Here is a 1,031,102-nt window from a genome sequence, read left to right as displayed (position 1 = left end):
CTCAAAAAAAAAAAAAAAAAAAAAAAAAGGAATTGGCACTAGCATGAGAAGCCTTAGGAATCTGAGTTCTGGAACTATCAATGTTGTCACAGGCTAATGGTGTAACTAAGTCAAATTACTTCTCATACATAGACTAAAATGTATCATTTTATTAATTTTTGGATAGTGTATCCTTTTGAGAATCTGATTAAAATGCTTAGCATGACATACAGCACATCCCTACAATTTTGGGGAACCTACAAACACACTCCAGAAAGAAGCACATCTGTTTAAGAACCTCTAAACAAAATGGCTATTGCTATAGGTCTTTCTACTCATACACTTCTTTTCTTTTTCTTTTTTTTTTTTTTTTTTTTTTTTTTTCTGAGACGGGGTCTTCCAGCCACACTGGCATGCAGTGACATGATCTCAGTTCACTGCAACCTCCACCTCCTGAACTGAGGTGATCCTTCCATCTCAGCCTACCAAGTAACTGGGACTACAGGCACACGCCACCATACCTAGCCAATTTTTGTATTTTTAGTAGAGACAGGGGTTTCACAATGTTGACCAGGCTGGTCTCAAACTCCTGGGCTTAAGTGATTCTCCCACCTTGGCCTCTCAAAGTGCTGGGATTACAGGTGTGAGCCACCACGCCTGCCCCAAACTACCAATTTCTATAGGATTATACCAAGACATTTATTTTGTGGACAAGGGCATTCTCTTTATATGTTCCCAAACAGAGAATTCAATAGGACTTTCCATCGGTTTTTAATCTTGCTGTATCACCTGATTTATGCAAGGGAAGGCTATAATTTTTAAATATAAATAATTCTAAAAAACTATGATTCATACACACACACTCATACATATATACTACATAAATCCATACATATACATACATACAATTGGGACTTCATTTGCTTTTTTAAAAATTTCAAGTTAAAAGTGAAATGCTTGATAGTTCTTCATTCAGTGATGTTAAAATGCCAGTTGGGTGACTGTGGTAGTATAGGCATTTAAAACAACAGCATAAAAGCAATGTAGACAAGGAACAGGGTGAATCAATTTAATCTACACAGCCAAGTGATTGATAAACCCACAAATCAGTGTTTACTTGGAGCATTCACAGCGGGTGATGGATTTAAATTATGAGCCATTGTTAAAGAGATTCACTGGAGGCAAATGGACTGTTGTCATTAACAGATAATGCTAGTGATGAAGAATACTCATTATATAAAAGAGAAGAAATTTTAAGAAAAAATGTTTTGATTCTTAAGGATGGTTATACTAGCCAAAAAGTGAGTTTTCTAAACAAACCAAGGGGAACATTTTTAAGTTGCTATTCACTTTAAGAAGTTTCCTTTTCTTATGCTAGCTAGGACTTTTTCCATATACAGTTATATTGTTGAATATAAAATACTGAAGGTAAGAGTAGTCTTATTTTACGATTGGGAAAACTGAAGCCCAAAATTGCTACAAGTCATCTATTGAGTTTGTAGCAGAGCTGAGACTGGAATTCAGTTATTTTTATTTATTTATTTATTTATTTATTTATTTATTTATTTATTTTTATTTATCTTTTTTTTTTTTGAGGAAGAGTCTCGCAGTGTCGCCCAGGCTGGAGTGCAGTGGCGCGATGATCTCGGCTCACTGCAAGCTCCGCCTCCCAGGTCCACGCCATTCTCCTGCCTCAGCCTCCGGAGTAGCTGGGACTACAGGCTCCCACCAGCACGCCCGGCTAATTTTTTGTACTTATTTTTTAGTAGAGATGGGGTTTCACCGTGTTAGCCAGGATAGTCTCCATCTCCTGACCTTGTGATCCGCCCTTCTTGGCCTTCCAAAGTTCTGGAATTACTGGCGTGAGCCACTGCGCCCAGCCTGGAGTTCAGTTTTTTTAATCTCTTCTACCGAAAGGCTCTTCACCTCCCCATGAAATCTTCATCTAATAAAAATATCTTGCGCTGTGAGTTTGAATCTCCCTGTTAAACCCTATTTAGTGCCATGTGGAAAACATGATACTGAGTGTTAATTCCAGATTCAGATTCAGAAAATTATACTCTTCTTACGAATCTATCTTCTTATTCTAAATTTGTTAGTCTTGTATGTTTTGCCTATTAAAAACCATTTTCATATACCTGTTTTTAAGTATGATAATTGTGGTAAAGGGATTGTGATCTCCAGAGTTTTGCATTGGAGAAATCTGTAATAGTGTAGTTTCTAGGAAATGCTAATAATATAATTTTAAATTCAAGTTCATAGATGAAAATTATAACTTCGCCAGCTTTCTAACCACCCAGGAAAAACTGGTGTCAAAACAAATGTCTATTGTTCACTACTCACATGACCATAACTCACTTTTTGTCCAGGAGAAAAGAGTCAGCATTTTGTAAACTAGTGAGACAGGAAATAAATGAAATCAAATGTAATGAGATTGGCATTTACTTCAGCCACCTCAGGACAATGAGAACTCACTGTTATTTCTCTTCTAAATTTCCTCTCTATTGCGCTAACTTTATTATTCTATTCTGTAAGACTCTTTATTCTATTCTATACTATTATATTCTTTATTCTCAAAGGACAGAATTGCAAAGACTAGCTAAACTAAGTTTTCTAAAGAGAAAAAGCAGAAAACATCTAATTAGGAAAGAGGGGTTTATTATAAGAGAAAAAAAGGCCATGTGGATCTTTTATAAAAATTAGCAGAAAGTTTAATGTTGCTTTAGAACGGAGACCAACAACCTGATGCAAAGTGTTAAAATTCACATTTTGGAACTAGGAAGGGCAAGAAATGTCTCATAGGAGGAATAAAAATTGTCAGAGAAAGCAAAATCATTTAACACTTCAGGACGTAATAATGTTTTTCCTTTTATAACTCAAAAGATGCTTAAATACATGGTAAACTGGCTATTTCTCTGGTTTGGAAGAATGTGAAAGAATGTGATGTTTGGCTAGATTTTAGGGAACTTTTCACATTTTCACTGACATTAGAATTTTAGCAAGAAACTTTATCTTAGATTAAAATTACATCTAGGTTCTTTAAGAAATAAAGCATTGACGAGCTGCTATTTGACCTAGAGAAGACCTCGACACTTAGATGAGAGCCAGCACTGCAAAATACTCGAATATACATAGCAATAAAGAAGGCCAGGATGCCATGCATTGCTTTAGTCACATACACAATGCATTAAAATTCTGTCATTGCTAGGTCATATTTCACAACCGTTATCCTTTCACCCAGGGAATGAAAACCTTCTTAACAATTGTAGACATTGAGATACACACATTGTCTCTGTTGTAACATAAAAGTATATATATTTACTTATAACAGCATATTCACTTGAACCTAGTATCAATTTAGTATGACTATGTAATTCATTTTAGTGGTGAGAAATATCCACAGTGCATAAAATGGGAGCTTTGCTTACTGGCTTAAAAATTTACTGCAGCCAACACATTGGCTAAAGACAAAGCTGTTAAATTTTCTAGGTTTTTATCTGCAGCTGAACCTCAAAGGAATGTAAAATACCTTACTGCATGTATGTTGGAACATGACCTGGGACTTACCCTACACTCTGTGATTAGATGTGCTGCACAGTTTATTCTTTAGATTCCCAGGGACTAACAGGTTTAGGAAAATACAATCTCTTCAGTCAGTGTGGCATGTTTAATGGCAGAACTGGGTGCCCACCAGGTGCAATTACACCTTTATTTAAATATGACAATTATCTGCTTACCAAAAGGCATTAGCAGGAGATTATCTTTTTTTTTCTCTCTCTTTTCATTAAAATTTATTTTAAGGCCAGGCACTGTGGCTCACGCCTGCAGTCCTAGCACTTTGGGAGGCTGAGGCGGGCAGATCATCTGAGGTCAGGAGTTCGAGATCAGCCTGGCCAACATGGTGAAACCCTGTCTCTACCAAAAATACAAAAATTAGCTTGGCATGGTGGCAGACAGCCGTAATCCCAGCTACTTGGGAGGCTGAGGCAAGAGAATTACTTGAACCTGGGAGGCCGAGGTTGTGGTGAGCCAAGCTTGGCCATTGCACTCCAGCCTGGGGGACAGGAGCGAGACTGGGTCTCATAAATAAATAAATAAATAAATAATAACAAAAAAAATTAAATTAGAGGTGGGAAAAGTAGAAATCACTTTAAAAATTAAGCATACAATTGGATGACATGCTGTTCTACCCTGAGAGCGTGCCAGTGTTACCATTCTATTCAGCCACATTCAATGGTTATGGAGTAAATAGGCTTCTGAGAGAGAAATCAGAAAATTTGGAGCCTTCATCCCTGAAATATATTAGACCACTTACATAAAAATGGGAATAATATCTACCAGGGATGTAGTATGGCAAAAATGTGGAAGAGGGAGGAGAAGTGTGGTGAAGAGAGAGATTTCCTAGGCAAATCTCCCTTAGTAGACTTTTGATGACAGAGTAAAAATCAAACACTGTTGTAAGAAAGTAAAACTCAAGCTTTTATGAGTTGCAGTCCATTGTACCTGAAAGATTGATTATTTAATTTTATTTTCTGGGCGAGTAGAGAAACACACACAGCAAACCAGCACCACTGTCTGTCTTCGTTCTGCTCCCCACAAAGAAAGTCTTTTGTTAAATCTAGTATATGCTTTCTGAATTCCTCTTAGCTAGTTTTGGTCGGGCCCAATATGGATAGAGATAGTTGTACTGACTTATGAAAATTAACTTAGGAGAGGAGCCAAGATGGCCGAATAGGAACAGCTCCGGTCTACAGCTCCCAGCGTGAGCGATGCAGAAGACGGGTGATTTCTGCATTTCCATCTGAGGTACCGGGTTCATCTCACTAGGGAGTGCCAGACAGTGGGCGCAGGCCAGTGGCCCTGCGCCAGCCGAAGCAGGGCGAGGCATTGCCTCACCTGGGAAGCGCAAGGGGTCAGGGAGTTCCCTTTCCGAGTCAAAGAAAGGGGTGATGGACGCACCTGGAAAATCGCGTCACTCCCACCCGAATATTGCGCTTTTCAGACCGGCTTAAAAAACGGTGCACCACGAGACTATATCCCACACCTGGCTCGGAGGGTCCTACGCCCACGGAATCTCGCTGATTGCTAGCACAGCAGTCTGAGATCAAACTGCAAGGCGGCAGCAAGGCTGGGGGAGGGGCGCCCGCCATTGCCCAGGCTTGCTTAGGTAAACAAAGCAGCCGGGAAGCTTGAAATGGGTGGAGCCCACCACAGCTCAAGGAGGCCTGCCTGCCTCTGTAGGCTCCACCTCTGGGGGCAGGGCACAGACAAACAAAAAGACAGCAGTAACCTCTGCAGACTTAAATGTACCTGTCTGACAGCTTTGAAGAGAGCAGTGGTTCTCCCAGCACACAGCTGGAGATCTGAGAATGGGCAGACTGCCTCCTCAAGTGGGTCCCTGACCCCTGACCCCCGAGCAGCCTAACTGGGAGGCACCCCCCAGCAGGGGCACACTGACACCACACACGGCAGGGTATTCCAACAGACCTGCAGCTGAGGGTCCTGTCTGTTAGAAGGAAAACTAACAGACAGAAAACCCATCTGTACATCACCATCATCAAAGACCAAAAGTAGATAAAACCACAAAGATGGGGAAAAAACAGAACAGAAAAACTGCAAACTCTAAAACGCAGAGCGCCTCTCCTCCTCCAAAGGAACGCAGTTCCTCACCAGCAACGGAACAAAGCTGGATGGAGAATGATTTTGATGAGCTGAGAGAGGAAGGCTTCAGACGATCAAATTACTCTGAGCTACGGGAGGACCTTCAAACCAAAGGCAAAGAAGTTGAAAACTTTGAAAAAAATTTAGAAGAATGTATAACTAGAATAACCAATACAGAGAAGTGCTTAAAGGAGCTGATGGAGCTGAAAACCAAGGCTCGAGAACTACGTGAAGAATGCAGAAGCCTCAGGAGCCGATGCTATCAACTGGAAGAAAGGGTATCAGCAATGGAAGATGAAATGAATGAAATGAAGCGAGAAGGGAAGTTTAGAGAAAAAAGAATAAAAAGAAATGAGCAAAGCCTCCAAGAAATATGGGACTATGTGAAAAGACCAAATCTACGTCTGATTGGTGTACCTGAAAGTGATGCGGAGAATGGAACCAAGTTGGAAAACCCTCTGCAGGATATTATCCAGGAGAACTTCCCCAATCTAGCAAGGCAGGCCAATGTTCAGATTTAGGAAATACAGAGAACGCCACAAAGATACTCCTCGAGAAGAGCAACTCCAAGACACATAATTGTCAGATTCACCAAAGTTGAAATGAAGGAAAAAATGTTAAGGGCAGCCAGAGAGAAAGGTCGGGTTACCCTCAAAGGGAAGCCCATCAGACTAACAGCGGATCTCTCGGCAGAAACCCTACAAGCCAGAAGAGAGTGGGGGCCAATATTCAACATTCTTAAAGAAAAGAATTTTCAACCCAGAATTTCATATCCAGCCAAACTAAGCTTCATAAGTGAAGGAGAAATAAAATCCTTTACAGACAAGCAAATGCTGAGAGATTTTGTCACCACCAGGCCTGCCCTAAAAGAGCTCCTGAAGGAAGTGCTAAACATGGAAAGGAACAACCGGTACCAGCTGCTGCAAAATCATGCCAAAATGTAAAGACCATCGAGACTAGGAAGAAACTGCATCAACTAACGAGCAAAATCACCAGCTAACATCATAATGACAGGATCAAATTCACACATAACAATATTAACTTTAACTGTAAATGGACTAAATTTTCCAATTAAAAGACACAGACTGGCAAGTTGGATAAAGAGTCAAGACCCATCAGTGTGCTGTATTCAGGAAACCCATCTCACGTGCAGAGACACACATAGGCTCAAAATAAAAGGATGGAGGAAGATCTACCAAGCAAATGGAAAACAAAAAAAGGCAGGGGTTGCAATCCTAGTCTCTGATAAAACAGACTTTAAACCAACAAAGATCAAAAGAGACAAAGAAGGCCATTACATAATGGTAAAGGGATCAATTCAACAAGAGGAGCTAACTATCCTAAATATATATGCACCCAATACAGGAGCACCCAGATTCATAAAGCAGGTCCTGAGTGACCTACAAAGAGACTTAGACTCCCACACATTAATAATGGGAGACTTTAACACCCCACTGTCAACATTAGACAGATCAACGAGACAGAAAGTCAACAAGGATACCCAGGAATTGAACTCAGCTCTGCACCAAGCAGACCTAATAGACATCTACAGAACTCTCCACCCCAAATCAACAGAATATACATTTATTTCAGCACCACACCACACCTATTCCAAAATTGACCACATAGTTGGAAGTAAAGCTCTCCTCAGCAAATGTAAAAGAACAGAAATTATAACAAACTATCTCTCAGACCACAGTGCAATCAAACTAGAACTCAGGATTAAGAATCTCACTCAAAGCCGCTCAACTACATGGAAACTGAACAACCTGCTCCTGAATGACTGCTGGGTACATAACGAAATGAAGGCAGAAATAAAGATGTTCTTTGAAACCAACGAGAACAAAGACACAACATACCAGAATCTCTGGGATGCATTCAAAGCAGTGTGTAGAGGGAAATTTATAGCACTAAATGCCCACAAGGGAAAGCAGGAAAGATCCAAAATTGACACCCTAACATCACAATTAAAAGAACTAGAAAAGCAAGAGCAAACACATTCAAAAGCTAGCAGAAGGCAAGAAATAACTAAAATCAGAGCAGAAGTGAAGGAAATAGAGACACAAAAAACCCTTCAAAAAATCAATGAATCCAGGAGCTGGTTTTTTGAAAGGATCAACAAAATTGATAGACCACTAGCAAGACTAATAAAGAAAAAAAGAGAGAAGAATCAAACAGACACAATAAAAAATGATAAAGGGGATATCACCACCGATCCCACAGAAACACAAACTACCATCAGAGAATACTACAAACACCTCTACGCAAATAAACTAGAAAATGTAGAAGAAATGGATAAATTCCTGGACACATACACTCTCCCAAGACTAAACCAGGAAGAAGTTGAATCTCTGAATAGACCAATAACAGGAGTTGAAATTGTGGCAATAATCAATAGTTTACCAACCAAAAAGAGTCCAGGACCAGATGGATTCACAGCCGAATTCTACCAGAGGTACAAGGAGGAACTGGTACCATTCCTTCTGAAACTATTCCAATCAATAGAAAAAGAGGGAATCCTCCCTAACTCATTTTATGAGGCCAGCATCATTCTGATACCAAAGCCGGGCAGAGACACAACCAAAAAAGAGAATTTTAGACCAATATCCTTGATGAACATTGATGCAAAAATCCTCAATAAAATACTGGCAAACCGAATCCAGCAGCACATCAAAAAGCTTATCCACCATGATCAAGTGGGCTTCATCCCTGGGATGCAAGGCTGGTTCAATATACGCAAATCAATAAATGTAATCCAGCATATAAACAGAGCCAAAGACAAAAACCACATGATTATCTCAATAGATGCAGAAAAAGCCTTTGACAAAATTCAACAACCCTTCATGCTAAAAACTCTCAATAAATTAGGTATTGATGGGACGTATTTCAAAATAATAAGAGCTATCTATGACAAACCCACAGCCAATATCATACTGAATGGGCAAAAACTGGAAGCATTCCCTTTGAAAACTGGCACAAGACAGTGATGCCCTCTCTCACCACTCCTATTCAACATAGTGTTGGAAGTTCTGGCCAGGGCAATCAGGCAGGAGAAGGAAATAAAGGGTATTCAATTAGGAAAAGAGGAAGTCAAATTGTCCCTGTTTGCAGACGACATGATTGTTTATCTAGAAAACCCCATTGTCTCAGCCCAAAATCTCCTTAAGCTGATAAGCAACTTCAGCAAAGTCTCAGGATACAAAATCAATGTACAAAAACCACAAGCATTCCTATACACCAACAACAGACAAACAGAGAGCCAAATCATGAGTGAACTCCCATTCACAATTGCTTCCAAGAGAATAAAATACCTAGGAATCCAACTTACAAGGGATGTGAAGGACCTCTTCAAGGAGAACTACAAACCACTGCTCAAGGAAATAAAAGAGGATACAAACAAATGGAAGAACATTCCATGCTCATGGGTAGGAAGAATCAATATAGTGAAAATGGCCATACTGCCCAAGGTAATTTACAGATTCAATGCCATCCCCATCAAGCTACCAATGACTTTCTTCACAGAATTGGAAAAAACTACTTTAAAGTTCATATGGAACCAAAAAAGAGCCCGCATCGCCAAGTCAATCCTAAGCCAAAAGAACAAAGCTGGAGGCATCACACTACCTGACTTCAAACTATACTACAAGGCTACAGTAACCAAAACAGCATGGTACTGGTACCAAAACAGAGATATAGATCAATGGAACAGAACAGAGCCCTCAGAAATAATGCCGCATACCTACAACTATCTGATCTTTGACAAACCTGAGAAAAACAAGCAATGGGGAAAGGATTCCCTATTTAATAAATGGTGCTGGGAAAACTGGCTAGCCATATGTAGAAAGCTGAAACTGGATCCCTTCCTTACACCTTATACAAAAATCAATTCAAGATGGATTAATGATTTAAACGTTAGACCTAAAACCATAAAAACCCTAGAAGAAAACCTAGGCATTACCATTCAGGACATAGGCATGGGCAAGGGCTTCATGTCCAAAACACCAAAAGCAATGGCAACCAAAGACAAAATTGACAAATGGGATCTCATTAAACTAAAGAGCTTCTGCACAGCAAAAGAAACTACCATCAGAGTGAACAGGCAACCTACAACATGGGAGAAAATTTTCACAACCTACTCATCTGACAAAGGGCTAATATCCAGAATCTACAATGAACTCAAACAAATTTACAAGAAAAAAACAAACAACCCCATCAAAAAGTGGGCAAGGGACATGAACAGACACTTCTCAAAAGAAGACATTTATGCAGCCAAAAAACACATGAAAAAATGCTCATCATCGCTGGCCATCAGAGAAATGCAAATCAAAACCACTATGAGATATCATCTCACACCACTTAGAATGGCAATCATTAAAAAGTCAGGAAACAACAGGTGCTGGAGAGGATGTGGAGAAATAGGAACACTTTTACACTGTTGGTGGGACTGTAAAGTAGTTCAACCATTGTGGAAGTCAGTGTGGCGATTTCTCAGGGATCTAGAACTAGAAATACCATTTGACCCAGCCATCCCATTACTGGGTATATACCCAAATGACTATAAATCATGCTGCTATAAAGACACATGCACACGTATGTTTATTGCGGCATTATTCACAATAGCAAAGACTTGGAACCAACCCAAATGTCCAACAATGATAGACTGGATTAAGAAAATTTGGCACATATACACCATGGAATACTATGCAGCCATAAAAAAGGATGAGTTCATGTCCTTTGTAGGGACATGGATGAAATTGAAAATCATCATTCTCAGTAAACTATCGCAAGGACAAAAAACTAAATACCGCATATTCTCACTCATAGGTGGGAATTGAACAATGAGATCACATGGACACAGGAAGGGGAATATCACACTCTGGGGACTGTGGTGGGGAGGGGGGAGGGGGGAGGGATAGCATTGGGAGATATACCTAATGCTAGATGACGAGTTAGTGGGTGCAGCGCACCAGCATGGCACATGTATACATATGTAACTAACCTGCACAATGTGCACATGTACCCTAAAACTTAAAGTATAATTAAAATAATGATAATAATAATAATAATAGTAATAATAATAAAAGAAAAAGAAAATTAAGTTAGGAATTGCAGAGGGTAGCATAAGTTATCCCACTTATTTAAGATTTAATGGAGGAAAATTTAGATGTTTATGAGATGTTCTGCTGAATTAAATTCAAGACCTATGTCTTATCACTAGAAATCCTTCTATTTACAAAAATGCAAGACGTTTTATCTGCTTTTTTTTTTTTTTTAGATGGGAATAAAGTAAATGTATAGCTTTCTTACTCTTACTGGAGATATTTTTCATTATGGGTTTTCATCAAATCTCATGTTATGTTGTAGATTTTTATATTTAAATAATGTGTGTGTGCATGTGTGTATTTTTATGGTGGATTATAAAAAAAACTCGAGTGAAAATGAAATTCTAGAATAATGCTTAGTAACACCCTCCAGCTTTCATAGCATTCAACAATTTCGGGTTTGCAGTTAGAGAAAGTGTAGTCCTCTCATCCAAGTGTGAGATGCTCAGCAGTCCAGGTTTGGCATTTGATCCTTGTTATCTAGTTAAATGGAAGTGTGGCATTATACAATGCTGAAGAGAAAGCACTAAATCAAATTCAATATTCATAAATAATTGAAAATATGCATATATTTATATATAATCTTATTCCTATAAAGTCATAGTATGTATAAAGTCATAGTATGTAGGAAAACCTTTATTGCTTTAGAACATGACACGGTGCTTACAACTGAAACAAATAAAATTTGTTCAAACATACTTAAAATCTCTTTTCATTGGGAATTACGCACTTTTGGCAATAATAATCAAGAATTTTCTCTAGGATTTTGAGAACAGCATAGTGTTGTTTTCATCCTAAAGAAGGATCAGTCTTCCATGTGAAGATAATAAAAAAGTAGTATTTAAGAACTGCTCCTTTGAAACACTTTGAAAGTGTTCTAATTTCTAAGTCACTCAACGCTTCTGTAATTTTCCTTACAGCAGGATATGTAATTGGGAATGATAGGATTCTGATATTTAAATTTAACATGCTGGGTTTGGGATTTTGGTTTTATTTTGGTTTGTTTTTTGTTATTATTTTTAAATCTCATAATTGTGCTCAGTAAGATAGGAACATTAAATATTTATATAATTTTAAAATATTAAATATATATATATTTGCACAGAAAATTAATAAAACATACTATGTTCATTATGAAGTTTAAATGTTGAGTGTTTATGTTTGACCATTGAGGAGTCAATTTTGCCTAAACATTGAGTGTACCGTACATATTTACACACATGTAAAAACTCCTGCTTACAGATTTTTGTTTATTTTATCCAGCACATCATAATCTCCCTTTTTTGAAATATTCAAATTACGTAAAATAAAGAATAATAGTAGAGTTACTGTCAAGTAACATTTACCTGACATTTACCAAGGTGGGATATGAACCATTTGCCATAAGCCCTGTCCTAGAGACCAGTGTTCTGATATCATCTGAAAACTACTTTTCCTGTCAGTAAAATGCATATCAGATTTTTTTCTAAAAATGCTCTCTGAGAATCATTATAGCTTGTGTTTCTATGTTGACTTTGACTCTCAGTAGAATTGATAATTTTATAGTGGATAGGATGAGTAAAAATGCTTCAGTATATAGGACTGTGGGCACCTTTAGGTCCTAAGATATGCCTAGGCTATACCAAGTTGAAATGCATTCCTGCATCAGCAGCATGAACATATATTTGCTGGTTGGGCATGGTGGCTCACACCTGTAATCTCAGCACTTTGGGAGGCCGAAGTGGGTGGATCACCTAAGGTCAGGCATTCAAGACCAGCCTGGCCAACATGGTGAAACCCCATCTCTACTAAAAATACAAAATTAGCTGGGCGTGGTGGTTCACGCTTGTAATGCTAGCTACTCATGAGGCTGAGACAGGAGAATCACTTGAACCAGGCAGGTAGAGGTTGCAGTGAGCTGAGATTGTGCCATTGCACTCCAGCCTGGGCGACAAGAGTGAAACTCCATATGAAAAAAAAAAAAAAAAAAAAGAAAAAGAAAAAAGAAAATATATTTGCTTCAGAATACAAGACATTATATTATTGATGTTTCTAAATATATGCTCTTTACATTAAATTATTAGCCATTATTTTCTTTTAGAGTCATTTATGGATTAAATTAGATGCCACTGAGCTCTAACTTACAGAGCTTTTAGAAGTAGTGACTTGTTTTGTAGGGTTTAAGCAGGTTACTTCACTATGTGGTACTGCATTTTTCTCAATCAATTCCTACCATATTGCAGTCTTTCAAGTGATTTATTTTCAAAGAGTCTGCTTTCCTGAGATGGTGTCTTGCCCCATGTATTTCACCAAGCTGTCATACATTCTGTAATGGGTATTTCAATAGGTCAAGTTCAAATGCATTTAAAAGGCAAGATTAGTAGTTATGTGCTTGCATTCGCTATGTGCACTATTTGCTTTGTGTCACAATGGGGTCATGAGTGTATGCTTTAATAGCACAAGTGTTGTAAAATTACTCGTCAGCAGCAGCCAGCGAGAGAATAACACAAAAGATAATTGGGGAAAAAATATTTGAAGGATGCACAAATCAGAGAGGCATTGATGCAAATCTCAATTCTGAAGACTAACAGTTTCTCTGTAATGTCTTCCCTTATTCATATTGATTCACCTGTCAGGAATGTGTCTGCTAGGGCTAAAAAATATGAAAATGTGTGACAGTAAAAGTTTCTCATCAGACTTTTTATTAGGCAAGAAAATCTCTGAGAAATCTTTACAAGTGGCTTGTGTTGCAGAGGCCAAGTTTGCAGCTTGCTGATAAATGTGTAATCAACTGGGAGATGTAAGCATACATGCCATAATTGGCTTTGCATTTTAGATATAGACCCAAATATAGTGTGAAAAAATACACTTAGAGTAACTGCTAATTATGACAGATTCCAAATGCACATGCATTTTCACAAGGTGATTTCTGAAATTAAATTTGTGTTTTATTTTGATAAAATACTTTAATGGAGGTTTTGACTGGTAAATAAACTCAGATTTCAAGATTTTTAAATAGCAGCCTCTGTGCCTTGGTTTTCTCTTACAGTGATCGTAGGAAGTGGTTTGTTTAGTTATTTATTTTAAATATCTAATGGGACACTTGGGAAATATTGAGGTCATAGTTACCTTATACCTGTTTTCCAAAGCAGATTGAAACAAAATATCTAGTAATATATATTATGACCTTGTGGGCATTGTTAAGCCTTGTCTTTTGGGGCAGTTGCCCCTTCCCTTTAACCCTTATCTACCAGTAACAAGAAGAGTGCTTCAAATTAGAGCTAACAGACAGACAGAGCCCTGAGAGCCACAGCTATACCTTGAAGTTGTACTATGACTACATCTTTTGTTTTGTTTTCTAATATAAACTCTTTTCCTCACCTATTTCCTGGAACCTAACTTTAACCTTGAACCTTGTTTTTCCCTGTTGGTTAATAACCCAGCTACAGACTTTAAGACCCAAAGTTCACTGCCACAATTGGCAAAAACCTATTTGTTTGGGTTTTTTAATTAATCCAAGCTCTGAGTTTGTCTGTTCCCAATTCAGCGCTTGAATTAGCCTATTATCCTTGATTCTGAGTTTTTCTCTGCCCCAGGGCTCAGAGGAGTCATTGAGGCACTGGCCCTGCCCAGTCACAGCCCCTTCTGTGCCCATGGTTGCTATAGCTCACTGACATGCACAATGTGCTGCAGAACCCGGTGACTTTATGGTAGATAGTGGTTCTTTGTGTATGAAGTGATGTTTGAAGTGGAGTCAATTCTCATTATTTATGGTAGTTTTGTTCTATAAAGTTGCCACACAGACTGAATTAGTGAATAACAAACCATTACTCTCAGATAGGCTCCCGTGAACCTATGATCAAATTTCCATCAACCTTTTAATATATAACCTTGTATATGTGTGATTCTTTTTAAAGACACCTTATTTAATATATATTGTTGATTAACTAACATTGAACTCATCCCTGGACAAAGTTTATCTACCATATATATATATATATATATATATATAAAATCCACAAGACAAGGAGATAGACTTTTTGTTTTATTCTGACAAAAGACTTTAATGGGAGGTCCTTAGGAACACTAAACAAAACTTCACTACACTTGGGGCTCAGCTGGGAATGTCAGCCTGGAGAGACAAATGTTTGGCTGCTCTGCTCATGGCTGCAAATAACCATGAAAGTGCAGCAGGTATTAATTTGGGGGGTCACAAAAATTTTTAGCAAGCAGGTGATTTGCAAATATGGAATCTGCATATAATGAGGCTTGACAGTATCTATTTTTTCTAGATGTGGTAAATGGGAAGGAAGATTCTGCGACTTTTTATATCTTTAGTTTTTATTCTTCACTTACTGGTTTTGAACCAACTTCGGCATTTCTGTAGGAGACAGAGATGCTTTTCTATTTTGATTGGTCGGCCTTTCCTCTCGTCCCTTTCTTTCTTCTGCCTTCAAGAATAGAGAATAATAATTTGGACAGGGTGTGAAATTTTTATTGGTCCACATTTATTAATAGCTATGATTCTTGTGTGTAAAGGATTACACATATATCTGTGTGCAGAAAAAAATTAATACACCAGGCCTGAGACTGATATCCTTCTTAGAAAAGTGTGCTTGCAAGCTTGTCTCTTGGCTGGCATTTGGGAACTTGAAATTTCAGGACAATTCTGATTACCCTAAATGATAACAATGACTGAATGTTACAAAACTTTTGTGCAAACAATAAGGTTTATACTGAACACCTTTTTTTCTGGGACTCTGGAACTTTGATAAGTGCTGGGCAAGATGCCTATGTGATGAACCTCCAATAAAAACCTTGGGCACTGAGTGTCTAAAAGAACTTCCTTTATAGACAACACTTCATGCATGTCACAACTTGTTGCTGGAGGAATTAAGTGTCTCCTGTGCGACTCTACTGAAGAGGACTCTTGGAAGCTTGTGCCTGATTTCCCCTGGACTTCACCCCACACACTTTATCCCTTTGCTGATTTCGCTTTGTATTCTTTCATTGTAGTAAATCATAGCTGTGAGTAAAACTATACTGAGATCTTGAGTATCCTTAGAGAATTAGTAAACCTAGGTGATACTGGGCACCCCGACACAGTTTGCGTGCCTCTTAGTACCTTCATCTCTCATTGTCTTTTGTCCCTGGGAGAAAAGTGGATGCAGGACCTTATCCCATATTCTCATTCTCTCTTCCATTTCTTCTATGCCATACATATGCTAGACTGTCAATGAGGTTGCTTTCATCTTTGTTGTACTTCTTTTCTCTCTTTGCCTTCCTTTCACAATTTGATAGACTAAGGGTGGTAAGTGCCCCAGATTTGGAGTCATTTTTTTCTAACCATTGAAAGTTTCACTTGAGACTATTGCTTAAGTCTTGTGCACCAACCTAGCTTTAGCAGAGAACCCCAAACTAAAGTTAGTCACTGACATCGCTGTTAATAGAACCTTCTCTCCCCTTTGCATATTGTTTACTGTATATTCCTCTGTCAGTTCCCTAACACAAAACAGAGGTGATTGGCAGGGCAGAGTTAAAACATTATAATATCACCAAAGCCCTAATATTCCTTGCTTTTTTCTCTGCTCATTTTTCTACTCAACCCATCTCCTCCCATCTTTTTCCAAAGTGGATTGTGGTAGATGTCATCTGTGTTGGTAGAATTAGCTTTTCCAAAGTCTTCTTTCTTGTCTTAGTAATCTTTCCTGCATTCTCCAATCTATCTCATTTCATTGAATCTCATGATTCCAACCTTAACCTAGACAACAGGTTATATTCCTAGGAAAAATAGAATATACCTCATCACCTGTTCTTTATGATGTTTTTATATACTACCAGTGATGAGTTTTTCTTCCAGTCTTTATTTTTTTAAATTCAGAATAAACGGTTTACCGGAGACAGCAATTTTAAGGTCAATACATGACACAGTGATGCTGCTTCAATTGCTTGTCCAGGAGCTTTTAGGTTTCTGTCAAGATGATGGCTGATGATTTCTTTTAATTGACTTTATAGATTGATATCTTTCTGGACCTATTGAATTCCAGAACTGACCATATAATGTGGTGGTTACAGTTTCTTCTGAGACAAACTCTCTAAAATGTAAAGTCATACTGCTAGAGTTAAAATCCTGCCTGCATCAGTGTGAGCTCTGTTACCTTGGACGATGTTTTAAAAATGATTATCAGCTTTAGTTTTTTTATCTGTAGAATGAGGGTTACATGAGTCAATAAGATGTAAGGCGTCTAGGGTCACAAAGTAAATTCTAAATGCTATTAATAATGATAATTTTACTAATTAGACAAAGATGAATTTGAAAGTCAAGGAAATAGTATGGATAGCACGAAGGATGAGGATGTAAAATCAGGAATGTATGATTAAAAGTCCTGGTCTCTCCATTTTACTAGTTGTGTGACTTTGAGAAGTTCTCTGTTCTTCAAGTGTCCTCCTTATTAAAATTGAAATAATATACTCATGTCCAGTGTGTATATGACAACTATATGTCAATTATATAGTAATAGTGATTGAATTATGTCTAACATAGAAAAGATAGAAAGGCATCTATTATAATAATTATGAAAGAAATTGGGCCAACCTGAGGAAATAATGTAGTGAACTATGGATAATTTATTTTTTCTATATTATGAACTTATTTACGAAAGTGTGTTTTTAAAATATTTTTCAGAAGTGATTACATTTTCATTATAATTTCATAGGTATTTATCAGCTTGCCTGTCACCTCCAGTAAGTGTGCGTTTCTTCAAAGTAGTACATGGTTTTAGAGTCTTAATCATCTTTTCACCCCTGAGTTCTAGCAAAATTTCTGATTTTCAATAAGTTCTCAGTAACTGGTAAATTAAATGTAATTCTCATTGTGTTGTTATACCTAAAAGCCATGCCTAATAGGAAATATTGAGTATTGTTAGGGGTACTTAGAACCATAAAAAGAATCTTAATAGTTTTCCTTAAAAATATTATAAAGAAAAACTAAATAGAAACAGTTAATTATGTATATGATCAACACGTTACTTTTTAGTACTTAAAAATTAGGTAATAGTCTATTTAGAGAAAAGACTAGTTATTGGTCTAGTTAAAAAAAAAAGAAAACTTAGGGAAAAAACAGACTTTCAAGTTGAATGTGAATTTTGATTTTTCCTCTCTATTATTTATGTCACTAAGTCCTCTTAATTTTCTCATTTTGAGGTTTCTCACATCTGTCCTTTTCTCCTTCCATGGCCACCATCCTAGTTTTAGAGATAATTTAACACCAGCTAGTTAATTCATTTCCTAATATAGAGCAGCATTAAATTCAAGACTACTAACATTAGACTACTAGCAATAAAAAAGGTTTTTTCCATGGGTACTTGTAAATGCTTTTCATAAAAATTTTAATATCTATAGCTCCTGGTCTTCTTTTTTACTTAATGTCTGTGCCTACACTCAAAATATTTTTAGGCATCAGCTAAGTATGTACCTTAATGAAGTTTTACAAGATGCACACCCCGGTGACCTGTAGTTGTTTGACGGGCAGGAGAGCAGGGTTTCTTTTCTAGAAAAGCTACATTATTATCAAAGGACACAAACTTAAAATTCTCAACACACTCTTTTGGTGTTGGCCTTCAAACCTTGATTTAAGATATACCAGTCATTTGAATAACTAGAAAGATCAGTTTAAATGTAATTATTTCCTTGATTTTTCCTTGATGCTACTACCAGATACATATACACACATTAAACAATCACACACACCTGGCGGTAATCTATACCAACACGGTATATTGGAAAATCTATGAACTTAAAGCCGTAGGTTTGGATCTCAATTTCATAGTGGCAGTATGACTTTGGGCATGCTACTAAGCCTCTTAGCATATCAGTTTCTTTATCTTGCAAGTGACGATAATAATAAATTCACAAAATTTTAGTGACAATGCAATGAGATCAAATATGTAAAATACCCAGATCTTGATACATATTATAAAATCCTCCCTAAGTATTAAGTCCATAAAATCTTTCATCTTTCATAACTCTTCTTCTATAGCCCTAAGCCAAATCTATCATATTTTTATAGGTTGGGAGTATAAATATTTCTTATATTTCTTCCTAGGCTGAAACCATCTTAAGGGCCAGAACTTCTTTCTAGTTACTTCTGTAGCCCCACATATCTTAGCCTGGTATTCTAATTTCAACTCATGTTTCGTCCATTGATATCTGAAAATAATTTTTTTGAACCAAACTATTTTTATGAATTATTCCAGTATTGCCTATTATTAATAACTTTTCTTTATGATCTATCATGCTATGGAAGCTCTGATGGAAATGTTCACCATCTCCATCTAAGAACATTGTCTTTTAGAGTCACTGAAAGATTTATCACATCAGCATGCCTTCAACTCGTACTGAGGATTTTTCTATAAGTAGTTCCCACTTCTCAGTGTCACCATGTTTACCAGTTTGAGTTCTGTATTTCCTTTTAGTTGAAGTATTACCTAGTTTAATGCAACCTGGACTTCTTTCAGAGCTATCAGCAATCTTCACTTTTTGGAAGTCCTTGACTTACTGAAGTGAGGGCTAGATCTTATTGTTTGTTAAGCATAAAATATGTTTATTCTGTTTTTACTTTTCTCTATTTGCTTAGATTTAATTTTTGATGAGTTTCACTGTCATTCTTCCGTTTAATATTTATCCTATTCTTACTATGGACCAGACATTGGGAATATAATTTCTCAAAATTAATGCAGAATTTATCTTCATGAAATTTATTATCTAGTGGAAACGGATTCATTGAATTTACTTGCCAAAGTACTGGAAGTAAGTTGCAGAATAGCATGAAATAAAACTGGAAAGGCAGGCAGGGGCTAAAACAGGAGGTCTTTGTTGAGGATTTGGAATTTAACTGGAGAGAAATATTAAGCTTCTGAAGTGTTATAAGCATCTTTTTAAATGGTCACTTTAATTGCTCTGTGGATTAGAAGAAGGCAAGTGGGGGAGTTAGAATTAAGTTAAGTGGCTATTGCAGTAGTTTCAACAACAGAAGATTATGACTTAGTCTAGAACTGAAATAGAGAGATTGCTGTGATGTGACAGTGAGGGCACGTTAGAATGAAGTAGAGACATGCCAAAGTGATTGCATATTGCAGGCAGAAATAGGACTACTGCAAATAGATTAGATGTGTGGGAAACTATATCTGAGAAGACTTCCAAGATTATTGCATGAGAAATAACCTGGGTACAGGTGCCATTTATTAAGTTGTGGAAGTTTGGATGAGAAAGTAATTTTTTTCAATAATTTTTAGGGGTACAAGTAGTTTTTGATTACATGGATAAATTGTATAATGGTGAAGTCTGGGTTTTAAGTGTACCCCTCACCCAAATAGTATACGTTATACCCAACAGGTAACTTTTTTATCCCTCACCCTGTTCCCATCCTTCCACCTTCTGAGTTTCAAATGTCCATTACACCACTCTGTATGCCTTTGCATAGCATATGGCTTAGCTGTCATTTATTAGTGAGAGCATATGGTATTTGGTTTGTTCCTGAGTTATTTCACTTAGAATAATAACCTCCATCCATGTTGCTACAAAAGACATTACTTCACTGAGAATTGATATTTAGGATGATAGTAAGAGTTCACTTTTAGATGTGTTCAGTTTTAATTCCTGTAAAATATTTAAGTAAATTTTTAAATAAGCAATTGGATATATCAATCAGAAGCTCTAAGATGAAGCTTGGACTAGAGATATAAACTTGGGAGTCATCAACAATTCTGGAATTTTAGAAAAGAATACTTTAGCAGGAAGTAGAATAGAAAGATGAGAGTGATAAGATCATCCACGTGTAGTGGATGCTCTGCTGTACTGAACAGATTGTTCCTTAAGGACCAAAGCATTCATTTCCCCCAGCTACTGTTACTGTTGGCTGCTGATTGCTCATAGCTGAGTCCCTCTTCAAGAACTGTGCTCACAGAAGGGAGTCTCTGGCCTGAGTCTCTTGCCTGGGGCAGCTCAAATGCAATGACTAGACAATGTGGGAAAACAAATACTGAAGCTCCTGGCTTTGATGTGGGACAGTTCTAAAAGACCATCCCAACTGCAGATAGCTGTTGGATCACCTGAGACTTCTGGGGAACCTGAAGACTACTGGTGCCCAAAGTAGTCTTAGGAAGCATTCTCTGAAATAGGATTTTGCTGCTGGATTATCCACCAGTTAATTGGCAATGAAAACTCCATCACTAGTAGTAGTTGAAATACGGATAGCTCCTAGCATGACATAGTGGGCAATTGTTAAAAACTTTATCAGTATTAACTAGAATGGGCTTATAGAAGAATTGAATGCACCTGTAACTAAAGCATAATTTAGGGATTTGGGAAGTTCAAAGGAAGTGGCTTTTGTTGAGTGCTATTGATACATTGATGCTGAAAAATGACAATGAAAGTTTAGGGGTGACTAAAATGAATTGTGAACCCAAGGGATCTACAATTTAAGCTGAAATGTGGAGCTTAATCCATTGGAAAGTCTTTTAAAAAGGGTTTTGACCTTTCTTTGTCAAAGAAACTCTCACCTGTGCATTAGCTCATGTCCTTGAGGTTCTAGTTTCAGTCAGCTTATCTTCCCTTCCTGTTTGTTCTACAAAATTCAGACTGGTTTAGTCAACCCCTATAATTATGTGAGACAAATTTCTTATAAAAAGTTTATACATATGCTTATATGTATGTTTATATGTTTGTATATATATTCATATTTCTCCTAGCTGCAGAGCTCCCCATAGGGTAGGCTGAAGCCTCTACTACATTGCTTTTTCTCTTCCTTTCACTCCATACTTCTCTTACGCCATTAGAGATATTAGTTCTGCAAGCATTTTTCCTTTTCTTCTTTTATTATTTCCTTTATTTGAATTTTTATTTATTTATAATCATGGAATAGAAGTGCAATTTTTGCTACATTGACATAGTTCATTGTGGTGAAGTCAGAGCCTTCAGTGCATTCATTACTGGAGCAATGTGCATTGTACCCACCAAGAAACCTGCCATTGTCCATCCTCCTCCCACTCCTCCACCCCGTGGATTCCTCATTGTCCATCATTCCAAACTCTGCGTCCATATGTACACATTATTTAGCTCCTACTTATGAGTGAGAACAAATTTTACAAACACTTTCTAAAAACTACCTGCATGCAAACATCTGCCTTAGAGAACCCAAACTGAAAAACCTTCAACATCTAGAGATAGAAGAGTTGAACCTTTTGGAAATGCCAAGAAAGAAAAAGCAGACAGGAAGAAAATGCCTACAGGTGAGTTACTGCTTAGAAACCATAAGGAAAGAGTGTTTATGTAGAAGAGAGAATCAAGTTAAATGAGTACCAAAAATGTCATCTAATTTGTCAGTATAGACACCTTTGGTGACCATGGTAAGGAAAGTTTCCATAGAGAGGCAGAACAGAAAACAAATTGAAGTGTGTTAAGTAGTCAGTAAAAGACATAGCAGTAAAGACCACAAATATAATCAGCCTTATTAAGAAGCTTGGCTATAGAAAGAAATAGGGCAAAAGCTGAGTGGAAACTCAGCTTTTTTTTATTTTGGCCTTTCTTGGTCAAAGAAACTCTCACCTGTGCATAACTTATTTTAGCTCATGTGCTATTAATGGAGAGTGATTTTTCTTTTTTAAGTTAAGCATATCTGAATGCTGAAGCATTAAGGACCCTACAGTATGGGAAGGGTTGAAGACACAGGGAAGAATGAGGAAAATTAGTGAAATAAAAACTCAGGAATTTCAGAAGGGTTGGGTTCCTGAGCTTACAAAGAGATGGGTGTTCCATAGGAAGGACACTTAATGGCAACAGTGAGTGATATGGTTTGGCTGTGTCCCCACCCAAATCTCATCTTGAATTCCCGCGTGTTGTGGGAGGGACCAGTGGGAGGTAATTGAATCACGGGAGAAGGTCTTTCCCATCCTATTCTCGTGATACTGAATAAGTCTCATGAGATCTGATGGCTTCATAAGGTGGAGTTTCCCTCCACGAATTCTCTCTCTTCCTGCCACCATCCATGTAAGATGTGATTTGTTCTCCTTGCCTTCCTCCAAGATTGTGAGGCCTCCCCAGCCACGTGCAGCTGTGAGTCCAGTTAAACCTCTTTCTTTTGTAAGTTGCCACCTCTCAGGTATGTCTATATCAGCAGCGTGAAAATTGACTGATACAGTAGGGAATAAAAAGATCAATAAAACAAAAATCTAGGAAATTTGTAGATTTTCTGGCAGAAAAAATATTTAAAATCCCACATACCTTATTCATATAATTCAGTGTGTGTCTGTGTGTGTATGTATGTCTGTTACTATATCTATATCTACATATCTGCACCAAAGCACTTTATATCTTTAAAATAAACTGGCAAAACAGTAGAATAACAAAAACCCTAATCAACTATTGTTTTCTCAGTTGTTAAGGTGAAGCTCTTTTTCATGATTTTTTATCTACATTGATCTATCTTCACCTAATCTGAATTTTTCTGATTTGGTTTATGCCAGGGGTCAGCAGACTTTTTCAATCAAAGGCAAGATAGTAAATACTGTAGGCTTTGGGCCATATGGTTGCCGTTGCAACTACTTAGCTCTACCATTGTAGCATTAAAACATCAATAGACGATATGTAATGTAAATGAATGAGTTTGGCTGTGTTTCAATAAAGCTTCATTTACAAAAACAACTGCCAGGCAGGATTTAGCCCATTAGCCATAGCTTGTCGGCACTTACCTTTGCTCATGTTATCATTTTGCTCAGATTATCGATCACCTCATCTACCTTGTGAACTTCCAGGAATACCATTCAATTATTAGCTTTTCTTTGAAATCTTCTATAGCTCCCCTGATGATACTGTACCCCTGCAGTATTAATTATATTACTTCTATAAGACATGGAATATTCCTTTATGATGGTATTTATAATTTTGCAATGATTTGCTCATAGGCTTTTTTCTCAGAGTACTGTGATTTCACTGTGAATAGAAACTAAATCTTATTAACATTTGTATCTCTAGCAAAGTGCCAAGACAGAGTAGGTGTTCTATAAAGACTTGTTCCTTGAATGAATGAGTGAATGATTAAAAATGAACCAACACTCTCTAGCTCAGAGGAGTTTATCCTGATAGGGACTCTTGGCCAAGGATATGCACTGGGTTCAAGCCCAGTACCACATCATAGGTGCTTTAATAGCCAACTTTTGTTTATGAGATAGAAGTCTATGTACTTGCATGATTAATACTTCTAGTCCCCAAATGTTTCTCTGTCTTAAAAGTACATTTATCATAATATCATTTTATTAAATAGGTACATTACTATTCATGGTTTGCAAAATTATTATTGAAAAACAAAATGTGTGGTTATATTTTTATCTTTCTTTCTTAAAACAGGTAACATGTTGAGTTAACATACTCTATGAGAACTTGTGAAATAATAATATTTATGCACTACTGTAAAGGCTTTAGATTTACTCTTCAGGACATGCTGAGGAAAGTACTATTATTACATGCATTTTAACAATGATAAAACTGGGGCACACAGAGGTAGGATAACTCACAGAAGGTTATACAGCTAGTGAGAGATTGAACCAGGAATCAAATTCATAGAGTCTGACTTGAGATCCCACATATGTTAAAAATTTTCTCAAATCCTTCATGCACTTAATATCACAGCCTATGCCATGTTAAATTCACATGAAGTTAAGGCTCTAACTTAAATAAGGCTCTTCAGTTCCCCTCAAAGATAATTGCAGCATGTCTTCTTTCTTCTAAGTTATTTATCTTTTAATTTTCTCATTTATTCTTTCTGATGTCCTGTTTTTTAGACTCTTTTCTTTGCATTTTTAAGTCCACACAACCCTTTTCAAAAGCTCTGTGGCAGTCCATTAGAAAAGTTATAAAAGTATTCATGTGCTTTTACCCAGAGAACCTACTCCTGGAAAATAACTTCAGATAAATAAAATGGTATATGAACCAAGGTATGCATTACAATATTAAACAAAATGATGACAACAGCTAAATCAAAACTATTGAGTAGCAAGGAGTTGGTTATTACACTTCAACATAATTGAGTAAAATATAACAAATTTATAATAAGAAGCACCTAGGAATAACTAAACTCAAATCCAAGATAAATTGCCTAAACTACTGAGCAGACATGTAAACTTGGGAAGGTGTTTACCCTATTTCAGCCAGTTTCCTCCCTTGACAATATGAATAGTACTTATTCACATGTTGGTAACATGTCGATTGTTAAATGAGTTAAAATACATGAAAGTGCCTAGCACAGTTCTTTGAATATCACAACTACTGACTAAATTGTAACATCTTTGTTACTTATTTCTAATTGAAAAACTAGAAATCATAAGAATATGCCTTATAATCATGATTATGAAACATAAAAATTGGAAGATGAACATGAAGTCATAAGAGTAATTTCTTACATTGCTATTAAGAAAACTCATAAAACAATAAGATAAACATGAACAATATAGAATTTTGGCAAGCCTTTCTTTAAAAAAATACTTAAATTCTTCCCATATTGTTTTAAGTAGGTGAACAATTTGAAAGCTCTTGAGGTCTAAGTGGCTTCCATAGCCAATTTTAATTTTCATTACATTGTACAAAATGGCAAATGATTTTGAAAATAAGCAATAAAAAGTTTATTAGAAAATCAAAACTCTTTTCACATTTGCATTTCAGCAGCTTTCAGAAGGCATCTAATCAGAGGGGGAGTGGAACTTTGTTTTACTGACATGTCCTCCAAAACAAGCTCACAATAGGTGGCCCCAGTTAGGCCGTTTTTATGATGACAAAGAAATCCCACAAAATCAAAGCCTACACAAACAAGGAAAAAGCTAAAAACATCTGCCACTAATGCCAGTTGTTAGCCTGCTGGAGACACTGGCTGAAATGACTTGTGCCAATTGCAAATGTGATTTCTACAGATGGAGAATTACATATTTGACTTGTTGGAAAGGTTGGATACTAAAAATACTTTTTTTTTTTTTTTACAAAACACAGAAAGATTAAAAAAAGAGTAGCAGCTGCTTATTTCTCTTTTTTTTCCAACAGAATGTGGCTTATAATGTAGCAATGGAAAATAATCAGAGCAGAAGCATAAAATGAAGCAATTTGTAAAGGTCTCAGTAAAAAACAAAACCATAGAATATAATGTTGATTATAATTTAATGGAACTGTCAGTTTGAAATATCAGTCATGTAATTTCTGTGCCATATTGAGAAAACCATGGAGTTAAAGTGATGATGGTTTCATCATAGATGTTGCTTTTATACAAATAGACACCTCAAGCCTCTAGAGAAACAAAATGATGTTCTATATTGAGGTGCGGTGATGGAGGGAATTGCCTGTGACAAAGGAAAAAAATGACTTTATATGGCTCCCTCTCAGTAACAATGACAATTTCTTAGGTGGACTTTTATTCAAAATGTGTTGCAAAAATGATTGAAACATACCACCCTGGACTAAAATCTTGCCTTCAAATCATTCCTAGATAAGTGACCCACACATAGTTGTTTTGCAGTGTCCACAACACCTTGGCCCCTGTTAGGTAAGCCAGACCCACCCACATGTGTGATCTGTGACTAAAGGTGCCCCCAATCACCGTTATTCCTTCTTCAGAGTCTTCTACAGACTATTGTGCAAATTTCTTTTCCCATTCCTTCTTGCTCTTCATTTAACTAGCTTCAATTCCCATCTATAATTGACTCTAATCCTCAGACACCATTGTTAATGATCTTCTTGAAATCTTTTTTGCTGGTTATGTACTGAGTTGAGGATATACTCCCTGGTATTTATCGTTTCCTCCCACAGACTTCCACTGTGTCCATGGGTGCTACTCCCCACTTCTTGCTAGATTTTCCTGCAGTCAGTATCAGAAATTAGACATGCTAGCTTAAGTCTGACAACTAATGAGAGTCAGAAGATGACTGCTGCTCTATTACCAAGTTTAGTAACTGTTCGGAATTTCTGATAATTAATAAGATAACTTCAGAAATAATCATAAATTTTTCCTTATTGTAGATTTTAAAATTAACCAAAATGTGTGGTTAGGACATGTGTGTGGTTAGGACATGTGTAAAGTAGGATGATATTTGCCTCTCTTTGAAATCTAAAATGGGACTAAATAAAAAGTAATCATTTGAAAATTATGTGGTCTTGATTTTTAGGTCAGTCTTATACAGATAAAGGTGTTTCCAAGAGCTCAAATTTTTCAGACAATTTATTTTTAAATGCATTTATAAACTATCAGAATGCTATGCTGCAGAACTTTTAGTAGTTATAGAATCTTGTGACTGAAAGGTACCTCAGAAAAACCTGTGTGTCTCGTCTTAACTACCTTCCCAGAGATGTAGGGCTCAGATGCCAGACCCAGAGAGGTTTCTAGGAGCCTGGATTGAGTAGGTCTGCCTTTAATATACCACCAAGGAACAGAGAAAGTATGGTATTCAAAGATGACACTGGAAACAAAAGTAGTCAAACTGAGATACTATTTGAAAATCCTAAGCAGACAAGCACAACTAGGTATAAGGAAACTGAAGAGACTGGGAACACCTGGACAAAGTAAATTAATTTGGTTGGAGGCTGAAAGAAAGAATGGTGAAAACCCCTAAAATAATGTGGAAGAGTAATAGGGACTTTTTATAGAGCATGGTTAACTTTGCTTTACAGTGGGGAGAGTTGGTAAGAACCCTGAGCCAATTTAAATAAAGATAATATAGACTCACTGCTTAAATTTTCTCTATAGATTCCAAATCAAATTAGCCACCCAATCCAGTATGTGAAGACTTCCAGTGGTAACCACTTATTATTGTCCAAAGGTGTCCATTTTGATTTTGTAACTCTGAGTATTGAACAATGTTTCCCCTTATTGAACTAAAATGGGCCCACTATAACTTCTTCCCACTGATCCTAGTCTTTTATGCTATGCATAGCCATAATACAAATGCAATATCAATTTTACTTTTTTTGGAAATCAATAGGGCCCCAAAATTTAAGTAGTAGGATTATCTGAACATTCTAATTTGAAATCTTAATAGGCGAGGAAAATGGAAATGAGTTATTTTACTAGAACTACAGAAAGGCTAATATTCAGATAATTGTTCAAACTTCAAATGTTTGATTGCATTTTAAACTTTCTCTAATAAGATACTTTTTAGGAGGTGAAAAGATGTTAATATAGTTATCATCATTAAAATATTTAATGGACACATCTTGAGACAGGCACTTAGCTGGATGTGTTATAGACGCTGGGCCCTTGTTCTCAGTGACCTTAAAAAATATCGTCAGAGCTATGACAGGAAAGAGCTAAAGGTTCTTTTCTATTTGAAGTCCATAATGTATTTTGGAGCAGAAATGTAAAATAAAGGGGAATATCATCCTTTCTGAAGAGAATAAAAATGTGTTTCTGAAGCCTAAAGGAGTCAGTTAATGTAGATTTCTCACTGTTTTATTAAAATAAAGAAGGGGCCAATAAAACATATATAGATCTTTAAATAATCAGAAGGCAAAAATCAAAATTATTTCAATTTTTTAAAATAAGAGCACTTTAATTCACATACAAATAACAGTTCCTCATTACCAAATAGCATCCTTTCCTTAGACATATGGGCTTAGGGGAAAATGTTAAAAGGGCTGAGTGAAAACAGCAAGACAAAGACAGGTGTGTTCTACCTGAGTTGGAAGAAGGCTACACTTTGTATTAGGTTACAATTTTGCAAATGGTCTTTACAGAAAAATACCAGCAGATATTCTCTGGGAACCTGGACATTACTTTGAGTTAGAGTGAGGTCAGGCTTTTTGGCCCTACTCTATTGCCTAAGCCTTTTATAAATGGCTCTGATACAAGCTGTGGTAATCCTCTTTCTCCATGAGGAGTGGCTGCTTTTCTTCAGGAAGCTGCTTTCTCTTGTGACGACACAGCAAGCTCACAAGCCCTGCCAGCAGGGCAGTGAGGACGGCCCCTACCATCGCCGCCCCAAGGAGCCATGACCAGATCCGACTCGCTTGTTCCAAATAGGACTTAATGTAGTCTTGAAAAGAGTCTGGGTCTGAAATAAAAAGACATCCCATTGTTTTTATTGTTACCACCATTGTTACGATCACCATCATCTTCATCCTTTCACAGTCCTTTGGAGTAGACACCTGGGTTTGAAGGCCAGCTCTACTACTTATTAACTGTAAGAGCTTGGGAAAGTTACACCTAATACTCCAAAGCCTCAGTTTCTTCATCAGAAAAATGGGAAAATAATACCCCTCTTGTTGGAACGTTTGAATTTTATAGATAACATCCGTAAGTGATTCAGGGCCTGGTATATAGTGTGTACTCAATTAAATGTTAGCTGTGATTTTTCCATCTTTTTCTGTGAAAGGATGTTGTAACTATTCCGATTATCAATAGAACACCGTTATATCATTAACCATTCACTAATCCAGTCTTTTAATTATTTGACAGACATTAATAGTAATGTTGGCAAATGCTCAGCAATCTTAGTAGCCTCCCAAGAACCCTAGGGCATTTGAACAATCTCTGTATTCACAGAGGTCACAGTCTTAAATCTTGAAACAGATTTTGGCGCATGGGCACCGTCCCTCTGTCCTAAGGCTTCGGGGGTTGGGGGCGCTCTTGGTTACCGGGCCGCAGTGGCATAGGAGTGGGCCCTGTGCCGCGGTACCCTGGAGCGTCCGCACTCTGGGCCTTTGTTTCTCCTCAGAGACGCACTCCCTGCTGGAGGGCAGGGGCCTGGCCTTTATAGGCCTCAGGACTCTGAAAGTAAAGCCTGGAGGGGCGGGGCTTAGGGGAGCCGATATATGTAAGAATAATAGCCCTTCGGGTCTGCCAAAATCAAACAACAACAACCAAAACAAACAAACAAAAAAACCCCAAAAGCCTGAAATGAAACTACAGTGCAAAAAATAATAAATAATTTTAAAAAGGGAGGAAAAAAGAAAACAGAATGAAAAGGGTAAAAAAGTCGAAGAGGCAGAGCCTGAAGCATTTGTGGAAAAACTACTGGATCGAATTACAGCAAAAGGGAAGGTGGAGCATTTCCTGAAGTTTAAGGGACGTCAGATGTTGACAGTACTTGGGAACCCGCAGAAAATTTAGATTGTCCAGAGTTAATTGAAACATTCCTTAATTCTAAAAAACCTGGTAAAAAAAAATTACAAAAAGAAAGAAAGTCTTTATCTGACAATGAATCTAATGACAGCAAATCAAAGAAAAGAGATGCTGCCGACAAACCAAGAGGCTTCACCAGAGATCTTGATCCTGAAAGAATAATTGGTGCCACAGGCAGCAGTGGAGAATGGATGTTTCTCCTGAAATGGGAATATTCACATCAGGCCGACTTGCTGCTGGCAAAAGCGGCAAATATGAAGTGTCTTGAAATTGTAATTGTTTTTTACAAAGAGAGACTAAGTTGGCATTCTTGTCCAGATGATGAAGCTTAATTGTTTGCATTGTGATATATATATCTGGGTCTTGGCTTTTAATTAACTAGTGTGGAAAAATAACTACATTCTAATGAAAATCAGTTTTGATATGTTCATTTTAAAAGTAGTATTGGGAGAGTTGGGTTTTTTTGGTGTGTGTGTTTTTTTTTCATCAATACCACTTGTTACTTTGAACAAATAAAAGCTTTCTGTAGTTGCTTCCTTTATCATAAAAGAACATTTGATATCTTATTCTTCTATGAACGTATTCATAAAATGATGTATTATTTCCTCTGCATTAGAGAACAGCATTTCTAAATGTCGGGGAAAATTTCCATAGTCATTACTCAATCAGAACTTGCGTTTATCCTAAGGACCATTCTGGGTTGTGTGTGTGTGTGTGTGTGTGTGTGTGTGTGTGTATGCATAAAATGTGTACATAAATGGCTTTTTGTGTTGTTTTTAAACATTCACCAAACAAAAATCATGGGTAAGCCCATGTTTTTGAGATGCCATCATACTGAGCAACCTAAGAAATAAATCACATCAAATTAAATTCAAAATTTTCCTGAAGCCATACATTTCAAATAAAACAGATGATTCTATAATTAGTTGGACAATTTAAATGTATCATTTAATAGTAGCCATATAAGAATCCCTATCTACACCTTTAGTCATATAAATGAACAGTTTGTAAAATTCCTAAAAGGAATAATTTTATTACTACCAACAACCTCCCCAACCAGATGAGGGAACTAGACAGATCCTGCTGTGTTTTAATTATCTAAACAAGACTTAATTTAATGGACATTTAACGATTCCTCTAGCAGGCCATTCCTTTACAAAAAGTTGAAATCCCTGTGCTATACTGACTAAAAGGTAATGATTCATGGGATGTCTAAGACTTGGCTTTAGGAACCCAATCAGATGGTTGGAGATTTGGCAGTTTAGAATCTGCTGCCATAAATGGATGAACAACTTTTGTAATGTATTGACTTGCATATTTTTTCTTTACCTTAACTCATTCCTTACAGGTAGACTCAGTCTTTTCAATATTCGATTTTCTGGTTCAGCAGAAACCAGGGAAAACAATAACTTGGTAGTAATCAGAATGTTATCCAATTGTATATTGATTCCTTTATTGTAAATAAAGGTGAATAGTGGTCAATCGTTTTACATTACTTTAAAAAGCAACAACAGATTTTGACCACATATATTTAAACAATAATTCTGAACAAGGAAAAGTCTTTAGCCTCCTGATTATTTATATTCCTTCAAACCACATAAGAACATGGCACTGAGGAGAGACAGCATCCAATATGTTACTGGCTTAGCATTTCCTCTATTATCATACCCGTCACATTATATTCCAGTTATCTATTATATGAATATTTTTTCTATTAAAATGACTCATTGAAGGCCAATAGTATATTGTCATCATTGATATAATTCTAGAATCTGGTATAGTGTCTGAAACACATATGAGAGAATAAACATGTTTACTGAATGACTGAATGTGTTATTGGACCCAGAAGATATGGTGAAGGAATGTCCCTGAATGGCAGCTGTGGAATGAGAAGGGCAGACATATACAAAAGGATGTCACCCAGGGAAAAAATTTATAAATTACTCATATTTCACTATGTTATGAGGTAGTATTTACAGTTCCTTTTAAAATTTGGTATAAACAGTGATGGGTGCTTTAAAATGAAAAAAAAAGTCTTAATTCCAATAGAAAAGTAATGCAGGAAAACAAACGTAATCATAGCATACTATTTGGTTGAACTGTAAATAATATTGTAGTAGTAAAAACAGTAAAATTCCTAGATGTGGATTTGCCCCCAAATATGATAATACTATACTGAGAAGATGAATGAAAGAACAGGGAAGCTGTAAGAGAGTTAAAATCATTATTTAAATATGAGGAACTCCAAAGATAAACTTGATGAATTAACAGATAGTAATATTTCCCTATTATTTAGAAATACAGGGCAATATAGCAGAATAAATAGGTAAAAGGGTTACAGTAGCTGATATAGGGGCATAAACATTTTGTTATAAGACTTGCAGCACTCTTTGGCTTGTAAAATAACATGCTTATAATATTTGATAAAACAAAATTAATTAAAAGATATGCTTAACAACTTATGTGTATGTGGAAAAAAGTATAAGAAAAAGTACACAGGAGACTAAAACAGCACAAGTGATCAATCTAACAATAAGATTACAGTTGATTTTTATTTTTGGTTTATTCTATTAATTTTCCAAAATAAAAAAAAAGTCTTTTTACTGATACAATTAGAAAGCATGCTACTAAAAGTACCTGATGCAATTAATAGATGATATAACTATATATTTAGGAAATCCATAATCAGATAATGCATAGTAAAAAAATAAAATACGGCTAGATAAGTATTACATAAATTAAACTTCCCTATACATCAACAATTAACCTATTGTTTCTATTAAAATGGCTCCTTGAAGGCCAATAGTGTGCTTTCATCATTGATATAATTCTAGAATCTGGTACAGTGTCTGAAACACATATGAGAGAATGAACATGTTTACTGAATGACTGAATGTGTTATTGGACCCAGAAGATATGTTGAAGGAATGTCCCTGAATGGCAGCTGTGGAAATGGGAAGGAAAGATTTGTTTTAATGAAAAACAAATCTCATTCTCACAATCAACTACATATTTAAGGCACGTAGCAGTTAAGGAGAGATGTTTAAATTTTATGTAAATATAACTATAGAATCTATTTAGGAGACTATTAAGATTTGAGTAAATGAGGAAGTCCGTACTGAATATCTGTTCAGTAAGAGCAAATGGATTCTTTCTAACAAAACAATTCCTTTATAGAAGATGCTCTCTATAATGCATATAGAAGATATATATGTAGAACATACACAGAAGATACTATAAATTTACTTTTTGACATAGCAGAAAGAAGAGAGTGCATCCTGGGCTTACCTTGCAGCAAGTCATGGCTATGTGACTCAAGTCTAGAGCAAAAATATATGTATAACTTTGGGGGAAGTTCCCTTAAAAAGAAAAGAATATATCTTTAACCATTTACCTTTTCCTTTCTGACTAGCTAGAATACAGACAGGTTGTTGGTGAGCCATCATGGACTATATAACCCAGGGTAAACCCTAGACCTTGAAAGTTACTGTTTTTAATATATATTAAAATTATTTTGAAAATGGGACTACAATACTTAGCTTAAATTGCTGTTAGTGGCTTCAATACATAGTACATTTAAAATGTCCAAAAAAAGGCAGGATACATAGAGGCTACATAATAAATATTTTCTTTTTTGTTAAAGGCTTGGCTGAAGTGCTTTCACAGCTTTTAAATACTATTTCTATGTCAGTCCTGTTCTCCAGCTTCTCTTACTATTGCTCCACTTTAATTCATTCCAAGTGGTCTCAATTTTTACTGTCACCAAGGGACTGTCTTTGAGATACTTTTATTTCTCAACATCCTTCAAATTCAGACTTTCTTTGTAAGCCATCTGCGTTTGAGCCCCAATAGTGCACCTTTTTGTTCTGTCCCAATATCGTAATTTTTTGATCATCCTTCCCTCTGTGAAGTCCTATTTTTCTTGTCATCCATTCTTTTCAGAATAATTATGTAGATTTTTGTTTTATGCTCTATCATTTCCAAAGTGCATTAACATGCCCATTTATTCACAAAACAAACACATGAAGTAGTTAGGGGCCATTACTCAAATGAATTAGGAGTCTGCCTGGAGCGATTAAACTAGACAATGTATGTATAGCCCTTGGTACAATGTCTACCATATAGAAAACAATTTACAACTGCTGTTGATTCTTATCATGATAGAATGATAATTTCATCAATATTTCACCTAAATCAGCTTACAATTTGAGTTTTTCTTTCCAAACTTGCTTCAGCTGCTGACTCAGCTCCATTCTCTTCTGGATTCTCAAACTAGTTTCTTTGCTGCCTTGTGACATTTGGCACAAACGTCCATTTATTATAATTATATCTATTTATATATGTCTTATTTTTCAAGCTTGTCACAAACTCTCAAGAGCAAGTATTATGTCTTACTTGTTTTATCTTTCTTCAACTCATTTATTAAAATATCACTTATTCATTGAGATACACTACCTGTAGGCGGGGAGTTGGGGGGCACTCTGTCTCATTTACCTTTTCACCCTCAGCACCTGGCAGGTAAACAAATCATTTCGAGAGTAATGTTGTTCTGATGAAGATAGAAAGGCATCATGGAGAAAAGACTTCCTACATCTCTGTGAAGTCAGGGAATGCACCCCAGAAGACTGTCCCACTGAGTAAAAGAATGAATTAGACTCTGAGCATATAATGTTGATGGCAATCCATCCTAGGCAGAAAAGAACAGCATGCACACAGGTATACACAGCCAAACAGAGCTATTGAACAAATTCATGAATGATAGAAGTGTCATCAAATTCCATTGGCAGAATGGGGCACTGCAGTTACTGTGAACAGTGTTTCCCCTTCTCATTTTTGAAACCAAATTTCCAGGTCTTTTGTAATGTATGGGGAGAAGGAAGCTCTCAACAGAGTTTTTCTGCTACGTAGAAAGTAAGATTACATTTATCAACAACATTGAAGACATAACCCTTCTTTGCCAAAGATTTTTGGCCTCCCCTTGTAAATTAGTTATACATATGAGAAAATCACCTGCTACTCAATTTTCTAAAGAATCACTAAATTCAATTATAAGAGAAAAAGTTTGATAAATGGCAGACATCAGCTGCCTTTTTACAGAAACCACTTAAGTAATTATAAACATGAGTACCTGGTTGATGAATAATAATCCCCTTGAACAAAATTATATCAAGAAATCTTAAATAATTTTTTAGTAAGCTTAAAATTTAGCTATGAATAGAGATAAATTTTAAACTCCTTGAAAGTACAACAGAGGCAACAATATGGAAAAATTCATAAAATAGAAAATAGGCAATTGGTGTTACTTAGTTTAGCTGTTTTGTTTTGCTTTGTTCTTAGAGATGAGTCTTGCTGTGTTGCCCAAACTGGCCTCACACTCCTGGGCTTAAGAGAACCTCCTGCCTCAGCCTCCCAAGTATCTGCTGTTGCTTATTTTAAAGTCAAACTTCTCTAAAATTAACTTTGTAAATTCAAAGCCGTGTGAAAATTACTCTAAAGCATTTCAAGTAAATTGTTTCTTTAAATTTAATTGGAAATAAATACCTTCAAGCTTCTAATATGACTCATTGAGCCTCTTCTCCCCTGGCTCATCCAGGAAATTTTGTTGCCTTTGTAGTAAAAAGTATCCATTGGGACACTAGGGAAGGAACAAAGAGGTGGAGCATATGCGTAGAAGACAATGTAGGGGTTAAAGGGAACCCTCTTCTCTGTGCAGTGATGGAGTGATGAAGTTTTGGATTCAGTATTTGACACTTACTAGCTTTGTAGTTTAAAATTAATCACTTTATCTTTCTGAGTCTCAATTTACTTACCTGTAAAACAGAATAAAAATCACCCTTCCATGGGGTTTTAAAAATTAGCTGAGTCAATAATTTATATGCTGATGTCTCTCGCATTAGGATCTGAGGGCCAGACACCGCTTTTGAGTTTCAGGCTGTGTATCCAACTTCTCAAGAGACATTCACCTTGCCGTCCCATATAACTTCATTTCACTGTATAACAAAACCATAAGCTTTCCTCCATGTCTTTCTTTGCTCCTCTTGTTATTATATGAGTGAATTATACTACCATTCATCATTTTCACAGGCCAGAAAGCGTAAAGCCATTCCTAATCTCCTTCATCTGATATATAAATAATTTTCCAAGTTCTGTAAATTTTGCCTTCAAAATAATATCAAATTAATCATGCTTTCTGTCTCCCTTCCTGCCACCACCACTGCAACTTAAACTACCTTTACCTCTTCCTCAGACTCTTATAATAGCATTTTCACTGGCTTTCTGCATGTGCTTTCCAACTACTAAAATTTTTCTGCATACTGAAGCTGCAATAATCTTTTGAAAATTCAAATTTGATTATAACCTGCTTAAAATTTATCAGTGGCTTGCATTATTCTAACAATATGGCCCAAATTCATAACCATGTCCTCCTTTTCAACTAGTTAATTCTACCTGTCATATTGATGTCATCTGAAGTATCACTTCATTGACCCCTGGAGTTAGGCATATCTCTATATAAATGAGTTTTTCAGCAAGCAGTTAAGATCTTTCTCTTCCATGGTAAACTTTGTGAAGATAGAGACTATGTTGTTTACCATTGTATCCATAGTATCTAAGGCAATGTGTTATTCAAAGTACGTATTCAATAAATGTGTATGTAAAGAATAAACAACTCAGTACAGACACATAAAAAAAAACCTGGTGTGATAGAATACTTATAGTGTTTTAAAATATATATCCAAAAGTGACCAGAGTATTAAGAGGTGTGGCATTTTTCTAGAAAACTTCACTTATATTAGTTAAGAGAAATGACACTTCATGATAAATATCACTTGTACTCAAACTGATTTATTGATTTCAGTCCATACCAGATACAATGTGATGCTTAGAATGGAGAAGCTTGCAAGATAAATTCTGATCTTGGGGGTTTGGGGAAGAATAAAACCCAGGACAGATTCATACACAGAAAGAAATGCTATGTAACTATGAGAAAGGCGTGAGTAAACATCACTATAAGTATAAAATGATTTTTATATCTGAGAGTTTGACAAATGGAGAAAGAGAGTCAGAATTCAGGCAGAAACAATAGCATATTTAAAAGCATGAACCCATGAAAGTCTAGCGTGTTTTGGAAATGGAAACAGACACTAAATCATAAAATCCTAAATGGAAAATCTTTGAAAAATAGTTACCAATAAGCTCCCTTTTTTATGTACTGTGGTTTTCATAGAAGAAAGAGAAGACATGTCACTTGAGACTTACAGGAAACCCCTCCTCTTACCACACCTCCACCCTTTGCAAATTTCTCTGTTCTTAGTGATCTTAAGATTTTCCAAAAACTGATCTCCTTTGTCAGCTGTGTTAGCATTTTGTGCATTGGCTACAGTCTTCAGATAAAGCAGAAAAGTTCAATTAAACCCATATCTTTTCAATTAATCATCCCTCAAAGGGCAGAACAAGGTTGATGACCTATAGCCTCTCCTGTTAGCCCCAAATTGTGTATATATTGTACCATATACTAGGTAAGTGGCCTGGGAAAATCAATTTATACTCTTTATGACTCTGTTTCCTCATCTATGAAAAAGCAAAAGAAATAATGATACCTACTTCATAGAGTAATTATGAAGATTTAAGGAAGTAATGCATAGGGCACATTGAGAAGAGTTCCTGGCTAATAAAAAATACTTAGTATGTGTGAACTATTATAAACTGGGTCAACTTATTTTCTTCGTGTCCTTTTCCACTGTTCATACTACTCAAATAGAATAATTCAGCATTTCATAAATATGCTGTACATTTTCCACCTCTACTGTTCTTGCTATTCTCTTTGCCTAGCATATCCCCTGCCCTTTTCTATCTGCCACCTGCTTATTCATTCTCAAGGCCTTGTTTTCTCTTTTTAGGTTGAACCCTTCAAAAGTCATGGCTTTCTCTTCAGCACTGCTGTGGGATTTTCTTTATGACTCTTTTACTGCACATAACACAGCCTGATGTTTTTTACTTCCTTGCACAATTGTCTTACTTCCACACTGGAGCTTCTTCAGGTATGAAACTATGCTAGTCATGTATCACTGGATTTGAGCACAAGAGTGAGAGGGTTGAGTTTCATTCGTTTATTTTATATATTTATTTATTTATGTATTTATGTGTCATTATCAATGAATGCAATGAAACATCAATGCTTGTTAAATACCTCCTACCCATAAGCCACACTGTTTTTGATAATTAACCCTCATGCGTTAGGTGAATTACAGTGCGGTGAGATGAGGAGGACCTCCTAGAATTGAAATCTTGCTTCTCCACATTATTGGTGTTTGATTTTGAGAAAGTCACTTAAATTCTCTGGGTATCAGTGTCCTCACCTTTATCTTAGGAGAATAAAACTTACCTCCTATATGGTTTATTAATAATACATGTAAAGAATATGCATGTAGTGGACTTTCAGGTAGAAGGAAACACTACTATCTGTTCCTCATTTTGTCAAGAAGATACTGACATGGTTCTATGCAGGAAGATTATTTAGAGCTCAAATCTAATTCTAATCCTGGGGTTTTATATTACTATCGTCATCATAGAGCAATAAACATTATAATAGCTATTATTATTAACTACACTTAAGTTCAAGATTTCTACAAATTTTCTTGGTAACCCTAGCAAGAAACTTCCAAAAATGATTCCAAAACTGCTGGATGTTTACCCTGTGTTACACTGTACTAGGCTCATTAATGTATCATTCTAAATAATTCTTTAATGTGTTCTGGTCCCAGTATTTCAGGTGAATAAACTGAGATTCAGGGATGTAGAGTGAATTTCCCAGGTCACCTTACAGTCAGTTGATAGAGTCATGTCTCAAAACCTTTTTTTTTCTTCTTCTGATTCTACTGCTCTTCACATGGTTGCCATGTACAAAATGGCCTATGTTAAGCAAAATGACCATGACTTTAAAGATCCTCAGAATTTGATTCCTGTGATAATAAACTGGTAATAAATTAAGGATTATAATGCACTTTCAGGATTTAAAGTGTTCAGGAATAACATTGTCGAAGCATAAAGTTTTGTGTTATCTCAAAATAAATTGGTAACACTAGATTCAGCAATTCCTCTGAAAGAAAGTAAACTTTACCTGAATCTTGTAGATAGCTATAGTCATAGCCCAGATCTTTGGATGAAATAAAGAAATCACCATTTCTGTACAGTGGTATAAAAGGAACCATGTAGGATTCCCGGTTATGTCCAATGGGTGCATTGGCTTCTGGATAAACTTCTTGAAGAGGACGGTGCCTTCGGAGCCACTGCTCAAAAATACTGCAGAGGAAAAGGTTATTCAGACTAAGAAACATATTGTGTATAAAAGAAACATTTGAAAATTTTTAAAGTAAAATAAGGCATATATTAAAATCTGGAGACATGGAAAGATGTTGAATATATTCTTTATACTTCAAAAATATTTCGTAAAGTATTAGTTTATTCTTTCAGGCCTTGAAGTTCACTCATTTAAAATAAATATTGAGGCTAGCTTTGAAAAAATAATTTCTTAGCAGGTGAATAAAACTTACACATTGAGTTTTGAACCTCCAGAATGCTGCAAAATAAAGGTAACTATTGGTTGAGTGACAATTGAGTCATAGTTGTAAATTAAATATATTCCCAAAGAAAGACCAGAGAAAGAACGTATAAAACTAAATTGGAAACAGTGCTAGAATTTGGTCATTTTTTTGGTTCTGGTGGGAGGCTTTCAATGATTTAAACATTCATGTTGTGATAGGTGAAGTGTGGGCTTAATGAGTCTTGATGGGAGACAGAGCTTACCTCCAATGACAATGGTTTAGATACCTAAACTTTGTTTCTCGGCTTTTTCTAAAGTTAGAGTATGACCATATGATAAATATTCTGCCAATCTGACATACTCATTCATGACTTCGAAACAGGAGATAGTGACACAAATAAGCAGGGACAATCAGAAACCATCCTAGAAATGGGCAGTGGCAGTTGATATAACAATATTTAGTTTTCAGGGGCAGCAAAGCCAGATGTACCAGCAAAGAAATCCATTGCCCAGCAAGTGCCCTGTGTTCTATAGCATGGTTTTGGCAGCCGTCTTAGCTGATGCCCTTCTTGCTTATTCTCACCTATTTCTGAACCTGCTGCTCCATGATTTTGTGAGCTACTCAGTAGCCTCTCAGCAAATTCTTTTCCTACTTAAATCAGGCAGAGTTAGTTTCTATTTCATGCAACTAAAAACTTTGACTGGAAAAAAACTAAAAAATTAAAGGATTGAAAAAAGTCCAGTAAGAATGGAGTAGAAACTCAAGTTGTAGAGTAATTTATAGAGAGCCATTAACAATATGACAAAGAGAATGGCTTTGCATTATCGAGTCATATGACATAGAAGAAAGAACACAAGAGCTGGAGTTGGGGAACTCTTCTTGAGGCCTAGCTCTGTGTTTTCATCTGGCTGTATAACTCTAAGAAAATCACTGAACTTGGAGAATTAGCCTCCTCATCCTTAAATAAGAGTAATAATATCTGTCCTACCTGTTTCCAATATGATAGTTTTTGTGAAAGTACTAAATAATAAGCTATCGTTACTTAGCTGTACATTTTAAGCTAGCAGGTCAAAGGTTGGTACATGGTAGAAAAGGTGGTATTGAAAAAGAAGTGATAATGCTTCAAACAAAATGAATACAATTTTAGAAAACCATTTTCAACATTTTGAAGCACAATAATGAAGAGAACAAGGAAGCCAAATGGAAGAAATGGTGATCATTTTTTCCATGACAGAAAACAATTCTGTTTATTAGAGGATCTGAACTTGAACACACTACTTGTGGTCAAAGTTGGTTTTCAGTTGTGAATTTAGTGAGGAATTGGCAGTCCACTGATAAACACTAAAAATCTGGTCCATGCATACCAAATGCTTTCTAAATTAGTTCAATTATTAAACGAATATTTACTGAGTATCTACTGTAGGTCAAGTTACACAAAGAACTGTGTAAAAATCTGAGTTCTATAGGTTGAGACAGGGAAGATTTGTAAAATTGTATCTGTTTGATCTTCTTTATTCTACAAAATGGGAATTATATTTATGTCATGAAGGTAATGTAAGGATTAATTAAAATAACACAAAATACACAGTTAAGTGGTACATAAAAGCTATTATCTTTCTCACAGCTCCTCTCTTCTCTTCTTCCCCCTCCTAAGTATTATGACTATACTGGAAAAACTTTAAAATTGATGAGACATAACATATGCTGTTTTAGAAATGCCAAAGCCTTGCATATGTGAGCAGTGCCTTTAGTGATGGTTAGTATTCTGATAGGCAAAAATGAGAAATTAGAAGATTTAAGAAGATGAGTTTTTCTGTGCTTCAGTTTCCTCAACAGAAGAAATTAGAAACTGGCTTGACAATAAACCCCAAATTTTATTAAAGTCCTATGATTTTATAAACTAGTCCTTTTGTTTTAACTTTTATGGTTTTCTTCTCTACAAAAGCAGTACTTGTTTGTTATGTAAAATAGAGAAAATACAAAGAAAAAGGAGAAAAGAAAAAATCACCTGTAATTGCTCTATGCTTTTGTTATATCTAGTTTTTAAAATATGCATCCACAACACTCTACCTGTATTTTACCAAAAAAGGAAATCACATTATAGATAATTTTTAGTAGACATTTTATTCGTACTAACCATGTGTTTTCAATTGGTAAATTAAATTTTTAAAATGAGAAGGAGGCTGTCTGATAATCCCTCCACCACCCCTGTCAAATTTTGACTGATTTGGGAACAGCCTGATATACAGTGAGCCACTAAATAAGGGCTGGAGGCAAAAATTGTACCTTTTGTCAATCGAGAAAAATTACTTCTATAGTTCAATTTATAAATAATCTTGTTTCTGCCATGAAATAAAAATTCTTTACCTAAGTAGGACAAGGACATCAATTCTCAGCACCAAAAGATTTAATGGATGAAACCATTAATGTGCTCACCCACCTCATCAACCTTTTCAAATGAAGGTATTAATCTTGATTAAGTTCTTCACCAGTGATTCTCAACTTCAGTTAATTTCACCAAACCATGACTAGAATAGCTCACATGGGAATATTAATGTTTAACTCAGATAATTACATTGACATTTGGGGAGGAGGGGGTAGTCATCTTTTTAGCAAAACTTAATTTGAACTGAATCTAGATAGTTTTTCTGAAAATCTGAGTGACAGTGAAATTCACAACAGAAAAATTAGAAAAATGTAAAGATGAACACAGATGGAAATATGGAAAGATGTGTTTTATAAATAAAAGCTGGCATGGGACCTCTGATTTCAGGTCAGACATGTAAAGACTCTGGTCACCCTTATCCTTAAAATAAGAACAAAATAGACAAATTAATAATCAACAAATTTTCTTGGACCCATGAGAGAATTGAAGTTGCGGGGCAAACTGCCATCCTCAAAAGTGGAGAGATGGGTTCATCCAGAGGTACATAGCTGAGATCTGCTTACCAGGGGCAGGAGCAGCTGGATTCCTAAAGTGGTAGGAACACTGAAACACTTCGATGAATGGCTGGAGACTGAGTCTAGACTAGTGAAGATAGTGGGAAATTCCTGGGTGCTGCTGTCTTAGGGGAACTTCCACATGTTTGGGGCTTTACCTCCAGGAACTCCACCAGGTTTTTATGGTGAAGACCTCAGAAAGATACTCTCCTTACTCTGTTACAGGGAGGAGGAGAGTGACCGTTGTGAAATATGCCCAGGACATTCTCCATATCAAAGCCCTATGATCCAGGGGAAATTGTTAGAGCCTTATCCCAGTTTCAGGAAGAGAATTCCTTTCAGTCCAGCCTCTTTCAGTCTTCCTGTCTCACCTAAGGGGAAGTAAATATAAGCCACAGGGGTCAGAGTTTCAAGGAAATAAATAGAAATACTGCAACCAGGGAAGCAAATAGAGGGGCAGAGGCAAAAGAAGAAAAAGCTGTATTGTGAAGCCCCAATGCACTGGCCTACTAAAGGACTAAGATTTAATTAGAATATTTTGAACACTCCCCTCTCTCATACTTTACCAGCATCCAACAAATCTCCAGTATAACAACAGTGGATTACAGCTAAAAGAGCTGAAATACATGAACTATCTCTGAGGAAGAGTATGTAGGGAAACCCAAAACCAAGAATAGAGACAAAAACAAATACACTAGAGAAACTTGAGGCCTCTCATCTCAAAACTGTAACAACTAGGACAAACATTTAAACATTGTGCAACTCCTTGCCAAAGTAACATAAATTTGTACACTAAAAGCCCATTTACCTCAGTTTATCTTACCTAATAAAACATATGGCTTTTAATAAAAAATTACAAGTCATGGCAACAGAGAAGAAAAAAAATCTGAAGAGATAAAGCAATCATTAGAATCATTTATATCATATTAGATATGATATAAATTTTGGAACTATGAGACATAGAATCTGAAATAATTGTGAATAATATCAATTTTAAAAAACTATACATAATATAAAATTAATAGAATAACATTTCTAATAGAAAAAGTAAATAATATGCAGAAAATCATGAATAATGTAAGCAGAAAGACGGAAACCCTAAGAAAAAATTGAAAGAAAGCCTAGAAATCAAAAACACTCCAACAGTGTTGTATATATCACTAACATTGATATGGCCAAGAAAAGAATCAGTGAGCTTGAGGCTAGGTTAGGAGAAACTTCCCAAACTGAAATGTAAAGAGAAAGAATAAAAAATAATTAAGAATTATGGGATAATTTCCAAAAAATGTAACATATGCATAATTGGAATGCCAGAAGAAGAAAAAGTAGGCAGAACAGAAGAAATATTCTCCAGTAAAGGGAACTGGGGTTCCTCGAAGAAACGGCAGGTTCTAGGGCTGGGGTAAGAAATATACAAGATGAATGTTGAGCATCTTTTAGTGCCATAAACTAAGGATATGTTCAAAGAAACGACAACCACCCACAATGTTAGAGATATTTCAAAGGAACAGAGTAGTCAACTGAAATCACTCCTAAAGGCTAAAGCTGGAAGAGTTTGAGCCACAAAATAAAGTTGTATAAAATAAATATAGAGGAGTCTGTACAGATATAATCTATAAATATACAAATTAATAAATGGAGAGAAATATATGAATCTATCATGTAAAAGAATTCAAATAATTATGTAGATACTCTGTCTTGAAGGTACTATATATAACTCCCCACTCACTAAGTATGAGATGCACACAGTGACTTCTTTTCAAAGAGTGCAGTATAAAAACATGGTGAAATCATTTAACAGTTTGAGAAACTTGACCAACACTACCTCTGCCAGGTGATCAAGGTTAACATTCACAATGGTAAGTTATGTTAATAGCATAGCCCTTTTTGGGTGATAGAGGTGTGATAATTGCTCTCTACCCATCATAAGGGTCATGGCCAACACTCCTATAACAAAAGACAGATTAACAAAGAAAAGCATAATAATTTAATCAAAGTTTTATATGACATGGGAGACTTCAGAAAAGAAGAGCCAAAGACCCAGGGAAAATTGTTTATTTTATGCTTAGATTTTATGCTTATGGCCAGTGTTGCAGAAATTTGGACAAAAGAGTATGATCTAATGTAATAGACTGAGAGAAACAACCCAGTAAGCCCTGTCTGTTTGTATTCTTCTTGACCTCTCTGTGCAGCAGTCCCTCCTCCTACGTATAGGGCAGGGCCTTAGCAATGAAGGTTTTATGACCTACTATCAAATAATGTAGGTCAGAGTATTTCTTTATGGCCAGCTGCTACAAAGAAAGGTGGGAGAAGATGATAGTAATATTTTTAGGGTTTATGGCTTGTTTTGGAAAAGAAAGGTTCTAGTTTTTATGATCTTGGGGAAGAGGGAGTCTAGTTTCTATGGTTTATTTCACAGGAGAAAGAGGGGCCAGAGACTTTGCTTCTGAGGCCTTCCAATCTCCTTTACTTCAAAATACTCAGCATCACAAGGCACCATACTTTGGGGTACATTTTTGAGTCCCTCTACACCTTTGATATGATGTGAAGAGAATGGTGCTTTACCTCTAGGGTTGTCCATCCCAAAACACATATCCCAGTTTAATCATGAGAAAAAAATCAGACAAATATCAACTGTGGGACATTTTACAAAATACCTGAGCAGTACTCCTCGAAGTTGTGAAGGTCATCAAAAAAACAAAGAAAGTCTGAAAAACTATCACAGGCAAGAGGAACCTAAGGAGACAGAATGATTAAATGTAATATAGTATCCTGGGTGGGATCCTGGAGCAGAAGAAGATATTAGGTACTAAGTAATCTAAAGTATTGACTGTGGTTGATAATAATTATATCAACATGGTTCTTTAATGTCCACTAATGTCCCATACCAAGGGAAGATGTTAATAATAGAGGAATTGGGTATGGAAAATGTAGGAACTCTCCGTTCTATCTTCACAACATTTTTACAAATAAAATAATTATAAAATATTTACTTAAAAAAAGAACAAACAAGGAAGCCTTAAGATAGTTGGATATTTGGGAACTGATTCGTTGTAACACATCTACCACCACCATGAGCACACACAAAAAAAACTTACATACACATATGTAATAGAAGACCTTTTTATTTATTTATTCATTCATATATTTAAAAAATGAATGAATATATTCTAAATATCTATAATAAACTGGCTCTGGGCCCAGCATTGGTGAAGTTTTCTGCCCTATAGTATTTGGAGTCTAGTGGTGGAGATAGACAGTAACTAGCAATTTCAGAAATCAACCTATAGTTATGGACTGGCAAATATGGAAGAATGTAACATGGTAACAGGATTTAATGGGGAAGCCTCATCTGGTCTGTGGCCTGAGGAAAAGTCTTTGATGGTGCATTCTTCAAGAGTTGAAGAATGACTGTTTAGAGAAATGGTAGAAGAATATTTCTGAAGGACAGAATGGAATTTGGAAAGAATCTTTGATTGGAAGTATGCGACAAATTCAAGGAATTAAAAATTGACCAATATGTCTATAGGGATCAAGGAGCAAATAGCTCCAGATGAGGCTAGGAAGGTGAACTGAGGCCAAATCATGAAGGGTAGCAGAGGCCATGTTAGGGAGATTTGTGTTTTTTTCCTAACAGAAAGTCACTGTTTGTATCTGGGAAGGTGAATGATAACACGAACAGATTATCATTTGTAAAAGACCACACAGATTTCGTTGCAGAGAAGGGACTGAGGAAGAGTAGGAGTTGGTGGATATGCACGCATCAGGGGGATAAAGAAATCAGTGAGAAAATGATGTCCAGGAAAATAGATGATGTCTGGAAATCCAAGCAGTACAACTGAGGGGCCAGGTACCACAGAAAATGCCTACTTTTCTGGCTTATGCTACTGAGCAAAGTGTTTGTATTACCAGATGCAGAAACCCCTGAAGAAGTGGAATATTAGGGGAGGATGCTGATGTCATGATTCTAGATGAGATGTGCTGTAAGATGTTTTTGAGACATTTCAGTGGGGATGTCAGGTCATTCGCTAGATATCTGGGTCTGGATTTCAGAGTAAGATTAACTTTGGAAACACAAATTGAGAAGTCAGCTCACCAACCTCTAGCTGATAACTGAAGCCATGGGAATAATGAGATAATGAAAATACAAGAGAATCTGGAGTTATTTTTCTTGGATATCATCTTTCTGAAAGGCCAGGACAGATGACGTGACAATCACACTCTCTTTGAGAACTGCAGCTTGCGATGCCTCCAGCCACACGAATTTCTAGTCACTCAAAATTTATTGAATTGCAGTTGTATAATAGCAAGGCCAGTGCATTCCTAAATTTTTTTTCTTTTATTATTATTTATTTTTTTCATGTAGTACTTGTTTTGAAGCAGTTACTTGTTAAAACAAACTTGTAATTTTTAAATGATAATAAACATTTCCATTTAAACTTAATCCAATAAAACTCTCTAAGCCTCAGTGTGCTCATTTATAGAAAAGGGATGGTACTATCTATTTTAATGTATTTATGAGAACAAAAATAAAATAAGGAAGTGAAATGTCAAGTAACAATAGTTAAGGATAAAATGAGACAATATAAATGATTGGCTTAGTTCTGAAAAAGCAGTAATTTGTTTTCTTCCCTTCCAAACCCCTCATTTTACAGAGGCAAAATAAAATTTGAATCCAAAGGTCACAGTTAACGGTACAACCAACATTGGAATCAAGGGGTCTTGGCTACCACTCTGTTACTAATAATAGTAAGTACCCTGTTCTCTGTGTGTTTACACAGGATGACAGGGGTGTTTCTGCAGTTGCAAGTATGCATATGCTTCTACCAAAGTCTGATGTGTAGATTTTCTCTCTTGGAAGACGCTCTGCTTGACCTTCATCTTGAAATGTAAGCTGTTTATCCAACAGACACCTGCATTAATTAGCATTAAACACCTTAAGTGTTCCTTTTCTCAGAGGACTCAGGACTCACACACTTTATACTCAAGAAGCAGCAATGAATACATTACAAGATCAGGAAAGGATATGTATTAGCATAAGAAATACAACGAAGGAGATAATGTGAAATCATACTTTAAAAAAAAAGGCAGAGAGAGAGAAAGTAGTGAACAAAGTTGGTAAGGGACTGAGTTAAGATGAGAACCCAGTTCTTCTGCTTCTTTCTCTGACACTTTAGTGTTCCCTATCTAGGTTTCTGTTCTTTCCTTCCTTTCTCTCCATGAGGAGGTTTCTGTTACTTTCTGACTAAGTTTTAAGCGATGCAGATGGAGGAGAATTTGTCAACTGGGTGGGAAAGGTACAGAAAACAGATGCTAGATTGTCAGTTAAACATGCTCCTTATTTCAGAAATTCAGGATCACAATCACTCTTTTTTCTTTCACTGTGAGGGAACAAATCCAAATAGAGGCAGAGGCATTGTTGTTTTCAAAGCAGGCACAAGTACATTGGAGGAATATCAATGCTGCCAACCAGCTGAAGAACAACAGCTTTTTATCTTTTGTTTCTCAGTGCCTTGCACACAGATTAGGTGCCAACTATCTACCCAATAATCTTGAGTTTATAATCTAACCCAGATGACAAAGTTAGCAATAAAGCAATGTCTATAAAATAAACTCTTAATATATTGTTAAATCAACTTTAGCTGAAAGTTGTCTCCTACATATTTTAAGTTCAGCCTGAAGGTTTCTCTGTACATTGTGAACTATAACCTAAATGGAGTTGTAAACAGACTATAGTCTATTCTTGTGCCAATCACCGAGTTTTGTCTAATCAAAGGTGGCCAGCTGTTCAAACCATGTTCAAATAAGTCAAACACCAAGCTATAACCAATCTGACTGTTTCTGTACCTCACTTCCATTTTTTTAACGTTATTTTTCTTTTTCTGTACATTAATCTTCTTCCACCATGTGGCTGTGCTAGAGAATCTGAGCCTACTCTAGCTGAGGAAGCTACCTGGTTCATAAATTGTTCTTTGCTCAATTAAACTCTTTTAAATTTAATTTGGCTAAAGTTTTCCTTTGAACAATATCTTGCTTAATATTTTATTGATTCCATTTTACAGAAGAAAAAATTGAGTCAAAGAATTTAAGAATTTGCCAATAGTAACTCAACTAGAAAGCAGTAGAAGATCTGGGGTTCCATTTTAGATTCCTGTGACTTTTATTATAACACCCAGGTGGCAGAGCTAGGACCAGAATCAAGGTGCTCTGTTCCAAGTTTAATGCTTTTCCACTAACATGCAAGAAATTAGTAATTAGGAATTAAAACAGAAAGGTGGACAAGGCTTTCATGTTTTGTTCCAAGCATTAGCAGGCCTTTCAAAGCTATACACAGAAGTGAGAACTAGGCATCTTCTGATTTCACCTTACGTGACAGAATTTGATTACAAAATCTCTCAGAGTATGTAAGAAAGGGTGACGGCACAGTTGTGAAACACTAATAACAGTAGTCTAAAGACATATGATTTATCCCTGTAGAATTTAAACCCTTTTTTATTCACAGGCTATGAGGAGCCAAAGACCATCACTGGCTTAGTAGGGTATGAGGCGGCAACAGCTAAGTAGGTCAAAGAGGATGCCATGAACATGAGATTCTGGATCTGGACTTAGATGTATCTATGATGACTAACTTAGAATACCCTCCTGAGGAGGGCCACAGAGTACTTGGGAGGTGACTTTAAGAGTGCTGAAAGGGACCTAAACAGCTCACATTGACAACAGGCAGTGAAAGTGAGGGGAATTGGGGAAAGCCGTACAATATATCTTGTTATGAACGTAGGAAGAACCTGCCAGATGAACACAAAAGAGGGGAAAGTCCAATTTCCACAAGCACAAAGGCTTATACAAGGCATCCTAACTTTGGCCTTGGGATGTGGCAGCAAGAAGAGAAGTCAGAAATACAAAACCTCCTCATAAGAAAACTTGTTTCAAATTCCTGTTATTGATTTTTGTGAGGAGAGAGAAGATAATCTCTGGAAGTCTCAGTTTATTCATCTGTAAAATGTGGATAATAACAAACTTTAAAGAGCTGTAAGACATAAATGAGATCAGGTACTCTAAGGGCAGTACTTAACATGCAGTGAGGTTAGTTGTGGCCATTATACTTGCACAGAGCAGAAGCCATTAGTTCTACAGCTTAATATAGGAGCCAATTTAATTTCCTTAGAAAAGACATTTTAAGTATTTGCTATTTGGTCTCTCATCCAAGTACTAACCAGACTAGACCCTGCTTTTCTTTCAAGAAATTGGTATGCCTATGGTATAGACATAGGCAAATTTTTGCTATTTGTGAATTATGGTGTACCACAAATAAAAGAGTTGTCCTAAAATTAATTCAATAGGTCTATGAATTTTATTTCTTATTTTAAAATATAAAAAGAGAATCATACAATCTAAAGGTTAGCCTCACAGATTCTGGAGCTAGATGATTGTGATACTTAACAATTCTGCAAACTGGGGCAAGCTACTTAACTTCATGTGCTCCACTCTTCTTTTCAGTGAAGTGGGGATTATAACATATTATGAGCTAAACTGTGTCTCTGTAAAATTCAAATTTTTAAGTCCTAACTCTTAATACTTCAGAATGTTACTTTATTTGGAGATAAGATCTTTAAAGAGATAATTAAGTTGAAATGAAGACATTAGTAGGCCAGAATCCAATATGAAGGAAGTCCTTAGAAGAAGAGGAAATTTGAGCATGGGCAGGGATGGAGAGGAGACTATGTGAAGACATAGGAAAAAGATGGCCATTTACAAGTCAAGGGAAGAAGCCTTAAAAGAAACCAACCCTGGTGACACTTTGATCTCAGACTTTAATTTTCCAGAATTGTGAGAAAAAAAAATTATGTTGTTTAAGCTACCCAGTCTGTGGAACAGGTATACCACATTTTATTGCAATTCAATTTATTGCTTTATGTGGATATTACATTGTTTACGAATTGAAGGTTTGTGGCAGCCCCAATTGCAGAAGTCTGTCAGTGACATTTTTCCAACAGCATGTGTTCGTGTCATGTCTCTCTCACAGTCTGATAATTCTCACAATATTTCAAACTTTTTCAATATTACTAAATCTCTTATTATGATCTGTGATCAGTGATTTTTGATGTCACTCTTGTAATTGTTTTGGGTTGCCACAAACCACATCCATATAAGATGGTGAAGTTTTGTGTATGTTCTGACTGCTCCACCTGCCAGCCATCCTCCTTCCCTCACGCCCCCATCACCAACAGTCCTCCTCCCTCTCTTCAGGCCTCCCTATTCTCTGACACATAGCAATATTGAAATTAGGTCAATTAATAACCCTACAATGGCCTATAAATGTTCAATTGAAAGGAAGAGTCACTTTAAATCAAGAGGTAGGAATAATTACCTAGAGGTAGGAATAATATTAGATAAATATTAGAGGTAAGAATAATAATGAGGAAAGCATGTCCAAAGCCAACATAGCTAGGCCTTTTATGTGAAATACAGTCAAGGTGTAAATGCAACAGAAAAATTCTTGAAGGAAATTAAAAGTGCTACTCCAGTGAACACATAAATGATAAGAAAGTGAAACAGCCTTATTGCCGATATGAAGAAAGTTTTAGTGGTTTGGATAGAAGATCAAACCAGCTACAAACTTCCCTTAAGCTAAAGCCTAATCCAGAGCAAGGCCCCAGCTCTCTTCAATTTTATGAGTCCTGAGAGCAGTGAGGAAGTTGAAGAAGGAAAGTTTGAATCTGGCAGTTGTTCAAGAGTTTTAAGAAAAGAGCCCATCTTCATAAAATAAAAGTGCCAGGTGAAGCAATAAGTTCTGATGGAAAAGCTGCAGAAAATTAACCAGAAGATCTTGTTAAGATAAGAGATGAAAGCCATTACACTAAACAAACAAATTTCAAGGTAGACAAATTGCCTTCTATTGGAAGATGCCATCTAGGACTTTCTTAGCTAGAAAGAACTCAATGCCTGGCTTTAAAGCTTCAAAGGATGGGCTAACTCTCTTGTTAGGAGCTAATGCAGCTGGTTAGTTTAAGTTGAAGCCAGTGCTTATTCAGTTGAAGCCATTCCAAAAGTCCAAAGGCCATCAAAAACACTAAATCTACCCTGCCTGTGCTCTGTAAATAGAACAATGTTTAGGTGACAGCACATCTGTTTATACCATGATTTACTGAATATTTCAAGTCCACTGTTGAGACCCACTCCTTCAAAAAAAAAAAAAGATTTCATTCAAAATATTACTGCACATTGACAAGGTCACCCAAGAGCTCTGATGGAGATACACAAGGAGATGAATATTGCTTTCATTCCTGCCTACACAACATCCATTCAGCAGCCCATGGATTAAGGAGTAATTTTGACTTTCAATTGTTATTATTTAAGAAATACATGCTATAAGGGTATAGCCGACATACAGTGATTCCTCTGATGAATTTGAGCAAAATGAATAGAAAACCTTTTGGAAGGGATTAACTATTTAGATACAATTAAGAACATTAATTTTCATGGGAGGTGGCCAAAATATCAACATTCATAGAGTGTGGAAGAAGGTGAATCCAAACCACATGGATGACTTTGAGGGGGTTCAAGACTTCAGTGGAGAAAGTTACTGCAGATGTGGGGGAAATTGCACCAGAACTGGAGTACAAGTAGACCCTGAAGATGGAAACAAATTATTCAATCCCATAATAAAATTTGAACGAATGAGGGGTTGCATCTTATGGATGAGCAAAGAAAATAGTTTCTTGAGATGAAACTTATTTCTGGTGAAGATGCTGTCAACACTGTTGAACTGACAACAAAGTACTTAGAATATTCTATAAACTTATCTAATAAAGTACCAGTAGGGTTTGAGAGGATTGACTCCATATTTGCAAGAAGTTCTACTGTAGGCAAAATGCTATCAAACAGCATCACATGCTACATGAATATATTTTTTGAAAGGAAGAGTCAATCAATGTAGCAAACTCTATTTTTTTCTTGTTTTAAGAAATTGTTGCATCCACTCCAAACTTCAGCAGCCATCACCCTGATCAGTCAGCAACCATCAACCTGCTAGACCTACCAGAGGTCTGACCTACCAGAAAAAAGATCACAACTTGCTGAAGGTTCAGAATATTCTTAGCATTTTTCAGCATAAAGTATTTTTAACATAAGGTATGTACATTTTATTCTTAGGCATAATGTTACTGCACCATAAATATACTACAATATAGTGTAAATATAACTTTTTATATGCACTGTGAAATCAAAATATTAATGTGACTAACTTTATTAGAATGTTTGTTTTATTGTGGTGGTCCGAAGCCAAACCTTCCATATCTTAGAGTTATGCTTGCACTGTATTATGGAAGCCCTAAGAAACCAATAGGTAATAGTACTTACTACAAGGGATTGTTTTTAGCATTAACTGAATTAATGTATGTAAAATCAATTAGAGTAACGTGTAGCATAGAGTAAGTATAGATGTTATTATTATTGTTATTAAAATTATAAATACTTTGTTTTGGGATTTTTCTTCCATAGGGGTTCTTTAAACTTTTATATTCTCCTACATCTTTTGCCCCTTTAAGATTAGCTCAATGGCTACATCTGTGAAAACTTTTAAGAGTTGACATATTCCTCCTTTGATTATCACATTTGTCATATTGCATTGCAGTTATTTGATCATGTGTAATTTTTTGCCTATATGGGAAATTCGCCGAAAGCAATGATATTGCCTTATTGGTCATTATATGTCCTGTGTCCATTACAGTGCCTGCCAGTTAAAAACAATATGAATTCAACCAGGAGACTGAATTCATATTAGTATATTTATAAAGTCTCATAAATCATATATAAAATACATAGGAATTGTATATTTTTCCCTAGAGAGTCCAAAATTTTTTCAAATTGTTCAAGATTAAATTATTTAAGATTAAATTTTTTAAATTATTCAAATTATTTAAACATTTTATGAATCACTAATTTAGTGTTTAGATATCAGAACTTGGAGAAGAAAGGATCTAAGAAATGTTGATGACTTTGGGTTGAATCTTGGTAGATTGTACCATTCATTAACCCCCATCAGTTAGGACAGTGCCTGGCATGTAATAAGCATTGCACCGAGTGCTGGAAGTAGAAAGCCAAATGAGGAAAGGTGCTTGTCTTACAAAGAGCTAAAATCTGGTCAATAATTCAGCACAGTACAGTGTGAATGCCAGCAGAGAAGGGCCCTTCATGCCTTGGGAAAAAAGAGAAAGAGGAGTTAGTATCCACTTGGATGAGGGTTGAGTGGTGTCGGTCAAGGTGCCCCTTTGGTGACACTTGAACTTAAGTTTTAAAAAATGAATAGCAGAGATCTAGGCAAAGTAATAAGAGGGAAAAAAAGCATTCTAGTAGGAGTAAAGCACAAGCATGAAGGAAAAGAATTACGCTTCTGGGACCCTGCAAGTAGATCAGATGGATTGAAAGGAAGGATATTATGTGGATATCTGTAGGTATATGTGGTTTAACACAGACACTGTAGGGTTTGCATGAAAGGTAATTAGTCAATATTAGTTTAAAAGCTGTGAGGAGCCATTGGAGGATTTTAAGCCATGCAGTGACATAATCGTGCCTAGTTACGGTATAATTCAATGGACCAACAGCTGAGTTTGGGAGCTCAAAGGGAGCAACACGGTAGTAGATAGACAGCCTACTTTTACTGAGACCACTGGGAAAAACTTGGAGCATCTACCTGGGTTTGAAATAATAGCATCCCAGGAGCTCTATTTCCTCCTGATTCCTGGCTAATGTTGAAACACATTTGAGGAGTATCTGGAAATTTTCACTGAAAAACAGCCCCTTTAAGAGAACTCCACACTTTAAGAGTAGAGATTGTCAGGAATAAATAGCTTCAAATGAAAATCCTGTTACATAGCTAAGAAATTCAACTGTGGCCGATCTCAATTAACTACAATTTTAAGTATATAGTCTAGAAGTTCTTAACTTAGTTGAAAAAAGGGGAAACAAACCCTTGGGGAATCAGTAAGGCAGTTAAAATCAGATTAAAATACTTAAACTAATGATGAAACTTGGAGAAACTTAGTATAAGAACCAAAAAGGCCTAAATAATTAAAAGTTTAAGAAAGAAAGGCAGTTTCGGTGTTTTTTTCTCTCCTTTTCCAAAAAACATTTAATATCATTAAGTATCAGGCACCCTGCTATGAATAATTCAATGTGCATCCAGGATTGAGATACACTGCATTAGGCAGAAATTGCACTCAAATAAAATGAGCCAGGCCACACTGGCCACAGTAGTCAAGATGAATCTAGAAAATGTCTCCTAACAGACCTCCAGACAATGCTGGGTGTAAATGGGAGGTCTGCTATTAACTTGGCTTTCAGTAGGAATTACTGATGGGCCTTCAAAGCCTCACCCCTCTTACCTGTGAAGTGGTGATAACAAAACTTACCTTACTCCCTTCACTGAGTTGTCCATTTATTTATTCAATAAATATTCTATCATGTTAAGAATCATGACATGTCAAGCTCCAGTGATGTAGAAGCATAGTCCCTATCCTCATTGATCTCTCTCCATGTTGTGATAAACACATACAAAAAGTGTTAAGGTAATATAAATGATGCTCTTAAAGATGTGTATAAAGCCTATGGGATTACAGCAGAAGCAGCTAACCAGATGGGAAACGAGAAAGTGGTATTTAAATTGGATGAGTAAATTATGGGAAAGGTATCACATAGAATGCGTAGACTGACAGGGACCCTGGGCACTGATGTAATTGAAAAAATAAAAGTGATCTGGTGTGGGATGCAATGTAGAGCAGTGCGGGATCAACAACAAGTGAGCCCAGAGAGGTGGAGGTGGGTCACACTGTGAAAGGCCTTATGCATATCAGGGTGGGGAGTCTGGGCTTGATCCCAAGGGTTAAATTGAATCTAAGTGGTTTAGATAAGAAGTAACTGTTCCTGGATTTTAATTTTAGAACTATGATTATAATGGATGTGTGTATTATATTAAATTATAATAAATCAAAATGTAATACTTCTGTTTAGTGGAGATCATAGTATGCCAGGGGAGCAATAGTGACTAAGACAACTTCTACATATGACAAATAGCTATTACTTTTCTTAAGATGGCTATGCTGCCTCTCTTTCTTCCAAAATTTCTCTTCATTTAACATACATTATTGTTCTACTATTCTTCACTAGAGTGATGCTTCTGAGGCTCTTAGAATAATAAAAAATGACTGATTGCTTCAGTAATAATTTCAATTTATTGGATGACAGTCATGCATCCAGTGCTATGCTGAGAATTTTGATATATATATATATCATATTTATTTCTCCAACAAAACTGCAAGAAATGTAGTATGGTAGCAGTAGTGAGAGTTAGCTCATATACCACTGTATGCCAGGTATTATTCAAAGTACTTCACATACAGGAACTCGTTTGAACCTCAGAACAACCCTATGAGCTATGTTATACTTGTATTTTACAGATGAGAAAACTGGAGGACAAAAGGGATATAAAACTTGCCTAAGGTTACACAGCCAGTAAGTGTGAAGTGGCAGAATCAACATTTGAAACCTGCAGTCTAAATATGATAAGTGTTCTTAGCCTTAATGAGGTATTTGTACAAAAGTACTCCCATTAAAATACATATAAAAATAGGCAAACAAACAAAAAGTGAGGGTTTAGGCAACTTTCCTCTATTTAGTTAGTAAATGGAGCAGTAGGAATCAAACCTGAGTCTTTTGTACTTGGCACTTTCCAGGACACCAAGTGCTTCCAATTGTGTATTCTGCACACACACACACACACATACACTCAGTAAGCCTATATGACTTGCCCATTTTCTAAGTTAATCAGGAAAAAGAAAAACATTGAAAAAGATCTTTGAGTGGAAAACTACGTGACATTTTACATTACAAATAAAAACTTCATCTGTTCACTGCTATGTCCATAGAAAAGAGAATCGTGCCTGTACACAGTTGATAATAAATATTTGATAAGTAACTATCCCAGAGGGTTTTCAGAAGTATCCCCTGGGAATGAGGAGAATATATTATGTTTCTTCAAAACATATATTCAGAAAATAGATACTAACAAGCTATTACCTACAGGCAAGTACAGGAAATGTATGTAGTAAAATGGGAGATGAAAAGCTTCAGAAAGCAGAGTCCTTCCCTTAAGGAATTTTCAGGGAAGAAAGCCACTTAAACCATTTATATCTATTTATCTCTTTTTATATCTTTAATCATTTATATGATTTTTATATCTTCAGTCAAAGACCAAGAACGTGTATCTGATGGAGAAAGGTGTATTCAAGTGCTATAAAGTAAGAGTCATTATTCAAGGTAATAACAGTTAAATAAGTTCAAACTGAGCATATGTAGTACAGGCACACTTTCACATACCCAACACTCTTGTCATAGCAGACAATACTTTCTGGTTTCCAACATCCTCACTGAAATATTCCCAGTACTATATCCCTAAGCCCTAAGCATCAACTTTCATGTGACATTAATAGCCTTACTGCTCTCCCCAACTGTGGTAGATTTCACTTGATTCTGAGAATTACAGTGGAAAAGTTTATCATATATCTACTATCTGTACAGATATAGAACTCCTTTATTTTGAATGACAAGTCTTTCCCCCAGACAAAAGGATATCATTCCTATTGTGCATAAGGCCCTTCAGACACAAACTCTAACACTTGTAGCCTCCCCAGTAATTGACATGGTTTGGTAGGAATCCAGAGGAATTATTCTTTATGTAATAATCTACATGATAATCTTCATGTAATTACCTACATGATAATCTGCATATGAACAGGCAAGGTTTGTTTCCACCTCTGCTTCAGAAAATGAGAAAAATTAGTGCTTAGTTTGGTGCTTATAGACTAAAACAATAGTAGAAAAGTGGGCAGCAAGAACAAAATAGCAAAAATCTATGGGTATCAGCCCAAAGTATTTGAATTTATTCTGTATGTAACATATATGCAGTGGAAGACTATTGCCCTTTGAAGAGTGGAATTGTGTGAAAAAATGGTGCATAGAAAGAATTATATGGAGGTGTTACGCAGATTGGATTTTGTTGTTGTTGTTGTTGTTGGAGGGATTAGAGGCAGGGGACCAATACATATGATGGGGCTAAGTACCTATGGCCCATACTAAATGTAAGAAAAATCAGAGGTAATATCTGTAGATAAGACAAGAAAGCAAAGAAAGTAAAAAATATGTGAACACAGAGATGCCATCTAAAAGAAGCAAAATTCTCTATGAATTATCTATGAACTCAAATGCTTCTTTCCAAAGAACAGCAAATATTCTATGCATGACTAAGAGTATTTATGGTTTACAATTATAGAAATATACAGAACACCAATACACAAATAATTTATGCAAGAATAACACTAATATCATTGGCAATTTAGATAAGAAAAAGCATGATGTGTTAAAGTCTAGCCTAATGAACAAAGAAGATAATGTAAAACATTCTTCAGAGAGCAAATTCAACTGAAGCTGACAACCTGACATCTTAATCACAACAAATGATCTGGACTGCTGGAAAAAGGAGCCCAAGAAAAGATCGATCAAATGCTAAAAAACAGACTATTTTCTTTGCGTTTTGCCCCAAAATAGTAGTTAGATATCCTCCCATGTACTTACCATTTATTTCCTTCTCCAGCCAAAATTTTTATTTACATAATATTTCTTAGTTTTTTTCCTTTTCTACTCTTCTAATCCTCTATTCCAATTGGAAAAATTGACAAACTAAAGTATGTCTTAAAAAAGCTAGTGATCTGAGCATCATTCGATCTGGAGTTAAAAATATTAATTGCCACTTTCAAGAAAGGAAAATGGATTATTTTATTTTTATTAAATCTCCACTATGGAAAGGGAGATAACATGGAGAAAAGGATTCCTATTTCTTCTGCTAACAAACAATTTGTGGAAGAGTGAGAGACTAGTGAAACCCCCTCTGAGAACAAACAAATAACAGAGGGTAGAACATCAAAGGAGAAAACTCAGAAACATCTCAAGAAGACTCCAGAATATAAACCAAATGGACTTGTGATAGTGAACATTTTGAAATTTCTATTAAAATCCCAAGTTGATTACTTATTATCTATTTTCTCCAAGTGATTAGTAGTAAAATTCATGAAATGAGAAAGGCCCAGTTAAGAAAAATCAAGGGTAATAGGAGCTATGAAGACATATTTCACTCCACAGCCAAGTGGCGAAGGCAGAGGAATTCTGAGAGGTGGAGTGGTTGTGACAACTCTTATCAGCAAGCTCCTCTTTGGGCCCGTCTGACAAAGCTTATCCTTTTATCAAAGGTCAAAGGAGTAAACTCCTTGTTTGAAGGCTTTCCCCTACCCACTTATATATCCTTGGACAGTGAGAATCATTGTTTTTATCTCCCATATCCCTGATTTCTTATGATTTGCTTATTTACTTTTAAAAGCATCAGTGAGGGTCCAATTTATCATTTTTTGTTGTTGTGCCCAAAACATTTGAGAATCTGTAGTTGTTTAGAAGTTGTTATTAGGTATACTCATTGAAAAAATATGAGCTTCTCAGAGGCCTGATTACCTAATGGGCTTAGACTCAAAACTGACGTAACTGTCAATAAAGCTTAAAAGAATTAAGTATGCACTAAATACTTAGATATCATTTACTGAGAAGATAAGGAAAAGTGAACAGATTTCCTTGAAGGAGTGAAAGAGAAATGGCACTTAAGAAAAGCAGTTTTCCTTACAAAGGAGAGAGGAGAGTTCTTAGATATATAAATAACATATTAGACACTTCACAAATATTAGGGCTTGAAAGAACACTGCTCATCCATGTCCCTGCAAAGGACATGATCTCGTTTGTTTGTTTGTTTTTTTTTTTTGGCTGCATAGTATTCCACGGTGTATGTGTACCACATTTTCTTTATTCAGTCTATCACTGATGAACATTTAGGTTGATTCCATGTCTTTGCTATTGTGAATAGTGCTACAATGAACATATGCATGCATGTTTCTTTATAATAGAATGATTTATATTTCTTTGGGTATATACTCAGTAATAGAATTGCTGGGTCGAATGGTATTTCCATCTTTAGGTCTTCAAGAGATTGCCACACTCTCTTCCACAAGGGTTGAACTAATTTATACTTCAACCAACAGTGTACAACAAACTCCCATGACATTAGTTTACCTATGTAATCAACCTGCACATGTACCCCTGAACTTAAAAGGTAAAAAAAAAAGAATACTGTCATCTAATCCAAGGTTTGATAAATAAGTCATCTGGAGTCCGTGAAATATTTGAGAACTTGCCACCCAAATGGACTTTGGAGACTTTACCCCAATCACAATTAGAGCAGTTCTATTTGTATCTGTTTTACATATTGAAATTACATTCAGTGTAGGAATTTTTTTTTAAAAAGGGTTTCTGCATTTCCACCTCTGGATTGGCAGTGGGAGAAGCTTCACGGATCTTCTCCTTTGCAAAACAAGTGTAACTAGTAACAATTATGAAAAAATAATACTCCCCCACTTAAAGTCTCTAGAAGTTATTCTAAGGGTACACAGCAAATGCTGAAACATTTATTCAAGAAAATCTACTACAACATTAAGAGCAGTGAGGCTCTGTGGCATTTGAATCATGATCTTTTAACTTCCTCTCACTTGACAGAGATTGTGTTGAATTTATAGACTAACTTAGAAAGTATTGTCATGTTAATGATAGTTAAGTCTTCCAATCTGTGAACAAGGGGGGGTCTTCCTGTTATTTTATTCAGATCTTTATTAATTTCTTTCAATAGTGTTTTATAGTTTTCAGTATATAAGTCTTGCCCTGATTTGGTTAAAATTATTCCTAAGTATTCTATTCTTTCTGATATTACTGAAATTGTTTTCTTAATTTCCTTTTCAGTTTGTTTATTGCTAATGTTTAGAAATACAACTGATTTTTATATATTGATTTTGTATCTTGCAATTTTTCTAAACTCATTCAAACTGTTTATTTGTAGCTTCTTTATGATTTAAGACACTATTATCTGCAGAAATAGTTTTAATTTTTCCTTTCCAGTGTGGACAATTTTTATTCTTTTTCATGCCTAATGGCCCTGGCTTAAACCTTCGATACAATGTGAAACAGAAGTAGTCTAAGCAAACATCTTTGCCTTGTTCTTTACATTAGGAAAATTATTTGAGTTTTTTTTTTCAGTTTTTAATAAGTGAGTATGATGTGTTAGCTGTGGCTTTTTCATAGGTGTTATTTATCAAAATGAGAAAGCTCTTTTTTTATTCCTAGCTTGATGCATGTTTGTTTTTTAAATCATGAAAGGTACTATCTTTTTCTGCACCTATTGAGATGACCATGGGATTTTATTTTCTCTTTATTATATTAATGTGGTATAATAAATTTATTGATTTTAATATGTTGAGCCACCTTTGTATTCCTCAAATAAATCCAATTTGGCTTTGACATAAACATTTTTATATGCTGCTGGGCAGTTTTTCAGTATTTTGCTTAGAATTTTTTTTCCATTTGTATTTGCAAGTGTTATTGTTCTGTAGTTTTCTCTTGTGATAGTTTTGTCTGACTTTGCTCACAGGATAATACTGGCCCCATAGAGTAAGTCAGGAAATGTTCCCTCCTACTCTACTTTTTTTGAAAGACTTTAATTGATGTTCTTTAAACATGTGAGAAAATCAATTAATTAAGCTATCTTGTCCTGAGATTTTCTTTGTTGTTGTTGTTGTTGTTTTTTTTTTTTTTTTTTTTTTTTTGGATGAGTAGCTTGTATCTTTACTTACTACAGGTCTGTTTAGATTTCTATTTCTTCTTGAGTCTGTTTTGGTAATTTGTGTGCTTCTAGGAATTTATTTTATCTACTTTATCTAGTATCAGTTGCTGCCATACAATTGTTTATAGTATTCCTTTGTAATTTTTTCTCCTGTAAAGACAATAGTAATGTCCCCTCTTTCATTCCTGATTTTAGTAATTTGAATCTTCTTTTTTTTTTTTTCTTGGCCAGTCTAGCTAAATGTTTGTCATTTTTGTTGATCTTTTCAAAGAATCAACTTTTTGTTTCATTGATTTTCTCTACTGTGTTCGTATTCTCTATTTTGCTTATTTCTACTCGAGTCTTTACTATTTCTTTCTTCTTATTTGAGTTTAGTTTGATTTTTTATTTTCTTGTTTCTAAGGCTGGTGGTTATGTTATTAATTTGTGATATTTCCTTTTTTAATGTAGTCATTAATAACCATAAATTTCAGGCCAGGCACAGTGGCTCATGCCTGTAATCCCAGCACTTTGGGAGGCCAAGGCTGGCAGATCACCTGAGGTCAGGAGTTCAAGACCAGCCTGACCAACATGGTGAAACCCTGTCTCTACTAAAAATACAAAAATTAGCTGGGCCTAGTGGCAGGTGCCTGTAATCCTAGCTACTCAGGAGGCCGAGGCAGGAGAATCACTTGAACCCAGGAGGCAGAGGTTGCAATAAGCTGAGATGGTGCCGTTGCACTCCAGCCTGGACAACAAGAGTGAGACTCCATCTCAAAAAAAAATAAAAAATCTCTGTCATTGCCACTTTTGCTATTCTCCATGGCTTTGGTATATTTTGTTTTTAATTTATCTCAAAGCATTTTCTAAATCTCTTGTGATTCTTTCTTTAATTCAACTATTATTTAGCAGTATGTTGCTTAATTTCCCCATATATTCATAAATGTTTCAAATTCCTTTTTATTATTAGTTTCTATTTTTTTTCCATTGTGGTTGGAGAATATACCTTGTATGATTTCAATCTTTTCAAAGTTTTGAGACTTGTTTTATGGTCTCACATGTAATTAATCCTGGAAAATACTCCATGTGCACTTGAAAAAAATGTGCATTCTGTTGTTGGGTAGAGTGTTCTATAAATATCTGTTAGGTCTCATTGGCATATAGTATTGCGCAAGTTTTTTCTTGCTGATTTTTGGTCTAGTCCTATCCCTTACTGAAAGTGGGGTATTAAAAAGTCTCTATTATAGTTGACTTGCAAATGTTTCCCTTCAGTTTGTCAGTTTTTGCTTCATGTATTGTGTGGCTTTGTTGATAAGTGCATACATATTTATAATTCTTGTATCTTCTTCAGCAATTGACCTTTTTATTGTTATATTATGTCTTCTTTTGTCACTTGTTAAAATTTTTGTCTTAAAGTCTGTTTTGTCTGGTATTAGTATACCTATTCAAGCTCTCTTTTGAATATTTTTTACATAAAATATCTTTTTCTTTTCAACCTATCTGTGCATCTAATGTGAGTCTCTTGTAGACAACATATATTGAGGTCATTTTAAAAAATCCAGTTAGCCAATTTGTGTCCTTTTATTGCAGAACTTAATCTACTTATATGTCATGTAATGGCTGATAAAATGTCATTATTCTTGACATTTTTCTATTTGTTTTCTATACATGTTATGTCTTTCTTTATTGTTCCTCAGTTCTTCCATTACTGCCTTCTTTTGTGTTGAATACATAATTCCTAGCTGTTCCCAACCTTTTTGGTGCCAGGGGCTGGTTTCATAGAAGATAATATTTTCATGGATGGAGGTTGAAGGGATGGTTTTGGGATGAAACTGTTCCATCTCAGATCATCAGGCGTTAGATTCTCATAAGGAATGTGCAACCTAGATCCCTCACATGCCCAGTTCACCTGCCGCTTAGCTGACAGGAGGCAGAGCTCAGGTTATACTCACTTCACCACTCACCTCCTGCTGTGTGGCCTGGTTCTTAACAGGCCACAGACAAGTAGCAGCCCATGGCCCAGGGGTTGGGGACCCCTGTTATATGGAGCATGCTCTCATTTTTATGCTGTTATTGTCCCACATTTTATCTGTATACATTATATGCCCACCAACCTGGATTTATAGCCTTATATATTTTCTTTTAAATAGGATAGAAAAAATAAGTTACAAACTCAAAGAGCATTTTTGTAGTCTTTTAAATTTATCTATGCAGTTATCTTTCACAGTGCTCTTTACTTTTTCTGGTGGATGAGTCACTGTTTAGTGTCCTTTCTTTTCAGCTTGAACTGCTTCCTTTAGCATGGTTGGAGGAAGTCTACCAGCAATGCAATCTCTCAGTTTTTCATTTATTGGGAAATTTCTTTATTTCTCTTTCATATTTGAAGAATAACATTGCCAGATATAGAAATCTGGGGTCACAATATTTTCTTTCAGCACTTTGAATATGCCAATCCTTTGTTTTCTGGCCTTCATAGTTTCTGGTAAGAAGTCAGTTCTCTCTTCTCTCCTTCTAGCACTTCTGTTACACATATGTTGATATACTTAATGATGTTGCTCAGATCTCTTAGGTTTTGTTCATTTTTAATTTTTTTTTTTTTTTGCATTTTATTCTTCAAAGTGGCTACTCTCAATGGAAGTAGAAGTTCAGGGACTTGTCTAAGGTAATAAAACTGTCTGATAGTAGATGAGAAACTACTGCACACGTCCTTGCCTTAACCCAGTTATTTGCTCATTCCATTGAATTAAAAGAAGATAAACTAAAAATATACAATCTCTTTTTAACCACCAAAGAATATCTACAAGTGAATAACTTTTGTTATCAGAGAAAACATAGCCCCTGGGAAATAACATGTCCAAAGTTACATGAATAGTAAATGGCAGGGCCAGGAATTAAAACAATGTTCTTAAGAACCAATCTGGTTCTTAAGCCCATCAACTCCTAACTAAAAAGAATAATATAATTAAATAAGAGGGAATCATTATTAATCAAAATTAAGATAGATTCAGTATAACAACAGTGGTATGTATTTTTAAGAAGTTACATATGGTTCTGTCATTATGCATTGATGATTGTCCAGCAGATATGCTGGGAAGTTGGTAGAATGCCAGCTTGGAAGGAAAGATGTGGGGTCACAAGTAAGCTGTGCCTAGAATATTATTCTGGTTTTAGGTAGGGTAAGCCTCTGAAAGGGGATCCAGGGGTCTAAACATGAACATTCGAGGAATTTTATGAACTCTGGTTTGACTTTGGCTTACTATTTTATTTCTTGGTCCTATTTTTTCCAACTTCTGATATATTTTTTTAACCTAACTACATTCGCTACTTCAGAGTAGTAATATTTGATGTTATTTCCAAAGGGACCTAATTTAGCGTAAGATCTATTGTTCAGAAACAGGTGGTTGAGGTTATAGCTTTGGGTAGTCTGCCTGCTTGGCATTACTTTCTCAGTGATAGAAGTTTAAATAGTGTCAACCTTCTTGAGAAAAAGACTAAAAAGAATAAGGCCAAATACTAATGTTCTAGCCAAGTATTCTACACAACAGGGTAGAATTTGATTCTCAGTATGAGAAGGAAAGTGCTAAGCTTGCAAGGAAGATGTCTAGGCTGTGTAAAAAAAGAGATTAGGAGAGTGCTATAGTCATCGTGTTCTTAGAATTCATTTTTAGCGCATCTGTGGTTACGTAAATGTTACGAATTCTAGACTCATTCATTTTGGGCATGAATGCAATGGTTCTCAACCCATTATAATACTGATGCCCAGACTTCCATATCTGTTAATTCAGAATTTCTGTGTTTGGGGCTTGCACATGGGTATTAAAAAAAGACACCCACTGATTCGTGCAGCAAGGATTGAGAAATACTTTTGCAATAGATTACCTATTCCGGTAGGTATGACTTAGAAAATAGATGAAACAGACATAATAACAATGTATTGAGTAACTCCAGCTGAGTGAGGGTGGCAAAGGCACTGGCTGCTCCCCACTCTGCTCTGAAGGAATGGTGTTTTATCAGAGCCTCATAGTTGGTCTCTGGTATTAGATTTGACCCTGTATAGTGGGAATAGATAGGTCAGCCTTTGGAAGGAAGAAAGCCGTATTGTTGAACCTATGCAAAGGCTTAGAAAACAGGCCAGTGCCTATTTACATTGTTTACAATTAAATGTACAATAAAAATACTTTGTTTTTCTTAAATTCACCCAATATCTGTCCACTTATCATATCTGTTTCTTCATAATTTCATGGGAATTTTTTCTCATATATTCTATGATGCACATTATAAAAAGTGTCAAAGAAGATGATCATAAATCCTCATTTTTTCCAATCTAACACCTAACTTTAAAATCTTTTCATACTTCACACTGAGCCAGAAACAGCCCCAACTTATTTCACTTTTTTTTTTTTTGCACATTTTCATTTGGCCAGATGTTGCCATATAGGTAATAAGAGATTTCCTTTATTTTTCCTTTGAGGAAAAGTTGTTACATCCATCAGGCTTCTAGCAAAAAAAAAATCAATTTTCTTTTTTGTTCTTGCCTGATTTGATATAGATAGCTAATATGGAAACACAATTTTTCTCCTTCACTACTTTCAAGGTATCAGGTGTCATAATTCCTCAAATTATAAATAGTTAAAAGAAACATAAAAAAAGTTTCTCATCTGTGTTCAGATAGAATCCATTTGAGAAGAAAATTTTCCGCCTTTCACCATAGCAATCAATCACTCCATTGTCATAATGCCACACCTTCAACATGAATTTAAAGGCATAAAAATAAGTGTTGTGGAATCAATTAGCACAATCTTTTGGGACTTTGCACCAAAACACAATTTCACATTGTTAAGTTTTATGAAGAACATGATTTTTTTAAAAAAATCCATATTCTCAAGATACTTTTGGGGTGTTGCTACATAGTAGTGCAGGAAAGACTATATGCATGAAATTCAAGGCCTTCTTTGAGGAATTTTTAGCATTTCTGTGTTCAATAATTTAATGGAAGACTACAGTAACCAAAGAAAGGTGAAAATCACTCAGAATTCAAATTCTCTGGGAAAGAAAGTTTGAGTCATTTGATAGGTAGAGAGCGTTGGCCAGCTGAAATGCTGGCTGAGTGCAAATATAACATTTAATGGGTAGTAAAAAAAATACATAAATAAAATGAGGTCTGCAGCAGCTACGCATCTTTTCTTTCCTGGTCCTTCTGTGTTTTCACATATAACCTAATTTGTGTCTGTCTGTGTGTATACATATACAGTATTTTTATATATTAACATTTCATGTCTCATTATTTCATATGTGTGATCAACGATATTTAATCTTATAATTCCCTCTTTAGAGTACAGAATGTTTATATAAACCATGACAAAATTTGAAGTTTATATAACATCTCCCAGAGACGGATAATATGGCTATTAATCAGAAAGGAATAATTAATCAGAAATGGCTTTTGGGACATTAGTTACCTCTTCATGAAGATAGAATGAAATAATCTTCGTTTGAAAAAAATACCTTAAGTTTGTTATTGTTATTGTGTGAAATTTACCTATGTATGGGAGGGTAAATGTGTATCAATGCCTGATAGACAAGAGGTGGACTGTGCCAGTTTTTAAGCTATTGTTTCCAGCCCCAACGATGTCCTACTACATTCCACTTTGGGATACTGGGGCTGAGAATGTGTAAGCTGCATTTCTCTTTTGCTAGTTGAACCCCTGATAGACACTACATATAGGCTAGAACAGCAAAGGACTTGTTCCTTCTTGTTTATTTCAGTGACTGTTCTTGACCCTAGGAAGAGCAGTAGAGTCTAGCTTCTAGCTTTCTTATCAGCACACCAAGAATCAGCATTATCATTCCTCTTAAGAAGTTTCAACATGCTTTAGGCCGTATTCCCCATTCCCTCACACCCCTACATCCCTCTCTGCTCAAAAATCTGAGATCTAGTTCTGTAGAGCACTAGTATACTCATGAGCTATCAGTACCAGTTGACTAAAGCCTCCTACTCAGGAGTTTGAATTACTGCCCTGTGAGGCTCCTCCTTCAATGTCAGGTGATATGAGATATCACTACTAAATAAACAGTGTCCCCTCTTCAGAAATCTGAGTTCAGGTTTTTGAAGCCCTTCCCAAAACTATTAGATTCTAATATCTCTTACTACTTTGTTATTTTTACCCAGTCCTAGGAGTGGTACTGCTTCCTCCAATGCCTATCTCTAGGCATTTTCAGTTTTTTTTCCACTTTTGAATTTTCAAATATCTATTTAAGCTATTATTTATTATTATATAAACAACTGACATTATTAAAACAACTAGCATTGTTTCTGTTTTTTCTCATTGAATCTTGACTAATATGAAACATGAACACACACATATACACACACACACACACACATATACACAAGTACACACACATACCTCTATCATTTTGTATAAAACTATAGAAAACAAAGTTCTTTATAGCTAGTCGAATGTGGGTTAATGTGATTTTTTTTAATACAAAGTTAAGAAAAACCTAGTAATTATAGAGTATATATTGAAGGCATATGACATAGGACAGTATCAGAAATACTTCGTGTGTATTTAGAATTCATACATTTTACAGGCAATAACTTACGTTCACACATCCAAGTTGCTCTAAAAATATTTGTAAGTTTTTCAATAACAAACAAATACCCGATTTTAAATTAAAGTTTAAAATTATATTCTTCAGTTTTATTAACAATATTTTACGTGCTCATTAGCCACATGTGCAGATATAGGTCATTGTCTTTATTACTCATATTTCACCCTGATTCTATAACAAACCATATGTAAAATTTTTGAACAATATATGGCAGTTTAATGATGTCAAAGATGAGAACAGAAGTAAAATGCCACTGTTTAATTAAAATATGTGACTTATTTTGTCAGAAGATACTAGACCAGCAAGTAATAATAATAATAAATATCAAAAATTTCTGAAATGTATAATGGAAAAACAATAGAGACAATCAAGTAAACTAAAGCTGCCTCTTAAAAAAAGACAAATAAAATGAACAAAGGTCTAATTAGGCTGGTTATAAAAAATTAGAAGAGATAGAAATTACCACCAACAAGAATAAATTAGCAGCATCACTACAGAACCTACAGATATCAAAAGGATAAGAAGTAGACATTATGAATTATTGTATACCACTAATTTGACAATTTAAACAAAATGAACTACTTCTTTGAAAACCACAAACTACTAATGTTCATTCAAGAAGAAATAGATTGGTTGGGTAACATTAAATTTATTAAACCAATTGAGTTTTAATTTTAAATCTTTTCTACAAGGAAAATTTCTAATCTAGCTGACTTTATTGGTGAATTCTGCCAAACATTTAAGAAAGGAATATTGCCAATTAAATACAAACCCTTCCTAAAACTAAAAGAGGAAGGAACATTCATTTTATTTTATTTTATTTATTTAATTTATTTTTCATTAGACAGGTCATCAAGACAGAAAGTCAATGAAAAAACAATGGATTTAAACTATACCCTAGAACAAATGGGCTTAAGAGATACTTACAGAACTTTCAACCCAACAACCACAGAATATACATTCTATTCATCAGCACATGGACCTTTCTCCAAGATAGATCATATGATGGGCCACAAAACAAATCTTAATAAATTTAAGAAAATTGAAATTATATCAAGTACTCTCTCAGACCACAGTGGAATAAAATTGGAAATCAACTCCAAAAGGAACCTTCAAAACCAGGCAAATACATACAAATTAAATAACTTGATCCTGAATGATCATTGTATCAACAATGAAATGAAGACGGAAATTTAAAATATTTTTTGAACTGAACAATAATAGTGACACGACCTATCAAAACCTCTGGAATTCAGCAAAGGTGATGCTAAGAGGAAGGTTTACAACCTTTAACATCAAAAAGTCTGAAAAAGCACAAATAGACAATCTAAGGTCACACCTCAAGAAACTAGAGAAACAAGAACAAAACAAACCCAAACCCAGCAAAAGAAATAACCAATATCACAGCAGGACTAAATGAAATTGAAACAAAAGAAATACAAAAGATAAATGAAACAAAAAGCTTGTTCTTTGAAAAGATAAATAAAATTGATAGAGCATTAGCAAGGTTAACCAAGAAAAGAAGATAGAAAATCCAAATAAGCTCAATTGGAAATGAAATGGGAGATATTACAACTGATGCTACAGAAATACAAAAGATCATTCAAGGCTACTATGAGCATCTTTATGCACATAAATTAGAAAACCTAGAGTAGATGGATAAATTCCTGGAAATACACAACCCTCCTAGACTAAATCAGGAAGAATTAGAAAGCCTGAACAGACCAATAAAAAGCAGCGACATTGAAATGGTAAGGAAATTACCAACAACAACAAAAAAGGTCCTGGACCAGACACAGTCACAGCTGAATTCTATCCGATGTTCAAAGAATTGTTATGAATCCTACTGACACTATTCCACAAGATAAAGAGTGAATTCTCCCTAAATCATTCTATGAAGACAGTATCACCCGAACACCAAAACCGGAAAAGAACATAACAATAACAACAAAAAACTACAGACCAATATCCCTGGTGAACATAGATACAAAAATGCTTAACAAAATACTAGCTAACTGAATCAAACAGCATATCAAAAAGATAATCCACCGTGATCAAGTGGGTTTCATACCAGGGATGCAGGGATAGTTTAATGTAAACAAGTCAGTAAATGTGATATACCACATAAACACAAGTAAAAGCAAAAATCACATGATCATCTCAATAGATGCAGAAAATGTACTTGACAAAATCCAGCATCCCTTTATGATTAAAACCTTCATCAAAATTGGCATACAAGAGACATACCTCAATGTAATAAAAGCCTATCTATGACAAGCCCACAGTCAATATAATACTGAAAGAGAAAAGAAAAAAGCATTCCCTCTGAGAACTGGAACAAGACAAAGATGCCCACTCTCGCCCTTCCATTCAACATAATACTGGAAGTCCTAGCCAGAGCAATCAGACAAGAGAAATAAATAAAGGGCATACAAATTGGTAAAGAGGAAGTCAAACTGTTGCTGTTTGCTGATAATATGATCATATACCTAGAAAAACCTGAAGACTCTTCCAAAAAGCTCCTAGAATTGATAAATGAATTCAGCAAAGTTTCGTTATACAAAATTAATGTACACAAATCAGTAGCTCTGCTATACACCAACAGCAACCAAGCTGAGAATCAAATCAAGAATTCAGCCCCTTTTAAAATAGCTGCAAAAATAAAATAAAATAAATTACTTAGAAATATACCTAACCAACGAGGTGAAAGACCTCTAGAAGGAAAACTGCAAAACACTGATGAAAGAAATCATAGACAACACAAACAAATGGAAACACATTCCATGCTCGTGGATGGGTAGACTCAATATTGAAACGTTCATTTAAAATGGTCAGCATTACCTAGATACCAATACTTGGCAGGGCTGTGTGTTACCTGGAAACGAAGTATTATGTAAGAGCAGAACTCAACAATACTAAATAAATACCTCAATAAAAACAGATATTTGAAAAACAACTCTTCAAGCAGTTAACATTTGTAGTTGGCAAATTCTTGTCACCTGTATGCAATGCTTATAGGCTAAGAAGTCTACTTTTGCAATAGGTACTGACTTAACTATAAAGGAAGAAAGTGAAAGGATCTTTCATTGACAAGTACAGAAAGAGAGCATAAGAATTAAGAGAAATTCTAATCCAGCTGAAATAAGTTAGAATTCTGAAGTTTAAATTTGGAGGTATGACTAATTTGCTTGCTATGTGAAAGAAGAAATAAAGTCATGTAATATAGAGAAATTAACCTGGATTTGGGATCAGATTGTGATTCAATTTACCACTTAACCACTTTGTACTTCAGAAGCACTTTTTCAAAATACTCTATTTATTTATTTTAAAAACAAATGACTGTATGAGACTGTTTCTATAATTAAATGACATAACAAAGGAGTATTTCCTGAATGTTGCTTTCCTTTTCATGTTGAAGCATGAAACTCCTTAAAATGATCCTCAAGGAGCCTCATTACGTCCCCGATCTTATTCTCCTGTACAGTCTCCCTAGTTTACAATGGTCCAGTTATTCTAATCAATCTGTTCCTTGAAATTCTTAGTTTGTTTTAATTTCAGAGGTTTTGCACTTGCTTTTTCTGAATCAGTACTTTGTTTAATTTCAAAACACAAAACTTATGTGGAGTGCAAGCACCAGGTTTCTAATTTTTCAGGGAATTATTTTACTATCCAGGTCTTGAAGGCTAAAATCTTCCTTTGACTTGTAGTGGATTTTGTTTTTCTACTATACTCATTCATGAATGATACAGATTTCTAGGGTCTTTGATTTATGTGGACATTTTGATCCTAGCCTTGGGTGGGCTCAAGTCTTTCATTTCTGCCCCATTATGGACTTTAAAATCTTATGCCCTAGGTTATTGAGACCAAAACCCCAACAGCCAAGGTAAGGTACAGGCCAGCTTCCTAGATCAGTACTCCTGTTTTAATTTATTTTTTCTTTCTGAATCTTATTAGCCTTACTGTTCTGAGAGATAGATATGCATGTAAAATAAATTTTCCTATTATATTTTTCTGGCTTGGTACTGATCGTCTCAAGGGAATTTTCAGATTCTCATAGTCTAATATCTCACTAGAACAGAAAGCCATATATCAACTTTAAGAATTGCACATAAAATATCTTAAAAATAAATCAAATATCTTCCTTACTCATAGAACATGAAAAAATAGAAGGACATTGGAAATCAGAAAAGCCAATGTCCTCATTTTGTAGTGAGGATAAAAGGAAATATATGGGGATGGCATAACTGAAGGCGACGCAACTTAAGAGTGACACTACTACAGTAAGGGCTTTTCTCAAGGCCTGCTTCCCTCACCTCCATACCTCAACACTGAGTACTAGAGGTAATTACATTTCAATGATTTAACTGATATGAGCAACTGTCTGATTAGCATCAAGGCACCTCACAGAACAGGGATCATTGGTGTTAAGGGATTTCAAAAATGTTATTTCCGTTCTCCAAAGCAATTGATTCCTGGTTTGGTAAAAGAATACCCCATCATGTGAATCTTGAAGCTTTTTCTCCTGACTTTTTTTACCTGACGTACAGGAGCTGTGCTGCTTCTTTTTCTCTTGGGAAAGCACTTTTTCTAAAAAAACAGAAACAAAACTTTTTTCCTTTCAATAAATATGCTTTGTATAAGGACACAGCTACAGAAAACTTTCAGCTGCCATTTCCTCTTTGACTTTTTGAATTTAGTAATATTTCTTTCCTGAGTATTCAACAGATTCTTATCCTTATTGTTATTCTAGATTGTTGTGACATTTTGTACTTAACAAGATGTATCTTGGGCATGCTTTACTTTAGGATAAAAATAACATTTGTATTGTCCATGCATGTTATTATTTGTTTTCTGCTGTGGCAATCCGACAAGCAGAAATTTGTTTTGATACTTCAGGAAACCCTTATGTCATCAAAATTACATTAATAAACAGTCATATGATAAACAGATATGTTATGAATAATCTGGTAAAGGAGCTTTTCAAAATAGCATTTCTTATAGATATTTTATACATTAGTTATTGTTCTTTAATTCATTTTTCCTTTGAGGAAAATCTGAGATAATTTCCCTACAGAATATCTTTTGGAATTAAACCCATATGTTTTATAGTACCTGTTTAAACATTTCAACATGCTTTAATGTTTTTTCTCTCATTTCTTCAGCAAATTTCACTTAAACTATAGATTCAGTCACCTGTATCTTAAAATAAAAAAAATTCTAAAATACTATTTTCTTAATTCTTGCTCCCTTCAAATGATTTGTTTTCTTATTTCTCTATTTTATCATCACAATTTTAAAAGCTAGGTCTGATTTAACATTTTCAACGTCAAGTCTGTCATTATTCCACTACTGTTTGACTTTCATTCTCACTACTTGTAACAGGCTGAATTGCTTCCCTGCAACATTTGTATGTTGAAGTCCTAATCCCAAGTACCTCAGAATGTGAGTGTATTTTAAGATAAAGTTTTTAAAGACCTTATTAGGGTGAACCCTAATGCAATATGACTGGTATCTTTATATGAAGAGAAGTTTAGGACACAGACACACAGACAGGGAAGACCCTATGAAGACATAGCAAGAAGATGGCCATCTACAAGTCAAAGAGAGAGGCCTTAGAAGAAATTAACCCTGCAGACACCTTGATCTTGGATTTCTAGTCCCCAGAATTGTGAGAAAATAAATTTATGTTTTTTAAGCCACCTAGTCTGTGGTATTTTGTTATGGTAGCCCTAGAAAACTAATATACCACCCTATAAATAATGTTTTTGATATGATTATCAGTTACTTCCTAATTGATATAATGACAGAATCAAAACACAGGGAATTTAAAGTAAGACAGAAGTGAGTCAAAGTCCTAATTTTAGTCAATTAATAGTGCTAAAACTTTGGGCGAATTATTTAATCTTTCTTTGCCTCCGCCTTCAGACTTTAAAAAAGGAAATAATTAATATTCATTTTTAAGGATTAAAGAGGATGGTTACATGGAAATGCCTTGTGTAATATCAAGCAGATAATAATGAAACTCATGACACTATAGTTCTTTCCTGTTGTCCAGACCAACATGCTTCCTAAATTCAGACCACTGATATATTTAATGACATAAATAATGGATGATTTGTCTAATATTGTTTTCTCTAACTTACACAAACTCTTCCTTTCTAATTCTTATTCTCCTAGTCAGCCCCCAGCCCCTTAAGAACTGATGACCTCCCTTCACACTTGAATCAGAAAATAGAAATAACTAGATCAGTACACCCTAATTTGTCCAAGAACAATACATGCATCTATACTCTATCTTGTGTCTCCATTCAGGCATGAAGGAAGCTTCCTTCCAACTCATGGCAAAGGCTCCTCTCTCCATTGGGCTTTAGATTTCACATCTCCAGTACCTTGCTGTGGCAATTTTTTCCTTTTTCTCCTATGTCTCTTTCTCTGAATGTTTTCATTTTCAACAACATATAATCATTCTCTAATACATATCCTCTCTCTTAAAAAGGAAATCTCAAATCCTCCTTTCTTGTTCATATCCTCTTTCCTGCTTCCCACTTAAAAATGCTCCTTATTTTGTGAAAACTTTTCAAAAGTTTTGTTTAGAATCTGCTCCAGTCTGGCTCCCGAAGCTTCCATTCTACTGAAACTTTTCTGTTGCCAAGGGCATGATCATCCTTGTGTTTTCAGACCCAACAAGTACTTTTCTCTCCTCATTTTATGGATCTCTTAAGAGTACCTGATTTATTTTTCCACTGTTTTTTTTTTTTTTTTTTTGGCTACATGGCTTTTGTGGCTTAATGTCCTTTTTTTCCTGCTTCCTCACTGGTCAATGACCCTCTGTCTTCTTTGCTTTTGCTGACTCATCTGTATCGGCTCATCCTTTTAATGATGGGGTATGCCAGACTGCTTCCTTTTCTTCTGTGTTTATACTCAATTTCTGTGACCTCATTCACTCCATTGATTTTAAATAATGCTAAATAATTAAGTTTTAAAACTTAAATGATTAAATAACACGAAGTGATTAATGCTAAATAGATAAGGCTAAAACTACCAAATACATGTATCTAACCTGGTTCTCTCTTTTGAGCTTGATACTCCAAGATTCAACTGACTACTTGGCAGCCTCTTTCGGGTATCTATTTGCCCTATCCTAAAAAGACCCAAAGATGTTCAAAGAGAACTTTAGTTCATTTTCTTTGCTAAATTTATTACTTACCCATCCTTTCTACTTCAGTAAACATCTCCACTCTTCTCTCTAATGCTTCTAATTATTGGAGTAATCTTTGATTACTCTTTTTTCTTTATTTTTAAAATTACTAACTACATCTATATTATCACATAGTCCATTAACAAGCCCTGTTGGTTTTACCTCTGAAATACATAAGGTTCGGTTTTCTGTTTCCCAATAGCTCCATTGTCACCTCTGTGGTTGAAATCACCATCATTTCTCATTTAGACCAATGCAATAGAGTAATCCATGTCACTTTTGAAGTTTTCACTCTAACAGTCTATTTGTCACAATAGCCAAGACAACTTTTAAAAATGTCAATCTAAAAATTATTTCAGCACCTGGATTAAAATAATTTAAACTCTTTCCTCTATACTGTACTTAGGGCTCTATTGATCTCTGCTGATCTCTTCAATCTCATATTGCACCAAGTTCCTCTTGTTTACCGTATTTAGCTTTTCTAGTCTCCTTTCCAAACCTGAAGCAAGACAAGCTCTTTTATGCCATGGGACCTTTAAATGTGTGCCTTCTGCTTCCTAAAAATCTTGTCCCAGAGGGATTTCTATGGCTACCTCTTCTCCGTGGTCTCAGTGTCAAATTACAGGTCATTTCCTCAGAGAAGCCAGCTATAGGTAGCCTATCTCAACTGGAACCTTCTCCCAAGTAATTCTTTATAAAATATATAGATATTATATCACATCATAGTGCTTAACTGAATTTTGTGCTTATTTATTTCTTTTCTGGTTTGCTTATGTTTCTCCTCACTAGAATGCAAATATTTTAATAGCAAGTTCCTTGTCTATCTAGTAATTGTGTGCTAAGAACATTGTTACATATATATTTTCACAATATCATACTAAAAATCAAAGCTGTAACTTTAGATGGCTACAAATATTAGCACCATTTTATGGCTGAGAAAAAGAAGGCTTAGGGAAGAATAAGCAGCTTGCCAGAGATTATGTAGCTAGATGTAGCAGGTTTGGGATTCAAAATGAGGCATGTCTGATGCTAAAATCTATGATCTTAATCACATGATTTACTGCCTCTTAGTCTCCTGATTTCTGGGCTTTTGATTTACTTTAGAGCTCTGTTCATCCCTTGGCTCTGATATTTGGTGCTATTTCAGTGGGTCTGACATTTGGCTCTCGAAATAATTATGGTAAAGATCTATCCTACAGTCATGCTGCTTCTGTCTGCCTAAATATCCTCCTGCTATGTTGAGTATATTCCACATTGCCCCCAGGATCTCCTAATCTGCAGGGCAAGAGGTTGACACTCTTCCCTCCGCTTTGCAGAAAACTGTGTGCCTTTGGGCACATCATCTTCTCTGGGCCCCAATTTCCTTTTTTGTAAAATAAACAATTTGAATTATGATCTTGAAATTCTCTTTAAGATTTCAGCAATAATGACAAGTCATGTTTCTTTTTCCCCCTGCCTTTAAGCTTTTTAAGTTATCAATATTTTAATTTAAGCAATTTAACTTTCCTAGTACTAGAATATATTAATCCTACAAAGAGCAGCTACATTGTTGTAGGAACATTCTTTAGGTTGTTAGTTATAGTACATGATGTCTTCATCACTTGATAGAAAGCAATTCAACTCTCTTAGATTAATATTTCACTCCACAACAAAATGCTACTGATAACCCAGTCGATGCCTGCCTGCCTCAGAGTTATCAATTATACAACAACTTAGTCTAATAAGTATGTAATGAATGTCTCCTATGTGCTAGGTTCTGTGCTAGGTGCTAAAAATGATCGATACATAGATGCTGTCTGCCACGAACCCATGATTTAGTGGGAGAGATGGACAAACCATGAATCAGTCTAACAAGCACAGAGTGGTATAAGAGCTAAATCTAACAATAACATCAAAAAGAAAAACAGCTGTCAGAATATAGACAAATATGACTATAATGGTATAACCGCTCTTTGTTCTAGGGCATTAATTCTGCTTTAGAGAACAAATCAGGGAGCAGTTTTTAAAGCTGGTCACAATCCAACAGTGTGAAAAGAAACCCAGAAACAGATAGGTCCTCCTCTGCCATCCCATCTGATTGCTAGAATAGACTTTAAGACATTTTTCTGGTTTCCAAGCTTACCTACCCCCATAACCCTGAGATTTCTGCCTTTCTGAGCAAGCTTCAGCCTTGCAGTCACCAGCAGGGAAGCAATCTGCTGTTCATTCCTGAAGCCCCAGGGACCTTTCTTACTGCCGCCCTTCTGGTTGGACTGTTTCTGGGCTGCCAAGTTGGCAAGGCGTCTGGTTTGAAGGCATGTGGGTTAGGACAGTCTTCTTAGCAGGATGGCCAAGGGGAGGCTTGGGGAGTAGAGTAGAAGAGAAGCCTCACTGGAAAATACAGCCAAAATGTCACTCCAGAAGATGTAATTAATCTGTAGCTAAGGAGGGAGGCAGGCTGGCCATTCCTGGAATGTATTGTTTCAGGTTTGCACCTAAACTAGATTCCTACACATTTAAGAGACACGCTAAGGGAGAATCAGTGAGGTGATGCCAATACTGGAGAGCATTTAGAGTACAGTGAGTAAAGAACAAAAGCATTGAATATTTTTTTAAGCCCCTTATACTTTAGCTCTTTACAGGAGCTAGTCTTTGTTAATGTGTTATAGTTTATAAAGTATGAACTCAGGTTCTTATGAGGAAAGTAGTATTATTACTGCCTTTTTGTAAGTGAGGAAAATTAGGCTTGGAGATCTGCAACTTTCCTAAGATCACACAAAAGAAGCATGAAGCAGACCCAGGACATAATCACGGAACTTCTGACTCCAGGTTTCATGATCCTTCCACTACAGGATTCCTCTTCACAGTTAGAATTTAGTATCTAGACTGTGAGTTTTAGTGGTGGATGTCATGTCCTGCCTTTTATACCTCGGTCTCAGTTCCTAAGCTAGTGCCTGTCCAGTCAGGTTGACTCCTATGAGCCCCAGCCACATCGGAGTATTTAAGAATCAGTTAAAACTGCTGGCCCAAGCTTCTGAGCATGCTAAATGGCACATCTCCCCACCCTTAAATTTTGGCCCACTGTTTGTTCCTCTTCAGATTCTGTTTTGTTTTTTTTGTTTGTTTGTTTTTTTTTTTTGAGATGGAGTCTTGCTCTGTCGCCCGGGCTGGAGTGCAGTAGCGTGATCTTGGCTCATTGCAAGCTCCGCCTCCAGGTTCACTCCATTCTCCTGCCTCAGCCTCCCAAGTAGCTGGGACTACAGGTGCCCACCACCAAGCCCAGCTAATTTTTTGTATTTTTAGTAGAGACCGAGTTTCACCATGTTAGCCAGGATGGTCTTGATCTCCTGACCTCATAATCCGCCCGCCTTGGCCTCCCAAAGTGCTGGGATTACAGGCGTGAGCCACCACGCCCAGCCTGTTCCTCCAGATTCTTCTTAATCCTCATTTCCCTGTCTGCCTGCCCCAACTGAGCATGCTAAATTTTTTATCAACTTGCTTTGCTTGGAATGCCTCCTGCAGCAGTAACTGCACTGCTTGACTAGTGTTCAAAATAATCCCTTATCCTGATAGTTCCTGCTCCCTTGTTGGAGGAAGAGTATACTTTCTTTGTCTATATCCAATATACACTTTCCTTCTATTAAGCCTCCATCTAAACCCTTTATGAAACAGTATTTAGTACTGGTTACTTAACCTCTCGGAATTTCAGTCTATTCTTCTGTAACTATTGATTGAATGAGTCAATTCATGTGATGCGCTTAGAATTTGGTGTGTAGTAAGCACACAATAAACCTTAGTTTTGTTTTTAGTATTTTTGTAATGTTGTAACTATTGACTTTTCTGAAGTTTCTTTCAACCACATATTTCTACACCTTTTTGTTTTGTTCTCTATATATTGACTGTTTTTACACACAAATGTCACAAGTAAAAAATCTACTCATTCTTCACAGAACCACCAGTCATAAAATTGTATTCCAAACAATAGTATCAAACGGCTATTCATTGACTATCTTATGCTAGGCATAGTGATAGGTGCTGCAGATTCAGGGGTTAAAGAGGACTACTCCTGTGGTCCCCGTTCTTTGGTGCTCTTTTTCTCACTTCCAAATATCCTGTCCTATTGAGCCACTATTACTGCAGAGTTACGTTTTGCTTTACATTACTTAGTTGTTGACATATCTGCCCTCGAGGAAACTAGTTGGAGAATAATAGTATTTAGTAATCACTTCATCCCCATGGTCTAATATAACACATGACACATAAAGGGTACTTAATGTTAGTTGAATTAACAGATGAAGGAATGCATATGTGCAGAGGTGTGCTTGTTTTTTTTCTGTATAAGCCATTCTTGAATGGGAATGTGCAAAGAAGGAAATATTTCTAAAGCCCTTTTTTTGCTGTTCTGACATTTATCGAAGGTGCACCATCTAGCACCAACCTTTTACTTTCCTCTTGGGAAGGCTATGCACATAAAAGCTTCCAATCTACTGCTAAAACATGGACAATGTGTAGCATAAGACAAAATAGGTCACACAAAAGTGAGACATGGATTTGCAAGAGTTAATTCCATGCAGAGAATTACCAAAAGGAGAATTTGAAGACTTGCAGAAATAAGGAGGAGCCATTGAATACATGGTTCTCGCCATAAGCAGGCCGTGCTAAGCTGAGAGGGCATTTCAGAAGCTGGAGCTGGACAGAGAGAAATACAGAGTATGTCAGGAAAAATGCAGGACCTGGAGCTCAACTGCCTAGTAGATCTCTTTATTGAATCAATCTATGAGAGAGATAATTCTGTAAAATATGAGTCACCAGTAATTACTTTAATAAAAATAGATAAAAGGAAACAAACACAAGTTTAAGCAACTTTAAGAGTATAGGCAAATGATAAAATATCCCTCTCTACCCTTTTGTATGTTTGTTTGCTTATTTATCTGTGCAGTTTTGGAAATAGCCTCTATTTTTGATATTATTGCAAAAATGTACATATCTGTTGCAAAAAAGTTTTAAAATTTGTAAAACACAAAGGAAATAAAATTTATGCATAATTCTACCAACCAGGGGTCCATTACCAACATTTTTATACCCTTCTCACCTCTATTAATAGATATATTTGCGTTTGAATATACATGCATATGCTTTTGAAATGGAATATTTTTAAATATCCTATTCTATAACCTTCCTTATTTAATAATAAATAATAAATATTTTAAAACCCAACAATTATAAATACACATAATTTTAATGGTTACTGAATTTTCCATTGTATGCAAGAGTTCACTAAATGTATTTATAGAATGCTTTGAGAAATGACAGCAGAGAGTATATTTCAACTACATTTCTTAGCCAGTTTGCTAGTTAACACACTGCAGTTGGACATTGTTACACTTTATTAATTCGATTAAACATTGTGTGCTGGGAATTACCCTGAGCACAGAAAACTACAGATACAAAGATGTGATAGATAAAATGAGAATTGAAATTATAATTCAAGATCTTGCTAGGTAAACTGGACAATTATAATATAATTCATAATAATACAATTCTAATACAATGTCTTAAGCTTGACATAAAAGGTTAGCCCCCAAATTCTTGGAGACTCAAAAGACTGGAGTAAGGACCTTGGGGAAGTGGAGAAAGCTGCACTGACAAGGTGATGCTTGAACTACCTCTTGACTTATAAGTATAGGTGGAATCCCCATTTGCATGTACATTAACATGCCTGTTTAGGAAGAATGCAGAAGCTGAAGTGTCCAGTGAGTGGCCCACACATGCTAAATAAGTATTTATTGAATGAATGTAGAATGAATAGATAAAACAATAAAACGGAATCTTCTAAAACATTAATACTACCCTGTAACATTTATATCAACTGATTGGGACCTCTAAACCCCAATAAAGCACTGTATTCCTTTGCCATGCCCGCTCTGGAATAATGCAAAACCTACAAACTTTTGAGAATAACAAATTTTTGAAGAATAGTTATTCAAATTGTTGGAGAATGATAATTATTGTAGCATCTTATTATTCAGTATCACCTGAGTGTTATTTAAAATACTTCCAACACGCTGACAAAGGTGGAATTATGTGATATCCATTATATAGAGCAGAGGCTCCATGATTGAGTGGTTAACTGACTCATATCTCAGTCGAGGTCTCTCTGACTCTTTAATTCATTACCACACTATGCTCCCTACTCTTTATAGAGAGCATTTTAGATGCATACCTTCTTTGATTTCTATAACTTCTGAGTTGGTCAGGACCTCTTTAGGGATTCCCATTTTAGTGATGAAGAAAATAAGTCTCAAAAAAGCTACATTATTTATCTGAACTCCCAGGGATACTAATTAACAGATTCTAAATGTAAAAAAAGTTTTCTTCCATTGGCCCACACTGCCATTAACCACTCCTGACACAATGTTCTACATGGAAAAATTTCTGAAATGCTAGTTGTCAGAATAGAGCTCTCTAGTTTATCTCCAAGATCCAAATGACCACCTTCACCAAAGTCCTTCCACACTAGCAGGTCTATGTGCTATAAAGTCAATAAAGAGGCCGGGCACAGTGGCTCATGCCTGTAATCCCAGCACTTTGGAAGGCCGAGATGGGTGATCACCTGAGGTCAGGAGTTTGAGACCAGCCTAGCCAAATGGTGAAACCCTGCCTCTACTAAAAAAAAATGCCCAAATTAGCTGGGCGTGGTGGTGGGTGCCTGTAATCCCAGCTGCTCAGGAGGCTGGGGAAGAAGAATCACTTGAACCCGGGAGGTGGAGTTTGCAGTGAGCTGAGATTGCACCACTGCACTCCAGCCTGGACAACAGAGAAAGACCCCATCTCAAAAAACATAACAAACAAACAAAGATAACCCAAAAAACAAAGTTAATAAAGAGCCAAAGAAGCCCCTTCTGAAATTTTATCCTGGACACTCATCTTTCTCTGAAATAATAACATATCTTTATCTTCTTCAGAAGTGTATCCAACCTGACTCTTTCCATGCTCTTCACTATGCCAAAATATTTATGATATAATCTATGGTTGGAAACAGTATAATGTGATTTAAATTGCTCAAAAAATCTGGGTTCAAAACGTGGTATCATCTTTTAGTATCCATTTAAAGAAAAGTGAATTATTTTTTCTTTATCTTCAGTCTTCTCATCTATAAAAATGGACTGCAATACGTTACATAATTGTAGTGAGACAATTTCACTATTATATTAATATGAAATATATATATGTATAGTATATACTATATTATATAGTATATAAAATGTACTATATAATATCTATTATAGTAATATATAATATAAAATATATTAATATATTAAATTATATTAACATCTATACAAATGGACTGCAATACTTTATATAATTGTAGTGATACAATTTTAGTTAATTGTAAGAATTAACTGAAATAATATTGATAATAACTTAAGCTTTTGAGGTTTTTGTTAACTGCTATAACCTATTGCCTAGTATAGTGTCAGGAGCTCAATAAGTATTTTCTAAATGAATTAATGAGTGAATAGATTCATTGAATTAATAAATATGAATGAATGATTGAATATAATATTTAAAGGGCTTAAATATTTATCAGACACATATCGTATTTCTTGACATTTTGTTAGGTCCTAGCAATAAAACTATGAACAAACTAGATATGATCAATGCAGAACTAATGGTGAACACTGTTAAGAAAACAGGCAAGTAAGCAGAGTACAGCATGAGGAGGATCCACAGGGTAGACAAGAGTACATACGAGGGTAAATTTAAGTGTATGAGGCAGACATTTCTTCCTGAGGCAGGTCACATCTGTAGAAGTAACATATGAAAAATTTCTGTCACAAGACCTGGAACTTAGTATGTTCTTAAATAGTTCTTCATGCTTTCTACACCCTCTCCCACCATCCAAGTTGAAGAGCATTTACAGACACCATCAGCTTTGCTTGATGGCTGTTGTAGTGTTAGGCTGATTTAATGACCCAGATACCCTTGTCTTTAGTTTTTCCCAAATCTGATGTTTGTGTAGAAACAGAATAAACAACTCTTCAACCAATTCTTTCTTTTGGAGTCTTCAACCTTCTCAAACTTTTCAACCCCATATCCACGCCAGAAAGTTTTTTGTTTGTTTGTTTTTACAAACCTGAGAACAGCTTAGAGTCCCTTGTCAAACCTTAAACTGAATAGAGGAGAAAAATAATTTTAACTATAAATTGAACTTCTCTATTTGTAACTTACCTATTAATCATAACTAAAAGCATGATTAAGCTGTAACTAAAAATCCCAATAAAGACCTGCAACTGTACTAATGTATTACTGTCATTTCTTCAAAAAGAGATTATCCAGTTGCAAAGTCCAGAAAGAAAATTAGAGATTTAGAGCAATTCACTCTTTTTACAGATAGTACTACTGTATAAGAAACAAATGTTCATGACCTTAAAGCCATGAACAAATGACTGAATTAAAAAGAAACCATATGAAAAGGAATAACTTCTGAATAGCAAAAAAGTACCATTAAAACATTAAAAGATAATAACCAAAAAATATTTATAATGTTTATGACAAAAAGAACTAATTTTTAAAAATTGTGAACAACCTATACAATGCAATAATAAAACCAAAATGTAATATAAAATAGCAAAGGAAGTAAATAGAAATTTCACAAAAAGGAAATATCATTAATTTTGTTATTTTGTTTCTTTCTCCACTTTTTGTATTTTCTGAATATTTTTTAGGTGATAGGATAGGTTTTAGATAGTTTTTACCAATTGGATCCTTTATGTTTTATTTTTATTTTTATTTTTTGATTTCCAGCTTTCATTTTAAGTTCAGGGTACATGTGCAGGATGTACATGTTTGTTATGTAGGTAAACGTTTGCCAGGGTGGTTTGCTTCACAGATCAACCCATCAACCAGGTATTAAGCCCAGCACCCATTAGCTATTCATCCTGATGCTCTCCCTCCACCCCACCCTACTCAATAGAGAAACATAGGGCTTACACCACATTTTAGATCAAATGGACCCGACAGATGTATACAGAACATTCTAACAGCAACAGAAAATGTGCATTATTGTCACACACATGGTTTATCATAAGGATAGATCATATGGTTAGACACAAAACAAGTCTTAACAAATTTAAGAAGACTGAAATAATCAAGTATCTTTTCTGACCAAAATGGTATGCAACTAGAAATCAACAATAGAAAGAATTTCAAAAAATTCACAAATACATAGAAACTTAAAAATATGTTTCTGAACAACAAATGGGTCAATTAAAACATTAAAAAGGAAATTTAAAACCTTTAGAGAAGAGAAAATGGAAACACAAACTACTAAAACTTATGGGATGCAGCAAAAGCATTTTTAAGAAGGATATTTATAACAATAAATGCCTACATTAACAAAAAATATTTCAAATACATAATCCAATGCTGTACTTCAAAAAACTGAAAATAAAGGTCAAACTATGCCTAAAGTTAACAGAAGGAAGGAAATAATAAACATCAGAGAAGAAGTAAATGAAAATAGCACAAAAGATAAATGAAGCTAAGAGTTGGTTTTTAACAAGGTAAACAAAATTGACATACCTTTATCCAGAATAAGAAAAAAAAGAAGATGCAAATAAATAAAATTAGAAATGAAAGAGGAGACATTACAACAGATACCACAGAAATATAAAAATCATAAGAGACTACTAAGAACAACGAATTGGGTAAACTAGAAGAAAATAGATAAATTCCAAGAAACACACAATGTCCAAAACTGAATCATGAAAAAATAGAAAATCTTAATAGACCAATAATGAGTACAGAGAGTGAATTAGTAATAAAAATTATTCCATCAGAGAAAAGCTTAGGACTTGATGGCTTCAGAGATAAGTTCTGCCAACATTTAAAGAACTAATACAAATCCATCAAAAACTCTTCCAAAATATTTAAGTGGCGAGAATACTTTCAAACTCATTTCAGAAGGCCAGCTTTACCTTGATACCAAAGCCAGACTAGGAGAGTATGACAAAACAAAATTACAGGCCAATATTCCTAATGAACATAGATGCAAAACTCTTCAAAGAATACTAAAACACTGAATTTGACAGTGAATTCAACAGAAGGCTGGTTCACTATCATCAAGAGGGATTATCCCAAAGATGCAAGGATAGTTAATATACAAATTTCACAGTTATATTTGTGAAAAATCACATGATCATATGATCATTTTAATAGCTGTATTAATAGAAAAAAGTATTCAACAAGTTTAACATCCTTTTGTGATAATACTCTCAAAAAATTAGGTATAGATGGAACGTACCTCAATACAATAAAGTTTGCATATATGACAAACCCAATGCTAACATCATACTTCATGGCAAAAAGTAGAACTTCTTTTGTCTCATATCAGGAAGAAGACAAGGATACCCACTCTCACCATGACTAATCAACAAATACTGTAAGTCCTAGCTAGAGCAATTAGCTAAGAAAAAGAAATGAAATGTATCCAAATTAGAAAGGAAGAAATTAAATGGTCCCGGTTTGCAGACATGATTGTGTATACTGAAAACCCTAAGAAATCTGCTAAAATTCTATTAAAAATTAAAAAATGACTTCAGTAAGGTTACAGGATACAAAAACAAGATACAGAAATCAGTAGCATTTCCATACACTAACAATGAACTATCCAAAAAAAGTGAAGGAAACAATCAATTTACAATAGCATCACAAAAATGTATAGATCAAAACATCACATTGTACTTACTAAATATATACCATTAGTTGTTAATTAAAAATAAAAATTTTAAAAATTCTTAGGAATAAATTTAAACAAGGAAGTAAAATAGCTATACACTGAAAACTATAAAATATTGATGAAAGGAATTTAAGGAGATACAAATAAACTGAAATATATCTCTTCTTCAAAAATTGGAAGAATTGGCTGGGAGCAGTGGCTCAAGACTGTAATCCCAGCAATCTGAAGTCTGAGACGAGTGGATCACTTGAGGTCAGGAGTTCGAGACCAGCCTGGCCAACATGGTGAAACCCCATTTCTACTAAAAATACAAAAATTAGCCAGATATGGTGGTGTGTGCCTGTAATCCCAGCAACTCAGGAGGCTGAGGCACAAGACTCGCTTGAACCTGGGAGGTGGAGGTGGGAGTGAGCCAAGATCACGTCACTGCACTCCAGTCTGGGTGACAGAGTGAGACTCTGTCTCAAAAATAAATAAATAAATAAATAAAAATAATAAAATACAAAATTTGGAAGAAAGAATATTATTAAAATGTTGATACTACCTAAAGCAATCTGCAGTTTCAATGCAATCCCTACCAAAATTCTAATGATGTTTTTCACAGAAATGAAACAATTCTAAAATATTTATGCAACCACAAATGATCCTGAATAGCCAAAGCAATCTTGAGTAATAAAAACAAAGCAGGAGAATCACAGTATCTGACTGCAAAATATACTACAAAGCTGTAGTAATTATCACAGAATAGTACTGGCATAGAAACAGACATATTGACCAATGGAAAAGAATAGACATCCCAGAAATAAAGTCAAGCATTTATGATTGATTTTCAACAAAGATGCCACAAATACACAATGGATAGGCTCATCAATATATTGTGATGAGACCACTGGATAGTCACATTCAGAATAATGAAATTAGACACTTATCTCACACCATATATAAAAATCAAATCAAAATGGGTTAAAGACTTAAGTGTAAGACCTGAAACTGTGAAACTGCTAGAAGAAAATGGGGGGAACGCTCCATGACATGGGTCTGGGCAATATTTTTGGAAATGATCCTCAAAGCACAGGCAACGAAAATAAAAAATATACAAACAGGATTACATTAAACAAAAAAGCTTCCTGCAGCCAAGAAAACAGTTAACAGATGAGGAGATAAAAATAAAAAGATAATTGATGTGTCCAAAATAAGGGACATAGAAAGAATGTGCTGTGAGTTAATAGATTAGAGCAGTGGTGTGTTGGCCATTATTTTAACAACTAGGTCTTTTGGAATAAAAGCCCTGACGTGTACCATTTGCCAATTTCATGGTGTAAATACTCTCACCATGGCTGATTTCAGGATACCGACCTGAGGTCACTGAATGCCAAGTTGGGAAATGGTATTCATAATTAGATTTTGGAGTGATAGTTATAGACAGACATGACCTGGGCATAGTTTATGGAGGAGGTCAAAACTGAAACTAGTCTTGAAGTTTGTGTACAAACTAGATAGGTCAAGAAAAGTAGGCTACAGATTTGAGGAATGGTCTAATCAGAGCCCAGAAATAGGAATAAATGTGGAATGTTTAAGAAAATACACTCAGTACATAGTTTGCCAATAAATATATTTGTGCATAATTGAATGGCAGTCAATAGACCTGTCTGATCGGAAAAATGAGTCTTCATAGGTAGCAACTTGAGAGGATGGCTCAGATGCCACACAATATTCTGTGGTAACCCACAGTTCTCTAGCTTTCTGTATAATGATAATTGAATCATCAGAATCTTCATCAGCTTTGTTACAAAGGCTCAGAAATTACCTTGATCTTTGCTTAATATTTTTGAGTTATTTTAATAATTATGCAAATGTCTAATAGTAAAATAGAATTAATAGAGAATTCTAAGGGAGCAGAAAATTCTAATTTTCAAAGGTTGCAGAGTGGCTTTTCACAGCTATATATCTACAGAATGACATTCTCTCTACTAAACAAACATGCCTACAGACATTGAATTTAATGATAGTACTTTCTTTAAATATAGGTGGGCTACAGAAAAAACCTCTTTCTCTTGTCTGGTGTGTGTGTGTGTGTGTGTGTATGTGTGTGTGAGTGTGTATGGAATTTTGTGGTTTGGCAGGGATCCCCAAACTTTTTCTGCAAACGGCTAGCTATTAAATATTTTCCGCATTGCAAACAACGTGGTCTTGGTCACAGCTACTCGACTCTGACATTGTAGCCCGAAAGCATCCATTGACAATATGTAAATGAATATCATGGCTGTGTTCCAATAAAACCTTATTTATAAAAACAAGTGGGAAACATCAAGGCATCTAGACAAATTGACACTTTTAAAAATTTTATTTTTAATTGACAAATAATAATTACAGGTATGTATGGGGCATAATGTGATGCTGATATATGTATATATTGTGGAGTGATTAAATCAAGCTAAAATGGCAATCACCTCACATATTTATCATTTTATTGTGGTAAGAGCATTTAAAATCTACTCTCAGCAATCTTAAAAGATACAATATATCATTATTTACTATAATCATCATGCTGTGCAGAAGACCAGTAGAACTTACTTCTCATGTCTAACTAAAACTTTGTACCCTTCAACTAACATTTTCATTGACCCTATTCATCCCCTTCCACTCCTGCACATCACCTTGTGATACTACGATTCTATTTCCTACTCCTACGAGTTCAAAGTTTTTTAGATTCTGCATCTAAAGAGATTATGTGGTTACTTGTCTTTCTGTGCATGGCTTATTTCACTTAATGTAATGTCCTCCAGGTTTGTCTATATTATGATAGATGACAGAATTTCTTTTTAAATGGTAAATAGTATTTCATTGTGTACATATACTGTATTTTCTTTACCCATTTGCCCAATTATGGACACTTAGTTTGATTGTATATCTTGCCTATTGTGAATTATGTTACAACAAACATGGAAGTACAAATAACTCTTTGACATACTGATTTCACTTCCTTTTGATATATAGTCAGAAGTGGAATGAGTGGATCATATGATGATTCTATCTTTAGTTTACTGAGGAAGCTCCATGCTATTTTCCATGGACTAATTTACATTCCCACCCAAAAATGTGCATGTGTTCCGTGTTCTCCACACCCTCTCCAACATTTGTCTTTTATCTTTTTGATAAGAGGTATTTGAACAAGTCAGAGGTGATATCCCATTGTGGTTTCAGTTAATATTTCACAGGTTATTAGTGATATTGAGCATTTTTTCATCTGCTTATAAGCTATTTATGTTTGGAAATATAAGTGTTATCATTTTATTGTGGTTTGCTTTATTGTGCTTCACAGATACTGCATTTTTTTTTTTTTTACAAATTGAAGGTTTCTGGCAACCTTGAGATGGAATCTACTCCTGGTGTTTGGCAAGTGTGTTACTCCCATTTTTCCAACATGTGTTCACTTTATGTCTGTCACATTTTGGTAATTCTTGCAATATTACAAAGTTTTAAATTATTATTGTATATGTTATGCTGATCTGTGACCAGAAATCTTTGACGTGACCATGGTAATTGTTTTGGGACACCACAAACAGTGCCAATGTTAAAAAGGTGACTTTAATTAATAAATGCATGTGTTCTAACTGCCCCACTGACCAGCCACTCCCCTGAATCTCTCCCTCTCCTTGGGCCTCCCTATTCCCCAAGACACAAAAATATTGAGATTGGGCCAATTAATAACCCTAAAATGGCCTCTAAGTGTTCAAATGAAAGAAAGAGTTGCATGTCTCTCACTTTAAATAAAAAACTAGGGATGATTGAGCTTAGTGAGGAAGGCATGTTGAAAGCTCACGTAGGCTGAAAGCTAGGCCTCTTGTGCAAAAGTTAGTCAAGTTGCAATTGCAAAAGAAAAGTTCTTGAAGGAAATGCAAAGTGCTACTCCAGTAAACACACACAATAAGAAAGAAAAACAGTCTTACTGCTGATATGAAGAAAATTTTAGTGGTCTGGATAGAAAATCAAACCAGCAACAACATTTCCTTAAACTAAAGCCTAATTGAGAGCAAGGCTCTGACTCTCTTAATCCTATGGAGGGTCAAAGAGGTGAGGAAGCTGCAGAAACAATGTTTGAGGTGGCAAAGCTTGGTTTACAAGATTTAAGGAAAGAGAAGTCTTCATAACATAAAACTGCAAAGTGAAGCAACAAGTGCAATGGAAAGCTGCAGCAAGTTATCCAGAAGATTTAGATATTAGATGAAGTTGGCTATACTAAACAATAGATTTTCAGTGTAGATAAAACAGCCTTCTATTAGAAGAATATGCCATCTAGAACTTTCACAGCTACTAAGGAGAAATTAATGCTCAAAGGATAATAAAGGATTAAGCTTCAAAGGATAGTCTGATACTCTTGCTAGGGGCTAATGCAGCTGGTAACTTTAAGTAGAAGCCAGTGCTCATTTACTGGTCTGAAACTCCCATTATGAAATACTCTAAATCTACTCTGCCTTTGTTGTTTAAATGAAACAACAAAGCCTGCATGATAGCATATCCGTTTACAGCATGGTTTACTGAATACTTTAAGCCCATTGCTGAGACCAACTCCCTGGAAAAACAATTCCATTCAAAATATTACTGCTCATTTATAATATACCTGGTCACCCAAAATCTCTGAGGAAGATATACTAGGAGATGAATACTGTTTTCATGCCTGCTAACACGTATCTATGTTGCAGCCCATGGATCAGAGAGTAATCTGGACTTTCAAATCTTATTTAAGAAGTATATTTTGTAAGGCTATATATTCCATAGATAGTGATTCCTCTGATGGATCTGGGCATAATAAATTGAAAACCTTTTGGAAAGGAGTCGCCATTCTAGATGCCATTAAGAACATTTCTGATTCATGGAAGGAGAACAAAATATTAACGTTAATAGGAGTATGGAAGAAGTTGATTCCAATCCTAATAGATGACTTTGAGGGGATCAGGGTATCAGTGGTGGAGATAACTGCAGATATCATGGAAATAGCAAGAGAACTAGAATTACAAGTGCAGCCTAAAGGTATGAGTGAATTGTGGCAATCTCATGATAAAACTTGAACACATGAGGATTTGATTTTTATGGTTAAAAAAAGAAAGTAGTTTCTTGAGATGGAATCTACTCCTGGTGAAGATACTGTGAATGTTTTGATATTGTAACAAAGTATTTAGTATATCAGATAAACCTAGTTGATAAAGCAGCAGCAGGCTTTCAGAAGATTGAGTCCAATTTTGTAAGAAGTTTTACTATAGGTAAAATGCTATCATACAGCATAGTATGCTACAGAGAAATCTTTTGTGAAAGAAAGTATCAACTGATGCAACAAATTTCCTTTTTGTCTTATTTTAAAAAATTGCTCCAGCCACCCCAGCTTTCAGCAGCCATCACCCTCATCATTCAGCAGCCATCAAAATCAAGGCAAGACCCTCCCCCAGCAAAACTTTGACTTGATGAAGGCTCAGACGATTGTTAGCATTTTCTAGCAGTAAAGTATTTTTAAATTAAGGTATATAAATTGCTTTTTAGGCATAATGAGATTGTACACTTAATAATCTACATTAAAGTATAAACATAATTTTAATTTTAATTTTTTTTTTCAACTTTTATTTTAGAATCGGGGGACATGTGTAGGTTAGCTACAAAGGTATATTGCATGATGCTGAAGTTTGGGTATGATTGAACCCATCATCGAGGTTATGAACATAGTATACCTTATACATTAGGTAGTTTTTCAGCTGTTATGCCCCTCCTTCTCTCTTCACTCTAGTAGTTCCCAATATCTATGGCTCCCATCTTTATGTTCATATGTAGCCAATGTTTACCTCCCACTTATAAGAGAAAACATGCAGTGCTTGGTTTTCTGTTCCTGTGTTAATTTACTTCAGATTATGGCCTACAGCTACATCCACGATGCTGCGAAGGACATCATTTTGTTCTTTCTTATAGTATTCCATGGTGTAAATGTACCACATTTTCTTTGTCCAATACACCATTGATGAGCACCTGGGTTGATTCCATAAACGTAACTTTTAGATGCACTGGGAAACCCAAAACTTTGTGTCTCTATTGAGATATTCACTTTATTGTAGTGGCCTGGAACTAAGCCCACAGTATTTTGATGTGTGCCTGTATACATACATTGTGAATGACTAATTCAAACTAATTAACATTGCATTACTTCACATACTTACTTTTTACTTTTCGTGTGCTAAGAACAGTTAAAATCTACTTTCTTAGCAATTTTCAAGAATACAATATATTGTCATTAACTTTAGTCATCACGCTGTACAACAGATCTCTTAATTTACTTTTTTTTTTTTTTTTTGAGATGGAATCTCACTCTGTTGCCCAGGCTGGAGTGCAGGGGCACAATCTCAGCTCACTGCAACCTTGGTCTCCCAGGTTCAAGAGATTCTGTTACCTCAGCCTCCTGAGCAGCTGTGATCACAAGCGCACACCACCATGCCTGGCGAAATTTTTGTATTTTTAGTAGAAATGGGGTTTTACTGTGTTGCCTAGCATGGCCTCGAACTCCTGAGCTCAGGCAATCCACCCATCCCAGCCTCCCAAAGTGCTATGAGTACAGGCATGATCCACTGCGCTCAGCCTACTTCTTATACTTAACTGAAATTTTGTATCATTTGTCCAACTTCCCTCCAACCCACCCCAGCTCCAGCCCCCAGTAACCATCCTCTACTCTCTAATTCTAGGAGTTTAAATTTTCTTTTGACTCCACAAATAAGTGAGACCATGCAGTTTCTGTCTTTGTGTGTCTGACTCATTTTATTTCACATACTAAACTCCAGGTTCATCCGTGTTGTTGCAAATGAGAGGGTTTTCCTTTTTTATGGCAGAATAGTGTTCCATTGTGTATATATACCACATTTTCTTAATCTATCCATCGTTATCAATATTTGGGTTGGTTTTGTATCTTGCCTTATATGAATAATGTTGCAATGAACTTGGAAGTTCAGATATATTTCCCTTTCGATACATGCCCAGGAGTGGAACTGCTGAATCATATGATAGTTTTATTTTTAATTTTTTAAGAAACTGCTATGTTTTCCCAAATGACTATATTAATTTACATTCCCATGAACAGTACAACAATTCCTTCCTTTTTTTTTTTTTTTTTTTTTGAGACGAAGTCTCACCCTGTCACTCAGGCTGGAGTGCAATGGCATGATCTTGGCTCACTGCAAACTCTACCTCCCAAGTTAAAACAATTCTCGTGCCTCAGCCTCCCGAGTAGCTGGGATTACATGCGTCTGCCACCACCCATGGCTAATTTTTCTATTTTTAGTAGAGAAGGGGTATCCCCATGTTGGCCAGGCTGGTGTCAAACTCCTGACCTCATGATCTGCCCGCCTTGGCTTCCTAAAGTCCCTCTTTTTTTTTTTTTTAACATAGTCTCTAATACTTCTTGTCCTTGTCTTTTTATTAATAGCTGTTCTAAAAGGTGTGAAGTAACATTAATATTATCTCATTGTGGTTTTGATTTGTGTTTCCTGATGATTAGTGATGTTGAGCATCTTTTCATGTACCTGTTGGACGTTTGCATATCTTCTTTTGAGAAATGTCTATTTACATCCTTTGCCCAATTTTTAAAATTAGTTTTTCTATTTTCTAACTATTGAATCGACTTTTTAATATAGTTTGAATATTAACCCCTTATCAGAGGTATAGTTTGCAAATATATTCTCCTATTGTGTAAGTTGTCTGTCTATCATGTTAATTGTTTTCTTGGTCGCTTGGAGATTTTTAGTTTGAAGTAATCCTATTTGTCTATTTTTGTGTTTGTTACCTTTGCTTTGGGGCTCCTCTCCAAAAAAATCATTGCCCAGACCAAAGTCTTGGAACTTTTACCATATGCTTTCTTCTAGCAGTTTCACAATTTCTAATCCCTATATTTAAGTCTTCAATTCATTTTGAATTGGTTTTGGATATGGTGTTAGATATGGGTCCAATTTCATTCTGCTGAATGTGGATATCCAATTGTCCCCAAACGACTAATTGCAGACACTGTCCTTTCCCCATTGTTTTTGGCATCTTTGTCAAAAGTTAATTGAATGTAAATTATTGGATTGACTTATGGGCTCTCAATTCTGTTTCAATGAACAATAAATCTTCTTTTATGCCATTACCATGCCATTATAATTACTATAGTTTTGTAGTATATTTTGAAATCAGGAAATATGATGCTTTGTTCTTTTTGCTCAAAATTGTTTTGGCTATTCAGGTTCTTTTGTAGTTCCGTATGAATTTGAAGACTGTTTTTCTATTTTTGTGAAGAATGTCTTGGTATTTTGATAGGATTACATTGAATATGTAGATTTCTTTGGGTAGTATAGTAATTTTAACGACATTAATTTTTCTAATCTATGAATACAGGATATCTTTTTATTTATTTTTGTGTTCTACAGTTACTTTTATCAATATTGTATAGTTTCAGTGTACACATCTTTCATTTTCTTGGATAAACTTACTCCTAAGTATTTTATTTTTTGATGCTGTCGTACATGGGGTTGTTTTCTTAGTTTCTTTTTGAGATAGTTCATTGTTAGTGTACAGAAACACTACTAATTTTTTGTATGTTGCATTTGTATCTTGCAAGTTTACTTAATTTATCAGTTTTAACAGTTTTCCAGTGAATTCTCAGGCTTTTCTGTGTATAAGGGCAGATCATCAGTAAACAGAAACAATATCCTCTTCCTTTCATATTTTGATAGTTTTTCTTTTTCTTTTTTTTTGCCTAATTGCTAATTGTGTAGACCTTTTAATACTATATTGAATGGAGGTGGCAAGAGTGGTCATACTTAAATCTTTAGAGTTCACTGGGTAGTTCTAGATATTAAAAATGGCAAAAAATTTACACCAAAAAGTGATATAAAAATGATTCTTTAAAAAGCGTTCAATTTATCTTTTCTGATAACATTTTATTCCAGCACTATGCTTTTCTCTCTTATGTATGGGTATAGGTGGTTGTGATGTTGGTATTGACACCAACACTTTGGTGTTCATACATGTTCTTATACACTGATTTCTGAATAAAACTTAACACAGACTGTTACTTAATTCTCATTATATGAGAGTTGCCATGAAGCCAATAAAAATCTGCCTAATGATTTTCCTGGATAATGGTCACTTTCTTATTTGATTTTATGTCCATGTTCCTGTGGACATGAATGAAGAGAAGATTTTGGTAAATTAAGTAAAATCTTTAATTCTCAGTTTCAGTTTCCTTATCTTTAAAACACGAAAAATAACTCCTCTTATTTTTACCCAAGAGGATGATAGTATTATCTTAATGGCAGGTATAAATCTGTGCCCTTTATTCATTAACTGTGGTGAGAAAATTACTGTAGAGGGGACAAAGAACACTCCATAGCATTTGTCAGTCATGATTTGATGCTTTATTTTCTCCTTTCTTCTTGAAAATTTCAAGAGTAGACAGCTGACCTTCCTCTGAATACTTTCTTTTCTGCTATCATCACCTACAATTAAGTCTAAAACCTAATATATCTAAGACATTACAAATGTAATGGAAGAAGGCTAATAAGGGAAATAAAAGCTCCAAGAGAATTAAATCACATTAAATAGGACAGTTGGGCCATAGTGCACTCTGTCTGGAGAATTAATCATATACTATTCAGGCCAGTGGAAGAGATCAGTTTGTACTTCCTTATATGAAAGTGTGTTAGGTTCAAAAAGAGAAGAAATAACAATACAATTTCCAGAAGGAAAGATGTATTGATGACAGATGTAGTAGGTTAGTGCCAGGCCCACATGGCCTTAAATTCCTATAGCAGTTCTGTGTGTCCATCCTCCTGCTTTTTCATTCTTTGCTCTTAACAACTTTCTCCTGAAGCCTTTAGAAGGCTGCCCTTGGGTACTGGGGCCACAAAGCCTATCTGGACTCAAGCTCCTGGGAGTTTTACATCCCCTACCTCAGGGCATCCTGTAGCCAATGGCTATTTAGCATGGAAGTACAAAGACTCATCTGTCTTTTTCTTAAGGTAGGACAAACTAGGGTATACTTTACCTTCTACCAGGATCTAGTGGAGTCTTGGATTTCAACTGACATTGTACACTTATTTTACTTTTCTTTCTTTTGTATCCTGCCTAATCCACCTTCTTTTAATTTATCTTTATAAACACTTTCTTTATTATACATTTGCATGCAAATTCTTAGCCTAAGGTCTGTTTTGGTGACAACCTGATCACAGACAATAGACTACCATAACTTCTTAGCTTTTATTTAATAACTTAAATCACATTTGATAGGCACCCTCTATTTAAATCCAATGAGCACGTTATTTATAAAGAAATATTAACCAACCTGTCAACAAATGCATGGTGAAGAAGGAAGATAGGATCGTTGGCAGATCCCTGTACCTGGGACATTGTTCCATTCATATAGATGTGCAAGGCATTGTGCATGCTGCTTTGAGAGGCATCCGCTATCCCAGTAAGTGGACTAGCAAATCCTGTTCATTAAAAAAAAATGAAAAAAATATGTTTACTTTAATGACTGAAAACCTATGTGATTATCCCATTTGATTTATAACTATAACTTGAAGACTGTTTCAAAATATAAAATCAAAAATAAAATTCATTCCGTATTGAGACTCTTTACATTCTGGATACCCAGTGTGTATTCAATAAATATTTGTGGAATTAAATGGCCCAAATTTGGGTACAATGGAGAGCTTAACCAGGTAAAAGAGGTTGAGCCAATTTGTGTTCCCTCCTGTTCATTCTGCCTATAATTTCTGTTTCAATATGGACAAGTCATAGGAACATTTTATAATAACCAGCAGTCACTTTCACTTCAGTCTGTAACAACACTCATAGCAGATCTTTTCAGCCTGTTATGTGTCCCCTTGCTTTCCAGTTCTGGAGAACACTTTAAGTTTGGTTTCTGGTTCCAGAGAAAGCGTAAAATTTGTGACTCTTCACATTTCAATTCCTCTTTCACAGGAACATCTTTCATATCAGTTCATAATGTGTCTGATTTTACAAAACATTCATTTCAAAAATATTCAGAACTCCAATAAATATTTCCATTTATTGCATCAGCAACAGTAATAATGGGAAAAATTTTAATAAGAGCAATTATTTTCTAAATGTTGAGTATGCTAAATGTTTATTGTGACATATGTTCTTCTATCTTTACAGTAACTCTGTTGGTTAGAAATTATTATCCCTATTCAAAGAAAACTGAGGTTCAGAGAAGTTCTGAGTTTACCAAGCTACCCAGGTAGAGTTGGGATTTTAATCCGTATCAATTAGACGCTAAGATATGAGCTCTTAGAATTTTGTGTTCTCTCCCATGTGCCCATTAAGAAGAGGAAGAGGAAGATAACTTTTTAGTGCCCACTCAGGCAAAACTGAGAGTTAGGACCAGAAAAAGAAGTTTGGATAACAAAATTGAATTGTAAGCAGGAACCAAGTTGGGGGAACACGACGAAGGGCATATTATTAAATTTCAGAATTAAGAAATATCAAGCAAGCAGAAATTGTGAATAAGATCATAATGTAAACCAGAGTTACAACAGAAACAGTGAAAAAAGACAGGATTTAGGCAGGGAAGTTCTAGCTTTATTTCATACAAGTAGAACTATTTTATTGGCAATATCTTCCTTATTAAAGGTGCAGTTCTTAATTTTTGCATCACATGCCTTGTGCTCTCCCACTATTGTGACTGACAGTGTTTCTGCCCCTTCGGGTAGTGATGTTTTTTCCTCCTTTTACCTCCTTTTGAACTTATTTTATTCATTCTGGGAGACCATACCAATCCCTGATCCCTCTGGGAGATTAGCCTAAGAACATGCACATCCCTCTCCTTTACACAGTTTTGTCTATGACAACTTCTGTGAATATACATACATGACACTTAATCTGTGTAGAAATTTTTCTAGATCTTGACATAATTTTATGTGACATTTAGAAGGATCTGACCAATTAAGTACCTACATTATTATAGAAATGGAAAGAAAGGGCTTAGAGGGGACAAAGAACTTGTCTAAGGTAAAATAACAAATTAGACATTAAGGTTAGAGCAGATGCCTGTTTTAGTGTAGAACTTATGCTCCTAAATACAATGGTTTACTTCCTTTGCTATGTAGCAATAAATCATGTCACTGAGGACAATGTTCTTCATAGAAGTTGTTTTCAAGATTTTATCTCTGAGTAGCACCAAATGAAAAATTTAAAACTCTCACACTTTTTAAAGTGTATACTCTCACACTTTTTAAAGTAGGTCCCAAACTGATTTTTTTAATTTAAAAGAATTTTTAAAGTTTTATATTTTTCATTGGTATGTAACAATTGTACATATCTTTGGGGTACATGTGATATTTTGATGCCTATAATGTACAAGGTGTAATGATCAAATCAGAGTAATTGGAATATCAATCACCTCGATCATTTATCTTTTCTTTGTGTTGGGAATCTTACAAATCTTCTATTCTAGCTATTTAAAAATATACAATAGAATAAATTGTTGTTAACTATAATTTTCCTACTGTACTATCAAATTGTTTTAATCATAATCATAAATAGTTTCAGAGGATATAATAAAAGGATATTGCAAATAGTGTCAATTTAAAAATGAACATATAATATTACTTTCAAAAAATGTATCCACCATAATTATTTGATTCCATCATCCATATCAAAAACAACTTAAACTCTTCTTTGATAGTCTGTAACTTTCTGGAGTTACCTTTTTATACTTGAACTTGTATTTGTATACTATTTTTCTACACAATTATATCTAAATGTTATATATGTTATGCTTAAAATATTTGAAAAATATTAGTGAGGATTAAGGAGATGTTAGTCTAAGGATACAAATTTTTTGTTAGATAGGAGGAATAAGTTCAGGAGATCTATGTCTAAGGATACAAATTTTTTGTTAGATAGGAGGAATAAGTTCAGGAGATCTATGATACAACATGGTGATTATAGTTAATAATAATGTATGGTATACTTGAAAATTGCTAAGAGAGTAGATTTTAAATGTTCTTACTACTCAAATAAGTATGTGAGGTAACAGATATTTTAAGTAGCTTGATTTAGCCATTTCCCAATGTATACATACATCAAAGCATCATGTGATGCACCATAAATATATACAATTTTTATTTATAAATTTTAAAAAGGGAAAAGAATAAGTAGCCTACCAAAATTCTCTGTAACAAAAATAGGTATATCAATTATATTCTAAATTTTAAAAAAATAAATAACTGCCAAGAAGCTTTGTTCCCATAAATAACTAGATAAGGGTAAAGAAATTTTTATTTAAATTTTACTTATCTTTTTGAACTCATTTGAGCTAAATATGCTAATAATGATACAATCCAGCAAAAAAAAAAATAGTTTTTACAATTTGATCCATCAACTGACAACTCAAGCAAGAATTATTTGATAAAAGCAATTTCACAAATGATGAATTTATTTATAAACTACCCAACTTGTAAGAAGTTTGTTGCCTAGTAATTAAAGTTATACATGTTGGCAACACTAGCACCAATGTTTCGGATTCCCCACTTGTTAAACACTCTGGAAGTTTTTCCCATTCTGGGAGCAGACTGTATTGAGAATGAATTCAGGATAGGTGGAAGATAGGCTCTTCTGAAACATCAGAGAAGGGAGATTTTGAAAGGAGAGTTGGTGAAGGAGAATCTTCAGGAGTCTTCTCAATCAGATTCATTTGGAAAAGTATGCTTGGAAGGATGAGCTAAAAATAAATTTTCTTAAAACTCTCTGCACCATGTACCCCTTAGAAAGTTTTTGTGAACCTGCAGTAGTGTATCTATGCCACTTTGAAGATACTGCTGTAAAAAAGATTTTTGAACTGAGTAGAACTTGGCTTAAATTCTGTGTTACATACTGGAAGTATAATCCTTGTCAAGTTATTTATATTTTTTGGGCTTCAATGATAAGAGAGGAAGTAAATAATGTCCACTTATCAGTTGGTGGCAAGGATTAATTTTGATAGCAGGTATAAAAGCACCTAGTACAGATCTGGTGCAAAGTGAATACTTCCTGAGTAGTAACTAGTATTTCTATAATCATGTTGCATGTGGTAAATAGTTGCTGCTAACCAAGAATATGGTGCACTCTCAATGCAAAAGTATCTCTTTTGCTGCAACCATTAGGTACCACCCTAGCATCACGCATCTCCCTCCTTCCTAAACTTCATTGTTCTGTAGAAACCTGCCTGCTGCCTGCTCTCATCCTATATCAGGTGTTCTTAGGTGTCTTAGGAAGTAGAATGGACCGACATTTTAAGAGCGTTTTCAGCCAGGCTGGTATTTCATTACTCACTACTATACTGACCTGACAGATGTTGCATCTAGAAAAGCCCCTAATATTATTAAGAAAAAAAAAAAAACAGCTAAAGAAAAAGCACAAGGAATTTGTCGGAATACATTGTGATATGTGCTTAGAAATAATGTAAAGGCCCAGGTTGAACCAAGATTCTTTGTAATACATACCAGATTAATATAAACAGTTGTAAACAGTTTTATTATAGTAACAATTTTAAATAATGTATATATTGTCTCTTCAAATAGACTAGAGACACCTCAGAATTAGAGATCAAATTGTTTGTTTTGATTTCCGATAATCAAAATCAGAGACTTGAACACCTTCATATTTAAAAGATAAACAAATATAAAATACTCTCAATCTTTCACTTATATATCCTACAGAGATTGGGAATAAGAGAGACAATTTCCAAAAAACCTACGAGGGAATTTTAGAGAGCTCTACTCTGGCACCTGTCAAGTGACAAAACAGAGAAAATGTTATGAATGACAAATAATATAAAAATGTGAACAAACTATTTTCTATTTTATCTTTTCATAGAGTTTATTTTCTTGGTTGGTGAAGTCAACTTGAAAAAAAATAGAAATAATTACTCCAACATCGGTAGCTTCTCTGGCTGAGATTTGACTCTGTTTTGGAAGAATAAGTCAAAGAGGAAATTCTAAGTACCCCAAAATAGTGCCCATATATATCCAGCTTTTCAAATATCTTTCATGTAAATAATCTCATTTGAATCTCAGGGCTACTTGTGATATGAATATTATCATTACCTCAGTTTTACAAATGTGAAAACTACAGCTTATAGAAGTTAAATAACACATACATTAAAGCTAGTAGTTGGGGAATCAATGAACTGAATAATTGATTCCAATTCCTGTGCTCCTTTTTGCATATACAGTTGGGTAGTGTCTGTACTGACTTACCCTTGGAAATTTCTTTGCACTATACCCCTGCAATGAATTTGTGGACTTGTCATTTTTAGCTACCAAATTACAGCAAGGTGCAGAATGTGTTATTATCTCAACCTTGTCCACGAATTCCTCATGGAAAGAAATTTTACTGAGCCAGTAGAGACATGTTAGTCACAGATGCCAAAATAGCTCAATGTTCTTTGTGAAAGGCAGTAAGAGTTCCCCCAAATTATGTTATGCCTTAACATTTGCAAGCTACATTCCTATAGGAAATTAATAAACCCAGTTTCAGGTCAATGGCAACAATAGAATTTTTTTTTTTTAAGATGGAGTCTCACTCTGTTGCCCAGGCTGGAGTGCAGTGGTGTGATCTCAGCTTTCTGCAACCTCCACCTCCTGGGTTCAAGTGATTCTCCTGCCTCAGACTCCAGAGTAGCTGGGATTACAGGCACAAGCCAGCATGCCTGGCTAATTTTTGTATTTTTCGTAGAGGTGGGGATTCCCCATGTTGGCCACACTAATCTCAAACTACTGACCTCAGGTGATCCACCTGCCCTGGCCTCCCAAAGTGCTGGGATTACAGGCGTGAGACACCGTGCCCGGCACCCAACAATAGAAAATTGCAACTAGTTGATCTCTTTTGCTCTTTTCTTCCCTAATACTACTCTGAAAAGTTTATGTTTGTTTCTTTTTAATATTGATGCTTAGCTCTCATACCTAGAGATTCAGATATAACTGGTTTAGAATGGGACTCAGGCACTTGGAGTTTGAAAACCACTCCGGGTCGTTCTAACATGTGACCAGGGTTGCACTGCACTGAATTAAGCTGGACTGATCTCCATTCTCTAAACCTGAGCTCATGCTTCAAAAACTACCTGTGAATATATGATTTCCTTGATATGAAATTTTCACCTTCTATATTCTGACAGTCCAAAAATCCTTCTGCCTTTAAAATCTTACACTATAAACTTATGCCTTGACATATTTTCTTCCTGGTAACTGTTCCATGTTCCTTTGAAAATTATGATTTAAGAAATTGAGCAACTACTATGTAACAGTCACTGGCTAGGCATTGGCACATAAATCATCTCATATAATTCCGTATCTTTCCTTTGAGGAAGATGAGTTACAGATGTTGCACTTTAATCATACCTGCTAAGAGTCTGAAATATGAAAAGGTGTGTAGTTAAATCTTCAGAAGAATAGAGCACATTTAATTTATTGCATTTCATTTAAGTGCATTTTTAACCTATTTTAACATTTCATAGTGTTTCAGAGATGGAATTGGAGAAGAGGAAATAAAAAGAAGATAGAAAATGTACATTAGTGCATCTGAAGATTTTTTAAAAAGTGACTTAAGACCCACTGACTTATATTCCTCCAATTTACTCTCCTAATGTGCAACTTGATTGAGGAATTAAGTACACAGCTTCAAAAGGTTATGCACAATGGTTTTAGGAGGCTGTATTTGATGGCTGAATACTTTGAAAAGGCTTGTAATTTAAACTACTTACAGAAGAAATACAGAATTGCAGATCAAAAAACATTTTTGGATCTAAGCAAGTCCCTAGATACACGAGAAGCATTAACTTTCAACCAACTTCCAGTTTGCTCAAAGTGCTAGCTCTACAGCCATAAATGTAATTAATTAGCATTTATGTTTATTAGAAAATACTTTTAATTTGACTCAGGAGATTTCTTTGATTATGAGGAATAGAGTAACGAAGCAAATGAAGTGGTGCATGAGTGTTTCATACTATGTAATTATTACAGCAGAGCCCAGGGCACAAACACTCCACATATTTTGTGTTTTTCAAAAATGTGGTCCCAGAGTTAGCAGCATCACCTGTAAACTTGTTACAAACACAAATCCTCTAACCCTAACAGTGAGTCACTGAACAGAAAGTCAGGTGGGGACCCATCGTGTGTGTTAACCAGTTCTACAGGTGATTCTAATGCAAATAAGGTTTGAAAACAGCTGCTCTCATTCTTTTCATTGTTTGCACAAAGACAATGACAAATCACAATGAATTATAAGTCATTTCCATAAATTCAAGAAAGGTTTTTGTGTTATTAAAGTGTTTATTATTTTAAGTGGGCTTCTCTACTTGTTAACCTCGGTGTTTGTGTTTTCTCTTCTCTACTACTTAATTGCCTCTCTACAACAAAGATTACTGCTATTACTACACCTTCTATTCCTATGTGGTAGGTGCTAGGCTGCATTTCCTTAAGTTTTTATAGAACTTCATCTTCATAGCAACTCTGTTTTTGTTTTGTTTTGTTTTGTTTTGAGTTTTGTTTTTTTGAGACGGAGTTTCGCTCTTGTTGCCCAGGCGCTGGAGTGCAGTGGTGTGATCTCCGCTCACTGCAACCTCCGCCTCCCAGGTTCAAGCGATTTTTCTGCCTCAGCGTTCTGAGTAGCTGGGATTACAGGCACCCGCCACGCCCGGCTATCTTCGTAGTAACTCTGTAAAGAAGATATTATTTAACCAACTTTCAGGTGTTGAAACTAAGTCTCAAAGAGGATAGGTGGTTTATCTAAGGTCATTCAGTAATGATATAGTTTGGATATGTGTCCTAGCCCAAATGTCATGTTGAAATGTAATCCCCACTTTTGGAGGTGGGACCTGGTGGAAGGTGATTTGATCATGGGGCAAATTTCTCATGAATAGTTTAGTACCATCCGTTTGGTGCTGTTCTCACAATAGTGAGTGAGTTCTCGCAAGATCTGATGATTTAAAAGTGTGTGGCACCTGCTACCCTTCACGCTGGCTCCTGCTCTGGCGATATAATGTGCGTGCTCTCTGCCTTCTACCATAATTGTAAGTTTCAGCCTCCCCAGAAGCCAGGCAGATGTCAGCACTGTGCTTCCTGTACGGCCTACAGAACTGTGAGTAAATAAAACCATTTTTTTTTTAATTACCTAGTCTGAGATTTCTTTAAAGCAATGTGAGAACGGCCTACCACAAGCAGATAAGTGGCAGGGTCAGAATTTTGGCCAATTATCTGCCAAACTTCCAAGCTTTGCTCTTAATTATTCTGTTACATTCTTTCAGTTGATATAAAGCCATTAGTTGCAATAAAATTTAAAATAGACAATAGATGTTCTGTTGCAGTTATGATAGTTCCTTTATTTCCTTTAATTCTTGTCATATCCATTGGAATAAAAAGCTGCAACCCAGCTTTTTCACAGAGTACTCTCTTGGGGTAGAAAAGGCCCTATCATGCTGGTTCTTACTCTCTGGATGAAAACTTCATCAGCTTCCTATCACAGGACTCCAGGGCACATAGTCAACTGGATCAGAGAAGGCAAGAATTTTTGGTAGTGTCACCAAGATATTGTATAAGACCCAATACCCACATACTTATGGCCAATTTTTGTTCTTATCAAATTTAATTTTTTTACTAGATTGTAAGAATTTGTGGAAGGACATAATTTCATCCTAAAGGTTGCTTTTAAAAGCATTCTATCAGGCCGGGCACAGTGGGTCACGCCTGTACTCCTAGCACTTTGGGAGGCCGAGACAGGTGGATCACTTGACATTAGGGGTTCAAAACCAGCCTGGCCAACATGGTGTCTCTACTAAAAATACAAAAATTAGCCAGGGGTGATGGTGCATGTCTGTAGTCCCAGCTACTCGAGAGGCTGAGGCAGGAGAATCGTTTGAACCTGGGAGACACAGGTTGCAGAGAGCCAAGATCGCTCCACTGCACTCCAGCCTGGGCAATAGAGTGGGACTCTGTCTCCAAAAAAAAAAAAAAAAAGTCACTCTGTCATTCTGCTGCTCTTTACACTTTGGATATAAGTTTAATTTAGGACTAATATTTTCCTGAAACAATTTTTGTCCAGTTTGAGTCTCAAGTCCTAGTCTATTGTTTGGAATTTGGCTTCTATATAGGGCTAGAAAATTACAGTGTGTGCATCAGCATGCAAGACAGTAACTTTAAGGAACTTTCATTATTGCAATAAAAGGATGGTTCTAAGTAATTTACAAATACTGACTTATGTAATCTTCACAATAGCATATGAGGTAGGTATTGTGATTATTATCACTTTGTAAGTGAGGGACCTCAGGCAAGGGCAGGTTAAATTTACAAAAGTCATTTAACTAGTAAGTGATAGTACTAGAATTTAAACCCAGGTAGTCCAACTCTTAACTGCTTTTCTCTAGCTGCATCTAAAACTTGGCTTTTCTATTTGGAACACTTGAGGACATGATCTCCCTTGCTAATGATCCATGTTTTCTACCTGTTAGCTCTGTAACATTGTCAATTGGATAAATTATCAGAATCTCAGTTTCCTCATTTATAAAGTGTGCATAATAATAAATATGGTATAAGGCATTTAAGAAGAATAATTAAGATAATGGACGTGAAAAGTTTTTAGAAAAGTAGGATTGTAGTGATGTTAACTGTTGTTATTAATTACAGAGGCTATCTGGTAATTTGTAAGGTTATTTTGTAAAGATGTAGGAAAGAATTTGTCAATTTTCCTCCTTTTCTTCTTTGTACTTTACTGAAACTATTCCAGCTCATTCTTGGTGATATCAGATCATCCATAAAAATTTCTTTGACAAGAAATATTTGGTTAGCTTCCTTCATTTAATGACACTTAAATTTGCCTCTTTTAATCATTTATTTTCTTTGGATTATAATTAGTTTTTCACAATCTAGTTCTTAATTATATTAAGTTTCAAGAGGGCAGAATATGTCATTTATTCCTAGTATATTGCAAAGTATCTATAAATGTTTTTTAATCAATAAACATGAGGCATATATTTCTCTTTCTAAAACATGTAGCTTTAGTTGCTGGCATAATTTTAAAATCAATTAAGCTAACTTTTTTGAAGATTCCTATAATGTTCTAAGGTTTATGTCTTTGAGTAAGATTGACGATGGCTTTGAATTTAACCCTTATGTTTTTATGTTATAGGCCTCTCTCAATAGTCTCCTGATGGAATAATTAAGTGAATAGAGAGAAAGCCCTGAACAACCTACATGAAAAATAGTTTTGGTGTTGTTCAGCATGGAGGGGATAACAGTAGATGTTAGGATAGAAGAGGTCGATGATTCTTCACTCTAAAAAAGTAGTTAATAGAAATAACTATTCACCCATAAAACATGGAATAATAAATTTTTGGGAAATACCATGGGGAAAAAAGAATATATAATGATTATGGAAAACAGAATAGCATGATCTTTTTCCATGTAGTAGAAAATGGGATAACATGGGAAACTATTTCAGAAAGAGTAGGGCAGCAAGCAATGGTAAGAAAGAGAAAATTATCTATTCTTTCACAGTTAAGAATCGAGGCTTCAGTGAAAATGAGGCAGGCCAGCCCAGGCCAGAACTAAAGTTCAGGAATTACTGGATCCTAGAGGGAAAAATAAAACAACGAAGAGACTCAAACAGAAACACCCAAGACACATCCATTCACTGTGTTCAAAAAACCACTTTCCCTTAACTCCTGGATGCACAATGAACCTCACATTTATATGTGGCCCTGTGAATAAGTAGTGGTCAATGACATGTAGGCAGAAGGTATGTGGGCCACTTCAAGGCTTGGCCCATATATTTCTCATGTACAATTCTCCATGCATCCTCATACTCAGTCTCCCAGGAAGATGGAGAAGATACATCAGATAAGTGGGGGACAGTAGACTCACTAACATAGCCATAGGGAAGGTCATTCCCCAACCAGAAACATCCAAATTGGATTTTGGATGAGCAAGAAATTCATTTTTATTGGATTACATCACTAAGATTTTGGCATACGTTTGTTAACACTGCATAGTATTACTTACTCCAATATTCTCTACTTCCTAAGTTAGATAATAAATGTTCGCATTTTTAATAACTTGAAAGGTCTGGAGTTAAAGAGAGACTTTAACACTTCATTTACCACTACAGAACTAATGTTGTTTTACATGAAATTTAAAACAACACTGTGACAGAACATTATGGTAAGAGTGCTTGATTTTTGTTTTAAATACTTTACAAAACATGGGTAAAAGATTGTGACAGAGACTACTACTTTTTTCACAAATGCTAATTTTTTCTCTTTTTCCTAATAATAATCTAAATGTTGTTGGACACATGGCCACTAGCTGGAGATAACATCTTCCAGTTTAAGCTAAATGTTACCATGTCTGTTTGATCATGATAAGAAACACTTCTAAATAATTCCTTTAAAGAAAAATAGTCATACGCTATTCTTCCCACTTTCACCCTTTCGATTAGGGTGAAAACAGGATGAAGATCAAGAGATGGAAGCTGTGAGTTAAGGATGACAGAATTGCACTACCAGATCTTGAAGATCTAACTTCATATTGTTTCATAAGAGCAAAATCAACTTCTTTTTCTTAAAAGGCATATTATTTGGGTTTACCTATTTTTTTTTTTTTTTTTTTTTTGAGATGGAAAAACTCCATCCAGGCTGGAGTGCAGTGGTGCGATCTCGGCTCACTGCGACCTCTGCCTCCTGGGTTCAAGCGATTCTCCAGCCTCAGCCTACTGAGTAGCTGAGACTACAGGGGTGCATCACCATGCCTGGCTAATTTTTTGTATTTTTAGTAGAGATGGGGTTTCACCATGTTGCCTGGGCTCGTGTCAAACTCCAGAGCTGAGGCAATCAGTGCACCTCAGCCTTGAGTTTTCTTATGATACCATAAAGTGGGCCTCATTTAATAGAAGGTGAAATAGGCTAATTCCACAATATTCCATGAAATGAATGGCAGATAGAACCTCAGAAGGAATAATCTGAGCCACAGTTGCTTTTAGTATACATACAAGTCATATTTCTTACTCTGTTTAAGTGCCATCCTTTAAGTATTTCACCTATAAATCTGATGCTTTTTCTTACTGCATTTTCTTCTGTTTATTTATACACTAAAGTCACAATTCCAGGTTCATAAGCTTTCACCAGGTTCATAAGCTTTCACACCTTCTATTGGTAAGTGAAGTCACTCACTGCACAAAATCTGAATTTACTGCAGGATGAAAAAGAAAAATAAATATGGTTTCAATTAAAATTATTGATTAAAGATACCAAAATCCTAGTATGTTGTATAAATCCTAAAAATTATTTTCTTCATTATAATAATATAGTAACAGAGGTTTTCTATGTTTAACAAACATTATCTTAGTTGATAATTACATAAACAGATAGAACAGAAATATTATCTTCACCTTATAAATAAAAAACATGAGCTGTATGAAGTTAAATGACTTATGGAGGGTCTTGCGTCTTTAGTATTAATGATCTCTCTCCAAAAATGGTGGGATTCTTATGACATTTCTAAACATTTCTTAGTAACACTATGAACACTATTTGATTGACAGGTGCACTCAAAGCCCAGACTTCACCACTGTGCAATATATCTGTGCAACACAATCATGATTGTACCCCTAAATCTATAAAAAATTTTAAGTTAAAATAGATTATTTTAATGGATTGCTTAGACTCAAATTTTTAAAGCCAATGGGATATAGCCATTTATTCTTTGCCAAAGCAATAATTTTTATTTTATTTTATTACTATTATTATACTTTAAGTTCTAGGGTAGATGTACACAATGAGCAGGTTTGTTACATAGGTGTACATGTGCCGTGTTGGTGTGCTGCACCCATCAGCTCGTTATTTAAATTAGATATTTCTCCTAACACTATCCCTCCCCCAGCCCCCCACCCCCAAACAGGGATGTTCCCCATCCTGTGTCCATGTGTTCTCATTGTTTAACTCCCACTTATGAGTGAGAACATACGGTGATTGGTTTTGTGTCCTTGTGATATTTTGCTGAGAATGATGGTTTTCAGCTTCATCAGAGAAGTCAGCTATAAGTAGCCTATCTCAACTGCAAGCTTCTCCCAAGTAATTCTTTATAAAATATATAGATATTATATCACATCATAGTGCTTAACTGAATTTTGTGCTTATTTCTTTTCTGGTTTGCTTATGCTTCTCCTCACTAGAATGCAAATATTTTAATAGCAAGTTCCTTGTCTATCTAGTAATTGTGTGCTAAGAACGTTGTTACATATATATTTTTACAATATCGTACTAAAAATCAAAGCTGTAACTTTAGATGGCTACAAATATTAGCACCATTTTATGGTGAGAAAAAGAAGGCTTAGGGAAGAATAAGCAGCTTGCCAAAGATTATGTAGCTAGATGTAGCAGCTTTGGGATTCAAAATGAGGCATGTTTGATGCTAAAATCTATGTTCTTAATCACATGATTTACTGCCTCTTAGTCTCCTGATTTCTGGGCTTTTGATTTACTTTAGAGCTCTGTTCATCCCTTGGCTCTGATATTTGGTGCTATTTCAGTGGGTCTGACCTGTGAGTTCATCCATTTTTTATGGCTGCATAGTATTCCATGGTGTATATGTGCCATATTTGCTTTATCCTGTCCATTATTGATGGACATTTGGGTTGGTTCCAAGTCTTTGCTATTGTAAATAGTTCCGCAATAAACATACACGTGCATGTGTCTTTACAATAGCATGATATATAATCCTTTGGGTATACCCAGTAATGGGATCGCTGGGTGAAATGGTATTTCTAGTTCTAGATCCTTGAGGAATCGTCACACTCTCTTCCACAATGGTTGAACTAATTTACACTCCCACCAGCAGTGTAAAAGGGTTCCTATTTCTCTACATCCTCTCTAGCATCTGTTGTTTCCTGACCTTTTAATGATCGCCATTCTAACAGGCATGAGATGGTATGGCATTGTGGTTTTGATTTGCATTTCTCTGATGACCAGGGATGATGAGGATTTTTTCATATGTCTATTTGCTGCATAAATGTCTTATTTTGAGAAGTGTCTGTTCATATCCTTTGTCCACTTTTTGATGGACATTAGCCCTTTGTCAGTTTGATGGATGGCAAAAATTTTCTCCAGTTCTGTAGGTTGCCTGTTCACTCTGATATTTCTTTTGCTGGCAGAACCATCTATAGTTTAATTGGATCTCATTTGTCAATTTTGGCTTTTGTTGCCATTGCTTTTGGTGTTTTAGTCATGAAGTCTTTGCCTGTGTTCTCAACGGTATTGCCTAGGTTTTCTTCCAGGGTTTTTATGGTTTTAGGTCTAACATTTAAGTCTTTAATCCATATTGAGTTAATTTTTGTGTAAGGTGTAAGGAAGGGATCCAGTTTCAGATTTCTACATATGGCTAGCCAGTTTTCCCAACACCATTTATTAAATAGGGAATCCTTTCTCCATTACTTGTTTTTGTCAGGTTTGTGAAAGATCTGTTGTTTGTAGATGTGTGGTGTTATTTCTGAGGCCTCTGTTCTGTTCCATTAGTCTATATATCTGTTTTGGTACCAGTGTCATGCTGTTTTGGTTAGTGTAGCCTTGTAGTATAGCTTGAAGTCAGGTAGCATGATGCCTCCAGCTTTGATCTTTTTTGCTTAGAATTAATTGTCTTGGATATGCAGGCTCTTTTTGGTTCCATATGATCTTTAAAGTAGTTTTTTCCAATTCTGTGAAGAAAGTCAGTAGTAGCCTGATGGGGATAGCATTGGATCTGTAAATTATTTTGGGCAGTATGACCATTTTCACAATATTGATTCTTCCTATCCATGAGCATTGAATCTTCTTCCATTTGTTTGTGTCCTCTTTTATTTCCTTGAACCATGGTTTGTAGTCCTCTTTGAAGAGGTCCTTAACATCCCTTGTAAGTTGGATTCCTAGGTATTTTATTCTCTTTATAGTAATTATGAATGGGAGTTCACTCATGATTTGGCTCTCTTTTTGTCTATTATTGGTATATAGGAATGCTTGTGATTTTTGCACATTGATTTTGTATCCTGAGACTTTTCTGAAGTTGCTTATCAGCTTAAGGAGATTTTGGGCTGAGACAATGGGGTTTTCTAAATATACAATCATATCATCTGCAAATAGACAATTGGACTTCCTCCCTTCCTATTTCAATATCCTTTTTTTCTTTCTCTTGCCTGATTGTCCTGGCCAGAACTTCCAATACTATGTGAATAGGAGTGGTGAGAGAGGGCATCCTTGTCTTGTGCTGGATTTCAAAGGGAATGCTTCCAGTTTTTGCCCATTCAGTATAATATTGGCTGCGGGTTTGTCATAAATACCTCTTATTATTTTGAGATACGTTCCATCAATACCTAGTTTACTGAGAGTTTTTAGCATGAAAAGCTGTTGAATTTTGTTGAAGGCCTTTTCTGCATCTATGGAGATAATCAAGTGGTTTTTGTGGTTGGTTCTGTTTATGTGATGGATTTACATTTATTGATTTGTGTATGTTGAACCAGCCTTGCATCCCGGGGATGAAGCCAACTTGATTGTGGTGGATAAGCTTTTTGATGTGCTGTTGGACTCAGTTTGCCAGTATTTTATTGAGGATTTTCGCATCGATGTTCATCAGGGATATTGGCCTAAAATTCTCCTTTTTCGGTTGTATCTCTGCCAGGCTTTGGTATGAGGATGATGCTGGCCTCATAAAATGAATTAAGAAGGATTCCCTGTTTTTCTATTGATTGGAATATTTTCAGAAGGAATGGTACCAGCTCCTCTTTGTACCTCTGGTGGAATTCGGCTGTGAATCCATCTGATCCTGGACTTTTTTTAGTTGGTAGGCTATTAATTATTGCCTCAATTTCAGCACCTGTTATTGGTCTATTCAGAGATTCAACTTCTTCCTGGTTTAGTCTTGGGAGGGTGTATGTGTTGAGGAATTTATCCATTTCTTCTAGATTTTCTAGATTATTTGCATAGAGGTGTTTATAGTATTCTCTGATGGTAGTTTGTATTTCTGGGGGATCAGTGGCAATATCCTCTTTATCATTTCTTATTGCATATATTTGATTCTTCTCTCTTTTATTAGTCTTGCTAATGTTCTATCTATTTTGTTGATCTTTTCAAAAAAACAGCTCGTGGATTCATTGATTTTTTTGAAGGGATTTTCTTGTCTCTGTCTCCTTCATTTCTGCTCTGATCTTAGTTATTTCTTCTGCTAGCTTTTAAATGTGTTTGCTCTTGCTTCTCTACTTCTTTTACTTGTGATGTCAGGGTGTCAATTTTAGATATTTCCTGCTTTCTCTTGTGGGCATTTAGTGCTATAAATTTCTCCCGACACGCTGCTTTAAATGTGTCCCAGAGATTCTGGTACGTCGTGTCTTTGTTATAATTGGTTTTAAAGAACAACTTTATTTCTGCCTTCATTTTGTTATTTACCCAGCAGTCATTTAGGAGCAGGTTGTTCAGTTTCCATGTAGTTGTGTGGTTTTGAGTGAATTTCTTAATCCTGAGTTCTAACTTGATTGCACTGTGGTCTGAGAGACAGTTTGTTGTGATTCTGTTCTTTTACATTTGCTGTGGAGTGTTTTACTTCCAATTATGTGGTCAATTTTACAGTGTGATGTGGTGCCGAGAAGAACGTATATTCTGTTGATTTGGGGTGGAGAGTTCTGTAGATGTCTATTAGGTCCATTTGGTCCAGAGCCGAGTTCAATTCCCGGATAACCTTGCTAATTTTCTGTCTCATTGATCTGTCTAATATTGACAGTGGGGTGTTAAAGTCTCCCACTATTATTGTATGGGAGTCTAACTCTCTTTGTAGGTCTCTAAGAACTTGCTTTATGAATCTAGGTGCTCCTATATTGGGTGCACGTATATTTAGGACAGTTAGCTCTTCTTGTTGAATTGATCCCATTACCATTATGTAATGGCCTTCTTTTTTTCTTTTGATTTTTGTTAGTTTAAAGACCAGGATTGCAACCCCTGCTTTTTTCTTTTGTTTTGTTTTCCATTTGCTTGGTAGATCTTCTTCAGTCCCTTTATTTTGAGCCTATGTGTGTCTTTGCACGTGAGATGGGTCTCCTGAATATAGCACATCGATGGGTCTTGACTATCCAATTTGCCAGTCTGTGTCTTTTAATTGGGGCATTTACTCCATTTACATTTAAGGTTAATATTGTTATATGTGAATTTGATCCTGCCATTATGATGCTAACTGGTTATTTTGCCCATTAATTGATGCAGTTTCTTCATAGCATTGATGGTCTTTACAATTTGGTGTGTTTTTGCAGTGTCTGGTACCCGTTGTTCCTTTTCATGTTTAGTGCTTCCTTCAGGAGTTCTTGTAAGGCAGGCCTGATGGTGACAAAATCTCTCAGCATTTGCTTGTCTGTAAAGGATTTTATTTCTCCTTCACTTAGGAATCTTAGTGTAGCTGAATATGAAATTCTGGGTTGAAAATTATTTAAGAATGTTGAATATTGACCCCCACTCTCCTATGGCTTATAGGGTTTCTGCTGAGAGATCTGCTGTTAGTCTGATGGGCTTCCCTTTGTGGGTAACCCAACCTTTCTCTCTGGCTGCCTTTAACACTTTTTCCTTCATTTCAACCTTGGTGAATCTGACAATTATGTGTCTTGGGGTTGCTCTTCTCGAGGAGTATCTTTATGGTGTTCTCTGTATTTCCTGAATTTGAATGTTGGCCTGCCTTGCTAGGTTGGGGAAGTTCTCCTGGATAATATCCTGAAGAGTGTTTTGTAACTTGGTCATTCTCGTCATCACTTTCAGGTACACGAATCAAATGTAGGTTTGGTCTTTTCAAATAGTCCCATATTTATTGGAGGCTTTGTTTCTTTTCATTCTTTTTTCTCTAATCTTGTCTTCTTACTTTATTTCTTACTTTATTTCATTAATTTGATCTTCAATCCTTTCTTCCTCTTGATTGAATCTGCTATTGAAGCTTGCATATGTTTCATGAAGTTCTCGTACTGTGGTTTTCAGCTCCAGCAGGTCATTTAAGCTCTTCTCTACACTGGTTATTCTAGTTAGCCATTCATCTAACCTTTTTTCAAAGTTTTTAGCTTTCTTGCGATGGGTTTAAACATCCCCTTTTAGCTCGGAGATGTTTGTTATTACCCACCTTCTGAAGCCTACTTCAGTCAACTTGTCAAACTCATTCTCCATCCAGTTTTGTTGCCTTGCTGATGAGGAGCTGTGTTCCTTTGGAGGAGAAGAGGCATTCTGGTTTTTGGAATTTTCAGTCTTTCTACTCTGGTTTCTCCCCATCTTTGTGGTTTTATCTACCTTTGGTCTTTGATGTATGTGACCTAAAAATGGGGTTTTGCTTTGGATGTCCTGTTTGTTTGATGTTGATGGTATTCCTTTCTGTTAGTTAGTTTTCCTTGTAACAGACAGGCCCCTGAGCTGCAGGTCTGTTGGAGTTTGCTTGAGGTCCGCTCCAGACCCTGTTTGCCTGGGTATCACCAATGGAGCCTGCAGAACAGCAAATATTGCTGCCCGATCCTTCCTCTGGAAGCTTCGTCCCAGAGGGGCACCTGCCTGTATGAGGCAGCTGTCGGCCTCTACTGGGTAGTGTCTCCCAGTCAGGCTACACGGGGTCAGGGACCCACTTGAGGAGGCCGTCTGTCCATTATCGGAGCTCGAACGCTGTGCTCCAAGAGCCACTGCTCTCTTCAGAGCTGTCAGACAAGGACGTTTAATTCTGCATAAGCTGTCTGATGCCTTTTGTTCAGATATGCCCTGCCCCCAGAGGTGGAATCTAAAGAGGCAGTAGGCCTTGCTGAGCTGCAGTGGGCTCCACCCAGTTCTAGTTTCCCTGCTGCTTTGTTTACACTGTGAGCATAGAATCGCCTACTCAAGCCTCAGCAATGGTGGATGCCCCTCTCCCTGCCAAGCTCCAGCATGCCAGGTCTATCTCAGACTGCTGCACTAGCAGTGAACAAGGCTCTGTGGGCACAGGACCTGCTGAGCCAGGCATGGGAGGGAATCTCCTGGTCTGCTGGTTGCAAAGAGCATGGGAAAAACATAGTATTTGGGCAAGAGTGTACTGTTCCTCCAGGTACAGTCACTCACAGCTTCCTTGGGCTAGGAAAGGGAAATCCCCCAACCCCTTGTGCTTCCCAGATGAGGTGACCCCCCATCCTGCTTTGGTTCACCTTCTGTGGGCTGCACCCACTGTCCGACCAGTCCCAATGAGATGAATCAGATACCTCAGTTGGAAATGCAGAAATCACCCATCTTCTGCATTGATCTCCCTGGGAGATGTAGACCAGAGCTCTTCCTGTTCAGTCATCTTGGAAGCTCTCCCAAAGCAAGGATTTAAACTCAACTGAAAGTTGAGCAAAAGGTCTTACCTTTGTTCTTACTTTACAATAACATAAATAGTGGCCATAAAAATTGATTGATATGGAAAATCTTTCTTTATAAAGTAAGCAACAAAAATAAGCAATTGCTAATGCTGGTGGATAAATAAAAACAAAGTAAATACGTCTAAGAAGAATGATTACAAAGATCATTAGATATGTTTTAGAAGTACTTACAAAATTAGGGATTTGGGTATATGTTAGTGATTAAAATTATGATGCATATTTTAAGGAGATTCTCTGTAAATGATCCATAGATTCAGATGAATTGCATACTCACTGAGCAATTATTTTATTCTCTGGCACAATAATTATTCATCTCAAATTGGCAGAAAACAAAGTGATAATAGCTGTTTGTATAATGTAAAATTTAGAATAAAATATATATTGGAAGTCCTCCCTAAGTCTTTTCTCACATATATTGATAACTGTTGATATTATCTTGGATGATGTTACACATTGGTTCTCTTGATGTTTATGCATCAAGAAAGGTCAATAAATAAAAGTAAGTATTGCTCCTTGCTTGACTGAAATAGGGTTCCTAATACGTCTTTTATCTCATCTATCTATTTAAATGTAAATTTCAAATATTTGCCTTAAAGAACTTTGTCTTTTTAAAAACTTTTTTTCTTTTCTTGAGACGGAGTCTTGCTCTGTTGCCCAGGCTGGAGTGCCATGGCGCGATCTCCACTCACTGCAGGCTCCGCCTCCTGGATTCACACCATTCTCCTGCCTCAGCCTCCCGAGTAGCTAGTACTACAGGTGCCCGCCACCACATCTGGCTAATTTTTTTTGTATTTTTAGTAGAGACGGGATTTCACTGTGTTAGCCAGGATGGTCTTGATCTCCTGACTTCGTGATCCCCCCGCCTTGGCCTCCCAAAGTGCTGGGATTACAGGCGTGAGCCACCGCCCCTGGCCTTAAAAACTTTTTATTTTGAGTTAATTATAGAATTATATGCAGCTGTAAGAAATAATAGAGAGAAATCTGATGTGCTCCTTATTCAATTTCCCTCAATGGTAACCTTGAAAAAATATTATGTAATATAGTAGAATATCACAGCTAGGATATTGGTATTGAAAGGGTCAAGATACAGAATATTTACATATTGAAGCAGTTTGGTATTTTTGGAATAAATTTCATTTGTTTCAATGCATAAAATTCTTTTTATATGCAGCTGAATTATATTCGTCAATATTTTAAGAATTTTTACATATATGTACATGAGGGATATTGATCTGTCTCATTTTCTTGGCATCCTTTTATCTGGTTTCAATATTAAGGTAATACTGGATTTATAAAATGACTCAGAAATGTTCCCTTCTACATTCTGGAACAGATTGTATAGAATTTATGTTAATTTGTTAAATTCCTGGTTGATTCTCAAGGAAAACATTCTATTCCTTAGGATTTCTATTTTGGTAGTTTTAAAATTACCAATTCAATTTCCTTTACATTTATAGGGCTATTCAAGTTGTCTATTTCTTATTGGGTGAGTGGTATAGTTTGCGCTTTTTTAGGAATTAGTTCATTTCATCTAAGTTGTCAAATGTTATGTACATAGAGTGCTCATAGTACGCTTTTATTACCCTTTTGATGTCTGCAAGATCTGTATTGATATCCCTTTTTTGATTCTTGATATTGGTAATTTGTGTCTTTTCTCTTTTTCCCTTTTCAATCTTGCTAATTCGTCAATTTTATTAATATTTCCCAAAAACCAGCTGCTTGTTATATTCATATCCTGTATTGATTCCTGTTTTTAATTTCACTGCTTTCTGCTCCTATCTTTATTATTTCCTTCATTCTCTGTGCTTTGGTTTTATTTTGCTCTTCTATTTCTAGGTTCTGGAGTTTGAGTTTGTATTACTGACTTGAGACTTTACCTCTTTCCACATGTGTGCATTTAGTACTATACTTCCCCCTCTCAGCACAATTTTATAGTATGTCTGACAAATTTTGGTAAGTTTGGTTTTTAATTTTATTTATTTAAATGTATTTTATTTTCCTTAAGTCTTTCTCTTTACTCCTTGGGTTATTTAGAAGTGCTTTGTTTAGTTTCTAAGTGTTTGAAGATCTTTCCCTCATGTTATTGATTTCTAGTTTGATTCCATTGGGGTAGGAGAACACAGTCTGTATAATTCCAATCTTTTTAAATTTGTTGATATTTGCTTTATGGCTCAAGGGGCAGTCATATGTTTAGCATATGTTTTATCAGCACTTCAAATAAATATTTTTTGTTGTTGTTATTGAATGGAATGTTCTATCAATGTTGATTAGATTCTTCTGGCTGATGGTGTTAAGTTCTTTATCACTGCAGATGTTTTGCCTAGTCCTGTTGGTTAAACAGCAGTATTGAATTCTCCAACTGTAATTGTGAATTTGTCTATTTCTTCCTTTTAGCTCTACCAGCTTTTGCTTCACAAATTTTAAGCTTGTTTGGTGCATACACATTTAGGATTGTGATGTCTTCTTACTGGATTGACTCATTAATCTTGATAAAATGTGCCTCTCTTACTCCAATAATTGTTTTTGCTCTGAAGTCTATTTTATTAGATATTAATATAGCCACTTTAACTTTGTTTTGATTAATGTTTTATGATTTTTTCCATCCTTTAACTTTCACAAATATTGTTATATCTAAAGTGAATTTCCTCTAGGCTCAATATAGGTCATTTTTAAATAAAATCTAGTCTCCCAATCTCTTAATTGGTATTTTTAGACTATTCACATTTAATATAAGTATTATATAATGTTATGGCTTAAACCTATTTTTTTCCTGTTTGTTACTTTTCTGAATTTTTTGGTTCATTTTTCCTGTCTTCATTTGAGTTGCTTGAAAATGTTTACAAATTCCATTTTTATTTATCAAGTTTTTTGAATGTATTTCTTTGTATCACTTTATTGGTGATTTATCTAAGTATTACATTATTTTTACATAATTTATCTCTGCTGGCATCATCCTTCAACTAGTTCAAATTAAGTGTAAAACCTTATTTGTCTTAAATATTTATCTTATGTTCATTTAGATGAATGACATAAAATTTTATTTTTGTTTCAACCATTAAATCACAATTTAGAAAACTCAACAGAAGTCTGTTGAATTCCCTATATTTTTGCTTAAGAAAGTTTATTTTATCATTTCCCTTCTTCTTAAGAAACTTCTATTAACCATTTTTTTTTCAGGGCAGGTCTGCTTGGTGGTGACAAAATCTTTTCATTTTACTTCATCTGAGGAGACCTTGAGTTCTCCTTCATTCCTGAGTATTTTCCCTGGGCATAGAACACTGGGTTAACAGTTCATTTTTTTCAGCATTTGAAAAATGCAGTGCCACCTTCTGGCCTCCATAGTGTCAAAGGAAAGATCTGTCATTCATTTTTTTCCACAATAGATAAGATATAATTAATTTCTCACTACTTTGAATATTTGTTTTAGTTTTTAGAAGTTTAATAGTGATATATTTTGATGTGGATTGCTATGGGATTTATTAAATTGGGTTTAACTCTGATTCTTTAATTTGTAGTTTCTTTTGCTAAATTTGGGAAGTTTTCAGTCACTATTTCATTGAGTTCTTAGAACTGATTTTTCTCCCCTCTTTCTAGGACACTAATAACACAAAAGTTCAATCATTTTCATGTAGTTATTCAACTCTTTGAGCCTTTTTAATTTTTTTTCCAGTGTGTTTTCTGTTTTTCAGATTTGGTAATTTCTATTTTTCTATCTTCCAGTTCACTTATTCTTTCTTCTTTCCTCTCCATTCTGCTGTTGAACCTAGTATTGAGACTTTTACTTTGGTAACTGTATTTTTTAGTTCTAATTTTGTTTTGTTCTTTGTGATATCTTCCATTTTCTTGCGAAGTCATTCTATTTTTTTCATTTGTTTCAACTATGTTTATAATTATTCATTGAGGAATTCAAAAATGAGTGTTTTAAATCTATTAACTTGGTACAAACGTAATTGCGGTTTTCACCATTCTGTTCAATGGCAAAAACCACAATTACTTTTGCTTCAACCTATTATTTGAGATAATTTTAACATATCTGTTACTTCAGTGTTAACGTCTGCTGTCTTTTTTTTTTTTTTAATTCAAGGATGTAACTTTTCTTAGTATGATAAGGGATTATTTTCTGTTTTCAACCTGGACATTTTGGGTATTTTATGAGACTACAGATCTTATTAAATCTTCTGTTTTATAAAAGTTTATAATCTCAGCTGGGCGCAGTGGCTCACACCTGTAATCCCAGTACTTTGGGAGGCCAAAGTGGGTGGATCACTTGAAGCTAGGAGTTGGGAGCTAGCCAGACCAACATAGTGAAATCCTGTCTCTACTAAAAATATAAAAAAAATTAGCCGGGCTTGTTGGTGGGCACCTGCAATCTGAGCTACTCGGGAAACTGAGGCAGGGGAATCCCAGCTACTCTGGGAGGTGGAGGTTGCAGTGGGCTGAGATCACGCTACTTTACACCAGCCTGGACAACACAGCAAAGACTCCATCTCAAAAAAAAAAAAATGTATAATCTCCTGGCTTTCTCTGACTCAGCTCCAGCAGAAGGGAAACACTGCATTATTACTTTTAAGTAGCAATAGAAGTCCAAGTTCCCCACCGACCTGGCTCCCCACTAGGCCTCTACTGATGTCTTCCTTGCTAGGAGAGGTAAGAATACCCCTCATTACTGCTCCTCAACTACTTTCCCCTAATGCCATGGATTGGGTGGCCTAATTACCACTAGACAGTGCTAGAAGACCTAACTATCCAGTAGGCCTCCTCTGACAACAATCCAGAAGGGAAGAAAGGATTCCTCTTTTTACTGCCTGGTGGGGATAGAATTGCAGGTCCTCCACATTGCCTCCATGTAAAGTAGGAAGAGTGGTTAATTCCTCCCTGGTTGGAATGCAAACTGAGCCTTCTCTTACATCACCCTGGAAGGGAATTGAGGAGGCACCTTGTTATAGCCTAGTAAGGGTAGAAGTCTAGTCTCCCCAGTCAACTTTTGCTGACTTGGGTGGGGATTGTGCCTCAGTTTTTCTGTTTTTGAATTTGAATGAAATAGAGTAGTTACTGTTTAAAACTTTTCTGCACCTTTCTTTGTCATTTGACTAGAGAGAGAAGGCTTTTGTTGGTGTTTTTTTCTTTCTGTTTTGTTTTGTTTTACTTTTGTTTGTACCTCTGGGTGTTTCTAGGTTACAAGCTTCTTCAGCTCCAAATCTTGAATATATGAGGAAAATAAAACCCAGGGGACTCACCATCATACCGTGAGATCCCAATATTCCTAGCTGACCTGGCTTCTTCTCTTCACTATTTACATTCTTTCTGTTTCTTTTATATGCCATGTCCAGAGATTGTGGTTGTATTTAGAGGGACTAATAGAGAAAAGTGTACCTACTTTACCTTCCCAGAAGTAGAAGTCTGTGTTGTATACTTTTGTTATTGACAATCATGTTTCTGTTTTCCCACCAAAATTTCATTGTTTCACACAAGAATTTCTTTTAGATACCTACTCTGAGCAGAGTGGTTAGTGTTGGGTCATATACCAGAGGCAGGGTTGGGAGTTTATCAGAGTCCCCAGCTTTACTTTAGCAGGCTGAAGAAGGCTTTGTAGTGAAGTGGAATTTGTATCAGCCTTGGAGTCAGATGAATTTGGAATAGTAGACTTAACTATGGTTGTTATCAACCATGTGACTATCAGGTTCCCTATCCGTAAAATCAAGGGAAAACCTGTCTCATGGTGTAATTGCAAATTTCAAGTGATTTATTTGAAAATGTACAAGGTATCAGGTGCTCAACAAGTACTAATTTTGTTTTCTCTGTTGCTCACTTGTAATGTGGAAATGCAAGTATCTATTACTTTCTTACTTTAATATAGCCAAGCTTTTTAGATATCAAAGAAGTCTATTTATGTTATATGAATCAAAGGCTAATGATCAGACTTGCAAATTGAAAACAGGCCACTCCTTTTACACTAGAGATTTTACTAAACAGAAAAATCTTTTCATAGAAACAGCATCATTTTTTTCTGTCCTTGAGGTAAGAGGAGCTTGCAATGAAGAGAAGTATAAGCCATGAAATAACGAGTTTTTATAACCATATTTCTACAGTTGATTATAAAATCTGCTCCCCCTCCATTAATTATTACATCTTAAGAAAAGAAATGTGAATATAGTAACCAGCTATAGAGCAGAGCTGCCCTGTATGCCTGATCATAAAAATCATCTGAGGCATTTACTAAAATTAAAGTTTCCTAGGATCCAGCTATACAGTGTGTGTGTGTGTGTGTGTGTGTGTGTATTATGAAAATATATTCTAGTTTTGGCCATGAAACATTATCAACATCAACACGTTAGGACTGCCAAATTGGCGTATATGTAAAACCCTAAAACCAAGTGAACACTAATCACATCTGGAATCAATATATGTGCCAGATAATTTGTAATAGCCAATTAGATCACGTTTGGGAAACACAATGACCTACTATTTACTATAAAAAAAAAACTGCTTCATTTTCATAGCTCAACAGTGTGTGCTTTTACTGTGCAATTTTCATGCTGTCCCTCAACTTTCCAAATACTAGAAGGTTGTGTGTGGACCTCATTCTGTTGAGGGCCCTCAGGATGCACCCAATCCACTGTAGACAACCTCAACAGCCACCAGAGAGAGAAGCAAGGTGACTAATGTACCATTGCAGGAAAACACCTTTTACCCTGCCCCCACAAAAATAAGTGTGTGGGTGTGTGCTCTTTGTATTGATAATAAGGTTTAATATATAAATACAAATAATTATGTGATATATCTATATCTCCACACACACACATATATATATAACATTATTATATAAGTCACTGTGGCTCACTGGAGGTCATAAACACCCCCACTTCCACTGCCAGACCTACTGAACCAAAATCTCTAGAGGAAAGGCCTGATAATGTACGTTGTTAGCCACCATGTCTTTTTGGATTTCGCAAATGTGCCTTTAGATATCAACATTCTTTGACATTTCATCCTGAAAATGCAGAATTGTATTTGAAATTAATAAGGTCTTCCCAGATGCCCTTATTTTTAAAAAAGAAATTATTCTACAATCCCAATATTTTATTGCTTAACAAAATGGGGCCAACAGACCCCTTGAAGTCCCTGAAACTCTTTCAGAGGATTTGCAATGTCAAAACTATTTTCCTAATGATACTATGATGTGATTTTGCCTTTTTCTGTGTTCACATTTGCACTGATGGTGCAAAAGCAATGGTGGGCAAATCTTCTGGTGTCTTAGCACAAATCAAGGTAGTGGCAACCAAGTGTACTGTAATTATTATATTCTTCACCAGCCACAGACTTGCAGTAAAAATGAATAAATGCAAGTTTCACTTAATGTCCATAATGAAGCAAAACAATTTTTTAAACTATCTTTTTTTACATGCCTTTTTAATTTTCTGTTTCACAAAATGGAACCTACATATGCACTATTTATGCTGCATTCTGAAATATGTTCGTCTAGGGAAAAAACATTTGTGCCATTATTTGTGTTGAGAGCTGAAATAATCATGTTTCCCACAGGAAATCATTTTCACTTGAATGTAGGATTCAGAGATAAACTGGCTATTTAGACAGGCATTTGGCAGACTTCTTATGTGAACAAAGCAAGTCTGTCACTTAAACAGAAAAAAAAAGCTAATGGTATTTTTTTTCTTTTTTGCCAATGCTACAATTTGAGTTTTCAAGCAAAAATTTAAATTAAGAAAAATTGATAACATCATTATGAGCTTGTCAATGTCTTCATACTTAAAGATATTTCTGATGAGATTGGTGGTGATATTAATAATGTGATTTTGAATATTGTATAATGAGATATTTTAACATTTGGAAGATCACTTAACTGAGTATTTTACAAATGACCAATGCATGCTATTATAAAATCACTAATGGGTAAAATACTCATTCATGATGCTAGACAGATCAATGGACTTTAATGTAGCAAGGACAAAAAGTTCATTGATATGATTTCAGATTTGACAGTGTAATTAAACTCTGAGGAAATTACCATTTGTGAAGTTTTAGTATCAAAAAGAAAGGATCTACAATTATCTGAAAATGTTTTTAAAAATACTTCTCTCTATTCTGATTACATAGTTGTGTGAGGCTAGATTTTCATCAAGTTCTTCAACCAAACAATAAATTATAATATATTGAATGTAGAAGTAGTCAGATGTAGTGTGTTTTTAAAAAATATAAAGTAATCTCATTCCACTTAGTATTTTTGAAATATTAAAATTATATTATTTATACTATCACATAACAAATTAATTTTTTAAATAAATTAATACAAATATGCAAGATCTTTTTATTTCAGTTTTACAAATGAGAAGTAGTCATAAATATAACCCACATAAATAAAAGCTGGCAGAAATTTTTCATATATTGTAAGAGTTATAAATGGATTCTGAAACCAAAATAGTACAAATCATTAGTGTAGAAGATTACAAAGCAGTCCTATGTATGCATCAGACATTGTTAATTTGTCTTTGATACCTTGAAGTTAGGCCAGGTGTGGTGGCTCAAGCCTGTAATCCCAGCATTTTGGGAGGCTAAGGTGGTGGATCTCTTGAGGTCAGGAGTTTGAGACCAGCCCAGCCAATATGGAGAAATCCCATCTCTACTAAAAATACAAAAAAATTAGCGAGGCATGGTGGCACACACCTATAGTCCCAGATACTCGGGAGACTGTGGCTTGAGAATCCTTTGAACCCGGGAGGCAGAGGTTTCAGTGAGCCAAGATTGCACCGTTGCATTCCAGCCTGGGCTACAGACCAAAACTCCTGAAGTCTTTTAACTCGTATTTGTTTAATAAATGCATAAAATAGAGTTATAAATTTTATTTGCAATATGTATTGCTAATGTGTAGTGATATTTTTCCCAAGACTTATCCCAAGGAAGTGAAATGTCTATATGTCTTAATGCCTGACTCTATACTTAGAAAAGGTGTATTATTATTTTGCTCCATAAAGATCTTCTAGGACCCTCAATTGAATTCTTGGAAAATGACATTATCCCTTTTAAATAGCCATTTTCCACAGCAGTGAGTTCAAATCATGAAAAATTAAACAAAAGCTCTTTAGCTTGGATAAATACACATCATGAAGACTGACAGCCTATGCTAAATTATAAGAGAAGTTGAGAAGACTATTGAAGATTACAGAGAAGGTGGCAGGAGAAAAAGGGAAACATTTTTTGTGTATGTAATAGGAGCTAGATGTACATAAATTCTCATGATAACCTGAGCATGTAATTATTGAAGAAATTTTATAAATGAGGAAGTAGATGCCCAGAATTTTAGAACTGATACTGAAATCCAGTTCTATATGTCTTCAATATCAGTGTTTTCATTGACCCTAAAGGACTCTGCACTAATCTGGGAAGTTTCTCTCTTTCTCTCTTTCCAGTGAATCTTCCTAAGACAGTACTTGCCATAAGATAATACCTGCACCTTTTAATTCAGAGTGAAGATGACACAAGGCTTACATAAATTCACTTTACTTTGTCAATATTCATATTTGGCATGAACAATAAATTGCATATGCCAGTACAACTAGATTCCTCAGGGATCTAGAACTAGAAATACCATTTGACTCAGCCATCCCATTACTGGGTATATACCCAAAGGATTATAAATCGTGCTGCTATAAAGACGCACACATATGTTTATTGCGGCACTATTCACAATAGCAAAGACTTGGAACCAACCCAAATGTACAACAATGATAGACTGGATTAAGAAAATGTGGCACATATACACCATGGAATACCATGCAGCCATAAAAAAGGATGAGTTCATGTCCTTTTTAGGGACATGGATGAAGCTGGAAACCATCATTCTCAGCAAACTATCACAAGGACAAAAAACCAAACACCGCATGTTCTCACTCATAGGTGGGAACTGAACAATGAGAACGCTTGGACACAGGGTGGGGAACATTACACACCGGGGCCTGTCATGGGGTAGGGGTAAGGGGAAGGGATAGCATTAGGAGATATACCTAAGGTAAATGATGAGTTAATGGGTGCAGCACACACCAACATGGCACATGTATACATATGTAACAAACCTGCATGTTGTGCACATGTACCCTAGAACTTAAAGTATAAAAATATATATATATATATGAGAAAAAAGTTACCTTTTGAGTAAAATGAGTGGAATGAGCTTATAATGTAAGGACAGAGACTGTCTCCTAAATTTATTAGAATAATTACTTTGCTGAGAATGGTGCTTTAGTTTAATCAATGAAATGTCCTAGGACTGTTGTGAGGACTAAATAAGATAACATGTGAGGAGTATTAATGTCTGGCACATAGGAATTCTTATTGTTATTATCAGGATTATTGCCTGATCAGAATACCAATGTGGTTATCAAGGTGGTAAATCTGGGGGATTAATTAAAACAGGCCCGGAAAGGTTTTCCTGGTCTGGCAATCATCTTTCAAAACCTTCTGCCTCTCTCGGAGTCAGGGTACACCAAACTACTGAGTTTCTGATTCCCTCAGAATTAGTGAGGAAGATACTAGGGAAATAGTTTAGCCTTCCAATTACTAGAATGCGTCACTCCATGTTAACTATCTCCTTGGCTATCTAGTTTATACAATTAGTGTCAAATGAATTTATTTTTTGAATCTGTGTGACCTTTTTTTTTGTTGTTGTTGTTGCATGAACTAAGGAAGTCCATTTCTCAGGCAGGAAGACTGAAAACTAGATTACCTATGGAGGCTTCATTGTAGTTTTCCAGCTGGCTTTTCTCTGCAAATACACACACTATTCTTGTTTAAATGTCATTAAAAATTTCAAAACTTCCCTTGTTTCTCATTAAAGCCCACAGCTCATTTACCACTCTGTAGATTGCTCCTTAAAAAGTCCTTGCATGTGAAGTGGTGAAATAGTTCCTAGTGAAGTGTTTGATAGTGACATTGAAACAAAAAGAGCTGAAGGGCTGCAGAAAAAAAGTTAAGGTTCTAGAGAAGGAAGCATAATATCAGCTTTATAAGTGCTGTTATATGAAGAGAAATTACATTTTTAAAATGACGTATAGCTTACTAGGACAAAAACAAGGACCAATTGTTAGAAATCAATCACAGATGTGTCAGAATCATCCTGAACTTGTTGCTTTCCTTGCTGCCTTACAGTCAGTCACCGAGAGCTTCTGATTCTGTATACTAACCAACTCATCTTCATCCTCATTCTCACTACTTTAGATCAAGCTCTCATCCATGACTCCCCCCAATAGCTCACTGATTATCTTTCTGCATTCTACTAATGCCACTAACATCATATCTTTTGAAGTATAGGTAGGATAATATCAATTCCTTGTTTAATAACCTATCACAACTACCCTTGTCAATGGCATGTTTTCAAGGCAAATTTTTCAGACATACTTTTGAAGATAAGAATGTTATGGTTTTTAAACATTGGGTTTTTATGGTGATGACAGCTAACATTTAATGTATTACGAATGAATTTATAACTCTTTAAAAGTGAAGATTTGAAAGAATCTTAGAATAAACTTCAGTTTCTTAATTCTGTAGGGATTTGTGAACATATTCCTAGAGGCCTATAATGTGTTTTTTTCCTTCAAGAAGATTGAGAGACACTGGTATACACGGATTTTTCTAAACTCCTTACATCTCTTGTTATTTCCCACTACAAACTCAATATTCTAGCCACGTAGAACTTCTCATTTTTTGGTAACTCATCTCACACTTTCACACCTCTGTGTCATTGCATATGTTGTTCCCTCTGCTGGAAATGCCTCTCCTCCTCTTCTCTGCTCAGTGAGCAGTTACTGATATTTCAAGATCCAATTCTATTTTCACCTCCTTAGGAAATATTTCTGGTGTATCTGGGTTCCTACCTCATTTTATATCAATTACCATTTTATGTATTTACGTGGAGTTTCTTCACTTGATGGTGAGCTTTTCAGTAAGATAAGCTGTGTAAGTCATCTTTGTATTTTTTTGTACTTCCATAGTATACCATAATACCAGGTTCATGGATGGCTCTATTTAAGTCGAATGGAATTAGATTTTGGTTTAGCCTAAAGAACTTCATGTTTTCCCTTGTGGGGTAGGTTTTCCCTTGATGGGTCACATGGTGGTGTTATCCCAATGGGCATCTTAGCATAGTGTGGGATGTCGGACTGAATATACTGAGAAGTCTCCTCCAATAGTAAGTTTCCATAGTCATAAACTGCATTTGTTAGAAGGGGGTGGTTTGAAACAATATATGATCAACCAAGATTGACTTGGTCCTACCTATGATTAATTTGATTTTACACTATTCTTGGTATATGTAAGTTTTACAATGAAGGTAGTTTTCTTTTATTTATTGATTTATCAGTCTGTCAGCCAATACTTAATGAGCACCTACTATAGGCAGCCACTGTGCTCAGAATTGGAAACACACCATTAAACGCCAAGAAGTTGTTCCTTGTTCCTGTCTCCTTTTTCCCTTTTGGGTAACAGAAGATACCTTTGTTCCTGCTGTCACCTCATTTTTGAAACTTGTCCTGAAATCCTATCTGTCTCCAGAAACATTATTTATTTTTGGTTCTATCTTCATGAATTTTCCATCCTCCCCTTTCCCTTATTTTTCCACTAAATGTAGGCCATTATAATATATTTTCTCAGGACTCACTGTAAACTTACTTTGTTAAGCTAATTGCCAGAGAAGTTAATGATTGCTAAGTTGTCAGTAACTAACCACAGCTTAACACAATACTGTTGTGCCCTTTGTTGAAAAAATGTTCTAACTACCTTACATGTATTGCATCATTTAATTCTTTGAATCTTATACATTATTATTGTTATCCACATTTTACATATGAGAAGTTAAATAACATACCCAAGGTCACACATCTAGGAAGTGGTTGAGCTAGGATGTAATCCTAGTCAGTTTGATTACTTTTAACCAATTCATTGAAATTTCAGTCCCCATGTCCCATTCTCCAACAGTGCTATTAAAAAAATAAATAAAAGAAAAAGTAAACAAAAAATCTCTTGTAAACTCTGAAATACAGGACATAATGGATAGAGAGTTTCATGAGAGAAAATTTCTGTTTTAATGTGACAACTGACACTGCACAGGGTCCCCTATTTAACCTAATCAGAAAACTTCTTATAATACAGACTTATTTTTCTTTGCTTTATCTAGAAACATGAGGTTTTTATTTTATTTTTATTTATTTATTTATTTATTTATGGGAAGAGTCTCACTCAGGCTGGAGTGCAGTGGCATGATCTAGGCTCACTGCAGCCTCTGCCTCCTGGGTTCAAGCGATTCTCCTGCCTCAGCCTCCCAAGTAGCTGGGATTACAGACATGTGCCACCATGCCTGGCTAATTTTTGTATTTTTAGTAGAAACGGGGTTTCTCTATGTTGGCCAGGCTGGTCTCAAGCTCCTGACCTCAGGTGATCCACCTGCCTTGGACTTCCAAATTGCTGGGTTTACAGGCGTGAGCCACCACACCCGGCCATGTGGTCTCTCTTACACAATTCACAAATTACACATCTTCACTATTTCAGCAATGAAATCTAAGAGGAAAGCTGAGTTTACTTAAATAACTTCAGTAGACAAAAATAAAACAGTTCCTTTGTCCTAGCAATGACTATGAATATTTTGTTCCATGGGAAGTGCATTATACACTTCTCACGAGACCAAGAAAGAAAAGGAAGCAATAACTTTGAGGTATAATCAAAAGTAACAATTCCATTTCATATGCATTTATTGAGAGAGCAGAGTATAATTTTGACATTTGCTCTCCTCTCAAGTCCTACTGTCCTCACTGCTATATTCACTTGTGTACTCCTTATAGACCAAGACACCCCACATCCCTGTCCTATTCATGATGTGAGATAAAATGTGTCTCTCTGGTGAGGAAAACTTGCTTCCGAATCTTGATCTTGAGTTTCCTTCCCAATGAAAGAAAACATTACTCCTTGGAGTCATGGCTAATTTCAGGCCTGGAGCATTGTAGGTACAAGATGCTCTAGAATAATTTGCTTACCAGAGAGAATGTGTGTTTTAAAAAATGTGTATATGAAATGGAGACATAAGAACCAGCTTGAAGGTGTACCATGGGCAAATTCTGGAACCATTGGAACACAAAGATAATTAAGCACATCAATGAGTTATACACTATCAAACAATGGAAAGCCTTTACTCCATACCATTAATATAGATAGATGATAGATAGATAGATAGATAGATAGATAGATAGAAAAAATGGAGGATTTTTGCTAATAGTAGAATCCTGAATATTGGCTAATAAATTTAAAAGCAGTGCTGAAGTTGAAAAATCATAAATTTGTAACCATCGACGATGCCAACTGTAGAAGAAATTGTGATAAGAGGTGAGGTATTTGCATAGTCTTAAAATGTCTCCATGTAGACAGTTTATTAAACAAGGGGAAGAAATAATTATACAGTGGGAAAATTGGACCACATCTGGAGTAGGTGATTAACATCACCAACGTGAGACAGATGGTCATGATGTGCCTCCAGATGTGACACCATCTCAGAAAGATGCATAATCACCTATGTGGAATTTTGGCTAATAGTGCATTACCTGGATCTAGTCATGAAGAAATATTAGATACACTCAAAATGAAGAATGTTCTATTAAAAAAATGAGGAGGAAGAGGAGGAACTATATCCTCCAGAGCTGTCAAGCACATAAAGACACATATGTACAAGGTTATGGAAATATTTCAGACTAAAGAACCATGAAAACTAAATGCTATTTGATCCTAGACTAGATTCTATTTTGGAGAGGAAAAATACTGAGGATATTATTATATCTAATTTTAAAAACTGATATACAGTAGATTTGATAAAAGCATTATATCAATATAGAGTTTACTGAAGTTGAAAACTGTTCTGTGGCTATATGAGTCTATTCCTATTCTTAGGAAATACACACTAAAATATTCAGGGGTAAAGAGTTACAGTCTATGCAATTTACCCTTAAAATGGCTCAGACTGGGAGAGAGAGAGAGAGAAACAGGATACAATGTAAGTAAGTTTGGGTAAAATATATATTCATGTTTTTTGTATTGCTTTTATTTTCACAACATCTCTGTAAGCTTAAAATTATTGCTGAATACAAATTTAAGAAAAAATAATTTTAAAATGTGTACCTGGTAAAGAAAAGTTCTTCTTAGCAGCTGAGCTTAATGGTTTCTCACATTTTCTCTCATGACATGGACTTCATACAACAGGCATGGATAAGGTAAGTGGTGGTTTAGATGCAATTTGAAAGATTCTAGCTATTATTTACATACTCGGTTATCAGATACTTACCGAACGACTGTGTGCCAGACAATATGCTATGTTGCATCTGTTTGCTTCTCACACACTTTGCCTACTAAAGTGTGTAAGAATGAGAATAAATTATGGGAAAAAATAATTTACAAACATAAATTATTTGTAGTAGCAAATTATTTGTAGTAAATCTGCTGTTCCCTCCTCACCTGTGTGTATTAGACTCTCACTTGAAAACCACTGGCTGAGTTGACACATCTTGAGCCACTTTTTTTCTTTGACTTGAGACCCTAGACGAGTGATGTTCCCCTGCCTTATTTCTGCAACTAACCCATGCTTCTTAATAATAAAATATATGCTTTGTCACTTATGGCTGAAAAAACAGCAAAATGCTCCAGTTTCCTTAAAGATGTAGCTTCGCTTTGCAATGTCATTAATATCAGCATTCTGAGTACTGTTGTTAATCCCTGAAGAGTCCAGTGGGTCACCCAATCCTCCCAGATGGTGACTTTGAAATTGTGTACCTTAGATTTGTTATATAGGCTCTGAGATTACCTGGCATTATGTCTTGCCTTCTTATGTCAAAAGACCAAACTGGTATTGTCCACTTTAAAGAAACTCTCAACCCACTGTTGATTATCAGAGTGCAATGGAAAGAACTTGGACTTTGGTACTTGATAAAGCTGGGGGCAGATTATCTCCACCACTTTTCAATGGGAATCAATAACCAAAAGATGAATATCTCTGATAATGTTTCCTCCCTTAAAAGTGGGAATAATAAATACAATCTTCCTCAGGGGATAGTTATTAGAATTGAGTGAATTAATGCCATACAAAGTGTTTGACATGGTGTTTTGGATACGGTGATTACTTTAAAAAGTTAATCATGAATATTACCATAGAAGAATAAACCTAATTTCTATTTTCATAGCTGGAAAACAGAATTCATCTTTAGGATGAGACTTGCCTTGCTTCAATTGATTCTGGATGTAAGACCCTGAGATTATGGTTTTGAATAAAACAGGGAAATGAATGAAACAGTAAAACCACTCTGCACAGTACAATAATAAAAGTTGGGGTGTAAAACAATGACAAAAAGGAAAAAAAAAGAACAAGTCAAGGAGAAAGGATTACAAAAGAGAGGAAAGTTTTTCTACATGTTAAGGTGTCACAGGCCTTTTAGGAGCTGCGATGTCTAGTGTTAAATTTTGAGTTGTCTGCCTTGCCACAAGTCAGTGCCTATGTCTTCCCCAAACTCCTGGTAAATTTGTGACTTGATTGAGTTTTTTTTTGTTTGTTTTTGTTTTGTTGTGTTTGTTTGTGATTTTGTTTTCCTAATGCAAATTTATGTGAGTGAAATGGGTTTCATGACTGAGTCAGCTATAAGCAGAAAAGAATGAATCGATGTTTGAATGCAAAATGCAAGCAAGATGAAAACATTTGTAGGATAAATATTTAGGAGTTAGAGAAGATCATGAGATGTAATCTCTGATGAAGAACAGAAAACTTAAGGGATAATGAGAGGGAGGCTTTACCTATGTGCTGTGTCCTTATTACAGTTAAATGAATGAACTTACCTCAAAGAACCCACTGCCTAGAATATTTTAAACAGGAGAAAACTAAAACACTAAAACGTAGGAAAATAGTATCAGTCCACAGACTTATATCTGAAATTCCACAATACAAAATGTTCTGGAAATGAAATTAATTTTTCTCTTTTAATGGAAAAAACTGACTTTACTCACCATTAGGTTGCCTATTGCCTGTATTTATTACCATGATGAATATATTCATATATTTCACTAAAGCTGCTACTGCTGCTTCTTCTGCTTCTGCTGCTGCTTCTTTCCTCAGAGTCTCTCACTTTGTTACCGAGGCTGGAATGCAGTGACACAATCATAGCTCACTGCAGCCTGAAACTTCTGAGTTCAAGTGATCCACCTGTCACAGCCTCCCAAGTAAACTGGGATTACAGGCATGAGCCACCATGCCTGGCTCCTGAAGCTAACACGTTGAATTATAACGTGCTGACCAGTGTCAGCTAGGGTCATTGTCGATATAAGTATATACAACACATATTCTTGGTCAACTCAGAAAATTCTGAATTCTCAAATACCTCCTAGGACTTTGGATAAGAGACTGTAAATATGAATTCAGAAAAAAAATTAAAAGTGAAAAGAAAGAGATTACCTTCCAGTGTATTTCTAAAGCTGAAATTGGCAGCTTTATCCATGGAACCAGATTCATATTGGGTCAAACTCAGGCAAAATTCTACATCAGCTGAAGAGGGGAGCCTTGGGGTTCTGGATTTGTCATGGTTTCCAGGATTACGCCGTAAAGGTCCCTCGGGCGTTCCATTGCATAAAGACTGATGGCTGTTGTACTCCTCCAATCGGCTACAGACAATCTGTACAAAACACCCTCATGTTAAACAAATTGTCACCACCACTGAGTCAGTAGGAGAAGGCAGAAATGTTGGAACTCCTAATTATCGTTGTTAGACTTCTCCTGAGGAGATTACTACAATCATGTGTCTTTAATGACAGGGATATGTTCTGAGAAATCCATCATTAGGTGATTTTGTCATTGCGTGAACATCATAGTCAGTGTACTTGCACAAACCTAGAATGGTATAGCCTACTAAACATCTTGGCTGTTTGGTAAAACCTACTGCTCCTAGGCTACAAATCTGTCCAGCACATTACTGTACTGAATACTATAGGCAATTGTAAGATAATGGCAAGTATCTATACATCTAAACCTATCTAAACATGTAAAAGGTACAGTAAAAATACAGTATAAAATTTTTTTTTAAATGGCATACTTGTATATACAGGACACTTACCATAAATGGACCTTGCAGGACTAGAAGTTGCATTGGGTAAGTAAGTGAGGGAATAAGGAGTGAATATAAAGGCCTAAGATACTACTCTACACTACAGTAGATTTTATAAACACTATATATATATCGGCTACATTAAATTTATAAAAATATTTTTCTTTTTTAATGATAAATTCACCTTAGCTTCCTGTAACTTTTTTACTTAATTTTTTAAAACTTTTTGAGTCTTTTGATAATAGCACTTAGCTTAAAACACATATTGTACAACTGTAGGAAATATTTATTATATCCTTAGCCTATAAGCTTTATGCTATTTAATTTTTTACTTATTATAAACATAATTGAAATTTCGTTAAAAACTGAGACACAAGCATACACACTAGCATAGGCCTACACAGAGTCAAAGTTGTCAATATCATTGTCTTCCACCTCCACATCTTGTCCCACTGGAAAATCTTCAGGGGCAATAGTACACATGGAGCTATCATCTCTATAACAATCTCTATAAAACATCCAGGCGTTTTGTGGAACACCTCCTGGAGAGCCTGCCTGAGGCTGTTTTACAGTTAACTTACTTTTTTATAAGTGGAAGAAGTACATTCGAAAATAATGATAAAATATAGATAGTAAATACATAAACCAGTAACATAGTTGTTTATTATCATTATCAAGTATTATGTAGTGTACATAATGCTATGTGCTAGACTTTTATACAAGTGGGATTTCAGTAGGTTTACACCAGCATCACCACGAAGACATGAGTAATGCATTGTGTATAATATTATGACTGCTATGATGTCACTGGGTGACAGGAATTTTTCAGCTCCATTATAGTAGTGTGGGACCTCTGTCATATATGTGGTCCATCCTTGACAGAAATGCCATTGTGTGGCATACTACTGTATTTTAGAATTAGCTTTTTGAAGGTTACAGAATGAGCCATAAAAGTTAAAACCTGGAACAGGATTCTAGTGTTGCATCTACCACTTAAGAAAATGATTTAACTGTCTAGGCCTCATCTATCAAATGAAGATAATAACAACTACCTCACATAGTTATAGAAAATAAAATATTTATTAAACACCTATTATATATTAAGCACTGTGCCAAGTGCTGAGGCTGGGGTTGGTAACAATAGAGATAGGCATCTTACTGTATATAAAGCCCATAGCACATGGCATGACCAACAGAAAACACTCAATAAACAGTAGCTTTAAAAACATTAATCTATATTATATTCAGAATGTCAAGGACTAGAAATAGTTTCATTTTGTGCTTTTTGTTCATAAAATATCCTATTATTGTCCCTTTTTTTTTTGATGTGCAGTACAATACTCGTGGTTGATTGTTTTTTAAGAAAAGAAATTTCTCTGATCCTTTAGCTAGAACCAAGGTGATTTTCATTGTAGAAATACCGTCTTAAAAATAAGAATTTCTCACCTTTCTATAAGCAAAACTTTTTAAGAAAACACGGCACATGCATTGTTTCATTTACATCACAAAACAATACATTTCGCTTCACAAATAAGGAAAATGAGACTCAGAGAGGGTAAGTGGCATTTCTCAGGTTATATGGCAAATAAATGGCAGTGTTGTGATGGCAACCCAAGTTTTCCAACTTCATCTTTAGTGTATTTTGTGCTTTTATAACTAGTCTAGCAGAACTCAACATTAAAAAATTTTTAAAAGTAGGTTCTAGGTTAAAATAAAATAGAGAGTTCTAGTCCTGTATCTCAGTTGTGGCTGACAACAGGATGTTGTTCTTTGTTGGTTTCCCTAAACCTTGATCAAATTTTTCTAAATAAACTGTCTTAATATAACTTGGTTTGGGTATCTATTTCCTACTGAGATCCTGACTGATGCAAACATTATTTCCTACTGATCTTTCCCTTTCCCTCTCTTCTATAACTTCACTGGCCTCTTTGCCCTTCCCAAAACTCACCAATCACTCTTATGCAACATGTTCCTGTACTGGTTATTTTTTCTGGGTAGACTGTTTTCCCTTGATACCTGCTTGGGTTATTCATATCTTCATTATCTTAATGAAATCTACACTAAACATCTATTTAACATCATATTCAGCCTTACCCACTTTAGCAGTGTTGTAGAGCTGGTTAGCACTAGCTAGCAAAAGTTCAAAGTGTGTAACCCTTCTCAATATTAGAATGTTCAGCAGTATCCCATCATTAGATGGAAATCTACCATTGTCAGTATTTACACCACAACAATTGGCAAATCAGAATCATCTCTCCCTACTTTCCCACTCCTCCATTGAGAACAAGTTATTAAACATTTACTGTACACCACTAATTTCTGCTTTATCTGTGCACTTAGCACCTTCTAACAAACTATGTAATCAAAAGAACTCTCATAGAATGATTGATTTATTGTTGCTGCTTTTCAAACCGAAGTTTTAAAATGTCTATGTGTCAGGCATTATACCAGAATACAAGAATACATACTGAACACGATAAACATAGTTTTTATTTTTATAGAGTTTACAGTCTAATAAGTATGGTCATGAAGATTTAATGTCTATACCATATTGCCTTATTCATTGACTTAAACATTTTTAATAAGTATTAGCATTTTAAGTATTGAGTACTTTATGTAACTTACCTTCTAGTGGAGTAGGTCTAGGAAGTGTGAGTGGGTGAGACAGTAAAACAATATATATAACTTATTATATTTTTTAACTCCTTTAACTTTTTTAAATAAAATATTATATATAATGTTTTACTGTCTCACCACACACACTTACTAGACCTACTCCACTAGAAGATAAGTTACATAAAATACTCAATACTTAAAGTGCTAATATTTTTGTAAATGAATTTTTAAATCAATGAATAAGGCAATATGGTGTATATATTTAATCTTTATAAACATACCTGTTAGGTGATAAACTCTATCAAAATATAAACTGTATCCTATTCACTATGTATTATTGTGTAATGGTATGGTGCCTGACACAAAGACATTTGAAAACTTTGGTTTGAAATTCAATAACAGTAAATCAATTATTCTATGAGAGGAGTTCTTTTGATATTTCCATCTCATCAATGAGAAAACAGGCTTATAGAGGTTAAGTGGCTTCATCAAACATTTATAGTTTATAAAACGGGGGGAGTTAATATTTGAATATAGACTACATGATTTAAAGCTTAAATCTTAGCAAGTATCTTAAATGAAAATTCCATTTCCTGGCTACCCATTCCCACATAAAGGCACTCTAGTCATCTTCCCCTGTCATCTCTTGGCCAATGAGTTTGTTATGAACCTTCAAAGACTCCATATTATAAAATCCAATTATCCCTGCAAGTCCCCATGTTAAGATAGCATTAGGCACAGTTGACCACTTTCATTTTCACAAAACACATTCCTCTATGTACTGATTTCTATAATCACATCCCCTTTGATTTTTGCCTTTCTCTCTTGCTGTTACTACTTGGTGTGTCCTACTAGCTCTTCCTCGTCTGTCTTACCTGTAAATATTGTGGTGCTCTAGGCAGGACTGGCTATGCAATTTGCAGCACCAGATAAATGTTGAGGCCTTGGCTGGGGGTAGGGAAATCAATATTCACTTTCTCAATCTACAGGGAATAGGTATCCCACAGTCTCAGTCTATAGTGAATAGGTGACTCCCTAGGGATTGAAACCTCCATGCTAAGACTTGTTTGAGTAGGTGGGTAGATTAGTTCAGGCTGCCATAAGAAAATACTACAGACTGGGTGGCTTAAACAGCAGACATTTATTTTCTCAAAGTTCATGAGTTTGGAAGTCCAAGATCAAGGTATCTGCTGAGGCCTCTCTTATGTCTTGCAGAGGAAACCTTTTCTCTGTCTTCACATTGCCGTTTCTCTACGCATACACAAAGAAAGAGATGGCTCTGTCTTTTTTGTCTTCTTATGAGGACATCAGTACTGTTGGATTAGGACCCCACTGTTAATGACCTCACTTAACCTCAATTACTTCCTTAAAGACCTACCTCCAAATAGTCACACTGGAAATTAGGGATTCAACACACACATTTTTGGGAGACACAATTCAGTCCATAATACTGGCTGAGAGGTCTATATGTAATCACCTGTGCACCGTGCTAAGGTGCAGCCAGCCTCGGTAGAGAAGGCCTCTGTTTTACTCTGAACCAACAAATCATGGGATCAACACCCAACCTCACACCTCTTTTTGCTTGCACCAAGGACCCCACCAGGGATGGAGAGTGACAGTGAAATGTTGACCTCTTTCCTCCCACCAGTGGCCTTGGGCAGAGGGTGAGGAGGTGGAAACTAGGTAGGGCTGGTGGATGGGTAGTGGTAGCCAAGACCCATCCCAGGAAAACAAAGAACAAAAGGTCTGCAGGATGCATATGAACCAAGCATATGCTCCATTGTCCCTATAACTTCACTTATAAAGCACAAACCCAAAGATAAGATTAATAAGAATTTCAACACCAAGACCACAGATCATTAAACCTCAAATGTAGGGTCTGCTTCTGAGCATGGAGCATTGTGCGATGGCACTGCTTTTATATTGGCAATTCTACCTCCAAAAAATATCTCGAGTCAGGCAACCATTCTCCATGTGCTCACATCCTGTGTGATCCTGCTGCTAAAGTCAGATGGCCTACTTTCTCTGGACACTGCTTGTGCTTCTCCATTCCATGACTCTGATTGTGGCTAAGCATGCCCACTCTTTGCCATGCATCTAATATCCTACCCATTCTTTAAGGCCAAAGCAAATAATTAGTAAAAACAGGCATTGTTGACTCTGACTTTAAAAGTAACTCAAAAGGGGCTGACTCTGAATGTAAAAACATTTCAGGAATCCTTCACCAAATTATTTTTCTTGTAGTTTCATTTATATGGAGGCAGAAGAATAAACTATGATAAAAATATGTGACTACGTAAGCCAAAAAGGGCTTTTAAGATAAATATATTTTTTTATTTTTCTTAGTGGTACATAAATGAATGCATCACTTAAATTCATTGATACCTTAGATTTAATAAAATAGAGTAATTAGGTAGTGAGAGATACATTCGAAGCAAAAGATGAAATTCAGGAGAGTCCACCCTGCCGTCATTGACTGTTCACAACAGGTGCATGCTTCCGTGGGAGGCTTGGGGCCACTAGGGAGATAACATTGTTCTTTACCCAACTTACACTTACTCATTTTCGTCTCTAATAAACAATGATTGTTACGTCCCTTATAAAAACGCATCCTTCATGAAGACACATTTATTTTCACATTGTTGTTTATTTCTTTTCTCTCAGAATCTAGTACAGTTTCTAGCACCCTGTTGATGTGCAGTAAGAATTTGTTGGATGAATGAACAGAGTCAGTGGATGAGCCAAAGAATCTCCTACAAAAAGTATGTGTTGAGTGCTCATTTTTCTTGGTCATGTTGTTGGTACCACCTTTACCATAGAATATATTTCTAGAACTTATTTTTTTAAACCTATATTGAGTCACTACTCTGTCCTAGGCCATAAGGGAGATATCTCCATATACATTAAAATTAGAAATTCTCACAACTACCCTGTGGATTTTTATGATTTTATCTCTATTTTCATGATGAGGATACTAAGCCAGACTGTGGAAGACTACAAAAGGCTAACGGGATATAAAGACCCATGTTATGATTTATAATTTTGTGAACAGTAGGCGAGACGTATAGAATAATAATTTGAAGGTAAAATGTCTTCCCGGTCAACTGTTTGCATCACATTTGAAAATAATCAAGACTATTTTATTGGTCCTCCTATCCCACTGAATTTGCTATCTATAAGCATGTATAAACAAATGTAGTCATCTCAAATAGAATTGAATGGGCAGTCCCCCCACCATAGATGGCTGCTACTGTGTTAGATAAGAAATGCTTAGAGAACCTACTCTTAATTTTTGGTCACTAAGACATAACTTAAGAATTTATGCATTGTGTGGTAGAGAAAAAATTGGGCTCCGTAATACAGGTAGATGCAACTTCAATTCTGGCTAATTTTCTTACTGGCAATGAACATGTTTTTTAGACTTGCTAAATCTCAATTTTTTTAAACTGTACTATGACATAATATACGAAAAGAAACTATTCAACAAATAATTTCTGTTTCAACAAATGCCAGTTTCTAGTTTGCCTTATACCTCATAACGTTCCTAAATCCTTTTATCCATATATAATTGAGAACTAGAACTGTTGAGTGACTTGTCTTAGGGCCATATGATATTTAGAGTCAAAACCAAAGCACTGAAACACAAGTTTCCTTATTCTGAAGCAATACCCACTACATTAATTATGACGTGTTAATGGCTTAGGAATGGTTGAATAAAACTAACCTAACTTTTACATTGAATGTAATATGTTGGATGCTTTTATAATTTGGGTTAACTGGACGCTACAAGTATGTAGACTAAATCATTTTTATTCCTCTTTGAGTAATCTCAGGATATTTTCAAAAGATCCTGCTGCCTTAAAGACTCCTACAGCCAACTCAGTTAAATTAGAGAGGCTTGAATGAAACTATTTTTGCTGAAATGCCAACTGCCAAGTGACTAAGTGTTCGGATGACTGGAGGTATTACTAACGAGGAGAAAATCTACCCTGGTTCCAGAAATAATTTGAAAAACTCCAAACCTTAGTCTTTACACTGCATACAGGAGAGGAGGCAGGCTAGGAGAAATTATATTAGCATTGTGCTTATGATCATGAAGATTCTAGTCAGAAAGACCTGGTTTCCAATACTGACCCTATTAGTTACATGGCCTTGGGCAAGTTACTTAAGCTCTCTGGGTATTAAGTTTTTTCATCTGTAAATGGGAATTATACGTTTCTATCAATGATCAAATAATCTAACATGTATAAAGCACTTAGCATAGTGCCAAGTGTAAAGTGTTTAATAATGACAACTATCATAATTATTTTTGAAAACAAGACCATTGGGCAGGTCACCAAATTGTTTTTAACTTTGGGTGTATAACACTGTTTGAATATTCATTATTATATCTAACTTTGATGTATCATTTAAAAATATATTATTTCCACACATGAAACTCAAACAATAGGTCAGATCCTAAACAAGCCATATAAACACATCTTATTGAATCCCTTCACAGTAATGCTTTAACCTATATTATTCTAATTTTAGGGACAAAAATCGTCTCAGAATAATTAAGTAACTTAGGGTCTTGTAGCTAAGTAAGTATGAAAGTTCACTCAAATTCATGCTGATGTGACTGAAAAGACTATACTCTTTCCACTACATTATTCTGTTTCCCATTCCATTTAATCCTCCTATTAGCACACACACAAAACATGTATAGATGGTAATTCTACCTCATTTTTTTTCTCTTTGGAAAAAACAAAGGTCAAAGATTTTAAATAACTGGTCCAATGTCGTCTACTAAATGGCAGGGGTAGAATTTGAGCCTGGATGTTCTGATGATGACTCTGTTTTTTTTCTATTTCAACGCAAGTGATTTATAACATATGCTGGGGGGACGATCAAGTGTTCCAAGTCAAAGAAAAAAGGGGAGATAGAAGAAATAGATATATTAATGAGGAAGGTGAACCTAAATACTGTTCTCTTAAATTTAAAGAAATAGCAATAAACTGCCAGATATTAAAAGCTTTTGGGAGCAAAGATTTTGTTATAGCATTAGAGGTTTATCTGGGGGAAAAAATGTAAACCGTATGACATTCCACAAAATCTTTTTCATAAAGAAAAAAGAGAAGCTGTTATTTCACTGAGCTGTCGTCATGGTTACCTAAAACCCATGACTCTCTGCTGAAATGTGACTTTTTTTCTTCTCTTTGCTTCCATGTGATGTGCTTTTCACCTGATGAGTGAATTCCCTGGTCACAATTCACTCATGTGTATCAGCTAGGAAATGTTTTTTCCTCTTTGTTTCTGTTCATGATGACACCTATTCCTGATACCCCTTTTATTTTTGTAGCTAGCTGATCTGTTGGTTGCATAACATTAGATCTAATTATATTGAGCATGGGTAGTTTGTACTTAAATGTTATTAAGCAACCCTCCACCTCCAAATATAATGAACTATTTTAATTGATGATAAACATGGCCCCTAATTTAAAGCTTTGGGAGTTAAATAAATGAGCAAACAACAGACATGAATTAGGAACACAATATTTCCAAATAAATTAATTACCTGATTTTAACATATTTAACAGAAAACTCTGACCAATAAATATTAACTTCATTTAAATCACACTCAGCTATGTTGCACCTTGCTTCATCTTCTCTCTTGTATTGTCTTTCTTTGCATGCACACACGCAGACATACATATGGAACTACCAGAGAGAACGACACAAGATATATTATACCCAAATTTGAGTAAGTGGCTATTGTTGACATTGTTGTATCCTTGGCATTGGGAATCCAGTGCTATAAAAAAACTGCAGTGAATGGTCCTAGAAATCTACCCATGCAGAGTTTAATATTTTATGTATGTTAGCATTGGAGCTAACGTTTCTTTGATGTTAAATTCAGCATGTATTTATAAAGCCTGTTCCATGTGTATATTATAGTCCTGTGCTCTGTGGATACAAAAATATTTAGAAATGATCACCACCTTGGAGCGACTGACAGGCTGGCAGATACAGACAGGCTGGAAAACCACTACATGTAATGAAAAGTTACAAGTGCTATGATACAAATCTGTATAAAGTACAATGATAGCACAAAGACGGGGAGAGGGTCAACTCTACCTGAGTAACAGAGGTGGATCAGTAAAAGTCTCAGAATATTTTCATTATGATATAAATTAAAAGGACTACATCACTGTGTCTGCCTATGTTGTCTGGGGCAGGACAATTTTAAGGGAGTCAACGTGATCAAATGTCAAATTATACACCCAGAAATTAGCGGGTTACTTGACCCCTTCTGAACCTAAATGGATCCTTATAAACAAGAAATAACATTGTTGACTTAAAAAGCACTGCAGTCAGAGCCGCTTGGTTTTAGTCCTCAGATGTGTGACTTTGGACAATCATCCTACCATTTTAGGCTTTTCTATAGTTTTTTAATAAAATGCACAGGTTACCCTAAATAAAATTGAAGATCTCTCAGCTCAGAGTTAATAAATGCTATCAAATCTCTCAAATCTCAATTTTGGGGTCAAGTAAAATGATATCTGAAACCAATAAAAAAAGAAGGCTTTATGTGAAAGGTGCATCAGCCTAGCTAATTTGGAAGGTCTTAACTCAATCTAGAAACTATTTGATCTCATCTCACACAAATAGTCTAGTTCTTAATTTAAGCATTCAATTTGGACAAAGGCATTCAAATTAATGGTGTGTTTATTACAGAACATGCGTTTTTGTAAAGTGAAAGTAAAAAGATACCAAAACAATCTCCATTAACTCAATGATTCTCAGTGCTGGCTGCACATTAGAATCACAAAATGAGGGTTTAAAAATGCAAACACTTGAAGGCCCAGCTTGATGGCTCAGGCCTGCAATCCCAGCACTTTGGGAGTCTGAGGCGGACAGATCACTTGAGGTCAAGAGTTCAAGAGCAGCCTGGCCAACAGGGTGAAACCCCATCTCTACTAAAAGTACAAAAAATTAGCTGGGAGTGGTGGCAGGCCCCTGTAGTCCCAGCTACTAGGGAGACTGAGGCAGAAGAATCACTTGAACCTGGGAGGCGGAAGTTGCAGCGTATGGAGATTGCACCACTGCCAAAAAAAAAGACTCTTGAACTTTACAACCTCACAGGAGACCACCTGAATCTGAATTTCTGGCAAGAAATTAGGTGCATAAAAACCTTGCAACAGTTTTTTATTTTTACTTTTTAAATGGTTTTTTGGAAGCTTCCTAGGTGATTTTGACATTGAGAACTCTGAATTAAAGCAATGTAAGCAATCGATCTTAACTATTTTAAGGACTTTGTAACCAGAGAGGCTGTGTGAAGGAATGGAAACAGCCAATGTGAGTGGGGTTTGACTGTCACCTTTGCCACTAATAAGCCCTTGACACTACTAAAACATAGTAGGTGAGCAGCAAATGCTCATTTCACCTTTCTTAAACTGTGGTTTGCTTGTTTCTCTTCAGTCATCTTCCTTCCACTCTGTTTTCTAATTTTATTTTTGAAACCTGTTTCTACACAGCAATTTAATCATAGAACAAGGTTGAAGTTGATAATTGTATCAATTTCAGTTCAGGGCTTACTGACTTGACACACTTTTTTTTTTTTCTAGAGAGTATTAAAATTGAACACATTCATGAAGAGAGAAAAAGGAAAAAGTTCTGCTTGACAATTAATAAGTAATTAGGAAAATAATACTCATACAGTTGTGGATAGCATCTGGTATTACACATCTCATGTAATTAAAAATTAATGTGTATCTATCTATTAAGATTTCCTGTGGATGTTGCAGCTTATTTTGGTAATTTAGACAGTCCTCCAACCTTTCTGGGTCAAGTTAAGCCACATAGTTAAATAAAGCATCATAACTGACTGAAAATCCCATGTCCAATCCTGGCAGTTTTTTAAACAGGAACAGAGGATATAAGAGCTAGATGAGAGTTTGCACATTATAGATTAAGGTAGGAGGTCTGAAAGCTTATTGAAATAGATTTTTTTCCAAGCACATTTTTTCTAGCCTTTCCTGCACAAAACCCATTACATTTGGTAAATAGCTGACTAATAACACCAGAAATTATACAGTGGCTATTTTTTAAATGAACTTCAGTAGACTCCATTGGGATGGGGTACAAACTTGGTTGGGCGGAGAAGGCCATCTACATTTCAAAACTGCAGATTGTGGGAAATTGAGTGCAAGATTCTTCCCATCCCATTCACATATTGGGCTTAATTTCATAGAGCATTGCTAGTCAAAAGTGCTGTATTAGAAATTTTTGGAAGACAGGCAGAAAAGCATTCCTTTAACATATGGTTTTAAAATGATAAATAATTAAGCACATATTTCTTTGGTTACCATTTGCCCCTAATTCAGAATGAAAAATTCAGAATAGATGAAATAGGAATTCAATTCCAAATAGTAATGCTTCATATTTTATCTAAAGTTTTCAAGGACTGAGAAAGAAAGCTAACTTCTAATGCAGCCTAAAGAAAAAGTGAGACAGAATGAACCAGATCCTTTAGCTAAAGATATCACAGCAGTCACATCCTTGGAAATAGGATACAGTGGTCATACAGCTGGACTATTAGAGAATAAATGTGATTTTTTTTTTGCTGCTTATTAGCTGTATGATCTTATACAAGTTACCTGATACCTTTATAACCTCTAAAATAGGGAAAGACTGATAAGAGCATGAAATGAACGAATGCACAAAAACACTTGCCACGGGGTTTGCACATGCTAGATGTTCAATGAATATTAGCCATCTTCATTATTTACCTGTTTAAGCCTCAGGATCTTCATACTTTCAAAAATGAAGATCTAATCCAATAATTATTTCCCAAACATTCCTGATTAAAAGAATCACCATAGACATTTAGTAAATTGTGCCTTCTCGGGACTCTCTCCTGAAGATTCTGACCAATTAGTCTGGGATAAGGCCAGGAATTTGCATTTTTAATTTGTACACCATATGAATCCTGTTGTGAATAATAATTTTATTTTTCAGAGACATTAGTGTATATCATTTGTTTTTTTAATCATCCAGATATTCATTCATTCACTCATTTATTCAATTCACAAAATACATAATGCACTATTGCCATTTTTAAAGGCACCATACTATGTTCTGGGAAATGCAATAATGAATCAAGTACTCTGTTCATTGCAGTTTAGAAACCTAGTAGAAGTCATTAAACAAATAATTACACAAATATCTAAAGTGTGCTATAAAGGAAAAATACAAGATACATTGAGAGTTCTTAACAGGGCACCATTTCTGTCCTTGATGGGGGCTGCAATGAGTGTTCAGGTGAGAAGTTTATACCCTGCCTGAAGAAGTGATTGTTAAGGTTCCTCCCTACTCTGACATCGTATATCTAGCATATCTTACCTGCCAAGAGGAGAAGAATGATGCTGGGCTGAGTAAGTTAGGATTTGTGGGGTGCTGACCTCCCATGTACTCATCTGTGCAAATGTCACACTTTTCTGCATCCCGCCAGTCCCAATATGGAATAGTGAAGTTTTCATCTCCTGTCAGCTTCTGGATTTCTTGTTCCCACCGCAACAAGAAGAGTCTATGCCAAGGCAGAAAAGCTGGTGCTTCATGGGCAAAATCAATGTCTCTCCAGATTTCAGATCCCCCAAGCAGTGCATCCATTGACACATAATAATGCATCCAGACAAAGAGGTCATAAATATTGATGTCGTTAAACATGGGTGTTGATCCATTTTTCATTTGGCCATAGGTCCCTATGGGGATGACATAGTCTGAGCTGATGGTATGCTTTGCTAAAGTGAGGTAGGCAAAAAATTTGTCCTTCTCTGGGGCACTCAAATCGAAGATGTTTCTTCTCACCAAGAGTCGTCTCTCTGTGCAGTTTGGTCCCCAAAAGCCAAACTTGCAGTTTCCACAGTTGAATCCCATGAAGTTGCCAGAGCACTGGCAGGTCCTATTATAAAAGACGGAAGGCCACGACTCCCGGTCATCCACCCCTGTGAAGGGAAATTGAGGCCCAAGTGGTGCATTGGACAGAAGGATATTCTGACAGGAACCTCTGCCTGAAAGCTGGCCACAGGGACTCCTGTCCCCGCTCCACGGTGGACAGCATTCCTTCTCCATCAGGTTCTTAGAGGAGACACAGGCTCTAGGGAAATGGCCAGCGGAGGTCTGGAAACTCCACAGCAGGCAGTACAAAACAGCCAGGAGCATTCTTCCTCTAGTCCTCACAAGGTCTGCAGGAACTGGCTAATTGGAGTCACAGATTTCTCTTTCCAGCTACTACTACAGTGATTATCACATGTCTTGGCTGAGACCTATATAATACCACTCCCACCTCCAGCATCAAACACTTTTAGTCTTTATCTTAAGCTTTCATCCTCTGAAAAGCACATGACTGACTTTTCTTTCGAATTGGCTCGTATCCCACCAGTGGGATAGGCCTATGTTAAAGTGAAAAACTCTATTCACCATTAATAGTTTAATTCTTATGGTTAGAATATTAACAATAAGGTTAGTAATAATAATGCCTGACCTAAGCAAACCCAGTTAATAGACTACAAAACTAATGATGATTTGACCTTGCAAATGAGAGGTAGTGTCAGGAATAGAGCTTCTCTTATTAAGAAAGTTTAGGAAGTATTAAAGATTATGGGTTTAAGGTAGTTATTTCTCAGAGACCATAAAGAGGCTACAATGTTTGAAGAACTCAATATGCAGAGAGAGATTGTCTTCAGAGCCCAGACAGAATTCCTTATATGTTATTGAATTTCAGTTTGTTTATTTTATACAACGTATCAGAAAAAAAAATCTTTCTGATACTTTTCTCTGATAATCCTGATGCATTTTCTGACAACTCCTAAGGATAGCTCACTTTGATAACTGGGCGATTTGCTTCATTGTGGGGATATCTCACGTTAAAGAGCTCTCTCTCTCTCTCTCCCTCTCTCTCTCTTTCTCTCTCTCTCTCCCTCTCTCTCTCTCTCTCTCCCTCTCTCTCCCTCTCTCTCCCTCTCCCTCTCTCTCCCCTCTATCCTCTCTCTCTCTCCTCTGTCTCTCTCCTCTCTCTCTCTCCCCTCTATCCTCTCTCTCTCTCCTCTGTCTCTCTCCTCTCTCCTTTCTCTCTCTCTCCTTTCTCCTCTCTCCTTTCTCTCTCTCTCCAATGCTGTAGCCATATTGTTTTTCCTATCAATTCTAGAAATTAGGAATTTTTTTGAAAATGTTTTTGCAATGTGTTTTGTGCAAAGACATTCTCAATTAGTGAGTGAATGAAAAAGGAGAAATATATTTCTTCAGCAAATATTTTTGATCATCTCAATTATTTCAAAAGTTCCTTCTCTGTGTATAGTGAGCTAGGGAAACTGAAATTCATGGCTAAAAATACAACTTAACTATGTTAGTTTTCAAATGAGTAGTATAGATAATTAAGTCAAACTTTTAATGGAAGAGATGTATTTGTGGGCTGATATTAGAAAGAATTGCATAATTTTGATAATAATATGCAAGTGTTATCAAGGGAGTGCCTTGATTAATATCTCAAAGAGTGGGCATAAGTTGGACAGACAACTGAGAATATATACAACTCCTGAGACAGGGGAAATGTGTAGAGGTGGGAACTGTGTTTCATCTATCAAGTTGGAGCATTAAACTGAGGCCTCCACACATCATAGAAAATTAAACCTGGGACCAATCTATGGAGGGGCTTAAAGACTTTGTGTTTTGAACTAAAGTGAGCTCTTTTGTGAGCTGAAGAGTGACAAAAAGAGTAGTCAAATCAAAGTTGCCCCTCTGAAGCTTCCTTCTTTGTCCTCTTCCATACTTAAAGTTTGGGGGTCCACTGAAATTAATGAAAAAGTAAAAGAAAGTGAAAGCTTTGAGGAGATCATTAGTATTTGGGTCCTTAGCTGAAGCATTCTAGGAAAAGCCATCACTATTTCGATGATGCCGGAATGTCAGACTGCTCTGCTTTTTTCTCTTTTTCTGGAGTTTGTCTCATTATTTAAGAAAAAAAAAAGTCACGGCTCATCCAAACAACTTTTTTGAGACAGAACAGGCTTTGCAGGTACATGGAGCAGTGTGTGGGTGAAGAGGAAGAGAAGTTTCCATGGAAATGCTGCCTCTGGCTGGAATCAGGAAGTCATCACATGATCTCCACAAGGAGGCTTAATCTTTTCTCTCTCTCTTTCTTTCAGAGCCACAAAGAGATTAACACAAGACTTCTTGTCCCTGGGGAGCCTTGGGTCTGCATTACTTGTAACCACATGTGGCATTTCATAATTCTTTTCTATGTTCTCGAAGACAGAATTCAACTTATCATGTTCAATTTAATTAAGAATTTTGCCTTACACTTGCCCCACTATCAGGCTTCCAGTGAAATAACTTAGAAAGTCTTCATCATGCTCTTTAAGGGCTTTTGTGTCTGCTGTCCCGTCTATTTTTCATAATCTTTAGAGCCTGCTTAGAGGAATTACTAAAATGTACTTAGTCCTATTAATTTCCTTTACAGGGTTGATTTTCTTAAATAGGACAGACCTCTTTATTTGTCCCCAGTATAGGCCACTGTCTCCTCTGGCCTACACGTGTTGTAGTCTTCAGTCTTATTGCCAGTCTTGGGTTCCTAAATATTAAATCCCATTTAGAGTGCTTTCTTCCTGACTCTAGATGTACATTCTTTAGGTATCTTCAGTTGTGGGATTTGAAAGGGTCCTATCCTATTTTGGGAGATTATTGTATGACCTGACATGAAATTACTGCAATGCTCTATAAAGTAGAATTAGGGGTTCAGTAAATACTCTGCAAGTATTTACTTGCAGACATGGGGAGAGATGGGAATGTGATGGTAAGCACAACAAAAATCTCTATCATCAGGAAGGATATTGCCTCTTAAAATACTATTTTAATTTTAGTGATTTTAAATAATAATTTTAACTACATTACTTTAAATAACTTTTTTTCTGGATTAAATTACTTTTTAGGTTGCTATAAGAGAAAATTAAAGAGAGAAATTAGGGAACATGACAGAAGGGCCTTTCTAGTCTCACAAGAGAAGGGATAGTCAGGGATAATTTTATGGGAGAAGTGACATTTCAAGTGACACTTGAGGGATCACTAGAAGTCTGTTTGATGACAGAGAGAACAGTAGGAGTGTGAGCTTTCCAGGCAGAGAGAATAGCATGTGCAAAGTCTCCAAAGTGGAAGTAGGTTGGTATATTCAAGGGATTTAAGGACAGTTAAGGTGGCTGCAACCCCCAATATGGTAGAGGCGTGATATAAGAATGAAGGTGTGTGTATGGACCAGCTCATAGTCCATAAAGGCTTTGTAGCAAAATTTTGGGTAACGATACATGAATTTAAAACTTTTCACTCAAGCTACTGAGGTGAGAACAGATGTGGGGTGGGAGCTAGATTAAATGTGGAGATTACTGTTAGGATATTATTGATGTAAACCAGGCAAACATGACATTGCTTAGACTAGAGTAATGATCTCTGAGATGGGCATAAGTTAATGAATTTGAGAGATACATAGGTGATAAATTCAAGAGCAGTAAGAAGTGAAGGGAAAGAAGATTTAGGGCTATGTGCTAGGTTTTTGGCTTGTGCCATTAACTAAAATAAGAAACAATAGAGGATAAATGTTTATGGGAATTGAATATAGGCTCAATTTTAGATAAGTTGAGTTTGAGTATCAACTAGCCACAATCACTGGTCCTCTACTTCTGGTATTTGTATAGATTATTCAGCCACTCACTTGTGTTAACCTGGTCAATTTTCCTCATTTTCCTCACTCAGATCACTGGTATTTGCTCTTTTATTTGGTAGTAGTTTGAATCCATTTTCTGTCTTTGTTTCTCAGCCCTCCTTTCAATTATAATGGTAGCTACCATTTATTAAATACAACTAATATAATTATCTCAGTATCAGTAGCTACCATTTAAAGAAAAAAATTTACTGTGGAAAGAAATATGCTCAAATCAGTAAAAAATAATATAATAAACTAGCATTTACTTACCTCCAAGTTTCAACATCCAGCATTTTTCTGTTTTGTTTCTACTAGTTTAAAAATTCTGGAATGTTTTAAAACAAAACTCAGATAGCATATTCTACCTCTAATTTCGGTATATATTGCTAACAATTAAGAACATAAAAACAAAACCACGTATCTTACACAAACACATCTCAAACAAAAAGAACAATAATTCTTTAATATCAGGTATCAAATTTATGGTTAATTTACTTTAATTATCTCAAAAGTATTTTTGTCAAGATTCAAACAGGTATATACACTGCATTTTGGTTGATCTATTTTATCAATTTCTATTAAGTTATAAGTTTCCTTTTTTAAAAAAAAATGCGGCCGGGCGCGGTGGCTCACGCCTGTAATCCCAGCACTTTGGGAGGCCGAGGCGGGCGGATCACGAGGTCAGGAGATCGAGACCATCCCGGCTAAAACGGTGAAACCCCGTCTCTACTAAAAATACAAAAAATTAGCCGGGCGTAGTGGCGGGCGCCTGTAGTCCCAGCTACTTGGGAGGCTGAGGCAGGAGAATGGCGTGAACCCGGGAGGCGGAGCTTGCAGTGAGCCGAGATCCCGCCACTGCACTCCAGCCTGGACGACAGAGCGAGACTCCGTCTCAAAAAAAAAAAAAAAAAAAAAAAAAATGCAATTTATTTTTAGAGGAAACTGAGTTTTTGCCCTAAGGATTTCTCACATTTCGGGGTTAACAACTTTTATCTCTATGAATTTAACATGCTCATTATCCTGTATTTTCTATCATTTTATACATTTTCAATAATAATATCTTGCATTTTCTACAATCAGGGAGTTAGATCTAGAGATTTTATTATATACAAGTTGAATTTTGTTATTGCTTTTCTTAACAATTACTTCACAGGCATTGTTAAGTAATACTTATTTTGATATACTAGAGGACCATATTATCTGGTTTTCTCAGTATTTGTTTTTAAAATTTATCAGCAGCTTGAAGTGATGTCAGACTGTCCTTTCAATTACATAATTCTCTAGCAAACTTTTATATGGTTTTATTTTCACTGATAAGTATATCCTACATTTGGTATTTTATTAAAGGTTGCAAGAATGGTTATCCCCTTTTTTTTGTAAAGAATAACTTTCTTCATGAACTATTTAGTTACCCTGTACAAGAAAAGCGGGGTAAATGTTTGATTCTTGTCCTTCATTTTTCAATTTTCAGAATAATAATGTGGCTACCTAACAACCTCTAAACATGATATATTTTTAACTGTAGTGAAGACTTCTAAAGTTTTGTGTATTTAGTGCATTTCTTTTGGGAGACAAATTGATGCATTTGTGTTCAATATTTTGCTAATTAGTGGATATTAGTCAACCTACATTATGATTTGTGAGTCAATGATCATTATGATTATATTTGTGTGTGCACGTTTGAAGTTCAAGAAAAAAATATGTAGCCATCATCTCTTTATATTTGAAGTTTACACTCACTCATTTGTTCAATAAATATTGAACATCTATTATTCCTAACACCTTATGGTAAATACCTGGGGCATAAACAAATTGTATAAGTCACTGACCCTTAATTTGATGTTATGAAGTCAGAATCTCTGATGTAATATCCAAGGACTGCCAGTTATTAGTCTCAGGCCCCATGGCAAGAGAAAAGGAGGAAGAGAATCAGCATATACTTAAGATTTGTTCAGTAATTTCACTTATCACAACCTGAGTGTTCTCAACTCTACTAGACAGGACTATTTGGAGTTTCAAATAATTTAATAGATATTAAACATTCAATATAAGGTCTGACACATATTAAGTACTTAATAAATGTTCACCATTTTCATTAAAGACCATAAATTGGTGCTGTTAGTGTTTATCACTATAATGCTTTCAATACTTTTAGGCTATTTTTGGTCTAGAGAGCTAGGGAATAAGTATTTTATTGGATATAATTAAATATCATTGTTTTAAATTGGTCTCTCCTTCTCATGTTAGCAACCTCAATTGCCTTTTTTTCTCCAATTAAAACCTTGTTCCTTAGGATACTGAAGTTCTGCAATAACACTGAGATGTCATACTTCTGTAGAATTTAGAAATTAGCACATGTTCTTTCTCTTAACAAACAATGTTTTTCTCTTTTATTCACTTGCATAATTTCTACACATACTGTAAGATACATCTCAGGTGTCATAGCTTCAAGAAAGCATTTTCTGATCTACAGACCTTCTCTGAGGATAAGCTGGAGGACTATCTTGCATTTTCTCATTCTACCCTCAATTAACCTTTGTCATTGCACTCACCACAATGCATAAAATCTACTGATATTTCTCATGCCCTTTCTATATCATGAATCCTTTAAGAGTAAAAATGTGATTCACACCAAATGCCTAGAACATTGCATGTTAAAAAATATCTTAGGAGATGGAGAATGGATGGATGAGTGAATTAACAGTTCAATTTCTTCTTTTGTTTTCCTTATTTTGTAAAATACATGTTCTAAAATATTTCAAACATGCAGAAAAACATAAACAATAAGCACTCATGAATTCATTACTTATTTAATAAATTTTAAAATTTTAGACTAATGGATGCACTTTTAAGATCACATAGTATCATTTCGGACACACGAAAAATAAAGCTAGAGGAGGAAAGGTAAAAGTATGAATGAGACTAGCTCTTACATTGAATGAAGTGTCATGCAGGGCAGAACCCATCCATACATTCAGCATAGAGCAGAGAAGATGAGAAGGCCTAATATGAGAAGAGACTCACAGAACAGAATTAGGGATGAATTATACCAGAATCTTGGTAGAAGTCTAGCTAGAAGGAGGAGACAAGTGTTTACCTAGGATTTATTCAACTGTCATTTTCATTCCACATTATTTATTGGATGTCTACTTTGAGATGGGCATTTTGCATGCATTTTTTTCTGATTCAGTCTTCAAAACAAGACTGTGAGGTACATATTGTATCCCTTTATAGTTAAATAACCTGATGTTTATGCTTAAGATTAAGCAACTACTAAACTGCAGAGCCATGTCTTTCTGCGTACTTCCATGTCTCACAGATATTTTCATTGTGTTATCTTCCATGCTAATGTTAGTTTTACTTGCTGATTGCATTTGGACTATACTAATCCTGCTTCTAGTTTTAGACTTCATACTTTTCATGTTCTATATTCTCATATCTGTTCTGAATGTCAGCTTTAGTTACTTGGCTACATTTTTGATAGGCTTCTAGAATACAGATGTGTCTTTAGCCACCCTCTGCTCCAGTTTCAAAGTGTTCTTTGTAAGTGACACAACCTCAATCATGCACTAAAGCTCCTCCTAAAACTGATCCTCATAGGTTGTTGAAGTGTTAAGAAAATTGTGGTCGCCACAATGTTGAATGACTTATATTTTTTTTTTGCTTCAGTTGAACTGTCTATAATTATTTTAATGGCAGAGGGTATTGATCTCTGGGAAGCCAATTTCCTGATTACATATATTCTACTACATGCAGAACTAGTTTTACTATCACTTAATGCCTATACCACTTGTAATTAAAATCTATTAAAATTATTTAAATAGCATTACCAAAGAGCAAAATATGCTTTATAAGAACAGCAAGAATAATCTAAGACACGTTATGGAGAAAATGGGCTAGCAGGAAAATATAACTGTAGAGTTGAAGAATGGCTGCTGAGAGACAGCACAACCTCGGATGAATTCAGAACAGAACTAGCTGATGAACCAAAATGTAGAACTAAAATGTACAACCTTCACAAGTTTAAAAAACCAACTCATTTTAATGTCAATAAACTGTACAGATCCTCTAGGAGAAAGCACATGGCTTTCAATATTTATTGAATATAAATAATGACACAAACTGTCAGTAAAGTAATTCTCTTATCTCAGAGCTCAGAACATGATACCCCCAAAGGATGACTTCCTGGTGTGCTGAGTATTTTCAGCTGAAGGAGATTGGGAGTGCCACAGAAACAAGAAGGTCTCTCTGCCCTTCCCCTGGCCTCTTTTTCTCCCTCGAAGTGGGTCATAGAATCCAGAACTCCCCAAAGCAAGCCATAAGACCTGGGAAGGTCATTCTCTGACCTCCTTCCTTTTCCCCAGAGGACCTTCATGTGACAGGTGGGTCGTCAGGGGGAGAAGGCCTTGCTTGTTTAGATTCTTCTTTACCCCAGGGGCCTAATTCTGAGCATTACAATCTCTGTATCATAGAGATAATTAGACATTCAGGCACAGTAGGAGTTGCTTAGGCATAGACAAAGGACAACAGGTTTTGAGTAGACAATCAGAAATTGTGAATTGTGATAGGGACTCAGATTTCGGAAGAAGTAGTTTCAACTCTCAAAAGTTTAAAATTTCTAACAAATTAGCAAAATTAACATACCTCCTATGATGAAAAGAAAATAATCTCAGTGATTAAGCTTCAAGTGATATCTTTTCAAATAGATGCACCAAATATTGTTACGCAAGTCAGTGGTTGAAAAGCATATTTACCTAAATTATCAATATCATGCTTATTTCTCACTCACCTTTCTCCAAATACTTACATAAATTGCCAAACTAAGTTTGGGTTTACAGAGATATTTACCTGTTAAATTAAGTTTAGCTTAATGCTGCCTCCTTACATATTTTAAGTTCAGCCTAAAGGTATCTCCCTACAGGTAAACTGAAACCTAACTGGATGTGTAAACAGACTGTAATCTACTCTTATGCTAAACACCATGTTTTGGCCAATCAAAGGTGGCCAACTGTTCAAACCGTGTTCAAATAAGGCAAATGCCAAGCTATAACCAATTGAGCTGTTTCTGTATCTCACTTCCATTTCCCATACTTCACTTTCCATTTTCTGTGGCTGTACTGGAGTCTCTCTGAGCCTTCTCTGGCTCAGGAGGCTACCTGATTTACAAATTCATTCTTTGCTCAATAAAACTTTTAAGTATAATTTGCCTAAATTTGTCTTTTAACATACCTGATGTCAACTTGTGTGCCTCCCTTAGAGTTCAGCCTGCCCTGCCTATCCTCCTAAGCTTATTTAATGTGGCGCTTAACCTGATGGCCTGTTGATTGCTCACAAGATTAATTTGCCCTGAAACATTCCTTTTCATCATCTCACACTCTTATTTCTGAACAAATTTACAACCATTATAGAAAACATTTATTTAGACACCCAGTATGAAGTACCACATCCAGAGTTCAGATAAAATATGAGGCAGTGACTATTTTTAAGGTGTCAGAACAATATGCATTACTTCCCTTCCTTCATTTAATCAAACAATTGTTTATTTAATGTTAATTTTTGTGCCAAGCCATGTGCACGACAACAGACGATAACAGTGACAGATGAGCATGGTCCTTGTCCTGGAGTAGTTCACAGCCTGGTAAGGAAGTCAGAGAAATCAAGAGACAATTTCAGGACAGTTTATTAAGTGCATATTGTTCAAAATATGGAATGTGGTATCAGTCAGGGCCCTGGCAGGAAACAGCTGACGCACTGAAGCTGTTTTTTTGAGAAGGGCTTAACAAAGAGACTATTTACAATTTTGGGAGTAGGGTTTAAGGAATCAAACAAGTAATCACGCAGTACACTGGGAATGAAGGGCAAGGGCAATGAACAATTGAACTGGAACACAGAGAAGATCACTGTATCGACTGAGCCTGCTGGCAGGATCTGTGGCCTTACAGAAGGATGCAGGCAACCACTGTCTACATGGCAAAGAGAGATTTGAGAACTAAATATCCTGACCACAGAAGTCACTTTCTTCTGCCCTCTGATCTTCTAGTCATGCACCTCTGGGGATGAAGCCAAGCTCAAGCCAGAGGAGCAAGAAGCCTACTGATGCAATTCTTACAAGTCAGCCTCATGGGGCCCAGAACAAGGTGGAGAAGGGAAAAGAATAGGTCCAGGGGGCTAGAGGAATAATATCTAACACAAATGCCTACTCTATGCTTTTTATATAATGTTATTCATCTTTACAACTACCCTGTAGGAAATGGTTATTTTAATTTTGCAAATGAAGAAAATGAGGTTCACAAAGTTTAAGCAACTTACTCGAGGGCATGCAACTAGTAACTGGTGGATTCAGGGTTTGAACTCACCAGTGTGGCTACATCTCCAGGTCTGTGTATTGAGATTTACGTGTAGGAAATGATGGGACCACAAGAGAAACATGTAGCCCATACTATCTGCAAATGGGCCAAGGGAGGCAAGATTGCTATGAAAGACTTCCTAGAGAGAGATGATGCCTGAACTGAGCTTGAAAGAAGATTGGTGTAAGAAAATAGAGAGGAAAAAAGGGACAGAAACTGTTGCCCAGGTAAAGGGGGCAGCCAAATATAGAGATGACATATTCTTTTAGGACTTCAAGTAGCTGATTATGTTTGAAACAGAGAGGGCAGAAGTAATGAGAAAATATGATCTCTATAGTAGCATTGTGAAAAATTAACATAATTTAGGGACATTTAGATGAGTTAAAGATTGTATGGTTTATGTCTCACTGTGTGTACATATTAAGGTTCATAGGAACAAATGAATAGGATTATTTTAGGTGAAAATAAGGGAGATAGAAAGATTTTTATAACAAAGACATAATGTGCTTGCTTATTACTGAAACCCATCTTTTTCACCATTGGCCCTCAATTTATCACTTTTGAGGTCTATGCCAACAATTTACAGAAGTTTTATAAAATGTATAACTGTTACTGCTGCATACAATATAATTTGTGCCATTGATGTGGCTCACAGCTTCATCATAAATCCTGCATATGTAAAAATGTCAATCAATAATGCAAGGCTACAAAGATATTATGAAGACTTCTAGAAATTCTATAATAGTACATTTGTTATAGTGTGGTCCCCATATCACTTACATATAAACTCTACTTTTTTTGTCAAACATGCCTCTTTTATCCTATGGCCAAAAATACAGCCTTTTATCTAGGGACAATCATGATACATAGAAATATCAAGGAAACAAACACACACAAAAATGGCCCTTGAAACAAAATAGATCATCATACAAAACTAAAGTTTTGTCTTATATAAACCATCAATTTCATTTGTTCCTCAGTTTCTCTTTAAGTAAAATAGGGACAGTAAAATCACCTCATAGCATTACTGTTAGAATTAGATAATGTCTTCATAAAAGAAAGCTTCTACTTCCCAGATCCCCAAATAGTCTATATACTTCACTTCATATTTTATACATCTCCTTTCTGGAGGACATGCCATTACTTGACTTAGGAAGGACAGGGAAAACAAACAGATGTGGAATCCTATTTCTTTGAAGAATGCCATTGGTATTTTTATGGGATTGGTAGTATTGACATTTTAACGATATTAATTGGAATATTATTCTAATCCATGACATGGGATATCTTTCCAGCTTTTTGTGTTCTCTTCAATTTCTTTCGTTGGTGTTTTACAGTTTTTTTTGCAGAGCTCTTTTAACTTCATAGATTAAATTTGTTTCTAAATATTTTTTATTTTTGAAGTTATTGTTAATGAAGTTGATATCTTGATTCTTTTTCAGATGTTCACCGTTGACATATATAAATTATACTGATTTTTGTATGTTGATTTGGTATATAGTCACTTTTGTGAATTAGTTCATAAGGTCTAACAGTTTTTTAGTGGAGTCCTTAGGTTTTTCTAAATCTAAGATCCTGTCATCTTCAAACAAGAGAGGTTGATTAATGGATTAAAAAAACAGGTAGAAGAAATAAAATCTAGTGTTCCATAGTTCAGTGTGGTGAATAGAGTTAACAATAACTATTATATATGTTAAAATAGCTGGAAGAGAAAAATTTGAATGTTCCCAGCATAAAGATAAATGTTTGGGGTGACATATATCCCAATTTACCTGATATGATCATTACACATTATATGAACCTATAAAAAGGTCACGTGTACCCTGAAAACATGTACATCTATTATATATTAAAACAATTGAATTTTAAAGATATAGAATCAAACTGTATCCAGTTTTCTTCTTATAGTAGCATTTCTAAAAAAAGTTAGGTAATGAATATAAAAGAATATACAGAATTTTGAATTATGAACTCTTTTTCCATCACCCGTTGTATCAATTAATTAGTAATCTATATTTGTGCTACTAAGATTCTATATTATTTTTATTTTATATGCTAGGAAAACAGGCTGAGGGATTAAGAAACTTTTTCTTGATCCTTTGAGAGTTTCATAGTTGTAACTAAATTCCCAGGCCTAGAATTCTCAATTCATTTCGATCCCTTAATCCCCTAAGGATCTCACATTTGTAAAGTCTTTTATATCATCAGATGAAAATTGCTACTGTACAGGAAGACATATTTATATCATATGATCAATGGCACTGAGAAATAGAGAAAACATGTTTCATACCATAAGAAAGCAACTCTGATGTAGTATGAACTTTTTGCCTTGTGTCAGTGTAGAAGAAGCTGGAGAGCAGGCAAATGCCCTCACATCTCATTTATTTTATGATGGAGGTCTGGGTAAAGAGAAACTGGGGAAAAATCCAGGTTTCAACATCTACATTCACTGTCCATCTGTCCAGAGAAGCAAGAACTCCTACCCACATCATGTTACATACAACTTCAGTTCCTCCCAATAACTATAAAACCAACCTGCTTCCCATCTTTTCCTCTGTCAAGAGATGATAGTTTATTATAAAATAGGAATATATGAAGCACTGATATACTTCTATGCGTTCAGATATACTTTTATGCTAACTGTATGACTCAGTTTCACTTTGTTGAGGTATAATGATTAAATACAAAGCTTTAAAAAAGGCTAAAGTGTACATAGGGTGAACTAAGGAAATCAGGGCTATTTCAGAATGACACAAAGGGAGGCTTTTCTTTGATTTCACAGCCTAGGCCCTACCTCAAAGTTAGGCTACCTTGTCAAAGCTGTTATTTAATGCTTTTGAATTTTTCCATCCAAGAGCTGGCTAGCAGACTTATTTTCTTCATAAAAGTTATACAATCTTCTTTTAGCAGCTACATTACGAATGCGTAAGAGAAGCTATCAGATATAAGCTTATGGTTATTAAACTCCTTGGAATTCATGTGATTCTTTCTTGTTCTAGATTATAAATATAATATATATTTACAGAAACATGATCCAGAGAGAAAACTGGTCCAGACTCTCACCATTTAAAATAAATTTAGCTTCTGGAAAAATATTTAAATAAACATTAATTATTGAAAATCAAATAAGAAAAAAATTATTGGTTCTGGAAATGAATTAAATTAAAGCCAGTGCATTAATCTTTCAATCTGATGCACTTAGTTTCTAGGAGGTTAATAATCCAGATATAGACTCTTCATGTTGGGATATGAGACTTTAACGCTTATCAGGAGATTTGGTCCTAGGCATGTAAGAAAAGGAGAGCTGAAATAGAAAACCTTGCATAAACTTGGCAATGTAAAAAGGCTGCTCTTACAGGAAGAGTTAGATGGGAAAAACATCCACCAGAAGAGGAAAGTTACAGCCGCAAATGATATAAACTTTTATAGAGTCATAGAACCTGAGCTCACAATTTAAGACATGGTGAAGCCCCATCTCTACTAAAAATACAAAAAGTAGCTGGGCATGGTGGCTCATGCCTGTAGTCCCAGCTACTCGGGAGATGGAGGTTGACACATATATATATATATATATATATATATATATATATATATATATATGTATACACACACACACACACACATATATGTGTATATATATATACACACATATATATGTGTGTATATGTATATATATATATACACACATATATATGTGTGTATATGTATATATATATATACACACATATATATGTGTGTATATATATATATGGTTTTACTATAATATTTTAGCAGTATATACATACTGCTAAATGATATATATACTGCTAAAATGTAGTAATATATTACTATATTACATTATAATTAAATATTATAGTAATATTATAGTAAAACCAAAATAAAACACAAATATTAGAAACCTCACAGAAAAAACAGATTATTCCTCCCCACCCCCAAATTAGACAATTAAAAATATAATAAAGGAATATATCCAATGTATTAAGAAAAAATAGCATCAAAACATAGAATTTCAGTTTAATGTATTATGATTTAAGAATGGAGTTAAATAAAGGTATTTTGAGGGGAAAGGCTGCGAATATTTACCATTCACAGCTTTTCAATGAGAGAATGACTAAACCATGTACGTGATTGTGGAGGAAAGAATTCAGAAACAATAGTGAGCAAAAATAACTAGTTAAAAACAACCTGTTTCCCCTTCCCTCATCTCCTAGCAACGAATCACTCTAATTTCTGTTTCTGTGAGGGTTTGAATATTTTAGGTACCTTATAAGTGGAATCATGCAACATTTTTCTTTCAGAGGCTATTGGCTGGTTTGTTTCATTTAGCATAATGTTTTTCAAGTTCATCCATGTTGTTGCAATTGGCAGGATTTGTTTCATTTTTAAGACTCAGTGGTATGCCACTGTGTATATATACCACATTTTCTTTATCCATGCATGTCAATGGACACATCAGTTGATTTTATATCTTAGCTATTATGGATAGTGCTGCAATAAACATGGGAGTACATGTGTGTCTTTAAGATACAAATTTCATTTCCTTCGTATATATAGGATTGTTAGTAGCAGGATTGCTAGATTGTATGGTAGTTCTATTTTAACTTTTTGAGGAACCTCCATACTGTTTTTTCATAATGGCAGTATCTTTCTACATTCTCAATGTTTCAGTTATGCAATATGAAACAGTTTTAAGGATCTGCTATACAACATAGTGCCTACAGTTAATAATACAGTATTATACAGTTAAACATATATTAAGAGAGCATATCTTAGATTAAGAATTTCTACCACAATAACAAAACAAACACACACATACACACAAAGGGACATCAAGAAACTTCTGAAAGTGATGGATTTTTTTTTTTACCCCCATTGTGGTGATGGTATCCTGAGTGTATATGAATATCTATCATCTTAAAATTGTATACATTAAACATGTGCAAGTTTTTATTTTATATAAATAATATCTCAAAAAACTGTTTAAAAAGCAATTTATAGTTTCACTGTCAGGAAAATGGTGTGTCCACCAGGCCTTCTTCAATTCTATGGTTTATCTATTTAAAATTCCTTGAAAGAACTAGAATGGTTCTCTTTGTAGTTTCCAGCATTCATCTGTTTTTTCCTATTTTTAATTTGATGTTCATGTCCATGGAAACCTAATAGAAAACTTCACATTTATATTAAATTTTCTTGTATAAATTTTAAAAATAACTAGATAAAAATGTGAGAAATACACTGACCATAAAAACAAGAGTGATGACAAATAATTTCAGTGGTTTAAAAATTTTGTGAAACTAGAATATTATACATAACACAAAATGACTTTAAGCTAAAATTGTTATTAAGGATTAAAAAAAGCTGTTATTACAGATGGAAGAACCAATTCATTTACCAGATAGCTAAACATTTTCTAAATTTGCTTATACCTATTTATTGCCCCAATCTAGAATACAAACGTGAATATACCAAAAGGTTAAAAGGATAGGGATAGAAAAAGAAAACCAGGAAATTATTAGCCGAGCTAAAGCTGTTATAACTTTGATTATCACATAAAATAGTCTTTAAGCCAAAAATATTTTTTAAAGATAAAATCATTTCTTGACAAGAAAAGCAATAATTCTCTACCATACAAATTAAAGGCTCTTAAGATTCAGTAGCATTTTATTTTTATACAAAATTTTAATTATAGTTTCTGTTGTTTGATTCTAAGTATCTTACAATTTTGTACCAGAAATATACAATTCCCTAAATATTTTTGCTCCTATCAATAAAGCTACAAAATTGGACATTGATATAGAAGTATCCTTAACTGTAACACAAAATTTTAATGAATCTCTCAGAAAGTGATACATCAAACTTTGTTTAGTAAAATATGAAATGTTTTAATAAACAGCCATCAACCTAGCCAAAAACTAAATATTAAAAAATACTGAATAAGCAAAATTATCCAGATGTGTTTTCTGGCCGTATCGTAATAAAAATATAAATTAATTGCAAAAAGCCAAAAACCACAAATGACATATTTGTAAATGTATAAATTATAGAAGAAGTAAAAATATATCTCACCTTATATTTATTTATTTATTTTATTATACTTTAAGTTCTAGAGTACATGTTCACAACGTGCAGTTTTGTTACATATGTAAGACTTGGAACCAACCCAAATGTCCATCAATGATAGACTGGATTAAGAAAACGTGGTACATACACACCATGGAATACTATGCAGCCATAAAAAGGATGATTTCATGTCCTTTGTAGGGACATGGATGAAGCTGGAAACCATCATTCTCAGCAAACTATTGCAAGGACAATAAACCAAACACTGCATGTTTTCACTCATAGGTGGGAATTGAACAATGAGAACACTTGGACACAGGGTGGGGAACATCACACATCAGGGCCTGTTATGGGGTGTGGGAGAGCGGGGAGGGATAGCATTAGGAGATATACCTAATGTAAATGACCATATATTTATAATTGAAAAATATAAGCTTTATATATCAGAACTTGGAAGATGAAGAAAAAAATGGCTTTTTGATAGGAACTCATACCTCAAATAACATATATTACAATAGAGGTAAAACTGTAAAATTTATTTTTTTAAATGTTAAATACAAAATGTTAGAGAAAAAAGAAAAATAGAACAAAATAAAAAATAAATGTAAGATTAGTAATTTTTAAAATATTTTAAAGAGAATATATTTTTGAGAACTAATAAAATAGGTTTCTGAGAAATTTAATCAAGAAAACCAAGAGAAAGCACAAATTAACTCTTAACTTGTAAAAGCATTATAACTATAGATGCAGTGGTCATTAAATAAAATCATAATTCGACCAAAAATTTTATGAATAAAATTATAAATCTGGGATAAAATGTATATATTTAAGGGAAAATACAATTCACAATGTTGACTTATAAGAAATAGAAAATCTAAGTAAACCAAAATTACTAAGGAAATTTAGTCAGTATTAAAATGTCTATTTGAAAAAGTAACATTTCCTGATGGTTTTACAATTGTGTTTTGTCAAAATACCTAGGAACATATATCCTCTATATTAATCTTTTATGGACAATAAAAATGGAAGACATCTCTGTAACTAATTATATGAATCCAGTTTACTTTATTGCAAAACCAAATCAAGACAACAAGATAAAAGAAAACCATAGGGGACTGTCACTAATGGACATGATGCAGAAATCTCAATAAAATTTTAGCAAACAAAACTGGCAAAGAAATTAAAAACCTACATGACCAACTAAGATTCATCTGTCACTCTTCTAGTTATGATATAAAATTGGAAAATTCATTAATAGATTTTGGTTAAACCACTTAATGTTACTTTCTGCTAAAGTTAAACAAAAACACATGATAAAGGTGATTCTTAAATGAATAAACTCACAAGGACATGCCTAAAAGGAGGAGGAGATCATACCCGTCTGGGAAGGTGGGATGAAAAGAGTGAATAATAATGGTAGCCGTACTGATCAAGCTGAACCCTACACTGGAAGAGTGGACAGCAACAAAGCTATGCAACGTGCACTGCAGAAATTCTGAAAGGCTCAGGAATTGAACAATGTACCTCTGGAATGGGTGTGGAGGGAAAACCAAAAACAATGTTCTTATTTTAAAGTCTTTTTAAGATGCAGTTTGCTTCCGGATCAAACATCCCAGTTTCTGCAAAGGTAGAGGTTGTCTCCATTGCAATAAATTGCCGTCAGAAGCACAGACATATTCTCTAAGGAGGACCTCTGCAGTTTCTGCATTGAAAGACACAAGACACAGTGTAAGGCTTTGAAAACAGAGGAACTGGAAAACCCTCCATTGACAGTTGAGCTGCCAAACCTCAATCTTCATCCTCAACTTAGTTCCTAGATTTCCGGAAGCTGTTATTTATTTATTTATTTATTTATTTATTTATTTATTTTCCTGTTAGGGAAGAGATTGGAAGTTTTTTTTCTGAGAAGTCTGACCAGCCCTAGAAAACAAGTAACTATACAAATTACGAGTGGGGGTTCCCAGTGAAATCACTTCTTCAGACCTCTCCTTGATTAAGCTTGTAGATTACGGTCTACAAGACTCTTCCAGGTGTCCACATTTACCAATAAACTTTATAGTGATTCAAGTTTAAGTATGAGCAAACATCACCCAATTCCTGAAGAAATTTCCAACACTAAAAAAAAAAAAAAAAGATGTGCCAGAAACTGTAAACCCTAGCTGATACAAACAATAATATATTTGGACAGAAACTCTTAAGTCAGAAGCTTTCTCCATCAAAATCTAAAGAGCAATATCCACTGACTTCAGACATTTGGTTCTACAGGGAAATATGAGGCCAACCTCATTTTTATTTATTTATAGATAACTTATTTTATCTGTTTGGATTCTTATAATTCTTCTTCTCTTTATAGGAAGGATACAAATTTCATAAAGATGTTGCAGGGGAGAGGAGGGGCCAAGATGTCCAATTAGAAGCAGCTGCGGTCTGCCGCACTCTTGGAGAGGAACGAAAGGGGCGAGTGAATAACAAAACATATTTTTTAAAAGTATTATTTATCTTTTCTAAAAAATATTTTTGATACATAAAAAATTATAATGAAGCTATATAATAATTTTGAGATTGTTAGGTTGAAATGTGATTTTGTCTTTTAGTGAATTAACTATTTGTATTTCCTTTATTCTTTTTTATGGAATTATATATTTATATCCTCTGATCCCATTGCTTTAGAGAAATTAATATTTTTAACAGTAATTAATTATATATATCAATTTACTTACTTTGCTTTTATTAATACAGGGTTATTTTCTAAACTAGGGCCAATAAAATTCACATATACTTGCTTTTGACTTTTTGTTATTTGTTAATGTTTTGTTATTTGTTATTTGACTTTTTGTTATTTATTATTTGTTGTTTGTTATACTTGCTTTTGACTTTCTGTTATTTGTTATTTGTTATTTGTATATTGTTAACTTGCTTTTGACTTTTTGTTATTTGTAATTTGTTATTTGTTAATTCAAATAACAAAAAGTCAAAAGCAAGTATATGTGAATTTTGTTGGCCCTAGTTTAGAAAATAACCCTGTATTAATAAAAGCAAAGTAAGTAAATTGATATATACAATTAATTACTATTAAAAATATTAATTTCTCTAAAGCAATGGGGTCAGAGGATATAAATATATAATTCCATAAAAAAGAAAAGAAGAAATAAAGGAAATATAATGTCACTAAAAGACAAAATCACATTTTCAACCAAACTAATAATGTCAAAATTATTATGTAGCTTCATTATAATTTTTTATGTATCAAAAATATTTTTTAGAAAAGATAAATAATACTTTTAAAAAAGATGTTTATGAGACGGTTGTGAAACAAGCTGTCTTAAATACTGCCTGGGGAAAGATATAATTTGTCTGAACTTACTGAAAACAATCTGTCAATTAGTATGACAATTAGTATGTCAAACAAATACTGTTAAAGTCTCTGTAAAGGTATTAGTCATTTTTAGAAATATGTTCTAGGAAAATAAGAGATGAAACTTATTTTAAATTTTTGGTGATTTCCTGAGACATGATGATGAGGCTATTCTGGTGACCACACTTTTAGGAATCACTGCTTTAGAGAAACTTTGTATTTCTACCTAAAGACAGGTACAAGCTTCTTTACTACAATATTGTTTGTTGCAGATGTAAAAATTGTAATTAGAAATAAAATACCAACCATAAAAAGATGGGTACTAGGTTGGAGTATAATTATAAAATATAACTCAGCTGTTAAGAAGAATGGACTAGGTCCTGAAACAACGTTGTGGGATCTTGAAAGTGCACTGTGAAATAAGCAAGTTTCAGAGGGATACATATAGTATGCTATTTATTTAGCTTTAAAAAGCTTAAGATACTGTATATGATTTACAGGTACACAGCAGCAAATGTAAAATAAAATGACTGAAAGATAAGAATAAAATTCATGGCAATTTTGCCTCAGAGAAGGATTTCACATCAAGACTGGAAATGGAGGCAAAGGTACTTAAACTTTATCCGTAAATACTTCCTATTATAAAATAGGATTTGAAGCAAATATATAAAATGAGCATTTTCAAGACTTGGTGTTGGGAATAGGACATTAATTTATCATTACAAGTAATATTTAGCATCCATCTACTATTTAGCATCCAGGGGCTTTTTTAATTTTTTTGGCGTGGAGCATCTCTGATGGAGCATAGCCTTAAGTGCCCATCCCCCAGGACTCTTCATGTCTTTCTGAGACACTCTAGCCCCAACTGACTGCCAGTTTGGAGATTTCTCAAAGAACTTTAAACAGAGCTACCATTCAACCTAGCAATCCCATTACTAGGTATGTACCCCAAAGAAAATAAATTGTTCTACCAAAAAGACACTTATATGTTTATTGCAGCACTATTCACAGCAGCAAAAACATGGAACCAACCACCTAGGTGCCTATCAGTGGTGGACTGGATAAAGAAATGTGGTATATACTACATAGCCATAAAAAGGAATAAAATCATGTCCTTTGCAGCAACATGGATGTAGCTGGAGGCCATAATCCGAAACAAACTAATGTAAAAACAGAAAACCAAGCACTGTATGTTATCACTTTTACATGGGAGCTAAACACTGAGTACACATGGACATAAAGATGAGAACAATAGACACTACAGGCCTACTGGGGGGAAGTAGAAGAGTGGAGCATAGATTGAAAAACTACCTATTGGGTACTGTACTCACTACCTGGGTGACAAGATCTGTACCACAAACCTCAGCATTATACCGTATTCCCATGTAACAAACCTGCATATATATGTGTACATATATGTATATATGTGTATATATTGTATATATATGTGTATATATATCTGTGTGTGTGTATATATATGTATATATGTGTATATATGTATATATATGTGTATATATATCTGTGTGTGTGTATATATATGTATATATGTATATATACGTATATACGTATATACGTATATATATACGTATATATATACGTATATACGTATATACGTATATATGTGTATATATACGTATATACGTATATATATGTGTATATACACGTGTATATGTATATATACATATACACGTGTATATGTATATATGTGTGTATATATATATATTTTATATACATATAATATATATATTTTATATACATATATATATTTTATATACATATAATATATATATTATATATATAATATATATAAAATATATATATTTTATATATATTATATATATATTATATATATATTTCATATATATATTTCATATAAAATATATATATATATTTACCCTGTCTCTAAACTAAAAGTTGAAATTTTTTTTTTAATGAAAACTCATCAGTGTACCACTGGTAAAAGAGGGAGGGGAAAGAGGAGAGGGGGATGGTGTGGTGGTTAATACCAAGTGTCAACTTGATTGGATTGAAGGATGCAATATGGATCCTGGGTGTGTCTGTGAGGGTGCTGCCAAAGGAGATTAACATTTGAGTCAGTGGACAGGGAAAGGCAGACCCACCCTTTACAGGTGGGCACCATCTAATCAGCTGCCAGTGACTATAAAGCAGGCATAAAAACTTGAAGCTAGGAGACAATGGGCCTAGCCTCCCAGCCTACCTCTTTCTCCTGTGCTGGATGCTTCCTACGCTCTAACATTGCACTCCAAGTTCTTCCGTTTTGGGACTCTGACTGCCTCTCCTTATTCATCAGCTTGCAGACAGCCTATGGTAGGACCTTGTGATTGCATAAGTTAGTACTTAATAAATTCTTTCTTTTTTTCTTTTCTTTTTCTTTCCTTTCTTTTTCTCTTTCTTTCCTTCCTTCTTTCTTTTTCCTTCTTTCCTTCTTTCCTTTCTTCCTTCCACCCTCCCTCCCTTCCTTCCTTCCTTCCACCCTCCCTCCCTCCCTCCCATTCATCCATCCATCCATCCATTTATCCATTCTATTAGTTCTGTCCTTCTAAGAGAACCCTGACTAATACAGATGGGGAGGGAGAAAGGGAAAAAAAGAGAAAGCGAGATTGAGAACAGTGCAACACCCAAAATCTCCTTCTATGCCTCTTACCAGTCATTTATTACTAACCTTAGAACAGGTAACCACTATCCAAACACCATCAATTCATTTCGGCAGTTTCTGATGTGGTAGCTCTAGTTCATTCATTTTCATGATGCATAGTAATCAAAGACACACACATACACACACACACATACACACACACACACACAGTTTTTTCATTCTGCTCTTGCGGCTTTTATGTTCATTGTTCATCTGAGGAGAAGAACCTTTTCTAGTTTTTTACCACCGTGAATAGTGCTGTGATAAACATGATTTTTGTGAACAAAAGGGGCACATTTCTGTTGGGACTATACCTGGGATTTACATTGCTGCAGCATACTGTTTACATGTTTCAGTCCCACTTACTACTACTTTTTTTTTTTTAATTTAAGTTTTAGGGTACATGTGCACAATGTGCAGGTTAGTTACATATGTATACATGTGCCATGTTGGTGTGCTGCACCCATTAACTCGTCATTTAACATTAGGTATATCTCCTAATGCTATCCCTCCCCCCTGCCCCCACCCCACAACAGGCCCCAGTGTGTGATGTTCCCTTTCCTGTGTCCATGTGTTCTCATTGTTCAATTCCCACCTGTGAATGAGAACATGCGGTGTTTGGTATTTTGTCCTTGAGATAGTTTGCTGAGAATGATGGTTTCCAGCTTCATCCATGTCCCCACAAAGGACATGAACTCATCATTTTTTATGGCTGCATAGTATTCCATGGTGTATATGTGCCATATTTTCTTAATCCAGTCTATCGTTGTTGGACATTTGGGTTGGTTCCAAGTCTTTGCTATTGTGAATAGTGCTGCAATAAACATACGTGCGCATGTGTCTTTCTAGAAGCATGATTTATAATCCTTTGGGTATATAACCAGTAATGGGATGGCTGGGTCAAATGGTATTTCTGGTTCTAGATCCCTGAGGAATCGCCACACTGACTTCCACAATGGTTGAACTAGTTTACAGTCCCACCAACAGTGTAAAAGTGTTCCTGTTTCTCCACATCCTCTCCAGCACCTGTTGTTTCCTGACTTTTTAATGATCACCATTCTAACTGGTGTGAGATGGTATCTCATTGTGGTTTTGATTTGCATTGCTCTGATGGCCAGTGATGATGAGCATGTTTTCATGTGTCTGTTGCTGCATAAATGTCTTCTTTTGAGAAGTGTCTGTTCATATCCTTTGCCCACTTGTTGATGGGGTTGTTTGTTTTTTTCTTGTGAACCTGAGTTCATTGTAGATTCTGGATATTAGCCCTTTGTCAGATGAGTCAATTGCAACAATTTTCTCCCATTCTGTAGGTTGCCTGTTCACTCTGATCGTAGTTTCTTTTGCCGTGCAGAAGCTCTTTAGTTTAATTAGATCCATTTGTCAATTTTGACTTTTGTTGCCATTGCTTTTGGTGTTTTAGACATGAAGTCCTTGCCCATGCCTATGTCCTGAATAATGCCGCATATCTACAACCATCTGATCTTTGACAAACGTGACAAAAACAAGAAATGGGGAAAGGATTCCCTATTTAATAAATGGTGCTGGGAAAACTGGCTAGCCATATGTAGAAAGTTGAAACTGGATCCCTTCCTTACACCTTATACAAAAATTAATTCAAGATGGATTAAAGACTTAAATGTTAGACCTAAAACCATAAAAACCCTAGAGGAAAACCTAGGCAATATCACCCAGTTACTACTTCTACCAGCAGAATATGAGACTCCCAATAGCTTTACATTTTGACTTACACTGGAATTATTAATATTATTAATTTAAGCCATGCTGGTGGGTATATAGTGGTATCTCATTGTGATTTTAATTTGCTTCCTTCTGATGGATGAAATTGAGCACTATTTTACATTTATTGATAATTATGACATCTTCTCTTAAAAAGTAGATAGGCAAATCATTTCCTTTTTTTTTTCCTTATTTGGTTTGTAGCTATTCTTTGTATATCTTAAATGTGTTATTTGTCAGATACATGTGTAAGAAATATAGTCTCCTATCCTTCTACTTGTCCTTTTTACTCTCATAGGAATAATTTGTTGACCAGATAACTTTAATGTATTACAATATATTGCTCATTTTCTTTATTAGTAGTACAGTTTGTGACCCTTTAATAGATTGTTGCTTAACTCAAGACAATACTAATATTCTCCTGTATCATCATCTAGAAGCTTTGCTGTTTTACATTTCACTTTGAAATTTAAAATCCACTTGGAATTGTAGTAAAGTAGGAATCAAAGTCTATTTTCTCTCATATAGTTATATAGTTGGACCCATATAATTCATTTAAAATGTCCTCTTTTCTTTTAATCATTTGCAGTTTATCTTTATCAAATATCAAGTGACCGTCCCAGTGAATCTTTTTCTGGACTTTTTAGTAAGTGCTAGGGATCTATTTAGCTTTTCTTGCACCAATGTCACACTGTCATAATTAAAGTGTCTTTTTAGTAAGTTTAGCAAGTAAAGTGTCTTTTTAGTAAGTTTAGATATCAACAAGAATTAAAATTTTTTTTCTTCACATATGTCCTGGCTGTTCTTTGGGCTTTATATTCTCATATAAATTTTGGAATAATTTTGACATTTTCTATAAGAAAAGCAGCTGGGATGCTTTCCTGGGGATTATTTCAAATCTAGAGAACATTTGTAAATTGATAAATTTACAATTCTAAGTGTTTCTATCTATACACAGGACACATTCATTGAAATACTCAATCTTAGTTATCTCAATCATATGTTGTAGTTTTGTGTGTATGGAGCTTTGATTTATTCTGTAAGTATATGTGGCCTTTTTACACTAATGTAAGTGTATTATTAAAAATAGTTTGCTCTATAGTCTTAAGTTGTGTGTCCCCCTAAAATTAGTATGTTGAAACATAATCACCAATGCAATAGTATTAAGAGTAGGGTCCTTTGGGGAGTGATTAAATCATTAGGTCTCTGTCTTCATGAACGAGATTAGTGCCTTTATATTTTTATTTTTTTATTTTTTTTTGAGACGGAGTCTTGCTCTGTCTCCCAGGCTGGAGTGCAGTGGCGTGATCTTGGCTCACTGCAAGCTCTGCCTCTTGGGTTCACACCATTCTCCTGCCTCAGCCTCCCTAGTGCCTTTATTTTTTTAAAAAAATATATATCCTTGTAAATGAGAGCAATCTTGCCCCTTCACCATGTGAGGACTCAGGAACAGGCCCTCACCAGACACCAAGTTTGGTAGTGCCTTCTCCTTAGACTTCCCAGTCTCCAGAATTGTGAGAAATAAATTTCTAATTTTTTAAATAAATTACCTAGTCTCAGGTATTTAGTTATAGCAGCCTGAATAGACGATGACAACATATTATTTTAATATTGATCTTATATCCACTGATATTGGTAAATTCAGTTATTGTAATTGTTTATATGTGTACTTTTTTGTAGTTTTCTAAATAATGGTTTTTCTATGAATAATGACGTTTACACTACTTCTCATACAATTTTTATATTTCTTTTTATTTAATGTGCTGGCAAAGACTTTATGCAGAATGCAACCTATAAGCATTCAAAATGGGTCTCCTTCACAGGGGAAAAGTTTTTACTGTATCACCGTTAATTATGTTCTTCAATTTGATTAGACAGTCTTCATCAGATTGGAGACATTTCCTTCTCATTCTAGTTTGTTAAGAGGTTTTGGGTTTCTTTTCTTAAAATGAATGCAGTTGTTACCCATTTTATCAAAATACCTTTCTGCTTCTATTGACTTGAATGTTTTTCTCTTTTTTCTATTATTGTGATAAATGACATAGTTTACTTTTTAAAGTACAGATTATTGGGAGGCCAAGGTGGACAAATCACCTGAGGTCAGGAGTTCAAGACCAGCCTGACCAACATGGAGATACCCCATCTCTACTAAAAATACAAAAATTAGCCAGGAATGGTGGCACATGCCTGTAATCCCAGCTACTCAGGAGGCTGAGGCAGGAGAATCACTTGAACCCAGGAGGCAAAGGTTGCGGTGAGCCAAGATTGCGCCATTGCACTCCAGCCTGGGCAACAAGAGTGAAACTCCTTCTCAAAAATAAATAAATAAATAAATAAATAAATAAATAAATAAAGATTACTTACATACAAAAAAATTTACGTTTTAAAGGTATGTAATTTGCTGAATTTTTAAAAACATTCACAGCCATGTAATCATCACTATAAACAAGATTATTTTTATTACTGCTGGAAGTTCCCTCATCCCTTTGTAGTTGAGTACGCTCCGTCACCCCACTAACCTTTAGGAATGGCTGCTTCTTTCATTATAGTTTGTCTTTTCCAGAATGCCATATAATTGAATCGTATAATAATTATACATTAATCCATTCAAACCTGGCTTTTCCACATAATATATTTTCAAGATCCATTTATGTTATGTCATGTATCAGCAACTCCTTATGATGTAGAAAAATTCTTTTTTACTGGTTGATGAATATGGGGTTGTTATTTTCTGATTATTGTGAATAAAATTGCTATAAACATTGAGGTACAGGTCTTTGTGTGGACACAAATTTTTATTACTCTTGGATAAAACAAGATTGGGGTTGCTGGGCCATATGTTAAGTATTTGATTAAACTGGTTAAACTACTAACCTGTTTTCAAAACTGGCTGCGTGACTTTCCATTCCAACCAGAAGTATATGAGATCTTTACAACTAGACAATCTATTCTGTTCCATGGAAATCTATATCTATGCTATGCCCATGCCACACTGCTTTAATTGCTCTTTTCAAATGATGCCATGAAGTCATATAAGTTCTCCATATTTATTCGTATTTTGAAATTATTTTGACTATTTGAGGTCCTTTGTTTTCCCACATAGTTTTTAAACTGCCATTTTCTAAAAAGTCTAATGTAGTTTTGATTAAAATTATGTTGTATCTATAGATAGATTTTGTGGGAATTGATATATCACCTATATTGGGACTTACAATTTGTGAACATGGCGCATTGTTCATCATCACTATAAACAAACAAACAAAACAAAAATTTTTGTTTTTGATTTCTCCCTTCAATGTCTTATAGTTTTCAGCACAAAAATTTTGTACGTGTTTCTGTACATATTTTGTTAGATTTATCCATAAGGATTTTATGCATTTTAATACTATTTTGCAAATGATATTTTTATTATCCAGGTAATTTTTGTATGTTTACTTTGTATTCTTTTTTTTTTTTTTTTTTTAAGATGGAGTCTCACTCTGTTGCCCAGGTGGAACTGCAGTAGCATAATCTTGGCTCACTGAAATCTCTGCCTCTTGGGTTCAAGCAATTCTCTTGCCTCAGCCTCCCAAGTAGCTGGGATTACAGGCACCTACCACCATGGCTGGCTAATTTTTGTGTTTTTAGTAGAGACAGGATTTCAGCATGTTGGCCAGGCTGGTCTTGAGCTCCTGACCCCAAGTGATCCGCCCACCTTGGCCTCCCAATGTGTTGGGACTAGAGGTGTGAGCCACTGCTTCCAGACAAATTTTTAATTAATATTTATAATTTTTGTGGTTCTTTGGAATTTCTGGTATGTTGTATCACGTCATCTGGTAAAAAAAGAGAAATTTTATGACTTCCTTTCCAACCGTATGTCTTTACTCTCTCTGCTGTACTGGCTATAATACCTGGCACAATCTTGAATATGAGTGGTGAGAGAAGAAATCATTGTCTTGTCCTTGATATTAGGGGCAAAACATTCCACCTTTGAAAATTAATTATGATGATAGTTATAGGATTTTTGTAGATACAATTGATCATTTTTTGGAAGTTTTCTTCTATTCATTGTTTTTTAACAGTTTTTCTTTCCTTATTGTGGTTATCATAAATGGATGTTAATTTTTGTGAAATATTTAATTCTGCACTGAGATAATCATATGATTTGTCCTTTTCAGTCAATGAGTGTGGTGAATTATAATGTTTAATTTTTAAATTGTTTTCAGACCATATATTCCTGGGATAAATTCCACTTTATGATGAGGTATTATACTTTTTGTATGTTGCTGTATCTGATATGTTTATGTTTGTTAGAAATTTTTGCATCCCTGTGATCTAAATATGATCATATGCTTTATAGTCTCAATATTTTAAAATAAGATAAAGAGAGAATCCCCGGCTAAATTTTGGCTCAGAATCTGGTATATGATTCTGAGCCATTCTGGTATATGATTGTGGTATAAGCCGTAACTTTACTTTAACAATATTAATAAAATACATGTATTATCAATTTAGAGTTTAAAATTTTTTCATAAGCATTATTTTATAATATCATTACAAGAATCCTGCAGAAAAAAATAATTTTCTTCATTTTTTAGATAAAGCAACTGAAATGGGGGAAGATAAAATGCCTTGCCCAATTTCTCACAATTTATTAAGTTCATTATTAGCACTTAGAGGTCTGCACTTTAATATAGCTATTATCCTGAAATATAAAATTTCTACCTCCAGATCAATTTTCTGATACCTCCTTGCAAACAGCTTGACTTTTAAGCTCCACTAGATATTGTGATGTAGATGGTTATTTTTGTGCTCCTACTCACCCTGTTCTGTACCCTCCTTTTTGTCACTTCTTATCTCTGGTCCTGCAACTCTAGCTGTTTACGGTCTGCATAATCTGCATACCAAGTCCTCCACACATACCCCAACACATCTCAATCAGCACAACTGTTAGGCTTTCATTCACAGCATCATGAAGAATTATATTTTATTGAATCTGAGATACCATTAATTATTAGATGTACTGATTATAAATCGAACCATTAATTTATGTACTGTTAAGAGAGAAAGATGTTATTGCAAATGACACTGAAATATCTTCTTACCACATTCATTGTAATTCCACTAGTAGAAAATTCAAAATATGAAAAGGCTGTTTCAATTATCTATTACTGTATAACAACCCACCCGCAACTGAGTGTCTTAATACAAAAAAATATATATATCTTTCATGGTTCTATAGGTTGACTTGGCTAAACCAAGCCATTCTTTCTTGAGTTTTCTTAAGCATGTTTTTTCATTGATAGAAGTGATAGCAGGAATTGGAGGACACCAGGATAGGCATCCCATAGATGGCAATTGATGCTACCAGTGAAGGGGAGCTTAGCTGGAGCTGTTGAAGAGATTGCTACACAAGACATTGCTATATGTATAGGCTTCATACAACATGAAAACTTGAGTTCAGAGAGGGAGCTTCCAAAGCATGTTCTAAGAAAGAGGAAGTAGAAGTTCTCAGTATAATGAAGGGCTGGACCTGTAACCAGCATAGCATTTTTTCATGTAACATCTTTTAATCAAAGAAGTTACAGGGTCTCCTGATTCAAGTGAATAGAGAAACAGACTGCATTTTGATGGAAGTCTGACAAGTGCAAATATGTTAAGAATAGAAATATGCCTCTGTGAGTTCACAAAAAATTGAAGTATACATATTAACGTTGTTACTTGTGATTGCCTCTGGTTCTAGAGTATTGAAAGAGCTAAAATTCTTTGTAGGATTAAAATTTAAAGGTTGGAATTGAAACAGATTTTTACTTTTTACAGTTTTCTCCATATTTTTGAGTACATTTTAAAGGGTATTAAAGAAGTATATTTTGAATCAAAATTGACTAACTGCCCTCTCCCAATTTTACCAAGGCTCCTCAAAGGATAACAAAAGGGAATAACTACTATTGGCATAATTTATCTGGACATTCCTCAATTCTTTCTGTTTTTCTAAAAAAAATTCCTTTAGAACACCACTGCTGTATTTTCTTCTTCACTCCTACACAGGAAAAAACTCTTGTAATAAGAGGTTGCTTCTCTAAATTATAGTCCTCAAATTTTTGGTAAAGGAATAATTCTTGCAAAGATAAAGGAAGGCAATGGGACAAGTTAGGTTTAAACATTTTTTAATCTTTTGTATTATGTGGGATGATGAGAAGAGGCACGAACTGTGGGATACTGGTTGTAGTATTTTGCTATTTCAACGTTAACTCTTAAACAGTGAAATCTCTCCTTACAAAGCAAGGTCATGCATCAGTAAAAGTTCCTAAGATCTGCCAGACAAATGGCTTCCACTTCTTTCTGTATTTTATTTTCACATAAGAATACCTTGATCCCTCAAAAGGCCACATCCATTAAAAAGGGAAGGGATGGTGTGGGTAACTATAACAGGAACACTATTGATTCCTAATTAGTGGAAAACATAGTGATGATTATTTCTGTGTGGACACTATAGGCATCAATAACTACTATTAAATTTACTTGAACTCCTCATCACATTTTTAGTAAAACCCCATGGGGTGAAGAACAGTAAATTGCAATTGAGACTTTTGCAGACTTCAAAATGAAGTCTCTGAGAGTTTGAATATTGACATGCTCCAAATCTGTCATTGAGGACTTTGTAATTACTCCATCTATGGGAGTAATTTCATCTAAATGCTCTCTCCTTGGGCCACACTACCTTTTGAACTTCTATTCAAACATGCTATAACAGTAGACACTGGACAAATAAGAAATGGATTTTGCAATGTTTACATTTAACTTCTTTCTTGATTTCCTCTGTGTCCATAAAACTTCAGGAGTGCCACTTATCTTTTTATAGATCAGATTGACACTGAGTAAGGTATACCTAGGGTTTGAGTCTGAATCTGTTATGACAGGCAATAAATCACCTAAAACATCTCTTTGTATTTGTTGAGCAGTCAAAATCACTTATAGGAAGCTGATGACAGAGATTATTTATTTCCCTCGGTTGGCCCAAGTTTTCACACTCACATCAATTTTAGAGTTGTTACTAGACTAATGACCCAATTCAGTCAGAAGCTTATGATATTTTTTTGTCATCCGTTTTGTGATCATGAAGAGGATGAAATGTTAATAGTTCTGACATTTGTTTTTTCATATCTTTTAATACACTGCTAAAGAAAAAATTCTCACTAATATTATAGAGACTTCTTTTACACTGTTTTCTATTCAAAATAAGTGAGAAATTCAGTAACATTTTTTAATAACATTTTTCTCCTAAATTCCCAGAATGTCACCACTAGGAAAAAGACATCTTAGGTAAATATAAGACAAATTTGTTAAACTTCAACTGGACCTTCGGTACTTCTATTGAGTTTTTTCCACAGTAGATGCTAGACACCTATCTCACATGCTTTCTTCTTCTTGGCAGATAATCTGGTGTATTAGTTAAGGTTCTTCAGAGAAAGAGAACCAATATGATGTATATGTATGTGTTTTTATACACAGATCTGTATATATGTGTACCTGTATGTACATATGCATGTGTGTGTGTGTGTGTGTGTGTGTGTGTGTGTGTCTGTGTTTATACAGAGAGAGAGAAAGAGATTTTTTTTTTCACTTTAAGAAATTGGCTCACATGACTGCGGAGGCTTGGCTCATCCAAAATCTCTTAAGAGTAGGCCAGAAGGCTGAAGACTCAGAAATTAGTCACAGTTAAAGTCCAAAGGCAGTCTACTGGTTGAATTCCTTCTTGCTCTGGTAGAATTCTAGATCAGTCTTTGTTCTACTAAGGCCTTCAACTGATTGTATGAGATTATGTAGGGTAAACTGCATATTTAAAATTTACCAATTTAAATGTTAATCTCATCTCAAAAGCAGCTTAACAGAAACATTCAGGATAATGTTTGACAAAATATATGGACACCATGGGCCAGGCAAATTAACATATTAAATTAGCCATCATACTTGGTGTCTTACTTTTCTAAAACCTTTCTGCTGCTTCAGAAGGAGACTTTCTACCCTTCAGAAGCTAATACTCTCTCTACCCTTACCCTTATTTTTTGATTTCTCTTATAACTTGTTCTTTCATCTGTACTCCCAAACCCCACCTCCATCCCCTTATGACACCCTACTTCAGTCCTTTCAGTCTTCCCAGAAACTCGTCAGGTCTCTCCATTGATAAACTTTCTCTTGACCTTTTCAGGGTTGCTGTTCCTTGCCCTCATTTCACAGCCCAACTCCCCATGTCCCATACTTCCATTCAGCATAGGAGACACAACTCTCACAGGTCAGCAGTAGGTTCCTAGTAGCTAGAACAATGAGTTTTTCTTTGTTCTCGTTCTTTGACATTTCTCTGTACCCCGGTCCTGTTATCTTCCTCTTCCCCATTGAATATCTCCCCATTTTGGTTTTCTGTGGTTTTGTCATCCTCTAATCATTTTATCTATTTCTCCTTCACTTGCTTTTCTTCTGCCTGTCATCCCTTATGTAGATGTTTCTCAAGTTCTATTCTCTGTCTTTTCCTTTAATTTCTTTATTTTTTCTGCCTGGATAAATATCTAAATTTTAATAGTTTTAAATATGTACTTTAAAAAAAAAACACGATTCTAAATGTATGCCTTCTAAATTATTTCATTCTCCTGTATTTTAGCTTCCTGAACTAAAAATCTGGGAGCTATATGTAAAAATTTTCATTTTGTCATTTTTCTCACTTATACCAATAAGCATTCTAAGCATTCCAGCAAGATCCTAACAAAGAAATACTTCTTCTACTTGAGTCATTTCCTTCATCCTTAGTGCCCAGCCATAATTTGAAGCTTCATAATCACTTCTCTGGTTATTTGGTAAGTCCTGCTGACCATTCCCACCTCTAGTCTCTCTTTTTTGCATCTATTTCTGTAATTTGCTGGAGCCTTCTTTCTAAATATGTGCCTAAACATGTCTCTCCTTGGTCTGTAGTGATTTTTGTTATGTCTCTTCAAAATGTGCTCCATCCAACATAATATCTATTTCTCTTTCAATTTATTATTGCCACGTGATAAACCAATGCATACTTAGTCATTTCTTAAATTAGAAAAATGAAACTTGAAAGACATGAGTCTGTAGTTGCTCTAATATCTGAAGATAGCCCTGCAAATATGATTATAGTCCTGATTTTAATTTTTTGCTTATCATGCTGTTATACTAATTCAAACTAAGACAGCTTCTAAATAAATAAATAAACAAATAAACAAATGCCATTGGCATCTGTCGTGAGAAATGAGTGCCTATTGAGTAAAGGCAGTGATAATTCAAAGCAGTAGTTGTCAACCTGGCTAGATTATTAAAATCCCCAAGGGAGTTTAAAAAACGCTGTTGCATAGGCAACACCAGAATCTCTGGAGGTGGGAATCTTACACTAGAGTTTTTTTGTTTTTTAAAAGATCCCTAGTTGAGTCTAATCAAAAGCAAATTTGAGAACCAGCAGTTTCCCTTGCTATTTGAAGTGTACATATTTGAAAGTGGTCCATAGGATGTTATAAACACATATGTTTTTTTAAAATCAAATTACTTAAAGCATAACAGAGGTGTTTAATTCTTTACCTATGCGAATGTATGAATTTCTCTTAGGAGGAAGTATAGTATTCAGAATTGGCAAACTAACTTATTGCAGAACAGTATCTTTGTTTCCCTCCCAGCTTTTTTGTAGTATGATTGACAAATAAAAATTACATGCATTCACGGTGTACAAACTGATGTTTTGAGATGCATATACATTGTGAAATAATTACCACAATACAGATAATTAACATATTCATTATCTCACATAGTTACCGTTTGTGTGTATGTGGTGAGAATACCTAGATCTACTCTCAGCAAATTACAAACATACAACACATTATTATTAGCTCTAGTAATCATGATGTACATTAGGTCCATGAAATTTATTTATCTTTAAATGAAACTTTGTGTCCTTTAACTAATATGCCCCCTTTTTCCTCACCGCCCCCCACTCAGCCACTAATAATTACCAATCTACTCTCCGTTACTATGAGTTTGACTTCTTTATAAATTCCACATATAAGTGAGAGTATGCAATGTTCTTCTTTCTGTCTGGCTTATTTTACTTAAAATGGTGTCCTCCAGGTTCCTCCATGTTGTCACAAAAATAGAATTTCCTTTTTTCAAGCTGAATAATATTCAATTGAATAATATATACCATACTTTATCCGTTCAGTTGTAGATGGGCTTTTGTCAATAATGCTGCTATGAACATTATAGTGCAAATATCTCTTTGATACAGTTATTTTAGTCCCATGGCTATGAACTCAGAATTGGGATTGCTAAACCATATGGTAGTTCTAATTTTAGTTTTTTGAGGAAACCCCATACTGTTTTCCATTATGGCTCTAAACAATTTACATTCTCACCAACAGTGTTAAAGAATTCCCCTTTCTCCACATTCACCAACACTTGTCTTTCATTTTAAAAAATAATAGCCATCATAATAGGTGTGAAGTAATAGCTCATTGCTGTTTTGATATGCATTTTCTTGATGATTAGTGATGTTGAACATTTTTATATATACCTGTTGGTCATTTATATGTCTTCTTTGAAAAATCTTATCAGGTTCTTTGCCTATTTTAAAATTGTGTTTATTATTATTCTTGATATTGAGTTGCATGTGTTCTTAATATTTTGAATATTGGCTTTTTATCAGATATATGACTTGCACTTTTTTCTCCCATTCTTTTGATTGCCTTTTTGTTTTGTTGATTGTTTCCTTGGCTGTGCAAAGACTTTTAGTTTGCTGTAATTCCACTTATTCATTTTGGTGTTTGTCCCCTGTACATTTGGTGTAAAATTGAAAAAAGCATTGCCAAGACTCATGTTAAGGAGCTTTTCCTTATGTTTTCTTTTAGAAACTTTATTGTTTCAGTTCTTACTTTTAAGTCTTTAATTTATTATGAGTTGATTTTGTGTGAGATGTATTATAAGGGTCCAGTTTCATTCTTTTTCATTTCAAGGTATAATTTATTGAAGAGGCTATTCTTTCCTTATTGTGTATTCTTAGCACCTTTGTCAAAAATTAGTTGACTATATATATGTGGGTTTATTTCTGGGTACTGGTTTGTTTTTCAAAGAATTCCTTGGGACTAAAATGCTCCCCAGAACACTTTGGTAAATATTGATGTAACAATTTTTCTCATAGGAGCACTGTTGGCATTTTGAATGGGATTGTTATGATGCTAGTTATTGCTAAGGACCTTCCCTACATGTTTCAGGAAGGTTAGCATTTCTGAACCCCGTTTAGTAAAATGCAGCAGCACTCCCCAGTGATTTCAGTAATCAAACACACTCCCATAAATTACCTAGCACTTTCAAGTCAGTGATGCCATCCAAGGTTGAGAACTATTTTGTAGCTGGTCACTAGGCACAAAGAACAGGATGATTAAGTTTGTCAATTGGGAATGTTATTCACTGCAACTCTCTGAGTCTAGATCTTCCCCATTGTCTTTGGCCTATTACATAAAGCCTTGAACTCTGCTGGTATCATAGCTAGATTTGTCAAAGACTCATTCAGAGCATTACCAAAAGCTACAGAGGCCCAAAGTTGTCAGAGAGGTTCTGTCTCGTGAAAATATAAAACCTCATACCTCATGGGGACCATTGTACCAGTGATGTAGATGAGATTGCCTGGGCCAGAAAGACTTTGTGATCACCTCAACTTTAGTTTTTCTTTCTCACATTTGAAATGGCCACCAAAGATATTTTTTCTTAAATCACTCATCATATTCTGTCATTCCTCTACTGAACATTCCTTTATTGGTTTTCCATTGCTGAAGATTAAGATATAAATTCTTAGTATGACATTTAAAATAACCACATCATAATAACAAGTAGCCTTCTTTACATACCTCGGCACACTCACAGGCATACACCACCTCTCCATTTCTCCTTCTCTATCAATTCCAGTCACACGACCATTTTCTGACTGAATCTCGTTATTTGCTAAACAAGACATATAGTTTATATCCCTAGGTTTTTGCTCTTATTACCTAGAATGGTCTTTTTCATTTGACAACCTGATGAAAATCCTACTTAATTTTTATAGCTTCTTACAATTGTTACCTCCTCTGCATAAAGTTCTCCAACATTTCTATTTTTCAGTCACTTTTCTGTTCATGGCTGCAGACACTGTTATACAACCTGTCATAGAAATCCACGTTAAAATCTGCAAAGTGCTGTGTATGGTGGACGAAATCTTTTTCCTTTTCCTACATTCCTATCTGGGCTCTCAGAGGAGAGCATTTCTCTAGACCGTGTGTCCTCTGGCATCATGCTAAGAAGGCAGTTTCCATCTTCTAGGAATCTTTATTGTCCCTGCTCATAAGATAAAGAGTAGTTAATATAATTTGTGAAACACGGATGTAGAGTGAGCAACATTGGAAATATACTTTACCATTCTCCTTGCTCTGACCACCTCATAGATGAGTAGGAAGATCAATGTAAGGACTCTTCTCTGTTTTCTGCTTCCATGTGGTATGAACACTTGGGTCAAAGTCCTACAGTTGCTTTCTAAAGGCAGGCCGAATATCCTCAATTACCCACCCCTCATCTCCCTCTCTGTCTCTCTTTTTACCTGTCTCTATCCCTTCATCTGTTCTGTGTTTCTCTTTGTCTCCTTTCTCTTTTCCTATCTTTGGATGGGTTTTCTGTCAGTTTCTCTCATTGTCTTCCTCTCTCCTTTTCCTGTAAGTAACTGGTAAATGTGGAAGATCTGAATTATTTGTACCTGGCAAATTCAGCTCCTTCCTTAGGTTGAGTGTTCCAGACTATAAACATGGGTGAATATATAAGGATCCTGTTTGATGTCTATCTAAACCACATTCTTAAATCCACTTTTACCATGAACACTGTGTGCTTTGGGGTTAGTAGGCATATGCTTTGCTGATTAAAAGGTTTTCACTTTGTTTTTATTTTCTTGTTTCTAGTTTTCCCATCAAATAGAACCAGTAGGACACCCTCCCTCCTACCTGATCTCCAGCATATTTGGTGTATTGGAGGGAGGTGGTTGCAGAGTATTGGGAAAAAGGTGGTAGCAGCCATTTTGTGGTTATATTGATTCAGATTCTTCTAAAAATGCAGAATAAATGAGAAAGTTTGAGTCTTCCAGAGGGCAACTATTACAAAGGAAACCAGATTCCATTTAAATAAGACTCTTTTTGGATTGGACCAAAAAAATTAAATATTGATGGGAGAAATACACCGTGGGGAGGAAGGAGGCCTCAGTAAGACTTGGTGTCTAGATGTGACATATTTGCGAATGTTTAAGTTTTGAAAGAATATAAGTGCATTTCAGATTCTTTACATGCCTTTGTTTTTTTCTAATTCCCATTTTTCCAAAATACCATCCAGATGTCTTTGCTATGGTTTTTTTTTTAAAATGACGATCTAAACTCTTTTAAGTCCTAGTTTCTGAAAACAAAATCCTGCTTAGCATAATTTTTTAAAGTACTATAATTATTTTTGCATTTTTTACAGAGAAGAAGCATGTGTAGTTGAAGAGATAATTTGTGATATCCATCTAAAGATGCTGAAGGAGTCAGAGTTGTGCAGAGAAACTCGGATATTATTTGAGAGAAATTCTTTGGGTGGAGACTGAGCATACTAAGATATTAAATAGTTAAAAACGTCTGATTTGAATGTCTTTTGACTATAGTCAGTCATTTAATTTTTTCAGACTTAAATTTTCTTATTGAGAGGTTTGATTTTTTTCCCTATGTACTTTTTATATTGCAAAAGTTATATTATTTTAAATACTATTTTTTTTTTTTATGGATTTGGGTTGGGGGGTGGTCTCACTTTTTTGCCCAGGCTAGTCTCTAACTCCTGGCTTCAAGCAATCCTCCCGCTTCAGCCTCCCAGTGTGCTAGAATTATAGGCATGAGCCACTGCACCTGGCCCTGGAATACTTTCATTCCACTTCATAGTGTTGGTTGTCCTATATCCTCTGACCAGACACACTGGACTACATGACAAGGAAAATTTAAGACAAAAAATAAAATAATATATAACTAAAATCCCTTTATTGTCCATTTTAGACTCATCTTATTATAAACACTGAACCACTCATGCCTCATCCTAGGATAACACAAAGGCTTACTGGTAGTAGAGATTAGGGGACAACATGATAAAGGGAACTTCAGAACAACCATGATTTGTTGTTGGTCTTTTCGTCAATGTATGTGTACACACACACACACACACACACACACACACTCCTGGTTGACCATAGGTGTTGTCATTGTCTGTTGGGATAAAAGAACAATATTTGAGGAATGTTGAAGGTAAACTTTTGTCTAATAGTTTCACTTTAGCTTGTCTGAAGAAATACTTAAGGAAATTTCTGTAATATCTTCCTATCCCACCTTTCCCCTTACTTTTCCTTTTAGCAATAAGAACAAATAATTGGACTGGTGAGAACTTGTCAATAGGCCATGTTTCTCCTACTGGTGGGTGTGCTGTATTCAGAAAGTCACTGCTCATGTAAGACATAGTCTCTTGTTTGAATTATGTTATATTCACTCTCCAGTGGGTACACATATTATCTTATCTTCTCCAATATACATTGCATCCATGCAGTTAACACACCATCAGAAAAAGATAGATCAATTCCCTGACCTGCCATAATGTAACCTGTCATTCCCTCTCAGAATTTCACTTGGCATTCTTGAGCTGTCCACTTTGCAGGCAATTTGGTGCATGAGCAGGTGCCTGGCAAAGTAGATGAAACTTGTGATATCAAACTGTGGTCCCCATCAGTATGCTTCAAGGTTTAGATTCAAGGAGAGAGTAAGATGGTCCATTGTAATACCAATTTAAATCCATACTCTCTAATTCATCATTCCAGAAATCCTAAATTTAGGGATAATTGAACATTTTCTTAGCTGTTAGTAAATGTATTCTTTGATCTCTCTTTAGACTGCATTTGTGTTTATTGTCTCCATTATTTGGAAACTAGATGAGAAGATGATTGAGGACAGTCTCTTGCTGTTCTGTCTGTCTGTAATGATTATGTCCCAGATATTACTCATTCTGTCCTTTATTCAGATGTCCATTATTCAGAATATCTGTATCTGACAATCCCCTCTCAATTTATATGATTATTTCTCTCTGGCTCCTTCTTTTGTTCTAATTTTTCTCATAGCACCAATCATACTACCTAAAATTGTATTTTATATTTATTTGATTATTATGTCTTCCTTTTTAAAATATGAATTTCAGGAATTCAGAATCTTGTATTTATAGCTGTATCCACAAAGCCTAGACAAAAGCATGACACATAGAAAACACCATATACATATTAACCGAATGATCAAAAAAAAACCTTTTGATTATGTATCTGTGTGATACATCATCAATACTTAATATTTTGAATTTAAGTGCAAAATGCTAATGCTCTCATTCATTTCAGGGAAATTTATTTAACAAAATTTGTGGTTTAAAAATAATTCTAATTATTGAGTTTTTTTTTTTTTTTCCACGCATCTGATATAAGGAGAGCTACTGACTCATTTAACATGTTTTAACCTATACTTTGTAATGGTGTGCTAAATCAGAAAACCAGATGTGGTCCCTACTCTCATAAATTTTACAGTCTAGCAAAATAGATAGCTCAAATAACTGTACTATAAAATCAACTTATGTTTTCTTAGTGTGATTCTATGTAGGTGTGATTCTATGTAGATTAAAAAAATTTTGATCACTCACCAAATTATACAATTGATAATATTTTTTTAAATTCAAGGACAAAAATAAATAGCAAATATTATATTCTGCATACTTGAGAGAGATGATCCTTGTCATTTTCCTTTAAATATAGAATGATTTTCAGTCTAACTTATTTAAATGTTATCAGAATGTTTTCTGAGGCAGAGAAGAATCATATTACTAAAATATGTTAAATCTATACACCCTTTTGTTCAAGAAACAAACATTTTCAGAGAATTACATTACCCTCATTGTTAATTATATTGAGTATGTTAACAATAATGGGACTAGAGAATTTAGTATGATTACATGTCTATCTTTCCACCTGTTCAGTCTCACATGTGGTGGCTAGTGACAAACCTTAGACATAGTCAAAATAAACTTTGAAAGTCCCTAAGAAAGGTATATTCAAGGAGATGATTATCTTGTATCTCAACCCCAACAAAACTAGTACTTTCCAAATATTAGATGTCTCTTTTGTGAGCAATGAATGATGTAGTTAGTTTATGTTCAGGGTTGTGCAGCAGATTTAAATTTCATTATATTACGCTTGCATTATCAACGTCATTATCTGGTCTTTGAAAAATGGTCATCCTTCAAGTCTCTTTAAGTTCTACCCAGAATCGAACTATCACCACTAGATTGTCCTATCACTTTGTATGTTTTATCTTTTTGTTCCCCTCAGACTGTCCAATTTCTACACTCAAATTTTGTTTCTGGCTTAGGCTTTTTCTTGGATAGCTTATTTAGAGTCCCTCTCTGCTTTAGGAACCTTGCGTGATACCTCACCCAGTTGACTCTCATCCCTCTCTACCCCCTTGGTTTTGATATCACTCATACCTACAGTCAACAACACTTATCTTCTGATCTTTCTCTCTCCCATTGCTTCTCCTGCCCTGTTTTCCAAGAAAGGGATTGGACACACATTGTCACATTGTAATTATTTTCATAAACATTCTGAATTTGAGTCCCTATCTCCCCACTGTTGCCTCAAAGGAAGGTCATGATCAACACAGAAAAGACAACTTCTTATTCCTGAGATTAATCTTTAAAAGTTAAGATGGGCAATGATTTGAACTGGGATTTAACAAGCTGGGAGCCCAATTTGAACCGTCATGTTGCTTACCGTTAGGGAATTCAGAGTAACTGACCTCTCCAGACAGCTGGTATAGCCGAACTGCCAAGGATCTATTTGTAAAATGCACTCAGGAAATTTATGGAAAATAACTCATTCCAAGAGCAAAGAGGTAATCTGATAAGCTAAATTCATGGACAATGAGGAAGATAGTTATAAGTATGAGAATATGAGCTGCTCAGATTCCTCAAAGGCAGTATAAATAACAAGATATGTGTAGGTCTAATGATACCTTAAATATGCTTGTCCTAAAAAGTCTTTGGCCATTGCATCATTGTCCTTGGCTTTCTCTCCTCTCCTTCTATTAAATTTTCCTCTAATCCTATCTTTCCGTTCATTTCTAATGTATGCAGTTTAACTGTCTTTTTTGACGTCTTGTCACTGTCTACCGATGCCTTCAATGTCTCACCATACATGCCAAGTGATTTTGAAAATGATTTCTTAACACAAGTATAATTAATTCCTTAAGAGGAAATATGTTGTGAGCTGTTAAGATCATAACTCTTTTTCAGCCTGATGAATAAACCTCTCAAGTTTTTACCCTGTGTATTCTCTACAATACCAGACATGCTGAACAGTCAATGCAGAGACCTCATCATTATCACTCCAGGTTGACATGTTCTGTTGAAATGCAAGTACATATTTTATGGTGACTATGCTGTCTGTTTGCCTGAGTGAAAAGATGTCCATGGTAATAGCTATTTAAGATTATTGCTGGATGTCTATAATTTATTTATTATAATTATTATAATTCCTCAGGGAAACATTACTTATAATTCAGCAATTCACTTTATCATCTGAATGTTTCTAGGCTTGATTAATGGGCCAATTTTGTATAGTTATAGTATGGCATTTTCTTTATTTTGTTCACATAACTATATAAAACATATAGCCTTATATACACATATATATGTGTATATATGTGTGTATATATAAATATATGCTCAAATATGTGTGTGTGTGTGTGTGTGTGTGTGTGTGTAATAATCTCTTTAAAGTTAGTGATACTGCCATGAGATCATCAGATCATCAGATAATCATTTTGGAAATTATAACAATTCATGCCCAAAGCAGGATCTACATAACGTCTTTGGGCATAGTTCTCAACTATAGTCTAATTGTCATATTTATATTTGCATTTGTATTGATATTTGTAGGTAGATTGCAACATTTTTGGGTATTATATAATGTACTATATTACGTTTCTTATATGTTTACTTTATCAGATATATAATAATGTATCTGATATAAATTAATCTTCATCATAGGTCACTTTTTTAGATGTAATGCTAAATATTTTAAAGGTGTATGTTATTCTCATCAATTTTTACTTTTTATTTGTCATCTCCCCTGTGTCTTAGCTAGTTCTTTTGGTTTTATAAGAAATTATAGAATTTTAGAGCTGGAAACCCTTACTGAACATCAAAAGACTAGAGCCACTTATCTTTGAAGCAGTCACATGTTTTCTGACTTGACCACAGGCTCTGTTCACTCAGCCTGAGTTGTCTGACTGAATCATGGGGAAGGATTTAATTCACTTTTCTGCCCTACTACCCTCCAAAGACTGTTACCTCCTCTATATTCTGGAGATGGAAAACAGAAAGAAAATAAAATAAATGGAATACAAATTCTTATTTGTGTAAATTGTGATGCCAAGCACTCATATTTTCTCAACCAAGTTGTCTTTGCTTTGCCGACTTTTAGCAGCTATTTCCTAGTGACAGCTCAAAATTTCTGTATAGCTTGATTTTGGGAGCAGCAGTCTGGTGGAAGGGTCAGTCAAGGCAGTTTTAAATCTGGATGTGCCTAGAAGGCACTCTCTTTTTATTTAGGTTATATAATACGAATAAAAAGAGCAAGTACACCTTCTAAAATGCTTCTTTTTGGTTTTATGTAAAATTTTAAAAATGTCAATGTGTTTATGAAATAGTACTACTTTATGAAACAATATTTGATCTCACCTTTGGATTTTATGTAGATTATTTACGGGCAGGTGCTAAAGCTCCCCACAGACTATTTCTAGGCCTTATCAATAACCAAGCAAGTTAGTTTATTTGAAAATAGTTTGTTTTATGTACAACAAATATTATATATATATATGTGTGTGTGTGTTTTTAACAAATACATGTTTTAACATGTATATGCTGTTTTTAAGTGGTATTTTTAAATAAATATGTACATATATACTGTTTTTAATGACTTTTTTTTTTTTTGCAGTACCAACTATCAAGGCTTGAAAGCTAAGGGTATTCAAGATTAACATTATTTTTAAGTAACATTTTGTTAATGGGAAAGTCATTCATCCATTATACCAATGATTCTTTTATTTTCCTCCCTCCCTCCCTTCCTTCCTTCTTTTGTTCTTTTCTTTCTTTTTGATTGAAAAATAATAGTTGTGTACATTTATGAAGTACAATGTGATGTTTTGATCTATGTATATGTCGTAGATAAGATTCAATAAAGCTAATTAACTTACCTATCAGCTCACTAACAGCACCATTTATTTGGGGTGAGAATGTTAGAAATCTATTTCTTTAACAATTTAAAATTTACAATACATAATTACTAACTGCAGTCACTGTGCAGTACAATAGATCACTAAAAGTTATTCCTCTAGTCTAACTACAACTTTGTATCCTTTTATCAGCATCTCCACTTTCCCTATCCCTTGGCCTCCCCTAACCGCTCTGTTTTTATGATACCAACTTTTTTAGATTCTACGTACATGGGAGACTATAAGCAGTTATCTTTCTCTGCCTGCCTTATTTCTCTTAACATAATGTCCTCCAGTTCTATACGTGTTGTTACAAATGACAGCATTTCATTCTCTTTTAAGGTTTATTATATTCCATTGTGTCTATACCAAATTTTCTTTATCCTTTCAATTGTTGATGGACACTTACATTACTCTCAAATCTTGGCTATTTTTAATAATGCTGAAATGAAAATGGAAGTGCAAATATCTTTTTACCATACTGATTTCAATCTCCTTGGAAACATATTCAGACATGGGATTGCTGGATCATATGGTAATTATATTTTTAGTTTTTTGAGGAACCTACATGTATTCTCCAAAATGATTGTACTGATTTACATTTCCACCAATAGTGTACAAGAGTTCCTTTTCTCCACATCCTCATCAACACTTATACATCTTTTTTATAGTAGCCATTCTAGCAGGTATGAGGTGATATCTCATTTTGTTTTTAATTTGCATTTCCAAAATAGAGATGTTGAGCATTTTTTCATGAATCTGTTGGCCATTTGTATGTCCTCTATTGATAAATGTATATTCAGATCATTTGCCCATTATTAATAGTTTTTTTTCAATTGAGTTATTTGAGTTCTTTATACATTTTGGATATTAGCTCCTTAACAGATATGTGGTCTGCAAATATTTTCTTCCAATCCATTTGTTGTCACTCCACTCTGTTGTTTACTCTGCTATGCAGAAACATTTTAATTTGATACCATCACATTTGTCTATTTTTGCTTTAGTTGCCTGTATTTTTCATGTTGTATCTATGAAGTCAGTGCCAAAACCAATGTCATGGAGATTTTCTCTATGTTGACTTCTAGTAGCTGTGAAATTTCAGATCTTATGTTTAAGCATTTAAAATTTTTTTTTCCATAAGTTATTGGGGTAGAGGTGGCATTTGATTACATCAGTAAGTTTTTTTTTTGTTAACATTAAATTTTTAATGTTTCTTTAAACATAACTCTGATAAAGGTCAAACATTAAGAAAGAACTGTAAAAAGGTAAAATGAGCCTTGGTACTGTGTTCAGAAATGCCTCCTGTTAACACAGATAATGGATTTATAGGTTGGAAGTAAAATTTTTTCCAAATGCATTAGCACAAATTGTTAAAATGGTGAGGACTTGGGTATACCCCAACAATTTATTAAATTGAGTGTAACTAAAACAAGGGTGGGAGGCAGCCAATAAATGACGGACATGGTGCTTCCGCCAACAATACAAGAATAATTATGATGTAAATGTTGCTATCAAGTCAAAAGATAAAATTAACAGTAAATAACTACATTTCCAGAAAGAAACCACTTGGGGAAGTACTGCTTTTGTACCTTTAAGGCAATAATATTACTATTATTAATAAAAATGACTGAGCACTATGTGCTGTGTTTTTCTGAAAATAAAATTATAAACAATGAGATATGTTTATAAGGATCAGCATTTTATTTTATGAGTCATTTTAAATGTTAAATTTAGATACATTCTTCAGTGACCCATAAATGTAACATTATTTTTATATTTTCAGGAGTTTTTGTAACCACATACCAAAGCTGCTTCATTAGCATATGAATAATTACCTTTGTATAGAGGAAATTAAATAGATAGTGAGATCCTTTCTTTACATTAGTAAGTTCTTTAGCAGTGATTTGTGAGATTTTGGTGCACCCATCACCTGAGCGGTATACACTGCACCCTATTTGTAGTTTTTTATCCCTCCCCGCCTCTCACCATTCCCCCCAAGTCCACAAATCCATTGTATCACTTTATGCCTTTGTATCCTCATAGCTTAGCTCCCACATATTAGTGAGAACATATGGTGTTTGGTTTTCCATTCCTGGGTTACTTCACTTAGAATAATAGTCTCCGGTCTCATCCAGGTTGCTGCAAATGCCGTTAAGTCATTCCTTTTTATGGCTGAGTAGTATTCCATGGTATAAATATACTACAGTTTCTTTATTCACTCGTTGATTGATGGGCATTTGGATTGGTTTCATGATTTTGCAATCGTGAATTGTGCTGCTATAAACGTGTGTGCAAGTATCCTTTTCATATAATGACTTCTTTTCCTCTGGGTAGATACCCAGAAGTGAGACTGCTGGATCAAATTTAAAATCCATTTTAAGTTTATTTTTGCATGTAGTGTAATAGAAGGGCCCAATTTCATTTTTCTGTGTGTTGATATCCAGTTGTCCCAACATAATTTATTGAAAAGACTGTCCTTTCTCCACTGTGTGTTCTTGACATCTTTGTCAAAAATCACTTGGCTATAAATACTTGAGTTTATTTCCAGGCTGTCTATCCTGCTTCATTGGTTGATGTCTCTACTTTTATGGCAGTACCATGTGTTTTGATTATAATATATTATAATGTCTTAAAATAGCTTTATAATGTATTTTGAAAAAAGAGATTGTGATGCCTACAGCTTTGCTCCTTTTGTTCAAAATTTCTTTGGCTATTCGTGGTTTTTCTGGTTCCATACAAATTGTAGGATTTTTTTCTTTATTTCTGTGAAAAATGACATTGGAATTTTAATAGGAATTTCATTGACTTTGTAGATAGCTTAGTTTGCATGGACATTTTAAGACTTTCTCCACTTTTATTCAACATAATACTAAAAGCTCTAGCCAGAATATTAGGGAAGAAAAAAAATAAAAATAATTCATTCAGGAAGGGAAGAAGTAAAATTGTCTCTGTTTGCTGATGACATGACCTGATACATAGAAAATTTTCAAGACTCCACCAAAAAACTGTTAGAACTAATAAATTTAAGTAAAGTTGCAGGTTACAAAATCAATATACAGAAATCAGTAGCACTTCTATAACAACAAGTTGTCTGAAAAGGAAATTTTTAAAAATTTGATTTACGATAGCATCAAAAAATAAAATAGAAAATTTAACCAAGGAGGTGAAGATTTATACACTAAAAACTATAAAATATTGATAAAAGAAAGTGAAGAAGATACAAGTAAATGCAAAATATCCTGTTCATGAATTAAAATAATTAATATTGTTAAAATGTCCATAGTACCCAAGGCAATTTACAGATTCATTAAATCAATGATTTCTAACCTCAGATTCAAATGCAAATGAATGGACTTCAGCAAGGAGAAGAATACCCAAAAATTTAAACAAAATTCACATGGATACACACTTTATTATAGAAAAGGCCTATAATTCATAGAGGCATACTGGATTATACTAGTACATATGAACTACATATGCTTAACCGAAACCCCCAATTCTGAAATCTTACTGTGATAGCAATTTATTTCTTCCTCAAATAAAATTTCAGGGTAATATGTAGCCTTACTTTCTGAAATGGTCTCAGGTTCAGTTTTCTAAAATTTTTTTCCCACTATCTTATGATATTTATTGCTAGGTGGCACATAAAAAGATCAGCATTTCAGCCAACATAGAGATGCCACTCCTTTAAAGGCAAGTCTGAAAATTGTACCACGTTTTCAATGAACTCCCGATTAATTAGAACTTAGAAATGAAATCCTCATTCTGGGTGGCCATGTGTTGAAGATAAAGGATTCTATTACAGTAGAGGAAGTAATTAATAGATATTAGGGACAACCAGCACTTTCTGGCACAAACATACATTGTAAAGTGCTTACAGGAATACCTGGTAGATAATAAGTACATATTAAATTTTAGCTATTTTAACTGTGGGTCTTTGGTATAAAAACTGGAAAAATCTGGTAGTAGCAGAGAAGTCAGGGTAATATGATTTATAAATTAATTGCCTCATGTAATATTGTCTTAGTTGTTTTATATGTAATTTGTTTATATTTTGAGTGGATTAAAATAAGCAAATCTAATAGATATAAATTCATGAGTACTTTTCCCTCAGTGCTTGGTATACAATAATAGAATTGTTAGTTTACATAATTCCTGTGAGATAACTTTGATTTGTGATCATCGAAACAGCATTTTATCTGGTATGAGACTTTAGCCTTAGGTATTATTTCCCTACATAGGAATACATATTCTAGATTTGAACTAAAAGAACAATTGTTCTATAGTGATTATCTTGTGCCACTCACACCCCACATTGTTCTATTCAATGCAAGAAAAAGGGTTTGAATATTAAAAAGAAATCTTATGCCAAGTGAAATGTATTTTTGTATACCTGAAAGCACAAGTCTGGGATATAATATGTCAATATTTCTAAGCTGTCATAAGAGTGAATATTATTACATAGATATTATTATTGATGTTAACTATTTCTGCATGACAAATTTGGTAGCCAGCCATCCAATCAAGACTATGGAGCATCTTTGTTTTTGAACTTTGTAAAATCTATTTATAAACTCCATAGGAAAGTAGATCCATTACTTTATACAACTGCCGCATGCCTAGAACAAAACAGCATTACTATTTTCCTCATTTGGAATATTTAGAATTAAATATCATTTATTTTTTCCATCAAGATGGAAGGCAAGGTGTTATAGTAAATATGACATATTAATTTAATATTTTTTATCAAGAGGATTCAAATATTAGACTGGGAATTAGAATATGTGAGTTTTATTTCTACCTTTTACTCCAAGAGGTAATTTATATGTTTTTTTAAACTAATTTATAAGGGTTGGTTTCTAATTCTAATTCTATTTATAACTGTGTGGTCATGGAAGGGTGATCCAGATTTCCAATTCTATAATGTTAAATACTCCAGTTCTAAAAATATCTAAGATTTATAACCACACTTAATCTTTGTGGATATTACTATGAAGGAAAGATTTTTTTTTAAGAAAAGGTATTGACCAAGACTTTTACATTTCAGTTGTAAGTTATAGGAAAACAATTTGAAATAAATAATTATTAATTGATTTGAAATAAATTTATTATTTATTTGAAATAAATAGATTATTAAAATTGGGAGAAGTTTCTTGGAAGGCAAAAAAAGCATCTATTTTGAAGACATTTCATGACCAGATGAATCATAGTGCTAGGTGCAGGAGATAACATGATCAGTCAGTCTTGGGCATATGTCCACTCATGTGCTTGCAGTTCAAGGGGAAGCAGAAAATAAGAGTTATTAGACAGATGCCGACAGTAAAACTAAAATTAGTTTCTAAAATGGTTTTGATCAACAACTGCATCATTGGTGTGAGTTATCTCCTCTTACAAGGGTAAACTGAGTGAACATTTGCAAATAGAAATATTTATGATATAATACAAATACATTAAGATTTTATATAGTATTTGTGAATTTATGTGTTTTTGTAAGTCTAGATAATTGTCCAAATAAAAAGTCACACATTCATCTGCTAGGGCTGCCATAACAAAATTCTAAAAATTGAGTGGCTTAAAACAACAGAAATTTATCTTGTGGTCCTGGTGGTAGAAGAAGTCTGAAACCAAGATGTTGATGTGGTTGGCTCTTTCTGAGGCCTGTGAGGAAAGGCTCTGTTCAAGGTCTTTCTCCTTAGCTTGTTATGGCTGCCTTCATACTCACATGTCATTCTCCCTATACACATTTATGTGTCAACATTTCCCTTTTATTATAAGGACATCAATTATTTTGGATTAGGGTTCACTCAAATAATCTCATTTTAACATAATTACCTCTATAAAGACCTTATCTCCAAATAAAGTCATATTTTGAGGCACTGCAATTTAGTTCAACATATTAATTTGAGGGGGGGAACAATTCTACTCATAACAACTGGAATGAGACCATAGAACCACAGGCTTAATGGATTTGATCTATTCTAGTAGTAGCCTTTTTATTCCTGGTGCCATTTCTTCCATCACTGACATATAATGTCATTGTTGTAAGAAGAACGCCCCTGCCCACCGCCCCCCCACACACACACATATAGTGAGGATGTTCACATTGTCCACTACTCCAGTAGCTCCTCTACTCGTCAGGCAGGACTTACTCAGGTTATGGAAGGTAGGGCCAAAAAAAAAAAAGTCTTCCCCAAAGTGTTATGCTTGGTGGCCATATGGACAGTTAGTATTAGTGGCCATATGGACAGTTTGGTCTATCAAACTGATTGTCCCTGAGCAACTCATGCTGATGCACATCCCTCCACAGTCTGTGGCAACTCTTATTTGGAAAATGTCCAGAGGTGCCCTCCCTGTGGTTTCCAAAATCACTGTTGTTTTTTTTTTGGCATTATATGCTAAATGACTATTTCCATATCAGCCCCTCAAGACCAAAGTAACGAGAAACAGAGATTTTCAGCCTTTTCCACACATTTTTTTGGATACTTCTTTCTCCATGACCACACAGCTCTGGAAGTAAGCCTGATTCACCTGCCCAGACTATTCCAAGTGAGTATCCCTTGGATGACCTTGATTTACTTTCTGCCAGCATTCCTCAGCCTAGTTGACTTCAAGCCATGAGATCAGAGAGATTTTACTGAAACTGAGTCTCAAAAAGAGAAAGGTTGACCATAAATATATATACCTACAATATACCTGCAAAAACCAAGTATAAAACAAATTAAAGAAAGGTTGGAATCTAGGACCTGTATTTTTCTCTGAGGCTACTTGGTGTCTATGTAGATATTTTGACCCACTCATCAATGATATTAAGTAAATACACATTATCAATTAACCACCACCACTTACCAAATATAATCTATTCCACACTTTTTTGCTAGAGTACCAAGGACCATCTTTCCTTATATGACCTTAGCTAGATAGAAACAATCAAGAGATTTTTCCTAGAACAATAAGATGAAAAGGCCCACTCCATCAAAATATAATTTAAAAAATATTTATAGAGATGGCTTTCATACAAGTATATATTGAACACATTTCAAAATGTATTTAATTCTCTGAGGGAGCCAGCAAGATGGTAAAGTAGGTTCAAAAAACATTTGTACAGATTTTTGCAATCAGCCAGAAAAGAAATGTATAAATACATTTATCAAGTTAAAATACAAAACTGGCTAATATCCTACATGCCAATTATACTATAACCTTTGGGGTTATCTTTTCTACTATACAAAAATAATCTCCATTTTTTCTAAAAAAATTTGCAAGTTCAGAATTTTTTTTTTAGTTTAATGAATTCACAATATTTATAGAATCTATGAGTAGGGTCCTAATCAATAGCAAGAGAAATTTACTTATGAGTACATTCACCTTAAAAACAAGATAACCTTTAATTGTGTGTTTTATTTAGCAAACCATTTTCACATTACTTTTTTTAGTGGTTACATAACTTTGCATTTTTTAAATACTCTTGGAAAATTTGGATAGGTCTATTAGTGCTTGAGTGTGGCACAGAAAAACATAAAATCATCTTTTTGTGTTGTTTCCATATTTTAGATATTTTTTTCTTAACTACTCTAAAGTTGTATAATGCCTGTCATAGCTTCATGAGAAAAATCAATGTTTAAAATTGTTTTCTTATAAAAAATTAAATTTTTTTCATCACATGGCATTCAGCTATATGTTAATTATTACAAGCAACTAAGGTCTTACAATTTATTATCCACTTGTATGACCACTTTACTTTTAGCAATGTAGTGGACTACAAAAATATAACAAATAAAAAGAGGAAAAGTGACATCGAGATGACACAGTAGAAGGCAACGTGCTCAAATTCCCCAACAACAAGAATTCTGTAGCCATTCACAGGTAAAAGTCTCTCTGCAGTGGCCTTGGTATTTAGGTAGGAGTTCTGTGAAACCCTGGTAAAGCACAGGAACCAGGAAGACTGTTTTGAGAATGCAGAACAGCAACCAGGTTGCAGATCCACTGATGATGTTCTCAGGTTCAAACCCAGAATCAGTTCCATTCCCCAAAGGCTTTGGCTACAGCACCATTTGGCCTTGAGCCTACAACTAAAACCATTTGCCAAGGGAGCCAGAAGGAATCATGAACACCAGTGTCTCAGCAAGAAAAGATCATTTTCCTGCTGACATTGATCTCTGCAATGGAACTGAAACTTGTCCTGTGGCTCAATTCCAGTCCAGCCCAGTTGAAGTTCCAGCTTAGAACTGCTCACACAAGGACCACAGAGAGACTTTCCCATATGTTGCACACAGAATCTGAGCCAAAATAAGGGGCTTACCAGCCTTCATCCCATAGCAGATCTTGAGCAAGCCCAGTCTCACCTCTGGGACCTCTTGTTGCAATCAGAAAACTATCCCACCTGTGCAGGGACCCACAAGGGTATGTGCATCCAGCTGAGCTAATGAAACAGGCTCACCAGCCTCTGTCTCACATCATATTCTGAGGGTGCCCTATTTTGGCTCCAGCTCCTCGCACTATAGTCCATGAACTATTCTGCCTGTGCAGGATCCTGCTGGGAAACACATGCCTGCCTTATTACTCAGTGAGATGGGCTTGACAGCCACCATCCTACAGGAGGGCCAAAAAGCCCCTTTATCAGCTCCATTTTCTCCTGCTGCAGTCAGAGACCTATCTTACCTGTGCCAAGACCTCCTGAGAGACACACACCCATCTGAACCAAGGAGATGGACTCCCAACCTCCATTTCACAACAGATCACCAGGAGGCCCAGCTCACCTCCAGCCACACATGCTGTAGTCAGGAACCTCTCCTGCCTGTTTGAGGTGCTGCTGAGATACATGCACCCATCTGAGCCAAAGAGAAAGGCTCACAGTTAGCCATCCCACAGCAGATCCCAAAGGGGCCCTGTCTCAGCTCTGACCCTTTGTGCTGCAGTTGGAGCCCACTCTCACTGGTGAAGAGACATGCTAGGAGATACATACCTATCTGAGCCAAGGAGATGGGTGCTCCAACCTCTACCCGACAGCAGATTCTGAGTGGGCCCTCATTCAGTTCCAAGCCCTTTCACTGCAGGTGGTGAACTATCCCACTTCTGCAGGGAGCTTCAGTGAGATGTATGCCTGGCAGAGCCAATGAAACAAGTCACCAGCCTCTGTCTCATAACAGATCCTGAGGGGGCCCAATCCCTTCTCCAAACCGTTTCACTGCCGCTGAGGGACCATTCTGCCTCTAAAAGAGTAGTGCTTGGGTGGTGTACCTGTATGGGCCACTGGGAAAATCTCTGGCTCAAGTTTCTGGCCAGCTTTCCCACAAAGCCAAGGTACCCCCACCTTGAGTTTTCCCCAGGTCCATTTGGGCCAGAAAAATCATGCTGACCACAGAGCCCTTGCAAGACTTGTGGCAAACCTGTGCTTAGAGCACCAGAGCACCCTCTAGGGTTTAGATGGCTGCAGTGGTGACAGGCTCTGGCAACACAACAGTCTGGTTAAAACCGCTAGAAGGCCCAATGAGAAGAATGAGCACAGGCAAAACCTGATTCAAGAAAACACAAAGCAATAGTCCAGAAACTCATCAGAGAAATTCAGTAGAGATAATAATATAAAACAGGATATTGAAGCTGAGAAAAACAATGAGCTAAATGAAAAATACAATAGAAACAATCAACAGTAGAGTCAAAAAAAAACAATAAAGAATCACTTAACTTGAACATAAGCTATTTGAAAATACATACATATTATAATCAGACTCTCAAAGGTCAAAGACAGGATTCTGAAAGATGTGAAAGAAAAGAGGCAAACATATAAGAGTATTCAAATACCCTTGGCAACAGACTTCTCAGCAGAAACCTTGCAGGCCAGGAGGGAGTGGGGACATATAGTTAGGGTGCTGAAACAAAGAAACAGAAAACACTGTCAACCACTAGTATAGCACCTGGGAAAGCTGTCTTCAGAAATAAAGTAGCAATAAATACCTTCCCACTCAAACAAACTAAAGGGATTTATTACTATCAGACCTGTCCTACAAGTAATGCAAAAAAAAAAAAAAAAAAAAAAAGTGTTGGGGGAGTTCTCTAAACTGAAAAAAACGATGCTATCATGTAATAAGAAAACCTGAAGGTATAAAAGTATACCTGAAGACATAAAAGCCATTGGTAAAATAAGGTATATAGACAAAATATATTTACTTTAATCATTGTTTGTAAAGAATATCTTTAGTATAAAGACTAAATACAAAACTACTATTTACATTAATTTGTTATGAAATAAATAAGAAAATATAAAATGTAATATCAAAAATTTTAAAGGACAAAATGAAGTTCAATATACATTTTTTTTTGTTATTTTCTTTTCTTTGCACTCAAAGTTGTTACCAGTTTAAAATAACTTGCTATGACAATAGAATACTTTTTGTAAGCGTGATGATAACCATAAAACAAACACCTATAAAAGACACTAAAAATAAAAAGGAAGGAAATGAAACATACCATATGAGAAAAAAACACTTATGCACAAGGAAAGACAGTAAGAGAGAAAGGAAGAAAGGGTGTACAAAAGTACTAGAAGACAAGTAGCAAAATGGCTGTAGTGAGAGTTCTTACCCATCAGTAGTTACCTTGAATAGAAATAGATTAAATTCTCCAATTAGAGGACATAGAATAGCTAAGTGGATTTTTTAAAAATTACATGCTGTCTACAAAAAACTTACTTCATCTGTTAAAAACATTGAGACTAAAGGTGAAGAAATGGAATAAGATATTCCATGCAAACAGAAACCAAAAGAAGGCAGAAGTAGCTGTACTTATATCAGGTAAAATAGACTTTAAGTCAAAAACTGTAAAAAGAGACAAAGAAGGCCATTATGTAATGATGAAGGGGACATTACAGGGAAAGGATTTAGCAATTAAAATATGTATGCAGTCCATATGAGAATATTTAAATATATACAGAAAATATTAATAGATCTAATGACAGAGTCAGACCACAATAAATAGGGGATTTTAACACCCCATTTTTAGCAATAGATCATTCAGAGAAAATGTCAACAAAGAAAGATTAGTGCTAAACTACATTCTAAACACAATAGAACTAATAGACATTTAAAGAACATTCCATCCAACAGCCTCAGAATGCACATTACTCTCAACAACACATGGAACAATCTGCAGAATAGACCATGTTAGACCACAAAACAAGTCATAAGGAAGTTTAAAAAATCAAGTTGTATTAAGTATCCTCTCTGACCCCAGTGGACTAAAGTTAGAAATTAATAACAGGAGGAACTTTAGAATCTATACAATGCGTGGAAATAAACAACATGCTCTGCAATAACCAATAGCTCAATGAATAAATTAAGAAAATTGACAAAAATTTTTTGAGACAAAAAGGGAAACACAACGTAACAAAACCTATGGGATATAGCAAAAGCTCTAAATGTATAAATGACTAAAAATGTACAATGATACGGTTTGTGTCCCCACCCAAATCTCATCTTCAATTCCCACATGTTGTGGGAGGGACCCAGTGGGAAGTAACTGAATCATGGGGGCAGGTCTTTCCTGTGCTGTTCTTGTGAAAGTGAGTAAGTCTCACAAGATCTGATGGTTGCTGTAACAGGGAGTTTTCCAGCACAAGCTCTCTTCGCCTTATCCATGTAAGATGTGACTTGCTCCTCCTTGCGTTCTGCCCTGATTCTGAGGTTTCCCCAGCCATGTGGAACTGTGAGTTCTCCACTAAACCTCTTTCCTTTGCAACCTGCCCAGTCTTGGGTGTGTCTTTATCAGCAGCATGAAAATGGACTAATACGATCAATGAAGCAACAATTTTGTTGTTTGAAAAGATAAACAAAATTTACCAGCCTTCTGCTAAACTAAGGAAAAAAGAGAGAAGGCCCAAATAAATAAAATCAGGAATGACAAAGGAGTCATTATAAATTATACCATGGAAATATAAAGAATCATGAGGGACTACTATGAATATATATCAACAAATTGGAAAACCTGAATGAAGAAGGCAAATTCCTGGACACCAACAACTTACTAAGATTGTTATGAGGAATTGAATATCTGAACAAACCAATAAAGAGTGCCAAGATTGAATCAGTAATAGAAAAGTCTCCAATCAAAGGAAAGCTCAAGACCTAATTAAAGGCTTCCCTGCTGCATTCCAACACACACCTAAAGAAGAACTAATACCCATTCTTCTCAAACTATTCATTTGAAATTAATTCTAAGAGCCTAGCATTGTCCTGATACCCAAACCAGAAAAGAACACAACACAAAAAGAAAAATATAGGCCAATATCACAATCCTCAACAAAATACCAGCAAACCAAATCTAACAGCATATCAAAAAGATTACTCCCCTCGTAAAGTGGGATTCATCCCAGGGATGCAAAGATGGTTCAACAAATGCAAGTTAATAACTGTAATACATCACATTTACAGAATGAAGGACAAAAATCATATGACTAATAGACAGAAAAGGCATTTGATAACATTAAACATCCATTTCCTGATAAACACTCTCAACAAATTATGTATAGAAGGAATATACCTCAGCATAATAAAGCACATATATGACAAATCCACAGCTAATATTATATAAGAACAGGGAAAAGTTGAAAACTTTTCCTGTCAAATCTGAAACAAGAAAATGTTGCCTACTTTCACCACATTTATTTAACAGAATAATGGAAAGCCCAGCCAGACTGTTAAGCAAGAGAAATAAATAAAGGACATCCAAATTGGAAAGGAGGAAATCAAATTGTCCCTGTTTGCAGATGACATAATTTTATATAGAGAAAAACCTAAAGACTACACCAAAAAACTGTTAGAATGAGTAAACAAATTTAGTAATGTAGAAGGATATAAAACCAACATATAAATTTCAGTAGCTTTTCTGTATGCGAATAGTGAACAATCTGATAAAAAAATAAAGCAATCCCATTACAATAGATATCAACAAAAATAAAACATATATAAAAATTTAATCAAGGAAGTAAAAGATCTCTGTGATGGAAAGCTACAAAATATTGATGAAAGAAGTTGAGGACACAAATACATGAAAAAGATACCATGTTCATGAATTAGAAGAATTAATGTAGCTAAACTGTCCATAATTTCCAAAGCAATCTACAGTCACAAAACACCCAAGACATTCTTCACAGACACACAAAAATTCCTAAAATTTGTATGAAACAAAAATAACCTTGAATAGCATAAGCAATTTTGAGAAAAAGGAACAAATCTGTAAGCATCACATGATCTGACTTCAAAATATAGTACAAAGCTGTAGTAACCAAAACAGCATGATACCGGCATAAACACAGCAGCATAGAGAACCCAGAAAATCCATGGATTTACAGCCAATTGATTTTTGACAAGAACAAGGATGGGAAAAGGACAGTCTCTTCAATAAACGGTGCTGAGAAAACTATATATCCACACACACAAGGATGAAACTAGATACCTATTACTCGGTACTTAAAAAATCAACTCAGAAAGGAATAGACTTAAATGTAAGATCCTAAAGTATGAAACTCTTAGAAGAAAAAATATACATAAAACATTTATTTTGTGATATTGGTCTAGGCAAGTTGTTTTGATAAAACCTCAAAAGCACAGGCAACAAAATAAAAACAGACAAATGGAATAATATCAAATTAAAAACCTCTGCACAGAAAAGGAAAAAATAAACAGAGTGAAGAAATAATCTACATTATCTACATAATGTGATAAAATATGCTCAAACTATAAATCTGGAAAGGGTTAATGTGTAGAATATATAAGGAACTCAAACATTTCAATAGCAAAAAAATCAAATAATGACTTAAAAAAGGCCAAAACATATGGATAGACATTTCACAAAAGAAGACATACAAATGGCCTACAAGTATATTAAAAAATGCTCAACATTAATAATAATTAGGGAAATATAAATCAAAGCCACTATGAGATATAATCTCAGTCCAGTTAGAATGATTGTTATTAAAATGACAAAAAAAAAAAAATGACATGAATGTGGAGAAAGGGGAACTCTTGTATACTATTCGTGGGAATGTAAATTCATACAGCCATTATGAAAAATAGTATGGAGGTTTGCCCCCAAATTAAAAATGGAACTAACATTTGATCTTGCAATCCCACTACTGGGCGTATAGCCAAAAGAAATGAAATTGGTTTGTCAAAGAGATATCTGCTCATCTATATTCATTGCAACAGTATTAACAAGAGCCAAAATATGAAATCAACCCGAGTGTCCATAAATGAATGAAAGGATAAATAAAATATGGTATATTCACACAATGAAATAGTATTTAGCCATAAAAATAATGAAATGCTGCCATTTGCAGCAACGTGGATGAGCCTGGAAGACATTATGTTAAATGAAATAAACTAGGCACAGAAAAACAAATACCTCATTATCTCACTCATATGTGAAATCAAAAAAAGTAGAGAGTAGAATAATGGTGACCGGAGGCTGAAAAAGTAAAGGATATGGAAGGATAAGGAGAGGTTGGTTAATGGGTATAAAGTTACAGTTACGAAGGAGGAATAAGTTCTAGTGTTGCATTACACATTAGGGTGACTATAGTTAACAATAAAACATATATTTCAAAATAGCTACAAAAGAATTTTGAATGTTCTCACCAAAAAGAAATGATAAATGTCTGAGTTGATGTGTAATTAGAATATTTTTATGGGGTACAGTGTGATGTTTTATTACATGTGTACATTGCACAGCATCAGCAATATGCAATGTATGCATGTATTAAAACATACTGTACCCCACAAAATGTAAAAGTATTATGTGTAAATTTAAAATAAATAAAATTTTTTTCAAGAGAAAAAACTTAATTTCTCCTAAAGTATGTGCTGAACACAAAAATATGCCTATTTCTCGTGGTAGGAGTTTTATACAACAAGTTGGCAAGGTTGTTATTTAACGCCACCACTAATGCACTGAAGTATTAAGTGATTGGTCCTAATCACTAGACCTGTGGGTGATGGAACAGGACCATTAGCCCTGCTATCTAGGCTCCTAAGTCCACAATCTTTTCCCAATACCATCTCAAAAATACCTTCTTGACAATTCTCAGGGGAATTTATTAGAAGAGTTAAATTTAATGAGGTAATTATCAGGAGTTTGGTCAAAAAGCTCTAATAGGATGAAAGTAAGTCTGTTTGAAATGACTAAATGAGCATGAAAGAATGCCAACTATTCTAATTCCATGTAATGGAAAAGGATTGTCAGCTTCTTTTGTGTTTTAAACTGCACAATAGATATGACAGATTTGAAAAACAAAGGAAAGAAGGAGATGACCTTAGGGTCAGAGTTAGAGTCATTGCAACTGGTTTGAACAGATGATTGAAATTAAGAAAAAAAAGCTGGGAAGAGAGTGTTAATGAAAGAAGTACAGCATAAAGATGCGGGATAAATCTGGAGTCCTTGATTATAATCATACTCTACCACCAAATCTGTATGGCCTTAGCAGATTAATGTGCTTCTATAAGCTCCAATTCCTTATTGTGTAGGTTTAAGTTGTTGAGCTAGATGGTCTCTAAGGCCCATTATAGCTTTAATATTCCTTGAACTCGTTTAGGAGTCAATAATAGAGGACTAACAATATATACACAGTAACATCATTTTCTTGCTTAAAAATTTTCAGTCAGTCTCTATTGTAGTATAGCACTGTCATTAAGAATTTGCTTAATTTCCCTGAGTTGTAATTTTCTTCAATTTTGTGAATATTTAAGATATTTATAAAAGTATATCACAATATTCAGGAAATGGTAAGCATTCAATAAACATTGTCTGTCACCATTTTTTGCCCTATATATCATACTGAAGAAACACAAACTGCTTATAGTTATATTCTGTCCTTTATATATATATATATATATATATATTTTTTTTTTATTATACTTTAAGTTCTAGGGTACATGTGCATAATGTGCAGGTTTGTTACATATGTATACATGTGCCATGTTGGTGTGCTGCATCCATTAACTCGTCATTTACTTTAGGTGTATCTCCTAATGCTATCCCTTCCCCCTCCCCCCACCCCACAACAGGCCCCAGTGTGTGATGTTCCCCTTCCTGTGTCCAAGTGTTCTCAATGTTCAGTTTCCACCGACGAGTGAAAACACGTGGTGTTTGGTTTTTTGTCCTTGAGATAGTTTGCTGAGAATGATGGTTTCCAACTTCTTCCATGTCCCTACAAAGGACATGAACTCACCCTTTTATGTGGCTGCATAGTATTCCATGGTGTATATGTGCAACATTTTCTTAATCCAGTCTATCATTGTTGGACATTTGGGTTGGTTCCAAGTCTTTGCTATTGTGAGTAGTGCTGCAATAAACATATGTGTGCATGTGTCTTTATAGCAGCATGATTTATATTCCTTTGGGTATTTATTAAGTAATGGGATGGCTGGGTCAAATGGTATTTCTAGTTCTAGATCCCTGAATAATCGCCACACTGTCTTCCACAATGGTTGAACTAGTTTACAGTCCCACCAACAGTGTGAAAGTGTTCCTATTTCCCACATCTTCTCCAGCACTTGTTGTTTCCTGACTTTTTAATGATCGCCATTCTAACTGGTGTGAGATGGTATCTCATTGTGGTTTTGATTTGCATTTCTCTGATGGCCAGTGATGATGAGCATTTTTTCATGTGTCTTTTGGCTGCATAAATGTCTTCTTTTGAGAAGTGTCTGTTCATATCCTTTGCCCAGTTTTTGATGGAGTTGTTTGTTTTTTTCTTGTAAATTTGTTTGAGTTCTTTGTAGATTCTGGTTATTAGCCCTTTGTCAGATGAGTAGATTGCAAAAATTTTCTCCCATTCTGTAGGTTGCCTGTTCACTCTGATGGTGGTTTCTTTTGCTGTGCAGAAGCTCTTTAGTTTAATTACATCCCATTTGTCAATTTTGGCTTTTGTTGCCATTGCTTTTAGTGTTTTAGACATGAAGTCCTTGTCCATGCCTATGTCCTGAATGGTATTGCCTAGGTTTTCTTCTAGAATTTTTATGGTTTTAGGTCTAACATTTAAGTCTTTAATCCATCTTGAATTAATTTTTGTATAAGGTATAAGGAAGGGATCCAGTTTCAGCTTTCTACATATGGCTAGCCAGTTTTCCCAGCACCATTTGTTAAATAGGGAATCCTTTCCCCATTTCTTGTTTTTGTCAGGTTTGTCAAAGATCAGATAGTTGTAGATGTGTGGTATTATTTCTGAGGGCTCTGTTCTGTTCCATTGGTCTATATCTCTGTTTTGGTAGCAGTACCATGCTGTTTTGGTTACTGTAGCCTTGTAGTATAGTTTGAAGTCAGGTAGCATGATGCCTCCAGCTTTGTTCTATTGGGTTAGGATTGACTTGGCAATGCAGGTTCTTTTTTGTTTCCATATGAACTTTAAAGTAGTTTTTCCCAATTCTGTGAAGAAAGAACATTCCATGCTCATGGATTGGAAGAATCAATATTGTGAAAATGGCCATACTGCCCACGGTAATTTATAGATTCAATGCCATCCCCATCAAGCTACCAGTGACTTTCTTCTGTTCCTTCTTATGCTTTCATGAAATAAAGGGCATAGAAAATATATAAAATACATATATAAAAGCAAGAATAAAGCTTTCGTGAAATAAAGGGCATAGAAAATATATAAAAATGACCATTCAAAGGCCCAAAGTGATCCTGGGTCTTTGTTTCTCATTCTTGACAAGTTAACATAAAATTTCTTACACTGGTTTTCCTCTTTAGTCTAAAAATTTGGCCCATGAAGTTGTGTTGAGATGCGTTATTGTAAATATTTATGTGGCATTAAATAAAATCTTCGTAGCAAATACACATTATTTAATGACACCATTTGCATGGAAAAATCAACAAATCTTACAGTAATAATCTCTTCACACAAATTTTACAAATATTCTTGACTTCACTGACACTTTAATTATCAAGTGGCATGTCTAGTCCCAAAGTAAAGAGTATGCATAATCAGTCAATTCACTTCATGTGTTGTCACTAATCTTAATACTGTACTCCACAACTTCAAAATCTGTCCTCTACCATTGTGGAGAGCAAGATAAAAGGTTTAATATACTTATCATTTAACATTTTGACTAATTTATTTTCTGGTGAATTTAAAACTTAAGGTAAATTTTTTGAAGAAGGATTTTTCATTTGTTTTAACAGAGGTATCGATATCAGCATTTAGATATCTTTGACTTTTTCCTGTCAGAATAATCAATTAACTTGATTTTACCTTTCATGGTCCATTTAATTTCGTATTGAAAGATTTCTTTTCTTTCCCCCCCTACTATGCTGCTCCTTGCGGTGATTATGTCAAACAAGCATCTATTTTTCTATTTCTGGACACCATAAGACTACAAAGTTATTTATTTGGTTGATTGTTTGATGCTCCATCCCCCTTCAAGCCCCACCAAAATGATATGATGTAGCTTATGAGATTATTTAGGTGTAGTGGATCTAGCCTTGGAAACAGCATTTTTTTCCCCATAGAACTAAATTTCAAGAGGAATTTAATACATGGTCCATTTGAAATGAACAACAAAATAGAAAATACAGACGTACCTTGGAGATACTGCAGGTTTGGTTCCAGACAACCACAATAAAGAAAAAAGTCATATGAGAGTAAGTCACACGCATTTTCTGGTTTTTCATTGCATATACATATATCTTTATATGATACTGTAGTCTATTAAGTGTTCAAGTCTTTAAAAAGTACATACGTTCATTAAAAATACTTCATAGCTAAAAATGCTAGTGATTATCTGGGCCTTTAGTGAGTCATAATTTTTTGCTGGTGAGAAGTTTTGCCTCAATATTGATGGCTGCTGACTAATCATGGCAGTAGTTGCTGAAGGCTGGGGTAGCTGTGGCAAGTTCTTAAAATAAGACAAGGAACTTTGCCACATTGATTGACTCTTCCTTTAACAAAAGAGTTCTCTGTAGCATGTGGTGCTGATTGATAGCATTTTACCCACAATAGAACATCCTTCAAAATTGGACTCAATCCTCTGAAATCCTGTCCCTGCTTTACTAAGTTTATGTAATTCTCTAAATCCTTAGTTCTCATTTCAACAGTTTTCACAGTATCTTCACTGGGACTGAATTCCATCTCAAGAAACCACTTTGTTTGCTCATTCACAAGAAGCAACTCCTTATCCATTCAAGTTTTATCATGACATTGTAGCAATTTAGTCACATCTTTAGACCCCACTTTTAATTCTAGTTTTCTTCCTATTTCCATAACACATGCAGTCATTTCCTTCATTGAAGTCTTGAATCCCTCAAAGTCATCTATAAGGGTTGGAGTTAACTTCTTCTGAACTCCTGTTAATAACGATATTTTAACATTTGCCCGTGAATCACAGATGTTCTTAATGGTATCTAGAATGATGAATCCTTTTAGAAGGTTTCCAATTTACATTGCTTGGATCCATCAGCCCAATAACTGCTATCTATGGCAGCTATAGCCTTACAATATTTATTTCTTAAATAATGACTTGTAGGTTGAAATTACTTCTTGATCCATGGGCTAAAAAATGGATGTTGTTTAGCAGGCATGAAAACATTAATCTCCCTGTACATCTCCATCAGAGCTCTTGCTTGGCTAGGTGCATTATTGATGAGTAGTAATATTTTAAAATAAAATTATTTTTTTCTGAGAAGTAGGTTCCAATGGTGGGTTAAAAATATTCAGTAAACTATGCTGTAAACAGATATGTTGTGATCTAGGCTTTGTTGTTCCACTTATAGGCACAGGCAGAGTAGATTTAGCATAATTCTTAAGGGTTTATAAGGGCCCTAGAATTTTTGGAATGTTAGCAGGGCATTGGCTTCAACTTAAAGTCATCAGCTGTGTTAGCCCCTAACAAGAGAATCAGCCTATCCTTTTAGCCTTTTAAATCAGGCATTGAATTTCATCTATTCTCTTAGTTAGACCTTCTGAATGTCTGAATAACTTGCTGCAGCTTCTACATCAGCACTTTCTTCTTCACCTTACAATTCTATGTTATGGAGACAGCTTCTTTCCTTAAACCTCATGAACCAACTTCTAATAACTTCACACTTTTCTTCTGCAGCTTCTTCACCTCTCTCAGCCTTTGTAGAACTGAAGAAAGTTAGGACCTTTCTCTTGATTAGTCTTTAGCTTGAGAGAATGTGGCTGGTTTGGTCTTCTATTCAGATTACTAAAACTTTCTCCATATCAGCAATAAGGCTGTTTTACTTTCTTATAATTCATATGTTCACTGGAGTAACACTTTTAATTTCTTTCAAGAACTTTTCCTTTGTTAACAGTTTGGAATAAGAGGCCGTTCTTTCATTATTTATTGGCTTTCTTCATGCTTTCCTCACTAAGCTTAATCATTTGTAGCTTTTGATTTAAAGTGAGAGACGTGCAACTCTTTCTTTCATCTGAACACTTAGAGGCCCTTGTAGGGTTATTAATTGGCTTAGTTTCAATACTATTTTGTCTCAGGGAATAAGAAGTCCAAAGGGGAGGGAGAGTCAGGGGAAGGGCTGGCTGGTGGAGCAGGCAGAACATACATACACAGCATTTATCAATTGAGTTCATGGTTTATATTTGGGCATGATTTGTGATTCTCTAAAACAATAATAGTAGCATCAATATCACTGATCACAGATCACTGTAACAGATTCAATATTAATGAAAACGTGTGAAATATTGTAAGGATTACCAAAACGTGACATGAGATGGGAAATAAGTATCTGCTGCTGGAAAAATGCTGCCAATAGACTTGCTCTTTGCAGGGTTGTCACAAATCTTCAACTTGTTAAAAAATATATACACACACAGTATATATATCTATATAGATATAGATATATGGTGCAATAAAGCAAAGAAAATGAGGCATGCCTGTACCAAACACCTTAATCTAAACAACCTATGTTTCTGCCATGACACGTGTGAAACAAACCAATATTGCAGGAAAGAATATCTCAAATTTCTTCTTTGCCTATCATTTGACTGACTTATCCACTCCATTTTTGGTTGTTGTCAACTGAACAAGCAATTGTATCTACCATCAATGAAGAAGTAAGTAAAAGTTATTTTGAGAGACAAATGTTTAGATGTTCATACACCTTCCATTTACACACCCCAAGAAATGATAGGTTCCATGCTCCAAATTTTGTCTCAGCATTAAAGCACAGCCTTGAATTTCATGTGCTGGATGCTCTTGCTGGATAAAGCTGAACCCCTGACAGCCATGCAATGATGTACAGAATAAAATAGTATTCAGGAAGTACTTCAGTACTGACAGGACCATCAAACTTAAGATAAGTATTTATTTTGTGTCAAATTATTTTATTGTAAAGTAATGAAATCACTTGATTGCTATTTTTCAGTATTTCTAAGAGGATATCAGAGGACTCACATGGAGTGGAGTGAAGTGAAGGGAACAGGTAAGATGTTAAATTTTGGGCAAACTTTATAGCAGTGTTCCAGGAGCAAATATAAACTTGCAGAAGACATTTCTCTAGGTTGGTGATAAGAAGGGAAATCTTAGACACATGAGATGTATAAAAGTATGTGTTAATCTAAGTTGACAGAAAGTTCACAAGAATAGAAAAACAGGCAGAATAGAGTAGAATGCATAAAAATAGACCCAAATTAATATGGAAGTCTATCGAGTACAAAAAAGCGGCACCTCAAATCACTGAGTCACAATTGACTTTTTAATAGATGGTACTGGGACAATTAGTCATTTGGAATATAATTTTGATCCATCCTTTGGCCCGTCCTTAAGAATGCACTCTGAAAAGATCGGCAATGTAATAGTAAGACATCACACCATGAAGGTAATGGAAGACAGCAACATTTGTAAATGTTTTATTCACCTTTAAATAAAACAGGTTAAATTGCAGTGCATTCTTCTTTACATAGGTGTAGAGAATGACATTCTAACTGTAAATCAAAATCCAGATACAATTAAAAAATTGATAAATTTGAATACATATAATTTCTAAAAACAGTTTTCATGAACAAAAACAAAACCCACTACAAATGAAGTTAATTAAAAGACTGACAAACTGGGAGAATACATTTGCAACATAGATATATATATATATATATATATATATGTATGTATGTATATATATACACACATATATATGTATATATACACACGTATATACATATACATATATACATATACATATATACATACACACATATATACACACACAAATATACATATACATATATATGTATATACACATATATGTATATATACACACATATATGTGTATATATGTATGTGTATATATGTGTGTGTATATGTATGTATATATGTATATATGTGTGTATATATATGTATGTATGTATGTGTATATATATATATACACACATATATATATATACACATACATACAGGTGACAATTGAATAACACAGGTTTGAGCTGTGCAGGTCCACTTATATGTGTATTTTCTTCTGCCTCTGCCACCACCTAGACAACAAAACCAACCTCTCCTCTTCCTCTCCTCAGCCTACTTTATGTTGATAACATTTGTATAAGAAAAAGAGACATTAGAACACAAACACACATCTGTTCATTTGCATGGAAACAAATACAGGAAAAGTAAACAGAGTTTGATAATTTGGTTGTTTCTAGGTTTTGGCTAATAAGAATAAAACTGCTGTGAAATTTTATATACAAATCTTTGGGTGTTTGCTTTTATTTATTTATTTTTAGGTGAATCCTACTAATCCAATGGCTAGAATGCATAGGATGCTTATGTTTAACTTTTGGAAAAATAGAAAAACTTTTCCTAAGGGCTTATATCATTTTATATTCCAATTTGCAGTGTATTAAAGTTCTAGCCTGTCACCAACTCTTGTCACCATTCAACTGTAGGTACGTTAGCAGTTTGTGAAGCATTAACTTGTTGCGGTTTTAATTTGCATTTTCCTAATGACTGATGTTGAGTAAATTTTTAAATACTTATTTGTCATCTTAATATCTCCTTTTATAAGGTGTCTGTTGAAATATTTTTCCAGTTTTAATATTGGCCTTTTTTTACTTATTATTGAGTTGAAGTGTTCTATTTAATATACTACAAATGTAAGTTCTTTGTGAAATGCATGTTTTGCAAATATGTTTTTTCCAGTCAATGGGTTTCTTCTTTCTCTTATCTAATGGAGTCTCCTAAAGGGCAAAACTTTTACATTTTTTTAAAGACCTATTTATTCTTTTATGTCCTATTAAAACACCTTTGCCAAATCCAAAATCTTCTGTTGTTTAAATCTAGATGTTTGATGGTTTTAGCTTTAGGTCTGTAATCTATTTTCAGTTAATTTTCATACATTCTACGAGGAAAGGTTCGAGATTTACTTTTTTATATATAGTTACTCAATAGTTTTGGGGCAACTTATTGAAAAGGTTATCTTTTCCCACATTGAATCACTTTAGTACTTTTGAACAAAAATCACTTGACCACCAGGCCTGCTTTGCAAGAGCTCCTGAAAGAAGCACTAAATATGGAAAGGAAAAACCATTATCAGCCACTACAAAAGCTCACTGAAGTACACAGACCAACGACACTATGAAGCAACAACATAAACAACTCTGCATCATAACAAACTAGCATCATGATGATAGGATGAAATTCACATGTAACAATAATAACCTTAAATGTAATTGGGCTAAATGCCCCAATTAAAAAATTCAGAATGGCAAACTGGATAAAGTGTAAAGTCCCATCAGTGTGCTGTCTTCAAGAGACCCATCTCACATGCAAAGACACTCATAGGCTCAAAATAAAGGGATAGAGGAAAATTTATGAGCAAATGAAAAAGAGAAAAAAGGAGGGGTTGCAATCCTGGTCTCTGACAAAACAGACTACTCGCTTTCCAAGACTTGGTCAAATCTTGAAGCATGGATTTTTATGCTACAGGAATAAACAAACATATCTTGCTGGCAAAAATGTGTTGATTGGCCGGGCGCGGTGGCTCACGCCTGTAATCCCAGCACTTTGGGAGGCCGAGGTGGGTGGATCATGAGGTCAGGAGATCGAGACCATCCTGGCTAACAAGGTGAAACCCCGTCTCTACTAAAAATACAAAAAATTAGCCGGGCGCGGTGGCAGGCGCCTGTAGTCCCAGCTACTCGGGAGGCTGAGGCAGGAGAATGGCGTGAACCCGGGAAGCGGAGCTTGCAGTGAGCAGAGATTGCGCCACTGCAGTCCGCAGTCCGGCCTGGGTGACAGAGCGAGACTCCATCTCAAAAAAAAAAAAAAAAAAAAAAAGTGTTGATTATAATCCTTCCTATTTTGATTAATAAAGATGTGTTTGAGCCTAGTTATAATGATTTGAAATTCATGGTTTGAAACCTCAATTATGTTTGCACCAACCTAATATAATCAGTATTTTCCCCTTAAATGTTAAATAGAATTCACTAATGAAGCCCCCTGTTTTCTTTGTGGGAAATTTACACACACACACTTAAGTTATTCCTTTACTAAAATTTGAATTTGATTTTTTTCAAAGTGGTTGAAATTAATAAATGACATGAAATTTTTACCTTTCAAAATACTTTCCTATTATTCCTTTAATGTTGATTTTTTTTTTTTTCTCTCTCTCTCTCTCTGCAGTCTGGCTAGGGATTTATTAATTTTATTTATTTTCTCAAAAAACTAGCTTTTGGTTTCTTTGATTTTCTATATTGTATAACTGTTCTTTATTTTAATGATTTCTGCTTTTCATTGTTTCCTTTTCTCTACTTTTTATAGGTTTAATTTGCTCAACTTTCCAAGTGTCCTGAGGCAAAAATTAAAAAGTCATTATCTGAGACTTTCCTTCTTATTTAATATAGACTTTTAGTGCTCTAATTTTTCTCTGATTACTGCTTTGGCTGCATCTACAATTTTTGTAATGCCATGTTTTTATTTTTGTTCACTTAAAAATACTTTCTAATCTCTATTTTTTTATTTTTCTTCAAACCATGTGTAAGTGTGCAATTTAGTTTCCAAGTATTTGGTAATTTTCCAGCTGTCTTTCTATTATTGATTATGGTTTAATTTCATTGTAGTCAGAATATACACATTTAATAAGGTTTGTTTAATGAACCAGAAGATGGTCTAATTTTGTAATGTTTCTTATGTACTTGTATAATACACATATTATGATGTTGGATGAAGAGTTGCATAAATGTCAAATAAATCAGGTAAGTTGATAGGTTAAAGTTATATATATCTTTGCTAATTGTCTGTCTACTTGTTCTGTGAAATGTTGAGAGATATGCTCAAATACATTTTGAATTCATTCCTCCTTTTATTAGTATAAGATTATGCTTTCTGTCCTGTGAAGTTCTGCTATTAGATGCATTATTATCTTCTTGATGAATTAATTCTTTTTAATTATAAAATTATTCAGTTATTCTTTGTAATAATTTTTACTCTGAATTATACTGTGATATTAAGTTTGCCATTCTACCTTTCTTTTGATAGTGTTAGCATGATGTAGTATTTCCTATCATTTGATTTGTCTTTATAATTAAGATGAATTTATTTTAGGCAGCACAGAGCCTTGATAACATTCAATCTATTTTTCTGCTTTTTGATTGGTGTTTACATCATTTACATTTGATATGATTACAAATATAGTTTGGATTACATCTTCCATCTTGCTATTTATTCCCATTTGTCTCATTTTTACTTTATCAATATTTTTCTCATTTTCTGACTTATTTTAGATTAATTCAACATTTTTAACTATTTTGCTTTATCTTCTTTCTTAGTTTATTAGTTTTACCTATGTATTAATAAAATATGAATATTCTTTAGGATTTATAGTTCTTTTAGGATTTATAGCATACATTTTTAAATTATTTAGTGATATACTCTCTGTACACTGGTAACACCAGAGCACTTTATTCTGAAATTCTTTGTAATGTTGTTAATATAAATTTTATTTGTACATATTTCATAAACTCTATATAATACATTGTTATTGTTTTTGTATTGTCAATTATCTTCAAACATATTTTTAAAAGAGAAAATATATTCATTCACATATTTGCCATCTATTTTTTTTCTGTCTGAAGGACTTTCTTTAAAATTTGTTTTAGTGAAAACCTGTTGTTGAATTATTTCAACATTTTATATTTGAAAAACACTTTATTTTATCTTCATTTTTGTTAGACCTATTCATTGGTCACAGAATTCTTAGTTGACTGTTTTGTTTGTTTCCAGAAGTTTCAGGATACTGCTTCATTGTCTTCTGACAAGCCTTGTTTCTAACAATAAATAATTTCCTTGTCATTTTTACCTCTGATTCTCTGCACAAAATATCTCTGTTTTATCTCTGGATACCCTTAATATTTCTCTTTACCAATTTTTAATCAATTTCATTATGATGTGTATTGGTGATTATTTTTTCATGTATTTTAATGCCTTTCTATGGCCCCAATTATGCATAATATGAGGCAGAGTTTTTTTCCTTAACTCTCTGATGCTATGATTTTTTAACTACTTTTACCTATGTGTTTCATTTTAGACAGTTTCTTTTATTATGCATCAATTTCACCAATATTTTTCCCAGTGTGTCTATTCTGCTCCTTACCCTCTTCAGGATAGTTTTCATCTCGTGCAATTAGTTTTTCTCTCTAGAAATTCAATTTTGCATTTTTCTGTCTTCTATGCTTCTCTTTAAAGTGGTCATGGTTTTGCCTACTTTCTTTACCATATGGAATGTATTTTAACTCTTTTATGTTCTTGTTTACTAATTGTCACCTGTGTCTTTTTGTTTTTTATTGATTTATTTTTCTCCTTATTAGTGGTCATATATTTTCCACTTCCTTCACATCTGTCAATATTTTATTAGATGTCAGGCATTGTGAACTTTAGCTTGATGAGTACTAGGTATTAGTTTCCTTAAATATTCTTAAGCTTTATTCTGTGGTTCTGTGGTGCAGTTCAGTTTCTTAGGATCAGTTTTTTCCTTTGAAGCCTGCTTTCTTAGCTTTCTTAAGTTGGTCTGGAACAGTGCCGCTTTTTTCCACCCTATTCAGGTGATAGCCTCCTGAGTCCTCTACCTGATGCTTCATGAATTATGATGACGTTTTTCACCCTGTTTAGTGGGAACACAAACTGTTTCTGGCCATTTGTGAGCTTCACAGCTTCTTCCTCTCGCCTCTTTGTGGTGTTTCTTTCCTTGGTCTTGATTAATTCATCACACTCATGCACAGCCATTACTCAGTGGAAGATTCAGGTGGAACTCTATGTAGATCTCACCTGCTTTTTATGTAGGCTGTAGTGAATTCTTGTAATTTTATGTCACCTTGGTATCCATTTTGAATATATGTTTAACTTTCTCATACCAGAAGCAAGGCTTAGCTACTCTTAACAAAACTCACACTTTTCTGCTTCCTCCCAGTTTTTCATTATAAAAGACAGATATGTGCCTTATACAGCTACAGCTGGTGAACACCTCCCTGTGGGATTTAGAGATACAATCTACTTGACTTGCCCCACTGACTCCCACACTCCACATGGACTGCATAGATATCTCTTAATGATCACCTCTTAGTCACAGTATGGCCCCACTGAATGCTTGTTTTAAACCCATGAATTAGAACTCTCCACAGGAAAGTTCCTTGGATAACACCCCGGATCCCTGTAAAGGCCTTGGCCCATAGGTCCATCTGTCTCTCCGGCTCCTCACTTTCAGGTTGAACACATGGCCCCTGCGATCTTTCCATTGGCCCTTGTTGGTACTTCTCTTTTGATGACCTATAAATAATAAATGGCTTCTGTTATTTTATGTGTTTTTGTTCTGTTGACTCCTCTGTGTCTCACCTGACTTACCCACATGGACCTAACTTTTCTCCTGGTCAAGGCTCTCCTTAAGAGTAGATATGATGGTAGAAATAAAGTGGACAAGGGTAAGAAAAGATATACAAGGGTATATGTGAGTATAAACAACACGTTTTGAGAGGAACACCTGGTCATGGGTCAGATACTTAGGCATTAGGTTATTCGCCAGGATAAAAAAAGTATCCCCCAAAAGGCAAACTGCAAACATTCAAAACCACATCCCTTGGATTCCCATGAGAGTAAAGCTACTGATTATAGTCACTATCCAGAAAAACACCTCGAGGCCAAATTAGAGCAAACAACGTAGTTCCCTCCACTGTATGCCACTCTCTGCTCTGGTACCTGCCCCCAAAATTGTAGCCACCACAACCTCTTCATATTTCAATCCTGTCACTTTGATAGAGAGAAAGAGTGCCAGGCTTTCTCAGGACTCCAATTCCCATGCTAAAACCTGGACATTATCCAGAAAGCAACCTGGCATAATAGTAGGGCTCACCTTGAAATTTCCCATATCTTGGTAATTACTTGTCCTAAATAGTGGTTGTGAAATAACTGAAAACTATTTTTGCATATATTATGCCCATTTTTTAAGTTCAACAACTTAAGATGAAAAGGAAAACCAGTCCCTATTATTCTATAATGGTTGTAAATGAAAAGTTAGCTGTATGGTTTAAACTAAGTTTCTCAACTTTTCATAGCTCTATTTTCTGGAAGTGTAAAATGAAGGATATTATCATTACCTTACAGTGTTATGGTAAGGATTAAATAATATTGACCTTGATACAGACATGGTATAATGTCTCTACTTTTTAAGAGTTTTATCAAATGTTAGTTTCTCTCTTCCACTCATTCTCCTTAATCAAAAATAAATTAGCATAATTTGAATATGCACTTTAGCCCATAAGGTAACATAATTTCTTATTTTATGAGGAAGAAATAGAGGATAATCTATCCCCTTAAAAGAATTGTCTGAAATGTGTTACAGAAGAAAATACTTTTTACTATGTTTTATCAGATTAGACTCGGAGCTCCCGCCCTTCCCCCTCCAAATTTTATAGAAATCAAACAGAATTAACCTGCTGAATTAATTACCTGTGTTTTCCACAACAGATATAAAACTGCTTCTTTCACATATGAAAGCACTGAAGGTAGAGACTGTGACTATACCCACGCATAGTTGCCAGCGTCTAAGATGGACCTCATAGATCTTCCTTCTGATGCTCATTCCTTTGCTTAGTTGCCTCCAAAAATATATCAGGGCTGGTCTGCGTGTCCAATAGAATAAAGTAGAAACAAAGAAATGCCAGCTTGTGATTCTGGAGACCTTTCTAAAATAACTTACTCTGGGAAAAGCCAACTGCCATTGTATGAGCAGTCATATGGAGAGGTCCATGTCACAGGGAGCTGAGGCCTCCCACCAACTGCCATGCAAGTGACTTGGATTGGCTCCTCCAGCCCCAGTCAAGCTTCCGGATGACTACAGCTTCAGCATATATTTGGCTGCAACCTTCTGAGTGATCTTGAGCCAGAATCACTAGCTACACTACTCAGTTTCCTAATATTTAGAAATTATGTTAGATATTAAATGTTTAATCACTGAATTTTGGAGTAATACTTTATGCAGGCTAGATAAGTAATACTGATTCTGCTACTGCAATGTGGGTATGCTATCATAACAAATATCTAAAAACTTGAAAACTAGGAAGTGGTTACAAGCTGAAATGATATTAAGAAGAGTGTTCATTGAAATGTTGAGCATGTGTTCTTTTTTCCTGCTACTTATAGTAAATGAGAAATGAGAGAAGTAAATAAAAGGAAAGGCTAATATATGTGTAAAAAGTTGAGATTTCATAGTTTTAAATTTTTAAGCTTCCACAGGTAGCAAAAGATTTTAAAATTAAGACATGGCCTCTGAACAAAGAGCAAGGAAAACAAGGTCCAAAGATGCAGTAAATACCATGTTTAAAAATTATGTTTATCTTAGGTAATTTGAAGACGGTACTTCCACATACACCGTTCTGTCAGGTAAAAGTCCTTCCAGACAGACTGGGCTTCTAGGAGTGTTATCTGTAGAGATCCAAGGTAAAGAAGGGCTTATTTTGGAGAAATTTGTGGGTGTGGATTTTACATAATGGAATGAACTGCAAGAAGATTCACAAGAGATTTAAAAAGTTTTTAAGATAATATATCAATAGAAACAATGCCAGCTTGGATGAAAAGGGACAGAAGGAGTACAAAATGAAAGGCTTTTGGGCCTGCCAAATTTCTCCTAGCAGGAAATAGGCTGAAAGGACTACTTACCTGCAAATACATACTACATCTCCTGTAAAAGGAAGAGTGGTTCAGTGGAAACAAGAATCCAGAAGGGAAAGCCAAGGGCTATGACTTCTGGGCAGAAGCAAACTGAGACTTAATCAAAGAACTTGCTACATTTTCCCAGTTGGATCTCAGAATTGCTAGAAACCAAGACTAGTATGTGCCGCTCATTTCTCTCTTTTATTGAAAAGGAATTGTAAATGTATATAGAAGTGTGTGTTTCACATGTGGGAGGTATGCATATCATTACAGCCACAGGGCACATTGTGGTAATAATCCTGTAAGATACCCCCAACTAATCCCCACCTCCTAGTACTCATGTCCTTGTGTATTCCCTTCCCACATTCTATTATGGAAGGTCTGTGTGTCTGATAGAATAAAACAGAAGAGACAGGGTGAGACTTTGGAATCTATAGGACATAAAAGACATTGAAAATTCTCTCTCTCTCTCTCTCTCTCTCTCTCTCTCTCTCATTATAAACAAACCTATACAATTGATATTTGAATCACATTCTGTAGCCCATGTCAACCCTCCAGATGATTGCAGCCCCAGCTGACAGCTTGACTGCCACCTTGTGTGAGACCTTGAGTTCAAACCCTTCACAAATCTGCTCCAGGATCCCTGATTCTCATAAACCATTAATATGAATAAAATGTTGATTTAAGCTGATAAGTGTTGGGGGTATTCTACTCACCAAAAATAGATAACTAGTACACCACACGTCCAGAATAATGGTATGTGGTGAAACTGATCTGAGCATCACCCTGTCTTATTGTCTCACCTGATAAAAATTGAAGTGGAAGGCCGGGAGTATGGCTCACACCTGTAATCCCATCACTTTGGGAGGTAGAGGTGGGTGGATCACTTGAGGTTAGCAGTTCAAGACCAGCCTGACCAACATGGTGAAACCCCGTCTCTACTACAAATACAAAAATTAGCCGAGTGTGGTGGTGTGTGCTTGTGGTCCCAGCTACTTTCTGGGCAGGAGAATTGCCTGAACCTGGGAGGTGGGAGGTTGCAGTGAGTCAAGATCGCGCCACTGCACTCCAGCCTGGGTGAGAGCCAGACTCTATCTCAAAAAAAAAAAAAAAAAAAAAAAAAAAAAAGGTAGAATCCATATGATCACTAAACAACAGTAGTATCTAGACATGGTTTCTGCTACTTAATTTTCCCTGAGCTGTTGTCTGCAGAAGGACTGAAAGCACCTTGAACTGGTATGTTGTACAATGACTTATTGAAAACTTACTGTGTTAACTTGGCTTTTACACTCCTTTGTTGCCATTCATACTTAGCACACATATAATTATTTACATTTCCCCAAAGGGTCATATTTTTTAACATCTTTATATCTAATTTTTCCTTCATCCTATTACCTCCTTGTCTATCTGATAACATTCTTATCCTCCTTCAAGATGTTGTTCACATAATTTCTATAATGCCTTCCATACCACCCTAATGAACATCAACTCCTTCCTTTGCCTGTTAATGTGCCTTGAATATGATTCTTCTTAATAGTTATACTAAAATATTTTTATATTCCCAGTGTCTTATACAGTGACATACACAGAATATGTTATTAAATATTTTATGGGTAAAGGAAATAATTAACAGATGAGACAGCACTGTGAAGACACCTGATGAATATTAAATATTTAAGAACAGCTCTAGAGTAAGGAGATGTCGTGTGCAACGAGATAGGGACAATTATTATTACATTGATTCTAAAAGGATCAGTACCTTATAAATTACAAATACTTCGTATACCACAAAGACAGACTACTTAATTGTTTTATAGAATTCTCAGATTCAATTCTAAGAAGCTAGTAGGCAGGATCCATGTCCATTATTAAGCACCAGCATGCCACAGGTGTTTAGTAAATGTGTGTTGAGAAGTCATGAAGGGGGAGAAAAGGCTGTGTTTTTTACTTTATAGATTATTAGTGAGAATAGCTGAGTATAACAGTCATTGACTTACTGTATTCCTATTTATATTTCCAAAAATCATAAATTATGTTTAATGACTAGCATATCTAGTCAAAAAAGAAGCCAAGCAATAGGACTTAGCCAAAGGAAATCCCAGCTTCAGCATACTTTTTAAAATGGCACTGAGAGAGTTTAGGTAGCAAGTAGCGGGACCAGAGGAGAGGGGTTTCAGCTGACTTCTCAACACACATTTACTAAACACTTGCAGCATGCTGGCGCTTAATAATGGACATGGATCCTGCCTACTAGGTTCTTAGAACTGAATCTGAGAAATAAGAAAATGTGGTAAATGACTAATAGAATAAAGAATACAGTGCTGTAAAAGATGTGACAAATACATAGCAAATGAAAAGAGGGGAAAGGGAATTTGAAAGTGTGGTGGGTTATGAAGGGATTGATGTAGAAGGAGACACCTCAAATAGGCTCTAAAGGTTAGATGCATAACCATATATTCAAGCCCTTATCTACTGATTGTAAGAATCAGCGTAGCACAGGATTAAAAACACCACATTTAGAGCCAGAAAGAACAGAGCTGCAATCTTGCTTTTCATTATTACTAATTGTAGGACCTTGACTATATGACATTACTTTTCTGTGTCTCAATTTTATAATATGTAAAATGAGGATAATAATAATAGTGCCATCTCATTTTATTATAAGAGTTATGTGAAAAACTATAGAAAAATATTACACAACCTGGCAAACAGGCAGCAACAAATGCATGTAAGTTATTATTATGGTTATTATTGTTGTGATTTTAGCTATCTGGAGACCCACAGAGATGAACTGATCCCTTTACTCATTCTTACTGCCATGAAAATATGATACTTGAAGTTGGGGCAGCATTCATGTCACCATGGGAAACAGCAAAGAGAACAATATAATGTTGGCTCAGCTTTCACTGAACCTTTTAACCATACTGGCAGCATCTTACTGCCAGACTGCTTGTTATGTGAGAGCTGTAATCCATGTATCTTAAGTAATCGTTTAACAGGTTTTCTTTACCTGCATCGCCAAACACTCCTAACTGATACATTGATCATCCAACAAGGCAATTTTAGAGTGAATAAGACATAGCAGGCACTGTAAGACATTATATGATTTTGATAGGTGGAAGTAATTTCATATTTGTTCTAGATGATAATATTTCAAAGACCCACTGGATCCCAGATTGAAAGGAAGCCAAGAACTTCATACACTCAAACTGAAAGCCCATACCTTTCATTCCCAAAATATCCATGACCATGACAGAATCCGGGTTTCCTCATTCATAAGATGAAAGTAAAGAATAAATACTTTATAGAACTGTTGTGAGGATTAAATACAATAGTCTATGAAAATTTTCTTTCATAGTGCCTGGCAGTAGAAATCACTCAGGAATTGGTATCCATTTACATTATGAAAGCAGCATATTATCATTCCCTAGTGAATTTTCTTGAAAAAATTCTCAGTTATTTAATATGTAATAAATTAGTCTCTTCATTCGAAGCATACATTCTTCCTGGATAGGGTTCAAATGTTACCTTTATTTTTAGTCCTTTCCCCTCATCCCCAGTGCCACAACCAATCACAGCCCAACTCAGAGAACATACTTATTTTTTGTTTTGTTTTATAGAAACAGGATCTCACTATGCTGCCTGGGTTAGTCTGGAACTCCCGGCCTCAAATGATCCTCCCGCCTCAGCTCCCAAAGTTCTGGGATTACAGGTGTGAGACACCACACCCAGTCACAGAGGACATGCTTATTGAAATGAACATTTTCAAACTAGCTGTAGGTCCAGAACCATCATTATCTCTTTGCATATGGAGGCTGCTTCACACTTCCATTATATAGATGCAAATAACCTGAGAGTTGTTAAACAATTCTATAATACCAAGTTGTCCTTGGAAGTCAACATTTCTAAAAGCTAAATAGGAAAGCCTCACCTAAGCTTTTCCTTGACATATGCATTTGGTTCCTGGGTATAATGAAGAGAAACTTGCAAACTGTGAGATAATTTCATTTAAATAGCTCATTTTGATTATAATTTAAGTGGTGATAATAAGGAAGCATCCTAAGCAATGGCTTTATTAGCATAATTTTTGGAAGTCTTGTTAACTCTATGTGACAGAGTTGAATATAAATTAATGAATAATTTAGAGATAAAAAGTTTCTGCTATAAATTATATTTCCAGGTTCTGAAGTTATGAAGAATAATAATTAAGGTCACAGGCACTTGGATCAGATAGACCTAAATATTCCCAGCCTGTCTCTATTTCCTGTGGGATTTTGAGAAAAAATTAATATCTCTAAGCCTCATTGTTCATTTGTACAGTGTTGATGATCATTGTATTTACTTAATAGAATTGTGATAATTAAATTAAAAATGTATGGAAAATGCATTAAATAAGGCTGGCATACAATAATTGCTCAAGAAAAATTGACTAGTCATCTTGCGATTTTCAAGTATAATCTATATCTCAGTTAGGCTCTCCCTACTTCTTAATTTCTGCATTGCATTAGCTTGAACCCCACGTTCCATACTTGAGTTTCTCTCTAATATTGCTGACATTATGAGGAAGGTCAGTTCTCATAGCCATGTTTCAATTTGGATTTCAGATCTGCCAAAGGATCATTCTTTGCTATTGTGGGAATTTCCCTTTATTACCTCCTGGTATTAATTCAGGTAAAACCAAATGTATTCCCCTAATTTTCTTATGTAACTAATTTAATCCTTATAAGACCCTATTGCCAAAGTAAGCACTAACATTTACTTTTTTTTTTTTTTTTTAAACAACCCAAAACTCATTAATTCACTCTGCCAAACGACTGGGCCAATTCCACCTGGTCTCTATTCTTCCTCTACTTATCTGATAATAATGATACTAATGCTATCCACAACCTCCCTCCCCAACACAAATATATGAGAGAGCAGTGGGGACTGTGATTAAATGATAATGTTGATTTTTGCTTTCTTTTCTGCATTTTGAATAAAGAAAATGCAATTTTTGTATAAGTTTTTACTGCCTTATATATGCACAAGTTTGAGTTGCAGTTAAGCACCCATGTAAGACTAAAAGCACAGATTTCCCCTTGCAAAGACCTGCTTTTGGCCTATTCTTGGTTATAATTTAAGCAGACTGAATCGTTTTGCAAGGGGAGCCCATTTGTTCAAGGAAGACCATATTTACAGTCAAAATTCATGTGTTCTTGTTATGACTTCAGTATCCTTATCGGTCCAAAGATAGAACTAGTATTTTATCTGTACAATAGGGTACTTATGATGGATAAGTTAGAAAATCAATGTTAGCACACTTTGTAAATTATAAAACACAATACATGAGTTACACTAAATTGAATTGAGGCAACATGGCAGAAGAGAAGCAAACAAACAAACAAACCTGGGCTCTAAAATGAAAAGACCTCAGTGGCTGACCCAAACAAGCCTTTTTACGTCCCTTTATTTCACTACCTCTCAGAAATGAGGCAAATGATAATAATTAAAATAATACATTTTTACAGGTATCTTATAAAGGTTAAGAAAGATAAATGCTTTTTTTTTTTGTCTTATTTTGTTCGTTTTTACAACATTGTCGGAAAGGAAAAAAAAAAAACGTCAATCCTTATTCCTTTCTCTGTTTTTTTTTCGGCTTTAGATGGTAAGAATATTGTGTGACTTTTAAACCAGAATTCCTGTTAGTTTTGTTTTGAGAGAGATGCCGGCAAATCTGCTGCAGTTGACAGGTGGCAGTGTCCTGGTCCTGAGGAACACAAGGGACAAGGATGACCTCTGGGCTGTTTTGAACCAAGGGTCATGGGTGATGACCGTTTTAAGAAACTACTGCTTCCCTCTAATACATTTTCAACTTTATCTGCTTGATATCACTGTCAGGGGACTGCTCAAAGCATTCAATATGTGGAAGGCTTCCTGCTAGGTATGCCTCACAGAGGAGGTATTATATCTGGTTTCTGCAGAGCACAATGTAGAAATAAAATTTGTCATCCTGCTGCCCTTTTAAGAAAGAAGAACTGTAATAATTCCCATTTGTGTTAATTACCTCATATAATCAACTGATTAATTTTTGCAAGAAAAATTATTGAGTGTTTATAAGGTACCAGGTACTGTGCTAGTCCCTGGAATTGCAGCGATAAACCCCAGAGGTGGTCTTGGGTCCCACCTTCATGTTATTCCCAAATAAGGGAATGATCTGAGGCTTCAGTTTTATATACCCAGTTTAAGCAAGGGACTTGAGATTAATAAATGTTTACTATGGAAAGAAAGAAAAGTAAGGTCTGAATCTTGAGATCTCATGGTATGCTTAGAAGCCATTGTGTTCTTCATTGGGTGGAACTTAACAGGGGTTGAATGGGTAGGAATGACAGGAGAGGAACCTGAAGAATAGACAGAGGCCATAGTAGAGTAGACATTCATGTTATGGGATATACTTTAAGGATCTATATTATCTAAGGGCACTAGAATCGTCTCTGATACACTATACTCCCTATTTCTTCCAAGGCATGTGAAATTCAAGACCAGTCCCAGCTCTTATAAATAACATTCTTCTCAGGCCATTGCTTTAGCCAGTGAACTCACCTCTTGACTGACTATATTAGCCATTTGTTTGAAGACAACTTCATTCTTCAGTAGGGGAAGACCTAGGCCAGCAGCAGCTCTTACTCTGCAACCCTCTGCTACCCTCTTCTGGTGGTAGCCTGTCACTGCAATTAACCCTTCAAATCCAGGTGAATCTATTCTAAGTGTGGTTGGTAATGGCCAATTTAGGAAAAGTGACATGGGGCAGAAAACATAGCCAGACCCAGCTCCTGGCTCTAGAAAACCAAGTCCATTCACGGAATCTGACATCTTAAGGCTATGGCAAGAGACTTCATGTGGTGGGCCAGGCAAGCAGGCTGTATGAGGCCAGGAACATGCTAAATTACTCTCATGCTTCCAATAAGAGGGTAGGCATGTCAATAACAATGAAAATATTACTTTTCATTCAGCAATATTAGAAAGCACAAGCAGCAGCAGGTAAACCAGCACCTCCTCGTGTGGCCTTTCCTTGTCATCTTGCTTAAAATATCTTCAAATTTCTATGTCCATCCTTGTTTCTCTTTTCTCTTTAATGCATTTTTTACCATCTAACATGCTATGTTTATTCAATTTTCTTAGTTGGCTGTCTATATTATTAAAAACTAAGCTTCAGGAAAACATGTTTTGTTTGTTTTTTCTTTTGTCACTGCTATATCCTCACTTATATTAGGACCTGACACCCACTAGTTGCCCAATCAATACTTTTAGAATAAAGAGATATCAGTAGGAAACAACCCTCATTCATGGGACTGCAGGTTTGAGAAAAAATCTGCATAGTAAAAATACAATGAGGTCTCCCAGTCCTGCTGCTTAGATAGTGAGGACCAGGAATAGGACAGTAGATATGAATTGGGTTGCCAGAACTAAGCCCAAATATCATCAGAGTTTTGGAAAGTGTGATTGTTGGGTTTGGCTAAAGTTCTCAAATGTTAACAGAGCATAAGAATAACCTGGGAGGCTTATTTAGATGAAGATTCCTGAATTCCTACCTCCCCAAATTATAGTTCAGTGGGTCTGGATGGACGTTCAAAATCTGAATTCTTAAGCACCCTCAAAATAATACAGAAGGCCCTCTGATGACACTTTTAGGAAAATAAAACCCATCATAGTTCGAGGTTAAAATTGTTTTTGGAGGTTAAGGGAGATTGTGCAGGTGGGAATTTTGCTTGTGGAAAAAAAAAAGAATGGAGGCAGAAGGTGAAAACAAGTGAAGCCTAGGGGCGTCAGATGATCATTGCATGCCCAATTTCAATGCTTAATAAATTGTACTTTCTGCAATTATATTCTCAAAGATTAGATTTTAATATATAGCAAGTGATTCTGACACCAAAAGCACAGAAGTCATACCGTAGAAATGCTGGCATAAAGGGAAGGGAAGGGAAAATATTTTACTTTCTATTATGTATATGTGCCAGACACTGTGCCAAGAGAACTTTACAAAGAGGTGAATATTATTAACCTTATTTTACAGATGAAAAAACATGAGAATCACACATGATATACCACAGAATCACTGTGCCAAGACAGCTTTACATGGAGGTAAATATTAACATTATTTTACAGATGAAAAAACATGAGCATCACACATAATATAACTCCCTGAGGTCACACTGATAAAATAGAGGTGAACTGTGACTCAGATAAAAGGACCCCTGAATCTATTCCCTTAGGTTATTCTATTACGTACAATGATTGTCCTGCAGCACACACATTAAGATTTGTTGAACAGATAAATGTGAGGATGATTTAGTGAACAAATGAATAAGTGATAGCATAGTCAGTGTTAAAATAGGTGAATGTGAGAAAGCTGATAGTGACCACATGGTATCATTCTGAACCAAGACATTCATTTGAATCACTAATATAGTAATCTGATGTGATTAATCAATACTAGGTTTTAGGCAATTCATATTTCTTCATTGACATATTTTGCAGATGAGGTCAAGTTTATTGATGTTCAATGTGCACAGAGTATATACTCTTTTAAATAATTTAGTTACATAAATTTGGCCAACTGTATGAGGTTTTGTAACCCCTACCATAGTCAAGACATAGAATCTTCCCTGGTTTAATTTTGGAATTACTCTTCCCCGACCACTAGCTCTTACCAAAACAACAAAAAAAAATCTGATTCTACCCTTATAATTTCAACTTTATATCTTATCTTACAGATTCATCACTAATTATTTTAGGGTTTTGATGGTACTGCAAACATTTTTAAAATTTTAATTTAAAATTGTTTCTTGCTAGTACTACAGCCTTGAAAGTGATTGCCATCCTAAATTTTGTGTGCTAAGCACCTCTTTTGACTTCTCTTAATAACACTGTGGATAGTGTAAAAAAATACAACTACATTTTGTATGTTAACTTTCTGTTCTGTGATTTTGTTAAACTGATTAGTTCTAGTAGCTTTTGAGGGGTGTATTTTGTGGGAATTTTTACATAGACTATCATGACATCTATAAATACTCATTTATTCCTTTCAAATTCATATACATTGTCTTTATCTTGTCATATTGTTTTAGTAATGATCTATCTCCAGTACAATATTAAAGAGATTTTAGAAAGAAAAAATATTTTTGACTTGTTTCTGATTTTCAAGAGAGAAAACATTTAATTCTTCACTCTTATGTGAGTTTTTTCAAAGATACACTTTAATAGTTTGAGAAAATTCTCTTCAATTCTTACTGTCGTGCAAGTTTTTATTACGAATACATTTTGAATTTTTGTCAAATATTTGTGTAGGTCAGTTGAGATAATTATTACTTTTTTGTATTTTGTTTATATACTTAATTAAATTACTCTCCAGTAATTTAATCTCCACTGACATAATGCTGGATTTATAAAATTAAACTTATTTAATAATGATATCTTACACTTTTGAAAATATATGGCTGGATTCAATTTGTAATGATATACCAGGCAAATATCAGCCAAATTATAATCAAATTGATTTCGGAATAAGAGACAAAGGTGGTTATGTGGTTATGATGGGTTAAATTCAATAAGAATATGTAATAATCCAAAATGGGTATGCAAAGAATAACAGGGTTCAAAATACAAAAAGAAATAGCTAATAGAATAAATAGAAAATACACAATTATATTTGTAGAGTTCTATGCTTCTCTCAAAATAATTGATAAAATAATTAGAAAAACATTTGTAAGGATATAGGCGATCTGCACTAAGCTATCAGCCAACTTGACCTAATTGTTATTTATAGAACATTATAGCCAACAAAACATATAAAGCATTATTTCACATGTGCATAGAACACATCAAGATATATATCCTGGACCTATAAAATATTAATAAAATGATTATAATCATGTATGCACATCAAGCACAATGGAACTAAATTGAAATAAAGGAAGAAATGAGAAAATCTTCAAATATTTGGAAATGTAAGTAACACATGGATAAGAAAGAAATCTCAAGGGAAATTTTAAAATATAAATGAAATAAATGGAAAGAAAAGTACAATATATTAAAATGCTAGATACAACTTAAAGATAAATTTATAGCACTAAATATTAATATTAGAGGGGAATAAAGCAATGAATCAATGGTCTAAGCCTTCAATTTAAGGAACTAGAATAAGAAGAGTAAGCTCTAAATAAAGAGAGAAAAAATATAAGGGAATAAATTAATGAAATAGAAATCAGTACAATAAGAATAGGAAACTAAAAACAATCGAGAAAAGGTGACACTGAAAGCTGTTTCTTCAAAAAGAGCAATAAAATTAATCTCTGTTCAAAAGGATCAATAAAAAGTACAAATTACCAATATTAGGAAAAAAAGACACTGCATATATTAAAGGGACAATATATTATATGAAAAGACAAAAAATCTAAATAGCCAAACAATTTTAATAATTTTTATTATAGTAAAACACATAACTGAATTCAACATTGCAACCATTTTTAAGTGTATAGTACAGCAGTGTTAACTATATGCACACTGTTGTGCGACATATTTCTAGAATTTATTTTTATTTTGCAAAACTGAAAATATATACCCATTGAACAACTCTTCCTTTCCCCTCCCCCAGCTTCTGGCAAACACCATTATACTTTCTGTTTTTAAGAGTTTTACTACGTTAGATATGTCTTGTAAATTGAAACATGAAATATTTGTCTTTTGTGACTGGTTTATTTTGCTTGGCATAATGTCCTCAAGCTTTATTCATGTTGTAGTATGTGACAGGATTTCCTTATTTTAATGCTGAATATTCCATTGTTGATGAGCATTGAGACAGCTTTCACCTCTTGGCTAATGTGAACACTGCAGAGTAAACATTGGTGTGAAAATATTTCTTCCAGACCCAGTTATTAATTATTTTGGGTACATACCCCGAAGTGAGATTGCTGGATTGTATGGTAGTTCTATTTTTAATTTTTTGAGGAACTTTTATACTGTTTTCCGAAGTGCTGTACCATTTTACATGACCACCAGTACTATAAAAGAATCCAATTTGTCTGCATCCTTTTTGATCCTTGTTATTTTCTGGTCTCTGTTTCTGTTTTTTATAGTTACCATGCTAATTGATATAAGGTGGTAACTCATTGTGGTTTTGATTTGCATTTCCCTGATGATTCGTGATGTTGAGCATCCTTTCCTATAGTGATTGGCCATTTCTACATCTTTGGATAAATTTATATTTAAGTCCTTTGCCTATTTTTCCATCAAGTTATTTGTTTTGTTGCTGTCATTGTTACTGAATTGTAGGTGTTGTTTTTATATTCTGAATATTAACGCCTTATCAGATATATGCTTTGTAAATATTTTTACAGATTCCATAGGCTTTTTTAGTTAGCTGATTGTTTTCTTTTTGGTAGAGAAGTTTTAAAATTTGATGTAGTTCAGTTTGTTAATTTGTTCATTGTTGCAGTGCTTTTAATGTAATTTCCAAGAAATCATGCCAAGTCCAACGTAATAAAGTTTTTTCCTAAATTTTATTCTAGGAGTTTTATAGTTTCAAGTCTTATGTTTAGGTTTTTAATCCATTTTGAGTTAACTTTGGTACATTATATAAGGTAAGGGTTCAACTTCATTCTTTCATATGTAGACACCCAGTTTTCTGATACCATTTGAAAAAGAGACTCTCCTTTTCACATTGTGTAACCCTGGCATCCTTTTCAAAGATCAATTGACCATATATGTGTGGGTTTATTTTGGGGCTCTCTATTCTGTTCCATTGGTCTATATTTGAGTCTTTATAGCAGTACCATGTTTTTGTTACTGTAGATTTATGATATGTTTTGAAACCAGAAAGTATGAGATCTCTAGCTTTGTTTTTCTTTCTCAAGATTGTATTGGGTATTTGGGGTCCTTGGAATTCTATGTGAATTTTAGGATTTCTATTCTAAGAAAAAGGTGCCATAGAGATTTTAATAGGAATTGTATTGAACCTGTAGATCACTTTGGGTAGTATGAATATTTTAACAATAATGATTATTCTAATTCATGAACATTTCATTGTATTTATTTACATCTTTAATTTTTTCATCAATATTTTGTAGTCTGTAGTGTGCAAGTCTTTCACCTTCTTGGTTAGTTTATTCCTAAGTAATTTACTCTTTTTGATACTATTGTGAACAAAATTGCTTTCTCAATATCCTTTTGTGAATTGTTCCTCATGAGTATATGAAATTGATTTTGTATCTTTCAACTTTGCTGAATTTATTAATTTTACTACGTTTTTTTGTGGAATCTTTAGTATTTTCTACAAGTAAGATTATTTCAACTATAAAGAGATATAATTTTGCTTTTTCCTTTCCAATTTGGATGGCTTTAATTTCATTTTCTTGCCTGATTGTTTCAGCTAGGACTTCCAGTACCATGTTGAACAGAAATCACAAAAGTAGGTATTCTTGCCTTCTTTCTCATCTTGGAGCAATAGCTTTTTGTTTTAACTGTTGAAAATGATGTTAATTGTGGGTTTTTCCTATATGGCCTTTACTGAGAAAATTTCCTTCTATTTTTAGTTTTTTGAGTGTTTTTATTATGAAAGTATGCTGCATTTTGTAAAATGCTATTTTTTAACATCAATAAGATGATCATGTGGTTCTTCCCCCCATTATTATGTCTCTTTTTACAGTTTTTGTAACAGCCTGTTTTATCTAATTTAAGCATTGTTGGTCCTGCTCACTTTTGGTCTCCATTTATTTGGAATATCTTTTTCCATCCCTTTACTTTCAGTCTACATGTATCTTCAAGGATAAAGTGAGTCTCCTATAAGCAGCATATAGTTGTGTCTTATTATATCCATTTAATCTAAATCTTTTAATTGAAGAACTTAATCAATTTACTTCAATGTTATTATTGATCAGTAAAAACATATTCCTGCCATTTTGTTAATTATTTTCTGGTTCTGTCATAGATTATTTATTCCATTCTTCCTCTCTTATTGTTTTTGTCTGTGGTTTGGTGGTTATTTGTTGTGCTAAACTTTATTTTCCTTCTTATATGTATATCTGTTGTAATTTTTTTCTTTATACTTATCATGAAGCTAAAGTCTTGTAGTTACAATAGACTATTTTTAACTAATAAAAATTTTACTTTGGCCACATAAAAATACCATTTAAATTTTCTTCCTCACACTCCACAATTTGTATTTTTGTTGCCTTCATTTACATCTTTATCTACTATGGGTTCCTTAGCCACTAATTGTAGCTATTGTTTTTGATCATTTTGACTATAAACCATGATACTAGAGGAATACAAGATTTACATGGCTCATTACAGCACTAGGGTGTTCTGAGTTTGATTTTGAACTTATCTCTACTTGTGAGCTTTATACTTTCACATGTTTTCATGATAGTAATTACCATCCTTTCATTTTTGGTTGTAGCACTCCCTTAAGCATTTTGTGTAAGACCAGTATAGTGGTAATGAATTTCCTAAGATTTTGCTTGTCTAGGAAGGTGTTTATTTCCCTTTCATTTTTGAAGACTAGCTTTGCTGAATATAGGTTCTTGAGTACCATGCATTTTCTTTTGCCAATTTGAATATATCTCCCTATTCTTTACTAGCCTGCAATTTTATGCTTGCAGAAATCTGCTGACAGAGTAATAAGAATTTGCTGATATGTAACTAGATGCTTTTCTCTTGCAGCTTCTAGAATTCTTTGTTTACAACTTTTTTAAAAAGTTGTTTTTAATTGAAACATAATAGTTATATGTGTTTATGGGGTAGAGAGTAATATTTTGATACATGAATACAATAGGTGGTGATCAAGTCAGGGTAATTAGTATATCCATCATCTCAAACATTGTGTGTGTGTGTGTCTGTGTTGAGAACATTGAACAACCTCTCTTTCAGCTATTTGACAAATATAATAAATCATTATTAACTATAGTTACCTTATGGTGCTATAGAACCTGAGAATGTATTTCTCCTATCTACGTGTAACTTTATATGTATTAATCACCTCTCCCTATCCTCCCCTTTCTTTTACTTTTCTCAGCCTCTAATAACCATAAATCTATTTTCTACTTCTATGAGCACAACTTGACTGCAGCACTATTCACAATATCCATGACATAAAATCAACCTAAGTGTCCATCAACAAACGAATATACAAAGAAAATGTTACACACACACACACACACACACACACAATGGAACACTATATATAGAGATATATACACACACACACAAACACACACACACACAATGGAACACTATATCTGGAGATATATACACACACACACACACAAAGGAACACTATCCACCATAAGATGAATTAAATGCTATAATTTGCAGCAGCATAAATGAGCCTGGATGATATTATGCTAAGTGAAATAAGACACAGAAAGAAAAATACTGCATGTTTCACTCATATGTGGGAGCTAAAATTTGTCTTTGACAAATGACATTTTGATTATAACGTGGCTTAGAGAGAATCTTTTTACACTGAGTCTAATTGGGGAATTTTTAGCTTCCTGGATTTGGATGTCCATATCTCGCTCAAGTATTGGGAAGCTTTCAGTCATTATTGTGTAAAATAGGTTTTCTGTGCCTCCTTCAATAATATGATGCTCCAAATATTTGTTCATGTAACGATGTTTCGTAAGTCCTGTAGTATCTCTTTATTCTCTTTTATTTCTATATTTTTCTGACTTTGTTATTTCAAAGGACTTGTTTCCATGTTCAGAAATTCCTTCTTTTGTTTGAGCTAGTCTTTTGTTGAAACTCTCAGTTGTGTTTTTTATTTCATTCATTGAATTATTCAGCTCTAAGATTTCTGCTTGGTTCTTTTATATGATACTTATCTTATTGTTGAACTTCTCATTCATATCACGAATTATTTTCTTGAATTAATTGAATTGTTTGTCTGTATTTTGTTGTATCCTGAGTTCTTGTAAGATCATTATTTTTATTTCCTGTTAAGGCATTTCATACTTTTTTTTTTTTGGAATCTGTTTCTGAAGACTTATGTTCCTTTGGGGTGTCAAATTTCTTTGTCTTTTTAAGTGTCTGGTGCCCGTGTGTTGATATCTGCAAATCTAGTAGAACATTCATTTTTCCCCTATTTTATGAGTACTTTTGTAAGAAAAGACTTTTCCCTGAAGATGGATCCTAGGACGTCAGTTGGGTATGGTGCATTGCCTTTAGCTGTGGATGGATTCTGTAGTATGATCTCCATGCAGTTACTTCAGTTGAAATCCTTGTCCATGATATCTGTTATTGCCTCTGTGGTCTAGGCTATAGGAGTCTGTGATGGTGGTGGTGTGGTATTGCTTGAGGTTGTGTCTCTGGGCTGGTCATGTTGGGTGCATATGAGCACAGTGTGCCAACAGGCTGTGTGGTGGGCTCTCTGGAGGACTGGGCTGTCACCACATTGGCTGTTGGATTAGGCACAGGCATAGACACAAGCATTTTTCTTGAAATGGAGAGAAAAGTGAGGTGTTGCCTGTAATCCCAGCACTTTGGGAGGCCGAGGCAGGCAGATCACAAGGTCAAGAGATCGAGACCATCCTGGCCAACACGGTGAAACGCCATCTCTACTAAAAATACAAAAATTAACTAGGCATGGTGGCATGTGTCTGTAGTCCCAGCTACTCAGGAGGCTGAGGCAGGAGAATCGCTTGAACCCAGGCGGTGGAGGTTGCAGTGAGCCGAGATCACACCATTCTACGTCAGCCTGGTGACACAGCAAGACTCCATCTCAAAAAAAAAAAAAAAAAAAAAAAGAAAAAGAAAAGTGAGATGTTATCTTCCTTAAGATCTAGTAAAGAGTGTCCCAGGAGAATCTCTAATTAAGAATGGGTTGGTTTATGAAAAGAGGATATTGGTATCTTATTAACTACCTGAGTAGTGGTGATTGAAAAACAAATTATCTGGCCTGTCAGTCTGGGGCATGGTGAGATAATTTTTGAGGGAGCTTGACTTAAAGTTTAGGTATACATATGAAGATAGATATATTTGGTATCTATTTTTAGTATAGGCATATCTTAAATCTAGAGCCTTCTAGAGCAACCTAGGCCAGCAGAACTCTAAGATAAAATATGGTGTCTGAAGAAAATATGGTGGTGACCCTACAACATTTTAATTCTCTGATGATCTTGGAAGTGCAGAAGCAGGCTCCAGTGTTCCAATAGCTCCACATAAAGTTAATGAAAGTTAGCTGGGAGGCATAATTTAGGAAGCATCCTAGCCAGCTGAATGGTCAAGCAATAAATTGCCCAACCTAGAGAAGTGGTTGACAGCATATATCTTTGGTGACATTGTTGAGGAGCTTGGCTGTATTGTATGAGTGGGTTCTTGAAGAGAGATAACTAAATGAATCTGGATACCATCAGAAAACTAGGCTCATCAATAATACAGAATCCAACATACCCCTGGAGCATCTGAGCATCAAATTGAGTAAGGTCAGGGGTACCTTCTCTATACTACCATATCAGCAGCCACAAAAGAGGATTATTTTTCTCTCAATTCTTCTTCTTTGCCTCAGTGGTAAAGTAACGAGAAACTAGGATAGTGAGAAAACATGAAGGACGTTTAAAGGCAAAGTCATCTACTTCTGTTCCAGGTGCTAAATCAGGGAAAAATGTTCAAAGAATAAATCAACCATCTTTGTCCTCTACTATTCTTCAAATTTCAAGTTTTTTCTGAATAGAATGGAGAGAATGAGGATTCTGATAAGAAACTATGTTTTATACTGAAAAGAAATGTCTTAAGAAACCAGTGTAAACAAAGTAATTATGTATTTAACATAAGCTTCCTTGAAGGGTTCTGCCACCTTATTGGGAAGCAATAATTTTAATAAATAACATAACACATTGGGAAACATAACACATTAAGAAGCAATAATTTTAATAAATATGTGTTTATATTAATACTTCAAATATTGGAAGTTCTCCAAGAAACCAGTGGTACTATTTTTATGTTATTGTTTACCTTGAAGCTAAACTTTTGGATGTGTATACTGAGAACTTTGAGGAGAAATAATTTATATGCAACTTAGCTAAGCAGTTTAAACATGAAAAATGTATTAACCGTAGTTCACTTAAATGGTTAAACCATAAAGGAGGACACAGGATACCTTGATTATACTTCCAAGGTGTTGGTATTAGATTGTTTCAGATAATTGCACCTGCATCTTATTTATCCTGACAGGGCACAGATTATTCTTTTGCCTAGGTTGATAAACTGAACTGCACCTTTATTCACAGTATGACCTATTCCTTCAGCAGAGTCTAGACATTTTGTGGCAATATTTCAGTGCTGCTTACTTATACATATTTGGTAGTTTCTTTGAGTGGACTAAATCTCCCTTTTTAGTCCTTGCACTCGTACTCCTTATCTGAAAAAGGAACAAAATACTTGTTGAAATCTACTTGGTCACCTTATTCTGAGGGTCTAGTCGTATGACCTGTCTTTCCATCTTCTCTCAGTAATTTATAGGAAAGTCCCTATCCATATAATCTGTCAGATAATTCTTAGACAAAATTTAGACATTTCATCTCTGATGACCACTAGGTAGAAGCTCCCCTACTGTCATGTTGGTTTCATAAATATCAGTGTTCATGCTGTGTGTGGGCCGATTCAGAGCTTCCATACACCTACAGTTCTATGCTAAAAATAAGAGGAAATCATTTGTTTCCTAGGCAACAATTTCATGGAACATGTATAGTTCTCCTTTGAAGGTGTCCTAAATGGTGAAGTTTAGTATTTGCAATATTAACATGTTCAGTTTTTTAAAAAACTATTAATAATTTGCTTTAACAATCATAGATTGCTAAATTAGGCAACTATTAATAAATGTTGACTAAGTTCAAACTTGTGCACAAGGAGGGCTAGGTGTTCTCTCTGTATAAACTCTACATAGAATATATAAAAGGGGATAGGGAATAAGAACAGAAGGAAGGAAGAAAGGAAGGAAGAGAGAGAAAACAAGAGAAAAAGAATCTACAAATAAACACCAAACCCACAGGAAGATTTTCAGATTAAAACAAAATGCTTAGCATGATGATTGGTAGGTATTATATGTTCAGTCCATGGTAGCTTTTAAATTTTGTTAAAATAAAAACAATCATTTCTGTGTAAAATACTTAGGAAAGCACTGGAGTGTTAAATGTATCATGAAATATAAGTTCAGTGTTTATTATAATCAGGCCGAAGATAACAATGAAGGCAAGACATTGATCAGGAAAGGCAAATTCTTCTTTTGTTGGCTTAAATTTATATTAATATGTACAGATATACAGCCTATGTAAATTATACCCACATTTGCAAACTATTTAGCACCTCCTATGTAGAAGGTTTTATATAGAGTATTCATATGCATTAGCTCTTTAAATTCTGAGAACTCTAAAAGAAAGCTATCATTGTTGATATTTTAAAGATATGAAACAGATGCTCAGAGATTTTAAGTGATCATCTCAAGTTTGCACAACTAGTAAATCTAGGATCTGGAATTCAAATTAGGTCAGATCCTTGATGTTCAACCACACACTAATCCAGAGGTCTTTGTTCTTTCCCTAGGAAAGTAGATCTAATGTTTCCATAAAAGCAAAAAGTAGCTAACAGAACTTGACAAAAAGATGTTTAGATAAATCAAGCTATAATTTATCTAATAGAGAAAGGAATCAAAAACATCTGATGCCCCAGGCTATGAGTAGGACATAAGTCAAAATTATAAATTATTTTGTTACTGCTTTTTCTCCAGAGAATTTTAGAGCTAGGTTAAAAACACAGTTTGATAAATACATCTAATAGTGATTCATAGTATTATTATTTCAAACCTGAAACTTTCCTGGACTCATACAGATGCCTAAGAAACACAGCTGCTACAGAATAAGTTCATTGAGTACTCCTGGGGAAAGCCATATCCTGTCCCTTTTATTTCTTCCTTCATCTCAAGTCTCTTTAAAAATAAGCCCCAGAAAATGATCCATTAAAACAAGACATGAAAAATAGCTCTTAAGTGAATTAAAACTTAACATTCAGTTAGTTGTATAAAACTGTAAAATTATTTCATTACATTTACAATAGGCTTTCTTATTTTGATATACTTGCAAATTTTACAGGAAAAAGCTTATAATAAATTTTAGCTGTTGTCTTGATTTATTTTTAAGGTGTCCAAACCTAATTGTTCTTGTCAATTAAAAGTATATTTTCTTTTATTTTTCTAGAGTTGGGTGTCCTCCTCCTACAGGTTGGTGACATTGTGAATGTTTTCAGTTAACAACTGGCTTGGACACAGGCATTCAACTGGTTCAACTTCTCCAGCTTACTCTCTTAGATAACAGAAGTAAATGTCTCAGTTTCCTTTGTCAGTTTATACACAGACGATTAGGGTCATGCTGACAAATAAGATGCTCTGGGAGTTTCAGTTGATTTGATTCTGAGACTGAAAATACTTTTGCTGAAATTGATTGAATATTTATGCCCTGTTAACAGTGGTTTGGCCACATTACTTTGTGTGAGGTATTGTGAGGGCAAACACAGATCAAGAGAGATAAACTTGAAAGAGTTATAGAGTTTTGTTACTCATAGTTCCCTAGGGAGAACACAGCATGCCATGCAGCGTCACTCAAGAGGAGATACCGGGACTGGTGTAAAATACACACACACACACACACACACACACACACAAATATACACACATACATACTAAAATATATATACACATATGTGTACATACATATACATGTAAACGTGTGTATGTATATACACATACACATGTATGTATACATATACACATGCATGCATATATACATATACACATATATGTATATATGTATGTAAATAAAATATGTAAAATTATATAAAGTTTTCTTTGTTTCTATTTAAATTCTTTAGACCTCCTTCTTCATTATTGTGAGAAATAATTCATTTTGTTAAGGGAACAAAGACAACCAGTTCCATTCTTCATTTTTCCTGCTACTGAGACTCAGCCAGCCAAACCAATATCCTTGCCATCTCTCACAAAGAGCTTATGCTTTCTCCGTGCACATACAAATATCTCTCTGCTCTTTCCAAGTCACATTTTGCTGCTCCTTCAGAAAGTAAAGAATAATTTTATGAAAAATTTTATGCCACTCTGATCTAGTAATTAGATCTGTAATTTATTACTCTGTACCATTTGGATGCTTGTGTAGGCTTCACAATCCTCAGATTGGAGCTTACTCAGAGTAGATATGTAATAAGTGTTTGTTGAATGGTTTCAACTCTACTTCACGCAAGTGCCCTGTGGATACCCAATCATGAATATTTTGAGGGTAAAACCCTAACTGTGTGGTTTGTCTCACATGACTTAGTCCAAAACTGTATAGTTGATGGCTACCTCATTTATTTAACTCTATATTGGATTGTGACAGATATAATAATATATTGATACTATGATATATTAACCAGGGTCATGTCTAGCAAGAGAAACATATATAAAGAAATGACAATACACATTCTTATTTCATTTCAATTGAAAGAGTTGCAGAAGTAACAAATAGAATGTAATTAGTGTATATTAACATGGAGATCTAACTTGGCCTGAAGAGCTATGGTTTCCCTGATAAAGTAATCATTTAAGCTGAGATCTGAAGGATAAGTGGGAAGGAGTCAGTAAATATTTTCACTTTACTTCAGTTTTGTTCACCAAATTTCTAAATATGATTTCAATTTATGGACATTCACATGATTATCTATTAGGTAAATCGACCTGGGGCATCAGATGGTTTTTAAATTAAAAATGTGACTCTAGAATGAAAACTAGAATGCTATGCAGGAACACAATGTTTGTATTCTAAATTTCTTATTATTTCCAAAAAACTTTCATCCAAAGACTACATGTAATTATTTATTTGCCTTGTTTTGTAGGCAATAGAAAAGAATTTTGGAAAAGTTAGCAACATCCATAGTAGTGTTACATTGATGACTATGATATGCTAGTCCTGAAGTTGTTAAGCTTATAAATTTACAGTTGGTTTTCAAAGAAGTAGTTAAGTAATAAATATTTATTTTATTGCACATTGTCTAAATATGAACATCTGCATTGTAATCAGTTACATCATATGTACTAATAGGGACTGCTGTTTATGATAGTCATTGTGTATGTCCTATGGGTACTCTCTTGAGATTCACATAAGATAATGAACGTGAAAGAGCCATGGAAAGGATAAAGCATTAGGCAAATAACATGTTATATATTTGTGACATTCTTTTCCAGTTTTCCTGTTGTTTAAATGTAAAAACATAAGAATTTTAAAGTGTTTCAAGAGAATACTTTAATGATGGATCAAAGTTAACAAGAAGAAAAGAAAGAAAGAAGATAAAAGATAAAACTCCAAATAAGATAGTTTGAAAAAATAATCAGCGATGCACAACTTAAAGATTCTATTAAAGTTATGAGTAGCAGAGTAAAATTGTTTGGATAACTCAAAAATGTAAATGTAACCAATATCACTGAACATTTAAAAATGGTTAAAATGATACATTTTATGTTATGCATACCTTACCACAATATAAAAAGATAAAATGTTAATAATATTTTATTACTGCATTAAAATGCATTAATATTTTTATCATTATGCATACTTTACCACAAAACATTTTTAAAAAGCTTAATAAACAGATTCTAGAAACATATTAGAAGTATAACAAATCATTACCAGCTACAGTTTTCCAGGAATAAAACAATGTTTTATTATTGGGTAACCTATTAACAAATTTCCCTAGGAATGACAAATCACAATAATCTCAAAAAAGTTTATAAAAAATGTCAGAATTTAACATTTATTTTGTACAAAATAGCAACAGTTAGAGATATATTACGCTTATTGGAAAACAGCATTCTCATTAAAGCCAGAAACAAAACAAGGAAACTCTTTATTACCACCACTATATAGTATTGTCTGTGAGTTATAAGACAATACAATTAGATAAAGGAAAATAAGAGGTATAAAAATTAGAAAGGATATGAAATTATTCTCTGGAGATCTTGTAATTGTTTACTGTAAAACAAAATTTTTTCAAAACTTAGTAGAGTCAAAAATATTTATAAAGGATAAAATAATTAAGCTGAAAATTAATTTATAAAAACCAATTAGTTTAAAACAAAGAACACTACAAAAATATCATGAAGGTAAATTCCCATTTCAAATAAATGTTAAAAGGTAGTAAATATAACGAGCACAGGAGGACTCAATAAAGAAAATTTTAGAGGACAAAAGGGATACAAAAGAAGGTGTTGAGTGCAAATAATGATTTGAAATAAGAGGTGTTAAAATATAAAGACAGCGATTCTCCCTAAATTGTTTAACATTTAACACCATGTCAACAAAAATGCTTTGAGATTTACTTAGTAGCTTGGGGTGTAGGGAAACATTTTTTTTTTTTGTAAAGTAAACAATCAGTAAAAACCAAGATTTTATTTTTTTTTTAAATAAAAAGATACATACTGAGGAGAGAATAGCCTTATTAGATGTTGTATTAGTCAGGGTTCTCTAGAGGACAGAATTAATGGAATATATATATGTGTGTGTATATATATATGTATACACATTCTATTTATATATATATATTCTATTATATATATATACTTATAAATTCCTATTTTTTCTATTTCCCACAAAATTCTTTTCTATTTCCTACAAAACAAGGCAAATAAATAATTACACATAGTCTATATATATTATAGGAGTTTATTAAGTATTAACTCATATGATCACAGGGTCCCACGATAGGCCATCTGCAGGCTGAGGAGCAAGGAGAGGTATTCCAGGTTCCAAAACTAGAGAACAGAGTCTGACGTTCAAGGGCAGGAAGCATCCAGCACAAGAGAAATGTAGGCCAGGAGGCTAGGCAGTCTCTCATTTCACACTTTTCTGCCTGTTTATATTCTAGCCATGCTGACAGCTGATTAGATGGTGCCCACCCAGATTAAGGGTGGGTCTGCCTTTCCCAGCCCACTGACTCAAATGTCAATTTCCTTTGGCAACACCCTCACAAACACACCCAGGATCAGTAGTTTGTATCCTTCAGTCTGATCAAGTTGACACTCAGTATTAACCATCACAGATATTATATCAGAAAACTGTAATAGTTTATACTGTATGATATAAACAAACAGATCAATGGACCAGAATATAAAGTCTAGAAGAGTAGTGAGTAACTAGAACATTAGTAAAGACTTAGCACTTTAGGGATGGATAATTCTTTTTTGTCAGTTGCTGTCTGGTACATTGTAGGATTTAACAACATCCATGGCCTTTACCCAAAAATGACAATATCTCTCCCTAGTTGTGACAATCAAAAACATCTCCAGAGACTGCCAAATGTCCCCAAAGGCGCAAAGTTGCCGTTATTTAATACCTACTGATATAAAAATATATCCAAATATAATTGGCTATTTATATACAATAAACACAATCTTCAAATTAGTAGAGAAAAAATAGTTTATTTAATTTTATGGTTGGTAAAAGTGGATAGAATTCTGGAATAAATCAAAATAGATCTATACCTCACACTTTAGAACAAAATAAATTCTGATAACTCACACAATGAAATGGAAATAGACATGAAATATAAACTATAAAAGTCTTAGAAGAAAATAAACAATTTGATTATTCAAAATAGTATTTCTAAATAGGAACAAAACTCAGAAGTCATTAGAAAAGATTGACAGGTTTGATCCCTGAAAAATTTTTAAAAATCTCATTTTATCAACAAGATAAAGTCAAGAGATAAATGGGAAACTAGAAAAATAATTTCAACTTGAATCACAAGGAGTTACTTTCCTTGTTAGGAAAAAATTACAAATCAATAAAGAAAACAGGATGAACTCAAAACAAAAAGTAGTAAAGATTAGGAGTGGTTGACAGAAAAATTATAGCTGTTTCTTAAGCATATGAAATAATATTTTGACATATTTATAAAAAAATGCAAATTAAGATCATATTGATATATAATCTTTCTTATGTCCTGTTGGCCAAGATCACATGTGTGATGACATGCTGCATTGGTGGGTGTATGAGGAAGTAGCTGATCTTGAAAGATGGATATGTAGTTATTAGGAAAAGAAGGAGATAAAATTATGAGCATTTCAAAACCAAGTAATTCCTGTTGATGTGTAAATTAAAACAAGTACAAAGGAAGGAATTTTGAAAATATACTTCAAAACAACAACTGAAAATACCATTTGGACATATTCTAGAACATATTCACAGTTGTGCAAAATGATATGTTTAATAACGGTATTTGTTATATTATTGATAATACAAAAATTCTGGAATCACCTTGTTTATAGGCACTGGTAAAACATTACAGTACATCACTTCAAAGGAATGCTGTACATTCATGAAACCACTATAGTTGTACTGAAAAATAAAAAAATAAGGTGTAGAACAGTGTGCTTAATATGCTATACTCAATTTATATAAAAATAAAGAACACATAAACATTTCAGATACATCTGAAAGGACATAAGAAAACAGGAGGTATACTTACTTTTACTCATTAATGTATTATATATTTTAAATGATATATCATGTGCATGTATAAGATATTCACAATGAGTAAATACAATTTTTAAATGCATTAAGGACATAGTGACAAAGCATCCACAGTCAGCACACAGGTATATTCTACGTGACTGCCTCTGTTGACTATTGAATGGAATTACCTGTCATAGAATCATATGTTACCAATGGAGGTGTCACAATTTTAGCCTGGGTTCAGCAGTAGGAAGGGACTGGCTAGAATTAGTTTTGGCATCTTACACCTACTACTGGGCTACTTAAAGGGCAAACTCATCACAAGTGTTGCAGGAGCATGAAAAACATGCACTACTTTAAAAAAGATTTTCTGTTTTATTCTTGCTATTTGAAAATAAATATCGAAGCATCTATCATGGGGATAAATCAAAATATTGTAACACTTTTTGGAACTTTTTAAAAGATAATTTTAAATTTTCTTTGAATTTTTATGGGGGTGAACCTTAAGCATTTTCTTTCTTTCTTTTGTTTGTTTGTTTGCTTGTTTGTTTTGAGTGGGGAGATTTAGGACCATTATTCATCCTAAAATAAATCTGTCCTGGTGTCCAATAGATCTCATTTACTATGTAACATTATTTTCCTACACCTTTATGTCACACTAACCATATACTACCCACACTGCCATTTCTTGCTAGGATTGAATGTTACGAACCTCAGCACACCTTTCTCATAATGAAAATGGCATAACCTGGGCCTGATCATTTCCACTAGGGGAAAACAGGTATTTGCTACTCTTTAGGGCCCTGGCAGGTCACGCACTAGAATGCCTCCATCTATCTGACTTCAAGAATCATCAGCCACCCCGATGCCATTGTTATGTATGTACCAGGCTGCTTCTCAGAGATGGTGATGCCCATTCGAACCCAGTATAACTTTGCTACCCTGTTTTGCATACTGTGAGCAGAGATTCTGGTTGCATTTCTTCCTTGAAGGAAGCTCTACAACTTAAGTTATTTTCCATAGTCCCTGTAAGTTTGTGTCTTAACTGAGATAATCCCCAGTAGACCAACCGTTAGACAAAGTGAATTTGAAGCAGAGAGGATAAAGAATAACTAAGGGGGTGAGAAGTTATTCACTCATTTATTCTAAAAATATTATTACATACTAACTCAGTATCAGGCATTGTGCTAAGTGCTAGAAATACTGAGATGTGTAAGGCTGAGTTGCTGTTCTTAGATACTCAAATATTATTAGGGTAACTTTCATCAAAATTACTTTCAAAATTTCATAGAAACTGCCGGAGGCTTCATGTGCTAATGCTTTCATGCATCTTAAAAAATTCATCAATAGCTACGTTGTATTAGTCTGGGTGTTGCTTTTTGATGGTTCTTCTTTGATATCTACTGTAATTAATTACCACAGGATGTAGGCTCTTTGATTTCACAATTCAGCTTAAAGAGGAAAAAGGGCCTTTTCAAAACACCTGAAAGAATTTTACCGTGGCCCTCCACTATAATCCCACTCTTGTATGCCAGTTATATGTTTTTGACTTCAGTATATGTAGCTTCATATTGTACTATGGCTTTCTAACATTTGACCTCGAGATCTTAAATTTGTGTCTTGTGAATGCGTCCAAAGTGCTTGTAATCTGCTCTCATGTAGCAACTGGACATAATCTTGGCACCCATCAGATCATATTACCACTGTTTTCCCCGCAAAGACTCGCAGTTAAATTTGAATTTCAGTAAAACAGCCTTATTTTTAGTGTAAGAATGTCCCATGAAATCTTTGGGGCACAGAGTTATGCAATTTTCATTATGAATGTATCCTTTAAAAAATTCGTTAATCTGAAATTCAAATTTAACAGCTTCCTGTATTTTATCTGAAAACTCTACTTTAAAGATGTATCATAGCCTGAAGATTCTATAATTTTATCTTTAAATAGCACTTAATAATAAAGGACATGATTTAGTCCATAGCAATCAGAATTTAAAAAAATTAATCAACCCTTTTATCAAGTATTGTAGTCTGGGTTATATTCTTATATCTATATCTACATACATATATATTTTATATATATATTATGTATGTATACATGTAATGCGCTGCTAATTTTTTTCTGTTAGCTAAAAGTTTTTCTTTTTTTTTAAATTATACTTTAAGTTCTAGGGCGCATGTGCACAACATGAAGGTTTCTTACATATGTATACATGTGCCATGTTGGTGTGCTGCACCCATTAACTCGTCATTTACATTAGGTATGTCTCCTAATGCTATCCCTCCCCACTCCCCTCACCCCATGACATGCCCCGGTGTGTGGTGTTCCCCACCCTGTGTCCAAGTGTTCTCATTGTTCAGTTCCCACCTATGAGCGAGAATATGCGGTGTTTGGTTTTCTGTCCTTGTGATAGTTTGCTCAGAATCATGGTTTCCAGCTTCATCCATGTCCCTACAAAGGACATGAACTCATCCTTTTTTATGGCTGCACAGTATTCCATGGTGTATATGTGCCACATTTTCTTAATCCAGTCTGTCATTGATGGACATTTGGGTTGGTTCCAAGTCTTTGCTATTGCAAATAGTGCTGCAATAAACATACATGTGCATTTGTCTTCATAGCAGCCTCATTTATACTCCTTTGGGTATATACCCAGTAATGGGATGGCTGGGTCAAATGGTATTTCTAGTTCTAGATCCTTGAGGAATCACCACACTGTTTTCCACAATGGTTGAACTAGTTTACAGTCCCACCAACAGTGTAAAAGTGTTTCTATTTCTCCACATCCTTTCCAGCACCTGTTGTTTCCTGAATTTTTAATGATTGCCATTCTAGCTGGTGTGAGATGGTACCTCATTGTGGTTTTGATTTGCATTTCTCTGATGGCCAGTGATGATGAGCATTTTTTCATGTGTCTATTTTGAGAAGTGTCTGTTCATATCCTTCGCCCACTTTTTGATGGGGTTGTTTGATTTTGTCTTGTAAATTTGTTTAAGTTCATTGTAGATTCTGGATATTAGCCCTTTGTCAGATGGGTAGATTGCAAAAATTTTCTCCCATTATGTAGGTTGCCTGTTCACTCTGAATGACTTTGACGAGTTGAGAGGAGAAGGCTTCAGAAGATTGATAATAACAAACTTCTCCGAGCTAAAGGAGGATGTTCAAACCCATCACAAAGAAGTTAAAAACCTTGAAAAAAGATTAGATGAATGGCTAACTAGAATAGACAGCATAGAGAAGACGTTAAATGACCTGATGGAGCTGAAAACCATGGCACGAGAACTATGTGACGAATGCACAAGCTTCAGTAGCTGATTCGATCAACTGGAAGAAAGGGTATCAGTGATTGAAGATCAAATGAATGAAATGAAGCAAGAAGAGAAGTTTAGAGAAAAAAGAGTAAAAAGAAATGAACAAAGCCTCCAAGAAATATGGGACTATGTGAAAAGACCAAATGTACGTCTTATTGGTGTACCTGAAAGTGACGGGGAGAATGGAACCAAGTTGGAAAACACTCTTCAGGATGTTATCCAGGAGAACTTCTCCAACCTAGGAAGACAGGCCAACATTCAAATTCACTACAAAACACTACAAGCCAGAAGAGAGAGGGGGCGAATATTCAACCTTCTTAAAGAAAAGAATTTTCAACCCAGAATTTCATATCTAGCCAAACTAAGCTTCATAAGTGAAGGAGAAATAAAATCCTTTACAGACAAGCAAATGCTGAGAGATTTTGTCACCACCGGGCCTGCCTTACAAGAGCTCCTGAAGGAAGCACTAAACATGGAAAGGAACAACCGGTACCAGCCACTGCAAAAACATGCCAAATTGTAAAGACCATCGATGCTAAGAAAAACTGCATCAACTAACGAGCAAAATAACCAGCTAACATCATAATGACAGGATCAAATTCACACATAACAATATTAACCTTAAATGTAAATGGGTTAAATGCTCCAATTAAAAGACACAGACTGGCAAATTGGATAAAGAGTCAAGACCCATCAGTGTGCTGTATTCAGGAGACCCATCTCATGTGCTGAGACACACATAGGCTCAAAATAAAGGGATGGAGGAAGATCTACCAAGCAAATGGAAAACAAAAAAAAAGCAGGGGTTGCAATCCTAGTCTCTGCTGTTAATTTTTTTAACCATAAATCTGAATAGGTCTTCATTTCAATTTTTTTCTTGTGAATTAATGAGTTATTGAAGTAAATGAAAGGCAACTTTAAGGATGTCAATTCATGTATTCATTCAGTAAATATTTATTAAGTGGCTAAAATGTGGCAGACATGTTCTAAGCAGAGATGGTGACATGATAGAAAAAAATGAACTTTCATAAAGATAAAATTGGCCATATGTTCATAGAAATAAAAAGAAATCATTAAAATAAATAGTAAATGACTATATACTGTGAAATTGTGTGATTATAGAAATTTGTGGGACTTTGGGACAAAATCGACCTGATTCATACTTTAAGGAAGGGAATTTGTCAAGATATATGAGTGAGGTGGAGATTATTAAGCTTATATCAGGAAGCCACTAGTGTTTACTGTTATATATTAATTCAATGTATTATTTACTTTTGCTAATTGGAAATTGATTACTGTGATACAAGATATATAATGATCAAATAGAAAAATAATAAGGTTAAAATTTTGAACTAATAATTATGGATCTGACAAAATTGAATGCTCACATTTAGATAGCACATGTTTCTGGTTGAATAGGCCAAGGTTTCTAGGGAACTTTCTGAATTGTATTTTTCAGATTATTTAATGAAGGAGAGTAATATTTAGACTTTGTTTCATATAAAAATCAAAAGCAGTTATTGGTTATTAACTAATCCCCCAATAGCAAAACTTATGCTCCAAATATGTTTCTGTTTTCTTGCTAGCTCTTGATTAGTTTACAGAGTCCATGTTTCCATGAAAGATGGAAATCTAAGTTTATAACCATTTACTCAGGAATAAATACAAGGCTATATTATTCTATCTATATATCTCTAAATATTTAATTTATGGTGCTCAATACCTCTTGTTCATTTCTCTTCCTTCTAATGAGCCATTGATAGTTTATACCTAACTTAAAGGTATTTAAGTTAAAGACAATTTTCTTTGGATTGCTTCAGGAATGGAGGAAAGATTCTGAAAACAAGTGTTGAGAGAAAATCAATTTTTCTTATTTAAAAGGCTCATGAAAACGGTCACTATGGAAACAAGACATGAGTCCATGGAACATCAAGAGATCAGAAGAGAGGTCTTGAGCTGAGACTCTCAGTCTTAAATTTGGAAATTTGACATAAATTTTAATCCTCATTTGATGATAACTTCTTTATAAATTCTGAGGTTTTAGATTACATAGCCCTTGGATTTTTAAGTTTCTGCATAATTCTCTGTGGCATTTGTTTTCTCTTCTTCTTCCTTCTTACCTTCCTTCCTGTCTTCTTCCCACACTTTATTCTCACACTCTCTCTTTTTTCTTCTTTCCTTCCTCCCTCCCTCCCTTCCTCCCTCCCTCCCTTTCTTCCATATCTCCTATTTAAATGTTTTTTTCTCCTCTTTCTTCTTTTCCTGCCATTGTTCTTCATTGTTTTGAGTGACAATGTGACATGCAAAAAGAAAGGAGATGACAGAAAACTTTCTTGCCTTTCCTTTTTTATTTTTCCAACTTCTTATTTTTTTATTTTTATTTATTTAATTTTTGAAATTTCGTATTTCTTGACCTAAAATATTATAGTATTCTGTCTCTGTTTGCATACAGTGAAGATGCTTATGAAATATTGTCTAAAGATTTCCATTCATAGTAACAGTGGTCAGCTTCTGGATATGTGCAGAAACCAGTGTTAATGAGAGAAAAAAGTTAGAAAGGTTTTTTTTGTTTGTTTGTTTATATTAACAAAAATACATTTAACCACTTGGTCTTTGGAGGATGTAGGATGGAGGGAGGCCATCTATTAGTATTCAGGGAAAAGGACAGGTATATTGCTTCTAATTTTTCCTTTGAGGTTGTTTGCCAGACTAATTAATGTTAGAGGTAGCAAGGGGGTAATAGCCCTAATAGAGAACTCCCCATAATGGATGGGGGCTACCACCATTACTGACCTCAGTCAATTGACCTAGGCCTCTAGTCATTTCTCTAGAAATGAGATAATATACACCTTCTCTCAAAATCACATTCAGAAAGGTTTTTTATAGCAACCTAGTTATTGTCATTCTTTAGAAATAAAGCACTTTCAGTTCAATTCACAGGGTGACTTGGCTAGTAGAGAGTTCCAGCCACATTCCCTTCCGGAGTTCTATGATCTACAGATAAGCCTACAAATCTCTTGGCTTTTCTACACTAAAAATATTACTAAGAAGTGGGGAAAGCAATACATTCTATTAAAAATAGAAGTGTGAGCAATAATTGGAAAATGGATTGCTTAAATATTCTATGTAGTTCAGAGTAAACTCATAAATAGGTATGAGCTTAAATGTAAATTTTTTAAATTTTAACACTTGCTTGAGGATGTCCTTATATATGAATAAAATCGAAAAATATGTAGTTGAAAATAATCATTAGCCACTGTATTTACAAATATAGGAAATAATTTAGAAAACAATTTCAAGTAAAACAAAAGCTAGGATTTTGTGTATAACATATATGCAACTAGACTTTCAGAACCTTGAGGTTATTGCTCTTTGTAACCTCTATACATAGCACAGGGTGTAGCATATAACAACTGCTCAATTAATATTTACTTAAGAAGTACATGGATGCACAGAAGTACAAATATATATTAACAGTTGAAAACAAAATGCGAAAAATATTCACTTAAGTTTGAATTTACTGGACAATAAATATTTGTCATCCTATTTGTTTTCACATAAAATATTGAATAAATTATCTTGTAATATTTTGAACATTTTAATTCCCAATATATTTTTATATAATGAATTGCTAATATGACTTTTCTTTTAAAAATTTTTCTAGAAATGCTGTAATGTCTACTTGAGATTTTATAACAAAAATATTTTATTCTGGTACATGTGAATTAAGTATGTCAATATTCAAGATTTACACAGTTTAAGAGTCAATGGGAAAGAGTGTTTACAGAGTTAGGATGCAGCATAAGATAACTGGAAATAGCACAAGTTTGGGGTTCTAGGATATGATTTTACATATTGGAGTTGCTATTTTAAAATTGTATGCTAGGCAGGGTGTGGTGCCTCATATCTGTAATCTCAGCATTTTGGGAGGCTGTGGTAGGAGAATCACTTGAGGCCAAGCGTTCAAGAACAGCGTGGGCAACATAGCAAGACACCATTGCTACAAAAAAATAAATAAAATTAGCCAGGTGTGGGGATTCACATATGTAGTCCTAGCTACTGGAGAGGCTGAGACAGGAGGATTTCTTAATCCCAGGAGTTCGAAGTTACAGTAAGCTGTGATTGCCACTGCATAGCCTAAGCAACAGAACAAGAAACTGCCTCTTAAAAAAAATATGGTAAGTGCTAACAACTTCACCTCTTTGGGTCTCATCAGTTACTTCCCATAGTTGATACGAAGAATATTTGAGAGATATGTCTATTTTTGACATAAAGTATGCCTTAAAATTTTTACAAATCTGAAATGGGGGTATCCATTGGAAAAAAAATTCTCATTCTCAGAAGGGGTAAACAGGGCATTAATCATATAGAAGCTCATTTATTCTCATGTTGACAAATTGTGCTTTACTTGATAAAATGGCAACTACACTCATATCTATGTCATTTGTACCAAATTAATTTAAAATAAACACAAAGGATGTAAAAAAGACTGAAGAGTGGTTCTGAATCTTGGCAGTACATTAGCACCATCTGTGAAACTCTTTAAACATTCCTTGAGGCCTCACCTGATATCAAGTAAGTCAGTGGGTTTAAAAGATCTCCCACGTGATTCTAACATGTAGCCAAAGTTCAGAATCCCTGCACTAAAAAGTCTATGTATCTGAATTACTTTATGCTACTTTAGAATCTAGCTTGCGAAAATCTGGATTAATTGCTAGAACACATTAATTTGTTTGTTAGAAGTGTGTTTGGTAACCACTACATGCTAGACACAATAGCCAGTACAGAGAATGCATAAAATAAAATGCCTAAGAAGAGTTTGCATTATATAAGGCAACCTGATGAGGCAGGAACCTAATGAATAATCGCCATATCATATGATACGCTAGGGCTTTTTAGCAAAGTTTTATGGTAGCTGAAAGACATGGTGTCCAGTCTTTCAAGGGAGTTGGGCAGGCAGTGTTTCACTGGAGTTAATCTTGAAGGGTAAACATGCATTCATTAGAGGGAAAAAAAGGAGATTAATATTAAATGTCTTTCAAAACAATAAAGAGTCATGATAAAAGGGAAAAAGGGGAATTAGAGATTAGTGAGAACTTCTACTCTTTCTGAATATTCTGAAGATATTCATACCAATATAAGGTTTAGAAAGCCCAGTGTTTCCTAGTTCCTGGGACTTGAATTATCAGGTTCAATTTGATTATAGGACTCATTTAAGTTGAATGATGCCTGGATCTAAAGTGCTTACTAAATTATTATAAGCTAATAATAACTAACATTGTATGATTACTATTAGCAAGGCACTGTTCTGATGGCTTAGCAGGAGTTAACAGTTAATACTAACAATGGCTTTATGAAGTAGTTGTCACTAATCTTTCTCTCTACTTATAAATAAATAAACTAAGGTACAGAAAGCTTAAACAGTCAATACACAACTAGTAAGCAACACAGCCAAGTGTCAAATCCATGCAGATTGGCTTCAGAGATCATGCTTTTACTCATGTGCTACAGTGTGTTAAATGCTCACCATGTACCAAGCTCTGCACTTTGCAAGTGGAACTAATTTAGTCTTCACAATAAGTTAATAAGATAAGTTACAGAACTAGCATTTTTTCCCATTTTACAGATAAAAACACTGAGAAAGAGAACTGAATGATTTACTGCTTCAACAAGCACATGGGCTCTTGGTCTATCCATCAACGTTTCTGATAGATCTGTGTGTCTAGCCCAGCTCAACATTCTTACTTAATCTTAAAGAGGTATAAAAAGCAAATATTTAGTAATATAAATAAGCTCTCACCTCATCAATTTTCAAAATTCTGGCTTTCATTGCTTACTACATAATTTAAAATAATTACTGGCTTTAGCTCAATGAATTGCTTCTAGGAAATGTAACACTGAAAAACAACATAAATTTCCCAAGTCACTAGAGTTATAGTGTGTTAAACATAATGTTAGATTTCAGGTGGCTTAGAGTCCTCAAGACTAAATGTATTATAAATAGTTGCAACAGCTATATCTAAGCCATTAAGAGCATAATTGTCTCTTATATATATAGTGAAACATTCCCAGCAATTCTATTAAGCAATGAGTCTGAGGTTCTGTTTGGAATGACAAAAACTTCTGTATACCCTTGGTCATTTACACGCAGTTCAGAATACTGCTGCCATTTTACTTAACCTATTTTTTATTGTAAGTGAAAAATTTTACTATCTTTTCCAAAAGTATTGATGAAGAATTACTACAAGACCTGGTCTTATAATTTAAATATATTTACAAAGAGATGAGCTCTACTAGACTAGAAAGTAGTTTTCAAATTTCCAAGTATCTTAAAAAGTGGACTTTATGTCCCAGGCTATGTTTAGTGTCTTGGTCATGCTAATGTGGGATGTAAATAACTGGAAATTAAAGTAAACCTATCCTCATTCCCATCATCATCATCATCACCACCAAATACCCTGTACCTGCCACATTTCAAGGACTGTACAATTGCTTCACATCTATTATTATTTATCTTAGCAACCTCTACATAGGTACTATTATTCACATTTTACAGAAAACACAAAACAAGAAATTTCCTGTCAACATAAAAACAGAATTTAGAAAAGGATTTTCTTTTGTTATACATGACCCTTCCTAGTAATCCAACACCGTTATTCAAATTCTTGCCTATACATCACATTGTACTGGAACAAAGAGAGCCATATTGTGAGGAAATGTGAGGGAAAGAAGGACCACGATTTGCTGAGACTTTATAGCACTTTTGATTTCCAGAGTGACTTTATGTATAACAAAGAAAGTTAAGTATTTTTTACATCACCTTTTTGATTTTCCCATTTCCAGATAAGGAAAGGAGGTTCCAAGGTTCAGCAGCTTTTCCAAGTCCCCTACTCAAGAAACAGCCAAAATTCAGTTTCCAAATGCAATCAGTTAGGACTGAAATCCAGTGGACATTCTGCCTCACCCTTGGATAAGGGCTCTGTGTCTTCACCTGGGATATAAAGGAAGTCCTTTGCCCCTTGTGATGAGACAGTTACACATACACACACACACACTATATTTTGTGCACCCAGAGTGAAGATGAATATCTCTGTGTTTGCCATACATGTGTCAAGAGTCTGCTTGGACAGAGGACTTCATCTTGGAAAACACTGTCTAAAGGAGTTGTAGTTCAAAAGCACTAAAAGACTAAATACATTTCTTACTGTATTTTTTACCAAGTATCATAACAAAAATTAATTCACAGGGCTATATTTATAGGTCTGTCCTCCCTGAAGAATAGAGAGATGAATAAACATAGATTCATAAATAACAGCTTCTTTGCATTAAATTTCCATGGTTTGTCTAGATCTTAAATTGAAGCTTTATATAAGAGTGCGTAATATAAACAAGGTTCCTATTTTTGCTATAAAATCCCTGTTGAAGACATTGAGTTTTTAGGGACCATGTATATAAGGGTCTATATAATAGTACTAGCATTTAGTAACAGCAGCAATAATAAAATTCTTTCTATGAACAGACTAAATTTCTTATATTAGATAATGATATAACTAAATATTTTCTGGTAAACCACTTTAGTCAATGTGATAGGAGTATTTGTCATTTCCTTTTTCTGCATGGCTTTCTTTTTCCATTCTTAATAACATATATAATTGACTCATTCACGTCTAGAAAGTTTGCAGATTAAATTTAGTAAATAAAATTAGATAAAATTACCTTCATTTGGGAGTTGAACAAGCTGAGCTATAGTTAAGGTTTGTCAAGCTCTACTTCATCTACCCCGATGTCTTTTCAGTTTCTAAAGCACAGCAAATGTTGTTCTGCCTCAGAGTTTCCACATATTGTTCCCTCTGCCTGTAAACCCCCTTAATTTTCTTCCCACTCTTTGATCAGCCACCCCTTGTTGATCACATCTCTTAACTCAAACAGAAACATAGACACATGTCACATTTTTTGCATAATAATACACTTTTTTAGGTCTTGATTTAATATTTGTCTTAGAATTATTTTTAATGTCCAATTAAAACAAGATACCAGGCCCCCTCCTCATGCCCTGCTATTCTTTATAACTGTACCTTGTTCTTCATTGTATTTCCCATAAATTGTGACACATCAGTTAGTTTATTCACGTGTTCCTTACTTTAAGCCTCACAGGACAGGAGACGAATTCTATTTCATCCATCATTTTATCTCCAACACCCAGCCATTCCTGGTACATGATAGTTTAATAAATATTTAATAAATGGTATGAATGAATAAATTTAAACACATATGCACTCACACACATGTATGTAATAACTTTAAGTTTTCTAAGGCCAAGTAAGTATATGTTAATATTTTGTGTATCATTCTATTATAGTGTTTTGTACAGTAACTGGCAAAAAATAATAGCAATAATAAATGTTTAATGAGTGTTCATTAAATTGATAAAAACATTCAAAAATTTTTAAGCCACTTATAACCTTTTATTTAATAAGCTCAGATAACCACATACTTGCAAAACATTTAGAATTTGTATAACCCCCTTGAAGTCTAGAACATGAGCTAGCTAAGTCTGAGAATCACAAATGCAAAAACACAATTTAAGAAGTGGGTAAGTGTGCCCATATTCGGAAAAGGTGCTGTCACTCAGTAGTCTTTCAGACCTCCTGCAAACATTCACATGATTTACCATCAGTGTTGCCAACTTGTACAATGAAGGGCAGCATATAACAGGTATACCTCTATTTTCATAAATATTCATTTAAATATTCTAAATATTTATTGAGAGGACTTAGGCTTTTACTCAGTGAAATCAGAAGTTACTGGAGAGATTCGATTTAAGATAAATTCTTTAAAAGATCACTCTGGATGCTGTGCTGAATGTAGCCTGTACTAGTTTGGAATTTATTCCTGTAAGGCAGGTAAAAGATGATAGTTGATGGATTCAACAGGTTCTCTTTGAAGGTGGTTAGAAGTGGTAAGATTCTAGGATATATTTTAAAGGCAGAGCTAACAGGATTTCATGACAAATTCTCACATATAAGAAAGGACAGAAATAAATGGAGATTTCGAGTTTTAAGCTTGATCAATTCTGAGAATGACCGTGTTTTCCATTCTTTTTTTCTACTGTTCTACATAAGAATTAAAATATTTTGTTCATTAATAGATCATCCTAAGGCAAAATTTATACCCTTGAGCAATTTATAATCAGAACTTACTATTGGAATGTAAAACATTGTTTCTATATTCCTTTTAATTTTAATTTTGCCTAATTCAGCACTTTACAATTGTGAGATGAAGCTATATTTTAAAATGTCACTGAGCAATTTTAAGATTATATAATCACATTTTCCTTCTCATCTGAAAATTTTACTATTGTTCAACATGGAGAATGTCCTTCACATTTTAGCCTTTAGAGCATAGGAAGTCAATATTTATTGGTAAGTAGGTATTACATTTGTGGAGTGCTTTGTCATTTTTTTTGACATGCTTTGACATGTCTTATGTCATCCCACTCTCATCATCACACTGGAAGACAGGAGAGAAGGAAATTTGTGTAGGAAATTGAAAAGTTTAAGTGACTGAGTGGCCAACATGATATCTCCTCCTTTCCCATTCACTAATGTATTTTGATCCAGCTCCAACTGTTGGAGAAAAACTGGGAGCTTGGAGTGCCCTATGCTCACTCAAAGCTAAATGTCTCATACAAAAACCCAAATTTGACCTTATCTTTATTGTTAACGCTTCAGAAAATTGGATAAACAAATCACTGTATTCATCAGACTTAATCACATCACCAGAGTCATCTAGTCATGTCACCCTCCATTTTCTTGCGAACTCACTATTTTATGTATTTTCTCACCTATGCCATCTTTCTATTTTCTCATCTATGCCATCTTTCTTTCTTTCTTTTTTAATTAAGGAAGCTCACTCACAGCTTTCCTGGCCTCTCTCCAAAGTACTAAAACTTGTTTTGTGAATTGCAGTCAAAGAAATACAAAAAGTAACAATGATCCCATCAGTAGACGTGAAAATGCAAGAAGAAAGATGCCATTGTAAAACCCAACAAGGTGTGGTAGATACATCTCTTTTTCTTGTTGTTAAATCCTGAAGCTATCAAACAAAAACTTACCTTATTGACAAGGGTCTAGTGGAAAATCTAATGAGCATTAGTAATGAATGCACCAGCATCAATCCCCTTGTCTGTAGTGCACTCATCTTTTAATCTTTGACCCAGCTGCTGCAAGCACCTGGTTCCCAAAATTCAGCTAGGGAAATACAATGGGAATAATAATCATATTACTGCAATGTCTTTCTTTTCTTTAAATTAAGCTATGCAAGTAATTTATACCAATCGCCTTTTCAGAGGCAGAAATGAAGTCTGCTTTTGTACTTAAAGATAACCTCAGCATAGCTGACAATCCTGGGCAGTTATGGGGGTGGTGAAGGAAGGGAAGCAAAGTCATTTGAGAAAGTAAAGACATTCAACTGCCAACGAAGAATAAATTTTAACGGATGTAGGAAGAATCGTTTGTAAGAAGTGCAGAAAATGCAAAATGGTATTATTAATAAGTAACATCATTAGAGGCCGTTCTTTCTAACCAGTCACACCTCTGAATCATCTCGGGCTTCCCTGACTTCCTAGCTTTCTGTACCCTCCAGCAGTGACGCCCCTTCTCCCAATCATTGTCAGGGGTTTCAGTGCCATAGTCAAAAAGAACCTTATTATCTACCTGCTCCCCCAGCTTCTCTCTGAGTGACACACCACCCACGCCTCCTCCGCACAGCTTTCCTCCTCCCATGGCTCCCAGAGGGAACGTGAGGAGCAGGAGAGAGAGACCAAGGCTACCCTCGCCTGAACCCCGAAACGACGAGGCTTTAAGACCCTTATTCACCCACTGAGTCTATGCCCTGGCCGTTCTGCCAACCCCCGCCGCGCGCTGCGGGAGTATAAGCCAGCCCTGCGCTGCGCTTCCAGCTGCGTCTGCCCGAGCGCGGCACGTGCTCCCGGCGCTGGCGCGAGAGAGCGAGCGCCACCGCCGCGGGCCCCGCAGCCGTTCTGCCTGCTGTCACCGCTGCCTCCATCGCCGACACTAGCGCTCCAGCTGCAGCCAAGGCCGCTACGAGAGCGCAGGAAGCCCTCGAGGAGCGGCTGCCTGGGGGCGCAAGGCTCAGGGCGCGCACCTGGTAAGCACAGCGCCTTTTTCTTTCTCTTGGCTATAGTTACCACGGATATAGGATACCGCTGGAGCCCCTCCCCCAGTGCAGGGATGGAGAGCAATCAAGCAAGGGGCGGGAGCTGGGGCTAAAAAGACCCAGGAGGGCAAGTGGTGGGCAGGTGGAGGGCTGGTAGAGCCAGGAACGCTACGAGGTCCTGCAAGTTTAGAAAAGTCACCCTGCAAGGACGTGTGCTGTGTGAATCAGACATAAATTTAAGTCAGGAGCCTGGGCTACCGCGGTATCGCTCCAATGGGAGGTTTATGAAGATCATTTTGCTTTTATTTGCATAAGTGAGGGATTTAAGTGGGCTTGTTTCCATAGAAAACGAACTAAAAAAAAAAAACAGAGGAGGAAAAGATAAAGATCCGAGCCAAAGGATACGTTTGGATCTCTCTCTCTGTGTGTCTGTCTCTCTCTCTCTCCCTCTGTCTGTGTGTGTGTGTGTGTGTGTGTGTGATGCCAATACATGTGCACGAAAGGCAAGGATTTAGGAAGAGAGATGGGCTCCTCTATCTTTGAGCCCATTAGGTGTTTGAGGGAGCTAATGGCAGTTGCTGGTGCTTCACCCCAAAAAGAGGCAGCAAAGAAGGGACCCGACTGGGTGTAAATGTCAGTTTCCGTTTCTAAAAGGACTACAGTACTAGGAGGGAGAGGTTTTCTGGAACTGTGGGTCATGTAAAGATGGTACACCTGCAGCTCTGGACCTATAAACTCAAGTTCATATACTCCCAGTGGAGCTTGGAAGACATGTTTACTCTTGGTTCCTTTATGGAACTTTGGCAAAAATAATATCTCTCTCTCCCTCTCTCTCTCTCTCTCTCTCTCTCACACACACACACACACACACACACACAGAGAGAGAGAGAGAGAGAGAGAGAGAGAGAGAGAATATGAAAAATGAATACAGGGAAGAGAAGGGAGCTGAATATGCCTGAATAGGCTGAGTGGGGTAGTAGAAGGAACAAGAACAGGGTGATCGGGTTTGGCATCACTGCGTTCATTCAGTTCTACCCTAGGTAGTTCCTGGACAGATCTCTAGAGAAACATGACCTTGAACAAGCCCCTTAACCTTCATGTACTCAGTTTCTCTATTGAACAATGTAGAGGATCTTCTGCATTTGGGGACATGAAGGTCCCATGCAGTAGTGTCTATGTATGTGTTTGAAGATCTGCATACTAAGAAGTAAGAACACTCATAAAATATGGATAAAGGAAGCTTCAGGGGATTCTTCCTCAAAGTACTAAAGGCAGTTGGCAAGATCCTGACTGTGCTGTTGGGATAATGCATGCTGAGAGGTCTGTGGAAATGAGTGAGGAAAATCCAACCTCCAGCCTGTAGCTCAGTGAACTTGGAGTTCTGAGAGCTGTTTAGAAATGTTCAGATCCACAGAGCCTAAAGTCATATGCTATTTTTTTAGTGTTTTATTATTTATTTATTTTTATTATACTTTAAGTTCTAGGGTACAAACCTGCACGTTGTGAACAAGTCATATGCTATTTTTAAGGTTAGCATTGAGGAAGAAGGTTTGGTGGCAAGGAAAATAAGTGCCAATCCAGTTTAAAGATTAGGTAGTCAGGGCAGCAAGAAGAAGGTTTTAGAGTAAAACATAAATGCAATGTAATCTAGGCAGAGGGGTTAGGAAGAAGAAGATAATGGATATTCCCCCTGAGACAAGGATGTCTACACTCCTAGGAGACAACTGGGACCTACCATGTCCTTGACACTCCTTCCACCTGTCTGAGGAAGGCACAGGTGCCCTTTCTCACTCAATACAGGTTTATTCTTAGAATTTAGGGATTTGTATCCCAGGTGCTGAGATATGACGGTAAACATGTGAAAAGTAAGTCCTGGGAGTGCCTCCAGCTCCCTTGCCATGTGAGCATCTGTTGACAGAGCTGGTCTACCCATCCAGATTCACCCAGGAGTCTATGTTCCTAAAGGAACTCACTGTGCCACTTGGTGGCACCAAAAAGTTGCGCAAAGAACTCTGTTCTCTATAAATACAAACTACCACCCCTCCCTCCTCCGCTCTCTCCCCTTCCCCCCATCCCCCCTTTCTCAGTAGCGGGGAGATTGCTGCACACGCCGCCCTCAGCTCGGCTGTTCTGCGCACGCTGAGCGGAGGGAATGAGCTTGAGATCATCTTGGGGGGGAAGCCGGGGACTGGAGAGGCCGGCTCTGCCCTGCTGATCCCCGTGGCCCAACTTTTCGGGGGGCTAGCTAGACCGAGTCTCACTGCTCGCAGCGCAGCCAACAGGGGGGTAAGCTTGCTAAGTGTCTGTGTGCCCAAGTGTCCCCTGGCCAGAGAAGGATTTAGGATCTATAGGCTTGCTGAGTAGCTCATAGTGTGGTTTGGGGGAGGGGGACGCGGGTGGAGCAGGGGTGGCCAAAGCCGACAAGATTCAAGTCTGTTCCATTTGCGAACAGCCTTAATTAAACCTGTTGGGGAAAAAGGCGCGAGCAATGGGGTGAAGGAGGGAAGAGCTGCAAGGGTTGAAAAGGAGATTCTGCATGCCTTCGCATCCGAGTTCCCGCTCTCTAAGGCCAGGTGCGCGTGGTTTCGAATGCAGAGTGTGCTCCCACAAACCACCCGAGGGCTCGGAATTGTGAGAAGCAAAGGTGGAGAGGAAAAGAGGACAGAGAATTGCTTTTCAATAGATCTGTTAGGGGCCGCTTCGTGGCGCCTGCTGCAGGAAGAGGGGGGACAGCGGGTGGTGCTGAAAGCACATCTCTTTCACTCAGGCTATATTGCCTCTCTTTGAACACCAGCCTGAGCCCTCCCGCTCTTTCCTCTTCCATGGATTTATCTTTCCCCTCGAACACAAAGCCTGCTAGTTATCCCACGGCGGGGGCATGAGCGGCATGCCAAGGAGGAAGCCCAGGCTACAGCGACTTAGGGAAGAAAACCCAGGGCAGGCCCGTGAGTGCGGAGGCTAGCCGGTGGCCCGAGCCCAACGTGCATTAGGACCTCTCCAGGGAAGTGACAGGTCCACCTGGAGGGCTCTTTCACCTGGTACTCGAATTTACAGCTGCCCTCATTTCCTTTCAGAGGAGTTGCTGTGTGGAAGGGAAATTTAGGAGAGGATAACAAGCGCTTGTGCTTATTTAGACACAATCTTGATGCTGCCTTAGCTGGACTGTTAACATCGAGTAACCAAGATAGGGTCTCCAATACTTTACTTTTTCAATAAGAAATTGATACAGACCAGTGAGAAGGCAGCTTCTCCTTTTCACCTTCTTCTCCATTCGCTACATGGGATTTTATTGTTCAGAGTTTCTCAGGACAAAGCTAGAGCTAATTTGTGTCTCTAATCCTGGGCACTGGCCATTTGAAGCAGCCAAAGGTGCATTGACCAGGACTACGTGCAGCCCTTCCTCCAGTGGGACATAAGCAGGGGTTTTCTGTGGAAGTCTTAGTTGCATGACATTCTACTGTCAGCTGTGGAGTGTTCAGGTATGCTACCTCTTGTTAGGTGTGCTTTATGCTGTTTTCTTTATGGAGTGCAGGGAGTTTCCTCCTTTAATTTCTCAGTTACCTCAATGTAATTACACATGTAAGAATCAATTGTGGCTATTTCTGTCCTTTATGCATGTTTATTTCCATTTAAACATGCCATTGGTTTAGGACTTGAAAATACTGCGTCCTGAACTCATTGGGTTAGTAGTGTGCGTCCCGTCAAATTTCCAGCCTTCTCCCTGTGAAATCTTGTCAGCACTCTGGACAGATCTTTCAAGTTTCTTAGGAGAAAAATGTACATAGCACTTCCTAAATAACAGCTTCTCTTAAGAGAAAAAGCTTTCTCTAGTCATTTACACTCCACATGACAAAATATACAATCTAGATATTTTAATTGCACCCCTAGAGGTTTGTGCTATCACACGGGAATGTTTTGGCTGCGGGCTACACACTCACAAAAAGCCCAAACTCTTCAATGTTCACTTATGAAAGGATGTGTCGAGATGATTTGGGAGAGGGAGTTGGTATCTGAATAATCCAAGTTTTTCACTTTTCTTCCATAGGTAGACACAGGCCTTTACTATCACTTTATAGTATACCTTATGGACATGATGACAAACACCCAGGGGGAAATTGAAAAATTCACTCATATCTATTATAACCAACCAGCAAAAACTATCCAGACTTTGGGAATACTTGATTAACTACATACCATTTTTAATTTTGGCTCTGATTATTAACATTGTTGTGTTTCATGTTAAAATGACTTACCTCATCAAAGGTGCTCACTTTTGTGACTAAAGCATTTTAATAATTCTACTTTTCTTATTTCTTTCCAAAACCCATTTAATATTTTATAGGAGTCTTACTATATTGTCTTTTACAGAATGATCATTTTGGTTAGAGAAACTAAATTAAGTGTCAATAAAATGTAGGTGGTACTACAAGTAGAAAATGTGAGATGAGGTTGATCATTAAAAATATTGTATTTATTTGTATACCAATTTTATCCCAGGTTTTCTATCCTCATGGGATGAAGACAGAGCTATATACAAATGTTTTATCTTACACATTCTTATTGTATTATGTATACGTACATGTGAGGTACTTTTATGTGTATCTCGATATAGATAGATAGATCATGTATAAACCAACTTTATAAAATATTAGATACTACTTTTTATATATGTTGATATACATATATGTTATATGATAAAGCTGATTTGGCTGGTTTAGAGGTTGGATATATTGAAGATGTATTATTACAAAGCAGGAAGATTCTGCACTTTAGAAATATGTGTTATGTGTTATATTCATATTCAGAGAAATATTAATTCTAGTCATTTTAGTCAGTGAGTGAAGCTTAGGAGAACATAAGAAGACATGAGCATCAAAAGAAATATTTTTAGTGCATGATGTATTTATATAACCCAAGAAAAGAAACTTCAATTTTTAGTTTTGAATTTTCAATTATTTGTAAATGAGATAGTATCTTGATATTCCTTTATCTTAGTTGTTTAAAATGTGTTTCTAAAAAACATTAAGGCATAGGTTTGCTTTCATTTCCTTTAAATTCATAGGAGATGAAAATCTATATTTTACCTTTCTGAATCATCTTTTAACTATATATAACTTTTGTCAGAAGGGCCATCAGGCAAAAGTCTTGGTGCAGACTCATCCCTGCTCTAATAACTACTATTTATTAAGCACGTCAGGCATCATGCTAAGCAGTAGGTATGTTATTTTATTTAATTATCATATCAACAATACAAGGCATTATTTGTTTTTCCTTTTCAGTTATAAAAACTACGTTTTTTATTCTACTGTCAAAGAACAGTGCATAGTTTATGCAGTGTTCACTGTGGGTCACTTTATTTTTATTTGTGCAATTAATTCATTATACTTATTCAATAACATGTACTGCCATAACCCATCCCCCATTTTCAAAATAAGGAAACATATATTTCATTCATATATATGTGTGTGTGTGTGTGTGTGTATATATATATATATATATACCATTTACCATATATGTAAAAGGCAAAAATAATGGAAATATATATACATACATACGCAAAAGAGAGAGATTTGATTTGTTTGGCACTAAAATTTACCGTGTTTCCTTTGTTTTGAGCTGCTTTACTCTGTGGTGTGGCTAAACAATAAACATTATGGGATTATTTTACTGTGGTTTCCAGTGAGTTGTAGTATGTTGGAAGTACAGGCTCTGGCTTCAAATTGCCTGGGTTTGAATCTCAGCTTTGTGGCTTACTACTTGTGTGACCTTAGGCAAGTTACTTAAATTTATGTACCTTAGTTTCACTATTTTCAAATTGGGGGATGGGTTATAGCAGTACATGGCATGGAGTGAATATGATGAATAAATTGCACAAGTTAGAAAAAAAGCAATAGGTGCAGAAGGAAAACCACCATGGCACACATAGACATATGTAACAAACCTGCACATTCTGCACATGTATCCCATTTTTTTTAGAAGACATAAAGAGAAAAATAAATTAAAAAAATAAAGTATCTGACCCATAGTGAACAGAGTGCAAACTATCAATCCTACCCAGGCCTTTGGATGTCGAGTTTTCTGCGTTTCCTATGTTATTACATTTAATGTTCAACTGCCCTATGGATTGTGTCTTATCTTTATTTTATGACTTTAATGATAAAACATAATACTAACATAGATTAAATAACTTGTCCAATGTCCCACAGTACAAACAAAGGTGACAAAGCCGGTATTTAAATCTAGGATCATCTGATTTCCAAACTTTTATGATACTGACCTACAGCTTACAAACATATATCAATTTTTTTGAATTCTACTAATTTTGAGTCAGCATCCCTTCCTCTGCAAAGGAATGTGCAAATATCTACTTTTCTCATATATTCAAGAATATTTTAAAATAAACATGCAAATGCTTGAAGATAATCAGAAATCAAAATAATACGTAATTGCTATCTCAAATATCTCCTTTTTTAGTCAGACTGTAGAAGAAGTGTAAAAGAAAGACTTAGATGCAAAATATATATTTTCTGTATATATTATTCTATTGGTCTTGCAAATATATCAGATTCAAGAAAAATTCTCTAATGATTAGTTGTTCACAATAATGCTGGTTCAGGCCATGGGTTTTAAAATTTTGAGTATAAATGTTCTGAGGAAAATGAAAACTTGTAATCACAGTGATAATAGTGAGCACTTTAATAATGCAACCTTCTTACATTCATTATATTTTACAGAAGAATAATCAAAAATATTTTTTGAAAAACAATTTGTCTAAATGCATAGTAATGTAGAATTATTCAAAGACATAGAAGTAAATAATACACTATTATATCATTTGTTTAAAAATAAATAAAATGAAAAATCAACATGTAAATTAATTTATAAAGTTATCGTTATTGTTGCAGTCTTGTTAAAATTATAATAAACTTTGCATTTCCTATCAAGAACAGCCTTTGAATTCGGGAAGTATATCGTAGGATACTCTCCTCACATTCATTTCTTGTAATTTGTGATACTTAGAACTATGCATATTTAATGTAAGGTAATATCAACCTTGACTCTTAAAGCTTAAATTTGTCTTTCTCAAATTGAAATTTCTACCTTTTCAACAAGATAATACAGACAAATAACTGCATAAACATTGAGTAAGGCAAGCCTATTTCAACCGTCTCTCCTTAGCATTATTTGGAAGTTTCAGGTAGAGAATTTCTAAGACTGATGGGTCCAGATGATTGGCTCTTAGGTATGCTCTTCTTTCATGACTATGTCGATCTTGCCAGGATTAACTTTCATGTAAATTAGTGTTTTTCAACTGGAAGTGACTTTGACATACAGGCGACATTTGCTAATATCTGAGGACGTATTTGTTTATCAGAGCTGGGAGGGGATGGCATTGTCGTCTAGTGAACAGAAGCCAGGGGTGCTGCTAAACAACCAACAGTGCACAGACAACATCCGCCCACAACAAAAGATTATCCACTCCAAAATGTCAATAGTGCTCAGGTTGAGAAACCCTTATCTAAATGATGCTAGGAAACAGAGTTTCCTATATTTACTTGATTTGTTTGTATGCTTTCTGATGAATTTATGTACGTTACATAAGAATTTAATGGAAAGCAGAATCTCCAAAATGCTTTGCAATCAATGCATGAGGTTTGAATAACCAATTCACTTGTTTTTTTTTGTGGGGAGACCTCATTATTTGTTTATTAAGTTTGGGCTTTGGAGCCAAATATAGTTGGATTCATGTCCTGGTTCTGCCATTTATTGTAGGTTTGATACTTTGGAGAAGATTCTTGACCTCTAAACTTCGATTTCTAGAGGTAGTAACATAGGTAGTAATTATACCTACCTTACAGGGTTATTGTGAGTCTTACATTAAATAATTATTATACATTATTTAACAGAAAGAAGGCACTTTATAAATATTATGTATTAATAAGTAAGTGGAGATCATGTTATAGAAATGTAAAACCACGGTCTCAAGCATTTAATGATATGTAATGTAATATATAAATAATGATTTACAGTCTTCAGAGGTATACCCTTAATAACAAGAAATCAGCTGAAGGCTACAGGATGTGTAAAAGTCTAAAATCCCTGCTTTATAATTAAACTGAGACTAGTTAACAGTGGATTGCATCATGTTTATTGCTTTGCTGCAGAAGGCTGTTCCAGGTCTTCATAGACTGCTAAACCACTTGTTTAAATGATTTACAATGATTTAGTGAGCTCTATTGAACTGCCAGAACTTTTTAATTAATGGATAAAATTACAGATTTCATCTTTGTACAATAGTGTTTTATGGCCCTTTTTTTGTTGAGGGGGTTTCAGTTAAAATATGGCCTATATTTTGTGGGGCTAAACAGTGGGGATGCTGCATTTTCTTGTTTACAGGGTCACAAATGTGTGATTGAGATAGTAATGACAATGGAGCTTTCCTCAGACTACAGGGTTCTCTGTATCATTGCACCTCAGGCTGTCTCTTATCTGTGGTATGCACTTGTTTTCAGAAAAATATATCAGATGCATTGATGGCATATGCAATATTGACAGCCCTGACTGTTTGTGATGAGGCCACTGATCAGGCAGAAGAAATCATTTTAGTGTTTATGTCCTGAGCTGTGTGATTTGCTTGTGTGGAGATTAAGTTATATAAGAGACATCTGTGCCAGAAAGATGGTCAGTATTTTAGAAGATTGTTGAAAATAAAGGACAATGTGAGCTGTGAATCTGATTATATAGTGTAGATTGCAATTTATGGCAAAGTTTATCCATCAATATCTCTTTTTCATATCATTTAGGATATAATATGAGAGTGTGTGGTTACCTGATGTGAAATACTTTTGTATGTATTTAAAATATGTCTATTGTTTTCTATAATGTGCTAGTAATTAATTTACTCTGCTAAGGACCCACAAATATAACACTGAGTAAAGCATACTTCTGAAAATAGGTACTTGAACTAATATACTATATAATCAAACTATTAATACATTTACCCACTTTTTAGTGAATTAAATGTCACCATATTATTAGACTGTAGATCATAACATTTTAAAAGCTTTTTTATCATTACAAGAATTAATGCCTCCCCATTATCTACAGGATAAACCTGCCCCTTTATTTCTACTGACATATTATCCCCACCATCTAAAAGCTATAACCTAAAGAAAATAATTTATTTTACTTGAGAATTTGTTTCCTACTATAAGAAATTGGTGTTCTTAGACATTTCTAGAAGTATTATTTTTAGGTAGATGTGAGATCAAGAATGAAAAAAGGCTCTTTACGCTGAAAATAAAGTATTGTGGTATTTTTCTTCATCTTTTCTTTTACTAGACACTTGTTAAAATAATGAATGAATCTTGTGGTGACGTTGCACAGGAGAAATCTCACCACAAGGAGAAATGGCCTTACTCAGGAACTTATATAGAAGCAAGAGAGAGTAGATCCTCACAGAAAGAATATTGGATAGTTCTCAGAATTGATGATGTTAATGAGACAGATCTTGGAGTGAAGTTGATATCATCTTTTATATTCTACATTCATCAGTTGTAAACCAGGAGAAACATTTATGCCAGAAATATCATCTTTAAATAATTGTGCTACAAAGATACTTTCAAAAGCAAGCAAAATGCAACATTGTTTATGATATTAAGACAAATCTATAAATAACCTTAATATCTAACAATAAGGAATAATTAAATATTGGTACACACATATAATTGAATGCCATGCAACTGATAAAATTAAATAAATGTTCTAAATGTGACTCTTGGCTCTGGTACTACCCACTTGCTTGGGAATCTGGGCCAAGCCTCTGTATCTCTCTGAGCCTCAGTTCTTTTCTCTGTAAAATGTGCATACATAACTTATTTTACAGTTTGTATGACAACTAAATGTCATTTCATGTGAGATACTTAGCAAAGTGAACAACACATGATATGCCCTCTGTATATTTTAATTGTTGTTATAATTGTCCCCATCATCCAAATGAACTTATATGAAAGATATTTATATTATACAAAGAAAATAAAAATATATTATGAGAGAGATTTCATATTAAAATTTTATTTAAATAAAAAATAAAATATTATAAGCTTTGAAAATTATATAAGAGCTGATACCAAGTTGTAAACTATGATTAAAATTGTGTTTTGAGTGACATTTTGTTGAATTCAAGTCCCAGGTCTGCTATGAATCATTTGCTTTCCATGGATCTCAGTTAAATGGAATCATCTCCAGGGCCCTCTCTAGTTTTGTGATGCTATTTTCCTTAAACATCCTACAATATTAGCTTGGTAATGAATACTATAAGAAAGTATAAATAAATTGCCATGTGAGCTTGGAGGATAGAGCAAACACTGCCAGGTGAGGGATATGGTAATAATTTAGGAAGGGACTATTTTTAAATATTAGCTTATTCAATACTCACTAAAACTCTTTGGGGTAGGTACTGCTGTCACTCCAATTGCCAATAAAGGCATGAGGCTCAGAGAGGCTAAATGCCTAAGGACACACCGCCAATAAATGGCTGTGCCAGGATTCCAATTCAGGTCATTGGACTCCAAGCCCATGCTCTTAACAACTCTGCTATGAAGACAATTGGAACAACTGCATATCAGGGATCAGAAGCAGCATGTGCAAAGCCATTGGAATAAAACAGTGTATACTTGGACAAGAGCCTAACTTGACTAATAGGCTCCCAAGGAGGAATGGATGGAAGGAGATAAGGTCTCAAGGGAGAAAGTTGCAGAAATTTAGAAAGCATATCCCTCAGTTCCAAATTAAAAATACTAATGATTAGCAAATATGTTGTATTACTATATTTATAAATTTAGAAAACACAGATGAAGAAAATAAAATTAAAAGTACTATATTTTTACTACCCAGAGAACACTCTATTAATGTCAATGTATATGTTTCCAGTCTTTATGTATGCATACATGCCCACCCATAATATTTCTTGAGAAAATCAAAGCATACCGTCCCTTTATTTCTGCATGATACAACATGAATACTTCACATTTTACTGCTTCTCTCTCCTCACTTCACAAAAGGAAGTTTCTATTCAAAAAATCGTTCAGTCTCCTTTGCTGATTATTCCTTACCATTGAACCTTGGAATTCCCTGGGGCACAACCTCTGGCACTAGATTCTTTTCTCTTTCCACTTCCTCGGTGATTTAATCCAGTTTCATGGCTTACAAAAAGGACTTCTGTATACTCACACCTTCACATTTTATCTCCTGTTCAGACCTCTCTTCAGAATTCAGCCCCCTACATCTGCCTGCTCATTCAATGATCTCTTCTTGAGTTTCTAGTATGTGCAACTTGATATATCAAAATTGAACTTATGTTGTTTTGTTGTTTCCATCCACATCCTTGCCGCCGCATTCTCCACCACAGCCGATGCGACTCTATCCTTTTTGTGTTCGGGCTGAAAATCTTGGCGTCCTCATTGATTTTTCTCTTTCTCCAACATCCTACGTCAGCTCTAATAGCCAATTTGTTCACTCTACCTTCAAAATATATTCAGAATCCCAGCAGTTCTCACCACTTGTACTTACCGTATCTCCAATCCAACGACTATCATCTCTCTCACCTAAGTTAGTGCAAGTTTCCTAATTTTCTCTTCATTTTCTGCCTTCGTGCCCTTATTCTTGTTAAAATTTTAGGTAGAATGTGTTCCTCCGCTGTTGGAATCCTCTCAGAAAAACGTTCTCATGAAATGTTAAGGCCAAAGTCTTTTAAAGTCCAAACAGGTTCAACATCACCACATTACCTCTTGTTCTCCATGTCTTCCTTTCTCTGCATTTTAACTTTTCTACAGCCACATGAGGCTGTTTGCTACTCCTCAGCACACTAAATATTAAGTCTGTCTTAGGGGCTTTGTATTTGCTTTATCCTTTACCTGGAATGTTGTTTCTCTAGAGATCTGCATGACTCATTCCTTTAATTCTTTTAGCTATTTACTCAAATGTTATTTTTTCAGTTTATGCTTCTTTGGCCACATTACTCAAAATTTCCTATATCTCTGGCACTTTCTATACTGCTTCACTGCATTTTGTTTTTTTTTTTTTGCTTTTAAACACTCAGCACCATGTAGCACACAATATTTTACGTATTTATTTTGTTTCTTGTCTCGCAAACCCTCTTCGAATACAGGCTCCATAATGATGTGACTTTATATCTATTTTGTCCATAACTGGATCCTTGGGGCATAGAAGGGTGTGCTACTGAATAAACATTTATAGAAAACACATGAGTGATGCTGATAGATTTGATGTATTCCTTTCAGGTCTATTTGGAATTTATACTCTATGTATTTCTTGTATTTTGATTGCACGTAAGATGACTTTCTATTTAACCTTATAATAATCTGAGTAATGGCACAGTTCTTTCGCATTTCTATGTCATGATTTTTTTAAAAGTGTATTCCAGGTATCTAAGTTCATAGCTAATATCTGCCTCATCAGATTAGGCTTCATAATCTGATGAGCTATAATTTGGGGTGGATATTCAGGCAATGTAAATACACTTGTACTAGATAACCTACACACTGTACCTTCTGTGTCTCTATGAGCTGAATCATCTTTTCCCTGGAATGCTCGTTAATGTATAGTTTGAAAGGCAACTCCTGTAAGATTCTATATCTCTTGGATGTTCAAATTGTGTCTGGGTGGCCCTTCTTGTTTTCATGGACATTGGTAGTATCTTTCATTTTTTTGGTAGGAAGGGGCTGTGAGGCAGCAAGAAATAGTTAAAACAATGTGTTATAAAGTCAACAGGCATAGACATAAATTCTAGCTCCATTATTTTCTAAGTGATCAGCTAGTTTTTAACTTATCAAAACCCATTACATCATTTGTAAAATGAAGGTAATAAAATAATACAGTTCAAACATCCCAAATTCAAAAATTAAAAATCTGAAATCCTCCAAAATTGCAGCATGTTTGAGTACTCATGTGACACTCAAAGGAAATTCTTATTGGAATATTTCCAATTTCACATTTTAGGATTTGGAACGCTCAAGCAGTAAGTAAGTGTAATGTAACTATTCCAAAATCTGAAAGATTCTGTATCTGAATTTTGGTCCTAAGCATTTTGTGTAGGGGTTGTTCAACCTGTACCTACATTTTAGAGTTGTTATAAGGATTCTTGGTATACATATGCCACACATACAGACACACTCAAAAACATAGCCAATGTGTCAGAAATCTTCAGTGTATAGAATGTACATGGAATATAGTATCTTCCATGTGAATCGGATACGTTTTTCTCTGAAATATATAAGTCTTGCATATGTCTTTAAAAATAAAGTACCTAAAACATTCTTTTTTGCCCTCTATGACGTCATTTACTCTCACTTTATCTTACTTTTTGGGTTGACTCCTTTTCATAGCTGGCTTTTCCAAAATCTGGCCCCTCAGCAGAGCTTATTTTTTAGCTGTACCTTTGCAATATTTATACTTCCTCTCCAGGCGATTTCATGCATTCTAAATATTTTATATATTGATGACCCTCAATTTGCATGTCTAAACCAAAACTCTCCCCTGAGTCCAACCTTACATATTCACTTTCCTGTTTGACATCTTTACATGGATATCTCCAAGGCATCTCAAATTTTGCATTTGCAAAAGAAGATCATTAATTTTCTTCTGCCCCTCACGTGTTTATGTGCTAGTCTACCCTATCTGTATTAATGCTGTCAAAATGCACTAGGCTGTCAAACTAGAAGCTAGGAGTAGACCCTGATTCCTCTCTCTACCTTACTACTCACATCTAGTCTATCAGCAAATACAGTTGATTCAACTTGGAAAATATATCTGACTGTGACCACTTTTCTCAATATCTACTGTCGCCAATCATAGAGAAGTCACCATCATTTCTTGCTAGATTATTACAGGTTTCTTTATAAGATTTCTTCAATTGATTATCCAGGAAAATGAGCAGCCAGAATAATCCTTTCTAAGATTGAATTGTTCCAGTCATTTGCTTAAATCTCCTCAATGGCTTTCTGTTGTAATTAACATTATTATTATTATCTTTTCTTGAGACGGAGTATCACTCTTTCACCCAGGCTGGAGTGCAGTGGCACAATCTTGGTTCACTGCATCCTCCTCCTCCCAGGTTCAAGCGATTCTCCTGCCTCAGCCTCCTGAGTAGCTGGGATTACAGGCGTGCACCACCACATCCAGCTAATTTTTCTCTTTTTGGTAGAGACGGGGTTTCACCATGTTGGTCAGGCTGGTCTTGAAAGCCTGACCTCAAGTGAACTGCCCGCCTCGGCCTCCCAAAGTGCTGGGATTACAGGCGTGAGCCACCGCGCCTGGCCAACATTAAATTTTTTTTATAAGAGCCTGCAACATCCTGCATGGCCTGGACCTTTCTTGCCTTTCCATCTTCAGCTTGTATCATCATGCCTCCCATGTTCTTCATGTTGTAGGCATATTTTTTACGTGACTGCCTTTATTTCATTCTTCTGTATATTTTTCTTTTTCTTTTTTGTGAGACGGAGTCTCTCTGCCGCCCAGGCTGGAGTGCAGTGGCGCAATCTCCACTCACTGCAAGCCCTGCCTCTCGGGTTCACGCCATTCTCCTGCTTCAGCCTCCCGAGTAGCTGGGACTATCTTTTCTTTTTTTAACTTTAATTTTAAGTATTTAAAATTAAAAATTCAGGGGCACATGTGCAGGTTTGTTACATAAACTGGTGTCATGGGGATTTGTTGTACGTATTATTTCATCACCCATGTATGAAGTCAAGTATTCACCGGTTATCTTTCCTGATCCTCTGTCTCCTCCCACCCTCCAGCAGGCCCCAGAGTATGTTGTTCCCCACTATGTATACATGTGTTCTCATCATTCACCTCTGATTTACATGTGAGAACCTGCAGTATTTGGTTTTCTGTCCCTGTGTTAACTTGCTAAGGTTAATGGCCTCCAGCTCCATCCATGTCCATGCAGAAAACATGATCTCATTTTTTATGGCTGTATAGTATTCCGTGGTGTATATGTACCACATTTTCTTTATCCAGTCTATCACTGATGGGCATTTAAGTTGATTTTATGTTTTTGCTATTGTGAGTAATGTTGCAATGAGCATGTGTCTTTATAATGGAATGATTTATATTCCTTTGGGTATATAGCCAGTAATGGGATTGCAGGGTTGAATAGAATTTCTGCAGTGGGAGTATAAATTAGTTCAATCATTGTGGAAGTCAGCGTGGTGATTCCTCAAAGACCTAAAGACAGAAATACCATTTGATCTTTATTTTTCTTTGTATTCACCAGGTTTCAGCTAAAGTTACCCTTTAGAATACAAATATGTAAGGCCCACAAGTATAGGGAGCTTGTATATTTTGCTCATACTTGAATATTCAATTCCCAGGACAGAATTATAGCATATACATACCATAAATATTTGTTAAGTGAGTTAATGAATAGATGGGGCATGTTAGGTGCTCAATGAAAGATAATAATGATACTTACCAATGTATATTATTACAGTTCTTTGTTACACTAGTCTCTTTCACTGAATAGTTAATAATTTTTTGTTAAATAAGTAACAAACTTCGCATACCTTCAAAAGGCAATATCTTAGTGTTTTAACATGTATACTGTATCTCAATATGTAGGGGTTTCATAAAACAACTTAAATGAATAAAATGCATGGGATTGATATTTCAGCCACACGAGCCTGACAGGACACCAGGTCTCTCATATCACTTTGATGTTCTTACATAAAAAATGAGTCGTGTTTTGTTATTTGTTCACTCGCTAACATTCTGATTTAATAAGAAATTGTGCTTTCTTTAACTTTAGATATTTCTTTTTGTCTGCAGCAGAATTCACATGACCATGAGAATAATTATTTTAAGCTTGGGTCTAAGGAAAGTGAAAGAAAGGTTTGGTAATATTCAAATGACTTGCCAATGAAAAATCTAACAGTCTTCATTTCTTCCTCTGTATCTACAATGCCAACTTTTGTACCAAAACTATTTTTTTCTATATATTCCCAAATGTCTAGTTATTCTGGAACATCTGGTTATTTGATGAAATATTAAAAAGTTTAGCTTTTGTCACTGTACATAGGAAGACTTTCTCTGTTGCCATAGGAAACAGTAGAAGGAAATAGTGAAAATGATGGTAGGAGTGATTAGAAACATGATTCAAGTTACATTCATTTTGTGTCTGGACTTAACTTTTTGTAGATTTGATGACCTTTGAAACCATTAGTATTCTTGTAAAAGTGCGATATTTACATACATTCCTGAAGAAACATCACCTGTATTTGAAAGTTGGTGCTTAGAAAGTTAGTCACTTTAAAATAATTTGAGATCCTTGGCTGGCAAAGTTGATAACAAAGTAAGTCTCTTACACAATTCCCCTAAGTGATCAAATCACTAATTTGTCAATTCTCTTTTACAAATTATGCTAGAATTTGCCATGGAAAATTTGGGACAAAATTTCTTTCTTCCCAGGAATTTAAATTGAAATAGATGATGACATTCATAGCTATACTAAATTTCTACCTGGCAGAATAGTTCCAAACATACATCCTTTTAGCCTTTGAGCCTTAGTGATGTGGAATGTTTTTCTGGATCAGGGCTAGAGGACTGATTACTGTGAAATGTATTGCAAGACTGTGTAATTACTTTGAAGACTCTCTGGAGGACCAAGTAGGTTGCCAGAGAATTTTCTGTCTTCATGACCTAGCCACAAAATGCCCTTGAAAATTTAATAACAACAAGATGTTGTTTTGAATATATATAGCACTTTTTAACTTGTAAAGCGTTTATTTCGTTGATATCTTGTATTGATTCCCATAAGGGACAGCCTAGCACATAGTATCCCCATTTTTCAGGTGAGCAAATTCTGGTACCAAGAGGTTAAACAGTTTACTAATACTTCTTAATATAAGAACAGGGATTGAAATGTGAATATTCTTTTCTCTAAAAATTGGTGCTAATTTGACTCTTCCTTGCAGCCTATTTGGGGGATGTTGTACTCTATAATTCCCCAACCTTTTCCTTTCTCTTCTACAGTTTATTTAACATGAAACACCCACCTTTCTTCATTTGTTTTTATTATATCTTCCACATTAATTAGACAATACTTATTTATTCCTGAGAAGATTATTCAACTTGCTTGACATTGTATTTGGAGAGAGAATATGTGAGGTATTTTTGAAAAGATAATTTTATTTTTGTAATTGCATAATTAATTACATGCTCAAGGCTAAAGATTTCAAAAGAAAAGAAAGCCTAATGAAAATTTAACAACAGTTATCCACACTTTCATTACCAAGAGATCACCAATGTTTAATATTCTGGGGTGCATACTTCTTGAAGTTTTCTGTTCATGGCGTAGTTTTGCTTCTAGGATGCTCTGTCATCTCTGCCTGAGATTACAATACAGTTCTGCCTGCCACACTCAAGATTTAGTTTTGTGTATTGCAGGTGAACAAAAAAAGACTATTAATCTAAGCAAGGCAGGGTCAAGAAGCTACATCAGCTGCTTCATCAAATCACAAAGGAAGCAGACAAAGGAAAGTCAGAAACGTTTTTGAATTTTTTTTCTTCGTTATCTGCATCATCAAAATATTTTCTCTGCTAACATGGATTATAGAACTTCCCCAAACTAGTTGCATTTATGTTTGTTAAAGACCCATGTTATTTTTTTTTTTTCAGGTTTAGAAGATCATGACCACATGGATCATCTAACTAAATGGTACATGGGGACAAAATGGTCCTTTAGAAAATACATCTGAATTGCTGGCTAATTTCTTGATTTGCGACTCAACGTAGGACATCGCTTGTTCGTAGCTATCAGAACCCTCCTGAATTTTCCCCACCATGCTATCTTTATTGGCTTGAACTCCTTTCCTAAAATGGTCCTTCTGTTGATCCTGTCAGTCTTACTTTTGAAAGAAGATGTCCGTGGGAGTGCACAGTCCAGTGAGAGGAGGGTGGTGGCTCACATGCCGGGTGACATCATTATTGGAGCTCTCTTTTCTGTTCATCACCAGCCTACTGTGGACAAAGTTCATGAGAGGAAGTGTGGGGCGGTCCGTGAACAGTATGGCATTCAGAGAGTGGAGGCCATGCTGCATACCCTGGAAAGGATCAATTCAGACCCCACACTCTTGCCCAACATCACACTGGGCTGTGAGATAAGGGACTCCTGCTGGCATTCGGCTGTGGCCCTAGAGCAGAGCATTGAGTTCATAAGAGATTCCCTCATTTCTTCAGAAGAGGAAGAAGGCTTGGTACGCTGTGTGGATGGCTCCTCCTCTTCCTTCCGCTCCAAGAAGCCCATAGTAGGGGTCATTGGGCCTGGCTCCAGTTCTGTAGCCATTCAGGTCCAGAATTTGCTCCAGCTTTTCAACATACCTCAGATTGCTTACTCAGCAACCAGCATGGATCTGAGTGACAAGACTCTGTTCAAATATTTCATGAGGGTTGTGCCTTCAGATGCTCAGCAGGCAAGGGCCATGGTGGACATAGTGAAGAGGTACAACTGGACCTATGTATCAGCCGTGCACACAGAAGGTAAGTTTCCTTTGCATACATCGAGTATATATTATTATGCACTCAACAGTTACAATTTCAGGTTTGGGAAGAGTAAACTATTCCTAATTATTTTGGATATTTTGAATTGTCCGAGTTATACCAGTACTATAAGAACAGACTGGATGGCATATATCTAGAGAGACAAAGACTTAAACTACAGAAGGGTGTATGTGGCCAATATTTGGTGAAATATAATTTTGTTTTCATTGTGAATTACATTATTTACTTCTGCTATACTGATGCTATATTATACTTCTACTCTAATGATTTTTTATATTCATTACTAGAGGTTTTCAAGTCTCTATATCTTCATTGAACACCTCATATTTTTGTCATTTCGCGATTGTTCTAGGTGCCTATTGTTTCTAATAGTTAAAGCAAGGTACACATAAATACACATAGGATTGAAGGTAGTAGCCAGTTCTAACCTAGGTGTGTTGTTATAGAGAATTACCAAAAAGTTTGGTCTTACAGCTATTTTTTCAGAAGAATTCATGGTCAAATCCAAAATGGAGATAAGAATAAATTAATTTTATCCTTGTATAGAACATATTTGAGAAGTATAATTTTAAATAATTCAACATGTTTGTTTTAAAATTTATTGCTTCTTTGTGCTCCAAGAATAGTGAGGAAAGAAAAATCTGACTGATGTTTTATAATAGTTAATAATAAGTAGCCCTTTGTTTTTTATGGTGTTTTAAAAATCATTAGTTCTTGACCATGGCTGTTTGGAAAAAATTTGTTTTGACCTACAGAGGTTGTGACCCAAATGGGCAGACTCGCTTGTTATGCAGCTCTTCTTCTAGAAAAAAAAAAATGTGTATATTAAACACTATAGAATACTGAAGAAGATACAAAATACTTTTTATAAATCATCGAATTATTGTATTTGTTGAGATTCTTAAAATTCTGCATTAACATATCAATATAGTCCAAATATTTCGGTCTGGTAAAATGTGGAATTAAGTTACTAACCCCACTTCAGAGGTTAGGAATATATTTATGCAACACATATTATGCACAAATACATATGCAAGGCTCTCTGACCGTCCTGTGAATGATAGCCCTTTGTTTTCTATATCACAGACTTCAGTGGGATTGCAATCTGGCAAAGGAGATGAGGCATGCACAAATACTTACATAATCATAATTCAAAATGACACAATGTTACAAATCTGACTCTAAAGGAAATTGATGGAGAAAAAAATCACCTCCTCCTCTGTGGTTATGGGGGTCATGGTGGGAATCTTACAGAAGGAAATGGAATTTGACAATTGAAATTTAACAAGAAGAATACTGACAATTGGTGAAAATTAGCAGGGATGGCTTTCAGTGAAAAGCATAAGAAAATATGACTAGGTGAGAAAGTAAAAATGTGCTTGAAAAGGCCAATTGTAAAGGTATGTTTTGGTTTGCATCAAATAAATCATGCATTTTATTAGGGACTCCCTTCTAGCTTCAGAAGATCAGTGCTTGGTCACGGTGTGGCAAGTGCTAATTCAATTGTGCCCCAAGTGAAACTCTTAGTCATGACCTTTGGCTTTTACTAGTTTAAACTGTTGTTTTATCCTAAATTTACCCCAATAACAATCTAATAACCTAATAAAATAAGTTATGATGTATTCAAACAATGCATTATCATTTAGCTATTAAAATAAGTGAGACATTCTACTAGGTAATGATTATAATTTCCAAGATCATCTTAGGTGAATAAAACAAGGGGCATTTCTGTATATATAACATTTTATTTTTTCTAAAAGGGGTTTTTATGCAAACAATTTGATTGGATCTTCATAGAATTGTTCTCAGAGAAGAGCAAAACTACTAAGAGTTGCTGCTTCTGAGAAGAAATCTAAGTTAAGAAATGAGGTGGAATATTTTATGCATAATTTTTATATACATACACTTTAAGCTCTATATTAAATACATAATTTACCTACTGAAATATAACAATTACATGAAAACATTCTATTTGTGGGAAAACAAAAGACAATAGAAATTGCAATGCCAAATTCAGGCAAAATATTTAGGTTGTACCACCAGGATTCAGGAGAGAACAAACCTTGGAATTGGACATTCAAAGGTTGGAAGAAATACTCGTTTGCTTACTGTTTATGTGGTTGTGTCAAGAAATATTTATCTTGCTTTGATCCCAAGCAAGTATGTGAATAACGAGGTTATGTAGTGTTAAGTCTTATGATTTATCAGTACAAGAATGGCATGGTAGGAATTTTCACAAGGTGAAACTCACCTCCAGGATCAGAAAAGTGAGAGTCAAACAGGATACAGCTTTGTTGGGTACTGTGGGAACTCTCTAAGGTCATGCTTTTTTTTTTTTTTCCTCCCCACTTGGTTTTTCAGAAAGTCTTGGTGGGATCTTCCATGAAATGATAGTGTCAGTTATCATCCAGTCTCTTCCTCTCACTGGGTTGAGGTGATTTTCTCTAGCATTAGGAGAATTAATCCCAGTACTTGATAATTTATCTTCATATTCTTATAATTATTCTCCTTTGTTCCATCAATATTCTCTTTCTTGAAGAGTATGGAAATTTCCAAATGCTTTCACATGAACCATTAAGGTCTGTGAAAAGATGTGGTCCTATTTTCAAAAAACATTTTTTCTCCTAATTGCCTATGTGTTTTATACTTAAACCTAACCGTACTGTGTCACGGGTACCACAAGATGTTCCTTCAAGAAAGTGTATGTCATCACAGAATTCCAGAGGAGTGTACAAGGAAAACTGGGTTTCAGCTTCGATGTTAATCTCTTACACTTGCTATTTCCTGTGATTTATGGCTTTAGTAGGCTGTGTGACTGGGTATTTACTGTGGCTTGTTCTATTACACAGAAATTATGCCTGGAACTTCTAGGCAAAGAGATTTATAGTATAAAACAGAAGAAGAAGAAAAAAGAAAGCATTTTTTAAAGAGCAGATCAAACTAGCTCTTCAACTGGGCAGAGGAAAGGAATATGCAATGACTCAGAAGAAAAGTAAAATCACTTCTTTTAATGGAGTAAGAACTCTCTCTGCACTAAGGAAATGTAAAGGGTCCTTTGCCTTAGTACTTTTGCAAACCTTGATACATGTGCCCACGATGACACAGGATTGATGGTGCTTGCCCATTTAGCAGTGTGGCAGATTGCATTGATGACGTCTACTAATGGTGCTTCTGTATTCACATCATTTGCTTTTGACTTGATAATTCCCTTTTACTTTCATGTAGCACTGGCCTTCTGACACTTTGACCAATAGCACTTGGTTGACGTGAGAACTTTCTTCCTAGTTTGTGTTGGAACCCTATTGTCACCCTGTGAAGTATGAGAGCACCCAGGTTTTCCAAATGAGTGCATCTTAGACCAGTTGACCTCAAACATGTGAGAGCGTGCAATGCAGATCAACAAAATTGCCTTTCCAACCCACAGCTAATTGCAATCACATAATTGAGCCCAGCTGAAACCCTCAACATTACCCAGCTGACTATTATTGTTAGCAATAAAAAATGCCTTCAGGATGGAGTCCAGTATAAACATACTCATCCCTCTCACTTTAGTCTCTAACTTCCCTTCTCCCAAATCAGATACTATTGCTTAAACTTCAAAAGCAAAAAAAAAAAAATAACATGCATTAATATTCTTGAAATTCGAATATGAAATAAAACAGAATATATGCTGTGGGCAAGAAAGAATATTTAAAATGCTTTGCCTATACTTCTGTGGCTAGAGATGTGATAGTTCCCTTAAAGTCTGAATGTTTCAAATAGTTAAGCGCTTGAATATATTTCATTATTATATTCTTTACCTTGATCTAGTTCAACTTCATTAAGAAAAGTAATTATTGTATTGTGTTTTATACAAAAAAAAATTTTATATTGTACTTCCTGGGTGATTGACAAGATTTCACACTTCACTAGTTTTCCTGACTTTAGTTGAAAATCTACAGCATATCCACAGGGCCTATTAGAGTGCCCATCATATAATATGTGCTCAAAGACTATTTGCTGAATAGAGGAATTTGTGTTAGTGAAGTACGTAGCTCACCATTTATGACTATATAGTATGTGGATAAATAGCAGGCACTTGTAAGTTTTTAGTTTTGCTTCTTTATAAAAATGAGGTGTCAAAATGACTCCCTTGATTAATTGTAAAATCCTGTTCACGCTACACTTCATTTTCTGTTTTCACTGGTTCTTGAATTTATTATTTCTGTCTAATGACAGGAATGTTAATTTGTTACAGCAAAAAACAAATCAGTGATGTTCTGGGGAGAAAAATGTACCAATAAATTGTACTGGTAGCATACATTATTGAAGATATGGTCTTCAGGTTAACCTAGAGATTGCAATTTCAGGTTATAATATGACTTCCCATCAGTTATTTACTTAAAAATGTGATAACAATCCAGCTTTGATTGAAGGAACTTCAGTATGATTCATAGTCTATATGCTTGTTTGACTTCTAAAAACTGGGAGTACACTTTTCCCATCTCAGCATTTCTACTAATTATCATTACACAAGACAATTTACCTTGGAAAAATAATAAATGGTACTGTGGAAGCTACTGAATAATTTTTAAAAGGACTTTATTTTGTTTCTCCAGGAATTGAACAGTGCTGAGAGTTAAAACAAATTTTGGGATGATCATGGTAATAATAAAGACACATAAATTACTATTCATTCCATAGAATGTTAACACTGTGTCTCAGGCCAGCATTTAATCTTCTGTATTTTACGGTTAAGGAAACTAAAATAGAAAGGTCACATAACTCTACCTTGCTTGTCAGATAATTAGTTGCAGAGTTGTGTCTTGGAACTCAAGATTTCTGTCCAGAACTTGGTTTCCAAAACATTGCTGGAGATTATTAGTCAGGTTCCTTTTTGCCATTTTTCTACCTCTCCATTGCATTGTTTTATTCACTCTCCCTTTATCTCAGTGGCACCAATATTTCTAAACAATTGGCTGAAAGTGTTAATAACTATCTGAAATAGTAGAAGGGACCACAAATGAAATAATTCATCTAAAAATTAGCCTTCACAGGAGAATTGCTTGAACCTGGGAGGTGGAGGTTGCAGTGAGCCAAGATCATGCCATTGCACTCCAGCCTGGGTGACAAAAGCAAAACTGTCTCAAAAAATAAAAATAAAAATTAGCCTTGAGAAATAGCATGATCAATTTGCTCTTGATCTGTAAATTAGATGAAGTGCTCCTTTTCCTGGGTCGTATCGAAGGTTTGCGGAAACTCTGAAAGATTTTCCTTTGCTCCACAAAAATTCTGAAAACATGAGATCCCCAGAAATCTTTGAAATTATGGATTGATTGTATAATTATATTGGTTACCACTGACTTAACAATATATACAATTTAGAAGATGCAGAAACTTTTAGGGGAATTCTTTAGTAAGTTGGATCTGGATCCGTAATCTGGGAAACACAGTGGGCAACTCTAATTGTAAAGAAACAGTTTTTCATATTCATATATCACTGTCAGAAACTTCATTGCTAGCAGTGAAAAAAATACAGATAGCTCTGGAAAGAGCGTTTAGAGGGGCATTCCCTCCTCTTCCCTTCCAGAAGGAACAGTCTATGGACTCAGTAAATAATTTCTAAGAGAGTTATTATTGCCTCTTTCAGAGAAAAATATAGAGCTTGCTGACATATCCACATGTGGTTTGGGCAGTGTTTCTTCTATATTCAGATTCATTTCTAATGATACAATTTCTGGCTTAGACTCTGGCTCACCTATAAGAGACTAATGCCTGGGATAGCTTCCCACCTTCCTCTCTCTTAGGCACCATTGCTGTCATCAATTGCTGAAAATACTAGAAAACTCCCACAAATACTCCATGTCCAGGATGACTAAGCTGAGTTAAAAGGAATTTTGTTTTCAGCGGATTTCACTGCACTGCTCCCCCATAATGCAGAAATATCTCTGGTGATGTGCAATTGTGGACACTTCCACAGTTCTAAATAATCAGATGCTTACCTAAATGTGAAGATCATCTCTTAGGATGTAGCCTATCAGGTATTCAGTATTTACCCATCTTATGGATGGCAGCTGCACACATGCATGTTTTCCCTTGGTCACTCTTATTCCAGATGTCATTAAAACCTTTTAGCTTCTAGGTTTATAGTGTTCAGCCACTTCTGTTGAAGTTGCTTCTGCATAAGGAATGCTGGGGAATGAGAGGGCATGCTGTGAGATGTTTATGTTCCAGTGTACAGCTTGAAACACATAAAACACAGAATGAAAAGCAAATTATGCACAGTAAATTCTGCCCAACATAAACTAAGCAAGCATGTAAGAGAAAGCAAGAATAGAGATCCTCAAAACTCTAGAGGGAGTATCTTGAGAATTTTTTTTCTTCCTTCCCTCCTCCTTTTCTTCCATCCTCCTTCTCTTTCCTTCCTACCTTCCTTTATAACTTCTTACCTTCCTATCCTCCTTCCCTTTTCTTTGTCTCTCTCCCTTTCTCTCTCTCTTTTTTATTCTTTGAGACAGGGTCTCTCTCTATTGCCCAGGCTGAAGAAGAGTGGCATGGTCATAGATCACTGCAGTCTCAACCTCTTGGTCTCAAACGATCCTCCTGGTTCAGCCTCCCAAGTATCTGGGACTACAAGCACATGTGACCACGTGTGAATAATTTTTATTTTTTAATTTTTTGTAGAGATGAGGCCTTATTGTGTTTCTCAGGCTGGTCTCAAACTCCCACCTGCCTTGGCCTCCTGAAGTGCTGGAATTACAGGTGTGAGCTACGACAACCGACATTGTCTTTCTTTCTTATTTATCATTTTTCCTCATCTCTTTTTATCTGGAAGCGTTTTTGTTTTGTTTTGTTTTTGTTTTTGCAGGCTCTTCTGTAAGTCTGGTCATTATCCTGTTAATTTGATAGTGAATAGATAAAATATGATGATTACATTAATGCTATCTTGGAGTTGGAAAAATAAGTTAAAATTACTAACTGTGCTAAAAGTAAGATAACTGACATGAGAACTAAGGATTTTACTCTGTGACTCCAAGAAAGTCACTTCAACTCCTTGCATCTTTTTTTTTTATACAAACAGGCACTACAAAGAATGTTCGTACAGATTTCTTTCAAGACTAAGTTTCTGTGACTTGCTATGCTCAAACTTCTGCAGACTACAGCTGGGCTACATTAAATGTTGGACATAGGGTGGGCAACATAATAAGGCTCTATCTCTACAAAAAGTAAAAAAAAAGAAAGAAAAAGAAAAATTAGCTAGACATGGTGGTGTGCACCCAGCTCCTTGGGAGACTGTGGCAGAGGATCACTTGAGGACAAGAGGTTGAGGCTGAAGTGAGCGAAGTTTGCACCACTGCACTCAGCCTGGGTGACAGGGCAAGACCAATATCAAATGCAACCAAGCAGGGCCTGTTCAAAGGAGAGTAGCCCAAATGGTTATGCAATTTGAAATCATATCCTCAGAATAAATTTAGTAGAGAGAAGACAAGACACAGCAGGGCCCTGACTGCTACCTTTAGGTATCTGATATATTTACATATTTTGTTTATTTAGATATTTGTAAATTCAGGTGGAAAAGAGCTAGGTTCACTCTGGCCAGCAGTTGACAGAGACAGCTAATTACTAAAATACAAGAGTAACAAAGTATGGTTTAATTTAAAAAATTTTTTTTTTGTTTATTAGCAGAACTGTTCAATAAAGGAATTGCCACTCTTAGGAGATAGTGAGTTAGTTCTCTGTAACTCCTTGTGCACAAACCTGCAATGGACAATCACTTGGAGGACTCTGGAAAATGGACTTAAACCTCAGTTGAGGAAAGAACGATGTTGGACTATTTGTTCTTCTGATAATTCCCAATGTTGACAATCAGTTGCCATTGGGATCTTACTACTTTGTGAGTTGAAACATAATCACTTTATATATATATATATATTTTTTTTTTATTTTGAAACGGAGTCTCAGTTTGTCGCCCAGGCTGGAGTGCAGTGGCGCGATCTCGGCTCACTGCAACCTCCGCCTCCCAGGTTCAAGCAACTCTCCTGCCTGAGTCTCCCGAGTAGCTGGGATTACAGGTGCGTGCCACCGTGCCCAGCTAATTTTTTGTATTTTTAGTAGAGAGGGGGTTTCACCATGTTAGTCAGGGTGTTCTTGATCTCCTGACCTCATGATCTGCCTGCCTTGGACTTCCAAAGTGCTGGGATCACAGACGTGAGCCACCGCGCCTGACCATATATACTATATTTTAAATTTGGTTAGTTTGTTTATTTCATAACACAGTCTGATAAGGTAACCATTTTAGTAGAATGGACAAGTAAAGAGTGATTTTTTTCTGCAGCTAAAGTTAGTGGCAGAGCAAGGATTTAGATCCAAAGCCAACTCCTTTGAAACAAATCTAAATCTCATTCCTTTACATTGGAGTAGGTGTGGCTCCAAGGAAAAGTAGGATGGACATCACCTGGTTCTTTTTCCTTCCCTGGGAAACAAAAAACCCTACTTGTTTCTCCACTGAGAGTATCTTTTGAGCATATTTTTGTGTCTTTTTATCTAGCTTTGAAAGCAGCACCTTTCCTTGTTCCCATGGAATGGGTTAATTATAGTGAAAAGAAAACAAATTAAGGAGGAGGCCTGTGGTAACAAGTTGACCTCACAGAAGACCTCTTTGTGAGTCTGATGAAAAGCACAGACTGTGCTTGGTTATTTCTATTTACATCTCCATCACAGGCTCCACACTCTGTCCTTCAGATGCCAATAATAGCAGGAAGCAATATGGTACAGAATTTTTTAAGAGCTGGAGGATATATTGTTAAATAATGTAGCCTTATATATGAAAGGCAATTCTTTGGAATTCATCAGGGTTGTGGGTTATGAAATCTCATTTTGGCACATTTGCAAATACTCCAGAAAGATTTATCAAACATTCAAATGTTGAATTGAGGAGATGTTTTGGCAAGAGGTGTAATAGTCAAATACATTTATTTTAGGGGACTTTGTAATGTGATTTCAGCCCAATGTTACATTTACACATTGATTTTCACACACACACACACACACACACACACAATGAGATTCTAAAGAAAGAGATTATCTAGTCGGTGTTTTTCTTTTTTTTCAAATAGTGGATAACTCATAAGTTATTTGTAAAACCAATTTAGAGGGTTGAAATCAGAATTTAATAGAGAATACATTAAAATAGACTAGAGTAAAATATAAATATCAACATGTATTACATCATAGGTTAGGTATTTTGTAAATTTCACCTTAGTTACACATAGCCATAAATAGCCTGTGGGTTACCATTTAAAATATATTTCTTCTGTGTCTTGAAGCTAAAAAATTAAAAGTTTAAAAGTGACTTACTCTACTTCTCTTTTTCATGTTATTCCTAAATACTTTTCTAGAGAAATGTAACCGATACACATGAATTTATTATTCTGTGACAATGTCATTTAATTTATATTTTCTGGAGTGATGGGTTTTAGGTCTCATTTAAAACGAGCAAAAATTTCAAGGCACCCATGGTAGGAAATGATAGAAGCATTGAACAACTGTCTTTTAGGGCAGGTATTTTTATCTCAATTTGATAATAAGGAAATTAAATTTACTTGTCCAAAGTCCCTCAACTAGCAAGACTATTAATCAGTATTTGTACTCAAATTTGCCTGGGTTCATCCTACTACTTAAATGAGAATTATTTCAAAGGGTGAAAAATCAGATTCCAAGGATATATTTGCAACAAACTGTGAATTTAAGTTATTGCACTGTAGGTTACTCATTGAACAATTATACCAATTATGTAAATAATTGGTATAATTTTGGTAAATGGTATACGCATCAGGATAGGACAATGGAGTGGATACTAGACAAGGAGGTCAGGCGAGTTTCTAGTCCTAGTTTTTATCAATGATAAAGACAGGCTGGGAGCATTTTAATTTTTAATATCCCAATGTAGTACACTAAGAAATAAATGCCAAAAATATTATTATTTTGACATTAAACATTTACATTTAACAAATTAACATTTCTAACTCCCCCCCACACATACACAGAGACATACAGGTACAAGCACATAAAATATAAGGCATTTGTGCCATTTACAAGATAACTTTTTGGCTATATAAACAAGTCATAGTGCACCACATGTGCACTACGTGTAATAAGCCACAAGTTTAAATATATAAAGTGGCAGTCTTCCACTATTCTCTGAGTGTCCCAAAAATTATATGAATAATTTCATTTGATATATACTCAAGTCTAAAATTTAGACTTCTTTTGAGAATGAGAAGCTTGGACCAAATACTATGGGTAAAATATAGTATGATAATATATGAGAGTGTGCTTTTAAAAGTATTATAAAAGTAGTTTAATGAAATAAGTAACCTACAGTGCAATAACTTAAATTCACAGTTTGTTGCAAAAATATCTTTGGAATCTGTTTTTTGACGCTTTGAAATAATTCTCATTTAAGTAGTAGGATGAACCCAGGCAAATTTGAGTACAAATACTGATTAATAGTCTTGCTAGTTGAGGGACTTTGGGGCAAATTTGAGTACAAATACTGATTAATAGTCTTGCCAGTTGAGGGACTTTGGACAAGTACATTTAATTTCCTCATTATCAAATTGAGATAAAAATACCTGCCCTATAAGATTGTTTTGAAAACTAAATATAAAGCACTTAGTATCAAGCTTGGCACACAGAAAACATTCAGTAAGTATCTTCTAAATTTTCCTGCCAAGAACCTGTCTTGCCTTATCTTGGCCTTGAAGAAAAAAACCATAAATGATGTTTCAATTCATCATTGCCCAGTTATAATTGACAACATAATGGAGTGGAGAATTGGTCAGGAAAGTTACCAATATATGTAGTGAATTTTAGACTCTTACTAATTTTCACTTTAGAAGATAAGTTTGCAATTGCACGAAAAAGGTAGGGTGCTTATTGCTTTGGCATAAGTACAAATACACCCCACGCTTTCCTCCTCCAATTGGTGATATATGTTGAGAGGCATTATGCTGTGGTAAGATGAGCAAGGCCTGGACAGTTCCAGAGCTGTGAACATGGTTATCTTTGATGTGAGTGGGTGTAGGAGATGAAACTAGAGGGGATTAAAGATGGAAACTTAACGCTATACTTCAAGTACTTTTGAATTCTTTTTTACATTTTCAACAAGCATAAGCAAATTTTATAGTGAAAAAAATAGGTACAAGCAGTAGATAGATAACTTCTTTGTAAATTTCAAATTGGACATGCTTATGTGCCTTTACTTCTCCAACTAGAAACTTCGTTATTAGAAACAAGTTGTAGTACATTGAGATATGCCATGGGCCTGAGTTTAAAACCAAAAAAAATAACATGGACCCTAGGAAATAGGCAGATTACATTTAATTGCTGCATTAGTTTGAAAACTAAATTAAATGCTCTGCCAGATTGTTGTAGTTCCAATTATAACAATGAATATATAACTTATTTATGAAGTGTTTATTTTCAGAAATTGTCAAAGTTCCTTTATTCTATAAAGTGATATCAAGGTGGATTTTCGTGCTGTTATTAATATATTATTAATACTACCTGAAAGTCAGTAGTCTCATTCATAGCTGCAATGAAAAGTAGATAGAATAAAAATAGAATGAAAAGATATTTCTGCATTCCTTTCCTCAAGAACAATAAAAATATAATTATTTGTATTTTTAATGATTTCTTCAGAAACTGTCTTCATATTGCTTGGTTATATACCCTCTTTTCAACTGTCATATATTTGACCTTCACTAGATTTGGGTTAGGATTTCAATCCTTGACTTTCCCTAATAAAGTTAGAGTGCCATTTTTGTTAATGAAAAATATATTACTGAATTACATATGATAGCATTTTATCCTTTGAGAAGCTGAAAAAATATAAAAGTTAAGTAAGACATACTGAAGTACATGTCAGTTTAATTTCACTTTTATGGAATTAGTGCACATGTACTCTAGAACTTAAAGTATAATAAAAGCTACAAATGATGTTGACAATATGTTTTTATGGAAATGATTTCATAAAACAGGAAATACATGAAGACAGAAATATTATACTCTCTGGTTATATTATTTGTAATAAAATTGAATTCTACTGTTTTCAATTCTCAATACATTCATTCATTTCTTATAATTTGGATGAGAATAACTGATATTAATTTTTTGCTCAGAGGATACAAAAACATGTAAATAACTATAGATTCCATTATATATTATGTTAAAACTATAGGTTTTATTAAAATACATATGCTAAAAATCAAGCTTGCAATATTATACGACTTTGTATTTATATAAAATTGATAACAGCAAAGCCTCTTATACCTAATACATTCCCTCCCAAAAAAAAAAAAAAAAGGATTTGAGGGCTTGGTAGTACTTTAATTTGACAAGATTTTGAACTTATAAAAATAACCTAAAACTTGTGTTTTGAGAGAAATTTTTGGACAAAATATAATTTTCAATGAAATACAGATATTTGCATTTCAATGCAAATATATAGTCCATGAAAGCACACCAAATAGAGCTTGAGGTCCATGTGATACTACCACAAATAAATTATTTTATTCATTAGTCTACAAATATTTATTGGGTAGATACTCTGTACTCAGCTCTGTGGTAGATACTGTGAAAAAAGTGAACTGGAAGCACTTGCTAGCACATGAGTTTTCTCAGATATATACAAAGCCATGGCTGCATAAAAATAGAACATTTCCCCTCATAGAAAGAATATGTTCATATGTAAGCAGAAACTCACAAAGTTATCTATATGGCAAGAGATGAATAGAATATGTATGGATAGCTTTGGTTGAAGTAAAAAAAATTGTGTCGTGTTTTTGTTTAATATAATGTTATTTTATATCATTTAGAGCACCGTAGATGGTGTAGTAAGTAATTCCTTTTTGTTTATGCTATTGAATGGCTCTGATTCAGTATGAAGATCATCAGTACTGTTCCCTTTGAGATACGAAGTCTGAGTTGCACACCATTAATATCTTTTTTTATAAAAGAGTGAGATTTTAAATCTTCCACACTGACAGATATAGCATACAACTTTAAACAATAACCTATAAAATCCATAATAAGTAATTAAGATATTCTCTGGCTTATTTAACAGTGAAACAATTTATTTTTAGGACTATTCGACCTCATAATAATTATCTAATTATCTGTGTGGAACTCTGGAAAGACTTAAATAAACACTTTTTATATTTTAACCATGCTACATTTTTCTTGGTATAAATTTAACATCTTTGACTGAATTGATTCATAATCTCAAATATTTCTTGATATCTGTCTCTTTTTTGAAATTCTCAATCTTATTTTTATTCCTGTTTTTTTCTGAGTCTTAGCTTTTTACTTTTTCTCTTCTTTTGAATAATCAATATAATTGATGTTTGGATTGAATTGCTTTCACGTATTTGGAATGTACCTTTTTTTAAAGGAGACTGCATTATTTGTGACTTTAGAGATTAGTAATTTGAGTATGTTTGGCTGGAAATTTTTCTCCTAGCTTCAAAACCTGTTACATACTTTTGCTTTTACCTTCAATCTATCAATACATGGAAAATTAATGCATACAATTTAAAAATTTGAAGAGGCTGAAGAGAGTATAACACTTGAGCCATTAGCTGGATAAAAAAATGTCCTTTAGAAACACAAAAAAGAAAAATTTAAAAATTCAACATTTTATATGTGAAATACTAAAGTGGACATGAGTGGAGTTTTGTAGATTGTACACAATTTCTAATCATAGGCAAATGAAATAAATTTTAACCATTCCTAAGAAAGAGCAGAAATTAATGCTGAAGTAATTCAGCTTGAATATGTAAAACTTTGTTTCTGATACTTTTATAAAATAAAAACAATTTGGTTTCAAGGTCAGTGGAAAGAGTATTAATCTTGGAATTGCTCTGGAAACCATATTTTATTTTCCACTTTGGGATGACCTTGGGCAGCTCACTTAACCTTTATAAATACACAGATCCTCATTTGCAAGATGACAGATGGCTGTACCTGCACTTTCTGTACTAATGTTTTGTTATGATGGTCAATTGAATAATCAGTTAATGCACTTTGTAAGTGTAAGACTGCCTGATAAATTAATTATTAAATGAACACTCACTATGTGCCAAGATCTATGCACTTGGACTAGGCTTTTAAGTTTTCTTACAAAATATTGAGTACAGTACTTTGGAAATTAGGTGCTAATCAAAGACTTCATTAATGGTGTCTTTATAACAGCAAAAATAGTGAGATATTGATTGGCTGGGGGAAGAAGTTAAACTCCTTTTTCACATATTTATGCTCCATCAGTAATTAACAATATTCATTAAGTTTCAGATCTGGAAGGGACAGATCTGAGATTTCTAACAGTGGGAGCTCTGAGTAGTCATCAAGAAAGAGTGCAGACATTGAATTCAGATACACTTGAGTTTAAATACCAGGTGTTATCTTATTTGCTGGTCCATCACTATTTGCTGTGGAAATGAGGCAAGTTCCCTATGCCTAAATTACCACATTTCAAAAAAGGGATGATTATCAATATTGTTGGCTCATAGGACAGTTGTGATCATTAATTTAGCGTAATACTTGGCACACAATAAGGGTTCAAAAATGTTAGTTCCTGCTAGTATTTGTTCTTTTTTAACCTCCTCATTTTTAGAAAAGAAACTCAGGTCTAGGAAATTTAAACAACTTGTCTAAGGTCACAGAGCTGGTGAGTAGGAGTGCTTGCACAGAACGAGGCTCCTGGTGCCAGGGTACTGTTGGGAAAATATGCTTAATATTCAGATAATATTTATTTTAAGGCACTCATTCTCACAACAAATGTATGTTCTATTATAATTGAAATATGTATGTATATATATTATATGCTTTTTTTAGTTTACTGTTTTTATCACTGTGTTTAAGGACATAGATCTAGACTCTATGGTTAAATAAACTAGAATTTGAACAACTTATTTAACCTTTGTAAATCTCAACTTCATCAATTGTAAAATGATTGATGCTGCTACTGCTAGAAAACAATTACATGAAATTTATCAGGTGTCCAGGCAGTTTTCTGAGCACATTGCATTCATTAATTTATTTAAACCAAGTCACAGAAAATGAAAATAATGGTAAACAAACATAAAATATTTATGCAAATTAAATTAATAGTATTTTTAAAAATATGTATGCAATATTTATGATGTGTAGTATATAATAGGCAGTCAATAAATGCTATCTGTTAATACTATTTTTCTTATTTTTGTTTTGGCCTAGCCATGGTTTCAACTGTAACTTCTCGAGTCCTTTCTTTGCATTTTGAATTATTCTCCTAATATTCTGGTGTCTGAGAACAACTTAAACTATATGTATTAAGTGAAAATAAGGAGGATGCAAATAATATATTTTAAAAGATACATGATTTCCAAATATAAAAGTGATTTAATAGCTAGGTATTATTTAACATTTAGAAAAGAAATAAGAGAAGAAAAATTTTTTAATCACTAATATTGCAACAGAAATAAAACCTTTTAACATTTTATCATCATTTCTAATTATCTTATGCACAATTTAAAAAAGCAGCTATATACATAATATTGGATGTTTTTGTTTGCATTTTTTCATTTTACTGAGCATTGTAAGGAGCACATTTTCTCTTGTTATTCATACTTTTTATGGACATTGTTATTCGTGGCATTATAATATCCTGTCTTTTCTCCACAACATTGCCAGTTTGGGAGCCCTCAGAGTCTTTTTTATTTTTCACAATTCCAAAAAGCACATAAAGGAACATAAATATGTGATATTTATCTCTGTATTTAAAAAATCTAATTAACTTAATAACAACAAAAACAAAAATAATCAAAAAGATTAAATTCTTGTACAACTTGAAAATATATTAATAGTTTTTAAGATTTATTACTTATAATAGCAATATTGTAAGTGTTTTAAATAAATAATTGCTGGCATAAAAAGTTTAGTTAGTATAAAAACACTCATCTTACTACTGGCTTAAGAAAGAAAACATTGTGCCTATCCCTTCCCATGGATATCCCACTTTAAGTTGTTCTTGAAATAAAGTTTTTGTCCTACAAAATATAATTTTGAAGTTTTAAATATATAATGTGTCCATATATCCAGAGTAAGATTTTTACTAAACTTTTGTTAGACCTCAACTCTAAGGTAAATCATCCTTTAATCTTTCTTCATAAGTTCTACTCTTAACTCTACAAGTAATTTTTATTTCAACTCTTCCAATAATTCTTTAAATCATCTAATTGGATAAATTTTCCCCTCCTAGACACATTTATATTTAGAATCATGTTTAGTTTTACTTCCACCATGGACTAGTTAGTCAAATACGCATGTAAACTATAGGGTGTTTGTCCATAGTATTAGAATATTTTACCAATAATTCAGTGTTCTTAAGTATAATAGGGCATAAGATCATAGAATTTTGAATCAGATCATCTGTTCCTAAGATTCTCAATTTTATACTAACTTGAGAACATCAAACAACCCATCTTAAGGACTTTGTTTTTATATATTTTTAAAGAGTTATTCTTTAAATATATGATTACTTTTATTGTCATAGCTAATACTAACTGCTTAATATGTTCCAGCCATTGTGGTTCTATTTTATTTAGTCCTTACAATAATGCTATGAGTTAAGTACTTTTAATTACCATTTACCAGATGAGGAAATGAAGGCACAAAGACATTAAATAAAAGAACGTATTTATCAAAGTGCTCCCGGAGAAAGTCAACCTCACATGGCCTTATGATTGTTTCTGTCTTGCTTTTTCTCCTTTTGCTGGAGAAAATACTTCCCCAGGATGGATGGTGTTGATATTTTGAGATTACCACAAAGCTCTGTAACCACTGATAAAGCCAAAGAGACACAATATATTGTATAAGAAAAAAAGCATTTGGGCTCTCTTATAAAGGCCAATCATTCTGAAGACACTTTTATTGAAAAAGAATTTTACTGGAAGAATTAGGGAAGAAGTCAAATATCCAAGTTTTATCATTTAGGAAGTACATTAGGGTCAGCTGATCAAAAAAATACGTTTCATAATTGCACCCGTTGTCATTGTATTATTTTGAAAAAAGATGAATTCTGGTTAATAGATTTTATACTAATGTCATGCTTTGTGTGTTGTTATTGGTGTCAATTTTAGAGTTCTTAAAGAGAGACAATGTCTCCCAGAAAGAAGGAAAAAGCAAGAATAACAAAGTATAACAATATAACAGTAGTAAAAAATAAAATGTTGTGTAATATGACATCTACAGCTTTGGTTGTCTCTTTTGTTGCTTCCCGTGGCACTGTTTCCCTGGAAACCCAGCATTCCTTAGTGTCTACTACCCAGCTAACCACCTTACCGTGATTATTCAGCAAGGAAGTTTTGTAAACAATTTAGTAGGAAATCTTGAATAAGAGATGTAAGGACTTTTTAATATAAGGCATTTAGGAAATAAAAAGTTTCAGTAGGCCTCATCCTTTTCATGCACAACCACAATGACTCCTGTAAAATCTCATTAGGGATGCATCTGGAATAATCAAGTATACAGCATTCTGGTGTTAAGAAAACTTGAAGAAAGCCTCAATAAACTCAACGCTTAAATTTTAACATGTGTAATGTTAATGTTCAGAGTGCTGGTGATAGAAAACTAGAAAAGCATTCTATAGATTTATTGAAATATATGCTATATGTATGTATATGTCCTGCTATCAAATTATACCAGAATCTGAAGAACAAAGCACTAGTATTAAGGAGACTTAAGTTTTCTATCAACCTTCTCACTAAGTATGGTTGAGTTAATTTATCTGACTTTGTTATGTCACTAATTATCACAGCTTATTTCCTATTATATTGAATGATTCCTTCAAATATTATACTGACAGAATAATCCAAAAAATTTTTTAACAGTGTTTCTACCAGATAACTTGTAGTTTTCCTTTTCTCATTAACATGTTAAGCTTATTTGTGTTACAAATTCTGTAATGTTTTGGTTAGAAAAATGCCCATCAATGATAGACTGGATAAGGAAAATGTGGCACATATAAACCATGGAATACTATGCAGGCATAAAAAAGATGAGTTCACGTCCTTTGCAGGGACATGGATGATGCTGGAAACCATCATTCTCAGCAAACTAACACAAGAACAGAAAACCAAGCAATGCATGTTCTCACTCATAAGTGGGAGTTGATCAATGAGAACACATGGACATGGGAAGGAGAACAGGGAGGGTACGTAGGGGGGTGGGGGACTGGGGAAGGGATAGCATTAGGAAAAATACCTAATGTAGATGACGGGTTGACGGGTGCAGCAAACCACCATGGCACGTGTGTGTATACCTATGTAACAAACCTTCATGTTCTGCACATGTACTCCAGAACTTAAAGTATAATTAAAAAACAGAAAAGGTTAATTTAATTTTCTATTACTAACAAAATGAAATCAACCAATTCTTTTAGAGATGTACTGAGGCATCTTTCCTTTTTAAGATCATTACATTGTGTGTTTATTAAGGGTTACCAAACACTTTCGTCATGTGATATATGGCTAAAAATTATAGTACTTCAAATGTGTTTTGGATTTGTTTTTGTCTTTCTGACAAGGTCTTATTCTGTCACTCAGGCTGAGTACAGTTGCATGATCATGGCTCACAGCAGCCTCGACCTCTCAGGCTCAAGTGATCTTCCTGTCTCAGCCTCTTTCTCAGTCCCTGATCTAGAACTACAGGTGCACACCACCACTCCTGGCTAATTTTTTATTTTCATTTTTTGTAGACACATAGTCTCACTATATTGCAAAGGCTGGCCTCAAACTCCTGGACACAAGTGATCCTCCTACCTTGGCCTCCCAAAGTGTTGGCATTACAGGCAGGAGCCACCATGTCTGCCAAAATTTGATACTTAAATTGTTAAAAAAACAGGTAATAAAAATTGGGATAAGTGCTGCGTGGATGTTAGTTATAATTAATGAGGATGTGGGCTTCTTGTAGTAAGGGTTTGTCTTAGTTTGTTTTGTGCTGCCATACCAGACTACCACAGACTGGATTATTTATAAACGGAAATGTATTGGCTCACAATTCTGTTGGCTGGAAGGTCCAGTATCAAGACGCTGGCAGATTTGATGATTCTAAGATAGTGCCTTGAATGCTGTGTTGTCCTCCTGGAGGAAGAAATACTTCATCTCACATGGCAGAAGATCCAAGGAAAAGAGGGCAAATGGGGGCCTAATTCATTTTTTTAAAATGGCATTAATTCTACAAATGATGGGAGAGCCCTGATGGCCCCATCACCTCCCAAAGTCCCACCTGTTAACACCACCACAAGGGCAAATTTCAACATGTGTTTTGGAGAGGATATTCAGACCATAGCAGTGATATTAAATTTCTTTGACATTGTTCATAGCAGTTGCCATAGTTTTGAGTACATGGAGGTCAAATAAATACATACTGAATTATATTTATTCAATGTTGAATTTAAATACGTTCACATGTCCTAATGAAAACAGAAATGCTAAATAATATGGAAGTGTTTCCTTTCAGGATTTAGATGTCACGGTCTTATTTTGTAGACTAGACCAGGGTGACTAATTTATGAGAGCTTGGTCAGTACTGCAACCCCAGGGTTAGGATTTTTTACTTAATGTAGAAGTGTGAAAATCAGAAGCTTTGTCATAAACTATTTTCATCTAATAAACCAAACTTCCTAGTCTTCCTTGTTTCAGTAGCCTGTTTGGCACTGTAACTTAGTAACTAATTCCTTCAGGCTTTGAAAAATATTTGAGTGAGTAAGAAAATGCCGGCCAGGTGCAGTGGCTCACGTCTATAATCCCAGCACTTTGGGAGTCTGAGGAGTGTGGATCACGAGGTCAAGAGATTGAGACCACCCTGTGCAACATGGTGAAACCCTGTCGCTACCAAAAATACAAAAATTTGTTGGATGTGGTGGCATGCACCTGTAGTCCCAGTTACTTGGGAGGCTGAGGCCAGAGAATCGTTTGAACCCAGGAGGCGGAGGTTGCAGTGAGCCGAGATTGCGCCACTGCACTCCAGCCTGGCAACAGAGGGAGAGTCCATCTCAAAAAAAAAAAGAAAAGAAAAAAGAAAGAAAATGTGGTACAGCTTTGTGGGGGTGGCCAGTGAGCAAGCATCCAATATAAAAGAGAAGGCAAACACCTGGAAAGGAAAACTTGTCTCTGTCTCTTGAGAAGATGGGATGAAGCCCTTTTTCTTCTGTCCCATGTGCAATCATTTGACCATTCCTTACTTCAACACCTCCACTTCGTCACATGGGTTACTTAAAACATATGACTTCAATAGGTTGTGAAATACTGTGAGAAGACAGAAATAACTAGTCATAAGATTAATTTTCCAGGGTGACTTTCCCTGTTGCCCTATGGAGTTCTCTTTTCTTAAAAGTATTCCATTTAAAGGTAAAGAAAGAGTGATTAATGTATTCCTTTTCCTTCCTTCCAGCAGGGCTTAGAATATGAGAAATAATAGTAGATTGCATATACTGAATGACTCTCATGTGTTAGTATTTTCATATATAGAATCTCATTTTATTTTCACATTGTCTTACAATGCAGATATAATTGTCTTTTATAGGAACCAAGGAAACTAAGGTACAGAGAAAATAAGTAATATTACAAAGTCACAGTAAACTTGAGACAAAATTTTATTTTAGATGTTTCTCACTCCAAAGACTCTTTCTATTACACCATGCTATCTATATTCAGTGTTCCAAATGCAGATGCTAAAGAAGTATAAAGTGTCTATATGAAACCCTGACCCTCAATTCTACTCATGGAGTCAACTACTATTGGCAGTTTCACATTAAATTTTCTAATTTTTCTCTAAATTTTTTCCCCTTAAGTTTTACTTTAGGTTCAGGGGGTACATGTGCAGGTTTGTTACATGGGTAAATTGTGTGTTGTGGGTGCTTGGTGTACAGATTATTTTGTCACCTGTGTAATGTGCATAGTACCCAGTGAGTAGATTTTTATTCTCTCCCTCCTCCTACCCTCCACCCTCAAGTAGTCCCCAGGGTCTATTGTTCCCTTCTTTGTGTCCATTTGCTTTCAATATTTAGCTCATCCTTACAAGTGAGAACATGTGGTATTTTTCTATTCTTGAGTTAATTTGCTTAGAAAATGTGTGTTGCCAAAAAGAGCATGATTTTGCTTTTTTTATGGCTGTGTAGTATTTCACTGCGTATATGTACCGCATTTTTTAAATCTACTCCACAGTTGATGAGCATCTAAGTTGATTCTATGTCTTTGCTATTGTGAATAGTGCTGTGAGGAACATATGCATGAATGTATCTTTATGTTAAAACAATTTATATTCCTTTGGTTGTATAACCAGTAACAGGATTGCTGGGTTGAATGGTAGTACTGTTTTAAGTACTTTGAGAAATCACCAAACTGTTTTGCATAGCAGCTAAACAAATTTATATCCCTACCAGCAATGTATTCTTTTTTCTATGCAACCTTGCCAGCATAAATTTTCACCATCCATTTCTTTTCCTCCTTCCCTCTCTATCTTTATATTTTATTAAATCATATTTGAACAAAAATTGAGATTGATTTTTGCACCTTCCTTTGTGACTTAATTTAAAAAACAATAATGATATATCATGAACATGTTTTCAATTCCATCTGATGCATTTTGTAAGCATAGATCACTTCCAGGTTATTGCGTAGTTCCTATTATTGCATGCTCCTTTATAATTAAAGAGTGTAGAGTATATTGACTCTACTCTCCTTATGTCTGCATTAACCTTTCTCATATTTTCACTCTCACTGAAGTCTTCATCAATATGACCTATCTTTACCTTTCCATGTTGTCTCTTGTTGCCATCCTTAGCAACTTCCAAACATGTTTGCTGTCCATCTGAGCCACTGAGCTTACAATTTATTGTCAGCCACCAGGGCAGATCCAGTCTAGTGATATCTCTTGAACAGAGTTAAGGTTGCTTCCTGGTAGTTAGAGACACAAATGGAGGTTTTCTCTTCGGACTAGAAAAGGATGGTTCATAACATTTTTTTCCTTATGCCAGTACTCCCACATCCTCACATTACAAGATACAGAAGAAAAAATGAAGCCAGTATAACGTGAAGATGACTTTCTAGATTTCATTCTTACCACACCTAATTTTCAGCTTCTCCTGCTAACTAACATTGTATAGATTTGTGGCTTGAGGCAGACATTAAGAAGATATAAATAAATCTTTTTTAGTGGAAAAATTGTCTGTTAGTGGTGTAGAGCTCATTTGATTACCTGTCCTTTGAGATATTCACTTGTTTAACAGTCAGTTATGGTTATTTAGAGAGTCTACTATGAAGCAATTCTGGGCCAAGGTGTAGATAATTTGTTAGCAGACTGTGAAGGTCCAATATTATATTTCAAAGCTTGATTCATACTTCAAGCTTATTGGCCAAGGTATTAGATTTGTTTTTTCCAGTAATACACATAAGAATTGAAAATATGTCATTGAAAGTTGGACAAAGTAGAAAATATTTGTTTTCCCGATATTTTTGGTCATAATATATTATAATAGAATACAAATATTTTCTGTTATTTTGATCTTGAGATCTTTGAGCTAAAGAGGTGATAAGATATACATAAACATCCCTGCCAGTATTTTATGTTTAATAAACTCTACCTCAATTGAAAACTTACATTATTTGAAGCAAATTAAAAATGAATTTAATGCCAAAATAAACTTCTTCATTAATTTGGTAGATGATCAGAATTATTTTTGCTATGAAGATCCTGATATAAGAGTCTGAAATTAAAGGAGGCTGCAGATAATTTAGTGATGGTGCAGTTGAGGGATCATTAGGCATAGTCTCCTCAGTATCTCTGGCCCGGCAGGGCTAGCTGTCTGAACCTGTATTTATGTAATCTTTCAATGAGTATCTTTGGGATTAAAAAAGATACTTGGTATCTGATGAATAACTTTATTATTTATTTATTAAGATAGAGTCTCACTCTGTCCTCCAAGCTGGAGTGCCGTGGAGATATCAACTCATTGCGACCTCTGCCTCCCAGGTTCAAATGATTGTCCTGCCTCAGCCTCCCGAGTAACTGGGATTATAGATGTGGACCACCACGCCCAACTAATTTTTGTATTTTTAGTACAGACGGGGTTTTACCACGTTGGCCACGCTGGTCTTGAATTCCTGACTTCAGGTGATCCATCTCTCAAAGTGCTGGGATTACAGGCATGAGCCACTGTGCCTGGCCTCTGATGGACAACTTTAATATTAAGATCATTATTTTAAAATTTATTTTTATTTATTTATTTATTTATTTATTTATTTATTTATTTATTTATTTAGAGATGAAGTCTCACTCTGTTGCCCAAGCTGGAGTGCAGTGGTGTGATCTTGGCTCACTGCAACCTCCGCCTCCTGGGTTCAAGCAATTCTCCTGCCTCAGCCTCCCAAGTACCTGGGACTGCAGACATGTGCCACTATGCCTGAATATTTTTTTTTAATTTATTTTTAGTAGAGACGGGGTTTCGCTATGTTGGCCAGGCTGGTATTGAACTCCTGACCTCGTGATCCACCTGCCTCAGCCTCCCAAAGTGCTGGGATTACAGGCGTGAGCCACAGCCCCTGGCCTTAAAATTTCTTAACTGACCCACTGTAAGGTAAAATACTAAGGAAATGATGAACACGCATGGCTGGACAAGGAAAGACCCTGGTATGTCTGGGACTAGATTTGTGATCTACTCTGTATTACTCTGAGACTACAGAGGTTCTAAGGACCCCAGCAGTTTTTAATCTCAACTTGATAGCAATACTCCATTGATTTAACATTATAATAGGTAGGATGCGTCTGGGAAGTATGGAGAAGAGAGCAGAAGAAGAGTGTTTGGGGGTCATGTTGTGTAAGATGGAAAGCAGAGACAAAAGAAAGGGATAACAATTACCCCCCTGATGGTGTATGAAAGATTCTTCATCATTATTCTGATATTTTCCATGTACCCACACAATGAACGCACATGTGCACGCGCGCGCACACACACACACACACACACACACTCTTTGCATATACTTCATTCATGCCCCATAATAGTACAGGAGGGTGCAGTGATACAGTAACTTTCCAAGTATAATACATCACTGTTTGGAAAAAAACATAGCTGGAAACGTGCATGAAAATTACCTGGGAACGTGTCAGAAATACACATTCTTGGGACCCATCCCTGATTTTGTGAATCAGAAACTCTGGGGATGAGACATTTTAAACAGATTTCCTACAAAGCATTTGCTCCTACATTTTCATTTTTAAATCTAAGACCTAGTTCAAAACCCATTTCCTGCTTGAACCCTCCTCTAGCCCCATGACAAGTGATCCACTTCTTGACACAGAAAACATTTTATACTAAAGGACCTTATAATGCACTGTCGTTTATTGCAGTTCTATTTGAGCACATTTTACCTCCCAGGCCAGACTAGTAAGGAAAGTAAAAAAGAGTAAAATACTCTTTATCCATCTATCTGTCTCTCTGTCTGTCTGTCTATCTCTTTGAGATGGAGTCTCCCTCTGTCACACAGGCTAGAGTGCAGTGGCACGATCTCGGCTCACTGCAATCCCCGCCTCCCAGGTTTAAGCAATTCTCCTACCTCTGCCTCCTGAGTAGCTGGGATTACAGGCATGTGCCACAACGTCTGTCTATTTTTTTTTTTTTTTTTGTATTTTTAGTAGGGACGGAGTTTCACCATATTGGCCAGGCTGGTCTCGAGCTCCTGACCTTGTGACCTGCCCCCCTTGGCCTCCCAAAGTGCTGGGATTACAGACGTGAGCCACCGCGCCCAGCCTATTCTTTTATTTTTAATCTTGCATAACTTCTACCTTGTGGTGGATCATATTCATATTTAAGTAGTTGGTATATGATGAATATGGAGTAAAAGTTCTATAATATCAAAATAGTTGAAGTTACGGTTAGTGTGTATAGTGAATATTGGCTCCTTTAGGCTACAAAAACCAGCTTTCACAAGCATAGAAAGAAAATGCATGAAATGAGCACTTACTAGAGTCCAGGCATGTGTTTAGTTAAAATGTAAATGGAATAACTGCTATAAACCAGGCCCCATGTGATATGCTGGGGAAAAATATTTCACCAGCCCCTCCCAGGATATGATCTATCACAAAACTCTGTTTTGTTTTGTTAAGAACGTTTGTTATCATCTCAAATTCTCATGTGGTTTAACTCATTCTCTTGTTTATTGTCTGCCCCTTTCCCAAATCCATGAGACAGACTTTGTCTAATATATTAACAGTTGTATCCCAAATGTCAGGGGCAGCCTGGTACATAATATCTATGGAAAAAAATACTTCTGAATGAATGAATGACTTAAAGAGTGAGTAACATTGTGAGGAAGACGTTATAACCCCATCATAGACAAACTGAGACTCTGACAACTTAAGTGACATGCCCAAAAAATATAGAGTCTAGAGTTTAAAGCTCAATTCTTTCCAATTCTAAAAATTGCATTTCTTAGCTCTACCGTTCATCTTCACATGATTTTTCCCCTTTTAACATATCTGTCTCCAGTTTTTTCAAGGGATCACGGGAATTTGAGCTGCAGTTTTTTAGTACTGACTGCCTGCACTTGAAAACTTCTCCAAATTGTGCTGAGCTGTGCAGTTAATCATTTTCTTGAGTTGAAATGAATACTGCAACCTTACATACCACCTGTTCTCCCAATAATTCTGGTATATACAGCCCCAGCTTTTGGAAACTTCCTTGAGAATCAAGGAAGCAGAAAGATAGGATTAAGGAAGCAGTTATCCAATGAGTTGCCAGTCCAGTGAGCTGACAGCAGGAACCTTGGCTGTGGGCTGATTTTAAAGAGGCTTGTGCAGGTGATGGAGTGACCTTGTTAGTGATATTTTCTTTTTTATTTCTTCCTGCACATTTTGCTTTCTGTTTATTACATTGAGGGAAGCAGAGGACTTCTGAGGAACTTCATAAAGCTTTTTCTTTTTTCTAGGACTCCAAATATCCACTGAATCCCTTCTGTTCTTTTTTTCATTAGCTTCAAAATATTGAGTATCAGACTGTTGTAATAACAAATCCATTCAGTATTCACTAATGAAGTTGTGTAAAGATAACTATGACCTGGAATTTAGATGGTGAAATGAGGGGACTGTGGTCAAATGTATTATTTATCGTTCTTCATGGAGACTCTCACAGGGTATTGGAAAGGAAATAGCCTTGGTAAACAGAATATCCTGGATTTGAGCCCTAATTCTGCCACCATTAGAAAGCACTAATCTCACTAAGCCAGTTTTTTCTTTTTCCTGCCAAATAAGATTCATTGTGATTACATGGAAGGATATTTGAGAATTAAATGAGATAATGATTAATACAGCCCTAAGGATCATGCTTGGCACATAGTATATATTGCATAAATGTATGTCACACATTATTTTTAACATAGAATAATATGTAATGAATGGTCTCACAGGGATAATGGATCATTAATTCATCAAAAACCAGATAGGCATGAAGCTGGAATCGATGGTTCCTCCGGTTCTGTGTCTAGGACATGTAGACCAGATTATATGGAGTTTTTTAAGTGGACTACCTACTAGTGTAATTGAATGAGGACCATCATGGCCATAATTTGGCTTGTTTTTACTCCTCTAACAGTGTTATAGTTTTAATTCTCTGACTGTCAGCACCCACTGATCTTTAGCAATTCCAACAGTCTATCACTAAATTCTACTGTGGTCCACATTCTTAGTATGGACTTCTACTATTTCTCCCATTACAGGAAAGATGATGACTTAGCTTAAGAATGTTTCCTGTAAGGGAGCATGCTCTGAACAATCTGTGGTGGAAAATGGATGTGACATATTATTAATGTTGGATTGTTGCCTAAAATGTCTTTTGATGCTATAAACATGAGATTGGAAGTCCAAACACCTGGGCTTAAATTCCAATTCTGCACTTACTATTTTGTGTTATCTGAGACTTTCACTTGTACACTATAAATAGGACCAGAAATGCTTAACTCACATGGTAATTATGTGGGTTAAATTAAATTAGATAAGGTATATTCAGCCCCTGGAATAGTGAGAATTAACAATTGGTAATGCTTTGGCTTACCTCCCTGACCTTGCATAAACCATGCATGGCTGAACTCACCCTGTCCCTGCCCAGATTTTGCACTGTTGAGATTATGAGGTACTTCCTAATGGTTGCTGCAGCTGCAGCCCATAAAACAGCTCTTTGTGTGTATGAAGAAAATCATAATAAGAGGGGCCTCCAGAGCCATGTCACATCTCTCAGGCAGTACAGCCTCTTTCATTGAATCATATGAATGATTAAACCAAAGGTGTCTGATTTGTCTTCCTGTTTTATAGCAGAAACTTTTCTACAGGTTCTGGCATCAGAAATAATCCTTCCACTCCGAAATTTGGGAAGTATTGGAGATAAAAGGGTATGTTTGTTGTTGTTGTTGTTTGACAGAGTTTTGCTCTGTTGCCCAGGCTGGAATGCAGTGGCAGTGTATTCTCGGCTCATTGCAGTCTCCACCTCCGGGGCTCAAGTGATTCTCGTGCCTCAACCTCCTGGGTAGCTGGGATTACAGGCACCCACCACCACGACCAGCTAATTTTTTTTTTTTTTTGTATTTTTAGTAGTGATGGGGTTTCATCACATTGGTCAGGCTGGTCTTGAACTCCTGACCTCAGGTGATCCACCTGCCTTAGGCTCTCAAAGTACTGGGATTACAGGTGTGAGCCACCATGCCCAGCTGAAAGGGTTTGTTCTTGATATGACATTTTTCTATACAAAGCCTAGATAGTATGGAATGGTGGAAAAAGCTGACAAACACTAATACCAGGTGATCAAGTGTAACATAAACAATGATAAGGGTATGATGACAGCACATACCCTCAATATGATGTAAATAAGAATGGCACTTTCTTCTGTGATCTTCCTCCCCAAAACATACAACCCCAATGTAATCTGAGAGAAAAACATCAGACAAATCCCAATGGAAGGACATTCTACAAAATACCCGATTCGTGCTCCTCAAAACTGTCAAGGTGATCTAAAACAATAAAAACATGACAATCAGTCACCGTTTTGAGGAGCCTAAGGAGGCAGGACAACTAAATCTAGTGTGGTAACCTGGATGTGATCTCAGATAAGCAAAAGGATACTAGGAAGACACTAAGGAAGTCTGAACTAACTATAGGCTTTAGTTAATAATAATGTATCAATATTAGTTTAGTCTTTGTGACAAATGAACCATATTAAAGCAAGATGTTAGCAGGAAAATGTGGGTATGCAGTATATAGGGACTTTCTGTGCAATATTTACAGTGGTTCTATAAATCTACAACTATTCTGAAATGAAAAGTTTATTTTAAAATATTATTTTTCTTATTTATCCTTCAAAATTCTGGGTGCTCTTTTAGGAAGCCTAACCTTTTATGTAATCCTATAATCCCATAACTTCCCACTATCCCCCATCACCATGGTTTGTATCAGCCCTCCTCTCTAGTCCTTATTGCATTGTATGACCATTTTTTCACAGAACTAAATGTTCTTCAAGGACAGGTCTTTAATTTCCGTATCCCAGTGCCTCTCATAGCATTTGGGATAGATAGATAGATAAATGTCCAAGACATAGTAGAATAAATTTTTAAAAATATTGAATAAATCAATGTTAGAACAAATAAATGCATTTTTTAATGAATTAGTAACTGAAGGGGCAGAAATATTAAGCCCAGCAAGTGACATCAGCTGCCTTTGTACTGATATGATGTTGAAAAGAACAATGACTGAGGGATCTCGCCACAGTACATTTCACATATTATTGCATCACTGATGACATAATTACTGACAAGTGGCTTGTTTCTGAGGGGCAAGGCTCTATTCTGGGGGTTGGATTTGGTACACAGATACTCCTTGGTGTTAAGCACAACTATTTGGCCTATAGACACTACATGTGCCCTGCATGTGAGCTTCATTCACTAAATCATTCAACAAATGTGTAATGGCAATGACAACAATAACTACCCTTTATTAGATAATTATGTGCCATATATTGTGTCAGATGCTGTATTGTACTAATTTCATCCATGCAACAAACCTGAAATTTAAATTATCCTATTTTATAGATGAGGAAATTGAGGCAGATAGTTTAAGTAATTTTATTTAAAGGGCCTATCATGTGCCAAGCAGTGGATATATAACTGAAAGAGTAGGAGGGAGGTACTGGAGAAAGAGGTGGTAAGAAGTAAAAACAAAGTGCTAGTGATGGGCATATTGACCTAGACTTTTATCTAAATGCTTGGGTCACTTATGACCCTTTCTCTGTAGGAACTGAAAACCAAACATTCTGTAGATTTTCTTCTAAATCTCTTATTTTCCTTCTGGAATAGAAACTCTATGGTGGGTACTCAACAAATAACAGGAAGCAACAGTGCATCTGATATAGTACTTGTGAGAAGAAGCATATTGTGTTAAAGGGTTCAAGCTTGGAATCAGATACACTTGGACTGAAATCCTGGGTCTGCCATTAGTAGCTCTGTTACCTTGGCCATTCAGCTTCTGCTTCCTTTTTTGTAAGTGGGAGTTATCATTCTTCTCTTGAAAGGTTGTTGGAAGGATTAAGTCATAGGTATCAAGTACTGAGAGCAGAGTAGGTATTTATTGGATAAATGGTAAGAGGCATTTTCATTACATCTGTGGAGAGAAGTAAAACACAGTAGCTGGTGGAAGGAGGAGGTGTGCTGAAGGCCAGCTTTCAATTTCTGTACATTATGCTATGCCTTGTTTGTTTTTTAATTTTGTTGAATGAATCTGTCTCAAGAATGACATTCTCAATAAAGTTTATTTTGTAGGGCATAAACTAGTATTAACAGAAGAGTCTACTTATCTTCTATTCATTGAGCATTGCTACAGACTAGAGCCAAGGTAATACTCAGAAGTCCATTAGTTAAACCTTGGTGGTCTGAGGGTCATACCAGAACAAGGATGCACTGATGAATTTCATATTTTTAGTGGAGTCAAACGTTTGCTTAGTTTATATATAGTTTATTCTATGGTGACAGAATGTTAAAGTTTGGAAGGGCTTGAGAGCTCATCAAATTTATTCTTATATCTACCTCTGTGTAGTCATAAATGAGAGAATATGAAGAAAGCTTCTTGGTGTTAATGATAGTGCTAGCCTTGCTACCTGTATTTGGTAGTTAAAATGTATAGCTTTTCTTTCTACAAACAACTTAAAGTACTCTCATCATGTACTCCCATCAAAAATTTTGTCTGCAGATGGCTATTATCCAGTTTGCAATGAAAAACTGAGTGGAAACAGTATTTACTTTAGGAAAATATCTTCCTGACTGTTTTATCCTATCCCACTAGAGGTAGACCTTAGTATGCATATACTAAATTTCAGGAGCCAACATGGTCTTTATTGACTTGGCCTCACAAAAGAAGCATGCCCACTAAAGTACACCCAGATGTGTAGAAACAGCCACATCATAATGGCTTACTGTTATACTTGCTAATTGACAATAAGAAAATCACTCGACTTCTCTAAATGCTAATTTCATCCTTTCTCAAACAGGAGATAACAATTACTTTTCAGGGACACTTAAATAACAACAGACAGTGTATATAAAGGATTATGCATTGGTTAGCAAATACTACCACCACAAAATATTGGAAATGTAATATTAATTTCTTTCTATAAGACTATTATTAAAGACAACAAGAATATTGTTATTCAAAGTCCTTATATAAAGACATGTCAGCATAAAAATTACTTTTGAAACAAATTTTATGAAAATATCTGTCTATATGAAAAACCATTATTCCCATGCACATAACATGTACATATATGTATAATGTATATATAATAAATATGAAAGATGAATATATATTATATATGTTATGTGTTATAGATAAGCACAAATATGTTTTATGGTATATATAAATAAATATATGTATAATACATAACATATATAATGGTTCTATATATTTATAACATATTTATATATAGATATAATTTACATGTGTTTAGTTAGTTTTACCTTAACACTAGAAAGCTCAGCACTAAAATAAATTTTTGAATCTAGTGTTTTTTTCCCTGTAGATCACTGATATCTTCTCTTTCCTTCCAACTGGGTTTTGATTGTTTCAATATCTGCAATCTGCTCTACTAAAAACCACATTTGATCACTTTTAGAAACAGGGAGGACCTCAAGTGGCAAATATATCATGCCTTCTAGATCAGGAGAGAAAACAAAAGCGATGAGGTTAAATGACATGCCCCCTAACTCACATTGTTAGCTAATGGTAGAGTCAAGGTGAGAACAGCCAGGTGCTGCCTGGTAGTCTTCCAAGCTGGTTTGTGTAATCACACTCAAAGGTATAATGAGATATGAAACTATTTTCTGTCAGATAACTCTTATCCATTTGGGAAGCTTTTCTAATGAAAAGTTCAATGTACATCCTCCAAAGTACTTGGCACACTTCCTGGAAAATGGTATTTAGTGCTACCTGGGCTTTTAAAACACACACAGAATAAAGTGTTTCACTCTGTGTAGCTTTGGATTAAAAAAATGAACTGGCCATTGCCTGATGAAGTATGAGGCCCTGAGATATCCACGAGGGCAGACTAATATCCAGAAAAAAAGTTTTTTTTATGAGTGACTACCTGTATTACCTAAGGAATATGTCTTTAAAAACACTGCCAACAGACACCCATTGATTTCTTCTCAGTCATGATCACTTGAGTGGCAGGAAGAAGCCCAATAAAACAGCCAGCCAACAGATACCCTGCGAGTGCCACCAAGGTGATAGCATGTGTTACTTCACAGTGAAGGGAAGCAAAAGTAGTGAAGTGTCTGCCTATAAATTTTAAATTGTGTGATCTGGTATCACTGACTTTTGTATGAGAATTCATAGTTTATAAAATTATATAAGGTAGCAATCCTTTGAAATAGGCTTATGAAATTTTATGAGTGGATGCTCATTTCACCAATAAAGGATTTGAAGTTCAACCAGGCTAAGTGACGAGTCCAAGTTCAAATAAATATTAAGTTATGTAATATGTAAACTCACATCCTTTTGACACCTGTGCTCTTTCAATGAAACCATGTTATATTGTGTTTCATATGATTTCATTGATTTATGTAAGCAGCAAGCTATGGTTCTAAATAGGGTTCTGGCCGCCCTATGAATCAGCCCTAGTGAAAGATGGATGAGTGCAGCTCACTTGAACACGTACAGTGGGCACTATGCCCACAAGAAGTAGGCGGTGCCAGAACCAAGCATTCAAGACTAATTGAAGCAAAGCTTTTAAAATTTTTAAAAAATTATTTTTAAGACTTTTTGTGGGTACAGAGTAGGTATATATATTTATGGGTTACATGAGATGTTTTGATACACGCATGCAATATAAAATAAGCACATCCTGGAAAATGGGGTATCCATTCCATCAAACATTTATCCTTTGAGTTACAAACAATCCAATTGCATTTTTAAGTTATTTAAAAATATACAATTAAGTTATTCTTGACTATAGTCACCCTGTTGTGCTATCAAATAGTAGGTCTTATTCATTCTTTCTATTTTGTTTTTGTACCCATTAATCATCTGTGCCTCCACTTCCCAGAGCCCCCACTTCCCTTCCCAGCCTCTGGTAACCATTTTTCTACTCTCTATGTACATTAGTTCAATTGAAAGAGGCAAAAAAAACAGCCCTATCTTTAGGGGAAAATGAATTGAAGTAATAGCATTGAAACCAAGCTCAGCTCAGCTCAGCAAATTGTCTTTGTGCTTTTATGATGAGCCGGCACTGTTGAGTAGTAACACAAATTCTGTTTTCTGTACCATGTGCTGTGATACTAATGGTCTTGGTAGATCTCTATGATCTCTACAATTTTCTTTCCTTAAGTAGTCTAAATTTCTATTAAGAAATAGAGGTGGAGTTACTAGCAACAATTGTGAAAAGAAAAGGGAAGATACCTGTAGTGTTGTATTTGTGATTATGTGTTTGTGTGTGTATTTGACACATGCACAAACATATATATGTATGTTTGTGTATATGTATGTGTGCATATGATAATGGATATACTTGTGACTATGTAGCAAATATCTCCAGAATACCTGACTTACTGATGTTGGGCACACTGTCTCTTCTGAACTAGAATAAAAAATATAAGCCTTAAAGATTCAAGTCTTTCCATACTTTTCAAACGTAATGTACTTTGTAAGAAGTGGGAGGCTACATGAATAAGTGTTACCTAATCTCTAACCACTAGGGATTCACTTCTAGTCAATGAGCAAGGTGCATGCTCAAATAATTTTAATAACTATCTGGTAGGCTGTGATAAGTGCTAAAATAAGATTAAAATTGTTAAGGGATCACAGAAGAGGTAGCATTGGATTTGGATTTGGGTTGTAAAAACCATTTCTCAGTAGAAATGACATTTCCCTGAACCTCTAATAATGAGCAGGGAGTTGACATGAGAAGATAAATAGCTTTGACAGTTTACAACTATTTTTGCACTGAGAAGCAAGATAATTCTTCCCTGATAGTAGTATGGGGCAAGTCTGCCCTCATAAAGATTTCGGAGTGCTTCAAAATACACAGAATTGTCAGGTGTGAGAGTGAGGCTTGACGCCTGAATTTGTATTGTTGACTTCACCATCAGGATTCTGACCAATATATGATGCTCCTAATGTGCAATGCAGAGATCCGTAAACCAGCTTGATTCAAGCCATACATGGAGAATGAAGTAGTACCCTCCCTCTTCTTGTGCTTTTAAAGCTATAAAATGAAAAAGAAGTTATTTGTTTCTTTCTAATATTCTCATAAAGACAAGATTATTTGTGGACATTTGTTCTCTGTGGACCAAGTCAGGAACATGAGCAAGGAAAGCCTAAATATTTCCTCTAAAATAGTAATTGACAAATGCAGAAAAATAACACATATGCTTAGCTTCCAATATTTGTCATCTATCGCATTAGACTTACAGAACTCTTACATGTAGCAACACGACGTGCTATCTTAAAGTCTGATCTTAACTGTATTACAAAGGGAGTACCTATCAACTTTGTCTGCAAGATCTTAGATTCAGTGAAATATGGCAAATAGATCATAAAAAATTTGAAATGAAACAGCTAATGAATAATGAATGTTCCGTTGCTATCTTTGGGTAAGCGTCTGCAAACATATGTTTTTTCAGAACTTTAGAGGATGTTGATTTTATGCAAACTAGAAATTCTCTACCATCTGTAATAGGAAACAAGTTCTCTGTGCTATAGCTAATAATAGATAGAGCACTGAGTGAATTTAGGAAACTATTCAAACGGTATGTAATGATTCCTTCACATTGTTCTTTAGCATTGCTTTCTTGCTCTTTGACGATTTGGGCTGGCTGGAATGCTGACATGGTGAGGCTCTTTTAACGTTAATGTTTGGTCAATGTAGGGCCTTGAAATATTGTTCAATTTTGCGAGAGCTTTAAGTCTATGTCTCCTTCTGTTCATTTACTTCTTCTTCGTATTAGGACATTGGCTATCAAAGGTTTCTGTGCAGCAGTTCTTGATTCTCTTAGTGGATTTGATCCTAAAGAGAGAATAATGTATGCATTCAATGTAGAGTCATAAGGTAATTATATTTTTTACGCATCATACATTTTCCCAAAAAATACCCCTATTTGCAACAATAAAGATGACCAAATAGACTCTCTCACCATGCTAGGTTAAATGGTTCAGACTCTGCTCACGGGAGCTTGATGTCAGAATTCGCTGGATTAGGCCAGGATGCTCTGATGTAAGGAGTGCGAGTCAGCTTCCTCCTGCTGGGCACCTACTTCATTGGCATGAGGAATTCCTGCTACCCCTACAGATCTTTATTTGCAAGTATTATATGCAGATACATTTTACCTTCATTTCCGAAATCTCCATGGCAACAAAAAGTCTACTCTTACTTTGCTGTTTATTTTTATCTTCAATGTCTTCTCCTCTGATTGTCGATTTTCTGCTTCTAAATTATTTGTTTCTTCTTTTGTCTCTTCCATTCTTCACTCACTCCCTCCATTCTCTCTTTTTCCCACCCTTTTTTTCTTTCATTGTAATTTTTTGATCATTATAAAAAATGTATCCATTAGCCTATGCATTATTGCTATCAGAATGGGAAAGGATGTAACTTGATAGTTAATGGAACTAGCTTTGGAATCAAGGTAATTTGAGGTCAAATCCAGAATTTCTTCCCTTAATCATTCTGTGAAACGATCAAATTTTTAATTCTCCTTAAATGCAAATTTATTCATCTATGAAAACATCTATGAAATAACATTGCTATAATGTAGATAGATTAAGAGTAATTGCATCTATATAATAGCAATCCCATGAAGGTTACATAAAATAATGTATGCAATGTATTTAGCAGACTGTCTGGCCCCTAATAATCAATTCATTTAATGGTCAAGATGCTGTAGGCTGCTTCATGGTTGGTGGTGGTGGCAGAGATCAATTTTTATGCCTTATCAAGTATATCATCTCAGTTTCTTTGAAAGTACATTGCAGATTTCACGTAATCAGTGTTGAGATGCCACTATGAATGAAAAGGCAATTTTGTGCAAAGCTCTGGTTTTCAGTAATCAGTTAGGATTAATTCTTACTTGTGGACAAGCTGAAGCATTCTTTAGCAGCTCCTGCCAACTTCTCTGTAATATAGACATTTTCAACTAGACACCACTGAACTAATAATGAAGATGTCGTCTCCCTTATAAGTTATTCCCACGATATTCACAACTGTTTTAGCCTGAACATTTTGATGAATAGACCTATTTGTTTTAAAATTGTTTCTTAAAATCCCTCCACCATCAAAAAAATTCAAATTAATATTGCAATACCATGTTAAAATAAGATTAAGAAACCTCCCCATAAGTTACTGAAAGTAAAGCTCATGAAGAATTACAGAAGTTTTAAAAGAAAAAAAAGAAAACGAAAGAAAAAAGGGCTAGTGCATTAGGAAAATTAAGCAGATGCACTATGAACATTAATTACAGCTAACTGAGGTTTTGTTTACTGAGGTTAGCAGATTCTAACTCATTGAGTTTCCTTAGAAAATGGCCTGAGTTATCCTTGCACCATAAGTTAATAAAGAAGCAGATATTATTTCTCTCTACAAATGGAACCACATTAAATTAAATATAGCTTTTCTTATTACTCTTTTGGAAAGCAAAGGAGTAAGTTACCTAGAGTCCATCAGGATGCCTCAGACCACTAAGGCTTCTCATTTTCTCATAATCATGTGCCATCCTCTGCAGATATTAGCTTTGCTTTTGCAAGCTCATGGTGTGGCTTAATACATATGGCACCATGACATGGTCAGTTGAGGAGGGAAAGGAAGGAAGAAACCTACGTTCTAATAACTATTCTCCCATTATCCAGTTGTATGGTTCTCCACAGTCACTTTGGCTCTCTGTGTTTCCACTTAGTCATCTAAAAAGTTGTTTATATCAATAATTTTTAAACTTTTAACAATTATAACTCCCTTTAAGAATAACATGTTGTCTATAATTTTAATTGGCATAAACATGAAATTTTCACAAAATACAGCTATATATCATTTTAACAATTCTGTGCCACCCTAAATCCCTTACAGTTGCATGAATTCTAGGCTAAGGACCCTAATCTAGGTGGCCACATGATACCTTCATAATTCTGTGATCCTTGGGCATTTAAATTCCTTCTCAAATAGCTTATACTCATAGGGTTTATTGGGAAGCAGGGGTTATGTATATTTTACACATTCTCTAGCTCTGAATTTGCTGTAAGATTTGACCAAGTTACACAGTTTCTGTGGGCCATGTTTATAGGGTAGTGTCATGATAAAATCTTAGACTTTGGAATCCAAAAGATCTCAATGCAAATCATGGTTACGTCATATATTCACACTCTAACTTTAAGGGAGAGTATTCTGTGGGCATGCTTTTATTGCATATAATCGTGTATAATAGGCCATGATCTTAAGACTTTGAAAATTTACATTTAATAATCATTTGCTCAATATTTGCCTCAATCCTTTGTAATGTATATGGCCATATACATGTGTACATATATATATGTTAATATACATGTATACATATAATATATAACTATATTATATATAATATGTGTGTATATACATATGTGGAGTTTGTAGCTAATTGATGTTTCAATTTAAATATATTTATTACAATTGTAAACATTTTGATTTTGTGTGTGTTTTTTTTTTTTTTTTTTTTTTTTTTTTTTGAGACGGAGTCTCGCTCTGTCGCCCAGGCTGGAGTGCAGTGGCGCGATCTCGGCTCACTGCAAGCTCCGCCTCCCGGGTTCACGCCATTCTCCTGCCTCAGCCTCCCGAGTAGCTGGGACTACAGGCGCCCGCTACCACGCCCGGCTAATTTTTTGTATTTTTTTTTTAGTAGAGACGGGGTTTCACCGTGTTAGCCAGGATGGTCTCGATCTCCTGACCTCGTGATCCGCCCGCCTCGGCCTCCCAAAGTGCTGGGATTACAGGCGTGAGCCACCGCGCCCGGCCTGATTTTGTGTTTTTATTTTATGGCTTAGAGATCATTGCTTTTAGATCTTAAACACTTTTTGTATTCTGCACAATTTCATACATACTTTATTATATTACTTAATGAATATAATGGCCAATATGTGAGTCCTAGTTTTCTCATCTGTTAACTTGATAATCTTGGGTAAATTCCTCTGTTTCTCTGAGCTTTAATTTTCTCAATGGTCTGCTAAGAAACTTAGGTCAATTAGTGGTTAAAATAAAGCTGGATGTAATTATCTAATTTTCAATTCCTTTTTTCAAAATTGAAATTAGCTCATTAAACTTGAAAAGGTTAAGGAATACCAAAGAAGGAAAAGAGGTATGAATAAACTCTGTGTAATTACTTGATTTACAATTTAGTGACATTACATCTTGGTATGCTAATATGTCAACTTACCTTTGTGTTAACAAATTTATTCATTTATACACTTAAAATTAACTTATAAAACCTTTGCTTATCTTATACATCTTAAGGTTTTTTATTTTTATTTTTAGGTAGAGGGACAAAGAAGGAAGAGATGCGTAAGAGGGATCAGACATTGATGTTATCTTTTATGAGGTGTGTAAAACAATAGGGCTAAAGGTAAATTAGGCTCCTAATTAGTTGTAAGTAAAAAGTTATCACTTGTCAGTTATGTTTTTAAAATTATGCTAAAATGCCCTTAATTAAGAAACAAACTAAAGGAATAACAGAGGCAAATGAAAATGCAAGAATATTCTTCAAAAACTTATGCATATTTATTGTTCCTTCTATCTTCTAAACATGATTTTTCTTGATTGCCTTTTACTGTAAATCATTACTTATGGATGGTAATCGTATTTGTAGTGTAATGTGAAGAAACATTTTTTTCATGAGTTTGAATTAGAAATAGCAGAGTATATAAAGACAGTAGAGTAGACCAAACTATTTTCTCCCACATAAGTGCCTAGTAATGAAATTTTATACTGGAGAACTTAACCTTACGATGAAACCAGTAACAACATGATTGTGTTCTTTGAGTTCAATTATAACAAAAGTACTAACAACTAGTGAACCATCACTTATCATAGTTTTGGATATATATACTATTATCAAAATCAAATTTAGATAACCTTGATGTCTATAGAAACATAGCCATGAAGAATAACATTTTAGATGCATAAATACAGACTGTGTGGTAAAACAATTTTGCAGGAATAGTCCTTGTCTATTTACATATAATGGAGAGAAATAACACCAGAGGAAATTTATGATTTATGATAGAGATCTGAGCATACTTAAATTTAATTTTATTTTGAATATTTGCTTGATAATCCAGCTAACCATGTCTTTTATTTTGGTTAGTAAAGTAAATGGTTTAAGTAGTAAACATTATATATCCTTGAATTTACATGTCAGCACTGCATACGAATTCTTTCCAGCATAGGTTTTCAAAGAAGAAATTTTGGTCCAAAGAGACTTTTTTCATCTTTATGCCATACTGTTTTTTCACAGTTTCCTTTTAAATCAAGACTCAGAAAAAAAACATATAATTGTATTACATATTTCTCCTCTTACAACAAAGATAGTTTCTTTCTGAGTACATACAATGGTATTGAAGTTTGGAATTCAAATTTTAAGTATTATCCAGGACTGTGTTTCTTTATTTGAAGTTATATTATAGATACATTAATATTGTGAGTGATTAAACAAGGAATGAAAGGTTGCCACTTTCACCAATCATGTGAAATTATTAATGACACAGCATTAAACACAGGAAGATTAGAAAACTACAGAAACTGAGGATTCACAGTCTTCATTCAGTACTTTCTTTTACTTCTCACCTTGATTTCATAAGAGTCTTCTAACTGCCCTCCCTGCCTTCACTTCATAGTTGTAATTAATTTTGCATTCTGCTACCAGAGGTTCTTAAACATTGAGCTATTCATCATGCCCTTCTGCTTAAGCCCCTTTAATTCTTCCTCTTATACACTTGGATAAAACCCGTATGACCTAACAAGGTATAAAACAAATAAACCTTTATTACCTATCTAGTCTCTTTGTACTTCCCCCAGCATCACTTTTCTCCCTTCTTGTCTTGCATCTATGCTCTATTTATAAAAACCCTAAACATAAAATAGCAGCAGAATGATAATGGCAGTAATGAAAATCACTCTTGTTGATTGATTATTAATAATGTGACCAATCACTGGATTTGAAGTTTCATCTATTCCTCCACTCAAAAGATGCCCCTGAACACATACTATATACTTGGCACTAAACTTAGCAGAGAGATATGCTGACATGAAAAGAACAGTGGTGTTATAGTACAAGAAAAAGCAAATATTCACTACTCTCCTGGGGTCATGGTCTGGTTGGAAGGATGCAAATTATCACTTAACAAATGCAAAATTTTGTCTTTGTTGTGTGCTAAAAAGTAAAGGAAGCAAGTCCTGGGAGATCCTATGATAGGGGCATGTGGCCTAATAAATAAGGGTGGGATAGGCACACTTGATGCAAGATTTTAAAAATGATTTGGGCCGGGCGCCGTGGCTCACGCCTGTAATCCCAGCACTTTGGGAGGCCAAGACGGGCAGATCACGAGGTCAGGAGATGGAGACCATCCTGGCTAACATGGTGAAACCCCGTCTCTACTAAAAATACAAAAAATTAGCCGGGTGTGGTGGCGGGCGCCTGTAGTCCCAGCTACTCAGGAGGCTTGGGCAGGAGAACGGCGTGAACCCGGGAGGCGGAGCTTGCAGTGAGCCGAGATTGCGCCACTGCACTCCAGCCTGGGTGACAGAGAGAATCTGTCTCAAAACAAAACAAAACAAAGCAAAACAAAACAAAACAAAAAAGATTTGAAATTATATAGGCAAAGTGGGAGAAAGAGGAGGACAAGGACAAGGTAAAGGTAATATGCAAAATACAAATAGCAGGAAGGGGCATGGATATGTGTAAACTCAAAGAAGGCCAAAGTGGCTGGTGCACAGAGAGTGAGGAAAGCAAGGCGTGAAAATGACTTTAGTGAGACAGTCAGGGGACAAATCATGAATGATCTGTTAGCCCATCATTAATAATTTGGTTTTAGGAGCAATGGGAAGTCATTGGGGGCTTTTAAGTGGGGATGTGACTTGATCTGGTGTGCATTTAGGTTCTTCAGCCTGGATGGTGGAGAATGGGTTAGGAGCAGGGGTCCAGGTGGAAGCAGGGAGAGAGTTAGAGTTAATGACTAGAGTCCAAAAGAAAGGAAGACTGTCAGCTCATTTGGAAATAGTGGGTATAAAAAGAAATACTTTTCTGAAGTAAATGCATAACTTATCTCATTTAAGCCTCACAACTATGGCAGGGTAGATATTATGAATCTCACTTTTCAGATCAGTACTTTGAAACTTAGATAAGTTGTATCAATTTGCTTAGTCCTGTGGCAGTATATGGCATAGCCAGGCCACGGAAACCAGGTTCTTTAATTATAAATTACGTCCTCTTTCTGCTATACTGTTCTCTTTCCGTATTCTGCAACACTGTGCTTTTTACATGTTATAACTTTTCATTTGCTTTTTTCTCAACTTGAAATACGCTTCCATTGTTTCAAACCCCTGGACGCCTTTTTCAACGACTGCCCCTTTATGCTTCCGGTCTTTGCTAATATCTGTCCTTTGTGCTTTCATAGCACATTTTGTTATCCTGTTGTTTTATTCTTTCTCTACTAGACTGCACTCTTAAATACAAGGAATAGGGCTTTTATTTGTATAGTTCCAATACCTAGCAAAATGACAACAATATGGTAGGTGAGCAACAAAATTTAAATTAAATGAATGCTTGTGATAACCATTTAAATCAAGCCCTCAAACATTCCCTGTATCCTTCGTACAACATTTCTGGCCAATGATCACTGAAGGCATCCACCGTTACATTACTGGTAATACCTTACTGATCACCTCCTAAATGCCAGGCACAGATATAAATACTTACTAATTTGCCATATTTAATACTCGCAGAATCTCTAAAAATAGATATATTATAGCTGAGGAAAAACCGAGTAACTTATCTAAGGTAACATACTCCAGAATTCAACATTAAAGGCATTCTGAATCCAGAGATATTCGATGTAGATTATAATATATCCATTCCCATTACTGTTACCTTTGTTTGGCCCTTTATAACTATCCATTGTTAGACGGAAAATTACACCTTGACTTTCCTGACCCTAGCTTGACAAATTGGATATTTTCTCCAAGCCAAGCCAAACTAATACAAGCAAGTGGTTCTTCCTGACTCCTGTTATTTCTGCTCTTTCCAATTCCTTCCCGATATGAAATGTATAGCCTGCTTTTATTACACAATGTAATAAATTTGTCAACTTCTGCTTAAATAAGGAGTCTTTCAACAAGCTCTGACAACTTCAAATTTCTTTCTTTCATACTTACATTTAAACACATAAAATTTAGTAAAATATTTTAAAAACCAGTTGCAGAATCTTACTTGTCAGCATAAATCCAAAGATAGATTTCATCTATGTAAGAGTTTTGCTAAGTTGGTCCTGCTCCCAGCTGTGAAATCCCATAGTCAGAGAAGTCAGTAATGTCCTAAGCCTAGAGGCAGTCTGGTCTGCCAAAATGTATTCCAGTTTTGGAGGTGGAATCATTGAGTTTTCAATTGCATGTAACCCATATGCTGTTTTTCCTGGTTTTAGAGTTCTTGATTAGACTGAGGAACGAAGAAGAGCTCTGTTTGAAGGACAGTGTCTTTAAATAGAAGACAGGCTTCTAGTCTCAAAAACATAAATATTTCATCTATTTGCATATGGGATTAAATAATTGTAGATTTAAGTTCATGTAATCAAATTCCCTTTCTCACCAACCTTGCAAATGACTTCCTCAGAAATGCTTCAGAAAGAGGAAAATAATTTTTAGTAAGATAAGTAACTTGCCCAAGTCACAAAGCTACATTTCAAATGTAGATCTAAATGATTCCAGAGCCTAAATTCGGAACTATTTAGATCTTACCTTGTGCATGCCCACTTTCAACATCTTAGGACTGCTAAATTTTTTCTTTTTGTTTCAGGTTAAGCATTCTCAAATTCCATAAGCTTTCCTTATATAATGTGCCCAAACTTTGTACTCACCAGTGGTCCCCAATCCTGCTTAGTAAGAAAGTATTTTAAAGAAGGAAAGCTCTTTGATCCAAGTATAAGAGATTTTTGACAGAGATAATCAAATCTATAATAATTTGAGAAGTTCAATGTCATTTAAATTCCAGCATATAAATGTCAATATTAGAGACTTTTAAAATATTATTTGTGTTTAATAATCTACCCCCAATAAAATCATACAGCAAACAATTTAAACTTGAATGAAATGAAAAACCTACCTTAGACATCTCTCTTATAATTTATCATAGAGGATAATAGATCATTTGGTCCAGCCTCTTGCATTTAAGAGAAAGTTGTTAAGTATTCATTTGAAAACATAGCATTTAGTACCTATTAATTTGCGAAGACCTCTGCTATTTGATTTATTTTGAATTATACCTCTTCAACACCCTGAACTCCAATAATTCTTTGATCTCAAAAGGATCTACAACTCACTATTGATCTTGCCTACCCTTCAATGTTCATTATCCTTCTTAAGCCTTCACTCCGACCTTATTCAGCTTATATTTCCAGTTCAGCTTTAGAATCACTTATTGGGATATCTCTATATTCCCTTGTACATGTACCTGCCACCATACTTGACTGGAGCAACTCCAGCTTTGGCTAATTCTACCTGTCTGCCTAATTTACACCTGTGCCTGGGCCACTCAACAGGGCTGGATCAAACACAAAACACTACTGACTGGCTTTACTTAAATTTATTATCACAAACCTTATATAGCTTCAATTTACTTCTGGCCAATACCACAACTACATTTTATTCATCAATTTACTCTCCCACTCTCCAAAATAATAATAATAAGTTGTTTAAATGTTCAAAGACGGGGTCTTAGCAGATTTCCTTTAAAACTCATCCTAGTTTTATAATTTAAAAAGCACCTTTAAAAATTTGCCATTAATCTTTTAAGACTTGGTTCATTGTTATTCTTAGAGTTCTCCAGGCCATCTAGCTAGTCCTTTTTCCATGCTTTAAGAATCCCCATTTTTTGCATTCATCTCAATGCATGCTATATTACATTGCTTTTAAAAGTTTTTCTGTTTATTTATCTTCCCCCCTCACCCTGCTCTCTCTTTTAAATGGCATTCCCTCATTAGGTAATTAGATTCCTAAGGATAAGAGTTTCAAGGACTGTGCTGTGTTTTGTTTGTTTTTATATCCCGGGGTTTTTCAAGAAGCCCGGCACTATATCCCATATTGTACTGCGGTTATCCGTCCGGTTTTAATACCTTCCTCTCACCCCAACTGCAATATTTTCCTCCACAGTGAGACCTGTGAGAGCAAGGGTTGTGTAGCATGTAGTTGATTCCACTGCTAGAATTATGCCTGGTACATTATAAATAGTAAGCAAGTGTTTGTAGAAAGCATAGCAAACCAAGAAAAACGTAAGTTCTTCCATTTAACATGTTTTTGTTGAGCATATATTCTGTTCTTGTCATGAGAAAAATTTTTGGGATAGTGCAGTGAACAAGAACACAAAAAAAATCCTATAAAGGAAATGTAAAGATGGACACTAAGAAAAGTAAATGAACCCTAAAATGTGTTAGAGCAAGATAGGCTAAATTGAATATTAGATAAGGTTCTCTGGGTGAGCCTTACTGAGAAGAGGACTTTAGAGCAATGATCTGAAAGAGATGAAGGTGCTCCCTAGGTGGCTCTCTGGGGGGGAAGCATTCTGAGCAGTGGGAATAGTGTGGCATCCTTCATAAAAATGGAAGCCTTTGGAGGGTTTTGAACGGAAGGATGAGGTTCTCTGATTTATGTTAAAATACACAAGTGAAAATACAGGAGAATATAATCAGTGGTAAAATGTCCTGCAATAGATTATTAAACACTCATCTCTACTGGTTCTGTGCTTTAGTAGTAAGTGACCCATGCAAAGTAAAAGTTGCCCTTGTTGCAGATAACATATTTAGTAGATGAATAAATGAACTAATGAACTTGAATGACAGGTTGCCAAGGGGATAACCTATCAGGATTCATTACAAAAGAGGCTTGTCTTTATGTGGGAATCAGGGGCAACAAATCTAGTTATTAGCTTTGGCAGCCTCTTATTTTTGAGTTTTTTTTAGGAAGCCAGAGCTCCCAAACAGGATTCTTCTGTGCACTTTATCTAATGTTCTTGAATAACAAAATCAGTGCATATCCGGTTTGCTAAATATATCCACTAGCTCTTTCCTTGATGCAAATAACTTACACATTTTAATAAAAGCATGTTAGCTCTTTGTTATGACTTTATTTAAAGCATAATCCTCTGGAATTATTAATTACCATTACTTTGGCATGTTACATTTTTCTTAGCCTAGATACTGTTTGGAAAACATGCCAAAAATAGTTAAACTTAAAATAGAAATATGTTCAATCCAAGAATCTTAGAAGACAATATGAGCTCCAGGCATTCACTTTATGTCCTTCCACATGCCTTTTAAAATGTTGTTATCAACCATATTTCCAGCTCTCTAGGGGGAGAAAATAGCTCACATATAAGAAATGTAGGTGCTTTTTGTTTTAGTATAAGTAAAAATTACGCTTCAGTTAGAGCATTAAGAACAAATAAGATTTAGTATTTTTGTTTTAAAAATGACAGTCTGTTTAAAATATATGTACCTTGTTTTTGTTGACATAATTATGATTAATGTGATATGACAGTCTTCGGATGACATTTTTAATAAGCCAGGTTGCTGATGTTAGGACCCTTTTATAGTAAACCCTTTATTTTGAGATAATTGTAGACTCACATGCAATTGTGAGAAATATATAGAGAGGTCTCAAATACTCTTTACCAGTTTTTCCTCAAATGGTAACCTTTTACAAAACTATGTACAAATTATAGCCAGTGTAGTGACACTAATACAGTCAAGAACAGAGCAGCTCCACCACCACAAAGATCCTTCATGTTTACTTTTTAGAGCATTCACTTCCCTACCCACTACGTCCCTGACCCCTGACAACCACTAACCTGTTCTCCATTCCTATAAATTTGTCACTTCAAGAATGTTCTATAAATGGAACTATACAAATATGACTTTCCGGGTTTGGCTTTTTCACTTAGCATTATTCTCTGGTGATTTATATAGGTTGTTGGCTGTATCAATATCTCTGTCCCCTGATATGGATATACCATCCACTGAAGTTTAAACATTGACCAATTGAAGGATGCCTGATCTGATTCTGGTTTTTGATTATGACAAATAATTCTGCTGTGAACATTCTAGCACTTTTTGTGTGTGCAAGCAGAAGTTTTCATTTCTCTAGGATAAATGCCCAGGAGAGTGATTGCTGTATTGTATGATAGTGGAAAATGTAGTTTGGCAATTTTTTTTTCCACCAAGAAACCTTAACATTGTCTCCTGGAGTTATGTAAAATAACCTAGCAGGTTATTTTACATTTTCATGAATAATGTATAAATGACTGGTGGTGGTTTTATTTATTTATTTATTTATGTTCTCATTTTAGCCATCCTGCTAAGGGTATAGTGCTATCTCACTGTGGTTTTAATTTGCATTTCCCTGGTGGCCAATAATGTTGGAATTTTTTTATGTGCTTTTTTTTCATCAGTATATTCCCTTCAGTGAAATGTCTGACCAGGACTTTGCCCATATACTAATGAGCATTCTTTTTAAACATTGAGTTTTAAGTCTTTCTATATTCTAGATAGTAATCCTTTGTTCAATACGTGGTTTGCAAATATCTTCTCCCAGTCTGTAGCTTATTTTTTGTTGATTTTCTTTAATTCTTTTAGGGTCTTGTACAGAGCAGTTTTTAATTTTGTTGAAGCTCTATTTACAATTTTTTTCCTTTTATTAATCTTGTATTTGGTGTCAAATTTAAGTGCTCTTTGCCTAGTCCAAAGTCATGAAAACTTTGTTCTATTTTTTCCTAAAATTTTAAAATAATTTCAAGTTGTACATTTAAGTCCATGATCCAGCTTGAATTATGAGGTTTAGATTGAGATTCGTTTCTTTTTTCTTTGCCCACTGATGATGACTTACTCCAATATCACTTATTAAAAAGGCTATGAATTGAATTGTTTTAATACCTTTGTCAAAAATCAGTTGGGCATATTTATGTGGTTTTGTTTCTGAGTTTTTTGTTCCATTCCATTGACCTGTGTCTGTTCCTCTGCCAGTATAACATATTGTGGACTATTGTAATTATATAATAAAACTTGAAACCAGGGAGACTGACTTATTTTTCCTTTTCAAAATTGTTTAGCTAGTCTAGTTCCGTTTTTTAATTATTGTTATACTTTAAGTTTTAGGGTACGTGTGCACAACATGCAGGTTTGTTACATATGTATACATGTGCCATGTTGGTGTGCTGCACCCATTAACTCCTCATTTAGCATTAGGTATCTCTCCTAATGCTATCCCTCCCCCTTCCCCTCACCCCACAACAGGCCCCAGTGTGTGATGTTCCCCTTCCTGTGTCCATGTGTTCTCATTGTTCAATTCCCACCTGTGAATGAGAACATGCAGTGTTTGGTTTTTTGTCCTTGCGATAGTTTGCTGAGAATGATGGTTTCCAGCTTCATCCATGTCCCTACAAAGGACATGAACTCATCATTTTTTATGGCTGCATAGTATTCCATGGTGTATATGTGACACATTTTCTTAATCTAGTCTATCATTGTTGGACATTTGGGTTGGTTCCAAGTCTTTGCTATTGTGAATAGTGCCACAATAAACATACATGTGCATGTGTCTTTATAGCAGCATGATTTATGATCCTTCGGGTATATACCCAGTAATGGGATGGCTGGGTCAAATGGAATTTCTAGTTCTAGATCCCTGAGGAGTCGCCACACTGACTTCCACAATGGTTGAACTAGTTTACAGTCCCACCAACAGTGTAAAAGTGTTCCTATTTTTCCACATCCTCTCCAGCACCTGCTGTTTCCTGACTTTTTAATGATCACCATTCTAACTGGTATGAGATGGTATCTCATTGTGGTTTTCATTTACATTTCTCTGATGGCCAGTGATGATGAGAAATTTTTCATGTGTTTTTTGGCTGCATAAATGTCTTCTTTTGAGAAGTGTCTGTTCATATCCTTCACCCACTTTTTGATGGAGTTGTTTCTTTCTTGTAAATTTGTTTGAGTTCATTGTAGGTTCTGGATATTGTTAGCCCTTTGTAAGATGAGTAGGTTGCAAAAATTTTCTCCCATTCTGTAGGTTGCCTGTTCACTCTGATGGTAGTTTCTTTTGCTGTGCAGAAGCTCTTTAGTTTAATTAGATTCCATTTGTCAATTTTGTCTTTTGTTGCCATTGCTTTTGGTGTTTTAGACATGAAGTCTTTGCCCATGCCTATGTCCTGAATGATATTGCCTAGGTTTTCTTCTAGGGTTTTGATGGTTTTAGGTCTAACATGTAAGTCTTTAATCCGTCTTGAATTGATTTTTGTATAAGGTGTAAGGAAGGGATCCAGTTTCAGCTTTCTACATATGGCTAGCCAGTTTTCCCAGCACCATTTATTAAATAGGGAATCCTTTCCCCATTTCTTGTTTTTGTCAGGTTTGTCAAAGATCGGATAGTTGTAGACATGCGGCATTCTAGTTCCTTTACCTTTCCATATGCATTTTAGAATAATCTTGTCTATATATAGAAAAAGCCTGTATACTTTGTAGATTTATACACCATTTTTTAGTGATTGTAAATGGTAATTTTTTATTTTCAATGTCCATATGCTCATTGCTAGTATATAAAAATACATTTGATTTTTATGTTTATCATGAATACTGAAGCTTTGCTGAACTCACTTGTCAGTTTTAGGAGTATTTTTGTAGATTCCTTGGGATTATCTATTTAGACTGCCATGCCATCTCCTAATGGAAACAGTTTTATTGCTTCATCTCTAATCTTAGTTTTACCTCTTATTTACTTATATTGCCTGTTGCACTGGCTAGAACATCTAGTGCTATTTTGAATAATGGGAAGATTGGTCAGCCTTGCCTTGTTCCTAATCTTAGACTAAAGCATTTGGTCTTTCAACATGAAGTATAACATTTACTGCTGGTTTTTTGGAGATGCTCTTTATCAAGCATCAAGCTGAGTAATTTCTCTCTATTCCTATATTCCTGAGAGTTGGGTTTTTTAAATCAATGAATTTATGTTGATTTTTATCAAATGGTATCTCTGCGTTCATTGATATGATCATGTCATATGGTATATTACATTGATTGATTTTCAAATATCACTCCAACCTCGCATCCCTGGAATAAACACCACTTGGTCATGGTGTATAAACTGCTGAATTCGTTTTTATGTACTGCTGAATTCTACCTAATAATATTTTGTTAAAAACTTTTGTGGTTATATTTGCAAGGTAGTTTCTCCCTCCCTCCCCCTCTTCCTTCCTTCCTTCCTTCTTTACTGCTCGCTTCTCCTCTCTCTCTCTTTACTATTTTTCTTCTCTCTCCGCCTCTCATATTTTTCTTCTCCTGCCCCCTCTCATTTTTTTTTGTTATTAGTTTTCATACCAGGGAATACTTTCTTTGGTTTTGGTATCATGAATGTACTATATTCATAAAGCATATTGAGAAGTACTCCCTACTCTTCTCTTTTCTGAAAGAGAATGTATAAAATATATTTGAACTCTTCCTTAATGCTTGATAAATTTCTCCAGGGAAATCATCCTGGCCTGGAGATGACTTTTTTGAGTTTACATTATAAAGTCAATGTTATTAATAGTTATAGGATGTTGAAGTTATCTATTTATATTTAAGTATTTGAGTAAATTGTGATTGTCTATGCATTTCATGGAATTGATTAATTTCCTCAAAGTTTTCAAGTATGTGTTTGTAGCGCTATTTGTAGTATCCCCTTACTATTCCTTTAATATTTGAAGGCTCTGTATTGATGTTGCACATTTCAGTCATGATGGTGGTAATTCATGAATTCATGTCCTCTCTCTCTCTGTCTCATTTTTTTCAGTCTTCTTAGAGGATTGTCAATTTTACTGATTTTTTTAAATGAAGTAACTGATTTTCTCTATTTTTTATTTTCAAGTTTATTAATTTTTGTTATTATATTTATTATTTTCTTTCTGTTTGCTTTGCATTTATTTTGCTCTTTCTTTTGAGGTGGAAAGTCATGCTACTGATTTAAGATTTTTCTCTTCTTTCATTCTTTTTTTTTTTTTTTTTAATTTTGAGACAGAGTTTCACTCTTGTTGCCCAGGCTGGAGTACAGTGGCGCAATCTTGGCTCAGTGCAACCTCCGCCTCTTGGGTTCAAGTGATTCTCCTGCCTCAGCCTCCCAAGTAGCTGGGATTACAGGCACCTGCCACAAAGCCCAGCTAATTTTTTTGTATTTTTAGTAGAGCTGGGGTTTCTCCATGTTGGCCAGGCTGGTCTTGAACTCCTGACCTCAGGTGATCTACCTGCCTCAGCCTCCCAAACTGCTGGGATTACAGGTGTGAGCCACTGCACCCATCCAGAGATTTTCTTCTTTTCTAATAAAATCATTTAATGCTATTCATTTCTCAGCACTGTGTTAGCTGTGTTCCACAAATTTTGTTATATTGTCAACTTAGTTCAATGATTTAAAAAAGTTCTATCTTGATACTTCCTTTTTAGCATGTAGATTATTTAGCAGTGTATTGTTTAATATTTATGTGTTTGAGATTTTCTTGGTATCTTTCTGTTACTGATTATGTTTTGATTCCATTGTGGTCAAACAACACATTCTGCATGATTTCAAGTCTTTCAAGTTTGTTGTGGTTTGTTTTCTATCTTAGTGTATGTTCCAAAGGCACGTGAAAAAGAAGAACGTATTCTTCTCTTGGATGGAATGTTCTATAAATGCCAATTAGATGTTTTACTAGATATGTTTGTCTATATCCTTACTGATTTTATGTCTAGTTCTGTCAATTTTTGAGAGCGTGGCATGGAAGTACCCCACTAAAATGTGGTTTTGTCCCTTTTTCTTTTAAATTGTATCAGCTTTTGCTTCACATTACTAGAAGATTTGTTGTTGGTTGCATATAACTTTAGGATTGGGTTGTCCTCTTTTTTATCATTCTGTAGTATAATGACCTGATGTATCATCATTCAAATTTGACAAGTAATTAGTTGCAGCCATAGATAGTGTCAGAATTGTTATAACTTGATTTGTGTTGCATGGCTTATGAAGCCCAAGTACACCAAATACCATTTCTTCTCTTCAGAAGTGCTCAGAGATGTCCTTTGGAAGTTTATCAGTATTGTTCTTCTCCAAAGGAAGAACATATTTCTCATGGATTTCAGAGATAAAGACACAGCTGTAATCAAATTGTGTGTATGGAAAATAGGCCATTTTGTAGTAAAATTATCCCACAGGGTTTATCATGCTGAGTTGAACTGTGAAACTAATACGTTGGGTGATAATTAAAACTGTCCTAAAAAACGTGAAGCTGTAAGATCTCATACAAGCATACATTTACTTTGACTAGCAGCTATATACTCTTGTTTCTCTGTGAGGTTTTTCTTTTTTTTTTCTTTTCTTTTTTCTTTCTTTGGTTATGGTTTTGATGACCATTTCTGAGGGAGATGTCAATTTCTGGAAAGTCTTTGGATGAAGGATTCAGGTGAGGAAAGCAGCCATATGGTTCTTCCTCTTTCCATGCCCAGAGCCCCAATATGTAATCATTCTTCTTATACATTTGTAGATATTTTATTTGGAATTTCAAGATTTGAGTTTTGCTGGGTACCCTTCACATGTCTGATACAACCTATATACCATTTTTCAATCATATCATTAGAAATGAGAACTGATATTTAGAAAATGTCAAATGATTTACATCCTACAGATTGCAGCAGCCATCATAGTTGTCAAGTCCAGAGAATCTTTAATTGTCCTTGCCCAAGAATATATTCTACAACATTGGTGCACACCACTTCAGTACCTTATACCATGTACTTCACTGGCCTTTTTTTTTTTTTTTTTTTTTTTTTTGAGATGGAGTCTCGCTCTTGTTGCCAGGCTGGAGTGCAGTGGCATGATCTCAGCTCATTGCAACCTCTACCTCCCGGGTTCAAGTGATTCTTCTGCCTCGGCCTCCCTAGTAGCTGGGACTACAGGTGCCTGCAAACACGCCCGGCTAATTTTTTGTATTTTAGTAGAGATGGGGTTTCATCATGTTGGCCAGGATAGTCTTGATCTCCTGACCTTGTGATCCACCTCCCTTGGCCTCCCGAAGTGCTGGGATTACAGGCATGCTCCACCGTGCCTGGTCACTGGCCTTATTTTAACTCATATGTTCACTTTTGCTCTGTACAACCAATTCTTGCTGGATCTCTTATTTCATATCTTGTTACATGTGGATGCTATAATAACTGTCTCCTATTCTCTCCTCAAATTACTCTATGATTTTTAAAGCTTAGTTTCAGTATCATCATTGTTCTGGGAATTTTTCTAACCAGGCTCATGCTCACAATTCTCAAAGTTTAGGAGCTCTACAGCTAGACCATTTTGCTCATTTCTTTATCTCCAGGGTTTGGCAATTTATAGGTAAGTAATAAACATTCTTTAAATAATTTCATTTTAGTTATGGTTATGGGAAGGAATGAAAGCATAGGTAAATGTTATGAGGATAAACTAAGAAGCAAGCTATAGGTGAAGCATTCCCTAAAACAATTAAGATAACTAAAACCATAATGTACAGTAACAGGGAAGCTCTATAGATATCAATAGAACTTCAACCCCCACCAGTCCTTGGATCTTGATCTTATGGAACCTCATACATACTTGAGACAATGATTTTGTAAAAAAACAAAACAAAACAAAAAGAACTTTCTGATATAAAGTAAATTAAAATCTTAATCTGAGTTAAATCCAAATCATCCCAGGAACACCAACAAAGTGTTTTACTGTTTTTTTTTTTTTTTTTCTGTAATGCTTTAATTCAGTGGCTTTCAAAGAATGACCATGGCTAACTCTGCTGTCTCCAAGATTCTCTCAGAGGATTCACAATGTCTATATTATTGTCATATCAATACTTTGCAGCAATTGTAATATATATATATATATATATATATATATATATATATATATAATCAGTTAAAGTGATAAATAATAATAATGGGTTTTTGTGTCAGGCACCCTACCAGGTACTTAAAAATACTTTCTCTCTTTTTGTGAAAAATGCTATTGGAATTTTGATAGGGATTGCATTTAATGTGTAGATTGCTTTGAGTAATATTAACATTTTAACAATATTAATTCTTCTAATCCATGAACTCAGGATATCTGTTAATTTATTTGTGTCTTTTTTAAATATCTTTCATCAGTGTCTCATTGTTTTCCTTGTATGTATCTTCTACCTCCTTGGTTAAATATATTCCCAAGCATTTAATTCTTTTTATAGTTTATTCTATTTTAAATAAGATTATATTCTTATTTTTTTTGGGGGGGATGGTTCATTGTTAGTAACTGAATGCTGCTGATTTTTGTATATTGCTTTTATATTATAAAACTTTACTGAGGTTGGTACAGTGCTTTGTATCAGTAATCCCAGTACTTTCGGAGGCCAAAGCGAGAGAGTTGCTTGAGCCTAGGAGCTTGAGACCAGCCTGGGCAACATATGGAGGTAACTACAAAAAGTCAAAACAACTAGTTGGGTATGGTGGCTCAAGCCTGTCATTCCACGTACTCAGGAGGCTAAGGTGAGAGGATCACTTCATCACTGCATCTCAGGGCTACAGCGAGCCATGATTACATCACTGCACTCCAGCCTGGACAACAGAGTGAGACCCTGTCTCAAAAAACAAACAAACTAAAAACACCAGAAATAAAACCAGAAAAAAAATTTACTGAATTCATTTATAGTTCTCATATCTTTTCAGTGGGGTCTTTAGGGTTTTCTATATATAATATTACATTACCTTTACACAGAAACAGTTTGTCTTTGAGAACCAAAAAAGACTCTGAATAGCCAAAGCAATTTTGAGAAAGATCAAAGCTGGAGGCATCACATTCCTTGATTTCAAACTATATTACAAAGCTACTATAATTTAGAAAGTATGGTACTCAGTTCAAAACAGACGTATTTACTAATAGCACAAAATAGAGAGCCCAGAGTTAAACACACATATATGGTCAACTAATCTTTAATAAGGGTACCAAGAACACACAATGATGGAAGAAAAGTCTCCTCAATAACTGCCACTGGGAAAAATGGATATCCATATATAAAAGAATGAAACTGGACACTTGTCTTTTTTTTTTTTTTTTTTGAGACAGAGTCTCACTCTGTCCTCCAGGCTGGAGTGCAGTGGCACAATCTCGGCTCACTGCAAGCTCTGCCTCCTGGACTCACGCCCTTCTTCTGCCTTAGCCTACGGAGGAGCTAGGACTACAGGCGCCCGCCAGGATGCCCAGCTAATTTTTTTGTATTTTCAGTAGAGGTGGGTTTCACTATGTTAGATAGGATGATCTTTTTTTTTATTTATTTTTTATTTTTTTATTATTTTATTTATTTTATTTATTATACTTTAAGTTCTAGGGTACATGTGCACAACGTGCAGGTTTGTTACATATGTATACATGTGCCATGTTGGTGTGCTACACCCATTAACTCGTCATTTACATTCGGTATATCTTCTACTGCTATCCCTCCCCCCTCCCCCACCCCACGACAGGCCCCGGTGTGTGATGTTCCCCTTGCTATGTCCAAGTGTTCTCATTGTTCAATCCACACCTATGAGTGAGAACACGTGGTGCTTGGTTTTTTGTCCTTGCGATAGTTTGCTGAGAATGATGGTTTCCAGCTTCATCCATGTCCCTACAAAGGACATGAACTCATCATTTTTTATGGCTGCATAGTATTCCATGGTGTATATGTGACACATTTTCTTAATCTAGTCTATCACTGTTGGACATTTGGGTTGGTTCCAAGTCTTTGCTATTGTGAATAGTGCCACAATAAACATACATGTGCATGTGTCTTTATAGCAGCATGATTTATAATCCTTCGGGTATATACCCAGTAATGGGTTGGCTGGGTCAAATGGAATTTCTAGTTCTAGATCCCTGAGGAGTCACCACACTGACTTCCACAATGGTTGAACTAGTTTACAGTCCCACCAACAGTGTAAAAGTGTTCCTATTTTTCCACATCCTCTCCAGCACCTGCTGTTTCCTGACTTTTTAATGATCACCATTCTAACTGGTATGAGATGGTATCTCATTGTGGTTTTCATTTACATTTCTCTGATGGCCAGTGATGATGAGAAATTTTTCATGTGTTTTTTGGCTGCATAAATGTCTTCTTTTGAGAAGTGTCTGTTCATATCCTTCACCCACTTTTTGATGGAGTTGTTTGTTTCTTTCTTGTAAATTTGTTTGAGTTCATTGTAGGTTCTGGATATTATTAGCCCTTTGTCAGATGAGTAGGTTGCAAAAATTTTCTCCCATTCTGTAGGTTGCCTGTTCACTCTGATGGTAGTTTCTTTTGCTGTACAGAAGCTCTTTAGTTTAATTAGATCCCATTTGTCAATTTTGTCTTTTGTTGCCATTGCTTTTGGTGTTTTAGACATGAAGTCCTTGCCCATGCCTATGTCCTGAATGGTACTGCCTGGGTTTTCTTCTAGGGTTTTTATGGTTTTAGGTCTAACGTTTAAGTCTTTAATCCATCTTGAATTGATTTTTGTATAAGGTGTAAGGAAGGGATCTAGTTTCAGCTTTCTACATATGGCTAGCCAGTTTTCCCAGCACCATTTATTAAATAGGGAATCCTTTCCCCATTTCTTGTTTTTGTCAGGTTTGTCAAAGATCACATAGTTGTAGATATGCGGCGTTATTTCTGAGGGCTCTGTTCTGTTCCATTGATCTATATTTCTGTTTTGGTACCAGTACCATGCTGTTTTGGTTACTGTAGCCTTGTAGTATAGTTTGAAGTCAGGTAGTGTGATGCCTCCAGCTTTGTTCTTTTGGCTTAGGATTGAGTTGGTGATGCAGGCTCTTTTTTGGTTCCATATGAACTTTAAAGTAGTTTTTTCCAATTCTGTGAAGAAAGGCATTGGTAGCTTGATGGGGATGGCATTGAATCTATAAATTACCTTGGGCAGTATGGCCGTTTTCACGATATTGATTCTTCCTACCCATGAGCATGGAATGTTATTCCATTTGTTTGTATCCTCTTTTATTTCCTTGAGCAGTGGTTTGTAGTTCTCCTTGAAGAGGTCCTTCACATCCCTTGTAAGTTGGATTCCTAGGTATTTTATTCCTTTGAAGCAATTGTGAATGGGAGTTCACTCATGATTTGACTCTCTGTTTGTCTGTTGTTGGTGTATAAGAATGCTTGTGATTTTTGTACATTGATTTTGTATCCTGAGACTTTGCTGAAGTTGCTTATCAGCTTAAGGAGATTTTGGGCTGAGACAATGGGGTTGTCTAGATACACAATCATGTCGTCTGCAAAGAGGGACAATCAGACTTCCTCTTTTCCTAATTGAATACCCTTTATTTCCTTCTCCTGCCTAATTGCCCTGGCCAGAATTTCCAACACTATGTTGAATAGGAGTGGTGAGAGAGGGCATCTCTGTCTTGTGCCAGTTTTCAAAGGGAATGCTTCCAGTTTTTGCCCATTCAGTACGATATTGGCTGTGGGTTTGTCATAGATAGCTCTTATTATTTTGAAATATGTCCCATCAATACCTAATTTATTGAGAGTTTTTAGCATGAAGGGTTGTTGAATTTTGTCAAAGGCCTTTTCTGCATCTATTGAGATAATCATGTGGTTTTTGTCTTTGGCTCTGTTTATATGCTGGATTACGTTTATTGATTTGCGTATATTGAACCAGCCTTGCATCCCAGGGATGAAGCCCACTTGATCATGGTGGATAAGCTTTTTGATGTGCTGCTGGATTCGTTTTGCCAGTATTTTATTGAGGATTTTTGCATCAATGTTCATCAAGGATATTGGTCTAAAATTCTCTTTTTTGGTTGTGTCTCTGCCAGGCTTTGGTATCAGAATGATGCTGGCCTCATAAAATGAGTTAGGGAGGATTCCCTCTTTTTCTATTGATTGGAATAATTTCAGAAGGAATGGTACCAGTTCCTCCTTGTACCTCTGGTAGAATTCAGCTGTGAATCCATCTGGTCCTGGACTCTTTTTGGTTGGTAAGCTATTGATTATTGCCACAATTTCAGATCCTGTTATTGGTCTATTCAGAGATTCAACTTCTTCCTGGTTTAGTCTTGGGAAAGTGTATGGGTCGAGGAATTTATCCATTTCTTCTAGATTTTCGAGTTTATTTGCATAGAGGTGTTTGTAGTATTCTCTGATGGTAGTTTGTATTTCTGTGGGATCGGTGGTGATATCCCCTTTATCATTTTTTATTGCATCTATTTGATTCTTCTCTCTTTTTTTCTTTATTAGTCTTGCTAGCAGTCTATCAATTTTGTTGATCCTTTCAAAAAACCAGCTCCTGGATTCATTAATTTTTTGAAGAGTTTTTTGTGTCTCTACTTCCTTCAGTTCTGCTCTGATTTTAATTATTTCTTGCCTTCTGCTAGCTTTTGAATGTGTTTGCTCTTGCTTTTCTAGTTCTTTTAATTGTGATGTTAGGGTGTCAATTTTGGATCTTTCCTGCTTTCTCTTGTGGGCATTTAGTGCTATAAATTTCCCTCAAAGCACTGCTTTGAATGCGTCCCAGAGATTCTGGTATGTTGTGTCTTTGTTCTCGTTGGTTTCAAAGAACATCTTTATTTCTGCCTTCATTTCGTTATGTACCCAGTAGTCATTCAGGAGCAGGTTGTTCAGTTTCCATGTAGTTGAGCGGTTTTGAGTGAGATTCTTAATCCTGAGTTCTAGTTTGATTGCACTGTGGTCTGAGAGATAGTTTGTTATAATTTCTGTTCTTTTACATTTGCTGAGGAGAGCTTTACTTCCAAGTATGTGGTCAATTTTGGAATAGGTGTGGTGTGGTGCTGAAAAAAATGTATATTCTGTTGATTTGGGATGGAGAGTTCTGTAGATGTCTATTAGGTCCGCTTGGTGCAGAGCTGAGTTCAATTCCTGGGTATCCTTGTTGACTTTCTGTCTTGTTGATCTGTCTAATGTTGACAGTGGGGTGTTAAAGTCTCCCATTATTAATGTGTGGTAGTCTAAGTCTCTTTGTAGGTCACTCAGGACTTGATTTATGAATCTGGGTGCTACTGTATTGGGTGCATATATATTTAGGATAGTTAGCTCTTCTTGTTGAATTGATCCCTTTACCATTATGTAATGGCCTTCTTTGTCTCTTTTGATCTTTGTTGGTTTAAAGTCTGTTTCATCAGAGACTAGGATTGCAACCCCTGCCTTTTTTTGTTTTCCATTTGCTTGGTAGATCTTCCTCCATCCTTTTATTTTGAGCCTATGTGTGTCTCTGCACGTGAGATGGGTTTCCTGAATACAGCACACTGATGGGTCTTGACTCTTCATCCAATTTGTCAGTCTGTGTCTTTTAATTGGAGCATTTAGTCCATTTACATTTAAAGTTAATATTGTTATGTGTGAATTTGATCCTGTCATTATGATGTTAGCTGGTTATTTTGCTCATTAGTTGATGCAGTTTCTTCCTAGTCTCGATGGTCTTTACATTTTGGCATGATTTTGCAGCGGCTGGTACCGGTTGTTCCTTTCCATGTTTAGCACTTCCTTCAGGAGCTCTTTTAGGGCAGGCCTGGTGGTGACAAAGTCTCTCAGCATTTGCTTGTCTGTAAAGGATTTTATTTCTCCTTCACTTATGAAGCTTAGTTTGGCTGGATATGAAATTCTTGGTTGAAAATTCTTTTCTTTAAGAATGTTGAGTATTGGCCTCCACTCTCTTCTGGCTTGTAGGGTTTCTGCCGAGAGATCCGCTGTTAGTCTGATGGGCTTCCCTTTGAGGGTAACCCGACCTTTCTCTCTGGCTGCCCTTAACATTTTTTCCTTCATTTCAACTTTGGTGAATCTGACAGTTATGTGTCTTGGAGTTGCTCTTCTCGAGGAGTATCTTTGTGGCGTTCTCTGTATTTCCTGAGTCTGAATGTTGGCCTGCCTTGTTAGATTGGGGAAGTTCTCCTGGATAATATCCTGCAGAGTGTTTTCCAACTTGGTTCCATTCTCCCCGTCACTTTCAGGTACACCAATCAGACGTAGATTTGGTCTTTTCACATAGTCCCATATTTCTTGGAGGCTTTGCTCATTTCTTTTTATTCTTTTTTCTCTAAACTTCCCTTCTCGCTTCATTTCATTCATTTCATCTTCCATCGCTGGTACCCTTTCTTCCAGTTGATTGCATCGGCTACTGAGGCTTCTGCATTCTTCGCGTAGTTCTCGAGCCTTGGTTTTCAGCTCCATCAGCTCCTTTAAGCACTTCTCTGTATTGGTTATTCTAGTTATACATTCTTCTAAATTTTTTTCAAAGTTTTCAACTTCTTTGCCTTTGGTTTGAATGTCCTCCCGTAGCTCAGAGTAATTTGATCGTCTGAAGCCTTCTTCTCTCAGCTCGTCAAAGTCGTTCTCCGTCCAGCTTTGTTCCGTTGCTGGTGAGGAACTGCATTCCTTTGGAGGAGGAGAGGCCCTCTGCTTTTTAGAGTTTCCAGTTTTTCTGTTCTGTTTTTTCCCCATCTTTGTGGTTTTATCTACTTTTGGTCTTTGATGATGGTGATGTACAGATGGGTTTTTGGTGTGCATGTCCTTTCTGTTTGTTAGTTTTCCTTCTAACAGACAGGACCCTCAGCTGCAGGTCTGTTGGAGTACCCTGCCGTGTGAGGTGTCAGTGTGCCCCTGCTGGGGGGTGCCTCCCAGTTAGGCTGCTCGGGGGTCAGGGGTCAGGGATCCACTTGAGGAGGCAGTCTGCCCATTCTCAGATCTCCAGCTGCGTGCTGGGAGAACCACTGCTCTCTTCAAAGCTGTCAGACAAGGACATTTAAGTCTGCAGAGGTTACTGCTGTCTTTTTGTTTGTCTGTGCCCTGCCCCCAGAGGTGGAGCCTACAGAGGCAGGCAGGCCTCCTTGAGCTGTGGTGGGCTCCACCCAGTTCGAGCTTCCTGGCTGCTTTGTTTACCTAAGCAAGCCTGGGCAATGGCGGGCGCCCCTCCCCCAACCTCGCTGCCGCCTTGCAGTTTGATCTCAGACTGCTGTGCTAGCAATCAGTGAGACTCCGTGGGCGTAGGACCCTCCGAGCCAGCTGGGGGATATAATCTCGTGGTGTGCCGTTTTTTAAGCCCGTCGGAAAAGCGCAGTATTTGGGTGGGAGTGACCCGATTTTCCAGGTGCCGTGGGTCACCCCTTTCTTTGACTAGGAAAGGGAAATCCCTGACCCCTTGCACTTCCCGAGTGAGGCAATGCCTCACCCTGCTTCGGCTTGTGCACGGTGCGCGCACCCACTGACCTGCGCCCACTGTCTGGCACTCCCTAGTGAGATGAACCCGGTACCTCAGATGGAAATGCAGAAATCACCCGTCTTCTGCCTTGCTCACGCTGGGAGCTGTAGACCGGAGCTGTTCCTATTCGGCCATCTTGGCTCCTTCCCCCGATAGGATGATCTTGATCTGACCTCTTGATCCACCCACCTCAGCCTCCCAAAGTGATGGGATTACAGGCATGAGCCACCATGCCAGGCCTGGACTCTTGTCTTACATACAAAAATTAACTAGAAGTGGATTAAAGACTTAAATGTGAGATGTGAAAACATAAAACTTCTATAGGAAAACTAGAAGGAAAGATTCTTGAAATTGGTCTTCCCAGTGATTTTTGGGGGAGGATATGATACCAAGAGTGCAAAAAAAAAAAAAAAAAAAAGCAAAAATAAACTCATCTGACTATATTAAACCAAAATTTCTGTACAGCAAAGGAAACAAGCAACAAAATAAAAAGGCAACCTATGGCTTGGAAGAGGATATTTGCAAACCACATATCTAGGAAGGGTTTAATACCAAAAATGTGTAAGGGACCCATACAACTTAGTAGCAAAAAACAAGTAACCCAAATAAAAATGAGCAAAAGAGTTGAATAAACATTTTTTCCCAAAGACTTCTTTCCAAAGAAAATATACAAATGCAAAATTATAGTATAAAATCACCACCAGGATATTGACATTAATACAGTTAAGAAAGAGAAGTGTTCCATCACCACTAGGAAACCTCATGTTATCCTTTTATAGCCACACCACTTCCTCCATTTTCTCTTTTTTCTGAACCTTGTCAACCACCAATCTGTTCTCCATCTCTATAGTATTGTCATTTCAAGAATGTTATATAAATTGAACCATACAATATATGACCTTTGGCTTTTTCACTTAGCATAACTCTCTAGAGATTATATTAGTTGTTGTATATATTAGTATCAATAGGTTGTTCTTTTTTGTTACCTAATAGTACTCCATGAGATGGATGTACCATGGTCATTTAAACGTTCATCCATTTAAGGATATCTGTAATAAGCCTGCCATAATCATTTGTGTACACATTTATATGTAAATATAATTTTTCATTTTTTAGGATAAATGCCCAGGATTGCAATTGGTGGGTTGTATAGTGGTGGAATGTTTATTTATTATTTATTATTGTTAAGAAACTGCCAAAATGTTTTCCAGAGTTGGACATACTATTTTATACTACTATCAGCAATATATAAATGATTGATATTGTAATTTTGCATTTTAGACACACTAGCAGTTATGTTTTGATAACTTACCCTGATTTTCACTTGTATTATTTTGTTAGCTAACCCTATTTGACATAGATTGATGTGCATACTTGCATCTGCAAGCATCCATACAGTAGAAAAGGACAAAAAATGCTTTAGTGTTGCTATGATAATAATACTGACATTGCAAATCTTCTGAAAGTGTCTTGGGGACACCAAAGGCATCCTTGGCCATGTTTGAAAACTGCTGAATTTAAACTTAATATGGAAAAGTGAAACATTTGGTGTTCTTGGTATGATTAGGACTTCATTTTAATTAATAATTTTTTTTATGTCAGAAAGTGTTGTTTATTAAAACATAGTCCGAAGCATACATGAGTTTTCATGAGATCAGTATACGAGGACTCATGGGGTAAGCTCAACTGTGATCCACAGACAATAAATTGTGCCTTTAGTTATCTTGATTGCTTTAGGGAATGCTTCTCTAATAGCTTGACTCTTAGTTTATACTCAGAAGAATCACCTATAATTTTTTCCATTCTCTTAATTGTGACTAAAATGAAATCATTCAAAGGATTTTTATTATGTACCTAAAATTTGCCAGAGTCTGGGGAAAAATAAATAAACAAAATTGGTTATATATGTAGGAGCATGAGTTATGGCATCTAACCTTTAGGATTGTGGGTATGAAAATAGTTTTTCCAGAGAAATGATGATACTGCAACCAAATCTTAAAAAACATGGTGAGATTAAGAGAACTGGGTGTGAGAGTGGAATGGCAGGCTTTATTCCTTTAGAGTGGGATTTATGGCTCTTGTGTATTTATTTCTTAGACTGTACCTGTATCAAAGGACTTAATAAATGATTAAGTGGAATGGAGTAAAATTGAGTACCAGATTGATGATACACATAATACTGTGATTAGAAAAAAAGTGAGTCAAATTATTAAAATGGCATTTAAAAATATCATTGATAACAACATAAAATTTATTTTCATGATTTGCCAGGTGTGTGTTCTTGAGATTTGAAGAAATTAGATGGAATGATTCTTTAGTATATGATGCCCTGGAAAATGAAAACATCCAAGTGCTGTCTCTCTGTTTCCCCAGCAGTGCTGTAATTCAAATAAATACCTTTCTTTCTCCTATAGCTTTAATAAACCGTTTGAATGTTACATAAACTTTTAACCCTTTTTGATTAAAAATATATAGGTCTTACAAGTTTAAAGTGAATATCATTTATTCTAATTTTATAATCTTTATTTAAATTTAGGAAGGTAATTCTCAGAGTTAAGATAATAAAGATATTGCTAATTAGCTGCATAATATACATTTATAGTCATATGTCACTTAACAGTGGAAATACTTTCTGAAAAATGCAACATTAGGCAGTTTCATCCTGTGAACATCATAGAGTGTACTTACATAAACCTAGATGGGATAGCCTACGCTACACTTGTGCTATGTGGTATGGCCTATTGCTCCTACGCTACAAATCTGTACAGCCTATTACTGTAGTGAAAACTATAGGCAATTGTAACAAAATGATAAGTGTTTACATATATAAACATAGAAAAGGTACAGTAAAAATACAATATAAAAGATAAAAAATGGTACACCCGTATAGGTCATTTACCATGAATGAAGCTTGAAAGATTAGAAGTTACTCTGGTGAGTTGGTGAGTGGCAAGTGAATGTGAAGACCTAGGACATTACTCTGTACTACTGTGGACTTTATAAACACAGTAAACTTAAGCCATACTAAATTTATTAAGACACCTTTTTACAATAATAAACTTACTGTAACTTTTTTACTTTATAAACTTTAAGTTTTTTATTATCATAATAACAGCTTTAAACACAAACATATTGAAGAGCTGTGCACAATTATTTTCTTTATATTCCTTTTCTATATGCTTTTTAATATTTTTAAAAGTTTTTATTTTTTAACTTTTTGTTAAAAACTGAGATAGAAACACACACATTAGCTTCGGTCTACAAAGAATCAGGACCTGTAAATATCACTGTCTTCCACTTTTCTCACTGTAAAATCTTTAGGGGCAATAATGTGCATGGGGGCATTACCTCCTATGGTAAAAATGCCTTATTCTGGAATACGTCCTGATAGATTGCCTGGGGCTGTTTTACAGGTAACTTTTTTCACAAGCAGAAGGAGTATATTCTAAAATAATGATAAAAAGTATAAAGTATATTATCAGAAGTACATAAATTAGTAACATAGTGATTTATTGTCATTAATGAGTGTTAGGTACTGTATGTAACTGTATGTGTTAGATTTTATGAGATATTATAAAAAAGACTTTTGTGAGACTGGCAGCACAGGAGGTTTGTACACCAGCATCACCACAAACACCAGTGATGAGGTGCACTATGACATTATAATAACTATGACATCACTAGGCAATACGAATGTTTCGGCTTCATTATAATCTTATGGGATCACCTTTGCATATATGATTTCTTGTTGACCAAAACATTCTGGCAATAGGTGGTGCATAACTGTAGTTACTATGCACATGAACTCTTTAGGTGCCAATTAAGATAAATTTGAGAAACAACTAAGGAGACAATAGAGTTTTATTTGTGTGTGAATGTAAAGTAGTAAGAGAATTGCTATGAGGAAGAAAAAATTGTAATGATATAATCCAACAGATTTATGTCAGTAGTCCAGATTTGTCTGTTATTGTTATAGCATACACTTAAAAAATGTGAATTTGAATACCTGACCAAAGAAACATTGAAAAAGGAGGCTATATCATGCCTGTAAAGATTAGCTAAATTTTGTGTTTGTGTGTGTGACGGAGTTTCGCTCTCGTTGCCCAGGCTGGAGTGCAGTGGCGTGATCTCAGCTCACTGCAACCTCCGCCTCCCAGGTTCAAGCAATTCTCCAGCTTCAGCTTCCTGAGTAGCTGAGATTACAGGCGTGTGCCATCATGCCCAGCTAATTTTGTACTTTTAGTAGAGACGGGGTTTCTCCATGTTGGTCAGGCTGGTCTCAAACTTCTGACCTCAGGAGATCCACTCGCTTCGGCCTCCCAAAATGCTGGGATTAAAGGCATGAGCCACTGCACCCGGCCAACTTCTATATAAGATGGAAATCAGTACAAATGTACTGATTTTAACAGTTAAAAATTAATATTCCTCTATAATTTGTATTTTCATTACATTTCTTTCACAAAATTTAATTATAATTTAAGATATACTTTTAAAGATTTATTGTGTGTGTATAAAACAAAAAATAGATAAATTGTGTGTACAGGTGCATGTATATATGTGTGTGTCTATTTCCCTGTATTTTAAAAACCTGAACAGTATTATTCTCATAAATAATTTAGTATTAAATTGATCAAAACATTATAACTATATTACAAATTAAAAGAATTATTACAGATAAAATAATTTGGCAATGACAAATTTTTATAAGATGGGTGGAGTTCTTTTTCCAAATGATTCATGGATCCATAGATAATTATTACTTCCTATTAGAATTGAGACTTATGTAAGCTAAAGGTTTATATATCACTTATTTGTATTTTTTAGATTGTATTATAAATGTAAGGGCTATGAAATACTGTTCACATAAATGAACAAGTAGGCTAGAAGAAATTCTATTGCAGTGACATTGAATGTTTTTAATTCTTTCTATTTTCCAAAAATCACATGATGAACATGAGAAAATAATTTTAGTGACCAGCTGATCATCTGTTGAATTTTCCTTCAATTTTGATAGAAACAAAAAATTGGAATCTATTTGACTTGCAAAAATATTGGTTACCCAATACCAACAGCAGGATTTTGAAATGTCACTTTGCTTTCCCTAAGGTTTTTTACATGTTGGAGCAATACATCATAATAAATTGAGGATAGAAAATTCAAGTTATCTTGCATTGTAGGAATACAAAAGGGAAGAAAAAACTAACATGGCTGATCAATATTAAGATACAGCTCAGGTTCAAAGTTAATTCAGCCTCCTAGATGCCAATTTCTCCTGTAGGCAATTTATTTGCCTGATCTAATTTAACCCTTATAGCTGTCTGTGATATAAGGACTTATTCTAATTCTTCAGATGAAGAAAGTGAGGGCTATAGAAGGTAACCAGAATTTGAGGGCAGAGCTGAGATACGAACTTCAGTTCAATGACTCCTGATTCTGTGTTCTTTTCACTTAAACATCAATTAGGTATTTCAATTTTATAATCTGAAACTAAGAACCCAGTTGTTTATGGCAAGGTGGGGGGTAGAGAAATAATTTTTTTTGTGTATACTATTTCTGACTAATAAATGTCTAAATCAGCCAGAACGAATGACTGTCTCTCCTTGACTCATAGTTTGGAGAGCAATCCTTTGGTAATCCATTCCAATGTTTTGTCTGTAAATAGCATAAAGATCACAATTAACTAGATTAAGCTTCCATGTGAAATTTTTGCCATTTAAAAATTTAACTTTATACTGATTCATTATTATTATTTTAATCTGGACAGTTTTGAGTCTAGGTTTGGAAGTCACAGACTTGTACATATTGATGTTTCATTGAATATATGTAACACTAGATAAATTACCTAATGTCTCTGAGCTTCAGTTTCCTCATGTTTAATATTTGGGTAAAAAGGTTCATATAATGTTTGAATGCAGTGGCCTATCTAAAATATTAACAAAGTGTATGGCATAGAACAAACACGTGCATATATTGATGAAGCCAAATGAAAGAAAGCATTGATGAAATGAGGTTGAAGAGGCAGAGATCACAGAGTACCTTGTATGCCTAGATTAACATCTTTATCTTTGAGAAGAGAATATAGGCAAAAAATAGTTCCTAACCATAGATTTTTTTAAAAAACTCATTTTTTTTTTCTGATTAGGGACTATTTTAGTTTTAAGAAAAGTTGTAGAAATAGTACAGATAATTTCTATATATCCTTACCTCAGTTTTCCTTAATGATATTTTACATCACCATTTGTCCAAACAATTGGTATGATACTATTAACTGAACTACTACAGGTCAGGTTATATCCTTTTATTTTTATTTATTTATTTTTTTTGAGACAGAGTCTCACTGTGTTGCCCAGGCTGGAGTGCAGTGGTGAGATTTCGGCTCACTGCAAGCTCTGCCTCCCGGGTTCATGCCATTCTCCTGCATCAGCCTCCCAAGTAGCTGGGACTACAGGCACCTGCCACCACGCCCGACTAACTTTTTGTGTTTTTTAGTAGAGACGGGGGCTCACCATGTTAGCCAGGATGGTCTAGATCTCCTGACCTGGTGATCCACCCACCTCTGCCTCCCAAAGTGTTGGGATTACAGTTGTGAGCCACCGCACCCGGCCAGGTTATATCATTTTTATAATGGAAAAACTACTAGAAAAAATAAGAACACTTTTATTTAATTAAACTAACTTTTTAGGAGTGCATTTCTTAGCTCTTTCTTAGATTTTAGATATTTCACCAACATGAGGTAGTGATTAGGTTGAGGACATCAATAGTTCTCTCTCCTGCTTAATGTTCAGAAACCACATTCACTTAGGACTCTCTTAATTTCATTAACAAACATTGCCTAGATATAATTTATTTTTTGTTAACTACTCAGAACACATTTACCAAAATTTGAATGCTTATTTTTAGCCATTTTAATTGAGTAGGTAATAGAGATATTGTATTTCTGATTAATATTTCCAAAATTTTCAGCTGTGTTTTTTCAATTATAAAACTAGGAGGCAATTCTAAAAATATGCACTGAAGAATTAGTCTGTGGATAGAAGTCTGCAAAATCCAACCTCCGCACACTAAGACTCTATTTATCTCCCAATGATCATATCTTCAGAATCTCCCACATTTCTTTACCTCCAACATTTAAAATTGTATAGTCCTTTATTGGGTAAATAGCCCATGCAATAAAATGCCTTAGATTTCCAAGCTTTTTGCCCTGGTTAGGCCAATGTGAGGTCTTCAATAAGAATCTGGGAATTAGAAAGACCGTGACTCAACAGCAACAGTGTTTAAAAAAAAAATGTTAATGTCTGTCTCACATGTCTGCTCAGTTACTCATTGATTTCGGCTCAAGCCCCTATTAGGAAGTGATTTTTTTTTTCCACAAAGAAAGGAGTATAAAGTACTCCTCTCTCTACTGCAGCACAGGAGAGCCACAGACAGGAATTCACAGAAGCATCAGACCTAAGCACAGAGAAAGTCAGAACCAGAATATTAAACAGATGAGGCAAAAGACAACTTTGGGCAAAGCTGAAGGCTTTTCTACAAATAGTAAGATGGGCCCTGAAAAAAAGCAAATGGCATGGTATACTCACAAAACAGATCAGCAATAATCAGACATCTCTAAAGAGTCTTGACACAAATAAGATAGTCTCCTAGAAAGGATTAATATTTTTGTAATACCTGTAACGTAATGACTTGGAAATTTATGTCAGACTCACAGAACATTTGTCACTTGATATATGTATTAATATGTAAGTTAGAGAATAAATGTGCATTTTCTTATTCCAGGAAATATTTGGTTCCAGTGTTTCAAAAAATCATTTTGTTTACATTTTGGAATCAAAAGTTCAATAAACCCTCCCGGCGTTATGAAATCATGATAGTGAGACTAGTTAGACCCTCCATGACTTGAGAGGCTACTGTTGTTTTAAAAGACTGGTTTTTCTCAGGATAAACTAATTACTCATCACAGGAGAATTCCAAGGCCCCAATTCTCCTTTCACCTGCCTGTGACTTTCCCATTATTCATTAGGTTTAGATTATTTAAGAGTTAATAGCAGCATCAGGAATGAAACTGCATTGCTGAACAAGAAGATGAAAAATTATGGCTCTTTGTGAAATGAATTTTTCTTAAAACTAGGTCTGTTTTAAAGACGGTAGGAGGTGTATGAAGGATTTTGATACACTCTATAGTATTTATGTCTTTTCTCACACAGTAAAGAGTGCAATCTTAAAGAAATACAAATTGAAGTTAGGAATCCTGCGTTCAATCTCGGCTCTTCCACTCACTGAATGTGTGTCTTTGACAAGTTCCCTACTCTGAGCATCAGTTACCTCATTAGCAAAATGGAGATAATAGATACCTAATAGAGAATGGGAGGATTCTATGACGTAACAGAAAGCTTTTTCTATGGTTACTGGCACATGCAAGGTGCTCAAAATATTAGCTGCTTTTTTTTTTCTCTCCAACATCAACATTTTATATTTTCAACATTTTTAAAATTTAATTTCTTGACATACAAAATACTGTACATCAAGCTTGTCCAACCCTTATCCTTGTAAGCCACATGCGACTGCAGCCCAGGATGGCTTTAAATGCTCCCCAACACAAATTCATAAACTTTCTTAAGACATTATGAGGTTTTTTTTTTTTTTTTTTTTTTTTTTTTTTTTTTTTTTTTTTAAGCTCATCTGCTGTTGTTAATGTTACTGTATTTGATGTGTGGTCCAAGACAATTCTTCTTCCAGTGTGGCCCAGGGAAGCCAAAAGAGTAGACACCCCTGCTGTACATAATTAATGGATACAACTTGATGAGTTTGGAGGTAAATATACACCCATGAAACCATCAGCACAACCAATGCCATAAATATATCCATCATTTGCAAAAGTTTCTTCCAGCTTTCTTGTTTATTATTATTACTTTTTGTGACAGAACAATTAACATAAGATCTACCCTCTTTGCAAGTGTTTAAATGTACAATACAACATTAACTACAGGCACTATATTTGTACAGTAAATACCTAGGACTTATTTATCTTGTATTTTAGAGCAGGCTAATTGTGAGGAAGGTTGGCTTCAAGTGGAGCAGAAACTGATCTACTACAAATGAAAATGCGCAGTTTTCTATATGATACCCAATAAAGTAGATGATATACTTAAGGATGTATAAGCAGAAATGCTGAATGAAAGGGTAATAAAACAATTTTGTGCAAGATTACTATGAGTTTGTATGTGTTGACAAGGGAGGTGTGTTGATGTGCAAGAGAAAGTAATTGTTCTCTCTACCTATATTTACCAGGGCATTGTGATGCCAAATAACATTCATGTCAATTGTCATAAGCAGCACAGAATTTTGAGGTAATTCTATGCATGTTGCATCTGTCTTTCCCTCTATAGCAAGTGGCTTCTCCTTGAATATCCAGGGCAACAAAATATGAAATCTTGAATTAAAATCTTAATCTTTCACTTGCAGAAATGTGCTTCTTACCTGCTGTGGTCACTTATTTTGAGCTAGTCTCAAATTCTTGTATATGACACCACTTCAAATATTTAAGACCTTCATAGCTGATAGCAAGTAGATAATACTTTGGAAATTTAAATTTCTGCGTTCCGAATGGAACTTTATTTTTGTTAATGAACTCAGTTTTTTAAAGACTTTGGCTCACGCCTGTAATCCCAGCACTTTGGGAGGCCGAGGTGGGCGGATCACAAGGTCAGGAGATCGAGACCATCCTGGCTAGCACTGTGAAACCCCGTCTCTACTAAAAATACAAAAATTAGCTGGGTGTGGTGGCGGGCGCCTGTGGTCCCAGCTGCTCAGGAGGCTGAAGCAGGAGAATGGAGTGAACTTGGGAATCGGAGCTTGCAGTGAGCTGAGATCGTGCCACTGCAGTCCAGCCTGGGTGACAGAGCGAGACTCCATCTCAAAAAAATAAAATAAAATAAAATAATATAATATAAAATAAAAATAGAAACAAAAATATTTTATGTTAAATCACCTGGGATGAATTTCTCAAATTCATTTAAAAATGTTCCTTCATTTTGACAAAGACTTGTTTTAATCTCTTCAAATGAATCTATTATTTGAGAATAAAATCTTGCTAGACTCTAAATCTCCCCACATGAGAAATAGAGTTTTATATGATCTATTAGAAAATTAAACTGAGAGTTTCTCCCTCAATATTGACTAGTTTACTAGGGATGACATTATTCATTTTTTCTCTTTCCAACAGTATTATTTAAGGGGAATATGCTAAGTATACAGGAAAAAATAGCATATCTAAGTATTTTTTTTTTGTATTTATAGAAAAGAGTTGGAGGAAGTTAAGTCTTCACTAGCAGCATAAAAGAACTTCCATTTTTATCTCTGAAAAAACAATTTGTGTGTGTGTCAGATTTACTGCTTAATTGCAACTACCACAATATAAAAACTTACTCTGGATGCTCAATTCAGCAAACAATTATTGAGTGTTGCTTCTGTATATAATAGAGTGCTACTAATCCTAAAGAATACAGTGTTGAAAAACTCAGCATCATCAACCTCCTCCTCAAATCTATTATGGGTAAAATTTACATAATAACAGCAATTATTAATTCATTTTTTTTTTTTGCCAAGCCCTGTGTTCAGCACTTGGATTTTTAAATTTTCTTACAACAACCCCATGTATTAGATATATTATATCTATTTATTGGATAAAGAAACAAAACCTTTGGAAGATAAGATTCAGGCTACCATAGTTCTATTTGAGAAATAAAAAAAGTGACATTGAAGAAAGGAGAGGAAATGGTAGATTCGCAAGATTCACGAGACCGAAGTACACTCCAGCCAGGTCTCAATTTTTGTTTTAATTACTGTCACAACCACAATCCGATTCTCTCCAACTTGGTCACAATTTTATATCAGTTTTTAAATATTCATTATATTTAATCAGTCAGTATCTGCACACACTCTATGTATTTTAAGTTGTAATTACCTAGGAATCAATTTTATTTTCCTCTTCTTGAGGTTAAAATCAATAATCATTAACTGGAATCATTTCACTTAAAGCATCATTAAATTTATCAAATTAACTAATCAAATAGGTGGAACCAACATAACAAATAAGCAATTTCACAAGCAGCCATGTGCTAGCTGCAACCTGAATATTCATGTGAAAGTGTAAAACCAACGTGAGACCATAGCTCTCTGTTCAAATGGAAGCTAGGCACATTATATTCATAACATTATTTCATTCTTGTTATAACCAAGGGAGGACACTATTATGATCTCCATTTTATACATGGGGAAACTAAGGTTAGTGGAGGCACAATTGACTTACCAATGTTTGGCTTCAAAGCCTAATTTTTTACCTCATAGTATGTTGGAATCAAAATGAGACCAACATTGTCATTTTAACAGAAATGAAACAACATGTTATATAATACATTTAGATGGCAGTGCTTCACAAACATTCATGCCCATATGAGTCAACTGGGGATAATGTTAAAAGGCAGTTTCTGAGTCAGTAGATCTGGGTTGGAGCCTAGGATTTTACATTTCCATCAAGCTCCCAGGTGATGCCAATGTTTCTGGCCCATGGGCCACACTGTGAGTAAGAAGGTTTAATTTAGAGCTTTGAGATATAATGAAGGGTGGTCCTAGGTGGGAGGCATCAGCATGATGTGAGAGTTTGTTAGAAATTCAAACTCCCTGGCATCCTTTCAAACCCCTTGAATTAGAATATCTGGAAATAGGACCTGAAAATCTGTGTTTTAACAAGACTTCAAGATAATTTTTGTTCACACTACAGTTTGAGAAGCATTAATGTAAATTGCATATTGAATTTGTATCAGAAAAAGAAATGATGTCTTCTCACTCCCTTCCTCTATACCAGATTGTTTCTCCCAGTGCTGGAATTGGCTGCCATCACGGTTTGTGAAACGTCAAGATTTTATTCATAGTCCTCTTTCTTTATACTTTATATGATATATTTGAGAAATTTTATCTATTCACAAGCTTTAACTAGCACCTACCTGCAGAAGAATACCAAACTTATATCTCTTGTTCTAACTTCTCTTAATTTAAGTCCTAAACGTCTAATTCTCAAATACATATTTATCTGCACAAGTATGTCCCATTGACACATCAGACTCCTTATGTCTAAAACAGCACTCATCAGTTTTACATGATAAGTCTTCTCAATTATCTTTCTGTGTTTGATATTCCCATCCACTGCAATTATCTAAGACAAGGTCTTCAGAATATTGATTGACTACTTCTTATGAATCACTTCTTACACCTAATTATTTACCAAGTTTTGTCTTTCCTATTTTTCTTTCTAGTATGTTCCTACTTACTTACCTCATTTAATGGGGTGAGAGAGAAGACATTAAAGAGATGAGAGATAAGAGATTTTTGTAACAATTCATGCTAAAAGTTGATACGGTTTTAATGTAATACCATAAAATTGGGCACACAAAAGAAAATCTAAGACAAAAAATCATGATAGAATGTAAAACTTACAAACTGAAACACAAATGATGGCCTAGGGTGTTAAGGTATTCTGAAATGATTCTATATTGGGGACTATGCTCTAATAAAGCTGACATTTATTCACATGGCTAATATAAACTTGGAATATAAGATTCTTTAATTCATCCATTTATGATTCATTCATACATACACCAATTAATATTATAAGCATTTATTGAACATATATTTAAAGCATTGTGCTAGGCTCTCTAAATACAGATTATCTATCTATCTATCTATCTATCTATCTATCTATCTATCTATCTATCTCTATTGCCAGGGAGATAACACTGTTTGTTAGCCAACTCAACAGATGTTTTTCAATCTTTTTCTCCATTTTCATATCTACTCCAGAAGCTGGGAAGGCAAATGCCCACCTTCACAGCTTCCCTCACAGTTGGGTATAGTTCTGGCTACCAAGATTTAAACAAATATTTTCTGGAGATACCTAAAACAACATCTGCTTTCTTGATAAAAAAGACACAGGTTCAACTGGCATGAACCTTTATCATCTTTCTCTATTCTCTTTCTGATCTTGAAAACAAATATGATATCTGTAGATACTATAGCCACTTTAGAACTAGGAAATAAATAGCTTTAGGATAAAGGCCAACATTTTGAGAGGATAAAATAGTAGAATATTGAATGTCTGAATCCCTCTAGAAAGTGTTGATCTTCCTCCCATTTCATGTTATCCAGGCAATAGCTTTTAACCTTTACTTAATCTTCTAATTTTTAAATTCTTAAAAGCATTATTCGGTAATTTAAAATTTACATAGAAATTGAAAAAATATAGGGACCTGTTGTATAACTTTCACCCAGATTTCCTTGTTAACATTTCTCTTGTTTCAAAAATGTTAAGAGTAAGTTTCAGTTATGATACCCCATTACTCCTTGTATTAGTTTCCTGTGGCTGCATTAACAAATTACAACAAACTTGGTGGATTTAAACAACAGAAATTTATTCTTTCATGGTTCTGGAGACCAGAAATCCAAAATTAGCCTCATTGGATTGAAATCAGGGTATTGGCAGGATGGGGGTCTCCTCCAGAGAGAGATCTGTTCCTTGCTTCTTTCAACTAATGTTGGTTATCAATGTTTCTTGGCTTGCCTCCATATTAACCCAATTTCTGCCTCCATCTTAACACTTTCTTTTCCTCTTCTGTCTGGATTAAGTATCGCCTTGCCTCTCTCTGATAAGAGCACTTGTGGTGGTATTTTAGGGCCCACCTGAACAATCCAAGATAATCTCCCAGTCTCAAAATCATTAACTTACTCACATCTGCAAAGAACCTTATTTGTTATATGACAACACTTAAACAGGTGTAGGTTTCAGAACCTGATACCTTTAGGGGCTATTATTCTTCCTACCATACCTCTTAATTCTACAATATATATTTCCTATGCACAAGAACATTTTGCCACATAGCCACAATGTTTCCATCAAAATCAGGAAATAAGTATTGATGCAATATTATTTTCTGGTCCACAGACCCCACTTACATTTTCCTAATTATCCCAGATATACCCTTTTTAGGCCCACTAGCCAATCCATAATCAGTGGTTTTATTCATTGTCATATCTCTTTAATACCTTTCAATCTGGAATAGTTCCTTATTTTTTCTTTGTCTTTAATGGTCCTAACATTTTTAAAAATTAGCCTAGTTACTGTGTAGAATGTGACTCCATTTGTAATGTTTGTTATATTTAAGATTTGTATGTTTCTGGCAAGAATACCACAGAAGTGATGCTGAGCTCTTTGCAGTGTGTATATCAGAAGGTATACATGCTGATTTTGTTTCATTATTGATGATGGTAACATTTATTATTTAATTAATGGTGCCTGTGAGATTTCTACACTAGAAAGTTAATAAGTATGTTATCAATAAATAATCATTATGCATTGATGGAAAGTTACTTTGAGACTATGTGAATACTCCATTTTTCATCAGTCTTTTACACACCAGATTTGGCATTCATTGATGAATTCTGCCTGAATGAGTTTTCACTGATGATTATCAAGTGGTAATCTCCTAATTCCATAATTCTTTGTAGATTAATTAGTTGGCCTGGAAGAATTCCCTTCCAATTCCAGCACCACCCCCAATTTATATATGTATCCATTTATGTTAGTAAAATCTCATAAATTCTTATTTTACTCAAAATATTATAACTGGTCATTATTATTGTTAAGAGTTAAAGAGAAAAGAAACACAAAAAGTGGCTCAACAGTCAAAGACAGGTTTATTTTGGAGAATAAACCTGAGAGGGGCTTCTGGCCAATTTCAGTCAGGAGTGCTCTCTCTTATAGACTAAGAGTATGTATTGGTTTTAGGGTGAGGGAACTTATTACAGACTTGAAATGTTTCTGTGTGGGGGAGAAGTTTTATGTCAGGGTTGGAATGTCTCTGGTTGGAAGGGAGGTTATCTCAGGGCTGGCATGTCTCTGGTTGGGGAGAGGTTTATATTACGGTTCGAATGTTTCTGGTCGGAGATGTCATTTATGGTTTATGGTCATGCTAACCTTAGCCATTAGGCTGATGCCCTTTGGATTTAGGCAGTTTTTGATCAAGGGGAACTTTAAGATGGCAGTGCTTGTCCAAGATGGCGATGCTCCTGCCGTGTCAATTATCACTTATTTGAATTTGTCCCAGACTTGACTAGTGGAAGCTCCTTCAACTGGTTCTTATGTCTTTTGCACATGCCCCTAGAGTACCTCTGGCACAACAGGATGTTACCAGATCATCTTGTATTTTCCCTGCCTCAGCCCTGGAGTCAGGTACTCTTCCCCAGGAAGCTCTGGCTCCCTAGTATCTAGAAACAAATAATAGGACACTATATGTGCTCCTCATAACTGCGGTGTAATTACATGTATGTCCTCTAAAGAGAGTCAGATAAAAAAAATCTATTTATGCACTATTCACAGTGAAAAAGATATGGAATCAACCTAAATGCCCATTAACAATAAACTGGATTTTAAAAAAAGTGGTACATATGCACCATGGAATACTATGCAACCATAAAATATAAAATGATCGTGCCCTTCACAGCAACATGGGTGGAACTGGATGCCATTATCCTAAGTGGACTAACACAGGAATAGAAAACTAAATGCCACATGTTCTCACTTATAAGTGGGGGCTAAATATTAAGTACATATGGATGCAAAGAAGGGGAAAAAAGTCACTGGGGCCTACTTGAGAGTGGAGAGTGGGAGGAGGGTGAAGATCAAAAAACTATTAGCTTCTATGCTCATCATCTGAGCGATGAAATAATCTGTACACCAAACTCCCACAGCACACAATTTACCTATATGTCAAACCCGCACATGTGCCGGTGAACCTAAAATAAAAGTTAAAAACAGTTAAATTTAAAAAAGCAAATCTATGTATACAAATAATATGCACATATGTGTATATCTATATGTTTTTATATTTTAATTTTAACTGGAGCTCTATCATATTTGATCATTGTGCACACTGGTGCTTCTACTTGCATTCCAAAACTATCTCCTTTCCATATTCATAAGTCCCATTTTCAACAATGAGAAATATGTTTTCCACTACCCTAAATGAATTTCCTAATTTATTCAGTCCTGCCGTTGTTAACAAACTCCTCACCATGACAGCAGAAAGCAGTGTCCTTGACTCACATCCATATTGGGTGTACTGGCTAAAAGCTCACACAAAGGAAGGGGAGAAGTAGGGAAAGGAAGAAGGTAAAAGAGGGCAGAAAGAAGGGTGAAGAAAAGGACATTTAGAAAGCACAACCCCAAAATTTCATTTCCCTGTATTAATATGCTGGCTCATAGCTGGGCCCCTACATACCACTGCCCACTGCCCACTTCCCACTGCCTACATATTGTGTACAACACCTGAAAGCTGAACTTTCAAAAAGGGAAAGAGAAAAAGGAAGACAAATTTATCAGTTAGAACTGTTGATTCCAGATATGTGACACTCATCATACCAATGCGTTGGCCCAAAGTGGGCCCTGACATGCTGTTCTCTGTCCCCACTGGGCATGCCTACCCAAAGCTTGACTAATGTAGTAGTTTAATTACTTTCAGTTTAATGTTGCTGCTAGCTGTCCAAGATAAATCAATGTTTCTTCTTCCTATGTACAGAGTAAGGCTCCATTTCAGCTTCCTTTTTAGCTACTTGAGGCCAAATGATGATGTTTTAACCACTGGAATGCAAGTAGAAGTGATATGTGCCATTTCCAGACAAAGACGTTTAAGAAGAAGCTATATCTCCTTCACTACCTCTTCACTCTTGCCTGATGGATGCAGATTTCAGTGAAAATCTAGGGGAAGCAGGGGCCATAGGATGGAAGAAGCAGAGCTTCGTAAGTTATGCTATGTGAAGCAGAGCCACCCACGTTGAACTATTAGGTAGGTGAGAAAAAAGCATCCATTTATCTTGAAGCCACTATACCTCCTATGATCTATTTGTTACAGAAGCTTATTCAAGTTACACAAACACACACAACATCTTAAACTAATATTATCTTTATAATATTATACCTGTTGAATAGTTATGCATAGTATATTATATGTACACTGAATAAGGTCACTTAATACATGTTAGATACGGAAGAAAATCAAGAAACGTTTCCCACAGGAGGTAATACCTACTTGAGTATTGGAAAAAATAAGTATTAATTAAAGAAGCAGGAAATAAGATTATGTTCCCATTAGAGATAACATCATGTATAAAAGTACGGCAAATGAGGCAGTGGATATTGTGTTTAAGGGAAGTCAAGTTTCTTGATATGACTATAACTCAAAATGTATGAAGACAGTCATGGAAATATAAAGCTATATATGTCATGCTGAATTTCTTTCTGTGCACGAAATTTAGCATTTTAATGGAAAATGCAAAGTATATACATATTCTTTCTTTTTGACATCAGTTTATTTCTTCCCTGTTAATGATGGTCTCATGTCTAAAGCAAAAGATGTAAAATAATCATACAGAATTCTTACTGCTATAAACATCTGATCCTTGATGGAGCTATTAACATGAAGCCATGTTAATAAACATTAACACCTTTATATCACATATTTGATAAAGTTAAAAGTAATTTCAGCTCATTTGCTATACTCTATTTTGTTAGTACCCAGGAGCATTTTCTTAATAGGAGTTCCAAGAGATCACTGATTGGTTTCAGTAAAGAAATCACTGACATAAAGATGTTCTTTTGATGGGGAAATTAGATTTGATGCATTCCGCAAGAAGCAGTTAGATCTTAATTTAGAGGGTAATTTGGTACCTAAAACTACCTGCAGAAGGTTTAGTTTGGGGTATAAAAATACTGTCCCCAAGCATTGGGTAGTGTTTCTCACATGCTTGGATACTTGCATCTTATTTTTCCAGCAAGTAAATATATACATATATATATAATCAGTGACAGAAAAAATATGAAAATTTTTTAAAGCATAGGTGTTTTAGGTCATCTCTTAGAATGCACAATTGATGGGAACAAAAGTTAAATGACTGAAATGCATTCTTATATTATCCACTTAGTTTTCTCCTCACCTGTTGTTCATTACTTCCATTCTGTATTCATTGCTATTGCTCTTGTTCAGGCCCTTATTTCCTCCTGTCTATGCTAAATAATTGTCGTACTTTCAGGATTGTCCTTTGCTGTCTATAATACACCTTCCACACTGATGCTGAAGTTTTCTTTTAAAAAATCTAATCTTATTGTTACTACATCTAAAAAACCCGATCCTGGCTATCCACAGCCAAGAGAAATAATTAAAGATTTCTTGTCATATCATCTAAACCCTTTGATTATCTGACTCTTACATACTTATTTTTTAGTTTGGTTTTTATTTTTTAAGTATACAATTCAGTGGCTTTTTAGGGTATTTTCAAAGTTTGAAATTACTTATACTGTCTAATATTAGAACATTGTTATCACCCTAAAAAAATCTTGAACACTTTGTGTTATTTTTTATTTTTTAGAGACAGGGACTTACTCTGTCTCCCAGGCTGCAGTACAGTGGTACATTTATGGTTCACTGCAGCCCCAAACTCCTGGCCTCAAGCGATCTTCCTAAGTAGCTGGGACTACAGGTGCAAGTCACCACACCCAGCTAAGTTTTTTATTTTTATTTTTGGTAGAGATGAAGTCTCTCTTTGTTTCCCAGGCTGGTCTCAAGCTTCCAGCTTCAAGTAATCCTCCTAAGTTGGCCTCCCAAACAGTCGGGATTACAAGCATGAACCACCATGCTCAGTCCTTGAACCCTTTAGCAGTAACTACCCCTAGTTCCTGGAAACCACTATTCTACTTTCTGTCTCTCTAGATTTGCCTATTCTGTACATTTCACGTAAATGAAATTATACAATATATTCCTGCCTGTTTAAGCCTTCTCTCTTTTGTAACTCCATCTTTCATATTCTTCCAGCTGACCAGATCTAATTGTAACATACTGTATTAATTTTAATTAAGATACAGATTGACTACTGTATTGGACATTCAAAATTAACAATGATTTTAATATGACATGTATTTCTTTTTGTATAAGCCTGAATTGGGCTTTTTCACATAAAATTCTTCATTAAATTTTTAGCAGTCCTAAATCTCTCAATTCTGTTGCTCCACTATCAATAGACATCACATCCAAATTCGAATTCAAAGGAAGGGGAAGGCCTAAACATGACTCACCTGTAAATTTGATGGTCACTCTATTTTTGCTCTTAGGTGTAGTCTTCACTTTTTCCTTTTCTGTTGTATCATCCAATGGATGACCTTGGTAGGTTAGGTATTTCCTTCCTCTTGGTCTGTCTTGGGTGCATCTTCCATAGAAGCTGCCTTTTCTCTGTGCCTCTAGCCTCAGACAAATGGCCCATACTCTCATCACTCAATTCTCAACATGCATCCATCAGCAGGGAGCTTTAGCTTTTGGACTCATCATATTATCTGTTGCTATGACTTGAATATGCCCTCTGAAACTCATGTTGAAATTTAATCCCTAAAGAGTGTTGATAGGTAGGACCTTTAAAAGATTATTAGAACACTAGGACTTTGCCCTCATGAATGGATTAATGCCGTTATTGCAGGAGTAGTGTCCTTATAAAGAATTAGCTGAGCCCCTTTATTGCTTGCTCTCTCATGCATGCACTCTTGAATTTCAGCTGTAGGATTACATGGCAAGAACGACTTGCTAGATGTAGGCCCCATAGCTTCAGACTTCCCAGGTGCCAAAGTATAAGAAATAAATTTCTGTTCATTATAATTTATCCGTGGTTTTCTGTTACAGCAACATACAATGGACTGAGATATCCCTCTATCCCTATAAGTGGTAGGGGCATCATTTTGTTTTTAATCTTTAATAGATGAAATACTCTTCAGAAGATTTTATATATATATATATATATATATATATATGTGTATATATATATATACATACACACACATATATACACACACACACACACACATATATCTTCTTTAGTGAGTTTGGTAAATTGTGGCTATTAAGGAATTCATTATGCTTGGCTTCTTGGATTGTCTGTCACTGTGTAAAAATGTCTTCTATAAAATATCATCTGATTGAAACACTTAGATTGGTCTCAAATTTTATTAGATGTACTATGCCCGATAGGGTGTATGACATTGAATTCCACACATACATTTTGCATTTCTCTTGGCCTAGCTGCATGGCCACAGCTAGCTTTGAAAGATGGTGGAAAATGCAGTCTTTATTCCGGAGGGCCATACACACTGCTAAAGATTATGCTTCATGTTTATTCCATGAGAGGAGAAAACACTTGATATTAAAGGAAAACCAGAATTATCTGCCATAGTATGCGCCTTGGTCAGCCAATCATTTGTGTACACTTCCTTCCACATAGAGAACGTATTCATCTCATACCCAGGGGGGAGACTTCAAAGTCTCATTCATGAAAGTCCATTGAAGTCCATGAACTTGAGGTTATGAGTACTCACCTTTATTAGGTCTATCTATGGTTCTTCATGATCCAGTGGCCTATAACATACCCAAAACGCAACAGTAGAGTAGGAACAGTATAACCACACTAAAATGTCCATCTGACTTGTCAAATTTGTGGATATAGAGTTGCTCACAATTTTCCCTTGTTATTTTTGTGTCTGTGAAGGTATGTAATGATGTCCCTTATTCAATTCCTGATATTGGTATTTATGTCTTTTCTCATTTTTGGTTGCCAGTATGACTAGAGTTTTATTTTTTCCAAAAACACAGCTTTTTTTTAAACTGCTTTTCTGTTTTTAATTTCATTGATTTATGCTCCTAGTTTTTCGATTTGCTTGCTTTGAGTTTGTCTCTTCATTCTCTAATTTGTTAAGCTAGAACTTGAGTATTGATTTAAGGTCTTTATTCTTTCATAAGCATTTAATGCTATAGCATTCTCTCTAAATATTTATTTAGCTGTGTCTTACAAATTTTGATGTCTTATTTCCATTTTCATTCAGTTCAATATTTTTACCTTGAGACTTCTTTGACCTCTGTGTTACTTAGAAATGTGTTGTTTAATTTCCAAGTACTTAAAGGTTTCCCAGATATATTTCTATTATTTCTTTCTATTTAAATTATGTTACGGTCTAATATACTTTGTATGATTTTTACTTTCGTAAATTTAAAGTCTGTTGAATTTCCTATTCTGTGTTCTGTCATGATGAAAGTTTCATGTATGCTTGAGGGAACAATGCATATTCTGCTGTTCTTCAGTAAACTATTGCATAAAATGTCACTTAGATCAAGTAGTAGCTAATATTTTTGAAGACTTCTGTAAGCTTCCTCACTTTTTGTCTCCTTGTTCTGTGAATTACTGAGGAGTGTTGATGCCTCCAAATCCACTACAATTGTGTGTTTGTATATGTCTCCTTTATGTACCAACAGATTTTATGTATTTACATATGTTGCTGGCTACATACCAAATTAAGATTTTAAAAATACCTTCTTAGAGAAATGACCTGATTGTGTACCTTTTTACTCCTGATGATATATACCTGGTTCTGAATTCTACCTTGTCTGTTATTAATATTGCTACTCCAGCTTTCCTTTGTTTGGTTTGTGTGTTTGTCAAATCTCTTTCCATCCTTTTACTTTTATCATACATAAGGCTATATATTTAATGTAGTACAATGGACTGAATGTTTATGTCAACCCAAATTAATATGTTGAAATCCTAATCTCAATGTAATGGTATTTGGAGGTAGGGTTTTTAGAAGGAAATTAGGTCATGAGCATGGAGTTCATGACCTAATTCATGAATGGAATTAGTGCCCTTAGAAGAAAAGGCCAGAGAGTGAGCTAGCCCTCTTTCCTCCATGTGAGGATAGAATGGGAAGTCTGCAACCTTGCAAGAGGCCTCTCACCAGAAATCAACACACTGGCAAACTGATCTTATACTTCCAGCCTCCAGAACTGTGAAAAATAAATTTCTAAAGTTTATAAGCCACCCTGTCTAAGGTATTTGTAAAAGCAGCCTGAACTGAATAAAACAAGTACGTTTCTTGTAGATAGAATATAACTATATGCCTTAGATTTTTATTCAGTCTAACAATTTTGTAATTGGTGTGTTTATAACACCTATAGAAAATGCTATTATTGATGTAGTTGGATTATAATATACAGATCTGCTAGGTATATTGTATTTGTTCAATATGTTGTTTTATTGTTCTTTTTCTGACCACTTGAGTTAACTTAGCAACTTTTTAATGCAATTTTCACAGTTTTTCTTTCAGCACTTTAAAGATGTCATTCTATTATCTTTCAATTTGCACAGTTTCTGAGAAGTCTTAAATAATTCGATATAATTCTTTTTTAATATACAAAAGTAGGCCAAGTCTATTGCTGAGAATGGATATAATTCCTATTCTTATTTCACTGTGTATAATTTGACCTCATTCTTTGGCTATCTTGAAGAACTTCTCTCTGTCTTTGGTTCTCAGTAGCTTGAATATGATGTGCCAAGTTACAGCACTTTTGATATGTATTGTGCTTTTTGTTCTCAACTTCTTGGATACATGCTTTGTTGTCAGTCAATAATTTTGGAAAATTACTATGTTTCACTTCTCCCTGCAGGTGTCTGTCTATTTGTTTATTGGTGGACAGTTGGCTGTCCTGTGACCACAGCACTCAGATGGGCTCAATAAAATTTGTGAACTTGCTGTTTGCCTGGCTTTTTAAAAATGTGCATGTTCTAGTTCTCAAAACTACTGAGCAAAATATAGAATTTAAAATAGTTTTAAGTCTGGAGAGTCTAGTCTTTAAAAAAAAAACCCTCTGTGCCCTGCCTATTCTACTGTTACTCTCAGAAAAATAAAATGAAGGCTATCTTTTGAGTCATCTAAAATAATATGTTTGGATGGGAAGGTAACATCCTTAATTCGATTTTTGCTATTGTGGTGGCTCCAATGTCTCACTAACAATTTTTAATTAAAAACACTTGGTGCCATATTCTATTCTCCAGGTAAAGTACTTTTTCAGGGCTGCCTACTATTATTTTTCAACCTAAGTTACAAAATCAATTCACTTTTTGAATATATAAGGCCCCAAATTATAAAATTTTCAGTCAACCTAGATTACAAATTGCACATAAAGAGTGTGTCCCTGCACTGATCTGTAGAGTCTCCAATCTGTGTAAACTAAATCTCCATCCTAGTGTCCTTCATCTCTTGTGGGCCTTTACTAAAACATAAAATAAGAATAAGAATATTTCTAAACCTTTCCTCTTGAGCATAGACTCTCACAGGAAGGAGTTTTCTTTCCAAGTATTAGGACAAGTTTTACCAAATATTGGCCATAATGTACTGAGAGTTTTCAGCTTTCCAAGATGTGATATCTGTATCTTCACAGCCTCTCTTACTGTCTCAAAGAGAATGCCACGTATTTTATATTCGTTTCGTGAAACAGTCCATTGTATAGAATAAAGGGTCACATACCATAAAACATCCAAATTAAGAAATTACAAGTGGTTTAAACAAGATAAAAAAAGTAAAAGCCAAAGCTAGAAGAGGTTGACCGGCACAATGTCATGGGGTCTAGAATTTTTCCATCCTATAATTCTGCCACCTCTACCAGGTTGCTTTATCTACATGGTCCAACATGGCTAAATAGCATAACTGTATTTCAGCCAGAAGGAAGATAAAAGGGATGGCAAGTTTATTACTTCTTCTCCTTTTGAAACATAACACAGATGTTGCAAACACTACTTCTGCTCACATTCAGTGATCAAAACTAACATAAATGGCAATACCTAACTAACTGTATGGTTAGTGAGGCTGAAAAAGTAAATTTGATTCTGGGCAACTATTTTGCCTAGCTTTTAATTCGTAATTTTATTACTATTAGAAAGGCATAATAAATATTGGGGAATGACCAACAGTATGCCACATATATCCTGTTATTTAATGTAAATTTGCATCTGCTTTACCATTTCCCATTGTCTGAAATGTTTCCTTTGTTTTCCAACTTGTAAACCTCTCTGTTTCTTTTAAGCCTGCATTTGTATATCACCTCCTTTGGTAAGTTTTTTTTGTTTGTTTGTTTTTTGTTTGTTTTGAGACAGAGCCTTGTTCTGTCACCAGGCTGGAGTGTGCAGTGGCATGATCTCAGCTCACTGCAACCTCTGCCTCCTGGGTTCAAACAATTCTCCTGCCTCAGCCTCCTGAGTAGTTGGGACTACAGGCGTGTGCCGCCATGCCTGGCTAATTTTTGTATTTTTAGTAGAGACGAGGTTTCACCATGTTGGCCAGGATGGTGTCTATCTCTTGACCTCGTGATCTGCCAGCCTTGGCCTCCCAAAGTGCTGGGATTTCAGGCGTGAACTACCGTGCTGGGATGGTAAGTTTTTATTGAACTGCTTCTCTCCACACAACAAAGATATTTTCTCCTTTGCCTCACATTATTTTTTTCTAGATTATTTGAATCAGACTGTAAGATACTGTAGGTTAGAGTACGTCTTACTCATTTTAGTGTTCCTTGTATCTAGTAAGGGTTTGCTACAAAGAAGATACTTAATAATGGTAATAAATGCATATATTTTAATAAACAGTTGAATAGGTGATAGAATTAATGGATAGATGTCAGGAATTATTAAATTAATAAATGAATGAATCAGTGACTAAATGAATAAATCAACAGATTGGTAATGGTTTCAATATACAGATATGTTAGGGAATAAATGGATGAGTTAGAAAATAATTGGATGAGTAGATATATGAATGAATTATTTAGTGTATGAGTGAATGGTTAGTTGAATGCATGAAGAGAGTGGTGGAATGGAAGACAAGGTAAGTGAATGGAAGAATTGAAGAATGGCTACGTGAATATAAGAACAAATGAGTGTGTGGATGGAAGAGTGGATATTTGGAGGAAAGGTGGGTGGATGGCTAAATTATTAAACTGATGGATAAACTGATGCATAAGTGTATTGGTGAGTGCATGGCGAATGGATCCTACATACATATATAACTGAAATGACACTTCTGCCATTCTGCACTGATTTGAGAGTTAGAACAGTGTGGATTTTTATCATACCTCTGCCACTGACTTTCTGATTTTTATGCACTACTTATGCATCTCAGTTTATCTATGCATCTCAGTTTCCTTGATTCTAAATTCATATTATAATAAATGCCTTGCAAGTTTTTGTGGGGATAAAATAAGACATTATATAATGTGACTGGCACAAAGTATGTGCTCCATAAACAGTAACTGCTATTACAGTCATCATTACCATCATCGAATTCTCAGCCAGTTCTAATTTCCTGCACAGCATTTCACTGATCACCGGGTGTACATGGAAATATATATGTAATCTTGGTTCTGCCTTCTAGGATCTCCTAGTAACTCTGGGTAGACAGGCCACATGCATAAAAGGATTATCACCATTAAAATGAAGGGAATGCTCAATGCCAGATGACAAATTTATGATAAAATTGAAAAAGAAGAGGATCATGAATAGTCAAGTAAGTCTTGGAATGTTATGTTGAAGTTTGGGAAGTAAAGAAAGGAAGAATTTAATTAGCAGAGAGAAGGTGATAATATCTTGCCCATACTTCTCATTAAATTGCAAATTATCTGAAGGATCTCAAAGGAAAAATGGATAAGTAGCAAGAGTTCCATTTATCTGTGAGACAAATGAGGTCTCAAAACATTTGAATGAATGGCCCAAGGACAGACAGTGACTTTGACCCTGGCACAGTTGCAAATGGCAGCCTCAATTCTTGGCTGCTGTGTCTCTTTGGGTTCGCCAGTGTTTTTAAAACAAGCAAAAAAAAAAAAAATGCTGTAACATTTTTACTGAGGACAACTTGGCTGAGTTATTTTGACAAAACACAAATCACTGGGAACAGCTGAGCTGCTTGTACATTGCACCCATTTGTTTACCCACCTGTCTAGATGCTAAGAACAATATTCTAAAACAGTGAGTTCATATATGGTGCCTACTTTTGGTGTTCTCCTTTTACCCCACTTGGATCCAGTTAAACCTCCTTGAATTATTTAGGCTATTCTTGAAGAATTTCTCACCTAGAGATTCACAGTACCCCTAGCAACTATAAATTAAAGAGCCAGTGATATAATCTAGCAGTTATTTTAGGCCCCAAAGTTGAACACCATTGGATTGAAATCCAGACTCTACCAGTTATTAGCTATGTGTTCTTCAGTATACATGCTTCTTTCTGAACTTGTTTTCTTATCAATATCATGGGAGTGCTAATATCTGTTAAAAACCGCTTCATCTAGAATATTTTTTATATATAATGTAATCAGAAATAATGGTTGACTTCACCTGAATTCATTTTTGGCTTACTGTTTATACTAAGGAAAATATCTTACGGTCATTTGGTTTCAGATCTGTGATGTTATTTTAGTGGTCTCCTTTACTTCCATTTCTGTCAACTGCAACTAACTCTACTAGGTCACCAGCAGTGATGGGGAATCTAGGATAAATCAGCTCAAACATGTTCATCTCACACATTTTTCCAAGTTTCCTAAAATTTCTGGGTATTGTAAGCTTCCCAACTCATCTTCCTGCTTCCACACTTGCCCTACTACTATCTATTCTTAAGACTATCTAATGTGATTCTTTTAAATCAGATATTAGGTCTGTTGCACCAAGCATTAACCAGCACTCACTCAACTTTAGTTAGCAATGGATGTTCCTTCCTAGGAAATATTTGTCTTTGCCCAAAGGTGGTTTAGAAAGTCAATCTGAAGAATTTCACAAAGCCCTTTTAATATTTAGCAATATCCTTTATGTGCCTACTTCATAGTTTTTTTTTTGTGAGGATGACACAAGCTTATATAAAGTACTTAGAATAGAGCCTGACACACAGTAATTGTAATATGTGTTAATTATTGGATAATGTCTCTGTTCTTTTTACAGCCTTCCAGTCATTCCCAAATTCATTCATTCTAAATATAAATAGACCTACATAATCAGTTCCCTACTACTTCTCTGACTGCATGCCTTTCACTTGCCCCATTCATCCATCTTACTCTGGCCAAATGGTCTCCTTGCTCTTTCTCAAACATTCTAAGCACAAGTCTGCCTCAGATCCTTTCCAAGTGCAGTTTCCTCCGCTGAGAACATGCTTTACCCGGAGTCTGCATGGCTTGCTTCCTCCCTTCATCCAGATGTCTACTCAAATGTCATCTTATCAGCGATGACTTTGCTAAACACCATATGTTAAACTGAGTTTAAAATGTTCTATGGAAAACAAGAAAAGAAAATCTTTCCAAAGTCTAGCTGTATATATACTTTCTTCTGTCAAGAAGACTTTGTTTGCCTTCATGATTTATTCCATCTCATCTAAACATAGATAGGAGTGTGATTTTTAGCAATACACTGACCTCTTATCACATTTCCCTCTTCCTGGCTAGGCAGTGGTTCTAACCCAGAGCTCTGTGTCTCTGGCTGACTCAACTAAGGTCAATATCTGAACATTCTCTCAAATAAGAGGTGAAACTGTTATGTGGAGCAGGGAAGGAAGGGTGTTAGTAGTCTCTTATTTGTTCTTGAAATAGAGTATCTCAAAACTGCTTTAAAAAGAGCTATAACTGTCAGATGATTAGTATATTTTTATCAATTTATACCTGTAGAACTATGTTTACTTTAGAATTTGACATTTTAAAATCTAAAATGCAGATAAAAATAAAGTTATTTAGAAACTTTACGTATATTAATGTATATAAAATTAATTATAATATGTTTATATTTTATGTTCAGCATCTGAACATTAAAAATGACAAAATCTGGATTATTAGTTAAAATTTGCATAATATTAATTTCTTAGACATATCTGTCTCTGATGGAGCCACTGGTATTTTTATGAATATATTTATTTCAACATGACATCACAGTTTTTATTTTTTCTATAAATTTGCTACAATCATCTTAACATTTGTATTTTCAGTTACTAAAATTTAAATTGTTTACACTTCCAATTGACATTTTCCTGAAGAGCAGAAATTACTAATATGTGATCCAAAGACACCTGGAGATTCAGAATCCTTTCACAGGTCCTGTGAGGTCAAAACTATTTTTATATAGTATTAAAATGCCATATATCTCTATTTCTCATTCTCTTATGAATATATGATCGAATTTTCTGTAGGCTTTCTGACACATGGTATCACAGCATTTTAAATGCGATAGCTATAAAAATCCAACTATCTTCTATGAAGTCTGACACTTTGCAAACTTTTTAAAAATAAAGTAAGAAAAAATGCCACCCTTCACACTAAAAATGCCACCCTTCACACTAAAAATATTTCTATATTTTCTATGGAAATATACAATTTTCAATAAAAATATTTGCGTTAACATGTAATAGGTTATTTAAGATCAATGAATATTTAAATTTGTGTTTTAGTTTTTAATATAGTAAATACCAGTGGATATTGCCCACATAAACAAAAGTCATTTGGAGCATTCAGTACTTCTTAGGAGTGCAAAGGTGTTATGAAACTTAGAAAGTTTGAGAATTGCTATTGTAAACTATAATGGTTTATCTTAAAATACCTTCACTGCAAATACTGATTTATCTAATAGGTATCAGAACAATTTATGCTAAATGAAAGATGTCTTTAGTTATATTTTATATTGAAATGTGTGAATATTTAAGCCTAAGCCTTAGAGGAACAATCATTTTTATTCTCTTTAGAATATTTTCTTTGGCAGATATTTTATAAGACAAAATTTATTGAACAAGTTGTTTTTGTAATTCTTTTAATTTTTTTATGTTTCAAAAAATTGATTTTATGTAATTTTTATATTATATTTTCAGGGTATTTAAAAGCAGAAAATGATAATTATGATTTATTTATCTGAGAGGTGAACAGGATACTATATTATGTGCAGTAAAAAGAAAAATTCATATACATTATATATATATATATAAAATATTTTTGAAAGTGATAAACATTTATTCTGTGGTTTTCACAGCATCAGGAAGGGAGGGGGAAAACTGGAGAGGACCTGTGTGGGTGCTGTAGGGACTCCTGAAGGCTTCTTTCTGGTGGCTGGAGGGCATAGGTTGGGGAAGTAGTTGAGTTAAAGTGTTGTCCTGGAAGTTAATTATTTTGATAATTTTAGGTGTTGAAAAATTCTATACCTTGTCAACTTCAATCTTTGGTAGTATAAAAAATATAAGTTTCTAAAATTAAAAATAGTTCTTAAAAAGATTCTACAATTTGAGATAGGATAAAACACAATTAGAATTTAAAAATTAGAACACTATGCACAGTTAGAGATTTCTAATCTTCCCTTTCTGCTTTTGTGGGATAAATTTGGATACTTTTTTTGTAAACTCTATTTACATTTTAAAATGAATGAAATATTAAGATTATTTAAAGTAAAAATAAAAAATATTGTCTCTATGGGGGAAGATCATTTTAAAGCATGAACTAATCCTGCAATATTCTTCAATGTAATAGAGAGAAATTATCTTCATTCTTTCTGATATGATCCTGTTAGTTTTCCAGCAATAAATGAAATATATTTATATGTCCATTTTCATTATAGTAAGTTGGTGAAAAAACAGGAACATACTTTCTTCTGTGATTTTATAGTGATGTCTCAATCTCCATTACCAATCATTACACCATTTCAAGACAACCTCATTTTTTTCTTATCTTCATCCCCGTTGTTTAGAACTAAGTTCAAGATCTTGTCATCTATGTCCTGGAACTGTTGAGATAAACTTACAGCTTGTTTTCTCACTTAATGCTTCAGCACTCTAAAGTGTATTTCATCCCACATTGCTTTTGGTAAAATGGAAATACATCCACAGTCCTCCTCTTCTGAATGTTTATGAGATCTCTTTGTCATGTTCTTTAGTCTCTTCTCCATCCGCCTTCTGCTTTAGCCATACTGTGCTGCTTACAATTCTCTTGAATATATTCTTCTGAGGATGTGTTTTTTCATCGGAAGCATCCATTCCTTTCTTAGTGATGTCACCTGGAAAATTCCTACTCATCGTTCAAGTCTTTCAACAATCCTCCTCTGAGAAGGCTTCTCCAACTTACGTTGACAGAATGAGGTCCCATCCTTTCACATTTGCATAGTATATTCTATTTTCCTTGTTCATAGCACTTTTCACCTTGAACTGCAATTATTATTACTGATAATTACTGAGAATTTATTAAATTACAAACAATGGACTAAATACTTCATGTATTTGCATACATTACCTTCCTAAGTTCTCACAATAACCCAGTAAGGTATGTAATTTTAGTGTCTCCATTTTACAGATGAAGAAATAGGCTCAGATTAGTTGATCAAGCTGAGAACAAAATAGAAGTTATTGTACCGACGCTTTTCTTTTTCTTTTTTTCTTTTGACGGAGTCTCATTCTTTCGCCCAGGCCGGACTGCAGTGGCGCAATCTCGGCTCACTGCAAGTTCCGCCTTCCGGGTTCACGCCTTTCTCCTGCCTCAGCCTCTCGAGGAGCTGGGACTACAGGCCCCCGCCACCGCGCCCGGCTAATTTTTTGTATTTTTAGTAGAGACGGGGTTTCACCGTGTTAGCCAGGATGGTCTCGATTTCCTGACCTCGTGATCTGCCCGCCTCGGCCGCCGAAAGTGCTGGGTTTACAGGCGTGAGCCACCGCGCCCGCCCAGTTTTTCTTTTTAATATACTACATACTGTGCCTTTCCTAGGAGACTATGAATTCTTGAGAATAGGAACAATGTAATATTTGTATTCAATCTCTAGCCTAGCAGAGTGCCTAGCGTATGATGTATGCTTAATAAATATTTCTTGAATAAGTGAATAAAATACTTGCAACAAAATAATTCACTTAATTAGAATCAGTGTACCATGATAAATATCGTCTATCACTAAGATTTTAATGTTATTCTCTGACTGCTCTACTTTGGAATTTTGTTAAGGGATTTGCATTCTGAACACTTTAGCTTTTACGTGCAAAGAGTGTGAAGGCAGAGTGTTAGGTGATTATTTATTCCGACAAAATTTTCAAGCTGAGGGGATTCTGTGCCAATCTGCTACTCTAAGCTTTGCACTTTCAGATTCTCACTTGTGAATAGTATCAGGAATGCCTGAATAGAGGTTTGAGTTTCTGATGCTGTTTTGTGAAGCTGATCTGACGTTAGCAAGACAAAATACAAATGCTGTTTCACAATTGAATTTTTAAAAAAATAATTTGTAACCAGCATTATTTAAGAACCTATCTTATAGGAACTTTAAAGAGATTCAAATGGTCTTCAACTCATGGTACATTCAGACTACTAACTAATAACAAGGCTTTCAGATAAATATCTATTGTGCAAAGTGTGAGATCAAGATCAGAATTGCTAAGAAAATACTGAACAAGGAGTGATGAATTCTGATGAGAGAAAAGACTTTCTGTAGTGGGAGGCATTTGATCTAGATGCTGAAAAATGTTAAGGTTTAGTAGGTGGACAAGTGGGAAGGGCACTCTGAATGAACAGAACTCCACACACAATGGAAAAGAAGCAAGAAAGTTCAGGATACATTTGGGACAAGGACGGAACAAGGTATGATCAGAGTGTAGATGAAATGTGAAGAAATTAGATAGAAAAAAAGCATTTTAAGCTAACGAAGAAGTTGAGAGTGGAGAAATAAATATGGCAAATTATTTTCTGTATGCTGTGGAAATGTACATTTTTTGTTAATTTTATAATTACATGAGTTTTATTATCTGTGCCTTCATCAAGAGTTAACATACATGGTTTGCAAAATTTACCAATTTTCAAGAGGTTATAGTAAGGCATACGTAATCATCATTAACTGTTACCATTGAACCTGAATAATCACCATAAGATCTTTTAGTGTCATTGTTTATACACATTAGTGATTAATGTATGACTCTAAAACATAAGCTGAACTGTTTGAAATATTTTATGTAGTAGATTGAAAAGAATTGTCCCAGCTCTTTTTATTCTTGAAGAATGATAACAGTAAACTCCTTCTGGTTCTGTAACTGAACAAGTTACTCACCTTATCTTTGCTTTTGATTGTGTGTGTATACAAACAACACAAAATTACTTGCTTGTTGGCTTTGTGTTACCACTATTAATGCCAATGGGGGAAAAAAAACACGTGAAAGCGTTGGACAGGCCATAAATCATTATAGAAATTGTCCATATCATTTTTCAGGAACTTAGTAAATGGGAAAGTATCCCCATGTATTTTATTATTTTGGAAAGATAAATCTAAAAGTCTTTTACATTCAGTCTTTTAAATTTTAATCCTTAGCCCTTGCCATTGAAGCCTTTCTACATTCACCCATCCGAGCACCTGTTCCACAATGTACCATGCCTACCACCAGGCTTTAAGGTTAGAACAATTAACAGCAAGCAGCCTACTTTATCATGCCAACAATGGTAACAAAATCAGCCAGGTGATTACAGGACAGAACACAGGGGAAATGACTAGAGCTGTGCTGTCTACTACAGTGGCTACTAGCCACATGTGGTTTCTTAAATTAAAATTAATTAAAATTAAATAAATTAAAAATGCAGTTTCTCTGTTGCACCAGCCACATTTCAAGTACTCAATAGCCACTGGTATCAAACAGCTTAGATTTATAGACCATTTCTATCACTGCAGAAAGTTCTATTGAGCAGTGCTGGGCTCTCATGTTAGACCTGATTATATTACTAAATTGTTAAATAAACGTTTATCCTTTAGTCTCTCTGGTCTTGTTTTTCTTTATACAACATGTGATAAGAATAATAACATTCACTTTACTTACCTTAGGGAGCACACAAATGTTAAGCAAAAACACTTTAGCATTCTCTCTAGAAGAACACTACAAAATGTCAGGTATCTCTGTATTATTTTTGGAGGGCTCATGAGGTCAATGAAAAGCTTTTGAATTCTTAACTAATTTTCTTTAAGATATGCAGCATTTCCATCTTAGGTGGAACAGTTTTGATACTGTTGATGTAGAAGGCACCACATGACTGGTATTGTGCTTTCCCAACTCTTCCACTGGGAAGAAACAGCATTTTAGCTAACCTATGGACTTAACATTGAATAAAACTGCTAAGAAATGACCAGAATATGAACCTAATTTTAATGAAAGGAGAACAGCAGGTTGATAACCATTCTTTGAACAGTAATTTTATCTACACCATTTATGAACCAAAAGACTGACATGAAATATAACGTGTTAACATAAAACATAATATGTTCTTTCAGTGGTGTTTACAGAAGCTTATTCTCCATGCAATGGTCAGAAGACATGCACATTTAGGTAAAATACTTCTCTTAAAACATTGTAAGACGAGTTGCTACATTACAAAAGTCATATGAAAATGACTGCTTGAAATATCTTTAGCATCATAAAGCACTCAATTGTGTGATTCTTTCACAATTTTTCTTTCTCCATTAAATGACATTTTGATTTTTTTCACCATAAATTACATGATTCAGCAGCATGGATATTAGAATTAAGTATCCAACATAGGCAATGTTGATATTGTGGATACCAAGGAGATGTGCTTTTCTGATAGCGACTGGCCACAGCGCCCCATGGAGCACTGTGGTAGTGCCTATGGCAAGGACAGAGGAAACAAATGAAGGTGGAGGCTCATGTGGTTTTATAGTTTAGAAGAGGTCAGCCTATGTGACTTTAACAGGCCATCAGAGTGTATATATTTGGCTTACATTTCTGCTTCGTGTACCTTCTTTTGCTTCTTTGAAGATACTGACTTAAGAAAGAAAAAAACATGATAAAGTAGGCTGTTGAAATTTAAAGAAACAAATTAGTCATTCTCCAGGTCTTATTCTGAGAGCCTATTACCTGCCCAATTCTATGGTATGGGATTTTAATCTACTGGCATAGATGTGTGTGTATGCATATAAGTGTGTGTAGATGTGTATACACTACAATGAATGCATGAATTTTTAAAAAGTGGAATGTTGATAATTGTGTCTTGATCCTTTCTCTTTCCTCAAAACCCTCAATCCGCAAACAATAAACACGAGTCTTACAAATTGCAAGGTACTGTAATAGGCTGCAATAAATTTGATCTAGAACATCAGGGTTTTTATTTCACTATCTTTGCAGAAGGATAAATGAAGGTAATTCAGAAACATGATTGCTTTCTTCACTCTCTATTCATTTTATTCATTGCATTAAAGATAGTTTAACATTATAGAAAGTTTAGAAAAGAGAGGGGAAAATCCTCCATTATCCAAACGCTCAAATATAATAACTATTAAATTTTTATTTTTCTTACTGTCTTCTCTATATTCCTTTTAGAAGATGTTTTACAGATAAAAACAATTATGGGATAATGGATGGAAATAGACATCTGTTCCTGTTTTATTTTCTCTTTTTTTCTCATTTAAGAAATGGAAATGATTGCCCAAGGCTGAAAATAAATTGTTCTGATTTATTTTTAAAATGGATACCCATTGTTTGATTTCCTCTATACATACATATTGAGAGAAAAATAAAAATACTGACATCATCAAAAACCCTGTGACTTTCCACATTAGCATTCCTGGGGATTAAAAAAAAAAGCTCTCTTTCTGCATTCACCTTTTTAACTTACTATGGAATTTACAAGAGGTAGTAGGCGGTACTGAGAAGTTAATGGTAGAAATTTTTCTTTACGTTTTGGGGTATGAATTTTGCATCAGAACATTCAACCAATACTCATTGAATGCATACCAATACCATTTACTCTACAATTTACCAGCAATGAGACAGTGAAAGAGGGAGAAAAACCCCACTCTTGTGCAGCCTTCAGGCTAGTGTATGAGACATACCAATTAACAGGGATTACAATCTATACAATGCTACTGAGTAACAGTTGGAAGTTCAGAGAGCTATATGGGCACATTAGAGAGTCCAGGAAGTCATAAAAACGTTTCAGTGAGGAAACCTGAAAGATGTATAGGAGATTTTCAGAAAAGTGGCAGAGACTGGGTATCCCAGGAAATGGGGACAGGGTGTGAGTTAGCTTAAAGAAAACGCAGAGAACATTGTGCATTATAGCAATGTGTGTGTGTGTGTGTGTGTTTGTTTGTATGTGCACATGGTGGAAGAGAGCGAGACTTTGCTGAGAGCTGACACCTGAGAAGTTGGCTGGGACATGAGTTATATGGAGAAGAGTGGCAGGAACAGAACTGCATTTCAGAAAGATAATTCTGCCTGAAGTATCTTCTTTGTATCATAAACAAAACAGTGACCAGAACAGTCAATATAGAGCAGTCAAAAGCAAATAGACTGAATGAAACCCGTGCTTGAGAAGTGAAGTAATGCATAGTTTCTTTAATAATGTATAAATACACATTGCACACATACATACACATGCAAACAGACATCCATGCCAGAATCAGTCATTAGTAACTATGATGACATTTATTATGCACTTAATATGTGCCAACAATTGTACTTAAAATATCTTTAGCCTCACAACATCCTTGCACTATAGACGTTGTTGTTTACAATTTATAGAAAGAAAACTGAGACTCAGAGGGGATAAGCAAGTTGCTACTGTTTCTCCTCTGTTAAATAGACAATATTTCTCTGAACGAAAACTCACACTGTGTCTACCATACTATGCTCTTTCTCTATTGAACTGTCAACCCAAGGGAATAATATGAGCCATTGTTGAGATTGATAAATTGGAAAAGCAAACACAGGACACATCAGCTCTTACCGTCCAACACAAAATAGAGAGTTCAGCAGGCTCAGTGGCAGACAGGCCATATAACCTGCACACTTGCAAGGAGGCCCAGAGCTTCCCGGTATGCGAAAGTTCTTCCCCTTTAACTTCTCATATCTCCCAAAATCTAATTTGTCAATATCCCATTTAACCCTAGAATAATTTTCTTTTACTTCAATCTTTGTTCTTACCTCATAGTTCTTACAGTAAAACATTGTAAAAGCAGAGACTGTTCTGGAAATGGAGTTGATTCTGAAAATGTTAACCACTCTCTTTCAGGTTTCAATTCAGCACAGTTTTTCCTGCATAGCAGAAATGAAATACATAGACCTCTGTTCATTGCTTTAAAAACTAATGCATATACTCTCTGTCACACACAGATACACACACACACACACACTCTAATCTGCCATTTGAGAAAAAGAAATTGTCAAGTAAAAATTCCTAGACTGATTTTTCTCTGCTAAATAAATTCATTTTCTGGTTTCTAGTCTTGGTTTTTCCCAACACTGATGGTCTCATAAAACTGGAGTATAACTGCATTTGATTTATACATTTATACATTTACAATTTCTCTCACAAGTAGTATCTCCCTTGATCCTAACGACAAACCTGTGAATTAGAATCACACTGGAATTTGGGTCAGACATGTGAGGCAAAAATTCTTTTCAATGATAACAATAAAACTGGTTTTGCTACAAAATAGCTTTTTGGGTAGCTACTCTCACAGCAAATAATGACAGAAGGAGAGCGTTTTCTTGCAATAAGGAGAGGATAATATTTTGGAATATCTGGGAGGACTCCCTGACAGCTTTTTGAAGTATTTTTTCTAATTTCTTAGTCTTGCACTTCTTTTTGCCATTCTAATAATGAATTGTCACATGTCAAAGCATCTCACTTTATAGAAACTTGTATTATTTTCAATAGTTTTCACATTATTTCTAGTTCTGTTTTTTTTTATTCTTATCATTAACATTTTAGTGCAAAAATTTAAGAAGGTATTTCTGAGTGAAAACAAAAACTAAAATTTTCCCAGAGAATACCATTGGTATTGTCTTGCTCTTTTTGACTTATTTCCCTCTCTGTGCATATGTTACACACACACACACACACACACACACACACTTATCTCACAAATATCTCTTAATAGGTTCTGTTTAGAAATATTTTCATTTACCTATTTTTTTTCAATTAACAGTACAGCATAGAACATATTCCTGGTATTTTTCTAAACACAGATACAAAATGTAAATAATAAAGAGTAGTTGCCCTTAATGGTGTCTAATAGATAACAAGGAAATTCGGCCGGGCGTGGTGGCTCACGCCTGTAATCCCAGCACTTTGGGAGGCTGAGGCAGGCGGATCACGAGGTCAGGAGATCGAGACCATCCTGGCTAACACGGTGAAACCCCACCTCTACTAAAATACAAAAAAAAAAAAAAAAATTAGCCAGGCTTGGTGGCATGTACCTGTAGTCCCAGCTACTCGGGAGGTTGAGGCAGGATAATCACTTGAGCCCAGGAGCCAGAGGTTGCAGTGAGCTGAGACTGTGCCACTGCACTCCAGCCTGGGCAACAGAGCAAGACCCCACCTGAAAAAATAAAAGTATTGCATATTGATTACATTGATGTATATATCATTTTTGGCTCCTAAAATACTGTTTCTAATGATTGTATTCTTATTGTATAGTATGGGTATTGAATAAAGTTTTTGCTATTTAAAAATATTGCAATGAGTATCTTTGTAGATAACACTTTTTATGCATTCATAATAATGTTCAAAATAATATATTTCAAAGATTTCCTTACGTTTTGCTTTAACTTTCTTTAAAAATCTATGCGTTATTATTTTTACATTTGGTATATTTTAACAACTAAACTCTTACTTCATAAATTGCCCATGGAACACTGCCTCAGTCTCAATCATTAATCTGGTCAATTACTTGAAGTGTTTCTTCAACTAGGATAATATTTCATGGTTGTATGTTTTATGGTAAAATATGTTCACTTAACAAATATTTAGTATACCTACTGTATTTCAAAACGACACACAATGGGTATGTAATGGGAATCAAGTAGAACAATGTATTGCCTTCATAAGAATTACAGTAATGAAAGAGACATACTGAACAGGCAAGTGCAGTATAGTGTGAGGATTCTATTGATGGAAGATATCCAGAGCTGTGGGAGCACAAAAGTAGAAGAGCACAACAATAAAGGTGAAACAATTGGAAGAATGTGAGCTCATGGTGAAACAAAGTTGGCTCCCTCTGGACAACACCTGGACTAAAATCAGGGTTTGATGCCTTAGGCACTGTACTTTTATTACATAATCCTACTCTTAGTGGTCAGAAACTGCTTGTTCATCTAGGGGAGTGGCTTCAGAGCACAATCAGAAAATCAAGTATCTGCACATCAACCTTCTATCTAGACAGTAAAGAGGAAACAAAGCAAGCCATTCTGGGCTTCATGTTTAGTTGGGGCACACAGTAATATCTTTCCAGATGTAAAATTAGGAAGTGACCATTTTTTGTTTCTCATCTGTTGCCTCTTTTGAACACAATTGCTCTTCATTTCTGCTCTTGTATTACTTTATTTGCACTTGCCTTTAATTGCTCTTCTTCCTTATTTGTATTACTTTCTTAGGTCCATATCTTATCCTTTTATTGTGCATTTTGAATTGTTTTCATAATTAACTTTATTTCTTTGGAAACTAATATTTGCACATAATAGGAGAGCAATAGCTTTCTTGATTTCATATTTTCTTTTGGAAATTAGTTTATTTCTAACAATGAAAATAAAAAGGGTGTGTGCATGTTAGCTGGACAGAATACAGGAAAACAGGAATGATCTCCATGTACCGTCATAAAACTTCTACGAATTTTATGAATTCTCAAACTTGAACCCTTGCATTTCGCCAGGTTAGACCTAAGTTAACTGGGAAACATAATGCTTTCTTCTGTTAGGTGAATTTCATAAAGGTGTAAAAGAAGGATATAATGTGACCATTTCATTTTTCAGTATCGTTGGTAAAAATTTATTTCTAGTCATTAGATAACAGTGGAAACTGAAAGCAGCATGCCATCCTTGAGCAAAGCAGTGAAACTGTAGCCACCTGTCTTTTGTGAACCACACTGGGAGCTTAATTAAAGGAACCTGCACCTGACTCAAACTGGTTTGAATACCAATAGCTGATTCATTAATTGCAGAATAAAGTTCTTAATGCTTTAAAACACTAATATGGGCAGTAAGAATGTTTATACCAGTAGTTTTCAATTAACATACAGAAAAGCAGCTTTTTTGTTTTCTTTCTTTTAAGAAAAGGACGGTCATACAGAAAGCCAATATGTAAAACAGATAAAATCGGGACTTCTCTGGCTGAGATTAGGTTAGGTTGTCCCAAGCTCCCCTCCCTTCTCCTCCACCTATCCTTTTGGCCTCCATTTTCCTGCCACTCTCCCAATCACCTCTCAGGCATTTCCATGAAAGCTCTGTTTCTGCTCATCACATTTGAAAGCCAACCGCTACACTATCCAATTTGCGACTTCTGACTCCAGAGCTTGTTCTTACAAGTAAACAGTTGTTTCCAAGGGACATCTTTACACTGTGGAAATTATTTATATTATTAATAGTAGTATGAGGAAAGATGATAAGACTTCTTGAACTTTAAACATAGTAGATATTTATTTACTGCTTTTCCTTTAGCTCTGAACAAGGTTGTTCAAAAAGGGGAGAGAAGCCCTGGTGACCCCTCTTCCCCAACCCAGTAAAGTGGATTATTTCTTCCAGTCATAATGGATTATATTATTTTATTAATCAACTAAATCTATACCAACAGATAAGTGGGTAGTTAGCAAATATAATACTTAAAGCCAGAGATGGTGTTTGAATAATGAGTTCACCAGGCAAAGATTAGAGAGGGATAATAGGGAAAAAAAAAAAACTAACAATGCAAGGACGCAATGGTAAAAAGAACACGTTTTAGGTACCTAAACCTCCATGATGTGTATTTGTAAGTACAACATTTGAGTCAGGAGGTGAAGCTTGTGGGTGACTTTATTGTCCTAGTGAGGATTTTGCATTTATCCCTATGTGGAAGGCATTGGCAGGCAAGTAAATATGCTTTTTGGAAATGTTGTTTAAAGTAACCAGAGTTAACTCAGCAAATATTTCAACAGAAAAAAATGAGCATACCAAAATAGAAATTTCTATAAACATTAACATGCAAGAACAGCAAAATATTAATGCAGGAGGTAGGATAAAATGGGGAAATTATTTAAGTCATGTGAGGCCTAATAAGTGATACAGTAAAAGGGAATCTTTTTTTTCACAATTCTCATTGCAACCTCTCATTTACTTACATTATTAAAAATTTGGTCTCTAATATGTTTCCTAGTTCTTTGTTTAAAAAATTCAATATGTTCAATCCATTTTTAAAGCCAAAAAGCTTTCTACTGATAGACTTGTTAGATTCCTCAGTGAGTCTACCTATGCAAAGATTTTCCCCATAGGTAAACATTCTCATTGATTAAAGCACAAAAATAATAAAGCAGTTAGAGAATGGCTCCAGGAGATAATGTTTCATTGACTGGTGTTCTGTCAGTAATGTGAATGCCATCCTGTTCTCATTTTCTCCCTGAACCCTGTAGGGAGGCCAGATTGAATAAGTAACCCCCACAAAAGAAAGAATTTCTGAAAATGTCAAAAACGCAAAACGTAATTTGGTCTCTAAAATAATTGATTACTTTGCATGGACAGATCCAGAAGAGAGGACATAGAAAATTTTTCAACTGTTTCTCCCATTCACCCCTACTCTAGTAGTCCTCTGTTTCTATTATCGCCATCGTTATGTCAGTGGGTACTCAATGTTTAGCTCCTACTTGTAAGTGAAAACATGCAATATTTGATTTTCTCTGTTTGCATTAATTTGCTTAGGATAATAGCATCTAGCTGCATCCATGATGCTGCAAAGAACATAATTTTAATGGGCACCTGGATTGATTCTATATCTTTGCTAGTGTGAATAGTGATGCAAAGAACATTCAAGTGCATATGTCTTTTGGGTAGAAAGATTGGTTTTGTTTTGGATATATACCTAGTAATGGGAGGGCTAGGTCGAATGATAGCTCTGTTTAAAGTTCTTTGAGAAATCACCAAACTGCTTTCCACAGTGGCTGAACTAATTTCCATTCTCACCGACAGTATATAATAATTGCCTTTTCTCTGCATCCTTGCCAGCATCTTTTGCTTTTTGACTTTTTAATAATAGCAGTTCTAACTGGTATGAGATGACATCTCTTTGTGATTTTGAGTTGCATTTCTCTGAAGATTAGCGATGATAATTTTTTTCATGTTTGTTGGCCTCTTGTATGTTTTCTTTTTAGGAGTGTCTGTTAATGTCATTCACTCACTTTTTAATGGGGTTATTCATTTATGCTTGTTGAACTGTTTACATTCCTTATAGCTTCTGGATACTAGACTTTTGTCAGATGCATAGTTTGTAGATATTTTCTTCCATTCTGACAGGCTGTCTGTTTACTTGGTTGATCATTTCTTTTGTTGTGCAGAAGCTCTTTTGTTTAACTAGATCTGACTTGTCAATTTTTGTTTTTGTTGCAATTGTTTTTAAGGACTTAGTCATAAATTCTTTCCCAAGTTTGATGTCCAGAACGGTTTGTTCTAGGCTTTTTTCTAGGATCCTTATAGTTTGAGGTCTTACATTTAAATCTTTAAACAATCTTGGTTAATTTTTGAATATGGTAAAAGGTAGGAGTCCAGTTTCATTCTTTTGCATATGGCTAGCCAGCTGATCCAGCAACATTGATTGAATAGACATTCCTTACCTGATTGCTTATTTTTGTCAATTTTGTTGAAGATTAGATGGTTGTAGGTGTGCAGCTTTATTTCTGAGTTCTGTTCCGTTGGTCTATCTCCCTGTGTTTGTACAAGTACCATGCTGTTTTGGTTACTGTAGCATTGTAGTATAGTTTGAAGTCAGAAGATGTGATGTATCTGGCTTTGTTCTTTTTGGTTAGAGTTGCTTTGGGTATTCAGGCTCTTTTTTTGTTCCATATGAATGCTACATTACATTTTTCTAGTTCTGTGAAAAATGACATTGGTAATTTGATAAGAGTAACATTGAATCTATAGATTGCTTTGAGCAGTATGTCCATTTTAATAATATTTATTCTTTTAATTAATGAACATGAAATGTTTTTTCATTTGTTTTGTGTCATCTATGATTTCTTTTAACAGTGTTTTGAAGTAGTTGTCCCTGTAGAGGTCTTTCACCTCCTTGGTTAGATGTATTCCTAGGCATTTTGTGTGTATGTGTGTGTGTGTGTGTGTATGTGTGTGTGTGTCTATTGTAAATGAAATTGCATTCTTGATTTGGATTTCAGCTTGAATGTTATTCATGTGTAAAAATGTTCCTGATTTTTGTACAGTGATTTTGTATCCTGAAACTTTACTGAAGTTATTTATCAGTCCCAGGAGCCGTTTGGTGGAGTCTTTATGGTTTTCTAGACATAGGATCATCTCATCCACAAAGAATAATAGTTTGAGTTCTTATTTTCTTATTTGGATGCCTTTTATTTTTCTCTGTTGCCTTGTTGCTCTAGCTAGCACTCCATTCTGTATTGAATATGATTGGTGAGACTGGGAATCCTTGTCTTGTTCTAGTTCTCTAGGGGGATATTTCCAGGCTTTGCTGATTCAGTATATTGTTGGCGGTGGTTTTGTCATAGCTGGATAATTGACAAATTTTAAGCATCCTGGTGAATTTCAGTGTTTGTTTTAAGCCCTTTGTAATCCAGTGTATTTTTTATAAGCTGCACACAACTGTCTTTCTTTAAAAAAACAGGTTATCTGGAGATCTAATGTACTGCATGAGAATTATAGTTAATAAAATTGAGTCATAAACCAGAAATTTGAAAAAAAAGGCACGTAGGTTTTAGGTAATTTTGCCATACACACACAAAGGGTAACTATATGAGATGATGGATATGTTATTAGCTTGGCTATAGTAATCATTTTACTATGTAAATATATATATCAAAATATCATGTTTTAAACTTGGAATATATTCAATAAAATAAAGGAATAATTTAACAACTATTTAATTCTCCCACTGTGACCCAAACACACTCATGCACACACACAAAGCTCCATTATGTTTCTCTCTTACTTATGAACATTTATTGGTTCTCTAGCATCCAAACTCCTTAGTTTGTCATAGGAAATTCCTTATAATCTGGCTTCTCTCTATTTTTCTGGCTTCAAGTTTAGCCTGTTTGCGTCTACATCATTTATTCTTTCAGAGTAAAATTCTCATTTCCCCCGCCTAATAAAGTCCTTTCATGAGGTCATAGCAACAACCAACTTATCCTTCAAGATGCAGCTCAAATGCATCTCGCTTTAGGCAACACAACTTTAGGATCATCTATTTGCTGCCAAACACTATTAAAGTGCCAAGCATTTGACACTGATTATTCATGTTTACTATTTACAACTTCTCGAGGTAAGGCTAGACATCTCCATTTCAGAAAAGAGAAACAAAACTGAGGGCCAAAACTATTAAGGGTCTGTGCTCGGTTGGTTGAACATGTAGTGAAAATGTGAATTTGTAGCTATGGATGCCAAGACCCCTATATATGGACCTCTACATTGCATACTGTAGTTTATTAGAACAAAAAGAGAGAAATCTGGATATATGAATGATATTGAAACCTATATGTTGAGGTAAAAGCAAATTCAATGTTATTAAGATCAACTCCTGTTCTTTTGCTATTTCTCCTATACTAAAACTACTTTTTGTTGCTGGTGGGAAGGAAAGGGTAAAGTCCTACAAGGCATCAAGAGTTCCCACTTGGGAGCTTGGTGTACATCATTAACTTATAAGGAAATTACAGAAGAAGGCGAATTTTTAGGAGAGGACCATAAGCTTTGTTTTTGTTTTGGAATGTTATGAGTGAGTAGCAGCAATATGCTTCCATAGATATGTACAATAGAAAATTAGCCATTACAGTCAGACCTAGACTTTCACATTTCAGAATTGGGAGCATTTCTATGTAGAAGAAATGGTGAAAATGATTATCTGAAAAAGATTATCTGATTGCTGCTAATTGTGAAGCTAATGTATAGAAGAGAGACTTGGATAAATTTTGTGATGATTTCTAGATGTCTGGAGAAATGTTCTGGAATACAGTCTTCACAAATGAAAGTTATGTTTGATTAAATGACTACTTTAAATTGTAAAACTGCATAGACATCAAAAGGAATTGCCTAACACATGACAGAAGACATAATGTTGGTCTTAGAGTTCAGTGGTTCTTTCCTAACGACACCTATATGAAGCCCTGTTAGGCAGAGTTCATCAGTTAATCTCTCTAAGCCTCAGAGTAACAACAGTTATTAATAACAACAGCAATAATGTACTCATATGGGACCACTTGTCCTTGGGCTTCCTAGGGGATTGGAAGGAATAAAGAAATGGTGCCATATTGGGGGAACAATTGAAGTTGCTTGCTTGATAGATGTTGTGTTCCAAAACTTTTGGTCTGGCATTCTACTTTGTATCCTGTAGTTTATTAGAACAAAATAAAAGTGATAGATCTGAGATAACAATGATGTTAAAACATATTTGTTGAGGTTCTATAAAAGCAAATAAAATATTGTTAAAATCAATTCAACTCAAAACTTCAAGGTAATTTCAAACTTCAGTTGTGTCCCATTTTTTTTTTAATTTAAACACTGTCATTTTACAGGGAAAATGACAAATCTAGGTCATTATATTATCAAATGAAAGCTCTTAAATGCTTTACTAAGCTTAAAAGTTTTCCCATAGGGCAATAGAACCATTGAAAGTATTCTTGTGTGAGAGGCTTATGTTTAATTTATGAATATATAATTTTAGGAAAACCTTTGAGGGCCATCAGACTAGAAACTGGTGTTGGCAGGAAGCAGGAAGCCAGTCCCCACTGCAATTTTCATGCCCAGAAGAAGGAATGGATGCACTTATCTGGGATTTAGGATGAATGAGACTCGTCAAATTGTATTTCCTGCTGTTCTATTTGTTTTTAGTTTGAAACAGACAAATTACACTAGAAAAGTTGAAAGAATGGTACAATATATACTCATATATCCCTCACCAAGCTCACCATTTGTTAACATCTTACCACACACTTCCCTCTTGCCAAATCATTTGAAAATACACTATAAATGTCATGACATTTCATCAATAAATATTAAAATGTGTATATTTTCAGAATGATAAAATTTTCTGACACAGCCTGAGAATACTTACAGCACAAGTCAACATTAATTTACTATCATTATACACAGGCCATACAAATTTCCCCAGTTATCTAAAAGATGTCCTTTATGGCTGTGTTTTATGCTTTGTCTTTGCATTTCTGTGTTTTGTTTTTGTTTTTATGTCTAAAATCCAATTAAGGTGTATATATTTGCATTATTTCTTCCTAGTCACCCTTCATGAAGCAACTGTCTTCCTCATGTGAATTTTTTTGTGTAACATTGAATTATTTGAAAAGTCCTGGTCCGTTGTCCTGCAGAATATCTTATAGTATAGAAAGGCCTATCTTCTAATGAGATAAACTTACACCTAAGATTTCAAGCAAGAATATGCTATTGGTGATGTTGTATGTCTCCCACATCATCGCATCAGTAGGTATATATGTGCCATTATTTGGTTAAGATTCTGACCATCAAATATCTCCATTGTAAAGGAATTTTTAAACTTTGTAAAATTAAAATTTATATTATGTTCCCTAACATTTGTTAGGCCAAATAATTGACTATAGTTGTTCTACATTTACAGTTGGCATTCTTTTTTGTAAGGAAGCTTTTTCCCGCTTTCCCTCCCCTCCCCTCCCCTTCCCTCTCCTCCTCTCCTCCTCTCCTCCTCCTCCTCTCTCCTCCTCCTCCTCTCCCCTCCTCTCTCCTCTCCCCTCCTCTCCCCTCCTCTCCCCTCCTCTCCCCTCCCCTCTTCTCTTCTCTTCTCTTCTCCCCTCTTCTCCCCTATTCTCGTCTCTTCTCCTCTTCTCCCCTCTTCTCTTCTCCTCTTCTCTTTCTCTCTCTCATTATTATGTATATATATGGCTTATTTCTTTAAGTTCAAATGTGTTATGTTCCATTAGTTTCATGATTATTTTTGATATTCAGAGTGTTCCAGTTTTGTTAATGGGGTCGCCTTTAAACTGACCTCTGTGTCTTTTTCACATGTCCCCATTAGACTTTGAGCATTTCTTTATTTTCTGGCACATTAAGGTGCTTCAGGCTCACCTTGTACTTTTATTTGCCTCAGTATGAAATAAGCAATTTTCAGAAAAACTTTGCTTCTTATTAGTATAAAATGACTTATACTAATTAAAATTAGTATAAAAGATCTTTGTTTAGAAACAAAGATCTAAGTTTGGAGTGTTTATTGCCTCTTGGTTGTTTCATTGTGCTTTGGCCCTTTTGATGATAGAGTTAGGGGGAAAACTGTGCGTATGCACTTAACACATTGTCACATATGAGTGCACATGTAAGTGTGTTCATACTGATTGCCTCAAATGAAATTCAGCATTACAAGGTTTTGTTTCTCATCTTCTGCCATTTGATATTTGTATTTCTCTGTTTCTATAGTGAATATTCTTATTTATCAAAATATGTACGTTTAGTCACTTTTTTTCAATATACTCAGAGTAGCTTCAGAATTGCATCACCAAGACTATTATCGGGAAATCAACTAATCAAAGTTCAATATTTTTTCAGTTTTTATTTTTATGCTATACTTTCCATAGGTTTATAGTCAACATGATGTATTTCAGAGTTACTTGAATTATTTTTTCCATATGTTTATGGAATTTAATGTTCCATTAAATTTTCCATATGTTACTATTTTGCATCATATTAGGATTATCTGTATTTATTTTTATTAAATTTCAGTTTTATTTTTTATATTAATTTTGAGTAGTAAGACATTATTGTTCAAAAGATAAAACTGTATAATGGGAGCGCTTTCTCCCATCACCATTCCCATTAAAAAGTCTTCTTTTCCCCAAGCAAATGACAAAAAAAAGAAAAAAAGAAAAAAAGAAAAAAAAAATTGTCCCTGGAGGCTGAATTGCTTTTAAAAGGTCTTCCAAAAAAAAAAAAAACCATGAACCTGGGATGAGATCACACTATGTGAGATGATTTCAAATCAGGAAAAAAATGGGCCACTTAAATAATGTTGCAAATAGATGCTAGAACACAAAGAAAATTAAAATTGGTTTCTTCTTCAGAGTTATGGAATATATCACCTAAGGCCTGGGCACTAATAGAAGACTGAATCTGATTCATTTGGGCAGGCGTATTTAATTTTGTGTTAAGAACCCTGACGTTTAAAACTAGGCCACTAAGGTGTGAGAGAAATCAGTAAGCTTCATTGAATGATATTTGAGCAAGATAACACATAATATAAAAGACATTCTACAATCTGATTCCTTTTATTACTGAATTCTTCACTCTTCATGTTATATACTTTGATCTTTCAACTACTGCCACCCCAGCCTATGTACAGTTATTTGCACATGGTCTGCTGCTTCTCACTTCTGTACTTTTAGCCATTGTTTGCAATGCTCCTCTGACTTATTTTTTCAACTAGGAAGCTACTACTTCTTAATAGAAGTTTTTTTTAGACATCAGGTACTTCTTTCCCTTTTCTATTTCTCAACATTTGTTTATTCATTATGTACTAAATGTCAGGTGTGCTCATATTGTTTCGCCAAACACGCGCACACATACGTATTAGAATATTATTATTCTAATCATATTGGAATTATTATTCTAATCTAGTGTTGTGTTCGCTTATCTGTTTTTAAAATGTGAGCTACTTGGTTTAGGATAATGCTGTACATGGAGTTATCCGGTAAATATCGTTAAAAGGCCAAGTGAGAATTACTAAAGAAAAATGATCATGATTTCTTCCTTTGTTGCCCACATATGCAGCTAAAATACACACATTACAACTTTTAAAAGTTTTTTGCTTCATTTGGCCTATTTTTCTCTACTGTTATCTTCAGGAGCCATGATAGGATAATGTTGGTGCATCTGGTATGTTTGGGTTTCATGAAAATATGATTAATGTGGGCACCCTTGTATCACTTGATTAAAAATTATTTTGCATTATAAAAGTATTATTTTAAAGTAAGCACACCGGGTACCAAAGTTCTGGTAGTTAAAAACAAAACAAAATTGAGTAAACAATTAGGCCTTCAGTGGTGAAATTTAGAGAATAAAATTTGAATATATATTTGGTGATCTCAAGAGAAGAGAAATTATTTCAGATGTGCCAGAATAAAACAGAATTCTTGAGTCATCCACAGATGAATTAGTCATAAACTAAAAATATAGAATATGCAAAGAAAAAGGAAAATTATTGCAGAAGATAAAAAATAGAGCAATTGTGAATTTAAAATATACTGCAATCAAGAACATTTTAGGCAAATATCAGTAGTGCAGAAAACAGTACAAATTCACAGTTATGGAGAGAAAAGAGAATATGGACTAGAATCCATCCTGGAACATGTTAATGGAGACAGTTTGTTTGATACCATCTTGAAAGATGCAAACCTTATATAACTTAGGAAATCAAAAATATATGTAAGCTTTTCTAAATTTGGTGCTGATATATAGATGTAAAAACATAATCCAATTTTAATATTCGTTAAAAAAAGACATTCAAATGAATGACCTACTTTTACTTGAACCCTGTTATGTGGAGGTGAGATGAGAAGACAGTGAGTAGATAAACAGTGTTTGTGCAGAGGACCCAGTGAATGAGAATGACTGGATTTGGTTCTACTGCTTGCTGAATATGTAACTTTATACAAATTACTTGACTTCTCTGGGGTGTACCTTCTTCTTTAAAAAAAAAAAATGAAGTAATACCTCATAAAAATATTGTGCGAATTAAAAGTATATAAAAAGAATTAGTACAATGTTTAACACTAAATACAGACCCAATAATTATCTTTTTCTTTTTCTTGTTGAATGTCAGGCTCTGTTTCTTAAGTAAATTTTCTAAATAATGGATATATAGTCCTTCGTGTATGAAAAATATAAAAGATGTCTCTCCCATTTAAAATAACAATGTATTGCTTTAAAACACAAAAATCAAAGTCATACTAAATACTTTCTTCTCTTCCTAAGAGGAGTAAAATGTGATAAGGCTAAGAGCTTCTTATCCAGCACACTTCTCATTATAAATATTTGGTTCCTCCCAGCTTTCTTGACATACAACTGACAAATAAAATTTTATGTATTTAGTGTATAACATGATGTTTTGATATATTGATATATGTACACATTGTGAAATGAATAAATCAAGTTAATTGACATATCCATCACCTCACATAATCATTTTCCTTGTTGGTCGTGAGAATATTTAAGATCTAATCTTATAGCAATTTTCAAGTATATAATACATTATTTTCAGCTCTAGGCATCATGCTCATTATGAATATTTGTAATCACATTTTATTTTAATTCAACTGTGCTATCTAAAGTTATTGAATCATTACAACTGTTTGCCTCTTTAGAAAATGACAGTGATAGTGTGAGATACAATTTCATGCATTACTTCTCCTGTTTGCCCACATATCCACTGGCTTTGCTCACAGGTATTAGTATGTGAATATAACAAACACCTCTTCTAATTTTCTGCTTCTATTCTGCAGTCATCTTGGAAACTGGAGGACTGAATTTGCTTTAAAATTTGTCTATAAAATAAAAGATCCTCTACTGTATTTGAGGGCCTGGTGGACTCTCTTGAAAAAGACATGCAGAGTCCAACAAACTTGTGTTACAGAATTTGTTTGGAAACATTTTGTTTCCTTCTAGTTAAAAGACTGTATTTTGTGTAAATATCCAGCCATGTGAATGCTGGGTAAGAGAAACTTTACTATAATTGTTCTTATTTGGTTAATATGTTATAATACTACTGATAAATGAAGCTATGCAAATTGTTAGCAGAAAGGATGAAGGCTGTGTTGTCATTGTTTAGAAAATGAGAAATCTGTCAGATTTCAAAGTCATTATAAATGTTGAAAGAAGACAAGTAAAGCAAATATAAATACTGTATTACTTTATCTACTTCTCAAACTATAAGTTTTTCATACTCTATACAGAGAATATCATTACTAATATCATTTACTATTTATTTGACTTTAAGTACCATAAACGCCAGTATATGTGGTAGCATGTTTTATCCAAGAAATGATGAGAACATTTCCACATGTTAAGGTCAAACCCAGTTGGTCCCTCTGAGCTCAAATTAAGCTCAATACTCACCTTTCTTAAAGATTCCAGACTCAAATGAACTTGTTATAGATCACTTTGAGTTGTAGTGAGTTTTTTTAAATTACTCTCAACAATGCTACTTATTTGTTCTATAATAAATTGTAAATTATACCATAGCCAATATTGGAACTTCTCTTTGGGAATCTTCCAGCTTCTAATCTTTCCATCCTCCACTTCCTATACTTCAAAAACTAAAACAGCTAAGCCTAAAATACCATTAGCATTCAAAGTGATTACTATTTCATAAACTATGTCCAGGCTTTGCTCCTTTCTCAATGTTGGGCTGTTCAATTTTAATATTTCAATTGGTCCAAACAAAACTAACTGAAAGGGTAAAGTGATTGGGCTTTTTCAATGCCCTTATATCTTGGTGTTTGTTTATGAATAAATGGGTTAATGATATTTTTATTAACGTTCATAATGACTGTTTAAAGTTATCAGTTTAAAAATATTACAGGTAGGTATTTTAAACTTAGCTTTTTATCCAATTAATATTTCCATCCTTCATATCAAGTATTTGTTCTTACCATGTGTCTTGTTTAGTTTTATCAGCTTTCCTTGGTTTATGTTAAAAGATACTTTATTTCACATTGTTTTCCATGTTTTCACAGCTTTTCTTTATTTGACATAGTAGTAAACATACTAGTAAACAGAAGAAAGTATGAGAGATTATAATGAGAAAAAGCTTGATGACCCAGATAAATCTTACTGGTATTGGCCTAATAGTCAAACCTCTTTTTTCCTTTAATAAATGTTTTTATTTGTTAAGTTTTCACTTAGGCTTAAAACAATATGGTCATCTGGCTAATAATAATACTCACCATACATTGACTTCTTGCCAATTCTAGGCCTTTATTTAAATATTTATGTTGTTATTTTAAATCTCTTACAACCATCCTGCAAGGAAGATGCTAGTCAGATTAGCAACCTAAATCTTAGGGAATTTAATTATCTTGATCAAGTCACATAGCTGCTGTTGGCTGAGACAAGATCTGAGCGCAAGTCTTTCTGACACACTTTTCACACCTGCCTGTAGTCTTGTACCTGACTCCATTAATCATCAGCTTCTCCTCTTGGCTCTCTATTAATAATTAGAAAAATGAACTGTGGGATTTACTTTGTAGAATAATATGTGACAAAAGCATTAAAATAGATTTATTCTTGATGTCATCTAAATGTTGTCAAAGGGACTAGGATTAGTTGGGATTGTATTTAGTTTAATTTTTAATTAGTGTTACCCCAAATAAATTCTGTACTAATGAGGCAATATTCTCTTTTCAGAAATGTTTGACTGTATCTTTTTAAAAATCTTTTAACAAAAAATATAATTAACGGGAAATAATATATGAACAACCTAAAATGTGTGGTTTATAAATGAAGGATATCCATCCTGTAAAATATGTATTCCTTTGAAGGTCTTCAAAAAGAGTATTTCCCTTTTCATTCATCCGTTGAAGGAGTGAGGCTGGAACACGAGTCTTATCCTGTGCCAAGCTGCCTTTTGTTGTAGTGAGGGACTTTTGACCATCACACTCTTCCTAATGGGGGAAGTTTACACCTTGCTCATGGATTTTCCTAAAGAAATCTCTATTTAGAATCACAGTTGCTCATATTAACTAGGGCACTACCTTTGGGCCTAAGCAAGCAAGATTGATCATTCCTTCTCTGCCCCTTTTTAGCAATGTAACTTGCTCAGCCTCATTTCCTTATATGCAAAATAGGAAGTCAGTAATTGGAAGAGTGATGATTTTTATTTATATATAAATTATACACACACACACATACACACACTATTTTTTTGTCTTCATCTATGTGATCTTTCTTCACTATTCTAAACATTCTTGTCACCTTATACATTCCTTTTATTTTTGTCACTTTCTAACCTGAAAATTGACAGCCAACACAATTGCTTTGGAAGAGAACATGGGGTTGTGGAGAAAACTAAAATCAGGGTCTAAAAATCTCAGCTTTGTTGTTAGTGAAGTTGAAAGCTTGGTGAAGTCACCAAATCCTTATATGTCCTAATTTTTCTCCCATGGTATGGGGACATTAACAGTTTGATAGCAGATTTATAGTGTTCATGTGAGAATTAAATGAAATTGCTAATCACAACAGTACCTAGCACAGTGCTTGAGATATAATAGGCCCACAGTAGGCAATTGACAGGTATTAATTTGCCCTTTCCTGTTGCTTCACGAAAGCTTTAGATCATAGAATTTGGCAAACCTTATTGTCTATTGACGGCCTGTTTCTATAGTCCAGTGTTTTTCAGACTTAACTTTCAACTCCTTTTAAAAGAAAAACATTTGCCTGAAATCCTGCCACTAACTTATGCATTTTTATTATAATAATATTTAAAATATAAAACCATTGCATTATGAATTAGACCCTAATATTTATAATGTATATTCAATTATAAGACCAGAGCAAATTTTCAAATAAGGTTTGAATACAATTAAAATAAAATAAAATTCAAATAAAATCATTAAGTTAATGTGATTGAGGATGTTATCTTTCTGAAATTAAATCACGATGTACAACTGAATGTAGTACTGGATATACTTTTGCATTCATCGTGCTTCTACCTCACCATGTTATGTGGTGACTTGAGTCTCTTTTCACTTAAATTATTCAAATTTTTTATTTCAGCATTGGGTCCTGGTATGATTTAACCCTCACCTGGTGCAAATGCATCATGTAAATTTTGAATAGCCATTTGTATTTTCCTGAAAAATAACATGACAAATAGAGCAGCTTTGGGCACTAAAGATGTGCAATACTTAGTTATTAGGTTATCATCCGGAAGATAAGAGTTATTAACCTTGTTAGGTTATCTTTGAAATCAATTGACAGTTTGACACATTCTTAGAGCTCATTGTGAACTCTATTATCAAAAAATAGAGATCACAGCTTGAAAATCTTTCTGTATTAAAAGACCAATACAGGAATCAAGAAGAAGGCCTCTAGTAATTGTTTTGATGATTGTGACTTATCAAAATAGTAAAAATTAGAGAAGTGAGTTGTGTGGCAGTGTGAAATGAAGATTTTTTGTTTGCTTTTTTTTTCTTTTTACTTTTATGATGTTGAATCCCTTTTACAAAGAAAGAAAATTATCAGCAAGATAAAGACAGATCTTATTATCTGTCCTTAAAAGTACTTTTCTTTTTGCTAGTTTCTTAGGGTAAGTTTTAATTTTAATAGGCCCAGGTCTGGTTCACTTTTATATTTCCTTCAGTGTCAAACATATGTAAGAGATGTTCCAAGCCCTTTACTGAAGAAAGGAGTAATTTTATTATCTGCAGAATATTTTAAAAGATACTTTATTTTTACCCCTTGGAGTGATTTAGGTAGCCTATGTGAAAGCAAATGAATGAATTAAGTAACATTCTCAAACATGTGTGATTTCTTGGTTTCATTGATTTGAATCTAGAGCAGCAGTAAGTAATGGATAGAATTAAGATAGTAAAAGTTGACTTATGCAATTGTGTGGTGTTAGATTGATTTACGACTCAAACGAAATAGGTCTTACAAGTAAGACTAAATTGAATATGTGACATGGAGTGATAAATTGAGAACACTACTGAAAGTATTTAAACTTTTAAAAATTGAAGAAATCTGTCCAAAGAGTAGCACATTCATAGATTTTGAGAGATAAGATAGAATATATGAGCAGTTGAGATTGCTTTTAATTTGGTCTCAATACATCAGTTTGAAGTTTAGCAATGAACAGTAAGTCAGGAGAGTCCCAGCTGATGCAGCAAAGACCTTTCACCAATAGAGGAACTCCAGCTTATGTACTTTCACTTACACCTTCATTGCTGTTATTATTATTTTTTAATTATGAACTCTGCACTTAGTTAGATGTTACTTGAGGAGAAGGATAACACAATTCTGTTCCACTGGCAAATCAAACATATGCTTAGCAAAAAAAAAAAAAAAAAAAATGCCCCAAATATTTGAATTGCAGACCTGAGGTATTTTCTGAAAACCTCTCAATTTTTTGGAGTTTATTAAAAGATAGAAAGTAATATAAAGTTTAAATGTAAATTACTTATGAGTGACCTTTCTGAATTGCCCATTTGGAAGACTTGTCTCTGAGATGATTTAAAAGAATCTCAGATAGTGTGTTTTCCAAATAAAATTGATTTTTTAAAAGGTCATACACATGATTTAGAGATATGTGGGTCAAGGAGAGAAGATAACTAATTTCAAATAAAATGTTTACAGTTTAGGCGGTCTTTAATGAAATCCTACCAGGCATTTCGGCAACATCAAACATTAGAGACTTTATTTAATGAATCAACAGGGAACTGAAGCTTCCATGTTACACTGTTTTGTCTAGAGTGAATTTTAATTTGAAGTGAGCCAATGTGATATAGAAATATTGGTAACCTTGGAAAATGTCTACAGAACCCCTTCTTATTCATAAAAAATGATTTTTAAATTACCAAAATATCATGTCCTAAATATGACAACTCTTAATAAGTTGTTACATATATAGCTATTTATCTCTCTGTGACCATTCTGTATTTACAGATATAAAACCTGCTTATTTTTTATATATTTATATAACATCTTATTAATAACAGACACAACAGCAGATATAATAACTAAACTGGATTAAGTGCTCACTATATATGAGGAACTAGGCTAAGCATCACTTACACATATTATGAAAATTTCCATATCACTAGCTAACTATGTGCATATACACTGTAAGTTTTGATAGCTGCATAGTGTGTTATTATATGATTATAACTTTTTTAGCCAATAAACTGTTGTTAGGCATTTATGTAATTTCCAAATATTTGTGTTTATATATACTAACATAAGATTCTTTTTAATTTGTGCATCCAAATTTATTATGTCAGGATAAATTGTCAGAAGTATAATACTCAAACCAAAACATTTACATGTTCCTTTGAAATTTCATTATTTAGCTGTTGTATCAAAAGATAAAAAATAGAAAACAGGGAGGTTTTTGAAATGGATTGTTGAACTATAAACTCAGTAATCCCATGCTGGTCTATACACCCAATAAAACTTTGTGAGACTTCCTTCCCTACATCCTTGCTGACTCTGGTTTTATGTGTTTTAGTCTTTGATGAGACGGGTCAATCTTAAAAACAGTCAGGTTTATTTTATTTATGGATGCACTCAATTGCTACTCTTTCTCCTAATAGATGAGATCAAATATTAGGATATCTTAATTGATGAACCATGCAGTGTGTTTTCATGACATATATAATGTGTTTATATATCAGAGACAGTAGCGAAGATATAAATAATACTATCATTTTAGTTCAAAGGTGAACCATGAAAAAGCCTCAAAAATATTTCAGCCCACTTTCTTCATATACAGAAATAACAAATGGCAATATAAATAAGAAATAAGGTGAGATGTGACATCATCCACAATAAAATAATTCTCAGTTTATGATATAGAGCCGGTACAAAGGAAAAACAACAACAATAACAACTGTATTTTATCTCTTTTAGAGCCCTGTGTGGGGCTAGAAATTCACAAGTCTCTGTCTTTGCTCATGCTAGTTCCTCAACATGGTTTTCCAGCCCTGCTTTTGGTTTCTTCTTTGCCTGTTTACATTGTACTTATCAATGGGACCCAGATCAAAGGCTAGTGTCTGTTTGCACCTTCCTTAATCTCTCTAATTAGGATGATTTTTTTTTTTTACTTTGGTTCTTTCAATATGCTTTCTCTATCTTTGTGTTCATTTTAATTTTGCATGGTTAGGTGTTAATAAAGTCATTTCTCTCATTTTTATGCATATTCCTTAAAGTGGTATATATTTTACTCAATTATGTAGCATAATCAGAACTCAATATTACAGTGACTGGCAAAGTACATAAAATATTTGTTGAATAAGTAAGATGAAGTGTTTTATTTGTAATGCTTTTCAGATAGCATATAGTATTTGAAACTCATTGGAGAATCACTAAAAATGACACTGAATTATTTTCAGGAGAAGTTTTAAGCTTTTCATTTGAAAATAGTCATGTATTTACCTATAGCACATATAATAGCATTTAAAAAAACTCTCATTAAAAGAATGTCCTCCATTTTTATATACCTGTATATAAAATATAATTGTATAAAGCATGCTTTGTATACTTTCCACCTCTAGAAATAATAAAATCAGCAACTACAATCTCCCATTTTTTTTTAAAGAAAGACCTACTACACTTCCCTTCATCTAGAATTGAAATGGTTCATAAATCTATTTACTTTTGTTCTCTACCATTAAGGAGTTGGCAATATGAGGCCGAGTGTGGTGACTCATTCATGCCTGTAATCCCAGCACTGTTGGAGGCCAAGGTGGGTGGATTGCCTGAGGTCAGGAATTTGAGACCAGCCTGGCCAACATAGTGAAACCCCATCTCTACTAAAAATACAAAAAATTAGCTGGGCGTGGTGGCGGATGCCTGTAATCCCAGCTACTCAGGAAGCTGAGGCAGGAGAATTGCTTGAACCCAGGAGGCAGAGGTTGCAGTGAGCAACCAGAGGTTGCAGTGAGGTTGCAGTGATCTCACCATTGCACTCCAGCCTAGGCAACAAGAGCGAAACTCCCATCTCAAAAAAACAAAGAAGTTGGCAATATGAGGTAAAGTTGTATTTGAGGGCCACATGATAAAAGTTGCTTTCCTTTTTTCCTTGAATAATGCATCAGATAATTTACTTACTTATTTATGTATTTATTAGAGATGGGATGTTACTTCTGTTGCCCGGGCTGGAATACAGTGGTACAAACACAGCTCATTGCAGCCTCCAGCTCCTGAGCTCAAGCAATTGTCCTGCCTCAGCCTCCTGAGTAGCTGGGACTACAGGCATTCTTCACTATGCCAAACTAATTTTTTTTTTTTAATTTTGGTGAACACTGGGTCTCACTATGCTGCTCAGGTTGGTCTCAATCTCCTGTCCTCAAGCAATCCTTTCTCTTCCGCCTCCCAAGTCATTGGTATTACAGGTCACTGCACCCAGCACAAATTATTTTTTATCACTTTTCTTTACTTACATTAAGACAGATGCTCCTTTTTTGGCATGTCTTATTTTCTTTGAGCTTGAGAAACATAGGCACCAAAAAACGTTTGGAGAGATGACAGTTTTTTTCTGCCTAACAAATTTGACTGTGTACATTTTGATTTATTTCTTTGAAACACCAGTCTGATCCAATAATCTTACTTTAAAGCAAACTTGGGAAACAGCCAAACTAGAATCCTTGGTGTGCTTAAACAAAACCCAAGTGTTTGAGAATAAAACATGTATCACTTATGCATATAGTGATTCAGTCCAGATGAACTGGGAAAACTTGTTCTCATTTTTTTGAGGCCTCTCTTGACCAAACTATTCATATGTAATTAGAAGCCACATATAGAGCTTCACTAATAAGTAATAAATGCATTTAATTTCATATTGTTACCTATTTTAAAAATGAAGAATTTGGGGGTCTCATTGACAAACATAAACTTAAGTTTACAAGATAATAAAATACCTTTGAATAATAACACAAAATGCTTAGTCATGTAAAGGAACATTAAGAAACCCAAATTCTGTTGCCGGACTTTTCGTTAGTATTAAATAGGCCATTAGACTGAACAAAAGCTTTTCATGATAAATTAGAATTGCCTTAGAGTTTTTATCTTGCTTTTGGATATATATAGGATAGTTTAAATATGAAAAACTAAATTTCCCAATTAAACATATTAAATGTATTTTTAATTTATGTATTTCATTCATGTTTAATAATAAAGATGAAAAGTAAATTGTATGTTGTTAATTGTTTAAATCTTGCTTTACAAAGCATATTTTTATTATTGGGCTTATTAATATTTAACTAGTTTAATAGTTTAATAAATAATTTTCTTTAAATGATAATTGAAGAACTTTCTTTAGTCTTAGTTGGGTACACCTATCCATGGGAGTGCAGGCTGACCAATAAGCCAGAACCAAGGACCTATCAGAGGTAGATTGTAGGCTCTAATTTTTGAGCAACAGTAGTGCCATGATTTGGTTATTATTATTCCAATTTCACATGATGAATTTGAATTTAGATATGTCAATTTACTTGACCACTTTTTTGGTGAGAGAAAGAGCAATGTTATCAACTTAAAATTGTCTAAAACTAAATCTCATATTCAGCAGCCAAAGTACCAAAGAAATAAACTCTTGAGTGTGTGTGTGTGTGTGTGTGTGTGTGTGTGTGTGTGTATATACACATACACATAGGTACAAACCAATAAGGGAAAAAAATTTCATCCATATTTCTTACTATCCATTTACTGCACTGATAACAAACAGTGTACATTTTAAAAATATGTTGGTATATGTTACACAGAAACTTATAAATTAAAACATAAAATCACAGACCCACGTTTGGAATATTTAATAAAATATCTAAACATTACACTTATTGAGCTGGACACAGCTTAGAATTGTTTGAACTAGTCCTTCCAATGTGTTTTGGCAAAACTTATAATTGTCATTTTATCAGTGATTGATTCAGAAAACATGTAGTGACCAAAAACTACAATAAATTTAAGGATATTTTAAAATGCTTTTGTGTTCTTGTAAATCACAGTAACATCACCACTCATTATGAATTAATAGTACATATATATATATACATATATACATATATATATATATATATACACACACACACACACACATATGATAGATTGTCAATCCATAGATGAAACTTGGTACACTTATGGATTCACAGACCCACAACTACTCTTTGGAGTTGCAGTTATCGCAACCCACAAGTGTGGAACCACAGTGAAGTAACTGGGGCCCACAGTAACCACAGATGAAGTAACTGGGGCCCAGAGAAATGATTCGCCTACAATTATATAACTGGTAAGCACCTTATTACAATTAAAACCCAGAATTCCTAAATGTTGGTCTTACGTACTTTTCCCTACACCAAAATTTCTCATCAATTTTGTTGATATCTCCTTTGAGAATCAGATGCCTTTTACCCCAGGGAAATGCATATGTGCCCATCCATGTGAAACGCTGCACATAATCCTAAGAGGGTTCACAAACCTTTTAGGGTCTACTCATGAGCCCCTGGTAATAACACCTGCCGAAGCTACCACCTTAATTTCTATGTTAAAAACCAAGGACAGGGTGGGCTACCGGGCCCTGCTTCTGAAGTTAAGTGACTGGGGGGGCTTTTTAAATCATATTTTTAAAGTGTACCTTTCCCTTAATTTTAACCAGGATCACTTGATCATCATAACGTGCATGTATTAATGGCTTTATTTGAGCTATTAATAATGTCCTAAAAAATATTTTTAAGAAATCTGAATCTCACTGTTATTTCTTTAAAATTAATTGAACACACACACAAACAAGAGAAAATAGAAACTTAAAATCCTTCCTGTCTATACTGGTGGCTTAACTTTGTGATGTTTTCAGTAGTAAAGCCAGCCTTTAGCTTGGAGTTCATAAGTATTGAGAAGCATGATCTTCCTCCAGAGAAAGTGCCTACCAATTTGTGTGGATTCTGGTTGCCAAGAGACAAAGTTTAGTCCATTCAAATTAAGTTCAATGGTCTAAAAATTGCCAATTTTATGATAAAATGCTATCTTTTGTGGTAGAAAATGTTTATTTAAAATATTTAGGCCTTTAACATGTACTCTTCTTTTTAAATAATGACAAATATGTGCAACTTTGAAATTGAGGGTTTTCTTTTACTTTATCTTTTTCATTTGTTTGTTTCTCATTCACATTGCAAATTCAAAATAATGATGCCAAACAGTCAAAAGAATCTAAGTCTGAGGTTTTACTTCTAGAATATATTCTTTCTGCCAGACATTCCAAAGGCTTTAATTTTAAATTCTGGGGTATTTGGCTACGTGTAAATAGCCCTAGAAGAATCGAAATAAGGCCAACAGGAGGAGGGAGCTTCCTGAACTATATTGACTTCCTTCTTTTTGGTTCACCTTTAGTTTTTGAGCATTCCGCTAAGTTCATCCAAACCACCCCAGGATAAAGAGGGTTTTCTTTATTTAAGATGTCATGAGGCTGACAACAAATTAGCATTGCATGCATTGAAGTTTTAGTCTCCTGAAAAGAAAGGCTACAAGAAAAGAAATTGGTCATAGCATTTTCCTGTGAATAGTTCAAACATGTAAATAGTTGAAATGTAAATATTTAACTGTTAGTTAAATAGTTGAAATATAATTATCAAATAATTAATTTATGTAGTCAAAATAGATGGACTAGATTCACTCAATCATTGAACAAGTATTTGCTGAGTAGCTCCCATAGATGTAAAGAGCCATTCTAGGTGTGCGATAAACAATGAACAGAACACAGAACTGCCCTCATAGGGTTAACATTTTGGTGGATCTTAGATTGATGTCATTTAAGAAATAGATTTCTCTATGATTTAGAAGTCTAGTTCCAATGGAGCATACTGTAAGATCTGGGAAAACAAATCAAAAACAGTCATTTTGAAATAAAATTAATATAGATTTGTAGAGATACAGGTGAAAATTCTAGCTCCAATGAACCAAAAGTTGAGTTGCTAAATAGACAAAGTAGTCTTTAAGCAAATACAAAGGTATATGTGAAGAGATAAAGACTGAATGGATGGAAAGGTCAAGTTTTATATGAACACCATCAGTAGATATATACGTAAGTTTTGTATGAACACTCTCTGTAGATATAAACTTAATGCCTGGATGATATCTGTGGCTATCATTTTAAAGCAATAAGTACTTATTTTACCCATAAAATGTTATCTTTCAACATGCTAGTGGTAATCACAGTGAATTTGTACTACTTTTCACAACTCACACTGTAGAAAACAAAGTATAATTTGAAATTTGACTTTAGAATAGCATCCAGGGGAGTCAGCCTGGTTTTTGATTTTAGAAGGATTTGGTTTTGAATATGGGCTCTGCAGACTGCTGCTTGTGACCTTATCTGTAAGACACAGAAGTAATGTATTCATTGAGAGTTTAGGGAATCAAATGGGAAAAGGTGCAGGAGGCACCTAACATAGTGTTGTGCATATAATAGCTGGTCAATCAGTGGCTGGACATTTGTATTTACAGGACCAGAATTTGGATTTCATGTGCTTGATTTAATCCTGGCTCCTTTAAGAGTGTACCTAGCTGCCTCCAGATATAGTAAAAGGGAAAGTTTTAATGGGCAGGAAAAGAAGAAATGTGCCTCACTTTTTTATTTTTTTTGAGACTGAGTGTTGCTCTGTCACCCAGTCTAGCGTGCAGTGGCACAATCTCGGCTCACTGTAACCTCTGCCTTTCAGGTTCAAGCTATTCTCATGCCTCAGCCTCCAGAGGAGCTAGGATTACAGGCATGTACCACACCCAGGTAATTTTTGTATTTTTAGTAGAGTTGTGGTTTTGTCATCTTGGCCAGGCTGGTCTTCAACTCTTGGCCTCAAGTGATCTGCTTGCTTCAGCCTTCCAAATTGCTGGGATTATGGGCATGAGCCACCCCAGCACCCGGCCAGTGCCACATCTTAGAACACTCTTGAGGTGCTTTTTGATTTTTAGGTAAGTGTTTAAACCCGTGTAATACATTACAATTGACTCAGTAAACTATTATCTATGCCTTGAAATTTGGATTAGGAACCCCTGATGGTGAATAAGGTTATGTTGTAAGGATGTGATATGTCAAATATCAGAGAGAAATACATGACGGGTCAGCAATTAAGTTGCTAATGGGGCCAAGCATAGTACAAAGTAAAGGCAGAGGATGAGGTGGGACTTTGGGAGATGAAGCTAGTTTCTAAGGAAAAGGAAAAAAATAAAGCAGCAAAAAGTAGTCAGTATCTCTGATCTTTTCCTCAACTCTGAAAGAGTAATAGCTCTTTTCTTGGGCACTAAAATCACATAGAGACACAGTGGCCATTTTATAAGTGTCAGTTATTTTATCATTATTATTTTTATTTAAATCATGACACTGTTGAGCTAATTAAATCCTTCCTGTCTATCTTGAGGCCAATCGATCATTTCTTTGCTTTGGTATCTATCTATGTTTCAACAACACGTGTAGTTATATATAACTACATAATTTTAATAAAAACACATGATCCTTATAACTCTTCAGGTTTTTTCCTAGCTGAAGTAAAACATCTGTGAGATATTTACAGCTTCCCTCCCCCAAAATGATTTTTTTAAATTTATTTTTATTGTGTATAGTTAATATATACAAAATGATATTTTGATAAACATATACATAGTGAAATGCTTACTATAGATAAGCAAATTAGTATACCCATCACTTTCCATAGGTGACTTATGTGTGGTGAGAGTTCCTAAAATCTACTTTCTTAGCAAATTTAATTATATAATACAATATTATTAACTGTAGTTAATAATATTATAATGCTGTACATTATAATATTAGATATCTAAACTTATTCATTTTACGTAGCTGCAAGTTTGTACATTTTTGACTTACATCTCCCCATTTTCTCTTCCTCTGTGTCCCTGGTAACTAGTGTTCTACTTTCTGTTTCCATATATTTGACTATTTCTTACAATCGACATGTAAGTGAGATCATGCAGTATCTATTTTCCTGTGTCTGGCTTATTTGACTTAGTATAATGTCTTTCAGATTCATTATATTGTTGCAAATGGCAGGATTGCCTTCTTTTTCAAGGCTGAATAGTATTCATTTGTATGTATATATAAAATAACAATTTATTTATCCACTGATGGACACTTGAGTTGTTTTCATACCTTTGTTACTGTGCATGATGCTGCAATAAACATGGGAATGTAGATCTTTCTACAAGGTGCTGACTTCATTTCCTTTACATAGATACCTAGCAGAGGTATTGCTGGTTTTATAGTAGTTATATTTTAAAATTTTAAGGAAGCTCCAAACTATTTTCCAAAATGGTTGTACCAATTTACATTCTCAGAAACAGTGTACATGAGTTACCTATTCTCCACACCCTGGCTAACAATGATTATTTCTTATTTTTTTTTTTTGATTATAGCTATACTAACAGGTGTGAGGTGATATCTCACTGTGGCTTTGATTTTCATTTCCCTGATGATTAGTGACATTAAACATCTTGTCATGTGTCTGTTGACAATTTGTATGTCTTCCTTAGAAAAACGTCTATTCAGACCTTTTGCCCATTTTTAGTATTTATTTATTTTTCCCTTTAATTTTTTTATTTTAATTTTTATGGGTATATAGTAGGTATATATATTAATATGTATGTGAATATATATTCATATGTATACTCACATAAATACGAATATATATGAATATATATATTCAGGTATACGAATATATATATTCATGGGGTACATGAGATATTTTGATACATGGATACAATGCATAATAATCAAATCAGAGTAAATGAGATATTCATCACCTCAGGCATTTATCCTTTCTTGGTGTTATGGGCATTCCAACTATACTCTTTTTGTTATTTAAAAATGTACAATAAATTGTTGAGTGTAGTCACCCTGCTATGCTATCAAATACTAGATATTATTCATTCTATCTAACTATATTTTTGGACTTATTAACCACCCCCCTTTTCCTCTACTCCCCACTACACTTCCCAGCTTCTGGTAACCATCATTCTACTGTCTACTCTATGAATTCAATTATTTCAATTTTTTGCCCCTGCAAATGAGTGAGAACATGAGTTTGTCTTTCTGTGCTTGGCTTATTTCACTTAACATAATGTCTTCCAGTTCCATCCACGCTGTTGAACATGACAGGGTCTCATTTTTTTATGCCTGAATAGTGCTATCTTGTGTATATGCGCTACATTTGCCTTATCCATTCATCTACTGATGAACACTTCGGTTTGCTTACAAATCTTGGTTATTTTCAATAATGTTGCAGTAAACATGGGAGTCTAGGTATCTCTTCAATGTACTGTTTTCCTTCCTTTTGGGTACATACCAGTAAAATTTCTGAATCATATGGTGGTTTTACTTGTAGTTTTCTGAGGACCCTCCACACTGTTCTCCATAGTGGTGGTAGTAATTTATATTCCCAGTCTTTTATATACTTGCCAGCATTTGTTATTTCCTGTCTTTTGGATAAGAGCCATTTTAAATGGGTGAGATGAAATCATATTGTAGTTTTGATTCACATTTCTCTGATGATCAATGATATTGAGAAACCTTTCATTTACTCATTTGCCATTTGTATAACTTCTTTTGAGGAATGTGTATTCAGATATTTTGCCCATTTTAAACTGGATTATCAGATTTTTTACCATTGAGTTGCTTGAGCTTCTTATATATTCTGGTTATTAATCCCTTGTCAGATGTAGAGTTTGCTAACATTTTTCCCATTCTATGGGTTGTCTCTTCACTTTGTTGATCATTTCCTTTGCTGTGAAGGAGATTTTTAACTTGATATGATCCCCTTTGTCCATGTTTGCTTTGGTTGCTTGTAGTTGTTGGGTGTTACTCAATAAATATTTGCCCAAACTCATGCCTTAGAGCCTTTCCCAGATGTTTTCTTTTAGTAGTTTTGTAGCTTAAGGTCTCAGATTTCAGTCTTGAATCCATTTTGATTTGATTTTTGTATACGGCAAGAAAAGAGTATAGTTTTATTCTTCTGCATATGGATACCCAGTTTTCCAAACACCATTAATTGTAGAGACTGTCCTTTCCCTAATGTATTTTCTTGACTCTTTAGTCAAAAATGAGTTCACTGTTGATATATGGATTTATTTCTGTGTTATCTATTTTGTTACATTGGTCTATGTGTCTGTTTTTGTGCCATCACCATGCTGTTTTGTTTATTATAGCTCTGTAGTATAACTGGAGGTAATGTCATTCCTCCAGTTTTGTTCCTTTTGCTCAGGATAGCGTTGGCTGTTCTGAGTCTTTTGTGGTTCCACATAAATTTTAGAATACTTTTTCTACTTATGTGAGAAGGTAAATGGTATTTTGATAGAAATTTCTTTGAATCGCAGATTGCTTTGGGTGTTATGGGCATTTTAACAATGTTAAATCTTCCAATCCATAAATATAAAATATTTTCACCTTTTTTGTATCATCTTCAATATCTTGCATCAATGCTTTTTAGTTTTCATTGTAGAGATCTTTCACTTTTTTGGTTTTTTCCTTGGGATTTTATTTTATTTGTAGCTAATGTAAATGGGATTACTTTCTTGATTTCTTTTTCATATTTTTCACTGTTGGCATATAGAAATACGGTTTTTTTTGTATTTTTATTTGGTATTCTGAAACTTTACTGAATTTATTCTAAAAGGTTTTTGATGGCATCATTAGGAGTTTCTAAATATAAGTTATCATCTACAAATGCAGATAATTTGATTTTTTCTTTTACAATTTAGAAGCCATTTACTTCTTTCTATTGATGGCTCTTACTAGGACTTCCAGAATTATGCTGAATAACAGTAGGGACAGTAGGCATCCTTATCTTGTTCCAAATCTTAGATCCAAGGCTTTCAGTTGTTGTTATGTTCCTTCTAAGCCCAGTATTTTTTTTTTTAAATGGAGTCTCACTCTGTCTCCCAGGCTGGAGTGCAGTGGCATGATCTCAGCTCACTGCAAGCTCAGCCTCCCGGGTTCCCACCATTCTCCTGCCATAGCCTCCAGAGTAGCTGGGACTACAGGTGCCCGCCACCATGCCCAGCTAATTTTTTTTGTTGTTGTTTTTTACTAGAGACGGGGTTTCACCGTGTTAGCCAGGATGGTCTCAATCTCCTAACCTTGTGATCTGTCCGCCTCGGCCTCCCAAAGTGCTAGGATTACAGGCATGAGCCACTGCGCCTGGCCTAAGCCCAGTATTTTGAAGATTTTTACCATAAAAGAATGCTGAATTTTATCAAATGCCTTTTCAGCATTGATTAAGATGATCATATTGTTTTATCCTTCATTCTGTTGATATGATGTATCACATTGATTGATTTGTGTATGTTGAACCATCCTTGTATCCCTGGGATAAATTCCACTTGGTCATGGTGAATGATTTTTTTTAACAATATTGTTTTTAATCACACTATTTTTAACACAGTGAGATTTCACTTTATTAAAAAAAAACGCAGTGGTCTTTTAAGTGTGGAATATTAAGATATTTTCAGGACTGAGGGTACAATAGATTCTATTAATTTGCTGATATCTCATTCACTTATAAGGAGGCCAGCTTTGAAAGCCATTATAACCTGCACATATATGTTTTTAAAAAATAAGAATGCCATACACTTATGTAGCACTTTTCCTGTCAAAGTAGATTTGTTCCTATTTTCCATTGGGTAATGTGAGGTGAGGCAGGTATTGTCACTGGGCTCTCAGAGAACAAGGGTTGATAGGTGCAGCAAACCACCATGGCACATGTATATCTGTGTAACAAACTGGCATGGCACATGTATCCCAGAACTTAAAGTAAAATGAATGATGTTTTTAATGCATTGGTGAATTTGGTTTGCTAGTATTTTGTTGAGGATTTTTGCCTCTATGTTTATCAGAGATATTGTCCTGCATTTTTGTTTTTTTGATGTGTCTTCGTCCTGTTTTGGTATCAGGATATTACTGGCCTCATAGAATTAGTAGTACTTCCAATGAGTTTGGAAATATTCCCTCCTCCTCTATATATTGGAACACTTTGAGTAGTATTTGTATTAGTTCCTCATAAGTGTTTGGTAGAATTTAGCAATAAATCCAGTGGGCCCTGAGGTTTTTTTTTTTTTGGTTTTTTTTTTTTTTTGGCTGGGAGAATTTTTCTTATGACTTTAATCTTCTTACTTGTTATTGGTCTATTTAGGTTTTAGATTTCTTCATCATTTGATACTGGTAATTTGTATGTGTCTAGGAATTTACCTGTTTCCTCTAGGTTTTCCAATTTATTGGCATATAGTTGCTCATAGTAGTCTACAATGATCCTTTGGATTTCTGTGGTATCAGTTGTAATATCACCTTTTTCATCTGATTTTAAAATTTTGATCTTCTCTCTTTTGTTTTTAGTCTGGCTAAAGGTTTGTTGATTTTTTTATCCTTTCAGAAAACCATCTTTTCATTTCATTGATGTTTTGTATTTTCCCCTGTTTCAATTTCATTTACTTCTGCTCTGATGTGGATTATTTCTTTTTTTCTACCAAGTTTGAGTGTGCCTTGCCCTTATTTTTCTAGTTATTTAAGATGTGTTATTAGGTTTTTTATCTAAAATTTATATGCCTTTTTAATGTAGGCACTTATTGGTATAAACTTTCCTCTTAACATTGCTTTCTCTGTATCCCATAGATTTTGGGATTTTGCATTTTCATTTTCATTGGCTTCATGAATTTTTAAAACTTTTGTTTTAATTTATTCATGGGCCCACTGGTCATTCAGGAACATTTTGTTTAATTTCCACGTGTTTTTATAGTTTCCAAAGTACCTCTTGTTATTGCTATTTAATATTATTCTGTTGTTCTCTGAGAAAACACTTGATATGATCTCATTTTCTTTTAATTTTGTGAGTCTTGTTTTGTGGCCTAACATATAGTCTATCCTTGAGCATGATGTATGTGCTGAGGAAAAGAATGTATATTCTGCAGTTGTTAAATAAAATATTCTGTAAATATCTATTAGATCCATTTGATCTATAGTGCCTATTAAGTCTGATATTTCTTTATTGATTTCCTGTCTGGATAATCTGTCCAATCCTGCAAGTGGGATGGTGAAGCCTCCAACTATTATTATATTGGGATCTATCACTCTCTTTAGCTCTTATAACGTTTGTTTTATATATCTGTGTTCTCTAGTGTTAGGCGCATATATATTTAAAATTGTTATATCCACTTGCTGAATTGACCCCTTTATCAATATATAATGACTTTCTTTGCCTCTTTTTGTAGTTATTGTCTTAAAATCTATTTTATCCGATATATATATATATATATAGCTACTCCTGCTGTTCTTCGAATGCCATTGGTGTGGGATATCTTTTTCCATCTTTTTTTTTTTCAGTGTATGTCTTTATAGGTGAGGTGTGTTTCTTGAAGGCAGCATATTGTTGAGTTTAGTTTTAATGCATTCAGCCACTCTATTTTTTTTATTGGAGTGTTTAGCCTATTATATTTAATGTTATTATTGATAAATAAGGACTTACTACTACCACTTTGTTATTTGTTCTCTGGTTGTCTTGGAGTCTTCTCTTCCTTCTGTCCTTCCTGTCTTACTTTTTGTGAAAGTGTTTTTCTCTGGTGGTATGTTTTAATTTTTTGATTTTTATTTTGTGTGTGTGTGTTTTTATATTTTTTAGGTTTTTTGATTTGAGGTTACCATGAGGCTTGCAAATAACATAACTCATTACTTTAAATTGATGACTACTTAACTCTGATTGCAAAAACAAAGAAAAACTAATAAAAACTCTACATTTAACTTCATACTTCTTGCTCTTTAACTTTTTGTTGTTTCTATTTATATCTTCTTATACTATGTATGTCTTTAAAAGTTGTTGGAGTTATTATTTCAGATAAATTTGTCTTTTAGTCTTCCTACTCAAGATATGAGTAGTTTACACACCACAATTACAGTTACAGTATTTTATATTTGTCTGTGTACTTATTTCCAGTCAGTTTTGTACTTTCAAATGATTTCTTATTGCTCCTTAATGTCCTTTTCTTTCAGATTAAAAACTTTCTTTAGGAAAGATCTGGTATGGATGAAATCCCTCAGGTTTTTTTTTAAATTAATTTATTTATTATTATTATACTTTAAGTTTTAGGGTACATGTGCACAATGTGCAGGTTAGTTACATATGTATACATGTGCCATGCTGGTGCGCTGCACCCACTAACTTGTCATCTAGCATTAGGTATATTTCTTTGCCAGGGGAATTTTTTTATTTCTCCTTCATGTCTGCAGGATATTTTCACTGGATATACTATTCTTGGATAAAAGATTTTTTTGTTTGTTTGTTTGGTTTGTTTTTGTTTTTTTTTTTTCCTTCAGCATTTTAGATAGGTCATGCCACTCTCTCCTGGTGTGTAAGGTCAAGACTTTAAGTCTGCTGCCAGATGTATTGGTGCTCCTTTGTATGTTGTTTCTTTTTTTCTTGCTGCCTTTATGATCCTTTCTTTATTTTTGATGTTTGGGAGTTTGCTTATTAAATCTCCTGAGTTAGTCTTATTTGGGTTAAGTCTGCTTGTGTTCTATAACCTTGTTGTACTTAAATATTGATATATTTCTATAGGTTTGGAAAGTTCTCTGTTATTTTTTTCAATATGCTTTCTACCCCAATCTCTCTTTCTGTCTCCTATTTAAGGCCAATAACTCTTAGATTTTCCCTTTTCATGCTATTTTATAAATCTTGTAGGCATGCTTCATTTTTTTTGTTATTGCTTTCCTCTGTCTGTGTGTTTTCAAATAGCCTGTTCAAGCACACAAATCCTTTCTTCTCCTTCATCCATTCTGCTCTTGAGAGACTCTGATGCATTTTTCTGTTTGTCAGTTAATAGGGCTGTTCCAGAATTTCTGCTTGAGTTTTTAAGATTATTTTAATCTCTTTGTTAAAATTATCTGATGGAATTCTGAATTTCTTCTCTGTAATGTCCTGAATTTCATTGCGTTTCTTCAAAACAGCTATTTTGAGTTATCTGAAAGGTCACATATCTCTGTCACTCTGGGATTGCTCATTGGTGCCTTATTTAGTTTGGCAAAGTCATGTTTTCCTAGATGGTCTTAATACTTTTGGATGTTTGTCAATGTCTGGACATTGAAAAACTAGTTTATTCTAATCATTGCAGTCTGAGCTTATTTATACCTATAATTCTTGATAGGGCTTTCCAGGTATTTAAAGGGAATTGAATGTTGTTCTAAATCTTTGGTCACTGTGTGCATTAGGGGGCACCCCAAGCCCAGTAACACTTTAAGTCTTGCTGACTCATACAGGTGCCACCTTGGTGATCTTCAGTAAGATACAAGAGAATTCCCAGTATTAGCAGGTAAAGTCTTGTTCTCTTTACTTACTTTCTCCCAAGCAGTGTCTCTATGTCTCTTCGTACTGAGCTGCCTGAAGTTGGAGAAGGGGTGTCACAAGCCCTCCTGTGACTACCATTGCTGGGACTCTTCTTGGTCACAGCTGAGGCTAGCACAGTACTGGGTCTTGCCCAAGGCCTATGGTGACTAGTGTCTGGCTATGGCTGCTGTATATTCAATGCTCAAGGGCTCTTTAGTCAGAGGTGCTGAATCCTGCCACGCCTAGGTCTTTCATTTCAGGGCTGCAGGTTCCCTTCTGGCCCAGGGTGAGTCTAGAAATGTCATCTGGGAGCTATGTCCTAGTATTGGGGTCTTTATGGATTAGATTTGTGCTTTATTGTACTACGGCTGAGCTGTTACCGAAGTTGCAAGACAAAGTTCTCTTTTCTCTCTCTTTTCCTCAAGCTGGAGGAATTCTCCCAGAATTGTGAGCTGTGTTGCCAGAGTTGGGGGAGGGATGACACTCCCTTTGCTGCTCCAGCTGGTTTCTTACTGAGTTACATGCACCCCAAGTCCACTGGCTCCAAGCCCAGCAAAGCACCAAGACTGCCCAGGAATTACAGTCCTTGTGGTCTAGGCAGCCTTTCTAGTTTATTTAGGATCTCAGGGCAATTTAACTCATGGTGGTGGTGCTAGCCATGGCTCAGGTTCTTACTCCTCAGATGTGCTATTTCCCTTTGACTAGAGCTGGTCTAAATCCTTCCTCCTTGGAGGCTGGCTGAATTCTGCCTTGCATTACTTTCCCCTGTGACAAGTCAGAACTGAGTTATAATGTGAAGTCTCAAAATCAATGCACTCTCCTTCTACCAAGCATACAGATTCTCTGTCCTACTGCCTTGTGATGAACTGGGGGATGGGGGAGGGGTGGTGTACGCAAGTAAAGACTGTCTTTCCTACCTTCTTTCATATCTATTTCCTTGATATGAGGTTAAAGGCATACACTGTAATTGCTAGCTTGATTTTTGGTTATGAAGATGCTTTCTTATGTAGACAGTTGTTCAATTTGGTGTTCCTGCAAGGGGAACAATTGCTGGATGCTTCTCTTCAGCCATCTTGTTTCTCCTCCTACCAAATGAATAATTAAGAAGAATAAATGGCACAGCCATTATTTACCTAATTCTCAAATTTATCTTATTATTATCTTATCTTATAAGAAATTTATTGTGACCATAGCCTTTCAGGATTGTTTGACTATTCTGTGGTAGTTTTTGTTTTCTTTACTTAAGTAAAAACTTCATTTTCTTCAGAAGATAAAAGACTATTCGGCCTTCAGTTTTGTAGACAACCATGAGACTAAAAAACTGTTCTTAAGGAACATAATGTCTGCACAACAAAACCTCTAGTTATCAAGCCTCTTCCTGACTGGCAGATATGAAGTTAGAAGATGTTGGTAGTGGTGCTTTGAAGATCCTCCAAAGAAACCTGTTTGCAGCCCATACATATTGTCAGATTATTTCCTAAGAACTGAAGAAATGGATTGTCAAATAACTGTTGAAGATCCAGGTCCAAAAGCCTGTCACATAAGTATTAATGGAATTTTAAATTAATTAATGCATTATATATTAATAATATATTTTTGATTAGATAATGAGAGAATATATGACCTTTGCAAGAAAATTGAATTTAGTCTTGGATAGCTACAACAGCTGTAATAGAAACAGATACTCTCCATAATGGGGCAAGGGAGCAAGAACTTATCCCCTTCCCCTTATTTTCAATTAATTACATTTCAGCTCTCCACTAATTTATTCTAATATGACCTCGATATCACTGGTTTTTGAATCAAACTTATGCCGCACATTAAAAAAAGTCTTACAATTCAACAACAAAAGATGGTTGCATTTTGTTTTATAAACCACCAATCTTGTTACATTAGGAAAGCTCTATCGGGCAGCTTTATTTCTGGGGTACTACTTCATAGTATATTTATTGATGTTTTCTTTTCTCCTCCTCCTCCTCTCTGTCCTCCTCCTTCACTGAATTTCTCTTGCTCTCAGTATAACTAAAAATTAGATTTTTTTTTATTCTACAAAGAGTAGGCAGAAGTAGTCAAACCTAGTGCTCAAAATAGTATAGTTATTGATTATTCCATCTTCTGGAAAATGTGACCTTTTTGTTTTTGTAAAAGTTACTAACAAAACCATTAAAAATCTTGTTAAGGAAACCTTAATTTTCTGAGTATTTTCTTACCCATACCTGAATATTGAGGCAAATTGAAGATGATAATCCCCTTTTTCATTTCATTTTAGATAATTTTCTATGAATAATTCAATGAGCACTTTCATTTGACTTTTAATTTCTTTCATAGTCCCCAGGAATATTACAACATTTTTCTTTACGTTTGAGAAAAGAAGAAAAATACCTATTATGATTGCTAAGAAAAAGGAAAATTATTTTCCTTGAAAGTAAAGTGGATATTGTTGACCTTTAATTCACTATGCAGTTATTCACAAATTGTTTGTAGTAAGCTGGTAAAGTACAGGATAAGATATGGATCCTACCTTGGGATTCAATGGAACAGAGAAACAGGGCAGCAAGGATGTGTGCTGAGTCACAGAATAACCTTACCACCTGCTGCCACTGCCTTAGTCCAAGCTGCCATGTCTCCTCACTTGTATTATTCTAACTGTTCTTGCTGCCTCTCCTGGATTCTGGCAGTGTATTCTGAATACAGCAACCAGAGTAAAACTTCTAAATTAGGCCAGTCATGTTATTTAGCTTCTTAGAGGCCTCTGGTTTATATCTTTGATCTCTCACAAGAATCTCACTAAACTCCATTAGGATAGAGAACTTGATGTGATTGGTCACTACTATATCTCCAGTTCTTGGGAGAGAGAATGCTTGATGTGTAGGAACTATTTCTTCATATTTTTGAATTAATTATATTCTGGAAGCATGATGTCTCAAAGATAGAAATTTGAGCACCCTCTGTCACTCTTCAGAAGGTGATTGGAAGTGTGGAAGGAGACCCTAGATCAGTGACTCAGTGAAGCAAAGAATGTCAACTTCATCCTTCTAGAGAAATGTCCAAAATGTATGCTAACTGGAGACATTAAGAGACATATGACACCAACATGCTGAGTGATTTATCAGAGCATTGGCAAGGTACAGAATTTACCCCATATGATTCAAATGAAGATGGTTCTACGAAAGGAATGCATATGGTATGTGATCAGGATTAAAGGAGCAGAAGCAGCAGGAAACCATTAATACCCACTAGGGCTGAAGGAACAAGGAGAGAAAACAGTATTGTGTGACCAGTGAGATATGGAACTGTAGGCCACATGGCTCACACCTGTAATTCTAGCACTTTGGGAGGCCGAGGTATGTAAAACACTTGAAGTCAGGAGTTCGAGACCAGCCTGGCCAACATGGTGATATCCCATATCTACTAAAAATACAAAAATTAGCCTGGCATGGGAGCACATGCTGGTAATCTCATGTATTTGGGAAGCTGAGGCAGGAGGATTGCTTGAACCTGGGAGGCAGAGGTTGGAGTGAGCCGAGACTGTGCCACTGCACTCCAGCCTGGGTGACAAAGCACGACTCCACCTAAAAAAAAAAAAAAAAAAGAGAGAGAGAGAAGGAAAAAAAAAGAAGATATGGAACTGTAAAAGAGGGACCAACCAGTAGGAATTCTCATCAGAGAGGGATGCAGTTTTTACCACAGAGAGGGATGCAGCTCTGAGACAGGGGAGGGGAAGGAAATACCCTGAATTCTCTCTTCTACATTGCCATCCCCTATTGCCTTCCATTAACCCAGCTGGATGCCAGACAGGAAGGGATCTCAACTGCTACCCTCTGCATGAGTTTGCCTTCTTGGGCTCAGAGCAGGGCAGAGAATTGTCGAGAGACTGGATCTTGAGCGGGTGAGAATAGAGAGGCACAGGAGATATCACCATGGGATATAATCATGCCTCTGATTTTCTCACTGATCAGACCACACCTAGAGCACTGTGCTCAATTCTGGCCATTACCTTCTAACATGGTCATTGACAAACAAACCTATTTAATACCAATGATCATGAACAGATACTGTAGGAACTGGGGTTATTAAGCTTGAGGATAGATGATTTAAGGATTATGCATAACTGGCTACATAATTTGCAAGGCCCACTGCAAAATAAAAATCAGGGAGCATTTGTTCAAAAGTTATTAAGAATATTAAAATAGCAACAGGGAGGATTGAATCAAGCATATTGCTACTCAAATTTGCAATCCCAAGTTCCATGCTCATGTATGTAGACCTGGGAACATGTCAGCCTCCATCAGGCATTTAAGGGACTGGCATGAGGACAACAGGTCAATAGGTAAAGAATAGTCTGTGTCTTAAGAGAGTAAAACTCACATCCAAGGAATGGAATTTTATCAAGTGCTTTTGTTTGTTTGTTTTAAAATAAGTTCAGCTGTTTCATAATGGAATATAGTTTCTATTACTGGAAAATCTTTAAGAGATACTATAGAAAGATTGAACATTAACAAGGATGTTGGACAAAATGACTATTATGGATGCTTTCAACTCTGAAGATGGAGAAATCTGACATTTTTTAAAAACTTATGAACTGAGATATTATTCTTCATTATGGACAGGTTAGCCTGAGCCCTCCCCCCTCCCACCAACACATACACATGCATGCATATACATACACAGTATATAATGATCTCCATGGCAAAAGTGTGACAATGCAGAGAAAGAGAGAGCAAATCAAATGCATAGAGGGCAAATGCAAGCCTTTACCTGTGCACTTTAGGAAGCCAAGACCAGATGAGAGCCTTGTTTTCTAGTCTAATGTTATTTCCATGAAATATGAGAGAATAAAGTTCCTTAGGATAAGTCAGCCCCTTTAAGAAAGTAACAAACATCAATTTGTTTGATGGCAGTAAATTGAAAAATGTTGCATTATCATTATTTTAGTTATACCAAAGTATGTACATTTTTAAAAATGTATTATCTTGATGCGGAATACCTATTGAAAAATAACAATGTTATTTTTGAAGCAATACTCCTGCTTCACAATCTCAATTTTTGAATGCTCTAATACTCTTCATTTGGTCATTTTAGGAAGTTATACAGATACACGTTCCTCTGAACTTCGCCAATACTTACAGTATTGTACAATACTTATTTGTGACTTCTCATCAACACCCCAACTGGTTAGATGCTGTTATTTTTACTGGTTGTATATTAAGACAATAAAAAATTTCGTACTTGGGTAGCAAAGAATTGTTACTGACTAGTTCATATTTCTAGGTTCCCCACCACCATTTCCAAAAGAGGGACTTTTTCTTCTTCCCAAATAAAACTGTGCACAGATGCCAAATGCATAAGGCAAATGAAAGTAAAACCACTGTATTTAAAGTAAGCACAGTGAGCACAGAGCCCTACTAATTTACTTCCCCCTCATCTCCAATTTTAGCTTCTGAGGCAACACAATGTGTAAACCAGTGATCTGGTTCAACTTGCTCAATTTACGAATAAGGAAACATAGCCTAAAGAGGTTTAGTGACATATTCAAAGTCAAACAGCTTATTAGAAGTAGAGCCAGGATAAAAACAAAGTCTGTGAACCCTAATGCTGTTTTCTATACACTATGCTACCTGGGTGGTACACGAATTAAATATACTACCCATCATATGGATAGAAAGGTGTTTAGAGTATTCCAACAGTGAGGGAAAGTGTCACTGTTGAGTACAAAAAATCTATATGCTTTCTCATTTGTTTGTTTTAATTTGTTAAATTTGTTTAATTTGTTAGCTTATTTAATTATTCATTTTTCACAGGAAATGAACAGGAAACACAGGATAGATGAATAAATAGAAAATGATAAAGATACAGACACCACACAAGCTATGCAATTACAGTTCTGTGTAGGCGAAGGACTTGTTAAAAATGAATCTGTTCTCTTATGAGTGCCCAGAGACTCCAACTAGTTATCCTTCTGCCTGGAGCAGAGCTTTATATACAGTGGGGACTAGTCCCTTTTTTTATTGTTTTTAGATGTTCTATGGTAAATATTTAATCTTTTTCATCTTTTGGGAACACGTGACTTGCATGGAAAAATCAAGAAGTGACTAGGAAAAAATATATTCTTATTTACAAAGCAACATTTTTTTTCCAAACATGACTGGACGCATTCGCTTGTTATTTTAGAGCATTTCAATAAAAGATTTAAACCTTAAAATTCAGGAGAACTTTGGATTTGTTTTTGTTCCCATTCTCTAGCTACTGAAAAGGGATAGAGACCAGCAATTTTAAAATATTTCTTGGATTTTGGGTTGCATATTTTAGGACTTTATCTGAAACAAAAAAAAAATACGTTCTACATTGTGTGTTTTTAAGTATTGAGCCCATTTCTATGGCTATATATTGACGTGAATAGACATTTCACCTACTGGATTCTTGCTTGAAATACATTTTAAATGTATGGTTTATCATGTTCTTGCTTAAAAGTGCTGCTGATTCAAACCATATAGGATATTCCTCTTTGTCTAACCATTTGACAATCTTAGACATATATAGTCTAAACATATATGTTTGAGAATTGTTCAGGTTTTTGTCTAATTCACTCCCTCTTCACAGCCTCAGCTAAAGAAAGAAAGCCAATCAAAACTATACCCATCACAATGTAAAATGATGTAACTGCTGTGGAAACCATTTGGTGGTTCCACAAACAGTTAAATGTAGAGTTTACATATGAAACAAAAATTCCACTCCTAGGTATTTGAGAACTCCTAGGTTCTCAAAGAAGTATTGAGAACAGAAACTCAAACAAATATTTGCATATCAATGTTCATAAAAACATTACTTATGATAGCCAAATAAACTTGGTGTTCATCAGTAGATAAATAGATGAACAAAATGTTGTCCTGTATATTCATACAATGGCATATTTAGCCTTAAGAAGGAATGAAGTCTGATACATGCCACAACACGGATAAACCCTGAAAACACTAGACTGAAAAAATAAACTAGATACAAGAAGACAAATATTGTATGATTTCAATTATATGAAATATCTGGAATAGATACGTTGATGGAGGTAGAAAGTAGAGTAAAGACTACCAGGGACTGGGGAAGTGGGAACTGGGGAGTGATTGCTTAGTGGGGATGGAGTTTCCATCTGAGGTGAAGTGATTTTGGAAATAGTGCTGATAGTTACTTAGCACTGTGAATATGTATGATGCCACTGAATTTTACCCTTAAAATGGTTCAGATGGAAAAGTTGATTATATGTATTTTACCATAATTTAAAAAAGTATATACTCATAATCTCTAGAGGAAAAACACAAGTAGCAGGAAAAATCGTATTTGTCCCCAAAATGACTATTATTGCAGTAGGTGGGCTTCATGTTCCAGAGCTTTGGGCATTAATATTAGATGAGAATGAATTTGTTATTATTGTGTTTCTCATTTGTGCTAGACACTGCTATGGTAACTGGGGTTATAGAGATGAGTAAGAAAGGCACACCCTCTGCATCTTGGAGATACCAGTGAGGATGGCCAAGAAACAACAAGCAAACATAGAAATAAGCAAATTTAAGTTATAAGTGCCATCACGGAAACAAGCTAGAGATGAAAATAGAAAATGTGTGTGTGTGTGTGTGTGTGTGTGTACTGGTGAGGATGAAGAGTTTGGGAACATCCTGCTTTATTAAAAAGAAGCATGAGATTCAGAGTGAAAAAAAAAAAAGTAGACAAAAATTCAGAAAAAAAAGGGATGGCAGTGTAGTCTGGCCATTGATTTACCTTGGCAGTGGAAAGTAGAAAAGAATAATATGAACGAGTCTGGAGACACTTTTTACCTTAGACACCAGCCACTTTGAGCGAGGAAGTATATGAGTAAGAACAGGATGGCAATTTTGCTAATATACTACATGTACGATAAGTTTTAGATTGCTGTTAAATGTTGTTTGGCTAGAGAAACCCAAGATTAATAGAACCATGCTTTATAAATCATCTATTTCCCACAAGGTTTCCAAGGCAATAATATACTCAAGGAACAAGGACAAATGAGAAATGTAAGTTCCACTTTAATTTTAGTTGGGGCATTGCCTGTAACTGCCAATTAAACGTTTTGAAAAATCTGGATTCAAGTACAATATATAAATTTGGACTCAACGTCTCCAAGAAAGGACTTCGGCCTCAAAGTCCAAGTCTTACCACTAACAGGCTGCCAAGTTCAAAGTGATTAGGGTTTCTGACCATCAGAGTACTAATATAAGGCAACTAAGAATGCTAGAATAACAGGTTTCCTTGCAGTATGGAGAGAAGGGACCACCATATGCATATAGGTAAACTCACACTTTGTAAATGTGACTCATTCACTGGGCATTCTGAAATCTGAACAAACAGTTTAATATCTGCTTTTGGTGAAGTTTTAGGTTGAACTGAGATATTAAAAGGATTTTCACAGTCGAATAATGAGGAAATCATAATTCATGTCAGTCAGAGAGAGAAAATGACCCCAAACTTGAAGACTGTATTCCAATATACCTAGAAAATGAGATACTTTGTTAAAATAAGGTATAATAGGATAAGAAGCTGAAAATAGAACTTAAGGCCATACTACTTTTTAAAACAGGCAAAAAATAGCCTCTTATTTTTATGCTTTGAGCAGTCATTTTTAAGCTTGTGGAAAGATAGTTACCGAATCTGGGTTTAGAAAGATATATTCTGGGGGCTATATGTGAAAGAGGTGGTGCAGAGGAAAGAAACTCCTAGCAGGGATGGTAGTAAGCATGCAGTCACTACTTACCAAACCCAAGATGATCATTTTTATTCATATTACTAGAAAAGAGACTAACAAATTTTTTCCATCATGTAAGAAAATATGGTGAATTATGACCATTATTTTCAAAATATATCATGCGATCATAGATTTTTAGGAGCAATACCTCCTATTACAGTTCCTAGGTAGAAGACAGGGGAGAGTAGGTTTGCAAGATGGACAAAGTTGACAAGTATTTTCATGGCACATATAATTTTCTCAAATATGGAAAACATGATGTTTGTATGGAATGCTAAAATATGGATAAGTATAGATAAGAAATATTGCCTCATATTTTCCCTCATTTTAATAACCATAGTCAATATTTTAGGGCATATTCCCATGTTTTCTGTGGAATTGTTTTATAACCACTTTCTCCAAAATTGACTTATGCTGCATTTAGTCTCCTCAGATAATATTTTTTCTAATCATGGTGGGATTACACGCAAATTATATAAATTACATACAACAGACAGAAAAAATTGTTTTTAAAGCTACCATTTATGTGCATCACCACTGCCAAATTTTCTGCTATGAGATTCTATAAATATATATATGAGAATAAACAATTTTATTTAAATCTTTAATAATTCTGAGGAACATTTCTGAATTACTAGTTTTCAAATTAAAACACTGAGGCATAGAGAAGTTAAATGACTTGACCAGCTAGTAAACAACAAACCTGGGATCTAATCCTGCTTGATTCCAAAGCTCTGGTGTTCACGATTAAGTTATTCTGCTCTCCCACCTTGTAAATGGTAAAACCCTAAACAAATGTTCCATGTAATTATAATAATTTCTAATATTCGCATGAGTAAATACTGCTGCAGAGAAATTGTGACATTTTAAAGTCATACAAATATTTAGTGAGAAGATAGAGCACTAGAAGCCTTCCAAACTCTGCTCTGTTTTGATAAAATAGCATTTTGTTCTATTTTCAGAATTCTCTCTCTCTTAGTCTTATTCTCTCAGTCTTGCTCTCAGTTTCTATGTCCTTGTGTGGCACTACTAGCAGTTTTGGACAGAGTGGGGGCATGGAAGGCAAGAGGAGGAGACTCCTGTGGTCCCTCTGTGGGACACTAGAGTGTGGCCAGCTGTGGCCTCCCAGCTGTTGGAAGGCTTTCAGGAAAACTCAGTGATGATCGCTACTAGCTAACATCCACAGGGCTGACATAACATTCCAGACAAGCCTCTAAGTACTTTACAAGTAGTAATTTATTTTTCATAACCATCCTCATTATATAGATGAGGACATGTGGCCCTGAAAAGTCAAATAATCTACCCAAGGTGTCACTTCAGGCAAATAGAACACCGAGAAATTGAACTTGGGTATCTGCTTCCAGGCCAGGATTCTTTCCCTGTTAGCCAAACTGCCTCAAATCCTCAAAGGAACTCTTTTTAACTGCTTCAAATAGCTAGGCAAAATATAACCTGTTACTAGCAGTACTAGATGTTCAAACTAGTAATTATTTAGTATTTAAAAAATTGATAATGGTAATTGATTAACTCCTTAATTAGCCTTTTCTGGCGTGGATTCCTTAGCACTTTCAAATGTGGCATTATGTTTTAATTCATATAATGGCTCAATGGAGTTTCCATTATTTACTCAATTTTTAGCAGATGAATATGATGTTAGTAAGATTAAGTGACTTGCACAAGGTTACATAGCTCATATTTACTAAAACTCAAAATTTATGCCTTATTTTCCAACTCTCTGTTGAGTATTGCATTCATTACACCATAATTGTGGTTATTTCTGACACAGAGAATTTCCTATATTTTGACATATATGTATTTTCCAAAACCTTACCAACATCTATTTATCATAGAAATGTAAGTTTACTCCTGTCTAGAAAGTAAAATAGAAATGAAACAAATGAAAACAGACAAAAATAATCCAGGGCTTTTGAACTTTTTTTTTTCTCCCAGATGAAGTAATTACTTCTACAATGGTACAAATATTTAAGTAAGCCATCTGGTGAGATAATCTCATGAAAATAACTCTCAGATTTATGTACGAATGTCCTCAAAATTTGGGGAGGGCTAATAAAGTAATAATCTATGTCTTACATCCTAGAAAAATCACTTGAGGAACACTCTTGTTTTAGTTGCCCTCTGTTGTGAGTCTTTCATCAAAATAGACCAATATAAGTGCTGAAAACTCCCCAGTGACAGAAACAAGAGTAGATGAAATTAAGAAGCCAGTAACCATAAATGCTTTTGATTTACTTGTCAATAAATATCAATGGTTTTATCTGGCTAAGAGAGACACTGTAAAATTAATTTGCGTTTACAAAACAGAAGGTAACCAATATAACTCAGCTTTCTCTTCTGTTATACACTAAGTAAATTTAAGGGTACTTAAATAAATTTGAATATAATTTTAAAGTCCTTAACAGTTTTCAGATCTTGTCCTTTATTTGTTCTGACTTCCCCTCCTGTTTTATTCTCTAAAATATTAAAGTATAATAAGATTTGAATGTAGAGAATGCATATGTTTCTCTTCCTTGTCCCCCACCACTGCCTCCTGCCTTGCCACACTCCGGGGTTGATGTTCTCTAGAGTCAGAGACTTTTATTTTGTTCATTTGCTCATCTCAGTGTCTGGCATTTAGTAGGAGACTCAGAAATGTCTTTCAAAATGAGCTTTGCAGAGAGACTGAAAGAGACTCAAAGTCAGGTATCACTAAGACCATCCTCCAGGTGAACCAATCTAATAAGAGGTCCTACCCCGTTTAATAAAGTAACCTTGTCCAGGCATGGTGGCTCATGCATGTAATCCCAACACTTTGGGAGGCCGAGGCAGACAGATTACTTGAGGTCAGGAATTCCAGACCAGCCTGACAAACCTGGCGAAACCCCGTCTCTACTAAAAATACAAAAATTAGCCAGGTGTAATGATGGGCACCCATAATTCCAGCTACTCGGGAGGCTGACACGAGAATCACTTGAACCCGGGAGGCAGAGGCTGCAGTGAGCTGAAATTGCACCACTGCACTCCAGTCTGGGTGACAGAGCAAGACTCCGTCTCAAAATAAGTAAATGAATAAATGAATGAATTAATGAATAAATAAATAATAAAGTAACCTCTTGTCCACACGGGCCTATCTTTTGCTCTTTGGCAGGCTCCTGCTTTCCGACCCCTCATCAATATGGCCCTATCGTTGGGAACATGTACTCAGAGATGTTAATTTCCACATTCTTCCCTACCTCACGATCTTCTCTCCAGTGAGAGTGACTTATCTGTAAGGGTAATATTCTTTACTTACAAAGTTTCTGAAAGATAAACACATATATTATATAGACACATCTGAACTGAATCTTCTGATTGGATGAAGATGTATGACACATTCATGCCCCAAATTAAATTCACAATTCGGCAGCATAATCATATATCAATAAGAAATAAAACAACTATTGACTAGGTAATAAGAGCTTCTGTTTATGAGATCTTTTATATTAACATAATAATCTTAGATGGTTAACAAATAATGCAGCCTGATAGTTCTCCTTTCCAATACACATTTTTCCAATAAATACCTCTGCGGTGAATTGAATGGTATTCCCTACAATGATAAGTACACATTCTAACTGTGTAAACCTGTGAATATGACCTTATTTGAAAGCACTATATACACAATATATACATATATTCTAGAGATAAAATGCATTGTGTGTAATACATGCACATATAGGATGGAATATGTATATAATGGTTATGTAAGATACACATTGTATCTGTAGGTTTACATGAGTAATTTGAATACCACACTTATGGTTCAGAGACTCCTGGGATTCCACCGAAAAAGAAAAGGGAGTATACAAGCTAAAGCTATTTCCAGTGTTTAAAAGAAACTAAGGGATAGAATATATTAATTGCAATAAGGCAGTACAGGTTGATGGAAATCATAGGTTCATTTGCTCTTGGCTAGAATGGTGACTCCAGGAGAGGATGACATTGGTTTGCTGTCACCCATTGGAAGTTGAGATTGAGGTTACTTATGGCTTTGAAAAAATATGATGGCATGAATTAATTATAAATAAATTATCTTTGGTTGAGAAAATGTTTTTAAAGTATGGGCTCCTGAAGGAAAATAAATAGTCAAAAGAGCTGTAGGCAATGAAAGCTTGACAAGTGGACCCATATATGTACACATACAAATTGACAATTATGCATAAATCACAATGCCTTTGTCTTAATTTTCTCTTTTGTGAGGTCAGTCTAGTTTTACTTCTTAACACCTCATTTGTCAACTCTCTGCCCTTCCCCGAATGTTATCTTTTTAATGCATCCTCTTCATCAGTTGGCTACTATACCCTTACTTATCTGAATCTATCTCGAGACCCTTTAATCATTTATTTCATTCTCAATGAGAGCATCTTCAATTCGTTTCATAATGCTATTCCAAACCCTGAAATTCCTTCCATCTCACTCAGCATGAAATCTATAGTTTTTACTTGGCCAACAATCCCTAAAAATCTGTCACATCTTTTTTAATAAATATATGGAATGCAAGTATAATTTTGTTATATCCCTAAATTGCACAGCGGTAAAGTCAGATCTTTTAGGGTGTTCATCACCCAAATAATGTACGTTGTACCTATTAAGTAATTGCTCATAATCTGTGCTCCTCTCCACTACTCAATCTTCCTAATCTCTATTATCCATCATTACACATTCTACATTCATGCAAACATGTTATTTTAGTTCCTACTTGTAAGTGAGAATGTTGAATTTGTATTTCTGTGTCTGATTTGTTTTACTTAAGATAATGGCCTCCTGTTCCATCCTCATTGCTGCAAAAGACATGATTTGTTCTTTTTAATGGCTGAATAGTATTCCATTGTGTATATATGCCACATTTTCTTTATCCAATCATCTCTTGATAGACACTTAGGTTGATTCCATATTGTTTCTATTGTGAATAATGCTGTGATAAACATATGCGAGCAGGCATCTTTGTGGTATAATGAATTCTTTTCCCTTGGGCAGATAGCCAGTAGTGGGATTGCTGAATCAAATGGTAATTCTATTTTTAGTTCTTTGAGAAATCTCCATACTGTTTTCCATAGCAGTTGTACTAGTTTAAAAATGTGTCACACTTTGATGCTCACCCTCTTCTCCTAACATTCTCCCTCTTAAACATCCTCTCATATCTCCTCTTCTACCAAATCAGTCCTTTCTCTTGCTTTTCTTTGATGATGACAGAAACCCTCTAGCCTCAGGGCCTTCGCATTTGCTTCGCCCCTGCCCCAACCCACAGAATTACAGATCTATCCCTCTTTTCACTCAGGTGCACAAATAAATATTATCATAAACAGGAGTCTATCTCTGGCTACCTTATCTAAAGTAACATTTCCCCTGCTGTTGCTTGTCCTCTTACTCTGCTTTCTTTTCTTTCCTTTTCTTTGCTTTTTTTTTTTTTTTTTTTTTTTTTTTTTGAGATGGAGTCTTGGTCTGTCGCCCAGGCTGGAGTGCAGTGGCACGATCTCGGCTAACTGCAACCTCCGCCTCCTGGATTCAAGCGATTCTTCTGCCTCAACCTCCCTAGTAGCTGGTACCACAGGCGCATACCACCATGCCTGGCTAATTTTTGTATTTTTAGTAGAGACAGGGTTTCACATTGGCCAGGCTGGCCTGGAAATCCAGACCTCATGATCCGCCTGCTTCGGCCTCCCAAAGTGCTGAGATTACAGGCGTGAACTACTGCACCCGGCCTCTCTGCTTTATTTTCACACATATTTATTTTTCTGTTTGGTGTCTTTCTCCCTTTGAGAGAATGTAAGCTCTAGAAAAACCAGGGAGCAACTTGGATGTGCTCTCTGCTACCCTTCCAGGTCTTAGAAATGGGTCTAGCACCAATAAATATTTTCTGAATGAATAAGTACATTCATTTTCTTACTCTTCATTTAACATTTGAGTACCTAATAACAATATAATGGTTTTTGAATACTCAGTATGTGCTAGATACCATGCCAAGTGCTTTACATGGACCACTTAATCCTCACAAAAGCCTTTTGAAGTAAGTTGTTGGATCTTCTCTTCCCAGATAGAATGTGAGTCTGGGGGAAATTTTTAAATGTTCCCAAGTCCACATGACTATTAAGTAGCAAAGGTAAGATTTAAACCTAGACATCCTAACTACAGATCCCAAGTTCTTCCACCCTAAGTTATACTGGCATTGCATCAGGTTCAAAAGATAAACTCATTAAAAAAACAAACAAACAAAAAAAAAACAAAAAAACTTTTCTCTGCCCTTAGGCAGTCTGCAGCCTAAGCCAGAAAGAGAAAAGCAGCATATAAAGTTAACACACGGCATTTTGGGACCTTCTCAGGGGATCGTCTAAACCATAAAGAATAAAGAGAATTTAGCCATGCTAAGAAATGTAGAAAAGGATGGCAACCACGCCCTGAAATGGGAACTACTTGTATAATTCCAGAGTTATGGAAAAACCTCGCTCAACTATGGAACTTATTTTGGCTGTTTGCCTAAGAGATGGGAAAACAAAGTTGAAGCATTTGGCTTTTTAGCCCTAAGTTTGAGATGCATTCGGAAAAGGTATCGTCAAAAATGTTAAGTAATTAAAAATAAACAACTCAGAAGAAATGAAAAGAAAATATCAGAGGCTATGGGAAGACTTCTGTTGAGAGCAATCAAGCAAATGATCACTTTTCAAAGGACAAGGAGTGGATAGGCCTCCCTCCTAAACTGAGGAATATTGCTGAAAAGTTAATGTGAAGACTTGGTGGCAAAATTCCCTGGCACTTTCAGAGCTCATTCACCATAATGCACAAACATGAAGGGGCATAGCCTAGGTCTTTGATTTCCCTAGCTCTGCTGTGTTGCCATCACAGCAATTAGGGAAACATTCCAAGATACTTCTGGGGTCAAAGAACATGAAGGCTGGAAACGACTTCAGGGAATGTCTAAGAGATTAGAGTCAGAAAGAACTAGGTTGGAATTCTACCTCAGGTCTTTCCTAACATTGAAATTGTATATAGCTTACAATTATCTCAGATTTATCTAATATAAAAAGAGAAAGAAGGATATCAACTTTATAGGATTGTTGTGAGAACTAAGTGAATTAATATATGTCAAGGGATATAACAACATCAAAGTCAATCAATAGATATTAGCTATGATTTTATTATTATTATCCACCCCAAACCATTATTTTTCCATTGATAAGGAAACCGACATACCAGAAAATGACTTGACTAAGCTCACACACGGATCTCACAAGTTACCCAATCCATCAGCATTCCTCTAGGGCTCTCCCTACCTGTCCACGTCAGGTAATATGTTTAAGTTCCATTAAAGATCTGATAACTGGCCTAAAAGTTCTGTCTTATTTTAAGCCTCTGTTTACTATCCCCACAAAATCATGGACCTGCTTTACCTTTAACAAAATTTACAGAGATCACTTCAAATATGGGATCGAAGTTGTAGTTGGCAATACTAGGAATAACTGTAAAGTGACAGAGCCTGCATTTCATAAGGTGGTTTTGACAACATCATTTTCCCAGAAAACCATCCCAAACAAGACTGGGCTAAATGGCTCTTCTCTGTACTGCGGGACAGATGCTTACCTCTATCTTAGTATTTATTATTTTATCTACTGGAATTATCCATTTGGTGGCCCTTTTTATAATTTAAAAATAGAAACTAAGTCCTAGCCATCTGTGTAACTCCTGTTCATAGCACAATGTCTAATATACAGTAGATGATCTCTAAAATTTTATATAATTGAATATTTATTACAATTAATATGAGTTCCATACAGAAGGCCATTATACCATGTTTTAATAGCATCAGTATAATTATGACTGTGTAGATTTAGATATTCAAAATGATCATTTTAACCAACATGCTTTTAGGTATATAATATTTTCAGTTTTAGTTAAAAATTCACATAGATTCTTTGCTTTTGTATCTGTTAAAATAGTCATCCACTTTATATATCTATATGTAAGCAGTGCTGTGTTTCAGTTTGTCACACTGACTTTCAAGAGTTGTGTCCATCTCTTCCCAAATCTGTGTTCAGTGATTTCACATTTGTGGCTTGAAACTGGTCATGATAGGAGTGCTTGTGCCATGGAAATCAACTAATGTTAGAAAGCAGAGATTTTTTCTTCCTCAGAAACCAGGTTGTTATACATTTACCAGTACATCACTATACATATAGTTTTTAATACTATCCACTCTAGTCTGTGTAGTTCTGCATTTATGGTTTTTATCAATCTACGGTAGAAGCTACATCTAATTTTCTGTCTCTGCTTCATTTTTTATGCCACCTGGGTACCCATAAATAATTACCAGCAGAGTTGTTTATATATTTAGCAGACACTCATAAAATAAATAATTAATATGAGACGGTCTCCATATCTAACTAGTTATTCCTAATATATCTTTTAAAGTCTTCTTACATTTTATTAAATGAAGTTGGGAGGATCAGCTTTGTGAGTGAATCAAACTCAAATTTCGGTGGACTGGACAAAAATATATTGTGGAACTAGAAAACAATGTCTTACCAAAATTGCATATAAATTTAATCAGCTGACAAAGCTTTTGCACTGCCTTATTTATGCAAAGAAATGTGGAAATAAGGCAGTTATTCAGACTTTTCTTAAAAGATGTAAAGCTGAGATTGTTTTACACACATAAATGAGGTGTGGGCTTATTCCCACTTCAGATTTTTTTTTCAGGATAATACAAGATTATTTCAGGCCATTCTAGTATTATAAATAATTGGTTCTGGCTCCTAAATGGAGCTTAAATTTCAAACTGTAGGTTATTATTATAAAGTAATCTTTGGTGGTAAATCAGTCCATTTCCTCTGTAGTTACTTAAGGGTGGAAATATTCAAGAACATGGATATATTTTAAAATTACTGTTCTCAGTTCTTTCCCTCATAAATAATTAGTAAGTCTACTAATTATTTTCTTCCAGAATTATCCACTTCCTAATTATCCACTATTTTTTTCTTCCAAATACAGTAAATGGGCAAGAAATAAGTTTTATTTTAAAATGGTTATATTACTCTCCTATCTCAGGGTATATGAGATAAAATTTAACAGAGATTGATGGACGTCTAAATTTTAGCCAGCTTATTTACTGATGAGACTTCTCCCTATACCCTCTGCTTGATGGAATGTTCATGTTGCTCAAGATGAAATAACCTAAGACAGCAATAAATTATTTTGGCAGATATTCTGAAAGAAAGCTCCTGGGAAACTGCTGTAGATGTCATTAGGATTTTAAAAATCTAAGTTTGTAGGCTAGTCAAAAAAATCTAAAGATCACAATCGGAAACCTAGGAAACTGACAAGTAACAATAATGAGAATGTACACAAACACATACCAAAAGCAAAATACGTATATCCCTTTGATTCGTTCGAATACCACCTAAACTCTGACCCACTAAGAGAAATTCAGGTATAAAGGGCATTTTTGGTAAGCTGTAGTCATGTTCATCCATCCATTTTTCCATTTAGTCCTTTACTTGATAAGTAAATTATTAATTAGTAAACAAAGTTAGGTATCAATCTAAAAATTACTGCAACAGTTTCTAATATCAAAGTAGTAGCAAGCCAGATAGATAAATAGATATATAGTTCAAATATAATGTAACGAATGGAAAGAAAAATACATCATGTTTTGTGTGAACACCAAAGAGACATAAATACCTGGGAGAAAAGGGAAAGTTTTATACATACACATACACAAATCTGTGTGTTTATGTGTGTGTGTGTGTGTATATATGACACATATGACTGGATAACAGGGTGACCGTATATATATTTGAGCACCTGTGATACAGCAGCTGCTATACTAGTTGGTTTTCCATAGTTTATTTCTTAGTCCATTTATTTTAATCTTTCAATTAATGCTACAGACAGTCAGTATTATTTGCATTTTTCATATAAGGAAACTGAAGTTTTGGGAAATTAAGCAAACTGGTGTTTTGGTTGAATTATGTTCCCGCCTCCAAAAAAGGGATGTGAAAGTCCAAATGCCCATTACTACAGAATGTGACCTTATTTTTAATAGGGCCTTTACAGAGTCAATCAAGTTAAACATATTCTGAGTTAAACATTATTATTAATTATTATTATTAATCGAGTTAAACATTACTAGTGTGGGCCCTTATTCAATATAACTGGTTTCCTTACAAAAGAGGGAAATTTGGATACAGAGACAGACATACACAGAGAGAAGGTCATGTGAAGATGGAGGATTGGAGTGATGCATCCATAGGCCAAGGAACACCAAAGATTGCTGTCAAACCCTCAGAAGCTGGAAAGAGGCAAGGAAGAATTTCCCTACAAGTTTTAGAGGGAGCATGGTCCTGCAATTTGTTCTTCTAGCCTCCAGAACTGTGAGACAGTATTTCTGTTGTTCTAAGGCACCTGTTTTATTGTATTTTGTTATAGCGCCCAAGGAAACAAAGTTGGTCAAACATGGGGCTAGTAAGTAGTGATGCACAATCATCCTTTCCTGGTTCCAAAGCTTACATGTTTTCTCCTTTACAAAGAAAATTATCTTCACCAAAACCTTTTAAGGATGAATTAAAGCTTATAAGGTGGAAGGGAAAGGAAAGTGCCTTTTATCGGAAAATTTTGTGAGTTCAGGCTAACTCTAAAGGCCCTCAACCTTAGCAGTATTGACAGTTTGAACTGAATATACATATATTTTCAGGTGGTCTTTCCTATGCATTGTAGAATGTTTGACATCATCTCTGACCTCAACCTACTAGATGTCAGCAGCACCTCTTTCAGCTAAGACAGTAAAAAATGTCCCCAATTACCAAATGTCCCTCAGGAGGCAAAAATGATCCTGCAGAGAACGACTACCATCAGTAACTTGCTGATGTTCACCCAGCAACAGTATTGCAAGCAAATTTATTTCATGCATCTTACCTGATTAAGAGTAGTTGCCCAAAACATGGTATTAAGAAGGAATAATAGACTTTTTGCAGATTAAAGAAAAAACGTTTCATTATGAATTTTTTGTGTCTGCTGTGGGCCCAGGAGGGGAAATATTGGGCTGTCCTTTATAAATTCTGACTTCTAGCTAGTAGTGCTAGACAGAAGAAAAGGGATGAACCCTATGAATATTTATATCAAAATTTTAAGTTTGGTGAATGTCAGTTTATCCAACTGCATATTTTTTCTTGCCTGTTAAGAGTTTCAGAGGAGTTTGAATTTCCTTTTGCAGTTCCTCAACTTTGTCTTTTTTAGAAGGTTGATTTCTTCCAGACATACGGTTATTATTAAGGAATAATTTTTTAGGTTTAGCCATCCATGATTGAACTGATGATTCATCCTGTGTTTCAGAACACTAGTTGGGCAGTTCGTTTGATTAGGGTATTTTGTCCTGGAGTTCAGGGTCTGTGATGTTGCCCTAAAAGGATCTGCAAGCTCAGACATTTAACAAATTTTGCACTTTATGATGGTTAATTTTATGTGTCAACTTGACTGGATTGCAGGGTGCTCAGACATTTGGCTGAATATTGTTTTTGGTTATATCTCTGAGGTTGTTTCTGGAGATTAGTCTAAGAATCAGGCTAATCTCCAGAAACAGTTGAATCAGTAGTCTAAGAAAAGCAGACTGACTTTCCCAATGTATGTGGCCATCATCTAATCTTTTATGATGTCCAATAGAACAAAAGATAGGAAGGGAGGATTCACTCTCTCTGTTTGATTTGGGACACCATTCTTTCTATTTTCTCAGACTAGGACTCACATCATTGGCCCTCTGGTCCTCAGAACTGCACCACTGGTCTTCTTCAGTCTCAAGCTTGCAGATTATGGGATTTTTTTGCTTCCATAATTGTGTAAGCAAATGCCTTACAATAAATAAACCTCTCTATATTAATAGATAGACAGATAGATAGATAATAGATTCTCCTATTGCTTCTGATTCTCTGTTGAACCCTAAAATACTCTCATTTCCCACTCTGCCCCATCTCAACTCTTGTTTTTGATACTTGCTATTGTTTTATTTCCTCCTTTTTTTCGTATCCCTTTCTACATATCTTCCTTTGGAAATCTTTGTTGTTATCTTCTTATTTATGATACGATGCCTTTCCCTTTTGGAATGTTCAGGAAAGTTTGAAATGCTTCTCTGACAATTGCCTTATTTATGTATGTCAGTGATTAGATGCACAAGTGTTGGAAACAGGCAAACTTAGATTTGAGCCTTGGCCTACCCTCTACTAGATGTAGTTACCTCATCAAATTCATTAAATTCATCTATGAAATGGAGTAGTTATTGTGTAAGTGATATGTTTGTTGCAAAACTTTCAATACATATTACCTTCTCTCTAATAGGCAGTTAATAATACAATTTGAAATGCCTTGTCCATTTCTTTGCCTGGAGAACCTCCTTCAAAATTCTAATTTCATCCTAATGTTACTTTTCTCAATTCTAGTGCTGTTTCTTCTAAAATATTATAAAAACTAATGTTTTTTACTAGTAAACATACGTTTTTAAACTTCTACATCACAAGCACATAACATAGTGACTAACACTTAGAAGGTGCAATAAACATTTGTTGAATTACATTTGATCACACAGACCTTAATTCTATAATAGATGTGAGAGGCATATTATTGCACAGTGTATGTCAATAAGCAGCAAATGTTTTCATAGAAAAACCAATTTAAAATAGTTCACATATTGACATTATTGTTTAAAAGTAGCATAGATGTTAAGAAACCAAGTGATAATTATATGGTGGACTTGTTTTTTTCCATTTTTGCCTTTACAAATAATCAGATTAGCTTGTGGGGAAAAATAATGAATACCAATAGTAATAAATTCTTCAGAGTTTATAAATATTTTCACAATCCAATTATGATAGTTAATACTCATCGTTGATTGTGCAAAATTTTTACTATATTATTCAATTATAATGGTTTAAGATATGATCATGGTTATTGTTCCCTCTTTACAGTTAAAGAGACAGCCTAAGGTTTAGTGATGCACTTGAAGTCACAAAGCTACAAGTTGAGGTTAAAAATTCCAACTTGTCTACTGCCAAACTTATATTCATCATTCTTTATAGCCTAACTAGGATGTAGGGTTACCTCCACTTTACTGATGAGGAAACTATTTCAAAAAGATTGTAATTATTTAATTATGTGTTACAAATCACTTTCCCCCATCCAAAACAATTGAATTCTACAATGAAAAATCAGCTCAGTCTTTTTTTAATTAGTTTACTTTTTTAGTTATTTTCTTAATTGTTTCAATAGGGCTTACAATATATATCTCAATTTATCAGTCTGCTTCAAATTTACACTAACTTAATTCCAGTAATATGTATATTTTAATCCAGAGTTACCACTGTTGTCTACTCTCTTAGTCAGTTCAGGCTACTATAACAAAAATAGCACCAGGTGGCTTCAAAAACAGATATTATTTTTTCTCACAGGCTGGAGGCTGGGAAGTCCAAGATCAAGGTGGCAGCAAATCTGTTGTTTGGAAAGGCTTCACTTCCTGGTTTGTTGATGACAATCTTCACATTGTATTCTCATGTTGGGGAGAGCAGAGAGACAAAAAATGTGTTCTTTCATTTCTGTTTTTATGAGGGTACTAATTCATTCATAAGGATTCTGTCTTCATTACCTAATATTGTCCCCAAATCCCCGTTTCTTAATACTCTCACTTTGGGGATAGGATTTTAACATATGATTTTTTGAGGAGAACACAAACAGGAATAGGAACAAACAAGCAGTGAAGATAAAACCGATTCTGCCATTAAGTTCCAAGTTCAAGCACACAGCCAGAAAAAAGTTCTGAAATTCTGAAGATTAGTGCCTGGGAGGCACTAGAACACAGGTTAGAAAATTGCAGTGGTGGGACCAAAGAGAAAGTACCTTAGTGCCATAGGCAGACCTCAAGATGAAGCAGCTACATTGTCTGTGGTATAAACCCAGGGTTTGTTGTCAATCGCCAGGAAAATTTAGGACACGGACAAACACAAGCAGTACAGGAGCTGAGGTTTAATAGGCAGAAGAGAAGAGAAAGATAAACAGCTTTCTTTATAGAGAAAGGGGTTTCTGAGCAGAAGGGACTGGCTGACAGCAAATGCACCAAATTTTGTAGTCCAGTTTGAGGTGGCGGTGTCTGATTTACACAGGGCTTATAGATTGGTTCGATCATGTATGATGTTTACATAATGCACAGGGAAGTCTGGTCTCCCCACCCTAATGTTATTATGCAAATGGGCTGTCCAGTTGATCAGCACCATCTTGTCTGCTCCTTAGAGTACACATAGCTAACAGAGAAGAGAAGATGGAGCCACCATCTTGAAAATGTCTAGTGCTTAGTTTCTGCCAGCATTCACCGATGCAAACTCCCAGCTTGCTTGTCTATGTCTGCAGGTCAACTTTACAGGCTACTCTTTGTTAGTAAATGATTTGGGGCTGTGTTTCATTAAAAAGAAAAGCATTACCAAAGACTGTTACACCCTTGCTATCTGCCTAAGTGATTTCTTCTTAACTCCTCTATCATTCCCCTCTCTGGAGTGGTAACCCTAACTGCTGTTAAGGGGTGTTGGATGATGACTCTTTCTGGCTACTTCCTGCTGAAAAGGGACGTCATGTGGGGAACAGCAGCTAGGGCTCCTCTTGGTTCGATCTAAGGGTTCCTGGAAGAAAGATGCATCCATGTGTTGTTCAGTCTAAAGCTCCATTTGGAGTTTAATTGCTGTCAGTCATTCCAATGGGTTGTGATACTGGTTTTCCTCCACCAGGTGCTGCTGAAATATTAATATACAAGTAACATTCTTTTTTGAATAAGTGGTATTGGATTTGGGTAGCTAGAGTAACTTTAGTGTTAACCTTGGCTAAATCTTTCCTGTAAGTATTAATTCCCTCATTACTTCAACAGACCATCTAAGACGTGCTTAAACTTGTCCTAACATCCTTCTTTTTAAACGACCAACTATTCTTTTTAGGACAGGTATTTACCATCCTTGTAATCTTTTCATGACTTCCACAACCATCTATAACATGCTCAAATCTTCTGACTTCTCCTAAACATCCCTCTTTTAAACAACCAACTGTTCTCTTTAGGAGAAGTATTTATCATACAAGATCCTTTCTTATGTAAAATATTTTTTCCTTTATATCCTTTGTATATAGCCAGGGTGTGACATTACCAAACCCAATAAGAAGTTCTAGCAGATTCAGTGATAGTAAAACTTTCATACTTCTTTTTTCTTTTCTTTTTTTTTTTTTGGTGACTATTATCCCTCCTGTAAGGATAATAATTAAGCAAAATACTACAGCAGTGGAAACTCTCTGTCTGATATTCCAGTTAGAAGGTGCTACTGTGTATAGCCCTACTGTGAATAGTAGAGGGAGTATAGCAATTTCTGCAAGTGTGGTGTAGTAGATAATTTTCATCTAAAGTTTTACCTGCCAAGATACAGAATTTCCCTTTGGGGAGTCTATGAAGTTTCTTGGCTTTATTTTCCCAAACAAATAAACCTCTGGGTTATGGGCACCCTACTCACTTTCATTACCTGGCAGAATTTGCAGAATAATTGCCCAGAACTAGCATATTTATCCAGATTTTCACATTACCCATCTCTCTTTGTTTCTTCCAAGCTGCAGGAGATCACCACTTGATTCACAGAAATAAGCAGGGTTAGTCTAAAATGTAGGTAAAAAGCTTAAAAACAATTATTGTGACTAGGATTTAATGACAAATGTATGATAAGCTTTGGAGCACAATTTCTCTCTCCATTGCTCATTTTTGGTAAAAACAAATTATGATAGGACTGTGTTCTTTGTAGAATAAACTTTAGCCTTATACTTGGCGTGAATATTTGCATAAAGTGCAGCAAGAATAATTATCCCTACATAGGCCTTTTGGGTTGGCTTTGATGGAACTCTGTTCCATAAGGAATCTCAGATAATACCTCTTCAAGCCAAGTTCAGCAATGGGTTTTTATCCCCAAATACTTTACACTTAAGGTCCCAAGATAAACTTGGAGGTCCTGGACATGTTAAAAAGTGACATTCTTTACTGACTACAGATTAAGAAACCTGTCCAGGGACTGTGTAGACAAGGTATGAGGCCAGTCTTCCCCAAGGTGCTTTTATCAGCTCTGCAAGCTGAGATTGACTCTTTAAAGGGGGAAGCATACACTTCCTGTCAAAGCTTTGATAAAATAACCAGTTTTTCTAATTGTGTCTTATTGAAAAAAAAAAAAAAAAAAGACTTCTTGTGGCACTGATGCAAACAACTATATTGCCGTAAGTTAAGGTTACTCACAGATGGTTTCCAAATTCTAGAGGAACCAGGTACAGAGAAACAAACCTGCTCCGAATTTTGTTCACAAGAGTATAACTTACTTAATTATTAAAGGCTGCACATAGTTCAAAATAAGTTTCCTTGACTCTGAAAAACAAAATAAGGATCAGCAATATTCTAAGCAAAAGTCAAAAAGATTGCTTTAGCTTTCTGAGCACAATCCATTTAAGACAACTCTTGTTTCACTTGATATTCATAAACATTTCAGTTCTTCATGAGTCCTGTACATTTTTTCCAATGTTACAATCTTCAAAGCTATTGGAAATCTGCATTTGAGAACAGCTGTTAAAGTCTTATAGCTTGATTATATCCCATCTTTTGAGAAGGAACATAGCAAGATAACAATTGTCTGTAAGTGACAAAATTTTCAGGGTAGTTACAGTTAAAAACATGACTGACAAAGAAGTTTAGTTATCTCCGTGGTTTACAATAATTTTAAAATTAATTATGAGACATTAGAATTTTAGAAATCCCATACAATTTTGGAACATATATTGGTATTATTCACAAAAATATAAGTTAAGACTGGACATCATTTTGGCAATCCCAATGTGATTAAACATGTCAAATAATCCTGTTCACCTATTTTCTGAATGTTTCAGGGGCCCCCTGAACAATCTAGAAAGCCACGCATCAGGAAAGACAATTTCGAAACTTGAAGTTTGATTTTGGTATGTCTGTTAAATGTTAGAGGTTTAAAACAGTTGATGTTATGAAATAGAATTCCAGATAGTCATAAATTACTTATTTTGCCAAAATGATGACTCAAAAGGCAAAAACCTTTCATAAGCCTTTACTATTACATAAAAATCCTGCTCAAAGCCAAATTTTACCTTTGCGTTAATTTATTAATGTTAACCCCAATTTGATTAAATGCCACCCTAAAGACAATTCCATCTAATCTTAACCAATTTGACCATGAGATGAAATCCTTACAAACCTTTTTTATAACCCATTTTGCTAAAGGGCAGATTAGTGGCTTAAGACAGCCTTACAGTGCTTTTATTTCAATGCTCAGTTTATGAAAAGACCATCTTTCCACAACATGCTTAAACCTGTAGCTTTATCTTATCAAATTTAAGATAATTCCTCATCCCTGGGCAATATTTATATTTCTATGGTTTCTTATAATCCTTTACTAAAAAACACATTTTACTGTTTTTATACACCTTGCCTTTAAAACTGTTCAGTGATCTCAAATACATGCTGCACTGTTAACTCTTAGCAAGTTTTACATTTGTTGAGAAACCTGGTTAGTAAGCAATTTTAATTATGTACCAGGCGTGGAGCCTAGGACCCAGGCAGAAATGCATATAAGATCTGACTCTTTCTAGCATCTAACTCCATGTGTCCCAGGCCTTACTTATCTGAAAATCAGGCAGTATACAACCTTTGAACATTTAGCAAACCTAGTATCTGTTTTACGATTTAGACCACCTATTTGGATTTTGATGACCCTTGCATTTTACCAATAATCCTTAAGATTATTTTTATTTCTTAAAAATTAAAGTCACATGAACTAAAACATATTTGATTTAAGCACTATTTTTTAAGCCAATTAATTAGAGCTCTTATTGTAGACATTACACACAACACATATATAGCAACACAAACAGAATATTCAGCACTTGTAAGAGTTTTCATTTGTCAGTTTCTTAATTGGATTACTGGCTTCAGGGTGGAGCCTTTGGTGGAACTGGGCCAGGTAGCATGCATTTTTAGGGCCTAATAAGTAGGCACAGCTGAAGGCAAAGGCAGATCCCTAAAATTAAGTGTGCCATTTTATACTAGATTTTTGGTCCCCTAAAGGAGGGAGATACTATGGGAGAAAACAGTGCATTGCTTCTACCATGTATTTCATTGTAAGGCAACCCAAAGCTAATCAGCTTTATCCCCCATGGGAGTATCATCTCTCAGTCGGGGGTGGGGATGTGGGGATGTGGGGATGTTTCCATATCTTTCAGGTGGCCAAGAGCATGCTTCTCTGATTTATAACTACTATTTGCCATCCCTTAAAGTGTATTTCCTGCCTACTTATTACACATCAAAGCTCTCTCCTAATGTGAAGTATTTTGATACACCCAAAACTCAAAATGGTCAGAACACACAAAGCAAAACTGAACAGAACCTTTAATTTAGAGAGGGCACTATCTGCTCTTAATTCCTGGGGTTTCATGAGGAAAAGAAAGGGTTTTTTTTGTTTGTTTGTTTGCTTTTTTCCCCACAATGGGGTCTGTGGCACCTCCTCTGTTTTTCCCAAGGACTACCAGAAGTTATCTTAGGGCCTCTCACACATGCATTAAGAGTGTCAAGAAATAAAATGGAGAAAGATGATTTAGTCAACTGAGAAAAATAAAAATTTTTTTCCAGAAAACAAGATCCAAGAAGAGAAAAATATAAAGGCCTTTTAAATATATTTATTACTTGAATACCCAGTTTTAATTAAGCTGAGCACTCTTTAACAAAATCCCTTTAAATCCACTGTTACTCAACTTTAGCTATGCCAAGCAGTTAAGATTTTCAGCTTCTGAACTTTACAAAAAGTAACCTCACAGGTGAAACCAACAAGCCTTAATTATGTTACGATGTAACAGTGAGTGTACAAGGTGTTTTTAAAGGGGTGATAAGCAGCTTTTGAAACTGTCATTGCAAAATTGTGACTGAGACAGTGAAAGAGATCTGACCCAAAGAACTCTATTTTTTTTCAAGCCTGCGAGCTGTCCTTGTCCATCCCTGGGTGTAGGCTGAACCAACTTTGGGAGGCACCTGGTTTACAGTTTAGACTCTAAAACAAAGATGATATCAGCCCTTTCTTAAAATATACTTTCCTCTTGCCTGGGTACTAGACCAAGAAACTAGCCACAAGATTAAAATCCATGGCTTAGGAGTCACACAGCTGGAGGCTACAAGATTTTGACCATCTCTTAACTTAGCCCTCAAGATTAGTGCTTAAGATATTTTGTAAACCCTGCCCTTGATCAATCAGCTGGCAGCTCCCTTATTGACAAACTGGCTTATCTGATTTTGTGGCCATTACCCAGAAACTGACTTAGCATAAGAAGTCAGCAAACATTGTAAAATGGTGGAGACTAAAACAAATTATTCGCCACATGGTTACAGGTCATGTTCCCAAGGACAAGAAGCAAGATGGAGGCCTTTAGCCAAGTTTGTTACTGATCATTTTGTTGGGCTGGCTTGAACAGCAGGCTTAGGGGGTCCTGGGTCTGCATCCTAACCTAAAGTAACTTTTCTTTGGACAGAACCATACAGAAAGACACACAAAGCACACCAGATTGTCTACAACTTAAGGCCAACCTCACAAATCCTTTCTCATTAATTAAAACTTTTCAGAAAATATAAATAGTGATCCTTATTATTTCTTTTACCGGTTTGCACAGGGATAGAGAAGCCAAAAACCCAACTAGTAAAAAAAAACTTTTACCTTTTTGCCGGCATGTCATGCTTCTGGGTTTTCTTTCTCCCCCAGCTCAACTGTAAGCCAAGCATTTTAAGGTTTGGGTAAATTAACTTCTCCCAGGTTGAATGAACATCATAAAAGGGCCATTGAAAACAGTGAAAAAAGGAAAAACACCATAGAAGAGTCTGGGGCTTCCCATTAGGGTTTCAAGAGGTATTGCCTCTCTTCCTGCTGGGAATGGTGTTTCCCCTGTTTCTTCACTTTCTCTATCTTCTCTTTTCCCATTTGGCCTACTATAGGAGACCTATTGCTCACCTCAGAAATTCTCTGCTGCTTGCAGAGCTGTCTGTTTTAGCTGCAGTTAGGGTTTGGCTTAGGAGCAACATAACATCCCTCCATGAGAGGTCAAATACCTGAGTTAAATTCTGGAAAACTTCTATATGCCTATCAGGGTCATTAGAAAATTGGCCTAAGTCTCCCTTTAATTGCCTGAGGTCCTGCAATGAGAAGGGTACTTGAATCCTGGTGGCATCACCTCAATTATGTATTTTCTGTAGGGGTAAGTGAGAAGGTGATGGAATGGAAAATTTTAGAGATGGTGGAGGTAGAAGAACTGGTGGCATGGTTGGAGGTGGCCCCGGTTAAGGCAGACTGGAAGGGCTGGTACACACAATAGCTGCCTCGGGTGGTTCCCCTGGAAGTTGCTTTTCTCATTTTGGGGAATTATTCTCTTTTGGCCTGCCTGATATGATTGCTAAAAGAGCTGGATTCATTTTGCAGTGCTTGCAAGGATCTAGTAAAAAGGCCATGCCCTTGTGCAAAAGAAAATGAGCTGCTTTTTCTTTAAAGTCTCTGGTTAAGAGGAGTCCCTGTGCTTCAGAATGCACTCCAGGGGAGTGCAGGCTGAATATGGTACCCATCTAGAAAGAGAAATGACAAAAAAGTATCCCTTTAGTCTCCTTCCTTTTCGTGTGACAGAGTGGAGAGGAAGACAGTGGGGGCATTCCCCTTGCTATATTCCTTCCATGGTTCCTGGGTCCCGGCACCTTGTTGAACATGCCACCCATAGTTGCAGGCATGACTGCCAGCTATGGAAACAGAGGCACTTAGAGATTGGGGTTTGTCACACTCACCCAAGTGGCTCTAGTCCTCTGTCCTCTGCCTGTGATTTCCCTTTGACTTCCTAGACTTGTGTGACCTGTCTGGCTCCCTGAAAAATAGATCTCAAAAAAAAAACTACATAATAGTTGGGCAAGCCCTCTTTAATGGAGGGGCTAGACTGAAATCTATACCTGATATTATGGGCTGTACTAAAGCGTTTTCCCTTAGAGAATGGTTCTGGTTAACTTCCAGACTTAAAATCCCCTTACTAATTAAGTACCATTCTAATTGGAGGCAGAATAGGTGTCTTAAAAATGTATGGACTAAATGGCAATTTTCCTGCTGATGGGACAGTATCAAGAACTAACATTTGGTTCCAGAAGACATTTTAATCCTAATTGTTGAAGCTAGAGTTTTCCTGTTAACAGAAGCAGCATAAAGCATGGTGTCTAGTAGAGGGATGCAAAAAGGGAGAGAATTGGTTAGCTAGAGTGTTTGGGTAAAGGACCAACGATGTGCCTCATGGAAAAGATCCCTATTCCACTAGGTGGGGCTGTTGGCCTTGAAATGTCATGTGCTTTTCAGACCAAGGGCAGAGAGAGATGCTCCCTGTGGTGAGGGTGACCCTCTGTTCCTCGAAAATCACAAAGATGCCTTCCCTTGAGCTATATCGCTGGTTACTATGACATTCCCTGATCTTGCCAAACAAGATTACCTCCCTGAACTATAAAATTTCCCATACATTGCATACACAGAGAGGATGAAATAGATATGATGATCGCAGACAGGAAAGGAGGAAATTATGATAAAAAGTTGGAGATTCTGTTGCCGACATCTCATCAGGGTAGTCAGAGGCTGGGGTCCGTCCAAATACCTTTGGATAACAATGGTGGTAACCCTGGCCGGAAATCCTCAGGTACACCAGGACTTCTTCCAGCCCCACATGACAGCTAAGTCCTCAGTGAAAGGAAGCTGGTTCAAACAGGGCCAGTATGCCCAGTGACCCATGGGTACTGGGGGATGCTCCATGTTCTCCCTAGCAATCCTGTCCCCCAAGTCTTGTAAGGCTGGCAGCCATGCTAATTATTTTTAAATGGCTGAAAGGGGCCCCGTATTTGGTTTGATCTGGTTCTAAAATGGAAGCCAAGGGCCTCAGAATAAAAGGACAGAGTTGGAGTCTGCTCCTCTACTCACCATCTCGATGAATGTTGTATGTTGTTATCCCGGACGAGCCCCCATTATAAAGCAGCTATGTCTGGGGTGTAAACCCAGGGTTTGTCATCACGCACCAGGAAAATTTAGGACACAGACACATATGAGAAGTTTACGAGCAAAGGTTTAATAGGCCGAAGAGAAGAGAAAGAGAAACAGCTTTCTCTATAGAGATACAGGTCTCTGAGTGGAAAGGACTGGCTGGCTGCAAATGCACCAAAATATATAGTCCAGTTTGAGGAGGCAGTGTCTGATTTATACAGGGCTCATAGATTGGTTTGATCAGGTATGATGTTTACATAGAGTGCAGAGAAGGCTGGTCACCCCACCTTAATCTTATTATGCAAATAGGCTTTCCAGTTGATCGGCACCATCTCGTCTGCTCTTTACAGTATACATGGCTGGCAGAGAAGGGAAGAATGGAGCTGCCATCTTGAAAATGTCTAGTCCTCAGTTCCTGCCAACATTCACCTGTGCAAGCTCTCAGCTCACTTGTCTACCTCTGCAGCTCAACTTTCCAGGCTGCTCTTTGTTAGTAAATGATTTGGGGCTGCTTTTCATGAGGTAAAAAGTGTGACTGAGGATTCCCAAACCCTTGCTATCTCCCTAAGTGATTTCTTTTTAACTTCTATATCAAAGAGACTGGAGATTTTTTTTTATGAGAACTGCATATTGCCTCTTTGGTTTGGTTTGTTTTAAAGGCAGGTTATCTGTGGAAACCTTATTTATATATTAATTTGTTTCTCTTACTGGAGCTGAAAAACTTTTTAAGGAGGGATACTGTACTATTTAAATACCTTTCTAAAGTCCCCTAACTCCCAGCTTCAAACACAGCTGGTTTACCAAAAAAAAAAAAAAAAAAAAAAAAAAAAAAAAAAAACATGGTACCTACTATAGAATTCAGAAATTTTACTAATGATGACTGTAATTTAAAAATCAAAGTTCTCAATGGATTTTTCTATAGAAGGATTTCTAATTATAATGAAATTTAAGTGGAATAATCATAATACTTTTATTGAGTTGCCACTTGTGTCTTTATAAAACATATGCTTCAGAGGATTTAATCTTGGTTTGTATTTTTTTCCTTTCTGCACATTGAGTTGTGGTTCAGTAGATGGAAGATCTAAAACATAACAATTATATATTTAAACTGATTTAAACTAGAGCCTAAAAAATAGGATAAAACAAGAATGGGATGTACCTCATTTTATAATATATATAAATTCAGAAACATTTATAAACATATATAAATAAAATATTATTTTAAAAAATGGCTTCTTTTCAGATCTTAGGAATGAGTAATTCAGTTAAGGCAGTAATGTGGAAATTTTGAAATGTGGAAATATTATTCAATTTTAAGGACAAATATGGTATATTAGTCTGATCTCATGCTGGTAATAAAGACATATCCAAGACTGGGTAATTTATAAGGAAAAAGGTTTAATGAACTCACAAATCCACATGGCTGGGGAGGCCTCAGAATCATGGCGGAAAGCAGAGGAGGAGCAAAGTCATGTCTTATGTGGCAGCAGGCAAGAGAGAGAGCATGTGCAGGGGAACTCCCCTTTATAAAACCATCAGCTCTCATAAGATTTATTCACTACCGCAAGAATAGCATAGGGAAGACCCACCCTCATCATTCAGTTACCTCCCACTGGGTCCCTCTCATGACACATGGGAATTATGGGAGCTATCATTCAAGATTTGGGTAGAGACACAGCCAAACTGTGTCATTCTACCTCTTACCCCTCCCAAGTCTCATGTCCCTTTCACATTTCAAAACACAATCATACTTTCCCAACAGTCCCCAAAAGGTTTAACTCATTTCAGCATTAACTAAAAAGCCCACAGTCCAAAGTCTCATCTGAGACAAGGCATGTTCCTTCCTCCTATGAGCCTGTAAAATCAAAAGCAAGTTACTTACTTCCTAGACACAGTGGGGTACAGGCATTGGGTATATATACACATTCAAAATGGAAGAAATTGGCCAAAACAAAGGGGCTTCAGGCTCCATGCAAGTCCAAAATCCAATAGAACAGTCATTAAAGTTCGAAAATGATCTCCCTTGACTCCATGTCTCACATCCAAGTCATGCTGATGCAAGAGGTGGGTTCCTATGTCTTGGGGCAACTCTGCCCCTGTGACTTTGCAGTGTAGGGCTCCAGCTCTTGTCATGAGCTGGCATTGAGTATCTGTGGCTTTTCCAGGCATACAGTGCAAGCTATAGGTGTATCTACCATTCTGGGTTTCTGGAGGACAGTGGCCTTCTTCTCACAATTCCACTAGGCAGTGCCCTAGTGGGGACTCTGTGTGGGGCCTCCAGTCCCACATTTCCCTTCCATAGTGCTGTAGCAGAGGTTCTCCATGAGGGCCCTGACCCCATAGCAAACTTCTGCCTGGACACTCAGGCATTTCCATACATCCTTTAAAATGTATATGGAAGTTTCCAAACCTCAATTCTTGACTTCTGTGCACCCACAGTCCCAACACCATGTGTAAGTTGCCAAGGCTTGGGGCTGCAGATGAAACAGCTGGGATGCAAGGCACCATGTCCTGAGGCCGCCTACAGCAAGTGGGCCCTGGGGTCTGCCCATTAAACCATTTTTTTCCTCCTAAGCCTCCAGGCCTGTGATGGGAGGGACTGCCATGATGGTCTCTGATATGCCCTGGAGACATTTTCCCCACTGTCTTGGTGATTAGTATTTGACTTCTTGTTACTTATGCAAATTTCTTCAGCTGGTTTGAATTTCTCCCCAGAAAATTGGTTTTTCTTTCCTACTGCATCATCAGGCTGAAAATTTTCCAAACTTTTATGCCCTGTCACCTCTTGAATTCTTTGCTGCTTAGAAATTTCTTCCACCAGATACCCCAAATTATCTCTCTCAAGTTGAAAGTTCCACAGATCTCTAAAGCAGGGACAAAATGCCCACAGTCTTTTTGCATAGAAAGAGTGACCTAGTTCCCAACAAGTTCCTCATCTACATCTGAGATCACCTGAATGGGACTTCATTGTCCATATCATGATCAGCATTTTGGTCAAAGCCATTCAACAAGTCTTTAGGAAGTTCCAAACTTTCCCACATCTTTCTGTCCTCTTCTGAGCCATCCAAACTGTTCCATTGTCTCCCAGTTAGTCACTTCCAAAGTTGCTTCCACATTTTGGGGTATCTTTACAGAAGTACCTCACTCAACCAGTACCAGTTTACTGTATTAGTCTGTTCTCACACTGCTATTAAAGACATACCCAAGACTGGTTAATCTATAAAGGAAAGAGGTTTAATGGATTCACAGTTGCATGTGGCTGGGGAGGCCTCAAAAATCATAGCAGAAGGCATAAGAGGAGCAAAGTCATGTCTTACGTGTTGGCAGGCAGGAGAGAGAGCATAGGCAGGGAAACTCCCCTTTACAAAACCATCAGATCTTGTGAGACTTATTCACGGTCATGAGAAGCATGGGAAAGACCCACCCTCATGATTCAGTTACCTCCCACTGGGTCCTTCCCATGACACGTGGGAATTATTTGGGCTACAATTTGAGATTTGGGTGGGAACACAGCCAAACCTTGTCATATGGAAATACAAATAATTAATAATAATAATAAACATAACATCAGCTGTTTGATCTTGAATTCAATGAAATTATTGAAATTATTAGCTATTGATAGCCTGACATATTTATTAATATAATAAATAAATTGTAGTCTCCACACAATTTTACAAGGGGCTGAATGAGAGGTGAATTTCATTCTATCAATTCTTTTTTTTTTTTTTGAGACAGAGTCTCGCTCTTTTGCCCAGACCGGACTGCAGTGGCACTATCTCGGCTCACTGCGAGCTCCACCTCCTGGGTTCATGCCATTCTCCTGCCCCAGCCTCCCGAGTAGCTGGGACTACAGGTACATGCCACCACGCCCAGCTAATTTTTTTTTTTTTTTTGTATTTTTAGTAGAGATGGGGTTTCACCGTGTTAGCCAGGATGGTCTCGATCTCCTGACCTCGTGATCTACCCGCCTTGGCCTCCCAAAGTGCTGGGATTACAGGCATGATATTTTTCTTTTTATTATTTATTTATTTATTTATTTACTTACTTATTTTGATTCAGAGTGTCACTCTGTTGTTCAGGCTGGAGTGCAGTGGCAGAATCTTAGCTCATGGCAACCTCCACCTCCTGGGTTCAAGCGATTCTCTTTCCTCAGCCTCCTGCATAGCTGGGATTACAGATGCTACCCCACCCAGCTAATTGTGTATATTTAGTAGAGATGGGGTTTCCCTGTGTTGACCAGGCTGGTCTCAAAGTCCTGAGCTCAAGTGATCTGCCCACCTTGGCATCCCAAGGTGCTGGAATTACAGGTGTGAGCCAACGTGCCCAGCATTCCATCAATTCTGATTTGTATTTTGTATAGAAAATGAAAAATTTCTAAGAACTCCAAAGCCTCAGTTTTATATAAGTACTTATTATGCCATTGGATTCTTTCTTAAGTAGGATATGATTTGTATTCAAAATTTTTAAATAATTAGTTTGTAATTTTCACAGAACAATAAGGATTTTTTTTTCTGTTTTGTGTTTCACAAAACCTGAAAGTCTCCCATAGGAAATTGGAGTATTGAAGCTGAAGTTAGCAAGAGCAAAACAAATGGCCACTATTTAAATGAGAACTAGAAAAGTCTAAGAGAACTGAGTTCACATGGTTTTCATCCTTTGTTACTACAGTCTCCATTTATACTTGAACTCGGTTTCATCTTTTTGAAGAGTTACTGCTTTTCTTCTAGTGAAGAGAAAATAAATACGTGCTTGCTTGCTATTCCATATAACTGAAACCAAACTAACTTGCTTTTTAAGTTTTCAGATTCTTTTGATATCTTATAGTTTAATATCATTATTTTATCGCAGAAGATGTTTATCTTTTGCCCTCTGCCAAGTAACTTTCTACAGTTATTAAATCCATCAAGTTCATCTCTTGTTGATCATCATAGTTGAAGAAATCAAGGTGACAGTTTTTTTTTTTTTAGGCCTATTATGGTTGAGCATGGTAACATTTTTAAAGAAATTGTTTAAAATCATTATGACAGTCTCAAACTTTTAAAGTCTCAAATCCATTAAAAATTAAAGTTTTTAAGAGGATTCCTTTAAAAGAAAATGAGATGGAGTTAACACAGTCTTATTTTTAATAATATTTTTTTTTTAAATTTGAAGCTTACACTGAAAAATACATGTCACTTAATGTCCTTCCCCTGACTATATAAATCCTACTAAGGGATCAAAGAAAACACCACCTTCATTTAGGCTTTCCTGGACTTCTGTAATATACAATGTTATTACCTTTTACCATAATTCCTGTCATTTATTTAGGGTCAGTGTTGTGTCCTTCTTGACCTATATTAACTATTTAATTTCACAACAATTCTATAAGATAGGTATTGCAATTTTTTCCCCAGACAGTACACTGAGTGTTAAAGTAATTTGTGTAAAGTTACACAAATAGTATGTGCAGAAATAGAATTGAACCCAATCCAATAAGACTTTAAAGTCTAGACACTTCCCAACACACTTAATTGTTCGTACCTCTCCTTTGTCAGTAAATCTTGCTTCCTTTAAAACATTCTATTTGCTTAAGATTTCCCGATAGGATAACAAATTTTTGAAGCCACATGTCTTGTCATGATATAAGTCAAATGGTTTTGTGGGAAACACAATGGACCAGGGTCAGGAGACCTCCTACCAAGTTCTTGCTCAGAAATAACTTTAAAGTAATTCAGAAATTTCAAATTTAAAATGAGGAAAGAATTGTATTCCAGGGTTGTTGTTTAAATGTAAATATAAGGAAGGCTTTTTATAAGGTTAATTCAGTGTATGTTATTCTTATATAGAACTATGCCAATTTGGGGTCCTATTCACAAAAGAGCTGACTAATACATATTGGTAGAATGAATGAATAATATGAGTTAGAGAAATATACAAAATGTACAGTTTTTACTCACTTTTTTCCTATTGCCATAATCTCTTCAATGCATATTTGCAATTCCATTTTATTTATTCATGTGCTCTACCTAATATTTACGCATTGCTTGCTCTTCACATTTTTGTTTCTGTTAAGACCTTCTTTTTCCTTTATTTCATGCTCCTTTTCTCTCTCTTCCCTGCCTCATAGCGTTCTTTGTTGGCAATCAAACAGCCAAAAATTGCATGCTGTCTATTTCATGCCTAGCAAAAGATGCTTCTATTCTTGTCTAAGACTTGGCTGGCTCATGTCAAAATTCTCATACCATCTCCTCTCCAGTCTTTCATATTGAAATCTCAAGCATTTCTCCAGAAATTCCCTGTGTACCCAAACCACTTCATTAAAGGCTTATTCATTTTATTCATTAAATACATGCATCTATTTCTCTATAATAAGGCTAGTGTTTAGTTTTGTTTCCTCCCACCCCACCTTCCATCCTAATGGAAATATTAAGTAATATTTAATAAAGACTGAAAATTTGCTGCAAAGAAAGAGCTGTGATTTCAGCTCTATAGGCAATCTGCTGAGAGCCTCATAGTACTAAAAGCAGATTATCTGATAATGCTTGCCATACTGATCATTTCATCTACCAAGGTAGATGAAAGTTAGATAAAATAAACAGGTAAAAAATATTTACTCAGGAATTATTTCATATTAATCAAGGAAAAATATGCTCATATAAATACAGAAAGGTGATGAAAATCTTGGAAACATATGGCTGACATTATAAAATAAAGAAAGGGAAGGAGACTGGTTACAGGTAGATTTCTCACCAGCTTTTTTAATGTGTGTATTTTTCTTACATTTATTTATTACTCTAAATTTCTCTTTTGAAATTTGCTATTGTCCATTATTCATTTTTCTACTAGCATTGCCATTTTTTATTAATTATTAATATAATATTAATATCTAACTTAAAGACTTAAGCTCTTTTATGGTATCTCTATTTAAAATTTTCCCAATGTAAAAAATTGAATTGTTTATTTTCTTGTTGTTGAGTACTAAGATTACTTTCTATATTCTGGATACAAGTCAGATCTGTGATTACCAGATACTTCCTCCCAGTTTGTTATTTTTAAGAGAGGAAAATGTTACATTTTAATCTATTTAATCTATTCAATTTGCACTCATAACCCCTTTTATTACATTTATATTTAGAGTCCTTCTCAGTTAAATATTTATACAAAATTTTTCCTCACATTTTATATTTTATTTACAATTTCCATAGTATTTCTTATCCTATAACTGACATCTAAATTTATATACAACAAAATCCACTTTTTGAAAAAATTCTCTCTTTATTGCTTTTGACAAATATACACATTTTTATCACCAGAACTAGGTACAGAAAATTTTCATCAACCCCTCCGCCAAATTGCCTAAACGTAATTTGTGCCAGTCTCTTTTATCTTCTGCAATTGCTGATCTGATTTTTATTCCTATAGTTTTGTCTTTTCCAGAAAGCCCTAAATGGAATGATACAGTATGAAACCTTTTGAGTCTAATTTCTTTCTCTTAGCATAATACATTTGGAATTTTTCCAAGCCATTGCATGAACTACTAGTTTGTTTCTCTTTATTGATGATGAGTATTCCATTGTATGGATGAACTACACTTCGTTAATTCATTCATGTTGGAAAAGACAGTCTCATGAGTACAGTCTTTCTCCTACTTAGCCACCTAATGGATTTTGGGCCTGGAATACTTTCTTACCAAGATAAAAAGAGTGCACACCACCTGTGCAGGGCCTATTGCCTTGTGTGAGAATATCTTTCTCCGTTGCCAGCCTAGTATATGTCCCTTTGTTCTGTTTAAGCAAGTGTATCCCTTGGCACTTGGCCAGCTCCACTGTGGGGAGGGAATAGGGACCTTCTGTGGTACTCAAGGAGTGTGCATGGACAATTACCCTGCATTCATTGCTGGGAGAGACCCCCTGGCCATGGGGTATTGAAAAATACTCTCAGAATGAATTTTTCTCTGTTTCCTCTCTATGTGAATAAAGAGTTGTTCCATCCAGTGCTTGACTGTGTTGTGATTCCCATGATAACTGCAATACCAAAATGCAATGGGCAGAAATATTTGGAGTCTTCTCCAGGGATTGGCAACTGGTGCATGGTGTTCTGCTTAATAATTCACCTATCGAAGAACATCTGTGCTTTTTTGCTTTTTCCAAATTTGGCAATTTTATATACCTGGAGTAAATAAATAAACCTTGTGTAGATTTTCTGTGAACATAAATTGCTATTTCTCTTGGATGATTACAATAAGATTGCTGAGTCATATGGTATATTTTACTTTCCTTCTCTTTCTTTCCTTCTTTTTTTATTATTATACTTTAAGTTTTAGGGTACATGAGCACAATGTGCAGGTTAGTTACATATGTATACATGTGCCATGCTGGTGCGCTGCACCCACTAACTCGTCATCTAGCATTAGATATCTCTCCCAATGCTGTCCCTCCCTCTTTACTTCTTTCTTTCTTTCTTTCTGCTTTTTTTTTTTTCTTCCACAGAGTCTCTCTGTTGCCTAGGCTAAAGTGCAGCAGCAGCATATTGGCTCATTGCAATCTCTGCTTCCAGGGCTCAAGTGATCCTCCTACCTCAGCCTCCCAAGTTCCAAGTAGCTGAGACTACAGGCATGTGCCACCATGCCCAGCTAATTTTCATATTTTTTTTGTAGAAACAGGGTTTTGCCATGTTGCCCAGGCTGGTCTCAAATTCCTGTGCCCAAGCCATACATCCATACATCTGCTTTGGCCTCCCAAAGTGCTGGGATTACAGTCATGAGCCACTGGGCCAGGTTGATATGTTATATTTCTTAATGATAAACTGCCTTAATAATAATAATAATAAACTGCTTAATGAAAAAGATAAATATTTCTCTTCCCCAAATATCTATACCATTTCATATTCTCACCAATAATGTATGAGTCGCCCTTGCTTCACATCTTTGCCAGCATTTAGTTTCTTTTTTTCACTGTAGTCTTTCTAATACTTGTGTGAAATTATCTAATTGTTTCTAATTTGCATTCTTCTAATGTCTAATGATGGAAATATTTTCATGTGCTAATTTACCAGGGTAATTAGCATATTATTCACCTCAAATACTTGTCAAAATCATCTCTTCTTGCTACTTTGAAGTATATAATACCTTATTCTTGGCTATAGTCACACTACTGTGCAATAAAACACCAGAACTCATTCCTCCTATCTAACTGTAATTTTGTTCCATTTGACTGACTTCTCCCCTCCCCTCTTCCCTGCTACTCTTTCCAGCATCTGGTAACCACTATCCTACTCTCTACTTCAATGAGCTCAACTTGTTAAGATTCCAATTATGATTGGTATCATGCATTATTAGGCCTTAGGTGCGTGACTTCTTTAACTTAACATAATGTCTTCCAGTTTCATCCATGCTGTCACAAATAACACCATTTCATTCTTTTTTTATGGCTGAGTAGTACTCCATTGTGTTTATATACCACATTTTTTATCTGTGTTTAGGGAATCCCAAATCATGCCTATCTATGTTGGTGAACTTAATCAATAAACGTTTGTGTTCTGACTGCTCCACCAATGGGCCACTCTCCCTTTTGTGTCCTGCTCCTTGGGGCTTCCCTGTTGTCAGAGACAGAACAATATTGAAGTTAGGCCAATTAATCATCTACAATGGCCTCTAAATTTTCAACTGGAAGAAAGAGTCACATGCCTCTCACTTTAAATGAAAGCTAGAAATGATTAAGCTTAATGAGGAAGGTGTGTCAAAAGCCCCGATACACTAACCAGTCTAGGCCTTTTGTGCCACTTAGTCAAGTTGTGAATGCAAATAAAAAATTTTTGAAGAAAAATTTAAAAATGCTACTCCAGTGAACACACAAATTATAAGAATCTGATATAGCCTTATTGCAGATACAGAGAAAGTTTTAGTGGCCTGGATCAAACCAGCCACCACATTCACTTAAGCCAAAGTCTAATTAATAGCAAGGCCTTGAATCTTTTCAACTGGCTCAAGGCTGAGAATGGTGAGGAAGCTTCAGAAGGAAAGATTGCAGCTAGCAGAGTTTGGTTAATGGAGTGTAAGGAAAGTAGCCATCTCTATAACCTAAAAGTGCAAGGTAAAGTAGCAAATACTATTGTAGAGGTTGCAGCAAGTCATCCAGATATAAGATAATTGATAAAGGTGGTTACACGAAACAATACAGTTTCAATGTAGACAAAGCAGACTTGTATTGGAAGAAGATGCTATCTAAGACTTCCATCCTAGAGAGGAGAGGTGAGTGCCTGCTTCAAGGCTTCAAAGGACGGCTGACTCTCTTGTTAGAGATAATGCGGCTGGTGACCTTAAGTTGAAGCCAGTGTTCTTTTATTGTTCCAAAAACCCCAAGGCCCTTAAGAGCTATGCTAAATCTACTCTGCCTGTGCTCTAAAAATGGAACAGCAAAGCCTGGATGACAGCATATCTGTTTATAGAATGCTCTGCTGAATATTTTAAGCCCACAGTTAAGAACTACTCTTAAGAAGAAAAGCTTCCTTTCAAAATATTACTGCTTTATGACAATGCACCCAAGAGCTCTGATGAAAAATTATAAGGAGATTAATGTTGTTTTCATGCCTGCTAAGACAACATCTATCCTGAAGCTCATGGATCAGGGAGAAATTTTGGATTTCAATTCTTATTACTTCAGAAATATATTTCATAATGCTATAGCTGCCACAGATTGTGATTCTTCAGATTAATCTATGCAAAGTAAATTGAAAATCTCTGGGAAAGGATTCAACATTTTAATTACCATTAATAACATTAGTGATTCATGGGAGTGGGTCAGAATATCAATATTAACAGGAATTTGGAAAAAGTTGATTCCAACCCTCATGGATGATTTTGAGGGGTTCAAGACTTCAAGTAGAAGAATTAACTACAGATGTGGTAGAAGAGTAAGAGAACCAGAGTTAGAAGGTGAGCCTCACAATGTGAATTTATACAATCTTATGGTAAAACTTGAGTGGATGAGAAGTTGCTTCTAATAGATAAGCAAAGAATGTGCTTTTTTGAGATGGAATCTGCTACAGCAAAGATGCTGTGAGCCTTGATGAAATGAGAATGATTTAGAAAATTACCTAAATCTAGTTAATAAAGCAGCAGCAGGGTTTTAGTGTATTGACTCCAATTTTAAAAGCAGTTCTACTGTGGGCACAATGTTATCCAACAGCATTATATGCTACCAAGAAATCTTTCATGAAAAAAAAAAAACAGTCAATTCATGTGGCAGACTTCATTGTTATTTTAAGAAATTGCCACAGCCACCCAAACATTCAGCAGCCACCGCCCTGATCAATCAGTAGCCATCAGTATCAAGACAAGATCCTCTATCAGCAAAAACATTATGCCTTGCTGAAGGCACAGATATTCATTAGCATGTTTCAGCATATTTTAAAATTAAAGTATGTCCATTTTTTAAACCTAATGTTATAGCACACTTCATAAACTACAGTGTGGTATTATAACTTTTATATGCACTGGAAAAGCAAAAAATTTTGTGACTCACTTTACTGTGATATTTGCTTTATTGTAATGGTCTGAAATCAAAACAGCAATATTTCCCTTGTATACCTATATATTCTTAATATTAACCCCTTTTCAGGTGCATAGTTTGCAAATATATTCTCCCATTCTGCAGGTTGTCTCTTCACTCTTGATTTTTTCCTTTGCTGTGCAGAAGCTTTTTAGTTTGATATAATTCTCTTATTTGTTTACTTTTTATTTTGTTGCCTCTGCTTTTCAGGTTTTATTGCAAAAACCTTTGTTCAGATCCACGTCATAAAGCATTTTTTTCCTGTGTTTTCTTCTAGTATCTCATAGTTTCAGGTCTTACATTTAAGTCTTTAATCCAATTTGAGTTGATTTTTGTAAGTGATAAGAGATACGGTTATAGTGTCATTCTTCAACATATGAGTATCCAGTTTTATCATCACCCTTTATTAAGGAGACTGTCCCTTCCCTAATGTGTGTTCTGATACTTTGTCAAAAAGCAATTGGCTGGAAATGCATGGATTTATTTCTGGGTTCTCTATTCTGTTCCATTGATCTATATGTCTGTTTTTTATGCAAATACCATGCAAGCATGAATTTACAAGGATTCCTTGTACTTCCTTTTTTTTTAAATCATCTCAGAAAGATTGGTATTATTTCTTTCTTTAAAAGCTTGATAGAATTATTTGGCAGTGAATATATCCAGTGTTGAACTTTCCTTTCTGAATCAATATCATTGCTCATTACTGGTCTGTTCAGGTGTTCAGTTTTTCTGTGTCTTCATTATTCAATCTTGGTAGGTTGTACATATCCATAAATTTATCCATTTATTCTAGGTTTTCTAATTTGTTAGGGGTATAGTTGTTTATAAGAGTCTGTAATGATCCTTTGTATTTCTGTGGTATGTTTATTTTTAGTCTATGTTCTGTTTATGCTCTGATCTTTATTATTTCTTCACTCTGTTACTAGTTTGGGGTTTATTTTGTTCTCATTTTTCTAGGTTTTAGAAATGCAACTTTTGCTTATTTCTTTGGAATCTTTCTACATTTCTGATATAAGTGTTTTTGCTATAAACTTTCCTATTGTAACTTCTTTTTCAACATCCCATAGGATTTGGTATGTTGGGTTTCCATTTTCATTTGTATCAATATTCTTCAAAAATGTTTCTTCACAATTTCTTCATTACTCATTAGTTGCCCAGGAGCATGTTGTTTAATTTTCATTTATTTGTACATTTCCCAAGGTTCTTCATGTTATTGATTCCTAGTTTTATTATATTTTGGTTAGAAAAGTTATCTGATATAATTTTAACATTTTTAAATGTGATAAGAGTATTTTTTTTACTTCACATATGGTCTATCCTGGAGAATGTTCCATGTGCTGCTGAGAAAAATACATATTCTGAGGCTGTTACGTGAATATTTCTGTAAACATTTATTAGGTTTATTTGGTCTACAGTGTGGCTTAACTATGTAAATAAACTATATTTCACTATATCTGGATGATCTGTCTATTGCTAAAAGTGGGGTGTTGAAACCCACCGCTATTATTGTACTGCAGTGCAATCTCTTTCTTTAAGTCTATTAATGTTTTCTTTATATATTTAGGCACTCCTATGTTGAGTGCATGTATATTTATATTTGTTATATCCTGTTGCTCTATTGACTCTTTTATCATTGTGAGTGTCTTTATCTTTCTACAGTTTTTGGCTTAAGCTCTATTTTGCCTAATGTAAGTATAGCTACTCCTGCTTTATTTTAGTTTCCATTTGTGTGGAATATCTTTTTCATTCCTTACTTCACTTTCAGTCTTCGTGTATCTTTATAGATGAAATGAGTTTCTTGTATGAGCATATAGTTGGGTCTTTTTTTTTTTAATTCATTCAGCCTTTCTGTTTTATTTTGATTGAAGAATTTCATTTACATATAAGGTAAATGATAGGTAAGGGGTTACTACTGTCATTTTGTTACTTGTTTTCCAGTTGATTTGTTGATCCTTTTTTCATTTCTTCTTTTACATTTGTTCTTTGTGATTAAGTGATTTTTTCTAGTAATATGCTTTGATTCCTTGTTTTTTATTCAATACCTCACAATTGCTGTGTTTTCCCTCTCTAAATTCCCAGAGATGCTCTCTGTCACTGCCAGGGTGAGGAAGGGGTGGTGTCAGTGATTCAGGTCTGTTTATTAAAATCTCTTATTCTAGTTTCTATTTGTGTGAAATATATTTTTCATCCCTTCCTTGCAGTGGGAGAGGGAAGATCTTTGTAGCTTTCTATTTGCCATCTTCTTCTGCCTCCCTCACAATTTATATATTTTTAAATATTGCCTATCTCTTAATAATAATAGCTAATATATAAAAATATAAAGGTCTTGAAGGAGAAATAATTGCAGCCTCACCTTAAGTTATAATGAATTTATCTTTTAGAAGGCTCACTTTAATAAAATGTAAAATTTAAATGATTACTAATTTGCATCACTTCTTTGTATTATAATTTTTAGATGATTGAATTTATCTTATTACACTGTGTTAGTGCCTTGTTTCCTGCATCTTAATATGCTTCTTCCTTGGTGATTAATTTTATATTTCATTACTCTGTGCATTTATGATAATATGATATCTTCTGAAACATGTAGCTTTCATTAGTCTCACAAAAATTTCCAGGAATACCTTAACAATGCTTAATAATGTTAATTTGTTCCTCTCTGTCCATCTCATTTTGTTTCTCACTAAAAATGTAGGTTTTTCTGTTAGTTGAATGATAATTAGATTTACAGGTTTCTGTGTGATATAATGGAAACAGTACTTGATAAAATTCAGCAGCCTGTTTTTTTTCCTAACATTTATTAATTTTGTGACCTTCAGTATGTTAATGAATTCTATTGAACTTTTTTTTTCATCTGTTTATAGGGTATAATTATTTCTAACCTATTATCTCCTTTTTGTTATGGGATTACAAGATATTTAAGAGTCTAGTAAATAACTTTAATAAGTTATGTAGTTTGAAATTACAGCAATTTGTTCAACACCTATAAATTCCTTTTCAGTACACACAGTATTTTAAATAACTCTGAAGAATGAAAATATTACATGAATAAAAACTTCCTTAATATGCTAGGGTCTTCCTTGCTAATGTGGATTTACCTGGCTTAGATGGATTCTCTCCTTTCTTTCATTTCCATATACTAGAATTTGCATTCCATAAATACTCTTTTTACCTCCTATTCTTCATCCAAACTTTGCACTCAAGTCTGATTTATGCTCTACTGCTTCACTAAGACAGTGCTGCTACAGGTTACTAACCACCATGTCTTGCTGCCTTCTTTCAGTCCTAGTTATCTTTATTTGCATTATGGCATTTAACACTATAGGGCACCTTTCCATTCTGGAATCATCATCTTTCTTAGATGCATGTAGGTCTCCTCTATTTCCAGTGACCTCTTTTCTTTCCTGCAGTAGGTTGAACAGGCTTGTGTATAAATACCTAAGCTTTGATATTAGAACTGATTTTAAGTTCTTATTCTGTGTCCCTTTAATAGTTATTTGACCTTGAGTAAGTTGTTTAATCTCTCTGCTGTAGTTTCTTCATCTGGGAAATGAGGATAATATTTCATTCCAGTCTCACTGGGTTGTTTTGAACATTCATTGAGATTATGTGCATAAAAGCTTACCCAACTCTAACTCTCAATAATGTTAGATGTCATTGATACATTTTTTCAACATTTTTAAATTTTATTTTTAACTGACAATAATAATTGTACGTATTCATGGAGTACATAGTGGTGTTTTCATACATATAATGTACAGTGGTCACATCACACTAATTTAGCATATCCACCATCCAAACATTTAGCATTTCTTTGTATTGAGTGGGAGTATTCAATCTATTATTATTATTATTTTCAAACAACCTTTCTTCCCTTTAATCGTTTATTTAATTCTGAGCAAAAGCTCTGGCGTAAGCTCTCTGTTCTTTCTCTTCACTCAGTTTCTTGGCTTTACCTCTCATTTTTACACGTACACCCATATCCCCCACTGCCCAGACCTCTCATGAGAGCTCCATTATTAGGTTAATTTTTGAGTCCAAAATGTCGTTTTGTAGATTCCTTGTGGTAATCCATGTGTCCACAATGGAACACAAGATTCCCTTTCAAACATCAGCTTCTACTGCCTGGCTATCCTATCTGTTAGTTGGTCTATCAGACTACAAACTATGAAATCATTCTTAATTCTTTCTTTTTATGCATTACTTAGCCCTAGACAAAATATGGTACCAAACACCATGATTTCTTTGTAGAAGTGGCTTTATGATTAACTCTTTCTTTGCTTTCTGTTGTCTGTGACCTATTAAAGTTCTTGTCATGTCACAATTGGATTTTTTTCAGTAGCTTCTCAATGGATCTCTCTCACACACCATTTTTGCCTCCAGTCACCCTTATGAACCTTTGCCAGAAAAATATTTTTAAATATTATTTTCATTCTATAACTTTCATGCTTGAGACATAAACTATCTGCATTGCCTAGTGTATTACTAGGTTGCAACTCTGTCTGTCTTGGGGACTTCTCTTTATTTTAGTGCTTTCTCCCATTGTTCACCCATATGGGCCCTATGATTCAGAAAAATCTAATGACAACCAAAAACATACTTTATGTCCATATCTGTCACTCCACTCCCTATAAAGCTCTGTCCCATATCTAGAATATCCTCTCATATAGTGAAGTATTTCTTCTTTTCTACCCGTTCTTTGTGGCCTAACTAAAGTTCTAACCTCTCCCTAGAATTATTTCTTCCCTTATATTTTTTCTTACTTCTATTAGAAAGACAGGATGCTATCACTGTAAGTTATGGAAATTAAAATCAAGCAAAAAGAATCTACTTGTTTATGTAATTGTGAAAAAACAGGGATATAGTAGGGGCCACTAAAAAAATATAACCAGGGATTTTATACTGACAGATTTACCTCCTTACACCTATTAATTTCCCCTCTTTTTTATAGAGGCATTGTTCTCTCTTTTCATTTCTTCATGAGGTTGGAACCATGACTAATGACTGCTGTTGGCTCACATTTTTGAAGAGAATAAAAATATTTTTCAAGGAATAAAGTGATTCTCTATTAGCTTGAGTTTGAAAAACATAAGCAAAAGGCCCGATGAGCAGTTTAGGTAACATCTCAGTCCTTTAAGCCAATAACTGAGGTTGGGGGTTGAAGAGTTATAAATCTAAAATAAAATTATACTTTATTAATATAAATTATTATAACACTTTTAAAAATTTATGCCTTACAATTTATTAAGTAAAGTGGATCATGTACACACATCAAATAAACAGAGAAACAGGGATCTATTTCCAGGAAAAGGGATTATGAACAGTCATTGCATTGCTGGAGTTCTTGGAAACTGGACAGGTACCATTTTTTGTATCAATAATAATGAGTTTTTAATTAAAATTAAAGCATATCCATGATTATTTCCTTTTTTCCATAGCTACCTACACAATTTCATAAACTCATGACCCAGTGTAATCCTGAGTCCTTGAAATGTTTCTAAAAGTGATTCACCCTTTCAGTGAAATAGGAATAGATAGGACTTCCATTTCCAGGATTTTTCTTAGCCAGAAGTGTCCCCTGGAGGCTTGGGCAGAATTACAGATATCTTGAGATTAAAGGAAAAAAAGGAGCCACATTGGCTGCTTCCATCTGCTTCAGAGCAAAACTTGCTATTCCTGTGTGTTAGGTAATCCCAAGTGGTTTTTACATTCTGGTATCTCAAAGGTATGATTAAAGGATTAGTGTGGAAGGAAAACAGCAGACATTAGTGCAGCAGAGTTGAAAAAAGCCAATACTTTGGTACTATCGTGGGATTTCATCAGCAGCAAAATGAGGACAGGAGAATTAGACCATAAGTGATTTTGTTAAAACACTAGGGGAATCCAATCAAGGTGCTTTAGCTATTAAGATCCCTGATTACAGGGGTTATATCTGTTCCAATTTGCTTTGTGAGGTGCCCACATAGGCAATAGAGACAAGGACCATGTTTTTAAGAAGTACTAAGACGCTGTTACTTTGGAAAAACTACTGAATACTCAGTGCATATCTAATGAGCAGTTTTAGTTTTAAATTTCTAGAAAGAATGCTTGGCAATAGTTGAATTAACATTTGCCAGGTATCTAACTGAGAATATAAGTTAGGAGCCATAGGTATTAGTGAAACATGGAGAATAGATGGTTTTCATTCAGGAATGTGTCATAGTTGTGACAAACACCAACAACTAAGAAGTTAGTAGCAAAATAAGAACTCATAAAAATGTGTGTAATTAATATTAAAAAATACTACTCTAGCCTTATTTATATGTCAGGCTCTGATATAAGCACTTTCCATGCAAAATCGCATTTAATCCTCATAACCACCTTATGAAAATGTTATAGATGAGAAAAAAAAGACTTAGAAAGATTAATAACTTGCTCAAACATCCAAACTAGTAGATGTCAGAGCCGGGATTTGAAATCAGCTTTGATTAATTCAAGTGAAGTTCAAATTTCATCTAATTTCAGAGCCATTCTCATAAGAGCTCTTTATGATTGCCTACTGAGAAGAAGAAATTATGAGAGCTAAGACAGAAACTAAATTTTGTTGAGTGTCTATCCTGTGCCAGACTTTGGTCTGGTGATTGGCCTACTATATCTGATATGATTAAAGAAACTGAAGCTCAGAGACATTTAAATAACTTGTCTAAGGTCATGTATCTAGGAAATTGTGGATACAGGAATCAAACTCAGTCTATATATGGCAAAGGCCAATGCCCTTTCCAAGTATTATGATCTCTATGACAATAAAATTAATTTCATGTAGCCTAAGGATTTGGGTACTTTTTGTGACTGAAAGTTTTGGTCAGCTGCAGAGGACTATATTAGTTAGCTTGAGATACTATAACAACAAACCAATAGACTCAGTGGTTCGTAAACAACAGAAATGTATTTCCTTATAGTTTAGAGGCTGGAAGTCCAAGAACAAGGTCTCAATAGGCTGTGTTCCTTCTGAGGATCTGTCTCCTTGGCTTGTAGATGCCATCTTCTCCTTGCATCTTCACACGATAATGTGCATGTCTATTTCTTAATCTCTTCCTATAAGGACCCCATTCAGCTAGATTAGGGACCACCCATATGATTTTTTTGCCTTAGTTTCCTTTTTAAAGACCTTGTATACAAACACAGTCACATTCTGAGGTACTTGGGGTTAGGATTACAACATAGGAATTTTCTATAAGACACAGTTTGGCCTATAACAAAAGCCAGCAGTGCTCTGACATGACACTAAGAAGTTAATATAAACTTCTTATGAAAAAAGACGCAATAAAACATCCTAAAACTGAACAGCCTATGTATGGTATAGTCTTTGCTTTCATCACTTTCTTTCAAGTTACTGTTGTTTCTCATCTGGACTCCTTACTACATTAGCCTCTAAACTAAGCTTCTTGAATTTTCTCATATTCAACCCCAAATGAAGTAACAGTTTGCCAGTAATTTGTAGATTTAATGCTATCCCCATCAAGCTACCATTGACTTTATTCATAGAATTAGAAAAAAAACTACTTTAAATTTCATATGGAACCAAAAAAGAGCCTGTAGGGCCAAGACAATCCTAAGCAAAAAGAACAACGCTGGAGGCATCACGCCACCTGACTTTAAGCTATACGACAAGGCTACAGTAACCAAAACAGCGTGGTACTCATATCAAAACAAATATATAGACCAGTGGAACAGAATAGAGGCCTCAGAAATAACACCACAAACCTACAACCACCTGATCTTTGACAAACCTGACAAAAACAAGCAATGGGGAGAGGATTCCCTATTTAATAAATGGCATTGGGAAAACTGGCTAGCCTTATGCAGAAAACTAAAACTGGATCCCTTCCTTACACCTTTTACAGAAATTAATTCATGATGGATTAAAGACTTAAACTAATACCTAAAACCATAAAAACTCTAGACGAAAACCTAGGCAATACCATTCAGGACATAGGCATGGGCAAAGACTTCATGACTAAAGCACCAACAGCAAAGGCAACAAAAGCCAAGATTGTATAGCATAATTCCAAAGATCATTATTTACTTTGTATTCCAGGAGAATGTCAAACTCTAACAAATTATGTTAAAAAGTGGCCTTGCATATTGTCAATGCTTCATTTCATGGTAAACATCCAAAATCAGGCCTTTGTTCATTTTATGTGCTTTTATTTTTATGTATTTATTTTTTATTATACTCTAAATTCTGGGATACATGTGCAGAATGTGCAGGTTTGTTACATAGGTATACACATGCCATGGTAGTCTGCTGCAACCATCAACCTGTCATCTACATTAGGTATTTCTCCTAATGCTATCCATCCCTAGACCCCAATCCCCTGACAGGCCCCAGTGTGTGGTGATCCCCTCCCTGTGTCTATGTGTTCTCATTGTTCAACTCCCATTTATGAGCGAGAACATGCAGTGTTTGGTTTTCTGTTCCTATGTTAGTTTGCTGAGAATGATGGTTTCCAGCTTCATCCATGTGCCTGCAAAGGACATGAACTCATCCTTTTTTATGGCTGCATAGTATTCCATGGTATATAAGTGCCACATTTTCTTTATCCAGTCTATCACTGATGGACATTTGGATTGGTTCCAAGTCTTTGATATTGTGAATAGTGCTGCAACATATGTGTGAATGTGTCTTTATAGTAGGATGATTTATAATCTTTTGGGTATATACTCAGTAATGGGATTGCTGGATTAAATGGTATTTCTGGTTCTAGATCCTTGAGGAATCGCCACACTGTCTTCCACAATGGTTGAACTAATTTACACTTCCACCAACAGTGTAAAAGTGTTCCTATTTCTCCACATCCTCTCCAGCTTCTGTTGTTTCCTGACTTTTTAATGATCACCATTCTAACTGGCCTGAGATGGCATCTCATTGTGGTTTTGATTTGCATTACCCTAACGACCAGTGACGATGAGTTTTTTTCATATGTTTGTTGGCTGCATAAATGTCTTCTTTTGCGAAATGTCTGTTCATATCCTTCACCCACTTTTTCATGGGGTTGTTTTTTTTTCTTGTAATTTGTTTAAGTTCCTTGTAGATTCTCGATATTAGTCCTTTGTCAGATGGATAGATTGCAAAACTTTTCTCCCATTCTGTAGGTTGCCTTTTCACTCTGATGCTAATTTCTTTTGCTGTGCAGAAGGTCTTTAGTTTGATTAGATCCCATTTGTCAATTTTGTCTTTTGTTGCCATTGCTTTTGGTGTTTTAGTCATGAAGTCTTTGCCCATGCCTATGTCCTGAATGGTATTGCCTAGGTTTTCTTCTAGAGTTTTTATGGTTTTAGGTATTACTTTTAAGTCTTTAATCCATCTTGAATTAATTTTTGTAAAAGGTGTAAGGAAAGGATCCAGTTTTCGTTTTCTGCATAAGGCTAGCCAGTTTTCCCAACACCATTTATTAAATAGGGGATCCTTTCCCCATTGCTTGTTTTTGTCAGGTTTGTCAAACATCAGGTGGTTGCAGATTTGTGGTGTTATTTCTGAGGCCTCTGTTCTGTTCCATTGGTCTATATATATTTGTTTTGATATGAGTACCATGCTGTTTTGGTTACTATAGCTTGATGGGGATAGCATTGAATCTACAAATTACTTTGGGCAGTATGGCCATTTTCACAGTATTGATTCTTCTTATTCATGAGCATGGAATGTTTTCCTATTTGTGTCCTCTCTTATTTGTTTGAGCAGTGGTTTGTAGTTCTCCTTGAAGAGTTCCCTCACATCCCTTGTAAGGCTGGTTCAACATATGCAAATCAATAAATGTAATCCATCACATAAATAAAACCAATGACAAAAACCACATGACTATCTCAATAGATGCAGAAAAGGCCTTCGATGAAATTCAACACCCCTTTACGCTAAAAACTCTCAATAAACTAGGTATTGATGGAAAGTATCTCAAAATAATGAGAGCTATTTATGAGAAACCCACAGCCAATATCATACTTAATGGTCAAAAACTGGCAACATTCCATTTGAAATCCTGCACAAGACAAGGATGCCCTCTCTCACCATATTTAACATAGTATTGGAAGTTCTGGCCAGGGTAATCAGCCAAGAGAAAGAAAGAAAGGGCATTCACATAAGAAGAAAGGAAGTCAAATTGTCTCTTTGCAGTTGACATGATTGTATTTTTAGTAAACCCTATCATCTCAGCCCAAAATCTCCTTATGCTAATAAGCAACTTCAGCAAAGTCTCAAGATACAAAATCAATGTGCAAAAATCACAAGCATTCCTACACAACAATAATAGACAAACAGAGAGCCAAATCATGAGTGAACTCCCATTCACAATTGCTACAAAGGGAATAAAATACCTAAGAATACACCTTTGTTCATTTTAAACTCTGTCATTGTAATACTCTATTGTATCCTTCTGGAGCGCCACTGTACTCTCTTAACCTATTATTGCCAGTGTAGTCTTACTTGCAGTTTAATTCATGTTACCTGCCTTCAGAAACCTCTTCTATTGCACCTCTTTATGTATCAAGTTTGGGCCTCCCCCTTGTAATCTTAGCCTACTTGCCCTCCCATCATATAGCCTCAACTGTAGGCAGACTGGATTTTGACCACATACTACCCACTTTAACCTGCCTATGCTCTGTTTACTCCATCTAGAATGCCAAAGTCAACTCCTTCTGCAGGGTCACATTTAAATTATACTTTATGAACAGACCTTTTCCTAGTACAGCAAAACAGAAATGACAGTATTTTCCATTCTACATCATTAAACGTTCACCTTTATTGTACTGGATCTTTATAAAAAGGGAGTCTCTATTATAGCCAGTTAAGTCAGTGGTCCCTTCAAAGTCATGGAGTAACTGAAAATATGACAGAGATCATTGACTAGAAGAATTTTAGGATATTTTATTGGCATAGTCCAGTGTTGTGCTGGAACCAGCTCATCTAGGCAATTGTAAGAGAAATGTTAAATTTTTAAGTGTCTCTTGTTAAACACAGCCATTATTAAAAATTAAATTCTATAAACAATAATTAAGCTATAAAAAAATAAAAGTTAAATATCAGACAATTCTAATTAAACATAATTCCTTTTAACATATTTTACAGTTTTTTATGCTCTTTAGGCTATTTTCAGCTCTACTGTCTATGTGGTCAACATAATATATATGAGTGTGTTGTTCCCCTCCCTGTGTTCATGTGTTCTCATCATTCAGCTCCCACTTATAAGTGAGAACATGTGGTGTTTGGTTTTCTGTTTCCCAATTCATTTGCTAAGGATAATGGCTTCCAGCTTAGTCCATGTCCCTGCAAAGGACATGATCTCATTCATTTTTATAGCTGCATAATATTCCATGGTGTATATGTATCATTTTTTTTTAAATCTGGTCTATCATTGATGGACATTTGGGTTGATTCCATGTCTTTACTATTGTGAATAGTGCTGCAATGAACATACACATGCTTGTATATTTATAATAGAATGATTTATATTCCTTTGGGTATATACTCAGTAATGGGATTGCTGGGTCAAATGACATTTCGACTCTAGACCTTTGAGGAATTGCCATACTATCTTCTACAATGGTTGAAATAATTTACATTCCCACCAAGAGTGTAAACGTGTTCCCATTTCTCCACAACCTCACCAGCATCTGTTATTTCTTTACTTTTTAAAAATCACCATCTGACTGGCATGAATTGGTGTCTCATTGTGGTTTTGATTTGCATTTCTCTAATGATCAGTGATGTTGAGCTTTTTTTCATATCTTTGTTGGCTGCATAAATATCTTCTTTTGAGAAGTGTTTGTTCATGGCCTTTGCCCACTTTTTAATAGGGTTGTTTTTTTCTTGTAAATTTATTTAAGTTTCATGTAGACTCTGGATATTAGACCATTGTCAGATGGATAGATTGTAAACATTTTTCCCTATTCTGTAGATGGTCTGTTTGCTCTGATGATAATTAGGAAGAGCATCAGGAAAAATAGCTAATGCATGCTGGGCTTAATACCTAGGTGATGAGTTGATAGGTGCAGCAAATACCCATGGCACAGGTTTACCTATGTAACAAACCTGCACATCCTGCACATGTGTCCCAGAACTTAAAAAAAATGAAAAAATAAAATCTTCCCTGTAGATACAATATCAATACTACACAGTCCTTGTCACACTAGTCACCATATAGTAAAAAGACAAACATTAAATTTTATAATTAGAGTAATGCAACTATTGGCACCATAGAAATATGCAGTGGATATATCTATTGACATTTATTCTATTTGAATTTAAAACTGAGGATTTTTAAGTGTTTGTTATTCATTTACTCTGCATGTTAACATAAATAATGTTTTTATGAAAATGACTATATTTCCCCAAAAAACAATAAAGTTTGCTAAGTGAAATAAACTAGTCACAAAAAGAAAAAATATATATATAACAAAACAATGTAGGAAGCAGGTCTAAAAATCCACTCTCTAAGGTTTCTTAGAATACATATAATTTTGTAATTGAGGAGACAAATTTACATAAAAAAGGTAAGCCATTTCCCAAAAACCATGTAAGTGATAAATCAAACAAATAGATTTTCAATCACTGTCTCCTCACTCTGTCGAGGGCACTTGTGACTAAGCTGTGCTGTCCTTGATAATATATCTTATCTTAGCCCAGTTTAGTGCTTTTATATCACAATGAATGCAGAGTAGCTTCAGTAACAGAAGCTGCTATACACAATGATTCATAGTGGATGCTCAGTAATTTACTTATGAAAAATTGCTGCTCATTTTCTAAAATTTATTTATTCAACAAATACTTAGGTTGCCTAGGCCCTTGAGATAAAGAGGGTAATTAACCCCTTTGTTTAACTGTCTCACAGTCTTTTATGGAGTAAGACAAATATGTAATTACAATAAAACATAAACAATATCCTATGACATTGGAGGGGAGTTGAGCAATGACAGCACAGTGGAAGATATCTGTTTAGAACTGTGGGCCAGGTGTGGTAGCTCATGCCTGTAATCCCAGCACTCACTCTGGGAGGCTGAGGCTTCCCAAAGCCTCCTGGGATTGCTTGAGCCCAGGAGTTCAAGACCAGCCTGGGCAACATGGAGAAATTTAGTCTCTACAAAAAAATACAAAAATTATCTGGGTGTGGTAGTGTGTGCCTGTAGTCCCAGCTAACCGGGAGGCTGAGGTGGGAGGATCACTTGAGCCTGGAAAGTTGAGGCTGCAGTGAGCCGTGATTGTACCACTGCACTCCAGCCTTGGTGACAGGGGTGAAACCTTGTCTCAGAAAAAGCAACAACAACAACAATAAAAACTTAATTTAGAGAATTCTGTCACTTTCAGCCAACTCTTGAAGGATGGGTAGGAATTAGCTAAATAGAAGGGTATTCCAGGAATAAGAGAGATTGTGTGAAATTTAGAGATGTAAAAAAGCCTAGTGTATTTGATCTACATATCCTTTGTTATGGCTGGAGCATGTGCTGTGCCTCAGGAAAAGGCAGGCAGTGAGACTGGAGAGAAGAGTCAAGCAGCAGATCATGAAAAGTTTGGATGCCATTAAATATCCTAAGAAGTTTGAATTCTACCCTGAAATGTATAGGATCTAAATTTCTTTGCATGCCTAAAGTGGTACTGTCTAATAGAAATGTAATGCTAGCTATATTTATAATTTTAAGAAAAAGTAAAAATAAATGATATTAAATTTAATAATACATTTTATTTAACCCAATATATCTAAACTTCTATCATTTTAACATGTAATCCACATATTAATGGGATATTTTGCATTCTTTCTTTTGTATTAAGTCTTTGAAATGTATTTTGTGGTTTACACTGAACATCTCAATGTGGCAAGTGGCTATTAACTGGACAGCACAAGTCTAAATTATAGAGGAAAGTCACCAAGGCTCTAATGCCTGAACACAGCATAGTTACCCACTCTTAAATGAGGCTCAAAATTTGGCAACAATGACAGTGCAGCCATTATACTACATTTTAATTCTTCCTTCTCATTTCTGAATCCAAATTGAGTTCCTCCTCTCAGTACTTTGTTTAGACACCAAGTCCTTCCAAAGGGAATCTGGCTACAACAGAACCCAGACAGCACAGATCTAAACTGGAGAAGGTAGCGGCAGGCCAGGGAGCTGCTGTCAAAGAAGCGACTTTTTTTCAGCAAAAGCTGTCAAGCATGAAGAGTTTTGGCTGCGCTGTAGAGGATTTTCTGCCTTCAGCTGGTGATGGGAGAATTTCTGCATTGTCATTAGATCCAGTTAGAATCAAGGATCATTGGTGGCTAGTGAGCTAAAACAGGCAAAATAAATAACTCACCGATCCACCCGACCCATTGACACACAGCTCCGTATAGAGTTTTCTCCTTTCTGTGGAAATGGAATTACTTTTAATGAGACATGCACCGAAGTCTTCAGCTGTGAATTTGACAGCTTACAAAGAAAGCAGAAAGAAGTTGAATTCTGGAAGCTTAGAGTGGGAATCTGGGTCATAGCTTCTGTCTCAAGTTTTTATTTTCCTCTAGGAAGAATAGCCAGAGGAAAAAAATGAGGAAGACTCCAATATTTTTAAGAAGATTAAAAAAGTGATTTTTTCATTATGGAAATCTCAAACCATTTTAAAAAATAATAAAAGCTTGGAATATTCCAAAAAATTTAACACCAAAATCACTGTTTTTGTCATTTTCTATGGTCTCTCTGAAGTTTCTCCCTCTTCAGCAATGATGTAGTTAAGTAACTAATACAAGATAATATGGTATGTCTATTTTCAAGAGCCCCCTCTTATTTTACAGGACTTTGTCCATAGAAAAGCTATGATTAAGCGTTGTGTATTTTGTAGAAAGGCTCTGAGATTTAAACACCAACTATCAGCAACATGGGGACTGAATCATTTAGTGCTAAATCACATACATCTGTAATCTTTTGGAAATTAAGCAAAATACTTATATATTAAATATTATGTTTGCTGAGACAAATTCAATTCAGTAGTATTTGGAATTAGTTTCAAATGAAACATTTAGTAGCAGGCCTTTGGAAGAACCACAGGACTAAATTGAACAATTTTTACCCAGTGTCTTAAGAGTAACAATATATGGAGGGCAAAGAGCATGGGCTTTGAAATTTGACAGAATGAGGGTTGAAATTTCAGCTCTTCTATTTACTAGCTGTCAATTATTTGGCAAATTGTTTCAGCATCAACACCTTCTTTAGAAATGTGGGAAATAATAGCAACTTCATTAGGTTGGTTGGTTTTAATAATAACACATTTGGAGTGAATAGTGCAATAATTTGTTCATATTATTATTAACCTTTTACCAAATAATTTTACAGGATCTAGATAAATGTTGAGGATGGTGATGATGATGATTATAAAAAAATCCTGTATTCAGTGCTTACTCTGTTCCATGCTCTGGGCTAAGTACTTTACCTAAAATAACCCCTTCTTAATATGAGCAAAGAAAACTTCTTGAGTTTCCAGATTCTCTTCTAATCACCACCATACTCTTAGCTCTTGTTCAGTGCCAAGTGTCTCAAAAAAGTTGTATAAATATATTGTCTTCACTTTTTTTACTCCCATTCACACAAGCCTACTCCTATATATCTTCTACTATGTTGCCAGAATTAGTGGATTTTTTTCACTACACATCTTACTTTAGTTTTCAACAGAGTGTTTTAAAAAAAAGAGTGTAAAAACAGTTTCTTTTCCTGATTTCCATAAGAATATATTATCTTGGTTTCTCTTCTTCTTCATTGTCTTTGTGAGCTATTCCTTCTCAGTTAATGCACACATATTTGAATTCTTTAGGGTATAACTCAGAGCTCTCTTTCCTTCACTTCCTACACTTTTATCTATTATTGTTGCTATCCATATACTGAGGACTCCCAAATAGTTCCAATTCAGACTTCTATTCTCTTAGCCAGAATGTTCTTATTTAATTTCCTACTTGGCATTTCTACTTGGCTATTTCACAGAAATTTAAAAATTTCTTTCCAAATTTGGTTTTCTTTCAATTATGTTTGTATCAGTTCATTCAACCCAGTTATATGAACTAGAGTTGCTGGAGGGAGTAGATACATGTTGAGAATCAACTTTCGATTCCAGGGCTCAGGAATCTACCAAACCAAATATGACACTCAAACTTGTTGTCCTCAACATGTATGGCAGTTAAAACTGTCACGTATTCTTCTTTAAATAATCTGATTTCCTGTTTTCTACCATATCTAAATTTATTTGGTCAACATGTACCTTTGCTCTTAAGATCAAACTTCTTTCTCTAACTCCATACTTGATAGCCAGAAGAAAATTCACCAACTCAGCATACCACTCAGCAAACCACTTGGCATGTACTTTTATGGCAATATTCAGTAGCCCTGGTTAGTATTCCTTTAAATAATGTTTTATACATATAGTTTAAAATCCACGAGTGGGGCGATGCATAGTTATAAACTTATAACTTATCTACATTTGTTACATAATTATACTAGCAATTTGTTTTCTGCTTAATTTACTGTTGAAGAGTTCATCAAATGTTACGACATAATCCATTCCTAGAGTAATAACTAAAGCAAATTTTCTAAATGAGATCCTTCTGGTACTTCCAATAATAAACACCTTGGATGAGATTCAATAATGCCATGCCTTATGCTTAATGCTGTGGTATATGGGTCGTGTTATAGAAAGACTCCAGGGCAGGATGAGAAATAATTGGGCCATTGTTCAAAACTTGGAAAACTGTTTGTTAACAAAGTTTTCGTATCCATGACATTTATAATTCAGGTACCTTGATGAAGGTGCATGATAATGATAACTTTTTATTCCAGTCCTTTGGCTTTAAAACTTTCACATTAATCATATGTCCAGGTTCCTAAACACCTAAATCTCAATTATATAGGAATTTTTAGGAATATTTCTTGGATCATTTAACTTCCTTCTTTCTTTCCATAAAAATATGTATACACATTTCTTGCATCATTTAACTTCCTTCTTTATTTGCATAAAAATAAGTATATACAATGTTTTGTTGTGAAAGAAATATCTGCATTAAAGGACACTGTCTAGTAACAGGAGATAAATATAAACAAATGAGTGTAATACAGAGTTTAGAATGCCACATCCATTGCACATATGGCTGTAGTGGGAAAAATGGCATCAAACAAAAGAACATCTTTATGAAACTGTTAATAAAATAAGAAGAGGTGCTTCACTGTCAAGCTTTTCCCACTCCTGGCCATTTTGGTTAATCACTAGTTTAAGCCACAACCCTGTCAATATGGGCAGTTTGGGCTAAGATCTCTTGATGAACACTTCTAATTCACATTAAAGGACACGAAGTGGAGACTGGACACTGCTTATATGTATATTTAGGGGATGATATCATGCCAGACTAATGTCACAACTCACATGAGAGATGACTGAGTTTTATTTTTTATTTTTTTGAAAATTAAAACAACTCTCATTTATTCAAGCAATATGGTGACAAAAATTTAATAACATGACAATAACCAGTAATGGTGAAGGTATGGAGAAACAGGCATTCTCATATGCTTCTAATCAAAGTATAAATTGGTGGGAACTTGTTGGAGAGCAAGTTTGCTAAAATACTAAATAGTTACACTGTTTGACCAATATTTCAAATTTTGACCAAGAAATTTCATTTTTATTTCAGGATTTTACTTTATGGAAATGAAAACAATCAAAAATGGAGGAAATTTGTTTCTTGTAACAGTGTTCAAAATCATGAAAAACTATGCACAACTTAAGTATCATCTATACACATACAGATATGAAAAAGACCATTGGAGTGAAAAAGATCAGTATGCGTGTTACACAATCAGTCTTTGTTGTTAGCTCATTCCCTACTTGCAAATTTTAACAAATTAAAAGTTACATGCCATATAATGATGTTTTAGTTAATGACAGACTGCATATGCCACAGTGGTCCCATAAGATTATATATGGATCTAAAAACTTCCTCTCATCTAGTGATGTCATAGCTATCATCATGTCATAGCAGAATGTATTACACATGTGTTTGTGGTGATGCAAATGTAAACAAACCTACTGTGATGTCCGTTGTACAAAGATACCGCACATACAATTATATACAGGACATCATACTTGATAACAATGATAAATGACCATGTTACTGATTTATGTATTAACTATACTATATTTTTATCATTATTTTAGAGTGTACTTTTTCTACTTATATACATTTAAAAAATTCACCATAAATTAGCTTCAGGCAGATCTTTCAGGAGGTATTCCAGAAGAAGGCATTGTTATCATAGGGGATGACAGCTTCATGCATGTTATTGCCCCTAAAGGCCTTCCAGTGGGCAATATGTGGAAGTGGACGTGAAAGGCAGTGATATTGACAATCCTGGCCTGTGTAGGCCTAGGTTAATATGTTTGTTTGTGTCTTTACTTTTAAGAAAAAAGTTTAAAAAGTAAGAAAAACAAAAACAACAACATTAAATAGTAAAAAGCTCATAGAATAAGGACATAAGGAAAGAAAATTTTACTTCACTAGTAGTTGTCAGTAAAATGAACTGTGTTTACAGTAGCAACAGGATATTAGTAGTTAAAGCCACTTGAAATATACTTTAAAATAATTGTTTATATTGGGAATCTTAATTTCCTTGTGAGGAAAAGATAATTTGGACCAACTAAGATGGAAAATAAAGTTCTATTGTAGAAGGTTACACTTATTCCTTTTCTTTGCAAAGATTTAGTATTTCCTGAAGTGAATACTTTCTGAAAAAGTATTTTCCACATTCTTTTAGCATCTGCTTGGTGTTCTGCTTAGAAAAATGTATTTACTCTTCCAAAATTTTTTTTGCCTATTTTTCTGTACTACTTTTCTGTACAAGAAATACGTAAGTACCTACCATGTGATGATATGTAGTTAAATAAAGCATTAACTACCCTCTATGGGCTCACAGTTTTGAAAAGAAGGATATGTAAATACATCCAAAATATAATGAATATATGCAATAGGCAACATATATAATACAGAAATCTATTTTAATTTATTATAATACTTAGTACCTTAACTCATTTCCTGACTCTGAGGCATTTTAGAAATCCCATGATAAAACACATTATTTAAAGTGAGCTATGTTTCCTAAGAAAAAATTCAGCATCGTTGTTTATATTTTTAACCAAGTTTTCAGCATCAAATAAATCATGAGTATAATCAGCCTTGTTATAAAGGTGAAGGATCCACAATTATAAACTTTTTTAGCAATTACAAATTACAGAGATTATACAAATACCGTAATTAAATAATGGAACTATGGAGAAGATGTAGTCTCCAGCCTAAAGGAATCTAGGGAATTGAATTTGTACAACATGGAAAAATGTATTCCATGTAGAAAGAACAGCATTAGTAAAAATAAATAAATGAGAATATGTGGGGTGTCTGTGATACATATGAAAGAGAATAGTAAAAAGTACCAAACAAAAAATAGTGGTTGGTAGGGTTTGGGAAAATGAAAAATAAGAGATGATAGATAAAATAGTATACAAGCTTCTATGCAGTGAATCAGGGTCTGATTTATGGAAAGAGAAGTAAAGATACTATGAAAAAAAGAAAAGTATCAAAGAAAACAAAATTACTTGTATCTTTACTATTATTATAATAGTTTGGTTTTGATTCTAATGATAGTTTTCCCTACCACACGAGATTGATAAATTGAAACAATATATTTAATGGCTATTTTGCCAGAAAAATGAAAATCTCACTAGGTACACCTTGTCTATGCTGTTATACTTTATTATCTTTATCTTAAAGTGGCCAATGTAACACAGTTGTTAATGATATTGAATTTGTACCATCTGAAATAGCATTTACCTATGATTACAAATTACTTACTAAAGTATGATTTGGTGCCTTTTAATATACAGTTCAAATAAAACATTTTTCCTAGGTTAGCAGAAAGTTTTTTATTTTATAATTTAATTTAATTTAATTTTATTTTATATCCAGGGTGTTCATGTGCAGGTTTGTTACATGGGTATATTGCCCTTTGTTGGATTTGAGGCTTGTAGTGTACCCATCAGCCAGATGTGAACATTGTACCCAATAAATAATTTTTCAACCCTTACTCCCTTCCTGACCTCTTCCCTTTTGGGGTCCCCAGTCTCTGTTACAGAAGAAAGTTTTATAGTTACTCTTTAACAAATCCTGTTTCCAATGTGTGCTTTATAGGGTCAATGTAGGCAGATACTTCCAGATCCCAGCTGATGAAATTCAGGTCAAATAGTATTAGTGAAAGCACTAGCTTTAAACAGTATTTGAGGTTGAATTATTAAAATCTGTTACGATCTGAGGAAAAAACTGGGGTCCTCAGGGTAAATATTTTGATTATTGTGCAACTCTGTTCATGTTTTAAGTGAAATATTTTATAATAGCTTATTAGAGTGACGCCCCCTAGACACAATATGGCAATCCTGATTGCTGGTCACATAGTTGGGCAATTATTTTAATCTGGAAATAGACATTGATTATTTTGTACTGCTCATTCAATAATTTATTTCTTTATTCAACATGTGTTAGTTATCTAACAGGTCCCATTAGCGGTACAAAAATGAATAATATGCTGATGTTGCAAATGGCAGAAATTTTTCTTTTTAAACCCATTTTTTAGGGTTTTTAGGCTGACTAGTATTTCATTGTGTATATATATATATATATATACACCACATTTTTTAATTCATTTATCTGTTGATGGATATAACTTGGCTTTTGTAAATAATGCTGCCATGAACATGAGAGTGCAGTTAAAATTAGCTGGAAAGGTAGCCAGGGGTAGGGGTGATTATCATATGATAATTCTGTTTTTAGTTTTGTTGAGGAACTTCCGTGAAGTTTTCTATTAATGGGTGTACTAATTTACATTTCCACCAAGAGTAGCATATAAAGAACTTCTGTGAATTTTATCCCTAAAACAGGATAAAATGATAAAGCAGAGAGAAGACAATTACTTTAAAAATTATCTGCATCAACTCTCTCCTTTCAATGACTTTTAAGTATGCTAGTTTATTTTTTTATTAAATGTATATTTTCATATTTTCAAAAGTCAAATAGTACAGCAGAGCTTAAAGTGAAAAAAAGTGTTTTAGTTTTTCATCCTTTTATTTTCACCTCCATATCTCTAATATGAATATGTCTTTTTAAAAAGTAACTACTTTTAAATGACTATAGACATTATCTCTTACCTTGTACATCTTCTTATTCCTTCTTTTAATATAATTATCTCACTACATTAGCTGCCTCCTGATTATTTTAGCATCAAATAATTCCCTTAATCACATACATTTTATTTTCTGTATATCTTGACTTCCAAATTGGGAGTGAGTGACTTTAATGGCCTTCCTCTTCCCAACAACTTTCCCTGCATCTACCTCTCAGACTTCATCATCTTTCTCTTTAATTGTCATTGTAAAAGTTGATAACAAATATATTTTATTGCATAATGAGTTTTTCCATTTGTCTATAGGTGGATTCTTAAGGTTGAAAATCAATGATTGACATTTGCATCGTTATACCTGTAAGTAGCGTGAGCTACGAGTGAAGACATTGGGCTATGATTACATTTTCTCCACATAATTCCAAGTTGTAAACCCTCTGCTACCTAAAGAAGAACGTTCTATGGATTCTGTCTTACTTCTATTTATTTAAAATGAAGTCACATGTTAGTTTCATATTTTATACCACAGCTTTCTTTCTCAGTTACTTGTTTCCCTCTATTGGAAAAAGTAATAGTTACTTCCTTAGCTTTTTCCTCATTCTACATATTACTTGAAATGTGTTCTATTTTTATTTGAGAAGCCTGTAGACTTTTTTTTGCTGCATTTTTTCATTATTTTAAAATGTATAATTATAGAATACAGTGTTTCTATCAACTACCAGAAAGTCTCAACACTTCAGTCTTTTCCATTTTATTGGAAGACATATTCTCTTTGTCTCCCAGCTTACAAAGGATTTCTTTTGTTAAATCAAAATTATATTCTGTAAAATTTTTATGTCACACATGTGTTAAAACTGTTTCTTATTTAAATGTTTCAAGTAAACTTTCTTTCTTAGAGCAGTTTTTGATTCACTGCAAAATTGAGTGAAAATTTTTCATATACCCCCTGCCTTTTTTAATTTTAAAGAGTACAGCTTGGGATTTGCTCTGGGAAAATAATACTTTATTCTGCTAGTGTAAGCTTAATTTTTTAGTCTAGTGTACAGTAATAGTGCCATTTTCTCCACTGTTTTGTTTTGGATGCTCCAGTAAAGAGTAGCTAAACTCTGTCTAGAATATTCTTTATAATTTCAGTAGGTTCAATTAATTGGGTTCAGGTGACCTACCAGATAGTTTACATACATTAAATATAATATTAAAATATCTGGATATTAAGCAGTGTTACTTCAGAAAGCTGAGATTAAAAAGACTATATAAATTGAAGTTGAACTCAGGTTTCTCTAATAACAAAGTTCTCTCCACTATTTCAAGCTGCTTCTCTACAACATATTATATAAACATAAACAGTGTTAAAGCTGTTAGGAACAAAATGCTAAATAATCTGAATTTTTTAGATGTCTTTTCTTGTTTAACAGTGAATGTATTGAGAATAAAAGTAAATAAATGATGTGAAATTCTCGATAAATTCACATCACAATCACTTACCTAATTTCAAATTATTTATGCAAATGCCTCTGCCTTAAATCAAAACATGAAATGCAAGACAGTCTGTTGAAAAACAGAGTTAGCTAAAAATAAATGAAAGAATAATAGATTACTCACATTAGTGTAAAACTGGTAATTTAGGCCCTTTGGCACATTTTTCAGAAAGTGCCCTTTAAACTTTGTTAATTGCAAAATAACTAGATTGCCCACCTGCCATCATGACAGAGGCTTCTTGTTGCTTTTAATTCTGGAGAAGGAGGGAAAAGATGCAGCTGGCCCACCAGTATTTTTGGCTGAGATTCAAGCTGACCTGCTCTGCTCTGCCCTTTGCAGTTTGTTCATGGAGATAAAACTTCACCAAAATCCACCCTCAAAGTTAACAGATTTCATTTGCAGCAAGGTACCTGTGGTATGGTAGCACCCACATCAGGACAGGAATCAGAGATTTGTGTTCAAACTAAGATCCTGACACCTACTATCTGTATTTGAACTTCAGTTTTATCAGCCAAGGGAAGAGAACATTAACCTTTATCACAGAGTTGTTGTAAGGAGCAGTGAGCTAACATATATAAACTGACTTTCCCAAAATCAAATTGTTGTGGAGTTGTATTTATTGCAGTTATAGACATGTAGTGAACCCTATGCAACTGAATGCCCACAGTGCTCCTTATTAATTTGATATCTACTCCTCCTGATGAGATTCCAGTTCCTAGGTCAAGTTGATTTTTAAGTCAGTCACATCCTTATATGTTCTACAGCTTGGTTATCTTGTAATAGCCTCTTGTATTCTTCAAAGCAATCCCCCTTATATATCTAATATTTTGAAAATTCAGAATATGAGCCCTGTATAAAATATAGAGCCTTAAAATGTTCCAAAAATATCTAAAATTGGAGAATTGTCACTCTGAAATGGGAAAGAGAAATGCGGATGTAATTAGAATTCTGAGACTCCCAAGAGTCAGCCTTAGACAAGTAGAGGGAGCAGAACCTATGCTATTAGATCTGTGAATGAGTTCAGCCCTCCACTTACTGCTAGTGTAACTCAAGGTAAATATGGACCTAACTGCTCTGTTTTCTGATCTATGTATTGAATGGAGCCCATAATAGCTACATCAATATTTTATTGTGAGTGCTAAATTAGATCACATATATAAAGGTCCTTGTGTCCTGGCATATAGCTGACTGTCAATATTAATCCCCTTTTCATTAATTTTTAAAGACTAACATTTGTCCTTAGTCCCCAAATTTTGCAAAAGACTTTGAACTTTTTTTCCTTATCAATAACTTCCCCATGGTTGTATAGGATAAAACTGTAAATGTTTTTCATAAGTTTACACATTCACCTGCGACAAGACTAAATCTTAAGCAAGGATCTCAGTTTTTCAATTAAGACCAAACCATAAATTCTCATGATTATAAGTATATAATATACTGAATATTATATATAATATAATACTTTATAAAATATTTATATGGCAACATCTATACTATATAAACTACATGTATTACTTATATGTACTATATCTTTAAATACAAAAATCTCAGTGGGATGAAATTGTCATTAATGAGAAGTAAAGGGAAGTGAGATAGAATGCAAAAAAATAGCAGATAAATATTTCCATCAGCTCATATTTAGAATAAGAGCTATTTTGAGTCATAAAAGGATGATGAATTGCTTACACTTTTTATATTATTCTCTCCATCACAGTGAAAATATAAATGATCAATGCATATATAATGTGGTTCAATTGTAATTTGCCCAAAATAAGCAATTCGGCAAAAGAGCAAAAACCAAAATTCAGGTCTTCAGGTTGCAAGTCCCATACCAATGACTTTCATGCTCCTAACACCTGCATTCTGATTATACCCAATTAATGCAACACTCTCATTTCACTATCCCTCTGCTTATCTATGTTTTCACACAGGCAACTATGGAGAAAGTGGGATGGAAGCCTTCAAAGATATGTCAGCGAAGGAAGGGATTTGCATCGCCCACTCTTACAAAATCTACAGTAATGCAGGGGAGCAGAGCTTTGATAAGCTGCTGAAGAAGCTCACAAGTCACTTGCCCAAGGCCCGGGTGGTGGCCTGCTTCTGTGAGGGCATGACGGTGAGAGGTCTGCTGATGGCCATGAGGCGCCTGGGTCTAGCGGGAGAATTTCTGCTTCTGGGCAGGTGAGTGATAATAAGAAAATTTACATGGAGTTAATACCAGGAATTTGGCAGCACTGAAGGGTAGCTTTTAGTGTATGATAAAAAATTCTTTCAAAGCTTAATCTGTGCAGTGGAAATAGAGCTTAAATTTCATAACGCACCTGTGCCTGGAGAAAATCATGGAAAATAAGTAGATCCGCCATGTGCTGATTAATAGTAACAGGAATCAACAAATGAAGATGATGCATCTTTAAGTCCTAAAAACCATGACTGTAAGGTAATGAAATGGATTTTTATATGCTTGAGTAATTCACTTGGAAAGTAAACATGACTCAAACTCATAGTTGCTTTTAAAGCTGATTTTGAGAATGACTACATGAGCTTGGTTTATAATGTTGAATCATAGAATTTTGGGTTTGAAAATGAGGGATTGCTTTCAGAGCACATTTTTAAAGCATTAGAAAATTGGCTTGTTATTTTATATCACAAAAATGTAGGTGCCTGGTGACCTACATTGTTTCTAGACAAGATACCAAAATACCAGCTTCTACAGAGATTGACTTTAATTATCTGGATAATTCACTTGATTGACACAACTCAGCACATTCCCTGTTGTTGTGGCTGAATCAGTGTATTAGTCAAATTCTCCAGAGAAATAAAACCAAAAGTATATACATATATAATAAAAAATATGCATATATGTGTCCTGCACACATATATATGTGTATGTATAAATTTGTGTGTGTGTGTATATACATATGTGTGTGTGTATATATATATATACACATATGATATTTACTACAAGGAATTGGTTCATGTGATTAAAGACCCAAGAGAGCCAATATGTAGTTTCAATCCAAGTCCAAAGGTCTTAGAACTATGAAAGTTGATAATATTAATTTGCAGTCTGAAAGTTGGTAGGCTTGCAATTCAAGATGAGCCAATGTTTCAGTCCAAGTCTGAAGACTGAAAAAGACCGATGTCCATCTCATGCTATCAGGCAAAAAACATTACCTCTTAGCCTTTTAATACTATTCAGGTCTTCAGTTGATTGTTTGAAGTCCATCCATATTAGAGAGGGCAATCTGCTTTACTCAGTCTACTGCTTCAAATGTTAATTTCATCCAGAACACTCTCACAGACACAGGCAGATTAATGTCTGTTAAAATGTCTGGGCACTCATAGCCCAGGCACTAGACACATAAAATTAACTATCATAATTAGTAAGACAACATCGTAGTTTTGAATGTGTGAATGAGGTGCACTTCTGAGATGGTAACACTGGAACTTATAAGTGGTAGGGAAGCTGCTTCTTCATTGCATACCTTTAAAACATTATGTACCATATATCTTTTTATTAACACGTAGCCAGTGTAAAGAACAGCAAAAACCTTAGAATCCACTGCATCTTTCTCAGGATTTCTGCCCCAAATAGAGAGCCAAGTCACTTGTTATTAACTTTTGATGGCTTATTAAGGGAAATGTACTTCCTTCATTTTCCAAATGCTTAACTGACCGTCTGTGATCAGACTTAGCTCCAGCTGGGATACATTTTATGACAGCCATTTTATGTACCCAATTCTTTTCTGTCCGATCTGATGGCAATAGATTGATGGGGCTATTTTGGTATGAGGCCACACATCCTTCAATAAAAATGATATTGAGTGAGATTCCTTTTTTATCAATGTCATATATTTTGTCAAAATCGTCGCTAGTTGGCAGGAATGATGTACCAGTTAGTTTCATACAACCCACAAACATGCCAACTGCCAATATTCTTATACTGTATTCTGAAGTGCAGTGTTACCACTGCAGTAAAAATAACAGAAAAGAAAAAAAATCTAGCTTTAAGTAGTTCTGTTTTTCTGATAGGGAATAAAGAATTCCACGATTCCTATCTGCTCCATTTGCCAGCATTAATAAGAAAAATCAGCAGCATTTGTTTTCAGTCATATGGTGTATTTGCCAAAAAGCAAATGTTCTTTGATCCCATGTACACTAAGTAAATAGATTGGCTTTTATAATATTTGCCATTTTCCATGTATGATTTTATTTCCAGAAGCATTGCAAAATTTTATATTTTGGGTATTTTAAAATCTATTTTGTATATGATAAACATAGAGTTCTTTCCATATCATTTAATTCATGGAATACTAAATTTATAGCCTCTAGTTAGATTTTTTTTATCCCCACATTAACTGGCTATTTAGTAATTTGACATTTACTTGAACATCAGTTCATTTCATTTTTGAGCAGTTTTGTTAGGTCTTCCTTACTCCAAATTTTAAAACTGTCTCCCTGCAGTTTCTGCCTCTTGGCCCATGTTTTTTTTTCTTTAAAAGTAACGTGATGCTCTTTCAAATATTTGGGAACAACAGTGTGGTCCTCAGTACTCTCCAACTTCTCTTTGAAATATCCTAACTTCTTCCAACTATCTTAGTGAGATGGCACTGTGGGTGTTAATAAAACCACTTATCAGAACCATTTATAGGACCATTTATCAAATACTTTGTGCCAATTACTGTGCTAAGCACTTTACATGTATTGTTTCATTTAATCATTATTTGACAAATGTTGAGTGTTTACTATATGTAAAAGTGCTTGAAATAAATCAATGAGCAAAAAAACAATAATTATTGCCCTTATGATACTTACAGATAAGTTAGATAGAAGGTCATATAAGTGTTATGAAAAAACCCATATCTAAGAACAACCTAAATATTAAGTACTATTCTATTTTATACACAGGAGTTCTAAGTAAGACTCAATAAATATTGATGTGTGAAATGGAACAGAAAAGCAAAAGTTAATAGTTTGTAAGAAAAAGTTTACATCTACTAACTCTAATTTTACAAATGAGGAAACTGATACCTCCAAAATTTGGATGACACAATTACCCAACTACCATAACTTATAATCCAGTGTACTTTTCTACTAACTTGTCTTCTGTAGAGTAGAAACAGAGGGGAAGTTATTATTTGATAGCAAACCCTAGGTTCTACATAGAACCTGAGTTTATTTTTTTAAAATTTTAGATAATTCAAATTTTTAATTTTAATTAGTATTTTATATCAGTGCTACCTCCTGAAAATTTTTATTTAGTTCACGCTATAACTTCTTTCAGTATTCTAGTGTTATTTTGTTTACAGATATTCTGAAAATCTCTCTTTTTGCTCCTTCTCTTCCCCAATTCAACTTGAATGAATGGCTTTAGGAACTAGAAGTCAAAGCTATGTGGAAAAAAAAAAAGGCTATATTTAGAGCCTACTAGAAGGTCCACATTTAATAGCTGTAGTTACTTATAAATATCTCCAACTGCCTTAGGTCAACCATGTTTAATAGGTCGTTCAACTTAAGTGCTTGGCAGGACTAAGACAACTCTGCTGCTGAGACAACCTCATCCATCAGCACATCTCACCATCTGTGCTGCACATCAATAGAATGTTAGAATGATACACACCTCACCACTAGGTCTTTCCATTTGAGCTGTGGGTAATCTGCTGTCTCATTGCCAATAAAAATATCCTGTTCAGGTCCCTGAAATAGTCTTGCTAAACACTTTGGCTCTGACAGCAGGCTGAGATCAATAATCTGAACAGTAATGGCATTTCTTAAGGGGCTTATTTTCTAGAATGAATACACTGTCTTGTTCTAGATCTGGGAAAGAATTACTTGAAATACATTATTTAAAAGTTAGAAATTTAAATAAGACTTGGAAACAACTAGTTTTTAGCAAATTAACAACTGAAAAGATAGTTTCATTTGATCTATAATTAACTTTATTTGAATAATTTGAGAATATTCTTTACTACGATGATTATTACAAAGCCACAAAAAGGAAATGTACTTAAATTTCAAAAGTACTTGAGGATTATAAGAAGCATTTCTTAGAGGTCAATCTACATCAATATTTTTCAAAATGGAAATGATAAGAACTTACTGTAAGAAATATCCTTGCCAATGAAATTACAGTTTTTCTAGTCAAACTATGATAGTGGCTATTCCCCAGAGGTAGATATTATTCTTTATCTTTACATGTAGCAAGAATGTCTATTCCAAATTCAGTCATTTTCAAACAAGTATACAGGCATTCCTTGGAGAAAATGTGCGTTTGATTTCAGACCACCACAATAAAACAGTATCACAATAAAAATCACACAAATGTTTTGTTTTCCCAATTCATATAAAAAGTGGGGGGGGGCGCGGTGGTTCATGCCTGTAATCCCAGCACTTTGGGAGGCAGAGGCGGGTGGATCATGAAGTCAGGAGATCAAGACCATCCTGGCTAACACGGTGAAACCCCGTCTCTACTAAAAATACAAAAAAGTAGCCGGGTGTCGCGGCGTGCGCCTGTAGTCCCAGCTACTCTGGAGGCTGAGGCAGGAGAATGGCGCAAACCCGGGAGGCAGAGGTTGCAGTGAACTCAGATTGCGCCACTGTCCTGCAGCCTGGGCGACAGAGCGAGACTCTGTCTCAAAAAAAAAAAAAAAAAAAAAAAAAAAAGTTATGTTTATACTGTACTGTAGCCTAATAAGTGCACAATAGAATTATGTCTAAAAATATATAAATCTTAATTCAAATATACTTTATTGCTAAAAAAAAAAAGCAAGTGATCATCTGAGCCTTCAGTGGGTTAGATTCTTTTTGCTAGTTGAGGGTCTTGCCTCAATGTTGATGGCTGCTGACTGATTAGGGTGGCAATTGCTGAAGGTGGCAGTGGCTGTGGCAATTTCTTAAAATAAGACAACAATGAAGTTTGCCACATCAAATGAGTCTTCCTTTCACAAAAGGAAGTGGTATTTATCTGTAGCATGAAATGTTGTTTGATGGCATTTTACCCGCGTTAGAACTGCTCTTAAAATTGGAGTCAGTCCTTTCAAATTCTATCACTGCTTTATCTACTAAGTTTAGGTAATATTCTAAATTCTTTGTTGTCATTTCAACAATGCTTATAGCAACTTCACCAGAGTATATTCCGCCTCAAGAAACCACTTTCTTTGCTGATCTATAAGAAGCAATTCCTCATCCATTTAAGATTTATCATGAGATTGTAGGAGTTCAGTCCCATCTTTGAACTCACTTTCTAATTCTAGTTCTCCTGCTCTTTTCACTACATCTTCAGTTATTTCCTTGACTGGAAGTATTGGAACATCTCAAAGTCATCCATGAGGGTTGGAATCACTTCTTCCAAACTCCTGTTGCTGATATTTTTACCTTCTCTCATGACTCATGAATGTTCTTAATGACACCTAGAATGGTGAATCCTTTCCAGAAGGTTTCCAACTTACTTTGCCCATATCCATCTGAGGGATTACCATCTATGACAGTTATGGCTTTATGAAATGTATTTTAGAAATAATAAGACATGAAAGTCAAAATTACTTGTTGATTCATAGGCTGAAGAATGGATATTGTGTTAGCAGGCATGTAAACAACACTAAACTCCATGTATGTCTCCATCAGACCTCCTGGCTGGCCGGGCACATTGTCAATTATTAGCAGTAGTATTTTGAAAGGATTTTTGTATATATATATATGTGTGTGTGTGTGTGTGTGTGTGTGTGTGTGTAGTAATTCTGAAAAGTAGACTTAAAATATTCAGTAAACCATGCTTTAAAGAGATGTGTTGTCACCCAGGCTTTGTTTTTTTCATTTTTGGAACACAGTAATACATGTAACATAATTCATAAGTTTCCTAGTCTTCTCAGAATGGAAATGATTGTTGGCTTCCACTTCAAGTCACCAGTTTTATTATCTCCTCATAGAAGAGTTAGTCTGTCCTTTGACAATCTGAAGCAAGGCCTTGACTTCTCCTCTCTAGCTGAGAAAGTGTTAGATGGCATCTTCTTCCAAAAAAAGGCTGTTTTGTCTGCATTGAAAATATGTTGTTGAAACTTCTCTATCAGTCTGCACCTGCTGCTTCACCCAGCACTTTGATGTTACAGAGACAGTTTCCTGTCTTCAACCTCGTGAAATAACCTCTGCTAGCTTTACACATCTTCTGTAACTTCCTCCCCTCTCTCAGCCTTTATAGGATTAAAGAGAGTTAAGATCTTGCTCTTGATTAGAATTTTGGTTTACAAGAATGTTGTGGCTGACTTGATCTTCTATCAAGACCATGAAAACTTTCTCCACATCAGCAATAAGGCTGTTTCTCTTTCTTATCATTTCTCTATATTCACAACTTGGCTGTTTTTTGCAACAGGCCTAATTTTTGGCCTATATTTGCTTCCACCTTACCTTCCTCATTAAGTATAATCATTTCTAGCTTTTGATTTAAAGTTAGAGACTTACAATTCTTCCTTTCACTTGAGCATTTAGCCATTGTAGGGCTATTAATTAGCCTAATTTCAATACTGTTGTGTCTCTAGGGTTAGGGAGGCCTGAGGAGAGGGAGAGAGACGGAAGTACAGCCAGTGGGTAGGACAATCAGAACATACCACCCTCATTACGGTCTTATATAGGCACAGTTTGTGATGCCCCAAACCAATTACAACAGTAGCATGTTCCTAACACAAAGAAATAATAAATGTCTGAGGTGACGGATACGTTTATTACCCTGATTTGATCCTTATATATTGTATACATTTATGGAAATATCACACTGTATGCCATAAATGTGTACAATTATCATGTAAATTGAAATAATAATATAAGCGAAAAAGATCGCTGATTACAGATCACCATAACAGATATAATAATAATGAAAAAGTTTGAAATATTGTGAGAATTAACAAAATTACACAAAATGAGACCATGCCATTGGAAAAATAGTGCCAACAGATGTGTAGGACAGAGTTGCCACAAACCTTCAATTTGTAAAAAATGCAATATCTGTGGAGTTACAATAAAATCAAGTGCAATAAAAAGGCATGTCCATAATTTTCTTCTACTGGGCTATTCAGTGTCATTAATTTGTAATGTGGGATAAAAGTTAACAATAGGAATGATAGTACCTTTACTGAGGTCTTTGGGAAATGTCAGATATGAAGTAAAGAGCAGATCATGAGTTCAGTTTTGGATAAGTGGAGTTCAGGTACATTTCAAAGATAAAGTAGTCTACTAGGTAGGAGAATATGTAAGTTGAGAGCTCAGAAGAGATATATAGGCTGTAAATAGAATTGAGAGACTCATCAGGATAATAGCAAATCAAGGACGTGTTTGTTAAAATTAAGAGAGGAATTCTAAGAAATTATCTTTGAGGGACCTCAGCATTTAGGTTGAAAAAAAAAGATGAACTCTAAATTGGAGACAGGAACAGGCAAATCCAGAGATGTTGATGGGAAACCAAGAGTGTTGTGTCATCCAAGCCAATGGAAGAGAGTATTTACAGGCAAGACCACCAGTGTCAACTGAATTTAGGAGATCAAGTGAAAATAACACTGAAATGGCCATTTGGATTTATTGAGGTGGAGAGAATTGGCAATTTAACAAGACATGGCTGAATAGAGTAATAAAAGCAGATTAACAATGAAGTAGCTAAGAAGTGAGTAGATGGTGAGTAAATGAACCCATGACATATAAGCCAGTATTTTGGGAAGTTGAACTAATAAGGAATGAAGAATGAAATCTACAGTTCACCCTTGAACAACATGAGTTTGAACTGTGCAGGTCTCCATTTACATATTTTTTTCAGTTGATAGGTTGAAATTTATTTTTGAGATTTGCAATAATTTGGACAAACTCACACACAAACCATGTTGACTAGGAATATTTTTTTAAAAATAAGAAAATATGTGTGATAAATGAATGTAATATTTACATATACTATTTTATCATTTACTACCATAAAATCTACACCAATCTATTATAAGAAGTTAAAATTTATCAAAACTTTTGTGCACACTTGTGAGCCATTCCTGATTAAGAGAAAACAAAGATTTACTATTAAATCATAACTGCATAAAATTAACTGCAGTACATGTTGTACTACTGAAGTAATTTCAAAGCCACCTCCTATTGATATTGCAATGATCTCAAGTATTATGAGTATCTGCTTAAATCACAGTATGAGGCTAATCATCTCCCTGTGAACTGTGCATTTCACCACTAAATCATGCATTACAGTGAAAAGTGATTGTTCCTGATTATTGCACATTTTTTTATCATGTCTTTTGCAATACTGTGAACCTTAAATAACACCATGGGAACAAAAGTGTCAGTAGTGATGCTGAAACTGCTCCCAAGAAGAAGAGAAAAGTCATGATATCACAAGAAAAAGTTGAGTTGCTTAATATGTACTGTGGATTCCGGTCTGCAGCTGCAGATGCCCTTCATTTCAAGATAAACAAATCCAGCATAAGGAAAGACCAACATAACGAAAGAAAAGGAAACGTATGAAGCCATCCCTGTGGCTACACCAGCAGATGTGAAAACCTTGCTCTTCTGGGGAAATACCTTTTTCTGTAATTTTGAAAATGCAGCTTTTATGTAGGTGTATGATTGGGTATAAGAAAGGCATACATTTAGAGTCTAATATTATTCAAGAAAAAGCAAAGTCATTAAAGGATGACTTACTCAAAAGGAAGGTGAAGGATCTAAAGCTGGAGAATTTAGTGTTAGCAAAGGATGGTTTGATAATTTTACAAAGATATTTGGCTTAAAAATTGTCAAGATAATGAGAAAAACAGCTTCTGTTGCCCAAGAAGCAGCAGACAAGTTCCAAGACACCATTAAGAAAACCACTGAGGAGAAGGAATATTTGCTGTAACAGGTTTTTAATGTGTGTCAAAGTCCTCTATTCTGTACAGAAAAATACCACAAAGAACATTTATTAGTAAAGAATAGAAGTGAGCTCTAGGATTTAAGGCAGGAAGGAGTAAGCTAACCCTCCTGTTTTTTGACAATACAGTCAGGTTTATTATGATCATGACTTTTCTTATCTACACAGTTGCTAATCTTCTAGCATTGAAGGGAAAAGATAAACATCAGCTACCAGTCTTTTGGTTGTACAAGAAGAAGACCTGGACATTTAGAGCTATTTTCCTTGATTGTTTCCATCGGCACTTTGTCCCTGAATTCATGAAGTACCTGGCTAGGAAGGACTACCTTATAAAGTTCCTTTGCTATTGAGCAATGCCTCTTACCGCCCAGAACCTCATGAGTTCAACATGGAAAGTATCTACTTGCCTCCAGACACAAAGTCTCTAATTCAGCCTCTAGATTAGGGGTCATAAGGACCATAAAGGCTCATTACACACAGTACTCTATGGAAAGGATCATCAACTGGTTGAAGAGGATCCAAATAGAGACAACATCATGAAAGTCTGGAAAAATTATACCACTGAAGATACAATTGTTGTTATGGAAAAAGCCCTGAAAGCCCTCAAGCCTGATACAATAAATTCCTGCTGAAGAAAACTGTTTCCAGATCTTGTGTATCACTTCACAATATTTATGATAGAGCCAATCAAGGAAATCATGAGATCATGGGTATGGGAAAAAAAAAGGTGGGGGTAAAGGGTTTCAGAATATGGATCTTGGAGAAATTCAAGAGCTAACAGACATCACACTACAAGAATTAACAGAAGATGACTTTGATGGAGATGAGTGCTTTTGGACCAGTGCCAGATGAGGAGGAAGATGATGTTGAAGAAGTAGTAACAGAAAGCAAATTGACATTAGATAATCTGGCAGGAGGGTTTCAGTTATTCAAGACTGCTTTTGACTTCTTTTATGACATGATCCTTTCTATGATACAGGGACTGAAATTAAAGCTAACAGTGGAAGAAGGATTGGTACTGTATAGAAACATTTTTAGAGAAATGAAAAAAAAAGGCAAAAATGCATTTCCTTAAATGTGTTAAGTTAAACTAAGTGTGCCTGCCTCTCCTGCTTCCCCTTCCACCTCATCTGCCTCTTCCACCACTGCCACCCCTGAAACAGCAAGACCAACCCCTTCCCTTCCTCTTCCCCATCAGCCTACAGTATGAAGACAATTAGGATGAAAACCTTTATGATGATCCACATCTACTTAATGAATAGTAAATATATATTTTTCTTCCCTATGATTTTCTTGATAACATTTCTTCCTCTTGCTTACTTTATTATAAGAATACAGTATATAATGCATACCACATACAAAAATATGTGTTAATCAACTGATTATGTTATTTGTAAGGATTTGGGTCAACAGTAGGCCATTAGTAGTTAAGATTTAGGAGAGTCAAAAGTTATATATAGATATTTGACTGTGTAACATGATGTTGCATCTAACTCCTGCATTGTTCAAGGGTCAACTGTATATTTTAAGGGAAAATGAGGTAAAGAGAGATTTTTTAACATTAACATTTTATTTCTCTCCAAAGATGTAATTTATAATCATGAAAAATAGTTTAAGTGGTGAACAAAATGTATAGTGAAAAGCACTTGTATTTCTGTGTCAACTCATGGCATTATTAAATCATTTGCACTTTGATAATATTATGAATGAAAATGGCATCACAATGTTTTAATTTGTAGTTTTAAAATTATGAGTAAGATAGTAAATATTATCTTATGTCAATATTTCCTAAAAGCTACCTATCCATGTACTAAAACCATTTTTTGTTTATTTTTCCTTATTGATTTCTAAAAACTTTATAAATTAAGGAAGGTAGCTCATTGGAATATGTTGAAAATATTTTTACTCTTGTCATTTAATTTGGGCTTTATGATCTTCAGACAATGCCAAGCTTCATAATTTTTAGATTTTTAAAATTTTATGATATATAGTATCTGTATCTTGCATGCAAAGGTCAGTTGTTTATTTAATTGGTTAATTTTGGTATCCAGGTAGGATAGGTGATTTAATTAATGAAAAGAGGGTTACGAATAGTATAAAATGCATAAAAATGTGGGAAGGGGTGGCATTTAAAGTCCAGGTGGAGGAAACCAACTGAGAAGATGTACTACAGAACTAGAACAGAAATTTAAAAATGTGTTGGGGCAGATATAGCTTAAAAGTTTAGAAATAGAAAAATCACTTGATGGCCTTTCTTCCTAAATTTGGAGGCAAGTGGAGAAGGAAGTTTGTGTGTGTATGTGTGTGTGTGTGTGTGTGTGTGTGTGTGTGTGTGTAGCATAAGGGGTGTGGCAGTGGGTTGAGAAACAGTCAGTGGAGATTGGAAACCAGGAAACCTATACTGTTAATAAGTGGTTTCATTTATTATTTTTGAAAGGTATTACTCCATCTGTTATAAACAATGAGGAGAGAAAGATTTTGTTAAACTATAATGCAAGATATTTTTAAAGTAAGGCCAAATTTAACATTTGTAACTGTAGAGTCACATAAAGTATTATATTAATTTCTCACTGTTAGGGATTTAAAGGTTCATTAAATAATAGCCCTTTCCTCAAATTAAATACCAGCAAGAAGTCATGGAATTAGTATATATTAGCTAAATGAAAACCAAATCTTTGATCTGTGACCAAATATTCTTCTCCATCCCCACAGTCACAGACAGGACTGAACAATCACAGGACTTGCTTGCTTTAATAGGTAGCTTTCAGAAGGACAACAGAAAAACTCAGGTTCAGAGAACAGACTGCTCCATAAAAAGAAGAGATGGAGTCGTACACACTTAACCCCTTCTCCAGTTTCACCAGACAGATGAGTCACTATCCCCAGAAGGGATAGTAGGAAGATAGTGGAATGAAGCTGTGTGTTTTCTTTCCATGCTTTTCTCTCCTGGAGCATAAAAGTTCCCCTCAAACACCCCTATTAAAATGTAAAGAATGAGATATTTCTTTTATTTCTCACAAGTCCCTTCTGAAGTGAGTAATATTAACCTAACTTTATAGATGAAGAATCTGAAACTCAGAGACGTTACTTATATCTTTTTTTTTTTTTTTTTTTTTTTTTGAGATGGAGTCTCGCTCTGTCACCCAGGCTGGAGTGCAGTGGCGCGATCTGGTCTCACTGCAAGCTCCGCCTCCCGGGTTCACGACATTCTCCTGCCTCAGCCTCCCAAGTAGCTGGGACTACAGGCACCCGCCACCACGCCTGGCTAATTTTTTTGTATTTTTAGTAGAAACGGGGTTTCACCGTGTTAGCCAGGATGGTCTCCATCTCCTGACCTCGTGATCCACCCGCCTCTGCCTCCCAAAGTGCTGGGATTACAGGCGTGAGCCACCGCGCCCGGCCGACGTAACTTATGTCTTTAAAGGCAACTCTGCTTGCTAGATATAAGCTGAAATGTAAATAATACCAGTTGACGTGGGAGGTGCTGTAGGTCTGACAACTGAAAATGAACAGGGGCTTTTGATGTTATTGGATGAAGAAGTATTCCTATGTCCAGGATGAAACCAACCCAGGACTTTGAAGCCCTCTTCTAATACTAGAGCTTGTGCTTTAAAGTAATCTGCATCTCAAAGTGCGCTGGTGGCTTTGAGATTGATTACACTGCGAACATTTGTTTAGATAAATATTTAAAACATTTTGATAATAATCACTTTTTATAGAGTGATCTTTATTTAACAAGCACTGTTCTAAGTGGTTGATCTTCATGTATTAATTTATTGACTTTTTATAGCAATTCTATTTGTAAGCTATTATTATTAACTTCATTTTATAGCTGAAGAAACTGAGACACAGAGAGACAACTAATTTGCTCAAGGTCCCACAGGCAGTAAATGGCAGTGAGGATATTAGAAGATAACCTGTATCCTAAACCATTCTGGAAAACCATCTCTGGATCTTTGATAATCCTCAATTTCAGTAATAAATTTTGTCCTTACAGTATAAGATAATATGTTTTTCTCTATTTTCAAGATAGATAATTTAAACAAAGGAAAATGTAGAGTTAAAGGTGATTCTGAAAATGTTTCTTTTTTAAAAAAAATAAGATTAACAAACCAGGAGCAATTACACTTTCTGTAATCAAGAAAATTTAATAATTAGATGGACTATTCAAACTGCACTTCCATTTTCTCAGGAAACTAAACTTTTTGATGAAACTTTAGTTTTTAGTAAACAGAAAAGTTTGAAGTTGCTTTATAAATGTGTGTAAACATCTACAGAGAAACAAAGGCAAACTGAATATTATTCTGTGCTGAATTCCAGTCAAAAACATTTGCTCTTTATTGTTTTCTAGATTTGTTTTTTTGTTTGTTTGTTTTTGTTTGTTTTTGTTTTTTGTTTTTTGTTTTGAGACAGAATCTCACTCACTCTATCACCCAAGCTGGAGTGCAGTGGCGGTATGTCAAGTCACTGCAGTCTCTGTCTCCTGAGTTCAAGCGATTCTCCATCCTTAGCCTCCCAAGTAGCTGTGATTACAGACATGCACCACCATGCCCAGCTAATTTTTGTATATTTTTTATTAGAGACAAGCTTTTGCCATCTTGGCCACGTTGGTCTCAAACTCCTGATTTCCAGTGACCTCATCTTCCCAAAGTGCTGAGATTACAGGCATAAGCCACCGCGCCTGGCCTGTTTTCTAGAAGATTGACATGATTTGGTGGAATTAACAGAAGATGTGAACTATCATACATATATATACACACACACACAGATTTATATACACACATATATACATATGTATATTTCTATTTGTTGACAGGCATTGTGATAAATCATACTAAAAACAGTGACTGATTAACTGAGGCCCATCAGCTGAATTCTATTTTTGTACGATAGTTTCACTGGAACATAGTCGCATTCATTGACATAATGTCTATGGCTGCTTTGGGGCTATAATAGCAGAATTGAACAGTTTTAATAGAAGTCATATGTCCCATAGATCCTTAAATATTTACTATCTGACCCTTTACAGGAGAGGTTTGCTTCCTGATCCAGAGTTTTTTCATCTGTGAAGATGAATATGCCTACTTACATAGCAGTATTAAGTTTTCAATATTACTCAAAAGTAGTCATGGTTTGCACATAAACTCCACTTTTTTTTTCAATCCTTCTTGAGGTTTAAGGGCTTCTGATGGGTTATGAGATCGGAGAGTCTTAGGAGTGTTGGTTGGAGTTGAGGGTACAGGCTTGAATGCCGTGATTCTCAGTGGAGAGGAGAACCAGAACAAAGGAGCTTTTTTTGACTTCAACATCCTGGAACATAATGTTCAAAGCAATTGCAACAGGCAATGCATTTGAACTACCTCCTCATTCAACCCAAAGTGATTTAATTTTACCTAAAATAAAAGAATGTGCTAAGTTTAATAAGAAATGTACTCTTTGGATATAGATATTAGTCTTTTTAATACAGTTATTTTTACACCTCTCATTTGCTAAATTGTATCAATAACATGGATTAAAAATGCTTCTTTTCTTTTTTCCTCATCCCATCATCCCCAGTTTCCTCAGAGTTGTTTTTTCTGTAAAACAAGTGTAATTGTGTCATCCTTTTGCAAAATGATCTTAGTTGACTCCCCTTTGCCATCATATTCCACTCCGTAATTTGGCATACACTACATGGCCTAAAATCTGCCAGTCACTTCCTATGATACTCAGAGGTGAGATTTAAAATATGTAACAACTAGTAAGATGTGGATCCAATCAAAACAGATGCAAGTCATAACCAATGGGTTAATTTATGCTGATGCATACCAGCCGAATATCAGAATTGACACACTTCTGCACCTTCCCACTGCTGTATCTTCACCTATTCTATCTCAAAATGATTACAATTCTCTGAACATATCTAGCTTACAGTGTAACCTACACTGTTTTGTCCCTGGAATTACTTCCCTGTCTTTTACCTATATACTCAGGTTTATGTATCAGGTTTATCACGTAAGACATTTCCAGGCAGTTTGGAAGATATCCTGAACTCCAGTAAGACTTCCACAGACCCCTTAAATATCCCTGGAACTTTTCATTTTTATTTTTCTGTTTTCTTCTTTTCCCTCTTACACTAGAATATAAGCTCCTTGAAAGTGTGGGTAAAGGTTTATAAATCTTCATACCTTTCATACCTAACACATTGTAGATATTTTAGAGTGGCTGAAACTGCAGGGGGGGAAAAATGGCAGTAATAGAGAGGCAGAAAAACGGTTCTCTTCAACTCAGTCAGCCTAAGTAAAAGGCAGGATTCTCACACCCTAAAATCGAAAAAGTAGACTAAATATATGTTTCTCTGCAAGTAAGCCAGCTAAAAGTCTCCTGGTGGAGAACAGAGGTGACTCCCTAGGACACCCTCCCCATGAGTTTATGACAGGTCTATTTCATAGCTTTTCTTACTGAATGGTGAATTTCTGGCCTTTGCAAATCACGTCTGAAGAAATGAGCACTTTCTATGAGGCTTAAACATGCATTCAACTAATCAATCACTTGGATTAGGAAAAGTCAAATTATTAGTAAAGTGGTGAGACAAGGAAGACCAGATACATTCTTGGACACGTGCTGTTTTAAAGGAAGCCTTCGTAGGTTTTATTTCCTTTCAAAGGCAGGGAAAATAGATGTAGTTTCTTCAGTACTCTGACTTCATATTATTAGACTTGCCAGGTGATAAAGTGAATATTGATTAGATATCATTCAGTCATTAGTTCAGAATATTTTAAAGCTTTATTGTTTTCTAATAGCTTAGCAAGTCATGAATACAAGTCTTTATGCTTCAAGATGATTTATAGAGATTCTCTCAATTTACCTTTTTGTACATGCCAAAATCTGTTTTCTTACTTAATTTTACTTTAAAAAAATATTTGGCAATTTTTTTACAAAAAGTAATTTTTTAAATTGCTTTTGTCATGGATACATATTTGTACATATGTATGGGGTACACATGATTTTTTTTTACAGTCAGAATGAGTAATGATCATGTTAGGGTTAGGGTATTTACAGTATCCATCACCTCACGTATTTATCATTTCTATGTGTTGGGAACATATCAAGTTCTCTCTTATAGATATTTTAGAACAAACAATATATTTTTGTTAATGATAGTCTACTCAGCTAACAAACATTAGAATGTTTTTCTTCTATCTAATTGTACAATTGTTTTTACCCATTAACCAACCTCTCTTATTTACGCCCTACCCATGTACACACCCTTCTCAGCCTCTGGTATCCACTTCCATGCGAAAACCTTTTTTTTGGTCCCACATATGTGAGTGAGAACATGTAATATTTGTCTTTCTGTGCCTGGCTTATTTAACTTAACATAATGAACACCAGTTTCATCCATGTTGCTAAAAATGACATGATTTCATTATTTGTTATGCGCTAATAGTATTTCATTGTGTTTACATATACCACATTTCTTAACAATTAATCCATTGATGGATACTTAGATTTATTTCATATCTTGCTTTTGTGAATAGTGCTGTAATAAACATGGAGGTGCAAATGTCTCTTTGACCTACTGATTTCCTTTTCTTCAGATACATACCTAGTATTAGAATTGCTGATCATACGATAGTTTTATTTTTTCTTTTTTGAGAAACCTTTATACTGTTTTCCATAGTGTCTGTATAATTTTACCAATATTGTCTTTCCCTTTTCTTTGCATTCTGGCCAGCATCTTTTATTTTTTGTCTTTTTAATAATAGCCATTCTAACTGGGGTGATGATACCTCACTGTGGTTTTGACTTACATTTCCCTGGTGCTTATTGATGTGGAGCATTCCTTCATGTACCTGTCGGCCATTTATACGTCTTTGAGAAATGTCTGTTCATGTCTTTTGCCCAATTTTTCATGCAATTATTTGTATTTTGGGGGGGCAGCGGGAGTTAGTTTTTTTTTTAAGCTGTTAAGTTCCTTGTATATACTAAATATTACTCTCTTGTCAGATGAAACATTGTGCAAATATTTTCTTCCATTCAACAGGTTATCTCTTCACTCTGTTGATTATGTTCTTCACTGTACAGAAGCTTTTTGGTTTAAAACAATCCCATTTGTTTATTTTTGTTTTTGTTGTCTGTGTTTTTTAGGTCTTAGCTATAAAATCTTTGCCTAGCCCAATGTCCTCAAGTGTTTCCTCTATGTTTTCTTTTAGTAGTTTTATAGTTTGGGGTCTTACTTTGAGTCTTTAATCCATTTAAGATGTTTTTATATATCATGAGAGTTAGGGGTCCTGTTTCTGTCTTCTGCATATGGATATCAAATACTCCCAGCACTATTTATTGAAAAGGATGTTCTTTCCTCATTGAATATTCTTGACAACTTTTCCAAAAATCATTTGGATAAAAAACGCATGGATTTATTTCTGGGTTCTCTATTCTGTTCTGTTGGTCTATGTACCATTTTTCCTATCATACCATATTGTTTTGGTCACTATATTCTTGTAATATATTTTAAAGTCAGGTAGTGTGATGTCTCCAGCTTTGTTGTTATTACTTAGGATTGCTTTGGTTTTTCAAGCTCTTTTTTGATTCCATATAAATTTTAAGATTTTTTTTTCTTTTTCTGTGAAGAATATTATTGGTATTTTTAAAGGAATTACATGGAATCTGTAGATTGCTTTGAGCAGTATGGTCATTGTAACAATGTTAATTCTTTCAATCTATGAATACGGGATGTCTTCATATTCAATTAAGTTCTCTTAAATTTCTTTCATCAGAATTTTGTAGTTTTCTTTGTAAAGGTCTTTTGCTTCCTTGGCTAAGTATACTTATAGATTTTTTTAATAGCCATTGTAATTGGGATTGCCTTCTTTATTTTCTCCTCAGCCAGTTCATTATTGGTGTATAGAAATACTACTGGTATTTTAGTTTTAATTTTGCATCCTGCAACTTTACTAAATTTATTAGATCTAAAAGGTTTTTGGTATAGTCTTTAAATTCTTCTAGATATGTAAGATCATGTCATCTACAAATTAGTATCTGTGGTATTGATTGGATAGGGCACTTTGGCTCTGAGTGTGTGCAGTAGTGTAGTTTTTGTATGATTTCTTTGGGTATAGGCAGTGTCAGTATTGTCTGTGATTTCCTTAGTAGCTTATGGTACAATTGGTAGTGAAGTCTGTAGTGATGTTTTGCTGGAGACAGGAACATCCACTGAGATAGTCCTCAGGCCCCAGTGGTGGCAATGGCAGGCTAAATGTGCCTGGGTCTCACCAAGCACAGCATTCACTGGCACCAATGTTAACGGGCTCAGGCTAGCTGATTCTTTGGCCTCCAGACAGCTTGCTCAGGTGCTGGTAGTGGCAGCTTTGCATTGGGCAGGTAGGTAGATACTCAGGTCCCTGAGCAGTGGGTGTTGTGTTGGTGATGGGAGTAGCAGTGGCAGAACAATCCTTTGGATCCCAAGCAGTCCAAGCTGGTGTTATCAGTGGCTGCAATCGCTGGCCCACAGTTGGTGTGTGTGGATAGATGCCAGCTGTGGTGGTAGTGGCAATTTGGGTGGGCTCATCCTCAGCACCATGAGAGGTGGTGGATGGGGCAGAGCGATTGCCAAACTCCCAGATGCCAAGTGACATGTTCAGGCACTGGGTGAGGGATACTTGAATGGGGTGTGACTGTCATGAGGTCCCAAATAGGTACATGCTGATGCTGGCTGTGGTAGGCATGGGCTGAATGATGCCCAGATTCCTGGCAGAATGCTTGGTTAGGGAGGCAGCGGCTGCACTGTGGCCCTGCTTCTGGGAATGGTGGAGTTGCTTTCAGTGGCAAAAGCCATAGGCAGGAGGCTGGGAGTTCAATCTTTAGCCCCAAGTGGTGGCTACAAGTGAGATAGCCTTTCTTCATGGCACTTTTAAATGCATGATGGCCCTGCTACTTGTGGCAGTTGGGGTTGCTGCCAATGGCTTGTACTTGGCATTGGCCATAGCATCTGACAGCAGCATCCATCTGTGATCAGGGGATGTCAGTTTTACTCCAGGAATAAGGAGATTCAGGATACAGACTGGTGGTGACTGGGCTCTCAAAATGGTACCTCACTGTAGTTGTTTAGGGCTTGAGATGTGTGCAGGATCCAGCGTGATATGGTTTGGCTGTGTCCCCACTCAGAACTCATCTTGAATTCCCATGTGTTGTGGGAGGGCCTCGGTGGGGGGTAATTGAATCATGGGGGTCAGGTCTTTCCCATGCTGTTCTCATGATGCTAAGTCTCATGAGATCTGGTTACTATAATGGGGAGCTTTCCTGCACAAGCTCTTTCTTTGCCTGCTGCCATCCATGTGAGACCTGACTTGCTCTTCCTTGCCTACCTTCGTGATTGTGAGGTCTCCCCAGGCACGTGGAACTGCAAAATCCAATTAAACCTCTTCCTTTTGTAAATTGCCCAGTCTTGGGTATGTCTTTATCAGCAGCATAAAAACAGACGAATACACAGCGTGACCTCCCTTTCTTGAGCCATGCTGTCAGAGCTGTCTTCACGTAGCTCTCTCTGTTAGTCTCACAGCCAGTGTGGGTAGAACGGCTCTGGCAAGTATTGCAGGAATCCGTGGTGGGGATATGGACCATTAGGGGTCACTCACTTACTCTTTCCCCACATTGGGAAGTCTCTCCTGGCTCCTGGCAGAGAAGGATGCCTCACTTCCCTTTCCTTTCTGCCTTAGGTGTTTTCTGTTACTTCTCTGTTGAATTTCAGCATTCTTTCTAAGGCAATACATTCAAAGTGTGATTATCCATTTGCTTGGAGATTTTTTACTTTTGTTTTTGTTTTGCGGAGGAGGCAAGTACCAGATACCTTCAGTCAGCCATTTTGAAGCCTCTCTCTCTCACTTTTATTTTAAATATATTTTAAATATATTTTATTTAAATATATTTTTACTATATTGCTATAACAGAATGTCAGAAGAATACTTTCCAAAATCCAATCCCCAAATCAAATCTTTGTTTTCATTTGCCTTTTCCTCTTTGATGCTTTGCAATATGTCCATTCATCCTTTTTAACATGTAGCATTAATATAAGTAGACATTATGCTAGTGCATATATATTTTTTATTTTTCCATTATTTGTTTTGTTTTCTTCTTTCCATTATCTCTTTTGGTTTTTGTGGTTTTGTTTGTTTGTTTGTTTTTCCTTTTGTCTACCTTCTCCTCTCCCTTCTTCCTGTCTCTTCTTACTTTCTCCCCAGGTAACCAATGTGAATATGGACATTCTCTTCCTCACATTTCTCTTTGGCTTTATAATCATTGACATACAGATTTCCCCTCAATATATACTTTGGTTCTAGGATATTGATTATGCTAAATTTGCCGTTTTTTGCTTGTACATAATCAAATACATATTTAAAAGTTATTTTATAGCTTCTTCACTCCTCTTTTTGATCCAAAAAATTTCTCTGAAAACTGGCAAAGTTTTGTTTTCTTGTTTTGTATCTTTATTCATTTAATCCAACTACAATTTTTTAAATTAAAATTGGTGCATTGCGAGGTCCTTGAGATAGATGATCAGATGTGCCTGCATGATTTAGTAAATAAAGAATTCTTTCCCATTGAAATAACAACACTTCTTCATATTTCATTAGAATTATACATATTTTAAATTATATATTTTCTGTATACTATTATATCATTTTAGATACTCTCTTTGGTACTATTGTTTTATTTATCTTTCTTTTGTAGCAGCATAGTAGGTGGATGTTTGTTTGTTTGTTTTTGAGACCAAGTCTCACTCTGTTGCCCAGGTTGGAGTGCAGTAGCACAATCTCAGCTCACTGAAACCTCCACCTCCCAGATTCAAGCAATTCTCTCGCCTCAGCCTCCCTAGCAGCTGGGATTATAGGCATGTGCTTCCGCGACCCACCAAATTTTGTATTTTTAGTAGAGACAGGGTTTTGCCACATTGGCCAGGCTGGTCTCAGACTCCTGGCCTCAAATGATCTGCCTGCCTTGTCCTCCCAAAGCGTTGGAATTATAGGCATGAGCCACCAAGCATGCCAACATAGTGTTTTGATTACATTGTTTTTCTATTATACTTAATACTTGTAAGTCATGCCACTCTAATTATTTTTAGTTTTCGTATACTAATTTTGTTTTTCTCTTAAATATTGTTGGTCTTTAAGAATTTTTTAAGATTTTTTTCTAATTATAAAATTAAGTTTTTAAATATTAATATTTAGAGGGCTGAAATTTTAATGATATTAAATATTCTAATAAAAAAGAGAAGACATTTAATTCCTATTTTTACATTCTGCCATAAAGACAGATTGCTTTATAAATATTTTGTGTTTTCTTGAATTATTACCACCCTTTGTAATTTCGTTAGTATATTTTTGATTTCCAACTAATTGTTGCTAATAATGAGAAAAGCCACTTAATGTTTGTATAATTCAAAATTCTTATTTAATATTTGTAGTTTTCTCCAGAAGTTTTGGATTTTAAACATGCACAATAATTTTATTAACACAAAGTATCTGAGTCAATTTATCTCCAATCCTTATACTAATGATACTATTTTCTTGATTTATTACATTCACTAAAATTTTTTAATCACTGGTGTATAATAATTGTGATAACAAGTATCCTTTTCTTTACTTTTTATGGGATTGGTTTGTTATTTTACTATTTAGAAATAACATTTTATATTTTTGTCTTTATCAATTTACTTATTTTCTTCTTCTTATATTGTCCTGTCATGATCCTGGGTCCTCATATCTCCAGTTCCAAGTAAACACTTTAAAGAAAAATATATATATGCCCAAATTAGAACAAATAAGATTGGATGAGAATTAGGATCCTAAGTTGTGAATGTACAATTACCTATATCTCAAGGAACACAAAACAATTATATCTGGATTCTGGTTTAGATGGTAACTAAAGTATACGAGTTTATCTTTTTTCTCCTCTAACAATCCATCTAATTTACTTGCCATTTATTTACAGTAAAACCCACAGTCTTACACTATGTTACCAGATTAACACATACCTCTTCTGCCTTTCTCATCCATGTCCTGTTGCTCCTCCCCTGTCCCAATTCACTTTAGCCACAGTGGTCTTCTTGCTGTTCCTAGTCTCACTTCCACCTCAGGGCTTTTGCACTTACTGTTCTCTTTGCCTGAAACAACCTTCCCCCAGATATCAACATCAATAGATTTGTCACGTAAAATCTTCACTCAGATGTTACCTTCTCACTGAAACATCTCTGACCATCACATTTAAACATGAAACATACCCTACCATTGATAGTCTTTACCCCCCACCCACTTTATTTTTGTCAATAATATGTATTGCCTTATAACATGTAGCACATTTGCTACAAAATTTCTTATTTATTTGGTTTATTGTCTCTCTAGTCTATGCTAGAAGGTAAGCTCCATGAGGAAAGGGATTTTGTTTACTGCTCTATCCTATGTCACTATAAAGAATACCTGGTACAAAATAAGCACCTAATGAAATAAATAAGCTGAAGAAACCTTAATCCATATTTTAGCAGATAGGATTTTTTAAAGTTTCTCATTTAGAATCCTGGAATCATCTGAGATCAAAATAGCAGGTCTGGAAGAAGCAGCAGGATTCAAACAACCAACCAAGTGAGTAGTTTTATGTTCTGGTACAAAATAAGCACAGTCAGCTGTTCAAAGAGTGTTAGGGTGAAATGAAAATGGCGTAAGCAGGGGAACTAGCTGACTCTTCATTTGTCCTAAAGCAAAGTTTACATAGCAAGAAGAGCATAACATATTTGTAGAAAACTAAAAACTAAAAGATCTAGAAATCTCCATGAAATATGAGGTCTAGAAATCTCTGTGAAATATGAGTATGCATGTAAGGATGTGTGACTAGACATCCAGAAAGATGAAGTGTGCTGGAAGATTAAGGGAGGAAAATGTAACATTGCTGATGTGGAGTAGTGCCAGATGAGGTCAGTAGGTGAGGGTGATGCAATTACAGGAGAGGTGAATGGCACTGCCCTTAGCACATTGATTAAATTACTTACATAGGTCTTGCATTTGAAGTTATTTACATAGAGGTTTGTAAATAACTGGCGTTCAGATGTCCTCATTTCTCAAGCAAAATAAACACATTTGTCATTTGTACAAATTGCTTATTTAGCCAGAGAAGACGGTGCTGTTTAAAAAAAATACTCCATTACAAATAAACCTCTTGCTTCCTACAGTAGAATCTTGCTCTAATGATATGCCAAGAAACTTTCAAGATGTATTTACATTTAATATGACATCTCAAGAGATTGTTATAGCCTGACACTTCCACTTTTCCATTTTTGAAGTTTCTATAGCAGGCTGGATTATGTAGCAAAACAATTGAAAAAGTTGGTGATTACCACTCCTATGGGAAAATTTTATTCCTAAAAGTCTACATAGTCTTGTGATTTTTAAGTAGATAAAGGGATTTTTTTTCAGGTTAGAATTTGTTACCATGCATTCTGAGGCAATATCATAACCATAACAGTACTAATTCCTTATATTTATTTAGTGCTTTAAAGATTACAAAATGCTTTTTATGGGCATTATGCCATTTAATCCTTCTTGTCCAGTACATATATGACAGTCACCAGTGACAATATGTCCAGATGGTGGAAAACGGACATCAGTTACCTAATACCCATTGGACTAGTGGCTACCAGATGCTGGTCCATTGGCCCTTGGAAGGCTTTAATGAAATTTTCAAAGGTCCAAAATAAAAGAAAAATAAATAAATAAAATAATTATATATATAATTATTTGTACATACATGTGTGTCTGTGTATTTGTAGTTGATAATGGCCTTTATTTTAAAAATTATTTTTCATCACTAATTCCTACAGAACTTAGGGTCTAAGAAAAACAGCAAATATGTACTAAATATTTAATACTTAATTTTGGTAAGTACAATGAAGAAACCATCTTTTTTATTTTGGTAAGTAAAATACTCTTTCTTGTATTAGATGACAGTAATTTATGGTAATTTGTTTTGCTTAAAAATTGCTAAAACTGAAAATTGAACTGTCAATACTCTGTTGGCCTTACATTATTTTGACATCATAATGGTCTCTGCGAACTACCATTCAAGACCTCCCGCATTTGTTCATATACCTTTAAGGATATTATTCTAGAAGAAAACACCTCTTAACACCAGCTTAACACCTAGAGTGAGATTCATCATTTTCTTTTATATAAAAATAATTACTTCTTCCTACATAACCCAGTGACTGTCCAAAAAAATATAATGCATTTTATTTCTTACTTAGAACATGGAGTTTGGTTAATGTTTAGAGTAATGTTTGGGCATGCCTTGTGTTAACAGGTGAAATGAATTAAGGAGAAATGGAAATATTAAAGAAAACATGTAGTGTTATTTGCACTAAAACCCAAGCCACCTTAATTTCCTTGAGGGTTCCTTCAGAAATAGGCAAACAGTGATAATCTCTCTTGTGGTTAGAGCCAGTATTTGCCCTAATTTATTTTAATTCTAAAAGCTGTAATCATTTGAGTCCAGCTTGTCTTTCCACTTTCATATTTTGAGAGATTTATTCATATTTAAAACATAAAGCAGCTCTCTAGCATTAGTTGCATCCCACTTGTGATTTGTGTTGTCAATTTCTTTTACAAGAGACACCCACACTGTATGTCAAATATCTATTCCCTCATCTTGATAAAAGTCATAGAAAATGTTGATTTGCTGATTTAAGACATAACTCATTTCTCAATATAATGAAGATGGTAGAGTGGCAAGTAAGGAAAGTAAAGACTGTCTCTGGTATTTCTGAGCAGATTGGGCTAATGTAAATATAGTACCCCTAGAGGAAAAACTGAAGGCAACTGATAATATGGATGAAATAGCAAAACTGTTTCAATCTTATTTGAGGGGTGTTCACAAAAACAATATACATCAACAAAGAAAAAATTCAGCAGTACTTAAGAAAATAACAAACCTTAACTCAAAAAAAAAAAAGTTCAGGATCCAGTGTAGTTGATTTTATCCTGTTAACTGAAATAACTGAGATGATCCTTAGCATAAGTTAAATAGCCATCAGATAGGTAATAAAAATAAAGACTTGCACATGAAAAACTAAAAAAAAGAAAACACGGCAGACCAAGGCACTAAGAAATGTGCAGGGTACTTAGTTGCAAACTTCGTGCTTAGTGAAGTTTTCACATGAGCTCATAAATATTAACTCATCTGTGTTATATATCTAAAATTAAAACATGTTTAGATTTATAAATATGACTATGCATGTAGTATATGTTACTCTGAAAATGAACATGCAATATGAAATATGACTCATAAAAGATGATGGTAGTTAAGAAACCTCAGTTTGCCATATACATATGCATACCCGTCTACACACACACACATATCCATATGTAGGTACTGGTAAATTATTTAGAGCAGGGGTCCCCAACCGCCAGGCCAAGGGCCAGTACAGGTCTGTGGCCTGTTAGGAACCAGGCAACACAGCAGGAAGTGAGCAGTGGGCAAGTGAGCATTCTACTTGAACTGTGACTCCTGTCAGATCAGTGGTAGCATTAGATTCTCATAGGAGCGTAAAACCCCTATTATTAACTCTAGATGCAAGAAATCTAGGTTGCATACTACTTATGAGAATGTAATGCCTAATAATCTGAGGTGGAACAGTTTTGCCCTGAAACCACCCCCCTGCCCCGCCCCACTGTCCTGTGGAAAAATTGTCTTCCATGAAACTGGTCCCTGGTGCCAGTAAAGTTGGAGGCTACTGATTTACAGCTTTCTAAATAAGCCACAGTGCTTGTGTACAGGATGGTGGGGAGGAGAGCAATTCATATAGCGATTCCAAGGAATAAAAGAATCTTTCCATGTAATCTAGCTCTGGTAGTTCCTTGTATGTTCATCGAAGACTGCTAATATCCTCAGTCCTTCTCCCCCGCCACCAGAAAATTCTGTGAAGTCCACAAAAGCCAATCAGAACAACTTCCAATACTGACAGCAGATTGAACACTGACATTTAATTTCAGGGTTTTTTTTTCTTAATGCTTCCAAATAGAATAAAGAAACATTGCCCTTAAATCTTACAAAGACCGAAGGAATGCAAGAAGAGATGATAGCAACACAAATTTTAAAATGGACAAGTAGTAACTAAATTACAAAGAAAGCCAAATTCTCAGCCAAGGAGTAAACCAATATGCAGTATAGAACCTTCCAAAAGCTCGGAAATCTGTGATAGCAGTTACTTCTGGAAGATGGAATGATCGTAGGACCAAAAGAAGCAAGAATAATAAAAAGTTTGTTTAAGCAATAAGCATCCCCAGAATCCTATCTAGTTAGCCAAAGAGTTGAAACGTATCCAGAGTACAGGGTGAAAAAGAGGATCTCTGGATTGAAGGTCCCAACATCAGGTGAGAGGCAAGGCACTATACTGAAATGTGGAAATAAGAAAACTTTTACAAACTAAATGTTGATAGCCCAAGTTCTCTTCTCCAGTTGGGATCCTAGAATGCAGGTAGCCAGAAGTTTCTCTCTATGCAGGAAAGTGGGAGTATCTCCTTCCCTGAGACCCATGAAACCAGCTCAACATGGGTGATCAGCCAGAGAGCATCCTAGTCAGTAGTACTTCCTGATGTAAAATCTACAATAGACAGGTCCCACTCACAGACACAGTCTCTAGTCTTTTTTTTTTTGAAATCCCCTAACATTAATTATGAAGAGACCATTTCACATCACTAGTACATCTGAGGAAAACTTCTAACACTGAAGACAGAGCACAAAACCAGTAAACTTAAAATACTGAAGGATATAGAAACTCTTCAGGGAGGTGGAAAGTTAAAGAACTAATAATAATATCCTTAAACACAAAACAAAATATACAGCATCCTTAAAAGTGGCAGGAAATGCTTCCACAAAGGAAGCATTTTACATTATTTACATTATTATAAATAATGTAATTATAAATAATATTTACATTATTATATTCCACAAAGGAATATAATAAGGTCTTAAAATGAAAGCATATGTAACAAATAAAACATCTAATAGAAGGGTATGAAGAAACAAATCGAGGAAATATCTAAAAATGTAAAACAAAAAGGCAAAGGAATAGAATAGAGGAGAGAAAACACAAGAAAACTGGAGAACTGCTCTGGGATTTCCCAGCATTAGAATAAGAAAAACTTGCAAAAGAATAGAGAAAATGAATTGAATAAATTATTAAAATCATGTTTTAAGAAAAATCCTCAGAACTGAAGAACATGAATTTCAAGATTGAAATTACCCTTTTAATTCCTGGATGGTTGAAAACTATTGAGCTGCGTTTTAGTCACACTTCAAAAAACTGGAGAGAAAGAAAAGATACCTCAAATTTCCAGAGAGAAATTGGGCGACAAAAGGGGAGGGAGAGAAGGAGGAAGGGAGGGAAGGAGAGAGAGAAAGAGAGAGAGAAAGAATATGGATTGAAAGGTTGAAAAGTTTGGCAAGCAATGTCACCGAGAAGAAATAAAGACTTAAAGGGAAAGATGTACCACATTCAGGAACCGGAAGAGTCAATATTCTTAAGAAGATAATTGTATTCCAGCCCTGTGTGCTGCCACACTTTCACATCTTTTATCAGCTGAACTGAATTTGTTTGAGTTCTTAAAATATGCCAAGCTCTTCTCTGCCTCCGTATTTGCACATGCTATTCTTTTAATTGGAATGATCTTCTTACAGTTTTAGCTCAGCTAATTCCTACTCATCCATCAAATATCAGTGTAGATGTCACTTCCTCAGTGAAGTCTTCCCTTGCTACCTAAAATAACTTCACCTCTTTTGCATGATTGCTTATTATCCTGCATCTTAAAATCATTGCCTTTATGTAATTTGTGATTAAATATTATTCGGCATTTTTATCTATATATCTCTTATTGGCAAGATCATAAGCTCAACTATGTATAGCACAGTGGCTATAACACAATAGGTCAATATCAAAGTATGCGTCATCCTGTACAGAAATTATTCATTTAATTAATTCTCTTTCCAACTAAGATATAAATTCCAGAGGACATATATTATATCTATTTCTTTACCATTGTATTCTCAGTGTCTGGCACTTGGCAGTTGCTCACAAAATATGTGGTATATGAAGTCACTTAAACGATTTGATCTAAACAATAATCTGGGAAAGTAATCATCTCTTCTCAATTCAAAAAATAATGTATAAAAACTTCCACTGAAATGATTTTCCATGAAAGAGTCATCAAAAAGAATTAAGCATAAGCCGCTTCATGATAAAATGTAAGTAGGAAATTGGGAACTCCAGTATTCAATAATTCATTCTTCACCAAGAATGTATTGAGGGCCTAGCTCTTGTCTCTCATCTAACAGGGACAAATGAGTTCATGGTGTTCATGAGTTAAGGGTGTTTTTCAAGTTTTAATTTTTTGTGGCTAGAGAAGACTCTGGAAACATAGGTTCAAAATTTGAAGTGATTTATTTTCCAGACTAAACTTTATCCTGAAAGCAGTAGAATTATAGAAGATTTCAAGCAGGGGGAATTCAGGAGCAAATTTTGTATCGAAAGGATCACTCCAGGAGTAATATGGAAGTGAATCAAAATGAAAATCAGACTAGAGCTTGGGAATATCAAATGACCTATCATTGCAATAGTCCAGAGAAGAACTGCTCAGGATTGAAAGCAAAGTAGTATTGGAGAAGGAACAGAGAAACTAAGGATATGGCTTACAAATCATGGAGGAAGGTGACATCGAAACCTGAGCTGCTCTTTGTCTGGGGATGGTCTGGAAATATTTTGGAACTATGACCCTTCCTCCTCCTACTTTATGCCCCCTGCTTTTTTTTTTTTCTTTTTTCTTTTTTTTTTTTTTTTTTGGCCCCTCAAGCAAGTGTTCAAAGATGCAGAGAACAAAAAATAAGGGAGTTACGATCAACCCTTTTAATAGAAAACAGGAGGCCAGTGAATGGAATAAGCCCAAATTCTCTGCTTTCACTTTTCTGTTTTTAATGGTTTGCTCTCAGAAACTTAGAACAGCTCTTTCAAATAGATTCTCAGGACAGATAGTTAATTATCTTCTTATCTATGGCCATTTTAACACTGATGTAGAGCCCTTTCGGGAATTCAACTGAGGTCATTGATTGTTACCTTGGCTTAAAAACTTCCTGGCTTCAGTGATGTGTATCTGTAGGCAACACCCTCCATTTGTATATATTTCTGAAATGATGTCTTATACATCAGAATAAAAATAATTTTTCTTTCCTTGTATGAGGCTATATTTTCCAGTGCCCCTAAAGAAAATCACTTTCATCAGGAATAATTTTTGTGCTTTTGTTCGCTTATGCAAATTTTAGAAAAACTATTTTTTAGTGCTCACTGTATTTTCTACTTGTATTATATGTTTAGGAATCCATGCCTCCAAAGGACACACTTAGAAATACTTCATTCTGTTTCACAGAGGAAAGTGAGATGATAACAAAACAAGACATAGAGAGGTAACATTTGGAGTTAGACATTTACGAAATATTTTGTATACATTATTTCCTTTAATTTTCATCACAAATTAACAAATTAAAAAATGTTTTCTGCATTTCTATCAGTTAGCAATTCAGTGCTCTGAGAGGCAAAGCTATTTGCCCAAGATTGCAGGGTTAATAACTGTAAAAGCCAGGTTCATCATAGTTTTTCAAATTATAAAGTGCTTTTATCTAATACTTCTCTGCAAAGACCAGCAAACCAGTGAACACCTTATTTCAAAAGGTACAGGGCTCGAGAAAGAATAGCAATAATGGAAAAATAATATTACTGATATTACTGATTATATTGGCTTTTTTTTTTTTTTTTTTTGAGATGGAGTTTTGCTCTGTTGCCCAGGCTGGAGTGCTGTGATGCCATCTCAGCTCACTGCAAGTTCTGCCTCCCGGGTTCACACCATTCTCCTGAGTAGCTTGGATTACAGGTGTGCGCCACCAAGCCCAGCTAATTTTTTTTTTTTTGTATTTTTTAGTAGAGATGGGGTTTCACTGTGTTACCCAGAATGGTCTCGATCTCCTGTCCTCATGATCTGCCTGCCTTGGCCTCCCAAAGTGCTGGGATTACAGGCATGTACACTGGCTTATTTTTAAAAATTAATCTGCTATGATTTGAATATGTCCCCCAAAGTTCATGTGTGGGAAACTTAATCCCCAGTACAACAGTGTTGAGAGGGAGGACTTTAAGAGGTGATTAGGTCATAAGGGCTTTGAGCTCATGAATAGATTAATTATATTATAATGGAAATGGGTTACTTATGGCAGGAGTGGGCTTCTAGTAAAAAAGATGAGTTCAGCCCCTTTCCTTTCTCTCTCGCACACATATTTGCTCGCCTTTTTGTCTGCCAACATGGGATAAAGCAGCAAGAAAGTGCTTGCCAGATATGGGTCCTTGAACCTTGGACTGCCCAGCCTCCAGAACTGTAAGAAACAAATCTGTGTTCTTATTAAACCACCCATTTTCAGGTATTCTGTTATAGCAACACAAAATTAACTAAGACGAAGTCCTTAAAAAGGAATTAAGTGAGCCACAGTAACCCACAAATATTTGCTAAAGATGATTTAAGAAAAAGTAAACTTATTTTCATTTTTAACAAGAATTAATGACAAATCATGCTATTGCCATTAACAACATGAATTCTTTCATTTTTGTTTCAAAAAATGACTATTGAGATAACAAACTTAGCAAGATATCTGGGAAAAATCTGTGCAGTTATTGTCTAAGGTTATATAAATATGTGAGTTTAGATGAATTAATAGCTACATGTTAATTTAGACTGATTCATTATTTAAATAATGTTTATTAATAGCAACTGAAAAATATTCTTCAGTAGCATATCTACTGCACAATCTAGACAAATATGTAAATGTATATAGTCATTTTCAGTTGATAAAGTATCTTCATATTTTGATACATTTTCTCTGCTTCAGAGGAGAAAGCTGGAGTTCACAGTGTTATGTGATGTGGCCAAGGTCATAAGCTCAGAAATTATGGCATCAAGCCTCAAACCTATTTATTTTGATTCCAAGACCTATGCTCTTTCCACTCTATTAGGACTGCCTCTCTCTCTTTGGAAGCATTCTTGTTAGTGATTTGTATGAAGTCTTGAAAATGTTGCTTTTGAAATTTGTCCTTCACCTAGAGCTGGAAGTTTAAACCAATGTGACTAATTATAGAATAAGAATTGGAAGGAAAAAAATCCTTTCTGATGGAAAAACTGGACATATTCTAGAAAGTTGAAATTTATCAAGGACAAATGTAAACTCTCATAATAGATTCAATTAATGGATTCAATGACTTTGGGGGTTCTGTCCAACCATAACAACTTTTTGAGTCTATACAATAATGCTGTCTTTTTTTAATTTCCCTTTGCATAAAATTGAAATCTGCATTTACTTTTAGTGTCTTCTGCTGATTTCATTGAATATTTATATAAACTGTGATTTAGAGACATATGTTTATTAGTCAGCTTTGTTGTGCAAATGAACTACTTTATTAGAGCTACTTTCAGAATAATAATTTGAATGACAGGCATGAATAATGCCTTCTGCAAATATAATAAATATATTGGTCTACTATCACTTGCAAAGCAATAATTTCTATGTAATAAGTGTTTAAAAATAATAAGAAAATTATACAAGTATCAAAGCAGTCCTACATTTATAAATCTAATCTTGCTACTAGAAAGAACATGACTTATTCACATCTTGAAGATGTATTCATCATTCTGCTTCTCCAAGTTTACTGAATAAAATAATTTTTCTTATTTTTATGGAGCCAAAAGTCAGCATATCATCATGTATATAGTTTTAAGATACAGGTTGGGTAATACTTTTGTACAGAATGGAGGCATTTGAGGAATGTCACAGGCTGATTATTTTTCTGTCATAATCATGATACAACATATTGCTGAATAAAGCCAGCAATAATGGTGGCAAGTAAACCAAATGTGGTGTCCCAACTAAGACATATAAAATTTCATCTGTCCTCCAAGGCATTATAAAAATCAAGCTTTCATAGATCCTTTAGCCAGTTCATTCATTTTTATTTTTTCTTTTTTTATAATAGAGGTAGATTTATAGTTTTTTATGTTTATATTTTATAAACTATCTTTTCATACCAAAAAGGAACTGAGGTTTAGATTAGTTTAAGTAATGAAAATGTTAGCAATCAACTTTCTCAGCATGTAATAAGCATTCTGTGAGTACTTACTGCTTCTAAGTTACAATGACTATAGAAATGAAAGAAACAGACTTAGGGAAGCAGTGTAACATGTTGGCTAAAAATATAGACTTCAAAGTTTAACAGAGCTCGTTCAGTTCTTAACACTGTGGATTATCAGCATGAGATCTCAGCCAAGTTACTTAATTTATTTAAACCTCATTTTTCTTATGCATAATGATTATTATAAATTAATCTCACATTTTTGTAGGAAACAGAAAAGATATTTAAAGGACTTAGTACCTGGCTACCACAATGTTAGCATCCAATAATTTAATAAATAACTCAGTGTTATTATATTTCCCTCAAGGAGCATTCAGTTTGTTTTCTAACACATTCAGAGTGATTTTGAATTTTTGTATGTTGATTGGTTGGTAGGTAATAAAAATACCTTACACTAGTTGATGGTATTTTTATAAACATTAGTCAAAGAAATTAGAAATCAATGCAAAAATTTAAGTATGGTTAAATATTAACACTTTTTGAGTTGATATCACATGATGACATGAAACTGGAAAATAATTTTTCAGGGTTTGGGAATTGTATCAAGTACAGCTGAAAATTGGATAGGTCCACAAGTTCAAACAAAGAAGTCTGGTGGAAAAATAATCAATAGAAAAAAAAAGAGAAATTTAAATTCTGTGGTATCTAATATTAGAATTTCCTAAATCAAAAGAGCATTTTATGTACTGTTTACGTGTAAACAGTGGCAAAATAAGCAAACGTATCCAAAATTATTTGTGTAAAATATCCATATGTGTTTCTACTAAAAAATTCCAAACCAATTTGAAGATATTTTACCACTAATCAACTATATGAGCCAAATTTTGTTCTCTTCATGGAGTGATATTTTGGTTCTTTAGTTTAATTATGTATTTAATAAACCAATCTCAAATTATTAAAATAAACTCAACAATAAAATTTGAAGTTTTTTGCTTGTTCATTTGTTTGGTAAAAAGGTACACATTGATTTTTCAAATTTATGTAGATAGATAGACAGACCGACAGACAGATAGATAGATCTGTTAGAGTTATCTGTTTCTTCCAGAATTAATTATGAAGGAACTTTTCTATTTTATTTAAATTGTCAAAATTGTGGGCATAAAATTGTTTACACTGTTTTTTTATGATCCATTTAATATTATATAATTTGTAGCAATATAACTTCTCTAAAAACTCATATTGGTTATTCGTGCCTTTTCTTTCCTTTTTTTTTTTTTTTGGACCAATCTGGATAGAGATTTATCAGTTTTATTGATTTTTCTCAAATAACTAGCTTTTTTGATTCACTGATTTTTTAAATTGTTTTTCTGTGTTCTCTTTCATTGATTTTTTGCTTTGATTTTTATTTGCTATTTTCTGCTTATTTTTATCTTCATTTGTTCTGTTTCCAATTTCTTTTTCTTTTCTTTTCTTTTTTTTTTTTTTTTGAGATGGAGTCTTGCTCTGTTGCCCACGCTGGAGTGCAGTGGCATGATCTCGGCTCACCACAACCTCTGCCTCCCAGGTTCAAGTAATTCTCCTGCCTTAGCCTCCTGAGTAGCTGGGACTACAGGCACGTGCCACCATGTCTGGCTAATTTTTGTATTTTTAGTAGAGATGGGGCTTCACTATGTTGGCCAGGCTGGTCTCAAATTCCTAATCTCATGATCCACCTGCCTAGGCCTCCCAGAGTGCTGGGATTACAGGCATGAGCCACTGCACCCAGCCTGTTTCCAATTTCTTTTTTTTTTTTTTTTTTTTTTTTTTGAGACGGAGTCTCGCTCTGTCGCCCAGGCCGGACTGCGGACTGCAGTGGCGCAATCTCGGCTCACTGCAAGCTCCGCTTCCCGGGTTCACGCCATTCTCCTGCCTCAGCCTCCCGAGTAGCTGGGACTACAGGCGCCCGCCATCGCGCCCGGCTAATTTTTTGTATTTTTAGTAGAGACGGGGTTTCACCTTGTTAGCCAGGATGGTCTCGATCTCCTGACCTCATGATCCACCCGCCTCGGCCTCCCAAAGTGCTGGGATTACAGGCGTGAGCCACCGCGCCCGGCCTCTGTTTCCAATTTCTTAAGGCAGGGGCTGAAGCCTCTGATTTGTGACGTTTTTCTCTGGTTTGCATGCTTGTCCCCCAAACATTTAATGTTGAAATTTGATTTCAATGTTGGAGGTGGGGCCTAATGACAGGTATGTGGGTATGGGAACCGATTCCTCATGAATAGATTAATGCCCACTGTCAGAGATGAGTGAGTTCTCACTCTGTTAGTTCCCACAAGCAGTGGTTGTTAAAAAGAGGCTAACACCTCGCCTCTTTCTTTGTTTCCTCTATCACCTTGTGATCTCTGCACATACAAGCTTCCCTTCTGTTATTTTCCACAATAAGTGAAATCAGCCTGAGACTCTGACCAGATGCAGATGACCAATCTTGAACCTTCTATACATCAAAATTATGGGCCAAATTAAGCTTTTTGCTTTATAAACTACCCAGTCTCTGGTATTCTGTTATAGCAACACAAACTCAATTAAGAACCTTCTTTCTTTTCTAATATAGCATATAATGCCCTAAATTGATAACTCACAAATTTTAATATGTTGTGTTTTATTTGTATATACTTCAAAATATCTTCTGATTTTCATTTTGATTTTTGTCCTTGACACATGAGTTATTATAAATGTTTTATTTAGTTCCCAAATATTGAAGATTTTTCAGATATCCTTCTGGTACTGATATATAATTTAATTCTATTGTGGTCAAAAGTATACTTTGTATGACTTGAATTGTTTTAAATTTATTAAAGCTTGATTTATGGCTTAGAATATGGTCCATATTGGTAAGTGTTTTGTGTGTCCTTGAAAATAATGTATATGCTGCCATTGTTTGGTGGAATATTCTATAAATTTCAGTTAGCCCTTGTTGAGTGATGGGTTGTTCAAGTCTACTATATTCTTATTTTTCAGTTGACTTGTTTTGTCAAGTTATTGAGAGAGGGACATTTAAATTATGACTGTGCTTGTGAATTCTTTTTATTTTTACAGTTTCATTCATTTTTGCTTTATGTATTTTACAGACCTATTATTAGGTGCTTACATGATTAGGATTATTCTACTACTTAATGAATTGACACTTTGATCCATGGTAATGTTTATTTCAATTCTGGGAAAGTTTCAATTACTTGTTATTTTTTTTCATTATTGGTTGTTTTTTTCCCACTATTCTGTATGCCTGATAGCTTGTTTAAATTGCAATTCAGATATTGTAAATTTTACTTTTGTGATTGTTGTATTCTTTTTATCTTTATAAATCTCTTCAATTTTGTTCTGGGATGCAGTTCAGTTAGTTGGAAGCAGCTTGTTCTTTACTGCTACTATTTTATAATTTGTTAGGTAGGACTACAGCTGTGTTTAGTATATATATAGAAATATTCTCCACTGCAGAGGCAATAGTCTTCTGAGTATTCTACTGTGTCTGTGAATTATAAGACTTCCTACTTAGATTTATGGGTACAGGCACTATTCCAGGTCTTCTGTGTATCCTGAGTACTGTTCGATTCAATACTTTCAGACTGTATGTTTTGCAGGCTGTAATGGCTAACTCACATTCAGGTACTGATAAATTATTTGCTAAATACCCAAAAAAGGCCCTCTGTGGATTGTCAGAGTCCTCTTCTCTAGTCCTCTATCTTGTAGATGTTAGAAGCCTTTGTGTCCTCAGACTCCTGTTGCAATGGCCTGGAAATTCCCTTGTGGCTATGGGCTAGGGCAATTGTAGGGTTCATCTTGTTTGTTTCTCATTTCTCAGGGATTACTCTCCTACATTGTTCAATATTGTATTTCTTGAAAACTATTGTTTTGTATATCTTGTCCAGTTTTTTAATTGTTTCACATAGGATGGTATATCTGATTTCTGTTAAAACATTATGGTCAGAAGTCAGAGTCCAATAGTATTAATTTTGGAATCATTTAGTAATTAAAAGTACTATTACATCCAATAAGCAACTGGAATTTAGAAGGCTAAGTCTTGTTTTTTTTTATCTTTTGAATTAATGGTTAATCAGGGAAAGTATTATTGTAAAAATTTTTAGGATATATAGGTGGAGTCAAATGAGATGAAATAAAAAGATAATATTTCTTTTATAAAACGTTATGAGCCACTTTATTCAGTATTGTATATTCCTACCCAAGCCTGAAATTCTCCAGATGATTCAACATTTTATATGAATCTTTATATGTTATATGTAAAAATATATGCATACTCATCTGTGTATCTACTTTGCTTAATTTCTAGAGATACTATGGATCAGTACAAAAGGTTCATAGTCTGTTTCACTTTCTCATGAAACTGTTTCACTTTCTCATGAAACTGTTGTGATATAAAACTGGGGCTTTTTGAGATATGTTTAGAAAACTTGCACTGGAAGAAGCTGGGAAAACTAGAAGTCATTCCACTAACATGAGCCCCAAAATGTTTCAAGCATATGACAGAATTTTCATTGGCATTCTTTTTTTAAATGAGTTATAGAAAATTGAAGTAAAGTAGATGGTGGTAGAATAAGTCACACTCAGGCTGACTCTGAAGTGGTACTCAAGGAATACTGATTGAAACATCTTGGCAAACCTAGTGAGAGAACTAAAAAATCCCCAGCCTGGGGTGCTCCCCTTTGTGCTGTTCCATTAATCATTCATGCACTTAGCAGACAGCATTTAGTACCCCCTACCTGCAAGTCACAGGGATACAAACATGAATAAAATGTCAGCAACTTGTTGGAAGACTAAAAGACGGTATTTAAAAGATTTATTTGTGATACAAACCTGGTAAGAATCAGCAGTTTCTTTTGCAAGAAATCTAAATTTTGGAGGACATTAGAATACTAAAGCAATGTACTGAAATGCACAAAGAGAAAATATTAAAATGAGATAAATACTAATCTTCCCCGGAGTTAAAACAAAAATCAAATATAAATATATGAAATTCAGGATGAGTGATAGGGAGGTAAGACAGAAAGATAAGGATTTACCAGAATTCAGGTGAGAAAAGCTATAAAATATGAATGAAACAAGCATAGACAGAGATTGAGAGGCCTTTTTTTAAGTAATTTTCTAGCTGTGAAAACTATGTTCAAAACATTTAAAATATTTGTTTCTATTTCCCTACATGCAAAATTGGATGTTTAGTATTCTAGCTTCAAAAAGAGTATTTTAATTCTTGGAGCTCAAAGTTTTCTGTGTTAAAACCTGGGTTTTGGGAAAAAAATGAAATTTCGTCTTTTATGATGAAAGGTTTTCATAGGTGTCTTTGCATTTTATTGTAATACACTTTAAGGCAGAGAGGCAGTGTCAGCCATATTAACATCAACAGTAAGAGTTTGTTGATTGAAAAATATTTTTGTCTCTTCCACTTACTGAACAATGCAGAACAAATAACATCTCCTTGTCTTAGTTGCTTTATCTCTATAACAAATGCATTAGAAAAAAATTAAGTCAAAAGACCTGGTTCAGAACCATCTCTTCCATTTCTTGGGCAATCCTAAGCAAATAATTTAACATTTCCAGGTCTTAATTGCTTTATCTCTATGATAAATGTGTTAGACAAGATCCTCTCCAGTTGGAACATTCTATAATTCTAAGATTCTTATTCAGACATAACTGAGCATCTCTCACAAATATGGTTTTTGCAGTTGACGTATCACTATAATTATCTCAATTTTTGGGGGCCTCTTCAGAGCCTCATCACTAAAATGACTTTTCCTGATGAGCTAACTTCAATATATGTGAATATTGGGACAATTTCTCTTGGATATTTATGAAATTATCGAAATATAGTATTTACTTTGGCAGCAAATGGTTAATATTGAATGTAGGTTATCATTTCAATATTGTACCCTTCAGACTTATAAAACAGAACTTCCGAAGCAAGGGAAATTAACTTCACCTTCCTTTTGTAACCACTTGAAGGCAGAAACATTAACAATATCACCAAAGTGGCCCAAAGTGTACTCGTTTAATATGAGTCTTACATAACTGACCTAATTCTACCCTCTACGCTGCAGAGAAAAGCCTTTTTTGGGAAGAGTATGTCATTTCTGGCTGTTATCACTGATAGGTGCTGTAAATTTGTACCACTGAGCTCTGGGTAAGTTGGCGCATGGTACCCCTGGAAGAGGATATGCATTGGATCTGGAAGGGGCAGGGTGTGATTGGAGAGGGAAGGAAATCACCATATATTGTGTGCCTGTGGTATGCTTTATGTAAGATATCTCACTTAATACATAAAACAGTACATAATTTTGTATCATTACTTCTCATCTTGTCATACATATAGTTTGTCCTATAGGTATTAAATTATAGAGACCGTTCTCCCTAATTTTGAGAATTCATTCTACTTTCATTCTACAGAGTGAGCCCAATCTGCAAAAATGCTCTAAGGCTGATATCAGACCAAAAAGCAAATGTTCTTCTCTACTTCTAAGAGAGACCTGCTGGAATATTTTCTTCTTTCTGTATCTAAAAGAACCCAGGGTCATAATTTTTCTACAGCACAGAATAGTAGAGAATACTGTGGATTCTACAACAGGTCTTTGTTATAAAATATTCAAACTGAGTTTCTGTTTCCTGGTTCAGATTCCCAAAGTCCTTGTTTCCTTATATTTTAGATTTCATATCCCGCTTTTAATGCTCTGTATCTTTTTTCTCCAAACTGTCACAAAGTCTATCAAAATGTGTTCAGAATGTTTTCCAAAAAAAATCTTCTGTTATTTGTCCTCAAAGGCACCAGCTTAGTCTCTGTCCTGCTGGAAACACGTATTTGAATACTTGAATTGTTGTCCTTCTAAGTGATCCACCCCCCAGTGTTGTTAAGGCATAGCATCTTGAGAATGGAAAAAAAACAAAAAAAGGTGTTTCTAGAATAATGGCTTTTCCATAGGAGGGAACTTAGAATATTAGAGCTGAGATAATCTTTGCCCAAAACTTATCTAATAGAATCTTTATACTTTTTCTCTGAGATAGTCTTGTTCCCGTTTTACAGATGAATAAACTCTGTTAACTTGTTAATAGCACAACCAGATTTCCTAATTCCAGTTCTGTTTCTCTTAAGTTGTGACATAGTTTTTTGAACTCTTTGAGCACAAGGAGACTATCTGCCAATATTGACTTCCTCTTTGGACATAGATGGCAATAAATAGATTAAACAAAACTCTTTTTTATTCAATGATCCTGGTTGGCATTGGTCATCTTCATACTGACATACATATTTATACTTCACAATTAATTTAACTTTGAATATTTAATATGATAAAATATCAATGACTGACACAAATACAGCTTCTCAGTAAAAGCTGTTTCCCTTCCTCCTATGCTGCATGTTTGTAGGAGCAACGAACAGGATTCATTCTGCCTGTTTATGCCTTCTTCAGGATGCTTACTCTAACAGCTCCCTGACCGATCTTCAGTATCTACTCTCTTCCTAATTTAATCCCTGTCTTGCTGGGCCCCACCATACCTTGCTAATCTTATATATGAGCATTTACTTTTTTCTCAGCTGTTTCTTCATGTAATATTTGTGTAGCTACAGATGTTTGTACAGAATTGATATTTGAAAAGGACTCATTCCCATGTTTTATTTTTACTAATGCCACCAGAGACTAATCCTCTTTTATTCCTCTTCATATACTCATTTTTCAAGAGCCAGCCCAAGTTTTTTTAACCAAAGCTTTACTCAGCTATCCAAACCTAATTATTACTGGCTTTTATGGATCTCAGTGTTACTGCCATACATAGCACCCTTCCATTATCTCAAACTTGCTAATCTAGGCTGCAGTTTTTCCAAACCATTTTACTCTTCAGTCTTTCTCATACTTGGGGCCTAATCTCCAATAATGAAAGTCATCATATTAGATGCATAATCAAAGCACAGAGGTCCTACTGTAACAGCTTTCCCAGTTCCTGTCCTCAGTAGTAGAGGCCTCTCTAGCCTTTATTTCTTATAAAGGAAAGTCCCTGAGTAGGGCAGTTAGATAAAATACAAGACACACAATTAAATTCAAATATCAGGTTTAAGAAACACATTTGTTTAGTATCAGCTATCCCTAAGATTGCATGGGATATATTTATGCTAAATTAACTAGTTTTCTAAAATTCAAATTTAACAGATATTTGATATTTTTATTTGCTAAATCTGGCAACCATATTCCTGAAGAATCTCCTCAACTTTTTTTTTTTGACATATTAACTGCATTATACCTGGTCTCAGTTCATCTTGATTGAATGTCCCTATATGATGTCATATCTTACATGTCTTTAATGCTGCCTTGTTTTCAAAGTACATATATTATTTTATTTCTTTCCCCAAATTGCCCAAGTGTATGTTTATTATCTTTACCAGTCATTAACTTGGTTGTTTAATATCACTGGGTTTCCATTTTCTAGAATATAGCAAAGTTAATCATGCCTACTTTGATGAACAGTAAAAATAATAATCTTTACAAAGATTAAATGAGATGAACTACATAAAGCAAAGTGCCTGGCTGACCAAAGGAAACAAATGACCAAATGAATCTATATAACCTCTACACTCCTCTGCCACCATCCTAATTGGCTTGCTTAAGATTGAAAAGCCAATATATGATGAAGCTGAGAGCTTAAACTTGAATAAACTGGCTACAGTTAAGAGCTTATTAGAATAAGCCTCTAACTTGCCCCTTAGAGGGGAAAGAAGTCTGATGAAACATAAGAAAATACAGTGACTTATCACCTCCTCTCCTCCAGCTGGATATTTCCCTCTCTCCACGATGAGATTATTTTTCAATTAATTCCTCCCTTATAAGAAATATATGAGATAATGCTTTGTTCTTAATTTGAATCAGTTGCTCTATGCTTTTTCTCAGTAACTTGTGAATTAAAAAAGAAATAAAATGCTTTTAAAGAGTCTAAGGTTAAACTAATTAACAGTCTCCAAACAGAAACAAACACGTTGTTAAAAGATAAAGGAAGTGGATTGTTAGATTCTGTCTATTCTTCCCCATGGATATACAAGGATGTTAATTAGTGGAACATGGATGCCGATAAATGCCAAACAATTATTTCTCATAAATCTTTGTGAAATGTGAAAAATAAAAATATATCCTGGGAAGCAGAATTAATTCATGTTAAGGGATCATATTTCGAGGTACATTATTAGTATTCATGAACATGGAACGAGCAGAATTCAGAGATTTCTGCCAAGCCAGGAGTTCATCTAGGAAGACTAAGAGATTGAAAAAGAGAAGCTGTTAAGGTAGCTAATTTTGATGCCATTTTTATTATCTTTCTTGCAATAATATTTTACATTCCAATATAACATGATGACACTGAGAAGTGTCATATGTTATGGTCACTATGTTACAATGTGGCTTTGAGAAATTCTCACCTCTTAATAATGTCTGTGGAAATATACTTTTTCACTTCACTAAAGTGGTTTTTCACAAATCCATGCTATTTAACTATAAAGATCCATGCCATTCTCTGCTTATCTGTTCCTGTATAGTGGAAACATTAAAAATGATAATCTAAATGCAAACACATTGTTTAATATTCTTTCTATTTATTTATCTGACCATCTGTAAATTATTTTAACTATACAGTTTACATGGTAAATACATACCCTGCATGCTGCAACTAAAATTCTATGGCTGTAAAGTACATATATACAGTATCTAAGGACAGCCAGATTTTCTTATATCTTGCTATTAGAGATTAGAAAATAAAGTCATTTCAAAACTTATATTCTAGTGGAAAATTCAAATATGAGATAGCAAGTAACAAGGCTTAAATACACATGTCTGTGCATTCCATATATATACTATGTAAAATGTCTCTTCTATAAATAATTGCCAGTATGTAATATATATACCATCACATACACAATTATTGAATAGTAGATATTATATAGTAATCAGTAAACACCCTATTATAGATTAACCAGTATCTAGAAATTTATAAATGAATATTCTATGAAAACATATGCTATAAAATGTCTAATATGCCTATTTTGGGGATTAAAATTATTCTATAAATGATAACAAATACTGAGAAAGAAATGTTCTAAAGTGTTATAAAAACTACATGGCAAATGAGAAGCAGCTTGTTAATTGACTAATACGTATAACTCAGTTTCTCTTAGCACATTTTTATTCAAATTGTATAAAACATGTTATTTGAATTTTGCAATTCATTAATTTCAGATGCCTAAAAAAAAGTAGTTTATATGAAGAAAATCTGCCTGCACTCTGTTTTTTGAAACACTAAATGCAATTTGAATATCAGATCTCTCTTTTGGTGACAGACTTGCTTAACAGACTGATTACCAATGATAACTTGTAGTTAGAAGGTTTCTCAAAAAGATGGCATACCATCAATTGCTCGACTCACAGGGCCCAGCAGTAAGTGCTTACCAAGTGGGTCCTTTTCTTATTCTCCCACTGACACCAATCTAGTTTCAATCTTAATTGCTTCCCATTTGAGCAAAAGTCTCCTAACCAGTTTCTCTTTTTCTTTTCTCTTCAGATTTTAAAATAACACTCCTATTGTAGATAGGATAAGCTTTCTAAAATAAAATAAAGTGACAAGATTTTATTGAATGGACATTACAGGCTAGGGACAGAGTTGAGTCTAGTATAGGTTTGTAGGTAGGGTACAAATTCAGTAATATGCTTCATTTGAGAGGATTCCAAAGATCCCCTTTCTAAGGTTGCCTGAAGGTTTAAGACAGCTTTTAAACATTTTTTGAAATTCTGACATTTTCCACCCATTCATGTGTTCAATAAGCATTTTTTAAAACTGTCTATGTCAAGGTTTATGGCAGAAAATGCAGATATAGAGGTAAAAAGGCAATGCCTTTACCATTAAGAGATGTAGAGTCCAGTGAGAAATCCATGTCAACAGATAATTTGTACAACATAAAATAAAATGCAAATACAGCCTAGGGAAAGTAAAACCTTGTTTTGCCTGGGCAAGTTAGGGAAGACTTCACAGAAGAAGCAATATTTGAATCAAGTCTTAAAAGAAGATAATCATTGTCTTGAAGTTCTCTTTTAAAATTTAAGCAATATCTTACAGTTTAGGGGTAAAGAAATGAAGATGTGGAGAGGTAACAATACTATCTGGGGATCAATTAGTGTATTAGAACCTTAACACATTGAAAGAATACAAGTATAAAAAGATGGGGAAAGTTTCACAGGATACCAAAAAAAATCCTAAAATACTGTATGCCCACATGATTCCCAGGATGAGGGTGTTGAAGGGAATAAAAAGCACCAGAGATGAGCTTGATCTACTCCATAATTAGGTATAAATCTAGCCCCATGTAAAGTAACCTCAGTATTGTCAGCCACAGAGCTATCCTCTCTAGCATTAGTCAATTCTTGAAAGCTAGTTATTTTCACAGTTGAGATCAACTGCCTAAAATATTCTATATTACTTTCTTGCCTCTAGAACTTGATTAACTATAGGCAGAAACCAAAGGAATTCGAACTCATTTGTTAATAATTAAATTGACCATTAAAATTGATGATTAATGGAATAATTAAAATGAATTAAGTCAATGTTGAAACATCTAGTGTATTTCTTCCAGAGGATTTAAAATAAAAAGAACACACCATATCTTTAATAAATTCTTGCAAATAAATGATTGAGAATTCCTGGAATTTCTGAAACTACAGACTGTGAAATTTATGGATCATTTTAGAAAAACAGACATTTTCTTGCTCTCCTCCTCCCTGTGGACCTACTGAATCAGAATCTCTTTGTATGAATCTTGGCTTGTGTATGTTTAATAGAGGTCCATAGATGATTTTGGTGAGCACTTCTAGTTAAGAACCACAAAGTTTTTTCTTTACATTGTGCAGATGAGAAAACTGAGGTCCAAAGGGATGAAGCAAATTGTTCAATGCCATGCCACTAGTAGATGCAGAATTGGGATTTGAATTATTATCTTCCTTTCCAGTGCTATTGGCAGCACTTGACAGCTGCCTCTGGAAGAGTCTGACCCTAGAGATCTGGGGCAGAGTATCAAAGCTAGTTATAGAAATAGAAGCCTTGATCAGAAATTTAATATGTCAGTGTCAAGGAAAAAAATAAAGGGAAGATTCCTACACCCAAAAGTTCAGGTAATTGTCAATTAGGGGAAAAACGTCAGAGAGATATATTTATTCATGAGATTGATGGGTTCCCTTACTGAGAAAACATTATTGAGTATATATTATGTGCTAATCACTGAGAACAAAAGGAAGGAGAAGACAAAACATTAACCATAAGACATACTCTCTAAGTCTTTAGAATTTTTAAAAGAATGCTTGATTAGAAGAGTGAAGATTCATAGTCAAATCAATACCGTTCCATTTGCATTGAAATTTCTTTTTGCTTTGTATTAGTAAAGCTATGAAGATGGTTAAACTGCTCTATTTTTTGGAAACCAACATTTAACATATTAAAAATCAATATTTTCTGTTTTTAATAAGTATACGGGCCGTGCGTGGTGGCTCACACCTGTAATCCCAGCAGTTTGGGAGGCCAAGGCGGGTGGATCACAAGGTCAAGAGATTGAGACCATCCTGGCCAACATGGTGAAACTCCATCTCTACTAAAAATACAAAAATTAGCCGGGCGTGGTGGCGCATGCCTGTAATCTCAGCTACACAGGAGGCTGAGGCAGGAGAATCACTTGAATCCGGGAGGCGGAGGTTGCAGTGAGCCGAGATTACGCCACTGCACTCCAGCCTGGCAACAGAGTGAGACTCTGTCTCAAAATAAATAAATAAATAAAATAAATTAAAATAAGTATATGGAGAAATATCAGCACTCATGAGTTGATGCATGTGAAAGTTGATACAACAGAAACTCTGGCTCCAGGTCTTTAACAAACTGCCTGCTAGGGTTGCAACAATCCCTCCAACACATGCATTTACAGGAAATAGTCTGTACAAAAATCACTGAATTTATTACAATCAAGCTTTTGGCATAAGACTTCTCTTTCTTTAGTTTTTTAATTTGTTCAATTTAAAGGATATAAGTGCATTTTTACATGGATATATTGTGTAGTGAAGTCTGGGCTTTTAGTGTAACTATCACCTAATAAGGTACATTGTACCCATTAAGTAATTTCTCATCCCTCATCCTCTGCCACCCTCCTATGTTTCTGAATCTCCAATATCTATTATTCCCCACTGTATGTCCATGTGTACATGCCATTTAGCTCCCACTTACAAGTGAGAACCTGCAGTATTTGTTTTGTTTGTTTGTTTTTGTTTTTTTATTTTATTTTATTATTATTATACTTTAAGTTTTAGGGTACATGTGCACAATGTGCAGGCTAGTTACATATGTATACATGTGCCATGCTGGTGTGCTGCACCCATTAACTCGTCATTTAGCATTAGGTATAACTACTAAAGCTATCCCTCCCCGCTCCCGCCACCCCACAACAGTCCCCAGAGTGTGATGTTCCCCTTCCTGTGTCCATGTGTTCTCATTGTTCAATTCCAACCTATGAGTGAGAATATGCGGTGTTTGGTTTTTTGTTCTTGCGATAGTTTACTGAGAATGATGATTTCCAGTTTCATCCATGTCCCTACAAAGGACATGAACTCATCATTTTTTATGGCTGCATAGTATTCCATGGTGTATATGTGCCACATTTTCTTAATCCAGTCTATCATTGTTGGACATTTGGGTTGGTTCCAAGTCTTTGCTATTGTGAATAATGCCACAATAAACATACGTGTGCATGTGTCTTTATAGCAGCATGATTTATAGTCCTTTGGGTATATACCCAGTAATGGGATGGCTGGGTCAAATGGTATTTCTAGTTCTAGATCCCCGAGGAATCGCCACACTGACTTCCACAAGGGTTGAACTAGTTTATAGTCCCACTAACAGTGTAAAAGTGTTCCTATTTCTCCACATCCTCTCCAGCACCTGTTGTTTCCTGACTTTTTAATGATTGCCATTCTAACTGGTGTGAGATGGTATCTCATTGTGGTTTTGATTTGCATTTCTCTGATGGCCAGTGATGGTGAGCATTTTTTCATGTGGTTTTTGGCTGCATAAATGTCTTCTTTTGAGAAGTATCTGTTCATGTCCTTCGCCCACTTTTCGATGGGGTTGTTTGTTTTTTTCTTGTAAATTTGTTTGAGTTCATTGTAGCTTCTGGATATTAGCCCTTTGTCAGATGAGTAGGTTGCGAAAATTTTCTCCCATTTTGTAGGTTGCCTGTTCACTCTGATGGTAGTTTCTTTTGCTGTGTAGAAGCTCTTTAGTTTAATTAGATCCCATTTGTCAATTTTGGCTTCTGTTGCCATTGTTTTTGGTGTTTTAGACATGAAGTCCTTGCCCATGCCTATGTCCTGAATGGTAATACCTAGGTTTTCTTCTAGGTTGTTATGGTTTTAGGTCCAACGTTTAAGTCTTTAATCCATCTTGAATTAATTTTTGTATAAGGTGTAAGGAAGGGATCCAGTTTCAGCTTTCTACATATGGCTAGCCAGTTTTCCCAGCACCATTTATTAAATAGGGAATCCTTTCCCCATTGCTTGTTTTTCTCAAGTTTGTCAAAGATCAGATAGTTGTAGATATGCGGTGTTATTTCTGAGGGCTCTGTTCTGTTCCATTGATCTATATCTCTGTTTTGGTACCAGTACCATGCTGTTTTGGTTACTGTAGCCTTGTAGTATACTTTGAAGTCAGGTAGCGTGATGCCTCCAGCTTTGTTCTTTTGGCTTAGGATTGACTTGGTGATGCAGGCTCTTTTTTGGTTCCATATGAACTTTAAAGTAGTTTTTTCCAATTCTGTGAAGAAAGTCATTGGTAGCTTGATGGGGATGGCATTGAATCTATAAATTACCTTGGGCAGTATGGCCATTTTCATGATATTGATTCTTCCTACCCATGAGCATGGAATGTTCTTCCATTTGTTTGTATCCTCTTTTATTTCATTGAGCAGTGCTTTGTAGTTCTTCTTGAAGAGTTCCTTCATGTCCCTTGTAAGTTGGATTCCTAGGTAGTTTATTCTCTTTGAAGCAATTGTGAATGAGAGTTCACTCATGATTTGGCTCTCTGTTTGTCTGTTATTGGTGTATAAGAATGCTTGTGATTTTTGTATATTGATTTTGTATCCTGAGAATTTGCTGAAGTTGCTTATCAGCTTAAGGAGATTTTGGGCTGAGATGATGGGGTTTTCTAGATATACAATCATGTCATCTGCAAACAGGGACAATTTGACTTCCTCTTTTCCTAATTGAATACCCTTTATTTCCTTCTCCTGCCTAATTGCCCTGGCCAGAACTTCCAACACTATGTTGAATAGGAGTGGTGAGAGAGGGCATCCTTGTCTTGTGCCAGTTTTCAAAGGGAATGCTTCCAATTTTTGCCCATTCAGTATGATATTGGCTGTGAGTTTGTCATAGATAGCTCTTATTATTTTGGGATATGTCCCATCAATACCTAATTTATTGAGAGTTTTTAGCATGAAGGTTGTTGAATTTTGTCAAACGCCTTTTCTGCATCTATTGACTTTCTGTTTCTGAGTTGTTTCATTTATTATAATGACCTCTAGTTTCATTCATGTTTCTGCAAAAGACATGATTTTATTCTTTCAATGGCAGAATACTATGTATACACTATAAATAGTATATATACATTTTCTTTATTCAATTATCTGTTGATGGATACTTAGGTTGATTCTATGTCTTTGCTATGTAGAACTTCTGATTTTTGTGAGCTGAGCTGGATCTCAGAGTCTTAAAGCCTACACCAGAAGAAGTGTTTTTCTTAGTTCTTTGTCTTTATGACCCTACTCTTTAATGTTGATCCATGAGCTCTCATCACTGTCACTGCAAGATTTGAAAGCAAGCATAAAATCAAAGAAACCCAGGAAAAATAGAACCTCGCTTCCTGAAACTTAAAAGAGATATTCTAAAGCATTTCTCCACATTTCCCTCCCCCACGCTTGTTTCTGCTTGGTGCAGAGAAGGGGTTTCCTGCAGCTTAGGAATATTCCTGACCCTTATTGCATCATCCACATGGGTGTAACCAGAAAAGGGTTAACCTCTGCTCAGCATACTAAATTCTCTGGCTCCTGACACCATGAGGAGCTTTTCTCCTCATAGAGGTTATAAAATTTGTTAATGTATAACTAGTAAATAGCAGGACTAGAATTGAAATTCAAACTTAATTGGAGAAATGTGTGCCTTTGAAGCAAATGTGCCTTTCATTTGACTATACTTACTATCTCTGTGAAAGAAGTCAAGTTATTCTAGCATGTGGGTTTCTCACCTATGCCTCACTCTCACCTATGCCTCCCACATTGTCCTCTTAATACACTCTTTTAACTCATACAATTTATGTTTGTGGGTTTTGTTAAGATTCAGTTGTTCCTTAATTTGATGCTAATAACCCTTGCATGGATGATTATTTACAAGTAGATATATTTGTCTCAAATAACTAAATTGTTCTGTGCAGTTCTAGCAGACTGCTGGCAATATGGAATTTAACATTTACAATGTCTCCTATACTAGAAGAAACCCAGAAGCATGAACCATGTTAGGCTGGTGCAAATTACCTTTGAGGGTGCCTCTCAAAAAGTAATTACATTACTTTTAATGGCAAAACTGCAATTACTTTTGCACCAACTTAACAGTAATTTATAGCTTCAGTGAGACACAAATAAAAATCTCACATCTGGAGACATATAGGAACAAATCCTTTGGCCAGCTTCTCAGTATCTACATGGCAATGTACTTTTCTTATTCCCTACCAGCAATTATTTATACATTTTAGGAGAAAATTTTGGAACTTAAAATCTCTACAAGTTTATGGAATCCCTAAATCTGTGGATGCATCACTCAAAAGTCAAAGGCTTAATGGTATGCCTCTGGGCTGTCATTACCCCAGTACAATATAGCCAATGACTTTGGATTTCTATAAAACATACCTGAAGCATATAGCATTTATCAGTAGAAACAATCCTATATATTTTATTTTACTATAATGGGCATTGTGTTTGAATGGTATGCCCTGAAAAAGCTAGACCCTGTTTAAAAGCCCCCCACACATATTCCTTCCATTCACGTAATAATTTGCTATTAATAAAATTGCTGTTATTTTCACATTTATCACAATTGATCCTCATGGCCACACTGGAAAGTAGCCTAGCAGGTATGATTTCTCCCAACTTATGCATAAGGAATGTGTTGCTCAGGGCAATTGAAGGTGTCATTGCCATTAGGAACTGATAGAGGAGGGACTTAAATCCAGGTGTCACCTATGAGAACTTGCTGTTTCCATCATATCATAATGTCCCTTGGCTAGTCCATTAGGAGTGCCTCTCCTCACTAGTGAATCTAATGAACAGAATAAAACAATCATTCATTTATGAAATATTTGCTGAGTACCTGCTATATTTTGTGCAATGCAATTGGCACTAAGGATTTAAGGTAAACACAATATGATTCTTGTCCTTCAGGAACACAAAATTTACTACTGGAAATAGATAAGCAAAAATTTTGATATTGTTTTGCAAGTAATCTAGAAGGTTTTTTTTTTAAGTACTGTAGAACCATGAAAGAACTACATAACTCTGCCTGTGATTGTCAGAAAAGGAATTGCTATGACAATCTCTCTTTGTCAAGAAAATTGCATAGCACACAAAAACAGTACTGTTTTGGCTGGAGAGTCCTACATAAGAACTGCAGTAGGTTAGGAATCAGGAGATTTGACTTTATAGAACTAATTTTTAGAGCAACTTTGGCAATTTGCCCTCCTTTTAAGCCTCAATTTCTTCATCTGTGAAATGAAAGAATCAAGCTAAATGATAGGTAAATTCCCTGCCAGCCCCGAGGTTTTGTTTGTTTATTTATTTATTTATTTTTTACTTTTCTCACAAATGTGCATAAACTCCCTGTGGGGCTGTTTCAGAAATTGCTTCTTAGATTTTTCTTTCAAGTTAGGACCTCATTCATGATGTTGGTTTCTCTTTTCACTGGGAGGTTGATTCTCATTTCCATTGCCTATTGGCCCACAGAGTCTGTTGTTTGCCAGGAAGTCTGGGATCAAAGCCCAGACTGTTTCAATTGGGATTATTGATATGTGCTTTACTGCATTATCCAGTATTTAGTTTGAGCTAAGAACTTTCTAAACTATGAATGCCATTTTCATTTCTGTAGGTGAAGGATAAGAAAAAGGAGAAATCTTCTGACTTTTATTATCGTAGAACTGCTGTGACCATGGATACACAAAATAGCTAATGTTGCTCTAGGGAAACTCGAGACTGGGGGCCATATATATCCATATTTAAACTTAGGCTGAAAGCATATCTAGTTTCCATTAAAGATGATGAGTGTGTTATTTTAAGTTTGGGATATCTTTGCTGTATGAGTTTCTACTTCTTTGTATTATTTATTTCATTGTCTACTTATCCATATTATATATAACTCCACTGCACTCATAATAAAACATAATTTGTTCATATGCTTCAAAAATTTCCATGCACTCACATACCTATATCAAAATGCATCACATGTATAATAATGTGCCTAATTCTCTTGAAGTATACATATATAGATAGTTACAAAAAATGATATTAATACTGTATATACTGTTTTATAGTCCCTAACTTAACTATTGTTGATAAATTGCTATGTTAAACGGTTAGCTTTAAATCTTCATTTTTAATGTGTTTAATCTTTTTTAAGGTTCTGCTGTAAGTTATTTAGAAAATTAATGCAAATCTAATTTTCATAATTATAAGCAGCAATTCAATGAAAATTCTCATATAAAAATATGTGAACATTTTCTTAGTAGCTTTTAAGAGAAATTTCTAAAAGTGCCAAATACTTTTTAAGTTGAAGGCCATGTACTTTTTAGAACTCTTTATGCGTATTATAAAATTTCCCTTCAAAAGGGCACAAGAGTTTCTGTTTTTCACATCTTTACTAACTTTGGATACTAAACAGAGATTTATTTATGAAAACAAAAGCTTTTATTTTTTCTTTATACCTTTTTAATTTAACATACATCTAGATCTAGCTTAGAACAGGTGCCAAGGTTTCATGCTTTACTCCTTTTGAGTCTTCCCTGGATTGTCATATAAAATAAGCTCCACTGTTGCAGTTTTTTTTTGTTGTTGTTGTTGTTTTTTTTTTTTTTTTTTTTTTGGTGTTTTCATTAGGTAGCAAAGAGTAGAGAAACACTCATGACTTTGACTCAGTGTCAGGGATTTCAATCCCAGCTTTCTCTCAAATGCTCCTATCCACAAAACAACAATTATGACCGTGATAAATAACTTTTACAACACCACAGGCTTTCCAAAAACATACATATTTATTTTCTCTTTATTTTCCAGACCAATATCGTTAAACCTGGGGAAAATACATAACTTTTAAACTTAATGATGTGAGATGAAGATGGTTGCTCTTTGTCCTGCCTTGATCGCTGCCCCACATTCACCAGCTTTTCATTTAAGACCTTTTCTTAAAATAAGCCTTGTAGAATTTCCTTGATGTATTATAAAGTCCCATTTATTCATTCTACAAAAGTGTTTTCTGTGTAATATACTGAACTTAGGGTCAAGAATTTCCAGCAACAAATACAGTGCTTTACACATAGCAAATATTTAATAAAAGTTTTGGGACTGATAGATGAAAGATTAATTGGACATAGTGCCTGCCCTCAAGGCATTTTTCAGACAAATGAAGAGGATGGGAGAAAAAAAATTGAACGATATTGTCATATCCAATGATAACATTGATTGAAATCAAAGCTAAATATCACTCAACACTGATTAGGTAAAAGAGAACATGTAGTCTCAGAAAGATAATTTCCATTAGAAATTGATACTTGACCTGGGACTTAAGGAAAAAAGAGGAGTTTGCTATTTGCTAAGAGAAAGGAGAAAGAGCAGACAGGAGAGCATGAGATTCCAGTCAGTGAGAGAGAAGCATGGGATGAAGGAAACATTATAATATGCATGGAAGGAAAAATCAGCATGGTATTTTACCATGTGTCATGATACTCATGACATATTAAGAGTTATTATTTTCTATGTTTATTCTTAGCTCCCCAACTAAATATAAAGGGAGGTGAGGCAAGAGAGAGAGAGGAAGAGATCAAGATCCATAATGCTTTTTTTTTTTAACAACAGCAATTCATGAAAATGTTTAAAGGGATGCAGTAAATAATATATTCAAAATCTAGATAGAAATAATCAAAAACCCATCTTAATTATCTTATACCAAAATAGGATCCTATATTGTGACAGGTAAGAGAATCCAACAAATTTAGAACCTATTTTAAAAAGCAAAAGAAAGAAGAGATTATTAGCATTGTAAAATTAGTGATGCTGGACTTACTAAATTCTAGTTTCTGCTGCTTACAGTGTCTTAGTATCATCTCAAGCAAATTAGAATAATTTAATAGTAAGATTATTTGTGCTATTGCTTAGGTCATTTAAGATATGCTTATTATATCTGGCATTTTCTCAGGATTTTTTTAAGTGGGTTTATAATTAAAAACCCAATCTTGGGCTGGGCACAGTGGCTTACGCCTATAATCCCAGCACTTTGGGAGGCCGAGGCGGATGGATCAGGAGGTCAGGAGTTCAAGACCAGCCTGATCAACATGGTGAAACTCCGTCTCTACTAAAAATTAGCGGAGCGTGGTGGTGCATGCCTGTAAACCCAGCTACTTGGGAGGCTGAGTCAGGAGAATCTCTTGAACCCAGGAGGCGGAGGTTGCAGTGAGCCGAGATTGCACCACTGCACTCCAGCCTGGGTGACAGAGCAAGACTCTGTCTCTAAAAAAACAAAAACAAAAAACAAAACAAACAACAACAACAAGTAAAAGAATCCAGTCTTCTCATGTTGAACACCTAGATTTTGCAGAGATGATATCAATGTTTGTACAGTCTCTGAAACTAATTTTGTATACATTAATTCAACAGCAAACATTTCCTGTTTGTCCACTCTGTACTAAGAAATTATCCAGGTTCTAAGAGTGTAATAAAACTATGCTTGTTTCTGTACACACACACACACACACACACACACACACACACACACACACGTGTGTGTGTGTGTACTTTCCTTTCATCTAGGTAATCACAAAAAGAAATACAGGCACCTGTTTCTTTCCACATCTTCCCTAGAGAACAATATTGCTTCATGATCTTCACAGAAGTCAACTTGTGACAAAGAATTATGTAAAGATCCTAAGATCCTAAGATCTCAAGAGCATTTTTATCAGTTTATGAAGTTCAAATCATTTTAGCCTATTTATAAGACATATATAATGCAGGATCCATGGCAGATATGACTTCCCATGCTTAATGAAAATCAGTCATGAAAATATCATGGCACTTAAAAAATAATTGCATTCCTTACCATTTGTTCCTGGCTTTTTTATCATAAATCTTCACAGAAGTAACCATACAGAATTGAAGTCAAATATTATGTTCTGATCTAATCTTCAATAAGTCATGTGGTGAGTGTCATATGTATATTTTAAATTATGTCTTTTGTAAAATTTAAAAGAAAAGACACTTTTTATAAAAATTTAATTCACTTATTCAGCATACATTATTAAGGATCTTTTATTCCAAACAGCATACTAGGACCCAGAAGTATGGTATTAAATAAGATAGTATTTTCTATTAAAAAGGTGTTTAAGAGTTATTTGAAATTGATGATTCATAGGAACAAAAATATAACAGAATGCTAATTGCTGGAAACAGTTCAAATACTGACCTTGCTTTGCTTTCATTAGCTAACCACATGGCTGATTCCTTGAAACACATTGTGTCCATGGATCTTGTCTCTCCCACTACTTATTTTAAATTACGTTGGAAATGCAAGTGGTCCTGAAGATCAGTAATAGTGTTTATGCTAGCAGTAATAGTACACTAGGCAATTTAATTATATCCTTCAGAAGACTTTTCTGAACCAATTAGTTGAACCCATTTTCTCTGAGTAATTCATTGTAGTCTATTTCAAATTACTAATACGTTTCATTAAATAAGTAACAATCCAGATGATTAGCTAATTGTTTTTCTTTTTTTATCAAGAAAGCTTCTAAAATGTCTCTCCAGGGCTCTCCTACACAATAGGGACATATGCAACTATTAAACTCGTTGTTTTCTCAGGCTAAGGGATCCACTATGATACCCACATTAGCAATATGGCAAAATGGTTATGAACATAGGCTGAATTCTGGGACTCAGTTCAGCTGCTTACTACAGAAATGATTTTTGGCAAATTATACAGCCTCTTTAAGCCTTCATTTATGCATATGTAAAATGGAGAGTGCTAATAATATCTCATTGATAGGGTTGTCATGATATCTTGAACACTCATCACAGAAGCTTGCATTAAAAAATCTGTTCAATATTGTAGGTATTATTGTTATTATTAACAGTAATTAGTTATTTCTAATGGCTTCACAGATACCTTCAAATGGAAAGCAATCCTTTCACTATTATATTTGCCCTTCCCTAGTATATGATCCATCCTAGTAGAGTATCTTTGTTCATGGTCAACTTATTTTCCCTTCTCTTCCAACTGCATAGTCCACTTCAAGCCTTTCCTTTATGATGTCTTTGAGGTAGTCACAACACTGGCTCCTTGGCCTTGGGTAGCCACTATTATGTAGCATGGAGGTCACTGGGCTGTGAATCTGAAACTGGATCAGAATCTGTAACCAGCTGTACAACTTTGGCCAAGTTGCCTGCCCCTCTCTGGGATACTGCTTTCTCGCTTGTGAATTAAAGGCCCTTTCAGTTCCATATGCCCTAATATTTGTAGAACTTCTACATGTGGAGATCTCAATCCCTCTCAATATAGTCTCATGTTCATATAATGGGAATTCTACCATTTTTCTACATGTTCTAGCTCTGATTGTTAAAATATTCTTGTTTGTTCTTATCTGAAATTTCTGTAAGTTCTACTTATTGCATTTTGGTCTTTCATTGGAGGCACACAGTGGAAATTCTTTCTTATGTAATAGATCGTGAAGGATGGTAATCACACCATATCAGAGATCTCTGGGCTTTACAGCCATAGCTATCTTAGCTATTTTTTTGCACTAACTGGTCTCATGAAGAACATTGGATGCTATGTGTAGCCCATCTAGGAGGAAGATTTATTATGAAATGTACTATTTGGCCTAATTCTTTATCCAAGCAGACAAAGTAACCATAATAACCCTCCAGTAACAGGATATGATGCTTCACCTTAACACTCGTTCATCATCATCTTCTTTATTGCTCAGGTTTGAAGCTATTTAATATCAAATACATATACTTTATTTTCAAGTTCCATTAAACTTACCTCCATGATGCTCCTCACATCCATGCCCATGGACTCACCTTACTTTATGTTCCTAACATGTCAACTGGAATAGATTTCTAACTGATCATTTTGCCTCTAGTATTTCCACCTTGATTCATCCTCTAAATGTCTAACAGAATATTTTTTTAAAAAATAAAAACACATAATTTATTCAAAGTATGTGGTCTGACTGTAACCCAATTTTTCAGGCTGACTACACTCTCACAGATCTGCCAGGGAATTTTAAGCCATGGTAAATAATTCAGATTGATAAGAACAAAAAGTGTCCACAGAATGGTGTTACAGAGGAAAGTGAAATAACTCATATTACTAGAAACATTTTAATTTAGTGCAAATAGTGGCTTGAACATGGGGTAACATTAGAGGCAGGTAGACCATTCAGGAGGTTATTGCACTAGTCCAGGTGAGAGATGCTGGTCCCCTGAAGCAGAATAGTGGGGACGGGAATGCTTAAGAACATGCATGTTCCAGGTATATTAAGGATTCCAAACCATTATATTAATTATCTCTCACCTTCAATCCCAGCAATTTTCGAGGCTAAAGGCTGAGGCAGGCAGATTGCTTTAGGCCAGGAATTCAAGACCAGCCTGAGAAACATAAAGAGATCCTTGTCTGTATATAAAATTAGCCAGGCATAGTGGTGTGTGCCTGTAGTCAGTCCCAGCTACTCAGGAGGCTGAGACAGGAGGACCACAGGAGCCCAGCAGGTTGAAGTGTCACTGAGCTGTGATCACACCACTACACTTTAGCCACGGTGACAGAGCAAGACCTGTCTCTACAAAAACAAACAAACGAACAAACAAAAAAAACAGTCTTCTCTGTTGTTTCCTTTCCCAACCTATCCCTGCTTCTTTCAGATCCTTCTTTCTTACTTAACTTCTTGAGTGCTTCCTGACTCCCGTATTGGCCCTCCCAGTAGGTTTGTTCTGAAACTATTATAGTTCTGGAAAATTATGTAATGACTATATCATAAAATATAAGCTTTACTGAGAATCCCAGAAACACATCTTAATTTTTATATCCACATTAGGAATGTTATTCTTAGATCTAATTAAAATTCTTCCCAATACTATTATTTCTATTTCTGTGTCTTATAAAAAGAAGAACCTTCCTCAGAATATGCAAAAATATACCATATCTTAAATGCCAGATTGATACTACGGTTCTACCATCAATGAGTTATTCCCATGTTTTTAAACCTGAGGTCCAGAAATACCTAGCAGTCCTTAGATGTTCACTATAAAATCCATTAATTCTCTCGAATTATATGTCAAATTTTTATATATGTGTAAATCTGGAAAGCACATAGCTTATACCACAGGTTAAAATTAATTGAAACAATGAAAAAATACAGTTCATATATATGCTTTCTTGTTCCTATAGAAATCCCTACCTTAGGTTTAAGTTTGGGCTAGATTATATATTTAAGTGCTGTTGTGCTTTCAGTTAGGATTGATATGAGTTATTCAGTTAGGTGGCAACTGCTCTGTAATACATATCATCAATTTGGAGATAAGAGTCTGAACAGAAGGGTATAATCTGTAACTATAAGAATGCATAGTGATCATAAACATAAGGCTAGTGCTATACTCTAAATAGTATCAGAAATAGATCATGATGATGCATATTACAAGGCCCGTCTTACTCTAAATAGTATCAGAAATAGTCTCTAAATAGTATCAAAAATAGATCATGCCCATCTTACATGGGCCACAAGGCCCATCTTACATGTTTAAAACTTTGTAATTTTTAAATATTTTTCAATAATACTTGCACATATTCTAAGCGTATGTAAATACAAATGGTTATGGTATAATTTCATTAAAAAAACACTAATAATTGGTTTAAGAAAAGACAATTTAAAAAGCAGTATTTCACCTCAGAACCATGTCTTATAGTTTTCATACCCCTTCCCAAATACCTCAGTATGTTGGGTGGGACACACAATATGTGCAGACTAAATATTGATTGAGTTGTATAGAAAAATTCCCATCTTTAAGATAACTTTTTTTACAATGGAGAAGTAAGCTGGAGCTTTATCAGACCAATCTCTAGAAATATCCCCTAGTTGTAATGTTACTGTCATTTCTTTGATACTAGAAATAATAGGAGTCCTGTCATAAACATGTTTTGCTTTTTGAACACAGTATGTTAATGGAAACCCATAAAAAGAGTAGTTTTCTTGGTCACCACATTACCACATATGTTTAGCTTTTTGTTTTTTCTATTTAGAGATTGGGCACCAAAGATGCTAATTCTGGCCTATAAATAGCCCAAATTAGAACAATAGAATAAATGTCCTAAGTTCCTCATAACTGATATTGCCCAGGTAAGATTCATACATGCAGACTCATCTGTGCATGAAATGGACTCTTTCTAGAGCAATAATATCTATGAGATATTTTCAGGCCCCTACTAAGAAAACAGGGCTATTGATTTTAGTGTAAAGCCCAACTTTCTAATGCCACTACAATATTTTTTTAAAAAACTAGGTTGTTGGTAATAAAATTGGGTGCTGAGATGAAATAACCTAAAGAGTGAGTCTTATTCCTGGGATTCCATATTCTGACTAACATGCTCTCCCAACTTGCTTTGGTTTCAAAACATGTTCTACTACCTAGCTTTTACATTGACCTAGGTAGTACACTGATCAATGCCATAAAATCCATTTTACTCTTTTTTCAGCTAAGCTAAAATGGGATGTTACAAATTATTAAATAAGAAATTAATGACATAAAAGCCCAGTGAAAACCAAATGAATTTACAGAATACAAGGTAAACACTGATTAAATGAAAGAATATAAACCTCTAACTAGAAGTCAAACATGATTTAGAATTGATTTCATTTCAATACTGATTATGCCACAAACTTGTATGCTTTTAAAATATTGATAGAGTATCTTAAAATAATTTAAATGTCCTTTATTTAATAGCACTTGCCCCATATACTTCAGTATATATTGTAATGTTGGTCATTTGTCATGTATTCATATTTTATATTCTAGAATATATAATAGAAACAAAAAGGGCTGTCCTTGTCCAAGTTATCAAGTTATCAATGAAATTTCCATTTATTGCATCCTTATTATGTGTCAGGAGACTTGCATCTATTAGTTTTCTAATCAAGGGAGGTTGGAAGTGGGTGATAGTATCAGTTCAACATTAGCAGTAGCAGCTCAGCATTTGCTGAAGGTTCAGTCTTTATGTGTGGAGTTGAGAATAAAGAGTAAACAAGACAAAGTTGCTCTTCTCAAGCATCTTATGTTTTCCTAAATGTATGTTTTCAACTCACAATTCTCTCCTAACGTATTCACCTGCATATTCAGCTGCTTATATGACATTTCCAGTGCATTTTTCGTAAGCATCTCAAACCCAGCCAGTGCATTATCTTACCATTGCCACTTCCTCCTGTCCTCCTGGTTTAAGTCTTGAAAACAATGAGAGTAGATATAATCTTCTCTTACAACTTTATCCCTAAATTTTAATTAAGGAATAAATCCTGTTCATGCTACTGGTTTAACTTCTTTCCTATGTGTTCATTCCTCTGCGTTCACACTGTCACTGTTTGCAGACTTTTGTAATTTCTTACCATTCCAATTGTCTAGTATTTTCTGTTTCCATTTCCTCTCCTGTGCTTGCAATTCATCTTCCACATTGCTGCCAGTGATCTTTCTAAAATTTAATTCTAACTGTTATAAATTTCCAGAGGCTCCCCATTGCCTGCAAGATAAAGTTCAAATTATTTGTCATTGCATTTGCAGCCCATCATATGCTAGCCGTTGCCTTCCTTTCTAAACTTATCTTCTACTGTGTTCATTTTTACTCCTAAATGCTCCAGATTTACCTTTCCAAACTACAGTATATCGTGATATTTCCTACTTTCAAACCATTACCTCTGTTGCCTAAGATACCCTACCCCTTGTCCTTATTCCTGATTTGTACTTCATGCTTTTTCTCTTCCATTCTAGGCATCCTGTCCTCTCCTACTATCCTGAGAGTTGATCTATCTGTCACATACATCGAGCCTCATATATTTATTTTTTAAATTAGTTATCATACCTTCTCTCCTAGTACTATTCTATATATTAAAAAAGAAGAGTTTCCTGCTTCATCTGAAGTTGTAACACTCACATGGTAAAATTTTTCATAGAACAAATATTTCCAGCCAAAGTTGCTGTTATGGAGTATCTTTAAAATTAATTCATGCATAGTTTTTAAAAATTAATTTGCTTATTCAGCAAATACAAGCAAGACAGAATTATGTTACTCAAGTCAAAGTTTGATGGGAAAAACAAACACAGAGATTGATAAACACTGTGCAGTGTGTGATGTTCTGTGTTTGTAAATAATATGACTCATACATTATGAATGAATTAATGGGTAGATAGAAGAAAATATGGATTTAGAGCAAAAATAGCATACAGGATATGGGAGAATTCTTAGAAGTTGCTTGTACGAGCCAGGTGCAGTGGTTCATGCTTGTAATCCCAGCACTTTGGGAGGCTGAGGAGGGTGGATCATCTGAAGTCAGGAATTGAAGGCCAGCCTGGCCAACATGGCAAAATCCCATCTCTATTAAAAATACAAAAATTTGCCAGGCGTGGTGTTGCATGCCTGTAATCTCCCAGCTGCCAGCTACTTGGGAGACTGAGGCAGGAAAACTGCTTGAACCCGGGAGGCAGAGGTTGCAGTGAGCTAAGATTGCGCCACTGCCCTCCAGCCTGGGCAACAGAGTGGGACTCCATATCAAAAAAAGAAAAAAAAAATTTGCCTTGTACATTGTAGATGTTCAATAAATATTTGTTGAATTTTAGGAAGCTGCAAGTACATTAATATTGGTACAGCATATAATTTACCGTAAGAATAAGTGGAAGGAAAGGTCATTTGGACTGGTTAACTTCATATTCACTAGCTATTCTGTAGGCTTTGGAATGCCACTGGTGTGTGGTTTGAGGAGTTAGAAAATTTCCTTTGCATTTTTAATATGGTACCACAAGGGAATAATCAAGAGACTTCTATCATTCTAAAAGATAAGGTTCATAAAAGGATTTTAGGAATGTTTATAAATTCTCTGAGTATTAAAAATATCAAAAATGGCTAAATACAGTGTACTTGAACAAAAAATGTTCAATTTATAACAAAAATGAAAATCATTATATATTAGCAGGTACATTAACTTACAGATAAGCCTTACCGAAATAATTCATTCTTAAATTTTCACTTAAAGTTTTCTTCTCTTTCTTTTTTTCTTTTTTCTTTTTTTTCTTTGCTTTTATGTTATTTAAATGGAACTTGGCCTCCAGACCTTGACAATTGATCTCATCACCCACAATTTCCTTCTTGTTAAAGGTATTATCCTCTACTTTGTGGATTGCCATTCACCTGTCACTCACAGATTAAATGATTATAGGCAAAAGGAACTCTAACAATTATTTCACTCATATCCAGATGCTGGAATTGGAGACCAGGGAAGAACTAGCTTTCCTAAGTTCATATCTGGGTCTGGTTTAGAACACGATTCTCCTAATTTTTAGCCTAGTGATCTTTCCTGTAACTATATTAACATTATTGGTCCAAAAAGATCTTAGCTTTTCTTCCAGGATTACTCACCTTCCTTAAGAATACATTCCCCAAGAGGACAATGAGAACATTGCTGCCCTCTAAAATAACAATGGTTCATGGTAAAGGAGGCACAGAATCTCTATCAAACTGTCAATTGAGGAGGCGTTCATCCTTCACCTAGGATTTCACACGTTTTCTTGCCTATGAAAAGTTTTATCTAACTACTCACATCTTCCACTTAATGTATTTTGGAAAATAGCTTTCCATATACAATTTAATAGCCCCCTTTCTAGTTTCCCTAGCAACTGACAGAATTTTGAAAACAGCATAGTTTCTTTAAACAGAATTGGAAATTAAGAAGCATTTATGTTTTAATCTACTTCCATCAGATAGTCACATTTCTAAATATCTCAAATATTTTAACATATTTTTAGTAATATATCCTTACAACTTTTAGAGCCAAGTTGGACTATGTTTCTGTTCTCAATTAGAAGAGATGTCATGTGAAATATATACCCTGTGGAATAAAATATAAAATGATAATTTCAATACTTTTGGTAAATGGAATTATTGGATAACAATATGATCTGCTTGTTCATAAAAATTCTTCCTACCATCCCATTTTTTTCCATGTGCTTTAACACCTCACATGGCCCATGGCTTCCTTTGACTTTATTCCCGCTGTTTTCCAATCCCTCTCAGGATCCCTGAGTCTAAAATTTTTCATATTTCCTCTTACAATATTACTATTATGATTGATCTGCTTTGTTTCTTCTAAAAATACACCACCTAGCTTATTGTGTTATATCCAAAGGGTTTGTCAGGTCTATTTTCAAAATGAAGTAAAATATTTTTGAAAAGTTATTCTGGAGCTAACAATTTATATGCAATGGCCTGTTCTGATCTAAGGAGCAAAGAAGAATAAGGAGATGTTCCTCCCAAAGCTAGAGTGCCCAGTGTGTCTAGCTGGTAAGCCCAGCAGGATATAAAGAGAGTAGTCTTTCAGGGCAACATTTATAAAACAACCATTTTGCCAACTGCTGACCTAGGGACGAATACAGTAAAATATCTTCCCTTGGGAAATTCATTGTATAATGATGAAGACAGGCATAGATCTAGCCTATGTATTGACCTGCCTACGTGACATCTCCACTTGGATATCACATAAGCCTTTCAAACTTAACATATCCAGAAAGAAACCAAATTTCTATCCCTTTTTTATCCCTTTTTCCCCATTCATTTCCCTACATTCCCTATCTCAATAAATGATATTATTTTATTACCAAAGCCAGAAAATGAAGACTTGTTTTTCCTCTCTCTCTTTTCTTTACCTCCTAAATGCAATCCAACACCTAATGATCTATCCTTAAAGTCAATCTTAAACATATCCATGCATCACCATCATTAATATTCTTAACCCAAATCATGGGATCTCACCTGGATGGCTATAAGAGCCTCCTATTATTCCAGTTCCATTCTTGTCACAGTCCTATTCACGCACTACACAGGATCTTTAAAAGAGAAGACTCTTTAAAATCTATAGGAAATCATGCCATTTCCCCAATTAAAATCATTTGATACTTTCCAAAAACTCTTCAAATAAATCCAAATGCCTTATCATGTCTCCTACAACCTTGTATGGTGTGGCCTCCACCAATAACCCTTGCTCATTCCACTGTCTTCCACATCCTCTCCTTTTTAATTTTTGTGATATAAAAAAATTTCATTTCTTTCCTGCCCTGGATATTTTTTAACAGTTACTCCATCCTCTGCTTTGAATAGTACTGACCTCTGCTCACCAACTCTATAAATGAGTGATGCTTGGATGTCGGATCTCAGCTTATCTCTTCAGAGGGGCATTTTCTGATTGTCCTGGTTTAAAAGACACACACACACACACACACACACACACACACACACACACACATCATATCATATATCATATTTTTAAATAAAGATATCTGCTTGTTTTGTTCATTCTATTAACTACAATCTGTAATTAGTACATTTTATTTACTTATTTACTTGTATACTGTCAGTCTTTTCCACCTAACAGCCATCTTCAAAGGGCATCTGAAACATTATAAAAACTTACTGTGTATTCTGAATAATACATACATTATTTCAGTTTTAAATCATTCTACAAACATTTATAGATTGCCTCTTATGTGCCAGAAGCTCTTCTTGTCCCAGAGTCCAGCAATTAGCAAAACGAACAGAAGCCCCTGTCTTCATGAAGCTCATATTTAAGTGGAGCGAGGAAAGGGGATAGATAATAGACACAGAAAGGTATGTAACGTAAAAAAATAAATAAAGCAGGAAAGGGGCATCAAAAAAGTGTCTGTGGGAATGATGTTTTAAAATAAGGTAGTCAGGAATGTCCTTAATGAGAAGATGATATGTGAGAAGACTTAAAGATGGGGCAGGGGGAGCCATGTTGGTACCTATGGAAAGAGCTCTCCAGGTTGAGGGCACAGCAAGAACAAAAGCTCAGAAGTAGAACATGTTCCACACATTGCGCAAGTAGCAAAGAGTCTAGTTGGCTGAGATGAGTTGAAAGAGATGAGTTCAAAAAGCTAAAGAGAGTAGATTGGTTAATGTAAGAACTATAAGCACTTTGGCTTTTGGAAGCTTTCAGAGGATTTGTGATGTTAGCTAATTATATCAAGTCATGGCAAAGCAATGCATTAAGAATTCTTTGAGCTCAGAGGTACCACCTCAAATTCATTCTGGGTGGTGCAAGGGAGCAATGTCAACAATGACTTATTGGAGAAAATTATAGCTGAGATGAAATGACTCTTACCTATCAAATTCCTATTCACATTCAGAACACATGCCCAGTGTTACCTCCATCACCTGCTGCTACGTCTTATGGATAGTTCCATTTCACTATGTTGTATGTTTATCATCTATTTCTCAGATCACAATTCTCTTTGTACTAGGGACCATGTCATATTCATGTACCTGGCACAGTGTATGACAAATATTTGATATCTCTTGGACACATGAGTATAAAAGCAGAGAACAGAAAATGTATGCTTCCCCTTGGTAGTTCTGAACTAGCAGATTTTTACACTAAGTGAATGGGCATCCTATCTAATGTGTCAATATATGAATAGGTAACATTTATTGTCTTTGGAACCTGAGCAAAGCAGGAAAGTGCTCTTACACATCAAGTATCAGCTTGTTTTCTTTCCAGTAGTTTACTTTCCACCCTGCCTGAAGATAAATGGTGCATAGTCACTACTATTGTTGCTAACCATGTCAAAAATGGTAACATATGGATACTCTTTCTTAACTTCTTTAATTATAGAATGTTCAATAAAAATTTGAGGCTTCACTTCATCAGTCACAACAGAGTTTTCCTAAAATTTGCAAATACCTGTAGTAGAAATGACTAACTAGGCCAAAGAACTGAATGCTTTGACTGCATGATGTTGTGTCTCCGAGGATAATACATCATCTTCTATCATGTTTTTAACATCGTAAGTACACAAATATTCTTAGATATGATTGTTCATCTGCCTAATTATTTTAACTATAGATGTTTTGAGGTCATAAGTAATGGGACAAAAATCTTTATTTCATCTTTTTCAATTTATTCTTTGAACAACTTACGTCCATTTCTTCTTGATCTATTCATCTCCAAATCAAGTTTCAGTACAAACTAGCCTTTCTTCTTTAAAACGTAAAAAAGCATTTGGAGAGGAAGATCATGCCCACTACATTTAGAAATTTACCAGAATAACTACCAAAACAGAAAGAATGAAATTCTGCCAAAGTATGTAATTAGTTCTCAAAACTATTTATTTGAAGGCCACTAATTGTAAGGGAACTTAACTGCAATTTTAATGTTACTAAGTAACCAAACGCTTACTGTGGGATCATTTCAGTTGAGATAGAAAGATAATCCCATACACTCCACCTCCACTGACAAGCCTCTGCAGAATACATTTGGAATACTTTAAGAGGTCTGTTTAATTCTAGTAATTGAAATGTCCTGCGGTTTTAGTGTGTTCGTTAACATAGTGTGCTAAACTGAATATAAAATTTTATACCGCAACATCTCTTGGGAATGATTTCAAAATGTTGGCTAAATTCAGCTCTTAGTCTATGATTTATATGTCATATAGAGAGCTGTAAATATATTTCATGATAAATTTACAAGAAGAGATTATGTGATGGATAGAACAGTTAAACATTTGCAACATGTGACCAGAGATTAACATTCCCAAAGACGGGCAGCCCTGTATCTGCTAATCGGGTTTATGGACTTGCTTTTATTTTGTAATTCTATAGGGAGAAATGAAATCCTGCATTTATGGAATCATGTTTTAAAAGCCTTCATTTCCTAATCCCTCAGTTACCTTCATTTATAAAATGAATAATTTCTACCCATTACAACACAGTATTTATTCAATAGAATGGGAAGGGATAGAATACACCGATGAAGAACACAGGCTTTGCAGTCTGTGTTCTAGCCAGTCAATCTCTAACACAGCTCTTCAACATCAGGTCCTTTACTTAGCCTTGTGAGCCTTATTTTATTCCTTTATATTAAGTGGTGGGTGATACTTATCAAAGAAAATTACTTGCATGATTAAATATGATTTGTATTCAAAGCACTTAGTGTAATATGTGGCACAGAAGTATGTGTAAACTCAGTGAGAAGAGTGTATTGATCAGTTATTCCTATGGTGGGCACATAAGTGGAGAATAGGAAAAGTGTGCTTCCTACTGGTATTTCTGAACTAGCAGATTTTCACTCTAAGATATTGAAAATCTCATCTAATGGATCAGTATATAATTAGGTCACATTGCATTGTCTTTGACATCTCAGCAGAATATGAGGCTGCTGCCTAACACAAACAAGATACATGCTTGTTTTATTTCCAGTAGTTATTTTCTAACCTACCTGCTACTAAAAGATTTCCTAGAGGACAGAATATGGAAGATAAATTATGGCCATGGTGGTATAGTGGTAAATGTATAAAAATTGAGCTTAATTTTTAGCATCATTAGAAGCTGGGAAGAAATTAATGTAATCGGCTCCTATAAGCTGGTATGAGGCTGTCATCAGTACTCCACTGATAATGGGGAATTATTTTTTCTTCTTTGTACAGAAGGACTCACTGCTAGCAGATTTATGGGATCAAAAGATGGAATGTTTCCTATGTGCCAGTGTATAGATGCTTTGCAGGTACTAACCTATATAATCCTCCTAAAACCCTGAAAAGTAGGTATTTTCATTCATTTTCATAAGAGAACTAATGCTAAGATGTTTTCTAAGTGCATACAAAAAAGTAAGACACAGAAGTGCCCTTTTGAGTCATTCATATATCATCTGTGCCTCAGTCACATGGATGTTCTAGCATCCAAGATGAGTATGGGTAGAGTTGCCTTCATTTTCCAGAGAGAGAGAGGGAGAAAACAAAACATTTGAATTAAAAGTGAAACTCTTGGAAAATCATGGTTATTGTTTAATAGACCTAACTATACAATATGGTTGCTGCTCAAACTATGACATTTGCTTCTATTGTTTCCCTTGTCGTTGCATTTATTCCAATTACAGCTCTGACACACCTACCTACCTGCATTATTATTTGTTTCTTTTTAGTGTGCTAGTGCCTGTAAAATTTTAAATAGCCATCTTGTATGTGATAAATAACATCTAGAGTGATAAAATATTATTTCACAGAAGTTCAATGATAATGTATATGGACAGTGAGGAAGATACCCAAAATTTAGTGTTTGATTGTTTACAGGATTCTAAAGATTCAGGTCTGACTATAATTCATAAATCATTTGAACACAAGTCCTTTATGTTGAGTTTGATTTGAAGATGTCCCAAAATTACTGTAAGAGGGGATAGTTAAACCCCTAAGATTATGGGAAAATGTTTTCTCTCCCTTTTAAAAGTGTAGACACAAACAAAATGTTTAGGAAATAATTGATTTAAATACCACCAGTTAGCACAGTAATGTAGAGTCCAGCCTTTAAGTCAGGCGGACTTTAGTTCTGGATCTAGTTTTGCCACAATCTAGCATGGTGATCCTTAGCAAATAGCTTAATCTCCAAACTTCAATTGTCATCTGTCAGAAGGAAACAATATTAATTTTTAACTAATACATTTGTTGCCGGGATAAAAGTAAATAATATCTGTGAAGGGCTTAGCACTCGGCTTGGCATATATAGTGAGTGGTCCATGAATGAGTTCAGCCATTATCACTATTGATGTTTCCTCTGAAACCTGCCAGAACAACAACCCGTCAGCTTTGGACCATGTGAATTGATATTTTAATTATTTGGGAATTATATTCACAGAGACAATTTTTCTTCCATAACATGGTGAAACCTAAAGCTTTCCAATTTTCAAAGAACAGAGACTTAAAGCTTCATTTATAACAGGGACAATCTTAAATAAGCCAATATATATAAGGTGATATGGAAGTTTATGTCAAAAAAATATGCAATTAGTAAAAGTTACCCATTGATATGGTTTGACTGTGTCCCCACCCAAATCTCATCATGAATTCCCATGTGTTGTGGAAGGGACCCCGTGGGAGGTGATTGAATCACAAGGGCAGGTCTTTGCTATGCTTTTCTTGTGACAGTGAATAAGTCTTATGGGATCTGATGGTTTTAAAAATGGGAGTTTCCCTGCACAAGCTCTCTTTTCGCCTGCTGTCACCCATGTAAGATGTGACTTGCTCCTCCTTGCTTTCTGCCATTATTGTGAGGCTTCCCTAGACACGTGGAACTGTAAGTCCATTACACCTATTTCTTTTGTAAATTGCCCAGTCTCAAGTACATCTTTATCAGCAGTGTGAAAACAGACTAATACAGCAATTATTATTATTATTGTTATTATTATCACTGCTACTTCTAGAAGAATTGTCATTTTCTTATTAGAAATTCATGTTTTAAAAGCTTTTGTAAAAAAATTAGATTTAATAATATACATATTAATAAATACCATGCAATACAGTAACAAAGTCTGTAGAGAATCCAAATTATAATAAAAATTATAATTTTATGAATCACAATACTTTTCAATGAATAAATGCAAAATTTACACCCAAGAAGGATAGCATGTGAGGAATGCTTGGAAATCAAGTGTGTGAATTCACTACTGTGTTAATGTGATTCTCAGTCACCCACTGTCATGCAGCAATGCTGTGGGCAGCCCCATTGCTTGTAATTCTTCTGCTCAGCATGGGATCTCAGCTTTGTTGGCTTGTCAGTTTCAACAGGTGTCATTTAGCAAAGAAATGATTTAATCCATGATGCTAGTTTCCCTGAGGTGGCCAGAGGAGATTGTGGTCAGCACATTAATGTCTTCCTGCTTTGTTCATGCTTAGCAGGAATGCAGGAACTCTTCAAAAAGTCACAGAGCAGCAGAACAAGCTAACTACTTGCCTTACAAATGGACCTGCTGGATGCAACCAGGGAACCATTTGTGAGAATCAAATGTATTTATGATGACTGGAATCATAGCCAGGACAATCAGCCTGCCTGGAAATTCTGAGCAAAGTACTGCACCGTGCCTTTGCCTCCTTTAAGTGTACATCCAGACATAAATATGGGCATAGAGGTCTGAATACAGTAGTTTGGGTCCTGAATATATCTTTGAACAAATGAAAGATGTGTACCTGTATAATTAGGATGCTTGAATGTATCTTGTGAGGTCCATCTCCATTTATGTAGTGTTTCCAGTTCTTTGCTGCTGATTCTCAGAGCATATTTTAATACTCTTTAGAGTCAGACATGCCCAGTTATGATAATCACATACATGCGTCTTACAGATGTTGAATTTTCTCTTTCCCTTCATTCTTATTTTCTTAAACACTTCCTCTCCCACATGCTCTTCAAAATAAGCCTCTGCACAAAAGGATACACCAAATATATACATATATATATATATATATATACATATATATGTATATATATAAAACACAGCTTGGTTGCTTCTCTATTGTCTAATTTATGTGTTTTTCCAGCTCTATATGCCATATGTACAGTTACTAAGAAAGACTAGGATCAGCCTGAGGTTATTTTCAATAAGTTTAAAGATTTCTTAGTGGAAAAAAAAAGCCATGTTTAATGACTACAGAAATGAAATGTATGAATAGATCAAAGGAGGATGCAAATTTGTCTCACACTTGAGAGCTGTTCCCCTTGGTAATTGGAATTTGCTTCTGAGAAGTTATACTGAACACTTTTTCAATAGGAAAAATATACAGGGTCTGGCATGGTGGCTCGTGACTGTAATTCCAGCACTTTGGGAGGCTGATGTAGGGGGCCAGAAGTTTGAGACCAGCCTGGGCAACATAGTGAGACCCCCATCTTTACAACATTTTTTAATAAAAATAATGAATAAATAAATATACAGATACCCCTGAAATGTAAATTAATACTTGCCAACTTTCATGGACATTTTGTTTGTACCCTCAAATATATTATCTGAATTAACTTTCATCTGAATATTACCTGATTTACTTTTATCTGTAAAGCTCTGAAGTGTTCAGTACTATTATTATCCCCATTTTTCAGTTGAGAAGATTGACTCACCCACAAGCTAAGGTACTCTCCCAACATCATAAAACGTAACGGCAGCTTGATCAGCCTTATATAGGGAGGCTAAGAAGAGGAGTGTTAAGTCATGACTATAAACTCATGTTCTCAACCATCTATAATGGGAGTTAGAAATAAATGAATAAGCACTTGTTGCATTTATAAATATTTTAGAAATTTTCAAAGATGCCCCAATGGAAGTAATACAGGAAATTGTTTATTAGAAAAAAGCAGCACAGTGTAGTATAAAGCAGCCCAGCATAATATTTAAGGGCATTCCAGCAGGGAAGACAGCTATTAAGGATATGATTGTACAATTAATTGTTATCATTGTAAGTGCCACAAGGAAAACAGGATACCATGAGAGCCTATTAAAAGAAGACCTCCCTCATCTGTGCAGGTCAGGAAGGGATTCTGCAGAAGAGTTGAGATCTGAAAAATTAGTCAGACTTAGCCAAAGAGGGCATGGGGAGAACATTCCAGGCACAGGGCATAGCTCTGGATTCTGAGGAGATTAAAGAAAAACAAAATGACTGGAACATAGTGAACAAGAGGGAGATGGGGCACTAATCCAGGAAAAAGGAATGGGACCAGTGACTAGGGCAGTTGCCATGACAAAGAACAAGGGAAGGATGCAAGAAACATCATGGAGTTGGAATTCACCGACCTTAGCAACAGTGTTGATGTACGAGGTGAAAATGGATCATTTGAATCAGATGATTTCTGGTGTTTGCTTTTCGGTGACTAAGAATCCAAATAAGGAAAAATTTTAGCTGCAATATAGAACTTAGGAGGAGGAGCAGCAGCTCCAAGGGTGATGAATCTCCTGTATAGCTCTGTGCGTGGGTGGGTATGAGGGTGTGTGTGTGAGTATATTAATTTCTTTAATTCTGAAATTAGAAAACTTTGATGTCATTTCCTCTTGTTTCTGAAAGAGCACAGAAAAAAATTCTGTTATTGAAATTTTCAGATAATTGGGGGTTTGCTAAACAGCAGGAAAACTGAGCACTTATCTAGACTCGACGGTGCTCCTTCCTCCTTAACTTCTGTTGCAGTATGATCCTCTAAACCCAGCGGAGTCTGATGTATTCCAGGCACCAGAGGAAAAAAATATGAGAGATTCTTATTTTCTTTAGAGCAAATATTACCATGCTAGGTTCTGCCAGATGAAGAATTGAAGGAATATCAACTTCTTACTAATCCCAAACAGCTGTGAAAGGCTAAATAATCCTTACAGGGTTCCTATTGACAGCTGTAGCAGCTTACACAAATAACTTCATGTGTTCAGAAGCAGTTGAGAACAGTGGAGAGAACACAAGCTTTAGAACAAGAACCCCATTTAAATACTATGTTTACCACATTCTGATTAATGTGGTTGCTTAAGCAAATTGCTCTCTGAGCATCAGGTTCTTCATCTATAAAAGATTTTTGTGAGAATTAAACTCAATAATAAATTATGTAAGCTATTTATTATACAAATTGCAGCACTGGTCTACATGGCATAAGCACTCAATAAATGGTAGCTCATTTTATTTAACCCAGAAGGGCAGTAGGCCAAGATCTTCCTTGAGTAGAAAACAGTGAAAATGTTATGTAAAATGTATTTGAACTTCATGAAGCCTAAGTGAAAATTTTCTTAGTGATAGATAACTTGAAAAAACTCTTCTCCCCAGTTAAATAGAGAAACATTTTTGTTTAAAAATATCCAGATCACTTAAAGACAGGACCTGGCACTGATCATAAGTTCTCTGGGCCATAGGTTCTTTCTTTACATAAAAAGCAACTTAGACTAGACCAATGTTGTCTAATAAAACTATAGTGTGAGAGGACTCAAATATAAGCCAATTCATAGTTTTAAGTATTTTAATAACAACATAAAAATGAAGAGCAGTGGGCATTCCAAGATGGCCAAATAGGAACAGCTCCAGTCTGCATCTCCTAATGTGATCGATGCAGAAGACGGGTGATTTCTGCATTTCCAACTGAAGTGCCTGGTTGATCTCACTGGGACTGGTTGGACAGTGGGTGCAGCCCACAGAGGGTGAGCCAAAGCAGGGTGGGGCATCACCTCACCTGGGAAGCGCAAGGGGTTGGGGGATTTCCCTTTCCTAGCAAAGGGAAGCCGTGACAGACTATGTGGAAAAACGGGACACTCCTGCCAAAATACTGTGCTTTTCCCAAGGTCTTAACAACCGGCAGACAAGGTGATTCTCTCCCATGCCTGGCTAAGCAGGTCGCACGCCCATGGAGCCTTGCTCCCTGCTAGCACATCAGTCTGAGATCACTCTGCCAGGCTGTAGCCTGGCTGGGGGAGGGGTGTCGCCATTGATGAGGCTTGAGTAGGTAAACAGAGTGGCCAAGGAAGCTCCAAATGGGCGGAGCCCATCACAGGTCAACAAGGCCTACTGCCTCTAGACTCCATCTCGGTGGGCAGGGCATAGCTGAACAAAAGGCAGCAGACAATTTCTGCAGACTTAAACGTCCCTGTCTGACAGCTCTGAAGAGAGCGGTGTTCTCCTAGCATGGCATTTGAGCTCTGAGAATGGACAGACTGCCTCCTTAAGTGGGTCCCTGACCCCTGTGTAGCCTAACTGGGAGATATCTCCAAGTAGGGGCCGACAGGTACCTCATATAGGTGGCTGCTCCTCTGAAACGAAGCTTCCAGAGGAAGGATCAGGCAGCAATATTTGCTGTTCTGCAATATTCTCTGTTCTGCAGCCTCCACTGGTGATACCCAGGCAAATGGGGTATGGAGTGAAACTCCAGCAAACTCCAACTGACCTGCAGCTGAGGGACCTGACTGTTAGAAGGAAAACTAACAAACACAAAGAAATAGCATCAACATCAACAAAAAGGTAATCTACACCAAACCCCATCTGTAGGTCACCAACATCAAAGACCAAAGGTAGATAAAACCACAAAGATGGGGAGAAACTGGAGCAGAAAAGCTGAAAATTCTAAAAATCAGAGTGCCCCTTCTCCAAAGGATTGCAGCTCCTTGCCAGCAATGGAACAAAGCTGGACATAGAATGACTTTGACGATTTGACAGAAGTAGGCTGCAGAAGGTTGGTAATAACAAATTTCTCCAAGCTAAAGAAGGATGCTGAACCCACTGCAAGGAAGCTAAAAACCTTGAAAAAAGATAAGATGAATGGCTAGCTAGAATAAACAGCATAGAGAAGACCTTAAATGACCTGATGGAGCTGGAAACCATGGCATGAGAACTACGTGATGCATGCATAAGCTTCAATAGCTGATTCAATCAGGTGGAAGAAACGGTATCAATGATTGAAGATCAAATTAATGAAATAAAGCGAGAAGACAAGGTTAGAGAAGGAGTAAAAAGAAATGAACAAAGCCTCCAAGAACTATGGGACTATGTGAAAAGACCAAATCTACGTTTGATTGGTGTACCTGAAAGTGAGGGGGAGAATGGAACCAAGTTGGAAAACACTCTTCAGGATATTATCCAGGAGAACTTCCCCAACCTAGCAAGGCAGGACAACATTCAAATTCAAGAAATACAGAGAACACCACAAATATTCTCCTCAAGAAGAGCAACCCCAAGACACATAATTGTCAGATTTGCCAAGGTTGAAATGAAGGAAAAAGTGTTAAGGGCAGACAGAGAGAAAGGTCAAGTTACCCACAAAGGGAAGCCCATCAGACTAACAGCAGATCTCTCAGCAGAAACCCTACAAGCCAGAAGAGAGTGGGGGCCAATATTCAACATTCTTAAAGAAAAGAATTTTCAACCCGGAATTTAATATCCAGCCAAACTAAGCTTCATAAGTGAAGGAGAAATAAAATCCTCTACAGAGAAGCAAATGCTGAGAGATATTGTCACCACCAGGCCTGCGTTACAAGAGCTCCCGCAGGAAGCACTAAACATGGAAAGAAACAACCAGTACAAGCCACTGCAAAAATGTGCCAAATTGTAAAGACCATCGATGCTATGAAGAAACTGCATCAATTAATGGGCAAAATAAACCAGCTAGCATCATAATGACCAGACCAAATTCACATATAACAATATTAACCTTAAATGTAAATGGTCTAAATGCCCCAATTAAAAGATACAGACTGTCAAATTGGATAGAGTCAAGACCCATCAGTGTGCTGTAGGCAGGAGACCCATCTCACATGCAAAGACACACACAGGCTCAAAATAAAGGGATGGAGGAAGATCTACCAAACAAATGGAAAGCAAAAAAAACAGGGGTTGCAATCCTATTCTATGATAAAACAGACTTTAAACCCACAAAGATCAAAGGAGACAAAGAAGGCCATTACATAATGGTAAAGGGATCAATTCAACAAGAAGAGCTAACTATCCTAAATATATATGCACCCAATACAGGAGCACCCAGATTCATAAAGCAAGTCCTTAGAGACCTAGAAAGAGACTTAGACTCCCACACAATGATAATGGGAGACTTTAACACCCCACTGTCAATATTAGACAGATCAACAAGACAGAAGGTTAACAAGGATATCCAGGACCTGAACTCAGCTCTGAAACAAGCAGACCTAATAGACATCTACAGAACTCTCTACCCGAAATCAACTGAATACACAGTCTTCTCAGCAACACATTGCACTTATTCTAAGATTGACCACATAATTGGAAGTAAATCACTCCTCAGCAAATGTAAAAAAGCAGAAATCACAACAAACTGTCTCTCAGACCACAGTGCAATCAAATTAGTACTCAGGATTAATAAACTCACTCAAAACTGCTCAACTACATGGAAACTGAACAACTTGCTCCTGAATGACTACTGGGTAAATAACGAAATGAAGGCAAAAATAAAGATGTTCTTTGAAACCAATGAGAACAAAGACACAACATACCAGAATCTCTGGGACACATTTAATGCAGTATGTAGAGGGAAATTTATAGCACTAAATGCCCACAAGAGAAAGCAGGAAAGATCTAAAATTGACACCCTAACATCACAATTAAAAGAACTAGAGAAGCAAGAGCAAACACATTCAAAAGCTAGCAGAAGGCAAGAAATAACTAAGATCAGAGCAGAACTGAAGGAGATAGACACGCAAAAAAACCCTTCAAAAAATCAATGAATGCAGGAGCCGGTTTTTTGAAAAGATCAACAAAATTGATAGACTGCTAGGAAGACAAGTAAAGGAGAAAAGAGAAGAATCAAATAGATGCAATAAAAAATGATAAAGGGGATATCACCACTGATCCCACAGAAATACAAACTACCATCAGAGAATACTATAAACCCCTCTATGCAAATAAACTAGAAAATCTAGAAGAAATGGATAAATTCCTGGACGCATACACGCTCCCAAGACTAAACCAGGAAGAAGTTGAATCTCTGAATAGACCAATAACAGGCTCAGAAATTGAGGCAATAATGAATAGCCTACCAACCAAAAAAAGTCCAGGACCAGAAGGATTCACAGCCGAATTCTACAATGAGGAGCTGGTACCATTCCTTCTGAAACTATTCCAATCAATAGAAAAAGAGGGAATCCTCCCTAACTAACTCATTTTATGAGGCCAGCATCATCCTGATACCAAAGCCTGGCAGAGACACAACAACAAAAGAGAATTTTAGACCAATATCCCTGATGAACATCAATGCAAAAATCCTCAATAAAATACTGGCAAACTGAATCCAGCAGCACATCAAAAAGCTTATCCACCACGATCAAGTTGGCTTCATCCCTGAGATGCAAGGCTGCTTCAACATACGCAATAAACCTAATCCATCACATGAACAGAACCAAGGACAAAAACCACATGATTATCTCAATAGATGCAGAAAAGACCTTCATCAAAATTCAACAGCCCTTCAGGCTAAAAACTCTCAGTAAACTAGGTATTGATGGAACGTATCTCAAAATAATAAGAGCTATTTATGACAAACCCACAGCCAATGTCATACTGAATGAGCAAAAACTGTAAGCATTCCCTTTGAAAACCGACATAAGACAGGGATGCCCTCTCTCACCACTCCTATTCAGCATGGTGTTGGAAGTTCTGGCCAGGGCAATCAGGCAAGAGAAAGAAATAAAGGGTATTCAATTAGGAAATGAGGAAGTCAAATTGTTCCTGTTTGCAGATGACATGATTGTATGTTTAGAAAACCCTATTGTCTCAGCCCAAAATCTCCTTAAGCTGATAAGCAACTTCAGCAAAGTCTCAGGATACAAAATCAATGTGCAAAAATCACAGCATTCCCCTACACCATGAAGACAAACAGAGAGCCAAATCATGTGTGAACTCCCATTCACAGTTGCTACAAAGGGAATAAAATGCCTAGGAATCCAACTTACAAGGGATGTGAAGGACCTCCTCAAGGAAAACTACAAACCACTGCTCAATGAAATAAAAGAGGACATGAACAAATGGAGAAACTTTCCATGCTCATGGATAGGAAAAATCAATATTGTGAAAATTGCCATACTGCCCAAAGTAATTTATAGATTCAATGCCATCCCCATCAAGCTTCCAATGACTTTCTTCACAGAATTGGAAGAAACTACTTTAAAGTTCATATGGAACCAAAAAAGAGCCTTCATTGCCAAGATAATACTAAGCAAAAAGAACAAAGCTAGAGGCATCATGCTACCTGACTTCAAAGTATATTACAAGGCTACAGTAACCAAAACAGCATGGTACTGGTACCAAAACAGATGTATAGACCAATGGAACAGAATAGAGGCCTCAGAAATAATACCATACATCTACAACCATCTGATTTTTGACAAACCTGATAAAAACAAGAAATGGGGAAAGGATTCCCTATTTAATAAATGGTGCTGGGAAAGCTGGCTAGCCATATGTAGAAAGCTGAAACTGGATCCCTTCCTTACACCTTATACAAAAATTAATTCAAGATGGATTAAAGACATAAATGTTAGACCTAAAACCATAAAAACCCTAGAAGAAAACCTAGGCATTACCATTCAGGACATAGGCATGGGCAAGGGTTTCATGACTAAAACACCAAAAGCAATGGCAACAAAAGCCAAAATAGACAAATGGCATCTAATTAAACTAAAGAGCTTCTGCATGACAAAAGAAACTATCATCAGAGTGAACAGGCAACCTACAGAATAGGAGAAAATTTTTGCAATCTACCCACCTGACGAAGGGCTAATATCCAGAATCTACAAAGAACTCAAACAAATTTACAAGAAAAAAAACAGCCACATCAAAAAGTGGACAAAGGATATGAACAGACAGACACTTCTCAAAAGAAGACATCTATGCAGCCAACAGACACATGAAAAAATGCTCATCATCACTGGCCATCAGAGAAATGCAAATCAAAACCACAATGAGATACCATCTCATGCCAGTTAGAATGGCAATCATTAAAAAGTCAGGAAACAACAGGTGCTGGAGAGGATGTGGAGAAATAGGAATGCTTTTACACTGTTGGTGGGAGTGTAAATTAGTTCCACCATTGTGGAAGACAGTGTGGTGATTCCTCAAGGATCTAGAACTAGAGTTATCATTTGACCCAGCAATCCCATTACTGGGTATATACCCAAAGGATTATAAATCATGCTGCTATAAAGACACATGCACACATATGTTTATTGCGGCACCATTCACAATAGCAAAGACTTGGAACCAACCCAAATGTCCATCAATGATAGACTGGATTAAGAAAATGTGTCACATATACACCATGGAATACTATGCAGCCATAAAAAAGGATGAGTTCATGTCCTTTGTAGGGACATGGATGAAGCTGGAAACCATCATTCTCAGCAAACTATCGCTCGGACAGAAAACCAAACACCGCATGTTCTCACTCATAGGTGGGAATTGAACAGTGAGATCACTTGGACACAGCGCGGGGAACATCACACACTGAGGCCTGTAGGGGTATGGGGGGCTGGGGGAGAAATAGCATTAGGAGAACTACCTAATGTAAATGATGAGTTGATGGGTGCAGCAAAGCAACATGGCACATGTATACCTATGTGTCAAACCTGCACATTGTGCACATGTACTCTAGAACTTAAAGTACAATAAAATAAAAAATGAATAAAAATAAATAAAGGGCCAGATAGTAAAAAAAAAATAAAAAAAGTACATGATTGATATTTAAAAGAGTTTTCAAAAAGGAATGTAAGAAATAAAGCAAGTCTGCAATGAGGCAAAGAAAACGGTTAAGAGCTTCTTACTGCCTTCATGTGTATTTGAGGGTCAGAGGAGTGAACCCACATTTTGTTTCTTCTCTTTTACATTTTTTTGCTTTCATTTTTGTTTTTACCAATCACATATTAGTCCTGAATTTAAACTAAGAGCAATAATAATGTTTCAATAGATATCTTTATGTTTAAAATAAAATGTTAAGAGTTTCAAGATACAGTAAGTAAAACAAAACAAAATGTCCTTCAATGGGTGAATAAACAGTGGAATATCCACACATAATACTGCTCAGTTAAAAAAAAAAAAGATTGATAAGCGTTGATACATGAAGCAACTCAAGGGCAGTATGCTGAGTAAAAGAAGTCAGTCTCCAAAGGTTACAAACTACATGATTTCATGTTTATGACATTCTCAAAAAGACAAAACCATAGTGAGGGAGAACAAACCAGTGATTGCCATGGGAATGGAGGGAGATGTTCAGGGAGATGAAACTTTTCTGTATGCCGATTATATAAAAATTATTGAGCTATTTTGCTTTCTCTTTTGGTACTAAGTCTTCAAAACCATGAGTGTATTTCACACTCACATAATTGTGATTATTAATGTTAGCTGTTACCTTGATTGGATTGAAGGATGCCTAGATAGCTGTAAGTATTGTTTCTGGGTATGTCTGTGAGGGTGTTGCCAGAGGAGATTAACGTTTGAGTCAGTGGACTGGAGAGGAAGACCCTCAATGTGGATGGGCACCATCCAGCGCCCATTAGAACAAAGCAGGCAGAAGAAGGTGGGAGAAGCTTGCTTGCTGTCTTCTGGCTTTCATCTTTCTCCCATGCTACATGCTCCCATCTGTTCCTCTTGCCCTTGAACATCAGACTCCAGGTTTTTCAGCCTTTGGACTCCTGCACTTACACCAGTGGGTTGCTAGGGACTCTTGGGCCTTCAGCCGTGGAATGAAGGCTCCATTGTCAGTTTCCGTACTTTTAGGCTGTTGGACTTAGACTGAGCCCCTCCTGCCTTCTTTTTTCCTCAGCTTGCATATGGCCTATTGTGGGACTTTACCTTGTGATCGTCTGGGCCCATTCTCCTTAATAAACTTCCTTTCATATATACATATATCCTATTAGTTCTATCCTTCTGGAGAACCCTAATACAAGCATGTCTTAATTCCTGCTAGCCACATTCAAGGGGCTAGAAGCTACCATACTCGACAGGCCAGGGCTAGGTGATCTCTAAAAATATTTCCTTGTCTGTCTATGCTATTAGCTACATATTAAGATGTTTGTTTTCTGATTTTATCAAGTATTATTTTTCTTAAGCACATGGTTTGCCATGTAGTAAGGGATACATGTCTGATTTAAGTGACTAAAAAATGAGGAAAAGTCATTTAAATTTCTTGGCTACTGCTGAGTGGCAATATGGTCATATCTGTCCAGGAATCCATTCTGACGCTAAGTGACAAATGCCCCTTTGTTATTCTGTTTCAAACCGAATACATTATCACATGATTGTACTTAGATTAACGTTCTGACAAATTCTAGTAATACATGTGTCATAAAAGATTTAAATCATTAGATGCCCCCAAAATGTAACCCCTATCAATTTCTGTCAAGAATACATTCTTTTCTGGAAGCATATTCCTGTTACTCCTTTCATGTGATAAAATTCTGTTCAGTTTTGGTGACACATACCATCCATCACATAGTAATAAATCAAATATATAACCAAGCCAACAATTTCTGCTTTCCACAAGGTTAAAACAGGAACTATTTAGTTATATCATCAATTAACCAAAAGCAACATTTGTTCAATTGATTTTCTATGAATCAACTTCATTTTTAAGAGAAGTTTTAGATTCACTAAAAAATTGAGCATATAGTACAAAGAATTCCTACATTACCTCTCTTTCCTCTGACATACACAGAGTTTATTATTAACACATTACATTAGTGTAGTATATTTGTTAAAATTAATGAAACAATATCAATACATAATTATTTAGTAAGAGAATATTTATTAAGAAGTCCATAGTTTATTAAGATTCCCTTTGTTTTTATCTAATGCCCTTTTTCTGTTCTGGGGTCGCATCCAGTATACCATATTACATGTAGTTATCTGGACTCCTTAGGCTCCTCTTGGCTGTAACAGTTTTTCATACCTTATTTGCTTTCAATTACTTTGAAAGTTTTGATGAGTATAGGTCAGGCATTTTTTAGAATGTCTCCAAATTGAGATTTGTCTCATGGGTAAATTAGGGTTATGGGTTTTAGAGAGGTAGATCACAGAGGTAAAGTACTATTTTAATCACATCATATCCAGGGTGTATACTATCAACATGATTTATAACTGTTGGTATTGACCTTGATCACCTGACTGAAGTAGTGTGTGCCAGGTTACTCTGCTGTAAATTTACTATCTCCTCCCCACTTCCATACTTTACTCTTTAGAAGGAAGTCCCTTTGCACAGCTCATACTTAACAGTGGAGAGTTTTGCTCTCCCTCCTTTAGGATGAAGCATTTACATAATTTATTTGGAATTCTTTTGCATCGTTGATTATTGTCCTCCACTTATTAATTTATTCGATTTTTTATTCACATCAGTCTGGACTTGCAGATGTTAATCTTAGAATTAAAATCCAGCACTATTTTGCTGCTCAAATTGTCAATCTTTGTCCACTAGGAGTTCTTTCAGTTGATTCTTGTGCCTTTTTGACATACTGCCATCAATGTATTTTGTTCTTGCTGTTGCTGTTATTGTTGCTTTGTGAGGGCTTCCTTACCCAATGGAACCACAACATGCTCCAGGCTCATCTTTTATATTTCCTGCACCTGAACCAGCCATTTCTCCAAGCAACACTGGTTACTTTCTTTGGAAAATAATAATAGAAATCAAGATCTGGATCTGGGTGTTGCATATACTCATTACTGCTCTAGTGCCATTTCTTTTAGACACTTAACAGTTGGCAAAACAAAGAAATAAATGTGTGTATAATGACCTGTGTATATACACAAGTCCATAAATATCTCTACATGTAACGATCTATATCTATATTAAGTTGAACATGAGTTCTTATTGTTGTCTCCAAGTCTAAACAATTACCATATGGATCAATCTCATCTCCTCACCATGCCAATCCACAAATTCCCACTCCAGAAGTGGAAAACCTGGCTGCCACCATGAGCTATTCATTTGCTTCCTTGCTTAAGGAATATTTATATATCAGAATCAGAATTGTTACCCCATATCCCTATGGGAAACAAATTTATTGACTAGAGCGCAGTACTTAACATGCAGTTTCTTTAGCCTAGTCTTACAGATTCCATTCATTTCTAAAGTTAACTTAGGCCAGCAACTCCTTGGTGAGGCTATTTTATTCATGGAGGTTTGAAGGGAAGCATAAAACAACAAAATTTTATTCTGTTACATTTCTGGAGGTCCAGTGTATAAAGTGAAGGTGTCATCTGGGCTACACACCTTCTGGAGCCTTCAGAGGGAAATCTTTTTTCTTGCCTTTTTCAGCTTCCAGAGGCTGTCTGTATCCTTTGGTCCATCTTCAATAACTCCTCATCACCCCTTCACGTGGCCTTTTCTTCACATCATGCCAACTTCTGTCATCCCATCTCTCTCCCCATTCACTCTCTTGTCTCTTTCATATAAGGACCAGTGTGATGACCTTTCAGGTGTGGCTATTTTTAAATTATCTCTTTTTTTTTTCAATTTTTATAGGTGGTTCATACATATAACAAAAATGGATCATATTCAACATTGTTAAGTGTATGGTTCACTGGTATTAAATTCATAATGTTGTGCAAACCTTACCACCATCTATCCCCATAACTCTTTTTATCTTGTAAAAGTGAACCTCTATACCTATTAAACAGTAACTATCCATTCTCTCCTCCCACCAGCGTCTGGTAACCACCATTCTACTTTCTGTCTTTATAATTTTGACTACTCAAAGTACCTAATATAAATGGAATTATACATCATTTGTCTTTTCTGTGATTGGATTACTTCATTTAACATTATCTCCTCAAAGTCATCCATGTTATAGCTATGAAAGAAATTCCTTCTTTTTAAGGTTGAATAATATTTCATTGTATGCATATATTATGTTTTCTTATCCATCCGTCCATCCATCAGTGGGCACTGGGGTTGCTTTCACATTTTAACTGTGGCAAATAATACACTTTGAACATGGGTGTAAACATTATCTCTTTGATACCTTGTTTTCAACGTTTTGGGTATGTACCCAGAAGTGAAATTTCTGGATCATATGGAAATTATATTTCTAATTTTTTAAGGACCCATCATACTGTTTGCCACAGCAGCTATACTGTTTTATACTTCTATAAACAGCATACGAGGGTTCCAATTTCCCTACATTCTTACCAACACTTGTTATTACTTTTTTCTTTTTATAGTGTTGCTATCCTATTGGGTGTAAGGTGGTATCTCATAGTTTTGATTTGAATGTCCCTAATGATTAATTATGCTAAGCATCTTTAATTTTTTTTTAGGTTCTGGGGTACATGTGCAGGTTTGTTAATATAGGTAAACTGGGTCTTACAGGGATTTGGTGCACAGATTATTTTGCCACTCAGGTAATAAGCATAGGATCCAATAGGTATTTATTCTGATCCTCTCCCTCCTCCTACCATCCACCCTCAAGTAGGTCCCAATGTCCGTTGTTCGCCTCCTAGTATCCATGTGTTCTTGTTGTTTAGCTCACACTTGCAAGTGAGAACATGCAGTATTTGGTTTTCTGCTCCTGTATTACTTTGCTTAGGATAATGACCTCCAGCTTCACACATGTTGATGCAAAGGACATTATCTTATTCTTTTGTATGGCTGCATAGTATTCCATGGTGTACATGTACCACATTTTCTTTATCCAGTCGACCATTGGTGGGCATTGAGGTTGATTTCACGTCTTTGCTATTGTGAATAGTGCTGCAATGAATATACACATACATGTGTTTTTATGGTAGAAAATTTACATTCTTTTGAGGATATGCCTAATAATGCGATTTCTGGATCAAATAGCAATTCTGTTTTAGTTATTTGAGGAATTGACACACCGCTTTTCACAATGGCTGAATTACACTCCCACTAGTAGTGTATATGTGTTCCCTTTTCTCTGCAACTTCACCAGCATCTTTTATTTTTTGAATTTTACATAATAGCCATTCTCGGCCAGGAACAATGGCTCAGGTCTCTAATCCCAGCATACTGGGAGGCTGAAGATGGGGTTGAAGTGAACTGTGATTATGACACTGCACTCCAGCTGTATCAAACAAGAGAAAAAAATTAAATAGCCATTCTGACTGGGGTGAGATGGCATCTCACTGAGTTTTTTATTTGCATTTTTCTAACGATTAGTGATGTTGAGGATATTCTCATATACTAGTTGGTCACATGTATGTCTTTTGAAAAATATCTGTTCACATCCTTTGCCCATTTTTTAATGGGGTTGTTTGGTTTTTGCTTGTGAATTTGTTTAACTTCCTTGTAGATACCGGATATTAGACCTTTGTCAGATACATAGTTTGCAAATATTTTCTTCCATTCTGTAGGTTGTCTGTTTACTCTGTTGATAGTTCCTTTTGCTCTGTAGATGCTATTTAGTTTAACTAGAATTGTCAATTTTTGTTTCTGTTGCAATTGCTTTTGGTATCTTTGGTCATGAAATCTTTGCCTGGTCCTATGTCCAGAATGCGATTGCCTAGGTTATCTTCCAGGATTTTTATAGTTTTGGATTTTACATTGAAGTCTTTGATCCATTTTGATTTGATTTTTGTGTGTGGTGTAAAGTAGGGTTCTAGTTTCAATCTTCTGCATATGGCTAGCCAGCTATCCCAGTACCATTAAGTGAATAGAGTTCATTCCCCATTGCTTCTTTTTGCTAGGTTTGTCAATGATCTGATAGTTGTAGGTGTGTGACATTATTTCTGGGCTCTCTATTCCATTCCATTTGTCTATTTGTCTGTTTGTGTACCAGTACCGTGCCATTTTGGTTATGGGAGCCCCGTAGTATAGTTTGAAGTCAGGTAATGTGATGCCTCCAGCTTTGTACTTCTTGCTGAGGATTGCCTTAGCTATTTGAGCTCCTTTGTGGCTTCATAGAAATTATAAAATAGTTTTATCTAGTCATGTCAAGAATATCATTGGTAGTTTGATAGGAATGACATTTTAATCTACTAATTGCTTTGGGCAATATGGCCATTTTAATAATATTGATTCTTCCTATCCATGAGCATCTTTTCATGTGTGTATGGACCATTCAGATACCTTCTTTGGGTAAATCTCTATTCAAGTTCTTTGCCTTTTTTTGAATCAGAGTGATTTTGTTGTTGAGTTTTAGGACTTCTCTATATTTTCTGGATATAAGTCCCTTATATATATAAGTTGCAAACATTTTCTCCCATTCTGTGTGTTTCCTTTTTATTCTGTTGATAGTGTCTTTGTATACACAATTTTAAAACATATTCCTGAAGTCAAATTTGTCTATTTTTTGTTGTTGTGCCTGTGCCTTTGATGTTATATCCAACAAATCATTCCCAAATACAATGCCATGAAGCATTTTCATTAAGTTTTTTTTTCTTTGAGTTGTATAATTTAAGAATTATATTTAGGTCTTTCATCCACTTGAGTCAATTTTTGCATATGGTGTTAGGTAAGGGTTCAACCTTATTATTTTGTGTGTGGATATCCAGTTATCCAAGCATCATTTGTTGAAGACTGCCATTTTCCCTTCTCAAGAATGGTCTTGACACCCTTCTCAAAAACCATTTGACTGTATATGTGAAGGATTGTTTCTAGGCTCTCTGTTCTATTCCATTAATCTAGATGCTAAAACCACACTGTTACGATTACTATGGCTTTGTAGTAAGTTTTAAATTGGAAAGTGTGAGTCCTTCCACTTTGTTTTTTTTTTTTTTTTTTTTCAAATTGTCTTGGCTATTTGAGCTCACTTGAAATTCCATATTAATTTTAGGAAAATTTGAGAAGTATTGGTGTTAGTTTTTCCTTAAACAGTTGGTAGAATTCACTCATGAAGCTATCAGACCCAGGGCTTTTCTTTGTAGGGAGATTTTTTTGATTCCCAGGGTTTTTCTTTTTTGGGAGACATTTTGCTTACAGACTCAATATCCTTACTACTTACAGGTCTATTCAGATATTCTATTTCTTTATGATTTAGTCTTGGAGGTTTTGTGTGTTTGTAAGAATTTGTTCATTTCATCTAGGTTATCAAATTGTTACTGTACAATTATTCATAATACTCTTTATAATCCTTTTTATTTCCCTAGAATTTTTCATCATGTCTCCACTTTTATTTCTAACTTTAGTAATTGAGTCTTCTCCCCTTTTGTTTGTCCATCTACCTAAAAGTTATCAATTTTGTTGATCTTTTGAAAAAACCAAGTTTGGTTTTATTGATTTTCTCTATAATCTTTCTAGTCTCTATTACTTTTCTATTTAAGTTATATGTGCTCTAATCTTCATTATTTCCTTCCTTCTTCTATCTTTGGGTTTAGTTTGTTTTTATTCTAGTATCTTAAAGTTAGGTTGCTGATTTGAATTTTTCTAATTTTTTAATATAAGTGTTTATAGCTATAAATTTCCTCCTTGGCACTGCTTTTGCTGCATCCCATAATTTTTGGTATATTGTGTTTTCACTTTCATTCATCTTTAAGTATTTTCCAATTTCCCCTGTGATTTGTTTTTTTGATTCATGTATTGTCTAAGAATGGTTATTTATTTCCCACAATTTTGTAAGTTTTCCATTTTTACACCTGTTACTGATTTCTAATTTCACTCTTTTGTAGTCAGAGAAAATAACTTTGTATGACATCTATAAAAAAATCTATTGAGACTTAATTTGTGGTAAAATATGTGTATTTTATTCTGGAAAATGTCCCATATGCACATAAAAACAATGTCTATGTTGTGTTGTTTGGTAGAGTGTTCTTCTGTATATGTCTGTTACATCTAGTTGGTTTATTGTGTTGTCTTTATTTCCTTCCTTATCTTTTGTCTTGTTGTTGTAATCATTATTGAGAATGAGGTGTTGAAGTCTGCAACCGTTATGATAGGACTATTCTCTCTTTAAATCTGTTCATTTTTGCTTCATATATTTTGATTGTCTGTTCTTGTGTATGTAGATGTTTATATCTTCTTGTTGTATTGAACATATTTTCTCAATATGTGATGCCCTTCTTGTCTCATGTGACACTTTCAAATTTAAAGTCTCTTTTTTCTAACAGTAATATAATAATATTTTCTGTCTTTTGGTTTGTATTTGCATGGCGTATCTTTTTTCATTCTTTCACTTTCAGTCTATTTGTACCTTTGAATCTCAGTGGGTCTCTGGTAGACAACACAGATTTGGATCAATTGTTTTGTTCATTCTGCCAATCTCTGTCCTTTAATTGGATAAATTATTTACATTTAAGGCAATAAATGATAAGGAGTGACATTTCTGTCATTTTGCTTTTTCTTTTCTATATGCCCTCATTTTCTGCATTAATAACTTCCTTTGGGTTTATCTGATTTTTTATCGTGACAAATTTTATTTTTGTAGATACTCTATAGCTATCTTATTTGTGGTTACCATGGGGATTACATCTAACACCTTATACTTTTAACACTGTAATTTGAATTTATACCTGTTTAACTTTAATAACTTTAATAACATATAGAGATTCTGTTCTTTTAACAACTCTGTCCTCACGCCTTTGAGCTGTTGATTTTACCATTACAATTTTACACATTGTGAGCCCAAACACATATGCTAATAATACTTTAAACACATTTGTCTTATAAATTATGAGGAAAATAAAATGTGGATTTACTAACCAAAGTTAATCCTAGCTTTAAACTAATAATTTTAGTGTTTGATTATGTAATTTAGTCATGTAGAAAACAAGAAGTGGCATTGTAAACCATTGTTACAATGGTAGTAATTTTTATGACTGTGGACATATTTACCTTCAGTGACATTGTTATGTCTTCTTATGGCTTTGAGTTATTATCTAGTGTCCCTTAATTTAACCCTACAGACTCCCTCAAGGCCTATTTCATGTATAAAAGATTTAGTGCTAATTAATTCTTCCAGCTTCTACTTGTCTTAGAATGTCTTAATATCTCCCTCACTTTTTAAACTTTTATTTTAGGTTCAGGGGTACATGTGCAGGTTTGCTATATAGGTAAACTCGTGTCATGGGGGTTTGTTGTACAAATTATTTTGTCACCCAGGTGTTAAACCTAGTACTCATCAGTTATTTTTCCTGATCCTCTCCCTCCTTTCCCGCTCCAACCCCTGGTAGTCTCCCACGTCTGTTATTCTCCTCTATGTGTCCACATGTTCTCATCAGTTAGCTCCCACTTGTAATTGAGAACATGCAGTATTTGGTTTTCTGTTCCTGTGTTAGTTGGCTAAGGATAATGACCTCCAGTCCATTACATGTTCGTGCAAAAGACATGACCTCATTCTTTTTTATGACTGCATAGTACTCCATGGTGCACATGTACTATGTTTTCTTTACCAGTCTACCTACTACTGATGGCCATTTAGGTTGACTCCATGTCTTTACTATTATGAATAACTTATATGTGCATGTGTCTTTATGATAGAACAATTTATATTCATTTGAATATATACCAAGTAATGAAATTGCTTGGTCAAATGACACTTCTGCTTTCAGCTCTTTGAGGAGGTACCACACTGCTTTCCACAATAGTTGAACTAGTTTACACACCCATCAACAGTGTATAAGTTTCCCCTTTTCTAAGGAACCTTGCCAGCATCTTTTATTTTTTGACTTTTTAATAATACATTCTGAGTGGTGTGAGATGGTATCTCATTGTGGTTTTGACTTGCACTTCTCTAATGATCAGTGACACTGAATGTTTTTTCTTATGCTTGTTGGCTGCAAATATGTATTATTTTGAAAAGTGTTCATGTACTTTGTCCACATTTTAATGGGGTTGTTTGCTTTTTACTTGTAGATTTAAGTTCCTTATAGATGCTGGATATTAGACCTTTGTCAGATGCACAGTTTGCAAAAATTTTCTCCCATTCTGTTGGTTATTGGTTTACTCTGTTGATAGTTTCTTTTGCTGTGCAGAAGCTCTTAAGTTTAATTAGATCTCATTTCTCAGTTTTTGATTTTGTTGCAATTGCTTCTGGTGTCTTTGTCATAAAATCTTTGCTCATTCCTATGTCCAGAATGGTATTACCTAGGTTGTATTCCAAGGTTTTTGGGGTTTTACATTTAAGTATTTAATCCATCTTGAGTTGATTTTTGTATATGGCTTGAGAAAGGGGAACAGTTTGAATCTTCTGCATATGGCTAGCCAGCTATCCCAGTACCATTCATTGAATAGAGGGTCCTTTCTCCATTACTTTTTTTCAGCTTTCTCAAAGATCAGATGGTTGTAAGTGTGGCATTATTTCTGGGTCCTCTATTATGTTCTGTTGATCTATGTGTCTGTGTACCAGTACCATGCTTTTTTGGTTACTGTAGTCCTGTAGTATAGCTGGAAGTCAGGTAGTGTGATGTCTCTGGCTTTGTTCCTTTTGCTTGGAATTGTCTTGGCTATTCGGAACCTTTTTTTGGTTCCAGATGAATTTTAAAATAGTTTTTTCTAGTTCTGTGAAGAGTATCATTGATAGTTTGATAGGAATAGCATTGAATCTATAAATTACTTTGGACAGTCTGGTCATTTTAATGATGTTGATTCTTCTTATTCATCAACATGGAATGATTTTTCATTTGTTTGTGTCATCTCTGATTTCTTTGAGCAGTGTTTTGTAATTCTCCTTGTAGAGATCTTTCACATTCCTGGTTAGCTGTATTCCTAGTTATTTTATTTTTAAGGGAGAAGTTGTGAATGGGAATGTCTTTCTGATTTGGCTCTTGGTTTGATGGTTGTTGGTGTTTAGGAATACTAGTGAACATTTTAATGTTGGTTTTGTAGCCTAAAATTTTGATGAAGTTGTTTATCAGCTTAAGGAGCTGTTGGGCCAAGACTATGGGGTTTTCTAGGTATAGAATCATATAATCTGTACACAGGGATAGTTTGACTTCCTCTCTTCCTACTTGGATGCCCTTTATTTCTTTCTGTTGCCCGATTTCTCTGGCCAGGACTTCGAATACTATGGTGAATAGGAGTGGTGAGAGAGGGCATCCTCATCTTGTGCTGATTTTCAAAGCAAATGCTTCCAGCTTTTACCCAGTCAGTATGGTGTTGGCTGTGGGTTTGTCATAGATGACTCTTATTGTTTTATGTTCCTTCAATAACTAGTTTATTAAGGGTTTTTTAACATGAAGCAGTATTGCATTTTTTGAGACTTTTCTGCATCTATTGAAATAATCATGTGGTTTTTGGCTTTAGTTCTGTTTATGTGGCTCATCATGTTTATTGGTTTGCATCCCTTGAACCAACCTTGCAGCCCAGAGATAACGCCTACTTGATCATGACGGATAAGCTTTTTGATGAGCTGCTGGATTTGGTTTGCTAGTATTTTGTTGAGGATTTTTGCATCAATGTTCATGAAGGGTATTGGCCTGAAGTTTTCTTTTTTTGTTGTATCTCTGTGAGATTTTGGTATCAAGATGATGTTGGCTTTGTAGAATGAGTTAGGCAGGATTCCCTCCTCAATTTTTTGAAATAGTTTCAGCAGAAATGATACCAGCTCTTTTTTGTACATCTAGTAGAATTTGGCTGTGAATCCATATGGCACTGAGAATTGTTTTGGTTGGTAGGCTATTTATAACTGATTCAATTTCAGAGCTTGTTATTGGTCTGTTCAGGGAGTCAATTTATTCCCGGTTCAGTCTTAGCAGAGTACATGTATCCAAGAATTTACCCATTTCCTCTAGATTTTCTAGTTTGTGTGCATAGAGGCATTCACAATATTTTCTGGTGGTTACTTGTATTTCTATGGGGTCCGTGGTAAAATCACCTTTGTCATTTCTAATTTTATTTATTTAGATCTTCTCTTTATTAGTCTAGCTAGCAGTCTATTTTATAATATTTCTGAAAAAACCAACTCCCCAATTCATTGATCTTTTGAATGTTTGTTTGTTTCTTAATTTCCTTCAGTTCAGCTCTGATTTTAGTTATTTCTTGTCTTCTGCTAGCTTTGGGATTGGTTTGCTGTTGATTCTCTAGTTATTTTAGTTTTGATGTTAGGTTATTAAATTGAAATCTTTCTAACTTTTTGATGTGGGTATTTAGTGCTATAAATTTCCTTAACATTGCCTTAGTTTGTCTCAGAAATTCTGGTATGTTGCATCTTTGTTCCCATTAGTTTCAAAGAACTTCTTGATTTCTGCCTTAATTTCATTATTTACCCCAAAGTCATTCAGGAGCACATTATTCAATTTCCATGTAATTGTATGGTTTTGAGTGCATTTCTTAGTCTTGATTTCTAATTTGATTTTGTTGTGGTCTGAGAGAGTAGTTGTTATAATTTCAGTTCTTTTGCATTTGCTGAGGGGTGTTTTATGTCTGATTATGTGGTCAGTTTTAAAATATGTACCATGTGGCAATCAAAGAATATATATTCCTTTGTTTTGGGGTGGAGAGTTCTGTAGATGTCTGTCAGGTCTATTTAATTCAGTGCTGATTTTAGATCCTGGATATCTTTGTTAATTTTCTGCCTCAGTGAGCTGTCTAATACTGTCAGTGAGGTGCTGAAATCTCCCACTATTATTGTGTGGGAATCTAAGTCCCTTTGTAGGTCCCTAAGAACTTGCTTTATGAATCAGGGTGCTCTTGTATTTAGTACATATATATTTAGGATAGTTAGCTCTTCTTGTTGAATTGAACCCTTTACCATTATGTAATTCCCTTCTTTGTTCTTTTTGATGTTTGTTGGTTTAAATTCTGTTTTGTCTGAAATTAGGATTGCAATGCCTGCTTTTTTTCTGTTTTCTGTTTGCTTGGTAGATTTTTCTCTGTCCCTTAATTTTGAACCTTTGTGTGTCATTGCCTGTGAGATGGGTCTCCTGAAGAGACCGTACATTGGGTCTTGCTTCTTAATCTAGCTTGCTACCCTGTGTCTTTAATTGGGAGATTTAGCCCATTTACATCCAAGATGAGTATTGATATGTGTGGATTTGATCTTGTCATCATGATGTTAGCTGGTTATTATGTAGACTTGTTTGGTTGCTTTATAGTGTCACTGGTCTGTGTACTTCAGTGTGTTTTTGTAGTGGATGGTAATGATGTTTCCGTTCTATATTTAGTTCTTTCTTTGGGAGTTGTAAGGCAGGTTTGGTGGTAACAGGTTCCCTCAGTATTTGCTTGTGTGAAAATAACCTTATTTCTCCTTCATGTATGAAGCTTAGTTTGGCCAGATATGAAATTCTGGGTTCGAATTTCTTTTCTGTAAGAATGTTGGCTTCAATCTCTTCTGGCTTGTAGGGTTTCTGCTGAGAGGTCTACTGTTAGCATGATGGATTTCCCTTTGTAAGTGACCTGAGCTTTCTCTCCAGCTGCCACTAATATTTATTCTTCCAGTTTAACCTTGGAGATTCTGAGATTATGTGTCTTCGGGATGATCTTCTTGTGAAGAATCTTACTGGAGTTTTCTGCATTTCCTGAATATAAACATTTGCCTCTCTGGCTAGGTTGTAAAAGTTCTTATGAATGATATCCTGAAATATGCTTTCCAAGTTGATTCCATTCTCCCCAACGCTTTCGAGAACACCAATGAATCTTAGATTTGGTCCCTTTACATAATCTCATATTTTTCTGAAGTTTTGTTTGTTCCTTTTTATTTTTTTTTCTCTATTCTTCTCTGACTGTCTTATTTCAGAAAGCCAGTCTTAAAGCTCTGAGGTTCTTTCTTCAGTATGGTCTATTTTGCTTATTACTTGATAGTACTTGCAATTGCATTATGAAATTCTTGTAGTGTGTCTTCCACGTCTATTGGGTTGGTTACATACTTTTCTATACTGGCCATTTTGTCTGTCAACTCATGCATCATTTTACTGTGATTCTTAGCTTCCTTGGATTGGGCTTCAGTGTACTACTGCCTCTCAGTGATCTTCATTCCTACCCAATTTCAAATACTACTGTAATTTCAGACATCTCAGCCTGATTGAGAACACTTTGCTGGAGAGGTAGTGCAGTGATTTGCAGGAAAGAAGGCACTCTGCCTTTCTGACTTAGAGTTCTTGTGCTTGTTCTTTCTCATCTTTGTAGGCTGGTGTTCCTTCAATCTTTGAAGTTTCTGTCCTTTGGATTGGTTTTTGTTATTTTTATTTGAGGATTTGATTGTGGTATAAGGTGGGTTCAGTTGATTGGCTTTATTTCTGGGAGATTTTAGTGGGGCAAGGCTCAGCTTCCATCTCCTGGACTGTGCCCTCAAACTCTAGGGGACTTGCGAGTCTGACTTTCCTCTCTGGCTCCTCAAGGTTAGAAACCAACTACAATCGGTGGGCGGTTGGGGAAGCCATGGTGCTCTTGGACCACTGGTCCCTAAACATCAATGGGAGGTGCCAAAGCATTTTGTAGGGCTATGGCAGCAGGATCCATTCTTGTTCACATGTGCCAGTGGCAGAGGTAGCATGGTGGGGTTCACACTCATTGACTGCAGCAGGGTGCTAGTGGGTGCCAAGGTTCCTGCCTCTGTATTGCATTCGTAGCAGTGGGGGAGACAGCGTAACTGGAGGAGGACATCCCTTATTGGTGACTGTGTTTGTGGTTCCACTGGTGGTGGTGTTAGCAGGGGGGTGGGACATTGATGGGGGTGAGACACTGGTGGGCACAAGTCTGTGTGCTCTCTCTGTGGCTGCTCAGAGCAGGCAGGGGTGGTTCCACCGTCATCCATACTAGTTTCACTCTAATGGCAGTGTTGTTGCAGGAGCACAGCATTGGTGGGGGTGAGGCTGGCAGGCTCTGTGTTCACAAAGGCTCCAACTGCAATGGCAGTAGGGTAGGGGAAGTGGGGTGGAGTGCATTCCACCAGCAGCAGAGGCATGGCAGAGTGCACATGCACACATGTGCTAGCAGGACAGGGAATGCAAAAATCTACCTGCATACATGTGCACTGGCAAAATGATGTGGAGGGTGGCTGCAGTCCCGAGGGAAGCTTGCAGTGTATCTCCCGAACTTTCAAAGGACATTTTTGCCAGATATGGAATTCTCATTTGACAGATCGGTTTTTTTTCCTTTGACTGCTTTGAATGTATATTTTCCCCAGCTCCTGGCCTCGAATATTTCTGGAGGAAAAATCTGTTCATATTATTTTTGAGGACCCCTTGCATGTGATGAGCCACTTATTTCTGATTGTTTTCAAGATTTTCTCTTTGTGTTTGTCTTTAAAAAGTTTGATTTTAATGTATCTTGGTGTGAGTTTTTTGAGTTCCATTTAATTGGAGTTCATTGAGCTTCTTAGATATTTATATTCATGTCTTTCATCAAATGTGTGAAGTTTTCAGCCATTTGTTCTTCACATATTCTCTGTCATCCTTTCTCTTATTCTTCTGGGACTGCCACAGTACATAGGTTATCCTACTTGATATTGTCCTACAGATAGGTCCCTTATCTTTTTACTCTTCTCCTACCTTTTTACTTTTTGTTCCTCAGACTCAATAATTTCCATTGTCCTATCTTCAATTTTGCTGATTTTAATGTGTAATATACAATGTATAATTTATAGTTTATAGTTTATACAACAAAGTTATAGTTTATAATTTATAGTTTAGAGTTTATATAACATAGTTGCTATATAATTTTTTGTATGTATTCATCATTTACATTTTATAGAAACTCAAAAAATCATATAGTACTATATGAGACATATTAATTCGACTTTATATTTTTTATAAAATCTTGTCATGCTGATGTCTTATCTCTTATTTTATAACTACAAATGCCATGTGAATAACTGCCTAGTGAACTCTTGCTGACTGAATATGACAGCACAGATGTATAAAATGAAAAGATCTGAGACCCTAAAATCTTGAATTATAATGTAGACTCTTCTACTGATTTTCTATCTTTGGATGGAGTATTTCTCTGGGTTCTAGTCTGTCATCTGTAAATTTGAGTATTGAAATACATGATTTATATGATCTCTTCCATTTATGACCACTCATGACTAGTATTTCTTTATTCTAAATGGCAATTTTATTGAAGATGAAACTGGAATAACACGAAACACAGTCAGACTGTTAGAATGCTAAAGTAAGGCTGTTTCCATGTCTATTGGAGGCAAAAATTTATGGATCACCAATCCCTAGATGGGTAGAATGTAGAGACAGAAAATGGCTGCTAGGAGCAGATACAAAGAGGTAAATATAAGCCTTGTTCATGGTGAGGACAATCAGTCCCAACCTCTGTTTGTTTTTGTAGAGTCATATTTTTTTGGCTTTTGTTTTAGTAAGAAATTTAGGGAAAACATCACTGGACCTGTAGTTAGAAAACCTGGCACAGTATCCTACTTTTGGCATCCATTTCCTGTGTGACTCTGTGTAAATCCTCACATTCCCTAAGGTAGAAAATTCTCACCTTGACAATAAAAGTGCCAGATTCAATATTCTCAAGGGCAGCTTCTAAATTCAAAATTATTTAATTCTCTGTTTGGAGGCAAATGGGTCCTGGTAAATATCAGAACTACTTAAAGATCATAGAGGCCATCTTTGGGCATAGAAAAAATTTGCTGTGTCTCTAACTCAAAAACTGCTTAGGCATACTACAATTCCATAAATTATTTTAATTATGTTTGTCTTAGCAGGGGTGGATATAGAGAGTTTGCAACAAAATCATGCTAACATCTGTTATTGCAATGTAAATATAAAATGAAAATACTGATTTTCTAGGTACTTACATTTCCATTGTGATAGGACACTGTTCACTTAAAGAAATTCAATTTTTTCCTACCATATGATTAAAAACTCTTCCTAACCTACACAGATATGGTAGCTCTCATCTTTAAACCATAACTTTATATGAAAAAATTAATTTGGTCAAGTTCATGTTAATATTGACCAAGTCGTTCTACTTTATGTTTTTTCCCATTTCAGATATATTAATTTACGGCATCTTGTACCTTCTCTGAGACTCTGTTTTCTGAAACTATTGGGAGAAGCTAGTTACAATTTGAGCTCTTGAGAATCCCCAAGCTCTTGTCTTTGATGAGATATCTTCTATTTCCAAATGCCTTATTGAAACATCTAAATACACATTTGCTTCAGTTTCTTATAAGGATTGTTAATCCATTATATTTCTCTAGTGTTTAGCAGGATTACAGAGTGTTCTTCAATATAATATTTCATTTGAATCTCAGTAATTCTGTAGAGAAAGTGGGGACTATATATCTCTGTTTTGCATATGAGGAGAGCAAGGCCTACAGAAGTGTTGTAAAATTGTTCAGAGCTGCACAGCCTATGAGTGATGACCCAAAAATAAGCTGAAGTCTTTAGGAGCACTTGGGCAGAGCACAGAGACAATTGATTTGGAGAACAGACCAACCCCAACTGTAGTATAACTGCAGAATTTGATGTCAGACTTTGGCAAGTTATAGTTTGAGTTTCCCCATCTTTGAATTTAGGAGGGGATAAAAAGGTGGAAAAATATGATGATGATGATAGTTAATATGTATGAACACAGATACATACAGACCCTCACATATGCACTTATAATTCTCAAAAAATGTAATACCCAATAACTGTAAATTTTTTATAGAAAATGTAGGAATTGATAAGGATACATCTGGGAGTGTAATGACCACCTTTGAGAATCTCAGATGTATATTCAAGTGCCTACCTTTGAGTATTGGTTCCCTTCCATTCTGGTAGAATATTCAATGTTGTTTTCCTGCCACACCTGATTGATAGAGTCAATATACCTACATTATAATGAATAATTAATTTTCTTCTTCAACTTTTATTTTAAGTTCAGGAGTACAGGAGCAGGATGGGCAGGTTCGTTATATAGGTAAACAAGTGCCATGGTGGTTTGCTGTACAGATCTTCCCATCACCTAGGTAATAAGCCTTGCATCCATTAGCAATCCCTCCACCAACCTCCCCAGCATTCCCTGACAGGACCCAGTGTGTGTTGCTCCCCTCCCTGTGTCCAGTGTTCTCATCACTCAGCTCCCATTTATAAGTCAGAACAGGTGATGTTTGGTTTTCTGTTCCTGCATTAATTTGCTGAGGATAATGGTTTCCAAATCCATCCATGTCCCTGAAAAGGACATGATCTTATTCCTTTTGGTGCCTACATAGTATTCCATGGTGTATGATATGGTTTGGTTCTCTGTCTCTACCCAAATCTCATCTTGTAGTTCCCATAATTCCCACGTGTTGTGGGAGGGACCCAGCAGGAGATAATTGAATCATGGGGGCAGGTCTTTCCCGTGCTGTTTTTGTGATAGTGCATAAGTCTCATGAGATCTGATGTTTTTAAAAACGGGAGTTTCCCTGCTCAAGCTCTTTTTTCTTGTCTGCTGCAATGTGAGACGTGCCTTTCATCTTCTGCCATAATTGTGAGGCCTCCTCAGCCATGTGGAAATGTGAGGCCAGTAAACCTTTTTCTTTTGTAAATTGCTCAGTCTCGGGAATGCCTATATCATCAGTGTGAAAATGGACTAATACAGTGTCTATGTAACACATTTTCTTTATCCAGCCTATCATTGATGGGGATTTAGGTTGATTCCATGTCTTTGCTACTGTGAATAGTGCTTCAATGAATATATGCATGCATGTATCTTTATAATATAATGGTTTATATTCCTTTGAGTATGTACCTAGTAATGGGATTGCTGGGTCAAATGATATTTCTGCCTCTAGGTCTTTATGGAATTGCCACACTGTCTTCCACAATGGTTGAACTAATGTACATTTCTACCAACGATCTCGCCATCATCTGTTATTTTTTGACTTTTTAATAATCACCATACTGACTGGTGTGAGATGGTATCTCATTGTGGTTTTGATTTACATTTATCTAATGATCAGTAATACTGAGCTTTTTTCATATGTTTATTGGCCACATGTATGTATTCTTTTGAGAAATGTCTGTTCATGTCCTTTGCCCAGTTTTTGATGGGGTTGTTTTTTCTCATAAATTTGTTTAAGTTCCTTGTAGAATCTGGATATAAGATTTTTGTCAGATGGATAGATTGCAGAAAATTTCCCCCAATCTGTAGGTTGTCTGTTCAGTCTGATAGTTTATTTTGCTCTGAAGAAGCTCTTTAGTTTAATTAAATACTATTTGTCAATTTTTGCTTTTGTTGCAATTGCTTTTGGTGATTTCATCATGAAATATTTGCTCATGCCTCTGTCCTGAATGGTATTGCCTAGATGTTTTTCTAGGGTTTTTATAGTTTTGAGTTTTACACTTAATTCTTTAATCCATCTTGAATTAATTTTTGCATATGGTGTAAGGAAGGGGTCCAGTTTCAATTTTCTGGATATAGCTAACCTGTTCTTTGAGCACCATTTATTAAATAAGAAATCTTTTCACCATTACTGTTTTTTGTCAGGTTTGTCAAAGATTAGATAGTTGTAAGTGTGCAGTCTTATTTCTGAGTTCTCTCTTCTGTTCCATTGGTTTATGTGTCTGTTCTTGGACCAGTAGTATGCTGCTTTGGTTACTGTACTCTTGTATTACAGTTTGAAGTCAGGTAAGGTAGCATGATGCCTTCAGCTTTGTCCTTTTTGCTTAGCACTGTCTTGCCCATTTGGGCTCTTTTTTGGTTTCATATGAAATTTAAAATATTTTCTCTAATTCTGTGAAAAATGGCAAAGGTAGTTTAATGAGAATATAATTGAATCCATAAATTACTTTGGGCAGTATGGCCATTTTCACAATATTGATTATTCCTATCCATGAGCATGGAATGTTTCTCCATTTGTTTGTGTCCTCTCTCATTTATTTGAGCAGTGTTTTGTAGTTCTCCTTGAAGAGGTCCTTCACTTCCCATGTTAACTGTATTCCTATGTATTTTATTCTTTTTGTAGCAATTGTGAATGGGAGTTCATTCATGATTGGCTTCTGGCTCGCCTGTTGTTGGTATATATGAATGCTAGCAATTTTTGCACTTTGACTTTATATCCTGAGACTTTGCTGATGTTGCTTCTCACCTTAATAAACTTTTGTGCTGAGACTATGGGGTTGTCTATATATAGGATCACATCATCTGCAAACAAAGATAATTTGACTTTTTCTCTTCCTATTTGAATACCATTTATTTATTTCTCTTGCCTGATTGCCCTGGCCAGAACTTTCAATACTATGTTTAATAGGAGGTGTGAGAGAGGGCATCATTGTCTTGTGGCCAGTTTTAAAGGGAACTGCTTCCAGCTTTTGCACATTCAGTATGATATTGACTGTAGATTTGTCATATATAGCTTTTATTATTTTGAGGTATGTTCCTTCAATACCTAGTTTATTGAGAGTTTTTAATATGAAGGGATGTTGGATTTTATCACAGGCCTTTTCTGCATCTATTTGGATAATCGTGTGGTTTTTGTCTTTAGTTCTGTTTATGTGATGAATTACATTTATTGATTTGCATATGTTGAAACAACCTTGCATCCTGAGAATGAAGCGAACTCGATTATGGTGGATAAGCTTTTTGATGTGCTGCTGGATTCAGTCTGCCAGTATTTTATTGAGGATTTTTGCATTCATGTTCAACAAGGATATTGGCCTGAACTTTCCTTTGTTGTATCTCTGCCAGGTTTTGGTGTCAGGATGATGCTGGCCTCATAGAATGACTTAACGGGGAGTCACTCCCTTTCAATTGTTTGGAATAGTTTCAGTAGAAATAGTACCAGCTCTTCTTTGTACCTCTGGTAGAATTCAGCTGTGAATCTGTCTGGTCCTGAGCTTTTGTTGGTTGGTAGGCTATTTATTACTCCCTCAATTTCAGAACTCATTATTAGTCTATTCAGGGATTCAGTTTCTCCCCGGTTCAGTCTTGAGAGGGTGTATGTGTCCAGAAATGTATCGGTTTCTTCTAGATTTTCTAGTTTATGTGCATAGAGGTGTTTATAATATTCTCTGATGGTTGTTTAAATTCCTATGGGGTAAGTGGTAATATGCACCTTATCCTTTCTGATTGTATTTATTTGATTCTTCTCTTTTTCCTTCTTTTTAATCTAGCTAGTGGTCTGTTTTATTAATTTTTTCAAAAGAACAGCTCCTGGATTTGTTCATTTCTTGATGGGTTTTGCATGTCTCTATTTCCTTTATTTCCACTCTGATTTTGTTCTTTGTTTTTTTTTTTTTTTTTTTTTTTGGCTTCTGCTATCTTTGGGGTTTGTTTCCTCTTGTTTCTCTAGTTCTGTTTCTTTCCTCTTGTTTCTCTAGTTCTTTTAGTTGAGATGTGAAGTTTCTAACTTGTGATCTTTCTAGTTTTTGATGTGGGCATTGAGTGCTATAAATTTCCCTCTTAACCATGCCTTACAGCATCCCAGAGATGCCTCTTTATACTCATTAGTTTCAACAAACTTTTTGATGTCTGCCTTAATTTCATTATTTACCCAAGAGTCATTCTGGAAGAGGTTGTTCAATTTTCATGTAGGTGTGTGGTTTTCAGTGAATTTCTTAATATTGAGTTCTAATTTGTGCTGTGATCTGAGAGACTGTTTGTTATGATTTAAGTTCTTTTGCATTCACTGAGGAGTGTTTTACTCCCAATTATGAGATCAATTTTAAAGTGATGTGTGGTGGTAAGAATGTATATTCTATTGAATTTGGGTGGAGAATTCTGTAGATATCTATCAGGGCCACTTGATCCAGAGCTAAGTTTAGATCCTGCATATCTTTGTTAATTTTCTATCCCAATGATCTAATATTGTCAGTGGAATGTTAAAGTTTCCCATTATTATTATGTGGGAGTCTAAGTCTCTTTGGAGGTCTCTAAGAACTTGCTTTATGAATCCAGGTGCTCTTGCATTGGGTGCATATATATTTAGGATAGTTAGCTCTTCTTGTTGAATTGAAGACTTTACCATTATGTAATGCCCTTATTTGTCATTTTTGATCTTTGTTGGTTAAAATCTGTTTTGTCAGAATCTAGGATTGCAACCACTTCTTTTTTCTGTTTTCTATTTTCTTGCTATCCCTTTTCCTCCATCCTTTTGTTTTGATCCTGTGTGTGTCTTTGCATGTGAGATGGGTCTCTTAAAGACAGCATTACAATGGGTCTTGGCTCTTCGTCCAGCTTTTCATTCTGTGTCTTTTAATTGGGTCATTTAGCCCATTTACATTTAAGGTTAGTATTGATATATGTGAATTTGATTCTATCATCATTATGCTAGCTGGTTATTTTTCAGACTTGTTTGTGTGGTTCCTTCATAGTGTCACTGGTCTGTGTACTTCAGTGTGTTTTTGTAGTAGCTGGCAACGGTTTTTCCTTTCCATATTTAGTGCTTCCTTCAGGAGCTCTTGCAAGGCAGGCCTCATGGTGAAGAATTCCCTCAGCATTTGCTTGTCTCAAAAAAAAATTCTCCTTACTTATAAAGTTTAGTTTGTCCAGATATGAAACTCTGGGTTGGAATTTCTTTCCTTTAAGAATGTTGAATATTGGCCCCAATCTCTTCTGGCTTGTAGGGTTTCTGCTGAGAGGTCCACTGTTAGTCTAATAGGTTTTCCTTTGTAAGTGACCTGGCCTTTCTCTCCGGCTGTCCTTAATATTTTTTCTTCCATTTCAACCTGTGAGAATCTAATGATTATGTGTCTATGGCTTGATATTTTTGTGGAGTATCTTACTGGGTTTCTCTGTATTTCCTGAATTTGAATGTTGGCCTGCCTTGCTAGGTTGGGGAAGTTCTCATGAATGATACCATGAAGTATGTCTTCCTACTTGGTTCCACTTTCCCCACCTCTTTTTGGTACCCCAATCTGTCATAAGTTTAGTCTTTTTACATAATCCCATATTTCTCAGAGGTTTTGTTAATTTATTTTAATTCTTTTTTATCTAATCTTGTCTGTCTGTCAAATTTCAGAAAGATAGTTTTCAAGGTCTGAGATTCTTTCCTCCACTTGGTCTATTTTGCTATTGATACTTGTGAGTGCGTTGTGAAGTTCTCTTGTGTTTTTTATCTCCATTACATCAGTTATGTTTCTCTCTAAACTGGCCATTCTGGCTATCAGCTCCTTTATTGTTTTATCACTTTTTCCTTCTTAGCATTAGGTTACAACATGCTCCTTTAGTTCAGTGAAGTTCGTTATTACCCACCTTTTGAAGCCTACTTCTGTCAATTCAGCCATCTCAGCCTCAGTCCAGTTCTGGGTCCTTGCTCGAGAGGTGTTGTAGTCATTTAGAGGAGAAGAGGTACTTTGGCTTTTTGAGTTTTCAGCATTTTTGTGTTGATTCTTTCTCATCTTTGTGGGCTGATCTACCTTTGACTTTTGAGGTTGTTGACCTTTGAATGGGGTTTCTGTGGGGTTTCTCTGTTGATGTTATTGTTGTTGTTTTCGGTTTGGTTGTTTTTAACAATCAGGCCACTCTACTGTAGGGCTGCTGTGGTTTGCTGGGGGTCCACTCCAGAACCCAGTTGCCTCAGTTTTTCCCATACCTGGAGGTATCACCAGTGAAGGCTGTGAAATAGCAAGATGGCATCCAGTGTCTTTTCTGGAAGCTTGGTCCTGGGGGGGTACTGACCTGTTGCCAGCCTGCATTCACCTGTAGGAGGTGGCTGGAGACCTCCATTGGAAGGTCTCATTCAGTCAGGAGGAACGGGATCAGGGACCTGCCCAGAGAAGCAGTCTGGATGCTTTCTGGTAGAGCAGGTACACTGCATTGCGGTGAACCCTTTCTCATCCAGACCACTTATGTTCTCCACAGCCTGCAGGCTGGAGCAGCTGACTCAACTGAACCACAGAGATGATGGCTACCCCTCCCCCTGGGAACTCAGACCCATCTCAGGAAGACCTCAACCCACTGCTGTTGGCTGCCTAGGATTCCAAGCCAGTGGTTCTTAACTTGTGAGGTGACATGGAAGTAGGGCCTGCAGAACAATACTGCTTGGCTCCCTGGATTAAGCTCCCTTCCTAGGTATAGCTATGGTTGGCTTTCATGCCTTGCTAGGAATCCCAGGGCTGGAGTATGTAAAACTCCCAGTCTCTGTGTGTGCCTGAGTGGCTGCTCTGCTGAGACTCCACACAACTCTGTTTATCAGACCCAAAGCCCCGGTGGGGATCACCTCATAGGGGATATTTTGATCCATGGGTTGCAAAGATCCATGGGAGAGGTGTGGTTTCCTGGGCAGGGTTGTACAATCACTTACTGCTTCCCTTGCCTGGGGATGGGGGTTCCTTTGGCTCTCTGCTACTCCAGAGTGGAACATACTTCACCTCTGACTTTTCTTCCTTCTTCGTGGGTCAGGTTGTTTGCCTAGTCAATCCCAATGTAAGAACCTGGATATTTCAGTCGAAGGTGCTGAATTCACTCACCCTTTTATATTCCTCTCCATGAGTGCTGCAGACCACAGCTGCTTCTAATTGGCCCTCTGGGTCAATGAATAATTGATTTTAATAAAAAATAACACAAATCAGTTTCTAAGCAGAAGGTGGTTGAACAACTATTAAAATGGTATTTCTATATGTTTTTAGTCCATTATTCTGTGTTACTCCTCGTTACGTGATCTTTTTTTTTTTTTCCTGGATAGCCGGTTAGACAAACTGCACTCACTTTTTCTTACCACAAAATCTGAGAAGTAAAGTATGTATATTCTAGTGAATTTTTCTTATCTACCTGCATGTTAGATAAGGAAGAACTACTTGACACCTTTCCATTTTTAGGAAATCACTTTGTAGTCCTTACACTTTACTGTGTGTATCTATCATCTAGAGAGGCTTTTTAAAATTTAGAGGTACACGTACAGCCTAGAGTTCAGAAATATTCTAGTGGGGTCTAGTGATCTGGTAGTTTAACAGGAACATAAGTAAGAAGCTTCATGTTTATCTAAATTCAGGCATTTATCTTCGTTCTATATCTACTCCAAGTCTTAGGTCAGTTTCAGTCATAATCTGTTTATCTCCAATGCTTAAGTCTAAGGAATGTGTTACCCAGCTTGTTATGCTGTATTCACATTGACATGGTGAAAACCACATGCATCTGAATAAATCATTAGAGTTTGTGGAAAAATGAGCTGTGTTTTTGGAAACAGTTTTGAAGCCTTAACTCGTCACTACCAGAAAATGGGAAACCAGGTTGAGAGCCTTTGGTTTTAGTGAGAAACAGAAGGTTGTTTGTTAGAAATGGAATATTATCTCATTAAAATAATTGGATAACGGGGTGTCTTCTTTATGCAATGACAATATTATACTCACAGTATACTTACTTTGTGAATCTTGTTCATTTCAAAGTAAAAAATAATATATGACATTTTTAAAAATTCTGTTTAAATTGGATATTCTGTATACCTGAAAGTTTCAGAAAGAAACACAAGGTCTAAACGATATGCTTCATTGATTTTTGGATTTTTATGGTTAGGTTTCTTGACTCCATTAAATTTTTAAGTTTTGATATTGGCAACAGCAGCCATACTTCTTTATTCCCAACTTCTTACATGCTACTTTTTTTCTGATTACAACCATCTTTGATGTGTGAATATATAGAAAATAGCTATTCTAGCATATTAACAGTCTCTATCTTTGGCTATAGCAAGAAGTCAGAAACTCAGATAATTTATTTTCATTTAATAAGCAGTTAGTATATGATGAATGCAGGTGAAAATAAATCAGCTCGTATATTGGAAAAAGATGTTGGCTTAAGCTTATTTTTTTTTTTTTGTCTCCAGAATCATTGAGGCCAAATTGAATCCCATTTCTGCCTCAAGAAAATAAATTGTCCACTATAGTCTCCAGTATAGGAATAATTTGTTTGTTTGTATATGATATCTGGGATTAATTCAGCACAAATGTGACACTTACTAGGCTAGAATCAGGCTAAACAAAGATACCTTAGGCACCATCCCTGTTGTCAAGCATATTATTGCCCAGTAGAAGGAAAAAGGAAAATTAAAGGGGAAAAACTACTTTACAGTGTTGTAGAAGTTATTGTGGAAGTCTATATATATTTCAGAGGAAACACACAAAAAAAATGTATTATTAACCAAGCCAGAGCTGTGGGAGTAAGAATAATGATGATGCTATTCCTAGAGAGACAACACCTGAGTTAAGCTGTTTGTTGGGCCGTGTTAAAGAGGTCAAGGAGGAGCAGAGGGATTCCAAGGGTTATCAATCTAAGGATTATTCAAGGGTGATTAGCAAAGGTTGGAACCAAAGGGGGCTATAATGATCAACATTTATTGCATGCTTATTACATGCCAGTCACTCAACAAAGAATTATTTCTTCTAATTTTTACTCAAGCTTCTGAGATATGTGATCTTAGGTTCGTTTTAAAGATGAGGGAACCAAGACACAGACGGACTAAATAATATTCCCAAGGTCACTTAAGTAGTAGATGGGGCTTTTCAGAAATGCCTACTTCTTGAATGCCTCAGGAATTTCTCAGCATGAGCAAAAAGTGATTGAATAAAAACGCTGAGGTGGATTGGCTGCTAGAGGCTCTATCACTACAGCCTACCAAAAGCAGCTCCTCTCACAGATATCACTATTGACATTTTCTCTGCCAACAATCTGTGAGGTCTCACACTGGGTGTTGGAATTAAATAGAGAGACACTTAAGTTTTCCATCTTTTTGGAGACACAAGACTGGTACAGAAAAGAAACATAAAAGTTTGAAGTTACAAAATATGAAGAAAATAAAAGATAGAAGTTACAAGATCTACAAGGCCAAGGTCCAAACGAACTGCTCAGCCTAAGAATGTTATAGTGAAGAGTAAAGAGTATCAGGCTGGACATGGTGGCTCATGCCTGTAATCCCTGCACTTGGGGAGGCTGAGACAGGTGGATAGCTTGATCTCAGGAGTTTAAGACCAGCCTGGGAACAATGGTGAAACCCTGTCTCTACAAAAAATACAATATTAGCTAGGTGGGGTGGCACGTGCCTGTAGTCCCATCTACTTGGGAGGCTGAGGCTGAGGTGGGTGGGTGGATTGAGCCCGAAGGGTTGAGGTTGCAGTGAGCTGTGATTGTACCACTGCACTCCAGCCTGGGTGATAGAACAGAACAAGATTCTGTCTCAGAAAAAAAAAAAAAGAAAAATAAAAAGAAAAAAAAATTAGGAGAAGTGAGTAGTAGAGAAAAAGCAAAAGCTTTGGGTGACCATAACCCTGGGTTTAAAATCTGGCTTTTCCATTTCTTGACTATATAACTTGTGAAGTCACTTAACAATTCTACGGTATATTTATTTGCTATGTGTAAAATATAACAATTATAATTGAGTATCAATTAAAATAGTCTAGTATACAGACAGGCATACACTCTCTCTTCAATCAATGTCAGTCATCATTTTTAATCAATGTACTCTACTAGACTTCCTTATTTCTGAGTAAGCATATAGATACATATTCTGGAGTATGTAGGACTTACCTCAACCTTAAACTCAGTGTTTGCCAAATGTTTTCACTTTTTAAATGGTTCTTGGATATTATTTTTTAGATTCTCGAAAGTACTTCTGATAGAGTTGTTATGGGTTGATTCCTGAGTCAGGATTGGATTCTAATACCAGAGCAGTGCTGGTTCACCAAATGAGCCACCTTTATTTTCTTTTTAGGAAGGCATCATGGTGCAGTAGGACACGCCCTACCATTTCTGCTGTGAAGCGTTAATTTCCTAAAGCATGACTTGAGACCAGTGACACCTGCCTTTCAAGGTTCATGTAGGGATTGAAAGGTGGGGTGTGTGAAAGGCATAGAAATGTGCATTTTCATACCATAGGTGCTCGATACTTGTTCCTTTCCTTCTCTTCCATTCCCCACTCCTGGGCTTCAGTTGCAAAAGCTATAAAATAAAGGGGCGAGGTTTTAAGATTTCTGAAGTCCCCACTAGCCTATTATGCAATGACTGCTGAATATCTACTTAAAGCAAAGGTGACCTTGTCATAAATAATGGTTTGCTGCACAGAATGTCTAGCTGTTAATGTCTCCCTGTCTGTTTGTAATGTATTGCTATTAGGCCTCGGTATAATTTTCTTTCCTGTCATTTTTTCCCTCTGGCCTTTCATTAATATTATTCACTTGAAAATACTTAATGTAAATCAAATTGCTCTCATTTGGCTTTCCACTGAAAGAAGACGCAAAGTTATTTATCTAACTATGGTCCTAGATTTTTAAATTTAGACCTTAGGAAATGGGAGGTATATGATTAATCTGCCCTTAAAATTGTGATATAGGATGGAACCTTACTAGTATGCTTCTTACATTAACTTCACAAATCTGTGGACAGTTGCCTTGTTCAGCAACCTTTGTATCATTTCAATATTTTCTTGAAACAGCTTTGAATTTTGCTTTTGATGTTTGCCTAACTAGTCAATACAAGCTTCATTACCATTGACAATTAACTGCAATTACTTCTAGCATGTATAGCCAAATCTGTATGTGTGGTCAATCATCTAGAGCTAATTAGAAGTATCTGCTGCTTATGGGGCTACAATATGCCATTTTTGGTTAGTGACTACTTGTGGAAAATTGTTATTAGGTTTCTGATACGATGCAATGTGATTGTATTTGCCTCAAATCTCCTCCAGCCAGGCTGTTTGGTTCACTGATAATTTGGATCCTGGTAAAATGGCCTAAGGCTTATCCTGAGGCTTTGTAATCATATCTCTCACTGGCTCTGAATCCTGCAAGCCCATTCAGCCTGTGAGAGTCCACAGAAGAAAAGATACAATGCCTTCTATGAGGAGGTCACCATTGAGGGTCGTTATGAGAAAGGCCTGGCTCTGTCATTTCCAGTCACCCTGAACTTAATCCAGCAGTGAGGCAAATTATTTGGCATGAGAAGTGTGGATGTCCTAGATGTTTGGAAACTGAGATTGAGATAAAGTTCCATTATACTCAGGTTATGAAAATATCATCTGCTCACCACTTTCCCCTTCCCCCTAGAATCTTGTACTAGTAAAACCTGAACATAACATGAAGTCTATCGTGTACCCAGTTTGGTGCCAAGTAGTGGCAACTTGAGTAGATATTTTCTCTTGATATTTTCCTCAGAGCTTTACACATTTACTTGCCTACTGGATTCTTACAGAAGAAGTGAGATGGTCCATCACCCTTTTCCCTTAAAACTGTGGGTCCTGCTGTAATAGCCCATGCAAGAACAGACATGGGGTTTCTATAAAACAGGGCTAAATGGCAATTCTGTTGGAAGGAGAGCCTAGGAGAGTCTCCTTGAAGGTATATTTTCATAGCAATCTCGCTGTTTTTAAATGCATCTTTTCAGAAGTTGATAGAATTTGTCGGGGGCTATATCCTCTCTAATACTAGTCCTTGATGCCATTTCTGCATGAAGAGGAGCTGACTGGAGCTTCCTCCTCGTCTTGTTTCTGCTTCATCTATTCTGACTGGGGTAGGGGGTCTTAGATGGTAGAGCCTACCAACACTCTGTAGAAGCAGTTCTGTAATTACTTTTACACTTCCCAGATGGCATCAATATTCCCAAATGGGCTTGTTAAAAATGCATTCCTTACACCCACAGATTCTCAAATAGAAAGCCTGAGGTAAGGACAAAAACATTCCTTTTCTACAAACTGCCAAAGAGAAACTAAGATAGGTGTTCCAGAGAGGTCGTACTTTGAAGGACTTTCTCTGTGTAACATGATTTCTCCCTCTCCTCATAGGCTCTTCACAGAAAGGAACAATAAATACCTGGAGAGTCACCAAGAGAGGATATGAGACTCCCAGTTGCTAAGTATCAGCTCTCCCTTGGTTAGCAAATTAAAGCAGGTGGTATTATGGAAAGAACATTGGATAAGAGGTTAGAAATTTGGATCCCAGATTTGACTCCACTCCCTAGTGTTATCATCTCTAGCCATTAATGTAAATTTCCTACCGTCTTAAGTTTCCTTTTCCAGGCAATAATAATTTTGATAATATTATTCCTGCTTATTTCAGAAAATTGTTTTTTATAATTTTGATGATATTATTCCTGCTTATTTCAGAAAATTGTTTTGAGGAGCAAATAAGATAATGGCTATGAAAGTGCTTTATAAAGTATTATGCAAATGTAAATAATTATTATTACACCTTTCTAGAATTAGAAATGATCAGAGATTGAACTACATGACCACCTAGATCTTCTGCAGCTCTAATCCCTATTATTAGGAAAGGGGTTACACAAATGTCATTCAATGCCACGCTTTTACAGCTATTTAAGAGTCTATAAATATCTGTGGCACAGCCTAACCTTCCTTCCACTTCACCGCAGCTGAACATGGTAATCAGATGGCAGTGGGGGTGGTTTTCATGAATTTCTTTTACTGGGGTAGATATCTTGCTGGGCCACTTCCATATTGTTTTAAATGTGTTTGCTTTTATTAAACAGGTGTATGTTCCTGTTGCTGCTTGTCTACCTTTCTCTGCCTCCATTATCCTCACAGGTGGATCTATTTCCTCCAGGAAATCCTCTCTTAACCCTCCCACCCACACACACCACCAGAACTTTGAGCCACTACTGCTTTCCATGTGCGCTCAGTACTTATTAGAGAACTACCTCACTAGAAAATAAATTACTTGATAGTATAGATTAGTATAGTATAGATTATGTCTTGCATATATTATTGAAGAACTACCTTACTAGAAAATAAATTACTTGATGGTATAGATTAATATACTATAGTATAGATTATGTCTTGGTCATGGTCTAACCCCTGCACATTTTCATGGCACATTGTATGTGTTTGATAAGGAGTGAATGCATGAATGTAAGAATAAATGTCAAAGGAATCCCATGTATAGGTTCAAATATTTACAGTTTTTGAGTTGGAACTGTAAAGACTTTCCTGGCAGAAGCAATAAGAATGTCAGAAGTCTCAGCCCCATCAAATGAAGTTTAGCAAGAAGTCTAATCACTGTAGGCCTAAACCTGGGAGTGAGATTACTGTGTTGCTACACCTACCGAAGCAGGTGCCCTATTGCAACCAAGTTGCAATATTTCATTCTCCCTACTGTACTGGTCCAGTTGCAAAAGTGAATTTTTGCTTCATTTCTGTACTCTGTAGTTTGCCTGATTATCTTCATGGTATTCCAGACCAGTAGTGTCAGCTGGTCCTGACTAGCCACGCTGATATTTGTTATTTTCATCATAAATATCATTTAATTACCTACCAGTGAACTCCTCTTAAGCTGTGGTTGCCGCCTAGTTTCCCAACTCTTTGTCTGCCTTCTATATTTGACTAATTAATTGCTACAGGTAAAGCTGTTCTTCTATCCTGAACACATAGTATACAATCCTAATCTACTATAGCAGTGAACATAGCAGGAAGATACCACCAACAGATCCCATTTGGGCTATGATGGGACCGTATTCTGGTATATCTCAGATTGCTCCACCATCCTTACTAGGACTTACCTCTGTGGCTAGATAATCTTCCTCCAACCTGCCAAATCCTTTACTCTTGGAAGCAAATTCTGCTTAATCCTAGCTTCCTTCACCATCTCCTGGTCCCATGATGCTGAGATCTGAGCATGCCTTGTGCACATACTGGCTTTGGTTGAAGATGTGCTAATGATGAGAGAGAGAAAAACTACTCCTGAGTCTCACGAAGCCTTATTAGATTAAATTTATTATTTTTGTTAACAGCATGGACTCTAAAGCCAGATTGCTGAGGTCCTAATCTCAACTCTGTCACTCTGGTGGAGTAATGTGGGAAGGTTACCTAATTCTCCTGTGTCTCAACTTCCTTATCTTTGAAATGAGTATGGTAACACTACCAACTTCTTATGGTTACTATGACAATTAATAGTTGAAACAAGTGGAATACTGAGAACAGTACCCAACTGAATCTTAAACATATATTCTCTAAAAATATATGTACTGCTCCAAGATATATTTAATAGTCTTATTAAAATATTAGTTGAACAAACATCCATGAGTCAATAATAAGAAAGGTAAATAACTAAATATAAAGAAATAAGGGAGGCAATAGAAAGCTATTATTCCCCATGGCAGAATTTGAATTAGTGAGTATAGAAAAAGTTAAAAAGATGGAAAAAAATTATCCTGTGGTAAACACCAAAATAATAGTTTCAGTAATCAATAACTGCTAAAATTAGTGTGTGGAAGTAATGAGAAATAGGATATTTTCATATTCTGAAAGTATTCTACAATGTACTTAGCCATTACAAAGTAAAAATAGTAAACTTATACTGGAGAAACTCGATAAAAGTAATGTTAGCCAAGTGATCAAATTGAACACTAACATAATGAGACAAATCAGTGTCATGAGCTTCTTTATATAATGTCCCAAGAAGTCTCAAAATAACTTCTGTTGTGTTCTTACTATAAATGCCTAATCTACATATTAAATATAATCAGGAGTAATATGGAACAAACCAAATTGTGCTATATTCTGTAAAACAATTAGCCAGTGTATTAGCCCATTCTCACACTGCTATGAACAATTGCCCAAGACTGGGTAATTTATAAAGGAAAGAGGTTTAATTGACCCACAGTTCCACATGGCTGGGGAGGCCTCAGGAAACCGACAATCATGATGTAAGTAGAAGCAAGTACCTTCTTCACAAGGTGGCAGAAAAGAGAAGTGTGAGCGAAGGAGGAACTTGCCAAACACTTATAAAACCATCCAGTCTCGTGAGAATTCACTCGTGATCACGAGAACAACATGGGACAACCCGCCCCCATAATCCAAACACTTTCCACCCTCCCCACGTGGGAATTACAATTCAAGACGAGATTTTGGTAGGGACACAAAGCCTAACCATATCAGCCATTATTCTTCACAAAGTCATCAAAAACAAAGAAAGGCTGAAAATCTGTCCTAAATTAAAATAAATGTAAGATGATACAATAAGTATATGGAGTATATGATCCTGAATAAGATTTTTGCCTATAGAATACTTTAGTGGGGCAATTGATAAACTTTGAAAAAGGTCAATGGATTAGTTAATAGTTTAGAAATGGTGTTCCCTGGTGTTGAAAAACTGTACTAATTTATGTAATATGTCAACATTTGGTGAATTCGAGTGAAGAATGCATAAGAATTACGCATTAGTGAGATTTTTGTAAGTCTTGTTTACCATATGCCAAGGAGAGAATAGTAGTTCTAGCTCTACGAAGGTTACAGAAAGCAAACATAGGATTTATAAGCCCAAGTGCTTATAGTCTAGTAAAGGATATAAAATGACAATGTAAACAATGCTATGTGCTATGAAATACGTAATTTTAATTTTATGGAAATTTTGGAAATATAGAAATGTATTCTAATGGAAAGTGAAAAATATACTTCATGACCAAGGCAGCATTTTAGCCACACATTGGATGACATCTGGAATTGGAGCATGTAAAGATAGGCGAAGAAGAGAGTGTAAGAAACGCGTGACCAAGAGCCAAGAGCAGTTGATTTCAATGAAAGGTTCAGGACTGGAGCATTGGGTATTTGTAGAAGGCTAGCTGGGCATGAGTATTGAGATTTCATTAGGGAAAGTGTTGAAAGCAATGACAAAATGTCATGATTTCATTCAGTAGTCCGTAAGAAGCCATGGAAGTTTTTTGGGCAGGATAATGTCAAGATTGGTAAACAGAGATGTATAAGAGTGACTGTGTTAGATGAGGTGGAAGGAAGGATCAGGGCATATCCATTGACCACTTTATGTGATTTAAACATTCAACATTAAGAGAAGAAGTATTCCACAGGTATTTGCATTGCTTTCTTAACTGTGAAATAGTTGTTCATGTTTAAATGGACTGATTAAGAATCATGAACTCAGAGCTCTTCACATTTGCAGAAGCAGATGGTGGAATTAAAGAGACCTCTTAATACATTTTTTACCCAGCTTTTCCTACAATAGATGGGACAGTTTTAAATAAAGGCTTGGATGTGTATACATATTTAATTATAACAAAATTTAGGAAATGCAGCATTTCAAGTGCAATTCTGTAATCTGAAGACAACATTTTTCTGTGGTTCTGATCATTGATTTTCCCACAACATTTATTAAATATTTATTTATTGCACAAATGTTGAAATGTGTTTCTTAAGTTACCAGTTTATATAATCTTTTTTCACTCTATTCTGCCACATATTATAATAAAAATAGATTTTATAATTGTGCTAAAGTACAAATAATAAAATAACATAAAATACAGAAACATTTCAAAAAATTCTTGTGATTTCAATCATTTAGCCAGACTCAAACTGTCTTGCTTCAAAAAATACTCTCTGAATACATGAATTTTAAAAATCTATTTTCACTAGATGAAATTTCACAACTGTCTTTATTCTAGTTTATTCATTTTCACATCTATCTTTCAAAAACATTGTAATCATGAATTGTATACTTGTTGGAAAGGTTCATGAACATGATAATTATAGGATTGTATAACTGCTCTCATAAAGTTTCCAAATATAACTTGATGACATTTAAAAAGTTATTTTAAAGCTAAATTTCAGTTTGTCTTTTAAATCTGTTTAAATGGATCATGCATATTGTAGTATAGATAGATGTGAAAGAAGATTAGATGTGATAAAAATCTATGGCCAAGATGAGCCTGCTTAAAATCATGACAAGCTCCTTCCCTTCCTTTTTATTTTCTAAATATATGATGAAAAAATATCACAAAATGTTCTGTACAAGACTCTCATGTAACTATTTTGTTGTTGTCTCCATACTGGCATGTCAGTACAGAGGACAGATCACTATACTTGGGCTTCAAAAAAATCAGTAATTATTGTTCCATTCATAAGCATTATGGACTCTCTGAGGTTCAATTTTCTTATTTTTGAAGCAAGAAATTACCTGTAAAAACTTAGCCCATAAAAGATGTTTAATACATGTTATACAGTCCTGAATTTCATTACTTTTAATCAACATTTAAGTGTTCATTGAATACCTACTGGATTAAAGCACCAAGCCTCCCAGAGAAAAAACACTCTTCTTGACTTCAACATAGCTGTAGAGGCTACACATGCAGGGACAATTCAACTCTTACCTCTGTCTGTGAAAAGGTTGAGACCTAGATGTGTGCCCTGATAGCATTATACTGTTAAAGGAGACATCCACAATGAAATCTGTGTCTGAGCATAAGAAGCAGTAACTTATGAGAATGTATCATCTTCATTGAAGACATGAAATCTTTTCATAGTGTGAGCTTTAAGTTGCAGGTACACCTAGGTCTCAACACAGTATGTGTGATTCAATTTCTCCTTCTTCCTCTAGTGACCTCCTTCTTCCTAATCCTAGATTCTATAATCAATTTGTTTAGATAACTTACTGGTTTAGCACTTAATCTGATCTATCCACTGCATGTATTTCCTAGATGAAGGGACAGACTTGGAGGCTGTGCGACAAGCCTGCTGAGGCACAGCACGGGAAACTTAGCATAGGGGTCAGACCTTTTCCAACACTTTTCTTGTCAAACTGAGCTGCCTCATTTTTAGTATATTGATAAACAGTTCAGTGTCCCTAGTATAATGGCTACTGATACCATGAAAGTGGCACTTTAATCTTGTCATGGTGTATTACAGTATTTTCCTGCAAGGGATTACATGGCAGAGAATCAGTGAATTATCCAGAATCCCCTTCAATTCCCATCCTGCAGGGAAATGTGCCTGAGTAGACCAGCTGGAGGCACCATGAAAAATGCCAGCAAAGCAGGACCCCATGCCCCTCACACTCACATATTTGTAACAAAGTTGGAAAGGAAATCAGGGAACATTAACTCTACTATGTAATAAGAGACATTTGTTGGTTGAGAAAATAGCCTTTTTAGTAAAGGTGGGCTCCAAAATTCAGTTGCTGGCATCAACCTGCCCTGTTTTTGAGTTGACTAAGATATACACATCTAGCCACTTGCAAAGAGATACAAAAATTTGGGAGAAAACAAGCCTCCAGGACCTTCAGAACTTACCCTTCTTTACCTGAGTAAGGGTTGGATAATCATAAAATCAATTTGCACATTAAAACACAAAGATCCCGCAGAAGTCAGTTTCTGTATCCAAAAATAAAGTTAATTTCATGTAAACATTAGGCATCCGTTACTTTCAAGAAAGTTTTTTTTAGGTTTGTTGCATTTCTGTGTACTTGAGGCTGACCTTATATTTTGTAAATGTTAAAACTGAAATTGTCATTAGAAATCATAGTGTTCAATACCTTTAACTGAGACTAAAAGTGGTGAACAGGTTTTTCTAAGGACATAAATAGGTTGACCACAAATGATTATCTAAATGATTGTCTAAATGACCACAAATGATTGTCTAACTTCGAGAGTGCTCAGAAGTGTTGTAACTCTGGGAGAACAATCATAAAAGGAAATGTCACAGGAAAACATAGGCCATATGGTTGCTCCAGCATAGAAATAATTAATAATTATATCTTTTGAATTTGGTTATCAATTACACGAGTACACCACTTCATGATCTTGGGAAAGAGCCTGTGGCTGGCTGTGCATGTAGTGTATCAGTAGTGTGAAGGACAGTATTAACGCAGTCAATGTCTCCCGAACGGTCTGACATTTTGACATGGTGACTTCACAGATTTGAGATTAAAATGAAAGGATGTTGAATTATTTTCCAGATATAAATTAATGGGAAGACAGAATACACAGACAGATGTCAATGCAAGTGTGTGGCATTGTTCCTAGGTACACCCTGGGGCTGCCTACCTGCCCAGGATATCAGGCGTGAAGGCAGCAGACCCATTTCAGATCCTGTTTACCAGTCAGTGGGAAGGAAGCCCCAACCTACTTCCAGGATTTCCTTGGCTCAGAGACTGAGGACTAAGCTCACTCCTGGGGAAGTTATTATTGCAGATTGCTATGTGGAGAGAAAGTTGGCAAAGATGATAGCAACAGGGACAAACAAAGTTTTACCAGTGTGAAACCAAACAACAAGGTAATGGGCACAGAAAACGTTTATCCTGAAAACTCGTTTTATTTCATTTTTCAGCAAAATGAATGTTGGCAAAGCTACATTTTTAGACAAAATTTACTGACCACAAAGTGCCAGAGAAGCTGAGAGATTTCATATCACTGTTAAAGTAACAGCTATCTTTGGGCAAATGAAGGAAAAGCCCATGAGACAGGAGTGAGAATGTGGTGAATATCATCATTTAAAAAAATAAAACTAAACAATGTATTTCTTCGAGTTATATAAGATGATTTTATTAAGAATGAATAACTCAAGTGTTAGAAAAGCAGGACTAGCTTAAGATCTTAAGATAGGTTTATTTTGAATTGTAAAAATCAAATGTGCAATCTCAATAAGATGAAATTAGTTTATGAGTAGATTAGAGAACTTATTTATTTTAATATGTTACTATCTAATTAAAATACTAATTTAGCAAACCCAGAATCCATCTATGATGTCTCTCCTTGGTCAGCTAGCACAGCCATCTGGTTACCAAATATTGTTGACTCCATCTCTGGAATCCATTTCCAATTTTCCATATTCATTGTCAATAACAAACACTTAATAAATCCATAATTGGTTGTCTTTGTTTAGCACTTACTGTACCAAGTGTTATATTTTGAAGAAAAATGATACACAGAATTTTGTCACTAGCATCTGTGACAGACAGAAAATGATGAAAATATTCTGTAATCTAAAAAGTTACAAAGTTACAGCATGTTAAGTAACTGTAACCAAGAGAATTTACTATTTTGCAAGAAAAAATTTAAAATAGAAGATATTTGGATCAACTTATGTTGTAACTGTTTCCTGAACTTCAGTCATTCATTTATTGGAAATAATTGGCTATAGTGAATAATGTTGCAAAAAACATGGGAGGGTGGGTCTCTTTGAGATCTTCCTTACAATGCTTTTAGATATATATCCAGAAGTAGGATTGTTGTATTATATGGTATTTCTGTTTTTCATAGCTACTGTACCATTTTACATTCCTCCCAACAGTGTACAAGGGGTCTAATTTCTCCACATTTTTGCCAACACTTATCTTTTTAAAACATAATAATAACAGGTGTGAGATGATATCTTATTGTAGTTTTGATTTGCATCACTCCGTAATTTGTGATATGGAGGGTCCTTTCATATACCTATTGGCCATTAGTGTGCTTTCTTTGGAGAAATGTTTATTTGCTCCTCTGTTGTTTAGGTTATTTAATTTTTTGCTACTGAATTGCAGGAATTCCACCTCTAAGTGAAAAACAGCAATTTTATAAATATAAGTTAATTATAAAAATGCATGACTATTGAAATAAAAATATTCATCAATAGTGACCTAAAATAATCTTGTATATTCCCAGCATCCCTTACGCCATACTTTGGTAAATACTGTTCATGGTCTTAGAAATGCCAAGCAAGCAGACAGCAGGAAACTAGTGATCTAGAATCAGCAAGAAACCTCTAAGGTAAGGGTGGGATTGGTCATAGACCCTCTTTTTCCCTATTTTTCTCTCACTACTGCATTTTGTTTTCATGAATGCCAACTGCCTTTCTCTAAAGTTTATTAATGTCCTTGCACTCCCCTAGGACAATAAACAGTTACAAGAATAAAATTTACACGTTCTCGAGAAGTTTATCTGCTATTGTATAACATAAAGAAGCAGAGAAAATGTCTAGACCTGTGGGTCAACTCTCAGAAATCTTAATATGTAACCACAAAGACTGCTATTTTCAGCTTCTTAATTTTCACTTGTTAATGTGTCTAAAACTACCATAGCTTAAATAATAGCTTGCAATTTCTGAAAACAGAAAATCTCATAGAAAATTCGCTGGGTTTTCAAGGTATGCCATATTAAGACAACTCCTAGCCTCCAACATGCTTAAATTGAAAAGAGATAATTCAGAGTCCGGAACGTGGGTTCCATCCCTCACAATGCATAGTCTGAGAAGTATTTGATTTCACTGAGTCTCATATTTCATGTATATATATAAACTTGAAAAATTATTTCTTATCTCAACCTGTATATTTTTATCAGGATTTCCAGAACCTTCCCAAACAGATTAGAGGATGATATATATTTTAAGTTATTCAATGACTGACTCTTTTTAATTGGCAGCTGTTATACTCAAGATATTATCTTAGATGCTGGGGATAAGCAGCTAAGCTAAGCTGAATTTGTTTCCATTTTCAAAAAGCTTCTAATCTAGTGACGAGAATAATGCATCAATACTCAGAGAAACTACACGTTATAGTACAAGGTAGAGTTCTATCCTATAGAAAATGAATTTTTCCATTTGCTGTTATAATTAAATATTGATAAATAGATTTATTGGGTCATGTCTATGAAATTCATTTAGCAAGATCAATAGATTGTGCTATAATAAAAGTACTAAGGAAATTCATAAACAAACGGAAAATGCACTGAAGAAATCATTGCTTTGAAAGTCTTCTTTGGCAAGAGTCTTAATTTAAGGCATCTATCCCTGCCACTCAGTCCTGGAAAACTATAGCCAAGACAGGACATCCACAGTCTCTAGGGCAGAATGATTTCTATCTAACCAGAGGGGTGGGCAGGGGACAGTCAAGTGGATGGAAGGAGACCTTGTAATCTGAGCCAATAAAATTTTGCATGGTAAAGAGTATTTTTCACTCCACTAACCCTTAATCAGAAGTCTCTTTATCTTCTTTCTTCATATATTCACACTCATTCTGAGTATTTTTCACTTTAAGTCATATTCTCTGAACAGCAGGAAAAGAAACTTTGATATCAGAATTATCTTAAATTTATAATCCTTTTCTCTAAATTCAAGTGTCCTCATCTGAAAAATAAGGCGATTTTATTTACAAATTTATTATTGTTGTGAAGGTGTGACAAGATAACATTGACAAAGTCCCTCGTGCCCAGCACAGTGTGTGGCACATCATAGAAGTTCAGCAAACGTCAGTTCCTTCCCCAGAGTCAAGGTTAATTATATCTTGTTTTCAAATATTGCAATTTTTTGTTTTATATATTTATGACATTTATTAATAACACTACAACTCAACTAATTCCTTTGGACATAGGTTCATTGGTTCATTCATTCGAAAAACATTAATTGATATGTCCATGGGCTAGCCACTGGATTAGATTCTTGAAGTGTAGAAATTAATAAAGTAATCTTGCATTCAGGGAATTTTCAGTCAAACAGGAGACTACATTTCAACAATTGGTTTTAGTTTAGTTTGCTAAGTGCTATGATAGAGACATGTACAGTGTGTAGTGGGGCTCAGAGAAAGGAGTGGTCAAAGTTGGTGGTAGGCAGGGATGTTTCAAAGAGGGATTGGATGAATAATTATTACCTCAATTAGTGAAAAGGACACTAGAATGTAATCCAAGAGACTCTGGACAAATCTTACTTTTGTGGTCATTTTTGCAAGGCATCATTTATACTGAGCATTGATTCAATGGTCTTAGGTCAGCTCAGCCTGCAGCTGGAACACACCCTTTTTATAGCCTAAAAGGAATAAATTCTGATAGCTGTTCAGAAAGTCAGAAAATTCAATTTTAAATAAACTATTAGGTTATCTAGGATGAACAAAATGGATGCTGTGATTGTTTTGGTAAACTACTCTTGAGCAAATCTGACACATCTTAATACTGGTTTACCTTGATCTTTCAGTTAATTTCTGTAAATATAGGTCAGGTGGCTACTCCAGGCCAGGCACATTGTAATACACTGGGGATATTGCAGTTAACAACAACAACAACAACAAAATCCCATCAATAATGTCACTCCTAGTCTCAAGAGTGATAGGAAGATAAACCAAAATATTCCAGTGATGTTGGTTGAACTTGGCAAGTGATTCACTTTCTTCCATTAAACATTTGTTGAACATTTGCACCATGATGTAGGACTACACAGAGTGATGTGACGGCATAGAGATATAATTGGTCTGCACTGGTGTTCAAAGAAGGCTTCTTGAAAGACGTGAGGTCTAAGGTGTATCCAAAGAATCAAAGGTGATTTGTCAGGCAATGGGAGTGCGCTTTTCAAGCAGTAGAATAATACTAAGTAATGCCATGGAGCTACAAAACAGCATGATGCCTGTGGGTATTAGGAAGCAGTTTAACATTACTAGAGACTCATGTATAAGTAGAAGTGGTGAATTATGAAGCTGGAGAAGTGGGCAGGAATGAAGTCATGAAAACCTTGTCCATATGATAAGTGTGTATCATAAAGGACTTTCTCAGCTTTCTGGAGCCATTAAAAAAATGGCATTTTTTGTGGATAATAGAAGTTTCTGTTTGCAGTAGTGCATTAATAAATTGCTCTTAATTCATAGTAACTACTATCCAGAATGGTAATATTTATGTTTTTTTATTATACTTTATGTTCTGGGATACATGTGTAGAACGTGCAGGTTTGTTACATAGGTATACACGTGCCATGGTGGTTTGTTGCACCCATCAACCCATCATCTACATTAGGTATTTCTCCTAATGCTATCCCTCCCCTAGCCCCCGACTCCCTGACAGGCCCCAGTGTATGGTGTTCCCCTCCCTGTGTCCATGTGTTCTCATTGTTCAACTTCCACTTATAAGTGAGAACATGTGGTGTTTGGTTTTCTGTTCGTGTGTTCGTTTGCTGAGAATGATGGTTTCCAGCTTCATCCATGTCTCTGCAAAGGACATGAACTCATCCTTTTTTTATGGCTTCATAGTATTCCATGGTGTGTATGTGCCACATTTTTTTATCTAGTCTATCATTGATGAACATTTCGGTTGGTTCCAAGTCTTTGCTATTATGAACAGTGCTGCAATAAACATATGTGTGCATGTGTCTTTACAGTAGAATGATTTATAATCCTTTGGGTATATACCCAGTAATGGGATTGCTGGGTTAAATGGTATTTCTGGCACTAGATCCTTGAGGAATTGCCACACTGTCTTCCACAATGGTTTAACTAATTTATATTCCCACCAACAGTGTGAAAGCATTCCTATTTCTCCACACCCTCTCCAGCATGTTTCCTGACTTTTTAATAATCGCCATTCTAATTGGCATGAGATGGTATCTCATTGTGGCTTTGTTTTGCATTTCTCTAATGACCAGTGATGATGAGCTTTTTTTATATGTTTGTTGGCCGCATAAATGTCTTTTGAGAAGTGTCTGTTCATATCCTTCACCCACTTTTTGATGGGGTTGTCTTTTCCTTGTAAATTTGTTTGAGTTCTTTGTAGATTCTGGATATTAGCCCTTTGTCAGATGAGTAGATTGCAAAAATTTTCTCCCATTCTGTAGGTTGCCTGTTCACTCTGATGATAGTTCCTTTTGCTGTGCAGAAGCTCTTTAGTTTAATTAGATCCCATTTGTCAATTTTGGCTTTTGTTGCCATTGCTTTTGGTGTTTTAGTCATGAAGTCCTTGCCCATGCCTATGTCCTGAATGCTATTGCCTAGGTTATGTTGTAGGGCTTTTATGATTTTAGGTCTTACATTTAAATCTTTAACACATCTTGAGTTAATTTTTGTATAAGGTGTAAGGAAGGGGTCCAGTTTTAGTTTTCTACATATGGCTAGCCAGTTTTCCCAACACCATTTATTAAATAGGAGATCCTTTCCCCATTGCTTGTTTTTGTCAGGTTTGTCAAAGAAAGATCAGATGGCTGTAGATGTGTGATGTTATTTCTGAGGCCTCTGTTCTGTTCCATTGGTCTATTTATCTGTTTTGGTACCAGTACCATGCGTTTTGGTTACTGCAGCCTTGTAGTATAGCTTGTAGTCAGGTAGCATGATTTTCCAGCTTTGTTCTTTTTATTTAGGATTGTCTTGGCTATATGGGCTCTTTTATGGTTCCATATGAATTTTAAAGTAGGTTTTACTAATTCTTTGAAGAAAGTCAATGGTAGCCTGATGGGGATAGCATTAAATCTATAAATTACTTTGGGAAATATGGCCATTTTCACAATATAATTCTTCCTATCCATTAGCATGGACTGTTTTTCCATTTGTTTGTGTCCTCTTATTTTTTTTTTTGGGCAGTGGTTTGTAGTTCTCCTTGAAGAGGTCCTTCACATCCCTTCTAAGTTGGATTCCTAGGTATTTTATTCTCTTTGTAGCAACTGTGAATGGGAGTTCCCTCATTATTTGGCTCTCTGTTTGTCTGTTCATGGTGTATAGGAATGCTTGTGAATTTTCCCACATTGATTTTGTATCCTGAGATTTTGCTGAAGTTGCTTATCAGCTTAAGGAGATTTTGGGCTATGATGATGGGGTTTTCTAAAAAGACACAATCATGTCATCTGCAAACAGAGACAATTTTACTTCCTCTCTACCTATTTGAATACCTTTTATTTCTTTCTCTTGCCTGATTGCCCTAGCCAGAACTTCCAATACTATGTTGAATAGGAGTGGTGAGAGAGGGCATCCTTGTCTTGTACTGGTTTTCAAAGGGAATGCTTCCAGCTTTTGCCTATTCAGTGTGATATTGGCTGTGAGTTTGTCATAAATAACTTATTATTTTGAGATACGTTCCATCAATACCTAGTTTATTGAGAGTTTTTAGCATGAAGGGGTGTTGAATTTTATCGAAGGCCTTTTCTGCATCTATTGACATAATCATGTGGTTTTTGTCACTGGTTCTGTTTATGTGATGGATTGTGTTTATTGATTTGCATATGTTGAACCAGCCTTGCATCCCAGGGATGAAGCCGACTTGATACTGGTGGATAAGCTTTTTGATGTGCTGCTGGATTCATTTTGCCAGTATTTTATTGAGGATTTTCATGTTGATGTTCCTCAGGGATACTGGCCTGAAATTTTCTTTTTTTGTTGTGTCTCTGCCAGGTTTTGGTATCAGGATGATGCTGGCCACATAAAATGAGTTAGGGAGGAGCCCCTCTTTTTCTATTGTTTGGAATAGTTTCAGAAGTAATGGTACCAGCTCCTCGGTGTACCTCTAGTAGAATTCGGTTGTGAATCCATCTGGTCCTGGGCTTTTTTTTTGGTTAGGCTATTAATTAAGGCCTCAATTTCAGAACTTGTTATTAGTCTATTCAGGGATTTGAACTCTTCCTTGTTTAGTCTTGGGAGGGAGTATGTGTCCAGAAATTTATCCATTTCTTCTAGATTTTCTAGTTTATTTGTGTAGAGGTGTTTATAGTATTCTCTGATGGTAGTTTGTGTTTCTGTGGGATTAGTGGTGATATCCCCTTTATCATTTTCTATTGAGTCTATTTGATTCTTCTCTTTTTTTCTTTTTTATTAGTCTGGGTAGTGGTCTATTTTGTTAATCTTTTCAAAAAACCAGCTCCTGGATTCGCTGATTTTTTTGAAGGGTTTTTCATGTCTCTATCTCCTTTAGTTTTCCTCTGATCTAAGTTATTTCTTGTCTTCTGCTAGCTGTTGAATTTGTTTGCTCTTCCTTTTCTAGTTCTTTTAATTGTGATGTTAATGTGTTGATTTTAGATCTTTCCTGCTTTCCCCTGTGGGCATTTAGTAAATCTCCCTCTAAACACTGCTTTAGCTGTGTCCCAGAGATTCTGGTACGTTGTGTCTTTGTTCTCATTGGTTTCAAGCAACTTATTTATTTCTGCCTTAATTTTGTTATTTACTCAGTAGTCATTCAGGAGCAGGTTGTTCAGTTTCCATGTAGTTGTGTGGTTTTGAGTGACTTTCTTAATCCTGAGTTCTAATGCACTGTGGTCTGAGAGACTGTTTGCTATGATTTCCATTCTTTTGCATTTGCTGAAGTGTGTTTTACTTCCAATTATGTGATCAATTTTAGAATAAGTGTGATGTGGTGCTGAGAAGAATGTATATTCTCTTGATTTGGGGAGGAGAGTTCTGTAGATGTCTATTGGGTCCGCTTGGTCCAGAGCTGAGTTCAAATCCTGAATATCCTTGATAATTTTCTGTCTCATCGATCTCTCTAATATTGACAGTGCAGTGTTAAAGTCTTCCACTATTATTGCGTTTGAATCTAAGTCTCTTTGTTGGTCTCTTAGAACTTGCTTTATGAATCTGGGTGCTCCTGTATTGGGTGCTTATATATTTAGGATAGTTAGCTCTTCTTGTTGCATTGATCCAGTTACCATTATATAATGCCCTTCTTTGTCTCTTTTGACCTTTGTTGGTTTAAAGTCTGTTTTATCAGAGACTAGGATTGCAACCCCTGATTTCTGTTTTCCATTTGCTTGGTAGATCTTCCTCCATCCCTTTATTTTGAGCCTATGTGCGTCTTTGCACATGAGATGGGTCTCCTGAATACAGCACACTGATGGGTCTTGACTCTTTATCCAATTTGCCTGACTATGTCTTTTAATTGAGGCATTTAGCCCATTTACATTTAAGGCTAATATTGTTATGTGTGAACTTAATCCTGTCATTATGATGCTAGCTGGTTATTTTGCCCATTCGTTGATGCAGTTTCTTCATAGTATTGATGGTCTTTACAATTTGGCATGTTTTTGCAGTGGCCGGTACTGGTTTTTCCTTGCCATATTTAGTGCTTTCTTCAGGAGCTTTTGTAAGGCAGGCCTGGTGATGACAACATCTCTCAGCATTTGCTTGTCTGTAAAGGATTTTATTTCTCCTTCACTTATGAAGTTTAGTTGGCTGGATATGAAATTCTGGGTTGACAATTATTTTCTTTAAGAATGTTGAATATTGGCCCCCATGATCTTCTGACTTGTAGAGTTTCTGCCAAGAGATCCACTGTTAGTCTGATGGGCTTCCCTTTGTGGGTAATCTGACCTTTCTCTCTGGCTGCTCTTAACATTTATTCCTTCATTTCAACATTGGTGAAACTGACGATTATGTGTCTTGGGATTGCTCTTCCTGAGGATTATCTTTGTGGTGTTTTTGTATATTTTCTGAATTTGAATGTTGGCCTGTCTTCCTAGGTTGGAGAAGTTCTCCTGGATAATATCCTAAAGAGTGTTTTCCAACTTGGTTTCATTCTCCTCATCACTTTCAGGTACACCAATCAAACACAGGTTTGGTCTTTTCACATAGTCCCATATATCTTGGAGGCTTTGTTCGTTCCTTTTCATTCTTTTTTCTCTAATCTTGTCTTCACACTTTATTTCATTAAGTTGATCTTCAATCTCTGATATCCTTTCTTCTGCTTAATTGGTTAGACTATTGATACTTATCTATGCTTCATGAAGTTCTTGTGCTGTGTTTTTCAGCTCCATTAGGTCATTTATGTTCTTCTCTAAACTGGTTATTCTAGTCAGCAATTCCTCTCATCTTTTTTCAAGGTTCTTAGCTTCTTTACATTGGGTTAGAACATGCTCCTTTAGCTCAGAGGAGTTTGTTACTACTCACTTTCTGAAGCCTACTTCTGTCAGTTCATCAAACTCATTCTCCATCCAGTTTTGTTTCCTTGCTGGCAAGGAGTTGTGATCCTTTGGAGGAGAAGAGGCAGTCTGGTTCTTGGAATGTTCAACCTTTTTGCACTGTTTTTTTCTCATCTTCGTGGATTTATCTACCTTTGGTCTTTGATGTTGGTGACCTTCAGATGGAGTTTTTTGTGGACATCCTTTTTGTTGATGTTGATGCTATTCCTTTCTGTTTGTTAGTTTTCCTTCTAACAGTCAGGCCCCTCTGCTGCAGGTCTGCTGGAGTTTGCTGGAGGTCCACTCCAGGCCCTGTTTGCCTAGGTATTACCAGCAAAGGCTGCAGAACAGGAAAAATTGCTGCCTGTTTCCTCCTCTGGAAGCCTCATCCCATAGGGGTACCCACCAGATGCCAGCTAGAGCTCTCCTGTATGAGGTGTCTGTCGATCCCTGATGGGAGGTGTCTCCCAGTCCAGAGGCATGGGGGTCAGGGACCCACTTGAGGAGGCAGTCTGTCCCTTAGCAGAGCTTGAGTGCTGTGATGGGAGATCCACTGCTCTATTCACAGCTGGCAGCCAGGAACATTTAAGTCTGCTGAAGCTGCGCCCACAGTCACCCCTTCGCCCAGGTGCTCTGTCCCAAGGAGATGAGAGTTTGATCTATAAGCCCCTGACTGGGGCTGCTGCCTTTCTTTCAGAGATGCCCTGACCAGTGAGGAGTAATCTAGAGAGGCAGTCTGGCTACAGCAGCTTTGCTGAGCTGTGGTGGGCTCTGCCCAGTTCAAACTTCCTGGTGGCTTTGTTTACACTGTGAGGGGAAAACCACCTACTCAAGCCTTGATAATGGTGGACACCTCTCCCCCCACCAAACTTGAGTGTCCCAGGTCAACTTCAGACTGCTGTGCTGGTGGCAAGAATTTTAAACCAGCGTATCTTAGCTTGCTGGGCTCCATGAGGATGGGATCCACTTGGCTCCCTGGCTTCAGCCCCCTTTCCAGGGGAGTGAATGGTTCTGTATCATGGCATCCAGGCATTACTGGAGTATGAATAAAAACTGCAGCTAGCTCACTGTCTGCCCAAATGGCCACCCAGTTTTGTGCTTGAAACCCAAAACCCTGGTGGCATAGGCACCTGAGGGAATCTCTGGTCTGCGGGTTGTGAAGACTTTGTCAAAAGCATAGTATCTGGGCCAGAATCCACCGTTTCTTACAGCACAGCCCTAGCCTCCCTTGGCTAGGGGAAGGAGTTCCCCAACCCCTTGTACTTCCCGGAAGAAGTGATGCCCCACCCTGCTTCAGCTCACCCTCCATGGGCTGCACCTACTGTCTAACCAGTCCCAGTGAGAAGAGCAAGGTACCTCAGCTGGAAATGCAGAAATCACCCACCTGCATTGATCTCACTGGGAGCTGCAGACTGGAGCTGTTTGTATTTGGCCATCTTGCCAGCCACCTATGTTTGTTATTATCCATCCATTCATGCAGTAAGTAAGTACTTATTAATATATTACAATGCCCCATCACTATTACTGGTCCAAAGAATAAACTAGTGAGTAAAATAGATGCAACCCTACCATCACAAAACATACTATCTAGAGAAGAAGATAAATATCAAGTTAAGAACTGTGCAATAACACCATGGAGGGCAGTTAGTTAGGAGTAAGTATATGGAGTATTGGGAAGCAAGTAACTTTAGGACACAGTGTAAGCAGAGTGGCAGGGACCGACGGCCTCCTGAGAAAAGGTCAGTGCAGAGGAGACCTGAAGAAAGAATATGATTTTAACAGGTGAAGATTGGGTAGGAAAGAAGATACCTTTCCACTATCAGGGATGGTATGTGCTTAGGCTCAGTGGCAGATTAGTAACAACACTCATGTGGAATGAGAAGGCAGCCAATAGAGATGAGTTAAACTAAGCAGGAAAGAAAATGGTCAAAGATGGATCTGGAGGAATAGGTAGCTACGAGCACATGTAAGTCCTCATAGATTATATTAAGGATTTGAACTATCTCCTAAGAGAGTTTAAATTTGGATTTTCATTTTTAAAAGGGCATTCTCAGTACCTATTGAGTATAATGTTCACTATTTAGGTAATGGATATCCAAATAGAAGCCCAATCCCCAGCAGTACATAATATGCCCATATAGCAACATGCACATGTACTCCCTGAATCTAAAATGAAACAAGATTTAAGAAGTAAGGAATAAATAAATAAAAAGGGCATCCTGGCTGCCAAGTGAACAAAGAGCCTGAAGTGATGCTACAAGAGTAAGCATGAGGTTAGAGGGTCCTGATGCCTGGCTAAGATAAGGATCATGCTAGGAGCTATGAAGAGTGATGGAGTGAGTACACAAAGGTTGACACTGCTGTTTAAAACCTCAATGATAAGGGGAAGGAATGTTCCACAGTGAAAAGTTGTTATCTAGTTGCTTGAGTGTTCAGAGGTTTCCCACATCTTTTGTAGAACTCATGTAGCTTAATGACCTCTTCCATAGTAACAACCATTTGTTTGAGAGACAAGCAAGAAAAAAAGCATGGAGCAACAGGAAGTCTTATTGATTGCTTGTGGGAATTCGAAATGGCATAGCCACTTTGGAATACAAACGAACAAACAGTTTCCTACATAACAAAACATACTCTTACCATACTATCAAGCAATCATGCCCCTTTGCATTTTGCCAGTTGAGCTGAAAACTTATGCCCACACAAAAACCTACACATAAATATGTATTCATGAATTTATTCATAATTGCCAAAACTTGGAAGCAACCAAGATGTCCTTCAGTGGGTGAATGGTATAAACTGTGGCACATTCATACAATAGAATAGTAGTCAGTGATGAAAAGAAATGAGCTATCAAGCTATGAAAAATCATGGAGGAGCCTTGAGAGCATATTGCTATGAGAAAAAAAAAAAGCCAATCTGAAAAGACTACATACTGTATTATTCTTAATATATGACATTCTGAATAAAGAAAAACTATGGAAACAGTAAAAATATTAGTGGTTGACGGGTTTCAAGGGAGGAGGGAGCAGGAGAAGAAGGATGAATGGGCAGGGCACAGGGGATTTTTAGGGCCTGAAATTTTATTGTGTATGAGGCTATAATGGTGGATACATGTCATTATAAATTTGTCAAAAGCCATAGCATGTACAACACAGAGTGAACCCTAAAGTAAACTATAGACTTCAGTCAATAATAATGTATCAATATTGATTCATCAATTGTAACAACTATTCTACAATAATACAAGATGTTAATATTAGGGGAAACTGGGGATGAGGCGGTATATGGGAAATCTGTGTTTTCTGCATTATTATCTTTATAAACATAAAACTATGCTAAAAATTAAAATCTACTTATTAAAGAAATTATAGCATAGCCATGAATTGCTGGAAAATCCAAACAAAACAGACCATTTTGTTATACAGTAAACAATAGTATATGTCTAGCTTTTTGTCCAGGTATCTCCCTTGTCTTAGTATATAAAGATTGATTGTGCCAGTCCCTCCTGGACAAATCTGAGAGATCTAGGAAGTAGAGCAGCTGCACTGAGATTTCTGCATGTTATGGCTTCTGAAATGTACAAAAGTTACCATAAAGTAATTCCTCTCACTTCCGAGTTCTCCCTCTGCTCAACACTTGGAGAAGTGTTGAAAACGCAGTCACAGCAAGGGCCCTGAGGCAGGTTGGAGTTGTGTCAGAAAGCTCAGCAGATTCCCTGAGAAGCTACAAATGGTTGGAGGCAGATTTCACACCAGGTCATCAGGGCATCCTTACAGTGATACCAACTCATTTTTCCACAGTTTTAGAGGAGTGGTTTAACAGTATAATTCTGCTATTCCACCCTCCAGTAAAGGCTAAAACCAAACATAATGCCAAATATGGTTGCAGGCTAAATGCACAGGTGTTAATTGTTAGTAATTCTCAGCCAGGCAATGAAATTTTGACCAAATGTGAACCAAGAGAATATTCCATTATTTGATATTTCCTTCTCACTGCTTTGCTAATTAATTTAGAAATGTGAATTGACCAAATACCCAGTGTCGGGCCATGTGTTCAGCTTGTGAAAATTAGATATCACTAGTCATTTAGTCACACCTTACATCCCCAGTCTGTTTTTCTGGAAAGAAATTAAGAAGTAATGAGGTATATCTTCATAAAAGTGAACAGTCTTTCACATTTGCATCCAGTACTGTGGAGAACAAAAGCTGTCTTTTCCTTTGTCAATTTCTTTTCACATATTTGATGATTTCAGTAAAAGAGGATGTTCTTATCTATATTCACCTTGGAGGCATAAAAACTTCATTACTGAGAGGCATAAAAACTTCATTACTGAAAGTGAGTTCATAGATAGGATGTTTTTCACTTATTTCCAACCATCAGTGACAAGATGGAGACTTACCCAAATGGCACAAAATCAAGTTATGGATGTGCATTTGTAACAGTATGAATCTGGAGATGTTTATTCTTGTTTGGAATAATTATTAACATTTATATTAACAGTATAAGCATGTATGATTAAAGTCACTTATGAAAGATAATGCTATAAACTGTAATATTAGACTGTGTTTTTGTAACCACCAGATACTTGGTAAACATTAGAAATTAAGAAGAGTGGTCTAACTTTTGTACAGTTTGCAGTGCTATATTCTTCAGTTAATAGAATCAATAAAATATGAAATAGTGCATTCTTAGTTCAAATATTCCAATGATGCAGGGGTGGCTTTAATGACAAGATGCGAACTCTTCCCGGGACCTTTCTCAACCTTGCACTCCCACCAAAAAAGATTGAATTTCTAGAAAGGAGAAAAATTAGTTGCTCTTTTCATGATGAAAATATTCACTGTTATAGCCAACGATTGTTGAGTGTGCTTTGTATCACCATCGTGGTGCTAAATGTTTTTACATGTATTCGCTCATGTAATCTCCCTAAGAATCCTATTTTAAGGTTGTGTGATTACCATATTTTTGCACCTAAGGAGAATAAATTTCAGGAAGGTTAAAGAATGTACTTAAAATCACACAAGTGGTAAAGTGGTAGAGCCAGGATTTGAAGCCACATATAGAAATGCTACGTGATGGCTATCCCACATTAACCACTGTGTATTTATTTTTAAATTATGAAAAAACACATCTGAGATATTGTGAACCTTACTGGATTTTGTTGCTCTTGATAGAGACTGGTTTTGTGCCAAGCAGTATAAATTCAATACAGGCACACACACACACACACACACACGCACACACACACACACACACACACAGAGTAATGATTTTCCTGCAAACCTGTGTGAGTCTGTCCATATAAATGGCTTTTGCACAGGGCACATAACAATTTTAATGGAGATTAGACAGAAGGACGCTCTCCAATATTATTTTTAACTTTTTCTAAAATGTGTTCATTTTGGATAAGCTGAATATGTCTCCCTATTACAGAGAAAAAAAAGTGGCCAGTAGCTGTTTTTTTCTGCATTGAGTGTTTTCAGCTAAAACTGTTTTGACTATGATTTGTGGGGTGAAACTTCATAGCCTTATTCACCCAGTTGGTATGAATGGCAGGATCCTGAACAGGATTTTAAGGTAAAAGGCTGGCTCGCAGGCAACTCCTATCTCAAGTTACCTTGTACCAGAGGCTGAGAGTGGCCTCTTAGCAGATTATTTATATGTAATAAAATGATGCTTACTTCCACCTTCACTTAATTGTCTGCAAGGGAAAACATATCTGCACTCAGTCATAGGTATAAACACTTTCCCCTCAAAGCTTTTTCCAGTGTATTATCTTAAAAGTTCACAGCCACTCATTTATTGTCAAAACAATATTCAAAAAAGGGCTTAGATGGTGTATAGTAGAGACCTTCCATTTTTCCTGTCTTCCATGCATATCTCTGTGATTTTGTACGTGACATGGATTTGTTCAACAACTATCAATTGGATACCTCCTAAATGCCAGGTTCTGTCTTCACGGGACTTTTATATTTTAGGGAAGAGAGTCAAGCAATAAAGAGTTTCTACAAAACAAAAGACACTATTAACAGAGTAAACAGACAAGCTACAGAATGGGAGAACATTTTTGCAAACTATGTATCTGACAAAGGTCTAATACCCAGTATCTATAAGGAACCTAAACAAATGTACAAGGAAAAGACAAACAACCCTATTAAAAAGTGGGCAAAGGACATGAACAGGCATTTTTCAAAAGAAGACATGCATGCAGCCAACAATTATATGATAAAATGCCCAACATCACTGATCATTAGAGAAATGCAAATCAAAACCACAATGAGATACCATCTCATGCCAGTCAGAATGGTTATTATTAAAGTCAAGAGCCAATAGATGTTGATGAGGTTTGGGAGAAAAGGGAACCCTTATACACTGTTGGTGGGAGTGTAAATTATTAGTTCAGCCCTTGTGGAACTCAGTGTGGCAATTCCTCAAAGACCTAAAGACAGAAATACCATTTGATGCAGCAATCCCATTACTGGGTATATACCCCAAAATATGTAAATTATTCTGTTATAAAGACACATGCACATGTGTGTTCATTGCAGCCCTATTAGCAATAGAAAAGACATGGAATCAACCTAAATGCCCATCATGATAGACTGGATGAAGAAAATGTGATACATATACACCATGTAATTATATCCAGCCATAAAAAAGGATGAGACTGTGTCCTTTGCAGGGACATGGGTGGAGCTGGAGGCCATTATCCTCAGCAGACACAGGAACAGAAAACCAAACACTGCATGTTCTCACTTATAAATGGGAGCTAAACGATGAGAATACAGGGACACAGGGAAGGGAACAACATACACTGGGTGTTTCAGAGGGTGGAGGGTAAAAGGAGGTAGAGGGTTAGTAAAAATAACTAATGGGTATCAGGCTTAATATCTGGGTGATGAAATAATCTATACAACAAATCCCCACGACACAAGTTTATGTAACAAACCTGCACTTGTACCCCTGAACTTAAACTAAAGTTAAAAAAAAAAGTATGTCAGATGATAATAAATGTTAAGGAGAAAAATATAAGAGGGAAGGGGAATAGTGTTTGTTTGACAAGGGATAGCATGAGGCAATTTTAGATAGGGTGGCCAAACATGCTTCACTGAGAATAACAAGGAGAAGACAAAACAAACATTTAATCAAAAGTCAATTTCTCAGTGAAGTCTTTTACAGAATCTGTGACTTCTTTGAGAAAGGATTCCACGTGCATGTTCAGTTGTTAGCCAATATATACTATGAGTTAAGCCTTTAGTCTATAAAGGTGATTTAGACTCTGTGCTTTCACTCACATTATAGAAAATTATAGAAAAATTTCATGCAGAATGTGTAGGTATAGAAGCAAAATCAAAATGGAAACTAGGAAGATAGAGAAGTGAACTGAGCCTATGAGGAATTCAGGGAGGCTTTAGAAAAGAGGCAGTCTTTGAACAAAGGATTAAAAGATGACAATGCCTAATAATAATATCTCAACTTTTCTGTAGAGAACATTTTAATAAAATATGTTTCCTCCTCTTTTGATTTTAAATTATATAAGTAATATATGAATACATTTGCACTGTAAAACTTTGAAACAGAAAGCATAGAGTAAATGTGAATGTTATACACCACTCTTTTAATTCCACTGTCTCTAAAGCCTGGATCATCTAATCACTTTGTTAAACTGAAAATAGAGGGAGGAACAGGTGAAAGAAGATCACGTATTTGCTCTACAAATATACATTTTAAAAGGCTTACTGTATTGTAAGTACTGTGTTAGGAAAATTGGATGCCAGAGTTAAGATGATATGACCTTTGCTCTCAAAAACATTACAGTTTTGTGATTGCAGGCAAATGGAATCACATATATAGGCATTGACTTGTGAAAGAGTATAGTACCTTCAAGTGATATGGTAAAATCAGGAAGTAGAATTTATCTTACAGAGAGTTTTAAGAATTAATTCTGGAAAGGTAGCCAGGGGCTAGACTACAAAGGATCTTGTATGGTAACTCAGCCATTTCAATTTTTAAAATATTTTCTATGATGAGCCTGTCAAAATTATAAGCAAAAGAATTATATTTTTGCATTTTCATAGTCTGTTGCCTAAATAAAACCTTCTCATTATTTTGATGTATTTCCTTATAATCCTACTACATTAATAGATTCTATTTTAATTATTAATACGTAATTATCCTTCTAACTATAAATAGTTATTATAGAAAATATGAAAACAGAGATGTTTTGAGCAGAACACAAGAGTACACATATAATTCAACCATTTAGTGAAAAATGTGAATGTTTCAATGTATTTCCTTGAAGTATTTTCCTAAATGTATATATACATTTCCTTGATATGTGTCATACACCCTTACTCTTGTGCTATGGACATTTTCTCATGCCTTTAAATATTATTCAGAAACATAATTACATAGTTGTAGAACGATATTTTGCTATATGAAAAGATTTATTTACTTAGAGCTAATTCAGTGATGTGTTTCAAAAGATGGGCTGAAGAGTTAAACCAAATTAGGCCTTGCATTAAATTTACTAGCAGGGTATTTAAAGGAATTCAATCTTTGTAAAATTTAATTTCTTCATCAGTAAAATGGAGATCAAAAGAGATCTAGTATATAGGGTTTTTATGAAATTCAAATAAAATATGGAAAGCATTTCAAAAGCCTAATGCTTAGATACAATAACCATTCAATAAATAATGTTAGCCACTATGATCATTAACACGATTAACAAATGTCATTTATCTATAATAAAACATTAACAACTGTTTGCCTATGTTTTAGTGTTTATAAAACAACCCTAGCCTACACAAAGACTAATAAATGGCTTTTTTTAAAGCATGTAATTCTCAATGGCCATTATATTGATTATCTGTAATGAAGAGAACTGATTCCTATTTAAGTGGCTTTGTCTAGAGAAGGTGATTTTGTACTGAGTTTCTTTTTTCTAAAGAAGGAAAACAGTTGCATTCCTTAGCTTTGCTAATAAGGTATAGACATACATGATAATTTACTATCTTACTAAGAGAAAAGCCATTGGAAGTACAAGCAACAGGGCTGGCTTATTCTTCATAATTAGTTTAAGTCCCTTGAGTTAGCCACACCTGAACTAAAGTGCAAAGCAAACCAAATAAAACAGTGGGGCATTCTGGGCCTTAGAAAAAATGAGTGAATTTATGGTCACTAAGGCATATGCTAGAATAAAAACCATCATGGTGATTTTTCTAAGTGACAGTTAAAAGAGAATGGTAAGTACTTCTCAACTCAGCCTGAAGTTTAGACCATGGCTTTCACATAACCATGGGTTAAATATAACTGAGTCTCAGTTTCCCTACTGGAAAATGAGACTAATGTCACCTGCCTCAGTGGGTAAATTTAAGCATTAAATGGTTTAACATGCAAGCCACTTTACAGTATTTGGTACAGTGTGGGTGCTCAAGAAATACTAAGCCTCTCCTGATTTCTTTTATTATATTTGTATCTTAACATTGTTGACTAGCACTCTGAAAGCATTAAGCAGTCAATACAAATCACCCACACACTACATAGAATGCCGAGGGAATGCAGCTTCATTTGTCTTATTTAAAACCTCCTTTGGGTATTCCTCATTGGGGCCAATTCAATCTCCTTTCTAACTGCTGATCAAATGTGGGTGCTTTCCTATCTCAATGCTCAGCCTAATCACCCACCCACCACCCTAATAATAATCATCGCTTAAGCAAAAATTCACTGACAGTTCACTATGTGCAATACACTATGCTAAATGCACTCATTTAAACCTTCCTGGCCTACTCTTTTGTACTTTTCACTACCCCTCCAACATAATCCATGCTCTTTCCTATCAAGTACCTAGGGAATCTACATCTGGCCTGAACCATTTAGAATTTGGGCTGGTGCTGGCCCAAGCTGCCCTTGACCTTACAGAACAAAATCTCTGCCTTACAAACTCTCATCCTTTTTTTGCCTTAATGCTCTGTTGGCAGAAACATACATTTCTTTTTTCTCCCTATTTTTGTGAGAAAGTTCTGTAATGATAGAAAGTCATAGAATTCAAAAGCTGGAAGGGATTCTAGCTTGCATCTAATTCAGTGTTTCCTAAATGTGGCTGTGCATCAGAATGATCTGGGGCTCTTGATAAAAATAGAAATTCCCAGACCCAAACCCAGATAGTCTAATTCGGTTCTTTCAGCAAACACCATGGGTTATTCTTATATACAACCAGGTTTTAAAAGCACTGATTGGATTCTTCTTTCCACCGAAAATAAAACTGAGCAAATTCAGGCAGGAATTGTATCTTTTCTCCACTATATCTTCCTTTTCTAATACTGCATACCCAAAGCAGGAAAACATAGTTGGCACACAGTAAATACCTGTTGAAATGAAAATGAAATCACAGTACACCGTCAGCATTACTTATTTGTGTGATTATGTTTTCTCATCCTTGTTCCTAAAAAAGGATTTGAGGCAGCTGACAAAGATTCGTGTAAAATCTATCTCTATTCTACTGATCAGGAGGGGAGGATTTCGTTGTAGAATAATCCAGGGAGGTCAGCAGCTCTGCCTGCTTCATAGATAACTTAGAAATCAGTAACATCCACCTTATTGAGAATTATATAGTTTTTTTTTTCATGAAAAAATGCCATCAGGGAGGGATATTAAAATATAGTTGAAGAATCATATGTCTTGCAGTCAGATAGACCTGCATCCCAATCTGAGTTTTCTCACTTCCCACATGCACCATGCCTTAGCCCAAAGTCTCTCTGCAGGTCGTTCCTAAGAAAAGTACTTAACTTTTCTTTACTACTATTTCTTCAGCTACAAGATTCAATTCAATTACTCTTTTTCACAAATACTAATTGAGCATCTATTATAGTATGTAACAGGTACTATTTTAAGCACTGACAACAACCACTGCCCTAGTAATGCTTTTATTTACAAGGCATAATTATGTCTATTTCAGAGGATTTTTATGAAGGCGAAATATACATACAAGCCTTGTATATTTGCAGTCGTTCAATAAATGTTAATTCCCTTCCCCATCTTTCATTTTCATCAAGTGATGTACAGACCCCAAAATATCTTTGTGAAAATAATTCTATGTCCCTTTTGAAAATATATTCTAATTCTGAAGAAAACTCAGTCAGAGGTTAGGGTCCAAAACAGGTCTTTGGCCTGTATCTAGGCTCTGATTTTTCATGCAGTGCTAGTGGAACTTACAGTCTCATTTGGGATTTTTCACGTTGACTTGTCCTCAGGAAGAACTAGCAGTTTGCATCTTCACAGAGTTGTAGATGCAGCTGTACTACAGATGAAGTCAATATGCATCACAGGAAACATGAGTCCAGACTAATTCTGATGAGCATGAAGCTCCTTCACAAGTGTGTTTAAGGGCTTTATGAAGTGACTGTAAATGCACTTGCAAGCAGCAGAGGCAAATTCATTACCATCTAGGAAATAATCAAACTGCAACTACATCTCAAAGAAGAGATTATAGGGATTTGGAGGACTGTCCAGATTTGTAATACTATATGGTTATACATGTAAACTATGATATATGCTTTAGGTTTCCATCACTTTTTTAACAATGTCTCTACCACAATAATTTTCCCCCATTTTTACCATGAATGAACACAATGCTTTCCCAAAGATGGATGTAGATGTCACATTTTGCAGCTGGCCTGTCTGCTGATCCCTCTACCCACCACCTTTATGCATGCCTGACATCAGGGATGCCTTTACTGCTCACTGAGAAACCTTCCTACCCCTCCCCTTTCACCTACCACTGCCTTAATGGGCCCTAAAAACCCAGTACATGGCCTGTATCCTTTAGAAAGAAAACCACAGCCTACTGTAGCCTGTTGTGACTTCCCCACCTTCTAAGTTTCTCCAAAAGTTATTCTCTATGCCACTTTGTCACTGGTTAACTGAAACAACAAAACAAAATCCTAAAGTATATATCAAATTAGAATTGAAAGATATGAAAGCTAAAATCTATGTTCTTTGCACAGAAAAACATCCACCTATTTGAACTCAAAAAGATTCTTGATAAGTTAATTATAGCCCATAAGATTCATAAATCTTAAAATTTTACAAAGTGTCAATCTTGTTTCTGCATAGTCCTTGAAATATATTTTGCTTTCAATTGAAAGCAATTGAAAGAAATTTGCTTTCAATTTCTTCTTAATTTCATGAAGAACAATCAAAATTTTGGGAAATTCCTAGAGATAATTGGAATATTTTTTTCTTTTGTAGCATTTTAATCATTTAGGCCCCCAAATGAATTTAAGTCTCCTAAAATGTCCCTTCATCAGAGAGTACCTGTATATGCTGGCAGGGACCAACAGAAACACATGTATTTCCCACTGGAGAAAAAATGTTGTTTTTCTTTCTATGATTTCTGCAACATCATATTCATGTCTGTGACATTCTAATATTTGAGTGTACAAGAAAACATGCCTCCACCCTGGGAGAGTAAAAGAAGATGGGTAAATATTCTTCATATAACAGCATCATTTCTGTCTGTCACTATGTAGCAGATATAGAGAGATCTGTTTCTTTGTGTGTCCTTCCTAATAATAAACAACTCGTCAGCATTAGTTCAGCACCTATTACATGACATACAATGTATTAAAGCTTTATAATGACCAAACTTGTTTCATCTTCATAGAAACATTAAGTGGTAGATATAATTATCCATATTTTACACATGATGGAAATGGAGGTATGGAGAGACATCAGGTTATCTACCCAAAGTTCTTACTCTATATCTGCACTGCACCGTAATAAGCCATGAACATCCCTAGGAAACAGCAAATTTTATTAATTTTATTTAGAGACCCCTTAGCTAATGCAGCACCTGACTTTTAATAAGTGATTAATAAATATTTGTTTTTTTAAACTAAATGTTCACTGTGACTAAGAGGCACAATATAGCAGTATGCTTTCTGGTATACAATTGCAAGCTGTGAATATTCCAAAATTTTGCCATAAACCTACTAATATCTACCCAAATCTAGAAGGGAATAGAAGGCAGTTATTCCTTTTTGTAAACTGGAGCCTACCTACACTTGTCATAGCCCCAGGCCTTGACCAAACGGAAGAAACAAACCTCACTGAATATCAAAGATACCACATAGGAAAAAGAATGTATATTTGTCAAATACAGTAAACAGAAGAATAATAACTTTGGCTTTACATTATTCTTTATATTATTCACAGCATGTTCACAGATAAAATTGCATCTGATTCTAATGTCATTGCTGAGATGGTGGCAAGGCAAGTTATTACTCTGAATTCACATGAAGCCAAACTGACAACTATTCAATGTTTAGGAAACAACTGTCTGACTATCAATGACATGGCCCGTGTCTCCTGACTCCTAGTCTATTTTCTGTGTGGTTTTATGGGCATCAAACTACGAACAGTATTCATTATAAGACCATTTTAACCCTAAGATGACTGAGTTGCCTCTACTATAATTTAAGAATCCTACCTTATTTCCATGCAAGTAAGATGTTAAGATGATCACCTTGGTAATACACTTTCAGACTCAATTTCACAGAGAAGCCCCAGGCTGTCGTCATACTTTCAGTGCAAGATGAAATAAATAAAACTCCAATGAGACCACTAAAAACATATGTTAAATAAGACATCATTTCTCTACCAAACCATAACAAACACCCTAGACTGCAGAGAATGTTGGCTCTAACATGCTCCTACAAGATATAGATCATCTCTGCTTGTAGGACATATATGGGATGTCCTGGAGACGGGGCTACTTCAGAAATGGTGATTCAAATATTCAACAAAAATAATGGACCTCAGAGTAATCATACAATATGTTAATTTTTTACAATATATTACTGAATCTCAGTACCTTGTTGAAAAAGCCAAGTTATATCTTGTTATTTATAGAATTAGTTATACAAGACAAGAGAGAAGGATTTTCGACTTGCAAGGAAAGTTCTCCTCTGTCCTCCAGTAATTACTTCTATACCTTCTGTCACTGTGCTTTATATACTCATTCATCAAACACTGTCTGAGAAAAAACTCTTGTGCGTAATGGGTTCCTGAGATGCAAAATGAACGAGACATAATGCTTGCCTTAAAGGAATTCACAGTGTAGGAGAGTGGTCAGGGAGAGTGTAGATTACCATTATTAGACTTGCTATTTTGAAGTGGAATCTCTTTCTCTCTCTCTCTGTCTCTCTCTCTGAGTTCTCACATTGGCTAGTTATATGATGTTTTTGGAAAAGTCTCTAAACTTTTGTTCCTTATTCTTTGAAATGTCAATAATCTGAGTCAGGAGAGGAAGCATTTTTGTAGTGCCTACTATTTGTCAGACACTGTTTTACATGTTTTCAATGTATTATTGCATTTATCCTTTCAATAATCCCAATCAAAATTACTATTGTTATTCATATTTTATAGATGAAGAAACTGAGAGATGATATGACTTGTTTATGGTTACTTAGCCAACAAGTGCTTAGTACAGGCCATCAACTCAAGCAATCAGAGTGGAGAAGTACCTGTCAGCATGAGAACCATGGGTGCTAGAAGGCAAAGGATTTTGAGGCTAGAAGCTTCTCTTTGCCATTTGATTAGACATATTCCTTTAGAAAGAATGTCCCTTTCATTTGTTCCTCCAGACCCACTCTCCCTTTTTCCTTGCCCTGGCTAGTGCCTTGGGAGCTGACACAAGTGGATCATGGCATCAGTAGGCTCTTTTGCCTTTGGCTGCGGTAGAATTCAGTCAGTGGAAGGTACCAGCAAGAGGATAGACAGAGGAAGGCAAGTGAGGTCAGAATATTTATGGCTTTGTTGAGTTTCCTTCCTGTAGGGCTGTCTGTGTTCCTTTCACAAACTCTGCTGTCAGAGCCCTTCTTCATTCAAACTTTCGTATCCCTGGGTCTCTTCAAGGCCATTGCTCCCTCCCATTATCCCTTTGTTTTAGGTCTGGTAAGTAGGCCCCAATGGTGCACTATCACTAGTGATTTCATTGCACCTTGCTGACACCTTTATAAACAGTCCCTTTATTTATCTTCCTCAAATTTCCCTAAATTGTTTTAACCTGAGTGTCCCATCTATTCCCTCCAGGGAATGAGATAAATACCAGTTTTATAAAGCACTAAATGATGAGCATTCCTGGTCCCAACTCACCCTGTATAGTCTAATTTTTCTAATTCATTTTTCAGCATTACTGTCACATGAGCCTTTTTAAATCCTCAAACTTGGATGCACCTTCTTTTTGTAGAGATTTTACGTATCCTGTTTCTTCTACCTGCAATGCACCTTCTCAATCTCACTGCTCCCCTCACCCCAACAAACACGCATGCATGCACACACACACTCAACAAACCTACCTGCCACATATAATAGATCTCAATATTTTTCAAGTTAATTCGCAGAATTAAAAGCCAGAGACTGCCTTCTTCAAATTTTTCTTGAACAATTTTTATCCTTTAGAGTCCTATTATTATGGAGCAGTTTATAGTAGCATATTATATTTTCCTAACACATATTCTGTGGGAGTGGAAAGCTGAGTTCTGAGTAACTTAAGTGACTTGCTTAAAAAGAAAAACTTAATTAGTAAGTGACAGTACCATGATTTAATCCCAGGTCTGCTTGAATTCATGCCTCTTGGGCTCTCCCTAGCGAGGCAGGCCCAGGCAACACTGTTCTGCATGCTGCTCAACAAAGGTTTTCTGTCAGGCCCTAAAAATACAAGGGGCTTCAATAAAATATTTAACGGATGTGGTGGAGACTATTTTTTTCTAGACCTTTCTTTTTCTATTTTGTTGTCAATATGTTCTTTCTACCCACTACTTTTATGAAACCAAACAAAGCAACACTTTCTGTGGTGAACATGATTGCAATTTTGCAAGTGCCTTATTTTTGAACAGATGAAGGAATAATGGCTATCTTCAGGAAATCTTATCTGAAACCTCTTAGATTGCACTGAGGCACAATAATGAGATACATTAGCTCAGGTAATTCGGCTCCTGGGGGAGTTTAATTTGAAACAATTGAAGTTGTGAATGCGAATACCCAGCATTTTCCCTCTGGTTTGTGGAGAGAGAACCAAAGGGGCCTTCAACAGGAAGCTGGAAGAGGCAGCTTGGTAGGCAGCAGAGCTGTGACTTGCTTTCTTTCCAACTTCCTCCTGCCAACTCCAGTGGCACAGTTGTTTCCTATTGAGAACAGATTCTGTTTGTTCAGTGCATGTTTGTGAAGAGAGAGATTTTCAGACACTCAGATATAATGGGGCATTCACACATTCAAAACTCAGCTAAATTTGCCCCCAGGGCACATGGAGATGATGCCAGAAGCACAAGCTTGCCCGGAAATGGTGATGGAAATACAGCCTCTGTTGACTTAGGGTGAGTCCAGGCAAACAGCCCAGCCACCCAGTGCCACAGATTCATGTCTAGAGCATGCTGGCTCCTGCTCTGACCCCTCAGGATGACACTGAGGTGACCTCCTCTCCAGAGCATTTCCTTGATTAGTTCACTTCAGAGAGGTGGGTTGGATTTTGATTTCTGATAAGTCTCTTCCTCATTTTGCTCCTCAGTGTAGTTGCCTACTTTCTTCCATGCCAGTGACCCAGTGAAATCTATGGATATTGCAAATCAAGTCATCCCAGATCCTTGCTTAAAGGATTTCTTATTCTTCAGAAAAAAGTCCAGATCCCTTACCCTGGCTCTCCATGATCTGACCTATAACTCACCTTTTAGCCTCATGGTCCATCCCCTCATTCTCCCCTCATGCTGCTGCTGCACAGAATGCTTCATGGGCCCTGAACATGATCCCTTACATGGCTATGTCTTTGCACATGCCACTCCCTTTCTTGCCAATTTCCTCCTCCCTTGGTCCATATCACTAAGCAACTCCTCCTTTGGAGTGCTTTTTCTGAGGGCTACTTTCTCCTGCCCTGCCAAGAGCACCAGAAGTCCAGGGACTTCTCTCCAAAATAGTACTTACCATTTTCATCTTTACAAGATGGCATCAAATATAAGGCACATTTCACATAAATGTGAAAATATGAAAAAAAAATGGGCTAACCAGAACTGATTAAATATGGTATTATAATTTTCTGTTTACTTCCTTCTGCCATTAGACCTTTTGCCGACAAGTGTTTAATCACTCACTTCTGTAACTTAGTTCCTACCACAATGTCTGGTTCGTATTAGGCTCCTAGGAATTTTTTTCCAATTAGCAAAAGAGATATTATGGGTGATGAACCAGGTGGTATCTCTAGAGTATTCAGATATGATCCAATATAGAATTAGGAAAGCAAGTCTTTACTACTCCTAAAATCTTGGGAGCTGGATATAGAAAAAGCTAATTTTCCTATATAAATTTTAAATAAATTTAGAAAAAGTAAATTATTTACTAAACCCTGAATGTTTGAGGCTTAGTGTGGGAGGAACTTTTACATACATTGTCTAATGTGATTGTCACTAAATCCCTGCTGTAGATGTGGTCTTCAATGTTTGGAGATGGAAACAATCTCAGAAAAGGAAAATACTTTGTAAGATCAAACTACATGTTAAGTGACAGAGACACAATTCGAAAACAATACTCATACCTCAAAGTCTTTAGTCTTTATATTATGTTGCTTTGCTTCTTTCCTATTCCTCTCAATATTTCCCAAAATGTGAGATGTCTACAAGAGATTTATGAAAAGAAAAAGCACTAAATACCACTGAATCTCATGCTGAAAAAATTATTCCCTGTTTCATTCAGCCTTTTAGATCAACTCTAGAAGACAGTCTCCCTTTGGTGCTGGGACACATTTACTTACAAAAATGTGCTAAAGTATTTTTGCAATAAAAGGGGAGCGAACCTGGGACTCAACATGTTGGCAAGCAGGAGTATCTGCTTAATCACTCTTTTCTTGTCATCATATTTATTTTTAGGCTATCTTCTATTTATGATAAGCTAAATGGCAATTTTGCTCCTACATTTATAGTAGTGACATAGTGTTTTCTTTAAACATATTTAAGTTTTCAAATATGGAATATAAAGAAAACTGAGGAAAATTGTAGTGCAGGTGGTTCTCAAATAAGGTAAAATCCATGAAGGTGATAAAAGAAAGACCATAATCTGGAAAATCAGAAATGCCTTCCAGTGATGGTAACAGAGTAATTATAAGTTTGTAGGCTACCTGATCTTTCTTTGATCTATCACTACTTAATGCTCTTCAGTCAATAAAAGCATATGGTTTTAATGATATAATATGAGATTAGTTAAAGGCGCAAAGAATTTTCAAATCTTGTACTGCTAAATGTCCTTTCTCTCCAAATAATCCTAAAGAACTTATATATTAGATGGAAAGTAACACTTTTCATTAGCTGGCCACAGTCATCCCTTGGTATCTACAGAGGAATGGTTCCAGGATTCCTACAGATACCAAAATCCACAGATGCTCAAGCCCCTCATATAAAATGGTGTACCATTTGCATATAACCTACACACATCCTCCTGTCTACTTTAAATTATTTCTAGATGATTTAAACCTCAAAATTATATTATCTGCTGGAGGCCCTGTGGCATAGAAACTTGAAGTGATGACCAACACACTCAGCCAGATGCAGAGAAAAATATATGGACAGGTGTCATATATGAGAGAAGTGGAGTAGTTATGCATAGGAAGACATCTCTATCTCCCCTCATGTGGGTGGAAAAGAGAAGAATGCCTTTATGTTTACAGTGACACTATCCATTTATTTAATTAGGATATACTTATATAGAACCTACCAAATCCCAGGCACTGACCTAAGTATTTTTAGATATTAACTTAATGCACAAAATTCTATATGTGATAGCTACTGTAATATTTTACAGATAAAGAAACTGAAGCACAGTTAAGTAATCCATCCAAGATCACACAGCTAATGGGAGGAGTGAACCCCATACACTCAAGTACCAATACCACACTCTTAATCACTAAGCCAGGATCAATCTGATCATCCACAAGTGTTCTCCTGGAGGGACTCAGAAATGAGTTGTGCAGAGCGATGCAGAATCATTCCTTGGAGCACTTCCAGCAGAAATAAGACACAGAAAGAAGGTTCTACTTCACTGATCCTCAAACATTGCAATATGTGTACATGTCAATCAGCAATAAACTTAAATATAAGATCGTCAACTTCAAGAACTTTCCCTCAAAAACACCATTCATTTGTCATTTTAACTAAGTACCACCTCCTTTAACAAGATACTGATTCCATTCAATTACTAATTCTTACACTAAGCTACAAGCAAAGGTGTAGATGTTGAGGAATTATAAGCATTCATATCTTGGAGAATTTGTACAATCTGACTCACAAAATAAAAAAATACTTAAAGGCAGAACATTTTCTGTATTATTTCTGGGAGGATTTGGTAGATAAGGCATTAGAAAAATCACCTTAGAAAGCAGTTTTAAAAATAAGGTGACCATCCATCCAGGTTCATACCTATCATCACAGGAAAATTATTAATAGCACCTTCCAAAATTTCCTGGGTTAGATGATAAATTGTATCGCAATATTACTAAAAGAACATTTCATATTGGGGACTTCACTCTTCAATGTGGTGGAGGATAGTAATACAGAGATAAAAGATATATTTGCTGCCTTCAAGGATTTCACAGACTGGATTTTACTCTGCTTTAAGGGAGATACTTTAATAGAAAATTACAATATAGTGCAATAAATGCCAGAACACAGATGTTGAAACAATGTGCCTGGATAGTAGAGAAGAAGCCCTAAATCTTGAGTGAGGAAGGGTGAGGGCTTAGGGACTGCTTCTGGGAATGGTAACACAACTGGACCTTCAAAGATCACAGATATTGATCAGTACTCGAAGATCTGATGGAAGATAAACATTCAAAATAGAAGGAAAACAAGTGAACTTTGATGGGTTATGTAAGGCAGGTATTAACACATACTCATCAAGAAGCACAGGATTTGGGAAAAGAATGTCAGATTTTGAATCCCAAGACTATGAAATTCTAGCTGTGTGCCATTGGGAAGTTAGTGAATCTCTGTGAGTCTTAGTTTCTTCATTGGTACAATGGAGAATAGTGATAATCTAACACTTAGGGTTGTGGTGAGGCTTCAGTAAATTAATACATTTAAGCACTCTAAAAAGTGTGTGATACATAGTAAGTGCTTTAATAGATTGGTTTAATAAGTTTGATATATGTATTTTGAATGTCATAAGTTGAGAGATGGAGACAGATTCTTGGGTGACATACCCAAGAAGTTTGCATTTGATCCTAAGGGAAATAATTATTGAAGGGGAGAGAAACATAGAGGAGAGATAAGATCAGATTGGATTTTTTAGAGATTAATCATTCTTGGCAAGTGTGTGGAAGATGGAATATATATGAGATTAGCAGAAAGCAGAGAGAAAAGATGTTGCAGTCGATGATGAATGGCAGCAAGGTAGGAGAAAAAAAAACAAACAAAAAACCCTGCTCTACTCAGGAAACATTTTATGCAGCACCACCTAACTCCATGTCAAAACCTTCACCTTCACCATGCTATAGTGCATCCTCACCACAAAAGCTAATTAACCAAAATAAGGTGTGGGGATGAAATGTGGGCCTTCAAAACAGTGATACTTCTAGCATCTGTTTTTAAAAGATACATTTAGAGGTGACTGAATCCTAAAGCCAGAAAATACCTAAAGGAATGGTCAAGTCCAGTGGTTCTGCAGCCTGGCTGCCATTAAAATCTCTTGGGGAGATTTTTCAAAATACCAATCCTGAGTACTCACACTTTGTCAATTGAGTAAGGGTCCCTGGGAGTGCAGCTCAAGCACTGCTGAGTCTTCAAGCTCGTCAGGTGATTCTAATGTGCTTCCAGGCTGAAGAACCCCCATTGATCTCATCCAACCCCACACTGGACAGAGTAGAAAGTGAGTCTCAGATATTCTGCTTCTTTTATGATATGGGTAATTATTGTGTTAACTGTCTTACCTATAACATATGTAGTTTCTTACACACTTGTAACAAGATTAGAACCTCTTGAACATTTGATATACAATCATATGTTATGTTTATGCTGATGCTAGAGATGGTGAGATAAAATAAGAGATGAAAGGAAAATTACAAAATAAAGGAAAAGAGGTAGAGGGAGAGTTTATGCAAACAATATGAAGTGAGACCATGCATTCATTTCACAGACCAAGGGAAGACAAGGCTAATTATCATAGGAAAAACTAGCTTCCTTCCAGGGTGAATGGGGAAATGGTAGTTAGGAGAGAACAGAAAAAGTATAGAGCGAAGAAGAGGAAGAAAAAAAAATCCTCCATGAAAGCAAAGGGCTGTGCCTAATTTGTTCATTTTCCATCCTCAGCACCAAGGACAGCACTTTGCAAATAGACTAGTCCCATGTTTTATTTAAGGTCTAGATAGATGGAAGAAAGGCAGGCATGGAGAGGGCAAAAGGGTCAAGCAGTTACTCATCTGCTTTTTCTCCTTGGTCCATTAAATCTGGCTGAACAGTCTCAGAGATGAGAAAATAATGTTCAAAATGTGCAGTTCCTCTTATATGCTGGGCTTATTTTTCTGGCAGAAATGGCTTTGAGTTTCTTTGGCAGAGGAATTATCAGTGGTTCTCATCCTAGGTTTGGTGTTCTATGTAGACATGACTTTTACTGATGCTCTGTGTGTAAGAGTGTGGTCTCAATGGAGAGTAAGTTCTGGTTTTAAAATCAGGCCCTGTTTCTTACCACCTAACTTGGGGCAAGGTCCTTCACTGCTTTTAGCATTAGTTTTCTTAAAATAGGTACTGCTATGGATTATTGTTTCTGTTTCCCTCAAATTCATATATTGACACCCTAAGCCCCAATGTGATGGTATTTGGAGGTGGGCTTTTGGAAGATAAAGAGGATTAGATTATGTAGTGAAAGTGGGACCTTATAATGAGATTAATGCCCTTATAGAAAGAGAAAGAGACAAGACATCTCTTTTCTTCCATATGCATGCACCACAAAAGGGCCATCTGAAGATATAGTGAGAGGACAGTAAACCAGGAAGCAGGCCCTCACCAAACACTGAAGCTACTAGGGCCTTAACTGTGGACTCCCTAGCCTCCAGTACTATGAGAAATTAATGTTTGTTGTTGAAAAAACCCAGTCGCTGGTATTTTGGCAAAGCAGCCCAAACTGACTAAGATAGGTATATTCCAGGTATTGGAAGGGTTGATGAGGTTGAGGCACATGAATTTATTAGGACCTTAGCATATTGTCAGTGCTTATAAAAGTTAGACCTTGTATTGTCGTACTGCATTTATTGTATTATTATTTTAATGATTATAGTTTGATCCTTCCCACTTCACACTGATGACAGCAAAAAGCCAGGATGTGAGAAACCACACAATTAGGAGTTGGTAGGGGTAGATACTGATTATCACAAGAATATCGTGAGGGTAACCGCCCCTATGATTCAATTACCTCCCACCGGGTCCCTCTCATGACATGTGGAGATTATGAGAACTACAATTCAAGGTGAGATTTGGCTGAGGACACAGACCCAACCCATATTGCTTGTCATTTGCCCAACCTTTTGTTTCAAACTAAAAACCCCTAATTGAACTAGGTTTGGTTTGACCCATAGTCCCACTGTGATCACAGATTGGGGACAAAGTGTTTTAAGGTAACATGAGATGTCTACATACCATCCCTCAGGTGTCCAGTACTATCCCAATGTGACAAGTTTCTTTGCAAAAGATTGCAATTATTATTCTTTAGAGTATAGTAAAATAAATAGGAACTATTGTGATTGAAAAGAGAATTATTCTTTCTTTAAATATTTGTCTTAGTGATCTTGATTATTCCATGGAGGTGTAGAGGGTTTACAACATGGGACAGAAAGGGGTTATCTGGGGAGAGGACCCAGCGCTTTCTCCAGGTTACAGACATCTACCAATGCTTTAGAGTTTATATACAACAACATTTTAGACTGGATTCTTCATTTTGGATTGCCCATGTTGAGAAAATATTTGCTAATTAAGTCAAACAAGATATTATATCCCCCAATTTAAAGCATGCTTAGGTATTAGTTTGCTAGGCTGACCTAACAGAATATCACCGATCGAATGGCTTAAACAACATAAATTTATTTTTCCATAGTTCTGAAGGCTAGAAGTCTATGATCAAGTTGGTTAGCAGGGTTAGTTTCCTCTGAGGCCTCTCCCATTGACCTACAGATGGTTGACCTCAAGCTGCCTACTCATGTGGCTGTCCCTCTGTGCATGGTGCCCCTGGTGTATATTTCTCCTCTTATAATGACATCAGTTACATTGGATTATGACCACACAAAAACAGCCTCATTTCAACTTAATCACCTCTTTATATACTTATCTCCATATATGATTACATTCTAAGGTCCTGGAGGTTGGGCTTCAACATATGAATTTTGGGCAGTCACATTTCAGTCCATAACACCTTATCAATGAGTCTTCAATGGATCATATGATTGTGATCATATGAAATGGCCCTAAAATATCTTTCATATTACTGTCAACTACATGTTACCTTCCCAGAAAGCCAAGTAAACACCAAACATTTAGGAGTAGCTGAATTTCTTTTTGGGATCACAACAAATATAGGGGTTTTATTGGATAGTAATTTTGGTGACACCTGTGAGAGCTGAGCGAAGCAGGACTGGACAGAAAGAGAAGCTGCACTGTGAGGCAGTTGCAACAGAGATCTTTCACTGACCATTTGAAACTCTTGAGCTGGATAACCTTTCAGGGTAGGCCCAGTTTGAGGTATTTATTCCTTTTTGTACCTCTGTATTGGAAGATTGCTGCCATGGATGGGGAATACCTCAGATAAGGCAGATTCCTTGTATCTATCTACCACAGGCTATATGGTAGATATAGTTACTTCATAGTAACTAGATAGTGTGTAAACTAAAAATGAAATCCTAACCCCCAACCAACAGACTGAATTAATGCCCCCTTGGCTAACGGGACAGCAGACAACCTTAAAACTGAATTCCCTACCATAATAGGAAGGGAGGTCAAATATGACTCATTTTATCCCTTCCTTTTTGGACTTTAGACACAACAACTGGCCAGCATTAATGTTAGAATAGAGATCATGAGACTAACAAAAGACACTCTTTTTGATAATAAGATATCAAATTATAAACATTACCTAAGTATGCCAGACAAGAGTTAAGTCATGTAACCCTACAGGTCACGCTGACCCAGTACATTGGTTAACAGCCTTCCTTGTCTTAACCTAAACATTCCTTTATTCTCACTCCAAGTTTTTAGAAAAGTTTTACTCCTGTAACTAATTGCAAATTAAAGAACGCATTTATGACCTGTAAGCCCCTGCTTCAAGATGTTCTACCTTTTTGGGCCAAACCAATGTAACCTCCATGTATCGATTTATGACTTTGTCTGTAACTTCTACTTCCCTAAAATGTATAAGACAGAATCATGACCTAACTATCTGTACTAGAAATAGCTGCTCAAAGATTCTGGTTGGTTTCTTTTCCAGGGAAAATATACAAAGCAAGTTTGGTGGAACAAACTACAGGCCCCACCTCTGAAGCTGACCTTGAGTCCTCAGCTGTTGCTATTGTTATCCTCTCCGGTGCATTCTAAAGTTCCCTCACTCTTCCAAGAACCCTTGACTATGCTTGTCTTGATCGCTTATCTAATTGTGACCCAGAATGTCATCCCTGAGAGGTCTGACTTCCTGATCACCATGTCCTTCTTAGTCCATGACCACTGTACTTGTCAATTTTCTGTCAAGATATGGCAAGGAGGTACCAAAAGACACCCCAGTGATTATACTCTTCCCTGTCATGGTAAAAACTGTGGATCTGCAGCCCCACTGCTCTAACAAGATGGTGGTTTCTTTCCTTGCTTGTTGACTTCTTCATTCAAGAAGCCTACAGTGGCTGAGTGGCAGCTAAATCTAAAAGGTTATTGGGAAACTCACTGTGTCCCTTGCTGGAAGCATTCCCTCCTTGGGAAGCAGGACCTCTGGAGCCACAGAATCCAGATTTGTAGGGATGAAAAGCACAGAAAACCCAAATGGGACACTTGGAGTGATGGTTAAGTGGGACCACTCATATATCAATTGTCTTATTGCTGCACAAACGTATTCTGCCTCCTAGGGACACAGAAACACTGTATTGGTTAAAGCTGTTTATTTCATCTTATAAAATGGCACCCCATCCGTGCAGGGCATTGTACCTAAGCCAGTATCTCAGTTGTACCTTGAAGAGCCTGTCCCATTGCTGTATATGTGTAGCAGTTTCTGGTAGGTGCCAAATGTGTAGGACCAGTGGGTCCCATCTACATGTCACCACTGTCACACCTCCTTGGCTGTTCTGTGAGTCCCTTTGTCTTGTGCAACATTATAAAGGATGCCATGGTGGTAGATTACTCTATGAGCTGCCATAGTGGTTCTAGCTGAGACCCTGTGAAAAGGAACAGTAAATCTTCACATGGAAAATACTTTTGATTTCAGTCAAAATAAGTTATTTGCCCTTTCAAAGTAGAAGTACAATGCAGACAACATTCCACCAAATAGCTGGTTGGTCTCCTTGAGCAGTTGTGCCATACTGGGGACCCAGCTGTTGTCTCTATTGCTTCTAGGTTGTAGTTTTGAAAGTGGCAGTAACTATATCAATTCTGAAGAATGAGATCCCATGCTTTCAGATCCATGTATCACCCATAGCTACTCTCTTCTTGAGCCCATCATGCTAGCAATGGGATGCCTGATAACAGAGGATAGCTAATATTAAATGGTTGTTTGATACCTCCTGTGTACTAGATGGTCTCTGATAAACCTTAACATGAAATACAAAGATCTTCATACCCTGGCCACTCCCATAGGTTCACATATATACCTTTTCCCCAGTCTTTCTGGGTGATCCTGATTACCTTTTATCTATTTTATTTGCAGGCCTTTCCTAATCAATCAGCCAAGCCATTCAACTCTGTCCAATAATTCATACTTATTCACTTTGGGCCACTTTTCTTCCCTCATGAAGTAGATATTCACTAAAGTTTTATCCATTGGGAGGATTTCCTGTTACCATTATCTTTCAGGACTCCCCTAAGGTCTATGGTATAGAATGCCTCCAACTGCACAGTGTCATCCTCAAATCTCTTTTGCTATAAACATACACAGAACTTGCTCATTCATGAATCAAGCTTACCTTTTGTCTCCTCTGACATCGAGTCATAGGAGACTTCTCATGCAGCCACAGGTGTCAGCTCTGGGAGAAATGCTGACATAACGTATTTAAATCAATATTTAAGTGAATGGCATTAGACCTGGACACTCTGCTCGTGCAGCAAATTAGTGTCTACTAGTCTTGCTCATGCTTGATCCACATGTATCACATTTACATCTTATAATGAAATTCTACTGCCCCCTCCAGAGTTGTCTCTATTTGAAGTAAGAGGGCAGCTTTTATACTTGTACATATACCCTTCATTCGAAGCAGGCTGTCCCCATGGAATGGGAGTGCCTAGGGTAAGGCAGCTTCCTAGCTGCTCTTAGATGAAGATGATGGAGAGGCCCAGACAGAGACTCAGCTGTGAGTTGTCAGCAATCAACACTCCTGGCAGCCAAAGGAATGACTGCCTTGGTCCTGAAGAGAAATCTTTATGGCACCTCACAGCTTCTACTGCACACATTTTAAAGGATAATAAGAAAGAGATAAGGCCTAGGAAATGGGAGAAGTTTGGAAACTCTCAACCCTGCTTGGGATCTGATTCCACGATGAGTTTTTCATTCATATGCTTTTTTTAAAAAATGCTGTAGTGAAAAGTTAGGTTCAAAGCCTCTGTCTCTACCTACAAGTCTAAGTCACTTTCACAGCTGACCCATGTAAAGAATGTGAATATAGAACACATTGTCATTCCCAAATTTCTTAGAGGCCGTAAGTAAGAATGACCCTTAGAGAATAACTCGGTTTTTTTTTTTGTTTTGTTTTTTGTTTTGTCGGAATGGGAGACTAATGCAGAATTGTTCGTTTTCTAAGTCTCAGTTTTCTCCATCTGTACCTTGAAATAGCAATAGTCCTTACTCATAGGTTGTAACCACTTGTATAATCTGAGACCATATAGCTAGAGAGCAGATGGAAAGGGCATTTGATCTCAAGGAAGATGGTTGTAAATTCTCCACTTTGTTCAATCCACCATACATTCATAATTTCTACTTTTACAAATATTATGCTTAATGAAGGAGACCATTTTTTCATTCATTCAGTCTGTTCATATGGATGTCTTCTCTGTACCAGGAGCAATGCCAAGACCTGAAAATTTGACCATTAAGAATACTTCCCTTCACTGAGACTGCAGTCTAACTGGAAAGATTCACATTCATCAAATTATTAACAAGGAAATAAAAACATATTGCCACACAGGGGACTCAGCTGTGGTCTCTGTTACTTCTAGGCAGACCCTTTGATGGTGGCAGTAACTAGATCAAATCTGGAGAATAAGATCCCATGCTATTGAATCCATACGTAGCCAATAACTACTCTCTTCTTGAGCCCATTGTGCTAGCAAGGTAACAAGTTCTCTGAAACAGAGCATATGGTTTCATGAATTTGTATAATAGTGGAAGTCATGGAAGATTTTGCTAAAGTAATATGTGCAGCATATAAGAAGCACTAAGAGTGAATTTGTAGAAAAAATGTTTTTAAGTATTTCAGGCAGAGGAAACAATACATGCTGAGAAGCCTTGGTAGAAGAGGACATGACACACATAAAGAATAAAAAGAAGGTTATTCTAGCTGGAATAGAGAGACCAAACAAGAGCATGGCATAAAGAGAATCTGCAGGACAAGCAGGGCCCGACCATATAGGGTCATGTTCAGGACTTTTGTCTTTACCCTGAGAGAAATGGGAAACCACTTTTTATTCAGGGGAGTTAATAATCAGATCTGCATTTTTAAAAGTTTCCCTAGCTACCCTGTGGAGAATGGATTGGCAGAGGACGAGTCTGAATGACAGTAAAGAATTTTGAGTCTATTGCTGTTTTCCTGATGAAAGATGATGATAGCATGGATTAACTGTGCTAGCAGAGCTGGAGAAAAGCAGATGGATTTGAACAGAATTTAGTCAGTAAAGTTGACAGCACTTGATACTGGATTACATATGAGCAAGAAGATGTCCAGTATGACTCTCTGGGTTTTTGGTTAGCACAATTGAATGGAAGTAGTGCCAAGATATAAACATGAAAGCATTCTCAGGCAAAATGTGATTATATATTTAAAGATTTCACTTGCATACAAAGAGAAATCTATTACTTTAGAGCTTTTGTCAGTGCTATGATCCCTGATTTTTGAATTGTTCATCCTTTAGGAAATTAATAAAAGTTATAAAACCTCTGTCTAGACAAAAGCACTTTCCTAGTCACAATTGTGCATGTATTTTGTGGGTCTGCTTCATTCAAGTAAGTTTCATATCACATGGCATTTATGTAGTCCATGGATCTGAGGCTAGGAAACCACTAAATCTTTATAATGTGTACCTTGTGGCTGCACTTGTACATTGTAGTAAACAAACTTGGAAGATAAAGAACATGATCTTGCATTGCTTCTACAGGTATCCATTTGTAGTATTTTACTGTTGGTTAACAAATGAGTATTGAGTGAGCACTTGCAGAGCACTATCCTAATCTGTGGAAGGAATTGCAAAACATAAATGGTCCTCTGGGAACCCATACAAAAGCGCATCAATCCTAGTGACAGAACCAAACACAAGGGTCATCATGGCACTACTGTCAGGAAAAAGTGCCGCAGAGAAAAACTGCCTTCTGTCAGCTGCTCTTCACATTTATGGCTTTGTGTGACCTTAGGGGAAAATAAAAAATTTCCTTCCCCAGGGAAAGAGTCATTTGGATGCAGCTGCGTTTGAAAGAGAATTGCTGACTTAGAATCTAATTCCATGATGAACATTTTATAAAAAATACTATATATAGCAATTATATACACTACATACTGTATACACATGAGACATAAATTATATGCCAAATCAGCTCTTGTGCCAATCTGGAAATATTGAAAAAAGGATATGTGCTTAAGTTGCAGCTGGTAGGCTTAGAAAGAAAAAATTTTTAAAGGAAAATCACATACACAGAGATACAGCATCACCTTCTCCAAAGATTCTTTTAAAATCTCACAATCATTTGACACGAAATTTAGTCTTTTTTTGGAGTTTAGTGATAAGTTATCAAAGATTTCTTCCATTTATCTTATTCAAAGGTAATAACACCAAATTACATGTTGAGGGCTTACTGCATGCCAAATACTGTGCTAGCACTTTACGTACTTCATGTCATTTAATCTTTACAACCATTCAATGAGATAGGTAACATTATAAAACCCATTCTGCTAAAAAATAAACTAGAGTCAGAAATGTTACATAATTTTCCCAGCAGGGCTTCATTATCAAATATCAAATGTCGGAATCCAGGTGTGTCTGACTTGGAAATCCCAATTATTATCTTACAGATGACCACTTCACTTAAACCACATACCCCACCAAGGTGGACATTATGATTATTTAATGTTCAAATCACATGTCATTCTTAACCACAGAAGGGAGGCAGGGAGGCAGGGAAGTGCTGGGTAGAGAAGGGTGGGGTCCCTGACAAAGGCTCCACAGACCTAAGTGATAACAGGCACTCCTGTTTTTGTGCCCAAATGTTGCATTTTTCAAGACCACTCTGGCCTGCCATGCCCCCATTCTGTGCCCATAAAACACCGGAAACCCTAGCAGGCACAGACACAAGCAGTTGGACATGGAGAGGAGCAGAAGAGAACACCCACAGACAGAAACCAGCAGACGCTGGCAGACCATCAACAGTGAAATTCAGCCAGGAGCAGTGGGAGGAGAGCCCTACCGCTGGGCAATCGGACTCCAGGGGAAGAGTACCTTCCCACTCCATCCCCCTTCTGGCCTCCCCATCCATCTCACTGACAGCTAATAAAACTTTGTATCTATCCTCCAAGCCCAAGTGTGACCCAATTTTTCTGGTACACTAGGGCAAGAATCCAGGATACAGAAAGCCTTCTGTCTTTGTGGTAAGGCAGAGGGTCTAATTGAGCTGATTCACACAAGTCGCCTGAAGAGGGCAAAACTGAAAGAGCAAACTGTAACACATGCCTACTGAGGTTTCTGGCGCTGCAAACACTCAACCCTGGACAACGCCGATGGGGTGGGAGCCCATAAATGCTCCACACAACCTACCCTTCTGCATGCTTCCCCTAGGGCTTCTAGCAGCAGAGCATGGAAGAAGCGAGCCACACCCTGTCTCACGCCCTGTGAGAGGGATAAGGGAACTACACTCCCGTTTCAATAACACAACTACCAAAAATAGGTGTTGATTCCTTGAAAACTCAATTACAAATATCCTTTCAGGACCATTGTATTTGGAAGGTATAGAAAAGCCCCAGGAAATATTCAAATATAAAAGTGAATTTAATCTAAGTCATCTTGTTAGACTCATATGAATGTTTCTTTGGCAATGGGAAAGATAAAAATTACTTGGGATCTAGAGGACTTAGTCAAAAAAGTCATAGTTATTTCCTAAAAATACTGACCTGAGGCCATTCAAAGCAGTAAGTAATATCACACAAAGTAGAAATGTACCTTTGTGTGAGAAGTTCTTTTTAGTGAATTTCAGTATTTTGCCTTACAAAGCAAGTAGGACAGCTCCACTATATAAATAATGGAAGTACATACTTGGAAGATGGCTGGGTTAAGAAATGATCAAGCAATCTTTTTTTTTCAACATCTAAGAACTGCATATTATAAAACAAACTTATTTCTACATGTTATGTAACTATTTCTAGAGGTTATTAAATTTCAGAGACAACTCCTTTTGGTCTGCTTCTGAAAATATATTTGATGGAAACGAAGAGACATGCAAGCTCTTTGCTATTTTCTTTCTCTCTCCTTGTCAGATGTCATACCTAGAGAGCTGTGAATAAACCCTCTCAATTATTCCATAGCTTTTGACCCACATGCATAACTTATCTCTCTTGCATCAGTCATTAAATTGGTACAAGGCCATGTTTTATATGGTTAAGTTCAGAGCTCATGTGAGAGTAGATGCTTCACTGAGGAGTTTAAAAATGCTTCCATTTGAAGATCTCAGTTTTTCATGTAGTCATCTTCTTCAAAAATTATCTGTGTGGTAGATGTCCTTTAGCATCCTAGCATATACATATACAAGAGAAATAATCTGTCCCGAGAGTACCATGTAATCAATAACCTAATGTGATACTGCAATCATAAGCAATCATATCTATATAATAAAAGAAAAACACCCATAACATTGCTCTCTAAATAACCAAGAAAGTACATTCTTAAATCATCTTCAGTTATATGGTCATGATAGTTTTATGATTGTCCAATCATGCATTTAAAAGCATCTGGGACCCTGAAGAATTAGAGATATCATTTTTTGGTTCAGTTTAACACTTTTCAAGCTCATTGGCATGCTCTCGTTAAAAAAAAAAAAATAGTTCTCTAAGAAGGATGGAGCTGGAAATGAAGTTATGCCTGCTGTTCTTTCCACCTGTATTCCCCTTTGGTAGTCTTCATTTAAATTCATACCACATCACTTACACTTTGTCACATCCTTGCATTCACCTCTACATTTTGTTGTGTGCTATTCATTGTACCTGCCTATGCTGCTCTCTCCTGTCCCCACAATCCATACCACTCTCCTCCTGTACTGATATAAAATAGCAATATAGGAGACCTAACGGTGTGTAAAAGGTACAGTTCACTTCAAGAAAAACACAATACACAGGAATTTGATCTCACCAAGCTGATAAATTAAAAGGAAATAGATCATTTAATAAAACTTAAAATTCCAAAATTAATTTGTAAAGGAAGTGTCTGATTATGCAGCATATCCCCATGCTCAATTATGCTGGTGGTTAAATATTATTGCAACTATTTATTGAGTTCTATGAAACGGGTACTATTATCTCCAATTTGCAGATTAGAAAACCAGGCCAGAGCATTTAGGTGACTTATTCAGATCAAAAAAGAGTCAAGATTAAACCATGTCTGTTTTACTACAAAAAGAGTGTTCTTAATCATGACATTTTTCTGTCTCCTCAGGACTTGCTTACAAATTTCACATTTATCTATTACCCAGCCTGAGATGTCCTTCCTTCCCTCTCACCATTAAGATCCTATCACGCATTAGGAATGTATTTTTCCCACACCTAACATTTCATTCCTTAGAAGGAGATCAATTAGTGTGGCTCTAGGCTTTTCTCAGAGGAGGAGGAGTGACTTATTTTGTAAGTTTCAGAAGAGTAACTAGGCTCAGCTCATCTTTACCTTATTTCCTTAGGGACTGAAAATTCTTTTAGAGAAAGAGCTATCCTGGGGTTCTAAGGCTTACATGGGCAGCCCATCCATATGGAGAGGTGAGCCCAGTCTCCTAGTACCGTGATCGGTGGGTAAGTCTGCCTATTTTCAGGGGTCAGTTTCAGCAAACCCATTTGACATTAGACTAAGCTCCCAGCCTAGTGTCATCGGTATTTATGGTGAATACTTTTTTTCCTCCATCTTTTGTTTCTCAACATTTTCAGAATCAGACAGGAATGAGGGAGACTGTTTGAGAGGCTGCCCAAAATCCCAGGTTCTGCTTCCTCGAAAGGCTTTTCCCAGGCCCCCAGTCAGAAATCACCTTTCCCTTTCCTATCTCCTCACTACTTTGTATTTCCATACTAGCCTTTATACATGTTCATTTATATTAGTGGAAAATTGTACAACTCTGTATGAAACTGTAGAAGCTCAGAACTATTTCTCTCACCCATTTATAAGTGCTTCTCCCATAGTACCTAACATAGTGTTTTGTAGGTAGTAGGACCTCAAAAACACATGTGTTTAATTGAATTGAATTGAATTGAATTGAATTGAATTGTTTCTGTGCTATGTAATCTTCGTGTATAGCTTTAAACTTTTTTTTTCCATTTATATTTTCCTTAATTCTGCAGTCTGTTAAGAACCATAGGAGATACAAACTCCATTTTCTCCTCTCTGCAGTAGACCACTCAGTGCAGTGATTCAGGCACAGTGGAGAAGCTATAAAATTGCCAGCCTTCTGACTGACAGTGAGCCAGTTAACTGTTCCCATTAGGAGAATTGCCTGTTTGTTTCTCCTCACGTTGACTATGATTACCCACCCTGTGCAGGCCTCCAGGATGGAGGCATGGAGGGTGGCCCTGAAATTAAGAGAAGGAACTTCGAGTCTCAGAAGTGGCAATACCCCCATGTTTGAAGCTGTGACATCTTCAGGAGTAGCTGGGAGCCAGCTGCCATTAAGTCTATTTTAGGCATGAGGAAACCTAGCATTTTTAACAGAAAATGGAGTCTTGTTGCATATCTTACAGTTTTATTCCAAATGACTATGAACATGACAGTTTTTCTGAAGCAATGAATTTAACACCTAGCATTTTAAGAGCTTGAGCTTATTGCTGAAGCACTAATTAAGCTTTACAGATGAGAGACTAAGTGACTCACTAGAGGTGACAGAGAACATCAGTGATGGGACTTTCGGATGTCATAAGGGCCTGTGGGGGGGTTGGAATTGTTCATTCAGCATTCGTCTTTATTTGAAGCTATTCTGTAGCTAATAATAACCTAGTTCATTCATTTACTCACTCATTCATCCATTAATGCATCTATGCCTTAAAACATTCAATAAGCTTTTATTGGGCACTTACTCTGTATAAAATCCAATAGGAATTGCTAAAGACAGATATAGGCAAATCATTGTTTCTGCCTTTAAGGAGCCCACAATGAATGACAGATCAGAAAATGAATTAGTATAGTACCTAGTGATAAAGTCTATAATAAGGTAAGGGAGCTAAGAAAGGATAAAAGAGAGGTTCTAACTATCCTGGGTCTAGAACAATCTCATAAAGGATATGAGGTTTGAGCTGAACATTGAGACTTTAGCAGGCATTAACAAGAAACAAAAGAAAATGGTGTGCAGCTTCCAGTGTTTCTGGGGCAGAATATTTCTCTGGAGAGAGGTATAGCAGATTAGGAGAACTGAGCACCAGCTAAGGCCAGATTTTGAAGCCCATAGGCCATGCTAAGCAAGTATTTCGGACTTTCCTGTTGCTCACAGGGAGCTGCTTCAAAGGGGAGGATCATGTTATAAAATTTACATTATAAAAAGTTTATTGTAGAACCAGATTGTCGATTGTTGTCGTATTCCTTGTCTAATAGGAAAAGACTCCTGTTTAAGAGATTTTTATGATAGAATAACAGAACAGAATCCTGATTAAATGCCTGGTTTTGGGGCGTGTAAGTCATAGAAAAGAGACAAGTGGGAACTCAGGATAAACCCTAAAATTCCAGCTTAAATACATGAGTGGATGCACATCTATCACAGTGTTAGAAAATACAAAATGAAAGTAGATGTTGAGATTGAAGTCTGTAAAATACCCAGATGGCAGAGAGCAGACATAGCAAAGAGAAGGTGAGAAGTATGATCAGGAGGTATAAAACAGTCAATGATAAAGAGATATTGGTTAAAACTATGGATGTAGGTGAAATCTTTGCTATATCCAACCGTATTTCTAATTGCTTTGGCTGCATAGTGATTTGTACTTTTAATAAGAAGGTCACTTTAAGTTTATTCTACATGGCTAAAGTAACTATTATTTTTTGAAACACCACACACCAAAATTTTGACACATTTATACATTATTCTCACAAATATGGGAAAATGACTACATGGATAAATACAATAATTAAATTATGTAAAAATGTGACCCTTTCTCCAGTGATCAAGAAAAAAATAAAACTATGGTTATGGTAGAAAAAGTGTTTGATTTAAGCCTCTATTTAACTTTATTAGAAATATACTATCCTTTCCTACACCACCTTTTGTGCTGCTCTCCTCATCCAGCCCTCTTCCCAGCCCATCATTCTCTGCAATTTGAAGGGCTTAACGTTAGTTTCCACCCTCTCTTCAAGTGTCAGTGGAAACTTATTTACAGAAGACCTTAAAGGCAGGGAGCCTCTTTGTGCTTTACAAACTTCACATATCAGACTAAAAAATTGATCCATAGGCTGGTTTTAAATTGCTTCTTGTCCAAACTCTACCTATTTAGGTTCCATCTAAAGAGCTAAACAAAACCACTGAGCAGAAAGATGAATAAAGAGGTGAAGTCGAAATTGAATGTGGATTCCACAATTATAGAATTTCCTTTTAATTCTCAGTGCAGGTTGTACCTCTGGCCAAGAAACCTTGTATGGCCCCCTCTTACTGCCAACCCAACCTGATTTATAATAAAAGAGCACTTTTCACACCACATCAGAACAGCTTTTATCTGTCTGTGACTGAAGTGACAAATCCTCGAGGGGAGGGACCTTGTCATTCATTTGAGGCATCTCCACACCTAGTGTGACATCAAATCCAAAATAGGCACTCTCAGCAGTTTTCAGAATTTAGTTATTTACCTATCAATGCCAAATTATGATGATCCTTAGGAATTAGGAAATTTTTAAAAATAAATTGTAATTAATTCATTTCAGAACTCATTTTTTTTTAAAAAATAAAGCAGCATGAATAAAAATATCACTGGGGAGTTGTGCATAATATCCTATTTTAATGAATGAATCTATTTCATGATATTACCTTTTTGTTCAAGGTTTATAATATGCCTTCCCATAATGATGGAGTTTCTTTTCTCCCAAAAAGCAAATGGATTTCTGTTCAAAAACAAAATGTGGACAATTAAGTTAGAATCAAATATCTGAAATTCAGGGTAAAGCAAGTTTCTCATATTGTAAAACCATTACTGTAATAAAAAAAGTTGATTTAATCATAAAGCAGAAAATAATAAAACTGTGATGCCTCTGTTATATATGCTCAGTTGTATTCTTATGTATCTGAGTTTAAAAAAATTTACTACCAGATAAGAATCATCTCTGTGTTATAGACATTTTCATAGATTTTTATCAGCGCCTCCCTTGCTGTGTTATGTATTTGGTTTTATGTTATTTACCCAGTTGGAGAACAAGCTCCTAAAGGACAGTTTATTTTGATTCCCCAGTACCTATGACAATGTCTGGCATAAGGAAGGAACTTTAAATATATCTCTTCAATAAAGGACAAAACAAAAAAAAAATGTTCTTTTAATTTTGGAATAAAGAGATCAGGCCTGTTTATACCCCCCTGGCTTAGTCTTAGATAGTGTCTGCTGGTTATTCGTATCGCTATGCTCCACAGCCAAGCCTCTGACTTCTTGGCAAGAACAGTGCACAGGTAGGAAGTCAGTGAAGGTCATGAACTGACGTCAGACACCAGAAGGCATAGGCGTGACCTTAAAGCTGAGCAGGTAGAAGAAAAACAGAGCTGGGGATCAGAAAGTGATCTGCTAAAGCTGAATCCGGATGAAAGGGAAAACAACAGTGTCTTAGGGACTGTCTAAGATCAGCATCTAAAGAAGTTGATGAGTGACAAATTAAGAAAATTAGCCAGTTTATCTGCAGTATACAAGTTCTTCACACCAAAACCACACGAGCCCAGAATAAGCCATGCTTTCTTAGTATTTATACTGTTCCTTTCACCTATAACTTACTTTCATCACTTCAGTTCTTCTGCCATTTTTGTATGGCTTATACATCTCAGTTATTCTCTAAGAAGTCTTCACACCTCAAAACTACACTGGGAACACTTTCTATAAGGTCATATTGTTCTTTGTGCTGCCAAACCCATCATAGTGTCTGGAAATAGTTCATTCAGGGATGTGTTTTACTAATTTTTCTGAAAGTTGAACTTATTCCCAGTAGCTAGAGCTTAACACAGTGCCTAATACAGAGCAGGCATTTGGTAAATATTTGTTGAATGAAATAAGGAGGCATGTTTTGTTTTTACAAATGGGAAGGAAACTACTGAAACATTGAGTAGCCTATTTAGTATCACAGTTAGCAGTATCTAGTATTTATTTATTCAACAAATATTTATCAAGTTCCCAGGTACTGTACTAGATTCTGTGAGCATTACGTTATTAATTTTTTAATCTTACAATGACCCCTTTCATTTCGTGTCCGTTTTATATGGGTGCTTTTAGTATTTTAACATTAATGATAACAATAAATATGTAGATTTGGTTCTTTTGTCTCACATGTTGCAGCTAATGAAAGCATGTCTCATGGAGGTTAACTAACTGTTCCAGGTCTAATCGCCTAACAAGATGAGGTGCTAGAATCAAACCCAGGTCTCTCTGATCCAAAGACAATTATTTCCCTACTATGCAACTATGAATATATATAATTAATATAATTTTCTAATTTTGTGAGCAAATAAAAGAGAGATTCTGTTCATCTTTGATGTCTTTGACAATAGTGAATAAATAATTGGATGATTTTGTTTCCTTTGGAACTTGTCTATATAACTAAACAAAATTCTCAGGACTAGTAAAAAAATTTCTAGCCAGATCTCTCTATGTACCTTAATTACTTTTCATTAGGCTATATTTAATTAAGAAAGCAAATAGGCCTTATTAAAATTTAAGAGTTCCAACTTTTAGTCAATATTTTATGGATGCTATTGAGCTTTGTACTGAAATCCACAGTATATTTTTCTCAGTTCTTATCTGGGCTTCATAGGGCCAAAGCATCAGAAAATTAGTTTTCTTATTGTCCATTTGCACTTATTATAGTTGTAAATATCCTCTGATACCCCAATAGTGGGAATAAAATGATTTAATATTAAGTACAATTAAGGAAAATTGAAAGAGATTATATAATAACTAGTTGTTAAAATGTAAACTATATTTTATCCACTATTTAGTGCCTGCAGGACATCTATTTAAACTGATTCTGAGTTTAAATATTTAGTATTTACATCCAGTACTGAGGGAAGATCTTTATAGAGCTTCACTTTTACAGGACTATAATCACACTTGTCACTGCTCTCCTCACTTTGTCCAAGACCTTTCCAAAGTGCCCAAGCTTCTTGACCTCTTAATGTAAATGGATATTTATATGCAAAACCTGTGAATGTGTGTATGTGAATACATGTAGTGAAGGAAAGCAAAAGATTAAAAATTAAATCAAGGTTAAAATTAAATATTTGGGACTTCAGAAAAAGCTGTGTTAGGGCGGAAGGAAGATTGCAATTGTAACAGAGTTCTAAATTTGATTCTCAGTACTATCACTATCTCATAATCTTAATTAAAATGTCTGAAGAGTCTTGACCCTTACTTTTCTCATATAGAGTTTAGTAACACTAATAAATAGTTAACTAGCAGGAGAACTCAGATGAGTTAATTAAATAATGTTGCTGACAGAGGTTTTGTAAATATAAAGCACCATACGGGGGTATATATAGTATTGAAAATTACCATTTTTCCTAGTGAAACTATATAGAAATAGGTTTAGATGCAGAGCACGTATAATTCATTTTCCTCCATCAGGTAGGCACATGTGGAGAATATATATATATATATATTATATATATATATATATAATATATATGTGTGTGTGTGTGTGTATATATATGTATGTGTGTGTGTGTGTGTGTGTGTGTATTTTTTGTTTGTTTGTTTGTTTTTGAGACCAAGTCTCGCTCTGTTGCCCAGGCTGGAGTGCAGTGAAGCGATCTCGGCTCACTGCAAGCTCCGCCTCCCGGGTTCATGCCATTCTCCTGCCTCAGCCTCCTGAGTAGCTGGGACTACAGGCACCAGCCACCATGCCCGGCTAATTTTTTGTATTTTTTTTAGTAGAGACAGGGTTTCACCATGTTAACCAGGATGGTCTCTGTCTCCTGACTTCATGATCCTCCTGCCTCAGCCTCTCAAAGTGCTGGGATTACAGGCGCGAGCCGCTGCTCCTGGCCAGAATATATTTTTTATGATGAACTTCTGAATGATTTTCCTACTGTCAGAGAATGTGAATCTAGAGTTGTACCAGAGCCTAATTTAGATGGTGGGGTAGGATGAAGGAAGGCTTTGGGGAGGAAATAGCCAAATGAATAAATATAGGCCAGATGAAATGCTGGGAGTAGTCAGGGCTTGGGAAAGGAAATAACATTTCTAGTCAGCCTGAATGGAACTCTCAGATGTGACTGTTCTCTGTGGGTTTAGTAGAGGAGATAGATAAATCTTAAAACTGTAATAGGAGGCAAAATCTGGTCAGTGCCATGAGAGTCTGTATTAGTCCGTTTTCATGCTGCTGATAAAGACAAACCTGAGACTGGGAAGAAAAGGAGGTTCCACATGACTGGGGAGGCCTCAGAATCACGGCAGGAGGTGAAAGGCACTTCTTACATGGCAGCCACAAGAGAAAATGAGGAAGATGCAAAAGCGGAAACCCCTCATAAAACCATCAGATTTTGTGAGACTTATTCACTACCGTAAGGACAGTATGGGGGAAAGGTCCCCCTTGATTCAAATTATCTCCCACTAGTTCCCTCCCACAACACATGGGAATTATGGGAGTACAATTCAAGATGAGATTTGGGTGGAGACACAGAGCCAAACCATATCATTCTGCCCCTGGCCCCTCCAAATCTTATGCCTTCACATTTCAAAACCAAGCGTGTCTTCCCTCAGTCCCCTAAAGTCTTAATTCATTTAAGCATTAACCCGAAAGTCCACAGTTCAAAGCCTCATCTGAGATAAGGCAAGTCCCTTCCACCTATGAGCCTGTAAAATCAAAATCAAGCTAATTATTTCCTGGTTCCAATTTGGGTACATGTATTGGGTAAATACAGCCATTCCAAATGGGAGAAATTGTCCAAAACAAAGTGGTTACAGGGCCGATGCAACTCCAAAATCCAGCAGGGCAGTCAAATTTTAAAGGTTCAAAATGATCTCCTTTGACTCCAGGTCTCACATCCAGGTCACACTGATGCAAGAAGTGGACTCCCATGGTCTTAGGCAGCTCCACCCCTGTTGCTTTGCAGGGTACAGCCTCCCTCCTGGCTGCTTTCAGCGGGTAGTGTTGAGTGTCTGAAGCTTTTTCAGGGAGACGATGCAAGCTGTCGGTGGATCTACCATTCTGGGGTCTGGAGGACAGTCGACCTCTTCTCACATCTCCACTAGGTGGTGCCCCAGTCAGGATTCTGTGTGGGGGCTCCAACCCCAAATTTCTCTTCTGCACTGTCCTAGCAGAGGTTCTCCATGAGCACCCCAATCCTGCAGCAAACTTCTGCCTGGGCATCCAGGCATTTCTATACATCTTCTGAAATCTAAACAGAGGTTTCCAAACCCCAATTCTTGACTTCTGTCCACCTGCAGTCTCAACACCACATGGAAGCTGCCAAGACTTGGGGGTCGCACCCTCTGAAGCCACAGCCCAAGCTATACCTTGGCCACTTTTAGTCATGGCTGTAGTGGCTGGGATGCAGGACACCAAGTCGTTAGCCTGCACACAGCACTGGGACCCTGGGCCAGGCCCAGGAAACTACTTTTTCCTAGGCCTCCTGGGCCTGTGATGGGAGGGCCTGCCATGAAGATCTCTGACATGCCTTGGAGACATTTTCCCCATTGTCTTGGGGATTAACATTTGGCTCCTTGTTACTTATGCAAATTTCTGCAGCTGGCTTGAATTTCTCTTTAGAAAATGGGTTTTTCTTTTCTATCACATTGTCAGGCTGCAAATTTCCTGAACCTTTACACTCTGCTTCCCTTATAAAACTGAATGCTTTTAACAGCACCCAAGTCACCTTTTGAATGCTTTGCTGCTTAGAAATTTCTTCTGCCAGATACCCTAAATCATCTCTCTCAATTTCAAAGTTCCACAAATCTCTAGGGCAGGAGCAAAATGCTGCCAGTCTCTTTGCTAAAACATAACAAGAGTCACCTTTGCTTCAGTTCCCAACAAGTTCCTCATCTCCATCTGAGAACCCCTCAGCCTGGACCTTATTTGTCTATATCGCTATCAGGCTTTTGGTCAAAGCCATTCAGCAAGTCTCTAGGAAGTTCCAAACTTTCCTACATATTCTTGTCTTCTTCTGAGCCCTCCAAACTGTTCGAACTTTTGCCTGTTACCCAGTTCCAAAGCTGCTTCCACATGTTCAGGTATCTTTTCAGTAACATCCCACTCTTGGTACCAATTTATTATAATTAGTCTGTTTTCATGCTGCTAATAAAGACATACCCGAAACTGGGAAGAAAAAGAGTTTTAATTGGACTTACAGTTCCATGTGGCTGGCAAGGCCTCAGAATCATGACAGGAGGCAAAAGGCACTTCTTACATGGCAGCCACAAGAAAAAAATGAGGCAGATACAAAAGCAGAAACCCTTGATAAAACCATCAGATCTTGTGAGACTTATTCACTACCACTAGAACAGTATCGGGGGAACTGCCCCATGATTCAAATTATCTCCCACCAGGTCTCTCCCACAACATGTGGGAATTATGGGAGTACAATTTGGGTGGGGACACAGAGCCAAACTATATTGGAGTCTATGCCTCTAAACCTTGCTTCAGCACCAGACACTTCCACCTCAGTTATGTTTCTACCATGCCTTCTTCAAGCCAAAAACCTTAAGCTCACCCTTTGCTCCTCTCTATTTATAACTCCGCACATCCAATCCAACAGCAAATTACATTGTGTTTACCTTCAAAATATATCGCTAACATTTGCACTTCTCAATTCCAAGCTATCTTCATCCCTTACCTGGATTAGCATATTAGATTCCTAATTGATCCTCTAATTTCATTTTAGATCCTCTCTAGTACATTTTCCACAGAGTACCTGGAATAATCTTTAAGCGTAGATTAATCATATAATTCCCCTGCTTAAAACATTCCAATGGTTTCATATCATATTTAGAATAAAATGATTTACAAATCAAATGTGATCGTGTTCCTCTCTACCTATTCAAAGTAATCTCTTACTAGTCTCCCTTTGGCACATTATGCTCCAGCCGCAATGTTCTTCCTTCTATTCTTAGAACATACCACTGCTTATTTCTGCACCAAAGCCTCTTCATTCATTGTGTCTTCTTCCCAGGACATTGTTTTCATAGACCTCCATGTGACTCTTCTAATTTTTTTGGTCTTAGTTCAAATGCCGCCATCTCAGAATGCAATTTCCTTACCAGTCTAGCTGCAGTGCCACAATCCCCTCCAGCATTATTATCTACTCCATCGCATTTTACTGTTTTATTTCAGCATGTATTGCTATCTAAATATATTATCTATCTATGAGTATGTGTGTATTTGTTTTTTCTGCTAAATTCTCTAACAAAAGCCCCATAAAAGTAAACACCCTTCTTATCTCTTATCATATATTGCCAGTACCTGGACATGTGCTTGACACATATTAGCACTTATCAAATATTTTTAGCTGTTAAATTATTTTTTCCTATATAATAAATTTACATTTACCTAAAGTAGATGTTGAATTTCACACAAGAGCAGAAAGAGTTACTTTTAAACTACCAACTATAAATTAATTTATATGGTAAACTAATTTCCAAATAAGGCTTTTCAAAATATTCTGAGGGAATATTAGTGAGTTTTGAAGACAATGAGAACTGACAGATTCATCTGAAAGTTCCATGCATAGCTTATCACATTATACCCAGAAAATCATTAACATGCTTTAGCCTAGCAGAAGGAAAATCAATTTATAAATAAAATCAACAGGTGCAATATAAAATGCTAAAGTAATAGAATGTGACTATGTGCATAGTTTACATGATGTACCACTAGGCAGTGTTTTCGCTGGTGACAGCATAGTGGGAATGACTTTTTGGAGAAGGAATAGAGTGCAAACCAAGTAATCAGGAAACATCAGGGATTCACAAACACCCATACCCCATGGGGGCATTGACAATACCATTAATGAACCACAGTGTGAAATTAATGCACTGCCTTGTGGGGACAATGATCCCCTGAGACCTGCCTGTGGTGGCATTGTAGCTATGACTCATTGTCAGCAACTATTAGAAGGAAAAGTGCCTGGAAAAATAGGATAGAAATTTTATTAATAACATAATACTGATATAAGCTGGGAGGGAAGTATCTTGTTTTCTGTTATGAGTTAAGAAATTAACTACTTAAAGTTGTAATGAAATTGATGTAAAATGTTTAATATGAAATGGTTGCCTAACATGTCAGCTGATTACTTAAAAAAAAAAAAACTATTCCGTTTAAACACCAGTAAGCTATTGAGCACCTATAATGAGCCAGACATTGTGGGAAATACAAAGAAAAAAAGAAAGAATGAAGGTGAAGAGAAAGGGAAGAAGTGAGAAAGGAGGGAAAAAGTCCATATTTCTTTAATTCATAGAGATCAGAAATTAGCTGTAGCATGCACAGGTAAACACCTAATATATCCTGTCTTACTATGATTAGAGAGAACTGCATTAACAGAAATATAAACAAAGCATCATAGGCAGATATATGAAAAATAAATTCATTATTGAGAGAAGGGAGGATTGGGTAACTGTCAAAAAGTAATTAATGCCAGAATATATCCTTGAAGGAAAGCAAGATTTAAACAGAAAAAAAAAAATGTTTCAGTTGCTGAGTAACTGATATTCTGGTGATAGTTGTCATATAGCTAAGTAGATAGGTATCTCACTGTCCTGTGTATTACTGATACACATGGTTATATTCAACAACATAACCTGATTATAGCCATTGTTTGCTTTTTTCTGGTTTGAATTGTAAGCTCAGCACTTAAAATCATTATTCCCCAAGGCTAGGTAATTGCTAAATGTTTATATTCTATTCACAAGAAAGTTGCATGATGCTGCTTTACATCTCACAGGCCCTGCCTCCTTAGTTCAGCCACCTTCCTGGTGTCCTAAATAGGCATATACTGATACATAGAGAGTAGATGAGTCTGGAGCTCAAGCAGAGAGGTCTGGCCTGGATACAATAAATTTCAGAATCAATATCAATAGAGATGATTGTCAAATCCATAGGGAAATAAGTTATCTATTGGAGGCCCTGACTCTCAGTTACTTAAAATCAGTTTATTGGATTTAAATCAAACAGTAACCATAATTTTTAAATTGTACTACAAGTATTGGTAATCTTGCTATCCTAGGTGAACAGTATATTTTTCATAGCTAAATGTGTGGTAGTATAGTCGGTGGCTACAGTTTGGATCATTTAATGAGTAGGACAAGGAATAACCATGAAAATGGTTTTCCACTTTCACAAAAAGAAAAGAGTATACAACATGAATAACAAAAAGAGGGCTGGGCACAGTGACTCACGCCTGTAATGTCAGCACTTTGGGAGGCTGAGGTGGGTGGATCATAAGGTCAGGAGATCAAGACCAGCATGGCCAACATGGTGAAACCACGTCTCTACTAAAAATACAAAAATTAACCAGATGTGGTGATGGGCACCTGTAATCCCAGCTACTTGGGAGGCTGAGGTAGGAGAATCGTTTGAACCCAGGAGGGGAGGTTGCAGTGAGCCAAGATCACACCACTGCACTCCAGACTGGGTGACAGAGCGAGACTCCATCTCAAAAAAAAAAAAAAAAAAAAAAAAGGAAGAACTCAACCTCTTGAGTTTATAAACAGTAGGGGAAATATGATCCAGAAATGAAAAGGAAAAATAAGAATTCAGAAGAGTAGTTCCAAAACAAATAGCACTGGGATACAAAAGCTAAGAGAAGAAGGAATTTCAAAAAGAAAGGGTTCAAGAGAAATCAAAGAGCAAAAAGTAAATTGCAAAAAAGAATGTTAGCATTTAACAAAGCAATTTTGTAGGAAGTTTTGAAGAGAAGATGACTTTCAGAAGGCAAGGAATTAATAAAGGAATGGAAGTATAAAATGTGCTCCATTAATACAAGTTTGAAAGTAAACAGAAAGAGAGAAATATAACTCAGGAGGGGATGAGAGCAAATTAAGACTTCTTTTTAAAAAAAGATTTTGAGAATTGTGTAAATTTGAATGTCCTGGAAAGGGTGAAATGGTGAAATTCAATGAGAAAAATTGAAATACTGACAAGAGTTCTGAGACCAAGTCCATACATGTGTCTTGAAGGGAAAAATCTGAGGTGTAGAGACAATGAAGACATTGACTCTGAGACATAGAATGAGTCATGAGGATATCTTACAAAAACCACAGAATATTGCATACTTCCTACTGTAATTGTCTCTCATCTGTACTTCTCAGCTATCTTTCTCACATAGTATTTGACGCTGTGATGAATTACAGGGTGGATCTCATATTGTTACTCCTCCTTCTCCATATTCCTTATGTAATTCTTTCAGAGGGCTTTTTAGACCATCAGGAAAGCCCTAGAAGGAAAACAATAAGGGTGATGTAATAGAAGGTGGGATGTAGACATGATGAAAAATCAAGGTGTGAAATATTAGTTTGATGTTGGTTCCAAGTCTTTGCTATTGTGAATAGTGCCACAATAACATACGTGTGCCTGTGTCTTTATAGCAGCATGATTTATAATCCTTTGGGTATATACCCAGTAATGGGATGGCTGGGTCAAATGGTATTTCTAGTTCTAGATCCCTGAGGGATCGCCACACTGTCTTCCACAATGGTTGAACTAGTTTACAGTCCCAACAACAGTGTAAAAGTGTTCCTATTTCTCCACAAAATGTCCAACAATGATAGACTGGATTAAGAAAATGTGGCGCATATACACCATGGAATACTATGCAGCCATAAAAAATGATGAGTTCATGTCCTTTGTAGGGACATGGATGAAGCTGGAAACCATCATTCTCAGCAAACTATTGCAAGGACAAAAAACCAAACACCACGTGTTCTCACTCATAGGTGGGAATTGAACAATGATAACACTTGGACACAGGAAGGGGAACATCACACACCAGGGCCTGTTGTGGGGTGGGGGGAGTGGGGAGGGATAGCATTAGGAGATATACCTAATGTAAATGTCGAGTAAGTTATTGGGTGCAGCACACCTACATGGCACATGTATTCATGTGTAACAAACCTGCATGTTGTGCACATGTACCCTAGAACTTAAAGTATAAACAAAAATTAAAAAAATTAGTTTGATGTTGAGAATGTCACAGAATTAACCCCCATAGATTACCAGCACAACAGCAGAGAATAGACTACATTTGGTGTAAGAGAATTAGTGGTTTAATAATTGAAGTTGTTTCAACTCTCAGGCGTTTTTGTCTATTTGTTTTTATTAAACAGATTAAGAAGATGAAGAATGAGGAAGGTGAAACTAAGGTTTAAGAGAAAGTGTATTCATAAATAGAATGGTGCCTTATTTAAAATCGATTTGTTGAGCATGTGGTAAAGCTTTTGTCTTACTGAATTAATATAAATCAAGTATGGTGAAGCTAAGTGACAGCAACAGAGATATTGCTGAGAATAATGACACATGCTGTTCAACTATTCACCTTCCAGAATTGCCAAATTCAATCTAGCTTCCTCTCAGCTTCTAAATTAAAGGGACTCATAAAAGTATAAAAGTATTTGAGCCCCAGGATATTATCATATGTGAAGCTAACTTTGAGTCAACTTTCTAGTAATACAAGGCAATAAAATCCAAATAGACTGATAGATAGATAATAGATGATAGAGGGATAGATAGATTGAATATACATACTATATATATACTGCAACCAAAAGAGGCTTGACTCATCATTCTCAGATTCATATTTTCAATGTAAAATATTTGAAATTCTAAAGTAGTATATGTAATGTTTCTACTTGAATATCAAGTCACTATACTTAAAATAAATCTCATAATCTTGTTCCCAAAGCTAGTTATTCTCTGTGTTCTTTTTCTTAATGGTTGTTTAAGCAAGAAATTTAGAAGTCATATAATCTTCTGAAAATTCCATAGCTCCATTCCTCAGTATTTCTTAAATGTCCTCACTCTTTCCCATCTCCATTGCCATGATCCAAACTGCAGTGTCCTCTCTCCTGAATCAGTGCAACTGAAACTTAATTTGCAATTGCATCTTCCACTTTTGCCTCTGTTCTGTAATTTTTCATATTGTAACATATATAGAAAGTTGTTTCTAAAATATAAATCTGATCCTCTCATTGCCTATTTACATTTCATGTATTTTCATTGAACTTCGGATGAAAACTAAACTCTTTAAAATGGCCTGTGATTTCCATATGATGTGGAGTTTGTCTTTTGCCACTATCCTCCTCATTCACTGTACTGGCCTTCTTTCACTTTTTTTTTTTAAATGAGTCAAGCTTCTTTTTACCACAGAGCTTCAAATGGGATACTTTTTCTTCCTGGGATATTGATTTACCTGGCTAATAAATACTGGCATATTTCTTCACCTAGTTAATTACCACTCATCTTTGGATCTGAGATTAAATGTTCACTATTCATGGAATTCTTTGTAGCCTCAGAGTAGATAAAATCAGTTTCTTCATTATATTTCTTTCCATTGTGGTCATCAATTTGTAATGAAAAAATATCATTTAAATTTGGTATTAGCATTTTTCTCAACTCTTATGGCATCAAAGCTATATTCAGTGGGTATTTTGTACCTGAGTTCAATGACTGGCATACAGGATATGCTAAATAAATGCAGTTGAAGAGATGAAAGAATAAATGAGAAAATTATGGAGGAGAAAGTATGAGCTAATTGCTAACCTATGTTGAAAGGTTGAAAATGAGTACTGATGGTGAGCAGATGAAAGAAGTAATTATGTAGATGGTGTGGTCCAGATAATGGACAAATAAGGTGAAGTTCAAGATGGACTAGAGCAGTTGAAAATGCAACATGGCTGGGGACCATGGCTCACATCCATAATACCAGTGCTTCGGGAGGCCAAGGCAAGAGGATTACTTGAGCCCAGGAGTTCAAGACGAGCCTGGCTAACATAGAAAGACCCCATCATTACAAAAAAATTAACAATTAGCTGAACATGGTGGCACACCTCTGAAGGTCTAGCTACTCTGGGGACTGCAATGGGAGAATCACTTAAGGCCAGCAGTTTGAGGCTGCAGAGAGCTATGATTATGCTACTGTACTCCAGCCGGGGAGACAGAGTAAGACACTGTCTCTAAAAAAAAAAAAATTCAGAAATTAAAAATGAATAAAAATGCATCACGTTTGTAATCTTAATTCCACTTTATATATTGTGATTTTAATTTAAGTCAATTTTCAATACTATCTATTAATTTCAACATTTTTAAATGTGTGGAGCCCAACTGTTGGTAACTAATTATCTGAATATAGTAACAGCATTCCATGTATTGTGGTAATATGCATTATCAAGCTAAAATCTTGCCAATTTCTAATATTCAATAAGATGTCTCTTTCTTATAATTAAATGTTTAATGTAGCAAATCAAATGGAAAGATGCAGCCTAATGATTAATGAGAAATTGATAATCACATCTCAATTTAACACCTCCTTATAACATTTAATATTTTTGTCATTGATGTAAATAATGGAAAATTCATTGTAGATTGGTTTCAGCATTAAAGAGGATTTATTAGCTTATGTAATTAAAAAGTTCAAAGTGGTCAGGCTTAAGGTATAGGGTGATCAGGATTCTGGCTCCATTTCTTTGTAATTCTCCATGTTTCAACTTCATTCTTGGGCTAATTTCTCTTGTAGAAGAATCACTGTAGCAATCACCAGCCTTACAACCTCATATGCTATTGTCCAGTGAGAGAAAGAGAATATCTGTGTCCCACAATTCCCAGGAAATGTTCTGAGTAGGCTAAGAGAAATCTAAGTGCTAAACAGCTTGACTAAGGTTACCTAAACTAATAACTAAAGCAAAGAGAAGAATTACTCTGGTTGACAGAGACAAGTCTGGACCCTCTAGAGTTAAAATATGAATTTACTACAGGAGAGGACAGGAGTGAATATTGGAAGAAAAACATTACCCATTATATTAAAAGTCAGGGCTTCTAGATAATGCTGTAAATGTACAACTGAATAAAAGTTATTACATGTTGTATATATATCTTCTAGTCACATAAATGAATATAGTAAAATTAACTTTACTGGACATTAACATAAATACAAATATGAAATTATAGGTGGCCCATCAAAGAAGTGTAGAGTTCTTAATTAATTTACCATACAACCTTTCATCCTATTACTCTAACCATACTTCCACAGTTTTCAAGTACTTTTTCAAGCACTTAGGTAATCAGAAGAGATTATATTTTTATTTCTCATATAATTAGCTGTTCTACAAATTCAGATGAATTACCGAGTTATTTCAACAAAATGACTTTTTCTTGTCCCCATTTGAGCACAAGCATTAAATGCAATGCCTTGCACGCAGTAAGTGCTACATAAAAATGTGTTACTTAAATGAATTAACTTCAAGTTTTGAAGATGCATTAACTTATCAAGACTATAATTTTCACTTTAAAAGTATTTTCATTATATAGCATCTAGAAAACAATGGAGTATTTGAATTGAGGGATTCATGGTGTCTCATACACTTATTCATTCCAAAATTTATCAACACAATTGAAAATCTCTCTGAAATATATTGTGCTAGGCAGTAAGTAATTATTCTTCATTTTATAGTTTCTATAGCATCTTGTGCATATTTAAATCATTGTATTTATAATGTTTAAATTGTCATTCATTAATTTAATAAATAATTATTCAATGTTTACTATTTGCCAAGCACTGGAATATAAATATATTCAATATACAATTCCTGCCCCCAAGGAACTTCAAGTGTGTATGGGGTGGTGGTGGAGGTAGAGGTGAATAAAGAACAGCTTGTCATTGTATCTCAAATGATAGCATAGGCATATAATAGGTGCCTAATAAATATTTGTTACCTTTACAAATAATGCATGTGAAACTGAATAAATAATGTCCTTTGAAGAACTTTACAACTCACTCAGTTTCTCTGGAAGTGCTGAGAGTGGGGCTCCAATCAATCATGGTTAAAAAATCAATCAAGCAGGGGAATAAAACACTGAATTATAAACTGAATTGTTTGAGAGTGTTATAATAAAATGCAAGACATTAAATTATCTTTATAGAATGATGGTAACTTCCCTAAAGGATAAAATACTTTGACTTTCCTAATGATCCCCCTTGCTGAGTTCTTTATTATAACTAGCCTTAGGGTTTTTATCCAAGAGTTCATGGAACCAGAGCTGCAGTTCCCAGCATTGGATGTTTATCACTCTACAAATACTATGATTCTCTTACGTGTGAGAATGCTTAGACTCTCAATATGGCCATCTGTTATTTCTGTACTTCCATATTCAATCCTGTGTTTAACTTTCTACATGGCCACATTGGACTCCCAATTCTTGCTTGTTGCTGATTATACAAACATTTACAGAATGCCTATTACACGTCTTTGACTCTGTGAGAAACATGGGACAACGAGTCCAAGGTTTTGGGTTAGGATGACGTGACGGAAGTCCAAACAGAGTAACTAACTGGGGAGAAAACTCAGTTTAAGTCTTGTCTTTTCTTTAAAGCTTACTCTCACTACTTTTATTCCTGTAAATAACCTTACAGTTCAACTCCTCTGAATGCGTACATTATAATAACTGCCATTTGCTTATATATAGCTTCGGGTTGTTCTAAGTTGTTTTCTATATCAAAATTTTGTTAACCAAAATACTCTAATTTTCTTGAAGACATAAATACTCTAATTTTCTTGCAGACAGGCTCATATCTTCCTTGAGCCTAAACCTCAGCATAACCTCCAAAGATCCTTACTCATTTAAATTGCCGACATATCTTTCTCTTTCTTCTTATAATAGTCTTTCTTCTCTAACAATTGCCTCACTCCGTCCATTTACTCAATATTAAAGACACCTTCTTTATTGACAAGCAATGAATCCAGTGAAGTGCTAGGACAATGGAATGAAATAGTGTCTTGAAAAAGAGAAGCACATAACAATTAAAATTACAATGTCATTCACGCTAAGGCAGAATTAAGCACACAGTGTTTAAAGTACAAAACTGCTCTTTCCCACATGTAGGATCACAGAAGACTTAGAATAAAAGGCATCTGAAATGGGGTTAGAAAAACAGCCAGAATATAGGAAAATGAAAACAAAAAGCACTGGACTAAGTGAACATGAAGTGAACATTGGTACCATAGTAGGGATGATTAATAAAAAATGTGATATCTTGCAGGCACCTACAGTAATGTGGCATACAGAAAGAAAAGGGGAATGAAAAGAAAGACTACTGAGAAATTACAGGATAAAGGATCTTACGTGCCTCCTCAAGGAGTTTGGACTTTATTTAAAGACAAAGAGAGCCAAATTTAAATGTTTAAGCAGAGATGTAATATTATTACATTTGTGTTTTAGAAATCTCACTCATAACAGCAAAGGGAGAACAGTAGCACCTAATTCAAGTGAGAGATAATAAGGTTCAAAATAAAGCCATCACTGAGACAGTCAAGGGAAAAAAATAGCTTCCCAAGACACTGAGTCAATGGAATCATCATGACTTTGTCTCTGGAAGGAGCAGATTCCTGGTGAGAAAGAGTGACACTGCCCCAAACCTATAATCCTTGTTTGAACAATTAGAGGAACAATGGTAGCATTCCTTTAGAGATATATGGCAGAAAGGGCAATAATTTCTACTGGTGAAATGAACAGTACTGATATTTTAGGCCAGTTTTATTGGAGGTTCCTCTGGAGCAAGCTGTCTAGTAGGTGTTGAATATTTTAATCTAGAGCACAGGAAGAATAACAAGGCTAAAGATAGATATGTAGAAGTAATTAGATATAAATGGTAATTGGAGTCATAGGATAAAATCCAAAAGGGAAACTATACAAAAGTGCAATAGAAAAATTTCAAAGACAAATCTCTAGGAAATATCTAAACTCGGCCTGTAGGATGAGAGACTCACCTAGAGGATAGAGAGGAAGAAAACAGGGTGGCAAGAGGAGTGTTAGGAGAATTTGTTACTATAGAAGCCATGGGATGAGATTTTCCAGGAGAAAGTAGTCAACCATCTCAAATGCAGCAAAGGTCAGTGACTCCCAACACTCCCTCTCACACCTAAATACAACCCTGAATGATTCTTCACTTTACTCTGACACTGACATTTCTTAGATCCAGCATACAAATGAGATGTGTTGATTCTTCCCTCGTACTTGTTTGAATCCTCTCAGTGCTTCTCTCTATATAGGTCTAAGCTTCACCCTCACATCTGCTTGTTCCAAACACAACCTACAACAGAAATGCTTGGTAATTATACTCTAGAGTATGTTTGTTTTTTTTTTTTCAAAATAGTGTCACATCCCCTGATCTGAAATTACAGATACTGAACTATGAACCATTTGGCACTGCCTGTTTCTCTACGCTTCTCTTGTAGCCTGGGTTCATGTTTTCTACTCAATACATCTCCCTAAACAGATTTTTATCTCTTTCTGTCTGAGATATGACTTATGCTCTAACTGGACATTCAAGTATGAACAGCCAGTACAGTTAAACCATTTGGGGGCAATACAAACTAGAAAAGAAATTTTGTCAGACTAAAAAATTATAATAAATGAATTTCTCAATTGCTCATAACATGCAGCATCCTCATTGGGTGATCACATTCCCTTTACCAGTTCTACCAAATATAGATTTATTGATAATATCTGAATTAAATATCTCAGGCCAGACTTCTCTACATTTCAGATTATATGTGTAACTGCATTTGTGACATTCACTTGATTGTTTCACAAGCGTTTCAAAGTTAACATGTTTAAAACTAAACTTCCCCAAGAAACGTATTTCTCTTTAGTAAATGTTACTAATCACTCAAATCAGAAAATTCGGTGTCATTCTAGATTTGTTTTCCTTCCTCATACTCCATAGAATATTAGTCACAAAACCCTGCCTCTTTGTCCTCATAAACACAGTATTTCTTACTTCAGTTCCTTATTTTCCATCCTATAATCACTTCCTTGTTTCAAATCATCACTTCTCACCTGACTTATGGAAATGGCCTCCTAATAAGTACTTGAAAATGGAAAACGTTTAAATCCATTCGCAAATAAGAGTCATCTATAAAATAGTATAAATTAGACTGTGTCATGTTCACATTTTAAATTTCTGTGAAAATTAAGTGGCTGGAATTTTCCTTACATAAAAAAATGTGGATTCATGCCTCTTTGCCTTTGTTCATGATATTTGCAGTGCTGCAAATGCCATCTCCATTTTTATATCTGACAATTTTGCAAAAACTTCAAGACTCGATACAGTAACTTCTCTGTCTTGATTACCACTGTACCCTCAGCATATAATAAACTGCTTCACATACAACAGGCACTTAATATGTATTTGCTGATTGATTTATTCTGTCTCAATCATGTCCATTTTACTTTTTAGTACCTTTCAGTTTTTCCAGTTATTAGCAATGTCTTTTTATAACATTATTGCTGTAATTATTATGTATTATATAAATATGGCCTAGAATTTTATATTTTACTTTGAACATTTGTTTCCTGGACCATAGTGTTTGCTCCTATCACATTTGAGTAAAAATATTTCTGCTGTATTCAGCAAGAGAGTTTTCTCAAAATTATCCTTACTTTTGTACATTTCACCAATTGTCAGCTCTTTGACACTTTAGATTTGAGACCAGATATCAACTTATAAAAAATAAAATAACTTTTCTTCAAGACATGGGCCCAATTTCTCGTGTCTCATTTTGTATAGGTCTTTGTTATACATATTATTCAATTGTATTTAAATTATACTTTTCTGTAGTCTTTCCTTCTTCAAGTCTTTCTTTCTTCAAGTCTTCCACCAGAGTATAAGCTTGATTTAGGACAGATATAATATGTTTGTCATCAAATTTGACTTAGGCTTGGAACATAGTAGATACTTAATAAATGTTGATGTACTTGGACTGTACTGAATTTGGTCCACTATTTTCAGATTCCAAAAGGATTTTCTAAGAATTACAAATTTCAATTTTTAAGCCTAAATATGGATAATATAACTTAATGTTAGCTATAATCGGTTTTATCATTATATCACTGGATTTTTGAAAAAGTGATGGCCAAGGACTCCAAGACAGTCTTAAAGATGCCTGAGCATTTGAAGACTCCTAAGAATGAAATGAATTAATGATGAATCTCCTTTAAGCAGAATTTGCTGCTGAAATTTTACAAGTCAGCATTATAAATTTCTTGACTAATCAGAAATTAAATTTTAAGTTTTCTGTTTAAATAAAAATATTTTAACGCATTATAATGTACAACCAAAAGAGCACAGAAACCATGATGTGTAGTACATTGAATTTGCATGAAATTAACAAGCCCATTTAAACACCAATCAGATCCAGAAATAAAACTTTACCAGTGCTCCAGTGAGCAAGGTCCCAACGTTCCAGCTTGCTCATTCCAAGTCTAACACACTCTTCAAAAGGAACCAATGTTTTAACTTCCAATATTCTGGGTTATTGCCTTCTTCAAAATTTTATGTAAGTGGAATATGTATAATCTTCTCCTTTCCGTATATTTTCTTTAACTTGGTATTATGTTTATTATATTATTCATTTTCCTTCATGTAACGGTAGTTTGTTCATTTTCATTGCTGTCTACTACTGTATTATATAAATAAACTGCAATTCATTATCCTTTCTACTGGTGATGAACATTTTGGTTGTTATTAAAATGAGACTATTTCAAATAGTGCTACTGTGAATGTAAGAGTTGAAAAAAGAGGAAACAAACACTAAATGCAGCTGGCAGTTAAAGACAGGTTTACTTTAGACAAAACCTGAGAGGTGCTCTTGGACGATCCTGGTCAGGAGCACTTTCTCTTACAGACTAAGAGTATATATTGGTTTTAGGGTAAGCAAACTTATTATAAGCTTGGAATATTTGTGTATGTGGAGAAGTTTATGGCAGAGTTGGAATCTGTCTGGGAGAAGGGGAGGTTATCTTGGGGCAGACATCTTTCTGGCCTGGACTGGGGTTATCTAGGGTCTAGCATGTCTCTGCTTGGGGAGGATTTTGGAATGTTTCTTGTTGTTGGAGATGTTATTTTTGGTTTATGGTCGTGCTGACCTTACCCACTAAGCTGATGCTCTTTGGATTTAGATGGTTTTTTATTAAGGTGAACTTTAGAATGAGGGGCTTGTCCAAGATGGCGATGCTCCTGCTCTGTCAGTGAACATTCTTCTGTATGCATTTTGGTGTGTATTTAATAGCATTTCTGTTAGAAACATACTTAGGGCCAGAATTGCTGGGTTATATTGTATGCTTATATTCAGTTGTAGGAGATATTGCCAAATAGTTTTCCAATGCAGTTGTACCAACCTATGCTCTTAAAATCAATGATTGAGAATTGCAGTTGCTTTCCATTTTATACTGAACTATGTCGATCGTTTTTAACTTTTTGCCATTTTGGTCTGTGAGTAGTGCTATTCGTAGTGGTTTTAGCTTGTATTCTCCTAATGATTAAAGTTAACCACTTTAAAAACATTCACTGGTCATTTCAAATCATATTTTGTGAGGTGTGAAGTGTTCAAGCTTCCTGACCACTTACTTTTCTATAGGATTTTCTATTTTTATATTAAATTATAGAAATTATTCATATACTTTAAATATGAGTCGTTTTCAGACTTTTTGCCTATCTAGCTATCATTTTGGTATCTGTCATCTGTATACACAACACACACACACACATACACACACACTACAAGATCTTCTCCTAATTTGTGGCCTACATTTTTATTCAATTAGTGGTGTCTTTCGATGAAAATAAGCTATTAGTTATATTATAGATACTTTTAACAATTTTGACTTTAATAGTTCTGTCTATGCCCTTTTTGAAAACTCTTTCCTATTCTATGGTGAAAATATCTCCTTTTATTATTATCAAGAAGATTTATTATTTTATCATTCCTATTTAGGTCTACAATCTATCTTGAATTTTGATTTTTGTAAACAGTGTGGATTAAGTATCAAGACTCTTTTTTCATAAAGACATATGATTCACCTAGAATCTTTTTTATTAGAACATTTTTTCCTACTTCTTTGCAGTGTTGCCTTTGTTAGAAATTAAGTCTCTGTATGCATGTGGGACTCTGTTCTATTGGTCCCATAATTTCAACAAATTATGTCTAATTTTCTAAAACCTTAATATCTAATACTACATTTTTCAAATAAACTTTGTTCTTTATTAAGGTTATCATGGCTATTTTTGAACTTTTACATTTCCCTATAAATTTTAGAACCTACTTGTAAATATCGTCTCCACCTAAACCCCACCAAGGAAAACCCACTGGAATATTGATTGAGATTACAATCCATCTGTAATCGACTTTAAGAGAATTAACTGTACATTATTCATTCATCCAATTTATGAATACAGTATAACTCTTTATCAAGTAAAATCTCCCATAATTTATCTTGCATGCATGAATAGATCTTGCACATATTATTTAGGCTTATTTCTTTGTATTAAGTGGTTTTTAAGTAATATATTTAAATTTTTAATTTGTATTTGTTTTGGATATATAGAAATTAAATGTATTTATGTATGCCAAACTAGTATGCACCAATTTTCTAAATTCCTTTGTTATTTGTAATAGTGTATCTGTAGTATATCTATAGATTATTTCAGATCTTCTAGGTAAATAATTGCATTATTCTTGGCTAATGACAGTTTACTCCTTTTTATTTCTTTTCTTTCCTTATTAAACTTGCTAGAACCTTCAATAAAATATTGGGAAAAAGTAGTGAGTGAAGACATCTTTTACTTATGCTGGATATCAGGAAGAAATATTTCAACATTTTACTGTTGTGTTATCTTCACTGTAAAGACTCTGGCATAGATTAAGGAAGTTATCTTTTTTAGCTAGGTTGCCAAGGTCATTTTATCAGAATGATGTTGAATTTGTCACGTTTTCTTTAATTTATTGACGGCATTATGTTGTTAATGTGGTAAATTAAGCTGACCAGCTTTCGAAAATTAAAATAATTATATATGTATATACCACATTTTCTTTATCCATTCATCCACTAGTGAACATTTAGGGTGTATCTACATCTTGATTGTTGTGAACAATGCTGCAATGAACATGAGGGTGTATATATCTCTTCAAAATAAATACCCAGAAATAGGATTATTGGATCATATGGCAATTCAATTTTTAATATTTTGAGGAAGCTACATACTGTTTTCCATAGTGGTTGCACCACTTTGCTATGGATAAACTGTGAGAACATTATGCTAAGTGAAATAACATAATGTCTGCCAATCACAGGAAAACAAATACTTCATGATTCAACTTAGATGACTAAAACAGTCAACTTGATAAAAGCATAAACTGAATTGTGGTTGCCAGGGGTTGGGGGGATGAAGGAAATGGGGAGCTGCTATTCAAGAAATACAAAGTTTCAGTTCTGCAAGACGAATAAGTTCTAATGATCTGCTGTGCAATATTGTGCTTATAGTTAACAATATTGTACTGTACAGTGAAAAATTTGTTAAGACAGACCTCTTGTTACCTGTTTTTACCACAATAATAACAATAATAATTTTTCATTCCTGGGGTATACCAAATTTGAATGAGTATTGGCATTTCTATACATTGCTGGACAGTTTCCTAATATGTTATTTGAGATTTTTCATTGATATTTATAAGAGTTTGGCCTACATTTTGTCTTTATTTTGAAATCACTTTAATATTTAGATATTACTGTTTTTCTGGACTTATAAAATGAAGTTTTCCTCTTTGCTTTTTTTTGAAAAAAAATTGTTGAGTATTGGTGTTATTTCTCGTCTAAAGGTATAGAATAATTTGTTAGTGAAGTTGGTGGGCCAGACTCTGTGTGTGTGTGTGTGTGTGTGTGTGTGTGTGTGTGTGTGTGTGCGAGTTTCTGGGGATGTTTTAAATAAACTTCCACTGATTTAAGAGATATAAAATTATTCTGTCTTTGTGTGTGTGTGTGTGTGTGCGAGTTTCTGCAGATGTTTTAAATAAACTTCCACTGATTTAAGAGATATAAAATTATTCTGTTTTATGTTTGTTTCTGTTTCATAATTTAATACTTATGTAGGGATTTTTCTATTTTATCTAAATTTTCAAATTTATTTCCATAACATATTTCACAATATTCTTTTTGGCTGCCCTTTTACAATTACTTTTTAGTGTATAACTTGTGCATTTCTCATTTCTTTCATTGTTGCCAAGTGTTCATAAATGTTCATCAGTTTTATTAGTCTTTTCAAAGAATCAATTTTGACTTTAACATTTTTTTTCTTTTTTTTTTCTTTTTTGATAGAGTCTCCCTCTGTCGCCCATGCTGGAGTGCAGTAGCTCAATCTCGGCTCACTGCAGCATCCGCCTACCAGGTTCAAGCGATTTTCCTGTCTTAGCCTCCCAAGTAGCTGGGACTACAGGCGCCTGCCACCACATACAGCTAATTTTGTGTTTTTTAAGTAGAGACGGTGTTTCACCATATTGGCCAGGGTGGTCTTGAACTCCTGACCTTGTGATCTGCCTGCATTGGCCTCCCAAAGTGCTGGGATTACAGGCGTGAGCCACTGCGCCTGGCCTAACTTTTTCTTTCTACTATACTTTTTTTAAGCAATTCTCCATAAATTTTTATTTTTCTATGACCTCTAGTTTTGGAGGGTTTAATGTGCTTCTTTTTCTCACTTCCTGCATTTTACTTTCAATAACTTTGCCTTTCATTTTTAGCAGCTTTACTATGATAAACCTGAGTGTGAATTACTTCATATTCATTTTGCTTGGATTCATCATACTTATTAATCTGTGTTTTGGTAGGTTTCATGCTGGTTGCACATTTGGTTTTGGAAATACTCCATCATTATCTCTTCAAATATGATTTCTACTCTATTCTCTTTTTTCTTCTCCCCCTGGAAAACTAATTATCTGACTTAGATGTTTTCATCATATTTTATACTTTTCTATATTCAAAAATTGTGTTTTTCCATGTTTCAGTCTGGATATATTCTATTCCTCTAAGTTTTCTAAACTTCATTTTTGGTTGTGTTTATTCTGCTGAAGGTGACACATCCATTGAGTTCTTAAATTTTTAAATGTTTAGTTTCTTAAATTTCTCTTTTTTAAAAAAATTACTGCTTTCAACTTACTTCTCTGACTTTTCATCTATTCTCTTGAATATATTATTCATATTTGTATTTAAATTCACTCTATTGATTCTAATGATTGGGATGGGGTTGATTTCATTGACTGTTTTTCCTGGTTTTCAATCATTTCATTCTTTTTCTTTAATGCTTTATATGTCTGTCCATTTACTACTGAAATGATAGACAACATGTATAAAAATTGTAGAGGTAATCTAAGGCTACATCTGGTTGTATGTTCATCCAGAGAGAATTTGCTGTTGCTTGTTTATAGCAGTTAAAAGAGAGGAAGACCATTTTAAGCTAGCTTGATAGTGAGAGGATCTGAAGCAGTTTCCATTTTTGTTGGAGCCTATCACTTTCCAGTTTGTCTTTACAACTAAAATATAGCCTGTAATGATCCCAAATAAAAACTCAAAGTGGTTACTATCTGCAATGGTTTGTTTGTTCTCAATAAAACTCAGGCTGGAATTTGATCCCCCCTGTGATGTTGTTAGGTGGGGCCTAGTGGGAGATGTTTGGGTTATGAGGGCAGATCCCTCATCAATGGCTTGTTGCTCCTCTCTCCTCCTGAGTGAGTTCTCACTCTTGAGAGACTCGATTGATTCTCATGGGAATGGATTAGTTCCTGGAAGAGTGAGTGATTATAAAGTCAGAACACCTCTCAAGTTTCCCCTCTTTGCATGTGTCCACTTCCTTTTCCACCTTGTTGTGATACAGCACAAAAGCCCTCACCAGAAGCTAGAGGCATGCCCTTGAACTTCTTAGCCTGCCGAATAAAAAATAGAATAAACCTGTTTTCTTTATAAATTACCCAGTTGTGGGCATTCTCTTATAAACAACAGGAAATAGACTAATGAACAATTACAATTCTTTTTTTCTTCAATTCAGTATGACTGCCTAAAGCTCTTCTCATCTGTCCAATCTCTTAGCCACTTCTGACATTTTCAGTAAATGCCTACAAATTAGCAAAGAATTCAAGGGAGGAAATAATATCTGCTTCAGATATCTGTGCTTCTTTTCCCTCCCAGATATTCACTGATAAGATTTTAAATGTAATACTAGCCCAGAACTCAAAAATGTTCAAAGCTCACCTGGTGCTTCTGTCCCAACTTCTTAGCTTCTTATCAATGAGTTCAACTTCAATGAATTGTCACATACTTCAAAGGGAAAGTCTTTCTTCAGTCCATTTTTTTTTTTCTCCTGGATCATGGCCCCCTCAGTACTGGCTGACTAGATAGCTTTCTGACAACTTAAACAAATTAAAAAAAAAATATTCAGCCTTTCTAGTTGTCTTCAGAGGAGGGCTTGCCTAATCTATCACAGGAAAATGTGGAAGTAGCTGTTCAGTTTCTATTATGTGACTTAAAATTTAAGTCTACTTGGATTAGTTATTGAGCATATGATACCTAAATTTTTCAGGAACTTAGGTTTTGAATTTTGTGTCACTTCTTGTACAATGATTATTTCTAAAACTTAATCTGAATCCCAGTGTAATTTTTGATTATTTACTCTTCCTCTATACCTATACGTTTTATTTGGAAACTATATTAAATAAATGTGAGAAGTTCACAATAGGTTTCTGAGTGTCGTGGGGATATTTTGTCCAGGAAAAACATGTTGCCTCAAAGTGAAATGTGAATGGAAATGAGCCCATTCTGTGTTTATGTACAGAAATCAAGGTCTCTTAAGCATCTTCTAATTGGTCTTTTCCATGTTATTAGAGAGACTCTTACTAACAATGACAGGGTACTGAACAATACAGAAATAGACATTTTATCAGAATATTAATTTAATGGTTTAAGGCAGTTCTCTATTTGACGATTCAGGTAGAAGGAAAAAAAAGAAAGAAATTCCAAGAGGGATGTGTGTGTGTGTGTGTGTGTGTGTGTGTAAATAAATTAAATTATCTCTTCTATCTACATTTTTATGTATATACCTTTGGACACAGATTTGTATTAAAGATCACATTTAATACATTGTTCTAGTTCAGTTTTAATGTCTAGATTTAGATAGAGTGGGTTTAAATATTGTGCAACCCTGGGCAATTTGCTTGCTTTGCAAGCTACAGTTGCCTCATGTGGAATGTGAACATGTAAAATTATGTACTTCAGTTTCATACATATAGTCTTTCCTTAGTATCTGTGGGGGATTGATTCTAAGACCCTCAGTGGATTCTAAAATTCGTGGTTGCTCAAGTCACTTTTATAATAGCTCAAATCATTATCATATAGTATATACATATTCTTATATACTTTAAATAATCCCTAAATTACTTATAATACCTAATACAATGAAAATGCTATGTGAGGCTGGGCACTGTGGCTCACACCTGTAATCCCAGCACTTTGGGAGGCCGAGGCAGGTGGATCACCTGAGGTCAGGAGTTCGAGACCAGCCTGGCCAACATGGTGAAACCCCGTCACAACTAAAAATACAAAAATTAGCCGGGCATGGTGGTGCACACCCGTAGTCCCTGCTACTGAGGAGGCTGAGGCAGGAGAATTGCTTGAACCCAGGAGGCGGAAGTTGCAGTGAGCCAAGATCATGCCATTGCATTCCAGCCTGGGCAGCAAGATTTTTAAGATTCTATCTTTAAAAAAAAGAAAAAAGAAAAGAAAATGCTATGTGAATAGTTGCCATACTCTATTGTTTAGGGAATAATGACAAGGGAAAAAAAGTCTGTACATGTTCAGTACAGACACAACCATCCATTTTTTTTCCAGTTTTTTTTAAATCTGGGTTGATTGATTCCACACATGTAGAACCCAGGGATATGGAGGGCCAACTGTATATATAATATTTAGCAGAATATAGGCATAAGCATATATTGCTTAGGACAATGTTTGGTAGGAAAAAAACACTACATACATTATCATAGTTATCATTCAAGTAATTTTTTTCATTTACCTGACTCTAAGGTTGAAGGGAATGATAATTTTTCTTCTCTTTATTCCTCATATGCAGCACTCTGCAGAGAACTTAGCAAGTACAATGTTACTTGTTAGATTTTACTAAATGAATCAGTAATGTTAAATAATGCAGGAAGTTTGAGGAAAGTATGAGGAAAATATAGATTTGAAATTATGAAGTCCCTAGTGACCTGTTATGATATAAAAAGAAATAAAACAAACTGGGAGGTGAGGTTTATATTCATTGATATCCTCTTGAAGCCTGTCTTATTGCTTAGGTGTTCAATAAAAAAATTACTGATTTAATATTGCACTTAGCACCGTGCAATCACCTTGATTGTGCTCTCAGAGGCTGTTTGGCCTTCATAAAAGAGGCAATTAAGAAGAGGAGAAATATTTTTGAAAAGGTGTTATCCCAGCACAGTCATGTAACAGGAAACTCTAAGCACTAGTCCCACTGATAAAAATTTACAAGCTTAACAGAAGGAATTAGTCCAATTCAGTGGAAGAAGGGATTATAGCATGAAAACTGGAAGATCATCCTAAGAAAGGAAACTTCATGAAAAAACAGACAAGGTTATATAAAGCTATGGATACAATAGCTCATTCAAAGTGTTTTCTCTGTTGAAATGGATCATTTTGCTTACTAAATTGTTGCACATTTTATACAATAGCCTCAATTTTTGCATTTCTCCAAATGGCTATAATATGATGAGAGAAACAAAAGATTGGGTAACACACAATGTAATCAATCTATTTATAAAGATATTTATCAGCCTCTCCTATTTAAAGCATGCATATGACGTGGAAGCATCCCTGGAGCCACAAGACATTAAACCAGAGGAGATAATGCCTGCCATCCTAGGACCAAAATCAAGACAGGATGGATATTCCAACTATTCTAATAGGTTTTTCTTACTATCTGTTATTTCCTGTAATCCCCACGTCTTTGTAAGTCAGTCTATACTGACCACACCCAGAATTAGGTCAGACCGCCTAAGATTTTATCTCTTCAAATATTAACAGGCATTGGCCTTCCAAGTGAAGAAATGCAGAATAGAGTTGGGAAGTGAGTATTAACTTCATATTGCTGTGTAACAAATTATAACAAAATTAGAAGCTTAAAGAAAAATGCGTGTATTATTTCATACTTTCTGGATGTCAGGAGTCTGGGTATGGCAACTGGGTTCTCTGCTCAGGGTCAGACAGGCTGTAGTCAGGGTATTGGCGAACTGCATTTCTTTTTGGAGGCTTTCTGGAAGAATCTGCTTCCAAATATATTCAAGTTTTTGGCTGAATTTGGTGGTCTGTGGGTGTAGGCTTGAGTCTCCATTCTGGTGCTGGTTGTTTGCTGGAGGCCATACTCATTTCTGAGAGACCACCTGCATTCCTTTCCCTGTAGCTCCCTCCATCAGGAAAGCCAACAACGGAGATTCTCCTCTAGCTCTCTCATGTCAAGTCCCCCTCATTTGAATCTTTTTTTTAAATCAGAAATCACCAGTCCCTTTTAGGACTCACCTAGTTAGATCAGATTTATAGAGGGTAGTATCCCTATTTTAAAGTCAGCTTGTTTGGAACCTAAAATACATCTTTAAAATCCTTCCAGAGAAGCACTTATCTAGATGAGTGTTTGATTGAATAACTAAGAGAGGTGTGTATACCCCAAAGATCAGAGATCTTGGATGCCATTTTAGAATCTTACCTACACATTTTCAATATACAATCTGATCCCTGTTTTCCAATACATGTCTCTTAAATAAAATTCATCAAGACACAGTTCTCTGCTGTCATTACTGTATGTCATTACTTAGCAGGTTTATGAAGTATGAAATGTGCTGGAGTTTTAGAATTAGCAAGATCTGAGTTTATATCCCCTCTACATTTGTCATGGGGTTTTGAGTAGGTTATTTAATCCCTCAGATTTCCTCAGTTATAAGGCTAGTTAATCCTCCAGTTTCCTCAGATGTAAAAACTAGGGCTAATAATTATCTCTAAGGCCTGCAGAACTTTAGAAAAAGTCATACAGTGGAAATTATCTTATGATATACAGGTGGCAAATTTCAAGTTCCTGACTTTTTCCCTTCTTTTGAATGTTCTGATATCACTCCTCCAATCTACCTCTACTTACTTTTTATGAATCCTTTGAAATGAGAAATATTGAGATTTATACACCTCAGAAATAAGTTGATTTTCAGTTGATAACATTATCTTTTTCTGAACAATTCTAAATTTTGATTCTTTTTGGAATTAATTCATTAGTGTTGGCTGGGGTATATTCATAAGAACCTTAATTTAAAATTTCAAAGCCAGGCACAGTTGCAAAGGCCTGTAGTCCTAGCTACTCCAGAGGCTGAGCCCAGGAGTTTGAATCCATCCTGGGCAACATACTGAGACTGTATCTAAAAAATAAATAAAATAAAATAAAATAGAGTCTCAATATTTTTCCTTGCTTTTCACTAGTGTGTAGAGATTTGAGACTTCCTACTCCTCCTGGGGTGCACGGAGCAATATTATGTGAAAACAGCCAAGTAGTCCGTAGACTCCCACTATTAGAATTTTTTAAAATCCCAAAATATCTGTTAAAATCTATTAGTAAGAGATTTGGCAGGATGATGATTACATGTGGGTAGAACAGCAGTTTCCATAATAATTATGTGGGTTGCAAACAGATTTTGAAAAAAAAAATACTGAGATGCAGCCTAATGAATACATTCATTAACCTTAATAACATCAGGTAGATAACAAGAGGACCATTCTGCACGGGGGAATCAACTCAGCCTTTCAGAGTCATTTATAAGGCACATTTGACAGTGTTATTTTCTCAATTAACAAATGAGTAGATGTAGTTATCTGAAAAGAAATCTGTGTTATTTGAAGTTTTCCTTTTAAAACCTAATTTTTAAACAAGTTACATTAAACATTTCTTGAGTATTTGGTATGTACTGAGCATTATAACAAGCATTAAGGATACAAAGATGTGCAAAGTATAAAATTTGTAGTCTACTTTGGGGAAGCAAAAATAAATGTAGCTATCTTTAATACAATGACAATTGCAAAACTAAAAGCATCATGTTACCTCTATGAGAGCAGAAATCTTGCCTTCCTTGTTCACCACTATATCCACATATTTAGAATATTAGTTACACAATACTTGTTCAGTGAATAAAGCAATGAATGTCACTGTATTTTAGAAGCAGAGCAGAAGGAACCATTAAGCCCAGAGGAGCTTTTTGATAAGTTGCATTCAAGCTAAATCTGTCTGCTTGATGAATTACATTTTATCAAATCAGAAAACATGTGAGAAGTTAAAAGAATGGCACTCTGTGCAGAGGGAATAGCACACCCAAAGGCTTAGGAGTGTGAAACTATTAACATATCTAAGGAATAAGAATCAATGTTCTATGTCTCCGATCAACAGGATGTGTGAGGTTCGTCTCAGCAGTACCAGTTTCATCATGATAAGCATAACTAATGATTTCAGTGGGCAAGAATAACTGTGTGGCCCTAGCATGCCCCACACATAGTTATATTTCCTGACACAAGTTTAATGACCACTAACTTCTAGGAATATTCATTCAGATTCCAACATTTTTAGATTGGTATTGCTCCTTTGGGTACAGAATGTACTTATGTTGTTTGCCTATGGCAGGTAGCACCATGGGATGCCTTCCTAAAATCTCCATGGAGTTGTAGTATTAATAAATAACCATGTTGCCATTTGAGAGTTCAACTAGTGAAAATCCATGCCCATTGTATATAATTAGTCTTCCATATAAATAAATCAAGAGATTATAAATGTAAGAATTAAGAACTTGGAAATATCCAGAATACTAATTGAGGTGATCAGAGAATAATCTTAGGGAGGCAAGAAAGGAATGTGATTTTCAGTAAATGATAATTCAGTGACTGGAAATCTAATGATTTCTACTGTTTATGGAAAGATTGAGTAAAAAGGAAAGGGAATGTTTAATTTGAAGGATAAGTGAGAAAAACCCAATGGACTGGAAGCTGGCAATGCCCATTCAGGCAGGTCATGCCTAATGGACTGTTGACTCCTTGAGGGCATGGCCTGGAACCTACCAGTGTCTGGCACAGAGGAGGCATTCAAATGTTTAGTGAATTAATAAATTGAAATGAATAAAACATTGAGACTGTTACTAAAGGATCACTCAATGCAATTTTCAGGGCTACATGTATTTTTCTGTTTTCCATAGCAATAACTTATAACATATATGGATAGGAAATGAAGAAAGAAAAAATTATATTGTCTGCATTTTATGGATTTAGATTTCATTAAGGGAGATAGATTTTTAAATTATTTGGCATCGCTGCCCTAACATTCCATAATCCTTAGACTTTTATCTTCGTAATTGTCTAAGATTTATTTTTATATATTCCTGTTAGCATATAGCACTCAGGAGGTTTCACATTCTAGCAAAAATAGATTGTGATATTCTGCCTATTGGTTGTTAAGTCCTATCATAATTATTTTATAACTATAACTATTGGTCTGCTTTATATTTCATAAATTTAATATAATGAATGATAGAAATAATTATAAAGTTAAAATACTTTTAGTATAAGCATACAATGGTGTAAGGTATAAATCTTTACAGATGTATAATTACCATTTTTCTCTCATATTTTTGAATGCCAACAGCTATTGCACAGCAAACAAAAACATACATACAATAATACAACAGAGTAGGTTAATATCATACTGGAACCACAGGTACGAACATTGTTAACTTGCATTTTTAACATTCAAGCCAGTTGCATATGGAGAGAATATGTAGAAATCCAGGAGAAAAAGAAATGTGAGAGATCGTATAAAGATAAATCTGAACATCACAGATCCCAACTCATATTCATTTTCTTCCTTTTTCACAAAAAACCTGTTCTTTTCCAATACTGTCCAGCCTAGGACATGGAGCTACATGCAATGTTGTTATTCTCCTCCCACGAATCATTAAAAATGCTCCTTTACCTTCTATGCCCCACAAGTTTGGAGGTTCTACATTAAGATTCCTTATAAATATGGCTCTTCATTCTTACTGCCACTCCCTTAATTCAATTCTCCATTGGTTTCCTTGACCATTGCAACATATTTTCTAACTTGATTCCCTAACCTTCATCTCCGACAGCTCTAATCTGTCATGTAAGCTTTTAGCAGAGTTCCTCTACTTCTCATCATGTCTTTGTATCATTTCCCACTTTAAAAGCCATCACTGGTTCCCCACTACCTGTATGACAAAGTTGGAAATCTTTAGGATGGCACAAAAGAACACTCACAACTGATTCTCTTCAGCTCACCCTCTCATTACTTCTCTGACCTGTGCACCCTACATAGCTGCAATGCTCCATATTCACTATTCCTTGATTAACAATTTTTTTCAATATATAGAAAACAATATTTCAAAATGCTGGTATCACTCTATTATCCATACTTTTCAAACTTAGTTCAACTCTTATCTCCCTAAGAAGTGTTGGTCAATTATTTATTGATCTGCTCTCCCACTGCATTTAGGACATGCCCATAATAATCATTTGTATGTGGTTACTTATTTATATCTGTCCTCCTTTCTCATCCCTCCACTAGACTTGTGAACTGCTGGAGCAGAGTCTCTAAACCCTATTTAACTCATGTTTTTTCTCAGTTTCAATACAATTTCAACACACAGTGATGCTGTCAATTGCATTTTCTTCAAAATATACACTGCTCCTCTCCGTGGGAAAAACCATGGATGCCTGTCCCATTCAGGTCAGGTTTAGCCATGTGATTTGTTCAGTCAGTGAAACGTGAGCAGAAATAACATGTGCCACTTTTAAGCAGAATCTTAAGAACCATTGTATGATTCCCCTATCATCTGTTTTTCCTTCTACAACAGCGGTCCCCAACGTTTTTGGCACCAGGGACTGGTTTCATGGATGAAACTGTTCCATCTCATAAGAAGCGCACGACCTAGCTCCCTCACGTGTACAGTTCACGATAGGATTCACCATCCTATGAGAATCTAATGCCTCTGCATTAGATCTAACAGGTGACAGAGCTCAGGAGGTAATGCTCACTCACCCAGGGCTCACCTCCTGCTGTGCAGCCAGGTTCCGAACAGGACACGGACAGGTACTGGTCTGAAACCTGGGGTTTGGGGACTCCTGCTCTACAAGATTGGTATGTCCCAGAAACAGACTATTCTTTTAGACTTCAAACTCAAAATGAAGATGACATAGAACAGAGTTATAGGCCATCTGCAGTGAATATAAAGGCTGAAATAAACTTCTGTTCTATACCAGTGAGATACTGGGACTATTGATTGTGACAAAATAATTTAGTCTAAGATGGGTAGATATTTAATAAATGTTGAAGAAAAGAAGGAAGGTTATAGAGACCTAGGAAAAAAAATAGCAGGGTAATTCAAGAGTCAATTTTGTTTTAAACAAGAACTGTCTGTTGAAAAGAAAGAAAAATTAAGCTTTCATGAGTTTCTCTTTATGAGAAATCATAGGAATTAGAGTTGAAAGGAGAAAGGGGAAGAGTAGATTGTAGAGAAAGAGAGTATATTTTTGGTAATGCAATCTTGGGAAGAAAGTGAAAGTAAATTCTCTGTAGATTAGCATGTCCTTAAGATGTCTGCAGGGAATATTTAAAGGATCTAAGTATCTGCTAGTGAGGTGTTTTGAGAATCCAGTACATATGTATAAAGAATCCTCCTTTAGTTAAGCCAAGCTAAGTAAGTTAAGAATGATTTTTCTATTTTAAATGTCCAAGTTACTCTGATTCCACAGCCAAAGAAAGGCTACAAACCTGACTAAAACAACATCCAGATTAAGACTATATGTAATTACAGCCAATTCTTATCATTCACAGTAATGTTCTATAAACATGCAGCAAACAGTAAATTAGTGAATAATGACCATTACTCCTGGAGGAAATACAAGCTTAGGTTGCTGTGAGCCTTTAGTCACAACGTGTTCATCAACTAGTCAAAACATAACCTTGTTTTATGTGTGTTCTTGTTTAAAGACATCTTAGTTAATATAAATTGTTGACTCACTAACATTGAACTTGCAGCAACAGCACTTTATTCATGCAACTTATTTAACATATGTATTGTCTATATACAGTTATCCCTAGTCCCTTGATATTTGCAGAGCATTGGCTCCAGGACACTTCCTCCTCTCATCCCACCAATACCAAAATCTAAAGATGCTCAGGTCTCTTATACCAGGTAGCTTAGTTTTCACATGTAACCTGTACACATCCTCCATTATACTTTAAACCATCTCTAGATTATTATCCCTAATATAACATACATGTTATATAAATAGTCATTATACTGTCTTGTTTTTTATTTGTATTATTATTTTTCCAAATATTTTCAATTAATTATTGATGAAATCTGTGAATATGGAACCCACAGTTATGAAGGGCTGACTGTATTTTCTATGTATATTACAGCCATCTTGTGCTTAGAAACACTAGATAACACATCAGCTTTATTCTTGGAGGCCAAGTTAAACACTGAAATCACCAATAAAAAACACGAACATGCAAAAGATGGCGCTAAATAGATACTGTAAGTTTGTAGTATGAAAACTGAAACAAGAAAGCAGAGTCACCTTTTTCAACCTCAGATGGGGACATGAACTTCAGTAGTCTCAAATGTGTACCACTCTCTGCATGCCCATGAATGACTGCAAAAATGCCACCAATATTGATTCTGGTATTGCAAATAAACTTCAGCAAGTAGCTAAATTTGTAAATGCAGAATCTGTAAATAATGATGATCAACTGTAAATCCAAACAACGGAAAAGAATAAAATGGATTATGAGGAGTTGGGCAAAATGCCCACCAGTGAGAAGAGGGAGAAATTGGATGGATGGATAAATAATAAATCTAGTAAAGTGCCTTAAATGTGGTAGACTTTTAGCAAATGTTAGTTTCCTTCCCCATCTTTATCCGTTTGTTTTCTCTTGCTTTGGTAAAATACGTGTCACCCAAAAAATTAAATTGAAGGTCCACTCTATCAAAGTAATAGAAAGCATTAGGTGGCAGAAAGGTTTTTTCTTAGCATTTCATTTTACTGCTGAATTTATTGCATCATACTTAAAGATGCCCTATCATCTTAATGCAAATCTTAAAAGCATATTTATATAAAAATGTTAATGTTTAATAAGCTAAAGTCAATACAGCACCCTCTAATTTAGCCAGTGTTGTCTTTTTTGGGATTAACATAGCAGATATTATCCAAAAATTTAAATAGAATGACCCTGTTTTGTCACATAGATATTGGGATTTTCTGTTTACACACTATCTCCTTTATGATTTATATTGTGCTGTTAATTGGAAACATCTGAAACAAAAATTATTTTAAACTCACAACTCTAACTTATAAGGCTAATAATAAAACATCATAGTTTTCTAAGTTATTAAACTTACAGAAAAGATATATACCTCAAAAAAAAAAAAAACAGAGAAAGTACATGATGAGAGATCAGTAAATTATCACTCTCATCCTGACAGTTTTCTTTTATGGAAATATCACCTGCAAAAAAGTTTATCAAGACAAACTTTTTACAATCCCTGTTAAATTCAATGAATGAACTGTGAAGGGTAAATTGGAGCCATTATAATCTTACATTTCTTATGTAATATTCATAATCATAGTGTTACATAAGAGCGAGCTAATGTTAACAAAAGGAGCAATTTAAATTCCCACTTCCTTGGAGAATGGGTCTCTGCTTGAACAAACAGAGCTTCCTGTCCCATTTGCAACACGCCCATGCTGCTCCTCGAGTGCCAATGAGACCCACACTCTCATCTCAGTGATATAATAAACCCTCCAAAACAGAGGAGAAAATGAGGCAAACAAGCCCACTTCATTTCAACTTGTCAGCTTTAAATAAAATCTTCTGGAGCTGAAAATGGGAAACTTGAGGGAAGATAATGTGTGAAGTAACCAAATTCAACATTGGGACAAAACATACTACATTACTATATTTTTGTCTTGATCTGCCACAAAAGTTTTTGAAATTTCACTATAGGTAATTTTTAATATCTTTTTGTCATGGAGGACTTAGAGAAAAACAGTGTTCTTTCTGTTTATTTTTTCCCTTCTCTCCACCCACTGATGCCCTAGCTAATATCTCAAGTCATCTCAAGCCCTTATGATATCTTAATAAGTAATATATGACATTTGGAATAACTCCCAATTATCAATATTTATATCAAAGTTGGCACAGCACTGCATACTGAAAAAAGTGCATGCTTTCTGTATAATTTAAATTAATTACTTACATAATACTTTCTCGGCACTGATTTTTTATGCAAAATATTGGACCATGCTTTCTGCATAGAAAAAAAAATGTTAAGGGCAAAAATGCATTGAAAGGAAAGTAAAAATAAATTAACATTCTGTTAAATGGAAATATTTGAATATCACCGAGGTAAGCAGTGATTGGTAGTGTAAATCTCTTCCCACGTCCTCTCCCCACTACCCACTGCCCCTACTCCCAGCTCACCTCCTAACACTTTTTCCTGCTTTGCATTTAGGAGGCTCTAGTCTGTTCTTCCCCTTAAATCTCTCTATATTCCTTCTCTTCTCTCTTTGAGGTTACTTGTAATTTAGTCAAATTTTCCCTTTCCCCATACTTCCTTTACAAGCACTTGCACTTCTTCCAGGGAAAGACAGTACCACTGGGTTCCAGCAGATATACAGCACAAACTGTGTATATACCAATGGCAGTGAAGAGGGACAAGTCACTTTCCTTCTTCCTTAGATGCCCTAGGGTGTACCCAAATTGTATACAAACATCTTTTCATGCCTTTTATTTTTATTTCCAATACAATGTTTCATGTATTTTCCAAATCATTGTAGAAGACTTTACTTTTTCTTATTCTGTTATACTCTCCTCTAGCATTATATTATGAGCCCTCTGATTTCAAAAACTTTTATCTTAAAATTCCTAAATAACTTTGAGTGAGCAGTGCATAGAATGATAGTTATGTTGAGGAGTATGATCCCTTCACCACTTTTGATGGCACATTGTTCAGAAGTTCTTTTGGGCACTCTAATATAAAATGTGATTTCAGATGTACATTTTTAATGTATTTTAGAGATTCCATGGGATAGAAAATAGTGTATGGACTATGGACTACAAAGATTTCAGTTCGAGGCTTGGGAAATCAACATTGAATAGAGTAACCATAATCGGCAAACGGTTTTTTAAACCTATTATTCATTTGTAAAATTTGATCAAAAATGTTGTGTCACAGGATGATTAAATTAATATTAGGTATGTTGGAGAATATTTTTAATTCTTATTTTATGATCATTATAATTATTATTATAAAGCCAAAGAAAATAATGTATTTAAAGTTAACTTTACCTGGCTATTAAATGTCCATTAAAAATGTGAATGATGATATTATGCAGCTTCCATGTATATACTATATTTTGCAGCCAGTAAAATTGTGCCAGAATCTCCAGGTTATTTTCTGCAGTTTAAGGTAAGTGAGGTTAGTGCCTTTTAGCACTCTTAGGCCCAAAATTTCCATGGTGTTATTGCACTTTTTATTCTAACAAGCTTCTATATCAATAATCATGTCGGTGTAATATAGGACCATCATGGGGCCTGAGGTAGCCATTTAATGACTAATCTTGTCAAAAGGAAAGCAAATGGACTCATTTGCTTAGGAGATATCTGTTCTAAGCTGAGGGTTTTTTTATTTCCCCACAGTGATGGCTGGGCTGACAGGTATGATGTGACAGATGGATATCAGCGAGAAGCTGTTGGTGGCATCACAATCAAGCTCCAATCTCCCGATGTCAAGTGGTTTGATGATTATTATCTGAAGCTCCGGCCAGAAACAAACCACCGAAACCCTTGGTTTCAAGAATTTTGGCAGCATCGTTTTCAGTGCCGACTGGAAGGGTTTCCACAGGAGAACAGCAAATACAACAAGACTTGCAATAGTAAGCAGATTTATTATTTCATTTAAAATGCATAAGGCTAAGGTTCCAATTTAAGTAAACCATGTCATGGGGATAGTGGCTGTAATATGTTACAAGGGAGGACTCTTACATAAGTAGAGTGGATATTGCCACTTATGGTGATAAACAGGTTTTAGTCTCATTAGGAAAAACATATCAGAGCAAGTATTTAGTGATATTTTATGTGATTAGATCATTTCTATTTGTATCATTCAAAAAATTGAATGTATTTCCATAAGGCATTGTGCTAAAAACATCACATGAGCTCCAGAATGGAACTATTTCTGACATCCTTGAATGCAGTGACTGCATTCTGCTCATTTCTATTATCCAGAGTAGTTAGCACAGTGGAAGCACATAGTAACGGTTTCATATATGTACAAAGAATGAATACATGAGTGTTGAAGGACAGATCGAGTTGCTACTTCCATCAATAAACCATAAAATAGTACCAGGGATTTGCTATATAAAATTGTGATGTTTCAGGAAACGTAACCTATGTAGAGCCATTCATTCAAGCATTCAACAAATACTTATAAGATGCTAAGAATGTACCAAATTTTGCTTTAGTTGTAAGGATACCAAGATGGAGAAAGCTAGTTCCTGCCCTCAAAGGTTTACTATCTTGGAAGGGAGATAGTAATGCCAACAAAAATTGCAATTGAAAATTATAAGTGATATGATAACTAAGTGTTTAAAATAAGAGCTTGGGTTAATATTATTTGTAACATGTCCAAAAAGAATCTTGATTCTAATAACCAGGTAGAGCCAGCATATACTTTATCTATCTATATCATCTGTCTATCAAATATCTGTGCCTGCAAAGGTTAAAGTTTGTAAAAATTGACAAAGGATTTTTTTTTGGAACTGACTTATCCTACATTGTGTTATAAGAAACCCATATGCATTTGCATTGCAGGAAAATGCAAATTGAACATGAAACATTGTTCAAATTTTTGAATGATATAAATAGTAATAAATTATCTAAAATCTTACTAGAGTAAATACTTGCTCTGATAAGTTTTTGTTAGTTGGTGGTATAGATGCCTTTACCCATGGTGCTGGAACACCAGAATTCAGTGGGGCAGTGGGCTTGAAATCCTGGTCCATTACCCAATTCTAGTCCACAAAGAGGTTGTCACATACCAGCAATAAAATGATAAAAACAGAAACAATTTAGTGAGCTATTCATAAAGATTTCCCCCTCTGAGGTCATGTTCATCCTGTGTTTCTGGTATCAGTTTGTTCTTTTGGGAAATGATGGAGATAGTCAATGGTGGTTTGTGATTGTTTTTAAATGTAATTGCTTCATAAAACAAGAACCCAGCAATCTCATATCAGTTCCTATTTGGGTAGAAGGGGAAGGGAGGAATGCTGGAGTGTGGGATAATACACCCATCAATGAAATCCAGAAATCATTGCAACATAGTGTGAGAGTATGTTTGCTTCTCTCCCACTTCAGATCCTTGTAACTCTGACCAAATCCTCAAATGCTTACGCATTTCCTTTGCTTTCATTTTTTATGGCAAAATACGTGAGAAACAATAGCACTGTCACTTATGGCTCACAATTTCAAATTTGTAGCTAATGTCATATTTTAACAGTTCTATCTAGTTTCTGAAGACAACAGATTTCTTTTCTCTCTTGAGATTTGGGGATCATATGTCCTTCTGTGGTCTATTCTATGTTTGTATAATTATTACTATGTGTAGCTTCATTGAAGGAGTTCTGAAAGGTAAGCAGTAGCTCTGATTTCATCTTTAGTTCCTCTTTATGAGGAATTAGTGACAACACTAACCGGTATATTTAAGGGAATTTTTCCAGTTGGCCTGCACCCTCTTTCTTTATTAATTTCTTCTTTTCCCACTGTTTTTTGGTCTGAAATGCCTCCTCTTGAAAATAGTTATTTGTTTCTCTGACTCTTTATTTCCTGGAAGTCCTGCTTAAATACAGCCTTGAAAACTTTACTTGATTTCCATGAAAATATTATTTCTATGGAAACCGTTCTGTAAAATCCTCCCTTGACCTTGCTGCTGTAGCTCTCTATCTCTCATGTGAGCACCTTGGTGTGATCTCTGCTCAGAATCTGTTCTTTACTGCAGTCATGGAAAGCACCACTTAGTCCATCCCCCCCCTTGGAATCTCGTCTGACAACAGATGTCATTTGGTACATTGGCATGGACACTTTATATGTACTGCCTCTGTTATTCTTCTTAATGAGAGATGTATAATATTATCCTCATTTTAAATATAACAAAAGCATGATTTAGAGAGACAAAATAAGTTCCTCCAGTCATATAACTATTAAACATTGGAACTTAAAATTGAACTCAGATTTGTCTAGAGTTTAGCCAACATGCTAAATAAATTAAATATAACAGATTAAAAATCACCATCAAATCTGCATTATATAATAGTCAATATATAGTTCAAAGATACAAGGAAAATAATTATTAGATTTATGTCTTACTATGAAGTGCAATAAAAGGTACTCAAATATTCACTACCCACTACTTTTGACCCTAGTTTCTTATGTAATCCAATATCAATTGAACATTTCTTCCCTATCATGTATGAGAGTTTAAGTTTTTCCACACCCTTGTTAATACCTGGTTTTTTCTTCTGTATTTGACAATCTGTGAGTGTGTAGTTCTATCATACGGTGATTTCAATTGGCTTTTTCATGATGTATTTCAAAGTTAAGCTCCTTTTCATGTTTTTGGAAAGCTGGTATCCTCTTTTGTGTCTGTTCAAGACTTTTGAACATTTCTTTGAGTTTATTATCTTTTTAATATCTATTGGAAAAATTCCTCATATAGTATGGACATGAGTCCTTTGTCAGCTATATAAATTGTAAAATTGACAAAACAGAAGTTTGGCTTTTTTATTACCTTACTGTATCTCTCATTTACTACTTGTTTTCTTTTTGTCCAATTTGTTATTTAGCTATTTATTCCTCTGTCTTTTCTGCTGTTTTGTATTAATCAATAATTTTTATTATTCCTTTTCTCTTAACATTTTTGTTTCATCTCTTTGTATAATTTATTTGGAGTTTTCAACAGAAATTACCAACTGAGTCCTTAGTTTAATATAGAATATTTTAAGTTGGTTCTTATCACATTCAAGAAGCTTGCAAATATTTAAATCTATATACCCCTTCAGAATTTTTTTTGCAATTGCCATATAGTTTACTTTTATATGTACTCTGTATACCACAGGACTGTGTTATGATTATCATAGGTGATCAATAGTTTTATATTTATTGAGGCTATTGTTCTTCATTCCTTCTTGTACTTCCATGCTCCCATCTATAATTCTTTCAGCCCGAGGAAATTTCTTTAGTATTTCTTGTATACGCAGATATACTGCCAGGAAGTTGTATTAGTGTATATTTTTCTTAGAACATTTTCATTTCACCTTTTATTTTTAAAAGATATTTTCACTGAGTATAGCATTTGATATTGGCAGGTTTTCTTTTGTTTGCTTGCTTCATTCTTATTTTTTTCTTAAAAAATGTCATTTCATTTTCTTCCAGATTTTGTGATTTCATTGAGAAGTTAGCCATCATTCTTAATGTGTTTCCCCGGTGTCAATATAGCAAATAAAATTAGCAAATAAAATTTCAAGAATTTTAAAATTACATATATATAATATATATGTAATATATAAATTATATATAGTATATATGTAATATATAATATATAATACATAATAAATGTCATATATAATATATAATGCATAATATATGCAATATATAATATATAATACATAATATATGTAATATTTAATATATTATGTATATGTAATATGTAATATATGTATTACATATATATGTAATATGTAATGTATAATATATATGTATTACATATATATAATATATAATATATATGTAATACATATGTGTGTGATATATATACTATATATACATATATGTGTATATGTGTATAGATATTATATATAACATATATAATATATACATACACATGTATGTATATATGTAATAAACATATATTACACATATAAAAATATTACATATATATTTAATATATATTATATATTTTAATATATGTATTATATATTATAATATATATATTATATATTATGTATATTAAGTTTTAATGACCATAATGAACTTTGGTGTTATTTCCTTTGTATATTACTTTCTTAGGGTTTCCAGAGCTCCTTAAGCCTGTAGAATAAAGAATTGCATCAGTTTAAAAATTTCCTCTTAAACATTCCTTCTGCTGCATTTCTCTCTCCACTCCTACTATCCAATTACACCGCTGTTAAGCCATTTTACCATGTCACACATATGACTTATTCTCTGTGTAGTCTTTTCTTTTTTCTATGATTCAGAAAGAAAATTTGGCCTATATCTTCAGGAAAAGGCCAACTAAAGTGTGAGGAGTCTACATTCCTCAAGTGAGCTTTTCTTACAAATATTACAAAACAATGAGAGATTTGAATCTCTCTCTTGAAAATCTTTTTTTTTTTTTATTATACTTTAAGTTTTAGGGTACATGTGCACATTGTGCAGGTTAGTTACATATGTATACATGTGCCATGCTGGTGCACTGCACCCACTAACTCGTCATCTAGCATTAGGTATATCTCCCAGTGCTATCCCTCCCCCCTCCCCCCACCCCACCACAGTCCCCAGAGTGTGATATTCCCCTTCCTGTGTCCATGTGATCTCATTGTTCAATTCCCACCTATGAGTGAGAATATGCGGTGTTTGGTTTTTTGTTCTTGCGATAGTTTACTGAGAATGATGATTTCCAATTTCATCCATGTCCCTACAAAGGACATGAACTCATCATTTTTTATGGCTGCAGAGTATTCCATGGTGTATATGTGCCACATTTTCTTAATCCAGTCTATCATTGTTGGACATTTGGATTGGTTCCAAGTCTTTGCTATTGTGAATAATGCCGCAATAAACATACGTGTGCATGTGTCTTTATAGCAGCAAGATTTATAGTCCTTTGGGTATATACCCAGTAATGGGATGGTGGGTCAAATTGTATTTCTAGTTCTAGATCCCTGAGGAATCGCCACACTGACTTCCACAATGGTTGAACTAGTTTACAGTCCCACCAACAGTGTAAAAGTGTTCCTGTTTCTCCACATCCTCTCCAGCACCTGTTGTTTCCTGACTTTTTAATGATTGCCATTCTAACTGGTGTGAGATGGCATCTCATTGTGGTTTTGATTTGCATTTCTCTGATGGCCAGTGATGATGAGCATTTTTTCATGTGTTTTTTGGCTGCATAAATGTCTTCTTTTGAGAAGTGTCTGTTGATGTCCTTCACCCACTTTTTGATGGGGTTGTTTGTTTTTTCCTTGTAAATTTGTTTGAGTTCATTGTAGATTCTGGATATTAGCCCTTTGTCAGATCAATAGGTTGCAAAAATTTTCTCCCATTTTGTAGGTTGCCTGTTCACTTTGATGGTAGTTTCTTTTGCTGTGCAGAAGCTCTTGAGTTTAATTAGATCCCATTTGTCAATTTTGTCTTTTGTTGCCATTGCTTTTGGTGTTTTGGACATGAAGTCCTTGCCCATGCCTATGTCCTGAATGGTGATGCCTAGGTTTTCTTCTAGGGTTTTTATGGTTTTAGGTCTAACGTTTAAGTCTTTAATGCATCGTGAATTGATTCTTGAGCCTCTCTTGTAGCCCCCAGAATCAGCAAGTGAATCATGGGAGAAAATGGTTACCATACTTTTGGGGCTCCTGGAATTTATAAAGCGTCATCTTAATAACCAAAAGGATTACTGGTTCTTTTTCTAAGGAGTGTCTTATACTTTTTTTAAGGAGTGCCTTATACTGGGTTGAATTACCACTTGCTACCTTTTCCTCAATTCATGTCTGTTGCCAGAACCTCAAAGTATGATCTTCTTTAGAAATAGGCTCATTGCAAGTATAACTAATAAGGATGAAGTCATACTGTAGTAGGGTAGGCCCCTAATTCGGTATGATAGATGTCTTTATAAAAAGAGGGGAAGAGACATACAGACAGAAAGGGAGACAAGGAGGACACCATGGGATGACACAGGCAGTGATTGGATTGATGCAGGAGCAAGCCAGGGAATATCAAGGATTGACGGTCATCACCAGAAGTTAGGAAGAATTCTACCCAGAGTCTCAGAGGGAGTATGACATTGCTGACACCTGATTTCAGACTTCTAGCCTCCAGAACTGGGAGAAAATAAATTTCTACTGTGTTAAGCCAACCAATTTGTGGTGTTTTTTTTTTGTAATGGCAACCTTAGAAAATTAACATTCCTTCATTTTAACCAAGAGAGATCCTCAAACTGAATTTTGCAGTCAGAACCTGCAAGTATCCTAGGCAACAAAAGAAGCTGATGACACCCTCCTTCTTTGCTGCTCTTCTCTTTGTGTTAGTTCATTTTGTCTTTGTTGCTTCTATATATCTTCACTGCCTTTAAGATTTTTGACTTTCCCATTTCTTTCACCTTTTCAAGTATGCAGTAAAGGAATTTTCATTTGCTTCCTTCTCCATCCTACCTAACACCAGTTCTTCCTCTACTCTTTATTCTTAGTTGTTGCTACTTCTGAAATCCTAATGCTGTTGTATAAATAAAGCTTGTCACTTACAATGTCTAAAGTGTTTGTAGCCTTGTTAATTTTTGTTTTCCTTCTAAGCATTTAAAAACTTAAATCTAAATATTACTATGGCCCTTAAATGTTTTAACTACTTGGTATTATTTGAGTCCAGAAATATATACTATTAACAGTGAGCCTGACTTCAGTATGTTTTACTTAAATGGCACAGTTATGGAAAACTTAAATTATAAGTCGAATTTAATAATAAATTAAAAGTAATAAGAAGTATTAAGAGTATAATTTTTCTCTAATAGTATATTTAACAGTAATAAAGTAAGCTACAAATAATTAAGTTAAAACTGTTTCCTAATAACTATGCTATTCTATTTTTTAAGGATGGTTTCCTTTACAGCCATACTGTCACTTGCTGACATTCATTTATTGTATCTTTTCTATAATTTCTCCCTGTCATCTCCAGTAGTTTCCAGGAGTGTCACTTAAGACAACAAACAGACATTTTCACCTAAATTTCCTAAAAGCATCTCAAACTTAAACATCTAAAATTAACTTCATTATAACTTCTATAACCACCACCTCAAACTTTAGGTTCCTCCTTTTTATATCCCCAGTTGAAGTAAATGATACACTCATCCATGCTGTATCTCAAGGTGTAGGAGTGAGTAGTCCCCACCTCTTCCATCCGCATAGCCAACTGGTGACAAAATAGTGTTCATTCTATTGTTACACCATTTTATACTTCTGTTCCCTCCTTTTCATTGTTACCTGAATTCACATCTCTGTTCTACTGTTTTCAGTATAATTTTTATTGTCCCTCACCTTAAATATTAAAATCCCCCTATCTAATGTTTTTGATAACAGCTTTTTCCTTCCCCATTTGATACTAAAAATTAGTTTCAAAGGTCTTCACCTAAAGAGCAAATCTCATCAATGTTACTCCCATTCTTAAAGATCATCCTTGGTTCTACAATGTCTACAAAAGGAAGCCAAACTCTGCCTCAGTCAAAACTCTTCAAATTGGTCATTTATATTCTTTATGCCTCATCTCCTATTTCTTAAACCCATGAAATCTGTGTTCCCACCATTTCATGAATTGTGATCTTTCATTTTAAAATTGCATGCCCAGTTAAGCTCCTGTGTTTCTGTACATGCTAAATCTTGCTCAGTGAAAAGTCCACTTCAAGACATGTATCAGTTCCAATGAATTCACACTCTCATGGTTTCTAATCGCTCCAGTTTTCTGTTCTTACTTTGACTTTAATTTTCTCACTTTTCACCTCATTTACCTTTTGTCTTCTTTTTGCTACAAGGGAATCCAGACACTGAGCACAGATATACTTCCCCATTTTTTGTTCCCCCAAGGAACTACTCACACAACCATCTCTATGTGTACCAAACTACTGTTAATAAAATGAAGATTAAATGAACGGGTTCAGAGCAATGTAAAAGTACATTGGCAATGAGATTTCTCTGGGTTGTAGCAATGTCATTTATTGATTCAGTGGTGGTTATCAGGGTGTGTTTATCTTAACAATTCATGTACCATTGTGGTTTTTGAACTTCTTTACATTAATGCTTTACTGTCTAAGTGTTTACCTTAACAACCACTCCCCTATAAAAGTGACCCTTTGGTCACTAATATAGTGACCAAAATAAATTTCTTTCCCTGTAGCATTTCCCCACAGTGCTCTCCTGTACACACTCCCACTCCTCTACAAGCTTTTTGCCACTGTGGTGCTTAATTCTCTCCCTTTCTTTCTCTGTAATCTTTCCCTCCTCTCTTCTCAGTATTTCTACACACTAACACAAGTTTCTCTCCACTTCATGTGTAGAGCTATTTAGCTGTTTCTTTGTTTCCTTGTATTCTTCAAAAATTCTACCCTTGGACAGAGATGCTCACCTTTTGAACCCAAAACTGCTTTGGGATAAAGTTACTTTGCCACACAGAAAGTAGTTTACTGCAGAAAGAAAAATGATACCATCCACAGATGCTGAAGTAACTACAGTCAATAGAATTTTTTCTTGCTGTATTACATCAACAAATAAGTAGAATTTTTCAAATTGTTAGACCAGCATGCAAACATTTTATATTCATCTTTCTCCATTAAATTATAAATGTCTCAAGGAGAGGCGCTATCTTTATCATCTCTGTTTTCCAAATCCCTATCCCAATGCCTTGAATATAAGGCAAGCATTTTATAAATGTTGTTAGATAAATGCTGCTTTATTTCTCATAGTGTTAAAAAGCTAGAGGACCTAGGACCGCAGTCCCCAATTTGTGGGATGCAGGGACTCTGGGTCACTGTAGATACTTTGCCTGGGTCTAAAATCCTCATATAACTGACCATTGTTCATGGACTGAAGTGTGCCTTGCATATTCTTGTGTGTATGTACAAACTGTTGCCGTTACAAAATCATAAATTAAGAATTATTGAAATCATAGTTGTTTACGGCCATTATGTGCTTACTAAATCAAAAATACTAAAAGTACAAATAATATTTGTAGAATGTGTGCAAGTTTTTCACATTCAAAGAGTTTATATTCAAAAAGGTTAGTCTCACTAGCTTAGAAGTGTTTCTTCTTCTCTTAAAGTAAGTTTCAATCTAGAGTTGTCTACAATCTCTCTGATGAATATGTCTCACTAGTATTTGAAGTGGGTTGTTAGAGGATACTTCCTTATGCATCAGAATGTTGTCTTCTGCCATCTTTTATGCCCTTTGAAATGTTCATTAATGGCTTAGCCATAGCTCAGAACACTTGAGTATCTCTCAAACTGAAAATATGACTGGGGAAAATAAAAAAAAATCTACTGAAAGAAAAGAATTGCTTGGGAGAGAGTAGCTAGAATACCGGAATAGTACTTTAAGAGCCAAATAAAATTAAATTAAATAACTGCTACAGCTAACACCCAGATTTGAGATTCCTCATCCTTGCACCACATTAACATTTTCAAGATTGTATTTGGAGAGAACAGTAATCTAGTGTGAGAAAAGGATTCCATGGTTACATTTTTGGGGATTATTCCCTAATCTTATTGTAGATCATAAGATCTTCCTTCAGAAGGGATCCTGTTCCATATTCTAGAGGAAGGAATGCTGCACAGAAAGGCTGATATAGTTTGGATATTTGTTTCTGCTCAAACCTCATGTTGAATTGGAATCCCCAGTGTTGGATGTGGAGTCTGGTGAGAGGTGATTAGATCATGGGGGATATGTTCTAATGAACAGTTTAGCACCATCCCCTTGAGACTGTTCTTGCAATAGTGAATGAGTTCTCACCAGATCTAGTTGTAAAGCATGGCACCATACCTCTACCCTACTCTGTCTTTTGCTCCTGCTCTGGCCATATGATGTGCCTGCTCTCGCTCTGCCTTCTGCAATGAGTAAAAGCTTCCTGAGACCTCCCCAGCAGCAGGTGCCAGCGCTATGCTTCCTGCACAGCCTGCAGAACCACGAGCCAATTAAACATTTTTTTCTTATAAAGTACCCAGTCTTAGGTATTTTTTAATAACAATGTAAAAATGACCTAACACAGGAAATTGGTATCAAGGAGTGGGACATTGCTATAAAGATAATTGAAAATGTGGAAGCACATTTGGAACCAGGTAACAAGCAGAGGTCAAAAGATTTGGGGGAGCTCAGGAAAAGACAGGAAGATAAGGGAAAGTTTAGAACTTCTTAGAGACTAGTTAAATGTTAGTGACCAAAATGATGATAGTGATACGGACAGTGAAATTCAGGCGGATAAAGTCTCAGATAGAAATTAAGAAGTTATTGGGAACTAGTGAAAAGGTCATCCTTGTCATGTCTTAGCAAAGAGCTTGGCTCATTTTGTTCATTCCCTAGAGATGTGTGCAAGTTTGAACTAAAGAGTGATGATTTACAGTATCTTGCTAAGGAAATTTCTAAGCAGCAAAGTGTTCAAGATGTAGCCTCACTGCTTCTATCTGTCTGTGCTCAGATGTGGGAGCAAATAAATGACCTAAAATTGGAACTTATATTTAAAAGAGAAGAAGAACATAAAAGTTGGAAAAATTTACAGCCTGACTGTGTGGCAGAGAAAGAGATCTTTTTCAGGTGATAAATTGAAGCAGGCTGTGGAGCAACCACTTGCTAGAGATATTTGCCCAACTAAAAGGGAACCAAGTGCTATCCAAGATAATGAGGGAAAGGCCGCTTAGGCATTTCAGAGACCCTTGTGGCAGCTGCTTCCATCACAGGTCCAGAGGTCTAGGAGGGAAGAATGCTTTTGTGGGCCTGGTCCAGGACCCTGCTGCCCTTTGCAGCCTCAGAATGTTGTTACCCACATCCAGGCCACTCAAGCTCTAGCTGTGGCTCAAAGGAGAACACATACATCTTGCACTGCCACTTTGGAGAATGGAAGTCATAAGCTTTGGTGGCTTCCACATGGTGTTAAGCCTGTGGGCATGCAGACTGCAAGAGTGAAGAATGCCTGACAGCCTCTACCTCGATTTCAGAAGCTATATGAGACAAACTGGGTGCCCAAGCAGAAGCCTGGTGCAGGGTTGGAGCCCCAACAGAGAACCACTACCAGGGAAGAGTGGATAGGAAATGTGGGCTTGGAGCCCCCACAAACAGTCCCCACCAGGGAACTGCCTAGTGCAACTGTGAGAAGGGGGCCACCATCATCCAGACCCCAGAATGGTAGATCCACTGGCAACTTTCACCCTTCATTTGGAAAAGTCACAGGCACTCAACTTCAACCCGTGAGAGTAGCCATATGGGTTGAACCTTGCAAAGCCACAGGAGCAGAGCTGCCCAAGGCCGTGGGAGCCCACCCCTTGCACCCACATGCCCTAGAAGTGGGACATGGAGGCAAGAGAGATTATTTTGGAGCTTTAAGACTGGATAACTCCCCTACTGGGTTTCAAACTTGAATGGGTCCTGTAGCCCCTTTCTTTTGGCAAATTTCTCCCTTTTGGAATGGGAATGTTTACCCAATGCCTAAACCCCCATTGTATCTTGGGAGTAAATAACTTATGTGATTTTACAGGTTCATAGGTGTAAGTGACTTGCCTTGTCTGAGATGAGGTATTGGACTTGGGACTGCTGATTGGGTTGATGCAGGAATGAGTTAAGACTTTGGGGGACTGTTGAGAAGTGATTGTGTTTTGCAATGTGAGAATATGAGATTTGAGGGGCCAGGGGCAGCATAATATATTTTGGTAATGTGTCCTCTCTAAATCTCATGTCAAATTGTAATCCCCAGTGTTGGAGGTGGGTCTTGGTGGTAGGTGATCGGATCATGGTGGAAGTTTTCTAATGAATGGTTTAGCAGCATCCCCTTTGTGCTGTTCTCATGACAGTGAGTGAGTTCTTACAGGATCTAGCTATTGTAAAGTGTGGCACTTGTCCCAGCCTCCACTCTCTCTCTTGGTCCTGCTCTGGCATGTGATGTGTGTGATCCTGCTTCACCTTCCACCATGAGTAAAAGCTTCCTGAGGCCTCCCCAGAAGCACATGTTTGTACTATACTTCCTGTACAGCCTGCAGAACGGTGAGCCAATTAAACTTCTTTTCTTATTAAGTTCCCAGTCTCAAGTATTTCTTTATAGCAATTCAAGAACCCCCAACACAGAAGCCAAGAAGAATCTACACTTTTTGTCCAATCATATTTTTACAGTATTGTCAGTCATGTCTAATTAATGGCATCTCTATAAATTACAAAGAGAGAGGGTTCAGATAGCCTCCCAATAGCTGAACTAATGGAGGTTCCTGAGGATGATGCACCCAGGGAGAGCGTGGAAGCTCCACACCCCTCCCCCTATACCTCACTGTATACATCTCTTCATGTGTATCTTTGTAATATCTTTTATAATGAACTGGTAAATGTAAGTTTCTATGAGTTTTGTGAGCCACTGTAACAAATCAACTGAACCCAACCAGAGGTCATGTGAATGTCACCTTCAAGCCGGTTGGTCACAATTTCTGGAGGCCCAGACTTATTACTGGTGGGAAGAGGGAGGGTAGTCTTGTGAGGACTCCATTAACCTGTGGGATCTGATGCCATCTCCAAGTAGATAGTATCAGAATTTAATTGGAGGACACTCAGCTGGTGTTTGCTGCAGAACTGATTGCTTGCTTATTCATGGAGAAAACCCCACACATGTGGTCACAGAAGTCTTCTGTGATGATTGTTGTTGAGTGAGAGAATAGAAAAAGTAGAGTTCAAGTTTTTACTCTCAGAACTCTGAACTCACATTATTATTTAACACTGATTAGCACCATACTTTAGGAAAGACTATACTAGAACAATAATAACAGACATTGAAGAAAAATTTTGATCACATGATACTAGTGCATGTAGTAAAATATCCCGATCAGAAGCCCATTTGTGTCTTCATATCAGACAAAATTAATTAGAATTTCATGTGACACTATTGGCTTAATACCCATTCTTGAATTATTTGTATTTTGATATGTTTCATTGCCAAAGGAATGAAAGTTTGTCCACGTTGGAGTCAGCATTAAGGAAATAGAACATAAAGCTATATCAAAGCCCCAGCTATGGAAGTTTTGAGAGAAATAATTTTACACATTTCTTATTTAAATTCCAGAGTTTAAGAAATGATTGTAATTATCCACTCAAGTAAGTGTTTAGTGCAGGCAGTTTTCAATGATGAATATCCACTGTCAAAAAATACTCAGTGAGATCCCAGAAGAAAGCCCTTAATTTAAAAAGACCAATTTTCTACAAACTCCTAAGGCACTAGAATTTGAACCCAAGGTATGTTAAAGATACTTAAAATTCACCAAATTGAGACCTGATAAGCTTGTTGAAGAATACAAAAAATTAGCTGGGCGTGGTGGCAGGCACCTGTAGTCCCAGCTACTCGGGAGGCTGAGGCAGGAGAATGGCATGAACCTGGGAGGTGGAGCTTGCAGTGAGGAGAGATTGTGCCACTGCACTCCAGCCTGGGTGACAGTGCGAGACTCCATCTCAAAAAAAAAAAAAATGAACTTGCAGATTATCATGAGGCTTACATATGATGATGTATGGGAAAATGGCTGCTTCTTTTGAAGATGAAGTAATAAAAATGGAATTTACTCTCCTGCTTGAAATAACAACAGCAGCAAAACCAGACAAAATTCAGAAAACAAGTTTGCAAGACACTGGACCTCAAACAATGAAGACATTATTCTCAAGAGACAAGAAATAAAAGATGTGACCCTTCTAAAGTGAGAAAATGGAATTGAGTTTAGAGAGGTCAACAAAGCTAGAGTTTGTAGAGCACAGAATCAGAGAGGAGAGAACTGCGTGAAGAGAGAATGCTGGAGATGTGTAGAGGCTCCCTCCTGAGCATTCAGCGGAGTATTCATCAAACACGCATGACCCGGGACAGAACCACTTAAAACAGAACACTGTTCCCAGCAATCATATGGTAACGGAGTCAGAATGGAAAAAACACGTAGTTCAGATACCTCAAACAATATTTTAAGGACATATTCTAGCATTAAATATTAGGGAAAAAAACCACAAACCAATGGCCACAGCTTCCACCTCAAGAAATTTGTAAAAGAAAAGCAAATTAACCACAAAGTAAGTAGAAAAAGTAAATAATAGACCAGAGTGAAAATCAGTGATACAGAAGACAGAAACACAATAGAGAAAATTCAATAAAATTAAAGCCTGTTTCTTTTAAATGATCAATAAAATTGAAAAATCAAATTGATCAGAAAAAAAAGAAAAGAGAAACAATACAAATTACTAATATCAGGAATGGGTGAGGCAACATCACTACAGGTTTTATAGATATGAAAAAGAAAATAAATACTATGAGCAACTTTATGACTTAATTTAGATAAAATGAAAAAAATTCATTGAAATTAACATTCTACCAATGTTCACTGGAGGATAAAGAGAAAATATGAATGGTCCTATATTTGTTAAACTGAATTTATAGTTAAAAATTTTCCCACAAAGAAAACTCCAGGCCCAGATTGGTTTCACTGGTGAACTGCTGCCAAACATTTAAGGAAAAACAGACATCAATTCTATGTAAACTCTACCAGAAAAGTAAAGAAGTAGAAATACTTCCTAATTCAATCAATGAAGACAGAATTACAGGTACCAAAACCAGACGAAAATATCTCATGGAAAACAAAACAAACAAACAAACAAACAAACAAAACAATTATACCCCAATATACCTCATATAGACCTCATGAACACTGATGTAAATATATTAAACAAAATTTTTTAAATCAAATCTAATAATACCTTTTTTTAAATTTTATTATTATTATACTTCAAGTTTTAGGGTACATGTGCACAATGTACAGGTTAGTTACATATGTATACATGTGCCATGCTGGTGTGCTGCACCCATTAACTCGTCATCTAGCATTAGGTATATCTCCTAAAGCTATCCCTCCCCCCTCCCCCCACCCCACCACAGTCCCCAGAGTGTGATGTTCCCCTTCCTGTGTCCATGTGTTCTCATTGTTCAATTCCCACCTAAGAGTGAGAATACGCAGTGTTTGGTTTTTTGTTCTTGCGATAGTTTACTGAGAATGATGATTTCCAATTTCATCCATGTCCCTAAAAAGGACATGAACTAATCATTTTTTATGGCTGCGTAGGATTCCATGGTGTATATGTGCCACATTTTCTTAATCCAGTCTATCATTGTTGGACATTTGGGTTGGTTCCAAGTCTTTGCTATTGTGAATAATGCCGCAATAAACATACATGTGCATGTGTCTTTATAGCAGCATGATTTATAGTCCTTTGGGTATATACCCAGTAATGGGATGGCTGGGTCAAATGGTATTTCTAGTTCTAGATCCCTGAGGAATCACCACACTGACTTCCACAATGGTTGAACTAGTTTACACTCCCACCAACAGTGTAAAAGTGTTCCTGTTTCTCCACATCCTCTCCAGCACCTGTTGTTTCCTGACTTTTTAATGATTGCCATTCTAACTGGTGTGAGATGGTATCTCATTGTGGTTTTGATTTGCATTTCTCTGATGGCCAGTGATGGTGAGCATTTTTTCATGTGTTTTTTGGCTGCATAAATGTCTTCTTTTGAGAAGTGTCTGTTGATGTCCTTCACCCACTTTTTGATGGGGTTGTTTGTTTTTTCCTTGTAAATTTGTTTGAGTTCACTGTAGATTCTGGATATTAGCCCTTTGTCAGATGAGTAGGTTGCGAAAATTTTCTCCCATTTTGTAGGTTGCCTGTTCACTCTGATGGTAGTTTCTTTTGCTGTGCAGAAGCTCTTTAGTTTAATTAGATCCCATTTGTCAATTTTGTCTTTTGTTGCCATTGCTTTTGGTGTTTTGGACATGAATTCATTGCCCATGCCTTTGTCCTGAATGGTAATGCCTAGGTTTTCTTCTAGGGTTTTTATGGTTTTAGGTCTAACGTTTAAGTCTTTATATCATGAAAATGGCCATACTGCCCAAGGTAATTTATAGATTCAATGCCATCCCCATCAAGCTACCAATGACTTTCTTCACAGAATTGGAAAAAACTACTTTAAAGTTCATATGGAACCAAAAAAGAGCCCGCATTGCCAAGTCAATCCTAAGCCAAAAGAACAAGGCTGGAGGCATCACGCTACCTGACTTCAAACTATCCTACAAGGCTACGGTAACCAAAACAGCACGGTACTGGTACCAAAATAGAGATATAGATCAATGGAACAGAACAGAGCCCTCAGAAATAACGCCGCATATCTACAACTATCTGATCTTTGACAAACCTGAGAAAAACAAGCAATGGGGAAAGGATTCCCTATTTAATAAATGGTGCTGGGAAAACTGGCTAGCCATATGTAGAAAGCTGAAACTGGATCCCTTCCTTACACCTTATACAAAAACTAATAACACATTTAAAAATTATAATACATTATTACCAAGTGGTGTTTATCTTGAAATGTAAGGTTGGCTTAATATTCAAAAATTGATTCATGGAATTGTATTAACATATAATATTTTTTAATGAGAAAACCTATTATAATAATTTTTGATGAAATGACTCACAAACTAAAAATAGACAGAAACTCTTTTTTTTTTTGAGACAGTCTCGCTCTGTCACCCAGGCTGTAGTGCAGTGGCACAATCTCAGCTCTCTGCAACCTCCCCTCCTGTGTTCAAGCCTCTCAGGTTCAATCAATTATCCTGCCTCAGCCTCCTGAGTATCTGGGATTACAGGAGCATACCACCAAGCCCAGATAATTTTGGTATTTCTAGTAGGGACAGTGTTTCACCATGTTGGCCAGGCTGTTCTCAAACTCCTGACCTCAAGTGATCCACCCACCTTGGCCTCCCAAAGTGCTGGGATTACAAGCGTGAGCCACCGTGCCTGGCAGAATCTTTTTCAATCTACTAAAAATATTTTTCCCTGTGGTCAGGAAAGGAGGTTGGCTTTCAATTCTATAGGTTCTAGTCAGTGAAATAAGTCAAGAAAAAAATAAGTGATGTCCAGATTTTAAAGAATGGAGTAAAACTCTATTAACAGATGGTATAATTGTCTTTCTAGAAAAGCAGTGGTGTTTACAAACTAAGTTCTAGTGAGTTTATTACATTTTTGTAATAGAAGATATGAATTATAGAAAAATGAATTGTATTTCTATATAATAGCAGTAAATAATTAGAAACTAAAATTTTAATACATTAGTATCATTTACTGGATATCCACATGTGGAAAAATAAAATTGGACCCTTACTTCACACCATAGACGAGAATCAACTCAACGTGAATTAAAGGCTTAAACATAAGACCTAGAAACATAAAACTACTGGAAGAAAACATATGGAAAATCTTCCTGATAGTGGCCTGGACGATGATTTTTTGGGGGGTATGACCCCAAATGCATAGCAATGAAAACAAAAATAGACAAGGAATTTAATCAAACTAGAAAGCTCATGCACAGCAAAGGAAACAATCAACAGAGTGAAAAGACAACCTAAGGAATGGAAGAGAATATTTGCAACCATATATCTGATAAAATTCAAAACATAAAACAAATGCAAACAACTCAATAGCAAAATTAAAACATACACACATAAACACAAATAATAACATATCTAAAACCTGGACTAAGGATTTGAATACACATTTCTCAAAAGAAGATATACAAATGTCCAACAGATATATGAAAAGTGCTTAACACTGCTAACCATTAGAGAAATGTAAATCAAAACCACAATGAGATATCATCTCACACCTGTTAGAATGGCTACTATCAAAAAGATGAAAGAGATGACGTGTTGGCAAGGGTGTAGAGAAAAGGGAACCCTGTATACTGTTGGTAGAAATGTAAATTGTTACAACCATTATGGAAAATAGGATGGAGTTTCCTAAAAATATTAAAAATAAAACTACCTTATGATACAGCAATCCTATTTCTGGATATATATCCAAAGGAAATGAAACCAGTATATCAAAGAGGTATCTGTACCCAATGCTCATCACAGCATTAGCTGCAATAGCCAAGAGGTGGAAATAATCTAAATGCCAAAGGATAAGCTTTTTAACAAATGCTACTGAAAAATTTTTATATCCACGTGCCCTTCCTCCCCACCAAAATTCAGTCTACACCTTGCAACGTAGAGTCATGTGCTACATAACGATTCAGTAAACGATGGTCCACATATACAACAATGGTCTCATCACATTATAATGGCGCTGAAAAATTATTGTTGCCTAGTGATGTCATGGTGCAACACATTACTCATATGTGTGGTGATGCTGATGTAAATAAACCCTGTGCACTGCCAATTGCATGAAAGTATGGCACATACAATTATGTATACAACATAATTTTGAAAATAATAACGTTTATGTATTTACTATTATATATTTTTATCATTACTTGGGAGTGTACTCCTTCTACTTATAAGAAATAAAAAGTCAACTGTAAAACATCCTCAGGCAAGTCCTTCAGGAGGTGTTCCAGAAAGTATTGTTATCATAGGAGATAACAGCTCCGTGTGTTATTGCCCCTGAAGACCTTCTGGTAGGATGAGATGTGGAGGTGGGAGACAGTGATATTGATGATCCTCACCCTGTGCATGCCTAGGCTAATGTGTGTAGGTATCTTGGTTTTTAACAAAAACATTTAAAAAATAAAAAATAGGAAAAGATTATGGAATAAGAATATAAAGAAGAAAATATTTTGTGCAGCTATACAATGTGCTTGTGTTTTAAGCTATGTGTTATTACAAAAGAGTTGAATAGTTAAAAATAAATTAAAAGTTTATAAAGTAAATGTTACAGTAAACTATGGTGAATTTGAAGAAAGAAAAATAATATTTTTTATAAATTTAGTGTAGCCTAAGGGTGTATTGTTTATAAAGTCATAGTGGCATACAGTAATGTCCTAGGCCATCACATTCCCTCACCCTCACTCACTGACTTGCCCAGAACAACTTCCAGTCCTGCAAGCTCTATTCATTGTAAATATCCTATAGAAGTATACCATTTTAAAACCTTTTATGTCACACTTCTGCTGTACTTTGTCTACATTTAGATATACAAATACTTACACCTTTGTATAATTGCCCACAGTATTTAGTACAGTAACATGCTGTACAGGTTTGTAGCTTAGGAGAAACCAGCTATATCATATAGCTTATGTATTTAGTAGGTTGTGCATAACCACCCTCTAAGATGTTCAAACAGTGATGAAATTGCCTAACAGCACCTTTCTCAGAACATATCCTTGTCATTAAGTGATGTATGAATGTATATAAAAATTAACTAAAAATTAATTTTAGCTAGTTACGGTGGCTCGTGTTTATAATCTCAGCACTTTGGAAGGCCAAGTCAAGAGAATCATTATAGGCCAGGAGTTCAAGACCAGTCTAAGCAACAAAGTGAAACTACCCCCTGCCTCTTTACAAAAACTAATAATAAAAAAATTTAGTCAGGTAATTGGGCACAGTAGTGCCTGCCTATAGTCCCAGCTACTCGAGAGGCCAAGGCAGAAGGATTGCTTGAGCCCAAGAGTTCAGCACTGTAGTAAGCTATGATTGCACCACTGCACTCCATCCTGAGTTACAAAGCAAGAATCCATCTCAAAAAATGAAAATTATAGATATAAATGTGAAACCTAAAACTATAAAATATCTATAAGAAAACATGAAAACCCATTCATGACCTTATGTTAGAAAAGGTTTCTTATACGCGACAGCAAAACACGATCAGTAGAAGAAAAAATGACTGTGTTGGACTTCATCAAAATTAAAAACACTTGCTCTGTAATGAGAATGGAAAAGAAAAGGCACAGATTGGAAGAATTTCTATATAATTTACCTATAATTGGGGTAGATGAGAAATTCTTAAAAAATAATAACAATGCAGTTTTTAAAATGAGCAAAATGAAAAGCCATTTCTTTTAGTCATTTTTAATTTTTGTGGTTTATGTGTTTACAGGATACATGACCCAATAAGTGCATAGTGGTATCTTATTGTGGTATAAATGTTCACTTTCCTAATGATTACTGATATTGAGCATCTCCTATACCTATCTGCCAACCATACATCTTCTTTGATAAAATGACTATTCAAAACATGCTTGTTCAAAATATTGATGAACACTCATTTCATCAAAGAAGATATAAGGATTGCAGATAAGTACAGGAGAAGATGCTCAATATGATTAATCATTAGGAAAACAAAAATTTATACCACAATAAGATAACACTATGCACTTATTAGTATGGATAAAATTATAAAGCCTGGTCATATCAAATGTTGGGAAGAATGTTGAGGAACAAATATTCTCACGTACTGTTGATGAGAATATAAAATGCTATAACCATTTTGGAAAATAGTTTGATAGTTTCTTAAAAAGTTAAACATATACCCACCATGTGGTGCAGCCATTCTACTCCTAAGTATTTAAGGAATAATGTTCAAAATGATGTTATTTGTAATAGCTCAAACGCCAAAAAACCTAAATATTCACCAACAGGTGAAAGAATACACAAACTGTGATATATTCATGTAATGGAATATTACTCATCTACATAAAGGAATGACCAATTAATACACCCAACAACACAGCAAAAATCAAAATAATTATGAGTCTAAGTAGCCAGAAAAGCCAAGGCAGGAGGATCACTTGAGGCCAGGAGCTCGAGATCAACCTGGGTAACATAGGGAGACCCCGACTCTACAAAAAAATAGAAACATTGGCCAGGTGTGACAGCGCATACCTATAGTCCTAGGTGCTTGGGGGTCTGAGGCAGGAGGATCGCTTAAGCCTGCAGTGAGCTAGGATTGCACCACTGCACTCCAGCCAGGATGAAGGAGTTAGATCCTGCCAAAAAAAAAAAAAAAAAAAGTACATACTGTGTGATTCAATCTCTATGAAACTTTAGAAAATGCAAAGTAATCTAGAGTGACAGAAAGCAAATCAGTGGTTGCCTGGGGATGGGAATGGGGAGTGATGGATTACAAAGGTGCGGGAGGAACGTCGTGGAGGTGATGGATATGTTAAGTATCTTGACTTTTGTGTGGTTTCATGAGAGTATACATGTGTGAAAACTTATCAAAGTGTTCAGTTTCAATATGTGCAGTTTATTCTATGTCAATAGTACTTTAATAAACCTGTTCAGAAATGTATAAGGACAAATATCTATTTGTCCTTTTATACATATATATCTATAAAACATAAAATAATCCTCTTTCAGACTTATTTCTCAGGCTTCAAAGAATTCTAGCAAATAACCAAGTCCCTTATCTCTCATATCTTTTGTGATTTTGATGTCTGTAACCAAATGGAAATTTACTTTACAAAGGGATGTTCTTCTCCTCCTGCTTTTAATCCCTAAGCTTATCCCTTTTGAGCTGCTCAGTGATTCATTCTCTCCCAGTCTCTCAGATGACTCAGGTAAGCCATGCTGTGAAATGAACAGGAGTGAGAGCTTTGGAGTGATCACTTATGTTAAATTCAGCTCCACCATTCACTCACTCTGTAACCGGGGGCCAGTTACTTAGCCCTGCCTTCTTCATTTATACAACTCAGACAATAATTATATTTTAGAGTCATGATGGGGATAAAATGGCATGATATAGGTAAAGATCCTATGAAAGGATCTCAAGAAATGTTATATTAAAACTTTACACTTACAATCGATTGTGCTTTAGAAAATATTTGCATTTAGGTTGTTGTGGAAAAGAAATACAATATGTGGTATTAGTAAATATATATCCCAATAATATCTAGGCTAGGAATGATGATTTACAGCATATTACTAGAATATAACATTTAATATAAAAACAAAAAACAGATGTTTCCTCTGCCTATTCATAACCTTATTCTTCATATGCATGTAGGTGTTTTGGTACGGTATACCTGTTTTATAACAGGTGCCATTCTCTAAGATATTATAAAAAGCTAACTTTAATTTCAATTTTATGGCTGAGTGTCAGATGCTATATATGAGTTTGCCCACATCACCATGACAACTATGTGGGAAGGTTTTTGCCACAGCCCTCATGGTTGGCCTAGTGTTTTGACATTTCAGTAATTGCCAGTGTCACTACCTTTAAAAATTACAGAGAACTGACACCTAGTCCAGATGGCTACTAAATAAAGAAACCGCTGTCCCCACAGCTGTGACATGGTACTGAAGACAGGAGAGCCTTCTATCAAAGATATGGTCACTAAGAAATGATGTGAAAGATCTTGACTTATAAAATATAATAAATGGCTGGGCACAGTGGCTCATGCCTGTAATCCCAGCACTTTGGGAGGCCGAGGTGGGCAAATCACCTGAGGTCACGAGTTCGAGACCAGCCTGACCAACATGGAGAAACCCCGTCTCTACTAAAAATACAAAATTAGCCAGTCATGGTGGTGCATGCCTGTAACACTAGACACTTGGGAGGCTGAGGCAGGAGAATGGCTTAAACCCGCGAGGCAGAGGTTGCAGTGAGCCAAGATCGCACCATTGCACTCCAGCCTGGGCAACAAGAATGAAACTCCATCATAATATGTGTGTGTGTGTGTGTTTGTGTGTGTGTGTGTGTGTGTGTGTGTGTGTGTGTATTACATTAGTAAATTATTATTAAGCCCTTTGCAACATTGGGCAACCCTGGAGTGGAATACAAGGCAAATATATGATCTAGTACTTAACTTCAGGGTCTCTACATTCTGCTAAGGAATAAAAGATATACTAAAAGATTAAAACTAGAAGAGTCATTTATCCCTTCAGCAAATACTTATTGAATAACTACTATGTATCAGTAGGCATTTTAGATACTGGAGTTACAGAAGTAAACAAAACAGACAAAAATTCTTGCCTTCGTGGAACATACATTCCTGTTAGGGGAGACAGAGTAAAACAAAATAGATAAGTGAAATATATACTATATTAGATGGTGATAATTACTGGAAGAAAAATAAATCAGGGAGATAGGATTTAGAATGTTGGGGAGGGTGACCTTACTGAAGAGAGAAACTTTGTATAAAGCCCAGAAAGTGAGGAAGGTGTGACCCAAGTCGTTAAGGGAGAAGATGATTTCAGGAGAAGGAAATCACAGGAATAAAGCCTGGAGAGGTGTGGGAACTGTCATAGGTAAGGAAACAGATGGGAGACCAAAGTGGCTGGAGCAAAGTAAGTTGGGGAAACAAGTAGAAGATAATGTCAAAGAGGTCACAGAAGGTGAGATCTTGGAAAGCTGTGTGGGCCACTGTGCTGACTTTGGCTTTTACTCAATTGAGACATGAAGCCACTAGAGGACTTAGACAAAGACAGGACTTGAACTGGCCTTTTTTGTAGCAGATAACATTGACTGCCATGGAGCTGTAAGCAGATTGTCTGATTATCAAACATCACTGGAATGTGTGAGTCAAAGAGTAAGTCATGGAAGTCTGTGGACAGGAGAAATCAGTTCAGGTCAGAGTATCCAAGGGCAATTGGAGGAGACAGCATGGGTATCCTGTGGGTAAGCGAGTGTGGTATGGGTAAGTGGCCAAGTAGAGAGAATAGCCTGAGGAAATAGGGAAGTGGAGCTGGAGTAGAAGAGTCCATCATGAAGAGGTTTTCTATTTGTCCGTGATCAATAAAGAAGGCATTCTAATTCCCAAAACCCTCTACCTCTGGAGGGGGTCTCAGAATTTGCCTGCCATGTTCACAGACAGAAATGGATTAGGAAGATTAAAACAAGGAGAGAAGACACTATACATAGGTAGAAATAAAGTGGGATAGGTAAGGTGCAGCTGACTATAGATATGTACGGCGCATAGCTGACATATTTGAGCTAGAGAATGAATACCAATGCAAAGTTGTTGGGTATTACTGAGCATAGCCCTGCCATGGAATTCTACTAAAGAAGGTCTGGTTATTTGAAGGAATTTTATGTTAAAAGAATTTTGCCGCTACCAATAGACCCAGGGCAAATGCCTTTTCAGGGTCCTTCTTCCAGAATAATAACCATCAGATCCAGATATCAAATTCCTTCAGGTGCTGAAGCTTTGGTATGGCAAAGATAGGCTAGATGTTCAGCAAATCCATTTCCTTTTCCTGAGCACATAGGAAAGCACCATTTACAAACCTACTTTGCAGTACCTGACTAGAATTAGTTGATAGAATATGAGCTAAAGTGATGTGTGCTACTTAGAGGCCTGCGTTCTAAAAATTCACAAAAGATCCTGGTCTCAATCTCCCTCCTACATTCATGTGACTAGAAAAAAAGGGATCCAAAGATGGCAAAATCATGTGTTAGAAAGAGCTTGGCTCTCTGAGTCACTTAAAAGACTCAGGAGCACTTCACAATCTACATTAGATTGTGATATAAGCAAGAAATAAACTTTTATTGTATTAAGCTACTGGTTATTTGAGTCTGTTGTCATAGCAGCTACTGTTAATTACCCTGACTTGATATACCTTTCTCCTGCTCCTGATGGACAGCAGCAGGGCTTTGTCATGATATGTAAATGCCAATCTACACCAAAGTGACTACAAGAGTTAAAGGATCCATCTGTTACCATAGTGATTCCCACTGACCCTGCCAATTCAATTTATTTTGGAATAGATCCAGGATATTTGAGCTGTTGCTTGGAAAACATTTTACTGATCAGCTCAAGGGTTCATGACTATCAGAGCAGATATTAAATATAACCTAAATGGCACATGATTTCTTTCCAATGAAGTATTGATACAAATTCAAGGCATGAGTTAAATTTCTTTCATATCTTCTTTATCAAATTATCACTTCTTACATCCATTAAGCAAGATTCTGAACTGGTTTTAAGAGTTACAAGAGAGGAGGCCAAGAATAGTTAGCGGTTAATCTCTTCCATCAGGTATTTTATAATTTATCTGGGAATACCTTCAATACAAGGTTACACATGATAAGTAGAAAATAGTTGAAATGTGACTTAAGGGCTCTAGGCATTAGAGAAGTAGAGAATGCATGCATCTGGGGAAATTAGGGATTAATGACATAGCTAGTCTTTGAGTTGAATCCTGAAGTTTAGTTGGGCTGTGAGACAGGGAGTTGGAGGCAGAGTATTTCAAGCTTAAACAGTTTGGCAAACTGAATAATGGAGTTGAGAAAATACATGTCCTACTCAGTGTCATAGATTGTAACAAATAAGGCTGGGAATGCAAGTTTGAAAAGATGTTTTTAACCATGCATGCCAAACCATGATTTGGGGAATTTTCTTCTATATCTTAATTGTTGAAGAATTTTGAAGAAAACGAGGTAATCAAAAACCATATTTAAAAATATTAATCTGACAGTATAATTCAGAATTTGTTGGGTGAGGGAGAGATTACCTTTATTTTATTAAGCTGCTGGGAATTTGAGGGTGTCACAGAAGTTATTGTTAGGTGACAGAAGAATGAGGTAAACTTGGTGATCCTCTGCAGGGCTGAAGGAAAGGGAGAAGACAAGGGTGACTTAAAAGATTCAATTTTAGGTGATTGAGAAAATTTTGCAAGTAGAGAAATAGGGAAAGGGGTGAGATTGAGGTACAGAAGATGAGTTCTGCTTAAAATATTTCAAATTTGAAATATGCACATGTGGCTGTTGTACAGCCAATTAGGAGGAGTATATCTGACATCTTAATGACATGCAGTGGTAATGAAGAATCCCTGGTGCAAAATTACTAAGAGTGAATAGAAGGCTAGAAACTATCCCTAATGTGCATCTTTCAGATAGTAACTGCAGGAAAAGCTGGGTCCATCAGACCTAAAATATGTGCCACAAAGAAATTATAGGGTAAACTCATGTATCTCATATTAATAAATGTGATAATGTGATTAAATTGATTGATTTGTGAGTGGTGGGTTTATGGAAATGAAAAGTTATGCACACTGAAGACATCACAGTAAAGTGGTTTTGTACAAGCTTTGGCATTTGACAGGCTAGATTTATATCCTGGCTCTGCCACTTAATAGCTCTATGACACTGGACAAATTGCTTAAACTCTCTTTCTTCACTTTCTTCAGTTGTAAATTTGGGATAATATTAAATGCCTAGCAGATAGAGATATTATGAGAAGAACATGGAATAGTACCTATGAAGCATTTAACATAGTGTTAAGTCAGCTTGGGCTGCCATAAGAAAATAACATTGACACAGTGGCTTAAACAAATTTTTTTTTTCACAGCGCTGGAGGCTGGAAGCCGGAGATCAGGATGTGAACATAGTTGGGTTCTGGTGAAGCCTCATTTTCCAGCCTACAGACAGCCTCCTTCTTGCTATGTCCACACTTGGCAGAAAGGGAGAGAAATTCAGGGCATGAATCAAATTTTTTTTGTATCTTCTTTATCAAGTCACTGGTATCTCTTCTCTTAAGGACATTAACCCTATCATGAACAGGCTACCCTCATTAGCTCATCTAAACCTAATTACTTCCCAAAACTTCATCTCCAAATACCATCACACTAGGAATTAGAGTTTCTTCAACATATTGAGGGTATTTGAGGGGACGTAATTTAGTCCATAACACACAGTCTCTGGCATTTAATAAAACTCAATAAATTACAACAATATTAGGAATATTTCTTCTGCACTTTTTTCCTAGCAATTTCACAGAGCCAAGAATCACAACACTTCCGAACACATAAAAGAATGTAAATCTAAGAAAGAATTCAACCAAAAATTACATTGTATGGAGAAATGAAACTCAAATAAACACAAGTCAGAAATCTCTATGAGTCACAGTGGAGAGGTTTGTGCATTTATAAACTAAGTGCAAACTCTTATTGCCAGAAGGTTTCCGATTAGACTGTTTTATATATTCTGCTTTAATTGTCACGTTTTACATCTGTGAAATTCTAGCAAAATATAAAAGCAACGTTTAAGAATGTTTTATGGTCTAAAACCTCTTATCTATACTATAGCTATGTAATCCATGGCATTATACAAAGCTGTGTGTAGCAGTAGTGCTTCTCTGCCATTTTCTATCTCTGTAACCTTGGGCAAGTTGTTAAATCTCTCTATATTTGGTGTAAATTGTAAAGGCTGCTCTCAATTTACAAAATTTTTGGAAATACTGGCCAAGAAGTATGTCTGTGAAAGTTTAGTGTGAGGTAATCTGGTAAAAAAAAAATAAGCTAGTCACTTAAGACCTGCTCTATATGTGTGACATTTCTTAGAGCTCACTGCCTGTTGCCGCTGAATTCTACCTGGAATTTTTGTGTTTTGCCTAGACTGTGGCACGGGAGAAATCATTATAGCTTTCTCCTTTGACCAAAGCTACAAATTATCTCTTCTTTTCTAGGAAGAGTTTGGATTTGTGTTGTTGCTGTTTGTCTGATTTTTTTGTTGCTTTTATTTTCATTTCTTTTTCAACTCTTATTTTAGAATTGGGGCTATATGCACACATTTGTTACAAAGGTTTATTACATGATGTTGTGGTTTGGGGTATGGTTAGACCCATCACCCAGGTAGTGAGCACAGTAGCCAACAGGTAGTTCTTCAGCCCTTGCCCCCCTCCCTTTCTCTCCAATTAAACATTCCCTCTAGGTTACAACATCTTAAGAGTAAGTTGCATGGCCTATTCACGCCCACAATTCTATAGGATAATGCCGGTACGATGCTAGTGCTTAATAATTTTTAAATATGAAGGTCAAATTGTGACCCCTGGAGAAGAAAATCCACCAAATACTTCTTTTCTAAGGATTTTTCCTTAGAAAAAATTACTCTTTGTATAATAATTTGGCTAGATTCCAGGATACTTACTGGGCCACCTGTGATAGAGTGCAGAGGTACTATGGATTCAAAGTCAGGGACACGGGTATAGCCTTTTCTCTCTTTCCTCATACACTCTTGCTATGGAAATAAGTTGAAGTGGGGCACATTCTTATCTGGAGGCAAGCCTGGCCATTTTGTTCCCTGTTCTCTGAGTGAGGTAGAAATCCTGGCTCTCTGGAACTTCGGCACCCTTGAGTTCTTTAACCTGTTCCCTGTAGAGCTGCCAAATCTTACTATTGTAAGATGTGCATCTGAGGCTGAGGAATAGGTCCCCTTGATGTAAAATTTAGGTTTATTTCATTCCAAATGACCATGTTTTGAATAATAAGGCATTTTAATTTCACATATGAGGTACAGTCATTGTTTGGTAAGACTGTATCACATAAGTAAACCTCATGCAGAACAGTGGCTATAGTTTTATAGAATTCTGTATTCCTAGATCCCCTAGCAATAACACCATCTTAGTTGTATCAAAATCTTACCTCTGTCTCTAGCACAGAGGAAAATTAAGTCTGAAACATAGTAAATAACTTCAAAGGGGGATTTTTTAAAAATCCTGAATAGGTATTATTGAACATCACATGGAAAAATTTAGAAAGCAAAACATATGTTTTAATTGATTGTCTAAGAAGCACATAGCAAATTTTCTGCAATAAGGGTTCCCTTGATGCCTGAATTTTTAAATTTTTATTCTTTACAGACAGGGTCTTGCTCTGTCGCCCAGGCTGGAGTGCAGTGGTGCCATCATAGCTCACTGCAACCTCAAACTGCTGGGCTCAAGAGATCCTCCCGTCTTGGTCCCCCAAAGCACTGGGATTAGAGGCATAAGCAACCATACCCAGCCTGAAATTTTTAGTTTCTTGTTTCAGTTTCCCTCTTGTCATTGTTCCTTCCTCCCATATTTATCATTCTCTTTGGAGTACATACATGAGTACGTCCATAAGGCATGGCCCCGGGTTTTCTCTTATCCTCTCAGGCAATATTTAATTAAGTTTATTCAGCAGACAAGAAAAGGAAGAAAATTCATCTGGTGATTCTTTCTCTACACAGAATTACTAGATTCAAATAGTCACAGATAATGGGAAGGTATTCTCCCTTGTGAAATCAGGTTCCAGGGTGCAAGGCCTATGCTATTCCAGATCAGGAGAAGCCAGTAGTGAACTGAATTTGATGTTTGCATTTTCTTTAATAATTTGGCTCAGGAAAACTTTTGGTCCATGGTTCTACTTTGATATAAAGTTGAATAATGTAATTCTCTTGGACTATAGGCCTTCATACAAGCCCATCAAACACTGAATAGAGCCAAGCCACTAATTATTATGAAAATCAATAGTTGAATTGGAACTTAAATAATTAGTAAATATGTATCCAGTTGACTGTAGGTTGCTTTTCCAAACAACATTTTGACTCATGACAGAGATTTTGTTGCAATCACTAAAAACCAATTTTAGTTTGACTTTTTTAGGATAAATAAATGAAGTAAATAGTATTAATTTAAAGAATATTGCCCACCCCCACCACCTGGATGTACTAGTAGCTAGAAGACCAAGTTTGGAAAGTTGGCCCAGGTCCAAAGGATTCCAGGCAGCAGGAAACTCTGCTTTTAGCAATTTGGCCAGAGTATGACTACATTTGCACCCTATCGTGAACTTGATTGCAAATAAATACTGATCATTCTTTTGCTGTACTTAGCTTTCTCCAGATTCCTGGAATACAGCTGCCAATTTACTGAGCCTGGGTTACATTCCCATTGCTTGGCAGTCAAGTAAAAGGAATACAGGAGAATAAAAGCTACTTCAATTTCCCAAATGAAAGAATAATAGTTTTCCATAATCTAGGTAAAATAAGGGGTCCATCAAAATTAGAAAAGCAATTTGTATTCTATGCAGCCCAATCATGAAGATTTCTATAGCTTAATTTGATAATTGAGGACAATATAAGTGGTCTCTGGCCGGGCACGGTGGCTCACACCTGTAATGCCAGCACTTTGGGAGGCTGAGGCGGGCGGGTCACCTGAGGTCAGGAGTTCAAGACCAGACTGTCCAACATAGTCTCTACTAAATATACAAAAAATACAAAAAATTACAAAATACAAAAATACAAAAAAATACTAAAAATACAAAAAATTAGCCGGGCATGGTGGTGGGCAGCTATAATCCCAGCTACTCGGAAGGCTGAGGCAGGAGAATCGCTTGAACCTGGGAGGCAGAGGTTGCAGTAAGCTGAGATTGTGCCATTGCACTCCATACTGGGCGACAAGAGTGAAACTCTGTCTCAAAAAAATAAAAAATAAAAAATAAGTGATCTTATTACCATCATCATTATCATAATTAACACTTAACAAGCAGTTGCTTGCTAGGCTCTATTCTTACCCACACTTTCCCTATACAATCTCATTTTATGCTCCCATCAAATTTTATGACATAATTACTATTAGTGTCCTTTTAACAAAAATCCAATAATGTTTAGACAGAGTAAATAACTTGCCCGGGATTACACAACTAGTAAGTGGCAAAATAGTTTCAAACCTAGGTTATATGACTCCAAATAAGCTAAACCATATGCATACGCATGAGACTAATTCCTCTACTGCAATTTTACGGATTTTAGGACACACTAGATTCTTAACAAATATTTACTGAAATCTCTGTTAACTAGAACACCCTGGCACACAGTTGCTGCTCAATACATACTCGTTGTATAAATACATGCATATATATCATGTTTTGATTAAAAGATCAGATGTCAGAAGGCAGGTGTCTGCCGCCCCCACCCCTTCCTCGTAGCTCCCTCCAGCATGCAGCTCCTGAGCTATGTGCTGAGCTGGGTGATCCCATAAATCAAAGGAATTGAAGTCTGGGTTATAATGAAATAAATGTGTATTCATAGTGGTAAGGTGGATAGTGTATTTAAGCAGTTTCTTATCTTTGTTACTTCTTTCTAAACATGATAATAATTTAGAAAATGTTCGTTTTAGGTATACTGCAGATAGCATAGTTGAAAGAGTCAGATTGAACTGGGTTTGAAATTCTCCCCAAGTATGTTTTAGCTTTATGTCATTTAGCATTTTATTCTAACTCTTGGATCTCATCTAAGCAAGGGCAGAAAATGATGCTTAGCTTATGTGTTTGCTGTGAGGGCTACATGAGGTCATAAGTGTGTAAAGCATCTAGAATGTAGCACCTGTGGTGCTACTTTCCTCTCCTATCTCTTCTTTAATGGCTACCTTTGAAATATTTCAGAATAAAATGGCTTATAGAAAATAATTATTGCCATGGTTGAAAATAGTGTTGTGATTTTAAAGGAATATCTATGTCCTACAAAATTTGCACCATTGGTACAATAGCCACTACACTCAGAAGAGGGAGCTTCATAAATACTTTTTGATAAAAATGATTCAATATTAATCATTTTATATAGATCTACTTTCTACCCTAATCAAATCTCTTGTATTAGAGATGATGATTAATCTCTCATGTGTGCAATATGTGAACTCTGCATTTTCTGGTTCAATTCTTTGTAGGTTTACATACTGCAATGTAATTCGTTTTTGCAATTTTCTACTTCATTTCAATTACAGTGCTTATTATAAGAGATGGAATCTTCATTTAGCATGCTCATTATTTTTAATTAGAAATAAAATCTTGAACGAACTTAAATTTTTTGCATCTCTTATTGTCAGAAGCATAAACTCTAGAACACTGTGTGAATAAATAAGCACAGTAATTCTCAAATTTTCAAAGATGGAAAGTGTTAATTATGTAAATATACTAATAGTGATCTTGTGTATGTAAATTGTACTAGATGTACAATAACAATTAGCAAGTTTCTAATTATTTGGTACCTGTTGTGGGGTCATAACTTCCATATGTATTATCTCTAATTCTCACAACTCTAAAAGAAAGTATTATTTTTCTCCTTTTCAAAGTGAGGGAGCCCTGAAAAAAGAATCATTTTCAATTCTACCTGGGAAAGGCTATCAAGGATTCATCGTAGAGTGACCACTAGATTGTGTTTTAACGTATGATAAGAAGCTAATTGGACAAAAATGAGAAAGCCACATCTTCAGGAAACATTATAAAACACAGTTAAAATATAACTCATTGAAAAGAATGGTGGCGATGAAGATAAACAGACAGGGCCAAGTGGGAAAAGTCTGGTCTAGGAGTTTGATCTTAGTATAGTAAGAAGACTCTAATGCTATGGTTTTTGCCACACAATCTTTTAAATAATATCATAACCATTAGCCCTCATGTCCCTGTGGAATTCTTTCATTTACACACCATATGGAAGTTCTGCAAAATACTGTAATGTGAATGAGAGATATGGTATCTAAAATAATATATCCATCAGAGGGCTGCCAACTGGCTGTTCATGGTGAATCATTTAAATTTAAAATTTGATGTTCTGCACGGAGAAGTGTGCAATCCCTGTTGAATTTTTGAAGCTCCCTGAAGAAGCCTCTTCTTTCTGCAGCTGCTGTGTTCATTTGCATTTCAATATGAGCATTCAGAGGTCAACTGCCTGTATTTCAGGCACAAAATAAACTGGAGACACTGCAAATATTATGAACTGGTGTCTCTACAGGCATGTGGATACAGCTCTGGGTTTCCAGTATTGCCATGCTGCCTGACAAAGAATAGGCAGTATAGTGTTAGGCATAGGATGAATGATTTATGTGATGTCATCAGTTACTCCACCCTTTTCATAGACTATTTGTTTTCTTCCCTACAACACCAGTCACCGCCCAAGCCCTAAATCAATAGCTAGTCATTTGTTTTATTAAACTTGATCTATGTTCCCAAAAAGCTACCTGCACCTTCATTACAACATTCATTTCTCTGTTGGGCCCACTTTATGTTAGATTCCATACAGTAAGTCTATTCCACCTTCAACCATCATAAGTATGATCCACTGGTATATTCCTGACAATGTCGAGCAGTGTTCTGGGTGCTGGAAATACAATGATAAACAAGATCAATGTGTGTCTGATCCACATAGTGCTGATTTTCTACTCTGAAGTAATCTCTGAATCCCATGATATGTTTAGAGGCTTTTGCACAGAATAGGCATTTAGCAAATGCAAAATGAAGAAATGGATTGCCTAGTCTAAGCCATGGTGTTAGAAACTATGGAAGATCCAAGATAAACATGACAAATGTTAGCCTTCAGGGAGTTCCTACTCTGTGGTGGGCATAGACAAGCACATAGATAATTCTAATGCATGACAGAAAGTATTGTGTGTTGTAATAGAGATATAAACACATTTCTGTGGGAGCATATAATGGCAAAAGATTAATTCTGGCTTGGAGGGAGGGATGTTCTGCCCTTCTGTCACAGCAGAAAAAATATGGTATCATCCACTGTGCATAACTGAAATCCATTTGCCATATGCATAAAGAATGAGTAGATTCACAAAATAAATGACAGTAGGGAGAATTTGATTCACTGCAGTTTTTTTTTTCATTGCAATGTTATAGTATGTTATCCAGTGGTGTTTTCCAGATGTATAATCATCTTCCAAGAAAATACTTGGATCCCTTCCCTTATATCTTCCTTCCTTTTACTATCCTTTCCTTACTAATGGGTACAGAAGAAACAGTGAGGACAATCTGAAAGTATTTTAGTACCTAGAATAAGAACTAACACAAAGATTTAACTCCAGATTTTTTAAAAATAAACTGCTGCTTGTTTTATTATTGTATGGTCATGAGTTAATTTGCCAAATCATTCTTAAACAGTGGTTCCTTAGCCTCACATAATGAAAATAACACTACCCAAGAAATTAGGAGGCAAGTATTCTGAGGCTAGCTGCTACTAACTAGAGGTATGACTTTAGGGAAGTCCTCTTGGTCTTATTTTCCTTATCTTTAAAATTAGTTTATTGGACAAAATTAGAAGGTCACAATCTTGGATGAGACAGGGTCCAGAGCATTTGCCATGTGAGAATATGGAGCCAGTGTTGTCACATCTTCTGAATTATCAAGAGAATCCACAAAGCTTGATATTAATGTGAGATTTCCATAAAATGGCATTTAGGCCAAATAAAACATATCTAAAGGCCAAATTCAGCCCAAGGGCTTCCTTTCTTCAGCTTGTAAAGTAGATGCTCTCTGAAATCTCTTGCATCTCAGACATTCTTTGATTCTGCACTGTTAAGACAGTCTGATTTTCCTTTGTTTAACAGCTACTTCAAAGTTCCAGTTTCCCTGATGAATTAAAGAACATGTTTTGAGCGGCTGTAAAGTTAAATTATAATCACAGATTGGAGAGTTGTAGTTTCTGCTAATCCTTTTGGAGGCTTCTGATTTGTTTAAACAATATGAAAATTAGGAGTGAATGTTAAGTGGTCTAACTCAAGGATGTAGTTTTGAATAAAGAAAAAAAGAAGGAAAAGCAGCCCTTTCCTGCTTCCATTTCCTCTCTACATGCTGCTGTGAGGCAGATCCAGCCAGAGAGCACCTGGCAAGTCAAGTCGGCTTAGTACAGAACCTCATGGCTAGGTTAATCCTGGCTCATAGCAGACCCTAAAAAATAATCGTTGAACAAAGTAAATACTACTGAATGAAGTCCTGTTCTTTGGTGCACTATCATGCCAACTAATTAACATGCCTACCATTTACTGGATAAGAAAAGAACTTTGAATAAAACGAACCATTTTATTATGCGCACTTAAGACTTTAAAGTTTGCCTAAGAAGATGAAACTCCTTTGGTCCCCACAAGCTTCTACCACTGAGCCCATACTTATATGTTGAATCGTTTTTTTTTTTTTGAGGACACAGATTCATCTTACTTATGTTTCTGTCAGCAGCATCCAGCACAGTGTCTGACATGCAGTAAGTACTCAATAAATGTCTTTTTAATCAATGACTTAATCTCTGAATGAGTCAACTAATAAATTATTTAATGAGCCAGAGTTTCTCTCTAGGGCCAAAGCAGCAAGAAAAAAGAATTGAATATAACTCAGTGAATTCTACTAAATCATTTAAAGAAAGATGGTATCAACAGTCTGAGTTTAAAAATGAAGCAAGAAGATTAGTAAAAGTGTCTGGGCTCTTTACATCACTTCCAAATAATTGTATACAGTTGCCATATTCTGGACGTTTCAAATATAATGTTATGCAATCTTGGGTGCTGTTTAAATCTAATGGAGAATACTGATTTTTTTTTAAGTATAGGCAAACAACCTGGTTAGTTTAGTCTGTAAGTTCCCACTTACCTTCTTAGGCTGCGCCTCCAACTGTCAGTTTTCAAAGCCTTTGCAGTGCTATCAAAGTTTATCAAACATATGCCTCATTGAGTGGTCAGTCTTTAGCCCTGGGCATTGTTCCATCCCATAGTTGAGTTCTCAAAAGTTGGTATGCTGACCAGAGTCAAATCAATGCCTGTACAACTTAGGGGGAAACTAAGAGTTCATACTCAATGCTATAGGACTACTTTCTTAGCACTCCCCACCTCACTGCCCTACTGTCTCCCTGTCCCACTCCAGGTTCCAGCCTCTCCCACCCACCTCCTGGTCTTCTGGCTAGAAATCTGAGACTTTAGTTTTCACCTCTGCCTCTCACTTTCTGTCCCTGAGATCACCCTGCCATGGGAACCAAGTGGGGAAAGGCTAGAGAAAGGAACAAACCAACAGAGAATTTTCCCCCGCACACTGTTGGGATACAGTTCCTTTGGTCACAGAGAAGGGTTTCCATCCTTAGAGTTATAAGCATCCACCCAGACACTGTTGCCTTTGCACCCACCGCTTACTATCATCACCTTGCCAGGGTTACCTGGGGGCTTAGCTAGAAGAAAAGGAAAAACAAAAATAGAATTTTCTCCATGCTCTCTGATTTGTAGGGTGTCATTTTCTTTTCCTCAGACTGGAAATAAACTTCTGTTGGAGCTTTTTCTGCTTACATCTGGTGCACAGTTCCACGATTTGGCTGCTTTTGAGTCTAAATCTGAAGATATTGGGGAAAAAGGTCCAAGAAACTCATGCATGATTCAGTGATGTTTTGAGTTCTGTTATTTTTCCCCAATTCACTTATTACTACTTATTTTTCAGAGTTCTCAACTAGCTTCTCCAGCTCTGTCCAGGATTTTTAGCTGTATTCAGTGGGAGAATCAGAGTGTGCTTACTCCATCTTGATTGGACCAAAATTTTTCCCATGTAGTTTTATTAGATGGTAAAAATACACAAGATTGCTTAATGGGGTTGTCTGGCCCACCTAACAGATCCTGCTGTAAATTGGCATTGCTATGTTTAGTTTTGTTTAAACAAGTGCTGTTCTACAAAGGAATGCTTTCTGTCTGGTAAACTGACTTGACAATCTGAGAATGAGACCTGTTATTTGATCACACTCCTTGAGGCACCCTGTCATACCTTTGGCCTCATTCATGTGCTTAACATATATTAATAGAGCCAATTGTGTGTCAGGTGCTATGCTAGATACAAGGGCTACATCTGTGAGGAACACAGAATCCTTGTCTCTAGGGAGCCCACAGTGTCCTGGAAATCAGTGACAGATCACCGCCAATGTTACAAGACAGCAAAACTGAGCCTTAGATCCAGGTTAGAGATAGTTATGTAAACAGGCAATTTTTGTATTGAATGTTTAATATATGATAAAAATCAGTACTAGTATTATAGGAAAACAGAACAGAAACATAATTATGTATTAGTGATTTCTCACTTCTCAATTAATGACACTCTAATCCGTCTACTTACTTAACTGAATACTTGGACTCATCCTTCATTCTTCATTTTTCCTAACACTCCACATCCTATCCATTAGTACATTCTATTCTCTATGCTTTCAAAATATATTCAGAATCCTACCCCGGACTAAGCTACCATAATCTCTCAGCATTCTGTCACAGTATTTCCTGTGTTTCCCCCTTTTTCCACTGTTGTTCTATTTTCCATGCAGCAAAGTAAAAAATTTTTAATGAAAATCAGATTGTAATGTTTCTCTGGTAAAAAAAAAAAAAAAAAAAAAAAAACACTCCAAAGCCCTATCTTATCCAACCCCCATCTCTCTTGCCTCATATCCTATTTCTCTTCCCCTTGTTATGTTTCAGCATTTCTTTTATTCCTCAAAGAACATATTAGGCATATTTGCACTTGCTAATGCCTCTGGCAACAAACTTCTCCCAGATCTTTATATTTTGAATGTGAAGAAATCATATTATTATTAACAAAACTTGGGTCAGGGACCAGGTACCATAAATCAATTTATTTTATCAAATGCTTTGTTAGTATTAACTTGTTTAAGTATCATCTCAGTCTGCTAGATACTATTTTTAAAACCATTTTTTTTCAGGCACAGAAAGGTTAACTAACTTGCTAGTAACAATGAACAGCAAGAAAATGGCAGAACTGTGATTATAACCTTCTGTCTACTTCCAGAATCTGTGCTCTTATATGCTCTGCTCTGCTGCTCTTAATAGTTGAGAGGCATTCTCTACACAAAGTGCGATGTCATCTTGCATATTCACCCCCTTCAGCCATGTGTGGAGTTATGGAGGGAGTGAAGATAGATGGGGACCTAAACCTGGAGAGATAAGAGGCAAGAAAATTCCCCAATTTACCAATATATTCACCACATCTATAATATTGAGACTAACGTATTAACAAATGTCTCTTATAAATGTGGATACCAACCACATCTGGCCCCAATTTAAAAAAAAAGCTAAGCTTGCCAGCTATTCACAGTAACTTTGATTTTTTTTTTTTTTTTTTTAGTTTCTTAATCTATAGTGGAAATAGCCCCTAGCTGATTGGGTTTTATGAGATTAAAGCATTTTGTAAAGTCCTGATTTTGTTAGCACACATTTCAATGGAGCTGTCTCAGCTACCTGAAGAAGGTGAAAGGTCAGCCATGTGCTTCCTTCTCTGGTGGAGGAAGAAGGCTGGAAAGTAGGTGAAATGGCACAGGCAGAATTTAAACTTGGATTTCTATGACTTGAAGTCCTGATGCCTCATGAATGCTGAAACAAATCATGATGTCTTTCTGTAAAATACATAAGCATCAAAATGACTTAATAAGAAATTACAAAAGTTAAACTTCTATTTGTTCTCTTCTGGTATTTTGTTGGTTTTCCAATTATTATTATTTTTATTATTATCATTTTGAGGGGGAGGAGTTTGCAATCACTTGGGTCTCTGGGTGATTAGGAAAAATAGTCACCAGGCACTTCTACAAGATCCTAATGCTGCTCAAATAGGCCAGTTGTTCCCAGATGCTCAATAATAACAAAAGATTTAATGAACTGTGAACAAACATGTACATCCGTCAGCTTTTAAGATCTTGTTTTGATCGGCCCCTTCTGTACATACCTGGGCCCAGGTCTTGGGCAGTGCTAGCAGGCATTATCTAAGAGAACAGACACATGGAACTGTGTAGGAAAAATTCAATATCGTTGCCATTTGTTTTCCCTAAGTTTATCTCTTATTTAGAATAATTTTTAAAAAGGTGATACAGGGATTTCTTCTTTCCAATGAATAGCAATATAGTGTAACAAGAAAACTAGTCATGACATTACAAGTTTCTGTCTACTTTTGATTTTTACCGCCTGAGTGACCACGGAAAATCGACTTCACTTGTCTACAGCTTAGTTTCTTTATATATACAGTGTGGATAGTTTCTGCTGTGCAGGTCTATCTTGTAGTGCTTAGGCACATATCAGATACATGCAAAATTATGTTGAAAAGTGCCAAGCAAATGCAAATTGTCAATATTGTCCCCATTCAATGCAATAAACAGTGTAGTAAGCATGCCCTACACACTGTGATTTAATTTACAAATTAAAAAGGCTCAAAATTGCCTTTGCACCAGTTGCTGTCTATTGTGGACCAGGCATAAATCAAAATCAGAAAAAAAAGCTAAATAGTGACTGCCTGAGAGTCTAATGGGCATCCCATCAGGTGAGACCTTTCACTTACTTTTATACTCTAAAGTCTTGACCAGAAATATATAGTGACTAAAGGTTATTATGATTTACATTTTGACACAGTTACTACTTAGGAAGCATCTTGTGCCAGGCTCTGTGTGATGTACCTATGACTTTTCTATAACATTTAATTCTCATATTATCCTTGTAAAAGAAGGGTCATCATTTAGCAGATGATTAAACTGAATGTTAAGTAATTGAAGTAACCTGTCCAAGCCACAGAGCCAGGAAGACACATAACAGGATTCAAACATAGATCTCCATACCCTGTTCAAAAGAGAGAAAAATAAAAGAATGAGACTCAAACCCACCTTTTATAACAGCCAGAAAAACATGTACTGCTGAACTCTGATAGTGGTTGGGAGGCAGAGTTGCAGAACATGGCTTAGGGTCAAGGTAAAGCACATAAGTGTGGCCTCAGAGATTGTCACTGAATACCCAATCTTCTGGATCGTGTGAGTAACCTCTTCTTTACTTAGCATGTTAAATAGGGAAAGGTAGGTTATAAGACTGACCTGGGAAATGGATGTTTCAAACTCTGCTCCCCTGAAGTATTCCCACAATTCTATAATAAGGTATATAGAGTGTCAGAGAGAGGTCTAGAGAAAATGATCCAGAGTTCAAAGTGCAACTTAATTTTAATATCTGCAATCATGGTGGTCTTCATGAAGGAAGTGTTCTTGGATCCTTTAAAAATGGTTAGCAGCTAATAGCACAATAACAGGATCAAATTCTCACATATCAATTTATATCCTGAGTGTAAATGGGCTAATGTCCCCACTTAAAAGGCATAAAATGGCAAGTTGGATAAAGAAGCAAGACCCAACTGTCTGCTAACTTCAGGAGACCTATCTCACAAGTAACAGCACCCACAGTCTAAAACTAAAGACATGGAGAAAGATCTATCAGGCAAATGGAAAACAAAAAACTGCAGGGGTAGCTTTTCTTATAAACCAACGATAATTTTTTAAAAGACAAAGAAGAGCATTGTATAATGGTAAAAGTTACAATACAAACAAGAAGACTCAACTATCCTAAATGTATATGTATCCAACATTGGAGCACCCAGATTCATAAAACAGGTTTCTAGAGATCTATGAAGAGATTTAGGAAGCTACACAATAATCTTGGGGAACTTCAACACCTGACTGACAATGTCAGACGTATCATCAGGGCATAAAACTAATGAAGATATTCTGGACTTAAACTCAAGACTTGACCAATTGGAGCTAATTACACATCTACAGAACAATCCATCCAAAAACAACAGAATATACATTCTTCTCGTCTGCACATGGCACATAATTCTAAGATGAGCACGTGCTCAGGAATAAAGCAAGTCCAAGCAAATTCAAAGAAATTGACATCATACCCAACACACCCTCAGACCACAGCACAATACAAATTAAAAATCATTACTAAGAAAATCTATCAAAACCGTACAGTTACATGGAAATTAAACAATGTGCTCCTGAATGACTTTGGGATAAAAAAATGAAATTAAAGCAGAAATCAAAAAATTCTTTGAGTGCTTGCTTTGGCAGCACATATACTAAAATTGGAACGATACAGAGAAGATTAGCATGGCCCCTGCGCAAGGATGACACGCAAATTTGTGAAGCGTTCCATATTTTTAAAAGTGGGCGAAGGACATGAACAGACACTTCTCAAAAGAAGACATTTATGCAGCCAAAAAACACATGAAGAAATGCTCACCATCACTGGCCATCAGAGAAATGCAAATCAAAACCACAATGAGATACCATCTCACACCAGTTAGAATGGCAATCATTAAAAAGTCAGGAAACAACAGGTGCTGGAGAGGATGTGGAGAAATAGGAACACTTTTACACTGTTGGTGGGAGTGTAAACTAGTTCAACCATTGTGGAAGTCAGTGTGGCTACTCCTCAGGGATCTAGAACTAGAAATACCATTTGACCCAGCCATCCCATTACTGGGTATATACCCAAAGGGCTATAAATCATGCTGCTATAAAGACACATGCACATGTATGTTTATTGCGGCATTATTCACAATAGCAAAGACTTGGAACCAACCCAAATGTCCAACAATGATAGACTGGATTAAGAAAATGTGGCACATATACACCATGGAATACTATGCAGCCATAAAAAATGATGGGTTCATGTCCTTTGTAGGGACATGGATGAAATTGGAAATCATCATTCTCAGTAAACTATCGCAGGAACAAAAAACCAAACACCACATATTCTCACTCATAGGTGGGAATTGAACAAAGAGATCACATGGACACAGGAAGGGGAATATCACACTCTGGGGACTGTGGTGGGATGGGGGGAGGGGGGAGGGATAGCATCGGGAGATATACCTAATGCTAGATGACGAGTTAGTGGGTGCAGTGCACCAGCATGGCACATGTATACATATGTAACTAACCTGCACAATGTGCACATGTACCCTAAAACTTAAAGTATAATAAAAAAAAATAATAAATAAATAAATAAATAAATTCTTTGAAACTAATGAAAACAAAGGCATAACATACCAAAATCTGTGGGACATAGCTAAAGCAGTATTAGGAGGAAAGTTTATAGCACTAAATGCCTACATCAAAAAGTTGGAATCATCTCAAATTAACAACCTAACATCACACCCAGGAAAGGAAGAAGAACTAGAAAAACAAAAGCCAAACAACATCAAAGCTAGCAGAAGATAAGAAATAATCAAAATCAGAACTGAAATGATTGAAATTGAGATGTGAAAATCCATACAAAACATCAATGAAAACAAAAGTTGGTTTTTTGAAAGATTAAACAATATTGATAGGCTGCTAGCTAGGTTAATAAAGAAAGAAAGAGAAGATCCAAATAAACACAATTAGAAATGACAAAGGGACATTACAACTGACCCCACGGACATACAAAATATCCTCAGAGACTATTGTCAGCATCACTGTGCACACAAACAAGAAAACCTAGGAGAAATAGGTAAATTTCTGAAAACACCCAGCCTCTCAAAATTGAACCAGGAAGAAATAAAAATTCTGAACAGATAAATAACAAATTGTGAAATTGAATCAGAAATAAAAAGCCTACCAGCCAAAAAATGTCCTGGGCCCAATAGAATCAAAGCCAAATTCTACCAGATGTTCAAAGAAGAGCTAGTATCAGTCCTATTAAAATTATTCCAAAAATACAAGGAGAAGGTACTCCTCCCTAACTCATTCTACAAAGCCAGCATCATCCTGATATCAAAGCCTGGCAGAGACACAACAATAAAAGAAAACAACAGGCTCATATCCCTGATGAACATAGATGCAAAAATCCTCAAAAAATACTAGCAAACAGAATTCAGAAGCACATGAAAATGTTAATTAACCACCATCAAGTAGGCCTTATTCCTGGGATTCATGGTTGGTTTAACATACGCAAATCAATAAATGTGATTTACCACATCAACAGAAGTAACAAAAACCAAGTGATCATCTCAATAGATGCAGAAAAAGCCTTCCATAAAATTCAATATCCCTTCATGTTAAAAACTCTGAACAAGTTAGGCAACAAAGGAACATACATCAAAATAATAAGAGCCATCTATGACAAATCCACAGCCAACATCATACTGAACAGGCAAAAGCTGGAAGCATTCCTTCTGAGAATTGGAACAAGACAAGAATATCCACTATCTTCATTTGTATTCAATGTAGTGCTGGAAGTCCTAGCCAGAGCAATCAGGCAAGAGACAGAAATAAAGGGCACCCAAATAGGAAGAGAGGAAGTCAAGCTACTTCTTTTTGCAGACGATATGAATCTATACCAAGAAAACCCCATAGATTGCACCAGAAGGCTTCTAGAACTGATAAACAACTTCGGTAAAGTTTCAGGATACAAAATCAATGTACAAATATCAGTAGCATTTTTATAAACCAATAATGTCCAAGCTCAGAGCAAAATCAAGAACACAATCTCATTTACAATAGCCAAAAATAATAATAAGGAATAACTAGGAATACAGTTTACCAAGGAAGTGAAAAATCTCTGTAAGAATTACAGAACACTGCTGAAAGAAATCAGAGATGACACAAACAATTGGAAGAACATTCTATGCCCATGGTCAGGAAGAATCAATATTGTTAAAATGGCCATATCACTCAAAGTAATTTACAGATACATTGCTATTTCTACCAAACTACCAATTTCATTTTTCACAGAATTAGAAATGTGCATCCTAAAATTTATACAGAATCAAAAAGATCTCAAATCAAGCAAAAAGAACAAAGCCAGAGGCATCACACTACCCAACTTCAAACTATACTACCAGGCTACAGCAACCCAAACAGCATGGTACTGGTAGAAAAACAAACACATAGGCCAGTGAAACAGAATATAGAACCCAGAAACAAAGCCACACATTTACACTCAACTGATCTTCAACAAAGTCAGTAATAACAAACAGTGGGGAAAGGACTTCCTATCCAATAAATGGTGCTGGGATCACTGGCTAGCTGTATGCAGAAGATTGAAATTGGACTCCTACCATTCACTATATGCAAAAATTAACTCAAAATGGATTAAAGACTTAAATGTAAGAGCTAAAACTATAAAAACCCTAGAAGAAATCCTAAGAAATACCATTCTGAACATTAGCCTTAGCAAAGAATTTATGACTAAATTCCCCAAAGCAATTGCAACAAAAACAAAAATTGACGCATAGAACCTAATTAAGCAAAGGGCTTCTGCACAGCAAGGGAAACTATCAGCAGAGTAAACAGACAACCTACAGAATTGGGGAAAATATTTCTAAACTATGTATCCAACAAATGTCTAATATCCAGAATGTGTAAAGAACTTAACCAAATCAGCAGGCAAAAAACAACCCCATTTAAAATGGGCAAATAATATGAACAGACATGAATCCCACTACTGAGTGTATACCCAAGAGAAAAGCACTCATTCTACGAAAAAGACACATCCCTTTATATGTTCATCACAGTGCTGTTCACAATAGCAAATACATGTAATCAACCAAGATGCCCATCAGTGGTGGACTGGTTAAAGACATGGTACATATGCATGCATGGTACCATGCACCATGGTACATATACACCATGAAATACTAAACAGCCAAACAAAATCATGTCCTTTGCTGCAACATAGATCAAGCCCAAAACCATTATCCTGAGTGAACTAATGCAGGAATAGAAAACCAAAAACTACATGTTCTCATTTATAAGTGGGCGCTAAACATTGAATACACATGGACATAAATATGGAAATAACAGACACTGGAGATTGCTTGAAGAGGAAGGGTGGTAGGGAGCTATGGTTTGGAAGGCTACCTATCAGGAACTATGGTCACTATCTTGGTGACAGGATCATTTATACACCAATCCTCAGCAACACAATTTACCCATGTAACAAACCTGCACATATACCCCTGAGCCTAAATAAAAGTAAGAGGAAGAAAATGGTTAGGACTAGTATTAGTGTAGGATTAGGGAGAAAAAGTAAAATAGAAGGGTAGTCTAGAGAAGACAGTTTGTTAATTTAATTCATTCACCAAATATTTATTGGTGGCCAACTGTGTGCCAGAAATTGTTCTAGGCACTGAGTAGAAAACAAAAAAGAAAATATCCGGGCTCGGCACGGTGGCTCACGCCTGTAATCCCAGCACTTTGGGAGGCCAAGTGGGGGCCAATCACGAGGTCAGGAGATCGAGACCATCCTGGCTAACATGGTGAAACCCCGTCTCTACTAAAAATACAAAAAAATGTACCCGGGCATGGTGGCAGGTTCCTGTAGTCCCAGCTACTCGGGAGGCTGAGACAGGAGAACAGTGTGAACCCAGGAGATGGAGCTTGCAGTGAGCCAATATCGCGCCACTGCACTCCAGCCTGGACCACAGAGTGAGACTCTGTCTCAAAAAAAAAAAAAAAAAAAAAATCCCTGTTTTCATAGAGCTTATATTTTAGTGAGTGGTGTTTGAGACAGCCAATAAGCAAGATAATAAGATAAATTTATAAAATATGTTAGGTGTTGGTAAAGTGAAAATAATGTCACAAAAGAAGATAGGGAGTGTTGGTGGGGGGAGGTAGAGATGCAATTTAGACAGGATATCCAGAGAAGGTCTCACAGAGAGGATTATGCCTGAGTAAAGTCATAAATTGGGAAGGAAACATGCCCTGCAACTTGTGAAGCAAGCTCACCATGCACTGGTTACCAACTTGTGTGACAGAACATACTCATATGCAAGTTATGGGAAATGGGTTTATTACTTACAGATAGGCAGCAAAAAACATCAGAAGCCTAGGACTCATTGTGAGCTGCTCCCCCAAGGCTCAGAAATCTGCCTAGGGTGGATGGAGTCTCAATTGCATGTAACCCACTTGCATAGCAGATAAGGGACCCTGGAAAGCAGCCTGCCCTGGGTGTTATATCCTGGGGTCACATGACTTACTGTGCTAAATCATTGAAGGACATGCTGTTCTGGTGAGACTGAAACAGAGCCTAGGCTCTTCTAGCCAGTCTCTATCTCAGTAAGTTACATTATCAGACCATCATACAGTTACTGTTGAGAACTACAAGCAAGAAAGGGAGAAAAACCTGGTCAGTCCAAGGCCATCTGGAGAATTGTCCTGCACAAATCTTGTGGGCAGAACATTCTAGGCAGAAGACACAGCAATTACAAGGGCTCAGAGGCAGGGGCATGCCTAGCATGTTTGAAGATGTGGGAGAAAGTCAGTGTGTCTAGGGCGGAATAATTTACGAGAAGAGTATTAAGAGATTGAGTCAAAGGAATAAGGGGTGAAATACCATGAGGCACGCTCCTGTATGTCTTTGAAGGCCATTGCAAGGACTTTGGCTTTTACTTTTAGTAATGAGAAAAAAGTCACTGGGAAGTTTGATCAGAGGATTGTCATGATCTGACTTCTAGTTAAGGCTATTGTGCTAAAAACAGGCTGGAGTGCAGGGAAGATGGGCAAAAGGAGAAAGCAGGCAACCAGTTAGAAGACTATTGCTGTAATCTAGACAGGAGAGGATATATACTGAGTCTGGTAGAAGTAGATTAGTGCTAAGTAGTCTAATTCCAGATAAATTTTGAAGATAAATCAAATAAGAGTTGTGAAGGTATGAAGGAAAAAGAGGAGTCAAAAGTGATTCAAAAGTGTTTGACTTGGCAACTAGAATAATGGAATTTCCAGCAGTGTGAGGTAAAATGTGGAAATATGAATCCAGTCTGTGTGGGGAAGGAAATTGTAAGATTTGCCTAGAGTGTAGCCTGGGACCACTGTCTAGTCCTGAGATGGAAGCAGGATTTCCCATCTTATATTATGTCACAATGCACTACGCCAGTTTCTCTAGGGAGACTCTCTACTGGGGAAATTAAAGGTGTCAGTATTTGGGCCAGCAATCAAGATGGAGATGATAAGCCTCTACAATTTGGGAAGCCATAAAACAACATACTACCTTTGGAGAGTTGTTGTTGTTTGTTGTTGTTGAAAAAAAAAAAAAAAAACACCTTTCTTAAAGAAAACATTTCTTCCAAAATGATAAGCTCTGGCTTTACCTCAGCTCTTTCTTTCACCTATTTTTTTTTTAACCACACTCTTCCTATATGTCTTAACCCTATTCATTCTATAATCACCAGGCCTGGAAATAGATTTCACTTCCTAGACACCTTTGCCATAATCATGGCCTCTACCACAGGCAGGAACATTTTCTTCTGTCATTGGGATCACTGCATTCCCTCTTAATGAGTTTCCCTGACAGTCCTACTCCTACAGCCCTTTAAACCTTTCTCCACAATGTAGCCAGATTGGTCTTTTCTAAAACAGAAATCTGATCATGTCCCTCCCTAGCCTCAACACTTCAATGGATCCCAAAGCTCTTATCATAAAATGCAGTAATCTTTTTTGGTTGTTTGTTTTGTTTGTTTTGAGGCTGACTGACTTTCCCTCTTGTTGCCCAGGCTGGAGTGCAATGGCGCCATCTTGGCTCACTGCAACCTCCCAGGTTAAAGGGATTCTCCTGCCTCAGCCTCCTGAGTAGCTGGGATTAGAGGCACCTGCCACCACACCCAGCTAATTTTGCGTTTTTAGTAGAGACAGGGTTTCACCTTGTTGGCCAGGCTGTTCTTAAACTCTTGACCTCAGGTGATCCACTCGCCTCAGCCTCCTAAAGTGTTGGGATTACAGGCGTGAGCCACCGCTCCTAGCCAAAAGGCAGCAATCTTAACATGGCTTAAGCATCTCTGCCTTCCTCTACCATTTCAGCTCTCTCTTTTCTCCTACCTCCTACTCTCTGTGCTGGTCATTGATTTCCTTAAAGTCTCCCAAACATAGCATGCTCTATCTTATCTGTTATTCTTCAAAAATGCTTGGACCACTCTTTCTCTCCCTTCATCTGATTGATACTTAGCTTAATGCTCAGCTTCAGAGAGCTTCCAGGTCTGATTCACTATTCAGTCCTGTCTCAGTACTTATCAAAACACATTATAATTGCCTGCTTAGATAGATGCTCATCTGCCCTTAGACTCTAAGTAAATGAGAGCAAGAATCACTTCTTTCTTGTTCAGCATGATGTCCCTCACTCGGAGCAAGTTCTGAGCAGTTAGAAATAACAGGCACTAAGTCCATACTTGTCAAATCAATCATCAATAACAAATTTTAGTTCCTTTAGTTCCTTAGTTCCCAAGAACCTTCTATTGGAAGGGATATTTCTCACTCCTTTGGGCCTCTATAGATTTTACCTCCACATGTTTTACAGATTTATTATATTCTACCTTTCACTGTATTTACATAATTTATCTCTGTTATTGGACAAGTTTCTTATGTACAAGCTCCATGTTCAAATCATCTTTTTTTCTCTAGATGATAAATTACACAGCTTTGTGTATATTCTGACTCTAATAAATGTTTACTGAATTAATTAATGAATTAAAGGAGTTTAAATGTTATATTTTATAACTTTCAAATAGGCCAGTTTATAGAGAGCATATGCTTTGAGATTAGACGTACTGGGTGATAAATCTAAATAGGTAAATTTATATCAGATGGTGGAATATCTAGTATCGCCAGGTAAGAGAACATAATAGTTTAGAAACTGGAGGTTTGTTGAGGATTTCTGAACCAAAAAGGTATATTATCACAGCTCATACTAATGAAATGAATCTGTCCTTAAGATACATTTTATGGTACAGAAATACAGTTCTATCCTGCATTCATACTTAGAGTTTGGTTTTGGAAGAAAGTGGATCTTGCTACTGTTGGTGATTCAGAACTTTTTTCAGAGTTTTGGAAGAAAAACCTGAATACAGAAGATAACTATCAGGCCCATTATGTTGGTACTGTTTCTCAGTGTTACCCATGGTTCTAACTCTGATAAAATTGCTCCAGTGCATTCTCTAATTACAGGTAACCCATTATTCAGTACCCAGGAATGTCGCGAGAGTAGATTTGTACCTCAAAGCTATGCTTAATTTGTTTCCCAACAGGTTCTCTGACTCTGAAAACACATCATGTTCAGGATTCCAAAATGGGATTTGTGATCAACGCCATCTATTCGATGGCCTATGGGCTCCACAACATGCAGATGTCCCTCTGCCCAGGCTATGCAGGACTCTGTGATGCCATGAAGCCAATTGATGGACGGAAACTTTTGGAGTCCCTGATGAAAACCAATTTTACTGGGGTTTCTGGAGATACGATCCTATTCGATGAGAATGGAGACTCTCCAGGAAGGTATTGTGTTACAATTCTCCTCTGCAGAGTAGAGACTGAATAACAGCCAACTCTTGATCCTGAAATGTCTCTTTCTCTCCTTTGTGGTTAATCTAGGTTTCCTGGTAATGTTTCCCCTTCCCTGACATCCCAAATGAGCAAAGATAGAGAGAAGAAGCCCCATTTCCTGTGGCCAGGAAAAAAGCATTTGTGCTGATGTCCAAAATGTGCTTTGCGAATCATCACATTTCAGAGACCTAAACTAAGAGGCAGGAAACTCACATGATCATAGATAAATAAAAACCATCTCTGTGGTTTCTCTGTACATGCTTGTCATGTTATTCCCCATATTCAGATATTTTCTTGCATAATAGAACTATTCTGAAATAGGAACAATTTGATTTCTGGTAATCCAGAAATAGGGCTGAGGTTCTGTTCTGTTGTTTGCTGTACGTACAGCAAGTGAATTATAAGTCACATTTTATTTTATTATTCTCCAGCTGGATCACTTTCTTCCTTGTTAAGGACTAAATTGTTTTTTTTCTCTGAAATTTTACCTTTTATTATTTGTAGAGGAACTTGAGGAACATAAACTCATAAGTATAGGTCAGTCCCCAGAGAAATCACTAAGTACCCAGAACTTACCATAATTCACATTTGTCTTCTACTCCAAATTCTTAAATGACTCTACATAGTCATTTAAGACTTATAGACACTTTTAATCTATAAGGAATAATGCCATTGAAATGATATTTTGAGTTGTAGCAGGGCTGAGTCTTCACTCAGCCTTGTATCAAAACAATAGGGTCCTTTGGTCTCTCAGTGCCCTTCTAGCAATAGCTCATACTTAACAACTGTGCTTGGAAAACTGTCTATACACTCTGTTTGTAGTTGACCCTGCCAAAAGGTTTCATGAATCCCCAACAATTCACACCACATGTGCCCACACATTCTGTCAGCAACCTTGGTTTATCACACTTCTACATTCTAAGATGAGCTGGAGCTTATCCCAAATGCAGCTGTTACTATTTCACATGCCAGACTTATAAGTGATAGCTAGTTTCAGGTCATACAGCCAAGTGAAAACCCAGGTTTTTTTTCTTCTATTCCAGAGACTTGAAGAATATTGCTATAACTAGGCTGTTTGCCAAAATAAGCTGAATTTTCACATGTTGTTTTCTACTTTTTGGCTCTTACGTATATCCATGAAGGAAAAAAATACAAGCATTTTCTCAGGGCCAAACAAAACTTCACAGTTGTAAATCTTTTAAGGGCAGGCTGACCAATGAGCTCAGTCTTTAGGCTCAGGTCAAGGCCTGGGCTCAGATACCTGCACAGGAATTTATTATTCCCATGTGCATCTCTAGAGTTCTGACATCAGCTTAGGACTTGCTGATAGAATCTGATGACTGTAGCTCCACCAATTCAAGAGTTTTTATATCAGGTACCCAAACCATTCCGCAAACCAGGGAGGGAGGAGATGCCTCAGAAGGTCCAGCTCTATTCCAATGGGAAACCTTGATGGATCTGGCAGAACATCGCTACCTTATTCATAATCATCCAAATATGTTGTAAGGGTTTCTTAATCTTTTTTTGGAACAATCATCCCTTCAAGACTCAGACAAAATGTATAGCTATTCTTTCAAGAACAACATACTTAAAATCTTGCAAACAACTTCTGGGAATTCAGGATTGCTTTGAGTCTATCCTTGCACTACTAGGTTTGAGTATAACATTAACCCATGAATAAATTATCAGAGTTGGCCTCTAAGGGCATGAAGCAGACTCAGGAAAAGGTGATTTACCACCTTTTGTTTCTCCAAATAATCCAGTTACTTTTACAAAAAAAATTATAACTAGCATATATTGAGTGTGTGTTCTGAGCCAAAGACTAAGCCAAGTGTTCTACTTTTTAATCCTATGAGGTAAGTAATGTTACCATTCTTTTTTCCAGCTAAAGAAAACCAAAGCTTACAAAAGTTCAATGACTTGCCCAAAAACACAGTCTAGTAAATGATAGAGTCAAAATTTTAACTCTGTCTCCTGGGCTTCAACTTCTAACATTATACAACAGCCTGACAATTAATCAACCAGGATCAAAATTTTAAAGACACTATATTCTGAGAAAACTTATTTGTAGACATTAGGTTGTTATTTTTGTGGAGCAAAAGCATTCTGCCAGATCAAAGGCATTCCCAGCTGAGTGAGAAAGCAAAGGATCCTGGGGTGATTAAGGAATCCTCTACAATTCCAGAGTTAAAAGTGGAGGATCCTAAACAGAGGAAGCTGAGAGAGATGGCAACTCACTCTGGCACACACTTGCAGACTGTTAGCACGTTTTAATCATTGTTTTTAAATCTCTCATCTGATTAGTCTACTATCAGTACCCAATGCTCTAATGAAAACCATGGTGCCAGGTGTTACAGAACCCAGAATTTTTGAATTTACAAAAGCCTAAACAATCATATAATGCCCCTAACATAATATGTAATAGCACTCCCTAATAAACACATTAATATTTCTGCAGCAAAACATACGAATATTCACATTGTGATAAACAAGACTATAAATAGCCTCATTTAGTTCCAGTCACATTTCATCCCTAGATAAAGTTCAGGTAATGTCATGTTTTGCTGCCAAGTGAGTTACAAAAAAAAGAAAAAAAAATTTCAGAGCTCTAAAGATTTCACAATTACCGATAAGAAATATGGACCTTTACTATTTTACCATTAACAGACTAGATCACCAGTCATCAGTCATCAAACTATGATCTGCAGACCACATGGAGTCTGCTGCTTGTTTTTATAAGAAAGGTTTTTTGGAACCCAGTCACATTGATTTATTTAGGTGCTATAGCTGCTTGTACACCACAATGGCAGAGGTGAATAGAAACCATCTCAAAGCCTAAAATATTTACCATACATCCCCTCACAGCAAAAGTTTGCTAATCTCGGGTTTAGGGACTCCATTGAGAATTAAAGTTTAAGATGCGTGGCTGCCACCCGGAATTGACCATAATAGGCAGAGGAAACGTGGACACCCAATGTTAGACTGAGTACAACTAACTAATTAAAGCAAAAAACTAAAACATTATATTGTGGGGTTTGTAAGTACATGGGTGCGAAGTATTTGAAAACAACGGCAAAAATGAAAAAGAATTTGAAATTGCACAAAGCCAAATTTCTTATATTTTACATTAAGTGACTCAATATTAAGTAGAATAAAAATGCATATTGTAATCTCTTGAGCAACCACAAAAATTTTAATACAAAGAGGAGCATTTAAAAGCCAATAGAGAGATAAGAAAGAACAAAAGAGAGAGAAAGAGAATGAGAGAAAGAGAGAAAGAAAGAAAAGAAAAGGCCCAAAATAGGGCAGGAAAGAAAGAACAGAGGAGCACAAACAGATGCGGTAAATAGAAAATACGAGGCTAGAATAGTAGAAATGGCAGATAACGACTTTGTGTGCATGCGGATTCTTGATATATGTCTCTGCTCATAGAAACAGATGTTCTGCTTCAATGTCCAGATTGTCCTGGTAAAAAATCTGTGTCATAGAAAGAAAGAGACATGTCCAAGGTTGCATAGTCAATTAAATAACAGGGCAAGGACATACGCAAATCTCAGGCACAATCATCAAGTAAAAATTTACCTTCTTTTTTTTTCTTATATTACATTTGAAATGGTTCAATGTATTAACATATAGTATAAAAGTGTTGCATTATTAGGTGCCATTCACATTTTTGGTCTAACTAACTCTGTGATCTCTCATTACTCTGTGATTGTCCAACCCCAAAGGCACAGATCATTGTAATTGCTTTGTTGTATGGACCAGGGCTTATTATGCCAACCCACAGATAATTTAGCACACATTTAAGAATTTTTAACAAAAGCACCTTAGCATCGGAATTATAGATTGAAAGAGCCTTAGGACCCACATAAAAGTAATACTCTTCAGTCTTCTCCAAATGATTTTTCACTTTCTCTAACAACAACCCTGTTTCAGCCCCTTGAATAAATCCCTCATTATCATCTGAAGACAATCTTCTCTAATTTTCAGAGTTCTAGCCATTTAGAAAGTTCCTTATTTCTGTACAATTGAAACCTGACTTTCTCTAGTTTACCTTAAATGCTTTAATAGAACTTTTTGTTGTTGTTATTGTAACATATTTTGTTTATTTTGATTTTGAGCAATATATAAAATTTATTTTTAAAATTATTTAGAATATTCTAGGTTTAAATTTTGGCTGGTTAAGGAAGAGCAGACATGAGGAGTTAGAGAGTAAGGGGAAGGAAGGGACAGGTATTAAAGAAGATAAATTACATATACAAACACACTGTGCTGAGAAAAACATTTCAGAAGCAGAGAAATATAGAAACCAAGAGGTGCAATGAAAAAGAAAGGCCAGGGGAGGGTGAGGGAAGGGGAGGGAGAGGGGGAAGGGGTGGGGGAGAGGGAGAAGGAGCAGGAGGAAGAAGGAGGAAGAGGAGGAGGAGGAAGGAGGAGGAGGATTGAGGAAGAAGAGAAGGAGGAGGAGATAAATGGGAGGAAGGAGATGGGAAGGAGAAAAAAGAAACTGGGCTGGAGATTTATATTAAAGTGTCTTGTGATTGGAATGACACACTAATCTTTGCTTCTGACACTGAATATGTGCAAGTTGGATCTTTACTAAAGCCATCAAAAACAAAGAGCACACTGAATTACTGTTTTCTTGTTTTGTTTTGTTTTGAGACAGTCTCACTCTGTCACCCAGGCTGGAGTGCAGTGGCGCGATCTAGGCTCACTGCAAGCTCCGTCTCCCGGGTTCACGCCATTCTCCTGCCTCAGCCTCCCAAGTAGCTGGGACTACAGGCGCCTGCCACCACGCCCGGCTAATTTTTTTTATTTTTAGTAGAGACGGGGTTTCACCATGTTAGCCAGGATGGTCTCGATCTCCTGACCTCATGATCTGCCCGCCTCAGCCTCCCAAAGTGCTGGGATTACAGGTGTGAGCCACCGTGCCTGACCTTCTGTTATTTTATTGGAAAACAAAATACAGTCTTCTAGATTGAATCATGGCTAAAGATTGCAAGAAGCCATTATGTCTTTTGATTCTTAACTAAAAGTTACGTAAGAGTATGTTTTAAACACTCACTTTATTTTCCTTTTGTTGGAGAATAAAAGCTATATTCTATCTCTGAAAATTAAAAGGGCTCATACCAATTCACAAGTCAACGGGAGAATATTCTTTTGTGGAGACATATTATCTATTTCTCTTTTTTAGTGTACTAAAACAAGATTTTTAAAGCAATGTTCTATTTTCACAGCTTAAGCTGTGAGTGATAATATCTTTGTGTTTGCCTTGTATTAAGAAACAATGACTAGAAATCTAAAGCCTAATTCCAAAGAGAGGATTCATTGTCTCTAATGTAATTATAACAAGTTTATTGAGTTCAACTGAAATTAAGGTTTAACTTTCCTTAAAACAAGTTCCCTGTCAAATGTGATTTTCCAATCTATAGAGTTTTCATGTTTATTTTTCAAAAACTGGATCTCTTTACTTTTTACTATTTGTCATACATAAAACAAAGAGGCATGGATATAGAGATAAAAGCCTTACAATATAAATTGGTTCAAATTTTTACAATATTTAAGCAAGGAAAATATGATCTCTTAGCTCTACCCAGGATTTGGAGCAGTACCCAGGATTTGGAGCAGTCTAATAAGGAAGAAGGAACTGCAGACTTGAAATCTAAAGGCTTGGTTTAGGTCCTAGCTCTGATGCTTACATACTCTGTAATCTGTACTAATTAACCTCACTGAGCTTCAGTCCATTATCTGTAAAATTAACAGTGTGAACTAAACTTTTCAGACTTAAGAATTGCTAGAAACAGAGTTGACAGCTCATTTTTGAGTAAGGAATGACACCCACATATTTCTTCAAATTATCAGCAGCAAAGAAACAAGTCTGACACTGACATTTCTCTTTCTCCCATCCTAGAATCTTCAAAGGTTATTTGCTCATAGAAAGTCACCCTTTGAATACTTAAAGCTCATATATTTGAAGTAGCCAATGACATAATACGTGAGTTCTTTTTACCTCAGTGCTCTGTGCTCTAATATCTCAACTCATTGCATGCACAGAGGCCAAAGGATAATTGTGACCGAGAGGGAAGGAAAGTATCCTATAAATTGGTATTTTTGATTTAGAAGTAGAATTTAGACAGTTACACCAAATTGTTACTGACTGCAGGAAAATTATCAAGTTACTGAACAACCAACAAAACAAGAATGAGGTAATATTCTGAAGAAAAAAAAAAACTACAGTAAAAAATGTGACTGGGAGTGAAAACAGAATGGCATCATTTTATAACATAAGTTTCAATAGATTGATGCCAGTTTTGTTCTCAGTATTTCTGTACAGAACATTGGTTTGTGTATAGTAATCTCATCACTTGAATCCAAAAGCGAGAACATTTTCCATTCATATCAGTTTCCAGATAGCTACACATGCTGAGCATTGGAAGTTGGAGGAGGCATTTATATGTCTATCTGTCAGTACTATAAGTCCTGAGGGGGTAAACAGTATAAAATATTATGTGAACACAGTGTGTACCTGAGACATACCTGTAGAAACTGAGATAATGGTGATATTGCTTATCCAATATCCTCAAATTGGAAAATTATTTCAGAGATTCTTCTCTAGAAATGAGCTTACTTATAAGAAAAGGCTTGTAAGTTAGCACATTGATTTTCTCTTTTTACATTTCTATCCACATACTCAAAAAACAATAGCTAGCAAAGGCTGAGAACTCACAAGGAACTACTCTCTTCCAGGATGTTTACATTGCATGAGGTGCTTTAGAAGCTATTTTCAAACTTTTTTAAACATCACTCTCAAAACTATCTTTGTACAATGAATTTAGCCATTGATAATGGGCAAAGTAAGAAAGGTAAAATGAGGCCCTCTGTAAATTATCCCTATATCCCCTAAAGCTGAAAATAAGATGAAAGATTTACCAAATTTCTCACTTGGTTAGTAAATGTAAGTTTTATCATTTTACTTGAATACAGACAAAAACCTTTCTATCTTTTGTAGAAGCCTAACAGTACTCGTTTAAACTTCTTGAAGTTATTTCGAAACTGTCTTTCATCCTGCTGGGGTCAAGTCACCTTCTCACATGGGATTACTTTCTATTTCAGGTGTAAGCTTGAAAGTACAAAAATGGTCTCTGCAGAGAAAGTAAAATAGACAGATTTTTTTTGTTATTCTAAGTGTACTGTCATGGAAAATTCCAGTGCTACTTATATGACAATAGACACATTTTTGGGAATAAAATATATTGCCTTTTCAAAGCTGAGTATTTACATCTTAAGCTGCATAATTATCATATTCTTATTCCTAAGGTATGAAATAATGAATTTCAAGGAAATGGGAAAAGATTACTTTGATTATATCAACGTTGGAAGTTGGGACAATGGAGAATTAAAAATGGATGATGATGAAGTATGGTCCAAGAAAAGCAACATCATCAGATCTGTGTGCAGTGAACCATGTGAGAAAGGCCAGATCAAGGTAAAATGGAATCTATGTTTCTTTCATTTTTGTTGTAAATTCAACAGTGTTAACTATCATTGGCTATTTTTAAAAATTTTAGACACTTATTTTACTTTTTATATTGTAAGCTTCTAATGTCAGAAATTCTCACTCATTCCTTGTGAAATCCCATGTGCAACTCACAATAGTCTTATTAGTTGGTTTGATTGAACCAGTTGATGAGTCATGTTTGCCCACACCGTTTCTGCTCATACAAGCCTTTAAAGACATGACTTCCTGGGAATAAAGTTTACAGTTAGAAAAGACACTAATTCTAATTTATTTAATAAATATTCATCAAATGTTTATTAATATAATAGTTAATATTGATTAGGCAAAAATAAATGAGACACGCTTTATTGTCAGAAGACTTACAGTCTATGTGAGAAAATATCATGGACACAGATAAGCAATATCATGTAAAATGTGATGATTTTGTTAAGAAAGAAAAGAAGAGGACTATATAAGTTTGTACAAAAGGGATAGAGATATTTCTACTGAATAAAATGTCAAACAATGGACCATAGAAAATGAATATGATTTCAGGGAGAGAACATTCATATAGAAAGAACAGTAAAAGAAAAGGGACAAAAGTGGTCAATTGAAGACTGTCCAGAAACAAGTGAATAATCTAGAGTGCAATGCTCTAAATGGTTATTATAAAAGAGAAAGTTGAAATAAGTTGAACCCAGATTTGTGGAGAGTTTTGAACATCATACTAAATACATTGAACTTAATTTTTATTAAACTGGAGTCAGAGAATAATTTTGACCAAGATGCTGGCATAAGTTGAGCTGTGGTAAGGAAGATGAATAAACAAATTTATGAAACAAGAAAGAAGAGACAAGTTAGAAGGATGCTGTGATAGTGGTAACAAGGCCTTGAATTAGGGAAGAAACAGAATGAAAAGGGGCCAGAAGACACATTTGGAGAAAACGTTTGTAGATTCAATCAGGCTGACAACCAATTTGATGCCGAGTTGTGGAAGATAAAGAAGTCAACACAATCAACTGAAATTCTAAGTGTTAGTAACTAAAAGGTTGCATTTCCAGGAATAGAAAAATGGGGATGGCTTTAGAGAAAAAGCGATTGGTTAGTTTGTGGGCATGTTGGTTTTAAAATAGCCATCCAGTGATTAAAGCTTAGTCTAGAGCAATGAAAAATAAAGCTAAGAATACAGATTTAGGAATTGATTGAATAGAGTTAAAGTTGAAGCTATTAAAATAAATAAAATTGCAGAACCTAAAAGTGTAAATAAAAAATAAATACGGACCAAGAATATACCTTGGAGAATTTCTGCTTTCAAAGTACAAAAAAGGAAGAAAAGGTAGAGGCTGAGCAGCAACAGGTACAGAGAGATAGACAACTAGAGAGCACACTGTCACATAAGATGGTAGTCAGTGGAAGAGAAAGGTCAAAGAAGAGGAACAATGAGGGAAAGGCATGAAAATTGAGGGTTCACCCTTCATCTGGGCCTGCCAGATTGAATAGAATGTAATGGCAATTGAGTATCAAGATGAATGGATAAGGAAAATGTAGTTTATCTACATAATAGAATACTATTAAACCATAACAAAGAATGAAATCCTGTCATTCACAGCAACGTAGACAGAACTGGAGAACAGAATGTGAAGTGAAATAAGCCAAGGACAGAAAATTAAACATCACGTGTTCTCACTTATATGTGCAAGATAAAAAATGTTGATCTCACAGAAGTAAAAATTAGAACAGAGCATACTAGAGGGTAGGAAGGGAAGGAGGAAGAGAGGGATAGGAAGAGCTTTGTTAAAGGAAGCAAAATCACAGCTAGATAGGAGGAATAAATTCTAGTGTTCTTTAGCACTGTAGGATGAATACAGTTAAAAGTAATCTATAGTTTCAAATAGCTAGAAGGAGGATACTGAACATTCCTAACATGAAGAAATAATAAATATTTGAGATGATGGCTATGCTAATTACCCTGATCTGATCGTTATATGTGTATCAAAACATCACTATGTAACCCATAAATATGTACAATTATTATGTGTCAATTGAAAAAAATAAAGAGTATAAGAAAAAGAAGTATGTGATAAAAAAGCATGTAATGGATAATTTGGTAATTTGAGGACATTAAAAAATTACTCTTAGGCTAAAGAAGATGTGGCCACACTTACAGGAAATGAAAATTCAATGAAGGAAGAGAAGACAAAGATATAATAAAAAGGGAGTTAGGGCAGCTATTGGTATGCAATGCCGTAAGGAAAAATGATATCAAAATAATTTATTTGCTAATCAAACAGTTCTTGAAGCACTACCACACCACATTTCAGGCAGTGTATTCCTAGAGCCATTGGACTTGGTGTTTTCAATCAACCTTACCTTCACTCTGTTTAGAAGGCATTTCATGTGTTTTTTCATCTGTGATTAAGACTGAAACTGAAATATTTTAATACTGATAGTAAGGCCCTCAAAGGGTAGGTCTGAAGATTTGGAAAGCATAAGACCAGAAAGAAGAAAGATAAGGTAAATGAAGATAAAAATAAATTAATTAATGTCTGCTAAATGGCTCAAAATATTAGATATCTGAAATTTTCTGTATGTCTTATTATGGTATACAGCAACAGCTGGTAAACTATGGCCCACAGACTAAATCTGACCTACTACCTGTCTTTGTAAATAAAGTTTTATTAAAATACAGCCACGCTCATTTGTTTATATAGTCTCCATGGCTACTTTCCTGCTACAGTGGCAGAGTTGGATAGCTGAGTTGCTGAGTTGCAATAGAGACTGTATGGCCCAAAGCCTAAATATTTACAATTTGGTCCTTTGTACAAAAAAAAGTTTGCTAACACTTGTTATATCAAGACAAAAGAGGTTTTCATCTTGGCCAATTATCTTGCAGTTAAACTCTTCATTGTGAGGGGTTTAAATTCATGTACAATTATTTACATGAATTATTACACCAAGAATATCCATATTCATAATTTCCAGTGCTTCCTGTAGAAAGATTACACAGTGTAAATTACCACATAATTTTTGTTTATTTTTGACCCTTCACAGCAATACATTTTGAAAACGTAACTTCTAGGGCCGGGCGGGGTGGCTCACGCCTGTAATCCCAGCACTTTGAGAGGCCTAGGCGGGCGGATCACAAGGTCAGGAGATCGAGACCATCTGGCTAACATGGTAAAACCCCGTCTCTACTAAAAATACAAAAAAATTAGCCAGGCAAGTTGGCAGGCGCCTGTAGTCCCAGCTACTTGGGAGGCTGAGGCTGGAGAATGGCGTGAACCCGGGAGGAGGAGCTTGCAGTGAGCCGAGATGGCGCCACTGCACTCCAGCCTGGGCGACAGAGTGAGACTACGTCAAAAAGAAAGAAAGAGAAAAAGAGAGAAAGAGAGAGAGAGAGAGAGAGAGAAGGAGGGAGGGAGCGAAGGAGGGAGGGAGGGAAGGAAGAAAGGGAAAATGTAACTTCCACATGCAGAATTTTTTGTTTTTTTTTTTGAGACGGAGTCTTGCTCTGTCTCCAGGCTGGAGTGCAGTGGCGCGATCTCGGCTCACTGCAACCTCCGCCTCCCGGGTTCAGGTGATTCTCCTGTCTCGGCCTCCAGAGTAGCTGGGATTACAGGCACCTGCCACCACACCTGGCTAATGTTTTTGTATTTTTAGTAGAGGCGGGGTTTCACCATGTTGGCCAGGATGGTCTCGATCTGCTGACCTCGTGATCCGCCCACCTCAGCCTTCCAAAGTGCTGGGATTACAGGCATGAGCCACTGCACCCAGCCTATTATCATATTTTTAATACTGGTCATTTTGTAATAATATTTGCTTAGTCCTTTTTTAAAAATCCCAAACTCCATTTTCCTAACCAGATGTCATTTTTACTCTATTAAATGTACAATTTAGAAGATTTTCTTAATATGGTTTAACAGCGATTTCATTCATGATATCAACATCTCATGGCATTTTCCAGAGTTTGTAAACTTAGTTTCCATGAAAGGATTTAGTCTAGTAAAGTTTCAGATATGTTATATATTGTTATTCATAAAGAAAGCACCGCTGGGTGGGTGCAGTGGCTCATGAGTATAATTTCAACATTTTGGGAGGCCGAGGTGGGAGAATCCCTTGAGCTCAGGAGTTCAAGATCAGCCTAGGCAATTTAGTGAGACCCCATCTCTTCAAAAAAAATAAGGAACAAAAATAATTGGGCATGGTGGCACACATCTGTAGTCCCAGTTATTCAGGAAGCTGAGGTGGGAGGCTCTCTTGGGCTGGGGAGGTCAAGGCTGCCGTGAGCCAAGATGGCGCCACTGCACTCCCAGCCTAAGCAACAATGCAAGACTCTGTCTCAAAAAATAAAATAAATAAAAAAGAAAGCACCACTACTTCCAGAATGTTAAATTGCCATGAAAGAGAATTGTCACTACCTCGTGTTCAAAATAGATGTGAAACAGAACATAAAATATGAAAACATAAAACAATTTCTAAATTATCAGAGGAAAACATATTAAGTTATCACTATTGATTCAAAAAGAGATTGTAATGTTGGAATTCTTCTTGGAAAAGGGCATGAATTTATTTTAATAAACACCTGAAATTCACAAACCAATGAAAACTGAACCATAAGAAATCAAGGTATTTCTAGTGGGGGGAAATGCAACTGCTTTTATTTGCTAATCCCTGCTAAGTTCTGAAAGACACTCCTTCAGCTTTGCAATATGCCTGTTTGCATTACAAAATCTAATAATTGTTCAAGGATAGTTTTGCCAAGTGTGGTATACCTTGAAAATGAAATTCTTCATTTCTGTATATGGACATTTATGTGCATATTATTAATGAAATAGGTAACATTATTAGAGTGTTCTACACTTTACAAATCACTGTGTTGTTTTATTTAATCCTAAGGAAATCCTATAAGGTAGATATTATTATCTTAAAAGCAACAGGTCCAGTTAAAAGAAACTGAGCATTAGCTGGAGGACTACTCAAGGCTGCACAACTACTTAGTGGCTATAAATAAGACTAGAACCCTGGTGCTACTTGATTCCCAAGCCAGTGCTCTTTCCCCTGCGTCTTTCAAAATATCACGCAGTCTATCTTCCAGTAAGACTCAATGTTTATAAGCATGAGCATTTGAAGTCCAACATACATTGTTTGATCCCTTATTTACCCTAACATGCTATGTGAGCTAACTTTACCTTAGTTTTCTCCCCTAAGAAAATGAAAAAAATAAACCAGCTACTTCATACAGAGCTGTTCTAATGTTTTAATGGGATAACAGTATGTGACAAGTACTAAAGAGCCTGGAAATAGTCGATATTATTATGAAGAATACTTTAATCAGGTCTAAGGAGCAATTTTGCCTCACTTATTTAGTTACTTTAGGGAAAAGCTATTTCAGGCCCTTTTGCCATTATTCCCTGCTTGTATTTTTGTAGTTTTAAGAGTCAACACAAGAAATACTACAAAAATGTAACAAACAGTTGTCAGCTTACAATTATATTTGGCTATAGGTATCTAGCTGATGTTATTATCAAAGGTCATTACTAGAGTTAGCATCTAAGACTAGAAATATAAAGTGTAATCATTACTGTCTCTGGTCATTGCTGAATATTAATCACAGTTTTAATTATTTAAAAGAACATTTAATGAATGCTGTCTATTCCGGAGAGGCTTTTCATGCACCAATGGTGGGGAAGAAAAGGTACATCTATTTCGAAAGAATAACATCTGTGACTCTTTCAACTGTTAAATTATTTCAATTATTTTCCATTACCTTAAAAAAGTCAGATAGATTAAGAGGTATATAATAGTCTCAGTGACCTCATCTACCTTCAAACAAAACAAGGCTACCAAAATAGGAAAGAATGGGTTGAATTGTTGAATCAGATTTTTCGTAGAAAGAGATCAAGAGATCATCTCCAGGAAAATCTTAATCTTTTGCTATGTTCTACCCAATACAAATTCCTAATTATTTTTATCAATATGGACAGATTTTAGAAGATTAGGAAATATACAATGTTTTTTGCTCACAATTATTCAACTAATGGAGGGAAGGAAGCTAAGGTAAATCCAGGGAGCAGAAGTTCTTAACTTAAGGAAAGGAGAAGCAGAGCAGATCCTGGGGTGAATTCAGTTATGTGTATCTACATATGAGCACAAGCACAGGTACTTAATTAAATACAGGTTTCCAAGGCTAATTATCCAAAGACTTTCATTTAATTTAATTCTTTATCCTGCCACAAGCTAACTTTATGACGCTGGACTTGTTTAAACTCAGCCTTATTTTCTTTAATTATAAATTAATATTAAAAATTGTACTGCTTATCTGAAAACATTTAAAATAATGTATGTGAAAGGCCTTTCTGCTTTGCAAAACAGCACATTGGAATATAGAATTGTTGGATTTTTATCTATGCAAAAAAAAATCTAAATTTCAAATATTTGCCTTAGGTGATCCGAAAGGGAGAAGTCAGCTGTTGTTGGACCTGTACACCTTGTAAGGAGAATGAGTATGTCTTTGATGAGTACACATGCAAGGCATGCCAACTGGGGTCTTGGCCCACTGATGATCTCACAGGTAATCTATCACAATCTCACCACATATAAATTAACTGAAAAATGGTGCAGACGTGGGAGAGGGGGGTCACATCCCCAAGCGTTACTCATCTTGGGTAGTCTTATTTATGGAACAAATAATTTCCTTGGGAACACAAGCTTCCCAAAGTCTGAGCTACTTATTCAAATCTTCAGACCTCTGGGAGAGATCTGCCTATATGTCTGTCTTCACTCCAAAATTAGATCAGTATTCCTAGCTTGTCTACTGGGCATTCTTCCCTCATGCCCAGGACATTCCCAGAAGTTCCTAAATAGGGTCCCAGTTATGTGTGTCATTTTAGGTGAAGAGAAAGAAGTTTTAGCCAGTGAGAAAAATATGTCATGACATATCCAAGAACAAAAAGATATCACCGAATTGGGCAGAATGTCATCTAAAGTTCTTTTCTTCTGTTAATTGTTTTTATTAATTGAAATCAGGAGTCTCCAACTAATATGCTTTTAAGTATTGTTGGCACAGGGAAAGACTTGATTTTACTTGTTTATTTTTTTTCTTTTTTGTTTTGTTTTAGCTTTTGCTTCTTTGTGCCAACAGATGTTAAAGAATATGTCATCATGTTCTCCAGTCTATATTTCATAGTCTTTTCTAATTTTTACAATATATAAACAGAATATGATTCCTTTCATACTGTCTTCCAATTTTTCTTCAATAAACATTTATTAAATGCACTCATGTGCTTATTTTCCTACCACTAAAATAAAAATATAGAAATAAAAGTACTACCTCTATCTTAATGAAGTTCACAGATTAATAAAGGAGGCAAAAAAGTAAAAATATGATTACAATATAATAAGAGGACATAGATTTATAGACATAGGAGCATGAGGAGGGCACCCATGAACTGAGTATGCAAGAAAAAGAGGAAAAAAGCCTTGCAGGCAGAGAGCCCTCCATGTGGTATGTCAGGTTGTCTAGTGGTTTTAGAATTCAGATGGATTTAGCACAAAACTTCTAGAGGCTAGAAGATCATAAAGTCATCAGTATTAGACTCCATCCCTCCCAGGATGAATGATTTTACTCATAGTAGTTGTATTCACTTATTTAAAAAGTCTGGTTATTAAAAATTCCATGATCCTGGGTCTTTCAAGACAGCTCACCTTTCTTTGGTGATTGGTATGTATACAGGAGACTTTTCCTTTTCTTAAAAAAAAAATCTGATTTAATAAAACATCCAAGTGCCTTTTGATCGCATTTGAATCTTATTTTTGCCATTAGACTGTGAGCTTTCTGATGCTCTTATTCATCCTGTTTTCCCCAGTTCTAAACACAAAGCCTTAAATAAATTTTGTTGAATAGATGATCTATAGTGTACCTGTGTGCACACACACAGTAAAAATGCCAAAAAGAAAAAAATACTATGATTGGTTTTCTTGAAGAAGGGTGAGGAGCAGTATTCCTATCTTTTCTTTATACTATTTATTTACATGTTTTTCTAATTTTAAACTGGATTATTGTGAAAATAAAAAACTGTCTTGCATCGTCAACTAACTTGCATGGCTAAGCACCTTGTGAATGAATATACAGATGTAACTTTTTGTCTCATGTTCTGTAAGACTATGATATTGAGAATGAACACACACTTTCATTATTTCAACAGATAAATATTTTATTATTACTATTTCCATTATAATATTAGGTACTTGAGAAATTGAGGTGGAAAAACAGCAATGCTTCCTGTGTCACTTGTTGCCTATATCCTGGTCCTCATACATCTTACCATCTTGTGGGGAAAGAGACATAAAACAACACATGCACATGGCTAGTCAGCTCTTTGTTTGCTAATGGGCTATTTGTGTGCCTCACTGACAAATTATATATGAAGTCAAAGAACAGGAATAAAAACATGGAAATATCCGAGAGGTCGTAATTTAAATTTGTGGTCATATAATTTCTCTCTGAAGAAGTAAAAATTAACTGCGACCTAAATTATAAATATAAATATTTAGCAAATAATAACTAAGAAGAAATTTCAGTCTGGGGTAACAGCACATGTGAATGTCTGTATATGGGTAAGCAGGTAGGAGAACAGTGTCAGAAGAGGTGTTCTCATCATCTCATATTTAAATATTGCAGTAACTTTCCAATTTATTCCCTTGCCCCTAGATTTATGCCACATGCCTCTTAATCCACTTTTGATCTTGCTATTTTTTCAGGAAGAATTCAGGTCTTTTTTTAATGACAGGAATGGCACAGTTTATTATTTTGAGACAATTGTTGCAGACATAAATATTTAAAATTTCCTAAGCAAGGTGCTTTTAACAACAAAAATTTTTAAAGTTGGAAAGAGCCAATAACTTAGATCATAGCTCACACAGAATAACAAATCAAAGTGTACTCCATTATCTCCCTAGATTTTGCAAACAATGCTTTGTCTAACACTTCTTTAAAACAACAAAGGAGACAGCAAGCTGAAACTTTTTCCAAGCACACAAGAAATGGTGTCATCACATTACTTGAAGAAGGTGCTGATGGGAGAAGATGATCTTGCTACTGAATAATGTATCCAAAATACAGATCTGTCTTTTTTATTTCCTTGCTCATGTAGGAGAAAGTAATTATCGTTTCTTCCCAGCCTAGGTTTGTGGATTAAATCCTTGGAACAAAACACAAACTAACAAGAGAAAAGCATGTACATTTATTAAAGATAAGTTTTACATAGGGAAAGGAAAACACAAAGAAACAGGAAAACTTGTGTATTTTTATGCTAGGTTTGATAGAGAAGTGGTAAGTCATTGAGGAGTATGATTGGATTAAAAAAGCATGATCTAATGATAGTTAGCTGGGGAGAACTCAGCTATTCGTGTTTGTTCAGATTGCTGTCAGTGACCTTGCATTTTTAGAGATATACAGATGTTCACTTCCTCTGGGTACAGAGAGAGAACCTGTCAAATGAGAGTTTTATGACCTGCTTCAGGGGAGAATGCTGGGGGGAAGGTGAGAGTTACCTTCCTGCTTCTGCTGTTTTCTCAAATGCCAAGGTGCCACACTTCAGGGTAGTGTGTCCTGAATCCCATCACTCAAAACTTACCACTGGTTTTATAACTCTGTATGATATATTCCAAGCTTTCAATATGACATACAAAATGTCCTCTTTCCCACCCTCCTATGATCTTTCTAGTTTCAATCACCACTGCTTTCCATCTTTCATTTTACATTCTGTTGTCAAAGACTGCTGATAATTCTCATCCACACAGAATGCTATTTTATTCCTCCCTGTCTGTGTACATATTGTCTTCTCCACCTGGAATGTGCTTACCCCTCTTTCTTTACTTGAGTAACTCCCACTTACCCTCCCTTACTCTGTTCAGGTGTTACTTTCTCTATGAAGCTTTCTTTGATATACTTAGACTGCTAAGTTTCCCCTTCTGTATTTCTAAAACAAATTCTGCTTTCCCCTTTAAATCACTTTGCAAACTAAATTTTAATGATCTGTATACATATCTGCCACTCCTACTGAAATGTTAGTCTCTCATGGACATAGCTGTCCCTTAAACATATTTGTAATCTCAGCACCTAATACAATGCCTGACATAGAGTAAGCTTTCGGTAAATACGTGTCAACCTCCAGTAAAATGATGGAGAGTGTTACAAATGAAGATTAAAGTAGGTATTAAGGCCAGCCTGTGAGTAAAGCCTTTAACGAGTTTGGAATTTATCCTATATAGACAGTGTGGGGCCAGTGGAGGTTTTCAGACAGAAGAATAAAATGATTTGTCTCTGGCTAGGTGCATACATGTGAGTGTGTGTATGTGTGTGGGTGGTCTGGGTAGGGGAAAAATGCCAAACCTAGAAATGCCTTTGCATTGATATTATGTGAAGTTTAACCTTTAACTGGAATCTACAGCACTTTTCCAAAGAGCCTATAGCTGTGTGCAAGCCCACCTCAGTGACTCTGATTCAAAGTAACACATCACTCGGAATTGCTAGCTAGAAGAACATCCTGATGGCTTCAGCTATTCCAAAGCCTGCCACAGAAAGGCTTGGGGCCAGTTTTAGGAAATATTGCAAGCCTTTCTTATATGCACTTGGCTTATAGTTACCTTACTTCAGCCTATAATGTGACAGCTCAAGTTACCTTTGGGTCAGTGCCTTCATTGTGATAATAACAACCAGTACATATATAATGCTTTCTATGTGACAGGAACTGTTTGCAGCATCTTGGAAATGTTATTTCATTTTATGTCAACACAATCCTATAAGATTATCAGCATGGCTAAGAGATCTCAGCCCACCTGGAATTAAACAATTGTTCAGAAAACAACTTAAAGTAGCAATCAACTGACATTAATGTCTACCTATATATTTAGCCATATACTTTTTGTATGTGTATATATTTTTTTCATAGAAATATCCTAAATGAAGGCTACCTAACGTTAAGGTGTTTACAGGTGGTAGGATTACAGGTTCCTTTTTTTACACATAAATACATGTGAATATGTGTGTGTGTGTGTGTGTGTAAACATGTATGCAGAGGATTGAATGATATTATGAGAATGTATCTTCATCAATAAAAATCATTAAAATGATGTTTAAGCCAGCCATATTCTCAATAGCAGTCATAAATTCTTAGGAACACCAGAATTAGGTAGACAAATAAAGAATCTGGTATGAAAACCAAGAAGACATGAAAGAAATGAGAAATAAATGGAGGATGAGGTCAGAACATAGCCCATGTCCTCAATTCAACTTATTTTCATTGAGGACAGCAAGCAGTTATTCCTTTGTCTTATAATTAACAGGTACCTATGCTAGCAGTAAATAGGATAAAGAGGATCCCTGCCCTCATGGAGATAATTTTTCCAAATATTGAAAGTAATAATAAGATACTGAATATTGACAACAGAGAAGGCCAGAATGGTGTGAGAGCCCATAACAGTAAAAGCTAACTTAGGTGATATTTAAAATTGCCTCTTCAATGAATTGTGGGCATGCAAAAATTGGAGTAATGATGGGAGCTGGCCAAACTAAAATGAAAGAGAAGAGTGTTGTGGACACAGAACACAGGAACTGAAATGGAACTGAGAGTATAAGGGAGAAATGAGACAAGAAAGCAAAGGCCACCTTTTGGGGAGCCTGGTAAACTATGGTAAATATTTTAAAGTTTATCTTAAGGGAAATTTAAAAAGATTTATTCATTCAGTCATCTAGTCATTCATTCAATAAATGTGTATCTAGCACTTTCACTGTTCCAATTGCAGGGGAGGAAATATATATTTTCCCTCTATCCATCTTAGGTTCATTGGCTGGGGCCCCTGTAACTAAAAATAGATTAACAAAAGAAAAGCATACACATTTATTTAATATAAGTTTTATGTAACACTGGAACCTTCCTAAGGACCTGAAGAAGCAGTTAAACCTGGCTGTTCGTATGCTAGGTTTGATGTAAAATGAAGAGTTGTAGAGAAAGAAGATAGGACAAAGGGCATAAGTAAACTCAGGTAAACTTAGCAAGGCCTGTTCCTTCAGACTCCTCTGAGATAGGGATGCTCCTTCCCTCCAGGTCTAAGAAGGGCACCTCTCACATGAGGGTCTTATGACCTGCTTCAGGGGTGAAGGGTGGGAGAAGGACATAAAGTCTTTCTGCACTTGCTGTTTCTCAAATTCCTTCAGCTTAAAAAATTCAATATGCCAAAGTGCCATATTTTGGAGTAGAGTGTTGTGAACCCCATCTCAGGCAATGTTCTAAATGCTGAAAATATTTCTATGAACAAAACCAGTAAAATTATCTGTTCTTATAATGTTTACATTCTAGTGGAGAGAATAGTTTTAAGCAAGGTGATTATCTCCAGGAATATTCAAAAATTGAATATGAAAGAAAATGTGCCAGGTGCAGTGGCTCATGCCTGTAATCTCAACACTTTGGGAGGCTACATTGGGTGGATTACCTGAGGTCAGGAGTTTGAGACCAGCTTGGCCAACATGGCAAAACCTTGTCTCTACTAAACATACAAAAAATTAGCCAGCCACGGTGGTGCATGCCTGTAATCCCAGCTACTCAGGAGTCTGAGGCAGGAGAATCGCTTGAACCTGGGAAACTTAGGAGGCAGAGGTTGCAGTGAGTGGAGATCATGCCACTGCACTCCAGCTCGGGTGACAGAGCAAGACTCCATCTCAAAAACAAAAAGAAAAGAAAAGAAAAGAAAGAAAATGCAATCATGATGGGCTGCTTTATAAATATTATTTACATAGTCACAATGTGAAGAGTAGATATTGTATAAAAACATGAAAAGGAAGGATACAGATTTCAGAATAGCAGTATCATCTAGTAAGAGAAGAAAGGGAGTTAGATGGGAGTTACAAAATAGGTTTTAGTTATAGCTTTAGCATGTGTGTGTGTGTGTGTGTGTGTGTGTGTGTGTAATTTGAAACATATGACAAAATATTAACATTTTTTAATATAGATTTTATTTGTTCCATACCATATACTTTTCTCTGCATATTTAAAAATTTTATAATTTAAATGATTCCATACTATTTGCGCTATTTAAATATTTAACACTAAAAGATAAGATTTTAAAATATAAGACTAAGTTGGGAATTATAAAGAGAGGATAAGGGTAAGAAAATTTTGCAAAAATCCATGTGAATCTACCAGTGGTTTGGGTAAGGATAATGTAATGTGAATCAAAAGCAACAAAGATTTGATTAGGAATTAAAATCAATAGAACAAGGTAATTAGTTCTCAGAAAAATGTAGTCTGGTTTGAGAGAGAAAGGAGAAAAAGTAATAAAAGGCAACAATTTGAGCTAGACGTTCAGAGAATTATCTGAAAAGCATTTGCCAAGACACTTTTTCTGGGACACCATTCCCTGCCACATATCTGCAAAAACTGTCCTAGAAAGAATTTTTTATTTGTTTTGTATCAAAGAATTTAGGAGGAGATATAAGTAGTAAGAGCTCTAAAGATCTTTAGGTCCCCAGTCCAAAGCCACAGAAACACTTACAGGTGGGGCTTACCAGATGCTGCCAACCTTCCAATAAACTAAGTAAAAGGAAAGAGCAAAAATAGCCTGTCTTTCAAGAAGTAACCAGGTGGGAAGTCCTATGACAGGAAGTTAGCATTATCTCCTGCTTTTCAATCATAAAAGAAATGTATCTTACGTAAGTCCAAAGCTGTAAAACGCTTCCATTTTATTCCATCCAAGGCAATATGTATCAACAGCTTAATGTCAATAGGGACGTTCTCTAGGAAGTTCCTTTGGTTCCCTGAGTTACCTAATTGCTTTGGAGGTTGGAACATTTGTCTCTTCACTTAAGAGGAAAAAAGCCGCAGAGTTAAACAAAGAGATGTTGGTAAGAATCAAGGAGGGAGCAGAGGATGAGCTCCAAGAGGTGTAACCACTGGCAGGTTTTATAACTCCCGCATTGGAATTGCTCTCTTTTTACAAATGTGCATTTAATTTGTGTTCCTCAGCTTGTCCTACTTTTCTTGGGACTTTTTTTTTTTTTGCCTTTTAATAAATAAGCACATTAAATAAAAACATGGGGAAGATTTCTTTTCATTTCCAATTATTATAACTATCTTAAGCATTACCTTTTTTAATCCTTTAAGGTTGAGATTATTATTCTACAGTTGAATGAAACAAAACTCAGGAACATTCTATACATGGACAAGACCACAAAACTGGTGGAAAAGAAATCCCAGGTGCTATGATTCTGGGGTTTTTATGCTATACTACCTGTCTCTCTCCACAATCACATTTTAGAGCCCCATATTTTCAGGAAATTATAGAAGGAAAAAAAATCGGCTTCAAGCTGGTCACATGTTAATTATCTCCAGGCTGCTCTGATATTTTTTATTCCAAATGTGCTTAAAATGTGTTATTTGACTATTATAATTAAACTTAGATGAGGAAAGGAGGGAAAATTCTTGGCATCTATTAAATATTATTTGTTTATGATTCTTTAGAGGAAATTTCTGATGAGTTTTGATGAGAAATAAGTTTAGTTTATTATTACAATTTTAATAAATATTTCTTGTTAATATTGAAACTGGAATAGCTTTCAGAATTCTGCTATCTAGCTTCTTGGTTTCTAGGTTAGATAGTAATCTGAACAGGAGCATATGCTATACAGCTGGCTATCTATCATTCATTAATTCATTCAGCAAAAGATTTTATCACATTCCTACTCTTTTTTTAACACTGTGCTAAGTTCTGATGATACAAATATAAATGGAAGGTACCTAACCTTACTTAAATAATTGCATTAAATTATACATATAATGCATACAATAGTTAAACCACACACCAAATGCAGTGGTGGCACAAAGGATGAAATTATTCATTAGCACATATTTGAGTTCCAACTAGTGCCAAACATAGCACTAGATCCAGTATTGGGCACACAATGGTGATCGAGCCCCACTTCCTACTCCCAAGTATCGCAGAGCCTAGGCAGAGACATATGCAAATAAAGAGGCAATTTCAATACATTAAGTATCCCTGCCATAGTGTAGGAACCAATTTAATGTTTGTATAATGAAGGAATAAAAGAGAGGAGAGGAAATGAAGAAATGAATGAAGGAAGGAAAGAAAGTGCTAGGATGGGAGTAAACGTTGATGAGAGGAAATTAACCAGGTCTTGGAAGTTCAGAGGTAGCTTCTGGGTGGAAAGGGAATTCATGTATGTGAAAATAAGATGCTAACCAGGTAAAGCAGAAATGAATTTTCAGGCAGAAAAAAAGACCATAAGGAATGATACATGTCATATCTAAGGAATGTATGTGTGTCTCAAAATATTTTTTCCAATATAACATTCAGAGCAAGTACACCACCATTTCACGGTCGCTTTTTCATCAAAGCCTCTATTATGGGAACTATCCTTTCCTAAATACCAAACATCATAATGGTGATCAGCTGTAAAAGAAAGTGACTTTTGTTTAACAATAGAATTCCCAGGTCTCTAAGCACTTTTTAGGTTTCTCTAGATAAGTTCACTACATTACACACTCACCAGTACAATCTAAGGAAGTTGAATTTATGGCAAATGTAGTGTAACAAAGTACAGCTGAGAATTTGTGCTGCATAAAATACCAATCTGCAACAATTCATCTTTATTTTCTTCTAAGAGTGTAGTGGTTTAAATCAAAAGGTTTTGGAGTCAAACATGCCCATGTTCAAATTCACACTCCACCAGTGACTCATTGTGCGACTTAAAGCACGGAAATTTTTATCTGTGAGTGTCAGCTTTCTCTTCCATAAAATTGAGATAACAGTAGTAACTAGTTCATAAGATTATTAGAGCTATTTTATAGCATACAAAAAGTTTCGTATGCATTAACTGTTCAAGAATACTATTATCACTCTACTGTTAATAAAGTTTTTAAAATATAGTGATGAAAAATGAATAGAGAGATAGATGGATTGATTTAAGAATGAATGAAGAAGAAAATTTGGGGAAAGTTTTAACCTGTGTTTATTTATTTATTTATTTAAATTTATTTATTTATTGAGATGGAATCTTGCTCTGTCGCCCAGGTTGGAGTGCAGTGGCACATCACTGTCTCAGCTCACTGCAACCTCCGCCTCCCGGGTTCAAGCAATTCTCCTGCCTCAGCCTCCTGAGTAGCTGTGACTACAGGCGCATGCCACCATGCCAGCTAATTTTTTGTATTTTTAGTAGAAACAGGGTTTCACCTTGTTAGTCAGGCCGCCTCAGCCTCCCAAAGTGCTGGGATTACAGGCGTGAGCCACTGTGCCTGGCCTAACAGGTGTTTATTAAATGTCTTCTACATTTGAAAGTAAGATCCCTTTAAGTCAATGACTGTCTAGCACAATCAATGGCAGAGAGTAGACAATTTTTATTTGTTGAACTAAGCTTACTGTTATAAACATCTCTTTTAACTTCGTTTAGATTAGCTTCATAGCCCTTCTGATTCTAAATGAATAAATTGCAGAAGTTTAATGGTGACTTGGAAATCCCAGAAAGCCGTAAGCCGTGACAATACTACACAGCACCTGCCATTTGTTTTTCTATCTTATCATTGTCCCTGATAAAAAAGGTTTCTAGTTTCACTGATCACTTCATTATACACTTTTGATATTTTCCTCACTGGCAAAATAAAAATAAAAAAATAACCTTCCCAAAAAGGATCTAGCATCTATTGCCACTGATATTTTTACATTTATGAATTTCAAATAAAATGAAGGCTATTGTGCTGAAGTGCTCCAGAGCTCAGTGTTGATCCTCTTTTCTGTCTACACTTGCTTCACTGGTGATCATACCCAGTTTCATTCATGTCATTAAATATCATCTACACAATAAACATTTTGATGTAAAGTATCTTGTCCAGATCTCTCACCTAATCTCCAGACTTAAATATTCCATTGCCTACTTGACATATTTATTTGAATATCTAATAGATATCTTAAATTCTACACTTCCATCACTGAAATCCAGGTCTTTACCTTCTTAATCTCCCAGGCTGCTTTATCCTTACTATTACATTTCATCTGATAATAAACCCGTTCTTTCATTAGGTAAGACCAATAACTTTGGAGTCAATCTACTGACGTCTTGCACATCCTTTAGTCAGTAAAGAAATCCCATTGGCTAATCCTTCATATCCCAAATTCCACCACTTCTCACTACCTCCAGTAAAAGTGTCTAACAATCATCATTAATCATCTTTCTTCTGAAAATAACCTCCTAACTTTTCTCCTTGATTCTACCCTTGCCCCTACTTACAGTCTCTCCTCAACATTCCAGGCAGAGATATCTTTTTACAAAATAAGCCAGGTCATGTTACTCCATTGTATAAGGATCTACAATGATTTCCCATTTCATTCAAAGTAAAAGCCAAAGTACTTACAAATTCCTGTTTTGTATGACCTGGTCTTCTGTCATGTGTCTGACCTACTTTTCCCTTCACTTCATCTGGTTCTTCCTCCCAATACATTGGTCTTTTTGTTCTTCCATTAAAAGGTCAGAAAGGCTCTTATCCCAGGGTAATTTCCCTAGCAGTTATCTGCCTGGAAGGCTTTACTGCAGATAACCACATGACCACTATTCTTTCCTTCCTCAAGTCCTTGCTCAAATGTCTACCCTGAGCAACCCGTTTAATACTACAAACTAACCCCCCTCATATCCAGTTCTACCTCTTCTTTTCTCTACCTCTTATATCACCTCATACTATTTTATATTGTTTATGTGTTAATGTATTTTCACTGATCATATACTGTTGATCCTTCAGCTAGGATATAAGCCAAAATACAGTAACTTTTGTATATTTTCCTCATTTGAGAATACCAGGCTGCTAGAACACAGTAGATATTCAATGAATATTCACTAAAGAAGTGAATACAGGATGGAAGAAAGGTAAGAAATCCCCATGTATTGAGTACCTGTCACCTATCAGAATAGGAAGTTTGTGTTCTATCACCTAATCCTCCTGACAGCTCAAAAAGGTTGGAATCCCTACTAGGTACCCATAAAAATTAAAATTATAAAAATAAACTTTAAAAAAGGTTGGAATCATGATTTCCATTTTACAGAAAATTGAGTTTGAAAATTGAAAATATCCATGCTCATGATCACACAGTAAGCAGGAGAGTAAGGCTCAGACCCTGTTTCATCTTTCTGTAAAACTAGTGCTTTTTCCTTGACATGATGCTGCAGGAAATATGGAAGTGATTGTGAATCAATGGATTCTTTCTAACAGGATCTCTAAAATGCAATGAAAAATTTTGTGCACTGTCTTTTTTTTTTCAAACAGTTAGCTTGATAAAGTTGTTTCAGTTAGCACTAAAAACAACAATGTTGTGTTCTGGTTCTTTTAAAATGAGATTCCAGGGCTTACACATTGATAAATTCTAAAATGCCTTCTTACTCTTCCAATTTCTCAACGTTCATTAACTTTTAATAATTTTCTTCCTACAAGATGAGTCAAAAAGTCAGTATATTTAAACTTGTAAACGCCACTGACTAAAGAAGAAAAAAAGGGCTGAAAGCCCCTCTCTTAGTGGAACTTATCAAAACAGGTCCCTGAAAAGAACATAAACCAGTTTTCATCTTGCCAGAAACCACTCGATGAAAAATGTTCACCATGTTCTTCTTCACAATGATAAATTTGTGGTCTGACCAAAACAATGGCATTGTGGTCAAAAACCACTCTGACATGGCCAGACTGAAGACAATAATGTGATTTCATTGATTTCAGTTTTTGGTCAATGTAGCTTACCCAAAATAAATTATCACATTTTCCCCTTAGAACAAGAAACATTATGATACAGTGCTAACTATTGCATTATCTAACCTACTTGGAAAATGCTTCACAAAGCATTGATATATTATATGAGTAATATGAAGCAGATAAATTCCTCCTATCTTGACACCTCTTAAAAAATCACATTAATTGAGGTGATGAAAAATTCAAAGCATTATGGGCTGTCTTGTACTTACAGACAATTTAAGACAACATAATACCATTTACTTGGGGCAACACATACCTAAACAAGCTAGAGAGAGAAAGTAGCCTGGCTTTTCCCCAGAATAATAAAGGATAATCTAATAAAACAGGCACTTTAGCAGATGTTGAGTCACACCGTTTTGTATATACACTTCCCCATTTCCACTTTCTCTCACTTCATAATTATTATGCCACTGTCCAATTTATTTTATATGGTCCTCACACTAATCCTTGAGATGTAGGCAGATAGGTATTATCACCTTCCCTCCTAAAGCTTTTGCTAATTCCCCATCTGAACTATCAGCAATAATTCCCAAAGACATTGTAATTCTCTTGATACATTACTATGCTGTAGAGTTTTTTCCTCTGCATATCTGACTTTTGCATTTTGGCTGTTTCCTTTACATTTCTTCTGCTTTTCTCTATGTCTGTGTTTCTCTTTCTATGGTTCCTTTCAAATGCTCTTTAGTTCCAACAGAAAATAGTTTCCTTAACTGAAAATAGATGAAATAATGGTCCCTATCGCATGAGGACCTTGTAGGTATTAAAGAAGGTAATAAGAATAAAGTGTTCAATACAATGACTAGCAGAGTAAAGTCACAGAGCCTGAGCATTTGGTCAATACATTATTTTAAAGGAACAAACAATTACCTTTCTATCACCATAGTGTGGACCAAGTGGTATGAATGGTGTAGGTGCTCAAGAGTGAAATGCTGTAGCTGTGCTGTGTGAACAATGTTCAATCTCTTTAATGGGTGGGATGAGGCATTAATCTTTCCCCTTGTACATTTTTCTTACATGTGTGCACTTTGTCCCCATATTTTCTTTCTGTAATAAACATGAGCATTTGAATAGTTAAATGTATGCCCATAGCTCAACTGGAGAATACTTAACGATACTTAAAATTTAGGAACAAATAGGCTTGGAAAGAGAAAAAGGAGGTAAAATCTGTGGCAGAATATGCATACAATTTTGCAACCTTCCTTAGGAAAGGTAATGTAATTTCAGGTCTTAGAATAGTCCTGGTATGCCTCAAAGGAAAAAAAAAATCAAGGGTATATGGGAACACAGAAGGAATATAGTGGGGCCTGGAGAGTGGTTGCAAAATTCTGAGTCACAAAATCAGAAAGTTATTGAACATTTGGATGGATGACCAGCTACAGTAGGAAAGTGCTTTTTAGTATGCAGCTTATTTGCAAAATAAGCAATTTTATGAGTCTGACTAAAACTGCAGGAAAGGGATCTTGACAAGGGTCTGGCAAGCTAGCAAGGATAAATAGAAATGAATCGTAAAATCCAAATTATAGCTCCTATTATGTGTGCAAAATTCCACTGATACCCTATCGGTTTTAAAATGATGAGTTTAATGTTTTATTTCAATAAAATACAAAAACAACTTTAAGCATTTTATAAATTTATTTCTGAGAAATTGCTTCACTGACCTTTTTCAGGTCATTGGTCTTTAATTTCTCATCTGTGAATTCTTCTGCAAGGGTTTCTCCAGATTAAAACCCTAATTATAGATAAGATAAGTCTGTATTATTTTCATTTTATATATGAAAAAATTGAGACATAGAGTAAAAGGCTCATATTAATAGGAAATATTTGTGTGCAAGCTGAAAATGAAGGGCATGCCTCCTTATTCCTTACTTGCCCTCTTCTTTGTTAATCATTCATTCATTCATTAAACTTATTTAACTGCCTATTGTGTGCCAGGTACTATGACTAGCACTAGAAATACAACAAGCAAAGAAACAGTCTCCTCCTCTCAAATTGCTAAATCTACCATTTCAAAGAGACAATACTAATACACAATTAGTAAGAATGCAAGTGCTATGACGGGTACAGGCCCAGGGAGCCATTTGACCACATGAGAGGAACCTGTCAGTCAGCTTCAGGGAATCAGAAAAGTCATACTCATCAAGGAGAATCTGGAAAGTAGAAGAATAAGGAGAAGTTAGCTAGTAAAAAGGGACTGGAGAAAAGTAGAAAGGGAGGGAATTATTCCAGTCAGCACGCTTTATTATTTAAATTCACATGCTGTGTTTTTCCACTCTTATCCATGTGCAGTATGACCGGAAGTCATATTTTTCAAAGCTATTTCCTACAAATGTGCATCTGTGATCACATTTCCCTTTAGTACTCTGCAGTACTATTAAATCATTCTTTATGTCTTAATTATAAAATAAATCTTTGCACACAATTTCAAATTCCCCTATAAAATATAACCAATTAAAAAAAACAAAAATAAAAACTATAGCTGTGAATTTTCAGCTCTGTGAAGGAATTCTATTAAGGAATCTAAAACGAGATGTGTAATAAACCTTGAAGGATGGGGAATAGGCTAGGTCCAATGACAAATGGATGGCTGTGAGTCTACTCTGTAGCAAAGTTGGGAATGTCCCATGAATGATCATTCAGAACATTTTCTATGCTAGAAAACTTTAGGAACCCAAGAAAAACAACTGATCAATCAGTGTCTCTGGCAGCAACTCTAAGGACATATAGCCCAGAACGAAAATCTTGCTGAAGGGTTTGAACCAATGAGATTTCTCAAGAGGAAGCATGGATTTATATCAAGATAAAGCTATCAAATATTTATGCCACCACTAGCCCCACCTTGCCCATGCAGACATTGTTAATTAATCATGATTCTGTTTCCTACTAAATAGACTCAGGACTTCTTTCAGAGGAGTAACTGGCCAAGTTGCCTCCCCTGATGTAGCAAAGATAAAATAAATAAATAAGTTAGTAGATAACCACAGAGTTTTAATCTCAGTCCCAGAAAGTTAACATATCTAATTAAGCTTCATACTGCCCCCTCTGAAAAATAGAGATAATGATATTTACCTCATTTTTTATTATGATGATTACATAAAATTTCTGGAATAACACATGATATATAGTAGGCATTCAATAAATGTTAGTCTCTTTTTTCTTTTGATACTGACATAAAGAGGAATATGGCAGCTTCCTGTTGAGGCAGTTACCAATAAAACTTGCTTAACACCTTGGATAAAGACTCTCTTTTTATTGGAGAAAGCAATCATGCCATGTTTTGTTTCGTGCTAAGGTAAAAATCAATCAACTGTAGAATATGCCTTCCTTGAAGAAAACTTGGGAACTTTTCTATTTTTTTTTTCTATGCTAAAGTAAAAAAAAAAAAAAAAGAAAAGAAAAGTTACAATTAACAGCCTCCTTAAGAAAAGTACATCTATCTGACCTTCATAGTTGGATGGCACTTTCTAAAGAATGACTTTACTGGTTACTGTCTCATTCTTTCCTCTATACATACTTCCCAGATCCAATGAATTACTCAAAATTAGATTAATCAGTCATAAAAAATGTCCCAAATGACTAGTCAGCATGAGGAATATTTCTTTTTCTTTGAGATGGAGTCTCACTCTGTCACCCAGGCTGGAGTGCAGTGGTGCAATCTTGGCTCACTGCAACCTCCATCTCCTGGGTTCAAGCGATTCTCCTGCCTCAGCCTCCTGAGTAGCTGGGACTACAGGTGCCTGCCACCATGCCTGGCTAATTTCTGTATTTTTAGTAGAGATGGAGTTTCACCATATTGGCCAGGCTTGTCTTGAACTCCTGACCTTGTGATCCACCCACCTCGGCCTCCCAAAGTGCTGGGATTACAGGCATGAGCCACTGCACCTGCCCACGAGGAATATTTCTAATATGAAACATGTCACGTCCCTAGGCAGAAGTAAGTTTTTGAGCTGCTTATCTAGTTTTGCCCTCTTTGGGTTCCAGAAACTAGACTCAAATTCAGGTGTAGTGAATTGATTTTAGACTTCTGCCTAAAACACTACATAATAGTTCTGTAACTTGGGACTTCTAAAGGCAACGCAAAAGTTTTTTGAGAATGACTTATCCATGCACTAGAATTAGAATTCTATATTTAATTGTATACAAAATATATTAATTTGTAAAATGCTATATTAACCATATGAGTGAGGCACTGTGCTCAGTACTGAGGACCCGTTTGTGTGCAAAAGAGACAAACTCCCTATCATCAGGGTGCTTCTAGTCAAGTAGAGAAGACAGACCTTAATGATACAGTCAATCAAACTCCCCCTACCACAAAATAGATTATAAATACAGTAAGTGCTACAGAGAGAAATGAGTTTCCTCAATGTCTCACAGCACACACAGACACCCACCATTTCAAATTCTCTGAATTATGGAAGTGATGAAAAACTTTAGCTCAGGCTAAGTAAAGAAAAAATATTAAAGGATCAGGGATATGAACACTAGACACAGAATTCTGATTCTGTATCACCCTGTGATCCCAGTTCAACATCCATGAGATCCAAATCCAGAGAGGTAAAGAAAGAAGGAAAGGCAGAAAGATGGCTTATTAGTTAAATAGATGGAAAGCAAGCATGATGTTGTTAGTCACCAGTCAACACCTTGTGCTCTGGACAGATCTGTTGCTCAAATATCAAAGAGGAAACCCACAACAGCCCCTTGTCAGTTCTGTATCCCCATATTAGTTTTAATAGATCAGTTTTTTATAATCTATCTTATATCTTCCTTCTCATTGTATACCTGAAATGACCTAACCAGCAGCTGAGAGCACATACATCTTATTCTCAGAGATTCTAAACAGCAACTTCCTTTATCCAAAATATACAGGAATGTAGGAGCTTGGTAAGGAGCTCTTGTTCAGCCCAATTTACAGAACATCAGGCATCTCTCCCTGAAGAGACACTTGGAACAGGGTTTGAAAAATGCAGCAGTCTAGAAACTAGTAACTACAGGAATATTAATACTGCAAAACTAACAATCTAAGCATGAGTACCAGCTGTGAATGAGGAGTCACATCATTTTTAGGGGTCCAGAAAATCAGTAGATCATCCATTCTGCTATTAGACTTATGGGGAACACATTAGTGAAGTAATAGAATGAAAGTGGACAATATAGTTTTGGCAGCTCACTTTCCCTCTTTAAAAAAAGAAAAACTTGTCTTTTCAATATATGTCAGTTCAAGTTTTGAAAAGATGGATTATACAAGAGAACCACAGACTTACGAATCAAGTATAAAAGGGAAGAAAAATTAAAAGTGAATAGATACCTAAATAGATGTTATTAGAAAATGGACCGCAGTTTTCTAATCCATGTTTCATCTGCATTTCTAGAAAATAATATAATACTGTGCATTTTCTGAGAACCAGAGAAATGGCAATATGCTTGTTAGGAAGGAATTTCACTGACATGATCAAGATTATTTAATTTAAAATATAATAACATATGCTAAATTGATTAAATTCATAATAAAACTATACATTATATGCGCTTTAGACTCTTAGGTAACCTCTACATACACTTCCAGTAACTTACCATTACAGTAAGGATGAAACAGGGATAAAAAATACAACCATTGATGGAAAAAATGCCCAGTGATTAGAAGAAAATAAGGAAGTTAGGAACAATAACTACACAGATATTTGTACAACTGTGTACATAGTAAGGGTAGTTATCACTGAGAATTTAAATTTATATCATAATGAGGTTAGCATTATTTCAAGATTCTGAGATTTGGTAGACCTTGTTTCATGTTAGAAAGTATAATATCCCTTATTCAAAAGAAATAAATCTAATACTAGTGAAGGGAAAAAAACATATAATTATCTAATGTCAGAAGAGATATCTGTGAACCTGAAGCTTGAAGCTTTGTGCAAGCTATTTGGGTAAGAATTTTAAAAAGTAAAACAGAACTGATATTGTTAGAGGAGACTGTGGTGGGCCATCCAATTAATACTTTCCTTTGGCTTCTGATACACTTCCTTCCTTCTGTCTGATGTTACATCTTCTCTGACATATTCTCTCCCTCTCTCATTCATTAGTATTGGTGTTACACCAGACTGCTAGGCTCTGCTCTCATCCACATCTAAGAATTTCCTCATTGGTTGTGTTTATTTCCATGTCTCTTATTTTCAGCTTCTATAAAAAGATGATTCCTAAAGCTGTAACTTCCACACTGATAGCTTTTCAAAGCTCACTAGGTCAGACCCAGTACAAACAGCATGCTCAAACTGGAGCTAGATATCATTCCCATGAAATGTGACCCTTTGCTTCCTAAGCCCTCATCTTAGTTAACAGTATTGCTATCAGCTACAAAGCCTTTCTTCTTGATTCTTCTATCTTCTTCATAATTTCTTTCAATTCCAGTTCTGAAATGTCTTTACCAACTAATTGTTTTCTCTAGTACAGTTACTTAGTTTTTGTCTTTATCATCCCTGTCTCCTTGTGATAGTCTTCTGACTGGTTTCTTCATTTCCAGTCTTCACTTGCCATCACAGCCTCCTGCCTTTTCAATCTATCTCCCCACACCACCACCAGTCCTGCCCTTGAGATGATATATTTTATAAAAAGCCTTAAGTAAGGTTAGGATGATTACATCTTGGAGTTATCATATAAGGCATTTGCACGATGGGTAAGAATTTGGCTTGATAATCTCTAAGGTTAAATTGCACCAAAGACTAATATAGCATAACTGAAGTTGCTTATTCAAAATAAAGATTCCTTTGCCCCACCACAATGTACTGACTCAAAATCTTCTGAGTTTAGACTCCTGAGTTACAGTTTTGTAGGCTTCCCAAGTGATTGTGATACGCATCCATTTTTTGGAAACTCTAAGATCTTATTCAATTATAAGATTCAGTGATTATAACCCTTTAATCAGAGTCCAGTTTGCTATTCTTAGAGAATAGTTACAACAGTATTTTTTGCAATGAAGGCATCAAACTAAATGTAAGACTTTCTAAATGGTTTACATTAAATAAAAGAAGCATTCATTTAATATATAAATCCTGAAAGATTTGGGAAAATAATTACATCACATTAGAGACAAGCCTCATGTACATTTTTAACACATATATCTAATGAGTTTTCTTTAGTTTCACACAGATGTTAATAAGCTGAACATGAAGAGTTCAAAAATATATCTGATAAAAATAGTAGTAAATGTTATTCTATGCAAAGTATTTAGAAATTAAACTTAATTACATTAAGATGAAAACAATTAAGATTTAGCAGAACAGTAGGAAAAACTGGGGTAAAATTAAGTGTTTAATTACTTTTTCCAGCTCATTCTTTTAGGTAATGAAAAGATTCCTGCCCTATATACAAACATAACGTTTCCTATATAAGTAAATTGCTATGGACGTTAGCAGCACATGACCTAGCAGTAGAAACAGACCTCTATATATTTAATAAATTTTATTGTCAAATCATTGCTATAAATGAACTAATATAAAATAATAAATATAGGAATGGGATAGGTACAGTGGCTCATGCCTGTAATCCCAGCACTTTGAGAGGCCGAGGAAGGTGGATCACTCAGGGCAAGGAGTTCGACCAGCCTGGCCAACATGGTGAAATCCCGTCTCTACTAAATATACAAAAAAATTAGCCGGGAGTGCCTGTAATCCCAGCTCAGGCGGCTGAGGCACAAGAATCGCTTGAACTCGGGAGGCAGAGGTTGCAGTGAGCCAAGATCACACCACTGCACTCTAGCCTGGGTGACAAAGGGCGACTATGTCTCAAAAAAAAAAAAAAAAAAAAAAAAAATATATATATATATATATATATTATTAATACTTTTTTTGGTAAAACAGCCTCTCCAAGGAGCAAATTTGTAAATATAAGCCTAAACTCTATGGCATACTAAAGTATCAGAGGTTGAATTCCAACTATATAGGAAGCACATGGGAACGTAGATGACTAGAAATACAGATATAGGTATATTAATTAGCAATGAGATATGTATTTTTATACTTAATGAGGTCATATAACACAACTGTTTTGTATTTAGTTATATTTAGTCTGAGCTATCCACAATTTTTTAAAATTTAAAGCCCTTTGTTTCAATATTAAATGCACAATTATTTAGAGTAAGAATACATTTTCCCATAGAAACATTTTACAAAGTGTGCTGAGAATCCCAGGCTAGCTCATAACTCCTATTAAATCCATTATGACTTTAATTATAGTACTAATAGTACTATCTGAAATGTGAGATCTTAAAGCAAAACAGCAGCAGGGCAGAAATAAGGGGAAGAATAATTCCCTTCCCTTCCCTTTCCCCTTCCCCTTCTCTTTCCTTTGTTTCTTCCCTTCCCTTCTTCCCTTCCCTTTCTACAACGAAGCTACCCTTAGGCATATTTTGAAAGAACTACATGCTTCCTTGCTGTCATTACTTGTTGTTGCCTCCCCTACCTCCCAGTAACCATTGATATTCAAAGCCACTGACTGCAACACCCTTGATCATGGGATAGGACAAGTTAATAGGAAAACTTTACTCCTTATCAATGAGGATTTGTTTTCCCTGCATATATCAAGAAAATAAATAAATGAAAGGAGCTTAAACAAAGAAGATGTGGATATGCATAGTCCACAGGTAGTGGGGGGTCCATGGTTCTCAGGGAGTGGAGCCCCCTCTATTTTTCTCTTCCAAACCCAGAACACATTTTCTGTCCTTCAAGTTACCTTGAAGTCCAAAACAACTGCTGGAGCTGTAGCCATCATGTTTATGTGCCAGGCAGCAGAAGAAGAAAGTAAAGAAGGGAAAAAGGTTACTTTCTACCATGAGTCATTTTCCTTTCAGGAATCCTCTGTGTACATGTTATTGGCTGAAACCTATTCCTATGCCACATTTCACAGCAATGGTTGATGAAAAATGTAGTATTGTAACTAATGCCTTTACCATCCCAAATGAAATTAGAGGTCTATTGCTGAGAATGAAGGGGAGAATAGATATTGACATGCAATTAGTCATTTCTGCTACATTCCTCAAATGCCCAATGCTCCAGATTACTTGCCTCCTTTCCTACTTACTCAGTGAAGCTATCTCAAGTCCATTTTCTTTCAAGTCTAACTGACAGGAATGATCCTCCTAGAACAATGGTTCTCAACTTTGGTTGCACATTAGAAGCACTTGCAGTATTGTTAAAAAATCCTGATGCCCATGTCACACTCAGACAAATTAAGTCAGAAGCTCAACCAATGGGACACCCAGGTCTCAGGATTTTATATATGTGTGTAAATATGTATATATATAGTCTTGGTGATTCTAGTGTGTAGCCAACTTTGAGAACCACTGTCCTAAAAAATTGTAAAAGACAGATAATCCAAATGATGCTATATTCTGTCACTATTTTTCTGCTATATAATCAAGGAATAATTTAAAAACTCCATATCATAAATAAAGAATAAGGAACGATTTTGAGAGTGGTGCACTTCCCTTGCCTGCCAATTGTTTGCCTTTGGGGTCAGTTTTCTTATAAAAATGAACTTCCTCCTTTTTTTAACAGAATCTTCTAAAACATCTAGACCACAAGATTCTCTGAAAATTCCAACTCTTCTTTACTAGTGTTGGTCATATTTCATATCTTTTTCACTTTTCACACACTCCCACATCCATTCAAACACTCTATATGGCTCTAAAATAAGTCTTAAATGTGTGCACACCTTTATCTCATCCAAAACCCACACAGAAACCAAAGAAATGTTTAAAACACACACGCACACACAAATCTGAGCTTGTCATTGCTCTACAAAGATCCTTAGAATAACTTCCTACTGATCTAGGATTCTCTAACCTGCAAGATCCCCTTCCTCCCTACCTCCCAGCCTCATCTTAGGCCACTTGTTACACTGTCATACAGTGGCTTCCCTTCATGCCTCTCTTCCTTACAGTTAATGTACTTTAACTGTAAGTTTGCCAAGCCCATGAAATCCCCAACTCCATCAAACCAACACATTTATTTGCTCATTCCTATTGTAGGAGGCCTTTGCTGCTTCAAGAGACTGCTTAGAACCCATGTTATACCTCTTCATGACCCTTATCACAGTTACAGTTGTTTAAAAGGCCACTGATTTTTTTTTATGAGAGCAGGAAACATGTTCTGCATTATTTTGTTTCAGAACCTAGAATAGTTCCTATCACAGACCATGTACATGTTCAGTAATATCATCATTAACGTTTTCTGAATGAATACATGAAACAATAAGTAGCAGGAGATTCTGAAATTAGAAAGGTAGATGGGGAACAAACTGAAATGGTCATAAACAGCTGCTTGTAACTTAGGGATATGTGACCCAAGTCAACATCTCTCCCTCCTTTACAATATGTGTTTGTGTCTCTGCAGGTTGTGACTTGATCCCAGTACAGTATCTTCGATGGGGTGACCCTGAACCCATTGCAGCTGTGGTGTTTGCCTGCCTTGGCCTCCTGGCCACCCTGTTTGTTACTGTAGTCTTCATCATTTACCGTGATACACCAGTAGTCAAGTCCTCAAGCAGGGAACTCTGCTACATTATCCTTGCTGGCATCTGCCTGGGCTACTTATGTACCTTCTGCCTCATTGCGAAGCCCAAACAGATTTACTGCTACCTTCAGAGAATTGGCATTGGTCTCTCCCCAGCCATGAGCTACTCAGCCCTTGTAACAAAGACCAACCGTATTGCAAGGATCCTGGCTGGCAGCAAGAAGAAGATCTGTACCAAAAAGCCCAGATTCATGAGTGCCTGTGCCCAGCTAGTGATTGCTTTCATTCTCATATGCATCCAGTTGGGCATCATCGTTGCCCTCTTTATAATGGAGCCTCCTGACATAATGCATGACTACCCAAGCATTCGAGAAGTCTACCTGATCTGTAACACCACCAACCTAGGAGTTGTCACTCCACTTGGATACAATGGATTGTTGATTTTGAGCTGCACCTTCTATGCGTTCAAGACCAGAAATGTTCCAGCTAACTTCAACGAGGCCAAGTATATCGCCTTCACAATGTACACGACCTGCATTATATGGCTAGCTTTTGTGCCAATCTACTTTGGCAGCAACTACAAAATCATCACCATGTGTTTCTCGGTCAGCCTCAGTGCCACAGTGGCCCTAGGCTGCATGTTTGTGCCGAAGGTGTACATCATCCTGGCCAAACCAGAGAGAAACGTGCGCAGCGCCTTCACCACATCTACCGTGGTGCGCATGCATGTAGGGGATGGCAAGTCATCCTCCGCAGCCAGCAGATCCAGCAGCCTAGTCAACCTGTGGAAGAGAAGGGGCTCCTCTGGGGAAACCTTAAGGTAAAAGTTGTGGGGGCTTACAGGGATGCTGGCCCCTAAAACTGGAGCAGAGGCATGTGTTTCCTGGGTCTTTTAAATGGGAGAAATCTGGGTAAATGAAACCATGTGAGGCAGGGTGACTTACGGCATGGACCTTCTCATAAAATGGTATTTATGGGGTTAATGGGATGTGGGTCCAATTACTTAGGCCAAGTCTAGAAACATGGAAGTCAAAATCTCTAATAAAGCAGAGTTACAGCGTAGGGGGAGTGAGGTTGAGAGGGCAGACAGAGCAGAGTTAGCTCACAAAGCCAAGGCAAGGACCCTCAAGTTCTGAGGGGACAGAGTTATACTGTGGGTTAAATTCTAGTTCACCAGAACAGAGTAAAAATATATTACTAACAAAGATTATACTGAGAGCAAAATGCCAAGAACTCGACACATCAGACTGCACTTGTACGTGCCTAAACCTTATTCAAGCCAGAAGAGTGCTTAAATGCCCATCCAATAGAGGCACAAGAATGTAGGATTTATATTTTAGTTCTTAATGGGCAAGATGAAATCTTTAGGAGATGTCTAAGCAGCTGAAAAGGGCAAAACAACAAAGTGACTTTGCACATAAAAACAACCAGTCATTTTCCCAATTCTTTGTTGCCTATAGTCTCATCCCACCCCAAGTTCAATATCACAGGTAGTAGTTATTCGACCATTTCAATCTGAAAAGAATCTAAAGCCAGAAGCCAATGATTTCCCCCATATAAGGAACTTCCTTATGTGATAAATGATCCCAAAGCACTTCAAAAGACAAGATCATGTTATCAGTGGCTTGGGAAAAATGTTGAAGTATGAAAAAGGCAACACCAATTGTTGATAACTGGGACTAAGTATCACCTCTATTTAAGAAGTGTAATGTGTAATCAAAAGAGCTGGTCAAGACATCAGCCCTGCTAACTCTTCTGAAATTTAACAGTATTTCTAAAATCTAGATAAATAAATGGAAGATATGTAGATTTCAAATGGAAGCTACATATCTAAATAACATCTCTTGAACTATTCTCCTATACTATCACTTAGCCTGCAGGAAAGTCCTACTTTTCTGTCAGCCCTAAATCTTCAAAGTATGACTTATTATGATGGTAAAGATACTATGTCTGCTGAAGTTTGAAAATAAATCAGAGGATAGTTGAATTTTATCCACAAGGTCCAATTCGTTTACATTATTAACTTGTACTCTTACCTCTTTCAACTCTTTTCTACTTGTTTTACACTTCTCATCTCTTTCTACGTACATTGTACAAGACATTCAATTAAACTGTAACTCATGTCTTCTTTTTCAATAAATCCTGGCAATGTCATGGTCTGTACACAGCAGGCCTTTCATATATCTAACCTGCTGGCCTATTTTCCATCTGCCTTCCTGACTCCTGTATGAACCATTCTTTTTCTGAAATTTCTGCAAGATCAGCCTTTCCTTTTGGCTAAGAAAATTTATTTTTCAAACTTTTGTTTTATCAGCTTTTCTTCAAGTCCTATCTGTAAACAGAATCTCCCAGGAAAGCCTGGTATATAAAACAAGCATATTGATGGAGGAAGGGAATTGTGAGTCTATGTCTGAGCACGTAAAAAACTCACTAGAGAAAGCCCCTTAGGGAGACAGCATGGAGTGGTGGCAGAGAACACTGGCTGCCTAGCCAGATTGTTTTGGGTTTGAACAACAGCAGTGCTACTTTGTCTCTCTGCACCTTATTTCTATCATCTGACAAACTGGATTGTAAAAAATGAAGGAGATAATATGTGTAATGGCTGGCACATAGTAGGCACTTTATTGAAGGTAGCACAGTATAGTGCTGGAGAGCACTGGGATTAAATACTGGCAGCATCACTTAGCAGGTGCAGAACCTTAGGCAAATTCACTTAACCTCTCTATGCTTTGATTTCTTCCTCCGAAAAAATGGAGATAAAGAAATGCATACTTCATAGACTGGTTGTGATGACTGAATAAGTTAACATGTGTATAGTGTCTGCCACATAGTAAGCCCTTCTTAAGTATTTGCTATTTTGATTAACTAAGTTAACCATTGTCAGTCTTCTTTTACTCATGAAAGTTACTGTACCCAATACACAATCTGGATGATCTTAATAACAAAGACAGCACTATAAACGGCAGCACAAACCTATGGAGACATTGATTATACAATCTGAGTTTTACAGGGCATCTCGATCTTCATGTTGTCCAGCTCTTTGCCATTCTGTATAGCACATCCTGTCTTCCAATTTAAGCAGAGCAAGCTCCTTAGGGATGGAGGCCTTCTTTACCTTGCTCATCACTGTGCCTCCAATACCTACCTGTACCTTGAAGGGTGCTTGACACATAGAATATGCTCAATAATGATTTTTGGTATGTTTGTTGAATGAATTTGGGATGGTATTAATGTGGTAGGTACTTTTTTTGCTTGTCTTCAAATGTGCACACTCTTACTCCCTAGTTGTACTATTAACTTTTATAAGATTAAGGCAACAGTGCCCTGTATTACAGATATCTCTCTCACTCCTGTGGTCATCAGTCTCTGCTCTAGAATCGGATCACTGATCCCTTGCTTTACTATAGTTATAAAGTTTCTCTAGTAACATTCAATAAATATTTTCAACTGTTTTGTTTCTAATTTAATAAACAAAGGGACAAACAAAAGCAACAAATTTTACTGATAGTGCCAACCACTAGAAAACGGAAATTCTAAAGATTTTTGTTGCAATATTTTAACTTGTTTTTCCTACAGGGCCATGTAGTTTTTTTGAAATCTGTGCATTTGGATGTTAGAATCTGAAAGAGGGTAAAGAGAAACCTTTGGCAAGTGTTTGGTCTTCTTTCTGCAATCTTGGCAAATCTTGATCTGTCTATGTGATTATAGCTGACACAGGCCACAGTCTGATTATATGGAGATTTCTTTTTTGACATCAACTGGCATATTCAAGCTAGAACCTGCTTTTGATATGGATAAGAAAAAGGGGCAGGGAAAGCTATAATTCTTTTGTATCACATGCATCTGATATCTGCTCTCCTTTTTAACCCACAGTCATTAGAAAGAGATGCAAACTAAAATTCCTTTCCTCTATGGCTTCCATGAGCTCCAAAACTAAATATTTCTTCTCTGTGATACAAAATCTGTGATGTTTAGCATATTTATTACACTATAGGATATAGCTGGTTATGCAGGGATTCAGCTCCCATTTGATAATTACTTTTATGAAAAGCCAGTGTATAACACATGGTTCACCGCACTTCAGCTTAACTAATGGGAAACAAATAAATTCAGGTATTTCTAATATTTTTACATTTTCTTCTAAATTGCTTCCCTGAGTTGTGCTTCTCAGTCTTGAAAATTTTAATATGCTATTGAGCCCATCTCTTGGGATGTCATGTGGGCTTAAATAGGTAAATAAAGTCTCTGGATGTAGGTCTTTGGTGGAGAAGCATCTACCATGCTCGACCCAGCCCTGTTCTGCTGTCCTCTGTCAGGTGTATGAAGAAACAGGCTGCTATAATCTGAGATTGGGTATGCCCTCTGTTTCTGGATGGGGTCGTGTGTGTCCCTTCCACATGGAATGGCAGATGGTAAGGGCTCTCTATCTTAAAGAGGATACTAATTGTGTACCTCAAAATGAAGACTATAATAATATCTAAGATTATGGTAACTATGTCTCCAAAAGTTTGTACAGGCTCCTGGAAAGGTGTATGTACACAGATGGAAAATGCAAAGGCAGCATACTAGTTTAGAGTTCTGGCTTTGGAACCACACCTGGATTTCAATTCAGCTATGAATTTGAATAAGGCACTTTAGTCTGTTTTCTCAACTGTAAAATGGTAGATAATAATTCCTATTTTGAGTAGTAAATGAGGTAATATGCATTAAGTGTTTAGTACCAGCACGTAGAAAGTATTCAATAAATGCTACCTCAACCTTTTAGAATTGTGTCTGCAAGTAGCAGAAAGCCTGTTTTCAAACACTTATACTCTTTAGAGTTCATTTTCCTCATGTTATAAAAATTGTGGAGGGAGATTTCTTCGGGTGTTGGTTCAGTGATGCAAAGGCAAACACTTCTACCATTCTCTAGGCCTTTTACTAATGGTTGTAATATAGTTGTCATGGTTCCATACATTGTGTACTTTCATTAGGGAAAACAAAAGTCTTCTCAGAGTCCCATAAGAATTGCCCTTGTGTCTCACTGGCCCAAACTGTCTAATATAAGAGAATATGGGAAAGTGACATTTAGCCTCTTCCATCTCTATCATGGAAATGGAAAGAAAAAATGGCGTGTCAGGTGTTTGTTAGATAATCCAGTGCATAGTGCCTAAAATGTTAGCACCTAGTAGTAGTCACGGTGGTAGCAGTCGCAGAAGGAAGAGGAATGGAACAGAGAAGAGAGCAAAGAAGAGGAAAGAAGTAAGAAGAAGTGGAGCACAAAGTAGGAGACTGGAAAAAAGTTTCAAATCAGAGTAGTCCCCCAAAATGGTTCATTTATTACCTACCTACTATGTTCTGCCACCTTACAGAACTTTTTGTATGTATAACTAGTCTAACATTTCTAATTGTCATAAAATACTGCAAGTTGAAGCAACAATCCTCCCATTTTTCAGATGGGAAATTTGAGGTCCTGCACGGTGAGAATACTTGCCTATTGTTTCATGACTAATGAGTAATGGAGCAGTTTTTAAATTAAGGTCTTAGCTGATGATTACTAGAGCTAAGCATATATGGACTGTTTTCTTTGGAAAATTAGTATATTCTTTGAAAAATTAAATAGCTCCATGAAAAAGAAATTATTTGGTCAAAAAGGTGAAAAAACTCTATTCTCTTATTGGAGATAAACACTGAGAAGTCTTGCACTGTAGAAACCTATCATCTATTTGTTAACTCTTTCTATCATTTTGCAAACATGTATACAAGACCATTTTTTTCCAAGTAAACCTCTTAACATTCTGAAGAACTGATGCTCCAAAGAACTTACTTTGGAAAACATCATCATAGACCCAAGAGAAGACATGTTTATGGGGCCTGAAGAGTAGTTCATATCTTTAGTGAGAAGGGGGCTAGACGAAGCAAATTTCCACCTCTCATCATGGAGAAAGAATCACTTTGAGCTCTCTGAGCACCTAAGGAGACAACAGAGGTAATTCTAACAGATCCAACAATTTTCTGTGAAGTTAAATTGGCTCAACCTAGAGCACAAATAGAAAAGGGCCCGGAATCAGCCATTCAATTCACTGAAATAGCAAAGGGAGATTTTTATTTAAATGGAAATGAGTCACTACAGATTTTTTTATATGGAAACATGCTATTTATGCCATCAATGTATAGAGGTCCCTGTGATTAACATTTTGGTTCTAGACACTAATTTCCAGCACAACATGGTGCAGCATCAAATCATTGTCAAGCAGATAATGCCAGGCTTCCGTTTAAGGCATTCACTTCAGCTGCAAATTGACAAATGAACACAAGGCCAGTTCTGACCTAAATAAAGCATTGAATCTGATGAATCTAAAGTTCTAGCTCTGCAAGATTCAGAATTTCCAGGCACATGGAACTGGGGTTCTAAAATGCAATGGGCCTTTCATGGCTAAATTGATGACAGAGACCTACAGCTGGAAGTTATAAATTTTCTCAGAAGTCAAAACCCTCCCCTGGGATTCTAGTCAGGGGGCAGAATCATTAGTGTTGCCTCCACCTTAACTGAAATTTAGAAACTGCCATTTGCCACTTCTGTTTTAATTAACTAATTAACTTTGCTTTAATTAGCATTGTCACGAGGGCCCACTTTGGCTGTCTGCTAAAGCAACTGCTGGTCTCCCCACATTCATTGGCCGAATTACAATATGCCTAGAAAACTGGTTCATTTGTGTGAATTCCAATATACTCCAATTGTTGTCAGAGCTTTCATAATTTCCAATGGCTTATATTTCCTTCAGGCATTATTAGTCTGCATGAAGTGATGTTCATGCTATTTCTCGTTCTTTAGAGTCCTCCACCTTTTCCTTCTATCTCTCCAGATCCTACTCATCTTCCAAGGCTAGGACACCTCAATGAGACCCTATCAGATTTACCCATCTCACAGATTTTCCCACATCTGGACTCTTGGAGCATTTATTATGTATTCCATATATTTCACACATATCACTCTCCCTTTCTTCACTTGTTATTTATTCACAGACATTGACTGAGGACTGAGCAATACCACCACTGTGCTAGGCCCTCGGGATATTGAGTTTGTTTTGTGTACATATGTAACATTTTCACAACTATCTAATGCTGTCTTCAGCGTATTTATATCTCCCTTGGTGCCTAGCACAGTGCTTGCCATGCAGTGATTAATAAAGAGCACACAGAAGGACAGGTGGATTAGAGATCTGTTGGGCAGCACCTCATGGAGCTCACACTGCCTTCAGAGTGAACAAGATTACTCACTTTGCTGACTTGATGGGCCAGATTTTATCTGATAATGCTTTGTCCTAAAAATATAAGAAAAAAAATGCTTTCTTTCTAAAATCAACTTTTCTTTTTAAAATCAAGCTTCCATTGAATGCCTACTCAGCAGCATCAGTAACTGTTCCAGATCCTAGGGATACAGAGATAGATAAAAAACAATCTTTGGGAAGCCCTCAGTCTCCCAGGAAAGGCAGGATTAGAAACAGTTAAGTTCAATAAAGCAATACAGTGCCATGATAGGAGCCTATAGAGAAACAGAAGGACCCAAAGGTAGAAGTAGTAAATTCTGCCCGAAATTAGAAATAATGTTTAAAAGATACTCATTCAAACAAGAAAAACTATCTAAGTGTTTTAAACCCTGTTTAGAAGCCTTCAGGGCTTCTCCGCCCAGTAGGACAGGATAGAGCCATAAAGTTCTTTTGCATAATAGGAAAGGCCCTTGCTAATCTGACTCCTTCACCCTTAGCTAGCCTTGCTTCTGGCCACCCCCTGCCTGACTTTCCACACTGATCCTTATACAATTTCCTTGCTCTATGGCCTCTAGAGAGGCAGCTACTTTGGTATGAAATACACCTACCCCATCTCACCCTCAACTCTCACTTGGCCAACTCATACTCATCTTAGATACCAATTCTGCTGGAAAGCCTCTCCTGGCCCTCTGAGACTGCATTAAGTTCCCCTCCTTATGATCCAAATGAGCCATGTGCTTCTCACTACAGAGCATTTATCATCCCACGTTAGAATTGTCTGTTTAATTGAAAGACTCTTTTGCACCATCATCTCTAGACTCGCCACAGACACACACTATACCATGAACTTATTAAAGAGAGGAGCTTACTCATTTTCTGTATCATTTGCACCGTGCACAGTGCCAATCACATACTCAATACTCAAAAATGTTTGTTAAATGAATACATGGATAAATAACTAATGTCTGAGCTGCACTGGCATTTGCCAGTGAACAAGAAAAGGCTGAAGCTAGGGAGTAATAGTTATTGAGCACTTGCTATGGGCCAGGCACTGCTCTAAACCCCTTAAATGTAATGAATCTTTTTATATCCACAACAATCTATGGGGTAGGCATTATTAGCTCATTTATTGTACACATGAGGAAACTGAGGCAAACAGAAGCTAATTGACTTCCCCATTCAGATAGTAAGTAGAAGAGGAAGGATTAGAATAAAAGGAAGCTAGCTTCATAGCCCACTCAGGTAACCTTTAAGCTGTGTTCCTTATTCCAGCCCTTATGACAAACATGGCAGCCCTAACTGAGGAAAAACTGAGATTAATGAGTGAGGAGTAGAACTCCCCGCCAAGGAATTTCCTTGAAAACTGCTCCCTGCATCTTTATTGCACTGCACACTTCTGATTCCATCATATCCTGAATGAACCAAATTTGATTGTGAATAGAGTACACAAAAGCTTCTGAGATAAAATTTAAACCTTAAGAACTGCCTGAAATTTGGTGGTGATTTTCAAATATTTGTATAGATTTTCTTTATGAGAATAAAATCTGACTGACTTATTTTTATTATGTATAATATTTTTACAGGAATTGAGAAGACTTACACTACTTTTTGGTATAATATTTTTAGTTACAAAGTTTTTATTATAAACTTTTATTATGAGCTCTTTATAAACCACATTTTTACTCTGCTTCTATTTACTAATTTTTCCCTCCAAGAAGTCCCACAAACTTAAAAAAATAGAACTTTATAAATATACTTTGAGAATTATGCTGTTTTGTGTTTGTGTTGTTTGTTGTATTTTTTTTTTTTTTTTTTTTTTTTTTGAGATGGAGTCTCACTCTGTTGCCAGGCTGTAGTGCAGAGGTATGATCTGGGCTCACTGCAACCTCCACCTCTCAGTTTCAAGCGATTCTCCTGCCTCAGCCTCCCAAGTTGTGGGACTATAAGCGCGCACCACCACACCCAGCTAATTTTTGGATTTTTAGAAGAGATGGGGTTTCACCATGTTGTCCAGGATGGTCTCGATCTCTTGACCTCATGATCCACCTGCCAGCAGGTCAATGTTTCAAGTCATCTAACCCTTTCCCACTCTCTCCCCTTAGAACAAAATTACAGGAGTGCAGCCTGTGAAATCTCAACAGCAGAAATTGCAACCCTTTTCCAAATCCCACCTATCCCTTAGCACAATGGCATTCAACAGGTGCTTACTTTGGATAATAACAATTAATGAGGAACTGCAGAAACACTGACTGGAATGACAGCTCCCAAAAGCAGTGAGAACAACAAGCTGGGATTGTTGTTTCGAATGTGGGGCTGTATTTACAAACTCACCTGGCCATAAATCGCCAAGAGCTGAGTCACAAACCCTGATATAGTTACTTTTCTTTGGAGAGAGTGCCTAATCTGAAGTGAAATGAAATAGGCAAAGGATCCTTATGCTTCCCACCTTGGTTCAGTCCAGTGTAATTCAACCAGAGTTTTTAGAATAATCATTATATACTGGGTACATTGCTGAGTTCTGGGAGAATAAAGATAAACAAGACACAAAGCCTGCCCTTTGGAAAAGCTCACAGAGTAGTGGGGGAGATCAATTCATACACAAAGCAATGTTTTAGAGTATGAAGTGATGAGAGAGAAAAATGCACAGAGAAATCAGAAGTCACTGAAGAATAAACTAAGTCCAATTTGAAGGTTTCAGGAAAGGTGACACTTGAGTTGAATCTCAAAGGGATAGCATTAGGAGAAATACCTAATGTAGGTGATGGGTTGAGGGGTGAAGCAAACCACCATGGCACGTGTATACCTATGTAACAAACCTACATGTTCTGCACATGTACCCCAGAACTTAAAGTATTAAAAAAAAAAAAAAAAGGATGATTAAGCCACGTGAAAACCGTGGAATACACCATACTGGGAAACAACAGGAGCAACAGCCCAGAAGTATGAAACAACATGGTGTGTGCAGGGAATCACAAGCATGTAAAATGTGTGTCAGCAGGTAACAGGAGATGAAGCTGACAGGGAAGGGGCAGAGGAGGATCCTCTATTGTTTCCTTATAAGCTTAGCCTCAAGGAGCCATCAGCCAACCACCTTCCAGCTTTCCCAATTTCCTTTCAGTTGCCTCTTTTCCCTTCTTAACACCCACTTTAGACATCCAATTCCATAATACTCATGGCTACCTCCCCAGCATCAGCCTGATGCCTCCACACACCATATGCAATCAAAACTTCCCCTCCTCTCTGCTAGAGAAGAGATAAATTAATCTGTGCTATGATGATAAGGATTAATAATGGCTTGCTTCATCCTTTATGCAGTAAACACTTAATGAGCAACTACTTTATGACAGATACTGTGCTAAGTACTTTTATCTGTTATCTCATTGGATCTTCACATAGTATTTTAAAATAGAAACTATCATCGCCTATCCACATATAAAGAAAAATTAGTAACGGAAGCACATAGAGGCCTAATAGCCTTTAGTTAGTGAACTAATAGGTGGTAGAACCAAAATTTAGGATTCAAACGCAGGTCTATGTATCTTCAAAGCTCTTTTTCATTCCAACATTGCTTTACTGGTGGATTTATTTTCTCAAGCATGTATCTCATTTTGTTCTTGTTACTGTTGATAAATAAGGTCATGATGAATGTATTTCTGCCACATATTTTGACACAGATTTTTAGTCCCAGAGAAATAACCCTAAATGCAACATTTTTTTTCTTTTTTTGGTATATAGGCAAATCAGTCCAAGTGACCCTGATGGAACAAGGTAGCCGTCGGTGTCTCTCATGTCATAATTTGACAGAAGTAGTGTGGTATAGGGAAGTGAGCCTTGTCAGCGAAGACATGCATTCTAATCCTGACTTTGACATTTATAAGCCAGGACCCTAGACTAAGCACTTAAATTCTCAGAGCCTCTAGAAAATAAGGACAAAAATATTCATTTCACTCTGTATTGTGCTCAAAGGTCCACTGTGAACATAATACAGGATGTATCCCACAGGGCCATGCATGGTGGCTCATGCCTGTAATCCCAGAACTTTGGGAGGCTAAGGCAGGCGGATCATGAGGTCAGGAGTTTAAGACCAGCCTGACCAACATGGTGAAACCCTGTCTCTACCAAAAATATAAAAATTAGCGGGGCATGATGGTGGGCACCTGTAATCCCAGCTACTTGGGAGACTGAGGCAGGAGAATTGCTTAAACCCAGAAGGTGGAGATTGCAGTGAGCCAAGATTGCGCCATTGCACTCCAGCCTAGGTGACAGAGCAAGACTCCATCTAAAAAAAAAAAAAAAAAGAAAAGAAAAGAATGTGTCCCACAGTTCATATCCATGAAATGTGAGTTTTCTTTTCACTAATCCTGGGGTCATCTCATGACCCCACCTAATAGACAGTCCTGGTGACAATCTGAGTAGGTTACATGACTTTACTCTTTAGAATGCTACTGACATGGAAATATTTGACTTCAGGAATCCTGCCTGAACTACTAGGAAATCATTGCTCTATCCTGGGGATCCATGGCCCTCCAAATTTTCATTACATCCTTCGGTGGCAAGTTAATAAGTTTCTGCTTAACTGCTTTTCTAGAAGTCAAACTTTCCTCAGGGTTTAAAGGCGGTTTGTGAGTTTTAGCCATTTCCCTCATTCCTGTTGTGGTTTGGCAGTGCATTTATGATTCTTCATAAAAAATATGAGTTTTAACTTGGCCCAGAACATGTGGATCCATCTTTACTTAATTACATAGAAACTAAATGATAAATCACTGCAATAAATTTTATGCATCATATAATATGAAGCTGTATTTGGTGAGGTATGTGTGCGCTTATGTTTTTCATGTATATTTAGTCAAAAAATTTAAAAAAGCAACTGAAGAAAATAGTCACAGCATCTCTCAGGTGCATAAGCTTTGTGCCTAGCCTTGCTCTGTGGCATCACGACAGCACATTCTGGATAAAGAAGTTGCCAGAGTGCGTGACTCCCCCTCTGCTGAGTTAAAACGGCACAGCCAGAAATACAAACTAATAATGCTGTTTCTTTCATTTATTTATGTGACTTTTTAGTTTGAGAAAAAAGAGAGACCACAACTTGGTAAACAAACATAAATCTGTCATTGGCCATGTTCTTCCAAAACAAACAGTAACTGAAAAGCAAAAAGCATGGTGAATATAATGAGGCTCCCAGTGAAAAGAATAATTACAATCAGCATTTGTTAAGTAAGTCCCAGTCCAGTCGCGTGAGACTCTTTTCCATGTGTTTTGCGTACTACTATTTTATGGGGTAAGACTTCCCAACCCAGAGTTTCTGATTCAGTTTGTCTGGAGTAGGGCCAGAGAGATTGCTTTGCTAAGGAACTTCCAAGTAATGATGACATTCCTGGGTTAGGAATCACAACATAGATTCACTTTGAGAACAATGGACTTACATATTCTAAGCTCACACCAGTGATATGAGTCAGATATTATTAACTCTGTTTTAAAAGTGAGAAACTTGAAGCTGAGGGAGGTTAAGTGATCTAAGATTACATAGCTGGTAAGGGACACAAATGGTCCTGACATCCAAGGTTGTCTGAGTCCAAACAGCATGTTCTTTCCACAGTACCATGACTGGTAAGCTTTCAAGAGGATATGTCAAGTGGGTAATTGTTCCCTCCTTCCTGTTTGCTCCATATTCAAACTTTTGTTTTGCAGATTCATTAAACTCTAGGACATTGCTGGCCCACCTGAGGGTAAGATAATAACACTGCCATTATAAGAGGCTTGCTATTGGTTATTAAGCATACTCTCCACTCTGCCCATCTGGTAAATTCCATAGCAGTCTCAGAGATTATGTGAAAAGTCTTCATCCACCTTCTCCACTTCTGGTTGAGGGGAACACTTTTTCACCTCACTAGGAGCCAATGTCCAATCCAAAAGATTATTTGCCCTTCCCCTACATTCAGGTCCAAACAAACAACTGCATCAGTGCCAGATGCAGGAACATAGTTAATTAACAGGGAATTAGAAAAGAACTTGGGATATAAGTTGGCTAGTATCTCAGCATCATCATGTAGAATTGCTGTAAAAACAAAAGCTAAATTAAACAAAAAAATCTTATTACATCTTCAATAGCATGAATAAAACAAGGGAAGTAATAGGATAGAATAATATCAACCTGGAAGTCCTCTTTAGTAGCCAGATGATGGCCCCCAAACATGGTCACATGCTATTCCCTGGAACCTGTGACTATGTTATCTTACATGGCAAAAGGGACTTGCAGGTGCAATTATGTTAAGGAAAGATGATCCTGGATTATCCAGTGGGCCCAATGTGATCACAAAGATATTACAAGAGGGAAGCGGGGTGCCAGAGTCGGAGAGACATTTGAAAGTGCTATTCTGCTGGCTTTGAATGTGGAGGAAGGGTATAGAAGCCAAGGAATGCAAGCAGCCTCTAGAAGCCGAAAAATACAAGGAAATGGATTGTCCCCTACAGCCTCCAGAAAGGAATGTAGCCCTACTGACACCATGATTTTAACTCAGTGGAAGCCATTTCAGCCTTCTGATCTCCAGAACTGTAAGATATTAAATTTCTTTTGCTTTAAAGCCACTAAATTTGTGGTCAACTTTTAAAGCAGCAATAGAAAACTAATACACCCTTCATAAGATCTGGATCCCAGATGAATGATCCTTTCCTAACCACAACACTCCTTAAAAGGTAGACTATCTTGGATTAGGCAAAAGGAGAGGAGATTTTGGTCTTCCCTACCCAAAACTCCTGTGAGGTTTTATGACATCTTACAAGGTTTTACTTTGGTCATACGTATCACACAGAAAGTCACTGTATTTTTCCCCCCAACATGCATGTTCTACCAGAGATCATTGAGGACAAGAATATATTCATCCCTAGGTTGGCTCTGAGTAGATACTCAGTAAATCACTGTCGTGGTAATACAAGGTGTGAAAATGAGAGCAAGTTCTACCAATTCCCCCTACTTATATTCCTCAGGGATAAACAAGCTCCTGCTGTGCTATACCATCCATCTTAATTTTCCCCTATGCTGTGGCCTGTTCACTTTTACTCTGGATCCCACTGGAGTCTTGATTAGAAGCTAAAGAGAGCAGGACCACACTTGGCCCATTAGTGAGAGTCAGGCACACCAGACATTGTGCTCTGACTCAGGCAGACACATTATGACAATGCAGAAAAGGCACAGAAGGAACATCAGAGGAAAATGAGGGGGAACAGGAACTCTGAGTGAACTGTGGACACATCTCTCAGGAACTATCTAGCCACTGGATACAGCTGAGTGTACGGCTTATTGCTGGAGAATGGACCAGGACAAAAGTAGACTTTTCTCATCCATGCACAGAGCTACGGCCTGCCAGCATAGCAAAATGAGAACCAAATGTTCTAGCCCAAATGGACTAGCAAGCACTTTTCCCTTTGATTGATTAACTAATAAAAACACAAGAAAAATTGATTTCATCATTCACTCACAACAGAAGTCCAACTTCAGGACTTGTCTTAATCTAAAGAATGTTTAAAATGTCCGATGGTACTTGAGAAAAACTGAGCAAATTGACTTTAGTGAAAAACTTTAAAAAACAACAAAAAAAGACATGTTAGCAGAATGCTAATGTGATGAACTGGAGCTAAGCAGTTGCAGACTTCTGATGTCTTGGCTGTCTTTTTCACCTTCAAACTCCAAATCCCTACATCAAAGCACATGTTATCTAATTTCCCCTTGGAAATTTTTAGAGGCTTTTGTTTAATTGCATTCACTGTACAGACACTGCTCTGTGACTGTATCTCCAGGGAGAATAGTGCCAGACAGACTACGAGTTATGGGCTGAGAGGAGCAGACAGCTTTTAAACTCTGGGGCATTTCTGACCATCCTCAGTAATGCTAGAGAAGAATCAGACCTTGTGTGTCAACAGTCTATGGACTGTTTTTCCTCCTCCTTTTCTTCTCCCCTCAACCCCTAACCTGGTCCCCAGCAGTCAGTCGACCAGGTCCCTTTCCTGGCCAGTAGGTGGCAGGCGAAGTTCTTTGGGCAACTCCAGTGAGAAAGCCTTTCTGCCCAAGATGCACTCAGCTTGTGTAGCAATAATCAAAGACTACCACTGTGGGTTTGCACAGAGAGCTCAATGTAAGCAGCAGAGACAAACTTTTGCAGAAGCAGTGGTAAGAGTAGAGGTGCTGATTCCCAGATGGACCAGCTGAAGAAGATTCCTAATACAAATTTCTAAATTTCATCTCTTGGTTTGCTGATTATCATTGATATCACATTTCCATAACCATAAAAATGATATAACAGTCCAGCCACGATGGCTTATGCTTATAATCCTAGAATGTTGGGAGGCCAGTGGGAAAGAATCACTTGAGGCCAGGAGTTCAAGACCAGCCTGGATGACATAGCAAGACCCCATCGCTACAAAAAAATTAAACAAAATAGCTAGATGTGGTGACAGACAGCTATCATACCAGTTACTCAGGAGGCTGAGGTGGGAGAATCACTTGAGCCCAGGAGTTTGAGGCAACAGTGAGCTATGGTCATGCCACTGCACTCCAGCCTGGGCAACAAAGATCCTGACTCAAAAAAAAAAAAAGATGTGACATTTAAAAGTTGGAAAAAATGAGCTGTAGCTGTTTCCTAGAATGTTGATGCTAGATTTTAAAAACATACACCTCACACACCATAGAAGAAGGCTTGCCTAAATATCTTCCTACCAGTCACTTTTGACAGTGAAAATACCTTTACAATTCAATGAGTTCTGCTTCCAGTGTTAATTCTTCAGAGTCAAACTACCATGATCTTCCATTGATTGGTGATGTACCATGTGCCCATGTGTACTCTCTGTTTAATCTAATTCACTTCTTACAATAACCCTGTAAGAAAAGTTTATTAGACCCCTATACTGATGAGGACACTGAAGTGTGGAGAGGGAAAGAAGCTTGCCCAAGGCAGTGAGCGGCTAAACTAAGGTTTGAATTCAACTGTTGAGGTTAAGAATTTTAGCTCTAAAATCTACTAAAATGTATCAATTTCTCTAAAGCTTGACCTTGTGAATAAGAATCGAATCTGCCTTGTCACATGCTTACTCATCCCATTTCTGGAGGGGGAAAAAAGAATTGTGAAGGGGCACGTAGCCTTTTACTATCAGGGAAAATTAATATGTCAGAGTCTGCAACATTTTATACCTAAGTAAGTGCTCAATGCAAGTATGAAGAGGTTGAGGTCTGCTGGTGGGAGGTAGATGAGAAAAGAGACCAAGAATGAAGTCAGACTGTTTTTGCAACTATCACAGGATTTAAAGTCAAGTTCTTGGACACTCCAGCTGAAGTCTAAATAGGCAGAACCCACAGAAGGGAAAGTGGAGTGTAGGATGTGGAAAGGGGATGATAGGGGCTAATGATAACTAACTTCAATGAGCATTTATGATGTAGCAGGTACTACTGTCAGTACCACATAGACATTCACTGAACCACTAAAACAACCCCATGAGACAGGTAACATTACTATTCCCATTTTATAAATAAGGAAATTGAGACATGTGAAATTGAGACTGACAGTAGCAGGTACTACTGTCAATACCACATAGATATTCACTGAACCATTAAAACAACCCCATGAGACAGGTAACATTAGTATCCCCATTTTATAAGTAAGGAAGTTGAGACATGTGAGGTTAAATAAATTGCCCAAGGACAAACAGCTGGAAAGGATTGGACTTTAAATTCAAATCTAAGCAGTTTGTCTCTAGAGTCCATTAGCTTAGCTACCAGAAATTATAAACACTAAGATTGTATTTGAAAGACTGGTAAAGAATTTGTAGGAATCAATGAAATGTCAGTATTGAGAAAGACATTTGGGAAATTATCATCATTACAACTTGATTTCAGTTAGGAATCTTCCTATTTAAGCCTCTTGATAAACTGAATAAATGACTGTCCATTTCCCTGTTTTCTTTTTTTATCCCCCCCACTCCCTTATCAGTTTCTCTTTCAGAAGATATAAAGCCACTGTCTGAAGTACTCATCTGTATTATAATCCAGTCAACGTCTGAAGACAATATGGTTTGGTCATGAAAGCAAATGTACACAAGAAGCACATTTAAGTTTCTTAGCTGAAATGTCTGCATAATGCAAGCAGGGCTGACTTGAACTAAATTGGTACACGGAGTTGGATGTGTGTCCTAAAGACAGATTCAGATGAAGTACACGGTTTCATTTTATCAGTTTTATTTTTATTTCCTTTCTTCAAATGAAAACTACTTCTAAAGTTGTTGTGGAACATGTATTTTAGAAAGTGGTCAGGTACAGTTCAATTTCATCAGCTATTTCTTAAGCACCTACCTAGTAGAAATACTTAAGTCAATTTTTAGAATTAAGTGTACTTGACAATCTGGATAATTTTAATATTTAAATCAGATCATTAGAAGAAAATACTATTTTGACCAAGAAATTAAGTGATGATTTTATCATCACTTCTCCAGACCTTGATTGAAGTTTCTTCTTCTTCTTCTATTTCTTCTCTGGATAAAAGCTGTAACTTCAACTAATTGCCCAAACCTGTGTCATCCTTAACATTTTACTTGCTCTGACCCTTCACATCCAACCAGTCATTTCTCCTACTAATTTTACCTTATCTTTTGCATTTTCACTGATATCTTCATGGATGAGGTCTTCATAACCTATTGTCTGAACTGCTGACATAATTTTCTAAATCTCTCTTGTTGATCCACCACCCTGTCCCAGCAGCTACCAGCGTAATCTTCCTAAAGTGAAAATGTAATCACATTATTCAATACTCAAATTGAGTTCAGCGGGTATACATGCCTTAGAATATAAAAATCTAAAACTCTTTCACATGGCTCACAGAGCCTTAGTGACCTGGCCCTTGATGACTTGGCCTTCCCAACCTTGGATCCAGCCACCAGTCTGCTACATCAAGCCCCTAGAGCCCCCACCACCAGTGCCATACTATACCTCCAAACACATACTATATAGCCATATAGTATGGCTATATAAAATGTATACCATACTATATAGCCTCCAAACACATACTATAACACGGTGCCAAACTGCATATAGTTCCCAATTTCAACAATCCTTGGACATTTCTTTTGTTGTTGTTGTTTGTTCTCTGGGGGGTTGGGGTTTGGTTTGTTTCGTTTTGTTTGGGTTTTTTTTTTTTTTCTTTGAGACAAGGTGTGGCTCTGTCACCCAGGCTGGAGTGCAGTGGCATAAGCAACGTCCATGGCCTGGGCTAAAGTGATCCTCCCAAGTAAATGGAACCACAGGTGCATGCCACCACACCTGGCTAATTTTTGTATTTTTTGTAGAGACCAGGTATTACCATGTTGCCCCCACTTGGTCTTGAACCCCTGAGCTCAAGAAATCCACCCTCCCTGGTCTCCCAAATTGCTGGGATTACAGGCATGAGCAACTGTGCCAGGCCTCCTGGCCATTTCTTTGGTATTCTTCCTGCCTCTACTAATGCCTGAATTTATCTCCCTTTCTATTACCTAGAAAATGCCTTCTTACTCTCCAATTCCTAACCCAAGTGTTTCACTTATTTTATCAACTGTTATTTCCATTAGATTCTCTAGATCTCCTATAAAACTCATCAGGTTATATTGTACCATTGATTTGCATGTTTTTCCCCTGTGCTTGACTGTAAATTTCTTGCAGGCATTGCTTTCTTTGCCTCCACCCTCAGCAACTAATTTGGTGCTTGTTTTTAGCAAGTTATCTGATAAATATGTGCTGGGTGACCAGCAAAGATTCACTTCTCTAGTCTCTGGTGAAGTCTTAGCTCCTCCCTTAATGTGAATCAACACTCAATAGTAGTTCATTTTCCAAGAGAATAAGTCAACTTTCCAAGTGCTCCACTAGTGCCTAGTAATATACTTTTTAAATATATTAATGTCTCTCACTGGAGATGTAGAAGGTAAATGCTAAGAAGATTTAGATCTGGCAGGTTGTAATGTTATGAATGATATATTTTAAAGTGTTTTATTTTGAGGGAAGAAATGCTTTGTAGTGATTAATTAAATGGTTTGGCTCCGTAATAATTGAAGTATATTTGTGGAGCTATTAAAGACTATGTCTGGATGATTTTGATGAATTGCATCTAAAACACTCCCTTCGCATAATGAATTGATATTTTTAAGTGCTGTGATTACAGTGGATTTTTTTAATTTGCATGTGATGTTAGTGGCCTCATTTGTTACTACTTAAATTTGATTGAAATGTTTTTGATTAATTGTTATAAATTCTCTGAATGGTAAGGTAAACTAAGCAGTTTTATTTTCAAAATTCTGTCTCAAGAAATGTTCCTTTTATTTACATTAGTCCTGCTTAGAAGTGGTCTTGCTGCACCGTATCTGGTGCATGCAAATCATATTTCCTTCAGAACATAACACTTAATATGAGAGAAAAGTATGCCTCAGGCATAATTCTGTGAGTTAACAACTCTCTTCTCCCAAGCAGCATTCCTTTGGTAACAAGGAAAGAAATTAAACAAGAAAAAGATAGGAATATCCTTTTCTCTAGCCCTTTGGCTAAAATAAGTTTTCTACCTTTTCTCAATCACCTGGACACACATTTTTGGTCTCACCTTCTATGTCCCAACTCCTTCCCTTCCCCACCTCCCACAAGGCATTTTGTAGATCAAATATTTCCATTAGTTGGTAGGCATAGAGATATATCTGGTGGCTGGTTAAAGAAGAAAACATATTTATCAAGTTCCTTCAAAGTACTGTGTGCTATTTCATATTATATCTTATTTCATTGTACAATAGCCTTGTAAAATAAAAATATGCTAATTTTTACACTTGTGAAAGCTGAGACTCAGACAGGTGAAATAATTTGAGCCTGTATGCCCAGCTTGTTATTGAGCTGATGTGAACCCATGACTGCCAGCCTACTCCTTGTGCTCTTCATACTATGCCTTATTATAGCCTCCATTATTCTTTAGCTGAAAAATATTTGCCTGTCAGTCTGAAAAGATGGAATCAGGTATAGAATTTCAACTCTCAAGTGATCTATTAAAGGAACTCATAGAGGAGATAGCCTTGAGTACAAGAATAATGGGAGTGTTTGAGTTGCTTATATAGGGAAGGCATTCCAGCAAGAGATAACGGCAGGCACAAAGATAAGGTTTGGGGCTACTTGAGGCAGTCTCCCATCTCCTAACTGAGGGTATTCCCTAAGGTCAATCTGTGGTCCTTGAGTTCTGTCTACTTTTGTTCTCTTCTTTGGAGAATTCAACCATCCCATCATTACACTTTCAATTCTGGAGTATTAGTCTTCCTTGAGTTCTGGTTGTGAGTCTACAAATGACAACTAGATAGCTCCACTTTCATACCTGGGATCACCTCAACCTTAACATATCCAAACTCACTTTCTTTTATATCAAATAAATCCATTTGTAATAGTTTCTTTCTTCCCAGTTTTCTATTAAATGCAACAAATTTTTCTACTTCCCACTCTGAAAATGCAATCATGTTTAATTTTTCCTGGTCCTCAATTTACCCATTTTTAATCAGATATAGGTAAAACTGTTTTTTAATGTTTTGATTTTGTATCCTCATTTTAATTTTCACAATTGCTATACAATTGAATATCATATATCTATACATCTTAATTAATAGAAGAATGAGAAACCAATACATCTGACCAACTAAAAAATATTCAATACCTCCCCATTTTTGTTGAAAAATACACTACTGGCAATTCCTCATAGTATCTTCAGCTTGCTCTTCTTACCTTTTCAATTTAACCTTATGCTTCTCCTCAGCATTAATCTTCTGCATAAACCAAGCTCCCTCACCACTCAAATTGTTCTTGTACATTGCTGTTTCTACAAAGTAAATTCATTGAATTTACAGAAATTCATTTACATGAATCTCATTAGCATGAAATTTATCCCCACGCATCAAGCTTACACCACGTACAAAGTCTTTCTTCACTATCTAGTCTACAGAAGTTTTGAACACATAGGGCCCATATTAAGACTTTACCATTCACTGAAATGGCTATGAACATATATATGTGTATACATCTTCCTAAAAGAAAACTCCATTTAGCCAAATTCCAAGCAAACTGCAACAAAAGTTTTAACATATATAATTATTAAACATAAAGCAAAGCAAAAGTCATTGTAATAGAGGACAATTCTGGGGAACTTTAGCTATAATTTAATATCTTGACTTTACTCATTAGCACATTCAGTAACTATTCATTGAGAATATGCTGTGTGCCAGAAACTGTTCTATGCTTTGAGGATAAAATGAAGAACAACCTAAAATCTCAGCTCTCAAAGAACTTCAACTATAGTCAGAGAGAATGCCAATAAAACATAAACAAATACATAGTATTAATTGTCATTAAAAAAAGAGAAGCAAGATGAGGTATTACAGTGAAATTGATTTGGGACTAATTTTAGATATGTTTAGATACAGTGTCATGAACAGCCTTCTGAATAAGTTAAAGAGAAGGAAGAATGAAGCGAGAAAATAAGACACACAGAGTTCTGGGAGGTGGAGGTATGTATCCCAAGCAAAGACAGCAACAACCAAAAAGATCTTAAGGCAGGAAACAGATTTTCATTTTAGGAGACTAGCAAAAACTCCATTGTGATTAAAGTAAAATGAGAAAAGGAGAGAATGACAACAGAAAAATGTGGACTGGTATTTGGGGATCAGACTAGGTGAGGATTGGGGATCAGACAATATACAAAATATATATTTTGTATATTGTCCTGAATGTGATAGGAAGCTTCGGAAGCTTTGAGAAGAGGAGTTACATCATAAGATTAATATGTTCAAGATATCTTTCTGGTTTCTGTAGATAGAATAAAATTTAGAGTGACAAGAAGAGAAGAGGGAAATCAGATGTCCATTGCAACAGGATAGGTGAGAAATCACGATGGTTTCAACTAGAATGTATAATGATGAAACTTAATAACTGATTGAATGTTGCGTATAAAGAAAAGAGAATACTTAAAGATGGGTGCTAGATTTTACCTTTGTGAATGGAGGATTTGGACCTGTGTAATTCAACCTCAAGGAGAAGAGGTTTGAAGGGTAAAATTGATAACTAAGTTTGGACATGTTTATATTATGTCCTATGAGCTCAAAGAAAGGTTCAGACTAGAGAATCAAAGGGTGGGGGAGGGGGGGCCAACTGCATTTGATAATAATAGGACTAAATTAGAAATAATTTGGATTGGGGTGGGTAAGGTAAAAGAGAATAGGTTTGAAGAAATATGTGTTTGTTTTTGGAACTATTAAATTTAAAATTTCTAAGAGACATCTAAGTGAACAAGTCCAGGAAACTGCAAGAAAATTGGACCAATAATTAGGAGAGTTTGGGGTTTGTTTGTAAGCACAATTTGGAAGAACCAAGAACAGAGCCCAGAGACTAGATAAATAAAGAAAGTCCAAGAACTGAGACCCAGATACAAGTGATAGCATGACAGGAAAAATGTGTTTCAAAGATGAAGAAGTAGTCAATAGTTCCAGTTGCAGATGAGTCAGGTTAGATAGAGTTAAGAGTCATCATTGGGTATGGAAACCAGATGTTGGTTGAGGGTTTAGCAAAAAGCAATTTCAGGTCCCATCTCTTTGAGGAAGTTTTTTGTCTCCCAAAGGCCCAGGCAAAGATGTAAATCAATGTTCATTCGTCAAATAGAACATTCTCATTAGTTGGCTACCGGATTCTATAGTGCAAACCTTAATATAATGTGCAAACTATCAAGATGCAGGTGTGATACTCATAGCCAAGGATTTCGTTGGTACCAAGAGCACTGAGACCCTGTGGTAGCCTCTTCCAGCCTCCTCTTGTAATGAGTTTCAGTTCTTGACAGACTTCTTGCTTGCTTATGCCCAAGTTTAATGTTCCTAAATCAACTGCATTATATAGCCACACATTTTATACTGGGGACTGTAGGAGCAGGAAAAGGAGCACTGAGGCTTTGCAGCACTGTCATGACACTCCTACACTAGGACTGTATTGCCAAGTGCAGATCCAACTGGGCCCTGAGAAGTGTGTGATGAACAAGGCCCCCTAGAGGGCAGCAGAGCCTCACAGGAGTGGGGAGAAAGCCCAAAACAGAGGTTAGTGGGGAGTTTCACTCAAGGAGACACAAGGAGGCAATGCACACATTTACGGAGAATGAAGTTAAGCTTTGTGAAATGAAGGAAGTCCGTAATACAAGGAGTAGAAAAGTCTAAAATGTGAACCAGACAGCAAACACAAGGCTGGGCTAGGAAAGAAAAGAGTGACCAGAAGTCAGTCACAGGAAAGCAAGGCTTGTCTGCTCAGTGAATGTTATGACCCAAGCAATCATAATAAACAGGTACCATTTCACCATTTTCCTAGTCTGTTTTGTGTTGCTATAAGAGAATACCACGGACTGGGTAACACTATTTAAATGAAATTTATTTCTCAGTTCTGAAGACTGGGAAATCCAAGACCATGGCACCAGCATCTGGGGAGGGTCATCCCATGGTGGAAGGGCAAGAGAGCATGTGTATGTGTATGTGTATGTGTGTGTGTGAGAGAGAGAGAGAGTGAGAGCAAATGGGAGACAAACTTATCTTTTTACCAGGAGCCAACTCTCCCAATAACTAACCCACTCCCATGATAACAACATTAATCCATTCGTGAGGGCAGAGCCCTCACAAAATCACCCCTAAATGTCCCACCTCTTAATACTGTTACACGGCAATTAAGTTTTCAACACGTGAACTTTTGGTGACATTTTCAAGCTATAGCAACCATGTTATCTGCTATGGGCTAGATGATAGGTTAGGCACTGGAGATATAAAAATGAATACAATACCATCCTTCCCCCAGATAACTTTTCTCTTCATAATAAATTCAGACTCATAAAAAATAATGTTAGTAAGGAAGTATAGATAACTCGATCCTTTGTGGGTATACAAAAAGGGAAATAATGATGAGAGAGGACAGGAAAGGCCTCAAAAAAAAAAAAAAAAGGATAACATGATGGTATGGGTCCTGGTTGTGGGTTTTTTTTTTCCTCTTCTCTGATTTCTCTATGTCTTCCCTGAAATAATATTTTTCTTTCTCATTTATTTATTCTCTCATTCAGCACTTTTTTTATTATTGAGTCTTGCCAGGCCCCACTCACTGTTGTGGGCACTGGGATACATACATGGTCCCTGCCTTCAGAAACCTTCTGCTATTTTATTTGTGGTGAACGTGACAGTCACAAGCAAGGCAGTCAGCTTGCACCCATTTGTTTCTTCCAATGACACATTCTGCACCCTGCCCTCTTCCTAGGCTTGAAGGAGAAAGCTTAAACGGTCAGCTCTACAAGGCCCCATGTGAGAAAGAAAGGTAACAGATAAAGAATATCATGTCTTTTCACTTAATCAGCTCTTATCGCTTATGCAGTTAACAAATAGTTGTTGTGCACAGTGTGCCAAGCTTGTGCCTCTCAGGCCAGGGTAAGTTCAAATTACACCACGGCATTTTCCATTTTAGTTCTAGGAGATTTATTTTTTCATTCTAGGACACCTAGGTGTTATTAACCTTTTTTGAAATGAAGTCTTGTTCTGTCGCCCAGGCTGGAGTGCAGTGGCCCAATCTCAGCTTACTGCAACCTCCACTTCCCGGGCTCAGGTGATTCTCCTGCCTCAGCCTCCTTTGTAGCTGGGATTACAGGTATGTGCCACCATACCTAGCTAATTTTGTATTTTTAGTAGAGACGGGGTTTCACCATGTTGGCCAGGCTGGTCTCGAACTCCTGACCTCAGGTGATCCACCAGCCTCTTCCTCCCAAAGTGCTGCGAGTACAGACATAAGCCACCAAGCCCGGCAGGTGTTATTATCTTTACCATGAGTTTAGTGTGCTCTATTTGTTTGTCTATGACAGCCAATGTTTATCATCCCCATTGGATTCTAAGCTCCTTGAGTTGAGAGGCTGTGAAATGTATTTTCTGGATGTCAAGTAGAAAACCAAGTACTATGCCAGGTATCTAGAAAATACACAATATATGTTTAAGTATATCATTTACAAACAGAAGAACCTAGCTTTGAATTCCAACATCAACATTTATAAACTTTGTGACCAATAGATCTCTTTTAAACAGGATCATCAATACCCCTCCCTAGGGTTGTAAAGAGACAATGTTTGAAACAATGTTTAAAAAGCTCTGAGTATAGTGCCTGTTACGTATGCTTGCTCTTCCTCTTTCTCTTCTTTATTCTTTGCCCTCTACTTGATTTTTGTTTGTTTGTTTTTTCCTTTTTAGCCATGCCTTTGGTAATTTTGGTTATTTTCTTTAATCTAGTGTTCTACAATACAAGCCTCAGTGTTCAACAGCCCAAATATGAGTCCTGGCTTTGCCTCATCTAACTGTGTGACTTTCAGCAAGCTACCCAGCCACTCTGTGCCTCAGTTATTTTTATCGGTGAAAGGGGGATAATAATAGTACATATCTCATAGTGTATTAGTCTGCTCTCACCCTTCTATAAAGGTACTACATGAGATTGGGTAATTTATAAAGGAAAGAGGTTTAATTGACTCCCAGTTCCACATGGCTGGGGAGGCTTCAGGAAACTTACAATCATGGCCAAATGTTAAGCAGGTACCTTCTTCACAAGGGAGCAGGAGAGAGAAGAGAAAGCTAAGGGGGAAGAGCCCCTGTAAAACCTTTAGATCTCACAAGAAGTCACTCACTATCATGAGAAGAGCATGGGGGAAACTCCCCCTCACGATCCAATCACCTCCCTTCCTCCACACATGGGGATTACAGATCCCTCCCTTGACATGTGAGAATTACAATTTGAGATGAGATTTGAGTGGGGACAGAGAGCCAAACCATATAAGTGTCTTAGTGAAATTAAATGCTAAAATCTACATAAAACATCAATCCTGTAAATTACATGGTATTTCTTCCATTATGCGAAAAGAAAATTTGAGAAAAAGTTATATAAGTTATTCATAACAATATAGCTAGTAAGTGGTATTGCTGAGAATAAAATCCATGTTAATTAACTCCAAATCCAGTACACTTAATTTCCATAATATATTGCCCATCTCAGGCAAACTAAAGCCCAGTCAAGTTAGACAAATCTGAAGAGCTATGGTATATCTATCTATATGTATGTTTATATATGTATAAGTGTGTGATTGTATGTGTGTATATACATGTATCTGTGTCTATATATTTATATATGCTTATATACTTGTATGTATACAGATGATACTACTTAACTTCATGCATTAGCTTATCACACTCTGACATGATAAATTCCTAATATCTATAACAGATCACAATGAAACTCCTAGCTTAGGACCTAGCAAATACTAAGTACTTAAGAAACATCAGTAAACGTTTCTTTGGATATTTTGCATTGTGAAATTAAAGTAATCTCACTTTCCTTTATTGTGATAGACACTCGGCAGTGTGGAAATCTGCTTGGAAATGACAGAATTAGGAAATCCATCTGTTGTAATCATGTGTGATTATAATTAAACATAAAACGTTATCCTAATACCAGGAGAAATATAATTACCTTTATTAAAATAATAATCTTAAGACAATGTGATGGGGCTGGGCGCGGTGACTCACGCCTGTAATTCCAGCACTTTGGGAAGCCGAGGCGGGCGGATCACAAGGTCAGGAGATTGAGACCATCCTGGCTAACATGGTGAAACCCCATCTCTACTAAAAATACAAAAAAAAAATTAACCAGGCGTGGTGGTGGGCACCTGTAATCCCAGCTACTCAGGAGGCTGAGGCAGGAGAATGGCGTGAACCCAGGAGGCAGAGCTTACAGTGAGCTGAGATCACGATCACGCCACTGCACTCCAGCCTGGATGACAGAGCGAGACTCTGTCTCAAAAAAATAAAAATAAAAAATAGAAATAAAAATAAAGACAATGTGATGAAGAATAGAGGCAGTGGAAAGGTAATCTCTAGTCATAGACTTGTGATTTGAGTTCCCTCCTCCCCGTGTCATGAAGTGGAGATGATTCTTTTGATGGCCATGTAAGTGCACAACTTACACTGGCTACCTGTAATTGCATGCCCAGGACTTTCCAGAACTGCTTCTCTCTCCCTGGGTGTCATTCCCACTCGTGGGCAGCTGCATCTATCAAAAGTAAGCATGATTCCCCTCCCTTCAGTCTTCACCCCTCGCATGTATATAGGCAAAAGAAACATCCCAATCTCCTTCCTCCACCCCATCTCATCTTGTTCTTGTGAAAATCCAGTTATTTTACATCCTGAAATAAATGGAAACTAAGCTTCTTGGCAAAAATGTAGAAAGCTTTTTTTGTTTCTAAGTTGTCCAAAGACAAAGGAATGAGGAAAACAAAGACAAGTTTTATGCATTGAGATAGGACAGGAGGGGTTAAAAGGGCAAGAAAGGTGAAGGAAGAAGGCTAGAGAAAGAAAGGAGGGTGGCAAACGGAATGAATTAGTTGAGACAAGAACTGGTGAATGAACTTCTGTGTATGATAGAAGGGGGAGGCTAGTTTTGATGTAGTTAGATTTAGATAAATAGTACTGCCTTGCATTTCATAAATGTCCCTGCTTTTACCATTTCACTTGTTGAGTTGCTGCTCTATACTAGGCCCTATCCTAGATGCTTGTTAAAAGAACAGACGTGCCCAGGTAGCCATAAACTTTACGGTGTAGTGAGAAAGACAGTTACTAAACTAGTAGTCAGGCAGATATTTAATTATAATTTGTTAATAATTGGTATGAAGGAAGAGAATAGGCCCTGATACAGATTAACAGGGGAGACAGGCTGAGACAAGTAAAGAGAAGAGCATCATTTGTCTCTACATCATTTTCAAATCCAGCCTAAATCGCAGCAGCGTAAATTAGGGTATGTGGGAGCAGACAGATCCAGATGGAAGTAGGTCCAGATGGAGGTAGGTCCAGATGGAGGTAAGAAAATCAAAGATGCATTAACTTAAAAGAATTAATAGAGATTATATTGGTTATGTCTCGTATGAGGAAGCACTATTTCATAAGTATTAGGGGGTGTGTGGAGGAAACAGGACAAATATTTTGTATCAGAGCTATCTGGGAGAAGCCTGCCTGGTTATAGAAGTTATTAGTACAGAAGAAAATGACAGATATGAAAGGAACATTATGAAACAACTATAAAATCAAGCATTTTACATGAATTGTCTTACCTGATCCTCAATATTTCCATTGTATATATGGAGAAATTGTAACTCAGAAAGCATAACTAACCCTATGAACATAAACACAGTTTATGATTCCCTTATGGGTCAAAGGCAAACTCTGGTAAACAAGTAGATCCAGGCTTTGTGAGACCTAAAGTTCCTTCCACTTGGGGAGCTTTATTTAAGAAAAAGATTACAAAATGTGAATACAAAAATAGAAACAGGGCCTTGCCAGGGGCATCTGTGAGTGAGGGACCCTGATACTCCATCAGCTTTAGAGCAAATCTGCTTCCATCGAGCACCACTGAGGTTTAAGCTCCATCAGTCCCCAGACTGAGAAAATTTAGTTGCTGGTGCAAATTTTAATCAAAGTTAGTATCACAGAGGAATCAGTCTTCCTATCCAAAAGGGTAGAAAGGGCTCAAGTAAAAGCATAGGCAGTGTCTCAAGCCAAGGAGATTATGGGGAAAAAAAATGATAAGGTTTGAAAAATAGTACAGTTACCTGTATCCCTTAGGCCATTTAAAGACAGAACTAGGTTTAACAAATGGCACAGCTACTATTTGTAGCCAGCATTTTAGTGAGAAGCAATTTACCTCACAGTTGACCATTCTAGTAACCTGGGCAAATCACTTGATCTCCTGTGTCCTAGTTCTTCATTTGTAAAGTAGGAATAATAATAGTACCTAACTCAAAAGACTGTTGTAATGATTAAATCAGTAAATTCAGGGACTTAGAATTGTGTCTGGAACATTCCAAGTGCTCAGTAAGTGATGGCTCTTATTACATTTATTATCTAGCTTCATCTGACTTCACTGCATTTCCAATTGTTCATGTATAAAAATGTGAGGAAAAATCTCTGTTGGAAAACTACCTATCTCTCTTTAGAAATAGTAAGGTTATCTGTCTGAAAATTCCTCAGTCCTATAAGATAGAAACTAGCAACTTTTAATTAATGCCATAATGAAATGTTTCCTATGGAGACCCTTCTTATAGTTAACATTTTGTTCCTCCCTGAAAAGTTTTCCCTATTGAGGATGTTGTATAAAGCTTGTAAAGCACCTTAGGATTGGTTTTGAAATCTGTATCTTCCTGAATTTCTATTGATTGTGTAACAAATAGTAATGTTGAAGGAAAGTACACAATAAAATGGCAATGACTTATGATGATTCATATCTGAAAACAAGCTCTCATCATAAGTAGGATTAAAATACATCCTTTGGGAATTCTTCAGAAGCTAAATGAAAGGCTTTACTCAATACAAAATTTAACACATTTCCATAATATTGCTATGCTGTAATTTATTAAACTATTCTCCCGTGGTTGGTTTGTTCTTTTTTGTTGAGGTTTTTTTTTTTTTCTGTTTTCTATAACATTGAAGGAAAAAATCTTTGTGCAGAAACCTTTGAGCTTATGTTGAATTGTTTCCTTAGAATAAATTCCTAGAATTACTAAGTCAATACAGCTGATTTTTTACTTTTTAATTCCTTATTTGCATTGCTTCCCCACTTTTCAGCTTTTACCTTTCCATTATTTTCACAGAACACAGTGAAATATGTTACCTGGCAATTTCTCAAATCATTTTGCAGCTTATCTTCACTTTGCCATTAGTTTCTGGAGCTATTAATCATGCTCAGTTTTTGTTTTTAATCTGATTTATCTGAAGGAATCAAGTTGACATTTCAAGTCTGTGCAAAAGATGTTTTTCTGCGCACGGAGACCACAAGATCTGATGGAATATCTAGTAAATCATTCCAATATATTTACATATATAGATAGATAGAAGGTTGAGAGATGATATTGAAGAAAGGAATTACCTTGCAATAGTACTGCATAATATTGATCTTTTTAAATTTGGCTTCACTGTTTCCCTCTAACCTAAAGATCCATAATGACTTCCCTTCTGCCTTCATCTAGAATTTTCCTCTGATCAATTAGACTTGGAAGGCTGACTTGGGCTTTCCTTCAGCTCTCTTTGTAACACTCTGAAGTTGTTAAAATATTCTACCATCTCGTCCCTGTCTGTCTTCTGCTATCACACTGTATCCCACACATCGAAACTGATTGTCAGCTCTTCTTAGTGATGCCTCTTTTACAGCCTTCAGATTTTTGGTGTATTTCTGTCTAGGAAAACTCCAGCCAGAGAAATGCCAATCTGTTTGCATGTTAACAAGGGGCCCAGAGGGTGATTTATTCCACTTGACCATTATGTAGTCAAATTTGACCTTTTAAAAAATAAGCGTATATTGTGCTCAAAGCCTAGCTCCACTAAGTATACACTATTAACTTCATGTACGACCTTTTCAGTCTCTCAAATGTGCCATCAGATTATTTAAATAAGGGGTTTTTAAGCATGAAATAAAGAAAAAGTAAGTTGTTAATGAAGAGCATGAGATTTGGAGGTAAAACATCTGGTTTCTAGTGGCACTTCTGAGACTTACAAGCTATGGGGTCTTGACCAAATTGTGAAGCTTTCTGAGCCAGTTTCCTTATCTGCTGAATGGGGATAATTATATTCCTGAGTTTGTTAAGAAAATTAAATGATATAGGGAAAGTTTTTCTATAATAATGTGAATGCTATTCAAAAGTATATTACACCATAGTTTCTCTCTTCACTTTATGACTGCCAAGATCCAAAATTAGGATGGTCCCAAAAGGAATGTGGCAATAAATCTGTAGAATAAGATGCAATGTGCAGCATTCTACCTCATATATTTTCCCTAAGATGTTTTAAAATTATAAACTGTGTTTCTGGGTGATCACTAAAGATATCATCTAGAGGTAGATGTTTGATCCAAATTTCACCTGAGGTCGAAAAGCTGAGGTCTTGGCTGGTGTTCAAGGAACCAACATGGGAACAGAATTGAATGTGCTCAAAGCTGTTATAAAGCTTTGTGTTGGTACAAAGGGGGAGTGGATACAATAACTACAGCAAAGTCAAGATTAAAAACTAAAGTCAGAAAAATTCTGTCTCAAGGCAGGGAGGCAAAGGGAAAGAGAGAGCTAACAAATAAAAACTGGCTCCAAAATTTGCTATAACTGGTCTCAAAGAAGATGGTGGCTGGAAAGAACTCCTAAATCATCACTGAGTTGAGCCAGGATTACTTGTATATGGATCTGTCACTGACTAATAAGGAATAAGCACATAAGCCCACTGAGGTTCATTTTCTTTTTTGTGTGTGTGACACCTTCTTATTCAAATTACACAAAAGATAATTGCAAACAATTTTTGTTAAATATGTATAAGCCCATGCCAATTCTTCAATATATGTGAACAAAAGCGTTTTCAGAGTAGTTATAAGGCTTCAGTACTATGAGCTGAATCATTTCCCATGACCTAATCAGTTTAAGAATGTAACACTAAACCCACAGTAACTGGTTATGACTGTAACTAGCATAGCTTTCAGGAAATGAACAAGGGTGTTTCTTCCATGATTATAAGGACCAATTGTTTAGGCTTTCTCTAAGTGTGGATTATTGAGAAAATAATACTTTGTTTTACCCAATCGATCTCTCTCTTTTTTGCTCCTTACAAATCTAACTTATTAACTCTCACACTTATTTTATATAAATGGTACATACAGAAAGGAGCATTATTTAAAAGAACACAAACATCTAAGTAACACTAAAGTATTTGTTAGTAGTAACTTCTTTAGATTCATCATATATATACACTCACACACATGTGTACACACACAGAGAGACACACACAGTATTTATAAACAGTCAAACCTAAGTAAATGCTATAACAATTTCAGAAATTCTTAGACTCAGTTTTGGAAGAAAAACTAATGAAACCAAGTATAGCAGATAGGAGGATTTCAGCCTCAGAAAGTCTATAACCTAACTCAAAGTGGCTTAAATGATAACAAATTAATCTCACATAAAAAGAATTTCTGACACTAAAAAGGCTAATTCAGTAGCTCAAAGGACACAATGGCTCAAGGACCTACTTATTTCGACCTTTCCAGTCTACCACTGAATCACTGGACCACAGTTTTTGAAATGTTGGCTTAGCTTCTCTCATGCCTGCCATATGGTTGGAGCATTGTCAGGTATCACATCCAGACCACTGTCCACAGAAAAAGAGACTATGTTTTCCAGTGTTTTATTAATACTAAAGAAATCGTTCTCAGAAGTCTCCAGAAGACTCTCTCCCATGATCATTGGCTAAAACTGATGAGTAAAGTGGCAAGTGAATCTGATAATTACTATTATCATCTTAGTCTAATCAGTGTCTACATCGTGAAGGTAAGGATGGGATGGCTTGTTAAGAAGAATGTGACAATGCAAAGGAAAGGCAAATATCTTAAAAAAATAAGTATCTTCCATGTAACTGTATTAGTTCGTTTTCATGCTGCTGATAAAGACATACCCGAGACTGTGCAATTTACAAAAGAAAGAGGTTTAATTGGATTTACAGTTCCACATGGCTGGGGAAGCCTCACAATCATGGCAGAAGGCAAGGAGAAGCAAGTCCCATCTTACAAGGATGGCAGCAGGCAAAGAGAGAATGACAGCCAAGCAAAACAAGTTTCCCCTTATCAAACCATCAGCTCTTGTGAGACTTACTCACTACCATGAGAACAGTATAGGGGAAACTGCCCCCATGATTCAATTATCTCCCACAAGGTCCCTCCCACAACACATGGGAATCATGGGAGTACAAGTGAAGATGAAATTTGTGTGGGGAAACAGAGCCAAACCATATTATTCTGCCCCAGCCCCTCCCAAATCTCATAACTTCACATTTCAAAACCAATCATGCCTTCCTGACAGTCCCCTAAAGTCTCAAATTATTTCAGCATTAACTCAAAAGTGCACAGTCCAAAGTCTCTTCCAAGACAAGGCAACTCCTTTCCACCTATGTGCTTGTAAAATCAAAAGCAAGTTAGTTACTTCCTAGATACAACGGGTGTACAGGAATTGGGTAAATACAGCCATTCCAGATGGGAGAAATTGGCCAAAACAAAGGGGTGACAGGTCCCATGTAAGTCCAAAATCCACCAGGGCAGTCAAATATTAAACTTCCTTTGACTTCATGTCTCACATCCAGGTCACGCTACTGCAAGAGGTGACCTCCCATGGTCTTAGGCAGCTCCACCTGTGTGGCTTTGAAGAGTACAGCCTCCCTCTCAGCTGCTTTCACAGGCTGGTGTTGAGTGTCTACCGCTTTTCCAGGCACACAGTGCAAGTCGTCAGTGGATCTACATTCTGGCGTCTGGAGGACAGCAGCCCTCTTCTTACAGCTCCACTAGGCAGTGCCCCAGTAAGGACTCTGTGTGAGGACTCCAACCCCACATTTCCCTTCTGCACTGCCCTAGCAGAGGTTCTCCATGAAAGCCCCACTCCTGCAACAAACTTCTGCCTGGACGTCAGACATTTTCATACATCTTCTGAAATCTAGGTGGTTCCTGAACCTCAATTCCTGACTTCTGAGTACCCACAGGCTCAACACCACATGGAAGCTGCCAAGACCTGGGGCTTGCATCCTCTGAAGCCACAGTCTGAGTTCTATGTTGACCCATTTCAGCCATAACTAGAGTGGCTGGGATGCAGGGCACCAAGTCCCTGGCTGCACACAGCTCAGGGACCCGAGGCCTGGCCCACGAAACCACTTTTTCCTCCTAAGCCTCCAGATCTGTGATGGAAGGGGCTGCCTGAAGACCTCTGACGTGCTCTGGAGACATTTTCCCCATTGTCTTGGGGATTAACATTTGGCTCCTCATTACTTATGCAAATTTCCTGGAAATTTATAATTTAATTTTCCTTTTTGTCAGTCATTCATGCATACCTCATTCAATAAATATTATTACCTATACTATCATAGGCACTGGGAAGATAGCAGTGAAGCATACGGTTCAGAACCCATGCCTTCATAGAGCTTGCATTCTATCACAGATTCCACTGGGGGAAAACAGAGAATAAATAAAATAAATAAGTAAAATATAAATTATTTTAGATAAGTTTTCCTGATAAAAGCAGGAAATGGTAACAGAAAGAGTAGAGTGGTAGTTGCCTTTTTAAATAGGGTGGTCTGGCAGGATGTATTGAGAAAGTGACATTTAGGCAAAAATTTGAAAGAAGTAAGCTTTGAGGATATTTTTAATGAAAGCATTAAAGGCAGAGGAAATGGCCAAAGCAAAGACACTATGCTGGGAGGATATCTGGTGTCTTCAAGCAACAAGAAGATCATTGTAGATGAAGCAATGTGAGCAAGGGAGAAAAAGTGACTTTTGGGATCAGAGAGATAGTCAGGGAGTGGGAGGTAAGTGTAGGGATTTGTAAACCATGATAAAAAATTTCATAATTTACTCAGAGAAATGGGTAACTAACAGCGTTTTGAGCAGATGAATGATATGAAAAGATTTCTATTTTGACAGGATATTCTGCTTGCTGGGTGGAGGTTGGAATGGGTTTGGTCTGGGTTGGGGAAATTTAGTAACAGACAAAGCAGAACCAGTTTGAGAAACTGTTAAAATTTTAACAGGTATTGGTGGCTTGGGCCAGGGTAATAAATACTGGTGAGAAATGGTCAGATTTTAGGTATGTTTTGCAGATGGAGCCTGCAGTATATGCTGACTGATTACAAAAAAGTCTGTTCTTTCCTCCTTTTTTCTACAATTACTTTATCTCAAAACTCTGTACATTAGTTACCACTTTCTGTAAACATCTTTAATATTTTCCATCTTCCTTGATCTCTTGACCAACATGTACAGAATGTCTTCAGTTTGTATTTATTATTAAAAACAAAACAAATAACAACAGCAAATCTCATTGGAGATTTGATCATCCCTAAAGTTACAATTCCATTTTATTCATTTATTCATGGAGGTATTCCCTCAGAAAATGTTGGTTGAGGGCTTACATAATGGAGGCACTATGTTTAGGGTTTATTCACATGGTCATTTTTCTTTAAGTCTCTGCACTTCCATGTTTATGCTCAAGCTTAGTCCTAAAACTCTGCCATCTTTACTGCAATTTTGGTATGAAAATCCCTTATAGGATTTTCTGTAACATTCACAGTGACTTGTCATATGACTATAGTTCAAATGTCCCTCATTCAATAACTTTTACTATTTTTGGCACTTTCTTGGCCAAAAAGACTCTTTTCCTCCCATATTGTTTTTCTCTGCTCATACCATACTTCTATTCTAAATAATAAAAAGTAATTGAGGAAAGAGAGAATTTAAATTTGCTTTGTAAATGGGATGCATCTATATTGGTTTAAATGAGAGGTTTCCTTGAAGAACACACTCCTACCCACTTACTCCCCAGACTTACCCTCCTGCCTCATTAGTGTCCATTCCATATTGAGTTACTAAAATTTACACATAAGACATATGTGAAATATGCAACATTTTCCAACTCGCTTTCACAGACTTCTTAGAGAAATCAGGCTGTTTTTTTCTATGAATAGTTTAAAGCATTATAGCATGAAGTAAAATAGGTATACTGTGGTTTCTACACATATAAGAAAATATCTCCCTGTGGTTTTCACTAAGCTGAATGACAGCTAGCTTAGGAATGGAAAACGAGTTTAAGTGCTCACAAGGCTTAGCACAATGCTCCTTCAAGGGGAAGACTACGGGCCATAGTAGATGTCAGTGTGAGAGAGAAAGTGGCGAAAGAAAATTATTTTTTAAGACAATTTTATCTATTGGAAAGAACAAAACCTGGAGCAGGATAAGCCTATGACAAAACTGGAGTAAGGGAAATGTGCCTCTGGTGCCTTTAGCTTTCTTATTTGCTGTGTTTGTGTTTTTTCCCCTCCATTCTTGAACTCTCTAGGAAACTTAGGCTCTTTCTCCACTCATTTTTAACCAAATATGTTCTCAGAGAGTCTGCAATTTCTATGAGAAAACATGTCTCTAAGTATGCCATGGGATACTCACAACAGCATTTGCATCTTGAGTGTCCTCACTCATACAGGATGGAGAACATTTGCTCCTTGGTATCAGAGAAAAATGAGGAAAGAATTCATCAATGGAATCTTCCTAGCATCTCATAAGTTGTAGCACATTTGTAAATTCTACTTCTATATATTGCTCTTTGCTTCATCCACTGACCTTTCCCTTCCAAACCATATAGAGTCCCTGTCTATAATTCCTATTTAATGATTAAACCCCCCTTCTTATTCAACCGCTTCACTAAACACTCCATTTACTGTTGTTTTCTTAAATTGAAACCCAATTCCCTCCTAAGGACATTTCTACGCCATATCTCTCTCAAGTAAAGTTTCTTATTCTTCCATATCACGTGTTTCACAGGACACAGAGATGGAGGTCAGCAACTCAACGCTGCTTCCAGGCATATATCACACCCTTACATACAAAAATGTGAAAATTAAAGCTCTGACTGAATTTAGACTCATGGAATCTAGTTATCCCTCTATCTTTTAGCTTCATTTATAACTACTGTTTACTGCCAACTTCTGGATAAAGAACTTCTGTCTATCCCAAGCCCGGCTATCATTCTGAGTGAATTTAGTGCTTGTATAAAGGACAGATGAGTACCAAGCTTCTTTCTTCCCCCCAGTTCTAATACATTTTAATGTTCCTATTCCTGGTCACTTACTCAAACTTGATCAGCCTCACATAAGGCATCATTATTTCCAATATCAAAATCTCTCCTTTTCTGCCAGCTTCAGGCACAATTCTCCATCTATCTGCTACTTCACCTAATATACACATTTATTATTTAAACTTGTTTATTTTCTTCTAGTCTTTCACTTCATTCTGCACTCATTTATGTATTCTGAATCACATAGCCAATATAGAAATTTCAGTAATCCAATATTCAGTAGATATTGGTAGGAAAGAGGAATTGAGGTGAAGAAATGAAATTTTTTATCCAAATAATAATGGAAAATTACATTTACTATCTGATCCTAAGTTATTCTTACCTGCACATCTTTTAGATTTACCAGATGAGTATAGGCTCTTGTAGAACTCAGTACAGAAGAGCTAGAACTTCCTGGACAAAGAAGGTACAAGAAGAAGAACAACAACAACAAAAATCTTTACAGAAGATAAGCAAAACTTATTTCAGAATAAGTCATTCTGAAATTTATTAAATCTATTGTGAGAGTTTTTCATGCCAAGCTTCTGGCCTATAAACTAAAGTGTCAAAGCTGTATTAGGCATAAATCTAGAAATCCATAGTTTATAAGAAAACTTACAGGTTTACAAGATTGAAGAGCCTTAAACTCCATGTCTAGCATATACAAGGCACTCAGCAGATTTTTTTTCCAGTAAATGTTTTAAGGGAATGCTTACACTAACAGTGTTATAAAAGTTTTTGGACAGGTAGAATGAGCATGGCTATTCACCTCTTCTTTCCACTGTCTACATAGTTTTCCTGTTCTGAATATTTTCAACCATTCTCATTGTATTTGCAACCATCGGTATGCTGAGAGCTCCCCTGTGTATAACAATCCTCTAACCTCCAAATGTTTATACTCATGTGTCTGCTGAATATGTCCACTTGGATGTCCCACCAGCATCTCAAATCAAATATTCCAAAATGAAGCTTTTTACTTCCTTGCCCAAATATACTCCTTCTCTTGAATTTTCTTAACTCAGTTAACTGCACCATCCAACACAGTAACTGGGGTATCATTCTATACTTCTTCCTATTATACTCATCATCCAATAAATCCTACTCATTTTTGCCTCCCAAATAGTCTTGAGACTGTGCTCTATTTTTCATCTGTATTATCGCTACCCTAAGCATTAGCTTATCATCTCTCACATGCATAACTGTAGTAGTATTTCTCTATCTCTCTAGTTTTGTTCCTTCAAGTCCATTGCATTTTATCTAAATGTCAACTCTGATCCTGTTTTATGTAGCATAAGGATTCCACAATGACATCTCATAATCAACAAGCAAATTCATCATTTTTATATACTTCTCCATCTGCTTTCCCCTTTGACCTCCTATTTTATACTTCTTACAATAAAAATTACTAAACAGTGTTTCCCAGTATACACCATGCTGCTAAACCTCTCTACATGTTTGCACCTGATTTTCTCTTCACGGTGCATGTCTGCTCAATTTTTCAGATTTGTCTTACGTATCATATCTCACTAAAGTGTTCTCTGCCAATCTAGTATGGGTTAAGTAACCCTTCTTGTATTTGTTTCTATAATAAAACTTCTTACATTGTTTGGAAATTATCTGTTTACATTTCATCTTCTCATTCAAGACTGTGACCTTATCAATGACATAATCACCCATATGCTCCTTATCACAGTGCCCAGCACATGGACTATTCAGTAAACGGTTTTGAATGATGTCAACTAAACCTGCCTGGTACAGGCATAGGGACCTAAAGGAAGTAACAAAATTTAAAGTCCTATCACTAGATTCTCTACTGCCTGTACTTGATAACTCTGCTACTTATTTGCAAAACGGGGTCAAGAAGAGAAAAGGTAAATAATAAGCTTTTGTAATTTTGTTTTTAAACGTAGTAATATTGTTACTTGGAGGAAAAATTAATGGAAATAGCATGAGCTTTAGAATCAGAGAAACCTGATTTTTAACCTTGGGCTCCCTGCTCATAAACCACATGAGGTTGGGCTTACTGACACTGATCTTCAGTGTCTGCCTCTTCAGAATGAGAATAATAGCAGCTGCTTTGTATGGCTGTTTTAATAATTTACAATAGTGTACAGCAAACAGCCTGGCATGCTCAATATTTTGTCATTATTACTTTTTATTATAACTTTGAATATAAATATAGTAAATTAAACATTTCATTTGAAAAGTGAGTTAATACTTGCAAAGCACTTGAAACAGTGCCTTACAAGTATGAGTGTATGGGTGTTTTAGTATCTGATATATAAATTTATTATGTAAAAGAAATGAAATTTTAAAATTGATATTCCATGATCTGTAAATTCTGAAAAGCTTAAACTATTTTTAATTGACAATTCCATATTTCTAAAATAAACTCAACTGGAAAAAAATGTTGAGTTTTTAAACTCAACAGTTGAGACTATTAAATCTATTAGTAATTTTGAACAGCACATTACTGGTAAATGGGATAATGAGTAAGTGAATGAATAAAAATATGATCTATTTAAATATCTGGTGAATATAATTACAGGTACAGACAGGCAAGTAGGGTCCTATCTGAAAGCAATGATGAGTTTCCCATTCTGTATTAATGCCATTTTCAGCTTGCATTGAATACAAAAACTGCTTGAAAGTTCCAAAAAGTCTAAGATATTGCTCACATTTTTAAAATGAGTTTTGTTATTATTGTTTTGAATTTTCATTATTTTGTTTTTTATATGTCAGTGAAAGCTTTTACCAAAAGCAGTTAGGTTTTGTTTTTGTTTTTTGTTTTGTTTCTATGGTTTTTCTAAACTTTTAGGTTCAGGGGTATATGTGCAGGTTTGTTTTATAGGTAAGTTGTGTTTTGCAGGGGTATAATATGCAGATTATTTCATCACCCAGGTAATAAGTATAGAATCTGGTAGGTAGTTTTTTGATCCTCACTCTCCTCCCACCCTCCACCCTCATGGAGGCCCCAGTGTCTATTTTTCCCTTTGTGTCCATGCGTACTCAGTGTTAAGCTCCCATTGATAAATGAAAACATGAAGTACTTGGTTTTCTGTTTCTCCATTAGTTTGGTTAGGATAATGCCCTCCTGTGCTATTCATGTGTAAAGGACATGATCTCATTCTTTTTATGACTGCATAGTATTCTATGATGTATATGTACCACATTTTCTTTATCCATTTTACCGTTGATGGGCATTTAGGTTGATTCCATGACTTTGTTATAGTGAATAGTGCTGCAGTGAACATATACATGGATGTGTTTTTATGATAGAGAGATTTATATTCCTTTAGGTATATGACCAGTAATGGGATTTCTGGGTCAAATGGTAGTTCTGCTTTAAGTTCTTTGAGAAATTGCCAAGCTGATTTCCACAGTGGCTGAACTAATTTCCATTCCCACTAGCAGTGTGTAAGCATTCCTTTTTCTTCACAGAGGTTAGAGTTTGATAGAATAAGATGCTTAGGATCTATTCCATATTTCATAAACAGAGGTCACCTGGCAGAGTGTGTGTGGTCATGAGAGAAAGAAAGAAAGAGAAGAGCTTATAAGCATGAAGACTGTAGGTTTCTTAACTCATCTATGAAATATTTAATGATTAATTCACAATTAGCCTAACAGAAGATATTCAAAAATATGTTAAGGATCCCTTTGTAAGGAAGTGAATGACCACCAATAATTTATTATTCTATCAATATTCTTTTAATTTGAGCTGTCGAGCAGTATTTTGCTTGAGCAATCCAATTCACAAAGAAGCACAAAATACTTTGCATTGAAACATTGAGCATCATTTGGCCATTGGTACTTCTAAGGTATTTTCTTGGTAAAATTAAGTCTACTCAATCTAGCTTGGTCTGATGATTTACCTCCTTTAACAAAGTCTCTAAGTTCTTTTCCTCTCTTCTTTATGCCTACATCTAAAATTACTTGTGTACGTATTTCTTATTTCCTTCCTTCTCCTACTGTTAGGTAAATTCTAACAGGTGGGGCCTGCAGATTACTTATCTTTACATCTGTAGTGCAAAGTCCATTACCTAGGATTTAATAAATGCTCAACTAATGTCCGTTAAATAGGTAATCCATTAAATTCATTTTGCTTGATGTAATAAGCCATTTTTCTTCAAATACTAGATACTTTAAACATTTTAGAAGGGAAAAAAAATTAAGAGGAAGGCCTCTGCCCCAGGATCAATAATGATGTTGACTTTGTTGCATTTTATTTTATTTTATACTACTTTTGAAACAGCAGGAAAATAAACTAAAAAGAGTGTGACTGTACTGAGATAAACAAGTCTTATTATAGTAACTCCCTTTATCATAGCCTACTGGATACCAGGAAGGTGGATGAAGTGGTGTTATACCAGGCTCCAGTTTAATTAGGGAAAAGGTAATAAAACCTTAAGAGCTCTGGGCCCCTGCAAGCTCTACAGGTGGTTATTCTCTACTGATGAGGCTTGTGACTTTCATGAAGTCAGTTAAGTAAATCTAGCTTCCTCATCTGGCAAATGGAAATAACAGTTCTTTTTTAAAAACCTTACAGAATCGAACCAATGAGTAAAAGAGGTTATTTCTGTGAAATCATGTTAGCTCAAAAAACTGTCATTGAGATACAAGAACTCATCTTGATGCACCACGTAGAAGAGTAATATTGGGAATCTCATCACTTATTTTAGATGAAATATCTGGTATCTTCAAAGCGCGGTGAACTGCCAATTATAATACAAAAATAATGGCGGCATCCCAATACTGACAGTAAAACTTCAGCTTAATGTTTACAGAAACTTTTAATATCCAAAGAACATGTCTTCTCTCCTCTGTTATTGCCAATGTCTAACAACATCCAGAATGGTATCACTCAATGAGGGCTTGCTCAAGATAATAATTAGCTTAAAAACTTGATAATGGAAGGCAACACATTATAATGGCTGAAGTGTGGGTTCTAAACTTAGATTCCCTGTATTCAAAATCCAGCCCAACCACTTATTTAATTAACTAATCTTTGATTAATTTGCTTAACCTCTATAATCTTAGGTTTCTTCATCAGTAAAATGGAAATGATAACAAAGCCTCTGGCCCAGGGCTGTTGCCTGGATACAATTTAGGTAAAGTTCTAGCATAGTGTCTGACACATGGTAAGCACTGAATAGATTCTAATGTGTTGATTGATATTCATCTTTTTCTAAGATGCTAGAAATTGCACACCTTTACCATTGACTATTAAATGTGACATATTCAGTTTAATAGGCAATGTGAAAGAATGGGTTACATGTGGTTTAACCAAAAAGTAACAACGTCATCCCTGATGTTGTCCATATGCCATCACATTCATCTAATAAGTATCACAGGTTGGTCATTGCATTGAGAAGCAGGAACCCCCATTTTGGCACAGAGTGACCATCTCCACAGTCACGGCCGTTCCTCAGCCTGGCAGTTAAGCACACAATCACGTCTTTCTGTTTGCTCCTGTCCTTGTTCATGCTCACCAGGTACAAAGACAGGAGACTGGCCCAGCACAAGTCGGAAATAGAGTGTTTCACCCCCAAAGGGAGTATGGGGAATGGTGGGAGAGCAACAATGAGCAGGTAAGCAAACTATGAGTGGCCTGAGGTGGTGTGAAATAAATGTATGCAAGCTAGAGGAACATGTGGCTCCCTGGTCTGGGTCCTCACTCAACTGTGCAACTCATACAGTGTGTCCAACCCAGGCTACTACTGGTTTTCTATGTGTGTTTGATTTGCAAAACCTATGACACCCTCATGTGTAGTAATGGGAGCCTCCTGTCCCAGATGCTGCTGTTTCCCAGGGTTGTGCGCTTTGCATGTCTGAAGCCTTAGCTCACAGTCAGTCCTCCTCTGGGTTTTAACTTATTGGTCAAACGGTTCTGGAGTTTGCAAAGTGGAAGAGATTGGAGGAAACTCATATTTCAGGGCTATCCAATCACTTAATAAAACAAATACAAAGCTTAGAACTGGTTTTAAGGAAAGGATTACTATTGAAGGAAGACTCCAGCCCCTGATCCTGGACAAGCCTGGAAATTAATATACCTTACTTTGAATGTAACATCATCTCACAGCCAAGGGCAAATGCCTTGCCAAACTAGTGGACTGTAGAGACAAGTGGCTTTTCTCAAACTGAAATCAGGAAAGCTAATCCTCCTCTAGCTACCATAGCTTTGCATCTCCTTTGCTTCCTTGTGTTTGGTGATGAACATTCTCTGTCGCTGTGCTGTGCATGTTCTTTTATACTAGGCACTCCTGATTGAGTTGTACCTAGTAAACCGGAGTATTTGGAAGTATAAGCATTAACTAAGCTGTGTTGCATGAAATAAACGTGCTTTATTGCATGGGATTTGGTTTTAAGAAAAGGGCCCTGGGGCCGGGCGCATTGGCTCACGCCTGTAATCCCAACACTTTGGGAGGCCAAGGCGGGTGGATCAGCTGAGGTCAGGAGTTCAAGAACAGCCTAGCCAATGTGGTGAAACCCCGTCTCTACTAAAAACACAAAAATTAGCCGGGCATGGTGGCACACGCTTGTAATTCCAGCTACTCAGGAGACTGAGGCCAGAGGACTGCTTGAACCCAGGAGGCAGAGGTTGCAGTGAGTTGATAACATGCCATTGCACTCCAACCTGGGCAACGAGAGTGAAAACTGTCTCAAAAAAAAAAAAAAAAAAAAAGAAAGAAAGAAAGAAAGAAAGAAAAAGAAAAAAGAAAAGAAAAGGGCCCTGGAGACAAAGTCAAGATTGACATTAAACAGTTCCAGAATGTTGAAGGAGCCTTGAGTTGAGGAGTCACTTGCCATGACTTAACTCTTCACTTCTAATTTGTTGTGACATTTCTCAATCCATCTGTGGTGTAGAGGTATGGAAGGAAAACTTTTGCAAATCATCCTGGATTAGAGAAAAGGAAAAATTCAATAAGTAGAGTATGTGCATATGCATGTCCATGTGCTGAGAGCAGAGCTTGAGACCTAATTGCATAACAAGAAGATAATCCTGTTGAAATTTCACCACAAACATTTTGTTTGCTTCCTCAGTGGTGGGCTCCTTCCTATTTTCAAAATAATAACTACATTTTTCCAAGGCCCACCATATTGCACAACTGCTGGTGGACTATTCATATTGCAGTCTATGAAAATGGTGCCCAGAACTGTTCAGCATACAGTTTGAGCAATCATTCACAACAGTCCTGGCCAAGGGCTTGGCCAACTTTGTCTATGGTTCTCAGAGACAAGGCAATGATAGTGTGTGTACATGTGTAGGCATATATGTGTGTACTTTGGTGTATCTGATGGCCTTATGCCTACAATCCCTTTATACAGCTATCTTTGGATCTCAGTGCATCTGCAAAATGAGTCTCAGAGGATCATTTTGTGGAAGTGACTCAACAGAATGCTATTGGGGCTCCTATTTTCCTTCCACTTAGATATAACAAAGTAGCATAATTCATATCCTTGAAAATTAGGCAAACAGCACCAGAGTAAGCTGGACAAGGTTAAAGTGACTTCACCAAATGAGTGCTCAAGGGCTCTTCCCAGAGTGACTTCTAATTTGAGGTCTAAAACTGGAGTTCCCAAACCTGGCAAACTTAGCTGACTATCAAACAGACTGAGGCAAAATATTGGGCAATACAACTTAGGAATCTGTCATGTAACAAGTTTCCTAGGTCATCTCAAAGAAGCCAGTGCATGAACTGATATTTTAGAGTAATCCATTCATGTAGGAGATGACATGGAGCTGTTTGTGGCAAGCATTTGGTCTCAATTATGCAATTCGATGCTCTTAGCAGTGTTTAGTCAATACTTAGAGCTTTAGATCTGATCATCACAGAAATTAAATTTGCTCAAGGCTGTCTTAATTGAGAATGAGGGGAAAGGGACAGAGAGGGTAGTACACAGAGAGTAGGAGATCCCAGATAAACATACCAGGCTTCCTTGGGTCAGGTCCAGATCTACAAAGGTATTCACTTGATGTATCTCCAGCAAGAATGGTCTGAGTTTCTCTACAACCGCAAGATATCATTTAATTTTTGTTTCCTCACTTGTTTGGATATAGCCAAGATAATAGAAAGGCTTATTACACTGATATATCCTGGTGGAGGAGAGGGGAATAATGCATACTACTATAAATACAATTGTGTTAGATCATCCACCTCAGCCACACAGATAAGCAGAGTTAATTGGGAACAAATGATCTTCCCTTCCTAGTATCTCTTCCTTCTCATTTCTTTAGCACTATATAAAAACTGACACACACACACACACACACACACACACACACACACACACAGAGAGAGAGAGAGAGCGAGAGAGAGAGAGAGAGAAGAGAGACCTGCCATGCTTAAGCTTTCCCTTAGGGAGTAGAAAAGGCCTAGAGACATATGAAAAGAGAGGTCAAAATTCACAAGGTCTTGGTATCTTTTTTTCCAACTTCACATTTGTTCACATAAATACAGACACACATGCCTGCACACACATATTTATCCAGGAGAAATAAGTTTAAAATGAACATTAAGAGAAAGCTGTCAGAGAGGAGATAACTGTGATGGAAGCCGTTTCTAAGTAAGGGGTTGAAGTAGTTAATCCAAATTTGCTTACTCAGGAATGGAATAGAAGGGCTGAAGAAAGGTTAACTCTATGTATGTGAGACTTTTATAGGTACTTTTAGCGTCAACCAATAAGGCCTTTCTTTGTAATTCATCCCTACTCCACCCCCTATTGCTTCCAGGAGTCAAAGCCAAGCATCACATTTACTCTGCAAACATCTGGGACTCCTCTGTGGCCATTATTGAATAGCTAGTTCCAGGGAGGGGTTAAGGGGAGCTCAAACAACCACAGAAAACCGAGAGTGTCACTCTGCATCTCATTTGCCTGTTTTGTATAATGAAGCTGTAGAATGGACAGTACTCTATGAATTCATGCCTAGGATGATTATCCCAGAGCCAAGTTGCCTGGTGGGGAAAGAAAGCATTTCACAGTGTTTACAGTTGAAGCAGAGCAGAGCACTATTTTCTGATCTGTAACATTAGCAGGGCCTTAGACAGATGCTCCTTTACTTCTGCCTTCCTCCCTCAACCCTCATGCTGGGAAAGGAATGAGAATATAACATGTCCCCATAGCACACTAGCTTCCTGAAATATGTTGCTGTTTTCCCTTTATGTGAAGAGGCTTTTTTTTTAACCTCATGTCTGAATATAGTATAACTTGTCATCTTTTCATATTTTCACAGTGGACAGTCTAAGTGTGATTCAGAGCAGAATCCTCCTGATTGCAGGAGAAGTAAAAGAGAGTCCTAAACAGGGAGGTGGCTCTAAGAACTGAAATTCTCTAAACACTGTTACCATGTGAGTTGCTAGCAAGATGGTCCAGCCTCAGGAATGACTGAATGACTGAAACCTCAACACTGAATGTTATTATCTTCTGTGTCAGCAGGGGCATGGCATTGGAGTACTTGGAATCTGCTTGCTTGCTTTTTTCTCAGTCAGAGTCTGCAATGTCACCCAGGCTGGAGTGCAATGGTGCGATCTTGGCTCACTGCAACTTCTGCCTCCCAGGTTCAAGCGATTCTCCTGCCTCAGACTCCTGAGTAGCTGGGATTACAGATGCCCGCCACCACGCCCGGCTAATTTTTTGTATTTTTAGTAGAGACGGGGTTTCACTATGTTGGCCAGGCTAGTCTCGAACTCTTGACCTTGTGATCCACCCACCTAGGCCTCCCAAAAAGCTGGGATTACAGGCGTGAGCCACCACTCCTGGCTGGAATCTGCTTTCTGATGTGCTCATGATGTAGGCCACGAAGGAGAAACAAAGACATTCTGAGCCTCCTAGTCTCTCTTTGAGGAAGGGCTCCGTCAGTCAAATGAAATAGACAGCTCTCTAGTCCCCCTCCAGTGCCAGAAGGAAGGAGGGTGGGATGGGGTTATTTTTGAACAAAAAGAGAATTATTATTATTACTCTTTTGTGATATAAGCTATGCAAACTATTAACTTTCAATTAGTTGAGTAACTGATTTTCTCCTGTGATATGCAGCATCTAATTTTAGTAGGTACATATGTTTAATAAAGGCTTGGAGAATTTGGTAAGAGTCATGTCATAATAGTCCTTGTTAAATGAGTAGGACCTCAGATAGCCCCAAATACAATGTCTTGTGTTAGGATTGCCTTTCATTCATTCAATTATTTCTTCCTTCAGGTAAAGCTCATTTATTAAGCACCTATTATGAACCAAGGACTCAAAAGACTCTAGAGATAAATGGATGACCAAGATATGACTAATGCCCTTGAAAATCTGCAGTGTATTGAGAAACAGGCAGAAAAACAGATAACTGCAATGCAATATAAAACTCCTCTAACACAGGGGAGTTTATGCCTCAGATTAAGTGCCCATTTCTTACCACATGCTATAGTTTGTACCAGTACAAACAGAATTAAAAGTAATAGAATAACACATAATAACAGATGTAAACTGAGTATTCAGAAAGTGTAAGGCATGTAGTTATATAATTTAAACTCCATAGATAAGAGAAAGATTCTGCCTTTCCAGTACAGACAATAGAAGCCAGCTGGTTTTTGAGAATAGATTAGAATTTCTACAATAACCTTCACTTTATTTATCTCCAAAATCAATTCCATATTAATATTCTAACATATTCTAAAAAATAAGAAGAAGAAGAATTAGTAACATTGCTATGATTACCATGTATCCCACACTATACTAAGTCCCTTCATGGAGGTTCTGCATTAAGTTCTCCCAAGAACATATAAAGAAGGTATAATTTTTTTTCTTCCCATGCTACACACAGGAAAATGAGGATCAGGGAAATAAAATAACATACACAGTAGAGCAATCTCATGAAAAATCTAAAATCAAAGGAACTTCAATATCTGGTTCTGGCACTAGCCAGTGTGTGACCACGGAGTGTCATTTCAACTCTTTAATATCAATTTTCTATAAACGTCAGATTATATTATAGCACTTATCTTACTGTGATGCTGTGAAAAATAAATGGAATTATATAAGTACAGCACTTAGCATATTGCCTGACACACAATAGGCATTCAATAAATTTTAGCATGTGCTCTTACTATCCAAGGCCACCCAGTTTAGAAAGGTTGTTTTTTACGTATTTACTGTTTTGTCTTGTCTTTCTCTACCCTGCCACCATGGTTGTTTGCTCAAAAATCAATTCTGGAAAAGTAAGTAAAACAAAATCTAATGATAACAAAAGAATAAATTCAATGATATAATTTCCCTGTTTTAAAATTCATGTTCTCCCATGTTTACCTATAAAAGCAGCCAACATTTATTGAGTACTTAGATACATGAGACACTGTGTCAAATGCTTTATCTGCATGATTGCTCACTTAATCTTCCTTAAAAAATTGGTAAAGCCCATATTAGAGCCCAACTCAGTCTGATTCTGCAATTCACATACTATAATCACTATGTTATCAGCCACCCAGGAAAAAAATACGAACTCATGCACTCAGAATACAAGGTTCTTCATAAACTAACCCTAACCTAACTATTTGACCATCATTCCTTCTGCTTCTGTACATATGTTCTCCTTTCCAGACATCCCAGATATACAAGTCTCCAAACATGCTAACTATTTTCTACAACAGCACATCTTAAGACTTAAGACATGCTGTGTTTCTATCTGGATTATCCTTCATTTCTCTTTCTATCCATCTTCTTCCAGGGAGAAGGAACTCCCATTGCTGCTCCACCTAGCAAACCTACTCAGGTTTCAAAACCCAACTCTAATGTCCATTCCTCCTTGATGTGTCTAAAAGTCTTAGTCTAGCTAAACTCTGCCCAACTTCATAATTCTAATGTATTTTACCTTTACATCCGATATTGCATATTATCTAGTTGCCTGTGTCTTCTCATTAAACTTGAGGTTTTTAAGGCCACAAAACAAAAATGTATGGTTCACTTTTACGTCTTCAGTACTCAACAGTGTGAGAAGTCTATTGAGTCAATCAACCACTCAATAAAAGTGCCTGGATAATTTTTGTGTATGTAGGTAGCATTGTTTTAGGGACCATGGGGTGTTTGGGGAAGTATAAAATAATCTCCACCCTAAAGGAAATTACAATCTTAATAAAGAAATAAAACTCGCTCTGATGGAACCTGCAAGAGCAATAGTCTACATTAAAATTTTAAATCTGTGATACCAATAATAAGGCCAAGATTTGGATGGTGGTCAGGATTGGAGGGAAGCAGGGATGACAGTATGGCTAACAATAATGGAGCCAACATATATGCTCATATGCCCTTCTTGGAAATTCTCAGTGAATAGTTACATAAAAAATTGATAAATTCATCAGAAATTAGTTTAATTTGTTTAACTTATTTGACCCTGAAACCATTTATTTGACCCTGAAACCATTTATTCATGAACCATCTATTGTCATTCTTACTTTCTATACCATTTACCAATTAATTTTATAAAAAATTAATCAAAAAACATAGCATCAAAATTATGTATGATGAGTAGCTTATAGTAATCCTTGAAATCTTATTATAAGCATTTTTCCAGATAAGTCCTTATAAGACCAGCAAAAACCAAAAAGATTAACTAATGTTTGGTGACTGGAATTGAAATTTACTAGCTTTATTAAATACCACAAATATTAACCAGATTTCTAATTATCTTTTCTTATTTTTCTGAAAGAATTACTAACTACTCAGAGTATATTCTATTTTTATATTATTAAATTGAACATATTCTATTTTTTATATTATTAAATTGAACAGTCTCTTTTCTTAGCCTGTAAAAAATGTAATACAGAAATGTAACAGGAATACTTGAATTCTATGACTCTCTCATCTCAGTTTCTGCTCAATTCTCATCTTATCTAATACTCTTTTTACTGAAAAAAAGGAGGAGCTGGTCAAAGCCTTGTGTGAGGCTGCTGTTCTTGCCTGTGAAAAACATTTTGTAAATAGACATATATATGTACACACACATCTATATGCACACATTTATGTACAAATGTATAGTTTTTGTAGATAATTCAGTAGTTATATACAATATATATGCATATATTTTATCTGAAACAATAGATTTGCTAGCTTGTAATTTTCTGTAAAAAAGGAAAAAGGAAATCAAAATCATTTCTAATGGAAAATGCCAAGCCAAAATGGGAACCGCCTGACATGTAGTCATCAAGTCCAAACTTGTATGCTCTTGAGAGGGAAGTGAATTTTAAGGAATACTTTCTACTTTTAGTCTCACCTAAAGATATGGATAAAATTTGGGAATTGTGTCCAACTAATCTTATTGGCATATTCCCATTATGTATAATGGTAATATTGAAATGTAGACGAAAGTTACTCAGCAAAGCTGAGTGCTCTGAAAATTTAAATCAATCATTTTATCTAATCCCATGTTTAATGAGTTAGTTTGAACTGATTCTTCAACACAAATGTTATTTATTATTAATCATTTTTTAAAACTTTTTTTGCCACTGTGTCTCACATGCCTTCAAAGCACACTAAGCTTTTACACACACTGTCTTCCATTCTCCAAGAATCAGTAGCTTATCAAAAATCTTGGCTTTACCAAGATGTTTATACCTTAAGTATTTTCTACTTTTATGCACACAAGTTCTTTGAACCTCTCTAATCCTCAGTTTTGTAGTCAATTTAATAGCATGCATATGACAACACATATGCACAGATATTTTTAAAGATTAAAAGAATGTAAATGAGGGGATCAGAAACGTGTGTGTGTGTGTGTGTGTGTGTGTGTGTGTGTACAGAAGCCAATATATTACAATTGTAAGAAAAAAGTAAACATTAATCAGGAATAGCTGTATGTTTGTGTAACCAATTAATTGGGTACACAATTAATCTAGAAATATTAAGGAAATATCTTAATCTGGAAATATTAACAAAATATCTTAATCTGGAAATATTAAGGAAATATCTTAATTAACCTACCCAATTAATTTTTAAGGGTCCAGAGAAAGGAAAGATTTCTATTGTCTTTGAGGAAGCAACAAGATTGACATTAAGCAAAATAATGGTGTCCATGGTAGATTTAAATTTGTTTTAATAGTACAAAGATACAGTGCTCAGCATCCCAAGAATTCCACAGGAAATGGGACTAGAACTGACAGATATAAGGCATATGCCCATTTTATCCAATTAAAAAAAAAAACCAGGATAATCAAGAAACTTCCTTCTTAAACCAAGAGACTTCACTGACAATAAACATATTGGTGGTGAATCTGCACCCAGGATTCAAGCCTCATAACTAACATCCCCTTCGTACATCAGATTTAAGTCACAAGCTTCAGCTGAGGTGCTGTAAGACAGAAAGGAGTCTTTTGCCTAAACAGGAATTATTTTCCCAGCAACCATTCTAAACATCCTGGGACAACTTTTATCTTACAGTCCCTCAGGATTTATCTCAGCAATGTTGATGCAGAGCTTTAGAATTTATCAGGTTATTTTATGGGCAAAACCTGGGGCACTGCCATCTTGGATGCTCCACAGGGGTATGTCTTGTTAGCCCCTTGGTTCCTGTGTGTATCTTGGCACTCAGTACACAGACAATGGGAATGACTCTGGATTTAGCATCAGATTTGGGGCACTGTCCTGCCATTTACTTTGACTTGGTCGACTTAGTTAAGTTCCATAAGCCTCATTTCTCATATCTATAGTGAAGGTTAATAATACCTGTCAATATCAAACATTCAAGATCATATAGTTCACTTTATTTCACTAACACTCCTCTGCACTACTCTGCACCAGACACCATATTAAGCACAGGAGATACATGTAGCATCTGCCCTTGCAATGCTCTAGGTTTAGTGCAGGAACAGACTTGTAAATAAGTAATTAAAAAACTATCTGATAAATCCTATCCTAGACAGCTGTTATGAAGGTAAAATATGATGCCATAGGTGAAAACACCTTGTGAGCTGAAAAGTTCTATTAAAATGGAAACTATTACCATTCCAGGATTCTCCTCTTCTTTGCCACCAATCCCAATTCCATGTTTTATTCAAGGTTTAAATCAAGCTGAATTCCTCCACAAAGTCTTCCTGACTGCAGCAGCTTCTAGACACAAAACAGCTATGTCTGGCTTTGTTCTCTATTTACTAAATTATAATTGAGCTTTATAGTAATTGCTGGTAAAAATCATTTCCTGTTTTGAAAAAGAAGTACAAAAATCTAAAATTCTTGCTAATCGCTGTTAAAACATCTCAGCTAAGACCTAGAACTTAAATGTCAGGATGAAGAGTAGTTTAGTGAGATTTTTTTAAATTTATTTTTAGTTGACACTTAATAATTGTACACATTTATAGGATACGGAATGCTTCCTTACATGTATACCAAGTGTAATGACAAAATCAGGGTAATTAGCATAGCGATGACCACAAACATTTATCATTTCTTTGTGTTGTGAACATTCAAAATCCTTTATTCTAGCTTCTTGAAACTATACAACAAATTATAGTTAACTATATTCACCCTACAATGCTGCAGAACACCAGAGCTCATTCCTTGTACCTAGCTGTAATTTTGTATCACTTTACCAACTAATACCAGTTAGAGTAGTTTAGTTTTGAAGCTGAGTCCAGGTAACAGAATTGTGGATCAAAATAAATAGTTTGATTTGAGAAGGAAATATCTGTGATGACTCAACACAATTCCAATGCTTGGCATATGCTCCCGTGTCATATTCTCCTTTGTTAAGGTGCTTGCTCCTTATGAGGACTCAGGGGAAGTAGCGACTGTACTAGTACCATTAAGCACTTTAATAACCCACCGTGAATGAACATGTAGCTTCTGAAAAGGCTTCCTGTTGCTGTTAAACCAAAGACTAGTTAAGAGAGGATCGAGTGATTCTCCTCCCACCAGGAATTTATTAGGGATTAAATGCCTGGTAAGAAAGATTCTCTGGGGGAATTATTGTGGAAACATGTAACCACTGCTACTTAAGAGAGAGGTGAAAATCCACGTCACTTAGGGCTGTTGGAGGAGTTGGGATTAGACATGTAGAATTAGTTTCCTTTCCATATATGCAATACATGTATTAATTGAGATTTGCTTATCCATGCTATTTTAACATCCCCAAGCTTTAAGGCCTCGTTAATATCCACTTTATTTGCAAATCCTTCCTTGAAACTTCTTTCCTCAGTGAACAACTTTTTCTCTGAATTTTTCTAATCCTGATAAGAAAAACCCAAAGTCTTTTTTTTTCCACAGTAGTTTTCATGTCAGTACATTCCTTTCCATCCTCATTTTTGTCACACTTGTGAATACCTTAACACTGTATTCCTGTATTGAATTATAAATTCCATTGACTTTTTTGATGGTCAAACTTTTTTTTCCTCTATTAATGTTTGCTTCCTAATGATGGTGTACCATGGCAGAATACTCTAATATCTGCAGGTTTGAGCAGAGGAATAGAGAAACTGGGTGAGGTCATTGACATGACATTCAGACCCTGCTTGAAAATGAATAAATTTGCTAAGTTTCTGATATGGAAGGGAAAAACAGGAAAAATAAACCTCTGAGAATAAAGATAGAAAGTGTCATTTTGGCAGACCCAAAATGTAAACAAAAACTAATGAAACAAATAAACAAAAAACTTAATCCTCAAATAACATTATTGATATGCTGCTTTTTGTTTTTCAGAAATAAAGAGCAAATAATTATAACAGAGAGAACATTAGATGGCATCATATTATATTTTGCAAAAGGGTTAAATGGTGCCTGGAAGAGAGCAAGACGTTACTTTTGGCCCCCTCCTCAGATGTGGCAGATCATTTCATCTTGTCCCTTTCTCCTTCATTCTTCTTTCCCTCTCCTTTTCTAATGTCCAAAATATTCAGTGAGGGAAGGTGACGTGCCATAGATGGGTAAAGAAAAGTTCCCTTTCATTTTTCTTACTTCAGCCCCCAAGGACAAACATATAACATGGATGCTGAAAAAAAAATCTCAGCCTAAATAATAAATACAACATCTTAGCTCAACTGAATAGAAGGTTTAATGTTAATGAATAACCCCTTGCATTTGCAGAAGGGCTATGCTCTATAAAGTACCCTCATATGTATTATCCTTTTGTTTTTTCCCAGACATCATGCAAGGTGGGCAAGGGAGGTTTATTTCTTTTCTTTTCTTTTCTTTTTTTCCAATAAAGAAAGAAGCTCAAAGGTGGCAAGTGATTTGCTCAACATCATTCTGAGTCAGATCCTGGACTGAGAATCTGGGTCCTTTCTTTCCACTATCACTACTGCCTCGATGAGATTTCACCACTGAGCAATTTTACTAAGACAGATATGAGTTATAAAGAAGGAATTATTTTGTGATTTTCATGGCAGATATCAAGCTTTGTATTTTCATATTTAATGAAATTTTTTAAATATGTAGACATTGAGTACTATTGATTAAAGGGAGGTATATAAGAAGTAAAAGTAGATCCATAAGGCAAAATAGAGTTTCATTAACACTGAATTATTTTAAAAACTTAATTCTAACAGGAAAACAATTCAGTATAAATTTTAAAAATAAACTGCATTTTATCTACTCAATCATTGGCCCAAAAATATTACTGAGCACTACCATGTTCTAAACAATGCATGGGTACTACTGGGCATATAGGAAAGAGCAAACCCTCCATCTGTGCCTTCATAATGTCCCATCAAGCAGGTGAGATAGACATATAGCAAAGAGTTATGATATGCCTGAATGCAGGTGCCATAGGAATCTAGCCTAGCAGGGTCAGGAAAGCTTTCTTTAAGACAAGACAATTAAGGTAAAATAAAATAAGAAAAAAAGAGGATACAGTTAAGCAAAAAGGAAGAGAGGATGTAGCACAATGAGAAAGCATTTGAGGAAAAAGGTTAATTTGGAATTTAATGGGGTAGAGGTGATCACCCAAGGAGATAGTTTAGGGTGTGAAGAGGCCACGGATCATGGAACTCCAGGTCAGGTAAAAGAGAAAGAACCTGAAAGGTTTTATGGCTTACCAAATATTTTACTTTGCACTGAATTCTCTGTTCCTTAAACCAGGGTTCAAAATGGCATTGAGTATACTTTTTATTTTCTGAAATGCTGTATTCACATAAAATATAAAAACTGAACATCCTTAGACACCTTCTCTTTACCAGCTCTTTTCACCTACATTGTCTCATGTAATCTCAAAACAACCTTAACCAAATGAGACACTGTCTGCTTCTTACCGAGGCTTAAAAAGATTATTCTTTTCCAAGTATCTGGGATGGCAGATCCAGAATAAGAACCGGATTTTAGGATCTCTATTCTATTGCACCTTCCATGACACCCCACAGTGGCCCTGTTAACTTAAAAATCCTATTCATCCATCAAATGCTTATTAAGATCATGCTGAGTGTCACTGAAAAAGATAGATAAGATCTGTGTCTTCATAGAATGTACTTTCTACTAATAAACAGAATAATGTCGTGAGTAGGGAGTTTCTTTTGTTTTTTTTCTTAAGAGTTCTCATTTACTTCAGGGAAAAAAAAGCTTTCATGTTCAAAAGAATGAAATGAAGTACTCACATTTGGACTCCATTTCTCTGGGTGTCTGGTGTTTCCTGTGTCCACTTTCACGTTATTCAGATGGTCTGGTGCTCTTTCTCCCTTATGGCCATGGGCACTGTAACCAAAGGCACAGCCAGGAAAAAGATGTCAATACTTTGTACAGAATTGGTTGATTAGGATGGTTTCCTCATCACACACTCACCTAGAGGTTTTGCAACATGCTATCATGTTTTGGGGCATGGCTACAGGTGATTCCAAAGACTGTTACTGCTAACATCCAAAGTTATGTTCCATCATGTTCAACTAAAGGCATTCGAGAGAGAGAGAGAGAAACTTTTTAAAAGCTAGTGTTTGCAAAACCTCTCTGTACTAGGAGCAAGAGTGTCCCTAAGGTAAAAGTTGGTGGAATAAATCCAATTAGTCTCCTGATTTCAAGTCCATGCTTTGTATTAAAAGGGGACTTAGTGACCTGAAATAATACTTGTACCTTTCGAAACACCTGTTTCTTATCCTTCTGATAGGAGAAAGGGTGTAGTTGGCAACCATCCTCCCAATCAAATCTCGTAAATAAACTGGCCCATTTCTTCTCTGCCATGTTCCAGAAGCTAGTGGACACCTGGGAAAAAGAATTGTAATACACGTAAGTCAGGCTAATGCAAAATTGAAAAATAAATCCTGAAACTACTAGAAAGGAACACCAACTGTTTGGCAGTGCCCCCTCTGCTACTATGGATGCACAGCAACCTCCAAACCTGAAAATGGTTCATTCATCCTTTCCAGGAAGGGCAGAGTGGGGTGGAAGAAGCTCATATTCCAGGATTCTGAAGGACATGAGACTACAATATATTGGGTAGATTACATGGAAAGAAATTTCACAGGAAAGAGCGGAGAAAGAAAGACCATGAAGTAGAAAGGAACAGATAAAGAAATGGGAAGCAGTGTGGAAAGAGGCAAAAAGCATGTCATTAAAGGGGATGCAGAAATGGCAGTCTGTTACCAAGGGAGTGGGTTTCTCAGACAGAGTGGATCCTGCAGGGCCAGTCAGGCAGCCTCAAGGCTGGTGGATTCCAAATGAGGTACACGCCCCAGCCCCTCAAAGGCAAGCCAGCCCTCCAGCAAGGGGGCCCAAGGGGAGTGATGGGGATTTAGAAGAAAAGGATGGCTTTCTGCCAGAGTTTCTCAGATTGTGAAAGAATCTGAGAAACAAAGTGCTTCAGATTTACTTTGGGAGCAGAAGAACAGAATGCTTGTCAAAAGCATAGATCCTTGGAAGCCAATCCAGACAATCAGACTCTCCTGGGGTCACATCTTATATCTTTGACAAATGCCCTAGATGAGTCTTACACAGAATTTAGTTTAATAACCATAGGCTGTGATGATAAAACTGTAGTCTTCAACTTCTTTTGTAGTCAGGCTGCTCAAGGCTATCTGTTGGTCACAGCCCCTAGAACAGAGCTGTCTTGACTGAAAATAACAGACCCCCTAGTAACAGAGATCTTGGATTACTTTGTGATGGGAAACTACACCAGAATCTCTTCATATAACATTCCTGGCCAGACGCAGTGGCTCACGCCTGTAATCCCAACACTTTAGGAGGCTGAGGCAGGTTGATCACTTGAGGTCAGCAGTTCTAGAACAGTCTTACCAACATGGTGAAACCCCGTATCTACTAAAAATACAAAATTAGCTGGGCGTGGTGGCGCATGCCTACAATCCCAGCTTCTCAGGAAGCTGAGGCAGGAGATTCGCTTGAATCCCAGAGGCCGAGGGTGCAGTGAGCTGAGATGGCGCCACTGCACTTCAGCCTGGGCAACAAGAGCAAAACTCCGTCTAAAAAACAAAAAATAAAAAAAAAATCTTGAGTGTCAGGCCACATTCTCTGACCTTTGTAAAGTTTCTGAAAGAACGTCTGCAGCTTCAGAAGCTATTGTGTCAGCTTTTAGTGGTAAGGAGAGGTACTAGGGCGCTGAGGCTGAGGCACCAATCACATCTTGAGAGTGGCTTTCAGACCCCATGGTGGAAGTGCAAAGGAGAAAGAGAGAGAAAGGCCTTCAAAAAACTTGTCAGTCCCTCAATATTCACCAGGATCCTAATTTGAGATCACTCTGCTAAGTGCCGAAGGCATTATACAGCACTCTCACTCATTGAACTGTTATTCAAGTACAGAACTCAAAATACATTTGTGAGGTGAATTTCTGTGAAGTAAAGAAGCTCTCATTAGAAATGTGTGTTCATTAAATTTTTATTTTCCAGCAGGTAAGGCAGCCTAAGTAACACTATGTTCAAAATCAGGGGTTCAGACAGAAAACCCTAGTTATATATATACCAACTTCCAGAATAAAGGCGGAACTGGAACCACTGACTACCTCCTGGTAATCCCTGACTCTCTTACCCCTTCCCTCCTCTCTGATGATTGTTGGTGAGTTTGGGTCCTAGTGGTAATGTTTTCCTTCAGAGGCCACTAACTCTAGGAAGCCCCTGTCCTGTACCAGGCACTTGTGCACACAGCCGGGACACTGCAAGCCCTTGCATCTGTGTGCTGCTGCACTCACAGGTGGGCTCAGAACTCCCGCAGAATCCTAATAAACACTCCTTCATCCTGACAAGCATCCCCTTTGACACATTTTCACGATTATGATAAACTGAAGCCCTGATATAGAAAGCAGTCTTTAACTCAAAACAAGCAAAGGAAAGCCACTTCCAAGGTCTCTTTCCATGATGTCCTTTTGATGCTGTGTTTCCTGAAAGAATGAGAAAAGTCCTCCCCAGTCCGGGGCCCATGAGCAACCACCATTGGGGAAGCGGCATCCAAGCCCCCTGGGCACCTCGCTGAGTCACCTTTCCTCTCCCTTCTCTCCTCAGTTCCAATGGAAAATCCGTCACGTGGGCCCAGAATGAGAAGAGCAGCCGGGGGCAGCACCTGTGGCAGCGCCTGTCCATCCACATCAACAAGAAAGAAAACCCCAACCAAACGGCCGTCATCAAGCCCTTCCCCAAGAGCACGGAGAGCCGTGGCCTGGGCGCTGGCGCTGGCGCAGGCGGGAGCGCTGGGGGCGTGGGGGCCACGGGCGGTGCGGGCTGCGCAGGCGCCGGCCCAGGCGGGCCCGAGTCCCCAGACGCCGGCCCCAAGGCGCTGTATGATGTGGCCGAGGCTGAGGAGCACTTCCCGGCGCCCGCGCGGCCGCGCTCACCGTCGCCCATCAGCACGCTGAGCCACCGCGCGGGCTCGGCCAGCCGCACGGACGACGATGTGCCGTCGCTGCACTCGGAGCCTGTGGCGCGCAGCAGCTCCTCGCAGGGCTCCCTCATGGAGCAGATCAGCAGTGTGGTCACCCGCTTCACGGCCAACATCAGCGAGCTCAACTCCATGATGCTGTCCACCGCGGCCCCCAGCCCCGGCGTCGGCGCCCCGCTCTGCTCGTCCTACCTGATCCCCAAAGAGATCCAGTTGCCCACGACCATGACGACCTTTGCCGAAATCCAGCCTCTGCCGGCCATCGAAGTCACGGGAGGCGCGCAGCCCGCGGCAGGGGCGCAGGCGGCTGGGGACGCGGCCCGGGAGAGCCCCGCGGCCGGTCCCGAGGCTGCGGCCGCCAAGCCAGACCTGGAGGAGCTGGTGGCTCTCACCCCGCCGTCCCCCTTCAGAGACTCGGTGGACTCGGGGAGCACAACCCCCAACTCGCCAGTGTCCGAGTCGGCCCTCTGTATCCCGTCGTCTCCCAAATATGACACTCTTATCATAAGAGATTACACTCAGAGCTCCTCGTCGTTGTGAATGTCCCTGGAAAGCACGCCGGCCTGCGCGTGCGGAGCGGAGCCCCCCGTGTTCACACACACACAATGGCAAGCATAGTCGCCTGGTTACGGCCCAGGGGGAAGATGCCAAGGGCACCCCTTAATGGAAACACGAGATCAGTAGTGCTATCTCATGACAACCGACGAAGAAACCGACGACAAATCTTTTGGCAGATTTTCTTCTAGTGGCCTTAGAAAACATGGGCTTTTAAGAAACACGGCTGATATCTTTGAGGGCTGACAAGGCGTCTCTTCAAACAGTTCCATACCAAGTGCTTTGCTCTAGGGAAGCAGTGCGTGTGAAACAGCGTAACGGAGGGTGAAGAGCATAGTTAATAAGCAACTGTAAAAAGTTTTATTTGTTTACTTTAATTCTTTTCCCAGAAGAGTCTTTGATTCACCAAACATGAATGTACATTTTCTAACAAACTCAAAATCTGGGACCAAAACATCAACTTTTTTCTTTCTTTTTTCTTTCTTTTTGTTTTTTCTTTCCTGTAAAGACCTTGAAAAGCAGTAACTTGGGTCCAGTATTTACGGAGGCGTTGTGAATGTGTCCCATGCATAACACACTACTGGATAGTGAGTGCTGCGCTAATGTACTACGTAGGGCTTCTACCAGAGATTTTCCTCTCCAATTGGGTTGTGAAATACTCTTCCAAAAGCCTGCATCGGGGATTCCACCTACTTATTTCAGATTCACCTCCATTAACCAAGAAAACCAGTGGAAGATTTCTTGACTATTTCACCATGTTGCCAATCAATACTGGAGTAGCAAAAAAAATATTTTCTGGAATACTGTTTTGTAATTCCCTCACTGGGGTGCATTGTAGCTGGAAATTCTCTTTATAAAAATCATTCTTGAGCTCCAGCCTGGCTATCTCTTTCAAGAAACATGGCCACTCTTTAGGAATGCTGTTGCGTTTGCATTGCCAACTAAAATATTAAAATATGCATTGGGGCTTCTTCATTCCTTTATTTTGAGAACCTGATGCACAAAGAGCTCCTTTGTTCTTTTCGAGTCCCACCACTGGAAGAGTGGTCCATAGACCCCATGAAGACATTGTCATGATTTGAGAGACTGTTGTTGAAAGGATTAACACAATCTTAATACACTGAAAATTTTAACTGTGTCAAGTCAGCTTAGTGGAGATTTAGCTATGCCAGTGAGCAGTGATTTTAACTATTCTTGGCTGCTTAAACAGGGCAGCTATGAACTATGACAAATGTAGATTTTTCAAAGCAATACAAAATACTAAAAAAGAGGAACCTTAATGAATATTAACCACACAGTCTTTCTTAGCCATTCCAAAAAGAGGCAAAGCAATTCTTATTTTCTTTTTTAAAATAATGATTAATATGATTTTGTGCACTTCATACTGTCACTTTTTAAAACTACAGAAAAGAGATTTAGAGTATAACAGAAACAAGTGTGCTTTGATAGTCTCAAATAGGTAGAATTCATAGTTCAAGACCTGAATCCACTGTCATCTCTTTCTTCCTCCCATTGCAGCTATCCTCAGGTACCAAATGTTTTGATTTTTAAATAAGGATAGTAATAAATGGAGGAGGTGTCCTATAAATTTAAAGTTCAGTTGACCCAGCCTTATACTTAAGATAGCCTTATGAAAAATATGTGCTGTGAGGCAGAAGTATATTTTGGCAGAGAGAATAATAAATAAAACTTTTTCTTTTAGCTCAATATCCTTACTTTGGTAAGTATTTTTTTTTATTTCACATCTACTTAACAGAAAATAAACTGAGAAATAGAAGTCAGTCCATTGGCATAATTTATCATTCTTCACTTTAAAAAATTCTAATAAATATTCTGCTTGAGTTTTCTTTTCTGCTATTTGTTCTTACTTGCAACTTTAAGTCAAACCTCCCAATACAAAACATTAAAAGCTAACATTAATGTACTAAAGTATTAATTTAAAAGAAATCGAACCTCCCATGCTAGATTTGAAAATAACATCATCACAGCACCCTGATCCCAAATATTACACCGAGGCTTTTAAAATGTAAGTGAAATCTAGCTAAGTTTCATGGTTTCATTAAAAGCAAATGTCTGCCTCTATCTGAAAAACAAATGGAAATCTTTTGAGGTGTTAATACCCTTTGGATCCTCATCAAAAGGATGGCATTCACCTGAGGATTCCTATCTTGACTTCTTAGGTATTAAAAACCTTTCTTGATATGCTCTACATTTTAAAATTTGTTTTATAAAATCCTTATGTTGATTTTCATTTTATTCTCAAGTACAATACGTTTCACTCTAGACCAGTTGAAGAACATGTTTAAACTTTGTTCATGGTCAAATTCATTTTCTATTTTTTTAGTAACATATCTCTTAAAAAGCACACTACCTTATAAAAAACTTCATCAGAAATTAAATTTAATGCAAGTAAATTGCCATCTGATACTTCCACATGCTATCATAATCAACTGTAATAATAAAAATGATTTATCCAATTAGAAAAGGACAAGATATATTTTTCTCTGTATTTCTATAACTTTTGCCACTCCATTGAATACATTGTATGTTGGACATAAGATTATTAGTAATGCATTCTTGAGATCTTTTATTTTGGAATGATGCTAACTCTGTCTCTTTGCCAATTCTAATACCAGGTTCCAAGTAATAACTCTACAGTACAAAGAGAACTGAATATTCATTCTAGGGCTATAGGATATGAACTTCACAATTCATTTGGGTACATTCTCATTGAATTTCCTTCAAAACAATCTGTTCCTGGTGCCCAGTGATAATTCAGTCGGGACCAGCATGACTAAAAGGAAGGGGATATGCTAAGGCTCAGCAAAGTGACCCTAAATGAGAGATATGTCCCAGGATGGAAAGAAGAAGACGTGGTTTAACCAAGTTATACTGACTAATCTAAGCAGTCCACTCATCCTTCCATTTTGGGAAAGGAGTGGGGGCAGCCTAAGAAGAACATATCTGGATTGGGAAGAACCGTCTTTCTGGGCTAGGGATGGGGAACAGAAAGGGAGTATGGAAAGAAAAATTATAAGAGATTTGACTGAAGCAAGGAAAAAAAGCAAATCCCCAAACGTGCTAATCCTTGAAAGTAACTATCTTTCCCAAACTACTGCTGTTACCAGCAAGTGATCAGGAAGACTAGGAGCTATTTCTGACTGTAAATGAATTGTATAATAGCTCTGCTGCAGTTCTGTGACTTCCAAGCCAGGAATTAAATGCTCTTTTTAAGAATAACAAAAAACAAAAGCATTTCCTATGCTAGTCTCCCAGTAAAATGTACATGTTTTGGAGACTTCAAAGGTATTATGTGAGTTCACATTTAGCAACAGCTTATTAATAACCCTCAAGCTGTCAGAATCTCTATAGTTACCATTTACAATTTTATACTGTGAAAAAATACAGATCAGTGAAAGCATAAAGACAAGTCAGAATTCACTTTGAAGAGGGTCTGAGGCCTGGGAGAGTCTCTACTGTCTATTGAAGAATGAGGCATGTATAAAATAGTTGGTTGAATTTCACTGATCTTCCCAATGTGAACAAATATACTATGTATATTGTGTGTATTTCTAGAAATCAATGGCAGCTGCTGATGGTGTTGTAATTAGAAATCTATATAGATTATAGATGTTTTAGAAAGATGGTGCCAATCCTAAAAGATTTGTGTGGGCTAAAAGTGCTTGTACTTACTTTTTTCTGCACTTATAACTGATTTGGTTTTAAAATTGTGTGCGTGTATCTGTTCTTTCTCTGTTGTGGCAGCTTGTACTATTAAAATAATAGAGAATGTTAAATTATTTTGATGTGAACTGCAAATGATTTTTTTTCATAAAGTTTAACATTTTTATCAGCATTGTTTTGCTTTGTACTTGTATAAATATGTTTTATTTTAGCACTTCAAAATATACTTGCCTGTTTCTCAGTTGTCTAAATCATGTTGTACTTGGTGTTTGTGAAGCCAGTTACTTTTCAAAAAAATTAAAAAACCTATAATATGATTTTAAGATTATTCCCCTCAAATGTTTAGAATGTTGTCTTAATAGTGTTTTCTGAGATGAAAAGAGCCATGATACTAATTAATCTTGAATACTGGATGATCTATACATTTGAATTATGGGGTTTACAAAGTAAGCAGTGGACTGTATAGATTTAAATGAAAATATAAACCAACCACAAACCAACCAGAGATGTTGTCCCCAAACACATCTACAAACAACTGTTACATAAAGAAGTACTTAAAAAAATATATAGGAAATATGCATTGTTTATGCATCTAGACATACAAATTATAGAAATAGTTTCATAATTATATGTGTTGATAGAGGTAACATCACACAGATAAAATAGATTATTTGTGTGTGTATAGATGTGTGTTTACAAACATACATATTTATATAGACATTTGACTTTTGAGTCCATCTGCATGTGTCTCTGTGTATATGTGTGTTTGTGTGTAGATGTATGTGCATATTACATAATTTTTCCAGAAAAAAAAAAAGTTTTACTTTGACTGATTCTTGAGCAAATATACATTCCCTGGACACAAATTAGTGAAAAACTAACAGCAGAATATAAGGTAGATGCTTGATGTATGGAAGAGAAAAACAAGGTATATTTAAAAATATATTTGATTTATGCTTCTGACATTGTATTAAATGCATAATGATATATATACATATGTAGATACATATATTATACAGAATGTGTTTGATCTTAACAAAGAAAGCCATTTTATCTGTTTTGTCAGACTCTTCCCTTCAGTATCTTTTATTCTAACGTGATATGAATGGTAATATGTTCACATAAAATTGAGGATGAAGTGACATATACAAACCAGGTACAGGAAATTACCTTCTAAAAATCCAAAGAGCCTTATCAGACTCCATCAAATTATGGAAGGCCATTTAAAACCAGCGGATGCAATAGAAATAGCATTGAATTAAAAGCCAGGATCTCTTACCTGTCACCAACTGACTTTGGATAAATCACTCTGATTTCTCTACAACTTGTTCCTCTTGCTTTAAATGCAGAAGTGAGTTACAATAATCTGTGAAGTTTCTATCATTTCAACATTCCTGATAAATGCTCAATAGTAGCTATTATTAGTGTCAATGTAGTATTTAGTATACAGTTAATATTCAGCAGGAAGCTTAAATTTGTTATATCAATGTTATTTGTGGAGCTTAACAAGTTCCTGTCCAACTTAAAGCATATATCCTGGAGGAAACCTATTGAGGTTTGAACTCATATGCAACCTTGGAACTGTCTATCAAGGACAACTTAGTAAATTGATATTGAACACCACAGAGAGAATGCTTTTCCTCTGTTATAATTGCTGCTGAATGCTGGCCAAGTTTTTGGTTATGCTGTACATGAATGATCAGTTTTAGAACATAAACAATTTGCAAATATTTACTTTGTATGATAGCTAGGCAGAAAGGTAGGTAAGCACATAGATAGGCAGAATTATATTAATGAAGTTATCTCCTTAAGCAAAAGCTTGGTATTTACATTTTCTCTCACAGTATTTTAAAACTCAGAATCAGTTATTACATCTCACTCTGTTTATTACTTTTAGGTTATTATGTTAGTAAATAAGTTCTATGAAGAGAATGTTTAAACTCATCTTCTCCAGCCACTCTTAGAATCCTGAACCAAAAGTTTCCAGGAACACTTAACCTCCACTAGAATAAATGTTTTAAATTACTGTTACACCAGGACAAAGACATTTATTTTTGCCAGGACATAAGTCTCTTTGAGGTATGATCTATATACAGGATACCTATGTGATATACATATCAGACACTTTGGCTTATTTATGTATAGCTTGTATTTTTATTCATTGACATTAAAAATAAAAATTTTCATACTATCAGATTTCTATGATGAGATAGATGTTATATTTTAAATTATACAAATTCTATGTCCGTGAAAACCACATAATAAATTGTGGCTTTTCTGAACTGCTGAATAGTAATAGGTGATTCATAAAAGTTCTTAGAGTCTTAAAAGTTTGAAAAATGTAGTAATTCCAAATTAAATGGCTATCTTCACTTCGGAAGTTACCAATTTATAGTATTCTTTTTTTTTTTTTTTGAGACGGAGTCTCGCTTTGTAGCCCAGGCTGGAGTGCAGTGGCGTGCAGTGGCGCGATCTCGGCTCACTGCAAGCTCCGCCTCCCGGGTTCACACCATTCTCCCTCCTCAGCCTCCCAAGAAGCTGGGACTATAGGCGCCCACCACATCGCCGGCTAATTTTTTGTATTTTTAGTAGAGACGGGGTTTCACCATTCGCAGGATGGTCTCGATCTACTGACCTTGTGATCCGCCCGCCTCGGCCTCCCAAAGTGCTGGGATTACAGGCGTGAGCCACCGTGCCCGGCCCAATTTATAGTATTCTAATATCCATTAACTTTGCTAATGAAGCTGTCTCCTCAGAGTAGAGTTTCATGAAAAGAATTTTGGAAATGCTATGATATAAAAGTTATAATTTATACACACTTTTTCTTTTAGTTTTCAAAATTCATTGCCATTTCCATGATGATCTCCTTAGGCCTTTAGAGAAGTAAACACAGATTGATAGAGTTATAACATTGTCTTCAGGAGCCATTTTACTGAACCATTGGAAGTCTTGCTCAATTTTATTATTTGTTCTCTTCCCATTTTTTGATTTCTTAGACCTCTGTCAGCACATTTACTTTACTTTCACGGGTCAAGCTGAGGGATTTCTTTTACAATTTATGTTCTTTCATTTTTGTTCAAAACGTTTTGAACCAAATGAAATTAAGTTTCCTTAACTTCAACAGCCTCAGATGAAGCAATATGTGAGATACAGCATTAATAGATGTTGCCTAACCAGTGAAATGTATTTCAAAAGCAGTAGAAGTCTATCAGCTTATTATCCAGAAGCTATTTTTAGAAACTCTTTCTAACTTAAAAACATAAGAGCAAAACTACATGAACACATCTATAACACATACCACATAAATGCATTTCTACTCTTGCATATTTAAGATAATGACTTTAGCCCTTTACTTCCCTATATGTGTGGTACTCTCTATCATATTTTCTGAAGAGCTTAAATCCCATCATTAGCCCTAATAATTCATCTTACTCTTCAAAGAGGAATGAAACAATCTAAATGTATACAGAGAAAAAAAGATCTTGTTTTGGGAAGACAAGTACCCACTCTAATAACCCGAGACAACTTAGCAACAAAATTAGGAGAACATCCTAGCTAGTTCTATCCAGTCAGTATGAAAGAAGCCAGTGGAAATGCTTTCTTATTCTTTGTATGGCTATAACAAAAAAGGACCAAAGTTGGTCGGGTGACCCATCCCAGCACTTTGGGAGGCCAAAGCAGGCGGATTACTTGAGCCCAGAAATTCAAGTTCAGCCTTGGCCACATGGTGAAACCCTGCCTCTACAAAAAATACAAAACTTAGCTGAGCCGAGATCATGAAACTCTGTCTCAAACAACAACAACAACAGCAACAAATAGAATGAAAGAAAAAGAAAGACAAGCACAAAAGTCAGATTCTAAAGAATAAGACGAAGATACAACCATTTCTGATTGACAAAGCACAGGTCAGGAGCGCAAGAAAAATGTGAGTGATGACCACAGGGCCAACAAACAGACTTAAATGCCCAAATAAATTAAAGAAAGTTAAGAAGCACTCAGAAAAAGAATAATGCAACCATGTCCTTAAGTGATGGTATTTGCTGAACCAGCACCATCAGTTAACCAGTTCCGATATATACAAAGCATTTAAAGGAGCAAATGATAAACAAAGGCAGGTGTAAGAATATTAATGTCCAATAAGAAATAATTAAAAATAAAAGCCATTAAAAGGATTAAAAGAAATATTTAAAATTGATAAAAAATCTACACAGAAGGTAGAACAGTGATGAACCTATATGTGCTTAAAAATAGGGCTTCAAAGCCTAATAAACAAAGATTATTGGAAACACACGAGGAAAAAAAATCCACAATCACAATGACTTGCTTTAATATATTTAACTGGCAAATACATCAAGAAGGCAAAAGAAAAAAAAAAATCTATGTAATTAAGTAACACAAATAGCAAGAATAATCAAACACATCTACTTAGAGGTTTGTTCCTATTAACAGAGGACAGACATTCTCTTTCTCATCATTAAAACATTCATAAATATTAACCTTGGATTAAACCAGGAAGAAAATTTTAACAAATTCCAGGAAACGAAAATTAAACAGGCTACATTCACTGACTAAAAGAAATCTTAAATTTAAAACAAAAGTTATCCAAAAGAAATACGTTCACTTACAATCTCTCTTTTAAGATAGCTTTCTGGAATGAAGAGAAAAACTTAACTAAAATCACATCCTGTTTATAAATGAACATTGGTGACAGTTCTGTATATTAAAATCTATAGAACAGCCAGAGTACTCAAAAAATGTTTTATCATAAATGTATATGTTTTTAAGAAGACTGAAAATAAACATTCAACTGAAGATGTTGTAAAATAAATAAAAATCAAATACAATACAAATAACTAATATTGAACAAATGAAAGTAATACAAGCAAACATTTTAAAAAATTAAAAGTAACCATTAAAACCAAAGTCATCGACTGGATAAAGAAAATGTGGCAATGTACAACATGGAATACAATGCAGCCATAAAAAAGGATGAGTTCATGTCCTTTGCAGGGACATGGATGACAGTGGAAACCATCATCTCAGCAAACTATCACAAGAACAGAAAACTAAACACCACATGTTCTCACTCATAATTGGAAGTTGAATAATGAGATCACATTGACAGAGGGAGGGAAACATCACACACCAGGGCCTGTCAGGAGGTGGGGGACTAGGAGAGGGATAGCATTAGGAGAAATACCTAATGTAGATGACAGGTTGATGGATACAGCAAACCACCATGACCCATGTATACCTACGTAACAAACCTGCACGTTCTGCACATGTACCCCAGAACTTAAAGTATAATAAAAAAGAAAAAAAAAAAGATTAGACCCAAGTAACCATGATGGCTCTCCTTCCCTTTTGATGGAAATAAAAATTAGGGCAAACAATTTCGGTCTCTGAAATAAACGTTATAAAAACTAAAACAAAATGAAATAATGTCCAAACACAATTAAGGCTCAGTAATAATAATTCAGTGTGAGAAAAATTATTGATGTATTTATCACATGAAAATACACAAGCACCTCAATAGATTTGGAAGGGAAAAAATAAATTTGATGCAATTTAAAAAAAAAAGTCATCTGTTTGAAAAGACCCACATGTTAACATTCATCAAATCTAATTGAGTAAAAGAAAACACAAATTATAAACATAAACAAAATTAGTAATAAAAAATATATACATAGAAATATAGACATATCAAATTTCTAAGTAGAAGTTTATGCTAATACATTTGAAAATATAGGTAAAATGAATATTATTCTAAAAAAAATAATTACCAAACTGAAATAAAAGTAAAAAAAACCCTAGACCATAATGATAGAATATTGTAAAAGAGAATTTTAAAATATCTTACTCTAAAAAGTACAAGCCTAAATGTTTTACAGGTAAATTACACCATAACATATAAATATAGAAGATGAAAAAATATGGAAATATTTATAGCTTATTCATGAGGCTTTCATAACTTTGGCACACAAATCAGACAAATATGGAAATAAAAGGAAATTATAGTCAAATCTCATTTAATCAAATTTCATTTGATCAAATATCAAATATATATCATTATTTTGTAAAATACTAAAGTATTTATATATAACACTATAAAACCTAATAAACTATTAAATACTTTATGAAGGAGTATATTTTGCCCTTAGATTGTAAGTTTTATTCAAAACTAGAAAAATCTATGAATATGGTTTACTCCATTAACATATTAAACAGAAAATGTAATATATAATATAAAAACATTTGATAAAATCCAACACTAATTTCTGACTAAAACAAAATAAATTAGCAACTAAAACTAAAAGAAAACTTTCTGAAGGTAGGAAAAAAAATCAGACACCTATAGCAAATATAATACTAATAACAAAATATTAGAAGAATTCCCATTAAATCAGGTGTAAAAGAAGTATGTCATATATGTACAATTTCTAAAGTGAATATGTAAGCTTTGTCCAAAACAGGTCATTTCTGAGAGTTAAATAAAGTGTTAGTGGTATTTGGAGAATGGCTTTACCTGGGAAAACTGCTTATATCTGGACTCTTTTGAACAAACTAGGACATAAGCCCACTTTATTACTATTCAATAAATATTTAACCTTTTAGATAAAACTCTGTGAAGTGCCTAGCATAGCATGGAACATACAGTATGTTTTTTCAATGCTAGCTGCTTTAGTAGTAATACTACTAGTGGTAGTAGTAGTAGTAGTGGTAATAGTAGCAGTGTTAGAAGTTTAGATCTAACTAATAAAATATTTAAAATGTAAAACATAAAACACGAGTGGCAATATTCCCATGCAAAATTAGTTATTGCTGCTTATATTCTTGTGTATATATGTATCTTTCCCTAACAATTGAAACACACAAAAAAATACTAATCACTCATATTGTTGCAACAAATATCAGAAGTAAATATAAGAAATGAGTTGATATAGCCATTTACAACCAGATTAGATTAAATAAAAAAGTGAATGAAATTGTTTCTGCTTAGTAAGTAATGAAAATACATAAAGAATACTTAATTACAAAAAAAAATGGGAAATGTGGCAAAGACCTGGTGTTCGAATCAAAATACTTAAAACTGGAGAGAGAGAAAGAAAGAAACTTTAGAAGAATATAACCTGCATTATATATGACTTTAGTGAAGAGACTTCTTCAGTTCTGGAGCCGCCTTCATTCAGGTAAGCCCCCTTCTGTCCATCTTTTTCTTTTATAAGTTAAAACAACTGTCATACTTAGATCAGTGTTACCAAAAATTTCAGTTATTCTAAAACTTTAACACCATTAAGGCAGTATAAACATACATTTTAACTTCTTTTTTTTTTTATTGTGGTAAGAACATTTAATATGAGATCTACCCTTGTGAACATTTTTAACTACACAATACATTATTGTTAACTACAGACACAATGTTTTACAGCAGATCTCTACAATTTACTCAACTGCATAACTGAAACTTTGTACCCTTTGATTAGCAGCTCCTCCTTTCCCCCTAACCCTTGCTCCTGGCAACCACCATTCTACTCTTTTAGCCTGTGAATTTGACTGTCTTAGATACCTCATATAAGCAGAATCATGCAGCATTCATCCTTCCATGACTGGCTTATTTCACTCAACATAATTTCTTCCAGGTTCATCCATGTTGTCACATATGAAAGATTTCTTTTTTTTCAATAGTATTATTGCTGTATATTACAATAATAATCCATTGTATGTATATACTTTATTCATACACTGATGGGCATTTAGGTTGTTTCCACATCCTAGCTATTGTGAATATATATATATATTTAGATAACTATATTTATATAACCAAACCAGTGGTTTGGTTATTTTATATATACTCCTTAATTTATATAATTAAATATAATATACTTCTGATTTGGTTGTATAACCAAACCAGCGGTCTGGTGGAACTGAAGTACAGAGATCTTATAAGATCTATATATCCACATGTAGATATATATATATCTATATAATATATATAGATATATATTATTTATATAGATATATATATCTATATTTATATAAATATATAATATATACACACATGCACATATCCACATATATCAATGAATAAAGATAATATAGGAGCAAATGTTATGTAATATGTAATTGTTATATATATAGATCAAAAATAAATTTTTAAGCTTAAAGTTACTTCTTAATCATTACTACCTAAAAATTATGACCTTTTTAATCCTAAGGGATGTTGTGAGATTACATATCTCTATGAAAGAGGTTCACTAATCAAAGACTGAATAATACTTTTTTATATTATCCTTATAGTTAATTTTAGCTTAAAAATCACTGAACTTTATAATAGAAATGGAAGCTTTAAATTATATCTACCTGAGCAATAATTTTTCACAAGTGAAAAACAGACATTCCATGTTGTAGTTGAGATAAGCTTGATCAATGAATACCTCAATCCTAGCTCTGGCTGGCTCAAAGGCAAAGTACAGAGCCAGTTTCACTAATACTCTTACCGCAAACTACCCCATTAAACTTGGGGACTCAACATCACTCTTAAGCAAGCTATTTGTTGGTATAACACTCTCCAAACTTTTCCTTCTTGAAAAGTATGCAGCTGGTCAGCAGAAGACCTGGGATTCAAAACTATCTCAGACTCCAAGATCCATCAATCATTCTAGCACATCTTACATCATGAGACATAAATAAGATGCTTCCCTCCAAAACAGCCCACATCTGAATCCTGCGCCTCATTCTATAGCCAGGAAAGAGATAGGACCTTAAGGAGAAGAGCAGGCATAAGTGTTCTGGTGTTCACGGGGCATAGAGAAGGACAAAGTGGTGGTATTTCATCCAGCAGAACACAGAGCACTTTGCCCTGGGGCATGCCATCACCTGAAGATAAGGAGCCATTGCAACAACTAAGAGGCACCCAGACTAGTTGTTGAGGGTTATCTAGGGAAGTTTTCTAGAGAAGGTGATGCTAGAGGTAGGATTGAGGGACTACTACCCACAGGATATTCTGGACAGTGGAAACAGCATGTACAAAGACATGAGTCTGAAATGCAACTATCTGTAATAAACAACCAGTGGTTTGGTGGAATTGAAGTACAGAGTTCTTATAAATATTAGGAAAACAGCAAAAACAGGTTAAAAAAATTTAAGGGCTTATATGCTTCACCAAGAAAGTTAGACTTTATCTTTAAAGTGATAAGGAGACTTCAAAGGGTTTTAAGAGTACATTTGCATGTGTAAATTTTTTTTTCTAAAATATGATTTTGATAGTCATGAAAACAAAGAAATAGTGGATGAGAAGTCAGGCCAATGTAGATGATAATCTACTGGACTTGGGAACTAATCAGAGCAAGAATTGTGCAGATGGTGAAGAAGCAGTGAATTTAGAAAATTTTCTGAATGAGGATTAATATAAATTGATATAAAAAGAGTGAGATGGAGTGGTCCAAGATGCCACCAGCTGTCTTTTGACTAGCAGAGAATAGCATCAATTGCTGAGCTGAGGAGCAGGTTTGTGATGAGTTCTATATTGGATTACAGAGTTGAGATGACTGTAAAACTACAGTCAATATGCCCAGTAAACAGTGGATAAAGGGAGTAGATCTCAGGAAAGAGAAAGCGAATGAGCAGGAAACAGCACACCCAAAATGATCATTGAAAATGTGTTAATGGATACACTAAAATTACAAAGACAGGAGCAGGGTTAGGAAATTAACTAGGGATTAGCAGAACTAGTAACAATGTGAAGTTACCATGATCCCCAGCCCTGAATGGGTAAGGGAAGAATTTACTTAATGGATAAGAGCTGCAGCTATAGGAGAGGGCCACCTAAAGGCGCTGTGGTCTTGGAACTGGGAAATGTCATATTCCCTGTCTTCAAAGTTGCCCTCACATCTCAGATGGGCTGCCTAGAAGTATGGCAGTTGAGTGCATGAGATATGCTTACCCAGGAGAGGGTAGTCATTAAACTCTCATAGCTTGTTCCTTGTATCAGCCTAGGAGACTGCCCATTACCAATACTTTAATCAGTCACTCTTGGATCGATGCAGTATTATATGTTTTAAGTAACACTGACAACTGTATGTCTATGTAATCCTAATTTCCTGATAACCAGGAAAATCAGTGTTTTAGTCCATTCTTACACTGTTATAAATAAATACCTAAGACTGGGTAATTTATAAAGAAAAAGGGTTGAATTGGCTGATGGTTCTGCAGGCTGTACAGGAAGCATAGTTGGGGAGGCCTCAGGAAACTTACAACCATGGCGGAAGGCAAGGGGGAAGCAGGCTCATTTTACATGGCCGGAACAGGAGAAAGAGAGAGAAGGGGGAGGTGCTACACACTTTTAAGTGACCAGATCTCACAGTAACTTACTCACTATCACAAGAACAGCACCAAAGGGGAAATCCACACCCATGATCCAATCACTTCCCACCAGGCCCCACCTCCAACACTGGGGATTACAATTTGGCCTGAGATTTGTGCGGGACACAGACCCAAACCGTATCTGTAAAACCTACAAATCATGAAAATTAGGAAAGACCATGGAGACCACCTACCACAGCTTATCATTTCCATATCTCTGAATATTCGTGTAACTAGGAACTAACACTGTGATGGGGACACATGAAACCAGAGAATAAACACAATCATAAATTAAGGCATTCATTGTATATTAAACTTACAAATTTAAAAAAACCCTATCATTGTGCTTAGCAATATTGTGTCTGAATATGTATTTGTTTAATTTTCATGTCTTTTTTAGTTAGAGATGAGTTTGCAGAGAGTACTAATTTGCCCAATGCCACCATTAATTCATAAAAGAGTGACGACCAGGAAGAAGGATTGAGCACCTGCTATGAGCCTGTAACTCGAAATGGAAGACATAAAATGTCATTTTTCTCATGCAAAAGCCATTGTGGATTAGACTGGTGCCCATTTCCTAGCTCTCATTCTAAAGGCTTTCTGCTCCAGCATGCTGTTTCTCTTTGGTTTGGCACCCTGCTTGTTCAATGTATAATTTCATTAGCAGGAAAGCCCACAGAGATATTTACATCTAATTTGCCCTCTTGCTGTAGCCTTTCTCCTGCTTGCCATGCTGACAGGTGGCTTGAAAACCGTAAATGGATAGGATTCTAGAGAGGCAGAACAGAGCAGCTGGCAAGCCAAGGTCAGGATGACATCCAGGTTCAAATGATTCTACAAAATTGGAATCAGAATTGGAACTCTTTCTTCCTTCCAAATTCTTTCCTGGAGAGAGTAATTCAGGATGGTCCCAAATAAGTTCTCACTTTTTTAAAATAAAGAATATCATGCGCTCATGCAATTGCCAGTTTGCAAACATTTGCAGCAAAGGAGTGAGACAGGGTATAGAGCAGCTTTTCTCTCAGCATTCTGCAGAGATGAGTCTGATACACTTCTGGCTCAGAAGCCCTGGCCAAGAGATTGTAGCCACTGCTAACATCATCTATCTGTGTGGACAATATGCTAAAAATCCATTCTTCCAACAGATAGGCAATGTTGCATGGGATAATGTCTAAGTGAAAATGGTTGCTTTTCAAGATTATACCTTTCTTTCCCTACTCAGTCCACTTTGATTAATTTATTTTAACTCAATCTCACCATCACATGCCCCTCTGCTGCTCAGGAAGGACATGCATAGCATCAGAGGCATTCAGAGTGCTAAGAGACATGCCGTTATCTGAACCAGGCAAATAACTCAATATAAATTCTCCTTGCCATGCATCTAGCCTTGACTGAAGTGACAAACTGTATCTGGACAGAGAATGCACAGAGAGGTAGAAGAGGGAAAGGAGGGGCTCAGCAAGCTTTTAGATAGCATTTTTATTTTATTATTATTTTATTATTATTATTATTATTTTTTTTTTTTTTTTGAGACAGAGTCTTGCCCTGTTGCCCAGGCTGGAGTGCAGTGGCGCGATCTTGGCTCACTGCAACCTCCGCCTCCCAGGTTCAAATGATTCTCCTGCCTCAGCCTCCCGAATAGCTGGGATTACATGTGCCCGCCAACACGCCCAGCTAATTTTTGTATTTTTAGTAGAGACGAGGTTTCACTATGTTGGCCTGGCTGATCTCAAACTCCTGACCTCATGATCTGCCCTCCTCAGCCTCCCAAAGTGCTGGGATTACAGGCGTGAGCCACCGTGCCCAGCTGATAGCATTTTTATTTTAAAGTTTTAAATAGGTTTGTGAATTCTAGTCAAAATTATTGGTAAATGAAATAAAGAGAAGGTTGACCTAGGTTTTCCAGAGGACTAAGAATGGGAAGGTTCATACAAAAAGCAATGGATTTGTAATCTCCCCAGGTCTGCTTCTTACTAACATTCTCAGAATCCTTACCTTACCAAAGGTAATCCTTACCAAATCCTTACAAAATCCTTACCAAAGAAGGAAGGCCTTCTTTGCAAGATAAATGGTGTCTGAAGCAAAATAATGCTTATGATCAATGTCATATGTTAGTTGTTAATTATTATTAATCTCCATTATAATGAGCTCCATTCTAACTAAGATTTGCATTAGCTTTTTGTTAGGAATGTGATCATATATCCAGTATGTTCGAATGCTAAAACTTGAACTAGATCTTCTAACTTCTGTCCTGATGTAAGGACTACCTGCACAATACCACATTTTCTCCTCCTTTTTATTAAACTCTGCTATAACACAGCATTTGTAAAGGAAGTTGCCACTTTCGGGTCACAAAGGAACATGGCTAAGTGTGTTTGTTTCTTAGAGAAGCACAGTCATGCAGTTTAACATTCCTCTTTCCCTTCACCTTGTGTCTGCATCTCTACAGAATGGTATTAGATGACAGCTGCTTTGGTTACATAGGTTGGAATATAAGAAAATAGTGTGAAAGTAGAAATACTTTTAGTTTGAATAAATATTGGAGCAATAGCAAATTAAGAGGCAAACAGACAGACAGTGACCTAGATTTGGTTTCAACAGACCTGGGTTAAAATTGGAGTCCATTACTAACCAGCTGTGGGATCTTAGCCCACATAATTGAATTTCCCTGAATCATAATTCTATTTTCTGTAAAATGAAGAAGATAATTGTGTCCAGCCTATTTCAGTGTTGCTTTGAAGTTAAAATAATTTTATAATGTGTACAAATGCCTTTGTAATTATAAAGGACTATGAAAAATACTAGCTGTTAGCTGTTATACTAAGCACTAAAATATTGAAATGTTTCTGTTCAATCTCCTATCAACTCGATTCTAGTTGCGTAGTCAAAATCTAACCTTGACTTCATTTTTCCTTTCTTCCTTTTTCATGTCTTCATAGCTCTCATTCAACATCAAAATATGTACAGAATCACGCGAATTTACTGAATTTATTTATTAGTTCTGAGAGTTTTTCAGTGGAGTCTTGAGGGTTTTCTGCATATAAGATCAGGTCATCTGTAAACAGGGACAATTTCACTTGCTCCTTTTCAGTTTGGATGCCCTTTATTTCTTTCTCTTGCCTAATTGTTATGGCTAGGACTTCTAGTACTATATTGAATAGAAGTGGTAAAAGTGGGCATCTTTGTCTTGTTTCTGACCTTAGAATAGAAGCTTTTATCTTTTGCTTGTTCAGTGTGATGTTAACTATGGGTTTATCATACATGCCCCTTATTATGTTGAGGTGCATACCTTCTATGCCAAATTTGTTCAGAATTTTTATCATGAAAGGATGGTGGATTTTGTCAAATGCTTTTTGTCTGTTGAAATGCTCGTATTGTTTTTGTCTTTCTTACTGTTAATGTGGCATATCGCATTTATTGATTTGCATATGTGGAATTACCCTTGCATCCCTGGGATGAATCCCACTTGATCATAGTAAATGATCTTTTCAATGTGCTGTTGGATTTGGTTTGATAGTATCTTGTTGAGAATTTTGCATCTAAGTTTCATCAGAGATATTGGTCTATACTTTTCTTCCTTTGTTGTGTCTTTGTCTGGTTCTGGAGTCAGGGTAATCCTGGCCTTGTAAAATGAGCTTGGAAATATTCCCTCCTCTTCAGTTTTATGGAATAGTTTGAGGAAAATTGGTATTAGTCCTTCTTTAAATGTTTGGTAGAATTTTGCGGTAAAGCCATCAGGTCCTGGACTTTTCTTTGATGGAAGACTTTCAATTACTGATTCAATTTTCTCACTCATCATTAGTCTGTTTAGAGTTTTTATTTCTTCATAATTTTATCTTGATAATTTGTATATATCCTGATATTTATCCATTTTTTTCTATATTATGAAATTTGTTTAGTTGTTCATATTAGTCTTTTATGTTTATTTATATTTCTATGTTAACAGTTGTAATGTCTCCTTTTTATCTTTAATTTTATTTGAGTGTTTTCTCTTTTTTTCTTAGTCTAGCTGAAGGCTGGTAGATTCTTCTTTTCAAAATATCAGCTCATCATTTCAATGATGTTTTGAAGGATTTTTAGTCTCCATTTTGTTTTCTCTGCTCCGAGTTTTATTATTTCCTTTCTTCTACCAATTTAGGGCTTAGTTTGTGCTTGTTTTGCTAGTTCCTTGTGGTATTTTAGAAGTCTTTCTTCTTTTTGAGGCAGGTGCTTGTCACTAGAAACTTCTATCTTAGAACTACTTTTGCGATGCCCCATGGTTTTTGGTATGATGTGTTTCTATTCTTCTTTTTCATGGGAATTTTTTTTAATTTCCCCTTGGTTTCCTCATTGAACCATTGGTTATGATCCAGCAATCCTAATACTGTATATCTCCAAAGGAAATGAAATCAGTATGTCAAAGATGAATCTACACTCCCATGTTTATTGCAGCCCTATTTATGATAGCCAAGATATGGAATAAACCTAAGTGGTTAAAAATGGATGAATGGATAAAGGAAATGTGGCATATATACATAATGGAATATTATTCTATCATATAAAATAATGAAATCCTGTCATTTGTAACAACATGGTTGAACCTAGAGGGCATCATGTTAAGTAAAATAAGTAAGCCAGACACAGAAAGACAAACACCACATGATCTCATTCGTATGTGAAACCTAGGGGGTAAAAGTTGATAATAGAAGTAGAAAGTAGAAAAGGGAGAGGTTGTTCAATGGGAATAAAGTTATAATTAGGTAAGAAGAATACATTCTGGTGTTCTACTACGCAGCAGGGTGACTATAGTTAACACTAAGGTGTTGTATATTACAAAACAGCTAGAAGAAAGGCTTTTGAATGTTCTTACCACAAGGAAATGATAAATGCATGAGGTAATGCATATGCTAAGTACCCTAATTTGATCATTATACAAGATATAAATCTATAGAAGCATCAAATTGTACCTCATAAATAGGCACAATTCCCATGTGTCAGTTAAATGTGTGTGTGTATACAGAACCAGAACACTTCACACCAATCCACTCCCAGCTGGTTCAAAATACTATTGTCTTTTGTCTGAATTTCAGCAATAGCTTTTTAAAGGGTCTCTTTGCTTCCACTTTGCCTCCCTGCTCCTTTCCCCAGTGTATTTTCAACATAATAGCCAGAATGATTTATTTAAAATATAAGTCAGATCAAGACACTCTTTTGCTCAAAATCTTCCTAGACTTTTACGACAGTGAAAGCCAAAACTTTTACAATAACCTCCAAGAGGCTTTTATTTCTTTAAAACTGTCTAGCTAATGAGTCAGAACATATGTGTCAACACAACTCCTGGTCTCTGAAGACTACCTAAGAAAAAATGAAACCGTTTACCTCCATCTCTGACAGGGCTTGACCTAATCTCAAGCCAGTTCCCTTTCTGCTGTTGTTTCCTTGCTTCTTTACAAAATTTGGCTTTAAACTAGGATCTCCAAGATTCAGAAACCAACTTTTCAACATAGGTGCCACCTGGCATTCACCTGAAATTCTCCAAAAGTTAGGGGAATCACCTGATAGTCACGTCAAGAGAGGAAACAATGTTGACTTTTATTCTAAAACCAAAAGAGACCATTCTACAATGTTAGGCCTTTATGTCTATGCACAGTGTTCACTTTGCCCTAACTGCTTTTTCTGGTCAAAATCCTACCCACTATTTAAGGCCGAGTTTAGATGTAACTGCCTTCCTGGATCCTCAACTAATCCATCCAGTCAATTGTGGTTGTTCCTTCCTCTACCCTCTACCCCCATAATTTGTCTTTCCAGTTTAGTCTGTAAGTCATTTTCCACACATCTTAACTCACTGGGTATGTCTGCTAAGTACTGATGGACTCCTTGAAGACAAAGTTAGTAAGTGTCGCTCATTATAACATTTTTTTCCAAGCAAATAGAAAGTAGGTCCTTCAGAACTTAAGGATGAAAGTTGAAGGAGATGGAAGAAGGCAATACTTTGCTGCAGAGTAAAGTACCCTTTCAGAGAGATCTGGCTATCCCTTTCACATCTCCTTCCTTCTCTCTCTCACATCAATGTATTGACTTCATTAGGATGTTGAAGTCATAAGCTGGCTGGGTGTGATGCCCATGCCTGTAATCCCAGCACTTTGGGAGGCGGAAGTAGGAGGGTCATCTGAAGCCAGGAGCTTGACCAGACTGGAAAATATGCTGAGACTCTATCTCTACAAAAAAATCAAAAATTAGCTGGGCATGATATCATGTGCCTCTAGTCCCAGCTACTCAGGAGGCTAATGCAGGAGGATCTCTTGAGCACAGAATTTTGAGGCTGCAGTAGCTATGATGGTGTTACTGCACTCCAGCTGGAATGACAGAGCAAGATCCTATCTCAAAAAAGAAAAAAGAAAATTGTAAACTAGCCTAATGATTCCCAAAAACAGATTTAAAAGAATTCTTCAGCAGAATCATCTGGGGGAACATTTAAAAACATGTTTCTAAGCTACTTCTCTGGAAGTTCCCAGAAGTTCAGATTAAGTGGATCTGACCAAACACCTAGGTATATGACACAGTATTAAATGATCAAAAATTTTAGAAATAATTTGCTTAAGACCAATTTTAATAATTTTAGGGGAAGACAGAGGCTTAGATGATGGGGGAAAAATAAAAACCGATATAGAAAGTATCACCTCAATATAGTACACAAAAGATGATGTAATCAGATGATGCAATTTCCAATGTAAGGTCATTTTATTTTATTTGTTTTGTCATTATATTCACTAATAATCCTCAAATAAAATTTTGAGTTATGCTTAGGTCACCATCATGGAATGGATATCTGGGCAAAAGATTACAGTATCCTTTCCTTTAGAAGTTATGCTTCTCAGTGTAAATTAATAATTGACATCCTAGTAACCATACATCAATCTCCATGTACTTGTTTACTGTGAGTTTGTTCTAGGAGACACATTCACAGCCATATATCAACAAAGTCAGCTTTCTGAACCTGTAAACCTCCAGGTCTTGAGAGGATCAAGTATATGTTTACCCTATTAAAGACTATATATTAGCCTCTGGTAAATACTCCACTACTTTTTTCTCATTCATCTTTAGTTAATACATGAGAAATGAAATGTAGAGGGGATCTGGAGTCCTAGACGTAAGTTTTGACTCTGTGACTGATTTGCTTTATAATATTTGTCAACAGTAATTATCATTTATGTGTTCTATTATTATGTTCCATACATTGTCCTTGACATCTTACACACATCATCCTGTTTAATTATCCTACCAACCCTGCAAAAAAAGACGTAATGTATGGCAACTATTTCTATATTCCTCCACATTAGCAATTCTCTCATTCATCCTTAGAAAAAGAATCCCAATTTCATTAAAGGGTATTGATGCATAGAATATATACAAAATAATTGGAGCTCTAACAGCTGCCTTGGACTGTAGTGTGATTTTAAGTATAGAAGTCACTTGCTAAGGATGCAGAATAGGAATAGCTTGGATTCCTGATGATAGCAGAAGCCACTATACCTTCCCTGGCTTTTCCGCCTTTGTAGGTTTTTTACATAAGAAGGAAATATGCAACTGTTATTTTGGGCTTTCTTTGTATATTCCAAACGTAACACAAACTGCTACAGAATTGGATTTATTTTAAATTGAGGAAACAAGGTACAGAAAGATTATTTAACTTAAGATCACACAACTAGCATGTACTGAGCAGCAATGCTTGGCCTGGCAATACTATTCTAAAACCGAAATTCTTTGTCATGTTTTATGACCTCAAAAAAGATATTAATACTTTTTATGCTTTATGTTTTGTACAGAAGAAAACTTGTATCTACTGACACTTTTTATGTGTCAGGCATTGTGTTGGCTATTGTCACAAGGATATACATTGCCTTGTGTATCATTTAATCTCAAGATTCCCTGTGTCTAAAATTTAAGTGATATCTAAAAATTTAGAGATAAAATATCTCTTTTCATCTCTGTGAAACTAAAACCAAAAACCTCTTTGTACAATCTAGCAGGGAACACTTGTCAATATGCAGCCAAACATTGACTAACGTATTTTCTCCAAGTTAGGCCAGCTCCACCAGAGAAAATGATCTCTTCAACTTTGATAAACCCTCATATACAAGATTCAGAACAAGTGAACATCACACTTGTTATTTTCTTCTGATTCCTTTTCAAATAACACTGTAAGTGTTATTATTAGAACCTTAAGACCCATTAGAAACAGGATAAAAGAAAATAGAAGTAACTAGCTCTCCTACTGGGATAAGAGATGAAACAAGAGAGAGAAAGTTTTGTTCTCCAAAGCAGCAATTCCACATTATGAGATTACATAAAGAAGAAACACACACACTCACATATACACCACTCACCACACACACACACACACACACACACAGAGAGAGAGAGAGTGAAAGGGGGGTGGTGGAGGAACACAGAAAAACAGAGCAAGGAAAAAAATTAGAACATTTTGGAGGGAAGGGTTCCAGATGGCAGCCAGGATGAGCCTCTGCCACAAAGATGAACCAAAATATCAGGTAAACATTCACACGTTGAAAAGATTTTTTGAAAGAGAACACTAAAATTCAATAAAGAGGCAACAGAAGACACCATGAGTGAAGAGAGAGAGAGCAGGGCTGCCTGCTCAGCATTGCTGGGTGCCAGGACCAGCCTCCAGACCTGGACCCAGATCCAAGGAAGGGATGAGTGAAGGAACCTCAGGGCATAACATTCCTGCCATAGACCTCTGAGATCCTAGCTACAGGAGAGTTCCATGACCCGTGTAGACCTTTAGACTGGCAGACAAAGCCTGCTCGTGGTGATCTTGAGTCAGGGAGGAACCCCCCCACTCAGAACAAAGAGAAAAGTGTAGCACAGGTTCATGTAGTGGCATGGGAGATGGGTACCCCTCCCTTCATAAGACTAGACTGGGAAGGGTGAGGCCTGATAGCCATGGTTTCTGTTCAAGGGAGTCTCACAGCCCAAAACACCTGGAATGACTAAGTGATCTGAATGCAGATAGCTTGAGTCTAGCCTAACCATTTTGGCCTGCTGTCAGCAGCAGAATGTTGGAGGGAGACCTGCTGCACCAGGGGTGTGGGAGCTGGGCCAGTCCCACTGCTGCCTGCTGGGCTGAAAACCCCAGGCCACCCAATTTGCCTTAAGCAGACTCTGTGGTACAGGAGAGGCAACTCAGCCCCTTGGCCCCAGCTGCCTGAGAGTCTGCCTATAGCCGTGCCAGGATTGGGGCTTGTGCTCGCCTCAGAGAGCATGGTCACAGGTTTGTCTGTCCCAGCCCCACCCAGATTTGCTTCCTCCAGCTGCCTGGGTGGCAGAGCACAGGACAGGAACCCCTGGAAACTCCAGGGTCCAGCCCATTGCCAAGGATACTCTCGTACTTCCCCTCATTAACAAAGGTCAAGTAAAATTTCCACGGCCACCACCACAACTACCTCCCGCCTGCAAGTGCCACCTATTAGCCTGAAGGTCAACCTATATGTGTCATCACAACTTCTCCTGACACCATTATAGAGCACTCAGGCAGCTCATACTTGAAAGTGCCACCTACAGGCCAGTAGGGTGAACTGCAAAAGCCAATATAATTCCTGCTGACACACGTGCACAGCACTGAGGAACAAAGTTCCAGAGACCTCCACCTCCCATCTCTGTAAGAGACAACAAGCCTGCTCACACATGTAGTACACTGTTGCTACAATCTACAAACAACCAGCATTTAAGAAAACCACTACATGAAGGCCATCTATAACCAAGGAATTTATACAGATCTTTGGCCCCCTAAAAGCACAAGAAGCAGAGAAAAAGAATGCTACTCAACATACACAACAGTCACACACTCAAAGTGGAAAAAATCTCATCCAAATGAATGTAAACTCACAGCTTCTCTGGAAAGAATTTTGGCAATGGCTATTTTCCCAGGAATTAACACCAAAATTTATATGCAAATATGTTCATTGTCTTCTTATTTACTGTGTGACCTTTGGCTTTCTCTTAAAATAAAAGCCACCTTTAATTTATAACGTTTCATTCCTGTGAAAAATATTAATTTAACAAAGTCTGTGACAGGTTTTCTTGCCTTCCATAAATGATTTAGTAATACTAAACTCATTAGGGGAAACATGAAGTTTCCCAAAGGTACTACCTGTAGGTGCTCTAAATTCTTTAGAATGTGAATATTCTCATATGATGACTAGGACAAGTGTCTCTCTCATTCATTCATTCATGCATTCATTCATTCAACAGATGGTTTATGACTGCCTACTATGTGTAAGGCACAGTGCTAGGCACTAACGATGCAATGGTGAAAAGAAACATGTAGTTGTCACTCTCTTGGGCCATCTAATCCAGGAGGAAAGATAAATCAAATAATTACACAAACAAATAAGAAAGCAGCAAATGTAAAGATATGTTTTGAATATCAGCTGTCAGTCAGGGAACAGGCAACATAAAAAATAAGGTAATAACAAATTTTTATTTTATTGTGAACTTAGCAGAAATTTTATTTTCACAAATTTTACAGTCTTGGCTTTAACTATTCCATGATATACTTGAAAACCTCTTATACTTAGCTAATGAATGAACCTTCACCTTGGCTTTGTTGTTCTCTCTTCAAACATTTGAAAATTTGTGAAAATCTCGGGACTTGTTCCTCATAAACCACAAGAGTTTATCCTACAGTCAGTGTTTCTCCCAGGATTGACCTATCTGGAAATTAAGGCTTTAACTGCCTTTAGTGCTATAAGATCAGGATTTGTTGTATTTAGGGCTATATCCTCTGCACCCAGTATCTACTATATAATGAGTGCCCAGTACATGATTGTTTATTGATTGAACTGCTGGGATAGTTTGTTTAGAATAAGTAAAAGGAGGCTCTTAGAAAGTGATGCATGACCTTGCCTACTTGTCAGAACCACCTGGTGAACTTAAAAAAAAATAAAATCCTTGTTGTTCTTTCTTGGCAATTGTGAAAAGGAATAACCAGCATAATTTTGATAGTACCTACTGTCACTCTCAAAGTGTACCAATTTGGTTGGTAAATTATGTGAGACAGATATATATATATGCGTGAATATTAAATATAAGAAGACAATAGAAGTCAAAGGTGGGTGTCATTGGATGTACCTCTACCATACACAGACTTTGGAGTCAGACAAACCTACATTCCAATCCCTGCTCTTCTACTTACTAGTGGTACCATGAGTGAAGAAAAAAATCTTACTTAAACTGGCATCTGTGGCAAGTTACTTTACCTCCCAAAGACTCAGTTTCATCAACTAAAAATGCAAATAATATTGGTTTCTTACTCATAAGGCTGTAGTGATTATTAATAATGTGCAAAGAATGTTGGTATGGCACAGAGTAAACAGCAGGTGAATAAAATGGTTTCTCCCCAGTACATACATGCAGTGGGTTCCCAACTGTCTTTTTCCCTTAAGAAATGAGACCCACACCCTTGAAGGAGACATAGATAATGGTTTGCACATGACACACTTAATGACTTGTGGGAAAATACTTTCATTTCACATCACTATTTTGTTCAACATATCTGGATTATAGTTTCTTTCCAAATAACTAGCTGTTGACTTGAAGGATGACACACGCACAAAGCCTTCTCGTTATTCAGGAGGAAACAAGATAATTTAAATAGTCCAATTTTTACCTCTTTGTAGCTTTCTTTTGTGATTTGTTTGGGGATGTTAAAAAGGCCAAGTTCCTCAGTTGTAGCCTTTCAATAACATGTCAGTTTACATTATCTGTGAGATGAACTCTACCTCTTATACAATGTCTGCAAGTTTTGCCGCCTACCAGTGAGAAAGCAAAAGACAGCAAGAAAAATAGGATGTGCTAGGAACATCTTTCTTCCCAAGCCCTGCCCTCCTCAATCTGCCTAAACATTCTGCAAGGATTATTTCTTGTGAGACAAAGTCCTTGATTCAGGCTCATGGAATAAGTAGGATTGCGATAGGCAGGAAAGATTCCAGAGGGAACAAAGATATCAAGATACAGAAGGACTAGATGGATTTAAGAAAAGTGAATAATCAGTCTAATGAAGATGGAGTATAAGTGATGTCAAGGATAAATTGGGAAATGAGAACTGAATGCTGTGTGGGGTCCAGATTATGAAGAGCTTTGAACTCTAGATTGAGATTAGGTGCTATTCTCTAATTAGAGTTTGTGGGGAATAGGAGACATATTTTCTACTTGAAATGGACAGCTCTTATTCAGATAGGGCAGATCAACTGCATTCTGCAATGCAGTTCAGAGCCTATAATCCTTTACTTTGGGAGGAGTGTAAAAGACAGCTAGACATGTGGGCCATCCAGTGGGCCACATATGATGAAATGAGGATATATAGGACAGAGCAGTAGCAGGGGCTCCCAGTGCAAGAATCAATAGGACTTAGTGACTGATTAGATTCAGGAAATTAAGGGAAAAACGAAGTCAGATGACTGACTGAGATTTTCAGGTTGGATTGCTTGGAAAATGATGATGTCCTGAAACACTTTAGGTGCAGACCATTTTGACCTAATGTAAGCCTTAAGTGGGAATTTATTATAAACAGAGTAACAGCTACTAGTTATTGAACATTTACATTGCCAGGAACTATTAAGAATGCATTATAGCTATTATCTTATTTACCTTCTCTTCATAGTACTGGTAGGTAGGTACTATTTTCATATGAGCAGAGTATTTTCATATCACCAGAGGTTTAACCAAAGTCGCATAGCTGATAAAGGAGAGGCGTAGCATTTGAATCCAAATAGCCCTGTCCAGAGGGCTCTTAATCAGTAGTCAACATTACCTCCCCATGGTTAACATTAGCCTCGCAAAATACCAAACCCTTAAAAGGAATGTAGCCAGCCTTTAGGAAGGGATGAAAAGAAAAATAGGAAAACGGGTGGCAAATAAAGCAGTATTCAGCTTTGATCTCTCAGTTCTGCCTCACCAGCCACCTGGTGGAGTATGGCAACCAGAGGAACATGGTAACCCAGAGTTCCTGAGTTTACACAGTTGAGTTGTAGCCCCCATGGGTCTCTCACTCTTTTTATCTCAGTTTTATCCTTATTTATACTCTTATTCTCTATCTAATGCCAAATCCCTAGAAAGGAATTGTGACTGAAGTGTGAGTAGATGCCCAACTCGGTCCAGTCATTAGGGTCTAAGGTCCCCACTAACAACAGCTACTGGAGGGATCATCTCTGATATAAGAGGCAGTTATTCCTTGGCAATGACTGTAAATTGCATAGTCTACCCGACTTTTTATCATCAAACATCCTTGGACTTGAAATTGAAAAGGCCTAAACTTAGATTTGTGTTATACAACTACCATTAACAAGTCACTTGTTCTCTCTGGGTCTTGATTTCCTCGAAAATAAGATACTCATAATTATGCTTGCACAGTCTACCTCACAGGGTGATTATGAGGGCCAAATGGAATAACTGCTTTCTAGTATAGCTAAAATTAATAAAGTGCTTATCATGCATGAGCACTATTTTAAGTGTTTGGTATATTACTGACATTAACTCTATGCTTGACCCTATGATATAGATGCCAATTTATTCCCATTTCACAAAAGAAGAAACTGAGAATCAGAGAAGATAAGAAAATGTGCCCAAGCTCACACAGCTGTAATCAATACACTATAAAACATAGCTTTTGAGTCTGTTTTTAACCACTCCTTACATGGGTATGAAGGGACCTAGTAACCTACCAAGCACTATCCAAACATGAGAAATTGTTACTACTGTCAACCACTGCATCTAACAGCAAAAAACAATGTTTAATCTAATCAAATGAAATATGATTGGGCGTTTGGATTTTTGTTCCTACAAGATTTTAGTGCTCTGGTTTTGCTCTATTTCAGTCTTTGTAGGGAAGATACATATTAATTTTGTCTTTAATTTATTTCATGGGAGTCTTTTGGAAAACATTTGGTTTGACTCTCATGACAAATACGTTGAAGGCTCCATGATAAATTAATTTGTTGTGTTCATTTGGTTTTATGGCTCATGAAATTTGTGTAATTTATTGCTGCCTTGGGATGTCAGTCTCACTCAGTTCTAGTTCCAAAGTAAGGTCCTACAGAAAAAGAAAAGGAAAGCATGAGAAAAATGGTGAGAATGGCTGAGTCAAAGCATAAAAAGCCAAAATATCTAGGCAGAGGGCCAGGGAAGGGAGGAAAATCTTGGTCACTTCCCAAAGGAGTATGTTCTCTAGGAAGAGATGTTAATAAGTAAGGCCTTATTTATAGCTTAGAAAAAAATGAAGGGAGGTGTGGTTAGAATATGTTGGGGCTCAAAAAATGTTAGTACAGGACATTTGGTGTAGCTGGGCATTCTAGGAGCAGGGGCTAGAAACCTTAGTAAAGGGCAAGAGTCTTCTCCAGGAGGCCCGCCATTTTCGTAACTCAGTAGTTGTGTGTGCAACAAATTCACCTCTTTTTTTCTACTTCCCCCTAATTCAGTTTATCAATATATGTAAACCAAATGCAAATTACAGGTTATCTTTTTGCAGCAGTTGAGATAGCCAAACTTTGATTCAGATGTTTGCTTGGGTCTGATAAACTACAAGGGAAGATTCAAGGTGCCTACAGTGTTTACTTAGCCAAAACTATGTGCAAGAGTATATTATAGGAGAAGAGAGTTTGACTTGGGTAGACACACCAAATTATCCAATATCATTCACTAGTCCTGACTAATTGTGGACTTACGAAAAAGATACAACATAGCCCAAAGTAGGTAGTTTTTCTTCACAAAGTTTGAGCTCACTTTTGAAATTTCAGACTATCCAAATAAACAATAAAACATATAAAACTAAAAGAGAAATTGGTGTCTAATGAAACACTTCATGGTGCAGTAAATACAGCCAGTGCTGTACAAACTCAGAGAAAAATGAGCAGCACAGAAGAAGGTTCCCTGGAGAGCTTGAATGTCACCTGGGCCTGGAAAGATTGCTGGGTTTGGATTGGGATCAGTAAAGGCCATTCCATATAGGAAAGATTGGAAAGGGGAGGTTTGATTCACAGATTTATTTTAACTGAAACTCTCTTATGTGCCAGATCTCATAGTTGAATGGGCTTGAGTGTTCCATAAGTTCCTGACTAATGAACAGTTGGAGAGTCTGCATAAATAAGAGAGAGGTATTAAGTAACAGTAAAAGGTAGAAAATTGAGATGGGACCATATTATAGAGGAGCTTGAAAGCCAGGTGATGGACTTTCAGAGACAAAACTATTAAAGGAGCTTAAATTAAGAAATGTTATAATAAAATTGACATTTAAAGAAGATGAATTGAGCTGAAATGTACAGCCAGGAGGCACTAAAGACAACCAAAAGAATATGGCCACAGACTAGGTGTGAATTATTGAGGACCTGGTCCGAGTTGTTGCTAGAGCACAGAGAGGAAAACTGACATAAATGATTGTCTTAGTCCACTTAGACTGCTGTAACAAAATGCCTTTGATGCAGTAATTTATAAATGACAGAAATGTGTGGCTCAAAGTTCTAGAGACTGAGGAGTCCAAGATCAAGATGCCAGCAGATCAGTGTCTGGTGAGTGCTTGCTTTCTGCTTCATAGACAGCCCCATTTTTATTTATCCTCATATAATACAAGGGGCAAACAAGCTGTTGGGCCTCTTTTATCAGGGCAATGATCTCGTTCATGAGGACTCCCTGGTGCTCTACTCTCAGAGCGTGACTTACTCTGTAGGTGAAAAACATACAAGCACTTGCTTCCCTTGGTGTGGGGTAAAATGAGACTGGCATTCGTCCTAGGTAACTGTGCATTGTCCCCATTTCTCTCACCTCCTCAGCCAGGGCCATTAACTCAGTGTGGCAGCTTCTGTTGAAAGAAGCCCCAGTTAGTAAAACACTGTGCCAATAAAATAATCATGTACTCTAGGGGAAACAGCCAGCTGTTACGTGCCATGCTGGAGTGCTTTTCAATTTGGAGACAACCATCCTTTTCTTAACAATGACTGCCAAGTACAGATTTGTCATTCACTGAAGACGTGAGGAAGCTTGATATTAAGACCTGTTTCTTTGTGTCCTTTCAAAATCAGGTGTAAGAAATGAGAAAGTCAGGGAAAAAATAGAAAAGGACAAGAAAATAAATGGCCTGACTATGTCATTCATAGAGTTATAATGAGGGCTTTACAAGTTTACTACTTGCTATCATCATCAGGATGATTCAGCGTTTCAGAAGATACTCAAGTATACTCTTTTCCCAATTTCCCTGTCTCTAACTTACACATCACCTCTAGCTCCAGCATGAAGATTTCAAAAATACCACTTATGTATTCTCTTCTGTCTTTTTCCTTTAGGACATTGTTTCTATGATCTGAATGTTTGTATGTTACCAAAATTCACATGTTGAAACCCCAGTAAATAATATTCAGAGGTGGGGTCTTTGAGAGATGACTAGCCCACCTTTTATTAGCCTGTGCCCAGGATCATTAGGATCAGCTCTCTCACCTGGCTCTGCTGGTGGTTGCTGACTGCATGCTGACTTTCCTCTGCACTGCTACACTCCTTCCTCAGCAAACTCTTTGAACACACAGCCTCTGCAGAAAAATGCTTTTTGCTTACACTCCCTATAGAAGTTTTAGAATCTTCTCTTCTTACCAGTATCCCCAGGCTTCCAAAAGAGGTCATTCTTACTACTTCCTGGGTTTGTGCTCTTTGAAAGGCCAACCCGAAGGAGGCCCCAAATTAAAACATATCTAACCATATTTTTAAAAGTTAATAGCCAATTAGTGTTAATTTCATGTAGCATCAAGCACATAGTTTTCTAACAACTTTCTATTAAATATAATAAATACAGAAAAGAGTACATACCAGAAGTGTAAGCTGAACACAGATGAAACCAACACACAGAAGGGCCCCTTCTGCTTCCTTTCTGCCTCTGCCTCCGCCTCTCCCAAAGACTAACCACTCTCCTTACTTCTAACATCCTATATGGGATGTGTCTTTTTCTATGCTCTCTATAAATGGAATACAATTTATACTATTTGTATCTGGCTTCTGTCACTCAACATTATGTTTGGGAAATTCATCCATATGGTTGGAGCACTTGTAGATTGATCACTCTTATTGCTGTTTAGTTTTGTGCTCTCTTGATTTGCTTAGTTGATCTCAGAAATTATGAAAATGACTCACTTCTAAAAGTTAGAATTCCACATAAGCAATGTCTTTGGGGAAAAGAAGCCTAAAAGTATATAACTCGTTAGGATTTATAGGCCATTTGATCCAATATTTTTCAAACATTTTTGCATCCAACCCTTAGTGGGGGTGCAACCACAGACAAGTCAACTGACCTTATCTGTAAAATAGAGATGATACCTACTCCAGAGAGTTGCTACCCAGATTACATGATGTGATATTTGTACAAATATCCAGCAGTATGCCTGACAAACAGTAAGAACTCAAGTTTTTTTATATTTTAAATTGAATAGGTAGTTGTGTTTCTATGACCAACCTGAAGCAAGACTTGCAGCCATCGCTGTAAACTAGCAGTCAAAAGCTGGGGGGCTACATGGATGTGTTATACAGACAATTGTTCCTCATTTCTGAACACCTGGATTCTATTACTAACCTCCCCTCTTCCTACCTAAAGTACTTTAAGGCTTAACCATTTTAGCCTCAATGGTCTCATTAGTTAAATGAGGATATTATATGTGTGTGTGTGTGCTCTTGTGTATATGTGTATATATATGTATGTATACCTATACATCTCATGGGATTGTTGTGGTAACATACTATATTCAGAGGTACTTTGTAAAATAAAATATTTTAAAGTCCAAATGACGCATATTGCTATAGAAAAGACCATGAACCACCTAACAGTTTTCACATCACAATTATCATAGAGAAAAAGCATCATGGTATCACTTAGGAGAGAAGTGAAGAGGTTTTAATTAGATTCTTAATAGCTACACATTGTAGAGAACCTACAATATGCCAATCACTGCTAAACACTCTACAAACACATACACTGATTTCCTAATTCCTCACAATGACCAGGATTTAGTATTACTCTCTTTCTCACATGAGGAAATTGGGGTTCAAATAAGTTAAGCATATTATCTAAGGTCACTTGGTAATGGGTAAGACCAAGGCACAAGCCCAAGTTTGTCTGGCTCCAAGGCCCATACTCTTGGCACCACATGGCACTGCCTCAGCAATGTGAAATAACAGATGCTGCCCAAATTAAAACTACATGGAGTTATGATTAGCACATTGGCATGGGCTCTTAAGTGGGCAGGACAGATGCTGAAACTAGGCAGAAGTAAGTGTACCAACTGATGGGAACCAGGACAAACAATCAAAGAACATGCCTATGAAAAAAAAATCTGTTGCTCCCAGAATGTTAAAACATTTTTGTTTAAACAGAATCCTCATGTCCTTGTTATGAGGAACAGTCAGAGATTTAGTGAAATATTCTCAGTGAGTCAATCAGGAATGCTGTTAAAAGTTACAGTGTGCCTGGTTCTGGGAAGACTGCATAGGTATAACGTGATCTTTAAATGGAATTTATTTAAAGTGTGATCCTTCAGTCCATCCATGTCCCTTTTGGCCATGCTTTTAAATTGCTTATAAACATGTCACACAGATTGTTAAAGGAAACACACAGGAAACTTTCAATCTTCTTGGGTAATATGATCATGAAATACCTCAGGGAAAAAAAGTACAGATGTTTTATTTGGAAATTGTGTTCTTTCTTTTTAATAGGAGTAGAACTACAGCAACTTTGTTAATTTACCTAAGGTTGAATTTGAAAGGAATAGAGAATGTAGTCAGTTCTGTCCTTACTACCTGGTTAAAAAGTCCTTTCTGAAAATACCATCAAAATGGACATTTTTAAAAAAATGACAGAGATCCTCTAATACAATCTGTGTTGCATCTCCCAAGTAAATATATGAAGGAAGTAATTTCCTATCCTTTTCCAAATATTAATTCAGCCATTTTGTGTTTTGTTCTAATCATAAACATAATGTATTCTTTCAATAAATATTTTAAATGATGCCAAAAATGATGTAGAAAAAAATGTCATTACGCATACGTGAACGTTGTTAGAACTTAGATGAACATTCTTTCACAGATATCTCTTCTCTGTCTCTATTTCTTTTTTTCCTCTCTCATGCACACCTCACACACATCTGTGCATATGCATACATAATCTTACATAAATAAAATCAAATACAATGAACATTTTATTAATCTTCTTCTTTGAACATTTCCATAGATATTTTTTCCAAGGTTTCCATCATCATGTTTAGTGGCTGCTTAGCATTTTATTTTATGGATGATAAGGCAGACGGATAGTATTGATTAAATATCCTGGAATCAGAGACAGCAGTTTCTGTCAATACATAACAAGTCCCTTTCTCTCATAAGATCTTAAGTTCCTTACTTGTAAAAAAGGTGACTGAAGTAGGTGGTTTACTTAACACCGGCATTCCATAGAGGAGTATTCTATATCCTAAATGGAATTGTTCTTTCCATTTTCATGGGCTCCATCTTCCCTATACCCTAGAATTATTTACATACAGTACTATAAATGAGGTGCTGTGATAGCACAAGAAGAGAGAGCAAGAGATTACTTAATTTAAAACTCAAAATATGTTTGTGGAGGAGAGCTTTAAAAGAGGAACTTGATTTTGAGGAACCAGTAGCACTGAATATGTGGTATGACATAGAAAAGGCATTCCAAAGCAGGGAACAGCACTGATACAAGGTACTGAGGCAGGACAGAGCACTTTATCAGATGAGACTGATCAAAGGAGCTACTTGAAGGAAAGTGACAATAGCTGGTCGGGATCATATTATAAAGGAAAGGCATATATTGGGAGAATTTTGAGCGGAGGAAGGAAAGGGGTAGGTAATGAGAGTGTCTGAAGGTTTTAAGCGGGAGGAAGATAAAATAATAAGAACAAGATAATTTTTTGTGTGTGTGCTTCCCTTCCCTCCCTTTACCCCCTTTTCCCTTTTTGATGGTTTGGAAAAGGAGAGTTACTAGATGCAGGAAAGACCATCTGGGCTATTAACAAAGCTGAATCATGTTGGTAGTACTACAATGGGCAGGCAGCAGAAGGCAACACAATGCAGTCACTAAGACCCTTTAGGACCAGAGTACCTGGTTTTGAATGCTTTCTCAGGGTTAAATAGCTTTGTGGCCCCAGAGAGTTACTTGATTAAATATGTTAATGTCTGCATATACTGAGCCCTATACGTGTTTGATTAAAGTATTATAAAGATGTGATGAATGCAAGAGACATTTCACAGATAAACTCAGTGGGACATTTAGGGGAAAAGCTTTGATGCTGTGAGACAAAGAAAGTAAAGATGATTCCAGGTTACTAAGAAGGAGCAGAAAGAGAGCTGGGGAACAAGGGGGCAGCAGGTTTGCACAGGGAGACTGACTGGTGTCAGGTTTATGCTAGGTAGATTTTGAAGTACAAAAAGGAAATTCACAAAAAAAAAATATGCAACTGAAGATTTGAAACAGAACATGGCACTCAGGAACCCAAGTAGAGGTATAGATTTTGGAGTCATGAGCTTCACATATCATTTGGAGTGATTGTTGGGTTGAGATGTGGTAAGATGATAATTCTAGGCTTACAAGATATATCACATGTATTTATCCTATAAATATATCTAATATGTGCATAGAAAATTATCATTTTAACATTGGTCCTGTATAACGGGAATCCATTTGTAACATAACTTAAAACTCTGTTATTACCTCCAAGTAAACATTGATGATACTGTGTTTCTCACACCCAACCAGTCTGTTAATATAAATTCCAAATGATTTTTTCAACAGCGCTGCATAAAACAGTGACAAATCCTCTACTTAATGAGCCTCAAAGCAATTAAGACACAAATACATTGGAGAATCCCATTGCATTTAATCATCAGAAAAAGAATAAACAAAAATGCACTCTGATGATGAAATAAATTTTACAAATCAATTATAATTTAATTTCCTGAACAGATTTTGAAAGCCACAGATCTCTGATATGACATAGTTATAGGTTAATTGTTAAGTACTGACAGAATTACAGGAAAATAATGGGAAAAGTACTTGGCCAGGATTTAGAAAAACTGGGTTTTTGTGCTCTTCAACTGTTTTTATGACTTTGGTCGAATCATTATGCTTCCCTGAACCTCAGTTTCCTTATTTATCAAATTCCACTAAAAATATCTTTTCTGATACTATGATGAAAATAAGAAAGATACTGCAAGTAGAAATTACAGTAGTCCTCCCTTACTGGTGATAATGATTTTTTTATGGTTTCAGTTACCCTTGGTCAACCTCAGTCCATACTAAATGGAAATACTGAACGGAATACTCCAGAATTCCATTCTAAATGGAACACTCCATTTACTAAATGGAATACTAAATGGAAAACTCCAGAAATAAACAATTCATACATGTTAAGTTACACGCTGTTCTGAGTAGAGTGATGAATGAAATTTTATGCCGCCCTGCTCCATATCACCTGAATCAAACCTGTCCAGGGCATCCATGCTCTATATACTACCTGACCATTAGTCCCTCCGTCAACTTGGTTTTCACATAGAAAAACATAGTGTATATAGGGTTCAGTGGCTTCAGGCATCCACTAGGGTTTTGAAATGTATTCCCTGAGGATAAGGGAGGACTACTGTATTTTAAAGTCTGCTGACCAGTTTTGCTAACACATGCAGGTACAAGTTTAGATTGGTCTTTGGCAGTTGCGGCAAAGAGAGTGGCCCTAAGTGCCAAGAAATCCCGTCACAGTTTCCTTATCACGTCGATGTGTTTAACTTATCGTTCATCACAGTCTGGACCTCAGCTTTGCAGGCTCAGCACAAGGAGGGCAGGTCCATTTCTCAGTGGTAGACTCTAATATATACAACTGAATAAAATGGGAAAAAAACAAACTTTCAATGTTCTAATCTGTAACAAGATACAATAATCCGAGAATTTAATACTTAAAATAGAAATTCCATCACTTTTTCTCTCTTCTGACAAACTTTCATGAGAAGAAAATGTAGACTGTGTTATTTAAAATATGGAATTAAAGATGTGAGGAATTACAGTTGGTCCTCTAAATCTAAGGGTTCCGTAGCCACAGATGCAACCAACTGCAGTTGTTTGGGGAAAAAAAAAACAACAAAAATAATAATACAACAATAAAAATAATACAACTTTTAAAAATACTGTATAACAACTATTTGCATAGCATTTACATTGTATTAGGTATTAGAAATCATCCAGAGATGATTTAAAGTACATAGGAAGATACGGATAGTTTATATGCAAACACTATACCATTGTTTATAAGGGACTTGAACATCTGTGGATTTTGGTATCCATGAGGGTTCCTGGAACCATTCCTCCATGATACTAAGGGATGACTGTACATAGAATCAGAAGTGTAACTGCATGATACTATATGCAAACCTGTTATAGGCGCCTCATAATAGAGGAGGTCCTGTCTTGGCGTAAGACTTCTACTCCCTTGGATGGCATTAGATGGCTGTGGCCCAAATTTCACATCTGTGATTTTACTTGTCTAAACTTTAGTGATAGAACAAACACCATTCTAAGAGCTCACCTTTGCAATCACGGTTTACTATAGCCTCAAATTCCGAACTCCTGGGTTCAAGCGATCCTCCAGCCTCAGCCTCCTGAGTAGATGGAACTACAGCCCAAATAATTTTTTATTTTTATTTTTAAGAGAATGAGGTCTTGCTATGTTGTCCAGGATGGTCTGAATCTCCTGACTTCAAGTGATCTTCCCACCTTAGCCTCCCAAGTAGCTGGGATTACAGACATGAGCCACTACGCCCAGCTAGACAATTTTTAATATGTATCTGAGTCGGGACTATCCAAAAAAACAAAACCAATAGGAAAATATACATATATATACACACACATTTTTACATATATATATAAAGAACTTCATATGCAAGATATTTTTATACATTTATATGTTTATATTTATATATTATAGATAGAAAACAGTAAATATATATTATATATGTAAAATATATAATATATATTTATGTATTTGTATAGTTTTTTAATATAAAGACATGTGTGTCTATATATGTAAGATATATAGATAAGAAACTATATATCTTACATATATAGATACATATGTCTTTATACATAAAAATGTTTATGTATATATGTAAATACAGATATATATATCTTTATATATATAAATATCTTTAAAAGTATATGAGTAATTATTGAGACTGAGAAGTCCGAGATCTGCTCTCTGCAAGCTGGGGCCCAGGAAAGTCTTTGTTGTAGCTCCAGTCCATACTGGAAGGCCTGGGGACTAGGGGAGCCAATATCGTAATGTTCCCGTCCAAATCCAATGGCTGGAAACCAGGATCACCAAAGTCCAAGAGCAGGAGAAGATACATGTCCCAACTTAAGTAAAGAGAGCAAATTCACCTTTCCTCCACCTTTTAGTTCTATTCAAGCCCTCAACAGATTAGATAATGCCCACCTGCACTGGTGAGTGCAGATCTTTACTCAGTCTATGCCTAGACTCAAATGCTAATGTCTTCTGGAAAGATCTTCACAGACAAACCCAAGAAGCATGCTTTATCAGCTATTTGTTTAAAAACTTAACTACTAATACCCTACTATTGACCAAAACCCTTACTGATAACATAAACACTGATTAACTCATATTTGTATGTTATATGTATTATATACTATATAATAACAATAAAGTATGCTAGAGAAAAAAGGTTATTAAGAAAATCATAAGGAAGAGAAAATACATTTTTAGTACTGTACTGTATTAATCAACACCATAAGTTCATGTCATCTGTTTACAAAATGAATTGTCTGAAGTGGCCGCCAAATGCAGCTGGCAACTCTGTCAAGTTAACATGTAAAATTAACCATCATAACAATTGTTATGATACTCTCTGCATCTTCTAGATTTTAAGGTTTTTGTCAAAGAGTTGCACATAATATTCTTATATGTGTTTGCTTCAATTTCATGAGGAAATATATCTCTGGATATACAGTTGACCCTTGAACAACATGGGTTTAAATTGTGATGTCCACTTAGAGGCAGACTTTTAAATAAATACATTGAAGGGGTTTTTAAAGATTTGTGACAATTTGAAAAAACTTACAGATGAAACATGTAGCCTAGAGATATTGAAAATATTAAGGACAAGTGACGCATGTCATGAATGTATATGATATATGTAGATAATAGTCTATTTTATCATTTAATACCATTACATACACACAAATCTATCATAAAAAGTTAAAATTTATCAAAACACACACAAGATCACTCACAGACCATACATGGCACCATTTGTAGTTCAGAGAAACATAAACAAATGTAAAGATGCAGTATTAAATCATAACTGCATAAAATTAACTGCAACACATACTGTAACACTGTAAAAATTTCATAGTTATCTCTTGTTGCTATTGCAGCGAGCCCGTGTCCTGAGTATTCACTTAAAATACCATGTGACACTAGTCATCACATAAGCATATTGCCTCTCCAGCAAATTATGTATCACAGTAAAGACTGATCTCCTACAGTTCTCAGAAATTTTTCATTGTGTTTATTGCAATATTGTAAACGTTGAATAACCACCCATGGGGCTCAACAACGTGCCACTAATGAAGTTAGAACTCCTGAGAAGCAGAGAAAAGTCATGACAAACAATGAAAGTTGAATTGCTTGTTATATACCGTAGAGTGAGGTCTGCAGCTACAGTTGGCGGCTAATTCAGACAGATGGTTCATCTTGTAAACAGATGACATAAACTTATGATTTTGACTGATACAGTACAGTACTAAAAATGTATTTTCTCTTCCTTATGATTTTCTCTAGCTTACTTTATTGTAAGTATACAGTATATAATACATATAACATACAGAATATGTGCTAATGAGTGTTTATCTTATCAGTAAGGCTTCCGGTCAATAGTAGGGTATTAGTAGTTAAGGTTTTTGGGGTGTCAAAATTTATACATAGATTTTCAAGTGTGCAAAATTTTGGTGCCCCTAACCCCCACATTGTTCAAGGTTCAACTGTATATATTTTTTTCATTCCTAATTTCAACTGTTTTTTTTTTCTCTCACTGTTTCGCTTAAGCATTATATATTTTACTGGCCTTTTCAAATGACAACTTCAGAATTCATTTTTCTAATATATTTATTTTTAATTCTGTTAATTTGAAAAGTTATTGATTATGCTAGTTATATTTTGGATGATTTTTAATTGCTTTATCTTCTAAATTAGCGTTATACATATTAGATTTCTTGATTTTAGTCTTTTTGTTCTTTAATAATGAAGATATTAAAAGTATGCATTTTTGGCCAGGTGTGGTGACTCATACCTCAACCCCAGTATTTTGAGAGGTCAAGCCAGGTGGACTGCTTCAGCCCAGGAGTTCAAGGCCAGTCTGGGCAACATGGCAAAACCCATCTCTATCAAAAGAAAAAATAAAAAATAAGTAGCTGGGTGTAGTGGCTTGCACGTGTATTCCCAGCTACTCAAGAGGCCTCAGCAGCAGATTGATTGAGCCCCTGAGGTCCAGGCTGCATTGAGCTGTGATCAAGCAGCTGCGCTCCAGCCTGGGTGACAGAGGCCCTGCCTTAAAAAATAATAATAATAACAAAATAAAATTATGCATTTTTTTCTGTTAATTGCTCTAGCTGTCTCCCATGGGTTTGGTTTGAAGTGTTCACATTTTGACTTTTTACAGGAATTAAGTAATTTGATTTTTATTTCTACCATGTTCTAAAGGTTACAAGTACTTATGTTATTTTATTATTTATTTCCAATATGTTAGCTTTCTATCAGAGAATGCTTTTTCTACTTTTAAAAAATTAAATATGTTTTATAGCTAAGTACGTGACTACATATGTTAGTTATATTAATATGTAAAAATGTATGTGTTCTCTTGAAAGGATGAAATGAAGCATCTGTAATGTGCTGGTTACTTCTATGAGTACTGCAGAAAAAGCAGAGAACACAACAGACGAAAGTGTCTGACTCTAAGGATCTTATATTCTAATTTACAGAAAACCACAATAATATACAACAAATAAAGACAACATGTATTAACTTAGAAGGTGATAAGTTGTGTAGTATTAGAAATATTTAATAACTGGTAGAGATATAGAAAATTCTAAGTCTAAAACATTAAAATTTATTCTCTAAGTGAAATACTAAATGATACAAGCTGTAGGAATAATTATCAATTAGATCGTTCTTGTAATTTCAAAATAATTAGTTTATTTTAGAAATTGGTGGTGGGTGTTTTTTGATTGATTCAGCTGTTAGATAAATGCCTTTTTCTGTGTCACATTTTGACAGATTTTAACAGAGAGCACCACATTTGTATTTTTAATGAATACTTCCATTAAAGATGTAACCTCAACAAGTTAAAAAAAAAGTGTCTTAACAAAGATAACATTGTTCATAGTGCTGAATCCTCTCTGAGTATCTGTTAAACAATAATTACATTCAAAATGTTTTTATACTCTTTTAGTATTACATGAGAGTTTAATATATTCAGTCTCAAACTATAGTAACCAAAACAATGTGACACAAGCAGGAAAAATAGACACACAGATGATTGGAGCAGAATAGAGAACCCAAAAATAAATCCACACATCCAAAGTCAACTCATTTTCAACAAAGGTACCAAGAACATACATTGGTGAAAGGACAGCCTTTTCAATAAATGGTGCTAGGAAAACTGGATATTCATATGCAGAAGAATGAAACTAGACTCCTATGTCTTGCAATATTAAAAAAATGAATTAATGACTTACATCTAATTCTTGAAACTGAAACTTCTAGAAGACAACAACATTGGGGAAACACTCCAGGACATTGGTCTGGGAAAAGATTTCTCGAGTAAAACTTCAAAAGCAAAAATGGATAGAAGGGATTCACATCAAGCTAAAACACTTCTGCACAGCAAAGGAAACAATCAATGAAGTGAAGAGACAACTCACAGAATGGGAGAAAATATTTGCAAACTACCCATCTCACAAGGGATTAATAACCAGGACATATAAGAAGCTCAAACAACTTAATAGGAAAAAGTAATCTAATCAAAGGGCAAAATCTGAATAGTGATTTCTCAAAATAAGACATACCAATTGCCAACAGATATGTGAAAAATGCTTGACATTACTAATCATCAGGGAAATGCAAATTGAGACTACAATGAGATATCATCTCACTCCAGTTAAAATGGCTTTTATCCGAAAGACAGGCAATAACAGATGCTGATGAGGATATGGAGAAAGAGGAACCCTCATACACTGTTGGTAGGAATGTAATTTAATACAGTAAGTATGAAGAACAGTATGGGGGCTCCTCAAAAAACTAAAAATAGAACTACCATATCACTTAGCAATCCCATACCTTGATATATATTCAAGAGAAAGGAAGATGATATATCAAAGAGGTATCTGCACTTTCATGTTTATTCCAGCACTATTCACAATAGCTAAGATATGGAAGCAACCTGTGTCCATCAGTAGATAAATGGATAAAGAAAATGTGGCATAGTTAGACAATGGAATATTATTCAGCCATTAAAAATGAAATACTGTCATTCGCAACATGGATAAAACTGGAGGACATAATGTTAAGTGAAATAAGCCAGGTAGAGAAAGACAAATATTGCACGTTCTTGCTAATAAATGGAAGCTAAAAAAAAATTGAACTCAGAGAGAGAGTAAAATGATGTTTACCAGAGGCTGGAAAGGGTTGTAGGGAGAAAGCGAGAAAATAGGGATGGTTAAAGAGTACAAAAAATGCAGTTAGATAGAAGAAATAAGATCTAGTATTTGGTAGCATAATAGGGAGATTACAGTTAACATTAACTCATTGTTATACTTTCAAATAACGAATGAGTGGAATTGGAAAGTTCCTAACATAAAGAACTGATAAATCCTTGAGGTGATGGATATCCCAATTATCCTGATTTGGTCAAAACACATTGTATGCTTTTATCAAAATATCACACGTACCCCAAAAATAGGGTACAATTTGATAAAAGCATACCTTATTTGGGGGTACATGTGATATTTTGATACAAGCATACAACGTGTTATGTGTCCATAATAATTTAAAATAACAAATTAAAAACATATATTCCATCTCTCTACTTTTTACTAAATGAGGAAAATCATTTATTAGATTTTGTTAAGTATTTACTAGAATGTGATTTTGTTATCTTGATTTTATTACTATTTTTGTACTGCTATTTCATAATGTTTTGCACTTATCATTGCGCCAAATTTCAGGACTCAACAAGTTGAAAAGAATGGAAAATTTTATTTTGACTTTCATCTTTATCATCTTACAACAAGCGCATTATCATATAACTTGTAGACAATCTCAATCTAAGCCTTTAGAACTGTTACTTTGTTTTGCTTCAAGGAGTATATTATGTTTCTTCATTTCTAGTTTCACTTCTCTTTTATGAATCCTTTGTTTTGTTTTATACATTCAATTACTTGAACTGTTTATCTAATTAATCTATCAGCTTTATTAGTGATACGTCTTTTATGAAAGGAAAGGGAATACTGGCATCTCTGTCAAATATATCATTTAGAAAAACCAAACCTAGCTAAAAAATTAATTTTCAAATATTTAATGATTTCCATTTTATAACTTCCATTAAGGTAAATATCTAAGACCTGATACAATTTACAAACCATTTCTGCAGCTAGAACACAAGAGATACCAATTTGGCTGTCATAAATATTCTTCCAATTTACAATTTCTAATTCCTCAGACATACTATTTAATTCACCCTGATATTTATGAGTTGACTAGAAGTAAATATAAAATGTACTGAGAAAATATAATTTTAAATTGATTAAAATGACTTACCTAATTATTGCATTGTCCAGAGGAACTTTTATTTGGAGACAGTACCAATGAAAACATCAAAAAATGTTCAAAATTTTGGCGAAACTCTAGTCTCTTTCTTTAGTATTATATTATACCATCTGCATGAAGATTTAATAGTTTTCAAAGTTCTCAGTAATCCCTCTTTTCTCAGTCATAAATAATAAAACTACATATATTACTTTATATAATGTCTATAACAGTCCACAAGATAAGCATAAACCACAAAAATAATTCAAAGTCATGAATTTTACATTTTAATTTTTTAAATGAGTAAAACTGTTGAATAGTTGAAACACTGTTGATGATTGAATTTTTAAAACATTTTTGAAACAGTACACAGAAAAGTACACAAATTATAAATTTGTAGCTCAGTAAATTATCATAACAGAATGATGTTACTGACATTTCTGAAAGTCTTCCCTGACTCTCCAACATGAAACAGAAAATCCACCCTCAACGTCTCCCAACAACCCTGCTTCATTTTTCTGTATGACACTCACTGCCATCTGACGCAGAATATATTTCCTTCTTTATTTGCTTAGATTCTTAAATTTGCCATCTAAGTCTACCTGCTTCCAGTCATACTGTCTTGGTTCTTATGTTCTCAGAACTTCATTTTAACAGTTCAGTACTGAAATAGCCACACTGCTTTTTGTTGTTGTTGTTGTCTTTATAAATTAAGACAATTTCATATCATTTGGTAACTAATAGAATTGTAATTGTGCTAAACAGCAAGATTAATAACAAAGTATTATATTCATTTCATTGGTTTACACTGATTCTTTTAGGATGCCACAGAATACCACTGGGGCATTAGATTGCTATCATGGCAGCATCTGCCAAACAGTCATGGTTCTGTCGTACAGTGGGCCTGAGTTATGGTCAGTCACAAGGCTAATCTGAGGATTGTTTATGAAACACTTTGTGCTTTAGAGGAAGGACTGGTTTATCATTTTCCTCCAATTATGTTTTGACTAATACTTCCGCATTTCAATAATCTTCTAAATCTACGGGAGAAAAAAGTACATCGACAATGAACCACAGTCTAGAATTTTTTTTGATAGTGTGCAAAAGTCAGAAAAGCCTGGAATATCGGTGATGTGGAAGAGTCAGAAGAAAGCCAAATTGACTATTTCAACCAAAAAATATCAATGAGTGACATATTATTGCTTGAAACATAAAGGTTTGATGAAAATGACACTAGAAAATTGTAACACAAAGCCTAAATGTTTGAGGAGATAGATACCTCATTTCCCCTGATGTGATTATTACATATTGTATGCATGTATCAAAATATTCCACATACCTCATAAATATACATGCTTACTATATAACCAAAAAAATTAAAACATAAAGTTAAAAAGAAATATTTGTCATTAATAATTGAAAGTGCTAGGTATTTACATATTTCTATCAGAATGGTACTCATATTCTGCCTAAAGTTCATGGTTCAAATAAAGAACATATACAATTATCAATGAGGAAAATCTCTTAAAAGACTGTGAAACGATTTCATATTAAAGCAATTAAAAATAGAAATTTGGGAATTATTTTTAATCAGAGTGTTTATAAAGAAACAAAACAGGTATATGATTTTTGGGACACTAGCCAAGATGGCTGAATAGGAACAGCTCCAGTCTACAGTTCCCAGCATGAGCAATGCAGAAGACGTATGATTTCTGCATTTGCAACTGAGGTGCTGGGTTCATCTCACTGGGGGTTGTCGGACAGTGGGTACAGGACAGTGAGTGCAGCACACCAAGCATGAGCCAAAGCAGGACGAGGCATTGCCTTACCCAGGAAGCACAAGGGGTCAGGGAATTTGCTTTCCTAGCCAAGGAAAGGGGTGACAGATGGCACCTGGAATACTGGGTCACTCCCACCCTAATACTGCGCATTTCCAATGGTCTTAGCAAACGGCACACCAGGAGATTATATCCTACGCCTGGCTCAGAGGGTCCTACACCCATGGAGCCTCACTCTTTGCTAGCAAAGCAGTCTGAGATCAAACTGCAAGGCAGCAGTGAGGCTGGGGGAGGGGCTCCCGCCATTGCTGAGGCTTGAGCAGTTAAACAAAGCAGACAGGAAGCCAGAACGGGATGGAGACCACCACAGCTCAAGGAGGCCTGCCTGCCTTTGTAGACTCCACCTCTGGGGGCAGGGCATAGCCAAACTAAAGGCAGCAGAAACCTCTGGAGACTTAAATGTTCCTGTCTGACAGCTTTTAAGAAAGTAGTGGTTCTCCCAGCACGCAGCCTGAGATCTGAGAATGGACAGACTGCCTCCTCACTAGGTTGCTGAACCTCGAGTAGCCTAACTGGGAGGCACCCCCCAGTAGGGATAGACTGACACCTCACACGGCCGGGTACCCCTCTGACAAAAAACTTCCAGAGGAACGATCAGACAGCTACATTTGCTGTTCACCAAAATTCGCTGTTCTGCAGCCTCCGCTGCTGATACCCAGGCAAACAGGGTCTGGAGTGGACTTCCAGCAAACTCCAACAGACTTGCAGCTGAGGGTACTGACTGTTAGAAGGAAAACGAACAAACAGAAAGGACAACCACACCAAAACCCCATCTGTACATGACCATCATCAAAGACCAAAGGTAGATAAAACCACAAAGATGGGGAAAAAACAGAGCAGAAAAACTGAAAATTCTAAAAATCAGAGTGCCTCTTCTCCTGCAAAGGAATGCAGCTCCTCACCAGCAACAGAACAAAGCTGGATGGAGAATGACTTTGATGAGTTGAGAGAAGAAAGCTTCAGACGATCAAACTTCTCTGAACTAAAGGAGGAAGTTTGAACCCATGGCAAAGAAGTTAAAAACCTTGAAAAAAGATTACAGGAAAGTCTAACTAGAATAACCAATGCAGAGAAATCCTGAAAGGACCTGACGGAGTTGAAAACCACGGCATGAGAACTACATGATGAATGCACAAGCCTCAGTAGCCAATTCGATCAACTGGAAGAAAGGGTATCAGTGATGGAAGATGAAATGAATGAAATGAAGTGAGAAGAGAAGTTTAGAGAAAAAAGAGTAAAAAGAAATGAACAAAGCCTCCAAGAAATATGGGACTATGTGAAAAGACCAAATCTATGTCTGATTGGTGTACCTGAAAGTGATGGGGAGAATGGGACCATGCTGGAAAACACTCTGCAGTATATTATCCAGGAGAACTTCCCCAATCTAGCAAGGCAGGCCAACATTCAAATTCAGGAAACACAGAGAATGCCACAAAGATACTCCTCAAGGAGAACAACTCCAAGACACATAATTGTCAGATTTGCCAAAGTCGAAATGAAGGAAAAAATGTTAAGGGCAGCCAGAGAGAAAGGTCAGGTTACCCACAAAGGGAAGCCCATCAGACTAACAGCTGATCTCTCGGCAGAAACTCTACAAGCCAGAAGAGAGTGGGGGCCAATATTCAATATTCTTAAATAAAAGAATTTTCAACCCAGAATTTCATATCCAGCCAAACTAAGCTTCAAAAGTGAAAGAGAAAAAAAATCCTTTACAGACAAGCAAATGCTGAGAGATTTTGTCACCATCAGGCCTGCCCTACAAGAGCTCCTGAAGGAACCACTAAACATGGAAAGGAACAACTGGTACCAACCACTGCAAAAACATGCCAAATTGTAAAGACCATCGAGGCTAGGAAGAAACTGCATCAACTAATGAGGAAAATAACCAGCTAACATCATAATGACAGGATCAAATTAACACATAACAATATTAACCTTAAATGTAAATGAGCCAAATGCTCTAATTAAAAGACACAGACTGGCAAATTGGATAAAGAGTCAAGACCCATCAGTGTGCTGTATTCAGGAAACCCATCTCACATGCAGAGACACACATATCAAAATAAAGGGATGGAGGAAGATCTACCAAGCAAATGGAAAACAAAAAAAGACAGGGGTTGCAATCCTAGTCTCGGATAAAAGAGACTTTAAACCAACAAAGATCAGAAGAGACCAAGAAGGCCATTACATAATGGTAAAGGGATCAATTCAACAAGAAGAGCTAATTATCCTAAATATATATGCACCCAATACAGGAGCACCCAGATTCATAAAGCAAGTCCTTAGAGACCTACAAAGAGACTTAGACTCCCACACAATCATCATGGGAGACTTCAACACCCCACTTCAACATTGGACAGATCCACAAGACAGAAAGGTAACAAGGATATCCAGGAATTGAACTCAGCTCTGCACCAAGCGGACCTAATAGACATCCACAGAACTCTCCACCCCAAATCAACAGAATATACATTCTTTTCAGCACCACATCACACCTATTCCAAAATTGACCACATTGTTGGAAGTAAAGCACTCCTCAGCAAATGTAAAAGAACAGAAATTATAACAAACTATCTATCCGACCACAGTGCAATCAAACTAGAACTCAGGATTCAGAAACTCACTCAAAACCACTCAACTACATGGAAACTGAACAACCTGCTCCTGAATGACTACTGGGTAAATAATGAAATGAAGGCAGAAATAAGGATGTGCTTTGAAACCAACGAGAACAAAGACACAACATACCAGAATCTCTGGGACACATTTAAAGCAGTGTGTAGAGGGAAATTTATAGCACTAAATGTCCACAAGAGAAAGCAGGAAAGATCTAAAATTGACACCCTAAAAACACAATTAAAAGAACTAGAGAAGCAAGAGCAAACACATTCAAAAGCTGGCAGGAGGCAAGAAATAACTAAGATCAGAGCAGAACTGAAGGAGATAGAGACACAAAAAACCCTTCAAAAAAATCAATGAATCCAGGAGCTGGTTTTCTGAGATCAACAAAATTGATAGACCACTAGCAAGACTAATAAAGAAGAAAAGAGAGAAGAATCAAATAGACACAATAAAAAATGATAAAGGGGATATCACCACTGATCCTACAGAAATACAAACTACCATCAGAGAATACTATAAACACCTCTACACAAATAAACTAGAAAATCTAGAAGAAATGTATAAATTCCTCGACACATACACCCTCCCAAGACTAAACCAGGAAGAAGTTGAATCTCTGAATAGACCAATGACAGGCTCTGAAATTGAGGCAATAATTAATAGCTTACCAACCAAAAAAAGTCCAGGACCAGATGGATTCACAGCCTAATTCTACCAGAGGTACAAGGAGGAACTGGTACCATTCCTTCTGAAACTATTCCAATCAATAGAAAAAGAGGGAATCCTCCCTAACTCATTTTATGAGGCCAGCATCATCCTGATACCAAAGCCGGGCAGAGACTCAACAAAAAAAAGAGAATTTTAGACCAATATCCCTGATGAACATCAATGCAAAAATCCTCAATAAAATACTGGCAAACTGAATCCAGCAGCACATCAAAAAGCTTATACACCATGATCAAGTGGGATTCATTCCTGGGATGCAAGGCTGGTTCAACATATGCAAATCAATAAACGTAATCCAGCATATAAACAGAACCAAAGACAAAAACCACATGATTATCTCAATAGATGCAGAAAAGGCCTTTGACAAAATTCAACAACTCTTCATGTTAAAAACTCTCAATAAATTAGGTATTGATGGGACGTATCTCAAAATAATAAGAGCTATCTATGAAAAACCCACAGCCAATATCATACTGAATGGGCAAAAACTGGAAGCATTCCCTTTGAAAACTGCCACAAGACAGGGATGTACTCTCTCACCACTCCTATTCAACATAGTGTTGGAAGTTCTGGCCAGGGCAATCAGGCAGGAGAAGGAAATAAAGGGTATTCAATTAGGAAAAGAGGAAGTCAAATTGTCCCTGTTTGCAGATGACATGATTATATATCTAGAAAACCCCATTGTCTCAGCCCAAAATCTCCTTAAGCTGATAAGCAACTTCAGCAAAGTCTCAGGATACAAAATCAATGTACAAAAATCACAAGCATTCTTATACACCAATAACAGACAGAGAGCCAAATCATGAGTGAACTCCCATTCACAATTGCTTCAAAGAGAATAAAATACCTAGGAATCCAACTTACAAGGGATGTGAAGGACCTCTTCAAGAGAACTACAAACCACTGCTCAATGAAATAAAAGAGGATACAAACAAATGGAAGAACATTCCATGCTCATGGGTAGGAAGAATCAATATCATGAAAATGGCCATACTGCCCAAGGTAATTTATAGATTCAATGCCATCCCCATCAAGCTACCAATGACTTTCTTCACAGAATTGGAAAAAACTACTCTACAGTTCATATAGAACCAAAAAAGAGCCTGCATTGCCAAGTCAGTCCTAAGCCAAAGAACAAAGCTGGAAGCATCACGCTACCTGACTTCAAACTATATTACAAGGCTACAGTACCCAAAACAGCATGGTACTGTTACCAAAACAGAGATATAGACCAATGGAACAGAACAGAGCCCTCAGAAATAATGCCACATATCTACAACTATCTGATCTTTGACAAATCTGAGAAAAACAGGAAATGGAGAAAAGATTCCGTATTTAATAAATGGTGCTGGGAAACCTGGCTAGCCATATGTAGAAAGCTGAAACTGGATCCCTTCCTTACACCTTATATAAAAATTAATTCAAGATGGATTGAAGAATTAAATGTTAGAACTAATACCATAAAAACCCTAGAAGAAAACCTAGGCAATACCATTCAGGAAATAGGCATGGGCAAGGACTTCATGTCTAAAACACTAAAAGCAATGGCAACAAAAGCCAAAATTGACAAATGGGATCTAATTAAACTAAAGAGCTTCTGCACAGCAAAAGAAACTACCATCAAAGTGAACAGGCAACCTACAGAATGGAGAAAATTTTTGCAATCTACTCATCTGACAAAGGGCTAATATCCAGAATCTACAATGAACTCAAACAAATTTACAAGAAAAAAACAAACAACCCCCTCAAAAAGTGGGTAAAGGATATGAACAGACACTTCCCAAAAGAAGACATTTATGCAGCCAAAAGACACACGAAAAAATGCTCACCATCACTGGCCATCAGAGAAATGCAAATCAAAACCACAATGAGATACCATCTCACACCAGTTAGAATGGTCATCATTAAAAAGTCAGGAAACAACAGGTGCTGGAGAAGATGTGGAGAAATAGGAACACTTTTACACTGTTGGTGGGAAGGTAAACTAGTTCAACCATTGTGGTAGTTGGTGTGGCAATTCCTCATGGATCTAGAACTAGAAATACCATTTGACCCAGCCATCCCATTACTGGGTATATAGCCAAAGGATTATAAATCATGCTGCTATAAAGACACTTGCACATGTATGTTCATTGCAGCACTATTCACAGTAGCAAAGACTTGGAACCAAGCCAAATGTCTAACAATGATAGACTGGATTAAGAAAACGTGGCACATATATACACCACGGAATACTATGCAGCCACAAAAAATGATGAGTTCACGTCCTTTGTAGGGACGTGGATGAAGCTGGAAACCATCATTCTCAGCAAACTATCACAAGGACAAAAAACCAAACACTGTGTGTTCTCACTCATAGATGGGAATTGAACAATGACAACACATGGACACAGGAAGGGGAACATCACACACTGGGGCCTGTTGTGGGGTGGGGGGAAGGGGGAGGGATAGCATTAGGAGATATACCTAATGTTAAATGACAAGTTATTAGGTGCAGCACACCAACATGGCACATGTATACATATGTAACTAACCTGCACGTTGTGCACATGTACCCTAAAACCTAAAGTATAATTTAAAAAAAAAGAAATAAAATATACTCATATGTAAAGAGCCAATATATACTAGCATTTTCAGACACAATATTTAACATTTCAAAGATACTAACATAGATATGAACATATTGCAATCCAAGTTAATAGTTTTGGTATTATATTCTGAAGTTTGTTTATTTAAATTTAAATCAGCTTTTTTATTTAGTATTTTTAAGTGGAAAAATACAAAAATAGAGAACAGCGCATAAAACATATATTTAGAGCAAAATAAACAATTATAAATTAAGGATCATATCTAGGTCAAGATATATAAAATAGTCAGCATACCAGAGTCCTCAACTATATTTTCTGATCATATTAATTTTCCTTAGCCCTAGCGTTAACTGAAATCCTGGCTTTTACCAAAAACTTTAGATGTTCTAGTTGTTTTTATTTGCTCCAGTTTTTATTTTTGCAATGATAGCAAACCACCCTACACTTAGTGGCATAGAACAACAGTCATTTTGTTATGTTAATGGATCCTGTGGGTCAGGAATTAAGCAAGGACAAAAAAAGAACAGGGTAATCCCCACTTCATAATATATGGGGGTCTCAATTGGAAAGACTCAGAGTGTGGGGTGACTTGAAAATTGGAATCTGAAATATCTAAGACCCATTCATTCACATTTCTGATTATTTACGCTGGCTATCTGCTGGGACATTCACTGGCCCGTTTTGCCAGAACACTTATATATAATATCTTCATATGATTACTTAGGATCTCTCAAAGCATGTCAGCTGGGTTCTGAAAGTAAATGTCCCAAGAGAAGTAGGTAGAAGCTATATTGCTTTTTATAACCTTACCTTGAGAGATTCATTTCAGCCATAATGACAAGCTAACCTAGAATCAAGGAGAAGCAACATCTCTCAATGGAAGGAGCATCAGAGTTATGCTGTAAGAATATCACATCTGATTTAATGCAGTCATCATTTGAAAAGACAATCTGCCATAATCCCTTCACTGATCACAATTAATATATTTCCCACATGCAAAACATACACAGCCTCTCTCGCCAAGACCCTCGAGTCATCCCATTACTGCATTAGCTCAAAGCCCAGGATTTTATCATCTTAATAAGGTCCACATACGGATTAGATTCTTCAGGTGTTGTTCCTCAGTTATAATTCCTCGAGTATTGTTGTTTTTTATTTGAAAACCAGTGATCTAAAAAGACATGTTGTCTGCCATTCTTGTATCAACATGCAATGGAGAAACAGGCATAGAATAACTGTTAAACTGTTACAAAAACTCCTGTTCAAAAAAGGGGAAAACAGGAAGCACACAAGAGTTACCACTCCATAGAAGTTCTGAAATCACACGTTGCTTGTTCCTATTAGGCTTCAGTACCACTACTTGGAAGATGTTTTCTGGGGCTCTTGGTTTTACCTCTCAATCATACACCTTTTACATAATACATCACCTGTGTTTGTAACTGAGAAGTTTCCTCAGCCTGACTGCTGGAAATTGGAATATGAAGTTCCAAAGGCCTTTTTCTTTCATTTTGTGTGCTCTCTTTCTCTGTCTAAAATGATGAAGAGGGAAGAGGAGGGGAAGGGAAGGGAAGGGAAGGGAAGGGAAGGGAAGGGAAGGGAAGGGAAGGGGAGTTGTGGATTTCTTGTGTGTGAATTTAGTGAATATGTAAGTCATGTCATCAGACAAAAGCTGTACCTAAAAAAAACTTTTTGAGATAAGCTCTTCTCCACCTTATCATACCATAAGACCTCTATCAGACAATGCCTTCATAATTTTTAGAAACCCTACTGGAGAGGATCTTCAAGGCATCCCATTCAGAGGGTCTGTCGGTCTCAAAGGTTCTATAGGATATCACCTTGCATCATTTTGCAGTCTTAACAAATGATCCCGCAGCTCTACGCTAATTCTGATCTTTAACTAGAACCCATTTCTTAAACTCAGAATTGCTTGATTTTTGGAGAAGTTGGAAATGATATACAGTTACATTTTTGAACTATGCAAACCCTGGCTCATTAAGACTTGTTTTTTTTTTTTTTTAGGCTCATTTCTCTTCCCTCATATTTCTCAAGGCAGTGAGAGAAAGCCCAACGGCACTTTCAACAGTCTTCCTAGAAACCTCCTCAGCTAGATCATCAAATTCATTCGGTGTGTATCTCATTTTCCCTATTGCCACAGGTGATAGTGTTGTTAAACTTTCCACTCCTAAATAACAAGGGTCCCCCTTCCTCCAGCTACCAATAAAAGGTTACTTACTTGCCTTCAGGCCTTCATTGATAGCCTCCTCAAAACTCTATTGTCTTCATGAACCCTCTTTTTAAAGCTCTTTTGGCTTTTGCCTGGTATCTAGTCTCAAAGTCAATGATAACCACTTAGGTTTTTGTTATGGAAGCACCCACATTCTGGTACCCAAATCTCTCTCAGTTACTCTTTTTCTGTATAAAAAATGACCTCAAACTTAGTGACAAAAAACAACCATTATTTTATTATACCTATGGATTTATATACTGAACAGAGAGTAAAACGAAAGGAATAAAACCAAGTATTATCAGTTGGTACAGCAAATGTGAGATGGGTCTCATTAGAATACACAGCAGTGGGGAAAAGACATATTTTTTGATAAATTGGGAAATTCAGAAAGGGTAGAGTAGGGACAGATTGTTTCTAGTCTATGACGCCTGGGGCTTCTGATGGAAGACTCAATGACTATGGATGACTCAGTAGCTGAGATCTGGAATCTGAATGTTTACTCACTCACATCTGGATTTTGCTGGCCATGTGGTGGGACCTCATACCTATATATAAACACCTAGAAACGATCACTGAATACTGCTGATTAGGCTTTCTCATACACAGTGACTGAGTTCCAAGAGTGAAAGTCCCAAGAGAAGAAAGATGAAGCTGTGTCACCTTTTCTGATCTACCTTCAGAGGTCAAATAGCACCGCACAGTTGTCACAGACCAACCAGTTTCAAGGAGAAAACATAAATGTCGCCCATCTATAGGATATATGTAGCATTGTAGGAAGAGCATGAGTGATGAAAAATATTTTTGTGGCTATCTTTGGAAAATATAATCATCGACAATAGTATTTCCAAACTAAATGTACCATAATTTTGTCAATCAAATCTTTAGGAAGCCAGCAGAAAGAGGTGATACATATAAACTATAGAATTTGAGAAGAGTTTACTACAGATTGTTTACAATCATTTGATAGGAGTACGGGAATATTATGAGAGATAATGTATTATCCAGGCTATAGTACTGTTTCCATCCTTAAGTCTGAAAAGCACACCTGGTTTTGAATCATACCATATGCATTATTTCTTTTCCCTCTTTTCAAAAATATGTTGGCAAAATTTGTTCATGTTCTTGCATGTAACTCAAGTTTAGTCTTTCTTATTATTATGTAGAATTCTCTTTTATGAAAACACCACAATTTATTTATCTACTTTCCTGTTGATGAAAATTTTCTTTCTTTCCTTCATTCTTTTTTTTTTAAAGTTGTGATCATTGTGAACAATGCCATTCTAAACAATCTTGATGTATCCTAGTGCTTTAGGATATATACCAGGAGCAGGATGACTGAATCATAGATCATGAGCATCTTCAGCTTTACTAGATAATGTCAAACCATCATCTAGAGTAACTGAAATCATTTACACTACTACAAATGGAAATAAGAATATATTTTTATCCACATCATTGATAATATGTAGTATTGTCAGACTTTTCTATTTTTATTATTCAGGCATAGTTTGGCTTAAGTTTTTCTGATTCTGTATTTTTTTAATGTTTATTGGCCATTTGAATTTCCTATTTATAGATGTTAACAGTACAAAACTTCTACTTAATATTCTATTTAGTCTCCTGTATTATTATCATTTTTTCAGATGTCTTCATATATTCTGGGTACAAGTTTCTTGCCAGTTATACATGTTGCAAATATCTCTTTATGTCTTTTTTCACTTTCCTTAAGGTGTTAATATTTCACCCTATGGTTAATTTTTCCCTTCTCTCCTTATGCAAAATGACAATAATATTTAATTTTTTAAATCTTGAGCTACCGCTAGGTCATAATGATATTTTCTTATGTAATCTTCTGAAAGCATTATAATCTTCTCTTTCACATGTAAGTCTACAAACTATCTAAAGTTAGTATATTGTTCCATAAGTGGTAAGCATCTAATTTTACTTATTTATTGATGAATACTCAATTGTCTGAAAGTATCTATCAAAAATATATGTATTTTCCCCATTGCTCTGTATTTTAATGAGACCCGTCTCACATTTGTTGTAACAACTGATATACTTGGTTTCATTCTTTCTATTTTACTGTATGTTCACTATGTAAGTTTTCCTTATTTACTTTTCCAATTCAATTCAATTATAGTAGGTTTTTTTTCATAATTTTTCTTTTTATATTATGTGAGATTTGCATTCTTTGAAACAACTATTACTCTCTATTTCCTGAAACTTAAATACCCATCTCTATAAATCTATGATTTCACTATTATAAAAAAGAAGATACCAACAATCATCTTCACTTGCATTCCATATTCCATATTACCCTTGACATATTTCCAATTGTATTAGGATAAGCATTTTGTATTAGGATAAACATTTTAATGTATTTTACTATCCTAAGCTTTATCTTACTCCCTGGATAAAAAGCTTAGAAACCTTTAACATTTCTACCTTGTCTACTACTTTCTGAATACCTATATTTCTTAAGATAATTTGGAAATTTTAATGACAAGTGATTATCAACTTTCCCTTAGAGTATGCCTATATTAGTTTAAGAGTCATTCTTCAAATTTTTTCTCATTCATTACCAGGCTACAATTATCCATTTACACACATCCTTACATGGAAGTAAAGAATGAGAGAGAGATTGATTCGTTGCTCACCACCTCATTTTCTTCTATAACTCATTGGTCTGTTCTATTTCTTGCCTCATTAGAACCCTTTAAACAATATTTTTTACTAAATAGATATATTCTGCAAATCTTTCAATATCTCCAAATTATTTCCTTTTATTCTGACACATAATGTTTTAATTGTGTATGAGTCTAGTGTAGCAGTCCCTTTGTCATCTAAAAATGTTATTCTTCATATTCTAGATTCTACTACTTCAGACGAAGTGTCTAACACACTCCAATGCTATTTTTTTAATTTTGTGACTTTGTTTTCTATATCATAAAACTTTTAAATTTTTATCATTACTCTTAGAGTTCACATATTTTACCAGAATATGTGTATGTGCATATCTTTATTTCATCATTCTTGCCAGAAACTTGATGAGGATTTTAAATTTGAAGATTTAAATGTTGAGAGATTTTCTTCTATCATTTATTTAATCATTACCTCTCTTACATCAGCTGCTTTTTCTCTTATAAGTACTATTGACAGCAAGTTAAATCCTTTGGTTTTTTTTTCTTCCAAGTCCTTTATCTTTTTTTTCACTCCTGCCATCTCCTTATATTTTATGTTTGGACGTATTTTCCCCTTGATCTTCCAAAATAATAATCACTGTCTCAAAGTGTCCGCTTCTTCTCTTCATCTAATTTTTAAATTTGAAAAATTAATTTTTGGAACCAGAAATATGTGTATGTACTATAGGTGAATTTCCATACAGGCTCTTTGTTTAACTTCGAGTTATCAGTGGTGGCCTACCTCAATTGTATTTTGCTACAAATTTCCCAGTCTGAGCATTTTACTTTTCATCTTCTATTTGGCTTTTGGCTCCCTTGAGTGTGCGATTTATAGTTATTTAGTTACTCATGGTTAAATCTTGAGCTCAAATACAGCAGAAGCAAAATAAGCATGGTCACATTATATTAGTCTTTATCTCTGGACCAATATTACCTAAACTACCAATTTGTCAGTTGTCTACTAAGGCACTAGGGAGAAGGCCCTCTGCTTCACAGTATACTAAGAAGAAAATTCCAAGACTCCCTCACCCTTCTGAGTAGGGAAATCTTAGGTACCTGTTCAAATTCCCATGTGTTCAGCTGGTGAGAAAGGGAAGCAAATATGTATTCACCTTAATATTTGTAAAGCTCAGCACCATCTTTTCTTTAATAGATCATAAATCTCTACACAATAAGTTTTTTAAAAAAACCTATAACACTCTGACCTTTAATTCTGAACTGTTCACTGTTGATCACTAGGCTGATTTATGGCACTACATCAACATTGTCTGTTCTCAGTGGTAGATATGAAGATCTTTACCAAATATTCTAGGCTCTGCTTGAAAGCTCCAGCATTTGTTGCCCAGGAAATGTGACAGATGGTTCATTAGGGTACAAATTTATTAGCTTAGTTTCACAAATGCCTTCAACAACATTTACTTTTCGGCTAACCCAGTGAGCTCTGTCTAAAAGGAGAGAAAGAGGAAGAAGCTCTGGACACAGAGGTATGCAACAAAACAGACCAACATTCAGTAAAACAAAAAGTAAGACAAAAAATCCATGTGATCTAGGGGTTAAGGATTTGCATAAGCTCAGAGTAGAAATTCTTATTAGAGAATACAGCAGCCAAGCAAGAGAATGAGTTCAACCTAATGCATCACCATAAAAATAAAAATTAGTGTTGTAAGTATAATAATAAAAGCAAGATTAAAATGCTAAAGCATTCCAGAAGGAATAAATTACTTTCATAGAGAATATAGGTGGAAAAGACTTGGGAAGTCTTCCTAGAAAGATGGTTGTATTAGTTTCCTGTTGCTGTTGTAATAAATTATCAGAAACTTAATAGTTTTAAAACAACACAAATGTATTTTCTTATAGCTCTGGAGATGAGAAATCTGAAATGGCTTTACTGGGATAAAATCATGATGTTGGCAGAGCTGTCTTCCTTCTGGAGACAGTAGGGAAGATTCTATTTATTTATCTTTTACAGCATATAGAGGCCATCTGTATTCCTTAGCTTGTGGTGCCTTCCTTCACCTTCAAAGTCAGCAGGGCAACATCTTCAGATATCTCCCTGATTCTTACAGTCTTGCCTCCCTCATATAAGAACACTGTTATTACACTGGGCCTAACTGGATAATATGGGAATTTTTTCCCTTGTCAATATGTTTAGCTTAATCAAATCGGCAAAGTCCCTTTTCTCATGTAAGGGAACATATTCACAGGTTTTGGGAATTAAGAGATAGATATATTTGGGGACCATTATTCTGCCTATGACAGTCCACACTTTGGCCCCCAAAGCTTCACATTCATCCCACGTACAAGTTAAAACACACCCATGTCAACATCACCATAGGTCTCAACCCACTACAGCATCAACTCAAAGTCTAAAATTTCATCTAAATGTCAGTTAAAATGTCCCAAATCTTATCAACTAAATCATCTAAATCAGGTATGGGTGAGATCCTGGGTATAATCACCTACAAGCATATTTCTCTCTTTTTAAAAAATTTTTAATTTTTAATTATTGTTGATTACATAGTAGGTGTATATATTTATAGGATACATGAGATAGTTTGATACAGGCATACAATGTGTAGTACTCACATCAGGGTAAACAAGGTATCTATCACCTCAAGCATTTATCCTTTGTGTCATAAACAATCCAATTACACTTTTTCAGTTTCAAAAATGTACCATAGGCCGGGCGCGGTGGCTCACGCCTGTAATCCCAGCACTTTGGGAGGCCAAGGCGGGCGGATCACGAGGTCAGGAGATCGAGACCATCCTGGCTAACACGGTAAAACCCCGTCTCTACTAAAAATTCAAAAAATTAACCGAGCGTGGTAGCAGGTGCCTGTAGTCCCAGCTACTCGGGAGGCTGAGGCAGGAGAATGGCGTGAACCCGGGAGGCAAAACTAGCAGTGAGCCGAGATTGCGCCACTGCACTCCAGCCTGGGGAGAGAGTGAGACTCCACCAAAAAAAAAAAAAAAGTATGATAAATTTTTGTTGACTATAGTCAGTCTCTTGTGCTATCAACTACTAGACCTTATTCATTCTTTCTAACCATATTTTTCTACCCATTAAACACCCACCCATCTCCCATTACCCTTCTCAGCGTCTGGTAAACATTGTTCTACTCTCTAGCTCCGTTAGCTCAATTGTTTTAATTTTTAGCTCTCACAGATAAGTGCGAACATGCAAAGTGTGTCTTTCTGTGCCTGGCTTATTTCACTTAACATAGTGACCTCCTGTTTTATCCATGATATTAAAAATGACAGGACCTCACTCTTTTTTATGCCTGAATAGTACTCCATTGTGTATATATGCCACATCTTCTTTATCCATTTGTCTACTGATGGACACTCAGGTTGCTTCTAAATCTTGGCTATTGTTAATAATGCTGCAATAAAGATGGAGTGCAGATAGCTCTTTGATATACTGATTTCCTTTATTTGGGGTATATACTTAGCAGTGGGGTTGCTGGATCACATGGTAACTCTATTTTTGGTTTTTTGAGGAACACTCAAACTGTTCCATAGGGGCTGTACTAATTTACATCTCCACCAACAGTGCATAAGGGTTCTCTTTTCTCCATACCTTTGCCACTGTTTGTTATTGCCTGTCTTTTGGATAAAAACTTTTTTAGGCCGGGCGCGGTGGCTCACGCTTATAATCCCAGCACTTTGGGAGGCCGAGGCGGGTGGATCACGAGGTCAGGAGATCGAGACCATCCTGGCTAACACGGTGAAACCCCGTCTCTACTAAAAATACAAAAAAAATAGCCGGGCATGATGGTGGGCGCCTGTAGTCCCAGCTACTCGGGAGGCTGAGGCAGGGGAATGGCGTGAACCCGGGAGGCGGAGCTTGCAGTGAGCCGAGATTGCGCCACTGCACTCCCGCCTGGGCCACAGAGCGAGACTCCGTCTCAAAAAAAAAAAAAAAACTTTTTTAACTGGAGTGAGATGATATTTCATTGTAGTTTTTATTTAAATTTCTCTTAATCTATTAACCTGTGAAGCCCAAAAAAACAAGTTTTCTTTCCCCAAAATAGAACAGAAAATGGTAGTAGGAAAAAAAAAGTCACTGGCCCCAAGCTACTTTGAAATACTACTGAACAAATTTCCTTAGGATTTAAAGTGTGGGAATTATCCTCTGTGGTTTGTGTTAGGTTTTCAAGGGAAAGCAAGGGTTAAAGAAAGACACACACACACACACACACACACACACACACACACACACACACAGAAAGAGGGCAGCTCAACAGTAAATGCAGGCTTTATGCCCAGCATAAAACCTATAGAAGTGGGGAACCAGCCCAATGTCAGATCCCACCGCGGCTTACAGGCTGGGGCAATTTATAGGTATGGGTGGGAGGGGTCTGGTCAGTATAGCTTGCTGCCCGGCAAGATATTGATAAGATGTTCCCATAATGAGGCAGTTCTGGCTCTTGTTCCAGCGGAATGTCATCGTGGTGTTCCTTGGACCTTTGTCCAGCAAGATGTGATAGGGATGTTTCTTTAGTTGGGACTCTGACTACCTTGTGGTCAGGTGGTTAGGCAGGATGTTTCTCAAGGCCCGAACTCCCATGAAACGTTTCCCTCTGACCAAGGTCTGCAAAAGAGCAGGCAGCTTACAACATGGTGCAGTTTGGTCTAACAGTTTTCAGCTCTGCCATCTGAGCTCCCAGCTCTGCCCCAATGTCATCGTTTCCTTTTTCATGAAGGGTAGCATGTGTTTGCAGCAGAAGCATTTTCTCAGCCTGTTTCTTCTTGCAGAATTTGGGGAATATAACAGCCTTCTTGTATTTTGTCTTCCTTCGTTCTTTTTCAGTTCAAGCTAGCAGTGTTTCTGATGATAGAACATTTTTAAAATCCTTGGGGGACTCTCATGTATGTCTCAGAAATTCACTCCATTAGACAAGAGGCTCATCCCACAGCTCTTTCCTATATAATTCCATCTCTATTCCTGACTTCCACTTATATGGCTGAGGGGCTCCATGAGTCACATTCCCAGTCTCTTCTAAGAGCCTACCATGTGACTGAATACTCTGACTTTTTTATCCTTCCAAACAACTGGCAAAACGTTGATCATCGATCTGCACACCCTTGGTATTCTGTCCAGAGCATGCTTCCCCGCCTCCCTTTTTTTTTCTTTCCTTTTTTTTTAGCATGCTTTCCTGACAGAGAATCTCCTAATTTCAGCATCTTTTACAATTTGGATAAGCTGAGAACTTTCCAAATAATAAAGTTCTGATTCCTTTTTCCTAACAGTTCTTCTCTCAAGCTATTTCTTTTCTCTTTTATTTTACTAAGCAACAAAAAGAAACTGGTTCATATCATCACCACTTTACCTGGAAATCTATCTCGGTAAATAACCAGTTTCATTACTTACAAGTTATGCTTTCCATGTAACTATAGGACACAATTCAGCCCAGCTTTCTGCCACTATAGAATAAGGTTCTCTTTTCCTCTAGTTTTGAGTAACAAGTTCCTCATTTTCTTCTGGCACCTCACCAGCAGCACTTTTAATGTCATTTTTCTACCAACAATCTGTTTATGATGTTCTCTTAAGACAATATAGGTTTTCACTACTGTGCTTCTTACTTCCTTCTGAGTCCATAATAGCAGAGTAGTCAATATCCATATTTATACCTACAGTCTATTTAAGGCAGTCTAGGTTTTTGCTATCATGCCCCTCAAAATTCTTCCTTCTTCTGCCCAATGCCCAATTCCAAAATCACTTCCACATCTTTGGTATTTATATAGCAACATCCCACTTCTAGATACTGAAATCTATATTAGTTTCTTATCGCTGCTGTAGCAAATTATTTTTAAAAACAACACAAATTTGTTATCTTACAGTTCTGAATATTTTGAAATCAAGTTTCCAAATATCTGGGTACTGTGGTTTGGCCTAGTTGGCATATAAAATTGATCATCACACATAATAAGAGATTTCAGGGATTAGGAAATGAATATCTTTGTAGAGCCATTATTTTGTGTACCACAGTGATGGTCTAAAAATGTGAAGAAAAAAAGGAGTAAAATAAGCAGACAAAGTGACATGAAGGGGAATGTGAGGTATAAACAGAGTTGTAGAAAGGCATTTCAAATAGATATAATTTGCAACAGTGTGGAGGGGATAGATGGGAATGCAGATCTCAGAAAAGTGGCAAGAAACATAGCTGTAGAGATGGCAAAATTATACACATAAGGGGTTCATCTTCATAAAGGACTTTGATTTTTACCCTAAAGTGAATCCTTAGGTATGGATGATGAGAATACCAATACTGAGTCATTGATGAGTTTAAGTAGGGAAAGATGAGCTCATCATTGTGTTTGAGAAAGACCATTCTGGTGCCAGTGAAAAGTCCTGACTTCTATGGAGAAATATTGAGGATAAGGAAAAGACAAACAGGGACTGAACCAACACTGTAGCAATGGGACTGAGGGGAGGAGCTCAAGGCATAATCTATAAGACTTGGTGACTGATTAGTTAAAGATGATAAATCATTAAAAATATGCCTACAAGCATTTGAAAGATTATGTTCATGTCTAAGACAGAAATGTTATTATAAGGACAATTGATTGCATTATTAAAGACAATGTAGGCATCTGGCAATGTTTTGTTAGAGTGATGATATTTGATTATATTCTAGGAAAATGTCATGGTTGATTGGTAGGACATGATGGTGGTTTCTCACTACTAAAACGTCTCAAGGGAATTTTAAAGAGTCTGTAGTTAAAAGACCTCTCTTTGGAGTCCCAAGGCAAGAGTAGAAAGCAGCATTTAATGAGGACCCTAAGAATAAAGTGGAAGCTAGAGAAGTCTCCCACCTTATAAGAGAGATGAAATGAGGGGGAAACTCATGGTTAAGATTAAAAATCTTAATAATAACGACAACTTATATTAAGCATATTGCCAGGCTCCAGCAAAAAAAAAAAATGTATACATTTATGGTTTGATCTTCATATATACCTGGTATAGTATATATTTGCCATCAGTATTGCCATACTAATGATGAAGTGATTGAAGTTTAGAAACCTGACATCTTACCCAAAGTCACACAGTGGAGAAAGACGAGTTCAAACTCAGACATCTCAGACTCCAAAAGCTGTTCTCTTAAGGAAAGAGAGGCAGGTTCCATCTCTCTTTATTGACAGTCTTACTTGGCATAAGCGTGGACCCAATAGCAGCTATGGTGTCATATACAAGATGCACATTACAAAGAATGGAACAACAGACACCGGGACATACTTGAGAGTGAAGGGTGGGAAGAGGGTGAGGATAGAAAAACTACCTATTGGGTACTATGCTTATTAACTGGGTGACAAAATAATCTGTACACCAAACCACCATGGTGCACAATTTACATATATAACAAACCTATACCTGTACCTCTGAAGCTAAAAGTTAAAACAAAAACAACTGTAGAGCCAAGAGACTCAGAGTTGCTACTCCAAATGCCCAGTGGCTAGCTGTGTGACACTGAGCAACCCTTGACTCTCTCTGTCCAATTTTCCTCATCTGGAAATTAGATCCATGTTTTCTACCCACCAACCAAGGAACCAGTACAGCAAATTCTTTAGCCTTTTGTGATTATTCTTTTCACCATTCTCCTCTGTAGGAGTGTGGGGCTCAGATTCCCCTTCTTCTTTTCCCACATTCCGTATCCCACCTGGTAGATGGTGACACTGATGCTGACGTATGATTTGATTTGCAAACTATCAGACGCAGGACCTCTGAAGTCCCTTCTTGATCATAAAGTCTACTAATGAGCTGCAGCTGATAATACTTCCTTTTTTTTTTTGAAACTGTAAGTATATTCATCTGTGAAAAATAAATTCTATACTGAGATACTTCTGAAGCTGCATTTCGTTCTGTACTAAGGAGAAATTTCACTGAAAGAAAAAAATAAGGCTGGGGAGAAATTTTCTCTGTGGGAGAGGTTAAAGAAATACTAAAGAGTCTTAGCAATGGCATGTAAACAACATAGAATCATTCCTGAACTCTGGGACACCTTCAAACTCTGAAATTAGCTATAGACAGTGGATTAAAAAAAAAGAAATATTCCTGGAGTGAACCCCGACAAAGCAATTTGATATTCACAAAGCTCTTTAGTCCTGAATCCCCCCCAAAAACATATTGTTTATTTGACTTAGAAATTTAATTTAACAACAGTTGCCAGTTACATGGAAGTAGTGGGTGGACTTTTAAAGGTAAACAGTTCAGTACAGAAACTATTATGTGTGGGAATCGTACTCTGTGCCTACTAAAAAGCAGTATCTTCCCTTAGTAGAAGTGTATGACAGGGTTTGGTACTGTTAAAACAACTGAAGTTCCTCATAATTGGGAAATTGCCTCTTTTGCACAGTCCATCAGACACTCACTTGGCTGCACTTAATGGAAGATGCTGATGGAAAGCCACAAAAGTGTCACTGGGGTGACATTCCATTTAAAGTCACCCCAACCAGACATTGTGAGCTTTCCAGGGGGAGGCATAAGCGCCAGGCTGGAAGCAGGCGGGATGATAACACAAAACAACTCAGGAGAGAGCTCTACAGCCCAGTGACTGAGGGATGAGGCTCTGTGGGTGAGTAGAATCTTTGCTACTTGTAGATGGATTTTGTTTCTCTCTCACAAGACCTTTCTAAGTCCTGCCTGCTCCCTGGAGAAAGAGCTCAGAATGTGAAAACAATGCATAGTTTTATTTGACTGAGAATTTATGTAAGCAAAAATAAGGAGTAGAAAGAAAAACAAAAGCCCTGTATAATGGCATGAAAACTACATTAGAAAACAGGAAAACAACTGTATTTGTGACCTCTGACAATTTTAGCCTCTATTTTGTCATCAGCGAATGAAGGGCCTTAGATGATGTCAAAGTTAGCTTTTAAGGTTTATTTCTGTGAATTAATAATTGTTTATTTTAGTTGAAGAGAAGAATTTAAGAAAAAAAAAAGAAAAAATGTAAATAAATTAGTAGGTCTTTCTAAGAAGTAAAAGGGAAGATTGGCCTAAGTTGATTATGATGATTGTTGATAACAGGACATTCTACCTACTGACTGACCCCTTTAAAAATAAATAAATTTAAGGGGTACAAGTGCAGTTTTGTTTCACAGATATATTGTGTAGTGGTGAAGTCTAGACTTCGAGTGTAGCCATCACCTGAATAATGTACATTATACCCATTAAGTAATTTCTCATCCTTTAGCCTCCTCCTACCTTCCCACCCTTCCCAGTCCAAAGTCTATTATTTCACACACTATGCCCTTGTATACACATTATTTAGCTCCCACTTGAATTTGTTTCCCTATCTCCATTCTGTTATCTGTTCATCACCTATACATTGTCTCAACCATTAAAAAACTTCCCCGTGGATTGCCCTGCCTCTATTCTTATCACTTGCCAGTTTGTTTCCATTCTGCAGCCAGAGACATATTTTCCAAAATACCATTCTGTTCATGTTACTCCCTTGCTTACAAATCATAAATAGTTCACTGTTGGCCTCAAAACAAAATTCAAACTCCCTAGCATGCTGCATAATGCATTTTGTGATATGGCCCTAACGTAGTGCCACTCACAGCTGCAGGACTAGAGAACAAGCCTCCAAGGACTGAGGTGGTCTCAGAAAGTCTTCTTGGGACAGAGAACAGGAGTCATGTATTAAAAGAGGTGCACAGAAACTAGCAGGAATGCATAATATCAAATTTTAAGGGTTGAGAACAAAAGCCTGAGGCCCAGAAGTAAATTCAAAAAGTCTGAAGCAGAACAAACAGAAATGGTGCAAAGACTGGGTAAAGGAGACACTTTGGAGAAAGATAAAGGTGGAGCTCTTCATAAACTTGCTGCCCTAGTGTCTTCTAGGGGACAGGAGTGATGACGTAAAGGAGCCAGGAGGACTGGAGACTGCACCCCTTTCCAGCATCAACTCTTGCCACTTGCCTTCACCTATGCTGTCCTCTAGCCATGCTCAACTCCTCTGTGGTCACTGAAAAATACGCCAGGCTCTTTCATATGACTTTACCCATGCCTTCCCACTCTGGAATATACCTTTTTCTTCTGCCTAATAAACTCTTATTCAATCTTTAAGACTTGCCATAGATTTCAAACACTGACTAGGCCCTTCCAGAGGCCCTGAAATAGTTCATTGTTCCTTCCCTGTCTCCACAGAAACTTGTACATACCTAAAGGGTATCAAATAGTATATACAATTATTGTTTGTTAATGTGGCCATATCCACACCAGATTGTGAGTTTCTGGAGGATAAAGACATGCCTTATTCAATACATTAAGCGTAGGAGAAAGAGATTGACAGACTAAGATCCGTTAAAGACATACATCTTTCTCATAAATGAACTTGAGGAATTAAAATAGAGCTCTATATTAAGTAGTATTATTTTTCTGACTTCAAGTGACCTCGGGGGATATTTTATTCTGATTAAAAATAGCTGTACCAAAAATATTCTTTCTGCCTACCCATAAGAGGGACACCTGTAAGGGCAAATATCCAAAATCTACAAAGAAACAGATTTACAAGAAAAAAACAACCCCATCAAAAAGTGAGCAAAGGATATGAACAGATACTTCTCAAAATAAGACATTTATGCAGCAAACAAACATATGAAAAAAGGCTCATCATCACTGGTCATTAGAGAAACGCAAATCAAAACCACAATGAGATGCCATCTCACATCAGTTAGAATGGCAATCATTAAAAAGTCAGGAAACAACAGATGCTGGAGAGGATGTGGAGAAATAGGAACACTTTTACGCTGTTGGTGGGAGTGTAAATTAGTTCAACCATTGTGGAAGACAGTGTGGTGATTCCTCAAGGATCTAGAACTAGAAATACCATTTGACCCAGCAATCCCATTACTGGGTATATACCCAAAGGATTATAAGTCATTCTGCTATAAAGATGCATGCACAAGTGTGTTTATCGCGGCACTGTTCACAACAGCAAAGACTTGGAACCAACCCAAATGCCCACCAATGATAGACTGGATAAAGAAAATGTGGCACATATACACCATGGAATACTATGCGCCATACAAAAGAATGAGTTCATGTCCTTTGCAGGGACACGGATGAAGCTGGAAACCATCATTCTCAGCAAACTAACACAAGAATAGAAAACCAATCACCACATGTTCTCGCTCATAAGTGAGAGTTGAACGATGAGAACACATGGACACAAGGAGGGGAAAACTGGGGCCTGTCGGGGGCTGGGGGAATAGGGGAGGGACATTAGGAGAAATACTTAATGTAGATGATGAGTTGATGGGTGCAGCAAACCACCATGGCATGTATATACCTATGTAACAAACCTGCATGTTCTGCACATGTATCCCAGAACTTATATATATATATATATATATATATATATATATATATATATATATATATAAAAGAACCGAGGATCAAAATACTAGACATGTGGGCTAAACAGTAACTTGCTTTAGGCATCACATAGAGTTTAAAAGTTGGTTTTCGGCTGCTTCCCAGAGCAAGATGACATAAGCTGCCTAGTCTGTCTTCCTGTGAATTTTCCATTGGTGGGGTAGGGGGGTATAAACAGTAAAGAGAGCTGGAGTTGGATCTGGCACTGCTTACATCACACCAACACTTTCCTTTGGATGAGAAGCTGCATATCTAGAAAGCTGGATTTGGGGAGAGAAAGCATTTGGAAAGACATGAATATCAAAATTCCTAAAGTTGATAGGTTTTTCATTGCTCTATTGTCTTTCTGGGATGAGAAAAACATTTTGCTGTAAAAAAAAGAATTCAATTTAAGTAAATTCAATTCTGCAAATGTATATTAGGTTTCTGCTGGGATAAAAGGTCCTATGCTAAGTTGAGGAAAATCTCAACTTGAACACAAAAAGACAATCAAAAGACATAGAGATGAATCTGATGTTGAAATTATTTAACACAGATATTAAAGCACATATAACAAAAATAAGAACATTACAAATAGTCCTATAACAATTAAAAATAGAAATATTACCAAAGAAATGATATTAAAAAAACATTTTAAAACTGGAAGAAACAAAAACCAAAAAAAAGTGTTCACCACTCTTATTTAACATATTAATAGTATTAGAAATTCTACCCAGCATAATATGTTAAGAGAAATGAATAAATAGCATATAAATTGAAAAAGAACAAGTAGTACTATCCTTATTCACAGAAGACATGATTGTCTACATAGCAAATCCCAAGCAATCTACCAAAAAAATATTAAAAATAATGAGCGAGTTCACCAAGGTTGCAGGATACAAAATCAACACACAAAAGTTAATTGCATTTCTACATACTAGCAAAATTAAAAACAAAATGGCATTTACAAATGTTCCAAAGAAAACAAAGTACTTGGGTATAAATATAAAAACCTTGTACAATATCTATATGATAAAAATTATAAAATACTAATAAAATAAATAAAAGATGACCTAAACTAATGAAGAGACATACTACATTTATGCATCGAAAGACCGAAAACAGTAAAGATATGAATTCTCCCCAAATTGATCTATAGGTTTAACAAACTTTCTATTAAAATCCCACTAAGAACTTTTGTGAATATAGACAAAATTATTATAAAACATATACAGAAGTTAAAGGACCTAGAATAGCTAAAACAATTTTGAAAAAGAAGAATAAAGTGATAGCAATCCCCCTACCTAATGTTAAAACTTATTACACAACTACAGCCATGAAGACAATGTAGTTTTGGCAGAGGGATAGGCACGTAATTCAATAGAACACAACAAAGAGCTCAGAAAGAGCCCCACACAAATATCATCAACTGATTTTTGACAAAGGTCCAAGAGCTAATTTGATGGAGCAATTATAGTCTTCAAAATAATCGTGCCAGATTAATTAGACATACAGATTGGGGGGAAAAATACACGTCAATTTAAATAAGAAAGAAAAGAAGAAAACATATGCAAAAATCTTCAGGACCTAAAACGATATAAAGAGTTCCTATTCTTAACACAAAACCATGCTCCATAAAATGTAAAACTGATCTCTTTTTTTTTTTAAGTAAAAACTTTTTCTCCGCAGAAGACCCTGTGAAGGAGATAAAAAGACAGTAAGATCCAGGCTGAGAGAAGACACTTAGAAACCATATATCCAACAAAGGAATAGTATCTAGAATACGTAAAGAACTCTCAAAACACAACAGTAAAAAATTACAGAATTCAACTAGAAAATGAGCAATAGACATGAATAGATGGTAATAAGCATATAAAAAGATGTTCAGTATCTTTAGCCATTAAAAGAAGACAAATTAAAACTGCAGTGAGAAACCACCAGACATCTATCAGAATGACTAAAATGAAAACTTGTGATAACAAGAAATCCTGATGATGCAGAAAAACTGGATCATTCGTACAATGCTGGTGGGAATATAAACTGGTACGACCAGTCTGGAAGAATAAGGCAGTTTCTTATAAAACTAGGTGAAAGGTACATGAGATTTCTTCGACATTTTTTTTTTCAATCTCCTATACATTACTACAAAGCAAAAAAATTTAAAATACATATTTACTGTTATCTTCTGTGTGATCATATTTAAACATTCTTAATTGACTTCCTATTATAGAAAATGAGGATTTTAACTTTTTTTTATTCTCCCTTTCCCTTCATCCCTCTCTTCCCCCATTATAGTTATTATGACAAGTATTGGTTAAATCTGTGTTTAGTATTTGTATAATTATGGTATTATAAATATTATTCACTGATGAAACAGGTAGCCTATTATCACTACATTTATTTTCTTGAATAAATTCCTACTTACACTGGTGTTAAAACCTCCTCTTTGTCCCATTCGTTTAGAGTAAATATATAGCTACGCCTTGGCCCTACTTTTTTGACAACTATACACAATTTTATACACAGAACACCTGCCAATTCCATTTCCCCCTCAGAGACTTTGCTGAGATTTCCTGTCCTGTACTTTGCTCTGGATGCTGGTCTACATAAGTTGTGCTGCATGGTGGAAGACCTGGAAGTTCTGTCATCATTCTGGGAATTCTCCTCACTTGGTTCCTGTGTTTGGTTCCCTGCTTCCTCAATTTGATGTTGTCCTGTCTTGGTTTACTCCCTTTTTTTTTTTTTTTTTTTGGTGGTGCACATATCTAGCAGCTTCCTGAGAAGACCTACATGCAGACAAATATTTTATATGGCTGAAACTATTTTAAATTTACCTTATACCTGATTGATTAGTGAGCTGGGCTATGATTCTACACTGAAAAAAAAATTTCGTCTCAAAATTTAGATTAGTACATAATAAAAAATTAATGCATTTATCTACAATTTTTTATTCTTAACATAAAGAATCTTAAATTTTATACATCTTAATCTTTATATATACTGTTTTTTACTACCTAGATCAATTTAAAATGAACCTTTATCATTGTAAATTTATGATTATTTCTTTGGGTGAATTCTCAGTGGGCCTTTTCCACCAGGAAACTCCTAAGAATTTTTCTTTTATCATTTCTTTGACAATTTCCTTCCTTCCATTTCCTGCTCCTTTTGTTCCCAAAATCCTTTGGCTAAACAACACCTTCTAAAGTAATGCCCTAAATTTTATTTTATTTTATTTGTTTGTTTGTTTTGAGACATTGTCTCGCTCTGTCACCCAAGCTGGAGTGCAGGGGTGCTATCTCAGCTCAATGCAAGCTCCGCCTCCCCGGTTCACGCCATTCTCCTGCCTCAGCCTCCCAAGTAGCTGGGACTACAGGCACCTGCCACCATGCCTGGCTAATTTTTTGTATTTTTTAGTAGAGGCCAGGTTTCACCGTGTCAGCCAGGATGGTCTTGATCTCCTCACCTCATGATCTGCCCTCCTCGGCCTCCCAAAGTGCTGGGATTACAGGCGTGAGCCAACGCACCTGGCCTATTTCTTCCATTTTTATCTCTGCCTTTTTTGCTGTACTTTGTGGATGATTTCATTGACTTTATATTCTAAACATTTTACATTTTTAAAAATTTTGAATACCATATTTTATTTTCTGATAATTTTCTTGCTTTCTGATTGTTTTTTAAAGCACTTGGATTACATCTCACCAATACAATATCTTCCCTTATCTCTGTGGCTATTAATTATAATTTCTTTCATATTTTCTTCTACTTATTGGGTTGTCCGTAATTTTTCTAAGTTCCTCTTTCGTTTCTGTTTGCTTTATTTCTGTCTTTCATTTTAGGTATGTCCCACAATATTCAGTGATTGTTTCTTATTCATATTTAAAAGTGAGACCCTAAAGAGCTTATTGAAAGTTCTGTGCATATATTCAGGGCTTCTTAATTGGTATATATCACTCTAAACTGACCAGGAAGTATTTTAGACTTTTTTTACACTTCTCCAAATTTCAGTATATGTAGGCCCCTTCTCTGAATCAGTTGTGTTTCTTTCACTTTTCCTCCAGAGGAGAATCCTTTAAACTTCTATCAGGGGATATAAGCCCAGCTACTGACATTTTGAAGCTAGTTGAACAAATGGATCTGAGATGGGAAATCTTACCTTCAATATAGACTTTAATCTAATCCCCCTGACATGCTTTGGATGTTTGTCCCCTCCAAATCTCACATTGAAATATTACCTTCAATGTTGGGGGTGAGACCTAGTGGTAAATATTGTATAATGGGGGTGGATCCCTCATGAACAGCTTAGCACCATCCCCTTGGTGATGAGTTCTTGCCCAGCTCACACTCAACCTGTTTAATAGAGTGTGGCACATCCTCCCTCTCTTTCTTGCTCCTACTCTCACCATGTGATATACCTGCCTCCTGCTTCACCTTCCACCATGATTGTAAGCTTCCTGAGGCCCTCACCAAAAGCTGAACAGATACTGGCACCATGCTTCCTGTACAATCTGAAGAACCATGAGCCAAATAAACCTCTTTTCTTTATAAATTACTCAGCCACAAGTATTTCTTTATAGGAATGCAAAACGTGACCAATACATACTGTTTTAAGTACGGAGCTTTACTGTTCTGTTGAGTCTCCCCAAATCCATAGCCTCTCTCAGTCTCTCAAGAAAATATATCTCCAGTTTTTTTCACTCATGAAGGAGTGGACTAAGTCCTCCTATGAAGACTTTAAAATAGTCCTTCAATTGTCAGCCCAGCCAGAAATCTCAAGAACTTTTTTTTAACTTGGAAAAGAAAAAGAAGAATGCAATTATTAACTCAGTTCCCATTATGTCTCTGACACTATGTTGCCACCATATTTACATTATCTTATTTAATCTTCCATACCTTATAAGATATATCATTCCTATTTTACAGAAGATGAAGCTGAAGCTCAAGTGGCTAATTAAGTTTCTCAACATCACACAACTAGTAAGAGTTCAACATAATTTATTAATAATAAATTTGATATAATGTATTGTTGGAGTTCTTTACTATTTTATCGAAGTTTGTGTGAAAGTTCCAAGGTAGGCACCAGAGTATTAGGAACGTCCTTGTATATCAGCCGATACGGATGGCTTCTTAGATGTTCATGGACCTAACGTACATGATCCTGCCTTGCTGATTCCCTAGGGCACAGGCATCTTTTCTAAGTTGGGTAATGGCAATGGCTACCATATGGATAGCATACAGCTATCCTTAGCTGCTCCACACAGGCATATGCTCTATGGTGCTGAAAACACTCTGGAGGGTGAATCATAATGGGACATGAGAACTTGCTGTTTTCAGAACCCATCAACCTTTATCTGTTTCCCAGGCTAAGGAAATCTCTCAAAAGTATTTATATCACTGTCATCTCTACCTTTCAGGGACATGAATAGCATAATCTCCATAAGTTTTAAGTCTTTTACAGAAAAATAAAGAAGAGTGATAGATCTAAGAAGCTTCTGTTTCTCACTCTAGAGAAAATAATGAGGCAATGAATTAGCCTGATGAAATATTTTTTGGAATGGGAGATGGAAAAATAAAGGTAAACAAAACAATTTAATATCTGATCAATTATTCTGACATATACATACTACTTTTAAAAATCTGGCCATTTCAGCAAACTCTCTGTATGACACCACTGGTTTTTAAAATCATGTCTTTCTGTTGTTGGTTGAGGCCACTTGCAATATACAATGTGAATTGCTTTTTTTTTTTTTTTTTTTTTTAGAACTTTCCTATTTCTCTAGTAGACTTCCCTTCCAGATGTCTTATGATGGTGTGTCATTATCGTTTTTTCTCCGAATTTCTTGAAATCTGATTCTTAAAGCAAACTTCAGGCTATGCTTACTGTTTCCTGCTCTCACTATTACAAACTAGCAACATATGGCAGCTTTCTACTCACAGGCAAGTCTCTTTCACTTCACTATATGTTTAGGCCTCAAGTGTCAGTTCCCCCTAGGTACTTTCTCTTTCTCAGGAACAAAATCATCAAAAAGTCAAGAATCTGTTACTCTTTTAGCTGAAGGAGTGTTTTTTGCAGATGCTGTGGGATTGGCTTTGTGTGCTTCTTTGGTTGGTGTATGGCAGATGCACCTGATGGCAGTAACAGCATACCCTGAGAATGCCCCTATGGTCTAAGAAGAATGTGTGTTCAGAGTTTTGAGCTAAGGAATCTGGGAGTGGCCAACCTGGAGATTTATGCCTTATGTATGAGGAACATATGAACCCTCAGTCCATCCCATGGAATACAGGTCATACAGAGGATCGAGGCCCTTTGTATGGGCTTAAATGAAGATTGCCAGGTGGAGGTTGTGCTAAGGGGAGGGTGCTAAGTGAAAATACTATATAAACTTCATATTTTTTACAAGTGGTTGCAGTTCTCCTGTCTAGCCTGCTACTATTGGACCACCTTGCATGTGAGTCCCCTCAGTAAATCCTATGTCTTATTCACTGGCTCTAGTTCTCTTCTTTGGCCTCTTATACATGATGCTATCCCTACTGAAGGAAATATGGGTCGAGCATGACAGTTGGGACATGTTGCTCATTTCTGTTATGGGTATCTGCTGCTTGTATGTACAGCTACTATGATGTCACCTCTGTTCCTCTCCTGCTATCACCATGAAAATGGACTCTAAAATCTAATGTAAAGATTTCCACAGTATACACACTTTGATATACAGTAGAACCCTGCCCCCCTGTAAGGTACATGGATGTGCTTTGGTCAAGGATAGGCCGGGGTGCATATCCAGGCCTACATGACTCAGCAAGTTTGAGGCACAGGCGCACACCTCCATCTGTTACATCACCTGTTTTTGTAAGTTCATACTTGGCTCTGAGCCACTATTACCTATAAAAGGTATAATTGCTCTGCTAAAGCTGTACAGGGGCTCTTGGGGCTCGGCTTGGTTCAACATGGATCTTGTGCTGGTGCCCAGAGAGAGGGCCAAAGCTGTCCCGTCTTGCAGATGCACAGAGGGGAGCCACAGCACTGCTCACGCTGGTGCCCAGATATAGAGTTAAGCTACTCACCGTGAAGGCAAGGGGGAGCCAGTGGTGCAGCTGCAGGCTTGAGGGCAGAAGGAGCCATAGAGCCAGAGCAGACAGCCAAGATAAAGGTGCATACTGTAACGTAGTGTAAGTAAGTTGTCAATGACAGCTGCTGCTGAATAAAACCGTATTCACCTGCCTACAGCCCCCTAAGTGCTCTTTCTACCCATCCACCCACTCCCCTCAGACTGCAGCATGGGCTGGACCTGGACCCCACGATCTGACAATTGACAAATATGGATGGGAAGAGGTGGGCAGATCTTCAGTCCCTGAGGGCTCCCTGGTTGGCTATGAGGCTGCAGCATGAGCTGTGGTACCTGGTGGCAGCGGTGCTGCATGGATGGGAAACATAAATGATAGTGGATGGGTCTCCTGGGAGTGTGGAGAAGGCGCTGCATCACCTGGAAGTGCAAGCATTGACAAGAGGCATGCCTTTACAAGCAGAGTCAGATGGCCATTTGTGACTGTGCTGTAGGGCGTGCATGCCCAGTCCTTGCAGGACGCAGCACAGGGAGAAGGAAGAACCTCCATTGCAGGCTCACCCAGTGATCCACCTGAAAATAGAGCATGAGCAGCTGTCAGGCCCCAAGGGTGGGCCAGAGACCCCACTACTGTGGTGAAACACATTACCTTTGTTGCCTGTGTCCCCGCTAAGTTGTGGGAGTTAAGCAAGTAATGTCGGCAGTCACGTACAGACTTAGTGCAGGTCATTTGGGAGAAGGATATTGCTTCACGACCCAGTCCTGCCCTAGCATTCCACTTCAAAGAGTACCTGCTGCCATTAGCGGGAGTGTAAAGCCTTTTCTGTTTGATAAGAGAACTGGTCGAGATGCGCGGCTTGTAGGGGGGCACCGGACAACCAGAGCTACCTTTGGACTTGGCAATCTACTGGTCCCTGAACCTGGATAAATTTCCAGGCAGAGCTGCATTTATTAATGGCTGTGAAGACCAGTCAGTGAAAATGAAAACCTGTGTCTTTGCATCTTGGCATGGGCCGCTTTGCTCTCTGTGTATGCACTGTGTCTCTCCCATACCTGATGCATTCTGGGGCTGAATGTTTTGCATGGTTTGGTAACTGTGATGTCTGTTATGGGCTTGATGGACCATTTGACAACAGAATAGGGACAGTCCACTGAGAGCCAGGAACAGTTTGCCTTCATGGGAAGGCAACAATGAACTTTCACAGTGTTGCTGCAGGGCTATTGTATGGCCCCAACATATGTTGTGATTTTGTTAATAATGTAATGTTAACCTCTGATTCTCTTGCAGGTTGAAAAGTGGCAGTGCCCTTTCTTGTCTGGAATTAGGATGATGAGGCTAAGACAGCCTTTCTGTGTAGTAAATCAAGGGTGCCCATTTACACTAGATGTACATCTAACCACAGATAGTTTTGGCTGGGGCCTATAGCAGTGCATGGAGTGATTGGAAGTGCCAGTGGGCTGTTAGTCTCAGCTGTGGAAGGGAGTTGAGCTCTGGTGTTAATAGAGAAGCAGTTAGTAATAGCAGGATGGGTGTGTTCCTGGGTAACCAGCCCCCAGACTGGGAAAGCAGCTAGTGACTGCATATGCTGCCCTTCAGGCCCATAAGAGCATGGCAGGATGGGTTACAGTCATCATGCAGGCAACTTGCCCTGTAGCTGGATGGGTGCATTCGTGGATAATGAGCCCCTGGACAAGGATGGTGCAGACATCCATTTTAATGAAGTAGGGTGCCTACTTAGAGCAGCGGAGTATGCTGAGTACGACTCCCTTAGCAGCAGAGTTACAAGAGGTTTTAGGGCTTGTAGTCCTAATACAAGATAAGGCCATGGGGCGTGAGGCACCCCTAGACCCTGAGCCTTCACCATTAGGAAGGGCATCCCCCCATTCCTAATAGGGCATGGTACACAGCTGGGTCTAGCTGGGGTGCTACTGCTGCCTGGAGTGCTGGTGCAGCCCAGCCTAGTACTGACACCACGTGGTTTAAAACCAGGTGTAGGCAAAGTTGCCAATAAGCTAAACTCAGGGCAATGTGGATGGTAATCACCAAGGAAGTGACACCTACTGTAATCTGCGCCAATAGCTGGGCAGTTTATCAAAGCTTGTATATGTAATGGGCCTGCATGCCCAGAAGCTTATGTATGTATCAGGCCTGTGTGCCCAAAGCTTATGTGTCAGGCTTATGTGTCAAGCCTATACGTATGTACTGGGCCTGTGTGTGCAAAGCTTATATGCATAACCTGTGTGTCCAAAACCAATGTCTCTCTCGGCCTAGGGGGTGGAGTGTAAGGTACATAGATGTGCTTTGGTCAAGGATAGGCCAAGGCAGATATCCAGGCCTTCATGACTCAGATAGTTTGGCGCACAGGTGCACACCTCTCTTTGTTATATAACCTGTTTGTATAAGTTCATACTTGGCTCTGAACCACTATTGTCTGTAAAAGGTATAATTGCACTGCTAACACTGTACAGGGGCTCTTGGGGCTCAGATTGGCTCAGCATGGCTCTTGTGCAAGCTCTGGTGTCCAGAGAAAGAGAGAGAGCCAAAGCTGTCCATCTTGCAGACAAAGGAGAGCCACAGCATGGCCCGCACTGGTGCCCAGGGAGGGAAAGAGTTAAGCGGCTGACCCTGAAGGCAAGGGACAGCCAGCCACACAGCTGCAGGCATGGGGACAGCAGGAGCCACAGAGCCGGAGTAGATGGCCAAGATAAAGGTGCACAGTGTAAAGAGCTAGTGTAAGTAAGTTGTTGATGAGAGCGGCTGCTGAATAAAACCATATTCACCTGCCTACACCCTCCCGCTGCCACCCCACCCCCAGCCCCCCACGTGTTCTTTCTGCCCATCCACTCACTCCCCTCGGACCACAGCATGGGCTGGACCTGGACCCTGGGATCTGACACTCCCACACTACAAAAATGTACTGTTTTTGGAAAGAGCTTACCCTTAAGCCACGATTTTCCAAGTTTGAGCTTCAACCCAGAAAGTCTCAGTAATTTTAATATATTTGTATTGATTGCCTGATGTGCTAATCTCAACTTCACATATGAATATGAACATATACCCCTTCTGGTCTTATTATTTTCTTTTTTTAGAGTTATAAAATACTTGGTGTTTTTCTGTCTTTACTCTGTATCTTAAAGCATTTTCTCTCACCTTCTCCATAGTTCAGTGCTGTTAATTGACAAAAAAGCTATCTAGTAGGCCATATATTCTCAAAACTCAATGCATAAGGAGCACCTGTAAAGCTAATTTACAGAAGCTAACTCAGTGTCTTCCAACCCCTTTTTCCTGCTGAGCTCAGTAAGTTGGTGATAAGGCCCAAGAATTGGTATTCTGCAGACCACATATTGAGAAGAGCTATTCCAGACAAGCAAGTGTCCCCCACTTCAGTGAGATGAGCTACATTATCCAAGTTTCATCATTCCAATATCTTAGGCCATTGTCCAGAAATTCAGATGATTGCCAATACCATCTGTGGAGCCAAATGTTCAACTCCACGATCATTTTTCTCTTTTAAAGTCTTCTGGATAGGAGGAAATGTTGAACATACCACCTGGGATCTGTAGTGTCCTTACTTCCTTCAACTTTCTACCCAAACCTCAGAAAGCATTATATTTTCAAATGCCACCAAGTCAGAAAGAGCAAGAAATGGTTAGCTCTTTTGCCAAAACTTATCCTTCCCCTATACAATACATGCTTTGGAAAAATAGGACATCTCCTGAAGGATAAAGATGTTTACATTCATTTGCATCTAAATGAATCAGTAGAAAGTTACTAATCACTGATAACGGGTACCTGCCTCCTACCTTCAAAGGCAAGACTTACTTTACCTAAAATTATTTGAAAATTATTCTTACTGGAGCATGTGTTTCCCAAGATCTAATTTATCTCAATCAGTGGTTCTAAACCAAGTGCAATTTTGACACCAGGGGACATTTGGCAAAGTTTGGAGACATTTATGTTTGTCATGAGTGAAGAATGGGGGAGCTACTGACATCTCGTGAGTAGAGACCAAGGACGTTGCAGTACATAGTACAATGTACAAGACACCACCCCACCCCACTAAAAAACAGGAAATAAATGTAAATAGTGCCCGGATTGAGAAACCCTGCTGTATATGAAACAAGCATCATACCTACCATGAATACACAGTAACTACCATATGCTAACTATTTGTATTCTTATTAAATATATGCATCATGTTAGATCAGTGTCATAACTTTTCAAAATTCATTCTGATCCCTCAGCTTTTGGCTTTCTTATGTAACTTTCTATTCCATATATTACTTTCTTTTTCTTATTTTTTCTGTATTAGAGGCATTATCGTGAACATCTGTGTTTTTGTATCTCCAGCAACTCTTTATCGGAACAGCATCTCAGCTGCTGCATGTGATTACTATAAGCCAGGCAATCATGAACTCCCAAAAACCCTAAACACATGGGTGATAGCAGGGCCCAATGCTAAGCGGATCTTTTCCTGCTGGGAATGACACACTTAAGTGAAGACACACAAGAGTACAAGATCTTTGTAACTAAGTCATCCAGTGGTACTACTCTAAAGAGAACGGTTACACATTTCTGCTGCTGCAAGCTGTACTGAGTTATCTTTTAATTACTCAGAATATTTTCACTTTTTGTTTGTTCATCATCATTAAAGACTGATACATGTTGCTAGTAGCCAAAGAACAAGAGATAATAAACGTTTCTTTTTTTTTTTTTTTTTTCTCGCACTGTCGCCCAGGCAGGAGTGCAGTGGTGCAATCTCAGCTCACTGCAACCTCAGCCTCCTCAGTTCAAGCACTTCTCCTGCCTCAGCCTCCCGAGTAGCTGGGATTACAGGCGACCACCACCATGCCCAGCTAATTTTTGTATTTTGGTAGAGATGGGGTTTCACCATGTTGTCCAGGCTGGCCTTGAACTCCTTACCTCAAGCAATCCACCCACCTCGGTTTCCCAAAGTGCTGGTATTACAGGCGTGAGCCACCGCGCTCCGCGGGATAAATATTTCTTTATTGTTGATCTGCTGACACAGCGAAGAGAGATTCTCCCAGCTGCTTCACTTCTTCCTTTTGAAAGAAACTAGCCTGAATGTGTTCACAGTTATTTGGGACTTACCTCTGGTGAGGAAAGCAGTATACATCCCTTGAAGTTCTGAAGCCCTCGCCTGAGCCCACTCAATAAACAGAATATTTTACAACAGTGTTACTTAAAAGGTGGCCTGCCTTCCAGGAGTACCTGCAGCTTATTAGAAATGCAGATTATGGAACTCACATGACTGCAGGTCTCAAATTTCAGCCTGCATAAAAATCACCTGGAAGGCTTGTTAAATGAAGAGGCCTAGCTTGCCCCCGCAGAGATTCAGCAGGTCTCAGATGGGGCCCAAGAATTTTCTTTTCTATCCAGTTCCAAGGCAGTACTGCTATTGCTGTTGTTCTTCAGACCACATTTAGAACAGCTCTGTGAGAACATGTCACTTTTTCTCCTTTTTAATCTTTATCTTATCTGACATAAAGCACAGTTGCTTCAGTTGCAAATAAAAGAAACCCACCTCAAACTGACTTAAATAGCAAAGGGAACTTATGTCCTGATACAAATTGCAATTTAGAGGTTTGAGGGTTTCAGCTGTAGCCCAATTACATCGCCAACTGCCTGGCTCCTTCCAAGTAATATTCTTTTTGAATATTGCTGAAAACTGTGAAGCTGTCAGATCTGATGGGGATGTGTTTACTAATGTGGCCACTACTCAAATTTATCTTTAACCATATCCATATAGCATTTTTAGCATATTGTAGGCCTTCAATGAATAATAAATACAGATCTCTGTCATTCCTTCTTCTTTGAACAAGCTGTTGTCTACCTGGAAAATAATTTTTTATCTACTCATATATCCGTTCCTTATATCACAATAACTCCCAAATGTCAAGAACCCTTATGTGCTAGGTAGAGAATGGAGAACAAAACAGCCATAGTACTACTTTAAAAAGCTTTAATAACTTTCTAAGAAGCTTTCCTGACTTCCTACCCTTATTCCCATTCCCTAAACCAACTTAGGAATACTTGCTAGTGCCATCCTTCCTCTTACACTATGTACCCCATGATATTGTATATATAAAGTAAATAGAAAAACATAAATAAGTGTAAAGTGTAATAGATACAATAAAGTAGAAAGAGATGACTGGGGGAATGTGACAATGTGGATATAAAGGCCATGGGGATTTTGTAACTTAGATCAGGATCCTCTCAAGTGATCTTATTACGATACTCTCATTTTGAAGTGTGAAACACACAGGGTAATAAACATTGGGAAAGCATAAAAAATCCCACAAAAGAAATTACATTATGTTTTATTAAATCAGAGTTTAAAAATATCTGATTATGTCTTGAAAAATCAATAACGTTGTATTCTTTTTTAATAATACTCTTCTGTCTTGGGATAGTTAACTGTATTTACTGTTATTTTTCCACATAAGCAGAAAAAATAAAGCCATGAGGGAGTGTATTGGAGATGTCTGCAGTTGAGTCAATCCTGTAGAGTACAGAGTTGATTTATAACTCCATTTGATCCATTTGCTTTAGTGATGGTCTTTTCTCTTCCAATCCAGCATGGTAAAGATCTGTCAGAGAAAACAAATGACTCAGACTCCATGTGCTGTGTCTGTGTACAGTTTATCCGTCGTCCTTCATGTTCTTCCCTTATGCACATCTGACAATGTCTCTCAAGGTTAGTGAAAGAGTGAGCATACCTGCTAAGCAAATTGGAAATAAAATCAGAAATGTTTTTTGGAGAAAATGCAGCAAAGAAGCCATCTCCTCCCTCCTGCCCCAATTTATCATGTCTTTAAGATTTTCTTTTTGGTCTTCTTCATCTCTCAACTCATGAACTTTGGCATTGACATAGCCAAGATGATTTTTTTCTTTCTTTCTTTCTTTTTTATTTTTATTCTTTTTTTTTTTTTTTTTTTTTTTTTTTTGGTTGGAGAAGGGGTTATGCTTTGCTGCCCAGGCTAGAGTGCAGTGGTGTGATCAGAGCTCACACCACTCACACTACTGGGGAGTAGTCCTAGCTGGTCCAGAGGCTGAGGCTCAAATGATCCTCCCACCTCAGTTGCTGGAGTAGCCAGGACTACAGGGATGTACACCAGGTCCAGCTAACTGGTTTTTTATGTTTTGTAGAGATGAGATCTGGCTATGTTACCCAGGCTGAACTTCAATGCCTGGCCTGAAGTGATCTTCTCACCTTAGGCTCCCAAAGTGCTGGGATTACATGTTAGAGCCACCATGCTCAGCCCAAGATGACTTTTTATGGTTGAATTTTCATGTTTCTATAAACAATAATGATGGTGATGGTGATCTGATGGCTTTGTCAAAGGTCAAGAAAGTTCCAGGACTGTTGAGTTAGAAATAGCGTGTCACGTTGTTTGGGTCATTCACAGCTGACAGATGGGCAAACCACAAGCAAAGGAAATGAAAAAGACATCTGCTGGGCAATTCTGTAAAAGACAGGATCAATTTTTTGTGGGATAAAGGATTCTTACAATTTTGGACACCGCACTAAGAAAAAAGGAATGCAAAGTAACAAATAAATTGTATGAAAAGTGTTTAGAAAATGAAGAAAAGAAATGGGAAAAATTTACAAATATAAAAGTGCTGATGGATACCACAAACATCACAAAATTCAGAAAAATAACAATATTCGTATTAATAGCTACTATCTTCTTTTCCATTACGTACTCCCAATTGTAGATGCTATAGGGCACTTTTATATATAGCAGAATAACTCTGGCCCTGCAGGTTCACATTATGATACTAAGTAAACTTCATGGCGAGCAGTTAGGAATAGAACTGACATTGCCATACTTAACAATTACTTAGCTATTTACAAAAAGACTGCAAAGCACATAAACTCTCACTAAACCCAAATAAAATGTACTCCCATTTCAATTTCCCCTTTTCTATATCCTAAAGTTGCCACAGGCTACTCTAATGCCCCTTTATAGGAGGCAGAGTATGCCAAGGGGTTGCAGTGGAAAGGGGCAACAGACGGAAATGATGTGGTTTAAATGTATTACAATTGTATATTTTACAAAGGCATAGAAGCAAGTTGATGATGATTCTGGAAGAGGACCTGGAAGGAGCCCCAGAAGGTGATGAGCCCTGAGGCTTAAGATTCATCAGCTTTATAGTAAATCCAACCAATGTACTAGGTGTACGTATTGAGGAACTTGACTATAAAAATTCAGTAAATGTTTTGAGAACCTGTACTAGACAAATTGGGGGGATTTATGATGCACATGGTATGGAGGAAGGGAACCTATTTATTTATATTTTCATCTTAGGATTTTTATCTATGTGAATATATTACCTGTTCAAAAAAATAAGTAAATATTTTTAAATAGAAATTTTAAAAGAAACCAGTGAGACATGGTTCCTATTCCCAGCTTTGATAAGCTTTCTCAAATTATGCAGGGGTGAAAGAAGAAAAAATAACTGAGAGGTTCAAGAACCCTCAGGAATGAACCAAGATATATAAGAATACCTATGAGAATATCTATATCTATGAGAATATCTATGAGACTATTGGAGCTTCAATTCAGACTTAATTCTGAGCAGGAAGGGAAGAAGAATGAAACCACATAGAGTAGAAGGGTATGCAGGCGGAGCCATTGTGACATTAGAAGTCTGGTGCAGTCACAAAAGTTCATTTATAAACTCTCGTGCAGAATGAGGGTCAAGCCATCTCAGATGTTAAGTAGGAATTCAGAAACTGGAAGGCCAGGCAAGGCACAATTGAATGGGCTGGACCAAACTGACCAGAGGAGGAAGTCTGCCTTTAAGCAAACTCTCACATGCCCCTGTTTACCACACAGTCACTAAACAAGCCAAGTGGTCCATTACTTGTCTTGTCTAGGAGGTAGCCTCACACCATAGATGTGTGCAAAGCTTCCTCCCTTAGCCCTTTATGAGCCCCTGACCTACACTTATGTGAACATAATAAAATAATTGTCATTTTAAGCCACTACAGTTGGGCAATTTGTTACACGGAACTGTAGCCAGAATACTATTCTTCGTCCATTTATTTTTGAAGCAAGATACTAAGAATGTTGAGTATAAATTATTTTGAATCAAGTTAGAACATTTTTGTTCAAAGGTCTGGAGGAATTCCCTCAGTGTGTTATGACATGTTGTTAGATGAGTAGATAGATAAGTAACACAACCCTCAGAGAGTAGCAGTTGCTGTAACCTCCAAGAAGCAGAGTGTGTGCCAGTCCTCCTGTACAACTGCATTCGAATCATGCTGAGCTCCCAAGGCCTCTGCAGCCTTGCTGTGCCCTTTTACCTCTAACCTATGTGTGTGCTATCCCTTTTGCCAGGAAGTGCGCTTTCTCCTTTCTCCTACAGCTTCTCGCGTGCTATTTCCTTTCTACTACCTTTCATTCCTTCGATCACTTCCGTCCTCTCATCACCACCTTCTTCTTTATCTAAATCTACTTGGCACCACTTCCTCTAGCAAACATTCTGTATCCAACTCCATACAGGGTAAGTGAGCTTAGCTTCTCTAATTTTACAGCCCCCTGCTTTTCTCTTTGTGAGCAATCACCACCTGCAGGTTAACTGCCTATCTGCATAACTCTTTCACAAAATTGTAAAATCCCTGAGGATAGGGAAAAAGGCTATTTTATTGTGGTACCACCAATGCTCTAACATGCACCTAGAATTTAGCTCATAGTGTGTGCTCAATATTTATGGACCAAAAGGATAAATGAAGTATAACGTGTCCTTTAATACTGCAAGGATTCACTTCAGTGACCTTTTACCCCAGTTTTTGTTAGTATGCATTATGGACTAAATATTTGTGTGTCCCTCTCCCCGTCACCCCACTACAAATTCACATGTTGAAATCCTAACCTTCAATGCAATGGTGTTGAAAGGTATGGCTTTTGAGAGATAATTAGATTATGAGGGGAAACCTCCTTAAATGGGGTTAGCACCCTTATAAAAAAAAGACTCCAGAGAGTTCTCTTGCTCTCTTTCTACCATTGGAATATACAATAAGAAGTCAGCAGTCTGCAAACAGGAAGAGGGTCCTCTCCAGAACCTGATCATGCTGGCACTCTGTTGTTGGATTTCCAGCCTCCAGAGCTGTGAAAAATAAATTTTTATTGTTTAAACAATATAGTTGGTAGCATCTTATTATAACACCCCAAGCTAAGACAGTGTATATTGGCCAAATGGGACTGAACCTTTTTTCCATTCTCAGAGAAGAGGAGGAACCATTCTGTGAACCAATACCAAGACGTGGGCCAGTGAAAGCCATTGGATAATCTCTATATTGACCTGGTTCCTAATATTCTATGACCAACTATGATGGGCCAGTAATAAAGTGATACCCCCAATTCTGTTGGAAGTAGTATAACTTCAGAAGGAACTGCCCACACTCTCTTTCAGGCTTTTCAATTAAGCCTGGGCCAGTGTGGGCCATGCCCTGCCCATCTCCACAATTTAGACCTTCAGGTGGCTGTGGTAAAGGAGAAGGTCTGGCCTACAAAAGCATGGTCATGCTGACCCTGACTGAGGCTAGGCAAGGCTGCTCAGAAGCATGGGAAGGATGCAATCCTTAGTCAAATTACCTGGCCCAATTTTTGCTCTGCAACATATTTCCCATGAACGGGTAAAGCTGTACTCATTGATTGCTATGGTCTGAATATTTGTGTCCTCTCCAAATTCACAGGTTGAAACTTAGTCGCCAATGTAATGGTGTTGGGAGGTGGGACATTTTGGAGGTGATTAAGTCATAAGGGTAGAGCCCTAGGGAATGGGATTTTTTCCCTTATAAAAGAGGCCCAATTGAGCTCTTTCACTTCTTCCATCATCTGAGGTCACCACTAAAAGGCATCATCTATGAACCAGGAAATGGGTCCTTACCAGGCACCAACTCTGCTGCTACCTTGATCGTGAACTTCCTAGCTTCTAGAACGATGAGAAATCAATTTCCGTTGCTTCTAAGGTACCCAGTTTATTATATTTTGTTATAGCCTGAAAACAGAGGAAAAAATTGATAAAATGAAGAAAATGGTAATAGCCACATCACTAGAATGTTCTTGAGATAAATTAGCTGATAAATGGGTAAAATGTAAAGACTTAACGAGGTATGGATAAGACATGGTAAAAACATCAGTAAAGGATGAAGGACATCATCTCTATTAATACAGCAAATAAGTGGCTCAGCCATTTACCCATGTCCTTGAGCAAGTCACTTTATCATCTTTGCACCTTTCTGCTCAAATGCAAAATTGAAGTAAAAGTTGTATCTACCTACATATGTTAATAAATGTAAAATGCTTAACCCAGAACCTAGCATGCACTAAATTCTCCTTAAAGATTAATGAAACACTAGTATGTATTCTTAAACGCCCTTTGAAAGTTTAGGAAGGTTTTGTTTGTTTGTAAGAATTAAAGGAGGCTTCATGATGAAGGAGGTATGTTGTCTGTGTTTTGTTTTGTTTTAATTTATTTTATTTATTTATTTATTTATTTATTGTTTGAGACAGCCTCACTCTGTTGTCCAGGCTGCAGTCCAGTGGTGCGATATCGGCTCACTGCAACTTCCGCCTCCCGGGTTCAAGTGATTCTCCTGCCTCAGCCTCCCAAGTAGTTGGGATTACAGGAGTGCACCACCACGCGCAGCTAATTTTTGTATTTTTAGTAGAGACGGGTTTCACCATGTTGGCCATGCTGGTCTTAAACTCATGGCTTCAAGTTATCCATCCGACTTGGCCTCCCAAAGTGTTAGGATTACAGGCGTGAGCCACCATGCCTGGCCTGTTGTCTTTGTTTTAAAAAGTAGGTAGCATTTGGACATAGAAAGACAAGGAGAAAAATCTAGGGAATTTTTTCTAACCTAGAGAATTAAACAGGTACATTTTGCCGGCCGGCACTATGGCATATGGTAGGCAAGAAGCAGTAGGGGTGGAAAGAAGAGAGAGGTAATCTGGAGACTTCTAGTCAGTCCAACCCTTGGCATTTCACAGACTGGAACCCATAGAGTCAATATAGAAACTGAACCAGACCCTTTATTCTGGAGGAATTTCCAGTAGATAATTAAAATTCAGTTTTTACTGCTTGGTCTAGTCTGTTAAAAAAAAAAAAAAAGGAAAAAGTCAATTTTAAAATTGTTCATCAAATTATCTGCTCTGTTTTTTACAATTAGAAAGATACTTACCTTTCCTAAGTCAAGGTCTTACACACAGACACACACACACACACACACACACACACACAATTTTACCTAGTAATTAATACAGAAATCCTATCCCACCTTTTTGACTTTTCTACTCCACCCACATCCCCTAACCCAGGACAATTTCAGCCACTACAAACAAAAAAACTAGCTGATAGAAGTGTAACCCAAACAAATTATTAACAACAACAGCAACAACAATAACATAAATGTTTATTGCATATCCCAATAGGCTTAACCAGCATTAAAATGATAAAGAAAACCTCATTCTGTCTCATCGTCAACTGTTCTACTCTAAAAAAATCTGTTAAAGGTAAGAAATATTTTTTAGAAAGTCAATAAACAAAAAGAAAAAAAAAAAAGTCCCCTGGAGAGTATTAGAGTGTTTACCACTGGGAGAGAGCTGCCCTCTGAAGAATAAAGCCAAATTACTGGCTTTTCTGAGCCTCACTGATGGGGGGAGAGAGGAAGAATTAAGACAGCTGTTCTTGTCTTAGTTGGAGAAGCTGCGAAGAGGAAACTGTGGGTGGTATGTCTGCTGAGTAAGACTTCTCAGAAAAGTGGTTCCTCCAGTTTTCAGGTTCCTGGAGGCCCATGACAGGCTACTTCCTAGCACTCATTCTGAAGACTTTGGGGTCAAGAGCAGCCCTGGCCCCCTATCCCTACTACCTACTGCTATCTCATATTTCCTGTGCTTTGGGGCTTTTCACCTAATAAATAACTGTCCTTTGAGTAAAAACACACCCTCCCAAATGCCAAATATATTTTAGTAATGAACTAGTGCAGGAATGGCCCTTTGAAACTTAGAACAGGCCTCACTGAAAAATAGTACATTCTTGTGACTTTAACCTAGGGTCTTCTATGCTAGTTCAGCTTAAATCCTCTGTTATCTCATTATGGAAAACTCACTTTTGTAGGGTTCCTCTAATTTTCTGCAAAAGCTTCAAATATTTGTTGTTTTAAGTCCTCCTTGTCCATAGAGTCTGACTATGAAAATGGAAAGAATCTTATTTTTAAGGTAGTCTAGCCCCTTAGACTAGTCCAGATTTGACTTCTCCAAGCAACATAATTCAGAGAGCTCTTCAAATAAATGATGCTATGATCCTATCTGGGCATCACCCCAGGAGGCAAGTGTCAGAGGTGCCTCAGACTTCTGGACGCAGGCTCTTTGCACTTACTGCAAAGCCTTACTGTCTCCAGAACACTTCCTTTCTGTTTTCCCTCTCCATCTTGTATTAGGATTCTCTTACCCGTACCGACATCCCATCTCCTTCATGTCTATCAAATCTTGCTAGCAGGAAGGCTGAGATCAATCACATATGGCTCAGTTTGAATTTGAATCCCTACACTCACTGTAACGAAGGAGAAGATTTGCTCTTGACTTGGAGAATTTTAGATTCTTCTTATTTATATGACCAAGAAGAGAAGTTTAAGGGAAGCCTCAAAATTATACCACAAAAACATTTGCTCACTTAGCCCAAACATAAGGCAGATATTGAATATGGTGAAACATGGGCTGGAAAGAGTTGCAAAATTCACTCCCCCCTATGCCCTGGGTCCCTCCTCAGCAGGGACAGCCAAGTTGTTTCCGGCTGACAGCAAACCAGTCCTGATATCCTGTTCTCATGACACACTCAGGCCCTTCACTGTTTCTGTTCATTCCTGACTATCTTTATACCAGTTGGAAATCCTGCTGCCGCAGAAACTAAAAATGACTCAAAAGCACTCCCTCTCTTTCTTCCAAAATTGTGTTTCTGCACAGCCTGTTCTGTGACCATCACATGACTCCACATTTGCTCATCTGTTCTTATCTGCCATCAAGTCCTGCAGGTCTTTCTCTGGAATCCTGTCCCCAACTCATTGCTCTTTCTCGTCTCTCCACAGCCTGGTTCTGAGACAGAGGGCAGCAATTTCTCATCCCAAATGCCTCGTCTGGGCTTGCAGAAGTTAGTCCAAAGACAGATTGTGAAATCTTCATTGTCAGTTCTTGGCCTTCCCATCCCCTTTGAGACTCTTCTTCCAGTGGGAAAATTACGCAGGCACGATATGTACGCATACAAGTATTCTTTTATGTGAGTTTTGGTGTTACTAATTTAGCCACACAGTATGACCTAAGCAGCATAGGAATTAAGCCTTAAATATTTCCTAATCATCTGTAAAATATTTTTCTCCATTCCCAATATATTGTCTTAGTTCAGGCCTTCATCATCTATTTTTTTTTTTTTACCTGAAACTGGTTTCCTGAGGAGTCTCCGTGCTTCTCACCTGCCTCTAACCTCTTCTTTCCCCATATGTCACACTACTACCACTGTAATCTACCAAAAATGCAAGTATGACTGTTAGTGAATCCCCTGATTAAATGTCTTAGCATCTGTAGGACAGAATTTAAGATGCCTAGCATGATATTCCCGATTTCCTCGGGAGTTGTCTCCTGCTCTACCCCAAGCTGCGCTTCAGGTGACAGGAACTATATACACATGATAGTGTTTCTTGTCCACTCCATGCTGAGCCTCTACTTCTCCTGGGTCCTCCTCCTAGAATGGCATTCTGTAGGTTCTTTCCTGCAAAATTTCTGTTCATCTCTACTCTGGCATCATTTAATTCTGAAAAAAAAATTTTTTTACATAGACCCATAATGTCCTACATGTAATTCCTTTATAGTATTTGCTATTTCATATTTTTATTAAAATGTTTTCAGTTATTTTTCTATTCATAAAGTGTATTTATAGCAGGCAATTTGAAAAATACAGAAAAATATGAAAAAAGACAAAGGAAATTATTCAGAGAGAAATGTACTAACATTTTGAGGTATATTTTCCAATGTTTGTTTCTATGTATATAGTCACACTTTTCTCTATCTTCTCTTTCACACAACACACCTATATAAACACAAATGTAGGTATGCAAAATCTTATATATTTTGTAACTACTTTTATATTTTACTTAAAAATATGAGTGTTGTTATAGCCTTAAGTGTTCAGAGTAAGCTCTTTGAAGAACAAGAAGTGTGTGTGCGTGTATGTGTGTGTGTAGATATGTGCGTGAGAGAATGTGTAAACAAATACATAAAAACATCCAGCTGAGTGAATAGTATATAATAGACTCTAAATAATTATTCATTGAACTAATTTATTAACAACAATGAAAGAGACATGGGAGAAAGAAAGAACATGAGATAAGCTGGAACACATGCAAGGTAAAGAGATGAAGAGAAGACAGCCCACCATTTGGAAAGCATTTATGACTTTTAAAGTTTTTATGTACTCTGTAGTTGATGCTCACAATAGCCTTCTATTTTCTTTTATTTTATTTTTAATAGAGACAGGGTATTACTGTGTTGCCGAGGCTGGTCTTGAGCTTCTGGGTTTAAGTAATTCTCCTGCCTTAGCATCCCAAACTGCTGGGATTACAGGCATAAGCCACCACGCCTAGCCACAATAGCTTTCTGAAGTAGCTATAGCAATTATTTGCAAATCAGGAAAGTGAAACTCAGAGAGGTTAAGTGACCTGCCCTAGGTTGTTCACTTTATAAGTGGCAGAACTAGTTTTTTGAATTCATAAACTATGTATTTACATTACTTTACACAGCTTCTGGGGGAAAAAGGGCAGCAACATGATCCCTACCAAGGTCTGGGAGCCTGAAGGGGTATTCACACTGCCTGGCATGGTGCCTGGCACAGAGTGCTAAAACAGTGATTGTTGAGCACAACTAAAAAGCAAACGAGAGAAAGAACAAACAGTAGACAATAGTGAGTATACAGGGTAAGGCACCGCAATCCACTTTTCTCCATCCTCACCATGCTTGTTTGATCTGAAAAAGCCTCCTAAATGATCTGCCTCCTGCCATTCAACACCCTTTTCATCTATCTTCCATAAACACAAATTGATCATGACAAATGATGTATTGGTTCCCTTTGCTCTTGGGAAAACATTCAGAATATTCTCCTAGCTTAAAAGGTTCTTCAGGAAGGAACACTTTTTTTCCATCTTGATTTCTCATTTTTCTTTCTCTTGTACATGCCACTCAGGCATATTCAACACCACTAAATCCCTGAAAGTGCTGAAACATTCTTTTCCCTGCTATTCCTGGATTACTGTTATTTTGATAATTTTTTTTTTTACTAGTTGTTATTAGTTTTCTATTGCTGTGTAACAAATTACTGTGCTGTAAAAATGTAGCACTTTTAAAAAGCACAAATTTATCTCACTATTTCTATAGGTTAGAAATCTGGCACAGTGTGGTTGGTTTATCTTTTCAGGGTCTCATTAGGCTAAAATCCAGGTAGTATCCAGGGCTGCAGCTCTCATCTGGGACGTATGGTCTTCTTCCACACTCACTGGGTATTGGCAGAATTCAGTGCCTCATGGTTGTGGGACTGTGGTCCCTATTTCCTTGCTGCATGGTCCTCTTTCTCTTCAAGCCAACAATGGTGCCTTGGTAATCCTTGTGCTTTGACTCTGATTTCTGCTTCTGCCTTCTGTTTTAAGGATTCATGTGATTACATTAGGCCCATCTGGATAATCAAAGATACTCTCACCATTTTAAGGTCAATTGCTTTGTAACATTACATCTACAAAATCTTTTTGCCATTTAATATAACCTATTCATGGATATAAACACCAGAGAGTGAAGTCCATGGGGAGCCAACATTCTGCCTATCACAATTATAGCATCAAATTTGGCTGAGGGGCCCTTCTTATAAGATTCATGCTCATTTATTTCTCTGCCTCCATTTCTAGAGTATAAGCTTCATGATGTCAGTGACTATGTCTACTGCACAAACCTGATGTGTTGCAGCTGGCTTGTCCTTGCTAAGAAGTGCTTATTATTAAATTTTCAGGAATTTTTCCATCTGTTTGTTAAACATAGCTATTATTTTAAAAAACAAATTATATTCTCAAAACATAATAAATGCTCTAATTCATTTCCTGTTTATTGTCATAGTGTTTACTACGATTTATTCTCTTGAAGTTATTTTCCCCGATTCAATCCTTATGGTGGAAATACTATCTATTGAGGGACTACCGCACATCTTTTCAACTTCCTGTTCAGTGCCATTATTCGGTTGGTGCAAAAGTAATTGCAGTTTTTGCCATTACAATACATTATGCTGGTAGCTTGAAATTGACAATAGTGGATGTATTGATACCAAATAAATCAGCAACACTAGTTGACATCTTTTTTTTTTTTCCAGGTGGAGTCTGGCTCTGTCTCCCAGGCTGGAGTGCAGTGGCGCGATCTGGGCTCACTGCAAACTCCGCGTCCCTGGTTCACGCCATTCTCCTGCCTCAGCCTCCCGAGTAGCTGGGACTACAGGCGCCCGCCACCACGCCCGGATAATTTTTTGTACTTTTAGTAGAAACGGAGTTTCACCATGTTAGCCAGGATGGTCTTGATCTCCTGACCTTGTGATCCGCCCACCTCGGCCTCCCAAAGTGCTGGGATTACAGGCGTGAGCCATCGCGCCCGGCCTAGTTGACATCTTGATGTATTGTTTATTTGATTGTTTAGACTTGAGAAAATGATAGTAAAAATGTTAACAGCACAGATTAAGCTTAAAGCAGGTCATGTCTATAGCCATTACACAAAAATTTAAAGAAATATTATTCTTCCGGTATCTAAAACCTATGATTCAGCAAAGAAGCAGCTCATGATATTGACAAACAAAGGAAGTTACAACTTACCACCTAATTTTACTTTAATCTTATTAATACAAAAGAATCAAGTAATATTCTTATATGAACTATATTCATTCATCAGATACAACCATAGCTTGGCTAAAAATACAATAGTTTAGCAAAAAATAAAATAAAAAATTTCTGTGGAAACAAAATGGCTATATTACATTTAAAATAAAGAGTAAATTGTACACTATACATTCTTTACATTAATGTTTTATATTAAAAAGTATACATTTATGTATGTGTGCATAAACATACATTTTTACACCATCATGAAACATTTACCAGCCCACCACTGAATGCATTGAATATACTCCTAGAGCTCATCACAATGCCTAGCACATATGGCGTGCTCAGTAAATGTTTGTTTAATGAATGAACGGATAGAAGCCATGGTCTACATGATTGACCAGAGAACACAGGCTGAGTGGAAAGGGAATAGAGGCCAGAAAAGAAGCAACAGTTTGGGGAAGTTGGGAGGATTCCAAGAACTAGAGGTCAGTTGAGAATTTCTATAAGATTCTACAGAAGTTATAAAGTAGGAGACCAAAAAATAATTAAAGGAGCTGTGACAAGACAAAGCATCTCAGGGGTTAGAGAAAGCTAGGGACTAACCATGTGCAAGGCCCTGCACTGTTAGTCCACTTTAAGTTAATCTTTTATATACTCACAAAACCTTCATTTATCCTCATTTTATAGGCAAAGAAACTAGGTAATTAAAGTTAATCAACTGGCCCAGACTCATTCAGCTAGTAGAGGGTAGAGGCCAGAGTGTTCTAAACCCAAAGCCTGCACTCTTGAGGGCTACACCAAATGGAAGTGGGAACAAGGCTGTGAGGAGTTGTAATTCAAGAGCTTACTACTCACAGTGTGTTCTGAGGAACAGAAGAGGGGATTTTTGTTAGAACGTTGATTCTCAAGCCCTACCCCAGATCTACTGAATCAAATCTGTGTTTTTTTTTTCTGTCTTTTACAAGATATACTGGAAATGCCTATGCACCTTGACACTTGAAAACCACTAGTTTAGGAGGCAATTGTATCAGCAGGTAACCACATTGCAGATGGTCATTAAAGTCAAAGAAATCAAGAAGTACTATCAGGTATATTGTAAGATTGAACTTGCCCAAGTAAAGTGAGGGTGCTCCTTCTAGCATGTGGCATATTAAAATCACCTAGAGACCTTCGTAAAATGCCAAGGCATTAGTAATTTTAAAGTGATTCCAATATATAACCAAGGTTGAGAACTTATCAGGAGCATCACATTAGTCATGCCGTTCCTCTCAGATGTGAACAGTAGCCCCTACTTATCAAAACAAACAACGAAGCAAATGTCCGTGGATCTGACTTGAGAGGCTGAAGCATCTCCTCCCCAGGATATAATTACTCTTCAGCCTCACAGTGGTTTTTCTAGCCTTGCTCTTTACACAATAGCCCTGCCTTCCAACCCCAGAAACAGACTGGCTTATAGGATTTCACATTTCATGTGCCTCTCACCTGGCACACCCTTTTTTCTCCTTGCCACCAGACCACATCCTTTCCTTCCTCCAGCCCACATTTATTTCTAGACCTAAAATGATTTCTTAATGTCAACCTTTTATTCTGCTTACATGGCATCATACCCCTCACCAGGATTAAACTGTACCAAAGATACCTGGAAACAAATTGTACAAAATAAACAGAATTTTATGGAGGCTACACAGTTCTATTTGTTCAAATCAAGTATTATCCTTTTTAAAAAAATGCCACTAAAGCTAGTTTCCTCTATCTGGATCCTCTGCTGTGCAGTAACAATACAAGGCCCACAAAAGAGGGCTGAGTTCCTTCCCACATGCACTGCTTTTTCTCCAGTAATAGACTGCATTTTGGATGACTGCCAGGCAACAATAGTTGACTCGTGCTGGCCAGCTCTCAACATAGGTCTCCGAAGAAGCTGGGGAACAGGGCAAATTGACGCTTCTAGTTTTCTCTCAATAATCCCTCCCCAGGGTTCAGGTTCACATGTGGACTTCTGTTACCAACCTTGTTTGATCTCTTTAAAGAGGTCCCTTGCCTCCATTTGGGTGACATGAAGTCTCCATAAGAACAGCAATAGGAATACTTAAGATCTTCTTGTCACATGATAAACAGACTGATTAGATCTTCTGGTTTAGTGACTTCCTCTTCACTCTCACCAGCTACTGAAAGTGTGGCCGGTCGCTTTGATTGGGGATATAACTGATTCTTTGAACTTTGCTCCATTCTTAACAGTATTCCAATACTGTAATTAGATAGTGGGCTGTATAGACTGAAAAATGGTTTTGCTAAGTGTAATGGGAATTGTTTCCAGGTTACCCTTTCATCATAAGAATTCACTAAGGCATGCAAACCAATTTCATTTATTTCTTCTTCTGTTTCTCAGAAAAGGGCCTTTTTTAGCAGGGTGGTGGTGGGGAGGATGGTGATAGCTTATAGAAATTCCAGAAAACAAGGGATGGAGATGAAAGATGTTTAAAACAAGCAAACCAAAACCGTCTCTAAGAAGGAAGTCAAACAAAATTCTTTTTGATATTTGAAAATCTTTAGTTTTGATTTACGCCCAGACTTGTACTCTGTTACTTAAAATTCCCTGTATTTAGGTTATAACTTCTAGGAGCATAGATACTCATCTTCATTCATTGATTCATGCATACATACATTTAATCATTAATTCATTCATTTATTCAGTAACATTTACTGGATATTTGATAGAAACAAAGGGTTCAGGATAAACAAAAATAAGACATGTTCCCCAACCTCAAGTAGCTCAGAATCTAAAGGAGCAGAAAATTTCTAAATTGTCCAAAACTTATACAGGTGCTAAAATGTAAATCTCTAGAAAATACAGTGGGAACCCAGCAAATACCATGATCGACTCTGTAGGGGCAGCAGTAGCAGGGTGGAACTTTTTTCTTAGTAAAGAAAGAAGAAAATTCCAGAAAAGAAAAAAAAAAGCTTCAGAACCAATTTTCTATAATCAAAATAGAGGTGCTCAGATTTTGTCTAGTGCTATATTTTATATGAAACTCATGTGTCAATTGGGGTAAGGCTTCCAATTAAGCTAAGGCTACTCAGAACCCCCAGGCCATAGTCGAAGCTTTTTCTAAGAGTTCTATGAATCTCTGGAGGATCTGGGTTTCTATTGTTACTTCTAGTTCTGAGCTCCTGCTCCCATAAATCAGTTCTATTTATGAATTATTTTATCTTCCTTGAATGTTGCCCCTGACTTACACCACTTTCACTCATATATGGACTTTCAGGTTTTTTCCTTGATCTTAAAAAATATCAACAATATCATGCAGGTATGGTGCTTGTAACTGTAACATCAGTGTAGAGAGCAAAGAACCGAATCCCTGTGTGAACCAATCCTCTATTTGAAACAATCCACAGCTTGTCTTTTGTCCACCCAGGCACACTGGTGTCATGGGCTCTTTCTTCATCTCAGTGGCTTCTCTCTTTCTCTTCCCTATGATCTTTTTTAAAGTGGACTTCCAGGATTGCTCCTAGCAATTCCAAGTGCTTTTCATGCCATGCTGAGTAATGCAGTTCTCACCAGCTCCAATCCCAAAAGTCAGCTCAAAGGACATTTTTGCTTATTCAAAATCCTCTGGTGTTTAAATAATCCTTGGATGGTACTTTTGTTCCCAGAAGAAATGCTTCTGCTATGAACAGACACTTCTCAAAAGAAGACAACCATGCGGCCAACAAACATATGAAAAAAAGCTCATCATCACTAGTCATTAGAAAAATGCAAATGAAAACCACAATGAGATGCCATCTCATGTCAATTAGAATGATGATTATTAAAAAGTCAGGAAACAACAGATGCTGGCAAGGATGTGGAGAAATAGGAACGCTTTTATACTGGTGATGGGAGTGTAAATTAGTTTAACCATTGTGGAAGACATTGTGATGATTCCTCAAAGATCTAGATACCATTTGACCCAGCAATCCCATTACTGGGTATATAACCAAAGGATTATAAATCATTCTATTATAAAGACACATGCACAGGTATGTTTATTGCAGTACTATTTACAATAGGAAAGACTTGGAACCAACCCAAATGCCCATCAATAATAGATTGGATAAAAAAAATTGGCACATATACACCATAGAATACTATGCAGCCATAAAAAAGAATGAGTTCATGTCCTTTGCAGGGACATAGAGGAAGCTGGAAGCCATCATTCTCAGCAAACTAACACAGGAACAGAAAATCAAACTCCACATGTTCTCACTCATAAATGCGAGTTGAACAATGAGAACACATGGGCACAGGGAGGGGAGCATCACACACTGGGGCCTGTTGGAGGGTGAGGGACAAGGGGAGGGAGAGCATTAGGACAAATACCTAATGCATGCGGGGCTGAAAACCTAGATGACTGGTTGATAGGTGGAGCAAACCACCATGGCATATGTACACCTACGTAAAAAACCTGCACATTCTACACATGTATCCCAGAACTTAAAGTAAAAAAAAAAAAAAAAAAAAAGAAAGAAAGGATGCTTCTAATACAATCTACTTTTCTTAAAAAGTGCTTATCAATTTCCTCCAAGCAACATTACAACCAATACTCTTCATATTTGAGGATGACGTTACTATTCATCAAAACCCACTTTTGGCCGGGTGCAGTGGCTCATGCCTGTAATCCCAGTACTTTGGGAGTCCGAGGCGGGTGGATCACAAGGTCAAGAGATCGAGACCATCCTGGCCAACATGGTGAAATCCCGTCTCTGCTAAAAATACAAAAATTAGCCGGGTGTGGTGGCGGGTGCCTGTAATCTCAGCTGCTTGGGAGGCTGAGGCAGGAGAATGGCATGAGCCCAGGAGGCGGAGGTTGCAGTGAGCCGAGATCATGCCACTGCACTCCAGCCTGGTGACAGAGCAAGACTCCGTCTAAAAAAAAGAAAAAGAAAGGAAAAGAAAAGAAAAAAAACACACTTTCTTTTCTTCCTGCTTTTGTTCTGGTATTCTTTGGAGATGGTTTGCAAGAAATCCACTTCCATTACTGTAGAGCTATGCCTCACTTTGAACTCTAAACACTGTTAGTCTGACCACAGTTTTGTTAAATCTGGATGTCTTAAGCCTCTAAAAACCCCAAACACCCCAGGAACAAGTATTACTCACCAATTATGGTATTAAAAATGAGCCACTGTCTCTGAGTTCACTTACTTGTTCTATAAACATTAATCATGCACCATGCATTAAGTTAAGCTTTGTTCTGCTCTAGAAGAGCTCAGAGTCTAACCAAATACAAGTTCCAAAAAAGCTTTAAGGAAAGGCAACATCTTTGGAATTCATTAATAGCCTCTCAAGGGGATGGCTTTAATGGGCAATCTTCTTTTGGAGCCTATTTCCCATTCATTAGTTAAAACATAGATCCTATGCTTTGCCATTGTGCCTCGTATATGTTCTATCTCCTGCGATATAATGGCTGTAATTTAGGAGCATCCCCTGAAAAGAAAAAACATTTGTGGAGATGTAAGTTATAAGACTCTTTTCCCCGTATTGTGACTTATAAATTCCTCTTTCATATACTCATACAGCCTAGAGCATTATATAGTATGTTATAATTATATTATAATTGTGCAATTACTTATCTGTCCCCTCTCCTAGAAGTGAGCCCCTGGGGCAGGTTATGATTTATCCAAATTCAGTTCCTAGTATAGTGTTTGAAATTGTCGGTGTACTCACAGAAGACCTGGGAAAGAAAAGGAAAAGGAAGGGAGGGAGAAAAGGAGAAGGTAAGGATGATGACTATCGTTAGTGTGAGTCAGAGTATTCTGCACAATTTCTTCTATTTGGCACCTGGGAGGCTCCCCGTTCAAAGGTGTGGTCAGTCTTCCACAGAATTAGCAGATGGCTCAGCACAAGGACCTCAACTATCAGCTAAATCAGGATGAATATTTTGTAAAAACTGGGATTAAATGCCTTTTGTTAGACGGGCAAATGACACTGAAGTCTCGTTAATATTTTATGTTAAATTCTATGACCTGATACTCCATAAATATCATAGCTGCTAGAAATAATACTGAGATTCTAACCTTAGGTTTTGCTTTGTTTTTAATTTAAAATGTTATCAATTTGTCATATCATAGTGCTGAATTTTGTGCCCGCAAAATTCAGATGTTGAAACCCTAACCCCAGTACCTCAGAATGTAACTGTATTTGGAGATAGGAAGTTTGAAGAGGTGATTAAAGTAAAATGCTGTCAGGGTGGGCCATAATCCAATCTGACTGGCATTCTTACAAGAATTGGAAATTTAGACAAATGAAGAGAAGCCAGGTGTGTGTGCATACAGAGGAAACACCAAGGGAGTGGTCAATGAGAAGGCAGCTATCTGCATGCCAAGAAAACAAGCCTCAGAAGAAATTAAACCTGCTGACACGTTAGTCTTGGGCTTCTCGTCCTTAGAACTATGAAAACAAGGCCAGGCATGGTGGCTCGTGCCTGTAATCCCAGCATTTTGAGAAGCTGAGGCAGGTGGATCACCTGAGCTCAGGAGTTCGAGACCAGCCTGGACAACATGGTGAAACCTTATCTTTACTAAAAACACAAATTTTAGCCCAGCGTGGTGGCAGGCACCTGTAATCACAGCTACTTGGGAGGCTGAGGCAGGAGAATTGCTTGAACCCAGCAAGTGGAGGTTGCAGTGAGCTGAGATCACGCTACTACACTCCAGCCTGGGCAACAAGAGCGAAACTTTGTCTCAAAAAAACAAAAAAACAAACAAAAACATGAAAACAATTCATTTCTGTTGTCTTAGCCACCAGCCTGTGCTATTTGGTTATGACAGCCCTAAAAAAACTAATACACTTAGCATTGTTCTCAAGCTATAGTCATTGAGACTAATCCTGGCTCTTCCACTAGCCAGCACTTACTTTTTAAAAATTTAACTTAAAAACTTGAATGAATATCCATCATGGATGACACTACTAAAAAACAAACAAACAAACAAAAAACCACAAAAATGAATAAATAAATGAATGGCATGAGTTATGAAGTACAAAGATCTAAAAAAAGTTGCAAGTTAAAATTGAGAAGAAGTCTACCGTATGGTCCTGGATAAATCTCTTATCTTAGGAGGATCTGAGTTGTCTCATTTCTAAAATAAGGCTGTTGGAAAAATAACTTATTTTATCCCTTAAAATTTAGGAGCTTGGAATTTACTGTTAAGCACAACACTGATAATGTTGGTGATGATGATGATGATGATGATGGTAAAAGGTAAAGAAATTAAAGCCAGAATTTTATCAGAAAGTATAGAAAGAAAGTAGAAAGTATAGGTTTTCTGCTCCTCCCATTTGACAGAAAGCCTCATCTTCTCGTGCATCACCAGCCTCATCCCTGAGACACCATGGTGAAGGTGAAGGTGGAAGTCAACGGATTTGGCCATACTGGGCGCCTGGTCACCAGGGCTGCTTTTAACTCTGGTAAAGTAGATATTGTCACCATCAATGACCCCTTCATTGACCTCAACTACCCCTTCATTGACCTCAACTACATGATCTACATGTTCCAGTATGATTCCATGGCAAATTCCATGGCACCATCAAGGCTGAGAATGGGAAGCTTGTCATCAAGGGAAATCCCATCACCATCTTCCAGGAGTGAGATCCCTCCAAAATCAAATGGGGTGACACTGGGGCTGAGTACATGGTGAAGTCCACCAGCATCTTCACCACCATGGAAAAGGCTGGGGCTTACTTGCAGGGAGAAGCCAAAAGGATCATAATCTCTGCTCCCTCTGCTGACGCCCCCATGTTCATGATGGGCATAAACCGTGAGAAGTATGACAACAGCCTCGAGATCATCAGCAATGCCTCCTGCACCACCAACTGCTTAGCACCTCTGGCCAAGGTCATCCATGACAATTTTGGTATCATGGAAGGACTCATGACCACAGTCCATGCCATCGCTGCAACCCAGAAGACTGTGGATAGCCCCTCTGGGAAACTGTGGTGTGATGGATGCAGGGCTCTCCAGAACATCATCCCTGCCTCTACTGGTGCTGCCAAGGCTGTGGACAAGCCAAGGTGCTGCCAAGGCTGTGTCATCCCTGAGCTGAACAGGAAGCTCACTGGCAAAGCCTTCTGTCGTCCCCACCACCAACGTGTCGGTAGTGGACCTGACCTGCCATCTGGAAAAACCTGCCAAATATGATGACATCAAGAAGTGGTGTAGCAGGCATCAGAAGGCCCCTTCAAGGGCATCCTGGGCTACACTGAGCACTTGGTAGTCTCCTCCAACTTCAACAGTGACACCCACTCTTCCGCCTTTGATGCTGGGGCTGGCATTGCCCTCAACAACCACTTTATCAAGCTCATTTCCTGGCATGACAATGAATTGGCTACAGCAATAGGGTGGTAGACCTCATGGCACACATGGCCTCCAAGGAGTAAGACCCCTGGACTGCCAACCCGAGCGAGAGCATGAGAGGAAGAGAGAGGCCTTCACTGCTGGGGAGTCCTTGCTGCACTCAGTTCCCCACCACACTGAGAATCTCCCCTCCTCACAGTTTCCATGCAGACCCCCTGAAGAGGGAGATGCCTAGGGAGCCCCTCCTTGTCACGAACCATCAATAAAGTCCCCTGTGCTCAGCCAAAATAAAAAAAAAGAAAGTAAAAAGTATAAGAAGACCTTAGAATCAACAGATGGCACATGTTTGCCTTGACTTAAAGATATGATTAGAAACCAATATTGTTAGTCTGAGGAGAGAAAAGTTGCAAATCTATAATGCAATTGTATTTTATCACAATAGGCTAGGTTGTACTACATTTAAAAACAACGTCCAAATCTCAGCATCCAAAAAATAATTGATTTATTTCTCTTTTTCATTGTAAATTTCAGGTCAGCACAGCTCATACTAGTAACGCAGGCACCCACTCTGATAAGGGTTTAATCTTCAACAATTACTTTGGCAGAGAAAGAGATGGGAGCAAATTAATCATGGCTCTTAAAATTTCTGCTCAGTAGCAGCCATATGCCAATTTCATTCAGATTTCATGAAGAAAAGTGAAGCACATGAGTATGCCTAACATCAAAGTGAGTGGGAGTCCAATTTTTTCTGTGTGATGGAAAGGACAGGAATGAAATATTTGGCAATAGACTGGTGATGATTGACAGCCAAACTGGTGAAGGATGCTCACAAAATTGGATTGTGTTTATGGGTGAACATAATTTGGAAATTTTAATCTATTACACCTAGGAAACTCTGCTTGAAGCTTAAAAGAGTTAATTTAACCACAAGAACGAGGAGACGGAGAAGGAGGAGGAGACTTATCTCTTATATTAAGAAATAAATTCATGAAGTTCTTTACCTCAAGAGTTGCTACAGACTAAAAAAAGCTTCAGAAAAAGTCTAAATTAGTACATGAAATTGTCTCCAAGTCAACTGAGAATTAAAAATTTTAAGATATCTCAACATTCCTAGTTGCTGAATCACTCAGTTGGTTTTTTATTTGTTGCTTTGGTTGGTTGGTTAGTTGGTTGGTTGGTTAGTTTTGTAAACAAGTAAGCTTGGTATTAACACAATGTGCTAATTTAGTGGTGACAACATTACTGGGTATCCATAAAACAAATATAGTGTGTCTTGAAATTTGAATTTTCTGTCAGCCCATGTTTTACCTATTCTATCTGTGAAAGAAGACAGTCCACTTTGTAGCCTAAAATACATTGGGGGTAAAAAATCCAGGGAAGCCACCCTCATCATTGTTTAGTATATAAATTGCTCTGAATGCCTATTAAGTGCAGTCTCTCTGCTAGACACTTTTCATACACTATCAAGTGTGCTCTTCTCCTCAACCTAGAGATGTAAAGTGCAGTGATCCTGAACTGTTCTCAAAGGCTTGTAGGGTCACGATTCACAGACATGTGACATGAAACCATCCTCTCTCTCCTGGAAAAAATTAAGTTTGATCAAGTCACTTGTGGCTCTAATCTCGAATATAGTATCAAAGCCTTTCCCAGTGATTACTTAGGTAACAAAGAAAGTTAAAAAAGCATAAGGTCATATTGCCCTTTTGAATTACTGATCAAATCATGTCCATGAACTATGAACTTGGGCAGACTTCTTTTAGTTTCCAGTCTTCATCCTTAAAGAGGGAGGTGATCTTTTTAATAAGTCTTTCAAAAAAATTTTAAAATCTCAAGCAAAAGAAGGCCCAAAAAACATAAATAGGAAATATATATATGTATACACACACACACAGACACACACACACGCACACACACATTTATCTTGAAATCCCAAACTTAAACCATTTTTCTTACAAAAAGAAAAAAAAATAATTAATTTGTGTGACAAAGGAAAAAGAGTCTCTTCTGATCATTGTTGAAGAATCCTGGAAGAAGTGTTATTGGTTCAATGTTACAGATGAAGAAAGGGAGGTCAAGTCATCAACACAAAATCCAAAACTGATCTCTATTCACTTTCACTTTCTGAATCCTCATCTCCCTTTTTACTTCTTTCTATCCAGCTCAAACGCCTGCCTTTTCCTGCTCGCTGCCAGAATTTCTGAATCCAGGATCAGGGAAGTCCCCAGTGAGCTGCATTCTCAAGAAATACTTATACACACCTCCCCACCTGCAGGCTTTTCCCAGACCTTTCATTTGTTTCCTAAGGGGTTCTGAGAGACATTTACTTATTAATGTTTGTATCAGGATTTATACTTTAAAAGAAAATTTGACATGGTGATTGCATTTGGTGAAACAAGGAATTCTTCGCGTTCGGACCAAGGAACTTCAATTGGAAAGAAATGTGAGTAAAGGCTTTTCTGGTGTCCTTGAAATCATACTACCACACTACCAGCCCTCATTGAGTGATGGCTTTACCCTGATTCTTCTAATTCAGATATCAGAAATCTACTATTCAAAGATGATTACCCTTGAGAAAGACTCATAAATTAGGAAATTTAAACCAAAAGAAAAGGATTCAATAATATAGGGCATGCAGGGAATGAGTTCAGACACTTAATCCAACCACAGTGTTTAAAAGCAGAGAAAATCCATGAGTACTCCTGTTGTCATTGGCTCAGAGATGGGTCATCTACTTTCTTTGTTTTTTTCTGTCAGTCATTTAGCCTGTGGCTCTCCTCTAATTAAAACTCCCACAGATGTTTCCAGACTGGCTATTGCACTCTTTTGTCACAGCACACTGAATCTCTACATTGTATAGAGTATGATCTCTTTTAGTTGGTGCTCAGAAGCATTTGAACACAAGACTGGCATAAGGATAATCAGAAATGATCAGAGGCAAATCTGTAGCTAAAGAGATGATATCCAAAGGAAATCTATGCCTACCAAAATTTCCCCTATACTTCAGTTAAAGAAAGACAGGAAAACAAATAGAGAAGCTAGTTTCCAGCAAGTTTTGATCCTGCCCTCATTTTCCCATGGCTATGTGGCACACCAACAACACTTCAGTTGAATTTCCTTGTTGGTACTTGTCTGGTCTCTTTTTTTCCCCAGTGTTGCAACTTGATTACCTAAGCCTCATCAACCCACTTAAACAAGCATAAATGGGAATTTCCACTAAACACATTTCCAAAGAATATTCAATATTGTTCATTGAAGTGAATTATCTAATGTATGAAAAATGAAGCAGCGTGAATTATCTAATGTATGAAAAACACTAGTTAACCCCTTTCACTATCATCACCCTTCTATTCTAGCCTTTTAATGTTCAGAGAGATATTTAGAATATCCCTCTTTGCTGAGAGCTCTACACACATTTAAAAAGCTAAATCAAATAGATGAGTCTAGAAACGAAATGTGATGTGGCAATGGGACTTTTTTCTGCGGCTTCTCATTAGATATCTGGGCTCTAGAGACTACAAGTTGACCCACAGCTTAATAAATTTACATAGAAATTTGTTGAAGAATCCTGGAACAATTGTTATTGGTTCAATGTTACAGATGAAGAAAGCAAGGTCAAGTCATCAACACAAAATCCAAAACTGATCTCTATTCACTTTCACTTTCTGAATCCTCATCTCCCTTTTTACTTCTTTCTATCCAGCTCAAACACTTGCCTTTTCCTGCTTGCTGCCAGCATTTCTGAATCCAGGATCAGGGAAGTCCCCAATGAGCTGCACTCTCAAGAAATACTGATACACCCCTCGCCACCCTCAGGCTTTTCCCAGACCCTTCATTTGTTTCCTTAGGGGTTCTGAGAGACATTTACTTATTAATGTTTGTCTCAGGGTTTATATTTTAAAACAAAACTTGAGATGGTGATTGCTTTTGTATGAGCCATTGCAATCGATGTATCATGGATACATGGATACAAAGGAGAAAAAATCTTAGTTCCTGCCCTTATGTTTTCCACCGTCTCTCATCACAGGAAGAGAGAAGTAATAAGTAAATTAACCTGTAACTCTACTGGTGACTGTAGAAGGCAGACACTTTACCAAGTGATATTAAAAATAATCCTTAGAGAGGAGCATGAAGTGGACTGGTGCTTCCATGATGTTGATGATGTTGTGATTTTTTTTAATGTAGGCATGTTCAGTTTGTGCTTTTATGTGCTCTTTTCTGTATGCATTTCTATATGGATTTTGCCTGTATTCTGTATTTCTATATTCTTTATGCATTATCTTAATTTTAAAAATGCTTTAAAATCCCTTACATGAATTACATATATTTAGCTCTAAATCCAGCATTGTTTCCCAATAACATCTTAGTGATATATTTACTACTTACCTAAGCATGTTTTTAGACAAGGGGGGATAAAAACAAATGAACAGCAACCAAAACAATGTTTCCTTACTTAACTGCTACAGTATGCCATGCAATGATCAGGCATTATACCTCGAAAGCCATAGTGAAGGAAAGAATTGTCTTGGCCACGATAACTCTCAAACTGAGACTTAGGGCTGGCTGTTCTGTGCTTTCAGGCACAGGGTTCACGGCATGAAGGAGTGAGGAAAGAAACAAGAATCTGAAGACATCTAGGTGAAATATGCTCTTTCCATTTAATTAATAGCCCACACCATTTACTATTATTTTCTGCCCATCTGTTTCACATATTCTGCCCACCTGGACGGCCCAAGAGAGCATTCAAATTTCCCAAGCAGTTCTAGGCTCTTCTATTCTCACTGCTCTCTGTGCATTTTAATCTTTCAGGTCAGCATCAAGCTGTATGAGGAATCACCAAGCAGCCTCCCAGATCGCCAAGCAGCTACCGCATGGTAAACACAAATCTATAGGCCAGGCTAGGTAGTGCCCCACATCAATAAAACTAAGAGTTAGCTATCTTCTATTATAGAAACTATGGAAAGGCTAGTGAACTCCTCATTAACCTTTTAAGTAATCCCAGTCAGCACTACCATCCTTAGTGCAGCAAGTTGATCCAGAGCTCAACACATTTATAACCAAAGGAGTAAAAACAAAAATCATAACCAGTTTTTATTCTCTAAGATAAAATGGTAACCTTCATGTATTTCAGGAGATGATAAAATATTTTCCTTCGGTCTTATCCTTTTCATTCCATCTCCATCCCTGCATCCTTACCTCCCTGTCCCAGCCATCTCCTCTGCTCCTGATTGCTAAGTCACTGTTAATAATGCGGTGGTCCCTCGGACTATGAGGCATTCGATGACAGTGCTTTTGTCTTACTCATCTTGCCTGCACACTGCGTAACACAGTGCTCAAACCAGAGTCACTCAATAAATATGGGTTAAATAATGAAGAAAAACATATAAAGACCAAACTATATGAGATTAACTATATTCCCTAAAACATAAGAATTTAGTCTGCTAAAAACTTAGAGCCCAATGTAAAAGATTAGAAATGGAAATAATATTATATCTACTTTAATATAACCCCCTTGTTTAACAAGTGAGAATGCAGATACCCAGAAAAGTCAGAGAGACAGCTGGGAAAAAGCCTCCCTCCAGGAGTCACACTAGGTTCACCACCCTAGGAGCAGTCTTTTCTGATTAACTTCCCATTCTCATCACTTGAAGTTTTGGTATTGCCTCAGCCAGCCACCCAAAATGTTCTCATGATTGTTTTTTTCTCTGATTTGCTTTTTGTCAGTTAAGTAACTTTTGTTTTGCTTTGTTTTGTTTTGTTTCATGAGTCAGACTCCTCTCAATAACTGTAGTGACCTTTTCTCAACCTTCCAGCTACTTCTCATTTGTTTAAACATTCTCTAAGTTGCCTACATTCCAACTGTTTATTCATGTTTAAGATAGAATGCTGTTAAAAACTGTGTCTATTAAAAGAGGGGTTAGAAGCCCTATCCCGAAATGTGATGTGAGTTAGTGGAGAAGGAAAAACGGAAGTGTCCCAGGCTGGTGAGGAAACTCACCAGAGCCTGGAGGATACCAAGTCAGACAGGACACACACAGGAAATCTTGATAAGCAGCCCCCAAAGACATTCTTTGCAAAAGAATAAAAATAAATGAATGAGACGGCTCATCTGCAACATCTTTCCAAAATGTAAGCAATGTAAAATTGAAACAAGGTCTAAAGCTGGTAAATTCATTCAAATATTTATTTCTTCAACTAACATTTAGAAATCATGTTTATTTTTACCAAATCTCATACCAGATAACTGGGTTATAGTACAAATAAGTCAATCCCCTCTTCAAGGAGTTTAGGTTAAAGGAACAAAGGAATGTTAGACAAAATTTCCCAGATGTATTGATGTTGAGCAAGGGTCTAGGTTTATTTCAAACTGTCAATAAGAGTACTCACTTCAAAGAAAGCCAATTCAAATGTTGCTTCTGCAAAGAGTGTCTTTCTAGTAAAAGCCAAAATAAATGAAAATGACAAAAAATTCTTATCTTGATAAGAGTGTTAGTCTAGGTACTAGAAAGGAATGTCTGCTAAAGTTTTTGATCTATTCACAAGATTTTAAGTTTGTAATACTATCACACATGTATCAGCTTTGTAGGCTAAACTCTAACTTCACTGATTGGGATGTTAATCAGAAGTATTACTAATTGATAAAGAACGATTCTTAAAGTATCAAAAAGTATTAATGTTTTGCTCAGGTTTGAGACATTTGTTTCTTTCTCACTACCTAAAATTTCTCCTATTAAACGGTGAGACGTACATACTGAAATTAGAACACATATTTTCTATCATGAATACAGATAGTCACCAGAGCTTTTTGTGACTGATAAGAATTATTAGTAAAAGTGAAAAACAATGGTATAAAGTGTTCAATGTTTGTTTCATTGAGTTATAAAGATACATGATCAGTGTCCTCACTGGGAGAATGTCAATGGTTTTCTGTTCTTTGCCACAACCTAGATGAAATATTCTCTCAACTAATATATTCTCTTCACTCTGACTCTCCTACTCAGGTATTATTTTCATCAGATATTCTTTTACTCTGCTAGTGGTGAATAGTTCTGTGTGGTCAGAGAGACGTGGTTTTAATATCTGCCCCACCACCTAACCAGGTTTGGATATTGGAAAGCTATTTAAACTTTCTGAACATCTCTTTCCCCATTTCTAAAATGGAAATAATTTCCCATCAAATAGAATTGTTTGAAGGTTACAAAAGATAAGGTATATAATGTATTACTCTCACAAAGTAAGCATTCAATAAATTATAATTACTTTAATTATATCATCATTATCATTATCATCACCACCACCATCATCACCACCACCACCACCACCACCATCATCATCATCATCATCATCATTTTTTTCAGCCACTGTGAGTATTCTCTGCCCATTGCATGAAGTAGACATCAAAGAATCTTAGGTTTGATTCTTTGCTTCAAAACTTGGTAGCTTTGAAATGAGGTGAGATTATTTAATGTTCTCATTTGAATTTCTCATCTATAAAATTGGGATAAAGAAAGAACTACATCACTGTGTTGTAGTGACAACTAATTTAAATAATATGAGTGAAGTGTCTACTATTGTATGGAGTAGGTTCTCACTAAATGACATTTCCTTTACCCAATATTGGCATTAAATTTGTTGATTTGTAAGCTTCATTAGTCTGATGCAGTCCCCTAGGGCCTGCTCATCCTTGGAGAAGGTAATCAAATCACATTACGGATCCTGCAAAACTGCAGACAGGATCAGGGTCTCTCATTAAGATATATTCACTTAAGAAGCTCCATCCCATGAAATAATTAGTTCCTGGTTTAAACCAAGTGTAAATATATTAAAAATAAATGAAAATGACATATGTATATATGGTAACTGAGTTCCATGTGTGTGCATAAGAGGGGTAAAAGATAATGGTTAGAAAATTCCTGTGAATAGAGTCAAGGGGAGAGTTTCATTTGAGGTCCATTTGGCTGCTAATCACAAGACTCATTTCTCATGGGTACACATCCTCCCTCACCAATTCCCTGGCTCACTCACACGTCCTGTGCATTGGGATCTCTGTTCCAGGCTCCAGCCATTATGAACTACCTGCTATTTTCTGATGATTTTGTGATCCTGCATTTCAATGTCTCTGTAACCTCTAGTCCCTCTGTCAGAAGTGGCTCTATACCCCTTTCACTTACCTTTCTTCTCTACCTACATACCTTTTACAACTCAGGTGAAATATCAACTTCCTCTAAAAATACTTTCTTCTCTCATTCCATTAACCTCCTTCCTCTGTGTTTCTTTGTCCTCTATCTTGACCTTTACTATTGACATCCCATGCAACATATTTTATTCTGCAACTCTTCTAAGCATTAGAATTCTTTTGGTGTAGGCACTTGGTCTTATTTGTCCATTTATAATTTTTTTGGTTCTTCAAGGTGCAGCTCAGCTCAAATAACACAGCTCCACTGACACTTGCCTATGAAGCTTTTCTAAAATAACCAGATATCTAGGCTTTAGACTTGATTGTATATCCCAGGTCTTCCATTATTAATTTTCATCTTTGATTGGTCACTCACAGACTTCAAGGTTCTTTTTTAAAAATTTCATCTGTAAAATAAAGATATGTCATTTATCTTATCGAATAATTGTAAATGGCCAAAACAACGTATAGTGCAAAGTATCTAGTGTCTAATAGAAGCTCAATAATCCTAATAATTATTTCTATTCTTCTCAGAATGTTTTTGGCATTTTTATTGTATCATTTATTTAACATATTATACCACATTTTGCCTTGTATTATTAGTGTCTATGCATTTGTCCTCTCCCTGTCACTGGATTTTAGATTTTGCTCAGATGTTCTTCCTTAAGCATGTGTCTCTGCGTGCATGTATGTGTTTTTGTTAGTAGAATTTATCCATGGCATAAAGCCAATAAATGAGCACTGAGGTTCTCATCAGAAAAGAGGGTGGTGTCAAGATTTAAACTAAGGTAGATAAACATGAGAAACACACAAACATTCAAGAATCCTATATAAACAAGCACAAAATATATCTCAGTAAACATTAACATACTATATGAACTATAGAATGTTAGACAAACACTAAGAATTATTATTAGAAGTAGGATAAAATTTGAGTTAAAATCGTGCCTGTTCTACAGTTACCATTAAGAGTTCATTTCATAACTTCTTCCATTTCTTTCTTTCTGTAAGAAATGAGAAAGGATGACTTCCAGATGAGGGAAATTAAACTCCTGGGTCAATTTTTATCAAGAAATTATGTGATAGAACCACACACAATTCTGTAACTATTATTTCCCAAACACTGTGGGGAAGCTCTAGGCATATCTGGTGTAAGCAAACAGAGACAGACTGCAGCACATGACGAATTATTCATGTATACTAGAGAGAAACTTGATTTTTGTCAAGTTCTAAATTTGAGGTACACAGCAAAAAAAAAGTGGTCTTAAAATATTTTTTGTATTTCAGATACACAGATTTTTTCCATCCCACAGGAAATCGACAAAAATAAATACACCAAACTGTTTCCCTGTATGGTAGTTTCCTTTTATCTATGGTTTCTCTTTCTGTGGTTTTAGTTGCCTATGGCCAACTGCTGTCCAAAAATATTAAATGAAAATTCCAGAAATAAACAACTCATAAGTTTAAAGTGTGCACTGTCCTGAGTAGAGTGATGAATCAGGGGCTGTTTCACTCTGCCCTACCCAGGGCATGAATCATCCCTTTGTCGAATGTTATCCACACTGTATTTGCTTCCTACCCATTATCAGATCCACTGTCACAGTATCAGGTTATCAGATCCACTGTCACAGTATCACAGTGTTTGTGTTCAAGTAACCCTTATTTTACTTAACAATGCTTAACTAATAATAAATTTATTAGTTACTGTTGTCAATCTCTTATGGCACCTAATTTATAAATTAAACTTTACCATAAGTATGTATGTATAGGTAAAAACATAGTATATGTAAGGTTCAGTAATATCTATGGCTTTAGGCATTTAATGAGGATCTTGGAACATATCCCCCAGGGATGAAAGGGAACCATTGTATGTAAGGTTCACCTTTGTGTTAGTATTAAGATATTGTTCCCAAATTCGTTTCTCAGGAAGTTGAATTTTAGCTTTGAAGTTGTTGATCCTTGTGTGTTTCTAAGAAATCAAATGTTACCAAGTGGTTACTAAGTAGAATTAAGAATTGGGACTAAAATAACGAATAAAGACAACTAAATATATTTCATGACCTCATTTTTTTTGAAGCCTTGAAGCTAAAAGTTGCTTTTTTAAATAAAAGAGTTCATGTTATGACCCTAGTTGAAAATACTTCTATCATTGCCATTTTACTCTGCAGAGCATTAAACTAACATGGAAACTAGGTTGCTTCTAATTATATAAAGATGGGAATAGACAGAGCCTTTTCATGTTTGGAGCTCTCCTGCCTGCTCTAGGGATTTATATTTAAACAAAATTCAAGAATATTTGTGTTAGTCCACTTGTGTTGCTATAAAGGAACACCTGAGGCTGGATAATATATAAAGAAAAGAGATTAAATTGGCTGAGGTTTTGCAGGCTTTACGAGCACGCCTCCAGCATTTGCTTCCAGTAAGGGCCTCTGGAAGCTTACAATTATGGCAGAAGGCAAAGGAGAGCAGGCATGTCACATGGTGAAAGACGGAGCAAAAGAGAGGGAGTGGGGAGGGGCCAAATGCTCATAAGTAACCAGTTCTCCTGTGAACGCACAGTGAGAACTCACTCATTACTGCAAAAAGGGCACCAAGACATTCTTGAGGGATCTGTCCCATGACTCAAACACCTCCCACCAGGCCCCACCTCCAACACTGGGAATTACATTTCAACGTGAGATTTGGAGGGGGTGCCCATCCAAACAATATCAGTATTCAAAAATGTTTATTTCTTAAATTAAATTTAAAAACATTCTAACAATCAACCCTAACACATCTAGGGCAAAATGTGTCTGAAGAGTACTCACTCTTTACATATATAAACTCTCATTTCTTCAATAATAATGACATATGAAACATCTATTATATGTGAGGTACAGTACTAGTTACTTTATAGATTATACCTGTTGGTCTGAGTGCAATTCCCAATCTCTCTCTCTCACTGGATACACACACACACACACACACACACACACACATACCCATAAAAATTCTGGAACCAACAATCTTAGAAAAGATGTGGCCAGCTAAATCTACCACCCTGTTTTTCCTAATAATGTCCTGATGAAAGCCATCTCATGGGCAGAGACACACATAGGCTCAAAATAAAGGGATGGAGGAAGATTTATCAAGCAAATGGAAAACAAAAAAAGGCAGGGGTTGCAATCCTCGTCTCCGATAAAACAGACTTTAAACCAACAAAGATCAAAAGAGACAAAGAAGGCCATTACTTAATGGTAAAGGGATCAATTCAACAAGAAGAGCTAACTATCCTAAATATATATGCACCCAATACAGGAGCACCCAGATTCATAAAGCAAGTCCTGAGTGACCTACAAAGAGACTTAGACTCCCACACAATAATAACGGGAGACTTTAACACCCCACTGTCAACATTAGACAGATCAACGAGACAGAAAGTCAACAAGGATACCCAGGAATTGAACTCAGCTCTGCACCAAGCAGACCTAATAGACATCTACAGAACTCTCCACCCCAAATCAACAGAATATACATTTTTTTCAGCACCACACCACACCTATTCCAAAATTGACCACATTCTTGGAAGTAAAACTCTCCTCAGCAAATGTAAAAGAACAGAAATTATAACAACCTATCTCTCAGACCACAGTGCAATCAAACTAGAACTCAGGATTAAGAATCTCACTCAAAACTGCTCAACTACATGGAAACTGAACAACCTGCTCCTGAATGACTACTGGGTACATAACGAAATGAAGGCAGAAATAAAGATGTTCTTTGAAACCAAGGAGAACAAAGACACAACATACCAGAATCTCTGAGACACATTCAAAGCAGTATGTAGAGGGAAATTTATAGCACTAAATGCCCACAAGAGAAAGCAGGAAAGATCCAAAATTGACACCCTAACATCACAATTAAAAGAACTAGAAAAGCAAGAGCAAACACATTCAAAAGCTAGCAGAAGGCAAGAAATAACTAAAATCAGAGCAGAACTGAAGGAAATAGAGACACAAAAAAACCCTTCAAAAAATTGATGAATCCAGGAGCTGGTTTTTTGAAAGGATGAACAAAATTGATAGACCGCTAGCAAGACTAATAAAGAAAAAAAGAGAGACGAATCAAATAGACGCAATAAAAAATGATAAAGGGGATATCACCATCGTTCCCACAGAAATACAAACTACCATCAGAGAATACTACAAACACCTCTATGCAAATAAACTAGAAAATCTAGAAGAAATGGATAAATTCCTCGACACATACACCCTCCCAAGACTAAACCAGGAAGAAGTTGAATCTCTGAATAGACCAATAACAGGAGCTGAAATTGTGGCAATAATCAATAGGTTACCAACCAAAAAGAGTCCAGGACCAGATGGATTCACAGCCGAATTCTACCAGAGATACAAGGAGGAACTGGCACCATTCCTTCTGAAACTATTCCAATCAATAGAAAAAGAGGGAATCCTCCCTAACTCATTTTATGAGGCCAGCATCATCCTGATACCAAAGCCGGGCAGAGACACAACCAAAAAAGAGAATTTTAGACCAATATCCTTGATGAACATTGATGCAAAAATCCTCAATAAAATACTGGCAAACTGAATCCAGCAGCACATCAAAAAGCTTATCCACCATGATCAAGTGGGCTTCATCCCCGGCCGGGATGCAAGGCTGGTTCAATATACACAAATCAATAAATGTAATCCAGCATATAAACAGAGCCAAAGACAAAAACCACATGATTATCTCAATAGATGCAGAAAAGGCCTTTGACAAAATTCAACAACACTTCATGCTAAAAACTCTCAATAAATTAGGTATTGATGGGACGTATTTCAAAATAATAAGAGCTATCTATGACAAACCCACAGCCAACATCATACTGAATAGGCAAAAATTGGAAGCATTCCCTTTGAAAATTGGCACAAGACAGGGATGCCCTCTCTCACCACTCCTATTCAACATAGTGTTGGAAGTTCTGGCCAGGGCAATTAGGCAGGAGAAGGAAATAAAGGGTATTCAATTAGGAAAAGAGGAAGTCAAATTGTCCCTGTTTGCAGATGACATGATTGTGTATCTAGAAAACCCCATTGTCTCAGCTCAAAATCTCCTTAAGCTGATAAGCAACTTCAGCAAAGTCTCAGGATACAAAATCAATGTACAAAAATCACAAGCATTCTTATACACCAACAACAGACAAACAGAGAGACAAATCATGAGTGAACTCCCATTCACAATTGCTTCAAAGAGAATAAAATACCTAGGAATCCAACTTACAAGGGATGTGAAGGACCTCTTCGAGGAGAACTACAAACCACTGCTCAAGGAAATAAAAGAGGATACAAACAAATGGAAGAACATTCCATGCTCATGGGTAGGAAGAATCAATATCGTGAAAATGGCCATACTGCCCAAGGTAATTTAAAGATTCAATGCCATCCTCATCAAGCTACCAATGACTTTCTTCACAGAATTGGAAAAAACTACTTTAAAGTTCATATGGAACCAAAAAAGAGCCCACATTGCCAAGTCAATCCTGAGCCAAAAGAACAAAGCTGGAGGCATCACACTACCTGACTTCAAACTATACTGCAAGGCTACAGTAACCAAAACAGCATGGTACTGTTACCAAAACAGAGATATAGACCAATGGAACAGAACAGAGCCCTCAGAAATAACGCCGCATATCTACAACTATCTGATCTTTGACAAACCTGAGAAAAACAAGAAATGGGGAAAGGATTCCCTATTTAATAAATGGTGCTGGGAAAACTGGCTAGCCATATGTAGAAAGCTGAAACTGGATCCCTTCCTTACACCTTATACATAAATTAATTCAAGATGGATTAAAGACTTAAATGTTAGACCTAAAACCACAAAAACCCTAGAAGAAAACCTAGGCAATACCATTCAGGATATAGGCATGGGCAAGGACTTCATGTCTAAAACACCAAAAGCAATGGCAACCAAAGCCAAAATTGACAAATGGGATCTAGTTAAACTAAAGAGCTTCTGCACAGCAAAAGAAACTACCATCAGAGTGAACAGGCAACCTACAAAATGGGAGAAAATTTTCGCAACCTACTCCTCTGACAAAGGGCTAATATCCAGAATCTACAATGAACTTAAACAAATTTACAAGAAAAAAACAACCCCATCAAAAAGTGGACAAAGGACATGAACAGACACTTCTCAAAAGAAGACATTTATGCAGCCAAAAAACACATGAAAAAATGCTCACCATCACTGGCCATCAGAGAAATGCAAATCAAAACCACAATGAGATGCCATTTCACACCAGTTAGAATGGCAATCATTAAAAAGTCAGGAAACAACAGGTGCTGGAAAGGATGTGGAGAAATAGGAACACTATTACACTGTTGGTGGGACTGTAAACTAGTTCAACCATTGTGGAAGTCAGTGTGGCGATTCCTCAGGGATCTAGAACTGGAAATACCATTTGACCCAGCCATCCCATTTCTGGGTATATACCCAAAGGACTATAAATCATGCTGCTATAAAGACACATGCACACATATGTTTATTGCAGCATTATTCACAATAGCAAAGACTTGGAAACAACCCAAATGTCCAACAATGATAGACTGGATTAAGAAAATGTGGCACATATACACCATGGAATACTATGAAGCCATAAAAAATGATGAGTTCATGTCCTTTGTAGGGACATGGATGAAATTGGAAATCATCATTCTCAGTAAACTATCGCAAGAACAAAAAACCAAACACCGCATATTCTCACTCATAGATGGGAATTGAACAATGAGAACACATGGACACAGGAAGGGAAACATCACACTCTGGAGACTGTTGTGGGGTGGGGGGAGGGAGGAGGGATAGCACTGGGAGATATACCTAATGCTAGATGACGAGTTAGTGGGTGCAGCGCACCATCATGGCATATGTATACTTATGTAGCTAACCTGCACATTGTGCACATGTACCCTAAAACTTAAAGTATAATAATAATAAAAATAAATAAATAAAAGAATAATGTCCTGATATGGTTTGGCTGTGTCCCCACCCAAATCTCATCCTGAATTTTAGCTCCCACAATTCCCATGTGTCATGGAAGGGACCCAGTGGGAGGTTATTGAATCATAGGGGAGGGTCTTTCTCGGGCTATTCTTATGATAGTGAATTAGTCTCATGATATCTGATGGTTTTACAAAGAGGGGTTCCCCTGCACAAGCTCTCTCTCTCTTTGCCTGCCACCATCCATGTAGACGTGACTTGCTCCTCCTTGCCTTCCACCCTGATTGCGAGGCCTCCCCAGCCATGTGGAACTCTAAATCCATTAAACCTCTTTTTCTTCCCAGTTTCAGTTATCAGCAATGTGAAAATGTACTAATAGAGCAAATTGGTACCAGTAGAGTCGGATGTTGCTGAAAAGATACCCAAAAATGTAGAAGCAACTTCAGAACTGCAGAGGCAGAGGCAGAGGTTGGAGGTTTGGAAGGCTCAGAGTAAAAGAGAAAAATGTGAGAAAGTTTGGAACTCCCTAGAGACTTGTTGAATGGCTTTGACAAAAATGCTGACAGTGATATGAACAATAAGTTTCAGGCTGAGATGGTCTCAGATGGAGATGAGGAACTTGTTGAAAACTAGAGCAAAGGTGACTCTTGTTATGTTCTAGCAAAGAGACTGCAGCATTTTGCCCCTGCCCTAGAGATTTGTGGAACTTTGAACTTGAGATAGATGATTTAGGGTATCTGGCAGAAGAAATTTATAAGCAGCAAAGCATTGAAGACATGGCTTGGGTGCCGTTGAAGGCATTCCATTTTATAAGGGAATTAGAGCATAAAAGTTTGAGAAATTTGCAGCCTGACAATGCGATAGAAAAGAAAATCCCTTTTTCTGAGGAGAAATTCAAGCTTACTGCAGAAATTTGCATAAGTAATGAGGAGCAAATGTTAATCCCCAAGGCAATGGGGGAAATGTCTCAAGGGCATGTCAGAGGTCTTCACGGCAATCCCTCCCAATACAGGATCAGGCCTAGGAGGCAAAAGTGGTTTCCTGGGCCAGGCCCAGGGTCCCTGTGCTGTCTGCAGTCTAGGGACTTTGTGCCCTGTGTCTCAGCTGCTCCAGCTGTGGTTGAAAGGGGCCAATGTAGAGCTCGGACCATGGCTTCAGAGGGTGCAAGCCCCAAGCCTTGGCAGCTTCAACATAGTGTTGAGCCCGTGAGTGCACAGAAGTCAAGAAGTGAGGTTTGGGAACCTCTACCTAGATTTTAGAGGACATATGGGAATGCCTGGCTGTCCAGGCAAAAGTTTGCTGCAGGGGTGGGGCCCTCATGGAGAACCTCTGCTAGGGTAGTGCAGAAGAGAAATGTGGGGTCAGAGCCCCCAGACAGAGTCCCTACTGGGTCACCACCTAGGGGAGCTATGAGAAGAAGGCCATTGTTCTCCAGACCCAAGAATGATAGATCCACCTACAGCTTGCACCGTGTACCTGGAGAAGCCACAGACACTCAACGCCAGCCTGTGAAAGCAGCCAGGAGGGAGGCTGTACCCTGCAAAGCCACAGAGGTAGAGCTGCCCAAGACCAGGGGAACCCACCTCTTGCATCAGTGTAACTGGGAGGTAAGACATGGAGTCAAAGGAGATCATTTTAGAGCTCTAAGATTTGACTGCCCCACTGGATTTCAGACTTCCATGGGGCCTGTAGCCCCTTTGTTTTGGCCAATTACTCCCATTGGAATGGCTGTGTTTAAAAATACCTGTTCCCTCATTGTATCTAGGAAGTACCTAGCTTGCTTTTGATTTTACAGGCTCATAGGTGGAAAGGACTTGCCTTATCTCAGATGAAACTTTGAACTGTGGACTTTTGAGTTAATGCAGAAATGAGTTAAGACTTTTGGGGACTGTTAGGAAGGCTTGATTGATTTTAAAATGTGAGGACATGAGGTTTTGGAGCGGCTGTGGTGGAATGATATGGTTTGGCTGTGTCCCCATGCAAATCTCATTTTGAATTGTAACTCCCACACTTCCCACATGTAGTGGAAGGGATACAGAGGGAGGTAATTGAAACATGGGGGTGGTCTTTCTCATGCTGGTCTCATGATAATAAATAAGTCTTACAATATCTGATGGTTTTATAAAGAGCAGTTCCCCTGCACAAGCTCTTTCTCTTTGCCTGCCACCATTCATGTAAGATGTGACTTGCTTCTCCTTGCCTTCCACCATGATTGTGAGGCCTCCCCAGCCATGTGGAATTGTAAGTCCATTAAACCTCTTTCTCTTCCCAATCTCTGGTGTGTCTTTATCAGCAGTATGAAAACGGACTAATACATGTCCCAAGATGTAAAACTCTTTGTTCAAATGTGCTTTTACGTACTCAGTTACTCTCATCCATCTCCTCATCCATCTTTCCATACAAACATCCATCTAATAATTGAAGCTTTTAAAAAGTATGCATACAGTACTTGCTGTAAGTTAGGCACTTCCCTGTGGGATGCAAAACATACATGGCTCCTTTTCTTAGAGAACTTGCAGTTGGATAGGGGAGATAGACATAAATCAATTAGTTACCTAAATACTTATATAATTATACATTAAAACATGAGCTATTGTAGAAAGGAATCCTGTGCTATGAGAAAGAATAACAATAAAGTCTAATTTAATTTGGCAGCTTGGAAAATCTTTTCAAAGAAATGGCTTTTAAGTGTATTTCTAAGAATGGTTAGGAGTTTGTTAAATGGGAAATGGCAGGAAGAGAATTCCAGGAAGGAGCTCTCGAATTGCATAAAGTTGAACAACATTGAACAAGGTGTGAGCCTTGGTGAAACTGAAGGAGGGCTAGTGGGGTAGGAATATAGTAAGTTGAGGTAAAGGTAGAAGGAAGCAGTAGCCAGGTCATGGAGGAAACACAATGCCTTTGAGAAGATTTTAGGCCTTTTGGAGGAACCAAAATATCCATTAGTAGTTTTAGACATACTTCATTAACCTGCCCTCTGCCTCCAATGTGGATACACTCCTCACTCCACTCAAGCTACAGTACCTTCTACTGCTCTGGCCCTACCATAAGGACATCCTCCTCATCCATTTCCTACTCCAGCACCCTGTGCTAGGCCACCTCCCTCACTCTTGGGCTGTGAGGCCATCACTGTAGCATCGTCCTATAAAAATGCCTTCCCATTCCCTTTGGGCTTTGTCTCCCAATCTGTGCCACCATGGGTGTCCTCCCAGGACAGACACTTACAACGTGCGCCATGTAATGTTTTTGGACTGAATGATTTATGAAAGAAAAAAATAAAAGAAATAAAATGAAGAGAAAAGAAATGAAGTAAAGTATGGAGGAAAAGAAGAAAAATAAGAACATTTTAAAAAGATGAGAAAAATTTAGGCTTTGGGAAAACAATACTAAAGTCATATGTTTTAAAGAGACCCTAAAGAGTACCCAGTTTAGTTATCCCTGAAGCTGGCAAAATATTGGAATTACCTGGAGGACTTTTAAAAATTAAGAATCATGAATGACCTGATGGAGTGGGTGTTATTCAACCTCTGATAACCTGTTAATGATGCATTCTGGTGCAAATGTTTTCAGTCTCCCCTATGCAGGACCCTGCAGTTGCCTGGAACTTTAAGAGACTCGTGTGTGTGTGCGTGTGTGTGTGTGTTTGTAAGTGGGAAAAGTGTGGGAAGGAATACATCTAATAAAATCTCTCCACTTCCACTGCAATCAGGACAAAATAGAACTCCGAATATATTTTCTGTACTTATCATTCATGCAGTATTTTACTAGAAGGTTTTTCTGTTTTAAAACAGTGTGAAAGCATTGCACTAGAGTATCTGGGTTCCCTTAATCACACATAGAAGATAAAAAGGAAACTAGAGAGTCTCACTGCATTTGGTCTTCACTATAATGAAGGCAAATTCTGAAAATACTCAAGGATCTTTTTTGAAATACAAGTATTCTTCAGTGCAACAGAAATTACTCCAATTTGCCAATCTCCTTTAATATTGTATCTAATAATATTTATCATTTAATAATAGTTTAAACCTACCTAGAAATAACTTTAATTCTTTTATAGACAGGGACAATTCAAAAAACTCATTTATGCTTCTGAAAAAAACACCCAACACTTTGGAAACACAAATATTTACAAAAGATTTGCTAGATAAATTATGACAAATATTGTAGCTATAGTTACTTTTTGATCACTGGGCAGATTAAATACAAATACATATGAAGATTTTTCAGGTCACAAGGACATTCATTTGTTACCTATTTATCATGAGCTCTCAGTGGGTTCAGCACCACGCAAAATAATTTAAAAATGGTCAAATCTCTAAAGAAGGAGTTCATATTCTATCTGGAAAGACACAAAGAAGAGAAAAAATAATGCAATGATATTTGTACAAGTATAAAGATAAAGAGAGAGGGTTCTGTGGAGCCCATAAAAGGGCACATAAGCCAGTGTGGGAGTTTTAGATAAAGCTTTCTATAGGAGGTGAGGTTAGAGCTACAAAGCTTATTCCCATTGATTATTTTAAAACTGCCTTTTGATGTAGCCTAGATGAACTTCAGCCTATAAAGTTCCCTTTGTTGCATTAACCTCAATGCAAGATCATCTAACAAGCTCTATGCCTTATTTAGATAAGCATTAGTGGTCAGATTTTTGAATCATGTCATCATTTATTCCTTCCACACCTCATTTAATAAGCATTAATGGTTTTGTTTTTGTTTTTGTATTTTTTCATGTCTGTTTATTATAAATATTTGGGAGCTTTCCTGTTATAGGAGAAGGTAGAAAAGATCTGAAGTTAGTCTAGATTTTAGAATTGGATCCTCCACTTATTAGTAACTTGACCTTGGCAATCCATGTAAATATTTACAGTTGCTTCATTTGTAAAATTGACATAAACATATCTTTCTAGCTAGTTGTGTATCATAGAATTAAGCAATATATGATCATATCTTTGTCATGTTTAATATGTTTCCTAGATGTTGAAACTCTTTGATAATGAAGTGCATCTTTCTGTTATGTTTAATATGTTTTCTAGATGTTAAAACTGATAATGAAGTGCATACTTTCTCTCTTTTTTTTTTTTTTTGAGATGGAGTCTCTCACTGTCACCCAATCTGCCTCCCAGGTTCAAGCAATTCTCTGCCTCAGCCTCCTGAGTAGCTGGCATTACAGGTGCCCGCCACACCACGCCCGGCTAATTTTTGTATTTTTGGTAGAGACAGGGTTTCCCCATCTTGGCCAGGCTGGTCTTGAACTCCTGACCTCATGATCCATCCGCCTTGGCCTCCCAAAGTGCTGAGATTATTAGGCAGGAGCCACTGCACCTGGCCAGGTGCATACTTTCATCATTTTAAAATAATGAACTTTTTTCTCAAAGTGATGACAAGCTGGTTCTAATAGTATTATAATGCATCTGTACTGGCAAAGTGGTAAGTGGTCAATCTATCCAAATGTTATTTGCAAAGGTAATACAAATCTAGTATGCTTCTTATATGAGAAGTGTGAGAGATGAGCCAATATAAATAAACTAATAGACCATCATTTTATGAGTTTGAAAATGTGTAAATCATTCCAAGCTAGAGGAAATCAGAGAAAGCTTCATGGATGAGTAACATTTGTTCTGTAAGGTAGATATATTTTCAACCAATGGAACAATATAAGAAAGATATAGGGATAGAGTAAGACGTCTTTTGTTGTTAGCAAATTCTCATTGGAACACACAGTTAATGGAAGCGTAGATATTTACATATGAATTAGGGTCTGAGCTGTAACGTTAAGTCAAGAAGCTTAGATTTTGTGCAAATGATAATATAAGAGCATATTTAAATAACTGAGTGACAGACTTAAATCTGAAACTTAGGGGAATTAAAATTATTCTTGCAAGAGATTTGGGGAGAGGAGAAAAACTGCGGGATTGGATAAAATTGTCAAATGCAGACTACCTACTAAAATCTACTTTTTAAATACTGTTCACTCATTCAATAAACTTATATTGAGGATCTCTTATGTTCCAGGCAAGTTGTAGGTTAATTCCTTATTATCAATTTGTTTCATGTCTTTTCCTAGTTTATGGGTATTATTTTAAAAATAAAAATGACTGCCCATATCTTGACTTCTAAATACCATTCTCCATGAAATGAAATGAGCACTCATTGGAGAAATGACTGGCTCATGGGCTGGAGCAGAGAAACTACAAGATGAATCTAGAACATCTTTTAGTAACAGAAAGTACGAAGAGTCTAAATAATGATAGGGCTTGTCAAAGGACACAGGGGCCAGCTCTAAGCAGTTCCCTTGGGCAAACCTAGAAAAACTAGAACACTGCCAGGCCCAGTGGCTCACGCTTGTAATTCCAGCACTTTGGGAGGCTGAGGCGGGTGGACCACCTGAGGTCAAGTGCAAGACCAGCCTGACCAACATGCGTCATGGTGGGCACCTGTAATCCCAGCTACTTGGGAGGCTGAGGCAGGAGAATCGCTTCAACCGGGAAGGCGGAGGTTGCGGTGAGCCGAGATCGCACCGTTGCACTCCAACCTGGGCAACAAGAACGAAACTCCGTCTTAATTAAAAAAAAAAAAAAAAAAAAAAAGAACATTAAAATAATGATAGCAAAGGATTATAGCCCATGAATAAAGAATTCTTAAGTTCACACTGATATAAATAAAATATGTAAATATATAAATTTAAAAAATGGAAAGTTTGTCCTCCCAGTGGATAACGAAATGGATAAGGAAATATAAAATTACAAAATTACAAGTTGTCAACCAGCATAATAATTGATCCAGGCAAAATGTGTCAATACTTGCTAAAGCTAGTGGATAAAATTTGAGAGAATATAGGATATTTACAAATATACAAAGTATTTCCCCATAGCAACATTATGTAAAAAGTGGAAAAAATGTAATTTTCAGTTCGGAAATGTAGCAATCAAGGAATCAAAGTTAACGTCACAAGTAATGTGATTAATAGATGCCATATACCATGCTGATACACACAAACATATGAAACACCCAAATTGAGAGATATCTACAATTAAATGATCTATATTCTTCAAGAAAATTTCAAGATAAGCCAGTTAGGATATAGAAGCCTGAAAAATCACATCACTTTCACCCAAGCAATGAGAAAAAGTAGAAAAAAGTCTACAAATTGTAATTGTATTTGAGCCAATCAGAGAACTGAGATCACAAAGCAATCAAGGAAATGGAATCCTAAGGAGTGATGGGTTCCTGATGAGAGATGGGACACATGAAATATGTTACATTTGGGAGCACACAGAAGGAAGAGATGATCATCATAAAAGCAGTTAGAAGAATACAACTGATATTTTAATGAATTTCTAAAAGCTAGATGTAGATCAGTGTGAATTTAATACCCTGGGAGTCCTAGATACATGGGAAGCCCATTCTTTCTCACTGGTTTGTTTGTTTCACTGCCCCTTGCAGAGCAGGGATACCCCACAGGCAGTGTGCCCAGAGTAGCCCTCACTAGTTTGTTTTTTTTGTTTTTGTTTTTGTTTTTTGTTTTTTGTTTTTTGAGACAGAATTTTGCTCTTGTTGCCCAGACTGGAGTGCAATGGCACAATCTGGGCCCACTGTAACCTCCACCTCCTCGGTTCAAGCAATTCTTCCACCTCAGCCTCCCAAGCAGCTGGGATTAGAGGCATGTGCCACCATGCCAGGCTAATTTTGTATTTTCAGTAGAGACCGACTTTCTCCATGTTGGTCAGGCTGGTCTGGAACTTCTGACCTCAGGTGATCCACCTGCCTCAGCCTCCCAAAGTGCTGGAATTACAGGCATGAGCCACTGCACCTGGCCTCACTAGTTGTTTTCCATGTGCATCCATCACGTGTTCATGAGAAAGGTGGGGACGGGGACAGAGACCTGAAAGAGCTGCATTAGTGACATGGGATGCTGCGCCTGGCTAGGTGTGTGGGTGGAGGAGGAGCACTTGGAGAAGCCCATTTTGTACTCTAGGCCCTGCATGAGTATAAGGTGGGGATTGGCTGCCACTTGGGAATAGAAAGGAATGCTGAGGCTTCTGTGGACAGGGACTAGGACAGGGACTATGTAAGTTTGAGGCTGCAGCAGGAGAGCCAAGAAAATTCTGCTCCCGCCTTACTCTCAGTAACAAACATCACCAGCCTATCACTAAGGGAAGGGCAAGGGCACAGAGAGAAACCACCAATGTGGTTTAGGAGTGCAGGCCTACAGAAAGCCAACGGTGGAACAGGAATTCTAGGAGAAAGCCTCTAGCACTCTGGGCCATGCATTAAGCACAAGATAGTGGTGGTTTGCACTAAAGGAATTTGAAGTCTGTGGTACACAGAAGGAACCTAGCAACCGAAAAGCCCAAAACCAGCTCAGCAACAGACTAGATTTACTCAACCCTTCCCTTCAAATTGCCTGATAGAAGAAAAAACTGAAAACTTCCAGGCATAAATTTTAGTCACCTCGTCTCAGTTTTATTCATCTAGTTTCAATTTCTTCCTTTTACTAACAATGTCTGACATTTATCTAAACATTATGGAACACATAAAGCAAGTAAAAGGACATATGCTCAAGAAAGAAAAGAAATGAAGAGAAGCAGACATGGAGACACCTCAGAGGTTGACAGTCAGACAGGGAGCTTAAAATAACAATGACTAATACGCTGAAGGAATCGGGTAGTGGAAAAGGTGAATCCATGCATGAAAAGATGGGAGATATTCAGAAGGAAGGAGGAAAGTTTAAAAAGAATCAAATGGAAATGCTGAAAATAAAAACACAATATCAGAAATGAAGAATTACTTCAACAGGCTTTTCAGCAGAATAGTCAGAGAAATGGAAAGCAGCAATAACTTGAAGATAATTAAAACACAAAGAGGAAAAAAAGAGCTAAAAGGCAAACAGAAGCATGGAAGAGTTGCGAAACCAGACAAAATCATTTAATATACACATACTTGGAATCTCAGGAGGAGAAGAAAGAATGAAGCAGAAGAAATATTTGAAGAGATAAAGGCCAAGACTTTTTCAAATATAATGAAAGATAATAAACCAGAGTTCCTGAAGCTTCAGAGAAACCTAAGCAGCAGGACAAATTTATTTTAAAGAGATTTCAATTATATATTAAAGATATTTACAAATATTAAATCTGTTCTATACACCCACATTGTAAATTATATTTTAAAGGCAATTATATTTTAAAGACATATAAAAAACTAAAGTCTGTTATATTTACCCACATTATTACTGTGTCCAAATGCCTTTGTGTGTCTATGCATGTGCATGAGTGTGTCTATGCATGTACATGAGTGTGTCTGTGTGTTTTCCTTCAGAAGTTCATCTGATATCATGCTCAGTTTGCCAGATCTTGCTGTAACATCTCTTTTCATGCAAATTGGCTGGCAATAATTTATCTCAGTTTTTGTCGTCTGAGAAGCACATTGCTTTCTTATTTGCAAGATGTTTTCACAGGGCATCATTGTAGGTGGTGAGTTGCTGTTTCTGTGTTTGCTTTCCATATGTCAAATAAGCAACTTTATTGTCTTCTGTCTGGCCTCGTTTCAGAAGCCAAGTCTGCTATTTCATATCTGCTTCCTGGTAGAAATTGTTTCTTTTCTCTTTGATTGACTTCAAGATTTTCCCTTTACCTTTGTTTTCTTAATCATTTGACCGTGAAGAGCTAGAGTTTTTCTTCATATTTATCCTGAAACTCTGAAATTAGTATATCAGATAACACATCTCATTTATTTTTTGAGGCCAGCATTGTTCTAGCAGCAAAACAAGATACTCTTAAAAAAAGATTAATATTAATAATTTAAAAAAATGAGCAAGTCAAATCAGAAATGTATTTTAAGAAAGGAAAATATATCATGAACAAATAAGGGATTACTATAGAATTCAAGGTTTGGGGCCTGGCGTAGTGGCTCACACCTGTAATCCCAGCACTTTGGGAGGCTGAGGCCAGTGGATCACCTGAGGTCACGAGTTGGAGATCAGCCTGGCCAACATGGTGAAACCCTATCTCTACTAAAAATACAAAAATTAGCCAGGCATGGTGGTGCATCCCTGTAATCCCAGCTACTCAGGAGGCTAAGGCAGGAGAACCAGGAAGCAGAGGTTGCAGTGAGCCCAGATGGCAATACTGCACTCAAGCCAGAATGACAGAGTGAGACTCCAACTCAAAAAAGAAAAAAAAAAAAAATTCAAGTTTTGTTTACTATTTGAAATCAATCAACCAGTAAATTTCTATACTATTACTGGACTGAATAAGAAAAGCCATAAGATTATTTCATTAAATGCAGAAATAACAATTGACAAAATTCAACATACCTTTAAGATAAAAATAAACTAAGTAAAGTAGATACAAGGATATATGGGTTATTTATTTATTCCTGGTGAAATTTGTTACTTCGTTCTTTTAAAGAATTTGTTCACTTAATCTATGTGGTGAAGTTTTTGACATAAAGCTGTTCAAAATATTTTCTTATATTCTGTTAAATTTAGAACAATATATATTTATGCTTCCTCCTGTCCTTTCATTTCTGATATTAGTAAAATGTGCTAACTCCTGCTGTTAGAGATTTACCAAATGTATTGAATTTTGACAAGAAGCAGTTGTTGGTTTCACTAGTTTTTTCTATTGGTTTTCCAATTTAATTTTATTCATTTATTTTCTTGTCTTTATTATTTGTTTCCATTTCTTACTTTGGGTTTAATTTGTTCTTCTTTTGTTAGTTTATTTTAGATAGCATTATTGAGGTATAACTGATATACAATAAAATGTATATATTTAATGTATACAGTTTATGAGTTTTGACATAGCATATGCTCATGAAACCATCATCACAATCAATGTAATGCACATATCCACCATTTCCAAAAGTTTCCTATGTCCCATTGTTTTATTGTTTGGTTGTGGGTTTCCTTTTTGTGATAAAAACACTTAACATAAAATTTGCCCTCAACAATTTTTCAGTGCATAATATAGTATTGTTAACTATAACTATTATTCTATAGTGCAGATCTCTAGAACTAATTCATCTTGCATAACAAAAGCCTTATATCAATTGAACAACAAGTCCACAACTCCCTGTCCCCCTGCTCCTTGGTAACCACTATTCTACTACCTGTTTTTGAGTTTGACTATTTTAGATACCTCATATAAGTGAAATCATGTAGTATTTATCTTTCTGTGACTAGCTTATTTCACTTAGCATAATGTCCTTCAAGGTCATCCATGTTGTGGCAAATGGCAGAATTTCCTTTTTTTTTAAGGCTTAATAATATTCTACTGTATGCAAAAAAAATCACAATTGTTTTCTATCCATTCATCTTTCAATAGGTATTTCAGTTGCTTCCATAATTTAGCCATTGTGAGTGATGTAATAAATACAGGAGTACAAATATCCCTTAGAGATCCTTATTTCAATTCTTTAGAGTATATTCCCAGAAGTAGGATTGCTAAATTATGTGATAGTTTTATTTTCAATTTTTTGAAGAACCTCCCTACTGTGTCCCATAGCAGCTGCATTATTTTACTTTCTCACCAACAGTGTAAAAAGGTTCCAAGTATTATACCTTCTCACCAAAATTCAACTTTTGTTTGTTTGGTGGTATGAGGTGATATCTCACTTCAGTTTGATTTGTATTTCCTTGGTTGTCAGTGATGCTGAGCATCTATTCAGATAACTGCTGACCTTTTATTTGTATGCCTCTATCAGAAAAAGTATCTATTCAGGTTTTTGACCATATTTTAATTAAGTCATACTTTTTTGCTATTGAGTTATAGTAGTTCCTTGTATATTTTATATACTAACTCCTTATACATGGCTTGCAAATATTTTCTCTCATTCTGTAGGTCACCTCTTTACTCTGTTGATTGTTTCCTTTCTTGTGCAGACAACCTTTTGTTTCATATAGTCTCACTTGTCTATTTTTGCTTTTATTTCTTGTGCTTTTGGTGTCATAGCCAGGAATCATTGTCAGGACCAATGTCATGGAGATTTCTCCCTGTGTTTTCTTTCAGGAGTTACACAGTTTCAGATCTTACATTTAAGTCTTTACTCCATTTTTAGTTTATTTCTGTGTACAGTGTAAGATAGAAAGCCTATTTCATTATTTTGCTTGTTGACACCCAGTTTTCCCAACACAATTTGTTAAGAAGACTATTTTTTCTCCATTGTGTATTATTGGTACTCTTTCAAATATCTGTTAACCACATACGTGTCGGTTTAATTCTTGGCTCTATATTCTGTTCAATTGGTCTTATATAACTGTCTGTATGTCAGTACCATAGAGTTTTAATTACTGTAGTTGTGTAATATATTTTGAAATCAGGAAGTATGATAACTCTAGCTTTATTCTTTCTACTCCAGGGTGCTTTGGCTATTCTGGGTCTTTTGTGGTTCCATATGAATTTTAAAATTGTTTTCTCTATTTCTCTAACAAATGCCATTGGGATTTTGATGGCAATAGCATGAAATCTACAGATTGCTTTGGGTAGAATGGGCATTTTAACAATATTAAGTCTTCCAATCCATAAACATGGGATATGTTCCCATTTGTTTGTGCCTTTAATCTCTTTCATTAATACTTTGTTGTTTTCTGTGTGTAAGTCTTTCACTTCCTTGGTTAAGTTTATTCCTAATTGTTTTAGTCTTTTTGATGCTATCATAAATGAGATAGTTTTCCTAATTTTCTTTGTGGATAGTTCATTGTTACTGCCTAAAAATGTTACTGAGTTTTTTAGGTTAATTCTGTATTCTGCAACTTTACTGAATTCATTTATCGGCTTTAACAGTTTTTGGTGGTCTTTATGATTTTCTACATATAAGGTAGTATGATATTCATATTATCTCCATTATTAGTTCATTAGCTATAACTTTAAGTTTCTTAGCAGCTGTTCTGAAGATTATAATAAACATTTATAACAGTACCACAAAGTATTAGAGAAACTATATGAAAATATTCTGCTGTAAATTTCTTTCATTATATGTGAAGTACAAAAACAACATTTAAAGATTAATCATGATAAAGATACATACTATAAACCTTATTGCTACTGTGAAGCAATAGCAACACAGGTACTGTTTAGTCCTACGAATGTTATCTAGTTTCCTCTATGCACACAAAGAAGTCATGAGGGCACACAGCCAGATGGTCATCACCTACAAGCCAAAAGAAGAGGCCACAGAATGAAACCTACCTTGCCAGCACCTTAATCTTGGACTTCCCACCCTACAGAACTGTAAGAAATAAATTTTTGTTGTTTAAACCACCCATCTATGATATTTTATTATGGGAGACTAATACAGGTATTAACAGAAATCTTCTTAAACAGATGGAATTACAATTTACAGAAAATCTCTCCATGTTACATAAGGCTAAATATAGATGAATGTAAGAACCTTCCTTATGTCATTTGCCAATAACTACAGAGAATAATGTTAAGGAAGAAAATACTAGTAAATGTAAAATTAGCAAAAGATTTTTAAACATTAAAATAATAAAGAAAGCTATTTAACAGAAGCATAAAGCAGTGGGCTTCAAGTTTAGGAGCATGTAAATAAAATTGGCTACAGGAATTACATGTGTAGTGTTGCTCTAACATTCTGTATGGTAGTATAGAGAAAGAAAGTCCATTATTAGAATTTAATGTTGTTGATGATTTAGAAGGATAAGAATTTATATTGTATTTATGTTTCCTACAATACTTAGCATAGCATTCTGCATATTTTAACTGCTCGTTAGTATGTTAATTCTATTTAATTTTATTCCTTTCGATTACACAATTACGCATTGCTTTCACCTTGTAATCTTTTTTAAAAGGCAAAACACTGTATTACAATATGAGAATATGGAACAATAAAATGAGAACACACTTAAGATAACAGACCTTGGATGGATTCCACTGTGGAGAATGTAAGCAGGTCATTTCACCTCTTTAGAGTTCTGTTTCATCTTCAGGAAAACAACAGGGTTGGCAGGGTGATCCTATAATCTCATGCATTTATTCATTAAATGACACTGTTTTTTGAGTACCCATTTTATTACAAACATTAAATTAGGCTCATATAATAAATCTCTGGCTTCATGAAACTTTATGAAACTAGCTTTATTTAGATTTTTTTCCTTTTTTTTTTTTTTTTTTTTTTTGAGAAAGGGTCTTGCTCTGTCACCAAGGCTGGACAGGCTACAATGCAGTGGTGTGATCACAGCTCACTTCAGTCTCAATCTCCCAGGATCAGGCCATCCTATCGCCTCAGCCCTCCAGTAGCTGGGACTACAGATGGATGCTACTACACTCAGCTATTCTTTTCTGTATTTTTTTAGACGGGGTTTCACCTTTTGCTCAGGCTGGTCTTGAACTCCTCAGCTCAAGTGATCCATCTGCCTTGGCCTCTCAAAGTACTGGGATTACAGGCGTGAGCCATCATTCCTGGCCAGAATTTTTAGAATTATTATTTCATCCCATTGCATCATCAGAAACCTTAGCATCTTGCAATACAGTATATGTTGGGACAAAACGATTATGGTGTATAGGATACTGTGAAGCAGAGGCTGGAAAGCTGAAAATCACATTATCCAGATTCCCTTGAAGCTGAGATTCTGGATATGTTTATGTTTCACCAATCAGATGCACAAGAGTGAAATCTGAATTTAAATTGTTTTAAGTACATAGAAAGGCCAGGTGTGAGACCTCTATTTTGCTGGTGTGGGTCACAACAAAACAGAGAGGGTATGGAACTTTCTGTAGCAGCAGCTTCTCAATTCAATAATCAGATTCCTGATTATGATGGAAAGAGAAAAACCCTTAGAGACACAGTTCTGTTATGTGGTTTTCCAAGTGATTTTTGGAAGTTCTGCCTAAAAGTCTGTTATTTCATTTATTCCCCAAATTCTGTTAGCCATTTAGCACACATTTATAATTTATTTCTCCTAGAATTATCTACAGTAGAGTCAGTACTCTGCAACCAAACACTGACTGACAGAATCAACTAATACAAGAGAACATATACTTGGGAATAACTGTATAATAGTCCAAGTCAAAAGTTTCCTGGCTGATCTGAAATTATTAGTGAACTGAGAGATGTTTGCATAAGTGTTTAAGAATAATGGATTTCTTTTCAGTAGGACTTCTGAACATTTTTAAATGGTTAATTTATCTTTTAAATCACACTATACAGCATTTCCTCCAATGTATTTGACCAGGAAATTAACTGTTCATTTCAGGGGAAATCTATTAACAGCTGGAGAAACACAGAGTTTGTGAAACATTGGTCTCATGTATTGCCCAGCAATCTGAGCCAACAACCTTTGCTTTTGTTCCAAGTCTATTTGTTCCAAGCAATTTATTTAGACTTTTATTTTCCATACATCTTATTGTCATGCTATAGTAAGTGTTTTTCTAAATAGGAATATCAATCTCCAGCCAGTTGAAAACAGTATACATTCTTTCATTATAAGTTGATGACATTATTTGCTTGAACAAATAAATTCCTTTTCAGCCTGCATAAAATTAAAAAAATTAGATGTAAAGGCAAAACCAGTTTATTTCCAGAGCTGACAGAAATGAAAGGGAAAATAATGAGAAGATAAATAGATTTTGTCTTTATTTTCCAGTTTTTTTGTAGATTTAAATGAGTTTAATGGGGGTAAGACTTGTAAAAGTCAGAAGGAACTCTGAATGTGTTTGAGATGAGAAAATATTTAACTACTAGAAAATCTTGGGCACTGAGATCATCCTTAGCTATACAAAATTAATGACATCATTGTGTAATGTGCTAAGTACTATCATTTTCTAGAGTAAAGAGAGGAGTAATTTTAGCTTACAATGGTAAGGAAAGCAATCGCAGAAGATGCGATGTTAAAGTTCCAGTAGGCTTATTACAGCTAGAGTTGACTAGGGTAGAATAGAATGTAAACAAGATGATTGAGGGTGGGTCAGTGTGATTGCAGACCTGGATATAATTTCTACAGATCTAATGAATTCTGAAAAGCATAATCAAGTCTCACTACTTGACTATGTATCATAATGTAAATCAAATGCTTAGAAAAGTGAAATAAAATCTGTGTCAGTATTATGATTAATTACCATGAATAAACTTAGATGATATTGTTACAATTACAAAATTATAAAATTTTAGAATTAAAAAGAATTTTTGAAACTATGTTATTCAAATCCTATACCCATCTTTCCACCTAAAATTTAATTCAGTTCAAAAGAAGAGGGGAAAAAATGGTAGCTATATTAGACTAAGTTGGCCACAATAAAAAAGTTAAAAAAAGATAGGCTAAAAAATACTCAAAGAAATAATGGCTAAAAATGTCCCAAATGTGGCAAAAGACACAAACCTACATATTTAAAAAGCTGAACAAACCCCAAAGATGAACATTGTATAATAGAGGCTGTTGATGTCCTGCCAATATTCTCTTTGCTACCCACTGCCCTGACCCCTCCAGTTGCTGGAAGTAGCAGTGTTGTCTACCACCCACAGTTTCTCCCTTCTGTAAAGAACTGTCCTTGGTCAATGGCAGCCTCGTTGCTCAGGAGGTCAGCTAACCTCACTGTCCATCCCTTGGACCTTGGCAAAAAAAAAAAAAAACCCAAAAAAAAAAATGACTGATGGAGGAGTACCAAAGGCCACTGCCTTACTCCAAGGGGATATTTACACTGTAGCAGACTTTTCTCCAGAGATTCTGTGAAATTAGAATGAAGCTAGTCTCAATCTGAGACAATATTTTGTTAGCTTTTTTCCCATGCCCATCTTGCTGTCTCTACTCACCTCCTCATAAGAATATGGAGAATAGCTAGAACTGTATTAATGAAGCAGTAGGATGCTAACTACAATAGTCAGGGAAGCCCTCCTGGGGATAAAATGCTTAGGCTTCCATATGAATGAAAAGGAACTAGCAGGAGCAAGTTCTCTTTCTGTTCAAGAAAAAAACACAGTGTTGTTGAAAAACAGTGAGTAAGAGGAAAAGTGAAAGAAGTTATGATCAGAGAGGTGGTCAGAAGCCATATAGACCACGGTAGGAAATATATATATATATGTAAAATATATGTATGTGTATATATATATGTGTATGTGTATTATATGTGTATATATATACATATACACACACACATATATATAATACATATATACCTATACACGCACACATATATATAACACACACACATATATATATATTTAAAAGTACATTGGCTGCTCTGTGAGGATGGAGTTTAGAAAAGCAGGAGTTGAAGCACAAAGACCAGTTAGGATGCTAATATGATAATCCAAATGGCTTGGATGCACATAGACATGCTGCAAAAGGAAAGATTCAGAATATACTTGAGAGGTACAAATGATGTCACTTGCTGCTGCATTGGGCATGGGAAGTGAGCAGAAGAAAGCAATCAAAAACAACTCCTAAGTTTTTGGCTTGAGCAACTGAGCAGATAATGGTATCTTCTACTGAGATGAGGGAGTTTATGGGAGAAATAGATTTGCTGAAGGTGGATGAGAGTTAACAGTTCTTTTTTGGAAATGATAAATTTGAAATGCCTATTGATATTCAAAGTGAAAATGTCATGAATTTAGTTGTGTATGCAAGGCTGGAGCTCACAAAAGATGTCCAGATGGAAATTTGGAAGACATCAGCATACAAGTAGTACTTAAAACCCTATTACTGGAGGATCTTTTCTATAGGAAAAAATGTAAGAAGGCAACAGAAAGAATCTGAGACTCAACCCTAAAGTACATCAACAGTTAGACATTGAATACGATAATTTAAGCCAGAAAAGGAGACAGAATGAGGTCTCAGTGAGGCAGAAAAAGAAATGTGCGGTGTTAAGGAAGGCAGAATAAATAAATGTTTCAAGAAAGCAGGAGTGACTGCTGGTCAAGAGTTCTTAATAGGCTAAGTCAATGGTAGAGAAGTAACCACTATACTTGTTCTCTTGACTAGAGCTGATTGAGGGTAGTAATGGGAACAAAGACCAGGGTAGGTGTATGTTGAGGAGGGAGTGAGGTGGGTGGCAGGTGGCGGAGAGACAGGGAGTCAAAGAGGTTTATTTGTGCTTCTTTTTATATAACTACTAGAGAGTCTAAATGATAAAGCAAATAATTTAATAAAGAGTAAAATAGCTGATGAGAGAGACAGAAACACACGAAGATTAGAGGATTCGTGAAAATATAAAAGAGTGGAATCAAGAGCTAAAGAAGAGAAGGGGCCTTCAAAGAAATAGCATCTCATCTCCCATAACAAAAGGAAAATAATAATAATTTCTAAATTATCCTTGCTAGTATGTAAAATTACCATGCATTTTTGTATACTGGCCTTATCAATCTTTTTTATTTTTATGTTTCAGTTTGAATAATTTCTATGGACATCTTCCAGTTTACTTTTTTTCTCAGCTGCATGCAGTCTGATTATAAATATTCAATGTTATTTCCCTTATCTTTTTTTAATTTCTAGCAATTCCACTTGATTATATTTATTGTTTCTATCTCTATGCTGAAATTCATCTCTTTGTGCATGTCATTCTCCTTTTTCTTTAGGTCCTTTATTATATTAATCATAGTTATTTAAATGTTCCAGTCGGAGAGTTTCAACTATAGTTTCAGCTATCAGACTCAACTCTGAATCTGATTTTTCTTGCTTCTTTTTTTTTTTTTTGTTTGTTTGTTTGTTTGTTTTTTGAGATGGAGTCTCACTCTGTCACCCAGGCTGGAGTACAGTGGTGCTATATTGGCTCACTGCAAGCTCCGCCTCCCAGGTTCACACCATTCTCTTGCCTCAGCCTCCCGAGTAGCTGGGACTACAGGCACCTGCCACCACGCCCGGCTAATTTTTTGTATTTTTTAGTAGAGACGGGGTTTCACCATGTTAGCCAAGATGGTCTTGATCTCCGGACCTCATGATCCGCCCGCCTTGGCCTCCCAGAGTGCTGGGATTCTTGCTTCTTATTCTTGACAATGGGGTCATTCTTTCTTGCTTTTGTGGGTACAGAACATAATTGTTACTAAATACTGGTAATTGTATGTGGAAAAACAGCAGATACAAAAGTAAATAGTATTTACTCTTGGAAATGTGTGTACCTCTACTTCTGAGTTGAGTCAATCTAGTTAGTAGTTAGACTAGATTTGGTAATTGTTTTTGCTATTGTTACCTGAAGTGTACCACACACTTCCAATTCCTCCAGTGATAGAATATGTACATTGTGCTTAGAGTGGTTCCTTGGGTACCAGAACGTTTTTTTCAGTATTGCTGATCCATCCCCTGCTTTCAGCCATTCTCTACCACAGAGAGAATCTCTTACCATCCTTTGTCCTGGTCCCAGTTGGTAGACTATTATTGCTGGTTACTCAGTTTGAAGCTCTTGGAGAGAAGATGAGATTCTTGGCTCTAATGACCCAGTCTCAGTCTTAGGCAGATCCTATACACCCGGGCCTTGAAGCTTTGGCTTTTCAGCATTCCTGCTCCCCTTTTCCCCCTGGATCCTGCCCATACTCCAGTTGTAGCAGACCTCTGCTTTGTATCAGTCCAGGAACCTGGGCCCAAAAGTTTTCTTTCAAATTTCCAAGAGGTAGAGATATTTTAATTCTACCCTTCTCCCAGAAGGAATGGGTCTTTTTCTGGGTCCTGGAGAAAGAAGGTTTTCCTACCTTTTATGTTATCACTTTCATATAAGCAGAGGACCTTTTTCTGGCCCTTAATGTTGGAGGGGTTGTTGCCTCTTTCTCAGTGGCTTAGTAATTTGTTTTATTTGAGACATGAATCCAGAGAAGTGAGTGGTAATTTCCAACTTACCCCAGTGGCAATCAGTCACTATCTGCTCATCTGCACACTGGTGCCACCAAGGGTCCTGCATCCAGTCTTCTGCATGAACACCTCTGGAAGCCTGTGGAAAAGAACATGTGAGTTAGGATCAACTCCTTTTGTGTTTAGGTTCTCATGGTCATGAATAAGCTATCCTACACATTGCTTTAAAGAATTTGGTAACATTGTAACTGATTTTTAACATTGTACCTGCTTTTAGGACAGCAATATTTTTTCCTCTTATGTTCTGTCAGAAATGAAATAGTTCTTTTGTCCCATCCCTTTTCAGAGTAGTATGCCATTCATTGGAATTCAGTTGGTTTGCCTTGCAATGTCAGCTCTCTTATGATTTCAAAAAATTTTTTATGATTTTGTAGATTTTCTAACTTTTTCTCATTGTTAAGAAGGGAAAGACATTCTCTTGTCACATTCTACATCTTAAGCAGAAATGGACATCCTCATCTACCAATTTTAGCATCAGTTGGTAATTCTTGCCTGAAAATCATTGTGATTAAGGTCACACATTTTTCTAATTTCATTATCATTTCCACATTTATTAACTGACATTCAAAAGCTTGCGCTTTGAAAAAATACAGGTGAAAAACGACTGTGGGAGTATCCACGAGTAATAAGGGTACCCCACACTACATTTCCTGAATTGTATGAACTATGAAATATTTTCCAGAAAACTCTAGTACGTTTTCTTAATTCTGCCTCTTCATCAACATATAGTTAAAATCCGCAATCATTATTTCAAGCTTTACTAACTGCCTAACATCGAATTATGGACCATGCTAAGTTCTATCGATACAAAAGAAAATGATCTATTATCTGTTCTCAAAAATAGTTAACCTTTACTCAACACTTACCATGTCTCAGGAACCCTTCTAAATGATTAATAAGTATTGCTTTACTTAATCCTCACAACAATCCTATGTGTTGTGTACTTATTACTTTTTTCATTTATAGTACATTTAACCACAGTAGAGATTCATAAAAATTAGGTAGTCTGTGAGAGACAAAGTTGAGATACAAACCCAGGCAATCTGATTCTAGAACCAATGCTACTATGCTCCTCTGCCTTTAAGTGTGGTGGAGTTAAATGGGCTTGAGATCTCTTCTCAGTCAGATCTGGGTTCTAATCTTGGGAACAGCGCTTACTATACGTGTGGCATATGGTCAGTTTCTGTTCATCTCTCTTTAGTTTGTTTTTTTTAATCTGAAAAATGGGGAAAATAATACCAATGTCCTCAAGCTAGTCTAACAATAAAGAAAAGTACAGAATGCTAAAGAAAATCCAGTACTGTGTCTGACATAGTAACTCAATCCTTAGTTTTTGTTTATTTCCTTTTTCATGAAGGCTGTCAATCTGGTGCAAATAAAATATGTTTCAGTGTGGCAGTGCTATGCCAAGAGATGTACAAAGTACTCTCCTAATGCAGAATAATTAGTTATTCTCAACTGGAGAGGAGGTTAGAGAGAGGTTCACAGGGCAAATGAGCCTGCGGTGTCATAAAATGCATGGCATAACCTGTGTACTTGAAAAGGAATGATAGTAATCACAATTTAATGCCAACTTCCTTTTAATCTTCTGAAAATACTCAACTCACATTAGCAGATGTAGCTACTACACGAGTCTTCAAGATAATTTTTAAAAGCACTAGACCTTTGGAGGAGAAATATTTTTTTCCACAAACTTGTGGGTTCTGACTCTGGACTTTGCTCTCTGCTGTCTATAACACTGAGAAGTCTTTTTTTCACGTCCAATTGTGTAGTCTTAAGAAACTAATGGATGGCATTCATGTCCCCTTGAGGTCTTTTTTTTTTTTTTTAATCTTGCAAAACTTCTCCAGGTTTCTAAACTAATCTTCCTATTCTGCAAAGTTTTTTTTTTTATTCCAGAGACATTCACTGTCATTCTAGACTATAAGAGAGGTGTTGGAGATGTAGTAGTGAGAGTTACTAAATTCCCTGCTCTGAAGGCACGTGTAGCTAGAGAGAAGACAGACAAGAGAAGAGATGTTTTCTCAGGGTGCTATGGATTACAGACTCTTCTTCCTCCAAGCCTCCATCTCTAGAAAAACACCAGTAAAATATGAGCAACCCTCACATTTCAGTCACATTTGACAATGTGCATAACATTCTTGGAAAATAAAAAAGAACAGAGCGACATTACACTGAAATTATATCTCCTTTATCTGGCACTGAGATTATTCTTGCCTCTGGTTTAGAAAAAGCTGCAGAATCAGAAAAGCAAATGTGCCTAATCCTGCAAAGAAAAAGAACTTGGAGGCAGGAGAGAGCAAAGCTAGCTGGTTCAGAGTCAGTTTCGATGAGAATATAAACCATTTGGTGCAATCTGAACCTGAGACTAACATATTTCCTGTTCTCATGATCAAGTGAAGTTTCCTCTGTTGAGAAAATTTCTTTTTTATGTACTCCTATGATTCAGCTGACTGAATCCTTAAGGAATCAATATTAATCAATTGGGTTCTTTAACCAGTAGCTGTCAGTGTAATTTGAAGAGTTCAATAGAATTACTTCAATCATTTTTGCTCCATCCACATTATGTTCGTTCATTCTCTTTCTCTCTCTCTCTCTTTCTTTCTTTTTTTTTTTTTTTTTTTTTTTTTTTACAGAGTCTTGCTCTGTTACCCAGGCTGGAGGGCAGTGGCACAATCTTGGCTCACTGCAACCTCTGCCTCCCAGGTTCAAGCAATTCTCCTGCCTCAGCCTCCCGAGTAGCTGGGATGACAGGTTTGTGCCACCACACGTGGCTAATTTTTTGTATTTTTAGTAGAGATGGGTTTTCACCATGTTGACCAGGCGGGTCTTGAACTCCTGACCTCAAGTGATCTATCAGCCTCAGCCTTTCCAAGTCCTGAGATTACAGGCATGAGCCACCATGCCTGGCCCATTCGCATTATTTTCATTTTAAATTTTTTTATTTTACTGTACTTAAAGAGAGATGAAAACACCTTGGCATAGAATTTCCTACGACAGGTTGTGGTGGAGTTGGGGAAGAAATTCTTCCCCATTTTAAAAATTCTACACACTGTATATCCTTTCCAGGTAAAAAAGGGGCCACTGATACATGATCAATAGTTTTCCTGTTTTGCACACTTATGACCAAAGGCCCACATTTATAAGATGCCCAGCCAAGGTTAGCAGTTCATTCTGTGACCATAGATTAGGGTTTTTTCTCAATGTACAGCAAAGGAACCTCTGCAGACACCAAATTTTGAAAACACTAAGTCCTTACTCTCCAAGATCATTATTGACCAACCCAGAGCTCTGGACAACATAGCTATCTTATCCCAAAGGTTTGAAATTAAGAGAGATGTGAGTCCCTCAATTTGCCCAAAGAAAAATAAAGTTTCATGTCAGAAGGAAGATGTACTGATGCTTCAAGGGGAAGATAATGATAGAGTGAGATCTTTCAATATTTCTTTTTAAGTAGACTCAGGAGAAAGAGGTTGGTCCCATAACCCAGAGACATACATGCCTCTCTCAGCCTCAGAGCTAAAGGAGGAGACTGTACTTGTCCTTCTGAATTATGCTAACCTTGCACAAGAAAATAGTGTCATGGCTTCCACAAACCATAGATTTCTGAAGGTACTCAGAGGGAGAGAGCTAGGTTAATTTTAGAATTTTTATTTAAAAACTAATAGAAGTAAATGTCTTTGTCATAATATGTGTGTGGAGGAAGGGGTAGTAGTAGGGAAACACTGAAGTACTAGGCTACACGTCTGTGCTCTTGATTTCCAACTGTGGTTGCAAGAATTGTGTCGATTTTCTCATGCTTCCTTGTTTGCAAAGTTTGCAACCTTACATGCTACACATGGTATTAGCACCACACTCTAACCAACTGAGCTAACTGGCCTCCAACAATACATGTGATAAATGCACATTCAACTTCTAACTAAACAAACGTTTGACTGAATAGTTTCGCTTTTTAAACTCTGTAGACATTTGATGCCCCCTCTTAGTTACTTCATCAGTGTCACACATGACTCATTAAAAGCCATTTTTATTCAATAAAAATATATTAAATATGTACTTGGTACAGGGATTCTGCCAGACCTCTTTTCAAGAAGGGGGTGTAGAGACAAATCAAATATGAATTGCATATATAGATATAGATAGTGAGATAGATGGAAATAAAGTGACATGGAAATGATAGAGAGGAAAGTGTCATTGTTGCCAGGTGAGCTGGATAAGATAGAACCTCAGGATTAGAATTGGCTCTGGAAGGATGGGTAAAATTTGAAACTGAGAGATGGAACATTGCAACCAGAAAGAAGAGTCTGAGTAGGAACATGGTCCATGGGGATCAGGCATAGGTTTGAAGGGAAATATTGAAAATAGGTTTCAGGTCCGGGAATACTGAGCAAAAGGCCAGGATTTACGTACCACTGAGAATTACAGTTATACTCATTATTGAACAACTTGGCTCTATAAAACATGCTGACTACTTTTCTGGGTTTAGTTCTCTTTGTCTGAAATTCTTTCCCATCTTCCCACCTCCATCACCATCCCTGGTCATTTTTTTCTACTTAATTTTTGCCCATTATTTGGATATCAGCCTAAATATTACTTCCTCAAGGAGATTTCTTTAACCCATATGATGAAGTCAGAGCTTTTTAAAATAATTATTCACAATGCCCTATGATTTTCCTGCAGAACAGATATGAAATTTTAATTACATAGTCTTGTGTTTAATTATTATTTTCCCTGCTAGATGATAAGCTTCAGGAAGGCAGAAATAATTTTCATCTTATTTAATTCTATATCCTCAGTGTCTAGCAAACTATCTGGTTTATAATGGGTGTTAAATAAGTATTTCTGGAACAAATGACAAACTAAATGAAGATATAAAGATAATTAGCAGCATGATATGCTAAAAGTAGGGAAGATAAAGACTTTAGGGTTCCCAAAAGCACAGGGGTGAGCAACGTCACAGTACTGTTTTCAACCAGGGTTTAGCTGACAGAGAAGTCTTTAAAGTATGTGCTATGCCAAGTCTTGTAATATACATTTGAGGTGGCACCACTAATATAAACAACAAAATAATAGCTCCATATATCAAGGGCTTATTGGACGCCAGGTTGCCGGGTTATACATGCATTACTTCATGCAGAGATGAATAAGACATGATACCAGCAATTCATCATTAATTGGGAAAAATGATAATGAGTAATGCAAATAATTAACTTTAATTTGATTAACTTTAATTTGACGTGTAAACATTGTTTCTAAGATAGAAGTAATTACTGAGACTTTCAGAAAACAGAGGGCATGGGAGAAATTAATTTTGCCTATGGGAATCAAGGAGGGATTCAAAGAGGTGACATTAAGCTAGGCCTTGAGTACAGCAGGTAGATAAGGACAGAGGGGTGTAATTAAAGGCATTAGTGAGAAAACTGTGTGAAAAAAGACATGAAAGTTTAAAAGTGCTTGTCAAAGTTCAGGAAAAAATGAGTAACGTGTTGTGAGAGGAAAGTGAATGGGAAGTAGTGCAAAATAAAGGTGGAAAAATTAAACTGGGGACAGATTGTGAAGGTCTTGGCACAAGAAGCTAAGGAGTTTGGACTTGACAGTATTCTGAAAACAGTGTGGAGACTTCTAAAGCTTTTTTTTTTTTTTTTTTAAGTAAGAGAAAGACAAAGTGAGATCAAATTTATAGTTTAGAAAGATTGCTTCCTTTGATCCAAGACCTGAGAAAAGCTTAAAAGAGATCCCTATCAGCAAAAGGCTGCACTTGGTTAGCAACTCCTGTGGGTCTCCGTACAGAATGAATACCACGTGATCTTGGCATTGAAAGGCAGCTGATTCTGCACCTATCATTCACCCACACTTCCGCACAAACATTGCAACTACCCTTAGCAACACCATTCCAAATTGAGATTAAATGTAGAGTCATGTATCCTCTCCCTTTCTTATGTTGGTGTAGTCAACATTCTAATGTTCACAATTGTTTATGAAATATTTTGTCTATTTTTCTATAAAATTGTAAAATCTTAAAAGATAGAATACAAGTTTTGCATAATTTGAATCCTGGCTAAGGTCTAGTGAGTGTAAAATAAGAAATTAACATATTTATATAGATTTTTTAATTTCAAGAAGAAAATATGCTTTCAGAATATACAAGCAACACTTCAGTATATAAACCCACCCTTTGGTGGGTTTGTCTTTATGAATAGACAAATACACATGCACAAACTTTTTATTTTTCCCTTTGGAAAATTGATTTACCATACTATGTATACTTTGACTATATAATTATTTTTTCACTCAGACTGTCATGGATAGCTTTTCAAGTCAGTATTGGAAGATCTAACATATACTTTTAAAAATATCTGTACAAAATGGCATAGTATGAAGATATGACAATTTATTTAACTTCTTTTTTATTAATGATTATTTAAGGTATTTAATTGGTTTCGAATTATTAATTCTCACAAATTATGCTGACATTATTATTTGAGTTCTTGAACACTTTCAAGTATTATTGTACTACAGGTTGCCAATGTCAGTACTGCTAAGTCAAAATACGCACGCTTTTTCAATACATTTTTTCAAATTATTTTCTAAAAGGGGTATATAAGTTTATACCACTATAAAAGGTTTATTGAACTGCCTATTTTCTCAAACCAGTGCTGTTCAACACAGAAGCCACTAGCCATATGTAGCTATTTAAATTTAAATTTTAAAAAATTAAAAATTCAATTTTTAGTAACATTGGCAATATTTATTTATTTATTTCCATATAGGATCTTGCCCTGTCACCCAGACTCTGTAGTGATGTGGCGTGATCATGGCTCACTGCAGCCTCAAACTCCTAGGCTCAAGAGATCCTCCCACCTCAGCTTTCAGAGTAGCTGGAGCTACAGGTGCCTGCTGCCACACCTAGCTAATTTTTTTTCTTTTTCTTTTTTTTAGAGATAAGGTCACTGTGTTGCCCAGGCTGGTCTCACACTCCTGACCTTAAGCAGTCCTCCCACCTGGGCCTCCCAAAATGCTAGGATTACAGTTGTGAGCCACCACACTTAGCTGGCAATATTTTAACTGACCAATAGCTAGCTACATGTAGTTTTTGGTCACCATAATTAACAACACAGATACAGAAAGTTCCATCATCACAGAAAGTTCTATTGAACAGTGCTACCTCAAATTATGGTTAACATTGGGTGTCATGAATCTTTATGAATCTTTTACATTTTGGGCAATATAATTTTTTTCTTTTTTTTCTTTTTTTTTTTTTTTTTTTAGAGACAGAGTCTTGCTGTGTTGCTTAGGCTGGCTTCAAACTCCTGAGCTCAAGTGATCCTCCCACCTCAGCCTCTCAAATAACGGGGACTACAGGATCCAACACTGCAGCAGCAATATGATACATTTATCAAGGCCTCATTTTAATTTTCCTTCTTATTCAAACTGTAAGCATTCTTAAAGTGTTTATTGATTATTTCTATTACTTCTCATGTTAAGTGGCTGTTCATATTCTTTCTTCATGTTTCATAGGATTGCTTGACATTTATTATTAATATGCAAGACAAATATTTATCAACTGACTCAATGTATCTATGAGGTAGCAGAGCAAAACACAATTTAAATAACATTACTGTGACATTATTTGACCCATAAAAAGGGTTTGAACATATAATAAGCAATTGCTTGCAAAGAAATGCCTCATAATAAATTATAAATTATGTATCTTTTTATCAAAACAATTTTCCAAATATTGTAGATTGTCAACACTTGATTAATAAATTTGAGATTATTAATTGAAACCAATAAAACTGCTTTTCTTGATAAAGAATTAAATACATCTAATTCATCTTAAATAAGCCCAACTTTATTCCTGGTTTTCCTTATGTAGGAAGGCTTTACTGAATTGAGAGACAGACTGCATTAGGTCCTACCATGTTTGAAAAAGTGCTTTACAATAAAGATGAGATTGTAAAGCCCTCTCCCCCAAAACATAAAAAAGGGTACCTCTGTATGCTGTAGATGTAAAAATGTAGAATAAATCAAAATGTAAATGAGGTTTTTCATGCTTTTAGTTTTGATGATTATAATTTAATGCTAAGAATTTACTAGCAGCTGGCTGGAAGACAGAAATAATAGCAATTTCAATGTTTCTATAGCACGTTATAATTCCCCCAAAATTTTCATGCAAATCACTCTTTGCGCAAAAATAAATGAATGACAATGAAGTTGGGAGAAAGCTTGAAAACGCAGAGTTGGAAGGTTAAAGGTTTAGGTTACAGGAGTCAGAAAAGCTTTTTTTGGAATCTTAGAAGCTTTCTTGGTACTGGCCAAAGCTTTTCTTGGTACTGGCCAAAGTCAATGTACCACGAAAGGGAGGTTTGCTCAGATTGGCCCTGATGGTGCACAACAGAAGCATTGTCACCCAGGATGTCACTTGGCAGCTTGGAAAGTAATGGGGTCTGAAGGCTAGAAATAGACCCTGAGAACTGGGGCACACCCCAAGGAAATCGGGGGAAATGAGAAATGAGTTAATGTCTGAGAGTAATTCCAAATATGGGGATTAGAAAGAATGGACCACATAACCCAAGATGGAAGATATACAGTTTTTTTGACTTGTAAAATAATGATGATGATGATGATGATGATGAATGATGATAGCCACCTATGCTAAATAACTGTATTTAATCTTCACAATGATTTTTTTTTTTGAAAAACCTAATGTTCGCTTTGACAAAACTGGTTCAGAGCTGTAATAAGTTGCCAAAGCCTAATCACAAGCAGATCCATGATTCTAACTCAAATCTTTTAACTTAAAATTTTATGCCCACAACCTCTCCTATCTCTGGGGAAGTGAAATAGCCTGAGGATCTGTCTCTATCTTTAGGCACAACTGAAATGAGTGACAAGACTGTTCTTTAATAAATGAATGTGTATAGGTTGAACGCCAAAATTCCAGACATTGCAGGGAAGCAGTTTTGAACTCTCTTTGGTGGATTGTGTTTGTGTAAGGAACAGAAGCTTCTCTTCAGGGGTGATCTTATCACTACACAATGTCAAAGATAAATGTATTTTCAGCCTCTGCATTAAACTCACCTTGCCACCTCTTTGTCTTTGTGCTCCTCACATCAAGTGCCTCAGCAGCCTGTGATTCTGTGTTTTTATAATCTCTCTGGTTTCAACCAAAATGGAAAAAGTAGTCTTAGGTATATATGAAGGAAGAAGAACAGCATGATCTCACCTAAGAAGGACTGAGGCTATCCAGTAACGAAAATCAAGAAAAACCTGCAACAGAGGCCTCAACCCTGTATTGCGGGTGGGGTGGGAGTCTCACAGTGAGATGGCATCACCACTTCATGTTGCCCAATACCCTTGCTAAGAGTGTCTCATAGGAAGAGTCTCTGATATGAACCTAATATTTTATTTTCTTTGAATTCCCTCAGATATAAATTTGAGATAAGGATAGGTATCTGACTGGAGTTGTAGGAAGATTAAATGTGATGATTATGTAAGCATTAATCAAGTTCCTGAGTTGAAGGAGGCACTAATAAGAGGAGACTTTTTGAAGTGATGGTGAGTCATTTCCTCCTTACAAAATCTTTCTGAATTCTCTTTTCTCACTGGTAAAATAAGGATACTAGTACTGTACTGTTACTGTGACAATTAAAAGAGATGCAAATGCAAAGTGTTTGGCTTATAGGAGGTACACAAGAAGCAGAAGGTATTAACATAGCTGTTTCTTCACTAGGGTCTGTCTGTGTGGTAAGAGGATTTGTAGGAAACATCTCTGGGATCCCATCCCTAATTTTCTTCTTAGCATCCTCAACGATTTATGTGTAGACACTAACAACTCACTAGATTACAGATCCATTAAAGGGGAAAGGTGTACATACCCCAAATGCCCAACTATAGGGGAATAATTATATATATTTTGAGACTTCTCTTTGATGGCATATTCAGTGTAATCATTACTAAATTCAGATAATAAAATACTATGTTACACAAAATAATAGTAGGCATAAGTTCTATGTAACAGCAATGTAAACAAATATATGTACACAGATAAAGTCTGTTAACTCTGTAAGAGCAGAGGCATTAGTGTGGGAGTGTGGCTGGGGTTGGGGAGGGTGTTTGCTCTGTGAGACCAGGGACGTGTGTGTGTATAAGAGTGTGCTTGCCTATGCATTGCAGCATTGCAGTTGTCCAGTAGGATGCATGGCACAGATGTATTAGTCAAATAATATATGAAGTGGGGGAAAAGGAACATAGAAAAACAAAACAGTTCTCTTAAACAGAGTTTAAATTTTGCTTTAAAATTTTTCTGTGCTGAATTTACAATATGAAAAGCAGGCAATAAAAATTGTAGCCTCCTAGAATATCAGAGAAAGTTACATTTGGAACACAGAGTTACAAACATGGTACCTTCCCTCCTACCCCACCTCAAAGCAACCATTGTTAAGAGTTTTCTGGTTATCTAAGACTTTTTAAAAATACATATACAAACATAAAATTACACACATTCTCTTACCAGGTAACTTTTGTTGCACATCATGTATTTTGGCCATCCTTCTATGTTTGTATTTAAAGCTCTTATTCTTTTCTTGACAACTCCATAAATATTCCATAGTATGTGTTTTTGTTTTTGTTTTTGCTTTTGTTTTTGTTTTTTGAGATGGAGTCTTGCTCTGTTGCCCAGGCTGTAGTGCAATGGCGCGATCTTGGCTCACTGCAACCTCTGCCTCCTGGGTTCAAGCGATTCTCCTGCCTCAGCTTCCCAAGTAGCTGGGATTACAGGTGTGCGCCACCACGCCTGGCTAATTTTTGTATTCTTAGTAGAGATGGGTTTTTGCCATGCTGGCCAGACTGGTCTTGAACTCCCAACCTCAGGCGATCCACCTGCCTCAGCCTCCTAAAGTGCTGGGATTACAGGCGTGAGCCACCATGTCTGGCCAATAGTATGTGTTTTCCTTAATTTTCTTAACCACTTGCATATTACTCACTATTTATGATTATAAGAATGCTATAATTACTTTCCTTTTTTTTTTTTAATAGAGTTCCGCTCTTCTGGCCCAGACTGGAGTATAATGGCAGGATCTCGGCTCACTGCAACCTCCGCCTCCTGGGTTCAAGCTATTCTCCTGCCTCAGCCTCCTGAGTAGCTGGGATTACAGGTCTGCGCCACCACACCTGGCTAATTTTTGTATTCTTAGTAGAGATGGGTTTTTGCCATGCTGGCCAGACTGGTCTTGAACTCCCAACCTCAGGTGATCCACCCGCCTCAGCCTCCCAAAGTGCTGGGATTACAGGCGTGAGCCACCGTGTCCGGCCAATAGTATGTGTTTTCCTTAATTTTCTTAACCACTTGCATATTACTCACTATTTATGATTATAAGAATGCTATAATTACTTTACTATTTTTTTTTTAATAGAGTTCCGCTCTTGTGGTCCAGGCTGCAGTATAATGGCAGGATCTCGGCTCACTGCAACCTCCGCCTCCTAGGTTCAAGCTATTCTCCTGCCTCAGCCTCCCGAGTAGCTGGGATTACAGTCATGCGTCACCATGCCTGACTAATTTTTGTATTTTTAGTAGAGACGGGGTTTCACCATGTTGGCCAGGCTGGTCTTGAACTCCTGATCTCAGGTGATACACCCGCCTCGGCCTCCCAAAGTGCTGGGATTACAGGCGTGAGCCACTGCGCCCGAACTGTAATTAACCTTTTATCCATGGAATTGTAGAGTCAAAGCATCACATGAACTTAAAATTTTGATCAACATTGACAAATTCCTCTTCAGGAAATGCTATTTCTATTATTGTACCCATCAATAGTACAGCAAAGTGCCTGTTTTCACACGTCTTCATTTAAACTGGATATGGTTAATCTATTACATTTTTATCAATCTTATAGGTAAAATTAATATATATTTTAATATGCATCTTGAAGTATTGATCAGAATTATTTTATTTCATTTAAACGACTAATTTGTATCTCTGGTTCATTTTTCTATTGGGTTTTTTTCTTTTCTTTTTTTTTCGAGAGGGAGTCTCCCTCTGTCCCCCAGGCTGGAGTGCAGTGCCGCGATCTCGGCTCACTGCAAGCTCCGCCTCCCGGGTTCACACCATTCTCCTGCCTCAGCCTCCCGAGTGGCTGGGACTACAGGCGCCCGCCACCACGCCTGGCTAATTTTTTGTATTTTTAGTAGAGACGGGGTTTCACCGTGTTAGCCAGGATGGTCTCGATCTCCTGACCTCGTGATCCGTCCGCCTCCGCCTCCCAAAGTGCTAGGATTACAGGCGTGAGCCACCGCGCCCGGCCGGGTTTTTTCTTTATTAGTAAAGAATACGTACTTGTTCAAAAGGAAGTCTGAAATGCAATCACTAAAGACCCACGTTAAATTTAATTTTTTTTTTTTCCCTGGGAGAAGCAAATCATTTACCGCTAGGGAGAGTAGAAAAACCCTGACTAGGAGCAGAAAGAGTGAGAATTCAAAGTTGACAATTATTGCTCGAGCTGGCTTTGCCCTTCTTCCTTGCTCAAATGCAGAGAAGGCCTTCTGTTCATGAAAACAGGTATCTTAGCCAAAAACCAGAGCTGAACATTAGGGCTCTCAATTTTCCACTGGGGAGGGCGGGTTCTGCCTGTGCTTGAGACACTTCACCTTATAAAACAAAATTAGTTGATCCACTCAACAGGTAATTGCTAGTTAATGAGGTTACAGCAGGATAAAACAGATGTGCTCAGTACCGCTTAATGGTGAGGAGAAAAACAATTCTCCTCCTGGTCTTCAGTAGAGGTTGAAGGATAGGGGCAGGTGGATGAATAGGGGTGAAGGTAAATAGGGATGAATATACAGACTGATGCATTTTGAGAAACTTGTCAGAATGGGGTGAGAAAGAAGATACAGGACTGGTGAACATGCTTTTGGGTTATTGTTTAACAAACATAATGGTAAAACATTAAATTATTCTTTTACTGGGTAATTTTTTGTTACTAATTATTTAGCAAAGTTAATAACTGAAAACCATTCCTACATTGTTTTTTTCTTATTTGGTTAAGTTTTTTTTCAGTAAAACCTCCTTTGATCTCCTCACCCCATTCGAGAGATACTGAATTTGCATTCAATGAGTATATACTTCTGATAGCAGTATTACTCTATTTAGCTATGTTCACTTGTTAGAAAAAAAAAAAAGCAATAGATGCTTTGTGCTTTCCATGTTTGAATAAGCCCATTTCTGTCTATTTCTAAAAATGTCAAATGTTTTTAAATGTTTTATGGCTACCCATTTAAAATACATTTTTAAATGTAAAACTGTGATATCAGGATATCAAAACTAAAAGAATAAACATAGTCAAATTCTCTACTTTTAGGAAAAAGAAAGCATGACTCAAAAGTTTTAAAATACTTCCCCCTGTGAAAACATTCTGTTCCTCCCTTTCACACCCTTCATTTGTACAAGAAAAGATGAAGCAAAGGAGAAAAAGAAATGAAAATTAACATTGAGTTTAGGTGGCATATGTATTCCAACAGGGCATATGAGGGTTTTATCAGTAGCTACAGAAACCACTTCCTCTTTTCAGTGTTAGTTTACTAATCCCTTGAAGCTTGCGTGCACCTTCCACTCCTCACCTTCTGTAGCCACTCACCTCCTCTCACATCCCACATTACACTTCTATGTGCTATGGGATCCATCTAGGCAGTAGTTACTCTTATTTCAAAACAAGGATGTTAAAAATTACTCTACTCATCAACAAGTGAAAGATCATGCCTTGCAGCTTTGTGAGCTGTGCAAGGTGGCTTAGCTTCTTGACTCCGAAGCTTTCCTAAAGTAACAGATATTTGCTTACTATAAATGCTTCTTGAGTTGCTACAGGGGTAATTTGCAAAGAGAAAGCAGAGGCTCAGGATAATGCTAGATTTTTCATGTCTGGGTGGATAAGAATCTTTCCTTTTATGTTTATAAAATTAAAAATTGGGTGCATTCGGTATATGGCATACTGACAGAGCATGGGAACTGGACACTGACCAAGGTTTGAATAGTGACACTGCTATTTACAAGCTGTGGACTCTCTACAAGATAAGTAACTTGCAGATTATTATACTATCTCAGGGTTTATGGGAAATATATATATATATTTGTATTTTTATATATATATTTGTATATTATATATATTTGTATATTATATATATTTGTATATTTATATATATATTTGTATATTATATATAAATTTGTATATTATATATATTTGTATATTATATATATATTTGTATATTATATATATATATTTGTATATTATATATATATATATTTGCATTTTTAGTACAGATGGGGTTTCACCGTGTTAGCCAGGATGGTCTCCATCTCCTGACCTCAGGTGATCCACCCACCTCAGCCTCCCAAAGTGCTGGGATTACAGGCATGACCCGCTGCGCCCAGCCTATGAGGATTATATTTTTAAGGTAATTCAAAATATCTGAAATAGCAGGTGTTTGATAAAAGCAGTTTTCTCTCCTTTCTTCTGAAATTCAAATAACCAAATTTCACATCGCTGGAATTTTGGTGAATCTTTATACGGGGGAATTATCATGCCTGAATCTCATTCAAATACTTTTCACAATTATAAAATATTCTTTCTTGATTATTCTAATCCACATTTTACTAGCACAGAAAAATTAAGTCAAAGACTTGGTGAGAAAAAGTGGTTTTCCCCAAATGACCAGCTAGTTAATGGTAGAGTGTGGCCTGACATCAGTTTTCACGACTCAGAGGTAGGAAATGCCAAAAGCAGTCTTTCAAAGCTGGTGTGCAGTAGTCCTTCCCACATTTTCATTTTAAATTATTCAAACAAAAATTGTTTATCAATGACAACTTCCATTTTCCCCAACTTGGTAGTACTACCTTTATAGTTAGTTGCTAAATAACATATATTTTGATTAAATAGCTCTGAATTATCTTATATAACTTGTATTTTATTAATCGCAACAGGGTCTATTAATATGCACATATGAGAAAGTCATGCATGAATAGAAGACATACTACTGATTAATATGTGTCTTTGATGCATTTTGCTTCCTCCACTCCATAAATCAACTTCACATGGTCTGAATTTGGAAAACCCGGATATAAAGTTCTTCCTTGTTTATTGTTTTCTGCTTGCTACTCTTTTCTTCTCAAAAGAACTATGAATTTCTTGAAGGTTGGGAGAGCAGATTCTTAGAAAAAATATGAAGAGGATGAAGGTTTTTTATTTTTCTATGTTTCTCCTTTCCTTTTTTCTTAATCTCTGGAAACCTCCCACACTTCAGGGCCCAGGGCCCTCCTACTGTGATGTTCTCTCTGGGCTTTGTATAAATTCAAATCTTTTACCACTTTTTCTAGTATCCCTAAGGGATTTTTGTGGGAAAAATAATCTTAGCTAACTTTGATGACGCGTATTTTGTTACAGTTCTCAGAAGTGTTTGTATTTTAACCACAGGCAATTACATTCAATAAATATTTATTGAAGCCTATTCTAAACCTGAATAGTGTCAATTACAGGACCTTCCTGCCATGCCCACCACCTATAAAGATGCTAAGGAAGGCAGACAAATAAATAAATTAAATGAAGCATGCAGTCAATATGGTGATGAAAGCAGGTACGCTGTGTAGCTGTTGTACAGAAGAAGGAATGACTAAGCATTCTTGGTATAACAGGGAGGGCTTTCTCAATGACCCAAAGGAATTCATCATAAAAGTGAAATTTCAGACATCAGTGATAAACTAGTAGAAAAATTGCTACCCCTAAGCTAAATTTCACTGTTTTGTCACATTGAAACTTTATGCAAACAAAATAGAAACTTTCATCTCTTTGCCAAATTTTTCCCTCTGCTAAGTCACCCTACCTAAGTCAGTTTCTCTTTTTCTGTCTCTCTCTGTCTCTCTTTCATCTTCTCCTTCTCTCTCTTGCTCACTAGCTCTAGTTCTCACTCTTGCTCTTACTCTAAAAGCAAAACATCTGCACCATCACAGACTAGCTATAACCTCTCCTCCTCAGATTCAAATCTCTTCCTTGCCTTTAGAAGAATTAATGGTTCCCTTCTTCATGCTCTCCTCACACTGTATTTAAAACTCACAGCCTTTATCATATTCTGCGTATTAAAGTCACTACCACTCAGTTTAGTAGTAATAAACCTTTACATTTCTATTATAAATCTTACAGTTTACAAAATAGTTTCACATATATCATCACATGTGATCCTGACAACAGCTCTTTAAGGTGAGAATTATCTTTGGGTTTTTTTTTTTGTTTTTTTTTTGTTTTTTTTTTGAGACGGAGTCTCACTCTGTCCCCCAGGCTGGAGTGCAGTGGCGCCATCTCGGCTCATTGCAAGCTCCGCCTCTCAGGTTCAAGCCATTCTCTTGCCTCAGCCTCCCGAATAGCTGGGACTACAAGGGCCCGCCACCACGCCCGGCTAAATTTTTTGTATTTTTAGTAGAGACGGGGTTTCACCGTGTTAGCCAGGATGGTCTGGATCTCCTGACCTCGTGATCTGCCCATCTCGGCCTCCCAAAGTGCTGGGATTACAGGCGTGAGCCACCGCTCCCAGCCAAGAATTATCTTTGTTTTATTATGAGAATATCTAAACCTCAGAGAATTTACGCAAGATAATACATTTAGTAAGCAGCTGCCAAAGTTAGGTCTTCTAACGCTAAAGTTATTTCTCTAATGTAATTTTGAGACAATATTCTTTGCATAACATCTTACAAATTGAGGACATCATACTGGATTTGAATGGAGAAAATAAGCTACATATTCTTGAACTTTATAGTTTCCTTGCCTCTTATGTTTAACTATCCAGTAATTTTTATCACACTTTTTTAACATTTATCTTCAAAACTGCAAGTTCTGTTTTTGTTCCAGAAATATTCTGTGGAATTAACATGTGCATAGAGTCAAACTACTTGAACTTTATTTTAAAATATATTTATAAAGGTCTTTCTGCGCATAATGTATTGGATCACTTGACTCAAGTAATTAAACTATATACTGTTAATATTATGACTGGGAAATTTCCTTTAAATTAAGTAATTTCAATTATTCATTCAATTGTAGGTTTGGGTTTTTGCCCCTGCTACATGGAATAACTAAATCATATAATTTAAAGTAGATTCAAGTTTAGACAGAGTATGTCTTGAGCTGTCATTTAATGGAAACGGCTCAGAGAAGTTGCTACATCTAACTAGTGTCAGAAACTTTCCTAGGTTAGCTGACATTTATGAGGCAGGAAGAAACTCAAGTCACTACGTAGCCAACTTTCTGTTTTTCCCACCATAATGAATGTCATGTGCTCATAATAGTAACCCTTTCTAAAACATTAAAAAATATTTACAGTAAAAAAAAAATTTAAAAGTTAAAAAAAATAGGACTTTGGAGAGGCATTTCTCCATGGCATTTCTATAGATCTTGTGTTAGGCTGTTTTTTCAAGGTTGTTCCCATAGCAAAGAGCTTCTTGGAAGCTAGAAATGGTCTCTCCTTACAGGTCAGAGGACAGATTTATTTGCTGACCAGGATATCAAAGATGAGATGTTTCCATCTCCTTCCTGGAGACAATCCGGCATAATCAAGATATTGTCTTTTCCAGAGGAGAGGTGGAGAGGTTTGCCAGAAATCCCTGTATAAAATTAGGATATCCTCATCTGAGAGTTCCTCAATTGTGACAGAGATTCATGGAGTGATTATTATTTACCTGGGCCCATGTCTGCCTTGTCCTCTCCTTCTTTCTTTTAATATTATTAAATAAATATTTTCTATTATTATGAACTCCATGTACAGATTTTTATTAGCTATAAATATTTCCTCATTTACACAAACTGTAATTTTTTGCCCACACCTATATAATTTTCTGTTTTTCTCTACTACAAATATACATTAATAAACATCATTGTTCTTAATTTTGTCTGTGTATTATATTATTTTTAATAGGATAGCTGTGCAGATGTGAAATTATCTAATAAAATGCTAAAAAGATTATTTGAGATTCTTATTTCATTTTACCAAAATGCTTTCCAAAATGTTCAAACCATGTTGTATTCTCACTAGCCATGTCACAATGTGTTTTCATAACTATAATCTTTCACCTCTTCTCCACCACTCATGGTTTTAGCTATTCTGGATTATTCACACTTCCTCAAATTTCTATAGACCTTTTCAACATGTTCTTTCCTTGACTTTAAATGCTGTTGGCATACACAACGCTTACCCAGCAGAGCTCAGCCTATCACTTTCTCAGAGAGTTCTCTGACTTCGTAAACTACCATACATTATCATTATGATACTGACACTTACCTTTGTGATACTCAACCCACATGTACCTGAAGTTTTATTTCTGGCTTAAATTTAAGCTCCATGACAGCAAGGGTCTCATTTGCCATGTTCATTGCTGACTCCTTGCTGCTAACACAGCTTAGCATGGAGTAAGTAAATATGCACTTGTATGAATGAATGAATCTTTATTGAAAAAGTGAATTTTTTTCAATGTTCATAAAAATCTAGTGAGATAGGCATGGCAATTATCCCTAATTTGACCTGTAATGAATCACAGAAATAGTTTGATCTTCTCAACATCCAAATGAGTTGGTGAGAGAGATATAATTATAAGCCAGGTTTCTTGGCTCCTAGCAGATACTTTTTCCAATATATGTTTCAGATATTTTGAGTATTTCTGTGATTTAAAATGACAGTTTTGTGCAAATTGAGTTCTAGGGAGAATCATAGAGATTCTCTAAATATTTATTGTCTCTATGTCTATAGAGATACCTAATAATACCCCTGAATCAATAGTTTTTCTATTAATGGATTCAATTTAACAAAATCAGAAATTATAATCACAGAGGGAACAGTTTGTTTTTTCAGCCTTCTAGGGAACCATGTTAAACTTAGTTCAGCAAATTAGATGATAGTTTCATTTTGACTTTCAGACATGTCATGTGAATCACACGCAGATGGGTTTTTCTTAATTAACTCTTGCAATTATGCAACAGATTTTTTGCCTACAGCTTTTCAATTTTCTAAAGAAAAACCAAGAAAGACAGTCCAGCACGGGACACTAATCTTTATTTATTCCTCCTCATTCCAGGTTCTAAGCAACTAGAAAGTTCAACTTGTGGTAATGTTTCTGTACCCTTTTATGAGAGAAAAATGATAAGCTGACATTTAAAATGTTTAAAAAGCATCTCAGTATATGACACATTGTGGTATAACGGTATAATGAAAACTATCAGGTTTAACATGCTGCTCAGTCTGTAGCACAGAACCACATGCTCATAGTAATGTGCATCAGGAGTGGCCACACTGCAGTTTCAGGGGGCCCTAAGTTCTCTAGAAAGTTGGGGGCTGTTGACTCTAGATTTCTGATCAGTGTCCCAATAAGCTGGGAATATTTGCCAGGAGCCCAACAAATGGGACACCAATTTGACATATGGTCCTGAAGATAGAAGCCAAAGTTCGCTATGACTTAGGGATGGCTGAAGTAAAAATTCATTCATCAAATATTAGACTCAAAACTTCCTTGCTTTCATCATATCATTCTTTCTTACTTGGTCCTTTTTCTGCATATCTTAATTTCTCTTTTATGAACCCCTTTTCTTAAACATTTTTGTTAAATTTTATTTTAAACTATCTTCAGCCCTTTCTTTCCCCTTTTTCCCCTGCATGACATAGCCTTTCTTTGGGTGATCTCTATGCTTGTAACGTCAGCTCTCCTTTATTTAGTGATGACTAATAAAAACTGTGTTAGCCAGCGCCTGAGGTAACCTGAACACCTTGTAAGTATTCTCATTGTCTGCCTATTCCTTGAAGAGAGTAGATGCTCAATAAATATTTATTGCAAGATTGAATGACCATTCCCGAGTCCTACATCAATATTCCCAGCCTTTTACTAGACAACTCCATTATTATATCCCACAGGTGCTTCAAAGACATATCCCCATTTGAATGAACTTTTTTCCAAAAATATCTACTCTCCTGTCATTTCCTCTTGCTTAGTAGCTGCAACACTTACCAGTAGGTACTCCATGTTGAATAGATATTTATTGAATAAATACAGTTTTTAAGATTTAAAAAGTATTATATTTATTATATTATATATGGATGACCATTTATTCAGTATAACCAGAATATCTTTTTAGTCTGTATACAAGTAAGGCAGTGTGGTACACTGGGAAGAAATAAGTATCTAACTTTTCATAAACTGAAAATCAACCAAGCTTTCTAGTTTAGCTACTTATTAACTGCATGTTTATTGAGATGCTTAATGTCTTTGTTTGTAACACTTTTTCATTTCCAAAATGAAGTAAATAATGCCTGCCTTATAGTGCACCTGTAAGGATTAGACAGTGTGAATATGTACAAATTGTCTATAGATAATAGACACTTAATAAACAGTAACTGTTATTATAAAAATGAGGTTGGGCATGGTGGCTCACACCTGTAATCACAGCACTTTGGGAGGCTGAGGCAGGGGGATCACAAGGTCAGGAGTTCAAGACCAGCCTGACCAACGTGGTGAAACATCTCTACTAAAAATACAAAAATTAGCTGGGCATTGTGGCGTGTGCCTGTAATCCCAGCTACTCAGGAGGCTGAGGCAGAAGAATCACTTGAATCTGGGAGGTGGAAGTTGCAGTGAGCCGAGATCGTGCCACCGCACTCCAGCCTGGGTGATAGAGCGAGACTCCATCTCAAAAAAACAAACAAACAAAAAAATGAATTATACCCATACCTGCAGCCTCTCTCCAAGCACTTACCTTTAACTTAATTTCTTTGTTCCTTCTAGTTTATTAATAATACTGTTGTCAGTAATTTGTACCCTACATCAGTGAGAAGGCCTATTAACATTATAGAAGTCAAAAAAGGAAAAAAAATTACAAATTAAAAACATAAGGCACCTAATAACAGTATGAATTTGCATTCCTAGAATTCTCTCCTTGTAAATTCAATCTTAACTAGATGCTAGAATGAGATAAAACCCAGCACTGGCAAGCTGACAAGTGTTTGAGAGAACATTTGTGGCTGAAGGCTTAGGCAGAATTTCCAGAGGAGAGGGCTATAGTGCAACACTTATGAATAGGCAAAAAGCATAAGTTACAAACAAGATATAATGTACATACATGGATGTGTACCAAATAGCATAGCAACTAAATCTATTAAGAACAAATAATTAAAATAACTGAAAAATTAGAGTGAATTTACATTGAAAGATTTCAATTACTCTTTCAGAATTGAAAGTTGTAATAGACAAAAGAAAAAAAAGCAAGTTCATAAAGAGATTTAATACAATCACAGTGAGTGTATATCACAGGCCTGTTGAGCAGTAAAATATAATTTTTTATATGTTCATTTCATAAAATTCGCCACAAAGAAAGCATTAATAAAATCTTAAATATTGGCATTTTATAGGCCACATTCTCCAAACTAACTACTAAAATAAGAAAATAAATTATAATAAAAATTGAACTTGTTATAATAAGAAACTGACTCCTTAATAACCTATAGAACAAGCTAGAAATCAAACCTAAATTATAAACTTTTTAATACAAAGGAAAAGAAGCACTTTATAACTTGCGGGATGCAAGTTTGTCTTAGAAGAAAACTTAGAGCCTAATATGTCTTTATTATTTAAGGAAAAGATTGAAAATGAGGTACTAAGTACTATGTTAATAAATTAGAATAGAAAAAACAAACTGAGACAAAGTAGGAAGAAAAAATTAGAACTAATAAAAGATGAAATTAATAAATTAAAAATAAACAAAATATCAGGGTAGATGAGATGTTTTTTTAAAAAAATTATATCCAAATTTAGATCCATCAAATGCTTCATTAAACAAAAATATACAATTTTGTAAGTAATAAAAAATCTTGAAACAAAAACTGTGATTCTAAAATTTACAGGGAGGGGAAAAAATGCCAGAGAAAAGCTGAGAAATATATAAAAAAGAATAGTGACAGAACTTGCTTTAAAGCTAATTACTGAAACAAAACAGCAAAATACTCCAGAATTTGTTATTGAAATTTAGAGGGAAAATAATATTTGTTTATTTATTTTTTGTTATTTATTTATTTATTTAGAGACGGAGTCTTGCCCTGTCCCCCACCCAGGCTGGAGTACAGTGGTGCAATCTCGGCCCACTGCAAGCTCCGCTTCCTGGGTTCACGCCATCCTCCTGCCTCAGCCTCCTGAGTAGCTGGGACTACAGGCGCCCGCCACCACGCCTGGCTAATTTTTTGTATTTTTAGTAGAGACGGGGTTTCACCATGTTAGCCAGGATGGTCTCGATCTGCTGACCTCGTGATCCTCACACCTCAGCCTCCCAAAGTGCTGGGATTACAGGCATGAGCCACCGTGCTCAGCTGGAAAATAATATTTATTTATTAAATGGTTCTGGTACCACTGACTAGATGAAAAGACAACTTAACTTATATATCACACCATATAGAAAACTAGGTTTTAGGTGTTTCAGAGAGACAATATTAAAATTAAAAAACAATTATTTGAAATATTTCAACAATTCGAAATATTTAAATTAAAAAAATGTTTAAAGCAACTCAGAAGAGAATGGAAGTGTTTGAGGAAAGGGCCAGGTGGGACGTGAAAGGACTGACATTCCTGGTGGAAATGTGATTAGCTAAGTCTGTTCTGGACATTTAATCTAGCAATGTCCATTGATCTAGCAATTAGTTCCCATCACATTCCTATAGAAACAAAAGTATCTGTAGGAAGGATATATGTTCAAAAATTTTAATTGCAACATTGTTTGCATTGGCAAAAAAATGATAATGCTGAAATACCTGGAAATAATCCAAATGTCCATTGATAAGAAAACCGTTAAATAGATGTGTTACAGACCTTAAATCCCATTCAGCTATTTTCTATAAATGAATTCAATTTCTTGATGTCAAGAGATATCTCTAATGTATTTTTAAGAATGGAAGAATTTTAAGAATGAAATCAGGTTAAGGAGAATTAATGAAAGAAAGAAAATTTGGTTGAGGAGAAATGTATATAGTATGTTCCCTTTTCATGAAAATAAAAAGCCACAAAAATCCATACATAGATGCATCAAAATAATAATAATAGCGCCTTTACAGTGCTTATTCTATGACACTATTGTTCTAAGCACTTCACATAATAATTTATTTAAAACTTCATTATAACCCTATGAGATAAGTACTCTTATTATCTTGGTTTTACAGATGGGGAAACCAAGTCACAGAAGATAAGTAAGTTTCCTAAAGTCACACAGGTAGGGTCAGTGCCAAGATTCAAACCATGCATTCTGGTTCCAGAATCTGTGCCCTTAAGTAATATGTCCCCTACTTCTCACGCATATTTGTAAATGGCTAGGTGAGTTTAATAAAAGAGGGAAGGATACACACCAGGGAGTGAACATACGTTACCTTGCTTGTCAGGGTGTGTATGGCAAGAAAAAGGGGGGAAAGGAAAGTTAAGGAAAAGAACAATGACAATTACAGCACAATGGCAAAATGCACTTGGTGTAATGTTAAGTAAAATTTAGAGAATTTTATGTCTCCATCATACAATATAAATATAAATAAAATTAAGTAGAAGAAACAAAGACAAGAAAGGAGTAGGCACCAATGAAAATGAGGTCTTTTATTCTTCAGAGTTCTGTTACCTTAGTCTTTAGTATCTGCAGCAAAGTTATTTATTCACATTCTTCCTATTTTTATATCTAGCTAGCTAGCTAGCTATCCATCTGAAGGGCGTTGTGTTTAAAGTGAAAGGAGAAGCCAGTTGCAATAGTTTACACTTATAATCCCTGTGTTTTGAGAGGCTGAGGTGGGAGGGTTGCTTGAGGCCAAGAGCTGGAGGCTGCAGTGGACTATGCCACTGCACTCCAACCTAGGCAACAGAATGAGACTGTCTCTAATAAAAATAAAAAATAAAGTGGAAAAGTCATGTATTAATGAGCCTGATTTCTGCAACTGATTATGCAAATACAATATTTTAAATATCCGCCTGTCATTACTTGGGTAAGTTATCTGATTCTTGGAAAAGAAATGAAATCTCTCAACTGGGAGAAACTGATAGTTTTGACCTTTAAACCTGCCATCCTTAGACCAGCTGCTGGCCTGGCTTTGCTCTCTTCATGCCAAGACTCTCTACAGTTTTGCTTGTTTAAAATTTGCTTTGTTTGACTTCATGTTTCCCTCTAAGCAATAGCCTATAAGGAGAAGAGGAGTCAAGTCACACTGCAAAACTGTGAAGATAAACCCTTTGACGTAGGGTTTAACATCCTATTGCCCAACACATGTTTATAACTTGAATTGAAGTTAGCAAGCTAAATATATGTAAAGTCATCCAGGGTCAACTTTCACAGCTTCCAAACTAATCCACACTAGCATGTTGATGTAACATCCCTGATGCTACTAGGGCTCACCAGATCCCTTGTGCTGGATAAATATCTCTGAAAATGAAGTCCTTGTGCTAGATGAATATCTCCAAAGGTGAACAGTATGAGGTAAGAAATATAACTTGGCTCGGCACAGTGCCTCACGCCTGTAATCCCAGCACTTTGGGTGGCCGAGGTGGGTGGATCACTTGAGGTCAGGAGTTTGAGACCAGCCTGGTCAACACGGCAAAACCCCATCTCTACTAAAAATACAAAAATTAGCCAGGCATGGTGGTGGGCGCCTGTAGTTCCAGCTACCCAGGAGGCTGAGGCAGGAGAATGGCTTGAATCCGGGAGGCAGACGCTACAACTGAGATCACACTACTGCACTCCAGCCTGGGTGATAGAGCGAGACTGTTTCAAAAAAAAAAAAAAGAAGAAATATAAAATTTATAATCATCTATTGACACAAACGCTTGGCAAAGAAAAATTTGCTCCCAATAAACCTGACTCTTTTGTTGTTGTTGTTGTTAAAGTTAAACCTGGAGAGTAAGTAGTTTCCATCAACATTAAATAAATATTATTGAGCACCTATTATGTGCTAGGGATATAACAGTGAATAAGACAGACAAGGCTCAAGCTGCGTAGAGTTTATATTCCAGTGAAGCAGATACATAATACACAAGAAATTCCAACAATTACAGGCAATTTTAAGTGTTACCTGGAAATAAATAGCGTGATGAAAAATAAAAATGAACTTAAGCTCCTCAACAGACTGAATGGACCCTTTCTTGGCCAAGGGTATCCCAGAGAAACCTTGAAAACTGAGTTACCAGCCACAGTGGGATGGGAAGTTGGACATGCCTCGTTAAGCCCCCTTGCTTCCTAACCACCATTAAACTTTCTTTCCTAAGGGTTAAAGCAAGCTTGTCCAACTCACAGCCCATGGGCCACATGCAGCACAGGACGGCTTTGAATACGGCCCAACACAAATTTGTAAACTTTCTTAAAACATTATGAGATTTAAGTTTTGTGTGTGTCTTTCTCTCTCTTTCTTTTTCTTTCTTTCCTTCCCTTTCTCTTTCTTTCTTTCTTTCTTTCTTTCTTTCTTTCTTTCTTTCTTTCTTTCTTTCTCATCAGCCGTTGTTAGTGTTAGTGTATTTCTTTTTTTTTTTTTTTTTGAGGCAGAGTCTTGCTCTGTCGCCCAGACTGGAATGCATCCAAGTAGCTGGGACTACAGGCACCCACCAATACACCCAGCTAATTTTTTGTATTTTTTAGTAGAGACAGGGTTTCACCATCTTAGGCAGGATGGTCTCGATCTCCTGACCTCGTGATCCGCCCGCCTCGGCCTCCCAAAGTGCTGGGATTACAGGCATGAGCCACCGCACCCGGCCAGTGTTAGTGTATTTCATGCATAGCCAAAGACAATTCTTCTCCCAATGTGGCCCAGTGAAGCCAAAAGATTGGATAACCCTGAGTTAAACAGAAACCAGCCCTTTGGAAATACTTGCTCCATCAGTAGTATCAACCAATGCCTGATGCTGCCCCTTTGTTTTGCTGTTTCAACAAGACAGCCAACCAGCATTCCTTCCTGATGAGAGACCACCGACCATGGAGTGGTTCTGGAAGTCTACAGGAAGATGAGTAGTGAGGGTTTTTGTGTCCTCTGCTTCACCTTTTGATATGAGAAGGCCAAAAACTCCACCCTCAGATGGTGATAATGCCCCATTTTTTGCACATGGGTCCCACAGAGAGGCATGGAGCAAAATTGCACATGCACGTATTTCTCCTTTCATGAATATTCATGACTCCTCCTATAGCTTATTGAATATGTATATTTGTCCACCTCATTCAGTATAAATCCCTGTCTTATACTTTTCACTCTCAAAATATCTGTTTCTGGCTTCTGGCCAGAGGCTACACTTCGTGGCCTGTCAGAATGGCCACCCTGCAGGCTGCAACCCTTTATAAGAAACAAAGCTCTCTTTTCTGTATTAACTTTCTCATTTTTCAGTTGACAGTGATAAAAGTGAATAGCTGGAAAAGGCCACCATAGATATTATGGTTAGTGGAGGCCTTTCTGAGAAGGTAAAATATTTATCAGTGAGAATTTCACAAACAGTGAGAATGAGCAGTTTTTTGAAAAATGATGTGAATTATTTCAGGCAGAGAAAAATAGCAAAGTGAAAAGGTAATGAAGAGGGAAGTCTAGAGGGTTTGAGGATCAAAGAGAAAGCAGGTTCCTGGGAGAGTGAACAACTAGAGGATCAAAGGGATAGATGGGGCCAATGATGCAGGGTCTTGTGGGATTTTATTCAAACATGATAAAAAGGTAGCCTACTGAGGAGTATTAAGCAAGGGAATTAATGATTCACATTTAAATTAAAAAAAGCAAAGTGGTGATGGTAGACTCAGTCGGACTCACTGATCAGATACGGGGTGGGAGACAGGAGAGGGAAGAGCCAAGGAAGGCGCTTAGGTTCCTGGCTTGTGCATTGAATTCAATGAAAAGAAAATGAAATTAGAAAGTAATTGCTATAGTCCAGCAAGAAATTATGGCATATTGGACCAGAGTGGTATTGGTGGAAACAGATCAAAGTGGACACATTCATGAAGTTTGTCCTTGTCTCTTCAGCGTTGCTCTTACTGGTGTGGTCTATGGGATACTCCTCATCTATTAGCAAACAATAAGGCTTCTGAAAATTTTCATTTCAAAAACTTGGTTTATTTAACAGAAATAGTGAAGTGAGAATGGGATCACACAGTAGAGACTATCTCAGTAATTCACAGTTCCACAGGTGACTCAACATGCATCATGTGGATAGTTCATTTGTAAAATCTTTGTTTTTCTTGATTTCATATTTGTCTGCATCAATGATTAGACAAAATCTCATTCTCTTAACTCCACTCTAACAATTGGACTTAAAGCCAGAAGTCTTGTTGATTATCAGCTTTGTATTCACCAGTTGTATTTTTATTAAAAAGTCATTTATCGCTTCTGAGCCTCAGTTTCCTTATTTGTAAAATGGGAGTAATAATATCTGGAAGATGACTCTCAGGTTGACATAAAATGTGAATGTACTATGCAGCTGATAATAAGCTATTCAAATACAAAGCATAATGATTATTTTTCTAATGTTATAAACTCTTATTCCATCACATTAAAAAATGTTCCCCTATTATTTTTTACATATCTTAACTGAATAAACCTAGAATATTCAGATGCCTGATATACAAAAGTAACACTAGTGAGCCACAATTTGTAAGGGCTATGCTTTCTGTGGTTTCTCCATTCTTGCAGTTGTGTCGTAGTCATCCAACCACATTCTCTGCCCATCCCTCTTTGCCTTATGACAAAGGGCACATATTTTTGAGATAGCTGTCAGTGAGAGATCTCACAGTGGAAAATTATTACAGTGAAGAGGTTTTCAGAGTGTGCTCCAAGGACCTATGGGGATCCTTGCAGGAGTTCTCTACGTTCCTCATTTTCAATTATATATCTGTATAATGCTGGTTTTTTCATATTCTTCAACTAAAGCAATATATTTCAATAGGTGGAATGCAGAAGTAGATAAGATAGCACTCTTTCATTAAGCCAGATATTAAAGATTTTGCAAATCTATAAGATAATGTTGCTTTTCCCATTAATTTTTGTTTGTTTGTTTTGGAACTACAGCTATATCTTCAAGAGTGTTACTTTCATTTTTTATTGTTAAATGAATAAGTCAATATTCTATTTTTTTACATTTCATTTCGAATAGGGTAAATGTTATCAGATATTGACCATATAAGCAAAAGCTCTTTGGGTTCTGTATATCGTTTAAGAATGCAAAGGAGTCCTGAGAGCAAAACTTTGAGAAACATTGGTATTGTGCAATCAACCAAGCTGGGCAGCATTACCAAAGCAAACCTGTTATTTCTTTTCATCCACCATAATAGTAAGGCCTAATTAGCTGAGTTTTCTTGCACAGAAATTTCATTATTCTCTCCTTCTGCCTTCCTTCCTGCTTAGCTTCATATCTTTTTTCCTTTCTTTTACACATTTTATTGAGTGAATAAATGAATAAACATTGACCAGGTTCTGTGATGAACCTTGATGTATGAAAATAATATATTCCTGCTGTCAAGGAGCATGGAGCCTTATGGAAAAGACAGTCATTCACTCAGATAATTATAATGAATTATGAATGCAGGAGCATGGGGTCATAGGAAAGAGAGTTTTGACATCTGCCTAGAAGATCAGGAGGACAGAAACAGAGTACAGTACCCAGGACATCATAAGGCCTGAACAAACGGTCCAGCCTCCTTTTTATGGTTTAAATCAACCCATAATTTCAAACAGAAGTTTCCCCACTGTGGCTGCCATGATGGCGCTCTGCTCCCATTTCTCTTCCAGAGAGCACCTGTCATAGGGGTGTCCTTTGCTGACAGCTTCCAGCCATCACGGCTTCAGGATTCACCTCAGCTTTTCAATCAAGGCCAACTGCTAAGTGCAGCACAGGTATCAAGCCTGACCATTTGGGCTTAAGCCAAGCTCCCTTATGGGCAGTCTTTGCACCAGAGTTCCCTGCTAGGCTGGCCGAGGCTATCTCAGAGGTGTATCTCTAAGTCTTTTTTGCCCCAGTCCCCTTTCCTTCCTTCTTTAGCAGGTGTCAGAGAACTACCTTGTCATCTGAGAGTTTCTCTTCTTATTCCTGTTCCTTCCCTCTTTTTTCTTTCACAGGCATTGCTCTCTAATAGATTATTTGAGCCTCAGTTTGATCAGAGATAAAATAGAAATCAGGTAATACTTTCTTCATACAATTGTGAGATGATTAAATGGGATAACATTAATATATGTTTGTTATTTTGGTAAAATGTAAAGTGGTAAATAAAATTATTATGATCATTATCATTACTACTAATTACAGAGGTATATACAATAGCAAACAACATAGTATAATATTAATATATCAAATTCTTCCTCTAAGATCTTTCTTAGTTTTGATATGTATTCTAGCATAGTTTTTCCAATTTATTCATGAGGCAGAGAACATAGAAATCATACTGCTCTTTGCCAAATATTATGAATTATAGACAAATTTACATCAATCATAATGTTCATTTACTCAACAAATATTTGAACATTTATTTTGTGCTAGGAGTTATTCAGATTGCTAGGATTACATTGAACTGGATTTGGAATCTACTGTCTAATTAATAAGGAAAATTTTCCAATAGAAATACACACAGTAATACATGTATGTAGTCAGATCTCCACAGAGATCTGTATTATCTTATTTAGTCTTCTCGAAGCCAGGTGAGGTAGTAGTCATTGGGAATATAATTCCAAACATTTTACAGGTGAGAAAACCAAGGCACAAAAAGAAGTAAAATAACTTTCTCAAAATTAAACAGCTGCTGAGTGTCAGAACCAGACTTCAAATAGAGATAGTCTGGCTGGAGTCCTTGCCATTAATATGTAAGCCAGTGATTCTCAAATTTTAGTTTATATCAGGAACCTCTCAAAGGTAATTGTTAAAACACAAATTGCTGGGATTTACCCAGACATTTTCTTATTTGGTAGATATGGGACTCAGGAATTTGAATTTCTAACAAATTCCAAGGGCATGCTACTGTGGTTTGAATATAGCTGTCCACTAAAATTTATGTGTCAAATTCATGTGTTAGAAATTTGGTTACTAATGCAACAGTGTTGAGAGGTGGGGCCTTTCAGAGGTGATTGGGTCATAAGAGCTCTGCCTTCATTAATGGATTAATCCAATCATAGATTAATGGATTATGGGCTATGAAGGAAGTGAGTTAGTTATCATGAAAGTGAATGTGTTATAAAAGCCAGTTTCTCCATTTCTCGTGAGCTTCCTCACCGTGTGATGGCTTGCACCACCTCTAGACTCTGGAGAGTCGCCACCAGCAAGGAGACCCTCAACAGTTGTGGCCCCCTGACCATGAACTTCCTAGCCTCCAGAACTGTAAGAAGTAAAAGTCTTTTCTTTATAATTACCCAGTCTTAGTTATTCAGTTATAACAACAGAAAATCAACTAACACAGAAAATTGGTACAAAGGAGTAGGGCTGTTGCTAATAGTGAATACCTGAAAATATAAACATGGCTTTGAAACTGGGTAATGAACAGTCTGGAAGAATTTGGATGAGCACGCTAGAAAAAGCTTGTATCACTGTGAATGGAGCATTAAGGCTGATTCTGGTGAGGGTTTAGTAAAACAAAAAGCTAGAGAAAGTCTGAAACTCCTTAGAGATCATTTAAGTGGTCATGATCAGAATGCTGATAGAAATATGAATAGAAAAGACCATTCCGATGAGGTCCCAGATGGAAATGAGGAACAAGGTATTGGAAACTGGAGTAAAGGCCATCGCTGCTATAAACTGGCTAAGACCTTGGCTAAATTCTGTCCATGTCCTAGGACTTTATGAAATGCAGAACTTAACAGTGATAAACTAGGATATCTGGTGGAAGGAATATCTAAGCAGCAAAGTATTTAGGCTACTAAATGGCTTCTTTTAACTACTTATAGTAAGATATAAGAAAAAACAGAATAGAAAAACATTAGAAAATTTGAAGCCTGGCCACCTTAACAGTGAAAGGGGTGTTTGGGTATGGTCAAGAGATTGCTAAAGAGGTCACCATGGATAGAATGAAGCCAAAGGCTATCCATGACAATGAAATTAAAAACCCCAGAGGCATTTCTGGGATCTTTGAGGCTGCCCCTTCCTCATAGGCCCTGAGCTCTAAGAGGGCAGAATAATTCCGGGGATGGACTGCTGCCCAGGGCTGCTTTGGGTCTCTACTCCCTGCGTTCCAGCACACTGCTCCTCAGCGCCCCCAGCTGTGGTTCAAGCAGCCACAGGTGCAGATTAACCTGCAGCTCTAGGATGTACAAGTGGTAAACCATGGCAGTATCCATGTGGTACTAATTCTGCAGGTGCATAGAATGCAAGAGCTGTGGAGGCCTGGCAGCCTCCACCTAGATTTTGAAGAATGTGTTGGACTGTCTGAGGGTAGAGCTACTGCAGAGAGCTTCCACTAGGGCAATACGAAGTGGAACAGTGGAACTGGGGTTGTTGCATAGAGCCCCCCTAAGGGCAATGCCTAATGCAGCTGTAAGAGCCAGACTGCCACCAGGACCCCAGAACAGTAGAGCCACCAGCAGCATGCAATACCTGCCTGGGAAAGCTGAGGGCACCAGGGTGCCTTGAGGCCTCCTGAAATACCCCATCCCCCAATGTGCACAAGATGCTGTACATGGAATCAAGAAAGATTATTCTCCAGCCTTAAAATTTAAGTCTTCTCTGCTGAGTTTTTGACTTGCTTGGGCCTGTTACTTCTTTCTTCTGGCCTGTTTGTCTCTTTTGGAAAGGGAGTGTATACCTTATACCTGTCCCACCATTGTATCTAGGAAGTAGATAACTTGTTTTGATTTCACAAACTCCCAGATGACACTTTAGACTTTTGAGTTGGTGCTGGAACAAATTCAGTCTTTTGGGACTACTAGGATGGAATGACTGTATTTTGAATTGTGAGAAGGCCATGAATTCTGGGGGTCAGGGACAGAATGCTGTGGTTTGAACATAGGTTGTCCCCCAAAAGTCATGTGTCGAGAGGTGGGACCTTTGAGAAGTGATTGGCAGTGCCCTCATGAATGGATGAATCTATCATGGGTTAATAGATTAATGGATTATGGAATTATCAAGGATTAGTTATCATGAGGGTGGGTCTGTAATAAGCACTAGTTTGGCCATCTCTCATGACCCCCTTTGCCACGTGATACCCTGTACTACCTTGGGATTCTGCAAAGAGTCTCAACCAGCAAGAAGGGCCCCCTTCGATGGGGCCTCTTGACCTTGGACTTACCTGTCTCTAGAACTATAAAAAATAATTTTCTTTGTTTTAAATTACCGAGTCTCAGGTACAGTTCTAGCAACAGAAAACAGACTAAGACAGATGCTGATGTCCCTGGTCCTAGGCTACACTTTGAGAACCACTGCCAAGTAATGCTGCCTCTCTGTAAACCTGCTTTTAATGATGGGAGCCTACTGACAGACCATGTTTTGCACATAAGCTCACTTTTGTTTTATATAATTTTAACATATACTGAATTTTTGGGAATGCAACCTCTTGATAAACCTTCAACAGAAAATTCTACTTTGTTCTCCTGGGAATTTGACCAAGAATTGTCCAACATCAACAACTTTGGTATGGTGTTTGAGTGATTAATTGATAAGGTATTTGAGTTATAACTCATCAGAAATCATTTGTGCTCTCAGAAAAAAGTTCCTATCACATTTACCACGATTCTACAATTTTACATAGAAGTGAAACCACCTTTGCAAAAATTACAACTGTGAAAGAAATCAGACCTAATCGACTCCATCTTGCTTCTAATCTTTAAGCTGTCCTTTTTCATTCCTGGGCATAGGTGGAACAAACTTTGGGAAGTAATTCAGTTCATGGTTTGACTCTGAAACAAAATTGATAATAGCCCTTTCCCAAAAAGACTCCCTTCTTGCCTGGGGACCAGTCTGCCTTCGCAGGACTAACAAATTAGCTACAAGATTAGAAATTACAGTTTAGGGGTCATGTGGCCTCTGGCTCCAAGAGTCTGCACCCTCCCACCCTCCAAGTTGCTTCTGGGGATAACATCTCTATTGTAAAATCTAAGATCAGTGCTTGAGATATTTTACAGACCCTGCACTCCATAGATCAGCTGACACCACTGAGACCAGCAATCTGGCTCAACCATATCTGCCATCCCACCCAGGAACAGAAGATAGCAAGAAAAACTCACTTAGACCCCCTATGATTCCATCTCCAACCTAACCAATCAGCACTCCCCACTTCCCAAGCCCCTACCCACCAAATTATCTTTGAAAACTCTGATCCCTGAATGCTCGGGGAGACTGATTTGAGTGATAATAAAACTCCCGTCTCCCCCACAGCCGGCTCTGTATGAATTACTCTTCCTCCATTGCAATTCCCCTGTCTTGATAAATTGGCTCTGTCTAGGCAGCAGGCCAGGTGAATCCATTGGGTGGTTACAGAAGTGTGAAGAGCAAGTATCTGAGTGCCTCATTATGTTTTCCAACACAGTCATACTTGAACATTTTACATGATGGGATATAACTTATTATACTAGAAATATATTTAAAATATCTGATTTCTTCTTTATATTACATTTGGCATTACATTTCTTTTTATTAAGTGTGTAAGCAGTTTATATATTAATTTCATTTCAGAAAGTAAAGGATTTGGGGTCTGATCAGTTTGAGAATCAATTTTTTGTGTGTGCGTGGAATGGAGAGTTAGTAGTTATTTTTGAGAGAGAACAGTATGGGAATTATTAGATTAGTAGAAATAAACTAAACTGAAAATCAATGTGCCTGAGGTTCATTCTTAAATCTTACTAAGTGGCAATATGACATTCAGCAAGTGATTTAACTCTCTGAATCTCCATTTCCCAATTTTAAAATGAATCCATTAGACTAAGAGGTCCACAAGATCTTTTTCTATTATTCAATCATTGAATAAAGACTGTTTTAAACTTTCTTTACAATTAAGTGTGTTGCTTTGATTACATTCATCAAAGAAATTTCCACCTAAACTGGCTCTTCAATATTGATGACCTAATACAAATTTAATGTTTTAACAATCAGTAACACACCTTCCTAGAGATTCAGGAAGGGAAGCTTAATCTGTCAGGGTATCTTTAAATAAATAGTGTGTTAGCTTAATTATACAATGTCAGCTTTCAATTCTAAGAAGGTATATAAAACCTAAAAGCAAGGTGTTCCCCAACCCCCCGCCACCAACCCCGCCCCAGGCTTTGGAAATTTGTGCCCCCATTGAAGAGTATTTTCACCTCTGAACTTTCAAGGACAACTCCTTTTGCCTCATTGAAACTGGCTTTCAAGCTTGGCAACCAAGATAAGAATATTAAGTACACTTATTTTAACACTCAAGGACACTTTCTGAATAAACCAGAATCTAGGGAGATATAAGTGAATAATTTGGACCTGCTCTCTTTGAATGTTTATAATCTGGTGGAAAAAAAATGGACATATGAATATTGATTTGTGACCAGTGCAAAGGGGGCAAAAATTCATATCCCAAAGAAAACGGGGACACATCAGGTCTGTCTTGTTCATCACTGTGTCCACAGGGCCTGACACCTAGTAGGCTCAGTGGGAGAAAGGAGCCCCAATTACCAACAAAAGCCAGGAAAGAACGGGAGGCTCTTACGGAAAAGGGTGATACTTAAACTGAGCAAGGAGGCACCTGGAAATAGTGCCACCTAATAATTTTTGGCGATCAGACTGACACACTAGAACGGTTCATAAGACCAGCCTTCTCCCATTGGCTAGCTTCCTTCCTCACCCTTCTCACCCTGGGCAAGCCGCTTCCTCTCTCTGGGCCTCTTGCTTTTCCTCTGTAACATAAAAGGGGTTGAGCAATATCATCTCTGAGAGCGCCATGTGTGTGCGTGCCAGAGGGAAAACCCCCACAACGCTAATACATCAAAACTGCAGGTTTGCACAAAAACTGAATTCTGCTGAATGCAAACAGGCAAACAGCATTTACCAGGAAACAAAACAAAATCAAGCACATAAAAAAGTAGGAAGAGTTGGAAAACGGAAGGAAGATAAGTTCTCAAACAGCTGGAATAGTTGATGTTAGCTAGCGAAGTTTTTCAGAGGAAAAAACAAGAAGTTGGTTATGAGGCAAGTGGACCTGAGAAAAAAGACTAAAGGGGAAGAATAGCAAGTAAAACAGAACTCCACTTGCTAGATCTCTCCCTCTGTCGCGCTCTTTCACCTGACCCACTCCCTTATTCCCCCCACACCCTTTCCTTCTCTCCCTACGTTACCGCACAGGAACGAAGTCTGGGTCATGTGCGGACCGCTTGTGGCTCTTAAATCCTCTTTTTGTCACCCTGGCCGTGCAAAATTTTGAAACGTCCCTCGGCAAAAAAAATAAAAATAAAAAAAAAAAATCTGTCCCTGGCCTCTTCCCTAGTTCTGGGTCCAGTTGCAGCCAAGTGAGGGGCAGCGCGCGCTCCCAAGTCCCCGTTTCAGAGACGCGCACGCGCCTGGCGCCCAACCCCCAATCCCCTGCTGCTCAGTGACCCCGCCCACGGGTTTCCGGGCCGGCGTAGCTATTTCAAGGCGCGCGCCTCGTGGTGGACTCACCGCTAGCCCGCAGCGCTCGGCTTCCTGGTAATTCTTCACCTCTTTTCTCAGCTCCCTGCAGCATGGGTGCTGGGCCCTCCTTGCTGCTCGCCGCCCTCCTGCTGCTTCTCTCCGGCGACGGCGCCGTGCGCTGCGACACACCTGCCAACTGCACCTATCTTGACCTGCTGGGCACCTGGGTCTTCCAGGTGGGCTCCAGCGGTTCCCAGCGCGATGTCAACTGCTCGGTTATGGGTAAGCCGCCGGCTCGGCAGTCCTCCGGGTCGTCCTTTCTGCCCTTGAGCCCCTAACGCAGCGCCACGCCAACTACCGCTTCCCCCCAGGCAGACGCTTGTGGGTGGCCAGAGCATCTTGACTGGATTCGGGGACCCTTGGGGACCTTCTTCCCCGCCAGGCTCGCGAAGTTAAAGTTCATCTGCTGAGAACTTCTAACTCCACACTTTCTTGGTTATCTTGGGGACTCAACACTTTGATCAAGAACTTTTTTATTCCTCCCGCTTAATTTTGTTTGCTTTGAGAGAGACTTGGGAACTGCAATCGTTTGGTTCTCCAGTCCGATCTGGTAGCGTTATTTTTAAAATTTATTTTTATTTTTTATTACTATTTTACTAGTGAAGATAGATGAGCTCAGAGACTCTCGAGGATATAGCATGAAGTTTTCTCTTTTTGTTAGATGGTGGGAAAGGGACTTTCTGCCCAGCGATTTTGGTTTGAGCGGGTGTTGATGAGTACTAGAAAACGGCTAGTACCACTCTGCATTGTTTCATGCATTGCAAGGAGGTAAAAATTTTTTAAAAAATTAATAACAAAGAAAACTTAACTCTGAACCTAGTAATTAGAAATGCCCAGAGTCTGCACAATGTTTGGCTCATGGAAGGCTCTCAATAAATACCTAGTGTTTGAACATACTGGAGATATTCCATATGCCTTCAGATAACATGGTTACCCCTAGAACAAAGAACCTAGTGAAGGGGGTGGGGTGGAAAAAAGACAATCACTAGTTAGAAGAGTCACACTGTGGTCTACCCAAACCCTCTTACAGCCTGTGACTTCTGCAGAGTCAGTAAAAAATCAGCTATAATTTTCTTGTCAACAGAACAAAGATTAAGTCATTTGTTACTAAAGAAATACCTTTTTAACTGACTGTATAGCATTTCATAATCCTGAACATTGTAACTTTTTTTTTTTTTTTTTTGAGAATGGAGTCTTGCTCTGTCACCCAGGCTGTAGTTCAGTGGCGGGATCTCGGCTCACTGCAACCTCCGCCTCCCGGGTTTAAGCGATTCTCCTGCCTCAGTCTCCCGAGTAGCTAGGATTACGGGCACATGCCACCACGCCCGGCTAATATTTTGTATTTTTAGTAGAGACGGGTTTCACTGTGTTAGCCAGGATGGTCTCCATCTCCTGACCTCGTGATCCGCCCGCCTCGGCCTCCCAAAGTACTGGGATTACAGGCGGGAGTCACCACGCCTGGCCTTTTTTTTTTTTTTTTTTTTAAATTTGAGTTTGAAGGTTGGGGCAGAAAGAGATCAGGATTTGCACTGCCCTGTCACATGCAATCTCCCATGTCAGAGCATTACTCTCAAACATGGAAAAACTTTAAAATACACAACTCTCCAGATGGACACAGCTGAATCATTTTCAGGAAGGCTCTGCCTATAAAATTACCTTTGGCCTTAATTCAGTAATTAAAGGCACCCACAGGTCTGAGCCCTCATCTATGAAGGTTAAACGTATCATTCCTATCAGCACTAATTGGTTTTATAGGATACAGACCTCTAGTTTGCTGAATAAACTTTGGAAGGATTCAGATTATGAGGTTCTAAACTGTAGAGCCTTTGAGGAGAAAGGTACCCCATTTCTTCTCCGAATAGATCATTTTGTGTCTTCTCCTGGGCTTAGCACATTGTCTTCCTTAGGATCTGATAGTCTGTTTATTTATCTTTTTGTTGTCATACCTTTTATTCTTGCATTTCCCACTTTTGACTAGCATTTTGCCTTTTCTCCGTTTCTGGAAGCCTGTAATTTTCAACATTCCCCATTTCTCCTTTTGTTCAGTGGAAAAATTTCTTCAGTGTTGGGATGCTCTGGAAAGGTACTGTAGTTTTGGGGGTCTCCCTGCCTGCTGGGCTGCATAGCATATCTCTCTTTTTTGAGACAAGGTCTCACTGTGTTGCCCAGGTTGGAATGCAGTTGTGCAATCATAGCTCACTGCAGCCTCCAACTCCTGGGCTCAAGCAATCCTTCCACCTCAGCTTCAGCCGCTCAAATAGCTGGGACTACAGGCAATGCACCACCATAACCAGCGAATTTTTAAAAATTATTTTTGTAGAGACAGGGTCTCACTATGTTGCCCAAACTAGTCTTGAAGTTCTGACCTCAGCCCCGCAAAGTGCTAGGATTACAGGCGTGAGCCACTGCTTCTGCTTGCATTATCTCAAATTTTTAGAGCCTAACTTCACAGTCTTGCCTCGGAGCAGGAACTGTTTGAGGCAACAAGATGGAGCCTCTGGTTTCTTCACTAGGCAGACTGTGCTCAAACTGGGTAGCATGAAAGGAAAGCAGCACAATTAAAATTGAAATTGGGGGATTCTTTCCCCTATTGAAATCCAAATAATTTTCCTTTATTGTGCTTTTTTTTTTTTTCTTTAGGACCACAAGAAAAAAAAGTAGTGGTGTACCTTCAGAAGCTGGATACAGCATATGATGACCTTGGCAATTCTGGCCATTTCACCATCATTTACAACCAAGGCTTTGAGATTGTGTTGAATGACTACAAGTGGTTTGCCTTTTTTAAGGTTAGTTTTGTTGGAAGTTGGATTTACATTTTCAATGATTTGATATCTGAAACCTCTTCTGATTAGTAGACCCTCAGAATTTTAATTTTAGATTAAGAAGATGACCGGAATTGACACCACTCTTCCCAAGAGTAGTAGTAGTTGGTATAATTTTGCCACTTTATTTAAAATTATGATTTTAGTAGGTTTACAAAATACCAGTGCTACATTTGAATATGTATAAATTATGTTTAAAATTTACATTTTGGTAAGTATGACTAAATTCTTAATTTATTTTCCTTATTACTACCACTTTATTTCTAAATGTTGCCATAGTCATTTGGCTTTGTTCTAAATCTGTAGGAAAGATAGAGAGATTACACATTTTGTTTTCTTGCAGTTACTATGCTGTCCTTCCTATCACTACCTGTTGGCTGAGGTAGTGATAGGCCTAAATGATTCATTATCTTAAATGTACTAAATATGTTGAGTAATTTTTTCTTCTAAACTAACAGAAAGAGAGAACCTAGGAGTTACTCCCTTAGGCTGGTTAAAGTGAAAGGTAGCCAAGTCAACCCAGCTTGTTTCCTTCTCTCATTAGGAAAGAACTATTGTTCATTCTCATAACACACTTTTTCCAATTGCAAACATACTCAGGGTTAAAATAGTTTAGCACAAATTGCAGCCCATTTCATTTGTTCTTCACAAGCTGGAACTTTTCTTGTAAGCTAAATATTAAATGGTTCAAGTAAATTGGATACATAAGCCTGAAACTAGGCGTTTCTCATTATACATAGAGTATAAATTAAGACAGACTTTTTCATGGTGAAAGGTTTACAGCCTTTAAAACATCTGGGAAGAAGTGGGAAAGTAGGGAATAACTCTGTTAAATATGATAAAAGACAAAGCACCAACAAAGGCCTAGTTCTAAACTTGTTATAATTTCTCATGGGAGTTGTGGTTTGTCACAAGGTTATGGCGGTCCAAGCAAGTTTACAATATTTTTTAGAATAATAACTCCCAGAAATATTTTTAAAATAAGGACCTTTCTTTAATATGGAAAAAAAAAAGATGAAATAGAGAGGAAGAGGTTGCCTTTCCTCAACTGGATTTGCTGGTGTGATATGCAGCTGGTGGAAACCAGTTTGTCCATGCTAGCTGTTGATGGCCACCAGTCCACTGAATTAGTGGAAACCCATGCTTAACCAGTTGTTAACTATTTTTAGTATCATTTCCAGATGCTACGCATTTTTTTTGTAAAAAACATACTTACAATAGTATCTATATAAATTTTTAAAATTGTAATGTATATGTGGTATATTTAACCTGAAAATAATCTTTGGTGTATACGTTGATGAGCCTAGGCCTTTGCAGACCTCTTACAGTTACTCTGTCACAGCCCTTCAAAGGTTCTTTGACTTCAGATTAAGAATCAATTGCATGTGGAATGCATGTGCAAAGGAAGAGATATTCAAGGCAATTGTTACCATGTACCATAAACCTTGTACATAATTTTTTGTCATTTTCTTTTCCTCTGTCTCTATCCCTTCTTCTTTGACACACAATAGACACCTAGTCAATTTATTACAAAAAAAATGAATGAATGAAGTGGAATTCAGTTGGGAAATAGGTTAAATAAATTATTTAGGAGATGAGGAATAGGTAAAAAGAGACAAGTACATAGTTTATTCTTTTGACTTAGAAAACTTTTGATTCTTAAATTCTGCAGAATTGGAGAAACTGGTGGGGAAACTTCTAAAATCATTATTTAATTACCAGAGATGTAATAGATATAGACAAAAGCAGTTTTCTTCTTTTATTATTTTTTCATCAGTTAGTTCTTAGCTTAAATAGTAGTCCAAAGCTGGTAGGGACAGAGGGAATTAGCTGGTGGCTGAATGAGGAATTGTATCACTTTTTGTGAATCACGGTGTAAGCACATTTGGTGTTTTGCCATTGCCTAAGAACATTAGTCACATTAGGTCAATAGAAAATCACTTTTTAAAGCCAAATAAAGTTATATGTGTTCCCAACCATGAGTTGGAAAGAATTAATATATATGCTGTTGGAGGGTAGAACCCTGCCTAATCATATGGTTCTGGATGGCATTGATCGAATCCTTATTCTTTCATTAGGAATAACAATAGAAAAAATACTCCTGCCCTACTGATTTCAGGATATGTCTATTTTAAAGTGCCCATTTGACAAAACCATTATCAGGGCCATGTTTTCTTTTTCTGCAGAAAAATCAACCACTCTGGTCAGTAGTTAGGTCTTATGACAAGCACCATAATTTCCTTAGGCAGAGTAGAATATAATAGGATACTTCTTTTTGAAACTTAATATAATCAGGTAGTTCCAGATAAACATAGCTTGCAAAGTGATAAAATACCATGTTATTTTAGTAAATCCAATTGCAAGAGTGATGGGAAACAGAGTTTAAAAACTTAAGAAAGATATTAAGATGGAGTTGACTTTGAATAATAAAGTCATCCACTGTTGATGGGTGACATTTATTAATACAGAAAGTTTACAGATTTTACCATAAGCATCAGGGTATTTCCTGCAGCTGGGGAAACCGTGCTTGAAAGGATGCGTAACTCAAGGAAAACACAAGCCCATGTAATAAGTATTGCATGTGAGAATTGTTCCTATAGAATTAGAAAGCATCTTTTACATTAAAATTTATTTTTGTAAAAAGAGAAAACATCAAAACTTGAGTAGTATTTGCTATTCAAAGAGTCTTACATAAACGAAAACATACTCAACCTACTGCCATTACAGAAATATTTGACAAATTCTTGCCATGCTTACCTGCCATCGTTGTTGTTATCCTACAAATCAATTGGATTTTCACGCCTCTCCACTGACTGGAACCCTACAACTTGCTTCCTTTTATCCTCTTTATATATGCTTCAGATATGCTTGAAGTAGATTGTTTCTTATTGTTCTTGCTGCTCGAGTTTGTTGAGTAGTTGGTACATGCAGAGTATTTGTATGTTATGACATATATAGGTTTTGTCCATGGTTCCTGGCTCATAACTCACTCCCAAGACCCTTGTTACAGAAACCAGAATCTCTCTCTCTGATCTTCTCCTACCCTCCTTTCATCTGCCCACTGCAGAACTCTAATCTGATTATGGTTTCTAAGACCCTCATACCAGAGAGTATTCTGCCCCATACCATAGCAGAAGGAACACTGCACAGAGACACCAAGAAGAATCTGAACAGACAGGCCTTGTTAGGTTTAGATCATGTCCTTATAACCTAATTATATTTTAACATGGTTATCCATGCTTTAATCATGTGTATTCAATGAACGCTCCATAAAAGCCCAAGAAGAACAGATTTGAGGGAATTCTGAAGCGCTAAACATGTAGGGTCTGACAGGAAGGTGAAGAAGAACTCATCATGCTGGAAGGGTGGTCCACCCTAACTCCGCAGGGACAGAAGCTCCTGTGTCTGGGACCCTTCCAGAACTTGCTCTATGTATCTCTTCAAGTGCCTGTGTATTTATATCCTTTCAAATATCCTTTGTAATAAATCATAAACATGTTTCCCTGAGTTTTTATGCCACTCTGTCAAATTAATTGAACCCAAAGAGGGGGTTATGGGAACCCCAATTTGAAGCCAGTCCATCAGAAGTTCTGGAGGCCTGGACTTGAGACTGGTGTCTAAAGTGGGCAGGCAGTCTTGGGGACTAAGCCCTCAACCTACGGGATCTGAAACTGTCTCCTGGTAGGTAGCATTGGAGTTGTACTGGAGGGCACTGAGCTGGTGTCTGCTGCAGAATTGATTGCTTGCTTGCTGGTGGGGAGAACTTCCTACATATTTTGGGGTCACCGAAGTCTTTTGTATTGATTGTTGTTGCTGACTGAGAATAGGAAAAAGCACGTTGAGTAGTTTTTCCACACCACAGCATTCTTTTAGGCTCCTGCTTTTACCTTCTGCTTCCCTCAGCATCCTGCATCTCACCAGGAGAGACACAGCTTCTTTGCCATTCTCGGCATTCCACTTCGGAATCAATCAGAATAGCTCCTATTGCTAGAAACTTGCTTTATTAAGTTCTGTTTATTCAGGGCTTATCTGAAAGAGAAACATTTTTTATGATTTGAGATTTCTAAGCCATTTTAAAACTTGGTTTTAACAGCTTGAGAAATTGGGGGTATAGTAGGGATGGAGATACATATATTTGGATGTGACTTCAAGCTAGATAAAAGTTTGGAAGGAATAAAAGTTTGACATCTAAAGTTTTTGCATAGTTTGAGTTGAGCAGGAGGTACTAGGTATGTTTTTAAAATATTTTTTTCAGCCAGGCACGGTGACTCATACCTGTAATCCCAGCACTTTGGGAGGCCGAGACAGGCGATCACCTGAGGTCAGGCGTTCGAGACCAGTCTGGCCAACATGAAGAAACCCCGTCTCTACTAAAAATACAAAAATTAGCTGGGTGCGGTGACACATGCCTGTAATCCCAGCTATTCAGGAGGCTGAGGCAGGAGAATTGCTTGAACCCAGGAGGCAGAGGTTGCAGTGAGCCGAGATCACACCATTGCACTCCAGCCTGGGTGTCTCAAAATAATAATAATAATAAAAAAATGAAAGATTTTTTCTTACTCAGCATCCTCCAGGCATTTTATTATCTGAGCACTTTATGGGAGTTGCATATTACATTTAGGGCCCACTCAGGTGGGTGGGTATCTAAGCATTTGAAATAACCTTATGTAAACTAATAAGGAGTAATCAGGCCTGTGGCAAGATGGAAACAGTCTTAGAGGCATTCAAATTCAAATTTCCTTTAAAACACTGGGCTGGCCAAAACAAAAGACAATACTATCTACAGGCCAGTTTCTAAGATTATCAGATTTTAGTAGCATTTACCATTTCATTGTACTTGGCACACTTTAGCAAATTTGCACTTCTTAAAAGTACCTGCAGGCAATCTCCTATATAAAAACACAATGCAGGCTAGCTTGGCTCCTGCCTTTAATTCCAGCACTTTGAGAAGTTGGAGACTAGCGTGGCCAACGTGGTGAAACCTCATCTCCACTAAAAATACAAAAATTAGCCAGGCATAGCAGCGCACGCCTGTAGTCCCAGTTACTTGGGAGGCCGAGGCAGTAGAATCACTTGAACGCTGGAGACAGAGCATGGAGTGAGCTGAGATTGCACCACTGCACTCCATCCTGGGTGACAGCGTGAGACTCTGTCTCCAAACAAAACAAAACACACACACACACAATGTAACAACACGAAACAGAATACTGTGAAAATGCTTAATTATGTCTGACTTTACATGATGGCTGGATATGTGATTATTTTTTCTTCTTTATGCTCTTATGTACTTTGTTCATTTTTAATGATGATCATGTATAAAGCTCCTCTGTGTAGCATTCTCTCCACCAAATTGCCCAGAGACAGGAAGTCCTGTAAAACAAACTAAGCTCCAAAAAATGACCTCCTGTTGAATAGGCTTTTTTTTTTTTTTTTTTTTTTTTTTTTGAAATGGAGTCTAGCTCTGTCTCCCAGGCCCTCGCTCCTTCCACCTCCTGGGTTTAAGAGATTGTCCTTCCTCAGCCTCCAGAGTAGATTGGATTACAGGTGCCCGCCATCACGCCCAGCTAATTTTTGTATTTTTAGTAGAGATGGGGTTTCACCATGTTGACCAGACTGGTCTTGAACTCCTGACCCCAAGTGATCCGCCCGCCTGGACCTCCCCAAGTGCTGGGATTACAGGTGTGAGCCACCACGCCCAGCCTGAATAGGCTTTCTAACCTACTGTTTCTCATTTTACTTTCTCTGAGGCAGTAAAAGAAACTGACTCTAAAAGGGAGCAGTAGAGAAGGAACTCAGATTTTATTTTGAAGATTAAGCTACTCAAGGGCTGAGGAAATATGTAGAGGGGAAGTAGACTCATTATGGCTGGAAATTTTATTTGGTGATAGTGAAGCAAATCTTAGGGCTTTCTAATTGAGCTCTTGTTTGAAAGGCTCCAATCTTAATAGAACTATAAGCTAAAAAAAATGACCATCAGTGTTTCTAAAGCAAGTTGCTACTCAAAACAAGAACACTTTGGGAGGCTGGGGCTGGTGGATCACCTGAGGTCAGAAGATGGAGTCCAGCCTCAACATGGTGAAACCCCTCTATACTAAAAATACAAAAAGTAGCCGGGTGTGGTGGTGCACGCCTATAGTCTCAGCCACCTGGGAGGCTGGGGCAGAAGAATCGCTTGAACCCGGGAGGTGGAGGTTGCAGTGAGCTGACATTGTGCCACTGCATTTCAGCCTGGGTGACAGAGTGAGACTCTGTCTCAAAAACAAAACAAACAGAAACAAGAACTCTATGTTGAGAAATCCATACTAGAGGGTTTAATTTCTCACTTTGTGTGCTAGTGATTAATAAATTTCAAGCTTATCACACAGCCAGAAATGTCGCCTGTGTTTCTACAATAAAAGATTTGGGAATATTGTGACATTTTTTCACTGAGCCTTCTGGGTTCATTATTAAGATATAACAATTTTAGAAGACTTATTGAGATAGGTATACTTTTTAAAATTTGGATTCAATATATCAAGCTCAGCATTTTGTCTTTTTTTTGTTTTGTTTTAAACAACTTTGGGTTTACTTGTAAGAGTATTTCAGTGGAGGAAAAGTATCAGAAGTTTAGCACTGAGTGCCTGCCTAACTATTTTATGTCTTCTTTCATGATGATGCTTAATCTCAACATAATGACTCAGTTTACCATTGTAAACTCTTTGTAGGATGTCACTGATTTTATCAGTCATTTGTTCATGCAGCTGGGAACTGTGGGGATATATGATTTGCCACATCTGAGGAACAAACTGGGTGAGCTCCATTGAAAAATTTCTAACTTTCTTATTAAAAGCAAGCTTCCTCACTTCCTGATGGCTTATGCAAATTAATGCCTATTTATTCATCAGAGGGTGACTGGAGAGATTATGGTTTTCTTATGAATTTCTTGCTTGAGCCTGCTTGTCTGCTGTTTCTAAGTTGTCTGCACTATTTTATGTGAGTAATTTTCTACTTTATTATGTTCTGTTTTCACATGTCAAATCAGCTCTCCCAAGAATGCTACTTGTAACCTAAGTAGACGTGAACCGAAAAGGGTAAAGACCCAGCTAAAAAAAAGGTTGACTCAAGTTCAGTTCACATTCGTAAAGTAGTTAGGCTGCCTTAGGTTGCTTATTCTTTTCTTGAAAAGAATCCCTCAAGAGAGAAACATGTGAGGCCACAGCAGCTTAGATCTGTCTTCCACAGAGAAGGTGGCTTTTACAGAGAAATTGACATACTCATCACTTATCTGACATGACCCAGCTTTGTAAAACTGGCTTCTATTAAAATAGTCTTAATAGACTATTCACTGAGGAGGAGAGAATCTTATTCACTCTTTACATTCTCTTCACATTTTCAGAATAGATGTTTAAATCATTGCTCACACTGGATCCATAAATGTCTAAAATGTTGATGAAGAAATAGGTGATTAGAGAGTAAAATTAATAGAGACTTACCCTTCCTTGCATTTTAACATAATATTCTTTCCCCTTTTCCTTCCTCTGTTACTTGGCTCTTAAATACCAGAAGTGAGATATGAAAAAGGGAACTGGGAACAAGTATTGAAAGCACCATAGGTTTATCTTATATTAGCATTTTCCAAACTTTATAATGAACCAGCAGTGACCCACACATCTGCCAGGTAGGAATTGCTCATCAGTTGTGTCGCGTTATCTTGTTAAGCTTCAGCAATGTTCCATACAGCCACTAATAACAGATCAAAGTGAGCATTAGGGTTGAAATTAGTAAGCTGTTTCTTCTCAGTTCTTTCTGGTAGTTGAATAAATATAGAATGTATTAAATAGTTTTCTTTATTTCAGAACTTCTCAGAGTCTGTAATATATTGTATGGTGGTAGCTTAGGAGGAAGATGCAATAGGAAACTTTTCCCAGATAGGTTCACTATTTTTTTTTTCCACGAAAAATAAGCTGTTCTCAAAATACAGTTTACAAAATTTTATCCTTAACTCTTCACTCTTTCTCCTAGTTAGGGAGACCGCTCCACCAGTAGAAAAGATAAACCCTGGTAATTTGTTGTGTAAATGGGATAAATAGCCTAGTACCTAGTCATGTGGATTCAGGCAGCACTGAGCCTAAATTAAAGTTTGCAAGGTATACATGTTAATGTATCTAAGTTACTATATTTAGCCTGTTTCTTAAGTATGTTTCAGAAACATATTCGTTTTTTTCAGTGGCAGTTACCTTCAGATGCATGTGCTTCTAAAGCATGTTGGTTGCATGTGCAGTACATGTTGCTTAAGCATTTAGCTTCAGAATGGCATCTTTCCTGTGAATGTCTTAACATTTACAAAAATATACCAGGATCTCAAATATCAGTGCTGGTATTTTTTTTTTTTTTTACTTAAAGAAACTGATATGATTAAATATTAAGAGACAATATGATCCTTGTTGGCTTGTAACCCTAGTTTTTATTGTCTTGTAGTTATTAAATAGAGCATCTGTTGAGGGACTCTTTTAAAACCACAGCCATGAACAGACGTTGGGGCTAAGAGACAGAGCAGCCTGCGACAGTGTGGACCTACCTGTAGCAGCTAGCAAAGGCCTCTAGCAGCTACAGTCCCTTCTGGAGTCTTTATTTGCATGCAAAATGCAAAGGAGTCCTGGTGACCTACCTCCAAGGCAGCTGCCCTCCTGAACACTCCCTTGGAAAACAGTAAACATCATTTTGGAATGTGAACAACCAGAGACTACACAGGAGAAAGGAAAAAAAAATTCTGAAGATGCAAAATCTTGGGTGGCTTCACCGTTCAGTTTTTTAATAAAAGGAACAATATACAACACGTTGTTCTTTTTCTCTTTTGAAATCCCTTCTATTACAGTGATTTTTTTCTAAGATTGTCAGGATTTGAAGTGTATGTTTTGTTTTATTCACAGCGTAAATTTTATTCACAGTTTAACTGTCTGCCTGAGTGTCTTTCCTTTCTCTAATTACCTTGAGGAACCCAAGAGCCTGTTGTAAGGAGAAAATAAGGCCCTTGGATCTCTTGAGATTCACAGATATAAGTTATTGAAGGGAAGATGGTCCTATGGAGGACATATTTAAAGAAGGGAAAAAAGAGGCTTTCTCAGATATGTCAGACTGCTATAGTATACTTCTACAGATTATAGACCTCCAGTACCTCTGGCCAGAAAGATGGTATCGTAAACACCCTATTTTTTTTCTTTTCTTTTTTCATTAGGTACAAGCTTTGTGCTAAGAAGTTGACATACTATAAGCTACAAAAGTTCTGTAAAGTAGATATAACTAGTTTCATTTTATAGATAGAGAAAATTAATCTCTTACAGTGCTAAGCTCACAGAGTTTCTAACTGTAAAATGCTAGAACTTGTCTTTCAAGCCTAAAGACTTCCTTGGGGCTAAATAGTGAAAAAAGCCATTTCACAAATAAGTAAATGGTATTTAGAGGCATATTTGGATTTCCTGGTAAATTCCAGTCTGTGAGCATCATGAATATTAGTTTAATGTTGCATGGGCTCATGTTGAAGTTTTAAGAGAAGAACTGCCTTGAAGCTTAGGTTTCCTTAGCTATTAGGCTACTGACTTTCTTGCCTAAACCAGGGTTTTTTCATTGAAGACCAAAACTTACCTTCTCCTTCAGTTTGTAGTTTGGAAATTGGTAGAAGAGCTTTGTAAACTTCAAATTAAGTACAAACTAAGTGTCATAGTCAAATTTACTAATCTTAATTACAGTATTGTTCAACTGATTGCTATCTTCTAGCTCTTTCCTGCCGAATAATGGTCTTGTTTCCTGCTCTGTTGGTTTAGAGCTGACTTCTTTCAGCTTTGGTAAGCCTGAAATTATGGGGTTATGTTTAATTCATATTGTCTGGGTGGACTTTCCTCTCTTGCATTTCTGCTTGAATAGAAGAATTTTTCTCTAGAGAGTAGTTTGTCATCCTTACTCTGTTGATTCAGATGACTCTTTGTATGATCTGAGAGGTATACTGTTCTGCTATTCTGAGAAGAAGTATTTCAGAAAGATGAATTAAGAGTACAGTGGACTGCTCCCACCTGGAAACTTTTATCTATCTCACCTCTGGACCTGATAAATTCTTTATCACTCAGGACCTTGATGACGCTGCTCTCTGAAACCCTCCCCAGCTCTCTCTATTACCGTGAGAAACATCAGAACTTTGGTTCCCATTGCATATCGCAGGTACCTCTGCTTTCATGCCATGCTGTAATGGAGTGATTGGGTAGCATGTTTTCATCTCTTTCCAGATTGAAAATCTGTATTTCTCCCTGTATATCTTCAACACCTAATGCACATAGAACTTTGTAGGTACCTGGAAAATGCACCACAGTTTTCTTTTCTTTTTGCAGACTTTTCACAAGTATTACCAACTTACAAAGAATTAATTTTGTAGGATTCTAGAAAGACAAATCAGGAATGGTGCCATATACATCTTTTTTGATTCCCTGCTCTAAAGAATATTATCAGGTTACCTTCCTGCAGAGTTTTAAAAGAATTGCATATTTCAAGCTGACTTTCAGGATGTAAATATAACCAAAGCAACTGATATGTAAAAAATATATTCAATGGCATTCCTAGATTTTCTTCTAGGGTGTTTTATTGTTTTGGGTTTTACATTTAAGTCTTTAATCCATCTTGAGTTAATTTTTGTATAGGTATAAGAAAGGGGTCCAGTTTTAATTTTCTGCGTATGGCTAGCCAGTTCTCCCAGCACCATTTATTAAATAGGGAATCCTTTCCCTATTGTTTGTTTTTGTACGGTTTGTCAAAGATTAGATGGTTGTAGATGTGTGGTCTTATTTCTGAGATCTTCATTCTCTTCCACTGGTCTATGTGTCTGTTTTTGTACCATGCTTTTTTGGTTACTGTAGCCTTGTAGTATAGTATGAAAGATAGCATGATGCCTCCAGGTTTGTTCTTTTTGCTTAGGATTGTCTTGGCTATACGAGCTTTTTTTTGGTTCTATATGAATTTTAAAATAGTTTCTTCTAATTGTGTGAAGAATGTTAATGGTAGTTTAATGGGAATAGCATTGAATCTGTGAATTGCTTTGGGCAGTATGGCCATTTTCATGATATTGATTCTTCCTATCCATGAGCATGTAACGTTTTTCCCTTCGTTTGTGTCCTCTCTCATTTCCTTGAGTAGTGGTTTGTAGTTCTCCTTGAAGAGATCCTTCACTTCTTCTGTATTCCTAGATATTTTATTCTCTCTGTAGCTATTGGGAATGGGAGTTCATTCATGATTTTGCTCTCTGCTTGCCTTTTGTTGGTGTATAGGGATCCTGGTGACTTCTGCACATTGATTTTGTATCCTGAGACTTTACCGAAGTTGCTTATCAGCTTAAGAAGCTTTTGGGCTGAGATGATGGGGTTTTCTAGATATAGGATCATGTTATCTTCAAACAAAGACAATTTGACTTCCTCTCTTCCTATTTGAGTACGCTTTATTTCTTTCTCTTGCCTGATTGCCCTGGCCAGAACTCCCAATACTATATTGAATAAGAATGGTGAGAGAGGGCATCCTTGTCTTGTGCCAGTTTTCACGGGGAATGCTTCCAGCTTTTGCCCATTCAGTATGATATTATCTGTGGGTTTCTCATAAAAAGCTCTTATTATTTGAGATACGTTCCTTCAATACCTAGTTTATTGAGAGTTTTTAACATGAAGCGATGTTGAATTGTATCGAAGGCCTTTTCTGTGTCTATTGAGATAATCATGTGGTTTTTGTCTTTAGTTCTGTTTATGTGATGAATGACGTTTATTGATTTGCATATGTTGAACCGGCCTTGCATCCTGGGGATGAAGCCAACTTGACTGTGGTAGATAAGCTTTTGGATGTGCTGCTGGATTTGGTTTATCAGTATTTCATTGAGATTTTTTGCGTCGAAGTTCATCAGGGATATTGGACTGAAGTTTTCTTTTTGTTGTCGTATCTCTGCCAGGTTTTGGTATCAGGATGATGCTGGCCTCATAAAATGAGTTAGGGAGGAGTCCCTCCTTTTCAATTGTTTGGAATAGTTTCAGAAGAAAGGGTATCAGCTCCTCTTTGTACCTCTGGTAGAATTCAACTGTAAATCCATCTGGTCCTGGACTTTTTTTCATTAGTAGGCTATTTATTACTGCCTCACTTTCATAACTTGTTATTGATCTATTCAGGGATCCAACTTCTTCCTGATTCAGTCTTGGGAGTGTGTATGCATCCAGGAATTTATCCATTTCTTCTAGATTTTCTAGTTTCTTTGCATAGAGGTGTTTGTAGTATTTGCTGTTGGTTGTTTGTACTTCTGTGAGATCAGTGGTGGTATCCTGTTTATCATTTTTTATTGTGTCTGTTTGATTCTTCTCTTATTTTTGACAAAGCTGACAAAAAGAAGCAATAGGGAAAGGACTCTCTATTCAATTAATCCTACTGTATATCTGGCTAGCCATATGCAGAAAATTGAAACTGTTCCTGTTTCTTAATCCATATACGAAAATCAACTTACGATGGATTAAAGACTTAAATGTAAAACCCAAAATTATAAAACCCTGGAATAGAATATAGGCAATATCATTCTGGACATAGGAATGGGCAAAGATTTTATGAGAAAGACACCAAAAGCAATTACAACAAAAGCAAAAATTGGCAAATGAGATCTAATTAAACTAAAGAGCTCTGCACAGCAAAAGAAACTACTGTCAGAGTGAACAGGCAACCAACAGAATGGGAGAAAATTTTTTCAATCTATCCATATGACAAAGGTCTAACATCCAGAATCTACAAGGAACTTAACAAATTTACAAGAAAAAAGGAGCCCCATTAAAAAGTTGGCAAAGAACATGAACAGACACTTCCCAGAAGATATTCATGTGGCCAATAAACATGAAGAAAAGCTCAACATCACTGACCATTAGAGACGTGCATATCAAAATCACAATGAGATACCATCTCATGTCACAATGGTGATTATTAAAAAGTCAAACAACATGCTAGTGAGGTTGTAGAGAAATAAGAACGCTTTTACACTGTTGGTGGGAATGTCAACTAATTCAACCACTGTGGAAGACAGTGTGGTGATTCCTCAAGGATTTAGAACCAGAAATATCATTACTGCATATAGACCCAAAGGAATAGAAATCATTCTATTACAAAGATACATGCACATGTATGTTTATTACAGCACTATTCACAATAGCAAAGACATGGAATCAACCCAAATGCTCATCAGTGATAGACTGGAAAAAGAGAATGTGGAACATAAACACCATGGAATACTATGCAGCAATAAAAAGGAATGAGATCCTGTCCTTTTCAGGGACATGGATGGAGTTGGAAGCTGTTATCCTCAGCAAACTAATGCAGGAACAGAAAACCAACCACCACATGTTCTCACTTATAAGTGGGAGCTGAACAATAGAACACATGGGCACAGGGAGGGGAATAACACACACTGGGGCCAGTCAGGGGGTGGGGGGTCAAGCTGAGGGAGAGCATTAGAAAAAATAGCTAATGCATTCTGGGCTTAACCCATTTATGCCTAGTGTTCCATTTCTGGAATGCTAAGCATGTGGAAGTTCTTTATATCCTGCTCAAGGTCATTGCCAAGGTCTGATTTTTCACATTCAACAAATTGCAACCTCTGGCATAAATGGGTTAATACCTAGGTGATGAGTTGATAGGTGCAGGAAACCACCATGGCACATGTTTATCTATGTAAGAAACCTGCACATCCTACACATGTACCCTGGAACTTAAAAAATTTAAAATATATATGTATATATATTTAATATGGAATTTTAAAAATTACTAATGAGTTCTTTTATCTGAGTAATTTTGCATCAACATGCTTTTATTATGGAAGAGAAGATTCAGTGAGTACAAAATTGCAGATACATGTGTCAGAAGATCCCTGAATATAATAAGGCTTAGTATTCTGTGTCATAATTGCCTGTTTGTATTCCTCTCTGGTCTTTAAACTTCATTAGGGCAAGGATCAACTCCATCTTACTAACCATTTGATTCCCTATGTATTACACGATATATGACCAATAATAAGCCTTCAATAAATACTTGTAAAATAAAGAATGTTATGTAATATATCATGTGGTATTGTTTTATTGATGTGTTCTTTGAAGTGTTACCTTTGTGTCCTTAGAGGCTATGGTGGGCCCTCAGGCCATATATGTTGGATGATTTAGTGGAAAAGAGATTAGACTTTTATATTTTATTCTATTTATTTATTTATGTTTTAATCTTGTGTAAGCCTATAGAGGCCAAGATAGGGCTCAGAGTTAAAAACAGTGATGTTCTAACTTTCAAAACTACTAAAAACAAAATTAGCTATCAAGGGAAATCCTGAGTGTTCTGACTGCAGGGGTTCCCCAAAGCCTGGAGGACCGAAGCTTTGAAATGCTGCATGGTGTGCCTCACCTCTGTTGAGTATAGTGAGGAACATGAGCTGAGGAGTGGATTAGATGAACTCTTAAGATTTTTTTCCAACTTTACGGTTTGAGTTTATGAGTAAGTAAGTGAGGAATGAGCCCAGGGACTTTGACTACTTTGCTGTGCAGTAAATTGCTGTTTTCTTAGCTAATTCTGGAGTGTGTATTTTGGTTTTAATGTAATGTCCTTTCAGCACTGGAAATAAACAGATTTATGACCCTCCATTTTCACATGTAAACTTCCAGTTCCTTCAGTAAAATGCTGGAAGTTGCTTGGCTGTAACCACTGTAACTATTTCCTGGCAGTTTTGCATTTTATTACAATTCGACTTTTTAAATGCATGGTTCAGTCCAGTTAATAGGCAGAAAACTATAGCTATTCCTTGGAACTGACATAGGGAAGTTGGTTTCTTTCTGAGGAAAGATGTGACACTCTGATGGATTTGGCAAAATACCAATTCAGTAAAATTTGCCTGGTTCCTTTCTGACAGCAAATGGAGGTAATTGTACGTATATAGATTTCTACAGTAAACAAAGGGCAAAAATGGAAACATTTTTTGTTTTTTAATGTTGCTGGAATATAATATTTCCATATTTGGTTAATCATCAAATCATTCAACTCCATGCAAAGTACTCTTTTCAAAATTACAAATCATCTTGATGGATTAGACTTGGATGTCTAAATTTTTTATTATGTATTCTAAATTATCTATAGGTACATTTTGAAAATTATATATACATGTATCACTGTACTACATTTGTTATAAAATGTGAAATATTAAGCGATTAAATACTTTATTAATGTCATAAAATTGTGCCCTACCCAAAATATATTTTAAGAAGATATCATTTGAAAATAATGTAAAATATTCTTCATTATTATGATTTTGTTGCCAAAAGTAATGTTAGAGTCCCTGTTACTGATAATTTTCATGACTGTAAATTTTCAACATTTGGAAACAAAATTTTCTGATGTGTTTTAAAATCTTAAAGAATTTCAGTAGATTTTGACACATTTTTGTTAAAAGTATGAAAGTGTCACAGCTTTAGAAGGATTTAGAATAATTATCAATTGGTATTAGGGATGACAATTTTAATAGACAAATTTTAACTGAAACATTTGCTTTATTGATGTCTAGGACTAAAAAAAATATTATAGTGATGGAACCATTTCAAAACATCTGTTTTTAAAAACTTCTGTCAACATGTTTGACAGAAGTCAGAATAGGGTAATTATAAAAAAACTGCCATTTTCTTATGTTTGCATCATTAGTATTTGCAAATCCTTGTTTCTTTGCAAGTATATTTTAAACTACTTGTTCATTTTATGAGTGTTAGCCTGATTAATTCAGATAAGATGCTCAAGTCAGTTTAAGCAGGCAGATGTGAAAAAGGGAATATGCTGTGCCTTAACTATCTTATAGGGACTTACTAGCACACTGTACATAACAGATGAACATCTGATATTAGATCTGATGGGCACACCAATGTTGTTTCATATATTAAATAATAGTGGAAGTTTTCAATTTAATTAGTTTATTTATTTATTTATTTATTTTTGAGCCGGTGTTTCCCTCTTTTTGCCAAGGCTGGGGTGCAATGGCACATGGTTGCAGCTCACTGCAATCTCCACCTCCCAGGTTCAAAGGATTCTTCTGCCTCATCCTCCCAAGTAGCTGGGATTACAGGCGTGTGCCACTATGCCAGGCTAATTTTTGTATTATTAGTAGAGACAAGGTTTCACCATGTTGGTGAGGCTGCTCTCAAAATCCCGACTTCAGGTGATCCACCCGCCTCAGCCTCCTAAAGTGTTGGGATTACAGGCATGAGCCACTGCGCCTGGCCAATTGTATTTTTATGTTAGAAATATATATGGGAGTTACAATACTTTGTTTCCAATGTTCCGCTGGAAACCACTGGTTGAAAGGATAGGTCCCAGTGTCAGCTGCCCAGTTGGCAGTTTTGGATAGAATATAAGTTCTATGAAGGCATGGATGAAGTATCCTTCATGGTAATGATGGTAATGTTAGTATAGTCACTTGTTTAATGTTGTATAACTTTTTAACTCTTCCAACTTCAATTTCATCTATATCTTTCATAGCAGTCCAGTAAAGTAGTATCAATTATAGATATCATTCCTACTTTCAGATAAAGTAACTGAGGCTCACTAGTTTTGACTTGCTCAAGGTTACGTAAATGATAAGTGACAGACTGGATTTAAAGGGCGGAGTCCACTTTACTAAACTGCCTCTGTCTTCTAGCCAAGTTTGTTATGTAAAGTAAGTATTCAGACATTGGCTAAGTATATTATTAATCAAGAAAACAGTAGAACAGGTTTAAGGAATTTTTTTTTCCCTCTCCTCAGTGTCAAAAAGCAGTCAAGTAAAAGATCCAAGATAAATAACTTCAGTTCCCAAAAATAACTTCAATTCCAAAATTTCCCTATGACTAGGTATATCTAATTGGATAGCTGATAAAATGAGTGGGAAATTGAAGAAGGGATATTTTGAGAATGTGTGGCAACTTAATGGTAATATTGAAGAAGCAAATGGATAGTTATTGAATCATAATAGTTTTTTAAACTTAAATACTAGGGCTTGATCTTCATATTTTAGGAAATTATCTATTTGTTGCAGTAGAAATTAGCATAAATGAATGGAAACTTAAATTATCTCATCTGTGCAAGGCAGTCTTCAGAGACTGATGTTTATATAAGTGAAAACTCAGAAAAATTTTTTGGCTGCATTTCAAGCTGGATAGCGGGGTCAAAACTTCAACTTCTTAATTGGTGATACAACGTCAGAAATCACAAAAGAAGTATTTCACAGGAAAAAATGACATACCCCGAAAACATTCAAATCAAGAAAATCACAGGGGTACAGTGGATGGTCCCCCTTAAGGTACTGCGTACTTGGCTTCCCCGCTGGTAAATGCCTCTCTTTTACTAAGTTGTTGTCGTGCAGAGTGGCATTGCAGCTCTGTACTTTTACAGAATAATTTCAGGTTCTAAAATTGATACATTATTTCAGATTGTAAGAATAGTATAAAATAAAATTTTAAAAGGGAAAATAATTCCATCAATTTAATGGAATGTGTAGGGTTTAAGTTATAACAACAAAAACAAAGTTGTAGTTTTTTAGGATTACTCATATAAATAGTGTGTCTATTAAGAATTACTGGCTTTATGAATATTAAATAAGAAGGCTGGCCGTGGTGGATCATGCCTGTAATCCCAGCACTTTGGGAGGCCGAGGCAGACGGATCACCTGAGGTCAGGAGTTCAAGACCAGCCTGGCCAACATGGCGAAACCCTGTCTCTACTAAAAATACAAAAATTAGCCGGGCGTGGTGACGCATGCCTGTAATCCCAGCTACTCAGGCGGCTGAGGCAGGAGAATTGCTTGAACCCGGAAGACGGAGGTTGCAGTGAGCTGAGATCGCGCCACTGCACTCCAGCCTGGGTGACAGAACAAGACTCCATCTTGAAAAAAAAAAAAAATTAAGACAACCACAGATATAAGGATTTGCAATTAGAAAGCTTGAAGGGAAATTTTTGGAACTTCTAGGTCAACCTAAAATTACAAATAGGGAAGCAGCTTTGGAGAGGAACATTTGCACTTCTGAAGTAATACTGTGATTTGGACTGTCAGACATTGTGATATATTGGCATCACCACACCTCTGTTAATTATAAACTTACCTATTCTCAGTGCCTTGTTAACTGTTGAAATAGGACTTGACATTTGTTGTTCTTCCTCTTCTGTTATTCATTTATTCACTCATTTAGTAGTTAATTACTTCCTAGTGCCAGATAGTTTTCTAGGTACTGAATAAACAAAAATCCTATTGTCATAGTTATGTTTTTGTGGAAAGAACAACCTGATAGACTATCGTGAAAAATAAATGAGTTAGTATACATAAAACACAGCCCATGAGATATAGTCTGTAATTATCATCCCTGCTTCATTTATTTATTTATTTATTTATTTATTTAGAGAATGGATCTGATTCTGTCATCCAGGCCGGAGTTCAGTGGCTGGATCATTGCTCACTGTAACCTCAAAACACCTGGCCTCAAGTGATTCCCCCAACCTCGGCGTTCCAAAGTGCTGGGATTAAAGGCATGAGCCACTGTACCTGGCCATTGCTCCTGTTTTAAAGATGAGGAAACTGAAAGTACAGAGAGGAACGTGACTTGCTCAGGATCACACAGCCAATCAGTGGCAGAGCAGTCTAGGCAGTCTAGGCCTGAAGGCATTATTCTTTCTTTCTGTTCTGCGTCAAAAACCCTAGGCAGGCATGGTAAAAAGACTGAAAGAGCCAAGGCAACATAGGTACCTGAAGAATGGGAGAACACCTATGAGGACTGCTAGAAATTTTAGGCAGCCCTTTAAAGGCCTTGGGCAACAATTTGAACGTGACTCATGAGTCAGTTAATTCTCTGCACCTTTTTTTTTTTAGAGAATACAATGGATAAAGCAATGACCTTTGTAACATGTAAACCTGTATTTGAATCCTTTCCTCTCCATTTAATTTTGCAGAGTCACCTTTTCTTCATTAGAAAGAAATTTTATCCCAAAGAGATTATCGTGAGGCTCAAATAATATAGGTGGAAGCCCTTTGGGTTTAAAAAAAAGCCTTTTCTGTCATTTCTGGGTATCTCCCGTCAGTGATTTTAGTAATTGTTTACCTCTCTGGCTCTTCGTGAGAAGACAAATTGTAGGAAGAAGTGGAGGATGGCATTGGGTAGGATGCTTAGTTCTAGTTCCACCACTTCCTTAGGTCTTTTTTTTGTCCCCCAAGACTATATCATTTCTGTGTTCTCTTGAACCTGTAAGATTTATGAGTAATCTGTACAATATTTATAAAGTATGAAATCTCTGCCATTGTGGCACAAAAGTAGCCATAGACAATGTATAAATGAATGGGCATGCTGTTCTCCAGTAAAACTATATTTATAGAAATAGGCAGTCTTCTCCAATTTTAGTTTGCTCACCCCTTTCCTATAGAACTCAGGTTTATCATATACAATGTTACACATTATTCCTTTGAATAAATTGTTTACCTAATACTTTTTAAATTTGGGCATTTTCTAGGACATTCTATTGTTTTTATTTTTAACTTGTGTTATACTGCAGTGAATGTCTTCCTGTGTGTAGCATTTTGTTTGTGTATGTGTGTCAATATCTATAAAGTAGCTCTTAAGAACTCTGGAAACATTGTCAGACTGCTTCCTCAAACAGCAGAGGTGGGAGGGAGCATCGGCCTAACCCTACCTGGCCTGCCTTACCAGCATGCAACCAAGGAGAAGAGAATAGGATCAAGAGCCAGTGCCAGAGAGAAGTACATAATACAACTTTATGGAGTTTAGGTTGCATCCTATAAAGTTACCATGTTACACTGTTTCGATCTACCAAAGTAGAAGTTTTACATAGTTTAGTATGAAGTTAATTTTATTAACCTTTTCACACAACACACCCTCTCATATTGCTGCCCAACAATGTCCTGGGTCTTTGTTTCCATGGTCATCATATTGAGTAGGGTTTTAGCAGGGACTTGAGTAGTTGGGAACTGAACTCATGCTAGTGAAGCCATTCTTCACTAGAAGCAGACATATGGGATCCAGAATATCATGAACAACCAGCTGGGTACAGTGGCTCACACCTGTAATCCCAGCACTTTGGGAGGCTGAAGGAAGCAGATCACCTCAGGTCAGGAGTTTGAGACCAGCCTGGCCAACATGGTGAAACCCTATCTCTACTAAAAATACAAAAATTAGCCAGGCCTGGTAGCACATGCCTGTAGTCGCAGCTACTTGGGAGGCTGAGGCAGGAGAATCGCTTGAACCTGGGAGGCGGAGGTTGCAGTGAGCCGACATCTCGCCAGTGTACTCCAGCCTGGGCAACAGAGTGAGACTCTGTCTGAAAAAAAGAGAATATCATGAATATCACCAAAGATAAAAGCAAGATGCGGATATGAGTAGCCCAGAGTAACTTTTCCTGTGCTATATAACACAGTGAGTGGTGATTCCCACAATTCAAGTCCAGTTTTTCTGGATTCTAAAGCCATACATTTTTAACTCTCCCCCTAAATATGATTTGAATTCAGAGAGTCAGATGCAATAAGGTAATTTTAACTTTAAGTGTAGTTTAGCCCACACATTTCTCTAAACTGGGGGTTGGCAAACTACAAACCTCTTTTTGTAAGTAAAGTTTTATTGGAACACAGCCTAGCTCATTCATTTATGTATTCCCTTTGCACCTTTTAGGTTGAGTAGTTGTGACTGAGGTCTTCCAGCCTTCAAGCCTAAAATATTTACTATCTAGTCCTTCAAAAAGAAGTTTGCCAACCTCTGCAAACAAGTGAAATAATGTGTATTAGAGTAGAGCAGGAGTCCACAAACTACAACCTCTGGAGCCAAAACCACCCTACTGTCTGTTTTTGTAAACAGAAATTTTATAGAAACATAGTTGACCCCTGTGCCAATTTGTTTGAGTCTTGCTTTTGATGGCTTTTGTGCTACAAGGGCAGAGTTGAACAGTTGCAAGAGAACTAAGTGGCCTGCAAAGCCTAGTGGTCTTTGCTGTCTGGCCATTATAGGAAGTGTTTACCAAACCCTGCATTTGATCATGGAATCCCAGAATGTTTATACCTTTGAGGATTTTTTTTTCTACTTTCCATATTTTACAGGCAACAGAACTAAAGCCTCGTAAAATCTTGCCCAAGGTTCTACAAATAGTCTTTTCTATTAAATTAAGTCAGAGCCTGAAATTGTCTGTGCCCAAGTCTCTCCTCAGAAATTTAGCACAGCATTTTCCCTTTCTGTCTCCCACATGCTACACAGTCATCCTGGATCATGTGCCCCGCCTCCATGAGGAGATGTTCTAACATGAGGGTGACTAGGCTCTGGAGCCAGAGCATCTTAGTTCAAATCCTGGATCTGTTAAAAATAATAGTTATTTTTCAGTTCTAACACTGAAATAAGACAAAAGGCCATATTACTGAAATAAAGTGTAAAGAATATATTTAATACTCAGGTTACTTTAGCCCCCTCATGATCAGAATATGCTAATAAATTGAGAGATTGACAGAAAAAAAGGATTCTGTTTCACTGTGGCTCACACCTGTAATCCCATCACTTTGGGAGGCCGAGGTGGGTGGATCACTTGTCTGGAGTTCAAGACCAGCCTGGCCAACATGGCAAAACCCCGTCTCTACTAAACAATACAAAAATTAGCCAGGCGTGGTGGTAAGCACCTTTAATCCCAGCTACTCGGGAGGTTGAGGCAAGAGAATCGCTTGAACCTGGGAGGTGCAAGTTGCAGTGAGCCAAGATCACACCACTGCACTCCAGCCTGGGCAACACAGCAAGACTCCATCCCTGGAAAAAAAAAGTTCATCATTTGTTCTTGTAGTTTCCTAGTGTGGCCCTTGTCTCAGTGGAAAATTGTAGTGTGATAGACTGAGGAGAATTCTGTTTCTGCCACTTCGCCTGTTGCCTTGGTAGGAGCTCCTTATCTCTGAGCTGAGCTCCTTTTGTCCTTGGTAAAATGTGGTTATTATCATCTGCATCCTCATAGTCTTCTTGTAAGGACTGTGAAGTCACTTTTGAAAAATGCCTTGAATATGCCAGATGGTCTGTTTTCTTTCTTTTTTGTTTTGTTTTGTTTTGTTTTCCCTTGGCCTTCATTCCTGGAAGTGTTTTGTTATATACATTTTGTTTGGTGGCCAACAGTGCTAACCACAGAAAAGTTTGTATGTCTTCTTTTTCTAGAATAATTCTTACAGTGTAACCTCTCAGGGTGAAGTTTTTGTTTTGAAAGGGGCACATTTACTGTGAATGAGAGCCATGGAAATGGACCTGAAATTTGAAGACAGATTTTACTTGGTTTTCTTTTCTCTTATTTGTTTGCAGTATAAAGAAGAGGGCAGCAAGGTGACCACTTACTGCAACGAGACAATGACTGGGTGGGTGCATGATGTGTTGGGCCGGAACTGGGCTTGTTTCACCGGAAAGAAGGTGGGAACTGCCTCTGAGAATGTGTATGTCAACATAGCACACCTTAAGAATTCTCAGGAAAAGTGAGTTGCTACAAATGAGACATACGTTTAGTTTTGTTTTATAGTATATATGAATATGTGTGTACATTTTTGGAATTTTAGTTTGATTATACAAAATATCTTTGGCTTAGAAATATTAGGCATGCTATGTAAAACCTTACTGGAAAAATAAATTGACCAACATTATTGAGAGTATTTTTTCAAAGTGTTCCAAAAGTAATGGACCAATGATTACTTTAAATGAAATCATGTAATGGACCACAGAATTGCAAATTACTAATAAAGAAAAGCCATTTTGCTTATTGCCATGTAATAACATGTTGCATGATACAAGTAGATACGTATGTTTATGCTGCAACAAGTATAGGTGATACTAATTGGGCAACTTTTAAACAAGACCATAAATAACTGAAATCAAAGTTCTTAGTATTTATGCAGCCTGTTGGTTTGCGAGGGCTGCCATAACAAAGTACCACAGACTGGGTGGCTTAAGGAAGGTTGTTTTTTCACAGTTTTGGAGGCTAGAAGTCCAAGATTGAGGTGTTGTCAGGTTTGGTTTCTTCCAAGGCCACACTCCTTGGCTTGCAGATGTCTGCTTGCTTACTGGGCTCCTAAACAGTCTTTTCTGATTGTCCTAATGTCCTCTTCTTATAAGGGCATCAGTCATATTGGATTGGGGCCCACCCATATGACCTAATTTTACCTTAATGACCTCTTTAAAGCTCTGTCTCCAAATACAGTCATATGGCTGTGATACAGGGGGTTAGAATTTCAACGTATGAATTTTGAGGGGGACACAATTCAGACTATAAACTGCAGTTAATGTTTACTGTTAAATTAAATCTATAACTGACTAAACCACACAAACAGGAGATTTCAAATTAGACTTTATTAGTTTTGGAAGGAAGAGATGAAATGTTGTTACTTTTTCTGTTTTATGTAGTTGTAAAAGCCACTAAAAATGTACATGTACAAATCATCCCAAGCCAGGCAACATTAGTAATGAATGACTGCAGCACAGAGGTAAGAGAGATGATTTAAAGGAGGATGAATTGTCTGCAAAGGTGCTGGGCAAGATCTAGACTAATTCATCCCCTTCATTTTAAGTTTAGGTTTTAAATAGCTTTGTTTGGCTTGATCCTAGAGCTACACATTTACTTTTAACTTGTTTACTTTGTACCCTATCATTTAGGATATGCTATGTACTATTGTACTCTATTTGATATTTCAAACATTCTCTCATTTAGTGAAGAAGCTCCCAACCGGAGTGCTCAGAACCTACATTGCCTCACCTGTGAAGTGAGCATGTGGGACTGAATTGCCTTTGAGGTCTCTTTCAGCTCTTAATGATCTGTTATCCCATAGTAAGATACATTATTTTTAATCTCGTTGGATCTTAAACACCAAAAATAATAGTATTTAAGACGTAGGATGCTATCTTGTCATTATTTTAATGCACATGTCAACACACGAGGTTTTGCTAGATGTTATGATAAAGCAAGCGAAACAGCAGGCTACTGCTCCTCAAATATCTACAGTCAATGAAATATTGACTGGCGTTGTGGGAAAATATCTCAAAAGTATTTTATTTACAATTTAAAATATATTCTTTTGCCTAAAGAAACAATGAAACAACTATAACTTGTTTTTGTTATTGTGTTAGTGTAGTCATACATATGATACAGTTTTATAATCTGCTTGATAAGGGTACGTCTCTGGGTTTTTCACACTTTGCAACAAGTGGGAAAGAACTTCGACAAAAACATTAAAACATTATCAACCTGGTTGCACGTTTTTCTGATTATTTTCAGTGCTCTTAGGTTTTTAGACCATATCAAAATTCTCTCTCTACACACATGATTTATAAGGGAAAGAAAAGTTTGCAGTATGCCTAAAATGTTCCTCAGGTTAATTATATCTTGTTTTGCATAGTTGAATGTTTATGGAAGTCTTAGATAGTGAGTCACTCTGAAACCACAGACTCTTTTTTAATAGTAATAATATGGTGAGTTCTATAATTCCTAGCATCTAGCACACAGGTATGATAAATGTTTTAATTAAGTGAATAATCAGCTTCCTGAATTTTTCTACTTTGTAAATATGCTCTTTGTGTGTTGAATCTATTTACATATATATCCAAGCATTTGGCACAAGGTAAACCAATGTGGCTCAGATTTTAATGTTATTGTGAATCACTTGGGGATCTTGTTTAAAAAAAAAAAAAAAAAGGAGATTCTGATTCAGGTGATCTGGGCTGAGTACTTACAGTATGCATTTCTAATAAACTTCTGGGTGTTGCTACTGATATTGGTTCAAGAACTAAATTCTGAGTAACAAGTATAAACCGAATGTCCATAAAGTATAATTTCTTTTAGTATCATATGGTTATAATGCTTGCATTTTGTATATATGTTGCATACAGGTTTTGCTTTTCTCTTTTTTCTTATTAAAAAGGTTATAAAGGTACACTGTAGAAACTGTAGGGAGTAGGGGAAAGCTTGGCATCTCATGCCACCATTCAGAGGTAACCATGTTTGGCATTTTAAAAATGCATTTATAGTGTGTGTGTGTGTGTGTGTGTGTGTGTGTGTGTGCGCGCATACATATATATGTATGTATTATACATATACGTTAATATACATATAATATACATATATTACTGTGCAAAAGTTGATAAATTGATTATGATTATGTATAAACTTTGATATCTTCTCATATTTAATATAATATAGTTGTGAGCACTCTTCCATATCATTAAATAACTTTCTAGACATTTTAAATGAATATATAGAAAATGAAACATCATTAATCAGTCCCTTATCTTAGAATATTTATTTCGGTTATTTACAATCTATTAGTAGTTTAAAAGTACTTCATGGAAAATCCTTATACATGCATCTTAGTTAACTTGAACTTTTATTTTTAGAGAAGACATGCCAGGCTGTTCTAGGCTATTGATACATATTGCCAATTACCTTCCTGAAAGATTGTACCACTTTCCACTTAGGCACAGAGTGTGAATGCCTGTTTTAATTACTCTATTTACATCAGTAAAGACTATATCTGAAATTATCTCATTTTTGGGGACAGGTATTCTAATAGGCTCTACAAGTATGATCACAACTTTGTGAAAGCTATCAATGCCATTCAGAAGTCTTGGACTGCAACTACATACATGGAATATGAGACTCTTACCCTGGGAGATATGATTAGGAGAAGTGGTGGCCACAGTCGAAAAATCCCAAGGTAATCAAGCACACATTTTATCATTAATAAAAATATGAATGCTGAATACCATCCTCCCTCCTAAGCAGTCCTACCAGTGTTGCTCGCCATTTTATTGGTCATCCCAGTTGTAACTTTTTATGTGATCTGTTAACGATCTTTATCTCCTATTGATACATATTCTGTCACTCTCCAAGTCCTATTTATGAGTTTTTCTTTCACATGTCTGTTGTTTCCATTGCCCCCTTTCCATTTTCTACACTCTGGCATGCAGCTTTGTCCTGTTTCCCCCATGCTATGGATTAGCCTCCTGCCGGTAACCACCTGAGGGGTTCTTCCTGCCTGCTGCATAAAGAAAAACCATGGCAATATAGTAGAGAAAGAGCTTAAGAGACACTAGGCTGGCCATGCCACGTGGGGGATGGAGTTCATATTCAAATTATCTTGTCCAAAGCTCATAGGTAGGGGTTTTTCAAAGGCAGCTTGGGGGAAGGGGTGGGGGTGGCCAGGTAACAGATGCTTGCTGCTGATTGGTTGGGGTGGGTGAAATCACAGGGAGTTGAAGCTGTCCTCCTGTGGGCTGAATTGCTTCTAGGTGGGGCCATAGGAGTGGGGTTGCTGGGTCCAGGTAGAACCACGGGTGTCAGACATGCAAAAATAAAATAAAATAAAATAAGATAAGGTAAGATAAAATAAAATAAAATAAAATAATAAATAAAATAAATATAAAATTTCCCTGAAAAGATATTTCAAAAAGCCAGTCTTAGATTCTACAATAATGATGTTATTTGCTGGAGTAATTGATGGAGTTGCATGTCTTATAACCTCTGGAATAACGGCTGACAATCTCTCAAGTCTGCGCCTTAGCTGGACTCAGGTTCCTCTTCTCCCCACAGCCTGACTGCCTCCATTAGCTTCACAAAAGTGGTTGGGTTTCAGGGCAAGGCCCATTGTCATTTAAACTGTAGCCGAAATGACTTCCAAAGTTAGCTTGGCCCAATAGCCCAGGAATATTTAAGTGGAAGGCAAGATGGGGGATGGGTTAGCTTAGCTCTCTTTCACTCTCATAGTTTTCTCACTGGTATAATTTTTGCAAAGGCGGTTTCATGCCTGCCATCTCTTTCGTCGCTACCTCTCCCAGTTCCCATTCTTAGCTGTTTTATGAAATGCTTCTAGTTTCATCCTCTTATACCAAGTTCTGGGAGACTGATTTGAGTAATAATAAAACTCCAGTTTCCCATACAGCCGGCTCTGCGTGAATTAAACTCATTTTCTATTGCAATTTCCCTGTCTTGATAATCAGTTCTGTGTAGGCCGTGAGGAAGGAGAACCCGTTGGGTGATTACGAGACTGTGTTACTGCCCACTACCTAATGGATACATTTAGCCTGGTATCCAAACCCATCTAATTATGACCATAACTATATTTATCACCTTGCTCTGCTTTCAAACGATATGACACACAATGAATGAAAACTTTCATTTTTCATCTTCATTTGTGCTGTTCCCTTTGCCTCAAATAGCCCTCAACTTGCCTACAGTAACTGTAAAATTTGCCACCTAAAAAAAAATCTCAAAATCCTCTCTATGCTTTGATGTCCAGCAAAAAAAAAAAAAAAAAAAAAAAAGTTATCAGTATAGCTCTATTACTCTCAACCAGAGGTGGCATTTTTCATCTTTACCCATAAGCCCCATGGTATATTTCTTAGTTTGGGAAATTATATCATAATACTTTGAATCTGTCTAGTCAGAAATTTAGATAATTTAAAAAAAAATTATTTTTCTGAAAGTATAGCTGGATCTAGCTTAGGATCTACATCTATCTAATATAGTTCCTTAACATTTGTTAAATGGCCACGGATAAGTCCTGTAATGCCATACTTTGCTTTAGGATCATGTGACTAAGGGGTAAGGAATTGGAAAGCAATGGGGAGCTAGCAGAATTTGAAAAATTATATAGGTAGGTTATTTTTCCTTAATACATTGAAATAGCCTCAAATTCTCAGAGAATACAATGTTTAATCCTCTAATATCTGTAGAGTTCATGGCTCAAATTTGTATTATTTGAATAAACTACTAATAGATTAATAATTACTCAACTAAAACACTTTGAAATGTGAGAGTTCCCTTATCTCCCTCGCAGGCATATGACAGAGGTGTGGCTTCTCACACCTTTGGTTGCCCTTGCCCTACCACCCAAACCCCTAGGGGGAGCATGCAGAGGGGCAGGTGCAGAGGCCATGGGGGGTGCTTTTGGGCTCTGGCCCCACAGCAGTGTCTAGGAGTGGATGTTGGAGACTCCTGAAGCCCAAGTGGGCATGTGTTACAGTGTGCTCTTTCAGCTTAGCCGTCTGCAGATGGCTTGTGTTAATCAGGTCATTAGACCCCATGCCTTATTGCAAGGGCAGGGGTCCAATGTGACAGCCTAAGTTCTTGCTCAGTGTACCAGAAGAATTGGATCACACGTGGGCTGGAAGGATGAGCACAAGGTTTTATTGAGTGGTGGAGGTGGCTCTCCGCGAGACGACTCTCAGCCAGAGAAGGAGGATGGAGGGGAAAGGTGTTCTTCCCCTGGAGTCCACTTGTTCCTGTTCTCCTCTGGGTTCAAATACCTCTTCCCTCCTTTTCTGCTGTGCTGTCCCACCACTCTCCACAGCTCTGTGCCGCTCTGTTCCTCTGCTCCTCTGGATGTTCAGCTCCTTGTATCTGTGCCTGCTAAGATTTTGGGTTTATATGGGGGAAGGATGGGGGGCATGGCGGGCCAAAAGGCACCTTTTTTGGTGTGAAAACAGAAATGCCTGTCTTCTCTTAGGGCCTTAGGTCTTCAGGCTTGAGGGTGGGGCCTTTGCTGAGGGACCACCCTCTTCTACCCAGTATTTCCCTGTCTCCTGTCCATATCAACATTACTAACTTTTTCATCTGCAGACTAATAATGCTAAGGTGTGGCATTTTTCAACTGTGAGACTATGTGAAGGTTTTTCCTGTCCAACTGATGGCATCCTCCCATAATTCTACCCCTTTCTTAAAAGAATCTTTTGCAGTATTTCTCCAAGTTTATTCTAGAGAATTTCTTGTCTGTGAAATGCTCTAGTTAATCAAAATTGGAAAACGGAGCATATCATATCCCCTTCTCAAATTCACCAAAGTGAAGTCCTAATGTGTCTTAATGTATCTGCATGAGACAGGAAGCTGAGATCTATTCAACAACAAAAATCCAAACAAGCATCAAGAGGAGGAGTGTTAGCACTTGAGCCTAGGGAGACTGTGGCTCCTGCCTGAAAGATGGGAGCCTCAGTCACAGCTGCTTTACCAAGTGTCATATGCTATGTTTCTGAGGACTCCTGCTAAAGCTCCCTTCTCCCTCCAGCCAACCACTTTTGTTTTAGACAAGGGCTGGGTTTATGAAGGACTGTTTTCATGACTAAAGCTTTATAGAAGGTTTAAGATAAGGAGATGGAATTGAGTGAAGTAGGAAATATGAAAGCAGATATTATAATCTGGCTTCCTGATTTTTCACTAGCATTTTTGTTTATAAATTAGTTCTGTTCTAAGAATCCAATGACGTAATAGAAACTCTCAAAGATTCTTAACTTGAGATATAGGGAGTCTTTGAAACTGCTGAAATTACAGACAGCATTTATTGTTTATGAGCATTTCTGAATCTAGAGCTTTCACTAGATTTGTAAAGAATGTGGGCCAAAAGATTAAGAGCCAATCCTGTATCTTGTACTCAAAATGTTTGTAATTCTCACCTTTTTATCCCCCAGACTCCTCTTGCTCTCTCTTCATTTTCACAGTGTTACTGGAAAGGGGTCCTGATCCAGACCCCAAGAGAGGGCTCTTGGATCTTGTGCAAGAAAGAATTTAGGGCGAGTCCTCAATGCAAAGTGAAAGCAAGTTTATTAAGAAAGTAAAGGAATAAAAGAATGGCTACTCCATAGACAGAGCAGCCCTGAGGGCAGCTGGTTGTCCATTTTTATGGTTATTTCTTGATTGTATGCTAAACAAGGGATGGATTATTCATGCCTCCCCTTTTTAGACCATAGAGGGTAACTTCCTGACATTGTCATGGCATTCTTTTTTTTTTTTGACAGAGTCTCACTGTGTTGTCCAGGCTGGAGTGCGGTAAAGCAATCTTGGCTCACTGCAACCTCTGCCTCCTGGGTTTAAATGATTCTCCTGCCTCAGCCTCCCAAGTAGCTGGGATTACAGGCATGACCCACCATGCCCAGCCAATTTTTGTATTTTTAGTTGAAACAGGGTTTTGCCATGTTGGCCAGGCTGGTCTTGAACTCCTGACTTCAGGTGATCTGCCTACCTTGGCCTCCCAAAGTGCTGCAATTACAGATGTGAGCCACCAAACCTGGCCTGTCATGGCATTCTTAAACTGTCATGGTGCTGGTGGGAGTGTAGCAGTGAGGAAGACCAGAGGTCACTCTCATCGCCATCTTGGTTTTGGTGGGTTTTAGCTGGCTTCTTTACTGCAGCCTGTCTGTTCTATCAGCAAGGTCTTTATGACCTGAATCTTGTGCTGACCTCCTATCTCATTCTATGACTTAGAATGCCTTAACTGTCTGGGAATGCAGCCCAGTAGGTCTCAGCCTCATCTTACCCAGCTCCTATTCAAGATGGAGTTGCTCTGGGTCAAACACCTTTGACAACATCATTAAGCCTCAGTTCTCACACTGTTTTTGTTTTGTTTGTGTGTGCAATGATGGGCAAATCTCTGCCTTATAGGATGGTAGAAAAAAGGAACTTAATATTGTAATGACTGTTTTGTGCCAGATAATTGCTTTAAACTGTATCAGCATCTTATTTAGTCCTGTTAATGATATGAATGTTATCTTCATAACAGCTGCCATTTTATTAAGGACTTATCAGAGAAAAACACTGTTCTAAGCACTTGTTACCCATTATTACATTGAATTTTCATAACAACCCTTTGAGGTAAGCATGATTATACCCACTTTAATAGAAGTGAACTGTAGTTTTGTAATGTTAGGTTCCTTGCCAAATGTTACACAGATAGTAAGTGATAAAATCATATGCCCTGAAATTACATTATGCTGCCAAACTTAAATTTCTTTTTTATCCTTTATATTAGTATATTCTTAGGTTTAAACAAGACAACTAGTTAACACATACTAGATTTTGTCCACAGTTCCTGGCTCATAACTCCCATAGCCCTTGTCACTATCTTTTAACGTTGGGGCACATTAGGCCTCAGAAGTAGGCCTCAGAAAACAGAGTCTCTCTCTCTCTCTCTCTCTGATCTTCTTCCGCCCTCCTCTCACCTGCCCAGGGCAGCACTCTAATCTTCTCCTGCCTTTCTGATCTTGGGTCATAAGACCTTCATTTCCAAAGATGTCCTGTGTCATACCCTAAAGGAAGGAACACTGAACAGAGAGAGGCTCAGAAGAATCTGGACAGGCCTTGCTGTGTTTACATCATTCCCTTTATGTCCAGTCACATCTCTACATGGTTGTCAGTTGTGCCTATTTGATGAAGTCCCCATATAAGGCTCACAAGGACAGGGTGCAGAGAGCTTCCAGATAGCTGAACAAGTGGAAGTTCCTGGAGGGTGGCGTGTTCAGGGAGGGCATGGAAGCTGTGTGCCCCTTCCCCCATACCTTGCCCTACTCATTTCTTCATCTGTTTCATTTGTAGTATCTTTTATAATAAACCACTAAACATTAGTTAGTATTTCTCTGAGTTCTGTGAGTCACTCTAGCAAATTAATTGAACCCAAGGAGGGTGTCATAGGATCCCCACATTATAGCTGGTTGGCCAGAAGCACAGGTAAACAACCTAGGGCTTTCAATTGGCATGAGAAGTAGGGGGCAGTTTTGTGGGACGGAGCCCTCAGCCTGTGAGATCTGATGCCATCTCTAAGTACACAGTGTCAAAACTGGATTGGAGGACACCCAGCTAGTATTCACTGTGAAATTGGTTGCTTGCTTGATTTGTGGGGAAAAACCCACATGCATTTGATCACAGAAGTCTTTTGTGTTGACAGTTGATAGTGTTCAGTGAGAGAATTAAAAAAAAATTGAGTTTCTTCTTCAACATACTCTCTCAATGTGAAACCACAGAAACTATTTCCATTCAAAGATGGAAATGGTTTGTTTGCATCTTAGTTTTTATTTATACATCTTAGAAGAAATGTCCAAGCTTTGTTTTTTCTCTCACCCTATATATAAAATTACCTATGAGGCACAGATTTTTATGATCCTTGATTATATAGACTTTGTCCAAATTGTGTGTTTTATAGCATTACTGTAACTTGTTATAGTAATCTTTGTGTATATTATGTCTCTTAACATTGTCTTCCATATTGTTAATGACCATCTCATATTTATCTCTGTATCATGTATATCTTCAACCAATGTGACTGGCTTAGGAGAAAAAATTAGTGAACAATTAACTAGTGTTTGTGTAATCTATACAATTGTCAAGGTTACAATTGCTATTTTTGAAGAAATCGTTGTTGTTTTTCTCTTTGTTTCATCTCAGTTCCATTTTGTCATGTATTCTTTTTTTTTTTTTTTTTTTTTTTTTTGAGGCGGAGTCTTGCTCTGTCACCCGGGCTGGAGTGCAGTGGTGCAATCTCGGCTCACTGCAAGCTCCACCTCCTGGGTTCATGCCATTCTCCTGCCTCAGCCTCCCGAGTAGCTGGGACTACAGGCACCCGCCACCACGCCCAGCTAATTTTTTTTTGTATTTTTAGTAGGGACGGGGTTTCACTGTGTTAGCCAGGATGGTCTCAATCTCCTGACCTCGTGATCCGCCCGCCTCGGCCTCCCAATGCTGGGATTACAGGCGTGAGCCACCGCGCCTGGCCCCTTGTCATGTATTCTTAACCTGTGTTATATCTAAGAGAAGCTGTGAGAGACGGGACCATTTGTGGATAGGTGCAGAGGGCATGAAGTAGCCCAGAAAGAATCTTTGCCATTGACTAAATTTTAGCCTAGTAAAAAACATCTGGTAACCACTGAAAAACTAGAACAGTGTGATATGACAATGCCCAGTTGAATAAGAAATTCAAATAGTTTATAGTAACAAAAAATAATTTTTACCACATTGTGACTAGTGCCCTAAAAACAAATTTGAAGGAGCAGAGAGAGAGAGGAAGTGAGTTTTCGCTGGGGGCTGGTGAGTGGAGGCTACTTTATGAGCAGTTTTGAAAATTACAAGTTAGGGAAAAACTCTTAGGGGAGTTTTAAGTGGTGAGCAACAGGCACTTGAGGTTACAGGAGCAGCAGCATAAAGATATAGAACAGAGAGGCCATTTGGCAGTCTTGGGGAAACTCCAAGAAGTCGAATGTGTCTAAAGCTGTGGTTCTCTCTCTGTGTGTGTGTGTGTGTGTGTGTGTGCGCGCGTGTGTTTGTGTGTGTGTGCATGTGTATGTATGTGTGAAATCGCTAATACAGAGAAGCTGTTAGAACAATTTTCTCACTTCCCAAAAATGTCCGTTCATTCATGGGCCTAGGCAACTCTCCTTTGTGTGTCTTACAGCCCAACACTGTCATATAAGGTGTGGTTCTATAATGAAACAGTTTTATCTGTTGTTTACGGAGCTAGTCAGCCTGTGTTATGCTTGTTACTGGTTGAGGGTGTCCAGGTTCTTGGCTTCTTGAACAAAGAATTGGACAAAACTCACAAATGAGGCAAGGAAAGAATGAAGCAACAAAAGCGGAGATTTATTGAAAATGAAAGCACACTCCACAGGATGGGAGTGGGCCTAAGTAAATGATTCAAGGCCCTGGTTACAGAATTTTCTGGGGTTTCAATACCGTCTAGAGGTTTCCCATTGGTTACCTGGTGTATGCCTTATGTAAATGAAGAGGGTGGAGTTAAGTTACAAAGTCATTTACTCAGTATAGGCCTTGTGTTAATGGAGAGGGTGTTACTCCTGGGGGTTGTGGCCCATGTAAACGGAGAGGATGAAGTGAAGTGACAAAGCCCTTCGCATTCCTGCCATTGCTGAAGTGTTTCCACTTTATTTAGTTCTAGGAAGTCAGTGTGAATTGGCCTTATGTTCCCTGCCTCCAGAACCTGTTCTCCTGCCTCACATAGACCCTTTTTTCCCTTTGCCAACTTCACTTCTTTTACAGCCACCTCACTACCAATGTGTCTGTCTCCTAAGTCAAACATCAGTGATTCCTCTGTTTTCTCTAAACCCTTCTTATGTCTTCTACTTCTCATCTCTTTCTTGGTCAAAAATCTTTCAAAAATGAGTAAGAATGCAGCTATTCAGGCAAACTAAAAATAACATCACAGTGATATACAAAACCAGTGTCATTTCACAAAGGAAAATTATCAATACTAGATCCTGAAAAAGAAACAGCGAATGAAAGCCATTTACACAACTCCATTGTGTAATTGACACATTGAATCACTCATAAAACAGGTGCTCTGGGTCTGAATCTAGATCCTAGCTAGTCTGGTAGCTGAAATCATAGAATTATAGTAGAGTTTAGGAAATCATCCTCAAAGGAAAGATTATATGTTGATATCAAATGTATATTTCCTTTCTAGGCCCAAACCTGCACCACTGACTGCTGAAATACAGCAAAAGATTTTGCATTTGCCAACATCTTGGGACTGGAGAAATGTTCATGGTATCAATTTTGTCAGTCCTGTTCGAAACCAAGGTAAAAAAATAAGCCTAAGTTTTTTGTTAATTTGTTTGGAACTATTTATTGAACAGTTGCTCTGTGTGATGGATTTCGGGGATACCTAGATGGAATGGGCATGATCCCCTTTTTACAGAAATAGAAAATAGGTGGCCTATGAATTATTCTTTCCTTTTATATCCATGACAAACTTTAGTAAAAAATTTTCTTTTCTACTGAGCTTAGCATTTATTCAGTACTCTTCTCAATATATTTTCCAGGTAGCTAGTGACAATCAGAGTGATATGTAAGACAAACTCATTTGTCCTCCTAGTAGGAAAGATTCTAGTAGAAGCAAAGAATTGTGTACCATTCTGCAAGTGGTTTGTTGGAATCTTTCTTTGATACCTGTTCCTGTATTCCCCCACCCCCATTAATTTAGTCATTAATTACTACATGAACCCGTAAAATAAATCCTTAAATTATTTTCCTGGTAGATTTTTTGAGCTGTGTAAGGACCTTTCAATTCACTTTACATTAGAATACGATATGTGATGGTAAGTATTAACCCAGCTTCCTGAGTGATGGCGTGAGGGCGGAACCCAGGTTCATGAAAAGTATTCCTATTATTGAATTTTACCAGTTATTTTCAGAAGTTTGATACAATGTGAGTTGATTTCATAACATGTCCTCTAACTGCACTTGATAGCAAATTATCTTGTTATCCTGAGTTGTAGCCAACAATGACTTGGAGAATCTATGCAATACTCAGTTTTATTACTTCTAAGCTCATTTTGAAGATAATACTACCCATGGCTGATTTGTTACTATAAAATAGGTTTAGTATTTGCTGTCTGGAAACATTCTGATTAGTGTCTCCTGGGAGGATTATAAATTTATAGTACCCAAAGATAAACTGTTGTTTCCCTTTCCTAAACTTTTAGTGATAATCAGTCTCTGCCGTGTCTCATTTTCATCACTTGCCCTCCAAGCTCCCATCTCACTGAATTCTTGCAGTGTTCTGAATGTTGAGAGCCCCAAGTGGGTCTTATAACAGCCAGTCAGCAACATTTCTGTTTTTCATCTGACACCAAGGGTCTCGTCTCTTTGCTTTTCTACCAGTTATTCTGGGCTCTTCAGCTCTAAAGAAAGTATAGGTCCTGAAATCTTTCCCTACCTTCTCAATTTCCTGGGGAGGGCTTCTTTGGAAAGTGGGATTGGAAATAAGATAAATTTGAAGATAATTGAGAAATGAATGGAAAGTGAAATTGAAGGGTCCATGTTAAGAGATTGCAAGTTATGCTATCACCAAATAGATTTTTTGTGCCTGAGAGGATTAATTCATAGTGCATATTATGTGTTGACTTTATCATTGAGGTCCTGGCACATGATAGCATTGGCATGATATAATTTGAGCTACTGATACTATAGTGTTGCTTCTGGTGTTGTTACCAGAACATCTAAAATATATTAGGATTTTTTTAATGGCAGAGGAAATGAAGACTAATATGACATAGTCCTTGTCCTAGTGATTTACAGTTTAGCAAGACATACAAGCAAAACATTAAAGTAAAGCATGATAACTACTTTAATAAAGCATTTTTTAAATTCATTGGTAACATAAGAGAAGGTAGAAGAGTTTAGCAAACCCTTCCCAAAAGAAATGATTGACAAGTTATATGAGATAATAATTCAGGGAAAGGAAATTCGACTTTCTAAAGCCAAATTATTTGACATTGGTTTTCATATAGCTTGGTAAAAGCTGTTATTTTCTCCCATGTTCTTTATTCTTTGACTGTTATAAGTATGATTTGTACAGAGAAATGGCAATTTCAAAACAGAGGGCTTTGATGGATTAATTGCTTTGAATTGATCCCTCATCTACAGTATCTTGTCAGGTACTTGAGAAAATAATGTACTTAAAGTTTCCTCTTTTGACTTTCTTTTGGTATTCTATACTGTAAGTTGGGGAAAAAAGTATTTTCTCTTCCTGCTAATTGGGCTACTTGAAAATTCCCACCAACTTTGCCAATACCAGTGTTCTGTATAACCCAGAATTCAGAATTAGCTGCAATTAAGGGAATTCACAGCTTTTCTGTAGTCAGAGAGCAAATTGAAATTAAAGAAAAAAGAAATAGTGGGAGGACAAATGAGGTTTTACCTTTACACTTGAAAACAGATTTAAGAACAAGCCTTATACCTAGATTTATTAATACTTTGAGGTATGAGAGGGAAGAGAAGCTTAGAAATACGGCAGAATGGGCTTTCTTTGTTCTTCTCCCAGCTATGCTGTTTTTATTTATTATTGTATTTTTAAGAGAGAAGGGAAGTGTCTCTCCTGGGTCACATTAATTAGGAAATACAGAGTGTTTTCATAATGCGTAAAGTCTAGTCCATTTAAGTCTTGTTTCAAAATGCTATTTATATTATTTGAGCAGGAAGGCAGAGACCTTAAACTGCTCCACCCAATTCATTTTACACAAAAGATTAAAAAGAAAAAAACAGTGTCAAAAGGTCAAGTGCCCAGTGTTGCACAACTAATGATAGGCAAAACAAGAGAGGAGGGGAAAAAAAAGAATCCTGACTCCCGACTCCTAGTTCAGTGTGTTCTTCACTGTTAGAAGGTGCTGCTGAACATAGTTATACCATATGAAGATCACACTATCTATTTGAGATTGTAGAAATTTGATTACTGCAGAGCTCTGGCTGGGCTAGATTCACTTCTTATTCTTTATTGCATTGCAGTATTCTTAAGAGATAAATGGCTCTTTTAGAATCAGATTGGCCTTGGCTGTTGAAATGAGGCATTAATTACCTTGGTAGCTGACACATTCTTACAGGTCAGGGGCTTGATGAAGTTTATCTTCTTCCCTTGTTCCTGTGATTGCTCTGTAAATAGAACACATTCAGAGCCCTTGAATGCACTTGCAGCCTGTGCCTCCCACAGTGATCGATGGTCAGATAATGGGAGTTTAATGACCAGTACTGAGAGAGATTATTTCCATGGCTGCTATGGGCCAAGAAAGCTGGGTGGTCAGAAAGGGACCTTTTCCAGACTCTCCTGGGTTGTGTTATTTCTTTGACATTGGTTTCCTTTCATGAGGCGCCAAGGTGTATTTGTAAGTTGTCCAGTGTTGCACAGCTAATGAGGGGCAAAACAAGAAAGGAGGAAAAAAAAAGTATCCTCACTCCTAGTTCAGTGTGTTCTTCACTGTTGGAAGGTACTGCTGAACACAGTTATATGTTCAGTGTACAATGTACAATGTTCTTTGACATTCCGTCATTTGAAGGATGGGTCCTATGGATAGTATCATCTGCATGGTTTTGAAAACAAAAGATATAAGCTAATTTTGCCCTGTCTAGTGACTACGAGACAGGGAGAGAAAATCTGAATATTTGTTAAAGTAGACACAGACCCATAAATTGAAAAGGACACTAATCCTGCCTTAGGAGACAGTAAGGCACTTGTCCCTGCTATCTATTAGCTGTGTGTCCTTGGACAGCTCATTGCTTCTTTCTGAGCCACCGTTACACGTTATCTATCAAGTGAGCAGGTTGTACACTAGATGAATTCACAGGTCCTTCTTCCAAGTGCTTTTCTAATCTTCATAATTTAGATAATCTCTCAGTAGCAAAACAGTGTACAATATGGTCAATCTGAGATTTTTAGGGGGAGAATTTTAGGGAACATCAGAAATGGCAGTAGTTAAAAGGAAATAGGACTCACAGGCTGACTTCTCTCTATAACTTCACATGGTAGAAGGGATGAGAGTTCTCTCTGGAGCCTTTTGTATTAGGTCACTAATCCCAAAGGCCCCACCTCCTAAGACCATCACTTTTGGGATTGGGGTTTTAACATGATTTTAGAGGGACATAAACCTTCATCTCATTGCATTAGAGATATTTGAAAGCTCAGCTCACGTGTATTCCTCCACAGCTCACATGTATTCCTCCATCACCCAACCTGATGGCTTTGAACGTTGTAGACATAAATCCTTTCATCATTATCAAGAATATTGCCAAAAGCTTCTCAGAAATTATGAGGGGTTTTTTTAGTTTCTAAAATATTCTCAAAGAAAGTCCCATGTACTAATGTTTGCCTTTTGATGAAAAAGGATGAAATCTTAATGATTGCCTTAATAAGCTCAACAATGCTTGTTAGTTGAGTCTTCTTATTGTGCTGATTCTTATAAACAACAACATTCAGTATAAACATTAATGTATGTGATTCACTAAGGTTTTTGCATGATTCTCTGTGAGGCTTCAGATGTCTCTTGGATTATGTGTCTTTTTTTCATCGCCAGCATCCTGTGGCAGCTGCTACTCATTTGCTTCTATGGGTATGCTAGAAGCGAGAATCCGTATACTAACCAACAATTCTCAGACCCCAATCCTAAGCCCTCAGGAGGTTGTGTCTTGTAGCCAGTATGCTCAAGGTAAGTGTTGCATTTCAGACACCATTTATGAGCTATTTACCTGTGTGCAGCTGGCTGTTGTTGGCAAAGGCAAAAGGATGATGCAGTAGAGAGAGCGCAGTGTCTATAGTCAGAAAATCTGAGTGCAAGTCTGGCCCTATCACTTATTAATGGATGATTGCTCATGGAATTTACTGTACCATCCAGCAAAATGTCAATAGTTACTATATATTGAGTGAGCTCTGCTTGTTACATATATTGCCTAACAATGCTCAAAACTCTGAGAAGTAGTAAGTATAATCCCTATTTATGGGCGGGGAACAGGAACTAAGAAATTTTTCTAATAATTTGAAGGTCTCACAGCTTTTAGCATTGGAGTTTCACTTCTAATCATCGTCTCCAAAACCCAACTTTTATTAAAACTATACTAACACTGGTTTCTCTCTGGGAGAATTTTAAAATTCTGTACTTAGGGCTGGGCACAGTGGCTTATGCCTATAACCCTATCACTTTGGGAGGCTGAGATGGGTGAATCTCTTGAGTCCTAGAGTTTGAGACCAGCCTGGGCAACACGGCGAAACCCCTTCTCTATTAAAAATACAAAAAATTAGCTGGGCGTGGTGGTGTGTGCTTGTAGTCCCAGCTATTCAGGAGGCGGAGGTGTAAGAATCACCTGAGCCCAGGAGGTCAAGGCTGCAGTGAGCCGATATCATGCCACTGCACTCCAGCCTGGGCAAACGGAGTGAGGCCCTGTTATGAAAAAAAAAAAATCTGTACTTAGGCTTTCAGATCAGGCTGTATGTGATGTATGTCGAAAACACAGCTATAATTGATTGAGGGAGAAACGTTACCATTTTAAAGTTTATGCTTTCAAGCCCAGATTTGGCCACTAGGAATTTCCCAGCTCACTAGTGAAACTGCTGATGAGTGATTATTTGCCAGTGAGCCTTTCATTCTTTCTAAAATATGTACTACTAGTTGTGACTTGTAGGCTATAGGGGCTATAATATATCAAGACAATCTTTATCCTCATGAAGCTTACAGTTAAGTAAGAGATAGAGATTAAATAATTATAACAACAGAGTGAAGAACAGTGAAGAAAAAGTACAGAGTTATAATATATATAATAGGGCCAGGACTGCATGAGGAAGGTAGGAAAGACATTTCGGCAAGAGGTTGTCAGGGAAAAGACTTGCTTGAGAAAGAGCCAAGTTGTGGGGTCTGGCTGCTTAGCAATGACCATAATACCTAACTTTTGCTATTTTTACATGAAGTAACTAATTTAACCCTATGAGGAAAGTACTACTACCATCTAGATTTTACAGGTAAGTAAGCAGAGATACAGAGAAGTTAAACTCTTCACACGGCTTTGGCTTTAAACCTATATAGGCTTCAGAGCCTCCCCACTTAACCACTTTGCCATAGCTACATCCATATTAGGTGCTAAGTAGATATCTGTTAAGTAGAAGGAGGATGAAAGGATAGTTAGCTAGTTGGAAAATGGATGGATGAATGAAGTGATGCTTAAGCTAAGAACAACTTTCAGGGGTAACATGCAAAGAATAATGGAGCAAAGAAGAAAAAATAGAAAATGGGATAATCCTTTTTCTACTAAGGGGTAACCATGTGTGTTATTCATCTTCAGGCTGTGAAGGCGGCTTCCCATACCTTATTGCAGGAAAGTACGCCCAAGATTTTGGGCTGGTGGAAGAAGCTTGCTTCCCCTACACAGGCACTGATTCTCCATGCAAAATGAAGGAAGACTGCTTTCGTTATTACTCCTCTGAGTACCACTATGTAGGAGGTTTCTATGGAGGCTGCAATGAAGCCCTGATGAAGCTTGAGTTGGTCCATCATGGGCCCATGGCAGTTGCTTTTGAAGTATATGATGACTTCCTCCACTACAAAAAGGGGATCTACCACCACACTGGTCTAAGAGACCCTTTCAACCCCTTTGAGCTGACTAATCATGCTGTTCTGCTTGTGGGCTATGGCACTGACTCAGCCTCTGGGATGGATTACTGGATTGTTAAAAACAGCTGGGGCACCGGCTGGGGTGAGAATGGCTACTTCCGGATCCGCAGAGGAACTGATGAGTGTGCAATTGAGAGCATAGCAGTGGCAGCCACACCAATTCCTAAATTGTAGGGTATGCCTTCCAGTATTTCATAATGATCTGCATCAGTTGTAAAGGGGAATTGGTATATTCACAGACTGTAGACTTTCAGCAGCAATCTCAGAAGCTTACAAATAGATTTCCATGAAGATATTTGTCTTCAGAATTAAAACTGCCCTTAATTTTAATATACCTTTCAATCGGCCACTGGCCATTTTTTTCTAAGTATTCAATTAAGTGGGAATTTTCTGGAAGATGGTCAGCTATGAAGTAATAGAGTTTGCTTAATCATTTGTAATTCAAACATGCTATATTTTTTAAAATCAATGTGAAAACATAGACTTATTTTTAAATTGTACCAATCACAAGAAAATAATGGCAATAATTATCAAAACTTTTAAAATAGATGCTCATATTTTTAAAATAAAGTTTTAAAAATAACTGCATTATGGAGTTTATGTTTACTTCAGGGAATTTTTATCACTGACTCAGTAAGATTCACTTATGTTACCTATGTAAGCATTTATTTAAGAAGGAAAAGCATTTGAAGATATTTCAATTAAAAACAAAACTATGAACCTTTATGACAGGGAGATATACTCAGATAATGCCTAGTGAATCCTAAAATTATCCTTGGATGTTTGATGAGTCTGAGACCTCAGAGAAAAGAAATAAGAGTTTTGACAAAATCTGGATATTGGTGAATTTATTTTCTATGGTGTGTATCTTGTATTTGGGAGTATTGCTTAGTCTTCAGTAGGTGAGCAATAATAGCTTAATGAGTGAAATACTAGCAGCTTAGATTTAAATAGATTTTTGGAATCTCCCAGAGATATTTCACAGTGGATATGAAACCTCTATGCTAAGTAACATATGCCTTCTCTTAGAAATTATGTAACAGGAGAATAAGGCAGTCAGAGCTCTGAAACATAAACACGGACCACAGCCTTTTCAAGCTGGAAAGGACCATAAAGATCATGTAATTTAAACTCTTTGCACAGATAGAGACTCAACTTAGAGGGCAAGAGATGTGTCCAAGGTCACACAGCTGGCAAGTGATGGAGTCATGCTTAAAACTTAGATCTTCGAAACCGAGTTCTCTTTGAGCACCTTCGAGCACTGAATCTCAGCATTTCCCACCAGAGTATCTGCAATCACCAGGGATACTAGCTGCATGCTTGGAAATTTCACCTTAA

General features: G+C 36.2%; 3 protein-coding genes, 2 long non-coding RNA genes and 3 pseudogenes across 14 annotated transcripts, besides 22 other annotated features; 5 read left to right on the top strand and 3 right to left on the bottom strand.

Moving 5' to 3' along the window:
- Nucleotides 28,185-146,069, bottom strand: TYR (tyrosinase). 2 transcript variants are annotated; one of them, XM_011542970.3, is made up of 6 exons: nt 145,172-146,069; nt 132,526-132,742; nt 95,974-96,121; nt 38,990-39,171; nt 35,413-35,506; nt 28,185-28,801 (listed from the first exon to the last, which is right to left on the bottom strand). In XM_011542970.3, exons 1-5 carry the CDS (start codon nt 145,988-145,990, stop codon nt 35,457-35,459), a joined length of 1,416 nt encoding a protein of 471 aa, XP_011541272.1. In that variant the 5' UTR covers nt 145,991-146,069; the 3' UTR covers nt 28,185-28,801; nt 35,413-35,456. The 2 variants fall into 2 exon arrangements, with proteins under 2 accessions (XP_011541272.1, NP_000363.1); NM_000372.5 differs by lacking the exon at nt 35,413-35,506.
- On the top strand, nt 29,691-30,399 carry CBX3P7 (CBX3 pseudogene 7; annotated as a pseudogene).
- Nucleotides 142,296-142,890: an enhancer, noted in NCBI's record as "OCT4-NANOG hESC enhancer chr11:88914222-88914816 (GRCh37/hg19 assembly coordinates)". NCBI's record gives its function as "activates a minimal SCP1, AML or CMV promoter by ChIP-STARR-seq in primed H9 embryonic stem cells {active_cell/tissue: H9 hESC(primed)}" and the evidence as "EXISTENCE:reporter gene assay evidence [ECO:0000049][PMID:30033119]".
- Nucleotides 154,699-156,759: an enhancer, noted in NCBI's record as "2061 bp h5'URS fragment". NCBI's record gives its function as "enhancer in melanocytes" and the evidence as "EXISTENCE:reporter gene assay evidence [ECO:0000049][PMID:14629727]".
- Nucleotides 155,054-155,393: a transcriptional cis regulatory region, noted in NCBI's record as "340 bp MfeI enhancer region homologous to the mouse LCR". NCBI's record gives its function as "necessary but not sufficient for enhancer activity" and the evidence as "EXISTENCE:reporter gene assay evidence [ECO:0000049][PMID:14629726]".
- Nucleotides 155,059-155,458: a DNaseI hypersensitive site, noted in NCBI's record as "melanocyte-specific; the nucleotide coordinates are approximate for this feature". NCBI's record gives the evidence for it as "EXISTENCE:in vivo cleavage assay evidence [ECO:0001075][PMID:14629726]".
- Nucleotides 155,377-155,418: a conserved region, noted in NCBI's record as "conserved region; Box B region, which is necessary for enhancer activity in the mouse ortholog". NCBI's record gives the evidence for it as "EXISTENCE:sequence alignment evidence [ECO:0000200][PMID:14629727]".
- Nucleotides 155,419-155,445: a conserved region, noted in NCBI's record as "conserved region; Box A region, which is necessary for enhancer activity in the mouse ortholog". NCBI's record gives the evidence for it as "EXISTENCE:sequence alignment evidence [ECO:0000200][PMID:14629727]".
- On the top strand, nt 257,962-819,302 carry GRM5 (glutamate metabotropic receptor 5). 4 transcript variants are annotated; one of them, NM_001143831.3, is made up of 10 exons: nt 257,962-258,168; nt 275,872-276,732; nt 473,789-474,038; nt 670,541-670,776; nt 718,980-719,226; nt 726,592-726,760; nt 733,217-733,343; nt 755,952-756,891; nt 798,540-798,635; nt 814,440-819,302. In NM_001143831.3, the coding sequence occupies exons 2-10, from the start codon at nt 276,072-276,074 to the stop codon at nt 815,350-815,352; spliced, it is 3,639 nt and encodes a 1,212-aa protein (NP_001137303.1). In that variant the 5' UTR covers nt 257,962-258,168; nt 275,872-276,071; the 3' UTR covers nt 815,353-819,302. The 4 variants fall into 4 exon arrangements, with proteins under 4 accessions (NP_001137303.1, NP_001371197.1, XP_011541094.1 ...); XM_011542792.2 differs by lacking the exon at nt 257,962-258,168 and adding an exon at nt 260,285-260,463; NM_001384268.1 differs by lacking the exon at nt 798,540-798,635.
- Nucleotides 534,791-535,292: an enhancer, noted in NCBI's record as "NANOG hESC enhancer chr11:88521820-88522321 (GRCh37/hg19 assembly coordinates)". NCBI's record gives its function as "activates a minimal SCP1, AML or CMV promoter by ChIP-STARR-seq in primed H9 embryonic stem cells {active_cell/tissue: H9 hESC(primed)}" and the evidence as "EXISTENCE:reporter gene assay evidence [ECO:0000049][PMID:30033119]".
- Nucleotides 711,033-711,139, top strand: RNU6-16P (RNA, U6 small nuclear 16, pseudogene; annotated as a pseudogene).
- Nucleotides 771,209-771,503: a silencer, noted in NCBI's record as "tiled region #7525; HepG2 Repressive DNase unmatched - State 12:CtcfO". NCBI's record gives its function as "represses a minimal TATA promoter and a strong SV40 promoter by Sharpr-MPRA in HepG2 cells {active_cell/tissue: HepG2}" and the evidence as "EXISTENCE:reporter gene assay evidence [ECO:0000049][PMID:27701403]".
- GRM5-AS1 (GRM5 antisense RNA 1) lies at nt 799,890-819,368 on the bottom strand. Its single transcript, NR_049724.1, has 6 exons — nt 815,005-819,368; nt 812,065-812,193; nt 811,780-811,880; nt 811,596-811,692; nt 800,977-801,053; nt 799,890-799,942 (listed from the first exon to the last, which is right to left on the bottom strand). It is a non-coding gene; the product is annotated as a GRM5 antisense RNA 1 (long non-coding RNA).
- Nucleotides 814,582-814,691: a silencer, noted in NCBI's record as "silent region_3833". NCBI's record gives its function as "represses an Ori minimal core promoter by ATAC-STARR-seq in GM12878 lymphoblastoid cells {active_cell/tissue: GM12878}" and the evidence as "EXISTENCE:reporter gene assay evidence [ECO:0000049][PMID:35858748]".
- Nucleotides 888,165-888,284: an enhancer, noted in NCBI's record as "active region_5386". NCBI's record gives its function as "activates an Ori minimal core promoter by ATAC-STARR-seq in GM12878 lymphoblastoid cells {active_cell/tissue: GM12878}" and the evidence as "EXISTENCE:reporter gene assay evidence [ECO:0000049][PMID:35858748]".
- Nucleotides 888,315-888,364: an enhancer, noted in NCBI's record as "active region_5385". NCBI's record gives its function as "activates an Ori minimal core promoter by ATAC-STARR-seq in GM12878 lymphoblastoid cells {active_cell/tissue: GM12878}" and the evidence as "EXISTENCE:reporter gene assay evidence [ECO:0000049][PMID:35858748]".
- Nucleotides 889,341-889,450: an enhancer, noted in NCBI's record as "active region_5384". NCBI's record gives its function as "activates an Ori minimal core promoter by ATAC-STARR-seq in GM12878 lymphoblastoid cells {active_cell/tissue: GM12878}" and the evidence as "EXISTENCE:reporter gene assay evidence [ECO:0000049][PMID:35858748]".
- Nucleotides 889,491-889,540: an enhancer, noted in NCBI's record as "active region_5383". NCBI's record gives its function as "activates an Ori minimal core promoter by ATAC-STARR-seq in GM12878 lymphoblastoid cells {active_cell/tissue: GM12878}" and the evidence as "EXISTENCE:reporter gene assay evidence [ECO:0000049][PMID:35858748]".
- On the bottom strand, nt 895,752-986,060 carry LOC101929174 (uncharacterized). Of its 4 annotated transcripts, NR_188508.1 has the most exons (6): nt 985,888-986,060; nt 950,617-950,707; nt 900,347-900,457; nt 899,330-899,563; nt 896,661-896,913; nt 895,752-896,166 (listed from the first exon to the last, which is right to left on the bottom strand). It is a non-coding gene; the product is annotated as an uncharacterized LOC101929174 (long non-coding RNA). The 4 variants fall into 4 exon arrangements; NR_188511.1 differs by lacking the exon at nt 896,661-896,913 and having other exon boundaries at nt 895,752-896,037; NR_188510.1 differs by lacking the exon at nt 899,330-899,563.
- Nucleotides 902,031-902,406: a transcriptional cis regulatory region, noted in NCBI's record as "candidate enhancer chr11.4758 targeted for multiplex CRISPR interference". NCBI's record gives its function as "positively regulates CTSC gene expression with high confidence in K562 cells {active_cell/tissue: K562}" and the evidence as "EXISTENCE:mutant phenotype evidence [ECO:0000015][PMID:30612741]".
- On the top strand, nt 914,654-915,967 carry GAPDHP70 (glyceraldehyde 3 phosphate dehydrogenase pseudogene 70; annotated as a pseudogene).
- Nucleotides 966,191-966,396: a transcriptional cis regulatory region, noted in NCBI's record as "candidate enhancer chr11.4755 targeted for multiplex CRISPR interference". NCBI's record gives its function as "positively regulates CTSC gene expression with high confidence in K562 cells {active_cell/tissue: K562}" and the evidence as "EXISTENCE:mutant phenotype evidence [ECO:0000015][PMID:30612741]".
- Nucleotides 986,208-1,030,352, top strand: CTSC (cathepsin C). Of its 3 annotated transcripts, NM_001814.6 has the most exons (7): nt 986,208-986,443; nt 988,862-989,007; nt 1,011,390-1,011,556; nt 1,014,626-1,014,781; nt 1,023,299-1,023,414; nt 1,027,680-1,027,811; nt 1,029,436-1,030,352. In NM_001814.6, the coding sequence occupies exons 1-7, from the start codon at nt 986,272-986,274 to the stop codon at nt 1,029,936-1,029,938; spliced, it is 1,392 nt and encodes a 463-aa protein (NP_001805.4). In that variant the 5' UTR covers nt 986,208-986,271; the 3' UTR covers nt 1,029,939-1,030,352. The 3 variants fall into 3 exon arrangements, with proteins under 3 accessions (NP_001805.4, NP_001107645.1, NP_680475.1); NM_001114173.3 differs by lacking the exons at nt 1,011,390-1,011,556; nt 1,014,626-1,014,781; nt 1,023,299-1,023,414; nt 1,027,680-1,027,811; nt 1,029,436-1,030,352 and adding exons at nt 995,748-995,832; nt 997,545-1,003,133; NM_148170.5 differs by lacking the exons at nt 1,011,390-1,011,556; nt 1,014,626-1,014,781; nt 1,023,299-1,023,414; nt 1,027,680-1,027,811; nt 1,029,436-1,030,352 and adding exons at nt 995,748-995,832; nt 997,501-1,003,133.
- Nucleotides 986,213-986,492: an enhancer, noted in NCBI's record as "active region_5382". NCBI's record gives its function as "activates an Ori minimal core promoter by ATAC-STARR-seq in GM12878 lymphoblastoid cells {active_cell/tissue: GM12878}" and the evidence as "EXISTENCE:reporter gene assay evidence [ECO:0000049][PMID:35858748]".
- Nucleotides 992,869-993,163: a silencer, noted in NCBI's record as "tiled region #1780; K562 Repressive non-DNase unmatched - State 17:Gen3'". NCBI's record gives its function as "represses a minimal TATA promoter and a strong SV40 promoter by Sharpr-MPRA in K562 cells {active_cell/tissue: K562}" and the evidence as "EXISTENCE:reporter gene assay evidence [ECO:0000049][PMID:27701403]".
- Nucleotides 993,613-993,732: an enhancer, noted in NCBI's record as "active region_5381". NCBI's record gives its function as "activates an Ori minimal core promoter by ATAC-STARR-seq in GM12878 lymphoblastoid cells {active_cell/tissue: GM12878}" and the evidence as "EXISTENCE:reporter gene assay evidence [ECO:0000049][PMID:35858748]".
- Nucleotides 1,010,856-1,011,056: a silencer, noted in NCBI's record as "peak1386 fragment used in MPRA reporter construct". NCBI's record gives its function as "represses an SCP1 promoter by STARR-seq MPRAs in K562 erythroleukemia cells {active_cell/tissue: K562}" and the evidence as "EXISTENCE:reporter gene assay evidence [ECO:0000049][PMID:32103011]".
- Nucleotides 1,015,508-1,016,463: an enhancer, noted in NCBI's record as "OCT4-NANOG-H3K27ac hESC enhancer chr11:88040649-88041604 (GRCh37/hg19 assembly coordinates)". NCBI's record gives its function as "activates a minimal SCP1, AML or CMV promoter by ChIP-STARR-seq in naive H9 embryonic stem cells {active_cell/tissue: H9 hESC(naive)}" and the evidence as "EXISTENCE:reporter gene assay evidence [ECO:0000049][PMID:30033119]".
- Nucleotides 1,020,481-1,020,540: an enhancer, noted in NCBI's record as "active region_5380". NCBI's record gives its function as "activates an Ori minimal core promoter by ATAC-STARR-seq in GM12878 lymphoblastoid cells {active_cell/tissue: GM12878}" and the evidence as "EXISTENCE:reporter gene assay evidence [ECO:0000049][PMID:35858748]".
- Nucleotides 1,025,869-1,026,562: an enhancer, noted in NCBI's record as "OCT4-NANOG hESC enhancer chr11:88030550-88031243 (GRCh37/hg19 assembly coordinates)". NCBI's record gives its function as "activates a minimal SCP1, AML or CMV promoter by ChIP-STARR-seq in naive and primed H9 embryonic stem cells {active_cell/tissue: H9 hESC(naive and primed)}" and the evidence as "EXISTENCE:reporter gene assay evidence [ECO:0000049][PMID:30033119]".

Source organism: Homo sapiens, chromosome 11 (assembly GCF_000001405.40).
Source record: "Homo sapiens chromosome 11, GRCh38.p14 Primary Assembly".
Classification (NCBI taxonomy): Eukaryota; Metazoa; Chordata; class Mammalia; order Primates; family Hominidae; genus Homo; species Homo sapiens.
Note: the sequence above shows the minus strand (reverse complement) of the source record. Positions and strands in the feature narration are given on the sequence as shown.

Bases quoted from the DNA above. Each gene is read 5' to 3' on its own strand.
- TYR (NM_000372.5), bottom strand. From the start codon at position 145,990: ATGCTCCTGGCTGTTTTGTACTGCCTGCTGTGGAGTTTCCAGACCTCC. The intron at 132,743-145,171 runs GTAAGATATGCT...TGTTTTGTACAG, and splicing joins CATTCTTCTCCTCTTGGCAG to ATTGTCTGTAGCCGATTGGA. The intron at 39,172-95,973 runs GTTGGTTAATAT...TTTCCTCTGCAG, and splicing joins CACCATGCATTTGTTGACAG to TATTTTTGAGCAGTGGCTCC.
- GRM5 (NM_001143831.3), top strand. From the start codon at position 276,072: ATGGTCCTTCTGTTGATCCTGTCAGTCTTACTTTTGAAAGAAGATGTC. The intron at 733,344-755,951 runs GTAATCTATCAC...GTGTCTCTGCAG, and splicing joins GCCCACTGATGATCTCACAG to GTTGTGACTTGATCCCAGTA. The intron at 798,636-814,439 runs GTAAGCAAACTA...TTCTCTCCTCAG, and splicing joins GGGAGAGCAACAATGAGCAG to TTCCAATGGAAAATCCGTCA.
- CTSC (NM_001814.6), top strand. From the start codon at position 986,272: ATGGGTGCTGGGCCCTCCTTGCTGCTCGCCGCCCTCCTGCTGCTTCTC. The intron at 986,444-988,861 runs GTAAGCCGCCGG...TTTTTTCTTTAG, and splicing joins TGTCAACTGCTCGGTTATGG to GACCACAAGAAAAAAAAGTA. The intron at 1,023,415-1,027,679 runs GTAAAAAAATAA...TTTCATCGCCAG, and splicing joins CAGTCCTGTTCGAAACCAAG to CATCCTGTGGCAGCTGCTAC.